General features: G+C 45.1%; 2 protein-coding genes and 2 pseudogenes across 4 annotated transcripts; 1 reads left to right on the top strand and 3 right to left on the bottom strand.

Annotated features, from left to right (window-relative positions):
- On the bottom strand, positions 1-65321 carry dap (death-associated protein). The gene is made up of 4 exons (XM_078229064.1): positions 65151-65321; positions 54647-54749; positions 8304-8349; positions 1-285 (listed from the first exon to the last, which is right to left on the bottom strand). Exons 1-4 carry the CDS (start codon positions 65203-65205, stop codon positions 166-168), a joined length of 324 nt encoding a protein of 107 aa, XP_078085190.1. The 5' UTR covers positions 65206-65321; the 3' UTR covers positions 1-165.
- Positions 65322-102705: 37384 nt separating this feature from the next.
- Positions 102706-881259, bottom strand: ctnnd2b (catenin (cadherin-associated protein), delta 2b). 3 transcript variants are annotated; one of them, XM_078229038.1, is made up of 22 exons: positions 881125-881253; positions 591319-591431; positions 432347-432381; positions 431727-431843; positions 431322-431506; positions 429085-429632; positions 420472-420623; positions 398094-398391; positions 290446-290578; positions 267010-267223; positions 231003-231186; positions 185815-185932; positions 183227-183412; positions 157635-157812; positions 152109-152125; positions 145781-145931; positions 143603-143831; positions 134566-134650; positions 124766-124892; positions 111760-111891; positions 105698-105774; positions 102706-102966 (listed from the first exon to the last, which is right to left on the bottom strand). In XM_078229038.1, the coding sequence occupies exons 1-22, from the start codon at positions 881251-881253 to the stop codon at positions 102706-102708; spliced, it is 3669 nt and encodes a 1222-aa protein (XP_078085164.1). The 3 variants fall into 3 exon arrangements, with proteins under 3 accessions (XP_078085164.1, XP_078085175.1, XP_078085153.1); XM_078229049.1 differs by lacking the exon at positions 152109-152125 and having other exon boundaries at positions 157639-157812; positions 398094-398331; positions 420433-420627; ... (1 more) ...; positions 431315-431506; positions 881125-881259; XM_078229027.1 differs by lacking the exon at positions 152109-152125 and having other exon boundaries at positions 157639-157812; positions 398094-398397; positions 420433-420623; positions 429085-429622; positions 431315-431506.
- A 40437-nt stretch (positions 881260-921696) lies between these two features.
- Positions 921697-922042, bottom strand: LOC144503925 (large ribosomal subunit protein eL33 pseudogene; annotated as a pseudogene).
- A 7679-nt stretch (positions 922043-929721) lies between these two features.
- On the top strand, positions 929722-939875 carry LOC144481102 (dynamin-like GTPase OPA1, mitochondrial pseudogene; annotated as a pseudogene).
- The last annotated feature ends 137401 nt before the right edge of the window (positions 939876-1077276 follow it).

The raw sequence follows: 1077276 nt of genomic DNA, 5'->3' as shown, positions 1-1077276 counted from the left end.
TATTTGTTCAAACGTACTTCAACAAGATTGACAAAATTTAAAACCGTAGTTCCCGTTCCTAAAAGCAAAAGAAAATTTGCTTCAGATATCAGAAATTAGGAGTCCAACTGATGCATCGACACTTCCCAAAGATTTCTGTATATTCATTCTTAGAGGTCACATCTTTCACTTGCGAGGCTGGTGGATGGAATGGTTGATCTGATGTGAAACAGGCAGTTTCTCCACTGATGGGTAAGGCTTCTGGTGGGCCACCTGGGCAGCAGCTGGAGGAAAGTCTTTATCCCCCTGTGGCAAGAATGATCAAGGCAAAGTTAGTCTGTATTGAACAACATGAGGGAGACAAAACAAAACAATCCTATCTGTCTCTAAAGACCAGCAGGTATATTTGGAATCACGAGCACTGCTCCTTCATCAGGTGAGTGATGAAGGACTCTGATGAAGGAACAGCGCTCCAAAAGCTCGTGATTCCAAATAAACCTGTTGGACTTTAACCTGGTGTTGTGAGACTTCTTACTGTGCCCATCCCAGCCCATCGCCGGCAACTCCACATCATCTCTAAAGACCCATGGAGAAAAAGGACTTGCCTTCATATAGCGTCTTTCTCAACCTCCAGAGATCCCAAAGACCTTCACCACAAATGCAGCACTCTTTGAAATGTGGTCGGTCGCTGCTGCATTTATGTCTGTGCATAGTGAGTCAATAGCTCTTAATATCCAAACTGTTGGGCAGCACGGTGGCACAGTGGTTAGCACTGCTGCCTCACAGCTCCAAGGATCTGGGTTCAATTCCAGCCTTGGGTCACGGTCTGTGTGGAATTTGCACATTCTCCCCATTTCGGCGTGGGTTTCCTCCGGGTGCTCCGGTTTCCTCCCACAGTCCAAAGATGTGCGGGTTAGGTTGATTGGACATGCTAAATTAACCCTTAGTGTCCCAGGATGTGATAGGTTAGAGGGGTTAGCAGGGTAGCTAAGCAGGGATAGAGCCTGGGTGGGATTGTTGTCAGTGCAGACTCGATGGGCCGAATGGCCTCCTTCTGCACTGTAGGGATTCTATGAGAAGCTATTGACTTCGGTTTTGAACATAGAATCACTACAGTGCAAAAGGAGACCATTTGGCCCTTCGAGCCTGCACCAACAGCAATCCCACCCAGACTCTATCCCCATAACCCCCAGGTAATTACCCTGCTAATCCCCCCTAACCCTCACATCTTGGGACACTGAGGGGAAATTTAGCATGGCCAATCAACCTAATTTCCACATCTTTGGACTGTGGGAGGAAACCGGAGCACCCGGAGGAAACTCACACAGACATGGGGGGGAAGGTGCAAATTCCATACAGACAGTGATCTGAGGCCGGAATTGAATCCGGGTTCCTGGCGCTGTGAGGCAGCAGTGCTAACCACTGTGCCGCCGATAACTTTTCAACTTGAGTTAGCCTCAGCAGCTTCTTGAGGCGGAGGAAGTTCCAGGTTTCCACTAGTCTCCTGTGTGAAGAATTGCTTTCGAGACTACCATTGAATGATTCAGCTCTGCTGTTGAGGCTGTCCCTTTGTGCTGAGCTTTCCCACCAGAGGGAACAGTTACTACCTAATCTGTTACCTAAGGCAGCACCTTCCCGACAGTACGGCACTCTATCCGTTGTGCACCAGGGTGCCAGCCTGAATCATGTGCGGAACGCTCTGGAATAGGGCTTGAGCCATGACAAGTTGACTCCGGAGAGACGAGAGTCCTACCAACTTAGCCACAATTAAACTCTCTCCCGTCTGGAAATGAAAGGGCTTATTGGGTTCGACTGTGGGTAATCTCAGAAGCCACAGTTCAGCAAAATCACCAAGTTTACATTATAACAGTGACAACATTTCAAAAAATCTACTCCATTGGTTGTAGCAAGTCCAGAGGTTACGAAAGGCGTTAGATAAATGCAGTTTCCCTCTTTTTGTTTAATCCCAATGACCTCATCCTTTTCCATTACTTAACAACGAAAGTCACATAATCTATATATTAAATCATATTTAGTAATTTTCCAAACATTGAGATTGCAACCACGCAATTTGGACACTCAACAGGTTGGGATTGAGGTACAGAAGTCGATTTCCAGAAGTTAACAAGGGTTAGAATTTCCCGGATTGGGGAGAGGGGGGGCTTCCTGTCACAAAGTCAGTTCGGTTCCACCAGGTTTTCCCCAATCTTTCCAACAACGTCAAAGTGAGTTCCTGGAAGAATCCCCACGTGGAAATGACTGGTAAATAAATCCAGGGTTTTGTTTTGAAATGAGTGGGCGTTCGACTGAAACCGAACATCAATGGGACTTCAGTGGAGAGCTTTTACTGCTCTCATTGTTTCGGGATAGCATCTAGTGGTGAAACTACCAAACTGCAGCATAAAAATACTGCAGGCACAACCTTGGAAAGTGCCCTGCTTGACTCCTGAATATTTTAAACCCTGAAGAATGTTTTAGGGTTGCCATCCACCCAGGTCTTTCCCAGCAGTAGAAGGGAATTTTTCAAATGGGACCCAGCTTTCTTTGGGAGAATCCCGGCCTAGAAGTTTGGTCGTTGTATCTCCTGACATGGCTTAGTGTTAAATTTTGTTTGCGAGCGCTCCTGTGAAGTATCTTGGGACACTTTAATACGTTAAAGAAACTATATGAATACAAGTTGGTGTTGTTATGGGTCACACATCCAAAGCAACTGCATGCATCCTTAGTCAGCAGCTAACACTAGCAGCTATGGTAGATAGAGGAATGACAATGGAATGTCCAAACTGTATAGTCAAGGGCAAGTGCACACAATACCCAGGTTCAGATTTAGAAGAGGTCAAGGGTTAGAAGCGAATTTCCCATTTTTCTAGAGATCTCAAACTAACAAGCCAAGGAGCTTGAACCAAAGCAGAAAATGACAAATCAAAACTAAGAGGTCATTGATATAAGGTCGCTAATAAATCTAATGGAGGACTTGTGGCACGGTGGGTAGCGTCCCCTCCTCTCAGTCAGAAGCTCCGGGTTTGAGTCGGACTTGGTGACCATAGAAGATGAGTTCACAATGTGGCCAAAGAGACTGATTATTGACATGCCTTCGAATGTGCCTATAGCAGGTGATAAGAGCAGGATTATCTCCTGGTTAGCTTTGCTTGATGTGAAGTTACATCCCTCAAGCTGTCGTCTCTGGCAACAGGCTAAATGACCTGTTCCAATAAAAGCTAGCTATGTAAACAGCCCTGAGCACGCTTACCTTTGCTTCATGTGTCTCGAGGTGTGGGAAATGCATCAGTCAAGAAGAACAAATCTAATAAGGAATTCATAAGAAAAATCCGCTTTGCATAGGGTGTGGTTAGAATGTGAAATTACCAGAGGAATAGCTACGGCAAATAATATGGATGTCCTTAAAGGGAAAGCTAATCACGTACGAGAGAGGGAGGGAACAGAGGGTTATTGAAACATAGGAATTGGGAGCAGAAGTAGGCAAATTTGGCCCTTTGCGGCTGCATCGCTATTCAATCAGATCATGGCTGATCTTTCCCTGGTCTCAAATACACCTCCTCACCTGTTCCCCATATCACCTTTTCCCTTTTTTAATTAGAAATATATCTGTCTCCTTCTTGAAACCATTCAACGATTCAGATTCCACCGGGCTATGGGGCAGCGAGTTCCACAAATTCACCACCCTCTGTGAGAAGTAGTTCCTCCTCATCTCAGTTTTAAATCTACCACCTCTCAACCTATACCTCTGACCTTCTTGTTCGAGATTGCTCCATAAGAGGAAACATTTGGTCGACATTTACTTTACCAATCCCTTTTAAAATTGTATATACCTCGATCAGATCCCCTCTCATCCTTCTAAACTCCATCGAATATAAACATAGAACAGTACAGCACAGAACAGACCCTTCGGCCCACGATGTTGTGCCGAGCTTTATCTGAAACCAAGATCAAGCTATCCCACTCCCTATTATCCTGGTGTGCTCCATGTGCCTATCCAATAACTGCTTAAATGTTCCTAAAGTGTCTGACTCCACTATCACTGCAGGCAGTCCATTCCACACCCCAACCACTCTCTGCGTAAAGAACCTAACTCGGACATCCTTCCTATATCTCCCACCATGAACCCTATAGTTATGCCCCCTTGTAATAGCTCTATCCACCCGAGGAAATAGTCTTTGAACGTTCACTCTATCTATCCCCTTCATCATTTTATAAATCTCTATTAAGTCTCCCCTCAACCTCCTTCGCTCCAGAGAGAACAGCCCTACCTCCCTCAACCTTTCCTCATAAGACCTACCCTCCAAACCAGGCAGCATCCTGGTAAATCTCCTCTGCACTCTTTCCAGCGCTTCCACATCCTTCTTATAGTGAGGTGACCAGAACTGCACACAATATTCCAAATGTGGTCTCACCAAGGTCCTGCACAGTTGCAGCATAACCCCATGGCTCTTAAACTCCAACCCCCTGTTAATAAAAGCTAACACATTATAGGCCTTCTTCACAGCTCTATCCACTTGAGTGGCAACCTTCAGAGATCTGTGGATATGGACCCCAAGATCTCTCTGTTCCTCCACAGTCTTCAGAACCCTACCTTTGACCCTGTAATCTGCATTTAAATTTGTCCTACCAAAATGAATCACCTCACATTTATCAGGGTTAAACTCCATCTGCAATTTTTCAGCCCAGCTTTGCATCCTATCTATGTCTCTTTGCAGTCTACAACAGCCCTCCACCTCATCCACTACTCCACCAATCTTGGTGTCATCAGCATATTTACTAATCCACCCTTCAGCTCCCTCCTCTAAGTCATTAATAAAAATCACAAATAGCAGAGGACCAAGCACTGATCCCTGTGGCACTCCGCTAGCAACCTGCCTCCAGTCAGAACATTTTCCATCCACCACCACCACCCTCTGTCTTCGATCAGATAGCCAGTTACCTATCCAATCGGCCAACTTTCCCTCTATCCCACACCTCCTTACTTTCATCATAAGCTGACCATGAGGGACCTTATCAAACGCCTTACTAAAATCCATGTATATGACATCAACTGCCCTACCTTCATCAACACACTTAGTTACCTCCTCAAAAAATTCTATCAAATTTGTGAGGCACGACTTGCCCTTCACGAATCCAAAGAACAAAGAACAGTACAGCACAGGAAACAGGCCCTTCGGCCTTCCAAGCCTGTGCCGCTCCTTGGTCCAACTAGACCAATCGTTTGTATCCCTCCATTCCCAGGCTGCTCATGTGACTATCCAGGTAAGTCTTAAACAATGTCAGCGTGTCTGCCTTCACCACCCTACTTGGCAGCGCATTCCAGGCCCCCACCACCCTCTGTGTAAAAAAACATCCCTCTAATATCTGAGTTATACTTCGCCCCTCTCACCTTGAGCCCGTGACCCCTCGTGATCATCACTTCTGATCTGGGAAAAAGCTTCCCACCATTCACCCTATCTATCCCCTTCATAATCTTGTACACCTCTATTAGATCTCCCCTCATTCTCTGTCTTTCCAGGGAGAACAACCCCAGTTTACCCAATCTCTCCTCATAGCTAAGACCCTCCATACCAGGCAACATCCTGGTAAACCTTCCGTGCTGACTATCCCGGATTAATCCGCATCTTTCTAAATCGTCGTAAATCCCATCCCCAAGGACCTTTTCCATCAACTTACCAACCACCGAAGTAAGACTAACCGGCCTATAATTACCAGGGTCATTTCTATTCCCTTTCTTAAACAGAGGAACAACATTCGCCACTCTCCAGTCCTCTGGCACCATCCCCGTGGACAGTGAGGACCCAAAGATCAAAGATGAGCTCTGCAATCTCATCCCTTACCTCCCAAAGAATCCTAGGATATATTTCATCAGGCCCAGGGGATTTATCAAGCTTCAGTTTATTCAAAACTGCGAGTACATCCTCCCTCTGAACATCTACTTCCTCCAGCCTATTAGCCTGTAACACCTTCTCTTCCTCAAAAACATGACCCCTCTCCTTGGTGAACACTGAAGAAAAGTATTCATTCATCACCTCTCCTATCTCTACTGACTCCATACACAAGTTCCCACTACTGTCCTTGACCGGCCCTAACCTCACCCTGGTCATTCTTTTATTCCTCACATAAGAGTAAAAAGCCTTGGGGTTTTCCTTGATCCGACCCGCCAAGGACTTCTCATGCCCCCTCCTAGCTCTCCTAAGCCCCTTTTTCAGCTCACTTGTAACCCTCAATCGAGCCATCTGAACCTTGTTTCCTCATCCCTACATAAGCTTCCCTCTTCCTTTTCACAAGACATTCCACCTCTTTCGTGAACCATGGTTCCCTCACTCGGCCATTTCCTCCCTGCCTGACAGGGACATACCTATCAAGGACACACAGTATTTGTTCCTTGAAAAAGTTCCACTTTTCATGAGTGCCTTTCCCTGACAGTTTCTGTTCCCATCTTATGCCCCCTAATTCTTGCCTAATCGCATCATAATTACCTCTCCCCCAATTATAAATCTTGCCCTGCCGTACGGCCCTATCCCTCTCCATTGTAATAACAAAAGACACCGAATTGTGGTCACTATCTCCAAAGTGCTCTCCCACAACCAAATCTAACTCTTGGCCCGGTTCATTTCCCAGTACCAAATCCAAAGTGGCCCCACCTCTTGTCGGCCTATCCACATATTGTGTCAGGAAACCCTTCAACTGCCCCATCCGAACTATTCGACCTACAAAGGTTCCAATCAATATTTGGAAAGTTAAAGTCCCCCATGACAACTACCCTGTGACCCCCACACCTATCCATAATCTGCTGAGCAATTTCTTCCTCCACATCTCTATTACTATTTGGGGGCCTATAGTAAACTCCTAACAATGTGACCGCTCCTTTCTTATTTCTAACTTCAGCCCATATTACCTCAGTGTGCAGATCCCCCTCGAAGTGCCTTTCCGCAGCCGTTAAACTATCCTTGATTAACAATGCTACTCCTCCACCTCTTTTACCAGCTTCCCTACACTTACTGAAACATCTAGACCCCGGAACGTCCAACAACTATTCCTGTCCTTGTTCTACCCATGTCTCCGTAATGGCCACAACATCATAGTCCCAAGTACCAATCCACGCCCCAAGTTCATCTACCTTGTTCCGGATGCTCCTTGCATTGAAGTAGATACACTTCAACCCACCTTCCTGTCTACTGGTACCCACCCTTGACCTTGATACCTTCCCCAATACCTCACTACCCTCAACACTGACTTCCGGACTACAACTCCTTTTCCCACCCCCCTGACAAATTAGTTTAAACCCCCCTGAAGAGCCGTAGCAAATTTCCCTCCCAGGATATTGGTGCCCCTCTGGTTCAGGTGCACCCCGTCCTGTTTGTACAGGTCCCACCTTCCCCAGAATGTGTTCCAATTATCCATGTAGCTGAAACCCTCCCTCCTACACCATCCCTGCAACCACATGTTTAACTGCACTCTCTCCCTGTTCCTCAACTCACTATCACGTGGCACCGGCAAAGTACCAGAGATGACCACATGCTTTGTCTTGGCTCTCAGCTTCCAGCCCAGCTCCCTAAATTCCCGTTTTAAATCCCCGTCCCTTCTCTTACCTATGTCGTTGGTACCAATGTGTACCACGACTTGTGACTGCTCCCCCTCCCCCTTAAGAATCCGGAAAACACGGTCCGAGACGTCACGGACCCTGGCATCCGGTAGGCAACATACCATCCGTGAGTCTCTTTTGCTGCCACAGAACCTCCTACCTATCCCTCTAACTAACGAGTCCCCAATAACTATTGCCCTCCCGCTCTCCCCCTTATCCTCCCGAGCCACAGCCAAATATAACTGTTTAATCTCTCCTCATACTTCAACCCTTTCATCCCCGGAATCAATCTGGTGAACCTCCTCTGAACTGCCTGCAATGCCACCACATCCTTCCTCAAATAAGGTAAGTAGGAGGTTTGTGTGGAGTATGAACACCAATAAGATCAATTGGGTCAAATGGCTTGTTTAAGCCCGCAAATTCAATGAGTATGTTAAAGTACAAATAAAGTACAAGAAAGTGGCAAATGCTGGAATCTTTTGGTGGAACGTAAAACCTCTGGAAATACACAGTAAATCAGTCTACAGGTGGAAGAGAAAACATTTCGGCAGTGGGGGAGGGAGGGGACAATGAACGAAAGGTCAACTTCAGTAACTTTCATTTTTGACTTGCTGTATGCTGACAGACTAACTGTGTACCTGAGCAACCTCCAGCTTTTTAAAATCGCTCCGTATATAAGAATATGAATCTCTCTTCACAGAAATGGAGTAAAATTGAGTAGTAGATTTTGTCTTACCCTGGCCACAGCACCAGAGATGATGATTGGCACTGTCGGTTTAGGGCTGAAAAAGAAAAGGAAACATTAACATACGGCTGTGCCAATCAGAATCGCAATAACTTGACACCGAATAGAGATAATGAAAGAGAGCTCACTCAATATTGTAATTCAGCAAGCCCAGTGTTACAGAAAATCCACAAAGACGAGAACATTCAGAGAAAAGCATGAGGCTTATACAATCATCAACATTACTGATGACAGTGGCAATAATTGTCATATTTTTCATTCATTATCATTTAAAGAAGTGAATTACAATATTATTCCTTCAGTTTGAAACTCCTCCCTCCCCCTCATCCTTGGAATGACTTTTGCAAATTCAAATCTTTCTATATAATATATATATATATATATATATAATATATAAGGTTAAAGTTAATTTGTAGCATCACAAGTACCGTGCAAAAGGAGACCATTTGGCCCATCGAGTCTGTGCCAACTCTCCGAAAAAGAATCTCACTCAGGCCTCACCCCCTGCCCTATCCCCTAACCTGTGCATTTACGATGGCTAATCCACATAACCTACACATCTTGGGATACTCAGGGGCAACTTAGCATGGCCAATCCACCTAACCTGCACATCTTTGGACTGTGGGAGGAAACCAGAGCACTCGGAGGAAACCCACACAGACACGGGGAGAACGTGCAAACTCCACACAGTCACCCAATGCCAGAATTGAACCCGGGTCCCTGGTCCTGTGAGGCAAAAATTGCTAGCTGCCACCTCACCCCACCATTCAACAGGTCACAGGATGAAGCAAACAGGTTGGAGCTTGGCTGTTAACTCATTCACCTGGATGAAAAGAAAAATTTAGACAGGTTGACTGGACATTGTGACGGAAAGTAACCAGGGAACATCCTTTACATTTTTGAACAGTTTCTCTCCTGACAGACGGACAGGTTGACTACCTGTGCCGGGACACAGAGGTTAGGCAGGTCTGGCATCATGGAGGAGGGGTGTGAGAAAAAGCAGAGAAGAATTGTCTGTCTAGGCGGTTTTGCACATTGTAGGGAGGGGACTGGTCAGTCGAGGTGTGCGCAGCAGACTATTTTGAGCTTAAATCCTCCTGCTGTTTCTGGCCCACAAACAGTGCATGGAAGGCTCTTACCTCATGAATCTCACCCTCCTCACCTCCTTTTACCTGTCAGTATTCCCAACTAATTCTACCTCCATTAGTTAACAATAAAAATGTTACTAAAATGGGAACACACGGCCCATTAAATGTTTCCATTGGCCTCCAGAAATAGGCAGTTTGGAACTGGGTGCGAGAATTTAAAAAGAATTCTCACCTTCTCCTAACCCACCCATGCCTAACAGTTGAAGTTCTGCCCTTAAATATTTAATTAAATTATTATCTGACTGCGAGTTGAATTCATTCTTGTTTTGAAGTGCAGCCTTGCCTACAAACTCACATTCTTGACAGCAAGTTGCCACTGACCACAATCAACTGATGGCCAATTAATTATCTTGTGGTCATAGTGATGGAAGGGATAAATGGCCAGGACATCAGGAGAATAGTGCCAAGGGATCTACAATACCATCGGACTTGGTTTAACCTCAACCCGACATCTCACCTGCAGATCTACAATCTCCTGATACTCTGTTGGGGATGGTGACCTAGATTATATCCTCAAGATCACGGAGAGAGGTTTGGGGAAGAATTTCAGAGCTTTATGAGTGGTGATTGTCCCTTTAAGGATCAATGTGCAGAGCAGGTCACCAAGGTAATCAGAATTGTTCGGATGGTGACAACTAAATTATGTTCTTTATCGGTGCCTAATTCCTTCATTTTAATTATTTTTTTTTAAATCCAATTATCCGGACATGGACATCACTGGCAAGGCCAGTATTTGCTGCATGTCCCTAGCTGTCCTGGATACAATAGATTGGTTTGCTAGGCTACTTCAGAGGGCAGGCAAGAATCAACCTGGCTGACGCGTGACTGGAATCACATATAGGCTAGACCAGGCAAGGATGACGCTTCCTTCTTGAAGGACATTTACCAACTAGTTGGATTTTTATGACAATCTGATAGCTTCACGGTTAGTTTAACTGATGCCAGGTTTTTAAAATTTAATTCAAACACTCACCAACTTGTGATTTTGGGATTTGAAAATCCCAAGTCTAGGGCCTCTACATCATTTGTGCAGCAACATAATGCCTGCAGGATAGTAACCGCTTAAGTAAATTGTATCATAGAATAGAATCGTAGAATCCGCACAGTACAGAAGGCGGCCATTTGGCCCCTTGAGCCTGCCCTGACAACAATCCCACCCAGGCCCTACCCCTGTAACCCCAAGCATTCACCCTGCTAATCCCCCTGACACGAAGGGGCATCAACCTAACCCGCACATCTTTGGATTATGGGAAGAAACCAGTGCACCCGGAGGAAACCCATGCAGACACGGGGAGAATGTGCAAACTCCATGCAGATATTGAACCCGGGTCCCTAGCGCTGTGAGGCAGCAGTGCTAACTACTGTGCCACCGTGCCACCCATATCATTGATTCAACAAATATTTTTGATCTTAGGGAATTTGTGGTGGGGTGAGGGGGCAGTGTGTGGACACAAACAAGGAAATTCAGATGTTCCATCCCAACCACTTGATTTGCGTGGAATTTGGATCACCGATTTTACCTTGCTATCATCCCTGGGCCTTTTATTTGCACTTGTGTTCAAAGTCTTGGCAAAATTTGTGAGCGACTGAAGAAAACTTGAGGCTTGGCAGATGCCCATCTCTTGCCAAATTAGATTTCCTCTAGCTGATTCTGAAACAGACGCAAAGCTAAAACTTGGGGAGATTAAAAAAGACAAACCTCATTTTTCCCTCTCCGTGGATCAGCAAACAATCCCAATTGAGGTATCGAGGGGAGAAAGGCAGGAAGATGCCAATCTTGCTGGATGGACGAAGGGCTCAAATATGTCGCTTTTAAAAAAACGAACTTGCTATCACTTTTCCAGCTGCTTCTCCCAGCCCTTCCACAGCAAGTGAAGCGTAGCGAATGGAAAAGAATTGCTAACATCCTCCTTTCAGCAGGTATATCCTATATCCAAAACAACCTGACAGCGAGCACAGCTGCTCATCACGCACACACAATCTCAACTGTCGTTATCGCTCACTCGAGTGACTGACTGTTCCTGTAATGTAACGGGGCATATTCCAACACGTCAATGCTCACAGTGGCTCAATGCAAAGACGTTTGCTCAAGAAAACTTCAGATAATTCTAAATCAATTTTTCATAGAATTTACAGCACAGAAATAGACCACTTGACCCAACTGGTCGATGCCCGTGTGTTTATGCTCCACATGAGCCACCTCTCACTCCACTTCATTTAACCCTATCCGCATATTCTTCTATTCTTTTCCCCTTCATGTGCATATTGAGTTTCCCTTAAAGGCTTCTATGCTATTCACGTCAATCACTCCTTATGTAGCAAATTGCACATTCTAACCACACTCAGAACAAAGTTGTTCTCCTTGAAATCCCTACTGGCTTCAGATACAACCTTATATTTGTGGTCCTTAGTTTTGTACTATCCCCATAAGAAATAATTTCTCCATACCCTATCAAAATATTTTAATTGCTTTAAAATTATGAAAGAGTTTATGTATATATTTTCCATATCTGGTAGCAATTTAGAACAGGCTGCAGAACGTTCAGCTCTCTTGCGTTTAGGGTCTGCTGTAGACTAATGCCATGAACTGAAACAACTGGGCCAGCCACAGGTTTAGGATGCCAGAGTTCTGACTGCCAAAGCAAATCTTCACCCAGTTCAAGGAAGGCACCCGAACAAGAGGAGGACAAAGGAAGCACTTCAAGGATAACATGAAGGCTTACTTAAAGAAATGCAACACAGACATCGACGCCTGGGAGACCCTTGATCAGGAGAAACCTACCTGGAGGAACCTCCTGATTGAAGAGATGTAATTCTTCGAGAACACGACAAGGAGGAGGTCCGGAAAAGGAGCCTGAGAAAGGAACGCCAGCGATCCCGAGGCCATTTCCACCTCCCGGAAAAATCTGCCAGGTGTGCAGTCGGCTTATCTGCCATGCAAGGATCCACAGAACCCATGACCAGTGACATGGGGTTTCTTGGGTGGACAATCATACTCATTAGCAGTGATCGCCCAAAGAAGAAATCTAATGATGGAGATCAATTGCCATGATTGGTCAACACGTTCCACTACTGTTTCAGTAGAAATGCTCCATCACAAAATATACGTGTATAAAAATGGCGAGGCATGAGCACACTCTTTTGAGGACGCATTTGTGGAAGTGTGTGAGGCTTTCATCACAGGCAAGAGAAAGCAACTGAAATTTTTCAACAGTCTGGGCCAGATAACATGATCAATGCCCTTTGTCTAATCCCATTCTGAAGATTTACCTGAAGCGTCTGCAGCTTTTGAGTTAAACTGATGCAATGCCTTTTAAACATCTATGTTTACTGGGTCACAGGACTTCACGCTGTCTCTTTGACATGCTTAGCAAGCTCCCGAACATAGTTCATCTTCAACTAGACTATTATTTTTCCCTCCAAGTTGCATGGCATGCTGACATCCTCACTGGGTCAAAATGCTGGAGTTCCCTACCTAACCGCACTGTGTAAGTACCTTCACCATAGATACTGCAGTGGTTCGTGCACGTGGTCCTCTGCCTTCTTTCCACCAGCAACTAGGATGGGCAATTAGTGCAGCCAGCAACATCGTCCCAAAAATGAATAAAAGCAAAAATACTCCGTGCGTTTATCTATGCGTTCACACAGGATTGAAGAACTAAAGATCTTTAGTTACCGGTGTTCTTTGGTTTTCTTTTATGAAGGTGGGTACATTAGCCTGTTTCCAATCTACTGCTATCTCCCCCGCGTTTACTGAGTCGCTCATCAATGACAATCAATAGTTCACAAATTGTGCAAGAAATGGGAAAAGCACCTAGTTGTGTGAAGAATCAGAACTGTCAAAGACTGTATTGGGCCTGTGAAGGATGCACAAAGACACCCATGGTCTCCCTGTGCTGCAGGATTTATTTGTTTTTAACCTTTTCAAGAAAGAACTTGCATTTATATAGTGTCTTCCACCTCAGCAAGAGGAAAGTTCTTCACAGCCAATGAAGTATTCTTGAACCTTAGATCCTGGTGCAGTGCAGTCTCTCTATGACTCAGTAATAAAATTGTTAACGTTGCTAATGTGGCTCATGTTGGTGATGTGTTCCTCTGTGAAAATGTTTAAAGGCTGTAATTGTTCTCAGGATTAACTTTTGTGTTTATCCTTCCCATCAACCCTGTTTATGTTTCTCGTCTCTTACCACTCCTATCGTCACTGAAAGAATTTCCTACAGTTATGTTTTGTATCCGCAGCTGTTCATTATCCCAGGCCACCCTTCCTAGGTTAATCACAGTTCGTTCCACTTTCTAAAATATCAACAGGAGGGAATGGCAATTTTTCCAAGATCGTTGGCAGAACTGGAATGAACCAAGAATAATAAATGCAGGAAACAGAGGTTGAAGCCCGAGAATTATTGCTACTACATTTGGGCTTGATCCGAATTTGTTTACAGCCTTTACTTAATGTCCTTTACAAATACAAAACAATGTATTTGATAGAGAGGAAATTTCCTTGGGGAGAATTTTATGGATGGTGAACGATAGATGCTCGCCGCTCTGAGTGTTGGCACATAACGCGCTACTGCCAACTCTCGGAAACCCACTACTATTTAAAGTTCACTTGACCGTTGATTGGCAGTGGCTGAGACTTCCGTCCATCTTTGGAAAGATGTCTTGCCCACAAGAGCCATCGACCAATCTGATTGGCCGACAGCTCTCCAACCTGTTCAGATGCAACGCTGCAGTGGTCAGAAGAGGTATGATGTGGAGATGCCGGCGTTGGACTGGGGTAAACACAGTAAGAAGTCTCACAACACCAGGTTAGAAGAGGTACTGCAGTGCTCTGATCAAAGCAAAATACTGCAGATACTGGAACCTGAAACAAAAACAGAAAACGCTGGAAAATCTCAACAGCAGAGCTCTGACGAAGGGTCATCTAGACTCGAAACATTGGCTCTATTCTCTCCCCGCAGATATTGTCAGACCTGCTGAGATTTTCCATCATTTTCTGTTTTTGTTACTGCAGTGCTTGGCCTGGAATTAAGTCCTGAGGGTGGGGAGCGGGACGGAGTGTCCAGGTCCAGGAGGGGAGGGCGACCCAAATCTGAGGCCCTTAATAGGTAAAGGAGTGGGTTTGGGTTTCCTGCACAAAGCCCTGGCCCCTAACTGTGAAACTGCATCTGGGTCAGGGTGGGCAGTAGGCTCCCCCCACCCCCTCCCCCCCAAGAACCTGCCTTGTTGGGGGTGGGGGGGGGGGGGGTGGGGGGGGAGAGGAGGGGAGGAGGTGAGGTAGCGGGAAGCACCGAATTCTGCTGCTTGTCTCTATCTGGTGTTTCGGTTCACCAGGGGGCCTTGCCCTATAGCACATTCCAACTTTGTGTGGGGCTGGGAGGGAAGTATGGAATGTAAAGAGGTGTGTTTCTATTCATTATCTGAAGCATATACAGGGTGTATGCTAACTGGAGAAAGGGTGGGGGCATTCAAGTGTTATTAGCAAGCAGGAACCTTACCAAAGGGTTTGAATGATTTCATAAAGAGAGAGGGAAGTTGGAGACGTTCACGACCATCCACTGAACCCACAGTGAGACTGCTACACAGCCAGGACATCCTGGGATCATTGCTCTCAATCATGGCCCGTAGTTAGTGCACCCTTTTATACCCTTGTTGCTTCATTTTGGTTGACATGAAAATCCAGGGTTAATTAAGAAAAGCGCTTTGTTCTGAACTTTTAATTAAAGCAGTGGTCAAATCTTAATTAACATAATGAGTTGGCTCTGTATGTGCACCACTGAGCGATCTTGATGTTAATATATTTGTGCCTGGATTCTTATCTGCTGCAAGTCTGTAGATACAAACAAGAAATAAATCTGGTTTTAGTGTTGCTGAATAAGGAGAATTGAATAAGGCAAAATGAGACAGGCGATCTTGTTCCAAATTAAGCCAGTACTTGGGGACAAAGAGAATTCTTTATTTGTTCTTTGTATCTCTAAGCCATCTCATTGTTAGTTTATAGAGATTGAACTCTGAACCAGCAGGCAGATTGCGTCCTGCATTCAGTCAGTGTTTTTGCTGACATTTTTATTATAGTGCATTTTAATTCTTTTTAGAAAAAGTCTGACCATTAATGTCGGTCTGTTTTTTAAAAGAAAAGGCTAATTTGAATCTCAGATGTGTGTGTGAGACTTCGGCAGGAATCCGACCCCGGGGATGCTTTTCTTAATTCATTCATGGGACATGGGTGCTGCCGGCTGGCCAGCACTTATTGGCCATCCCTAGTTGCCCTTGGAGGGCAATCGAGAGTCAACCACATTGCTGTGGCTTTGGAGTCACATGTAAATCATAGAATTTACAGTGCAGTGCAGGAGGCCATTCAGCCCACCCACAACAATCCCACCCAGGCCCTATCCCTGCAACCCCACATGTTTACCCTGCCAATCCCCCGACACTGTCGTAGAATCATAGAAACTCTACAGTGCAGAAGGAGGCCATTTGGCCCATCGAGTCTGCACCGACCACAATCCCACCCAGGCCTTTTCCCCGTAACGTCACATATTCACCCTGCTAATCCCTCTAATTTATGCATCCTGGGACATTAAGGGATAATTTATCATGGCCAATGCACCTAACCCGCACATCTTTGGACTGTGGGAGGAAACCGGAGCACCCGGAGGAAACCCACGCAGACACAGGGTGAAGGTGCAAACTCCACACTTTGACCCAAGGACGAAATTGCTGTGAGGCAGCAGTGCTAGCCATCCACTACAACATAGGCCAGAACAGATCAGAACGGCAGATTTCCTGCTCTGAAGAACACTAGTGAACCATATGGGTTTTTCCGACAATTGACAATGGTTTCATGGTCATCAGTAGATTCTTAATTCCAGATATTTTCACCTATGGACTTATGAACCTGTGACAAATGGCGTGTATATCCAAGTGCAACTCTCCACCCGAGGTAAAAACCGAACATTTCACAAGTTTATTAAAAGTAATGAACTCTTTCTTCTAAAACGTACATTCTAGATGTACATGTTATTTTAAACTCCACTTCTACTCTTCAGTACATCGGTTTTGGTACATTGAGTGCTAAAAGTAAGTATTCGTTTTATCCAGGATGGATCTTCTTCGTCATGCAGTACCTCCTACCATCCAATAAAATGGAAATGAATGCCACGTAATCCTTTGCTCATAAACGTTCCTGCTGTCAGGGTGCATAACCGTCAACTCAGCTTAGTTGATGCAGCCAGGGTGCAAGTCCAAGGAACAGTCGAAGAAAATGAAGGCTGCTATTAGATCAGCTAAAAGGATAATGGAAAAAAGAATCACAGACAATTGTGGAAGTAATGGGAAAAGCTTTTTCAGTTATGTGAAGAGTCAGAGCTGTCAAAGACTGTATTGGCCCAGTGAAGGATGCTCAAGGACAGGTTACAAAGGACTCACTGGGTATGGAGGGAATATTAAAAGAATACTCTGCATCATTCTTCACTCTTGGTGATGATGCTCGACTGTTAGTATTTCACCATTTTAATAATTAACACCGATGAATAACGATGTGAATCTACACAGGGTAGATGCAGAAAGAATGTTCCCGATGGGTGGGAGAGTTCAAGACTAGGGGTCATAGTTTGAGGATAAGGGGTAAACCTTTTAGGGCTAAGGTGAGGAGAAATTTCTTCACCCAGAGAGTGGTGAATGTGTGGAATTCACTACCACAGCAAGCAGTTGAGGCCAAAATGTTGTGTGATTTCAAGAAGAAATTAGATATAGCTCTTGGGGCTAAAGGGATCAAGGGAGATGGATGGGATGGGATGGGGGGGGGGGGGGGGGATCAGGATATTGATTTTGACGATCAACCACGATCATAATGAATAGTGGAGCAGGCTTGAAGGGCCGAATGGCCTACTCCTGTTTCTATACAGCACCTTTAACACAGTAAAGTGTCCCAAGCCGCTTCACGGGAACAATCAAAACTAATTACCGAGCCGCTTCGGAAGATGACCAAAGGTTTGGCTGAAGAGATTTGTTTATGGAGGATGTAAAAAGGATGAGAGAGAAGCAGAGATGTTAAGGGAGAGAACTCCAGTGTATAGGACCTTGGCTGTTGAAGGCAAAACAGCTAACATGATGTGATTAAATCCAGGAATACTCAAGAGGCTGAAATTGGATATCCTAAGAGAATTGTGCTGCTGGAAGTTATATAGGATATAAAGTACAGAAACAGGCTATTCGGCCCAACCAATCCATGCTAGCATTTATGTTCCACTCGAATTTGCAGAAATTACAGAGATGGGGAGGGGCAAGGACATGGAGAGATTGGAACATGAGGATATGAATTTTTAACATGAGGCATTGTTCAAACATGAGCAAGGGTGGGTCAAGGGCACAGGTTGATTGGTGAACAGAACTTGCTGTGAGTGAGCACAATGGCAGAGTTTTGGTTGGAAAAGTGTAGAGAGAGTTGAAAGTTGAAGGCCAGCCAGGAGTGCATTGGAATAGGCAAATTTAGAGGTATCAAAGGCATAGACGAGGGTTTCAGCAGCAGATGAACCGAGACAGGGCGAGCTGGGCAATGTTACAGAGGTGGAAAGAGGCAGCCTTAGTGGATGCATGGATATGTGGTCTGATGTTCATCTTGGGATCAAATATGACACCAAGGTTGAGAACCGTAAAACGGTCGGCAAGGAAAGGGATGAAATCCACGCTAACGATGTTCCCGCTACATTCCCTTTACTGGGGGTGGCACTGTGCAGTCGCTTAAGATTACTGCATCGCCATGCACAGAAACATCTTAAAAGGGTCATGCATGGCATGTTTGTTCTCAGATCACTGGGAGGCCATGCAGATTCGAAAAAAAATATTCGAGGCTTAGGTACAGAGTTCGTGGCAGAGACCAAAGACAATGGCTCCAGTCTATCCTTAGGGTTTTAGATAGAATCAGGAACCTGATAGTAGATGATATCCAGATGATAGCCACTTGAAGAAGATGGGAAGTGTGCAAGCTGTTCATCCTTTGTTTTTTAATAGTTCGCTGCACTTTGGGGGTGGTTTCACAGGCTGGAAGGAGGCTAAAGCGGTTCCCATCTTTAAAAGGTGACAGGACTATAAGCCCATTAGCTTGACATCAGTAATAGGTATCATTAGGGTTGCATTAGGGTTGCAATATATGATCACTTGGATAGAGATGGACATATTAGCAGCACCCAACATGGCTACATGCAAAGGTCACGTATTTTAGATTTGGCCTAACCTTTTTGAAGAAATCACCAAGATGGTATGTGAAGAAAGAGCATATTTACTTAGGCTTCCAAAAAGCTTTTGATAAGATACTGCAGAAGAGGCTTTGCCAGAAGATTAAAGTCCCTGGAGTCAGAACTGACTGGAAAGATGTAAGCAGAAACTAGTTACCAATGGATTTGGAAGTTTGGAATGGTCACCAACAGTGCTGTGCAAAGACTGGTTTTCATTGAACAGTGCAGAAGGAGGCCATTCGGCCCATCAAGCATGCACTGACAACAATCCCACCCACACCCTATCCCTGTACCCCAAGTATTTACCCTGCCACTCTCCCTGACACTGAGGGGCAATTTAGCACGGCCAATCAACCTAACCCACACATCTTTTGGAGACCACTGCTCTTCACTATTACTATTAATGATCTAGATCTAAGTGTTGGGGACATAATCTGCAAATTTCCAGATAATACTTGCATAGATCTTGGTATTATATCCAAAGACAATGCTGAATGGCTTCAGGTGGGTCTTAAATGTATTGGAAGATTGGGCTTCTGACTGTAAAATTAGGTTTCCTTTGGCTAAGCACTTGGCAAATGCTCAACCGATGTCCACCAATCAGGGAAAAACACTAAAGGGGCAGTAAAGTAATTTCTGGCATTTGAGCAAAAACATCTCCAAAGGTAAAGCTGCAAAGCAGTGAAAAGCGAATAGAGTTTTGGGATGCATTCATAGGGCAAGGCATATTATTTTGTCTTGATCAGGTCTCAGTTGGAAAATGGTGTCTCATTCTCATCTCCTCATATAGTGGATGATATTGTGCCTTTGGAAAGGATGCAGAGGAAGGCAACTGTGCTAATTCCCAGTGTAAAGCATCTTATTTATCAAGATATGCTAAAAAAAAGGTTGGTACTCCATCAAAGTGTTGACTTTAGGTATGATCTGATTGAGATAAACAAGTAGATGAAGGAAATGCATTCTGTTCCAGTTAAATAGATGGATGATCATGAGTCATAACTTTAAATTGTTCTTTACCCAGAGAACTGCAAATCTCTGGAACAGGATGCTAACTTGAACAATGGATCCAATTTGCTGCATTCCTTCTAGCGAGCGCTTAGTCTGTTTCTTGCGAGGGTGAAGATTACCTCTCAGGTAGGGACTGCGGAGAATTCAAGGCCAAAGTGGTCTCCTAAATTAGTTTCTGTCATCTAGGTGGGACAGGAATTTCCAAACCTTCCTCCTGCCCTCCCCCTGCCCCAATCACAATTTGTTGAGGCACAAGGTTTCACCATTGTGTTGGATTGTGGTTATTCAGGTTAAGAACATGTTCAGCCATCTCAAGGTCCACAAAAAAAAACTCTGCCCTGGTAGAACCAGCGCTTCAGCCTGTCATGGCCTTTCTTGACTATTTTTCTCTCTCCTTATTTAGTCTCTCCCAACTCTTCCAATGACCTTTTCCACTTTAATAGTTGCTAGGTTCTAAGTGTCTCTATTTTAAAATCATGGTTGTCCATCTCTCAGCACCTCCATGCTCTGCGGCCTTCCATTTTTCCCTAGAATGGAGGCCCAACCAAGTTCTCACCCAACACCACCCTCCCAGGTGAACGTGTTCTCCCTGTCACCAACTTCTCCAGTAGAGTTCACTCTATTCACTTCCTCCAAAAAGAAAGTATCGTTTGCTAAGCTGCTTCATCACAGGACACGTGGAGCATTCTTTGTGCCATCCTACTCAGGTTCCACCCCTCACCTATTTATCCGGTATATTGATTTAATTAACCTGGCCTCAGAGCAATTTTACCAGTCCATCAATGCACGAACATTCATATGTTCACAAGGCAGGAGGGGAAGCAAGTTGGCTGAATGAGAAAATAGCCATTAGCCAGAACAGTAACACGCTCCCAAGTGTTGCAACCAGGACACCTTTCATAATTGATTCTGACTGAGCTGTTAACAATACCAAGTTTTCAATATGGTATTGCACAGCGATCATTCACATCATCAGAAAGTTAGTCTGTGCGTAGTTAAAAAAATGCAAGTTTATACGAGTTAAAAATGCACAGTACAGCATGAAGTATATGAATATTGTTGAAAGCACACTGACAAATGTGACCACATAGACAGCGAATGATACAAATGGTATACAGCACATGCACGCACACACATGGACGCGCGTACGCACATGCCAGCAATTGCATAATATAGAAATATGTAGAATCATAGAAGCCCTACAGTGCAGAAGGAGGCCATTCAGCCCATCAAGTCTGTACTGACCACAATCCCACCAGGCCCTATTTCCATAACCCCACGTATTTACCCTACTAATCCCCCTGACACTAGGGCCAATTTAGCATGGCCAATCAACCAAACCCGCACATCTTTGAAATATGTGAATTAAAAAAAACCAAAAAATACATTGCCAAGTTGATATTAAGGCGTTTTTCCTTCTCCCATCTTCCTTATGAACATCCAAATATAAAAAGAACAAACTGACACTTCAATCATTTATAAAGCCACATACTGCAGTTTGTACTTAATCATATATTTACACTACAATTGCTCAGTTAGCCACCTGAGGGCAGTCTACGACCACAACATTTACAAAGGCACGTCATAATGCACAGATTAATGACTGGTCCTCTTAGCATCAACACAGCATCTGCCTGCTCCAACTTATAAGATTGTGTGTGCTGCTAACGAAGACTACGCCGCACGTTATACTGAAATTCCTTTGTAGCACAGAGCCTTTTCATCACAAGCAGTAGAATCTCTGTGCACCAAAGCGCAGTCTACCTAATTACATATTTCCTGATGGACTCCCAGCTCCAGTGACTGCAGGCAGTGCTCCTTTTGTGTTTTCCACACTATTTGTTCTGCTCAACAGCACTGGGATTTGTTGTTATAATTCTGCATTCTGAGTAGATCTATTCTTAGCTCCTCATCATCAACCAGAGAACAGCAGCAAGAACAGGCCACAAGGCTGAGAATATCATTTAGCCATGCTGGGCGGTAAAGATAGATCAAGCTTTCCTACAGAATGATAGGTCTCGAGAGTTAAAGGGCTTTCGGTAAATTCAGGAATTTTGCTGGGTGGCGGTCAGTACAGGAGGTTCTACTTTGACTTCTGAGCCGTTGTGTTTCCCACGATGCCAAACTGCTTCTGTTCCAAAATACCTCTACGGAATGAATCATACAGAATCATACATTGCAGAAAGAGGCCATTCGGCCCATCGAGTCTGCACTAACCACAATCCCACCCAGGCCCTAAGCCCATAACCCGATGCAGTTACCCTAGCTAGTCCCCCTGACACTAAGGGGCAATTCAGCATGGCCAATCCACCTAACCCGCACATCTTTGGACTGTGGAAGGAAACCGGAGCTCCCGGAGGAAACCCACGCAGACATGAGGAGAATGTGTGGACTCCGCACAGACTGTGACCCGAGGCCAGGAATTGAACCCAGGTCCCTGGCGCTGTGAGGCAGAAGTGCTAACCACTGTGCCACCGTGAACTGTTGATGCAATGCAGTAACTCCAAAAATAAAATTCAAGACAGAGTCAACATTTGCTACACTATCTGGGTTAATTAGGCAAACATGCTGCACACTGAACATCGATGAATGCAAAATATGATGAAAATATAGTGGATGGTCTCCGACTAAAAGTAAAGTTAACGTTTATTTATTAGTCGCAAGTAGGCTTACATTCACACTGCAATGAAGTTACTGTGAAAATGCCCTAACTTGTGCACCTTCATGGGTTGGGCGGTGAGGGTGGGATGGGTCTGGGCAAGATGTTCTTTCAGAGAGTTGGTGCAGACTCGATGGGCCGAATGGCCTCCTTCATCACAATGTGGATTCTATGGTTCTTCCCTTTCACTCTCCCCTGAGCTCATCTACCCTTCTTTCCAACCTGGCCTGTCGCTATGTGTTCACTATCCCCTCTGACCCCAAAGTTATTCAGGGTAAGAACATGTTCAGCCATCTCAATGTCCACAAAAAAAACTCTGCCCTGGTAGAACCATCGCTTCACCCTGTCCTGGCCTTTCTTGACTAATTTTTCTCTCCTCGTTTAGTCTCCCCCTACTCTTCCAATGACCTTTTTCACTTTAATAGTTGCTAGGCTCTAAGTGTCTCTATTTTTAAATCATGGATGTCCATCTCTCAGCACCTCCATGCCCTGCGACCTTCCATTTCTTCAGAGAATAGAGGCTCAACCAAGTTCTCACCCAACACCACCCTCCCAGATGAACATGTTCTCTCTGTCACCAACTTCTCCAGTAGAGTTCACTCTACTCACTTCCTCCAAAAAGAAAGTGTTGTTTGCTAAGCTGCTTCATCACTGGACATGTGGATCATTCTTTGTGCCATCCTACTCAGGTTCCACCCCTCACCTATTTAGCCGGTATATTGATTTAATCAACCTGGCCTCAAACTTCTACCCTTCCATCTCCAACTCTTCCTTGCCTTGTTTTCTCTCTCCATTTCTGGAAAAGGTTATGAAGTACAGTGACTCTGAAAGCTACCTCCGGAAGCTACACATCCTACAACTGCTCTTCCTGCAAGGACTCTATTCCATTCTCCTAATTTCTTGGTCTCATCTGTTCTGACAATACAAGCTTGCACTCAACTGCTTCCAACATGCCATCCTATTTCCTCAACTAGGGATTCCTCCTCAATGTGGTGGCCAGAGGCCTCAGCTGGGGACTGGCCTATTTCCATCACTTCTGCTCTCATCCCTTCTCTTCCCTCTCAGGACTACAGCATAGAATCCCTACAGTGCAGAAGGAGGCCATTTGGCCCATCGAGTCTGCACCAACCACAATCCCACTCAGGCCCTATTCCCGTAGCCCCACATATTCACCCTGTGAATCCCCTGACATCAGGGTCAATTAAGCATGGCCAATCAACCTAACCTTCAGATCTTTGGGCTGTGGGAGGAAACCGGAGCACCCGGAGGAAACCTACGCAGACACAGGGAGAATGTACAAACTCCACACAGACAGCGACCCAAGGCCAGAATTGAACCCGGGTCGCTGGCGCTGTGAGGCAGCAGTGCTAACCACTGTGCCACCATGCCTTGTTTCCACTGTCTCCATCTTCCATCCTACCAACCTCCACATGTGATGGATAGTCTGCCATCCAAGCACAATGCCACCACCCCTCTCCTCTCAACATTCTATAGGGACTTTTCCCAGCTCCCTGACGTTCTGATACTCTCTCCCATCATCCCCAATACCTGCTCCCTTTCCCAGGCAAGCACAGGGGATCGAGCATTTGCCCTTCCATCCTCCTCATCGTCAATGGCCAGGTGAAATAATGATTCATTTGCACTTTTTTCAATTTACTATGTGGTATTGCTCCCTCAGTGCAGTTTTCATGCCTCGGGGAGACTAAAGCAGATTCGCTGATTGCTTTGCGGAACGCCTCCATGCAGCCCGCAAGCATGACCCCGAGCTTCCTTTGCTTGCCATTTTTACCCTCTGCCCTGCTAGGCATTGCCAGCGTTAACCATTCTAAAGAGGCTCAACAGAAACTCAAGGAAGAACAGCTCACTTTTCAGGTTGGCATTTTACAGCCTGCCAGCCTCAGCATCAAGTTTAATAGCTTCAGATCATAACCGCTGCCCTCATGGTTTCAGACTGCGGGCACTAGTAATGACTTTTCCTGTTGCAGTTTGCACTTCCTCTCTGCACACCTTTTCTTGCCTCATAACTACACACATTTGCTGTGTACCAAAATCCCTTTTGTCATTTAAATCAATTCTGTCAATCATTCTATTGCACACCATCACTGTTCTTCCTTCACCTCCGTGCTGGTTTTAAAATCTGTTACATCTGTAATATTTTCCAGTTCCGGTGAAAGATCACAGGTCCGAAACATTAATTCTGTGCCTCTCTCCACAGGCGCTGTCTGACCTGCCACGTATTTCCAGCATTTTCTGTTTTATGTTGTAAAATACTCTTTTAGGCTAATAAAATGTAGGACTGAAGTAACATGATGAATGATAGCAAACTGCCAAGAGAGATACAAAGCAGATCTAAGAGTAATAATATAAAGGTCAACTTCAATGTTCAGACAGTGTGACAAAAGAGCAAATAAACTCAGCAGAATGAGAGGATATTGAACCAAATTTTCATAGGCCTAATGCAGGTCTCTTTTTATATAGAAATTGCCTTTTACATTGCACTGGTCAGGACTGACAGTCAATTCCAAAAGGTCTCAGTAAAATCGCAGTAGCATCTCATTCTCTGATCCTCAGTGTGAACCTCATCACTCACCAAGCAGAAGTGTCTTTATGATTTGTCTTTCCCATGCACTTTTATCTTCTGAGATTTTTATGGAACTGGAACAGGCTCAGAATGGCTATCGTTTTCTATAACTCCGCTTTGCCTTGCGTCTAAGGCAAGGTGGTCTGACAGGGTGGCACGGTGGCACAATGGTTAGCACTGCTGCCTCTCAGCGCCAGGGACCCGGGTTCAATTCCCAGCCTCGGGCCACTGTCTGTGTGGAGTTTGCACATTCTCCCCGTGTCTGCGTGGGTTTCCTCCGGCTGCTCCAGTTTCCTCCCACAGTCCGAAAGATGTGCGGGTTAGGTGGATTGGCTATTCTAAATTGCCCCTTATATTGGGGGACAAGCTAGGGCAAATGCATGGGGTTATGGGGATAGGGCCTGGGTGGGGATTATGGTTGGTGCAGACTTGATGGGCTGAATGGCCTCACTCTGCCCACCATTTTATGATTCTATGATTCTAAATGCCCACCATTTTTCCATTACCAGTTACCTTCCCAAAATCCACACAGTCAATTTAATCTGATGCAATGCGAGCCACTTTTGCTTAGCTGAAACGAGAATAAATTAGACGCGCAGGGGGTGGGCGAAGAGCAGTGCACAGAACTGGCTGTCACCCAGAGTACATTCTGTTCCCTTTGTCACCCTCGCTGCTTCCTCCACATGGTGTTCAACATGGAGGAGTAACTGAGGTAACTAATTCATCAGCAGAAGTGTGTGTGTGTGTGTATGTGGGGGTGGGGGTGGGGGCATTATCTGTAAGGTGTGATTCCGAGTGTGTGACTACGTCAGGCTGTTGCTTGACCAGTTGGTCTAGATCAGCTCTCAAACGTTTGGCACAAGCCCCCAGATGTTAGTAAGGAGGACTTGGCAGGGTGGGTGCACTATTGTCGTACTGGGTGCTTAGTTTGATGCCAGGTGGTCCGCCCGGTTTCATTCCTTTTAGATATAAACAAAATACTGCGAACGCTGGAGTAATAAAAAGAGAAATGCTGGAAAAACTCAGCAGCTCTGGCTGTATTTCTGGAGATAGAAAATAGAGTTCATGTTGACAGTCCATATTTCATTTAATTCTTTTTAGACTTTGTAGTGGTTTGATATAACTGAGTGGCTAGGCCATTTCAGAGAGCAGTTAAGAGTCAACCACATTGCTGTGGGTCTGGAGTCACATGTAGGCCAGACCAGTAAGACTGGCAGATTTCCTTTCCTGAAGGGCGTTAGTGAACCCAGGTGGGTTTAAAAGCCAATCGACAATGGTTTCACGGTCACCATTAGAGTAGCTTTTAATTCCAGATGTATTCATTGAATTTAATTCCCACCAGCTACTGTGGACCCCACAGCATTAGCCTGGGCCTCTGGATTACCAGTCCAGTGACATTACCACTATGCCACTGCCTCCCCTGAACTAGAATCATAGAATCCCTACAGTGCAGGAGGAGGCCATTTGGCCCATCGAGTCTGCACCGATAACAATCCCACCCAGGCCCCATCCACGTAACCCCATGCATTCACTCTGCTAATTCCCCTGACACTAAGGGGCAATTTATCATGGCCAATCAACCTAACCCGCACATCTTTTAACTGTGGGAGGAAGCCCACGCAGACACGGGGAGAATATGCAAACCCCACACAGTCACCCGAGGCCGGAATTGAATCCAGGTCCCTGGCGCTGTGAAGCAGCAGTGCTAACCACTGTGCCACCATGCCGCCCTCAGAACTCTCAGATTCTTTTAACACCATACATACATACACAGACACCTTGAACCCACTTAAAATAAAATCCAAAAGAGTTATTTAGTGTATCTCCCAGTTATTCATGAAATAGAAACTGTTGGGACTTTTTAAAAAGGCCAAGGTCCATCCTGCTGGGCTTCTGTAATCTTGGTGGTGATGCAATGGAACAGCAATAGTGATGCTGACGAACCTCATGCCAGTTAATCTCCATCAGTTCGTCTATAACAGATCCCGACAGGAGAAATAGAAAACTCCAGTGGTGGAAAGGTTTGGGAATCCCGTTCCTCTGAGCCATCTGGACACCTGCTACTTTGCATCTCAAATTGCCCACAGACAGCTCGTCAAAATGCGATTTTACGAAAGAAATGATTTCAATACAGGTGACCATCAAACTTCAAGAGCATTACCGCCTGGCTGCACATAAAGATATCATCAGATTAAACCAGGTTAAGAAGGTGCAAGCACCATGCATGTGACTCATCTGTATATAGCCATTGGTGTGCATCACGTGACCCAGTGTCTGACTTAACCAGATTGCCAGCTCTGCAGATGGTGATAAGTGTCTTTAAGTTATGTTTAGATCTGATAGCTGAAATAAAATCAGATTAGTGTCCTTGTAATTCAGTGGTGGCCAGCCAGGTTTTAACGCAACAATCTGGATGTACACAACACCTTATCGCTTCAAAATATTTCAAAGCGCTTGAGTGCATTATCTTGAAATGCAGTAAATTAAATCACAAACAAAACTTCAATAAAGGATGAATTAAATCTTTTTACACTATTATTAAAAAATACAATAGACCTGGAGAAACAAATTAGAGGTTGTGCAGCAGTTAGTGCCAGCTTTAGGGTTGTACATACCCAGACGGTCACATCCCCACACTTTTCGGCCATGGAGGATTATTAATACAGTAAGAGTTTTAACAACACCAGGTTAAAGTCCAACCTACCGGGTACACAGTACCGACTCTTGCAACTCAGCCAACGTTGTCTACCTGATACGCTGCAGGAAAGGATGCCCTGAGGCATGGTACATTGGGGAAACCATGCAGACGCTACGACAACGGATGAATGAACACCGCTCGACAATCACCAGGCAAGACTGTTCTCTTCCTGTGGGGTAGCACTTCAGTGGTCAGCCTCTGATCTTCGGGTGAGCGTTCTTCAAGGCGGCCTTCACGACACACGCAGTGCAGGGTCTCTGAGCAGAAACTGATAGCCAAGTTCCGCACACATGAGGACAACCTGAACCGGGATATTGGGTTCATGTCACACTATCGGTAACCCCCACAGCTTGCCTGGACCTGCAGGATCTCACTGGCTGTCCTGTCTGGAGACAATACACATTTCTTTAACCTGTGCCTAATGCTCTCTCCACTCACATTGTCTGTAACTTTAAGACTTGATTAGCTGTAAAGATTCGCATTCTAATCAGTATTCTGTAACTTGAGTTTGTGTCTCTGTATGCCTTGTTTATGAGCAGATATCCATTCCATCCGACGAAGGAGCAGCGCTCCGAAAGCTAATGGCATTTGCTACCAAATAAACCTGTTGGACTTTAACCTGGTGTTGTTAAAACTCTTACTGTGTTTACCCCAGTCCAACGCCGGCATCTCCACATCAGGAATATTAATAGACAGGGTGGCTGCCTTGTACTCTATCAAGCTGAACTGCATTAAACGAATGACTGATTTCTATAAAGACAGAAGTGGTGATTGAAGAACTACATAGTGCCCAATGTCACCACAGTCTCCCGCGGCATGACAATTTCCAACCTGTTACTCAAAGGTAGTGAAAACACACTGAGCCACTAGCTGCAATGAAGAGTTAGAATTCACTTCATCAACTGTGGTTCAGTTGACAATACGTTTGCCTCTGAGTCAGGTCGTGGACTCAAGTACCACTTTAGGACGGGAGCACAGAAATCAAGGCCAACAATCCATTGCAACTCCGAGAGGGCGGCACGGTGGCACAGCAGTTCGCACTGCTGCCGCACAGCGCCAGGGGCCCAGGTTTGATTCCTGGCTTGGGTCACTGTCTGTGCAGTCTGCAAGTTTCCCCTGTGTCTGTGTGGGTTTCCTCAGAGTGCTCCAGTTTACTCCCACAGTCTGAAAAAGGTGCTGGTTAGGTGGATTGGCTAAGCTAAATTCTCCCTCAGTGTACCTGAACAGACACTAGAGTGTGACGACTGGGGGATTTTCACAGTAACTTCATTGCAGTGTTAATGTAAGCCTACTTGTGACACCAATGAATAAACTTTAAATTTTAAGAGACTGCTACATGGCTGGAGGAGGCACCATACCATCTATCCTCTCAGGAGAACGCAAAGCATCCCTTACCATTAATTTGAAGGGAAACAAATTGTGTCCGGACCTCACAAACTCTCAAAAACAGATTATCTGGTCATTGCTGTTCTTGGGAGTTTGCTGTGTGCAAATTATACCCAGATCTCTGCTGAGAAATCAGACCAATAGGACTAACCTAACCACTTATTCAGACTAGAAACCATATGAATTGTGGAAACACTTGATAAAAAGGTTAATGAACATTGGAACAGTTGGAATACAAAGCAAGTATGATACTGCAATGCACTTGGGAAGGATGCAGGACAAGCATCCTCTCTGCTGTCGCCCTACCATTGGTAACAGTGCCTTTAGGCATTAGATCCAAGCTTTGGAATTGGCCTCCTAAAAATAAAATCATTCCTCTCCACCCCTTCATTAAAATCTGCCTCCTTCAATCAAGCTTTGGTCACTCCTCCCAATATTTTCTTCACTGGCTCAGCATCCTTTCCCCTTTCGAATATGCTGCTATGAAGCACCTTGGGAGATTTTTCTGCTTTAAAGGAAGTGCCATGGAAATGAAAATTGTTCTTAAGATTTTCCGATTGTATTGACAGAAGACTGTACAACAATTTTTTAAGGAGGCTATTGCCGCAAACGTTCTGGAGTGGTGATCTTATTTTTTTTTGATCCTTCACCTCAGGTCCTGGCTTTCAAAGTGGATGTCAACAGCTGTTGTGCTCAGTGATGTTAACTATGGCCTAGTGCTTCCCCAACTGTTTCCCCACTGTGGCCCCATTTTAGTGCCTCAGACTCTGTGACCTTAGAAGAAAAATTTGAGGGGTACAGGAGCTATCAAGCACTGGTGGGTCAGGGTAGGGACTTCAGTTCCTGCTCAGTATGGGGGAGACAACAGGATTCAGTTACTGAAGTGGGGGAAGGGGGGCTATGGTGGAAACAAAAGACTTCAGTTGCTGAAGTGGTGTTGGGGAAACAAAAGGCTTCAGCTGCCGAGGGGGAGGATGGTTTCAGTTGTTGAGGAGGGAATGGCAGGATTCAGTTACTGATTTGGGGGGCGGGGTCAGGGAACAGCTCCAGTATTGCTGAAAGGTTGGGGGGGCTTCAGTTGCTATGAGGCTCAGGGTGGACCATTGGGGGGGGAAAGGAATTGAGTACGGGGGAGTTGAGCATTGGGGGAGCTGATGAAAAGGCAAGGCTCCTCAAACTAAAACTAACGCCCACCTTTTCACAGACTTTTTTTGCAGCAGCAATCAGGCCCCAGAGGGCCGTCCATTAGGCAATGCTCACCAATAGCATTCTAAAGCATCTAAAGGGGCCTCGCTGCTGTCAGAAATCAGTCCAAGCTCCATGGCAGCCACTGCTACCTTGAAGCTCACTACGGGTCATGACCCAGAGAGTGGGAAGCTTTGCTATAGTCACTCTCATTGTCTGGACGAGACATTAAACCAAGGCCATGTCTGTCCTTTCATGCAGACATAAAAAGGTCCCATGGTTCTACTTTGAAAAAGAACACTGGGTTGCCCCTGGTCTGTTGGCCAATATTTACTCCTCAAACGCCATCTCTAAAACAAATTAGTCAGCTCGGCAGGCAGACAGGCTTTCGGTTTAATGTTCAGCCAAAAGATGGTACCTATGGCAGTGTTGCACTTCCATGCCACTGCACAGGGAGCCTTAGCTTAGGTTTTGTGTGCAGAGTGTGACATTTACAGCAGTTAGGGCCAGCTCCTGTCAGGTACAATTACTTTACCACCAGTTGAGATGGTTGCAGCACAGTCCAACTGCAACCTGGTCCCACAGGCTGATCGTTAATGGAAAAACAGATAGGCTACATGATGAAAGAGCACTACTTCCACAGCATTGGCATTTTTCCTTTGGCTTGGTCTTTGTATTGACACAGGTGTTCATTTGCGCTTGGTTAAGGACCGTTAACCGAAACAATCCAAATTGCTTCTGACAGGTAGGTACCGGACTGGCATACAAAATACCAAACGGGCAAATTCAGGGTTCCAATAGTTACCTGTTGCTCAATAACAACAACAACCACCTCATTTATGAAGGGCTTTTCTGGTAAAATATCCCAAGACATTTAAGGTGTAAAGATTAGAGCAAATTTAAAAGAAAAAAATCACTGTGGTTACACAGTCTGTAAATACAGGTATGAGAAACTTAAAAAAAGAAACCTCAAACAATTGCTTATTCTGCCCACAGCAGACTTTCATTTCTAGGGAATAACAGGATTGAGAAAGGGATGGGGGAGCTGAGTGATTAGGCAAGCGCTCCGATAAAGGTTGTTTAGGAGGAAACAACAGCTGAGCAGGGGCCACTTGTAACCAGCAGGTGCAGCTAAGAACCCAGTGAACAATCGGAAACCAGCAAAGTGACTGGCTGGAATTGGAATTATATTTTCCCGGATGGAGGGAGGGGTCAGACGAAAGGACAACCTGTGGAGATGATTATCAATCATCGGAATTCGCCAGATGTCCAGTGTTTGATGTACTGTGTCTGAAATGCTGCAATGCAGTCCTTTCCGTTTCCAGCCTCCACTGTCTGATAATGTTTGAATGCCACTGGGTGGAAAGAACTATTAATACTTTAGCATTTATAATGAGTGAACCATTGATAGTGGGCTTTTAAAAAGTTGCTATTTAAACCAAATAATTGGGCTCAGGGGATGCAGAAAGATCAGACATGAGGAGAAAAACATATTACTGTTCCTTACTTCAAGGCTTCAATTCTTGACATCAAGGCCAATGAGCATCAGATCAAATAAGCCGTAAAAGAAACAATACGGGATTGCTTTTACTACTGCTTTCTTCCTTTAACAGATCCCTTAAAGTGGAGCTGCCGGCGTTGGACTGGGGTAGGCACAGTAAGTAGCCTCACAGCACCACGTTAAAGTCCAACAGGTTTATTTGGTAGCACGAGCTTTCAGAGCAGCGCTCCGAAAGCTCGTGTTACCAAATAAACCTGTTGGACTTTAACGTGGTGTTGTCAGATCCCTTAAAATCTACCCTTTTTGACTAAACTTCTGCTTACCTGTCCCAAAATCTTCCATGTCAAATTTTGTTTGTAGTAATCTGTCTAAGAAGCACCTTGGGACATGCCACTACATTAAGAGGCACTATATAAATGCAAGTTGATTTTGCCGTCACTTATTGGGCCCAATAGTGGGAAGATACCCTACATTCATCTAGCACCCTGACCATCATTTAATGGATTGCTAATGTGACTGGTGCCATCCAAACTAGTTCCAAGTGGGGATATTGCATCAATAAGTTAAAGCACAGCAAAACGCACATTGGTGTTTGCACCAATAGACTTAATATGCAATGGCTGATATTGGCCCATGGTTTGCCAGAACAGGAGATCTCGCAGTAGGTCAAAGTACTGGAAGTCTAAGCTGATAATGGTACAGTGAGAGCAACAGGGTATCTGGTATCTTGGTGAACAGCAGAAACAACAGTCTATCTCCTTAACCAGTTAAAGTTAGAGATAGAGAGAGAGTAACAGCGGAACGACAGAAAATGAATGGGCAAATTAAAGTCAAATCAGGAACAGAAGGGGGAAGAGAGCAGATTGAAAGAAAAAAAATTTACGTTTAAAATTTTAAATACCCCTTGGAACAATTTACTTCCTATGGAAGTGAGATTCCCTAGTTTTTAAATATTCCCTTTAATGGTTTAAGAGGTTACGTGACAGTACAGGAACATTCATTTTGACATTAGAAGGGTCTTTAGGTTAGTAACTTTTTGCAGTGACTTCTGTTCCAATAGTGCAAATGTAGCACTGTCTCGAACTGATGGGGAATTTGGTAGAGAGCTTCCTTTTTTGCCAGGTTAAGAATGGTGCAAGTCATTCAGCAATTGGTGGCAATTTACAACTCAAGATGCTTCTCCCCCAAACCACAAATCAAAGAAAAAGAACAAAGAAAATTACAGCACAGGAACAGGCCCTTTGGCCCTCCAAGCCTGCACCGACCAGGCTGCCCGACTTAACTAAAACCCCCTACCCTTCCGGGCACCATATCCCAAAGAACAAAGAAAATTACAGCTGGCTTATTTTACAAAGTAACAATGGCGTAAGCATTAAATTCTCGAGTAAATTTTAGACCCATTTCTCTTTGCTTCCATTCACAGCAAGATGAAGAAAATTCTCCCAAATGGAACTCCACAGTGAATGAAACCATCAGTTCCTACAGCTAGAGAGCTGGGAGATGATATTCCCAGAACAGTGCGGCTGTACTTTCGGAGGATTGTGGGTGGATGCAACACAAACGTCGAACGAGCGTGAATCCCCCCCCATTTTTTGGGCGGGCTCCCAGAAGCAATTGTACAGCACTCAGGAAACAAAATGAGGCAAAGTGTGATTCTCGCTAGCAGGAGGAATGGGCAGAGGCTATTCATGCCAAGAAGCCAACTGCTAAGCTATTTCCCAGTGTACTATGTACAAATGTATACAGATCTGTCCACTACCCCTCCTCCCTCCACTATCCCCCTAGGGACATCACTGCCCACCCCCCCACTGATCGCCACCCCTGATTCCCCCCTCCGGACGATCCCCACCCCCAATCCCTCCCGACCTCTTACATATTTTAAGTGCAACGATCGTCAATTCATGGAACCTTTACTCCATCTCAGGCCCGTCGACTTTCTCATCCACTGATTTTACCTGCGCGAATTTCGAGGACTTGGAAAGGTCTGCTCTCACTGGTTGGCGATGTTATTCATCTGCTGAAGTTATCTTCCAATAGTAGCAAGGGTAGCTCTTTCTAAGCCTCTGGAATTTAAGCAGGTGAAATCAGAATAGGAGGGAGCGCGCATTATAACAAAAGGAAAATTAAGTCACTTCCCCAAATCATTATATTGTTTGAAACCAAGACTACAACTTCAGATTATTATTTGAGTTTAGTCCCTAATAGGCACAACACATAAAGATTACTGTGTAGCAAAGGCAATGCAATGTTAAAGGAGCAATTTTCTGTAACTATAGAAAGGGTTCTTTTGTATGATTGTGAAGCCATCAACATTGTAAGTTATGGGGTGGGATCTTCCGGCTGCGTTCGCCTTGAAACTGGAAAATCCTGCCCATGGTCCGCACCTTGCCCACTCTGATTCCCATGAAACCATCAGTTCCTACAGCGAGAGAGCTGGAAGATGATATTCCCAGAACAGTGCGGCTGTACTTTTGGAGGATTGTGGTTGGATGCAACACAAACCCTTTTGGGGGGGGGGGGGGGGGGGGGGGGGCGCGATCTTACCAAAAAGAAATTCAAGTGCCGAACGAGCGTGAAAATGGGAGAAATCGCACCCATTCTTTGGGCGGGCTCCCAGAAGCATTTCACAGAGCGGCGCGGGCTTGGAGGGCCGAAGGGTCTGTTCCTGTGCTGTATTGTTCTTTGTTCATGTCAGGTCGCCCCATGTTGCTGGAACAATCGACAGGAAAATACTACTTTCTCATTTTTAATTTCACCAGCATTGAACAGTCTTGCAAAGATAGAGCTGTCAGGTGGTCACTTATGATCTTACTGAAACTTGATGTCTTAACTGCAAACTAACTGAAACTGCCAGGGATGTTTGGGGAGGGGGGGGGCGGCGGAAGAGAGAGAGAAAAAAATGAGTGCAGAGGCAACTAACACGCCTGATAGCCTGAAGTAAAAGACAAAGCTTTATTTTGCTTTAGTCTTCAGAATTCACGCGAACTTGAAGAAAGAGACTTGAACAGTGCTCCTGACGATGATTCAGAGATAATTGCAGCAGTTATTTAACAAGTTTCAACTTTAGGTAGATTCAATGTGTCAACCTGAGGTTAGGATGCGAAGGTTGCTGATGAATCAGGAAAAGACTACTGATGCACTCGAGAACCTCAGACAGCACACCGCAGAGGCAGCAGTTAGATTTCTATCTGATCTCAGATTGATTACTTTTTCATATTGAGCCTGTCAAAAGATACAGACTTAAAACAGGAGGACGGCAGCGGATGTGATGAGTGATAAATAATACATTAGTTACTAAAGCAAGGTTCAGGAATGCAATTTGAGCTTTCCCTAGAGGATCCTTTAAGGACTGAAGGTAAATGAATACCATGATACAATTATCCAAATGAAGTGCTTAAATGTCATTACCCTAGAAAAATGCAACAAGGTTCTGCATTTTGCTTAAGGCCAAATGGTGGAGAAAAAATCTTGCAAAGTGCAAATCTGTGAGAGCAATAGGAGTAAGTCATTGAGCCGATCCCATCACACAATCAAACCATGGCTGATTTGTACCTGAACTTTATTAATCTGTCCCTGCTCCAAATACAGTGCAATTTAAGCTAAACTCTGCATTACCTCACCAGTAACCTGCAATAACAGAAAGGTACTGACACACGGAAACCTTGCAGACAGTGGGCTGGAGAAGCACAGAAAGTCACCACCTCCATTCTGCCACTGCTGTGTTATCAGTAAAGTGTACCCGCAAGCTTAGGCATGAAATTAAAGATATGCTTGAACTGAGGCCTTTTTTCCTCCGCCCCCCCCCAGAGAGACGTCTGGATTAGTGTAGAAATCTTTGCTTCTTGTGCAACTGTAGCAGCCTGCTGTATAAACAGTATACAATGGGCTGCGGGCATTCTCAACAATTAGTTGCGCAAGAAATTAAAGAAAATTTGGCAAAGAGAGAGGAAGAATAACTGAGAGACAAAGGCGAGGGAAGAGACAGTCTTTCATTTGGCGTTCTGGGATCTGGACCTGGCAGCATGTCCTTAGAAATACTGAAGGACAGGCCGAAATCCCCTCTGACTGTAGGCTCTTCCTCAAGTCCCTGCTTAAGGAGCATAACCAGCAGCCCCTCAGTGCCAGATCTTTTTTAAATGATTCGGAACATGTTGGGAGGGGGAAGGAGGGGCAGGGAAGGAGAGTGGTGGTTATTAAGTAGTCTCACAACATCACATTGTCACATCTCCACTCACATTGTCTGTATCTTTAAGACTTGATTAGCTGTAAAGATTCGCATTCTAATCTGTATTCTGTAACTTGAGTTTGTGTCTCTGAACGCCTTGTTTATGAGCAGATATCCATTCCATCTGACGAAGGAGCAGCGCTCCGAAAGCTAATGGCATTTGCTACCAAATAAACCTGTTGGACTTTAACCTGGTGTTGTGAATCTACTTCCTGTACCTACCCCAGTCCAATGCCGGCAACTCCACATTATGTTTTGAAAGTGTTGTGTGAAAGTCGATTGGATAAACGCGATGGCACTGGTAGGACCGAGGACAAAATCTCACGGCACACCAGTGTGTTTGAAATCCACTGGTCTAAATTATATGCTTATATCTCCAGAGCAGGACTTGCACCCACTACCTTCTGGCTCAAGGCACTATCACTGAGAAAACAGGACCTGGCTGGAGGAGATGCTTTTGCCCATCCACAGTGTCCATTCTATCGAAGTTGATTTATGCCAGGAGTTTTGCCAGAATTCTTCTGGAGCTGGCTTTAAGGACACTAGTGTTTGTTCCACGGTCCTCCCATTGAATCCAGAGAATGCAGGTGGAATTTCTCTCTCACTCTTATGTGCCAGATACACCAGGACTCACAGCAGTACAGGAGACAACTGGTCCCTACACTAGGATTTTTGATGGTCTTTGTTGTCAAACACTCCAGAGCAGCTCTGAGGCATTTTCTTTGTCCTTCCTTGGAAACCTCAGCAGGTACTTCTCTCAAAAGGCCGTTACAGACAAGGAAGGCCAACTCAACCAAAAGGAAAACACTTTAAAGAGATGATGAAGCTCTTCTTGAAGTGTGGCAGCATTGGCATTAATGACTGCGAGGAGCTTGCCACCAACAGTGAAAAAAAAAATAGCAACAACTCATCCATCAAGCTGCATCATGTTTCAAGTCTAAACGCAAATAATGAGGCAGAACAGCGGAAGAAAAGGAAGCAAATCCAGCATTCTGGATCCCATTTTATAATGGGACATCTTGCCCCTTGTGCCAAAGATGTGCAGTTCAAGAATCGACCTATTCGTTGACATGAAGACCCATGCAGGAGCTTGCAACCCTGGGAAGACAACACTCCTTGAATGGAGGGAAAGCCAACGGGGACCACTAAGCCTTCGCTGACACCTTTGTGCCCTTGGTCATTTATTCTGGGCTTGTGCCAGGGAAAGATCCTCTGGGCTGTTGATCTCAGAAATGTTGGGAAATTCTGAAGCAGAAGATTTGTACGAGTAAAAAAATGCTGCAGTTAAAAATTCAGGACATCTCTCAAGCAAGTAATAAAAATAAATGCTAAAAAATCTTAATGAGCTACAACAACACGCTGAGATAAAATTACTGCGGTGATATCTCCCTTACAGCACAGCACTGCTAATCACAACTCACTTTACAACATTTCAATGTCAAGACAATATGCCTCGGGAAAATAATGTCGTGAGTTGAAGTACTGCATATGCACCTAGTGAAGTGTACTCAACATTTCACTAATGAACAGAAAAAAATGATTAATGACTAATTAATGCATTCAATGGCATTTAAAAACGAGGCCCCACTGCCAGAACTTCAAGTTGCATTGCAACCAACAATTCAAATCAGATAGGAATACAACTTGTATTTATTTAGCACCTTTAATGAGGTGAAACATCTGCAGACATTTTTTTTATTCAATCATGGAACATGGGTGCCACTGGCTGGCCAACATTTATTGCTCCTCCCTAGTTGTCCTTGAACAGGTGGAGGTGAGCTGCCTTCCTGAAACACTGCAGTCCATGTGCCTCACAATGGTTGACTCACAATTAGAGAGGGAATTCCAGGATTTTGACCCGGTGACTGCGATGGAACGGCGATATAAATTGCAAGTCAGCTGAATGGCTTGGAGGGGAACAGGTGGTGATGTTCTCATGTATCTGTTTCTCCTTGTTCTTCTAGATGGAAGTGGTCGTGGGTTTGGAAGGTGCTGTCTAAGGAATCACGGGAACATAAATCAGACAATAATTGACACCGTGACAAAGGAGGAAATATTCGGACAGCTGACCAATTAGAGATGTTGGGCAAGATTTTCCGACTACGCTTTCCCCAAGGTTGCAAAGTCCTGCCTGAGGTCAATGGGCAGGACTTTGCATGGTCCGTGTCCGCCCGCTACAATTCCCATGGCGGGCAGGATGGTAAAATTCTACTTGTAGTTTTTAAAGGTCCACCACAAAAGGAGAAGAGGTGGAGAGGCAATGAGATTTGAGGAAGGAATTCCAGCTCTTAGGAAAGAGCTGAAGGCGTGGTGGCCGATGGCAGAGAGGAGGTGCTGGCTACAGGATAGGTTAGAGTTGGAGGAACGTGGAGTCCTTGGAGCATTACGGGGCTGGAGGAGGCTGCAGTGATCATAAGGAGAAAGACCGTAAAGGGATGAGATTTGAATATCAAGGCATTGGTGGACCAGTGGTCAATGTTGGTTGGTGGGCCTGAGATTGATGGGTGAATGCTACTTGCTGGTGCGAGTCAGAATATAGGTAGCAGAGTTTTGGATGAGTTCAGGGTGGAAAGTCAGAGGTCATTTAAGAAGGGACGGCAACAATCAATTATAATTGTAGGTCAGCAAGCATGGGCTAAATTAATTCTAAATGTATCACCTGGCAACCCATTTAAATAGACAGTCAAAATTCTATTACAAAATATTTATACTAAATTATTTATTCAAAAAGCGATAAAGGGTGCTAGAGTAACTGAAGCTCTACTTTATTGTCCACAGTTTCTCCTCTAGATGCTTACCTCTCTCCAACCCATTGGTTTTTGATGCACTTGTCAGGACCTCTAAGCTGCAGCAAATTCAATTATATAATCAGCTGGGTGTTCATAGTTTCACAGTCCTGCGCACATGGCACATCCTCGGCACTGAATACTCACTGTGCCTTGCATTTTAACAGCATTTGGTTTGATGCCATCTGCCTGAGAACAGCTGTACAATGTCTCCATTTAAAACATCTAATTAGTTCTTTATGATTTCTTTTCTGGTTTAAGAAGGTTTAATTTTTGATTGCAATAATCCGTTTAGTCATGGGACTTCGCTTTTAGATTCAGTGCATAACTCCTGGACTTTAAAAATTCTAAGGGGAAAAAAAAGTTTTCTTTTTTAAAAAAAAAAATAACCCTTAATTGATCAAATCCAGAAACGAAAAGTAGTTTAAAAAGGGAATTTTTAAATGAATGCTGAATCAAATTTCAGGCAGCAGTCTATTTTTGAGTAAACATCTACTTGAAACCTGTTAAATGTTCAAGTAATTTAGTCCACAGATTCACGAATGCAGCAGTAATTACCGAGCTAGCTGCTGAATAAAGTAAGGATGGTTTTTGTTCACATGGTTTTGTTCACACTGTTTAAAGAGCCAGGACTTCATAAGTGAAGGTTTTTTTGAAACAAAATGTATAAGAGAATGCCAATTTATAATTACCATTGCTGTAGCTACACCTCCAGCCAAGAGGCAGAATGCTAATCCAGCACATTTTTATAGTCATTGTTGCAACTGTTAGTTACGAATATTTTAATTTGAAGGCAATTGTACACATCCTCGTTTATATTCCAATTTGTTAAAGGATGCAGGCAAATATTAGCAGTGTGATGCCAAGTGCCATTATTCCCCTTCTGGATGCATGACTGGAAAGGGAAATAAAAGGGCAAGCTTTAATATTCCTTAAGGCCATTATATACCATCAGCCAATATGTTAGTAGAGCCCACATACTCTGAATCTATAATATGATTGCACTCCTATTTGCCCATTAAATATAATTCCTTCTGGTATGAACTAACAACTTGCACTTATATAGCTCCGAAAGACATGCATTTTATATGGTGCTTCTCATGACCATAGCGACACAGTGGTTAGCACTGCTGCCACACAGCGCCAGGGACCCAGGTTCAATTCCGGCCTCAGGTGATGGTCTGTGTGGAGTTTGCACGTTCTTCCTGTGTCTGCATGGGTTTCCTCCCGCAATCCAAAGATGTGCAGGTTAGGTGGATTGGCCATACAAAATTGTCCTTTCGTATCAGGGGGATTAGCAGGGTAAATACATGAGGTTCCAGGGATAGAGCCTGGGTGGGAATGCTGTCAGTGGGCCGAATGGCCTCTTTCTGCACTGTAGGGATTCTGTGATTCTAAAAGGTTTCAAAGTGCTTTACAACCAATGAAGTTTTTGAAGCGTAGTCACTGTTGCGATTTGGGCAACATGGGAGCCAAGTTGCACACAGCAAACACTCACAAACAGCAATGTGATAATGACCAGATTAACTGTTTTTGTGATACTAATTAAAAGATAAATATTGACCAGGCCACAGGGATAACTCCCATGCCCTTCTCTGAAAATGTGCTTTGGAATCTTTTCAACCCATCCAAGCAGGCAGACATTTTAACACTTCAACCAAAAGATGATGTAGAGGGAGGTCCCAAAGTGCTTCACAGGAACACAATCAGAACAAGAAAGTGGCAATGAGCAAAAGGGGGGAGGAAATTAGAATCATAGAATCCTATAGTGCAGAAGGAGGCCATTTGGCCCATTGAGTCTGCACTGACCACAATAGGACTGGTGACCAAAAACTTGGTCAAAATTAAACATTCTTTCATCTGCAAATGCAGGAGGTGGAGGGTTGTGGAGAAACACAAGAGCCTTGAGTCATTTACCCCTCTTCCAATACCCAGCTGAGATCCTGAGTTCACCATTGATAACAAAGAAACATCCTATCAAAGCACATTTCTTGCCCGTACAGTGGTCGACACCAACCTCTTTAGATATTATGATCACGTCTCCTTTTTAGGGCTTATATAAAAAAAGGAACTCAAATTACAGGACAGAGTATATGGACAAAACTGGCATAGCTTCAAGCTTACAAAAGAAAGAGAACCATAAAAAATATTTTGATGCCTGACAAGCCCCAATTAGTAGGTTAAAAATATTACCCAGATTCAACAAGTGCTATAAAATCAAACTCAAGTGATCATGGACAGACTGATCTAATTAAAGGGTTGTATGTGAGAAGCAGTGATAAAGCCACATTGTTAGCTTTGCTGTAATTTTTGTTAGACATGTTTAGCAGCCTTGAACCTTCTATAGAAAGGAACAACGGGAAAAAAAGTGTAACACTGTGTAAACAAAATAAAAATAAAAATTTTAATGAGGGTTAACAGCTGCATTCAGTACACGCAAAGATGTATTTAGTCAGTTTGGCTCCCTTGGTGGTTAGCCATGAGCTCTGGAGCTCAGTGCAAATACTTTTTTTCTAATGAATTTTAGTGACTGGATAATTGAGAGAGCTGTGCTGCAGCACAGTGACCTCATGCCCAGTTGTTTAATCTGGCTTTAGGTAAAACAAGGTACTTTGCCCAGACCACTAACTGATCAAGTTCGCCCCTCAGTCAAACATTAATTTCAGGAAGTGAGACCTTTTCCACATTACACAGGAGAAGCCGAGTTTGATCACACTATACAAGGAATTGAAAAATTGTCTGTCGTGGAAAACCTAGAAAACAAAATCTAAAATAGCGACAGAGGCATAGAATCGGTCTGTAATTATTCAGCATCACGAACTGTAGAACCAGAGAATTGGAACGGGGAATTAATTATGTTCTGTTGAGATATTTCAAATTGGACAGCAGAGTCTGCAAGCACTTCCGCTTTTAAGATTGGAGCTCCTGAGAAAAAGACACCAAGGTGAAGATTCTGAAGGCTGAGTGTTGGCCACCCAAATTTTATTTGATGCAGCATGGTGCTGGTGAACGCGGAATCTGTTTGGGAGGCCAAAAGGTAAAAGAGACTTGATGATTCTTGGAATGTCCCATATGGTTCTGGGGAACGTTGAGATTACCTCCTTTATATTGTCAAATGCACCTGCTTCATCATCAATCTAAAAGTGCCCATGGCAACCATTCATCATTCAACAATATAGTGACAGTATCTATTAATGATGCCCTTAAGCACAGGATGGAAGAGAGTCTAGTGATGATGACTTTAAAGCGAACAATGGTGCAAAAGGTGGAGGTGGGTGGAGGGGGGGGGGGGGGCGGGGGGGCGGGGGGGAATACAAATTGCAATTGGGAGAATGTTTCACAACAGTAAAAATGCAAACACAATCTTCCTGCTATATTCCAATAAGATGGGGCTTAGATATCTTGCATTTCATTTCTACCAATGCAACTCCATCCTGCCACAGGGAGGCACTCAAGAACTACAGAGAGAACAATAGATGGATGTCACTGATATTCTCTGCCCTCGCTGTATGTCCCGTGTTGCACAGTTTATTCCGAATTCATAATATTAAAAAGGAAGTATCATGCTAATTCCTAGTAATGTAAACTATTGCATGTCACTTCAAACATCTACATTAAGGATTCTTAGAAAGAAAACATGACAAAATTCAAGTACAGTCCCATTCATCTTCTTTTGGCTTTGCCCATTTTGTTTCAGGTCACCACAATGCTGGTGGATCAACTCTTTTCCAAGTCCTCTGTCAGTCACCCATTCTTCTTCCAATTTCACTGCCTTTAAGTTCCTCATCACCACACCTTTGCATCTGATCTCAGGCTTTCCTCTTTCCTTTCTTCCGAGCAGTTCCACCTCCATCACCTGCCTCATCACATTGCATGTCTCTCTCCACAACAGATGACCCTTTCATTTCAATCTCTTCTCGGCTGCTTTCTTCAATGCTCCCAGAACCTTTACTGAACCTATGATGTGCAGATTGCTGCTTTTGTCCTTTCTCTTTGTTCCACACGTCCATCTCATTAGTACCTAGCCATTGTTCTCTTCTTGATGTTGTCCTCAGTGTACTCCTCAATGATATCATGATAAGACAGGGGCAAAATCTGAACAGTTTCCGTCTTGGTTTTCGCGTATGCATCCTCAGCATCTCAAGGTCATCAAATCAGATGTCCTCCTGGAGTGCATTAATTCCATCAACATATACTCGTTGCTAAGCCAACAACATCTGCACCGGGTTGGCCATATTTTAATGGGTGGACGGCAGCTATTATTATGATCCTCCTCAGGATCCATAAAGCTTAAAAAAAATTACCTCACGATCCCTACATTAAGAAATAACCAAACAACATTTCACTTTTTGTTAAAGTTGCACTTCAACATGAATCAGAATCAATATAAATTAACAGGCAAATCAGGGTCGGTACAAAATACAAATTACACATGAAATAGCAGATACAAAGATACATCTCCTGAATCTTTTAGGCAGTCCACTGTCAGCCACACAATTGTTTCATGATCCGATCGTTCTTGGATAGATTTCCAGTCCCTTTCCTTCAAGGGTAGATTCAGAAAGAATGTTTCCAATGGTGGGGTAGTCTAGAACTAGGGGTCATAGTTTGAGGATAAGGGATAAACCTTTTAGAACTGAGGTGAGGAGAAATTCTTCATCTAGAGGGTGGTGAATGTGTGAAATCCACTATCACAGAATGTAGTTGAGACCAAAACCTTGTCTGATTTCAAGAAGAAATTAGATATAGCTCTAGGGGCTCAAGGGATATGGGAGGACGGGGAGAAATCAGCATATTGAACTCAATGATCAGCCATGATCAAAATGAATGGCAGAGCAGGCTCAAAGGGCCGAATGGCCTATTCCTGCTTCTAGTTTCTATGTTTCAAAGACTTACACGACTCAGCACAGGCAGCTGCTTCTGCATAAACAGGATTCCACTATGGAATTTTCTACACAATGGTACAATTCATTCTCGAATCTCGACTTTGCTCACCTCTTGTTGATCATGGTAACATGGATCTACTGGGACCACCAATCTCTGCACAGTTTGGCAATTCTAGGCATCCAATCATTTGGAAATGAAAGAAACAACAGCAGCAGCCCTAAGTGTGCTTTCTGACGACTCAGCAATTCAACTTGCTGATCATCATCTTTCCCCAGCTCCTCCCCTTTCTCTGCTTGGATATGTTAGAGGCATCTGTACTTTGACACAGGCCATTAAAGCAGTGCCTGGAAAAGCTCCAGAGATTTCTTTTGTAGATTTTATCATAGATTTAACTATTAACAACCATTAGGGGCATAACGTTACCTCTGTTGCAGCATCACCAGTACTGGTCCGAGAACTGCATGTGCACCTCCTCCCAGCTCATCAACAAAACAAATGGTGAAAAAGTCAACACTCAGGAAATTTTGACAATACTCTGCTCGGTTAAGTTTGGTCAGCAGGTACGAATGGTGAGTAGCAACAAGTGTGACCCCAATGAGTCAAAGGATTTGACAATGTTGTTCTCAAAGATCAACACAAAATCATCAACTTAGTCAAGAACTTAGTTGAGTCATATGGTAACATTGGGCGGAATTTTTCATAAAATATTCTAGGTGTCGAATGGGCAGAAAAAAAGAGTAGGTTTTCTGGCCTGTTTTTCGAGCAAGGTAAGGACCGTGATTTTTCAGCACTCTGGAATCAGGAGCCATCATGCGATTCTCACCAGGAAGGGTGGGTGGAGCCTAACCTCACTGGTGAAGCCAGCTGCTGAGCTCTTGGGGCGCCATTGTGCAAATGCCCCGATTTCCCAGGATACCAAGAAATATTCTGTCACACCCACCCCCACACATCGGGACTGACCGCCAATCGCTCCATATGGTGGTGTCCCCTCTGCCGATCACCACCCCTGCAGAGTACCCCCCCATCCCCCCCGATCGCCGTCCCTGCATAATTCCCCCCACCCCTCGATTTCCACCCCACCGAACAATCCCCCCTCTCTGCAGAGTTCCCCCACCTCCACCCTTTCTCAAGCCCCCTTGGCACTGCTCCTGGCACTGCCAGGGTGCCTAGTGTGCAGTTCCAGGGTGCCTGGTAAGCAGTGCCAGGGTACCCGGATGAGGATTTAATGCAACCAGAAATGCAACAAGCTGAAGACAAGCAAAACTGTGAAATACCACTTCCTTAACAGTCAACAAAAAAATGACTGTCAAAAGCTTTTCAACATATTGCAGAAACAATAAAACTCTTCCCCAACGAAAATCCACATGGAGAACGCGGTTTCCAATTGAATAGGGCAATCAATTATGACATTAATTGTTACAATGAGTTTTTCTAAGAAGGTAATTGCGATTTTCTTTTGCAGATAGAACATAACTGGGCATTTTTCCACTTTGGTGGGTAGGTGCCAGTGTTGTAACTGTCCTGGGACAGCTTGGCTAGGAGCATGGCTTGTTCTGGAACACAAGTCTTCAGTACCACAGTGCCTCATGAATGCCCAGACTTTTGAGTTGCTAGATCTGTAATGAATCTATCCCATTAAAAATGGTGATAATGCCACACAACACAATAGAGGGTATCCTCAATGTGATAACTGGACTTCATCTCCACAAGGACTGAGCAGTGGTCACTCATACCAACAATGTCACAGACAGACACATCTGCAACAGGTAGATCGGGCAGGCTAAGGTCTGGTAGGTTTTTCCCTCATTGGATCCCTCATCACCTGTCCTTGGTCCAGTCTGCCAAATAAGCCTATCATGATTCAGCCAGATCAATCAGTATTGGTGCTACCTGAACCACTCTTGGTGATGGACACTGAAGTCCCCCACCTAGAATACATTCTGTGCCCCAGTCACCCTCAGTGTTTCCTCCAATTGGTGTTCAACATGGAGTAGTACTATTATTAGCTAAGGAAGTGCTGATGATTCAGAAGGTTTCTTCACCTATGGATGTCATGAGACTTCATGGGGTCCAGAGTCAATGTTGAGGACTCCCAGGGCCAACTCCCTCCTGACTGTTTATCACTGTGCCATCACCTCTAGTAGGTACGCCCTTCTGGTGTGACAGAATGTACCCAGGCATGGTGATGACGGTATCTGAGACATCGACTGTAAGGCATGATTCAGCGCGTCTGATGATGTCAGGCTGTTGCTTGATTAGTCTGTATACCAGCTCTCCAAATTTTGGCACCAGCCCCAAGTCGTTAGCAAGGAGGACATTTTGCAGGGTCAACAGGCTGGTGAATGGATTGGATTGATGGTGGTTTTATTCCAGTTTGATTTTTCTGTAGAGCTTTGGCGCAACTGAGTGGTCATTAATAACAGTCAATCACATTGCTGTGGGTCTGGAGACACATGCAAGCCAGACCAGGTGAGGATGGCATTAAAGGACATTTGTTAACCAGATGGGTTTATACAAGAAACGATGATAGTTTTCACAGTCATCAACACTGATCGTAGCTTTTCAATTCCAGATTTTCAGCAGTTTAATTTATTAATTAATTGAAATTACATTCTGCCAGCTGTCCGAGTGAGATTTGATACTGTATCCCCACAGCATTAATCTGGATCCCGGGATTACTAGTCCAGTGGCATTACCACCATGCACCATCTCCACTTTTCAGTCACCTATACCTTGTTTTAAAGAACAAAATCTGCACAGCAATCTACATTGACTGGATATAATACATTCAGTTTAAACTTGATCTCAGTATGTTTCTCGAAGGATCTTTGGCAATTAACTAATTAGTTCTCAGATATCAATGCATTTTTGTTTTAAAGACTAAAGCAGAAAATTCTATTCATCCTCTGGTGAAACCCTTGTGGACACTATTTTGTACCTGGATCTTTATTAAAGTAATGCAATGTCCTGTTCCTTTTTTGGAAAAAAGTCACAATTTGGTTTCTGTTATTTTTATCTTTTAGCTCCCAGTAGTGAATATAGAGATCATAAATTTACACTAAAGCTTTGGCTAACATCAAATTCTCGTCATCTTAAATCAGCTGAAGCTCTTGTTCTTGTCTTATAGGAAAAGGCAATGCCAGAACATCTTCCTCAGCTTCTTGATCACTAGGAGTTTGAAGAGGATGGGATCCCATTCTTAAGGGAATAAATAGAATGGTTGACTCAGAATCATAGAAACCCTACAGTGCAGAAGGAGGCCATTTGGCCCATCGAGTTTGCACCGACCACAATCCCACCCAGGCCCTACCCCCATATCTCTACATATTTACCCGCTAATCCCTCTAACCTACACATCTCAGGACACTAAGGGGCAATTTTAGCATGGCCAATCAACCTAACCCGCACATCTTTGGACTGTGGGAGGAAACCAGAGTACCCGGAGGAAACCCACGCAGACACGAGGAGAATGTGCAAACTCCACACAGACAGTGACCCAAGCCGGGAATCGAACCCAGGTCCCTGGAGCTGTGAAGCAGCAGTGCTAACCACTGTGCTACCGTGCCACCCTGCTAACCACTGTGCTATCATGCCGCCCTTAATAGAGCTTTAAAATTTTGAAGGGACTTGATAGGATAGATGTAGACAGAAAGTTTGCACATGCGAGGAGTCCAAACAAGGAGCCATGAATACACGATGGCTGCTAATAAACACAAAGGAATTAAGAGAAATTCTTTACCCAGAGGTGTTCAGAACACGGAACTTGCTATTATATTGAGCAGTTGAGGAAAATGGCAAAGATGTACTGAATGGAAAGCTAGCAAAGTACATGAGGGAGCAAGGAATAGGTTGTTATGGTGAAAGGGTTGATGAAGGTGGGTGAAGGTTTGTGTGGAGCATAAACACTAGCATAGACCACTTGAACAGAACTGCCCTTTTCTGTCCTGTAACAACATTGAATTACATAGTATTTAATGTTTCTTTGCACATTATTCTCTTGCTGTTAATAGTCCCACTCATCACCTGGTTGGACAACCAGCGAGTCCTTTTGCTTCTTCCTTGCTAGAATGAAAGTTGACCATCAGTGAAGCAAAGTCAAATAGATATACCTGGAAATAAGAATGTTTCTAAAAAAAAGTGTCGGGATACTAACAGCAATATATCATAATAAACCACCTCCACCCAGGTCAATCATACAATCTCAGAGAGCAATGCGGCACTGATCTTGCTCATGGAAGCGTTCAAGGGGAACCAAGGGATTTACTTTTTCTCTAGCCTGTGATGCAACTTGTTGTTTCACATTGGATTGTCCTGTCTTCATTACAGTTGTAATCTGCTCATTCCTACCATGGCCACATAATTGAAAGCTAGAGCCTTGCTTGATCCAAAAATAGTTTGTGCACAAATCACTACTTTCGGTCACGTGACCATCCAATGCAGAGTAACATCACAGTGCAGTTTGTTAACGGAATGGGCGGCACGGTAGCAGAGTGGTTAGCACTGCTGCTTCACAGCTCCAGGGACCTAGGTTCGATTCCCAGCTCGGGTCACTGTCTGTGTGGAGTTTGCACATTCTCCTCGTGTCTGCGTGGGTTTCCTCCAGGTGCTCTGGTTTCCTCCCACAGTCCAAAGATGTGCGGGTTAGGTTGATTGGCCATGCTAAAATTGCCCCTTAGTGTCCTGAGATGAGTAGGTTAGAGGGATTAGCGAGTAAAATATGTAGGGATATGGGGTAGGGCCTGGGTGGGATTGTGGTCGGTGCAGACTTGATGGGCCGAATGGCCTTTTTCGGCACTGTAGGGTTCTATGAATCTATGAATTCTATGAATCCAAGCAGGGTGGTGAAGTCAAAACCAAGACACAGAGCTTTTCTTTCCCCAGAGAGTTTATTGACTTTGGATGTTGGAGCAGTGATATGAGAATGAACAGTGTCCCAGCTGTCCCCTATTTATACTCTTTTGTGTGCAACATGAAACCAAAGGTTGAATTAACAAATTAAATGAAGTGATAGCCCCTTAAAGAGCCATTGAAACAGAAATAAAAACTCCAAAAGGAAACTTATCTAAATAAGTTAAAATGTCATTTTTGGGGCTAATGATGCACGCCAGCCCACCAGTTGCAGAAGGCCTCATGTGTGCCAATGGACACCTGGCTGCAAATGTGGCCCCAGAAGAGAGGCAGACAGTCAGGCTGGACAATCCGCTTGACCACTCACTGCCTGGACCTGTTAATGGCCATCTTAGCCATGCCCAGGAGCTGGCTTAAAAATAAGTCATTTATGGGATGTAGGTGTCACTGGAAGGACCAGCATTTGTAGCCCATCCCTAATTGCCCTTGATTTTCACAGTAACTTCATTTATTAGTCACAAGCCTTCTCTTGACCAATAAATAAACTTTACTTACTTAACTAAGTGGCTTGCTATGCCGTTTCAGAGGACACTAAGGGACAATTTAGTATGTCCAATCCAACTAACCTACACATCTTTGGACTGTGGGAGGAAACAGAAGCATCCAGAGGAAACCCGCGCAGACATGGGGAGTCACCCAAGGCTGGAATTTAACCCAGGTAAAGACGGCAGATGTCCTTCTCTAAAGGACATTAGTGATTCAGATGAGTTTTTACAATAATTAACAGTGCTTTCAGGTTATCAGTAGACTTTTAGTTCCAGATTTTTATCGGATTCAAATTTCACCATCTGCCAAACCAGAACATTACCCCTGGTCTCTGGATCACTAGTCCAGTGACAAGACCACCATGTCACCATTTCCCCCAACATGCTCTTGTGAAATAAAAGGGCATCTTCGACAGTGCTGCACTTTTTCAATACTGCACTGCGTCAGCATTAACTTTTGCAAGTAAGTCCTGGAATGAAACTCAAACCCACAACTTTGACAAAGGGTCATCTGGACTTGAAACGTCAGCTCTTTTCTCTCCTTCCAGATGCTGCCAGACCTGCTGAGATTATCCAGCATTTTCTCTTTTGGTTTCAAACCCACAATTTCCTGATTCAGAAGCAGAAGTGTTACCAACTGAGTCACAGCAGAAATGTAGTCCCCTATTTATATGCTCTCTTAATAATAAACAATGATTAGTAAATTAAAATGAATAAAATAGATGACAGCCCTTGGTGGGGCACTGCAACAAAAAACTAAACCTCAAAAGGAAACTTTTAAATTAAATCAAAATGGGGTTCCCGGGGATGATTATGTCCTCCAGCCCCTGCCGGTTGCAGACAGTCCCCTATTTATACTCTTTTGACAAATCAAATTTCAATAAACGAAACAAAAAAATGACAAGTGGAGGTGGGCAGCCCTTGGTGGGGCAATTTTTCTCATGATCAGAGTATTTAACTAAACAATGCCCTACCTACACTAGTAATCTTAACAATATCAATAAAATCTTAACACAATTGTCCCTGATTCAGATTTAGTTCAGATTTTTAAACCATTTTAAATTTTGCTCAGATGTTTTTATCGTAATTTTAAGCCCCACACTTTGCAAAATAGCCCTGAACATCAAGCACTCCTACCAATGAGCATGCAACAGGGCATGTTTCACATGACTGACCCTTCCATATCAACAGGTACTGGTATAATTTCCAAACTAAGCCCACCATTTGCCTGTACATTTTGGCTGCCGCAATGAACTGAGCGCAGTACTTTGATCTTTTCTTGTTCTCTTGGTCCCTCATCAACCATTGCGACCAATTATCCACACTTTACCCGAGGAGACGCCAGCCATGACGGAACACACTTTAGCAGGAGATGGTGTCGAAGTCTCTGGAAGCAGATTCCTTCCATTAGTCCTGGACGTAGACACTTAATTCTCACCTGTTTCGGCTCTTTTTAAAATTTTCAATAGATGTGTTCCATTGCTCAGAGGCTTCTCCCACCTGCCGACCGCTATTTGTTGTAAAGTAACTGTACAAACCAATGTTGCCCTCGGATTGTTGGAAGCTATCCAATCGACTCCCAATGAAAAGCATGTTCATTGTTTGCGATTTCGCCGTTGCAAGGTTTTGCAGGAACAAATCCCTCATCAGCAGCAGGATTTTACTGTCCTGGATAGTGAAACAATGGGACGCAACAAACTGACCCACCCAAAACCTCTTGGAAATACACAATGGATGAAGTATTTCAAGATAAGGCTGCCCAGCTATTAGAGGAAGATTGGAAGTGACACAGGCAGTGTCCAGAGAGTCTTCAGCAGAGGAAAGAAGCAAAGGCTGCTGCTCTCTCCATCTCCGTTTTAGAATAAGCAGGTCGCCCGGTCTGAGAAGCCAACTCTACCAGAAACCTACCAGTGAACTGAAATCTTGTAATGATTGCAACATCTTCAACTGATCACATCCAAGAAAGCAGCTGACACAAAATTGGATGTAACTTTTAAAATCTACGCCTCAAGGACAATTAAAGGACTCTTAAATGTATACCATTTTGATTTTTAAAATTGAATTTGTATATATTTGTGAGTGTGTGTGTGTGTGTGTGTGTGTGTGTGTGTGTGTGTGTGTGTGTGTGTGTGTGTGTACGCGCACATGCACCCTAATGACTGCATGACAACAGAATGCTTGACATCACAATTTTTTCCCCCTTGGTTTACCGGTTAATAAATCTGCCTTGTTTGATTGGCACCTTATTACTTAGTTTTAATAATAAAATACATTATGATTTGGAAAAGGCATATCTTCGTAAAAAAGAAACTTAGACCTTTGTTGTCTCTTATTGAGGAGGTTGAACCGTGGGGAGCCAGTTCATCCCTTCTCACCTGGGCCTAACATTCAATGGATATCTAGCCAGTTTAGGCCTTGCCTTCTGGAACCGCCCTCCTACTCTCCCCAACTAAGTCACTGTAGCTTCAGTGACAAGAAAACATGCGGCTGCTGTTGTGTGTGCATAAATTTGTCTTTCCCAGTTATTTTGCTCAGTCAAGCTTCATTCAATTGCTCATCATCATGTTTCTTCAATTTTGTGCTTCTAATTTCAAGTAGCTAGTTAGCTCTCTCCGAGAAATTACAATCTATAATCCTTTTGCCAAATTATAATACACATGGTTGCTTTAGATGCCTTCAGTAAAAAACATTCTCTTGGCATCAGTATTACAAAACTTAATGGGCCTCACTTGGAGCAGCATAGTCTTAGATCTGTAACTGTCAAATCATAGAACACAACTAAAACTATTTTAATTGTACTTCTGAATATCACCACATGATAATAAACCACATTTACCCATTTTTAATTATCCAGCCATTATTTATCTATGCATCAATAGTAACATAAATCCCCAAGTCTTCAACAGCCCTACTTAAAATCTGTATAGCTAGGTGCAATACAGCTCTAATTTTTCACCCACTTCCAAATCTATAATCGTCAGAATTGATTTTGACATCCTCTTATGGCAAATTAACCTCATCCTATTGTTCCAACAGTTATTTTCCATTCACTTTTCACTGCATTTTTTTAATATCACATTTTTTAACAAAAGACCAGAAAGGTTTTTTATCTACTGTTGACAACATTTTGCAGAAATTTTGAAGTGTTGTGTGGTGTGAAAATTAAAACCCTCAGCACGGGAAATGGTGTGAACAATGGGTTCCATTGAAGGAGACATTTTCTGCTTCTCAAGTACATGCTGAAAGATGCAACACAGCAAAGCAGAAGTGATAATCGAAGGATATCCCTAATACTGCCAAATATCTTCTTTCTGCATCCGAGCATGGAATACAGAATCTGTGACTGGAATAATTTTCTTTTTAAAAAAAAAAGTATGAATAACAGTAAATAAATCTGACTCGGATTTAATTGATATGGAAGGTCTTGGGTCTAATATCTCCAAGCATTTACTCTGAGCAGCAGTATTCCAGAGTTCAGCTCTGCATTGATAGAATCCCAAGTTCAATTTCAAAAAATCTTCAATCTACATTTTATTTCTACTTCAAGTTTTTGCAACGTTTTAACTACTTTTCTTTCTACTCTTTTCTCCACGTTCCTTGACGTCAGTTCTTTTTGTTAATCTCTTTCAATAAGAGTTACTTAGAGCTTTAAATACTTTCTACTGACACTATCTCGGCACCCTGTTCTAGTAGGTGCACTTCACCACATCTTTAGGTCAGTGTTCCACCTCTCCCATCCCTTCATTCCCACTTCCCATTAAGCAGTAGACCCTTCAGCCACCTCACCCTGCTCCAGAATTTACAACCATCAAAGGGTTTCTAGAAATTAAAGGTTAACCCCCAGGACTCCTGCTCTTGTATCAGTTATAAAATTATTAGGAGGTGGGATGGTTGAAGGAAGTTCACGTGATGAAATGGTAGCACTGCTGCCTCACAGCGCCAGGGACCTGGGTTCAATTCCAGCCTCGGGTCACCGTCTGTGTGGAGTTTGCACATTCTCCCTGTGTCTGCGTAAACTTTAAACTTTTAAACAAACTCTTTTAGCTCTCGAGTTTGCTGTGGTTTTATTATTGGAGAATTGGATCATACCAACACTGAGGTTGGGGGCGGGGGGCGCTCCGGTTTCTTCCCACAGTCCAAAGATGTGCAGGTTAGGTTGATTGGCCATGCTAAATTGCCCCTTAGTGTCAGGGGAATTAGTAGGATAAATGCGTGGGATTACGGGGATGGGGCCTGGGTAAGTTGTTGGTACAGGCTCGATGAGCCGTATGGCCTCCTTCAGCACTGTAGGGAAACTTCAAGGGACCCTGAGTTGATTTTTCCACCTTCCTCACTGGTGTTGCAATCCTGAGCCTGGCTCTTTCTTGCTTTCTCAAGAGCCATCTTTTCAATCCAACTTCTTCCTAAACCAGTTGCCTATCCAGTCCCTCATCTAAGCCTATTCACTTTATTTAACCCCTCCAGTTCCAATCCCAGCAAAGTACCCTAATTTATACTATAAGGCCAAATATTTATGCATGCCCTTGTTGATGCTTCCACTTATTTTTTTTATTCGATCATGGGATGTGGACATTGCTGGCTAGGCCAGCATTTGCTGCCCATCACGAGCTGTCCTTGCGATATGCAATAATTCAAAACAATATTTACGTTTAATGGAGAGATTTTAGGTGAGCAAAATGCCCCTCACGTAGCAATGATGATCTGGAATGTATTGTCTAAGGGGCTGGTGGAAGCAGGTCAATAACATTCAGAAGGGAACTGGATGAATACTGGAGGGGAAACATTTGCAGGTCAGGACTATGGAGCCCAAAGTGGGACTAAATGATAGCACTTTCAATGGGCTGAACAGCTGCATCATTTGATGATTCTATTATATCTTACGGTTTTCCTGGCTCAGTATCCTTTAAAATGGGAAGTAATTTGTTAGCCAAGCAACTGAAGGCATAACAAAGCAAGATAGAGGAGAAGAAAAAAAAAGGATAAAGAATACTACATTCATTGTGGTTGGTGTGCTGGGTACGGATTCTCTGTATTCCTTCAAGATGGAGTTGGCCTGGCTTTTGAATGGGACAGAGGTCGCATCATACAAAAAGTAACTGACTTTACAGGAATGGCCACATGACCTCCTGGACTGGTTTCCATCACTTGAAAAGAGGGGACAAGAATTGTCCACAATTGTTCCCTCATTGGTCCTGGGGGGTTTTCTCTTATTTTGTCTTCAAGATTACCGGCTGTAAGGGGTTGGGCGAGGGGCTGGGGTCTTTGTCATGGTGCTCTAGTGTGGGAGCAGACTGGATCCACCTGCTGACTTTACCTCCCAGTCAATTCAGTCCCTTCGAGGTTTAGAATTTCCTTGAAATGAATTATACCACTGTTACCACTTTATAAACAAGAACTGCACTTGCCAGTTTGACACATGAACACAAAATGAGCCAGAGCAAGCTCAACAGCGTAAAAATGTCTTTCCATTCAGGGTGCCAACTATTCTCAATTGCAGCGTCATCACTTTGTACATACTAATCTCACAAGGTAAAACATACCTGCAACCAGAGGGATTAAAGTCACCATATCAGCACATGCTCTGCTTTTTGTTAACATACTTAAGGACTATCGATTGCTCCACTTGGAGATAAGTCAACCTCACCTGTTGCTTTCCCAGTCTTCGCTTTCTTTATCTTTCTCGACAGCAGAAGCCTGGGTCACAGGGCCTTGGTGTTTCTTCACGATCCGCATACCGCCTGCTTTAACTGGAGAGAGACAGCGAGAATAAGAGCAAGGAAAGAAAAAGAGGAGGGTGGGCAAAGAATTAATCCAGGGACTAATTTAATGAACCTTTGCTGCACTGTCTCCATGGCAAGCATATCCTTTAAAGCTGCACACAGTATTCCAGGTGCAATTCTTTATTCTTGTACTCCAATCTCCATACCACAAACATGCCATTTGCTTTGTGATTGCTCACTATACCTGCATGCAAACTTTGTGTTCCTTGCACCAATGCACCCAAGTCTCTCTGAACATCAACATTTATAAGTTTCACCCCTTTCAAAAAAGATGCTGCCTTTCTTCTTTTACGGCCAAAGTGAAAACCTCACATGTCCCCACATTATACTCCATTTGCCACTCAGTTAATCTGTTTATATCTCTTTGCAGGCTCTCTGCCTTCTCTCCATAGCTTACGCTTCCACCTAGCTCTGTATCATCAGAAAACTATTCTCTGTCCCTTTGTGCAATTCATTACCTGTTAAATAGATTGTAAATAGCAGAGGTTCCAGCACTGATCCTAGTGATGCTCCACTCATCACAGCCTCCCAAATGGGAAATGCACCATTTATGCCTACTTTATGCTTCCTGTTCATTCACCAATGCTCTTCTCATGCTAATATATTACTCCCAACTCCTAAAACCCTCATCTTGCCTGTTATTCTTTGTATGGCATCTTATTGAATGCCATTTGGAAATGCAAGTATATATCTACCAATTCCCCTTTATTTACACAACTAGTTAATCCTCAATAATCCTCAGTAACTTGTAAAACACAATTTTCTTTTCGTAACACAATACTGACTTAAGTGCTTTGTGAAAGACTTGTTCAATAATAAATTCAAGCATGTTCATGATGACTTATGTCAGGCTAACCGGCCTGTAGCTCCCGGCTTTTTCACTCACTCCTTTCTTAAATAGCAGAGTTACATTTCTTAACCTCTGGACCCATTCCAGAATCTAGGAGCATTGGAAAATCATAGCCACCGTCTCCCAGTTATCTCTTTTAGAACCCTAGGACATAGGCTAGAGGTCCTGGGATTTGTCGGATTTTAGTTCCTTGTCTTTTCCCTCTTAACTTTTGTTTCAGTTTTTAGCACCTTGCTTACCCTCTATGTCTGGTATTCAGTTTGTTCCTTCTACAATTAAGATGGACATAAAATAATTGTTCAATGTCTCTGCCATTGTCTCATTCCCCATTAACAATTTCTCCCATTATTTTTTGCAACATGACGAATCTCTTCTTTTAATCTAATATTTTCTTCAACTTCCTGAATAAGTCACAGCTGGATCTTTCCTGCTGAGTTTTTGTTTTTCAGTGGAATCGATTTGGATATTTTGAATTGTTTCTTTCAATGTTTCTCACTGTTTGCTTAATCTATTTGCCCGATGAACCTTCATTAGTTTGCTCCTTATACCTTTGTAATTGGCTTTAAGTTTAAAGATTCTTGCTTGTGACTGGGGTATGTCACTTTCAAACTTAACATGGAGTTCAATTGCATTACAATCACTGGTCCCCAGGTGATCTTTTACTATGAGATTACTCATTAACTCAGTGGATCTTTAACTATGAGATTACTCATTTACCCTACTTACTACATCATACAATACTAGATCGAATTCACTTTCTTCCTAGTTGGTTCCACAATGTCTTGCTCCAGAAACAATCCCAAAAACATTCGGCAAACTCATGTTTTAGACAACCATGTCATTACGAAGATGAAAATCTACAGAATTATTACAATAGGCGGAATCTCCGATATTTTTTTCAGAGTGGCGATTTCAATTAAAAACACCGGCATGTAGCTCTGCAGACGCTGAAAATCTGAAATCTCTCCACAGATGCTGCCAGACCTGCTGCGGACCTCCAGGGATAACGTGAGCAACTAAAGGCCAGTCAGTTTGAGTTCAGTGGTAGGGAAACATTTGGAAACTATGGTTCAGGACAAAATCAACAGTCAGTTAGACAGGGCAGGATAGGGAAAATCATGTTTAACTAAAGTGGAGGTTTTTTTTGGAGTTGGTAACTGAGATGGTTGATAAAGGCAATACTGTTGATGTGATGCATGTGAATTTTCAAAAGGTATTTGATACAGTCCCACACAACAAGCTTGTGAGCAAAATTCTAGCTCCTGGAATAAAAGGGAAAGTAGCCACTTGGCTGAGAAATTGGCTGAGTGACAGGAAACAGAGATTAGTGATATATCGCTGTTTTTCCAGATTGGAGGAAGGTTTGTAGTGGAGTTCCACGGAGGGCAGTGTTGGGATTATATGAATTTTCAGATGGTACAGCGATTGGAAGCACTGTCAACTGTGATGAGGGTGTCTTGAATTTTAAAGGACCTAGACATGCTAGTGGCAGATGAAGTTCAATGGCAAAGAAGTGCGAGGTGATTAATTTTGGCAGGAAGAACATGGAGAGACAGAGTAAAGGGAGAAACTCTTAAGGGACCTCGGTGTATTTGCACACAAGTAATTGAAGATGGCAGGGCATATTGAGAGAGCAGTTAATAAAGCACATAGTATCCTAAGCTTTATTAAAAGAGGCATTGAATACAAAAGTAAGGAGGTCATGTTGAACTTATATAGGGCACTAGTTAGGCCTCACCTGGAGTACTGTGTCCAGTTCTGGGCACCGTACTTGAGAGAGGATGTAAAGGCATTGGAGAAAGCACAGCGCAGATTCACAAGAATGATTCTGGGGATAAAGAACTATGAGGCTACATTGGAAAGGTTGGGTCTGTCTTCCTCGGAGAAAAGATGGTTAAAGGGAGACATGATAGAGATATTCAAGATTCTGAGGGGTATGTACAGGGTAAATAGTGAGAAACTGTTCCCTCTCAAGACAGCATCAAGATTCACAGGTTCAAAATAATGGGCAAAAGGAGCAGGACTTATGCGAGAAAAGTTCTTTTTTCATCCAGAGCGTGGTTAGAGTCTGGAATAAACTTCCTGAAAGGATGGTAAGGGCAGGTTCTATTGAGGTATGCAAAAGGGAACCGGATTGCTATCCATGTTCTTGCTAATGTGCAAGGTTAAGGGGAAAAGGCAGAGGAATTATATTAGGTAGGGTGTTCCTTCAATGAGCCAGTGCAAACACGATGGGCCGAATTGCCTTCTTCCGCATTGTAAAGATTCTGATATTTCCTGCATGGACCTTACTTACTGATGCACCGTAACTGGTGAACTTACTGTTCCTTCCTGTCCCATACCGCATGTGCTTACCCACATTGCTACACTATCCTGTTGCCTCCAACATTTCCTTTTGGATTTCTAAATCTCCCTTCACCCGATCCACCCCTCCCTTCCCCCCTCCGCAACCTGTTAGTTTAGAGTTCTAATTATACAGTTCATGACTATACTGGTCCCAGTGCAATTTAAGTGGAGCCCATCCCAAAGGAAACATCTCTCTCATTCCAGAATAATAGTATCAGTGCCCCATTATTCAAAATCCCTTCCTCTCAAACCACTCTGAGGTATTCCACCCTTGGAGCTACACTTTTATTTCTGATTTTCTTAACCGATGCCAATTGGCACGTGGCTCACCCAACAATCTGGAGATGTTTACCTTTGATATTCCGCATTTTAATTTGGACACAAACTCCTCAGACTCTCAGTAGAACATCATTCCTAGTTCTATCCATGCCATTGATTCCTATGCGGACCACGACAACTGGAACCTCCCCCTCCCAATCCAGAGGCAGTACGGTGGCACAATGGTTAGCACTGCTGCCTCACAGCGCCAGGGACCCAGGTTCAATTCCCAGCTTGGGTCACTGTCTGTGTGGAGTTTGTACATTCACCTCGTGTCTGCGTGGGTTTCCTCTGGGTGTTCTGGTTTCCTCCCACAGTTTGAAAGACGTGCTAGTTAGGTGCATTGACTCGAAGAGGCGCCGGACTGAGGCGACTAGAGGAATTTCAAAGTAACTTTATTGCAGTGTCAATGTAAGCCTTACTTGTGACTAATAAATAAAATTTAACTCTAAAGTTCATCTTTAACACTGGCACCAGGCAGGCAAGAGAACCTACAGAGTTTCTGGTCGTGGGCTGCAGCCTGCTTTGAGCTGTGTAAATGCAATTCCCTCTTTTTCTCTCCTTTCCTGGACATGGTTGTGAACTCAGGAGGAAAATCATTTTGTTTTAATTTTCATCCAACATTTTTTATTTATTTTTATGTTTGATATTAGGAGAGAAGCAAAAAATCTGTTTGACTGGGTGGGGTTGTTGCAGAAGGTCTTGTGATCAGAACTCCAAGAATATGTTCAGTCAGAACTGGCAACTCTACCATCTTTCACAGAGAGGAACTCAGGAGAGTTAAGACGCTTCAAACAAAAAAGAGGCAGGTTAGAGAGGGACAACAGTGCAAGGGTGTCCTGAGAGGTATGTAACACACCTTGTAACCAGATGGAAAGCAACACAGGCATAGAGGTCAGGTAGTGGCTGTGATTCTCAAACAAAGGAATGGTATTTGACATTGGGACAGACCAGGGAAGGAGGAGGGAACAGTGCAAAACAACATCGTGCCCTGTGATTTGTTATAGTTGGTTTTAAAACTGCCTGCGCAAAGTCTATTTTCCCACTTCAAAAGAATAAGTTATGATGGGTTTTTGATGACCGATAAACTAGTCATATAGACCTTAGCAAGATTAGTCCACATTAACCTTCAAGTGCGGCATTCTAATACAAATTTTAGGGGTCAAATGCGAATTAACCAGTAAATTCCTCTGCAATTCAACAGTTGCTTTCGAGCTGAATTCTCAATGATTCACGTGTCAAATGCAGTAACATTTGTGCTTTTCTCTTGAAAACAGCGATTAGGTTAAAAATAAACAAGTTAGAACCAGAGAGATTTTTGAACTACAAAATCTTCAAGGTCTTCCATTGTGCAAGTGAAGGATTTATTTCTCTGCTAATGGAATGCTTATTGAAATGTGCAACTGCCCATCCTATATACTGCTGCCTTTTACCAAGACAAATCACATTCTAATCTTGCCTGCCAGATGAATGTCACTTGTGTGCTGAACATTAAAACGGCTTTTAAACCAGCCAATTATGTAATCATTCCTCAGTCACCCTTGGAGACTGTCAAGGCGGCATACATAAGAAACACTTCTGTCTATGTACAGATTAAAATAGAATTCCACATAACATTTACACATAACCTAGGTCGGTTGATGAGTTAATATTGAATAGCAGTTCTATTTTATTGGGAATAGAGGTCAGAATATATGATGACTTATCATTTTCTTGCATTTTATAACAAAACCGACAAACAGCCAAAAACCCAAACAACTTTCAGTGTAAAATAAATGGAAGTCCACTTTTCTCTTGCAGATACTGACTGACCCATTCATTATCTGTCTTTCATAGAAATGTACAGCCCAGAAGGAGGCTATCTGATCATTCAGACTTGTGACTGCTCTTTGAAAGAGTCATGGTTAGTTCCGTATCTTGTCCGTAAACCATAAATTCCTCGTTCTGAAGTACCTGCCCGACACCCTTTCACAAGTTATATATGGAATCAGCTGTCATCACCTTTCAGGCTGAGCATTCCAGATCCTGACAACTCAGAGCAGAAATAATTCTCATTTCCCCGCTATATCTTTCACCAATGATTGTAACTCTATGACCTCTTGTTGTTGACCCACTTGGCAGAGGAAGTAGTTTTCTCTATCTACTTTATTCAAATGTCTCATCATTTTGGAAATCTCTATTAAACTACCTCTCAGCATCCCTGTTCCAAGGAGAACTAAGAACCTTTTCCAACCTCTTCTTCTAACTGAAATCCCCCATTCCCGGTAACCCTTTCCAAGACCTTTACAAAATGTGGTGAGCAACACAGTTCCAACTCAAGATGCTACATGGTTTGAAGAGCAACTTTCAAGTGATGGTGGTCCCATGCATCTGCTGTCCTAGGAGGAGATCATGGGGTTGGAAGATGCTGTCAAAGGAGACTTGATGAGTTGCTGCAGTACATCTCGTACATGGTACACATTGCTGCTAATATGTATCAGTGGTGGAGGAAGTGAATGCTGAGGAGGTAGATAGGATGCCAATCAAGTAGGCTTCTTTGTCCATGGTGTGGAGCTTGTTGAGCGTTGTTGGAGCTGTATTCATCCCAACAAGTGGAGAGTATTCCATCACACTCCTGAATTGTTCACAAACTCCACCTAAGGTCTAATCATTGACTTAAAAAACTCTAGCATGATCTATTTACATTTATACTCTATACCTCTATTCATAAACCTATATAACCCATGTTTTTTTATTAAAACTATCTTTTAGGATTTGCGTACAGGGTACCAAGATCCCTTCATTCATTTGCATATTCATGCCATTTATAGTCTACTGCCTTTCCATATTAGTCCTCCCAATGTGCATATTTCATAATTCTCCACACTAAATTCTGTCTACCATGTTTTTGCACATGTCAACATCCTGTTTACGTTACCCTGACCTCTATAGCTATTGCTTTGCCAAGCTTGATACTATCTGCAAACTTAATAAAACAGCCCAACATGTCCAATTCTAGGCTGCTGATACAAATTGAAAATGGTAACTGACCCAAAACTGATGAGTGGGAACACCATTAAAAATGACCTTCCAGTCTGAAAAACTTCCATTCACCACCATCCTCCCCGTCACTGAGTAAATCTTGTATCCATATTGTCACTTTCCCCATTATTCCATGAGCTTTCATCTTCTTAAAAACCCTCCTGTGTGGCACTTTGTTGAATGCTTTCTGAAAGTCATCATACAAAACTACTACCGCACTACTTTACATTGTTTGAGGTTAGAGGCCATTAGTGCTTACTGCCTTATGCATGATGAGAACTTGGTCAAAATCAAACCAAAGCAGTCTCAAAATCTCACAGCACAGAAGAACATTCAGCCCATTGTGCCTGTGATGGCTCTTTCAAAGAGCTTTTCAATTTGTCCCTCCCTGTAAATTTCTCCCCTATATCCAATTGGGTGGGTGTTAAAATGTTGAGGTAGATTTTACCAATGATCAGCCCCAGTGCAAAGCTTAATTTACCAAGAGGGAAAGCCAGTAAGCATGATGGGCCCAATGGCCACCATCTGCATAGTCACATGATAAATCACAAATTAAAGAACATAGATAGTGCAAACAAATTTGCAAACCTTTTATGTAAGTGTCAACTGTATCCCTCATACCTTGCTTCCCATTATTAGCTTTTTTTGTGCATGGAAGTCAGGTCCCTTCAAAATAAACATTGCTGTTTGGGATCAGAACAGACAGTGCAGTAAAAGATCAATAAAAAACTACAAATGTAATGATTCTCTCAACTACTGGCAGGAGGGTTAACTTCCTGCATCTACAGGTCAACTTTTCCAGCTTATCTTTTTAAAATAAATTGGCTCCCTCCGAGGAGTCATGTCTGATCTTCAAAAAATAATTATTCATTGGAAACAAGACTCTGATGCGCATTTCTCGGGAATGCCAGTTTGCATTAAGAAGTGAAATTGGGGTTAAAGATTTAAATGCAGCTGTTCTGAATAGGGGGAGAGAGGGGGAAAAGAGGTCAAAGTTGAAATTGTACAGACCACAGATCGTGACTGGAGGAAAGTAAAATTCGACCCTATTATCTGAAGCACAAATCTAAATTCAGAGATGCTAAAAGGGGTCTTGCCATCTCTGACAGTTCCCAGGAAGATCAGGTTGTAGCGTCACAAATACTCACACTGTGCTGTTATAGTGTCGCAAAATAGCGCGATCATCCGTCAGGCTAAAATGCTCACAAGTGACAAAAAGTGGCTTCCAGGCCATTACCTATGACACAATAACGTCTCAAAAAAGTGGGAAAAAAGATAAAGTCACACCTTCAATTACTCACAGTCAATGGGTGGAAAATCTAATGCCCATGGAAGCAGATTTAGAATGAATATAAACTCAAAGATTAAATAACTGAGAAAAACAGACTATTTTTCACCTCATTGCTCTGCCTTTCTCCCAGCTCACCACTGCCCTCCTGAAAAGTGCATCCACGATGTGCTGGGTTTTAAAGGCAGCAATGACTCTTTAGCTCTAATGAGGGCAGCACGGTGGCACAGCGGTTAGCACTGCTGCCTCACAGCACTGGGGACCCAGGTTCGATTCCAAGTCCAAAGATGTGCAGGTTAGGTTGATTGGCCATGCTAAATTGCCCCTAGTTTCGGGGGGAGTAGCAGGGTAAATATGTGGGGTTATGGGAATAGCGCCTGGATGAGATTGTTGTCGGTGCAGGCTCGATGGGCCAAATGGCCTCCTTCTGCACTGTAGGGTTTCTATGTGGTCATTTTTCAAGGAGGAAATGGGATTGAACACACTTTGCTGATGGACCTTAGAGCTGAACCCAGCCATCCAACGTACAAAGAAACATAGAAAATAGGAGCAGGAGGTGGCCATTCAGCCCCTTGAGCCTGCACCACCATTCAGTAGGAGCATGGCTGATCATCCAACTCAGTAGCTTGATCCCACCTTCTCCCCATACTGTACTTAAGAGCGAGAGTCAACTGACGGTGATCTGGAATAGGAGCCCTAGCTGATGTTTCCCTTTCTTGGTGCAGGAACACAGAGGTCAATTGTTGTACTCAATCCCTAATTGACTAATACAGTACATATCAGATGCCTAGATTATTGCCACAACATGACTGACCTATTAAGCAACTTTAACTGTTGGACAAATTAAAGATGACGTATTATGTCAAACACATCTGAGAAGCAGTGTTTTGAGATCCCCTTCGACAATACAAACAGTCCAACAAATCAAATAAATGCTGAACAAGCGCATTTAATTACTGAAAATTGACGAGCACAAATTTTTCTATCCATAATTGACATTTAAGTAGGTTTATCCTTCAACAAACATGCATTGAGCCTGCACTGACAACAATCCCACCCAGGTCCCATCCCTGTAACCCCACATATTTACCCTCCTAGTCCCCGACAATAAGGGGGAATTTATCATGGCCAATTAACCTAACCCGCAAATCTTTAGACTGTGGGAGGAAACCGGAGCACCCGGAGAAAACCCATGCAGACACGGGGAGAATGCGCAAACTCCACACAGACAGTAACCCGAGGCCGGAATTGAATCCAGGCCTCTGGCGCGGTGAGGCAGCTGTGCTAACCACTGTGCCACCCAACATATTTCATAGGAGTGTTATCAAATAAAACTTGACACAGAAAAAGAACAAAATATTAGGACAGATGAGCAAAAACTTAATCAAAGGTTTTATAACGTACTTTAAAAGGAAGAGCAAGGGATAGAAAGGACAGAAGTTTAGGGAGGGACATCTGGAATTTAAAGTCCAGGCGGCTGAAGACATGGTGGAACAATTAAAATTGGCAATGTACAATTTTCAGAACTGAAAGGAGTGCAGAAATCTCAGAGGGTGACAGAGCTTGAGTAAATTATGGAGATTGTAATAAATCGAATCAAAGATTGGGTAGGGTAAAGGCCATGGAGGGATTTGAAAACAAGAATGAGAATTTTAAAATCGAAGGAACAAATGGATGGATTTTTCAAAATGAAACCAGAAAATGCTGAAAAAAAAACATTTTGTAGAAAGGTGACCACCTCTAAGTGTTAACTATCTCCCTCCCTGCATTCAATCGGCTGAACGTTTTCCAGCATTTTCTAATCCCTCATCCCAGGATTCACAGCATTTTGCTTTTGATTTATAGATAGTTAAGTCTGCTTTTGCAAAACCAGCCAAATCATTTTTTGTGGAACATTAAACCACGTAATAATCAGACAGTCAGAAGGGGCCACACCTGAAACATTAACTTGTTCTCTCCACAGGCACTGACAGATCTGAGTATTTCCAGCAGTGTGCCTATTTATGCAGCTTCTGCCACCTACTTGCTTTTAAATGATAGCAGACTTGTCTTGTGCTGGCAGATGGATTTGAAACTATGCCAAACTATGAAAACACATTCTGAAATACAGAAGATCTGAATTTTTAAGTAAATATCCTCAAAAGTGAATGAGACCAAACTGTCACAGCCATGGTGCAACCTTTGATTTATCTGTATGTTTCTTTCCAGTGTCTCTCCAGAACATACAGGCATTTCTTGATCCTTGGATAGCAGGAGTAGGAACAATATTACCACTTCAAAAATAAAACTTCAGTCATCACCACACACACAAAAAGGATAAGGTGGATAAGTTTAAGCAGGGCTGGGAACTTTGGGGCTGCACCTTCAGCACACTGATCTGCAAGATTGGGTCACTTTGACTTTCTTTCCCATGTTTACTTCTGTTGAGTGAACTTTGCAGCCAGCTCCAGGAGAAAAGGGGGGAGGGGGGGGGAGAAAAATCACAAGTAGTGAGGTGATGCCACAAGCCGCCCACCTTGCCAAGCTGGCTGGGGTGAATACGTACCCGCAGGGAGGTGTCCCGCTTTGGTTTCCACTTTTTCCTTGGGAGGCGATGACATCCTTGCCCCTTGGCTACTTTTCGCTCACTCTCTGCTACAAAGTGGCAACGTGGCTACAACACACACAAGCAACACCTCCCCGAGCATGCGCACATCCCAATTCCTGCTTCCTCCCCATCCCGGCGTGTCATCGCCAGCGGGCGGCGTCAATGCGCAACCGCAGTGCCCTGGAACCAGGCCGTGACGTAATGGGATCTGGAAGCCGCGCTGGGAGGGGGAGGAGCAGGAATGCAAATAGGCATTGTGACGTCGCCCGCAGTCCGGCCACTTACCGGAACCCCTGGAAGGAAAGAGGCCAATCATAACATAGGACTCCGAGGGGGCGGGGAGGAGAGGGGCGGATGTTTGCACAGTGAGGTCTCAGGTACGGAGGCTGCTTTAGGTGGAGGTTGATCCAGTTACAATCATACAGTGCACAGAAGAGCGCCTTCAACGCATTGAGTCTGCACCGGTAGGGTGGCGCAGTGGTTAGCACCGCTGCCTCAAAGAGTCAGGGACACAGGTTCGATTCTGGCCTTGGGTCACTTTCTGTGTGGAGTCTGCACTTTATCCCTGTGTCTGGGTGGTTCCCAAACTTCTTTCACTGGCCGCACTTTCGGAATAAAAATTTGCTCGCGCCACACCAAATTTTTTATTGATTAAGAAATACATTCAAAAACAAAAAAAAACCCAACTCCTAGCAGTGCTTGATTCATAACATAGAACACTTTATAACATGATCATGGGACATCCAGAAAGTATAAAACAATGCTTGTTTAAACCATGTTTAAATGTTTCTTTGATTGTCCTTGAATCTTCCCGCCACACTTGCCATCCTCTCTCACCGCACCAATGTGGCGCGCCGCACCCTTTGGGAACCACTGCTCCAAAGATTAGGTGGATTAGGTAAAGGTTAAGTGGATTGGCCATACCACACTGCCAATAGTTTCAAGAAGGGCCAAATGGCCGCCTTCTGCACTTGTAGGGATTCTGTGACATGCAAGCGACACCTAATCGCATTTATCAGCACTTGACCTGTTAAAGGATGTGAGGCAACCCACCTCTACCACCCTTCCAGACTGGTACCACTCTCTGGATAAAAACGTTTTTCCTCACATCCCCCACTAAACCTCCTGTCCGTCACCTTGAACCTGTGATTCACCTTTCAAACTAAGTGGAACTTAGCTGCTGCTTATCCACTCTTCGTGCCCGTCATAACCTTGTACACCTCGATCAGGTTGCCCCTCAGTCTGCTCCAACAAAAGCAACCCAAGCCTATCCAACCTCTCTTCATTACTTAACTGTTCCATCACAGGCAGCATCCTGGTGAATCTCCTCTGCACCCCCTCCAGTGCAATCACATCCTTCTTATAATGTGGCGACCAGAACTGTACACAATACTCTAGCTGTGGCCTCACCAAAGTTCTATACAGCTCCAACATGACTTCCGTGCTTCTGTAATCTATGCCTCGATTGATAAAGGTAAGTGACCCCATATGTCTCTTTCACCACATGTCCTTCCATCTTTAGAGATCTATGGACAAACACACCCAGGTCCCTTGGTTCCACAGATCTTTCTAGTGTCAATTGTAAAAGCGCATTGAAGAGCATAGAATGGGTCAGCACAGAAGAAGGCCATTCAGCCCTGTGTCTGGGCTCTCTGTAAGTAACTCAGCTACTCTCACCGCTCTGCAATTCTTTTCTTTTTAGGTTTGAGTTCCCTCAAAGCCACAAATGCGCCTGCCTTCACCACACTCTCAAGCAGGCGGATTCCATATCCTAACACTCAGGCTTATGTAGGGTGTTAGTCTTCCAGCATTTTAACACTGCTGGTCAGAGATACAGAGAGACAACTGTCTCTCTGCAATAAAAAAAATGTTTTTCCTCAAGTCGCCTCTGGTTCTTTTGCCATTTACCTTAAAGCAACATCCTTTGGTTCAACAACTTCAGAGCATGAACACTCTTCTCCATCTTCACCCCATTTCCATTTATTTTATTTGAATTAATTTTATCTGATTTATTATCATTTTTTATTTTCATTTCTTCCAAGGTTTCATTTTTCCACTATTTTAAAATCTTGCTTTTCATCTGTTTTCCTCCCCCCCACAGTCTCCCCTCCCCTCACCCCATTACGACATCTGTTACATGTCTCAGGTTGTCCGTTGACACTCTGCTTACCTTTGTCCTGCCATTTACACATTCTGATCTCATAATGGCCGCTATTGGCACCCATCTTAGCCATGATCGCCACCATTTACATTCTCTTTGTCTTTTTATCTATCTCAAATCCCCCTCCTTATCCTAACAGTATAAACCTCATCCTATTTTCTATTGCCTTCAAGCTCTGATGAAGAGTCATCCAGATTCAAAACGTTAACTCTGTTCTCCACAGATACTCCTGCACCAATTTTCCGTGTTTCTATGATTTTGTGCTGTCTGGCTTGTTGAGATTTTCTGTTCAGCATTTTCTCTTTTTGTTTCAGATTCCAGCATCTGCAGTCATTTTCTTTTAATTTTGTCCTCTGATTCTCCACTTTCCTGCCATTTGGAACAATTTCTCCCCATCAACTCTGTCTAGGCCCCTCATGATTTTGAATATAGATAGATATATGATTTGAACAGGCTGATCCTGGATCAATTTGTTCTGTTCAGCAATCAAAAGAAGTGCAGGAGATCACCTCATCTGATTTCACCTCAGTAATTTTTTCAGATTGCATTTCTATCATTTCTCACCAATGGAAGGGTGCTAATCATATTTTTATATTGCTCGGGAACAGATCAGAAAATCCAATGTACATAAGAAGTTATCTAGACCCCAACTTTTTTGATTTTGGCATTATTGCGAGCATAAGATATTTTGCTCCAGTTGTGATTCTATTCATCCACTAGGAAGCTTTTATTAAAACAAACATTATTTTAATAACACAGCTAAAATATAACATAAAGAATTAGCATAACTTTTACCAACTGAAATACGTAAACATGACTAGGTATAATTCTTAACTGCGAGCTATCTCTATAGTTCCAATTTAAGCAACATAGAGTCATAGAGGTTTACAGCATGGAAACAGGCCCCTCCGACCAACTTGTCCATGCCGCCCTTTTTTTCAATCCCCTAAGCTAATCCCAATTGCCTGCAATTGGCCCATATCCCTCTATACCCATCTTACCCATGTAACTGTCTAAATGCTTTTTAAAAGACAAAATTGTACCCGCCTCTACTACTACCTCTGGCAGCTTGTTCCAGACACTCACCACCCTCTGTGTGAAAAAATTGCCCCTCTGGACATTTTTGTATCTCTCCCCTCTCACCTTAAACTTATGCCCTCTAGTTTTAGACTCCCCTACCTTTGGGAAAAGATATTGACTATCTACCTTGTCTATGCCCCTCATTATTTCATAGACCTCCATAAGATCATCCTTCAGCCTTTAACGCTCCAGAGAAAAAAGTCCCAGTCTATCCAGCCTCTCCTTATAACTCAAACCATCAAGTCCCAGTAGAATCCTAGTAAATCTTTTCTGCACTCTTTCTAGTTTAATAATATCTTTTCTATAATAGGGTGACCAGAACTGTACACAGTATTCCATGTGTGGCCTTACCAATGTCTTGTACAACTTCAACAAGACGTCCCAACTCCTGTATTCAATGTTCTGACCAATGAAACCAAGCATGCTGAATGCCTTCTTCACCACTCTGTCCACCTGTGACTCCACTTTCAAGGAGCTATGAACATGTACCCCTAGATCTCTTTGTTCTGTAATTTTCCCCAATGCCCTACCATTAACTGAGTAAATCCTGCCCTGGTTCAATCTACCAAAATGCACCACCTCGCATTTATCTAAATTAAACTCCATTTGCCATTTGTCAGCCCACTGGCCCAATTGATCAAGATCCCGTTGCAATCGGAGCTAACTTTCTTCACTGTACACATTGCCACCAATCTTGGTGTCATCTGCAAACATGCCTCCTATATTCTCATCCAAATCATTAATATAAATGACAAATAACAGTGGACCCAGCACTGATCCCTGAGGCACACTGCTGGTCACAGGCCTCCAGTTTGAAAAACAACCCTCTACAACCACCTTCTGTCAAGAAGTCAATTTTGTATCCATTTAGCTACCTCATCCTGGATCCCGTGAGATTTAACCTTATGCAACAACCTACCATGCAGTACCTTGTCAAAGGCCTTGCTAAAGTCCATGTAGACAACATCAACTGCACTGCCCTCATCTACCTTCTTAGTTACCCCTTCAAAAAATTCTATCAAATTTGTGAGACATGATTTTCCACTCACAAAGCCATGCTGACTGTCCCTAATCAGTCCTTGCGTCTCTAAATGCCTGTAGATCCTGTCTCTCAAACTACCTTCCAACAACTTACCTACCACAGATGTGAGGCTCATTGGCCTGTAGTTCCCAGACTTTTCCCTGCAACCCTTTTTAAACAAAGGCACGATATTTGCCACTCTCCAATCTTCAGGCACCTCACCCGTGACTATCGATGATTCAAATATCTCTACTAGGGGACCCGCAATTTCCTCCCTAGCATCCCACAATGTCCTGGGATACACTTAATCAGGTCCCGGGGATTTATCTACCTTGATGCGCTTTAAGACTTCCAGCACCTCTTTCTCTGTAATATGTACACTCCTTAAGACATCACTATTTATTTCCCCATGTTCCCTATCATCCATGCTTTTCTCAACAGTAAATACTGATGAGAAATATTCATTTAGGATCTCACCCATCTCTTGTGGATCCGCATATAGATGATCTTGTTGATCCTTAAGAGGCCCTACTCTTTCCCTTGTTACTCTTTTGCCCTTTATGTATTTGTAGAAGCTCTTTGGATTCTCCTTTGCTTTATCTGCCAAAACAATTTCGTGTCCCCTTTTTGCCCTCCTGATTTCTCTCTTAACTCTACTCCTACACCCCCTATACTCTTCAAGGGATTCACTTGATCTCAGCTGTCTATGCGTGTTATGTGCCTCCTTCTTCTTCTTGACCAGGGCCTCAATGTCCCCACAGATGTAAACCCCTCTTCAGAATCAGTTAGCAAAAACATACAGGCTTGTGTAGGTGCTAGCCCTCGAGCATTTTATCACCTCTGGTCAGAGATACAGTGAGACACTTTTTTGATTTTGGCATTATTGCGAACATAAGGTACTTTGCTCCAGTTGTGATTCTATTGATCCAATGGGAAGCTTTTATTAAAACAAACTTTATTTTGACAACAGTTAAAATATAAGACAAAGAATTATCATAACTTTTACCAATTGAAATACTTAAACATGACAAGGTATCATTCTTAACTGCTAGCTATCTCTATAGTTCCAATTTAAGCAATATCCCCACAGATGTAAACCCTTCTTCAGAATCAGTTAGCAAAAACACACAGGCTTATGTAGGGTGCTAGTCTTCGAGGCTTTTATCACCTCTGGTCAGAGATACAGAGTCTACTGTCTACTGACTTTTTTTTATTCGTTCATGGGATTTGGGTGTCGCAGGCTGGACCAGCATTTATTGCCCGTCCCTGGGTGCATTTAAGAGTCAAGCACATTGCCCTGGATCTGGAGTCACATGTAGAGCCAGACCAGGCAAGGACTGCAGATTTCCTTCCCTAAAGGACATTAGTGAACCAGGGAAAAGGCTGGAACATCTCAGCAGGTCTGGCAGCATCTGTAAGGAAAAAGAGCTGACGTTTCGAGTCCAGATGACCCTTTGTCAAAGCATCAGATGGGTTTTTCCGACAATCAACAATGGTTTCATGGTTATCATTAGACTTTTAATTCCAGATCTTCTTTATTGAATTCAAATTTCACCAGCTGCTGTGGTGGGATTTGTACCTGTTGTTCCCAGGGTAATCTAGTATCCAGATTATTGATGGCATACCACTATGCCACCACCTCCCCTTAAAGGCAACAGCCTCCAGAGAAAGATCTATGTTCAAACAGCAGAACTCCAGATTAAGAGACCTATTTTCTGGCAGGTGCCAGCCTCCAATCTCCCAAGAGATTCAGACAGACAGAGCTACTGCACTTAAAGATTCAAAACAACAACTGGGTGCTTGTTTCTTTCTGTAAGCCTAGCCCCTCCCAGTCACATGATTTTCCAGTCAATCAACCTAAACAAACCCTACTCTGAGAACTCCAGGGGAAAACACTAAAATAACAAAACTGCAATAGCCCAGACTGAAACAACACTCAAACAATTAGGATCAATTATGCTTCTGCATGCTCAGCACGTGGGTTGCCGGTTGTAGACAAAGTGTCACTGGGTAAATAGAACAGTGCACGCTGGACACCGCAGGGGCTGGAGTGTATAATCAATCCCTTTAATCACATTTTAGTTTGATGTTTTAAGTTTCCTTTCTACTTGGCCCTTTGTTTTGGGCAGTTCCCTTTTTGGAGACTGTCCCTTTTTGATTTATCCCTCAGTTAATTTGATTTAGTTTAATTGTTTTGCCAAAATTATTGACTTCTAAACGAAAATCCTTCACAAGAAACATGACACAAATACATTTATTAAAGACACAGTATTGTCACAATATATATCAGAAAGGAAATGTTTGCAGGGACATGGAGAAAGAGATGGTGGAACTTAGTCTACTTAATAGTTCATTCAGTGAGCTAGCACAGGAAGCCTAGCAAAATGGTCACATTCTACACTGTATGAATCTAGGATTTAATCCCCCGGTTATCAAATTTCCAAGTCATTGGTGTCCCACTCTAGTTGCCAACTATCCATTTCTCTTGTGCAGCCTTATATCATCCAGCTTGCCGAAAAAACTAATTAAATCCATAACATTTATACTCACACTTGAATTGCCTTCTAATCCAGCGCTGGAACACCAACCCTAACAAATCTGAACTTATTGCCTTACATAAAGTTTAAAGTTTATTTATTAGTGTCACAAGTAGGCTTACATTAACACTGCAATGAAGTTACTGTGAAAATCCCCTATTCCGCACACTCCGGCGGCTATTTGGGTACACTGAGGGAGAATTTTAGCATAGCCAGTGTACCTAACCAGCACTTCTTTCTTTGATTTGATTTATTATTGTCACATGTATTAACATACAATGAAAAGTTTTGTTTCTGGTGCTCTATACAGACAAAGCATACCGTTCATAGAGAAGGACAGGAGAGGGTGCAGAATGTAGTGTTACAGTCATAGCTAGGGTATAGAGAAAGATCACCTTAATGCAGGGTAGGTCCATTCAAAAGTTTGATGGCAGCAGGGAAGAAGCGGTCTCTTGGACTGTGGGAGGGAACGGGAGCACCGGAAGGAAACCCACGCAGACATGGGGAGAACGTGCAAACTCCACGTGGACAGTGACCCAAGCCAGGAATCGAACCCAGGTCCTTGGTGCTGTGAGGTAGCAACTCTAACCATGATGGTTTACATTTAAATAATGCTCTGCATTTACCTTTCCTATACTTTTAAATGTCTCACTTGTTGACCACCATGGCATTGCATAAAGGGAGTCAAAAGCAATTTTCAGTTGGTGAGGTGAGCTGATGACTGCACCAGGACACACAGATGTAATTCAGCCATCATTTAAAAATTATACATACTGTTCTTATTTTTATAGTGCACAATCAATTCCTGTATCAAGAAGAAACCATAGCGTTAAGGCAGATAGATAGACGGTAGATAGATAGAAGGATAGAAGGTAGACAGAATGGATAGGGAGAAATTATTCCTACTCACAAAAGGATCAAGAGTGAGAGGACACGGATTTAAAGTGACTTGCAAAAGAAGCAAATTTGACATGAGAACAAACTTTTTCATACAAGTGGTTTGGGTTTGGAATGCACTGCCTTGAAGTCTGGTGGAGGCAGGTTCAACTGAGGCATTGTAGGGGGCAATAGATAATTACTTGAATAGAAACAATGTGCAGGAGTCCGGGGAAAAGGCAGGGAGGAATGGTACTAAGTTGCAATGCTCATTGGAGAGTCCTTGCAGACTCAATGGGCCAAATGGCCTCCTTCTGCACCTTAACAATTCTGTGATTCTGTGAAATGACAGAGAAGTTTAAAATCTTGAAGGGGTGGATAGAAACAGACTATCCCCAATGGTTGAGTGCAGTGGCCGAGATTGAAAAAAAAAGATTTAAAAAATGTCAGAGATTGAGCATATTGGATCGGAGAAACTTTCTGTACTAACAGTCATAACTGTGAAGTTAGTATTTGATTTGTCTTTACCCCTCTGGGCTTTCAGCTGCCTACGCTCTGAGCTCTGGAATTCCCTCCCTAAACTTCCCACCACCACCTCTCCTCCTTTAAGAATCTCCACTTCAACTTAAGCATTTGCTCAATTCTCATATTGTCTCCTGTGACTCAGTGTCACTTTATGTCTGATTACATTCCTTTAAATGACATTTTAAAGGCAGTATATAAATTTAAGTTGTTGTTGAAGCAAGACATTGTCAACATTTAAAAAAAGATGATCTAGGCGATTGAAGGAAAGGGATGTGGCAACAGGGACCCCGATCGCTGTTAATGTAGAGGGTAATGTAGAGGGACTAGTCTGGGCTGAATAACCTGTTAGCACTTTATAAAAATCTCTAACCATTCCATGTCTAATGAAAATGTTGAACTAAACTTGTTGTGATATAATTACTTTCTCCTGCCAGTCACTTGGAGAGGTTCCAATTACAGAATGGCAAGTTTACATAAGCAATTTCCATAATGGTAAATTGTCTGGAAGAGCAGACAGTGGTAACATTAATAACGTTGCAATTGTAAGATTTCTAAGATGACTGGATGGATGTATTTTCATGAGATGTTGGGTGGAATTTTCTCATTTTTTGTCTAAGAGTCAACTCAAGCAGGAAAGGCGGAGTGTAGCCCGCAGGACTGGTGAACTTTTGCACCATATTTTGAAATACTTAGACAAACAAATTCAAGGAGCTGGGTCCCACTACGTCAATGCAGGCAGCAACAATCTCGGCTCTTGACAGATCAGGGTGTCTTTATAAATCAGATAAAAATATAAAAGGAACGCCCCCTCCCCTCCCCTCCCCTCTCCTCCCCCCATACCCCCATTGAATTATAGAATCCCTACAGTGTAGAAGGAGGCCATTCGACTCATCGAGTCTGCACCGACCACAATCCCACCCAGGCCCTATTCCTGTAACCCCACATATTTACCCCGCTAATCCCCCTGACACTAGGGTAAATTTAGCATGGCCAATCAACCTACCCCACACATCTTTGGAGTGTGGGAGGAAACTGCAGCACCTGGAGAAAACCCACGCAGTCACGGGGAGAATGTGCAAACTCCGCACAGACAGTGACCTGAGGCCGGAATTGAACCCGGGTCCCTGGCACTGTGAGGCAGCAGTGCTAACCACTGTGCCACCATGCCACCCTAAATTGGACATGGAGCCCTCAGTAACCCACCCCCCCCCCCCCCCCCCCCCACCCCCTGCCCCCACCGGCAATGCTTCCTGGCGGATTTTGTTTCATTGAGAGAAAATGATAAGGTAGAAAAACAATTGTGTGTCCTCACACTTCGAATGTTAGAAGGCTGGGGAGAAGCAACAACAGGATTAAAGATTAAAGATTGAAGTGCCAGTGCAGGAAGGTTTTAAAAAGAGGTTTATCAGATCAGAGAAGGGTGAAGTTCCAGACAGTATCTGGCATATTTGAAAAGAGGAATGCTTTGCAGTACAGTTGGGTCATTTGAAAAAAAATACATCAAGTCAACGGTCTCCAGATTAAAATGTAACACTGAGAGGACAATAAAACAATATATAAGGAGCCTCGAGTGACTAGTGCCTGCAAGAGAAATGGAAGGTCAATGAGAATCCATGGGTACTTTCACTGAAGAAAATAAATCAAGGAGTTCCTTTGTCGAGCATTTTCAGTACTTTGTACACGCAAACAAAATTGCAGATGAGTTGCTTGTATCAGTTTTTCTTTGCATAATCGGATGGAAATCCTTCAATTTGCTCCAAAGTTTGCTTCATCCAAAAAAGACAGGAAGCAAAACTTAGATGACTTGACAAAAGAAGAGCATTGCTCACCAAAGCCATTAATCATCGGTTCAGGTTCCATCAAAGGAATCAAACGGAAAGCAAAAGTGTTGCTCAGTTTGTGGCAACCTTTAAAAAGCTGGCACAACATTGTGAGTTTGGTGAGTCAATGGAAGATTCTCTTCCAGATCATTCAGTTTGTGGTCTCCCAAAATGAGGCTATCCAAAGAAGTGGCTTACTGAATACACTTTGACTCTAAAGACAGCAGTAGAAATCCCAGTGTTGATGGAACTGGCTGTTAAAGACGCTTCACAATTTGATGCATGGGCAGCACGATAGCAGAGTGCCTCACAGCTCCAGGGACCCGGGTTCGATTCCCGGCTTGGGTCACTGTCTGTGTGGAGGTTGCATGTTCTCCCCATGTCTGCATGGGTTTCTTCTGGGTGCTCTGGTTTCCACCCACAGTCCAAAAGACATGCTGGTTAGGTCCATTGGCCATGCTAAATTCTCCTTTAGTGTACCCGAACAGGCGCCCGAGTGTGGCGACTAGGGGATTTTCACAGTAACTTCATTGATTTGATTTGATTTATTATTGTCACATGTATTAACATACAGTGAAAAGTATTGTTTCTTGCGCGCTATACAGACAAAACACAGTTCATAGAGAAGGAAATGAGAGAGTGCAGAATGTAGTTTTACAGTCATAGCTAGGATGTAGAGAAATATCAACTTAATGAAAGGTAAGTCCATTCAAAAGTCTTGACGGCAACAGGAAGAAGCTGTTCTTGAGTCGGTTGGTACGTGACCTCAGACTTGTGTATCTTTTTCCCGATGGAAGAAGGTGGAAGAGAGAATATCCGTGGTGCGTGGGGTCCTTAATTATGAAGGCTGCTTTGCCGAGGCAGCGGGAAGTGTAGACAGAGTCAATGGATGGGCGGCTGGTTTGCGTGATGGATTGGGCTACATTCACGACCTTTTGTAGTTCCTTGCCGTCTTGGGCAGAGCAGGAGCCATACCAAGCTGTGATACAACCAGAAAGAATGCTTTCTATGGTACATCTGTAAAAGTTGGTAAGAGTCGTAGCTGACATGCCAAATTTCCTTAGTCTTCTGAGAAAGTTGGTGGGCTTTCTTAACTATAGTGTCGGCATGGAGGGATCAGGACAGATTGTTGGTGATCTGGATACCTAAAAACTTGAAGCTCTCGACCCTTTCTACTTCGTCCCTGTTGATGTAGACAGGGGCATGTTCTCCTTTAGACTTCTTGAAGTCGATGACAATCTCCTTCATTTTGTTGACATTGAGGGAGAGATTATTGTTGCCGTACCAGTTCACCAGATTCTCTATCTCATTCCTGTACTCTGTCTCGTCATTGTTTGAGATCCGACCCAGTATGGTGGTGTCGTCAGCAAACTTGAAAATTAAATTGGAGGGGAATTTGGCCACACAGTCATAGGTGTATAAGGAGTATAGTAGGGGGCTGAGAACACAGCCTTGTGGGCACTGATGTTGAGGATGATTGTGGAGGAGGTGGTGGAGGCCTATCCTTACTGATTGTGGTCTGTGAGTTAGGAAGTTCAGGATCCAGTCGCAGAGGGAGGTACCATTGAAGTGTTAATTGTGACTAATAAATAAACTTTAAAACAAACTTTATTTTGAATGAAGCTCCACAAGCTGGGAACTGTCCATGAGATCGCAAAACAGCAACAAGCATGACACAGATGTGCCAAAGTGGGCCATTCAGTGAGTGAATGTTGGAGCAAGGATCATCAATACAAGAATTGTAGCAAAATGGGTCACATTGCAAAAGCTTGGTGGGGTGGACCAGCTTCCCCTGAGCAGAATATTCAGAAGATGAATCTGTGTACCTTCAAGAAGAAGGACAAATTGCATTCTACAAAAAGAATTCACAACGTGAAAGAAAAGAATTATGAAAAGAAGAAAATTTCTTGAAATATGATGAAGAGTTCCAACTGAATGTCTCATGCATCCAGGGTGAACCACATAGATTCTGTGTAATTTCGAAGTTAAGTAGACAACATATTAGGATAGATGTTGATACAGGTGCTGCTGTATCTTTAATTCCCAATACTACATACCAACCAAAGCTGAAACATCCTCCTTCAAATCCAGCTGATGTGACTTTAAGGACATACACAGAAGAGTTCATGCCATTAAAAGTTTATACCATGGTCAACATAGTGTTGAATGGACAAACAGCGGAGTTGCCTCTCCATGTGGTCCGTGGTAATTTTCCGGATCTATTTGGGGAATCATGGTTGGAGAAAATAAGGCTTAACTGTCAACAGATTGGTCAATGTCCACAATGGTTAGCACTGCTGCCTCACGGTGCTAGGGACCCAGTTTCGATTCCCGGCTTGGGTCACAGTCTATGCGGAGTCTGCACATTCTCCTCGTACTGTGTGGGTTTCCTCCGCGTGCTCCAGATTCCTCCCACAGTCCGAAAGACGTGTTGGTTAGATGCTTTGGCCATGCTAAAATTCTCCCTCAGTGTACCCGAACAGGTGCCGGAGTGTGGTGACTAGGGGATTTTCACAGTAACTTCATTGCCGTGTTAATGTAAGCCGACTTGTGACACTAATAAATAAACTTTGAACTTTATAATGTCAAAACAGACTCACAGCACCTTCTCGCTAAATATAAGAGTATATATTGTCGAGGAGATTCTTGGCTCAATGAAGGGAGTTCAAGTGAAACTCAAGATAAAGCCTAATAGTCAACCAAAAAGTCTCAGAGCAAGAGTATGTAGTTTGTCCCAAAGTTGAAGAAGAATTAGTGTGACCTATTAAGTTTAAGTTTATTTATTTATTTATACAAGCAGGCTTATATTCACACTGAAACAAAGTTATTGTGAAAATCCCCTAGTCACCACACTCCGGCGCCTGTTCAGGTACACTGAGGGAGAATTTAGCATGGCCAATTCACCTAACCTGCACATCTTTGGACTGTGAGAGGAAACCGGAACACCCAGAGGAAACCCACGCAGACATGGAGAGAATGTGCAAACTCCACACAGACAGTGACCCAAACCGGGAATCAAATCCAGGTCCCTGGTGCTGTGAGGCAGCAGTGCTAACCACTGTGCCACCGTGCCGCCCCAACACTGGTGTGTTAGAGCCAGTTACAATCAATGACTGGGTTATTCCCATTGTACCTGTCATGAAACCAGATGGTTCAGTTCATATTTGTGGTGTTTTTTAAACAAACACAATGTGTGCTGATGAATATCCATTTCCGTTCATTGAAGATTTGTTTGTCAGGTTATCAGGTGGGCAGAAATTCAGCAAGATTGGTCTTTCACAGCATATTTACAGATGCATGTAGCTTCTGAATCACAATCATTGTTCACCATCATTACTCATGAAGGTCTTTTTTGTTGTAAAAGATTGCCTTTTAAATAACATCCGCAACAGACCTTTTCCAAAGATCAATGGATCAGATTTTAAGTGGCCTTTTGGTGTGCTATATTACCTGGCTGATATTCTAAATACCGGGTCCAGTGAACAAAAACATTTGAATAATTTAGAAGCAGCATTGAAACGTCTTCAAGCACTGTTGCGGGGTTCTCTGGAGGTTAAGTATTGCCAAAACTTCAGCCAATACAAAGACTCATGAAAGCCAGTGTCCCGGTTAAAGACATATCTTTATTAACCAACGGTGGATGGGAGAATGAGCATTGGCCAGTCCAATGCCTTACTACAGGAGAAGGCCTTGAGCATTCCAACACCACTCTGAGGTTACAATGCATTATTGTCAATTATACATTCCTCAAGTTTGCATTTCCCACCTTCTGTTAGTTATGAACCAGTCACTTTCAATACAAATCATTCACAGTTAATACCTGTCATATACTTCAGCCAATTGCATTTTATCTTTTGGCCTCATGGGGTTTCATTGGTCTGAATAAGAATGCTTCATCCCTTTGTTGCTCAGCAACCCCTGACGCTCGGCCACAAAGGTCAAAGTTAAGGTTCTCCCCGCTCTTACGTCAATGGCCGAGCCAGACAAGTATACATTCTCATGTCTGAAAAAAGCCTACCTTATCTGGACTATATGAACAATTCTATTCATAAGAGACTCTAAGACCATGTGCTTTATCTGGACAGTGTGAACAACCTTATTCATAAGGGACTCTGAGAAGACCTGCTTTATCTGCACAACATGAACTGCCCTATTCATGAAGGGGCGGGGAAGACCTTACTGCTAGTAACTGTTATTGATAAGAACTTGCGCATTATGTAGTTTCATTGTCCTAAAGGATGTGGCTCGTCTCAATATGCCTCTTACCCCTTTAGGCTTTGCGGCAACCTGCTTTTGGCTAAAGTGTACAGATTTCTTAAACACACAGCTGAAGTACATTTTTAAAGATCCAAAATACATGTTTAAATCAGAAGTACTTGTTCAAATCTCATGTTTAGCTAAATCTCTTACTGTGTTTATATGTGTCTTTATGTAAACTGTTCCCCTGTTAGCTTGTAAGTCATTTCGTAAGATCCTACTTCTAAGGTCATTTCACTCATTGTTAGTAATTTTATTAGTAACATAAATCCCTGGTTATTTGAAATTTCTGTAACCTACTAGGAATTTCTCCAACAAGCACATTGTCTGCATATCAAGATTTTAGGCATACAAAGGTTTCATTTTTTAAAAAATCAATCATTTCAAATGATTGACTAACTACTATTTTTGGGTTGTATAAAGCATACCGTCGTTAGCTGTGAGTTGGTTGCAAAGATGGTCACTGATCTTATCGACGCTTTTATACGATATAAAACATTGTCACTCAGAGTGCCACGCTAATACATTATCATGCTTACCTTTACCTATTGAGCAGATACCACCAATTAGCCTTGCTAATATTCTTTATATTTCACTAGTAGATAATTTGTCTGTGACAGCTTCTCAAGTTCAGAGACATACCAGAAATGATCCTGTGATGGGGAAGTGATGGATATGGTATTGAAAGGAACAATAGCTGGAATTAACATCCTGATTTAAAATCATTTGTGTCAAGAAAGCTTGATTTGACTGTCCAAGGTGGTGTCTACTGTGGGGAATCTGAGTGATCATTCCTTCTCGTCCGCTTGGAACGGTTTATGAATACCTACATGGAGGATATCCTGGTATAGTCTAGATGGAAGAATTTTGCATGTATTTTTTTGTGGCTGAGTCTGGATACTTTAAGATTGAACTTAAAGTGGGACAGTGTCAATCCTGTGCATGAATAAGAAATACACTACCGTTGTCTCCTTTACACCCTTGGGAGTAGCCCAAAAATGCCATGGCAACGATTGCATGTAGATTTTGCTGGTCCATTTGTGGGTTATATGTTCTTAGTCATAACTGATGCACAAAGTGGCTAGAAGTTGTTATCAAGAGATCTGCTACATCTGAACAAACCAGGGGAAAACTTGATGAAAGCTTAATTTGATGGCGATGTCAGTAGGATTTTGCAGCGGATGCTGTTTTACTTTCAGTATATTGTGCGCAGAGCAGAGAACATCTCTTTCAATAAACCTGTTGTATGTTATCATAAATCTATGTGTGCAATCCAATGCTAGAATTTTGCTGGCACAGGGCAGGCGAGGCTCACAGAACTGCATATACCGTTGGCCTCGGGCAGGATCTTATGAACCTTGGGCGGGCGAGGTGGTAAAATTCTGGCACAATTCTTTTCTTTCTGTGTAAAACCCACATCCCTAACATCGTTAGGACATTACAGACCTGCAGTCCAGATTCTTTTGTGATGCCTCCGCCATTGACCCCACCATTGTAGACTTCGACAAGATGCCCCGAACCTGCCGAGGAATTTATTCCAGGATGTGTGTGCTGTTAATCACAGGCATAGGACCTGGGTTGAAAGTGATTAACATCAGAAACATATCAGGAAGATGCCAACATGTATTTAAAAATAAAGTTGCTGAACAATTAACACTCCCCGTCTCCCCCATCACCCCCCACATTTCACCCCTCTAACCTCCTCCTGTACACTCCACCCCTCCACCCTCCACACTTCACCGCTCTATCCCACCAACCACTCAACGTGTAGACAGCTCTTGTCCATATTTGCTAATCCTTTCTGAAATTAATTATTTAATTAGTTAAATTTAATAAATTAATTCTGACCAATGATGCATTTGGGGCCAGCTGTGCCTCTGATAGTCTATTGTCTAAACAAATGACCTTATGCACTTTACCCTTTATTTCATCAAAATAACTTTTAAAAATTCAATTCAAAATGTTTGCATGTTTACTTACATAGAATTAAGGCTACACAACCTCGTAAGAGTAATTAAGATTGAAAATTCTTTTAAAATATTAAGAACTTTGAAAAACACTCACCAGAAGACTGAAACGTTGCTTGAACTCAAAGGGCTTTCCTTCCACATATGCCCTCAAAAGGGGCATGGCCTCAGCACTATTGCACTTCACCAGTACCCGCGTCTGCCTTCAAGAGAGGTGAGGCAGAGGGCAGGTAGGGGTTTTGATCGAGAAGCCAGGGTGAAGAGGTGGAGGGGGAGTGCAGTGATGGGTAAGAAGTACCCACAAGGGAAAGAACTTGTTGAGGGATATGCTAGATGCAGAAAGGGGGCCGTCTAGGGATGTGACCCTCCCTCCCTTTTCCCGCCTGAGGCCTGGACACAGTGCCCTGTCAGCCTTCCCTCCTGCTCTTGAATTCTTCTCACCAGCCTCAAACTCGAGATCTGGTGGGAAACAGCCCATTAGTGGCCAACAGTTGGGGCAAGTGTGGGTGGACTGCCCTATGCCTCACCCATGTTCGTAAAATTGCAGACAGTTCAGCGGTGGGTGGGTGGGAAGACCACTCAGGGCATTTATTGTGCCTCCTGCCAGCAAACCTGCCAGGGTGGACTGTAAAACACTGCCCGTGAGAACAAAATAAATCTAGGCTGACACTCAGTGCAGTACTGAGGGAGTGTTGTTAAAATAAGGCCCCATCTTCCCTCTCAAATGGACATAAAAGAACCCATGACAGTGTTCGAAAGGGAACATGGAAGTTCTGGTCAATACTTATTCCTCAAGTACTATCACTTAAATTGATGACTTGATCATTAACACATTGCTGCTTATGGCCTGTGTGTAAATGAGTGTCACATTCCCTATGTTATAACTATGATTTTGCTTCAACATAAAACTTTTTTGGCTTTTGGGCACCCTGAGGTCACAAAAAGTGCTGGAAAAATGCAAGTTCTTTTCTTTTAGGCCTCTCTCGAATCTGCATCGAACATGTGGAGAAAATCCTTTTATGAGACTCCTGTGAATTGTTTTTATTAATTCATGGGTCATGGAGATCGCTGGCTGGCCAGCATTTATTGCCCATCCCTAATCGCCCGAGGGCAGTTGAGAGTCAACCGCATTTCTGTAGTCACAGGTAGGCCAGGCCAGGCAAGGATGGCAAATTTCCTTCCCTAAAGGACATTAGTGAACCAGATGGATTTTTCCGACAATCAACAATAGTTTCATGGTCATCAGTAGATTCTTAATTCCAGATTTAAAAAAAAATTGAATTTAAATTGCACCATCTGCCATGGTGGGATTCGAACCTGGGTCCCCTGAATGTGAGCTGAGTTTCTGAATTAATAGTTTAGCGATAATACCACTAGGTCATCCAAGTTCAAAAGTATTGATTTGTTTGTTGAATTAGAAATATGACCTGCAGCATCACTATGCAAGATGGAGTGATTTGAAGTCCAACTTTATGCTTAAATGCCAGAGGCAGCATGTGGTATGTTGCATGATTTGAAGTTGAATGTTATGAACGCCATCATCATAAAATTGTGGGCGGCAAGGTAGCACAGTGGTTAGCACTGCTGCCTCACAGCGCAAGGGACCCGGGTTCAATTCCCGCCTCGGGTGACTGTGTGGAGTTTGCACTTTCTCCCCAGTATCTGCGTGGGTTCCCTCCGGGTGCTCTGGTTTCCTCCAAAGATGTGCAGGTTGGGTGGATTGGCCATGCTAAATTGACCCTTAGTGTCTCAAGGCGTATAGGTTAGATGATTAGCCATGGGAAATGAGTGGGGTTATGGAATAGAGCGGGGCAGAGGGCCTGGGTAAGATACTTTGTCGGAGAGTCAGTGCAGACTCGATGGGCCGAATGACCTCTTCTGCACTGTACGGATTCTATGAATTCAGAATCAGTCATGACAAAAAAGTGACTGATGCTCATTTAAATCAACATATGGGTTAACAGGAGAACAATGGTAACTTATTGGTCTCATAACACATTAGCTTTAATTGAATAGCAATGTGTGCAAGATGACAGTTAGAGCTTGGCAAGACTAAGTTCACAGACTATGCCGCAAGATGTCACTGGTTCACTTTCAGTGATAAACCCATCTCCTGGGTGATATTTGCATGAAAATACATAACCTCTTTTCACCGGCTACACTTTTGCTGCAACATTTGTCTTCCTCTATGACGGCGCAGTTTGATCCCTGGGGGATGTCGAAAATGAATAATTGTCCATGGCCATTTTCCTCCTTCTGTCTCCCTTTCTTGACCTTTACCTAACCTCACCAACTACTGTTGTCTGTGATACTGTAATTTCTCTGTTATATCTTGCTTCCTCCCTGTACTTCAAAACTCATGCTCGGAATGAGTGCACCTACAAAGATAGGTGGAGGGGCAGGTAGTATTGAGGAGGTGGGGAGGCTGCAGAAAGATTTAGACAGTTTAGGAGAGTGGTCCAAGAAGTGGCTGATGAAATTCAACGTGGGCAAGTGCGAGGTCGTGCACTTTGGAAATAAGAATAGAGGCATGGACTATTTTCTAAACGGTGACAAAATTCATAATGCTAAAGTGCAAAGGGACTTGGGAGTCCTAGTCCAGGATTCTCTAAAGGTAAACTTGCAGGTTGAGTCCGTAATTAAGAAAGCAAATGTAATGTTGTCATTTATCTCAAGAGGCTTGGAACACAAAAGCAGGGATGTACTTCTGAGGCTTTATAAAGCACTGGTTAGGCCCCATTTGGAGTACTGTGAGCAATTTTGGGCCCCACACCTCAGGAAGGACATACTGGCACTGGAGCGGGTCCAGCGGAGATTCACACGGATGATCCCAGGAATGGTAGGCCTGACATACGATGAACGTCTGAGGATCGTGGGATTATATTCATTGGAGTTTAGGAGGTTGAGGGGAGATCTGATAGAGACTTACAAGATAATGAACGGCTTAGATAGGATGGACGTAGGGAAGTTGTTTCCATTAGCAGGGGAAACTAGGACGCGGGGGCACAGCCTTAGAATAAAAGGGAGTCACTTTAGAACAGAGATGAGGAGAAATTTCTTCAGCCAGAGAGTGGTAGGTCTGTGGAATTCATTGCCACAGAGGGCTGTGGAGGCCGAGACGTTGAGCGTCTTCAAAACAGAAATTGATAAATTCTTGATTTCTCGAGGAATTAAGGGCTATGGGGAGAGAGCGGGTAAATGGAGTTGAAATCAACCATGATTGAATGGTGGAGTGGACTCGATGGGCCGAATGGCCTTACTTCCACTCCTATGTCTTATGGTCTTATGGTCTTATGACGGCACGGTGACACAGTGGTTTGATTCCCAGCTTGGGTCACTGTCAGTGTGGCATTTGCACGTTCTCCCCGTGTCTTGTGGGCTTTCTCCGGGTGCTCCAGTTTCCTCCCACAGTCCGAAAGACGTGCTGATTAGGTGCATTGGCCATGCTAAATTCTCCCTGAACAGGCGCCGAGTGTGGCGACTAGGGGATTCTCGCAACAACTTCATTGCAGTGTTAATGTAAACCTACTTTTGACACTAATAAATAAACTTTAAGACTTAAAAACTGTTGTAGGACATTTTAAATTCTCAACTACGAATTTGATTTTTACAAATTAGTATTTAAACCAGGGCTTCCCAAGTTGGGGGTTCACGGGGGAGGGGCAGTTGGGGTCGCGAACCCCAAAGGCATCAATAGTGGTGGTGAAGCGGAGATTCAGGTTTGACAGTGTTGGGATCAGCTGTGAAGTAAAAGTGTGTGATTGTTTTACCTGTGGGCATGGCCTAACTCAATGAGCGAACAAGGCCTGATGACTGACACCAGCAGAGCCCATAACATGCTAAGTGTCTGAAGTTTTTTGCTCTGGGGCTCACAGCAAAAAAGGTTTGCAAAACTCTGCTTTAAAGATTTGAACATCCAAAAACTTCCTGATCTTTCCATCGCTAATTTTCTCTAATCTTTTCTGAGCGTTCTAACTCCTTATAAAACCATCAAGTTCAGGTGAACTCTAAATGCCTTATGCGACTGTCGTAATTGCATGTCAAGTGACCCGACCAATCTGCGATCAAATTCAGCTATGAGGAGCACTTTTAGAGATATCATTTGGGCAAGTCTTAAAAAAAAAGGACTGCAACAGCCAGATTTTAATTAGTTTTACAAAGCCTTGGTTTGAAATAATTTTATTCCACCGTTTATCTCTCAGTGTAATCAGCAGAGGATAATGTAGGACAGATGAAGTCTTCTCCTGCCGCGCATGTTCAAGGACAAATGAAAAAAAAATCTCCCATTATTTTAACTATTACTTACTTGTCACTGGATTTTCAGCATCACCCGGAATCAGCCACTACATGCAAAGTAAAGAATTAACTTTTTAACACCATTATCTGAACCATGACCAAAGCTCTTAGATGTCAGGCAGTGTTCAGTTAGTAGCATCCTAGCCTTTGACTCAGACGGTAGTGAGTTCAAGATGCACTCCAGGGATCCAAGTATGAAATTTAGGCTGACATTTCCGCCCTTCTTGTATTGGAGAACGGATGTTAGCATCACAGCAGCCAGATCTTTGTTGATCCTTTGCTGGCTGGCTGTACACCACACTAGTTTGATGTAAATTAGGTTCAGGGACTATTATAGGGGACATGTCAGGCCTCACCTGTAGGCCCCATGAACCCAAGGATGCCACGTCTAAATTTTTATTCAACTATTTCTTTAAATGCTGTCTATTTAAAATAAATTAAACAGGACCAGTAAAGCCTGGTGAATAGTCAGATGCTCTTTCCTAGGGTAGAAAAGTCAAGTACTAGGGGACATTGGTTTAAGGCGCGTGGGGAAAAGTTTAGAGGAGATGTGCGAGGCAGGTTTTTTTACACAGAAGGTGGTGAATGTCTGGAACGCGCTGCCCGCTGTTTGAGTACAGCTTTTGACCTATATTGGCTACCAGTCCAGCAGTGCTTCGATTTTAGAATTTTCATCCTTGTTTTCAAATCCTTCAATGGTCTCACTCTTCCCAATTGTTATGGATTTCTCCAGCTGCAAAACATCAACTCCACCTAACCCAGTGCTGGAATTCAACATATTTGGACACTTGTTACTGATTGCCCCTCAGAATCAGCTTAAAGATACTGGTGGACCTTTATCAGAGACTTGCAGAGTTCACAGAGAGACAGACTATCCTCCACTCTTCAGATTGCAAGAGAAAATGGAGGAGTGCGTCCACCTTCAGTCTGAGGTGATTGCGCCTTCATGCCAATTCACTGAGGTCAACGCTGGCAGGATGGTAGCCACCATCTTCGTCTTGCACTCTGTGCAATGCAGAGGCCGCAATCGTGAATCTCATTAAAAGCTCAGGGGCGGGGCCTATTCACGCTGGAATCTAACAGTTCCGGGCCTTTGCGCATGCGCAGTAACCCAGAATTGTCAACCTCCCATTTGCTGGCCAGCTCAATTGCTGGCCAGCCTGAGACCCTTGCAGTGCTGCTCCCCGTTTTGCCCCCCCCCCCCCGCCAACGCCCCCCCCCCCCCCCCCCCCGCCCAACGGCCTGATTGTGGCCTGCACAAGCATTCATGGGCCAGCCCCGACTGCCACCCCTGTCCCGGAGCACTCCAATCTCCAGCCCACCCGCCCCCCACCCCAGTTGTGGTGATTCCCCCACCCCCCATCCCACTGACCCCCCCATTGAACCCCCCCAGAAGGCAGACCCCCCTGCCCCCCCAGCCTGGCTAACCACCCGCGCCCCCCCCCCCCACCCCACAACCTGCCCCAATTGCTGGCCTCCCTCCAGCCCCGACCAAACCCAATGCAGAGTGGCAGCGGGACCCCCACCTCCACAGATTGCCCCCAGGTCCCACCCACAATAGGTTCTGCCCTATGACCCTGCCCACAATAGGCTCTGCCCCTTGGCCTCACCCCCTAGGCCCCACCCTCTAGGCCTGACCCCAGGCCCTGTCCAATGGGCCCCGTCCCTTGCCACAGCCCCTTGGCCCCACCCCTTGGCACTGCCCAATGCCCAATGGGCAATGCCAAGGTGCCCCCTGGCCATGGGCACTTTGCCTCCTTGGGCAGTGCTAGGGGGCACAGACTGGCACTGCCAGGGTGCCCATGCTCAGGGGGCACCACCCCCGCCACCCGGCCGCCTGGGAGGTCCCCCCTTCACTCTGGCGGGGTTTCCTGCTTGTTCCCTGCAAGTGGGAGTACTCTAAACCCCGCCAGAGTGAAATGCTCCTATTGGGGTGAGAGATGCTTTCGGGCCTGGAGTATTCCGTGCCGGGCCCGATAATGAGATTGAAACTACATTAAAAAAAGATTTAAATTACTTACCTCTCTTCCCGCTGGATTCTAGTGTGATCCTGACTGCGCCTGTTCTCCGGCTCTGGGAGATGTGCATGCGTCGGGAACACATGCGCGAATCCCATAAAATGGCCGACAGGCGATTCTTCCATCCCGACACACCAAAAAATGAGAATCGCCCCCCTAAATCTTTTCTTATTTTCTTTGCCCTTAACTCTGACGAAGGGTCATCCAGACTCAAAACGTTGGCTCTATTCTCTCCCGACAGATACTGACAGAACTGCCGAGATTTTCCAGCATTTTCAGTTTTTGTTTCAGATTCCAGCATCCGCAGTATTTTATTTTTGTCTGTGTTTTGGAGTGTGCTGAAAAGCTATAAAAGTCTTTTAATTGAAGAAAATCAATGCAAGTTTTGGACCAAGAGACTAATCATCCCGAGATACAGTTTGTTTTGAATCTCCCTTTGGAAAAAACAGATTAGTTCTGGGAAGTTGTGGATTGTACTTCTGTCTGAAGTGAAAGCAATTTCTCAGTTTGGGTAATATTTCCTGGATTTTATGGTTAAGAATCTATAAGGGCTGCTGCCAAAAAGGTAATTTTATTGTGTGCCTTTTGGGATTATTTTGGAAGATTGTTTTTAACTGTGTATCTTTTATTTTATGTGCTTAGGTTTCATCTTTTGCTTAAAAAAAATTTTACTTTTTCAAATTTTACAAGTTATCAGTGGAGTCCGGATGGCACGGTGGCACAGTAGTTAGCACTGCTGCCTCACAGCGCCAGGGACCTAGGTTCAATTCCGGCCTCGGTTCACTGTCTGTGTGGAGTTTGCACGTTCTCCCTGTGTCTGCATGGATTTCCTCCGGGTGCTCCGGTTTCCTCCCACAGTCCAAAGATGTGTGGGTTAGGTTGATTGGCCAAGTTAAATTGACCCTACTGTCAAGGGATTAAAAGAGTACATATGTGGGGTTATGGGAATAGGGTCTGGGTGGGATTGTGTTCGGTTCAGACTCGATGGGCCGAATGGCCTCCTTCTGCACTGTAGGGATTCTATGATTCTATTCCTGTGCTTTCGTGTTCAGTAGCTTATCCTCTTCATTTCGATAATACACAACAACAAGATTATAAGCAAAGGAGACGGATTTCGAACTGAGATCTGTTGTTGTCAACATTAACATCAGCTGCAGGCGTAACACATTAGTTAGCCCATGGCCGTCCTAAGATGGAGGAGCCCCTTGTCCACCCAAGCTCTCAATGTCGTGAGGCCAGATGCACTGTTAAACATGTGCTCCTCCCCACACAACCTGGAATTCCCTCCCTTTTGCCAAGCAAGCCCTCACCCTGCAGCCGCCGAAAAGACATCCCTGCCTTACCGCTGGTTTGGTGGGTTGAGGCTTGCACGTGAGCCACCCTGAAAGCGATGTGATGCTGCCAGCGAAGCCTGGCGCTGAATACCATGAACACTACACAAATCAAGGTCGGCGAATCAAAGTCTAATGGAGGTGCGAAGTGCAGGTCGCCTGGTACATGTTGCTTATGTAGCGTTGTGAAACATGTTGACATGATTGCACGCCAATGTGGCCTCATGATCCAGCATGGGGACGGGGGAGGGCAGGTTCTGGGTTATACTTGGTTGCAAATCTATGTAACTGATGTTCCTGTTGTGCAGTGGCAGGAAGCACGACTTGCCATTGATGGCTGGGTAGGACATTTACAAACTGGTTTTCATAGCGATTTTTGCGATCTGACAATATGTTTTGCTCACCCCTGCCATGGTGCCTGCAGTAAACTGGAGAGGAAAATTCCAGCCTGTATTTTGTGTTTCATCAGAATATTTTGTCTATCGCAGGAGCATTTTATAGCATTGACCTGACTACCATGGTGTTGTGCTCTTGAGACCCAGTTAATGGGATGGTTTAGTCAGTGTTTATCTACTTATGCAAATGAGTTTTTGTTAACAGAAGAGTGCTCACAGAGAATAATTACTTACTATCTAACAAGGTAGGTATATAAACCGAATGATTATATATCAATAGATTTTCATTTTAATTTTACAAAGACATAGTCTTACCAGCTCACCACACTGGTCGATCGGCATGGCGAGCCAGTAGGATCGCATGAGAGATGAAAAACCGGGTTTGCGCCCAGTTTCTTGCCTCTCGTGATATTACTGGCCCTGTTCTGCCCTGCGCAATAGCACCCTCTATCAGTCTGCAGTCAGCGTCCCGGCGTGAATAGAGTCCATCCACTCCCTCTACTGGCGAGAATCACATTTTGGATCTTTTCTTTCTAAGTTTCATAAGATAGCATAGGGAAATTCACCCAAAAAATGGGTGCAATTCTCCCTCGTTTTCATGCTCGTTTGGCACTTAGAAACTTTTAGGTAAGATCACACATAGTCAGGGATGATTTTCTCTGTTCTCAGTGAAGTTGTTAAATGCAATACATTCATAAAATCATACAACATGCAAGGAGGCCATTTGGCCCATGCAGTACCTGTGCTGGCTCTTTGAATGAACTAGCTAATTCATTTCTCTTACTTAATCTATCTGTCTAGCCCTGCAGCTCTTTCCCTTTCCTTCTCCTCCTCACCATCAATAACAACAACGTTTCACACATTTAAGTATTGAAATGTCCCAAGGCACCTTACAGGAGCATTGTAAGATCATGTGCAATGTCTAGCCCTATCAGGAGATAATAGGACAGATTATGTAAACTTGAAAGAATTTTTAAAATCCTAAAGGAGGAAAGCAAGGTAGAGCTGGGGAGAGGTGTAGGAAGGGATTTCTAGATTTGGCATCAAGGCAACTGAAGGCATGGCCACCCATGCTGAAATGACTAAAATTGGGGTTGCACAGGCGGTCAGAATTAGAGGAGTGCAGATATCTCAGAGGGTTGTGGACTGGAGGAGTTTACAGGGAGGGACCAGGGCATGGAGGGATTCGAAAACAAGGATGAGAGTTTTAAACCTGTTGTTTGACTGTGAGCTAATGTAGGTCAGTGAGCACAGGGGTGATAGAGGAACTGGGCTTGCTGCAACTTACAAAGAGTTAACCAAGTTACTGCTCCATTTGCTTTCATCAACTTTTATGGCAGTGCATTCCAAGTCATAACAACTCACTGCATAAATAATTACCCTCAACGCTGACATATCCTCCAATACTCTTTTGTTATGCGTGGGTAATTTGTTTAATTGTGTGGGCCCATTAAATGTTTTTACATGACTGCTCACATGTGGCAACTAAAGAGGCCTACTTGCGTGCCGCCCACGTTGGAACTCCTGGGTTTCTGTGCATTCATGCATCTTTAATCTCTGTTTTCTTGCCACTTACTTTCAATCTGCACCCTCCATGGTTACAGACTCCCTTGGAAGTGGGGCCAAATGTCTTATTGTTTCACCTTAATGTTTGGATTCAGGAGAGGATGGCATTCTCATTGTTGCAATACCAAAAACTGCAGGGGAGCAAAATTCCAAAATTCTGGAATGTTGACCTATAGGATGGCACGGTGGCACAGTGGTTAGCACTGCTGCCTCACAGTGCCAGGAACCCAGGTTCGATTCCAGCCTCAGGTAACTGTGTGGTGTTTGCACATTCTCACCATGTCTCCGCGGGTTTCCCCCGGATGCTCCGGTTTCCTCCCACACTCCAAAGATGTGCAGGTGAGATGGATTGGCCATGCTAAATTGCCCCTTAGTGTCCGGAAATGTGCAGGATAGGGGGATGAGCGGGATAAATATGTGGGGCTACGGTGATAGGGCAGGAGTGGGCCTGGTTAAGATGCTCAGTCCGAGAATCGGTACAGAATAGATGGGCCTAATGGCTTCCCTCTGCACTGTAGGCATTGTATGATTCTCTATCTCTAAGAAGGGGAGATAGTTACCTTTCTGTTGTACAGTGTCTTGGTCAGAGCCTAACAGGAGAACTGCAGACTGTTCTGGGCATCAAACCCCAGGAAGGATATGATGACCTTGGAGAAGGCCAGATTTTGCGAGATGGACTGACATAAGATCAGTCAACTGTAGGAATTAAGAAACTGATGACAAACACAGTAAATAGTTATGATACTGAAAGGTATCCACAGCCATCCAAAGACTGCAAGCACGGTAATACAATACAAATAAATAGAAAACATTCTAGCAGACGCAAAAGAATGATTGATGGGCATGTATGAAATGATTTATATTCAGATGCATATATTGCAATGCTAATCACCAGATTATATGGGGATCATCTGTGATTAACTTGGCTTGTGGATTTGAAATGATCAGAATGTCAGGTAATATTCATTTCCAACAATAAATCAGCTGAGATTTCCACAGTAGAAAGATCTGTAAACAGCTGTGGATGGCTTTAAATACTAACAGGATTTGATCTTTTACATGTGTTTGAATTGACATCTGCCCTGCAGGATGATCAAGTATTGCCAGGGCCCATTTATAAATCTTACAATGATGTATTTTCAAATGAAGGCCAGAATCATAACTCCCAGATCGACCGGCAATCCATCTCCTCCTTGTCAGCCTTATTTTAAACTAGGATTAACATGCAGCGGAACATTGTACTAACTGTTAGGTGCAGAGAGAGAGAGAGAGAGGCATTATAGGTAGATCCTGGTGAGTGGGGTGGGAGGGGCCTGTGATCAGGTAGCTGGGCAGGGGGGAATAAAATTAGGGTGGGGGTTATCATTGAGAATCATAGAATCCCTACAGTGCAGGAGGAGGCCATTCGGCCCATCAAGCCTGCACCGACCACAATCCCACCCAGGCCTTAGCCCCGTAACCCCACATATTTACCCGTTAGTCCCCTTGACACTAAGGGCAATATAGCATGGCCAATCAACCTAACCCGCGCATCTTTGGACTGTGAAAGGAAACCGGAGCATCCGGAGGAAACCCATGCAGACATGGGGAGAGTGTGCAAACTCCATGCAAACAGGCACCCGAGGCCGGAATCGAACCTGAGTACCTGGGGTTGTGAGGCAGCAGTGCTAACCACCGTGCCACTGTGCCGCCTCTGTTAGAGGCACCCCTCAACTCACTGTCAGGTCACCAAGGATTATCTGTCAGCCTCACTAGCAAATGTGGGCAGCTGGTCAAATACCAGCGATGGTGGTCAAGGGCAAGGGCCAAGGGCAGTTCGGACCAGGCAACATCTACCCCACCACTGGTAAAACCTCAGCAGAAAGGGGGAGGTAATGCTGTCATGCTGTAGGATTTTCCAGCTTCCTACCGTGAAGTGGGGGTGTACAATGCTGAGAGATTGTTTCCCCTTAAGGGGAGTCTTGGACCAGAGGGCATAATACCTCAGAGTAAGGGGTCACCCATTTAGGACAGAGATGAGAAAGAATTTCTTCCCTCAGAGAGTATTGAGTCTGTGTACTACTTTACCGCAGAGAGGTGCAGATATTGGGTCGTTAAGTATGTTGAGGTTGAGATAGGCAGGTTTTTAATCAGTCAGGCAATCAAGGGTTATGGAGAGAAGGTGGGAAAATGGAATTGATGAATATCATATCAGATTGACGGCACGGTGGCACAGTGGTTAGCACTGCTGCCTCATAACACCAGGGACCTGGGTTCAGTTCCTGGCTTCGGTCACTGTCTGTGCAAAGTATGCACGTTCTCCCCGTACCTGCATGTGTTTCCTCTGGGTGCTCCAGTTTCTCCCACACTCCAAAGAAGTGCAGGGTAGGTTGATTGGCCATGCTAAATTGCCCCTTAGTGTCAAGGGGACTAGCTAGGGTAAATGCATAGGAGTTATGGGGATAGGGCATGGGAGGGATTGTGGTCGGTGCAGACTCGATGGGCTGAATGGCCTCCTTCTGCACTGTCGGATTCTAGGATTCTATGATCAATCATGATCTTATTGAATGGCGGAGCAGACTTGATGGGCCAAATGGCTTACTTCTGCTCCAACATCTTATGGTGTAATTTTAGCCTTTTTGCCTACTCTATCAGAACCTTTCACAATTATAAACATGTCTATCAGTTCCCTCCCCAGCCTTCTCACTTCATAAAAGACAAGCCTGTTCACCTTTTTCGAATATTTATAACCTGCAAACTTTTTTGCACCCTCTCCCATGCTTCTTATCCTTTTTATATTATGGCACCCAGGATCGTTTATAGTTCTCCAAATGTGGTCTAATCATGGTTCAATACAAGTTTCGTATCACTTCTCTATTTTTCAATTCTATAGAACTGGATTTTCCAGTTGCACCCATCCCAAGACTGGAAATTCCTGCCTGAGGTCAATGGAACTTTAAATCATCCATAAAATTATCCGCCCTGCCCATGACAATTCCCACCGTGGGTGGGACCAAAATGTTTACCTATATGTCTGCAGAAATAAACCCTGGAGTGGAATTTGCTTTTATGTCCTTATGGACTTACGCTGCAACTTATAATGATATGTGCACGGTGGCACAGTGGTTAGCATTGCTGCCTCACAGCGGCAGGGACTTGGGTTTAATTCCAAGCTTGGGTCACTGTCTGTGTGGAGTTTGCACATCCTCCCTGTGTCTACGTGGGTTTCCTCCGGGTGCTCCGGTTTCCTTCCACAGTCCAAAGATGTGTGGATTAGGTGAATTGGCCATGCTAAATTCTCCCTCAGTGATCTAAACAGGCGCCGGAGTGTGGTGACTGGGGAATTTTCACAGTAACTTCATTGCTGTGTTAGTGTAAGCCTACTTGGGACTAATAAATAAACTTTAACCTTATTTTTTTTGCACTCTGAGATTGCTTTCCTTCTGTAACCTGTTTAAATTCATATTTTCTCTACCAACACTTAATATCACACACTTAGAAATGTTGAAATTCATTTAGCTTAATTTATTTATTAGTGTCACAAGTAGGCTTACAGTAACACTGCAATGAAATTACTGTGAAAGTCCCCTAGTTGCCACACTCCGGCGCCTGCTTGGGTACATTGAGAGAGAATTTAGCATCGCCAATGCACCTAACCAGCATGTCTTTCTCACTGTGGAAGGAAACCGGAGCACCCGGAGAAATGGGGGGAACATGCAGACTCCACACAGTGACCCAAGCAGGGAATCGAACCTGGGTCCCTGGCACTGTGAGGCAGCAGTGCTAACCACTGTTCCATTTGCCAGTTCTTTGCCAGTTCTGCAGCAAGTTTATTCACATCTTGTAATTTATTGTAGTCCCTCCTTGCGTTGCCAATTCCTCCTAATTTGGTGTTGTCCAAAATTTTGAAATTGTGGCCTGAATTTTTGGATCCTCCCCCCACCCCCCCCCCCCCCCCCCCACCCCCCTGAAAAAAATGGGAATGAGTCAATGATCCTGACACTGGCAACAAAGACCAGGGCCAGCAGGATGGGACAGGAATCCAGCTCTCCTTCTCCTTGAGGTCAATTGAACTTGTTGTATAGAGCTTGTCAAAGAGAAAAGTGGCATATTTAATGGGACTCACGGGTTTCAGAAGCTGTCCACACTGAACAGCTGAGGGAGGCAGGCGCACACCAGAGAGTCATCATGGCTGCCTCACCATAGCCACATTGAAGGGTCAGCAAAGCAAATGGGGATGGCCACAGCGTGTCCCTGGTGCGGTGCAGGTGGTAGCGAGAGAGCACACTTAGTGCCCAGACATTGAATAAAGTCAAACGTCCCTCCCCCAGCATCAGGAAGCCCAAAGATCAGGAGGCAAGGCTGGCAAAGACAGTGGGGCATCATCTCCAGAAGGAAGCTCCAGCTGACAATGGAGACATGGCTGTCAAGGTTTTGGCCCAGTGGTGTTGAGGGCAGGAAGGGCAGAACCACTGGCATCAAGAGGGCGCAGAAGAGGAACAAAGAGTTGGAAGGACATGGAGGTCAAAGCCTCAACACAGGATGGAGATGAAGCTACCTGGAGTTGATTGAGAATCTGTGCTGCAGGAGACTGCGACTCTCCAGGAAGATGGTCACATACAACTGTGACCTTGTCACTGAAACCGCGCACCTTGCAGCACTGGTCACCATGCCTTATCAGGGCCATCAAAACCTCTGTGGCCTTGAATGTCTTCACTTCTGGCTCCTTCCAAGGATCAGCTGTGGACCTAGTGACATCTCGGATGTACGCCATTGCATCCCCACATTACTGATGTCCTTCTTGCCAGAGCCGGACAGCACATTTATTTAACAACAGGCACAGGCTCGCAGGGACAGATTCATGGGGTTTTACCTCCAACGCTGGATTCTCCAGATGCAGAGCATCATCAAATTCAAGCATTTTGCCTTCAAGGCACCCAGTGGTCAATCAATGTGAACCATCTACAGAAAGACCTCAATGTTCAGTTGGTGTGTGCCCACAACAAGAATTTCCACCACGTGCGTGTGTGTATTTTCCTGTGAGCTGCCGTGCTTCCTTCATCCTCCGCCAGTCCAGGCTGCCACAGGTATTTTGTCTAAATGCAAAGTATGTAGATTGATCCTATGGAAGAAGAAATGTCCTTTGAAAGGATGACTACCATTCTATCTATGGGAGCCCCAGGCAGAGACACAGACGTGATACAACCAATGCCACCTACTCTGTGGACAACCATGGAGCAAGCCAGAAGCTTCTGAACATATGGTTTTGGTACCAGGACTGTTGGGTGGTGGCCTTGAATACCCTCCTGCAAGGGTCCCAGTCATTGCGGTGGTCTGTTGTGCTCTCCATCACGTGTCCCCTCAGAGGGATTTGGATTTAAGGAGGGTGGAAGATAGAGCAGGAGGCAAGAGAGGCAGGGAATTTGGAGGCAGGGGGAGATGACACTGAACAGAGAGATGACCCTGGTGCATGATGGGGTGGCCTCCTCCTACCAGCGTCTGACAAAAGGATCTCTCTCCTTTCTCTCTCATGGCCTCCAACATTAGATCCAGGTCAGTATGAATAAAGTGAGGGCTCCCGTGGACGGCGTGGTGGTACAGTGGTTAGCCCTGCTGCCAGAGAGCTGGGTTCGGCTCCAGGCTTGGGTCACTGTCTGTATGGAGTTTGCATGTTCTCCCGTGTCAGCGTGGGTTTCCTCCAGATGCTCCAGTTTCCTCCCATTGTCCAAAAATGTGTGGGTTAGGTGGATTGGCTATGCTAATTTGCCCCTTAGTGTCGGGGGACTAGCTAGGGTAAGTGCATGGGGTTATGGAGATAGGGCCTGGTTAGGATTGCGTTCAGTGTAGACTCGATGGGCCGAATGGCCTCCTTCTGCACTGTAGGATTCTATGATTCCCTAACCCAGGTCTCAGGCTTCTGTCTTTCCTGCCACATCTCACTTCTCTTTTGCGCAGTGGAAGGTTTTGGCTCAAACCGCAGATCTCTCCTTTAGGACAACCAGCAGCTTCAGGTATAGCTGCCATGGGTGTATAATTGAGCCCCACAATCCGTTGACCTCAGGCGGGAGTTTCTGGTTTCAGGCTGAGCGTGGCCGGAAAATCCCGGCCCTGAACTTTAATAATTTTCCCTCCAGAGGCTAACTGTTTTTGACTGGAAAATAGACCCAGCTCCTGTTACCCGCCTCCATGGCAAAAATTGAGCCGTGTGCCTGTGATTCAAAAGTCTAACTCATTGATATAAATGCGATCAATAGTGAACCCAGCACTGATCCCATCTACCCAACCTCTGCCACTCTAAATTACTACCCGTTACCTCTACTCTTTGAGTTCTGTCTTTCAGTCAGCCTGCTATCCATTCTGCAACTTGTTCACTGACAATATTCACTGGTCTATTGCGCAGTACCCTATTGGAGGCCTTTTAGAAACCTAGATATATTACATCTACTACATTACTCTTGTCTACCCTCTCTAATGAGAGGTATCCTTCAAACCATAACAACTAGTCTCTCTAAACAGAGAAAGAGATACCTATATGGATAATTACAGATGGACTCCCTCCATTACCTCTTCAAATAATTCAATGAGGTTGGTCAAGCAAGAATATGGTCATTAGTGTCCTGGTATGTTCGATCTTCTTTCTTAAGTACAATGAAGGATAAATGTTGGCTATGATGAAGGAAAGCAATCCAGGGCTCTGCTTTGAAATGGTGTCATGAACCTGGATTTCACACTCCCTGGTGGGTTTAGTGGGATGACATTAAATTGCATGGATGGGATTCCATTTGGGAACCCACCGCCCCCAACCCGATTTCATGGTGGGGTGGGCAAGGCCTTGAACAGGAACCCTTGTCCCAAATAAGGCCCTTAAGTGGCCACTTAAGGGACTTTTCCTGCCCAGCTTCAATGTTTAGGTTGGCGGCTGCCAGATAATTCAGGATAGAAAATATAAAAATTTAAGATCCTCAATCTTGGGTAGGAAGGTGAGATGGGGAGCCCCCTTCTGACTGGGGCACCCTCCCCTCAAGGACAGGGCACTAGTGGTGGACTTCCTACCCCCCGCCACCCCCCCATAGCCCAATCGGTCCCACCACGACCCCACCCCCCTCTCAGAGTCCCCTTCCCAGGACACCTACCCCTAACCTTCACACCAGCTCCTGATATAATCCCAGACATGGAGCTGGGAAGGATGGGTTGGAGAGCTGTCAGCTGATCGGATTCGCCAACAGCTCAGTGGAGCGTGAAACAATCAATGTTCAGTGGAGTGTGAAATGGCAACAGGCCTGTCGGAGTTGGCGGTGATGTGTTTCCCTGCCAACTCTCCGGATGTGGAGATGCCGGTGTTGGACTGGGGTAAACACAGTAAGAGTTTTAACAACACCAGGTTAAAGTCCAACAGGTTTATTTGGTAGCAAATGCCATTAGCTTTCGGAGCCCTGCTCCTTTGTCAGATGGAGTGGATATCTGCTCCCAAACAAGGCCGCAGAGACACAAAATCAATTTACAGAAAGAGATCGGGACTCTGGAGCAGGACATGAACCCATCACCACTGAGAGAATTACCACTGAGCCAAAGCTGACCTCGGGACTGCTGTCAAACATCTCACAGCTCCAGATCATGGGGATAAATCATTCGATGTGGAGTTAAAATGTTGTTGCACGGCGTTATTGCAGGGATCTTGTAATTCTTGAACCTATTAGACTAGTCAGAGGCTTTAATTCACAAATGGAGCAGATCGTCCTTGTTATTCCCTGACAGTGTCTTAATTCAATGAATTTGCTGCTAGTCAGTCCTTATTACACGCTGCAGTTAATAAATGCTGAACCCCAGACAGCGTTTTTAATGAGAATGTCACAAGGAATGTAAGGCGATCACTATTCGAGATTTGAAAACAAGGTGCTCTCTCCTTGGGAGTTCAACTTGACTGACACCAATGGAAATAACAATCGGGAGAGCTGTAAAGCGAGCTGTCACCTGTTTCATACTGTGGCTTACAGACCAGCATCCTGCAAACTCCAGCGTTCACAGAATTGCATAGATGGATGTGCATGTGATAAATAGTTCTGTTCTCGAAAATTCCAAGTGCTTAACTATTACTAGCATGCGAGTGTGAGATCCTACATTTACTGACACTGCGTAGAGTTTTTGCTCTCGGTACAAATGGCAATCTGGGTTCAGACTGAGCTTGAAATTGGACTATTCTTCTGCAGTGAAGTTATGCTTGCCACCCAAACTTCATTTGCATAATCACAAAAGTAAAATCTTCTGTGCACCAGTGCAATCAGTCAACGCAAATGGATCAGAATTTATTTACCTTGCATTAAAAATATTCATTGATATATTTACGAGTGGTAACTTGGTGCAGTTTTATTATTAATACAGGTGAAAATGGGTAGTTCACAAAAAATAAGCAATTTTATTAAGTGCCCAGAGTTTAAATTGAGTTTAAATTTTGAGAGTTTAAATTTTTAAATCACTGAAAATGACTTAAAAAAAACATACCTATTTTACTAGCTTCACTGGTGAATACCAGTCACTTTCTTAGTAAATTAGTGTTTTCATTTTAAAAACTTATAAAATATGCCTTTCTGCCGAAAAACAAAGCCTCCTTGAATGATTGGGAATGAATGCAATTAACCGGACATACTCTCTTCCATCTTCTTCCATCCGGGAAAAAGATACAAAAATCTGAGACTCAAGAACAGCTTCTTCACTGCTGCCATCAGACTTTTGAAAGGACCGATCTCACATTAAGTTGATCTTCCTTTATACCCTAGCTATGACTATAACACTATTTTCTGAACCCTCCCCTTTCCTTCTCCTCTACGTACTCTATGAACGGTATGTTTTGTCTGTATAGCACGCAAGAAACAATACTTTTCACTGTATACCAATACGTGTGACAATAATAAATCAAACCAGATTAACAGAAACTTAACCGGCATTCAAAATAGTTCCGATCTGGGGACGTGGCCATTGTCAGAAGCAGGGTTGGCTTCCAGCACAATGTTTTTTTTAATATAAAACCAGCACAAAAGATCACATAAATTTTATGATGTTTGACATAACTTGCACTTAAAATCCTGTGATCATTTATGCTGGTTTGCCAACTCCTGGCCTATACTCTGCAAACCGGCTTACGGTCCTGCAACATGGAATCATCTTACATAAGGTGCCTTTGACCATAGACACTGGTACAATCTGTGAGAATTTCCAAAAGGCGTCATGTATCAGGGAAAACCCCTGGCCATGTGGCACCACTTGAAGAAACTTTTTTGGACAGCTTTTGTTTAAAGTTTTTAATAGCATCATTTATTATCTTTTTTTTTAATCACATCACCCAGATTTCTTTCCGACTGCGGTTTAAAGGCTTTGTAACCCAGTATGCTGCTAATCCTTATATTTTCTGTTTGTTCGTTGTTGACAAAACACACTGTAAAAAGCATTTAACAAATTTAAATCTCATCTATCTACATCTACAAACTGTCAGCAGGACAATTAGCTAGCCATCAATTTCAGAGTATTTTTTTCCCTACAATTAAAATTCAAAGTGTCTTTTTTTTTGTTGTTTTTTTTCCCTCTCATTTGGCACCAATGAGTACTGCTGCACTACTGTTCCCGAAAAGATAAAGTTGCTTTAAAGCTGGCAGTATCCCTTTTATGTTTGCCTGTATGGGCGACGTCATAGCCCGGCAAAACACTGCGTAGCTTTTTTTAAAATTTAAGGCCAATAATCGGTGCCTTGTGATGTACCACATAATCTTAAAAGGAAAGTTTCCAGTTTGCGTGGGGCACAGCACCGTGCTTTATGTACAATAAACTGCATGGGCCCCGAGTCAGTTCCTCAACCCCAACTGCGTTGAAAAGGGGACTGAAATGCTTCGTGATCAAGTCTAGGAGTTCTGTGATTTGTGCCTACACTTTCTCAGTGGGGTGGGAAGTTTCACTGTGGTCTTAACACATTGGTTGAGTAAGCTACAAGATTAGGTGCGACACTGATTTTTACAACCCCCTCCCAAGCATGAAGTCAAAGAGAAATATAGCTGGGTGTAAAAGTCAATGCAGAGTATCAATTGGTTGTGTTTCCCAGTGTGAAAGGAGAGCGATATTGGGACAGTGTGTAAATGTCAAGGCGGAGTAGTATTCGACTGTGCTTCCCAGTGTCAAAGGAGAGTGATATTGGGCATTGTGTAAAAGTCAATGGGGAGTAATGCTGAACAATGTAAAGTCGATGGAGAATGATATTGGGCAGGATGTATAAGTCAATGAGAGTAATACTAGGCAGGATGAAAAACATAAATGGCGAGTAATATTGGGTGGGTGTTCAAGTCAATGGAGACTATTATTGGGTGAGTGTAAAACAAGCTTTCTATCTGTTCCCATGGGTTTCCTGCCCAGTGAGTTGGGCTATAATTATATACTACCCATCCTGAAAATTCAATGTGCTTCATTCAAGCCAGAAAAGGGATACTGCAGATTAATACGAACAGACTTTATGGCACATCGGAACCATTGTTGACTTTGTATGAAGAGAAAGAAACATGGAAAAAAAAGACTTTTTTTTTCCTTTTTTTTCCTTGATTTTTTTTTACAAACATGGATGACAACTTCATTTATTTACTGTTAACACTGTATCATCATAAACAAAACCGGTATAAATGAAAAATTGTCTTCAAATATCTACATCTAAAACTTTAGGCAGTGAAAGAGAGAGAGAGAGAGAATCTCATTGAATGAGCGTGTGGAATGATGCTCGTAATATCAGCGATTGATGGGGTTTTCTGTTAGTGACCACACAAACAAATCCACATACCAGAACAAACAATACTGCTAAATACTTCCTTCAGTTAGTTACTTCATAAAAAAAAAAGCTCGGAAATTCACACATCTGATCAAATTCGCTTAACACATTATTTTTTTGTCCATAATTAAAACAGTATTTAGAACAAGAGACAGAAGGAGTACTTTGGCATTGCTGTAATGGACACAATGCTCCCATTGATCGGTAATGTACATCCAATACTTCACAACAAAGCATTAAAACGAAAGAAAGAACCCCAAGAAGGCGACGAGAGAAATGGTCTTGCTGTACAGAAGAAAACCCGACTGCAAACTACAAGCTGTGACACACAATCAGTTGAGAATGTTTGTTTCCAAGAGGTGACAGACAGTCCCCGTTAACAAGTGTAAACGCATTCAGGTTCTTGTGCTTGACCTCTGACCTGGCCTCTCCAACATCCATCCTATCGCTTTCAACCACTTTCCACCGCCAACTTTCAGTCCTCCCCACAATGCCCTTTTATTTGCACGCTTCTGATGTCCTTTGCCCCCCCTCCCCGCCACCACCTTGCACCTCTGGACGCAGAACAAGAACTTTTAATCTTTCCCCAATCCCATTCCACCCTCAGCACGCAACCCCCTGCAATCCCCCCACCCCATCCTCTGGTGAGCAAATTTTCCATCTCCTTTGAATGAGCTGAATGTCACTTGCATTTCTCTCCGCACTTATCCATCTGACCGCCATCTGCCATGATTTCCCCCGTCCTACGGAACAGACCACTGATAGACTAAGACTTGCTGAAAAATGTCTTGTGGTATTCATGCACATGCACAGTTCCCAGGGTCTTGTATAATTATTCTTTGCTCGTGTATCTGCCGCCTCTGCTCAGACCCAAGAGGCCAACCGCTTAGACCCAGGAGTCGGGTGAGGCCGGGTAGTGGCTCGTCTCGTAGTTTAGCTCGCTATAGGGACGGGCAGCAGAATAGAAATCAACATAATTGCCAGTTGACTTCAGGCCGAGATGCATGTTGTATTCACTGGCCGCTGGGCGACTGTGCACTTGATCCTCAAAGAAAGAGTCATCGTAATTTGCTGTCGAGTTTTGATAGGGCTGATATGTATCATAGTCTTTCCTACTGGGTTCTTGTGCAGCAGGCTGTGATGAGACCTATTGAGAAGATGATACAGGTTATAATTCTTGTTTCCTTTTAACACCAACAACTTGTATTATTTCAATGGCTTTAACATATCAAAATGAACCTAAAATTTGACACTGAGCCAAACAGCGAGAGAGCAATGCCGTTGACCAAAACCATGCTTAGATCTTAAGGGATGGCAAGATGGCACAGTGGGTTAGCACTACTGCCTCACAGCGCCAGGGACCCGGGTTCAATTCCAGCCTCGGGTGACTGTGTGGAGTTTACACATTCTCCCCATATCTGTGCGGGTTTCCTCGGGTGCTTCAGTTTCCTCCTACAATCCAAAGATGTGCGGGTTAGGTGGATTGGCCATGGAAAATTGCCTCTTAGTGTCAAGGGGATTAGCAGAGTAAATGCGTGGTGTTACAGGTTAGGACCTGGGTGAGATTGTTGTCGGTGCAGGCTTGATGGGCCAAATGGCCTCTTTCTGCACTGTTGGGATTCTGTGATTCTGTAATGTCTTAAAGGAGGAAACAAAGATAGAGAAACTTAAGGCTGGGGTGGATTCCTGAGATTTGGGCCTTGGCAGCTAAAGGAATGGTTGCCAATGGCGATGCTATTAAAATCCAGGATGTGAAAGAGACCAGCATAGGAGGAGTGCAAAATACTTCGGGCCGATTGTAAGGCTGGAGGAGATGACAGAGATCGAGGGGGTGAGGCCACAGAGCGATTTGAAATCAAGCCTGAAAATTATTAACATTGTTCAGCTGTAAGCCTATGGAAGTCAGTGTGGACAGGAGTGAAGGGGATGTGATGTGAGGTAAGTTATGGAAGGCAGGTTTTCCTTGAGTTTAAGTTTGTGGGGGTGGAAGATGGAAGAACAGCTTGAAGTGCATTGGAATAATCAAATCTAGACTTAACAAAGGGATGGGCGAGAGCTTCAGCAGAAAATGAGCTAATGTAGGATCCATGACATTATGGAACTAAAAGTAGGCGAGCTACATTATGGTAGTGATCAAATAAATCACCAAGATTGCGAACAGTCTAATTCTGCCGCAGATAGTTGCCTGGGACAGAGATGGAATTGCTGGCTAGGGAACACAGTTGGTGGCAGGAACCAAAGGCAATGGCTGAATTTTCCAGTGGGCGCCTGTGGGTCTGTAGCCCACTCATGACACCAGTGTGCCCACCAGCACAATCTTTCAGGAGATGGCCTTCTAGTTGCCTGCCCTCTCACTGGCCTAACTATTAAGGACAAAGGGTAGCGCAGGAAATGTGAGTCTTTCTTTCCTTTGTTTTTTCATACTTTGCATTTGATGAATGTGAATTTTATACTTTGTATGAGCTCCTGGTAGATGAAGGGTCAATTTTAGAAATGTAAGGAAATAACACTTGTATGACTTGAGTTAATTCAGAATCACAATTTAATGGGGATTGATGGTATGAACTGAACATGAATAGGAAAAGGGACAGATGCCTGAACCTTCTTACCAATTATTACCAAAGAATATACTTTAAAATATAACAATGGATGGATTGTGGAGCTGTAATAAGATAAATGTAGGGGTCAGCAAAACTGTTAGTATTGACAGATGAAATAACAAGATCAAAGCATAATGGCAACATTACAACATCAGGATTGGCCCTGGCTACAGAGGATTAAAATAACAAGGCAAAGAGGTTCATTGCACAGATTTCAAACAGACATAGGGTGAGAAAAGGAGTCACAGGTCGGCTGTCGCCATTAGTCAGGGAGAAGCAAGAACCATCTGAACTAGGATACCGATTGCTTTTGTTTGTTAATTGTAGCTTTTGTTGATTAATATATTTCCCTGATACATCATTGCCTCCTTGTCCAGAATGCATCTGAACATCTTGCCGTAGGTTTCTGAGGCTGGAGGCCCAATCAAAGAGCCTGCAGCACAGGGCTGGGGCAGAATGGTGAGCATGAGGGCGTCTCAACATCGGAGCGCCATGCAGAGAAAGCAGCAAAGAAAGAGGGGAGAGCCGATCGGACACTGGAAAGGAGGGGAAATCTCTCTGCGGTACTAATTTCAGAAATGGTCGCCTTTCATTCTCACAGTTTCTGGCTCTGATGCCTATCTGGCTGCCCCTGAGAGAGACTACCTCTAATGTATGCCCTCATGCTCAACAGGACCCCGTCCCCCCCACCCCCACAGCGTCTTGCAGTGGCAGAGGAGACTGCCAGTGGCCGGCAATAGGATCCTCTGGTCCCGCCGCTGTCAACAGGTTTTCCATTGTTCGCAGTCCCTGCCATTGGGGAACCCATGGTGATGTTGGGGGAGGGGGGGGGGGGGGGGTAGTTACCGTCGGCTGGACTGGAAGCTCCCGCTGGCAGGAATAGCTGGAAAGTTCGGCCAATATTTCCATTCCACAGGCAGAGTAAGTTTCCTGGAATGTCATCACCCTCCCCCACCACCCACATTTGGGAATAAAGTAAATTTTCCCTTTCTCCATGGGGCTGAGTTTTTTTTAAAATGCCCAGCGACCTTTCCTCTTGCCATTGTTTTGTAAATGTCATCTAAATTACATTCAAACACTTGTATATGATGTCACTGAGGCAGAAGGGTGAACAGGGTTTGTTTTCTCTCCAAGCAAAGCAAGAGAATAAAGGAGCCAAGCTTGAAGCGAGACAGGAAAGGTGTTGCGATTCAATGCAGAGCTCAAATCTTTTTTCACACTGATGGCTGCTGAAGGTCAAAGACATCGATCAGATGTTCTGTAAAGTGTGTAACAGACCTGGTTGTGCTTGGTAGCTTCAACAGGAGTAGCATAGGAATTCCTGTAGCCTGATCCGGTTACTACAGAAAGTTGAGCTGTTCAAATAAAGAAAGAGACGCAATTAAAATGGTTGAAAGTTCCTGCCAAGGCTTGTTGTACTGTAGGCCATGTAAGCATTGGCTAAATCTTCTTTGGCAAATTGCGTTTGTTGATCTTTCTACACATCCATATCCTTACCTCCACCTGAAGTTTTGCTTATTCTCATTGGGCACAGTAAGAAGTCTCACAACACCAGGTTAAAGTCCAACTTTATTTGGAATCACGAGCTTTCAGAGTGCCGCTCCTTCATCAGGTGATGAAGGAACAGCACTCCGAAAACTCGTGATTCCAAATAAACTTGTTGGACTTTAACCTGGTGCTGCAAGACTTCTTACTGGGCCCACCCCAATCCATCGCCGGCATCTCCACATCATGGCTATTCTCATTGGGCACGATCTTACCTGCTGTTCAAGCCACGCTCCCGCTGCAGCGAGGTCGGAGAATTTGACGGCCAGCCAAATCTCCATTCACTGCGGTGGGATGGGAAAATCCCGCCGGCGTGAATGGTGATAAGATTCTAGCCATAATAGGTGGATTGGCTGTCTGTGTGGAGTTTGCACATTCTCCTCGTGTCTGCGTGGGTTTCCTCCGGGTGCTCCGGTTTCCTCCCACGGTCCAAAGATGTGCAGGTTAGGTTGATTGGCCAGGTTAAAAATTGCCCCTTAGAGTCCTGGGATGCGTAGGTTAGAGGGATTAGCGGGTAAATATGTGGGGGTAGGGCCTGGGTGGGACTGTGGTCGGTGCAGACTCGATGGGCCGAATGGCCTCCTTCTGCACTGTAGGGTTTCTATGATTTCTATGATAATCTCTGGGGCTCCTAAGCCCCGACTGAGCATGATGCCATTTAAGCAACACATCCTGATCAATGTGGTGATGTTCTGAAATATAGATCTAGCCCTTTGCCCAATGTAATTCATTCTGGGATCCCAGTATTGATGATCTTACCAGCGGGGATCTCACGCTATGTAGCACGTCATTGCAACCAATCCCATTGGTCCTGCCACTGCTCACCAACACATGATTTTAAAAAATCTTTTACAGAATGTGCACATTGCTGGTTAGACTAGCATTTGTTGCCCACCCTTAATTGCCCTTTAGAAGATGGTGGTGAGCTTGGGGAACATTCATTTCTTGAGTGCAACAGAGGAAATAGGGGTGAGTTGCATTATGTTGAGTCTTTACATTGTAGAAAGGTATGCCTGGGCTTGAGCCCAGAACTGGCGCACAAAGGTTTTACCCAGCTCTCCCATCCCAATGCATCTGAAGTATGCCAAATTTTAGGGGAACTGGCTGAACCATACTGATTATTTATTTGTTCTTAGTGTGATGTCCGCACCCTTTAAAAAAGGTTTTTTAAAAAATCATGCTCACAGCCTTAGGTGATGCTTGGATGGAGAAGAAGGAAAAGAAACTGTGTGCGGCTCAGGTGACAAGGGTTTAGTTTCATTTTAGCTGCAGTGTTAGAAACATAGTTGAAAGAAGTCTCTCTCTCTGTTCTTATTTTGAAAGTTTTACCAGTTAGCTGAAAGCACATCTTGTTTGCCATCCTGCAGTTAAAAAATCTGTGTTTTGGTGTTTTGGGGAGCTGAAGACCACAAGCTGCTCTGAGTTTTCAAGATCATTTGAAATCAGCATTCGACCCCAGTATCACGTGAGCATTAGTCTGTGCTGTGTCAAACCTGTGAAAAGGGTTTTTGTTGTCTATGGGTTTGGTTTTAAGTGGAACACATTAGAGATATTTATTAAGAGTTATACACTATAGTGGTTGTTTTGTTTCTTGTTTGTAATTGGTAAAAGTTCTTGCCAATTTTCTCACTATACACGTTAACTATATTCATAAATTTGTTTGATAAAAGCTCCCCAGTGGGTCACTTGAATTATTCCTGAAGTGAAACATCTCATGCTTATCCTAGTCAAATTCAAGACTCAAAACTTGTGGTTCAGGCGGGCTTCATAAAACACTTTGGAGTTTCTGACCTGAACTATAACATTAGGGTGTGGCTGACAGGACAATGCTGCGATTATTGCCTGGCCCCTCTGTGAGGGTATTGGATCTTACCCCACGAGAAAAATTCAAAGTCCGACAGAACTGTGGAATGCCCAAGTATATCAACTTTGGGAGACTACAACCGGAAACCCAAACAGCTGATGTGCTGCTCCTGCTGAGATCTTCCAGTGTCGCAGAACAATGGGGTGCAAATATTGCCACATCTGCTGATGTCACTGGTCTCAATAGCAACATTGATGGCGCAGCTTTAATCTGAAGGTGTAAGTGTGTGGTTACAGGAGTTGAGTGAGTTTGAGCTTTATGCACGAGTTCTTCCAGTGTTGGGAATGCCAGAGAAACAGGGTAAACAACAACAACAACTTCCATTCATATAGCACCTTCAATGTACCTGAATGTCCCAATGTGCTTCCCTTGAACAAAATCAAACTAAATTGGACACCAAACAACATAAAGAGATCCTAAAATCCCTACAGTGCAGAAGGAGGCCATTCGGCCCATCGAGTCTGCACCGACCACAATCCCACCCAGGCCCTATTCCCGTAACCCCACATATTTACCCCGCTAATCCCCCTGACACTAGGGTCAATTTAGCATGGCCAATCAACCTAACCCACACATCTTTGGACTGTGGGAGGAAACCGGAGCATCCGGAGGAAACCCACGCAGACACGGGAGAATGTGCAAACTCCACACTGACAGTGACCCAAGCCGGGAATCGAACCCGGGTCCCTGTGATGCTGCAGTGCTAACCACTGTGCCACCATGCCGCCCGTATTAAGATATTAAGTCAGGCGACTAAAAGGTTGGTCAGCAAAACAGTTTTGAAGAAATGGTTTGATGAGAAGAGAGAGGTAAAGTGGCGGAGAAGCTTAGGGAGGGAATTCCACAGCTTAGGGGCCAGGTAGCTGAGGGCACAGTGGGCTGTGGGATGGAGAACCTTACAGAGACTGGGAGGGGCAAAAATATGGAGGAACTTGAACACAAGGTGGGGTACTTCAAAACTGAGGTGCTGCCAAAGCAGAAACCAATGTGGTCAGTGAGCACAGAAGAAATAGATGCAGAGGACTTGGTGTGAATTAGGATGTGCGCAGCAGAATGTTTATAGAGTGCAGAAGGTGGGTGGCACATGACAAGAGAGCATTGGAATCATTGACTCTGCATGTCAGAAGCCACGGGTGAGAGTTTCAGTAACTTAGACAGCGACAAAGACAAGGTGATAAAACATTAGTACATGAATGTCAGCTGATTGGAGAATCAGCTTGTAATTTATATTACAGCTCGCTTGTTTGTAATGTTCAGACACTGAGGTTGGACATTACCATTGGCCGAAGATTTATAAATTTATAAAGCCTTTCTCCATTTCTAGCCTCGAAGGGGTCTCCCACTTCCTTCATCCCACCATTGACAATTGTCTAGGCTTTAAGATCTGGAATTCCTTCCCTAAACTTCACTGCTTCGCTATTCTCCTTCAAGATGCTCGTAAAACCTACCCCTTGCCTGTCTTCATGTCACATTATGTGGCTTGATGTCACATTTTGTCTACTCCTGTGAAGCACTGGCTGTTTTAATACATTAAAGGCACGACATGAACACAAGTTGAGGAGTTAATAATAAAAATTGCACATGCACTTAATTACAGATTTGTTACTAATGCTGCACAGTGTGATAGTAAATCCCTAAATCTGTGTCACATGCAGAGATCTGACAGTACGCTAACACTGCCATTGCTTCACATGGCTCATAGACTGATCTATTCATGTATTTACACTGTCACCAGATTTTGTGGTTTCACTTAAAGCATTTTAAACATCTTCTGGCCAAATCCCAAATGGCTGGATGAGTACATGGACCCCCCCGCAAGCCCCCACCCCCATCCCCTCACTCCACCCTGGTGGATCATGCAGCTGTACAGTCCTGTGAAGTCTTCTGTACTGCCCCTGTACAGTGCAAAATGAGTTAACCTCGAGTGGGTTTACAGTGAGACACTATGCCTGGAATTTAATGAGAGCAGGAGGGGGCCCAACATCCGCCACAAATATTGCAGCATCGCTGCCAAACAGATCGTTCAGAGCCCCAAGGGAATTAAGTTCCCAAATGGAAGAGGAAACACTGTCTTCTGGGCTCCCGAGTCCACAAGGAACATATAGTTGTAGGGCTTCCGCTAGTGGAGCAGAAATCCTATCCCTGAGAGCTGCTGGCCTCGCCATAACCAAAAGCTGATGACTGTTGCTGACGATATAACTAGGCCTTAGGCAGGGAACCCTGGAGAAAGGTGAGAGCGGGTGGGATCGAGGATTCAGGGAGAGGGTTGCTGGTGATGTGGGAGGAGGTGGGAGGTCAGAAGCAACGCAAGAGGCTTGGATCTCAGTGGGCCAAATTCATCCCCACCCATACTCCCCTTCCTGAATTGGGCACTGAACGTCTTTGAATCAGGGTCCCACGTTTGGGTGTTCAGCAAGCTTGACTGGGCAGTCTGCTCGCATGGCAAGTCTCCCATCCGCTACTGGTTAAATTTGAAGGCGTGGGATGGTGTGGGGACGTTGGGGTGGGGTGGGGGGCACATTGCTTGAAGGGGGTTGGAGGGTGCTGAGTGGAAATTATGCCACCTGCTGCATTTATGCTCCAGACTTAATTCGAGGGATGCAGGAAGGCAACAAGATCCATCCTCCCATTCTATCAAACAATGCCCCCTCCCCACACCACCTCCAAACTCATCTGAGGGGGGTGGTGGGCATTCAGTTTTGTCTATAAGTGGCCTGGGGTAGGAAGAGGGGTGTTAGGAGTCAGCACTCCTGTTCTAGATAATTCAATTATAGTTCCCACCGTAAATGGCAAATTAATGGCTGTCATTTGAGGACGGTGTTCTGCTCAGTTGTGACTTCCTTTTATTACGTTGTAAGACCAACTTGGCTCACTTGCGAATGACCACTTGAGCAAAGAATTGAACAGGCAGGAAGCTCTCTCAGTGGAACTATTCCCATGAATGAATCACCACTTTCAGCAAGGGGCTTGAGGAAGGAGGATTGAAAACATACAAACATTCAAATTAGGAGCAGGAGTAGGCCACTCAGCCCCTTGAGCCCACTCTGCCATTCAATAGTGTGACATTAGTGTACCTTTAAGAAGTGTTTTTTTAATCATGATCTCTGCAGCTCTCACAGTCAGTGTTTATCATGCTCACAGCCTCAGGTGAGGTTATTGTTGGGAGGAAGAAAAAGCTGTGTGCAGGTCAGGTGACAAGGATTCATTTTCAGTTTCAGTTTTGGGAGTTGGATGTGAGAAGACTCAAGCTGAAAGGGAAGTCTCTGTCTCCTTTTTTTTTTGGAAATTCTGTTGTTTTTCTGAAGGATGAAAATCTGCTGTTGTTGGGGGCTGGATCAGAGTCTCTCTGGTGTTTTGGGAAGCTGTCTTGTCTTCAACCTGCTCTAAGTGAATTAAAACTGAGAGTTTTCAATTCTCCAACCAAAGGACTCAATTTCCAGTATAACGTGAGCATTAGTCTGTGCTGTGTTAAACCTGTGAAAAGGGTTATTGTTGTCTATAAGTTTGGTTTTAATTGGAACACATTAGAGATATTCAGTAAGAGTTATACATTATAGTGGTTGTTTTCTTTCTTGTTTGTGATTTATATAAGTTCTTGCCAATTTTCTTACTATACATGTCAACTATATTCTTAAATAAGCTTTGTTTGATAAAAGCTCCCTAGTGGGTCACTTGAATTATACCTGAAATGAAACATATCATGCTTATCCTAGCCAAATTCAAGATGCAAAACTTATGATTCAGGTGGGCTTCATAAAACACTTTGGAGTTTCTAATCTGAACCTTAACAATAAGATCATGGCTGATCTGACTGTAAATTCAACCCCATATTCTTGCCTACCCCCCATAACCTTTCACCCTCTTGAAAATGCTGTGGAATAGTCCCCTTTGGGTCATTTTTATTTAGTGAGGATGCTTCCAGGTTGCTCACCTGGAAGAGTATCTTTTCTAGAGATGTGCTCCCCTTTACTCCCATGGTAGCCAGAATTGGTCCCAGTTGTGTCATAGTCTGGCTTCCTTTCCTTTAAGTTGATCATCTCTCGAGGAGAGGCTGGGGCACTCGCTGAAAAAAAAGAGAGCACTGCATTATTCCAATACATCTCCGGCATCCTTGGACAACCATGAGTTCAGTGTCTCTTGAAGCCGGCAGAATATTCCCTCTGTTTCACTGGCTGAAAGAAACCCTTTTTGGATCGAGGCATAAGTTAGGGCAGAAATTCACCTTAGGGTAGGAGCACAGAACGGGAAATAATCTAACGAAAATACCACAATAATAGTGGTATTATCGCTAGACTATTGATCCAGAAACTCAGCTAATGTTCTGGGGACCTGAGTTCGAATCCCACCACAGCTGATGGTGGAATTCAAATTCAATAAAAAATATCTGAAATTAAGAATCTACTGATGACGATGAAACCATTGTCGGAAAAACCCATCGGATTCAGTAATGTCCTTTCAGGAAGGAAATCTGCTGTCCTTACCTGGTCTGGCCTGCATGTGACTCCAGAGCCACAGCAATGTGGTTGACTCTCAACTGCCCTCAGGCAACTAGGGATGGGCAATAAATGCTGGCCAGCCAGCGATGCCCATGTCCCACGAATGAATTTTTTAAAAAAATCGGTAGCTGGTTTTGTACCCCATCCCCATTATCTAATTCATTGAAGACAACAGAAAAGAAAATAATTGGGATAGAAAATTGAATTGTACGTTCAGGTTCCTTAAGTGGGAGTTGAATGCACAGCCACCTGACTCAGAAGGAAGAATCACTCAGTGACAATGATATATTCTGGCCCATTACAGATAAAGACATTCGGCATAGCTCAAATAAGGGGCAATGCAATGATCGAGGTGAATCATGGAGCCAGGAACACTGCTCTTCAATGATCTATGACCTAAGGAGCTAACCTTAGAGCATGGCCAGCTCATTATTAGGATCTGAATTCAATTCTTGCTTGCAAGTGAATGAATTAAACTGCTGTTGTGGGAAAAAGTAATGTCACGATAAACTTATATCTATTCTGCACCTTTCACAAACTCAGGATGTCCCAATCTGCTTTTTAGCCAATTAGGTTCTTCTGAACTGAAGTCATTGTCAGAAAAGCAACAAACAACAATGTGATAAAGGTCAAATAATGTGATTTAGTGATTGTAGGATACCTATTGGCCAAGAAACCTGGGCGTACGTCCCCATTCTTGTTCAAAATAGCAGTGCTGGTCTTTTACATCCAGCTGAGAGGCAGACGAGGCCTCAGTTTAACGCCTCATCCTCCAACAGTCCAGTACTCTCTCAGCATTGCACTGGATGTCAGGCTAGGCATTGTTTAAACCCCTGGAGTGAGACCTGAGACCAACATCTTAGAGGAGAGAGTGCTACCACTGTACCACACAAGAACCACATAAGAACCAATGACATAAGAACCACATAACGTTGGACTTTAACCTGGTGTTGTTAGACTTCTTACTCTGTTTACCACATAAGAACATCAGCAAGAAGCGATACACTGGAGATAACTGATCCACCTCCAAAAACAAAACCTCAAACAGTGTTTTAAACTGCTAATTACATATCTTAAGAAGCGACCAAACAGAATAGGAAATCTCAGGAGTCCCTGTTTTAAATGGGTGGCAAGGTGGCATAGTGGTTAGCACTGCTGCCTCACAGCACCAGGGACCTGGGTTTGATTCCTGGCTTGGGTCACTATCTGTGTGGAATTTGCACATTCTCCCCGTGTCTGCATGGGTTTCCTCCAGTTTCCTCCTACAGTCCAAAGACGTGCGGGTTAGATGGATTGGCCATGTTAAGTTGCCAAGTGTCAGGGGGACTAGCTAGGGTAAATGCATGGGGTTATGGGGATATGGGTTGGATTGTGGTCAGTGCAGACTCGATGGGCTGAATGGCCTCCTTCTGCGCTGTAGGATTCTATGATTTTATAAATGGGGGCAGCAGAGCAGAAAGGGTTAACAGATGAACTCAAATGTCTTTTCTATCCCATACCACTTTGAAAATTAACACGTAGAGAGGCCTGCTAAACATCTTTGCTGCCACTGAATTTGGTACCATGAGAATTAGCCTCTAATATTGTGTAAAAGGAAAGGTTATCCTTTAAAGTGTTAAAGCCACTGAGCCTTCTTCGCTCTCTCTCTGCTTGTTGAGAGGCTCGAAGAAATGGAACGTGTTTACAAGGTAGAAACTAAAAACTCGGTGGACTGTTTTTGTGATAAAGGTTTAACGTTTGAAGATCAAAGTTACCTCTTTTACGGGATTCTACTGGCATACAGTCTGTTAGAGGATTCTGACTGTGCACCCCAGTTAGTCCCACTGTAAACAGGAGCGCACACTTCCTCTCTTTAAAGTATTAGATGTCATGTTTCTATTCCCCAGCTTCCTGCATTAAACATCATCAATGCTCTGCTCCCTCGGCAAATCTTTGACAGAAAGTCTCTTCCTGAAAACCGCCAATTTCATTGTAAGACCACTGGGACGAGGAACCTGACCCGCATTCCACCTGGGAGTTTGTTAGGAAGCCAAATACACAGCAAGTCGATAAATGGCTTTTATTTAGCCATCTACCCTACCCAGTGCACAATCCCGTATCACTGGAGGAGAACAGCACTGCCAACTGTACCCAGGAGACTGCCAGTGAACCATACTATTTAACAGCCCTCTGCCCTCCAATTGAAGCTGCAATGTAACCTGTTCCAACACCACAAACACTGCTGTGTGTTGAGTCCTTACTCAGGACCAGCCTTGCAAGTGGGATGTGAGGAAGGTGATTTTTTAAAAAACTGCATTGGGGAACCGGTTTCATAGCTGTACATTTAACTGAAAGGAGAGAGCTGGGACACTTTCTGACAGACAAGTTTCACTTGAGTCATTTTTGGTTTGAAAATATAATGATTGTGTTTCTTGGTGGCCTGAAGATTGGCATCAGTAGCCACGGAATGATTCAAGGGTTTTAACCCTTTAAAGGATAACATTCCCACTCGAGAAAATTAATGCGCCATCTTTGCATCCTACATGAAAAATTATATTCTGTATTACTAAATCATGAGTGCTGACAAATGTCATTTTTCTTGTTTTCTATCCATATTGAATGAATGTGAACGCAGTTTTATGTGCAGGGTCTCAGATGATCAAGGGTACAGCACAAGGGTACAGCTAAAGGATTGGGCGGCACGGTGGCACAGTGGTTAGCACTGCTGCCTCACAGCGCCAGGTTCGATTCCAGCCTCGGGTCACTGTCTGGGTGGAGTTTGCACATTCTTCCTGTGTATGCATGCGTTTCTTCCAGATGCTCTGATTTCCTCTCAACCTCCAAAGATGTGCGGGTTAGGTTGAGTGGCCATGATAAATTGCCCCTTAGTGTCAGGGGGACGAGGAGGATAAATATGTGGGGTTACGGGGATAGGACCAGGGTGGGATTGTTGTCGGTGCAGGCTCGATGAGCCAAAGGGCCACCTAGATTCTATGAATATAATAAGTGACATCGCAAATTATTACATGGCAATGCAATAATTTATCATTGACATTCAGACTGCAACATATTTGCAGGTATTAAATTCTGGATGGAATTTGGTAAAGGCCCGTTAGTGGGCAGGAAAATCCTCCTGAACTTGGTATGAAAAACTGAAAGGGGCAAGTGCCACAACGTAACGCTGGTGGGGTGGGCTTAATCAGCAACTTCGCCCCTTGAAGATCAGGTTGTCATTTTTAAAGGCTGCCCAAGCTCAGACAATGCCCAGGTATGACCCTCTCTCCCTTGAGCGACGCACTCACCTGAACTCCTCTGGGAGCTTGGCTTGCCAGGTGCATATCTTGGGAGACCAGTTGGATCTGACACTGTACTGCCCTCATGCCAACGTGAATGGACTTCCTTATGGATGGGGTTGAATTCAGGCGTAGAGGCCTGATAATGAGGTGAGAATTCATTCAAATAATGTTCCTGATATTGAATGTCAAAAATCGCACCCTGTCATTGATGGGGAAAGGGGACAATTGTATCCTGCATCTACGTTGGCAATTTGGGATTTTGCGCGAGATTTTCTGTTCCTGTTGCCAAACCCATCCGATGAAAATGGGAGCGGAAAATCCTGGCTCTGCATCATTTTGTGTATTCAAAACATGCAGTATGCACGGTGTTACACTGAAAGAGTGCATCACTATTGGAGGTGCAGAGTTTCAGGTGATGTGAAGCAGAAACCCTGCCTGCCCTCTCAGGAGGAAATGAAAGATTCCCGCTACTTGGACAAGGGCGGGAAGTTCTCCCAGATGCCTTGGCCAATATTCACATATCCTTCAACCGTTGCTGTTTGTGGGAGCGTAAATTAGCTGCCCTGTTTCCTCACTGAAATCATGACATTTCTAAAGTACATAGTTTGCTTTAAAGTGCTTTCTGATGCTCTGGTATCATGAAAGACACCATATAATTGAACATCTTTCTCTCGGTGAAACCAGCCACAGGGTAATTGATGCAGACTGGTTTGGATTGGGCCAGAACTGAGTCGAGGCCAAATCTGGGCCATTCTGTCGGAGTCGCATTGGAATATGCTGGAAAAGAGGTGGATTTTCAGAGCTGGTATATCTCATCTCCTCCTTCTGCACTGGGTCCTACACTCTCCTGAACATAGAATTCATAGAAGATTCATAGAACCGCTACAGTGCAGAAGGAGGCCATTCAGCCCATCAACTCCTACCCAGGCCCTACTCCCGTAATCCCACATATTTACCCTGGTAATCCCCTGACACTAGGGTCAATTTAGCATGACTGTGGACTGTGGGAAGAAACCGGAGCACCTGGAGGAAACCCACACAGACACGGGGAGAATGTGCAAACTCCACATAGACACAGTGGCCTGAGACCGGAATCGAACCCGGGTCCCTGACGTGTGAGGCAGCAGTGCTAACCACTGTGCCACCGTGCTGCCCTATAAAGCCTCACAAGGGTTAACTTTCTAATGAGCCTCCACCAATTTCCACACAGTCAATGGTCAGGCAGATGAGGGAAATAAGATGGCAAATCTATTATGACCGGATCTCCAACCTGTGTTTCTTGATCCCCTTCCCTGGCAGACTCAAAAAAGGGAATATTAAAAATAATTTGATGGCAGAACACTTTTTGCTCAATTCCCATTGTTCTGACATTTGGGATATCAGGCATAGACCAAGGTTATTCAATGGTTTGGAAGATCATTTAGCAAGCACAGTAACATTAAGTTAACATGGACATTGGTAGACAATAAAATACTAACGGCTATCTAGTTCGGCTTCTATCATTAGGCACTGCTTCCAAATTGCCACTGATCTTCAGGACGGCACACTAATATTGAATCAGATCAATAAGACTTGAAGAGACACTCTATCCCAGCTTGGCACATTAGATACCTATGGTATGGCAGCACGATGGTACAGTGGTTAGCACTGCTGCCTCACAGCACCAGGAACCTGCGTTCACTTTCAGCTTTGGGTGACTGTGTGGAGTTTGCACGTTCTCCCCGTGTCTGCATAGGTTTCCACCGGGTGCTCCAGTTTCATCCCACAGTCCAAAGATGTGCAGGTTAGGTGGATTGACAATGCTAAATTGCCCGTTAGTGTCCAAAGATGTGTAAGGGGTTTAGCTGCGTGGGGTAGGTGCATGGGGTTATGGGGATAGGGCAGGAGATGGGCCTGTGTAAGATGCTCTGTTGGAGAACCTGTGCAGACTCAATGGGCTGAATGGCCTCCTTCTGCTCTGTAGGGAGTCTAAGTTATAAGTATATTTTAAAACTAAAAATAAATATTTTATATGCATGTGTATACACATGCCCAGGGGTTTCTTTATTGGCGGAGGGCAGAGGGGGTCTCCTCTTCAGATGTCCATTTGTTTCTGCTAGCCCCCTGGCACTGTTGGGCTTGGTAACGCCTCCCATCCACCCAGCTCTCGGATAAGGTACTGAAAGTAACTTCAAGATCATACTGCAGAAAAGAGTGCCAATGTCTTCAAGAGATGAAGGAAGGCGAGAACATTAGATGGGAAAAAAAATAACCTATTAAAGAAGGTAATAAAAAAAATGGAAACCCAAAAGGACCTTGAAGGTTGTGACAAACCTTTGTGACTGATTGGTTTTTACAAGAAGCGCTGTTGGGAAGACTCGCGATTCAAAGCTTTCTTTTCCTTTCTTCCCAACGACACGTACAATTTCAAGTCAATTTCACAGATTTAATATCCACCAACTAGTGATCTTTTACATGTTCTGCCTCATTTAAAAGCATGATTGCAGCAGATGAGTTACTGCAGGAGAATTTAAATAACGCTCTCCAGGATTGCTTCTGTTTTAGATCAATCCAGGGGCACTTGGGGAATCCTCTGCAAAATTAACCCCGAAAATACCTTGTGTGAAATTTTCCATCGCCTCATGAAACAATCAATGTGGCTGTAGCATAATGCTACGCTGAATGATTTGTGAGAGCTGGCCGGATAGGAGGCTCTGTTTGCTGCTTGTTTGCGAGATGATCTGGCTGAGAAATGCTGATAAAGTAAGCTTCAAGTGGAAATCAAACTGATCAAATTCAGTGTGCTTTGTTTACAAAATAATCCATCCAAAGATATTTTTATTTGGGGTGGTTGGCCCATTACTGACTCTGCTGTTTGTAACTGCACTCCATGTGTCATTCCAATATTAGAAAAATGATTACACTTTAAAAACACCCCTGGAATTTTTTTTTCTTCATTTGTGGACATGGGTGTCGCTAGCCAGCCAGCATTTATTGCCCATCCCTAATTGCCTGAGGGAGGTTGAGAGTCAACCGCATTGCTGTGGCTCTGGAGTCACATGTAGGCCAGGCCAGGTAAGGACAACAGATTTCTTTCTCTAAAGGACATTAGTGAACCAGATCGGGTTTTCCGACAATGATTTCATGGTCATCAGTAGATTCTTAATTCCAGACATTTTCTATTGAATTCAAATTCCACCCATCTGCCGTGGCGGGATTCGAACCCAGGTCCCCAGAACATTAACTGAGTTTCTGGATTAATAGTCCAGCAATACTACCACTAGGCCATCGCATCCCCTTTACTGGCAGTAAAGAGATTTTGTCATGAAGTTCCTTCTTTCGACGTTTAATTTTATGCTTTGCTCTTTTGTTTAATTTCAGAAGTCGCTTGGCAATGTAACTCAAGATATCTGTCAGTCAGGGAAGCAGACTCCCCCAACTTGGGGCATCCGTTACTTCCTTCGTTTCATGTCCTTCTTTGAGCACAGGATATAAAAAAGGCGCAATCTCCGGATCACAGAGTCAACACCCATTTGTGGGGGCTGAAGATGGTGCTATGAAAACACAAGATCGTGACACGAGTGTATAGACATCTATTATTCTCAGACACGGTCACATTGGCTTAGAACACTGAACTGAAATTATATAATGATGCCCATCAGTCTTGCAAGACCCAATGAGGCATTCAACTCAATCGCCTGCGAAAAAATCAATTCTATTTTGAAACAAGGTGATGCTCTTCATTCCCTCCTTAATATCAGTGCCGCGGTACATGGGTCACCCGACACTGATGGATGGTAGAAGCTACAAATTGAGTTTCTCTCAATATAGTTTCTCTGGATGGAACTTCCCCTGCAGCAGGGTTAAAATTACTCCCTCCCCCCTCCCCCTTTTGGCTAAAACTAATACCATGGGGATTTTAGAAGTGAGCATTCTTTCAATGGGTCAATAACACAGTCACAGAATAGTCAGAGAATTTAAATGCTGTATCATTTTCCATCAGATCATTGTCTGCTCTCTTGACGGTGCTGACTCTTACCAGGGAATGATCCCATCAGTAGATCCTGGAGGACAGGGGTATGATCCCACAGTAGGTCTTGGAATACAGGCCTGAGTTGGCTACTGGGGCATGATCCCACAGGTAGGTTCTATGGTGGTGGGGGGGGATGCGTTCACACATTGGGATATGATTCCATGGGTCAGCACTTGATTACAGGGATACTTTCCCACAGGTGGGCCTTGAGGTACATGTGTTGAATCACACAACTAGCTACTGGTGTACAGCGGTATTATCCCCATGGTGACTCGTGGGTCACGCGAGTTCAATCACACAAGTAGACACCTGGGTGCAGAAATATTTTCCTACAGTTGGGTCCTGGAGTACAGGGCTATGATTCCAATGGTACGTACAGGGTGCAGGGGCATGATCCTATCAGTGAGAGACTTGAGAGTGATGACAGAAGAGGAATGATCAAAGGGGCTTCAGAAAATTCCGAGCTCTGGACCCTGATGCCTAAAGATGGCTGAGCAGCGAGATAGCACAGGGCTCAGAAGGTCAGAGTCAGTCGATTGGAGGGCGTTAGTTGGTTGCAGGTACAGAGGCAGGGGTGGGGGGAGGCTTTAAAGGGTCATTCAGATAAGGACAGGGGTTGGACAGCTGCTAATAAAGTGGAAATAGGATTGGTAGTGGTGGGCGAATTGACAGTATGGAGCAGCTAGTGATGTCAGAGGTTTACTTGCCGCCATGCAATAATCTAAAGGAGGGGGAATCCTAAAGTGTGTGGAATCCTATTTAATGCAAACGTGTTTTGTTACCGTCAGAAGTAACAACAAGTACTTGCATTTATATAGCATCTTTAATGTGGTAAAAGCATCTTCAAAGGAGCATTATTAGACAAAGGAGCATTGCTAGACAATGAGGTGAGTCATCTCTATTGATAGTAGAATACCTGACCAAAAGCTGGTTGAAAGATGGAGCTGTTTAGGAGTGTATTAAAGGAGGAGTGGTAATGAAGTGGAGAAGATTCTGGAAGGCACCAGCGCTAATCTGAAACCTGTCACGGTGCTGCTTAATTATCCACTTTCCTTATGAAAGCCACGATTGAATCTGCTTCCATTACACTCTCAGCCAGTGCATTCCAGATCCTAACTCACTGCATAAAACCTTTTTCCTCATGTTGTCCCGTTTCTTTTGCCGAACACCTTATATTGGTATCCTCTGGTTTTCAGTCCTTCCACCAATGGGAACAGTTACGCCTTATCTACTCTGTTCAGACGCTTCATGACTTTGAACAGCCCTACCAAATCCCCTCCCTACCTCTCTCTCCAAGGAGAACAGGCCCGACTTCACCAGTCTATCCTATCGACTGAAGCCTCTTGTCCCTGGAACTATTCTCGTAAATCTTTTCTCTCTATCCTCTGCAATGCTATTACATCCTTCCTAAAATGTGGTGCCCAGAATCGGACACAATTAAGATTGTACCAGTGTTTTATTAAGGTTCACCTTAACTTCCTTGCTTTTGTTCTAAGCCCAGGCTTCCATATGCCTTACAAACAATTTTCTCAAGCTGCCCTGCCTTCTTCACATATATATCCTCAGGCCCCTCAGTTCCTGCACCCCTTTTCAAATTATAATGCTTTATTCTATAATGGCCTCTCTTCATTTCCCCTACCAAAAGTCCCACTTCATACTTCTCTCCATTAAATTACATCTGCCATGACTCCACCCATTCTGTAGGCCTGTGACCGGTTGAATTCTATTACCATCTTCCAGACAGTTCATAATACTTCCAGGTTATGTGTCATCTATAAAATTTGAAATTATGCCCAAACTTTAGGTCATTGATGTAGATTTTTTTAAAAGCTGTGGTATTATCCTAATACCAATCTCTGGAGACCCCACTGCATACCTTCCTCCAGTCCAGAAAACAGTCAAGAAACAGAGCACTTAAGATGTCATGCATAGGCAACTTTGAAATAGGTGGAAATGCAAACTATAGAATCCCTACAATACAGAAGGAGGCCACTCAGATCATCGAGTCTGTACCAACTCTCTGAAAGAGCATCGTACCCCGGCTCAAACCTCACTCTATCCCCATGGCCGTAGGCATTCACCATGGCCGCTCCCCCTAACCTATACATCTTTGGACACGAAGGGGCAATTTAACATGACCAATCCCCCTAACCTGCACATCTTTGGAGAAACGATTATAACAAATGGTTATCAGCTTCTGGCTGATATGTGTGGCATGATAGCACAGTAGTTAGTATTGCTGCCCCACAGTGCCAGGGACCCGGGTTCAATTCCGGCCTCGGATGACTGTCTGTGTAGAGTTTGCACATTTTCTCCATGTCTACGTGGGTTTTCTCCGGGTGCTCCAGTTTCATCCCACAGTCCAAAGATGTGCAGGCTAGGTGGATTGGCCATGATAAATTCTCCCTTAGTGTCAGGGGGATTAGCAGGGTAAATATGTGGGGTTACGGGGATAGGGCCTGGATGGGATTGTTGTCAGTGCAGGCTTGAAGAGCTGAATGGTCTCCTTCTGCACTGTAGGGATTCTATGATTCTATAAGTATGGCAAGCTCATTAAGCTGTTCAAAAGGCATGAAGAATCCTTGGTTTTTGAAACTGTAGTAGAGGCTGGAATTTCATGGGTCCCTTGTGCGGGGTGGCTGTAAAATTGGGCACCATTCAGACGGTGCCATTCCCAGCACCTATCCACTTGCCCCTGCTGCAATTTTACCAGCACTGTGGTGGGGATGGGGCGCTGAGCCAAAGTGAACCATTAATGGCCACTCATGTGCTGGGTGAGGATGGTGGCCGGGCAAGAGGAGAAAGTGCCACCTTTTCCAGCCCCTTGTGCCAATTGGAACCTTTCCCAAGCTATTTCCACCTGGTGTTTCCCCTTCCCACTTTGGCCCAGGCAAGACCTCAGACCTAGCTTCATCTGTGCTCCATCACGGCACATTCTCCTTGGGGATTGTTGTAGCTCCAGCAGTGGTCAACACTCCCTATAGTACTGTCAAGACAAGAGAGTTGCTGCTCATTTGATTGGCTGGCAGATTTTAGAAGTTGTGTATCTTCCCCAATGAGGGGTGGAGGTCTGGCCTGAAGCTAATTGAAGGTCTAATGGCCATTAAATGGCTGAAGGCTGGGCTGGCCAAAGAGGGTGGGCTCACCCCCAATATTTACACTGGAGTGGGGCGGGGGGGGGGGGGGGGGGGGGCAAGGACTCTATGCCCAATGTAAAATTCAGCCCATAGAGGACATAGGCAAGAAAGTTAATGGCAAACTTTTATAAATCACTCTATTCATCTCAGACGGACTATTGTGTCTAATTTGGTCACTTCACAATGAATTGTAGAGCCTTGGAGAGTGTGGGGGAGGCTTATTAGGATGACATCAGGGGTGGAAGACTTTAGTTATGTGGAGAGGTAGAAAAGCTGAGATTGTTCTCCTTAGAGCAGGGAAAGTTAAATGGAGATTTAATACATATGTTTGAACGGCACGGTGGCACAGTGGTTAGCACTGCTGCCTCACCGCGCCAGGGACCCGGCTTCAATTCCGGCCTTGGGTCACTGTCTGTGTGGAGTTCTCCCTGTGTTTGCGTGGATTTCCTCCGTAAGAAGTTTAACAACACCAGGTTAAAGTCCAACAGGTTTATTTGGTAGCAAAAGCCACACAAGCTTTCGGAGCTCTAAGCCCCTTCTTCAGGTGAGTGGGAATTCTGTTCACAAACAGAGCTTATAAAGACACAGACTCAATTTACATGAATAATGGTTGGAATGCGAATACTTACAACTAATCAAGTCTTTAAGAAACAAAACAATGGGAGTGGAGAGAGCACTGTTTCTTAAAGACTTGATTAGTTGTAAGTATTCGCATTCCAACCATTATTCATGTAAATTGAGTCTGTGTCTTTATAAGCTCTGTTTGTGAACAGAATTCCCACTCACCTGAAGAAGGGGCTTAGAGCTCCGAAAGCTTGTGTGGCTTTTGCTACCAAATAAACCTGTTGGACTTTAACCTGGTGTTGTTAAACTTCTTACTGTGTTTACCCCAGTCCAACGCCGGCATCTCCACATCATGGATTTCCTCCCACAGTCTAAAGGTGTGCCAGTTAGGTGAATTGGCCATGCTAAATTGGCCCTTAATGTCCCAAGATGTGTAGGTCAAGGGGGTTTGAGTAAATACGTGGGGTTGTGTGGAAAGAGCCTGGGTAAGGTGCTCTGTTGGACAGTGGTTGTTGACTTGATGGGCTGAATGGCCTCCTTCTGCACTGTAGGGATTCTATGATTCTATGCTCAAAATCATGAATGGCTTTGATTGGGTGGGTAGGATAAAACAGTTTCCATTGGCTGGCAGTTCAATGACTAAAGAACACAGCTATTAGACAGAAGAAGCCAGAGATTATGTGGGTGGCACAGTGGTTAGCACTGCTGCCTGACAGCGCCAGGGACCTGGGCCCTGGCTTCGATTCTTGGCTTGGGTCACTGTTTGTGTGGAGTTTGCACATTCTCCCTGTGTCTGCGGTGGTTTCCTCCGGGTGCTCCGGTTTCCTCCCACTGTCTGAAAGACGTGCTGGTTAGGTGCATTGACTCAAACAGGTGCTGAAGTGTGGCGACTAGGGCAATTTCGCAGTAACTTCATTGCAGTGTTAATGTAAGCCTTACTTGTGACTAATAAATAAACTTTAAGAGATGAAGACAATTTTTTTTCCACACAGTAAATTGTTTTGAGCAGCTTGAAAGATGATAAAAGCAAACTCCCCAGCAAATTTTAAACAGGAATTGGGCATTTACTTAAATTACTTAAACTTTGCAGTGTTAAGGAGAAAAGAGCATGGGGAGTGGGGCTCCGTGGACAGACCTTTCAGAGAGCCAGGGTAGACACAATTGGCAGGATTTTCTGGCTGCGCTGGCCCAAGACCGGAAAATCCCACCCGTGGTCAACAGACCTTTGCGTGGTCTGCCCCTCGCTCGCTACGATTGCCGTGGCGACCAGGATGGGAAAATTCTGCCCAATATGTCACAAGACTTTCTTCCGCCCTGTATTATTCTATGATAAGCGACCGGCCATTTTAAATCTAGATCTCTCAAATGGCGGAGACCTAAAATGCCTGCAAGTGGAGAAATATCTGTCCTGCCGGCCAGACTAAGAAACGACCTGCGCTGTGGTGAAGCTTACCTGAGCGGTTGTTCGGGGACATCCTTACTGGTGATATAGAGGGAGTGCGTGAGGAGGAGTAGGGCCTCTGTCGGTCCCGTTCTATTGTTGAAGACGAGGCCACAAAATGATACTGAGACCATCCGTCCTACAAAAATCAAAAGCAGTATATGTTAGCATTATAAGACAAATGCGGCTGCAACAAAGGACACCCCAGGAGCTTTCCATCCACTGGCACAAGCAAACAAGATAGAAAGAAAAGTACAAAGAGGGGAAATGGAGACCCAGCAGCCAAGGGGCAGCATGTGGCACAGTGGTTAGCACTGCTGCCACACAGCGCCAGGGAGCCGGGTTCGATTCCCGGCTTGGGTCACTGTGCGGAGTCTGCACGTTCTCCCAGTGTCTGTGTAGGTTTCCTCCCACAGTCCGAAAGACGTGCTGGATTGGTGCATTAGCCGTGCTAAATTCTCTCTTCGAACAAGCGCAGGAGTGTGGCGACTAGGGGATTTTCACAGTAACTTCATTGCAGTGTTAATGTAAGCCTACTAGTGACACTAATAAATAAACTTCAACTTTACTGTGAAGGTTCCAAAGCCATCCTCGATCATTTAACTAACCAATCCAATTTCAGATTTACGATTCAACTTAACAACATATTTCAATAGCAAAAGACAGGAGTGGCGAAATAAGCAAATTTGTAAAATTAGAGAAGGTTCAATTTTTCCAGAGCTTGTTAGGTCATGCTCATGATCAAATACTAAAGCGAGGATTGCAATAATAAGGAAGGCAGAAGGGATGGTAATGATAAATACTCCGCATACATCTCAAATCATATGTACAAGATAATGAGAGAAATGCAGAATTTATTCCGCAAGCAAGAAAGGATTGACAGTGTGAGAGCAACGACAAAAAAAAAGATACCTGACATGATTACCAGGCAGAAATGGGATAGAGGAGTTTAGGCGAGTTCTCCACACAATCGCAGCTATCTGGGAGTTATTACCAGACTGCAGGCTAATTGAAGGGTTCAAACAAATTTCTCACCCTGGCCATCAGAGAGTGAACACAAAACGGGTTCAGATGAATTCCCGAATCACCGGTGCAACACTCAAAATGTCGATAACAAAAGTTGTGAGGAACTGCTTCCTGATCATGGGCTGGACTTCCACCCATGAGGTGGGGAGCAGGCGGCAGAAAGGTTTCAGGTTTGGCATGCCTGCCTCAGGGGAAGTGCCTGTAAGGTCAGCACTCTCATTGTGGAGGTGGCTTGGGGAGTGGGTATGGGGCTGCTGTCAAGCCACTCAACCCAGGACAAAGCTCGGAAAAGCCACAGGAGCTGCCACGTGCCGATGAGGCAGGTAGTTTGAAAGACCCACCTCACAGCTGTGGCACTTCATCCCAGTTAAAACAAAAAGGCCCTCACCCGTCATATACTTTTCATCCATGCCACCTCATTCCCTCAGTCCACCCCCTGTAGCCCCTCATGCCCCTCCATGCCAAGCTATGTTTTCAATCCACCCCCTCTGGCTCTCCCACGCATACCTTGGGGTGGGGGCGGGAGGGGGGGGGGCACTTGGTTCCATTTATCATAAGTGACTTGGAGATAGCCATTATATTAATTTTTATTTAATCTATTTATTTACACTATTTACAAAGATCTCATGGTAAGAACATTGTTCTCTGGATCCCTTGCTATTGTGGAACCTCTTGGTCATGTGACCCTAATGTCATGTTTACATTAACGTCATTGTCTCATCAACATAACCTTTAACCCTTGACTCGACAGTAGCCAGGATGAACGGGGCGGTTGTTGGCGATGTCGCTACTCTGCCTTGACAGCAAGCAACTACTATTTCAAAATTAACTGTTCCACTTATGCTCTTACCACTGCCCACGTAAGACAAAGGTTTAAATTTAGTCAGAAGTCTCACAACACCAGGTTAAAGTCCAAAAGGTTTATCTGGTATCTCAAGCTTTCGGAGCGCTGCTCCTTCATCAGGTGAGTGGAGAGTTGGGTTCACAAACACAGCATATATAGACAAAGGCACAATTGCAAGATGATGGTTGGAATGCGAGTCTTAACAAGTAATCAAGTCTCTACAGGTACAGACAATGCGAGTGGAGAGAGGGATAATCACAAATTAAAGAGGTGTGAATTGTCTCGAGCCAGGGCAGTTAGTAGGATTTTGCAAACCTTGTTTACAGATTACAATCCCTACTATTTAAATTTAAATCAGCGCGTTGGCAGAATTTGTTGGAAAGTCAGTGGTCTGGGATTCGGATGGAATTGAAAGTCAGCGGTTTTCTGCACACTGGAATGTTCTTACATAGTTCACAAACTGTACAAGACAAAACAGCAGCATTCAAATGAGACTCAAGCCTGGTGCTGTTAACATCAACACTGATAGCTCAACATATCCATTTGATCTGGGATTTCACCTCAGAAACCTTTCCCAGCTCAGCAATTGCACCAGTCTATGGATTAAATTAAAATTGAAATTAAAATCAGCAAGACCAGTTTTTCCACCCTCCTGGGCCCTTTCTTTGCCGCTCTCTTTGACAATCGTTTTTAAGCCCTGTCACAATCTGATATTCAACATTATCAATCACAATGGAGTCACATTCCCTTCAGTCTTTGCCGAACATCTTTCAAAGTGGAAGTTTTCCTTATTTTTCCAGACACGTAAATAGGGGTCAACCATCAACTTAAATGAAATTGGAAAGATGTGCCAAGTTAGCCAGCGTCTGAAGGAGAAATTAATCATCGATCATTGAATCCCTACAGTGCAGAGGGAGGCCATTTGGCCCACCGAGTCTGCACCGACCACGATCCCACCCAGGCCCTATTCCTGTAACCCCACACATTTACCCAGCTAATCCCCCTGACAGTAAGGCTAATGTTTTACTGATACCTCACTGATGGGTAGTTTGGATGAAATGTTAACCCCTTTCTTATCACATGCCAAATGTCCTGCTTCCATTTTCTATTTTGTTTATTTTAAAAAATTTTCGACGTTCGTGATTTTACTTTTCATCGGAATCACCGAACAATCAACCAGGGTTCTCACCTCTGAGTCAGAGGTTAGAGAGTTCAAGTCCCGTGGCAGAGACCTGAGAAAATAAGTTATGCTGACGCTTCAGTGCAGTACTGGGGGGGGGGGGGGGGGTGCTAGACTATCAGAAATGCTGTCTTGTGGATGAAACATTAATCCGAGACCCTGAGGATGGGGTGGATGGTGGGGGGGTGAGGAGAGGGGGCGGGGCGGCGGGGGGGGGGGGGGGGGGGTGGAGGGGGGGTGGGACTGGTGAAGCTGAAAACTGGCAAAGAATCCAGCAAGGTTGGAGAGGTGCAAACTCTGACAGTCTTTATTGTGAGGCTCCATTTGTATCCTGTAGTGCAGCACTGCCCGGCTGCTGGCATGATGGGCAACCTGACTGGCAAGCAGGAAGATTAATGGGGAGGGGCTGGCGCTGGTAGTGGGTGGGAGCAGGGGAGTGCTGAAGATAAGGCACGGTAGCACCGTGATTAGCACTGCTGCCTCACAGCACCAGGGACCTGGGTACGGTTCCCAACTCGGAATCTGCATGTTCTCCCCGTGTCTGCGTGAGTTTCCTCCGGGTGCTCTGGTTTCCTCCCACACTCCAAAGATGTGCGGGTTAGGTTGATTGGCCATGCTAAATTGCCCCTTAGTGTCAGGGGGATTAGTGGGTAAAATACATGGGGTTACGGGGATAGGACCTGGGTGGGATTGTGGTCGGTGCAGGCTCGAGCTCGGGCTGAATGGCCTCCTCCTGCACTGTAGGGATTCTATTCTATGAAATTATAGGAGAGTAGGAAATTGGCCACCCAGAGGGACAGTGGTCTGTCAGACAGTTTCCGCATTAATGCTTTGAAAGTCTGTACTGCTCTTTCGCCACACTCCGGCACCTGTTCGAGTACACCGAGGGAGAATTTAGCATGGCCATTTCACCTAACCAGCACGTCTTTTGGACTGTGGGAGGAAACTGGAGCACCCGGAGGAAACCCACGCAGACACGGGGAGAACGTGCAAACTCCACATAGAGTTCAAGCTGGGAATTGAACCCAGGTCCTTGGCGTTGTGAGGCAGCAGTGCTAACCACCGTGCCGTCCAAAATAGTGTAAAACAGGCACCATCGTTTCAGCTGTCCAAGTTCAACGGAAATGAAAATCGGGGAGATGCGCAATGGGAGACAGAGCTGGTGTCACCTATTTTACACAATCGCAAACAGTCACAATCACCTCCTTTGTTTGTGTAAAAACATCCTTCTGTTTGTCGGTAGTGAGCGCTCAGCTACGGGGCTGGTCTTTGGCACCGAGCAAGAGAGAAATACTCTTGAGGAACGCTAAGAGCATCTCAACTTCAATCATGAGACATTGTCACATTGAAGCTCCTGATTTCGAACAATAACAATGTTCTTGATTATGTTTACTGCTTTCCATTAAACCTAGCATTCACAGGGGATCATTAACATTAACCATTAACATAAACTAGGCGTTGCGCTCTTCAAAGCAAGCAAAAATTAATTGATAATTTAGCAGGTTAAAATTTACTGGATTGTCATTCTCGTGGTAATCTGTATTATTCAGCGTCACCACCAGGTGGCAGACAGGGTCTTTGCAGCTCAACTTTTGGTATGTGCTCGACAGCAGGTAACCTTGTGAACCGACTGGACACCTTGCTGCTTAATATAAGATGCTAGATTGTAGTGAATATTGTCACTATTAAAAACAAATGGGGGCAGCAGGGTGGCACAGTGGTTAGCACTGCTGCCTCACAGTGCCAGGGACCCAGGTTCGATTCCCGGCTTGGGTCACTGTCTGCGTGCAGTCTGCACGTTCTCCCCGTGTTTGCGTGGGTTTCCTCCGGGTGCTCCGATTTCCTCCCACAGTCCAAAGATGTGCTGATTAGATGCATTGGCCATGCTAAATTCTCCCTCAGTGTACCCGAACAAGCGCCGGAGTGCGGCAACTAGGGGATTTTCACAGTAACTTCATTGCAGTGTTTAATGTAAGCCTACTTGAGACACTAATAAATAAACTTTAAACTTTATTAGGACATGAATTGGACAGATTTACTGAAAGTACACTTGATGACCCATTTGACTGCCCTTGTCCTACCCCTGTCTCAGTGAAATTGTGTCTTTTTCATTTTCTGCGAACATTTCTGTTTAATTGTTATAAAATGTGTTAAAAATGGGGGAGGGGATAAAAACGGATGTTTCCCTGGGCGGGGGGTAGATGGAGTTGATATGCCCACCAGGAAGACATCCAAGCAGAGGTGGTCATCAAGTGTGACAGCAGCCACTGGAAGTCACCAATATTGGTGTCAGTCAGTGCGAGTGTCAGTCGGAAGGGGTTCCACTAAACCGGGGAGCTGATTGACTGCACAGCCATAGGGAAAAAGCACCTCACAATTGGACAAAGACGAGGATCAAGCCATGCCAAAGGTGGAAAAAACTAGAGAGATGACCAAAACCTTGGTTAAAGAGTTAGATTTTAAGCAGCATCGTAAAGGGGGGGGAGAGAGAGAGATAAACGGAGAGGTTTGGGGATGGGATTCCAGAGTTTAGGGTTCAGGATCTAAAGGCATAATAATCACCGATGGTGGGATCGATGAAAATCGAGATACATAGGATGGATAGGGGGAATAAATCAGTTATAGACCAGTTCACAGCATCCCTAGAAGCAGACTATTCGGCTCATCGAGTCTGCACTGACTCTCTGACAGAGCACCCAATCCAGACTCGATCCTTGTAACCCCATGTATTTACCCCGTTAATTCCCCTGACCTACACATCTTTGAACACTAAGGGTCAATTTAGCATGACCAATCAACCTAACCTGCACATCTTTGGACTGTGGGAGGAAACCGGAGCAACTGGAGGAAACCCACGCAGACACGGGGCGAACGTGCAAATTCTACACAGACATCGACGTGAAACCGGAATTGAACCCAGGTCCCTGGCGCTGTGAGGCAGCAGTGTGGCCCACTGTGGCCAGAGGTCAGAGTTCCATGTCTTCTCCCTGACCAAATTGCTGTAGCTGCATGCTCTCTACTTCTCTTTTGAGATTCTCCTTTTGAATGGGGAGAGACGCTGTGAATATCAAGGTGAGGTTTTATTTTGAACAGAGTTAGCGACGACCTTTCCCATGGCACTTGCACGAAAAGCATTCCAGATCTGAATCTTCACCCAGGGGAATCGGTACACCTCCCTTTTCCAGGACTGACGGCTATGGAGCTCACAGAGGAAAACAAATTACACTGCCTGTCTTTCTTTACATTCAAGATTTGACGCACGTTTCAGTGAAGCCCTTGTGTCTTTTTGTGCATTGCTTATCTCCACAAGGCTGTGAATCATAGTCACTCCCACTGGGATTCAGCAGCACTGAACAGTACAAATATGCTTCAGGGAATCCATTCAATCCACGTAGGTAAAATGGGAGTAATGTAAGCTTAATTTAGAGGGTTTTTGTTTTCTTCTATTTGGGGGCCAGAAGGGCTGCATGTTGGCACAGTGGGTAATGCCGCTGCCTCCCAGCGCCAGGGACCCGGGTTCAATCTGGCCTCAGGTCACTGTCTGTGTGGAGTTTGCACATTCACCCCGTGTCTGCGTGGGTTTCCTCCGGGTGCTCTGGTTTCCTCAATCCAAAGATGTGCAGGTTAGGTGGATTGGCCATGCTAAATTGCCCCTTAGTGTCCAAAGATGTGTAGGTTAGGGAGATTAGCAGGGTAAATACGTGGGGTTATGGAGATTGGGTCTGGGTTGGATGCTCTGTCAGAGAGTCAGTGCAGACTCGATGGGCCAAACAGCCTGCTCCTGCACAGTAGGGATGCCGTGAACTGGTCCATAACTGGTTCATTCTCCCTATCTATCCTCTGTATATCAGCATGGTTCAGTGATGGCAGTCTGACCTCTGAGCTAGAGGATGTGGGTTAAAATCACAAAGAAACATATCTAAAAAAACATATATAAAGCACTAGTCGGCGGCACGGTGACACAGCGGTAAGCTCTGCTTCCTCACAGCGCCAGGGACCCAGATTCAATTCCGGCCTCAGGTCACTGTCAGTGTGGAGTTCGCATTTTCTCCCCGTGTCTGCGTGAGTTTCCTCCGGGTTCTCCGATTTCCTCCCACAGTCCAAAGATATGCGGGTTAGGTGGATTGGCCACGCTAAATTGACCCTAGTGTCAGGGGGATTAGCAGGGTAAACATGTGGGGTTACGGGGATAGGGCCTGGGTGGGATCGTGGTTGGTGCAGACTCGATGGGCCGAATGGCCTCCTTCTGCACTGTAGGGGTTCTATGATTCCATATAATCAAGGCTGAAAAACCATGGCAGTACTGAGAGAGTGCTGCACTGCCGGGGGTGGGGGGCGGGGGAGGTGGGGGGATTGGTGTTTCTCGATTGATGTTAAACTCATTCCCCATCAGGCAAAAATCTACTAAATATTTTACACAAAGAATACAATTGTCACCTGTCTTTATTACCAGTTGTACAATGGAGCTGGAAATGGCTGCCCTAGTGGGCACACTGCAACGCATGGTGGATATACTGAATACACTGCAGGTCATACAGGCCACTGTCTAAGATTAAAGATCATGCACTGGATACGCAGAGTGTGGTAAACCACTGTTAGCTTATTACCTATATATGTGACATGCCTGGACACATCCCTGCCGGCCCTACCCGAGACTCCTCCCTCCCTGGTCCAGTTATAAAGGCGACTGCTCCCACCCCCCTGCCTCAGTCTGGACCAGTTCATCAGCATGGGTGTGCTCCAAGTCTTTTGCTAATAAAAGCTTATTTGTTCTTGCATACAAACTAGTCTTTGCTCGATTGATGGTGCATCACAGAGTAAATCTGCAAAGGAGCGCAGGGGGGATTTAACACAGCGAGAAGTTAGAGAGGAGATGGAGCTTACAGAAAAAGGGGGAGAAATATTCAGTCGCAGAGAGAAAACAAACATGTCTGCTACAACTACAATGACGAGAGAAAGTGGACGGGAGTCTGAAAGTGGGAAAGAACTGGAGATGGAGAGAAAGGCAGAGAATAGTAGATGGAAAGTATTAAAGAGTGAAAAACAAGCAGAAGGACAAGTATTGCAAAAAAAAAAGACACATTTTTATTTTCGCCTGCAAGCAGAATTGTTGAAATCAATCAGTGTTTGTCCCCTTTCCCACGGAAGGTGTTTCCAGTTAAGCCGATGGTTTTTGCAGCTTTTACCGTGAGGCACCAGATGAATTGCTCTCACTCCCAATGAGGACATTTCAATTCCATTTGCCCCTGGGCATCAATGCAGTGGCGATGGACTGACCTACACAGATTGGCAGCCAGGCAAGCATTCTATCGAAGGAGAAGTGGGTTGTTGGATTGGCTGTTTGAGCCCTTCCTGAACCTGCCTTTGTTCCAAAGGCCAGCAGCACTGGAAGCTGACGTCTTTCATGCTGGTTCAAACAATCAAAAAGACACACAAGCCATTGATACTTTAAGTTTGACAATAATGTTAAAATAAAGACCTGGGATATAGAATCCCTACAGTACAGGAGGAGACTATTCTGCCCATCGAGCCTGCACTGCCAACAATCTCACCCAGGCTCCTATCCCCGCTAATACCCCTGACACTAAGAGGCGAATTTTCCCATTCTGCCCACCATGGGAATTGTAGCGGGCAAGGGGATGAAACATGGAAGGGTCCATTGACTTCGGGCGGGATTTTCCAGTTTTGGAGCGAGCACGACTAGAAAATCCCGCCCTAATGGTCAATAAAGAATGGCCAATCAACCCAACAGCTGGAAAATTCTGATCGTTATATCCACAATAATAACTTGTGTTTATATAGTGCCTTTATCATCCCATGGTGCTCCAGGACACTAGCCACTGGATTCCAGATAGGGGCGAGTGTGGGTGGATTGGGAGGGTCACAGGGAAAGGGCTGCTGGAGAGGAGGAGTTGGGGGCATCGGAAGCAAGGGCAAGGGGTGTGACCTCCCCCCCGCATTCCCCTATGCCAGATCCCTCCACCAAGCCTGAGAAGGGGTATATAGACTGTCTCTACCATGTCACAGGCATAACCCTAATAGCAGGGAGGCGATGGCCTCGTAGTATTATCACTAGACTATTAATCCAGTAAATCAGCTAATGTTCGGGGGACCCAGGTTCGAATCCCGCCACGGCAGGTGGTGGAATTTGAATTCAATAAAAAATATCTGGAATTAAGAATCTACTGATGACCATGAAACCATTGTTGATTGTCGGAAAAAACCCATCTGGTTCACTAATGTCCTTTAGGGAAGGAAATCTGCCATCCTTACCTGGTCTGGCCTACATGTGACTCCAGAGCCACAACGATGTGGTTGACTCTCAACTGGTCTCAGGCAACTAGGGATGGGCAATAAATGCTGGCCAGCCACCGACGCCCATGTCCCACAAATGAATTTTAAAAAAGCATTGCTGGGTGAGTTCTCTGTCTCCTGGAGACCCTACTTAAGGGTCTCAAATTGTCTCTGGGTGGAAAGGCCACCCTCAGCCCTTCCCACCTCTGACTTGATTGGCGGGGGCGGGGGGGGGGGGGGAGGGCAGAAAGTGCTGGGGCCCTTCTTTCAGTTCAACCCTCTTTCCACAGACATGGCCCGGCCTGCTGAGTGCCTCCTGCCACCCACCTAGATCCTCCTCAAAATCCTTACAATGCCAACAACACAATCTGAATTTTGCTCTTGAAATTTGTAGCTGCTAATCCGAGATACTTCACAGGCGTGGGAAAGGGGGAAGAGAATCAAAAAGTGAAGAAGAAAATGCCTTACCTTCTTGTAGAGGCTCCTTAAATCTCGATATTGCCACATACTGTTCAGGACTTGAGATGCTGCCTTCACCACCTTCGGTGAATGCCTGTGTGTAAAACATCACAGCATAGGTTAGAAACTGCATTAACCCTTTGGCTGGCATTGACTGAAATCAATGGGGGAAGTAGATGAAAAAAAACAAAATGAAGTTGACAGGCCAAGTTGGCACGAATCTGTCATCTCCACATTTGGTATCGAGCAAGCTTTCTATTTTAGAGTAGGGTTGAAATAAATGTCAACGAATGGCTCTAAAAGGTTAATGTTGTGTATGATTGATTTTACTCAGTACTTGTCGCTTGAAGGTCTTCGGGGTCGATTCTCCCATTCCCGCTGCGTTGCTTTTTTAGTGCAATGGGCCGGGAGATTCGAGCGGAGGCTGTTTCGCAGGCTCCCCACTGGGCAACACGGCCTCCGCGAGTCTCCGGCAGCCAGATTTCCGGGAGGCCGGCGGTGCAGGGTTACTGCGCATGCACCGATCGATCTCGGTGCTGACAGATTGGCGCATGCACAATAGCCCGCTCAGCGTTATGCTGCCAGACTGTCCAGCGAGAATAGGCCCTACCCACAGACTTTGAGTGATTTACGCTGGCGCACTCAGCAGTGCACAGAGTGTGTGGAAGATTCATTTTGAAACTCACGCTGAAAAAACCAGCACGATTTACTCCAGTTTTTAATGTGAATTTGACAGTTGGAATTCTTTTGGAAGAATCGCCCCCCCCCACATACTTACTCTGTGACAGGAAGCAAAATGTTAAACTGCTACTCTCCTTCAAAGCCTCAGACTGATGAGGATAAATCTGCAGTTGATGGGCACAAATACACGTGTAGAGATGGCAGATTTGCAGTGAGATACTCAGTAATGGCCAAAAAGATGGAGCAGAGCCCCACCCTAGAACTGAACCAGAGTGGGTTGGAAATTTCTAAACACAAACCCGATGCTGTTTATTTTTATGTGGTACGAGGCAATTTTCTCCCGGGTGTCACATGTGACGAAATTCTCACCTCTGAGCCAGAAGGTGACAGCTTCAAGTCCCACTTCAGTTGCCTTGAGCACATAATCTAGGTGGCCATTCCAGTGCAACGCTAAGGGAGTGCCGCACTGCTCAAAGCACTGGAGTTTAGGATGGAACATTAAACAGAGGGTCTATCTGTCCTCTCAGGTGGATATGAAATATACTATGGCACTATTCCAAAGAAAAGCAGGGAAATATTTCCTGGTGTCCCAGCCAATATTTATCCCTCAAACATTACGAAAACAGATTTTCTGGTCAACATCGCATTTCTGCTTGTTGGGCTCTAGCTGTGTCTCTCCAGGTGCTGCCGGCCATTGGCCTCAGTGGGAAGACAAGAAGATCCCAGAATTGGACACTTGATCATTCACATTGGCTACCTGTCACTGCTGGCTGGGTAGCTCAAGCCGTTTCCACCAGCCTGTGCCTCTCAGTGTCACATTCCTCCCAGTTCGCCTTCAAACCCAACTTTGTGGAATCAGGGACATCCTGCCCTTGGACTTGTGCTGGGGTCCCTCCAGCTAGAAATCCTTTCTTTCAAAGGGGTGGCATATCACCTGCCTGCCTCTCCGTTTGGTCGGGAAACCCTGAAGCAGAATGCTAATGCCATAGCCAAATTAAAGAACCACGGCAAATCCTGGATCAATTATAAATGTCTTCTTGACCCGTTATCAGCTCTGTCATGTTAAGGTTCTGCCCAATGTCTGTTGATGAAACCCACAATCCCATCCACTTCATTAAATGCTATGTTATCCTGTCCTGCAACTTTCAAAGATTTGGACACAACCAGCACCCAGGTCACCCACACCTTGTGTCATCTTTAAAAATGTTCCATTTAGTTTGCTTTGACTCTCCTCATTCTTCCAGGAAAAATTGTGTCGCCTCACATTTTTTTGCATTGTATTTGACATGTACATAACATGTGTCCGGCCATTCCACTAGCCTATGTCCTCTTGAAGTCTATCCTTACCTAATGCACTCTGCACTACACCTCCATGTTTCATGTCTTCTGCATATTTCAAAATTGTGCCGTGTACCTCCAAGTCCAAGTCATTGACGTAAATCAAAATCAGCAGTGCTCTTATTACTGTACTGGAAGGAACTGGAGGTATACTCTTAATAGGATCCAAACCAGTTGGTGAAGCCAAGACCAAGATGCAAAGCTTTTCCTAATTGAGAGGGTTTTTTTTGACTTGTTGAGTCTCACAGCTCTCCTCCCACTCACCCAGTGTCCCAGCTATCCCCTTTTATAGGTGCTCAAATAGCCATCACCTGTTTCCCTTAAAATTAACAATGTAATTGTTAAAACACTGATGTGAACATCCTGCCAGTTTGGAAAATAACCATTCAGCACAAATCCGTTTTCCATCCCTTAACTCATTTTGTACCTTTGCTTCCCTCAGCAACAAGTCTCACAACACAAGGTTAAAGTCCAACAGGTTTATTTGATAGCACAAGCTTTCGGAGCACTGCTCCTTCATCAGGTGAGCAGCGCTCCAAAAGCTTGTGCTATCAAACAAACCTGTTAGACTTTAACCTGGTGTTGTGAGACTTCTTACTGTGCCCACCCCAGTCCAACGCCGGCATCTCCACATCATATCTTCCCTCAGCAACTTAGGAGGATGCATTCCAACAACCTGTGCCTCCCATTCTGCCTTCAAATCCAACTTCGTGGAATTGGATCCTAGACTTCCTAACCCACAGACTGCAATCAGTAAGGATAGGCAACAACACCTCTTCCACAATCATCCTCAATACCGGTGCTCCATAAGGCTGTGTCCTCAGCCCCCTACTGTACTCCTTATACACCAATGACTGTGTGGCCAAATTCCCCTCCAACTCGATTTTCAAGTTTGCTGATGACACCACTGTAGTGGGTCGGATCTCAAACAATGACGAGACAGAGTATAGGAATGAGATAGAGAATCTGGTGAACTGGTGCGATGACAATAATCTCTCCCTCAATGTCAACAAAACAAAGGAGATAGTCATCAACTTCAAGAAGCGTCGTGGAGGACATGCCCCTGTCTACATCAATGGGGACAAAGTAGAAATGGTCAAGAGCTTCAAGTTTCTAGGTGTTCAGATCTTGTCCTGGTCCCTCAATGCCAACGCTATAGTCAAGAAAGCCTTCCAACACCTCTACTTTCTCAGTAGGCTAAGGAATTAGCCTACCGAGTCCATTACGACACTCACCAACTTTTACAGATGCACCATAGAAATCATTCTTGTATGGCTCCTGCTCTGCCCAAGACCGCAATAAATTTCAAAGGGTTGTGAACAAAGCCCAGTCCATCACTCAAACCAGCCTCCCATCCATTGATTCTGTCTACACTTTCTGCTGCCTCAGCAAAGCAGCCAGCATAATTAAGGACCCCACGCACCCCGAACATTCTCTCTTCCACCTTCTTCCTTCGGGAAAAAGATACAAAAGTCTGAGGTCACGTACCAACTGACTCAAGAACAGCTTCTTCCCAGCTGCCATCAGACGTTTGAATGGACCTACCTCACATTAAGTTGAGCTTTTTCTACGCCATAGCTATGACTGTAACATTACATTCTGCACTCTCTCATTTTCTTCTCTATGTATGGTATGCTTTGTCTGTATAGCGCACAAGAAACAATACTTTTCATTGTATACTAATACATGTGACAATAATAAATCAAATTAAATCAAAAACTAGGCCGGGTGACTTATTCACTTCAAGTAACACCAACATTTCCAGAAACTTCTTTGTATCTATTTTGATCTCATCCATAATCCTGATAATCTTTTGTTTCCCATAATTTTGGTGAAATCTTCTTTAGTCAACACTTGTGCAAAGTATTCCAAATTAATATCTCAGTCATGTCTCTGCCTCCATGAACAGATCTTCATCTGGTTTCTAGTAAGTTCCAATATTTCTCTGGCAAACATTTTACTGTTAATATGTCTCCCATAGGATCCCCTTTTACGTTAACTGTGATCTATTTCTCTATTGTCTCTTCACCTCTCATTTTCTTTTCCATCCCTGCTCTTATTGTTTTACCCTCAGTCTGATTCTCTCTTGCAATATTAGGTTGATATCTGCCATACACCCTATTTTTCTGCATCCTCCTACACTCTAACTTCTTCACCAACTCTGGTTTAGATGGTCTTCCCTTTTCCCTTTATGGGAATGCACCTAGGCTTTTCCCTTTATGGGAATGCACCAAACCATCTTTTTGAAGGTCACTACTTACTTTGTTATCTTTCTGCCCTATGGGCTTTGACTCTTATTCGCCCAGGGTCCTCTATTTAAGTATTTGTCCTCTAGTTTGGTCCTTTACCATTTTTATAATGAATCCAAATCTTAGGGTACTATCATTACTATTCCTGTGATGCTCCCCACATTTTCCACGTGGTCCACTTCATTCCCCAACACTAGCAATGGCTCCCTCCTTGTCGGGTGGGAAATATCGAGGGGGTCCCAGGGGAGTCCACCGATTGGCCAGCAGCTGTTGAGGGGCGGAATTTCCTCCCCTCAATCCGAGGGAAAGCCTACCATTGGCTACATGAGTGTCTAGATGCCAATTAATGCAACAGGTCTTCCCCCAAGAAGGTGAGACCCCGGTCGCCTGGATTAAATTTCATCCATCGTGTTTCCGAAACCCCCAGATTGGGATTTTCACTTGCCTGTCAGGGTCGGAATGAGAGTGGACGTGCTTTGAAAATATAATTCCCGGGTGGCGCGTTGTTGCCTCGACTCCTGTGGGATATGTTCAAATTTTAAATTGAGTGCCGTGCTGAGGGAACTGGGAACATGTTTGCCTCCAATTAATGAAGGGCTTCTTGTTCAGCTCCTTGAGGAGCTTGTTAATGGGCCCGAGAGCACGAGAAGACGATTTTCAGACGATCGTGAAACCGGGAGAGTCTGGTGCACGTTAGTGTGCAGCTGTTGGGTTCAATCTAGGCAGAAGTTAAAGGTTTCTTTTACAATGAAAGGTTTTGGGACCTGGGGGATCTTGCACTGGATTGATCGCACAACCATTCATTCAGTTATATGGACACATTTGGAGGCTGCTGGGCCTCCAAAGCAATGCTTCCTCTCCTCAGCACGGCATTAGTAGACCCCAGTTAGCTGCCAGATGCTTTCCTCTCTCACGTTCTTCAGGCAGCTTCCGCCACCTGGTAACACTTAGTGCCGGGGGCAGCACGGTAGCACAGTGGTTAGCACTGCTGCCTCACAGCGCCAGGGACCCGGGTTCAATTCCGGCCTCGGGTCACTGTCTGTGTGGAGTTTGAACATTCTCCTCGTGTCTGCGTGGGTTTCCTCCGGGTGCTCCGGTTTCCTCCCTCACTCCAAAGATGTGCGGGTTAGGTGGATTGGCCGTGCTAAATTGCTCCTTAGTGTCAGGAGGACTAGCAGGGTAAATATGTGGGGTTACAGGAATAGGGCCTGGGTGGAATTGTGGTCAGTGCAGATTCGATGGGCACTGTAGGGATTCTATAATTCTATAATCAGACGCCAAACACACCTCTGATTCAAACAGAGCTTTTACGCTTGAAGATCGTATCATCTGAGTGACACGTTTGACACGGAATTATCCGGGTGTCAGATTCCGGAACCCAATTTGAAAATCAGGCCCTCATAATGTCACATCAAACCAGATTTAGGGCAAAGCTCCCTCCACAAACTGCCAAACAGTGTGCCTTAGCCTAAAGTGAGAGGACCACCAGCTCGCCACTGATGTGGTCCTCTTAACATTGAAAAATGCAGCCTCACACAGGCCATCCCTTGGCTTGTCAGAATTATTGTCAATTGGCATTCCAGTTCCATCATTTCCTAAGCCTGCTCAGGTTAATTCCATAAAGGACCCTTGCAGCCCATTTGAAAGGCAGATCCCAGAAGTGAAAAGCCTGTGTCGAACCCACCATGCCGCACAGTTCGACTGGGCCATCTGTTTGCCATCTCAACACAGTACCTGTAATGAGTCAGTTAATAAAATCCAGTTAAATGTGTTTCTTTGCTATTTTAACAGTTGTTAACCTGTCATTTTAAATGGAGTAATGATTTCATTTAGATAGCACACTCAGAGCAATTTGAAACAATTTTACTGAGTGAGGAAGAGGGGAATTTCAAGTGATTTCATTTAGATAGGCCACAGAGGGATTTCTACCCTTCAGAGATTCTCAGAAGGTGATAGCAATGTGGCTGCAATCTGGCCATTTCACCGCCGCCGAGATCGTAAGTGGATGTTTGAGATATTCAGTCACAAAAATCCCCAGCGGCATTATTGAAAAGTAAGGTGAATTTGGGGATATTGTAAATAACTGTGATTTTGGAGAGAACTTTGCCAAATTTGGTTAGACGTTTCCTGAAGGTTTCATCACATGACCGAGTAAAGAAAGTTTATTTATTAATGTCACAAGTAGGTTTACATTAATACTGTAATGAAGTTACTGTGAAAATCACCTAGTCGCCACACTCCGGCACCTATTTGGGTACACTGACGGAGGATTTAGCAAGGCCAATGCACCTAACCAGCAAGTCTCTCGGACTGTGCGAGGAAACTGGAGCGCCCGGAGGAAACCCTCGCAGACATGGGGAGAATGTGCAAACTCCACAGAGACAGTGACTCAAGCCAGAAATCCAACCCGGGTCCCTGGCGCTGTGAGGCCGATGGTAGTCATGATGTGGAGATGCCGGCGTTGGACTGGGGTAAACACAGTAAGAACCTGGTGTTGTTAAACTTCTTGCTGTGAGGCAGCAGTGGTAACCACTGTGCCATCGTGCCGCCCCATGGTATACCTTCACTCTTCACAGAACTGTTACAGCACAGGAGGCCATTTGGCCTGTCAGTCTGTGCCAGCTCTCTGAATGAGCAATAGCCTGACTGCCATTTCCCCGCATTCTCCCCGCGTCCCTGCACATTCTTCCTTTTCAGGTAAACAGTCTAAATCCCTCTTGAATGCTGTGATTGAACCCGCCTCCACCACATTCTCAGGCAGTGCATTCCAGATCCTAGCCACTCGCCTGGGAACAGTCTACTCTGTCCAGTCTCCTTACGAGTTTGAATACCTTGCCAATTCTCCTCTCAACCTTCTCTTCTCTGAGGAAGACAGCCGCAACGTCTCCAAAATCTGTCTACGTAACTGAAGTTCCTCATCCCTGGAACCAATTTCATGAATCTTTTCTGCACCCTCTCTAATGCATTCACATCTTTTCGAGAGTGTTGATCACCTCAGCCATGCAGCCTCACTATTTATTGCCTCTCCCCACCAATTAGAAGGTAGACAAATTCCTCATTACTTGATTGGATGCTTCCTGGCTGCATCAGACCATCTTTGTTTCCCCCAATAAACCAAAGCGATTCACTTTTTAATGCTCTCTGATTTTTCCCCTGGGTTACTTGCAGCAATAGTAAGGGAGGTGGTTAGCCTAGCGGTATTATCGCTAGACTATTAATTCAGAAACTCAGTTAATGTTCAAATCCCGCCGAGGCAGGTGGTGGAATTTGAATTCAGTAAAAAATATCTGGAATTAAGAATCTATTGATGACCATGAAACCATTTTCGATTGTCGGAAAAACCCACCTCGTTCACTAATGTCCTTTAGGGAAGGAAATCTTCCATCCTTACCTGGTCTGGGCTACATGTGACTCCAGAGCTACAGCAATGTGGTTGACTCTCAACTGCCCTCCAAGGGCAACTAGGGGTGGGCAATAAATGCTGGCCAGCCAGTGGCGCCCATGTCCCATGAATGGATAAAAACAAAATCAGAGGAGATTACTCTCTAATTTCTGGGGTCTCCAGGAAAATCTTGGTGGTTTGACAATCCTATTTGTAGCACTTACGCTGGTGAGGTTGGAGGTTAAAGGCATTAATGGGTGAAGAAATTAGGCTGCCAGAGAGAGTGCTTTGCTGTGCACCTCCCAGCTGATGGTTACAGGAGGACATTGCCAGGAGATGCGATTCAACTGCATGATCATCACATTCAGTGTGGATGATGTGTGGAGCTCCAAGTGGGGGAACAGGAAGGCATGAAAAAGACAAATGGAAATCCAAATGGAAACAAACATTTGGGAAAGGTGTGAAACAAGCACCTAAATATTACCCATTATACACCATCGCTCAAAGTCAATATTACCCCCAGTGTTTCTCCAAACACTTACCACCTAAAGCACAACTCCTTGGATTTGTGGGGGGAAATTGCCATTACATTCTTCCCTTCAATGGAATTCTTGACACTGTCTGAAGTCAACTTTGAATCCTGAACAGTGTCCAACCATTAAGCATGCTCCCTTCAGATAGAGGCGTCAACCCTTATAGAACTGTTCAGCAGTCTCCAGGAATCAAAGGCTAATCTCTAGGACAGCAGCATGGAGAAAAAAAAAATCACATAAAATAAATCCAACTGGGAATGATCTTAGCAAAGAAATTCAAAGTGCCGAACGACCATGAAAGTTTGAGACCTGTTTTTTGATGAGAGAAAAAAATCAAATCTTATCACACTTAGAAAAAAAAATGAAACAAAGTGTGATTCTCGCCAGTAGGGGGAAGGTACAGAGTTTATTCATACCGGGAAGCCAGCTGCAGACTACTACATGGTGCTACTGTGTATGCACCCTGATCTCCCAGTGCACTGTGTCAAGAGCACACAGTGCACTGGGAGATTGTCACTCCTCCGGACATCGCACCCTCTTTCTGGGAGTGGGGGTCAGTGTGGTTTGAGGTCAGAGATCATGGCGGAATTTTCCTGTCCCATCTGCCGCGGGAATTGTGGCAGATGGGACGGGAAAATTTGACGCACCATGTAAAAGTCCGTTGACCTCAGGCGGGGAATTCCAATCTTGGGATGGGGATGAGGCCGGAAAATCCCACCCCATATGATGAAACCTCCATGAATAAATCCAGCCAGAGTTGGCAACCCCACACACAAACATGCCTCTGCGCACTGACACAGATAGTACCTCACTCACAACAGCATCATCTCTTGAGCTCATGACAACCGGGCCCAGTTACATACTTGTCTCCTTTACTCTTGGCGATGCTGATGAGCTTCTCGATCCCTCCTGAGTCTCGCAAGGCCTTGGCGTTCTCCATGTTTTTCGTGATGACTTCATGCAAAGCGCAGCAAATGGCAGTTATCGTCTCGTCGGAGATGGTTTTGCTTATTGCGCTGGTTCCAGTGCCGGTGCCAGTGTTGCCGCTGCCTCCAGGAAGACGGTGGACAAGATCTCGCATGGCGTACTTGCCTTGGTGGAAATGGAAAGAGAAGAAGAGCAAGACAATCAGAGCAGACTTGCTGTGCAGAGCCTTGTTGTCTCCAGATTACAAGGTACAGAGGGAATGGAGAAGGTATAGAAACAATTTACAAGCACAGCAGGAAACCACCTCTCAGGAAATATTGAACAGAGAAAAGGGAAGTCTGACTGGTGACCCGTGTTTGGGTGACCCCATAGACATCTTCATGTTGTGAAGGGGTTGAAAAGGATAGACATAGGGTTTGGTTTTACGGCCCTCCACTAGCGTGTTTGAAGATGGGGGAGGGGTCATAAAAAGCACCGTGGTCACTTTCCTGCCTACCCAAAACCCGTCCCCCATTTTACAGGGGGATGGTAGAAGCATCTAAGGTGGGACCTCCTCCCCAGATGGGGGGGGGGGGCAATGTCTTACTCAGAGTCAATTGACACCCCACTAAGTGTAAGATTGCTGCTAGCAGCCATCTTTTTTTTGTGGGTGGGGGCTCCTGGCCGTTAGTCGGGGAGGTGGGGAACACGGCGCTCCTTAAACTCCAGCCCAGTTACATTGACCTATTCAGTCATTCCCATTTGCTTATTAAATGCTAGCCACACCCTGCTGAATGTTCAATCCACTGTTAGTCCCTGAAGGAAAAGATGGCTGCCACGCTTCACCTGATGCACAATATTCACGACAATACAATACAACAGCACTTCAGAATCACGGTATTGCCTAGAAAGTGCTTTTGAATGTCCTGAGGTTGTGAATGGCACATTATGATAGCAAGTTCTTTCCAAATCCCTTTTAGCCACCTCTTCATTATCTTTTAACAAATCCAGATGATGAAAGCTGAAGCCCTTTCACTGCAATAGACTAACTGGCTGTTTCTCTTACTTGCTGCTGTTGGGACATTGATGTGAGCAAAATAACGGCTATGTTTACCTACAGACAACAAGCCATTAATTGGCTGTAAAGCACTGTGGGCCATCTCAAGGACATGGATGGAGCAATGTAATTACAAGTTCCTCCCAAATCCCCTTCAGCAAGCAGAAACAGAGCTGCGGGGCCGAGAAAACATTCAGATGGCAATTTCTTAACCACTTGGAATTAGACAAAGTGTTGCCTGGATTTCTCCCATCCGCCACTGGAATTCTAGCAGGCTAGGGAGGGGGAGGGGAGGTGGGGAGGACCATGTAAAGGTCCCTTGAAGTCAGGCGGGAATCTTCGGTTTTCAGGCGAGAGTGGCTGGAGAATCCCGCCCGTTTTCTTAAACTTTGTGCTGACCAGTCTTCACAGAACAATTTGAAAAGTAAAGCTTCAAACAAAGTGAATGATCAAGTTAATGGCTCTGGTTGCAAATCTTACAACAACAACTTGCATTTTTATAGCAAATGTAGTAGAAATTCCGCACCCCCCGCCCCAAAGAGCTGGAGACTCGGCTGTCAATAGTAGAGTGATGAAAATCAGAGAAGTCAGAATTGGAGGAGCACGTAGATCTCAGAGAGCTGTCGGGTTGGGGGTGGTCGGAGGGATAAAGCCATGAAGGCATTTTGTAAACGAGGAGGAGTTTAAAACTATGGCAGTGCTGAACCGGCAGCCAATGAAAGGGAGCAAGCAGAGGATGACCCCAGCCTTGCCCACTGGTGGGATCTTCTGGTCCCGCTGATGTCAATGGACTTTTCGATAGTTCGCCATGTCCATTGTGGAGGAATCTGTCGCCGCGGGGTCCGTTACACCCACCCTTGGTGAGTATTACACTACAGACAGCAGAGTGTTGGTCGAACTCAATGGAGGGTGCAAGATGCCAGGTCACCTTGAACATTGCAATAGAAGTTAGGGGCTAGAGGTTACAGGGGTAGGGATGGGATGAGGTGTTTTCCTTTCAGATTGGAGATGCATCTTATCTATCCCGCTCTTTCGGATGATCGCAGCATGCTTTTGTAGAGCTTGTCTTCCCACCTACCAATGAGCTCCTTGTTTCTGACGTCCAAGGCCATATTCCGTAACGCAGTGGCAACAGCGCACACCACACGGTCATTGTCTATTCTCAACAGCTCCACCAGAATGGGCAAACCCTTCTCCTTCCGGACTGCAGCTCGGATGTAAACGGACCACTGTGAAAATAACAGCAACACATCGGAACCAAAAACACAACTGATCTTAAACACTGGACAACTGAAGGAACGACGGACATCTTTCCATGCAGACACTCCTTTAGCATAAACCAGTTTCTCTTTAGTGTCCTCAATAACAAATGAATATATTTGGGACCAAAGGCTGAACAGACTGTGGCTCTTTTCTCTAGAAAAGAGATGAATGAGAAACAACCTGATACAGGTATTTAACATTATGAAGGCATTGGATAAGGTAGTCGTATCATAGAATCCCTACAGTGCAGAAAGAGGCCATTTGGTCCATCAAGCCTGTACCGACAACAATCCCACCCAGGCCCTATCCCTGTAACCCCATGCATTTACCCGGCTAATCACTTTGATACGAAGGGACAATTTAGCACGGCCACTCAACCTAACTGCATGTCTTTGGGGTGTGTGAGGAAACTGGAGCACCCGGAAGAAACCAACGCAGTCAGGGGGAGAATGTGCAAACTCTACACAGACAATCACCCAAGGCTGGAATCGAACCCGGGTCCCTGGCGCTGTGAGGCAGCAGTGCTAACCACTGTGCCAACATGCCGCCCACTAGAGAAGATCTTTTCGTCCAAAGCCACGTGTTATCAAACACTAAATCCGGCCTGATATTTAGAGCAAACCTCTTTACTCAGATAGCGGTCAAAGTGTGAAACGTATTATCACATGCAGTCTGAAATAAAAACAGATGGTGCTGGGATAGCAAAGCAGGTTTGGCAGCATCTGTGGAGAGGGAAACAGTGTCAACATTTCGAGTCGAATAGGAGGACTCTTCTTCAGAATTGAGGAGCTTGCATCAGTGCTGTAAATTCTATGTCATTTTGTGAAGAATTGTCAACATATGCATCATACTTTTACAATGTCTTCACAAGTGTGACGTATAAGGCATCTCACTGCCTTCCATCTCTGCACTGGTTTCTATCCACAATGGAATGGAATTTGGATGGGCTCAATAAATCATGTGTGATCCTCTTTGTCAAGATACTGCCAATCTGCCTATTTGAATATAAAGTTCAATATGTTTGCAATTGGCACTGATTTACACTGGCAAGCTTAAATAAATGATACATTGTGCAGTGAATTACATTGGCTGTAATTCTCTGCCCCCTGCTGGAGGCGGGCAAGGAGGCGGGTGGATCTTAGTATTTAGTGGGTTGCTGTCAGGATCGATACCCAATGCCTTCCTGCCTCCGCTGGAAGCAGGATCTGGGCAAATTGAGCTCCCCGCTTCAATTGAGTCCCTTCGGTAAACAATTAACGACCACTTAAGCACTCTTCCCATCTCTGCTACAATCTTCCCAGCGCCAGACGGGTCTGCGACATACAGCCTGCACACCTGGGGCACAGTGTAATTTGTGCATAATCAAGGGAATGAGATGGGCCGCTGATGACCACCTTCTTGATCTTACTGCTTGCTCCTCAATCCTGGGACTTGGAGGGTGGAGGGATGTTGGCAGCGGCCACTGACTCCACCGTGGCACTTCTGACTGGCCAACAGAGCTTGGTGGGCGAGAAGTTGTCCTCTGGGATCCTCAGTCTGGAAGAAGCCCTGTCGCTGTCCTCAGAGTCAGCATGGGTGTCTTATCACCTTTACAGGCAGTAAGTGGGACAAGATTCCACCCATCAAGTCACACATATCAAAAAGATCCCCAAATTTCAATTACTTTTTGTTTAATGTCTTTGTAAATGATCTGCAGTAAGGACTCAGCCGTGGAGTGAAGATAATACGAAGCTATTGAAGATAGTAGATTCTAAAGCTCAGACTAAGCTATCAAATCATAGAATCTCTATAGTACAGAAGGAGGCCTTTTCGCCCTCTCCCCATGCATCATTACTGGCAATCTTCCCTCCGTCGTCGTCCCACTCTATCATTGCCCCGCATCTTGGCAGTGCCAACCTGATTGGCGGATTCAGTGGGTGGCGGGGGGGGGGAATGGGGGCTGGCGAGGTGACAATTCTCTCTCATGTAGCAATTGAGAATGAGGGAGGAAGGTCATCAGGGAGCACTTTTCACACAAAGATTAACAGGAGAACAGAACTTTCTCTCCCAAATGAAAGTGAATGGTTGGACAATGGAAACTTTCCAGCTTGAAATACTGTAGAGAGGTTTGAATCATAGAATTCTACAGTGCAGAAGGAGGCCATTCGACCCATCGAGTCTGCACCGACCACAATCCCACCCAAGCCCTATCCCCATAACCCCATGCATTTACCCTAGCTCGTCCCCCTGACACTAACCCACATATGTTTGGACTGTGGGAGGAAATCAGAGCACCTGGAGGAAACCCACGTAGACATGGGGAGAACGTGCAGACTCCACACAGACAGTGACCCAAGCCGGGAATCGAAAGGCAGTGGTGCTAACCACTGTGCCTCCGTGAGTAAGGGATATGGAGCAAAGGCAGGTAAATGGAGTTGAGATACAGCTCAGCTATAATCTACATGGCTGGCTGGACATGCTTGAGAGGTTCAATAGCCCATTCCTGTTCCTAATGTTCTTACACCAAGTTCTTAGCTGCTGTCCTGGGAGGGAATCTGGTGCGAATCTGTTCATTTTTCTTAATTTAAGGGATGTGGGCTTCACTGGGTAGATCAGCATTTATTATCCATCCCTAATTGCCCTTGAGAAGGTGGTGGTGAGCTGCCTTCTTGAATCACTGCATTCCATGTGGTGCAGATACACCCAGAGTGCTGTTGGGAGGGACTTTCAGGAGTTTGACCCAGCAACAGTGAATCTGTTAGAACGCATCTCTTTCTCCTCTTCCTTCAGCAGTTTTAATTTCATTTTCCCTCCTCTCTCAATAGTGTGGTCGATAGCTCACAGCTTTCAATTACAGCTTTTAAAATCAATTCTCAGAATTTATATATAAAAAGCAAGGTGGACATTCACAACCCTCCTCCAGTTGCCTTACAGAAGATGCCTTTCGCTTGAGCGACTGCAATCTGTGCAGTGAAGCTCCCATAAAGCTGTCAGGTAGTTCCAGGATTTGATCTACGAATGATAAAGGAATTGGAACACAGGTCCAAGGTGGGGTGGTGTGAGGTTTCCTGGCCAGGAAGTTGCGCAACACAGCAAAAGAGTGTCAGTCTACGCTGACATTGACTGGTCCAGAGTTCCCCCTGAGACTATATGCTGGGCAGAGCAGTCTTAGCGTGCGTTATCAACTCTGGGTTATCACACCAATGGGGAGGCAGTGGCGTAGTGGTATTATCACTGGACTAGTAATCCGGAGACCCAGAGTAATGCTCTTGGGACCTGGATTCGAATCCCACCACAGCAGATGATGAAATCTGAATTCAGTAAAAATCTGGAATTTAAAAAATCTAATGACGACCATGAAACCATTGTCGATCGTGGTAAAAACCCATCTTGTTCACTAATGTCCTTACCTGGTCTGGCCTAATGTGACTCCAAACCCACAGCAATGTGGTTGACTCTTAAACAAAATGCCTTTGGGGATGGGCAATAAATGCTGGCCCAGCCAGCAATGCCCACATCCCATGAACAAATAAAAAAAAGCATCATCACCATCATGCCATAGATGGTTCTGAACATTTGACAAAGAGATGTGCTTGTCAGTGTAGTACTCTTATTATTCATCATTTTATGAATGCTATGTGACCTCCTGCAGCGGTGCACATCATGAGTCAAGTCTAAGTGTAGTCTTTAAACACAGCGGGATTAGTAAGAGTGTAAGAACAATTTATACTGATATAATTGAGACCACATTTTAAAGTCACACATTACTTTTGAATTTCCATTATAGATTTCTATTTCCACATTATAACGGAAATTATCTATATAAACGTGTCATGTTGTAACGGCAACATCCTGCCAGTAATGCAGTCCTACCACTGATGAGAAGATAGAACTGTAATAAGTTTAATCAAACATTTCCATCCTAAATGTAGACATAGGAATTTATAATGAAAATATAAAAAAAAGACAGAATATATGTTTTTAGAAAGGGAATGGAGGCAGCACGGTGGTTAGCACTGCTGCCTCACAGCGACAGGGGCCCGGGTTCGATCCGCGGCTTGGGTCACTGTCTGTACGGAGTCTGCACGTTCTCCCTGTTTCTGTGTGGGTTTCCTCCGGGTGCTCTGGTTTCTTCCCAGTCTGAAAGACATGCTGGTAAGGTATATTGGCCATGCTAAATTCTCCCTCAGTGTAACCGAACAGGCACTGGAGTGTGGTGACTAGGGGATTTTCACAGTAACTTCATTGCAGTGTTAATGTAAGTGTACTTGTGACACTCATAAACTAAAACTTAAAATTAAACTTATATTTGTGCGCCCAAAAGTGGATTATTCTTATAATTTATTCTGCTACAAAGATTTTAATTTACTAAAATATTTCAACACGTACTAATATATTCTATTTAAAAATCAATAGATGCAACACTGTAGTTTCTTGAGGTTTGCAGTAAGGAAGTTGTTTGTCCTAATGTTTTATTGCAACATTATTTTTCATTATTTCCCACATCCTACACTACTTCAACTGATGTGAATTTTCATGTCTTTGTAACAAATACCAGTTTGATTTACTACACCAAGTGTCACAACCTTAGTCAGGCCATCAATAAGGACTCTGTTACATTGGCCACCACTAGCTATTACCCCCTCCACCATTGCACATCATGAATGCAGTGAATACAATCCAGAGGATGTATTGCAGCAAGTCATCAAGACAGCTGCACCTTCCAAATCCGTGACCTCCACTACCTAGAAGGAAAGGGACAGCAGAAGTGTGAAAATATCATCACCTTTAAGTTTCCCTCCAAGGCACATACTATACGTACTTGGACACATATTGATGGCGTCCCTTCGTTGCTATTACGTCAAAATTCTGTAACTCCCTATCCATCTGCATTGTAGGAATACCTTCATCACACAAGTGCAGTGGTTCAAGAAGGCGGCTTAGCATCACTTTCTCAAGGGCAACTAGGGATGGGCAAAATGCCGGTCATGGTGGTGATATTGTTAGGTTGCAGGGGTTGATCCCCTTTTGAGAAGCCCAGCCAAATTCCACAAAGAAGACTACCTTGCTTCATAGTCTGTTACAAATGTTTGGGAAGGTATGAACTGTTCTTCATTAACATTTAGAGGTTCATTAACAGAAATACCTGACACTTGCTTTAAGTGAACAATTAACAAGTTATTTATTTAACCAACCAGGAACATTAAACTAAGCAAGAAACATATGGATTAAAGTAAGATACACCTGGAATGCTGTTCAAATAATTACAAGGTCCATTCATTACCCCAAAACCCCCCAGAAATTTAGTCACTCTCAAAAAATATACTATCAGGTGTCCTGGCTTTGGAAAAACCTTTGGAGTTCTTCTGTCGATTCCACTGTCTGTAAGCTCTTTCTGATTTTGGTACCCTTTGTTAGATAGATGGAGAGTTCTCTTAAGAGGCATTCTAAGCTGGCAGGGAGCGCTCTTGCCCTCTCTAGGTGTTTAGAAGTGGAAGCTCTTCAGTTCAACTCCAGGCAGTCAGTTGAGTTCTTCTTTATAACCCTGATGATCTAATCAACAGAATTGGTCTGATGTTGTCAACAACAGCCAAATTCAAATTTGATAGGTTCCTGATAGCTGAAAAAAGTAAAGCACTGGGAATGTAAACAATGCTGCCTGCAAGAGAGGAGAGCTAACAGCTGAATGCCCAATCACTACACTGTGACAATAAAAGCTACGGACCCTCGCACATCTGTGAATATCTGCCAAAATTGCACTCTCATGATCTGATGCTGAAGGACAAATGCTGCCGCATGGGTAGGTGGATCCATCTCTCGCGGGGCCATTTTCCACAGCTCTGTGCACAACCACCTGTAGATTAGAGGTGAGTCCTAGTCCTGGTGCTAGCAGACCAAGTGGTCACGTGACGACGTGGCTACAAAAAGGGTCACCTGTCAGGAGCGCGGGAATTCTCCTGGGAGTGCGGGCAGAATAGAAACATAAAGTAGTTGCTCAGTTAGTAAATAAACTATTGTTTGTTTCAAGTCCTTTCTTGTCAGTGTCTGGGAACCCAGCATTTCTACAGTGCAAGAAAGTAGCTCACTTTCCAAGTTCCCGGTGAATCATCAAGGTGATAATTGCCTGAGACTTGTGCTGTTGTGATGACGCATCTGTTTTCTGCAGGTTTTATGGTGCTGCCTCAGAATTTATGATACAACATAAGTAGTGCTGATATTTAATCAGCCACCCTTGTTCTCCCTCCATTTTAATTTACATTCATTTCAATAGCCCTCGGTCTGAATTACACCTAGGAAGTAAAATACAATGTAGTCTTCAGGTGAAGATGGCTAGATGCTGATGGTGAATTGGACAAGGGTGCCTATTAGGGGCAAAAAATGTTGCCCATATTTTTTTAATGCCATTATAAATCCGTATGCGGCACAGTGGCTGGCACTGCAGCCTCACAGCTCCAGGGACCTGGGTTCGATTTGCGGCTTGGGTCACTGTCTGTGCGGAGTTTGCACATTCTCCCCGTGTCTGCGTGGATTTCCTCCGGGTGCTCTGGTTTCCTCCCACGGTCTGAAAGACGTGTGGTTAGGTACATTGGCCATGCTAAATTCTCCCTCGGTGTACCCGGACAGGCACCGGAGTGTGGCGACTAGGGAATTTTCACAGTAACTTCATTCCAGTGTTGATCTAAGCCTACTCATGACACTAATAAATAATAATAAAAATAAACCTATGTCTAGCTTTTAATTGGCAATTGCATATGTAAACTTGTCATGTTGTCACAAAATCCTCCCATCACTAGTGCAACAACTTCACAAGTAAGAAGTTGCAATTACAATGTGACAGGTTTACATAGGTGTGTTTCATTATGAGGAACTGATAGTCAAAAAGGTCTGAGGAAGTTCACAACGGACACATTTTCCTCAGTTATTTCTTTTCTTTTAAGCATATAGACGTTCTGCAGTGTTGAACATCAAGTTATTTTGTCAGCTGAGTAAAAGGCAGACAAGGTTTTCTCATCAGCAAAGCTCTTACTCTGAAGCTTCAAAATGGAATGGTTTCGGGCTGCTTAAGATAATTGGCTGGCTTTATTTTAAATCGCCTTTCGTGCAAACAGCCCCTGAAGTCCTCCAGAAACATCTAAACTAACTCTCACCAAACAGCACCACTTCAAGGGAGCCCCTGGTCAACATGTATCAAGAACATGGTAGATTCAGCGCTATAGCTGTATTAGCCTGCGCTAGTTGACACAGTTGGAATTGAACACAGAATTATAGCATGTGGGGCCGTCCTTATTGATATTTGTATCCAGAGCAGTGGTTGCAGCAGTTTAAGATAACACTGCCTTCAATTACTCCAGTAGGTACTCACCCTACAACCCTTTCCACTAACCTTCCAGGTGAAAATCTTTTGGTTTCATTGATGTGCACATCACAATCACAACTGTACAGATGTAACCCTGCAGCCATCTCCATTTGATTTAGTCAATACCTTGAGGCTTGTAAATCAGATGCCATAGGAAGTGTTGATCTCTTTATTTAAGGCCTGCTTCAGAACTTGGATCTACCCCTTCACTAAACATTTTTGCCGGAGTTCTTATTGCCTCACCCGCCACAGAATTGGAGCGGTTGAGGGGCGGACATTGGAAATGTCCATTGACCTTGGGCGGGATTTTCCGGTCTCGGTTCGAGCGAGGCCGTATAATCCTGCCCAACATGTACACTTTTGATGAAGCTAATATTCCTGGGGTTTTCCAGCAAATACAACTAACTCAAATCCAAAATTAGGAAGGGTTTTGATTGACAGAGAGAAGCTTGTTTTTGTTGACAGGTGGGTCGACAACCTGTTGACACAGATTTCAGATAATTAGCAAAAGAACCCGAGGGGAGATAGAGGAGATTTTTCTTTTACAACAATGATATGGAATATGTTCCTTAGAAAAATGGCGGAGGCAAGGATTGAACAGTAACTACAACAGCAATACAGATGTGAGACCGCATCTTGAATAGTGTGTGCAGTTTTGGTCTCCTTATTTAAGGAAGGATGCAAATACATTGGAGGTAGTTCAGAGGGGGTTTGTTAGATTGATACTGGGGACGGCACGGTAGCACAGTGGTTAGCGTTGCTGCCTCACAGCGCCAGGGACCTGGGTTCGATTCCCAGCTTGGGTCAGTGTTTGTGTGGAGTTTGCACATTCTCCCCTTGTCTGCATGGGTTTGCTTCGGGTGCTCCGGTTTCCTCCCACAGTCCAAAGATGTGCAGGTTAGATGGATTGGCCATGCTAAATTGCCCCTTAGTGTCAGGGGGACTAGCTAGGGTAAATGCATGGGGTTATGGAGTTAGGGTCTGGGTGGGATTGTGGTCGGTGCAGACTTGATGGGCCGAATGGCCTCCTTCTGCACTGTAGGATTCTATACTTGGAATGAGTGGATTGTGTTACGAGGATAGGTTGGACGGACTGGGCAGGAATCCAAGGGGTGACTTGATTGAAGTCTATAAAATCCTGAACAGTATTAACAAGGTGAATGTGGATCAGTCCAGGACTAGATGATGCTGTTTTGAAATAAGGAATCATCTTTATAGGACAAAACTGAAGAGAATATTGTTTCTCAGAGAGTTGTGCGATTTTGGAACTCACCGCCTCAGGAGGTGGTGGAGGTGGGATCACTGAATATTTTCAAGGAAGAGGTAGATAGATTCTCGTTGGACAATTGAGTTAAAGATGATCATGGATCAAAGGGGCATGTGGAAAGCATAGAATCATGTCAGAATAATAATCAGCGAGGGACCTTCAGATTGGCTGCTAATTCTGCCAGTCTTTGAACACGCGTGGTATGGTCAAGATCAGGCTCTGCGGCACGCCATCCACACCTGGAAACCGGTTAATGACACTCACTGTCCAGGCCCACCCACAACAAATGGATGTCTGTGAAACTGTATCCCAGTAAAGAGGCTGCATCTTCAGTATCAAAGCCTAGACGGTAGCACTCCCACCTCTGAGTAAGAAGGTTGTGAGTTGAAGCCCTACTCCAGGCACTCGAATGTATAACCCAGGCTGAATATTGGACTGAGAGAGTGCTGCACCAGCAAAGAAGGGTGCCTTTTAGATGAGATGTTGAACCCCACAAAAGATAAAGGTTTCCATGACGCTACCTCTCCCCAATGTCTGGACCCAACATTTATTCTTCAGTCAACAACATTAAAACAGACTGTGGTGTCATTAGCAGATTGTTGTTTATGGAATTTTGTGTGTGCAAAATTGGCAGCTGTGGTGTTGTTTGCATGGTATTTATAGCTATCCAACCCTCTTGATAGGGAAGAGAAAATTCATAAAGTGAAAGTGAAGAAAAGAATAGCCAAGAATTGTAAAGGCTTCAGGGACTGGTTAATAATTTGTTGTTTATAATATCATTACATTGCTTTACTTATCAGAGAATCCCTACAGTACAGAAGGAGGCAATTTTTCCTCTAGGATCACCTGGAGGAAACCTACACAGACACTGAGAGGACGTGCAAACTCCACACATTCACCAAAGCCGGGAATCGAACCTGGGTCCTTGGCGCAGTGAGATAGCAGTGCTAACCACTGTGCCACCGTGCTGCCCGATGATGTTTAGGAACAGGAGCAGGGGAGCCTGTTCTGCCATTTAATTCAATCATGGCTGATCAGTATCTTAATTCCATTTACCCATCTGGTCTCCGTAATCTTAATACCCTTGTCTAACAAAAAGCTATTGAAATCAGTTTTGAACTTTTCATTTGACCTTGTCTTGACAACTTCTGTGGAGAGATCCAAATTTCCACTACCTGTAGTTTGAGGAAGTGTTTCTGATATTGCCACTGAATGGCTTGGTTCTAATTTTAACATTATGCCCCCTTGTTCTACACTGAAAAGAACGCTTTATCTTTAGCTATCACATCAAACCCTTTCAATGGTCGTAAATGCCCCTGTTAGATCACTTCTTAATCTTCTATAGTCAAGAGAATACAAGACTAATGTAACCTATTATCTTAATTTAATTGTTTTAGCCCCAGTACCATACTAGTGAATCTGCACTGTTCGTCACTCCCTCTTCAGTTGTATGTTTGGCATTGTTCCTGAGTCGAGGTGTTCCTCGAACAGTTACATGCTGTTAGGCAATGTGCGACTGCCTGGATAATTCACATTGCCCGATTTTCCCTCCCTATGTTCATCCTCCACTCAATGCCTTACTCTGGTCAAAATTGGGGGCATTCAGGAAGGGAACATTTCTTGCCATCTGGAGGGTCCATTCATTCCTTTGAATAGACGAGGGCAACACTGGTACGATGAATTTCTTTTACTGAACAAAACTTAAAGAAAATTAAATCATTACAGAATCAGAGAGAAAGCAAACTTCGAGACTGGCTGCTAGGCCAGTCCTTGCATTGAGTCAGGATCTCGAAAACAAACTGCACAAACTCACTAAAATCCAAACTATATTTCAACCCTTATCTCGTTATTGTAAATGTCCTTGCAGTCTGTCTCTGTCTGGCAAACACAGGTTTCGCAGCTGTTGTTATCAAAACTTGTTTTGCTTGCTATGTACTTTTTAGGAATGCAGTCAATTTTCAGCTAATCCAGCATGCCTTCTGAGTTTTAAAATGTAGTCAATTTTGCTTTAAAAGTTAGCAGTGTTAGTTAACCCCTACAGTCTTGTATTTAAATGTAACTGCATAGGCAGAAATATCTTAAAATAAAGTCTTTGCATAGACTGAAGCAAACAGAGCTAAGCAGACATAGGATCCCTCATCATCTCACCCTGTAACAAGCGTGGATTCATCGATAGTGAGAAATTGTTTAGAAAACAGGGATTATTTCAGTCCAGGTAAATTGATGTAAGCTTTGGGGAGAGGGAGAAAGAACAGGACTCGGACATAGCAGAAAAATAATTGAGTAAAGGGAGTTGAATGGATGCGGGCTAATCTCATTGACAATAAGAATTTAAAATGAGTATTCCTACAGCCGGACACCTAGTGGGGTCACACATTCTGCTGAGTAAAAAGATTCTGCCAATATCTTTTAGCTAGTGCAACAGCGCCAACTTGCATTTCATAGAATCCTACAGTGCAGGAGGAGGCCAATCAGCCCATCGAGTCTGCACTGACCACAGTCCCACTCAGACCCTATCCCCATAACCCCATGCATTTACCCTAGTTGGTCCCCCTGACACTAAGGGGCAATTTATCATGGCCAATCCACCTAACTCGCACATCTTTGGACTGCAGGAGGAAACTGGAGCACCCGGAGGAAACCCACGCAGACATGGGGAGAATGTGCAGACTCTACACAGACAGTGATCTAAGCCGGGAATCGAACTCAGGTCCCTGGAGCTGTGAGGCAGTAGTCCTAACCACTGTGCCACCCTGAGGCCACTTATGGAGAGAGGGAAGATAGGTTTAGGAGGAGAGTGAGTTAGAGAGGCAGAAAAAGTGTAGCTATGAATTGAAAGATCAAAGCCAAGGCACATGAAGACACAGCGGGGTATAGGAATTTTCGGATGTGCTAAATGCCAGAATTGGCAAAGCACAGAGATCTGGGGGGGTCTGAATGGAGCTGAAGATGGTTACGGAGTTAGGGAGGACTGGGGTTGTGTAGGGAATTGAAAACAAGGATGATAATTTTAAAGACAGGAAAACAGAACATGCAGCACGGTATGTAAGCACAATCTTGACTGACTTACCTTCCAGCTCCCTGCAGCCAGGTTCTGTAAGGCTCCTGCCGCTCCCTCCAGGGTATCTGGATTTGAGCATTCTGACAAAAGTGTGAGGTAGGGTTTGACAATTGAAGGGTGCCACAGCAGCTGTATACCCTTTGGCGGGTCTGCTGCCTCTGGAAGAGGTCCAACACCATCCCACTAGGAAAGGGAGACAAAAGAGAGGAGGAGGAACAATTAAATCTCCGTGTCAAGTTAAATGATGTGGCAACAAATGCTTTACGTGAAATAGAATGAAGGCGATGCCAATGTACAGTGCCCAGGAATGGCGGAACACTGATTGTACCCCCGGTTTTCCAGCAGCTTAACTTCCAATTCCAACCACAATCTCAGAGCAGAGGGCAAACAATGCCTAGTGATTTCCCATTGGAAAAGGGGGAATTTGGAGGCAAAATCCTGGGTGCAAACGGCCTCCCTAATTTCTTCAAGAACATTCCATGAGGAGAGCCAGAGGAAAAGGGGTGAAAATAATGCCCATGTTTAAAAACAAAGCATCTCTTTCACAAAATGTTCCCACTTCACATCAACATTGATCTGTAGCGCAAAAAAACGTTCATTTGATCTCAGCACCCAATTGGAACCAAGACAAACATGCACGATTTGGGGTTTTCTAATTTAGAATCACAGAATCCCTACAATGCAGAAGCAGGCCATTCGGTCCATCAAGCCTGCACTGACTCTCCGACAGAGCATCTTTCCCAGAACCCATCCCCGGTAACACCACATATTGAACCCGCCAATCCCCCTAACCTACACGCAAGATACTGCGGATGCTGGAATCTGAAGCAAAAACAGAAAATGCAGGAAAATCTCAGCAGATCCGACAGCATCTGAGGAGAGAGAATAGAGCCAACGTTTCCAGTCAGGATGACCCTTCATCAGAGCTGACGAAGTTCCTAACCTACACTAGGGACAGTAAGGAGCAATTATCATGGCCAATCCACTTAACCTGCACACCTTTGGTTTTTCAGAGGAAACCGAAGCACCCGGAGAAACCCAGGCAGACACGAAGAGAATGTACAAACTCTACAGACAGTCATCCAAGGCTGGAATCAAATCCAGGTCCCTGGCGTGAGGCAGCAGTGCTAACCTCTGTGCCACCCTCACTGGTTCAGAGGACCCGATTGATCTTTGAAATCTCTGAGCTGCGCACATAGCCAGACTTCCCTCCTTCCGGCCACTAAGACTGGTGTGACCTTGAGTCATTCTTTGAAACCACATCAACTACCCATACCCACTCTGCCAGCTCCAACACTACAGGTGTAGATAAAAAGTATATAAATTAACATTGACTTCAGTGGAAATAAAACAAATCAGGAATATAGGAAGGAGACCTTTTAATTCCTCTGTTAGTTGGTTGTTCAGTTAGATCAGATCTGGAGGGGGCAGAATTTTCCTGTCCTGCTGCCACGGGAATCGTAGCGGGCGGGCTTTGACCTCGGGCGGGATTTTCTGGTTTTGGGGCCATTGCGGCTGGAAAATCCCATCCCTGGATCTACTCCATTCAGCTACCTTGGTTCTATATCTCGTAATTCCTTTGCCCAGCAAAGAAATCTATTGATCTTAGTTTTGGAATTTTCAATTGACTCCTCCCCACTCCCCTTCCCCCCACCCCTCCCCCGGGCAGCATTCTCCGATCTTGTTCGTCCCGCCCCACTGTCAGTGAGAATGGTGGATTTGGCGCTCAGCCCAAAACTTAATTCACTGCGGTGGCGCCGGAGAATCCCAGCCACGGAGGAGGTCGGAGGTTTCCGCCGCCCAGCTCCAACAGTTATTATGGGAGAGAGCCCGAGATTTCCCCCATTGTTGTCTGAAGAAACCCTTTCTGTCACGACTCTTCAACAGTCTGGCTCATGCTGTACCCCCTTTTCTGGACTCCCCTAGAGAGAGGCAAAATGTGCTGTCAATTCACTGTCACACATTTTACACCATCACACAACGCCAAGATCGACCCCAGTGAGTGTGGTCATCAGCATGCTCAGTATTTCCCCGACAATGTGATTTACATATTCACTTGCGAAGCAGACAATAACTCACTAATACCTCATTTGTGAGTTATCTCAACAGCCTTCCCCGCAGAAACAATCAGCACATTTCTCAGAGAAGCATCGAGTCTCTCCCACTCATGTTCAAATTTTTTTAATGTGATGGGGATGCAGAAACACTCTCATTGATAAATTCATCTGCACGCCACATTCTTGTGTGTCTTTATCTTCCTGTCTGTGCAGACAATGGAAGATGTATGAAAAAGAGATTCTATTCAGACACAGAGCTCAGAGGAATAGTAATTGTGCTCCAGTACAATGGAGCCTAGTATATGAAGATGTACATTAACTCCTACAAGACCTTACGAGAGAAGTTCCTCATATTCACTTTGCTATTGCTTATCAAAGTATTGAACAGAGGATAATAAGGCTTTCCTCATGGGGAGAATGGGGCAGAGACAGGTAAAGTCAAACTGCTGGATCAAGCACGGCATAAGCAGAGAAAGAAAGCCGTACACATTTATGTAGAGCCTTTCATGACCTCGGCATGTCACAAAGCACTTTATGTCAATGAAGGGGCAGCACGGTGGCACAGTGTTTAGCACAGCACCAGGGACCCGGGTTCAATTCCGGCCTCGGGTGACTGTGTAGAGTTTGCACATTCTCCCCATGTTTGCATGGGTTTCCTCTGGATGCTCCGGTTTCCTCCCACAGATCATAGATGCGCGGGTTAGGTTTATTGGCCATGCTAAATTAACCCTAGTGTCAGGGGGATTAGCAGGGTAAATATGAGGGGTTACAGGAATAGGGCCTGGGTGGGAGTGTGGTTGGTGCAGATTCAATGGGTCAAATGGCCTCCTTCTGCACTGAAGGGATTCTATGGAATTATTTTGGAAATGTAGCTATTGTTGAAATGAAGGCAAGCTAGCAGCCAAATTGCATACAGTGATGAGATGATGATCAGTCTAAATGAATGATGTTATTTGTGGGATACATATTGACCACGATAACAGGCACCATTTTCCTCGGCTTCTTAAAAACATGGAATCTTTGACATCTAACTGAAGGGAAAGATGGAACCTCGGCTTAGCTGGAAGATGGCATCTCCTACAGTGCAGCACTCCCTCAGTACTGTCAGGAGCATCAGCCTAGAATATGTACTCAAGTCTCTGGAGTGACTTGATTCGATTTGATTTATTATTTCCACATGTATTGGGATACAGTGAAAAGATTTGTTTCTTGCATGCTATACAGACAAAAACATAATGTTCATAGAGTACTTGGGAGTGAAGGAAAGGAGAGGGTGCAGAATATAGTGTTACAGTCAGAGCTAGGTTGCAGAGAACGATCAGCTTAATATATGATAGGTCCAATCAAAAGTCTGGTGGCAGCAGGGAAGAAGCTGTTTTTGAGTCGGTTGGTACGTGATCTCAGACTCTTGTATCTTTTTCCCGACAGAAGAAGGTGGAAGAGAATATGTCTGGGGTGGGTGGGGTCCTTGATTATGCTGGCTGCTTTTCCGAGGCAGCGGGAAGTGTAGACAGAGTCAATGGATGGGAGGCTGGTTTGTGTGATGGACTGGGCTTCATTCACAAGCCTTTATAGTTTCTTGAGGTCCTGGTCAGAGCAGCAGCCATACTAAGCTGTGATACAACTGGAAAGGATACTTTCTGTGGTGCATCTGTAAAAATTGGTGAGAGTTGTAGCGGACACGTTGAATTACCTTAGCCTCTTGAGAAAGTAGAGGCGTTGGTTGGTTTTCTTAACTAAAATGTCAGTATGGAGGGACCAGGACAAGTTCTTGGTGATCTGGACACCTAGAAACTTGAGGCTCTTGACCATTTCCACTTCATCACCTTTGATGTAGACAGGGGCATGTCCTTCATTACGCCTCCTGAAGTCAATGACTACCTCCTTTGTTTTACTGACATTGAGGGAGAGATTATTGTCATCGCACCATTTCACCAGATTCTCTATCTCTTTCCTCCGTCTTGTTATTATTTGAGATTGGACCCACTATGGTGGTGTCATCAGCAAACTTGAAAATGGAGTTGGAGCAGAATTTGGCCACAGTCATAGGTGTATAAGGAGTAGAATAAGGGGCTGAGGACACAGCCTTGCAGAGTGGAGCTTGAATCCACAAGCTTTTGACTGAGAGGTGAAAGTACGAGTAGAACCATGGCTGCCACCCATTCCTATTTTTCTCTCACCTACTGCTTACTGATAAAATGAGTTGAAGATAAGGTTCTCCTTGCTGGGAGAATGGAGCAAAAAGAGGACTGCTCTGGAAGCTCCGGCTAGATCAAAGACAGTATATGCCTAGGTGACAATTTAGTCAGTATTCTATCAGTTATTTTTGATAACTAATCAAAAGGTGGCATGGTGGCACAGTGGTTAGCACAGCAGCCTCACAGCACCAGGGACCCGGGTTCAATTCCGGCCTCGGGTTGCTGTGTTGAGCTTGCACATTCTCTCTGTGTCTGCGTGGGTTTCCTCCAGGTACCCTGGTTTCCTCCCACAGTTCAAAGGTGTGCGGTTAGGTTGATTGGCCGTGCGAAATTGACTCTAGTGTCAGGGGATTAGCAGGGTGAATATATGAGATTACCAAGATAGGACCTGGATGGGATTGTTGTTGGTGCAGACTGGATGGGCCGAATAGCCTCCTTCTGCACTGTAGGGATCTATGATAACCTTATCCAGCTGAAATGCTGTTTAATGCTTTATAAAGCTGATTCCATTGCTTCCCCTCATCAGGTAACTTTTATCCCAAGTATATTTATTATTTTATACAAATATACACCACCTAACAATTACTGACATTGCATGCCGATCACTTTGTGTATGAACAGGAACTTCATAATCTCAGGCCCAAATGTCCCCTTCACTAACTTGAACACTTGTTCTAATCTCATGAATCCCATGGTCGTTTGTGCTTGCTATGTTTTTCTGAATTGACTTTGATTTCCTGAGGGGGTGTAAGAGGAATTTTCCAGCGTATTTCTTCCCTTTTAGTGCTCTTGTTTGTTTTCCCTTCGGTTAACATCTATGGCTCATCCCCAGCTTCCCAAAGTAGGTGTTGGTGAATCTCCTTCTTCTCAACTGCTGTGATCAGACAGCACCCAGCAGCTTGCTAGGCCACTTCAGGTGGGAGGGTAAGAGTCAACTTCACGAGTGGGGACTGAGGGTGACCGTTGCTGGAAGGCTCTAATACTGCTGGAATGTGGGGGGGGTGGGGCGGTATTGGGTGGAGGAGTTGACATCGCCTTGTATGTGTGTGATGTCCTCGCATACTGAGATTCTTCACGGTTCAAGAGAGAATGAGGGCTGAAGGATAAAAAGAAAAATGACTTGTCTGTGTCACAATCACTTGAGGTTGCTGTTGATGGAGAAAGGAATAAGCATAGATCCCTGTCATTACTCCACTGAGGTAAGTGTACTAAGGCACAAAATACTGGACATAAAACCGCCTGGTAGCAAACAGTGGCTGGAATGTCGAACACAAAACCAGCGGCAAAAACCTCTGACCTTGTTCGCAGCTGGGATTCTCCAGTGCCGCTGAAAGTGAATGGAGTTTTGGCTGGAACGCCAAACTCTCCTTTCTCACTGGCAGTGGGGTGGGGACGGATGAGATCGGAGAATTCTAGTTAGTGTCCTTATCCAGTTTGGCCTGTATGTGGCTCCAGTCCCACAGCACCAGTTGCCCTCTGAAATGGACTAGAAAACCAGTCAACTGAAAACCACTGATGTGGTTCAAGAGGGAGGTACTTGACTACTTTCCCAGGGCAACTAGGGATGAGCTGCAAATGCCGGCCTAGTCCAGCGATGCCCACACATCCCAAAAATGATTTTTTCCTTTAAAATCATGAAAGCACCATATAAATACAAGTTCTTATCTTCTGTTTAATACAAGAATGTTTGAGTTTGGAGCTATTGTTTTGATATCTATATATACTGTCACTCCAGTGCCACAAGAGGGTTCCAAATGCAACAACAAAGAAACTTTACAAAAATTTTAAGATTTTAAACACAGTGGGATGGTCAATTTATTCTTGCACAGCCTAATTGGAAATTTAATTTCATGCCCCTTTGAAGATGTGTTTTAATTTCCCGCGGATGGGTAGGTTGAATTTGGAAACAAAGTTCAGTAACGTGACTGAAATTTCACATAAAGGTCGGGGCAGTTTTCAAGCTGAGAAAAAGCTTGCTGTTTCTTCACGTGTGACATATGGCAAGAGTGGCCCAGAGTCACATCAGAGTCGCTGTGTGGCCTTGAAAGGTGAACGTTTACACATACACACCGTGTGTTTTTAGTAATCGCTCTTCATTCCACAACAGTGCTGGCAGAATGTAATGAGAGGAACTTTACAGTCACATGGGTCACTTCACACCCTACACTCACAGCAGAGAGGAGACAGAGATTGTTCTTCTCTTTAGCCATTTGTCACTGCCTCCAGTGATGTGCAACAGAGAAACCAAGACTGTGGCTCCTGTAGAGAGAAACCTCGGCGTCCAAAATAAAATGCTAAGCCCTCACTTTCTCTCATTTTCCTTTTTGTGTGGGTCAGTACACGATGGGAAATGTAAATGGTGGGCAGGAGAGGGACAGCTACTCCATCAGGCCTGGAGCGTCAATGAGCAGACGCTCTCTCGTGCTCCCCACCGTAACCCACAGCCATGTACTCTCCTGGGGGAAGCAAAAGAAAAGCCTAGTTTAGGGCTTTCCAGTTAGGGAAACACTTCGCCACATGTACCCTTTCAAGCCCTCTTAAGAAATGTTTGTATTTCAATGAATCACCTCTCGTTATTTTAAACTCTCGGGAATCTCTCTTCATCTGACTATCTTCTCATCCTTGAAATCAATCCAGCGCATCTTCATTGAAGGTCCTTTAAGGCAAATGTATCCTTCCTTCGGTGAGGAGACCAAAATTGTGGACTGCGTACCAGGTAATATCTCAATAAAGCAAAGCTCTTTATGATTGCAGCAAGACTTCCTTACTCTTACGAAGTAACCCTCGTGCAATACACATACTATTTGCATTCCTAACTGCTTGCTGTACCTGCCATATACAAGAGCAGCCAAATCCCTCTGAATCCCAATGTTTAATAGGCTTTCACATTAAAAAGAATTCTGTTTTTCCATTCTCCATACCAAAGTGTACAATTTCGTACTTCCCCGCATTATACTACAGGTGCCAGATTCCTTATCGGTGTCCCAAAACCCAGGAAGGCCCGAACACTGACGCCTTGGGTAGTAATTTGCATTAAACCCTTTAATTCTTTATTTTTCATACTTTATTTTACGTATTATAAGTACATGCTAGGCCCAAGCCCCAAAATCTGTAGAAATAAAATGTAGAAATAAAATGGACAGAGTGGATACTCTTTCCTCGGGTAGAAAAGTCAAGTACGAGGAGACATAGGTTTAAGCTGCGTGGGGAAAAGTTTAGAGGAGATGTGCGAGGCTGTTTATTTTACACAGAGGGTGGTGAATGTCTGGAACGCGCTGCCCAGGGAGGTGCTGGGAGCAGGTACGATAGTGGCATTTAAGGGGCAACTGGATTAATACATTAATAGGATGGGAATGGAAGGATACGGACTCCGTAAGTGTATATGGTTTTAGTTTAGGCAGGCATCATGATTAGGCAGGCTTGGAGGGCCAAAAGGCCTGTTCCTGTGCTGTACTGTTCTTTGTGCTTTAATCCCCAAATTCAACATGCGTCTGGTCCCGAGCTTCCCAGACAGGAGTTCTGGCACCTGGAGTTCTGCTACCTCCTTGTTCGATCATTTAACGAGTGTTGCAGCCTCTTGATGTCCTCCTCAAGATTTACTTTCCCACCTAGCTTATTATCATCAGCAAACTTGGTTGTGTGACATTCTGTCCCCTCATCTAAATCATTGATATAGGCCGGGATTTTATGGCCTCGCTCGGGTGAGACTGGAAAGTCCCGCCCGAAGTCAATGGAGATTTCCGTTGTCCGCCCCGAGGTGGTAGAGTTCCGGCCATAGACTCTAAATAGCTGAAGCCCTAGCATGGATCCCTGCAGCATTCCCTTGATCACATGGTCAAACACGCAAAGCATTCGGTCACATCACAACTCCGCACTATTCGCAATTGCTACCTAGGACTGTTTTCCTTGGAAGCAGGCTGAATAAAATATCTGACTTTTTGTTTTTTCTTGAACTGTCCAACATACTTTATAAATCAAAGGAAGAATGGAAAGATTTAAAATAAAAGCTAAGGTGAGTTTTTTTAGCATTGACTGTATTGAATGAAACCAAGTAAATCCACTGATTCACATAAAGCATCATTCTAACTCACTACCTAAAGTTTTCACACAATGTTCACTTTTGAACAATATTCATAGACATTCACAGCACAGAAGGAGGCCATTCAGCTCACTGTGTCCCTGACAACCAACAAAGATCTGACTACACTAATCCCATTTTCCAGCACTTGGCCCATAGCCCTGGAGATTACAGCAGCACAAGTGAATATCTAAATATTTCTTAAATGGTACAGGAGTTTCTGACTCAACCACTCTTTCAGGCAGTGAGTTCCAGACGCCCACCATCTTCTGGGTGAAAAAGGTTCTCTTCAACTACCCTCTTAGCTTTCTACCATTTATCTTAAATATATGCCTCCGGGTTATTGACCCCTCTACAAATTAAAAAATTGCCTTCCTATCCACCTTATCTATGCCCTTCACAATCTTATACACCTCTATCAGGTCTCCTCTCAGCCTACTCATTCTTTCCTCATAGCTCAGACCTTCCAGCCCAGGCAGCATCCTGGTGAATCTCCTCTGCAGTGCAATCACATCCTTCCTACAATGTGGTGACCAGAACTGCATTCAGTACTCCATCTGTGACCTGACCAGCGTTTTATACGGTTCCAACATGACCTCCCTGCTCTTGTATTTTGTACCTTGGCTAATAAAGGAAAGAATCCCATATGCCTTCCTAACCAGCTTATCTACTTGTCCTGCCATCTTCAGGGACCTGTGGATATGTTCCCCAAGGCCCCTCTGATCTTCAGTACTTTCCAGGGTCCTATCATTCATAGTGTAACCCTTTGTCTTGTTAGCCCTCCCCAGGTGCATTACCTCCCAATTTTCCTGGTTGAATTCCATCTGCCACTGCTCTGCCCACCTGACCAGTCCATTGATATCCTCCTGCTATCTACAGCTAGCCTCCTCACTGTTTGCCACCCTATCAATATACAATACAAAGAACAACAAAAAACCCAAAACCAAACCAAATGGAAGTCACTGATTCACATGCTCCTCCATGGAAGCCTTCCTTCAGGCAGGTGCGACTCAGGGAGAACACTAAAGCTGGCTGACTCCAATCACAAGCTGACATGGATTTTCCCTTCCCAGTTTTCCTTCTTTCCACCCACAGTTTGTGCCCTCCAAATCTCCCCCCTCCCCGCATCCCCACTCTCTCAGTTTTGTGCTTTTATTGCCCATCAAACTGAATTACCTGCTGGGCCATTTCAGAGGGCAGTTCAGAGTCAACTACATTGCTGTGGATCTGGAGTCACATGTGGGTTAAACCAGAAAAGAATGGCATATTTCCTCCTTGAAGGACAACAGTAAGATGGGTTTTTGCGATAATCTCATAGCTTCAGGATTATTATTAACGAGGCCAACATCTTATTCAAAATGTATTAATTAATTGGATTTGAATTCCACCTGTTGCCCTGGTGGGAATTAAACTCATGTCTCTGGGCGACTTGGTCAGGCTCCTGGATTACTAATCCAGTAAAGTTATCATTACTGTCACATGTGTGTGTGTCTCTCTCTTTCTCTCTCAAGTTTTTGTTTCTTTCACTCTGCCCAGTTTTTTTATTCATTCATTGGACATGGGCATCACTGGCTGGCCAGCATTTATTATGATGTGGAGATGCCGCCGTTGGATGGGGTGAACACAGTAAGAGTTTTAACAACACCAGGTTAAAGTCCAACAGGTTTATTTGGTAGCAAATACCATAAGCTTTCGGCACTGTTTGAGAGCACATTTCCACTCCATCTGATGAAGGAGCAGCACTCCGAAAGCTTATGGTATTTGCTACCAAATAAACCTGTTGGACTTTAACCTGGTGTTGTTAAAACTCTTACAGCATTTATTACCCATCCATAGATGCCCAAGGGCAGATGAGGGTCAACCACATTGCTGTGGCTCTGGAGTCACATGTAGGCCAGACAGGTAAGGACGGCAGATTTCCTTTCCTGAAGGACATTAGTGAGCCAGATGGGTTTTTCCTACAATCGATAATGGCTTCATGGTCATCAATAGATTCTTAATTCCAGATATTTTTCACTGAAGTCGAATTCCACCACCTGCCGTGGTGGGATTCGAACCCGGGTCCCCAGAACGTTAGCTGAATTTCTGGATTAATAGTCCAGCGACAATGCCACTAGACCATTGCCTTCCCTTGCTTCTATAGTTTGTCTCTACCGCTCTTTGGTACTCATTCTCTGAGCATTCAGGGGATTTAAGTGATTTCTTTTTTTGGTCACAATTCCACCATATTCACAGCCGGCAATGAAGCAGTGTGTTTGGAATAATGCTGAGACCAGTGAGGCTCAGCCAGTGCAGTTTGGTTGCAAGCCAGGGCAGCCAGGGTGCACATGCAAACAATGCACTCCAGGACTCTTTATTCCCAAATCACCAACAACAGCATTCAGGAGACCAACTTCTCATTCCTGAAGACTCTCGCCTAAAATGGAACAGTTGGGAATCCTACCTTTGAATCAGGGGGTTCTGGACTCACGACCCTCTCCCGGAATTTGAATCCAAATCTAGACTGGCACTTCAGTGAGGAGGGAGTGCTGCACTGTCAGTGGCGCCATCTTTCAATGAGACCTTAAACCTGGAATGTCAAAAATCCCATGGCACTCTTTCGAGGACGACCAGGGGAATTCTAATGTCTTAGCCAGTATTCATCTCTTATCCAACATGTCGTAACATATGAGCTGGAATTCTCTGAGGTCGGAAGCCCCGCCACCGAGAATGGAGAATTTGGCACTCAGCCAAATCGCCATTCACAGCAGCGGGACTGGAGAATCCCAGCCGCGGACGAGGTCGGAGAATCCCGGACATTATCCGATCATGAGCACATCATTGTTCTTGGGAGCTGGCTGTGGGCGAATTGACTGCCGTGTTCCCTACACTAAACGGCCGTCGATGCTTCAAAAGTACTTCATTGTCTGTAAAGTGCTTCGGAACATCCTGAAGTGGTAAAAGCTGCCACATAATTGCATGCAAGTCATTCATTTTCATTTTGTTCTTTTTTTTTCTATAATGCACTAATAAGCTTGTTTTCCGCACATACTTACTGCTAACTTGTTCCAATCAGGGATGTATGAATGCACCATGCAAACTTGTCAATTATAATTAAAGTCTTCCTGTAGTGTTGAAACTACTAATGGTGGGAGGATGTAATTACAGTGTGTTGAGGTTAGGTGGAGAGTGAAAACCAGGCATTTATATCATGCATTTCAAATGCTGAGTATGCCTCAAAGAGCTTCACAGTCAATGAATTATTTCTGAAGTCTAATCATTTTTGTAGGCAAACGCTGCAGCTAGCATGTGTATGGTGATGTCACACAAACAGCAATGAGATGAGCAACCAGTGAAATCTGTTTCCTTGTGGTGCTAGTTCATAAATAAATGTCGGCTGTGGCATCAGGGAGAACTACCCTGCTCTTCCTTGAATAGTGCTGCGGGATCTTTTATATTCACCCTGAGAGACTTAAGAACCACAATGAAATATCTCATCTGTAAGTAAAATATGGATGATGGAAATTTAAAAAGTGAAACATAAAAACGCTGTGCGTTTTTAACATGAGGACTAAATTACATCTGTTGCCTAGTTCAATTCTCCTCGCCTCTATTACATCACTTTGTCTGAAGACTACCTTGATTGATCCCCCATGTGCAATGCTTTGGGGCGGCACGGTGGCACAGCAGTTAGCATTGCTGCCTCACAGTGCCAGGGACCTGGGTTTTAGTCCCGCCTTGGTTCGCTGTCTGAATGGAGTCTGGACATTCTCCCTGTATCTGCGCGGGTTTCCTCTGGGTGCCCCTTGGTGTCCAAAGGTCTGTGGGTTAGGGAGATTAGTAGGGTAAATGTGTGGGGCCGTGGGGTGGGCCTGGATAAGATGCTTTTTTGGAGAGTCAGTGCAGACTCGGTGGGCCAAATGGCCTCCTTCTGCACTGTAGGGATTCTATTAAATCATCAGTATCATATCAGAGTCCATACTTTTTGAAAAAACTTAAAATATCTCATCCATTTGCCCAGTGCCCTCCAAGGCCCTTTCTGTCTGTTTTAAAGGTGGGATCCACTTTGAAGTTCTATTTGCTTGAGAATTCTCTCTGAAGTTTCATGTTCTGGTCATGCTCTAAACTGTGGAGGGCAGTGGAGGGGTGGAGATAGTCAACCTTTGATGTGGTTTTCCCATGCTAAATAGAGAACCACTGCCAGAAAAGTGACCTTGTCTTTGGTAGTAATGGCTTCCCAATTCTCACAAGATGGCCTTGTCCAGGGTCCAACACCAGTTAAAAAAAAGGGTCACGGGTTGAGGTAGAGTCATCCTTTTGACACTCTCATTCACTAGGACTTGCTCCATTTGGATACAATGCTGTGTGAACTATCAGTGGCTCCCATTTCCACGTTCTTTGAGAAGCGATTCTCTGTTACTTATCTCAAGGTATCCCCTGACAACTTGTTTACAGGCTTGGCAACACCAGTACACTCATCTGCTGTGAATACTGATGAGGGCTTACTTCAAAGGCTTGACACACAGCTGCTGTTCTGTCTCAAGACCTCTCTCTCACCTCCTATAAGCCACACTTCTTTTTCAGTGCTTTCACTGTCTTGAATACACCCAATGAACCTGACTTTCCCTAATGAATAGTGCAATCTGTCTTTCCATTTTTCATTTCACAGTTTGTTCCAGTATCCTTTTACAAAGACTCCATTTACTTCTGTACATCTTCAAATCTCCTTTGCTGAATCCCTACTGGATACAACAACAAGAACTTGCATTTATGTAATGTCTTTTATGCAGTAAAATACCCGAAGGTGCTTCACAGGACATTTAATTGGACACTGGCCAGAGCTTAGGACCCAGGTAACTGAAGGTATGACCACCAATGTGGCAGCAAAAGAAATCACAAGAGGCCAGAGTTAGAGGAACGCAGAGATCTTGGGGGTTATGGGGATGAAGGCGGTTAAAAAGATTTGGGAAGGGCAATGGGGGGGTTTGAGAAAACGGATGAGGATTTTTAATTTGAGGAACCAATGAAGGTGAGTGAACAATGGGTGGCATGGTGGCACTGCTCCCTCACAGCACCAGGGACCTGGGTTCGGTTCCTGGCTTGGGCTCACTGTCTGTGTGGAGTCTGCATGTTCTCCCCGTGTCTGCGTAGGTTTCCTCGGGGTGCTCCGGGTTTCTTCCCACAGTCTGAAAGATGCATTGGCCATGCTAAATTCTCCCTCAGTGTACCCGAACAGGCGCCGGAGGACTCGGGGATTTTCACAGTAACTTCATTGCAGTGTTAATGTAAGCCTACACGTGACACTAATAAATAAACTGAAACTGAAAGGGGTGATTGGTGAATAGGACTTGGTGTTGTGGGAGGCTGGGGGTAGTGTCATGTTAAATAGAGGATTACAGCTGGACAAGTGATCCATTTGGCACAAGTTAGGATAAGGGTGTTAAAGTCTTTTTTGGCATGTTCCAATTTATCCTCAAATGCATTTCATTTTCTCAAGTTTTCTTTTCTTGCATACCGTCATTGGCTGTCCTCCCATTCAAGAATAACATTGACTCAAGCGTGAGTTTCTGCTCTCGATCTTCAAGTGAGTAAACAGCTGATTCTCGACCCACAAATCTTTGGGCACATGGGGCAGGACTTCTTGCATCGACTTTCCCAATTAAAACTTTTTCTTACTTTATTGCAGTGACTATACTTCAAAAGTACTTCACTGGTTATAAAAGGCTTTGATGTGAAAGGTGCTTTGTAAATACATTTCGTTCCTCCTTTTCGTTTTGATTTTCCTCTGATGACTGTAAAATTGGTTCAACGGTTCCCCATTAATTGCAATTGCCATCCCTTCAAATTCAATGATACGGCTATCACCGCTCCTTAAAGGTTCCTCAGTTCAATGTCAGAGATGGGCGGGTCTCTGATCCTATTCCTCTTTATATACTCTGACAGGTTCGGTCAAGTGCCATTTTGTTACCTCACCTTTTAAAAATCACTATCTTTCCCTCATTGCAGGTGCAGCAAGTAATTAGGAAAGCTAATTGAATGTTATCATTTATTGTGAGGGGAACTGAATACAAAAGTAGGGAGGTTATGCTTCAGTCAGACAGGGCAGGCACTCGTGAGACCGCATTTGGAGTACTGTTGTAATAATCTCGCAGGGGCCAGTCTTTTGTCACCAACGCCCTTTCTTTACACGGCAAATATCGCACTGCTTCTGCAGCTACAGTTCACAGGTCAAACCCAGGAGTCCTTTGGTTGCCGGTCCAAGTAGAGACAGCTGATCTGAAACTCCTGCTGCTCCTTTCCTACTGGGCGAGCATCTACTCACTCAGTAGGGGCGCTTGTACTCTGCGAGGCCCATGGAGAGACCTACTGACAATCCCCCGTGGCCATCATAACAACCGTGGACAGCATTGGCCATCTTATTTAAGGAAGGATGCAAAGCAGTTCAGAGAAGGTTCACCAGAATAATACCTGGAATGGGTGGGTTGTCTTATGAGGAGAGGTTGGACAGGTTAGGCTTGTATCTGCTGGAGCTGAGAAGAGTAAGAGGTGACTTGATCTAAATATACAAGATCCTGAGGGGTCCTGACAGGTTGGGTGTGGAGAGGATATTTCCTCTTATGAGAAAATCTAGAACTAGGGGTCACTGACTAAAAATAAGGGGTCCCTTATCTACAATGAAGATGAGAAAATTTGTTCTCACTCATTTAGTAATTTTTTCCTGAAAAGGTGGTGGAAGCAGTCTTTGAACATGTTTAAGGCAGAAGCGAATAGATTCTTGGTAAGCAAGTGGGGGATGGTGATAGGTTATCAGGGGTATGAGGTTACTGTCAGATCAGCCATGATCTTACTGAATGGCGGAGCAGGCTCGAGGGGCTGAATGGCCTGCTGCTATTCCTTGGTAATATCCAAAGATGTGCAAGTTAGGTTGATTGGCCATGCTAAGTTGCCCCTTAGTTTCAGGGGGACTAGCAGGGTAAATACACCGGGTTACGGGGATAGAGCCTGGGTGGGAGTGTTGTCGGTGCTGGGCTTGATGGGCTAAATGGCCTCCTCCTGCACTGTGGGAATTCTATATGCTCGTGTTTGATATCACTATTCCTTCTCTTGTGGAAGGCCCTTTAATTTGCTCAAACAATTGTGTGTCAATCTGATGACTCTGCCCCAGAGGCCTACAGCAGTTCCCTGTTATTACTTCCCTGCTTGCTGCTGCTGTCACAGGTTTCCACTCACATTGCCTCTGACAAGCTCCCTGAGAGTGCCTCAGCATTGTCATTGGCTCTCACATCCTCTTCCCCTTCTCCATTTGTCTTTGTTCCATTTGTCCTGAAACTTGCTGCGTGACATCTAGATCTAATTTAAAGTTAATTTAACAATTTCAAGCTTTATTATCTTTGCTTAGTATTAAAATGGATTTCACTTGTCTTTGTCAATCCACCTGTAACCTGGAGAATGTGCAAACCCAGCAATAACATCACTGCTGTCTTACCTGTCTGGATCTCCAGATCTGTTTTGCTATATACTGCAATAGATTCCAATGCTTTATTCCAAGTTTATCTTGCATTGTTTTGGCAGACGGAAATTAATTTAATTTTTAATTCATTCTTTCACAGGATGTGGGTGTTGAAGAAAAGTCGAGGCACGGGTTTCAAGTCAGATTGCCGGATTGACGGCCTCTGATTTCATCCGTTCATCCGTCCCCCCCCCCCCCCCCCCCGTGACCTTAGACCTTCAGTGACCTGGGCGCCATATTTTAAGGGCGACCCTGTACAGAGCTAGCTCTAAGGAATCAAAAGGTGCTGGAAAGGCATGACTACAAAAGGGAGGAAACATGCTGCCCCCAAATTCGTGATGCCTCTCTCAAGCGCCTGCTGAATGCAGCGGGGGCCCGCCGTGAAATCCTCTACCCCAACACTGGGCAAAGATCCTTATCCAAGGTGACCGACCAATCCATCATGGGAGGTGGTGGCAGCGGCGGTCAATACCAACGCCCTACGGAAGAGGACAACCACCCAGTGCAGGAAGAGGATGAATTATATCTTTTGTTTCACCAGGGTGAAAGTCAGGGGTGTGTGGGGTGTACTCAGAACTGAGCAATCCAATCAGATGACAAGATCTGCATGCACCCAGAAGCAGGCGAGCTTGTAAGAAAATCCTGAACCAACAAACGCTACTTCTAGCAACCACTTTTCACTGATACGTTTGCACTGATATCAAATCATAGAATAGATTATAGGATCCCTACGCTGCAGAAGGAGGCCATTCGGCCCATTGGGTCTGCACCGACCACAATCCCACCTAGGCCCTATCCGCCCACACCAAGGAAGGCTATGGAAGAAAACTGTAACTGTATTTGCTTAAATGTACACAGGCATCCGCTTCCACTGAGCTGTATTACCTCATGCCAGCTGCACGCTCTTTCTCAGTTGCCATGGAGATGCTATTTCTGCTAATGCCGAGCTCGAGCATCAACTTTTGGTCTTTTGGGATTTACAATGTGCAGCTGACAGAGCCAGGCTCACTCGTTCTTTAAAACTAGGAGAAGGTCAAGTCAACGCCATGGTTTGAGATTCACATTTTATCTGTGAATGAGGTAAACTTCAGAGCAAGCTTGTTTATTGACACCATTTTGATTTTATGTTTGCTGACTTTGTTCCCTGTCCTCCTCCGCTGAGGGAGTTGGCCTCCTCCTCAACTTCCTTCTAGCCAGGGTTTGGTTGCACAGACGCTGGTCACCTTCGAATACCTTCCACCCCCCAACCCCCCACCCCATAGCCATTACTTACAGGTAACCTTTGACAGAGAATCTCAGGGGACTGTTCCACAAGGGAGGGGGTATCATATCCAGACTGAGTCTTCGTGCAGTGGTTAGCACTGCTGCCTCACAGCCCCAGGGACCTAGGTTCGATTTCTGGCTTGGGTCACTGTCTGTGCGGAGTCTGCACGTTCTCACCGTGTCTGCGTGGGTTTCTTCCGGGTTCTCCGGCTTCCCCCCACAGTCTGAAAGACGTGCTGGTTAGGTGCATTGGCCATGCTAAATACTCCCTCAGTGTACCCAAACAGACTCCAGAGTGTGGCGACCAGGGGATTTTCACAATATCTTCATTGCAGTGTTAATATAAGTCTGCTTGTGACACTAATAAAATAAACTTTAAAAAACATGCACACTGCCAACAATGGAGAAGAAGAGCTGATGGATCCACTCTTTAACCTAATTTCAGTATTCCTGCTGCTGGACTAGGGAAGGACCCGCCTGCTCAGTGACTGCCCTCACTGAATCTTCAGAGGGCATTAACTGTTTACAAAGGCACTGATGAACTGATTCATTTTTGTTCATTCGAATCATAGGCCTGGATTTTATGCATGATTTGCGGACATGGCAGGTGGGACTAGAAACAGCCGCATTACCAGATCTCACACAAGATCAATTAAAGATCACAATATTACACTGGCTGGCCACCTAACTGGCTGAGAGTGTAAAGAATGTATGGGTGTCTCAACCCTCATATGGACATTGGTGATGCGCCAATCACTGAGCCACTGAACTGCCACCGATACCAAGTGCACTGGGCAGTATGTTGTATAAATTGGCTCTGTGTGATATGAGTGACGTTTGTGCCCGCTTGTTCTCACCCCTCAGATGAACCATCCACCAGAGTCAGCCATAAGGTCAATGACCCTCCATTGACACCAGAGCAGGGGCGGATGGCAGATGCACTCACGGCACACCCTCTCTCAGTACCAGCACAAATACTGGCATGTCGGTAGGCAATAGCACATCGGCTCAGATGGTAGTGCACAATGGTGTGGGTATTCTATACCCGCTTGAGTAGATGGCAGAGGCAGTGAGTGCCCAAGGTGCCAGTAGTCGGAGGACTGCTGGAGACCAGGATCAGGCAGATGATGAGCCTCTGGAGTTGTCAATCAGGTGGCAAATGCTGCATGTCCAGTAGGATGCATGGCAACTGAGGAGCACCCAGCCATGTTGCTGAGCGCATCTTCCCAGGCAGTGCCTACTTAGGTTCTTCCTGCCAGAGGATGACACCAAGGTGGAGTGGGGGGGACACCCTACAGGGTAGCACCCACAAACGTAAGCTTAAGACACAGTGAGTGCAACAAAGGGTTTGCACTGGTTTATGCTTTCTTTTCATATCACTTGTGTTAAGAAATGATCCAATTGGATGTTTTTGCTTTGTTTCACGTTAATGTAATCATTATGAATTCCTGCTTGCTCACAAGCCATGAGTACCCTGTCTATTCAATTGGTGTTTGCCTCATCAATGTCTGGTGAGAGACTCTATGGCACGGTGTCACAGTGGTTAGCACTGCTGCCTCACAGCTCCAGGGACCTGAGTTCAAATCCTGGCTTGGGTCACTGTCTGTGTGGAGTTTGCACATTCTCCCCGTGTCTGCGTGGGTTTCCTTCGGGTGCTCCGGTTTCCTCCCACAGTCCAAAGATATGCAGGTTAGGTGCATTGGCCATGATAAATTGCCCCTTTAGTGTCCTGGGATGTGTAGGTTAGAGGGATTAGTGGGGTAAATATGTGAGTTACAGGAATAAGGGCTAGGTGGGATTGTTGTTGGTGCACTCGATGGGCTGATTGGCCTCCTTTTGCATTGTAGCGTTTCTATGATTTCTATTCATCTGATTGACAATTCCAGAGGTTCATCATCTTTCTCGGGCTCAGATTTCTAAGGGCATAAAACTTTATTACTAAGGCTGTGATACCACATTAGGCTCATGGCATGGTTATGTGTGAGATATTTGGGATGGAGGTGGTGTCCATGGACTCAGATGGAAGGCAGGCCATGCCAGCCTAGCTGAACGAATGCTGAATCAAAGCCTTGCTGGTGCCCCTCTCTCCTGGCAGATTCCTAATTTCAGCCTCTTGGCCCTCTCCATCAGCCTGTCTGTCTCTGAGTCTTCATCACTTTCCTCATCTGAGGCATGCGCATCTCCTCCTGGTCAAATGGTTCTTCCCTGGGTAAGATGCTCTTTTAGAGAGTTGGTGCAAACTTGATGGGTTGAACGGCCTCCTGTAGGGTCTTTATGGTACTTTGCTTAGATCTGGCCCTCTACCTCAAGGATGATATACTGGCCTTGGATGGGATGCAGTGCAGATTCACCAGAATGATATGTTGGCTTGGAGGATTAAATTATGAAGCGAGGTTCCTTTGAATCTAGGAAATTTAGGGGTGATCTAATTGCGACGATGAAAGAAATTGATTGGGTGGATAGAGAAAAATCAATGTTCTTTGGTGGGGTGATTCAGCACAAGGAAGCATAACTAGCATTCGAGCCAACTCATTCAGGCTCGATGTCAGGAAGCACTTGCTCACACAGAAAGTAGGAGAAACCTGGAACTCTCTGACCCAAATTGTTCTAGAGGCTATGTCAACTGAGAAAACTGAGATTGATAGATGTTTGTCAGATAAGGCTGTGAAAGGTGAAAGAGCCAAGGCAAATAAATGGACTTAAGATATCGATTCGCCATAATTGAATTGAACAGTGGAATTATCGCGATAATGAGGTTTACTAAGTTCCAAAGTATGTGTGACTATAGAGCAGGAGTAGGCCACTCAGCCCTTTGAACCTCCTTCGCCATTCAATAATATCATGGCTGATCTCATAGCAACCCCAAATCTGCATCCCGCCTACTTCCAATCACTTATCACCCACTCGCTTACCAAGAATCTAATCACCTCTACTTTAAAAATATTCAAAGACTCTGCTTCCACTACCTTTGCAGCCAAAGAGTTCCAAAAACCCACAACACGCTTGAGTGAAAGAATTTCACCTCATCTCCGTTTTAAATGGGCGACGCCTTATTTTTAAACAGTGACCCCTAGTTCTAAATTCCCCCAAAAGTGGAAACATCTCCCCCACACCCATCCTGTCAAGACCCCTCTGGATCTTATGTTTCAATCAAGTCGTCTCTTACTCTTTTAAACTCTAGCGGATGCAAGCCTAGCCTGTCCAACCTTTCCTCATAAGACAACCCACCCATTCCACGTATTAGTCTGGTAAACCTTAGAGTAGAATAGAATAGAAACCCTACAGTACAGAAAGAGGCCATTCGGCCCATCGAGTCTGCACCGACCACAATCCCACCCAGGCCCTACCCCCATATCCCTACATATTTTACCCGCTAATCCACGCATCCCAGGACACTAAGGGGCAATTTTAGCATGGCCAATCAACCTAACCCGCACATCTTTGGACTGTGGGAGGAAACGGGAACATCCGGAGGAAACCCACGCAGACACGAGGAGAATGTGCAAACTCCACACAGGCAAGTGACCCAACCCGGGAATCGAACCCAGGTCCCTGGAGCTATGAAGTAGCAGTGCTAACCACTGTGCTATCGTGCCGCCCTTCTCTGAACTGCTTCCAATGCTTTTACATCCTTCCTTAAATAAGGTGACCAATACTGTACTCAGTACTCCTGATGTGGTCTTGCTAGTGAGCTGTACAATTAAAACACAAACTCCCTACATTTGTATTCAATTCCCCCTGCAAGAAATGCTAACATTCAATTAGCTTTCCTCATTACCTGTCGTGCACTAGCCTTTTGTGATTCATGCACGAGGACACCCAGATCCCTCTATGCCTCAGAGTCCTGCAATCTTTCACCATAGAGTCATAGAGGTTTACAGCATGGAAACAGGCCCTTCGGTCCAACTTGATCAAAGTGGAGAATGTAGGTATTTAGGTAATACCATTTCTGTAATAAGCTTTTTCATTCTTCCTGTCAAAATGGACAATCCTACATTATACTCCATTTGCCAGATCTTTGCCCACTTTGTCCTCTTCACAACTTACTTTCCTACCTATCTTTGTCTCATCAATAAATTTGGAAATCATCCCTTCATCCAAGTTTACAAATTGTAAACAGTTGAGGGTCGGAAGTTTTGGTTTCCTGGCGGCAGAGGGTTGCATAAAACAGGAACCCCCATTGGCAATGGCGGGACCAGAAGATCCCACCTCTAGCCAATGGCGGGCGACCTCCCACCACCGTGAAACATGTTGTGGGGCCATGTGGAAAATACCACCCGAGGTCCAAAATATATAGTTCCCTTTTGAAAGTTACTATTCAATCTGCTTTCACCACCTTTTCAGGCAAAAAAGATTCTCTTCATCTCAGCTCTACTTCTATTGTCAGCTGCCTTTAATCTGTGCCCTTTGGTTAATGACCATCCTGCTAATGGAAATGCTTTCTCTTCATAATTTTGAGTGAGTCTATTAAAACTCCCCTGAGTCTACTCTGCTCTATAACATATAGAACAAATAAACCACGAGACAGTCCAATCCCCTACTTCATAAAAATTACAAATAATATGTAAATGATTGAGAATTCAATTAACTCAACCTGACAACATCTGATCTATGGACTTTCATACAAAATGCAGAGTGCAGCAGACCTTTTCATTTTTATTGTGCAAATTAAGGAGATCTGCATTTTGCAATGTATTGTAATTATTTGTATTCTAAAATGCGAAATACATTTATTATTTTATACTTTATATTTGTTTTAATGATTGTCTATAACTTTGTCATGAATTATGATTACTTATTTTGTTTTATCGTCATCACAATTTGGCACATGCCATCATGATTTTCCAACAGAATTATCTTTCCATGGACAAAAGTCCAACATTCTCATAGAATCCTACAGTGCAGAAGGAGACTATTCGGCCCATTGATCCTGCACTGACCACAATCCCATTCAGGTCCGATCCCCGTAACCCTAGCTAATCCCCCTGACACTAAGGGGCAATTTAGCATGGCCAAACCACCTAACCAGCACATCTTTGGATTGTGGGAGGAAACCAGAGCACCCGGAGGAAACCCACACAGACACAGGGAGAATGTGCAAACTCCACACAGATAGTGACCCAAGCGGGAATCAAACCAAGGTCCCTGGCGCAGTGAGGCAGCAGTGCTAACCACTGTGCCACCGTGCCGCTCCTATCTGTCCCTCATCTTTGGCATTACTCTTGTAAGTCTCCTCAGCACCTTTCTAGGCCTTCCTTTTTTTTAAAGTTAAAATTTATTTATTGGTGTCACAATTAGGCTTCCATTAACATTGCAATGAAGTTACTGTGAAAATCCCCTAGTTGCTGCACTCCGGCACCTGTTCGGGTACACTGAGGAAGAATTTAGCATGGCCAATGCACCTAACCAGCACATCTTTCGGACTGTGGGAGGAAACCGGAGCACCCAGAGGAAACCCACACACACGGTGGAGAACGTGTAGACTCCACACAGACAGTGACCCAAGCCGAGAATCGAACCCGGGTCCCTGGCTCTGTGGGGCAGCAGTGCTAACCACCAGTGCCATCGTGCTGCCCAAAATGATGAGTGATGGCATCATTAAGAAAGCTGCCTTGCAGTAATTAGGGGGTTGGGGTTGCAATGGAGAACTGACATGGGATAGAGAGTGAGCATAGTGCTGTGTTTGGCTTGTTTCACATGATGTGGTAAGTAGTGTGTAACGCACAGCAAACTTTAGTGTCCCTTCGGACAAACATTGCAAAACACAAAGTTCGCCAGTGTATTACACACAGGGGACAGCGCTGATGTCTTTACCTCGAGCACCAAGATTCCATTGATGTACAATGCTGAAGGCAGCAGTCATGCCGAGAACTGGAGAGGTCCATCCAGCATGGGAGTTTGCTTTTGATCTCATTCAGGTTGTAGTTCAAACAGGGAGCTTCTGCCTCTCCTGGCGACAGACTACCTTTGTATTCCTTGTACCAGATGTCTCCACTTACATTTGGAACATCTAAATGCACACAGTTTGCCACTACAGCAGATTCTAAAAATATTATTGTAGCAGAAAGCTTTTTAGAAATGTCACTCTGGCTGGCAACTAGCATGAAGGGCAGGAGTAGGTGGCAGCAAGATCAAAACAGCAGGAGGCTGAGCACATTTTTAGCAAAGCAACAGAATAAAATTGGGTGACATTTCTCGAATGGAATCCTCCAACACTGTGTAGAAAAACAGGGAAGCAGTTGGGATCATTAAAACAAAGAGCCTCCTGTATATAGAGTGTTGGCTGTAGCTCACTTAGTTGCAGGTGGGCTCACTGTCAAAGGATAAGAGTCAATCATTCAGGATGAGGAAAATTCTCATCTTTCAGAGCATTGTGAAGCCTCGATATTCTCTAGCCCAGAGAGTTTTGGATGCTCGACCATTGAGTATATTCAAGATTGAGATAGACACAACTTTGATCTCTCAGGGACTTGAGGGATATGGGAAGAGGGCAGGAAAGCGGAGTTGAGGCAGGGGGTCAGCCAGGATCATATTGAATGATGGTTCGCGGGGCTGTATGGTCACTGCCGACCCCTATTTTTTCTGTTATTATGTTCTTAAGGCAGACCAAATTGAGTTTGCTGTAAACAAACAACACCAAACAAATTTACGAGGTATATATATTTTTGCTTTGTGCATCTATAGCACATCAAAAATGTTTTCCTATTACAGACTCTTGCTAAACACAGTAAGAAATAACTTCAAACGGGGCTTTGAAGGTCTTCATGCAATTGTTTACCCATATTGTGTTCCTCAGGTGGATTTGTGTTCCCCAAGATTTATAACTGGGTGATCGGGAGCAACAAGGAGAGACAGTGGAATAGTATTAATATCACATGACTAGTAATCCAGAGGCCCAGGCTAATGCACTGTGGCATAGGTTCAAATCCCTCCATGGCAGACAATGGAATTTAAATTCAGTCAATAAAATCTGGAATTTGAATGCTAGTCTCAGTAAATGATAACCATGAAACTAAAAACCCACCTGGTTCACTCTAAAACAGACATCATAATCAAGGACCCCATGCAACCCGGACACACTCTCTTCCACCTTCTTCCGTCGGGAAAAAGATACAAAAGTCTGAGGTCACATACCAACTGACTCAAGAACAGCTTCTTCCCTGCTGCCATCAGACTTTTGAATGGACATACCTTATATTAAGTTGATCTTTCTCTGCAACCTAGCTATGACTGTAACACAGTAAGAAGTCTCTCAACACCAGGTTAAAGTCCAACAGGTTTATTTGGTATGACGGGCATTCGGAGCGCTGCTCCTTCATCAGGTGAGTGGCTAAAGTGAAGTATCTATTCAGTCCCCTCCCACCCCAGTCCAACGCTGGTGCCTCCACATTATGACTGTAACACTACACTCTGCACTCTCTCCTTTCCTTCTCTGTGAACACTATGTTTTGTCCGTATGTCACGCAAGAAACAATACTTTTCGCTGTATGCCAATACATGTGACAACAATAAATCAAATCAAATCAAAAATCAAAAGTTCACTAATGTCCATTGGGAAAGGAAATCTGCCATTCTTACCTGGTCTGGCCTACACATGATTCTAGATCCACAGCAATGTGATTGACTCTACTTCCTTTCAGTTAAAATGCAATTAATGATGGACAACAAATGCTGACCTTACCAGTGATGCCCCCATCCCACATAAGAGTAATTTTAAAAGATGCTACAAAAGGGATTGGGGAAAAATGTAGCCTTTCACTCAGCTCCTGCTATATTCCACAATGATACAATATTGATCATGTGATCTACAGATAATTAGAACCATTTGCTTGTCCCCTGATGGGGGCTATAAGTTGTTCCTAGTTATAACATGTGCATCTTTCATTATAAAGCTGACTCCCAGGACAATTCTCCGATTGGACGAGTGGAATTTGCATGCTCTTTTTGGTGTTACAGTGGTGAGAAAATGCATGGGTTTCTCTGGTCTTGTCACGCATACTGCTTGAGGATGGCACAGTGGTCAGCACTGCTGCCTCACAGTGCCAGGGACCCGGGTTTGATTCCCGGCTTGAGTCACTGTCTGTGTGGAGTTTGTACGTTCTCCCCGTGTCTGCGTGGGTTTCCTCCGGGTGCTCCGGTTTCCTTCCACAGTCTGAAAGACGTGCTGGTTAGATACATTGACCCAAAAAGGTGCTGAAGTGTGGGCAACTAGGGGAATTTCGCAGCAACTTCAATGCAGTGTTAATGTAAGCCTTACTTTTGACTAAAAAATAAACTTTAAAAAAAAACTTTGTAATAAAGATCAGCATAAAGTCAAAACTGCTCAGGAGTGATTCAGAACCTTCGCTGTCCTTCCATTAAAACCAGCAACTCCAGCCCACCTTCCAATGACACTTAGCTGCTTGCTTCAAACAAAAGGACAGAATCCAGCCGCTATAGTAATGAACAGCACAAACATTAATCACTGGATTAGTGATCCCCACTCCCCAGTTCAGCGGGGCCCACTTGTCACCTGATTCTGGCCCTTCTTTTTCTTCTTCTTCTTGCCCCAACAACCTGAGCTCTCGCTGTCCTTCCCGTTGCTGTCACTGCAAAGCAGCCCGTCAAACTCATCCGTCCCCATCTGCTGTCCCTGGGCCGTCTCTGCTGCCAGCCGGTAAGAAAGGTTCCTCAAGATACAGACGCAATTCTCAATTGTCTAGGAGGAGGACACAAAGCGCAAAGTAAATCACATTGCATTACAGGACTATCAAGCACAAGAGGCCATGCGACCCATTGTGCCCATGCTGGTTCTTCGAAAAAGCTGTCCAATTAGTCCCATCCCACTTACTCGTTTCCCATAGCTCTGCAAGTATGAGGTCGCAGGTATACATCTTTTGAAATATCTATTCAGTACCCTTTGGAAAGCTGCTATTGAATATACATTCAAGTGCAATATTGTACTTACTAGAATTTTGTCTCAAATGTTTGTGAACTTAGAGTGAGCCAGAATTTGCAGGTCTTCAGTGATAGAAAGGATAACTGAGAGTCATGAAAGGGTTCTTAACAGTTGAAATTAAAAGACAACTTTCCGTGCCAGGTTTAATGGGTAATCAAGGGCGGCACGGTGGCACAGTGGTTAACACTGCTGCCTCATGGTGCCAGGGTCCCGGGTTCAATTCCAGCTTCAGTCACTGTCCGTGTGGAGTTTGCAACCGGGTGCTCCGGTTTCCTCCCACAGTCCAAAGATGTGCAGGTCAGGTGCATTGGCCATGGAAAATTCACCCTTAGTGTCGGGGGTAAATATATGGGGTTACAGGGATAAGGCCTGGGTGGAATTGCTGTAGGTGCAGACTCAGTGGGCCAAATGGCCTCTTGCTGCACTGTAGAAATTCTATGGATTCTATTCTGTGGAATTAATGGGGCAATTAAAGCAAGTTCCTAAAATACAGGGGGAGTAAGGTCGAGATGCAGTTTTCACACAGCTAACAGCACCATGGACAGCAATATTTTGATATACACATCTAACTGCACATCAGTTCCTTGCCCGAGATGGCAGTGCCATTTATCTCTAATTAATTGCGAGGGCCACCGTCTTGTTGCTGATTTGACAGCTTCTTAAAAGCACAATAAGCACAGCGATTCTGATGTTTGAACCTATTAGCATTATTTAAATTCGGGAGGTACTGTCAATATGTTGCTATGCTATAATGTTTTTGTGTAATTGTCCGGTAAATATATTCAACTATTAATTTTAACTGGGTGTGACAATCTGACCATGTGACATGTACTGCTTCATGCAGAGGACAACAGTGTTCTGGGAATCTCCAGTGGCCTTTACTATATTATGATGTGGAGATGCCGGCGTTGGACTGGGGTGGGCTCAGTAAGAAGTCTCACAACACCAGGTTAAAGTCCAACAAATTTATTTGGAATTACAAGCTTTCGGAGCACTGCTCCTTCATCACCTGATGTTGTGAGACTTCTTAGTTTCCTGTATTATCATGTAATGGTTGGATTAAAATCAGTCCAAAGGCATTCTCTCTCATTCACAACATTATAAACATGAAACTATAGTTTAAAAGATGCTGGGTGGGATCTTGAGCCCGCACCCTGTGTGTGTGGGAATGCTGGGGGTGGGAGTGCTAAATCTAGAGAAAACAGCAGATCACAAATGTTGCCAAAGGGATCACAATTCCGATTTTTGCCACCCCTCGCTGGTGACCTAATTCTGGGTGCGATTTTAATGCACTTTAAATACATTTACATGTAATTATGTAGTCCCCTCGCCACATGATCCCCCTTATAATGTATTTATATCTTGCTGAAGTGCCATCACCTTGGCGAGGTTCTCGACAGGTATTTAAAAAGGGAAACCTGTCGAGGGGATCCCTCTGACGTATAGCCCCGGGGGAGAGGGATATAGCCAGGCAGTGTCCTAGCAATGCCCCCTAGCATAGGACTGCCAAGATGGGGGGGTGGTGGGAGAAATACCACAGCGATGATTGTCGGGGGGGGGGGCGCAGGATGTGGGGGGTAGATTTTATTTTGATTGGGCATCCTTTAAAGATAATGCCCTAATCTCTGTGGAGCCAAGATTCCCTGCCTTGCCAGAGTGACGACGTAAACCATGCACACGCATCTTGTCTCTTTAAAGAGGCTCAAAATCGGTTGAGAAAACTGGCCTGTGTAATCGGAGAGATAGACGCCAATTTCCTGACAACCTGACACTTTGCCAAATTCTGGTAAGCTCGCCCCCACTGTCTCCGGAATGGAGAAGGCTTATCCTTTTTAAAGGGGAGTTAAAATTATCTTGAAAAAGTACAATTGCAATGATGACTGTATTGAGGTTATAAACTGTTTATGACAAAATACCTAAAGATATTTTAAACATGATTTATATCCTGTCATTTGTGAATATTTTTTCACAGATGTTTTCTCCTGAAGATAACTTGCATTTATCAACAATAAATTTGAGTAACGAATAAATCTTTTGGAGGTGAAATTGTATTTTTCTGTTCAATATCTCTAAATCCAACCATCCCAACAACCCCCCCAACCCTCCCGCCGACCCCAGATTCTCAATAGTTAGGGCGAAATAAAATCTGAGAATGGCCATACCTTACTGTCAATCTCGCTACTCCCCAGGGCGGATTGGATCACGTACAGCAATGCATCGGTGAGGCCGTCGCATTCTCTCATCCTTCTCCGTGCCTCCTCGCCAGCAGAGCTCACGTTCCTGCAAAGGGGGCACAGAACATGGGTCAGTCGCTACCCGATATTTGTGGGCACTCTATGATGTTCCTCTTGGGATCTGCTTGCAGCACTGTCCTGGAAATTAATCCCCAATTCCTGAATTCACCAGGTACATCGTAACGCATCGCCCATGTAGACAGGGAGATAACACTTAATCTAAGCGACTTCCTCATTTGTTTGGTAATTTCCCGAAAGACTGTCATGGAGTAGAGGGCAAATAGTACATTTCCCATAGCAGAGTTAAAAATGTCCGAGCAATTTGAACATAACTTGTAAACTTGGGTAAAAATATATTTGTTTGAAAATAGGTTTATTGAAATATAACATTGCTTTGTAATGCATGATATGTTCGTCACTGTACATCGAGTTACTTAGATGCATTACTGAACAGTCGTCTTTCAAACTGAGGCCTAAGTTGGTGTTATTAGTCGAAGCCTAATGTAGTTAAGTGGAAATATTATCCGAAAGCCAGTCCATCAAATCATGAGGCTAAACCTTACTTTGAACAGTGGGATATTAGAATATAGCACTGTCCATGGCAGGATCCCGAAGACAGAATAATCAACAGCCCTTGCCCATAAACAAACCGTAAGTGTTTGCAACATTAAGGTTATTAAAATATTCATAACCGTCTGTTTACGAGGAGTTTTGTGCCATGGCTCCTTTTCACAGAGTTGCATTGTTTATTAGTGCTGATCTATGAACTGATTCTGACGTGATTCAGCCTCAAATCCCCAGAAAGTTATTGAAAAGCGTAAACGACCGTGGCTGAGAACATCCTGACATATTTCAAAAGAAATCTCAAGTAGTTCACGGCAACTAACTTGCGGGGTTTAGTTCTTTCTGCCGTTCCCAGCTGAGCTCAGCATTTGCAGGTAAAAGGGCAGCTACCATTAGAATCTCCTTGAAAGAAACACCTTCCTTTCCTTCCAAATTCATCCAAACTTTGAACCCAAAATTTAGGGCGGAATTCTCCTAAAAAAAAATTTGAAGTGTTGAATTCGCGTGAAAACCGGAGTAAATCCCGCTGATTTTTTCAGCGGAAGTTTCAAAATGAATCTGCCACACTCTGTCAGTGCAGAGAGCACCAGCGTGATTCACTCTAAAAATCAGTGGGCGGGCCTATCCCCGCCCGGGAGGCTGGTAGCACAGTGCAGAGCAGGCCACTGCGCATACGCCGATCTGTCAGCGCCAAGATTGGCGCATACGCACGGTCCCGCACTGCCGGCCTCCCGATTGCTGGCCAGTCAGCCCCGTAAACCCCGTGATGCCGGGTCTCCACCCATCCACGGCCTTATCGCTGGCCCCCATGCAGGTCCGGTCCAGCCTCAAACATCCCCCTCCCGCAGCCCCAATCTCCTGCGCCCGATTCCCCACCCCTGCAGTCTCAACCACCCCCCCCCTCAGCAGTCTGACACCCTCCCACCCCGATAGCTAGCCCTGATCGCTGGCCTCCCTCCTTCTCTCCCCCATTGATCTCTATGCAGAGTGGCAGTGGGACCCCCGCACCCATGCCGATTGCCTGGCCCCTACGCCCCGCCCACACAGACCCTGCCCCTTGGCACTGCCCGATGCCTGATGGGCAGTGCCAAGGTGCCCTCTGGGCATTGACACTTTGCCTCTTGGACAGTGCCAGTGGGCGCAGGCTGGCATTGCCAAGGGGCCAATGCCCAGTGGGCACCGCCACCCTTGCTGCCCGACCCTCTTGGGGGGCACCGATTGCCCCCCCCCCCTTCACTCCAGCAGGGTCAGGCTGCTAGCTCCCTGAAAGTGGGGAGCAGTATTCCCCGCTGGAGTGAACCACTCTGCTGGGGGGATGGTGAGGGGGGGGGGGGGGGGGGGGCGGGGGGTGAGGGGGGGGGGGGGGGCGGGCGTGAATGGGATTTAAAATATATGGTAATGAATATTACCATCACTTATGCACCTCCCCACCGATATCCGGCACAGAGCTGACACCGCCGGAAATCCGGCGCTGGGAGACGCTAGGGGGCCGGGACGCTCAGCGCAGATCCCGCACATCGGGATTCTAGCGCCACTGGAATCTCCTGGCCTGCTGCGTTAATTTTTTAGTGGATGGGAGAATTGCCGCCTTAATCTTTCATTTTTGCACCGATGGGAATCAACGTTTGCAACGAGATCTGCTGAGGTAGGAATCAAATCACATGAGTCAGGGTCTGAGTGATCACTGGGACCAACACCGATCAGGTTGGAGAGCATTTTCCCTGATTCCTTTGTCCCTAATTCACTTGGATTCTTAGTTTTGTTTTCTTGCCTCTCCGAGAAGGTCACATAGCTTTTGGCTGAGATGGGGAGCGTGTACATTGTGATGCACAAGCCATTACAGTGTGTGGGGCAAGCTTGATAAACCAGAGGGTCTTTTCCTTGTCTGTAGCTGAGATCTACTGATGCATATGGCTGCGGGAACTGTCATACACTCTCCACAATTTGATTTGCTCCATGCGATAACAAGGAACGCTGAAAACACTGGTTACATCAAAGGCTACTGGCTCGGACAACATCTCAGCTGCAGAAGACTTGCGTTCCAGAACTAACTGCGCCCCAAGCTACAACAGCCGCAACACTGGCATCTGTCTGAAACATTGCCAATATATACCCTCTTCACAAAAAGTAGGGCAAATCTAGTCAATTACTGCCCATCAGTCTCCTCTCAATCATCAGCAAAGTGGTGGAAGGTGTCAAACTGACAGTGCTATCAAGTGGCACTTACACAGCAGTAAACTGCTCACTGGCGTTTAGTTTGGGTAGCCCCATGGACACACTACTCCAGAACCTGTTACAATCTTGGTCTAAGTATGGACAAAAGAGCCAGCTTCCAGATATGAGGTGAGAGTGATTACCCTGGACATCAAGTCAGTTGTAATCAGGGGAAAATCTCCACTGGCTGGAGTCAAACCGAGCACAAAAGAAGGTGATTGCAGTTGTTGGAGATCATTCATCTCAATTACAGGACCATCCGCAGGGTGGTCTCTGGGTCCCACCCATTTTCTGTTGCTTCATCATTAACATTACCTCGATCATAAAGTCAGAAGTGGGCTCTTTACTGATGACTACACAATGTTTAGCATCGTTCATGTCTCCTCAGATACTGGAGCAGCCCATGTCCATATGCAGCAAGACCTCGGGGACATCTTACCAAAAATGTTCTAAGCACAAAGAGTGTGAAAATGAGAGAGTTTCAGACCCTTTTCTTTGGCGAGAGATCTTATGACACTTAGAATAAAAAAGAGGCAAAGAGTGGTTTTTTTTAACTTTTCATCAGCGTCACAAGTAGGTTTACATTAACACTGCAATTAAGTTACTGTGAAAATCCCCTTGTGCCTGTTCGGGTACACTGAGGGAGGATTTAGCACGGCCAATGCACCTAACCAGCACGTCTTTCGGACTGTGGGAGGAAACTGGAGCACTCGGAGAAAACCCACGCAGACACGGGAAGAACATGCAGACTCCACACAGACCCAAGTCGGGAATTGAACCCGGGTCCCTGGCGCTGTGAGGCAGCAGTGCTAACCACTGTGACACTGTGCCACCCCACTCACCAGTAGGGAGAGTGGACAGAATCTATCAGATCGGGGCCGGTAAGACCGTGTGAGGTGAGAAACCGGGTATGAACCCAGTTTATCGCCTCTCTTGCGATCTTACCTGTTGATTGACTGGCATGACGGGCTGGTAAGATTGCCCCCCCCCCCTAGATAATGTTCAGACCCGGGCTGATAAATTGCAAGGAACACTCCTGCACACCAGCGCCAAGCAATGATCATCTCCAATAGTAGGAAATCTAACCATCTCCCCTTGATGTTCAACTGCATTAGCATTGCTTAACCGCCCCTGCCCCCCGCCCATCAACAGCCACCTGTAAGTTAACATTGGTCAGAAGCTTAACTGAGCCAGCTACATAAACACTGGGGCTATAATAGCAGGTTAGAGGATAGGAATTTGGTGGCAAGTAACTCATCTCACCAAAGTTTGTCTATCATCAAAAAGGCATGGTGGCACAGTGGTTAACACTGCTGCCTCACAGCGCCAGGGACCCAGGTTCAGTTCTGGCCTTAGGTCACTGTCTGTGTGGAGTCAGCACGTTCTCCTCATGTCTGCGTGGGTTTCCTCCGGCTGCTCCAGTTTCCTCCCAGAGTCCAAAAACGTGGTTAGGTGCATTGGCCACGCTAAATTTTCCCTCAGTGTACCCGAACAGGCGCCGGAGCGTGGCGACTCGGGGATTTTCACAGTAACTTCATTGCAGTGTTAATGTAAGCCTACTTGTGACAAATAAATCAACTTTAAACTTTAAAAATAAACAAATTAGGAGTGTGATGGAAAACTCTTCATTTACCTGGATGCATGAGCTCCAAAAACATTCAAGGAGGAGGACAAAGTAGTCCACTTGATTGGCACTCCATCCAACACTTAAACCTTCGTTCCCTTCACCCCAGGTGCACACTGGCAGCAGTGTACACCACCTACAAAATGTACCGCAACAACGCACCAAGCCTCATTCGACTGCACCTTCCAAAACCTACAAACTTTATCAGCTTGAGGACAAGGGCAGCAGAGGTAAGGGAACAACATCACCGGCAAATCCCCTTCAAAGCCACACACCACCCTGACTGCAACCATATTTGCATTCCTTCACTGTTACTGGGTCAAAACCCCTTTCGAATGGCACAGTGTGTGAATGTACACCAGGTGGACTGCGGTGGTTCAAAAATATGGCTCATTGCCACCTTGTCAAGGGCAAGTAGGAATGAGCCACAAATCCTGGTTGTGCTAGCAATGTTCACGTTTCACAAATGAATAACAAATAATCTGGTCCAGATCTTCCCTTTGCAAGGAAGGGATGGGTATACCAAACAGAAAATGTCATTTAAAAAAAAGATATAACTTGATAAAGCTAGATTTGCGATTCTGTAACAATACCAAAAGCAGCAGGCCGGCAGTGAAGGACTACCCATCTGTGAAAACTCTCTCAAGTGACATCCCTTAGATTCAGTGAGTAAACCAATTAATTCTTCACCAAGCGTTAATGGCTGTCTGTTCAAACAGATGTTACGTTCTACCAACCTTCTTCTTACAAATGTCTGAGCACCGTGACAGGGCTTTCTCAGTGGAAAGCTATTCATTACACAAATATGATTCTGTGACAATGTGCCTAAGTGGAATTTGTAAACAATTATTAAGATACTCCGCTCACATCATCCACCGTGCCAGCCAACTGCTCAGCCGTGTCTGAGCTGCATGAGCAGCTCTGTTCATCACTCTGCTTCCCCGTGCCCTGTGCCAGCTGAGCACAGACGGCATGGAACTGCGGAGCAGGGCCAAGATGGCCAGCCTGTCTGGAGGGATGCATTATGGGTCAGGATGGCACGCTCTGCATCCTTTGATCCATGCCCACGTCCGCTTTGTTAAGCCTCCAAAGCAGCAATTGCACCAAACTGCCGGATTAAGAGCTGTTCTGCACAACTTGGCAGGGGCAGTAAGATTGGGAGGGTCAAATACAAGGTTGCCAACCCTCTTGGAATAGCTGTGAGTCTCCCAGATTTGCCCTCAATCTCCTGGTGGCTTTTAAAAGCAATCCGGGAGATTTAAAAGACAAAGGGTTCACTTTTACCCCTCCCTGCTCCTGTTGTTGGGAAGAGAATGAACAAATTGACAGCAGGAACGTAAATCCAAGTTAGAATCATAGAATCCCTACAGTGCAGAAGGAGGCCATTTGGCCCATTGAGTCTGCCCCGAACATGATCCCACCCAGGCCCTATCCCTGTAATCCCATGCATTTACCTTAGCTAGCCCCCCTGGCACTAAGAGGCAATTTAGCATGGCCAATCCACCTAACTGCACATCTTTGGGCTATGGGAGGAAATTGGAGCACCCAGAGGAAACCCACGCAGCACGGGGAGAATGTGCAAACTCCACACAGTCAGTGACCAAGCCGAGAATTGAACCCGGGTCTTTGGCACCGTGAGGCAGCAGTGTTAACCACTGTGCTACCGTGCCGCCCCAGTGTTTTTAACTGGCAGACAAATCCTCAGCATGGACACAGAAAGCTGCCTCCAGCAGTGAGAACTGCTCAGACTGAGATGTGTTTGAAATGTCGATATTTAACTGTTGGAGCCTCATGTCCATATTTAGAGCATAGACCCACTGAACCATGCAGTCCACCTGAATGCCATTTACACCACCCAGAAATGGTAAGGCCAAAGTGCATCAGTGGCTCAGAAATGTGGTCCCGCCCTTTTCACCTGGCCTGGGTCTGTCCCTGTTGGTGAGCTCTCTCGCTGCCACCGTGCAACCTCGAATCTTGGTCAAATTTACTCATCTGCGGACTTCTAAGCACCGACTGAGGTGAATTGTATCATTTTAGAAATGTGTGTCTATCCCAAGTTAACATAGGAAAATAACCTCATCAACAAGTGCAGCACGGTGGCACAGTGGTTAGCACTGCTGCCTCACAGCGCTAGGGACCCTGGTTCGATTCCTGGCTTGGGTCGCTGTCTGTGCGGAGACTGCATGTTCTCCCCGTGTCTGCGAGGGTTTCCTCCAGGTGCTCCAGTTTCCTCCCTCAGTCCGAAAGACATGCTGGTTAGATGCATCGGCCATGCTAAATTCTCCCACAGCGTCCCGATCAGGCGCCAGAGTGTGGTGACTATGGGATTTTCACAGTAACTTCATTACAATGCTAACGTCTAATGAATAAGCTTTAAAAAACACCGGCTTAGTTATTCACATAGGAAGGCAGTCTGAGGACTCTGATAAAGTCCAGCATCACATCACTCGCGGTTGTTGCCAAACTTGACGCGCTATTAACTCAGTCAGCACAGTGTACGTGCTTTTTTATTTGTTTTCGTCCAATCTTGGGACACTGAACACAACTCGTGTTGGAAGCCAGCATTAAACATTTAAAAGTCCCCCGAGATTATTGTTGTGGGGGAGAGAAAGGAGAAACCTAAAAGAGAGATAAATGTCAACAAACTGAATCTGAGGGAGTGGCCAAGGGAAGTGGATGGCAGCGGGATGGGTAAGAAAGTGGGCCAGTGAAGAAATGCACTCGCTTGCACCATTCTGTCCGCTTTTTGTGATGTCAATTCTGCCGACACACCTCCTGGAATATGTCCAGACCGATTTGATAACCTTGATTGTAGAATGCAAAAGGCTGATTGAAGGGATGAACTAAGTAAAGTAAAGTTTATTTATTCGTGTCACAAGGAGGCTTACATTCACACTGCAATGAAGTTACTGTGAAAATCCCCTCGCTGCCACACTCCGGCGCCTGTTCAGGTACACTGAGGGAGAATTTAGTATGGCCAATGAATTTAACATGGTCAATCCACCTAACCTGCACATCGTTGGACTGTGGGAGGAAACCGGGGCACCCAGAGGAAACCCATGCAGACGCAGGGAGAAAGTGCACACAGACAGTGGCCCAAGCCGGGAATCGAACCTGGGTCCTGACGCTGTGAGACAGCAGTGCTAACCACTGTGCGGTGGAGTGTGAGATATAGCACGGAGGGCAATGGACAATTGGCTGGGCCGATGAATCTCCCGTGGAACATCCCGCCACAATGAGACTGGAAAATCTCATGCTGAGCTGGACTGTAGGATATCACAAGAGCTGTGATGAACTGGAAAGTGGGGAGTGGGATATCACATAAACTCAGTAAACTAGATATAATAACTGGATATAACATTATTTATTATTTTGTGGGATGCGGGCTTCGCTGGCAGTGAGGCGTTTGTTGCCTATCCCTATTTGTCCTTGAACCGAGTGGCTTGGTGCACCATTTCAGAGGGTGGCTAAGAATCAGTCACACTGCTGTGGATCTGCAGTCACATTTAGGTCAGACGATGCAAGGATGGCAGATTTCTTTCCTGAAAGGAGAGTAGTGAACCAGATGGTTTCTAATGACAATCAACAATGCTTTCATGGTCACTGTGACTGAAACTAGCTTTTCAATTCCAGATTATTAAATTGAATTGGCGGGATTTGAATCCCTATCCCCAGACTGTTAGACTGGGCCTCTGGATGACAAGTCCGGTGATAATACCACTATGCGACGAACTAGAAGGTGGAGTTTGGGCTATCACATAAACTCGGTGACACGCCAGAAGGTGTAGCTTCAGTGCAAGTGTGTTGTGAAGAGGAAAAAATGATAAAATTAAAATAGAACCAACGTCAGAAACTGTTTCGACTTCACTAAGGTATGATGCCTATTTTTAGCAAGATTGTGAGTCCAGCTGTGTCCTATTTTTCACATGAGCACTCAGACCGTTACGACAAGGCTGTGGTAGGGTAAATTCAACTGAACTCTGAGCAAACAAGGAAATCAAAAATATTTAGCAGCTCACCATGTCTCCAGGATGTTCTAAGATGTCTCACAATGAAGTGTTGTATTGAAGGCTAAAGAGGAAATGCCATCGACGCGGTCAGCTGAACATAAGCTGATAGGCATTTTTTGGTGTACATTTTCTTTCCTTTTTTCAATTTAATGATGATACTGAGTTTTCCTCTTTCACCAGAATCATACGGGGCTAAATGTGTTAAATTAGGAGGCCAGCGTGCACAGTCTAGTCTCGTATTCCCTTGAGTTCAGAAGATTAAGAGATAATGTAATTGAGATGATTAATTTGAGGATTTCATCAGGGCGATAGGGAGCACCTATTTCCTCTGGTGGGCCAATCCACAACAAAGACACATATAACCTTCGAATAAGAGCTAGGCTGTTCAGATGTGAAGTTAAAATTATATTTTGTTACAAAAAGGGTAGTGAAAATTCTGGGGGTCTCTCACAAATTGTTGAGGTGAGGACCATTTTAAATTTCAACATGGAAATTAACAGATTTTTGTCGGGCAAGTGAATGAAGGGTTATGAAGTTTGCAGATGATACAAAGGTATGTAGAGGGACAGGTAGTATTGAGGAAGCAGGGGGTCTGCAGAAGGACTTGGACAGGTTAGGAGAGTGGACAAAGAAGTGGGAGATGGAATACAATGTGGAAAAGTGTGAGGTTATGCACTTTGGAAGGAGGAATGGAGGCATAGACTATTTTCTGAATGGGGAAATGCTTAGGAAATCAGAAACACAAAGGGACTTGGGAGTCCTTGTTCAAGGTTCTCTTAATGTTGACGTGCAGGTTCAGTCGGCAGTTCGGAAGGCAAATGCAATGTTAGCATTCATGTCGAGAGGGCTAGAATACAAGAGCAGGGATGTACGTCTGAGGCTGTATCAGGCTCTGGTCAGACCCCATTTGGAGTATTGTGAGCAGTTTTGGGCCCCGTATCTAAGGAAGGATGCGCTGGCCTTGGAAAGGGCAGTAAGAAGTCTCACAACAACAGGTTAAAGTCCAACAGGTTTATTTGGTAGCACAAGCTTTCGGAGTGTTGCTCCTTCTTCAGGTGAGTGAAGAGTTGTGTTCACAAACAGGGCATACATAGAGACAGACTTAATTTACAAGATAATGGTTGGAATGCGAATCTTTACAGGTGCAGACAATGTGAGTGGAGATAGGTTTAAGCACAGGTTAAAGAGGTGTGAATTGTCTCCAGCCAGGACAGCTAGTGAGGTTTTGCAAGCCCTGGCAAGTCATGGGGGTTACTGATAGTGTGACATGAACCCAAGATCCCGGTTGAGGCCGTCCTCATGTGTGCGGAACTTGGCTATCAGTTTTTGCTCGGCGATCCTGCGTTGTCGTGAGTCGTGAAGGCCGCCTTGGAGAATGCTTACTCGAAGATCGGAGGCTGAATGCCTGTGACTGCTGAAGTGTTCCTCGACAGGAAGAGAACACTCCTGCCTGGTGATTGTCGAGCGGTATTCATTCATCCGTTGTCGTAGCATCTGCATGGTCTCCCCAGTGTACCATGTCTCGGGACATCCTTTCCTGCAGCGTATCAGGTAGACAACGTTGGCCGAGTTGCAAGAGTATGTACCGTGTACCTGGTGGATGGTGTTCTCACGTGAGATGATGGCATCCGTGTCGATGATCTGGCACATCTTACAGAGGTTTCTGAGGCAAAGTTGTGTGGTGTCGTGGTCACTGTTCTCCTGACGGATCGGTAGTTTGCTGCGGACAATGGTCTGTTTGAGGTTGTGCAATTGTTTGAAGGCAAGAAGTGGGGGTGTGGGGATAGCCTTGGCGAGATGTTCGTTTTCATCGATGACATGTTGAAGGCTCCGGAGAAGATGTTGTAGCTTCTCCGCTCCGGGGAAGTACTGAACGATGAAGGGCACTCTGTCAGCCGTGTCCTGTGTTTGTCTTCGAGGAGGTCGGTGCGGTTTTTCGCTTTGGCACGTTGGAACTGTTGATCGATGAGTCGAGTGCCATATCTTGTTCTTATGAGGGCGTCCTTCAGCATCTGTAGGTGTCTGTTACGGTCCTCTTCATCTGAGAAGATCCTGTGTATACGGAGGGCTTGTCCGTAGGGGATGGCTTCTTTAACATGTTTAGGGTGGAAGTTGGAGAAGTGGAGCAATGTGAGTTTATCCGTGGGCTTGTGGTACAGTGAGGTGCTGAGGTGACCATCCTTGATGGAGATGCGTGTGTTCAAGAAATCCATCCCCTACGGAAAAGCCGTCCATATACACAGGATCTGCTCAGATGAGGAGGATCGCAACAGACGCTGAAAGACGCCCTCATATGAACAGAATATGGCACTCGACTCATCGACCGACAGTTCCGACGCGGCACACGCAAAACCGCACCGACCTCCTCAAAAGACAAACACAGGTCATGGCGGACAGTGTACCCTTCTTCATCCAGTACTTCCCCGGAGCGGAGAAGCTGTGACATCTTCTCCGGAGCCTTCAACATGTCATCGATGAAAATGAACATCTTGCCAAGGCCATCCCCACACCCCCACTTCTTGCCTTAAAACAACCGCACAACCTCAAACTGACCATTGTCCGCAGCAAACTACCCAGCCTTCAGGAGAACAGTGACCACGACACCACACAACCCTGCCACAGCAACCTCTGCAAGACGTGCCGGATCATCGACACGGATGCCATCATCTCACGTGAGAATGCCATCCACCAGGTACACGGTACATGCTCTTGCAACTCGGCCAACGTTGTCGACCTGATACGCTGCAGGAAAGGATGTCCTGGGGCATGGTACATTGGGGAAACCATGCAGACACTATGACAATGGATGAATGAACACCACTCAACAATCACCAGGCAGGAGTGTTCTCTTCCTGTCGGGGAACACTTCAGCGGTCATGGGCATTCAGCCTCTGATTTTCGGGTAAGCGTTCTCCAAGGCAGCCTTCACGACACACGACGACGCAGAATCGCTGAGCAAAAACTGATAGCCAAGTTCCGCACACATGAGGACAGCCTCAACCGGGATCTTGGGTTCATGTCACACTATCTGTAACCCCCACGACTTGCCTGGGCTTGCAAAATCTCACTAACTGTCCTGGCTGGAGACAATTCACACCTCTTTAACCTGTGCTTGGCCCTCTCTCCACTTGCATTGTCTGTACCTGTAAAGACTTGATTACCTATAAAGACTCGCATTCCAACCATTATCTTGTAAATTGAGTCTGTGTCTATGTATGCCCTGTTTGTGAACACAACTCTTCACTCACCTGAAAAAGGAGCAACACTCCAAAAGCTTGTGCTACCAAATAAACCTGTTGGACTTTAACCTGGTGTTGTGAGACTTCTTAGTGTGCTTACCCCAGTCCAACGCCGGCATCTCCACATCTTGGAAAGGGTCCAGAAGAGGTTCACAGGAATGATCCCTGGAATGAAGAGCTTGTCGTATGGGGAACGATTGAGGACTCTAGGTCTCTACTCGTTGGAGTTTATAAGAATAAGGGGAGATCTTATTGAAACTTACAGGATACTGCAAGGCTGGATAGAGTGAATGTGGAGAAGATATTTCCACTAGTAGGAAAAACTAGAACCAGAGAGCCACAACCTCAGGCTAAAAGGACGATCCCTTAAAACAGAGATGAGGAGGAATTTCTTCAGCCAGAAAGTGGTGAATCTGTGGAACTCTTTGCCGCAGAAGGCTGTGGAGATCAGGTCATTGAGTGTCTTTAAGACAGGTTCTTGATTAATAAGGGGATCAGGGGTTATGGAGAAAAGACAAGCGAATGGGGATGAGTAAAATATCAGGCATGATTGAATGGCGGAGCAGACTCGATGGGCCGAGTGGCCTAATTCTGCTCCTATCTCTTATGGTCTCATGGTAAATGGTTTTAACTTTGAAAATCAGCCATGATCTAACTTATCTTGTTAGCATTGCTGCCTCATAGCGCCAAGGGCCCGGGTTCGATTCCCGGCTTGGGTCACTGTCTGTGCGGAGTCTGCACATTCTCCCCATGTCTGCGTGGATTTCCTTCGGGAGCTCTGGTTTCCTCCCACAGTCTGAAAGATGTGCTGGTTAGGGTGCATTGGCAGTGCTAAATTCTCCCTCAGTGTACCCGAACAGGCACCAGAGTGTGGCAACTAGAGTATTTTCACAGTAACTTCATTGCAGTGTTAATGTAAGCCTACTTGTGATATAAATAAATAAACTTTAGAATGCAGATCGAATTGATGGGCTGAAGGGCCTTCTCCTTTTCCTATTCTTTTTCACGCACTGCTGAACATTATGGGTGCTCCTCTGAAAATTTCAGAGAGACAGAGGTCAGGATTTTGCCATCGTGCCCAACGAGGGTTCTGCCACTGGGGTCAAATATGGGCTCTGAGCTTGTCTGAATAAGTGGCAGGATGGCGGAAAGGATTTCACCGTGGCCACTAATTAGGAGGCTGCTACCGGGACCAGCATCGCAATGAGGATGGCAGCCTGCCCCTCTGAACTGCTGGTCCAGTCAGAAGGCCAGCAGCTTGGCTGCATCACTGGGAAAGGTGGCCACTGCTGAGGTGGAAGGGAAAATACTGAGGTGCCCTTAAAAAGGCCCAGGATGAAATTTCTTTCATCCGCTGGAGGGCCTGGCAATATGATGGGCGAAACCCTCCAGCGGCATTGTCGGGGCTGCAGGGGGTGGTCATTGCTACTGGATGGTCCATCCAGGGGACATGGAGTCTTCAGGGAGGAAGGTTCCACTGTCCCAATTCAAGATGCCTCGGTATACCTGACAGTCTCCCAATGTGGTGGCGCATCGGTTTGACCCTGGTAAAATAGAAATATAGAAACGTAGGAGATAGGAGGAGGCCATATGGCCCTTCGAGCCTGCTCCACCATTCATCACAATCATGGCCGATCGTCCAACTCAATCGCCTAATCCTGCTTTCTCCCCGAAATCTTTCATCCCATTTACCCCAAATGCTATATCCAGCCGCCTCTTGAATACATTCAATGTTTTGACATCAACTACTTCCTGTGGTAATGAATTCCACAGGCTCACCACTCTTTGGGTGAAGAAATGTCTCCTCACCTCCCTAAATGGTCTACCCCGAATCCTCAGAATGTGACCCCTCATTCTGGACTCCCCCCCGCCATCGGGAACATCCCCCTGCATCTCTCCAGTCTCGTCTTGTTAGAATTTTATAAATCTATATGAGATGCCCCCGATTCGTCTGAACTCCAGTGAAAACAATCATAACCTAGTCAATCTCTTCTCATGCATCAGTCCCGTCATCCCCAGAATCAGCCTTCGCTGCACTCCCTTGAGAGCAGTCCAAAGATGTGCAGGTTAAGTTGATTGGCCATGCTAAAAATTGCCTGAGATGCGTAGGTTAGAGGGATTAGTGGGTAAATATGTAGGGATATGGGCGTAGGGCCTGGGTGGGATTGTGGTCGGTGCAGACGCGATGGGCTGAATGGCCTCTTTCTATACTGTAGGGATTCTATGAGTGCCAATTCCTTGATTTCTATGAGCAAGAACATCCTTCCTCAGAAAAGACGACCAAAACTGCACACAATACTCTGTGAGTTTTATGGTGGTTAGTGGGTCAGTTAATTGGATTAATTGATTGCCCATCGCCGATCAAAGGGCAGCTGAACTGCTGTGATTCCAGCCTTTTGAAATATCCCGGGGCAACAGGAAGATGTTGGGCTTCTCCCCCGACACCTTCTGCCACCGTTTTACCCACCCTCCCCGCCTCCCTGTCCACCTCCAAGGGGGTTGTAAAATCCCTGGTATAATTTTCAAAATGCTATTAAGTGAGGTTAAGTATTAGGAATGGTAAGCACTTGCCTGAAAAGGCTCCTCAGTAATTAATTTTCTCTCAGGGGAGAAGAGAGACAATTAATTTAGAAAATAATCAAAATCCCATCAATATAGGTCCTTTGCGGGAATCCTGCATTCACCTGCGGTAGTTGTCAAACTAATATGAAGAAGACATAACATAATCCACAGAAAATGTGCTGGACTGGGACAGATTTTTACATTCTATATATAGTCCCATCCATGATCAGCCAATGTAAAGTGACATACGTCACCTCACTGCAGCTATTAAATCGGTGGGCAGCAAGTCTTTGAATCGAACAAAAGTCACAAAAACAAGGGCTAAATTACAAATAATGACCAGAAGCTGGATACTTCATTGAGCTTAAAGCATCCTCCCCAAAACCTGAGTCCAACATATGCGCAGCCGTCAGAAAATAGTGCGAACCATTTGCCTAAAACAGAAGGAAAATCAGAGCTGTTTCTGTAAAGCACTGTTTACAACCTCAGGATTTTCTGAAGCATTATACAACCAGCAGAGTAAGAACAAAGGCCCTTCGGCCCTTCAAGCCTGTGCTGATCATGATGCCCTAACTAAATTTTTTAAAAAACCTTCTGTCCTTACTCGGTCCATATCCCTCTTTTCCCTCCCTATTCATGTAGCCATCCAGATGCCTCTTAAGTGTTGCTAATGTACCCGCTTCCACCACCTCCTCTGGCAGCGCGTTCCAGACACCCACCACTCTCTGCGTGAAAAACTTCCCCCGCACATCTCCCTTAAACTTTCCCCCCTCTCACCTCAAACCTCTGCCCCCTTGTAATTGAGACTTCCACCCTGGGAAAAAGCCTCTGACTATCCACCCTGTCTATGCCTCTCATGATTTTGTAGACCTCTATCAGGTCTCCCCTCAGCCTCTGTCTTTTCAGTGAAAACAATCCTAGTTTATTTGACCTCTTCAACTTTTGAAGGGTAGCCATACTTGTAATGTAGAAAAGATGGAAGCAAATGGCATACAGCAGAGTCCCACAAACAGCAGTAAGATAATGGCCACATCGTCCAGCTTCCTTTTTAATAAACATTGTTTGAGAGGTAAATGTTGGACCCTGTTCAAAACTCCACAGATCTGCTTCAGAATTATACCATGCAATCTTTGACACCCGGCTGAGGTTAAACTGGGCATTAGTTTCAAGTCTCATCTGAAAGAAAGCCTTTCCGACAGTGTAGCTTTCCAGCAGTACTGCACAGCACGCCCGGGGGTTTATGGGGCAGAAGTGATGCTGCCCACTGGCTGTAAAGTCGAGGCCAACCCCACCTTAGACAATGAAAGAAGCCTCGACTGGATTGCACGGCGATCAGGGCAGTCAGCTGCCTGCACTTGGGGCTTCTGCCCCTTGAAGGGAGGATGTCATGCCACCCCCCCCCCCCCCCCCCCCCAAACCACCAAGAGCTGCCAGCTGATTGGATGGCTGGCAGCTCTTCCACCCCAACAACGGTACAGGTAGCAGTGGCAACAGGCCCGGACCAGCTGCAATAAGGAATCCCAGAGTGCAGGTAAGTTTATGAGGCTTGCAGGGATGGGACAGGAAGATTCCAGGGGGGGTGGGATGGTTGGGATCATGAGGGCATGGTGTGGTTATTGTTGCTGGGTGAAGGTGGGGGTTGGCCTCCATAGGCCACAAGGTGCTCCATCCAAAGATGTGCAGGTTAGGTGGATTGGCCAAGCTAAATTACCCCTTAGTATCAGGGTGGATTAGCAGGGTAAATATGTGGGATAATGGAAATAGGCCTGGTTGGGATTACAGTCGGTGCAGGTTCGATGGGCCCTGGTTGATACCAGAGATGAGGGCTGTTGATTATGAGGAGAGACTGAGCAGATTGGGTTTGTATTCGTTGGAATTTAGAAGGCTGAGGGGGGATCTTATAGAGACCTATAAGATAATGAAGGGGCTGGATAGGGTAGAGGTGGAGAGATTCTTTCCACTTAGAAAGGAAACTAGAACTAGAGGGCACAGCCTCAAAATAAAGGGGGGTCAGTTTAGGACAGAGTTGAGGAGGAACTTCTTCTCTCAGAGGGTGGTGAACCTCTGGAATTCTCTGCCCACTGAAGTGGTGGAGGCTTCCTCGTTGAATATGTTTAAATCACGGATAGATGGATTCCTGATCGGTAAGGGAATTAGGGGTTATAGGGATCAGGCGGGTAAGTGGAACTGATCCACTTCAGATCAGCCATGATCTTATTGAATGGCGGGGCAGGCTCGAGGGGCTAGATGGCCTACTCCTGCTCCTATTTCTTATGTTCTTATGTTCTGCCCTGTGGGGATTCTATGATTCTCAGAGGGCCCACCCCACACTGAGCTCACAGGGAGGCCACCATGGTGCACTTGGTGGTGGTGGCATCACATTGGGGTGTCCATCCACCGTTGGTAACATATCAGCAGCAAACCGATGGGCCTGATACACCCTGCCAATTCACCCGATTTTATGCCCACCCAACCCCTGCCCCCATGCCCCCTGTCTCCCAGCAGACCCCTTGTGGCCATGTAAATCCTGGACTGTGTGTCAGTCAAGGATTTGTGTTGACATCTCTAGAGCGGGCCAAAAGTAAGTCCAGACGGTGGAGCAAATGTAGGTGACGGTGCTTCCACTCCCCCCTGACTACATGGCAATGCCTTTTCACATGACATTTAATTGCTGTTTGCTAAGGAGCAGCTGAATGCAAACCAATTTCTATGTGGGGCGGCCCATGATCTCATTTGCATAGGTGAAAGGACTGCCATTTATTTCAGGTTCTCACCCATGGCAAACCTGGGTGAGGGGGGGCAATGGCCTAATGGTACTACTGCTTGAATATTCATACTGAAACTCAGCTAATGTTCTTGGGGCCAAAAGAGAAAATGCTGGAAAATCTCAGTAGGTCTGGCAGCATCTGTAAGGAGAGAAACGAGCTGACGTTTCGAGTCCAGCCAACCCTTTGTCAAACCTGGATTCGAATCACACCACGGCAGATGGTGGAATTTGAATTCAAATTTTAAAAAATCTGGAATTATGAATCTACTGATGACCATGAAACCATTGTCGGAAAAACCTATCTGGTTCACTAATGTCCCTTAGGGAAGGAAATCTGCCATTCTCACCCGGTCTGGCCTACATGTGACTCCAGAGCCAATGTGGTTGACTCTCAACTGCCCTCAAGCAGCCAGGGATGGGCAATAAATGCTGACTAGCCAGCGATGCCCATGTCCCTGAATGAATTTAAAAAAAACTAAAGTAGCTTTAGCAATATGGCCCCACCTGTAATTTATTCGCAAGTCGGATATGGTACACTGCAGGAATGCAGGCGAGGCCCAGACCAACCCCTACCCTGGATTTCATATCAATGCCCGCTGCAGAGAACATTCATCTTCTGAAGTTTATTAAAGTAATTCCATTTCAGTTGAATTATGGATGAAAGGAAGTTTTTCTTACAGAGTCCTGAGACTGGGCGACACTTTATCAAAAGGATAACGACATAAATCAGGGGCAGTAATCAACACAAGTGCTGCCACTTCCGAGATGTAAACTAATCCCAGCTCCAGAAGGGACCGTGCCACGGAAGAATTATGTAATCGTAACTAATGCTGTACTTCTCTATTTCATGTTAGATGATGCATTTTACAACCGCTACAACTACAATATTGAGCCGCTCTCAGGAGCATTTACAGTGATTAAAAACAGTGCAACAATATTACAAATTTATGAGCCCAACAACCTTTTTAATATGTGCACATACTTCATTTTGTTTTCAAGCAAGCGGATTCATACTTTCATTTCCTAGCTCAGAAAAAATCCAGGATGGATGAGCGTGTCGGGGAAAAACAATCGCATCATTTTTCTCCACACTGTCCATTCATACTTCACGCAGTATTTTGCAAGCTGTTATGACTAATAAGGCTCTATCAGCCATGGCTACCAGTGCGTTCCTGGTCTGAGTGCAGGCCAGCTATTCTATCAGGCCAGGCATCTTACACTGATTCTGCACCGTGGACCATAAAAGTGTCTTTTAACATATTTAGCTCAGGTCAGCTTCAACTATTTGTTTCCTGTAATTAGTAATGGTAGGGTATTCGACAAACTGTGAGACTGTTTCCTGAACAGCTGAGTCACGTGAGTTTCGTTCCCAGGTGTCAAAACAGCAGATCAGTAGGCGGCACGGTGGCACAGTAGCTAACATTGCTGCCTCACAGCACCAGGAACCTGGGTTCAATTCCAGCCTTGGATCACTGTCTGTGCAGAGTCTGCACGTTCTCCCCACGTCAGTGTGGGTTTCCTCTGGGTGTTTTGCTTTCCTCCCACAGTCCAAAGATGTGCCGGTTTAGGCCATGCTAAATTACCCCTTAGTGTCCAAAGATGTGTAGGTTTAGGGAATCACTGGGGTAAATACGTGGGGTTACAGGAATAGGGTGGTGCATGGACCTGAGTAAGATGCTCTGGCGGAGAGTCAGTGCAGACTCGATGGGCTGAATGGCCTCCTTCTGCACTGTAGGGATTCTACGATTCTGAATTGGAATCGAATAAAAGGACGAGTCGGAAGCCCACAAGGGCAGTCAGCGTCTCTGGAGAAAGTAAATATGAATGGCGGGCAACAATCTGGATGAAAGCCAAATGCATAAACGCTTCAGCTGTTTACCTGCCCCTTTCCTGAACTCATTTTGAATGATATGTCTGGTAATGGATATTGCTGCACAAATTACAGCTTTCATTCACAGAATACACGGGGAACTACAATCAATACCATAATAAGATAGGCAGATAGACAGGGCGCTGTTGATTGGTAATAATGAGCCTAATTATCCATTCTACTGTTCACCTCGAGAAGGTCACTTTGAAATGTATGTATGCAGCTTGAACACTATTTTGCTTCAAAAGGAACAATCTGCGCCATTAGTAGAATAGTAATGGATTTAAAAATAAACGCATGATTTTTTTTCCTCCGAGCGATGGAAACCTGCACCATTGCTGAATGTCCAATTGAAATTGTTCTTCATATAAATAGTTTCCCCTCCTATGCGTTTGTGCACATTTTATATCAGCATAAATACCTGCCACCAACTGTAGATTGTAAAAGATTTCAATGACAGTCCATCAAACCTTTTCATTGAAAATTCCAAAATTCTCTGCTGAAAACCTGTGTTTAAACACGGAGCATCTGCCAGGAAAGTAAAATAAAACCTAGGCTGATGAAAGTTCTGGGTGTTCTGTGGTTGTATATTTCGGGGATCAGGCCACACATCAATCGTCAACATTGATCCTTTGGGGTGGGATTTTCCCACCGCGCTCGCCCAAGACTGGAAAATCCTACCCAAGGTCAACGGCCTTTGCATGACCCATGTTCCACCTGCTATGATTCCCATGGCGGGTGGCACGAGAAAATCCCGTGGTTTGTGTCACGTGATTTTAATTTTACAACAGCAACAGCTTGTCTTTATCCTGTGTATATGATACAATTGAAAAGTCTCAGGGAGCCGCCCGCACAGGAGCAACTTAGAAGAGAATTTGACAATAAACCACATCTAGAGATACTGGGGCTGGGTTGACGGGTAAGGCTTTGTCTGGACAGCTGAAGGCACAGCCATTAATGGCAGTCCAATTAAAATTGGAGATGCTCAAAAAGGTCAGAAATGAAGGAGCACAGGTATCTTTATGGTGGGTGGGGGGCATTGTGTGGTTGGAGGAGACGTCAGAGATAACGAGGGACAAGGCCATGGAGGGATCTGATGAGGACAAGAATTTAAAAATGGAACCGTTGCTTAGCCGGATGCCAATGTAGGTTTGTGAGCGCACAGAGGTAATGGGTGAACAGACCCTTGGGGCAAGTTACGACACAACAGCGGAGTTTTGGATGAACTCAAGTTAATGGAGGAAAGGACATAGAACCATAGAAAATTACAGCTCAGAAACAGGCCTTTTGGCCCTTCTTGTCTGTGCCGAACCATTTTTTGCCTAGTCCCACTGACCTGCACTTGGACCATATCCCTCCACACCCCTCTCATCCATGAACCCGTCCAAGTTTTTCTTAAATGTTAAAAGTGACCCTGCATTTACCACTTTATCCGGCAGCTCATTCCACACTCCCACCACTCTCTGCGTGAAGAAGCCCCCCCTAATATTCCCTTTAAACTTTTCTCCTTTCACCCTTAACCCATGCCCTCTGGTTTTTTTCTCCCCTAGCCTCAGCGGAAAAAGCCTGCTTGCATTCACTCTATCCATACCCATCAAAATCTTATGCACCTCTATCAAATCTCCCCTCAATCTTCTACGCTCCAGGGAATAAAGTCCCAACCTATTCAATCTCTCTCTGTAACTCAGCTTCTCAAGTCCCGGCAACATCCTTGTGAACCTTCTCTGCACACTTTCAACCTTATTTACATCCTTCCTGTAACTAGGTGACCACGGGAGGATTGTGCTGGAAAAGTCAAGTAACAAAGGATGAGAGTTTCAGCTGCAAATGAGCTGAGGCAGGGGTGGAGTTGACAGTGCTACAGAGGTGGTAAAAAGGTGATCTTAGTGATGGCACCGATATGTCACCAGAAGGTCCTCTCGTATGTCAAATATAGCACCAGGGTTGCGAACAGTCTGGTTCAGCCTCAGACAGTTGCCCCGAACAGAGATGGAGTCAATTGTTGGAAAACGGAATTGGAGAAAACTTCTGCCCATTCAATACTGGGATGTTTGACAAATAATCTGACAATTCAGAGATAGCGCAAAGTCAAGAGACGTGGTGGTTAGATAACTGGGCTGTGTCAGCATATGTGTGGAAATTTATGCTTTACTTAAGCATCAATAAATTTTTTAAAGTTTTGTTTAACTATCATAAAATCAATCAACATGATCTTAAATCCTGACTGCTGCCTGACCTCTAACAACATATCAGCTAATTTAAGGGCGGCATGGTGACACAGTGGTTAGCACTGCTACCTCACAGCGTCAGGGACCCGAGTTCAATTCTGGTCTCGGGTCACTGCCTGTGTGGAGCTTGCATTTTCTCCCCATGTCTGTCTAGGTTTCCTCCGGGTGCTCCAGTTTCCTCCCACAATCCAATGATATGCAGGTTCGGTTGATTGGCCATGATAAATTGACCCTTAGTGTCAGGGGGATTAACAGGATAAATACATGGGGTTACAGGAATAGGGCCTAGGTGGGATTGTGATCAGTGCAGGCTCGATGGGCTGAATGGCCTCCTTCTGTACTGTAGGATTCTATGATTCTATAATTGGTAGCACGCTCACTTCTGAAGACTGTGGATCGAAGCCCCTCTCCAGAGACTTGAGCACCAAAAGTTAGGCTGACATTCCATGGCAGTACTGAGGGAGTGCTGCATGGTCAGAGGTGCAGCCATTCTGATGAGATGCTAAAGCAAGGCATGGCCTGCTACTTCAAGATCCCATTGCACTATTTTAAAGAGCAGTGGAGCTTTCTCCAGTGTCACAGGCAATATTTATCCCTCCATCAATATCATTAAAATAAGTAGAATATCCAATCATTATCACATTGCTATTTCTGGAAGATTTCTGTGGACAAGTTACAACTGTACACCAGTGAGTACACCTCAAAAGTTTGTTATATGCTATAAAACACTTTGGAACTTTCCAGTGTTGTATGAATTTGAGGCTTTTCTTGGTTTCGTACCTCTTGTCATGAATGCTAGTCTTCAGCCAATTCAATTTACTTGACTAAATATCGAGAAGCAGCTGAAAGCCCTGGATACGCACTCCATCAACATTCCAACTTGTGCTCTGGAACCAGCCACACCGCTAGCCAAGCTGTTCCAATACAACTAAGACACTGGCATTGACCCCTCAAAGTGAAAACTTGCCCAAGTATGTTCCATCCACAAAAAGCAGGACAAATCAATTCTGGTCAATTACTGCTCCAGTCTACTCTCAATCATCAGCAGAATTATGGAAGGTGTCACTGGTGCTCACTCACCAATCACCTCCGCACTGATGCTCAGTTTGAGTTCAAACAGGATGCAGATCTCATAACAGGCTTGGTCCAAAAATGGGAAAAAATATAGAGTTAAATTCAAAAGGTGAGATGACAGTCACTGCCCAAGGCAAATCAGGGCAACATCTGACTGTGTGTGGCATCAGGGAGCTGAGGTAAAATTGAAGCAAATGAGAATGAGAGGCAAATCTCTCCAATGGCTGAAGTTGTACATAATACAAAGGAAACCACATGTGATTGTTGGAGGTCATTCACTTCAGCATCAATGCACTGGTCTAGGCCCAACCATCATCAGTTGCTCCATCAAAGGAGCTTCCCTCCCAGATCAGAAATGGAACTGTTTGCTGATGATTGTGCAGTGTTGCAACTCCTCAAAATTGTCCAGATGCAGCAAGACCTGGGCAACATTCAAGCATGGGCTAATAAGTGGCAAGAAACATTTAAAACGTACAATTGCCGAGCAATGACCAACTACAGCATGAGAGAATCTAATCATCTGCCCTTGATATTCAAAAGCATCACCATCAGTGAATCTCCTGCCATCAATAACCTGGAGGTTATTGACCAGAAACTTAATGGCAGCAGCGATATAAAGATAGGTCAGGGACAGGGGCCAGAACTCTACCACCTCACCCACCACGGAATCGGAGTGGGCAAGGGTCCGACAACAGAAATCTCCGTTGACCTCGGGCAGGAATTTCCGATCTCGCCCGAGCGAGGCCGTAAAATCTCATCCTGGGAATTCTGTAAAGAGTAACTCACTTCCTGACTCCTCAAAACCTGCCCGTCACCTACAAAGCACAAGTCAGGGGAGCGATGAACACTCCCTGCTTCCTGATAAGTGCAGCTCCAACAACACAGGAAGCCAGTCACCATCCAAAAAAAAAGCAGTCTCTTTGATTGACAGCCCACCCACCACCTCAAATATTCACTTTGCTCCAGCCCCAGCACACCATGGCTGCCGTGTGTACCATCTACAAGATGCACTCAGTAGGGCATTCTGGACAGTGCCTCTCAATTTTGCAACCTTACTGTCAACTGTAGAAGAGTAGCAGGAGCATGGGATCACCACTCAGTGCAATCCCATGTGGAGTCTGGACATTCTCCCCATGTCTGCGTGCATTCCCTCTGGTGCTTTGGTTTCCTCCCACAGTCCAAGGATGTGCAGGTTAGGTTGATTGACCATGGTAAGTTGCCCCTTAGTGTCAGGGGGATTAGCAGGGTAAATATGTGGGGTTACGGGAATAGGGCCTGGGTGGGATTGTGTTCGGTGCAGACTCGATGGGGCGAATGGCCTCCTTCTGCACTGTTAGGATTCTATGAAATCAGCATATTTGTTTTCTTATTTTATATTTATTTTATATTCAAAGATATTTCATTTAGGAATAAATCAATTTAACAATGTAAAGTATTTCAACCTACCGGGCATGCTGGGTGGGATTTTCCGGCCGCGCTCACCCCAAAACCGGAAAAACCCACCCAAGGTCAATGGACCTTTGCGTGGTCCACACCCCCGCATCCCCCTCCGCCCACTACGATTCCCATGGTGGGCGGGATGGGAAAATTCCCTCCCACTGTTTTAATGTTTTGTTCCTGATGAGAACGGTCCCACAGATTCTAACTACACCGTTTACATTGGTTATAAGGTGAAAAGCTGATTGCACTTTTCAGCAACAATGAAGTGAAGACTGACTGTATTCCTGCGCTTCAATAGTACTTCTTTGGTTGTAAAGTGCTTTGGAATAACAAAGAACAAAGATGAACAAAGAAAATTACAGCACAGGAACAGGCCCTTTGGCCCTCCAAGCCTGCACCGACCATGCTGCCCGACTTAACTAAAACCACCTACTCTTCCCGGGAGCATATCCCTCTAATCCCATCCTATCCATGTATTTGTCGAGAGGCCCCTGAAAAGTCATCCAAAAATATCCTGGAGATATTGAAGGGCACGATATTAATGCAGCATGAACACGATTGTCTTTTATAAGCTGCTGCTCCTCAACATGCCAATAGAGAAGGGGAGACGCCAGCCATTCCATTTAACACTCAAATATCTTTAAAATAAACCTCACAAAATGCTGCAAATATACAGCAGGTTAGTCCTTACTCAAGAGGGAAAGGTTGTTTAACGTTGTCTGTGTGGGCTTTTCATTTCCAGCATTTTGATTTTCATTTATTGGTGACCTTTCTTCTGACCTTTAACATAAAATGTAAGCACTGTTTACACATGCAAAAACTTACAAAATGATAATGAATTGAAGTTAAGGTAAGAACAATTCTATGTACTTCAGGGTCAGATGTGACTTAGAGCGGAATTGCATGGAGAATTAAAACGAGATGAAAGGAATTCACTTCCCCCATGCAGGATTATGGTAATGCTCCACCCTTCGCTACGTGATTTCCCAGCTAAGGAGCAGCCGATTGATTTAATTTCTCTTTCAGCATTACGAGGAAGGAATGCTCTTCATTGACAAATGTGGCAGTGTTGCGCAGAGGATTCGAACCCGATCAGTTCGCTTTTGGGAACTCGCCATTGATCCTTCTCAGACTGACAAGCTGAAGGTCTCCTTCCTTTGACAGCTGAAAGGGCATTAAGTGAAACGTGTTCAGCAATTTCAATCTAGCACAATTCCTAGTGGGCAAGGATCCACAGCCCAAGAAACCCTACAACTCAACGGTGATTGGCACTAATCTGCCAATTATCCCAAGCTCATTAAGAGTTCGGTAATATTAGAACCATAAAAAAACTCAAAGGTGGAAGAAAGCTGAGGTCCATCTCGTCCGGCTATCTATTATTCTAGGAGCTGTATTAAATGTGTATGTCATCAAGCCACTGTAACACATAACCAGATCTATACTACATGCCTATATAAACATCCACAGTAAACAAATCCAAAACCTCCCCACTTCCTCAGTAAAATATTACCAGGGCCAAATAGAGAGAGCTGTACTTCTCATCTGACTGCGCTCCAAAGGACATGGGAGTACGTCTTTGGCTGCAAAGCACATTAGGGCATGCTGAGGTCTTAAAAGGTGGAACATAAATTCCAGTCTATCCATCTGGGAGGACTTGATACTGGTGGCCAAGGAAGTAAACATGATCACATTCCCTACACGACACCTCACCTTACAAAGTGCAAAATCCTGGAAAGAGTGTGAAATAAAAATATGCAGATGTCCATTGCAAAACGGCACAACCTTCCAAAAATTATTCTGAAGGTCAGATGCAGCAGCGTCACATTAATATGGAATAAGATGTCATAAAAGGATGGTTAAATACTTAAAGATACAAGTGAGTGAATCGCTAATCACTGCACAGATCCCAATTTGTGCCTGGAACCCACTGTTAATGAAAACACTATTTAAGGCCGAAGTTTCCTGCAGGCCATTAATCACAAAGACAGCTGCTGCTCAGGTTGATTGTGAAGGTCAGAGGCAGAGGACAAATCCACCAGACTACCTGTATTATGCACAAAAGAAATGGAATGACGTAATTTAGTTCTTTGAAGTGGCTCCAGATGCGAGAATGGACTTTCTCAGGTTCTGAACAACCAACAGGGCTCACATAGCGAGTGGGCAGCTAATTGAAGGATGGTGGGAGCAACAATTCAGTCACAAGATGAGCCTCCACAACAGGGACTTGGGTAGTTCCACCCACTATTCCCTCGAGGGAAGAAGCGAGGTTGGTTTCTGGTGAAGCCTGAATTAACCGACTGTAAAGCAGGCAATCCTTTTTTTTCCTAATTTCCATGTGCCTTGGTTCAGTGTGAGCACTCTCAACTTGAGTCGGGAGGTTGGAGGTTCAAGTCCCACTGCAGACTCTTCAGCACAAAATCTCGACTGACAGTCCTGAGGGAGTATTGCACAGTCAGAGATGTTGGGGGAAACGTTTTGGTCCTTTGCTTGTGGGAGTTGTCACGGGCAGGATGGACAATATTTTATTCATTCGTGGGACACGGGTGTCACTGGCTGGCCAGCATTTGTTGTCCATCCCTAGTTGCCCTTGATTGATACAACTAAGTGGCTTGGTCGGCCATTTTAGGGGACAGTTGAGAGTCAACCACATTGTTGTGGCTCTGGAGTCACATGCAGGCCAGACCAAGTATGGACGGCAGTTTTACTTCCCTAAAGGACATTAGTGAGCCAGCTGGGTTTTTCCGACAATTGACAATGGTTTCATGGTCATCAGTAGATTCTTAATTCAGATTTTTTTATTGCATTTAAATTCCACAATCTGCCATGGCAGGATTCGAACCTGGGTGCCCTGAACATTAGCTAAGTTTCTGGATTAATCGTCTAGCGATAATACCACTAGGGTCATCGTCTCCCCCAGATTTGATGGTCCACTTAAAGGTCCGTTGACCTCGGGCAGAAATTTTTGGTCTCAGTCCCGTCCATCATTTTTCGTCCGTGATGTTGAACTGAGGCCAAATCTGCCTTCTTGGTTGGGTACAAAGGAGTGTTTTCAGAAGAGTCGGGAACTGCTGGATCAATATTTATCCCTGAACCTACACCCAAAACTTTCGATCCGGGTCATTACCAGATGACTATTTGAGGGACCTTGCTCAGTGCCAATTGCCTGCCTACTTTGCTAAATAAGCAAATTACAGAGGAAGAGATGGAAGGAAATCATAGAATCATCGAATCCCTACAGTGCAGATCACTACAGTGAGCCATTCGGGACATGCATGGGCCAACTCACCCAAAAAACGGATCAGGAACTCTCCCATTTTCATGCCAGCTGGACACTTAGCATCAGTCTCGTAAAATTCTGCCCTATGAATACAATCTTGTCAACTTAGTTTTTTCTCCACAGTTGGAAACTTGGATGCACGATTGGCCAGACTTCCAATGCAATCTTCCGGAAAGCATCCAATTGGAGACCGGCCTTTGGGATTGCCATCCTGTTCGGGATGTTGGGTGGGATGAAGAGTCAGCAGTGTGAATGAGTGTGCAAGATTTAAAAGCCTGTTAGTAACAATCACGATGTGGAGATGCCGGCGTTGGACTGGGGTGAACACAGTAAGAAGTCTCACAACACCAGGTTAAAGTCCAACAGGTTTATTTGGTAGCAAACACCATAAGCTTTTGGAGCGCTGCTCTTTCGTCAGATGGAGTGGAAATGTGCTCTCAAACAGTGCACAGAGACACAAAATCAAGTTACAGAATACTGATTAGAATGCGAATCCCTACAGCCAGCCAGGTCTTAAAGATACAGACAATGTGGGTGGAGGGAGCATTAAGCACAGGTTAAAGAGATGTATATTGTCTCCAGACAGGACAGCCTGCAAGTAACAATCACAGCAGCTGCGCTGAGATTAACGCTGAATTGGTTTGGGGAAACAGCTTGGAGGATAGGGGAGTGAGATGGGGATGAACTGCATGATGTTTTTGCTGATGCCTCTCTGCAGATTATGTTGGAGGTGATGAGGGTACGAAGGCAGGCGCTGTTGCCAGAGGGCGAGAGAAGGAGGCTAGTCAGCGTGGCCAAGGTGGCATAGCTGGAGGTAGCCGAGGAGGGCCGCCGCCCCATGAATAAGACCAGGATACAGCAGAGGAAGGGCCTCAATGACATTGAGGGCCGGCACCCACCAGGCTATGTATGGGCTGAAGAATTGAGGCAACTGTGACTGCCTCAGCATGAATGCATAATGGCAGATACCCAGGAACGTTGCACACACTTCCATTATCCTTCTGCAGTGGTTGGGTATCAGCTGCACTTTGAAAGAGTGAATTCCTTTTTCAATTACAAACAAAGTTGGTTGGCCTGAGAGCTTTGATGGCCACATGGGTTCAGTTTGTTATGCTGTGCACCTGAGGGAATCATGGCATGGGGGCAAAGCTGACAGCTCTGTGGGCTTGAGTGACAACATCCATTTGAAACCTTCTGTAATCCAATGCCCAAGGCATCTATCACCTGACTGCTTCTGTTATGGGCAACAGATTGCAAGCTGCTTGTGAAGCAATGCAGCTATTAATACAGAGTTTTCAGGTTAAAATCGTGGCTCTCATATGAAGAAGGGTTTAAAAATTAAACATAGAGTTCATCTGCTGGTCAAAGACTTAAATTTTATAAACATCCCCAGGCATAAGTGTATGCACAAGGACAACAACTCTCAAATAAGACAGTTCCTGAAAAAAAAAGAAACTGGCCTCTACATCACCTCAGCAAGGCACTAATAAATTGGAACATACCACAATCTAATACTCATAGAATCCCTACCATACAGAAAGAGGCCTTTCAGCCTATCGAGCCTGCACCAACAACCATCCCACCTAGGCCCTATCCCTGTAATCCCAGGCATTTACAGAGAACCTTAACATGACTTGTCAACCGAGTGTAGTCGTCACTATCTGCACCTCTCAGGATCCTGTTTACTTGAAGGACATTGACAAAAACAAAAGATGTTGTCAACATGCTCAATGTGCTTCCTGCTGGTTCATTTTTCTATGGTACAAATATTGGTATGATATTGTACCATAAAAAAATGAACCAGCATGTGGAACTGTAAGGTTCACTGGATTCACACTACCATCTCTCAAAGTAAGGGCTTGCTGTTGTACTGTCAGGTGGAGATGCTGACGTTGGACTGGGGTGGGCACAGTAAGAAGTCTCACAACACCAGGTTAAAGTCCAACAGGTTTATTTGGAATCATGAGCCTTCCGAGTGTTGCTCCTTCATCAGGTGATTCACCATGCACCATGTTTTGCTGATGCCTCTCTGCAGATTATGTTGGAGATGATGAGGGCACGGAAGCAGGTGTTGTTGCCAGAGGGCTGATCGCCTGATGAAGGAACAGTGCTCTGAAACCTCATGATTACATAAAAACTCATTGGACTTTAACCTGATGTTGTGAGACTTCTTACTGTTGTAGTGTAGTAATAATAGTTCTCCCCTTAACTTGGATAGAGGTTTCTTGTTCGATTCAGTAAATCAGTTTGCAGGAATTTAAGGTAAATACTACTTTGAATATTTCTCTGCAACATTAATAAGGCTTGGATTCTCTATTAGGAACAAGATTATATTTTCTTTCCGAGAGCTATCAATGTTGTGTTACCTTCAAAAGTGAAATGCATATTCAATTCTTTAAAAGTTAATGCCTTCACCCCTGGAGCGGGGAAACAACCCCACGTGGATTAACATGTCATGTACCCTGCATGGTGATATCCCTGCCTGCCACAGGGTTAATAACCAGTAGTAGTGGGATGAAGCCCTTTTATGGGCATTAATTGCTCACTTAAGAGCTTGAATTGGTGGTGCGACGGTAAGGTTGTCCATGGGCATTCCTGCCATGAACATAATCAGGGTGGAGGCAGGAAGGTGATGGAGTCCCCACACGCTATCTTTATATCCGATTAAATGCTCCCATGGCCATGGGGGAAGACATTTAATTCAACTTTAGGAAAGAGACACGGGGGGAATTTTCCCATCCCGCCCGTCCTGGGAATCATAGCGGGTGGAACACGGACCATGCAATTGTCTGTTGACCTCTGGCGGGATTTTCCGGTCTTGGGGCAAGCACAGCTGGAAAACCCCGCCCAGGGTGTGTGAGTGAGTAAGAGAGTGCATTAGAACTCATGAGAAGCTGGTAGTTAAGACAAGGTCTTAAAAAAGAATAAAATACACTGCAGTGGCAAAGTCTTGCCCACCACTTGTTTGAACTCCAGAGGCGGGATTATCCATGCTGCACTTGCCCAGAAATTCCCATCCGAGGTCGACAGACCTTTGCGTGGTCTGTGTCCCACCCACTACGATTCCCGTGATGGGCAGGACGGGAAAATTCCATCCCAGAACTCTCTTTATCTTTTTCCTTGCTGCATGCCTCCCCATTTCTATAAATGTCCTCAAAATCTAAGGCTTCCATTGCATTTTCAGGCATGTTCTGTAACTCCTCCCTCAATGCCTGTTGCATTAAGTGTTAAGTTATTACAGCTTCCCATGTTGAAATGCCTGACGCCTCAACAAATAGTGGCTCAGAGAATTAATTGAGGAACAGAAATTTGCCGCTGATCCAATTTCCACCTTCATGGAAATCAATTGTATTTTCTTTTCCCAACCTGCGCTCCCCAGCTAAAACAAGATGCGATGTTCCTTGACAAGTCAAAGTGTTTAGAGACACAACTGTGAAGATAACTGTCAACACAAAAAGGGCATGGAAGAATCTTTGCAGCCTCAGATAGGCCAGGGAAATCAGAGTATTACACATGTACGATGGCAAAATGTTTTATATCCATGTCTTAAACCTGAGGTTCAACCCTCCACGCACATTACAGTCTCTACATGGGTGTGAATAACTGGATTATGATGTGGAGATGCCGGCGTTGGGCTGGGGTAAACACAGTAAGAAGTTTAACAACACCAGGTTAAAGTCCAACAGATTTATTTGGTAGCAAATGCCACTAGCTTTCGGAGCGCTGCCCCTTCGTCAGGTGGAGTGGAGGTCTGCTCACAAACAGGGCATACAGAGACACAAACTCAATTTACAGAATAATGATTGGAAGGCAGTCTTTACAGATAATCAAGTCTTAAAGGTACAAACAATGTGAATGGAGAGAGCATTAAGCACAGGTTAAAGAGATGTGTATTGTCTCCAGACAAGACAGCCAGTGAAATTCTGCAAGTCCAGGCAAGCTGTGGGGGTTACAGATAGTGTGACATGAACCCAAGATCCCGGTTGAGGCCGTCCTCATGTGTGCGGAACTTGGCTATCAGTTTCTGCTCAGCGACTCTCCGCTGTCGTGTGTCGTGAAGGCCGCCTTGGAGAACGCTTACCCGAATATCAGAGGCCGAATGCCCGTGACCGCTGAAGGGCTCTCCAACAGGAAGAGAACAGTCTTGCCTGGTGATTGTGAAGCGGTGTTCATTCATCTGTTGTCGTAGCGTCTGTAAAGACTGTCTGTAATTATCTATAAAGACTGCATTCCAATCATTATTCTGTAAATTGAGTTTGTGTCTCTGTATGCCCTGTTTGTGAGCAGACCTCCACTCCACCTGACGAAGGGGCAGCGCTCTGAAAGCTAGTGGCATTTGCTACCAAATAAACCTGTTGGACTTTAACCTGGTGTTGTTAAACTAATAACTGGATTACACAGCCATTTGCAGTGACTTGCGACAGACATGAAATACACAGTACCCATGACTACAACAAGTAAACGGTGGGATTGAAAACAACTTTATAAGATGCCAAAATGACAAACAGTGGATAATAAATGGTTGCTTCAATGTAATTGGCTACTCATCTCTGGATGGATGAACGAGGTGATGCAGGTGCCAGAGACACAAGGGAATTCTTTAAGTTCTTTTGCAGAGACGTGGGGAAGGGGGTGCAAAAACAGAAGAGAAAGAAGGGCATTCGAGGTTTATTATCCATGGAAGGTGAAAGGATTTACGTCTGTGCTACAAGCATTCATTGCTTAATTGAGACCACTAACACTTGGAGATTTGCGATCACCCAGGCAGAGTCCTGGCTAAATGTTACAATGTTGTCTTGTGGCTGCTTCCAATTCCCCAAATGTCAAGTGCTCATCCTGCGTAACAATTCAGAGAAGCTGCACTGTGGGTTGGCCTTGACTCAATGTTGCTGAGACAGCGGGATATGGGTTCAAACTCAGCCTTAGAAACTTGCACTTAAATAAGGCGCTGGCCTGGTACTGAAGGGGTGCTATATTCTTGGAACTGCCATATGGGTCACCCATTTAAGACAGAAAGGAGGAGGAATTTCTTCTCTCAAGAGCGTAGTGGAGCTGTGGAACTCTTTAACACAGAGGGCTGTCGAGGCAGGAAGTATGTGCAACGCTGAGGTAGATTTTTAATCAGTAAGGGACTCAAGGGATAAGGCAGGAAAGTGGAGTCGAGGATTATCATGTCAGATCAGTCATGATCTAATTGAATGGCGGAGCAGAATCGATGGGCCCAATGGCCTACTTCTGCTCCTATGTCTAATGGTTTAATGGATGAGATGTTAAACTGAGCTCCCATGTTTCCTCGCAGGTGGATGTAAACAAAAAAATCCCACAGCATAATCTGAAGAAACGCAGAGGAGTTCTCCCCAAACACCTGGCCATTATTTATCCCTCATTCAACTCTGAAGACAGATTGTCTGGTCATTATCACATTGTTGTTTGTGGAACACAGCTGTGCACAAATTGGCTGCCATGTTTCTTCCATTACAACAGCACTTCTGAAGTACTTCATGTGTGAAGAGCACATTAGAGTAGCATAAGGACATGACATGCTCCCAAATAATACAAGTTCTTTCTCTTTGCCGCCTTCTCTATTTGAACAAGTAAAGTAACCATCTACACAGTCCGTATCATTCTTGCCTGCGACAGATTTGGGTCGTATTCCTCCTCAGACACCTGTTCACCAATGAAAGGTTGCTCAGTTACTTTCTTCAACTTGGAAAGAATTTGTTTGCTGCCAGCTTAGAATGAGGACAATAATTCTGATCTTGCATTCTTGTTTTAACAACCCTAATTCCACTCTTTCATGGCAATTACTTTTTAACTGTGTTGCTCTTTAAAGTTTTTATTTATTCGTCACAAGAAGGCTTACATTAACACTGCAAAGAAGTTACTGTGAAAATCCCCTAGTTGTCGCACTCCAGCTCCTGGTACCAGGAGTACACTGAGGGAGAATTTAGCATGGCTAATGCACCCTAACCAGCACATATTTTGGACTGTGAGAGGAAACTGGAGCACCCGGAGGAAACCCCACGCAGACACGCCCTTACTGTGAAAGAGCTTTGGTGGATCATGTTATGCGTTGCTTAATGTCACAGATTCATCAGTACAATGATTGCCTGTCAGAATAGGGAGAGAAAGCGAATGGAAGAGTTAAACCTCAACACAATGGGCGGCACGATGGCACAGTGGTTAGTACTGCTGCCTCACAATGTAGTGAGGTCAGGAATAAGGTTTCAAGGTCGCAGGAGTGTACCAGCAGGCAGGAAGGTGGTTTGAAGTGTGTCTACTTCAACGCCAGGAGCATCCGGAATAAGGTGGGTGAACTTGCAGCATGGGTTGGTACCTGGGACTTCGATGTTGTGACCATTTTGGAGACATGGATAGAGCAGGGACAGGAATGGTTGTTGCAGGTTCCGGGGTTTAGATGTTTCAGTAAGATCAGGGAAGGTGGTAAAAGAGGGGGAGGTGTGGCATTGTTAGTCAAGGACAGTATTACGGTGGCAGAAAGGACGTTTGTTGCGGACTCGTCTACTGAGGTAGTATGGGCTGAGGTTAGAAACAGGAAAGAAGAGGTCACCCTGTTGGGAGTTTTCTATAGGCCTCTGAAAAGTTCCAGAGATGTAGAGTAAAGGATTGCAAAGATGATTCTGGATAGGAGCGAAAGTAACAGGGTAGTTGTTATGGGGGACTTTAACTTTACAAATATTGACTGGAAACGCTATAGTTGGAGTACTTTAGATGGGTCAGTTTTTGTCCAATGTGTGCAGGAGGGTTTCCTGACACAGTATGTAGATAGGCCAACAAGAGGCGAGGCCACATTGGATTTGGTACTGGGTAATGAACCAGGCCAGGTGTTAGATTTGGAGGTAGGTGAACACTTTGGTGACATTGACCACAATTCGGTTACGTTTACTTTAGCGATGGAAAGGGATAGGTATATACCGCAGGGCAAGAGTTATAGCTGGGGAAAGGAAATTATGATGTGATTAGGCGAGATTTAGGATGCATAGGATATGGAAGGAAACTACAGGGGATGGGCACAATTGAAATGTGGAGGTTGTTCAAGGAACAGCTACTGCGTGTCCTTGATAAGTATGTACCTGTCAGGCAGGGAGGAAGTGGTCGAGCGAGGGAACCATGGTTTACTAAAGAAGTTGAGTCTCTTGTGAAGAGGAAGAAGGAGACTTATGTAAAGATGAGACATGAAGGCTCAGTTAGGGCGCTTGAGAGTTACAAGTTAGCCAGGAAGGACCGAAAGAGAGAGCTAAGAAGAGCCAGGAGGGGACATGAGAAGTCTTTGGCAGGTAGGATCAAGGAAAACCCTAAAGCTTTCTATAGGTATGTCAGGAATAAAAGAATGACGAGGGTAAGATTAGGGCCAGTCAAGGACAGTAGTGGGAAGTTGTGCGTGGAGTCCGAAGAGATAGGAGGGGCGCTAAATGAATATTTTTCGTCAGTATTCACACAGGAAAAAGACAATGTTGTCAAGGAGAAGACTGAGATACAGGCTATTAGACTAGACGGGATTGAGGTTCATAAGGAGGAGGTGTTAGCAATTCTGGAAAGTGTGAGAATAGATAAGTCCCCTGGGCCGGATGGGATTTATCCTAGGATTCTCTGGGAGGCTAGGGAGGAAATTGCAGAGCCTTTGGCTTTGATCTTTATGTCGTCATTGTCTACAGGAATAGTGCCAGAAGACTGGAGGATAGCAAATGTTGTCCCCTTGTTCAAGAAGGGAAGTAGAGACAACCCTGGTAATTATAGACCAGTGAGCCTTACTTCTGTTGTGGGCAAAGTTTTGGAAAGGATTATAAGAGATAGGATTTATAATCACCTAGAAAGGAATAATCTGATTAGGGATAGTCAACACGGTTTTGTGAAGGGTAGGTCGTGCCTCACAAACCTTATTGAGTTATTTGAGAAGGTGACCAAAGAGGGGGATAAGGGTAAAGCAGTTGATGTGGTGTATATGGATTTCAGTAAAGCGTTTGATAAGGTTCTCCATGGTAAGCTATTGCAGAAGATACGGAGGCCTGGGATTGAGGGTGATTTAGTGGTTTGGATCAGAAATTGGCTAGCTGTAAGAAGACAGAGGGAGGTGGTTGATGGGAAATGTTCATCCTGGAGTTCAGTTACTAGTGGTGTACCGCAAGGATCTGTCTTGGGGCCACTGCTGTTTGTCATTTTTATAAATGACCTGGATGAGGGCGTAGAAGGATGGGTTAGTAAATTTGCGGATGACACTAAAGTCGGAGGAGTTGTGGACAGTGCGGAAGGATGTTGCAGGTTGCAGATAAGCTGCAGAGCTGGGCTGAGAGGTGGCAAATGGAGTTTAATGTGGAAAAGTGTGAGGTGATTCACTTTGGAAGGAGTAACAAGAATACAGAGTACTGGGCTAATGGTAAGATACTTGGTAGTGTGGATGAGCAGAGAGATCTCGGTGTCCATGTGCATAGATCCCTGAAAGTTGGCACCCAGGTTGATAGGGTTGTTAAGAAGGCGTACGGTGTGTTAGCTTTCATTGGTAGAGGGATTGAGTTTCGGAGCCATGAGGTCATGTTGCAGCTGTACAAAGCTCTGGTGTGGCCGCACTTGGAGTATTGTGTACAGTTCTGGTCGCCACATTTTAGGAAGGATGTGAAAGCATTGGAAAGGGTGCAGTGGAGATTTACTAGGATGTTGCCTGGTATGGTGAGAAGGTCTTATGAGGAAAGGCTGAGGGACTTGAGGCCATTTTCGTTAGATAGAAGAAGGTTAAGAGGTGACTTAATAGAGGCATACAAGATGATCAGAGGATTAGATAGGGTGGACAGTGAGAGCCTTTTTCCTCAGATGGTGATGGCTAGCATGAGGGGACATAGCTTTAAATTGAGGGGTGATAGATATAGGACAGATGTCAAAGGTAGGTTCTTTACTCAGAGAGTAGTAAGGGCGTGGAATGCCCTGCCTGCAACAGTAGTGGACTTGCCAACATTAAGGGCATTTCAATGGTCATTGGATAAACATATGGATGATATTGGAATAGTGTAGGTTTGATGGGCTTTAGATTGGTTTCACAGGTCGGCGCAACATTGAGGGCTGAAGGGCCTGTACTGCGCTGTAATGTTCTGTGTTTTATGTTCAATGCCAGGGACCAGGGTTCAATTCCGGCTTTGGGAGGCTGTCTACATGAATTTCCTCCGACACCCCAAAGATGTGTGGGTTAGGTTGATTGGCCATGCTAATTGCCCCTTAGTGTCAGAGAAATTAGCAGGGTATATATGCGGGGTTACAGGGATAGGACCTGGATGGGACTGTTGTCGGTGCAGGCTTGATGGGCCAAATGGCCTCTTTTTGTACTGTAGGGATTCTATGACAAATAAAATGCAATCGATAACTGTTAACGGTGATTTCTTAACTTTTAACTAGATTCAGAAGGGCACATTTGAGTACAACAGGACACTCTTTGCAAAATAATTCAGTCAAGGGATATGAAAATGTCACTTACAAAGAGGGCAAAATGCAATTGCTTGATCTAAATTCAAAGCTGCAATTTTAACCCTGACACCAGCTCCAAGTCTCTGTCATTTTAAAATGTTTACCAGTTTGCATTGCTGTGCTCCAGGGTGTACTGCTGCATTTGCTGGAAAGAGTGGCGAACACATTCCGTGTAGAAGACGGATGATGGCCTCTGCGTCGTGAGGTCAACGGGCACGATTAATTACTGCACATTTATCAAGAGAGTCCGCACTTGATTTGCAGTAACTGACAGACAGTCAAATACAGATAGTTAGAAGTACAACCGAGACTCCAGAGGCTTCACACTGACTACAAATGACAAGGACTACCAAATCTACCGGTCCTGTCACACATTAGACTGAATCAGGACTGTTAAATGAACCCAAGTTGGATGACAAAGTCCACAGCAAGGCATCTTTTCTTTGTTTAAAGTTTATTTATTAGTGTCACAAGTAGGCTTGCATTAACATTGCAATGAAGTTCCTGTGAAAATCCCCTAGTCGCCACACTCCAGCGCCTGTTCGGCGACACTGAGGGAGAATTTAGCATGGCCAATGCACCTAACCAGCACGGCTTTCATATTGTGGGAGGAAACCGGAGCACTTGGAGGAAGCCCATGCAGACACGGGAAGGACGTGCAAACTCCACACAGAGACCCAAGCCGGGAATCGAACCTGGGTCCCTGGCTCCGTGAGGCAGCAGTGCTAACCACTGTGCCACCGTTGGTTCACAAAGCAGCTTTATGATATGTCTGCCTCCTAACTACCTACTCAGTGTCCCAGCTCACTCTCTTTATACCCTCTTGGTAAATCAGTAAAACAAAACAGACTAATCAAATGAACCAATTAGATTCAAGCGATTGCCCCTCAAAGAGACACTGTAACAGACACAAAAGGAATCTTATCTATTTAAAACTAAAATGTTGTTCTGGGGACCGATGAAGGACTTCAGCCCCAAGGTTGCCCTCCGATTATGGAAAGCCTCAGATTTTCCTTTCCAGGGTTACCTGGGTACAAACATGGTCACAGGAGAGAGGCAGACAGTCAGGCCAGATGACCAACTTGATAGCACGTTGCCTGGACCAGTTAAGCACGAACTTAGCCAGTCCCAGGAGCAGGTTAACAAGGGGGTCTTCCTTCCTGCCCACCCCCCTTAACACCAGGAGGGTAAGGATCAGGAGTGTGGGGCTGAAGTGCCGCCAAAACCTCAGGAGCAGCCCCCTCAAATAATTAAAAAGGGGCTGCAACCTCGTGCACTCTACGTATACATGAAACATGAGCTCCTGAGGGTCGCAGAAAATACAGACATCCTGGACATCCCTAAATCGTCTGAGACTATGATTGTACGGGATTTTATTCTCTTTATAATGCTCTTTTAAGAAAACTGTAAATCAATAAGATGAGTTAATAAAAGGGTTGGCAGCATCTGATGAGGCAATGTCACAGAATTAAAACTTTAAAAGGAAACTTAACGAACTAAATTAAAATAATGTTCCCAGGGTAGACCATGCACTCCAGCCCAATGGCACTCACCAGTTGTGCAAGAGCCAGTGGACACTGTGTGTTCCCTCTCCAGGGACATGCGGGCATGAACATCGCAGCAGAAGTGGGCCAGGACGGATGGCCCCATCGACTGCCGGCTGCCTGGGCCTGTCAATGGCCACCTTGGCCAGGCCCAGAAGCAGGCTGATGAGGAGGTCCTCCTCGCTTCCCACCCCAACCCCTCCTCACCGTGTGAAGAAAGATCAGGAGCGTGGGACTGAAGTGTAGCCAAAATTCAAGGAGCAGCCCCCTTAGGTAATCAAGCAGGAGCAGCAATGTCTGGCAGTCTATATTAACATGGAATCGGAATGCAGAACATGCAGGCAGCCTGGGAGTCCATGAACTATCTCAGCCTGAGATATTACAGGAACTGAACTCTTTATATGATTTTGGCAACAGTTGGAACAGCTGTAGCAGCAAGCAGTCACAGCAGCTGGGGTGCGAGTAGTTCTCTCCTTCTTCAGCACTTTATTGCACTAAGAGGCAGTGTGCAGCATAACCCACTGCTCCCTAACCCAGTGTCCCAGCTGCCAGCCTTCCAGCCCAGTGTCCCACCAGTCTGCCCCCCCCAGCCCAGTGTCCCACCAGTCTGCCCCCCCCAGCCCAGTGTCCCACCAGTCTGCCTGCCTCCTCAGCACAGTGTCCCAACAGTCTGTCCCCCTGCCAGCCCAGTGTCCCAACAGTCTGTCCCCCTGCCAGCCCAGTGTCCCAACAGTCTGTCCCCCTGCCAGCCCAGTGTCCCAACAGTCTGTCCCCCTGCCAGCCCAGTGTCCCAACAGTCTGTCCCCCTGCCAGCCCAGTGTCCCAGCAGTCTGCACACCCTCCAGCCCAGTGTCCCAGCAGTCTGCACACCCTCCAGCCCAGTGTCCCAGCTGTCTGCACACCCTCCAGCCCAGAGTCCCAGAAGTCTGTCCCCCTGCCAGCCCAGTGTCCCACCAGTCTGCCCCCCCCAGCCCAGTGTCCCACCAGTCTGCCTGCCTCCTCAGCACAGTGTCCCAACAGTCTGTCCCCCTGCCAGCCCAGTGTCCCAACAGTCTGTCCCCCTGCCAGCCCAGTGTCCCAACAGTCTGTCCCCCTGCCAGCCCAGTGTCCCAACAGTCTGTCCCCCTGCCAGCCCAGTGTCCCAACAGTCTGTCCCCCTGCCAGCCCAGTGTCCCAGCAGTCTGCACACCCTCCAGCCCAGTGTCCCAGCAGTCTGCACACCCTCCAGCCCAGTGTCCCAGCTGTCTGCACACCCTCCAGCCCAGAGTCCCAGAAGTCTGTCCCCCTGCCAGCCCAGTGTCCCACCAGTCTGCCCCCCCCAGCCCAGTGTCCCACCAGTCTGCCTGCCTCCTCAGCACAGTGTCCCAACAGTCTGTCCCCCTGCCAGCCCAGTGTCCCAACAGTCTGTCCCCCTGCCAGCCCAGTGTCCCAACAGTCTGTCCCCCTGCCAGCCCAGTGTCCCAACAGTCTGTCCCCCTGCCAGCCCAGTGTCCCAACAGTCTGTCCCCCTGCCAGCCCAGTGTCCCAGCAGTCTGCCCCCCCCCCCCCCCCCCCCCCACTGTCCCAGCAGTGCGTGCCCCCCACCCAGTGTCCCAGGAGCCTGCCTCCCCAGCCTAGTGTCCCAGCCGCGAAAGAGGGGCAGACTGTCTGGTCTGTTGACTCCCTTGACCGCCTGCTGCCTGGACCTGTTGAGAGCCACCTCGGTTAGGCCCAGAGGAGGTCCTCCCCTACACCGGGTGACCAAAGATCAGGAGTGTGGGGCTGAATTTCAGCCAAACCCTGAGGAGTAGCTCCCTCAGAAAACTAAAACGGCAGCGCAATCTCCCACTATCAGAAACAGACTCTGCAAATCTGCTGAGAATGCAGGCGGCCTGGGAGTCCATGAACCATCTTAGTCTTAGCATGGGACCTGACTCTCTCTGTGTTATTTTAACAACAGCAGCTGCAAGCAGTCTCAGCAGCAGTTATAGCTTTCTTCTTCATTGTTTTCAGCACTTTCTTGTCCTGGATGCAGCATATGTTTGCCTCCTAACCCAGTATCCCGGCAGGCTCTCTTTGTATTCTTTTGAGTATCAGTAAAACAAATTTAACAAAGGAACAAATTACTGTCTCTCTTTATATGGCCTTTCAATCGTTAATCAAACAATGCTCATCAGCTGTGTACCATTAACAACATAATCAATCAACCAGAACACAGACTGCTGGAAATTTATTTGATTTTGCCTCTTGTGCAACACAGTGGGTTTTTCTCCATTAAAGGCTCCATATCAATTCAAGTTGCGGCTGTGGTATTTAATGTGAGCTTTCCACTTTGGGCAATACACTCGAGGCAGAATTCCTCTCAATGCATACAGACAGTCCCTTGGGCACTTATCAGGCAGACGGGATGCTACTATCAAGGCCCTTTTTTGATTTACTGTTAATTCATTTAACATGGAAAGATGGGCTGGCACTATTGTGGGCCACTGATTCTTTGCTTCTGATAGGCCTCTGTGAATTTCCCCCAAATGAAGTCATGGAATCATAGGCCGGAATCAGGGCGGGCAAGGTTCGCAGAACGGAATTCTCCGTTAGCCTCAGGTGGGATCTTACGAGCCTTGGGCGGGCGAGGCGGTAAAATTCCGGCAATAGAGTCCCTGCAGTGCAGAAGGAGGCCATTTGGCCCATCGAGTCTGCACCGACAACAATCCCACCCAGGCCCTATCCCCGTAACCTCACACATTTACCCTGCTAATACCCGTGACACTAAGGGGCAATTTAGCACGGCTAATCCACCTAACCTGCACACGGGGAGAATGTGCAAACTCCACACATTCACCCGAGGTTGGAATCGAACCCGGGTCGCTGGCACTGTGAGGCAGTAGTACTAACCACTGTGCCACCGTGAGACAAAAATCTGCCCTTTCAACTTTCATGTGGTATAAAAGTACTTCTGTGACACCAGCAACTTGCAATTCTGTAGCAGTTTCAATGTACTTCAATGTCTCAAGGTGTTTCACATGTAAGTTATAAAACAAATTGACACAGATGCCAGAATTGTACCGCCTCGCCTGCCCGAGGCTCGTAAGATCCCGCCCAAGGCCGATGGAGAATGCCATTCTGCAAGCCTCACCCGCCCCATGCCGGTAGAATTCCGGTAAGAGCCACATAAGGAACTATTGAGGCAGCTGACCAAAAGCTTTGCCAGAGGGGTAGGTTTTAAAGCACATCTTAAAGAACAAGAGTGGTGGAGAATTTTAGGAAGGGAATCCTGTGCAGTGATTGACATTGGGGATGCTCAAGAAACCAAAATTAACGCAGAGAAGATACCTCAGAGGATTGCTATCCAGGAAGAGATAAAAAAAGATCACAAGAGATGTAGCCGCTGAGGGATTTGAAAAACAAGATGAGAGTTGTAAAACTGAGGTGTTACTTAACCAAGATCCAATACCAATCAATGAGCAGATAGGTGATGAGTGAATGGGAGTTGGCATGCATTGGAATCCAGTTAGCAGCTTTTTGGACCATCCCAACTGTACTGAGGGTCGAACATGGGGAGCCAGCCAGGAGTGCAACAAGTATAGTCAAATCTGGAACTAACAAAGACGTGGATGAGTGTTTCAGCAGCGGCAGTATGTGGTTGTGGAATAAGACTGAGTTGGAAAACTGGAAATCTTTATGGGATTTGAGGAGGCAGCAGAGAATGAGGATGTTAAATGAGTGGTGCGGAACAGGTGAGATGCTCAAAACCTAGAAGAAAGTTTGTGGGAGAAGGAAAATCCATTGGAGGTTGGAGGTGGTGAGTGGGGAGGCCATCAGGGAGGAAATTCCACAAGGCTGCATCCCTGACAGGGAGCTTTGAACTTATGGGGTGGGATTTTCCAGCCGCGCTCACCCTGAAACCGGAAAATCCTACCCAAGGTCAACGGATCTTTCCATGATCCTCCCCAAACCAGCTACGATTCCCATGGCAGGCGGAATGGGAAAATTCGCCCCATGACGTGCAAACTATTGATCTATGATTTGAAATGGTATGGGCCAACAGCTTGGACTTATAAAACTACCCCTATAAGTTGCATTCTGGGAATTCGAACATCACTAGCAAGGCTAGCATAGTAAGAAGTCTCACAATATCAGGTTAATGTCCAACAGGTTTATTTGGAATCACGAGCTTTCGGAGCGCTGCCCCTTCATCAGGTGAGTGGAAACCTGATGAAGGAGCAGCACTCCGAAAGCTCGTGATTCCAGATAAACCTGTTGGAGTTTAACCTGGTGTTGTGAGACTTCTTACTGTGCCCATCCCAGTCCAATGCCGGCATCTCCACATCAAGGCTAGCACATATTGCCCATCCCTAACTGCACTTGAGAAGGCAGTGCTGGGCCACTTTCTTGAACTGCTGGAGTCAATAGCTGCTTGTTGGATGAGTGGAACATACCTGGGGATGTGACCATAACTCTGCGTCCAATATGTACCTAATCGTGACTTGAGTCATTGGGAAACACTAAGCAGAGGGCACATATATCCTGCTAAAGCAGGACAGAAAGCCCAGAGACTCTAAAACTTGTAAAGGGGAAATAGGAAATGAACAATGACAATGTGGCTGCCAATTTAGAGGCTGATAATCAGGGAAGACACAACCTAAAATCACAGGACACATCTATTTCAACAGCTGCATGTGTCCAATACACTGGATATTTTGTGTAAAATAATAATAGTGACCTAGAACTGCTGCGGAATTTTCACTAGTTCACCTAACTCATCGAGTGGTGGGCCACATCCCTTTCGCAAATTCCATTAAGCAATTGATCGAAACCCTACAATGCAGAAGGAGGCCATTTGGCCCATCGAGTCTGCACCAACAACAATCCCACCCAGGCCCTATCCCCGTAACCCCACATATTTACCCGCTAGTCCCTCTAACCTATGCCTCCTGGGCCACGAACGGGCAATTTAGCACGGCCAATCAACCTAACCCACACATCTTTAGATTGTGGGAGGAAACCGGAGCCACCGGAGGAAACCCATGCAAACACGGGGAGAACATGCACACTCCACAGTCAGTGACCCAAGCCGTGAATCGAACCCAGGTCCCTGGAGCTGTGAAACAGCAGTGCTAACCACTGTGCTACCGTGCCGCCCTAAATTGGCACTGATGAATCAAAACTGCATAGCATAGAAATCATAGAAACCCTACAGTACAGAAAGAGGCCATTCGGCTCATCGAGTCTGCACCGACCACAATCCCACCCAGGCCCTACCCCCATATCCCTACATATTTTACCCAATAATCCCTCTAACCTACGCATCTCAGGAAACTAAGGGCAATTTTTTAGCATGGCCAATCAACCTAACCCGCACATCTTTGGACTGTGGGAGGAAACCGGAGCACCCGGAGGAAACCCACGCAGACACGAGGAGAATGTGCAAACTCCACACAGACAGTGACCCAAGCCGGGAATCGAACCCAGGTCCCTGGAGCTGTGAAGGCTCTGAAGCAGCAGTGCTAACCACTGTGCTACCGTGCTGCCCTAGTTTACAATTTTACAACAGTCAGAGAAATCTTCACTTCTCTATGTGCAGTCTACTCTCTCATCCCATCTCCGCACCATAACCCTCCTCAGCAGAAATGTTTTGGATTCTATCAGTGAGGTCTTGAAAATGGGCCTTATTTGAAGGGGGAGTGAGATCCTCACACTGCGAGAATGAAATTATACATTGTCAAAGGGAGTAGAAAGTCCTTCCCCGTGAACTGGAAAACTGCTGTATGTACCATATCTGACAAGGTGACTCTCAGATTCCAGGTAATGTGGTGCACAGGGAATTGCTATGTCTGCATTTCTTACAGCTGGTTTGACAAATGAGATCTTGACATGCAGTCATCACCAATTAAATTTTGTGACAAATGCTGTCTGATAACGCTCCTGTAACGCATCTCAGGACATTCTACTCTGTTAGAAATGCTATATAAATGCAATGCAAGTTGCTATTGTTCATTGAACCATTGCTGGTTATTCATGTTAACATTGAATTTCCTTGGAACTTTTCCCACTCCCTTGTCCTAACTTTGGTGAAGCCCTGATTAGGCATGAAACTGAGTCTCCAATGATGGAGCGGGAGAAATATTTTGAATTTGTGACAATAAAGGAACTCATGGGACCTTGTGCTGCAGTTAAATTGGCTGCTACGCTTTGTACATTACAACAATGGTAACTCTTCAAAATTATGAAGTACTTTGGAATATCCTGCGGTGATGAAGACAACTCTATAAATGCAACTTCCTAAATTTCTTTCCTGAAACATAAGTTCCCCCTGGAGTAACAAAAAACAATCTATTCCTTTATTTAGGATGACACTGTGGCACAGTGGTTAGCACTGCTGTCTCACAGCGCCAAGGTCCCAGGTTCAATTCCAGCCTCAGGTCACTGTCTGTGTGGAGTTTGCACATTCTCCCCGTGTCTGCGTGGGGTTTCGGCTGGATGCTCCAGTTTCCTCCCATAGTACGAAGATGTGCGGGTTAGGTTGATTGGTCATGCTAAATTGACCCGAGTGTCAGGAGGATTAGCAGGGTAAATGTGTGGGGTTACGGGGATAGGGCCTGGGTGAGATCATGGTCGGTACAGACTCGATGGGCCGAATGGCCTCCTTCTGCACTGTAGGGATTCTATGATCCCCCTTTTCCTCTTCACCAAAATTTTAATTGAAGTCAGCTTTGCTTTATGAATCACCTCAACTAATTGTCAAGGACACACTTGGGCGGGATTTTACGGCCTTCCTCGTCCCGAAACCGTAAAACCCCATCCAAGGTCAACGGACCTTCCCATGGTCCGCTCCTTACGCGCTCCGATTCCCGTCGCAGGCAGGGCAGGAAAATTTCGGCCACTCTCGCCACAGAATAACACACAAAAATTAGAAAAAGGTTCAATAATCTTTTAGAAAACGTGAAGACAACAAATCTGGGAGAGAAATTAAACTGCGGTAAAAGTAATTCCACTTACTAAGAATACTGCCAATTACTTCTGTCAGCTCCAAATGACCTTTTATCTGTATGAACTAACAACTGCGAATGATTGTTCGTACAACCAAGCCTCAGGCTGTCAAAATAAGCTCAGAAAATGAGTGGAATTGCTTCTACAGCCCACTATTGGCAGCAAAAATCCCATCACGTTTGTTGGACGTAACATTTTAAATTGCGCGGAAGATGGAGGTAACCTTTCGCCCACACGCTAACAGGGTGAAGGTTGTACCAACTGACCTCAGGCACCCAGTGGCATTCCGCAAGACCATTGATGTGTGGAGCTGAATTTTCCGATCTTCCTGGTGAGGTGAAATATCCCACCCGGAGTGTGGGATAATGATCGCGTTGGTAAGCACCACAAGTGCATCCTGGATAATTGGCATCTTCAGTGCATCGCATGACGACAGGTTCCACAAGACACCTTTAAAAAAGAAGGATGGCAAGTATTAATGTGCTGTTCAGAGGAGAAGGGGAGTAGGAATGGGGATGGATTGTACAACACAGTGCTGAAAGCCTCATTGCATTTCTGCCGCTATTTTTACACTGAGGAGAACGCTAGGAGATGTGAGTAGAACAGGGTTTGTATTGTGTTACAAAGGAGGTGGTAATTTAAACAATATTAGTTTAAAGTTAAAGTTTATTTATTAGTGTCACAAGTAGGCTTACATTAACACTGCAATGAAGTTACTGTGAAAATCCCCTAGTCGCCACACTCTGGTGTCTGCTTAGGTACACTGAGGGAGAATTTAGCATGGCCAATGCTCCTAACCAGCACGTCTTTCAGACTGTGGGAGGAAACCGGAGCATCCGAAGGAAACACACGCAGACACAGGGAGAATATGCAAACTCCGCACAGACAGTGACCCACGCCCGGATTCGAACCCAGGTCCCTGGGTTGTGAGGCAGTAGTGCTAACCACTGCGCCACCGTGCCTAATTTCTCCTTCTACTACCCGTCCATAAACAGAAAAATGTTTTGATTTGTTTCCCGCTTTATAAGTGGGGCCATATTTCCCAACCCCTCAATTTTTGTTCCACTAATAATCCCACCGCAAATTCAACATAGGATGAACTCAAAAGGTTAGTTATTGCACGCATTCAAAATGTGAAAGGAAGGTTACAATGTCACCTCCACACTCAGACAGTAAAGAGATCAATAGAGGATAGAAGAATTTGCAGTGCAGAGACCACAGGGAATTTAAATATTTTTTCCAGTAGGTTTCAAAGTCCAATAGATATTCTTTCATGGAGGTTGATGGGTTGAAAACCGATTCAATTTTCCTGTGATGTTGACTGCACAAGATGAGATAGGCATGCAGAGATGAGTCAGTTTTGTTGGTGATGGTGCAGAATTTCCATCAGGAGCTGTGTAGATGGTGTCAGGTGTTAATCCTCGGAAGAGTTCCTTTTCTGTGAGGCTGCTAGTCAGATGGTGAACAGCAGACAGCTTTTCAGTTCAGCTAGGCAATATTGCTTGTTCCACAAGCCAGAGGCCTATGTCACATGACTTCCATCTCTCCATCATCTTTGATGTGAAGATGCTGGCATTGGGCACAGTAAGAAGTCTCACAACACCAGGTTAAAGTCCAACAGGTTTATTTGGAATCACGAGCTTCCGGAGCGCTGCTCCTTCATCAGGTGGCTCATCTGATGAAGGAGCAGCGCTCTGAAAACTCATGATTCCAAATAAACCTGTTGGACTTTAACCTGGTGTTGTGAGACTTCTTACTGTGTCCATCATCTTTGACAAAGGATGTGTATCAAATGTCTGGATTCCAAAGACTGGTAAATGTCTCCGCTATTAGGAATTGAAAGGAAGATTGCAGAAGCTTTGTCTTAGCAGATGATCCATCTCTTTCTGGCCAGCCTGGATTATTAAATGCAGTTGGTCTTTGTATAGTTCTCTTTGAAATTGGGCTGTACAGTCCACAGGGGGCGGTTAATGGTTCCTCAGAGGTAACAAGGTGTGAGTTTTCCCAAAATCGACAAGTGGCTTATTTTGTTCATGAATCAGTCATATGTTCAGCTAGCTTAAAGGTTTTTGTCCAGTTTTTTAAAAATTAGAAATAATGAGAATATTTTTGTATATTTTATAAAAAATATACAGCAAGGTCTTAGCTTGTCACAACTGTTTCAAGATTACAGAAGCAGTACGGTAATGGAAACTGTTACATTTTTTTTATATACAGGAACACTTGAATGGTCTCACCTATTGCTGAACATGTTTGAGACTCAGAGAGAAACTATACATTCATCTATTACAGACAGGAGGGGGGTTAATTTAAACAGCACTGATTTCTCCTCTCATCACTCATTCATAAGCAGAAAAATGTTTATGATTTGCTCTCCTTGTTATAAGTGGTGGCCTATTTCTGAACACCCCCCCCAGTTTTGGTGTGATCCAATTTTGGATTAATTATCCCACAGCAAACATGAGATAGGATGAACTCAAAGGGTTAGTTTGTGTTAAGCCTCACAGTTGCAGTCCAGTACTAAAAGATGATGCAAGTCCAGCTTCTTCACAAACTCATTTTGTTCTCTTTACTCCTCCACAAACACACCCAACACCCAGTGCCACCTATAACCCCTTTATATATCCCGATGACTGCTATTAAACAATTAACATACAAATTAGTCTAAAGTGGAAGGTTGCAGTTAACCCATTCCTAACAGTTTGCACACACTCAAAATGTGAAAAAAGGGTTCACAATGCCACCCATCCCCCCACACCCCTCCTCCCCCCCTTGCATTCATACAGTAAAAGAGGGATAGAGAAAATAAGGTTTTATAGTGCAGAGACCACATAGAAAAAAAATTATGGACCATATGGGATCAAAGTCCAATGAGATATTTCGTCACGGAGGATAGCGTGTTGAAAACCAATGCTGTATAATTCACTTTTCCAGTAGTGTTGTCTTTGCATAAGATAGGCCTGTAGGAAAGAATCCATCTTGTAGGTGATGGTACAGAATTTCCGGCAGAAGCTGTGTAGCTGGAGGCAGCTGTCCAACCTGGGTTAGAGTTCCTTATCTATGAGGTTGTGAGTCAGATGATTAAAAAAATCAGACTGAGAGTTTGCAGTTCAGCAAGGCAATAGTACTGGTTCCACAAGCCAGAGGCGCATGTCACGTGATTCCCACCTCATCACATTGTCTTTGACAATGGACGCATATCGCTCATTTGGACCCTGAAATTGTTATATGTCTCAACAATTAAAAATTGAAAGGAAGGTTGTGGGGCTCTTCATCTCAGCAGGTGAGCAGACTCCTGTTGGCCATCCTAGGTTATGAAATGCAGATGGCCTTTGAAAAGCTCTCTTTGAATTTGGTCTGTGCAGTCCACAGGGGGTCATTAGTGACTCCTCAGGAATAACAATGTGTGAGTTTCCCAGATACTGCCAGGTAGTTCCTTTGGGGGGCGGGGGGGGGGGGGGTGTCACAGACTGATACAGATTCAGCCATTTTAGACCTTGGTCCAGTTTGAAAACTTTAGAAATAGCAATAAGCATATCTCTATATATTTTATGAAATAGATACAGGGTGAGGTCTTAGTTCCCCACACTACCTTAAATGGGGAGAACTGTTTTTGGAAACTCAGCAAATTGTTACGGTCTGCAATTTACTATCTTGAAGGGGTGGCGGAAGCAGAGCTAATAACAACTTTCAAAAGGGAATTGGATAAATATATGAATAAAACACATTACAGGACTATGGGGAAAGAGCAGGAGCATGAGATTAATGCATAGCTCTTTCAAAAGCTGGCAAAGGCAATTGGGGCCTAATGGCATCCGTCTATGTTTATGATTATATACCGAAAGATACTAGTCCATAAAGACTTAATTGGAAGCAAGTATGGCAACCTTGGAAAGGAGAGTTAGTGAAATGACAAACATGATAAACAGTGCAATAGAAAATGAAGTCAATTTCACCATACCAATCAATAACATAATCTCATCTATTAGACATACATGTACCATATATGTATTTATATTGTATGATATATATTTTGTAGTTTAGAGATGTACGGCCACTTACTTTACAGCAGCATTTATATTTGTAATTTGTGGTCAGGTAATGTGGATAAACCAACAAATTGAAACAGTAATTTGAATTTGATCCGGAAAGATTGAGCTCAAAGAACCGTCATCTCAAGGGGCCTTGTTACGCTTGATTGTCAGTATTTTGCCCGATTTGGTGGATTCAACTTTGAATAAGTGAAATTTTGCTTGTGTGAGTTTTTGCTTACCCTCATTGATTTAACTGACACCAATGTAACCAGCTATTTAGCAATGCGCATCCAGACAAGCAATAACAGTGTGTGTCATAAACACAGGCCACAAAGCTGATTCCCCGCGCAATCTGATCGAGTAAGGACCCCAATACCAGCTACTGACAAATTCGGTAATTTATGGGTTATAGTTGCACTTTAAATAAGTCACCATGGTGATCAAATCTAACCCAGAAGAATTCATTGAACAATTTGACCTCAGATTAAAGCAACAGATTCTATACTGAATGTGGTCCTGTGTAATGACTCCATGGAATAGACAGGTTTTTAATCAGTAAGGGAACCATTAAGGACCCCACATACCCCGGACATTCTCTCTTTCACCTTCTTCCGTCGGGAAAATGATACAAAAGTCTGCGGTCACATACCAACCGACTCAAGAACAGTTTCTTTCCTGCTGCCATCAGAGTTTTGAGTGGACCTACCTCATCTTAAGTTGACCTTTCTCTATACCCTAGCTATGATTGTAACACTACATTCTGCCCTCTCTCGTTTCCTTCTCTATGAATGGTATGCTTTGTCTGTACACTTTTCACTGTGTACAAATACATGTGACAATTATAAATCAAATCGAATCAAATCATGGATTATGGGGATAAAATGGGAAAGTGGAGTTGAGGATTATCATATCAGATCAGTCATGATGGAACAGGCTCGATGGGCCAAATGGCCTACTTCTGCTCTTTCTTCTGATGGTTAAGGTCCTCTGGGATGAGGAGCATAAGAAGAAAGCTGCAATAGGAGGAGAATGAAGGGCTGAAGTCAGCCCTGAGGCACTAAGCAAAGGGTTTAAAATTCTTTTGAAAAGGAGCTTTCAGCTATTAACACACAGCAAAGGAAATAAAAACTCAAATCATATGGGTGAGAACTGAGTTAGGTAGCAAAGAGAATAAAAGCTGGGAATCTGATGAAAGAGAAAGGGATAGAGTAAAACAGGAAGCGGAGCACATTTCCCTTTTCCAAAACTAGTATGGGCTGTGCTGGAATGTTTTGTCTTTGAGGTTTCTCTGTGGAACTGCTGTTGCAAACAACTGCACCCCTTTTACACTCAATCTGCAGAACAGATACAGCATTCACCCTCTGTGGCCTTCACCTTAATTAACACAGACTACAAAAATAGTCCTATCTCTAATTACTCGACAGGAATTAATTTACTCAGTGGTATATTTTAAGGAATTATAAGCATACCGAAGAAATAAGAAGGTAACCGACCAGGTGTTTTGTAGGCTCAACAATACTTTAATCTCCATTTGCTATATCTGCACATATATACATATTATTTGGACTGACCCCCTCTGCTTTTGAGATTGAGCTGACTATGACTCGATTAGTCACACGGTCATCTCTGAGCCAGAAAGGTTGTGGGTTCTAGTTGCACTCCAGAGACTTGAGTTCATGTCCCAAGCAGGCACTCCAGGGAGGGTGTGCTGCACTGTCAGACGTGCCATCTTGCGGATGAAACATTAAAAGTTCCAATTGCACTATTTTAAAGAAAACCAGGAGAATTCACCCAGGCGTCCTGGCCAAATTCTATCCCTCACTGTAGATCACCAAACACATTGTGTGACCTTGCTGTATACAAATTGGCTACTGGGTATCTTACATGACAGCTTTGGGACATCTTGAGTTAGAGAGTCATAGAGGTTTACAGCATAGAAACAAGCCCTTCGGCCCAACTTGTCAATGTCGCCCTTTTTTTTAACCACTAAGCCAATCCCAATTGCCCACGTTTGGCCCATATCCCTCTTACCCATACCCATCTTACCCATGTAAGTGTCTAAATGCTTTTTAAAGACAAAATTGTATCCACCTCTACTACTACCTCTGGCAGGTTGCGGAAAGCACAAAATTCAAGTTTTTCTTTGCGAATTAGAGTAACCAATGTCAGTTAGCTGAGTTTACAGACTGAGCAGCTCAGGTTTGAGATTTAAATCAGTTGGAGCTTTTCGAGTTACTTCACTGCATCATTAAGGTTTCTTGCCGTCGGCAAGTCTGAAACTGCTGCTTTGTGGCTGCCTTCATCTTTTTTCGTCACTCAGCCCTGAAGGCAGAAATTAACCAGAGTACTTCTAAAGGCATGGATTGTAAAAGGGTAAATTGGGGATCATGTTTCATTCAAGTTCTTTGTTTAACAGTTTGAGAACTCACGTTGACCATCTCAAGTTCTCAAATTTTGCTGATTATCATCGAGAGACCGATGGAAGGTCACCAGGTTTCGGGTCCGAATGTGATCAAAGTGAGGATTGGAACCCATTTTCTCAGCGTCCTTTCTCAGCCGGCAAGCAGGGATTCTGGTAGAGGGGATGGGAGTGGGGGCTGGGGGAGGGGGGTGGGGGGGGTGGGGGGGGGAAAGAGTACTCAAGGCTGTCAGTTCGAAAGGAAACCGTGAGCATTCTTGCCTCAGCTGTGAATCCATTCAGGCTGAGCAAAACATTTAAAAAGCACCTGGATAAGCACTTGAAATGCCGCAGCAAACGAGGCAACGGACCTAGTGCTGGAAAACGAGAGTAGAATAGATAGGTGTTTGATGGCCAGCATAGACATTGATGCACTATCAATCACGATACGAAGACTCCAGTGAGTGAGTGAAATTAACAGGCTTTCATTCACAAAGAACAGGAGCACACCCTTGTAGCTGACCTGGCCTAGACTGAGGCAAGGAGGAGGAACCATCACCTTTATACCTCACTCTGGGTGGAAAGGGAGGAGTCTCAGGTGGAAAGGGAGGAGTCTCGGGCCAGGTGCAGCATGGGTGTGTCCAGGCATACACATGTAGTTACAGTGGCTCACCACAGACATGAGACCACTTTTCATGCTGTATAACTGTATGACCATGGCCACAGTTTTACCGACTTGTCTGCCCCTTGATAGGTGGAGCGAGCCGGTAAAATCGCGAGAGCTGAGAAATCAGGATCATGCCCAATTACTCAGCTCTCGCGATCTTACTCCCATTTCCGGCAAGAGGCTGAATAAATTATTTAAGTTTATTTAAATAGTGTTTTGTATGTGTTTAGTCAGCTTGGCGCTTAATCATCTGGGCTCATTTGCCTTTATGGCCTCGCCAGGAGAGGTTATCTCTGGCGAGGAAAACACTTGCTACCCATGAACGGGGAACAGTCGCGTTGCCCTCGCCAATGGAAGTGGAAGCCATTAAGGCCCCCTGGAGAAGCCGAGGGTAGTGCCAGCCTGGCACCTTGATACTGCCAACTGGCACCTTGGCACTCCCAGGAGTGGGCCTGGAAGGGACAGGGCCTACGTGGGGCCCTGTCGGGAGCGGGGCCCATAAGGGGTGGGGTCAGGCCAGCATGGCCTAATCGGGGAGGGAGGGGGGTGGTCCACTGTCGCTCTGTGATCAGTGGCGGAGAGATGGGGGCCTGCTCTGGACTCTGCATTCCGATCAGTGGGGGGGGTTGGGAGGGTGGCTCGCTGAAGTCCGGCCTGTGATCGGTGGGGGCACGATCTGTCTGGGTGGTGGGGGGTGGACACGGGGGCTTTATATTTGGGCGGTGTGGGGCTCGCGATCGACTGCGGGCCCCCACGATTGCAGGGGAGGCGCTGGGTTGATGCTGGCTGCAACAGCAGAGGCCTGACAGCTCTCTCTCTCTCTCTGTCAGGCCTCTGCTGTTGAAATTGTTCATGTGCAGCCACAGGTGTCTGCATAAGTGCAATAGCTCACTGTGCTGCCTGATCAGGCTGGCTGGCCATTTAAGCCCCGCCCGCTGCCTAAAATAGCTAGAAATAGTCTAGCCCATTTTTTCAAGCACTAAGATTGGGAGTAAAAACCCACCTAAAAAACGGATCTGCAACTCTCCTGTTTTCATGCTAGCTGGACACTTCAAATTTTGCTCAGAAAATTTTGCCCCGTGTCTTTGCAAAACGAGCATCCATTTAAGAACTAGCTACTCCATGGAATGGTTGAGGCAAATAACATAGAAACATTTCAACTGAAGGCAGAGAAGTACACAAGGGAGAAAGGAATAAAAATAAATTGGAAAAAAAGAGATATAAAAACATGTTGACAGATTAGATGAAGTAAGGTGACAGGAGGTGTGCGTGGACCGTGAATGTTCAGTGGAGTGGAATAGCCTATTTCTGTTATAATAATCCTGTGCAGTGGAGGCCATTTTGGATGGCAGTATGTTGCTGCCTTATGCACCTTCTCCATTAACTCCTAATCTTCATCCTGAAAGGTGCCACAAAATAGAAACTGCAGATGGAATGACCACGGATATCCTGATTTCCATCCCATAACCCTCCATTACTTTTATCCTCCACTTATACTTTTCTGTTTTCCTGGCAATCAGAAAACAGCTGGCTGCTCAAGCCCAGTCGAGGCAGGTTGAGGAACAAGAGGAGGAAGTTACTCCTGGAAGATGAAACGCTTTCACTTGACCTAACACTCACCGCCACCTGCTCAGATATTGGCAAAACATGTACCTTAGACACTAGCTTAGAGTTAGGATTTGTATGTGGTGAGTCACCGTGCAAAAGTGTCCAAAAGGTGAGGGCACCTTGTGTGCAAATTGCACAGAAGGTAAGGCCCCACAAACGTCCTACCGCAGGGAAGCAGGTAAGAACCTGGTTGGTGTGGACTCTAGGTGAATGCAAAGGGACTTGCACACTGAGACGCTTTGGCCATTAGCTAGGAGCATGGAGAAGTCTGGGTCTGCCATGGCCCAGATTAACGACCAGGGCTTGGTGCCAATCCTTTCCACCATAGAAATGGTGTGCACCTGCACAGCAACATTGCCACAGCATTGGAGGAGGCGATGGCCTAGTGGTACTACCGCTAGACAATTAACCCAAAAACTCAGCTGATGAACTCTGGGGACCTGGGTTCAAATCCTGCCATGGTAGGTGGTGGAATTTGAATTCAATAAAAAAAATCTGGAATTAAGAATCTGCTGATGAAACCATTGTCGATTGTCGGAAAAACCCATCTGGTTCATTAATGTTCTTTACGGAAGTAAATCTGCCGTCCTTACCCGGTCTGGACTACATGTGACTCCAGAGCCACAGCAATGTGGTTGACTCTCAACTGCCCTCGGGCAACTAGGGATGGGCAATAAATGCCGGTCAGCCAGTGACGCCCATGTCCCAAGAACAAATAAAAAAATCATTGCCAGACAATGGTGAGAAGCTGGGAGTAGAAGGAGTAGAGACTTTTTGGAGTCTGAGTACAAATGTAATTAAAATTTAGTAGGATTGACCAAAAAAATTAGAATGGCGAATGGAATGTAGCCCTTTATATCAGAAAAAATGGAATGGGAAGGGTGGAAGTTATGTTACAGCCGTATTGAGATCTGGTTAGACTCTACCTGAAGTATTACATAAGTTTTGAGCACTGCACTACAGGAAAGATATATTGATCTTGGAGGTGTGGCAGCAAAGACTCACCAGAGTGATGCAGGGGTTAAATGTGTTGCATTACAAGGACAGGTTGCATTAACCAAGCTTTCATTTCTTCAGCATAAAAAAGGAGAACAGATTGAAAATGCAGAACTCCTTTATGCAGAAAACCGAGTCACTTGAAAATTTTAAAACTACAGATCTTTGATCGGCAGAGATATTAAGGGATACAGAACCAAGAAGGATAGATGGAGTTAAGATACAGATCAGCCGTGCTGTAACTGAATGGTGAAACAGGCTTGAGGGGCCGACTAGTCTATTGCTGCTCCTACATTCTATGTTCCTTTGTTTCACTAGATAAGGAAGAGATTGCATAGCTGGGAGGAAGGAGAACCTAATTAAAATCATATATAATACTGATAACTGGAAGAGAGTGCTGGAGGATCTACTGGGTTCAGTGAGAGGTGTTCTTGATATTTTCGTACTTATGGAAAAGCGGCTTTTAAAACTTTACTTGTTATATAATATGGGAAATTTTCCCTTCCCGCCCGCCACGGGAATTGTAGTGGGCGGGAGAGCGAACCATGCAAAGATCCGTTAGCCTTGGGTGGGTTTTCTGGTTTTGGTGCGAGCGTGACCGGAAAATCTTGCCCAATGACTAATAATATTCATAAGGTAGAACTTTAAAGATAGAAAGTGATCGGCAGTGGGCGGGACTTCCATCCGTCATTGGAAGGAAGTCCTGCCCATGAGAGGTGTTGGCCAGTCTGATTAGCTGAAGACTGTTCAACACCGCCAAGCACAGCACTGCAGTGGCCAGAAGCGGTACTGCAGAATTCTGCCCTAGGGCTAGGTCCCAGGACCTTCAAAAATCCTGGGGGTGCCAGGGGATGGAGGATAGGGGATGCCCTGGGGAGGAAGGGGCAGGGCAGGGGGCAATTGCACCTTTGGAGGTTAGGCCAGTGGGGGAGGGAACCCCAGAGTTCCAGTGTCCTGGGGGAGTGTGCCCCAACTCTGCGGGGCTTTCAGAGTGAGGTGCCCCCTGACTTCCCACCAAATATGGGGAAATGTGTAAATGTGACTTTCCTATCCGACCCCCATTCACTCCCGCCAGCCTAAACATTGAGGCTGGATGGAAAAAAGCCTTGAAGCGGCCATTAAGTGACCATTTAAGAGCCTTAATAGGTAAATAGGTGGGGTTTCTGCCCATGGTCCTGCCCACTGAAGCGTGAAACTGTGTCGGGTTTTGGGCAGGCAAGTTCTCCGGGGAATTCTCATCCATTCAACTTTACACTCTCCCCTCCCCACCCACCCTCCCCTGCCAGCATCCCACCAACTGCCTCAGAACCTGCCCTGGCCGGGAGGGTGGCGGGGGGGGGGGGTGGTAAAATTCTGTCCCTAGTGATCAAAACTAAAAGCTGCAAAATAATGGTTCAAGATCCTCGTAGTACAGACTGAGATCGGTGCATGAGACAATAGAGACTTTCATGCAGCACAGTTGACAATGTTACGACATCTGAAAATGATTACAGCTAATGTTCCAACAACCATAGACTCAGGAGACTTTGTTTTCGCAGCCTAATTTGGAGGATTTAACTTTGAATAACTGAAAGTGGGTTTAAGGGGAAATTGATTTACAGTTGTTGACTGAACTCTGATAAATACAAATTAAAACCTCAAAAAGTCCAAGCATGATCATTGAAACTGAAATTTGAAATAGAAATTCTGCTCATTATCCTTTCCAGAAAAGCACTGACTGTTGCAACATTCTGATCAATATTGATACCTTTCTAAAGTGGCTCCTTATCAGATGAAAGCTGAATCTTCACCCATTTTATACAACATAATGGAACACCTAGTTTCTACAACAAGATGTGTCTGACTCGAAGAGGCTGAAGCTTTGCATTAGAACGCAGGTGAAAGATCTGTATCCAGCCTTCTGTTGCCACTATTCTCATGAGCCTTTGTGCCAAGTCTTGTACTTTTTCTTCTGCCATGATTATCACCAATGAGTTTCCCAAAACTCCACAAAGACGTTTGGAAGAAGAGCAGGTCCAACAGAGGAGCTTGGTATTTATTTGTTGAGGCTCCAATTCCCAAGGGACAGCAAGGTGGAAGCCACGAAGGTCCGATGAATCAAGATCTTGAATGTCATTCAACCCCTGATGTTCTCAGATTATCAACAGCAAAGCATGTCGTATGGGACCACACATAGGATGAAGGATTCCCTTCCCTGAAGGACGCTGGTGAACCAATAACCTGGCAGTGAACAATAATCAGCCAGTCCACAAATGACCCAAAGAGTGGTGAGCCTGTGGAATTCATTACCACAGGAAGTAGTTGATGCCAAAATATTGAATGTATTCAAGAGGCGGCTGGATATAGCACTTGGGGCGAATGGGATCAAAGGTAATGGGGAGAAAGCAGGATTAGGCTATTGAGTTGGATGATCAGCCATGATCGTGATGAATGGCGGAGCAGGCTCGAAGGGCCAAATGGTCTCCTCCTGCTCCTATCTTCTTTGTTTCTATGATCAGATTAATAATTTCCCGAATTGAATTTCCCAATTTGCCATGGTGGGATTTGAATTTACAACCTCTGAATTGCTAGCCCGTTACCATAGCCACTAAGTTAACGCACCTCATGTGGTGATGACGATGGAAATGTGTCTATGGGAACTGGGTTGAGCAGGGTGAATTGATTGAATTGAGCCCTCTCGTGCCGGGAACATCTTCAGACAACATACACAATCCATGTAGCATTGTAACCGATTGTCAAACCACTTTGGCTCTTTACCTTTGCGTGTCGACTGTCACAAAGCCTCTTATTGTCGGCAAACTCCTACCCAAGCTCAGGCCAGATGTTTCCTTGTCTGATATTTTTCCACTGCTTAATGCTGCCAATAGTGTATGCCTGGTTCAAGAGATAAGCTTGAGCTTTCACCCAATACTGTGGTTAATGGCATACATGCAAAGGGGAATATCGGGATCCTTATTCATTCAACCATCGGTGAGGAAACTGTGAGCTGAGGCTAGGCAGTTACAACATGGAACAAAATACGGCTGTTGCTGAGCGGTGTGTAAGATAAAACAAAAGTGATGCTTTAATAAACTCATGACACTTGTATTTCCAATATATAAAAGACCATTGATTTTCCTTTCACAGAGTAAGGATCAAAATGAGCCAAGCTGAGTTGTAATCGCTGTCCTCAATCAAAGCACCAGGCAGAGAGACGCATAACTGACTTGAAACATAGATAGAACTGGAGCTAGAAAATAGATTGCTGCTTATACGCTCACTGTAGCAGATGTGGGTCTGATTGGTTAGCTTGTACCGATCACTTAGGGCATGCTCTTTAGGGAGGGTATCGTGTGCAGGTGACTCGACATGTCAGATGCAAATTGTAGCAACTCATCAGCAGGCAAATCCCGTTCACTCCCTTCGTCCCTGAGCTTGCTGACCTTCAGTGGTTCCAGGTGTGACAAACTTCAAGTTCAAAATTCTCACTGTTGATTTCAAATCCCTTCATGGCCTCACCTCCCCTTATCTCGGTAACTACCTCCTAACCCGATAACTATCCCAGATCTCTTAACTCTTCCGATTCCGACCTCTCATCCATCTCCAATTTTCAGCACCTACTGTTGGCGACTGCGTCTTCAGCTGCCAAACTTATCGAGGTCGATCTTACCAAAAAATATTTAAGTCTAGGACGGGCGGGTAAAGAAGAGTGTTTCAGATCCGTTTTTTGGGTGAGTTCAAATCTGCGATCTTATGCACTCAGTGCATGAAAAATCAGCAAAAAGGGTTCCTCGCCTGTCGGGGGAGGAGGCAGGTCTTAAGTCACCTGTACGCTGGCTGTGAGCAGCAGAGGGTGCCATCACGCATGTGCAGATCTTTAGCAGCAGAGACCTGTCAATCAGCCCCTTCTGCTTTCAGCCAGCTTCCATGGTTTAAAAATAGCAATCACCTCAGCTACCCTGGGGGCCTGCGGCCTATTGCAACAAACCAATCCCCCTTCCCTTCCCCCCCTCCCCGCAATCAGATGCCTGACCCCCTGTGATTGGCAGCCCAACTCGCACACCACCCCCCCACGGCCAGCCCCAATCGCCCCATCCCTGCCCCCACTGATCCCATTGCACAGTGGCAGCGGAGCCCCCTCCCTCCCCACCAACTGTTCCCCCAGTAGGCCACACCTCCTCAGTAGGCGGGGCATTAAATACAGGTTTTAAATATATTTAAATAATTTATTCAGCCTTGCCTGAAAATGAGCGTGAGGTTGACCTGGCCGGGTATCCGATGCCGGTAAGATTGCGAGAGGTGAGAAATCGAGTGCAAACCTGATTTCTTGATTCTCGCGCGATCTTACTGGCTTGCCCCACCCATTGGCTGGTGGGGCACAACGGTAAGATTGCCCAAATAAAGTTTGGAAATTTCTCCCTAAATTTCTCTGCCTCCCTATCTCCAACTCCACTTTTAAGGCACTGCTGCCCATTCTAATAACACACGTCTCAGACTCAAATTCTGCCTGATAACAGTCCTGTGACATGCCTTGGGGTGTTTTATTAATCAGGGTGATTCTAACTCTAGCCCCAAATATAGACTACCCTAAATCGGGAACGCTCCCTAAATAATTACCCTCACCTGAGCTGAAGGCAGACACTTCACACAGACATTTATTTTGGCTCCTAGAAAGTGAACCATGTCTCCTCTAAGGAAAGTGACTATTCAGATAGTTGGTTAAATTATTACTTGGCCAGGTTGGCTACACTCAGGGGCTTTTTCCCAGGGCGGAAATGGCTGCTACGAGAGGACACAGGTTTAAGGTGCTGGGGGGTAGGTACAGGGGAAATGTTAGGGGGAAGTTTTTCACACAGAGGGTGGTGGGCGAGTGGAATCGGCTGCCGTCAGTGGTGGTGGAGGCAAACTCAATAGGGTCTTTTAAGAAACTCCTGGATGAGTACATGGGACTTAATAGGATGGAGGGTTATAGATAGGCCTAAAAGGTAGGGATATGTTCGGCACAACTTGTGGGGCCGAAGGGCCTGTTTTGTGCTGTAGTTTTCTATGTTTCTATGTTTTAATTCCCTGGATATTATAAGGGTCTGGGGGTGGGGGGGTCTCTCTTCAAAAATTATTTTCTCCAACTTTCATAAAATACAAGAGGGGTGGGTTCTTGTACTGCATGCCGAAGACTACAAGAGACGTTACGCTTTACCAACTTATTTACAAGTTTATTACAGAGCCATTTAACATGCGATACACTTTAAGGGGGATAAGTATATCATAACATTAATGACGAGAAAAGATTAAAAAAACATAGGCTTGGTTCTAATACAGAATCCAATAAAACTTTAAAAATACAGTGCTACAGCTAATATCAATTAAGAATACCCATCAATATTCATCTTAATTCCCGAGTGAATCAGATATTGGGCAGTTGGTTGGAAAAGCTGAATGCATTACAATACTCAACTCCCCGACAACTGGAGATATAACGAGGGGGTTTTCCCAGTATCCTTCTACAGTATTCCTAATTTTCTGTAATGAAGCTGGAACCATTATATCGTTCTAAACCAATTACACCACTGATTAACTTCTGCCCTTAGATGCGTCTTTATTATTCTCTATTATTTATTTTTTCAAATGGTGTTATTATTCACACTATGGGCCAGATATATGGTCATCATGTTCTATAATACGCCCTTGATATCTTTCCTGTTTAGCGGAACAGATTTTTAAAGTGTGTTTTTCGAATTTGCTGAAGTAAGATCTAAGAATGACTTCTGAATAGATAAGAAGAGACAATGCCATCATAAAAGCTTTTAAGTTCCTTTGAAAATGACTTTAAGGCTTTTTCTTATCTTTGCCTAGTGTGAGGAGAACTTGAAAGGCCCTAGTGTTATTTTGTGCGCGGCACAGACGGGGTCTGTTTAACACCCGTTGAAACCAAAGCTGTCAGCAAGTGCTTCCATGTATATGCTTCAAGTTTTCTGGGTAAAAATGGCTACACTCAAATATGGGTGGAATTTTCTCCAAAAAAAATTAAACAGTTGAGAAAATGAGAGGTTTTTGCCCGTTTTTCCAGTGAGGTAGGTGGTAGTAATTTTCGGCACTCTGTGCAATACAGAGGTCATAATGTGAATCTCGCCAGTAATAAGGATGTGGAGTCTCAGTTCGTGGAGAAGCTGGATGCTAAGTGCTAGGGGTGCCAGGGCACAGGTGCCAGGGAAATCTGTCACTCTGTATACTGAGTATACGGGGAGATCTGTCACTCTCCCCATGCACATCGTCCCCCACATGTCCACGGACGTCGTTAGCACTGCTGCCTCACAGGGAGCCGGGTTCGATTCCTGGCTTGGGTCATTGTCTGTGTGCAGTCTGCACTTTCTCCCTGTGTCTGCATGGGTTTCCTCTGGGTGCTCTGGTTTCTTCCCACAGTCTGAAAGACATGCTGGTTAGGTGCATTGGCCATGCTAAGTTCTCTCTCAGTATACCCGAATAGGCGCCTCAGTATGGCAACCAGGGGATTTTCACAATAACTTCATTGCAGTGTTAATGTAAGCCTACTTGTGACACTAATTAATAAACTTAAAAAAATCATGGGCTTTCAGCTTCCAATCTCATGTCAGGTGCTTCCCTTAAGGGTGAAGGGATCAATGGACATTTATCAATTCTTCCACTCCTTAAAACTGGTTCAATTTGAAGGGTTGGTTCTTTCATAAACTACAATGGATTTCTAAAATCACGACAAACTAACAGTCATATGATGGAGGGTGATAGGCAGCCTCGCCTGTGCTCTCATCCAACTTGAAAGAGGGGTGATGGTACTCTTTAATGTCACTGAAGTTACAGAAGCTTCACATCAATTCTCAAAGAGTGACGGAAGATCCACTTCCAAGATGTCCATCAGCAAATGGGTCCCTTGGTTTTTGAGAACCTGATCCAGCAGGAGGACAGACAATCCTCCTTTTCCTGGTCAAAGGCACATTTCAAAGAAATGGGATAACGATGGGCTTCCGACATTACAACAGTGACAACACTTGAGAGATTCATCATGGGCTGTGAAGCACTTTGGGATGTCCCGAGTCTGTGAAAGACACCACATTGCAAGCCTTCCCTTTCCTTCTCGAAACATATTGCACGAGGGAATTGTATGTGAAATATTAAACAGCAGCACAACTCGGAAAAATGCCCTTCCTCAAATATGTACCCAGCTGTTTGAAGCAGTCCACACCTAAAAAAGCTTTGAACTTCTGTTCTGCACATCTAGAATTAACTATCTGTCTAAATTGTGGTCTTATTTCACTGAGATTGAAGCATCACTTCAATATTTATCAATCTTTCTATAATATCACCTTGGCATGCTTTGCATACAATCCCTCACATATAATGCTAAAACTTTGATAAGGTCTAATAACAAGCACAGGGATTGTGATGCTTGATTAACTCATGAAGAAAGTAAGGAGGTGTGGGATAGAGGGAAATTTGGCCGATTGGATAAGTAACTATCTCATAGAAGACAGAGGGTGGTGGTGGATGGAAAATTGTCAGACTGGAGACCAGTTACCAGCGGTGTACCACAAGGATCAGTGCTGGGTCCTCTGCTATTTGTGATTTTTATAAATGACTTGGAGGAAGGGGCTGAAAGGTGGATCAGTAAATTTGCAGATGACACCAAGATTGGTGGAGTAGTGGATGAGGTGGAGGGCTGTTGTAGGCTGCAAAGAGACATTGATAGGATGCAGAGCTGGGCCGAAAAATGGCAGATGGAGTTTAATCCTGATAAGTGCGAGGTGATTCATTTTGGTAGGACAAATTTGAATGCGGATTACAGGGTCAAAGGTAAGGTTCTGAGGAATGTGGAGGGACAGAGAGATCTTGGGGTTCATATCCACAGATCTCTGAAGGTTGCCACTCAAGTGGATAGAGCCGTGAAGAAGGCCTATGGTGTGTTAGCGTTTATTAACAGAGGGAGTGAGTTTAAGAGCCATGGGGTTATGCTGCAACTGTACAGGACCTTGGTGAGACCACATTTGGAATATTGTGTGCAGTTCTGGTCACCTCACTATAAGAAGGATGTGGAAGCACTGGAAAGAGTGCAAAGGAGATTTACCAGGATGCTGCCTGGTTTGGAGGGTAGGTCTTATGAGCAAAGTTTGAGGGAACTAGGGCTTTTCTCTTTAGAGCGGAGGAGGACGAGAGGCGACTTAATAGAGGTTTATAAGATGATGAGGGAGATAGATAGAATGGACGTTCAGAGACTATTTCCTCGGGTGGATGTAACTGTTACTAGGGGGCATAACTATAAGGTTCGTGGTGGAAGATATAGGAGGGATGTACGAGATAGGTTCTTTACTCAGAGAGTGGTTGGGGTGTGGAATGGACTGCCTGCAGTGATAGTGGAGTCGGACACTTTAGGAACTTTCAAGCGGTTATTGGATAGGCACATGGAGCACACTAGAATGATCGGGAGTAGGATAGCTTGATCTTGGTTTCGGGAAAGGTTCGGCACAACATCGTAGGCCGAAGGGCCTGTACTGTGCTGTACTGTTCTATGTTCCCTGTGCCCATTGAAACTATCTTATTTTACAAGTCTTATGCTGGCTTCCTATCTCAGTGACAATGTCAGGTAAATGAGCGCTAAATATGCTCCTAAGGGGGTGCTAGTTCCTGCGAAGCCTGAACCCATTCAGGCCAGCCTGCACTTCTTACACCCATCAGCCTGCAGCATCTCATTCAACTGGCTTGGATACACTTGTGGGACATTCACATGCTCAAACTAACTGCCATGTTTCTTGTTGGGCAGAGCACGGTGGCACAGTGGTTAGTACTGCTGCCTCACAGCTCCAAGAACCTGCATTCAATTCTGGCCTTGGATGACTGTCTGTGTGGAGTTTGCACATTCTCCCCATGCCTGTGTGAGCTTCCTCCCTCAGTCCAAAAATGTGCAGGTTAGGTGGATTGACCACGCTAAATTGCCCCTTAGTGTCAGGGGGATTAGCAGGGTAAATCCATGGGGTTATGGGGAAAGGGCCTGGGTGGGATTGTTGTCGGTGCAGGCTCGATGGGCCAAATGGCCTCCTTCTGCACTGTAGGAATTCTAAGATTCTAGTCGAAGGATGTGCAGGTTAGGTGGATTGACCATGCTAAATTGTACCCTATACAGATGTGTAAGTTAGAGGAGTTAGTGACATAAATGTGTGGGGTTAGGGGATAGGGCAGGGGGTGGGGCTGGGTAAGATGCTCTATCAGAGAATCAGTGCCGATTTGATGGGCTGAATGGCCTCCTTCTGCAGTGCAGGGATTCTATGATTCTTGACAACAATGTGCACTTCAAAAATATGGCACTGCCTGTGAAATGCTTCTCTTCTTTCTGGTCAATGTGCGATCATAGAAACTCTATTGTGCAGAAGGAGGCCATTCAACCCATCGAGTCTGCACTGACAACAATCCCACCCCAGGCCCTATCCCCACAACCCCACACATTTACCCCGCTAATCCCTCTAACCTACACATCCTGGGACACTATGGGCAATTTAGTGTGGCCAATCAACCTAACCCGCACATCTTTGGACTGTGGGAGGAAACTGGAGCACCCAGAGGAAACCCACACAGACACAGGGAGAATATGCAAACTGCACACAGACAGTGACCCAAGCCAGGAATCGAACCCGGGTCCCTGGAGATGTGAGGCAGCAGCACTAACCATTGTGCCACCATGCCGCCCCATTTCACTGCCCCAGCCTAAACAGAACATTTAGGAAGACACTCTTTAAAAACCAGGGTATACACAAGGTATCTTGGATAGTAATTCTTGTTTTTACAGGATGTATTCAGCTACATTTGGTTTAATGGTCCTTGATCAATCTGCTGTACAGGTTAATGAAGATGACTGAACTGTATTAATATTTATTCTTTGCAGTTGAGAATAGGTAGGTCAGTTCTTCAGTTTGTTTTCTAAATCTGGCCTTTAAGCTGGTTGAACAAATATTCAAAGGTGTATCCTGTTTAATCCTTTTAGCAAAGATTGAAGGGAGCACTGGCTTGTTTTGGTGCAAGTAATGGGAAAACTGTTCATTATCACATCAGTCTCTGAGCGCATGATTAAACACTTTACACAACATTGTCTTCTGATGCACTTATATTACAACAGTGCTGCGATACAGCTAAAGGCTCCATTGGGTATCTCAAGTGATGGTGGGTTACTGGGTGGTCCTCTCCTCACACCTCCACAAGCATAGAGCACCACATGGTGAATGGATAACTGCGGCTCTGGGGCTTTCTCCTGGCCCCAGATTGGCCACATGTTTAGTTTAACTTGTAAAGGCAACCTTTAACAATCTGTTTTCTGAATATTGGTGACATCGGCAAGACCACATTTTGTTGCCCATCCCTTGTCATCTAGACAACATTGGGAGTGCCAGCCATGCAATGTGGAGTTCGATTTCCTTGTAATCCAGACCTGGTGAAGGTGACAACGTCCCTTCTTTGAAAGCTGTTAGTCAACTGTTAGTTTCCCTAACCTACACACTAACCTTCCCCAAACCTACACATCTGTTAGTTGGGAAAGAGATAGAGAATCTGGTGAACTGGTGCGACAACAATAATGTCAACAAAACAAAGGAGATAGTCATTGACTTCAGGTAGCCAAGTGGAGAGCATGCCCCTGTCTACATCAACGGGGACGAAGTGGAAATGGTTGAGAGCTTTAAGTTTCCAAGTGTCCAGATCGCCAACAACCTGTCCTGGTCCCTCCATGCCAATGCTAGAGTTAAGAAAGCCCACCAACGCCTCTACTTTCTGAGGAGGCTAAGGAAATTTGGCATGTCAGCTTCGACTCTCACCAGCATTTACAGATGCACCATAGAAAGCATTCTTTCTGGTTGTATCACAACTTGGTATGGCTCCTGCTCTGCCCAAGACCACAAAAAACTACAAAGGGTCATGAACGAAGCCCAGTCCATTATGCAAGCCAGCCTCCCCTCCATTGACTCTGCCTACACTTCCTGCTGACTAGGAAAAACAGCCAGCATAATCAGAGACCCCATGCGCCCTGGATATACTCTCTTCCACTTTCTTCCGGGTGGAAAAAAGATAAAAAAGTCTGAGATCACGTACCAACCGACTCAAGGACAGCTTCTTCCCTGCTGCCATCAGACTTTTGAATGGACATCTCATATTAAGTTGCTCTTTCTCTACACCCTAGCTGTGACTGTAACACTACATTCTACACCCTCTCATTTCCTCCTCTATGAACAGTATGTTTTGGCTGTATAGCACGCAAGAAACAATACTGGATACTAATACATGTGACAATAATAAATCAAATCAAATCAAAGTTTCTTCTGGCGGGCAATGTTCAAAACCAGTTAAACTGATCCGAGCCCACAAATTACTCTATTTATTAATTCAGAAACTTGTGGGTTGCTGCTTATAACTATCAGGCTCCAATGCAGATTCCATCCTGCTAACAGGAGGGTGAGGGTTTGGAGACCCTCTTGTACACTCACAATGATTTCTCAATTTTGCTCATGCTATGGTTCACATTTGACACAGAGCTGAGTGCAGATCAGTGCCACATCACAACAAGAATACACTCTTCACATTGGCCCAGATCCTCTAGTCAGTATTGAACTGAGTGCAATTTAATTTGCCTATGTATCATTTCACACTGGAGCCTTTGCACCTTCTGATGCCTGCTCCTGGGGTGGTCAGAGTCCAGAGGTCAATTGTGGAGTGTAACTCCAGTGCAGCAAAGCCCCCGTTTAGAACATGAACTGAAGACATGCCTCTTAAGACCTGTCTTCAGTTAATGGGTTCCCATTGTTTGAAATGTTCGCCTCTCCACCTTCCTCACCCCAGACAGTATTCAACCCCTCCCTCACTCTGACAATGTTCATTCTCTTCCTTCACCCCGACAATGTTAATCCCACTATTCCCCACTCCGTCCCACAGAAATGCTCTCCCACCACCCCGCACCCCCTTCCCACTTGCTCCCTGACAATGCTGGCTCTTCTGAAATCGGCCAGACAAGAGCAAGGGATTCTAGAAGCCAAGTCAGGAGAGGAGATGTGGGAGGGAGTGAGCAATGTTCAGGAGTGAGCAATGTTTGAGGGGGGGGGGGGGGGGCGAATGAACTTTGAGGGGGTGGGGGAAACATTTTTTGGTGTGGGTTATTCAACAATGCTGATGGGGATGTCGTGAACATTGCCGGAGAGGGGGAGAGAGGGGGAGTGGGAACTTTTCCAAGAAGGGTGATGTGCGGGTGGGGCTGCCCATGCTAAACATTGCTGGGGGGGTTGCTGGGGAGGGATAAACATTGGCGGGACAGGAGTGGTGAACATTGCTAGGATTAGGGGCAACAATTTCTTGGAGGGGGCATCAGCAAGAGGGAGGTGAACATTCCCATTCTGTGGGGGTGGTGATGGAATGAACATTGCCAGGTTGGGGGGGGGGGATTGTGTATTGACTGGGCAATGAATATTACTGAGGGTGCTGGACTGCTTTGACACTCCCGTCGATTTACGAGTTTCACTAGTTTTATTCGAGTTCGAGGCTTCTACGACCAAAGATTTGGGTCAATATTTTGCAAATTTCTGTAATGCTTTACCCTATTTGACACATTCCTGTTTCTTTGCCTTGTTTAGCACATTCCAATATTCCTTCCTTGTTTAACACATTCCAATATTCCATTTCTTGTTAACACATTCCTGTATTCCTTCGCTGTTTAATACAATCCTGTACTCATTTATTGTTTAACACATTCCTGTACTGCTGCCTGAATTTTAAAAATGTTTTTATTGCTTATCAGGGAGCAGGCAAATAAAGTGCAATGAAATACAGTGAAGCAACTCCACCCCCACCCCCACCCTCCGCCCAACACCCCCCCAGTAAACAATCAAACAGACACAAACAAAAACTATGCAAATCTAATTAAATGAAAAGTCGACAGTAACTGTTGAAGGCAAGAAACAAAAGGTTGCCATCTACGATAACATTTATTTATTAGTGTCACAAGTTGGCTTACATTAACACTGCAATGAAGTTACTGTGAAAATCTCCTAGTCGCCACATTCCGGCGCCTGTTTGGGTACTCTGAGGGAGAATTTAGCATGGCCAATGCACCTAACCAGCACGTCTTTCGGACATTTCTCATATGGCATATTTAAGTTTCTCCAAATAAAGCAAATACATCAAGTTTTCTAACCAGATGAAGCAGTGGGTGGCTTAGGGGACCTCCAACTTAGTAGAATCCGTCTGTTGGCTATAAGTGAAGTGAACGCAATGACATTTGCCTCAACCCGAGTGAAACTGGCTAATTCAGATGGGGCTCCAAATATGGATATGCAAGTGAATATCTAGAGCTTTGGAGAGAGTGTCAACGAAGAATGAACAAAAATCAGCCAGCTTCGATCGAGCACGACCAGAACATGTGGGGATGTTCTGCAAGAGCAAGTGAACATTTATCGCATTTGTTGTTTGTGTCTGAAAAAACTTGCTGATTCTGGCCTTTGTGAAGTGAATTCTGTGCAAAACTTGAAATTGAATTAAGTTGAACCGAGCACAAGAGGACATGGAGTTGACTCTAAGAAGGGCTTTCTCCTATCAATCACCTGCAAAGTCAAGCCCAAGTTCTGCTTTCAGGTCATCTCATGTCCTGTGGAGAGGGGAGGGATGATGTGGAGATGCTGGCGTTGGACTGGGGTCAACACAGTAAGAGTTTTAACAACACCAGGTTAAAGTCCAACAGGTTTATTTGGTAGTAAATACCATTAGCTTTCGGAGCACTGCTCCTTCGTCAGATGGAGTGGAAATCTGCTCTTCGGGTGTTAGATCTAGGAGAGCAGATTTCCACTCCATCTGATGAAGGAGCAGCGCTCCGAAAGCTATTTACTACCAAATAAACCTGCTGGACTTTAACCTGGTGTTGTTAAAACTCTTCCTGAGAGGAGAGGGTCCAGAGCATAGCATGAGATCAAATGAACCTTGGAAATAAAACCTCCAATAATGTGTAGGAGGTGATTGAGGAAAGGATGAGCTACAAAGGCAAACAAGACTTCTGGCTTGAAAATAGTGGTAAAGGCTAGATTGAGCCAGATTAAATTTGGCTGCAAGTTCTTTGAAACTGGCAAAAGCCCCGTTGACAGGCAAATCAACAAACCATTTGAGCCCCCTTTTCTCCCACAAGACAAATGTCAAGTCGAGCTTGGAAGGCAAAAATAAATGGTTTTACAAATAGAGCTCAATAGGGCGGCAGGGTGGTACAGTGGTTAGCATTGCTGCCTCACGGGACCCAGGTTCGATTCCCAGCTTGGGTCATTGTCTGTGTGGAGTTTTCAAGTTCTCCCCGTGTCTGCGTGGGTTTCCTCTGGGTGCTCCAGTTTCCTCCCACAGTCCGAAAGACGTGCCAGTTAGGTGCATTAGCCATGCCAAATTCTCCCTCAGTGTACCCGAACAGGCACCGGAATGTGGCGATTAGGGGATTCTCACAGTAACTTCATTACAGTATTAATGTAAGCCTACTTGTGACACTAATAAATAAACTTTAAAACTTGAAACGATAGAGAAGGGGTGGCATGTTTAAAACATTGATAAAATTGTTTCCATATTTTTAAAGTAGAAATCACAACGGGGTTAGTTGCATATTTAGAAGAAGATAAGGATAGTGGGGCACAAATCAAGGCAGAGAGGGAGGATGAGCAGCAGGAATGGGCTCCCAGGAGACACCCGTCTATACTTGGATCGTAACATCATATTAAAATATGGTGCCCAATAATATTACAGTAGGTTAGGCAGTGCTAGCCCACCAACCCGTCTCCGAAGCATCGCTCTACGGGATCTCGGAGTCCTGCCTGCCCAGGTAAATGCTGATATCACCTTGCTCACCATAACAAAAAACGATTTTGGTAAAACGACATGAAGACATAGAAAAAGAAACAAGAAGCTGGACAGAACGTCCATTTTTATAGACTGAATTCTGCCAGCTAAGGAAAGAGGTAAACTCTCCCAGCGCTGTAAATCCACTCAAATTCTGGCAACCAGGTTCGTAAAGTTTGCTTTATGAAGAGATGCAAGAGACTGCGTAATGTTCACACCTCAGAGGGGAGGTGATGGCCTCGTGGTATTATCGCTAGACTATTAATCCAGAAACTCAGCTAATGTTCTGGGGACCCAGGTTCAAATCCCACCACGTCAGATGGTGGAATTTGAATTCAACAAAAAATATCTGGAATTAAGAATCTACTGATATCCGTGAAACCATTGGCGATTGTCGGAAAAACCCGTCTGGTTCACTTTAGGGAAGGAAATTTGCCTTCCTTATCCGGTCTGGCCTATATGTGACTCCAGAGCTCAGCAATGTGGTTGACTCTCAACTGCTCTTGGGCAACTAGGGATGGACAATAAATGCTGGCCAGCCAGCGACGCCCGTGTCCCATGAATAAATAAAAATAAATAAACGGCGGTAACCAGCAACAGAGATACGAAACAGGAAAGCTCTGGCAGGGAGGGAGCGCAGGAGGGAGGGGGGAGACATTTGGTTGGCAATAGAATTGGTTGGGAAGTATTCACTTTGGTTGATATTCAGCTTATAGCCAGAGAATGAACCAAAGCTGTTGCGAATATTCATTATGTCGTCAAAACAAGCGACAGGGTCAGTAATATATAATAGGAGGCCATCAGTATATAAAGACACACATGTTCACACCAGCTCGGTGGATACCCTTTAACAGTGTTGATGACATTAAGGCTATAGACAGCGATCTTATCACCAAAGCAAAGAGGGGTGGAGACAAAGGGCACCTGATGGGTTCCTCTGGATAGGGGGAAGTAGTTTTGAGTATAGAGCATGAGAAGATTATGAACCAAAACCAAATTTACACAAAACTGTAAATAAATACTCCTAATCCACCCAATCAAAAGCCCTCACTGCATCGAGAGAGACAACAACTCCAGGGTCGGTCGAGGCGGTTGGGGAAATTATAATGTCAAGAAGACTGCGTACATTTGAAAATAATTGGCGCCCCTTAACAAAGCCAGTTTGATCATCAGATATTATACCAGGAAGACAAGGCTCCGAACGACATGCCAATACCTTAGCTAACAGCTTTACGTCTGCATTTAAAAAAAAGATAGGCTGATATGAGTCTGTATTCACTGGGTATAAGCGAGATGGAAACTTGAGTCAGTGCTGGAGGCAGAGAACCTTGAGACAATGAGTCATTAAACATTTCTGGTAATAAGGGAGCAAGTTGAATGGAGAACTTTTTATAAAAGTCAATAGGAAAGCCGTCAGAGCCTGGGGCCTTGCCACTTTGCATTCACTTAATGCAGTTAGTTATCTCATCCAGACATGAAGCATCGTCTAAATCTCTGCTCATGTCTGCATCCACAGATGGGATACCTAAATTATTTAGAAAGTCATTATTTAGATAGCTATGCTATCCAACGGAGGTCCCGAATGATAAAGATTAGCTTAAAAAGAAGCAAAGGTCGAATTAATATCAGGCAGGTCAGTAATAAGATTATGGGATGAATCGTAGACTTCTGGCCTGAATTTGTGGGCCAGAAGGCGACCAGCTTTGTTTCCGTATTCATAAATCATCCCCCTTGACCGTTGTAACACATGCTCAGCTTTACCTGTGGAGAGTAAGTCAAATTGAGTCTGAAGTTTTAGCTCAGGAGTCAGGGTAATGGAATATTGATAGTTTATTTCTAAAATTGAATCCACCAATTCTTGTTGTTTTAATTTCCTTTGTTTGATAATATATGCATTCCCCCAGAGAACTGCCTTGAGGGTCCTCCATAGTATGGATGTGGTGATGGAATCAGATTCAGTTCTTTCGTTAAAAACATCCATATTGTTGGATATAAATTTACAAAAGTCTTTGTCTGATAGTAAGCGTCTGTTAAATCTCCATGGAGGCTGACCTTTAACTTTGGAAGTAAGAACCAGGTTGAGGGAATGAGGTGCAAGATCTGATATGGTCGGGGAGGCGATGGCCTAGCGGTATTATCGCTTGACTATTAATCCAGGAACTCAGCTAATGTTCTGGAGACCTGGGTTCGAATCCCATCACGGCAATGGTGGAATTTGAATTCAATAAAAAACATCTGGAATTAAGAATCTACTGATGACCATGAAACCATTGTCAATTGTCGTTCACTAATGTCCTTTAGGGAAGGAAATCTGCTGCCCTTACCTGGTCTGGCCTACATGTGACTCCAGAGCCACAGCAATGTGGTTGACTCTCAACTGCCCTTGGGCAACTGGGATGGGCAATAAATGCTGGGCAATAAACAGCCAGCGACACCCATGTCCCATAAATGAATAAAAAACATTTCTAACTATGGCAGAATACAGAATTGTGAGAGAGGAGTCCTGTCTAAAAGCCCCACTCAATCAATAACACATTTCCAAATTCAATCCCATAAGAGCATCAACATGCATCAAGTGAATTGGTGAACAGTTTTCCTTCAGTGCATCAGTAAAACAAGACAGGGTTTGCTTTTATTTGAACAGAACTGATTTTCAGCAAGAACAGACCTCACCAGGAAAATACAAACTCTTGAAGCATCACTCAGTTTAAAGACATTTGCTTTCTTTCTGTATCTGCTCATTATCATTGGACAGTTCCAGAAGCACCTCTCTCTGAAAAGTATCATCCTGCAGGCATGGGGCATTCAGGTCGATTGGCCAATACTCTCATGATTTTGCGACCAAAGCAGATGGAGAGATTTCGAAGGTTACTTTTCCAAAATCATAGAATCCCTACAGTGCAGAAGGAGGCCATTCGGCCCATCGAGCCTGCACCAAGAACAATCCCACCCAGCTCCAATCCCCATAACCCCATGTATTTACCCCGCTTATCACCCTAATCTACACACCTTGGAACACTAAGGGACAATTTAGCATGGCCAATCTACCTAACCCGCACATCTTTGGACTGTGGGAGGAAACCGGAGCACCCAGAGGAAACCCACACAGACACAGAGAGAACATGCAAATTCCACACAGACGGTCACCCCAGGCTGGAATTGAACCTGGGGCCCTGGAGCTGTGAGGCAGCAGTGCTAACCACTGTGCCAGCGTGCCGCCCAGTGGGAGACTGCACATTAACATCTGTATCATCCAGTCAATCTTCAAACCACCTTGCAACTAACCCCACTTTAATCTTCTAAGCCCCACCTGCAAGGACATTTTCAGTACATTTGTTGCATACATGCAACAAGGCTGGATGACCTGTATTTTGTATCTCAAAATGTCCTCCAAAACCATCACCAACTATCTAACTTTCATCATTTTGCCTCTCTTATTAGTTTATTGGCAGCGACCAGAGCTTCACGATCATGACAGTTCTGCTTCCAATCCTTTGATGACACTGTTCTATGAATTTTATTTCATCATCTAATCTATTCAAGCTCTGGCACTGACTTCACTTTCCTATGTGCCAGACATACTGCTGTGCGAGCTCTCTCTTGTACTGTTGGAGTTTCTCTGGTACACAATTGTTTCCCGATGCAACAATCACTTTTGGACTTACTTTCAGTGCTTGAACTGAGTTTCTTACTCTGCTGTTTCACTCCATTCTGCCCGTCAACAGATGTCTCTTCTTAACCACCATCCTGAACATTCAGCCAATATTCAAACTTACCAATAGCTTTTCCTGCAGGTACCAGAAGCGTTTCATCCTTTCATTCATTAGATCCCCTCAGGAATATAGGTCAACCAAGTATCCAGTCTGGACAACTGGTCTGTGGATGTGATAGTTCTATTATGTGTGTACTGTTCATGCATGTTATCACTATTCAGCCCTTGATTGACCGCATTCTGTTGCCCAGGTCCTTCATCACAAAACACATGAGCTAATGTTCTGGGGACCCGGGTTCGAATCCTGCCACGACAGATAGTGGAATTTGAATTCAATAAAAAATTAAGAATCTACTGATGACCATTGTCGATTGTTGGAAATGTCCTATTAATGTCCTTTAGGGAAGGAAATCTACCGTCCTGATCCGGTCTGGCCTCCATGCGACTCCAGAGCCACAGCAGTGTGGTTGACTCTCACCTGCCCTCCAAAGGCAACGAGGGATAGGCAATAAATGCTGGCTTGCCAGCGATGCCCATGTCCCACAAATGAACAAAAGAAAGGTACCAGGTGCCTTGTTTATTTCTATCAGCTGCTCAGAGTCCAAGGTTTGGTCATTAATTCCAATTCACTGTGAGGAGGAAACTAACAGGTTTGATTATCATGTTTCGATGCATTGTTTTACTGTCTCGACATCTCATCTTACCAGGGCCTTTCCATTCCCTCTGACCCTCTTTTTTATAGTGTATTAAATCTTCTGAATTGAAGCCAGAAGCTGTGCCTCATTGCTTTCCGAAGTACAGATTTAGCAATTCTCGCTTTTATTAGCCTCGTAAATTAGTCATCTGTCACACCTGTGTCTTTTAGCAGGATTTTTAAACTTTGACAAGTAAGATGAGCAAATTATTCAGGTACCTTTTACAAAAATTTGTTTCCTCCTCCTTTGATTCCTGCCGTTGATGCTTACCTCACATCCTGATGAGAAATATCAGCTTTTGTTAAGCAGATGCAATAACGTCATGACTGGATAAACTGCAGATCAACTGAGTTTCCAGAAATGATTTCCTTATCATGCTCTATGTCAAGCTTCCTTTGTGCCTTTTCAACAGCATTAGAGGTTTCATCGGTACTTTTAGCCATCATACTCTAGGTATTTTACAGGGAATTACAACTCTCTTTAGGCACATCAATGTGTTGTCATTGCTAAACCTAAAGTACATAGTATTTTTATATTCTTTAACCATACATCGATCCTCACTACTTAGTGCATAGAGATAATATTTGAACCAAACTGTCCCACATGTGTTGAAGTACATACACTATCAAGTTCACAGTTAAAGGAGTACGCAACCAATATGTTCATCACAGGATTAAATATGCTTATATCCAGTATAGTTCATTTGGATTCATAGAATCCCTATATTGCAGAAGGAGGCCATTTGGCCCATTGATCCTGCAGTGACAACAATCCCACTCAGGCCTTATCCCCCAAATCCCACATATTTACGCTGCTGGTCCCCCAACACTCAGGGGCAATTTAGCATGGCAATCAACTTAACCTGAACATCTTTGAACTGTGGGAGGAAACTGGAGCACCCGGAGGAAACCCACACAGACACAGGGAGAACGTGCAATCTCCACACAGACAGTGACCGCCCACCACCCCCCCCCCACCCCCCCCCCCCCCCCCCCCAAACCAACGTTTTATATAGCTGTAACATAATTTGCCAACTTTTATACTCGATGCCCCGTCCGATGAAGACAAGCATGCCAGCTGTTTTCTTCACCACCTTTTCCACCTGCGCTGCCACTTTTAAGGATCTGTGGACCTGCACTCCCAGATCTCCCTGTGTGTTGTGTTCAAATCTGTCTGTAAATCCATAACACCACCAACAACAACAAATTGCATTTAAACAGCACCTTTAACATAGTGAAACATCTCTAGACATGTCAGAGGAGAAATTTGCCACCAAACCACATCAGGATATATTAGGGTCGATGAGCAAAATTGATCAAAGGGATAGCTTTCAAGGAGTGTCTTAAATAAGGAAAGACAAGTAGAAAGTCAGAGAGGTTTAAGCAGGAAATATGAAAGCTGATGCCTCAGTCCTACCACAGCAAGCTCCAGTTGTCCATTCACCCACACGCTCTCCATTCTCATGACTCTGCTCCTAATTCGCTGTTCCCTCCTTAGGAACTTAGCAACAAATGGAAACCATTCAGTCTCTTATACTTGTCCCGCCTATCAATGACACCATGTTGTCTGAATCACCTCAACTCCCTTTAGCCATATTGGTTCCATATCATAAAAATACATCAATCTCAATCCTGAAAACTCCAATTTTCCCAGCACTCATGGGGAGAGAACTATATAGTTTAGAATAAGACCATAGAATCCCTCCAGTGCAGACAGGGGCCTTTGGCCCAATGAGTCTGCACCGACTCTCTGAAAGAACATCCCACCCTGGCTCTCTCCCCACATGATGTGGAGATGCAGGCGTTGGACTGGGGTAAACACAGTAAGGAGTCTACCAACACCAGGTTAAAGTCCAACAGGTTTATTTGGTAGCAAATGCCACTAGCTTTCGGAGCGCTGCTCCTTCGTCAGGTTGACGAAAGAGCAGCGCTCCGAAAGCTAGTGGCGTTTGCTACCAAATAAACCTGTTGGACTTTAACCTGGTGTTGTTAGACTCCTTACTGTGTCTCTGCCCACAGCCCTGCGCAATTACCAAGACTAATCAGCCCAACCAACACATCCCTGGAAACTAATGGGCAATTTAGCATAGCAAATTCCTTAACCTACACATCGTTGGACTATAGGAGGAAACCAGAGCACCTGGAGGAAACCCATGCAGACATGGGGAAGAACGTGCAAACTCCACACAGACAGTGACCTGAGGCCCGAATTGAACCCGGGTCCCTGGCACTGTGAGGCACTGCAGTGCTAACCATTGTGCCACCGTGCTGCCCAGAAAAGCAAGTGTTTTACTTGGAAGGCCATATTTTACTGTCTATTTTAATGAAAAAGTACTCCTTGATTCCCCTTTAAAATGGCCAAGCACTAATTTTAAGATTGTGTCCTTAGTTTTGATTCCCCCAAAAGAAGCACCTTACTGAACTGATTTAATATTTTAAACATCTCATTCTTAACCAGCTCACAATCTTAAACACTGAAGACGTACTCTACTCTTAACATGAATTACTCATTCCAAATTCATTACTGTGCCATCTCCTCCCTTACTTTTAAAAGCCTGCCAAGTAAAACACTTGCTTTTTGCTAGCTTTTTGCACTCCAAAACACACAACCCAACTGCTGCTTTCCCTCTTAGCTGACATCTGCCATGTCTCACCACTCCATTAAACACTCCCAAGGTACCTGTCAGGGTCCAAGGAGTGCTATAGAAATGCTGTTACTGTTAATATTCCTGTCACACTGGACTTGGACTCAAAAAGCAAATCCTATTACTTTTGTGACCTTCAGAGCTCCTGTCCTGAACTTGATCTTGCTTTAAAGTTTCTCATGACTTCCCACAGAATCGTGTGATGACTCTGTAAGATTGCCAAGGATTAGACTTCAGCAACGTGCTCACCTTAGCTCTCAATTCCTGACTGGTCGGCTCCTTGTCTGCCTATTTGACCAGACCTCATTTCTCACATGAGCAATCGTCCATAACTTGAGCTGCATCTCGCTTGTTGTTTATGGGAGAGTTAAGACTCAGTTTTGGAAATGAACGCAAATTATTCTTTAAAAACTCCACTTAGAAACATTTTTAACCCAATATTAAATGCAACCGAGATAGAGTTTGGTGCTATTCATGCAATGTCATTGGTAGTGGAATTGATGTCAATTTTGAATATGATTGAAAAGGTGGAGATTTCCTTTCCGTTACCTAAGGGTACTGAGGCCAATTACAATGTCCTCGCCATGGTACTCTCCATCAAAGACTATTTCCTCGGGTGGATGGAGCTATTACAAGTGGGCATAACTATAGGGTTCATGGTGGGAGATATAGGAGGGATGTCCGAGGTAGGTTCTTTACTCAGAGAGTGGTTGGGGTGTGGAATGGACTGTCTGCAGTGATAGTGGAATCAGACACTTTAGGAACATTTAAGCGGTTATTGGATAGGCACATGGAGCACACCAGGATGATAGGGAGTGGGATAGCTTGATCTTGGTTTCAGATAAAGCTCAGCACAACATCGTGGGCCGAAGGGCCTGTTCTGTGCTGTACTGTACTGTTCTTGTTCTATATTAAACATGAAGCAAGCAATGAATGATATGCATTATCTGTGACCCCAAAGTGAAGGTCAATGTTCTAGTTTCACAATAAAGAGCGCTGATTGTTATTATTAATTGTAGAGGGGGGGAAAAAAAATCTTTTGGCAAGTTAACCCAAATAGCTACACACATTCTGGCTATGTTATCTTATCATCACAATCGCTCCCTGAGGCTACGTGTTTTTGTCAGTGAAACAAAGAGATGGGTAAATATGTCATGACTAGCACTGTCATATTATTAGGTCTGTCACTCCGCGGGATACCTCGTCAATGAACACTTATCGCAGTTGCACAGCGCCTTTCCAGTAGATTTGGCAGGCGTCTAATTATACTTGCCTAACAGATTAAAGGTGCTACAGTGCACTAGCAGTCTGCATGAGATGCAGACCAAAAGACTAAACCACCCTTTGCCAGCCAGTAACTAGATGTTATTCACTGAGGCATACCATACATTTAAGGGGAGATGGTGGCATAGTGGTAATGTCATTGGACTAATAATTCCGAGGCAAAGGGGACATGGGTTCATGTCCCACCATGAAAACTGGTGGAATTTAATTTCAATTAATAACATTTTAATTGAATGTTAATCTTAGTAATCGCAACAACATGTCCTGGTCCCCCCATGCCGACACCATAGTTAAGAAAGCCCACCAATGCCTCTACTTTCTCAGAAGACTAAGGAAATTTGACATGTCAGCTACGACTCTCACCAACTTTTACAGATGCACCATAGAAAGCATTCTTTCTGGTTGCATCACAGCTTGGTATGGCTCCTGCTCTGCCCAAGACCGCAAGAAACTACAAACGGTCGTGAATGTTGCCCAATCCATCACGCAAACCAGCCCTCCCATCCATTGACTCTGTCTACACTTCCCGCTGCCTCGGAAAAGCAGCCAGCATAATTAAGGACCCCATGCGCCCCGGACATACTCTCTTCCACCTTCTTCCATCAAGAAAAAGATACAAAAGTCTGAGGTCAAGTATCAACCGACTCAAGAGTAGCTTCTTCCCTGCTGCCTTCAGACTTTTGAATGGGCCTACTTCGCACTAAGTTGATCTTTCTCTACTATCCTAATTATGACTGTAGCACTACATTCTGCTCTCTCTTCTTTCCTTCTCTAAAAATGGTATGCTTTGTCTGTATAGCGTGCAAGAAACAATACTTTTCACTGTATACTAATACACGTGACAATAATAAATCAAATCAAATCAAATAATGGTAACCATGAGATTATCATTGATTGTGGCAATGCTGGTTCATTAATGCCCTTCAGGGAAGGAAAGCTTACATGTGACTCCAGCGCATCAGCAATGTGATTGACTTGTAACTGTCTACTGCAGTTCCCTAGCGAGCTCTCAGTTCAAGGATAATTAGGGATGGGCAACAAACATTGGCCTTGCCGACCAGGCACAGCCCATGGAATAATAAAGCAAAATGAAAAATCCTATTTTGCTGGCAAGGACCTCCTTCAGATCTCTTTAGTGCCAACATAGCTGCCACCACTGATACTGATGAAGTGGTTACCACTGCCAAGGAATGAAGTCGCCCTTTGTCCTCACCTTTCATTAGTGACACTATCATACAATGGGTTACGTCAAGTTGGCACATTTGATCTCAACCAATCAACAGAAGCAGAATTCATATGAGCAGCATTTTCCTTCACATGAACCATCTCTGTTTGTTCCCCAAATCCTTGATACCTTCTCCTTTTCAGGCAACTACCTAATTTCCTTTCAACGTTCATGGGCTTTGCTTCAACAATGTACTGCAACACAAAAAAGAACATCTTCCTGACATCGATGTAAAGGTATATTTGTCTTCCACTCAAATCCTTTTGCAATCATCTTAAATTTGTGTCATGTGAACAGGTGTAGGCATTCAGCATTGGGAGCCTGTTCCTCAGTTCAATTAGATAATAGTTGATTTGCACCCTCAAGCTTGCCAACCTCTTGTCATAAGTTCATAAGATATAGGAGCAGAATTAGGCCATTCGGCCCATCGAGTCCATTCCGTCATTTGATCATGGCTGATATGCTCCTCATCCCCATTTTCCTGCCTTCTCCCCATAACCTTTCAACCCATTACCAATTGTCACCCCCGACCAACAAAAATCTATCGAAGCAGAAACAATGTACTGCGGCTGTTGGAAAGCAGAAATCAAACAGAAAATGCTTCTAAGTGCTCAGTAGGTCAGGCAGCATCAGTGGAGAGAGGCAGAGTTAATGATTCAGGTTGATGAATCTCACTGAATTGAAATGTTCACTCCATTTCTTAGCGCAGAAGCTGCCTGATCTGCTGAGTATTTCCAGTATTTCCTGTTCTTATTTCAAAATCTATCAATTTAAGGGGAGGCGATGACCCAGTGGTATTATTGCGAGACTATTAATCCAGAAACTCAGCTAACGTTCTGGGGACCCGGGTTCGAATCCTGCCATGGCAAATGGTGGAATTTGAACAAAAAATGTCTGGAATTAAAAATCTACTGATGACCGTGAAACCATTGCCAATTGTCGGAAAAACCTATCTGGTTCACTAATGTCCTTTAGGGAAGGAAATCTGCCATCCTTATCTGGTCTGGCCTACATGTGACTCCAGAGCCACAGCAATGTGGTTGACTCTCAACTGCTCTCGGGCAACTAGGAATGGGCAATAAATGCTGGCCCGCCAGTGACGCCCATGTCCCACGAATGAATTTTAAAAAATTGAAGCCTTGAAAGCTTTGTCTCAGCAGCAACAACATTTTGGAAGCAAAGTTCCAGATTTCCACTACCCATTGTGCAAAGAAGTGCTTCCTGATTTCACTCCACTATGACCTGGCTTGAATTTTAAGAATGTGCCCCCTTGTTCTGGACTTGGGCAGCAGGGTGGCACAGTGGTTAGCATTGCTGACTCACTATGCCAGGGACCCGGTTCAATTCCGGCCTCGGGTGACTGTCTGTGTGGAGTTTGCACGTTCTCCCCGTGTCTGTGTGGGCTTCCTTCGTGTGCTCCGGTTTCCTCCCACACTCCAAAAATATGCAGGCTAGGTGGATTGGCCATAATAAATTGTCCTTTAGAGTCCCAAAATGTTTAGGTTAGGGGGAATTAGTGGGGGAAATATGTCGGGTTATAGGCACGGGTTTACGCGAATAGGGCCTGGGTAAGATGCTCTGTCAGAAAGTCAGTGCAGACTCGATGAGCCGAATGGCCTCCTTCTGCACTGTGGTGATTCTGTTATTCACCCACATGAGAAAATAATTTATCTCCATCTACCCCAATGAATTCTTTTAGCAATTTACACATCTCCATCAAATCACCCTTCAAACTTCCTGTACTCAAGGGGATAGAAGCCAGGTTTGTGCAACTTGGCAAAGCAAAGAAACCAATTTAGCCCTGGAATCATTCTGGTGAAATTGTGCTGCACCGTCACCCAAGGCCAATATATCCTTCCTGAGATGCTCAGAATTGAACAAATGGGGTCCCATGAAAGCTGAGCATTCCCAGTGTTCTCATTGACCAGTCAGACAGTGATCCCACATGTCATAACCACCCCCCGCAACCCTCCATTAATCTCAAAGGCATCTTTTAAATCACTAAATGATTTACCAAAAGGAGAGATACGGCATGTCTAATGGAAAATCCCAGTTGGTTTTATCTTGAACCTGATGTAACAAATCAACTCACTCAAAGAGTGGAAATGGGGGCTTTATTTCCAACCTTGGGAAGACACGCGGCTATGAAGTACAGAAAAGATAGAATCTGACCTGTTACCAGCTCCCTGATCTCCACGTCAGGAGTCTTCCGAAGCAGCCGCACCAGTACAGGAATCCCACCACAGTTTTTCAAGGCAATCTTGTTGTCATCATTTGCCTTTCCATACACCAGGTTTCTCAGAGCTCCACAGGCACTACGATGCACTTCTTGCATCCGATGGTCCAACAAGTCCACCAACAATTGGATTCCACCTTGTCTTCTTATCTGTAAGATTAGTTCACTTGTTAAGAGTGAATAATTCATCCATTATAAGAACCATAATACAGATTAAATGCTTAAAGGATAACAGAATCTTGTGACTTATTGAATTGACCCTAAATATTTTTAAAAAGCCAAGAAATCCAGAGAAATACTGCTGCCTCTCACTTCAAGGCTGCATTGTATGCTGTGGATCTGTTTTGCTGAGGAGTTGGGACTTCTGTTGGAACATCATTAAAAGGCGGCACGGTGGCACAGTGATTAGCACGGCTGCCTCATGGCGCCAGGGACCCGGGTTTGATTCCCAGCTTGGGTGACTGTTTGTGTGGAGTTTGCACGTTCTTCCCATGTCTGCGTGGGAGTCCTCCAGGAGCTCTGGTTTCCTCCCACAGTCCAATGATGTGCGGGTTAGGTTTACTGGCCATGCTAAATTGTCCCCTGGTGTCAGGGGGATTAGCAGGGTAAATATGTGGGGTTACAGGGATAGTGCCTGGGTGGGATTGTTGTTGGCACAGGTTCGATGGGCTGAATGGCCTCCTTCTGCACTGTTAGTGATTCTATGATTCTATCATGAAGTTATATAAATGGGTTATTCCAGTATTCCCATTCCAAAAGTCTCAGGTCAAAACTTCATGGATGTGAGAACATTGTACAAAATATTTACTCCTAGGCTACCTCGGACCAGCCCAGGTAAAAACAAGATATAAACAAGTGGATCTTACTGTGCATGCTGTGTTAGAAAATGGCACTGGTTAAGAGTTTGGAAATCTTGCAATTTTCACCCTCTCAACTTTTTTCGAGAAACTTCTTTAAAATCAGATTCCCTACAACTAAAAGTAGCTCTCAACTCTCAGCTGGTCAGTGTCCTTTTCCCCCAACAGTACTTTCTTCTGTAATAATCTCCTGACTATTTATAATCTTTCTCAACCCAAGCACATCAGCATCTCATCACAGAGTTTAACATGTAACGCCTCATGCCCCATGTGTTTCCATCTCTGCTTTCCTCTTCCCACAAAATTCCACTCGCCAGCACTGCAAGTGTGTCATTTGACACACAGGTTCACCATAGGAATGCAGAAAGTGAGCCTGAAAGCGTACCCACCCCATCAGATATAAGCACTTGGTCTGAAGCGCGTCAAACAATGCTCTGCAGATTGGGGCATGAGGCTTGTCTAGGCCTCTGTCTGACCATCATCATGAATTGACTTGAGATTCATGAGATTCAGGTACATACGGTGGCTTTTGCCTGTAACTAGTGGGAAGGTCTAGAAGTAACATACAGTATTCACTAACCAAAAAGGAAATCCCTTTATTAAATCAGCTTTATCCACTCTGTAGAAGTGTTCATTTTGCAAAACCTGGGGTGGGATTTTCTGGCCGTGCTTGCCCCAAGGCTGGAAAATCCTACCCCAAGTCAACGGACCTTTGCATGGTCTATGTCCCACCCGCTACGATACCCGTGGCGGGCGGGACAGGAAAATTCCGCCCTTAGGAATGACTTCTGGAGAAGTCTAGAACTTCCGAATGGTAAGTGGAGTCGAGCAGAGTCCAGCTTTGCTGGAACTTTTGTCTCTGAGGCAGACAGTTGTGACTGTAAGAGTGAGCCCAGCGATCTGTGCAGAAAGTCTAGGCTGACACTCCAGGGGAGGACTGCTGGACATCAAACCAAGTCCAGTCTGTCCTCTCAGGTGGACAAAGCAGATTCCATGGCATTATTTTGAAGAAGACTAGGGATGTTATCCTGGTGTCCTGGTCAATCTTTATCCACTCTGTAGCTCAAATATCCCACTCTCGCTTTCTCTCTATACCCATTGATCCCTTTGGCCGCAAGGGCTACCCCAGCTCCCTCTTGAACATATCTAACCAACTGGCCCCAACCGCTTTCTGTGGTAGAGAATTCCACAGGTTCACAGCTCTCTGAGTGAATAAGTTCTTCCTCATCTCAGTAAAGCACTTTGGGAGATTCTGGGCCTGATTTTACCATTTTCATTCTAAGTGCTGAATCTGGGCGCAATTCAGATCCGACTTGGAAATCTGCTTTCAGGCGCTCCCATACGCACTTCGCCTGAAAAAAAAACTGCGGGTCCGAATCACGCTGTGGGTGGGGCTTAGCGCGCCCGAAATGATCGGAGCTCTGAACTGCGCATGCGCAGTTAGAAATAAAATTTGAAAAAGCGCGCCCGTGTCAGATCGCTCCCGGGCCGCAGAAAGCGGAGAAAGCGGCTCGAGAGTGAAAGGTGGGAGCGATGGCCCCCACAGACATCACTGTCCCCCTTATCCATCCACCCACCCCCCCTCCGCTATCCAGACTGATCGCGACCCCCTGCCCCCCTTCCGATCGCCTGCAGAGTGTCAGCGAACCCCCCTGCCACCTCCCCGTCCCGCTCACCAAGAGCGATCGGGCCTCACTCCCGCACGACCCCCCCCCCCCGCAGAATGATCTGGCCTCACAGCCCCCCCCCACCCCCCCTCCACTCCCACAGAATAATCTGATAATCTGGCTTCACGCCCCCGCCCACTCCCCCCAGAGAATGATCTGGCCTCCCCCCCACCCACCAGAGAGCGATTGGGCCTCACTCACACCCCCCCCGCGCCTTGCAAAGAATGATCTGGCCTCACTCCTCCCCCCCCCAGAGAATGATCAGGCTTCACTCCTCAACCCCCCCCAGACAACGATCAGGCCTCCCTCCTCCCCTCCACCACCGATCTGAGTCAGAGAGCCATTGGAAGCTCTGAACTCACGTCTTCAGCAGCTGGGGGGAGTGCCCGATTCATGCTTCCATTCACCATGTCCATTTTGGCGTGATTCCGGATCGGCGAATGCGAATGGTAAAGGGGGAAATGCTGATAAGATTGGGCGGGCAGTTGATTAATTCAATTTAAATGCATGCAAATGCATTTCAATCGCCGTTGTGCCCGTTTCGGGCGTGAGTCGGATCGTGGCCATTCCCGGGTCTCGGTAAAGTGGCCATCTATGCGCTCACGGGCACGGATTGCGTTAATGGCCTCACACACGACTTTACCACGTTTTTGCGTCCGAATGGTAAAATCGGGCTCTCTAAGTTGTAAAAGGTACTAAACAATTTCAAGTATTTCTATTTCCTTTAATTGTTTGCATCCAAGCAATTGAGGGCATCATAAACTCTAAAAATAACGAAGATAATTTCCACACAGGCCAAAGTTTTCAGGCTCATACCAAGGCTGCATGAGATAATCAACTGGTTGTCCCACTCAGAGCGTCTGTCAGTCATTTCTGTGCTTGTGGGCCTCAGACAGTATGTTGTGCTTCCGATCAGTTATAGTAATTACATTGTTGTTTGAGGTGACTTGTGACATTAATCTGTGTGGAAGTTCTACTCTACATGGCTGTCTCTGACCGAGCACTAGGTACCATTAACCCATTGAACGAACAGTTCTACAATGTTAAGGGCTGCTGCAAGATATGTTGACAAAACAGACACTGAGAAACAATCTCTGCAGCTTGATGAGGCCCGTCAAACTTGCGTTAAACAACCGCCTTTGTCCTCTCCGAAGATCAGGATGGCAATTTTTTTTAGCGTATCTTCACACACACTTATTTTCTCTTTGGAGAATAGTGGGGAAGTGGTGGAAGGGGTCCCGAGCTGATTATCGGCCTGTTGAACTGTGTTGAATGCTCCTTCCATGGCCAACAAGTCCTGGTGATGCACTTAAACCCGAAGCTTCTGGTCCAAAGATAGGGACACTACCCACTGTGCCACAAGATCTCCTAGGATGTTAATATAGCCAGTCACAGAATCACAAAATCACAGAATCTCTACAGTGCAGAAGGAGCCATTAGGCCCATCGAACCTACACCGACCACAATCCCACCCAGGTCCCATCCCCACAGCCCGACATATTTACCTTGCCAGTTCCACTGACACCAGGGTCAATTTAGCATGACCAATCAACCGAGCCAGCGCATCTATGGACTGTGGGAGGAAACCAGAGCTCCCAGAGGAAACCCACGCAGACACGGGGAGAACATGCAAACTCCACACAGAGAGTGACCCAAGGCTGGAATTGAAACGAGGTCCTTGGCGCTGTGAGGCAGCAGTGCTAACCACTGTGCTACCATGCTGCCCCAGTAATTAGAAATAAAGAAAGAAATACTGAGAGATATTCCTGTCTTATCAAATAGGGACATCCCACTTTGAGTTGCAAAAGATGTACTGAAGGCAAGTATTTATGGAACGGAAATACTTGCATGCATTCTTATTGGTACTGTATGGGTTAATTCTCTTTATTTAGTTTTTTATGTAATTTTCAATAGGCTGAAGAAAGGGGAAAAAAACTTGCATTTATATAACACCTTTCACATCTGGAAGATATCCTTTGCAGTCTACCCTTCACTTAACATTTTATTTGAAAGATCTTCGACAATGCAGCATCCCATTGGAATTCCAAGCCAAGAATTTGTGCCCAAGTCTCTCGAGTCGGACTTGAATCCCACAACTCTCCAATTAAATGGTGAAAGTGTTACCAGTGAACCACGACTGATACATCGGCCTGGATTTTCCCAGAGTCACAATAAAAGCCCATTCAATACATTTAAATCCACTCAAGTACTTCATCCCTTATAAAAAAAAGCAAACATGCATCTGCCTCAGGATTGAAAATCAAGGCCCATGATTTGATACCAGCATTAACTTAACACAGAGGGCCCGATTTTACCATTTCCATTCTCAGTACTGAATCTGGGCGCAATTCAGATCCGACTTGGAAACCTGCTTTCAGGCGCTCCCATACACACTCAGCCTGAAAAAAAAAATCACCAGTCCCATTCGCGCTGTGGGCGGGGCTTAGCGCAGCCAAAATGATCGGAGCTCTGAACTGCGCATGCTTAGTTAGAAAAAAAATTTGAAAAAGCGCGCCCGTGTCAGATTGCTCCTGGGCCGCAAAAAGCAGAGAAAACACCCGGGAGCGAAAAGCGGGAGCGATGGTGCACACACACATCACTGTCCCCCTTATCAACCCCCCAGTACCCACACACATCACTGTCCCCCTTATCAACCCCCCAGTACCCACACACATCACTGTCCCCCTTATCAACCCCCGAGTACCCACACACATCACTGTCCCACTTATCCACCCCCCCACTACCCACACACATCACTGTCCCCCTTATCAACCCCCCAGTACCCACACACATCACTGTCCCCCTTATCAACCCCCCAGTACCCACACACATCACTGTCCCCCTTATCAACCCCCCAGTACCCACACACATCACTGTCCCCCTTATCAACCCCCCACTACCCACACACATCACTGTCCCCCTTATCAACCCCCCAGTACCCACACACATCACTGTCCCACTTATCCACACCCCCCCACTACCCACACACATCACTGTCCCCCTTATCAACCCCCCAGTACCCACACACATCACTGTCCCCCTTATCAACCCCCCAGTACCCACACACATCACTGTCCCCCTTATCAACCCCCCCACTACCCACACACATCACTGTCCCCCTTATCAACCCCCCAGTACCCACACACATCTCTGTCCCCCTTATCAACCCCCCAGTACCCACACACATCACTGTCCCCCTTATTCACACTCCCCCCACTACCCACACACATCACTGTCCCCTTTATCCACACCCCCTCCACTACCCACACACATCACTGTCCTCCTTATCCACTCCCCCCCACTACCCACACACATCACTGTCCCCTTTATCCACACCCCCTCCACTACCCACACACATCATCGTCCTCCTTATCCACCCCCCCACTACCCACACACATTACTGTCCCCCTTATCCACACCCCCCCCACTACCCACACACATCACTGTCCCCCTTATCCACACTCCCCCCACTACACACACACATCACTGTCCCCCTTATCCACCCCCCCACTACCCACACACATCACTGTCCCCCTTATCCACACTCCCCCCACTACCCACACACATCACTGTCCCCCTTATCCACCCCCCCCACTACCCACACACATCACTGTCCCCCTTATCCAAACCCCCCACTACCCACACACATCACTGTCCCCCTTATCCACCCCCCCACTACCCACACACATCACTGTTCCCCTTATCCACCCCCTCACTACCCACATACATCACTGTCCCCCTTATCCACCCCCCCCCCCCACTACCCACACACATCGCTGTCCCTCTAATCAACCCCCCCGCCCCCCCGCTTCCCAGACTGATCGCCACCCCTGCCTCCCTCTCCCCCCCACACCGATTGCCTGCAGAGTATCAGCGGACCCCCCTGCCCCCCCACCAGAGATCCATCTGCCCCCTCCCTCCACCAGTGAGTGATCGGACCTCCGCCCGCCCCCCCCAGAGATACATCTTACCCACCTTCCTCCTCCTCCCTCCCCCCCCCACCAACAACGGTCTGGCCTCACTCCCCCCCTCCACCCCCAGAGAATGGTCTAGCCTCACTCAACCTCACCGCCCCCCCCCCCCCCCCCCGCCCACCAGAGATACATCTGACCCGCCTCCTCCTCCCCCTAACCAGACAACGATCTGGCCTCACTCCCCACTCCCCTCCCTCCTCCCCCCCACCCAACCAGAGAATGATCTGACTCGCCTCCCGCCTCCCCCTCACCACTGATCTGAGTCAGAGAGCCATTGGAAACACTGAACGTGCTCTTCAGCAGCTGGAGGGCCCGATTCAGACTTTTATTTAGCAGGTCCATTACGGCGCGGTTCCGGATTGGCAAACACGGTGGTAAAGGGGGAAATGCTGATAAAGTTGGGCGGGCAGTTCATTAATTCAATTTAAATTCATGCAAATGCATTTAAATCACCGTTGTTCCTTACACTAAGCGGATCGCCGCCATTCCCGGGTTTCGGTAAAGTGGCAATCTGCGCGGATCACATTAATGGCCTCACACCCGACTTTACCATGCAATGGTAAAATCGGGCCCAGATAGTCAAAGCAATAAAGCAGGATAAAAGCAACACACGGAATACATTAAAACCAGATAAAATCACCTTGCTGTCTCTTTCCTATCAACCTAGAAAACTAACCTGATAACTTCACAAAAATTCATCTGCCACATCTTCCACCTGCCAGAAAACCGTCCCCCCCGCCCCCCGACTATTCCACAAAGGCACTGAATAAATATTTGAGTTATGTGAAAACAAGCAATTATTGAAAGATTTATTTCAGAAGATGTTTTGATTCTTTAGAGTGTGTTTTGACGGTTTGAACTCTGCTGTCATTTTGCCTTTCACATAAGGATACTTTCTCCTGGAAGGGTCATAGATCTTTCAAATGTCAAAATAAAAGGGACTTCAATAAAACTTCACTGGCTTGGAGGAAGTTTGAGGAGCCATTAAGGGTTGCTTCTTCTAGCTATTCTGATAGTGAAATAAAAGGGAAAGTTGTGCAGGAAACATCATTCCCTCTGTATCACGTGCATGGCAATGAGCTGCCTGCACCTATATTCCAGCCACACGCACTCTCCCCCAACCCCCAAAAGCTTACCCTGAAAATCAAGGGCTGCCAGAGATGGCAGACCTGCCTCAGTGGGAAGAACTCTTACCTCCGAGTCAAAAAGAAATGGGTCCACACTCTGACACTTCAGCGCAGGGTGTTGCATTGTTGGAGTTGCTGGGCTGAATTCTCCCATTTTGAGGGTAGCTGCCCCATGCCAGCGGGAGAATAGGAGTGCCCCCTGCTTGTGGTTAGCAACGTTAAAGCCCGCTAGGTGCCGTACCCGCTGGCAGGCCGGGTGAATGGCGGGAGGCTGGTGAATAGGCTGTCAAACCCGCTAATGACATTCAAATGAGCAGGTCTGTATAATTATGGGTTGCCGCCCGCTCTGGGTGGGAATCCAATCGGGACGGGCGGAGTGGGCGAATCCCAATAGTCCTCACGCCCATCGGGAATCCCGATCTTTGGCTGACGCCCCTTTCACCGAGGCATTAGGATTCCCGTCAGTCGTCTGAGGAGTTTGGAGAATCCGTCCGATAAAATATTAAGACCAAGGTGGACACAACTGATCAGGAGGACACAACTGATCCTGTGACACTATTCTGACTGCAGGGACAATATTCCTGGACAATATCAATCCCTCAGCGAAATCACTAAGAAAAAATGATTTGGTCATTATCATATTGCTGTTTGCTTGCAAATAGGCTGCTGAGTTTGACTACATTAGAACAGTGACTACGCTTAAAAAGAAGCATTTACCCAGCTGTGAAATTCTGCGCACGCCCCAAGTTTGCGAAAGGGGCTAGAAGTGCAAATCATTCCTTTCTCTATAGTGGGAGAGAGACTAGGCCGCATTGGTCGTTGTCTAATTTTCTATCATTAACTGCAGGAACAAAGACGCGCACAGGTCCGAGTGACAGAAAATGTATCTGCCGATAAGTTCCATCCACTCTTAAAGACAAACACTTGCAAACCATGCTGCTTTTAAAACTAGTCATATCCCTCACATTATAATCTGTTCTACTTTAATGGAGTATCATATATAATAGAGGACACATGGTGACCATGTGCACTGTATGATTTATGATCTTTCAAGTGATGTAGCCCTTATGAATGAGCTATGATCAGCTCATAGAAAGAGTGTTCTCACAATGATGAATTTGCCCAAGTGTTTGGACATAAAGCAACTACAAGGAACTATTCAAAGAAGAGGAGAGAACATTTGTTTATCCTTACACTAAACGCCGTGAAAGTCAGTGCAATGCTGGTTGTGGAAACTTGCTGTTTTCAGGTTGGCTGTGACATTTACTTACGCAACAATACAAAACTGTGCTTCAAAAGTAGCTTGATGGTTATGAAGCGATGTGATGTACTAAGGTGCTATACTAAACACAAAACCATTCTTTTTAAGCCTTTGGGCCATAAGGCGCAGTTAGAAAAGCTGCGAGTATTTACGCAGGAGAATTGAGAAAATGTTAGCCAAGGGTCATACATAAGTAAGGGAGGATAGAAGCAGGGATTCTGCTGGGAGCCGAGTATGACTTTGCCAGCTTTGCCAATGTTAAGCTGACAAAGGAGCCGTACAGATTTCCTGCATGTTTTCTCACTACATGCAACAAGAAACATGGTAACAGAGCACCAGTGTTAGACACATCTCCCCTTATAGAATCCTAGAGTCTCTACAGTACAGAAGGAGGCCATTTGGCCCATCGAGTGTGTACCGACCACATCCCACCCATGCCCTATTCCGTAACCCCACCCATTTAACCTGCTAACCCCCCTGAAAGTAAGGTAAATTTAGCGTGGCCAATCAACCTAACCCGCACATCTTTGGAGTGTGGGAAGAAACCAGAGTACCCGGAGGAAACTCACGCAGACACGGGGAGAATGTGCAAACTCCACACAGACGGTTACCCGAGGCCGGAATTGAACCTGGTTCCCTGGCACTGTGAGGCAGCAGTGCTAACCACAGTGCCACCCTCATTCAATAATTCAACATTCAATCATTGGTTTGTGTATCTCACATGGCAAAATGAGTCAGAGAGCATTTCTTTCTAATCCAGGAATAGGTGAGAAAGCTCATAAGAAGCAGAAAAAAAATCTGAAAGAGATGTAGGCTTAAAATTTTATTAATATGCACCTATTTTGCAAGTATAAAATTGGCATCAGAGTGTTCAATTATGGTGGGTGATGAATATTCACAGGACTGTTAGCTTGCCATATTGGTAAAAGCAGAAGAAAAGGTGTTGGTTCATGTGAATGAGGGGCCTTATGCCAGTGTGAGGCATCCTATGCCAAACTGAACTGTCCAGCCTGCCAGGGCCAGCTGTGTTCAGGAAAACCAAGCCTACCAGCATTACAGAACGGTGGCACAATGGTTAGCATTGCTGCCTCACAGTGCCAAGGACCCGCATTCAATTCCAGCCTAAGTTGACTGTGTGAAGTTTGCATGTTCTCCCCGTGTTTCTGTGGGTTTCCTCCGAGTGCCCCGCTTTCCTCCCACAGTCCAAAGGTGTGTGGGTTAGGTTGATTGGCCATGATCAATTGCTCCTTAGTGTCTCGGGTTGTGTAGGTTAGGGGGGAATCGCATGGCAAATGCGTGGGGTTACCGGGATAGGGTGGGGGATGGACCCGGGTAAGATGCCCTGTGAGAGAGTTGGTACAGGCACAATGGGCCAAGTGGCCTCCATCTGCAATTCTGTAGTGATTCTATCATTCTATGACTGTTGCTAGCTTCCAGTGGGCCCCTCACAACCGCTGTCCCCCTATGCCATCAAATGATGCCACTCCCTCATCAGGTTGTGCCCACCCTCCATCCACTAATTGTCACTCAATCTCTCCTGGATTTTCCACCCTTCCTGGGTTGGAGCTCATTAGCCTCCTGTAAATGAAGCCCAAAGCCCAGGCAGGCCTTGCCCCTACGCTTTCGGGAACACGGCTTGTTTCCTACATTCGGTTGGCTCTGGCAGACTGGCGCAAGCCAATTTCAAGGCTTATCTGGTCAGAAAAGATTCACTTGCATGAAACCGACTATAAAGAAATTCAAGATCAATTTACTCTGTAGCTTCAACAGAAGAGTCGCCGTTTCCTGGGATATTTGAAGAATTTGGAATTAGGTCAGCAAGGAAATAATGCCAATTATAAAGAATTCTGACTTTTGGAGAGACATGGTACTGCTGATTTGCAAGAAAATAACAGGAGAACTGGAGAAAGTAATTCAATAGCAAAGGTGAAAATCTGTCAGTCAAGAGGCTGAGGCCTCTGAGAAGATAGCGTGTGCATTGTAAACAAATAACTTGCTGCCAGAGGAAATTGATTAATTAAAAAAAAATTCGGGAATTCAAAAACAGGAAGTAAATCAACTCCATAGTTGTATCATTTCCTGGTTTAAAACACATAAATAGTTATACCTGTATCTCCTGCCTATCTCTGTAGCCTCCTCTAGCCATACAACACTCTGAATTCTATGTCCTCCTCCAATTCTGTCCTGTCGTGCATTTTCGATTTTCATTTCTCCACCGCTGGTACTTTCAGTTACCTTGACCCAAAGATCTGGAATTCCTTCCCGCACGGTGACACAGTGGTTAGCACGGCTGCCTCACAGCGCCAGGGACCCGGGTTCGATTCCCGGCTTGGATCACTGTCTGTGTGGAGTTTGCACGTTCTCCCCGTGTCTGTGTGGGTTTCCTCCGGGCGCTCCGGTTTCTTCCCAGAGTCTGAAAGACGTGCTGGTTAGGTGCATTGACCCGAACATGCGCCGGAGTGTGGCGACTCGGGGAATTTGACAGTAACTTCATTGCAGTGTTATTGTAAGCCTTACTTGTGACTAATAATAAATAAACTTTAAAACTTTAAACTTACCCCTCTGCCTCTCTAGCTCTCTCGCCTCCTCTGAAACCTATTTTTGTCACCTGTGTTAATATGATCCTTGGTGTTAAATTTTATCTCTCAAACAATCCTGGTGAAGCTCTTTGAGATATTTTACTGTGATAAGGGCACAGTAGAAATGCAAGTTGCTGTAGTGGTGACAGTAAATTAAAAGAGTTGTGTAACTACACAGATGACAAGGGGATCATTCATTTCCTCTAAGCCTGACCTCTCAAAAGAAAATTACACTTACTTTTGGGGAATCCAGGTTTCAAGAAAAAGGAATCTTAATTAACAAGCACAAAAAATTAACAAGCGTGGTCTGTAAGAGATTGACAACTGTGCGGGGACCGTTTGACTCATAGGAAATAAATATACAACACAACCATCAATAAATTTAAAAGCATCATCAAATGCAGCGAAGATCTTTGATGGGAAAGATGAAGGCTCTTGTTCTACAAGCACATTATCATCACAAAAAATGTTGGCTGAGATTCTCCTAATCCCGCTGTGCTAAAATGTCAGCGTTAAAAATCAGCGCAGCGGGCTGGGAGATTTAAGCGGGGCCTGATCCGTGGGTTCCGCGCTGGGCGTCCCGCCCCGATAGCGTCTCCCTGTGCCGGATTTCTGGCAACGTCAGCTCCATGCCGGAAATCCGCGGGGAAGCGCATAAATGATTTAAATAGGCTTGAACATCTATTTTGAATATCACTAGCGGGCCCGGGACCAAGGTCTCCAGGCCCGTTAGCCTTTCCCTCCCTGCCAGGAGTATTTCACTTCAGCAGGGTTTACAGTAGCTCCCCACTTTTGGGGAGCTGGTGGTCAGACCGCACTGGAGTGAAGGGGGAGCAATCGGGGCACCCCAGAGAGTTGGGCAGTGAGGGGGGGGACCCTGGACATCGGCACCTTGGCAATGCCAGCCTGTGCCCCCAGCACTGCCCAAGGGGCAAAGTGCCAATGCCCAGTGAGCACCCTGGCACTGCCCATCAGACATGGGGCAGTGCCAAAGAGGTGGGGCCTATGGGAGATGGGGCCTAGGGGCAGGGCCTGATGGGACAGGGCCTGGTGGGCTGAGGGTGGGTGTGGGAGGTCCTGCTGCCACTCTGCAGGCAGGACCAGCGGGGGAGGGGAGGGAGGCCAGTGATTGGGGCTGGCCATCGGGGTGGGGCGGGGGTTCAGCCTGCTGATGGGTTCGGGGATGCCGGGGAGTAACTGTCGGGGGTTGGGGTGGGGGGGGGCGGGTGGCGGTGGCGGTGATTAGAGGTGGCTGCTGGAGATCGGGGCTGGGCCTGGGAATGTTCGAGGGGCCGTGGGAGTTGAGAGGGCTGGCATTGCGGGAGTCACGGAGCTGGCCAGTGATTGAGCTGGCCCACAATCAGGAGGCGGACAGATAGGGGCCACTGCGCATGAGCCATCAGCGCATGCGAAGTGGCCCGTTCAGCTCTGTGCTGTCAGCCTCTCCAGGCGGGAATAGGCCCCGCCCTCTGAATTCTGGAGTGAATAACGCTCGTGCACTCAGCAGCGCACAGAGTGTGGGAGATTCTTCTCTGAAGTCCCACTGAAAAAACCAGCGTGATTTACTCCAGTTTTCACATGAATTGGACATTGACAATTTTTGGGGGAGAATTGCACCCGTTGTCTCTACAAGAACAGTGTGCTTAAAATGCCGGATACTGAGCCAAAGAAATCAGAATTCAACAACAATCAGTAAAAGGTTGATATCGCCCTTCCAAAAAAAACTGACCCTCCAGTTACTCTGAGATCCTCCAAACCTGGCCTTTTATCCTTCACCTGCTTCCTTTGCACCACCGTTGGTAACCATACCTTTAGTTGGCATGACCTGAAGCTCTGGAAAATTCTCTCTAAATTTCTATTTTCCTCTTCTCCTCTAAGACCCTTGTTAAAACATAACATAAACATAAACTCTTTGACTAGATATTTGGTCACCTGTCACAATAAGTGCGATTATAATTATATACATATTATAATGTCCTAAGAATAATTGGTTTGGTGCCAATATTTGTCTGACTATGCTTCTGTTTAAGTTTCAGTTTATTTATTAGTGTCACAAGTAGGCTTACATTAACACTGCAATGAAGTTACTGTGAAAATCCCCCAGTCGCCACACTCCGGCGCCTGTTCGGGTACACTGAGGGAGAATTTAGCATGGCCAATGCACCTAACCAGCACGTCTTTCAGACTGTAGGAGGAAACTGGAGTACTCGGAAGAAACCCACGCTGACACGGAAGAATGTACAAACTCCATACAGACAGTGACCCAAGCCGGGAATCGAACCCGGGTCCCTGGCGCTGTGAGGCAACAGTGCTAACCACTGTGCCACCGGGGACATTTTAAAAAGTGTTCTTTTCAACATTTTTGCTTACCAATCAGACATAAGGGGGGGACCAAAACATCAAGCTGAAGAAGAAAACATTTTTTTGAGTTTTCTACTGCTTATGATTTATGTTCCAGCTTGGTTGTCTATGTAACCCAGGGTGAAGACAGCAGTACTAAAGACTATAGCCCAGTTAACCCACCTGATAGTCCCTACAAGCTAAGCAATGAGCAACCCAAGTTAATTCCACCAATTCCGTGCTTGCAACCAAATTCTGTTTGTGACTTTTGCATTATTCAAACACTGCGCCATGCATCGCAAGCTGCCACGAGGTGGAAGAGTAAAATGTGCGTGACATGACTGGAGAGTGTGCTATCAATTTACATAATCAGATTCGTGTTGTAAACGGCCAACCCACCAACCCGTTGCCTAAGAAGTACTGAAAAGAAACTGCTGCTTCAAATTTCTAACTCCAGCCTTTACAAAGAAAAATAACAGATTCCTTCTGCCGCTGACAACTAACAATGGCCATGCTGATGCATCCGATCAAAACTGTTCTTTTGTACATTGAAAGTGATAAGTATCAGATTGTGAAAGGCATGAAATCTCCTGTTCTAGCAAGCGATGCTGTGCACAATGGCCATTCATAGTTATCTAGAGTTAGAGGGGGAATCGAAATGGTGGAATTAATCTTTCAACAGTGTGCTCTGTTCAGTGAGGAGAATGAGAAAATAAACATGAAGAAGGTTTGCAATTCCAGGCATGATGACAGACATAAATTTCTCCTTTCACCCAGAGAATGGGGCGGCACGGTGGCACAATGGTTAGCACCGCTGCCTCACTGCACCAGGACCCCAGGTTCAATTCCCAGCCTGGGCTTGTGCAGAGTTTGCATGTTCTCCCCCTGTCTGTGTGGGTTTCCTCCGGGTGCTCCGGTTTCCTCCCACAGTCTAAAGATGTGCGGGTTATGTTGATTGGCCATGCTAAATTGAGCCTAGTGTCAGGGGGATTGGCAGAGTAAATAATGAGTGGGGTTACGGGATTAGGGCCTGGGTGGGATTATGGTCGGTGCAGACTCAATGGGTCAAATGGCCTCCTTCTGCACTGCAGAGATTCTATGATAATGGTGAGTGTGTCGAAGTCACGGCCACAACATGCAGTTTAGGTGAATCGGATAGACGCAGTTTAGGGGAATCTAGATTAACTGATGAGGGAGAAGTCAATAGAAGCATGGGGTGATAGGGTTAGATGAAGAGGGGTGGGAGAAGGCTTATGTAGAACGTAAATACCAGCTTAGACTAGTTGGGTAGAAGGCATTTTTTTTGTGTTATACATTCTATGTAGTACTGTGTAAATTTACGGAGGCGGAGTGAAAAATTGATAAAGGTGACAGTTAGGGAAGCTACATTAAACAAGGGTTGTGTCTGGATTCCATCTTGCACTGAAGACCTTCTATTTTGTGATTAAAAGGAATGTGTCTGAAGAAATCCTCTGAAGCAGACACTAGCTGTAACACATCAAAATCCGAGCAACCCCCTTCATGTTTTCTACAAATTGGAGTCAAATAAGATAGCTTTCTGTTCTGCATTAGTGAGGAACATCAGGAAGATAAATTTACATGTTATCTCAAACATATAAGGAGCTGTGTTAACCATTCCCCATAATGCAGTTAGACAGGACAGACAATTTATAATTGAAGATCGTGAATCTCTCACATGGAGGCAATGGTTCAAATTTTAAGCCCGCACTCGCCTGGCAGGAAGCTGACAGGTTGAGAAGAATACTGGATTAATGCCATGGCCAGTATTAGTCTTCTTACCAGCATTGAACTTTACAAGATGGTTATGTTTGAAAATGTATCCTCGCATTTAATTTGAAATAGAATATTTCTTTGAAATGCCCTGAATAATGGGGTAGTGATCATACTAATTCTGTCCAGAAACAGGCCCATGTGATCTGGTTGACATGGGGAAAGTGACCCAAACCAAAGCCTGCTGACCATCAAGCGAAAGCATTCACAGGAAGACAGACAGTGGTTTTTTGGACACAGTGGCAGACACTGGGACAAAGACAAAGGAATCATTACTGTCAGGAAGAAGCCACAGATGTCGCTGTGATGAGCTGGGTGACCTGATGTTAACAATCAAGCAGAATTCTTGAAAAAGTTGCGTGTTTTTGTTCAAAAAGAAGGGATCAGGACTAACGGGGTTTTCAAGATTTAAGGAACACAGGCCAGCATTTTGCCAGCCCGCCCGCTACGGGAATCGGAGTAGGCGAGGGGCGGAGCATGGGAAGGTCCGTTGATCTCGGGTGGGATTTTATGGTTTCGGGATGTGCGAAGCTGTAAAATCCCGTCCATGGAGTCACTGCAGTGGAACTTGCTGGTGGAAGCTCCGGAATACTCAGGGTGAGTGGAACAATTTTCGAAGGGCACCGGAAGATTTGACCTGCTGTGGCAGGGGAAATGCGCCTGCCGGAAACTGGAATTAATTTGAGACATAACCTTTAATTATTACCTGTCTACCAGAAACATGGTGTGAAGTAATAATGTTTTGCGTGACACATTTCAATTGAGTTAATTAGTTAATGCAGAAGTGTCTTTTGTTTGGTTTGGAACATTAGTTGCCTGCTAAGCAATGTTTGATCCATGTTACTTTTAATTTGTTTGTTACACTATAAATCTTAAAACTTGAAATCTTGTCCTTTGGTTATCTTTGTTGCTTGCTAGGGAACGTATCTCTTTTACAAATATTACTGGTTACTCCCGGGATTAAAGCGCTCTTCATTATATCCAAATGAAAAACTTTGAATGGATCAGAGCCATGCTGTGTGGAGTTTGCACATTTTCCCCGTGTCTGCGTGAGTTTCTTCCGGGTGCTCTGGTTTCCTCCCAGTCCAAAGATGTGCAGGTTAGGTTGATTGGCCATGATAAATTGACCCTAGTGTCAGAGGGATTAGCAGGGGTTACGGGAATAGGGCCTGAATGGGATTGTGGTCAGTGCTGACTCAATGGGCTGAATGGCCTCCCTATGTACTGTAGGGATTCTATGATTCTATAATATTGCTCTCAAACATCCTACCGTTATTTTTATATCCCAACAGATCCCTGCAAATCTATCTTAACCTCCATCTCAAGCTGAGTTCTGCTTCAGACTGAAGCATTGAGGACAGAAGCTGATATTCCACCATGCCTTGACATAGAAAATTAGACCACTTGTAGCAGTTAATTGATTCACCACTACAAAGATCTGGGGGAGCGTTGCTGAGGGGTGATGCTTAGGGGGTCCCAGTGCAATAATTCAGAAAGCCTGGTGGTGAAACATAGAAACATAGAAGATAGGAGCAGGAGGAGGCCACTTGGCCCTTCGAGCTGCTCCGCTAATCGTCATGATCATGGCTGATCCTGCTTTCTTCCCATTACCTTTGATCCACTTCGCCCCAAGAAGGATAGAACTGGAGCTAATCTTCACACACGGCTTTTAGTTGTAGAGGTACACCTTATAACCATCCTCAGATACAGTTTCAGTCTATTTGTATTTACACATGTGAATATGCCTATCACATACTTACAGTTGAACATAATTGACAGATTCCCTTCTCTCCCTTTAAATAAAAAAAGTTTCTATTTATCATCAAAATTTCAAAGGCCGTTATATTCTGTCCAAAGCTTTATATTGCAAAACACTCCTCCTATTGTGTACATTAACCCACAAGTTACAAATATCTGTATAACATTTAAAAGATATGCTCTACTCAGTATGCCCATCGTACAGATTCACATTTAAAATATTTTACAAATAGATTGACTGACATCCCAAAATAATTGAGTAATCATGCTCTATGTCAAGTTTCATTTATGCTATTTTCATACAAGTTTTAACTCAACAGCACAGGCATCTCACCAGATACTACATCAAACTTATAAAATGGTTTACTCCAGGTATTTTAACAGGAATTACAACTCTCTTTTGTAACCTCAATGTGTTGTCATGATAAATCTTAAAGCAATTAATACCTTCACATTCCTTAACTGTGCATCAATCCTCGCTACTTAGTGAGTCAAGAAAACAGACAGAAAATCCTGTCCATTCACACCCCGCTGCTGCTGCAAGGGAGGATGGAGAATTTGGGCTCAGCCAAGTCTCTGTTGACTGCAGTGAGACCAGAGAATTCCACTGGCGTGAGTGGCTGGAAAATTCCGCCCAACATTTTAACCAATCTCTCCCTTACACTGATTACGTGCAAGCACTATCTAGTACTGCACAGTTAAATGAGCCTACATCTAACACATTCATCACAGGACTAAATCTTGTGGCCAGTAAAATTTGTTTTAATTCATAATTGTATTCATCCTCTTCCTCAGAATTCTATTTGTCATGTCTCATTTCAAGAACCCTGCCTCTTAGCTTTGAGCAGTTCACTGCATAATGATTCACCAAGTCACACCTGAAGCACCTATCAACTGTACCTCAGGCATTTCTGGGATTAATTTTCTCATTATTATTGTTCCAATGTTGTCTTCTGCTGTAATAGCCAAATCTGCTAAAGATATTTCTATCTCCATTCTGCCAGTTTTTAATCCTCCTGTTGCATTGAGGCTGATATCCAGTATCTTATTTCAAAATCTGATAATCATTGAGTCTTCTATTCTATTATTTGTCAAGGCAGAATGTTTCATTTCTTTCATTAAAAACTGAGTGGAATGTCTGTTTCCACAGGGATTTTTTCTGATATCTGATCCAACAAGACCTCCATCTCCAAGAACCAAAAACCTTTTGAGGATACCAAGTTAACAAAGGGGACAAACTAACAAATTACGTTCCTATTTATGGGGCACCAGTGTATTCCTAGTTAATGTCCACCACCTGTAGACAATTAAACACATTGAACAGAATTTTGTCAATTTTGGCCAAGTGTCATCCCGGGTGGGTAAAGCAGACGGTATCTGCCGGTGTCATTGGCGGGTTCTCCTGCTGTGTTTTTAAACACTTTGCTGAGACAATTGAAAGGATGGGTCTCACCTGCTGGTGGGTGGGCTCTGATTGTGCCATGGAGAGAGGGCCATGGAGAGAAGGGCATGATGAGAGGTTAAGGGGATAGGGTTATGGGAAGAGGGCTATGGAGAAAGCATCATAGGGTGAGCGTCATGGACAGAGCATCATGGGGAGAGTGTCACGGGAGAGGGCCATGGAAAGAAGGCCATAGAGAAGGGGTCATGGGTAGATGGTTTTGGGGAGAGCGTCAGAGGGAGAGGCTCATGGGGGGAGTGTCATGGGGAGAGCGTCATGGGGAGAGCGTCATGGGGAGAGCGTCATGGGGAGAGGGTCATGGGGAGATCGTCATGGGGAGATCGTCATGGGGAGATCGTCATGGGGAGATCGTCATGGGGAGATCGTCATGGGGAGATCGTCATGGGGAAAGGGCAATGGAGAGAGGGCCATGGTAGATAGTCATGGGGAGCAGCTAATGGAGAGAGGGCAATGGGGAGAGGGCCTTGGGGAAGAGAGCCTTGGGGAAAGGGCCTTGGGAAGAGGGCCTTGGGAAGAGGGCCATTGTGGGAGACTTAAGTACGTTGTTAAATAACATTTTAATATAATATATGTCCACATATAGATAGAAAAGACTTTTCTACACTGATTTTCTATGTTCGCCTCCCTCAGCTTACTGATGTTGCACTGTAGTGTGGCTTTCGAGGACCCTTCAGCACCAGCAGAGGTTTGAACAAAGTTCTGCAGAGCAGGTAAGTGCACTTCACACTGCTGTAATTCCAGTGGGAAATTACTTTCTGATGCTGGGTGGAATTTATGAGCCACTGTCGTGGTAGAAGGACTGAATATTTAATGTGATGGGTGGGGTGCTGAACAAATAGGTTATTTTGCCATGGACTACAAAGTGCTTCTTAAATGTTTGAGTATGCCATCACACTTCTGACTTTACCACTAGTTGGTGGAAAGGCTTTGAAGAATCAGGGGAGCGACTCAGAGCTGCTCTTGTAGCCACACTCCTTATGTGGTTGTTCCAGTTAAGGTTCAGGTTAATGAGGATCCTCCCAGGATACTGATGGTGAAGGATTCAACAATGGTAATGCTAATGAATGTGAATGGCAGTAGTCAGACTGTTTGTCATAGCCATGCCTGTCACTTGTCTGACATGAATGTTAGATTTTGACTTTTGTCAGATTTTATATCTATTTAATTATATATTTCATCTCGAAACTGATTGTAGCTTTCTTGAGAACCAATCGTTGATTACCATTCAGATTGTTCGTCTTCTAGGCTGGTTCGCAGTCTGAGTCAATCAATGCCACTGGTTATTGGCTGTGGGCAGTCCCAATCAGAGCTCCCAACAATGAAATATCAATCCAAAATTAAATAGAAAGGAGCTGCTTAAAGAAGGGCAGAGAGGCTTAGAGAGAGAATTCCATCGCTCATGTTCTAGACAGCTGAAATGATGTGGAGATGCTGGCATTGGACTGGGGTGGGCACAGTAACCTGGCATTGTGAGACTTCTTAAAGTCCAACAGGTTTACGAGCTTTCGGAACACTGCTTCTTCATCAATTGACTCACCTGATGAAGGAGCAGTGCTCCGAAAGCTCGTGATTCCAAATAAACCTGTTGGATTTTAACCTGGTGTTGTGAGACTTCGTACCGTAGACAGCCGAAGGCATGGCTACATATGAAAATTAAGAATGTTCAAAAGGTCTCAAAGGCAAGCGGGACTCCATATATTCGATAAATTGAAAGCAAGGATGGGAACTTTAAAATCAAGATATTGTCAGACCAGGAGCCAATGTAGGTCGTGGAGAACAGAGGTGATGGTGAACTTGGGTATGGGTAGCAGAGTTTTGAATGAACTTAAGTTTGTGGAGGTTAGTAAATAAAGGGCTGGCCTGAACATCGCTGGAATGGTCAAGATCAGAGGTAACCAAGCCATGGATGAGAGTTCCATTGGCAGATGAGCTGAAACGGAGGCAGAAGCAGACTAAGCCATAGAGGTGAATTAGGCAGGTTTGATGGTAAAGGGGTGTGTTTGGAAGCTCAGTTTCAAATCACACAGGACACGGAGGCTGTGAATGATTTAGTTCAGCCTCAGATACTGGTCAGGGGAAGGGATGGAGTCAGAGATTGGGACCTAAAGGTTATTGGTTCAGTCTTACCAACAATTAGCTGAAGAAAATTTCTGCTTATCAAGTCCTGGATGTCAGGAACAGTGCTACAAGTCAGAGATGGCGGAGGGATCGCGCAAGGTGGTGGTGCAGTGGAGTTGGGTATTGTCAGCATACATGTGATACCCAATGTCTCTTTGAATGGTGTCACCAAGGAACAACGTGGTGATAAAAGAGGAGGAAGCTGAGAATAGATCCTTGGAGAATTCCAGAGGTATGGTACATGTAATGGAGGAGAGTGGAGACATTTAGGAAGGGAAATAGTGGCACAGTGGCACAATGGTTAGCACTGCTGCCTCAAAGCGCCAGGGACCCGGGTTCAATTCCAGCCTTGGGTGACTATGTGGAGTTTGCACGTTCTCCCTGTATCTGCGTGGATTTCCTTCGCATGCTCTGGTTTCCTCCCACACTCCAAAGATGTGCAGGTTAGGTGGATTGGCCATGCTAAATTGCCTCTCAGTGTCCGAAGATGTGTAGGTTAGGGGAATCAGTGCGGTAAATATGTGGAGTTATGGGGATAAACTTAGCTAAGGTATTTACAGCAGGAAAACCAGCCTAGCTGCAAAACAAGTGGCTACAACAAAATTTGGTGTCCCTTCACATTAGGGTATGCTATAGAAGCGCCCTTTGATGTTAATCTTGTTATATGTAAAACTTCTTCAGGGATGAATATTGAACGAACATATCTGTAAGTTGCACAGCGCAGGAACAATTAGCTCATCTGAAAATAAAAATCGGCTTCAAGGTTTGTGTGCAACTGACAGTTGGAGAGCATTGAGTTAATACCTTCTAACATTCAACTAATCTGATTGCTTGAAACTAATAATATCCAATCCCAGCGGAAATAAAAGAGATGATTTGCCTTGTAAAGTGCCCACAAGCGAATACATAGGTTGGATGGTTAGCTTAAAAACCAAATGGTGGACCTGATTTTCCAACCTTGACCGCAGCTGGGATTCTCCAGTCCCGCTGTAGTGAATGGAGTTTTGGCTGAGTGCCAAATTCTCCATTAATGCTGCTGCATTGGACTGCACTGAAGGGAACTGATGCTGCAACATCTGGATGACTTCTGGTAGCTCTAGTTCCAGCAGCAGTGGCGGGGCATAAATGGCCAGAGAATTCCGGCCGGTATTGCACGTGGTTCAGATTACGGTCTGGCTTTTATAAATCCTTGGATGATCCCGTGAATAAAATGTTTGAAACTTTAAAATGTAACACATTAAACTATAAATGTGTTGGACGTCACTTGTATCCGATGATAAGTGCAAACAGCATCGGTCAATCTCTCTCTAAAATAACTTGAGAGACAGTGCGATGTGATACATAAAGGGATATAAGAATTTGCATTTATTCAGACATCAGAGCATACCAGATTGCTATACAGCAATGAAGTATTTTTGCAGTGTAGCCACTATTGTAAGCTAGAGAATAAGTTAGACAATTTATGCATTGCAAGGTCCCACAAACAGCACTGTGATGAAGATCAGACAATCCACTTTAGTGATATTGGTATTGGCGTAAAAAATAGCTAGTACACCAGGGATAAAAGTCCTGCTCCTCTTCAATAGTGCCATAGAATCCACCTGATAGGGCAAATGGGGTTTCACCTGAAAGACAGCAACTTCGACTGTATTCCATTGATATGTCAGTATGCTTTATGGGCTCAAGCCCCTGGAATAGGACTTGAACCTCTGACTCAGAGACAGGAATGCTACCCCTGAGCCATGGCCGACCTACCGAGCTCCAAGACTGGCAGGTCCGCTGCTAGTGACAATTTCTAAACCAATGTATGTCAAAGGGTTATCACTCATGGGAGTTTGCACATTGTCCATCAGAGCTTTCCTAAAAAGTGGGAGGAGAGGGCGGCCTAATGTGAGTTTTGAGAAACTGAGGATGTACAACATTGCCTCGTGGTTATTAAATATTCCAGTGTTGTTGATAGGACCCCGAAATCCTACAATAGCATAAACAAAGTAAACACAGCCCGTCAACAGGCACACCACATTCCAATGCTGCGTCCACTGGCAACTGTTTCCCACAATAGATTGTAAACCTGGCATCATCACACACTCGGTAAATTTTCATTTTTCCTTGTTGCTTAGTCACCTCCTCAGCCGATGGGAAACTGAGTGAATGGCGTTTGAAGGCATAATTAACAAATATCACCTTACGTTGATTCCAAAATAAATAATAATTACTTTTGATGCTGATTAGGGATTGACTGTAACTATTGTTGGCACGTGGGCGGACTTCATAAGCGGGTTTCAGTTCCACCATTTGTGATGGAAAAGCGTTAAGCAAATCGTCTAATGGGTAAATAATTGCTAAGCACAGCTGACTGCCGGCAGGTTGAACTTTGCTGCTTCTAAGGAGGAGATTATTCATTTAAACTGTACGGGTAATGTGCACAGTGTACTCACCTCCGCTTTGATCTTATTGTCTCCAAAGCACAAGTGTTGCAGGTAGGCTGCTGCATTGGACTGCACTGAAGGAAACTGATGCTGCAACATCTGGATGACCTCTGGCAGCTCTGGATCCCGCCAACCAAACTCCCTGTGGGAATATATTGAAGTGATACTGAATGATTCTGAACCGTCCAACAGAAACAATGCACAACCTTTACCACATGATAAATAGACGTCCTGAATAGGTGAGATCTGTGTCATCTCTTGTCTCCGGTTTGGTTCTTAGCTACAGTCAGTGAGCTTTAGAACATGGGCATTATGTACCTCGCCATGTAGAAACCAAACTTCATGTGGCGCTGCTTTGATAATGCTGTTCAATCTCATATCAATGAGTCATTTTCATCGCTCTAAATTTATCAATTAAATGACTCCAGAATATGACCCATCTGCCATTTTGTTATGATCTTGCAATGCAAAGCACATATACAAATGAAGTGGTTCAGAGTACAATGAGGGGAGGAATAGTAGCACTGTAGATAAATACACATCAGCTGAGGAAACGTGTAAACAGTGATGAATTAATGGACGGCATAAGAACAGGGGTGGGTCAGTCAGCCTCTTGAGTCTTATGCATCATTCAATCAGATTGTGCTGGTCTGCATCCGAACTCCCCCTTCCTGCCTTGTTTCCACATCCCTTAATATCTCTCATGGGAAAAAATAAAAATCAATCTCAGATTTCAAATTTATTATTAAATGACCATCCATTATTTTTTGTGAAAGACAGTTCCTAACATCTCTCCTGGCTCTAAATTTAAGGATATGTGCCCTGGTTCCAGACTGCCTCGCCAGCGGAAAACGTTTTTATCAATCTAACCTTTCCAAATCCTCAAATTGCAAACAAACCACTCCTTAATCTTTGATGTCCCAGGGAAGACAAACCTTGTTTATGCAATCTCTCCTCAAAATCGAACTCTTAGAATCTTCATAATATTCTGGTGAATCGACATTACACTTCTTCCAAGGACAATAAGTTCTTCCTAAGGTGTGGTGCCCAGAATTGTATTAAGTCCTCCACAGTGACGTTGTAATGTAGAAGCTGTAGCAAAACTTTCCCTCTTTTACAGTCTAGACTTCTAGTTAAAAAAGGTAACATCCTATTAGCCTTTTTGATGTTTTTTGCACCTACATTTTAGTGATCTCTCTACATAGACCCTTAAATCTATCTGGACCTCCACTGTTCGTGGTGTTAGACTATAAAACACATCCAGATCTATCCTCTTTTGTTCCAAAAATGGATAACCTCCATTGAAATCCATCTACGTCCATAGACATTCCCCTATCAGTTTCTCCTCTTCCTCCTTCAGGTACCATGGCAACCATGGACTTCCACTGGATTGGTCTATGATTGCAAAATCGTTGACCAGGAGACTCTCCCACTCTTACCGCCTGTGATTGGGTGTATTGGAAAGATTTACAGGTGCTTGGCCATGCACCTTCCACAGCCATCAAATTCTGAAGTGGGACTTAAATCCAGAGCTTCTGGCCCAGAGGTAGGGAACGCTATTACTGCACCACAGGGCCTCCCACACTGTGTTACTTACTTCCTCAAAAAAAGTCAATTAGATTTGTTAGTCATGAATTACTCTTAACAAATCCAAATTGACGCTCTCTAATCAGCTTAAATTTTTTTAAGTGCCTAGTCACTCTGTCCTTAATTACAGATTCCAATAACTTCCCCATAGCAGATGTTAGACTAAAAGGTCTGTAATTTCCTGGTTTCTTCCTCCCACCTTTTTAAAATAACACCATTCTTTGGATTTGCATTTAATTTCCTGTCTGCCTTTTTTCTTACTGTGAATACCAGATGGAGGCCCGTAATGTAGGCATGAACAAGACTGACTGCAAAGCAAAGGGATGGCACAGTGGTTAGCACTGCTGCCTCACAGCGCCAGGGACCCGGTTCAATTCCGGCCTCGGGTTACTGTCTGTGTGGAGTCTGCATATTCTCCCCGTGTCTACGTGGGTTTCCTCCGGCAGTTCAAAGATGTGCAGGTTAGGTTGATTGGCCGTGCTAAATTGCCCCTTAGTGTCAGGGGGATTAGCAGGGTAAATAGGTGGGGTTATGGGGATAGGGTCTGGGTGGGACTGTTCTTGGTGCAGGCTCGATGGGCCAAATGGCCTCCTTCTGCACTGTGGGGATTCTATGATTCAAAGTAAATTGGAGGTACTTCAGCCTGAATTTTTCAAATCGTAGAAGGGAAGAAAGATTGAAGAAGGTAAAGAATCTTATAGCATTGAGGTACTGGAGAAGATGAATCTGCGAAGCTCAGGTGCTGAGTTCTGATTTCAATGAAGTGGGGACGAATGTGTGGAAGAATGCACTGGATGGAGTTGAGGCAATTTGGAAGAGGAAAAAAGAAAGAGTTCAGAGGCGAGGAACCGTGATGCTCAGGATAAAATCGGGAGCAATAAAAAAAGGTTAAGGTAGACAGTAAAAGGTTGGGGGTTAGAGCTGAAACAACAGATTTATTTTTCCTCATATCTGGTTGAGATTACCAGAGATGTTAAACCAACCTTCTTCAATACAGCAACAACATTCTCGTCTTGAAAGTGCTTAAGCTTCACACTAGAGTTATGGGCAAGGAAGTGCAGAGCATAAAGAACCAAAATAGGCTTCTTGGAGGCAACTTCAGCAGTGAAGGTGATGTGGGAGTTTTTCTTGATACCGGAGGCTAAGGATGTGGGTGAAACATGTACTACAGGAAGAGCTATATGCATTGGTTTGACTCGCAAGGAAACTGTGCCTTTGAAAAATTGAAGGAAACGAGATTTCCACTGGATGATTGAAGGGCGAACAAGCTGTATTGATTTGGATTGAGAGAGAAGTTGTGTCCATTGGGAGCATGTAATGTTAAGGAAGTTGATTAGAGTAGTGTGAAATCATTAGTGTTGGTCGGTGGGCAAAGGATGGAACTGCTGTGCGGAAGGAACAGAATAGGAAAGAATACCAAGGGCCCTGTGAAACATCTGAGTTAAATTAATGGATTAACAACAGTACAAGCAGACCTCAAAACTCCACACAAATATATAATCACCAGTCCCAGCAATTAAATAAATCTGTACATTTCACATCCCTCTTTTACAACAGTAACATTTCGCAGCATTTCTGTGCAAAACATGCAGATTATTTTGAAAAACAGTTGTCACATTTTTTTTGTCAAAAAGGAGGTTAAAAAGCTGTTTTCCGAATTTCAAACCAGTCAAATGGAGAAATGCAGTTTTAAAATATGGTTTTCCTGAGCGCAGTTTGATTGGCAGCATTTAAAACCTATTCACAATGTGCCTTCACCCTTTGACATTTATCAAGTAGCTGGTACGCCACTGAAGCAAGTATATCAAAATTTAGAGAAGCTATGGATTGCAACTGTTTATTTAGAAAGTAAGAAAGATTTGCTTTTAAATTTGCTTCCATGGCTCCATGTGTGGCACAGTGGTTAGCGCTGCTGCCTCACAGCCCCAGGGACCCGGGTACAATTCCCAGCTTGGGTCACTGTCTGTGTGGAGTTTGCCCATTCTCCCCATGTCTGCCTGGGTTTCTTCCGGGTGCTCCGGTTGCCTCCCACAGTCCAAAGATGTGCGGGTTAGGTGGATTGGCCATGCTAAATTGCCCCTTAGTGTCAGGGGGACTAGCTTGGGGTTATGGGGATGTGGCCTGGGTGGGATTGTGGTCGGTGCAGACTCAATGGGCCAAATGGCCTCCTTCTGCACTGCAGGATTCTAAGTTACTATGAAAAAATTCTTCACAACTAATTAAGTACCTTTTGAAGTATAGTCACTGATGCAATGTAGGAGACACTAGCAGCATTTTTGCATACAGCAAGGTCCCACAAATAGCAATGTGATAATACCAGAATATCTTTAATTTAGCAATATTGTTAGAGGGATAAATATTGGCCAGGTTACCAGAAGTTCCAGCCCCTGGAAACATTTATATCTGGGAGAGTTGGTGAGACCTTGGTTTAGGGTTTTAACAAAATGATGGAATTTCTAATAGCATAGCACTCCCTCAGTACTGAAGTATCAGCCTAGATCGTGGCTGGAATTCTCCAGTCATTCATGCCCCGCCGTCACGGCCAATGAGAACGGAGAATTTGGTGCTCAACCAAATCTCCACTTACTGCAGCGGGACTGGAGAATCCCAGCTGCGGGTGAGGTCGGAGATTCTGGCCCAAGGTGTTCAAATCGATGAAGTGGGATTTGAACTAACAACCCTCTGACTCAAAGGTGAAAGTGCTACCTCTGGGCCAGGGCCAACTTTGAACAAAAAGACTAACCAAGGGCAGAGGAAAGCCAAACTTCAGAACCAAGCCCTGCAGGTGCTTACAAGACATCCCAGGTGTTTGTTTGTTAGACTTGCAAGTTAATGCAGAAACTGTGCAACAAATGCAGCAATGTGTTACTGGAAGAGGTCCTACAGTTCAGGATGTGGTGAGATTTATTGCACAGTTAAAGAAATAAAATAACTATTACTGTGGAGATACATGAACATGAAGGAGCAATACAGTCATAGAGGAGATACATGCAAAAATATTTCAGGCAGGAATATGAGCAAGGACGGGTTGCCAACTCTGGTTGGATGCGTTCCTGGAGGTTTCTAAAAGATAATCTGTCAACTGCCCCTTCGGGTCAAACAAGCTTTTCCCATTTTCCTTCAATATTTTTAAAACCAGTAAAGAAGTGTCAAAGAAAATAAAAGTTGCACATTTTTTTTAAGGCCACAATGATTTTTCTCCCAGGTTACTTGCAACAGTGTCCAGGAGACTGGTCTTTAACAATCCTGGAGGGTTGGCAACCCAAGAGCAAGGCTATAGGCAGTCAGATGTATGGGAAATTAAGCAGAATTAGCCATTCACGCAGCACCACCACAACGGCCAAGCGCTTCCATGGGTCAAATCACCCTGTCTTAGTCAATACAATTCTCACGTTTAAGGACAAAATCTGTATATATAGAGCTCAGAATAAAATTCATAATGTACCTAATGTACACAAACCATTCACTATAAATGATGGCAGCATAGTAGATTCGCCCTGACAGACAATTCTAGGCTTTGAGAATTGGCTGTTGTATGTAGGATGCACTGACCAACTGTGATTTATCATATTAATTTTCATACGTAGCAGGATTTAGATAATACGTTACAACATGTTCATACATGCTAATTAGTGCTTAATGCTTGATGTCCAGACAATAATGCCCAATGGATGTGTAATTATGTATTTAGAATAACCCAGATGGGCTCGGCACGGCGGCTAGCATTGCTGCCTCACAGCGCCATGGACCGGGGTTCGATTCTCGGCTTGGGTCACTGTCTGTGCGGAGTCTGCATGTTCTCCCCATATCTACATGGGTTTCCTCCGGGTGCTCCGGTTTCCTTCCACAGTCTGAAAGAGGTGCTGGTTAGGTGCATTGGCCATGCTGAATCCTCCCTCAATGTACCCGAACAGGTGCCGGAGTATGGCAACTAGTGGATTTTCACAGTAACTTTATTGCAGTATCAATGTAAGCCTACTTGTGACACCAATAAATAAACGTTAAAAACTTCAAAGTGGAGTTGCTGAGTCAAAGAACAAAAATCACAACAGCACCATTCACATTTGAACTGGAAATGAGTGCAGAATACAGTGACACTGGCATGGGGTTTGGTGGTATGCAGCAAGCACTGGACAGCGGTCCAGTGCAGTATGCTTCCCAACATGTATGGGAATCCAATCTAAGTGGGTCTATTCCAGAAACATAGAAACAAGAAGCAGGAGTAGGCCATTCGGCCCTTCGAGCCTGCTCTGCCATTCATTTTCATCGAATTCAATATCCTGATCCTCCCTTGCTCCCATATCCTTTAACGTCTTTAGCCCCAAGAGCTATATCTAATTTCTTCTTGAAATCAGACAACATTTTGGCCTCAACTACATTTTGAGGTAGTGAATTACACACATTCACCACCTTCTGGGTGAAGAAATTTCTCCTCACCTCAGTTCTAAAAGGTTTACCTTTTATCCTAAGACTATGACCCCTAGTTCTGGACTCCCCCACCATTGGAAACATTCTTTTTGAATCTACCCTGTCGAACCGTGTTAGAATTTTATAAGTTTCTATGAGATCCCCCTCACTCTTCTGAACTCCAGTGAATATAATCCTAACCGACTTAGTCTCTCCTCATATGACAGACCTGCCATCCCAGGAATCAGCCTGGTAAACCTTCGCTGTACTCCCTCGACAGCAAGGACATCCTTCCTCAGGTAAGGACACCAAAACTGCACACAATACTCAAGGTGTGGCCTAACAACACCCTATACAATTGCAGCAAAACATCCCCATCCCTACACTCAAATCCTCTCACTATGAAGGCCAGCATATATTTTGCCTTCTTTACCCCCAACAGTTGCTCAGTGAGAAGGATGTTTGAGCACATAATCCATATTGCCTGCCATCTGACTTCATACACCTGACAGTTCCGTGCCCCATGGTCGTTCCATTCAGCAAAGCCTCAGGCTGAGCACACTGTCTTTTAGAATATGCACCTAAATTTCCAAGCAGACAAACCGCCTCTCTTCTACATGAGGTGATAAGCACTTCTCATGTCCTCGGTGACCACACGTACAGGAGGGTCATCGGCGGGACGGTAGCACAGTGGTTAGCACTGCTGCCTCCCAGTGCCAGGGACATAAGAACATAAGAACTAGGAGCAGGAGTAGGCCATCTGGCCCCTGGAGCCTGCTCCGCCATTCAATAAGATCATTGCTCATCTTTTCGTGGACTCAGCTCCACTTACCCGCCCGCTCACCATAACCCTTAATTCCTTTACTGTTCAAAAATTTACCTATCCTTGCCTTAAAAACATTCAATGAGGTAGCCTCAACTGCTTCAGTGGGCAGGGAATTCCACAGATTCACAACCCTTTGTGTGAAGAAGTTCCTCCTCAACTCAGTCCTAAATCTGCTTCCCCTTATTTTGAGGCCATGCCCCCTAGTTCTAGTTTCACCTGCCAGTGGAAACAACTTCCCTTCATAATCTTATATGTTTCCATAAGATCTCCCCTCATTCTTCTGAATTCCAATGAGTATAGCCCCAGTCTACTCAGTCTCTTCTCATAAGCCAACTCTCTCAACTCCGGAATCAACCGAGTGAATCTCCTCTGCACCCCCTCCAGTGCCAGTATATCCTTTCTCAAGTAAGGAGACCAAAACTGTACATAGTGCCCCAGCTGTGGCCTCACCAGCACCTTATACAGCTACAACATAACCTCACTGTTTTTAAACTCCATCCCTCTAGCAATGAAGGACAAAATTCCATTTGCCTTCTTAATTACCTGCTGCACCTGCAAACCAACTTCTTGTGATTCTTGCACAAGGACACCCAGGTCCCTCTGCACAGCAGCATGCTGCAATCTTTTACCATTTAAATAATAGTCCATTTTGCTGTTATTCCAACCAAAATTGATGACCTCACATTTACCAACATTGTACTCCATCTGCCAGACCCTCACCCACTCACTTAGACTATCTATATCCCTTTGTAGACTTTCAGCATCCTCTGCACACTTTGCTCTGCCACTCATCTTAGTATCATCTGCGAATTTTGACACATTCCAAATCATCTATGTAAATCGTAAACAATTGCGGTCCCAACACTGAATGAATATTTCTCATCAGTATTTACTGTTGAGAAAAGCATGGATGTTAGGGAACTTGGGGAAATAAATATTGATGTGTTAAGGAGTGTACATATTACAGAGAAGGAAGTGCTGGAAGTCTTAAAGCGCATCAAGGTAGATAAATCTGCGGGACCTGATGAAGTGTATCCCAGGACGTTGTGGGAGGCGAGGGAGGAAATTGCGGGTCCTCGCCAAGATATTTGAATCATCGATAGTCACGGGTGAGATGCCTGAAGATTGGAGAGTGGCAAATGTTGTGCCTTTGTTTAAAAAGGGCTGCAGGGAAAAGCCTGGGAACTACAGGCCAGTGAGCCTCACATCTGCGGTGGGTAAATTGTTGGAAGGTATTTTGAGAGACAGGATCTACAGGCATTTAGAGACGCAAGGACTGATTAGGGACAGTCAGCATGGCTTTGTGAGTGGAAAATCATGTCTCACAAATTTGATTGCGTTTTTTGAAGGGGTAACCAAGAAGGGAGATGAGGGCAGTGCAGTTGATATTGTCGACATGGACTTTAGCAAGGCCTTTGACAAGGTACCGCATGGTAGGTTGTTGCGTAAAGTTAAATCTCAAGGGATCCAGGGTGAGGTATCTATTTGGATACAAAATTGGCTTCTTGACAGGAGCCAGAGGGTGGTTGTAGAGAGTTGTTTTTCAAACTGGAGGCCTGTGACCAGCAGTGTGCCTCAGGGATCAGTGCTTGGCCCACTGTCATTTGTCATTTATATTAATGATTTGGATGAGAATATAGGGGGCATGGTTAGTAAGTTTGCAGATGACACCAAGATTGGTGGCATGGTGGACAGTGAGGAAGGTTATCTCCAATTGCAGTGGGATCTTGATCAATTGGGCCAGTGGGCTGACGAATGACAGATGGAGTTTAATTTAGACAAATGCGAGGTGATGCATTTTGGTAGTTTGAACCAGGGCAGGACTTACTCAGTTAATGGTAAGGCGTTGGGGAGAGTTACAGAACAAAGAGATCTAGGGGTACATGTTCATAGCTCCTTGAAAGTGGAGTCACAGGTGGACAGAGTGGTGAAGAAGGCATTCGGCATGCTTGGTTTTTTCGGTCAGAACATTGAATACAGGAGTCGGGCGTCTTATTAAAGTTGTACAGGACATTGTTAAGGCCACACTTGGAATACTGCGTGCAATTCTGGTCACCCTATTATAGAAAGGATATTATTAAACTAGAAAGAGTGCAGAAAAGATTTACTGTGATGCTACCGGGACTTGATGGATTGAGTTATAAGGAGAGGCTGAATAGACTGGGACTTTTTTCTTTGGAGCGTAGGAGGCTGAGAGGTGACCTTATAGAGGTCTATAAAATAACGAGGGACATAAACAAGGTAGATAGTCAATATATTTTCCCAAAGGTAGGGGAGTCTAAAACTAGAGGGCATAGGTTTAAGGTGAGAGGGGAGAGATACAAAAGTGTCCAGAGGGGCAATTTTTTCACACAGAGGGTGGTGAATGTCTGGAACAAGCTGCCAGAGGTAGTAGTAGAGGCGGGTACAATTTTATCTTTTAAAAAGCATTTAGATAGTTACATGGGTATGATGGGTATAGAGGGATATGGGCCAAATGTGGGCAATTGGGATTAGTTTAGGGATTTTTAAAAAAAGGGTGGCATGGATAAGTTGGGCCGAAGGGCCTGTTTCCATGCTGTAAATCTCTATTACTGGTCCCTGAGGCACACCACTAGTCACTGATCGCTAACCAGAAAAACACCTATTTACCCCCACTCTTTCCTTTCTGTTAGTTAACCAATCCTCTATCCATGCTAATACATTACCCGTAACACCGTCCACCTTTATCTTATGAAGCAGTCTTTGGTGCGGCACCTTGTCAAATGCCTTCTGGAAATCCAGATACACCACATCCACAGGTTCCCCATTGTCCACTGCACATGTAATGTTCTCAAAGAATTCCACCAAATTAGTCAAACATGACCTTCCCTTCATGAACCCATGCTGCGTCTTACCAATGGGACAATTTATATCCAGATGTCTCACTATTTCTTCCTTGATGATAAATTCAAGCATTTTCCCTCCTACAGAAGTTAAACTAACCGGCCTATAGTTACCTGCCTTTTGTCTCTCTCCTTTTTTAAACAGTGGCGTCACATTTGCTGTTTTCCAATCTGCGGGTACCACCCCAAAGTCCAGCAAACTTTGGTAAATTACCACTAGTGAATTTGCTATTTCTCCCGCCATTTCTTTTAGTACCCTGGGATGCATTCCATCAGGACCAGAAGACTTGTCTACCTTTAGCCCCATTAACTTGCCCAACATTACCTCTTTCGTGATAATAGTTTCTAGGTCCTCACCTGCCATAGCCTTCCTGTCATCAATTTTTGGCATGTTATTTGTGTCTTCCACTGTGAAGACCGACACAAAATACCTGTTCAATGCCTCAGCCATTTTCTCATTTCCAGTTATTACATCCCCCTTCTCATCCGCTAAAGGACCAATGTTTACTTTAGCCACTCTTTTTCATTTTATATATTTGTAGAAACTTATGCTATCTGTTTTTATATTCTGAACTAGTTTACTCTCATAATCCATCTTACTTTTCTTTCTAGCTTTTCTCGTGGCTTCCTGTTGACCTTTAAAGATTTCCCAATCCTCTACGTTCCCACTAATCTTTGCCACTTTGTATGCATTTTCTTTCAATTTGATACCCTCCTTTATTTCCTTCGATATCCATGGCTGGTTATCTCTTTTGCTGCAGTCCTTCCTTATCACTGGTATATACATTTGCTAAGCACTGTGAAAGATCGCTTTGAAAGTCCTCCACTGTTTCTCAATTGTCCCACTATAAAGTTTTTGCTCCCAGTCGACCTTAGCCAACGCCTCCCTCACCCCTTTGTAGTCTCCTTTGTTAAAGCACAAGACACTGGTTTGGATTTTACCTTCTCACGCTCCATCTCTAGTTTAAATTCAACCATACTGTGATCGCTTCTTCCGAAAGGATCCTGAATTGCAAGATCATTAATTAATCATTAACCTGGACCCAGGTTCGATTCCCGGCTTGGGTCACTGTCTGTGTGGAGTTTGCACACTCTCCCCGTGTCTGCGTGGGTTTCCTCCGGGTGCTCCGGTTTCCTCCCACATTCTGAAAGATGTGTTGGTTAGGTGCATTGACCTGAACAGGCGCCAGAGTGTGGCGCCTCACAGTAACTTCATTGCAGTGTTAATGTAAGCCTTACTTGTGACTAATAAATAAACTTTAAAACTTTATCAGTTGAAGGAGTTTGAGCTCTAAGTTTCTGAGCTTCAGCACCGACTGGCACCATTGCATCAATGAGGCTGAGAACTTTGTGAACAGCAGATTCCTGGATGAGGACATCCTGCAGCTTCAGGGTGTGCAGGCACAGAGGGAGCAGTCAAGCAACACCACACATGTAGCGCAAGTCTGAGTGCAACTTGATCTCCGGTCACTTCTGAATTCTACAGAGGGTCGTGTTTCCTCTGGGGAATATAGCCAGAGCTATATTCTCAGTACCATGGGTGGTGCAAAGTGGGGGAGGAGGAAGGTCAATAAAGCGATAGTGGAAAGGGACTCAATCTTAAGGGGATCAGTCTTTGTGGCTGCAGACATGACTTCAGGATGGCATGAGGCCTCCTGATAGGGTCAAGGATGTCACAGAATACTACAAGGTGAGGCCGAATCTGGAGTATTGTGTACAGTTTTGGTCACCTAGTTACAGGAAGGATGTAAATAAGATTGAAAGAGTGCAGAGAAGGTTCACAAGGATGTTGCCGGGACTTGAGAAGCTGAGTTACAGAGAGAGATTGAATAGGTTGGGACTTTATTCCCTGGAGCGTAGAAGATTGAGGGGAGATTTGATAGAGGTGTATAAGATTTTGATGGGTATAGATAGAGTGAATGCAAGCAGGCTTTTTCCGCTGAGGCTAGGGGAGAAAAAAACCAGAGGGTATGGGTTGAGTAAGGGTGAAAGGAGAAAAGTTTAAAGGGAATATTAGGGGGGGCTTCTTCACGCAGAGAGTGGTGGGAGTGTGGAATGAGCTGCCAGATAAAGTGGTAAATGCAGGGTCACTTTTAACATTTAAGAAAAACTTGGACGGGTTCATGGATGAGAGGGGTGTGGAGGGATATGGTCCAAGTGCAGGTCAGTGGGACTAGGCATAAAATGGTTCGGCACAGACAAGAAGGGCCAAAAGGCCTGTTTCTGAGCTGTAATTTTCTATGGTTCTATGGTTCTACAGTGCAGAAGAGGCACTGACGCATGAAAGGCCCTGACCTGCCCACCTAATCCCACTTGCCAGCACTTGGCCCATAGCCTTGTTACTGAACCACTGCAGGATAATCTGAAGGGGGAGGGTGAACAGCCAGAGGTCATGGTCCATATTGCTACCAATGACACAGGGAGAGGAATGAGATCCTGCCGGCAGATTTCAGGGAAGGAATTAGAAAGTAGAAGCATACAAGTGGCTATGTCCAGATAACTCCTAGCGCTACATGTCAGTGGGTACAGAAAAAGGAATACAGTGCAATTAAATGTAGGGCTGCAGAGATGATGCAGGAGGGAAGGCTTCTGACTCTTGGGGAATGAGGAAGGAAGTAGGTTTTGTGGAAGGTGAGATTGCGACAGGCTGTACGGGTTGTACTTGGGCTGGGACCAGTACCTTGGTGGGGGAATTTGCTAGTGCTTTTGGGGGTGGTTAAACTAGTCTGACAGAGGATGGGAACCTGAGCATAGATTCAGAAAAGAATAAAAGCAAAGCAGGACATAGAAGGCAGAAAATTACTAAACGAGGAAAGGCCAGAAAATGGATGACAAAAGAGTTGCTGAGTGGTTAAAGGTATATGTTTCATGAAAGGAGCATGGTGAATAAGGCAGACAAGCTGAGAACACAGATGTACACTTGGAAATATTATATCATAGCTGTTACTGAAATGTGGCTTAAAGAAGTGCCAAAATGACAACTCAACCTTCCTGACTACAGAGCTTAACAGGGGGGAGAATAAACAGGGAGGGAGGCCGCAATATTAGTTAAAGAAACAATCACAACAGTGAGGAGGAATGATTACAAAGGATATTCAATACAGAAACAGGCCATTCAGCCCAACCAGTCCATGTCCCACTTGAGCTTCCTCCCATCTTTCCTTGTCTAAATTTATCATCATAACCCTCTATTCCCTTTTCCCTCATATAAAATTTTATTCTTTCCCTGGGATGTGGGCATTACTGGCTGGGCCAGCATTTATTGCCATCCCTAATTGCCCTTGTAAGAGCATTTAAGAGTCAACCACATTTTTGCATATCTGGATTCCCTTCCCCGAAGGACGTTAGTGAATCAGATGGGTTTTTACGACAATCGACAATGGTTTCATGGTCTTCATTAGATTTTTAGTTCCAGATTTGTATTGAATTTACATTTCTGCTGGGGTAGGATTTCACCATCTGCCGGGCCCCTGATCATTACCCAGGGTCTCTGGATTATTAGCCCAGCGACGATACCACAACTCTACCACCTCCCATATGCTTGTCTAGCTTCCCTTTCAATGCATTTATACTATTTATTTCAACCACTCCCTGAGGCAGTGAGCTTCATGTTCTAGCCACTCTTTGGATACAAAAGTTTCTTTTGAATTCCCTCTTGGATTTTGTGATAACTATCATATTGATAGAGTCTAGTTGTGCTCTTCCCCACAAGTGGGAACATTCCCTCTGCATCCCCTTTATCAAAACTTTTCATAATTTTAAAGAGCCTGATTAGGTTACCCCTCAACCTTCTTTTTTCATCCTGTTCATCCTTTATTGGTTATCCATACCCACGCAATTCTGGTATCATCCTTGTAAATCTTCTCTTCACCCTTCCCAGTGCCTTTATATCCTTTTTTATAATATTGGCAATGAGGACCGCACAGAGCACTCTAAGTATGGTCTAAACAAGTTTCAATGTAGATTTAGGATAACTTCCTTTCATTCAATTCTATCCCTCCAGAAGTGCTTGGTTTTTTTTATGGTCTTGCTGACCTGTGGAGTGATTTTTAGTGATTGCTGCATTTGTACTCTGAGACCCCTTTATTCATGGGCAGCATGGTGGCACAGTGGTCAACACTGCTGCCTCACAACGCCAGGGACCCAAGTTCAATTCTGGCCTCGGATCACTGTCTGTGCGGAGTTTGCACGTTCTCCCCATGTCTGAGTGGGTTTCCTCCCACAGTCCAAAGATGTGCGGGTTAGGTTGATTGGCCATGCTAAATTTACCCTAGTGTCAGGGGGATTAGCAGGGTAAACATGTGGGGTTACGGGTATAGGGCCTGAGTGGGATTGTGGTCGGTACAGACTCGATGGACCGAATGGCCTCCTTCTGCACTGTCGGGATTCCATGATTCTATGATAATGATTCTATTCCGCTATCGAGATTTACAACTTCAAAGAAAGAAGACCACATTAATCTTCCTACCAAAATATATTACCTCGGGTTTATTTGCCTTGAACTTTATTTGTCAATTGTTTGCCAGTTCTGTAGGTTTATTAATGTCCTCTGGTAATCTGCTGTGGTGGTCCTCAGTATTGGCTACCCCCAACCCTTTCAATTTGGTCTCAAACGCAAATTTAGAAACAGGAGGGGCGAGTTTGAGTCCACATTAGCAGTCTGTGGGATCACCGACGCGGGCAGAAAATCTGAAGAGAATCAGGAAACACAATTCTCTCCAAAGAGATCACACTTCCCAATTTTCCACACCCCTCACCAGTGATGTCATGAGATTCACATCCACAAAGGGCGAGAACCTCATTTTAATGGATTTGAATGTATTTGCATATAACTAGCCAGTCCCCACACCCAGTCACATGATCCTCTGGCCTCTCGGTAAGGTTACAACAGGTTTTGAAAGATGAGATTCAGTCCAGGGCATCCACACAATACGGTAAGATTCTACCCAGTGATTTTGATTCCAGAGTCCAAATCATTCATGTAAATTGTGTACAGTCGTGGTTCCAACACTGATCCTTCAGGAATACCACTTCCGACCTTGTGCCACCAAATTCTCTGATTCTCAATGCAAATCGCAGGAACAGCATCTCATCTTCCGGCAAGGAACGTTATTTTTCTTTTTCTCCCCCATTTTTTTCCTCTATTTTATCCCCCCTTTTCTTACCCTTTCTCTCCCTTTGCTTCACTTTTCCCCCTTTTTCTCAATATTACCTCTCCCCCACCCATCTCCCCTCTCCCCCCACATCTTCATCTGTCAGTTTTCCCTCTGAGTTCTCCGCCATTTGGCCATTCACACCTTCTATACTCTCTATGGAATGCCATTAGAATCTCTGAGCCTTTCCCCTTGTTTTTGTGGCTATGACTCATCTTTCATCCCCTCACCCTACAGTGTGAATATCTCCCACTTTCTATACCTTTTGGCTTTGACAAAGGGTCATCTAGACTCGAAATGTCTTTTTTCTCTCCTTACAAATGCTGCCAGACCTGCTGAGATTTTCCAGCGTTTGCTCTTTTGGTCTCTGATTGAAGACCTTTTGAAAATCCAGATGAATAACATCCACTGCATTACTCTTGTCTACTCTCCCTGTTACCTCCTCAAAAAAAGAATCAGTAAGTTTGGTCAAGTAAGATTTTTCCTTTTAACATCTAGACTGATTATTCATTACCATATTTATCTTACCCGATGCTCTTCTCTTCCCTCTAGGTATTCTATTATTTTTTTCTACCAGTGATATTAAGTTCTATAATTCTACCTGATATTAAGTTCTATAACTCCCTGGGCATGTTTTGTCTCCTTTTCTCAATACCAGAATTATGAGTTATCTAATAGTCCTCTGGCAGTACACAATTTTCTCATTAACTTTTAAATATGCACAGTCATGCCCCTGCTATCACTTCTCTAGATTTTTGTAAAATGCATGGTGCAATACATCTGGACCAGGGGGCTTATCCGCGGAGTCTGATTAGTTTATTCAATACATTCCTTTTTTTAATTTCAAATGCACTTATTTCATTACTCAGAACTTATTCAATGCCATATCTTCCTGTCCTATCCCCCGGGAAATAGCAAGATTGTGATTTAATATTTCAGACATCTCTCTATTGCTACTGTAGTATTATCCTATCTATCACTTACTGGTCCGATTCCCATCATAGCCTTTCTTTTCTTTATTGATGTGCCTGTAAAATATTTTACCATTCTGTTTTATGTCCCTTGATAGTTTAATTTTATTGCCCCTCTTTGTCTTCCTAACTACTTTTTGACTTCTCACCTAACCTCTTCATATTCTCTCTTATTACACATTCCTCTGCTGTCAATGTGCTTAACATGTACCTCTTTCCTAACCCTTATTTATTCCCTCAAGTTTTCATTCACACTGGTGTTTGGTTCATTCTTTCCTTTAACTGGAATATATTTATCCTATACTATTTTGAACACCATTTTAAACATATCAATATTGTTCCACATTTTTGTTTACCAATATTGTTGCCCATTTTATTTCCCCAAGTTTAATTCTCATCTCCTCAAAATCAGCTTTTCTCCAATCTACTAACTCACTTTTCACCTCCTCTATTATCACCTTAAAGTGTATTATATCGCGGTCACTGCTGTCTCGATGTTTCCCCGACTCTCTTTTTCTATCAGCTCTGGCTCATTCCCCATTACTAGATCAAATAGCAAATCTTCCCTTTATGTATACTTTTAATACATTGGGTTAGAAAGAAGTCTTGTACACATAACACAAACTCCATTTCATGGACGGCATGGTGGCACAGTGGTTAGCACTGCTGCCTCACAGCGCCAGGGACCCGGGTTCGATTCTCGGCTTGGGGTCACTATCTGTGTGGAGTCTGCACATTCTCCCCGTGTCTGTGTGGGTTTCCTCCCGGCGCTCCAGTTTCCTCCCACAGTCCAAAGATGTGCAGGTTAGGTGGATTGGCCATGCTAAATTGCCTCTTAGTGTCAGGGGACTAGCTAGGGTAAATGCATGGATTATGGGGATAGGGCCTGGGTGGGATCATGGTCGGTGCAGACTAGATGGGCCAAATGGCTGCCGTCTGCACTGTAGGGATTCTAAATATGTTAATGCTGCAATTTTTAATTCCCAGTCCTTGATTTTTCTTTAACCCTGTCTCAGTAATCCCGATTATGCCTGCTTCCTCCAAGTGCCTGATTGCCTCCAGCTTCTCTGTTTTATTATTAATGCTGTGTGCATTACTGTACAGACATTTTAACTCATTTTAATAGAAGTTCCTCCACTTCATGTTTAACCATCTTTTTATACCCCAGTTCTATAACTCCATTCCCTTGCTATCAATGTCCTCCTTCACTTTATTATTTCCCATGTTCGCCTGTCCTGTTATGTTTATATATAGGTTGCTTATGTTTCCTATAGATCCCACCTCCACCAGCAGCACCCTCCCTCCTTGCTAGTCTAAAGCCTTTGCCATCTTTCTATTTAACCTTTCCACTAGGCCATGGGTCCCACCATGATTCAGGTGGAGCTTGTCCCACTGGGACAGCTCCTGTCTCAGAATTGGTGCCAGTCTCCCATGATTAGGAACCCCTGTTTCCCACACTAGCCTTTAGCCACGTGTTAGTTCTCCTGATTTATCAGCTTGTATGTTAATGTGCACACAGCCAAGCAATAAGTCAGGGATTGTTACCCCAGAGGCTCTGCTTCTTAATTTCGTGCCTAATTCCTCATATTCTTTCAGAAGGACCCCTTCCCTGTTCCTACTTTTATGTTTTTGTTCCAAACTGGACCCCAACAATTGGACTTGGTCCGGTGGTATGTAATGGATCAGTCAGGGAGTCTGAGTTGCTGTGGCAATGTGCACCTTTACATGCATGGTATAGTCTGGAGCTGTGGTGATGGCAGAGATTCCATCTTCCTTTGGCTGACCAGGAATCCCTCCCGCTCTTGCCGCCTGCCATTGGCATTTGTTGAAAGAATTTGCAGGTTGATAATCAACTTCTTTGGCCACATTATCAACACACCTTCCTTGGCCGTCAAGTCCTGGGTGGAATCCGAACTCAGAACTTCTGGTTCAAAAGTTTGCGTGCAACATAAGAACCCCTATAACAGTTGGATTGATCCCCTTCCTGATCCAAGTTTCTCTCCAGCCACTTTGCCTTGGCGCCAGTTAGGCAACACACCCTTCGGGGATCTTCGATCCGGGCTACGAAGGATGCTATCTATCCCCCTAGTTATAGAGTGCCCTACTGCGACCACATTCCTGTCCTGCTCATCCAGAAGCAGCATCAAATGAAGCCAAAAGCAAAATGTTGCAGATGGTGGAAACCTAAAACATTCACTCAGTTCTCTCTCTACGGGTGCCCCAAGACTTGCTGAACGTTTTCTGCATTTTCTGCTTGTACTTCAAATGAAGCCATATAAGTTGACTAAAGAAGTCACAGACAGGGCAATCATGCTGCTGAGTATACCACAAAACATCAGTCGGAGGGAGCGAGAAGAGGAAACAAGCACGCAAATGACCGAGAATTGCAAAGCAAAAAGGACAAAACACGAGTGTATTTCAACCAGCCTAATATTAATTGGGATGAATTCAGTGTAAAAGGTCCAGAGGGAGCAAAAATATTAAGATGTATTCAGAAGAATGTTTTAAGTTTATTTATTATCGTCCCAAATAGGCTTACATTCACACTGCAATGAAGTTGCTGTGAAAAAAAAGGGCGGCATGGTCGCACAGTGGTTAGCACTGCTGCTTCACAGCTCCAGGGACCTGGGTTCGATTCCCAGCTTGGGTCACTGTCTGTGTGGAGTTTGCACATTCTCCTCGTGTCTGCGTGGGTTTCCTCCGGGTGCTCCGGTTTCCTCCCACGGTCCAAAGATGTGTGGGTTAGGTTGATTGGCCATGCTAAAATTGTCCCTTAGTGTCCTGGGATGCGTAGATTAGAGGGATTAGTGGATAAAATATGTAGGGATATGGGGGTAGGGCCTGGGTGGGATTGTGGTTGGTGCAGACTCGATGGGCCGAATGGCCTCTTTCTGTACTGTAGGGTTTCTATGATCTTCTATGATCTAAAATCCCTTAGTTGCCACACTCCAGTGCTTGTACAGGTACACCGAGGGAAAATTTAGCATGCCAATGCACCTAATCAGCAAATCTTTCGGACTGTGGAAGGACACCTGGAGTTGCCTGGAGGAAACCCATGCAGACATGCGGAGAACGTGCAAACTCCGCACAAATAGTGACCCAAGCCGGGAACTGAACCCGGGTCCTTGGCACTGTGAGGCAGCAGTGCTAACCACAGTGCCACCGTGCCACTCATCAGCCAACACACAGCAAGCTCAACGAAAGGGAAGAAGCAGCTCTGGACTGAGGGCGGAATCTTGTTGCAGCAGCAAGTGTCCTGATGGCAGGATTGGTAGCGAGCAGGATGTCCGCTCGGAGGTGGGTTTACTGGCCATGCGCAATCACATGACAGCCAGCCAATTAGCAAAGCACAGTCGAGGGGCCTGACAAATTGCACAGAGGAGCCAGCCGGGAAGTCACCGACCCGCCATTACCTCCGACCACCTGGCCAGGCCTTCATTTCCTGCAAGCCAGTAGTATCATTCTGTCTGACAAGAGGATTTGGAACTTGAACTGTTACCACCCCCTTCATCTGTCATACTTGGAACTTTGAAGCTGCAAGTCATCTCTCTCAGTCACCTTTGACCTTCCTCTGTCACCCTCAAAACTCCCTCCAGCACCTTAACCCTGCTTCCTGTGAATCCTCAAGCCACTCACCATCACCCTAGCTCAATCTACAGCTGCCCCCTGTCATCATTGAGCTGCCCCTTAACACCCTGGAGCTGCCCCCATTACCCCAGACCTCCCTATTGTCAAACTTAACCCTCCCTTTAATCATCACTAAACTGCCCTTGTTGAATCTCGATTCACCTAGCCTCAGCATTGACCTGTCCTCAATCACCCTTGACCACCTGTCAATCATACATGAGTTGCCTTTGGTAGAGTCTGACCTTTCCTCTGTCGTCCAGCTCCCTTCCACTCTCCTTAGTGTCGTTATAACCTAAGGTCCCTCCCTCAGACAGCCATACCCCAATCTCCCTGGACAGCAGCACCTGAGCTCAAAGCAACAGCTCACTCTCATCTCCTTGGTTCATCAAATTACCCCAAATAAGACTCCTACTCACTCCAAATCCAGTAGGAAGACTACCTTGCCAACTGCACGACGCGTTTACCAGTCATGAATCTGGAGGCACGTGCGTTTTTTTGCTTGCCACTCTCTTAATCACAAAGTTATAATATAATCTGATAATCATGGACGGGATTTTCCACTCCCACCTGCCCCTGGCCTGGAAAGTCCTGCCTCGGGTTAATGGACCTTTGGCTTCTCCATCATATTTATTGTCCTGCCCATGATTCCCCCCTCCAGGCGGGACCGGAAGATTTAGGCCCATGAGTTTTAATGCGTGTTCATGACATGCTATGCATTAAAAATAGGGTCCCGTCGCTTTCCGTCGGGAACCACAAGCTGCCTTTAATCCACCATCAACTTTCTCTCCAACATTCATCCCACCATTGGTCGGAAAGCTAACATTTTGCCTCCTGTCCGTCTTATTTCCAGCTCCCAGGAACTTCATGGATTCTGCCCCTAATGTCATAGAATCATAGAATCTACAGTGCAGAAGGAGGCCAGTCGGCCCATTGAATCTGCACCGACCACAATCCCACCCAGGCCCTTTCCCCATAACCTAGCTAGTCCCCTGACACTAAGGGGCAATTTAGCATGGTTAATCCACATAACCCACACATCTTTGGACTGTGGGAAGAAACTGAAGGAAACCCACGCAGACATGGGGAGAAGGTGCAAACTCCACACAGACAGTGGCCCAAGCCGGTAATCGAACCTGGGTCCCTGGCGCTGTGAGGCAGCAGTGCTAACCACCGTTCCACCGTACCGCACTACGGGTGGTCATGGAATGAATCAGGCCAGGAGGAAGGGGTGATCAGTTGGAGAACATCTGAGTGGTTGTGATCATAAATCAGATAGATATAAAGTAGTTATGGGAAAGGATGAAATAGATCATGATGTTGAAGTTTCATATTGGGAAAGATCCATTTTACTGAGATGTGATTTGGCAAAAGTAGAACGGAAGCAGATACTTTAAAGTTAAAGAGAGTCAGGGCATTGGCAGGCATTCAAGGAGGAGCTGAAAACGATTCAGAACAAATATGTTTCCACTAAGAAAAAGTATGGGACTTCCAAATCTAGAACCACCTGATTTCTAAGAGTATACAGTGTAAAATAAGGCAAAAAAAAGGAAGCTTATGTCAGATGCCAAGTGCGCATTACCTAGAGGGGTACAAAGAGTGCAAGGGTGAAATCAAAACGGAAACTAGGGAAACAAACATGAAAAGATATTGCCCAAAAGGAAAAAGGAAAATCCTTGTAAATCTTTATAAATATTTAAAGAAGGGGCAATTACTGAACAAAAAAGGCAGCTTGTGTGTGGCAACACAGGATGTGAGCATGGGTCTTAATTAATACTTTGCATCTGCTTTCACTAAAGAGTTTCAAAGCAGACACTATTAAGGAGCTGGAGTGCAAAATATGGGGGGATATTTAAACCTGAAGGCAGATTTGGAGGTGGGGGGCATTTTTCGGTTGGGAGGCTGCAGCGTGGGGACCCCAGCATCTTCCCATCTCTGTCCCAATTAAGTCTGGGGCAGGAAGGCTCTGGACAGCCTTCTTGCTCCACCAATTGAATACCTCAAGTGGGCCTTAAGGGTCTTAATAGAACATAGAACATAGAAAGCCACAGCACAAACAGGCCCTTCGGCCCACAAGTTGCGCCAATCACATCCCCACTTCTAGGCCTATCTATAGCCCTCTATCCCATTAAATCCCATGTACTCATCCAGAAGTCTCTTAAAAGACCCCAACGAGTTTGCCTCCACCACCACCGACGTCAGCCGATTCCACTCACCCACCACCCTCTGAGTGAAAAACTTACCCCTGACATCTCCTCTGTACCTACCCCCCAGCACCTTAAACCTGTGTCCTCTCGTAACAACCATTTCAGCCCTTGGAAATAGCCTCTGAGAGTCTACCCTATCCAGACCTCTCAACATCTTGTAAACCTCTATCAGGTCACCTCTCATCCTTCGTCTCTCCAGGGAGAAGAGACCAAGCTCCCTCAACCTATCCTCATAAGACATGCCCCCCAATCCAGGCAACATCCTTGTAAATCTCCTCTGCACCCTTTCAATGGCTTCAACATCTTTCCTGTAATGAGGTGACCAGAACTGCGCGCAGTACTCCAAGTGGGGTCTAACCAGGGTCCTATAAAGCTGCAGCATTATCTCCCGACTCCTAAACTCAATCCCTCGATTAATGAAGGCCAGTACGCCGTACGCCTTCTTGACCGCATCCTCCACCTGCGAGGCCGATTTAAGAGTCCTATGGACCCGGACCCCAAGGTCCTTCTGATCCTCTACACTGCTAAGAATGGTACCCTTCATATTATACTGCTGCTTCATCCCATTGGATTTGCCAAAATGGATCACCACACACTTATCCGGGTTGAAGTCCATCTGCCACTTAACTCGCTACTGCTGGGATTCAACCAACATCAGTCAGGGCAATTGACATGCAAGACACTTTTTTTGTTATCCTGATTCTCAACCTGTAATTATTTGATCCTGGCATGTATAATCTGTACTATGTTGCTGGAAGATCCTGGCTAAATTTTGGTGATGGGGAGCTGTGTTAAGTCCAGAAAATCCTTGTTTGATTGAGGCAGTCGGAGATGGCCAGGCTGGGGCCCAGTTCAGAGTAACGGTTTCATTGGTGAGTGGGCCTATGCTTCGGAGATGCTGCAGGTATCAAGATGGTGGCTGTCATTGTGAGTGATGTTGTGGACGATGGTCTCTGCTCCCTGGCCCAGATTATTAGTGCTCAGATTGTTGAACTGCGAGATATCCTAAAGAGAACGGATGAAGTGGAGAAGAGAATCGTGTCAGTTGAGAGGGCACTTACCTCAGGTGGGGGATCACCTTCAGTCCTTGGAAATCCTGCAGCACGGTGTGTTGAACATCTTCGTCGATTTGGGGAGATGGGGCCAGAGAAGGAGTATCTGTACACTCGATCTCCCGAGGGGAGCTGGGGATGAATTCCCCGGCCAAATTTGAGAACTGGCTTCCATGCTTTCACAATCTCGATTTGAAGGCTGGGTGCTTCGAGTTCAATGGAGCACCTTGTGTCCAGCCTTCGAGGCCTGGGGTCGGTTGAAGACTCCGACCACTGATCTTACATTGTCCTCGGTGTTCGCCAAGAAGGATTGGGGTCGGCCGGAAGCGACAGGTCTTCGTCACTCATCAGAACCTCGGATCCAGTGCTGTACTTTTTCATACTGATGGGGGCAATCCTGTAACTAAGCTCTGAGGTGAATTTTGCCGCTTATGCTGCTAAGTCATATTCTGCAGTTCTACATTCATCCTTGAATGTATCCCCTGTAATTTCATCTCTTAATTGTTACATGATTTATCGCACTAATTATTAAGATTGCTCGGAGCAATCCGGTAATGTTTGTGAACTTTCACTTGTTATCCTTATATCCTGGTGAACCCAGGAACATCGATTGATCTTTAGTGGAATGCATCCCACAATGTTCTTCTCACTTCTGGGGAGTATGTCATGGAAGTTGTGTGGCACTAGAGCTGTGCAATTTTTATCCGTCTTCTTGTCTTATAACCTGGCATTTAAGGTGATGCACTTTTCCACCTGATATCCTTTGTTATAATTTTGGTTAAAATGAGAAGTGCCATTGCAGGGAGGTGGGCAAGTGGTTTAACATGGGGGTAGTGGGTAGGGCCCTATGAGTCCTTATAGTGGGTGAGGAAACTCCCCTAGAACTTAATGGACTCATTTTTTTTTGTATTTCAGTTGTTTTGGAGGTTATAGAATCTGTGATTAATTCCTGTAATGGTATGGACAGACACTATATATCCTTTGATGTATCCTTTCATTACTCATGAGATGGGAAGCGCTGGATACAATGAATAATCCAATCCAACTGTATTGGCTTTTTTTCTCTGTCTCTTCCTATATGTACTTGTTTGAAAATGATCTTACTGTATTTACCAATCTTTGAGAGTTTGTTGTGTTATTTGTAAAAAAAATGAAAAATCTTCAATAAAACAATATTTTAAAAAAATATGCATGTGAATTATCAGAATTTTATTGATTTCAGATCAACAATCAAGCAAGGTTCTTAGCTAAAACAAATCCAACACTTTTCACCCGATGCCACAGGGTGACATTACTACTCAAGAATTGAGTGAATTAGTAGCGATTTTGATGTTAATATTAAGACAATATAATTAATGAGTTAATATTAATATTCATTCAGCAGTTTGGGAGAATGGAGGATAACACAGACATGCAGGCATTGTGCTCCTGAGGCTCCTATTCATAAGCTGATTTGTAAGGCTAATGTGAGGTAAACCCTGACTGCATCTGCTTCATGGCGAATCTGATCTAACAGCATGCAGTGCTGCTGTCACTGAATTCAAAGACAAAAATCTTCCATTCAAAGACCTCAGGCTGCACCCAAACACAGATGACACTACGTAAATTTTGTCTGTATTAAATCAGGCTGCTGAATTGCAAACAGAATTGTCCCAGTCATAAGCCAGTCCCATTAAACAAGTTACAAATCGCAAAAGCATCGAAACAGGCCATACAGACCACCAGGTCAAAGCCTGCTTTTATTTGCCACAGGAATTTTCTCCCATCCTTTTTCATCTAACCCATCAACATATCCTTGTATTCTTTTCTTCCTTCAGCACTTATCCAGCTTCCACTTAAATACTAACACGCCCATGCTATTCACCTCAGCCACTGCTATAGCGAGTTCCATAGTCTAAATACTCCCTGGATAAAGAAATTACTTCTTAATGCCCTACAAGTTATTCGTGATGACCTTACAGTTGCAGAACAATAAGGTGCTATTTATGGCCCTTAGTTCTCAAGCGGAAACATCTTCTCCGTGTCCGTCCTTGAACCCTTCCACAATGTTGAAGACTTTTAGCAGGTTACAATTCAGCCATCTCTTTTCTACAGAAAAGAGCCACGTTCTGTTTGATCTTACCTCCCTCTCTTTTCCTGTATCTATTCTTCCTGAAAACATGTTTTCTCTAATGTTTGGCCGCTCAGCTGAAGGGCAACTCAGTGCCATTGATTTTTACACCTTAGAAATAAAAGAAGAACTGCCAGTTATAAAAGTTCCGAAGCGCTTTACAACCAATGAGGTCCTTTTGAGGTGAAGTCCTTGTTGGAATGTGACAGTCAATTTGAACACAGCAAGCTCCAACCGAAAGCATTGAGGAGAGTCACCAGACAATCACTAAAATAGATTATCTGGTTGTCAATGTATTACGCCATCAAAGTTAAAGCTTCCACCATATAGATCACAAGCGACCAAACATCGATGGCTCACTTCCTTCAAACATTAGGGTGCAGCTGCCGCACCATTTACAGCCCTGCCATTTTTGCAAGTCCAGCCTGGAGTTTCTTGAGGGTGTCCAGAAAAGGGTGCAAGCTGGTCTAAGATGGCCAGTAACAGGTTCATGGAAAAAAATGAGAAAGCAGGCAGCAGCATAGAGGGGTTTTCTGTCGGTTTGACATAAGATTGCGTAACCCGCATGATCAGCCCCATTTTGGAGTGTCCCTCCGGCTTCCTAATCCACCCTCACACTGCTGACGCTCTGACTTGCAACCTCTGTCCAGTAAAGGGGCAGAAACAGTTTAATACAGAACATAGGAAGAGGGGACCGTAAATAGCTGCTGTACTGGGACACAGGTACTCTGATTCAAATTCATTGCTCAGTGGGTAGTTATGACTTCAAATTTATTGTCCAGCAGGTCATTGTAACATCTTATTTTAACCTCGGGATTGATTTTGAAATTTGGAAGAGCAAGAAATCAGTTAAGCCGTGGAGCAAATGTTAGCTCCGGAGTGCCTCCGTGAAGCAGACTTGTTTTCAGCACTATCTGGATTGTGTGTGGAGGAAGCCTGGAGGATAAGAAAGGAAAATGCTGAAGTTTGTAGAGAGGGCCGTACACATGGGAACAGCTGAAAAATTGTCGCAGGCCTACAGAAATAAAAGGTTTTTTAAAGTTTATTTATGAGTGTCACAAGTAGGCTAATATTAACACTGCAATTATGTTTACTGTGAAAATCCCCGAGTCGCCACACTCCAATGCCTGTTCGGGTACATTGAGGGAGAACTTAACATGGCCAATGCACCTAACCAGCACGTCTTTCAGACTGTGGGAGGAAACCGGAGCACCCGGAGGAAACCCACGCAGACACGGGGAGAACGTGCAAACTCCGCACAGACAGTGACCCAAGCTGGGAATCGAACCCGGGTTCCTGGCACTGTGAGGCAGCAGCACTAACCACTGTGCTACCGTGATGCCCTTGCTGTAAACCTCGTTGATCAAAATGGCAAAGTCAAAATGTATGCGAGAGGAGTAGGAAGAAGAATTTGAAGCTTTCAACAAAAATGAGAAGATGATTTTGTCTTCACTGTTCATCCATAGAATCCCTACAGGACCGAAGGAGGCCATTCGGCCCATCAAGTCTGTACCAACCACATCCACCCCAGGCCCTATTCCCGGTACTGCACACATTTATCCTGCTAATCTCCCTGACACTAAGGGGCAACTTAGCATGGCTAATCCACCCAACCTGCATATCTTTGGACTGGGAGGAAACCGGAGCACTCAGAGGAAACCCACGCAGACATGGGGAAAAAGTGCAAACTCCACACAGACAATGACCCGAGTCCAGAACTGAACCAGGGTCCCTGGTGCTGTGTGGCAGCAGTGATAGCCACAATGCCACTGTGCCGCCCCCATGGTGGGGGTGGGAAACCTATGTGCTTTATCTGCAATGTTTTGCTCACTCACTACAAAGCTAATAAGTTGAAATGCCAACATGAAACGAATGACAGAAACTTTTCTTCTGAATGTCCTCCCAAGAAAGAATACACTAGCCAAGTTAAAATCTTGCCTAAATATTCAGCAGAATCTACTTTCAACTTTCAGTCAGGAGGCCACCTCAGTGACTGAAGCTAGTTTTGCTGTGTCATGGAATATTGCTTCTGTTAAGCATCCGTACTCTGATGGAGAATCTGTAAAGCAGAATATTGCTGAAGTAGTTGCAATTTCAGATCCAAAAACACAAAACTTCAGCGACTAATGCCAAATATTCCAATTGTGTACCACACGATGGAGAGATGCGTTTCCTCGATCAGCGCTGATGTTGTGATCCAGATGCAAAAAGATTTGAAGAATTCTCTAGCATTCAGCTTAGGTCTTGGTGAATCCACAGATATTCAAGCTAACCCACAGCTTGCGATATTTACATGTTATGTTTCCGTGACAGGGAAGAAATGTTAGAGTTAGTACCACTAAGAAAAACCACTGGTGGGACTGACATAAAGAACAGCCTTGACAAAGTATTGGCAGATGATGAGGTATCACTGAACAAACCTGTCAGTGTTGCAACAGATGGAGCACCAGCTGCGTTGGGCAAAAAGCTATGTCTTGGCAGGCTCTTAAAAAGTGACCCCAAATTTCCAGAATTTCTCGCTCTTCATTGCCTTATTCATTGTGATCGTTTAGCAAGCAAATGCTCCAAGTATGAAAATCTTCTGACAGCTGTCCTAGAAATTCCCTCCATTCAAACAGCCAAACACACCAACAGTTCAGAAATTTACTTGAAAAGCTGGATCTGGAAGAACCATGCTTCTCTCCACTGCATTGTGAGGCGGTTGTCAAGTAGCAATGTCTTAAGTTGGTTTGTTGACATATTGGAGTCTTTGTGAAAGAAAAAGAAAGATCATATCCGCAACTGGAAGACAATGAGTGGGTGCAGGATCTGATGTTTGTTTTTACTGATGTTGTGTGAACTCTCAGCCTGGCACTCCAGGAGGAAGATAAGATTGTTTCTGACTTTGCTCGGGCAGTTTTCAGCTTTAAGAGCCTTTAAGAAACCTAATGTCAAGAAACCTCAGCCACTTTCCCCATCTCAGGAGGAGGGCAAACAGATTTCTGGAAATTGAAGTAAAAGATTGCAAATCAAAGGAGTATGAAGATAAATTGCAAAGACTACTTGATGACTTTCAATCCAGGTTTAATGACTTGCAAAAACTGAGATCCCTCTTCACCTTTCTAGTAAACCCATGCATGATTGACCTGAGCAACAATGGTTGTCCGATTCTCAAACCCCTGGTTACGGAAATGTTTACCGTAAAATTTGAACTTTTGGCATTGCAGGAGGACCAGGATTTAAAGATGATACATAAATCCTAATTTACAATAAGGTTCTGGCAGCAAGTGCTAGAATCCTCAACTCAAGAAGACTAGCATGCAACTTTTTTTTCCAATTTCTGGCACAACAGACTACTACGAGTCGCTGTAATCTTGTGATGAATTTCATAAAATTGAAACATCACACAACTGTTACAAATCAACACTTGACTCCTTCATACTGACTTGACAACATATGGCCAGATTTACAAAGGCTTGTATCTAGGATGGAGACTCACAAAGCCTCTTCCTCCAACAGTCATTTGATCTTATAACTATAACTATATATCATCTTACTTCAGGCAATAGTAATAAAAACGTGACTGTAGAAGTTGTCTGCGTCATTTGAGTCTTGAATGTCTGAAGATTATTGTATGTGGTGCTAAAGTTTGGAATGCTTGTATCTCGGATGGAGACTCACAAAGCCACTTCCTCCAACAGTCATTAGATCTTATATATTTAAGTATCATCTTACTTAAGGCAACAGTAATAAAAATGTGACTGAAAAAGTTGTCTGTGTCTAATGGGTCTTGAATGTTTGAAGGTTATTGTATGTGATGCTCAGGTTCAGAAGGTTCAGTTGGAAGGTTTCTTTTCAGTCAGTTCGTTATAATGTGGTCAAAAAGTATCGAAATATTCCTGCACTGATGCAACAAGTTGTGAAATGATACAGCACAGGAGGAGACCATTCAGATTGTTGAGCAGGCGTGGGGTTCTTTGAAAAAACTATCCAATTCATTCTATTCCACTGTTCTTTCCCCATGGTCCAGAAAATGTTTCCCCTTCTAACACCGATCCAATTACCTTTTGAAAGACACGATTGTAAGTGCTTTCACCACATTTTCACATCGTGTACAAGTGAAGAATGAATCAAGCGGATCTCATTTATCAGCCTGGATCAGTCAGCAGGGTGTAACAAGTTTGGCTTGCCGTTTTACATCAGGATAATCTGACTGTCTGCTACAGTTCTGAGGGAGTACCACAGGTGCCATCTGTCATGAACACTGCTTGAGCCACTGCCCTATCTGTCTGTTCCAGAGCTTCTAGCGGATGTTAAAGATACAATGAGTCAGTGAGGAAGGGAGTACTGTTCCTCATAATGTCCCGGTCAAATTCCTGCCTCAGTCAAGGTTTGTGAACAGAATTCCCACTCACCTGAAGAAGGGGCTTGGAGCTCCGAAAGCTTGCGTGGCTTTTGCTACCAAATAAACCTGTTGGACTTTAACCTGGTGTTGTTAAACTTCTTACAGTCAACACCACCAGCAGCATTGGTCGACTGGTCATTCATCTCACTGATGCCTGTAGGATGTTTCTGGCACAGAATGGGTGCTGTGCTTCATAGCATACGAAAAGGAGCAGTTCATTCCACCCCTTGAGCCTATTCTGTCACTCAGTTAGATTATGACTGATTGTGAACCTTAATTCAGTCTCCCCATCTTGGTTCCCCAGCTGTTGATTCTTTGTTTAACAAGAATAATTTCTGTTTTGAAATTTTCAATGGAAGTAGCTTCATCAGCTCTTTGGAGGAGGGAGTTTCAGATTTCCACTATCCTTATTGTGATGAAGTGTGCCTTAATTTTAGGCTTATGTCTCCTGCTCTGGACTACCCCCCACCAGAGGAAATAGTTTCCAGGGCAGCACAGTGGCATAGTGGGTAGCACTGCTGCCTCACAGCGCCAGGGTCCCGGGTTCAATTCCAGCCTTGGGTAACGCACATTCTCCCAGTGTCTGCGTGGGTTTCCTCCAGATGCTCTGGTTTCCTCTCACAGTCCAAAGATGTGCAGGTTATGTTGATTAGCCATTAGTGTCAGGGGATTATCTGGGTAAATACTTGGGGTTACAGGGATAAAGAGTGGCCCCCTTCTGCACTGTAAGGATTCTATGATTCTTTTTATTTACCCTATCAAGCCCTTTAATCTTTTTACACACTTCATTAGATCACTCCATGACCTTATATACTCAAAGGAATGCAAGCCTATGTAGTCTAAAAACCTTGCCATATTGTAGTAGCTAGCCTTTTTAGGATGTGTACACTGGGAGGATCATACGACCCAATCATCCAGTGAGTATCCTGGTGCAGAGCGAACGCTTTTGCAACCAGAGTAGGTCCAGAGCTGGAAGTGGTAACATCATGAAAGTACCCTGTATACTAATCTGCTTGTCAATAAACTGTTATAGTTTGTTATACTAACTGATGGTTGCCAATCCTTGCAATTACTACATATATGCAACATCATTCAATTCACCGTGCCGTGGGGCGGCACTGTGGTACAGTGATTAGCACTGCTGCCTCACAGTGCCAGGAACCTGGGTTCGATTCCCGGCTTGGGTCACTGTCTGTGTGGAGTCTGCATGTCCTCCCCGTGTCTGCGTGGGTTTCCTCCAGATGCTCTGGTTTCCTCTCACAGTCCAAAGATGTGCAGGTTATGTTGATTAGCCATTAGTGTCAGGGGATTATCTGGGTAAATACTTGGGGTTACAGGGATAAAGAGTGGCCCCCTTCTGCACTGTAAGGATTCTATGATTCTTTTTATTTACCCTATCAAGCCCTTTAATCTTTTTACACACTTCATTAGATCACTCCATGACCTTATATACTCAAAGGAATGCAAGCCTATGTAGTCTAAAAACCTTGCCATATTGTAGTAGCTAGCCTTTTTAGGATGTGTACACTGGGAGGATCATACGACCCAATCATCCAGTGAGTATCCTGGTGCAGAGCGAACGCTTTTGCAACCAGAGTAGGTCCAGAGCTGGAAGTGGTAACATCATGAAAGTACCCTGTATACTAATCTGCTTGTCAATAAACTGTTATAGTTTGTTATACTAACTGATGGTTGCCAATCCTTGCAATTACTACATATATGCAACATCATTCAATTCACCGTGCCGTGGGGCGGCACTGTGGTACAGTGATTAGCACTGCTGCCTCACAGTGCCAGGAACCTGGGTTCGATTCCCGGCTTGGGTCACTGTCTGTGTGGAGTCTGCATGTCCTCCCCGTGTCTGTGTGGGCTTCCTCTGGGTGCTCCGGTTTCCTCTCACTGTCTAAAGATGTGCTGGTTAGGTGCTAAATTCTCCCTCAGTGTGCCCGAACAGGCTCTGGTGTGTGGGCGGCTAGGAGATTTTCACAGTAACTTAATTGCAGTGTTAATGTAAGCCTACTTGTGACTAATAAATAAACTTTAAACTTTCTTGAAGCTCTTCGAGATATTCCAGTGATGTGGTGTGATGCCATATAGATGCAAGAATCATTTATAATGCATTAAAAATTCTGCATTTGCATTTTTCATTATCAATTCTTACGTCCAAGTTTTTACTTTCCTCTGTGAAACATGTCGTGCTGTTACTATTATCTGTTCTCTGTGTCATCAGTGGAAGGAAAGTGTAATTCCCACATTACAAGTTTACATGGATAGTTTGTGTGTGCCTTCACATCCTGGTCCAATTACCCTGCTTCACCCAGAAATGACATTGAATCTTGAGTAGCTGTGTGCAATGTCAGGAAGATCAACTTATATTTCATTATCACTTGTAGCAGACATTAAAATGCCAGTAAGCAACACTTCCAGTGTTGGGATATCCTCAATCTTAGGGGACCAGGAATGATTTTTTACATGTTAAATCCCTTTTAACTTATTCTGACATTTTCTTTATTAACGAATGGAAAAAAATATATCTTCTGGTGCTTTGATCAACGGGAGGAGGGCTACGAGTCAGGGCTACAAGGTCACGGTGTATAGCTATTTTCTTTGTGCCAAGAAAAAGTAATCAGAAATGTTTGATGAACATTTCATTGAGATTATTTAATATAAGGCACTTGTTCTTCATGCTGTCGCAAAGTTTGTTTCAACTACTTCCGTCCCAAGTCCAATGCTTTATGCCAGGGCATTCTAACCTCAGAGAATGGACGCTTCCCCAAAAAGATATGGGAGACAATGAGAAGAAGGGATTGCCTGCACTCCTTTGCAATCTTGCCCCAGGTCACTTTGCACCTCCTTGGTCATAGATGGTCTGAGGAAAGAGGAGATTAGGCCTGTACTGTCTTTCGCATCAGATGTTCAACTGAAGCCTCATTTCCCCTCACCCTTGTGGGTAACAGATCCCATGGAATTATTTACCCAGTTTCCCGACCAATATTTATCTCTTAATCACCATCACTAAAGCTGATTATCTTGTCATCACTACATTGCTGTGTGTGCATCCTTGCTGCTCACAAAATGGCTACTGTGTTTCTCTACATTACGATAATGGCTACACTACAAAAAATAAGTTTCAATAGCTGTAAAGTGCTTTTGAACATCCCAAGGCTGTGAAAGGTGCTATATAAACAGCAATCTTTTATAATGTAACTATGTTTAAAAATAGAAGCTTATATTTGAAGAGATATTGAATGGATGAATAGCAAACTCTTTTTTATGGTAATCTTTAGATCACTTCCTTTCAGACAAATAGATTTAAATGCCCAATTGCTTCCATCTGACAGTTGCAAAAGCAGTTCTAAAATTAGCAAGTTTACATGCTCACCTGGTGACTAAAAAATAAATTGGACTAAGAATCACTTGTGGGAAAAGAAATCTACGGTAGCCTTTATTAAACAATTATTTGACATCCCATAAATTCTTGGCAAAGCTAATTGGACACAGCCTATTAAGTATTCGACATTTATCTATAATAACTCATTTTAGTTGTCCAAATAATCTTTGCAAATACATAATGATGAACTTGAGCGATTAATATAATCTTGTACCACATGTTTTAGTCACAATGTGCTGATTGTATTTTATGGTCTAAATTGCGGATGTTACAATGTCGTTTAATTTGGATGGGGACAGCATCTGCAAGCATGTCTCCTGAAGGATTTTCAATCATTCCTTCACACATGCACGAATGAAGAAAGGGATTATGCGCAATATATTATTTGCCTTTCTAGGTGTGTAGAAGCTAGATTGACTCTTCCATTGTGAGCTGCAAATGAGGGCAGTACTAAGGAAAATGCAGAAGGATATTGCTGCGAAACGTTCTGAAATCAAGCACTGAGGGGACTAATTCAAGTGGCCAACTGGACAGACTCTCTCTCAACAAGTCATCTCACACTTGCAAAGTTATAGAGTCATAGAGGTTTTCAGCATGGAAACAGGCCCTTCGGTCCAACTTATCCATGCCGCCCAGTTTTTACCATTAAGCTAGTCCCAATTGCCCGTGTTTGGCCCATATCCCTCTATACCAATCTTGCCCATGTTTAAATGCTTTTTAAAAGACACAATTGTACCCGCCTCTAGTACTGCCTCTGCCAGCTCGTTCCAGACACTCACCACCCTCTGTGCGAAAAAATTGCCCCTTTGGACCCTTTTGTATTCTCTCTCCTCTCACCTTAAACCTATGCCCTCTAGTTTTAGACTCCCCTACCTTTGGCAAAAGATGTTGGCCTTATCTGTGCCCCTCATTATTTTATAGACCTCTAGAAGATCACTCCTAAGCCTCCTACACGCCAGGGAAAAAAGTCCCAGTCTATCCAGCCTCTCCTTATAACTCAAACCATCAAGTCCCAGTCGCATCCTAGTAAATCTTTTTTGCACTTTTTCTAGTTTAATAATATCCTTCCTATAATAGGGTGACCAGAACTGTACATAGTATTCCTAGTGTGGCCTTAGCAATGTCTTGTACAACAAAACGTCCTAACTCCTGTATTCAATGTTCTGACCAATGAACATTGAATACAAGAGTTAAGTCCAGGGGGATAAATCTTTCAGTTAGACCTCTGTATAGAAAGGCACCTTGTTTGTAAAGGTGTCTTGCTGGGTGGAACTGCACCCATCTGTATCCAGTATTAACCATCTAATAATATGCAGATATATAAGAACAAAAGAACCTAACAAATGGGAGCTGCAGTCGGTCATTTGAACTCTGCCTTCAACAAGATCAGGCTAATCTATTTCAATTCCATCTTTCCTCACTATCCCATAATTCTCCAGGTATTCAAAAATCGATTCACCTGTCTTAAATGTACTCAATGATCGAGCATCCACACCTTTCCGGGCAGAGAATTCCAAAGATTCCTTTTACTGAAAAGAATTCTCCTCAATTCAGTCCTGAACTGCTGGCCCCTTATTCTCAGACTGTCATCCCATGTTTTTGATTCGCCAGCCAGGGGAAACATTTTCTCTGCATCTACTTTATCAAGCCCCTCGAGAATGTTATATGCTTTAACTGGGTCATCCCCTATTCTTCTTGACTCCAGAGAATAGAGCCTAGTCTATTCAATCACTCCCCGAGGAAATTCTCCTCATCCCAGGAACCAGTCTAGTGAACATCTGTTGCACTCAGTCAAGGAGTAGTTCATATTTTAAGGAGTCCTAAACTACACACAGTACTCCAGGCATGGATTTGTAGAACTGCGGATAGACTTCTTTAATTTTACACTCCAATCCCTTTGTGACAAAAGCGAACATATCAGTTTCCTTGGCAACTGTGCGCTGAAGCCACCTGTTAGCTTTCTATGATTCATGTACAAGGCAACCAGGCCCATCTAAATGTAAATATTACTCCATCTCTCAGGATTCAAAATATAATTTTCTTCCTTTCTACCAAAATGGATACCTTCACAACTTGTCATATATTTCATTTGCCGTGTGTGTGCTCACTCACCCAATCTGCCTATACCCCTCTGCAGCCTCTTTGCATCCTCAACCGCTTTCTTTCCTATCTAACTTTGCATCGTCATCAGACTTGGAGACATTACACTAGGCCGTAACTTCTGATGGAGTGGTTATTGTGTCCGACTGCAACTCCGCTCAAAAGCACTTTGCTAGAAATCGGCTCAGGTCTGAGGCTTGGGGATGTGGAGGTTGGCAACTGGGCTTGTCTGGTGAGGTGGCTTGAGAGGTTGGGAATCAGGTCAAGGTGGGGATGGGTGGAGGGTGGGGGTAGATGCTGGCAGTGGTAGATGGTCTTGCTTTGGGTGGCTGGAGACGAGCTGGAGTTAGCAGTTGGGCTGTGGGTATGGTCGGGGGGGGGCGGTGTTGAACAGTGAGGCCTTGATGGAGGGAGTTCCTGTGGATGTGGGGCATTCTGTTTGGGGGTGGTAGAGGCTTGTCAGGAAGTGGTAGTGGGTCTGTGTGTGGAGAGGGGCTGGTCCAACAGCAGTTGTGGGTAGTCCCTTAAGAGGGCCAGTCATGGGGTGAACCCATGGGGTTGGGGGACAGTCCCGTGTTAGGGGGGTAGTCGGCGATTGCTTGGAGTCCCATGGGAGTTGGTATAGAACATAGAACATTACAGCGCAGTACAGGCCCTTCGGCCCTCGATGTTGCGCCGACCAGTGGTACCAATCTAAAGCCCCTCTAATCTACACTATTCCAATATCATCCATATGTTTATCCAAAAACCACTTGAACGCTCTCAACGTTGACGAGTCCACCACTGCTGCAGGCAGGGCATTCCACGCCCTTACTACTCTCTGAGTAAAGAACCTACCTCTAACATCTGTCCTATATCTCTCACCCCTCAATTTAAAGCTATGTCCCCTCGTGCTAGCCAACACCATCCAAGGAAAAAGACTCTCACTATCCACCCTATCTAATCCTCTGATCATCTTGTATGCCTCTATTAAGTCACCTCTTAACCTTCTCTCTAACGAAAACAACCTCAAGCCCCTCAGCCTTTCCTCATACGATTTTCCCACCATACCAGGCAACATCCTGGTAAATCTCCTCTGCACCCTTTCCAACACTTCCACATCTTTCCTATAATACGGCGACCAGTATGGATCTGTACAGTGATTACCCATTAGCTAGAAGTGCTTCTAATTCTTCTAACTTTTTCTGGGAAACAATTGATGCAACACAATCAGAACCATTTGAAGTTTGCAATTTAAATTGCATTTCTGGTTGGTTCCCAGTGCAGAGAAATTGCCCATTGGAAGTTTGGACTTTGTGCAATCTTCAGGAACCTCAGGAAAGATGAGGGGAATGGTTCTCCAACACGTCACTGGGGTATGCCCTAGATATACTGCCATGGAGCTCGGAAGTTACACTCACTAAGTCTCCACATTTAAGACTTGTCAAAATACTGAAATCATTGGGGACAATAGGCCTGGGGGCAGTGACAACTAGTGAACTTTTGCAAGCTCCTTCTCCTTCCCATCTCACAAAGGCAACAACTACAGTGCAGAGATGTATGAAACAACTGTATCCTGTGGCATAGGCAGCTTGCCTACTTGACTGTGACTGTGGAGAGGCATCTCAAATGATGAAACATCACCTCGAATGTTCTCTACTCCCAGAGCCATGAAGACTTGTAGACCAGAAAGCCTTCACATCCTGAGCTAAAGCCAGGGGTGGCACGGTGGCACAGTGGTTAGCGCTGCTGCCTCTCAGCGCCAGAGACCCGGGTTCGATTCCCAGCTTGGGTCACTGTCTGTGCGGAGTTTGCACGTTCTCCCCGTGTCTGCGTGGGTTTCTTCCGGGTGCCCTGATTTCCTCCCACAGTCCGAAAGACATGCTGGTTAGGTGCATCGGCCATGCTAAATTCTCCCTCACTATACCCGAACAGGCACCAGAGTGTGGCAACTCGGGGATTTTCACAGTAACTTCATTGTTGTGTTAATGTAAGCCTACTTGTGACTAATAAATAAACTTCGCTTTAAGGGAAGGTATAGCATGACAAGAAGAAGAAATCTGCCGACAGGTTACGAACCAATGTTACCGCACTGCCTCATTTCCCAAGAACAATAGGGACCCGATTTTCCTGGCCATGATCAGGCCGGAATAGAGATGGGCAGGTAGGACAGTAAAATTAAATGGCTGCAATGTCACGTGGCTGAAAGTACTGCCTTCATTTCCATCCTCCCCTATTTCCTGAGGGTGGGTGAGAGTGCTGTACTCCAAGTAGGTGTGCTCATATTCTGAGGCCAATTAAACTTGCTGTCAGCTTATTAAAAGCCTCCCACAACTCCTCGAATTAGCGAGAGGGGGCTGGTGTTCAGCAGCTGTCAATGTTAGCCCAGCTGCGTGGAGGAGACGACCATGGCTGGGGCCAAGTCACGGAGGTGAGAAGAGTTTAATAAAATAAGGGGAAATGTTTTTCAACGTTTAACGGGCTTAACCCGTTGAAGTTAAAGTTGCGATAGCCCATCACAGGCCAGGGGAGGAGCCAACTTCGGTTCAGGGAGTCACCACCCTTATAGTATTGCCTGGCATTGTGTGGGCATGATTGTTTGGACGCTGGCTGGAAGGGTGCAGAAAGAAATGGGTGCTGCACTCTGAGAATGCCAATGGGAATGAAGAGCACAAGAGGGGCAATGCACCAGGCTTTAGGAGTCCAGAGAACAGGACAATGGGCACAAAGGGGAAGGAGACACTACTCTGAGCACGGATCTACAGAGGTGAAGAGACCTGTAGATGACTGACAACCAGTGCTAAAGGAGACTATGACGCTCTTGGCAAATAGCCACAGACATCTGCCTTGATCAGACCACTCTGGCTGCCTTGTGTCATGTGTCTGCTCCCTGTGGTACAGTGGCAGGCTTTACAACAAACACTCTCCCAGCAGCGTTACTGATAACCTGTCTGAAACCAGTGGCCATTCCAACCCTCCAGTAGCCTTAATTGGCTGGAAAATCAACTCCACATCAATTGATGTTTGATGGTGACTCGATTCTCTTGTAACATTGTACTTGTGTTTCTTGTGGTACTAAAGTTTTTTTTTAAGTTTACGTATTAGTGTCACAAGTCGGCTTACAATAACATTGCAATGAAGTTACTGTGAAAATCCCCGAGTCGCCACACTCTGGCTCCTGTTCGGGTACACTGAGGGAGAATTTAGCATGGCCAATCCATCTAACAAGCACATCTTTCGGACTGTGGGAGGAAACCGGAGCACCTGGAGGAAACCCATGCTGAGACAGGGAGAACGTGCAGACTCCACACAGACAGTGACCCAAGCTGGGAATCAAAACCGGATCTGTGGCACTGTGAGGCAGCAGTGCTAACCACTGTGCCACCCCCAACTCCCGGTGTGAAACACTCACTTTCTTTCTAGTGACAGTATCACTTCTTCCTATGTTACTCTCATTCAGTCCTCTTCACTTCTGCCACCTCCTGAACTCCACCTACTGTACCCTCCAAGATATTTGCGGGCACTTGATAATTACAGGGACATAGGTTGTTGTCCTGTCTTGACCTACTGACAGTGCTTCCCATGATGGAAAATTGCTGAATGTTATAATATTAGTCCGGATGTTTGTGGAGTCGGGCCAACTTCAGAGACCTTCAGAAATAGCAGGTGGGACCTGGATGTGAATGTCCTGCCCTCATTTCCAACAAGGCCCATTTTTGCTGGCAGGGGAAAAGGATTGAATGTTACAAGTGAGAAACTAGAGTTCAGCAGGGCCAACTGACATTAGAACTGACTTCAAACAAACCAAATTCTCGCTGTATCACAGGGATTCACAAATTTATACAGCAGGCATTAACACTCAGGTAGGGTGCATAAAGTCTGTTTAAGTGTCATAATCTGAAGTTTTTTAAATCCTCGGCCCTTTAACCATGAAAAAACAGGCTGAAGCCTTCAATTAGAGTAAAAGGACTGCTCTGATTGGTGTAGATTCAAAATAATTTCATCTGTTCAATGGAGCCCTTCATTGACATTTTCCAAATGCTGTCATTGCTGCTTAGGTCATTATGAATGCTTGGCTGATTTTCAAAGGCTACAAAAAGCATTTATGTCAGCAAAGGGGTGCTGAGTTCACATTTTGATTGACATTTTAAAGAGGCCATTAAAGGTTTAGCTGCCTTTGATGTGGTTACTGAATAGAAGTGTGTTTGTTTTGTGACAGGTTGAACACTTGAGGAGATTTAAAATCTTTGAAGGGATATCATGAATGAGAGTTCTTTTTTCAGAGTCAAGAGTGTATGAGTGAAAGCTCTATTAGATTGTTTGAAGTATTTGTTTCATCTCCACATGATTCCAGAGATTTGCCAAGTTTGGATATTGGATGGGTGACTATGAAGGAGTGAATGTGAGTTGACAGGGAAGGTGTATGGTTGCATGGGGGTTGGAGTGGGGCCATGGGGAGTGGGTGTGGGTTTGCAAGGGTGCGAGTGTCTAATAGCTTGTAAATTAACTGGAACCAAGTTCCAGAGAACTGATGCAAGCCTTCTAACCAGCCTTCCGAGGTGCTAACTATCCTCATGGCCACCTCTGAACTACTCCTGGGGTTAGCAAGCCAAAAATCTGTCCCATCCCCACCTCTCACTAGCTACAATTGGGTGTAATAAGGCCCTTTAAATCAAGGTGTATCTGCCAAGTCTGTAAATTTCCCACGATGAATTACCCACCACAGTAGGCAAAATCCAGCCCATTGTATATATGAAATGTTCTTTATACAATTACATCGGAATTAGGAGCAACAGTAGGCAATTCAGCCCTTCGAGCCTGCTCCACCATTCAATCAGATCATGGCTGATCTCTTCCTGGGTCTCAAATCCACCTCCCGACCTGATCCCCATATCCCTTTAACCCGTTTCTATCTCCTTCTTGAAACCAGTTAATGATTCAGACTCCACCATGCTATGGGGCAACAAGTTCTCTCTGCAAGTAGTTCCTCCTCATCTCAATTTTAAATCTGAGAGGCCTCTTAACCTATACCTGTGACCTCTTGCTCTAGATTGCCCCACAAGGGGAAACATTTGGTCTATGTTTACTGTATCAATCACTTTTCAAATGTTATATACCTCGATCAGATCCCCTTTCATCCTTCTAAACACCAGCGGGTACAAGCCCAAATTGTTTAATCTCTCCTCAGACGTCAACCCTTTCATCCTCAGAATCAATTGTTCAAATTGCTTGTTTATAGGCCTATTTGAATGCGAAAATAAGGTTCAAATCTATAGTATTAGCCTATGGTTTGGGGAGAGAGGCCAGAGTTTTTCTCATCCTTCGGTGCCCCAGGGTGGCCTTCTGTAAGAGAACCAATGGATTGGAATTTCTGAGCCCTCCTTCTACTTCTTTATGTCGAGTTGTATTTGATCAGACAAGGAGCATTGTCAGAGCAGATGCAGCGTTTGATGCGCTGAATCTGTAACCCATAGTGGGCATCATTAAGTGGTTAGGTACAACACAGCTAGGTTGAGTTAGAATGCTTTTATTCTTTTGACGTTGCGAGCATGCCAAGGCTTTCAGTTGTAAGTTGCAGCTGTAATGTTCGTTCCACAGGCATGCAGTCAGCAATGAAAGCACTACAAAGGTGGTGTGAGGGCTTCACAAGGGCGAGCAGAAAATTGGCAACAGGTTGCAGAATACAAACAGGGCCATCAACCGGGTAAATGGAACGATCGGGTAGGCTTACCTTGGCAGCTTCCTTAAGGTGTGCCATCTTCTCCCACATCTGTTCCCAGGTGTTTCAGGTGCTGCACGCAGGGTTGAGCCTGACCGCCACTTTCTGCAGGGCATGCTGCTTTGCTGAACTCTGGAGTGGCAAACAGAGCAACCCTCCTCACACCCAAGTCATACAGCAGCACCTTTACGTTATCATTTTATCTAGCAGGGTGTTTGAGTTCTGCACCATTCCATTGGCAACCCACCCTCTGTTTCCTGCCTCCATATTTTGACTGTGCCAGCCCCTGGGTATTGCAAGCTACATATTCTATTCTTCCAAAGACTCTGCAGGAAAGCTCAATTAAGTTTCAGATAACTTATAGCCTTTTCGTACGCTACCACAATGTGTGACCCCAAATGCAACCGCATACCTTTAAATGGCTGCATCCCTTTAAATGTGAATAAGTAATTGATCCAGGGGCGCATACATAATTTTTGTCCCCCATTTCAAAGCCACGTTCCTAGTTTTACATTTTCAGGCTTAATTCATTATAATATCCACATTTATAACAGAAACCACCTCTGCAAACTAGCCATACAATAATCACAATTGACATTATCACTTGGGATGCCGGTCAGTAGCAGATGTACCAGTTGCTGGGGGAATGGGAGGAGAGTGGGGAGGGGGAAATAGGATGTAATTGCAACATAACTTCACATTATCAGCTTCCATTATAAATGTGGACTTTATAATGGAAAAAGGTGACACGGAAATGGCTGGAGACGTAAGATTTGTCACATAATCTAGATGGTCTCCACTGAGACTGTTTTCCTGAAATAATCTGGTGGCCCTGGCGTTTGTTTGATTTACTAGTGCAGCCTTGAACTGTTGGCTGTGCAATCACACCGTTGCGGTGAGGCAAAGTGGCCTCGGCCGCTCTGGTTGTGTGGATTTTTGAAGGTTTCTCGTGATCAGTTCTGCTCACGAACGTTTGCGAAAAGCAGCAAATTCAGGAAATTCTGCCTGACCTGAGTTATCAATGCTACAACACAACGGCCTGTGACAGCCTTGCCCCCATGTATTGTAGTATTCCTTATATAGAACTTATCCCTCCACCCGCAGCCAGGACTTCCTTCCCAGTGTGACACACAGTCAGTGTCTGTCAAGCAGGTTGTCAGTCACTCCACCTGACTGGGGTAATTGTCAGCGACCCTTATGACAGATTGATTTTGTTATATCTTTTTGCTGGTTTTTCCAGCATTATTTCCGCCTGAGCTAGAGAGTTGACCATTTGCGTGAGGGTTTCGGGGGGAGGGGGGTGGACGGTACCGTCTAGGCTGGACTGGAGATGGGGGGGGGGGCGGTGTTGGTGAGAATGGTTCCTTCCACATAATTTTCCCAGCAGTCTCGTGGAGGTGCTCTATTCTGTTGCCTCTGGGCAACGAAAAGAAAACATTCAGTTGTGCATCTGCTCAGTGACTGGTCTGGTATGGGTAATATCTTGTTGTTCTAAGTTCTCATACATCTTAACACCGGACGCTGCTGTGCCAGAGGCAAATGTTGCCCGATAAAGTGGAAAGAAATAACAGCAGAAAAGGTCATGTACAACAGATTGCATTTATATAGCACCTTTAACTTTGCAAGGTCCTTTGCAGCCAATTTCCTTCTCAACATTCAACCCTCAAGCGACATTCTCAGATTCACTGGCCTTTATTTCATTTTCGTTTGTTGGATCTTACTGTTGTGTAAATTGTTGCATAAAATGGCCACCAGCAACAACAATCATTGGCTGCAAAATACTCTGACACTAACAAATAAACTTTAAATTCTCTAAATCACTCCTCATACTCATGATAAATGGGGTCCGATCTGTCAGACATCCTGACCTTGTGACAGTTGCCTCCAGTTACACACTCCTCGACCCATTAAATAGATGAGAGGAATATACTTCCAGCAAAAAAGAATCAAAGACAAAATGAAAAAATAGAATAGAATTTGATCCAGGGGGAGGTTGATGATCTCAGACTTGTGGATCCTCCGTGTACTTGTCATGTTTACTGTTCTCTCCTTTCCTCCTCCAACCTTGTGTTGGTTTTACAGTGCCATGCACGACATCAGAGCAGCGACAACCTGTACTCACAATGGCTGCCAAGAGCACTCTGAAACTGAACACTTGGGTTCAAGCAGTAGTATCTGATGGAATGATCTTTCCTCTGGATTTCCTAGCTACCGAGTTGAAGGGGGCGACCTTTATGCTTAAGACGACTTTTATGCTTAATATCATGGACATTTTTACGCGTGTATATCAAATTTATTTTAAAATATTGTCAGCAGCTCACAGCAATGCGATGACTCATGGGCGCGCCTTAATCACTTCAGACAGCCTAATCACTTTAGACTCCAAGCAGGGAAAACATAGACAATAGCTCAACTGATTAGATTATGCAAGAAGCTCAAAACACAAAGGGAACCCTCCAGAAAGAGATCAGCCCAGGGAAATGGGTTCACATCATCATCAGCCACAGATCAATTCCACCTATCTATAATGGCTTTTTAATATCTTGCTATTGTGCCACTTCTTTGTGTTATTAGCAGGCACTGATCATGTAACTGGTAGTAAATGATGAGCCTATCACCATATGTTTGGCGCGAAGTTCAAAACCCTATAAATTTAATGGCCAGGCAGAGCAGTTGACTAGCAGCTGTCTCTCCCCAGGCCTGCGGTTTTTGTTATTTTAAACAAATAAAGTTTGTGTTGCCTTTTTGTACTGTACTCATGTCTGCTTGTCTTTTATGCTGGTAGGAAGCAAGAAAGTTCCCCTTACACAGTATAGAAATATTTGCCAATAGCTCACTGGGTTTGGCACATTAGCAAGGGGACATTGCCACAGAGGGACACTATTAAGCAAGCTAGTACTAAGGGCTTGCATTAACACTGCAATGAAGTTACTGTGAAAATCCCCCAGGTGCCACACTCCCGCACCTGTTCGGGTACACTGTGGGAGAATTTAGCATGGCCTATGTACTTAACCAGCACTTTTGGATTGTGGGAAGAAACCGGAGCACCCGGAGGAAACCCACATAGATATGGGGAGAATGGGAAGACTTCGCACAGGCAGTGACCCAAGCCGGAGAATCGAACTCGGGTCCCTGTCGCTGTAAAGTAGCAGTGCTAACCATTGTGCCACCAGGCCGCCCTTATGTTGGAAGAAAACAGATTTGCATTTGTGTAACACCTTTCGTGACCTCAGAGCCATCTCAATATATTCACAGCCAATGAAGTACTGTAATCACTGTGATAATGTAAGAATTGTGTCAGAATTAAGTGCACATCAAGGTCTCATGAACAACAACATGATAATGACCCAGATAATCTGCTCTTCAGTGACGCTGCTTGTGTGATACATTTTGACCAGGTGGTGGAGAGACTGCTCTCCTTTGACATAATGCAATGGAATTTTTACGGCCATCTGAGGAGGCAAATGTTTAGCATCTAATTCGAAAGACAGCGGGGGCGATTTTATTGGCTTGTCACGCTGGTCGATCAGTGTGGCGAGCTGGTAAGATCGGGCGAGGGGTGAAAATTTGGGCTCGTGCCCGGTTTTTCACCTCTCGCGAAGTTACTGGCCCCATTCTGTCGGAAAAATCGACTTTGCACCCAGATTCAAAACTTAAGTAAAATATATTTAGTGAGTCTCAAACACTATTAGCACTGGTTAGTGGTTAGCACTGCTGCTTCACAGCTCCAGGGTCCCGGGTTCGATTCCCGGCTCGGGTCACTGTCTGTGTGGAGTTTGCACATTCTCCTCGTGTCTGCGTGGGTTTCCTCCGGGTGCTCCGGTTTCCTCCCACAGTCCAAAGATGTGCGGGTTAGGTTGATTGGCCAGGTTAAGAAAAAATTGTCCCTGAGATGCGTAGTTAGACGGATTAGCGGGTAAATATGTGGGGGTAGGGCCTGGGTGGGATTGTGGTCGGTGCAGATTCGATGGGCCGAATGGCCTCCTTCTGCACTGTAGGGTTTCTATGATTCTATTGTGTACTGCGTACACTGTGCACTGGGGAATCGGGACACCTATGCAATGACGCCCTGAGATCTCAGCAGCTGGCTTCCTGGCAAGTTTAGGCTCTGCCCCCTCCCCCTGCTGGCGAGAATCACATCCTGGCTCTTTTTTTCAACTAAGTGCCTTACGATTGCCATTGGGAGCTCACCCAAAAAATGGGTGTGATTTTCTTCTGTTTGTTTGTGTAATGAGTTCAGTCAGGCCATTGAGCTTGGCCTATTGGAGTATGAACTCTCTGATTAAGGATCCAATTGATGGGCTAATCAGGGAGTCTTTGCCTTGTACTTAACTGGGAGTGTCAGTTCCTCTGACACCCTGGACTGCTAACTGCTAGCACTCTGTGTACTGCTGTTAGAGTTTGTAAATAAAGGGATTTGGTGAAGTGGCACATTAGCCACCGCCTCCGCAGACTTATTACAGTTTGGCACTTAGAATTTTTTTGATAAGATTGGCAACAGCATGCCCAACACTGCAATATCCCCTCAGCAGTGAATGGAGTACAGAGTTGGAACAGAAATAGGTAAAAATTGCCCATTAGCCTAATCCATGATCCAATAAATCAGTTGAAATTCTGCATAGTGTGTTATAAACAAAAATGATTGCAGGTGTAGGGGGCTAAAAAGTGCCCAGGTTCTGCTGGAAAGTGAGTTTGTATGGGTTTCACGTGAGGGCTTTGCGGTCAGGTGTAGCACGGGATGCACTGCCTATAGTCGAATGGCCTGTCATTACTGATGGTTTCTGCACAGCTGTGGCCTTCAGAGAACTGGAGAGAACATTGGGGGAAGTAAAAAGTCTGCATTTTAAATTTGCATATGCAAAGGAGAGAGTTACGGGAAAATGGCAGTATTTATTTGTGCAGCAACATTAGGAGAGCACTTCCTGCACATGTACAGATGCAAAGTCCTTGTCAGTGTCAGAGGGGGCAATATTCCGGCCCCGCATGCGCAGATGCAAATCCTATTATGGCCGGAGACTCTCACGAGATGGGATTTGTGATCGGAAGATGTCATTTTGAGATCTTCTCTGCCCCCAGCCTGTGGCGTAATCAGGTTCAGTGAACCAGATTTTCATACATAAATATTTAAAATTGGCTTCAAGCCAAATTCTCCAGCCTCCTCATACTCTTCCACCTGCCAGCATGACGGGAAGCTGGTGGGAATCACTACTGGTCTCCAGAAATGGAGACAGGATTTAATGACCAGGCCAGGGGCTAGGAGTCCATTGTAGCCCCTGGATGATCAGGGACATGACTGAACATTGGCACTATCAAGGAGAGGGGCCTCAAGTAGGCAGGGTCTGAAGGGGGCGAGGTCTATAGACAAGTCCATACCAGGGTTTGTACACGTGGGAGGGTGGGGCTTGTGTTGCTGGCGATTGGGACAGGGCCTTAGAGTTCAATCAGAGACTGAGGAGGCCTTTCTCTGAGAAGCAGGTCTTGATGACATCTTTAGGCCTCGCCTCTTTCATTCTCAGCGTAAAACAACCCCCCCTCCAAAAAAATCACTAAGTAAGGAAGGATTGCGATCGGGATCATGCTGGCCAACAAAGTGGGAATCGCGCCACATTTCCTGCGAAAGATGACACTTAGGCCGGAATTCTCCGATGTTGCTTCCAGCAGGAACAGAGAATTTGGCGCTCAACCAAATCCCCATTTACTGCAGCAGAACCGGAGAATCCCAGCTGTGGGCGAGGTCAGGGAATTCTGGCCTCAGTAATTTCTTTGGAGAATTGTGCCCAGAATGCCAGCTGCCTGCAATAAAACAAATAAGTTGGCTTGACAAAGACTAACAAGAAAGTTTAAATGCCGACTTTAGGTCTGTGCAATGCTTCGCCAATTGCAACGTCTTGTATCTCGTCTACCTTTCATTTATCAACTGTTCCTTTTGTTAAACATGCTTCTGATGAGTCAGTAAATGACCAAGATACATGATCATGACTTGAGGGTGTGTAATCAGGAATGAGAATCCCAATGTGGTCATTTCATTGTAACATTTAATTTAAGGACACATTTCTGTAAGAAATCAATTTTAAAAAAAGTATTCTGAACAAAAAGTTGAACAAAAAATTAATCACCCAATGTGGGATTTAAAACTATGGCCCTGACATAAAGAGCACCATTATCTACCAACTCAGACTGTGTGGCAACTCTCTGCACAAAGCCTTTCCGAGCCGCTCACCGACTTTCCAATAAAAATCAAACTTACATAACTGAAAACACAATGTCACCCAGTGTTATATTAATGATGAGCTGAAAATCTACAAATTGCATTTTATTCATATTCAACCAGAAAAACAATGTTGGCATGGGAGATAAAATATTAGTAGTTCCTGTATTGTAATCAACCTTCAATGACTGTCTAGTAAGTGAGCCCGAATTAATTGAACTCAATTTCCTGTCTCCAATAGTGGGAGTATAAGCTCTATTGTGCATTATCTCTATGGCTAGCGCCAACTTCCAAATGTTGGATGCCTTTCCAACTAATGGCAGCAGTTACGGTGCCACAAACACAAAAGTCCTAAGGATGCAATGTTAAAATTACACCTAGGCCATTCAGGGGTGAGCACAGTAAGAAGTCTCACAACCCCCGGTTAAAATCCAACAGGTTTATTTGCAATCACGAGCTTTCGGAGCATTGCTCCTTCATCAGGTGAGTGATGAAGAAGCAACGCTCCAAAAACTCGTGATTTCAAATAAACCTGTTGGACTTTAACCTGGTGTTGTGAGACTTCTTACTGTGCTTACCCCAGTCCAACACAGGTATCTCCACCTCATGGCATTCAGGGGTTATGTCATGAAACACTCATTCATGCAAAGAATATTGGAAACCTAGAACTCACTTCCAGGAAGCTGCTGAGGCTAGGTGAGTTGGCATGATCAAAACTGGGATTGATTGCTTTTTGATTGGTAAAGCTATTAAGTGATATGGAACCAAGGAGGGTAAATGGAGTCACAGCACAAGTCAGCCATAATCTAATTGAATGACAGAACAAGCTTGAGGGGTTGAATGGTCTACTTCTGTTCCTACGCTGCCATATTTCCCAAGAAAAGCTGTGTGAAGTTTCACTGCTGGTAATCTTCTCACATAGTCCAAGCTTCCTTCTTGGTATCTATGCTTGAAATAGGTGGTGAACCCCTGATGGTACCACCACCGCGGAGGCGGCATGGTGGCACAGTGGTGAGCACTGCTGCCTCACAGAGCCAGGGACCTAGGTTCGATTCCTGGCTTGGATCACTGTCTGTGTGGAGTTTGCACATTCTCCCCATGTCTGCGTGGGTTTCCTCTGGGTGCTCCGGTTTCCTCCCACAGTCTGAAAGACGTGCTGGTTAGGGTGCATTGACCCGAATAGGCGCCGAAGTGTGGCGACAAGGGGAATTTCACAGTAACTTCATTGCAGTGTTAATGTAAGCTTTACTTATGACCAATAAATAAATAAACAAACAAACTTTTATAAACTTTAGCCATAGTAGCCTGAGTTTAGTTTAACTGGCTGTAGCTGTATTGAAGATGAACTTACTCTGCAAAGATTTCATGATTTCAAATAAGCTGCTTTGACTGCTGGCTGCATAAAGCAGATTCCATTTTGAAAAAGAAGAAATCAACTCTGATTTAATTCAAGTTTGCTTAAGAGGCTTTGCAATTTTTATCAACTATTTATGTCAGCAATTCTAATCAGACCTTAATTTCACTGTGCTGGAGTGTTGCATTTAGTTAAATGGAAGAGAAGTGCCGCAGTGTTTGATCGATGTCTTTCATTCTAATCATTGTGCCAGCAATATAATTTAAATTATATACGGCTGAGAAACCTATTTATTTACACCACCTATCTATACCGGAAACACTCCTGCAGTCAGATAAGGAGACAGGCAGCAAGATACAATGGATAATCCTGGATTCCTCCTGGGAAATCAAGGAATTGGGGCTACAGTGTAACATTCCCTCTGTCCCAGGACCCCTTGTAATGCAGCTCCTTGCTGGGACCAATAGGGACGTCAAGTCATCCTTATTGGGCGATAAAGACAGTAGACAGATCTCAGCCACACTTGGTAATGACACATGACTCCAATAGGACTCTACCTATGAAGCCACATTGGATAGTGTCAAAAGAACTTGCATTTATATAGCACCTTCACAGGCTGTAACTCTCCGGCTGTTCATGCCAGCGGGCTTCTCCGGTCCCACCAGCAACGTACCTTCCTCCCCCCACCCACGCGGGTTTCATGGTGGTATGGGGTGACGGCAATGGGAAATTCCACTGACAGCAGCCAGACCAGAGAATCCCGCCGTTAGCGAACAGCAGGCTGCCTTCCACTGCCGGGAAACACTGGCTGGGAGTTCAGAGAATCTCACCCATTATCTCCAGATGTTACATAGGACTTTAAGGCCAATGAAGTAATTTTGAAATGTTTTAGTAAAGTTTTTATTTATTATTGTCACAAGTAGGCTTACATTAACACTGCAATGAAGTTACTGTGAAAACCCCCAAGTCGCCACACTCCAGGGCCTGTTCGGGTACACTGAGGGAGAATTTAGCATGGCCAATGCACCTAACCAGCAAGTCTTTCGGACTGTGGGAGGAAACCGGAGCACCCGGAGGAAACCCACGCAGACACGGGGAGAACGTGCAGACTCAGCACCGACAGTGACCCAAGCCGGGAATTGAACACAAGTCCCTGGCACTGTGAGGCAGCAGTGCTAACCACTATGCCACCGTGTAGTCACTGCTGTACTTTAAGGATACATGGCAGCCAATTAATTTATTGTTAAATCCTACAAACCATTATGTGATAATGGCCTGATCATTTGTTTATAGATGTTGTCCGATTGGTACAATGGCCTTCAAAATCGTTCCATTACCTCTTTAATGTGCACCTGAGAGAGGAGGTGGGACCTCAGCTTAAGATTTCACCTGAAAGACGACAGGTGGAACTTTTCGGCCGTGCTCGCCCCAAAACCGGGGAATCCTGCCCGAGGTCGACGGACCTTTGCACGGTCCTGTCCCACCCGCTATGATTCCTGTGGCGGATGGGGTGGGAAAATTCCACCCGACATCTCCCAAGACGACAGTATTCCTTGTGTACTGCAGAGTGGTGTCAGCCTGCATTACGTGTTCAAGTCTCTTGAGCCTCAGTATCCAGACTGGGCTTCTCTGAAAACTGAGCTCAGCCTCGATGTCCAGGTAACAAACCAGGTCAGCTGATGTCTGATCCAGTGTAACACCAATGTTTAAAATCAAGATTGGGTTATCACCTTTTTGCGAAGCTGAAGTAATGACAAGGGACAGAGACTGGAAAGGTGCTTTGAGGAATGATGTTTGCTGATCAAAATTCATTGGAACTCTTAACACATTATTGCTCAATGGTAGCACTCTCACCTCAGAGTCAGGACTTCATGAATTCAGGTCTAACCCAGTATTGAGCAAGTGCCACACTATTGGAGATGAAAGGCAATAAAACACTGATAAATCCCATTGTAAAGTGCGCGACGATGACAGGAAAGAAGCACGGCAAGAGGGGAGCAGACTAAATCATTTAGGATTATATTACTGGGAATTTAGAGGAGTGAGAGGGGATCTCATAGAAACTTATAAAATTCTAACAGGATTAGACAGGGTAGATTCAGAAAGAATGTTCCCGATGGTGGTGGAGGAGGGGGGGAACGAGGGGGTCTAGAACTAAAAGTTTTAAGTTTACTTAGTCACAAGTAGGCTTAAATTAACACTGCAATGAAGTTACTGTGAAAATCCCCCAGTCGCCACACTCCGGCGCCTGTTCGGGTACACCGAGGGAGAATTTAGCACAGCCAATGCACCTAACCAGCACGTCTTTCGGACTGTGGGAGGAAACTGGAGCACCTGGAGGAAACCCACGCAGACACGGGGACAACGTGCAGGCTCCACACAAATAGTGACCCAAGCTGGGAATTGAACCTGGGTCTCTGGCGCTGTTGATGTAGGAGTGCTAACCATTGTGCCACCGTGCCACCTAGGGGTCATAGTTTGGGGATAAGGGGTAAATCTTTTAGGACTGAGGTGAGGAGAAATTTCTTCACCCAGAGAGTGGTGAATGTGTGGAATTATCTACCACAGAAAGCAGTTGAGGCCAAAACATTGTGTGAGTTCAAGAAGAAATTAGATATAGGGGACAAGGGATATGGGCAGGAAGACAGGATCAGGATATTGAATTTGATGATCAGCCATGATCAAAATGAATGGTGGAACAGGCTCAAGGGGCCAAATGGCCTACTCCTCCTTCTAGTTTCGATTTTCTATAGAATAAGGAGAACAAAGACTAAATTAAACTAAGAAGTGCTACTTTAAATTGGGCACAGGAACAGTGAGATCTAAGAGGTTTGCAGGCACTCAAGAGGAGTCGATAATTAAGTTGAAAAGCATACGGAATCCTTGGCTTTTTAAACAGAAGCATACAGCACAAACTCAAGGACGTTCTGGCAAACCTGTATAAAATACTGATTAGATTCACTAATTAGTTGGCTACTTGTACCCAATTTGAGGCACTATGCGTGAGCAACTATGTAAAGGAATTTTGAGAGGATGCAGGGGAAATTTATCAGAAAGGTACCGTCATAGAATCATACAGTACAGAGGCGGCCATTCAGCCCATTGAGTTTGCACAGATTCTCCGACAGAGTCTCCCACCCAGGCCTCAACCCCGTAACCTGCATTTACCCTGCCAATCCCCCCAACCTACACATCTTGGGACATTAAGAGGGCAATTTAGCATAATCAAGCCACCTAACTTGCACATCTTTGGATGAGGGACTTCTCATGGCGAGATTAAAGGAATTGTGGTTGTTCCCCTAAGAACAGAAAGAAAGGTTAAGGGGAGATTTAATAGAGTGATTCAAAATTTTGAGGGGTTTGATTGGGCAGATAAAGAGAAATTAACTCCACTGGCAGTGGGGTCAGTAACAAAAAGTCAGAGATTTAATATACTTGGCAAATGAAAAGGCAATGAGGAGAATTCATAGAATCACAGAATCCCTACAGTGCAGAAGGAGGCCAATCGGCCCATTGAGTCTGCACCGACCACAATCCCACCCAAGCCCTATTCCCATAGCCCAACACATTTAGCCCGCTAATCCCTCTAACGTACACACCCTGGAACACTAAGGGACAATTTGGCATAGCCAATCAACCTGACCCGCACATCTTTGGACTGTGGGAGGAAAGCGGAGCACCCAGAGGAAACCCACGCAGACACGGAGGGGGAACGTGCAGACTTCACATGGACAGTGACCCAAGCCGGGAATCGAACCCGGGTCCCTGGCGCAGTGAGGTAGTAGTGCTCAACACTGTGCCACCGCGTCACCCATATATGTATGGATATTAGGGCATATATGGATGTACATTTGACAAGGAAAAACTTGCAGAGCGATAAGAAAAGAGCAAAGGAGTGGGGCCATCCACTGTCACATAGTATTTGTTACTCACGAGTGTCAAATGTGCTGACTGTAAGATGGCTTTCAAAGAGCCAGCATCTGCAGTATTTTTGCTTTGTAAAAATATATCAACGCTGTTTGGCCAAGCACAGAAGAGTCAGGGTTTGTGACAGGTTTTTGTTTCACCAGACCTTAAGTGTACAGCTTGTAATTGGATTTCTCACAGCCAGGGCTCTGTGTTGGAAGCCCTATGTGGGGAATGTTTCTCTCTGCTCCTCAGCTTGGCTGAGATTGTGTTTTTTCCCTTTCCTGTCAGAACTGTCATTCACAGACATGATGTGGAGATGCCGGCGTTGGACTGGGGTAAACACAGTAAGAAGTTTAACAACACCAGGTTAAAGTCCAACAGGTTTATTTGGTAGCAAAAGCCACACAAGCTTTCGGAGCTCTAAGCCCCTTCTTCAGGTGAGGCTTAGAGCTCTGAAAGCTTGTGTGGCTTTTGCTACCAAATAAACCTGTTGGACTTTAACCTGGTGTTGTTAAACTTCTTACTGTATTCACAGACATTACAGGAACAGCTCCGCACAAAACATTCCCATCCCCACCACTCGCCAAAACAAAGCAACAGTGATGAACATCTACCCAGCAAAGTGTCCTGGTTCTACCTCTTGCACGCTAATCCCTGATCCTTTTCAATCATTGGAGGCAACTCCTTGAGGCATCAATGATTGTAACAAGATTCGGCAATCAGTCTAGTAGGGTGGGATTTTCCAGTCCTTCCGACTGGAGGGATCTTCCAATCCTGCTGAAAGTGACCCACTCCCAGCGGTTTCCCTTGCGGAGTGGCTGGTGAGCATTGCAAATGGCCATTGTCTTTGGTGGGCACCAGAAGATCCCACTGGCGAGCTGCCTCCACCATGGGAACACTGGCCGTGGGGTGACTGGAAAATCCCAGTCTACTATGACTGAGTTGGAAAACAAACCTAATAATTGTAGTAATTGCAGCAGCAATTGGGTCCTAGCTCAGTGGTTAGAGCACTGGTCTTGCAAACTAGGGGTCACGAGTTCCAATTCTTACTGGAGCCTACAGGTAAATTTAGGGTGACACAGTGGGTAGCACTGCTGCCTCACAGCACCAGAGACCTGGGTTTGATTCCCGGCTTGGGTCAGTATCTGTGCGGAGTTTGCACATTCTCCCTGTGTCTGTGTGGATTTCATCCAGTTGCTCTGGTCTCCTCCCACAATCCAAAGATGTGCAGATTTGGTTGGTTGGTCATGCTAAATTGCCCCTTTGTGTCCGCAGATACGTAGGTTAGAGGGATTAGCGGGTTTAATATATGAGGTTACGGGGATAGGGCCTGGGTGGGATTGTTGTCGGTGCAGACTTGATGGGCCAAATGGCCTCCTTCTGCACAGTAGAGATACTATGATATGATTCTATGAACACCTTGGGGAGGATGGGAGGACCAGCGCACGAGTTACCTGGTGGGATTTAGTCAGCTACCCTTCAACGCCTGATGTGTTCAAGCCAAGGACTATTGCTGGAACTTTGCTGCCGTTCACACCAGTGGGGTTTTACAGTCCCGCCAAAGGCACACCCTTGCCATTGGTTTCCCGGCAGGCGAGGGGTGTGGTCAGTGGGAAACCCTGTTGATAATGGGGTACCATAAGATCCCGCAGCACGCCACCACAAAACACACCATGGAGTGGGAAAATAATCCCGCCCTCTATCTCTCCATCCCTGCACCCCCCTGCCTCCCCACCCCCCCATCCCCGTAAATACTCCCAGAACTGCTAAGCATTTCCAGCATTTTCTGTTGTTTATTTCAGATGTTAGTTCCGATTTTTGCCTCCACGGTTTTTGAGTTACAAGAAACGCTCATTTCTTTACAACTTACAAAAAATTTCAGAACTGGACTTCTTGCATTTAAAAAGTTTTGGGCTGTTGGGAACTTGGTGGAGAAAGAGAGAAAAGAAAGGATGGAAGGATAGGAAAGGAAGAAAGTCAGAAACAGAGGAAGTGTAGAGTGAAGAGATGAAACATAAAAGTAAAGTGAAACAAAGATGAATGGAATAATTAAAGAAAAATGAATGAGAAAAAGGAAAGTATAAATAAAGAAAAAGAAATATTGACATTCGTACAGCACCTTTCACAATCTCAGCACCTCTCTAAACACTGGAGTGTCAGGCTCAGTTTGTAGCTCATGTTCGTAGAATCCCTACAGTGCAGGAGGCGGCCATTCAGCCCATCGAGTCTGCACTGATCACAATCCCACCCAGGCCCTATTCCCATAACTCCATGCATTTACCCTGGCTCGTCCCCCTGACACTAAGGGGCAATTTAGCATGGCCAATCCGCCTAACCCACACATCTTTGGACTGTGGGAGGAAACCAGAGCACCTGGAAGAAACTCACGCAGACACGAGGAGAATGTGCAAACTCCACACAGATAGTGACCCAAGCCAGGAATTGAACCCGGGTCCCTGGCGCTGTGAGGCAGCAGTACTAACAACCACGCCACTCCATTGCTGGAATGGGAGTTGAATTCACAATCTTCTGATGTGGTGAAAATCGGTTTCCTCTACTAGCTGTTTAGAAATTGATTTGGAATGAGTTGGAACTGGCAACTGGACATGTAGTTCCAACTCCTTCACAGGAAGCTCCTGTTAGAGAGAAGGATTTGAATATAAGTGGGTAGAATTCTCTCATTTTGAGATTAAATGCATTGGGGGGACAGCTCCCACAGCATCTGTGCCACCAACCAGAATAGCAGGATCTTGCTTCAAATCTCATTAATTAGGCATGGGCAAGTTCCCCTTCGAATCATCTGACAGCCGGCAGCTGATTTGTCCCCCCTATCCTCAGCTGATGTGTTTGAAGGTCCAGCCACCATATCTAAACACCATTCCAACACACTCATATCCAAACACCTGTCTTCACCAGGCTGTGCAGGGTGTCCAGAACCCAGAAGGAAAAGGCTAGCAGCCTCAAGAAGACGTCTGACCTGTGATTCATGCATCCACCCACCATCCTCCCCTCTTCCCTCCATCCCCAGCCATCACCTGTGTGATACCCAAGCCCCACTCGGACATCTACTCATTGCCTCTGGAGTCTTCATTCATCCCCTTCCAGCAAACAATGTGGAAACCCTCTGACCCCCTTGTTTGTCAGCTTTCCATCCAGGGTTGTCAGAGTCCAGCTTCCCTCTTTTCGGACTTCCCTCTGCCTTCCATTGTTCATCTTCTGCATTCACCTCCTTGCCCCCTGCCTGCCACAATGAGCCTTCACCCTTCCCCCACCACTGCCACCACCACCTCGCACAGCCCTCCTCCCACATTGCCCTTCCTTGTCTTCATCAGGCCAGCCCCCTACCCCCACAGCTTGCACTCCACCCTGGTTTGATTTCGGACCTTTGCGGCAGTGGTTGCATGAGTCCTGCAGCAAGATGCTATCCAGATAGACACTGCTGTGTGGCACAAGGGGGGAGAAGGAGACTCCTGTACTCCCCATTCCCAGTACTGATCTGAGACGGTGGATCCAGCAGCACAGTGCTGTCCATGAAGACCAGCTCGGCACGGAGGTGGAGGCCAGGAACTGGTCTGTCCCAGCAGAGTTGTGTACAGTGTCATAGAATCATAGAATCCCTACATTGCAGAATGAGGCCATTCGGCCCATCAAGTCTGCACCAACCATAATCCCACCCAGGCCCTACCCCATAACCCCATGCATTTACCCTAGCTCGTCCCCTGAATACTAAGGATCAATTTAGCCTGGCCAATCCACCTAACCTGCACATCTTTGGACTGTGGGAGGAAACCCATGCAGACACAGGGAGAATGTGCAAACTCCACACAGACATTGACCCAATGTATCAGGAGCAGTGCAGCACTATGGCATCAAGCTTTGTTGCACTCACCTCAAAGTCTCTGGTGAATTGAGGACTGCTTTGTGCGTGCCGCTCTTTAGTAATTGTGTTCGACGCTGATGTGCTTTCCCGCTGGTGTGATGCAAGATTAGGAGGCCTGACACGACACCAGCAGCTGGCTTTTTTAATGAGAATTCATGAGATGCCAATGGAGTTTGTGCCAGCTGCCAGCCGAATGACCGACCCACCATTAACCCGCCATCGGGAGAATCATAACGTCATTTTATGCTGGTGGGTTTCTGACTTTTTGGCACTCACCAGATTCTCCGAGCCTGCCCACCCGCCACCAACCCTGCTGCGGGCGGGTTGGCAGAATTCCACCCATAGTACAGAACTTCGCTCCTTCTTCAGGCTTGTCTGAGATTGCATCTCAGTTTATCATCTCATCTGAAAGAAGATTAGGCAACAAACATCCCTGGAACTGAAGGAGTCCACAAGGAAATCCCTGGTATCTACATGAGTCATATTGGTTCCACGTTTGTTGACTTGCAAGTGTAGTGGCTTCCTAATTTTGTTTACCAATGTGAGCGGGGCGGCATGGCGGCACAGTGGTCAGCACTGCTGCCTCACAGTGCCAGGGACCCGGGTACAATTCCCAGCTTGGGTCACTGTCTGTGTGGAGTTTGCACATTCTCCCAGTCTCTGCCTGGATTTCCTTTGGGTGCTCCGGTTTCCTCCCACAGTCCAAAAATGTGTTTTTTAGGTGGATTAGCTATGCTAATTTGCCCCTTAGTGACTAGCTGGGGTAAATGCATGGGGTTATGGGATAGGACCTGAGTGGGATTGTGGTCGGTTCAGACTTGATGGCCGGATGGTCTCCTTCTGCACTGTAGGGATTCTATGATTCAATGACCCCATTAATGTCTCAGACTTTGTGTGACCCAGGAAATTGGGCAGAGGGGTGCGAAGAGTTGTTTTGGGGCAGGGGGGAGTGGATGGGGGGGGAGTGCATGTTGAGAGCTGTTTGGGAGTGGTGAAAACTGCCTGGTTTGCCATCATAAAAAACCCAAGACCGACCTTGTTACAGGCTGTGGTTGCAGCAACAATTAGGTCTCAGGAAACAAACAATGAAGCTGTGCCCATTGAGAGAATAAAAGTTCACAAACATCTAAAGGGGGTGAGCAGCTGTCAAAACCCAGTCCGACCTCCACAGCTGCCATTATTGCCTCGGAGCTTGTGAGCCAACAATCCTGTCCCACGATGCCACGGGGGAAGGTCACAGCCCACTGTTTAGGAACCACTGTACAAGTGCCTAATTTCAGTTCTTGTCTGCTACCGGGTGTTTCCAACAATTTGGTAACTGTTTTCCCTCAGGTAATTAGGATAAGGGGTTCCTGGAAGCGTGCCAATATTTGCAGGAGTCTCCCAGGAATGATCCAAATTTGCAGAAATGCTAAACAGCAACTGGCATTGGGGGAGCTGTGTTCCACACGCAGACAGAGCTCTGCCAACCTTGGAGTGCCTGATCCTTAGACAGACTGCCCAGAGCAGAGAACTATATGACTTGCCAACAGAATCCCTCACTTGATGAGTGGTAACAAGGACAGTATTATTTGATTAAAATGAAAAAATTAATGGCATTTCATCAACACTGATGTGAGATAAGCATACATAATGCATAATGCACAACAATGTGAGGGGAAACGGCGGCACGGTGGTTGGCACTGCTGCCTCACAGCGCCAGGGACCCGGGTTCAATTCCCGGCTTGGATCACTGTCTGTGTGGAGTTTGCACATTCTCCCCGTGTCTGCGTGGGTTGCCTCCGGGTGCTCTGGTTTCCTCCCACAGTCTAAAGATGTGCGGGTTAGATGGATTGGCCATGCTAAATTGCCCTTTCGTGCCAGGGGGACTGGCTAGAGTAAATGTATGTGGATAGGGTCTGGGTGGGATTGTGGTCGGTGCAGACTCAATGGACCAAATGGCCTCCTTCTGCACTGTAGAATTCTATGATTATCTATGATTCTAAAATATTTACAACAGCCAATTATCGATAGGTAATTTTTGGTTCTCTTTTGCAGATGAACTAAAATCAGGATCAGAAACATAAACTGTTTACTTAGTTTCACCAGGTAAGGCATTTCCCAGACCCAGAGGTTTGAGCTATTGTATGCTGCTGTCTTTAGCAGGTCAATAAATCCTTCATTCGAAAGTCCTTAACAAAGAATATAATTACTGTAAGCCTAGACTGACTGCAGTATAGATGATATGTTTCATCCACAGTAATTAAATCACAGTGGATGCAATTTTGCTGTGACACAGTTTGAACCATTGGCCGTTATACATAGTCGGTAGGGTTGCTTTGCCATTTGAGGTTTACACAAAGTCATCTGTTGCTCTGAGATTGTTCAATGATGTGCTATTACACGTCAGTTATCAATTAGTTGGTAGCACCCTTGCATCCGAGTCAGAAGGGGGCATGCTCAAGTCACACCCCAATAATCTAAGACCATACTCCAGGTTGACAGTGCAGTACTGAGGGAGTGCTGAGTGCTGGAGGGTGGGGGGAGGGGGAAGGCGGGAGGGGGGGGGGGGGGACTTGGTGGCCTGACTACTTATCTAGTCATTAACATAAAGCTGTTTATGGAACTTTGCTCTACTCAAAATGGTTGTCTTGCTTCCAAAAAAATCCATCATTGATTACACTGGTGTGAGCTGGTGTCATTAATAAACTAAATCTGTAAAATCAAACAGTCTATTGGTAAATACCTTTGCGTGTATTATTGGAGATTGTGCTGCTTTTATGAATCTTCAATTTAACACAGTTTTCAGTGATTTAATCTGATTACTACTTCGTGGAATCATAATTGGAATACACATGGGCGACCTGACCCGGATGAACTTCATTCTCTATAGTTTCCACGCATCATTCAAAATGAAATCTTCCGCGACTAGCTTGGATATTTATCTGCTCCCTATCTATTAGATGCCTCACCAATTAATCCCAGGGGTTGGAGGGGTTAGAGGATGCTACAACGTAGAAAGGTTCTGGTAAATCAATATTCCAAATTCAATCAGTCAAGCGGCGACTTTTCCACGTTTTGTTTTACTTTAAAGGCCATCCATCGGAAAATCAGCTCGCTTCCTGTTGGCAGGGGGAGGAGGTAGGAAGGGAGGGCTGCAGTGCAGTTCAGTTTGTTGACGGAGCACGCTGCCTTGGTGAATCTTTACCAATAACCCGTAGCTATGGCTGCACGAATGTAAGGTGACCATAGCCTCTACCCGAGGCCTCTTCCCCTGTAGCAAGACCAAGATTGGGAGTTCAACAAGTGGGGAAATTGCACCAATTTGCAGCTGAACTGTCTCATCTCGAAATCCATTCTAAAGATCAAGTAAAATGATTGATTGCTTTGTTGAATGCTTGCACCCGTCACAAAAAGCTGGGGAATGGAAGGATTTTCCAGTTTGACATTGAATGTCAGCATCAAGGTCAGGTCTTCATGTTTGCAGTCAGCTGTGCGTATTAAATGTAAAAGCATCAAAAAAAGTTATTGACTGTGTTGATCTTTCAGTGAGAAGCTTCCTTATTCACACTGGGCTCTTTTTCTTGGTACTGCACAGTCAGCACATTTGACACTAGTGAGTAATGAATATAATGCGACAGAAATCTGAGTTCCACAGCCACGGTACATCATTGAGGCTGATACTCCAGTGCAGTACTGAGGGAGTGCTGCACTGTTGAAGACACCCGTTTTTCAGTTGAGATGTCATCCCTCTCAGGTGGATATAAATGATCTGCCACATTACTTTGAAGATGAACAGAATTCTGACCAATACTTATCACTCATCCAGCACTGCAACAACTGTCTGATTATTATTTCTTTGCTGGTTGTTGACCTTTGCTGTGTATAAACTGGTGGCTGCATTTTATACCTTGCCGCAGTGAGTATGTTTCAGAAGTATTTGTTTGGCTTCATTCTAAAGTATTGAAGGGCAGTACGTAAATTAAGTCTTCCCTTTCTTTTTACTTCCTTTGAGTATTAAATGCAACAAAATGACTTTATTTTTATCCAAAAAATTGTGATAGTGACAGGAATGCAGATAGAGAATGCAGATTGGTGTGGCACAGTGGCACAGAGTCTGCGCATTCTCCCTGTGTCTGCATGGGTTTCCTCCGGGTGCTCTAGTTTCCTCCCACAGTGCTGGTTAGGTGTATTGGTCAGGCTACATTCTCTCAGTGTACCTGAACAGACGCCGGAGTGTGGCAACTAGGGGATTTTCATTGCAGTGTTAATGTAAGCCTACTTGTGACACTAATAAATAAATAGCGAGTGCACATTTTGTGACTGTACGAGACCCCCTTATTCCAACTGAAAGGGACCCATTGAGACACTGCTTCATGTCCACAACCATGGCACTCTGTAGAATGCCAGCTTATTCTAAATTGCATTGTGTCAGCAGTGCCTTGCAATTGGGGATTTGGAGGAGTCGCTGTATTATGAATGATAGAAAGAGAGGAATGAGTGATATTTCATTAATCATTCTACACCATGGGGTTTTAAAGTAAACATTTCTGCTGACAATGGATCCAATGCGTTTTTCTTAACTTTCCAGGGTCATGATGTAATGGCAAGCATTATAATGAGGATACTTATCTGTGCCTGGGAAAACACAGTATGAGTCTGTGCATGAGTGATATGTGTGCCTGGGTGGGGTGTGTATTGTGTTTATTGGTGTGAGCATGTATCTAGCTATGTGATTTGGGGTCGAGGTGTGGTTTTGGAACTGGGTGCGTTTCTGGGTCTGGGTGCGATTCTGGATCATAGAAATGGAAACTAGGAGTAGGCCAATCGGTTCCTCGAGCCTGCTCCACCATTGATTATGATCATCCAACTCAACAGCCTGATCCCGCCTTTCCCCCTGTATCCTTTAACGCACTTTACCCCAAGTATTGTATCTAACTCCTTCTTGAAAACATTCAATGTTTTGGCCTCAACAACTTCCTGTGGTAGCGAATTCCACAGGCTGACCACTCTCTGGGTGAAGAAATTTCTCCTCATCTCATCTCCTCAGGATACCCTGTATCCTGAGATGTGAGCCCTGGTTCAGGACAACCCCCTCACCATCGGAAACAACCTTCTTGCATCTACCTTGTCTGGTCCTGCTAGATTTTTATAGGTTTCCGAGTGTATTTTTGGGTCTGTGTGTGTGTGTGTGTGTGTATGTGTATGTGTGTGTGTGTGTGTTCATCTGGGGTTGTGTGCCTGTGTGCGAAGTGGCAGGGTGTGTACATGCTTTCATTGTCTTTCAACATTTACGGCATATCACAGGATAATTCAGACACGCCACCGGATTTCACCACTTGTGATCAATTAGAGGCATCATGCCTCGAAGTCAATTACATTTCACTGTCATTCCAAGTGTGAAGACTAAACTATTATGCGAATTATTAACACATCCTTATAGTTGCAAGGGACATGCTGCACAGTGACAGAGGCTGACTCCTATTACCTGAATAACCTGTATGTTATTTTTAAATTGCACAAACATTTCCGTACAAATTAATTGCAGATGACATGGTGGCAATTCACTCCCTCTGTGTTCCTTTGTACATGCGAGCATACATTAATAATAAGTACTGCCCATTCAAGCCCTTGTCGATTCGGTGACAGGAAAACACGAGCTAAGTGTTGCTGCTTTGGTTCCTGTAATGACTCAACTGGGGCAGGCTATCATTACTGCACTGAACATTATCGGCCAGACCAATCTGACCCACGGTCCAAACTAAACTCACGTCGAAAATACAAACAAGGCGAATTTCCAGGGAACGAGATACTGACTGTAATACAAAAGTTGACTCGTCGCATGGCTCAATTGTAAATAACGTAAAGAAACTGAGTTATTTGCCTGAAGATAAATGCAGCATTGTTGGACCATCAATTGCATCGGGAGAAATTGCAGTGAGCAAATATGGCTCTAATAATCTAATTGTCCATTTGATTTCTTTTCCCCTCACAACGATTATCCTTTATTTGCCCTCAGTTTAATTTGGTGATGACACACATCCAATTCAAGCCAGGAACTCATTACACATCCTCAGTATTATATGCTTGGCCATTATACATTCATTTGCAAAAAAACAAAATAGGATTATGACTGCTTTTAAATTACATTTTGCTTTGCTTCCCAGACCGACTGAGTAGATTTCTTTATCTCTTCATGGGTTCTGCGTGTCGTTAATAAGGCCAGCATTTGTTGCCCATCCCTCATTGCCCTTGAACTGAGTGGCTTGCTAGGCCATTTTAGAGGGCATTTAAGAGTCAACTACATTGCTGTGGATATGGAGTCACATATAGGTCAGACCAGGTAAGGATGGCAGATTTCCTTCCATAACTGATATTAGTGAACCGGATGGGTTTTCGCAACAGTCGACAATGGTTTCATGGTCATCATTGGATTTTTCATTCCAGATTTTATTTTATTGAGTAGGTGAGCTTTTACTGAGCCATTGTAGAACAAACTCACCAATGAACAGTAATGCCCTACAAAATACACACTAATCTAGAAATTACAGCTACAAACATTAGCCAACAAACAGACAGTGTATGCTAAGTAGAATAGATCCCTATCTGCCATTTTAGCAGTGGGTAAGAATGGGTTAAAACATTCACCCATTAATATGGCTGGCAGTTATCTGTGCTATAAGGCATCACTCCAGGGTTACTCTAGAGAATATGGCCATCACACTCCAAAATATTATATTGCATGGATGATGGGAGAAGTTTAAGATCAATTAATGACTGCATACTCTAACTCCAACATGAAATGCCCAAACACAAGAGAGTGACATTTGTCTGAACATTGGGTTTGATAATAACATACAAACATACGAATTAGGAGAAGGTGTAGGTCATTTGGCCTCAACCCCCACATTCTGACTAACCACAAGAGCCTTTCACTCCTTTGTTAATAAAGAACCTATCTACCGTAAAAATATTCACTGACCCTCCCTCTACCATTCTCCGATGAAGAGAGTTCCAAAGATTCGCAACTCTCTGAGAGAAAGATATTCATCTCATCTCCATCTTAAAACAGGAGACCCCTTATTTTTAAACCATGTTCCTTAGATCTAGTCTCCCCCAAACAAGGAAACATCCTTTCAGCATCCACCTTGTAAAGTTCACTCAGGATCTTATATATTTCAACAAGAACATCTCTCAATCTTCTAAACACCAATGAACACAGCCCTGGCCTCTCTAGCCTTTCTCATAAGATAGCTCCCCCCACCCCCATCCCGGGAATCAGTGAAGTGAACCTTCTCCGAACTGCTCCTGCCACATTTATACACCCTTTCTTAAAAAAAGAGACCAAACCTTAAGGGCGACACGGTGGCACAGTGGTTAGCACTGTTGCCTCACAGCACCAGGGACCCGGATTCAATTCCCGCCTCAGGTTACTGTCTGTGTGGAGTCTGCACATTCTCCCCGTGTCTGTGTGGGTTTTCTCCGGGTGCTCCGGTTTCCTCCCACAGTCCAAAGATGTGGTCCTCCCACAGTCCAAAGATGTGGTCCCACCAACTGTAGCAATACATCCCTACTTTTATATTCCATTCCTCTTGCCATCAACATTTCCATTTGCTTTCCTAATCACTTGCTGTATCTGCATGCTAACTTTTCCTGTACCAAGACACCCAGGTCTCCAGCTACCTCAAGAGTTCTGCAATGTCTCTCGATTTAAATAATATTCTGCATTGCTATTCTTCCTGCCAAAGTGGACGTGCTCACATTTCCCCACATTAAAGTCCATCGACCAAATTTCTGCTCATTCACTCAATCTATTTATTCCTCTTTGTAGGTTCCATGACCACAAGCAACTGCAGGCAACTTCTAAAGCAGCTAAGTGACTTTAAGTTCCTCTTTTGTGTAAACATTGTGGTTAGGAACAGTGCAGGTATTTGAGATGCATTCAACCGTGAAGAAAAATATCAACAAACAAAGCTGACTGCATGCTGTCAAAAAACTATTAAGCTGTCAATCAAAGGAGACTTAAAGGGACTAGACTGAAATTGAATGGAAACAAGGCTTTTTAAAGAGTTTGAAAGGATTTCAAAAACTTTCAGCTCTCTACGAAGGCTCAGTGACTTGAAATAAATGCTGTGTTAAAAGGATGGGGCTGAATGAGCAGCTGTGAAGGAGGGAATCCACTCCCCTACCCCAGTGAAATCATTGTCTTCTGTCAGTCAGAGGACTTGAATGGGGTCTTCTCACACCTGCGGCTTCTTAGAGAAAGGGGAAATCCCTACTGCTGAATGAAGTGCTGTTGTGATCTGGAAGCCTGCCAGATGTCCAGAGGGCATGGAGATTAAAGTGACCAGGCCACTTCAAAGTTTTCACAATCCACAGACCAGAATGAAGATTTTGATCAGAGAGAAGCTGAAATCACCATGCCAGGAGAGATCTTCAGGTTTCGTAGGGATATAAGGAGCAGTCTAGCCACAAGACCCCCCATCCTGGAGGAGAGCGCTGAGGTCAACCCCTTGTCCCCAGCCCAAGCCCATTCAACCCCCAGGTTGGGGGAAGCTCCCTCTGCAGCCTGACAGAGGCAGAGGGCACACGGGCACTGCACGTACTTCCTTGATACCCCTCGGTGTCCAACGCACCATGTCCATGATTACCAAGATCTGCACCTTAGCCCACCCGGTTCAGATCTCGCTGGGGAAGCGGGTGAATGGCGGGAGGGATTTGAATCGGGCTTCAAGCTCGCAAATTACACTTAAAATGGGTCTTTTGAATAAAAATCGGGTTCTCTACCGCCTCTGGGCAAAAAACCTGATCGGAGCCGGCATGGCAAGCTGGGAGCATTGAACAGGCTTTGTGCAAGGCACCAAACCCGTTTTTCTGCCAATGTCCAATTCTCTGAGCCATCGCAATTCCCGTCAGGGGTTAGCGGGCCCAGAGAATCCATCCCTCCGGGCCCTGCCCATATGTCCTCTTCAAAACGTAATTTCCTACTCAGCTCCACCTTATTTAGCAACCGTACATTCGGTCAAAAAACACATCAGTGTCCAGGACAGCAACGGAGGCCACCTCTGAGAATTGAATGCACAACCTTTTTGCACACTAACTCCATGAAATCCCTAAGTGAGAATCAAGCCTCCAAACCAGCAAGACGGCTGACAATAGGGAGGCCAGACGTCCGGCTTTAGGCCGGACAGTCCGGCTTTTGAGCACTCTGTCCTCCGTCCGGCGCCACCTCGAGCCGGACGTTAATTTGTCCTCCTTTTTTGGGTCTGACTAAAAAAGGGCAGGCGCTCGGCTCTTTCCGGAGGATTTCCGAAGTCAGCTTCGTTCCGTGGAGTGCCCGAAGGCCGGTGACGCAACCTCCGCGCCTCCGAAGATGACGCAATGCTCGGTCGGAACGCAGCGCCCTCGGCTCATTCCGATCGGTGGCTGAAGATGAGTGGGGAGTGCTCGGGTGGGCGGTGACGTTCTCGGCTGTGTGGAGGCGCTGGCCGAAGCTGACGCAATGGGCGAGTGTCCAAGCGCTCGGTTGTTTCCGGAGGGATCCGAAGATGAGTTGCGGGGAGCTCGGATGGTGACGCGATGACGTTCTGGTCTGAGCCGGCATGTTGCCGAAGATGACGCAGTGGGAGGGGGGTGGGCTGGTGAATGGAATCAGTCGGAGCGGCTCTCCCGAAGATCTTCGGCTATTTCCGGCGGCTGGTCAAAGCTGACTCGGGAGGAGGGTGGGGGGAGAGGCTGCCGAGGATGACGCAATGGTGCGCTCGGCTGTTTCCGGATGGTTTCCAATGATGACGCGATGCGGGGAGGCTGGCTGAGCGGATGTTGTTGTGATTGTTGTTGGCGGGCGGCTGGGGCAATGACCACGTATGCAATGTCCTCCTTTTTGGAAATTTTGGAAATGGCCACCCGAGCTGACAATGAACTCATCCGCAGAATTAACCAGGCATCTCATTTTCCTGCCTGGGTTGTGAACCGTTTAAAAAAAAACTCTGAAGCAGAACGTAATTATGGAGGAATATTACAATCAGCAGGGGCAATTCATTATCCATTGCGCAAACTCCCAGCCCTTCAGCAATACTCATTAAAATTCAAAAACCCCATCTCCACAGCACAATATAACCAAGGTTGTCAAAGGTGCCTTCACTGAAAATGAAGACGCAGTCTGCCTCTCCTTCTCCACACCCCCACTGACACACATACGCGCACACACACACATACGCGCACACACACCATGCCCCCTCTGACACGCATGCACGCACACACACATGCGCGCACACACACACATACGCGCACACACACCATGCCCCCTCTGACACGCATGCACGCACACACACATACGCGCACACACACACATACGCGCACACACACCATGCCCCCTCTGACACGCATGCACGCACACACACATGCGCGCACACACCACGCCCCCTCCGACACACAGGCACACACACCACGCCCCCTCTGACACACACTCCACGCCCCTTCTGACACGCACACACAAACACACTCCACGCCCCCTCCGCCACAAACACACTCCACGCCCCCTCCGCCACACAAACACACTCCACGCCCCCTCCGCCACACAAACACACTCCACGCCCCCTCCGCCACACACACTCCACGCTCCCTCTGCCACACAAACACACTCCACGCTCCCTCTGCCACACAAACACACTCCACGCTCCCTCTGCCACACAAACACACTCCACGCCCCCTCCGCCACACACACTCCATGCCCCCTCCGCCACACACACTCCACGCTCCCTCTGCCACACAAACACACTCCACGCCCCCTCCGCCACACACACTCCATGCCCCCTCCGCCACACACACTCCATGCCCCCTCCGACACACAAACACACACAAACACACACACTCCATGTCCCCTCCGACACACACACATACACACAAACACACACACTCCACGCCCCCTCCGCCACACACACTCCATGCCCCCTCCGACACACACACACAAACACACACACTCCATGCCCCCTCCGACACACACACAAACACACACACTCCATGCCCCCTCCGACACACACACATACACACAAACACACACACTCCACGCCCCCTCCGACACACACACTCCACGCCCCCTCCGACACACACACACCCACACACACTCCACGCCCCCTCCGACACACACACACAATCCACGCCCCCTCCGACACACACACACAATCCACCCCCCCTCCGACACACACACTCCACGCCCCCTCTGACACACACACATACACACACACAAACACACACACTCCACGCCCCCTCCGACACACACACTCCATGCCCCCTCCGACACACACATACCCACACACACTCGCAAACACACACACACACACAATCCACGCCCCCTTTGATGCACACGCACACACACACACTTCATGCCCCCTCCGACACACACACACACGCACACAGCTGATTTGGATTTCAAACCAGTTAATATGATAATTGCAGCTGAAGCCATACTCATAAAAATTGTCAGAACCGCTTTGGCACATTCCACTGAATGCCATCAATAAATATTGATTTTTTTTCTCTTTCTCAATTACATGACCTAATGTCAATGGAGTTCTCAATATACCAATCTCTTATTTTTTAACCATCTTTTTCCGCAAGCCTTTGGTTAATTAAAATTTTTTGCTTGACTTGGGATTTCTTTCTCCCCCGAATGGCAATCAAAGCTGACCTGGTGCGTATTTTCCCTGATCAACCCCAACGAAGAACATAGCTCTCAGCTGGATGATGTGAGTCAGTTCCAGGCTCACAGCGTGACAACAACGTAAGGATCTTTACCTCACTGAGGAGAAAACCTGGCCCTTGGGTAGACCTCTCAAGGAGCAACCGGGGCCAGGAACGGAGAGAGGTGAGTGACAAAAATACCCAGTTCCCCCGGCTCAATCCAGTCATTTTCCCAGCAGGAGGATGGAGGTAGTGGGTAGTCAAAAGCGCTCGTTAATGTCCATTTAAAGTCTATTGAAGGGGGCTGACTGGAATTTGCCAGTTGGCCTTAAGGTCCTCTAGATGGCGGATAACAGTACAACTGCCTGGAGACAGACTCCTGGCGTCAGACCAGAAGACCAGCATTCCAGGAAGGCTTAGAGGCCTACCAGCCTGGGTGACAGGTCATCCTGTGGAATACTTGCCCCCTCCCCAGCAGCGGTGGCTTGGCTTCAAATGCTACTTTTTTATTTTAAATTTGAAAATGGTTGAGAGAAAGTGTCCATTTTGGGCGTCCTCTCTCTCACTTACCTTCTACATGGCATCCTCATTCCGCTTTCAAGCAGCAAGGCCTCCCATTTGGCCTCCAGTTTGAGAGCTTGCCCGGTGTCCTTAATTGTCCAACTCGGGAAAAATCATGAGTGACTGGTTCCCACACACTGCCGGCAGCACAGGTGTCACGGTGGCAGAGCGGTTAGCACCGCTGCCTCACAGCGCCAGGGACCTGGGTACGATTCCAGCCTTGGGTGACTGTGTGGAGTTTGCACTTTCTCCCCGTGTCTGCGTGGGTTTCCTCCGGGTTTCTTCCCACAGTCAAAAAGACGTGCTGGTTAGGTGCAAAATGTCCACGCTAAATTCTCCCTCAGTGTACCCGAGCAGGCGCCGGAGTGTGTCGACCAGGGGATTTTCACAGTAACTTCATTGCAGTGTTATTGTAAGCCTACTTGTGACACTAACGAATAACTTTAGGGTCAAGGGGAATATCAGGGTAAATAGGTGGGGTTACGGGGATAGGGCCTGGGTGGGATGGTTGTCGGTGTAGGCCCGATGGGCCGAATGGCCTCCTTCTGCACTGAAGTGATTCTATGATTCTATGTTCAGACCCCCCCATTTGAGCCTGATGGTGAGGTTCAGAAGATTGTGGGGAAATTCCTGCCCCTCCAGTCAGATTAGCACTGACTACAGCTGTGGCCCTGAGCACAGACATTTTGACCTCTTCAGCTGCAAGTAGGAAAGAACTTGCATTTATATGGCACTTTTTGGAACGCCAGAACATCTTAAAGTACTTTGAAGCCATTGAGAAACTTTTGAATTGTAGGGGGTGATTGTATGGAGGCGTGGGCTGGAAAGCCAGACAGAGACTCGTGTTGCCTCCTCTGGGAAGGCCCCCCAAGCATCCACTGCCTCTCTGGCACCTGTGGTCATCAGCGGGTCTTCCCTGGGATCAAGGTCCCTGGAGGTGGAAAGCCCTCCCACGCACCGCTCCCTCCTCCCACCACCCGCCGAAAACTGGCACCTATCAGAGGCCAGCAGCTCTTTTGCTCACCAGTACCACCCATGAGGTGATGGCCACTGCCGCAATGACAGCCACCAGAGGCCCAGGATCAAGGGCCAATCCAGACCAGAGGTAACTCACGGTGAGAGGTGTTTCACGGGATGGGAGTTGTGGGTATGGGTGTAAGGGATTCAGCAGCAAGGGCAGGGATTGGCAGTCAGTGGGTTCCCCCCTGATTCCAGATGTTGGGTTCCTCAATCAGGCAATGAGTACTTTATGACGAGTCAGCCCCTCTGGGAGATCAGAAACAGCCCACACGGTTTTCTTTCCCATGGCATGGCAAAAGGCCTGTCCACAGCTACATTAACACCAGCGGCAACAGGATGGGGCAGATAAGTGGTCATCAATTGGCTGATCCCGTCCTGATTGCAATACTGGGGGTGGCAGGAAAAGCAATGGGGTGGTTCACACACCACACTCCCACCTAATTAAATACCCACCCCACCTTCAAACACTCTGTATGGGATTTTCTGGCCGTAACCATCCCAGAACTGGACAATCCCACCCAAGATCAATGGACCTTTGTGTGATCCGTCCCCTCGCCCACTACAATCCCCGTGGTGAGTGCAACGGGAAAATTCCCCCCCTCCGAGCGGGATTTTCTGACCATGTTTTGCAGAGGCGGCCCATCTGGTGGCAGGATCATCCGGCACTGCTGATGGTGACTCCCGCCCCTTGCGCCACGGGTTCCCCAACGGTGGAGGGTGTGAAGAACGAGAAGCCCCGGGCCCAGAAGGTCCTGCCATTGGAGAACGGCGGGCCAGCCTCCACCACCGCAAAACATACCGCAGAAAATACGCCCACCATGAGAAAGGCCATAAAACTCCCCCGAGTAACTGCTGCAATATATAAAATATAGCAGTCCATTTGTACACAGTAATGCCCAGGTCCAGCAATGAAATCATTTCTGTTTAGTGATGCAGATTGGGGGATAAACATTGACTCGAGATAACGCCCTTGTTCTTCTTCAAAACAGTGCCATGGAATCTTTTATGTTTGTGTAAGAAGTCAGGCAGGGCCTTGGTTCAAAGGACGAGGGTGAGAAGTGATGTTCCACAAGGATCGGTGCTGGGATCACGGATACACATCATTTATACGAATACTTTACACTTTGGCATCAACAGCACAATTTCTAAAATCATAGATGACACCAAATTTGGGCAGGGGCGCCAGCATTGGTCAACACTCACAAGGACTGCGAGAAATACAAGGATATATTAACAACCCTGCAGGGCGGCAATGCCCATATTTTGTAGATTAATTTCAACTTAGATAAATGTGACATAATACATTTTGGCAAGGAAGATGAGGATGTTGCATTTCACTTAGAAAGTAAATGGGATCGAGCAGCAAAGATTTCTGGGAGTGCAAATATACAAATCATCAAAAGCAGCAACTCAAATCGCCAAGTCCATAAAAACAAACGAACCAAGCACGAGGCTTTATTTTTGAGGTAGAATCATAGAATCCTACACTGCAGAAGAAGACCATTTGGCCCATCAAGTCTGTACCGACCACAATCCCACACAAGCCCTATCCCCATAATCTCATGCATTTACCCTAGCTAGTCCCCCTGACACTAAGGGGCAATTTAGCATGGCCAATCCACCTAACCCACACATCTTTGGACTGTGGGAGGAAACCGGGGCACCCGGTGGAAACCCACGCAGACACGGGGAGAATGTGCAGACTCCGCACAGGCAGTGACCCAAGCCAGGAATTGAACCCGGGTCCCTGGTGCTGTGAGGCAGTAGTGCCAACCACTGCGCCACCATGCCACCCCAGGTTTCCTGAACCCAGCATCCGAACCATCTGCAGGGAACGCATCCCTGTCGATGCTGGCTCTCCGCAGCCATTCCGCACTCCGAGGAGCATCTGTTGGCTGGAGGCGAGACTTCCGTCCCTCACCCAGGAGGACAATCTGATTGGCCAGCAGCTCTGTGGCCCCAGGAGTGTCTCTGGGACCAAATTCAAGATGGCGCTCAGCGAAGCGGCTTCTCGTGAGCTGTCCCCAGCATACTCTCTAATTCTATCTTTTACTCTTGTTCTACATTCTGCACCCTCTCCTTTCCTTCTCCCCTATGTACTCTATGAACTTTGTGTTCAAGAAACAATACTTTTCACGATACACCAATACATGTGACAATAATAAATCAAATCAAACCAAACAGAGGGCGGGGCATACAGTTCCTAAATCTTTGGGCCAGGATAGAGGTAAGAGTGGGAGACTTGTGGCAGGGATGGAACGTGCCCACCAGCCCCTGTCCCCTTCGCAATGTTCGCCCATGGCCCGAGGGTGACTCGATTGGTTCCCATCGCCATCCCTGACCTTTCTCCCCCCAACTTGCCTAGAAACAGAAACCAGGCTGGAAACCTGCTAGCTGGGGTTCAGGGACTTGGAAGGGAGGGGTCGTAACATTCTGCCATACTTGTCGGGGAGAGTGAAACCGCATGCAATCAATGTAAGGTACTCAGCAAGAAGTGAAACCGGGAATTCAGAAGAAACACTCTAACTGAGAGAGTGGTGAGAATTGTGGAGCTCACTACTCCATGGAGTGGTTGAAGCGAATAATGCAGATACACTTAAGGAGAAGCACCTCAAGCAGATGAGAAGGAAATAGGAGAGGTAGTGCTGATAGAGTTAGATGAGGAAAGACAGGGGAGATTCAAATGGACCCTAAAGGTGGATTGGCCATGCTAAATTGCCCCTTAGTGTCAATGGGACTAGCTAGGGTAAATGCATGGTGTTATGGGGTGGGACCTGAGTGGGATTGTGGTCAGTGCAGATTCAATGGGCCAAATGGCCTCTTTCTGCACTGTAGGGATTCTATGATTCCATGATTCTAAATGTCAGCATGGATATGTTGGGCTGAGTGGCCTGTTTTGCTCTGTGTCTTTTTGTTATGTAATGTCTGATTCATAGAATCATAGAATCCCTACAGTGCAGAAGGAGGCCATTTGGCCCATCGAGTCTTCACCGACCACAATCCCACCCAGGCCCTATTCCCGCAACCCCACATATTTACCCTGCTAATCTCCCTGACACTAGGGTCGATTTTAGCATGGCCAATCAACCTAATCTGCACATCTTCGGACTGTGGGAGGAAACCGGAGCACCCGGAGGAAACCCATGCAGACATGGGGAGAATGTGCAAACTCCGCGCAGAGAGTGACCCAAGCCAGGAATTGAACCTGGGTCTCTGGCGCTGTGAGGCAGCAGTGCTAACCACGGTGCCACTGTGCCACTCCATTCATGCAGCACTCCCTCAGCACTGCATTGAGAGTGTAAGCTTAGATTATGTGCTCAAGTCTATGGAGTGTGACTTGAACCCACAACTATATGCCTCCGAGATGGGCGTGCTATCACTGAGCCATGACTGACACAGGGCAACCTACAAAGAGAGAAAAATGAATAATCAAGTGCCAGATCTATTGTGCTTTAACTATTAATCCATACATGGCGTCTGTTTTTTTTCTTAATATCGAGTTTCGCTGGCCTAGAATATCTCACTCCAGCTAAGACACTCAGTTTTACACGATAGAGAAATACTTTTCCATAGCCCGACCGGGATAGGGCACAGCAAATTTAAATAAGTGTTGGTGAAGCCCCAAAAGATCTGCCATCAAATGTACAATAAAAACGATGGCCAGAATCTGATTCACGCCGGGGGGGATTTTCCCAATCTTGCTGCAGTGAATGGAGATTTGGCTGGCTGCCAAATTCTCCAATCTCACTACAGCAGGAGCGTGGTGTGAATGGCAGGTAAGATCGCACCCAGTATAGAGAGAGAGAGAGAGAGCCATTAATGTAGTAAAGATAATGCCAAGGCATTTCAAAGAGTTGTATTCAAACATAAAATTCAATTACGCAAAAAACTCCCCTGCCTGTCCTAAAATAGTTTAGCATTTCTGTGGGTACTGTGCTCAGATAATAATGCTTGGTCAATGTACCAAAACTAGTTGGTCTATTCCTGTGAGCGAGTCTGGTTTTTAATACCATGTGTACCATAACAGAAAAGAACCTAATAACAGTACACATCATGCCACAAAATCTTTGCTAATGCCGCGTGATACATATAATTATTTCAGCTTTGGGCACAGGTCGCACTGCGTGAACCGAAATGGCAATCTCCTCAATGCACTTTCTCATGCCCCTTTTCCTCCTCGCAGAGGTTAGTTACAGTGAGAGTGAGCTGAATTAATATCTGCAGTGAAGGTCAGCAAAGCAGCTTCAACTGTGCAGGTTAATTAGGTTCGCTTGCAGGGTTTGATAATAACTCTTTCAACCTAGTTTTCTCCCCATAGCACTATCAGTTTATAAGCAAACTGTGGTAGGAGACAGAGATAAGTAAAGGGATGGTAAGAGTGCAGTATAATTCATTACAGGGACACTGTTTGATCAGAAACAAAATCTGTTTGATTCCTGCGCACATTCCCTAGCTTCTGGGCAGATGAGACCACACTCCAGATCAGTGGGATTGACCTTCAGTCATCTTAAGACACTGGCCGAGATTTCCCAATCCTATGAAAGTCAATGGACTTTTACCTGACCTGGCCGCTGACTCTGAGAACAACATTTACAGTGAAATCTAAAATAATGAAATCCGAAAAACAGAAAATGTTCTCACAACGGCTATTTGAATTTTGCGTAGTCAAATGTCCCAAGGTGCTCTGAAGGAACAAAAATCAGTAAATAACGGACACTCACCCAAAAAAGGATAAATTAGGACTGGTGACTTTTTTCACAGAATGGTGAGAATTGTGGAACTCGCTACCACAGGGAGTTAAAGAGGTCGGTTTTATGTAAAGCCTTAGAGGAGGAGAGACAGAGAGATGAAGTGATTTGTGGAGGACTGCTGAAGGCAGGGCTGCCATTGGTGCGGTTAAGAGACTGGGAGATCCCAGAGTTCTCTGCAGGGCTGCAGAAGGATACACAGAGAGGGAGGAACGAAGCCATTGGAGAGGCCTGGGGGAATATAAGGACGCATGCAGGGGCATGGGGTGGCATGTGGATCTGAAGTGACACGGAGGGGGCAATGTGGGTAGGGGTTGACTGAGGGGGGAGGGGTGGGCTGAGGCTGAGGTGGCATATAAACAATATTGGGAGTTGTCTCTGAGAACCGAGGCGGGCCTTCTTACCACCCCATCTCTGCGCCCACACAATTCCTGCTCTGCGTCATGGCTTACAAACTGTACCGCGGACCCAAATCCTACATGGAAAAGCAAGAATCCCAGGCAAAGCCGGTCATGGGCTGGGTGTGCACTTTGGAAGTCGTGAAATGGCCCAGCTCACATTTGGCACACCCGACTCAAAAATCCTAACCATGATGTTAAACTTCAGAGAGAAAGGAAACCAAGAGCTTGAATATTAAAGCGTACATGCTTAGAGGATTTTATACATTGATCAATTGCAAGTGCTGTTGCTGTGGTGCACTAAGGTAGACTTCCACCTGTTCCCATCGCACGGGCGGCATGGTAGCGCAGTGGCTAGCACTGCTGCTTCACAGCTCCAGGGTCCCGGGTTCAATTCCCGGCTCGGGTCACTGTCTGTGTGGAGTTTGCACATTCTCCTCGTGTCTGCGTGGGTTTCCTCCGGGTGCTCCGGTTTCCTCCCACAGTCCAAAGATGTGCGGGTTAGGTTGATTGGCCAGGTTAAAAATTGCCCCTTAGAATTCTAAGATGCGTAGGTTAGAGGGATTAGTGGGTAAATATATGGGGGTAGGGCCTGGGTGGGATTGTGGTCGGTGCAGACTCGATGGGCCGAATGGCCTCCTTCTGCACTGTAGGGTTTCTATGATTCTATGAAAGTTTTTCCTGAAACAGGTCATTCGCCTGTTGCCAGTGGCTCAAAGCTTGAGGATCGCCACTCCACATCAAGACTAGGATTCTCTCCCACTCTTACCACCTGCCACTGGCATGAGTTGGATGGATTTTGTAGGTTGGCACACTCAAGCTGTTTGGCTGCATTATGAGCACACCTTCCTTGGCCATCAAGTCCTGGGGTGGGACTCAAACCCAGAACTTCTGGCTCAGAGGCAGAGGGACGCTACCCACTGCGCCACCAGATCTCCACTGATCCCCCTACGTCAATGCAGGCTAGCTGATTACATTGGCCGGTATTTTACGACCTCGTTCGGGCGAGGCTCGTAAAATCCAGCCCAAGGCCAATGGAGAATTCCGTTCTGCAAGCTGCGCCTGCCCCGGAATAAAATTCCAGCCATCATTTCTTTAGAAAGATTCTTTTTGACCAAGGGTCGTCCAGACTCAAAGTGTTGGCTCTGTTCTTTCTCCATAGATGCTGTCAGACTTGCTGAGATTTTCCAGTTTTTTCAGTTTTTATTTCAGATTCCAGCATCCGCAGTAATTTGCTTTAACATTATTCCTTCAATTGGCTGACCAAACTTATTTCTTCTTGATGCTTTCACTTTGGGAAGGAAACAATTCCTGAATGCGAGCTTGCAGCATCGTGCTTCAATGACACATGCATTCTTTAATTCTGTATTTAAGAATATAAGAATGTTTTTAGCAGAAGGATCAAGACCTATTCTGCTGTTCTGAAATTAGTCCATTAGGAATAAACTTTGCAACTGGCAAAAGTTCTCTAAAGAATGGAGAATCAAACAGCGTGGAGCTTTGTTGCACTTTAACTACTTGATGTACAAGTCACAGTAACAAGCATTTTACAAGCTTGCAAAGAGTAACAAAGGGCAAAAAAGATTAGCGTGTACAAAGACACACCAGTGGGCTGAGCGCTATCTCAATGTTCAACCATTTAAGTCAACAGAAGGATTGTACGTGCCTCTCCCTGTGCTAAGCAAGAAGAATACTGATACAGCAGAGCCTTCATTTCATTGCACCCAAATCGAAAAGAGCATTAAACTAAAGGGAGAGATTTTGCGCAACATCAAAATACTATAGTAATATTATTAATTTTATCTGCCCATACCGTCTGCAGATTTGGAGCTAACACTTCTGATTTTACTGTCCGCTCCTAGTTTGAGGTCACTTGCAAGATTGACCATGATGCAATGGGTTTCTGTATCCGGGTGATTAACATAAACTGGTAACACTCGAGGTCGCAGCAACAAATTCCCAGCCACCACTAATGACAACTCGTTGGATTGTATTTATTCCATTCTGGGCTAAGTCCCACCACTGGGACCAAGAGCGGAAACTGATGGACACTTGGGCAACATTTCGCCTGCAGGGTGTAATTTTACCCAATTAACAGGCTGCTACCTGGGATGCTGTCAAATTGAAGATGGCAGTGAACCTCCTCGATCTGCCTGCCCAAACAGAAGGCCTGCGACTCAGCAACCTTGGCAACGCCACTGCTAGCCCGTCATCGTGGGGCTGGGAAAATTCCTCCCTTGATTTCCTAATCTCAACTGGTTTCTCATCCACCCCACCCCCGATCATTCCCCACTGCTTTCAATGCAATTAATAACCTGATCTCTGGGTAACGCGTGGAAGTCAAAATAAATTGAGACTGTTGTGCTTACCAAAGTCCATTTAGGATGTCACTTCCTCAGAGAAGTTGAGGAGCCTGGTCATTAGTGGCACTGTTTCCAAGAGCACAGTAAGCAGTCTCACAACACCAGGTTAAAGTCCAACAGGTTTATTTGGTAGCACGAGCTTTTGGAGCGTTGCCCCTTCATCAGGTGAGGCAACGCTCCGTGCTACCAAATAAACCTGTTGGACGTTAATCTGGTGTTGTGAAACTACTTACTGTGCCTACCCCAGTACAACGCCGGCAACTCCACATCATGGTTCCCAAGAGCAGCAGAGCAATTCTCCCCGAAGCCCTGGCCAATATTTATTCCTCAATCAACATCACTAAAAGAGATGATTTGGCCATTATCTCAGGCTGTTTGTCGCACGCATATTGGTTGATGCGTTTGATATGTTACAATATTTATGTTGCTACATTACTTAATTTTATGTAAAAGCTTTGGGGTGGCCTAATGTCCAGGAAGCTGATACATGAATTCCTTTTTATTTTATGTTGGCTGCTTTTCACTCAATTGCTTTTGTACAGATGGTCATCAAAACCTACGGGATTTCTGCTGCAACTATAGTAATTAAAGTACTTTTTGTCCATTGTGCATAATTTATTGGATTTCATCCTGTTCGCTGCACACAGGGTTAAAATTGACTACTGCGACCTATTTCCAAAGGTTGTAAAAAAAATACATACCCTGACCTGATTGATTAGAATAGAACAATTTCTCCCATTATGCTTGAATGGTGACCTACCCCAGAGACCATTCAAAGTGTCTGGAACTGATCAATAAGCCAGGCAATTCAACTCAAATACATGTATCCTATGGGATTATGTTTGCATTTGTTTCCTTGCAACTTTTCAGGTGCGGACAATATCATCTTGAATTCTGCATTCAGCTAATGCAGTTACGAGGAAAATAGTTTTTAATTCCTGTTCTTCCATGATCTCGTCAAAGAAATTTTCTCCAACATGTTGGTTGAATTACAACCAGATAGCAGCCATTGAGCAGGCATTGGGAATCTGTGGAGGATTGGGGACTCCATGGTAGCAGATAGTTACCCCAGTAATAAATAAGCATATTTTAACGTTGAAGATTAATGCAGAAGGGTGGCACAATGGCACAGTAGTTAGCACTGCTACCTCACAGCACCAGGTACCTGGGTTTGATTCCTGGCTTGGGTCACTGTCTGTCCAGAGTTTGCATGTTCTCGCCATGTCTGCGTGGGTTTCTTCCGGGTGCTCCGGTTTTCTCCCACACTCCAAAGGTGTGCAGGTCAGGTGGATTGACCATGCTAAATTGTCCATTGGTGTCAGGAGCATTGGCAGGGTACATATATGGGGTTACAGGGATAGGGCCTAGGTGGGATCGTTGTTGATGCAGGCTCGATGGGCCGAATGGCCTCCTTCTGCACTGTGGGGATTCTGTGCTCTTCATCAGAACCTTTGTCATTTCAGGGTGATTATTAAAGTTTGTAACAACAGTAATCACACTATCTTTTTATTGACCAGGCTACTGTTTAATAAACTTATTCAATAGTTCATTGCTGAGATATGGGGCAAGACTTTTTATGTTCCCCACCAGTGGCAGGGCATGTAAAATCCAGTGGGCTGTTTTCCCGTCACCTACCCACTCATGCCCAAACTGTCTCAAATTTTATGGAGTGAGCAGGGGAGGCATTAGGTGGCTCACTCACCCTTCAGTTTATTGAGATTCTTAAATTGTTGGGCAGGGAGTGGGGATAGGCCCACATGATATGGGAAACCTGACAGCACAGACTGGTAAGATAAGTGGACCTCCTTTGCTGGTGTCCTGGACCCATCAGAGGCATGTCACCCCACCATGGTCAATGGCACCAAGAGCATCACAGCGCCAGGGACCTGGGTTCAATTCTCGGCTTGGGTCACTGAGTGGAGTTTGCACATTTTCTCCGTGTCTGCTTGGGTTTCCTCTGGGTGCTCCTGTTTCCTTCCACAGTCCGAAAGACGTGCTGGTTTGATGCGTTGGCCATGCTAAATTCTCCTTCAGTGTACCCGAAAAAGCGCCGGAGTGTGGCAACTAGGGGATTTTCACAGTAACTTCACTGCAGTGTTAATGTAAGCCAACTTGTGACTAATAAAGAAACGTTAAAAAAACTTTCCCCTTTAACCCTCTTGAGCCCATTTCACCCCACCTCCCCCCCCGCCCTCTCTAAAATCTCCAAGCCTGCACTTAACTGGATGACTCAGTTACCCGCTACTGTATGGAGGGCTTTTCTGAATGGCTTCCTGAATGGAGGGCTGTGACAAGTGGTGTTCCTCAGGGATCAGCGCTGGGACCACAGCTGTTTGTAAGATATATAAATGATTTGGAGGAAAATGTAACTGGATTGATTAGTAAGTTTGCGGACGACACAAAGGTTGGTGGATTTGCGGATAATGATGAGGACCATCAGAGGATACAGCAGGAGACAGATCAGTTGGAGACTTGGGCGGAGAGATGGCAGATGGAGTTTAATCCGGACAAATGTGAGGTAATGCATTTAATACAGATAGAAAATAGACAGTAAATGGCAGAACCCTTAGGAGTATTGATAGGCAAAGGGATCTGGGTGTACAGGTACACAGGTCACTGAAAGTGGCAATGCAGGTGGAGAAGGTAGTCAAGAAGGCATACGGCATGCTTGCCTTCATCGGCCGGGGCACTGAGTTTAAAATTGGCAAGTCATGTTGCAGCTTTATAGAACCTTAGTTAGGCCGCACTTGGAATATAGTCTTCAATTCTGGTCGCCACACTACCAGAAGGATGTGGAGGCTTTGGAGAGGGTACAGAAAAGATTTACCAGGATGTTGCCTGATATGGAGGGATTAGCTACGAGGAGAGGTTGGAGGAAATTGGTTTGTTCTCACTGGAGCGACGGAGGTTGAGGCGAGACCTGACAAGATTATGAGAGGCATGGACAGAGTGGATAGTCAGAAGCTTTTTCCCAGGGTGGAAGAGTCAATTACTAGGGGGCATAGGCTTAAGATGCGAGGGGCAAGGTTTAAAAGAGATGTACGAGGCAGATTTTTTACACAGAGCATGGTGGGTACCTGGAACGCATTGCCCGGGGAGGTAGTGGAAATGGATATGGTAGTGACTTTTAAGGGTGTCTTGACAAGTACATGAATGAGATGGAAATAGCGGGATATGGTCCCCGGTAGTGGGAGGGGGTTTTAGTTAAGTCGGGCGGCTTGGAGGCCCAAAGGGCCTGTACCTGTGCTGTAATTTTCTTTGTTCTTTGTACTGGTGGGTTTGTCTGCAGTCCCAGCAGTGGCCAGCAGTGACCAGCACTAGGTACTATGAGGACCACCTTTAAAATGACACTTCCTCCAGAGATTGGGGTGGAAATCTCAACTAAAAGCAATTGACATTGTTCCCCAGCATGAAATTGCAGCTGGTCAGCTGCCGGGATTGTGGGTGGGTTATCCTCCTGACTTCTAGTCAGGGTGTGGGAGGGGAGGGTAATGGGTATGGGAATCACAGTGCCCCATAACCCTCTAAAACCCAGCCCTTGGCCTGATGGATGTGCGATAGACAAAGAGAACAGTTGTGGCGAATATTGGCCGGAATTCTCCAGGCATTTACATCCCGCTGCTGCTGCAAGCGAGGGCAGAGAATTTGGCGCATGCACCAGAGAATCCTGCAACCGTGAGCAGCTGGAAAATACCGGCCATTATGTCCCAGTAAGCAGGGGTGCAGCTGTAACTGTTCAACCACGTTGTCATGATTTAGACATTCAGCAGATAATTCTGATTGAGAGAGGAGATTGGGTCCACTTATCTCTTGCTCATAATGCCTTGGACCTTTGGGTACTTGTGACCAGCTTCCTCTTATGCTTGTGACTCAAATATACTCCTGCACTTATATGACCCTTCAGTGCTGAGAAAAGTGGTTTGGCAAATGTCCCTGGCTGTTGTTAGGAAGGATTAGATGACAAAGACATGACCAGCTACGAATATCTTCACAGCCATCGCCAAAGTCTGCCTTTGAGTAGTGAAAATTGTCTGGAGGTCAAGCTAATGGAAATCCATAAGTTGGCAACTACCTCCTTCATTAGACAGGTCGCTCCTGATCTTTTGGGTAGATGTGTCAGGTCCAACTTCCAGTTGATGAATTGCAGGCAAGCATGCAGTAACTGCCTCGGGAATCAACTATAGCTGATTCTTTTCCTTTCACAGAAACTCCTTTGCCTTTTTCAGATCCAGGAATGCTGTAGGAATCCGCACACGTATTATTGTCCCGTGCCCATCACCGCAACCAAGTTAACTGGGAGAACGGCACTGAGGATAAATAGTTCTTAGGTGTACAATGCAGCAGTGAGCACCAACAGAACAAGCGCCACCCGGCTAGCAATATCCAAAAAAAGAAACAAGTATTAATTGGATCCAATGCTAAATAGTAAAATGCACCCTGAGAAAACTCACTCCCAGAGGCCGAAGTAGCAGAAGCCGTTTTAAAGGCTTTTTAAAAAGTTTATTTTCTTACTGTCACAAGTTGGTTTATATTAACACTGCAATGAAGTTACTGTGAAAATCCCCTAGTCGACACACTCTGGTGCCTGTTCGAGTACACTGAGGGAGAATTTAGCATGGCCAATGCACCTAACCAGCACATCTTTCGGACTGTGGGAGGAAACCGCAGCACCCGGAGGAAACCCATGCAGACACGGGGAGAACGTGCAGACTCTGCACTGATAGTGACCCAAGCCGGGAATTGAACCCGGGTCCCTGGCGCTGTGAGGCAGCAGTGCTAACCACTGTGCCATCATACTCCAAGGTAGCAGGTTAAATGCTTTTTGTGGGGTAAGTTTACATAAATTGGGTGTTGTAATCAACTTCCCATTCATTTGTGCCAAGTGCCCAAAAATGTCGTCGTGACAAATTTGGCATCCTGTCAATTGAGCACACGCCCAATTCAGCAAGGGCACGCGAAGATCAAGAATATAAGCAATGGGGCCAGGAGTTGACCACATGGCCTCTCAAGCCTGCTTCATCATTCAGTACAATCCCATGGCTGATCTCCTGTCTCAACTCCACTACGTTCGGGCTGACTGTGTCTCTGAATAGAGCATGAGCTCAATCCCGTAACATTTAAAGATATTGATCAATAGCCGTATTGATTAACTGGTCCCAATATCTTCACCTTGAATTCTGCCTCATCAGGTATCATCACCAGCAGAGGTCTTTTCCATACACTCTGTCCTCATGGCATCAGAAATATGGGGACAAAAATCAATAGCAATTATATGCTACAGACACTGGGCTGAGATACGTTATCAACACGCTTCCATATGAGTTACAATTTCATCAGCTCTGCCAGATGACCTGGTGCCTGAGGTCCGATATTCTGCTTGCTTCTTAACTCAGCTATTACTTTTTTTTTAATAAAGGCAGCTTTTGCTTTATTATCCCCTCACATGGCTGTCCAGATCCGTATTCTGTAGCAGCCTAATCCTTTATGAGAAGGGATTACACCACTGCTGCACAAACAGGAGTAAAGCTGTCACCTCCACGATAATACATAATCAAATCCTAGTCACTTGCTTCCTGTCCCGAAGACTGGCTGTAAGCACAACTGTACCCAGAAATGATCACAGTTACAACTGTACCCAGGAATGATCACAGTTACAACTGTACCCAGAAATGATCACAGTTACAACTGTACCCAGAAATGATCACAGTTACAACTGTACCCAGGAATGATCACAAGTACAACCCAACCCAGGAATGATCACAGTTACAACTGTACCCAGGAATGATCACGAGTACAACCCCACCCAGGAATGATTACAGTACAACTGTACCCAGGAATGATCATGGATAAAATTGTATCCAGGAATGATCACAGGTCCAACTGTACTCAGGAATGATTACAGGTACAACTGTACCCAGGAATGATTGCAGGTACAACTGTACCCAGGAATGACTGCAGGTACAACTGTAGCCTTGAATTATCACAGGTACAACTGTACCCAGGAATGATTGCAGGTACAACTGTACCCTTGAATTATCACAGGTACAACTGTACCCAGCAGTTGGCCAGAAACTGTCATCTGTACCTGTGATCATTCCAGGGTACAGTTGTACCTGTGATCATTCCAGGGTACAGTTGTACCTGTGATCATTCCAGGGTACAGTTGTACCTGCGATCATTCCTGGATACAGTTGTACCATTATATGAAACCGTAGTGTTACAATTAGTAATGCTTGATGGTTACTTACAACTAGTTGCCACGATTGTCCAATACCAGGTAGCAGAGCTAAAATTGTCAGTGCAAAATGTTTCAAATATCGCCAACGTTAGTGTTAGCGTGCACAACAGAGACATAACGAGATAAAAATAAACATTTATAGGAAAAGGAGAAATAATTCAATCGTAGACACAAGAAGGATATTGAACTTTACTCTGCCTTGCAGCTTTCCGATGCTCATACTGATCCCATCATTTCTGCAAAGCAATATACCCTGCAGTGACATTTACAGAAGCTGTGGCGGGGGCATTGCTTTATCAACAAGGTCACTGTATCAGTTCCATGAATATCAGGCAATTCCAGACCAGTACATGAAACAAACACACCAGTTTTTACAAAGAAAGCAGCAGTGCAGAGCTGGCATATTGGAAGCTCCAATTCACTGTGTTTTGTTTTTTTTCTCTCCATCCTCTGTTAACTGTTGCTGAGTTACTGTCCCAGGAATGTGAGCAGTGGTACCACCACTCCTGCCATGGAACCTAATCCAGGTTGTAGGTTCAAGCCTTACTCCAATGTCTAAAGCTGCAAGCACATAATCTCAGCTGACACTTCAGTGAAGTACTGGGGGAGCGCCACACTGTCTCAGGTATCACCTTAAGATGCTTTTTTTCCCATTCATTTGTGGGACATGGGCATCATTGGCTGGCCAGTATTTATTGCCCATCCCTTGTTGCCTTCGAGGGCAGTTGAGAGTCAACCGCATTGCTGTGGCTCTGGAGTCACATGTACGCCAGACCGGGTAAGGACTGCAGATTTCCTTCCCTGAAGGATACTAGTGAACGAGATGGGTTTTTCCAACAACCGACAATGGTTTCATGGTCATCAGTTGATTCTTAATTCCAGATTCTTTTTAATTGAATTCAAATTCCACCATCTGCCGTGGTGGGATTCGAACCCGGGTCCCCAGAACATTAGCTGAGTTTCTGGATTAATATTCTAGAGATAATGCCACCAGGCCATCATCTCACTGTGACATTAAAGGTCCACCTTTTCAAGTCCGCATTAAAGAAATTATGCTACTATTTTCGAAGATGATCAGGGAAGTTCTCCCTGGTGTCTTTGTCAATGTTTATCCCTCAACCAGCATCACTGAAACAGATAATCCGATCACACTGCTGCTTGTGGGATCCTGCTGTGCATAAATTAACTGTTGCCATTCCTACATTAAATTTGAAGAATTTTCCATGCACTTGTGCTCAGTGCATATGCATGTTTCAGAAGCTACTGTCAGATCTTATCCTATTTTTTTAAACATTGAATAGGCTTTTTGGCTAAGATCTTTTTTATGTTCATTTTTACGGGATGCGGGCATCGCTGGCTGGGCCAGTATTTATTGCCCATCCCTAACTGCCCTCCATTTCAGAAGTTATTTGAAAATCAACCACATTGCTGTGGATCTGGAGTCACAGTCCAGACCAGGTAAGGATAGCAGATTTCCTTCCCTAAAGGGCATTAGTGAACCAGATGGGTCTTTCCGACAATCGACAATGGTTTCATGGTCATCATTCGACTTTTAATTCCAGATTTTTACTGAATTCAAATATCAGCATCTGCCATGGTGGGATTTGAACCTGGGTCCCCAGAGATTTACTCTGGGTCTCTGGATTACTAATCCTGTCACGACGCCACCACCTCCCCACGTCAAATCAAGCCCAAGATGGGGTGCAATGCCTTATCTTGTCAGCTCGGATCTAGTTTGTCCCTCTTGTGTGAACCATGAATTGGATTAAATTTTAATTTGGTTTTTGGAGCAAGAAAGGGGCAGCATGGTGGCACTGCTGCCTCACAGCACCAGGGTCTCGGGTTCAATTCCGGCTTCGAGTCACTGTCTGTGTGGAGTTTGCACATTCACCCTGTGTCTGAGTGGGTTTCCTCCGGGTGCTCTGGTTTTCTCCCACGGTCCAAAGATGTGCGGGTTAGGTTGGTTGGTTGGTCATGCTAAATTGATCCTAGTGTCAGGGGATTAGCTGGGTAAGTAAATATGTGGAGTTACGTGGATGGGGCCTGGGTGGGATTGTGGTCGGTGCAGACCCGATGGGCCGAATGGCCTCCTTCTGCACTGTAGGGATTCTGTGATTCTATGAAAGGAGATGGAGCTGGGTCTGTCCGGTTCACTCTGAGCATTGGCTCTGTAACTTTAAGAATGGTGTAAAAATTAAAAACAAGAATAGCAACAAGAGACGCCCCTACCTCCTGTTCCCATTGTTTTCGAAAGCAAGTCAAATATATTCAGGAGGATGGATTTCACACTTTCTCTCTGGTGATCAGTGATGATGTAGAGACTGCAGGAAGTTAATATCAGCATCTTTAAACAGTACTCTCATTTGCAATTGCCTCCAGCAGTTTCTATTCCTGTCCTGTTGTTTTTGCTTTAAAATGGGTTCACAAAGGGGGAAAAAAACTGTTAAGTTACAATGAGTCATTAAGGGAGGAAAAACTGACGCTGTCTATTTAGCATCTTCAGCACCCGCACACCTGGCAAAGTGAGACCTAGAGAAGATAGCCTGTGGATCTGTGCAATCTACTCTCTCTCTCTGTTTCAGCTTTGATATGTAGCAGACAAGAGTCCTTAAGGCTCTGTGTTATTCTCTGGACTAATTATATCCTACCAGAAGGGCTCATTAAAAAAAACCCACCGCAACAATAGTAACAAACTTTTCCAGTTGTGTCTATTTGCAACACAGGTGTTGTTGAGCCAGATTTCTGATTGGTTCCCTTGAAGGTACAATACCAGTGGCGGCAAGCCAAGGTCCTTATGTAATTTTTAAGTGGCCACTTAAGGGCTTCAATTGGTCTCTGGGCACAAAAGCCATCCTTGACCCTTCTCAATCTAATTTGGCAGTGAAGGGGGTGGGGAGAGTTGGGAAGCCTTCCATAGAACCATAGAACATTACAGCACAGAAACAGGCCTTTGGGCCCTTCTTGGCTGTGCCGAACCATTTTTCTGCCTCGTCCCACTGACCTGCACCTGGACCATATCCCTCCACACCCCTCTCATCCATGTACTTGTCCAAGTTTTTCTTAAATGTTAAAAGTGAGCCCGCATTCACCACTTCATCTGGCAGCTCATTCCACACTCCCACCACTCTCTGTGTGAAGAAGCCCCCCCTAATATTCCCTTTAAACTTTTCCCCCTTCACCCTTAACCCATGTCCTCTAGTTTTTTTCTCCCCTAGCCTCAGTGGAAAAAGCCTGCTTGCATTCACTCTGTCTATACCCATCATCATTTTATACACCTCTATCAAATCTCCCTTCATTCTTCTACGCTCCAGGGAATATAGTCCCAACCTATTCAACCTTTCTCTGTAACTCAGTTTCTCAAGTCCCGGCAACATCCTTGTAAACCTTCTCTGCACTCTTTCAACCTTATTAATATCCTTCCTGTAATTAGGTGACCAAAACTGCACACAATACTCTAAATTCGGCCTCACCAATGTCTTATACAACCTCACCATAACATTCCAATTCTTATACTCAATACTTTGATTTATAAAGGCCAATGTACCAAAAGCACTCTTTACGACCCTATCTACCTGTGACGCCACTTTTAGGGAATTATATATCTGTATTCCCAGATCCCTCCATTCTACTGCACTCTTCAGTGTCCTACCATTTACCTTGTATGTTCTACCTTGGTTTGTCCTTCCAAAGTGCAATACCTCACACTTATCTGCATTAGACTCCAACTGCCATTTTTCAGTCCATTTTCCTAGCTGGTCCAAATCCCTCTGCAAGCTTTGAAAACCTTCCTCACTGTCCACTACACCTCCAATCTTTGTATCATCAGCAAATTTGCTGATCCAATTTACCACATTACCATCCAGATCATTGATATAGATGACAAACAACAATGGACCCAGCACTGATCCCTGTGGCACACCACTAGTCACAGGCCTCCACGTGGAGAAGCAATCCTCCACTACCACTCTCTGGCTTCTTCCTCCCCATTATGAGGCTCGCCTCGCCACCATCTCCCAGATAGCCACCAGAGGGGAGGCATCTGATTCTGGCTGCTAGTTCTGATCCTCTTGCCACAGAGACTCCCTGGCCTACTGAGTATTTCCAGCATTTTTTCTCTATTTCTATTAAGCCAGTTTGGAATGTGTAATTTGATCTGGCCTGTTGCAGAGTAATTCATGTTCTGTGCAATGTGTAATTTGATCCATGATGTGGAGATGCCAGCGTTGGACTGAGGTAAATACAGTAAGATGTCTCACAACACCAGGTTAAAGTCCAACAGGTTTATTTGGTAGCAAAAGCCATTAGCTTTCGGAGCGCTGCTATTTCATCAGGTCAGTGGACTCCCACTTACCTGACGAAGGAGCAGTGCTCCGAAAGCTAATGGCTTTTGCTACCAAATAAACCTGTTGGACTTTAACCTGGTGTTGTGAAATGTCTTACTAATTTGATCCAGTCATTGTCAGCCCAGGCAGGCAGCCTCCAGATTTCAAAGCTGCTGTGAGAGTTGCTGATCATTAATATGAAGGTCCTCTTTTGACATTCTGCAATTGTAATTCTAGTCATCCTGGGCTAGTAAAAAAAAGATTTTAAAGCTCAATTAGTTGGCTATATTTACTCCTTTAGAGTTTTGAGGGTTTTCTTTCCAACAAAGGTCAAGACTACCACTTTAGGGAACATTAAAATGCTGCAGTATAGGTGCAGCCACAGCAGTGAGTACCTACCAGAACACACAACAAAGTATTCCATCGCTCGCCACTGCAGTCTGTCAGGCTGCCACCACACCCACATGGGGTGAGGAGTCCTTTCCCCTGCTGTCCAATTCTCTGCAGGAAGGCCTTCACCCAGATAGGTGCCCTGCGCAAGCCGAGGTGTGGTCTACATGGGGTGCCCTGCGCAAGCCGAGGTGTGGTCTACACGGGGTTGGAGCGGGTGGTAGGGAGGTGGTCTGGAATGAACTTGGTCAGCTGCAGGCCCAATGAACCAGAGAATGGGAAACTATCTCTCTCATAGAATAGAAATGACCCTGGTAATTATAGACCGGTTAGTCTGACTTCGGTGGTTGGTAAATTGATGGAAAAGGTCCTTAGGGATGGGATTTACGACCATTTAGAAAGATGCGGATTAATCCGGGATAGTCAGCACGGATTTGTGAAGGGCAAATCGTGCCTCACAAATTTGATAGAATTTTTTGAGGAGGTAACTAGGTGTGTTGATGAAGGTAGGGCGGTTGATGTCATATACATGGATTTTAGTAAGGCGTTTGATAAGGTCCCCCATGGTCGGCTTATGATGAAAGTAAGGAGGTGTGGGATAGAGGGAAAGTTGGCCGATTGGATAGGTAACTGGCTATCTGATCGAAGACAGAGGGTGGTGGTGGATGGAAAATTTTCGGACTGGAGGCAGGTTGCTAGCGGAGTGCCGCAGGGATCGGTGCTTGGTCCTCTGCTCTTTGTGATTTTTATTAATGACTTAGAGGAGGGGGCTGAAGGGTGGATCAGTAAATTTCCTGATGACACCAAGATTGGTGGAGTAGTGGATGAGGTGGAGGGGTGTTGTAGGCTGCAGAGACATAGATAGGATGCAAAGCTGGGCTGAAAAATGGCAAATGGAGTTTAACCCTGATAAATGTGAGGTGATTCATTTTGGTAGGACTAATTTAAATGTGGATTACAGGGTCAAAGGTAGGGTTCTGAAGACTGTGGAGGAACAGAGAGATCTTGGGGTCCATATCCACAGATCTCTAAAGGTTGCCACTCAAGTGGATAGAGCTGTGAAGAAGGCATATAGTGTGTTAGCTTTTATTAACAGGGGGTTGGAGTTTAAGAGCCGTGGGGTTATGCTGCAACTGTACAGGACCTTGGTGAGACCGCATTTGGAATATTGCGTGCAGTTCTGGTCACCTCACTATAAGAAGGATGTGGAAGCGCTGGAAAGAGTGCAGAGGAGATTTACCAGGATGCTGCCTGGTTTGGAGTGTCGGTCTTATGAGGAAAGGTTGAGGGAGCTGGGGCTGTTCTCTCTGGAGCGGAGGAGATTGAGGGGAGACTTAATAGAGGTTTATAAAATGATGAAGGGGATAGATCGAGTGAACGTTCAAAGACTATTTCCTCGGGTGGATGGAGCTATTACAAGGGGGCATAACTATAGGGTTCATGGTGGGAGATATAGGAAGGATATCAGAGGTAGGTTCTTCACGCAGAGAGTGGTTGGGGTGTGGAATGGACTGCCTGCAGTGATAGTGGAGTCAGACACTTTAGGAACATTTAAGCGGTTATTGGATAGACACATGGAGCACACCAGGATGGTAGGGAGTGGGATAGCTTGATCTTGGTTTCAGATGAAGGTCGGCACAACATCGTGGGCCGAAGGGCCTGTTCTGTGCTGTACTGTTCTATGTTCTATGTTCATGCCAATTTCTGCTATGAGCAGCGTCACACATCTACGGACTTGGTAATAAGAGCTGTTTCCCTCTCCACTAGTCCATGTACAACGGTGCTTCCCATCTTGGAGTCAGCTTTATGGAGCTAACTTTATACTTGACCAATCCAGTGCATGCCCATAGTCCCAAAAGGCTCCCTTACATGAATGCACTTGCCAGGTAAGGCAAAGGAGAATCCAAAGAGCTTCTTCAAATACATAAAGGGCAAAAGAGTGACCAGGGAGAGAGTAGAGCCTCTTAAGGATCAACAACATCATCTATGTGCGGATCCACAAGAGATGGGTGAGATCCTAAATGAAGATTTCTCATCGGTATTTACTATTGAGAAAGACATGGATCTTAGGGAACTTGGGGAAATAAATAGTGATGTCTTGAGGAGTGTACATATTACAGAGAAAAAGGTGCTGGAGGTCTTAAAGCGCATCAAGGTAGATAAATCCTGTGGTAAAATCCCCGGGACCTGATGAAGTGTACCCCAGGACGTTGTGGGAGGCTAGGGAGAAAATTGTAGGTCCCCTAGCAGAGATATTTGAATCATCGATAGCCACAGGTGAGGTGTCTGAAGATTGGAGGGTGGCAAATGTTGTGTCTTTGTTTAAGAAGGGCTGCAGGGAAAAGCCTGGGAACGACACACCAGTGAGCCTAACGCCTGTAGTGGGTAAGTTGTCAGAAGGTATTTTGAAAGACAGGATCTACAGGCATTTAGAGAGGCAAGGACTGGTCAGGGATAGTCAGCATGGCTTTGTGAGTGGAAAGTCATGTCTCACAAATTTGATTGAGAGTTTTGAAGAGGTAACCAAGAAGGTAGATGAGGGCAATGCAGTCAATATTGTCTACATGGACTTTAGCAAGGCCTTTGACAAGGTACCGCATGGTAGATTATTGCATGAGGTTAAATCTCATGGGATCCAGGGTGAGGTAGCCAACTGGATACAAAATTGGCTTGATGGCAGAACACAGAGGGTGGTTACAGAGGGTTGTTTTTCAAACTGGAGGCCTGTGACCAGCCTCAGGGATTGGTGCTGCATCCACTGTTATCTGAGATTTATATTAATGACTTGGATGAGAATTTATGGAGCATGGTTAGTAAGTTTGCAGATGACACTAAGATTGGTGGCATAGTGGACTGTGAAGAAGGTTATCTAGGATTGCAAAGAGATCTTGATCAATTGGGCCAGTGGGCCGATGAATGGCAGATGGAGCTTAATTTAGATAAATGTGAGGTGGTGTATTTTGGTACATCGAATCGGGGCAAGATCTACTCAATTAATGGTAGGGCGTTGGGGAGAGTTATAGCACAAAGAGATCTAGGGGTACAGGTTTATAGCTCATTGAAAGTGGAGTCACAGATGGATAGGGTGGTGAAGAAGGCATTTGGCATTTTTGGGTTCATGGGTCAGAACATTGAATTCAGGAGTTGAGGCATCTTGTTGAAGTTGTACAAGACATTCGTAAGACTTGGAATACTGTGTACAGTTCTGGTCACCCTATTATAGAAAGGATATTATGAAACTAGAAAGAGTGCAGAAAAGATTTACTAGAATGCTACTGGGACTTGATGGTTTGAGTTATAAGAAGAGGCTGGATTGACTGGGACTTTTTTCCCTGGAGCGTAGGAGGCTTAGGGGTGATCTTATAGAGGTCTATAAAATAATGAGGGGCATAGATCAGCTAGATAGTCAATATCTTTTCCCAAAGGTATTGGAATCTAAAACTAGAGGGTATAGGTTTATGGTGAGAGAGGAGTGATACAAAAGGGTTCAGAGGGGCAGTTTTTTCACTCAGAGGGTGGTGAATGTCTGGAGCAAGTTGTCAGAGGCAGTAGTACAGGCAGGTACATTTTTTTCTTTTAAAAAGCGTTTAGAGAGTTACATAGCTAAGATAGGTATCGAGGGATATGGGCAAAATGCAGGCAATTGAAATAGCTTAGTGGTAAAAACTGGGCGGCATGGACAAGTTGGGCTAAAGGGCCTGGTTCCATGTTGTAAACCTCTATGGTTCTATGACTCTATGAATATGGTTGACCCTTAAGTGCCTAGAAAGCCACTTGGCTATATTAAACTGCTATCAATCGGTCAAAAATGTTGCTCCACCACTATTTTCTTAGCAGCAATTCTAGAGGGGCAATAAATGATGACCTTGCCAGCTGACATGCTGGAATTATTTCATTAAAAATTCAAAAAAGTAATTTTCTCCTTACACCATTTCATGAAATGCAACTGAAATATTTCTAGAGACCAATTGAAGGATGATACATTAGCTAATCTAATATAATTATATATTTCTTGACCATAAAAAAACATGCTGCAAAAGATTTTTATCTTGTACTCATCAGAACAGATGCAAGAATACCAAATTTATGCTGCATCAGAAAAAGGATGTTAATTGGTTGACAAGTGGATGGTAACAAACAACGCATCCGTTCAACTGTTTGCAACAGGCCGAGGAGTACTGACTGTACTCAAGCAGCCTGTATTTGCAAAACTCAGAACACAGTGCACAACATTCAATGTGTTTCAATTATTGGATGGCACTCACTGAACAATCCTGAGTTTGCTAAAAATGAAACTAACAACCAATTTAAGATTATCAGTTGGCCTCACAATGTGGCTCCCTTCCACTTGCTCGCAGTTACACATGTTAAGACACAGTACTTTGCCCTCTGCAAACACAAAGAACACGTTCAATCAACATGGCTTTTTCAATTAAACAAAAGCTTAGGGGACAACTGTTCCCTGATGTATTCCTATTGATAACAACCCAACTAATCAGAGTTCACCAACCAATCGACATTCTTTTTCTCATGCAGTATAAATTGTTGTTCCCTTCGAAATTTGGTATTCTTGCGTCTGTCCTGATGAGTGCAAGACAAAGAGCTTCGCCTGCGTGACTCTTTTTTGCAGCAATACTCAAGTCTCTGTACTACCGAATGACCACTTATATATTGGGTATAAAATACGATAATGGCATATAGATTCTTCTGCCTTAATGAGCACTTTATGGAGAAGCGGTTTTATAACGTAGACATGAAGAATGTGTTTTCACTTGTCGGGGAGACTAGAATGAGGGGTTGGAAATATATGCTAGTCACTAATAAACTGAATAAGAGAATTAAGGAGAAATTTTCTTTCCACAAAGTCTTGGGAGAATGTGGAACTCATTGTCAAAAGGAGTAAGTGAAGCGTATAGCAAATGTAGATTTAAACAGAACCTAGATGAGAGCATGTGGGAGAAAGCAATTGAAGGATATGCTGATAGAGTTAGATGAAGAGAGCTTGGCACGCAGTTTTTGCAGAGCATAAATGGCAGAATCAACCATTTGAGCCAAATGACCTGTTCCTGTGCTGTAGCCTCTGTGTAATTCTATGTAATTTAACTTGACTGTGCATAACATAGAAGGATGGAAGCAGGGTGGAAATTATTCTGGCCCAAAGCCTTACAAGAGCTGCATGGATTTTAAAATAAATATTTAACATTTTAACTCATTCGTGATGGATTTGCTAACCTAGTCTGTCCTTGCTTCTTGATCATCTTGCCTTGACAACAGAAGACAGAAATGGTGTCAGCCGATCAATCAGCCAGTTCTGATTCAGTCTGTCACTGGGACTGCTACTGTCTGGGAATGAGTGTGGTGTGCGGATCCTTGTGTGACCAAGGGACACAAAATGTAAAGTCTATGCAGAGCAGCCTGTATTTGAGGACAAACTGGAGTTCGGGGTGCGGGGGGCGTGAATTGCACTTGCAGGATCTGACTGTCCACAAATTGGTTGCTGCGTTGCTATATTATAATATTATAGACTTCAACAGTACTTCATTGATTGCAAAACGCTTTGGGATGCTCTGAGGCCACAAAATGCTTGATATTAATGCAAGTCCAAAAGCCGTGGTGGTTAGGTGCATTGGCCATGCTAAATTCTCCCTCAGTGTACCTGAGCAGGCTCCGGAGTGTGGTGACTAGGGGATTTTCGCAGTAACTCCATTACGGTGTTAATGTAAGCCTACTTGTGACACTGATAAATAAACTTTAAAAGTTACTTTTTTTTCCTTTCTAAGGGATATAGAAGTAGGGCAGAAAGCAGGGACACTTTTATTTTTTACACACAGGGTTATGAGGTTAAAGAATGCGTGACAGTATTTAGTGATTTAACCAAAAGCTGTGTCAACATTTAAGGATAGGTTAGATAAGATCATTGAAGGAAAGCGAGATAAAGGGATTTGGGGTTAGGCTGATCACATGGGATTAGAGCTACTGTTTGTGCGAATGGGTCATCTGGGTCGAAAGGCTTACTTTCATGTTGCAATTCCTATGTAATTCCTTGCGGCCTTTTCAATTCAAAATAGATCATTAAAACATGAGATTCAACATCTCCAGTTGTGCCAGCAGTGTGTTTCTTTTAACCCTTTCCTTCCTTTGTGCCAATTGCTTTTTCAGCGACTGATTGCAGCAATTTGTCAGCAAACAAAGATTTGCCAAAATGCTATTTTCTTGAAGGCAGCAGCAGTGATTAATGAAATAAAACTCTCTTTACTTCAATATTCAATGTGAAGGAACATCCGAATGGAACAAACAGAAAGCTGGTGGGAGCGCCGTGTCAAACAAATGCAAAATTTAAAAATGACAGCAAAATTAAGGACGGAAACGCCTTCTGATACAACTTGAGTCAGTAATGGGATTGGATGGGGCGGCACGGTGGCACAGTTGTTAGCACTGTTGCCTCACAGCTCCAGTCACCCAGGTTTGATTCCTGGCTTGGGTCACTGTCCCACGTTCTCCCCGTGTCTGCGTGGGTTTCATCCGGGTGCTCCAGTTTCCTCCCACAGTCCAAAAATGTGTGGGTTAGGTTGATTGGCCATGATAAATTGCCCCTTAGTGTCAGGGGGATTAGGAGGGTAAATATGTGAGGTTACGGGGATGTGGCCTGGGTGGGATTGTTGTCGGTGCAGACTCGATTGGCTAAATGGCCTTCTTCTGCACTGCAGAGTTTCTATTCTACGATTCTATGAATTGTGATGTGATCTGGATTAGCAACAGGAGTGTGCCAAATCATAACAGGTAAGTCCAGTAAGAAGTCTCACAACATCAGGTTAAAGTCCAACAGGTTTATTTGGAATCACGAGCTTTCGGAGCGCTGCTCCTTCATAGGTGAGTGGTCGGTGATTCCAAATAAACCTGTTGGACTTTAACCTGTGTTGTGAGACTTCTTACTGTGCCCACCCCAGTCCAACACCGATAACTCCACATCATAGCAGGTAAGGTGGAGGAGCACCGTGAACCTGCCAATAGATTTCCCAAGTAGTGTACAATATTAGCAGGTCATTTCGCTGACTGAATGTCCTGGCTGCGGGAAAGAGGCAGTGGGATGGAGCAGTCGAGTCAGAGTGGCTGGAAAAGCAGTTGCAACATGACTGAACAACTGACCCGAAATGAAGAAGTGGAGCGATGACTAATATTCATTAGCTGCACATATTTACGCAGCAGCTCTCCCCCACGCAACCTCTCCCTCCCCCCCCAACCCACCTCGCAAGCCTTTGGTCTGAACACTACATGAATTAATTATCGCTCTTAAATGAAGTAGGAAGTGGAGTTAATGGCCAGTCAACAATCCACGGCTGGGCGAGTGGACGTTAAAATGCGAGTACAAGAATAGAAGAATTTCTCGAGAAGTAGGCTGTCACTTCCATGATTGATCTCAAACCCATGATCCCGTCGTCTTGCCACATCCATCTGCTGCATCGCTCCTTCCCCAGAAACACGCTCAAGTCATCTCTCCAACACCTCTGCACTGCTTCTTTCAATGGTCTTCAGATGAAATTATTCCTTCTGTCCATTGCCTTTCAAGTGAAATCTTTCAACCTCACTCTCTCTGCTTTACTTTCATTTTAAAATGCCACCCCTACATCCCAAAGAAAACATCAGCTTCAGCAGTGCTCTTTGCAATCCTAAACTCTGAAATTCCCACTCCTCTCCCTGAAGATGCTGCCTAAAACCTCTCTCTTTTGACCAAATGTTTTGTCGTCTGGCTCAGTGTGTGATCACACTTTCCTGAAGCACCATTATAACCTGCTAAAGATGCTGGAGATGTTGGAGAAATGTGAGTTGATGTTATTGGAATGCATTTGGGGAGTGTGCCGACTGATAACCACCACTAGAGAAAGAGTGGAGATAAGAATGACTGTGCAGTGGGTTAACGTGAATACATGTAAATACCTCTTGTTAGCCAGCCTCATGAATTGAATAGTAGTTTGACGGGACAAAATTGCAATAAATCCTGGTAACAATCTACATGCCTGTGAAAGCATTAGCCTTTGCTGTTTGTGCTTTACATTTTTTATTTTCTCCTGGATTAGTTCTTCATGGTGTTCTGGCCAATATTTATCCCATAACCAACATCACTGAAATAAAATAGATCATCTGACCATTGTCACGTGGCTATTGGTGGGACTTTGCTGTGCGTATATTGATAGCCATGTTCCCCACATGATAACAGCAATTGGGGTGGAACGGTGGCACAGTGGTTAGCACTGCTGCCTCACAGCGTTCAAGATCCGGGTTCAATTCCGGCCTTGGGTCACTGTTTGTATGGAGTTTGCATGTTCTCCTTGTGTCTGTGTGGGTTTCCTCCGGGTGCTCCGCTTTCCTCCCACGGTCCAAAGATGTGCAGGTTAAGCTGATTGGCCATGATAAATTGCACCTTAGTGTCAGGGGGAACTAACTAGAGTAAATACATGGGATTACGGGATAGGGCTTGGGTGGGATTGTTGTCAATGTAGACTCGATGGGCCAAATGGCCTCCTTCTGCACTGTAGGGATTCCAAGATTATACTTCAAAAATGTTTAATCGCCTTTCAAGAGGTTTGGAACATCCTGAAGTCATGAAAGCTACTTTGCAAATGCATGTTATACCTTTTTTTAATCTGCTTTACATCTTGGACTTAAGCTTTTATGATATTGCTTTTCCAGCCCTCTGCTCAAATAACAAAATCTGTCAAGATGCGGAGGGGTGTCTGGGAACAGAATCAATGTGCTCCTTAGCAACGAAAGAAAACAGGATCAAAGATAGAAATCAGAATATGGCCACCAAACATGGCACCAACCAGCTTGTTAAATTCAAGTGCTTAATTAAAGGAAAGGGGGAAAAATCCAATAGCTTTAACGTTATCAAGCCTTACCAGGAAATGAGATTAAACACTGTGCTGCCCAGTCAGTCAAATCAGTGTAAAATCTCATTAATAGTTAGCTCTAATAGAACCGTCCAGTTAATACAGAGTGTCCGAACAGATGGGCCCCATTAAACTGTTGAAAGCTCGTTATTTGGTACTTCAGACAGTTATTATCGGTGTTTGTTCCAGCATCACTATGTGTCAGCAGATAATTTACAAAACCCATCAACTCAGGCAGAGAGAAGTGCTTCTGGACCTACTGGCATATGACTCATTATGTGTCTGAAGAGTTAACTTAACCTTACTTTCTTCAGTAATTTCCAAGTGGAATTCTGCAGGAGATTAATTCAGGTTCTCGAACTGGCGACTCGAGGCACCATCTTTTGCTACTACAAGTGTATGGCTTCATGAATACAGAATGTATCATTGTCAAATGCTTGTAGCACGGAACCATCATCAAACATCAAAGTATCAATTGCGGATGAACGCACAAGGCATTCACGCTGTAATCCGCACCCTGCCTGTGTTTCATTTGCTTCACCCCGTATGAGTTGTTGCTCAGTGAATCGCGTTCTTAACTCTGAGATAGGTGATAGAAGGTGCTTCACAGCTCCAGGGTCCCGGGTTCGATTCCCGGCTCGGGTCACTGTCTGTGTGGAGTTTGCACATTCTCCTCGTGTCTGCGTGGGTTTCCTCCAGGTGCTCCGGTTTCCTCCCACAGTCCAAAGATGTGCAGGTTAGGTTGATTGGCCAGGTTAAAAAATTGCCCCTTAGAATCCTGAGATGCGTAGGTTAGAGGGCTTAGCGGGTAAAATATATGGGGGTAGGGCCTGGGTGGGATTGTGGTCGGTGCAGACTCGATGGGCCGAATGGCCTCCTTCTGCACTGTAGGGTTTCTATGATTCTATGATGTGATGAGTTCAATGACTCCAGAGATTTAACTCATAATCCAAGCTGCTCCATTATCAGGGTATCTGACATAGCAAGTGTTAATATGGGACTGGGATAGAGTACCACCACTGTGAGATTGAAGAGAGACATGAGCTGAGATATGCTAAACTCTCCCTCAGTGTACACGAATAGGCGCCGGAGTGTGGTGACTAGATGATTTTCACAATAACTTCATTGCATTGTTAATATAAGCCTACTTATAACACTAATAAAATAAACTTTTAAATTAAACTAAGTTCAGCTGTGCAATGGATAGAGACCTGTGCAGAAGCAAGCATGGAATTAGCTCATAGTTTGGGCTACATATATGCACATATTTGCACATATTTATGTGTCATCAACAAACACCGAGACTAGAATTCTCCCACCCCACCCACGGCTGGGATTCTCCGGTCCCGCTGCAGTGAATGGAGTTCAGGCTGAGTTCCAAATTCTCCATTCTTGCTGGCAGCGGTAGCAAGGCATACAATATCGAAGAATGCTGGCCTTAATGTTCAACCGTGACAAGACTCAGGATCTCCTCTTAAGACTTACAGAACATACAACATGGTGTTTGTCAACTTCTACCTCAAGTTTAGCATTGAGCGAGTGCTGTATTGTCAGAGGTGCTGGATTTCATTGAGGCATTAATATGACATTAAAGAAAATTACTGTACTGCTAAAAGGAAACCTCAAACACTTTCTGAAGAAAAAGAAAAAGGCTAATATTCATCCCTCAAACAACTTGAAGAAAACAGACTATCTGGTGATTTATCTCATTGATGTTTGTAGGACTTTAAGATGTGCAAATCGGCTGACATGTTTCCTACAACAGTGATCATACTCCCAAGGTAATTCATTGGCTTTAACTCACTTTGGGAGATATCCTGAGGTCAGCATAGACAAGCCTTGTTTCTATATTTGTTCAATCATGAGTCAAAATCACTGCCTTATAAAAAGGAGGAGAGGGAATACGACAGATTAGTTTAGTCTAAAATATTAGTTAAATAACCAAACTACTGCACATCAATGGTGGGAGAGTGGGATTTTCTGAAGCTTATTCACAGGTCACATCATGGCCAAGGTGCGAAACTACATATGGCGATTTGCATCGTAAAATTGAACAGGTTGTCATGCACAGCAACTTACAACAACAAATGCTGATAGAAATGTTTAGCTGCACACTGTGGCAAGAGAAAATAGTGTTTGCAGACAGGAAATGCATCCTTTGCAAGATTTTGAGTGACATGTTGATGCTTTGAGTGGAACAAGAGAATGATTACAAAGGAATTCAGGTGAGATATGTTTTGATGTCCAGAAGCACAAGTTCAGATCATGTGTTAAAACCTGCTACCAAAATAACACCGACACTACCACATCCAGGACATTGCCAGCTAATGCTATGTGGTGTGAAATTGCAGGATTTTGACCCATTATTTAATGAAGAAACAACAATATAATTCCAAGCAGAACGTTACATGAAATTTTAAAATAATTATTCTAGGGATCTGGGCATGTAGGGTATGGTAGCATTTATCACCCATCTTTAAATGCCTATGCGAAGGTGGCGGTGAGCTGCCTTATAGGATCATAGAATCCCGACAGTGCAGAAGGAGGCCATTCAGCCCATCGAGTCTGCACTGACTGTCCGAAAGAGCATCTTACCCAGGCCCTCCCCTCTACCCTATACCCATAACCCCACGCATTTACCCCACTAAGCCCTACACATGTTGGGGCATTAAGGAGCAATTTAGCATGGCCAATCCACCTACCCTGCACATCTTTGGCCTGTGGGAGGAAACTGTGGGAGGAGCACCTGGGGGAAAGCCACGCAAACATGGGGAGAACATGCAAACTCCACACAGTCACCCAAGGGTGGAATCGAACTTGGGTCCCTGGCTCTGTGAGACAGCAGTGTTAACCACTGTGCCACCTTCTTGAACTGCTGAAAGCAATCCCACAGTGCTAGGACTAAATAGGACTTCCAGGATTTTGACCCCAGTGACGATGATACATTTCCAGGTCAGGATGATGTGGCACTTGGAGGGAAACTGGTGGTGCTTCCATCTGCCTACTATCCTTGTCTTTCTAGGTGGTAGAAGTCACAGGTTTGGGTGATGCTGTTGAAGAAGCCTTGGTGAGTTGTTGCAGTGCATTTTGTAGATGGAGTACATTGTAGACAGTGTGTACTGGTGGTGGAGGGAGTGAATGTTTAATGTGGTGAATGGGTTGCCAATCAAACAGGCTGCTCTCTCCTGGATGGTGTGAAACTTTGAGTCTTGTTAGAGTTGCACTCATCCAAGCAAGTGAACAGTATCCTCTCACACTCTTGACGTAGGCCTTGCAGATGGTGGACAGTCTTTGGGGGGACTGGACATGAACTACATGTAAAGGGATATCCAGCCCCAGAACTGCTTTGGCAGCTATAGTATTTCATTGGTTGGTTCAGTTTAAGTTTCTGGTCAATGATGTTGAAAGTTGGGTTTGCTGATGATCAGGCCACTGAATGTCAAGGGAAGTGGTTAAATACCCTCTTATAGGAAATGATGATTTCCTGCCACTTACTGAAATGAATGTTACCAGTCTTTATCAGCTCAAGCCCGAATGCTGTCCAAATCTTGTTGCATGCGGGCATGGACTGCTTCATATCTGCGGACGTTGCAAATGGAACAGAACACTGTGTAGTCATCAGCGTATATCCCCACTGTCGATCTTATAACAGAGGGAATGTAACTCATTAAACAGCTGAATATGGTTGGACCAAGGATACTGCCCTGAGGAGCTCCTGCTGCAATGTCCTGGGGCTGAGATGATTTACTGCCAACAAGCACAAACACCTTCCCTTGTGCAAGGTCTGATTGTAGCCTTTTTTTATAGCATCTCCCCTGATTCCCATTGATTTTAACTTTACTAGAGCTGCAATAGCTCTAATGCTGCCATAATGTTTAGGGAGGTTGCTCTTACTTCATTTCTGGAATTCAGCTTTTTTTGTTCGGGCAGTAGTTGGCCAGTTTGGATTTAGAAGTTCATAAGATATAGGAACAGAATTAGGCCATTCAGCCCATCGAGTCCGCTCCGCCATTCAATCATGGCTGATATGCTCCTCATCCCCATTTTCCTGCCTTCTCCCCATAATCCTTCAACCATCACCAATTAAAAATCTGTCCAACTCCTCCTTAAATTTACTCATTGTCACAGCATCCACACTTTGGGCTAGCGAATTCCACAGATTCACAACCCTTTGAGAGAAGTAGTTTCTCCTCGACTCTGTTTTAAATTTGCTTCCCCTTATCCTAAGACTATGACCTCTCATCCTAGAATGCCCCATAAGAAGAAGCATCCGCTCCATGTCTACTTTATCCATATCTTTTATCATTTTATATACCACAATTTGATCTCCCCTCATTCTTCTGAATTCCAGAGACTATGGGCCCAAACTGTTCAATCTCTCTTCGACAAAGCCTTTATCTCTGGAATCAATCTAGTGAACCTCCTCAGAACTGCCTCCAATGCTGCTACATCTTTCCTTGAATAAGGGGACCAAAACTGTGCACAATACTCCAGGTGCAGTCTCACCAATGCCTTGTATAGCTGCAACAATACTTCCTTACCTTTATGTTCCATTCCTTTAGCTATAAATGCCAGCATTCCATTCGCTTTCTTTATTGATTTGTCCAGCTTTTTGTGATCAGGACAAGTGAGCAAGTTTCCATTCTGTTGGGTAGATGTTACAGTTGCACTGAAACAGATTGGCTCGAGCAGTGGTTCCCCACTCCTGCCACTCAAGTGTGCCATGAAAAATGGATTCAAAATTATTAAAAATTCATGTAATTAATCTAAAACTAACCTTCGTCTTCAGCTCTGCGGTCAGCACCTCCAAGACCCGATGAATCTTGGACCTCCCGCGCAAGTGCCGGCCAGGTAGGAGCTGCACAAGCACAGTTTAGATTTTTTATGTTCGTCAGGCCCATGCACATGACCAATGGGACTTGAAGCTGAAGACAAAGGGCCCCATGCACCCACTCAGAGAGCAAACACTCAGAAAGGATGCAAAAACCCTGGGAGCAGTGAGAAAGACACTCAGAGAGGTAAGAAAATGGCATATACTATTCTGAAAACCACAACCATGCCAATAACCTGTATCTATAGTTATGTTTAGCTAATGCCTAGAGATGAGAAGGACGGCACGGTGGCACAGTGGTTAGCACTGCTGCCTCACAGTGCCAGGGATCCGGGTTCAATTCCCAGCTCAGGTGACTGTGTGGAGTTTGCACGTTCTCCCCGTGTCTGTGTGGGTTTCCACTGGGTGCTCTGGTTTCCTCCCACACTCCAAAGATGTGTGGGTTAAGTTAACTGGCCATGATAAATTGTCCCTTAGTGTCAGGGGAACTGGCAGGGTAAATACGTGCGGGATAGAAGCTGGGGTGGGATCATTGTTGGTGCAGGCTCGATGGGCTGAATGGCCTCCTGCAGGGATTCTATGAGATTCGCATTATGCTGAGACTTCTGTCTGGCACTCCAGCTTTCTCCGCTTTCCTTTTTAATTTTGTTATTGCTTTTTTCTCATGCTCCATTTTTCTACCTGAGGTACTCAAATAGCACTCAAAATATTAATACAAAAGCAAATACTGCAGATGCTGAAATCGTAGAATCCATAGAATCCCTACAGAGCAAAAGGAGGCCAATCGGCCCATTGAGTCTGCACCGACAACAATCCCACCCAGGCCCTATCCCTGTAACCCCTCATATTTACCCTGCTAATCCCCCTGACACTAAGGGTCAATTCTGCATGGCCAATTCACCTAACCCGCACATCTTTGGACTGTGAGAGGAAACCGGAGCACCCGGAGGAAACCCATGCAGACACGGGGAGAACGTGCAGACTCCACACAGAGAGTGACCAAAGCTGGGAATCGAACCTGGGTCCCTGGCGCTGTGAGGCAGCAGTGCCACTGTGCCAACATGCTGCCCCAATCTGACATATAAAGAAAAAAATGCTGGAAAAACTCAAGATGATCAGGCAGCATCCATGGAGAGAAACAGTCAACATTCACGTTGATGACCGATTCAGACTACCTTGTATGGATTGGATAACTTATTTGTGAACTGTGTCTTTAAGGAAATCAAGGTTCCCTTTATACGGTTTACATTTATATTGTATGGTTTGCATTTTCCAGGTATTGTGATAGCAGGAACTGAAGCTATCGGTATTCAGCATTGTCATGGTGAAAATCAGATGTTTGGCACCCACACATGCACAGTAGAACATGGAAACCTGTGTTTCCTGATACTCTCTGCATTTTCCGCCCACATCGCCATTCTCTCTGATCACTCCCAAAATGTATTTTGCTAGAAGGCAGGCAGTTCAGAGAGAATAGGAGGTGTGCTCAGAATTTTTTGATAGTGTGGAGGTGTGCCGTGACGTGGGAGCCACTGGGGTGGAGGCATGTCTAATTCTGGAGCAGAAGTTGTCAGCCAGGATGCTGTCAGGACCCATAGCCTTTGCTATATTCAGTGCGTTCAGCCAGCCATTTGCAGAACATCGAACTGGCTGAAGACTGGTTTCTGTGCTGGTGAGGTTCATAAGGAGGAGGGTGAGCTAGATCATCTCTTCAGCAATTCCGACTGGAGATGGTAGCAATTTCCTGAGCTCCGTCTGTTACGCTCACATGCTGGGCTCTATCATCACTGAGGGTAGGGATATTTGTGGAGCCTCCTCCTCTTCCTTATAGTTGTTTAGTTATTCACCAACATTCATAACTGGGTGTGTCAGCACTTCAGAGTTTTGATCTCGTCCATTGATTGTGGGATTACGTGACTCTGTCCAAAGCATATTGCTTCCACTGCTAATGAACATGCAGTCCTCCATTGTAGATCCATCCGTTTGGAATCTTTTTTAAAAACTATGCCTGGTGCTGTTCCAGGTATGCTGTCCTGCACTCCACATTGAACCTAGGCTGACCTGTTGGTTTGATGGTAATGGTTTTTTGTGGTATGTGGGTAATTTGACTCAGTGCACAGGTCCTTCCTTTTTTTAAAAACATGGTTGCAGAAGCATGGTAACTTAAAGGGGTCAACTTCTGCATAACCTGTGTAGGAACTTTCTGGGTGCTGTGAAACCACGTGGCTTAGAGACAACATTAAAGATGGACTACAGCGCCTCAGGGATACCAGTTTTGAGCTGCTATTTCTGTTCTGAATCTATTCTATAAATACAGTCATGGACAGATGCATCTTCAATAGGTGGATTGGTGAGGATGGGGTGAAGTAGATTTTTCCTTCGTATTGGGTCTCTCAACACCTGCCCAGTCTGGTACATATGTCCTTTAGGACTTTACCAGTTCAAACACTAGGAATGCTACCAAGCCACTCTTGATGATGGACAGTGAAGTCTCCCACCTCTCTCTCCCTCACCCCGAGAGTACATTCTGTGCCCTTGCTGCCCTCAGTGCTTCTTTCTAGTGGTGCTCACCATGGAGGAGAACTGTTTTAGCAGCCAGGAGAGGGCAGTAGGTGGGAATCAGAATTAGCACCCCTGAGGGAGGTTCCTTTGCCCATGTATGACCTGCTGACCTGAGACTTCACGGGGTTCAGAGGCAATGTTGAGGACTCCCCAGTGTAACTCGCTCAACATTGTGCACCACCACGCTGTCAGCTTCAGTGGGTCAGTCCTGCCAATGGGAAAGGTGTTCCCAAAGATAGTGATGGAAGAATCTGGGACACTGGCTAAAAGGTCTGATTCTATGGTCAGAGTTTTACTGGCACGCCCGCCCCGGTTCCGGGCAAGGCTCAGAGAACTGCATTCTCGGTTGGCTTCAGGCAGGATCGTAGGAACCTCGGACGGACGTGCTGGTAAAATTCCGTCCTTGAGTATGGTTATGTTGCTTGATTAGTCTGTGGGATAGCTTGCCTCATTTTGGCACTAGTTCCCACATGGTGGTGAGGAGGGGTTTTCAGGGTTGACTGTGCCTTTGTCCAGTGCCTGGATTTATGCTGGGTACCCCATTGAATTTTATTCTTATAAAAGTTTAAAGTTTATTTATTAGTGTAAAAAGTAGGCTTACATTATGCAATGAAGTTACTGTGAAAATCCCCTAGTCGCCACACTCCGGCGCCTGTTCGGGTACACTGAGGGAGAATTTAGCATGGCCAATGTACCTAACCAGCACGTCTTTCCGACTGTGCAAAGAAACTGGAGCACCCGGAGGGAACACACATAGACACGGGGAGAACGTGCAGACTCCGCACAGGCAGTGACCCAAGCCAGGATTTGAACCTGGGTCCCTGGTGCTGTGAGGCAGCAGTACTAACCACTGTGCCAGCAAGCTGCCCCAGACTGTGTAGATATTTTATACAGCTGACTGACTTGCTGGGCCATTTTAAAGGGGAGTTATGGGTCTAAAGTCACATGTGGGCCAGATGAGGCAAGGCAGCACATTTCCTTCCTGAAAATATGTTAAGGAATGCAACTCCAACAACACTCAAAAGTGTCAAGGCCATCCGGGACAAAGCTGCCAGTTTGATCAGCAATCCTGCCACTGCCTTAATTATCCACTCCCTCCACCACTGAGGTAAAGCGGCATCAGTGTGCAGCATCCACAAGATGCACCGTAGCAACTCAACAAGGCTCATTCGACAGCACTTTCTCAACTCACGCCCTCCACTATCTGCAAGGTCAAAAGCAGCAGATGCATGAGGACACCAGCACTTGCAAGTTCCCCTCCAAGTCACACGTCACCGTGACTGGGAAATGTGTCTCCGATCTTGCATTGTTGCCGGATCAAAATCCCAAAACTTCGCTACCTAACACCACTCTGAAAGTCGCCTTCACTGCAGAGGACATGCACTGATGGTGGGTCACCAATCGGGATGATTAGGGATTGGGAATAAACGCCGGCTTCGCCAGCCGCAACCAAATCCTATGGAAAATAAATTTTAAAAATTGGGGTTGCCAACTCTGGTTCCTGGAAGTTTTGTTACATGACCATCTGCCTTTAACCACGCCACCCATTCAAACATCCTTTTTTCAAACCTCCGACATAGTTACAGATAATAAGCAAAAGTATTCAATGAGAGCAGGAGAACATTTTGTTTTACTGGCCCAAAAATGTCCCTCCTATGTTTGCAGCCATGTTTAATTCCTGAAGACTACGGGGCAATCCTGGGGAAAGGCAAGTTTAGGAAGGGCTGTAGCTGTTATGCAGACTATAGTTTGGCAGAGTGAGCACCATTAAGAAATGACTGCCACACACATTCTTTTATCTCAAACTCCACCCATACTGAGGGAACAGTTGCTGAATTTTAATATCAAATTAAAAGAAATTCTCATTTTACACAGGAGGCTTTTGGGATTCAAAAAAGAAAATTTGAGATAAGGAAGCAAAAGGCATGGGAGCTCGGTGCAATCAGGCAATGTTATAGGCAAGAAGATAGAGGGATTCATTTGGAAGCCCTTAAAATATTCAAGTGTAATATTCAAGCAAGTACAAAAAGATGTAGCGTTTCACAATGTTCCGCTGCCTTCATTTGATTTTTTTCCCCCTGATAGCTTTGAGCTCCTGCATTGCACAGAGAATAGAAAATGATAAAAAAAAGTCTTCAAAATGGATGTGACAAGATTTCTTCCCTCTTCCCCCCGCCATCTTCACAAAAACAGGAACTCATCTCAACTACACTGTGACGGAGTATGGCGTGCTTTCTAAACCACATATACATTTTTTAAAAGCACTAAGCAAACAGGGGAAATGCAAATCCTGCTCAAGAATTAAACCCTGAGTTTTCCACCCATTTAAGAGGATCCTTGCAAGGTTTCAGAATTTTGCCATTCACCCACACCCCCACGCACCTCACTCGGTCAAGAATACCACAGGGGGAGGGGGACTTTAGAGACTTTAACAATTTATTATAAGACTGTAACCTCCAACCACACTGAACCGAAAGTGGCTCTCCTTAATAAATCCAGACAGTACGTCGCTGCAATAATGTTTGTCCCTTTAAAAGTGAAAAGCAACTTGAAAGCAAAACCCAAGGATCTCGGTCATTGTGTGCATGGAGACAGAAACTTTACAGGCGTAATAGAACAGTCCGGAACTTTCCTGAATAGCATGCAAATCTAGTCAACGCATGTCCAATCCAATACCTTCTCATAGGCATCTGACCTGAGGAAAAGTGACAGCACTGAGTTCTGAGCTGAACCCAAGAGACAAGAAAAATGTTTTGAACTGAAAACTTTGCCCTTTATGCGGAAGCTCCAAAAATCTCACTACATTATTAGCACAGTTTAACCAATACACTAAATGATTTTTAATATAAAGACTTGTGCCAATAAAACCCAAACTCAGATCGGGAACAAAACAGCTTCAGCCCTTAATATTCATGTGAGCAAAGACAGCAAAACCCTTGGCAACAGAGAAAGGTTTTTTTCCCAAAGAAAAAGGCTACTTCAGACATTGCCCTGTGTCACAGTATGTCAGCCATTTTTCCATGCAGTTATGCAGTGGAATAATTTTCAACTGGTCCTTTGGGAATATCCAATGAAATTGTCAATTTAGCACAGTATATCACATGTCGGATGATAATTGAATGGAGTTGGAAATGGTAATCCATGATTTAGATCTTCTTGGGCCTTGTTCTCCAAGGAGGACAACTCATTGAGAATAGCATGTTGAAACAAAATGGTGCATTGGTTCTCTCGGTGCTAACAGATAGAAGCCACTGTGTCTGGGTGCAAGTAAGAGGAAAGGTTCTCCTTCAAATGCAGTGACAATTGGAAAAACCTGCATTCCAAAAGTGCACCTCCTAGCTGCAGACTAAAGAATGGCTGCTGGAAGAAGCGATCATAGGGGCGGTGAACCCCCAAGAGAATTGAATAAGCAAAAAAGAAAGGATTTTGAAACGGGAGAGGGAAGGAAAGTTACATACGTACGTGAATTCATTCATGGGACGTGAGGGCCATTGGGTACCCACAATTGCCCTTGAGAAGGTGATGGTGAGCCACCTTCTTGTACCACGACAGTCCGTGTGGTGTAGGTACGCCCACAGTAAGTTCCAGTACTTTGATGCAATGATCAGAAAGAAACAGCGACATAGTTCCACATCAGGATGACGTTTGACTTGGAGGGGAACTTGCAGTTGGCAGTGTTCCCGTACATTTGCTGCCCTTGGTGTTCGGGGGCGGTCAAGGACGCGGGTTTGCAAGGTGTTGTCAAAAAAGCCTTGCGGGGTTTCTGCAGTGCATCTTACAAATGGTACACACTGCTGTCACTGTGTATCCGTGGTGGAGTACTGAATGTCACCCCAATCCACCACCTTAAACAAACTGTTAACCTTTCTCTGTAACACTAAAGTTGGTCTCTTTCTTAACGGCATTCATCCCCTGGGAAATAAAACAACACAAAAGAAGCTGTCACTCACCTGGGATCCTTCTGAATGCTGTCGATGGAAGGTGACCGTGCCAAGGTGCCCTCAGGTGGGATGGCTGGTCCAGACTTGCTGTACGGTGATTCCACTGAGGGACAGTACTGCAGTGTCCGGTAAGGGTCCCCGTAATTGGCTGCCGGGCCGGTGGCGTAGCTGGGCCTCTGGTAGGTCGCCGTGTTCTGGCTGCCCGTGCGCTGCAAGGGTACGGAGTCAACAGCAGGGGAGGACGGGGCTACAGTGGGAAAGTAGGGACAAAGCAAAAAACTGAGGACCTGCTCACAGAAATGGTTCACCAGGTCTAGGCAAAAGGAACACCACAGATATGTACAGGGGGGGTTTGAGGGGGGACACAAAATTAACGTCAGAATCCTCTTAAGCAGAACAGTCAGAACATAAAAACAAAACACATTTCACGCCTACTTAAAACTTTGAAAAGATTGTTGCCTTTTAATCACCTTTAATTATGATGAGCCCTTGATTCCCTGACAGCTCACTGAGTTTATCATGAGGTAATAATATAAAGGGATATCAATCAAAGATGAGCAAATCAAGTTGAGTCCAAATCCGCACTGATCTCAAGAATCTGTATTTCTATAGTGCATTTTCACAACCTCTGGACGTCCCAGAGCCCTTTATAGCTAACAAATTACTTCCACATTGCCAGTTGTGACTCTGTTGATAGCTCTCTCATGCTTGCATCAGAAGGTTGTGAGCCTAAGTGCGACTACAGAGGTCTACATGAAAAATCTAGGCTGACACTTCAGTGCGGTACTGAGGGAACGCTGTACCATCTTTCAGATGAGACATTAGATGGAAACTCTCAAGTGAATGTAAAAATCTCGGCATTATTTCGGAGATGAGCTGTGGGGCGGCACGGTGGCAGAGTGATTGGCACTGCTACCTCACCAGGAACCCGGGTTCAATTCCAGCCTCGGACTGTCTGTGTGGAGTTTGCACGTTCCCACCGTGTCTGCGTGGGTTTCCTCCGGGTTCCTCCCACAGTCCAAAGATGTACGGATTAGGTTGATTGGCCGTGCTAAATTGCCCCTTAGTATCAGGGAGCCTAACAGGATAAATAATTGGGGTTAAGGGATAGGGCCTGGATTGGATTGTGGTCGGTGCAGGCCCGATGGGCCAAATGGCTTCCTTCTGCGCTGTAGGGATTCTATGTTTCTAGGAATTATTCCTCGTGTGCTGGTCTTGATTAAAGGTCTTGATTAGGCCTTGATTAAAGCCTCAATCAAGGCCTAAAGAGAGATTATCAGGTGTTTTTTATATTTCTGCCGTAAGTCTCACATTTCCTACATTACAACACTGACTTGGCTTCATACTTCATTGGCCGTAAAGTACTTGGAAAATCCTGAGGGATTTCTTTTTCACTGCTGATTCATTTAGCTAATGTATTAAATTGGAATACTGACTGCATTGTGAAGTTTGTGTCTTTGGTCTTGAAATCAAAACCTGCCAGCAATCAGAAAAAAGCCTAAACAGGCAAAACGAGGAGTAAACTCATTTGAAATGAATCTAGGCAGTTGCTTTGAAGGGAATTTGCAGTAAAAAGTCCAGGCTGGCTGAGAATAGAGTTACATTGAATGAAGAGGATGTATGTGGAAATCCCAAAGCTTCAAATAGTCTTCAGTAACCTGCTTCATCCTGTAGGTTTTGGGTTAAAAACTGATGTTGTGAATCTGATGTTTACAGAGCAATAATTTATAGATTATTATGGTCAGTGGGAGAAAGCTGAATTAGAACATCGACCGTGATTCTCCCATCCCGGTGGGAGATTCTCACATCGGCCGATTAGCGGGGGTCGCACGAACATTCGCGCCCCAATAGCGTCTCCCATAGCCGGATTTCCGGCAGCGTCAGCTCCACGCCGGAAATCGGTGGGAGGCGCCAAGACCATTTCAATGGTCATTTAAATATAATTTAACTGAAGTCTCTGGACTCGTGAGCATCTCCCCCCCGCCCCACCAGAGTGGTTCACTCCAGCAAGGATTACAGTAGCTCCCCACTAACGGGGAATTAATGGCCCAATCCTGCTAGAGTGAAGGGGAGGCAATTGGGGCCACCCAGAGGTTGGGGCGGGTGCCCCCTGAGCATTGACGCCTTGGCAGTGCCAGCCTAGGCTCCCTGACGCAGCCCAAGGGGCACACTGGCACTGCCCATCAGGCATGGGGCCAGGGCCTGGTGGGGCGATTGGTGGGGGGGCCCGCTGCCACTCTGCAGTAGGGATTGGTGGGAAAAGGAGGGCGGCCAGTGATCGGGGCAGGCTGGGGGTGTGGTCAGCCTGCTCAGAGGGATCAGGACTGCAGGGAGAGTGTGTCAGCACTGTTGGGGGGGGTGGGGGTGGGGAGCGGCTGGAGATCGGGAGATCAGCGTGGGCTGGGGCAAGAGGGCTGGAGAGCGGGGCAGGTCGAGAGGGGGCCGGTTTGGGGCTGACCTGGGAATGGTCGAGAGGGCCAGCGTTGCGGGGGTCATGGGCTGGCCAGCAATCGAGCTTGCCTGGAACCAGGAGGTCAGCAGACAGGGGCCACTGCGCATGCATTGATCCCGGCACATGGGCAGTGGCCCACTCAGCGCAATGCTGCCGGCCTCTCCAGCGGGAATAGACCCCGCCCCTGAATTTTAATGATAGACACACTGGTGATCTGTGCAGTGCACAGAGTGTGGGAGACTCGTCTCTGAACTCCCACTGAAATAATCAGCGCGAATTACTCCAGTTTTCACGTGCATTTGTTTGGGAACTAATGGATTGCTTCTTCTTCACATATTGCTGACCCTGTACCTTTAATAATGTTTAAATCATGGTTTAGGAGGAATGAAGACAATGGAAAGGCGAACATTGACTCAGGTTCTTACAGGGAAGGGAAAGGTGGCACAGTGGTTAACCCTGCAGCCTCACAACGCCAGGGACCGGGATATAATTCCGGCCTGGGGTCACTGTCTGTGCGGAGTTTACACGTTCTCCCCGTGTCTGCATGGGTTTCCTTTGGGTGCTCCGGTTTCCTCCCAGACTCCAAAGATGTGAGAGTTAGGTTGATTGGTCATGCTAAATAGCCCCTTAGTGGGATCAGGAGGGGAAAGGGCCTGGGTGGGATTATTGTCGGTATAGGTTCGATGGGCCGAATGCCCTCCTCCTGCACTATTGGGATTCTATGACTCGATGCGTACCTTGACCAGGGGCCAATGGGGTAGCACTCGCTATCACTATCCAGTGAAGGTACATTTGGATGTTGGATCAGGTCATTTTCTGGAGTATTGAACTGCAGCGGTTATGGTACGAATCCCAAAGAATTTGTGAAAAAGCTAAGAACAAGACTTTGTTAAAAAGCCAGCTTGCGTCTCATGGGAGGGAGCCTGATGGTCTTAAAAAGTCTGGCTGAGATGTGGCGCCGATCCCACGTCGCGCACTTGACTCTGAACTGTCCGTTCGGACCACTCAGCTCTAAACAGTGCCTTTTCTTGGCAACTGAATACACAATACCGACATTCTGGGAATAAGATGAGGTTTGGCATTGATGCTGCTCCCCATGGTCTAATACATGACTCACTTGCACTCACTTTCAGGGGCAGCTGGCACTCATGGTATCACAGCCAACAGGAGGAGAGGAGTAAATCATTATTAATAGCTCGCTGTCTGCACAGCATCATGCTCAGTACTCTTGAAAGCAGCTCTTAAAAAATGGATGTGCTAATCTGTACTGAATTAGCTGATCTGATTACAATTAGGGATCCCTAACCGGCCTCTGGATCCATGCATAAGGGAAAGGAAAACTGGCCAGATTCCAGTGCCCGATTGCTACCGTTGACTCCTGGTAGAGGTATGTATATAGAACTGGAGGTGGGATTTTCCAGCCATGCTCACCTCAAAACCGGAAAATCCCACCCGAGGTCAACGGACCTTTGCGTGGTCCATCACCCCTGCTACGTTTCCCGGGAAAATTCCGGTCTGGGCGAGGGCTGTTCCATAATAAACTTGAAAGATTTTTCCCTCCCGCTACCAAATGACAACAACAGCATTTATGTAGTGCCTTTAATGTGGTCAAAGCATCCCACGCTGCAGAAGCATCATCGGACTTAAACGTGACATTAGGACAGGTGACCAAAAGTTGATCAAACAGGTTAGGTTTTAGAGGCTGGCTGAATGGAGGATAGTGGGGCAGAGAGATGTAGAGAGGCAATTCCAGAGCTTAGATCCTAGGCAGCTGAAGGCACGGCTGTCAATGGTGGGGGGGTGGGGGTAAGGAAGTAGTTAACAGATAAAGGCTGTGGGGGGAATGGAGGATGGTACAGTGATGGGGGGAGGGGTAAGGTCATGAAGGGATTTGAAAAAAAGGATGAGAATTTTAATAGGTTACCAACAATTGCAAAAGGGCGTGCAAATGACTAATGCCTATTTGCTTAGGTAACAGAAGTCAACAAGTGCCCAAGGAAGAGAGGCCCAGCAGGAAGTAAACAGAAGAGGAAGAAAACAAAATGTGTGTGTTTACATTCCAGCACTTAGGCAAAACAATGAATGGTGATATGGAGCATTCATGGCTGGTAATGGAATGCACTTTTAGTTAACTGTGTTGTCGAACAAGCATCAGACCTTGGGCCAGATTATAAGGCCACATGTTTCTTCCACGGGATAGTGCCGGGGGCGCAAGGTCCAGCGAAACCCGGAAACTGTGAATCATGCTGACGAGATCGCAATCTCCGAAATTCGCTGTCCCTCGCCGGGGACCTAATCAGGTTCACATCCACTACACATTTAAATAAATTTCAATGTAATTAAAGCACCCGCTCGCCACATGATCCCCCTTGCCGTATTTTCTAACACCCAGACATGAACCTGTTTTGGGGATCCCCCCAGGGGTATAAAGGTGATCATAGTCCCCGAGTGGGGAGGGACATGACCAGGCAGTGACATGGCAGTGCCCTGGCACTACCCCCCGACTCTGCCCCCAGCTTGGTGCAGCTGGACTTTGCTGATATGTTTAGGACCTACCCCTCAAAATGACAGTGGGCGGAATTTTGCAAGAAAAATTATAAATGCCCAGCAAGCATGAAAATGGGAGAGTTGCAGATCCATTTCTGGGTGAGTTTTTACACAGTAAGAAGTCTCACAACACCAGGTTAAAGTCCAACAGGTTTATTTGGTAGCAAATACCATAAGCTTTCGGAGCGCTGCTCCTTCATTTCCACTCCATCTGACGAAGGAGCAGTGCTCCGAAAGCTTATGGTATTTGCTACCAAATAAACCTGTTGGACCTTAACCTGGTGTTGTGAGACTTCTTACTGTGTTCACCCCAGTCCACGCCGGCATCCCCACATCATGAGTTTTTACACCCAATCTTGTCCACATAGTGCATGAAAAAATGGGTGAGACTTTCTAGCTACTGGAGGCAGTGGGCAAGGCTTAATTCATCAGCCAGCAGTAGAGGGAGCTATTGCGCATGTGCAGAACAACAGAGGCCTGATAGAGAGAAAGAGAGTGGACAGGTCTCTGCTGCTGGAGCCAGCAGCACAGGCCTGTGTTGGGGAGGTGAGCCCGAGACCTCAGTGGTGGGAAGATTTATTCAGGCTCTGACTGGGGCGCCGTCTAACGATGGAGACCAGTGGAGCCGGGTTTTGCCAGCAAGTTTAGGCCCCGCCCCCTGTATGGCGGTGTGAAACACGCCCCCTTGATTTTAATGACAGGGTGTGGCGGGAACAGGAGAGAAAACTGGAGTGTTTCTCAGCCTATATCTGCCATTTTCTGGTCAGATTCCGCTGCTTGTTTACTTAATAACAGATTTTGTCTGACAATTGAACTTTTCTTTTTACCCATACAGTTGTGGTATCATTACTCTGTGCATTTGGTTTGTTTAACTAGTCTAACTGACACGTGGTCTATTTAAATAACGCAAATGACTCCTAAGTTTAACTAATGCAAATTACATGAGACACATTTAAATGGTTCAAATGACTCGCCATACATTTAAATAGTGTAAATGACATGAGGAACATTTAAACAGTGTGAATGACTCGCAACATATTTAAATAATGGAAGTGTCACACGGCACACTAAAGTAATGCTAATCACACGTGGTGCATTTAAATAGTACGAATGACACTTGGGCCATTCAAATCGTGAAAAAGGCTCTTCCTTTGTCCAAGTCAATTATAGAGAACAAAATGTTTCTGATAACATCCATTTTTAAAAACCCTTTGGCCAAATTAATTCCCAGAACAACTAATTAGCAAGCCGCAGGCTTCAGCAGTATTTAACTACATAGCACTGGCTTCCTCCATGATCATTGATCGGGTTATAGTGTTAGTCCCCTCGGGTGTGTTGTGTAAAGGGAAGGCAATTCACGTTGCCGCAGGACTGGCAAACTTGTGAAATGTCACACCACCTCATCGAATTCTCAAACATGATGGGGGCAGCACGGTGGCACAGTGGTTAGCACTGCTGCCTCACAGCGGCGAGGACCCGGGTTCGATTCCCGGCTTGGGTCACTGTCTGTGTGGAGTCCGCACATTCTCCTCGTGTCTGCGTGGGTTTCCTCCCACAGTCCAAAGATGTGCGAGTTAGTTTGATTGGCCATGCTAAATTGATGCTGTCAGGGGGATTAGCGGGGTAAATGTGTGGGGCTGCAGGAATAGGGCCTGGGTGGGATTGGGGTTGGTACAGATTTGACGGGCCGAATGGCCTCCTGCTGTACTGGAGGGATTCTATGATATTGCAGTGGGGTGATTCATGTAAAAGTGACGCATCAACTCAAAGGGCAGAACCTGATCAAAAAATGGCAAAGTGTTAGAGTCATAGAGGTTTACAGCATGGAAACAGGCCCTTCGACCCAACTTGTCCATGCCACCCAATATTTTAAACCCCTAAGCTAGTCCCAATTGCCCACATTTGGCCCATATCCCCCTGTACCCATCTTACCCATGTAACTGTCTAAACACTTTTTAAAAGACAAAATTGTACCCGCCTCTACTACCACCTTTGGCAGCTTGTTCCAGACACTCACCACTCTCTGTGTGAAAGAATTGCCCCTCTGGACCCTTTTGTATCCCTCCCCTCTCACCTTAAACCTATGCCCTCTAGTTTTAGACTCTCCTACCTTTGGGAAAAGATATTGACTATCTGGCTGATCTGTGCCCCTCATTACTTTATAGACCTCTATAAGATCACCCCTCAGCCTCCTACGCTCCAGAGGAAAAAAGTCCCAGTCTATCCAGCCTCTCCCTACCAGGGTCTGACTGAAAACCAGTGTGTTTCCCTCCAGTGAAGTTTACTCTCTAGATCTTCCGGCACTTTGTGAAAGAAAGAAAACAGGAGGGCATGTTTCACACCATCATGTCAAGGAGTGGGGCCCAAACATGCCAGTAAAGCTCGGCTATACTGTGATCAGAGGAAAATATAACCGTCCTCCCCTCATCCTACCCCGCTACCGACGTTTCAGGATCTTCCCTGCCCTTACGATCAAAGTCGGCATCACCCTCTCTCTCCCCCCACCCCCACACCAAAAGTCATTCCCGACATCGGACCCCTTCCTCACTCCCTCAACAGTCCATTGCCAGCATTGGACCTCCCTCCACTCCCAAACAGTCAACGCCAGCACTGCCCGGCCATGTCCCTCTACCCCCGGGGGCTGTACTCACCTTTATGTCCCCATGGGGGGGGATTCCCACAACAGGTTCACAGTGAACCTGCTGTAAACCCCACCGACGTGTCGTCATGTCAGCACGCTGTGAAAGTACAGCTCGGGGGAATATATGATGTTGAGGGAGGCGGGGGGTGGTCTTTAATTATATTGAAACGTATGTAAATGTGTTGTAAACCGATTCACACCCATCATAGGCGCGAATCTGATTACGTCAACGGCGAAGGGTGGCAAAAATCAGAGATCGCGATTCCACCGGCGAGATTCGCGATTTCCGGCTCTCGCTGGATGAGCCCCCGCCAGCGATCCTGCAGACGGAGATCGTGGGCTCAATATCGACCCCCCCCAAAGATTCAGACGCTGGTCAACCCACATGCACTTCTAGCATTTTCCACTTACAATTTCAAGCTTCTGGGAATGGTGACAGAAGGAACATTTAATCAGCTGTTATTTAATCAATGCCCAGACGCAGGGGTGGGCGAGATCTGAAAAGGTGGCACATCTTCATATTGTCAAATGGCATTTTAGGTATCTCAGAATGTTTCACACTTCATAAAATGACTCACTCTGAAGCACCAAATAAACTGAGTTTGATCAACATAGATGCCTTTAAGGGGAAGCTAGATAAGAATATGGTGAGGGGGGGGAAGAATAAAAGGTTTTGCTGGTGGAGTGAGGTGAAACAGGGAGGCTTCTGTTGAGTGTAAATAGCAGCATTGAGCAGTTGGACAAAATGGTGTGTTTCTATGCTGTAAATTACATTTAATTCCATTTAAGCATCAGCCTTCCTATTATGAATGTAGAAACAGTTGAAGTCTGACAATAAAGAGCAGCTTAGCAGCAATACAGAGCTTTCAACGTGACACTCAGAGAAAAGCCCACACTCCCTAATTACATTAAACAAAGAGCCCATGGGTTAAATCTTACCAAAGAATGGCAGAGCGTTGTTTCCGGCGAGGAAACTGGTGTGTTTCTCTCCAGAGAAACACATCGATTATACTCTCCAGATCTTACGACACTATGCCAAAAAACTCAAGGGTGTGTGTTTCGCGCCATCACACAGGGGAGCAGTCCAGCAAAAGCCACTGCACAGCTCATCCTGACTCGAAACTTTGGCTTGATTCTCTCTCCACAGGTGCTGATCGACCTGCTGAGATTTTTCAGCATTTTCTGTTTGGGTTTCAGATTCCAGCATCCGCAGTATTTTGCTTTTAGCTCCGATGCTGCAGCCCCCACCTCGTGGCCTCAATATGTTGAGCAGTGCATCGGAATGTAGATCAGGGCGCCATCTTAAAGGGTGTCCCAATCATAACCTGAGTAAACCACCCTCCGAGCTCACCACTGAGGTCTCAGGGGCTCCCATCCCATCCCCAATAGGAGTCTACACTTGTCTAACCAACCCCTTTCTAACCCCCCCCCCTCCTCCGATCATCGGCCCCTTCTACCCCTCCCAACCCCCACAGTCTGAGCCAGCACACCCTCCCCCCCCTCAGGTTATGATTAGGGCGTCCTTTAAAGATGGCGCCCTGATCTTTGTGCAGCTGGGTTTTGCCAACATATTGAAGTAATGCTCCCCTGTATGATTCTTTTTTGGTAGAGATCTGGAGAGAAACACTTCGGTTTTCTCACCGGGAACAACACTCTGACGTTTTTTGGTAAGATTTAGCCCGATGTCATTAAGAACGCCAGTGTGTTCAACATCATTCAATGTAATTTAACTTTAATTATAATAGTTAGCCACCTTAATTATTTGAGGGAACAGCCAAAAATGCATTGGAATTAGTGACTTCACTCGGGAGACTTGCTCTTCTTGCCTTGGGGGAACTGCTTGTTGTCCCAGAGGGATGGGTGCTTTGGTTTCCTCACAATCTGAGGTTACCGCGCCTGTAACAGCACATTTAATGGAAGTACTAAGTGCTCCCAGCACTGGCACAGCATGTATTGGATGCAGGATGGTCAGGAGGGCGATACACAAGAATGGTGAGACTGCCAGCGGAACCATTCCCTCACTTGCCCCAGTGCCTTCAAGGAGAAATTGAAGGAGGGGAAATAAGTGGATAAAACCCGGATTTTGGGGCAACAGGACATCCCAAAGGAAAGAGAGCAGCCAATTCGAACATAACCAGATCCCGGTGATATGACAACAATGATATAATGACCAGATAATATGCTTGCAATGTTGTTTAGAAGATTAGCATGGACCAGGACATTGTGAAAGCTACCCTGATGTGAGATCATTTACACCCACCTTACTGTAATGTCTCATTCAAAAAGATCACACCATCGATACTGCAACAGGTCGGACAGCATCTGTGGAGAGAGAATAGAGCCAACTTTTCGAGTCTGGATGATCCTTTGTCAGAGCTTCGTCCAGCTCATCCTTACTTGAAACGTTGACTCTATTCTCTCTCCACAGATGCTGCCCGACCTGCTGAGATTTTCCAGCATTTTCTCTTTGTGTTTCAGATTCCAGCATCTGCAGTATTTCGCTTTAATCTCCAATACTGCAGCCCTCCCTCAGCAGAGTATTGGAATGTTGGTTTCAATTTTGAGACTCCAGGGTCTCCTAACCCAGAGGGGAGGGAGGGAACAGCCACTGACCAAAGGCTGGCATCGGAGAGAGTACTGGAACGTAACGGCGAAAATAAATGAATGCATTTATTAAAGAGGAGTATGAACAAAAGGTGCTCAGTATGATGAAGTACTATCAAGAGCTGCAGAGATAACTGAGCAATCAATGTGGAGTGCTGCAGTCACAGCAATTCAGTCCCTCATCTCACTAATGGGATTTGAAATCTGCAGGTGGAAGATGGAAACGTTAAGGTGACTTTTACAAAAGATTTATTCACAAAAACTTGCAGCAGAATTTAGCAATGAGAACTCTTATTGTACGTAACCATGGTGATTCATCATTGTCCTCGAGATACTCTGTGTCAATGCATCATTGTTGATGGCAGCTATTTTCACACTGAGACCCCACACTCTCATTCTTTACAATGGTTCCACTGGAGGCATTTTTAACCAATACTTCTTAACCTTCAAGAAACATATTGTGACCGTACATCACCTTTTATTAGTCTTCGGGTTCCATCAGGAAAGACAATATAAACGTGTAGATCGCAGTTTTAATGCATTTAACATACGCTGAGGGTTCCAAAGGTGCTTCCAGAGCCACTGGGTAAGTTTGATAATTATCAGTGCAGAGGGATTAAAAACTAACAGCTCCAAGAATCTAATGGGCGGCACGGTGGCACTGTGGTTAGCACTGCTGCCTCACAGTGCCAGGGACCTGGGTTCGATTCCCGGCTTCAGGTCACTGTCTGTGTGGAGTTTGCACATTCTTCCCGTGTCTGTGTGGGTTTCCTCCGAGTGCCCCGGTTTCCTCCCACAATCTGAAAGACGGGCTGATTAGGTGCATTGACCCAAAGTGTAGCGACTGGGGGATTTTCACAGTAACTTCATTGCAGTGTTAATGTAAGCCTTACTTGTGACTAATAAATAAACTTTTTCTTTTATGTGGCACCTTTCAATGTCACGCATACGAGCATTTCCCTTTTCTCCTCCTTCCTCCATACTTACTCCATTTTGAACATCTCTATAAAATCCTCATTTTGAACATCTCTATAAAATCTCTATAAAATCTCCCCTTAACCTTATTTTCTCAGGGAACAGTCCCAACTCCTCCCATCACTCCATGTAACTGAGGTCCCTCATCCTTTTTACACACTGAAATAATTTATTGCAACTTTACTTAAATAAACAAAATATTTAAAAATACATTGTATCTCCTGCTCTGTGTAACATGGGAACCTTGTCTTGATTCCATAACTTGTAATATGCTTGCCAACTAAAAATCAACCAAACTCAGTTTTGAAATTTACAATTAAACCCAACCCTCCCATGCTTTTTGGGAGAGAGAGAGCGAGTGTGAGAGAGCGAGAGAAAGAGTTATAGATCTCCATTACTTTTAGTGTGAAGAAGTGCTTCCTATTATCACCCCTGAACAGCCTAGTTCTAATTTTATGTACATGCTCTCTTCCTCTGGATTCCCCATAAGAGGAAACTATTTAAACCTACCAAACACATCAGGGGACATGTTAGGTCAGTTGGCTGGATGGCTAGCATGTGGCTCAGATTAGCACGAACAGCATGAGTTGGATTCCTGTTCTGGCTGGGTAGACTATCTCCTCTCTCTTTCCCTGAGAGTGGAAGGCAATGGCAAACCCCTACTGATGAATGTTGCTGAGAAAAACAGTTCAGGAGGAAGCATCAGCGGATAATGAGCCAAGGACCTGCCTTTGGGAAGAGCCTGCAATGGCATCAGATACCTAAAGCATCTTAATTAGAATTACTCCTTTCACAGAGGCTGGGAGCAGGTTGATCCTGAACGTATGATGTTCAGGATGTATGTTATTTGCTATCAGCTCAAAGTTATTTTGTTACAAAATACAAGAAACATTTAGAACTTAATTAGCTCTTCTATTGTATAGCATTGAATCAGCACTATTGAGATCTTTGCTTGTGCCCTCTTATTCCTCTCAGCATCCTCCAAGACTTTTCTCCTCCCTAGGCCCGCACTGTTTTGGAGCCAAGACATAAAGCACTCTCTCCTACTCAATTAATTCTCTGCCAGGCCCTCAAAGCTGTGCACAACCCCTTACCCCTGATCCCCCACAGCCTTCTCTTCCTCCTGCAAGCTGCACTTCTTCAAAAAAAAGGCCAACATCATCAAGGCAATGATTTCTTGATTTGCTTTAGCTGTGGCTCAGTTGGCAGCACTTTCGTCTTTGGATCAGGATCTTGTGGTTCAGGTCCCACTCCAGATGTCTGAGAGCAATATTTTGACAGACATTTGGAGATGCCATCCTTTGTTTAAAGTTTTTTAAGGTTTGAAGTTTATTTATTAGTGTCACAAGTAGGCTTACAATAACACTGCAATGAAGTTACTGTGAAAATCCCCTAGTTGCCACACTCGGCACCCGTTCGGGTACACTGAGGGAGAATTTAGCATGGCCAATGCACCTAACCAGCATGTCTTTCAAATTGTGGGAGGAAGCCCACAAAGACACGGGGAGAACATACAGACTCTGCACAAACAGTGACCCAAGCCGGGAATCAAACCCAGGTCCTTGGCGCTGTGAGGCAGCAGAGCTATCTAGTGTGCCGCCATGCCACCCTATTCGAATGAAGTGTTAAACGCCCTCCTCTCTGAAGCGAACATAAATAAATCCCATGAGACTATTTTAAAGAAGCGTTTAGCCAGTGTTACGGTTAAAAATTATCCCTCAACTAACACCACTTAGAAAGTAGAACGAGTTATAGAATCATAGAGCCCTACATTGCAGAAGGAGGCCATTCGGGCCATCGAATCTGGACCTATACAATCCCACCTAGGCCCTAGCCCCATAACCCCATGCATTTACCCTAGCTAGTCCCCCTGACACTAAGGGGCAATTTAGCATGGCCAATCCACCTAACCCGCACATCTTTGGAGTATGAGTGGAAACCGGAACACTCGGAGGAAACCCACGCATACACGAGGAGAACGTGCCAACTCCACACAGACAGTGACCCAAGTCGGGAATCAAACCCGGGTCCCTGGCACTGTGAGGTAGCAGTGCTAACCACTGCGTATCAGCTCAACGTAACATTGCTGTTTACGGGAGCTTGTCGTGCATAAACACAGCAGTGACAACACCTCAATAAAGTCACTGGCTTTGGGACATACTGATCTTGTAGGAAAGCCACAATCTTTCTTTCTCTTCTGCTCAGAGCTAGAACTTTAGTTGTGCCTTGCAGCAGATCAGTGCCCTTCATTGCAATGAATAGAGCTGGCAAATACAGTCTGAGTTACATCTTGATCCACTTGCTTGGTACAGCTATAACTGCATAATTTCAGGCACGCATCAGCAGTTTACTCAGCATTAGATATAATGCTCTCGGAACAGGATGTACCAAACTATAAAGAAAAGAGCAAATGTATGAACTTAAAAGAAAAACAATTCCAAGGCAGTCATACTGTTCTTGAACAGTGTCTTTAGCTTCACAAATCCATTATATTGTTTCCATTTATTACAAAAATGTATGTTCATCCAGTTAAGGCACATTCGACCATGGAATGGAACATGGTGTCAGCATCAAGCAGATAATAATGGTTCTATTCTGCCCAAGTAAAGTGCCTCAGTAAAAGCATGTGACATTTTCCACTGCCTGGCCTCCTAGGCAGTTCAACAGATTTTCACACTCACGGCCCCATTCCCACCTGGAGTCGAGTTGAACATAACCAAACTGCTTTCACATGTGAACCATATGCATGGTAGACCGCAACTTTAATTAAATCAGAACGCGTCAAAGTTAAGCACAGCTCCCCAGATGTAGAATCATGAGAGTGTGAAAGAGGCCATTCAGCCCATCGAGTCAGCACCAACCCTCAGAAGGAACACCCCACCTCAGCCCAACCCCTCAGTCTAACCTCTTAACCCCGTGCATTTACCATGGCCAATCCACCTAACCTACACATCTTTGGACACAAAGAGGCAATTTAGCCCGGCCAATCCACCTAACCTGCAATCTTTGGATTGTAGGAGGAAATCGGAGCACCCAAAGGAACCCTTGTAGACACGGAAAGAATGTGCAAATTCCGCACAGACAGTCACCCGAGGCCGGAATCGAAACAGGGTCCCTGGCACTGTGAGGCAGTAGTGCTAACCACTCTGCTGCCCCATAAAATATAAAGTCAATATCCAACTAAATTGCTAATTTGTTTTATAATCAAAGTAATTCTGTGGTTCTCAATCACTGACTTGTGTATGTTTCATCAGAACATAAAAATATAGAGGCAAGAGTCTGTCTCTGAGCCTCTTGAGCCTCCTCCACCATTCGTTAGTATGGTGGAAATCTTACATCAACTGCATTTTCCTGCCTTATCCGCATCAATTTAGGGAACTTCTGTTGCAGGTCCTCTAACGCAAGTACATTAAGAGGAATGAACAAGGGAGAAAAGAAATAAAGGGGAAACTGTTAAAGATGGTGGGAGGACATCCTTCTTTGAAATAAACATTTGAGCAATTTCCTGCTGTGAGGATTTCTTCCCAACTGACTCCAAACTTAAAGCATCCAATCTGGAAAATGTTCCAAGAAAAGTTTGAGTGGATGCCTCAAAACCGTTGTGGCTGGGACAATCGGAGGTGCAAAATGTTTCACTTTAACGAAACTACCCAAAGCTACCGGCCTGACTTTGAACTTTTATCCAACACAACTTCTTGTTTCCTGCCGCAAAAGGATAATGACAGTGGCCCTGAGCAACATGATCGTCCTGAAACTTGACTAGATGGTTCCTGTGAAGAGGTTTTAGGACAGGACAATCTCATTGACTTGTTCAAGTGTATATATCAGATCTGCATGTGCATGATGCTGCCACTGGGTGCCGGAAGCAGGAAGGATTGCATTGCAAAGCACAAAAAAAGTAATGCTGAGCAATTTTCCGAGTTACTTTGGAGGGTAGTCGGGAATCAACGACGCTAGCGTGGCATTGCAGTTACATACAGGGCAGGTCACATAAAGACGGCAGGTCACCACATACTACCAGAAGGATGTGGAGGCTTTGGAGGGAGTACAGGAAAATTTTACCAGGATGTTGCCTGGTATGGAGGGTATTAATTATGAGGAGGAATTGAATAAACTGGAATTGTTCTTCCTGGAAAGACAGAGACTGAGGGGCATCCTGATAGAAGTTTATAAAATTATGAGGGGTATAGATAGGGTGAACAGTTGGAAGCTTCTTCCCAGGGTAGAAATGACAATTACAAGGGGACACAAGTTCAAGGTAAGCGGGGAAAGGTTCAGTGGAGATGTGCAGGGGGAGTTTTTTATACAGAGAGTGGTGGGGGCCAGGAATGTACTGCCAAGTGAGGTGGTTGAGGCAGACACATTAGCGACATTTAAAACTTATCTGGACAGACATATGAACAGATGGGGAAATAGAGGGATGCAAGCGGTTGGTCCAGATAGGACAACATGATCAGCGAAGGCTTGGAGGGCTGAAGAGCCTGTTCCTGTGTGGTACTGTTCTTTGTTTAAAGGCATTAGTTGGACTAATCCAATGGCTTCACAGTCACTAATATTGATACATATTTTAAAAATCTCCAGGTATCTTAAAAGGAATTATATTCACAAGCTGCAATGGAAGGATTAACCATGTTCTTCAGATGATTCATCCAGCTGTCAGGATTGCTAGTCTAACAACATAACCACTGCACTATCTTACCAGTATATACAAAATAACATCCTCAACATAGAGAGTAAATGAATGGCTGTCAGTGAATGACATTCATTCACTCAAGCACCTGAAGCATTAAGATGGTTGCTCAGTGTTACTGCTAACCAGTGCTTGCAGCTCTCGATTGCAAAGTTCTGCTGCAATCTCTGGTTCAGGGGGATCCCACACGAGGATAGAGGGAATAGCAGCTGCCTTCTTAGAGAAACCCTGGAGATCATATAGTTTATCAAGCACAAAGAGGAGATGTCACGACAGTATTAAAAATATAGCGATCCAAAGTTCATCCCAGGGTAGCCTATAGCCTGAGAAGCTTGAATTTGATCAAGCTCTGTTAAGTATATTGAGGCGGAGAATTGGCAGAAATTCTCCACTTGAGAAAGCGTCTTGGCACTTGTAAAAAGCCATAAGAGTGGCTGAATGACACACTCTTCACACACAGCTGTTGATTTCATAAAGATGCAGCAACTGATAACTTTAGCAACAAATGCAATCAGTGATAAGCACTTACCCATGGCATGTCTTTTGCCTTCAGTTTATCCTTGATGGCTTTCTTATATTTCTCAGTTCCCTGAGCTCCTGTACGGAGTATTGTACACGGACTTACTGAGTGGCACAGGTACATGAATGCCAGACTGTGCCCATTACTCCAAAGCTGAACAGAAGTGAAATTAGGCCAGGATTCTCCAATCCCTTTCACCTCCCCCACCAGTGCCAGCTAGAGTGGAGAATTTGGCGTTCAGCCAAAACTCCATTCACTGCAGCGGGGCTGGAGGATCCCAGCCGCAGGCAAGGTCGGAGAATTCTTGGCCTAAATCTGTGGATGAACATTCATCATCCTTTCAAATATTCACAGCCAATCCTTCCTATGCAATTGGGAAAAGAAGATAGGAAGACTGCCAGAAAACCAGTAAGGGACTATCTCCTGTACCTTGGCCACCATTAATTAGGGGCATAGGCAATTACTTTCACGATAATTCCCCATCCTTCCATGTAGTGGATCTGCTCTGATGGAATTTCACTGCTGCCTTGTGTCATTGGGAAGTTTCTCAATCCATTGGAAAACCAGACATCTTATTCATAGGTGTGAACTAATTAAGGCAAAATACACTGTATAGGATCTTTTTTGTTGAAATTTGTTACTCCTGGGGACCTTTTTCCAATGCAAGGTAGGTAAATGTAACAACTATAAATTATATTACATCATCAGGTAATTGAGGTGGGCCTGTTGGAATATGAACTCCCTGATTAAGGGCCAAATTGATGGGCTAATCAGGGAACCTCTTGCTTTGTATTTAACCAGGAGTGTCAGTTCCTCTGGCACTCCTAGTGTAGACTGCTATCTGAAAGCACTCTGTATGCTATTGTCAGACTTGTAAATAAAGGGATTTTGGTGAAGGGACCTCTGCTTCTGAGGACTTTTCGCAATAAATCAGTATTTCTTCCAAAAGAGACCCTTCCACTTCAAGTCAAATCATTTAAGACATTATTGATGTTTGTCATGGGCACTACTTTCGTCTAAGTGTGCCTAATGGACTATTTTTCTCAGGGAGGAGAGGATTCAGAAGAGTCATCCACCGTGTTAGTGCTGAGTGACAGTCAGCCATATTAATCAGATTTGCTGCTTCCTCATATTTTTAAAAAGATTTGGCCTCAAAAAAGTCCCTAAATTTATGGTAAGACAAAACAACAGCAATTTGCGATAAAAATGTCCAAAGGAACCCCCAGAGATAGGCACATGAATATGCAAGGAATAGATATGGACCAAGGGCCGGTAGAAGGAATTAGTTTAATTTGGCGACATGTTCGGCACAACATCACAGGCCGAAGGGCCTGTTCCTGTGCTGTACTGTTCTGTGAGTGTTACCATTTAAAAAAAAAATGACACCAAGCAAAAGGAAACATTTGGACAGGTAACTGACCAAAAGCTGAGGAAAACAGGTGGTTTTGAGAAATGTTTAAAAAGAAGCGAGAGGAAGGCTGAGAAATCTGGGGAGAGGCTTTCACCTCTTAGGGCCTTGATGTCTGGTGGCATGGCCAGTGATCTCAGCTCTGGACTGCAGGGCTGTGTGTTCCATGGCTCTAATGCTGAGGCTCTGGTTTGAGGGGATGCCATGTGGTGGAAAAGGAAAGGCAAAGGTGGAGTGAAAGGAAGCAGCAGGTGGATAACAGGCCAGAGTTGGAAGAATGCACAGTTATCCAAGCGAATGGACGGGTGGAGAGATTTGAAAAGGAGGGTGAGAATTTTTATATCGGTTCACTACCAGGACATGAGCCAATATCGGTCAGAGGTGATGGGTATTTGGGAATTGGTGGGAGCTAGGACACTGGCAGCAGGGTTTTGGATAAGTTCAAATTTATGGAGAGCGGAAGCTGGGAGGCTGGCCAGGAGATCATTGGAACCATCAAGGCTGAAAGAAACAAAGCAAAGAAATAGATTCAGAGAAGGGAGAGGAGACTGAAAAGGCCTTCTGGAACGTAGGTGCCCATCTTTCTGAGACTCTAATTACAAAGAAATGAATGACAAGGCCTGTGTATCGGGACAAGGGCCCAGGAGTCGGAGGGGTGGTTACTACTCCAACGAAAGATCCAACAATGTGCTTTGTCTCTTGCCAAACTTGACAGTGCGGAGGTATAAACTGTGCTGTCCATGTGAGTTCTGAAGTTCATATTGTATAATTAGCATCTACAAATCTATCGTTACCAATTTACATTAAGTAAATAAGCCAATTTTGTTTTAAAATTGAAAAGCATCGTTCTGTGAAATATGCACTAATTATTTGAGCACACCAAGCTGGGGCATTGGTGCTAGGCAGAGATTATTTTCCCTTAGTGCCAGTATCGGGCATTCTTGGGTCAAGTATAGCATGATCAGATACAGAACAAGTTTCCTCTGCTCTGACCAACAGCACGGTTGGGAATCTTTTTCCATGAGTGTCGGAAACCTTGTCCACCAACAGAAATGGGTCTCCGGCAAAGTTATGCCAGTGAAACGAGTGGAAAATGCTAGGGCCCCGTCTCAGGTTCAATCCCAGCAATCTAACAGCGGACAGTTTAAAATGTCTCCATTTTCGACACCAGTCATCAGGTGGTCTCTCGATGGGAGATTTCCACTTCATCCCCCAATGAAGAATTTAGATAAGATCATCCAAACTTAATACAGTAACAGCGCAGGCAGTATCTGCATATCGCTCTGCTCTGCAATAACTGTGCCAATGTTTCAGATTCACGCTGTGGTGAAGTCAATTCAATTTGACAATTTTCTTTCCCCATTTCTCCAGAGCACATAAGCAGATCAGGGACCTCTATGATGCTGACAGCTATTTTCATTAGATAAGGGTATTGAGAGATATGGGAGCTATGTCAGGTAAATGGAGTTGGATACAAATCAGCCATATAATTCCCTCCTGAAACAACCTCACCTCTCCCTCTTCCTTTAAAATGCTCCTTAAAACCTATCTTTTTGATCAAGCCTTTGTCCTAGTATCTCCTTCTTTTGACAAAGTCAATTTCTGACTTTTCCCACTCTTGTGCCGAGCCCTGGGCTATCATCATTACATTAAAGGTACAGTACAAATATATACTCTTTATATTAGATAAGGGTATACTCAATATCCTTATCTAATGAAAATAGTTGTCAGCATCATAGAGGTCCCTGATCTGCTTATGTACTCTGGAGAAATGGGGAAAGAAAGGGTGGCACACAGCACCAGGGACCCGGGTTCGATTCCTGACTTTGGTCACTGTCTGTGCACAGTCTGCACATTCTCCCCATGTCTGCGTGGGTTTCCTCCGGGTGCTCCGGTTTCCTCCCACAGTCCAAAAGACGTGCTGGTTAGATGCATTGGCCATGCTAAATTCTCCCTCAGTGTACCCAAATAGGCGCCAGAGTGTGGCGACTAGGGGATTTTCACAGTAATTCATTGCAGTGTTAATGTAAGCCGACTAATAAATAAACTTAAACTTTTTATTTTTGCTGTTATAAACCATTACGTGATTCTGGTTGGCATGAATGGTGATTAAAGGATAGAATTATGAAGCTCTTGATTGATTTTTCTGCCAACAAGGAGGCTCTCTATTTGTGAGAAACATTTTTTAAACAATGGGCGGAATGTTACCAACAAAAAAGCAAAGCCTCAGGGTCTGACTGAAAACAGGTATGTTTCTCTCCAGAGAAAATGAAATAAAAGTTTAAAGTTTAAGTCTAAGTTCCTTATTAGAGGAAACTGGAGCTCCCAGTGGAAACCCACACGGACACGAGAGCGTGCAGACTCCGCACAGACAGTGACCCAAGCCGGGAATTGAACCCAAGTCCCTGGCACTGTGAGGCAACAGTGCTAACCACTGTGCCACTGTGCTGCCATGAAATGTGATTGGTGTGGGAAGGTGGAGCTGTGGGCAACCAATCATGGAAGAGCAAGAAAGTGGGGTGGTTGGATAAGTCATGTGATGAAAGCTTCAGAACGACGTCCAACCAGAATTGGCAATCCTAAACTTGACTAAAATTGTGACTTTGTGGACCATATGGGCTGCCAACATCAGCAGTTGTATGTGTTTGATCAGAAGTGATGTTCTCAAGTCCCAAGGCAGTGCTGGATAATAATGGTTTTTGAAGGTGAAATACAACGCTTGACTTTCTTGCATTTATTTTTTGACAGAAAGAAAATATTAATTACAGGCTAATCTAATTTTTCCCTGACGGATTTTTTTAACTGCCACACGCACAAAAACTGAAAAGTTGAATGAAAAATCAGACGGGTTACATTCCACTGGGGAACCTAACCTTTCCTGTTCACTAACTTAGTCAAACTAAATCACAATTAATGAAATTTATCCAGCAACAGCTTTTGAAAATGTCTTTGATGATCAGAATAAATGTTTCATTCCAACTGCTGGCAAACACGACTTGATGGAGGGCACGTTTAGGCGGATTCAGGAGAGTAAGAGGATCAAATAGCAAACTGGAGAAAATGGTGACACAGTGGTTAGCACTGCTGCCTTACAGCGCCTGGGACCTGCGTTCCATTCTGGACTTGGGTGACTGTGTGGAGTTTGCACGTTCTCCCCGTGTCTGCATGGGGTGCTCCGGTTTCTTCCCACATTCCAAAGCGGTGCAGGTTAGGTGGATTGGCCACGCCATATTGTCCCTTAGTGTCCAAAGATGTGTAGGTTAGGAGGATTAGCCATGGTAAACATGCAGGGTTACAGGGGATGGAGCGGCGGTTCGGCCTGAGTAAGATGCTCTTTCGGAGAGTCATAGAATCCTACAGTGCAGAAGGAGGCCATTCGGCCCATCGAGTCTGCACCGACCACAATCCCATCCAGGTCCTCTCCCCATAATCCCATGCATTTACCCTAGCTAATCCCCTTGACACTAAGGGGCAATTTAGCTTGGCCAATCAACCTAACCCGCACAACTTTGGACTGTGGGAGGAAACCGGAGCACCTGGAGGAAACCCACACAGACACAGGGAGAATGTGCAAACTCCACACAGTAACCCAAGCCAGGAATCAAACACGGATCCCTGGTGCTGTGAAGCAGTAGTGCAAACCACTGTGCTACCATGCCGCGAGTCGATGCAGAACTGATGGGCCAAATGGCCTCCTTCTACACTGTAGGATTCTAAGAAAAACCATTCCGTCTATCAAACCCCTCATGATCTGCCTTTGGGTGTGATGTTGAACCGAGGCCTTATCTGCCCGCTCCAAAATGCAAAAATGGTTCCTCAATATTAATTTGAAGAGTTGGGGAGTTCTCCCTGGGGCCCTGGCTCATAATTATCCCCCAACCAAAATCCTTAAAACAGATTATCTGGCCATTATCTCGGTGCTGCTTCTGGGACAGTGCACAAATCCACTGCTGTATTTCCTACGATGTGGAGATGCCAGCGTTGGACTGGAGTGGGTACAGTAAGAAGTCTCACGAAACCAGGTTAAAGTCCAACAGGTTTATTTTATTTGGTAGCATGAGCTTTTGGAGCACTGCTCCTTCATCAGGTGAGTGGAGAGTTGGGTTCACAAACAGGGCATATATAGACAGAGACTCAATTGCAAGCTAATGGTTGGAATGCGAGTCTTTGAAAGCTTGTGCTACCAAATAAACCTGTTGGACTTCAACCTGGTGTTGTGAGACATCTTATTGTATTTCCTACATTACAACAAAACATCATACTTCAGAAGTACTGAACTGGCTGTGAGGCACTTTGCAATGTCTTGTAATCAACCAAGAAGCAAGATAAGTGCAAGTTTGTTCTATGTGTAGATTTCTCCCTGGGAGCTGGGATGCATGTAAATATATTGGTTGGAGGGGCTGAGGGGCTTGGGGGCAAGGGCAATGGGTGTATAATTTACAAACATACAATATAGCGTGATAGAGACCACTTTGGTGACAAGCACGACCGCTTTATACACATCACTGTACCTGTACTAGTGCGATATGTCCCTGTAAGAGATGCCTGAAGCGGGTCCCCTTGACTTTGACTCAGACTCCTCATTGGGGGCTTTTGATAGACTTTATCTTCATATATGGGGTCGATGTGGTGCTCTGGAGACTGAAGTGGGCGCAGGTCAGGGCCCAGGTGGCTGTGCTGGCTGCTGTAGGAGGCACGGGAACTGGCTGTGGTGCACGAGAGAAAACAACACGTTGAGAGTTCAAAACCCACAGTCAATACAAGCAGAGAAAAATAAAAATAGGTTCTGAATCTAGTGGACACGTCTGACCAGGTCACCTCTCTGGAAGATCATAGAATCCCTATTGTGCAGAAGGAGGCCATTAAGCCCATCGAATCTGCACCAACAATAATCCCGCCCAGGCCCTATTCCTGTAACCCCTCATATTTACCCTGCTGATCCCCCTGACACTAGGGTCAATCTAGCATGGCCAATCCACCTAAACTGCACATCTTTGGACGGTGGGAGGAAATCGGAGCACCCGAAGGAAACCCACGCAGACATGGGGAGAATGTGCAAACTCCACACAGTTACCCGAGGCCAAAATTGAACCCGGATCAATTGTGAGACAGCAGTGCTAACCACTGTGCCACCGTGCTGCCCCAAATGTGAGACTAAGACCTAATTTTTAATTTGTCAGGAAGTCAGACATGATCACAATCCTGGGGTTGGGGGGGAAGGAGGTGAATTTAATTTAACCCAACCTGTCTCATGAGTTACTGACAAAATTGGATCAACCACCGGGTTTACATCCATGTGGGCAATGTGGATATATGATTCAAAGTACTGGAACAAAATCAATTGAATAAACAATCCCTGGTTACAAAAACAACAAGTTTGGGCAGCTTAATGCCATTCATTAATTAGTGGCATGGGGTACCCAGATAGAGGTTGGCATCCGACAGTATGATTTGAGCCATGCTACCATGGGCAGTAGGCAAACAGATGGCAGGTTGTTGTCCTGCATGAGGTGGGCAAGTTCCACAGAACACATTGCCATTAGGCTGCCTGAGGAGCAATAATACAAGAAATACAGAAACAAAACAGCCGGACACAGTTTCGGAAATGCCTGAACCAGGGGAGGGAGAAAACCTGTTTGAAATAATTGCAGGGCAGAGTGATGTGTTTTAATCCATTTGCACTATAGCTGACCTGGTGTTCCTGACACCAGCACCAGAAGCCCCCACATGGTAAATGTTCTATCCAGCTATGAAGAATACAAAATTTAACACTCTATAAAGCTCAACCATCTGAGGCATGTGTATCTATCCCTGTGTGTATGGATACTTGTGTGTGTGTATATATATATATGTATATATATGTGCGAGCATATATACATCTGCAAGAGAGTATCTATGAGAGAGAAGAAGTATGTGTGAGAGACAGAAACAGTTGGTGGAATTTTCCTGTCTCTCCCCCACCCCTGCCGCAAGAATCGTAAAGGCAGGACTGAAAATTTGGCAGACCATTTGGGGCCAGAAAATCCCGTCAAGTGCGTGAGAGACTGTTCACGCAAGGGTGAAAGCATTTGTGTGCATGTGTGCAAGAGTGCATGTGTGTGTGTATGTGTGCGAGAATGTGTGTGTGTGCGTGTGTGCTCGCGTGAGTGTGTGTAACAATGTCTGTAGGTGTGTAAGAATGTGTGTCTGCATGTGTGTGTATGTGTGTGAGAATGTGTGTTTGTGTGCGAGGATGTGTGTGTGAGCAAGAGTGTATGTGCGAGAATGTGTGTGTGTGAGAGTGTGCGTGTTTGTATGTATGTGTGCGAGAATGTGTGTGTGTGCGTGCGTGCGTGCGTGCGAGTGCATGTGTAAGAATGTGTGTAGGTGTGTGAGAATGTGTGTGTGAGAGAGTGTGTGTGTGCGAGAGAGTGTGTGTGTGCGAGAGTGTGTGTGTGTGTGTGTAAGCATTTGTGCCTGCGTTCAATCTTCTATTGGTGATATTGGTTGCATGGATTATGATCAAGGAACCAGGGTCAACTGAAACATGATTTACGACACTGGAACGGAGTCAGCACTGTGACAGTAGCTTCAGTTTGGTCACTTCATTGTAAGATGTTAGATAGATAGATACCCTACAGTGCAGAAAGAGGCCCTTCGGCCCATCGAGTCTGCACCGACCACAATCCCACCCAGGCCCTATCCCCATATCCCACCCACTAATCCCTCTAACCTAGACATCTCAGGACTTGAAGGGGCAATTTTAGCATGGCCAATCAACCTAACCTGCACATCTTTGGACGGTGGGAGGAAACCGGAGCACCCGGAGGAAACCCACGCAGACACGAGGAGAATGTGCAAACTCCACACAGACAGTGACCCAAGCCAGGAATCGAACCCAGGTCCCTGGAGCTGTGAAGCAGCAGTGCTAACCACTGTGCTACCGTGCCGCCCATTATGTTAAAACTGGAGTAAATGGATTTGCATTGCAGGCTCGGATCAAAACAATTTCATGCAAATAATTACTCTTTTCCTTGGACGAAACCGCCATTTTCAAATTATACTTGGGTACAACCTGGATGCAATGGTGACTATTCTTCAGCAGCTGGGACTCTGATACGAACTCGAAGGGAGGTAATTTCCCACAAACAGCTGAAGAATGCACCCCCAGTGGCTATGACCAAGAACTGCAACCTCATGGAGAAATGTATCAAATTAAAGGTTCAATTGAACAGGCTTGACTGAAGGCTGGAGCTCAGTGCAAGGAGAAAGTCAAATGCCTCTACAGTGCTCCTTAAGGTACTATTCTGCATCACGGGTGACAGCAAGCTACAACGGGCAGTAATTAACTCCATTAAATCAATCTATTGGATTGAACTTCCTCGTCCTATTCCGCTTCCTGTTTTAATCTTCCATTAGTTGGGACAGTAGAATTCCCTGGGCTAGTTTTTGACTGGCTAATTATGTCCTATCTGTTCCATCCTCTGTAACCTCACATGTTTCCAATAGCCCGAGCATTGAAATGTTGAGACTGACCCATAGAAAGAAAGACTAACATTTCTATAATGTGTTTCGCAACCAGGGAATATCCTGAAACAACTTACAGCCAAAGAAGTACTATTGAAGTGCAGTCATTGTTGTAGTGTAAGATTAGTGAGTTCTGCTGGCCCTGGCTTTTGACTGTTAAGGGATTAATCTGGAGTGGCAGTAGGATCTTACAAACATAGGAATGTTAGGAACAGGAATAGGCCATTACAGACCCTTGTATCTCTTCCGCCACATTATTAGGCTTTCCTTAATTAACCCACATTTGTCCATGTGACTATTAATACTTTACCGAAATTATTTTTTTCCAGAAGTTTTCCCGCCACCAAGGTTAAAGATTGGAGCGATGGTGACATAATGGTAATGCTAGTGGACCCTTGCTCTTCTGGGTAAATGTTATGACCTAGAGCTTGATTTATAGGGAAAAATTCACAATATTGTGAGGATACGAGCCTTAAACACATTGTGAATTGTGAAGAGGCTATTGCATTACTTCAAAACTACACGGACAATGGTGGCACAGTGGTTAGCACTGCTGCCTCACAGCGTCAGGGGCCCAGGTTCAATTCTGGCCTTAGGCCACAGTCTGTGTGGAGTTTGCACACTCTTCCCATGTCTGCGTGTGTTTCCTCTGGGTGCTCTGGTTTCCTCCCACAGTCCGAAAGATGTGCAGGTTAGGTGCATTGGCCATGCTAAATTCTCCCTCAGTGTAGCCGAACAGGCGACTTGGGGATTTTCACAGTAACTTCATTGTAGTGTTAATGTAAGCCGACTTGTGACACTAATGAAACTTAAACTTAAAGTTACTGGAATGAATGGATGAGTGGCAGATAAAGTTCAATGTGGAAAATGTGAGGTGATTCATTTTGATCGGAGGAACATGGAGAAACAGTATAAAATAAAGCAAATGACTGAGTGATCGCTTTGCTGAGCACCTTCGGCCTACGCGCAATCAGGATCCTGACCTTCTGGTTGCTTGCCATTTTAACACACAATCCTGCTCCCACATGTCTGTCCTTGGCCTGCTGCAATGTTCCAGTGAAGCTCAATGCAAACTGGAGGAACAGCACTACATCTTCAAGCTAGGCACTTTACAACCTACTGGTCTCAACATCGAATTCAACAACTTCAGATGATTAGCTCTACCCCACCTCGACCCCTTTGTTTTCACTTTATTTAATTTTTTTACTGTTCTCTACATTTTATTTCTTTATTGTCTTTCTTCATTTTTCTTCTCCCCAACTCTTTCCCCCTAACTTATCCCCACATTCCTTACCTTTTCTCCCCCTTTGCTTCCCCTTTCCCCCTTTTTCTAAATTTTACCTCTCTCCCACCCATTTCCCATCCCCTCCTCCATCTTCATTTGTCACAGTTTACCCTCTGATTTTAGCTTCTCTGTCGTTTGGCCATTCACACCCTTTATTCTCTCTATGGACTGCCATTCCCCTGGTTTCTGTGGCTATGACCCATCTTTCATTCCCTCACCCTGCAGTATAAATACCTCCCACTTTCTACGCATTTTAGCTTTGACAAAGGGTCATCTGGACTTGAAACATCAGCTCTTTTCTCTCCTCACAGATGCTGCCAGACCTGCAGAGATTTTCCAGCATTTTCTCTTTCAGAATATAAAATAAAGAATGCATTTCTAAAGGAAATGCAGGAACAGAGGGACCTGGGTGCACATATGCATAAGTCAGTGAAGGTGGCAGGGCAGGTTGAGAAAACATTTATTAAAGCATGTAGTATCCAAGGCTTCATTAATAAGTGTACAGAATACAAGAGTAAGGAGGTTATGTTGAACTGGTTGGGTCTCAGCTGGAATATTGCATCCAATTATGCAATGATATTGGAAAGAATGCTGAAAAGACTCAGAATGGTTGAGGAACTTCAATTGTGGAGATTGGTTGGAGAAGTCGGGACTGTTTTCCTGAGAAGAGAAGGCTGAGAGGAGATTTGATCAAATTGTGAGGGGCCTGGTCATTGATCGGGAGAATCTGCTCCCACTTGTGAAAGGAACAAGAACAAGAGAGCACAAATTTAAAGGCAGAGATTTTCCAGGTCAACCATGTTGGCTCCCACCAAGGGGGATGCGGCAGGCCAGCCAAATGTTCACTGAGTTTCAGTGGGACTGGAAGATCCTGGCAGCAGGTGGAATCGTAAAATCCCAGCCAAAGTAATTGGCCAAAGAAGCAAAAGCACAATGAGATGGTTCAGATCTGGAATGCACTGCCTGAGCGTGTGGTGGAGACAGGCTCAACTGAGGCGTTCAAAATGGAATTAGACTGTTAATTGAAAAGGAAGGGTTACGGGGAGAAGGCGAGGTAATGGCACTCAGTGAATTACTCATTTGGAGAGGCGGCGTGGACACAACGGGCCAAATGGCCTCCTTCTGCGCTGTAACAATTCTGTGATTCAATGAAGAAGAAAACCATGAAGTAGCTCTCGAGAAAATCTCAAGAAGAGCCCTCGAGAAAAAGAATATTTTGATCCCCGTTTGTGGAGCGTTGCGAAGCTAGAGAAGGTTACAGAAGTAGATCAAAATATGGGACGCAAGAGCGTGTTGTCAATCACTCACAGGAATCCTCCCCCCCCTCCCCCCACCACACCGTCACCCTCTTACCCTATCCTACCACCCCATGGAACAGGGTATGGGAGTTGTGATCCACTGCAATGACCTAATCAAACACTATCTTAATGCTGCAACAACGGTAAACAATGATATGAAGGATGTCATTCGTCACACATCGTCAAAACAAAATTATAATCTAGACGGCTGCCAAAAATCCTTTCTGGATAACCAAACGATAATAGAATTATTCTTTTTATCATAACTGATAAAAGAATAATTCTGGCTTTACAGTAAATAATGTGATTTATTTTACTTAGTGAATGAAAATCCCCAAAGCCAAGTGATAGCCTCCTTTGTTGAGTAGGAAGGGGATTAGTCCGTCGCACGCTACAGTCCAGAGAGGGGATACTCCTCAGTCGCGTGCAGCACTGTTTGTGTCTCTCAAAAAGTACTTCAGGGGTTTGTACTGAGTTCACAGTGGTGAAGTTCGACACACAGGGGCCATGGCCTGTCCTGAACCTGATAAGCAAACTCTCACCATGGTGTCTCAAAGCCTGCCATTTGACAGATGGGGTTTGAAACAAGGAACTTGTTTGTGTCTTCATGTGTTCCCCATTCCAGGATCCATATGGGGCAACCTTCCTGAGCAAGATCGAGCAGCAGACATATGGTAATAATGTTAATTGGCATTAAAAAGAATGTGAAAGGCACACGGGACTTGTTAAAGAATATTCTGCACAATAACTGGAAAACATTAACCTCTGCCCTTCAACAAAGACAGTGAGAAGGCTCATCTCAGGCAGCTTTTCCAATTACCAAAATAGATTTAAAAGCTTTTAATTAGAATTTATTATATAGAATTTTACAGCATGAAAACAAGTTCATGCCAAAGGTTATGCTCTGTGCGAGTCTCTTCCATCTCTATTTACTTCATCTAACCCAATCAACATGTCCTTCTATTTCTTTCTCCCTCATACTTAATTAGCTTCCATGTAGATGCATTTATATGCTACTCTATACTATTCTATGTGATACCTTGCATTTTGGTAATGCTGTGAAGTTGAGTTTGTAAAGATGTAAAGAATGTTTGTAAAAAATGTAAAACACTAAATGGAGAACAACAGTGTGTGGTCCCTTTAAAATGCTGGTTTTGGGTTCAATACTGGGATGTTTAAAATGCAGGCATACAGAGTACACAAATGGCAACATTTGTTGCAGAGGCCAAAACATCAGGGTTGCCTTGGTAACAGACTTTGCAGGGTTTTTGCACTCTAGCAGCCTATGAGTTTAAAGAAGACACTCAGCTAATAACCTATGAGTTTAAAGAAGATGTTCAGTGATTGGGAACTTATCAAATTTGAATTTGCTGCTGCTGTCAACCTCAGGCCAATCCGGGTATAGGGAATGGATAGGTCATCATCTGCCTGACTTGAGTTCAGTTCAGTTGAGTTCAACTGAGAGCCAGCCAGAACAGGAGGCCATCTCTAGAGCAGTTCGCCACCCTACCAGCTAAAGAACTATCTCTGAAGAGAATTCTCCATCTACCTAACAACAGGATATCAAATCAGAAAGATCTTACAGACAGAAAAATCACCAGAAAAAAACTCCAAAGCTTTCAAAACGCTATCAGACCTGGTTGTATATATTTTTTGAGAGTAGCTAAAATTCTGTTATTACTCTTTTGGTACTAAATAGTCCTTGTATTTATTTGAACAGTATTTCAGCTGAACCTTCCTTTAATTAATATATTACTTGTTTAGTTAAAGTTCCCGGTTGATTAAATAAAATAACTTGTTCATTATTCACTTAAAGCAAATGTCAGGTCTTTATATTAATGAACCTCGAAATGTTAATGTGGAACAGTTCACACCTTCCCAAACACTTTAACTAGATTACGAAGTGAGGTAAAGGGGATTAACCTCTGCGTCATAACAGTAACAAGATTAACAAGGTCACCGAATGCTTGGAAAATAACTGCCTTTATGGGTAGGGGCACAATAGAATCTAGGCGTATATTTAATTTGATTTATTATTATCACATGTACCGGGATACAGTGTAAAGTTTTGTTTCTTGCACGCTATACAGACAAAACATACCATTTGTAAAATACATGGGGGAAAAGGAAAATAGGGGCACAATATAGTGTGGCAACTATAGGTAGGGTGAAGAACAGAAGGTAGGATGTACAGAGCAATAATGGTTAACAAAGTCAGAAGAAGTGCAAACAATTGCATTCTAGAGGAAAGCAATTCAAAACAAGAAAGGTTATGCGACACTATTTTGAACCTAGGGTAGACACATAATGGTCTCCATGTTACACAAGGGCGTTACTGGCCCCGATGTCAGTGGGCATCGTCGCAGGTGGGACCAGAAAATTTGGAGAGACGTTAAAAGTCGACGGCTCTCCAGATTTCCCCATCCCGCTGGTGACGATGTCTGCCGATGGCGGGGCTGGAAAATCCAGGCTGCAGAAGCACGGGGGAAAATGCCAAGTAGATTTACAAAGGTGTCACCAGAATGGAGAAGGTACAACATCAAGAAACGCCTGCAACTCTTTTCTTGAGAAAAGGTTTTGAGAGATGACCTGTGGGGGTCTTTTAAATTATGATACGACAGAGATGAAAAAGGTGTTGCCAGAAAACTATCAATTTAAGGTCGTCACTAATAAGTCTGCAATGCAAAATTCATTGTAGTGTGTAATTTACCATAACCTCCCCATCTGGCAGTGTTCCACAGTCTTACAACTCTTTGAGGAGAGTAGTTCCTCTTGAATTTGTTATGGATTTGTTAAGAGATGATCTTAGGATCATGGTCCCCAGTCTTAGAGACCCCGCAAGTGGAAATATCTTCTCCATGCTGACACTATTGAACCCCTTTATCATTGTAAACACCTATCAGTTCCTCCCTCTTGACAGAAAAGAGTTAAAACCTGTCCAGCCTTTTCTCATTGACGTACTCTCTCAATTCTGGTAGCAGCCCTGTAGATCTTCTCTGCATCTTCTCCAATATCCGATTGCAGAAACCGTAACGTCTCTCTTGATGGTAAACGTGTGCACCAGCTCAACTGACTTACCTGCCAGGCTGCCGGGCCTCTGCAGAGTCGAGCGCTCGTACAGCTCCTGCGGGTGTTTCCCGTACGGATCAGATGCATGGCCGAGGCGTTTGGTGGGCGAAAGCGTGGCATAGCTGGGCTGGGATGAGCTGGCCTGGTGTGCGGGCGAGGTCGCGGCGACAGCCGGGGGCGAGGGGGAGAGGGCGGCCGAAGACACCACAATGTTGACCGGGGAGCTTGTGCTGTAGGACTTGGAAAGTCGGCTGGGCGAGGCCGTTTGCTTGGGGGAGGCGAGCCGCTGGGCGCTGTAGACGCCACTCTCCGCAGCCGAGCCCGCTCGCTGGAGCTTAGGTGGCGAGCCCGTCCGCTGGAGGGACATGGGTGAGCTCACTCTCTGAGCAGGAAGCGTGGCGCTGACGTAGTAGACAGAAGATGGATGCTGAGGGTCAGGCAGGCGGAAGGCACTCGCATGGCTTTGCATAAAAGCCTCCCTTGACTGCGATGCAGAGTGCGACGGTGAGCTCTCGGATCCTGACGTACGACCACTGTCACCAACTCGGTTAACCTGCAGGGTGCGAGAGTGGGACACAAACAAAATACATTTTAGAAGGAGGTAAACCGAGTCAAAAAGAGCGAAGTTGTGTGAGACTATTTTGGACCTAGGATAGAACACATCATGGTCCCGACTGCTGGAGACCATCTGTGATCCTCGCTGGTATGGACCTCCACCGGTGAGGTTGGAAACATAAGTAAGCCCAGACAATACTGTCCCAGGCTCGCCAAATAAATTTAAATAGGGTAATGAGTAATGTAATCTGATCACGTCATAAAACTGGCCCGGGAAGATTGCAGCTGCCCGTCGCAATTCCCGTTATAAGACCATAACATACAGGAGCAGAATTAGACCATTCGGCCCATCGAGTCTGCTCTGCCATTCAATCAAGGCTGATATGATTCTCAACCCCATTCTCCTGCCTTCTCCCTGTAACCCTTGATCCCCTTATTGATCAAGAACCTACCCATCTCTGTCTTAAAGACACTCAATGACCTGGCCTCCACAACTCTGTGGCAATGAATTCGGCAGATTCATCACCCTCTGGCTGAAGAAATGCCTCCTCATCACAGTTTTAAAGGAGCGTCCCTTCACTCTGAGCTTGTGCCCTCTGGTTCTAGTCTCTCCCACTAGTGGAAACATCCTCTCCACGTCCACTCTATCCAGGCCTCTCAGTATTCTGTAAGTTTCAATGAGATCCCCCCTCATCCATTTAAACTCCACTGAGTATAGACCCAGACTCCTCAACTGCTCTTCATATGACAAACCCTTCATTCCTGGAGTCATTCTTGTGAACCTCCTCTCGACCCCCTTCAAGGACAGTACATCCTTCCTTCGGTACGGGGCCCAAAACTGCTCAATTGACCTCCCGCTGTCATTTCCTGTTCCGCTACACTACTTGACCAGCATAGCAGAATGCTAAAATTGCACCCATAGGGTGGGATTTTCCGGCCACGCCCACCCCAAAACTGGAAAATCCCCGTCTGAGGTCAACAGACCGTTGCATGGGTCCGCCTACCCCCGCCCGCTACAATTCCTGTGGCAGGCAAGATGTGAAAATTCCCCCCATAATATCTAACAACACTGTGAACTGCAGCAGTTGAAGAAAGCGACTCACCACCATTAAGTGCTGGCCCACAGTGACATTCACATCCCTCTCCTATGTGTCGAACCAGAATTAACAGCCCTCATTAGAATCTGCAGCTACTAATTAGTTCATGGAAAGCAGTAAAATCCTTTAAGAGCCACACCAGGTAGAAACAGCAGGAAGTGTGACAGCCCCAGTTGCCCACCATGGCCCGGGAGTAGCACTCTTGCCTCTGTGTCGAAAGGTTGAGAGTTCTTGTCCCATTCTAATAATTTGGGCCTAAGGTCTAGACAAACAATAAAGATCTCATGGCACTATTTTGAAGGAGAGTAGGAAAGTGCTTTCTGGTGCCCGAGACAATATATATTCCTCAAACAGCACCGCTAAGAAAAAAGGTTGTCCAGTTACTTATCTCAAAGCTGTTTGTGGAAGCTTGCTGAGTACAAATTGTCCACCACGCCTCCTCTCTTACATATGTGATTTAAACCAACGAAGTACTTTGGAAGCGTAAAGTGCTTAGGGATGTCGCAGATTGAGAAAGGCATTATATAAATGTAATTTCATTCATTTTTCCTTTGAAGCGGACATTGCTCTTATATAATTATACGTTGTACCTGACTATAGTTATGAACACCGACTCCCGCTCCAATCTGACCACTGGAGGTCCTGCCAGAGAGCTGCGATGTGGTCGAGTCACCTCGGGAGAGGGTCTGGTTGCTATGGTAACTGCCCGAGTACTGGTAGGACCCTTCTGGGTTGGCATTAATCTGTGAGGCACTCTGGGAGAGAGGATTGGACCCTGTACAAAAAGTCATTTGAGAGCAGTCAGTGGACTTGACAGGAAAGCAGAGAAAATGTCAATTGCTGAAAAAGCCTTGCGCCTACCCGGCATGATTTGAGGCTCACGGCCTTCAAGAATATGACCATAGCACTCACCTAAATGATGAGACTGATCGTTAGCAGCTCGTTCAATTAAACAAGCAATAATAATGCTAAATATCAAATTAAATGAGTCTCACTTTCGGTTGAAGAGTATTCGTGATGATCTAGTATTCCCGACTCCTGCAGGGACCTCAGGCAAGAGTCCACTAACTCCAAGCCACTGGCGATTTCATCGTCCGCACCTTTCTGTGCATCTGAGGTACGCATGTGTAAGATTCAAAAGAAGGGAAAGAACAGTGGAGTGATTAATACACACACACCCTTGGCCTAATCAAGGAGTAAGACCGTCAAACTGAAGTGATAAGAAGGCTGAAAGAACTCCTCCTTTCGTCTCCTGGAAATTAGTGCAGCACTTATCCTTCAGATCACAATCTAAAATTAAACAGCACCCCGGCGCAACGTCAATTGGCCCCGTTGCCCAATTAGTGCCGGTTTTTCAGTGGCAATTTGAGTGGTTGGCAATGGAACAGGCCCAGTGAAAAGAGGCTGCAACCTTCTGCTCTCCTTCCACTGCCCACAAGCAATCCCCATTAGCACTGAGCTAACCTTGGGTAGCCAGTCTCCACGTATGCATCAAGGAATGTCAACCAACATTTCTCTGCTTGCAGTCGTCCTCTGTTAAGGGGGAGGGAACCAGGCAGACTTTCAGAGATTAATCCCATCAAGGGAAGAACGTCGAAAACGAAAATGATTTTACCTTGTATGTGCCAGCGAAACGAATCCTCCGTTGAACTGCAAGAATAAAAAGGAAAAAGATAAATAAATCAGGGTGTGCAAAAAGGCTAACCCCTTTGTCATCATTTGCACAACCATCTGATGGATATAGAACAGCAACAACTTACATTTGCCTTGAGGTAGTAAAGCATCCCAAACTGCTTCACTGGTATGTGATAAGACAAAATTTGGGGCGGCATTGTGGCATGGTGGTTAGCACTGCTGCCTCACTGCGCCAGTTCAGTTCCGGCCTTGGGTGATTGTTGCATGTTCTCCCCCGTGTTTGTGTGTGTGTTTGTAGGGGAATTTCACAATAACTTCATTGCAGTGTTAATGTAAGCCTTACTTGTGACTAATAAATAAACTTTAACTTTTCCTCCGGTTTCCTCCCACACTCCAAAGATGTGCAGGTTAGGTGGATTGGCCATGCTAAATTGCCTCTTAGTATCCAAAGGTATGTAGGTCAGGGTGATTAGCGGGTTGAATGCGTGGGGTTATGGGATAGGGTGGGTTAGGCCTGAGTAAGATGCTCTGTCGAGAATCAGTGCAGACTCAATGGGCTGAATGGCCTCTTCTGCACTGTAGGAATTCTACGATTCTATAAAGTGATATTAGGATAGGTGACCAAACTGACCAGCTTGTTCAGAGGTAATTTAAACGGAGCATGTTAAAGGAGGAGGAAGATATACAGGAGTGAAGTCATTTAGGGAGGGAATTTCAGAGCTTAGGTACCAAATAGCTGAAGGTACGGCTTCCAAAGGTGGAGCATTGAAAATCAGGGATGTGCAAGAGGCCAGCATTGATGGAACACTGAAATCTTGACAGCTTGTGCAGTAGGAGGTTAAATACTTACAGAGGGGTGAGGCCATAGATGATTATGAACACAAGTTTGAAAATTGAAAATTGATTTAAAACTGATTGAGAATCATTCAGGCTTTTTATTTTCTTTTAAATGTGCTAAATTCCTCTATCCCCCCCTTGTTTACACTCTGCACTGGAGAAAATTTCTGATACTGTGCACTCTTCAGAATACTGATGAGTTCACCAGATAAGTGCGAGCAGGCTGGATGATTGCATGGGCATTGTAGCCTGGCCCCATCCTGTTCTCACCCTCTCTGCATAACTCCAGCAGGGGTTGCAGGATGTCCAGCAATTGAATCAGGAGCAGGAAACCAGGCCTGCTTGGACCTCCATACCCCGGAGTCATCTGTAACACTCCCTGTCAATACCAGACAATTCAGAGAACAAATCATAGAATCCCTACAATGCAGAAGGGGGCCATTCGGCCCATCAAGTCTGCATCGACCACAATTCAACCCAAGCCCTATTCCTGTAACCCCACACATTTACCGCGCTAATCTCCTAACACTAGGGTCAATTTAGCATGGCCAATCAATCTAACACACAGATCTTTGGATTGTGTGAGGAAACCGGAGCACCCGGAGGAAACCCACGCAGACACGAAGAGAATGTGCAAACCCGGGTTCCTGGCGCTGTGATGCAGCAGTGCTAACCACTGTGCCATTGTGCTGTTCAGCAGAATGTGTATTGACTTCAGGGTCCGTGCAACTCAGCTAACCACTAGTTAGGCTCGCTGTGTCATCGGTTAAGATGCTACTTTGAACATCATCAATAAACCAATCGAGTTGGATTATGATCCTCGTCCCTGTTTGGGATCGGGTGTACTCCTTGGATGATTACTCTCACTTGAGGTTGAGAAAGACAGACCTCACAGACATAGAAATGCTTCTGAAGAGCTGATCCAACTCTACCTGAATCAAAGGAACTACTAGGGAACATTATTGTCCTCCTGATAACGTTTTAAACAAAGTTAAGCCAGATTATAACAAGCTGGATATTATAGGATCCAGCTATCTCTTCTCAACAATCTAACCTTACACTGATGAGCGTATAGAGGTGGATTCTCAGGTTTCGATACAGAAAGCTAAACGGGACGATATATAAAATATAAATTGTACCAAAGTTTACTAAGAACATACACTTCACATTAGATGGTAAATCAATGGCAACATGGACAGTTTCAGGAAAGACAAGTATAATATTGTTTCTAATAGTGAATCCAAGTCTTATTAATCTTACAGAATGATACAAGATACCTATGAATATTTAAAATAGTATTTACCTTAAATCCTCGAGTAGAAAGCCACAGAGTCTAGTGAGGTACATCTATCCTAATTAACTGGTGAGCTATCATTGCTACACGACAGCAGCATATTGTACCTTGAGAGGTGTTGGAGTGAATCCAATTAATCTAAAAACCTACATTCCAATATTTATACCATAAAAGAACTGAACTAGCAGGAAGCAAGTTGAGCACACAAATTGGACAGTATTCTTTTCGTCTACATCCTTCATTTTAGTCGACATCCGTCATACAAACAGAGGTGGTCACTACACTCAGTTGACAAGTGATTTAGGGGTATCCTTAAGGATATCCACTGATAGATTGTGATGCTCTACAATTTATCAATGCTTTGCTGGGGTGATGTGGAGGCTGGTTCCTGTTTTTTCAGAGCTGCGTTGTGTTAGAGGATATGCCATAGGATGTTGTTTTCCTTGAGCATACAATTATGCCAAGCCTGTTTAAAAACTTTATAATCTTTGTTCAGCAGATGAGTTCCAAAGATAGATCCAAAGACACCTTTCGGAGAGGCCAGCTGTCCTCTGGGAGAGACCAAGTGCCATTTTAGATTGTTCAAATAGATGATAATGTGTGAAAAAAGTGGATAAACTCATTGGAGCTGTCAAGGCATTTAAATCTCAGGGCCTTTAAATTAAAAACTTATCACAGTGGGGTGCCTGATCCACGATGCAGAATACAATCTGCCTCCCCATCATTGCCCTGCCCACCAACATGGCCCGGCTCCCTCCCATTAGGCCTGCCCCTTGGCACTGCCTGGTGCCTTGTGGGCAGTGCCAGGGTTCCAGGCTGGCTGTGCTAAGCTGGCACTGCCCCCCAGCCCAAACATCTGGGGAGTCTCAATGGCCTCCGGTTCTACCAGTGAGGCCATCATATCTGGTCCCTGAGGTTGCTGGGGACCACACATGATCCTCCCCAGTGAGGAGCTCCACTGGCGAGGCCACGAAGGTGAGAGAGCCTGGATGATTGCATCCCAGGCTCACTAATAATATTCAAATAAGAATTTAAATATTAAAATCAGCCTTGCACCCTTCCCAGGCACAAGGCTTATTCCGCCGGCAGATTGAGGCCAGTAAGATCGCATGAGGCGAGAAACCAGGCATGAACTCGGTTTTTCACCTCTCTTGCAATCTTACTGGCTCACGACCTGATCGACCGGCATGACAAGCCAGTAAGATTGTCCCCAGTGCATCTGGAAAACAGTTAGCTCAGATGCTGGGGGAGCAGGATAATTACTCATTTTAGCCATGTAGTGTTTACTTAGAATGGAGCTAATGGACTTTTGTTCATAGATGAAGATTTCCATAGTGGGCTTTGATTAGGTTGATTGACAGGGTCATGTGATAATGTGGTTAATGGGAGGAGCTAGGTCTGTAGGAGGAAAAAAACTTTTCAGTTCTGGCTGGAGTTTTGTTCTGCAAGCTGCTCTGAAATTCAGTGTCTCTCTCTGGAAGCTTTAGGGCTATCTACACTCATTGTGGCAATCTGGATGGAGACAAACCAAAGTAATCTAATTCAATTTGATATAAAATAAAGTTTACTTATCAATCACAAGTAAGGCTTACATTAGCACTGCAAAGAAGTTACTGTGAAGTTACCCCAGTCACCGCACTCCAGCGCCTGTTTGGGTCACTGCACCTAACCAGCCCGTCTTTTGGACTGTGGGAGGAAACCGGAGCACCTGGAGGAAACCCACGCAGACACAGGGAGAATGTGCAAACTCCACACAGACAGTGACCCAAGCCGGGAATCAAACCCGGGTCCCTGGCACTGTGAGGCAGCAGTGCTGACCACTGTGCCACCAGTGAAAATGTAGTTGTTGACGATATCATGGCGATCAATCTCTTATCAATTAGACCCAGTCATGAAAATGGGGCGAAGGACTGTTCCCTTCGAGCCCTGGAGTATGCTCCTTTCAAGCATGTAAGGTGTTGCTTCAGCAGATGGATATGTGCCCTGTACCTGGCTGGAGGAGGCACAGTCAGTTAACACTGTTTCACACATATACATAAGTCAAGGCAAAAGATGTGAAAGGGATTTTCAGGTCTGTGGTTAGCACTGCTGCCCCACAGCGCCAGGGACCTGGTTTCAATACTAGCCTTAGATCACTGTCTGTGTGAAGTTTTCACATTCTCCCCGTTTCTGCGTGGATTTCCTCCGGGTGCTCCGGTTTCCTCCCAAAGATGAACGGGTTAGGTTGATTGGCCATGCTAAATTGCCCCTTAGTGTCAGGGGGATTAGGAGGGTAAATATGTGGGGTTATGGGGATAGGACCTGGGTGGGATTGTTGTCGGTACAGGCTCGATGGGCTAAATAGCCTCCTTCTGCCCTGTAGATTCTGTGATTCAATGACTGAGGAAGGAAAGGAAGGTAAGCATATTTCTGCTTTTCCTACTTTTGCTTAATGGGCTTGCTTTGAGTCCCACCAGTAGTTCATTCTAACCCTGGTCCATCATAGAGGCTATCTGTGTTGTATATAGAAAACCATTCACTTGCGTGTTAAATGCATGTGTACTCAAGGGTGGCATGAGATACCGAGATACAATTGTAATGCCTCATATAAGTCTTGTGAGCCAAAACAACCAACAGTGTACCACGATATATCAGCATGCTACATTGTCTCTTAATTCACAGTCTGGATATATCAGCGACACTGTCTGTACCTCTGCTATTTTCATCGTAAGTCCATCTTCCATAAGAAAGCTTCACATAACTGGCGTGCACAGATATAGAATAAAGAAAAATATCTGGTGCAGAGTCAATGGGCTGAATGGCCTCCTTCTATGCTCTACTATTCTTTAATTCTAATCCAAAATGCACCGATTTAATCCACGCGGAGGCAAGCGGCTTGAAATTTAAGGGATAAGAGGTGAGAGAGGAATTGGGTAATTGAGGTCGCGGTCCTTGTCCGCAAGCTCATAGCTAGCAACATTGATTCTCTGAAACACAGACGTTCACTACAGCTTTGACAGAAAACACACATTATCCTGCTATGTTCGCTTTGAGCATCCTTCTCTCTCTGACAGCATTGTAAAATGAATCATGCAGTTGATGCTATTGGCATTCATTATGAACAGCCTGCCTGGCTTATCATTAGCGTTTTCCAGCATCCTACCCTTCGGCAGTGACAAGTAGCAGTTCAAGTTCCTATGTGGCTTTTCCCTTCCTTATCACTGTCACCTCCCCCAGTTCTAAAACCCTCTGTCATCTGGGCTCACTTCCAATTGTGGTGTGTGCCTCCCTGATGTTCATCACTACATCACTGATGGTCATGCCTTTGGATGCTTCGGCTCAAAGTTCTGAAATTCCCTCTCTGAACATCTCTGCTTATCTCTCATTTTACGAACCAAAGTAATCTACTTCAATTTGATATAAAATAAAGTTTACTTATCAATCACAAGTAAGGCTTACATTAACACTGCAAAGAAGTTACTGTGAAGTTCCCCCAGTCGCCGCATTCCAGCGCCTGTTTGGGTCACTGCACCTAACCAGCCCGTCTTTTGGACTGTGGGAGGAAACCGGAGCACCTGGAGGAAACCCCCGCAGACATAGGGAGAATGTGCAAACTCCACACAGACAGTGACCCAAGCCGGGAATCAAACCCGGGTCCCTGGCGCTTAAAGCCTACCTCATTACTACCCTCATATTTCATGTGACCTGGCATGAAATCTTTGTTTGGTAATGTTCCTGTGAAGCATATTGGGACACCTTACCGCATAAAGTAAAGGCACTACATAAAGACGAATTGTCGTAGACTAAGGAAAGACTAAGGAAATTTGACATGTCCACTACAACTCTCACCAACCTTTACCGATGCACCACAGAAAGCTTTCTTTCTGGTTGTATCACAGCTTGGTATGGCTCCTGCTCTGCCCAAGACTGCAAGGAACTACAAAAGGTCGTGAATGTAGCCCAATCCATCACGCAAACCAGTCTCCCATCCGTTGACTTTGCCTACACTGCCCGCTGCCTCGGAGAAGCAGCCAGCATAATTAACCCCATGCACTCCGGACACACTCTCTTCCACCTTCCTCCGTCAGGAAAAAGATACAAAAGTCTGAAGTCACGTACCAACCAACTCAAGAACAGTTTCTTCCCTGCTGCCATCAAGACTTTTGAATGGACCTGCCTCGCATCAAGCTGATCTTTCTCTACACCTTAGCTATGACTGTAAAACTACATTCTGCACTCTCGCCTTTCCTTCTCTATGGTATGCTTTGTCTGTATAGTGCGCAAGAAACAATACTTTTCACCATATACCAATGCTCGTGACAATAATAAATCAAATCAAATCAGTAAAAGCACATGGTGAATCACAAATAATGAATGAGTACAGGCAAGTATATATGACTGCTCACTAGATTGCCAATTCCAGTGTTCCTTCAGATCCTGCACTCTCGGATGCGTATCTGATGTGGCCCACATTTCAGAGAACAATTTCGGAGTGCGCCAATGGCTCTGGCAAAGGTTATAGGTGAGTTTGGAGTACTGTGTACAGTTTTGGTCTCCTTACTTGAGAAAGGATATACTGGCACTGGAGGGGGTGCAGAGGAGATTCACTAGGTTGATTCGGGAGTTGAGAGGGTTGGCGTATGAGGAGAGACTGAGTAGACTGGGGCGATGCTCATTGAAATTCAGAAGAATGAGGGGAGATCTTATAGAAACATATAAAATTATGAAGGGAATAGATAAGATAGAAGCAGGGAAGTTGTTTCCACTGGCAGGTGAAACTAAAACTAGGGGGCATAGCCTCAAAATAAGGAGAAGCAGATTTAGGACTGAGTTGAGGAGGAACTTCTTCACACAAAGGGTTGTGAATTGGTTTAATTCCCTGCCCAGTGAAGCAGTTGAGGCTACCTCATTGAATGCTTTTGAGGCAAGGATAGATACATTTTTGAACAGTAAAGGAATTAAGGGTTATGGTGAGCAGGCGGGTAAGTGAAGCTGAGTCCACAAAAAGATCAGCCATGATCTTATTGAATGGCGGAGCAGACTCGAGGGGCCAGATGGCCTACTCCTGCTCCTAGTTCTTATGTTCTTATATTACTCATATCTGACTGTAGGCAGTTGTTCAATCCAGGGTGCACCTCAGTCGTCAGTCAAGATCCTTTGGAAGCTTTAAGTACAATGGCAATGGATAATCTTAAGGTGCAAATGCATTTCCCTCAGGTTAATGTCCAGAACTCTCACCAATGTTTACAATGCACCATAGAAAGCATTCTTTCTGGTTGTATCACAGCTTGGTATGGCTCCTGCTCTGCCCAAGACCGCAAGAAACTACAAAGGGTCGTGAATGAAGCCCAGTCCATCACTCAAGCCAGTCTCCCACCCACTGACACTGTCTACACTTCCTGCTGCCTCAGAAAAGCTGCCAGCATAATTAAGGATGCCATGCAACCCGAACGTACTCTCTTCCACCTTCCTCCGTCGGGAAAAAGATACACAAGTCTGAGGTCATGTACCAACCGACTCAAGGACAGCTTCTTCCCTGCTGCCATCAGGCTTTTGAATGGACCAACCTCGCACTAAGTTGATCTTTCTCTACACCCTAGCTATGACTGTAACACTACATTCTGCACTCTCTCCTTTCCTTCTCTGTGAACGGTATGCTTTGTCTGTATTGTGCATAAGAAACAATACTTTTCACTGTATAATAATACATGTGACAATAATAAATCAAATCAAATCAAGTCAAATCAGAACCAGAGGATATAGTTGTATATTGAGCAGGAGGCCCATTCTCAGAATGATGATTGTCCATTGCATGTATTTGGCAACCATCCGTAGAAGAGCTCGAGTTAAAATTGGATATAAAGGCCATAACAATGGCAAAATAAACAAAGAGAAACTATGACAGACACAAACATCAGGCACATCCCCTAATCCAACCTGACCAAATGCGGCTAAATGCAGTATAAAATTACATTGGAAATATCCCTGGCAGTGGCAAGGCCTGGTTATCAGGGCATTGACACAACCTCTAATCAGGCTGCTGCAGCTTGAAGTTGGATGGTTGCCTACTGCACTTGGAATGAGTTCACAGCAAAGTAGTCAAAGAATCAAGGCATGGACCTCCAGCTACCTCCTTCTGGAGGCCCATTATCAATATTCCAGGAGAAGATCAGCATCTGGTCTGTCCTGTCTGTTCGATTGATGCAATGGTGCAGCTAATGGTGGGAGCTAAAGTCACAATCGTCTTTCAGTGAGTAGAGTGTGGTATAGAATGATGCCAAAAGCATGAGTTCAATCCCTGTACTAGCCATGGTTTAGCTTGCCTCCTTGTCTCGTCCCATGCTTGATGTGTCCCTGAAGCTACTTGTCCCTCTCTAACAGAAAGAGATGTCTATGCTGTCTCATGATCAATGATTAATTACCATAATCTCCTTTAATGAGGGTTGCGGGGGGGAGGGGATGCTGATTTCCTTTATGTGCACAACTGTATCAAGGCAAGATTTATAAGGGATAAACTTCTGTTAAAGCTGCTAAACATGCCTTCACCTCACTCCCATTGTAGCCCTTGGACCACACAGCATAGGAGGAGGCAGTTTGTAACTCCCGGCGTAGCTTCTCTATCTCTCCACATCACTGAATGAGACCCACTGGGCCCGGTTTTACCATCGTGTTGCGCCCGTTTTCGGGCGCAGAAACTTGGTAAAGTCGGATGTGAGGCAAATAGCGTGATCCGCGCCCGACTCCGCATTGGTTCCCCCTTTACAAAGGCCGAAAAATGGTTGCATGCATTTAAATTGACTTAATGGGGCTGCATGCCCAACCTTACTGGCACTTCCCCCTTTACCAACGTGTTCGCCCATTCAGATTCGGCGCGAATCAGACATGCTCCACACAAGTCCGATTCGGGCGCTCCAGTTAGTGAGGAGGTAGGTGCCGAGCGTCCAACGGCTCTCTGCATGAGATCAGTGGGGCGGGCAGGGGAAGGGGCGGTGCAGGAAGGTGTCTACTGCACTCTGCCTGTGATCAGTGAGGAGGTAGGGGGGGTCCGCTGCCACTCTGCCTGAGATCGGTGGGGGGGTAAAGGGGGGTCCGCTGCCACTCTGCCCGAGATCAGTCGGGGGAAGGCGGGAGGGGGCCGCGATTAGTCTGGGTGGCGGAGGGTGTGTGTGATAAGGGGGCCTGTAATGTTGTGGGGGTGGGGCAATGTCTGTGGGGGCCAGGGGGAGGCACTATCCGGCCCAGGAGCGATATGGCAGGGGAGTCGCATTCTATCATTTGTTTTCTGCACACGCGCAATTGGAGGCACCGATCGGAGCTGCAGGATTTCGGGCGTGTTAAGCCCCGCCCACAAGCTTCTGCAGCGTGATTCGGAATCGCTGATATTTTCTCAGGCAGAGTGCGTATGGGGGAGCCTGAGAACGGGTCTAAAAGTCGGATCTGAAACACTCCCAGTTTCAAGTCCGCCCAGCACTTAGAATCAAAATGGTAAAATAGGGCCCACCATGTCTGTGAAAGCTCTGTGAAAGAGATATACAATTAGTCCCATTGCCTCACAGCTCTCCAAATTTTGCCTGTTCAAGGTTACTATTACCTCTGTTTCACACCCCTTTTAGGCAATGCATTCTAGAGCAGGTTGCTGCATTTTGAAAAGTCATCTCACCTCCCCTCCAATAATGTTGTGGCATGTGACCTGCTGTTCTGATTTCTTTTGCCAGTTATCTTCAATTTATGTCCTCTTTACGGACCCTCCTCCCCCCACTAGATACATTTTCTCCTTACACCACAGGAGGCAAGGTGGCACCGTGGTGAGCACTGCTGCCTCACAGCGCCAGGGACCCGGGTTCAATTTCAGCCTCGGGTCACTGTCTGTGTAGAGTCTGCACGTTCTCCCCGTGTCTGCGTGGGTTTCCTCTGGGTGCTCTGGTTTCCTCCCACAGTCTGAAAGACGTGCTGGTTAGGTGAATTGGCCATGCTAAATTGCCCCTCAGTTTCAGGGGGATTAGCAGGGTAAATATGTGGGGATACAGGTTAGGGCCTGGGTCGGATTGTTTGTCGGCGCATGCTCGATGGGCCGAATGGGCTCTTCTGCACTGTAGGGATTCTACGATTCTATGATCAAACACCGCTGTTAAAACTCCCCTCAACCTTCTTGCCTCTGAGGAGAACAAAGATGTGCGAGTTAGGTGGATTGGCTAAGTTGTTCCTTAGTGTCAGGGGGACAAGCTAGGGTTATGGAGTCATGAGGATAAGGTCTGGGTGGGATTGTGATCGGTACAGACTCGATGGGCTGGAGGGCTTCCTTCTGCACCGTAGGATTATTGTTAACCCCAGCTTTCACAGCACATCAGCAAGTCATTCAGCACAGCAGATCCCTGCTGTGATCATTTGAGTCTCCTCCCACCCTTCTTCATCTAACCCTATGAGCATAGCTTTCTATTCCTTTCTCCCTCATGTGCTTCATCTTATATGCATCCACGTTAATCACCTCAGCCACTCCCTGGTTTCTCTGCATGACTGAAGTTCTCATGGACATTTGAGGTGAACTTCCCTTTCTTGGTTTGAAGACAAAGGAAAGCTGTTAAACTTTACAGTCCACCTCCGATCAAAATTAGCCCAATCTCAATGAGGCTGATGGATGACTGACTGCATAATCACAAAAATTAGTTCATCATTGTTGCCAACAAGAGATAAGGCCTTCCTTCCACAGAGAGATTTGTAGTCAGCGAGGACAAAGAAATCAAAATGTTAATAAAGTTCCAGATTTTTCAACACGCGGGTGCGGATGTCATTAAAAAAAAACGCAGGAAATAAGCTTTCACCTTGAGCCGAAGATCCAATTTATCCTGGCTGGAACCTGAACCGTGTCTGACACGATAGATTTATCAAGCAAAAGGTCAATTCCGTGGAAGTAACCAAGGTAACGGTATACAAATGAATCAAATTCAAAACCTTGCCAACATTTAGCGGGCCCACTTTTTTTTACAAAACCCCAATTCATTCTCCAAGTTACATGGCAATGGCTTAAAGGAACTGAAAGCACTCATGCAGCTGAGCGCATAATGACCGCCATACATGACTTGGCACGATTCTCCCAGAAGATAATTAGACTTTTTTTTTCCCTTTGGCTTCCCTTTGCACCTTTAAGTCTTCCATTATTTATTTCTGTTGCAGAACTGTAAGTGAAAATGTACCAAGAATAGTTCAGTAATACTGTAAAGTCCCCTGACATTCTTGCTAGAGCAATGCAATCTTTCAGAAGATTATGACCAGCTGATACTGTCTGGATGCAACATGGCGACTCAGAGAACTGGCTGAGAATCTTGAAAGATTTTTTATAAATTAATGTTTTCTGTGAAAAGCAGGTACTGATCAAGGCCTGGGATTATTCATTTTGAATAACACACACTTCAAGAGCAGGATAAATTAACCTCTGCAAGATCACAGAATCCCAACCGTGCAGAAAGAGGCCATGCAACCCATTGAGTCTGCACCGACCACAATCCCACCCAGACCCTATCCCCGTAACCCCACATATTTACCCTGCTAATCCCTCTGATACTAGGGTCAATTTTAGCACGGCCAATCCACCTAACCTGCACATCTTTGGACTGTGGGAGGAAACCGGAGCACCCGGAGGAAACTCCGCACAGAAACAGGGAGCAAACTCCACACAGTCACCCGAGATCAGAATTGAACCCGGGTCCCTGGTGCTGTGAGGCAGCAGTGCGAACCACTGTGCCGCCCGTGAATTAACCTCTGCAAGATGCTTAACTTCCTTTTGGTTCTCCAAATGGATTCAGCTGATGAACAACAAAAAGCAGCAAGGTCACGGGAATACCCTCAACTCCAAGGTCTGCACCAGCCTGACTTGGACTCGTATCATTTTCCATCCTCATTGCTGGATCAAATTGCTGCAATTCCCTATTAAATAGCACGGTACTTGTCAAGGGGATGAGTGACAGTCATCTGAAACGCCTTTCAGGAGGTCCAGCGATGACAACAGTGGGTGCAACATGTCCATCCGATCCCTCAGAGTGGGAGCACACCAAACATGTAGACCGGGATTTTTATGGCCTCACTCATCCCGAAACTGTAAAATCCCACCTCTCCATGCTCCGCCCCTCGCCCGCTCTGATTCCCGTGGCGGGCAGGGCGGTAAAGTTCCGGTATAAGACCACAATTCTGGTTCCTAACTCCCCATCAGCAATGCTACAGAACCCCGATCGTCTTGTTTGAAAACATCTGCAGCTAACCATTGCTGGCTAGAAAGATGACATTAATCTCTAAAGCACTATTTTAAATTCACTTTTCTTGCAAGAGTACTCTGGTAGCTTTGTAGCACATTCGTGAAGTTGTCAATCTTCCCAATGCTTCAATTACTGTAAAGTGCACACATTAGTTTTTCCAGCCCTAGAAATGTTTCAAAGTTCTAAACAGTATGACGAACTGTCTCTGCATGCCTCTTCCTCAGAGCAGGGTGACCAGTATCCTTGCATCCATTGGAAAACCTCCACTTTACTGATGTGTGCTGGTGAATCCTGTAAGGTACGGAACCAGGTTGCAAAGAATTGCATGTCTTTTGTAGAACACACCTTCAGAATCATGTGATTTTACATAGAAAGCATTCTTTCTGGTTGTATCACAGCTTGGTATGGCTCTTGCCCTGCCCAAGACCGCAAGAAACTACAAAAGGTCGTGAATGTAGCCCAGCAAACCAGCCTCCCATCCATTGACTCTGTCTACACTTCCCGCTGCCTCGGCAAAGCAGCCAGCATAATTAAGGACCCCACACACCCCGGACATACTCTCTTCCACCTTCTTCCGTCGGGAAAAAGTTATAAATGTCTGAGATCACGTACCAACCGACTCAAGAACAGCTTCTTCCCTACTGCCATCAGACTTTTGAATGGACCTACCTTGCATTAAATTGATCTTTCTCTACATCCTGGCAATGACTGTAACACTACATTCTGCACTCTCTCGTTTCCTTCTCTATGAACGGTATGCTTTGCCTGTATAGCGCGCAATAAATAATAGTTTCCACTGTATGCTAATATATGCGACAATAATAAATCAAATCAAATCTAAAAAATATCAGTCTCAGAAGGGTTAAGTTCAGACTTTCAAATTCAGTTTTTATCTTATGCTCCATGGAATGGAAACTTTCTCATCAAAAATGTATGCTCATAATAAAGGAACCACGTTAGCATGGGATTCGGGGCTGAGAACATGAGCAATGTCCCTTTGCTTCCTCTCTCTAGGTTTGGCACACTGAAAGTGGAAGCATTTACACCTTCACAAATGGTGTTGCATACAACCTGGTCAGACCTTTTCAGCCCAAATCATGTGTTAGATTTGCAGAGTCACACACTATTTACTCTACTGTTCAGCAGCTGGCAAGCCCAAGTATCATCGCCACAGGAAGCCAGTTACAACACACTGAACCCACTGTGACACTTTGCCCGTCCTGATTCACAGTCGCTGAATGAAGACGCTGATTCAACAATCGCACCTTTTTATCCCAGACTGCGCAGGAGGTGTGATGCAGCTCACGTGTTCTCTGGTGCGGCTACTGCAATGAGGTTCACACACGAGGCTGGTCCCAGCAATGGAGACCCTCCCCTCTCTGGCCATGGGTTTCCGTGGCAGTGGTGGGTGTGAACAATGGGAAATCCTATTGGCAGCAGTGGAACCAGAAGATTCTGCCGATGACAGTCCACCTCCACTGTCGCAAAACACACCATGGTCGGCAGGTGGGCTTGGAGAAAAATTCCCACCCAGGATCTGTGAAGTGCTTGCACAAGTTTAATAGAACACTAGATGGTCTACATGAAGCGAGGAAGTACTGTAGCATTGATGTATCTTTTCCATTCCTTTCTTTATCTTTGATGAATGCAGTGGAATCAGGGTAATATATTGGGCTTGTGGGGGTAATACGATGAGGTCGGGTGGAGCCAGGCATTATTTAGTGGAACCAGGGCGGAGGGGTGATGTATTTTTAAAGTTTATTTATTAGCATCGCACATAGGCTTGCATTCCTCAGTTGCCACTGGCGCCTGTTCGGGTTTAGCATTTAGCATGGACGATGCACCTAACCGGCACATCTTTCGGACTGTGGGAGGAAACCAGAGCACCTGGAGGAAACCCACGCAGACACGGGGAAAATGTGCAGACTCCGCACAGACAGTGACCCAAGCCGGGAATTGAACCCAGGCCCCTGGCGCTGTGAGGCAGCAGTGCTAACCACTATGCCACCGTAGGAATCGGGGGGTTGTGGTGGGGGGGGAGGGTGGTGATATACTGGAATCGGGGGAGGGGGTGAGCTGATGTATTGGAATTGCGGATAATAAAATGGAATTGGGAGTAGTGGAGTGGGTTTTACAGCAGATGACTACTTTAATAGTTTTGAGTTGGCAATTAGATCACTGCCAATTATTTCACACAAAATTGAGCATATACTGAGGCTTTATTTCCTTGCAAACGACCAATAAATCCTCAGCAATTTCCCTGTATTATCTTGGGAATGTCTGTAATTCTTTGCAATTTCCTATGATACGGTGCGTTTCATATGGAACAGTTCAAACAGTATTAGACACAGAGGCTCGAGCATTACTGCAATGGCACCTATCTGGACTGATGACTGTGTGGAAAGAAGCCTTTCTCATTAACATTCATACATATCTTCATTTTGTTGAGACTATTGCGACATAAACTGAACAGTTCATTATCAACTTACATCAGTACATTGCTTGGAGTCATGCAATCCCTTCTGGTAACCATGTGCTTAACTTTCAACGATGCAATTCCAACCCTGATGAAGTTGAGAAAGCCAAATGGAGTTCAGGAAAAGCCACAAACAAATAACTCATGAAGGACCGAACATGGTTTGGATCTTCATGGCATTCACGGATAACCCAAAACAGCATCCTTTTAATTTATTTCTGGGACGTGGCCATCGCTGGCTCAGCCAGCATTTATTTGCCCATTCCTATTTACCCTGAGAAGGTGAGGATAATTCCAGTTACATTCCATGTGGTAAACCACAGTTTAGCGAGGGTGTTCCAGGATTTTGACCCTGCGACAGTGAAGGAACGGAGATATGTTCCTAAGCCAGGATGGTATGTGAACTGCAGGCGAAATTTCAGGTGGTGGTGTTCCCTGGTTGCCCTTGTCCTTTGAGATGATTATCAGTTTTGAAGGTGCTGTCTCAGGAGTCCCAGTGACTTCCTGCAGTCTTGTAGATGGTACACACTGCTGCTACTGTGCGTCGTTGGTGGAGGGAGTAAATGTTTGTTGATGGGGTGCCAATCAAGCAGAGTGCCTCGTCCTGGATGGTGTCAAGCTTCTTGAGTGCTGTTGGAGCTGCACGCACCAGGCAAGTGGAGAGTATTCCTTCACACTCCTGACTTGTGCCTTGTAGATGGCGGACAGGCTTTGGGGACTCAGCAGGTGAATTACTTGCTGCAGGATTCTTAGCCTCTGACTTGCTCTTGCAGCCATGGTATCTATGTGACTAGTCCAGTTCAGTTTACCAATGGTAACCCCCAGGATGTTGATAGTGGGGAACTCAGTGATGATAATGCCATTGAATGTCAAGGGGAGATGGTTAGATTCTCTCTTGTTGGAGATGGTCTTGTGGCACTTGTGCGATGCAGATGTTACTTGCCATTTGTCAGCCCAAACCTGGATATTGACTCGGTCTTGCTGCATTTGGATGTGGATTGCTTCAATATCTGAGGAGTCGCGAATGGTGTTGAAAATTGTGTACTCATCACTGAGCATCCCCACTTCAGACCTCGTGAAGATGAAGCAGCTGAAGATGGTTGGGCCTAGGAATACTACCCTGACCCTAAACAGCATCTATACCAATTATACCGATCGAGATATATGTAAACTCTTCTTCCAATGAAATACCTCCCGTGAGAATTTATTTGGTTATGCTCAATCTCAGGGTGGGACTTTCTGGCCCCCTCACGCTGGCAGGATCGTCCAGTTCCACCACAGTCACAGAATTAGAATCATAGAATCCTACGGTGCAGAAGGAGGCCATTCGGCCCATCGAGTCTGCACTGACCACAATCCCACCCACGCCCCATCCCCAAAACCCCATGCATTTACTTTAGCTATTCCGCGGACACCAAGGGGCAATTTAGCATGACCAATTGTAAATTCTCCTGCGAGTGAGTGTGGTCACCCAGAGCAGACCAAGGAACATAAAATGGCCCAATATCCAATGAACAATTGCAAAGGAGGCATCTCACTGTTACTCTTGATGCGATTACCTGGCTTAACCACATGAATGCAAAATTACAGTCATTGCTTTACAGGCATCTCAGCCACAGGTAAGAGAGTGTGAATGCAGTAATTCTTTCTAAATTAGAAGTTAGCTTTAGCAGAGTTGTGTTTTAAAACCAGGTTTCCCAAAGATGGATATTTACAACCCAGACTCTTCCTGTTTGTCACTTTACCTGCTGCTTGTGTGTCAACAATAACAGCGCCAACAACCAGAACGAAACTACCAAGTTTCCAAGCTAATGTCCTTGGACCTATTGCCTGAAGATAATCCCTCTTCACGGGAGGTACTCGCCTTTGAGGAACAGGTACCTCTCCTCTCAGAAGCTTCCAGAGTGTAGGACAATATTGGTTTCCCCCAAGTTGAGAAGTTTGAAAATGTCAGCTGTCCAGCACAGACCTCGTTCAATGCATGAAAAAAGAGACTAACGCTGAGACTTCCCGGTTCCACCGTGGCGGGTTTCCCTGCGGCAACCCATTCAAAGCCCGGTTGGGGCGGCATGGTGGTACAGTGGTTAGCATTGCTGCCTCACAGCGCCGGGGACCGGGGTTCGATTCCCGGCTTGGCTCACTGTCCGTGTGGAGTCTACACATGCTCCCCGTGCCTGCGTGGATTTCCTCCGGGTACTCTGGTTACATCTCATGGTCCAAAGATGTGTGGGTCAGGTGGATTGGTCATGGTAAATTGCCCCTTGGTGTCCGCGGATTAGCTAAAGTAAATGCATGGGGTTATGGGGATGGGGCATGGCTGGGATTGTGGTCAGTGCAGACTCGATGGGCCGAATGGCCTCCTTCTGCACCGCAGGATTCTATGATTCTAATTCTATGACTGTGGTGGAACTGGACGATCCTGCCAGCGTGAGGGGGCCAGAAAACCCCACCCTGAGATTGAGCATAACCAAATAAATTCTCACAGGAGGTATTTCATTGGAAGAAGAGTTAAGAAAGGACATTGCTTTGGTAAGATTTCTTGGAACCCTAATCTTTCAGGATAATTTTGAACTAAATTACATATTTGCGTGAACCAACGCGCTCACACTAAATGCAATGTTGCTGCCCTGGTAACACTCGCACCCCTGAGTGTCGGAGGCAATAAGATATTCAGACACAGCGTTCACGAGTGATGGATCCTTTATTGCCTTCTTATTGATAAGGAGAGAACTGAAAAATTCCAAAGGCCTCTTCACTCTGCTCTGCTCAATTGTGTACAGTCAGCCTTTTTTATAGGGCATATTTTACAACTTCTAGTAAAGATAATTGTTTCTAGTCATGCACACCAGTAAATTATTTATATATGAAACAAAGACAATAACTGTTTAATTGCGTCCCATCGGTAATAATCTTTAGTGGTAGATGGGTGGAATGTCCGTTCAGACAATGGTCACTTAATCATGTCTTAATTACAGTTCTGGTGCTGTGTCCTGTTGATCGATAGAGTAAAACATCCACCTTTTGTCTGCGCTGTCCATTGCATATATATGATATGGAGATGTCGGCGTTGGACTGACACAATAAGAAGTCTCACAACACCAGGTTAAAGTCCAACAGGTTTACTTGGTAGCAAAAGCCACTAGCTTTCGGAGCGCTGCCCCTTCGTCAGGTGAGTGGGAGTTCTGTTCACAAACAGGGCATATAATTCGCAAACTCAATTTGCAAAATAATGATTGGAATGCGAGTCTTTACAGGTAATCAAGTCTTAAAGGTACAGACAATGTGAGTGGAGAGAGCGTTAAGCACAGGTTAAAGAGATGTGTATTGTCTCCAGACAGGACAGTTAGTGAGATTTTGCAAGCCCAGGCAAGTCGTGGGGGTTACAGATAGTGTGACATGAACCCAAGATCCCGGTTGAGGCCGTCCTCATGTGTGCGGAACTTGGCTATCAGTTTCTGCTCAGTAACTCTGCGTTGTCGTGTGTCGATCTCACTAACTGTCCTGTCTGGAGACAATACACATCTCTTTAACCTGTGCTTAACGCTCTCTCCACTCACATTGTCTGTACCTTTAAGACTTGATTACCTGTAAAGACTCGCATTCCAATCATTATTTTGTAAATTGAGTTTGTGTCTTTATATGCTCTGTTTGTGAACAGAACTCCACTCACCTGACGAATGGGCAATGCTCCGAAAGCCAGTGGCTTTTGCTACCAAATAAACCTGTTGGACTTTAACCTGGTGTTGTGAGACTTCTTACTGCATTTCATTTATACACAGAAACAGCCAGTCTACAGTGAGGGTGCTACTAATTTTCCTGGTCCCATGACCTACCCACTGCTGTGCTCAGTTCTCCTCTCCCATATGAGTGAGCAAGTCCTGAGCTCCTAATCCAGGCTCACAGGCTCTCAAATGCCCAGTGTTGCAGGGGAGGACAAAGAAAAAGTTTCAACGATACTCTGGAACTCTCCTTGAAGTGTGGCAGCATCAACTTCAACGATGAGGAGGAGTAGTTTACCAATCATTCAGAATGGCTTCATCAAGTTGCATCTACTTCAACTCCCAACACCTTAAAGGATGAGGATGTGCGATGGCAGAGAAAGAAAGAAAAGGGAGCTATTCCTGCACTGCTGATCCCACTACCACATGGAACATCCTGCTCAAGATTGGCTGGCTCAGTCACATGAAGACCCATGGCAGAAACGAACAAATCCGAGTATCTCTCATCTTCAAATTGAGGGATAATTCACGATGATTACAACAAATCCAGGCTGATCCTTCACGGCCGTGCTTTGGGAGTGCTGCATGCTATTAGGGGGAAAGCAGTTTTTTTTGTGGCAAGAATTTAAACCAAGCTTGTCTGTCTGTCTGCTCTGGTGTCCTGATCAGCTGTTTCCCCTCAGTCAGCACGATCCAAAAACAGATGTATAACTCATTTTCCTGCTTGATGCTTGTGGACCTTGCTGTGCGCAAACTGATTGCAGCTTTTGCCTAAACAAACAGTAACTACACAGTTCAAAAATAATTAGCTGCATAAAGCTTTTGGACATTTTGAAGGAGATGAAAGATGCTATAAAAATGCACGTTTTTCTTTCCATGTATTCCACTTTCAAAATGTCTTCCACTGAACTTCTTCTTTGTACAATATTAAATTGGTTATATTTGTCTCAAATCTAAAACAGCTGCATTTAGACTAAGATGACAGGATATATATTTATGTCAAACCAAATTACATACCAATTAATGAAATATTACAAACCATTTATATTTAATTATGTTTGATTTTGAAAGAAATTGCGGAGACTCTCTCTGGGCGCCTAGGCCCAGCGTGAGGTTCCTTGGCCTGGAGGAAGTAACAGTTCAAAGCTGCCATTGTCGCTATTAGATAATTGGCTGCTAGTAGATAGAATCCTACAGTGCAGAAGGAGGCCATTTGGCCCATCAAGTCTGCACCAGCCACATTCCCACCCAGGCCACATCCCCATAACCCCATGCATTTACCCTAGCTGAAACTATGGGGCATTTTTTTTTTAGCATGGCTACTCCACCTAACCTGCACATCCTCGACTGTGGGAGGAAACTGGAGCACCCGGAGGAAACCCGCACAGACACGGGGAGTGTGTGTCAACTCCACACAGACAGTGACCTAAGCCGGGAGTCGAACCTGGTTCTCTGGGGCTGTGAGGTAGCAGTGCTAATCACTGTGCCGCCCGCAAGAGGAATTTCCAATGAGTTGGATTTTACCTTCCCCTGCCAGGGGTTTTTTTTTCGGCAGGGGAGCACACCAATGAGGGTGGGTGCCAACCCCACCACCTTCTCACCCAACCCCAAGTTCATCCCCATAACACTGGATAGAAGGGGGGTGGGGCCACTGCCATAGTTACTTAGGTAATCAAGAATCGTAATACCATCGGTGTGGGGAGGTGGTTTTTTTCAAATAATTTTTTAAAGGGTTAGAAGGAACCTTGGGGGGGAGCAGGGGGTATTCTCTTTGGTGGGCGGAGGTGCTCTTTGCTCATCAAGGGGCAGCTCCCAAGAGAGTACACCCCCTTCTTCCTAGCTGCCTGCTCTGTAAAATACACCACCCACATCCCTAAACTACCCAAACATTTTCTGCCCAAGGCCTTAGACTTGTCTTGCTCCGGGATCAATTAGCCTTCTTCTCGGGTCTGTCTGCAGTCACGGCTGCACCTTTTAATGCATCTTTGACGCTGCTGCGACGGGTGGGCCCCCAAAGGTGGGACATCCGTCCGAATGGGAGACGGAGGTCCCAGTGGCCTCCCGCAGTGTGTAATGGCTGTGAGTTGGGCTGGCATGGAGCGAGTCAGCTCTGATTTTGCTTCTGGGGGTTGAGCCATCTGCCAGCGCCCCCTGCTCCGTAATATACAACCCAGTGTTTCACCCATGATTTTCCCTCTTTTCCTTTGGAGCAGTGACTTGGCTCTGTACGATGCCTGGACTCTGCAGTATGCCCGAGATCAGGAAAGCTGTGTGGGTGGCACAGTGGCTGGCACTGCTGCCTCATAGCGCCAGAGACCTGGGTTCAATTCCGGCTTCAGGTCACGTGCATTCTCCCCGTGTCTGCGTGGGTTTCCTCTGGGTGCTCAGGTTTCCTCCCTCAGTTCCAAGATGTGTGGGTTAGGTTGATTGGCCAAGATAAATGCCTCTTAGTGTCAGATCAGAGGGATTAGGAGGGTAAATATGTGAGGTTACAGGGATGTGGCCTCGGTGGGATTGTTGTCGGTGCAGAGTCGATGGGCTGAAAGGCCTCCTTCTGCACTGTAGATTCTATGAAATAACAGAGCAGGCTTTCCATACCTTGTAATGAATAATCTATACTGTACACACTTAACAGTCACTTCACATGGACCAAAAAAAGCCATGAAAAGCACTGTTTCACTCTTGAAGCAAACTAAAAGTGCAGTTTGCTTGTGGAGAAACAGGAAACGTTGCGCCAGTGTTTTTCAACCACTGGGGATCCTCTTTACCTCAATGTAGACCGGTTGATAGAGATTGATTGCCACAATTAGTCAACAACCTCATTAGCATGGTAACATACATCTACCAGAATTAAGGAATGCCAACTAGATGGACCTTGATCTTTTCTCATCTTACAATTCCTATGTTCCTAAAGCACCTTGTTGTTTGAGTGATGAATGCGTACTGAAAGCCTGTGTCCCCTTGTGCATTAACTGTCTCAAAATGAAGTCGTGGATCTTAGATGTTTCTCTGACCTACAATTGACCCAGATAAGTTCATAAGTTCATAAGATGTAGGAGCAGAATTAAGCCATTCGGCCCATCGAGTCAGCCCCGCCATTCGATCATGGCTGATATGCTCCTCATCCCCATTTTCCTGCCTTCTCCCCATAACCCTTCAACCCATTACTTATTAAAAATCTGTCTAACTCCTCCTTAAATTTATTCACTGTCCCAGCATCCACTGCACTTTGGGGCAGCGAATTCCACAGATTCAGAACCCTTTGGGAGTAGTTTCTCCTCAACTCTGTTTTAAATTTGCTTCCTCTTATCCTAAGACTATGACCTCTCATCCCAGAATGCCCCACAAGAGGAAGCATCCGCTCCATGTCTACTTTATCCATACCTTTTATCATCTTGTATATCTCAACTTGATCTCCCCTCATTCTTCTAAATTCCAGAGCGTATACGCCGTGAGAATCTCGTCTTTGAAAGATCTAATCTCACTGTCTTCTGTTTTCGATGAATCACTACCTGTAGATACAGCACCTTAGTCTCTTGAGGATATACAGTCATAATTCTAAATGCTCTCCTTTTAGCTATACCGTAGTTCACCTGAGAGTCTGGTAGTCTCAACAAGCTTCACCAAGCAGACTTTCCCAGCTGAGTGACTGCAGGTTATACAAACATACGAGCAAGGAGTACAAGTAGCCCATTTGGCCCCTCGAGCCTACTCTGCCATTTAACAAGACCATGGCTGATCTGATAGTAACTTCAAGTCTGTATCCTGCCCACCCCCAATAACCTATCATCCCCTTGCTTAACTTGAATCTATCCACCTCTGCCTTAAAAACATTCAAAGACTCTGCTTCCACCACCTTTTCAGGAAGAGCGTTCCAAAGACTCACGGCCCTCGGAGAAAGTGTTTTTGCCTCATCCCACCTTTAAAAGGGTGACTCCTTCTTGTGTTGTAGGATATGTAACAAATTTCACCTCGAGCAGCTCAGCATCATATATGTCTTCAATACCCTTCTCCCAACTTTACTTAGATGTTCAAAAACAGGGTTAAAACTACTTGCATGCATAAGACCATAAGAAATAGGAACAGGAATAGGCCATTCGGCCCCCTCGAGCCTGCTCTGCCATTTAATAGGAGCATGGCTGATCCAATGACATTCCTCCTGTCCACTTTCCTGCCCTTTCCCCGTAATCCTTGATTCCCTTACTGATCAAAGATCTATCTATCTCAGCCTTAAATATACACAAGGACTCTGCCCCCACAGCTCACTGTGACAAGGAGACTCACAACCCTCTGAGAGAAGAAATTCCTCCTCATCTCAATCTTTATTCTGAGACTCTGTCCTCTGGTCCGAGGCTCTCCCACGAGGGGAAACATGCTCTCAGCATTTACTCTCAGCAAGCCTCTTAAGAATCCTATATGTTTCAATGAGGTCAGCTTCCCATGTTCTAAATTCCAATGAGTAGAGTCCCAAGCTGTTTAACCTTTTCTCATAAGACAACCCCTACATACCGGGGATCATCCTAGTGAACCTTCTTTTAAATGCCCCAATGAAGTAATATGTTCCCTTAAACAAGGGAACCAAAACTGCTCAGTTTTCCAAAGAAGTCCCAAGAAAATGCTTAAGAAGCCCCTTTTGTTCACAGCAACATTTAAATCCATGGGAATCAGGGGGCAATCACTCTACTGGTTGCCATTGTACCTAGCACAAAGATAGTTGTGGTTGTTGGAGGTCAATCGCTGCAGGAGTGGGGCGGCACGGTAGCACAGTGGTTAGCACTGCTGCTTCACAGCTCCAGGGACCTGGGTTCGATTCCCGGCTTGGGTCGCTGTCTGTGTGGAGTTTGCACATTCTCCTCGTGTCTGCGTGGGTTTCCTCCGGGTGCTCTGGTTTCCTCCCACAGTCCAAAGATGTGCGGGTTAGGTTGATTGGCCATGTTAAAAAACATTGCCCTTAGTGTCCTGGGATGCATAGGTTAGAGGGATTAGTGGGTAAATATATGGGGGTAGGGCCTGGGTGGGATTGTGGTCGGTGCAGACTCGATGGGCCGAATGGCCTCTTTCTGTGCTGTAGGGATTCTAAGACTGAGACTGAGTTCCTTAGGATTGGTGTCCTAGGCCCAACCATCTTTAGCTACTACATGAATGATTTTCTCTCCAACGTACGGACAGAAGTAGGGTTGTTTGGTGATGATGTGCAAGTGTTCCGTACTATTTGTGCCTCCTCAGATACTGAAACAGTTAGTGCCTGTATGCAGCAAGACCTGGACAACATTCTTCTACCCTTGATTTTCAATGGGATTACCATGGCTAAAACCCTCACCATCTGCAGCATGATGGTTAACTGGGCCAGCCACAGAAATACTGCAGCTACAAGAGCAAGTAAGAGGCTGGGAATTCTGTGCAGATGATGATCACATGATGACTCACTAAAGCCTATCCATCATCTGCAAAGCGCAAGTCATGAGTGTCATGGAATACTCACGGGAGGTAATGGCCTAGTGTTATTATCGCTAGGCTATTAATCCAGAAACTCAACTAATATTCTGGGAACTCGGGTTTGAATCCCATGGCAGGTGGTGGAATTTGAATTCAATAAAAAAATCTGGAATTAAGAGTCTACCGATGACTATGAAACCATTGTCAATTGTCGAAAAACCCATCTGGTTCACTAATGTCCTTTAGGGAAGGAAATTTGCCTTCCTTACCTGGTCTGGCCTACATGTGACTCCAGAGCCACAGCAATGTGGTTGACCCTCAACTGCCCTCTGGCAAATAGGGATAGGCAATAAATGCTGGCCCAGCCGGCAATACCCATGTCCCATGAATGAATAAAAATAAAAATTATTGGTTGAGTGTGGCTCCAATAACTCATGAGAAGCTCGATACCATCAGGACAGAGCAGACCACTTGATTGGCACCCCATCCACAATCTTAAACATTCACTCCCTCCACAACAAGTGCACTTTAGCTGCAGTTTTTACCATTCTCAAGATGCACTACAATAACTTGCCAAGGCTGCTTCGACAGCACCTTCCAAACCCAAAACTCCTGACCACAAGGGCAGCAGGCGCACCTGTGAATTCCCCTCCAGGCGACACACCATCCTGATTTGGAACGATATCACTGTTCCTTCACTGTTATTGGGTGAAAGAAATGGGACTCTCGATCAAACAGCACTGTGGGGCTACCGACACCAGATGGACTGCAGCACTTTAAGAAGGTGGCTCACTATCTATCAACCATCACTTTCTCAAGGGAAATGTGGGATGGGCAATACATATTGGTACCAACGACACTCCCATCCAAGCAATGAATATGAAAAAACCTGACCAGTATAATTGTAGAATCATAGAATCCATACAGTGAGAAAGAGGCCATTCGGCCCATTGAGTCTGCACCGACCACAATCCCACCCAGGCCCTATCCCCCTAACCCCACCTAATTACCCTGCTAATCCCCCTGACACTGTGGGGCAATTTAGCATGGCCAATCAACCTAACCCGCACATCTTTGGAGTGTGGGAGGAAACTGGGGCACACGTAGGAAACCCAGGCAGACATGGGAAGAACGTGCAGACTCCGCACAGTGACCCGAGGCCGGTATTGAGCCCGGGTCCCTGGCACTGTGAGGCAGCAGTGCTAACCACTGTGCCACCGTGCCCGACTTGACTTATTATTATGGTTTAGTAGAAACCTAGTGATCTAACTGCTATACTGTGAGAACTATACTGTGCTTCCTTGATTTCCATAAGAAGGCCAGATACAATTAAAAGAGCATTTGTGCTGATTTAATCTGACACCCACAATACTTGCGCAGCTTAAAGTCAGTAAATTCCTCATCTTACATGACAATCATGGGTATTTAAAGTGGTTAAGCTCCATCTGTTCAACTCCAATTGTAATTCTCATTAAATGTAACTGATTTGCAAGTACTTCAAAGCAACACGTTCTCTTTCAGTGTTGGGAAGTCTTCTGCACTTTGGGCGGCATGATCGCACAGTGGTTAGCACAGCTGCCTCACAGTGCCAGGAACCTAGGTTCGATTCCTGGCTTGGGTCACTGTTTGTGTGGGGTCTGCACATTCTCCCCATGTCTGCGTGGGTTTCCTCCGGGTGCTCTGGTTTCCTTCCATAGTCCGAAAGACGTGCTGGTTAGGCGTGTTGGCCATGCTAAATTCTACGTACCCGAACAGGCGCCGGAGAGGGACGATTAGGGGGTTTTCACAGTAACTTTGTTGCAGTGTCAATGTAAGCCTACTTGTCACACTAATAAATAAATCCAAAACTTAAACCTCATGCGGCTGGGTGTCATATTTGCTTCATAATGCTTCTGTGAAGTGCTTTGGGACGTATCACTATGTGAAAGGCGCCATATAAATGCAAATTGTTGTTGCTGTTAAAATGTTATGCATCCTTTACTGTGGGATGTACTGCTCGCAAGACCAAGGGAACAGGTGGAATTCTCAGCGTGAGGTCGCAGATAAGCAATAACATACAAGGTCTATTGGTGACACCTATCCAGGTGTCAGCCGTGGCTCAGTCGGTAGCACTCTCACCTCTGGGTCTAAAGGTTTTGTTGAAGATCTGCTCCAGAGATGTGAGCGCATAATCCAGACTGATACGCAACACTGCACCCGCTAAGGTGGTGTCTTTTGGATCGGACAGTGAACCGAGGTTTTTTTTTATTCATTGGACATGGGCATCGCTGGCTGGCCAGCATTGATCGCCCATCAATAGTTGCCCTTGAACTGAGTGGCTTGCTAGGCCATTTCAGAGGGGCAGTTGAGAGTCAACCACATTGCTGTGGCTCTGGAGTCACATGTCATGGGTAAGGATGGCAGATTTCCTTCCCTAAAGGTCGTTAGTGAACCAGATGGGTTTTTCCGACAATCGACAATGGTTTTATATGCCAAAACTCGACCGCCAAGCCTGCCATGGAACTGGAGCAGGCGAGGGGCGGACAATGGAAATGTCCATTGACCCTTGGGTGGGAATTTATAGCTTGAGTGAGGCCGTAAAACTTAATTCGAGATTTTTATTGAATTCAAATTCCACCATCTGCCGTGGCGGGATTTGAACCCGGGTCCCCAGAACATTAGCGGAGTTTCTGGATTAACCTTCTAGCCATAATACAATTCGGCCATCGCTTCCCCTGGTTGTCCTATCAGATGGAAGTAAAAGATCACTTGGCACCACTTGACAAAGTGCAAGTGAGTTACGCCCAGTGCCCTGGTCATTACTTGTCCCTCAGCCAAAATCACTACAAACAGACCATCTGGTGCTGGTCAGTAAATGTGAATTGCCTGCTGCTGATCCAGGACACAAATCTAGGCCAGGCTTAATGGGCTGAATTTTGATAGAGCAATGATAACGGTTTGAGAAACTAGGAACAAGCTCTCTTTGGCTGTTTGGGAAACCATGGCTGCATCATCCAATTAATGATATAATTACCAATGGGCCTCTTTAAGGATGAGGGTTCACCTCCAAGGGTTGCTGTCCAGTCGCTGTTGCCACCGCTGAGTCTGTACTCAGGCAGGAGGTGTTCTGAGGGATGCCCCCCTCTGAGCAAGGTGAGTACGGTTGTGGGTTAGTCAAGCAGGCCCCAGCAAGCGTGGGGTATGTTCTTGGTGATGGCGGGGGAGTTGTTGCTGTTGGGATGGTTATTGGTGCCTGGTGGGCACTTCGTGGGTCATTAGATGGGCCTCCCACCCTTCAGCCTGCAGGGAGGCTGCGGGTGTTCACTGGGCAGTTTCCCCATGCATTGGAGGGCCCATTCACCACCGGTTATGGTTAAAGATCGAAACTGGATAAGTAAGTGGCACAATTGGCCTCTGGGCAGGAGGACCATCGTCCATCTTACCCAGTATGGGCAAGATGGACTGGCAGTGGGAAAGCAATGGGCAGTCCATTGCCCGCTCTTTTTCACTCGCTATTTCCCAAACGCTCATCAGAGGGCTGGTAAAATCCAGACCAATATTTCAGGTAGATAGGCCAGAATTCTCCTCCAAAAATTCTGAGTGTCGAATTTGCGTGAAAACTGGAGTAATTCATGCTGGTTTTTTCAGTGCAAGTTCAGAGAAGAATCTTCCACTCTCTGTACAATGCAGAGTGCACTCGCATGAATATTATTAAAAATCAGTGGACGGGGCCTATTCCTGCTGGAGATGCCAGAGGCATAGCGCTGAGCGGGCCACTGTGCATGCTGCCGATTGCGGCCCTGAGAGATCTGTCAGCGCCATAATTGGCGCATCTACAGTAGCCACGCACTGCCAACCTCCCAATTGCTGGCCAGACCTCACAATGCCGGCCCTCTGCCACCCCCCCAAATCCATGGCCCGACTGCTGGCCCCCCAAGCATGTCCAGGTCCAGCCTTGATCCCCCCATGCCCCCTGCAGCCCTGATCTCCCCCCTGCCCACTCTGATTCCCCAGTCCCGTAGTCCCACCCCCCCCCCAGCCCCAGCAGCCTCACCACGCACCCCCTCCTCAGTCCACCTCGTTCGCTGGCCTCCCTCCTTCCCCCACCGATTACATCTGCAGTGACAGCAGGAACCCCCACCGATTGCCCCACCAGGTCCTGCCCCCATAGGCCCTATGCTCTTGGCACTGCCCCATGTCTGATGGACAGCAGTGCCAATGTGCCCCCTGGGTATTGGCACTTTGCCCCTTAGGCAGTGTCAGAATGCCCAGGCTGGCACTGCCAAGGTGCCAATGCCCAGGGGGAAAACCCCTTGCTGCCCGACCCTCGGTTGGGAATCCAATTGCCTCCCCATACTCCAGCAGGGTCGGGCCACTTGTTCCCCGCTAGTGGGGAGTGACTGTAATCCCCGCTGGAGTGAACCACTCTGGCTGGGGGGGGGGGGGGGGGGTTAGGGGGGGTGAGATGCTCGCGGGCCCGGAGACTTCAGTCCCAGGCTCACTAATCACATTTAAATAATATTGAAATGACCATTTAAATGGTCTTGGTGCCTCCCCGCTGATTTCTGGCGTGGATCTGACGCCACCTGAAATCCAACGCTGGGAGACGCTATCAGGGCAGGAACGCACGCGCGAACCCTGCGAATTGGCCAATGCAAAAATCGCCCGGCCTACTGTGCTGAAAAATTAGTGCAACGAGATGGGTGAATCGCCCCCATAATCTTTCATCATAAATGTGCAGCATGCGAGCTGGAATTTAAAAGATTTGTCAAGAACAGTTTGGACAACGGACAACTTGTTGAAGGTAAATATCACTGCACTACAGAGCAACCTTTGGCCTGAACACCACCAATTCCAATCCGAGCGATACTCGGAGATCTTTTACATCGACCTGGCAGGGCAGGCGGGAGCCTCGGTTCAACATGTGACGTGAAAGATGAGGGACGGAATTTTATGGCCCTGCTCGAGCGAGACCAGAAATTCCTGCCCGAGGTCAATGGAGATTTCTGTTGTTGGACCCTCGCCCGCTCCGATTCTGTGGCAGGCGAGGTGGGAGAGTTCTGGCCAAGATCTGTGACAGTGCAGCACTCCCTCCATACTCCACTCGGAGTATTGGCATGGATTTATGCTGAAGTTTATAGAGGGGACCTTGGGTCCACAATCTACCTGCTCGTAAGCTGCTGAGCTGAAGCTGACAACAAGTTATTCGGCTCACTATTTATACTTTACACAATGTTTAAATAAGTTTAAATCGCCACATTTTGCGCAATGTAAGTTAGACAATGCCACAGCAGTAGATCATAATGGTTTGAAAAAAGAGTCTCGGCAGAATCCTTTGGGTTCAGTTGAACAACAATTGATTAATCACACTGCATTTCAACAAAGCACGAGTGTATCCCCAACAGTTTACTCTGCTAGTTTCAACAAATCCAGAAACACATTGCCAAACAACATTCATGGATTCATTAAAACAAATGCGCAGTGTAATATAACGATTGCAAACTGCGATGACACCTATTGAGGTCGAACTTTGATGCAGAACTGCAGAATTCCCTTAACTAGTGGACTTTTTCCGACAATCCACTTTGTGAAATTGGAAACTGTTGAGTTTGATCAAAAGCAAGGAACACATCCAGACTTCCCGGTAAAATGCAAACCCTGTGAATCGGCCGACGTAAGAATCTAGTTAAAGAATGAGGAATGGCCACCTAACCAATCCGGCATGCCATTATCCAGCCCAAACATCAGATTTGCATATCAGAAGAGTCAACCGTGCTGGAAAGCAGCTGAACGTGGTAATCAACCCTGCACTGTATTACGCTCCCAGACAATTAGGATTGATGATCTCAGTGGGTTGGAAAAGTAAAAAAAGACCATCCATCTGCCTGCAAGTCAGAGGTGATATGTGACTGCACAGCTGTAAAACAAGACAAAAGACAGGAACAGCCCCAACCTCCAGATAATCCAGCTGTATTCAGTATCAAGGAACAGGTCATTCACTGCGGTAAATGAAACAATTTGATCCTGCTGATTAAATACACTGCATTTATTTCGGGCTGGTTGAGAAAGATGGATGCGGCCATTATTTATCCTGACATTGCAGATGTTTGTGATTTTTACTTCAGCGCGCGCTTATAAATGTGAAGTTTGACAGCTGTGAAGAGCAGAGCATTTTCTAGTGTGTGACAACTGACTGGAACAAAGTGCGAGCCTGCCACACTTGCCGTGGATCAAGGGGAAGGGTTACCTCCCGTACGGTGACCAAGGCAGTGTACCTCCAGCACGGTGACCAAGGGCAATGTACCTCCAGCATGGTACAGTGTTCCTATGCTGAGAGGTTCACACACTCAATGCAATCTATCGGGTGGCTTTCAGAGCAGAGGGAAGTTGAGTGCTGTCGTGCTTTATGTTGGAAATGCAAGAGGAAAAGTGTCCTACATCAATGGGCGGCACGGTGGGACAGTGGTGAGCACTGCTGCCTCATAGCGCTGGGGACTCAGGTTCAATTCCAGCTTCGGTCACTGTCTGCGTGGAGTTTGCACTTTCTCCCTGTGTCTGTGTGGGTTTCCTCCGGGTGCTCCGGTTTCCTCCCACAGTCCAAAGATGTGTGAGTTCGGTTGATTGGCCATGCTAAATTGACCCTAGTGTCAGGGGGATTAGCAGGGTAAATATGTGGGGTGCAGGAATAGGGCCTGGGTGGGATTGTGGTGGGTGCAGACTTGATGGGCTGAGTGGCCTCCTTCTGTACTGTAGGGATATAATGTTGAGGAACATTCCTCTTGGCCACAATTATTCTTGTGATGTGAATATGCTGCATCCCCACTTCAAATCAGGGATGGACTCTGGGAATAAACATCAAGTCAGGGAGTGAGAGATCGGGAAGTGAGAAGGAAAGCTTGGACGAAAAGGTGAGTTTTGAGGCAATTCTTAAAGGGGAAAAAGGAGGGAGAGAGGTGAAAAGAAGGGAGTGCGATCGATTAGGGTCAGGCTAAACAAAAGTTCCACCAACACTTGCGTGATGAGAGAAGAGAGGGATTGATAAACGGACTAGAATCAGGGGAAGGATGCAGGAGCTTGGACGGACAGGTGGGGCCAAATTGGAGGAGAATTTACAGGTGAGGACATGGTTTAAATTTAATATGTTAAGGAACAAGAGGGAGACTATCAAGGTCAGTGATGAAGGAGGGAGGGTGAGGGTGGGAATGACGAACGAATGAAATGGCAAGGCAACAAACATGAGTGTAGAGTTTTGGAGATAAGATGGAGTGTTTGAATGAAAGAAGTTGGGTGACCACTGAGTTAGTGCTGGAGTAGTCAAAGGGGAAGTGACAAGGCTATGAACCAGCAGGAGCTGCTGAGTGGAAATAAAAGAGGGAACATTTACCACATAAATAATTTTGGCACAGGGGACTGGGTTTTCCGGACCTTCTCGTCGGTGGGATCTTTCGGACCTGCCGAAAGTGAACCCCCAACTCCACCCCGCCACCCCGCACAGCGGCGGGTCAGACAAGCCTTGCAAGACGCCGTAGGCATCGGCAGGACTGGAAGATCCTGCAAGTGGCAGAACACAGGCCCCGAAAGGATCGGAAAATCCCCACCACAGATTGGTGCATTGTGGGATATGATGAAAAAATTGTTTTTTTTGCCTCTTCAAACATATATCTTTTGTGTAGCGATAAAGACACAGCAGTAGATCATAAGGATTTAAAGAGGAGTCTTCAATAGAATTCTTTGGATTCAGTTGAACAAGAATTGATTAATCGCATTGTATTTCAACAAAGCATGAGTTTCCCTTTTTAGCGTTAATAGATACAGAAATATTTTGCCATACAATATAGGAAGGACATTAGCTCGGGACACATTCCATTCTTCCTATACCGGCTACAGTAATAAATTGTACTTATCTAGCCCTTTAAAGTTAGGAGGATTGGCCATGGTGAATTGCCCCTTAGTGTCCAATTATGTATAGGTTAGGTGGATTAGCCATGGTAAAAGTATGAGGTTATGAGAATAGGGAGGTACTGGGATGGTGGGGGGGAGGGGGCTGGATAGATGCGAGTTGGCGGGGGGAGGGGGGGAGGGGGGGGGCGTAGGGGCTGGATAGAGAATCTTATCCAGTTGGTGCAGACTCAAATGGCCTTCTCCTGCACTATAGGGTTTCTATGGTTCCATGGCAGCAAAACATCCCAATGGGACAAAAATTTACACTAAGCAATAGGAGTCATTGGGCGAGGTTTTACGACCTTGCTTGGGCAAGATCATAAAATCCCACCCAAGGCCAACGGAGATTTCCGTTCTGCGAGCCGCGCCTGCCTGGTTTGGGGGCGGGCGAGGCGGTAAAATTCCGGCCATTGGATCAGGTGACCAAAATCTTGAGCAAAGCGTTGGCTTTCGTGGAGGGTCTGACGTTAGGAGGGAGAGGTGAAGAGATAGAGGGGTTTTGAGAATTCCACAGCTTAGGGCCTTCGACTTCAATGGGACCGAAGATCCCACCAGTGGGATAGGCTGGAGAATTCCGCTTGTAAGCTCCTGGGAAAGACAAAGGCCAGAATGTTACGGCCGTTCACGCTGGCGGGATTTTCCCACCCCGCTGCAGAGAATGGAGATTTGGCTGGGCGCCAAATTCACCGACCTGGCTGCAGCTGGAGCGTGGTGTGAACAGCCGGTAAGATTGCACCTGAAAAACCAGAGAGAAACCACAGGGCCAAAAAGAAAAAGAAACTGCAGAAAATGACTCCCTGACACCCACCGGTGATCAAAACCAGTGTAAATTTTTAAAGGTAGATTAGTTCTGACCGAAACAAAATTAACATTTTAAAAACAAAACAGGCTGTCTGGTAGATTGGACATTCGTACAAAATCTCACGTCATAAACAATCGTTATGTTCCAAAAGAAGCACTTCATTTTAAAAAGAACTAAACAGCCATTACATTCACTAGTAGGACTGATATTCTAGATCTTCCAGACAGCTTTATCTATTTTGACCTCAATCATATCAATATGATGATTTAAATGGAAGCCAGTCGTGCCACTAATCGTCTCTCTTCAGAGGAATCACATAAAATTACTTCTGCCCTGTGTTAAGCAGCTGATTTTCTAGATGGAACCAGACCCAATTAGTTGAAAGAAAATCCAGTCACCTCCACCACTTTAAAATTCAAACATTACAATTAATTCGAATGGTCTTTAACATCCTTGCTTTGTTTCCTACATCTGTTCATTCCTTGCCAGATCTTTGTTTAAAACATTATAGGATATACAGTTTATGGCGTAAGAAACAATGCTTTTCACTGTATCCCAATACAAGTGACAATAATAACTCAATTCAATTCTTCCACCATTCAATGAGATGGGTGGTATGGTGGCACAGTGGTCAGGACTGCTGCCTCACAGCGCCGGGGACCCGGGTTCGATCATAAGAACATAAGAAATAGGAGCAGGAGTAGGCCATCTAGCCCCTCGAGCCTGCCCCGCCATTCAATAAGATCATGGCTGATCTGACGTGGATCAGTACCATTTACCTGCCTGATCCCCATAATCTCCCGGCCTGGGGTGACTGTATGGAGATTGCACGTTCTCCCCTTGTCTGCGTGGGTTTCCTCCGGTTTCCTCCTACAGTCTGAAAGACGTGCTGGTTAGGTGCATTGGCCACGCTAAATTCTCCCTCAGTGTAACTGAACAGGTGCCGGAGTGTGGCGACTAGAGGAGTTTCACAGTAACTCCATTGCAGTGTTAATGTAAGCCTACTTGTGACACTGATAAATAAACTTTTGTGCCTGCAACTTGCTGCCGGGGGATGTAGTGGAAGCAGATACAATAGTGAGTTTTAAGGGGCGAATGGACAAATACATGAATAGGATGGAAATAGAACAGAGAAGAACATAGAACATTACAGCGCAGTCCAGGCCCTTCAGCCCTCGATGTTGCGCTGACCAGTGAAGCCAATCTAAAGCCCATCTAACCTACACTATTCCAATATCATCCATATGTTTATCCAATGACCATTTAAATGCCCTTAATGTTGGCGAGTCCACTACTGCTGCAGGCAGTGCATTCCACTCCCTTACTACTCTCTGAGTAAAGAACCTACCTCTGACATCTGTCCTATATCTATCGCCCCTCAATTTAAAGCTATGTCCCCGCGTGCTAGCCATCACTATCCGAGGAAAAAGGCTCTCACTGTCCACTCTATCTAATCCTCTGATCATCTTGTATGCCTCTATTAAGTCACCTCTTAACCTTCTTCTCTCTAACGAAAACAGCCTCAAGTCCCTCAGCCTTTCCTCATAAGACCTTCCCACCATACCAGGCAACATCCTGGTAAATCGCTTCTGCACCCTTTCCAATGTTTCCACATCCTTCCTATAATGCAGCGACCAGAACTGTACACAATACTCCAAGTTCGGCCGCACCAGAGTTTTGTGCAGCTGCAACATGACCTCATGGCTCCAAAACTCAATCCCTCTACCAATAAAAGCTAACACACCGTACGCCTTCCTAATAACCCTATCAACCTGGGTGCCAACTTTCCGGGATCTATGCACATGGACACCGGGATCTCTCTGCTCATCCACACTACCAAGTACCTTACCATTAGCCCAGTACTCTGTATTCCAGTTACTCCTTCCAAAGTGAATCACCTCACACTTTTCCGCATTAAACTCCATTTGCTACCTCTCAGCCCAGCTCTGCAGCTTATCTATGTCCCTCTGTAACCTGCAACATCCTTCCGCACTGTCCACAACTCCACCGACTTTAGTGTCATCCGCAAATTTACTAATCCATCCTTCTACGCCCTCATCCAGGTCATTTATAAAAATGACAAACAGCAGTGGCCCCAAAACAGATCCTTGCGGTACACCACTAGTAACTGAACTCCAGGATGAACATTTCCCATCAACCACCACCCTCTGTCTTCTTACAGCTAGCCAATTTCTGATCCAAACCGCTAAATCACCCTCAATCCCCTCTCAGTACGGCCGTGATGCTTTCCCTTATCAAAAGTGCAACTCCCCCTCCTCTCTTACCTCCTGTTCTACCTTTCCTATAGCATCTGTACCCTGGAACATTAAGCTGTCTGTGTGGAGTTTGCACGTTCTCCCTGTACCTGCGTAGGTTTCCTCCGGGTGCTCCGGTTTCCTCCCACAGTCTAAAGACATGTGGGTTAGGTGGATTGGCCATGCTAAATTGTCTGTTAGCATCAGGGTGGTTAGAAGGGTAAATATGTGGGGTCCAGGAATAGTGCCTGGGAATGATTGTGGTTGGTGCAGACCCGATGGGGAAAATGGCCTCCTTCTGTCATGTTGGGATTCAATGATTCTATGACTGATCTTCATCTCTTCCTATCTCCATTTCCTGCCTTTTTGACAGAGCCATTTATCCCGCTTTTGATCAAATATTTATCTCGCTTTCCCTTGAATCCATTGATTGATTCTGGATCCATTACACCCTGGGGCAGTGAGTTCCGTAGATTCACAACTCTCTGTGAGAAGTAGCAGCTCCATATCGCTCTCTTGAACCTCCCCCTCTTACTCTACAAATATGACCAGACTGTTCCAGAAGGAAAACAATTGGTTAACATTTACTTCATCAATCCTGTTGATCATTTTCTATACCTCAATCAAAACCCCCTTTGTTCTTCTGTACTGCAGTGAGTACAAGCCCAAACTACTCAACTGCTATTGGAGGGCCGAAGGGCCTGTTTCCTGTGCTGTACTGTTCTTTGCTCCTCATACGACAGCCCCTTCAAATCTGGAATAAAGTCTGATCCTGATTATGGTGAAAGATCATTCAGTGATTGTGAACGTTATTTGACATGTATCATTAATTCAATGTTTATGAACTTTTGAGAGTTTTTTGGGGAGTTTATCAACATAGGACTGAGGAGCAGGAGTAGACATTACTTACTTTATTTATCTTTTATTGAAATAGAGGGATATGGTCCCCGGAAGGGTAGGGGGTTTTAATTCAGTCGGGCAGCATGGTCGGTGCAGGCTTGGAGGGCCGAAGGGCCTGTTCCTGTAACTTTCTTTGTTCTTTGAGATCATGGCTGACTTGTATCTGAACTTTATGTACCTGCCTTTGTTCCACATCCCTGATACCCTTATCAAACAAAAAATCTACCCATCTCAATTTTGAAATGTTAAATCGATCGAGCCTCAGCAGCATTTTGCAGGGAAAGGTTCCACATTTCCACTCCCCTTTCCGAAGGCAACATGATGTGGAGATGCCAGCATTGGACTTGGGTAGGCACAGTAAGAAGTCTCACAACACCAAGTTAAAGTCCAACGGGTTTATTTGGAATCAAGCGCTTTCACAGCGCTGCTCCTTCATCAGGTGAGTTGTCACCTGAGGAAAGAGCAATGCTCCGGAAGCTCGTGATTCCAAATAAACCTGTTGGACTTTAACCTGGTGTTGTGAGACTTCTTACTGAAGGCAACATGACATCCCTTTGGACTCTTTACTCTAATTTTAAGGTTATGCCCCCTTGTTCTGATCTGTCCTACCAGGGATTCTCTGTAGCTACCCAATCAAATTATTTAATCATCGCAAAACAAAGTTAGATTGTCCCTTACTCAAGGGAAGCTCCTCAAACATCCCATGGATAAGGATAGGTATAATGACACTAAGAATGTTCTTGAGTTTGATTCTTCACTTGTAGTGAGTTTGTTAACTTCAGCATGGGTGACGATTGGAATTGGCTTCAATAATTTGCGGCAAAGAGATGATAAAAATAAGCCAGGGTTCTCACAGTTGATCACCATGAGTCACACTCAGTACACGCTGGCCGGCATTTTACTGCCACGCCTGCCCCGCAATCGGTGCGGGTGTGGCTGGCAGAACAGAATTCTCCATTGGCCTCGGGCGGGATTTTACGAGCTTCGCCCGAGCGAGGTCGTAAAATACCGGCAACTGTATTTGTGTGGATTCCAAGGGAAGACAGTAGTGGGGTCGGCTATGATTCCTCCTCTTTACATCTCCATCTTCAATAACCCCCACTCTATATCGACGCTCAGCTGTTAGGAACACAAATAAGAAATGGTGACTTGGACAAGATGTCAGATGACGGCTGGCAGTGTGGAACTCTATTCCAGTATCAGTCAATGGGAAAAGTATGGAACCCATTGATGTGAGGGAAATGAATGCTATGGGACAGGATTCTCTTGCCTGCTCCACAATGTATTTCTCGGCGGCCCGCTGTTGGCCGGAGGTGGGATATTCTGGCCCTGCCGCTACCAATGAGATTTCCCATTGATTCCACCCCATGCCACTGAGAAACCCACAATGGAGCTGCACTGTCGGTGGGACCAGAAGATCCCGCTGGCGTGAAGAGCTGAAAGTTCTCGCCATTAAGACAGCTATGATCCCTTTCTGCAGCACCTCAGATGTACAGAAGGGGAAGATCAAGGTTTTCCCTGGTCATAAACGAAAACAGAAAAAGCTGGAAAATCTCAGCAGGTCTAACAGCATCTGTGGAGAGAGAACAGAGCTAACGTTTTGAGTCTGGATGACTCATCAGAGCTTTTCTCTGGTCGCAGTGTATTCGTGATGATTTTCTCTGATTGTTACCCTCACTGGCATTGAGAGCAGGTTCCTGTAGAACTAATATATGAAATACCACAGCTATAATTACAATGGTTTTATAAAGCAAGCAATGGACATCTTCCTTCAAGATCAAGCATGATCAGTTAATGCATTTCTCTTGTTCCGTCATACAAAACAAAAGCTCTTAGCTATGACCATCAAAATTGTTATCTGCAATTGTTAAATAAAAGTATCCCAGGTGAGTAACAGAAGACTGAGGTTCAATTGAATTCCTTTATCATTTTGAACATTGCTGTTATTACTTTACAATGTTGCTTCGCAAAGGGACAGCGTGGAGAATTTAAATAAGATGGTTCCAAATGGCAGCAATGATACAGTTCAACAGCTAGAATGGCTGCCATCTTTCCTGGATATATATCATGGGGAGGCAATGGCCCTGTGGTATTATCGTTAGACTATTGATCCAGAAACTCAGCTAATGTTCTGGGGACACGAGTTTGAATCCCACCACAGCAGATGGTGGAATTTGAATTAAATGAAAAAAAAATCTTGAAAAGCCAATACTGTCATCTACTAATGACCATGAAAGCATTGTAAGTTGTCAGAAATACCTGGTTCACTAATGCCTTTTAGGGAAGAAATTCTGCCGCCCCTGCCTGGTCTGACCTAAAGGCCAGGTCATTGAGTGTCTTTAAGAGAGAGATAGATAGGTTCTTGACCAATAAGGGGATCAAGGGCTACAGGAAGAAAACAGGAGAATGGGGATGAGAATCATATCAGCCATGTTTGAATGGCGGAGCAGACTCGAAGGGCCGAATGGCCTAATACTGCTCCTATATCTTATGGTCTTATGTGACTCCAGAATCACAGCAATGTCGTTGACTCTCAACTGCCCTCGGACAACTAGGGATAGGCAATAAATGCTGGCCAGTCAGCTATGCCTATGTCTCATGAATGAATTAAAAAAAATAGGTTGAATTTTAGATGATTGGGTCACATGGAAAACATGAAGCTCATTTTCTCTTTCCAATGTTGACTGCCTATTTCCAGAATTTCCTGGTTTTATTTTGATCTTTCACGGGATTGTTTTCTTCCTACTACTATTTCTTACTTGCAATTCACATCTTTGTCCATTTCTAATGCATTATGTGAAAGGCTACCCAGTAACCCATGGAAACCAACTGGGGAGAAATGATGAAATTAGATTAAAATACAGAGCCACTTCTGTTATATCACGAAACACTTGATGGGATTATTTTGATTTTTAAACTGATGTCAATATCCAATCCTGCATTAAGTCCCCCGAATCATTACCCCTGTCCGCCATGACCCTCCTTGGCTTCCAGAACCACAACATTCCCAATTTAAAATTCTTGCTTTCATGCTTAAGGTCCTTCATGGACTTGCCCTTCACTATTTCTGGAACCTCCTCCAGTCCTACATCCTCAAGGGTCACTGTATTCCTCCAATTCTGGCCACTGAGAAAATCAAGGGTCGTGGGGAATAGGCAAGAAAGTGCCATTAAAGCCGCCATGATCTTACTGAATGGTGAGCAGGCTCAATGGGCTGGATGGCCGACTCCTGTATCTAATAAGTTTTTCTGAGCTCCTTTCTTCACCTAAGCATTGGCACCATGCACTGGGTTAACTCTACTCACACGCTATAATTTCCACCTTCCCTCACATTCCCTCTTCACATTTAAGTCTGCCCTTAGAACCCATTGCTGGTACAGAGTACCTGCCCCTTTCTTTCCCACATAGTAATCACTGCAATTAATCCTGGCTGAAGCACTCATGGATGTTTTGATATGAACAACAGAATATCAGTGCCATGTCATTTGTATTGTAGTAACCAACCATCATTTTGCTCTCCTTGCAAACTTTGCCAACTGGCCTGATGTAAGAACACCTTTCCTTCTTTGGGTGAGAATGATTCCATTTCCGGAGGGTTTTTTCCTTCTTTGGTCTCCCCTCTAACTTCGATCATCCATTTCCCACAATGCTGAAGGCTACAATTTCCACAGGATTTCCTCTTTACTGATTTCCTTAATAGTGTCAAATATCTTCCTAATTTCTTTACACCTCTGTGGGTAAAATGTAGAACTTGGAATGGTTGAGGATTGATGAGAGAACTTGATTAATACATTAGGTAGAAAGGAGTAGAATGATGGCCGGAATTTTATTGCCCCTCCCGCCATGGGAATCGGAGTGGGCAAGGGGCGGACAATGGGAAGGTCCATCGATCTTGGGCAGGATTTTACGGTTTCGTGACGAGTGAGGCCGTAAAACCCCGCTCAGGTGGAACATAAACATTGGCATAGACCAGTTGGGGTGAATAGTCTGTTTCTGTGCTGTGAAATGCTAAAATGCTGTACGGCGGCACAGTGGCAAGCACCGCTGCGTCACAGTACCAGGGACCCGGGTTTGATTCCAGCCTTGGGTGACTGTGTGGAGTTTGCACAATCTCCCTGTGTCTGCATGAGTTTCCTCTGGGTACTCTGGTTTCTTCCCACAGTAAGAAGTCTCACAACACCAGGTTAAAGTCCAACAGGTTTATTTGGTAGCAAAAGCCACTCTGTCCACATCATTCCTCCCACAGTCCAAACATGTTTAGGCTCGGTGGATTGGCCATGGTAAATGTGTGGGGTTACGGGGATAGGGCAGAGGGAAGGGTCTGGGATGCTCTTCCAGTACAGACTCGATGGGCCTGATGGTCTTTTTCTGCAATGTGGGAATTCGATAGTTCTATGGTCACAAAGTGTAGAGTTTTTACTTTGGATACAATTTGCAGCACAGGTGCAAATCTCAAAACTATGAGGGGCCGTGATAGGTAGATAGGGAGAAACTGTTCGCATTGGTGGAAGGATTGAGATCCAGAGGGCACAGATGTAAGTTGATTGGGAAGGGAAGCAAAAGCAATGCAAGGAAAAACATTTTCACACAGCGAGTAGTTCGGGTCAGGACTGCACTGCCTGAGAGTGTGGTGGAGGCAGATTCAAACAAAGCATTCAAGGGGGAATTGGATAATTATCTGGAAAGTAAGAATATGCAGGAGTATGGGGAAGAGGCAGGAGACTGACATGAAATAAGTTACTCATTTAGAGAGCCAGTGCAGACATGATGGGCCAAATTACTTCATTCTGCACTGCAACAATTCTGTGTAATTGCTGTCAAAACTGTGCCAGTTTTTCCATTTGAATTTTTTGCTCAAGAATCTGCCTAAGCTCATTTGCTCATTGCCAAACGTAAAATCTTCCCTGAATCAAGAGTGACTGAGAACCATTTCGGAACATGATATTATTCTTCTCGCAAGAAAATTGGAAATGAAGTTTTTAAAAAGTGCGGGTCCATCAAAGTTTTAGAAATGCTTTTCTGTTGTGAGGGGAAAGAAATTACAGTTCCATCCATTTTCGATAAGGTTGCAGCTTTATTTCACTATGTTTTTTTCCAGAAGGCAACACGGATTGAATGACCTGTCCTTGATGATACTGTCGCTGAGTAGGTCTCAGTCTGAACTCAAGCTAGTCATCAATCTCTGGATTCAGTCATGTCTTGCGTGTCCTCCATCACCCACTGCATGGCAAAGGGCTTGATCCAATTTTCTGCTGCTTCCCCAATGCCTGGATCTCTCATCTTTTTCCGGCACTAATCTGCAAGGTACTTTATCAAATTCCCTTTAGAAACTGAAGATAAAAAAGATGTATCCTGAAATATCTCTCAGAAAATTGAGCAGTGCAATCCCCATTCCATAGGCAACATTCTCTGGCCTCCCAGTCACATGTTTCCTGCTGGCGGGAGATGGCGCGTTGTTTGCGAGCGTCGGGTTTCTCTGGTCCCGCCGCTGTCAATGAGACTACCCACTGACGTCACCCTACGCCGGCGGGAAACCTGCAGGCAGGGGTGCGCTGCTGGCATGAATGGCTAGAAAATTCTGCCCCATACTTGTAATCCTATTTTCACTTGAATATCAGCCAGTGGCAATGGCCAGTTTGTTTGCAGCAAGGTGTAGCTTAATTTGGAGTTTGTTAAGGCTTGTTCTTAGCTCTGTTTGATATCTTGACCCCACCCTGCAACCTATTATGCAGTTAACTTGTGACAATTTTAGTTTCAGCAGCATTTCAGTAAGGATCTTCATTACAGGATTATTTTCAATGAAAATGCATTAAAGGCTTGGGTTGTTAAAAAAAGATTAAACTTCATCACTGAGTTTTTTAAAAAGGTGAGAAGCCAGTTCAAGTATGTGATTTAGATGTGTATTTAAATTGCAATGGTTCAGATTTTCCTGGATGGACAGACTTACATCACACCACAAACGCATACCCGTCCAATGTGTGACTTTGCCCTGGATTTTTGATTTATCACACAGGTTTCAGGCTTGCAATGTCGTTTGGAAGCTGCAATGGAGCACTTGAGGAGTGTGAGTGCAGAGACAGTTCTCAGAGACTGTGGCCCAGCTCCCAACATTATTTAAAGACCCTTTAAAACTCATCCCTCACCCCCTCAAACATCCATCGACCCCCATGCCACCTCAGATCATCATGCCACCTCCATGCCCCCAATCTCCATGCCATCCAATGTCACTTCCATGTCATCACAGATCTCTCATGCCACCCTGTATACCATCAGAGCACCCAAGTCACCCCATGCGACCTCCATGTCTCCTCAGATACTTTATGCCACCCAAGTCACCTCCACACCCACCATGTGTCCGTCATAGCAATCCACTCAGTATTCACTACGCACAGTTCTCAAAAACCCATGCAATAGCAATTGCAATTATTTTGAACACAGATGAAAGATCTCATTCAAAGACGGTCACTGATACTGCAAAACTAAACTTGATCTGAAAAAAATGTTCATTCCTTATGTGGCCATTAAGTTGGGTAAACAAACAACCATGCATTCTGAATCAACATCATAAAACTGTCAGTCATTCCCCTGAACAACTTTGTCAACAGAGCTGAGTACCCCTTTAGTTTTTTTTGGAATTCGGCCAAGCATTCATAATAACCACAGCTATTAAAACATTAACTTTCAACAAGAAGCCTGAAATTGAAAGAACAGTTGGCACCTTCTCTACAGAAAAAGTAGTTTTCTTGTCAATAAATGGAAGGTAGCAGCTGCTTAATATTTTTGCTACCTTTCAAAATCAATGGATGCTCTTTTCACATTCAGAGCTGTCTATGCATTTAAAGCCCAGTGTCAAGTATGATAAAGAGAGATCACACTTTTTCTACATGTCTAAATGCATTATGGCACTTTCTCCATGGAAAATGTACTTTAATGCATTGTAACACACCAATGTTAACTTGCCCTGTGTGGAATAGAGCCCTATGATGAATTACTACATTAAAACATGTCCACATTACAGTACAACATGCAATAATGACATTTGATGGTGCGAAAGTATTTTATATTCACCTTTCAAAAATGTCCTTGACTTCTCAACAGGCTTCGCCCAGTGGTAAAGGTGGTCTGTTGCTTTAGGGCTTAAAAAAACCGAGACAAGCACACAGAAATAGTGTGCGGGAGCAAATACAATATTCCTATGGTCCTCACAATAGGGATCCCAAAGAGGTGTGTGTGTGTATTTTGCATACAAGGCCTTTCTGAGGAAAAGGCCACATGGAAATGGTGTGGGGTGGGGAAGGCAGAGGGAAGTTTTTTATCCAAGCAAAAAAAACCCAAAATTCAGCATTCCATGACCCAATTCGCACCTCTGTGGGGAAATGGAAATCTTGGCCTATGATTCACTAGCCTTGAGCAACTAACCTTGTTAATATTATAGATGCGCTGAGTGTTTAATCCTGCAGTTAGTGACAGGCTTCATTCATTATGGACATGACTGATTGCCTAACTTGCATTGCATTGTGGTGCCTGTATTGTGCACGGGTTAGAGAAAAACATCATTATCATTTATGTGGCCATTACTGTTGAAGAATGAATTCACTCATTTACAGGCAATATGAGCCCTCTGCAAGATTATTCTTACCTGTCAATGATTCCTAAGTGCACACAATTAATCTTCCATTGCCTTTTTAAAAAAATTCTAGAATTAATTCTGTTTATTATTTAGATACCTGCAATCATGAATTTTTAAAAATTCTATCCCTCAGAAGCAGGACGGGTTTAACAACAGAGGCTGTACTTTAATGTGCAAGATGTGGGGCAGCGTACTGAGCTGTTCTACCCCACTATAAACAAAGGTGAGAAGCGGGGAGCGGGTGCAGCATGAGGGAGTCTAGCTTGTCGTGACCAACCCCCTCTAACTTTCCCTTCCTGGCTGCAATCAGAACATTCCGGATTCCATCCATTATTCTTTGCTTGTAAGCAGGCCTCAAGTAAGGGCTGGAATGACAGTCGGAAATGCATTCCCCTCGAAGTCTTGATTTGCGGTGAAGTCACTTCAAATTGCACAGACTTCACAACTGCCTGCAAATTATCTGCTGTTTTTTAGGGCTATTAATGCACAAGAAAATATCGGTGCTGATCATTTATTTTCTCCCCATTTATGCTGACTGGCACTTCAAGTGTATAATGGAAGACAGTCAATGAAGGCACAGTGACCTTTTCGTTATCGTATCGCTTTGCAACTCCAGACAGACTCTTTTAAAAATTGCTTCAGATGAAAGCCACCATAGCAACAGAATGTTAACTAGGATTTGTCTTCAGTGGCTGGCTATCTGTGCTCGCAGTTCAACTCGCAACTCCAGTTGTCTTTCATTAGTGAGGGCTGTGACAAACCATGTTTTGTTTTTAACTAAAGAAGAAAAGTAAAATCTTATTATACAGCAATTACGACATGCCAATCTAGCTTGCATCTGTTAGATGTTGTGCGTCATTCCTATTTATCCTTATGAGGCAAAGGTGCATTTTGCAAAGCGGATGTTCAACATGAAGAGGTTTGAGAGGGTAACCGTAGAGAAGATGCTGCCACTAGTGGGGCTGTCCAAAACCAGAAGCTGTAAATATATGATAGTCATTAATAAATCCAATTAAGAATTCAGGAGAAATGTCTACACTCAGAGAGGTGGTGAAAATGTGGAACTCACTAACACATGGATGAGGCAAATGGCATAGATGCACGAGAGAGAGTATGGAAGGATATATTGATTCACTGAGTTGCAGTCGAGGTGGGGTGAGGGACTCATGCAGAGTATAAACACCAGCATAGACTCTTTGACCTGTTCCTGTGCTTAAAGTTCTGTGCGATGTAATTCTATGTAATCAGACTTTATCTGTGAGTCGGGTACGCAGAGTGCAGCTTATCTCGCACACATACTCTTCATCCTTCATCGCTGGCTGTCTCTTCTGCTTCCTAGGTCCCAAGCTCTTGAATTCTTTCCCTGAACCTCTCGACCGCGATCCCTTCCATTAAGACCCACCTCCTAGACCAAACTTTTTGATCACTTGGCCCAATATCTCATTCGATGGCTCCATGTCAAATTCTCTCTCATAAAGCTGTGAAGTACCTTGGGACTTTTCACCACATCAAAGGTGCAAGACTCGGAAAAGCAGCCAGCATAATCAAGGACCCCCCGTGGCCTAGACATACTCTCTTCTACCTTCTTAGAGTTATAGAGGTTTACAGCATGGAAACAGGCCTTTTGGCCCAACTTGTCCATGCCGCCCTTTTTTTTTTAAAACCCCTAAGCTAATCCCAATTGCCCACATTTGGCCCATATCCCTCTATATCCATCGTACCCATGTAACTATCTAAATGCTTTTTAAAAGATAAAATTGCACCCGCCTCTACTACTACTACTTCTTCCAACGGGAAAAAGATACAAAAGTCTGAGGTCATGTGCCAACCGACTCAAGAACAGCTGCTGTCAGACTTTTGAATGGACCTAACTCGCATTAAGTTGATCTTTCTCTACACCCTAGCTATGACTGTGAGACTACATTCTGCACTCTCTCCTTTCCTTCTCTATGTACGGTGTGTTTTGTCTGTATAGCACGCAAGAAACAATATTTTTCACTGTATATAATACATGTAACAATAATAAATCATATCATAAGTAGCCAGTATTGTTAAATAGGATTTTGTGTGCTGTGTCCAGCAAAGATACATTTGTCAATGTATAGTTTATGAACACACAGTGCAGAGACCACGCAGGCATTGGCATCATTTAACATGGCGGTACACCTTTATTCCTTTGAGAAAATACTGGAACGTTGATAGTACTGAGGCACTCCTCAAGATGTAAAACTAAATAAAGGAATATTAATCACCCATCTTGCCATTCTTAAACCACATTAAAAAATCTTTCTGTTGTCTCCAAAAGATTAATAACTCAAGTTTATGATAATAGCTATGGCAATTTAATTTTCCTATTTTAACATTTCAATTCAAGTACGCTGTAATTATATTATCTTGCTCCTGGCCAGATCATTGTGATAGATTTAGTTAATGATTCCAGCTCTCCACTAGACTCAACAGAGGATATCAGATTCAAATCTTCACTTTTTAATCCATATTTATTCTAAGGTTGAAAAGTATGAGCAAAAATGAACAAATTATGTTAATTAGATTATGATGTTGAATAGATTTGTTAAACTTATCTTCTATTTGTTTTCCTTCCTTTTATTTGTCTATTTTTAAAAACTTATTCATTTGGGGGACATGGGCATCGCTGGATGGCCAGCATTTATTGCCCATCCATATTTGCCAGAGGGTAGTTAAGAGTCAACCACATTGCTGTGGCTCTGGAGTCACATGTAGGCCAGACTGGATAAGGATGGCAGATTTCTTTCCCTGAAGGACATGAGAGAACCAGGTGGGTTTTTCTGACAATCGACAATGGTTTTATGGTCACCAGTGGATTCTAAATTCTAGATTCAAACTCGGTTCCCCTGAATATTAGCTGAGTTTCTGGATTAATAGTCTAGCAATAATACCACTGTTTTAAGGAGTATTGTAAAGGAGGGCAGGTAAGTGAAGAGTGTTAAGGAACAATGTCCAGAGTTTTGGGTCTAGTTGGCCCGTTATAATGATTGTGGGTTTCTTTTTATTCTTTAATGGGGTGTCATCATTGCTGACTAGGTGAGCATTTATTACCCATTCTTAATTGCCCTTGAGAAGATAGTGGTGAGCTGACTTCTTGAACCACTGCAGTCCATGTGGTCTAGATACATCCACAGTGCTGTTAGGAAGGGAGTTCCAGGATTTTCATCCAGTGATGATGAAGAAATGATGATGGAGTTTCAACTCAGGATATCATGTGGCATGCGGAGAGGGGGAGGGGAGGAACTTCCATGTGCCAGTGTTCTCAAGCATCAAGCTGCCCTGGCTGGTTGAGGTCACGGGTTTGGAAAGTCTTAGAAGTGTTTGGACTTACAGATCCTGCTGGAGGTAACTACTGTGATGATACTGTGCCTTGAAGAAATGTATTTATATCATGGATCTTATGAAAGGTATGCTTAAGAGCCCTTTAATCGGTGCCGATCTGTCTGCTCCAGGCACCCAACATCCTACTGTGAAACCCTGGGGGGACAACCCAAAAAAAACCCAAAACTACATTAGCTCAGATTAAAGCAAACACCCCAATCATCAGGATCAATTAAGCTTCTGCATTCTCAGCAAGTGGGGTGCCTGTCCACATTCTATAGTGGAATCACTTTTGTAGAAGTGATTAATGTTACACAGGATTATACAGGACATACAACACAGGAACTGGATCTTCACCCAACCAATCTATACCAGTGTTTATGCTTCTGTTCATACTTTCCAGATATGTATGCCCACACATTTCTGGTATAACTCTTATAAATCTTTCCTGCAAACCCATATACCCCTTGTATAATATGGTGACCACAATGGCATGCAGAACTCTAAAACCAAATTTTAATAAATGTTTAGCATAACTTCCCTACTTTCAATTCTATCCCTCTAGAAATAAAGCCTAGTGCTTGGTTCACTTTTTTTTAATGGCCTTGGTAACTTTTGGCACATCTTTTACTGATTGGTGGATATGTGCTCCTAGATCCCTTTATTCCTCTCCCCCAAAATAGATCCTGTTATTCTTTTTCTTGAGCACAGTGATTCAATAGTTGAGTGTAACTATACTGACAGTAAGGGAGTGGTGGTGTAGTGGTGCTGTCACTGGACTAGTAATCCAGAGACTCGGGGTAATGCTCTGGGGACTTGGGTTCAAATACCACCATGGCAGATAGTGAAATTTAAATTCAATAGTAAATGAAACCATTGTTGATTGTCATAAAAATCGATGGTTCACTAATCTCCTTTCAAGAAGGAGATCTGCCATCCTTGTCTGGTCTACATATGACTCCAGAGCCATAGGAACTGTTGACACTTAAAATGCCTTCTGAATTGGCTGGCCTAGCAATCCAATCAGTTCAAGGGTAATTATGGATAGATAATAAATGCTGACCCAGGCAACGACACCCACATCCCCTAAATGAATTTTTAAAAACTGTGTAAATAGGACGAGCACACACGGGAATATTTATGTTTTATTGGACTTTAGTTTCAATATTTTTGTGCATTTTTTAAATGAGTGACGATTCTTTGAAATGAATGAGTGTTTTACAGCAAATAAACTACTGTTGAATATTTGTGAAGACGAAGAAAGAATGGCTATAACAATGATTTAACAACAGTAATGGCAATAGTGGCATTAAAATAGCTATCCTGGCTGAGAGTTAAGCATGCTGGGATTTTTGGTCAACTTATAATAAAACCAGATGCAGGTCGTAAAGTTACTTCCTGTGTTGACTAAATAAGGGAAGTTGTTTACCTTCGAACAGACATAGTGGCCTCGAATTCTATTGCTGTTATGTGTGGGACATGCAGTCTGAACTAAGCGTTGTGGCGTCATTCGCAAGTAATTTCATTGGATGCTTGAGCCATGTGATTGGTTTCTGGTTACACAGTTGGCTGGATGACAGACAATCTTCTAGAAGCAAGTGGAGAATTTGTGGATAAAAAACATTGCAGTCCTTTGTTTGCCGACGACAACTCTATAGAGATTAACCATCATAAGAAGCGTGCCCCAAAGGAATCTTCCACAGAGAAGAAGATAGATTCTACATCGAGCATATTTCTTGGCCAGGGTTTCTCCTAAACTCGGTAGTATCAATTTTCAGTTAAATAATTAAAGTTAATGTTGAGTTAAATTTAATGTGCAATTAAGAGTTAAAGTTCAGTAAAAGAATTATTGAGTTGCAACTGTTTAAGTTTGAGTTGGAACCTGAAGTGTTAAATAAAGAAAGAAATTGTTGAATGAATTAAAGACTATTGTTTGCCTCATTAAACTGGAGTGCTTGAAAAGTGTTTAGATTAAAAGCCGAATAACAACTGTGATGTAGGAATCATGGCAAAGTGCAACAAAATAGACAGCAGAAGCTGCCACTGATTATAACTGCCTTTTGCACCAAAAAGTGAATTATCCAGCCATTTTAATTAAGCACAATAAATAATACAAGACTGAAATTTAATGCTAAAATGTGAATTCATCACGGAATTCAAAATTGTTTAAAACAAATTAAGAGTTGGCTGCTTTAATAAAAAATCAGGTGAAGATTGGAAGAAACTGAATGCCATTGAAAAAAACAAGACATCAATTTTTGGGACGGAGAACTGTTTATAAAAAATACGCACACTACTATAAGTAGAATAGTCAGCAACGTATTGCATCTTATCTGACAAGAGCACAGAACTTTTTTAATAACATCACAAATTTATCTCCTTGCAGTCACCATCAAGTGTTTGTCCAGGGTAAAGAATGTATTTGCATTTTTAAAGAGGGGTGGGCAATAGGCCAAGGCTGCTTGGCATCTTCAAGGCCGATAAGCAGCTCAAGTGGTTTTGAGCATTGTTGAAAAAAAGAGACATGTTGTTGAAGTTTTTCATCTTGCATTCACCAGGCCAGATGCACAAATGCCAAATTTCAAAGTCAACAACAATTTATACTGCATGAGGAAAGGGTATTGATTGAATGGCAAGTGGACCCTGATTGGTCGAGGCATTCCATTGGAGAATGCACCAGGGAACAGTAATCCCCCAAGCTTTCGTTTAAAGTAAAAATAAAAGCAAGTTGACTCTGATTGGTTGAGGCACTGCCATGGATAATGCACCAGGGGACTATGGTCCCCAAGCTTCTGGTTTATTTGAAAAAGGCACAGTGCCTGGACATATTGTTGAACATATTGGCTGGAATTTTACTGGCACTCCCGCCCCGGAATCGGGACGGGCGAGGCTCACAGAACGGAATTCTCCGTTGGCCTCGGGCGGGATTTTACGAGCCTCGCCCGAGCAAGATCATAAAATCTCGGCCATTGTTGCTTTTTGCAAAGGACAGAGCCTTGTGTACGAGGACATGTAGCTTCTAGCGAGCCTAAGCGAGCCACATTGTGAACCTGACTGATAATCTGAAACTGGTAATCAGCAATCAGTGCCCTATTCTCATGCAGTATAAATTATTCATGGAATCATAGAATCCTACACTGCAGAAGGAGGCCATTCGGCCCATCAGTTATGTACCGACTCTTACCCAGGTTTACCCCATAACCCCATATATTTACCCTGCTAATCCCCCTAACCTACATATCTTGGGATACTAAGGTACCACTACATTGGAAATTGGGGTCAAGAGAAACTAATACAGATTTTGGGGTGTTCAATGGGTGAAGGAAGTATCTTGGGAATAGATCTGTTAGAATAGTTGGGAGCTGTATTCGATGCTAAGGAAGGCACAACAGTGTGGGGCAAACCTTATAAGCGGAACTGGTGGGGTCAGAAGAAGGGATGTACAATTTCCTGGATAGCAACCCTTCAACCAAATTGGGAGGGTGGAACAATATGGGGAAATTTAGCCTTACATCAGCCCCAAATTTGGACCACGCATAAACAGGGTTGTGGGCATTTCGCTATTCCTGCGATAATGATACCCAGGAAAGTTCATCCGCCTGCATAAACAGTACCGAGCTAAGCCGGAAACAATGAAGGCAGTAAAAGTCATCATTGCTGACTTAGAAAAGAAACGAATAGTGATTGAAACTTCCTTCGAGGCTAATTCACCGATTTGGCCAGTTAAAAAATCAGACAGCAGCTATCGACTGTTGATCAATTACACTACCTTAAACCACTACGCGACTCGAGAACATCAAATAGTGGCCTATCCATCTGGTATACTTAATACTATAGGGCCAGAGCAGACAATATTCACTGCAGTAGACGTAGCCAACGGATTCTGGTCGATTCCCATAGCGGAAGAGCACCAGTATAAGTTTGCATTCACAGTCGGGAACCAGCAATACACTTGGACCTGACTGCCACATGGATTTCACAATAGTCTGGCCATGTTTCACAAAGATATGGCTCAAAGAATTAATCCCTTGGAATGGGCAGAAACAACTATCCTATATACTATCCAGTATATAGATGGCATTTTGATAGCCTCTGATAGTTTAGTATCATAGAAATCATAGAATCCCTACAGTGCAGAAGGAGGCCATTTGGCCCTTCATGTCTGCACTGACAACAATCCCACCCATGCCCTGTCCCCGTATTCCCACCTATTTACCCCGCTAATCCCTCTAACCTACACATCCCGGGACACTAAGGGGTAATTTAGCACGGCCAATCTACCTAACCTGTGCATCTTTGGACTGTGGGAGGAAACTGGAGCACCCGGAGGAAACCCACACAGGCACGGGGAGGACGTGCAAACTGCACACAGACAATGACCCAATCCGGGAATCGAACCCGGGACCCTGGAGCTGTGAGGCAGCAGTGTTAACTACAGAGCCACCGTGCCACCCAAGGCACGGTGGCACTATGGCAATATCGTATTGCCTCGCCCTCCATGGGGTAATTCAGATGATTCAAGAAGCTGGGCTCAAGTTGAACCCAAAGAAGGCTCAAATGGGGCAGAAATAGGTGACTTGCTTGGGACATGTCATATCCCGGTGTAGGAAAGAGATCACCGCAGATTGGAAGAAAGCCATGCTTTGTATGCAGAGACCTTACACTGTAAAAGGGGTAAGACAGGTACTGGGACTTTTTAATTACTGTAGAAATTTCAAGGAGGATAATGCCGCGCTTGCAAAGCCCTTACAGGACTTGATAAAGGGAGGAAGGGCTAGCTAAGAAAAGATAGAGTGGGGAGAAAAGGAAGCACAAGCTTTTGCAGATTTTAAACAGGCTATGGTAAGAGCCCCTGGAATTACTGGATCGCACTAAACCTTTTCATATTTTCTGTCAAGAAAATGACGGAATCCAAGCCGCTGTAGTGGTTCAGCAGCATGGGGATAAATTAAGACCGGTGGGGTATTACTCCACTCAAATAGATTCAGTTGACACAGGCATGCACCGATGTGTAAGAATCTCGTGGGCAATAAGCATTTCAGAACCCCTCATCCAGACTTCTGGGATTCCTGTCTGATGTCCAAGCACCACTTATTTAATGGACAGTTGCTTGAGTAACAACATTCCTTGAAACAATTCACCATGAATAGATGTAATGGTAAATTATTATTTTGAATTATTTGGCAACCTATTGTGACTATTCGTGCAGCGTTTTCAAATGATGATATTATCAAATAAAAGCCTCTTTCCAATGAACAACTCTTGACGTATATATAGTCCTGTCACCCGAGCATTCGTGACTGAGCCTTCAGCTGTCTTGGCCCCAAGCTCAGGAATTCCTTCCCTCTCCACCATCCTCTCCTCGATTACGTTGTCATTCAAAATCTGTATCCTTTGACCTATTCTAATATCTCGGTATCAAATTCTGCTTGATAATGCTTCTACGAAGTGTCCAGGGATGTCTTATTGTACTAAAGGTGTCATATAAATGCAAATAGTAATTGTTATTACCAATCTGACTGTGAATGACGATAATTGAATTTTAACTGATGCAAGCACATTCGATACAGTGGCATCTGACCAACTCCCTGCTGTTTGGAGCAGGCAAGGCCCTGTGTTCGTTAGAGTTCTGAACTGATCCAGAATTAGCAGAGTCCTGTAGCCTGAATCATAGAAACCCTACAGTACAAGAGGCCATTTTGACCCAACAATTTTTCAACAGAATGAAGATTTATTCATGATCATTCGGAAACTACAATGATTGTGAACGTAGCCCAGTCCACCGCGCAAACCAGCCTCCCATCAATTGATTCCATCGACACTTCTCGCTGCCTCAGAACAGCAGCCAACATATTCAAGGACCCCACACACCCCGGACATTCTCTCTTCCACCTTCTTCCGTCGGGAAAAAGATACAAAAGTCTTGAGATCACGTACTAACCTAGTCAAGAACAGCTTCTTCTCTGCTGCCATCAGACTTTTGAATGGACCTGCCTCGCACTGTTGATCTTTCTCTACACCCTAGTTATGACTTTAACACTACATTCTGCACCTTCTCCTTTTCTTCTTCCCATGTTCTCTATGAACGGTATGTTTTGTCTGTATAGCATGCAAGTAACAAAACTTTCCAATACATACGACAATAATAAATCAAATTGAATTGTAAAAGCACCAGTTTTCCTTCCAACAACTGCAATATTCCAAATGCTATTTTTTTTTAAAAACTTTATTTGTGAGATGTGTCAAGGCCATTATTAATTGCGTATCTCTAACTGTCCTTTTGGCAAAGGTAGAGACACCTTCTGGAACCACTGCACTGTGTGTGGTGAAGATGCTCCCAGATTGCTCTTGGGGAGAGAGTTTTAAGGTTTTGACTCAGCAACGATAAAGGAACGATGATATATCTCCAAGGAAGGCTGGTATGGGACTTGGAGTGGTGGCTCCCCCTTGTGCCTGTTGCTCTTGTCCTTCTATGTCCAGAGCTCACAAGTTTAGAAGGTGCTGTCAAAGAAATTTAAGCACCCGCAGCACCATAGTGCCTCGGCCCTGGTCTTGTGACACCCATCACCTCTGCATCCACACCTGAGGTAACACTACAATACTATCTAGCCCATGGTTTCCCCAACTGGAAAGTTGTGGCGATTGCAAGGAGGATGGGTTATCCTAACCTAAAGAGTACAGACATCATATAAAGAAATACGCTACATAATGACATATTAGGATGGTTACCAAAGACTTAGCTTTTAAGGATCAACCTAAAGGAAGAGAGATTGATGAAGAGGTGGAGTGATTAAAGGAAAGAATCGCAGACTTTCAGGTTGAGGCAGCCGAAGACACAACTGCCAATGGTTTACCAGTTAAAACCAGGGATGCTCAAGTGCTGGAATGGGAGGAGTGCAGTTAATTCAGGTGGTTATTGGGCTGAACAAGGTTACACTGAAAATGAGAGGTGAGGCCATGCAAGGATTCGAAAACAAGGATGATAGTTTATAAATTGAGGCTATAGCCTTGTCAGGTAGTTGCACGGTGGGGCACTCACTCTCAGTTCAATGTAGGATGTCTAACATGTCTAGGGCGGCACAGTGGTTAGCACTGCTGCCTCTCAGCTCCAGGGACCTGGGTTTGATTCCTGGCTTGGGTGACTGTGTGGGGTTTACACATTCTCCCTGTGTCTGCGTGGGTTTCCTCCGGTTTCCTCACACAGTCCAAAGATGTGCAGGTTAGGTTGATTGGCCAGACTAAATTGTCTCTTAGTGTCCCAGGATGTCTGAGTCACAAGAATGAACAGGGTAAATATGTGGGGTTTTGGGGATAGAGCTTGGGTGGGATTGTTGTCAGTGAAAACTTGATGGGCCGAATGGCCTTCTTTTGCACTGTAGGTTTTCTATGAATTCCCACCAATTTGTTAGGCGATTAAAGGACCAATCGGAGCCACTTTACTGTTGCGCCAGAAACTCTTATGGGTCCATTATCCACTTCTCTAGAATGGCAGGGATTTAATCATCTGGAGATCAGCCATTATCAGGATTCAAACATCCCGACATCACCCCTAATATCCTGAGTTTGCTCCCAGTGCACACCAGCTACTTGCCCCCATTGATAACTGCACTTTGCTATTTCAAACAAAAGTGTTCACCATGACATACTCCCAAGTGAGGGTTGCCAACTCGGTGTGGATAAATTCCAGTAGGTTAAATTCCATGACCTCCTGATACCAACCACAAGGCTTTGAAAATTTCTTAGTTCACACAAACTTGCTCCCGTGCACCACTATTGACTGCCTGACACATCCGTAGCCCTGATGATCTGCTTTCCCTTGCCAACTGGAGAGCGAGATTCTTTGTTCCCAATTGAATGATTCTCAAATGTCAGTCAAGTGGTTTTTAATGCCAGCCATTGCCAGCATTCTCACCCTCTGAGTCAGTAGGTGGTGGGTTCAAATCCCACTTCAGGAAGTGAGCACAAAAATCAGAGCTGACCTTCCGTTCAATACTGAAGCAATGCTACAACTGTCAGAGGCGTTGCCTTTTGGATGAGAGATTAAACTGGGTCCCCATCTGCCTTCTCCATAGAATCCCTACAGTGCAGAGGACCCAATTTGGCGCATCAAGTCTGAACCAACCCTCTGAAAGAGCACTCTACATAGGCCCACTCCCCTGCTCAATCCCTGTAACTCCGCACATTGATCATGGCCAATATACCTAACCTGAACACCTTTGGACTCACCACAGTTGTTTGTAAAAGTTTTCACAGCACTTATTCAAAGAAGAGCAGTGGAGATATCCCAGTTACCTGGCCAATATTGACTCCAAATCAATATCACAAAAATAGGTTCTCTGGTCATCATCACACTGCTGTTTTTGGGAGATTCCTGTGTGCAAATTGGCTGCCCCATTTGTTACATTACTACACTAATTGCACTTCAAAAATACTTCATTGGCTATGAGGTACTTTGGGACTTCTTGTGGTCATGAAAGACACCACAAAAGCAAGTCTATCTTTTTTTAAATCTCCAATGTTTTTCTGACTGATATGGAGGGTCTTAGCTATGAGGAGAGATTGGGTAGACTGGGGTTGTTCTCCTTGGAAAGACGGAGAATGAGGGGAGATCTAATAGAGATATACAAGATTATGAAGGGTATAGATAGGGTGAACAGTGGGAAGCTTTTTCCCAGGTCGGAGGTGACGATCACGAGGGGTCACGGGCTCAAGCTGAGAGGGGCGAAGTATAACTCAGACATCAGAGGGACGTTTTTTACACAGAGGGTGGTGGGGGCCTGGAATGCGCTGCCAAGTAGGGTGGTGGAGGCAGGCACGCTGACATCATTTAAGACTTACCTGGATAGTCACATGAGCAGCCTGGGAATGGAGGGATACAAACGATTGGTCTAGTTGGACCAAGGAGCGGCACAGGCTTGGAGGGCCGAAGGGCCTGTTTCCTGTGCTGTACTGTTCTTTGTTCTTTGATGAATGAAAGTCAAATAAAAATGAAAAAAAAAAGTATCCAGGAAATAAATCCTCAATTCTTGGACACACGAGGGCAATACGGGAAAGGCTGCTACAAATCACAGATACACCTGGTGCAGCAATGGAAATTGGAGATGCACAATGAACCAGACTAGAAGCAGGTAGGGTTTCCCATTGTTGCAGAGATTGGAAGCGATCACAAAGGAATTGGAACATGAGGATGTAAATTTTATAATTGCGAGGCTGCTGGATTGAGAAGCAAAAATGGATATGCGTCAGAGGAGGTGTGGTTTGGAGGGATAAGCACAGTTGGCCAAAGTGCTGGATTTAAAGGGGGGTCTTAAAGAGGAGAGGGTAATGGAACGGAGTTTAATGAGGGGAATCCCAAAGTATCCTGTCCAGTTGGTTGAAGATTCCGCCACTAATTGATGGGGGAATTATGGAGTATGGCATGGGATGATGCACAAAAACTAAGGGCAGGATTTTGCCCTGTGGGTTGGAACTCCAGTGTCAGAGTCAAATGTGGATCACAGTCACCTGGCAACCATTTTTCCTTGAATTGGCCAATTAGTGGCTAAAGCCTTCTTGGAGTGCTGGATCTCTCAGTGTGTTGCCTGGGCACCACCTCCAGGTAGCAGTCCTATTCCCCAATGCCTCGGGGCCCAGAGGCCAACAGGAAAATTCTAGTCGGCTTCTGACAATAGGCCTTGAGAGGCCTCGAAATACCCTCAATTGGCTACTCCCTCCTTGTGGACAGGTAGCCCTGCTCGGCCTCCTCCGGAGTGGGATTGAGTCAGCAAACCGGCATAGATTTTTGTGCTCATCCCCCCTCCACACCCTCTCTCCTCACCCCTCTCCCCAAATGGGGTCTAACAATCCTCAGAATTCCATAGTTCGGGGCAAAATGTGTGACAAAAGAAAATTCCAGAGATAGGGAGGTTGCAAGGTCATGTAAGATTCTAAGCATGAGGATGGGACTTTTGAATCTAAGAAACATATTCTCTGTGGCTGAAGCAAGCAGAAAGTGACAGGAGGTGGTGGTGGGGTGGGGTGGGGGGAGTGGAGGGGGAGGCGGGATGAGAAGAGTGAGAGGGGATCTCATAGAAATTTATAAAATTCTAACAGGATTAGACAGGGTAGATTCAGAAGAATGTTCCCAAAGATGGGGGGAGTCCAGAACCAGGGGTCATAGTTTGAGGATAAGGGGTAAACCTTTTAGAACTGAGGTGAGGAGAAATTTCTTCACCCAGAGAATGGTGAATGTGTGGAATTCAATACCACAGAAAGTAGCTGAGGCCAAAACATTGTGATTTCAAGAATAAATCAGATACAGCTCTTGGGGCTAAAGGAATCAAGGGATATGGGGGGAAGGGGGGGATCAGGATATTGAATTTGATGATCAGCCATGATCATAATGAATGGAGGATCAGGTTCGAAGGGCCGAATGGCCTACTCCTACTCCTAGTTTCTATGTTTCTACACAGCCTTGATTGGAGGCCTTGGTGTTGTGCACATTAACACCCCTGGTTTATTGTGCATTACCCCACCCCCTCAGCTCACCCCTTCAACCAACTAGGGTGCCATGCTTTGGGATTTCCTCATTAACCACTCACCCATTTCTTTCTTCTCTTTAAGATCCTCTTCAAAACCCAGCTCTTGAACTAATTTTAGACACACCTCCTGATATCTCCTCCTCTGGCTGCATGCTTCCAGCCGCCATTTTTGGTCCTTCATTAGTCATGCATCATCTGAAAATTGTCCACCTTTGTTCTAATATCTGATTGGAGTTAGCAGTTCAGTGGACCACAGACCAACAGGAACTGCGATTGTGCTGTCAGCTTACATTTGCACCTTCAATGTAACTGGGGTACAGGACGTGTTCTAAAGTGCCAATGTATAGCTTGATTGTTTGATGGTTTCATTCTGTTAAAAAGGAATTCTACATATTCTCTGACAGTGGCATTATACAATTGGCTTGCTTCCCCTCTCAACAGGAATGCATTTTCATTTAAAATGGCGATAAAATACTTGGGGATTTTAATCCTCCTGTCAGTTAATTAATACCGTAAAGGTTAACTTCTTCCATTGTGGGAAAAGATAAGCAGAGATATCGACTGCCACAGTGATCTTTCGTTCTCCATTTGAACTTGTAAAATTAATGTAATCCGAAAAGAAATGATCTCTTGCCAGTGTTACCAAGAGATATCCCTGGGTGAATCATTAAGAGACAACAAATCCAACCTTTCAGGACTTGCCTTACACTCATCAGTAGGAGAAAATGGAACTGGGACAAGGGAGGTTTCTTTAACTGGATTCCAAAACTCTACTGTCTGGGGATCTTGGTTACAGTGGACAGATGGACAGCATAATCCAAAGATCCACCAGACAGGGGTGAGAAACTTCCTGACTATGGAATATAGTTACAGCTATGGAAATTTATCTGGAAATGACGGACGATGGACATGTGATTGCTCATGTATGACTGGCAGCTCAATCATCTTGGCCAGGGACGTGATTTATCACTGACCAAGATGTCAGAGAGGACAGCTGCTTCTAAATTCTCTCAAAATTTAAAGATGGATGAGATTACATCAGAGGAAAGGGCCACATGTATCTTTGGCTGGAGTCTTCAGTGATAAAGACAGATTGGCAGAATCTCCAGTCTCCGCTAGCACTCACTGGAATTCACCTGCTCAACTGATAGCAAACCTGGTAGGATGTCTAGGAATTTGCACTTTGAATTATACCTGAACACATGAAAGGCATGGGCTGTTGTGTTAAGTGAATAAGGGAAGCCAACACTATGGCCAGGATTTCATTAGCCCACCACAGCAAGTCTCCCTGTCCCCTGACAGATGTAGTGGGCCATTTAAATTGCCCTTTACTTCAGCGGGACTGAAGTATCCTATTAGGTGGGAGGGGCTGTGGAATCCTGGCCTGCAATTGATGACACTCTGGTACATTAGCCAGATATTAATAATCAATTGCACTTCGTCAAACTCCTCTTCCCTCCAAACTAGCTAAATTGTCTGGTTCTGATTGAATGCAGCAGCAATATATTGACCATCTCTGTCACTGCTCAGATACACCATCCCAGTAATTGACCAAATGAGCTTGTTTCCTATATTACTGCAGTAACTATGCTTCAAAGTGACTACACTTCATTGGCTGTAAAGTGTTTGGTTGTGAAAGACATGTCTTGACATTAGGTGAAGTGTGCAGCGTAAAAGGGTCATGGCAACAGCATCAGCTGACAAACATACATCCCAGTTTTGTTTGATGGCACAATCTTATTGGCGGTGAAAGAGATGGGGCAGGATTTCCCTCTGGGCGTGGGGAGCCAAAGTTAGAACTTTATCCAGGTGCCTGCCCTGCCCCTGGGGAAACAGTTGCTCATTGGGATTTTGATGGGAATATCCTCTCAATTTGCCATCCGATTAAAAGGTAGTGAAGCTGGAGGGCCAAAGGCTTTCCAGTTCAAGAGGAATAATAGGCTGCTATGGATGGTAAGGAAGGGAGAGACTGCTTTGACATGGAGGCACCTTGTCTCCAAGTTCCTCTCCAACCCAGGGAAAACGTCACAGATCTTTTTCCGGGTGAGATTAAAAATGTCTTCAATGTGGCGCAGTCGATGGGCAGGATTCTCCAATCTTGTTCGTTCCTGCCCCATTGCCAGCAAGAATGGAGAAGTTGGCGCTCAGCCAAAACTCATTCACTGCAGCAGCAGCAGAGAATCCCAGCTGGGGATGAAGTCGGAGGTTTACAGCGTATGAATCTACAACTTCTAGTAGCAGCACGGTGGCCCAGTGGTTAGCACTGCTGTCCCAGAGCTCCAGGGACCTGAGTTCGAATCCCGCCGTGGATCACTGTCTGTGCGGAGTTTACACGTTCTCCCCATGTCTGCGTGGGTTTCCTCCGGGGGCTCCCACAGTCCAAAGATGTGCGGGTTAGGCGCATTGGCCATGCTAAATTGCTCCTTAGTGTCCCGGGATGTGTAGGTTAGAAGGATTAGCGGGGTAAATATGTGGGGTTACGGGGATAGGGCCTGGGTGGGATTGTTGTCGGTGCAGACTCGATGGGCCGAATGGCCCCCTTCTGCACTGTCGGGATTCTAAGTTTCAATGAACAAAATTCATAATTGGTTCACTGTCGCAAAGATCTTACTGGAACCATTGGCGTTGTCTTACTTTCTTAAGTCTCTCTCAGTCCACATCTCAACGTAATCCACCCTTCCTATTTTTCTTCTTCCTCTTCTGCTTTTACTCTTAATTCCTCCTTCGAATGTTAACAGGACAAGACTGCTAGGTCTTTTATACATTTATACAGTGCCTTCAATGCAGCAAAATGTCTACTGCTGCTTCCCGAGAGCGCATCAATTCAAATGTGACACTGAAACACGAGGAACATATCAGACCAGATGACCAAACACTTGGTCAAAGAGGTAGGTGCTAAGGTGCATCCTAAAGGAACTGAGAGAGATAGAGAGGCAGAGAGGTTTAGGGAGGGAATTCCAGAATGTAGCTGGAGTGAATAAAATCAGGGATACGCAGGATGTTAGAATTGGAGGTGAGCAGAGATCTCAAAGGCTTGTAGGGGTGGAGGAAAATGTAAATATAGGGAGGGACAGGGCCATGGCGGGATTTGAAAACAAGAATAAGAATTTTAAAACTTAGACATTGCTGAACTGTGAACCAGTGTCGATCAGTAAAGCACCGGGATGGTATCTGAATGGGACTTGGTGGGAGTTAAAATATGGGCAGCAGAATTTTTGTTCGATTCATTCATGGGATATGGGCGTCGCTGGCTGGCCAGCATTCATTTCCCATCCCTAGGTGCTCTTGAGAAGGTGGTGGTTAACTGCCTTCTTGAAATACTGCAGTCCATGTGCTATGGGTTGACCCACAATGCTATGAGAGAGGGAATTCCAGGATTTTGACCCAGCGACTGCGAAGGAATGGCGATAAGCAGACAGGCACACGAGTTTCGGTGCAGGCTTGGAGGGCCGAAGGGCCTGTTCCTGTGTTGTACTATTCTTTGTTCTTGTTCTTTATGTAGGGTGGCATATATAAGCCTTTAAGCACAGTTATAAATATGTGAATGGGGCATCGTGTTGTCCATTTAAAACCCTGCTCAGTGTGAAATAAGGCTATGTTTATAGGAAGCTTTGAGGCCCATGCACAGTGCCTTATGCAAAGCAGCCTTGCTTCGTTACATCTGTAAATGCTAATCTGTCAATAGTTCATCAAAATGGGTCAGTTTACTGACTCATTATTCACCAAATACTCGAGTCTATTGAGTGTAAATGTCATTAAACTGATCCAATTATCGGAACATAAAACTGCATCTGCTGGGAGAAAAAGATACATATTTATGATCTGCTTCTGGATCTAAGTCCTGCTGGGTAGAATTCTTTTTCGAGCAGAGGATGTGGAGTCTGAATATTGAAGGCGCTCTGGGATTCTCAATGAAACAGTCGAGGTGCTCATTAACAGCCCCATGTTAGATTCACATGTGCCTGACATGCACAGCCGACTTATCCAACAATTAATTGCCTGAATCATTTTGGTTCCTCAAAACACTTCCTTGCTTTAACATTTCTACGAAGGAACCACACCTTCCATCACCTTGACCTCATTACAACTAAGCCTTGCTCATAAATGGTACCCTTCCAGGTCTCTGTTAAGACCCTCCATTTGATTTTCCCATTCCCCTCCCATGGCACAATGGTTAGCACTGCTGCCTCACAGTGCCAGGGACCCGGTTTCGATTCCCGGCTTGGGTCACAGTCTCTTTGGAGTCTGCATGTCCTCCCCGTGTCTGCGTGGGTTTCCTCCAGGTGCTCCGGTTTCCTCCCACAGTCCGAACGAGGTGCTGGTAAGGTGCATTGGCTGTGCTAAATTCTCCCTCAGTGTACCCAGACGCTGGAGTACGGCAATGAGGGGATTTTCAGAGTAACTTAATTGCATTGTAACTTCCGCTTTGACAAAGGGTCATCTGGACTCGAAACGTCAGCTCTTTTCTCTCCTTACAGATGCTGCCAGACCTGCAGAGATTTTCCAGCATTTTCTCTTTTGGTTTCAGATTCCAGCATCCGCAGTAATTTGCTTTTAACTTGACTCCCCAGTGGCACGGTGACTCTGCATTGGTCCAATGGGCACCAACACCAACTAATTATCGACGTTTAAATACTAGTTACAGATAGTGAGGGAGAAATTGGTAATTGTAGCCCCCGTTTCCAGTGTGGCAATTAAAAGCAGCAATTGCTAGATGGATTGGAATGCTAACTAAAACACTCAGCTAGGGAACAATGAAATATGATGCTTCATTATCTAATCCTGGCTCCCAGGGGGATAGACTCTGTGATGGAACACTCGGGTGAAAGCATGCTGTGCTGCATCAGCATGGGTCCGCAATTTTAATCCAAGTGTTAGCCCATTTAATAGAAGAAATGTCATCCAATTACATTAACATGTTCATACTCAAATCTCGCACACTAATCAAGAGGTTTTTTTTACTATCTCCAATTTATATCTTTTTTATTACTGCTTTAACTCAGTGTTATATTGGACAAATGCCTACTTGGTGTTACAGTCACAATCTTGTTGTTTTTGTAAAGCAATTGAGCTCAGTTGGCAACAGATGCAACAAGGGATTGAATTATACATGTTCCTGCCAGGTGTAGTTGTTGGCAGGGGCACGTGGAAAATAACACTCACCCCCCCCCCACCACCTACCTTCCTGCTTACCTTCAAACTCACCTCCATAAGATTGAGGGGGAGCTGCTGAAATTGGCATCCCACCCACCATATTTAAATAAGTAATCGAGTTATTTGAGCTTGTTAACAAGCCAATTTTGACAGATGCACCAGAAAAAGCATCCTTGCTAGATTTATCACAGCTCGGTGTGGCTCCTGCTCTGACCAAGACTGCAAGAAACTACAAAGAGCTGTGAACGTAATCCAGTCCATCACTCAAACCAGCCTCCCATCCATTGACTCTGTCTACACGTCCCGCTGCCTCGGGAAAGCAGCCAGCATAATCAAGGACCCCACGCACCCCAGACAAATTCTCTTCCACCTTCTTCCATCAGGAAAAAGATACAAAAGCCTGAGAACATGTACCAACCGACTCAATGACAGCTTCTACCCTGTCGCCATCTGACTTTTGAATGGACCTACCATATCGAAAGCTGATTTTTCTCTGCATCCTATCTGTGACTGCAACGCTATATTCTGCACTCTCTTTCTTTCTCCCCTATGTACTCTATGAACGGTCTGTTTTGTCTGTATAGCACGCAAGAAATGAAACTTTTCACTGTATCCCAATACTTGTGACAATAATAAATCAAAGCAAAATTGACATTGATAATACTACAGTTGGTGTGGGCAGTTGGATGGGAGTGAGCAGGCTGTTAATTTTTAAATGTTTTTCAAAAGGCGGGAAGGCCTTTGCACTTCGGGTGCCAACCCCCACTAAGGTAGTACCCACACCTTTCTTCCTACCCACCCGTCAAAACCCATCAGCCCAACCTCTCCCTCCACCCCTCCTAGCACAAACAGGGCCAAAGCCTTGCCACCCAATACCCCAGACTTCCCTTATGCCAGGATCCACTGGGCTTTCTCCTTGAGACTAGTTGCAGTCTGGCAGTGCCCACTACCCAACCCATGGTGTTGCTGGGACGGGCCATCTCACTGGCAGGCAAGTTAGGGCACCCACAGCACGCTATGGCTATGGGCAGGCCAATGTGGCGTGATTCAGTTTCCCACCTACCTTGTTTCTGGAGGTGGAGAGCTGTCCACTGTCCTCACCCATCCCCCAAAACATGTAGCTCAAGGTCAAATATAAGACAGATTTCTTACGATCCAAGCCTTGTGATCACAAACAGGTCTGAAGAAACTGTACCTCATTTCTAGAAACCTAATGCATGTGTCATGATCTTGCCTCATCACTCAATGCATCTGAAATTCTGCCAAAAAGGGACAATATTCTATATGATAGAAGGACTACCTTGAAGGCATCCCACAGATAGAATAGAAGGAGCTTTTCATAGAATCCTTCCAGTGCAGAAGGAGGCCATTCGGCCCACTGAGTCTGCACAACCACAATCCCACCCAGGCCCTATTCCCATAACCCCACATATTTACCCTGCTAATCCCCCTGACACACGGGTCAATTTAGCATGGCCAATCCACCTAATCTGCACATCTTTGGACTGTGGGAGGAAACCGGAGCACCCGGAGGAAACCCCACACAGACACGGGAAGAATGTGCAAACTCCACATAGACAGTGACCTGAGGCCGGGATTAAACCCAGGTCCCTGGCACTGTGAGGCAGCAGTGCTAACCACTGTGCCATCCACAAGGTTCTTGTGCAAAGCTTCAGCACTTGATTCTGTGGATGGATAGGTAACACTGAGGGACAGCATAGCAGCTCTTTAACGTTTGATATAAACACAGGCCCAAATCAGTGTTTACGCTGAGCACATTTGACACTGCCCATGAGGAATTATGCCACCGACCCTCTTATGATTTTTTTTAGCCATATTCTCTGACATTGGCTGTGAAGAGTCAGCACAGCTTTGAAGGGAAGATGGTCAGGCGCAAGAAGAGATGAGAAAACAGCTCCACCCATTGCAGGACAGTAGTTGCTGTATTCAGGTATGCTTTTCAATATCCAAGTCTTTCAGTAAGTGAGTGAGGTAGTGAGTGGGTTAGTGGGTGAATGGGCTAGTATACATGTGGGCAAATCACTAGTCAGGTTGGGGTGTAGTCAGGTAGGGGTGGGGTGGTCTGGTGGGGATGTAGGCATGGAGGGGGTACTCAGATTTTCTTGGAGGGGTAACTTGGGGTGGGGGTGGGTTTGGATGTGTTGCTCAGTTCAGTTATGCTGACTAATCATTATGTTAGACAAAGTCTACCAAATCCATGTCCAGGTAAGGCCCGTATATCTGGCCTAAGCCTCGGAGCTCAGGGTCGGAGGTATTCGTGGAGGGTCGCAGGCAGTGGAAGGCAGCCCATCCGAAGTTTAAACTTCCCGGGAAATTACAGCGCACGTTTGTGCGTCAGATCTTCCGCAGAGCCCTGACGTGCATCTCCCAACTTATGTCCCATCTCCTACAGTCGAGAGACTGGAGAATTTGGGCCAAAGAAAGAGAGAGAGAAAGAGAGGGGGGGGGGAGAGGCCACTTGGCCCATCATTGTCATGCCGGCTCTTCGGAAGAATTATCCAGTGAATTCTACTGCCCTGCTCTTTTCTGTGTGAGCACAAGCTTATCGCTCCACCTGACCCTGATAGAAGTCTACAAGATTATGAGGGGCATGGACAGAGTGGTTAGTCAGAAACTTTTTCCCAGAGTGGAAAAGTCAATTACTAGGGGGAATAGGTTTAAGGTGCGAGGGGCAAGGTTTAAAGGAGATGTACGAGGCAAGTTTTTTACACAGACGGGGGGTGGGTGCCTGGAACACGCTGCTGGGGGAGGTAGTGGAAGCAGATGTGATAGTGACTCTTAAGGGGCGTCTTGACAAATACATGAATAGGATGGCAATAGAGGGATATGGTCCCCGGAAGGGTCGGGGGTTTTGATTCTGTCGGGCAGCATAGTTGGCACAGGCTTTGAGGGCCAAAGGGCCTGTTCCCACGCTGTAATTTTCTTTGTTCTTTGATTATCAGGGGATCTTAAGACGACCGACAACACTGCCCCAGCCCTTTCATACCATTGAATAAGTCCTGGTCAAGGAACCAGTCTTCCTTAAGAAGTTGACTTGCCTGCATGGTTTGAGGTGGGATCAAACAGAAAAATAATGACATTGAGCCAAAGAGGGAAGTATTAGGGCAAGTGAGAAAAAGCTCGGTCAAAGGGATAATTTTTCTTTAAGATCCTTAAGGATTCTTTAAGAAGCCAAGAGAGAGGTAGAATGGTTTCGGGAGGAAATTCCAGATCTCAGTGAGCAGACAGTTGAAGCCACAGTCACCAATACTTGGGATGAAGGATATTTGGCACGCACAAGAGCCAGAGGTGGAGGAGCCCAGGGATTTTGCGAGGCTGGAGAACATAACGAGTGATTATCAGAAAGCGAAACCTTGAAGGGACCCGACAGAATTGGCTGCTCAGAAAAAGGAATTAAATATGCACAATTGCAGAGAGTTATGGAGTTCTGTGAAATCACAGAGCAACATTACAGCCAGTGGCATTCGCCCACAGTAAGTCTGCACAGCCCATGCTTTCAACCTAAATATATATACCCCTCAAAACAAGTCCAGATTTATTATTTACAAACCGTAGGTGGTTGAAACACGGTTATAAGGCTGCACTCCAGTTATTAATATCTGATAGCTCTCTCAAAGAGCAGAGTAAATCATGCTTGTAAAACTTACACAGAGGATTGCCATGCCCTTTAAAGGCATAAAATATTCATAACTTTTAAAATATGAATTTTGCTCAAGTGTGGAGAATCTTATGGAACTTTTCTTTTCAAAAATGGGCAAGGTGCTGGCAAAAGATGGCCGCCGAGGGTCTTCTGATCGTGAACTGAGAGCCACCACACTGTCTCGCAAGGACAAAAAGATACCTTCCAGACTTAGGGGTATCGCTACTGAGACCAGCCCAAAATACCATATTTAGTAAAGGGTACTGCGAACAGCCACACAATGATGCAGCCATGTTGGGTTCCACTTTTAATCTTCAAGTCTTCAGAAACACACAGAAGCATCAGAAAGGACAATAACGCCTGTGCCTTAAGGACTGGACACTGCAACATCATAATACAGTTCCTTTTCAAGTCCGACAATACAGCAAACCAACCATCTAGTCACAAGACTACAAGTCTAACATCATAAAAGTCCATGACTGGAATTCTCCCAAAAACTTCTAAGTGTCGAATTCGTGTGAAAACTGGAGTAAATCCCGCTGTTTTATTCAGTGGGAGTTCAGAGAAGAATCTCCCACACTCTGTGCATACTAATAATCAGGGGTCGGGGCCTATCCTTGCCCAGGACACTGGCAGCATAGCACTGAGTGGGACACTGCGTATGTACCAATCTGTCAATGTCGAGATCGGCGCATGCCCAGTGGCCTCTGTCTGCTGGTCTCCTGATCGCTGGCCAGCTCAATCGCTGGCTAGCCCCGCCATCCCGGCTCTCCACCCACACACAGCCCGATGTCCGGCCCAGCCTCCACCCACGACCCCGCAGCCCCGATCTCTCGCCACCCCCCAATTCCCCACCTCCCCCACCGGCGGATCCGACCCCCCCCGCCCCCCCCCAAAGCAGGCTAACCCCCACCACCCCAATGGGCAGCCCCAATCGCTGGCCTTCCTCCCTTTGCAGATTGGCAACAGGACCCCCCTACCCCCACCGATTGCCCCACCAGGGCTGCTCCCATCGACCCTGCCCCCTATAGGCCCCACCCCTCAGGAAGTACCAAGGTGCCCCCCCAGGCATTGGCACTTTGCCCTTTGGGCAGTGCCAGGCAGCACAGGCTGGCACTGCCCAGGTGTCAATGCCTAAGGGCACCACCGCCCTGCCACCCGACCCTCTGGGGAGGCCCCACTTGCCGCCCCCCCCCCTTCACTCCAGCGGGATCAAGCTTCTAGCTCCCCGAAAGTGAGGAGCTACTGTCAACCCCGCTGGAGTGAAATACTCCTGGCGGGGTGGGAGAGGCTAGCGGGCCCAGAGACTTCAGTCCCAGGCTTGCTATTTGTGTTTAAAATATCTGGAAACAAACTACCATAATTTATGCACCTCCCCGCTGATTTCCAGCATGGAGCTGGCGCTGGGAGACGTTAGCGGGCCGGAATGCCCAATGTGGACCCCGTGCATCGGGCACCACTGGAATCTCCCAGCCTGCTGCGCTAAAACATTAGTGCTGTGAACTCTGTTACTCTCTCCACAGATGCTGCCTGACCAGCTGAGTGTTCCACCAGTTTCTGCTCTAATTTCACCTTCTGGGAGCCTGATTCTATTTGGATGTTTTTTTCACACTTTTTGTTTTAAGAAAAGCATGTTTCAAACGATGGCAGGAACATGCAATAAAAACTGGATCCAACAATGCTGCACTGAGACAATGTGTTTCAGACAAGCTTTCTCTGTCTACCGGTCTGGCAGCACCACAGAGCAGCAGTTACTTGGTTGCCCTGGAAACAGGGACTGCCCAAAAACTCCTTAGTGAGCCGAGACTCGACTTCAATATGAAGCTTAATAGATCGAGATGAGCAGCAGAAAGAGAATTCAACCTCCAATAAATATCACTACAACAACCAGCTAGGAATCCATCATGGCCAGGGATTCGGACAGAATTGTTCCTTGTCTTTGCTGAAAGGTTGTTAAGTTTCTAAATCATAGAATCCTACAGTGCAGAAAGAGGCCATTCGTTCCATCGAGTCTGCACCAACCACAATCCCACCCAGGCCCTATTCCCATATCCCTACATATTTACCCGCTAACCCCTCTAACCTATGCATCCTGGGACACTAAGGGGCAATTTAGAATGGCCAATCAACCTAGCCCGCACATCTTTGGACTGTGGGAGGAAACCGGAGCACCTGGAGGAAACCCACGCAGACACGGGGAGAATGTGCAAACTCCACACAGACAGCGACCTGAGCGTAAATCATATGTATCTTATTACCATTCCACATTAACTCAGCTGTCCCCTTTTCCCTATAAGCCAACCCCTGTGGAAAATCCACTTCCTCTGATTTCATAGGCGGCATGGTGGCACAGTAGTTAGCACTGCTGCCTCACAGTGCCAGGGAACCAGGTTCAATTCTGGCCTCGGGTCACTGTCTGTGTGGAGTTTGCACATTCTCCCCCGTGTCTGCGTGGGTTTCCTCTGGGTGCTCCAGTTTCCTCCCACTGTCCAAAGATGTGTGCGTTAGGTTGATTGGCCATGCTAATTTGACCCTAGTGTCAGGGGGATTTGCAGGGTAAATGTGTGGGGTCACAGGAATGGGGCCTGGATGGGATTGTGGGGGGTACAGACTCGATGGGCCGAATGGCCTCCTTCTGCACTGTCGGGATTCTATGATTCAAAAATTCATGCTCTGCCTCGAGGAAAGTTGTGAATTCTGTCCTTTGTTGAACTGAAATATCACAGTTACTAAAGCAGAAGAGTTTTCTTTTTGATTTTTGAGGTATCACTGGGTTAGGTAACTCAATAGCATTCAGAACAGAAGTGGGTCATTTATCCTTTCAGGTCTGCTCTGCCATTCATTTAGATCATGGCTAATCTGCATTTCAACTCTATTTTCCTGCCTTTGTGCTATAATCTCTCGATACCATTACCTAATAAAAACTAATTGATCTCGGCTTGGAATGGAACATTTGCATTTCAGACGACTAACATCACAGTTGAACACTCCAAAGCAAGCGGTGTCACAGTTAGGTCAAGCGTAGAGCTCCCTCTGCTCCAACATAACCATGCGCTTTAATTTCAGATGTAGGAGAACATCCCTACTGTACCTGTGTGATTAGTCCCTGGCTCACATTGAATGTATATAGTGAATATTACATGCATCACCTTTGTATTGAAGCACCTCAAAGTGCAACATGATCTATGTAGAAAACCTGAATATTATTGCACCTTGTGTGATGGCCATTTTGAAATGTTTGTAATGTTCTTTCAGAAAGATTACGAATGCAGTATATTTTTAGAACAGTAGTGCACAGGAACAGGTCCTTCGGCCCACGATGCTGTGTCGAACATGACGCCAAATTAAACTAATTCCTCCTGCCTGCCCTTAGTCCATATCCCTCTATGTCTTGCATATTCAAGTGTTTATCTAAAAGCCCCTTAAATGCCCCGATCATATCTGCCTCCACCACCACCCCTGGCAGCATGTTCCAGACATTTACCACGCTCCATGCAAAAAACTTTCCCCCCACATCTCCTTTGAATGTTCCCCCTCTCACCTTAAGTGCATGCCCCCTAGTATCAGACATTTCAACTCTGGAAAAATATTCTGACTGTCAATCCTATCTGTGCCTCTCCTAGTTTTATAGACTTCTATCACGTCTCCACTCAGCCTCTGCCGCTCCAGAGAAAATGACCCATGTATGTCCAGCCTCTTCTTATAACTCATATCCATTAATCCAGGCAGCGTCCTGGTAACCCTCTTCTGCACCCTCTCCAAAGCTTCCACATCCTTCCTGTAACGTGATGACCAGAATTGAATGCAATACTCTATGTTTATAAAGCTGCAATATGACATCCTGACACTTGTACTCAATGCCCCAACCAACAAAGGCAAACATGTCATATATCTTCTTTACCACCCTATCTACTCGTGTGGCCACTTTCAGGGAGCAATGGACTTGAATCCCAAGATCCCTCGGCAAATAAAAAGCAAAAATTTACTCACAACAGAACTGTCACTGCAGGCTTATACACATACTCCCACTGCAGACAATTGGGAGACTAATTGGATCAAATTAGCCATCAACATCAAGCAAATTGTAAAGAATAAAACAAGAAGTCAAGTTAAGAAGTTTGTGCTGTGACAATTACTCTGAACTCTGCTGCTTAAATTATATCATTTGCAACCAATACGTTGCACTTTAATTAAAATAATAGGAGTCCGAAGCCGCAAGAATCCATGCAAGAGGATTCAACACACGTTTCCGTCTGAAAGATATTTCCCGATGCCATTTCTCGCATGCCAGTTTCTTGTGGTTATAGTTTGCCCACTTCAAAGCAGAGGTGACTGGTTGTTGAGCGATAAATTGTCTCTGTGCTTCTTCACAGGAATCTTCAGGCTTGAAAGCCAATTTCTGAGAAGATGATGAGTGACAACAAAATAATAGAAGGCATAGGTTGGTATTGACCTTTAACCAATTGAATGTCTTTTGCAGACATCCTGACCCATTGTAGGCATGATGTGGAGATGCCGGTGTTGGACTGGGGAGGCACAGTAAGAAGTCTCACACCAGGTTAAAGTCCAACAGGTTTATTTGGTAGCACGAGCTTTCAGAGCGTTGCCCCTTGTAGACAGTCATGTCTTCAACTGTTTCAGTCATTAGCTCTGGAATTCTCTTCCTAAACATCTCTTAACTCTCTACCCCTCTCTCTCCCCCTTTAAGACACTTCTTAAAATCTGCCTTGTTGCCTAAGCTTTTAGTTACCTGACTCAATTTGTGGCTTGGTGTCAAATATTGTTTGATAATATTCTTGCAAAGTGCCTCAGGCCTTTCTCTCCTTTAAATATGCCGTGCAAATGCAAGTTGTTGTTGTTGTTGAGCCTCCAGGAAGGAAACCCAACAAGGTGACCCAAAGGAAAATACATTCACTTGCCACTGCAGCACTGGCTGAGCACCAGAGACAGGGCAACCGTGGGAAAATCCTTCTGATGGCCCACATGGAGACAAGTGGGAGGTTGAAACCCGGCGGATTTATAGTGAGGCCGATGTCAAGGAAAAAAGCGGTTTAATTAGGGAACAGCCAATTGCATTATTCAAAACCGTTAATTAAGCAATGTCCAACTAAGCAGTTCTATCTGTACTGGGGCGGAAAGACGAGAATAGGAACTGTGGGCTCGAAGAGAGTTCAAGAAGGTTACTTTTCTGCTCAAAAACAAGCCTCTGGCGTTCTAACAATGCCACGGTGCCACATTCTCATCAATGAACAAGTCCACTGTTTATTACGACACAGCTCCTGCACAGAGCCAGGAACACGAGGAAATCTAAAGTGCCACTGACAGCTCTGGTTAAAGCAACGCAATCGCTTTCCTATTGTGCTTGTCGTCAGCTTAACCTTCCGCAAACTGGAAAGATTTGCTTTTAATGCAGAAATACCAACAGGGTTGCAATGGCATCAATGGTCCGTATTGTAATCTGGAATCAATTTTATACATTCTACGAAGCACTGAGAGGTGAGAATAATCTGGGTTTGACAATGTTACTGAACCTAAACTCTGAAAGCGTAGCTGAGAAAAACAGTGCAAAAGTAACTGCCCTTGAGCAGGACTGAAGATTACCCTCCTCCAAGAATTACACACAGAGAAACATAGAAAAGAGAAGCAGGAGTAGGCCATTCAGCCCTTCCAGCCTGACCCACCGCCATTCACTTTGACCATGGCTGATCATCAAATTCAATATCCTGATCCTGCCTTCCCCCCCCATATCCCTTGATCCCTTCAGCCCCAAGAGTTATATCTAATTTCTTCTTGAAATCACGCAACGATTTGGCTTCAACTATATTCTGTGGCAGTGAATTCCACACATTCATCACTCTCTAGCTGAAGAAATTTCTCCTCACCTCCGTCCTAAAAGGTTTACCCCTTATTCTCAAACTATGACCTCCAGTTCTGGACTCCCCCACCATTGGGAACATTCATTCTGAATCTGCCCTGTCTAATCCTGTTAGAACTTTATAAATTCCTATGAGATCTCCTTTCATTCTTCTAAACTCTAATGAATATAATCCTAACTGATTTAGTCTCTCCTCACGTGACAAGACCTGCCACCCCAGTAATCAGCCTGGTAAACCTTTGCTGCACTCCCTCTATAGCAAGGACATCCTCAGCTAAGGACACCAAAACTGCACACAATATTTATTCTCATTCTCAATACACGTAGAGGAAAGTCCTATTAAAAATGTCAACTAAGTCCTTTAAAAATAAAGCAAGATATGTAGCTGACAAAATATAATCCAAAATTATCATACAACAGTAAATGGCGATATCCACTCGCTCATGGTAGTTTAGGGAGGAAATTCCAGGAAATTGATGGGGTGATGATGATGACATGAAAGAACACATGTTTCCAATGCTGCTGGGACCATTGAAATTCCACTCAAATCACTCCGTGACCTTAGGAATCAGAGATCTATTGCAGATGAAATGAAATCAAGTTGTGCACTACAAGATCAGATATGTGTTAATGCCTCAGGTCAATTTGTGTCAAAAGAAAATGAAAGACTTTCATTGGTGTAGTGCCCTCAGGACCTTCCAGAGCACTTTACAGCCAATGAGATAATTTTGAAAACGTAGGGCAGAAACTTCTGGAGGTGATAGGGGTCTCAGCTGCTGCCTGGCGAGCTGGCGAGAGCTCTTGTTGCCTCAGCTCGGGAAGACCCACAACATCTTGTGCAAATCAGGCACTTGAAAGGCCAGCTACAGGCCTTCCCTCCAGATCAAGGACCCTGGGGATGGATGTTCCGCCTGCCAAGAGATGCTGGCAATCAGTGGCCATCAGCTCTACTGAACAGCAGTATCACTGGAGAGGTGGTGGCTGCTGTCAGTACAATACTGCCTGAGGGCTAGGATTTTCATCATACCCCAGCAAGTGGTGAGCGTTGGTAGGAGTGGGGTTGTGCGATGGGGGGGTCACAGTGAGGGAGGCGGTGGGGACAGGAATGGCAGCAAAGGCAAAGGGGTTGCTTTCAACTGCCCCCATCTTTCTGAATTGGGTTCTTTTGTTCAGGCACTGAGTGCCTTGACCAAGCGACCCCTCCTGGAGCTTGCAAGCAAACATGACAGGGTTTGGGCCATGTGCCTTCCTACTAGACTTAATCAGGGTGGAGGTGGGAAGACAGTGGGGTATCCACCTGCCACTGTTCCCACCACCAAACTCGCCACTCGCCACAAATTGACAATCCAAAGATGTGCGGTTTAGGTTGATTGGCCAGGTTAAAAAAAAAAAATTGCCCCTTAGAGTCCTAAAATGCGTAGGTTAGTGGGATTAGCGGGTAAATATGTGGGAATAGGGCCTGGGTGGGATTGTGGTCGGTGCAGACTTGATGGGCCGAATGGCCTCCTTCTGCACTGTAGGGTTTCTATGATTTCTAGGAGGACCCATGATTCCGCCCGCAGTCACTGTTATAATTCAAGAAACACAGCAGCCAAATAACACGCAAGGTTGTCCCAACAAGAATGAGATAATGACCATATATTCTGAGGTAACACCCTTGCTCTCTGGAATGATGCCATGGAATTCTTTTATGTCAATCCGAAAGTGCAGACAGAGCTTTGGTTTCGTGACAGTGCAGCACTCCCTCAGTTTTGCACTAAAGTATCAAACTAGATTATTGATAGAGAATTGGATGACACCAGACTGAGGGGTTGGGAAATATGCTATGCTTCTAAAGAGGGAAAATCAGAAACCAAAGACATCTTTCCACTTATGGAGGAGTGATGAGGGGAGAAATCAGGAATGTTTAAATTAAATTCTCTCTTGTCCGCAACAATTGGAAGAAGGGAGTTGAATTTACATACTCAAATCTTAGTGTTTGATATTAGCACTGGGAGATGAAGAGTGCAAAGCATTCCATCTCAATGCTGGAAACTCTCACCTCAATGTGCATGGGTTTAGCTCTGTCGCAGAGAGGTGCGCAGTAATCTCAGAACGTTCTAGAACTGGATGAAGTTGCAGAGACAGATCGGAGTAAGGCGATGGAAGGAATTGAAATTGACGATGAGGATTTTAAAATTAAGGCATTGCTGTATCCAGAGTCAATGTCGGCCACTGAATACAGTGATGATGAGTGAATAGGACTTGACACAAACTAACTGTAAGAAAAGCAGGTATTTAACTCTCATCTGTACCTAACAGTGCATTATTTTAAATGATATTATTTTCTTCATTAATAGACTGAAAATGCATCACTTACAAAGCTCTTCCATATAGCCCATTAATAATCAATGGAGAGTGCGTTTGAACATATTTCTCAAGCCATTAGCAAACAGCAAAAATTCAACAGATGGAAAGATACAAAAAGAAATAATAGCTCTGCAAAGAGTCTTGTGAAAGCAGGCATTGAATGATTTAGACCATAAGATATAGGAGCAGAATTAGGACATTTGGCCCATCAAGTCTGCTCTGCCATTCAATCATGGCTGATATGATTCTGAGCCCCATTCTCCTGCCTTCTCCCTGTAACCCTTGATCCCCTTATTGATCAAGAACCTATCTATCTCTATCTTAAAGACACTCAATGACCTGGCCTCCACAGCTCTTTGTAGCAATGAGTTCCACAGATTCACCACCCTCTGACTGAAGAAATGCCTCCTCAACTCAGTTTTAAAGGTGGTTCTCTCCACTCTGAGGTTGTGCCCTCAATTTCTAGTCTCTCCCACTAGTGAAAACATTCTCTCCACATCCAGTCTATTTAGGCCTTTCAGTATTCTGTAAGTTTCAATTCGATCCCCCTTCATCCTTCAAAACTCCTCAACCACTCCTCATATGACAAACCTTCATTCCTGGGATCATTCTTGTGATAAGTTTCTCAACCCCATTCTCCCGCTTTTTCCCCGTAACCCTTGATCCCCTTACCAAGTAAGAACCTATCTATCTCTGTCTTAAATACACCTGGCCTCCACAGCCTTCTGTGGCAATGAATTCCATAGATTCACCACCCTCTGGCTGAAGAAATTCCTCCTCTTCTCAGTTTTAAAGGGTTACACATATTTAAAAATCAAGAAAAACTTTTGAATCGAAATGCAGCAAAGAGAAACAATGGCATTGTATAAAACCTTTTGACTGTGCTATCGAATTGAATTCTCAAGTATCAAAGCAGATGTGGGCCAGGGCCTTACAACCCATAATGATCTATTCCCCCTTAAACTGAAAGGAGGGGGAATGGGCTGAAACCCAAATGACTGGAATCAACATCCTGAATTGTAAACCTTCTGCCTCATCCTTACTCCCAGAAATCCCCCTTCCTGTGATTCCAAATGTAGCCAAGCCCATCCTTCAAGCTTATCAACTTTAAAAGAGAAGATCACTGCCAGGATTATTTATTGCTAATTATGCAGAAATGCTATCGTTGTTGCCTGACCTGCGATGTGCTCCCAAAAACAAAACTGGAATGCATTAATATTCATAAATTCTTTCCCTCGATGGATTCAATTCCAACCTTTTGCACTCAACTGTCACAACACTGTGCTGCCAGAGCTGAACATGAAGCATACTGTTAGCATCTGTCTTCAGGATCATTCCTCTGGAAGGGCATTTTCTGACTTCAGAGACAGCATTTCCTTTGTCGGACTCTAATCGGATTGTGCCAATGCTATTAACCTCTTCAGGACTGATTTTCCTGGCAAACGTTTACAAGGGCGGCACGGTGGCACAGTGGCTGGCACTGCTGCCTCACAGCGCCAGGGAACCGGGTTTGATTCCGGGCATGGGTCACTGTCTGTGCGGAGTTTGCACATTCTCCCTGTGTCTGCGTGGGTTTCCTCCGGGTGCTCTGGTTTCCTCCCACAGTCCAAAGATGTGCGGGTTAGGTAGATTGGCCATGCCAAATTGCCGCTTAGTGTCGGGGGGACTAGCTAGGGTAAATGCATGGGGTTATGGGGATAAGACCTGAGTGGGATTGTGGTCAGTGCAGACTCAAATGGCCGAATGGTCTCCCTCTGCACTGTAGGATTCTATGATTAAGCCTCTGATTAAATCTATGAATGCTGTTGACTAAAATGTCCGTCTCTCCGGCAAGGCTTTAAAAAAATGGTTAGCAGTAAATATAAATCCAAACTTTCTCCAAACTGCAGTGAACAGTCTTAATTTAAGTATATACCAGCCAGGTCACTTGGAGAACTCTTCACCAGAATTTACTAAGTTAAACAGCATGAGGAAGCTGAGTAAGCATACACAAAAGTTTGCAATTACATCGTGCCTTCAACAGGGTAAAGTGTTGCAAAGCACTTCCAGGAGGCATTTTCCAACAGAATTTGACAACGAACCACATAAGTGTCGCGATAGTGTTTGGTACATAAAGGGTTAAAATGGGACTAAGTACAGCCCACACAGTGATGTCTAGAGATGGAGAGGATTGGGTGAAGACCTAGACATTGACTAGAATCACCATCATACTTGTACCTTTTAACTGTAAATTAAGTTTAAGTTTATTTATTAGTGTCACAAGTAGGCTTACATTAACACTGTAATTAAGTTACTGTAAAAATCCCCCAGTTGTCAAACTCCGGTGCCTGTTCAGGTACACGGAGGGAGAATTTAGCATGGACTGTGGGAGGAAACCGGAGCACCCGCAGGAAACCCACGCAGACACGGGCAGAACATGAGACTCCGCACAGACAGTGGCCCAAGCTGGGAATCGAACCCAGGTCTCTGGCATTGTGAGGCAGCAGTGCTAACCACTGTGCCACACACATATATGCGTAGTTATAAATTGTTCACATACTGAAGACTATGAAGCCTATTTCATGGTGTCTGAAGCAAGATTCTTCAATAAGGAGATGTAGGTAACCAAAGACTTGGTCAATGAGATGGGTGTCTTAGAGGAAAAATGTGAAGTATGGAGGCATTGAAGTTTAAAGAGGCAGTTCCAGAACTGGGCTAGGCAGCCAAACACAAAGATGGTCATTTTGTAAAAACATGCTGTAAATGTTACTTCACCTGTATCAGAATAATTAATAATGAGCACTGTTAATATGGTTCAATCTTCTCACAGTAAAGATAGTTCAAGGGATTTATTCTTACAAGTTGGTGGTGATTACTTTTGTTTACAACATCATTTAAAATACATATCAAGGAAAATGTTGCTCTTCAGTTCATGAAATGAAACATTGAGGCTGGGATTCTCCCAAAGAATTTTAAGTGTCGAATTCGTGTAAAAACTGGAGCGAATCCCGCTGCTTTTTTTAGCGGGATTTTCAAAACGAATCTCCCACACTCTGTGCATCACAGAGTGCCCTAGTGTGAATCACGATAAAAATCAAGGGGGGGCTTATTCCTGCCAGAGAGGCCAGCAGCATAGCACCGAACGGGCCACTGCGCATACGTATATCTGTCAGAGAGGAGATCGGTGCAGTAGTCCCGCACTGCCGCCCTCCCTCTGTTACCGATCCCGACTGCAGAGTGGCAGCAGGAACCCCCCCCATGATCTCCCCCCCACAGGTCCGATCCCTTCGTACTGCCCGATGCCCGGTGGGCAGTGCCAAGGTGCTCCCTGGGAATTGCCACTTTGCCCCTTGGGCAATGCCCAGGGGGCACACCCCTTACCCCTGACATCCAGGGGGACCTCCATTGCCTCCCTTCACTCCAGCAGGGTTGGGCCGCCAGTTCCTCATTAGTGGGGAGCTGTTGAAAACCCTGCTGGAGTGAAACACTCCTGGTGGGGGGTGGTGGGGGGGGGGGGGGGGGGGGGGGGGGGGTTTGGAGAGGAGAGGCTAGTGGATCCGGAGACTTCAGTCCCAGGCCCGTTCATGATATTTAAATGCTTATTTAAATATTTTAATCAGTACCACACCGATTTCCGACATGGAGCTGGCAACGCCGGAAATCTGGCAGCCGGACATGCACAGAGGCCTTGGTGTCCAGCGGGAAGCCCACTACATGGCCTCTGCTTATGTCTCCTGGCCCGTTGTGCTGAATAATGGATGCTACACCAATGATTGTGCATTACTGAACAGTGGGTGTCGTATATAATTTGACATTTAGAGTCAAAAGCATCATGGATTATTTCAGAGCTTCTATAACCTTACAATTTATGATAGCAAGAAATGTTATTCAGAGGATGAGAAAGGCTATATTTTCCTTCAATCTCTGAACTAAAAGGCTGAGCAAAGGCAGCCTTTCCCAACAAATCACATACAATTGTGTCCCTACTATATATCCCTGTTCGCTTTTATACTAAAGTATATGAACAGAAGAAAACAGGATGTGTGCATGCTTTCTTGGTTTGAAGTTAATAGATAGAGGATGAAAACAGAGCATCAAGCTATCTCTGTAACCTCCTTCAGCCCCTACAGTTTTCTGGGAAATCTACATTCATCCAACTCTGATCTCTTGTAAATGCCTGATTTCCTTCACTCCATCATTGGCAGCTGCATGTTCCTTGAGCTATCTATGCCTTCATTGAGGGAATGTCCTTAAACTTCTTCACCTCTCTTTCCTTCTTTAGTATGGTCTTTAAATGTCGCCTATTTGACAAAGCTTTTGGCCACCTGCCTTGATATCTCCTTATGCAACCCTGTGTCCAATTTTGTCTGTTTGTGCTCCTGCATTCTCAGCATGTGAGCTGCCTATTTTGCAGACAAATTGGCACCATGTAAAATTTTAAACATACCCCTCATAAGAAACAAGATATACGTACATTACTTAAAGGCACAGTTTCATCACAGGATAGCAATGCAAAATGTGATAATCCTGCCCATTATCATCCATAGTCATTTTTTTTAATGCGTTCGGAGTGAATATTAGGAGGCATGCATGATAGGTGGCCTCCATGGCAATGCCCAAAACATATTTCAACGTCATGGTAGCACAGTGGTTAGCATTGCTGATTCACAGTTCTAGGGACCCAGGTTCGATTCCTGGCTTGGGTCACTGTCTGTGTGGAGTTTGCATGTTCTCCCCGTGTCTGCGTGGGTTTCCTCCGGGTGCTCCAGTTTCTTCCCTCAGTCCGAAAGGTGAGCTGGTTAGGTGGATTGATCATGCTAAATTCTCCTTCAGTGTACCCGAACAGGTGCCGGACTGTAGCAACAAGGGGAATTTCACAGTAACTTCATTGTCGTGTTAATTTAAGCTTTAGTTGTGACTAATAAATAAACTTTAACTTTTAATTACATTCTGCAGTACCATGGTACACTTGGTAAATCTATGTCCTGCAGAGGTTGGGCCATGTAGCAAGTGTTATTTTCCGATACATGTACCGCCTCACAACCCTGCTAGAACGAGAAGCATCAGCAAACTTGGATCAAGAAGATCGAGTTTACAGTGAGAAAACCAGGTTTCAAATTGGATTACTGTGATTAAGGTCAAACTGTTCCTTTTCGTAGCTCATCCCATTCATTTCTACTTGTAAATGTGTCCCTGCTGGGATTATTCATTGAAGCACATTGGCCGAGATCTTCCAGTCCCTGGAACCCTCTGAAGATCCAACGGTGACTCTGTGGGAATTGCCCAGGAAGCTCCCCTGCTCCTCAGACCCTCGGAAAAAGTCTCCAACTCAGAGACTTCATATGGTTCCGACATACTAGCCAGGAAATGTTAAACAAATTAAAAGTGACTCTAACCTCTAGGTAATGACAGAACTGACCCCTCCCATCACTCACTGGCCCCACCCCAACTCCCCCCAGCGACACTCCGCAAACTGATCTGACCCAAACTCCCCCAGTGACCCAAAGTGAGTAACCCCTTTTACCCATTTCTCCCTCCCATCTCCCCAACATCCTTCCCCCTACCCTCTAATGGCTGCATTCCCCACCCCTAATACTCAACAGAACCTGGCCAAAGCACCTGACTGCCCCTGACCCACCCTACCACCTTCCCCACTTACTTTTCCCACCCTATTTCTTTACCTACTTTCCCTTCCTCACTTACCTTGCACACCCACGTTAAACGCCCTAACCCCTTACCTAATTTAATTTGCCTCCTTGTCTTTTCCAGGAAGATTTGGGACATTTAAACTCTTTCCTTACCAGAATATGATAGAGATAGTGCCATAAAAAGGGTGTGTGGCTTCTATGCAGGTTCTCTCTTCTGTTCCCTCCAAGGTTTCCTGCGGTGAGGGAGTTCTGCCAGATCGTCCATTGGAAAATCCAAAAAAATCAGAAGAGGGCAAATGTGCATCTTTTTTATCTGTTCCAGGTCAGAAATATGGGTTTGATTTGATTTCATTTATTATTGTCACATGTATTAGTCTACAGTGAAAAGTATTATTTCTTGCATGCTATAGAGAAAGCATACCGTTCATAGAGAAGGAAAGGAGAGGGCACAGAATGTAGTGTTCCAGTCACAGCTGGGGTGTAGAGAAAGATCAACTTAATGTGAGGTAGGTCCATTCAAATATCTGATAGCAGCAGGGAAGAAGCTGTTCTCGAGTCGGTTGGTACGTGACCTCAGGCTTCTGTATCTTTTTCCCGGTGGAAGACAGAATGTCCGGGGTGTGTGGGGTCCTGAATTATGCTGGCAGCTATTCCAAGGCAATGGGAAGTGTAGGTGGAGTCAATGGATGGGAAGCTGGTTTGTGTGATAGACTGGGCATCATTCACGACCTTTTGTAATTTCTTGCAGTCTTGGATAGAGCAGGAGTCATACCAAGTTGTGATACAACCAGAAAGAATGCTTTCTATGGTGCATCTGTAAAAGTTGGTGAGAGTCGTAGCTGACATGCCAAATTTCCTTAGCCTCCTGAGAAAATAGAAGCGTCGGTGGGCTTCCTTAACTCTCGTGTCAGCATGGGGGGACCAAATTCATGAGCGGAAGATTCGGGCCATTGCCTTACATTCTCACGGGAGAATAAGTTTTCTAAAAAAAAATTGGTTCTTGGGTTTTGGCATCATGAGTAAATGGCAGGGGAAGGGGGGGATCTTCAATCAGCTCATCTGTATTCTAGATGGTGAGTAAATGCTGCTTTAACTGGTGATTCAAAAGATCACACTGTTTCTCTTTGTGAAGTTGGACTGCAGGAGCTGCCATGTTTTAGTTAAACTCAGACACGTCAGACCCAAATGGAAAGTATGTTTACTTCATAGAAAATTCTGCCCTTTGACCTGCCAGCCGAGATGTATTTTTTCACTCCAAACAATGGATTACACCATTTGGTGTCAGAAAAACAAAATGGATTTAGTTGAATGCAACAGCAAAATGAGCTGAGTGTCAGCATACTGCTCTGGCACTCTCAAACCTGCTCTTCAATTTCACAATACCACCCCCCCAACCCCACCCCCCAGTTGTTCTTAACATGCCAATAAAGGAAAGGTTGAAGTTGGCAAGGGAAGCAAAACGGGAGGGAAAAGAAGAACAAGAAGGAAATAAGGTTGGGAGAGAGAAAAAGTTGTATTTATAAAGCTTCTTTCACAACCTTAGAGTGTCCCAAAGTGCTCTACAGCCAATGAAGTACATTTGAAGTGTAGTCTTCATGTAGAAAATATGGCAGTCAAATTGAACATAGTAAAGGCCCACAAACAATAATAAGAAAATGAACTTTTAGTTTCTTGCAAAGACAGACAACCCCCACTGAGTAGATTAACTAGTCACTCACTCTCCGAGAGCAGCCCCTTAAAAGGGCACTCACCACAGAACTGATAATCTGTCTTACTGATGATTGAGGGATAAGTTTTGGCCAGAACTATGTGTAGAACCTCTACTTTCAATAGTGCCAAGGCATTGTTTACCAATGAGCGGGCACTCAGGGTTCTGATTTAACAATTCAGCCACTGGTGACTTGATGGATTATGGAATGTTGTTGGAGAAGGAGCTTGCTGTGTAGCCGTGGATTTCAGAGGTGGATGGCGCTGGTGCTGCATTGGGAAAAGTCCCCTTATTGACATCCCTCAGATTGATGAGTGATGACTGATGCTTACATCATACATTTAGCACCTAAGTAACCATGAAGCTCTCCAATTCAGAATTCCATCTGAGGAATGGGGGGGCATGGACAGGGTGGATAGGGAGCAGCTGCTCCCCTTCATTGAAGGGTCAGTTACGAGGGGACACAAGTTAAAAGTGAGGGATGGGAGGTTTAGGGGGGATTTGAGGAAAAACTTTTTTTACTCAGAGGGTGGTGAAGGTCTGGAATGCACTGCCTGGGAGGGTGGTGGAAGCAGGATGCCACACATCCTTTAAAAAGTACCTGGATGAGTACTTGACACACCATAACATTCAAGGCTATGGGCCAAGTGCTGGCAAGTGGGATTAGGTGGGCAGGTCAGGGCATTTCATGCGTCGGAGCAGACTTAATGGGCCAAAGGGCCTCTTCTGCACTGTAGTATTCTGTGATTATGTGATTCTGTAAATGCTTATGTTGCACTGAACCTATGGGCCGGCACAGTGGTTAGCACTGCTGCCTCAAAGCACTGGGGACATGGGTTCGATCCCTGGCTTGGGTCACTGTCTGTGCGGAGTCTGCATGTTCTCCCCGTGAGTTTCCTCCAGGCGCTCCAGTTTCCTCCCACAGTCTGAAGGACGTGCTGGTTAGGTACATGGGCCATTCTAAATTCTCCCTCAGTGTACCCAAACAGGCGCCGGAGTGTGGCGACTAGTGGATTTTTACAGTAACATAATTGCACCATTAATATAAGCCTACTTGTGACACTAATAATAAATAATTTTAAAAATCAGTAATTTATGCCTCACACAACAAAAACAGAAAATGCTGGAAAATCTCAGTAGGTCTGATGGCATCTGTGGAGAGAGAATAGAGCCAACGTTTTGAGTCTGGATGACCCCTCGTCAGTAATTTATGCCTCTCTTAAATAGAGTTCAACACAACTGCATCAGGTCGAGAGGATTTAGGCACACTTGGTTGGATAAAAGCAAAAAACTGTGGATGCTGGAAATCTGAAATAAAAACAGAAAATGCCGGATAAACTCAGCAGGTCTGGCAGTATCTGTGGAGAGAAGCAGAGTTGTTGGGCGGGATTTTGCAGTTTCAAGGCGATCGAGGTCCATGGACTGTCGCATTGTCCACCCCTCGCCTGCTCCGATTCCCGTGGCTGGCGGGGCGGTAAAATTCCGGCTGATGTTTCAGATCTAAATGATCTTTCCACTGAACTGGAAGTTTGGGTCTGGTTGGGATTCTCAGCCCTCAGTTGCTGTTGCACAGCATGGAGGTGAGTTTCTGTTTGCACTGATCAAGCCAACGTTTAATCCTCTGAGCATAGAAGCAGTTCCAACAATACAGGTCACCAAACATTCAGCCCAAGAACCAGGAGGCGAAGACCATGTCATGTGACAGGGGAAGAAGATGCAAGAGTGGCTGAGAGCTTCAACCTAGGCTGTAGCTCATGGAAAATCGGGAGAATGCCCCGCTCAAGTACGGGACATGGAATAGTTTAGTGTTAATAGGACGGTGTAAGGTGCCTTGGGCAGTTGTAAATAGAACACATCCAGAACCACGTCAGATGAGTCTTAGCACTACGGCAGCATAGAAATTTACAGAGAAACAAAGTAAGTCTTAACTTGAGCACTGAAGATATATTCTGTGGTATAAAGGGTGGCACATATAAAGTTAATGTGGAACTGAGTACAGTACAGCCCACACTGTGATGTAAGAGAATACATGACCCACACTCAAGAGTCAGTTGAGTGTTGGACAGAGCTGTGTGTATCAGTCAGCATGGAGGCAGCTCCTTGGTTGGACCTTTTACTTGATACTTTGAAATACTTCTACAAATCAGTAAAAACCTACAGTTAAACTATGTATGACTACAAAGACTTCTTCAGACCTACCAAACTGTAACAATCAGCCTACAACAGGTTCCTATTTTTAAAATATTTTTTCAGAGTGGCTAGGCCAGCATTTATTACCCATTCCTTGAGAAGGTAGTAGTGAGCTGCCTCTTTGACCCACTGCAGTCCACAATGCTGTACTTCAATACTGATGAATATACATAACAAATTGTGCGCATGTGTAATTGTATATTACACACTTATACATCAGCATGTGTGGAAGTACAGTTCATTTGTTGCCCAGGCCTTGTCATAATGGCCATCAGTGAGGGCATGTTCTGTGCAGCTGCCACTTTATGTTGTAGAGCTAACTGCTACATTATATGAATACAGTCTTGCTTTGTCTTCAAGTCGGACATTTCTTGCAGTAGATGTGATTAAGGCCATTTACATGACTACCCAAGCACATTTATTAGCGTCTGCACACCACAGCAAAGGGCCTGAGGGATCCCAGGAGAGGGGGATTATGGTGAGAGTAAACCTGTAATTTACTGTAAAAGTTCGATCAGTACCAATTTATTCCAATTCACTTTTGAAAAATATAGACCATGGCTTTCCTTCATATGCAACCTCCTCTTTTAGTTTTCTTATCCATCTGTTAAGTAACCCATTTTCACATCCTGTTTCTTTCCCCATCACAGCACATCTTGAATGAGCTTTGCTGGAGTCTTTTTTTAAGCACTTGGTTCCAAACAGGTCACATTGGGGTAACAGCTATTGCCTTCCTTAGACGAGGCTTAAACTCCACAAACCAGCTAATTGACATCAAACCTCTTTTCATCACCTTGTCGGCTTGTTAAACGGTATTGTGGGTAAATGTATTCCAAGGTGGAAGTAGTGCTGACAGTATTCTAAACATTCCTTTGGATTGAGATTGTTATTCAAGTACAGTAGAATATTTATGAAAGAAATGCATTGATACTTGCCACAAAAGCTGGTGTTCCCAATAAACTGCAGAGTTAATCTTGATCCTTTTCAACTACGTTATTATGGTAGACCAAGACAAAAGGTATATTTGAAATCAAGATTCATTGCACCACGATTCACTCTCATTCTTTCTATGCGACATCTTAACTCTCCATCTCTTTTTCCCTTCATTTTAAAATAAACAGATATTAAAGCATACTTGTGTGATGGTACTGTGCCTTTAAGAAAGGTATTTTTAATCATGTTCCCTGCAGTTATAATCAGGCACCAAGCTGTCCACTTAGATGTCCTTTTATTGCTGCATAAATGGGATTTTGTTTATTTTTAATCTGGGCTGAATGCAATGTCCTGGAGTTCTACGAGTTTATGGCCCTTTTGAATTGTTAGGGAGAAGACTGATTGACAGATCAGGCTGGACAGTTTTCTTTTTGCCTTCTCCCAAGAGTTCTTTCAGTTTTGGTTGCTGGCTGTTTTTTTTTTATTGGGAAGTTGTGTAGAATCCAGACTGACAACAGCGTTTCAGTGACTCTCCCTGGTATTGGAAGTTCAGCTCTTGCTGGCTGGCTAGCTAATAACTAGAGTGTCTCACTCTTGAAGTGATTTGCTGGGAAAAACCATGGGCCATCAGTGGCTCTAACTTTGCCTCGAGGTCAGGGAAGTAAGAGTTTCAATTCTCTATCCAAAGGATTAATTCATAGTAGGTATTGCAGAGCTTGAAAAATCCAGATTCATGTGAGCATCCTTGTTTCCTGTGTTAAACCTGGACAGGTGTATGTTTATAAGGAGATTTGTTGTATTGGAACAGTGCATTTAGTTGTTAAGGTTTACACAATATCATGGTTGTTTTTTTCTTGTTTGTAATTGTTAAAAGCTATTGTTAATTTTCTATGTGTTAACCATATTCTTAACTAAATTGTTTGATAAAAGCTCCCTAGTGGGTCATTTGAATCATACCTGCAGTGAAACATCATATGCTTACCCACGCCAAATTCAAACTGCAAAACTTATGGTCCAGGCTGACTTCAGAAAACACCTTGGAGTTTCTGACCTGGATTATAACACTTGCCACAGCCTAATCACTTTACAACTGTGCTCTTTTAATATACCTCCTTTCCCTTTTCTTTTTAACCATACTCCTAACTCTCACAACGGGCCTTGTTCTTCATCAGGTTTATCAATTTACCAAGAAAACAAAGATCCTTTTCTCCTAATTACAGTCCCCACCACTGAGTGGACGTGGAAAGGATGCTTCCACTAGTGGGAGAGACTAGAACTCGATGCACGATCTCAGAGTGAAGGGACGCTCCTTTAAAACTGAGATGAGGAGGAATTTCTTCAGCCAGAGGGTGGTGAATCTGTGGAACTCATTGCCATAGAGGGCTGTGGAGGCCAAGTCATTGAATGTCTTTAAGACGGAGATGAATAGGTTCTTGATCAATAAGGGGATCAAGGGTTATGGGGAGAAGGCAGGAGAATGGGCCATGATTGAATGGCGGAGCAGACTCGATGTGCCGAATGGCCTTATTCTGCTCCTATATCTTATGGTCTTATGATGGTGAGGTTGTTGGTATTAACATGATGTGCTCGCCCATGTGAAGTGAGTGGTAAACCCAAATGGCAAAGTAACCAAGCGTTTTTTTAAAAGGAGGGATTTTTATCGAGCCACCATCTCTCCCAGCTGTCCTCATCACTACGGTAACCAAACCCTAATCGGGTATGGCCAGCTGATTGAAACAGATGGTCTGCCCCCTCCCCCAAACCCCCCCACCCCGTATCTCTGTCAGCCCTCTAACCCTTCAAGATCACTGAGCCATCCCTCCAATTCTGGTCTCTTGTGTAGCTTGATTTTTATCCCTCCATCATTGGTGGCTTTCATTCAGCTAGGTTATAAATGCTACAATAAGTTAATTCACATCAAACCTCTTTTCATAGCCTTGTCATATTGTTAAATGGTATTGTCGGTTAATGTATTCCAAGGTGGAAGTAGTGTTGACAGTATTCTAAACATTCCTGTGGCTTGAGATTGTTATTCAAACACAGAATATTGGCCCTAAGTTGTGGAATTCCCTTCTTAAACCACTTGACTGCCACCGGGTCCCTCTGCCTCTACATGCTGCTGTGCAGGGGGACCTGGGTGTCCTTGTGCATGAATCACAAAAAGTTGGTTTGCAGGTGCAGCAGGTAATTAAAAGGCAAATGGAATTTTGTCCTTCGTTGCTAGAGGGATGGAGTTTAAAAACAGTTAGGTTATGTTGTAGCTGTATAAGGTGTTGGTGAGGCCACATCTGGAGTACTGTGTTCAGTTTTGGTCTCCTTACTTGAGAAAGGATATACTGGCACTGGAAAGGGTGCAGAGGAGATTCACGAGGTTGATTCGGGAGTTGAGGGTGTTAGCTTATGAGGAGAGATTGAGTAGACTGGGACTATACTCATTGGAATTCAGAAGAATGAGGGGAGATCTTATAGAAATATATAAGATTATGAAGGGATAGATAAGATAGAAGCAGGGAGGTTGTTTCCACTGGCAGGTGAAACCAGAACTGGGGGCATGGCTTCAAAATAAGGGGGAGCAGATTTAGCACTGAGTTGAGGAGGAACTTCTTCACACAAAGGATTGTGAATCTGTGGAATTCCCTGCCCAGTGAAGCAGTTGAGGCTACCTCATTGAATGTTTTTAAGGCAAGGATAGATCAATTTTTGAACAGTAAAGGAATTAAAGATTATGGTGAGCGGGCGGGTAAGTGGAGCTGAGTCCATGAAAAGATCAGCCATGATCTTATTGAATGGCGGAGCAAGCTTGAGGGGCCAGATAGCCTACTCCTGCTCCTTGGTCTTATGTTCTCTCTCCTCCTTTAAGAAGCTCCGTAAGATCTCTCTTGGACCATGATTTTGGCCACCTGTCCTGTCTCATGTGGCGCACTGCCATGTATAATTCTCCTGTTGGGCACCACTGAACATTGTACAATGTTAAAGGCACTATGTAAATGCAAGTGGTTGTTGCTGTTGAAGTCAGCCAAACCTTTTAAAATGGTCAAGTACTTCCTGAACTCTGCTTAATAAAATACTAAGATGTAAGCTTGTAATTGGCCTCTAAGTTGATGGCAAAAAGTTGAGCACCATTTGCCTGAAATGGAGAGCTACCTAGGAAAAGCATCGGTGGTGTAAGTGACAGGGACGTAGAAAAGTGCTGGGGAAAAATAAAACGTTATCACTTAAGCATCTTGAAACATGTTGACATCTCTTATTGTATAATCCAGGCTAATCACCCATTGAGATGTTTATGGACAACGTGCTGTCTGAGCATATTTGTGATAATTATGATGCTAAACGCCCAAGTTCAGAGAGTAATTGTATCTGTTGGTGGATTCGTAGATCCTGGTCAAATTAAGGCAGACTTAAATGACTTGTTTTCTTTCTTGGATTCCTTTACATTTGTAATAGAACTTGGCTACCACATTTTTTGGAACTTTGCCCTGGATATTTTCACCGGTGCAGCATCACCGGCTAATCCTATAAAGTGACTTCACTTATTCTATCAAAGATTTAAGTGATTTTTTTTTTTACACAGAGGGTGATGGGTGCCTGGAACTCATTGCCGGGGGAGGTAGTGGAAGCGGATACGGGAGTGACTTTTAAGGGCGTCTTGACAAATACATGAATAGGATGGGAATAGAGGGATATGGTCTCCGCACGGGTAGGGGGTTTTAGTTAAGTTGAGCAGCATGGTCAGTGAAGGCTTGGAGGGCCGAAGGGCCTGTTCCTGTGCTGTAATTTTCTTTGTTCTTTGAATAATGGCAGCCCAGTGGCACAGTGGTTAGCACTGCTGCCTTACAGTGCCAGGGACCTCGGTTCAATCTGTCTGTGTGGAATTTGCATGTTCTGCCCGTGTCTATGTGGGTTTCCGCCAGGTGCTCAGGTTTCCTCCCACAGTCCAAAGATGTGCGGGTTAGGTGGTTTGGCTGTGCTAAATTCCCCCTTAATGTGAGAGGGATTAGCGGGATAAATACATGGTGTTGCGGGGATAGGATAGGGCCTGGGTGGGATTGTTGTCGGTGCAGGCTCGATGGGCCGAATGGCCTCCTTCTGCACTGTAGGGATTCAATAGCGAGACCCAGCAGCAACATCACTCTGTACATCAAAGACTAGAATGCATCACATGCCACCATGGAATGCTACTCTCACCAAAGGCAGACCAAATACACACTCCCATCAGATCAAGACACAGCCTCTAAACCAACAGATAGTTACATTTATATAGAACAGGTAAACCAACACTAAATGGCACCTCATACCCTTCACTAACTTCTTCAATACATGAAATAAAGGCAATTCCCTGGGCAAAATTTTACGTTGAATGAACGGGTGCGCCCCCAACCCAAAATTATTTGAAGTAGACCAATAACATGTTGGGGCGCATCTTGATGCCTTTGTCTGTAAAATTATGGTCAGTGGATGCAAATGGGAGTCCAAAGCGTGCCTGCTGACAATTAATCCCATCAAGGAGGCAGTTATTAAAACTTTTCTGTTGCCCGTGTGCCCTTACAGTTGGTGGATGAGCCACTTGGCCAGATGGCCTTCACGCTTCCGCATCATATTGATCCAGGGAAGGATAAAGTGTCCGGGATCAAATAAAATAAAAGAAAATGTTTGAAGATTGAAGTGTTATGTTGCCAGTTGCTTGAATTTGCATTGTGGAGGGAGTTTGCGGCATTCCTAAGTGCAAATTGCATCGGAGCAATACTGCAGGTCCCTGGGGCAGCTCCACAGCACCTTTCATCCTTCTGGGAGCTCGTTGGAAACAATTAGCTCTTCCCTAGCTTCTTTCCACACCTGCCCTCTTCCCGTGCCGCCGTCTACCACCTCTCCCTCCTCTGTACAGTGCTGAGAATTTCTCAGCACACCTTTATGCTGGCTGTCAGTTAACTGGCCAGCCAGCGTGAGATTGGGTGTCCGTTGCAATCGCAGGCGGAAGCACGCGTCACAACTTCTTCTGGCCCGTCAATCATCTGCGCATGACGCACACAAAATTCTGGCTTTAAAAACCAATATTCACTCAGTAAGCTGCTAAACATGCGATAACTTCAAAGTATCCTCTCCCTGAACGATTAACACCTGATACCTGGATGGAGTGCTTTCAAATGAATGAGCCATAAAAATACTGTGGCTCCAAGAGCTGGTCAGAGGTTAGGGATCCTGCAGAGAGCTGGTATAGTTTCTGCATCTACCCTCATTTTTGTATTTCCCCTTCTCCTAGAGTTTGGTTGCTCCTCACCCGACTCATCCACTTAGCCCACCAGTTCTCTGCTCACCCTTGCCAATCGTACACTTCTTTTTCCCAGGGTGGAAGAGTCAATTACTCGGGGGCATAGGTTTAAGGTGCGAGGGGCAAGATTTAAAGGAGCTGTACGAGGCAGGTTTTTTACACAGAGGGTGGTGGGTGCCTGGAACTCGCTGCCGGGGAAGGTAGTGGAAGCGGATACGGTAGTGACTTTTAAGGAGCGTCTTGACAAATACATGAATAGGATGGGAATGGAGGGATATCGTCCCCGGAAGGGTAGAGGGTAGCATGGTCGGTGCAGGCTTGGAAGGCCGAAGGGCCTGTCCCTGTGCTGTAATTTTCTTTGTTCTTTGAATCAGCTATCCCCCACAGCTTCTGAAGCCTATCTCCAACCTTTGCCTTTGTGTCTGCATTAGCCTCTCTCTGCTGGCCTCACCCAGACTTTGTCCCACCCACTATGACCCATTTCTCTAACACACTCTTGGCCTTTCTTAACCCCACACCGCTTGCCCTACGCTGTTCCACTTTTCTTCTGTCTGGGGCACTCTTCATTTAATATTGTGTGTTAAATCAATCCCAGCCAGTTGAAGTATGAAATTAGACTCTAATACTATTTGTTGATAATGGGTTTATTTACAGACTAGCATTACACATAACTGCTTCCTACCGACCACCTCTGTCCCAGCAGTCTCTCTTTACTCTTCTGAGTTTATCAAATAAACATAAGGTCAAAATGAAAAATGTAATTTAAATCAATAGCCCCCAAGAGCCACTGTACCTGAAGAAAAAAACTACAAAGAGCTTTACTCCATCAAATTAAAAATGTTCTTCTGGGGCGGTCAATGAAGCATTCCAGCCTCTACGGCACCCACCAATGGTGGCAGAGGTTCCCCTACTTGTACTTTATTGAATAAAATGAAAAATCAGTGAATTAAACAAAAAACGATGCGGGGGGTGGGAGCAGGTGTTGACGGCGACGGTCCCTGATGGGGCATTGTAACTAACTAAACCAAACTGAGATTACTGGGATAATGAGCAGTTTCTTTTTATACTCTTGTGAGTATGACTGTAAACAAATGATCAAATTAACAGATTAGATTTAAGTGATTAGATTTAAGTTAAAAGGGACACTGCAACTCCGTAGGGCATCACAGTGGCACAGTGGTTAGCACTGCTGCTTCACAGCGCCAGGGACCCGGGTTCAATTCCAGCCTCAGGTCTCTGTCTGTGTGGAGTTTGCACGTTCTCCCCGTGACGGTGTGGGTTTCCTCCGGGTGCTCCGGTTTCCTCCCACACTCCAAAGATGTGCGGGTTAGGTTGATCGGCCATGCTAAATTGACCCTTAGTATCAGGGGGATTAGCAAGGTGAACACGTGGGGTTACGGGGATAGGGCCTGGGTGGGTTTATTGTTGGTGCAGGCTCGATGGGCCGAATGGCCTCCTTTTGCACTGTAGGGATTCCATTCTATGAAAGTCAAAACTATCTAACTGAATCAAAATGGGATTTTGGGGCCAATGAAGCCCTCAGTTGTCCCTCTTTATATTCTTTTGGGTGTGAACTTAAAACAAATGAGCAAATCAACAAACCAAATTAAAGTATTTGCCTCTTAAAAAAGCACTGCAAAATCCCCCTTATACTCTCGAGTACCAGTAAAACAAATTAACCAGTTGGAAAAAAAAAGCAATTAAACTAATTGATATCTCCTGAGGGGCACTGAAACGAAAGAAAAATTTAAAGGAACCGTACCAAATTAAATTAAAATGTAATTTTGCGGGCTAATGATGCACTCCAGCCCCAGCAATGCTCACCAATTGTAAAAGACGTCTCTCTTTATAAGTGCTCTAGGTACTTAATTAAACAATGCCCTTCATCTGTGTATGTTAACATAATTAACATATCATGAACATTGTGAAAACACTCAAACTCTGGTACCCAGCTGCTTCAAAACGAATTTCAAGCCCTCTTTCTCAGAATCCCATTCCTTTATGGTTAAGATACGTAAATACATCAGCTGGACATGGATTCAGCACGTGTGACCAACAGAGGCACTCAATGGACCTGTGTGGTCAAAGATCGAAGCACAGGCGGCATATCAGTCAAACAACTGCTTCACGTCCCGATCTGTCCATGTTGAAAGCTTCCAGCGCACGCGCAGTACCCCTGCGTTAGCCCCCACCCCAACATGTGGCCATACCAGAAGTGCTGCACATCATTCCCTTAAGTTCAGAGCTTCTGTGGCATTGGCACCAGAAGCACTATGGGGTCCAGTATGATTTTAATATCAAGACTGAATTATGCCTGTGCACCCTCAGCCCTATTTCTTAGCCTAACTCCATTTACACTTGGTTCTGGTTCATCTGTTAAAATTTGGTGGGGAGGTGGGGGTGGAATAGTGGGGCTGTTGCAGTGGGGAAGAACTAAGACAAATTGGCTCTTCATGTAACTGCAACTTCTCTCTGCTTGTCTCCCACTCTTCCTCACCCTCTGTTTATGGAGCTTGCAAACTGTCATCTCTTGTTTTTTTAGCTCTGATTCCTTTTCCCATTCTTTCTTTCACAATAGAAGAATCCATGTCTGTTCTAATTATTTCAAGATCATCCGGACCTTCTAAAGCCTCAATCGGGCAGTCTGAGCCAATTATTAATGGGAGACTGAAGCAACAGGCTTGTTGTTTTTAATACGGCATGTGAAAGGGACGCACCACCCAGCACAAATTGTAAAGTAAAGTTTATTTATTAGTGTCACAAGTAGGCTTACATTAACACTGCAATGAAGTTACTGTGAAAATCCCCGAGTCGCCACACTCCGGCACCTGAGGGAGAACTTAGCATGGCCAATGTACTTAACCAGCACGTCTTTCGGACTGTGGGAGGAACCCGGAGCACCCGGAGGAAACCCACACAGAGAACGTGCAGACTCCACACAGACAGTGACCCAAGACGGGAATCGAACCCGAGTCCCTGATGCTGTGAGGCAGCAGCGCTAACCACCGTGCCGCAAGATTGCTGCAACGGCTGATAAATACACAAGATGCAGAAAGTGTCTACTCCATCAAAGGTATCTGTTTGAAAAGACCTCGAGGGCAATGTAGCTTTCTTGTTGCCTTCTCCGCTGTCAAGATCACGCTTAATCTGCGCTGTAAATTCTAGCTGGTCATTAACAGGTACAAATAAACAGACTTCAACTTGCGACAGATCACACACTTCAGCATTTGCGGTTAGCTTGCTCGCATTTGAAGTGCCATTCAAGGATTTTGGAGGTCACTCAACTGTGAAAGGCCTCTGTCAGAGGATATTTTGTCTCTCTCTGGTCTGGATCATTAACTTTGAAAACGTCATCTCCTCGAACAGAAACTCAACAAGGACACCAAATAAGAATGGGGGGTGGAATAAAAAATTATACAGGTCTCAGTTTGATGTGTACACATGAAAGGACATGGGAGTGCATGGGATACATTTTGATTTTTGCTTCAACATCACCTTTTCTTTTAGGGATGTTATACAGGCATTTTGTACACAAATCACATCATCATCCCAACCATTCACCGAATATTAAACCAGAGCACTAATTGGCTCTGACAAGTATGAAAAACCTGTCCAAAGGACTCTCCCTCTGCAATTATCCATGCAAGAGACAAGGCCAATTACTGCCATCTTCAATCTTCTCACATCTCTTTAAAAATGTGCATATTTTCCAAATAAACGGCAGAAACTACAATGATGGAAGTGCCCCCCCATCTACTTTGCACACACGCATTTGGTTAGCTTAATTAACTTCACCATAATCTGGGGCTCTTCTCTTGAAAGAGAAGATCGAGGGCTGACCTGGTAGAAGTCTTAAAAATTACAATGGGGTTTGATATGGCAGATGCACAGCAGATATTTTTACTTGTGAGAGAGGCCTAAACTTTCATAAATATAAGTCATCAAGATATCCAGTGAAGAATTTAGGAGACGCATCTTATCCTAGAGAATAGTTATAATTTTGAACTAGCTACCACATGGACTAGTTTAGGCAAATAGCATAGACACACTTAAGGGGAAGCTAGAAAATCACATGAGGGAGAATTTAAAAAGAAGGAACGAAAGGGTGGCACAATGGTTAGCACTGCTGCCTCATCACAGCGCCAGGGACCAACTGGGGTTCAATTCTGGCCTTGAGTTTGCATGTTCTCCCCGTGTCTGCTTGGGTTTCCTCTGGGTTTACTGGTTTACCTCCACAGTCCAATGGTGTGGATTAGTTGGATTGGCCATTTTAAATTGCCCCTTCATGTCCAAAGATGTGTAGGTTGGGAGGGGATTAGCCATGGTAAATGCGTGGGGTTACGGGAATAGGGAGGAGGGAAGGACCTGGGTAAGATGCTCTGTCAGAGTCAGCGCAGAATGATGGAAGCCCCCCATCTACTTTGCACACACGCAGAATGGCCTCCTTCTGCACTGGGATTCTATGGATATGCTGACAGTTTGGCCAAATTGTTGGTTTCTGAGGTGTAAATTCCACATAATTCTATCATTTATTTTTGAAAGCTGGGACTGAAAGGCTTGACCGACTGTCAACATGTCAATAATAATTTCTGATTATTTATATGGGAAGAACTGACTTGGAAATTTACCCTGATGCTGTTGATGGGAAAGAACTGATCTTGCACTGATTTTTGAAGCTTAATCTTTTGTGCCTAGCATGACTACATTCTTATTGATGTCAACTGTAAGAGGTAAATAAATACATCTATCAGTCTGAGATGCTGAAGACATATCGTTGAGGTGTTTAAGATGAGTATTGGAAGTCATGGAGTGTTAACAGACCTTCCAATTAAGTCCTAATTTGACGTCAGTTGCTCAATAAAAGTCACTGATATAAAGGGGCCACAGGTGGCACTGGGTGTGGTTGGAGAATTGTCTGTGGAGTTGGATCAGAGAAATAACGGTAGTTTATGAAGAAGCAAAACTCGTGCCTCCTTTACTGAACAGCAACCTAGAGGCTCAAACATGGAGTAGACAGAGAGAAGCTGTCTCTTCTGGTGGGGGGAATTCCTGAACAAGGGGGAATAGTCTTAAAATCAGAGCTTGGCCTCTCGGAGGTGAGGTTAGGAAGCATTTCTTCACAGAAAGGGTCGTGGAAATCTAGATCCCTCTTTCCCCAAAAGGCGATGAGGCATAGTCAATGGAGAATTTCAAAACTTGAGTTTGACAGATTTTTGTTTGGAAAGGGTATTAAGAGTTTTGGAATCGAGGTGTTAGATGGGGCCTCCTTCTACACTATAGGGACTGTATGATTCTATGAGTTAGGAGACAGTTCTGTCATGTTTAAATTGAATGGTGGAGCAATCGGATGGGGCAGAATGGCCTACTCAATTTCCGGGTCTTTTACTTCATTTAACAACTGCATTTTTATTGGGCTGTTTGCTATGTTAGAAAACAGACAGGGTCCCCCTAAAGGGTGGCACTGTGGTTAGCACTGCTGCCTCACAGCGCCAGGGACCCCGGGTTCGATTCCCGGCTTGGGTCACTGTCTGTGTGGAGTCTGCATGTTCTCCCCCGTGTCTGCGTGGATTTCCTCCGGGTTCTCCGGTTTCCTCCCACAGTCTGAAAGATGTGCTGGTTAGGTACACTGGCTATTCTTCCTCAGTGTACCTGAACAGGCACCTGAATGTGGCGACTGGGAGATTTTCACAGTAACTTCATTGCAGTGTTAATGTAAGCCTACTTGTGACACTAATAAATTTAAACTTAATTCTACCCTTCCGCCTGAATCAATGTGGTTTAATATAGATAAGGGTTGAGATGTGTTGTCAAAGCCCTGTTTGTGTGTGGTTAGTTTTTGCAAAGGCACTAACTAGCAGCAAGACCATCACAGATTTTAAAACCAGGAGCAGTGTTCACACACACACCAAATTTACTAGGAGCTATGTTTTGAACTATCTCAGAGCGCCATTCATACGCACTTGTCCTGGAAAGATTTCTCGCTACTTCTCACACACACTGCATACAAAGAAGAAAGGAATGGCAAAAGAAAGGAGTTTTACTTCTAAGAATATTAAAACCAAACAGAATAGTTAACTCTTCACATGTTTGTAAGGGTCCAATGAGAGAGCCTTTTCCAATGGGGAGCTGAAGTTCAGACAGTTCCAGACAGCTGAAGACAGGATTTCATGGAGTTTCTTCAGAAAAGAGAAGCGCAATGAGTAGACAGTCTTATTAATACTTGTCAGAAACACAGGATCTTTCAGAAACAGGCTTTCAAGGAGGCTTTAAAAATTTAAGCCTTGGGACTTGGTAAAAGGCTAGAATTTACAGCAGATGTGTTCCTTCTGATGTTCCTCCTGCATTCTGCATTCTAGCAAGTAGGATTTTATAATAAGAGGCTTTCCAAAATCGGTCATTGACACATGATGGAAAGCAATCAATAGTCTGTTCATATTAATGGAATAGCTTCTGCCACCCATGTTCAATATCATCGACATAGAATCGAGGCAGAGATCCTAAGGACTACCTTCAGCAGAATCAGTTTCATTCGCTCTCCTTTGTTACTTGGCAAGCCTGGAGTAAGAAAGTCTGAAAGCTTGTTGTTCTTGTTGTTTTGGGGTAAGTCCTGACAAGGGCAGGTGAGACATTCCACAGGGAATGTTGTCTGGGCATGTCTATTGTAACCCACTTTTAGAAACTTCCAGAAGCGGGGCCAACTTGCAGTTCTAAAAGTCAGGTGACCTGTGGCAGCTCTCATATCTGCTCAGCATGATGGGCATTAGTAAGAAGCCCATTTATTTGTTTGGGCAAAGTTAAAACATTGGATCAATTAAAACAGCAAAGGATTTCACCAGAATATTTTAAGGTGCTTGTTAGTAATAATGCAGTTTTTTTTGGCTTAGAGGCCTTGGCCCTTTTAGATATTTCAAAACATAGCTCCTGGTAAATTTGGTACACAATATTCTACTTATTCCTCTAATAATAATGATCCTCCTCTTACGACTGCCCATGTGACAGAAGGGCCTCTGTCTAGAGTTTTAAGACTAAGATGTAAAATCCATTTAACCAGTCCTTGCAGGAACAAAATACCTGGGGGTGGAATCAGACTCTGCTAGAAACCCGGCTATATTTTTAACTTGCCAGCCATGCCATCTGTCACCTTGGTGCCATCCCAAAGGCACAGAAAGGAAGTCAAGTTGATGTCAATTCAAATGGAAACTAGCCCAAACCTTTGAATGGCTTACCTTACTCAGTAGATGTTTAACTGTGTTTGAATCATGGACTCCAATCAACCCCTTTATATAATTTAGCAATCACATCACACATCATGTAATACAAGCCCGAAACCACCAAAAGCTCCTCCATGAAAGCACAGGCAACCACTCTAGGCATCTTTACAAGAGAAGTTTCTGGTACAAGACTTTACAGCAAATAAAACGTACAATGTTTCAAACACTCACAAATAATTGTATTCTATTTCGTTTTTTAGTCTAAGTTTTATTTATTAGTGTTACAAGTAGGCTTACATTCACACTACAATGAAGTTACTGTGAAAATCGCCTAGTCGCCACACTCCGGCGCTTGTTCGGGTACACTGAGGGAGAATTTAGCATGGCCAATGCACCTAACCAGCACGTCTTTCATATTGTGGGAGGAAACCAGAGCATCTGGAGGAAACCCAAGTGGACATGGGGAGAATGTGCAGACACTGCACAGACAGTGGCCCCAGCTGGGAATCGAACCTGGGTCCCTGGCACTGTGAGGCAGCAGTGCTAACCACTGTGCCACCGTGCTGCCCTGTTTTTAAGAGTAAAAGAGTTTTTAAGATTAAAAAAAAGAGAGATGGATTGTTACTATCAAGGTGGGTAGCTTGAGTTGGGAAATTTCCCGACTAGACAGACAGGTCCCTTAAAATAAGTGCCCCCCTTTGCATGCTATTTTTACCCTGGGGGTTTGGGGGCTGGATAGGTCCAGGGCAGCTGCCTCCAAAAGCAGGTTGAAAGGAGAGGCTATGCGGCGAGGCTGACTGGTTAAACGGCCCACCTCAGTTTGGCAAATTCCCACTACCCATGGCTCTTCCATGGCAACTCAATGCCAAAGCATGCCCTCCTAACAACCCCCATGGCAGATCCTTGCCAACTCATGTTTGCCACCAATTCCCATGGCCCCTCATAACTTCCAAACCAATTCATGACTCTTCCATGTCCATTCACCCAGTGTACACTATGTACAGAACCAATCCACCCGACAGTAACAATGGATGCATTAAACTGCATAGAAAGAATTGCCCACTCATAATTAGTTTTTTAAAAATGTTGATCCTACAACCCTATAAAAGTGCCAATCAAACGGACCATTAAAGCTTTATGCATTTGACACCTCTTAACAGTGTGCAACTACACAGTGAGACAGTGGCTGAAATCCCAGACCCTTATCAAAGGATTGTTTGCTTGAGTTTATTTACACCGGTGCAGAGAATTCTTGACACTTCTTTTTGATTTCCTTGGTTTGTCCCAATACAATGCTCCCCTCCCCCACAGGACCATCTTTCCCTTATATTTTAGCTTTGCTTTCACTGGCCATTGACCTTTGTTCTCCTGTTAACCCATTCTGCTATCTCCCCTTTTGCCACAATGATCACTTCTTCAGCCCTTAATGCCACCATTAACACCTCCCCTTTGTCTCTCCTTGGCTCCAACCTAACCCTGACCACCTTTTCTATCCCTCTTCCTCCACCCCACTCTCCGACAATATAATTAATTACATTTCTATCCTTCTTCGGTGTTGTAGAAGTGTCATAAGGACGTTAACTCTGTTTCTCTCTCCACAGATGCTGCCAGACCTGCTGAGTTTGTCCAGCAATTTCTGTTCTTATTGCAGAGAAATGTTGACTTTGCTTGATTGACATCTCAGTGAGTTCATAATTTTTTTTCAAATCAGCGATCTTTTTTGTCAGTGTCTCAACGTTTGTTGGGTAAAATGAAGAAAGCTTGGCACTTGTGGACAACCCACTGGTCAACCTCCCAGAAGTCCCCCAGGTGGGTGTGAATTAGACAAGCACAGGATTAGCACAAAGCGCAATCAGGGGAACGAGAGATGGAAAATTGCATGCAGAAGTAAAATGAATGCTCAGGTAATCTGTTGCATCTTAGCAATGTTGGTTGAGGGATAAATGTTGGCTAGGATAACAGGGGTGGTGGCTTGGAGCGAGGACCGCCACCCCCCCCCCCCTCCCCCGCCGGCCCCCATTCTTCTCTGAAAAAAATACCGTGAGATCTTTTGCTTCCACCTGACAGGGAAGTTGGGGCCTTTGCTTAACATCAAATTTGAAAGCTAGTACATGAGAGAGGTTGCTGTTGAGCAGTAAATCCCAATCATAGGACACTACACTACCACAGGCAAAATGATGCATGTAAATGCTGTCAGCTATTAACATTGATGTCCCTACCCCCGCCAAACAACACCTCATTTGCAGAGGCAGTCTCAACACATCCTATCTGAACTCATATAATCTAGTATTAAAAAGAACAAAGATCAAAGAAAAGTACAGCACAGGAACAGGCCCTCTGACCCTCCAAGCCCCTGCCGATCATGATGCCCTAACTAAACAAAAATCTCCTGCCCTTACTCGGTCTGTATCCCTCTATTTCCTCCCTAATCATGTACCCATCCAGATGCCTCTTAAATGTTGCTAAAGTGCCTGCTTCCACCACCTCCTCTGGCAGCGTGTTCCGGACACCCAACACTCTCTGCGTGAAAAACTTCCCCCGCACATCTTCCTTAAACTCTCCCCCTCATAATTGACACTTCATTGGAAAAAGCCTCTATCTACCCTGTCTATGCCTCTCATAATTTTGTAGACCTCTATCAGGTCTTCCCTCAGCCTCCGTCTTTCCAGTGAAAACAATCCTAGTTTATTCAGCCTCTCTTCATAGCCAACACATTAAAAGAAGTAAACACAAAGAGTGGGCACTGATGTAAACAAACAGCTGTTCCCTCTGCAGCACGGTGGCACATTGGCCTCACAGTGCCAGGGACCTGGGTTCAATTCCAGCCTTGGGTGACTGTGCAGAGTCTGCACATTCTCCCTGTGTCTGCGTGGGTTTCCTCCGGGTGCGCCAGTTTCCTCCCACAGTCCAAAGATGTGCAGGTTAGGGCGATTGACCATGCTATATTACCCCTCAGTTTCTCAAGATGTATAGGTTAAATGGATTAACAGGGTAAATGCATGGGGTTATGCGAATAGTGGGGTGGGTGAGCCTGGGTACGATGCCCTCATGGAGAGTCAGTGCAGACTCTATGGGCTGAATGGCCTCCTTCTGCACTGTTGGGATTCTATGATTCTAAAAATAGTAAGTGATTATCTCTGATAACCCGGAATGCTTCACAGCATTTCTACTGAGCTGTAACATAGGGCAAATTCATATATGAGGGGCCATTCAGGAAATGAACCTGTTGACGGGTCAAATCAAGATTAGCTTTAACTAGAAGCAATGTAAATAATGAGCAGACTTGGATGAGCTTGTTCTGGGAATGTCAACTCCACCTGTCTTGCCACCCATGACACGAAACTCTGATCTAGACTTTCGCTGAGTGGCAGCGGCTGCACTCCTTATCCAAAATGGCACTGGGTCCCCAGATCCAGGAGTCTGCCGGATCGCATTTTTGCCAGTAAGGGAACTGGGATAGGAAGTGACACACACATGGGGAAACGCAAACCCATCAGGGCCATTTGATCTCAGTGCTCAGTCTCAAACAGATCTCATTTCCACTGTCAAGCTGTGAAGTTATTTCAATCCTTTAAATTTTGTAAAAAACGGCCACTCTCTGACTTGAATGAAATCAGTGCTTGCAGTTTCAACAGCTATTTGTTGATATAACTGGAAGGGCCATTATAGCATTATTACTGTTTGACTACTCTCATTATTATGGAGGAAGGGGCGTAAATGCACAGTTTGATTGGCAGTTCCAAAAGATTATTAAGGGATTAGCTGTCTTTAATGTGGGGTTATGTATACAAACGGTTGTTATATCAGGGGTTAAGAAATAAAAGGAGTTTAAATGCATTGAAGGGCTTTTATCAATGGCAGTGTTTTTTGTATAGTATATAGTTTTGAAGTCTGTAATAGATACTTTGTTTCTTTCATCCCACTGTGGCTTCTGAGGTCTGTCCTTAGTGGATACTGGATGAGTTGGTAAGGATTGTATAAGGGCAAAGGGTGGTGGATAGGCAGTGACTGGTTGGCATGAGTTGTCATTAAGTTGACAAAATGGGCAAAATGGTGTCATAGTCCTGAGTGGGTCATGAGTTGGCATTAAGTTGGTACAGGGGTTATAAGGAGTCATATGGATGAATGGGTATCAAGGGTTGGCACAGAAGGTAGGAGGGACTATTGGGGATGGTTGAAAGGGCATGGGTTGGCATAGAGTGTATGAGGAGCCATTGGAAGTAGGTGGACAGATATGGGTTAACATGGAACACATGAGGAACATACCTTCCCACCCACAAGAATGAAGATTGCCGAAAAAAGAGCTTTACATCTTGCATTCATCAGGACATTTGGAAGAATGTCAATAGAAGGGAAATCAACAAATTTATAATGTATGAGAAGAGAGTGCTGAAAAGTGGACTCTGGTTGATAGAGGCCTTGTCATGAAGAATGCACCAGTTGATGGTGACTGACAGTTAACTGCCAATCATTATTTAAAATTTAAACTAGGCAATTTGACTCTGATTGGTCAAGGTTTTGCCCTGAGGAATGAACCACTGATGGCTCTTATTTTGTTAAAATTTCATTTCTTGTGAACGTCCTGATGAGCGTAAGATGAAAATCTTGAACAAAAATATCTCTTGTAGTACTCAAGTTACCAAACTACCGAATGACTATTAGAATGAAAATCCCACAATTTGCGGCATCTTTTCTGAGACGGATGCCGCAAACTGGAAGATTTCCCAATTCTGCGCACCCATCTTGAGGATGAAAGTCAAGGCCTATGTTTCTGAACACATTCCTTTATGCCTTGGAAAGTACTGGACGTCTTGTACTGAAGGGGTCAACTTCATAATACTTTCCTGTTTTTTTGAGAACCTAAACTGTGGATTAAAACCATTAAATGACACTTCCATTAATGTCATCACACAACTGAAATGTATGAAGAGCAGATCACAAACAAGAAAGAAGATGCGCATTTGTAAACTGCAAAGGTTAGACACATGAAAGGCTATATTTTCAGTTGTGGACCAGTAGCACTCTCGTCTAAGTCAGAAGACTCTCAGTGCAAATCTCACCGGAGAGAATTGAGCATGAAATCTAGGGTGACCTTTCAATGCAGTGCTAAGTGCTGCACTGTCAGAGGTGCCATCTTTCAGACATGGGGTGAGATTTTCCGACCTCTCTCGCTTGCCCCGAAACCGGAAAATCCTGCCTGAGGTCAACAGACCTTTCCATGGTCCGCTCCTTGCCCGCTCTGATTCCCGTGGTGGGCAGGATGGTAAAATTTGCCCCGTGATGTTAAGCTGATGCCCCATATGTCCCTTCAGCAGGTTAAAAAAAGATGTCATCGCACTAGTTCACAGAAGGTCGGGGGTGTTTTCCGAGATATTCTGGCCAATTATTTTTATCCACCAAGCAGCATCACTGGAAATACATTGGCTGGAATTTTACCAGCCCACCTGCCACAGGAATCGGAGTGGGCAAGGGGCAGAACATGGAAAGGCCGTAAAATCCCACTCATTATCTGTATATTATCACATTGCTATTTGTAGAATCTTGTTGTGTGCAAGCAGGTTATTGAATTCCTCTTCCTTACAACAGCACTTCAAAAGTCCTTGATTGGCCGTGAAGAACTTTGGGTTGCTAAATAAATGCAAGACTTACTTTCTTTATTCTCGGTAACTGGCTTTTGAGCCCATAATTTCCTCGCTAATGAATTTGTTCAATGGACCATGAAGTTCATGCTTCATAAAGTGTGGCTTACCCCTTAATAGGGCTTGACAAGTCGCTTTGCTTCAGTTCCCTACTGGGTAAAGCAAATCAAAGTTGTTAACAAAGATAAGGTAATAAATTATCAAGTGTTTCGACTTGTACTATTATCAGGTGGCTCAACTTCCTGTCAATGTTAAATTAAGGTGCTTAAAGTAGCTGAAGGTGGTAGTTCGCGGCGAGTTGGCATAATTAACCTGGCGCCATCACCAAATTAATGACTGCGGTCACAAAAATCCTCATCTAACAACGTTCATAGAAACGGCAGTGGGATAAACAGTCTCTTGAGCCTCCTCCACCATTCATCAAAGAAGAAAGAACAAAGAAAATTACAGCAAAGGAACAGGCCCTCCGCCCCTCCAATCCTGCACTGACCATTCTTCCAGGGACCATATCCCTCTCTTCCCATACTATTCATGTATTTGACCAGATGCCTCTTAAAAGTCACTATCGTATCTGCTTCCACTACCTCCCCCGGCAGCAAGTTCCAGGCACCCACCATGCTCTGTGTAAAAAACTTGCCTCGTACATCTCCTTTAAACCTTGCCCCTTGCACCTTAAACCTATGTCCCCTAGTAATTGGCTCTTCCACCCTGGGAAAAAGCTTCTGACTATCCACTCTGTCCATGCCCCTCATAATCTTGTAGACTTCTATCAGGTCGCCCCTCAACCTACGTCGTTCCAGTGAGAACAAACCAAGCTTCTCCAACCTCTCCTCATAGCTAATGGCCTCCATACCAGGCAACATCCTGGTAAATCTTTTCTATACCCTCTCCAAAGCCTCCACATCCTTCTGGCAGTGTGGTGACCAGAATTGAACATGATATTCCAAGAGCAGTTTAATTAAGGTTCTATAAAGCTGCAACATGACTTGCCAATTTTCAATACCCCGGCCGATGAAGGCAAGCATGCCGTATGCCTTCTTGACTACCTTCTCCACCTGCGTTGCTACTTTCAGTGACCTGTGTACCCATACATCCAGATCCCTCTGCCTATCAATACTCGCAAGGTTTCTGCCATTTGCTGTATATTTCCGATCTGTATTAGATCTTCCAAAATGCATTACCTCACATTTGTCCAGATTAAATTCCATCTGCCATCTCTCCACCCAAGTCTCCAACCAATCTATATCCTGCTGTATCCTCTGTTGGTCCTCATCGCTATCTGCAAATCCACCAAACTTTGTGTCGCTCGCAAACTTACTAATCAAACCAGTAACTAACCAATCTGGGTCATAGTGATCTGTAGCTCAGCTCCAAGGGCGGAGTTTTCACAAAAAATAGTCAAGTGCCAGGTTCAATCTGAAAACTGGCATGGAGGGCAGGTTTTCTGTTGAGATCTTCCCACACATTGCCATTTTTGAAGTTGGAGGGGTTGTGTTTTGCACCATCATTGTGAGGAACAGAACTTAAAGACAAGGGCGGCACGTTGGCACAGTGATTAGCACAGCTGCCTCACAGCACCAGGGACCCGGATTTGATTCCCGGCTTGCGTCACTGTTTGTGTGGAGTTTGCACTTTTACCCCGTGTCTGTGCGGGTTTCCTCCGGGTGCTCTGGTTTCCTCCCACAGTCCAAAGATGTGCGGGTTAGGTGGATTGGCCATGGTAAATTTCCCCTTAGTGTCAGGGGGACTAGCTGGGGTAAATGCATGGGGTTATGGATATAGGGCCTGAGTGGGATTGTGGTCGGTGCAGACTCGATGGGCTGATTGGCCTCCTTCTGCACTGTAGGATTCTATGAAGACGTGGGCAATCCCGGCTTCACAGAGGCAAATAGCACCCAAACTCAAATTGAATTTAAAGACTCCCTTCCCCACCCACAGACATTGATTGCCTGCATAACACCCCCTTCCAACCGTACTCTTCACGGGCAAAACCCCTGTGACGCCACTGTACCTTTAAGAAATGTATTTTTGAATCCTGTTCTCTGCAGTTTGTAAGCTGGCCTTTTGTTTTTGTTGTGGCACCAGCTGCCTGATGAGATGTCTTTTTATTGCTGCTTCAATGGTTTAAATGGGGTTTTGTTTATTTTTAATCTGGGCCTAATGTACTCTCTGGGAGGTTACGACCCCCTTTGTGGTGTTGTGGGAATATTGATTGACAGGTTGGATGGGACAAGTTTTTTAAAGTTTTACTCTCGGTTTGGTTCTGCCGAGGAGAGGCTATCCTGGTTTTCAAATTGCAAGCAGGATTTGTCTTTCTCACCCTGGTGATTTGGGAAGCTGTTCTGACTTCAAGCTTGTCTGTGGATGTGTCAAGAAAGCTGCAGAATCCGCCAGCAAAAAGGTGAGCGTAAGAGCTTTCTGTGCTAATCCCAAGAAAGGTTTTTGTCTATAGGATTTGTTTTGTTGGAACAGTGCATTTAGTTAAGCTTTATACAATATCATGGATGTTTTTTATTTTCTTGTTTGTAATTGGTAAAAGTTATTGCTAATTTTCTTTCTATATGTTAACTGTATTCTTAATTAAACTTTGTTTGATAAAAGCTCCCTCGTGGGTCATTTGAATCATACCTGCAGTGAAGCATTGTATACTTACCCTAGCCAAATTCAAAGTGCAGAACTTATGGTCTTGGCTGACTTCAGAAAATACCTTGGAGTTTCTGACCTGGATTATAACCCCCCCCCCCCCGACTTAAAGTTAGCCGGAACTGTAGGGTGCCCGGGGCCAGTGCTGGGGCAATGGCCTCTGAGCCCCTTGGTGTGGTCATGATGTTTGGTCTCAGTTTGTGTAGACCAGTAGTGATTCCTGCCGGCTCTATGTCACGCTGGCGGGTGGGAATATATGATGTTCCCGAATGAATTGGCGTTAACCCAATTTGCATATTTAAATATATTAAAAATGTATGATAATTAGATTCACACCCACTTTGGGTGTAAACTTCATTATGTATGCTGGGAGGGCCCGGGAACATCACGTTCTAGGTTTGTGCTAGTGTGAATTCCATTATGGCCCTCTCGTGAGAGTTTCTGGCCACAACGGAATTTGCACCAAGCTTAACGGAACCAGAAGATCCCCCCCCCCACCCCCCCAAACTATCTGCCTTGGTCCATAATCCTTTATACCCTTGCCTATCAATCTTAGTTTTAAATTTCCAATTGACCAAGCCTTGACATCTTTTGGGGGAGATAGTTTTTCATTACCCTCCATGTGAAACGTGCTTTCTGACACCTCTCCTGAATCCCTCAGCCCTAACTTTAAGGCTGTGCACCTTTGTTCTAAACTCTTTCACCAGAACAAATAATTTCCCTCCACCGACCCAATCATTGTTTTCAAAGAATGTCCCTGGCCCAACCAACGTCTTGTAAAATTCTGATAGCTAACAGATCTTTTATCAACTACCTTCACCCTCTTGCAACACCGAACTGTCTACGTTATTCATTAGTGAGCTTCTGAAGCCACCACACTACATCGGGGGACACTGACCTTTGAAAATTAAACGTGTTAAGCAGCAGCATTCTGAACAATGGAATGTTCTTTATTAATGTCTGCAGCCAGCAACTGCAACGATATAAAAACGATGCAGATACCTTTCACGGATCTCAAACAAGGATTGAGATCTGCAGTGACGATGTAAAAGTGGCCCAGCAAATAATCCTGAGATTGAGTTCTTAATTAAAATTTGCAGTGCACACATAAGAACTTCCATTTAAATTAACCCAATGAAATCACTGATCGCTTATTTAAAAAAAATCTGACAAACTTAATTAATATTGCAATTTTAGGTCTTTGACCCTTAATTAGGCAGCCAGAGTACACTCAACGGCAAGACTGCTGACTCACAGTTGGTAAAACAGAAAGGAGCCATGAGCCAACATGACAGGGTTGCTCAGAACTATGCATATCGATTGATAGATAGCAACTCCTTGTACCAAGCTGCACGTGGCATGCTAAAGGTGCGGCCATTACTCTGCTGCACGATAAAACATGGGCTGTGCTTGAAGAGACGTAACATGCCATGTTTTCTCCACCCTCCAAGATGCTGTCATTTGTTCCTCCCAAAGTTAGTCATTTTGCAGAGAAACATGCGTTAACCTAAAAATAACATACCTGTACTTAACTACTCAAGGACAGAAGCCATACCTTCGCACAGTTCAAAAATACTGCAATTGTCACGGTTAGCAGGATTTATCTATCACCGTGAAACGTTTCAAGGGCTGCATACATCATTCCCCTTGTACTGTATATCATTCTATTTTACTTTAATGCTGACTCTTTAGAGGCTTTTGATTCCTTGATAACCACTTTTAGAGGTTATCGATTAGAAGAGGGATTTATGACCAGGTCTGTCACTCTGAAGGACTGAGTACTAGTGATCTCAACAGGCTTGTTTGGGAGATTGCAAATTCTTCTATGATCAAACTCTTGTAACACAGCCTGTAAAATTTCTCTCCCAAGCCTGCCATTGCTCCTTAGTTGAGCTGTCAAAGCAAAATAAATAAACAAATATGAAAGCAGGTTTGTACAAAGATTTTGATTGATTCGTTGATCAGACCCCAGTTACCCTTGAACTGAGTGGCTTACTTGGCCATTTCAACGGGCCTGTGGATCTGGAGTCACATGTAGGCCAGACCAGATTCCCTTCCCTAAAGGACATTCGCGATCCTGATGGGCTTTTCAAACAATCGACAATGGTTTCATGGTCATCAGTAGATTCTTAATTCCAGATATTTTTATTGAATTCAAATTACCTCATCTGCCTTGGCGGGATTCGAACCCAGGTCCCCAGAACATTAGCTGAGTTTCTGGATTAATAGTCCAGCGATAATACCACCAGGTCATCGCCTCCCCGTCTGTAAATACCTATAAGTATTCCAAACTTGTAACTATTCCAACCTGTAAATATTCCAAACTGCAGAGATCTCTCCTGCAGAAATTATGTAACTCAATTTCACAGCTGCTGTAAAATGGCAAAGTTTGATATCTGTTGTATCATCCAAAGACAACATTGATCTTGAAAGAGTGCTTCAATATTCTACATCACAATTCATTGTTCTAGGTGGCAGATATTATATAAGAGAGCAATGGATAGCAAAATGCCAATAAAACCAACTCCCTCATTTGCGTAGAACATATTTCAGAATTTTCATTGAAAGTCAACTCGTTTTGCCAATGAGATTTCAATGAGATATTTTTGGTTAACAAGTGTTAGAATTATAGATACATTACAGCATAGAAGGAGGCCATTCAACCCATCTGAAGGTCAAACTGACACCAGCACAGATAGAGACCTGAATCCTATTTGCTCTCTGTCCCTCATCGTCTCCTACCCCTTCCCCCTTTTCTACCTCAAAGCTGCTCTGATACTCGCAATACTGTGGCATTAATATCTGGGATCGCTGTTTTCACCTGGTTTCATGCTATCCGCAACAGAATATTACAAGAGAGTGAAAACTACAGCTGTGATACGTGTAAAGAAAGCAAAGAATGAACTTCTAGTTACATTGTGCGTTTCATAACTTCAGGACGATCAAAATTGCTTCACTGCCAATGAAGTTCTCTTGATGTGGAGTCACTGCTGTAGACGGACATAGCAACCAACTTGTGCAGAACAAGGTCTCATAGAGCAATGTGTTATAATGGTCAGATAGTAAATTTTTTCATAACATTGATTGAGGGATAAACATTGGCCATAACCAAGGGAGGTAAAGAAAGTGAGGGCACTATGAGTTGCAACAAACATATGTCTGGATAAATTTATCTCATAGTTCAAAAGCCATGCTTGCAGTTCACTCTCTGGTCACAGCCTTATCCTGATGGTAAGAGAAGATATATTTATATAGGGCAGGAGCGTACTGCTGAGCTGGAAGGGTATGTTGAGAATCACACATTCGTACTTGCAGTGTGATCAAATCCATTCCCAGTCACAAGATGTAACAGGTAACATATGATAACCAGTCCTGACCAGTGGGAGAACATTTGCCTCCAAGTCAAAGTCATGGGTTCAAAGCTTAACTGGAGTACTGAGGAAGGGCTGCACTGTCAAAAAAGTGGTCTTTGGGATGAAATATTTAACTGATGACCTCTCAGGACAGAAATGGTCTCACAGAACTATTTGAGAGGACCAACATGTTGTGTGAAAAAATGGGTGCTGTGTTACTTATATTAAAATAGTAACATTACAACAATACTTTGTTGGCTGTGAGGCATGTTTAGATGTCCTGAATCTATAGAAATCTCAGACATGTTTTCTTTAACAGGGCAAGTAAAGAATTTGGAATGAATTTCTTTACTCAGAGTAGTGAAATTGTGGAATTCATTGTCACTTGGAGTGGTTGAAGAACTGATGTAAGAAAAAAATAAAGCGATGTGGAGGCAGGGTGGGAAGAGGGGATCAAATGCCAGGGGGAAAAGGGAGGAAAATGGGGTTGAGAAACTTATCAACCATGATGGAATGGTGGAGCACTTGAATGGCCGAATGGCCTAACTCTGCTCCTTTATCTTATGGTCTTAAGAGGTTATTATAATGGGAGGAGGCTTAAGCGGAGTATAAACATGGAATATATCAGAAGAATCTAGTGGCCTGTTTCCATGCTGCGGATTCCATTTAATTCAATGAATTTGTATCAGGAGAATTTCACTGAACACCTCATGGAATTTTTCACTGATTGCCTTATGCATTTCAATATTTAACATAGTAAAACATCCCAAACTCTGACTACCAAAAACATTCCAGTAATAGCCGTAAATCAGGAATTGAAAGGGAGAGAGGAACTTGGTGAAATTACAATCATTAAGGAAGCAATAATGATCATCCGATGGAGCTGCAGGCTAAAAAGCCTATGAGTCCTGATGTACTTCATCCTCAGGTCTTAAAATAAGTGACTAATGAGGCAGTAGATGCATTGGTGTTCATTTTCCAAAGGTTCCATCAGACTGGAAAGGAGCAAAGGTGGCCCCTCTATTCAAGGATGGGTGACAGAAAACAGGAAATATAGGCTGCTTAGCTTGACTTCTGTCATGTGGAAGGTGTTAGAATCAATCATTAAGGAGGTTGTAGCTGGATACATGGAAAAACTCAAGGTAATCAGGAAGTGTCAGCATGGTTTTGTGAAAGGGAATCATGCTTATCCAACTTGTTAAGAATTCTTTGATGGAGGAATGTGAGCTGAGGATAAAAGGGAACCTGTAGATGTACTGTACTTGGCATTCCAGAAGGCATTTGATATGGTGCCACGTGAAAGCTTATTGCGGAAAACAAAAGCTCCTAGGTTGAGGGTAACACATTGGCATGAATAGAAGATTGGTTGGCAGAAAACAGAGAGTATGCATAAATGGGTCTTTTTCTAATTGGCAGGATGGGATAAATGGAGATCCTTAGGGGTCTGTGCTTTTGCAATTTATATCAGCGAATTAGATGAGGGCAGCAAAGACATGGTAACTAATTTGCAGATAGGTAGAAAATTATGTTGTGAAGAGGACATAAGGTGGTTATAGATGGATATAAAGAGGTTGTGTGTGTGGGCAAAAAATCTGACAGATGGAATGCAATGCATGAACATGTGAAGTATTTCTTTGGCAGGAAGAATAAAAAGGCCCTTTTAGGACAGAGATGAGGAGAATTTTGTTTCTCTTAGAGGGTTGTCTGCATTGGAAATCTCTGCCTCAGAAGGTGGTGGAGAAGTAATATTGAATATTTTTAAGGGGGAGGTAGATAGATTTTTGTTAGGCAAGGGAATCAAAGTTTATTGGGGATAGATGGGAATGTAGAATTTGAAACATAAGCAGACCAGCCATAATTTAATTGAATGGCGGAGCAGGTTCAAGGGGCTGAATGGCCTATTTCTGCTCTTGTTTTGCACATTCGTAACGACTTCACAGGTGTGCCATCAGAAGAAAAATGACATTGAGCCAAAGAAGGAGTCATTAGAAGTGGCCAGGTAGTCACAGAGGTAGGTTTCAAGAAAGGTCTTCAAGGACCAAAGGGACTTAGAGAGGCACAAAGGTTTGTGCAGGGATTTGTAGAGCCTAGCATCTAGATGGTTGAAGGCACAGCCACTAATGGTGGTCCGAAGAAAATGGAAGAGGCAAAAGAGGCCAGAATTGGAGGATTGCAGAATTCTTGGAGTATTCCTTGTAATAAGTTCCATTTGCTCACTAATTCCCCGCACCAGCCCCACCACCTCTCCTCAACTACCACATTCACTGAACCACATTGGCTCCCATAGCAGCACTGCCCTCAATTTTAAAACACACATGCTCATGTTCAAATCCCTTGACAACCATGCCCCTCCCTATCTGCGCAATCTGCCCTCGAACATAAACTCCCTTGATTTCGGAAGCAGACAAAATAGCTTCTGCGCTGAGTTGTGCCACGATTTCATGAACAAGAATCTTCTCTAGTAAACACCAACTGAGGGAAGACAGCCCTGTCTTGAGGAAACAAGTACAAAATTAATGAAAATTAATTCCTATCCAACATCACTTGAAGCTTTTGGACAAACAGCTGAGATGAGAAAGCTATCGGGGGGTTGGATGGGCGGGGGGGGAGGGGGGGGGGTCTGGCTTTAGGGGACTGTGATACAGTTGTAGCCTGTTAATTGGGACCACTTGACGAAAATCAAAGAGGACCATTTACTGCAGCACATCTGCCTGTATAAACTGTGGGAAACCTATCTCAATGCAGCTATTTACTTTCACATGCTGCTGGCAAAGTTCTCAAGATCAAAAGATTCCCGTCGTCCATTCAGAGAAGCTGCAACGAGCTTCCTTTTTAACCATCGTGGGTACCCAGATACATAAATCAACATCAACCATAAGATATCAAGGTCAACTGATTTTGTAGAACGTAGCAAGTGCCATTTAAAACCATTGGAACAATACTACTGTGAACTCGCACACTGACAAAATGCACATTAAAAAAAATGAAACATATTAAAATAAATCCCCAATGTTATCCCCTTATTATTCACTTTTCATTTGCTCTATCTATGTCATTCTTAAAATATTTGGCTTGCAATCACGCATTCGCAATTGTATCCAATGTAATTATTCCTTATTTTGTGATTCTGTGGTTTTTAAAATATCTTTACTTGTGCAAAGCTACAATTATCCTTGCGCTTAACAATCTGTCTTGTAAACTATAAAAAGGGTCTGCCAGGAAAAATAGGTATTTTTTTTAAATCTTGTGAATGTACGCCACTTGTGGGTACAAATTGCTTCCTGTTTCTGTGATTGGGAAACATTTTGCATTTCAAATTTACAGGTCTACATTTACAATGACAAATGCCGATGTAAACAAGCTTTTCATGTTGTCATGGCAGCAAGTGGTGGCACCGTAACACCTTGGTTTTGGAGTTCCCAGCTCCTTAGCCTGTACGTGCAGAGAAACTCCAAGCTTTCAACCAACCCTACCTCTCTGCTTCCCAAATTGTAGTAAGCAGTATTCTCACTTAACTGTAAATGATTAGAAATATGTAACAGCAACAGTGCACCCTCTCCTTTCCTTCTCCCCTATGCACTCTATGAACGGTATGTTTTGTCTGTATAGCACGCAAGAAACAATACTTTCCCAATACATGTGACAATAGTAAATCAAATCAAATTAAAGAACGAGTGACTTGAAAAAGGATGAATGGAATTTGACCTGGGACCCAATTAACCTCCACCGCTGCTTCATCTGAAGCTACTACTCGGCCAACATTCCCTTTGCACAACACCAAGGGATTCTGAAAAAATGGTTCTATCATTTTCTCATGCCTATGTACTTCATTTATATACTTACCCATTTACAATACTGCACTGTAGGAAGTATCATCCATCGGATGAGATATTAAACTTCGATCCTGTTTTCACTCAGAAGGATGCAAAGAATTCCACAGAATCCCTACAGTGCAAAAGGAGACCATCGAGTCTGCACCGACCACAATCCCACCCAGCCCCTGTCCCCTTAACCCCACGTATTAACCCTGCAGGTTGTCCCTGACATTAAGGGTTAATTTAGCATGGCCAATCAACCTGACTCCGCACATCTTTGGACTGTGGAAGGAAACCGGAGCACCCGGATAAGTTACTGTCCAATTTTCTGGTGAAACTAATTTTTATAATCACTAAATTAAAGTATTTGAACCAGTGCAATCTGGTGTAATGTTACATAATTGTTTCTTTCCTATTTAATTCCATTAAAACATGTTGCAGTTTCACTTAGTGAAAAATGTTTTGTTTTTCAACACAAACATTATCATAGAATGCTACAGTGCAGAAGGAGGCCACTTGGCTCATCAAGTCTGCACTGACCACAATCCCACCCAGGCCCTATCCCCATAGCCCCATGCATTTACTCTAGCTAGTCCCCTTGACACTAAGGGCCAATCCACCTGACCCGCACATCTTTGGACTGTGGGAGGAAAGCAGAGCACCTGGAGGAAACCCACGCAGACACGGGGGGAACATGCAAACTCCACACACACAATGACCCAAACCGGGAATCGAACCCGGGTCCCTGGCACTGTGAGGCAGCAGTGCTAACCACTGTGCCACCGTTTAATTGTTTGGCACTATTATGAAGAAGTGCTGAGGGAGCTCTTCGCTGCACTGGCCAACATCAATTCTTCAATCAACATCGTAAAACTTAAAATCTGGGTATAAATTTCACTGCTGCCTATGGGATTACTCAATTCCTCCCTCCCTTGATTGATTCATTCCTCCCTTCCTTGATTCATTCCTTTATCCTCTTCTTCCTTGATTCACGTGTTTGTTCCTTCCTTCTTTAAGACCTTAGACCTCCCCAGACTGTAGGGCTCAGCTCCTTACTGAGCGATCTCACTGGGAGAAAGACTAACGTGGATAGTTTTCCAGCATCGCCTTCCCAAACTTGGGAATGAGGCTTATGTGAGGCCAGGCGATGTAATTAAAACCCATGAGAGAAAAAAAGACTTTAAAATAAAAAAGAACATGATGAATGTTTTTAATTGAACAGAAATGCGCAGAGAGCAGACTGTGGATGTTAATTCACATGTGAGAAAGAGCTTCATAAGATGTGTGAGCATTTGAATTATGAGGCTCACCTCAACTGCAAAATGACCATGGGATTGCATTGTTACTCATTGCATATTCTCTGTTTATCAGATTGCTCTCATTAAGCAATAAACCATTAGTAATGATTTCTATGCAATGAGAGTCAATTGATTCCTGAGAAAGCAGCACCTTGTAAATAAATGTTAAGCATTAACTACATTGGCATTAAGTACCATTTATTGTATTCCATGGTGGCTATTTTCTGTTGTGAAGGATGATGGAAGATGCGTCAGCTGTAAAATAGAAAAGCACTGACAGTCACACTAGTCAGAACTTTGGGTGTCGGGACCCCAAATTGGGCCCAATCGTTGTGCAGTGGTTTCTGGTTGCGTTGGCCCAGAGGGCTGGCAGCTCTGACAGCTCAGAGTAGAGTAAAGGGTTAACATCAGCTGATGTAACTGCTGATGTTCCGATGATGCAATCACTAAGAGACTGAGATCTGGTGGGAAGCAAAAGTACGATTTGGTGTAGAATACTGAGATGTATGTAGATCGTAGAATCATAGAATTCCTACGGTGCAGAAAGAGGCCATTCAGCCCATCGAGTCTGCGCTGACGACAATCCCACCCAGGTTCTATCACTGTAACCCTATGTATTTATCCTTGCCAGTCTCCCTGACACTGAGGGGCAATTTATCATGGCTAACCATGAGGCGGCACGGTAGCACAGTGGGTAGCACTGCTGCTTCACAGCTCCAAAGACCTGGGTTCGATTCCCGGCTTGGGTCACTGTCTGTGTGGAGTTTGCACATTCTCCTCGTGTCTGCGTGGGTTTCCTCCGGGTGCTCTGGTTTCCTCCCACAGTCCAAAGATGTGTGAGTTCGGTTGATTGGCCAAGCTAAAATTGCCCTTAGCGTCCTGGGATGCGTAGGTTAGAGGGATTAGTGGGTAAAATATGTAGGGATATGGGGGTAGGGTCTGGGTGGGATTGTGGTCGGTGCAGACCCGATGGGCCGAATGGCCTCTTTCGGCGCTGTAGGGTTTCTAAGATTTCTAAGAACCTACCTAACCCGCACATCTTTGGATTGTGGGAGGAAACCAGAGCACCCGGAGCAAGCCCACGCAGAAAAAGTGCAAACTCCGCACAGACAATGTCCCAAGGTTGGAATTGAACCTGGGACCCTGGCGCTGTGAGGCAGCAGTGCTACAAATAAACAAGAGGTTTTTTTTTATGGGTAGCAGTTTATGGTAGCATGCTTAGGCCAACAGGCAAAGCCCAAAGAATGCCCCCACCACCCCCCCCCCCTCCCGCCGCAAAAAACAGAACTGAAGCCAAACACTCAACAGCGTGACTGGGAAAGGTGGAAGCTGCTGAGGTCAGCAGGAGACCTGGGCCGAAATAAATAAAGAATAATCATGGGGCTTGGTGCTGGATGGAAAACATCTCTGCAGGGTTTGCCGGGGCCATGGGTACTGCCTTCCCTTCCCACTGCCCCCTCTTTGGGCTATTGAACCTGATCCCTTAGGTGGCGTAACAACTTTAATCAGGCAATTGAGGTTGGCCAGTTAGAATATGAATCCCTGATTAAGGACCAAATTGATGGGCCAATCAGGGAGCCTCTTGCTTTGTATTTAACCAGGAGTTCCTCTGGGGCTCCTAGTGTTGATGCTATCTGAAAGCACTCTGCATGCTGTTGTCAGACTTGTAAATAAAGGAATTTTGGCGAAGGGGCTTCTGCCTCCAAGGACTTATTACAGGTGGCCACTGGGGGGCATTTCCATTTAGCTGGTGGCCTCCCCATGCATGGGCGAAATGTCATTGATACTGTAAAATTCCCCCAAATTGGGCCTTTAGTTAGGATAATCAACAGCTCGCCCCCTGGAAATGCAAAGCCTCTCTGAATCCAGTCCCAGCTGGGGAAATATCCTGCCAACGGCACAGTATCAAGGAGCTGACCTAATACAGCTCCCTGAAATGTTACCAGTCCACCTCTCTGGGGCAGATAAAATCCTGAGTCAGTGTCACAATCTTCTAAGTGCACGTGCAAGACAATTACAGTGAACGCCTTATAAATCTGACAGCAAACTCTGACAGGTAATATTATTGTTAGAACTTCTACTTGGGATTTTCATAATAAACTTAAATAAGGCCTTGAGAGAGAAAATTATTTGGTACAAGATAGGTGCTTTCACTTTAAAGCTAAAACAGATCACAATTCCTCAACGTGAGTCAAAAACAACTCATCTATAAACACACACCGTTCCCGCATCATTGCAGGATCAAATTTCTGGAATTCCTGACCTGTGAGTATGGTGGATGTACCCTCCCAACATGGACCGCAGCAGCTTAAGAAGATGGCTTACCTTCTCAAGGGTAATTAGGGATGGCCATCGACACTCAGCAGCAACAGTGTGTACTATCTACAAGATGTACTGCAGCAATTCACCTAAAATCCTTCGACAGCAGTTTCCAAACCCATGACCACTTCCATCTAAAAGGACAAGGACAGCAGATACATGGGAACACCACCACCTGCAAGTTCCCCTCCAAGCCACTCTCCATCCTGACTTAAGAAATATATCATCGATCCATCGCAGTCGTTAGGTCAAATCCTGGAATTCCCTCCCGAACGTCATTGTGGGTCAACCCACAGAACATGGACTGCAGCGATTCAAGAAGGCAGCTCACCACCACCTTCTCAAGGGCAACTAGGGATGGGCAATAAATACTGGCCAGCCAGTGACCCCCATGTCCCACGAATGAATAAAAAAAAAATGTTGGCCTTCCCAGTGGATGCTTTCCGGATGCATCACAGCTTGGTATGGCTCCTCCCCTGACTAAGACCGTAAGAAACTACAAAGTATTGTGAATGTAGCCCAGTCCATCACGCAAACCAGCCTCTTATCCATTGACACTGTCTACACAGGAAAAGCAGCCAGCATAATCAAGGACCACATGCACCCCAGACATTCTCTCTCCCACCTTCTTCCATCGGGAAAAAGATACAAAAGTCTGAGATCACATACTGACCGACTCAAGAACAGCTTCTTCCCTGCTGCCATCAGACTTTTGAATGGACCAATCAAATATTAAGCTGATCTTCCCCCTCACCCTATCGGTATCTGTATCACTATATTCTGCACTCCCTCCTTTTCTTCTCCCCTATGTACCCTATGAACAGTATGTTTTGTCTGTACAGCGTGCAGGAAACAATACTTTTCACCGTATCCCAATACATGGGACAGAAATAAATCAATCAATTAGCGACATTCCTTTCTTGAGAATAAAAGGAGCTCCATAAAGCCTGACTTCACAGGTCTGATATTTAGCTGATGTGATCTGTCTGCTCCATTCACCACGCACTTTTTGCAGGGTCTTCCCTCACTAACAATTTTTTTTGCATCACTGCCAATTTCTCCAGGAGAAAAGAATGACTTTTTAAATACGTTAAACCACACGTAATGAACAATCTGTCAGACTGTGGGTGTCAAATGATTCCTCCAACCATTTTACCACAATGACATATTTACTGCGCAATGTGGTTGACAGATTGGACTAGAGGTGCTATCTGTCTGTTCTGCTAATGTCCTGTGATGATATGTTTCAGCCTCTCAGAGATGTCACCAGCTTCACAGCTGGGCTGCAGTTAGTCTTTCATGTACTTAAGTGAAATTTATTGGTAAAGTGAAAATTGGCTCCAGCCACTCAAATACGGCGCAGCGAGTAGCAGACTGTGCTGTAACTCATCTAATGACTCCATTTGTACTGGCCCTGCACCGGGGTACAGTGGCACAATGGTTAGCACTGCTGCCTCACAGCACCAGGGACCTGGGTTCGATTCCCGGCTTGGGTCACTGTCTGTGTGGAGTTTGCACGTTCTCCCTGTGTCTGCGTGGGTTTCCTCCGGGTGCTCCGGTTTCCTCCCACAGTCCAAAGATGTGCAGGTTAGCTGCAATGGGCATGTTAAATTCTCCCTCAGTGTACCCAAACAGACGCTCGAGTCTGGCGACTAGAGGATTTTGATAGTAACTTAAGTGTGAATGTAAGCCTACTTGTGACTAATAAATAAACTTTACTTTACTTTTGAGAAGCAACAGGACAGTGGGATCAGTCTGCCCTGGCTAGGGAAAGGGGATAAGACAGCCAAGTTCTGATCACAAGCCAGAGGGACTCCTGTTGTGGGACTGAGAATTGCCCAGGTATGTCCTGTATACAAAAAGCAGAACAAATCCAAACCGGCCAATTACCGCCCAATCAGTCTACTCTCGATCGTCAGTAAACTGATGGAAGGGGTCATCAACAGTGCTATCAAGCAGCACCTGCTCAGTAATAACTGGCTCAGTGACGCCCAGTTTGGTTTTCGCCAGGGTCACTCAGCTCCTGACCTCATTACAGCCTTGGTTCAAACATGGACAAAACAGCTGAATTCCAGAGGTGAGCTAACAGTGACAGCCCTTGACATCAAGGCCGCATTTGAACGAGTTTGGCATCAAGGAGCCCGAGTGAAACTGTAATCAATGGGTATCAGGGCAAACTCTCCGCTGGTTGGCACATAGGAAGATGGTTGTGGTTCTGGAGGGTCAGTCATCTCAGCTCCAGGACATCTCTGCAGGAGTCCCTCAGGGTAGTGTCGTAGGCCCAACAATCTTCAGCTGCTTCATCAATGACCTTTCCTCCATTATAAAATCAGAAGTGGGGATGTTCACCGATGATTGCACAATGTTCAGCACCATTCGCGACTCCTCAGATACTGAAGCAGATCCTGTATAAATGCAACAAGATCTGGACAATATCCAGGCTTGGGTTGACAAGTGGCAAGTAACACTTACACCACACAAATGCCAGATAATGACCATCACCAACAAGAGGCACTCTAACCACCATTCTTTGACATTTAATGGTGTAACAATCACTGAATCCCCCACTGTCAACATTCTTGGGGTTACCATTGACCGGAAACTCAACTGGAATCACCATGTAAACACATTGGTTACAAAAGCAGGTCAGAGGCGAGGAATGCTGCGGCAAGTAACTCACCTCCTGACTCCCCAGAGCCTATCCACCATCTCCAAGACACAAGTCAGGAGTGTGATGGAATACTCCCCACTTGCCTGGATGGGTGCAGCTCCAACAACATCAAGAAACCTGACATCATCCAGGACAAAGCAGCTCACTTGATTGGCACCATCTCTACAAACATTCAATTCCTCCACCGCCGATGCTCACTAACAGCTTTTGTACGATCAAAAGATGCCCTGCAGCAATTCACCAAAGGTCCTTAGATTACACCTTCCAAACCCACGACCATTTTCATCTAGAAGGACAAGGGCAGCAGATAAATGGGAACACCATCGCCTGCAAGTTCCCCTCCAAGCCACTCATCATCCTGACTTGGAAATATATCGATGTTCCTTCACAGTTGCTGGGTTAAAATCCTGGAATTCCCTCCCTAACGGCATTGTGGGTCAACCCGCAGAACATGGACTTCAGCGATTCAAGAAGGCAGCTCACCATCACCTTCTCAAGGGCAACAAGGGATGGGCAATAAATGCTGGCCAGCCAGCGATGCCCGTGTCCCACGAATGAATTTTTAAAAAGTAATAACGATTGTTACTTTGCACATCTGGTCATTAATTAGGAAGGATGTGAATGCCGTGGAAACTTATTAAGTTGGTGTTAGGGATGAGGGACTTCAGTCATAAAGAAAGATGCGAGAAGCTGAGATTGTTCTCCTCAGATTAGAAAAAGTTCAGGGGAGATTTAACAGGGATGTTCCAAAGGATGAGGGTGGCCATGCTAAATTCTCCCTCAGTGTATCCGAACAGGCGCCGGAATGTGGCGACTAGGGGATTTTCACAGTAACTTCATTGCAGTGTTAATGTAAGCCTACTTGTGACACTAATAAATAAAAATAAAAATTCCATCTTACATTTACTGTGGCCGCAGTCTTTTCCCAGCCAATCTTGTTTAAAAAGCAAGAGAGACTGCTCCATACATTTTGTGAAGGAATTGTGAGCTGTTGAAAGCTGCAGAGCTATCAGGTTTCAGGTGATGTGAATCATGACTGACAACAGCCAATCCATTTGAACGAGTAACTTCCATGTGATTTACTCACTTATCTTATACTTGGTGCAGAGAACAAGCCTAAAGGCACTAGGTCACATCACAACCATCACTAACGCCATAGGCTGAGAAAATGGTTTGCGCTCTTCATCCGAAATATTTCACATTCAAAGTGTGTTCAACTCGAACTCCAACATCAAATGTTACTTTGTGAATTCAATGAGCTATACTTGTGATTTTGTGGTGTTGCTCAAGTCAAGGATTTTACCAATAATGAGAGGAAAAACAGAATTGGAAAGATCTTAATGTTCTTAAGGAGCCTGTCAGAAGCTCAGGATATCTCAAAAGTGCTTTGCAAGCAATGAAATACTTCTGAAGTATACTCACTGACAAACTGTAGCAATTAACTGCAAAGTTCCTTTTACTCTATCCACGGAGATGCAGTCTAATCAACTTCATAAGAGGCTATAAAGACACTTCCGTTTCCCAAATCATAATCCTTCTAACTTCTCTTGCATAAGTGGCAGCTTAGTGCTAATTGGTGCTGGATTAGAGACAATAATGAGTTGTGGACCTATGTCCATGAGGACAATGGTGCAAAGCTCAATTCCTTTCCCAGTGCAACTGTCCTGGCTGACAAACAAGTCTTCCAACTCAACACTTTAAGCTGGTTTTCAAGCCAAACTAAGAAGGTGAAACAGTAGCAGGGCTGAACTCCGATCCCATTGGTAGAACTACAACAAGGGGCCAGGGTCGGAGTCAGAGGGGAGGCCAGCTCATTATACTAATTTTAATATGCTCCCTGCCCAACCTCCATGTTTAAATGTAGCCCAGAAATTAGATAAACACTTGAAGGCAAAAATACAACCGAAGACCGATGGGGAAATAGCAAGGCTGTGGGACTCCAAAGATAGGTTGGTTGGCCATGCTAAATTGACCCTTAGTGTCAGGGGGATTAGCAGGGTAAATACACGGGGTTACGGGGATAGGGCCTGGGTGGGATTGTTGTCGGTGCAGGCTCGATGGGCTGAATGGCCTCCTTCTGCACTGTAGGGTAGGGATCCTATGATTCTAATTAAATAGCTATTTTGAAAAACTGGCAAATATAAGTTGGGTCAAATGGTCTCCTGTGTTACATGATTTTATTATTCTATTATATATGAATATTTCCCAAACAGGCGAATTGATGGATGCCATTGTTGATCACTCTGCACAATATGAATTGGCTAAGCATCAGGGGAAAAAAATCAAAAATGAGTCTGTGTACAACCTGACTAGTCAACAACTGCTGTTCTGATTGGCTGATCTTTCCTGACTCCTGAGGTATGGACCTCATTCTCCATCCGAATCCGGACCCATCCACATCATCCAATGCCAATCACCGCCAGCATGGAAGAGAATACCAAGCAGGCACAGAACCAGACGGGATGACAATACGGTCCTTATCGGATGTGAGCCTAAGTGCTGACAGGGCACGAGTGCGAGTCCCGAACTGACACCACTGGTGGAAGGCAATTGTGGCAATGACCCTCGAATGGAGCTGCGGGAACAGAGTGATGGCACTGAATGGTTGGGAAATCATCTGGTTTTGAAGGGTTGCAGCTGGGAATGAAATTTAAAGGACAGCCACAGATAGAAATGGAGAGGAGGAGAAATTTCAGGAAAAGTTTCCCCTTTGATGATAGTCGATTGGTGGTCCTGCTGCAGGGGGTTTTAAATAAATGGAGCAGACACTGTTGTCAGGGAAGATACACAAATGGAAGGGACGTGGATGGTGGAAGGAGAAAAACAGTGTCCCACATCCACAGGGGAAGGAGGCTTTGTCACCTCACAGCTTACCAAGGTAAGTGAAATATTAGTCTTGAAAGATGGCATGGTTTTTGAAAACACCCTGACCTACTGCACACTCAACAGCTTCTTCCCTGCTTCCATCAAACTTTTGAATAGACCTATTTCGCATTAAATTGCTCTTTCTCTATACCCTAGCTATGACTATAACACTACATTCTGCACCCTCTCCTTCCCTTCTTTATGAACAGTATGCTTTGTCTGTATTGCACAAGAAACAATACTGTATACTAATACATGTGACAATATTAAATCAAATCAAATCAACTTGCAGTGGAAAAGGTAGTACAGCAAACATGAACATCACATTCATTCTTTTACACATGTTTCTATACCTGTATTGTTGCAGGGTAATACTTGTTGATTCACGCCAAATAGCCATTTAAAGATTTACATCCACACGGTATGGTTCCTCACTAACAATGCGATCCCAAATCCCATGCAATCCAATAGTCTCATATATGGGCAGAGAAGTAGGCTGGATACAGGATGGTTGTAATTTCCATCTTCCAAGCTTTGACATCTATGTGCTTTAACTTATTTGCTTAGAACTGTTGTCAAATCAAACTGGATAAATGTGAGGTCATTCACCTTGGAAGCAAAAACAAGGCAGCAGATTACTACCTGAATGGCTGTAAATTGGGAGAGGGGAGTGTGCAGCGGGACCTGGGTGTCCTTGTGCACCAGTCACTGAAGGTAAGCATGCAGGTGCAGCAGGTGGTAAAGAAGGCAAATGGCATGTTGGCCTTCATTGCGAGAGGTTTCGAGTACAGGAGCAGGGATGTGTTGTTGCAACTATACAGGGCCTTGGTGAGGCCACACCTAGAGTACTGTGTGCAGTATTGGTCTCCTTTCTTGAGAAAGGATGTTCTTGCTCTTGAGGGAGTGGAGCGAAGGTTTACCAGGCTGCTTCCGGGGATAGCGGGACTGACGTGAGGAGAGATTTACTAGGTTAGGATTCTTTTTGCTGGAGTTCAGACGAATGAAGAGGGATCTCATAGAGACTTATAAAATTCTAACAGGACTAGACAGGATAGATGCAGGGAAGATATTCCAGATGGTGAGGGAGTCCAGAACCAGGGCTCACAGTCTGAGGATTCAGGGTAGACCATGTAGGATGGAGATGAGGAGACTTTTCTTCACCCAAAGAGTGGTGAGCCTGTGGAATTCACTACCACAGGAAGTAGTTGATGCCAAAACATTGAATGTATTCAAGAGGCAGCTGGATATAGCACTTGGGGCGAATGGAATCAAAGGTTGTGGGAAAAAGCAGGTTTAATCTTTTGAGGTGGATGATCAGCCATGATCGTAATGAATGGTGGAGCGGGCTAGAAGGGCCAAATGGCCTCCTCCTGCTCCTATCTTCTATGTTTCTATGTTTCAAACAAGGCATACTTGTGATGGAACATTTAACTTTGGATGGCTCACTCAATTTCAAGGGAAAGCCCTCCAGCCCCTAGGCCACACCATTGATCGGAAAGTTAAGCTTGGTGGCTAATATTATAGCACAATAAGGAAACCTCTTGTAGAAAGCTTACTATTCACCTTGCCCACTGAGTAATACACAGAGACACCAGAAGCATGACACAAATATACTGGTCTCTTACTTCTACTGGAAGCTATACCTTACAAACACTGTGTCTTCCAGGGAGGGAGCTTGCACAAAGTCTGGCCAAAGGTCAGACTTCCTCATATCATGCCACCTCTCATGCTCCATCCAGTTGTGCACACTAGCTCAGAGATGTACATCCAGAGCACCTTCAAAGTGAGTTTAAAATTTGTTTTGTCACAAGCAGGCTTACATTAACACTGCAATGAAGTTACTGTGAAAATCCCCTAGTTGCCACACTCCAGCGCCTGTTCGGGTACACTGAGGGAGAATTTAGCACAGCCAATGCACCTAACCAGCATGTCTTTCGGACTGTGGGAGGAAACTGGAGCACCTGGAGGAAACCCATGCAGATATGGGAAGAATGTGCAGACTCCGCACAGATAGTGACGCAAGATGGGAAGCGAACACGGGCCCCCAGCGCTGTGAGGCAGCAGCACTAGCCACTGTGCCACCCCATGGAAGTATGTTAGGGAAGTCTGTGGATGGCACTGGTTTCTGTGTGCAATGTGTGAGGAGTTCTTAGACCGAGAGCACACCCTGGAACATGCCAACTCTGAGGTTAACTGTCGGCAGATTCCTCTTCATCCTCCAAATTGAGGGGCTACAATTGGAAGGTTGAAAGGAATTCCTACCTTAACTCCTCCGTTGCTGCTTGAAAATGAAGTAGTGACTGTCAACAAGACTGAGTTGGGAAAGGACGACAATTAAAAATCTCACTGAAGAATAAAAGAAAAGTAGCCTCAGTACAAGAAAGGAATAATAGGTAATGCCAATTTAAACAGAAACATCAAAACCAAATCTGAAATGCTGAACACTCCTTTCGGAAAGTTACTTCAGAAAGACAGGCCATTGAAATCTAAATAATATGGGGGAGTACCACTATTACTTCCAAAATAATTGATCGACAGCAAACACATTGCGATGTTCTGCAGATGTGAAATGTGTTATATCAATGCAAGTGCCACCATTTTTGTTCTATTTGGACTGGAGGCCTCACACAGATGATGAGAACCTGACGTGATGCATTCCTATGTCTTTTGGAGGTCAATTGTAACTCAAGTTGCATACCAACCTCAACCTCTCCATTATTCCCCAACTCCACTGACCGTGGTAAATTGGGTTGACTGCAAACTTAAAATGTAGTCTTCTTCCCCATCCAGTTAGATGAGCACTTGCTGCTCTAAGATAAAGGCAAAATACTATGGATGCTGGAATCCGAAACCGAAACTGCTGGAGAAACTCAGCAGGTCTGACAGTATCCGTGGAGAGGGAATAGAGCCAACGTTTCATGTCTGGATGACCCTTCGTCCGAGCTCTGACTCAAAACATTGGCTCTATTCTCTCTCCACAGGTGCTGGCAGCCCTGCTGAGTTTCTCCAGCATTTTCTGTTTTTGTTTCAGACTCCAGCATCTACAGTATTTTACCTTTATCTTAGTGTTTAACTCACTGCCACTTCTCTTCCAGGAATACCTTAACTGAAAAAGTACTGCTCTTCTCTTCGACAGTGCTCTGACGAAGGGTCATCCAGACTCGAAATGTTAGCGCTATTCTCTCTCCACAGATGCTGTCAGACCTGCTGAGTTTCTCCAGCATTTTCTGCTTTTGCGTCTTGCTGCTCTACATTGATATCTGCCAACTTTTCATTTTCTTTTCCTCATCTTCAAATCCCTTCATTTCCTACTCCCACCCTGTCTCTGTTTCTTCCTCTGGTACTACAACCCTCTGAAACCTTGGCACTCCTACAATTCTGCCCTCCTGTACATCCCCAACTTCCTTCACACCATTGCCAGTGGCCATGCTTTTATCTGCGCAGTCCCTAAACTCTAGAATTCCCTCCACAAGCATCTCTGATTATTTTGTTTCCTTTAAAACATTTCTTGAAACCTATCTCTCTGACCAAACCCCTGTGAAGTGCTCGGAGGGCTTTTACTGTGTAAATGTGTAACATAAATGCAAGTGGATGTTATTGTCATCGACAACAATTACAAGGCTAAAGAAATCCCGAAATGTGGTATGAGATGAATGTGTCTGAATGTCCTGAAATCATCCCCAAATCTTCTCTGACACTTCTAGTTATTTATTATTCCTTTACAAAGACAACAGGGGGCTTTATTTTCTGTCATCTTGTTAAGCACTTTCAATTTGTCCTCCCATCTTGTAAAAAACGTCCACAATAAACTGTCACCTACGTTCTTCCAATTCAATCAATACAACAGTTATGCCTGACTGCCTAAAGGCAAGGCGAGCTTTTCCTTTCTGAAACTTTATTGATCGACCCACCAGGTCCCAACTTCCTCATTTCAAAGGAAGAACTGGCCAGGAAAGCGCTTCATTGTGTTGATTTGAAAATATTGAGAGCTGTGAACAGACAGGGTTCAGCGCAGTTGGCAGAAAACCGTACATGGCATAAATAGAATCTCAGGTCTATTTAAGGCAATACTGAAGTAGTCGAAACAAGAGCTTTCCTGCTTGCCATTGTGTTGTGTCAAATATATATTTAATAAATAAGACTGTCTGGCCTCCGACATGACTAAGCAGTGTCACAGGAGCACGATGGAAATTTGAATGCTATGCTCATTTTTCTTCCGAGAACTGGCTGTTTGAATAGTGGTCGTCGGATCAATGGTTTGAACCGGATCATTTTGCAGGTCATTGTGAACAGTGGTAAGCTCTTCCTCATTGGCATGGTGGCACAGTGGTTAGCACCGCTGTCTCACAGCACCAGGGACCCAAGTTCGATTCCCGGCTTCGGTCACCGCCTGTGTGGAGTTTGCACATCCTCCTTGTGTCTATGTGGGTTTCCTCCGGGTGCTCTGGTTTCCTCCCACCGTCCAAAGATGTGCGGGTTAGGTGGATTAGCCATGCTGACTTGCCCCTTAATGTCAGGCAGACTAGTTAGGGTAAATACATGGGGTTATGGGGATAGGGTGTGGGTGGAATTGCTGTCGGTGCAGACTTGATGGGCCAAATGGCCTCCTTCTGCACTGTAGGATTCTATGATTCTATGTATTTCCCACCGGATTGATTCTATGGCTTATGTTCCATTTTCCCTGCCACCTCTTTCACTCATGGCACAGCAACCCCTTTCTTGCTGCTGAATGTTGCCGCATGTGGAACTCTGCTCTTGGACACAGTGGGTCACTTAGATGCCTCGAACATGTCCAAAATACTTAAGGTCATCTAACACTGTGCACTTAATCTTCAGGCCACTAACATGTAGGCACTCACCACAGCTCTGTGCTTGACAATCGTATTTCCTCACAAGTCATTCCGATCAATGGTATTGTTGTTGGCATATTGTTCTGCACACTTTGCATTAGTGCAGGAGTTCCTCAGTGCTTTGTCCATTCATCCATTCTGCTCTTTACATCTGTGGCCTCCACCACTGATTGACCAACCCTGTTTTGTTTGTTGTACTTTCGGTTCGTCCACCTCCTCTGCCTCACACACCTCCAATTGTATTGCAGTGCAAATGTGATTCCCTACACCTTCACCTCCTCTTAAGTCTTTTGATGGCACAGTGACAATCTCACTGCTTTCAATCCTTAACTGTATAAAACCTTGGTGTGGCACCATTGCGTGCCCGGTCACCACACTATCAGAAGTACGAAGAAGCTTTGGAGAGAATGCAAAGAAGTTTCAGCAGGATATTGTCTGGTATCGAGGGTGTCGGCTATGAGGAGAGGTTGAATAAACTAGGGTTATTTTCGCTGGAAAGATGGAGGCTGAGGGGAGACCTGATAGAAGTCTGCAAAATTATGAGAGGCAGAGACAGGGTGGATAGTCAGAGGCTTTTTCCCAGGATGGAAGTGTCAATTGCAAAAGGGGGGGGGGGGCGTGTACAGGTTCAAGGTGAGAGGGGGAAAGTTTAAGGGAGATGTGCAGGGGAAGTTTTTCACGCAGAGAGTGGTGGGTGCCGGAACGTGCTGCCATAGGAGGTGGTGGAAGCAGGCACATTAGCACCATTTAAGAGGCATCTGGACGGGTACATGAATAGGGAGGGAATAGAGGGATATGGACAAGTAAGGGCAGAAGATTTTTTTAGTTTCGTTTGGGCATCATGATCAGCACAGGCTTGGAGGGCCAAAGGGCCTGTTCCTGTGCTGTACTTTTCTTTGTTCTTTGAAGACCTTGGGGAGATTGCCCACCCATTATCGAACCTGTTTGATTATCATTTCATTGATTGGCTCCATATTGTGTGGCTGATTATGCTTGTTTAATTAATTCCTGTAGCAGAGGCTAAGACAAAAATGAAAAACTGCAAATACTTGAAATCTAAAACTGTTGGAAAAACTCAACAGGTCTTGAAAAGAGCAACAGAGTTAATGTTTCTCGTCCAGTTAAGCAGATCCTTCAATTTGATCTGCTGTATTCACCGTTCTCCTCTGCATAGGGGAGACAAAACGCAGACTGGGGGTGACCGCTTTGCAGGACGCCTTCTGCAATTTTGACCCCGACCTTCCTGTCACTTGCCAGTTCAATTCACCACCTTGCTCTCATGCCCACATGTCCATCCTTGGCTTGCTGCAATGTTCCAGTGAAGTCCAACACGACTGGAGGAACATCACCTCATCTTCTGACTTAGCACTTTAGAGCCTTCTGGACTTAACACTGAGTTCAACAACTTCAGACCACAAACTCTCTCCTCCATCTTGCCCACCACACTCCCCCACAGGGCCATCTGTCTCTTGTTCTTATGTTTTGCTTTCACAAAGCACTGCCCCTTCTTCTGCTGTTAACACATTCTGCTACCTTGGGCGTGATTTTACCAGCTCGCCACACTGGTCGATCAGTGGGGGCAGCGATTGAGGGGTGGGGAGGCGGCGATCGGGGGGGTGGGCATTGATTGGCAGGGGTGACAAGCAATCAAAGGAGGGGAGCAATCGGCCAGGGCTGCGATTGTGGGGGGGCAGGGGGGGGGACCCGTGTCAGATCTCGCAGTATACTGTCTACACAGTATACACAATATACTTGGAGATCAGGGCACCTGCGGACATCTCTGGGATCAGTTCCAGGGGTAGACTGTGAGCATCACTGGGATCAGTTCACACAAATGAGTATTTGTTGTATTGGTACTTGGATTGGTAAGGACACTTTTTCCCAAAACCTACTTCTTAGGGTTTTACCAGGGAGGGATACTTATTTCAATGTTCCACCTTCAGAATGAGATTTCAACCCAGTCTATAATGGACTAGTTGTGCTACACTGGTTAGTTTTCAGTAGTGTGTATGGAAGGTACAGGGACCAGAATTGTACTGCCTCGCCTGCCACAGGAATCGGAGTGGGCGAGGGGTGGAGCATGGGAAGGTCCGTTGACCTTGGGCGGGATTTTACAGTTTTGGGACATGGTGCAGAGGGATTTTGCCTAATTGAGGCACATCTTCATCTTCTCTTTGTGACATCATCCTCCACAAACTATCCAACCTCCCCCCACAATTAGCTCCTTTTTCTTATTCTTCCTCGTTGTGGCAAATGATAAGATGAAGCCTCGGGGAAGATATTACCTATGATATAAATAAATATAAAGTGATGGCTCAGATACCAGGACAATGGGAAACATCTGAAATGAGTGACTGTCCTTCACATGCTACGAAGTAACTTAGGGGGAAGCATTCTCCCTTCGAACCAAGGAGGGAAAGCAGGTCATCTCTCATTTATCATCTGGTTGTTATATTTTGTCATCCAGAATGATCTGCATGTTATCTGGAGAAGTCATATTCACCAATGAAACATTCATATTTCTATAATACCTTTTTGTCCTGTTAGCTGATGAATCACACCAGCACTCCAATGTTAAGGTCACTTTTCCCCGTCATGTGATGTGGCTGAATAATTTAGGGGCCATAACAACAGTTGTTTATCTTCTGCCATGCCCTCATTTCCAATCTCTAACTCCATCACGCTCCTCTTCAAGCTTCACTTTACACATGCACTCTCATGTCACGTGACATGGAAACTTGGGCCTGAATGTTCAGGATGGTGATCATAACAGCCCTCTGCCATTTCACGCTCAGTTGAGTGTTGAGTGGCAGTGGGTTGGATTTCCGTCCGTCCTTGGAAGGAAACCCCGCCTTGGAAAGCCGTCAGTAAATCTGATTGGCCGACAGCTTTCCAACCCATCCAAACACAGCCCTGCAATGGCCAGAGGAGGTACAGCTGCTGTCTGCCTTAGCCTGAGTCTCGGAGTGGGGAAGGGGAGGGTGGGGAATACACATATAATCAGCAGCTCATATGGAGCGTGAGTCAGTGAGTGAACATCATTCCTCCAGCTCCTGTTCCTTTTACTCAAGCTGCCAGGATGGGGATTCTATTTTGGAAGTTCATTGGCGCGCCTATATTTGGAGAGCGTGCACCAGTTCCTGAAGGAACAAGAACAAGAAAGGCAGGTGGGACTGTAACTCACACTTAAGCTTATCCGATGGTCCGGTTTACTGGTCAGATATTCTTTCCCGCCATGTCTGAAGCAAGCTAGCCAATAATACTTGGATGACGTTCTGAGGGGTTTCACCACATAACACCCAAAGCCTTACCTATGATTACCCGACATGTCAATGAATCAGGAGTGGCAGAGATAATGTCCAATATCGTCTACATTTCGGGAACTGCTCCATGTATCCCATGGTTTTAGAATCGTAGAATAGAATCATAGCATCCCTCCAGGGCAGATGGAGGCCATTCGGCCCATCGAGCCTGCACCGATAACAATCCCAACCAGCCCTATTCCCTTGACCCCACCTATTTCCCCTGCTAATCCCCCTGACACTAAGGAGCAATTGAGCATGGCCAATCAACCTAGCCTGGACGTCTTTGGGAGGAAACCGGAGCACCCGGAAGAAACCCACGAAAACACGCGGAGAATGGGCAAACTCCACACAGACAGTCACCCGAGACCGGAATTGAACCCGGGTCCCTGGCAGTTGTGGATGTTCCATCGTTGAAAACAATTAAGGATTGGAATGGACAGATTTTTGGTTTCTAGGGAATGAAGGGAGTGGGAGTGGGCAGAAAATGGAGTTGAAGCCCAAGATCAGCCAAGCACGGCCATTCAATACAAGCATGTATTGAATGGCGGAGCAGGCTTGACAGGTCACATGACCTACTCTTGCTCCTATTTCTTGTGTTCTGCTGTCCTCGACAAAAGAAGAAAAAGGAACATCTGGTGCAGGCTTAAAAGGTGTGACACCTTCTTCCACATTCCTTATACCACTTACTCCAAGGAACTCCAGGAATTTTAAAACTTCTGTCTGAGCAGTCATGCTACTAAAGGCCCTGCTTTAACAGCAGGCCCTCCTATCTTCACATTTGGTGAATATAAATTTGAAATACCACAATAATTGAATTCTTTTCTTAAAAATAGAAATGCTCTCTTTAACAACTGAAATTCATTTATGGTGTTAGTATGGTTCCTCTGTGTCCTGGGGGAAATAATCTCTTTCAGTGCAATTTTCTAGTCTGGCACAGCTAATCATTAAAATGTAGAGTTGTCGATTGTAAATTTATTCTGTGATTGGATGAAATAAAGCATTTTTTCTACTCAATTACTCTTTGAAGCAGAATTCTGCAGTGACTAAATTACAAATGGGAATTATTAGGGGTTTTTTTCCAAGTTGCTTCAAGGTTTTTGTTGAATGGCTGTTGTGTTCTGTTTAACTTTCCTAAATAGTTTATACAGAGGTTTTATGAACTTCTCCAGCAGTTTTTAAACATTTCCAGTTGCCAAAATGTGAGACTTTATCTGCTAAATCTTCGACCTCTTTTTGCCTTGGAACCTCTACCTCAAATTCTTCCCATGATGTTGTAATTGCATGTTGCAATTGGTAGGCTTGCATTCTTGGTTAATAGCAACACATGTTTCAGTCAAATCAGGACAAAGTAGCTTGCTTGATTGGTACCCATTCCACAAACATTCATTCCCTCCATCAGCGATGCACAACGGCAGCAGTGTATACCATTTACAAGATGCACTATAAGAACTCAGCAAGGCTCCTTACACAGCACCTTTCAAAACCACGATTGCTACCATCTAGAAGGTCAAGGGCAACAGATACTTGGGAACACACCATCCTGACTTGAAAATATATCGCCGTCCCTTCACTGCCACTGGGTCAAAATCCTGGAACACCCTCCCTAACAGCACTGTGGATGTAGCTACACCTCGTGGGCTTGCCGTGGTTCAAGAAGACAGCTCACCACCACCTTCTCAAGGAGAACTAGGGATGGGCAATAAATGCAGGCATAGCCAGTGACACCCACATCCCATAAAAGCAGTCAGCCATTCCTGGCCTCCCATAAAGACTCGTCTATAGAGCCTTAGAACTGTGATAGATTGCTGATCCATCACACTAAGCTCTTCCCTCAAGACCTCAGCTGATGAAAGCTGGTCAGTTGGATATGCACTAGAATGTCCTGGTTTCATTTATGATCTACTCTGAGTTAGCTGACTTAGGCTAGGTTGGTTTTAGCAGCTAAAGCTAAAGGGAAAAAAATAGCCTTAGTTCTGCTCCTCATCGCTCCATAATGACCTTGGCTGCGGGGCAAGGGTGGGGAGATGGTAAAGATTGCCCGATGACGTCCAGATCACAAATCCAACCAGTCCTTGCACGCTGTGGAATGTCATCACATCATACCAAATCTTTCAGCGCCTTTGTCTGCTCCTTTGAGCCATAATAGCGAAAACAGTACAAGTAAGATAATGAAAGAGAAAGAGCGGAATTTTCCCGTCCTGCCCCCTGCCGCCACAGCGGGTGGGGAAACAGAATCATGCAAAGGTTCGTTGACTCGGGTGGGATTTTCTGATCTCGGGGCAAATGTGGCCAGAAAATCCCATCCAAAGAATTCTTATCATGGAAATAGGCCAGTTGGTCTACGTTGGAGTTTATTGTCTACGTGAGCAAATAATTCCAATCACATTAACCCAACTTGTTTCCCTTTAATTTATTTTTCATCTTCCATCTACCCTCTATACTCTGCATCAAACAGCTGAAAAGCAAATTCCATTGCTTCAGGGTTCTGTGTGAAAATCAAAAGTAACAATGCTAGTAGCTTGGATATTCAACTGTGGAATGCATCATAGTCAAGCCCAATCCCCCCCTTTTTTTCGAAACCACCACTTGCATTCACGTTTAGTAAAAATGAGTGGACAGCAAGCAGGAGTGACAAGAGCGGCACGGTGGCACATTGGTTAGCACTTCTGCCTCACAGATCCAGGGACCCGGTTTCGATTCCTGGCTTGGGTCACTGTCTATGTGGAGTCTGCCCGTTTCCCCCTTGTTTGCATGGGTTTCCGTCAGGTGCCCTAGTTTCCTTCCAAAGTCTGAAAGACATGCAGGTTAGGCACATTGGCAAAGCTAAATTCTCCCTCAGTGTACCCGAACAGGCGTCGGAGTGTGGTAACTCGGGGATTTCCACACTACATTGCAGTACCGAATAGACGCTGGAGAGTGGCGACTAGGGGATTTTGACAAGTAACTTCGATGCAGTGTTGATGTAAGCCGACTTGTGACAATGATGAATAGACTTTAACTTTAAACTTTCTGAATTGCGTTTCTGAATGGAGGGCTGTGACAAGTGGTGTTCCTCAGGGATCAGTGCTGGGACCACAGCTGTTTGTAATATATATAAAAATGATTTGGAGGAAAATGTAACTGGATTGATTAGTAAGTTTGCGGACGACACAAAGGTTGGTGGATTTGTGGATAGCGATGAGGGCCATCAGAGGATACAGCAGGATATAGATCAGTTGGAGACTTGGGCAGAGAGATGGCAGATGAGTTTAATCCGGACAAATGTGAGGTAATGCATTTTGGAAGGTCTAATACAGATAGGAAATATACAGTAAATAGCAGAATCCTTAGGAGTATTGATAGGCAAAGGGATCTGGGTGTACAGGTACACAGGTCACTGAAAGTGGCAATGCAGGTGGAGAAGGTAGTCAAGAAGGCATACGGCATGCTTGCCTTCATTGGTCGGGGCATTGAGTTTAAAAATTGGCAAGTCATGTTGACGCTTTATAGAACCTTAGTGAAGCCGCACTTGGAATATAGTGTTCAATTCTGGTCACCACACTACCAGAAGGATGTGGAGGCTTCGGAGAGGGTACAGAAAAGATTTACCAGGATGTTGCCTGGTATGGAGGGCATTAGCTATGAGGAGAGGTTGGAGAAACTTGGCTTGTTCTCACTGGAGCCTCGGAGGTTGAGGGGAGACCTGATAGAAGTCTACAAGATTATGAGAGGCATGGACAGAGTGGATAGTCAGAAGCTTTTTCCCAGGGTGGAAGAGTCAATTACTAGGGGGCACAGGTTTAAGGTGCGAGGGGCAAGGTTTAACGGAGATGTGCGAGGCAGATTTTTTACACAGAGAGTAGTGGGTGCCTGGAACTCGTTGCCGGGGAGGTAGTGGAAGTGGATACTGTAGTGACTTTTAAGGGGCGTCTTGACATGAATGAGATGGGAATGGAGGGATATGGTCTCCGAAAGCGTTGGGGGTTTTAGTTAAGTCAGGCAGCATGGTCGGTGCAGGTTTGGAGGGCCGAAGGGCCTGTTCCTGTGCTGTAATTTTCTTTGTTCTTTAAGTCAGGCAGTGGCTTCTATAAATCAGCAGGAGATTGTGGAAAAGGCATTTGGAATAAAGTACAGCACGACCAGAGCAGTGCAGCCAACAAGGGGAGGTCTTTCAAGATGGAACTTTACGCATTAGACGGCAAACAAAAGGCAATCATAAGCCGGGCGACCAAAAGGACCAATGGCTGAGGAGATTTCTTGGTACAGTTCACAGTTTACAGCATCGAAACAGTCATCGTGGCAATCAGATATGCTTGGCATTGCGATTCAGCAACAGATCGTCTTCAATCATCCCCTGCTGCGTGCTACAGAAACCAGTGAGCTGACGGCCTTGAGTAGCAGCGTGTAATGTGATTTGCAGTCCGTTTAAATCAATCAGCCACTGCGCAAACAGATGTTTCAAAGCTACAAAGCAGCGAGGGTTGGCTGCTGACAAATTAGTCAGAAGTGATCTGTCTCTGTGGCAAGCACCTCGATCACCTGGCCTTATGTTCCTCACCAACAGTGGTCTCCTGTAGGGGGATTTTAAGTGTTTATACAGCAGCATGTTGCATCTTGCCCCGCCAGCAGCAGCTTCATTATTCAATGAAGAGCTGTCGAACGAGTAATTGGGCCACACAAATTTCATCTCACATTTCCATGCCTCATTTCTGTCACAAGTGGTCCCTGTTAATTGTAAAAAGCAATTTTGCCAAGTACTCCTGATCGCTGAAACCTTTCTTCGCATGCATTCCCTGGCCGCATGCGTTTTACTTGCAAATAAGTCTTTCTTTCACCAGTGTGCAAGCAACTAATCGTTCAAATTGATTGAATTAAAGTATTATGTTCGAAGTACGGTTGCTACCAGAACAAAATGCATTATAGGGCAGCTATTAAGCGGATTTTTCCAATGACTGGAACACAGGAACAGGAGTAGGTCCCTCGTGCCTGTTACGATGCAATTAGATCATTGTCAATCTGTATCTTAACTCCATCTATTTGCCTTTATTTCACAACCCTTAATGCTTTCACATAACAAATGTAAAAGTATTAATCAGTGATTAATCCCCTCTCCATCTTCTGTAGTCACGAGCAATCTGTCCTTACAATTTAACTCGCAACTTCTCAACCATGTTGTCCCCACGGTTATCACAGATCAAAAGAAGTAGTGAAGGAGATTGTCATCGACTTCAGGAAGCATAGTGGAGGACATGACCCTGTCTACATCAACAGGGATGAAGTAGAAATGGTCGAAAGCTTCAGGTTTTTAGGTGTCCAGATCACCAACAACCTGTCCTGGTCCTCCCCATGCTGACACTATAGTTAAGAAAGCCCACCAATGCCCCTACTTTCTTAAAAGACTAAGGAAATTTGGCATGTCGGCTACGACTCTCACCAACTTTTACAGATGCACCATAGAAAGCATTCTTTCTGGTTGTATCGCAGCTTGGTATGGCTCCTGCTCTGCCCAAGACCGCAAGAAACTATAAAAGGTTGTTCGTGGATGTAGCCCAATCCATCACGCAAACTGGCCTCCCATCCATTGACTCTGTCTACACTTCACGCTGCCTCGGCAAAGCAGCCAGCATAATTAAGGACGCCACGCATCCCGGACATTCTCTCTTCCGCCTTCTTCCGTCGGGAAAAAGATACAAAAGTCTGAGGTCACGTACCAACTGACTCAAGAACAGCTTCTTCCCTGCTGCCATCAGACTTTTGAATGGACCTACCTTGCATTAAGTTGATCTTTCTCTACACCCTAGCTATGACTGTAATGCTATATTCTACATTCTCTCATTTCCTTTTCTATGAACGGTATGCTTTGTCTATATAGCACGCAAGAAACAATACTTTTCACTGTATACAAATACATGTGACAATAATAAGTCAAATCAAATAAACTATCGTTCTCAGTTCTGAAATGTTCAATTGACTTCACCATAACATCTTTTTTTGGCAGAGAGCGTTTCAGACTTCCACTGACCTATTCGTAAAGGGTTTCTGACATCAGCCTTCAAAGGCCTACTTAATTTTACGCCCATGTTCTGGGCTCCTCTCACCAGACAAAATAGTTTCTATTTACCCGATCAACTCCTACAATCATCTTACCCAATTCAATTGGACCACCTATCCACCTTCTGTGGTCAAGATTAATCTGTCCTTATAATTTAACCCACAACTTTTCACCCATGCTATCCCCCACGTTATCACAGACCAGAAAATTAGTGATCATAATTCCCTCAAAATATTTTGTTAATCATAAGGCGCACCTGAAATATATTCGAATCTCTGTACTTTCACTTGTCATGAAGAAGTGCTTTATGCCAAATAGTGATTTCTATTCCACTGGCTGGAAACATGAATGGAACTTTTAAACTGGGACTCTCCCCAAAAAATTCTAAGTGCCGAATTTGCGTAAAAACTGGAGTAAATGCCGTAGATTTTTTCAGCGGGATTTTCAAAATGAATCTCCCGCGCTCAGTGTACTGCACTCATACCCGCTGGAGAGACCGGCAGCTTAGTGCTGAACGGGCCATTGTGCATGCGCCGATCTGTCAGGGCGGAGATCGGCGCATGCGCAGTAGCCCTGCATTGCCGGCCTCCTGGTTGCTGGCTAGCTCGAACGCTAGCCAGCCCTGCAATCATGCATTGCTGGCCATGCGACCCTTCTACTACCCGATTGCTAGCCTCCCAGATGTGACCGGGCAGCCTTGACCCCCTCCCCACCCCTGGCCCACCTCGATCTCCCCCCACCCCCCGGCAGTCCCAATCTTCACATTCTGCCCATCCCAACCACCACCGGCAGTCCCAACACCAACACCCTTGCAGTCCCAACCCCCTCCCCCCTGCAGCCCAGACACCCCCGGTAGGCCGACCCATCCCCCCCACCCAACTCTGATGTCCGCCCCAATCGCTGGCCTCCCTCCCTCTGTCGCCAAGCCAGAGTGCAGACTGGCAGTGTGACCTGCACTAGTGGGGAGCCATTGTAAACACCGTTGGAGTGAAACACTCCTGGCAGGAGGGGGAGACGCTAGTGGGCCCAGAGTCTTCAGTCCCGGGCCCGCTAATGATACGTAAATCATCATTAGAATAACTTATTCAGCTCCGCGCTGTTTTCTGGTGCAGAACTGACGACGCTGCAAATCCGGCGGCCAGAGACACGTGGAGGCGATTATACCCAGCGGAAAGCTCGCTACACAGCCTCCGCTTGATTCTCCCGGCCCACTGCACCAGGAGAATCGCCCCCAAACTTTCATAAAACAAAGACTAAAGTAGCTTGAACTCATAGCCAAGATGGCTACCCAATTTGTTTCTTTACACATTCTAACCTCCATTGAGATGGAGAGGGCATGTCTGCAAAAACCCATCAAAGACATTGACCTCAGAGGAATGTGAATGAATCAAATTTCCTATTCCATTAGTACAACTTGGTGGTGTCAATCCAATTTGCATTGAATCATAGAATCCCTCGAATGCAGAAGGAGGCCATTAAGGTCTGCACCGACTCTCTATCAGAGCATCTTACTCAAGCCCTATCCCCGTAACCCCACATAATTCCCCTAACCTATACATCTTGGGACACTGAGGGACAATTTTGCATGGCCAATCAACCTAATCTGCACATCTTTGGAGTGTGGGAGGAAACAGGAACATCCGGAGGAAACCCACGCAGACACGGGGAGAATGTGCAAACTCCACACGGTCACCCCAAGGCTGGAATTGAACCTGGGTCCCTGGCGTTGTGAGGCAGCAGTGCTAACCACTGTGCCACCATGCCACCCTTTGCTTTCAACAGAGCTCCACATAATCTAAATGCCAGCACTCCCACTGGTTAAGGTGGTCCTGAGAGGACAAGTATGACATTCTGACTTGTTCTGGTGAGCTGGATGGTGGGCGACATTTTATGGCCTCGCTCGTCCCGAATCTGTAAAATCCCGCCTGAGGTCAACGGACCTTCCCATGCTCCGCCCCTCGCTGGCTCCGATTCCCGTGGCGGGCATGGCGGTAAAATTCCATCCGGTGTTCTGCTGTTGCTCAGTTGACAGCACTCTCGCCTCTGAGTCACAACCGCACGCATCAGCTTCAAGTTTCTATCATCTACTGACAATGCAAAATCATTTTTGTGCTGAAAAAAATGAATTAATAAGTGTCTTGAATTAAGCAATGTCAATAACATGACAAAATGGGAGTTTACTGCCAGCGAGAATTTGAATGAGCAGATAACTGAATTTAAACAGACCAAATATTCCCAAATACATGAGGTTGATTGTGCCAATCTAGTCAAGCATCAAAGCCAAATAACTACTGCATACACATCAACTGTGACATGAGATATTTGTGAGAAAATTACATCAAACAATAGATTATTTTTAAAAGAGAAGGATTTCTCCATTACAGAAATGCTACTCTTATTCAAAATTAAGGAAATACTTTGATATTTGTCAATTAGTCTGATTGAAAATGCAAAATATTAATTATTGAGACTTGGGCACATGATCCAAGGGGCAGAGTAGGGGACAGAGTAGCTGGATTTAACTGACTGTGTCATTCCAGGAGCCTGAGCTTAACTGAACTCAGTGGGGTGGATGGTGAGAGGACGGGAGGAATAATATTCGGCAATTATAGAATCTCTACAGTGCAGAAGGAATCCATTTGGCCCATCGAGTCTGTACTGAATCTCCGACAGAGGAACCCACCCAGGCCTATTCCCATAACTCCATGTATTTATCCCTCTAATCCTCCTAACCTACACATCGCCTCACAGTGCCAGGGACCCGGGTTCAATTCCAGGCTCGGGTCACTGCCTGTGTGGAGTTTGCACATTCTTCCCATATCTGCGTGGGGTTTCCTCCGGGTGCTCCGGTTTCCTCCCACACTCCAAAGATGTGCGGGTTAGATGGATTGGCAATGCTAAATTGCCCCTGAATGTCAGGGCGATTATCAGGGTAACTACGTTGGATAGGGCCTGAGTGGGGTTGTTGTCAGTGCAGGTTCGATGGGCTGAATGGCCTCCTTCTGCACTGTAGGGATTCTATGATGATTCAATCTTGGGGCAATTTAGCATGGTCAATCCACCTAACCTGCACATCTTTGGACTATGGGAGGAAACCAGAACAGTAAAGGAAACCCATGCAGACACGAGGGGGAACGTGCAGACTCCACACAGACAACCACCTGGAATTGAATGGGTCCCTTACGCTGTGAGGTAACAGTGCTAACCACTGTGCCACCTTGCCGTCCTGAAGGATAAACTCTCCAATGCTGATGCAAAGGGAGATGGCTGTAGTTGAAGCCTGTCCAAGGTATGACCTGTAGGCTGCATCCCACCCATGAAGCCCTTCTGTGTGGCTCCCAGGGCCAGTTTTCAAAGTTACTGTCAAAGAGGTGAGTTTCAATGGAAGATTTATGCATGGTTCTCCTCCATGAGGGAGTGAGTGACTGAATGTGTATGTGAAAGTGAGAGTGGGTAACCGCAGGTGTGGGAGTGAGTGTGAGTGCCTGAATGAGTGTGCAGAGAGGAGTGCAAGAGACTGAGGACTGAGTCAATGTGTGGAGGGAAGTGTGAGAGACTGAGTTCATGTGGGGGTGAGTGCGAGAGACTGGATGAGTGAGTGGAGGAGTTTGAGAGATTGAGTGGGGCGGGGGGAGGTGAGTGCGAGAGACTGAGATGGGAAAAGATGGCAATGTCCATTTCCCACCCTATCCTAACCCACTCTTGCCAGCCTAAAAATTGAGGCTGAGTGGGATAAGGCCCTGAAGTGGCTGCTTATAGGTCAAGGGCAGTTTTTCTGCCCGAGGCCTTGCCCTCGGAAATGTGAAATTGTGTCTGGGTTTGAGCCGGCGGGTTCCCGGGGGGAATATCAGCCATTACACTCTTCACGCCCGCCTCAGAACTCACCTTGGAGGGAGCGGAAAATTCTGCCCATGATTTCTGCATCATCATCTGGGTTTTAATCTCTTATGAACCTGCATCCAAAACTCTACTGCCTGTACTCTAACTTGTACCAAGTTCTGTTCACCCATTAACCTCTGTTTGTTGATGTATATTGAATTCCAGTGCAGTAACTTCCATTTTGTCCGCATTTTCAAAGCCCTGGATTGCTTTGCTCATGTTTCTCTATCTCAATAACACCCTCTGGCCTTACATCCATCTGAGATTCTATGCTTCTACCATTCTGACCTCTTGTGTATTTCCATTTCTCAAGGCTCCACTAATGGCTGCTGTGTCTTCTACTTCCTGAACCTTAAGCTCTGGGATACCTTCCCTAAACCTTTCTTTCTTCTTTAAGTCATCCTTCGCACTTTCTGTTTGACAATCTTTTGATCGGCTATCCAAATACCTCAAGTGGCTTTGATTTGTTTATCGATGGTCATGTGAAGTGCTTCGGAATGTTGTTCGCCATATAAATTGTTGCTGAAGTAATTATTTTGCCAAAACTCCTGTATTCGTTCTGAAACAAAGGAGTTAGAAATCCTTTTTCTCAAGTGAGCCACTGACTCCTGAAGTTACAGCTCGAGTTAGACTCAGATGCTGACAACCCTTTGTCAATCTGAATTCTTATTTATGTCATTCCAGTGGGGAAACACTTTGAGCTTCTCCGAGTCCTATCTGACCGAATAAAGAGTGCAATTCAACCCATCCCACCTCAACACCATCTGCTTTTCCCCGGAGATTGCTCACTCGTGTTAGAACACGCTTCCTTCCAATGACTCCCACTCTCTCACGCGAATGGTTTGCACGAGATGAAGTGGTAAAATGGACGGCTTTATGACCAAGCACAATTGTTTTTTAAATTCATTCATGGGACATGGGGGTCGCTGGCTGGCCAGCATTTATTGTCCATCCCTAGTTGCCCTTGAGAAGGTGGTGGTGAGCTGCCTTCTTGAATCGCTGCAGTCCATTTGCCGTGAGTTGACCCACAATCGTGTTAGGGAGGGAATTCCAGGATTTTGACTCAGCCACTGCGAAGGAACGGCGATATATTTCCAAGTCAGGTTGGTGAGTGGCTTGGAGGGGAACTTGCAGGTGATGGCATTTCCACTTATCTGCTGCCCGTGTCCTTCTAGATAGAAGTGGTCATGGGTTTGGAAGGTGCTGTCTAAGGATCTTTGGTGAATTGCTGCAGTGCATCTTGTAGATACTACACACTGCTGTTACTGAGCCTCAGTGGTGGAAGGATTGAATGTTTGTAGATGTGGTGCCAATCAAGCGGGCTGCTTTGTCCTGGATGGTGTCGAGCTTCTTGAGTGTTGTTGGAGTTGCACCCATCCAGGCAAGTGGAGAGTATTCCATCACACTCCTGACTTGTGTCTTGTAGATGGTGGATGGGCTTTGGGGAGTCAGGAGGTGAGTTACTCGCTGCGATATTCCTAGCCTCTGACCTGCTCTTGTAGCCAATCACTTTTGCAACGCAAGCAGGAAAGGTTTTATTGAAGAGCCAACCTCATGCTCAGGGCTCCATTTTATGGTATAAGACAGCCTTTGACAGAAAGAGGTGCCATCTGTAAACTGTCACATGACAGCTCAGATCACCGAGGCCTGATTTCAAGCTAATACTGCCTGTCGTTGTATATGATGTGGAGATGCCGGCGTTGGACTGGGGTCATGATGTGGAGATGCCGGCGTTGGACTGGGAGATGCTGGCGTTGTATACAACAGCCACGCGGAGGTCAAACCATTTAATAGCTATGTCCAATTGTTTGATCACTTTTATGTTTACCTATCCTGTACAAGAACTCGCTTTGCAAGAAGAGAGAGAGCTGAGGATGGACCAAGGAGAGCTCTTAAGAATTATGAATGGGTTGGATAGAGTAGACGCAGAGAAGATATTTCCATTTGTGGGGAAGCTTAAACCCAGGGTCATAAATACAACACAGCTACTCATTAGTCCAGTAGGGAGTTCATGAGAAATGTTTTTTTTACACTGAGAAATGCTTAGAGTGTGGAACACAAAGTCGCTTGGCTGAAAGCTTTGATGCATTCAGGGAAGCTAAGATGAAAGGAATAGATAAAGTAAAGTGAGGGGACGCTCGTGTGGAACTCCCACACTTGATCGATCAGTTGGGTCTGTTTCTGTTCTGAAAAGTCTCTGCTTCTGTTATGGCCCACCTTATTGAGGGCTAAGCTGATGTATGTTAGTGTAAACCAAGAGTGAAGATTATGGAGGAGGTGTTTGGGCCTCTTATGTCTGGGATTGAGAAAACAAAAGTGGCCATTATAAAGGAAGTCAGGGCAGATACTGGGACTAACCACCTTGCGACGGTAGCATGACTTGACAAATTGATGCTCCCTAGTTTTGAAGGAAAATCCACAGGGATTTCCCTGCTCAAATTCCCATCAGAGTTTCTGGCAAGCCCAGCCCCACAGAGGGAGTGCAAACTAAAATCTACCGCCACATGTATTTAACAGACATCTCATAGAATCATAGAACCCATACAGCGCAGAAGGAGGCCATTCGGCCCATCAAGTCTGCACCAACCACAGTCCCACTCAGGCCCTATTCCAGCAACCCCACACCATTTACCCTGCTAATCCCACTGACACTAGGGTCAATTTGGCAATCCATTTAAACCGCACATCTTTGGACTGTGGGAGGAAACCGGAGCACACGGAGGAAACCCACGCAACCACGGGGAGAACGTGCAAAATCCATACAGACATTGACCCGAGGCCGGAATTGAACCCAGGTCCCTGGCACTTTGAGGCAGCAGTGCTAATCACTGTGCCACCGTGCTGCCCACATCTATCTGGCTTTGGGGTACTAACAAACAAATCTGATATTGTAACCAGCCCGGGAGGAGCTACTTCTGAAGTGGGGCACAGAAAAGGCAAGGACAGCTCCTATCCAAACAGCAGATGGTCACTGGCATCGCTATGCTGGAGACACACCTGGTTTGCTGTTGAGATCTTCTCCCTGTTTGAACTTTGAATAAGTTTTCTGTCTCAATGTTGCACAGTAAAAAGGAGGGAAATAAATGGCTTTACAATCTCAGGATATCCCAAACACTTTACAACCAACAATGTACTTCTGAAAAGTCGTTACCATTGTGACATTGGGTAAAATAGCAGCCAGACTGAACACAGCAAGATCCCACAAACAGCAAAGTGACAACAATGAGGATGTTTTTAGTGGACAGGCTACCGGTGATAAATTCCCTGCTTTCCTTTGAAATGGTGCCACACAATCTTTTATGATCACCCATGAGGGTCACTGGGGCCTTGGTCTAATAACTCATCCAAAAGCCTCCCTCAGTACTGCGCTACTGCGATTATATGCTCCAGACCTGCACTGACAACCTCCTTGTTCACAGGCGGGACTGCAACAAGCCGAGCCACAGAGAGCGACTGCAAATACGTGGGAGGTCTTTCTCATTGCCTGCCAATGATAAGTGTTACTGGCACAATAACATTTCTCTTCAATGTTCCCAAAGCCAGGGAAGTGGAAATGTGGATTCATAATTCATCACGTGTAGAATTGCAAATGATTATTGTGCCATTCAGAAAGGTTTCCTGCTGCCCAGTAGGAGAAGGCAAGGAAACATAGAAGATAGGAGCAGGAGGAGGCCATTTGGCCCTTTGAGCCTGCTCCGCCATTCATCACAATCATGGCTGATCATCCAACTCAATAGCCTAATCCTGCTTTCTCCCCATAACCTTTGATCCCATTCACCCCAAGCGCTATATCCAGCCGCCTCTTGAATACATTCAATGTTTTGGCATCAGCTACTTCCTGTGGTAATGAATTCCACAGGCTCAGCACTCTATGGGTGAAGAAATGTCTCCTCATCTCCATCCTAAATGGTCTACCCAGAATCCTCAGACTGTGATCCCTGGTTCTGGATTCCCCACCATCGGGAACATCCTCCCTGCATCTACCCTGTCTAGTCCTGTTAGAATTTTATAAGTCTCTATGCAATCCCCCCCTCATTCATCTGAACTCCAGCGAAAACAATCCTAACCAAGTCAATCTCTCCTCAAACATCAGGAAATGAAAGTGAATGTTACACCAAGCCACTCTTGTAGGTTACCTAGCAGCCAGTTGTCAAACAAAACCAGCAAATACCTGGGGATATTCCACCAAGTCCATCTTTCCAGTTACAAGTAATGGAGATTGGGAATGAGGAGGAGGGTGGTGGGGGCGCATTGGGGGAGAGTCGGTGGGGGTGAGGGTTCCTAAGAATGGGAGTAGAGTTTATTGAGAGAGGTTTGCGGTTAGAACATTTGATCAATAGCACTGATGAGTGTTAGGGTATACTGATCAGAAACCCCAAGGTAATTTATGAAGTCCGCCTAGACCCCAACAGTTTTTCCATTTTGGCATTAGTGTGAGGATAAGATATTTCACTCCAGATGTGATTCTATTCACATGCTAGGAAGCTATAACACATTAATTAGGTTAAACTTTACTAATTTTCATATTTAAAGATCCCAAGATATACTTCTTAACTGCTAATCTATTTCTATTAGTCCTAATTCAAGCAATATTCCTCTTATAGACTTAAACTCCTGTCCCAGATTAGTTGGCATCATACTCGCTTACATGCTTGTACTTTTTAACAGTCCTAGAGCTTTTGAACACATCTGGAGAGACAAAGAGACAGCTGTCGTCTGACAGCCCCAAACAGTAGCCTCCAGAGAGACAGAAAAACACCTCTTATTCTTTTAGATAGAGGCAGAAATGTGCCTGCTTTTCTTTGTCAGCTTAGCTCCTCCCTGTAAGCATATGACTTTGTCAATCAACCTAAACTAAACGCCACTCTGAAACCCCAGGGTGAAGTCCAAATAAACAAAAATGCATCAACTCAGATTAAAACAATCCCTAGCTAAAATCAATCAGTAGCCTGCATTCTTAGCTTGTGAGCTGCCTGTTTTTACAGACAAATCGGCACCATGAAAAACAGAGCTGAATTTTAAACATACACCTCACAGGAATCATGATAAAAGTACATTTCTTAAAGGCACAGTATTATCACACCAGTCTAGCTCAGACTTCCACATACTGGGCTGTAGGGTCAACCCAGATCCTGTGCTCAAATCTCTGGGATCGGCCTAAACTCAAACTTTCCAACTCAAAGACAACGTGCCCCCCCCCCCCCCCCCCCCACCGCCCAGCACCCCCACCACCCTCCTCCTCATTCCCAATCTCCATTACTTGTAACTGGAAAGATGGACTTGGTGGAATATCCCCAGGTATTTGCTGGTTTTGTATGACAACTGGCTGATGTGTAACCTACAAGAGTGGCTTGGTGTAACATTCACTTTCATTTCCTGATGTTTGAGGAGAGATTGACTTGGTTAGGATTGTTTTCGCTGGAGTTCAGATGAATGAGGGGGGGATTGCATAGAGACTTATAAAATTCTAACAGGACTAGACAGGGTAGATGCAGGGAGGATGTTCCCGATGGTGGAGGAGTCCAGAACCAGGGGTCACAGTCTGAGAATTCGGGGTAGACCATTTAGGATGGAGATGAGGAGACATTTCTTCACCCAAAGAGTGGTGAGTCTAAACCACGGCTGAAGCAGCTTAATCTGGGCTGCAGAGCATTGGCAATGGTTATACTAGTGTTCCTTCAGTGACTTTATAAAGAGCCACATTTGAAAATCTAGAATATAGTTGCTTGCGCGTTTGGGGTATGGACTTTGAAAATATCTTTGATGTAGTTCTGCACACAAAACCATTCAACAATGCCATTCGAACATTCATTCTGATATGGAGAGAAGTTAATTGAGATCAACAATTTTCATACCAATGTTTCAGAATCAGAAACTCAAAGCAAACCTGTCAAATTTGCGCATGGTACATGGTACATTCGAGTCTGATGAGGCAGCACAGACTGACACAAAGACAAAGGTAAGTTTTGTCAATGTATACAAGGATGACAAGTGTACCATAAAGTGGGTGACATGCACATCACATTGATACAAAGTTCAAACTGTGAAAGCGAATCAGCAAGGTAGCCTTCATAAACATCTTTACAACAATTATATCAGATAAGTGGCAATACTTCACCATCATAAAGATATTTTTCTTTCCTGATTACACTTCCTCTGTCCAATTGAGCACTCTCCTCTTATTTCTGCTCCTTTCAAGCTTCCATTTCAGCCCGCACAATGGTAGAGCCTCCATGAAAGGCATCGCAGGACTGATAAGAAACTTTGGCAGCGATAAAATACTTGTTAAAGTCAAACCTACTGATGCGTACTAGGTTCTATTACTGCAGCATTGCTTCTACTTATCCTGGCATCTCAGTCTTGATCCCCAGTTGCACATCTCCAACCAGCCAGACAGCCCTCTGCATACATTCTTCTCAATTAGCAGTCTCAAACCTTAGTAAGGACAAAAGGGTAGGTCATAGCCTAGTGGCATTATCACTCGACTATTAATCCAGAAATTCAGCTAATGATCTGGGGACCCAGGTTTGAATCCCGCCACGGCAGCTGGTGGAATTTGAATTCAATAAAAAATATCTGGAATTAAGAATCTATAGATGACCATAAAACCGTTGTCGACTGTCGGAAAATCCCATCTGGTTCACTAATGGCCTTTAGGGAAGGAACTCTGCCATCCTTACTTGGTCAGGCCGACACGTGACTCCAGAGCCACAGCAATGTGGTTGACTCTCAACTGCCCTCTGAAGAAGGACAACTAAGGATGAGCAATAAATGCTGGCCAGCCAGTGACACCCGTGTCCCATGAATGAATTTTTAAAAAACATAGTTGATAAGGATGTGCATTTATCAAGTGACTTTCAGGTCCTTGGGGCATCCCTTAATGTTAGAACATAGAACAGTACAGCACAGAACAGGCCCTTCGGCCCACGATGTTGTGCCGAGCTTTATCTGAAACCAAGATCAAACTATCCCACTCCCTATCATCCTGGTGTGCTCCATGTGCCTATCCAATAACCGCTTAAATGTTCCTAAAATGTCTGACTCCACTATCACTGCAGGCAGTCCATTCCACACCCCAACCACTCTCTGCATAAAGAACCTACCTCTGATATCCTTCCTATATCTCCCACCATGAACCCTATAGTTATGCCCCCTTGTAATAGCTCCATCCACCCGAGGAAATAGTCTTTGAACGTTCACTCTATCTATCCCCTTCATCATTTTATAAACCTCTATTAAGTCTCCCCTCAGCCTCCTCTGCTCCAGAGAGAACAGCCCTAGCTCCCTCAACCTTTCCTCATAAGACCTACCCTCCAAACCAGGCAGCATCCTGGTAAATCTCCTCTGCACTCTTTCCAGCGCTTCCACATCCTTCTTATAATGAGGTGACCAGTAAATGTAGCACTTTTTGTTTTAAGTGTAGTTACTGTTATATAGATTTATTAGAGTTAATTGAGGACATAACATGCAGGGTGGGTTGTATTTTTGAAGAGTCTTCCCGGTTCTGCAGACCTTTAAAGATGGCGTTCTGGACCTGGATGCAGCTATCTTGCCCCCATTTCTGACAGACCCATCAGGGGAAAACAAATGGTGAGTGATTCACACAGCTGGAAAACCTGAACTCACCAGTGCCGAGTTCACAGCAGTCCCAGTTTGGCTGCTGCAAGGACCTAAATTCGTAGGCCGGGAATTTCTGCTCCTGTTTTTGTCGGGCGGGTTCGACAACTTGTGAGAACTCCCAAATCACGTCTCACGCCAGCATACGCGTGTGATGTGATTGTCCCTGCCCCCATCAGTGACATGGCACATTTCCCAACGTTGAGCATTGGGAACATGGTTTGCATTCATTAAAATATCATTATAGGGAGCAATTCTCCCAGCCCACTGCACTACTAGAGCAAAATTAGTGTCAAGGTGCCCCCTTAGGTAGAGCCAGAGGGCCAGGCTGGCACTGCCAAGCTGGCAATGCCCAGGGGGCTTCCCCTCATACTCCCACCCTCTGAGGGGCCTCAATGGCCCCCCCTTCACTCCAGCAGTGTCCGGCCGCCAGCTCCCCGCAAGTGGGAAGCTATTGTAAACCCCACTGGAGTGAAACACTCCTGGCAGGGTGGAGAGGCTCGCAGGCCCAGAGATTTCAGTCTTGGGCACGCTAATTACATGTTAAATAGATTATATTGCAAAAGCAGTGCGGGGGAGGGTGCTGGGAGAATTGCTCCCGTTATGTTCCTACATTTCCTTTTGGTTATAAAAATGGGAAAGTAAATTGTAAGCAGTTTGATACCGAGATCACAATGTTGTTTGCAACCATGTATCCATTTATTGAGTTTGACAAGTTCAAATACAGTCAATGGCTGGAATTTTCCAGCCCTCCGCGGTGGTTTTCCTGGCTCACCATTGGCTGCCAGCGGGACCTTCTGGTTTTGCTGACGTCTATCGTGTTTTGTGTGGCTTGCCAGTCTCACCACCGGGGAACCTGTGGCAGGAGTCGACTTCGGCAAGACCGTAAGATCGCACTGGCAAGAAGGGCCGGAAAATCCCGCCCAATGATTTTAAGCAGTAGACTTAGAGATAAGCAATATTACACCATTCTTTTTCCCAGATAGATACATAACACTTGTTGTTCCTTTAGAACCAGACTCTCTCTACAACTTGTTAAAGAAAAGCTTAAGGATTTTTATAGGTCAACTCTCATGAGTATGGGTTGGTTCTAATTCATTATTATGTTCAACAAGTGTTCTTACGAACAATTGAGAAGTATTTCCTTCAAAACTGATGCCAACTTGTTTATATTGTCTCCTTTGTTCCACTTCCAACACCTCTACTTTCTCAGAAGACTAAGGAAATTTGGCATGTCGAATGTTTACAGATGCACCATAGAAAGCATTCTTTCTGCTTGGTGTGGCTCCTGCTCTGCCCAAGACCGCAAGAAACTACAAAGGGTCGTGAACGAAGCCCAGTCCATCACTCAAACCAGCCTCCCATCCATTGATTCTGTCTATACTTCCCGCTGCCTCGGAAAAGCAGCCGGCATAATTAAGGACTCCACGCATGCCGGATATATTCTCTTCCACTTTCTTCTGTCGGGAAAAAGACACAAAGTCTGAAGTCATGTATCAACTGACTCAAGAACAGCTTCTTCCCTGCTGCCACCAGACTTTTGAATGGACCTACTTTGCATTAAGTTGATCTTTCTCTACACCCTAACTATGACTGTAACACTACATTCTGCCCTCTCTCCTTCTCTTCTCTATGAACTGTATGCTTTGTCTGTATAGCATGCAAGAAAAAATACTTTTCACTGCATGTTAATACATGTGACAATAATAAATCAAATCAAAAATATTCATAGTTCTTCTGTCAAAACCGCCTTTTTTATCTGCTTACAACATGGTCATGAAAATACACAAATCACATATGCTGCACTTTCAGCAAACACGCAAACAACAGTGTCACCTATATTATCCGCTAAAGCATCCCAGGAAGAAATAATCTTCATCTTCTCATTATTTCTAGTTACAGTACACATCCACAAGCTAACTTTAGGTAGAAACCTTTAACCATGTGGGATTAAAACTAATCCGAATCCCTCGTGTTTGTGGTATACTCAACTAGGGTAACTCAGAAGAGAGAAAGAAAGAAGAGAGACTGAGAGAAAGAAAGATGAAGAAAAGGAGAAAGACTTGCATTTCTGCAGTATGTACATGATCACAGGATTTTCCAAAGTGCTTTACAGCCAATTAAACATATATTTTTTTAAATGTACTGTTGTATTTGGAAACCAAGCAGTCAATTTGCACACAAACAGAATGAGACAAATGAGCAGAAAATGTGTCTCTAGTGATGCCATGTTCTGGGATCTTTGTTCTGTTTGCTTGTATGGCTCAACGAGGCATCAAGTCGTGCAGTGGAATCTGCGGAACACATCCAATCAGAATTGGTGACCCTTCCCACAATGCCTCAAAACCTTTAGATTCAAAACAGAATCGTTTCAAGGAAGGGGCAAAATTAAGGGTTTGGTGGAATTAAACAGCATTCATGTGGAGTGTGGTGTTTCTCTTTGATCTTTAATGCAGAATACAACCATTGACTTTGATTAGCCTGCATTCATCATCTCCAGCTTGTATTCAAAGATCTTTTGCCCTCAAAAACCCAATAGCAGTCAATGGATTGTCAGAGGAACCTTTTGATACGTCCAGTTAAGTTGCACATTTCATTCAATTCAATCCTCAGTTTCCGAAGGTTGTGAAAAATGATGAATTCCTCCTAAAAGATGAATTCATTCAACCAACGTAGGACATGGTTGTGTTTAAGAAACTCACAAACAGATCCTACAATTACACTGCTGTAATCTCAGATAATCATGGGTATCATGGTTGGGTGGATTAGCCATAGCTAAAATTGCCCCTTAGTGTCAGGCAGACTAGCTAAGGTAAATGCATGGGATTATAGGGATAGAGCCTGGGTGGGATTGTGGTCGGTGCAGACTCGATGGGCTGAATGGCCTCCTTCTGCACTGTAGGATTCTATGATTCTATCAGAAAAATGCACTCATAAAATAGTTCATTACTCCTAGTGTTTGAAGTGATAGCCTTTCAGGTTAGCTATAAATTTGTAAACTTTTACTTTTAGACCTGTTGCTCCTGAAAATCTGGAACTCTCCTCCCAAAAGCTGTCAATACTTGGTCAGATAAAATTTGCAAAACTGAGATTGATAGGTTTTTATTAGACAAGGGAATTAAAGGGCTATGCAATCAAAATGGAGTTAAGGTACAGCTCAGTCACGATCTCATCAATTTGCAGAACAGGCTCAAGGGGCTGAATGGCCTACTCCTGCTCCCATGTGTCTCAGCATGTAAATGGCAAAGTTCAGCTAGGCCCAGTCACATGCTCATGCGACAAATGGCCGCCGCGTGCTGGCTGACTTGACTTGCGCGCTCCACGGTTACCTGAACTGGCAAAAGCGACCGCGAGAAGCACAAATAAATTTCTCTGCAAATGTTGTGAGTCTTTCTCGCCGTGTAGAGATTAGGAGAAATGGGAAACGGGCTAATAGCCCTTCAGATACAGACAAAGATCTTCTTGGTTTGCAACATGGTGCCCTTTCTATAAATAGAATTTATTAGCGAAGCTCCCTGTGTGAAAGGAATTTTAATCAGGCAGTTCAGATAATCAGTTGCAGAAGCGGCACAATTGTGATGAGGACAGTAAAACAAGGAGACACTGAATGCCATGACGAAGAGAGAATTTACGATGTTACAAGATCTGTTCCTGATCGTTAAAAACACTGCAAGCAAAAATAGAGAGAAAGAGAGATCATGAAGCAGATGATCTGTGGCAGATGTTAAAACATTGACAGGTTCTGTGTATGGTACAACATAGAAACCCTCGAGGGAGCAGAAGGAGGCCATTCAGCCCGTTGAGTCGCCACCAACTCTCTGAAAGAGCATCCCACTCGGGCCGTGCCCTCCTCCCTATCCCCATAACCTGGCGCATTTGCCATGGCTGATCCACCTAACCTGCACATCTTTGGAGTGTGAGAGGAAACCAGCACATCCGGAGGAAACCCACGCAACACGGGGAGAATGTGCAAACTCCGCACAGACAGTGACCCAAGCTGGGAATCAAACCCCGGGTCCCTGGCGTTGTGAGGCAGCAGTGCTAACCACTGTGCCACCGTGCCAATTATCTGGATTTGCTGAAAGATTTCAGTGGGAAAGATTTCAATTTTAGGTTGCTGTTATTCAACGGCTTTTGTATTACTCCGAAGCAGGCTTGGTTTTCGACAGCAACACAAAAGTGACACTGCAACAGTGACTACTTCAAAAGTACTTAATTAACGTTAAATGCTTTGAGACATCTAGAGGTTGAGGAAGGCATGATGTACCTGTAAGTGTTATTTCTGGGACAGTATTACTCCGAAGATAGGTCACAACCCAATCCCAAGTGGAATGTGTGACACCCCACAACAATGGCCATCACAAACTGAATCAAGTGAACACCACACAGAGCTTGTTTGTTATTTTGTAAACCTTAGCAGGGCCTTATTAGGCATTCTGAGAATGGAAGGTACTGCTTGAACCTTTAACACATGAAAAAAATACTTCTGCACTCCTTCTCCCACCCACTCCTTCTCTCAGAGTGTAAAACCCACACCAGGTAGTATTACAATGTGCCAACAGGTGTATATGAATACAGATCTCAGTTCAGCAGTAACAGTGTAAGCACCATCTTAAGTCTGTGACAACATTTAACCCAGAGACAGTGTGGTAAAAAATGTTTAATTTCTTTAAAATGTCTGGGGAATATGTAATTGGGTTTTAAGACTGTTCAAAAATGAATCAAAAAGGGATCAATTGTAATTTTCTTGGAGAATAAGAAATACTAGTCCATGTGAAGTGCCAACCCTTGACCTGGAAGCAGTACCAACAGGGAGGAAGTAAAAGAGGCAAGCCATGTGGTTGGACACACAGAAGACGGACAAATAAGTTATTGCTGTAAAGAACAAAGGAGAGGTGCCGCAGTGGGTTAAACAGCAGGTTTGCAAACAGGGGAACCGCCCGTAACGTGAGCTGTGTATATGAGCGTGATACAGTTAAACAGGACAGAAAATTGAAGGCATGGTTACGGTTGGGATTTGTGAATTGGACAATTTTACTATCGTTACTTCAGTTTTCCCAGAGATGGCCAGAACTTTAAATAGGGTTTATTAGAGGGATGGATAAATGAGTCTCTGTGGAATCCATGCCATGAAGACTGTCATGACCCTAGCTGAGGGGATTCTGCAGAAGTATGTCATTCGGGTGACAACAATCTCCTGGGACCTCAGATAGTGTAATGACTTCAATCAGGCCATTGAGGTTGGCCTATTGGAGTATGAACTTCTTGATTCAGGATCTCCGTGCCCGCCGGGCACCGCAGGGACTGGGGAGTATTATTCACCTCCTTAATCACATTTTAATTTGATGTTTTAAGTTTCCTTTCTGCTTTGACTTTTGTTTCGGGCGGTTCCCCTCCTTTTAGCGGGCTGACCCTTCTGAGTTGTCCCTAAGTTAATTTGATTTAGTTTATTTGATTGGACGCTAAAAGAAGTTCTTGATGAAGGATCCAATTGATGGGCCAATCAGGGAGTCTTGGTCTTGTACTTAACTGGGAGTGTCAGTTCCTCTGACACCCCCGGAGACAGACTGCTAACTGCTAGCACTCTGTGTACTGCTGTTATAGTTATAAATAAAGGGATTTTGATGAAGGGACTTCTGCCTCCGAAGATTTATTACAGATAGAACATGGCTGCCAGTGAACACAATGCGAGGGCCTAATTCACTGAGTGGAAAAGTGAGAAAGGTTGCCTATCAAAGGCCTAGCTCTAGAACTTTGGAATTGCCATGGTGACACATGTCAGCGGGGAGTGGTACAGGTGTTTATGGTTTTGTAAACATTTCCTTGTTATATCTATTTTCTATGTTTCTATAGAGATCGTGGGATATGGGGGAAGGCGGGATCAGGATATTTTATTTGATGATCAGCCATGTTCAAGATGAATGGTGGAGCAAGCTCGAAGGGCCGAATGGCCTCCTCCTGCTTCTATTTTCTATATCGACGTTTTAAAATGAAATTTACCTTTTTATTTGAAGCATCATTCGCCTGTTAATTGATATTTAGTGTGTATTGGGTCCGATTTGTGTTAATGTAAACATTACAAAAAGTTGAATTTCGTTGGTAATTTCTTCATTTGGCGGTCATTCGGTAAATTTGATTATTTTGGTTTGTGGTTTTCTCCCAGGAATCAAAATAAGTGAATCATTAAGTGATTCATCTGATAAAGGAGCAGCGCTCCGAAAGCTCGTGATCCCAAACAAACCTGTTGGACTTTAACCTGGTGTTGTGAGACTTCTTACTGTGCATTAAATGATTGTAGATGGAATTGAAGGTTGAAGTAATGGCTTTAGAATTTAGGTGCCATAATTCAGCCCCATTTCTGTTTGCTCCCTCTGCCCTGATGTTAAAAGGGTTGGGGATAAAGCAGAACTGTTTATGAGGTACACATTATAGGTGCTAGTGCCATTTTATCGCAGCCACACCAGTTCTCCATATCCTGTTCTTCCATCATCAACCATAGAATCCCTGCAGTACAGAAGGAGGCCGTTCATCCCATTGAGTCTGTACCAACCACAATCCCACCCAGGCCCTATTCCCATAACCCTCATTTACCCTTCTAATCCGCCTGGGTCAATTTAGCATGGCCAATCTACCTAACCTAGATTTTTTTTAAAAAAATTTGTAAATTGAGTTTGTGTCTTTACATGCCCTGTTTGTGAACTGAAATCCCACTCACCTGATGAAGGGACAGCGCTCCGAAAGCGAGTGGCTTGTGCTACCAAATAAACCTGTTAGACTTTAACCTGGTGTTGTGAGACTTCTTACCATGAGAAAAATGACAACTTAAGTCTGACTCTCTGGACAGAATTTTCCAGCCCTGCTGTGGTGGGATCCACTGTGGGGACTCGATGGGCCAGCCAATAGTCTTTTGGTGGGGCTGAAAAGTCCCGCCTTCTCGCTCTCTGTCTCTCTCTTTCTCTTTGTAAGGGCTGACAACTTTTCCAGGTTCGCCCTGGAGCCTTGTGACAATGTTTTCTGTTCTTTTGATTTTTGGAACACATTGGCGTCCTAGTTGTAAAAATATCGGAGACGGGATAAAGTACGTTTGGCTGAATGGGCTAGTTGTGGGTGAAAAATTATGTGATGAAGCCTCCAAGAGTATGTCCAATCAGAACTGGTAACCTTATCTCTCTTCCTCTCCTTCCCTCACGCACCCAAATACACACTGATTACACCTTTTATTTTCCGCCCTATAGTTAATGTTAACAATGATGCATCCTTTAATGATGCTCGGTCAATTTAGTGTTGATTAGGGGTAGGATATCCAGCTGGCATTAAGTTTTATGCAAATGAAGTAATTAAATTACCACCAGATTAATCTGTCACCAGATACAAAGTGGAGGGGATTAAAATTTTCCAGACCCAACTACTTCGAAAAAGGAAACAAGTGCCAAATTATATGTTCCGATCAACACAAACCGCACAACTCAGTGAGGCCAGGATCCAGCACTTCAGTCCCTAGCTGCAGGAAGATGACAATGTTGCTGGAAGCCTGCAGGCAGTACATACCTCCACTGCATATTGCAGTGCTGCGTGTTCTGCCCACAAAAGGACAGTATCACCTCTTTACTGGATGCAAAGTGAAATACTTAAAGGTCTTTATTCAGAAAGAAAAGTTCTCCTTTCAGCTTCAGTGACCCAAGCCAGTGATCCATACAGTAAATTACATTAACACGTAACTCATTATCCAGTAGAATACCTTTTGTGATCAGTTGCCATCTCTGGTCTTGTGACTCCAGGCAAGTTAGTTTATGAGCACAAGAGTTTATAATCGCAGTGAGTATAAGGTTGTAAAAATTCTGAGATTGTCCTGAAGTTACCATGAATTCGAGTTTAATTTCCAGGGCACACCCGAGAGCAACGTGGTTGGTTTTCTCTCCAGATCTTACGACACTCAGCCAAACAAAATTCAAGGGGGTGTGTTTTTCACCATCATAAGGGGGCCTCCTCATGCTGCACAACTGGGCTGCACAGAGATTGGGATGCCATCTTTCAAGGGTCAGAACCTGATTAAACCCCCAGCCCACAATAGAGTTCTCATGGACCCCCCTCCCCACTCCCGATCAGAGCCGGCACTTCTCTACAACTCTCCGCCCACCAATCATCAGCCGCTTCATCCCCGACCCTGATCATTGGCTCCTTCTCCCACCAAACTTCCCCTTACCGCTACCCCCCCAATCATTGGCACTTCTCCCCCCGACCCACCCATGATAGTCATCACTGGCATCCGCTGCTGCTTTGTCCGCTCCCAGCCACCACACATCAAAGTGAATCTTTCCCCCCACCCAAACCCCACCAATCAGGCTCCCACTGGGGCGCGTCCTTTGGCACAGGCTGGCACTGCCAGGTTGACATGGTGCCAAACTGGCAGTGTCAACCTATGCCAAGGGGGCAGCGCCGGGGCATTACTAGGCCACTGCAAGGCCATGTCCCTCTCCCCCGGGGGCCATGCTTACCTCTACAATCCCATGGTGACCCCCACAACAGGTTTATGTCTATGTCAACCTGTTGTAAATGGTGCTGGCATGATGGCACGCCAATGCCCACTGAATATCCGGTGAGGGGCTAAGTCCCAGAGAGAGTGCTCACTAATGATATGTTAAAGTATTAAAATGAGCTTTCTGTGGTCCCATGGCATGGTTCACGCCACTCCACTGGCAAGGGACCAGGAAGATTGGAACTCGGAAACTCGCTGGCACAAATCGTGTTCTCCGGATTTTGAGCACGGGCCGCCATTCCCGCAGACAGAGCGTGCGGGCGCCAAATTGCCTCCACAATCCCTGAAATTTAATCTACGCGCTGTTCATTTTGGTGGAGAGATATTCCGATGGTATCCTGCAGGGCAAATATTCTGCAGCAATTGGGCACAACAGTTCGGAAATCTGGGGAGGGGAAACTTTTAACAGCAGAATTCAGCTCCTGATCCATCCTCTGCTGCCACGAGTTCAAATGGTACTGAGCCATTTCTGGGGAGATCGGTGGCGGGAGCGGGAAATCCCACGGGAGTCCCAAAATGCAGTTTACGCCGATGGGATTTCATGTTCCGATTGACCCCCTGTCCCCACCCTGCACCACATCTAGTCACCAGCAACCCGGGGTTTGCCCGGGGCAGCACGGTGGCACTGCTGCTTCACAGCGCCAGGGACCCGGGTTCGATTCCCGGCTTGAGTCACCATCTGTGTGGAGTTTGCACGTTCTCCTCGTGTCTGCGTGGGTTTCCTCCGGGTGCTCCGGTTTCCTCCCACAGTCCAAAGACGTGCAGGTTAGGTACATTGACCATGCTAAAATTCTCCCTCAGTGTACCCGAACAGGTGCTGGAGTGTGGCGATGAGGAGATTTTCATAGTAACTTCATTGCAGTGTGAATGTAAGCCGATTGACCCCTTGTTCCCACCCTGCACCACATCTAGTCACCAGCAACCCGGGGTTTGCCCAGGGCAATGTGACACTAATAAATAAACTTTTAAAGACTCTTGCTAAGCTAAGGAGGCAGAAAATTCTTTGAGAAAACAAACAAGGAAGGAATAATGAAGCTTGACAATAAACCATTGCTTCAGCTGCTCAATCGTTTAAGCGGCGTCCTTCAACAAGATGAAGTTAAGGCAAGGTCATTCTCATAGGAAGAGGTCCAAGACATTGGGAATATATCAGAAACTATTAAAAATTGAAAAGCAATTTGCACAATTCCCTACATGTCTAACATTTGTAACAAATCAACTTGTTTGTAAGACAATGCTTCTGTGCATCATCACCCAATGGTAATCAATAAAATACTGCTCAAAGGCATTACAAATTTAAACTTGAGCACTATTTTGAATTCTGTACACACTATTTGCACAATAATTTAAAATGGACGAGAATGAGTAGACACCTGTTTATATCTTTCCCATTTTTTTATTTTTATTGAAGTCAGTGGAAGGGATGCAAAATGGGTTACCAAGGTCACAATCGCCTGCTCTACAATATTGCGCCACGCCAAAGCCTACCCCTTTGCTTTCACTGGTGCAACTCCAATTCCATCCCTAACCCAGAGCACCGGTGTAGGAAGCTGCCCCCTTGCCCCTTCCCAACTCTCCAGTTTAGAAAGCGAATGCAACCAGACAGGATCAGAAATGGCAGTCGCATCAAACTATTGTACTGTCCGCAGAATAACGCAGAGCTAAAGCCACAAGGTCTAACCGCTATTGAGAGGGGGATATTTACAGTTAACATCAAGAATATAAAAGTCAGCAGCATTGCACACACATCTGGACACACCCCAGACCACTGTAAAGTGAAAAGGACTGCACTTGGCCACTAGTAGGGTATCCCACACGGATTTTGAGATAAACAATGAGTTGTCAGAGTGCTTCATAACATTGAGGCATTGCTCCGACACAGAGCTAGTATCTGCAAGAAGGTAAATTAATTGTGCGGTGTTTAAATCAGGCAACATATAACCCATTATATTCATACACACCAAAGACATTTTCCATCAGCATAAAGGTCATTGGCTCAGCAGAATGTTTTATAGTGTTTTGTATGAAATGGAATTCGCGCAACGTACCTTCTCTCTGTATAGATAATATAAATATATCTATTTATATCTATACTTATCTCTGGATCTGTATATCTATATAATCTACATCAATCTTTATAAATCCATATTCTAATTAAATAATTACTGTACACATATCGATATGTATGTAAAGTATTTCCATCTATCATATACCTGTATTTGTGAGCATGTATACATTTGATACCTTGAGGGGAATAGATTTAATGTTTGAGTAGCATCCAAACGTTAAATTGCCATAGACCCTACTCCTCAGTTCTATTACATGATTGAGTGGATTGAGGCTGCATGCGTACTCATCCTGATAAAATATCGCTCTATAGAGAGCACACTTCCACAGGCAGCTGAACATGCTGGTGGCCTAACTCTGAAGAGAGTTTGATGACAGAGGTTCACATTTAAGAGGAGAAAGTCAGGAGTGAGTCCTCAAACACACTGCTCCCCTGTACCTCCCATCAGTTAGCATTACTGCTGCACTGGAGGTTTTTCCTTCACTTGCAAATATTTTGAATGGAATAAGGGAAGCTATGCATATGCCTTCACCACCTAGGCTGTAGCAGTTCAATGTTCCTCCACAATGACCCCCCCATCCCCTGCATAACCCACCACGTTTGCATGTTGGTTCAAATTTCCACACATCAAACATTCGCTCTGAGGACACCTCAAAGCCTGTTGCAAAGGAGACATAGAATTACATGGTGCCAGGAGACACCTCACCAAGTCAGTGCGGTCCATACCTAATGCTGCTCATGCTGCCAGTGTCAGATCCCAGTTTGCATCGCTCCAACTGGCTGGCAACAATCTGGCGCTCGGCCTCCAGCTCTCTGGTTAGTCTCTCAAACTGCAGCTCCTGCAACGGGAAGAAGAAAAGAAAAAGAAAGGGGCATCAGTCATGAGAAAAGGAGGGATGAAGGATTGAGGTGGGGTTGGGGCAGGGGACATGAGCAATTCCTCCTTTATACTGCTGTCACTGAGTCGGAAGATGTGTAGATAAGGCCAAAGGCAGCACAATAGGCAGCTAAACAGAAAAACAATCAATACAAACCAGTCCTGTTTAGAAAAGTCCTTTTCCTTTGACTTTCACAAGTGATGTATCTGACATAATTGCATCTCAAGCATTCCCAAAGAGAATGCAGCTCACACTTTGCACCGAAGAAGAGCTGCATTTATATAGTGCCTTTCATAGTTCAGAATGGAACAACCTGTCTTACCGACAATTAAGTATTTTTGATGTGTATAGCCACTGTTGTCACGCTGGAAACTTGGCAGTCAATCTGTGCATCGCGTGGTCCTTTTTGACTGCCAGATGATAAAGACCAGATAACCGTTTTTGAAAAAGTGTTGCTGGCAGATATATTCCAGAACACTGGGGCGAACCCTTCTGCCCTTTGAAATAGTGCCATGGGATCGCTTTGTTCCACTTAAGAAACAAGACAGGCCTTGGTCTGATGCCTCATCCAAAAGATGGCATCTCCAATAGTGTGTCACTCCTGCTGCACTCCACTGGAGTTTCAGTCTAGATTATAAATTGAATTGGGGCATCATACAATCCCTACAGTGCAGAAGAGGCCATTCGGCCCATCGAGTCTGCACCAACTCTTACCCAGGCCCTCTCCCCTGCAACTCCACACTCTTACCTTGGCTAAGTGTCCCTTAGTGTCAGGGGGAACTAGCTAGGGTAAATGCATGGGGTTATGGAGATACGGCCGGATGGGATTGTGGTTGGTGCAGACTCGATGGGCCGAATGGCCTCCTTCTGCACTGTAGGATTCTATGTTTCTAATCCATCTAACCTACACATCTTTAGACACGAAGGGACAATTTAGCATGGCCAATCCACCTAACCTGCACATCTTTGGAGTGTGGGAGGAAACCAGAGCACCCGGAGGAAAGCCACGCAGACACGGGGAGAGCGTGCAAACTTCACACAGACAGTGACCCAAGGCCGGAGTGGAACCTGGGTCCCTGGGGCTGTGAGACAGCAGTGCTAATCATTGTGCCGCATGAACCCACAACTTTCTAACTCCGTGCCAATATTTTCTCACTAAGTCATAGCTGACATCGAATTATAAATGGGACAGAACTACATTCCACTATGATGGCACTTGCTTCTCCATTAATCGTAGGCTGCTTAGAGGTGACACCAAGGTTAGGAACTTATTAGGAAATGAAGCAGTTGACTCAGTGTTGTCACTTTTACTCTTCCCTCCAATCGATTTTACTGTTAAACCAGTGGAGGTTTATGCAGGGGCAGATGGGAGAGTTGTGGGAGCCGAGGGAGGAGCAGGGAAAGTTAATCTTGGCTGTGAAATGCCCCCTTCAATCAAGGTGTATTCTGTTAGCTCAGTAACTGACTGCAGGATTAGTAGATCTTTGTGACCACAGAAAGAGTAGGGGCGGGATTTTCCGGCCACACTCGCCCCAAGACCGGAAAATCCCACCCGAGGTCAAAGGACATTTGCATGGTCCATCCCCACCCGCTATGATTCCCATGGGATGGGAAAATTCTGTCCAAAGTGTAAATATTGAGACTTTTCAAGCTGCTCCCCAACCTGACACCAGTTTTTGGTGATAGCCCTATTTTACTCAAACAGCCTGGCATGAGGCAGAAGGTCAAGCGAGAAAGGAATGATTGGATTTCAAAATAAAATACTAGGAGGGGGGATCTGACCAAAAAAAATCGAAGTCCCGACCAAACAAGTGTGAAAATGGGAGAAATTCACGTTGTTTTTTTGGGCGATTTAAAAATCGAATCTTACCTGATTTAGGCAAAAAAATCTTGACAGACCAGTTTCTCGCCAGCAGGGAGGTGGTGGACAGGGCCGAAATCGCCCAAAACCTGGCTGACAGCAGCAGAGCACAGAGACCTGTCACTGTCTCTGCTGCTATAGGAGGCCTTCATGGCCGAAATCCAGTCCCCACCTTCCCCCGCTACTGTGGGGTTCCCTCCCCCTACTGGGACCAATCGCCAACTCCCCTCACCTGGACCAATCGCTCCCTCCACCCATCGCTACTGCAGAGTGGTAGCGGTTTCCCCTCCCCCTACTGATCACTGTTGCAGTGTTTGCCTCCCCACCCTGGTCTGGCCCTGCCCCTTCAGTTGACCCCACCCCTCTCAGGCCCCGCTCCCCTGGCATTGCCTGGATGTCAGACTGGCAGTGCCAAGATGCCAAGCTCGCACTACCTGATTTCTCAGCTCTCTCGTGATCTCACCGGCTCACCCCGCTCATTGGCCGGCGGGGTGCAAGGGTAAGATCGCTCCCAAGGAGTGGAGTGACAATCTGACTCTGAGTGCAACTCCACACAAGTTACAGGTCATTGTTTCCCTGTGTGAGCAGGCCCGTTGACTGCACTGTCTTAGTTAACCAGCATGTATTGATGTCTTTAATGATCTAAGTGTCATGAGAATATCAGGGAAAGGCAAGAAATTGGAATATTTTCTACTGGTAATGTTCTGGTTAAATATTTTAAATTGTGGGATTAGTGCACAGCCAGAGTGACTGTGTGAATGGAACTAGTACATTTGATATGTTAATAGCCTTAGCAACACTGTAAATGGATGTTTACCTAAGACAAGTTGGTAACCATGGGAAATAGGATTTGAATAAGTTATTAAGGGTTCAAAAGAAGGGATGCAAGATGTTTCACAAGGTGAATTACTTTGTTTTTAAACTCAAAAACCTAAAATCAAGAGATGAATATAATTAAGTCTGGGGGAAGTGCCATTCTAAAGAAGTTAGGTCAGGTCAGGGAAAGTTCAAAAAGGAAAAATCATATTTAAGAAAATAGGGTGCTGGTTTTCTCGATCTCAGCCAATAACAGGATTAGCTATTGAATGCCCAGCAAGCAGTGTGAGTGAAGAAAGCCTGATTTGGAAAGCAAGCTGATGGTTTACCTCGAAGTAACCCCAAGAGACATAACTGCATTGTGTGGTAACAGTTAGTTGATTTTTAGAAATCTTAAAATATATTGGGTATTGTGCAACAGTTTGGGGAGCTCTGAAGGTAGTTAAGTTAGAATTATTTGGAACTGTTTAAATTAGTGATACTGTATATAGCCATTGTTCCAGTTAAGTGTACTTCTAGTTTACTTTGTTGCTGTTTATTCTATTTCTAATAAACATTTATTTTAGTAAAATCATCACAAAATGTTTGGGACATCATTCTCAGGATTTCAAAGCTTTCCTCATACAATACCAAACAACAAAAATATAATTGAGGGCAGTTGTTTCAAGTTTCCCTTCTGGGATTTGAGCAACTCAGCGTTTACCATCAGCTGTGCCCTTAACATAAACCAATGTTGCCACTCTATCCTACCCTTTGAAAAGCTGCTGCACCAATCTTTTGCTGCTCGTCCCTGAAAGTCTCTGATTTTTAAAGAAGCATCATGCAGTTGCTCACACATTTCTGTACGTCGCCACAGCAACACAGTTCAGTTGCTACGTCTGCCAATGCATCTGAGACCCTCTCACGCCCGCAACACCCATCTCAATGCATGACCCCTTCGAGGATGTCACACACCGAGCACTCCCAGGCCTACCCCCAGAAACACCTAAAGCAGGCCACCAACGTTCCTCAAAACACAGGCTCTTACTCCATTTACAACCTAGGACATGGCTTGCAACGCAATGTCTAGACAGGCAAGCCTGTGCCAACCAAACCTTTTCCTCCTATGACACACAGATCAGCACCTCCCAACCATGACCATTAAATCCCATGAAGTTGACCCTCACTGACAACAACACATGTTGGCTCATGTCCCTCCCCTTTCTTCTTCCAGGATTGCCCAGGCCCAGAGCAGCCAGGGTTCCCGGTGTTTAGCTCTGTATTTGCCTGACTACATTCCCATAAAGCGGCTTGTGATATTTTACTGCATCAAAAGGCACAATATAAATGCAAGTTGTTGTTACGTTACACATTTCGTTTTATGTTTTATCTCCACAATGAGCTGCGGCAATTGATATTTTTTCACAAAAGCATTCTACAGTTTTGGAAAGCATTGCTATCTGTTCTTTTTTTCAATTGAGAGAAGTAACCAGCAGTGCAATTGGAAGCAGATTGAAGTTGAACCGGTGCCAGCGTTCTCAGGCTCCACCACCTTCAATAGATCCCAGAGGACATTTTTTTTTTCCAGCCTCAGATTTTGTCTATCAAAGCAATGAACTGATGAAGGACCCCTAGGCATAGGTCCAACTCTGCCAGCATCAGACTGACATGTCTAAGGCACTTAGCCCTAGAACTACAGAGCTCAAGCACTCAACCCTCATCTGTGAGGTTCCCACTCCAATGCCAAGTTCCGGCCCATTTATTGAAACTGAGCTTTGTACTCTGCCCCCGCTAGGTTTTTGAACAACATAAAGGAAAAATTATACATCTTTGTATCATTCAAAAAAGACCACCTTCCAGGCTTTACTCAATTTTTAAAGTCATGTGTGTGTTCTCAGATCCGTCACCCCATCCTATGTTTGTAACCTCCTTCAGGCCTACAACCCTCTGAGGTCTATTCTGTTCTTCAGATCATATCTCTTGTGTCTCTTTCAGTTCCTTCATCCCAGCACCGACAGCCTTGGCTCTAAGCTCTGGAATTGCTTCATTAAACCTCTCTGTTTCTATCCCCTGTTCTCTTTTCTTTCAAGACGCATCCTAAAATCCAACTCTTTGACTAAGATGTTGGCTACCTGTTCTTTAATGGGTGGAATCCACCTGGTCCTGGGGATGGCAAACCTGAAGGTTGGGATTGGGAAGAGGGTAGGACAGGGTGACATGGGTCAATGAGCCATTGTGTTCCTGCCTCTAACCGATTGTGCAGGGGACGGCGTGAGAGTGACAAGGTCTACCCGCCTTCCAGTGCCTTGAAGCTAATTTGTATATTTAAGTGCCAAATTGTGGGCAGATTGGGGGAACCATTGGGATTTTTCCGGCAACAGATGGGCCCCTGCTGAGGCCAAAGACTGGCAGATGCCTGGCATGGTCTTGTTGGTGGCTGGCCAGAGTGCCAAAAAGGCCTTCAATACTTACCACCCCCCTTTATCCTATTCTCTTTCTAAAAGGTTCCTAGATCTGGCCTTAAGTGCTCTAAGCTATAGGGCTATGGGCCAGGCGCAGGAAGGTGGGATTAGAAAGGGCACTTGGGTTTCCTTAGGCTGGCATGGACAAGAGGGGCCAATTGGCCTTCATCTGTGCTGTAACTTTTCTATGTTCTATTGCCCTCCCTCCCCCCTGACATCAGAGCCATTGAATCAGTAGGCCACACTGTGGCTGATATTACAACAAAAGCTTTTCATTGGTTGCACGTACAGCACTTAGAAACACCTAGTGGCCATGAGAAGCGCTATATAAATGTAAGGGTGGGGTTTCCAGCTCCCATCCATCGCAGGACTGGAAATTTCCACCTGAAGTCAATGGCACCTTTTGCCGGTCGGTCAGATTTTATGTCCCACCCACTATGGTGCCCGCGGTAGGTTGGACCATGCCTTCCTTAAGCCTTTCTCCCTTTCTTTAGAAGCCGTGTACAATATCCGTCTCAGACAAGGGTAGTGAGTAACAAATTAATTCACACCTTCAGGAGCTGAGGGAGGAGGAAGAAAACTGGTGAAAATATTTTGAAGGAGAAAGGCTGATAGGGTCAAAAGCACATACCGAATAATGCGACAACACTGATATTGTCACTCAAATGTTTATCATATCATATCTACTGTGCAGAAGGAGGCCATTCAGCCCATCGAGCCTGCACCAACAATGATCCCACCTAGGCCCTATCCCCGTAACCCCAAGTATTTACCCCACTAGTCCCCCTGACTAAGGGGCAATTTAACATGGCCAATCAACCTAACCTTCACATCTTTGGACTGTGGGAGGAAACTGGAGCACCCAGAGGAAACCCACACAGACGCAGGCAGAATGTACAAACTCCACACAGACAGTGACCCAAGCCGGGAATCGAACCCTGGTCCCTGGCACTGTGAGGCAGTAGTGCTAACCATTGTGCCACCGTGCGGTTTACAGCCTCGGGTCTAAGCTCATATTGTTAGTTTTGGCGCTGCTCTTTGTTTTAAGGTGCACTCCACCTTCCTATTCTGGAGCTTGCGTTCCCCCCAAACCCTGAAATCCCTTGGCACAGTCGATGGTTTTTGGTCTCTTGCTGGACCACTGTGAAGTTCTGAAGCTTCACCAGTCGATTGAAATTAAACTCTGAAACAATCAGCTTGATCCAAAATTCCTTAAATCAGATAACATCCATCTTGGACCTTGCTTGTACCTTGCCTTCCTCGCCTGGAATAGTAACTTAAACACTGCCCGTCCTTTTAAATCAGCTCAGCCCTTGATACAATAAAAAACATGACTCCACTGAGAACTCAATCCAGCTTTCAGGAGATCAAAACTCCCCCGTCACCCGGGAGAGACTACTTAACATTTACACATCAACACTCCAACAATAAAATGTCTCAACAGCAAAGTAAATCAGGGTTTTTTTGTAAACAGGAATAATACAGAGCCATTGGTAAAACACACCCATTTCTTTTACAAACTGGAAAAGCACCTGCACCTCATGATGCAGCACATCCGAGACGAGATGCAAACGTACAGCATGAAAGCTTTACATGTCTCGGGGGGGCTTTATCTTGGAGGACAATCAGTTCCAGGCTGACGGGGGAGGGGAAGGGGGGGGCAGCAGAGATGATGATTTTTTAAAAATCCCTCCTTTTGTGGAGACTACATTCTTCCTTCGAAAAGATTCACCGTTACATAACTCAGCAAGCGCACACCTGCCCTCCCGTTAGCACACTGTAACTTCTTTTTTTTGCTGACCTCTCCCGGATCTTTGTCATTTCTTTCAAAAGAGTCGCCTTCAACTTAGTTTCAGACGTAGCGTGAATGTTTTGGATGTCAGACCATATAAATGGGAAGCCCTTTACGGCAACCCGAAGTTTCAAAGCGGGGGGGGTGGGGTGGGGTGGGGGGGGGGGGGGTAGCGGCGAACTAAAACGGACATTGACGCTGCAGCCGATGCTCGATCTCGCTGTTCGTCTGAGGCATCCCAGTAGGGTTTGCATGCTTGGGAGATTTTTCTCAGGTTGAATTGGTCTACGCCTTGCAAATAAGAATCGTCAACGCAGGCTGTTGTACTTCGGGGTGTCTCTTAGAGCAAAAGAAAAAGATCCTTGTACTAAAACAAACGCACAAAATAACGGATACCGGGCTGAACACATCTGCAAGGCAAGCAGAACTAATTTCCCCACCTTCCCTGTCTCAGGCAGAAAGTGCTGTCAGCTACAGCAGTGCAAAGCAGATGAACTGAAAGACAAAGCACCTCACACAACTCACAAGACCTTTTTGAGAGAAAAAAAAAGTCAGCGTTACCTCATCACACTGTAAACAGATAAAATTCCGACTCAAGTACCTGAATCTGGACCATGCTATGTAAACAGCACAGCAAAGTACTCCAAGCCCCTCCAAGTTAACATTCCTTCCAACGAGCAAACAACTTTTGCCACTCATTAGTAAACGTCTCATCCAATGCTAGCAGCCTGAGCACTCGCCGTCTTCCAGGCATACTAGAATGGAGTTCACCCAGGCACAAAGGTCTCCATGGCAACCGCTGAATTTCGACCCTTGTTGGCATTATTTATGCAACATTTCACCACAAAAGGCCTCCTCGGTAGCTGTGAAGGCCCAATCCTGCAATTTTCCAATCAGCACTCTTCCTTTCTCGTTCCGGAGGCAATCAGCATTCCCCTGTTAAGAGACAGCGGCGCGATGAAAAATTAAGATGCTTTACAGAGATAGGGAACCATCGCTTCGGAGGAGGTTTGAAATCTATAGCCCGGAAGTAGTACGGAATTTTTATTCAGAGCAGCTTAAAGGACTGATCAGGGAGGGGCGGATATTAATACTATATTTCAAAGGTTTTGTTCAGTGACAATGAATTGGGTGAAAAAGGAACCGACTCCCGTGTGAAACACTCTGACCTTCCTCACACAGCAAACACCACGTTCCGTCCCAAGATAATCAGCCTACATATGGACACATTTATATAGAATCATACAACATTCAGCCCATTGATTTTATGCCAGCCGTCTGAAAGAAATAAAACAGTTCCAACTCCCTTTTTCTTTATATATAGCCCAGAAATAATTTATTTTACAAGGATACATCCTTGAGGGGAGGATAATGGCCGAGTGGTATTACCACTAGACTATTAATCCAGAAACTCAGCTAATGTTCTGGGGACCCGGGTTCGAATCCTGCCATGGCAGACAGTGGAATTTGAATTCAATAAAAATTATCCGGAATTAAGAATCTACTGATGACCATGAAACCATTGTCGATTGTCAGAAAAACACATCTGGTTCACTAACGTCCTTGAGGGAAGGAAATCTGCCGTCCTTGCCTGGTCTGGCCTACATGTGACTCCAGAGCCAAAGCAATGTGGTTGACTCTCAACTGCCCTCCAACGGCAACTAAGGACGGGCAATAAATGCTGGCCAGCCAACGACGCCCATGTCCCAGGAATGAATAAAAGAATTCCCTTTGAAAATTACTGCTGAATCTGCTCTCAACATTCTATTAGGAAGTGTATTGCGCTGGGATATAGAATCCCTACAGTTGAGAAGGAGGCCATTTGGCCCATCGAGTCTGCACCGACCACAATCCTACCCAGGCCCAATTCCCGTAACCCCATGCATTTACCCTGCTAATCCCCCCGACCCTAGGGTCAATTTAGCATGGCCAATCAACCTAACCCGCACATTTTTGGACTGTGGGAGGAAACCTGAGTACCCGGAAAAAAACCCACACAGACACGGGGAGAAAGTGCAAACTCCACACAGATAGTGACCTGAGGCCGGAATTGAACCCGGGACCCTGGCACCGAGGCAGCAGTGCTAGCCACCATGCCACCCTAAATAAACATGTATTCGAAACATAAACACAACACAGGCAAGCTTTTTTTTCATCAATGAGAATGATACTGGGTCACAAGAGTTGAATAATGAGCATCGATTGGCTTATGTTTTCTTGAGTTTTGAAGGTTGAGGGGTAACCTGATTGAGGCATTAACATGATTAAGGGATTCAATGGAGTGGACAAAGAGAAATTATTTCTTCTTGTGGGCAGAATCCAAAGCAAGGGGGTGCAATCCTCAGTCAACAGTGATATTAGAAGGCATCTTTTCTCACAAGATGCAGTGGAAATGTTGAACTCTCATCAAAAAATACTATGGGTGTCGAGAGTCAATTATTTTTCAGACTCAGGTCATTGTGTTCGTATTAGGTAAGGGTATCAAAGGATTTGGAACAAAGGCAGATAAATGGAGATACAGATTGGTCATGGATGGCAGAATTGACTCAAGGGGCTGAATGACCTACTCCTGTTCCTATGTTCCAAAGACTCTGTGTTCCGCTATAATTTGTTTGGTGAAATCTTTCGCAGCGCAGCCTATTTTTAAAAAACTTTTTCTTCACTTAGTCCAGACAAGTCAACCTATCGATTACCAGGCATGTGGGGGAGGGTGGGTTCCTTATTAGAGAAGTTTACAAAGAATTGGGCGGCATGGTGGCACAATGCTTAGCACTGCTGCCTCACAGCGCCAGGGATCCGGGTTTAACTCCTGGCTTGGGCCATTGTCTATGTGGAGTCTGCATGTTCTCCCCATGTCTGTGTGGGTTTCCTCCAGATGCTCCGGTTTCCTCCCACACTCCAAAGATGTGGGGGTTAGGTGCATTGGCCATGCTAAATTGCCCCTTCGTATCCCGGGATGTTTAGGTTAGAGGGATTAGCCGGGTAAATAGGTGGGGTTACAGGTATAAGGCCTAAGTGGGATTGTTATCGGTGCAGGCTCAATGAGCTGAATGGCCTCCTTCAATACTGTCGGGATTCTATGATTCTATGACATAGAATTGATGAAGTACCCAAGGCAAAAATATACCTGGAACCAGGTAGGATACTGTTGGGTGTTGTGGATGAGCCAGGGTAGACTGCATGTAAATTGGCTGCCACATTACCTCCATTGACTACACTTCGTAAGCACTTAATTGACTGTAAAGTGCATTGAGACGTCTTCATATCATAAAAAGTACAAATGCAAGTTTTAAAAAATATTTTTCCTGCGGGATCTCATCTTTAATTTCACTCAATAAATTCCTTCTTGGTCAATTTATTTCCTTCATTTGCTTGCCTGAGGGGTTTGACCCCGTATTTGGCTGGAACCTTCTGCTATCTCCTCTGATTGGCTGTTATTGATGGGTGATCCTCCTGAGTAAGTGCTGTGGAGGAGGCAATTGCAGCTGAGTCTGACCTTGTCTTCCCAACAGTTTTACATCAACATCTGCAGTGGAGGTAACAGGAGCAAGATCAGCCATAGACTATTTTTCCTTCCTTAACCCAAGGGCGTTGAGTCCAATTGTAGAGTTCATGCCCCCTGTGGTCAGCTACATCAGTGCATGTCGGTTGGGCTTTTATGATCTGTGTGCTTCAGATATTTGGTGGTTTGCACAGAATTTGCAGCACAGAAATAAGCCACTTTTCCAGAGCTTCGGGCCAAGCCAGCTGAAAGCATGACCACGATTGCTGGAGTGCTGAAAATGGAGGTGAGTGTTGACCTCAGTTGGCTGTTGAGCAAAGGAAGGTTCCAGTGATGGAAAGGGAAAGACCAGGGAGGGATTTGAACACAAGGATGAGAATTTTATAATTGTGCTTTATATAAGCTGGACTTGCCAGCGTTTATGTTCCACGTGAGCCTCCTTCTACCCAACCTCTTGCAATATCAAGTTGTCTTTTTATTCCTGTTTCTGTCATGTATTTATCGAGCTTTCCCTTAAATGTATCTATGCTTTTCAACTCCAGCTATTCTATATATTACCACATACTTCCCACATTTGAAGTACTCTCCAAGTAAAAGATGTGAGGTTAGGTGGATTGGCCATGCTAAATTGACCCTTAGGGTGGGATTTTATAGCCTCACTCGCCTCGTAACCGTAAAATCCCATCCGAGGTCAAGGGAACTTCCCATTGTCCGCCCCTCGCCCACTCCAATTCCCGTGGCGGGCGGGATGGAAAAATTCCAGCCTTAGCGTCGGGGGAGGGGGTTAGCGGGGTGGGGGGCAGATTAGAACAAAGAACAAAGAACAATACAGCACAGGAACAGGCCCTTCGGCCCTCCAAGCCCGCGCCGCTCCCCGGTCCAGGATTGAATCCTGAATCCAGGATCCCTGCCCAATTTTCCAGCCTATCTACATCCTAATATCCTATCCACCGAGCTGTCCCTCACAGCTACGATGCTTTGTTCATTACAACCTATTAACTCACCCCCACCCCCCTATTCCAGACCATGTGATCCCCAGGGAGAGGCGAAAACCCAGAGTGAAAAACCCCAGGGCCAATATGGGGAAAAAAAAAAATCTGGGAAATTCCTCTCCGACCCCCTGAGGCGATCGAAACGAGTCCAGGAGATCACAATGGCCCTGATCGGAAAATGCTTCCCAACCCTAGTCATTTCCACTTCCATGAACACCATATGAATTCCCTGCCCCCGAGACAGGTTCCCAACTATCCGCAGTCTCGCTCTGTACTGGCACCAGCAAGATGATCATAGAATGAAGCCTTGAAACGAGAAACAAGGAACAATTAGCCCGCGCCGCTCCCTGGTCCAAACTAGACCACTCTTTTGTATCCCTCCATTCCCACTCCGGTCATATAGCTGTCTAGATAAGTCTTAAACGTTCCCAGTGTGTCCGCCTCCACCACCTTGCCCGGTAACACATTCCAGGCCCCCACGACCCTCTGTGTGAAATATGTCCTTCTGATATCTGTGTTAAACCTCCCCCCCTTCAAAGAACAAAGAACAAAGAACAGTACAGCACAGGAAACAGGCCTTCGGCCCTCCAAGCCTGTGCCGCTCCTTGGTCCAACTAGACCAATCGTTTGTATCCCTCCATTCCCAGGCTGCTTATGTGACTATCCAGGTAAGTCTTAAACGATGTCAGCGTGCCTGCCTCCACCACCCTACTTGGCAGCGCATTCCAGGCCCCCACCACCCTCTGTGTAAAAAACGTCCCTCTGATGTCTGAGTTATACTTCGCCCCTCTCAGCTTGAGCCCGTGACCCCTCGTGATCGTCACCTCCGACCTGGGAAAAAACTTCCCACTGTTCACCCTATCTATACCCTTCATAATCTTGTATACCTCTATTAGATCTCCCCTCATTCTCCGTCTTTCCAAGGAGAACAACCCCAGTCTACCCAATCTCTCCTCATAGCTAAGACCCTCCATACCAGGCAACATCCTGGTAAACCTTCTCTGCACTCTCTCCAATGCCTCCACGTCCTTCTGGTAGTGCGGCGACCAGAACTGGACGCAGTACTCCAAATGCGGCCTAACCAGCGTTCTATACAGCTGCATCATCAGACTCCAGCTTTTATACTCTATACCCCGTCCTATAAAGGCAAGCATACCATATGCCTTCTTCACCACCTTCTCCACCTGTGTTGCCACCTTCAAGGATTTGTGGACTTGCACACCTAGGTCCCTCTGTGTTTCTATACTCCTGATGACTCTGCCATTTATTGCATAACTCCTCCCTACATTATTTCTTCCAAAATGCATCACTTCGCATTTATCCGGATTAAATTCCATCTGCCACCTCTGATTAGCAAGGTAAATACGTAGGGTTACAGGGATAGGGCCTGGATGGGATTGTTGTCAGTGTTAGCTTGATGGGTTGAATAGCACTGTAGTGATTCTACGATTCTAAACGCGTTTCCATTTTCATGAATTCTCTATTTGGTTTAATGTTGACTTTTTGCATTTATCTGCTCTGGTAGCTGATTGTGCCAGAAGTAGAAACATTCTGTCTACCTCTATTTGATAAAATGCCTTTCAAAGATCTCTATCAACTTATGCCTCAACTTTTTCTTTTCGAGTGAAAAGAACCCCAGCTTCTTAAGTCTTCCCTGATATGTATCCACTTTTACACTTTCTACATCTGTTTTGCAAATACTCCAGTGCCTCTATATTTTTCTGGAGATCAGAACTGTGTGCAGTACTCTCACAAAAATACCCATCTAATGGGATAGTTGATCAGTGAGACAGATGATAAAACTCTTTGGGTCTGAAATGCAACCAGTCTGATTCACACCTCAATCTTTCCATAGTCAGGTGACCATGCCATGAGGTTGCCTTTGGAGGCAGACATCTCAAGATCAGTTCAATAAAAGCCTCTCACAGAAACACATTAGAGAGGTGCAGCTGTCCTTGTATTTGCAACATGGTGTCAGAGGGTGGCAAGAAATAGATTTCTGAGCCCTGGAAATGATTCAGGGAATATCCTGAGAACCTTGGCACGCAGAAAAGTACAAATCTGTGAAAAAGCGGCTAAAACCAACGACAAAACCAACGACAAGCTGCAAATTAAATTATTGGCTAAAGAGAAAAAGGATAAAGGAGACACAAAGGCTGCAAGCAAATTACTGAATGAGTAAAAATGGCTGGAATAAAATTTCCAATCCATTGAAAAATGATGAATGGTAAAATTGGTAGTTTTTCCAACTATAATGACAAAACAATGAGATTGCAACAGACTTCATTAACAAGCCTGAAAAGATAAGAGTAGCTACACTTTTAACACTGCTGGGGAGGGACTGAAACAAAGTGTATCCCACCCTAAATCTAACAAATGAGCAAAACAAAATGACAGTGAGTTTGAAAGACTTGCATGCACATTTTGAACCATGAGTGAATGTTACGTATGAATGATATGCATTCAATGCTAGAGTTCAGAGTGAAAATAAGACCATTGAATGGTACGTCATAGCTGTAATGCAGCTAGCAGAATCATGCAAATTTGTACAGCTAAAAGATAATCTGATTAAAGATAAACTGGTTTTAGGGGTGAGAGATCCCTCGGTGAGAACAAGTTTACGACAAGATGAGACACTGACCCTAAAGAAAGCAATAGACATGTGCTGAAATGTGGAAGTTGTAAATCAACAGCCAAAGCATATGTGTGGCGGAGCAAACCAGGAGATATATTTTGCTGAGAGACAGTTCCAAGCCCAATGGATGGAGCAATTGCAAGATGCAAATACAGCAGAGGACAGCATGCACAGGAAAAGAAGATTCGTCTAACATGGGGAAAGCAGTGTTTTAACTGCAAGAAGCAAAATCATTTTGTACACAAATGTTTGACGATAAAATGTCAAAACAATACAGTTGGCCACTGGAGAGATTTCAGCAACAAGCCTGATCAAGAACTATAGGCAATACAACAGGTTGGCACTCCCCGGCATCCAACCCTCTGGGGGGCCACGATGGCTCCCCTTCACTCCAGTAGAGTCTGGCCATCAGCTCCCCACAAGTAGGGAGCTATTGTAATCCCCATTGGAGTGAACCACTCCTGGCAATGGGTGGGGGCGAGGGAGGGGTGGGGGGATGCTTGTGGGCCTGGAGATTTCAGTCCCGGGCTCGCTAATGAGATTTAAATTGTATTGAAATTAGCATTTGCATGATTTATACAGCTCCACGCCAATTTCTGCCACAGGGCTGATGATGCTGGAAATCCAGCGCTCGGAAAATCGTGGAGGCTGTGGTGCCAGCGGGGAGGCCATAGCGCCCAGTGGGAAGCCCGCAAAATGGCCACCACTCGAGTCTCCCAACTCATTGTGCTACAAAAGCAGTGCAACGGGATCTTAGAAATCTTAGAAACCTACAGCACAGAAAGAGGCCATTCGGCCCATCGAGTCTGCACCGACCACAATCCCACCCAGGCCCTACCCCTATATCCCTACATATTTACCCACTAATCCCTCTAACCTACGCATCCCAGGACACTAAGGGCAATTTTAGCATGGCCAATCAAATGGTCATCCAAATTTGGACTTTGGACTGTGGGAGGAAACCGGAGCACCCGGAGGAAACCCATGCAGACACGAGGAGAATGTGCAAACTCCACACAGACAGTGACCCAAGCCGGGAATCGAACCCAAGTCCCTGGAGCTGTGAAGCAGCAGTGCTAACCACTGGATTGGTGAATCGCCCCCAATATGCACAATGCATGTGCAGTACCTGGCAAGGAGAACAAATAGTATTAATGCATGAGAACAGCGGATATATAGTGGAAAACTTGGGTAACACAGGATTATTCGTGCAAGTGTGTCTTTCATTTGCTAGAAAAAAGGGGATGCTTGTTTCATTGAAAGTGGGGATGTTTGGGTTTGAAATGTGACCAGTCTGATTGGCACCTCAGGCTTCCTGTAATCATGTGACCATGCCTCTGGAGGCAGACATCTTAAAATCAGTTCAATAAAAGCTTCTCACAGAAACAAACTAAAGAAGTAGAACTTGTAACAGAGTGCAACTTCTTTTTACAGCACAGGAGATGAGCAAAAGTCTTCACATTATTGATACAAGTGTCTCTGAATATCACCATTAAATTACGCACAGGGAGTAGGCAGTCCTTTTTGGCACAATTGGGAATTTATATTCAAAACATGTTTGAAATTGAACTGGGAAAGTTACTGTCCAATTTTCTGGTAAAACTAATTTTCATAATCACTAAATTAAAGTATTTGAACCAGTGCGATGTGGTGGAATGTTACATAATTGTTTCTTTCCTATTTAATTCCATGTTGCAATTTAATTCTTAGAGCGAAAAATGTTTTTTTTTCAATACAAACATCACAGGATCCTACAGGGCAGAAGGAGGCCATTCGGCCCATCGCATCTGCACTGACCACAATCCCACCCAGGCCCTAAGCCCATAACCCAATGCATTTACTTTAGCTAGTCCCCCTGACACTAAGGCCAGTATAGTGTAGTATGGCTAATCCACCTGCACATCTTTGGACTGTGGGAGGAAAGCAGAGCAGCTGGAGGAAACCCACGCAGACATGGGGAGAATGTGCAAACTCCAGACAGACAGTGACCCAAGCCGGGAATCGAACCGCGGTCCCTGGCGCTGTGAGGCAGCGGTGCTAACTACTGCTGTGCCACCATGCTGCTCCAAAATGAATTTTCCAGACTCAATGCAATTAGAATCATAGAATATCTGCAGTACAGAAGGAGGCCATTTGGCCCATCGAATCTGTATCAGCCACAATCCCACCCAGGCCCTATTCCCATAACCCTCATTTTATCCTGCTAATCCCCCTGACACTAGAGTCAACTTAGCATGGCCAATCCACCTAACCCGCACATCTTTGGACTGTGGGAGGAAACTGGAGCACCTGGAGGAAACCCACACAGACATGGGGAGAATGTGCAAACTCCACACAGACAATGACCTGAGGCTGGAATTGAACCCAGGTCCCTGGTACTGTGAGGCAGCAGTGCTAACCACTGTACCGCCATGAAGGGTGTCCAAGAAGTAAACTGATTTAATTCACTGAAAATCACTGAAAAAACATTGAATTATTTCATCGATGCACACGAGTCAGTTTCCTCGTAGTTTTTCTTTTCAGGTGAAAACATTTGAATAGTGTCTACAAATGCTTGTGTACCTAAGGAAATAACCTCAATTCAAAGATCTTTCCTGACTTATTTCAATCCTGCAAATTCAACCTGGGGGTGTGACCAGTTTTCTGGGCGGGATTCAGGAAAGTTGAAACTTGAAACAGTGTAGAAGATCGTGGATTATCTTAGGCAATAACTCACATTTCAAATACCTCAATCGTTTGCATTGGTTGGGTCGATTCCACCCAGATGGCGCTGATGTTACTAGCAGAAACCTGCCCCCAAGATATTTATGGTTACTCTGAAGAATCTACACTTATTTGGATTTGAACTGTTGTGTTGGAAAGGGTCGAATATGGTTAACCCGAAGATGGTGGTTCGCCAGCGATTTTGTTCTCCAGCTGGTGAATTTCCATTCTCACTCACAGAACTTAGAATCCCTACAGTGCAGGAGGAGGCCATTTGGCCCATCGAGTCTGCACCAACCACAATCCCACCCCAGGTCCTATCCCCATAACCTCATGTATTTACCCTAGCTAGCCCTCCTGACACTAAGCGGCAATTTAGCATGGCCAATCGCCTAATTCAGACTTATCGGGGAACCAGTAAGTTCAGGATTTCCTTATGGAAGGACTGTTGGCTAGGTGACATGCTGTTCTCCTCCCATCAGAGACATCTTAAAATGCACAGAGTGCGGATTCTTAAGTTTAAGTTTATTTATTGGTGTCATAAGCAGGCTTACATTAACACTGTAATGAAGTTACAGTGAAAACTCCCTAGTTGCCACACTCCGGCGCCTGTTCAACTACACTGAGGCAGAATTTAGCATGGCCAATGCACCTAACCAGCACATCTTTCAGACTGTGGTAGGAAACCGGAGCACCCGGAGGAAACCACACAGACATGGGGAGAACGTGGAGACTCCTCATAGAAATGCCCCAAGCCGGGGATCGAACCTGGGTCCCTGGCGCTGTGAGGCAGCAGTGTTAACCACTGTGCCACCGTGCTGCCAGATTCTAGAGTTTGGATGCCTTTGGAGCTTTGATTTCTTGAGGGTCTGGTTAACTGGCTTTATCTTAACATTTCGCCCCTCCCTCCTGTGTCTGCGTGCTTTGGAAAGTATGCTCTGTATTGTGTTGCAAAGTCTGATGGAAAATGGCACCGGATGACAAGTATAAATGATGGTGAGCTTCACATGGAAGTCATTATATCACTGTTCCCCCCTCCCCCGAGACTCAATCCCAAAGGATCTTGGGGAAAAGAAAAATGAGAATTTCCAGACAACAAAAGGCTGAGTCCCAAATAGTTGGCCTTCCACCATTCTGGTAGCCTCATGATGCAATGATAATGAAGTTGTTGACTAATTATAGCAATCAATCTCTATCAATTATCCGACAAAAGACCCAGACATGCAGTAAGGAAAACTCCCCGTGAAGCAGAGCTTTGGGAACCACGGGTCCAAAATGACTGTTCCTCTCTGGTGCACAACACACAACTTGCCATGTCTCAAATTTCTCATATAATCTGTTCCAGGATGTTATTTTCTAAACAGGAATTTATCTATTTGCATTTGAATGAATCAATACCAACTGCTTCCACCATCTCCAAAACAGCCTGTTCCATAAATTTGAACACTTACTCACGGAAAGATTGGCCTCGATATTTACTCAGGTTTCCTGAGCCCGCTTTAGAAACCAACTGCAAGAGGCCTTTCAAAACTTTGACGGGCTTTCTGGCTGACAACCAGTGGGAACGCAGCAGGGGGGAGGATGTCAAATAAGTCTGGCTTCACACCGCAGGGTTTGACATCTTGACAGAGGAATCAGACATTGCAAGGTGGGATCTTGTCAGGCATTGCAGGATGTAGGTCTGACATTGCCGAGGGAATGGACATTGTGGGGCAGTCAGAGATCACGGACTGTGGGTCTAACATCACAGGGGCATCAGACATTGTGGGAGGGGAATCAGTCACATGAGTAATCTGGAGATGGGAAATTCAAGCATTGTGGACAGTTGCAAAATGTTGGGGGTTATTGAGCATCGAGAGGTGTGGGTCACTGCTGGGATGGCGGAATTAGACATCGCAGGAGAATGGACATAACAGAGAAACGTACATAGTGGGGCATTGGACATCACTGCAGCAGCTGATTCATAACGAGGCATGGGTTGAACATTGCGGGCATCACAGGTGGATCAGAGATTGCAGGGGAGTTAGACACTTCATTGGTGAACTAGACATGGCGGAAGGATTGAACATGCCTGGGGAATCATACGTCACTGTGGAGTTGGACATTGCAGGGAGTTTCTGACATTGTTGGGCATTCGACATTGGGTTGGGGTCCCTGCCCACACAAGTAAAAAGTCAGAGTTGGGCGATTGTCAATGATCTGAATGGCTGTCTTACAGCAATTTAACATTCAGAACTGTGTTAATTGCTTTAAAGTGAGACTTCTGCCCCTTTTTGGAATGCAATCCCAGTGAAAGAGAGCCAATCCGCTTGGCCAGCAGTTCTGAAGTCCCAGCATCATTAGCCAAGAACGATGGCCATAGCTGGGACTAACAGCATCCCTACAATGCCGAGGAACCCATGTAAGTCTGGGGTCATGAGCATCAGTGAGGGGTTTGGTGGCTGCATTCAAGAGATTGGGGAATGGGGTAAAGAGAGGATGACAAGGGGGTTGTGAGGTTTAGGTGTCCCCAATGGGCTAAGGGATGCGTAATGTAGATTTCTCCACCCCCTCCCCCACCTCAACTTTGCCTAACTCTAGACCTCGCAACGAAAGGTGCCAGGACTCCCCTCATGACAAGGGCCTCCCCCTTACCGAGAATAAAGTGCAAGTAATGGCAGGATGAGGCCCTTTAGTGGCCATTAATTGGCCAAGGGCAAGACCAAATCCCAAGGGCAGGAGGGTTGTCCGACATCTCCCCTGCCCCCTTGTAAAATTTCAGACAGGTTGGGGACCGGTTGGCAGATGGCGGGAATGTGCCCACCCATCTTCAAACTCGCCCGTGGGGAAGCATAAAATCTAGCCGACTGTGGGGGAGTCAATCATCTTGGAGGGATTGGACATCGTGGGGCTGTTAGAAATAGCATTACAAACCCAGACCAGACCCTCAAATGTTGTCATGGACGAGACCCCACAGTTTGCGGTGATCCAATCAGGGGCCAGGAACCTTTGTTGTTAAAGTGAATGACATTTGAAATCTCAGTTACTCACTAAGTGGATAAAGCCAAAAGATCCCATGGTTTCGAGCCAATAGAAGAAGTTTTAGCGTATGAGAGTCAGCAAAGGAAACAGTCAACACTATGGCCAGAATTTTACTGACACACCCGCCCCGGAATCAGGGCGGACGCGGCTCGCAGAACGGAATTCTCCGTTGGCCTCGGGCGGGATTTTACAAGCCTCGCCCGGACAAGGTCATAAAAGACCGGCCTATCTATCTTATACTCTAACATCCAGAATTAATATGAGGCAAACATGAATTGATAGGCAAACTGTGGTTGTGCACCCAAACAAATGGCAGGCACATCCAAGACAGATAGGTTCCCCGAATTTTCTCAGAGAACAAGCCAGACGTCAACGAGTAGCAAAAATTCTTTAAAACTCTATCTTCTTCCTGAGGGAGGCAGCCCCTTCTCTTTCAAAGATCTCACCTTTGATTTCCCTCAGCTGACACTCCAACCCATTGGATTCATAATGCTGCACCCCAGCGTCCAGTTACTAAGACGATTCCAGCTCTCCAGCTGCTCAGAGTAGGACACAACCGTTCACAGGCTTTCCTGTGCCACAACTGCCAGCTTCATGGGTTCATCACCGCCCACCAACGCCCTCACCCCCCCCCCCCCCCCCCCCCCCCACTCCCTCACCCTGGGCTTCTCTAAGCCCCAGCTTCTCAGAGCTAACAACACTTCTGCTCCAGACTGATTGGAGCAACCACTACTGATCACAGCCTACTGCTCCATCTGCCCCTTCAACTGGTCAGTGCCACCTGTTTATAGCTGCCCTCAGGGTTCTTTCCACCCCCTGCTCTGACACAGGATCAGATGCATCACCCCCTTGGTACATTCTGTACCGTAAACGTTTCAACCTCCAGTGGAGGGAATCACTCCTGCTCTCCCTGGGCCACAAGCAAGAGACAGTTACCTCATGGACTCAACACTCCACTTTTCCCTTTACCTCCTGGCGTTCCCCGATCACAGGAATCCCAGACTCCAGAGGTTAAAAATAGAAATGCTATTAAAATGGAAGCATGCAAACTCCTTTGTGTTAAAATCAGAAATGCACGGGAGGAAGACGGAATGTGTCAGGCGTGAGAATTTTGAACTGTTTGCCTTCCCTCAATCGTTCCCAAAGATTAGTTTAGAATTTACCCCACCTACATGCTGCAAAGTCAAAGAGATGGGGGTTGAACTGAGTCTATTATCGTGACTCTCCTAAGGGCCTGTGCCAGAAGAAGAGGCTCAGACACGGATGGGGGGGGCGCTGAATTTTCCCCCGGGCATTGGGAAGATAACACTGGGACTAGCTGTGAGTCATGAACAGTGCAACTTGATGTGTGGTGTGGGGGCCGTGGTGAGCCTGGTCCAGCTCTGGCAAAATGAGATGGGTTCTGACTGCCTCTGTGGAATGGGTTCCCTATTCTTGTGACAGTCCATTGTTGGGAAACTCGTCCAGAAGTGGGACAGCTTTGGGAAGCTGTCCTACTGCATAACTATCTCAATTTACCCTTCCTCCCCATTACACATTCAAACCCGCCTTGTCATGAAGGCATATGGCATGCTTGCCTTTATAGGACGGGGCATAGAGTATAAAAGTTGGGGTCTGATGTTGCAGATGTATAGAACGTTGGTTCGGCCGCATTTGGAATACTGCGTCCAGTTCTGGTCGCCACACTACCAGAAGGACGTGGAGGCTTTGGAGAGAGTACAGAGGAGGTTTACCAGGATGTTGCCTGGTATGGAGGGGCTTGGTTATGAGGAGAGATTGGGGAAACTGGGGTTGTTCTCCTTGGAAAGACGGAGGATGAGGGGAGACTTAATAGAGGTGTATAAAATTATGAAAGGCATAGATAGGGTGAACGGTGGGAAGCTTTTCCCCGGGTCGGTGGTGACGTTCACGAGGGGTCATAGGTTCAAGGTGAAGGGGGGGAAGTTTAACACAGATATCAGAAGGACATATTTCACACAGAGGGTCGTGGGGGCCTGGAATGTGTTGCCGGGCAAGGTGGTGGAGGCGGACACACTGGGAACGTTTAAGACTTATCTAGACAGCTATATGAACGGAGTGGGAATGGAGGGATACAAAAGAGTGGTCTAGTTTGGACCAGGGAGCGGCGCAGGCTAATTGTTCCTTGTTTCTCGTGGAAGTGGAAATGACTAGGGTTGGGAAGCATTTTCCGATCAGGGCCATTGTGATCTCCTGGACTCGTTTCGATCGCCTCAGGGGGTCGGAGAGGAATTTCCCAGATTTTTTTTTCCCCATATTGGCCCTGGGGTTTTTCACTCTGGGTTTTCGCCTCTCCCTGGAGATCACATGGTCTGGAATGGGGGGGTGGGGGTGAGTTAATAGGTTGTAATGAACAAAGCATCGTAGCTGTGGGGGACAGCTCGGTGGATAGGATATTGGTATGTAGATAGGCTGGAAAATTGGGCGGGGATCCTGGATTCAGGATTCAATCCTGGACCGGGGAGCGGCGCGGGCTTGGAGGGCCGAAGGGCCTGTTCCTGTGCTGTATTGTTCTTTGTTCTTGTCTCTGTGGCTAAAATCAACCCATGGTGCCTGTTATTCTTTCCTGATGAATGATTCATAGAATCACAGAATCCCTACAGCCATTCGGCCCATCGAGTCTGCACGGACAACAATCCCACTCAGCTCCTATCCCCGTAACCCTACGTATTCACCTGCTAGTCCCCCTGACACTAAGTGGCAACTGAGCATGGTCAATCAACCTAACCTGCATTTCTTTGGACTGTGGGATGAAACCGGAGCCTGGTCCCACCTCAAAGTCTTTTCTCCTGTCTCATGGAGTATATATAATTCACAACAAACTCACAAACATTCTTGTGCCAGAAAATAGACCGTGTTTACCAATTGGGCAACATTTAGCATTTCTTTGCACAATTATGAATTAATGTGATGTGAACGAAGTGGATGACTTGTGGATGTGATGTGAATTAAATAGTTGACAGATTGATGCGATGCAAATGAGGTCTCCTACTTAAGACTGAAGGCGCGGAACTTAGCAATTCATTCCCTGTGACAGTGAAGATCAACTTGGTTGCTTTTCTCCTTTCTTCCCCTGCAGCCCGGATAGGATCCTGGTGCCATGGTGCCCAGAACCAACTGCAATCGTTCAGGTATGCCCTGACTGGCAATGTGCAGGTTTAGTATGACCTCTGGCACTTGGCATCACAAGAGCCCTTGGCAAGATGCATTCCATCTGCACTCTTTGGGTAAGGCCACAGAAATCATAGGGGTAAATAATGAACGTACCGAATGACTTTGGTATAAAGTCATTGCGTGGAATTGCAAACCCAATTTAAGATAGTTCAGGGACTTAATAGGGTAAACAGGTGATGAGGTGGAGCGAAATAATTTCCTCTGGTGGTCGGTCCAGAATAATTGGGCACAATCTTAAAATTAGAGTTGGGCTGTTCAGGGGAGATATCAGGAAGCAATTCTTCAGACAACGAGCAGGATTTTCTGGTCTTGCAGCAAGTTGCCGCCCCAAGTCAATGGACCTTTTGCTGGTCCTTCAAATTTTCTGTCCTGTCTGCAATGATTCCCATAGTGGGCGGAACTGTAAAGTTTAGGCCGTAGTGCAGTGCAAATCTGGAACCCCCCTTAAAGGCTGTTGAGGTCTATGGAAAATTTCAAAATTGAGATAGACAGATTTTTGTTAGGGAAGGCTATTAAGGGAAATGGAGCCAAAGTTTGTAAATGAAGTCAAGACACAGCTATGATCTGAGTGGCAGAACAGGCTTGAGGTGTTGAATAGATCGCTCCCAGTTCTATGTTCTCAACTGAAGGTATACAGAGAATACTGGTGTAATGACTTCAACGAGGCCCATGAGGTTGGACTCTTGGTGTATGAGCTCCCTTATTGAGGTCTTTTTTTGAGTTGTCCCTGAGTTAATTTGATTTTGTTTATTTGGTTGGCACACGAAAAGAGGGGTCCCTGATTGAGGTCATAATTGCCTGCCCAATCAGGGAGCCTTGCCTGTATATAAATATGGGAGTGTCAGGTCTACTGGTACTCCGGATTCCGAGTGTGTACCTGAAGCACTCTTGGGGTGGAATTGAGTTTGTAAATAAAGGGAATCTGGTGAAGGGACACCGGCCTCTGAGGAGTTATTTCAACAAGATGCAATATAAGGTGGCAATCTAATCGAAGGGTTCAGATAATACCATTAACCCTGCCACTGAGGCATAAGCAGTTTATGTTTGCCACCTGAATGAGATTGGATTACTGTCTTAAAATTCACCGAGTGAAACCTGGTATGATTCCGAGCAGATTATCAATTTTCAGCGCTCTGTATATTTTTCAGGACCAAAATGCATTTGCAAAACATTTCTTTGGTGAAAATAATGTGACTCGATATATGCCTGAGTTCGCAATGACAATTGTGCTTCCTTCTCAAAAAAACTAGCTTTTCATGCATATTCCATCTGCCACTTTGAGTCATCCCATGATGCAACAGTCATCTGAAAAGCAAGTGGAGACTGGCCACAGATCAGAGAAACTAGCCATGTCTCTAAATGTCTTGACCTGACTATTCCAATGCTGTTCCAGCCTCCCATCTTACATCCGTTGTGAACTTGAGGTCATCCAAGATGCTACTGCCTGAACCTGAACACACATCAAGTCCCATTCACGCATTAGCTTGGTACATGTTGACCTACAAACACCATGGCTCAGCGGTTAGCACTGCTACCTCACAGTGCCAGGGAATCAGGTTCGATTCCTGGCTTTGGGAACCTGTTTGTGAGGAGCCTGCACATTTTCCCCGTGTCTACGTGGGTTTCCTCCGGTTTCCTCCCACAGTCCGAAAGACCTGCTGGTTAGGTGCATTGGCCATGCTAAATTCTCCCTCAGTGTACCCGAACCGGCAGTGGAGTGTGGCAGCTTGGGGATTTTCACAGTAACTTCATTGCAGTGTTAATGGAAGCCTACTTGTGGCACTTCAATAAAAAAAATCTTAAAACTTTAATTGGTTCCTGGTCCAGGAATATGTTGATTTAAAATTATCATCATTGTTTTCAAATCCCACCATGGCCTCTCCCCTCCCTTTCTCTCTCACTTCCTCAAATCTGACAATCCAAGATATCTGTGCACCTCCAACTCTACACATCCCTGGATTTTATGTTCTAACATTGGTGGCTGTGCCTTCAGCTGCCTGAAATGTAAGCTCTGGAATTCCCTCCCTAATCCTCTCTGTCTCTCCCTTCCTTCCAAAAACTGCTCAAAACTTACCCCTTTGACCAAACTGTCCTTATGTGGCTCCATGTCTAATGTTGTTTGATAACATTCCTGTGAAGCTCCTAGGGATCTTTTATTACATTAAAGGCCCTAAATAAATGCAAGTTGTTGTTATCATCCTGATACTCCACATTTGCAGCACGTATTATTATATTATGATCTTAACAATAGCTAAATTATGGTCACTAGCTGCAAGAGAACAGCCAAGCTGTTATAACCATGTGCAGTACATTAGGTTTGCCACACAATTAGCCACAGTCCATAATTTACTTGTTTTAGTTTATACCAACGAGTAATTAAAATACCACTGTAAATATGAGGCCTTTCACAACCTCAGGACATCCCAAAACCCTTTACCACCAACAGAAAATGCACCAGCCAATTTGTACGCAAGACCCTGCAAACAGCAATGTGATAATATAGAGTCATAGAGGTTTACAGCATGGAAACAGGCCCTTCCGCCCAACTTGTCCATGCCGGCATGGAGATGATCTGTTCCATTTAGTGATGTTAGGTGAGGACTCAATATTGTCCAGGGTACCAGGTAAAAGCTTCACCGCTCTTCTTCAAAAGCGTGCCATGGGATCTTTTAAATCTAACCGACAGGACCAGGATTTAACGTTTCACTCAAAAGAAGGTGAGCTAAATTTTCCCAATTGGTTCAAGATCCCAATTTTGGCCTCAATTCTGGGTCAGCACCAGAAACTGGCTTGGGCAGGACATTGGTCATGATATTTCAGGAAGGAGATGGACAATTAAGAAGTCACCTCTGGTAGCTACATCCAAATAAGGATGGCGTGTAGACCAGGGATGTGAGAGGTTCAATAATGGGTCACAGGAAGAGGTGGGTGTTGCTATGTAGGTAGGGAACACTAGGTCCCCTTAAAACGGCCTAAGGCCAAGACTCTGGCCCTCAGACACATGTGGCCCTTGGGTGGTGGGAAGGTCTCACTGGCTCCCAAGACTGCCACCAGGCAACTGTTGGGCTTTAAGGCTACTGCCAGTCAGACCTCCCCTCAACAAGATCTCTCAGAGGCAGGATCACATTGTGCATGAGGTGTCAGGTGGATGAGATGGTAGGTGGGTGGGGCCAGGTGGGTGAGGTGATAGGGTAGATGGCACGGTGGCACAGTAATTAGCACTGCCACCTCACAGCGCCAGGGACCTGGCTTCAATTCCAGTCTCATGTCACTGTCTGTGTGGAGTTTGCACATTCTTTCCGTGTCTGTATGGGTTTCCTCCGGGTGCACTGGTTTCCTCCCACAGTCCAAAGATGTGCGGGTTAGGTGGATTGGCCATGCTAAATTGACCTTGAATATCAGGAGGATGAGCAGGGTAAATGCATGAGGTTATGGGGATAGGGCTTGGGTCGGATTGTTGTCGCTGCAGGCTTGATGGACCAAATGGCCTCCTTCTGTACTGTACGGATTCTATGAGTTGGTAGATGGGTGAGGTGATGGATGCTGGACGTGGGAGTCTGGTGGGTAGTCATGTGGTCAGGGAGGGTAGTCGGGTTGGGTCGGGGATGGGGGTTAGGTGAGGGTAGTCATGTCAAATTAGGTAGTAGTTGGGTGTTTGGGAGGATAGTTGGGTAGTCAAGGGTGTAGTTGTGTTCGAATGAGGCATTGGGGGCTGACTGAGGGGTCAGTTCTGAAATTACCCAGGAGTTAGATTAGGTTTTAATATATCCAACACTTCCTGGGTATCTATCCAGGGAAGTACAACAAAACTGTCCCATTTGCAGAGGGTCCTAGGGAGTAAGGGAAATGCTCATCAGAAGTTCAAACATTGCTGGCAATTCCCATATAGATCAGTGCATCAGGTCTTCAACGCGATCCTGGCGTGCATTACAATTGAAGGTCTGGTCTCCGACGATTCTGGGACCCGAAGATTTGTGTCCGAGATTCATCCTCGAAGGGGATCAAAATGCTATTAACTGCTTCAAATTTGAGACTAATCAGAAAGCGGCAGGAAGATTTTAGTCTACAGCTGATGGTCAGACGAGCTCGGAGTACATCTTTTGGCTACATTCCTCTCCCAGTGTTAAATAAAGCACAAAAGCATAAATGAAGCAATCTGACTCTGTGAGCAAAACTGAGAATGTACAGAGCCACTTTTGAAAGAAAGTAAGAAGATCAATGAAGAATTCTGCTCTTCACGGGATAAAGCAGGGTGGCATCTTTACTCCTGCTGCTTTACTTCACTCAGTGTTGTGGCATTGTTTATTCTGCTGATCAGAATCACAAAGAATAGAAGGAAGCCTTTCGGCCCATCCTGATTATGTTATTAAATCAATTCCACTCCACCAAATTTCCCCCATTGCCCTCCTAATTTCTTCTTTGCAGATACAGATTCAATTTCCTTTTAAGGGTTCACACACATCCTTCTGGTCGAAAGGTTTGGACGTTGCCATAAATCGAAGGTTTGTTGTCTTTAAGCAAATTAACTGACTCAAGACAGGCTGCCTATAAACACAGACTTAATGGAGTTTCTTTCAGCAGAATACAAGCGAACAGAAACCCTTAGAAATAATGAAACCAACTCGATTAACACAGACAGCCCCATTAACTGCAATCTAAGACCACAGGCCAGGATGTCAGTATTGATTTTTTTGCATTGTGCTGTAACTTGCAGGAAGTGCGAGGTGACAATGGTGTAGTGGGGACAACGTGAATGGTGGGACCCGCAGTGCATCTCCTGAACCAAGAGAAGGAAACAGGAACAATGGAGATGGAGGGAGAATTAGAGTTAGTGAATTCAAATCAAATCAGGAGGTAAAGATCAATAATAAAGAAAGATTGATTTAAGAGAGAGAGAAAAAAAACAGCCAGAAATGTTTTTTTAAATGTTAAACTTGACGTCTGATCTGACATCAACTTAGATACTGCGCACAGCAAAGGCACACCCAGCCCACACAACCCTACAGAGTCCATCTTCTAACATCTAAAGGCTTGTGCAACAATTTATGGCGGCAAAGATGTGCGGGTTAGGTGGATTGCCCACGCTAAATTGACCCTTAGTGTCAGGGGGACTAGCCAGGGTAAATGCATGGGTTATGGGGATAGGGCCTGGATGGGATTGTGGTCGGTGCACACTTGATGGGCTGAATGGCCTCCTTCTGCACTGTAGAATTCTATGATTCTATGAATTGAGAGATCGCCCCTCAGGACTATACAAATAACAGCCTGGCATAGCCCTGCTCACTGAATCATATTTTACAATGTCCATCACCCTCCCTGGGTGCATCTTGTTCCACCGGACCCAGCAAAGGCGACAGCACATTGGTATACAGTTGGAAGGGAGTGGCCCTGGAAGTCCTCAAGAAGACTCATGGCATCAGGTCAAACATAGGCGAGGAAAGCTCCTGCGATTACCACCTATTGCTCTCCCTCACTGAATCAGTACTCCTCTATGTTGGACACCATTTGGAAAACACACTGAGGTTAACAAGAGCATATGGGCGGCACAGTGGTTAGCATTGCTGCCACACAGCACCAGGGACCCAAGTTTGATTCCTGACTTGGGTCACTGTCTGTGTGGAGTTTGCACATTCTCCCCGTGTCTGTATGGGTTTCCTTCGGGTGTCCCAGTTTCCTCCCACAATCTGAAAGATGTGCTGGTTAGATGGCCATGCTAAATTCTCCTCAGTGTACCCAAACAGGCGCCGGAGTGTGGCGACTAGGGAATTTTCACAGTAACTTAATTGCAGAGTTAATGTAAGCCTACTTGTGACACTAATAAATAAACTTTAAACATAGAACGTAGTCTGGGCGGAGAACTTTAATATTCATCTCCCAAGTGGGGCTTGGGAGCACTGCTATTGACTGAGATGGCCAAGTCCTGAAGGAAATAGCTACAAAACTGGGCCAGCAAATGGTGGTGAAGCAATCAACAAGAGGAAAAATCCTACTTGATCTCATCCTCATCAATCTACCTACTACAGAAGTATCTGACCATGACAGCATTGATAAGAGTGACCATTACGCAGTTATTGTGGAGACAAAGTCCTATTTTCATACTGAGGACACCTCCCATTATATTGTATGACATTACTAACATGCTGAATGGGATAGATTCAGAACCAATCCAACAGCTCCAAACTGGGCCGCCAGGCGGTACTGTGGGTCATTCACAGGAACAGAATTGTAATCCACCAGAATCTGTAACCTTATGGCCTAACGTATCCCGCACTCTATAATTAATACCAAGCCAGGGCATCAATGAGGAATTAACAAGAACATGTCAGGACCAGTTCTATCTAAATATGAGATACCAACCGAGTGAGACTACAAAAGATGACTACACACATATTAAACAGAAGAAGCAGCATGCTACAGGTAAAGCTAAGAAACACAAAACCAATGGGTCCAATGAAAGTTTATCAGTCTTGCCACATCCAGGGTGAGATTTTCCGGCCACACTCATCCCAAAACCGGAAAATCCTGCCCGAGATCAACGGAACTTGGTATAGTCCGCCCCCCACCCCCCCCTTGCCCTCTACAATTCCCATGGCAGGCGGGACGGGAAAATTCCCCGTATGGTCATGAACAGTGGTTCACGGTAAAACAACTAATACGAGAAGGATTCATGAACATCCCAATAATGGGAGAAAACAACATGCAAGCGCAAACATCTCCAGCTATAATGATCCACCTCGGCTTTCACCTGAGCTCCCCAGCATCAGAACGGGTAGCCTTCAGTTAACTTGATTAATTCCACATTTAACTATCGCCTCTTAACATGCAACTGTAATACTATTGCTGAAATTCTCATCAACAACTGGACCAGCTGTACAAAGACTGTGACTACAAGAATTCTGCAGTGAGTAACTCACCTGCTGACTCTCCAGAACCTTTCCACAATCTACAAGGCACAACTCCGGAACGCGATGGAATTCTCCTCAATTTTCTGGGTGAGTGCAATGTCAACAAGACTCAAGAAGCTAGATACCATTTAGGCCAAGCGCAGGAATGGGATTCCATTCACTAATTTAATTAGTCATCACTTCTTTCACCAGTGCACCTTGGCTACAAGATGCACGATAGCAACTCCCCAAGGCTCATCAACAGCACCTTCCAAGCTTGTGAGCTTTACTAACTAGATGAATAATGGCAGCAAGACCATGAGAGCATCACCACCTGCAAGTTCTCCTTCAAACTGCATGCCACCCTGACTTGGAAATATATCAGTGTTCCTTCATTGTTGATGGTCTGAAATCCACCTAACAGCAGCATGGGAGTACCTACACTGGCTAGACTGCATCAATGAGGAATTAAGAAGAACATATCAGGACCAGCACTAACTCCATCTAAATATGAGGTACCAACCTAGTGAAACTACAAAAGAGGACTATACACATGTTAAACAGAAGAAGCAGCATGCTATCGGTAAAGCTAAGAAACACAACAACCAATGGGTCCAACGAAAGTGTTTCAGTCTTGCCACATCCAGAGCGGGATTTTCTGGCCGCGCTGACCCCAAAATCGGAAAATCCCACCCGAGGTCCGCAGAGCTTTGCATAATCCGTCCCCTGCCAGCTACAATTGGTGGTTCACCACTAGCTTTTCAAGAACAACCTGGGATGGGCAACAAATGCTCGCCAAGCCAGTGATTCTCACATCCCATGAGTCGATGAGAGGTGTGCGAGAACAAAACTGAAGCCTTTAAAATTTGGCAGTTATAAAAATCTCAGTGAGATACTACATGAGGGAATGAGATGGAACGATTCAAGATGTTCTCTAGTAGGGTCAAAGAAGTTGATTTGCGTCGTATTAACAATTATAACATTGTGAAATGGGTACTTATGTTGTAAATTACTAGTCCTAGCTCCCGGCAGCAGGCTTATTGCAAAATTGATGGGCAAATTCAGCAAATTCTTAAAAATAACAGGGAGGGTAAAGATGTCCTTTGTACAAGTCAACTGCTGGAGTGGAATAAATCAGCCAGCAGGTTCTGGAGCTTCACAAATCATGCGATGTTAATCCCCTGAATTTGCCGGGTGATCTGTCTGGAAAAAAACTGTGGCTGACTTTAACATGCCCCTGTTCTTCCAACAACATTCAGACCATTGACGTAGAAAAGATTGAAATATATGAAGAGGAAATGCTTAACCAATATCTTGCAGAACTCCTAACTCTTTTTTTTGCCACCTCTCTTTAGTCACACTTTAACCCGAATCTCAAACAAAGCTATAGAGCAGTTAATCCATTTTAATTGTTTCTATTTGATGATTGTTCTTAATCAATGGGTCTGGTTATTGGAGCAGCTCATCACAATTGGGGGCGTTTATTATGTTGATATTTATTTTATTAGGGTGGCACGGTCGCACAGTGGTTAGCACTGCTGCCTCACAGTTACAGGGACTCGGATTTGATTCCCAGCTTGGGTCACTGTCTGTGCGGAATCTGCACGTTCTCCCAGTCTCTTCGTGGGTTTGCTCCGGTTTCCTCCCACAGTCCAAAGATGTGCGGGTTAGGTGGATTGGCCATGCTAAATTGCTCCTTAGTGTCAGGGGGATTAGCAGGGTAAATAACTTGGTGGGATTGTGGTCGGTGCAGACTTGATGGGCCGAATGGCCTCCTTCTGCATTGTAGGATTCTATTATATTGAATACACAGCACAGAGATAGGCTACTCCACCCAACGGCCCATTTTTATACTCCACCCAAGTCTAGTTCCATTCCAAACAGCGTTTCAACGTATCTTTATATTCCATTTTCTCTCACGTACTCATCTAGTTTTCTTCTGATACATCTAAGCTAATTGCTCTGTCGAAGGGCCATCCAGGCCTGAAATGTTGGCTCTGTTCTCTCTCCACAGATGCTTTCAGACCTGCTGAGATTTTCCAGCAGTTTTTGTTTTTGCGTCATTGACTTCCTAGAGTCGGAATTCCATATCCTAGCCACCCGCTAACCAAGATGGACAGGAACAGAAGTAAGCTATTCAGCCCTCGAGCCTGAAACCCTTTCAATCAGATCATGGCTAATCTATACTTTGCCTCTATTTGTGCATCTATTCACTATCTCACAGAATTGATCAAGAGGACATTTCTTTTGATTATTTTCCTCCCCTGTGCCCGCAAGTGAACAGTAAAAGAAAATCACATTAAGAAAAGCAAAGCAGAAAGTGTGGAATGTAAGTGTGAGATCACAGCAAATAGCAGTGTGGTCCAGAAATACATGGTTTCGCAAGAGTGAAAGACCCATGCAGAGGTCAGCCAAGGATCCAACAGATTGGTTTTCCAAAATCTTCTCTGCTGCTTCAATTTACCACTGAACTCGCCCATAATTTATGCTCTTTTACAAGCACAAAGTGTTACAAATATGTATGCCTACATGTAACATTACTTATCTGCAAAAGTTAGCTGAGTAACTGAAGCCTGATGTTGTGTACAGCACATTAGTTTACGGTCATATTAGGACGTGGCAAAAAAAGCAGTGCATCCCATAATTGAAATATTCAGCAGAAATCACTTACAAGGTGAGTCTTGTAATTCCTTCCATTTTTATAGATAAATGGACAATACATCTAATGCGAGGCAAGAGAAAGCAGTTCATCTTTTTTCCCATGATTGATAACCTTATTAAGTCAATTCTAAAGTAAAGCATTCCCTAACATACTGCTTCACTCATCCGTTGCATGAGTATAATAGCCTATTAGGCAACAACCGTATGTGCAAAACCTAATGATGGAAATATGGCCATTCCCCTCAATTTGAAAGGGGAGGTCACAATTTTTGTGTGGAAATTGCTTCCCTTTTTGTATCTTCCTCTCTTTCGTCCACACAAGGACAGTGAAAACCGTATCTACGTCCGTATGATTTCTCTGCACCTGAAATTTATTGCTGACGAAGAATATTTTTCTCTGGTTCCCCCAGTGATGTGAGTGATATTAGCAAGAGCACATTTATTGGGAAATCCTTTGTTGTGAAGATGGCTGGTGATGGTGGGCCACCTCCCTGAAACACTGCGACTTTTGCATTCAAGATACATGAGTATCCCACCCCTCACCCACCCAGTGTCAAGCAATATTACATTCTCATAGGTCTCATCTTTTAGATGAGACTTTTAAACAAGGTATTATCCGCCCTTCCAGATGGACATAAAGCATTCCATGGCACATTTCCACTCCATGTGACGAAGGAGCAGCGCTCCGAAAGCTTATGGTATTTGCTACCAAATAAACCTGTTGGACTTTAACCTGGTGTTGTGAGACTTCTTACAATATTTAGTCACCAGCCAACATCACTAAAACAGATGGTCCGATCATCAATCTTATGGATGTTTGTAGGGTTTTGCTTTGTGCATATTGACTAATGCATTTCCCTGCATTACAACAGTGATTAAGTTTCAAGAAGTACTCTATCGCTGGGGAGCACTTTGAGGTTGTGAAAGGCACTATATAACTGCAAGTTCTTTATTTCCATTATGGTGACTGTTCTCACACAATGGTGGGACTCCATAACTTGCACTGGTTTTGGGGTGAGTCCAATTAGTGTGAGAGTTAAAGAGGAGGTACTGTATTTGGGCTACCTTTGGTCGCAGGGCTTGAGGATGTTTTCCCATCAACTTTACTTAACATAAGACCTCTATAAAGGAAAGATATCCACCAGGCAAATATGGAATCCCGCATAGGTAGGCTGAAGTTTGGAAGAATCTCAGTTGTTGATGTTGGTTTGCTTTCATTTTGGAAGATGACCACTTTTTCCATGAGTTCTAACATGGCGGTGAAGCGCAATTGCAGATCAGCATGGCTTTCCATAGCACGGACAACGGCGAATTGCCTGATTTTTTTCAGACTGCACAGTCTTTTGAGTTGACCTTTTGGCGTAAGTTGCCCGTATTCTTTGCTGTTAAAGGGAAGCAACATCTCTACTTGAGATCGCACCCCCCCAAGTCGTTCTCTTTGCATATTTTTCTCCCAGTCCATGATTGAGATGACATATTTCCCAAAGCTCACCTTCAAGGAGTCCTTGAACCTTAATCTCAATCTACCTCACAGGTGGTGTCCAAGATTAAGTTGTGTGACCATACATATCAGAGAATCTCTGTTACACCACTGAATTTTACATAATTTTTTACATCAGCTTCAATTGAAACGCTGGCTGATTTCCACACCAATGAACTTCATTCCTAACATTTGGTATCATAAATCAGGTTCCAAGGGAAGTGTGGAATTAGTCATATTCCTCTTTCAAGTTCCTTTTTACCTGTGAAAATTAAAGCTTGAAGCTATCAAACCATCATCTGGACACATCAGGCACAGATGACCAAGAAAATGCAACTGTAGAAGTTTTCATTTTTAAATGTAAACCCTCCCTGATGTTTGCAAACAGTATTTGCAATTTGTGTACTGAATACGTGCATGCAAATACCTTTACTCCTCGAATACTCCTCGCCTCTCCACACTGAGGAAATACTTAAAATTCTTTCTCATATCCAAAATGAATGACTTCACACGTCTCAAAATTGAGCTCCATCTGCCACAGTTTTGCCCACTCACTTATTCTGACTATATCCCTTATTAAATTGAATTCTCCCATCTACACAGCCTCCTGTTCTTCCCAACATAGGCTGAGCTTTTCGACAAAACAGAGACACTCTCCGCCATGGCAAAAGTCCCAGAAATGGCCGCCAATTCGAAAGTCTGACCTCCTACTTTGCACATGACGGCCACAATTCTTCCAAATTGGGGCAAAGTGCCCCCGCCAACGTAGCCTGAAGGGAGGCTGAGCGGGGGTTCTGCGAGGGGGGGGGGGTTGCTGAGTGGGGGGTCTGGGAGGGAAGGGGGGGGGGGTTCTGAGGGAGAAGTGGAGTTCTGTGGGGGAGGTCAGAGAGGAGAAGGGGCTTCAGTGGGGGATCTGGTCGTACAAACCTCATGCCCTGCATGGTGTGGGAGGAGGATGCCTCTCATTGCTGAGAGGCTGGTGGTGCTTTCTCAACCCTCTGGGTCCAGCATGCCAAGTCCTCGCTGATGTGTTCCTGTACGAAAGCCCACCCAGTGCAGATGTCGCTGGAGAGGAGGATGAATAACGAGAGCTATTTGAATCGGGCTTCAAGCCTGCTAATTATATTTAAAGTTGTTGATTTGAATATGCATCCCGATCGGGGCCAGCAACGTGGCCTGGGAGAATTGCAACAGGTTTGGCAGCTGGCACAGAATGCGTTTTTCCGCTGACTCCCAATTCTCCAGGCCATCACAATGCTCGCCAGGAGCTGGCAGACCAGAAAATCATCTCCGACATGTTTCATTTTCATGGGGATGGGAGTGGTATCAGGCTGAGTTTGCGCATGCACAGTTTATGGGACAACTGGCCATTTAAACCACCAGCTTCCTCCACTGAAGTGGGATTTAGGTAGGCCAGAAGTGTCAAGCCCAGGATGTACAGATTGCACCTGGAAAGACGGGGTCTGACCTTGGTGGATTTGCTTTGGTAGTCAGGGTGCCCCTTTGGAAAGGTAGGGTACCACTTTGAATATGGTCCCAGGACACCTTTGCAAGACTAAGGCAACCTTTGAGAGATCTAAGGCACCCTTTGGGATTGTTAAAACATAATTGTGCACTTCTTATGTACAAATGCATTGGGATTGTCAAACTATCAAGGACTCCAATTGCCAAAAAAATTATCAAAGAACTGTCCTGCTGTCAAAGAACTGTCAAACTGTCAATGATCTGTCCAGCTGTTAAAGAACTGTCACTGTCAAATAATACTATGTAAATTGGCATGGAAGTGGCAAGGACAACGGGTGATATGTGGGGGGCATGGCTTAGCTTGCATTGCATTAAGTTGGTATATGGGGAGTGTTTAGAGAGTGAGGGGGTGTGAAGCCTGGAGGGCCTTTCTGTTTTACTTCAATTGTGACAACAATTTTAACCAATTGCGACATTTTAATCAATCCTCATTGGCACCTGGCAATCCCTATGCCTACCTCCAAACTTCCTCCTGGGTCTGATGGCCTGACCCCAGTCCATACTCATGCTCCGTCTACCAGCATTGAAGATGCCAGCTTTGCCAGAGGCAGGTGGGCGAAGCTAGGAATTTTTCCAACTCCTGCAATCTGCCTTGAGGATGAAAATCCAGGTCAAAATATTCAAAGTATTCATTTGATATCTTTGCCATTTATTTATTATCCAACTCGCCATTAGCTGAAAGAAATGACACTGCGTGTGATCTTACTGCCGTTTACACCTCACTCCCGCTGCAACAAGCTTGGAGAATTTGGCACCTAGCCAAATCTCCATTCACTGCAGCGGGATGGGAAAATCCCACCAGCGTGAATAGCCATAACTTTCCGGCCATCACGTTGAAGCTTTTCATCTTGCACACACCAGGCCAATCGCAAGAATAACAGCATAGGGGAATACAACAACTTTATACTGTATGAGAAGAGAATGTTGATTGGTTGGCAAGTGAAATCCAACAGATGGAGGCACTGCCATGGAGGATGCACCAGTTTATCGTGACTGACAGTTAACTACCGAGCACCATTTGAAATTTAAACAAGGCAGCTTGATTCTGATTGGTTAAGGCACTGACCTGAGGAATGAACCAGTGAATGGCAGTCACTTATTTTGTTTAGCTGAAACAGATGCAGTAATGCTCTTTCTGTCTGTCCTGTGTATTAATGTATGTAGCTTCCAGGGCACACAAATGTGCCACACTGTGAACCCAACTGACAATCTAAAATTGATTGTCAGCATAATTCTTAGCACACTGAGGGTTATTTAACCAACATTGTCCAATCGCAGAAGCACAACTAATGTTGAATATGGTCCTTGCATTTTCTTTTCATATTCCCTTTTTATATCCTTTTTAATTACACTGCCAGTCTGCTGGACTTTCACTCTTGCTTGCATTTGTTCAAGCCTTTTTGTTTAGTTTTATACTGTTTTCCTTGCTGCTTATTTTATTTTTGAGCTGGCCATGAGAATGGTGGATAGAGGAATAGTGATGGAAGCCTGGAATGGCAGATTCAAAAGTAACTTTCAGAAGAGAACTGGATGCACACTTGAAAAGGAAACTTTTGCAAGGCTATGAGGTAGCAGCAGGGCAGTCAGTCTGATAAGTTAGCTCCAAGTACCAGCACAGGCATGATGGACCGAATGGCATCCTTCTGTGATGTATGACTCTAAAGTGGAGTTTTTTTTTACCTTTGAGGTGCATATCCCCTGGCATTGTATCATGCAACAGTGAAGTGAAAAAGATAAGGGAGGGAAAGAGAGAGTACGAGAAGAGAATGGCAATTAACACAAAAAGAGGATTGAAGAAACTGATATAGACTTATAAACAGTAAAAAGGTACCATGAAGAGTGTGGAACCAATTGTGGACCAAAAAGGGGATCAGGAGGCAGAGATTATGGTTGAGATATTAAATGAATATTTGCGGCACGGTGGAACAGTGGTTAGCAGTGCTGCCTCACAACACCAGGGACCTGGGTTCAATTCTGGCCTCGGGTCACTCTCTGTGTTGAGTTTGCACGTTCTCCCCGTGTCTGCGTGGGTTTCCACCGGGTGTTCCGGTTTCCTCCCACAGTCCAAAGATGAGTGATTGGGTTGATTGGCCATGCTAAATTGATCCCTGTGTCAGGGGGATTAGCCGGGTAAATATGTGGGGTTACGGGACGAGGGCCTGGGTGAGATTGTGGTTGGTGCAGACTCGATGGGCCGAATGGCCTCCTTCTGCACTGTATGGATTCTATGATTGAGCCTTGGAGATAGGCAGAAATTACCTCAGTTCCTATGTCTAAGCAAGAACTTTATTTCCAAAGCTTTTAAAATATCTGCTCTCTCATGCTTACAGCTCCTTGCTTTCCATTTAGTTTATCTTCCTCTGTGACCACACCCAGGCAGCATGTCGAAAGGACACAAACACAAATATTCGAACACCAAACAACTGAACTATTAAATGCTACATCTGGCATCTGTCCTTACCGAGGAAGAGGATGCTCCTGGAGTTATAGCAAACGAGGATGGGCTAAAGAGGAGGTTATTCGAAAGTTTGGCTAAAGGTAAAGGTGGTAAGTTATCAGGATTGGGTGGGATGCATCTGAGGATGCTGAGAGAAGTAAGTGTGGAAAATACAAAGGTATTCGCTATAAGTTTTCTCAGCATTTTGGTTAAAATCAAGCATCATCTGATCAAGCCCAAGATGGGATGTAATACCTTATCTTGTCAGCTTAGATCTTGTTTCTCTCTCTTGTGTGCACCATGAATTGGATTCAATTGGATTTTGAATTTGGTTTTTGGAGCAAGCCCGGTCCATTCTGAGCATTGGCTTTGTAACTTTAAGGATGGAGTAAAAAAATACTAAATAAATAAACACACTTCCAATCCTCTCTCATACTTGGATGGTGTTAGAGGACTGAGATTTGCAACATGTAAAATCATACAGTGCAGAAGGAGGTCATTCGGCCCATCGGGTCTGCACCGACCACAATCCCACCCAGGCACTATAACCCCAGGCCTTTATCCTAGCTAGTTCCCCTGACACTAAGGGGCAATTTAGCATGGCCAATCTGCCTAACGTGCACATCTTTGTGTTCAAAAAAGGCTGTCCCACAATTGCAGGCCAATCGGTTTAACTTCGATGGTGGATAAGGATTTAGGAGCAAAAATCCAGGGCAAAATTGAGTCATTTGAACAAATGTAGATTCAATGAGGAAAGCCAGCAGGGATTTGTTAAAGGCAAATCGCGTTCAATCACCGTGACTAAGTTGTTTGGTGAGAGGGTTAATGAGGGTAATGCATTTGTGTGGTGTATATTGACCTCCGAATGGCATTCGATATTGCACAATAGTCTTGCCTTCAAAGCTGAAACTCGTAGAGGAAACGGGATTGTGGCAGCAAGGATATGAATGAGTGGCAGGAAACAGAGAGTGGGGTGGAACAATTGTTTTTCAGACTGGGAGATATATGGTGGGGTTCGCCAGGGGTCAGTATTAAGCCCCCTGCTTTCGTTGATGTAAATTAATAACTTAGACCTGGGTGCACAGAACACAATTTCAAAATTTGCATTTGACAGAAAGTTTGAAAGTGATGCAAACTGTGTGGAGAAACTTAAAGAGGACGTAGACGTACTCATGGAATGGGCAGATACAAAGCAGATGAAATACAATGCAGATAAGTGATACATTTTGAATGGAACAACAAAGACAGACAATAGACCAAAAAGGGGCAATTCTAAAGGAGATACAGGAACAGAGAAACCTTAAGTTTAAGTTTATTTATTAGTGTCATAAGTAGGCTTACATTAACACTGCAATAAAGTTACTGTGAAAATCCCCTCGTTGCCACACTCCGGCGCCTGTTCGGGTACACTGAGGGAGAATTTAGCACGGCCAATGCACCTAACCAGCACTTCTTTCAGGAGCACCCAGAAGAAACCCACGGAGACACGGGGAGAACATGCAGACTCCGCACAGTGACCCATGCCGGGAATCAAACCTGGGTCCCTGGAGCTGTGAGGCAGCAGTGCTAACCACCGTGCCACCATGTATTCTGTGTAGAACACTAAACTTTCTTCTATAGAGAACATTAAATTATCAAACCGTCCTTTCAAAAATTATTTTTAAATGGAGGCCTCTGAACGCACAGTTCCAAATTCAAACTGAGCAAGTGCTTTTGGGTGTTTAGTTGGTAGTTATTTTATCAAATAAGAATTTGGATTTTACAGCTGTGTGCTGTATACTGTGACAGTAACACTTCAAGGGTTGGGAATATATGCATAAATCATTGAAGGTGGCAGGGCGGGTTGAGCAAGAGACAAAAAGGCATGTGAGATCCGGGGTTATATTAATTGGGATATGGAGTACAAAAGCAAGGATGCTATGATGAACTTTTATAAAAGTTCAGCCTAAATTGGAGGACAATGTTGAATTCTCGGCACCACACTTTAGGAAGGATGTGAAAGTATTAGGGAGGATGCAGAAAAGATTTATGAGAATGATTCCGGGGCTGAGTCTTCAGTTTTGTGGATCAATTGAAGAGGTAGGGGCAGTTCCACTTAGAGAAGGTGGGAGTGGTGGGAGGGTGATTGAGAGGCAATTTCATCGAGGCGTTCAAATCATGAGTCGTCCAGACAGAGAGAAATCATTCCCATTGACGGAAGACCAAAACCAGAGTATACAGATTAAAGGTGATTGGCAAAAGAATCAAAAACAGGACAAGAAAAAAAAACTTTTACCGGAGCGACTCGTTAGGATCTGGAATGCATTGCCTGAGATTGTGGTGGGGGCAGATTCCATAACCATTCTATGTAGCAAATGCATCTTTTATTTGGTTTGCATGGATTACCACAGGAAAATACACTTGCATGTGATGCTGAGGTACTGAGGGAGCCGGAGGGTGGAATTATTTAGAATCATCTCTTGCACTGGAATTAGCGTATTTCATGCCATATATTATGCATGGTATGCTTTAATATAAGCAAATCTACAATACTGGAGTCAGCAGAACTTTATCAAATGCAGGCTGCCTGTGGACAACTATCTCAGAATGTGCTGCTGTTGGAGTAAGATTGCCCAGTACAATGCAGAACATGAAAAGGAGAAATGCAACTATTTTTCACATTGTTATTCATGTCCATTTGACTTTTTGGTGTTCGCTGCAGCATGTTCGTATCAACATAACAAATACATGGCAGCCTATGGGATTCTCAGGCCATTATCTCTCCATTATCCCATCCATAACCTGTTTGCTGCACAATTATTAATCTTGCTTTGTGTGGACAATGCCCCACATTGATCATTGGGAGTGCAGCAGGAGTCACTCACAGTTCTGACTGTCACCAGGAGCCGAAAGATCTCTCCTGTCAGAGGACTGAACTAGGAAGGGAAACTGGTGAAATTTAAGCATTTCAATCCTCAAAGAGAGCAGCTGGGAAGGAACCAAATAGAGAGATGTAAGGTATACAATGTTAAGGAAAATATGAAGCTGGAATGTGCCATGAAAGTGGGGCAATGGGACCCAGATGTGAAATGAGGGAAATCAGAGTCAGGAAGTCATGCAAAGAGTAACACTTGGTATGAATTTCCAATAGTTTAGGGGAGGTAGATGCTTGGGTGCATTTAAGACAGCCAGAGAGCAGAATTTTTCATAGATAGTTGAAATAAGAATGTTCCCTTACCAAACCATAACAAGACCATGTCCTTGAGCCTGACTGGACACATTCAACAAAAGCCAAGTGCAATGGAGGGACTACTGGACAGTAATCACAACTCAATAGTTCAGTCATCATATCCTCCCTCAGTACGTCGTGTACTAGGGGGATGTCAAATGTTTTCTATACTTGCCACCACATTGAGTCGCTGAGGAGAGTAGTACTGACGCTATTTAAGGGGAAGCTAGGTAAGTACATGAGGAAGGAAGGATATATTTGCAGGGTGAGATGGTTCCAAATATAGCCATGTTCTTGTTTTGTTATAATAACTTTGACTTCTGAATTTCACCATCATCCCTTCACTGAGGAATGATTCCCTTTGTTTAGTATCTGTCGTAAAAGTGTTAATGCATTTACAAGTATGCTACCATCAAGAGAGAGGCACCAATCCTGTTGCCTCAGAGAACACGGATTAGGACTTGAAGACTGGTGTTGATATTCTGACTTGTGCCCCCTTCATGTAATAGTGAGATTGGTGAATCTTCTCATTATTACTCCATCTCCTTCTCCTGTTCTCATGTCCTGGCTGTCATCTAAAGACAAAACAAGCCACCAAATCCAATGTTGGTTTGGTTCTTTTGGCTTTGTCCCTGGCACACTTCTGGCCTGTAAAGTTCTACTATTATATTGAATTTACAGGGTAGAAACAGGACAAGAGGATTTGAGTATAGGGATAGGAATGTTTTGCTGCAATTGTATAGGGCGTTGGTGAGGCCACATCTGGAGCATTATGTGCAGTTTTGATGTCGTTATCTGAGGAAGATATCCTTGCTATAGAGGGAGTACAGCGAAAGTTTACCAGGCTGATTCCTGAGATGGCAGGTCTGTCATTTGAGGAGAGACTAAGTCAGTTAGGATTATATTCACTGGAGTTTAGAAGAGTAAGAGGGGATCTCATAGAAACTTATAAAATTCTAACAGGGGTAGACAGAGTAGATTCAGAAAGAACGTTCCCAATGGTGGGGGAGTCAGAACTAGGGATCATAGTTTGAGGATAAGGGGTAAACCTTTTCAAACTGAGGTGAGGAGAAATTTCTTCACCCAGAGAGTGGTGAATGTGTGGAGTTCACTATCACAGAATGTAGTTGAGGCCAAAACGTTGTCTGATTTCAAGAAGAAATTAGATATAGCTTTTGGGGCTAAAGGGATCAAGGGATATGAGAGGAAGGGGGGAATCAGGATATTGAATTTGATGATCAGCCATGATCTAGGTGAATGGTGGAGCAGGCTCGAAGGACCAAATGGGCTACTCCTGCTTCTAGTTTCTAAGATTCTCTGCTACATTCAGCCCAACTAACCTATGCTAGCATTTATACACCACATCGTCTACTCCTATCCTATTTTATCTTACCCTACAGATATATCCTTCCTCTCTCATGTACTTTTCTAGCTTCCCCTTAAATGCATCAACGCTATTGGCCTCAACTACTCCATGTGATAGCAAGTTCTACATGCTAGCCTGAGACACTTCGGTTGAGCAGCCAGTTACAGAGGCAAATCCATGTGGATGGCCACAGATGGCTCTGCACAGCTTTCCTGCACTTGCCTTCATCAGTCTTCTTTCTGGCACGCTTCAGGAAGGTCTTCCTTCCATAATGCGGTCAGAGGTGGGGACGGTTGTACAATGCTCAATTCTGTTTGCAATTCCTCAGATAATGAAGCAGTCTGGAGCTGCTTGCACTGAAACTTGGACAACATTCAGGCTTGGACCGTTATGTGGTATGTGGCACTTGTGACACACAAATACCGGACAATGACCATTTCCAACAAGAGAAACATCTAGCTTTTTCCACTTCTTTCTTCCACCATCAACATTCAGGGCATTAGCATTGTCTGGAAACACAACTAGATCATTCACTTAAATACAATTACTTCAAGAGTAGATCAGGGTGTGGAAACTTTGCAGTAAGTTTCTCATCTGCTGACTTCCCAAGACAGGTCCACTATCTCCTCAGCACAAGTTAGGAGTGTGATGGAATACTCCTCACTTGCCTGGTTAAGTGCAACACTCAAGAAGATTGACACCATCCAGGACAAAGCAGCTCATTTGATTGACACCCAATCCACAATGTCAAACATTCACTCCCTCCATTACAGGTGCACTGTAGTTGCATTGTGTAGCACCTACAAGATGCACTGCAGCAAATTGCCAAGACTGCTTTAACAGCATCTTCCAAACCCATAATCTCTACCACCCAGTACGACAAAGACAGCAGGTGCATGGGAGGACCACCAAATGCAAGCTTCCTCCAAGCCGCACACCATCGTGACTTGGAATATATATCATCTTTCTTTCATTGTCACTGGGTCAAATTCCTGGAAATCTCTTCCTAAGAGCAATGTGGATGTAATTGTACCACATGGACTGCAGTGGCTCAAGAAGTTTACCACCACCTTCTCAAGGGCAATAAATGCTGGCCTCGTCAACATTGCCCACATTCCATGAATGAACAAGAAAGGTAAAAAAATTATAATTTCCCAGAAGGCACTTCCAGAAGCCATTTTGACCTTGATTTCTCGAGGAATTAAGGGCTATGGGGAGAGAGCGGGTAAATGGAGTTGAAATCAACCATGATTGAATGGTGGAGTGGACTCGATGGGCCGAATGGCCTTACTTCCGCTCCTATGTCTTATGGTCTTATGGTCTTATGATATTGTTCGGACCTGCTCTATTTGGGGCAAAGATCCCATCATATGGAAGGTAAGTGGATTGACAGATAACAAACACGTGGTCAATGTTATTTACTGGACTGCTTTGCAATGCCTGAAGTCCTCAGAGGAGGATTTTCCAGATTTCTTCCCCCCTTAGGCCCTCGGTATTTTTGCTTTCCCCAGGTATTGCACGGACGTGGGCAGCAAGCTGGCCAGTCATCGTGCTCCAGGTATCGTGTGTGGGGAAGGCTTGATGGACGAACCAGCCTTCTCCTGCCTTTCATTACGTATGATCACATGTTCCTATAAGGATCTTCATTGAAAAAATATGAAGAGAAAACACATAAATATGACAAAATACCCACGTTTCTATCACACTTAAATGCTGACATTTATGTTGTTCCACCTACTCGTCTGTAACTTTGCACTGCTGAAAATAGTGGGAGGGAAAAATCACTGCATAGTCAGAGGGGAATAGATAGAGTGGACGTTCAGAGACTATTTCCTCTGGTGGATGTAGCTGTTACTCGGGGGCATAACTATAAGGTTCGTGGTGGAAGACATAGGAGGGATGTACGAGATAGGTTCTTTACTCAGAGAGTGGTTGGGGTGTGGAATGGACTGCCTGCTGTGATAGTGGAGTCGGACACTTTAGGAACTTTCAAGCGGTTATTGGATAGGCACATGGAGCACACTTGATTGATAGGGAGTGGGATAGCTTGATCTTGGTTTCGGTAAAGGTTCGGTACAACATCGTGGGCCGAAGGGCCTGTACTGTGCTGTATTGTTCTATGTTCAGAGGAGGCAGATAAAAAGTTCTGGGCCACCAGAGCAATGTCAGTACATCGCACATGCAAATTTAAAAATAAAACATGATCGATACAGCATTGGCTTTCTGAAGGGAAGTGGAGAGAAATGAGGAAAGAATTGATTATCATGCTAGAACAAGTTTTAAGATCTCCTGACAATTGCTTCCAGTTGTGACCAGTGAAGCAAAAGAGGAATCGCTGTCCAGCCGGAACTTTCACAATGCTGAAAAATGACAACTTACAGCGGGCAATATGCTTCCAGAATTTAGCTTCATATACTTGTTAATCTCCTATCAATACTGAATAGGAAGAGGATAAAAATCCACCATTCATTTAAGGTTGTCAACTCTAGTTGATATGTGCCTGGAAGTCCCATCATATGACCTCCCACCTCCAACTGTCCCACACAGCTAAACAGCCTTTTTAAAAAAATCCACAGCCAGCATTTTTATAACTAATAAATAAAAAATGACAATTTTTTTAAGGGCCCATGATTTTTCTTCGGGCTGTTTGCATCAGTGCCTTGGAGATTAATCTTTAGCTTCTGCAGAATCTAGGGCAATCCAAAAGGACTGGCAATCCTCCTTCCGTCAAATTAAGTCTTCTGGATCTGCACAATCACTCAAGAGTATTGCCTGCTCCTGAGCTTGGCCAGGCTGGCCGTTAATAGGTGTAACAGCAGGCAGTTGAGGGGGTTCATCTGCCCTGACTGTCTGCCCCTCTTTCATAGCTATGTTCACTGCCGGGCGTCTTGGGCGCGGTGTCCGACTACGCGATTGAGGCCTTCCATGCCCGATGGGCGCCACAAGGACTGGGGTGTTTTATTGACCCCTTTAATCACTGTTTGTTTTGATGTTTTAAGTTTCTTCTGAAATTCTGTTTAATTTGATGCTGTATCTCTTTGAGGGGCTGCCTTTTAATTTATCCCGCAATTTGTTGATTTAGCTTATTTGGTCACCCCAAGAAGCAGCAGGGGGTGTGGCAGTGCACATCTGAAGACAAGACACTTTAGTCTCTGAAGCCTGTAAAAATACAACCATTTTATACTGGGGAACTATCTTTATGAAGAAAACAACCTTTGACCTAGTTTGTTTTAGTTTGGAAAGGGAGAGAATCAGGATAACTGGGGTGACACGGTGGCACAGTGGTTAGCACTGCTGCCTCACAGCGCCAGAGACCCGAGTTCGATTCCCGGCTTGGGTCACTGTCTGTGTGGAGTCTGCACGTTCTCCCCATTATTGCGTGGGTTTTCTCCAGGTGCTCCGGTTTCCTCCTATAATCCAAAAGGCACACTGGTTAGGTGCATTGGCCATGCTAAATTCTCCCTTAGTGTACCCAAACAGGCGCCAGAGTGTGGGGACTGGGGGATTTTCACAGTAACTTCATTGCAGTGTTAATGTAAGCTGACTTGTGACAATAAATAATAAAATAAAATACCTAGGACAAATGGGATGGTGTTGTTTTATGGTAGATATATGTGACAATCAGTTACTACAGCCTAACATGCACCCTTCCACCAGAGGTCACTGGAGAGCACTTAGAAGCAGAGCCTTTGACCAGTATTTTCCTCCCTAATCCAGAACAAGGATTAATCATACCACAAACTGGAATCAATTAATCGCCACAGACTGTGTGAGAAACCGGAGACTTTCCTCATCCGTGTTGCCTCAACCAGCTAAATGATTGCGAGAAATGCGTATTCACACTTAATACTGAAGACCTCCACAGATTCTTTTATCAAACCAACACTTTCAATTCGACATACAAAGTATTGCAATTGTCACATGCTTCTTGCCAAGCTTTGTGCTTTAAATTCTACTTGACTGTTGCGTTTTACTTTGTCTAAAGGTTCTCAAATAGCAATGGATGCTGTTCCAACAGCACATGCTTGTACTGAAGTGTGTCCCAACGTGCAAGTTAAGCATTCTCCCTCCATGTCTACAGCTCTGCACCCCCTCCCACCACACCCCCACTTAGTGAAGCAAGCACAAAGGCAACAGCTGGTCACTGAGTGCAGCTAGACAGAGTGCGAGTTTGGGAATTTGATGAGTGAGAGAATTCGGGGCAGTGGGAGGGAAGAGGTGCTGTTCATTTAAGTAGCTATCCTTAGCGTTGCGTTTGAAAGAACATGGAGAGTGGAGGACGGATTTGAAAGATTTGGGGGCTCAGCGTGTGGGCCGGCCACATTCTGAGAACAATTCAAAGTGTAACATCACAGGGAAACAGTTAAGTGATTGGTTGGTGGGTATTTTACTCATTTAGCTTTCAAAATAATTCAGTGGTAATTATAAGGTTATATTCGTACTAATAAGGTTTACTCGTTGTAAGCTTTGTTCGAACGATAGTGTCTAGATTTCTAATCCCCAGGTTTATAATAATTAGGCTGTAAAGTTAAGGCACGCAGAGCAGCTTGGACATTTGGAATGCCCATCTTGTAAAATGTGGAGAGTTGTGGATGTTTCCTGTGGCCTAGAAAATCACACACAAAGAAATGTGAACTCTGAGTTTCAAACTCAAACGATAGTTGGAGTCACCGTGGTGTTTCCGCGAGGCTGAAACTTAGGGGGTTGGATATCTAGGGAGATTGACATACCACAGGCTAAGAGAGTGCCAGCACAGTGGGAATGGGTGGCTGCCAGAGAGTCTAGGAGGATCAGGGGGGTAGTACAGGAGTCCCATGAGTTCATCTCATTCACCAACCAGTTTTTCATTTTGGTAAGGGTAATGGTTCCTCGGAGCATTGCTGCTGGAGCCAAGATTGCAGCACTTCCGCCATCTACAAGGCACAAGTCAGGAGTGTGGTGGAATACTCCCCACCTGCCTGGATGGGTGCTGCTCCAACAATACTCAAGAAGCTCAACACAATCCAGGACAAAGCAGCCCGCTTGATTGGCACCACATCCACAAACATCCACTCCCTCCGCCATCAACGCTCAGTAGCAGCAGTGTGCACTATCTACAAGATGCACTGCAGAAATTCACCAAAGATCCTTAGACAGCACCTTTCAAATCCACAACCGATTCCATCTAGAAGGACAAGGGCAGAAGATCCAAGGGGACATCACCACCTGCACGTTCCCCTCCAAGTCACCCACCATCCTGACTTGGAAATATATCGCCATTCCTTCACAGTCGCCAGGTCAAAATCCTGGAATTCCTTTCCTAATGGCATTGTGGGTCAACACATGTCACATGGACTGCAGTGTTTCAAGAAGGCAGCTTACCACCACCTTCTTAAGGGCAGCCAGTAATGCTCATGTCCCATGAATGAATAAAAAAAACCTCAGGACAAAGCATAATGGATGATTCCAACAACTGAATGACCTTTGTACTACATGTGAATGAATGAATAGAGGGGCGACAAGGCTAATAACCAGTGTCAAGAATCCAAGGTATAAAGTAACACTGTGTAATATCCTAGCTATGTTAAGGGTTCTAGATTTTAAACAAAAAAAAGATGTGGTTTGCACACATAGGGGGCGATTATACCATTTTGATTCTAAGTGCTGAATCTGGGCGTGATTCAGATCCGACTTGGAAACCTGTTCTCAGGCGCCCCCACACGCACTCAGCATGAAAAAAATATCGCGAGTCTGAATTGCGCTCTGGGCGGGACTTATTGTGCCCAAAATGATCGGAGCTCTGATCGGAGCCTTCAACTGCGCGTGTGCAGTTAAAAAAAATTGAAAAATGCTCCCCGGCCACATCACTCCCGGACCGCAAAAAGCAGATAAAGCGGCCCGGGAGCGAAAAGCGATAGCCCCCACAGATATCACCCCACCCCCACAACATAACTGTCCCACTTATCCACCCACTCCCCCCCCGCTACCCAGACCAATCGCAACCCCCTGCCCCCTCCCCTCCCACTGATCGCCCACACAGTGGCAGCGGACCCCCCCCCTTCCCCCCCATCAATCGCCCGCAGAGTAGCAACGGACCCCCCTGCTCCTGCCCCCCCCCAACCAGAAAGTGATCTGGCCCGCCTCCCTCTCCCCCACAGAGAATCACCTGGCCTCCCTCTCCCCACACCAGAGAATGATCTGGCCTCCTCCTCCCCTCCCCCCCACCAGAGAACCATCTGGCCTCCCTCCCCCTCCTGCTAGAGAATGATCGGGGCCTCCCTCCCCCCCCCCACCAGAGAATGATCGGGCCTCACTCCTCCCTTCCCCCCCCCCCACCAGAGAATGATCTGACCCATTCCCCCCCCCACCACCGATCTGAGTCAGAGAGCCGTTGGAAGCTCTGAACTTACCTCTTCAGAAGCTGGAGCGCCCGAAACAGACCTTTGCCGAGCATGTCTGTTTCACGCCGAATCTGGATGCACGAACGCGATGGTAAAGGGGGAAATGCAGGTAAGATTGGTTGCATTTAAACTGATGTCTCGCCCGTTTCGGGCGCGGATACAATCGTGGCCATTTTTGGGTCTTGGTAAGGGGGGGAATCGGTGCGGACGCGGGCGCGGATAGAGGTATTCACCTCACGCCCGAGTTTACCAAGTTTTCGCGCCCGAAAACAGGCGCAACGTAATGGTAAAATCAGGCCCATAGGTTCGAAGTAGAACACAGCTGGTTTATTGGAAGAGATGTTCTCTGCACAGAACAGAAACTGAAACTAAAACAACAGTTTGTGAAACACCCCAATGACATTGCCATCAAATTATATGACCAGTTCTAAAGTTTAAAGTTTATTTATTAGTCACAAGTAAGGCTTACATTAACATTGGAATGAAGTTACTGCGAGATTCCCCGAGTCGCCACACTCGAGCGCCTGTTCAAGTCAATGCACCTAACCAGCACATCTTTCAGAATGTGGGAGGAAACCGGAGCACCCGGAGGAAACACACACAGACACGGGGAGAACATGCAAACTCCACACAGACAGTGACCCAAGCTGGGAATTGAACCCGGCTCCCTGGCGCTGTGAGGCAGCAGTGCTAACCACTGTACCACCATGCCGCCCTTGAAGCAATCATGCAACTACTTAAATATATAACAAACTGCCAATAATTAGATAGTTTTCTTTCAGCGAGTAGCATAGAAACATTGAAGATAGTGGGCAGGAGGAGGCCATCTGGCCCTTCGAGCCTGCTCCGCCATTCATCACGATCATGGCTGATCATCCAACTCAATAGCCTAATCCTGCTTTCTCCCCATAACCTTTGATCCCATTCACCCCAAGTGCTATATCTAGCCGCCTCTTGAATACATTCAATGTTTTGGCATCAACTACTTCCCATGGTGATCATTCCACAGGCTCACCACTCTTTGGGTGAAGAAATCTCTTCTCATCTCCTTCCTAAATGGTCTTCCCCTGAATCCTCAGACAGTGACCCCTGGTTCTGGACACACCACCATCGGGAACATCCTCCCTGCATCTAACCTGTCCAGTCCTGTTAGAATTTTATAAGTCTGTATAAGATCCTCCCTCATTCATCTGAACTCCAGTGAAAACAATTCTAACCTAGTCAATCTCTCCTCATACATCAGTCCCGCCATCCCCGGAATCAGCCTGGTAAATCTTCACTCCCTTGAGAGCAAGACCATCCTTCTTCATTTTGGGTAACATTATACGAGTAATTTGAGACATGAAATGTGATCAGTGCTACATGCTTGGGAGGAATAGGTGACTAAAGTTTCCCATCATGGTAGTTTCCCTCACTTGATATCTGGGTCTATTATAGACTAACTGGTAAAAAATTGATTGCCATCCTTTGCCAACAACTCCATCCTGACTGAAACATGTGAGTTCACAGCGTGTGAACTAGATGATCTTTGGTCTTTTATTGCCCACCAATGTTTCTGTAAAGTCATGTATTCAAGTCTACAGACTGGTTTGCCGGAATTTTACCGCCTCGCCCGCTCAAGGTTCGTAAGACCCGCCCAAGGCGAATGGAGAATGTGAGCCTCGCCGATTCTGGGGCGGGTGAGGTGGTAAAATTCCGGCAGTTGTGATCCTTGAGGTAACTTCTCCAATGCTCATTTCTATCAATTCTCAGCTGAATTGTTGTATAGAGCTCTGATTCTCCCAGCCCCATTACTCTGCAAACACTCTACCAACCTAGCGTTCTTCTGAAGTGGCCGAGAAGTGGCAGAAAATTAATTAGCAGGAAGAACGGGAGAAAAGGAAATCCAAAATGAGAAAAAAAATTGGCAGTTGAATATCAACGATTCCTTTCAAAATAATATGTAAAGTAAGAATCCATGCTTTGTTATTAATTAGTCCGTAGCCGGTTTGAAGTAATGAAGCGAGCAGTTGTGAATGGGGCAAAGGGGAAAACATAAACAACAGTTAACACCAACCAAAAAGTATCACAGCACTGCCCTCAGAAAGAGTCGAACAAAATGTGAGGCAATGAAAGGGTTTCTACTGAGCTACACACTTTCAAAGCCTCACAATAATGATGCTCAGTTGGCAGCCGCAGGATGGAAAATGATGATCAAACAAATGAACGACTTTTTGCCTCTGTTTCCCATTATGATTCCCGAGAGAGGACTCGAATCACAACACTAATTGGAAAGTGAGATCATGGGCATGTCTCACACGTTTTTTTTTTCTTGTGCGGTCCATCATTCCCTCCGTCTGGAGTAAAATGAGCTGCAGCTCAGTGATTGCAAAGGGAATGATTCCGAGCTTTGCACAGCAACATCAAACTAAAGACACCAGTGTAGGACAGAAGGGCTGAAGGCAGTTCTTGAGCTGTTCAGTAATGTTTCCTCCAAAACTGTCAGGACACTCGTTATCTGAGCATACGGCATGCTTGCCTTCATCGGCCGGGCATTGAATTTAAAAATGGGCAAGTCATATTGCAGCTTTATAGAACCATAGTTAGGCTGCACTTGGGATATAGTGTTTGATTCTGCTCATCACACTACCAGAGGGATGTGGAGGCTTTGGAGAGAGTACAGAAAAGATTTACCAGGCTGTTGCCTGGTATGGTGGGTAATAGCTATGAGAGGTTGGAGAAACCTGGTTTGTTCTCACTGGAACGACGGAGGTTGAGGAGCGACCTGATAGATGTCTACAAGATAATGAGGGGCATGGACAGAGTGGATAGTTTTTCCCAGGGTGGAAGAGTCAATTACTAGGGGGTATAGGTTTAAGGTGCGAGGTTTAAAGGAGATGTACGAGGCAAGTGTTTTACTTGCCTTGTAAATCTGGTGGGTGCCTGGAACTCACTGCCGGGGGAGGTAGCGGAAGCAGATACGATAGTGACTTTTAAGGGGCGTCTTGACAAATACATGAATAGGATCGGAATGGAGAGATATGGTCCCCGGAAGGATCGGGGGTTTTAGGGTAACATGGTCGGTGCAGGCTTGGAGGGCTGAAAGGCCTGTTCCTGTGCTGTAGTTTTCTTTGTTCTTTGAGGGGGAAGCGTTACTGAAGGCCAATTTCACGTCACTGTTAAAAGAAGCAGGAAGGGTCTCATCAGAGAATCAGCTCTCCAATCCTCAACATTGTTCCAACAGGATAAAATCTCAATGCTTTCAGGGTTGCGGACTTTCCCTTGATTTTCTCAAATGATGGATTTGAACTACGGATTTAGATTTGGTAGACAACAGTCTCAATTTCAAAATATTGCTAAACATATGGAGCTAGATTTTGCCATTCTGATGATGGGCAAACCTGCATTTGGACGTCTAAAATTGAGGCAAAAGCATCTGCAAATTTAAATTACCTAGCCGATTCCTGCCGACTGCCATATTGACAAGTACCGGAAATTTGGCAAATAGTCACCCAACACACACTCAGAGTGACACTCAGTATAATCTTTTAAATATCTGTCCCAAGGTTTTGAATTTCCTTGAATTTGAGATCTTCAGTGAGATGGACGGGTTTCGGAATTTACAGCAAATTATCAAAACTGAGAAATCCCCTAGGTTTTGTTTTATGACAAGGGCTGGGCCACGTATTGCAAAGTGGACAATACATCAAAACCAAAGGGAATATTCCAATATAAAATGATCATGTACATAAAAATGGAAAGTCAATATATAGATGATAGGTTACAGTAGTAAAGTTTATTTATTAGTCACAAGTCAGGCTTACATTAATACTGCAATGAAGTTACTGTGAAATTCCCCTAGTCACCATACTCCGGCGCCTAACCAGCATGTCTTTCAGACTGTGGGAGGAAACCGGAGCGCCCGGAGGAAACCCACGCAGACATGGGAAGAACGTGCAAACTCCACACAGTGACCCAAGCTGGGAATCGAACCCGGGTCCCTGACGCTGTGAGGCAGCAGCGCTAACCACTGTCACTGCCCAGTAACATGACAATACAAAGTATAGTGGAATAGCCAATATTTCAGGCATCAGTTTACATAATTCATTAAAACTGCACAGGATCAAGTAAAAAGTTATAATGGTTACACAATTAACCAAGTTAATAAAAAATGCATTTGATTTTAGAAGTTCTCAAAATAATAATTTAAACCTGTTTGAAAGTGTTTTTTGAATGGATGTTTGTTTATTTTGACAGATTTATGAACACTTAAAGGGATTGATTTTTTTTCTCAAGGGGAGTTTGAATGGCTGTATGTTTGATTAACAGATCATCTTTAACCAGCTTTGACGAAGAGTAATCCTGACTTGAAACGTTGGCTCTATTCACTCTCCACAGATGCTGTCAGATCTGTTGAGTTTTTCTGTTTTTGCTTCAGATTTCAGCAGCCACAGTATTTTGCCTTTGTCATCTTTAGCGTTATTTTTCATGAAAAAAACTTCAGTTTCTCACCAGAAGTAAGCCCTCTCATCCGTGTTAACAATCTTTTGAGTCCATTCTTGAGCCAACTATATTACAAGCTGCCCGAAATGGTGCCACAGTTGTCCAACCCAATAATTCTTCCCTCTTTCCCTGTATGGAGGGAGCGCCTGCTTAGTCATGGCTCATTTGGTAGCCTTTTTGCCTCTGTTGTAGTAAGCCACAGGTTTACTTTGTGTACCAGAGGCTTGGGTGCAATATCTAAACTGACACTCTCAATACATATAAGAAGGAATGTTGCGCTTTTCAAGGTCTTACAGATGCAACATCAAACTGCAGCCCCATTTGCCCACTCAGGTGGGTACAAGGTGCTATTCAAAGAAGAGCAGAAGCATTCTCCCTGGTATTCTTGGGCGGCACGGTGGCACAGTGGTTAACACTGCTGCCTCACAGCGCCTAGCACTGCTGCCTCACCGTGCCAGGGACCTGGGTTCGATTCCCAGCTTGGGTCACTGTCTGTGTGGAATTTGCGCTTCTTCCCCATGTCTGCGGGGGTTTCCTCTGGGTCCTCCGGTTTCCTCCCACAGTCCAACTATGTGCGGGTTAGGTGCATTGGCCATACTAAATTGCCCCTTAATGTCAGGGGGCTAGCTAGGGTAAATGCATGGGGTTAAGGGAACTGGGCCTGGGTGGATTGGGGTCGGTACAGACTCCTTGGGCCGAAAGGCCTCCTTCTGCACTGTAGGATTCTATCATTCTATGAATATTTATCCCTTAATCACAAAGAATAATTTGTCATTATCTCAGTGCTGTTCACAGGAGTTTTCTGTAAATAAATCAGCTGCCGTTTCTCATTAGGACAGTGACTTTGTTTCAAAAGTACTTTATTGGCTGTAGCAGACTTTGGGAAGTCTTGAAAGGTGCTGTAAATGCAAATTTTAAGTTATTTATTACAGCAGGTTGGAATTGGTAACTCACACTGAGCTGCTTTCCACAGAATCACAGAATTGTTACAGTGTAGAAGGAGGCCATTCAGCCCATCTGCACCTGCTCTCCAAATGAGCATTATGACTCAGTGCCGTTCTCCTGCCATTTCCCCATAACTCTACACATTTAAAAAAAATTTAAATGATCATCAAATGTCCTTTGAATGCCTCAGTTGAACCTGCCTCCACCACAATCCCAGGCTGTACCTTCCAGACTTGAATCATTCTTTGGGTGAAAAATTAAATTCTCATGTCACATTTGCTTCTTTTACAAATCACTTTAAGTCTGTGCCCTCTCGTTCTTGATCTTTTTACAAGCAGGACCAGTTTCTCACTATCTGCTCTGTCTAACCCCCTCATGATTTTGAACATCTCTATCAAATTTCCTCTTAGCCTTTACGTCTCCAAGGAGAACAGTCCCACATTCTCCAATCTACCAAATAAAACTTATGTTTCTCATCCCTGGAACCAATTTTGTAAACTTCTCCTTCACGCGTTCTCATCCTTTCTAAAGTATCACGCCCAGAACTGCACACATTCCTCCAACTAATTACATCAACTCAGCATAACCTCCAAGCTCTTGTGCTCTCTGCCCCTATTAATGAAGTTTAGGATACTGTATGCTTTATTCACTGCTCTCTCCACCTGTCCTGCCAACTTAAAGACTTAGGTACATATAAACTCAGGCACCTCTGCTCCTGCGCACCCTTCGGAGTTGTACCCCCATCATCTCTCCATGTTCTTCCTACCAAAATGAATCACCTCACACTTCTCTGCATTGAACTTCATCTGCCAACTATCTGACATTCCACCAACTTGTAAAGTTTATTTATTGGTCACAAGTAAGGCTTACATTAACACTGCAGTAAAGTTACTGTGAAATTCCCCTAGTCGCCACACTCTGGCGCCTGTTCGGGTCAGTGCACCTAACCAGCACATCTTTCAGACTGTGGGAGGAAACTAGAGCACCTGGAGGAAACCCACGCGGACACGGAGAGAATGTGCAAATTCCACACAGACAGTTACCCAAGCCGGGAATCGAACCCGGGTCCCTGGCGCTGTGAGGCAGCAGTGCTAACCACTGTGCTACCTTGCAGCCCTTGTCGATGTCCTTTTGGAGTTCTACATTGTCCTCCTCACAATTTACAATGCTTCCAATTTACATGTCACCCGCATGCTTTGAAATTGTCCCAGCGCACCAAGATCTAGATCATTATGATATACATACATCACTCTGCATTAATCCAACACAGTGCCACATTTCCCATCTGCAGTACATCTTTAGAAGCTCTTTGCCAATTGCCCATTACCTGAATTTAGTGTAAGGCTGCAATCTGCTGAACACTTTGGGACCTCTAATAGTGATCAACACTTTTGGCAGCTACCAACTTCACCAATGTACTGCTAAAGAAGAGATCTGACTATACCCAGAAGTCCCTGATACACTGCTGTTCCTCAGATTGGCTGCAATCGCTTTCATTTGCCAATACTATATCCCATGAAAGCCAGCCAATGCTCAAGCTCTCTCAGCCAAAGCTGATGCAGAAGACCAGGAAGAGATGGGGGGAGATAAAGTTCTACAAAGGGTAACACGCCTTCTGAAAAGGAAAACCTGTTGGTTATATTAAACTCTGCTGTCTAATTCTGAGGTGCTTTCATTAATGGATTGTGGTTATGGTTCACTGAGATAACACGTAGCTCCTGAGAGAACAAAAAAAATCTAAATCTGCAGTATAAAGTTCGCCTGGGGAACAGCAGCCCTCTTATGGGTGAGATTTTCATCTCACCTTCATTCAAACGCAGGTCCCAAAGGTAAAAGGATATTGCCTACTCACTGCCCAGACTGCCCTTCCATTCTGTAGAGGGACACTGGGTCCACTGAATCAGGCTTAATTATCTGATTCAAAACCCATTCACAAACATCGTGTGCAGCACACAGAGGTCTCGGTGCCAGGAGAGTCCTGGCATTTCTCCAATGTGTCTGTATCTCGGACTGATCCAGCTTTATGTCAGAAACAACTCAGAAAACAGCACTTGCAGGCAAAGCTCCCAGCGTGAAACCTTGCAAGCACACTACCACCACCCCCACCCCCCCACCAGCCCCATGTAGCGTTGCCCTATCACCAGGAATTAACTTCTTGGACACTGTTGCAAAAGAAGCAGGAGAGAAATCAACATACGAGACATTAAGAAATGTTTTTTTCTTTAAGTTTCCATTGAGCAGTTACAAAAATATTGCAGCAGCGGGAAGAATTTTTGTTTAGCTGGGGTAGGGGTTTGAAGTCGTGGTAAAAGATCCAGGATTCCACCCAGTCATAGCTGGGTATGTAGAGAGGGCAAATTGACATTCATACACCCCTCCAGGAAACTAGTAAAAGGTGGAGATGGAAAAGGATCTGGCCATTCTAGTGCATGCATCTCTAAAGGTATATCAGCAAGACTGTGAAAGTGATAGCTAGAGCAAATTGGATGTTGGGGTACATTCAGAGGACAATTGATGACAGGATGAAGCATTCTGTTTTGGTCTTGCATAAGGCCATAGTCACAACCCTAGCTGGGTCAGCAAGGAATTCCCTCAATATTTTCCCTCCAATTTGGCCTGGCTGCTACCTGTTTTGTAGTATCCCTCATATTGTGTTGGATGGGGTGGACAGAGCATATATTATGGGACATGGGGCATCACAATGGGGGTGGCACGGTGGCACAGTGGTAAGCACTGCTGCCTCACAGCACCAAGGTCCCAGGTGCAATTCCGGCCTCGGGTCACTGTCTGTGTGGTGTTTGCACTTTCTGCTCATGTCTGCGTGGGCTTCCTCCGGGTGCTCCAATTTCCTCCCACAGTCCAAAGATGTGCAGGTTAGGTTGATTGGCCATGGTAAATTGAACCTAGTGTCAGGGGGATTAGCAGGATAAATGCATGGGGCTACGGGAGTAGGGCCTGGGTGGGATTGTGGTCGGTACAGACTTGATGGGCCAAATGGCCTCCTTCTATACTGTACGGATTCTATGAATTGTGTGGAAAAAGCTAAGGTGGATCAGACAACCTCTACCTGTCCATTGTGTTCCGGAGTGCATCGAAATTGGGACATGAAAGTCAAGCAAATGAAGGTATTTTAGTAAATTAAAATTAATATTCTATTAGTGAATCATCAGCACTTCCTAAAGAAGAAAGGTTATCAATAGTAGTACTATGCTCTTGCCCCGTGGGTTTTGAGGAAGGGGGGGTAATGAAAAGCTGTATGGATGGGATTTCCTCTGGGATCCCTCCTGCCCTGACACGGTTGCTATTTTACAGTGGGGTGGGCAGGGCCTTGGACAGGAGGCCCATTCTTGCCCCAATTAAGGCCCTTAAGTGACCACTAAAGGACCTTTTCCTGCCCAGCCTCAATGTTTAGGCTGGAGGTTCCAGATAACACAGGATCGGAAGTAGAAAAAGTAAAGATCCTCAATCTTGGGCGGGAAGTGGGTGCGGGGGGAGGGGGGGGGGGCGTTTGCATTCTCCATGGTAAACCCCCTCCTGACAGCAGGTGCCCTCCCATCAAGGAATGGATACCTCCGGCCCTCCCCGAATCCCCACCCCCGACTTAACCCCCAATAACCCAACTAACCCCCTTGCAACCCTCCCCCCTACCAGGAGTTCCCTACCCTCTCCTTCCTAGGACCCCCGACCAGTTACCTTCACACAGCCTCCTGACACTTAGTGCCAGGCATGGCACTGCAGTCTCTCCTCCGGCCACTGCAGCGCTGTGCCCAGATGGCTGGAGAGCTGTCAGCCAATCTGATTGGATCCGAGTCCTACCTGCTGCCAATAAAGGCTCATTTGAGCAGAAAAGGACGGGGGAGGGGGGGGTGGGGGGAGGGTGGAGGCATTCCTCTGACCCTGTTGTCCGAAAAATTCAGGCCAAGATCTTAATTTAAGAAAATTACATTCACATCGTGTATCTCAAGTCCAGTGTTCACTCGTATCGGCAGCTTTCATAGGAGCATAGCACAGCACCCTAACTGATTAGATTCGATGGATCACAGGAATTAAATTTTCATCACAGTTGCAATTCCTTTTTTTAATTAATAAAACACATTGCTTTGGTCCGCATAATCAAGAAAATAAATCAAGCCACTCAGCATTCAATCTATTAATACAACTGGCACCTTGCTGCAACTGTTTGCCCTCTCTTCCCTCAGTCCTCCAGCCAGAAGCACAGTCCAGCTTTATTCTAAGCATATATTAGTTGCTGTCCAATTCACAGTGTTGCAACCAAGTTGGCGAGCGGGCGGGCGGGCAAGGGTGGAGTGAGGGTGGGGGAGGTTGTGGGGGTCTCTATTTTTCCTTCCTCTGTTGACCACAAGAGGTTTGCAGTTTTAGTTAAGATTGCCACAATTTCACTTTGTACTTAACTATTTATGTACTGTGATTATGAAGAATTTGTTTGACAGGTATTCTTGAGTTAAACAACACAAGAGGTTGGTTTATTTATATTCAAACCAATCTAAATAAAATCTTAAGAAATACGCTCCACACATGCACGCACACACTCAAAGCTCACACACACAAATACGGGTTACAGAGTAAGGGTGGATAGATTTGGCCAAATTATAGTCCATCAGAAATAAAGGAAGATCACATTTTATAGCTTGCTGTTTGACTGCAGGTAGAGTTGGATGGTCTTGCTTCCAAAGCTGAGGCTGCTCAAAGCTGTAGCTGGTAGATTTGGCCCCTGGAGATGTTTTAAGTGTCACAAGTAGGCTTACATTAACACTGCAATGAAGTTACTATGAAAATCCCCGAGTCGCCACACTCCGGCACCTGTTCGGGTACACTGAGGTAGAGTTTAGCATGGCCAATTCACCTAACCAGCACGTCTTTCAGACTGTGGAAGGAAACTGGAGCACCTGGAGGAAAGCCACACAGACACGGGGAGAATCTGCAGACTCCACACAGACAGTGACCCGAGGCTGGAATTGAACCTGGGTCCCTGACGCTGTGAGGCAGCACTGCTAACCCCTGTGCTGCCCATGTTGCTGTGGAATTTTTCTTTAAAAAATCTCCATCTAACTGCAAATGGAGATATTGGGAAATTGGTAGACAGGGTCCAAGCTTGCCAGGTGGATGGGCAAGGAAGAGAGAGAGAGAGAGAGAGAGAGGGGGGCAGGAGTTCCACTCAGCTCAACTGATCATTCCATTCTGTTTATCCACAAAGGCCGGAATTTTACCGGCACGCCCGCCCGCCTCTATTCCGGGGGCAGGCGAGGCTCGGAGAACAGCATTCTCTGTTGGGCGGAACCTTGGGCGGATATCGCACTAATAGACAGACAGGAAGGTGTCATAGAGTCATAGTCATAGAGGTTTACAGCATGGAAACAGACCCTTCAGCCCAACTTGTCCATGCCGGCCCTTTTTTTAAACCACTAAGCTAGTCCCAATTGCCCGCCTTTGGCCCATATCCCTCTATACCCATCTTACCCACGTAACTGTCTAAACGCTTTTTAAAAGACAAAATTGTACCCGTCTCAACTACTACCTCTGGCAGCTTGTTCCAGACACTCACCACCCTGTGTGTGAAAAAATTGCCCCTCTGGATCCTTTTGTATCTCTCCCCTCTCACCTTAAACCTATGCCCTCTAGTTTTAGACTCCCCTACCTTTGGGAAAATATGTTGACTATCTAGCTGATCTATGCCCCCCATTATTTTATAGACCTCTATAAGATCACCCCTCAGCCTCCTACGCTCCAGAGAAAATAATTCCCAGTCCATTCAGACTCTCCTTATAACTCAAATCATCAAGTCCCGGTAACATCCTAGTAAATATTTCCTGCACTCTTTCTAGCTTAATAATGTCCTTTCTACGATAGGGTGGCCAGAACTGTCAACAGTGCTTCTTCCTAAAGGTGGCTTTAAGTGAATAATTAACAACTTATTTTATTCAACCAACCGGGAACTTTAACTAAACCAGTAACAATTGTAATTAAAGGATGGTTTGACTGAAATGCTGTTCAAATAAAGATAGGGATCATTTAGTACCAAAACAGTAATAACAGAATCTTCGTCACTCTCAAAAAAATTAGATACAACCAGGTCTGGTGGCTTGGAAAAGATTTGGAGGTTCTTCTGTAGTTGTCCGCTGTCTGTAAGCGCTGTCAGATTGGGTACTTTTCTCTGGTTGAATGGTGAGTTCTCTTAAGACATATCTGAAGCTGGCAGAGTTAAGAACTAACTTGATCTAACTGCCATTAACTGCTTCAGCTGATCTGACCCTGGCTCTGGCTCAAGCGATGTTCCTCTGAGAAGGCTGTTGCTCTGGGTTTTATACTCGTGATGACCTCACAAAGTTCTTACACCACGATTGGTCTGAGGTTGTCAACAACAGCAAATTCAAATCTGATAGGTTCTTAATGGCTGATTGTCTTTTTTTTAAACTGATAGGCTATTAGAATGTTACCTGTTACCAAGGCAACCCTGATGCTTGGCCCTCGAAACAAATGTCACAACTTAGAGTTGCCCCTTAGTGTCCAAGATGCGCAGGCTAAGGGGACTGGCCATGCCAAATTGACCCCGTGTCCAAAGATGCACAGGCCAGGTGGATTGGCCATGCCAAACTGACCCCCAGTGTCCAAAGATGTGCAGGCCAGGCGGATTGGCCACGCCAAAACGCTCCTTTAGTGTCAGGGGGATTAGCAGGGTAGATACAGGGATAGGGCCCAGGCGGGACCGCGGTCGACGCAAACACGACAGGCCAAATGGCCTCCCCCTGCACCGCCGGGACTCCATGATTCTTCGAAACACACAAGAGGATCCCAATATTGAACAGAAAGGTGTGACGTGAGAAATTTACTTCACGGGATAGAATGGGACTTCAGAATCAGACGGACCGCGAAGTACATTCGGCCCATCGCGCCCATCCTGGCTCTTTGCAAGAGCTCGCCAATGAACGCCCTGCTCTGGCTCTGTAGCCCTAAATTACGACACAGAAGTTAATCCCTTTTCCCTCACTTTGTAATCCGGTAAAAGTGTTTGGAGAGGTGTTAATTGTTCTACATTAACGTTTGGAGGTTCAATAATATAAATACCTGACACACGCTTTAAGTGAATAATTAACAAGCTATTTTGTTCAACCAACCGGGTGGCATATTAATTAAAGGAAGATTCGACTGAAATGCTGTTCAAATAAAGACAAGGAACATTCAGTACCAAAATAGTAATAACAGAATCTTAGTCGCTCTCAAAAAAACTATATACAACCAGGTCTGGTGGCTTGGAAAAGATTTGGAAGTTCTTCTGTAGTTATCCGCTGTCTGTAAGCGCTATCCGATTGGGTACTTTTCGCTGGTTGATTGGTGAGTTCTCTTAATGCATATCTGAAGCTGGCAGAGTTAAGAACTAACTGTTGATCGAACTGCCTTTAACTGCTTCAGCTGATCTGACCCTGACCCTGGCTCAAGCGATGTTTTTGGATATGCCAGTAAAATTCCACCCAAAGAGTTTGGTTTGTCACATGCCTTCACTCTCCAACTGCCAGAAATTCAAATGATAATTGTATATTTTAATTATAAAACAATTAGCTTGCTTGGAGAACGATCTTAAAAATCAAAGTCTTTTGTCCAAACAATTAAGTTTGAATGGTTTGTCTTCAACTTCTGCACTCAATAGGATAGGGAGGAATATCTTTCATTGTCCGCGGAGTGGGGGGAAGTGAGGAAGTGGGAGGAATATCTTTCATTGTCCGTGGTGAATTCTGCTGACTTGCTATCTTCTCTCCATAGATTTGAACATGGAATGTGTACTGTAATGTAAACTGGTGTCAGACATCCTGATGCAGGTTGGAGTCACTTTGGCCTGTTTCAACAAAAAAACCTGCCTTCGTAAATAAAGTCAAATTCCTGTTTCCATCGATGAATTAAAAATCAATGTTTGATATCAGCACATCTTTGTGGCAACGGCTTCCTGACTCACTAACTGCTGCTCAGCTCATAGACTCCCTGTTTATCAGTAATTGAGTGGTTAGAATGTGGTACCTGCTACCACATGGACTGGTTGAATTGAATAGCATAGATGCATTTAAGGAAAAGCTAGATAAGGACAAAAAGTGAAAGCAACAGAAGGATATGTTGAGAGGGTGAGATGAAGTAAAGGAGAGATTGGTGTGGAGCATTAACACAGGCACAGTGTAACCCCTTCCAGACCTATAATCTCTCCAATTCACGTCTCTTACGCATCTCTGATTTTATTCATTTCATAACCGGGTGGTCGTGTCTTCAGCAGTCTGAGCCCTAAGCTTTGGAAAACCCTCCCTAAACCTCTGTGCCTCACTCATATTCCTTAAAATCTTCCTTGGTTGACCATGTTTTGGGTCACCTATCCAAATATATCCTATATGGCTCACTTGATGATGCGCCAGTGAAACATCTTGGGATTTTTTAGCTCTGTTAAAGATACGATGGAAGTGCAAGTTGTTATTTGGCTGAATAAACTGTTTCGGTGTTGTAAATTCTATGCAGTGTTTGTTTATTTCATATACATATCAACATTGATGCATTTGCAGTCACAGCACAGGAGAAGATCATTCAGACAATTGAAAGAGACATCCTACTTCCATGCTCTTTCTCCATGATCCTCATTTTTCAACTGTATGTCCAATTCTCCTTTAAATGTTACTCTTGAATCTGTTTTCACCACTGTTTCAAGTGATGTTCTTGCACCCATAGACTTGGATGCACACAAGCATACACACACATTTAACAAAATTACTATTGTTTGGCTGATACAAACCAGAAGTCCACATTGAGAGATATTCGGCAGGTTACTCATTTACGGTAGCACTTATCAATACCAGCCAGCAAAGTTGTGTAGCTACTTCTTTGGAATGGTCCTATCTGAAGGCTTCTGATCACAGCACTGATGTTGAACCTTTCACTGCACGGAGCTCTTCATTTATATTGCCAAAGTCATAAACTGCCACCCAAGTCAACATTCAGATTACAAATGCCATAATCTTGATGGCTTTATAATATTTTACTGCCAGTTAACTATACTTTTTCCCATCTTGCAGAATTAGAAGTTGGACCACTACATTACGAAGTGAATCCAATAAATCAACAATGTTGAAGCAAAATTTCACCACGCTTTTGCAATCAGTTTTAAAGCCTGATATAAAGTAGATTCTGCATCATACAAGTTTATGAACAAAGAACTTGCATTTATATAGCATCTTTCATGACCTCAGGATGTCCTAAAGTGCTTTCCAGCCATACTTGTGAAGTAAATGGGGCAGTCAAATTGCGCACAGTTAGGCCCCATAAAGAGCAATAAAATAATTGCCCGCGAATGTGTTTTAGCGATATCAGTGGTATGGAAATATTAGCCTGCCTTACCTGTACAGTGATTTCAAGTCAGCCAACAGAACCACCAGCCGCACCCCGCAATCAAACCCATTACTTGGTTAGCTCCCAAACCAATCGCCCATAAAGAACTGCTTTCTCATCTTCACATGACAAATGACAATCTGGATGAGAAACTGCAACAGTGCCCTCGAAATAGTGTCGTCAGGACAGGAAGGGATGGTGGAAAACATTGTGCAGAGAGAGAGATACCTGCAAAAAACAGTGCTTGCTGGCTTTTTGCTCCTGTGTCACGCACACCCTGCCACCCCAGCACTAGTTGATACACACGCTCGGGCTAGCTTTTCAGCTAGCTATTATTCGATTCTTTTCATTTGCTTGGAAGGCGAAATCCATAATTCCATCTAGGCCATTATGCACAGGATATTTCTTGTTGTGATGATACTAATCTCCTATTGTCTCCACCAGAGATGGCAATTGTTTTCTGTATGTTTTAGAAGTATCCTTGTCTGAAAACAGGGTGTGGTTTCTTCATAGAGATCATAAAATCCCGACAGTACAGAAGGAGGCCATTTGGCCCTTCGATGTATGCATCAACCACAATCCCACCCAAGCCCTAACCTCGTAACCCCATGTATTTAACCTGCTAGTTCGCCTGACACTAAGGGGCAATTTATCATGGCCAATCAACATAACCTGCACATCTTTGGACTGTGGGAGGAAACCAGAGCACCCGGAGGATACCCACAGAGACACGGGGAGAATGTGCAAACTCCACCTGAACCTGATTATGTTGCCAGCAAGGGGTGGCAAAAACGAGAAATCATGACCTTGCCGGTGAGATTCACGATATCCAGGTTTCAGAGAGTCATAAAGATATACAGCACAGAAACAGGCCCTTCGGCCCAGCTCGTCCATGCCGACCAGGTTTCCTAAGCTGAACGAGTCCCATTTGCCTGTATTTGACTCATATCCCGCGAAACCTTTCCCATCCATGTACCTGCCCAAATGCATTTTAAATGTTGTAATTGTACCCGCCTCTACCACCTCCTCTGGCAGCTCACTCCATAACCGCACCACCCTCTGTGTGAAAAAGTTACCCCTCAGGTCCTTTTTAAATCTTTCCCCTCTCATCTTAAACCTACGTCCTCTTGTTTTAGACTCCCCTCCCCTTTGGAAAAGACCTTGGCTATTCACCTTCTCTATGCCCCTCATGATTTTATAAACCTCTAGAAGGTCATCCTTTTACGCTCCAGGGACAAAAATCACAGCTTATCCAGCCTCTCCTTTAATTCAAGCCTTCCAGTCCTGGTAACATCCTTGTAAATCTTTTTTGCATCCTTTCCAGTTTAATAGCATCCTTCCTATAGCAGGGCAAGCAGAATTGTACGCAGTACTCCAAATGTGGCCTGACCAATGGCTTGTACAGTTGTAACATATCGTCCTAACTCCTGTGCTCAATGCTCTGACTGATGAAGGCAAGTGTGTCAAACGTCTTCTTCACCACCCCGTCTATCTGGAACACCACTTTCAAGGAACTGGGTCGCTGAACTCCCAAGTCTCTCTGTTCATCTTACCAAAATGCAACACCTCACTTTTATTTGAATTAAACTCCATCTGCCATACCTCAGCCCCGCCGGATCTTGAGCCCCTGCTGGCAATCTCGCAGACGGAGAGTGCATATCCTGCCTGTATTTCACGTCTGGAATTTCACGATTACTATTGCTGGTGATTGTCCTGTAAAACAGACACATCAGCTTGGCTTAAAACCCAGATACAGCTCATTCTGGAAAATGAGCGTCCCCACCTTTGAGTTGGAGTGGGCCTTTGAACAGAAACCTCATTGATCAGAAATTTCACACAAACTATTTCTGTGATTCCAACTGCTTTGAACACCTGAATGAGAACTGACCAGACTTCACCATTACAAGGCCAGGGAAAGTATGTGATTACGCCCAATTCTAAGCCATTGCACCCTTGCCAACCTGCCCCTGAGGGAGTATAACATGCTGCCCACTGACAGGAGCAACATTACTGAATATCTGCCAAAAGAAAGAGAGAACAAGCTTCTATTTATATAGTGCCTTTCATCACCTCAGGATGTCCCACAGCATATTACAGGCAATTAATTACTTTGATGTGTGGTCACTGTTGTGATGTAGGAAGTAAACAGCAATATGATGAACAACCAGATAGTCTGTACTTTGGTGATGTTGGGTGAGGGATAAATATTGGCACTCGGGAGAACTCCCTTTTTGTGCTTTGAAACAGCACCGCAGCATCTGTGCATCTACCTGGGAGGGAAGATAGAGCCTCGGTTTAATGTCTTATCCAAATAAGGGCATATCTAATGGCACTCCTTCAGTGCGGCACAAATGGGCGTCACAGTGGCATAATGGTTAGCATTGCTGTCTCACAGCTCCAGGGACCCGGGTTCAATTCCAGCCTTGAGTGACTGTCTGTGTGGTGTTTGCACATTCTCTCTGTGTCTGCGAGGGTTTCCTCCGGGTGCTCCAGTTTCCTCCCACAGTCCAAAGATGTGCAGGTTGGGTGGATTAGCCACGCTAAATTGCCATTTAGTGCCCCAATATGTGTCGGTTGGATGGATTAGCCATGGGAAATGTGTGGGGGGAGAGGGCCTGGGTAGGTTACTCTGTCAGAGGGTCAGTGCTGACTCGATGGGCTGAATGGCCTCTTCTGCACTGTAGGGATTCTATGAATGAGCTTAGATTTTTGTGCTTCCAATTGAGATATAGTCCACACTTAGCTACAGAGGTCAGATAGTCAATTTGCATGATAAAATCTACATTAACGAGTTTGCCTGTCATGGGCGAAGGAGATCAATCCATCTTTGGAGTGAATCTGCCAGCACGTTTACTGTTTTATGTTGAAGGAATGACAAAGTGACATTATCTCTGCAATGTCGTGGAGTCATTATTTGATTGCCGGGAGATTTTTAGTGACCCCCATCTTTCTTGTGTCTCAGAAACATGTCGCCCCTTGTGCGCTGCATAAAATGGACTGATGTTCTGCCGTCTCTTGGAATGGCTGCGAGACGACTGTCAAGTGACACAATCACAACATCCTGCAGGAAAAATATAACATTCAGTGCTGTACCGAGCCTACACTGTAGGTTGTGCTTAGTTAGAGGCCAATGATATATTGTACACGGTAGCCCAATGCTGTAATTGCCTAAACTACGGTGCTGTAATTGCCTAAACTACAATGCTGTAATTGCCTAAACACGGTAGCCCAATGCTGTAATTGCCTAAACTACGGCATGGCTTTAAATTGAGGGGGGGTAGTTATAGAACCGATGTCAGGGGTAGGTTCTTTACCCAGAGGGTGGTGAGGGATTGGAATGCCCTGCCAGCATCAGTAGTAAATGCGCCTAGTTTGGGGGCGTTTAAGAGATCCGTAGATAGGTTCATGGACGAAAAGAAATTGGTTTAGGTTGGAGGGTCACAGTTTTTTTTTTTAACTGGTCGGTGCAACATCGTGGGCCGAAGGGCCTGTTCTGCGCTGTAATGTTCTATGTTCTATGTTCTATGTTCTACGGTCGGTACTGGTATTTTCCTTGTGTTGTGCCCGACACTGTTATATTTCATTCAAGCAAGTAATTTATTTTGATTGCCATCACTGTCAGTTTAAAATGCAAACGTAGAGAAGGGGATTGCAGTGACAACTCCTGGCAAGGATTATTCATTTCTCGAATGTTGCAAACACAGGCTTCGTCTGAGAACCAGCTCCCTCCAATTCATACCACATTTGAGAATTAAATCCAAAATGTTATTTTACTGAAAAATGTACAAATGATATTGATTGATGACTGAATTTCCCTTTATCATTTGAAAGCACAAAGAAACCACAAAAACAAATCAAACACTTTGATCAAATATTTATCAGCCGCCATGCCTTTAAGGTAGCACATCCTGCATTCCCCCAACAGTGACATCTTATTCCCAATATATTCAGTCTCCGAAAGCTCTGTAAATCAACTAAGTTCCCCACCCACCAGTCCTCCATTATTGTGGTGTTTTACAACACAAATATATATATTTTGTATATGTATCATATCGAGATATCAAGGCAGACAAATAAACAAGACACTATTTTAAGCTGATCAGAGATACATACTGTGCCTGATGGAGTTTAAACGCCTGCTTTAAGATTACAAAGATTCCCAGTCATCTTACCTGAAGGGAATCACTTTGTTCCAAATAGGTTTGAGCTATCATATTCTCCATTGCTGAAGTCTTGAGATTAAAACACCCGGAGATCTTCAGGAAACTATTTTTTGTTCCCTCGACCAGGTTTAGCGATGTGAATCCAAGTGTGTCCAGTAATTCCTTCAGAATCAACGCAACCCCTGTCTAAAATCTCAGTGGCCATTCATTACCAGTTATCATATCATTCAAAATCTTTTGTTATTTCCCAGAAGAGACGGATTTTTTTTTTTAAAGAGGATGATCAAGTAACAGACCATTCAATGGATCCAGAAAGAGATATTGAGCCATACCTCATGCTGCTTGAAGAAGAAATTGATCCATTATTAAACTGTTGCTAGATTGCTCCAGAAATGCCTCAAAGCCCATTAGGTACATTGCTATTTCTGGGGCCTTGCTGTGCACAAATTGGATGATATATTTCCTACATTGCATTAGACTTGTTAACAAAATTAAAGCCAAGGGACACAAGTAGCACGGATACAAAAATTGGCTAAGGGGCAGAAATCACACTGTCGTTGTGAATGGTTGTTTTTTATAAGACTGGAAGAACGTGTATTCTGCTGTTCCCAGCGGTTGATTTTAGGACCTCTGCTCTTTTTGATATATATTAATACCATGGACTTAGATATCTCGGCCATAAATTCAAAGTTAACAGATGACAAAATGCAATAAACACTGAGGAGGCTACTAACATATTTCATGAGCACATGTGACAGACCAGTAAAAAGGGCAGACACTTGATGGTGCAAAGTGATAGATTTTGGTAGGAAGAATGCGTCTCCGAAAGAGCACTCTTACCCAGGCCCATTCTCTCCTGCCCTATCCCAGTAACCCTGTACATTTAGCATGGCTAATCTACCTGACCTACACATCTTTGGATTGTGGGATCAAACCGGAGCACCTGGAGGAAACCCACGCAGACACGGGGAGAAAGTGCAAACTCCACACAGACAGCCACCCAAGGCTAGAATCGAACCTGGGTCCCTGATGCTGTGAGGCAATGATGCTGACTACTGTGCCACCGTGGGCCAAAATTCGCAGGTTTATACTTGCGTCGTAGTACAAGTGCTGTGAGATTGGGAGTGTGACGGGTTACCCAAGAGGCCTCATTATCAGAGAAAAGCATGCTGATAGGCTGTCCATCGAGCTGGGACTCATTCTCCTCATCTGTCCGCAGGACAAAATGGCATCAATGCCAAAGAACATGTGTAGATAAATAAAGTCGGGGCTCGGAGTGTGCTCCACAGCCATGGCCACAGGACATCTGTTAGCTTCTCATGGCACACCAGTGTGCTGTGGCAGAGCAGTTGGGAACCACTGGCCTCTACCCTAACATTCACCAAGTCCCAATCAGCCATTATTCCTATGCTTGCAAACCTACATATTCTCTTGACCTGACAATGCCTGGATTTTGAAATCTCATTATTGTGTTATCATCCTTTATGACCTTGCTCCTCCCTTGCTCTGCCGCAACTTACAGCCCTACAATCCTCTGGGATTTCTGTAGGGCTTCAATGCCGATATTTTGAGCACCCCTATTTCCTTCACTCCACCACTGGTTTCAAGACCATCAATTGTCTGGACCCTAAGATCCCTCCCTAAACATTTCTGCATCTTGATCACTCTCTCTTCCTTTAAGACGCTCCTTAAAACCTTGGTCTTTGACGAAAATTTTGGTTCATTGTCCTCATACTTCTTTGGGATTCTGTGTCAAATGTTGCCTGATTATTGTCCTGTGAAGCTTTGGGAATCGCACAGTGCTAAAGGGGTTTCGCACATGCAAGTATTGTTTGTAATTCCTTCTTCCAGATGTGCCTACATTTACGTGTAGCAGGTGAAAACCTTGGGAGAGTAAAAAGTCAGTCTGCCTAACAGATTGTCTGGAACAGTAAGAAAGACAGAGGGCACAGGGAGCTGTGTTAGGTACCATATCGAGAGTGTCGGGCTGTAAGGTTTGAATGTTCTCGGCAGGCCTGGAAGCATTCTTCTCGCCGCAATCAGCCCCAGAAGGCAATTTCATGCCTGCTGACCAATTAACGTTGAGACAGCATGCAACACATGGTCTGAAACGCTGAGCACTGCCAAGGAAGGTGGGTGGAGGGCAGGTGCTGAGGGAAGTTGCAATGCAGGCAGGCATTTCCAATGACTTCCCTGAAGGCCGTCAGATGCCTCAGGGGCTGCAGTATTGTTCCGATGACATTCACATCAAAGAAATGCAGAATCTGGTGAACTGGTGCGGCAACAATAATCTCTCCCTCAATGTCAACAAAACGAAGGAGATAGTCATCGACTTCAGGAAGCATAGTGGAGGACATGCTCTGTCTACATCAAGGGGACGAAGTAAAAATGGTTGACAGCTTCAAGTTTTTAGGTGCCCAGATCACCAACAAACTGTCCTGGTCCCTCCATGCCGACACTATAGTTAAGAAAGCCCACCAACGCCTCTACTTTCTCAGAAAACTAAGGAAATGTCCACTACGACTCTCACCAACGTTTACAGATACACCATAGAAAGCATTCTTTCCGGTTGTATCACAGCTTGGTATGGCTCCTGCTCTGCCCAAGACTGCAAGAAACTACAAAGGGTCATGAACGAAGCCCAGTCCATCACTCAAACCAGTCTCCCATCTATTGACACTGTCTACACTTCTCAGTGCCTCAGAAAAGCAGCCAGCATAATTAAAGACCCCACGCAAATCGGACACACACTCTTCCACCACCTTCTGTCGGGAAAAAGATACAAAAGTCTGAGGACAAGTACCAACCAACTCAAGAACAGCTTCTTCCCTGCTGCCATCAGACCTTTGAATGGGCCTGCCTCGTATTAAGTTGCTCTTTCTCTACACCCTAGCTATGACTGTAACACTACATTCTGCACTCTCTCCTTTCCTTCTCTATGTACGGTATGCTTTGTCAGCATAGCGCGCAAGAAACAATACTTTTCACTGTATACTAATACATGTGACAATAAATCATATCAAATCAAAACCATCATGCAGAATCAAGCAACTGGCAGCATAACACGTAACGTTTCAACCCTCAAAGAATTTCCTTTATTTCATCCCAGACATTCTCTCCTGCCCTGGATCGGGAACGGTCAAAATAACATGAAGACCGCCTGGCCGATTGGCCCTGCATCAAGTGTAAAAGCGCACAGGCCATGTACAATTAGGGCCAATTCCATGCTTAATGGGCTTAGTTGCCTTTTCAATTGTCACTGCCAATTCTCACATCTGACAACTGAAATATTGCACAAGGGCACCACGGTGGCACAATGGTTAGCACTGCTGCCCCACAGCACCAGGGACCCGGGTTCGATTCCCGGCTTGGGTCACTGTCTGCACGTTCACTGTGTCGGCGTGGGTTTCTTCCAGATGCTCTGGTTTCCTCCCACAGTCCAAAAGACGTGCTGGTTAGGCGCATTGACCATGCTAAATTCTCCCTCAGTGTACCCAAACAGGCGCCGAAGAGTGTCAACTAGGGGATTTTCAGTGACTTCATTGCAGTGTTCATGTAAGCCTACTTGTGATATTAATAAATAAACTTAAACGTAAACTTAAAACTTAAACATGAATTTGGGACATGCGCCCACGCCTGTTGATGTGAATTCAGGTCAAGCGTGCACCTATCAAGCTCAGTAGAGTTCTGGTCGAAGGGCCCGTCTTTCGGCCTCTTGTCGCATCTTATCCATATAAATGTACAGGGTGTAGGAATCAATTGTAAGCTTCATTGTTTGTAACTTAAAATAAAGTAGAAGGAAAAATAGAGACAGGGGATGAGTTAATGAGAAGGGCCTGCATCAGCTATGCCAAGGGGCAGGTTAACTGGAAAATATTGCACATTGATTCAAAATTGTACACCTGGCTTTTCGATGGTGGAAACAGAATTAGTGCAATGAAACTGGGACAGTGCACAGAAACAATGTGAAAAACAAGTCAAATTCTGGAATACAAAATGTTAAATATTGGAGATACATAGCAATAATTCAAGGGAACACAGAAATTCAAGTTAGCACAAAATAAATTTAAAACAAAATTTCAAAATAATAATCAAAGATTTAACCGTAGCATCCCTACAATGCAGAAGGAGGCCTTTCGGCCCATCGAGTCTTCACTGACCACAATTCCACCCAGACCCTATCCGCATAACCCCATGCATTTACCCTAGCTAGTCCCTCTGACACTAAAATGCAATTTTAACATGGCCAATGCACCTAACCTGCACATCTTTGCACTGTGGGAGGAAACCCACACAGACACGGGGAGTCATAGAGTCATGGAGGTTTACAGCATGGAAACAGGCCCTTCGGCCCAACTTGTCCATGCCGCCCTTTTTTTTTAAACCCCTAAGCTAGTTCCAATTGCCCGTGTTTGGCCCATATCCCTCTATACCCATCTTACCCATGTAACTGTCTAAATGCTTTTTAAAAGACAAAATTGTACCCGCCTCTACTACTACCTCTGGCAGCTCGTTCCAGACACTCACCACCTTCTGTGTGAAAGAATTGCCCCTCTGGACACTTTTGTATCTCTCATGAGGTCTTGAAATGCACTATACAAATACAAGCTCAATAATCTCATTTCAACTCTTGACAAGCATTTATTGCCCATTCCTGATTGCCCTTGAGAAGGTAGTGATGAGCTGCCTTTTTGAACTGCTGCAGTCCATGTGGTGTAGGTACAGCCAGAGTGCTGTTAGGGAGGGAGTTCCAGAATTTTGACCCAGCAACAGTGAAGGAGAATGTGAGAATGGGCAAACTCCACACAGACAGTGACCCAAGCCGGGAATCGAACCCTGGTCCCTGGCGCTGTGAGGCAGCAGTGCTAACCACTGTGCCACCGTGCCTCCCAAGAAGTAGAGTCATCTTACTGCAGTTATACAAGGGCTATGGGGAGAAAGTGGGAATATGGCATTGAGATCAAGGATCAGCCATGAATATATTGAATGGCGGAACAGGCTCTAAGGGCTGAATGGCCTCCTCCTACCCCTAGTTTGTAAGTTTCTATGTTACAAGACCTTGGTGAGCAGAAGCCTTCGAGTGAAACACTGGGCGGTTGAGTGGTCTCCTATTATCCTTTACTTTTTATGATTTATTTTCTGTGCAAGATCCCTGAATCAATGTTTGAGCACCCTTGACTTGCTCGTTTTGTATGCTGTTAATTCCCACATGTCCCACCGGCTCTTCAAGCTTTTGCATTAATCTGTTCACACTCTCCTCCAAATCCCCAGCCTTCACCTTTGTTAGGCCTGTTTTTATGTCAGAAAAAGCTGCCTAGACTTTGTGCCATCAAATCTCCTACTTTATTACCTCCATTCTTCTTTCTGACAGTCTAGCTTTCTCTTGATTCCCTTAAGTTCATTAATTTCACCCTTCCACTCCTGACTAACACTTGCAATACCTGGAAATGAATTCAGAACTTCTGCTTCCTGCATTATAACAATGATCTTCCCACCTCTATTACTGCTTCTCCCCACTGTCACATGCAGTGTGTCACTGAACTTATGAAGGCAATTCGTTGTGCAAAGCTCTTTGAAAAAGATGCTGTACAAAAGAAAGCGTTATTAATGTGTCTGCTCACCCATTCACTGCCCACCACTTCCCAGTCTATCATATCCCCCCAATAGATAGCCCGTCATCAGTCTCACATACTCCAATCCCACTGCACTCACTGATGCTATTAAATCAACACTAATCTCCAGCAAACTGTACCATAAGAATCCTAATTATCAAAAAAATGCTTGCAGCAAGAATCCTACCTGACACCGACAACACAAGGCAGAGCAAAAGCACCGCAACACAGCCAGGGATTCTGCCTTTCTTTAGCCTTCCAAATTCCAGGTTCCAAAGCTCGAATTTAAGGGTAACTCAACAATAAATTTTTGTAATGCAATTAGGAGGCGAACGGAAGAAGATCCGAGCCAGTAGAAAGAATTATATTGCACTTTTAAATTGTTGTCAATGTTTTAATGCATGGGAGCATCACAATCAACCTGTGCACAGCAGGATCCCACAAAAAATCAGATGGACAATTAGCAGAAATCCTGAGGCTAACATAGAATCCTTGCCTTCTGCATGAGAAATCAGAGTGCAGAAGAGGTCCTTCGGCCCACGCGAGAAACACCTAACATCCCATTTACCAGCACTTGGCCCGGACACTTGAATGTTATGATATGCCAAGTGCCCATCCAGAAAATGGATGAGCACAGGAGCTAGAGTGACAAAATAAACTTATTGAGATGAATATTTTGACTTGGGAACACTTTTTTTCCATTCTTTTGTAGTTCAGGGACATTGCGACCAACCGAAGAACAGCAATGAGGGATCCTATGTATGCTTAGCTCTGTTTACTCCATTTATGCAAAGACTTCATTTTAAGATATTTCTCCCTATGTAACTAACTCTGCAAAGCTTAAAAAGTTAACTAACACTTGACTAAATTTTAAAACTCAGAAAGCATGCTGGGTTAGCTAAAAATTGACCACATTCCTGAAAAGTACATAGCAAGCAAAACAAGCGTTGATAACAACAACTGCAAGACCTGTGTTTGCCAGACAGTAAGAGTTTTAACAACACCAGGTTAAAGTCCAACAGGTTCATTTGGTAGCAAATACCATTAGCTGTCTGTGTCGATATGCGCGATCTTCTTGGAGATCCTCTCCACTTGGACCGCAAACTGCCGGCTCCAAGTGGAGAGGATCTCCAAGAAGATCACGCCTATCGACACAGACAGCGAATGGTATTTGCTACCAAATAAACCTGTTGGACTTTAACCTGGTGTTGTTAAAACTCTTACTGTGTTTACCCCAGTCCAACGCCGGCATCTCCACATCATGCCTGCCAGACAGAGACAGCTTGCGGAAAACATTTTCAGCAACGAGTTAGGGTTGAGATATGTTTTGGTTTCAGAGTGTATGTTTGTCAGTTTGCTGTTCAAGCTCAGTTCAGTGTGTGATTAGTACAGGGACTGGCTTCGCAGCCAGTCTCGGACTTTTTTCTGTTTCTGTAACGATTTAATTTTCTTTAAGTTTTGTTCAATAAAGAAATTCCCCATACCAGTGCTGTCCTCATCCATTCAAAGGAATGAATGGACCCTGCAAGCGACTTGCATTTAAAACACCCCGCAGCACTATGTAATCAAGCAGAATTTGACACTAATTGGGGAGGTTTTAAGGAGCGTCTTTAGGGAAAGCAGGAAAAAATAAAGCAGGATCGTATAAAATGGAGAGGTGGAGGAGGTGATGTCAGAACTGATATCACCGACACCCGTTCATCCAAACTAACACCTGAATCTTGGTAACCCGGCTCTGCTTTCCGCTTGTATTTGTTAGTTATTCCCGGAGGTTTTTTTTCGGAATTCTAACGGCATCAAAACCTGGAAATTAATACCTAATACAAATGCACAACTATAACAAATCTCTTATCAGCATCTTGAGATATATGATGGCAAATGGGTTTAAACACTATTAACCCACACCTACCCCAAAGTGCGGTGGATGCTGGGACAGTGAGTAAATTTAAGAAGGAGTCAGACAGATTTTTAATTGCTAATGAGTTGAAGGGTTATGGGGAGACGGCAGGAAAATGGGGATGAGGAGCTAGGGCGGCACAGTGACACAGTGGTTAGCACTGCTGCCTCACAGCGCCAGGGTCCCGGGTTCAAATCCCGACTTGGGTCACTGTCTATGTGGAGTTTGCTCATTCTCCCCGTGTCTGCGTGGGTTTCCTCCGGGTGCTCCAATTTCCTCCCACAGTCTAAAGATGTGCGGGTTAGGTGGATTGGCCATGATAAATTGCCCCTTAGGGGGCTAGCTAGGGTAAATGCACGGGGCTATGGGGATAGGGCCTGGGTGGGATTGTGGTCGGTGCAGACTCGATGGGCCGAATGTACTGTAGAATTCTCTGATCTATGATCAGGAAGAATCTGACATGGAGATGAGGAGGCAATTGAACTTCAGAACAAGGCAGCTGAAGGTATGGATACAAACGGGGCAACAATGAAAACTGGGGATGGGGAAGAGGCAGAATTGGTGGAGTGCAGGGTCTGCGGCAGACCCACCAAAAAACAGAATGGTGCAAGATGAAACCTTGATGGTGTGATCACCAACAGAAGCTCCATGAGTTATCCTTTAACCACCTTGCATAGTTTAGGCAGCAGCTCAGAATGCTGAACTGTGTGCTGAACCTTTATCTTTAATTTGATTCCATGTTGTGTTTCAGTGACTGTTTGTTACTGCCTTGTTTGGAAGTACGGCTGGACGTGTAGACATTTTATGCCGCTTCATTTCAGATGAGGCAAGCTACTGGCTACTTCTGATTGAGTGTTATATCATATGCACATGCACTGCTTGTTCTCTGCATCAGGCAGAACATAAATCAAATAGAAATGTATATACACGAACTGATTTATAAATAAATATTATGCACGTACATTTGATACTTTGACATCTAGCTACAATAGAAAAAAAAAGATTTAATGTGTGATCTCTTGGGTACTGACAGTGCATTTGCTTTACTTCACAGCCTGTGTTCATCAGTGTTTGTGCTGTGCAGCCATAACAAAACTGAGTTGAACTCGCCTCCACTCCATGGAATCAGACCAGCAAATTGTTGGAACATACACCACATCGTTAGATTCTGTTCCCATATGAAACTTTAACCACCTCTTGCGTGTACACTTCCTAACTATACAGTATCTAAGAATGGGCGGCATGGTGGCACAGTGGTTAGCACTGCTGCCTCACAGCGCCAGGGTTCAATTCCGGCCTTGGGTCACTGTGTGTGTGGAGTTTGCACGTTCTCCCCGTGTCTGCGTGGGTTTCCTCCGGGTGCTCCGGTTTCTTCCCACAGTCCAAAGATGTGTGGGTTAGGTTGATTGGCCATGCTAAATTGACCCTAGTGTCAGGGGGATTAGCAGGGTAAAGGTGTCGTACTACGGGAATAGGGCCTGGGTGGGATTGTGGTCGGTACAGACTCGATGGGCTGAATGGCCTCCTTCTGCCCTGGAGGGATTCTAATGGACCTTGGAAGGAGCAAATCACAGTGTTGCCATCATCATGTTATCAGTGCGCCAAGTGTTAGATTATTATAGTCTTGTACTCCCCAGAATACAAAAGGTTTCGGAGCGATTTAATGAAGTTTTTCGAATTTTGAAAGGAATTGTCGGGGTAGATAGAAGATTTTGGGGGAATCGAAGGTGTGTGGCCATAACCTGAATATCAGACTCAGGCTATTCAGAGAGAAACTGGGAAACACATCTTATCAATGAAAGCATTGAACTCTCCAACAAAAAGCAGTAGACGCACGCACAATGGGTGATTATAAATCTGGGATTGATGCATTTTTGCTCGACAAGGATGTTAAGGGATTGGGGCCAAGGTGGGTGGATGGAGTTTGGATACGGATGAGCCATTATCCTACTGAAGTGAGGGGCTGAATGGCCTACTCCTGTTCCTATGCTTATTTAAAATGATAGTGATGTTCCGTTGGGGAGGGGAGGCGGTCCCAATTGATGACATATTGAAAGTCAAAGGGTGTGACCTTACCAGCTCATCATGGTTGATCGGTGTGGTGCACTGATAAGATCGCGAGAGAGGCGAAAAACCGTGTTCACGCCAGTTTCTCGCCTCCTGTGATACTACCAGCTCTGTGAAGCTGGAGTAATCAGCCTCATGCTTAGGAAGGGTGCAGGACTGAATTAAATATTTTTAAGTTAATTTCAATATGATTAGTGAATCTGGGACGCAATCGTGCAGGCTCTCTATTTTCCCCATCTTAATCAATCCCTTGGTCCACCTTTGCTGCATTATAAACTGCTCCTCAGGTCTGTTGCTTTTTCTTGCTAATTTGTATGTTTCTTCTTTGAATCTAATATTATCTCTAATTTCCCTTTTTTAGCCATGGTTTGGCCACAGTTCCCTTTCCATTCTTGTGCCAAATAGAAATAAACAACTTTTGGAGTTCACCTATTCATTCCTTGGATAACTGCCATTGCCTGCCCACTGTCCTTCAGGAATATTTCTTAGTCCATCACAGCCAACTTATGCCTCATGCCATCATAGCTATCTTTATTGAGATTCAGGACCCTGGTCTCAAAATCAAGTACCTCGCTATCCACCTTGATAAAGAATTCTGTCATATTATAGTCTCTCATCCCCAACGGTTCTCTCTCAACTAGACTGCCAACTAATCCTTTCTCATTGCACAACACCCAGTCCAAGGTAGCCAGTTCCCTTGTTGGTTCCTCAATGTATTGGTCCAGAAAACCATCCCGTTTACACTCGGGAAATTCCTCCTCTATTGGAATGTGACTAATTTGACTCACTCAATCTATATGCAGATGAAAGTCACCCATAATCACAACTGTTCCCTTATCACGTGCATCTCTAATTTCCTGTCTAATGCTGTTCCCAACATTACCACTACAGTTTGGTCATCTGTATATCACCCCCACAAATGATTTTTGCCTCTTGGTGTTTCGTAACTCGATCCATAGAGATTCCACGTCAACTGTGCTAACATCTTTGTATCAATATCTTATTTAATCAAGATTTGGAGATACCGGCATTGGGCTGGGGTAAGCACAGTAAGAAATCTCACAACACCAGGTTAAAGTCCAACAGGTTTATTTGGAATCACGAGCACTACTCCTTCCTCAGGTTCAGGTACAAAACCTTAATGCTAGTCCTTTCAACATTACCTATCCCATTCCTACTATATTTTACTGTGTCCTTATCTGATTCTTGCCCTTGATTTATCTGCCTATCAGTTTTCTTATTCTCCTTGCTTTCTTTTCTCTCTTGTTCTTGATTCCCCCTGCTCTGTATCCTGACATAGATTCCCATCCCCCTGCCATATAAGTTTAAACCCTCCTCAACCACTGCAGCAAGTATCCCCGCAAGGACATCAGACACGGCCCAGCCCAGGTGTAACCCGTCCATTTTTTTACAGCTCCCACCTTCCCCAGAGCTGGTCCCAATGCCCCAGGAGTCTGAACCCCCCCCCCCCCTCCCCCCCACACCATCTTTTCAGCCACATGCCACTGGTAGCAATCCTGAGATAACTACCTTTGAGGTCCTACTTTTCAACTTGCTTCCTAGCTCCCTATATTCTGCTTTTAGGATCCCTTTTTATACCTATGTTGTTTATACCAATGTGTACTACGACCAGTGGCTTGTTCACTTTCCCCATTTAGAATGTCCTGCAACTGTTCAGAGACATCTTTGACCCTTGCACCAGGGAGGTAACATACCATCTTTTGCGGTCACAGAAACGTCTGTCTATTCCCCTCATAATTGAATCCCCATGAGTATTGCATTTCTATGCCTTTTGCTCCTCCCCCACGAAGCACAGCAAACCATGGTGCTACAGATTTGGCTGCTGCTGTTATCTCCTGAGACACAATTCCTGTCAATAGTACCTAAAACGGTATATCTGTTTTGCAGGGGAATAGCCACAGGAGATCCCGGCAAGGCCTGCTGTGTCCTCTTGCTCTGCCTGGTGGTCACTCATTCCCTTCCTACCTGTGGAGTCTGAGCATGTGGTGTGACCACCTCCCTACACGTGCTATCCACGATACTCTGTGCCTCGTGGATGTTTCGCAGTGTTCCCAGAGGCCGCTCTAACTCTAAACTTGGGCTTCCAGGAGCTGCAGCTGGAGACACTTCCTGCATACATACCGGTCCTGGGAACTGGAAACGTTCCTGGTCTCCCACGTGGAACAAGAAGAGCAGGCTTGGAGCTCTCCTTCCATGTCTTACCCCTTTAACTTAAATTAATCCTTTTAATATCAAACAATATCAACCTGGGCCCTTCTTTGCTCTTTGTTATTATAGAATATATTTCTTACAAACAATGAATCACAGAAGGATACCTTAACAATTAAAACCAATAGTAGTTGTAAGTACCTACACAACTGTACTCACCCAAGCAGCTGTTTAGATTTCCTTAAGAAATTATGTTTGACAAATCTACTGGAATTCTTTGAGGATGTAACTAGTAGAGTTGACCAGGGAGAACCATTTGATGTGGTTTATTTAGACTTTCAGAAGGCTCTTGACAAGGTCTCACATAGCAGACTACGATATAAAATTAAAACACATGGGATTGCAGGTAATGTCTTGAGATCGATAGAAAACTTGTCAAGAGATAGAAGCAAAGAGTTGGAATAAGTGGGTCTTTTTCCAATTTGCAGACAATGATTAGTGGGGTACCGTAGGGATCTGTGCTAGGATCCCAACTTTACACATTATATATTAATGATTTGGACGACGGAGCTAAATGTATTATCTCCAAATTGCCAATGATACAAAGTTAGATGGGTGAGTGAACTGTGAGGAGAATGCAGAGTTGTTTCAACGTGATTTGGGCAGGCTGAATGAGTGGGCATATGCATGGTAGGCAAATGCTTACTTCGGCAGCAATATTAGCAAGACAGATTGTTATCTGAATGGGTGTAAATTGAGAGAGGTGGATACTCAGCAAGAACTTGGTGTCCTCATGCATCAGTCGCTGAAAGTAAGCGTGCAGTTACAGCAGGTAGTAAAGAAGGCAACTAGTATCTTGGCTTTCATAGCAAATGATTTGAGTATAGGGATAGGGATGTTTTTACTGCAATTATATATGGCGCTGGTGAGGCCAAACGGGAAGTATTGTGTGCAGTTTTGGTCTACTTATCTGAGGAAGGATGATCCTGGGATGGCTGGACTGTCATATGAGGAGAAACTAAGTCAGTTAGGATTATATTCACTGGGGTTTAGTAGAATAAGAGGCAATTTCATAGAAATTTATAAAATTCTAACAGGATTAGACAGGGTAGAAAGAATATCCCCCTTCTTCACAAAGAATGCTCCTGATGGTGGGGGAGTCCAAAACTAGGGGTCATAGTTTGAGGATCGGGGGTAAACCTTTTCGGACTGAGGTGAAGAGAAATTTCTTCACCCAGAGAGTGGTGAATCTGTGGAGTTCACTACCAAACAAAGTAATTGAGGCCAAAATGTGTGATTTCAAGAAGGAACTAGATATATCTCTTGGGGCTAAAGGGATCAAGGGATATGGGAAGAAGGTGGGATCAGGAATTTGATGATCAGCCATGATCATAATGAATGGTGGAGCAGGCTCAAAGGGCCAAATGGCCTACTCCTACTTCTATTTTCAGTGTATTTTTCTACGTATGACCTTTGGCTGAGCTGCCAATCTCCAATGGCTGGTCCCGCCACGACAAGGGTGGGAAAATCCCGTTCATAAATGATTGTTCCAAACATTCAGCTAACTATAATGAAAGAATGTTTCATTTGTGAATCTTGTTTCTATTCCTTACGTCGGAGGCAAGTTTGAAAGAACCAGACCTTTGCCTTCAGTGTTAACATTGGAATATAAAGCAAGAAACATTTGCTGACCATTTTGAGAATGTAATTTTCTCCATTCTTTAGGCCTCCGTAGATGCTAGACATCATACATTGAGTGAGGGCTCCTATCTCAGTAAGGGAATCATGGGGTATGGGGATAGGGTGGGAAAGTAGAGCTGCAGTTTATCATAGCAGATTAGTCATGATCTCATTGAATGGCAGAGCAGACTCGTAGGGCCAAATGGCCTGCTTCTGCTCCTATGTCTTATGGCTTTATCTCTCAGCACTAGCTAACCATCTATCAGGATTTAAGGGTGATCCAAGCAGGTTCACTTTCCAACTGCACCTCCTAGAAAGAATACCCAAACTGCTGCCTGGGTGTTGCACTTACATCCTGGAGGGAGACTTGGGCCCATATCCTAAACCTAGATTTCAATGTGCTATGGAGGGACGGTTACATTGTGGGAGTTTCCAACCTTCAGATGTTATTTCAAGGTCCCATCTGCCTAATCCAGCAGCTGAGATGGATCTTATCTGAAGAGAAGTAGGCATTTCTTCCGGTCGAAAAATAAACCTCAACCAACAGCACCCAAAACACAGTCATTCACCTGGTTGTATGCGTGGTAGCCACCTGTGTACAATGGCAAAAAAAATTCTGCATAGCAAGAGCGACTGCTTCAAGCCTGGCCTATGACACAGTGGAGACACACATCGAGGGGAGGAGAGTATGTATGGACAGTGGGACACATGGGGAAGTGGGGGGGAGGTGCAAGGGGAGGAAAAGAGACAGAGGTGGGCAGAGAAAGAACGGAACAGAAAATTGAGGGGAAAATGGACAGAGATTTAGATGGAAGGAGGGAGAGTCAAAGAGAGGAGAAGGAAGATGTTTCCACTCAGCACTAAAGTTTAAAGTTTATTTATTAGTGTCACAAGTAGGCTTACATTAACATTGCAATGAAGTTACTGTGAAAATCCCCTAGTTGCCACACTCCGGCACCTGTTCGGGTGCACGGAGGGAGAATTTAGCACGGCCAATGCACTTAACCAGCACGTCTTTCGGACTGTGGGAGGAAACTGGAGCACCCGGAGGAAACCCACGCAGATAATGGAAAACGTGCAGACTCCGCGCAGACAGTGACCGAACCGGGAATTGAACCCGGGTCCCTGGTGCTGTGAGGCAGCAGTGCTAACCACTGTGCTGCCCACATAAAGATGTATACCTAGTTCCAGTTTTCAGGGAAATGTAAGTGCAACATATAGAGTTGTTCTCATTCCCATCTCCACATTCAGATAATTTCATGAATGGCCTTTAACACAGACAGAAATCCTCTCTACTCACAGATTTGAAATGCCCCCTGTTCTCAGATGCCCTCCAGTTTGAAATCAGGAAATAAGACGCTGCCAGTCAGTGACACTGCTGAGCCACTTTATCCTACCCATAGCTTCTTCTTATTCCAGGAGCTGGGATCGGGGACTCCCCGGATTCTCCCGGGCTTCCATATCTACACTTGGAGTATCGACTGGGCTCTGTTATAACAGCAGCACTTTCAGCTCTCAGCCTGGCTGCTGGTAAAGCAGTGCAGCCTGCACAACAATGCCTTATTTGTTGGACCACTTGTGGAGTCACAGTTTGATTCAGCACGATTTACTGATGTGGAAGGCGACTGCTCAGGACCATTGTTAGTCGCAGGAGACAGCCCGAGAGAGTCAATTTACATTCGACCGTATAAATCCAAGCCGTAATCCAATCAGCTCGCCTCTATTCCTCCCCCCTCCCCAATTGTGCACACGGGCTCCTGCTTTCTTCTGCTCGGATTCTCTCCTTTACAAATAAAACTCCCAGTGAAAGCTGCACCCACAGCTTCAGATTGCGTCACACCGCTCACTGCACAATCTACCGCCTCATGTGGGGGGGGTGTGGGGGTCTGAATTATTAGCTCTTTTCCACACGTCAAAGATGTGTCTCCTGGAGAAAGAAACATTTGCAAAACGTTAAACCCTGGGAAGCTTCTGCGCTCCCCCCCCTCACCCCCTTACCCAACCACCCCCGCCCTCCCCCAAAACCCCCAGATGTGGTGATTTCTGTAGAAACAAAGACAGAAGAGAAAATAATTAGTCCTACAGTGAAGCAATCACCCTGACCTCGGTGACAGGAGGCAGCGTGAACGTCACAACGTGAGACAAGAGCATTTTTTGGGAGCTCATCTCCCTTGTAGTAAAATTAACCATCATGACATCTGATTGTATTAGGAATAACCCCATTGACAATTACGCGGCCTCACTGTGTAACGTTACATGGCCCTATTATCACAAGTGCTTGCCAAACCCCTGCTATTTAGCCCGAAGCATGCGTTTGCATCTATTTCCTGCAGTGCATCCCTTTTATTGGCCTATTTTCCCAACACTCATGGACAATATTGCAGCTGTAACTGGAATAAGTCTGTGGTGAGGGGGTGATGGGCCGACTTTAACACACACACACACACTATAACAGACACATACACACACTAACACACCCACTAATACACACACACACTAGCACACCCACTGATACACTAACATACACACACTAACACACAAATACTAACACCACACGCATACACACACACACATAAACACACACACTAACACACATACTAACACACTAATACACACACTAACACACATAAACACACACACTTACACACACACACACACTAACACTCATAAACACACGAACACACGCTAACTCACACACACTAACTCACACACACTCACACACACACGAAGATAGCCTCTCCTCACAAAGAAATTCAGAGGTGAGAGCCAAGCAGTGGCAGCAGCGGAAAGAGGCGATGCAGGACACTCAAAAAGGCATGAGGAAAATGCAAGGCATATGGGAGGATCATGGCCAGATGGGATGGCAGGAATGTAAAGGGCAACAAGAGACGCAGGGGCATTGGGAAGCGGTGGAAGATAGATTGGAGTCAGAGTCACACAGTTGGATGGGAGGGGAAATGATAATCAGCTAGCCAGTGTTGCTGATTATTTTTCCACAAAAACAGGATTGAAACACTAGAATGTACACTGCTGCCACCAGCTGGCATCCAATGGAATAAGATGCTGTCTTCGTCCTCACTTGAGTTCATTTTAATATAGACAGAAGCAATTGTCTGTTTGGTTTGAATGGGAAAATTTGTAAAGAGGAATACACGGCTAAATAATAAATGATGTGTTGTTTCTGTTGGTCAGTGAGATGGCCGTGAGTAAGTAACGGTGAGAAAGATGAAAAGGTTGGTTGGAAACAAAAGTTTTTCACAGCAATATCACTTGAAATAGTCACAAACCAGCATTGAAGTTATTTATTAGTGTCACAAGTAGGCTTACATTAACACTGCAATGAAGTTACTGTGAAAATTCCCTCCTCGCCACACTCCTTGTTTGGGTACACTGAGGGAGAATTTAGCATGGCCACTGCACCTAACCAGCACGTCTTTCGGACTGTGGGAGGAAACCAGCACACCCGGAGGAAGCCCACACAGACTCGGGGAGAACGTGCAAACTCCACAAGGAGAGTGACCCAAGCCGGGAATCAAACCCGGGTCCCTAGCGCTGGGACGCAGCTGTGATAACCACTGTGCCACCCTGCCGTTCAATGTAGAATCCAGCTATCCGTTTCAAAGGGAATTAAATAGTTGCTTGAAAAAGCCTGGCGTTAAAAGATGAGAGAGCCAGTAGAAGATTGGGAGTAGATAAGGTGACTCATGTGGAGGAAAAGACGGTGCAGATTTTATGAGTTGGATAGTCTCGCTATACTGCAGTATTTCATAATAAAGATGACAGCGGCCCCTTAGCCAATTCTAACTTCATGCCACCAGTCTCTTGAATCAATGCAAGGTTTTTAAAATGATCACCCGAGTTTTTGAGTCCATTTTTGGCAATGCCCTCCCGATGTCTAACTTCCTCCAGCCTAAAGGCCTTTGAAATGCGTTGTTTCTTCAAGTTTCACCTCTTGTGAATGCCTGACTTTCATTGTTGCTCCATTGGCTGCTGAAATTACCCCCTTAACCATCACTGCCTCTCTACACCTTTCCCATTCTTTCCTTAAAACCTGCTTATTTAGACTCATGGTCACCTGCATCAGTAGTCTGAATGTTTGTGGGTGGGTTGTGCTGCTGATGCCACACTCAATTCTGGACCTGGAAGCGGCCATGGCAGGATCTCAGATGCAATCCTCCCACAGTGATGAAGAAACCACCTTCAGAACCCATGAGGGAGGGTGGCTGAGTGCCAACACTGGGGGGTGTGATACCTGGGTAGAGCTGCCAGCCACCTTCACCATGTGGGCTTGGCTGAGGGGTCAGCAGCAGAAGCTTTAGTCACGCCATGGAGTCATCTTCACTAGCAAGGCAACACCTGTTATTACAGCTGGGACAACATCAATTGTAGAATCCCTACAGTGCAGAAGGAAACCATTCCGCCCCTTGAGCCTGCACCGACAACCATCCCACCCAGGCCCTATCCCTGCAACCCCACTTATTTCCCCTGCTAATCCCCCTAAATCTAAGGGTCAATTTAGCATGGCCAATCAACCTAACCCACAAATCTTCGGAGTGTGGGAGGAAACCGGAGCACCCGAAGGAAACCCACGCAGACACAGGGAAAACGTGCGGACTCCGCACAGACAGTGACCCAAGGTCGGAATTGAATTTTAGGTGTCCAGATCACCAACAACCTGTCCTGGTCCTCCCATGCTGACACTATAGTTAAGGAAGCCTACCAACGCCTCTACTTTCTCAGAAGACTAAGGAAACTTGGCATGTCAGCTACGTCTCTCACCAACGTTTACAGATGTACCATAGAAAGCATTCTTTCTGGTTGTATCACAGCTTTATATGGCTCCTGCTCTGCCCAAGGCTGCAAGGAACTACAAAAGGTCGTGAATGTAGCCCAATCCATGACGCAAACCAGCCTCCTATCCATTGACTCTGTCTACACTTCCCGCTGCCTCGGAAAAGCAGCCAGCATAATTAAGGACCTCCACAACCCAGACATTCTCTCTTCCATCTTCTTCCTTCGGGAAAAAGATACAAAAGTCTGAGGTCACGTACCAACCGACTCAAGAACAGCTTCTTCCCTGCTGCTGTCAGACTTTTGAACGGACTTACCTTGCATTAAGTTAATCTTTCTCTACACTCTAGCTATGACTGTTACACGACATTCTGCACTCTCTCCTTTCCTTCTCTATGAACGGTATGCTTTGTCTGTTTAGCAAGAAACAATACTTTTCACTGTATATTAATACATGTGACAATAATAAATTGTCTGGTCCCTGAAGCTGTGGGGCAGCAGTGCTAACCACTCTGCCACCATACTGGAGGATTCAGTCTCCATGAAGGGGCTACCGTGGCTTTCCTTCTGTTTTGGGAGACCCGGGCATTGTAATTTAATGCCGGAAAGATAATAAAAGGCCTTATAGGGTTCACAGCTCGGATCTCCTGCTGTGAAGCTGGATTTGCTCCATTTCCAGGCTTTAACCCGGGGTATCGCTGTGCCGTTGGAAAATTACAATCCATACAATTGGGGCAATGGTCCTATTAAGCTCATTTTTTTGGCTACCAGCCGTTACCCAGTGGGTAGTTGCTGGGACCCTACCTTCAGGAAAAATGCACTGAGTCGGAAACAGTCACAGTTGAGTGAGCAAGTTGTGAATCAATCAAACTTTCCTCAAATCTGGAGGTATTTGGCCCAATATCTCTTTATGCGGCTCAGTGTCAAATTTGTCTGATGGTGTTGCTGCGAATGTCCCTGGGACGTTTTAAACCTAAGTTATTGCAGCTCTTCAATTGGCTTCAGTGACCCCGAGTTCTAACGAGTGAAAACAAAATTGCAAGCATTCCCACTCCTGATCATTACCGAGTGAATCCTGCTGGAATTCACTATGTAACTAGTGAATGGGGCACGATGGAGTTGTTGTAATGTTCCCAATGTGGCTTGGTGTCCAATTGTTGGCTAATGATGCTCCTGTAAAGAAACTTGGGCCACTTATGGGGCAGCAAGGTGGCACAATGCTTAGCACTGCTGCCTCACAGCTCCAGGGACCTGGGGTCAATTCCAGCCTCGGGTCACTGTCTGTGTGGAGTTTGGAGTTTGCACATTCTCCCCGTGTCTGACTGGGTTTCCTCCGGGTGCTCCGGTTTACTCCCAGTCCAAGGATAGGCAGGTTAGGTTGATTGGCCATGCTAAATTGCCCCTTAGTGTGTCAGGGGGGCTAGTAGGGTAAATACATGGGGTTACGGGGATAGGGTCCGAGTGGGATGGTTACTGGTGCAGGCTCGATGGGCTGAATGGCCTCCTTCTGCACTGTGGTGATTCTAAGATTTTGCTGCAATCAAGGTGCTACATAAATACACATCTTATTGCTGCTATCATTTGGTGACTGAAACAGCACACCATTGAATTGAATGTACTCAAGAGGCGGTTAGATATAGCACTTGGGGCGAATGGGAATCAAAGGTTATGGGGAGAAAGCAGGATTAGGATATTGAGTTGGACGATCAGCCATGATGATGAAGAATAGCGGAGCAGGCTCGAAGGGCCAAATGGCCTCTTCCTGCTCCTATCTTCTATGTTCCTATGTTTCTCAAAACGCGTTTATATCCAACTGTTTGAGGAATATAATCCAACATTTGCTTCACTTTGCTTTTGCTGCTTCATTTTGATCCAACGTGTTAAGGATTGGATTTCTGATCCCGCTCCAGATCCCTTTCCATTTTCCTTTTAGCCCTTTCCACAGCATCCAAACTGCACTTCTGACAATTAATACAGCACAAGAAAACTCTGACAAGACTTGGTCAACTGAGGTTATCAAGCCCAGTGCCTCTACCAGGTCAGGCACCCATCAGCAAAAGATGCTTGAAACTTCAGCCTCATCTTTCAATGAGCAGCTCATTGGAAACAAAATTAGTATCTCACCCAAAACAGCCAGGCGACCCCAATAAATCAGAGCTCTCCATGGGAAAAGCAGAATCTGATCATTTTATTGATTAGTTAATGGCAAAGAGCTGAACTAAGATTTTGTCTCAGAAAACAAAGAATGGCTAAAGGTCAACAACATTTGCACAGGACGTGCTGCTTTCAAGTTTACAATGCTCTGTAATTCTGAACTGTCAGATAGAACAGGGAATGCAATCATTTTCATTAGTGACTCGGAAGTAAGAACTTGGCTTCAGAGGTTGGTGTGTTGCGTTAAACAGTACTTTAAACGTTTTGGCAGACAATATTTCTATAAATAAAAAGGTGACATGACCTGCATATCACTATGAGAAGACGTAGTGAGTGAGGGTTAGTAGCAGCCCACAGTGTGGCTCTGAAGCCACCCCCTGCTCCTTGGGGGTCCCTCTGACTCCACAGTAAGCAGCTGAATGCCAAAAAACTTGGTGGCCCTATCGAGACTGCTGGTTAGGCCAACGCAGACCTGGGTGTAATAAACTCAGCACGTATTCTGCCTTGTTTTTGACTAACGTGGCATTGTCGTCCTGAAACAAGAGTCAAGCCTTTGAAAGGGGACTAGATTCTGTTCACACAGCTGTCCAGAGCACCTTTTCCTTCATCCTTTCATGGGATCTGATTGTCGCTGGCGAGGTTCCCTCACCACACCCTGGAGACCCAGTGTAACAGCTACGTTCACACTCCAGTGCCCGTTAGGGTACACTAAGGGAGAATTTAGCATGGCCAATGCATCAAACCAGCCTGCCTTTTCGGACTGTGGGAGGAAACCGGAGCACCCAGAGGAAACCCACACAGACACGGGCAGAAAGTGCAGACTCTGTGCAGACAGTGACCCCAAGCCGGGGATCGAACCCCGGTCCCTGGCACTGTGAGGCAGCAGGGCTAATCACTGATTTTATTGCTTTTTGACTTTTCTGCAGCAGTTTGGCATAACTGAGTGGCTTGCTGGGTGATTTCAGAAGGTAATTACCATGAGACGTAACCACATTGGAGGGCATTTGCTCCAAATGGGCCGCAGGTATGCTTCTGGGGAGATGTGTGTGGGAGATTGTGCCAGGAAACTGGTGCCTCTGATGTTCAAACTGTGCACAAAAAATGTCTTGTCTGGAGACAATACACATCTTTTTAGCCTGTCTTGATGCTCTCTCCACTCACATTGTTTTGTTTCTTAAAGACTTGATTACTTGTAAGTATTCGCATTCCAACCATTATTCATGTAAATTGAGTCTGTGTCTTTATATGCTCTGTTTGTGAACAGAATTCCCACTCACCTGAAGAAGGGGCTTGCAGCTCCGAAAGCTTGTGTGGCTTTTGCTACCAAATAAACCTGTTGGGACTTTAACCTGGTGTTGTTAAACTTCTTACTGTGTTTACCCCAGTCCAACGCCGGCATCTCCACATCATGACAAAAAATAGGCACAGAGCAGTTTCTTGCCCCACTTCTTATCCATCAGCCAATGCTGTTTATGATTGGTTAAAATAAATAAACACTCTATCACCAAATCTATCCAACCAAGAAAAGCCCAGACACTTAGCCAATCCCAATCAAAGTACTTTTGACAACATTTTTGCCTCCCATTTCCTCCTCATTCAGCCCGCAGTTGGCTGAAGGTCCTGAATATAAATTAAATAAATTTAGGTTCCATGTATTCAACTTATCCATGGAAGTCTCTGGATGGAATTTTCTCAAACAAATTCCAAATGTCGAATGGGTGTGAAAACGGTCGGCTTTCTTGCCTGTTTTTTCAGCGAGTTAGGTAATGGTAACTTAGGGCACTCTGTGCAAAACAGAGGTTGTAATGTGAATCTTGCCAGTTGTGGTGCGGGAGTAGGCGGGGGGGTCTCGGCTTGCCTGTAAGGGCAGCTGCTGAGCTCCAGGGGTGCCATTGTACAGGCACCACGATCTCCCAGTGTACTGTGTACACTATATACTGGGAGACCTGTCACACTCCCCCCCCCCCCCCCCCCCCCCCCAACCCCTCCAGGTACATCGCCTCACCCCCCCTCCCAAGTACATCAACTTCCAACCCCCACCTCCCCACTCTGGCCGATTGCTGCCTCAGTTGCAACCCTTGTCATTTCCCCCCTATCCTGATTGCCGCTCTAGCTGATTGCCCTCGATTGCCAAATCACAATAACCACCCCTACCCCCAATTGCTGCTCCCCCCCCCCCCCCAACCGATCAGCCCCACTTGCAGAGTTCACTCTTTCCCTCCTCTCCAACGGACCTTCCCCTGCCTCACCCCCTTCAGGCCCTGCCCTCTCAGGCCCTGCCCCCGCCAGGCCTCACCCCCCCTCTCAGGTCCCACCCCCATCAGGCCCCACCCCCTTGGCACTGCCAGGGTTCCAGGCTGGCAGTGCCAGGATGCCCAGTGGGCACTGTCAGGGTGCCAGTCCCCTGAGCTCGACCACCCGAGGGGCTTCGATAGCCTCCTGTCCTACTGGCGAGACCATCTCATCTCGGCCCCGTTGGTGGGGATCACCTGTGATCCTTGCCAGTGAGGACCTCAACCAGTGAGGGGACTAAATGAGCCCAGATGACTAGGTCTGGGGCTCGTTAATTACATATTGAAGCCTGATTAGGGGCTCAATAGATGTGAACATTTCAAAATTTTTGACTGGTGTGTGAATCATCTCAGCTCACCTCAGCTGTATATAAGGCAGTGGTTCTGGGAAGCCAACAACCAGTGAGCCTGTGCATGCTGGTGGGAGATAAACTGCAGCCGGAATGAGATTTCAGCCAGAGTGAGGGTATCGGGAATTTGAAGCTGAGTGGGAATTCAGTGCTGAGGGGAACGAGGTGCTCATCTTCGGGAGGAGGGGAGAGGCAGGCCTGAGAGGGAGGCTCGAGGGCAAATGAGAAGTAGAAAGAAATCGAACGTTGATGTCACAGCCAGCAGATAAGTGATTGATTGGTAACTGACTTCAGGAACGGAGCTGAGCGGGAGTGAGCCGGAGAGGAACCTGAGAAGGTAAAGGATTCCGTTTCTGAGTGTTTCGACTGGGGGGGACTGAAAAGTGACGTCACAGTAAGGCTGTATTTTGATTGGCTAATAGGGAATCTGCTAAATTTGAATGTTAAATTACAGGTTATGAACTGGTTATAAAAAAGTTTTAAAATTTAAAAAAACAAATTAAAAACGAATTAAATAAAATAGATAAAGCTCGGCACAACATCGTGGGCCAAAGGGCCTGTTCTGTGCTGTACTGTTCTATGTTCTATGTAGAGATGGAGGGTCAGGTGATGTGTTGTTCCTGCATGATGTGGGAGCCGGTGGATCCCATTGTGGTTCCCAATGGCTACGTCTGTAGTAAATGTTGGTTGCTCGAGAGATTCCGGCTCATAGTTGATGAGCTGGATTCTGAGCTTCAGACGCTGCAACACATCAGGGAAGGGGAGAGTTACCTGGACGCAGCGTTTCAGGAGGCAGTCACCCTCCGTTCAACTAACTAACTTGAATTCGACCAGTAGTCAGGGACAGAAGGGTGTGGCTGTGAGTGAGGCAGGTAGAGGGATCCAGGAGGTAGGGTTGCAGGAGTCTCAGCCCTTGCCCTTGTCCAACAGGTTTGAGATTCTTGCTCCTTCTGTGGGCGGGAACAGGGACTGCAGGGAGGATGAGCCAACTGACTGCAGCATTGTGGTTCAGGGAGCCATTCAAGTGGAGGAAGAGAAAAGAAATGTAGTTGTAATGGGGAAAGTATAGTTAGAGGCATAGACACTGTTCTCTGTGATCAGGATCAAGAGACCCGAAGGTTGTGTTGCCTACCTGGCGCTTAGGTTCGGGATATCTCATCTGAGTTGCAGCGAAACTTGGAGTGGGAGGGTAATGATACGGTTGTCGTGGTCCATGTAGGTACCAACGATATAGATAAAACAAGGACAGAGGTTCTGCTAAGGGAGTATGAACAGCTAGGAGCTAAATTAAAAAGCAGAACCAAAGAGGTAATAATCTCTGGATTACTACCTGAGCCATGAGCTAACTGGCGCAGGATCAATAAGATGGCTTAAAGATTGGTGAGAGAGAAATGGGTTTGAATTCATGGGACATTGGCACCAGTATTGGGGAAGAGAGGGCTTGTTCCAATGGGACGGTCTTCATCTGAACCATGCTGGGACCAGACTCCGAATGAATCACATAACTAGGGCTGTAGATAGGGTTTTAAACTGAATGGGGGGCGGGGGGAGGGGGGTGCGGGTTCAGTTGTAGGGGAAATTAGAAAACACAAATTAAAGGAGGAGGTAAGAGTACAGGTTATCGATGTGGCAGATGGTTACCAGACAATAATAATGAGGGGCAGAAAGGGTGAATGTCTTCATGTACCAAGGAAATATAAGAGAGTAGGGAAATTTACCAGTAGAACAAATTGATAAGCTTTGTTTCTAAATGGATGAAGCATTCGGAACAAAATTAATGAGTTAATGACGCAAATAGAAACAAAAAGGTATGATTTGATGGCAATTATTGAGACATGGTACAAGGAGACCAGGTCTGGAAATTGAATAGCCAAGGGTACTCAGCATTTCGGAAAGGCAAACTGAAAGGAAAAGGAGGTGGTGTAGCTTTGCTGTAATGAGAAAGGAACTAAGCACGGGAGATCAAGATGTGGAATCAGTCTGGGTAGAAATAAGAAATAGCAAAGGAAAAAAGTACTTGGTAGGAGTAATCCATGGATGCACAAGCAGTAGTTTCACAGTGAGGCACATTGTTCAATTCTGGTCGCCAAACTACCAGAAGGATGTGGAGACTTTGGAGAGGGTACAGAAAAGATTTACCAGGATGTTGCCTGGTATGGAGGGCATTAGCTATGAGGAGAGGTTGGAGAAACTTGGTTTGTTCTCACTGGAGTGACAGAGGTTAAGGGGAGACCTGATAGAAGTCTCCAAGATTATGAGAGGCATGGACAGAGTGGATAGTCAGAAGCTTTTTCCCAGGGTGGAAGAGTCAATTACTAGGGGGCATAGGTTTAAGATGCAAGGGGCAAGGTTTAAAAGAGATGTACGAGGCAGATTTTTTACACAGAGAGTGGTGGGTGCCTGGAACTCGTTGCCGGGGGAGGTAGTGGAAGCGGATACGGTAGTGACTTTTAAGGGGGCGTCTTGACGAGTACATGAATGAGATGGGAATAGAGGGATATGGTCCCCGGAAGAGTAGGGGGTTTTAGTTAAGTCAGGCAGCATGGTCGGTGCAGGCTTGGAGGTCCAAATGGCCTGTTGCTGTGCTGTAATTTTCTTTGTTCTTTGTATAAACCAGGAAATACTGGGGGCTTGCAGGAAAGGTACGGCAATAATCATGGGTGATTTTAATATGCACATAGATTGGAAGAATCAAATTGGCAAGGGCAGCTGGAGTAAGAGTTCATTGAATGTATTCGAGATTGTTCCTTGGAATAGTATGTTGTGGAACCAACCAGGGAGCAGGCTACTCTGGATTCGGTATTGTGCAATGAGGAGGGATTAATTGATGACCTCATAGTTAAGGATCCTCGAGGGAGTAGTGACCATAGTATCATAGAATTCAAAATTCAGTGAGAAAGTGGAGCCCCACACTAACATTCTGGAATCAAACAAAGGAAATTACATAGGCATGAGGACAGATTTGGCCCAAATAGAGTGGGCAGGAAGGCTAAAAGGTAGGACAGCGAATGAGCAGTGGCAGTAGTTTAAGGAGATACTAGCACATGGCCTTGGCGATCCCCACACCCCCACTTCTTGCCTTCAAACAACTGCACAACCTCAAACAGACAATTGTCCGCAGCAAACTACCCAGCCTTCAGGAGAACAGTGACCACGACACCACACAACCCTGCCACAGCAAGCTCTGCAAGACGTGCCGGATCATCGACACAGCTGCCATCATCTCACGTGAGAACACCATCCACCAGGTACAAGATTATGAAGGGTATAGATAGGGTGAACAGTGGGAAGCTTTTTCCCAGGTCGGAGGTGACGATCACGAGGGGTCACGGGCTCAAGCTGAGAGGGGCGAAGTATAACTCAGACATCAGAGGGACGTTTTTTACACAAAGGGTGGTGGGGGCCTGGAATGCGCTGCCAAGTAGGGTGGTGGAGGCAGGCACGCTGACATCGTTTAAGACTTGCCTGGATAGTCACATGAGCAGCCTGGGAATGGAGGGATACAAATGATTGGTCTAGTTGGACCAAGGAGCGGCACAGGCTTGGAGGGCCGAAGGGCCTGTTTCCTGTGCTGTACTGTTCTTTGTTCTTTGTACACGGTATATACTCTTGCAACTCGGCCAACGTCGTCTACCTGATACGCTGCAGGAAAGGATGTCCCGAGGCATGGTACATTGGGGAAACCATGCAGACGCTACGACAACGTATGAATGAACACCGCTCGACAATCACCAGGCAAGACTGTTCTCTTCCTGTGGGGAACACTTCAGCGGTCACGGGCATTTGGCCTCTGATCTTCGGGTAAGCGTTCTCCAAGGCGGCCTTCACGACACACGACAGCGCAGAGTCGCTGAGCAGAGACTGATAGCCAAGTTCCGCACACATGAGGACGGCCTCAACCGGGATCTTGGGTTCATGTCACACTATCTGTAACCCCCACAGCTTGTCTGGATTTGCAGAATCTCACTAACTGTCCTGGCTGGAGACAATACACATCTCTTCAACCTGTGCTTAATGCTCCCTCCATTCACATTGTTTGTACATTTAAGACTTGATTGTCTGTAAAGACTGCATTCCAATCATTATTCTGTAAATTGAATTTGTGTCTCTGTCTGCCCTGTTTGTGAGCATTTCTCCACAACACCTGACGAAGGGACAGCCTGTTCCGAAAGCTAGTGGCTTTTGCTACCAAATAAACCTGTTGGACTTTAACCTGGTGTTGTTAAACTTCTTACTGTGTTTACCCCAGTCCAACGCCGGCATCTCCACATCATGATGGACAGAAGATAGAGAGTCGGGATAAATTCTGGATGGCAGGAAGTAACTAATGAGGTGCCACAGGGTACGGTCCTTGGGCCCAGCTATTTACAATCTATGTTAATGACAGGATACAGTGATAGAAGGCTCTATTGCCAAATTTGTAGATGACACAAAAATAGGCGGGACAGTCAGTTGCAATGAGGAAATAAGAACTTCACAAATGGATATAGATAGGTTAGGAGAGTGGGCCAAAATGTGACAGATGGAGTTTAACGTGGATAAGTGTGAAGTCATGCATTTTGGTCAGAAAAATGGGAAGGTGATTTATTATCTAAATGGGGAGAGACTTCAGGGTGTTCCGGTGCAGAGGGATCTGGGTGTCCTCGTTCATGAGTCACAGAAAACTAGCACGCAGGTACAGCAGATAATAAAGAAAGCGAATGGAATGTTGGCATTTATAGCTGAAGGAATAGAATATAAAGGAAATGAAGTATTGTTGTAACTATACAAGGCATTGCTGAGGTCGCACCTGGAGTGTTGTGCACAGTTTTGGTCTCCTTATTTGGGGAACGATGTAGTGGCATTGGAGGCAGTTCAGAGGAGGTTCTCTAGATTGATTCCAGAGATGAGGGGTTTGTCATATGAAGAGAGATTGAACAGTTTAGGCCCATACTCTCTGGAATTTACAAGAATGAGAGGCGATCAAATTAAGGTTTACAAGATGATAAAAGGTATGGATAAAGTAGACGTGCAGCAGATACTTCCTCTTGTGGGACATTCTAGGACGAGAGGTCATAGTCTTAGGATAAGGGGTAGCAAATTTAAAACAGAGTTGAGGAGAAACTACTTCTCCCAAAGAGTTGTGAATCGGTGGAATTTGCTACCCCAAAGTGTGGTGGATGCTGGGACAGAGAGTAAATTTGAGGAGTTAGACAGATTTTTAATTGGTAATGGGTTAAAGGGTTATGGGGAGAAGGCAGGAAAATGGGGATGAGGAGCATATCAGCCATGATCGAATGGCAGAGCGGACTCAATGGGCCGAATGGACGAATTCTGCTCCGATATCCTATGAACTATGAACATGTCATAAGGGTGCGAGGTTGATTTCGCTGGCAAAACGGGACCAGCAAGATTGCGAGAGGGGAGAAACCAGGCGCGAGCTTGATTTTTCGCCCCTCACCCTATCTTACTGGCTTGCCATGCTCCTCTGTGTTTTAACATTATTATTACTTTTATTTGGGATTATTAACTAAACCAATGCCTACGATTCCCAGGATACCATATGCTGAGCATCTGAAGAGATTTATTCTCAGCCATCTCTCTTTGCAATGTGACAGGATCTTTCTTCTTCGAACAAATTAGAGAATGAATCTTAAAGAATCAGATATAATTTTATGTTTTAAAGAATGCATGCTGCATTTCCATATCAGAGAGAAAGCCAAGCTCAGAAAGAAATGAGATAGAGAATAAGTACGTAATGTGTTCTTCAGAATCAATAACGGTTTCGAGATTTTCTTCGAATGTTAATTTTGAAATAGGAAGGACATGAAGTTAAGACGTTTTCATAGAATCATTGAATCACCTAATCCCTACAGTGCAGAAGGAGGCCATTCGGCCCATCGAGTCTGCACCGACCACAATCCCACCCAGGGCCTATTCCCATAACCACACTTATATACCCTGCTCATCTCCTGACACTAGGGTCATGACCAATCAACCTAACCCGCACATCTTTGAACTGAGGGAGGAAACCAGAACACCCAGAGGAAACCCACGCAGACACGGGGAGAATGTGCAGACTCCACACAGACAGTGACCCGAGGCTGGAATTGAACCCGGGTCCCTGGCGTTGTGAGGCAGCAGTGCTAACCACTGTGCCACCATGCCGCCTTTCCAATGTAAAAGTTTATTTTACTCCCAAAAGCGACAAGGTAAATAATTTGTATCAACTGTGTCTCTTCTGCTTGCGTTTCAAGGTAATTATTACTTCAAGTGTTAATTATGCACCCAAGCTAACTAATTCACTTCATCAAAACCCTGTCTTCCACTCTAGTTATTCGCAAAGCGTTTTATTTTTTAAAGTTTTATTTATTAGTGTCACAAGTAGGCTTACATTAACACTGCAATGAAGTTACTATGAAAAGCCCCTAGTCGCCACACTCCGGCTGGATACACTGAAGGAGAATTTAGCATGGCCAATGCACCTAACCAGAGCGTCTTTTGGACTGTGGGAGGAAGCCCACGCAGACACGGGGAGAACGTGCAGACTCCACACAGACAGTGACCCAAGTCGTAATTCGAACCTAGATCCCTGGCGCTGTGGGGCAGCAGTGCTGACCACTGTGCCACCGCGCAGTGATCAGATGTCGAGATTTTAACTTTCCTCAGTTCCACCATTACGGCAAGGTCGTACCCCTCCACAGCATCCTACCAGATTCCCCAACTCACTCATAAAAATCTACTGGTTGTACTATAAAAGCTGCTTTTGCAGCATATGTCAAGTCCTATACTTCAGTGGCTTGTTCCTTGATCGGCATAATTTCTCATTGATTTAAATTTCATATGCAGGAAACAGCAACAAACCAGGACACAGGACGAGGAACAAAACAGGAGCGAGGAACAAATCAGGAGCAATGAAGGAAACACACGTCAAGAAATCAGTCGCAAGAACTGAATCAGTCAAATCATTCAATCAGCATATTCTTTTTAACCAGTGGGCTCGCTGTGTGTGCGGGTTACACCAATGTAACAGTGGTAATCATTTCAAAATTCACAATAGAATAATTTAACTTCCCAGTGAAATTATCTTCAATGCCTTCATTAATCATTGACTCAACCTCTCTTGGGGGTTTAGTTGGCATTCTGGCTGGAACCACTTTCGTCAGCTCAATAGATTTACAGCTCCAACTTGGCTGACAAATCTCAGGCTGCTGGAATCAGAGTATAAACACTGAAAAATCTCTCAGCATGCAAGAGTACAATTCCTTCTGTACTTTCCCTCAAACTCCAAAAGTAATTATGAGTTTTGTTAATCTAAATGATTTCAGAACAGAGGGAAGGATCCACTTTTTCACAGTACCTTCATTGCAGTGCCTGGTGGGGGCAAGGCCTTAAGGGAGCAGGACCTGAAGGGGGTGAGGCGGGGAAAGGTCTATTGGAGAGAAGGCAAGGGCGGAACTCTGCAAGGGGGGAGCTGATCGATGGGTGGGGCTGGCGATTAGGAGTTGGAGCGGCGATCGGTAGGTTGGGGGGGGTCGCATAGTGGCACAGTGGTTAGCACTGCTGCCTCACAGTGCCGGGGACCCGGGTTCAATTCCCGGCTTTGGATCACTGTCTGTGTGAAGTTTGCACGTTCTCCCCATGTCTGCATGGGTTTCCTCCGAGTGCTCCGGTTTCCTCCCACAGTCCAAAAGATGTCTGGGTTAGGTTGGTTGGCCATGCTAAATTGCCCCTTAGTGTCAAGGGAATTAGGAGGATAAATATATGGGGTTACGGGGAGAAGACCTAGGTGGGATTGTTGTCGGTGCAGTTTCGATGGGCCAAATGGCTTCCTTCTGCACTGTAGATCCTATTAATGTAAGCCTACTTGTAACACTAATATTTTTGATTTGATTTATTGTCACATGTATTAGTATACAGTGAAAAGTATTGTTTCTTGCGCATTATACAGACAAAACATACCATTCATAGAGAAGGAAAGGAGAGAGTGCAGAATGTAATGTTATAGTCATAGCTAGGGTGTAGAGAAAGAAAAACTTAGTGCGAAGTAGGTCCATTCAAAAGTCTGATGGCAGCAGGGAAGAAGCTGTTCTTGAGTCGGTCAGTACGTGACCTTAGACTTTTGTATCTTTTTAGAACATAGAAAAACTACAGCACAACAGGCCCTTCGGCCCACAAGTTGCGCCAGTCATGTCCCTACCTACCTAGACTTATAAATAGACTTACTTATAACCCTCAATCCTATCCAGTCCCATGTACTCATCCAGAAGTCTCTTAAAAGACCCTATCAAGTTTGCCTCCACCACCACTGACGGCAGCCGATTCCACTCACCCACCACCCTCTGAGTGAAAAACCTACCCCTGACATCTCCTCTGTACCTACTCCCCAGCACCTTAAACCTGTGTCCTCTAGTAGCAGCCATTTCAGCCTTGGGAAAAAGCCTCTGAGAATCCACCCGATCTATACCTCTCAACATCTTGTACACCTCTATCAGGTCACCTCTCATCCTTCGTCTCTCCAAGGAGAAAAGACTGAGCTCCCTCAACCTATCCTCATAAGGCATGCCACCCAATCCAGGCAACATCCTTGTAAATCTCCTCTGCACTCTTTCTATGGCTTCTACATCCTTTCTGTAATGAGGCGACCAGAACTGGGCACAGTACTCCAGGTGGGGTCTGACAAGGGTCTTATGAAGCTGCATCATTATCCCCCGACTCCTAAACTCAATCCCTCGATTGATGAAGGCCAGCACACCATACGCCTTCTTAACCACCTCCTCCGATTTAAGAGTCCTATGGACCCGGACCCCAAGGTCCTTCTGATCCTCTGCACTGCTAAGAGTCTTACCCCTGATATTATACTCCTGCATCCCATTTGACCTGCCAAAATGGACCACTACACATTTATCCGGGTTGAAGTCCATCTGCCACTTCTCCGCCCAGTCTTGCATCCTATCTATGTCACTCTGCAGCTTCTGACATCCCTCCAACCTATCCACAGCACCACCAACCTTCGTGTCGTCAGCAAACTTGCCAACCCATCCCTCCACTTCCTCATCCAGGTCATTTATGAAGATGACAAACAGCAAGAGTCCCAGAACAGATCCCTGGGGCACGCCACTGATGACCAACCTCCATTCAGAAAAAGACCCATCGACAACCACTCTCTGCCTTCTGCAGGCAAGCCAGTTCTGGATCCACAAGGCAACAGCCCCTTGGACCCCATGCCCTCTCACTATCTCGAGAAATCTTGCATGGGGGAACCTTATCGAACGCCTTGCTGAAGTCCATATAAACCACATCTACAGCTTTTCCTTCGTCAATGTGTTTAGTCACATTTTCAAAGAACTCCACCAGGCTCGTAAGGCACGATTTGCCTTTGACAAAGCCGGGCTGACTACTTTTGAGCATATTAAACCTCTCTAAATGTTCATAAATCCTGTCCCTCAGGATCTTCTCCATCAACTTATCAACCACTGAGGTTAGACTCACCGGTCGGTAATTTCCTGGGCTATCCCTATTCCCTTTCTTGAATATAGGAACCACATCCGCGATCCTCCAATCCTCCGGAACCTCTCCCGTCTCCATTGATGACGCAAAGAACATCGCCAGAGGTTCTGCAGTCTCTTCCCTCGCCTCCCACAGTAACCTGGGGTACATCCCATCCAGTCCCGGCGACTTATCTATCCTGATGATATTCAAAATTTCCAACACATCCTCTTTCTTAATGTCCACAAACTCAATCTTTTCAGTCCGCCGCAATCCTGTAGTACAACCACCCAGGTCTTTTTCCACTGTGAACACCGAGGTAAAGTATTCGTTAAGCACCTCTGCTATTTCTTCCGGTTCTGTACAGACTTTCTCATCTTCACATTTTATAGGTCCTATACCTTCACATCTCATCCTTTTACTCTTTACATATTTATGGAACGCCTTAGGGTTCTCCTTAATCTTACCTGCCAAGTCCTTCTCGTGACCCCTTCTGGCTCTCCTAATTTTCTTCTTAAGTCCCTTCCTACAAGCCGTATACTCATTTAGATCCCTATCATCGCCTCGCTCTCTGAACCTTTTGTACGCTTTCCTTTTCTTTTTGACGAGGTTCAGGACATCTTTCGTGCACCATGGTTCCCGTAACCTACCAAAACCTCCCTGTCTCATCGGAACGTTGTCATTCAGAACTCTAGACAGACATTCCTTGAAAATCTGCCACCTTACTTCGGTACTTTTCCTCGAGAATACCTCCTTCCAATCAATGCCACTAATCTCCCGCCTGATGGCTTCATATTTCCCCTTACTCCAGATAAACACTTTCCTAGCTTGCCTGATCCTATCTCTTTCCAATGCTAGCGTAAAGGAGATAGAGTTATGATCACTATCCCCAAGATGCTCCCCCACTGAGACATCCGACACCTGTCCAGGCTCATTAGCCAGTACCAGATCGAGTACAGCCTCTCCTCTTGTAGGTTTATCCACATGCTGTGTCAGGCAACCTTCCTGAACACACCTAACAAACTCCTCCCCATCCAACCCCCTTACCCTAGGGATATTCCAATCGATGTTTGGGAAATTAAAGTCTCCCATCACGACAACCCTGTTATTACTACATCTCTCCAGGATCTGTTTCTCTATCTGCTCCTCAACATCCCTGTTACTGTTGGGCGGCCGATAGAAAACACCTAGCAAAGTTATCGACCTCTTCCCGCTCCGAACTTCCATCCACAGAGACTCCGTAGACAATCCCTCCACTGCGTCCACTTTCTCTACAGCTGTGACACTATCCCTGATCAGCAGTGCCACTTCCCCCCCTCTTTTGCCTCCCTCTCTGTCCTTTCTGAAACATCTGAAGTCCAGCACCTGAAGTATCCAGTCCTGCCCCTGTCCCCAAGTCTCCGTAATGGCCACCACATCACACTTCCAAGCATCGATCCACACTCTAAGCTCATCCACTTTATTCATTACACTCCTGGCGTTAAAATAGACACATCTCAAACCTTTGGTCTGAGCTCTCCCCTTCTCCATCACCCATCTTTTTTTCCCGAAGGAAGAAGGTGGAAGCGAGGATGTCCAGGGTGCGTGGGGTCCTTAATTATGCTGGCTGCTTTGCCAAGACAGCGGGAAGTGCAGACAGAGTCAATGGATGGGGGTTGATTTGCGTGATGGACTGGGCTTCATTCACGACCCTTTGTAGTTTCTTGCGGTCTTAGGCAGGGCAGGAGCCATACCAAACTGTGATACATCCAGGAAAGAACGCTTTCTATGGTGCATCTGTACTTTAAAACATTCTCCAATTCTGGCCATTCATATATCCTCAGCTTCCATCGTCCATCCTTGTTGGGCTGTACCCGCAGCTGGCTCGGCCCCCGAGTCTGAAATCTCCTCCTCACACTTCTCTGCCTCTCTCTCTCTCCTTTAAGACACTTGTCAAACTTATCTCGATGACCAGGCCTACATGTGACTCCAGACCCACAGCAATGTGGTTGACTCTGAACTGCCCCTGTACAATGGGCAATTTTGGATGAGCAACAAATGCTGGCCCACCCAGCGAAGTCCACATCCCATGAAAAAATAAAAGAAAGCTTCTGATCAACAGCCAAATTGGCACAAATCTTCCACTCAGGGTGTGAACAACTGAGTCCAATGCTGATCAGACAGAAAACTATCCACTCGTCTGGATATATTTAAAAAGACCAGATGTCCTATCCACAATGCAAAATAACTCTCTCAGCATGGGAACCCATGCACAGAGTAGCAAAGAGAATCAGTGCAAGAGATATGCATCCCTTTTACAGCATTAGCTGCTGTAAGGTAAGTTCAAACGTCCAGTGTGAATGTTAATGAAAGGGTAACAGGGTGAATAAGCTGGACAAGTGGATGAAGTATGAGTGGGCGGCCATTTTGTAGATTGTGACCATAATAGATTTAGCGCCATTATGGAAAAGGGGAAAGAACAGGTGGAAAAGTTCTCAGTGGGGGGAAGAAAAATATTTAAAGCTGAGAGAGGAGCTGGCAAGAGTGGACTGGATACAGCTGTTGGAAGGAAAAACTGTGTCAAAGCAGTGGGAGGCAATCAGCGGTGAAATTTCTGCGTGCACAGTGTAGGCATGAAACCACAATGAAAAACAGTGGTGCTGCCAAATTTTGGTCCCCAGTGGTTGTCCAGAAGCATATAGAGCAATATAAAGCAAAAAGAAGGCTTATACGGTCACAAAATACTTAGGGCGGGATTTTATGGCCTTGCTTGGGCAGGATCGTAAAATCCCCCACCTGAGGCCAACGGAGATTTCCGTTCTCGGAACCTCGCCCACCCCGATTCCAGGGGTGGGGGGTGAGGTCATAGGTTTTCGGCCTGAGTGTTGCAGAAAGCTGAGAGGAGTATAGAAAGGGGTGAAGTAAAAATGGAAATTAGGAAAGCAAAGAAAGGATACAAAAAAAACAATGGCAGGTAAAATCAAGGAAAATCTAAAGACACTTTCCCAATGCATTAAGAGCAAGGGGAATACTAAGGAAAAGGTAGAGCCTATCAGAGATGTACATGGTAACTTGAAAGTTAATTCAGAAGATGTGGACAGGGTTCTCATTCAGCATTTTGTCTCTGTTTTCAGGAGAAGGATGACTCAGATATTCTAATTATAAAGGAGTGTGAAATATTACATACAATAAATAGAGAGAGGGACTGGCATCTTCGAAGGTGTCCAAGATGGATTGGATCCCCAGGCTACTAAACTAAGCCAGGAAGGAAATAGCAGTTGCTCTGAGGATCATTTTCCAACCCTCACTAGATAAGGTGAGTACCAGAGGATTGGAGGTCTGAGAAAGCTGCACCATTATTTAAAAAGGATGTGATGGATAGGCCAGAAAAATATTGGCCTGTCAGTTTGACTTCAGTAATTGGAAATCTTTTGGAAAAATATTCTGAGAGACAGGGTAAACTGTCACTTGGAAAGGCATGGATTGATCAGGGAGAGTCAAATTGCTTTTGTTAGGGGAAGATGGTGTTTTACAAACTGAATAGAATTTTCTGAGGAAGTAACAAGTAGGATTGATAAGGGTAGTGCAGCCGATGTTGTCTACATGGATTTCAGTAAGGCATTTGACAAGGTCCCATATGGCAGACTGGTCATAAAAGTGAGATCTCATGGGATATAGGGAAGGTGGCAGGTTGGATCCAAAATTGGCTCAAAGACGGGAAACAAAAACAAAATTGACCATTAGCTCAATGGATGTTTCAGAGAATGGAAAACAGTTTCCAGTGGTGTTCCACAGGATGCAGTGTTGGAGCCCTTGCTGTTTGTTGTATATATTAATGATTTAGACTTAAATGTGGGTGGCATGATTGGGAAATTTTGCAGATGACACAAAAATTGGCCGCATAGTTTAAGGTTTATTTATTAGTCACAAGTAGACTTACATTAACACTGCAATGAAGTTACTGTGAAATTCTCCTAATTTCCACACTCTGGCGCCTGTTCGGGTACACTGAGGGAGAATTTAGCATGGCCAATACACCTAACCTGCACGTCTTTCGGACTGTGGGAGGAAACCAGAGCACCCGAAGGAAACCCACGCAGACACAGGGAGAACTTGCAGACTCCACACAGATGGTGACCCAAGCCGGGAATTGAACCCAGGTCCCTGGTGCTGTGAGGCAGCAGTGCTAACCACTGTGCCACCGTAGTTGATAGTGACGAAGTTAGATGTCAACTCCAGAATGATATCGATGGTTTGGTTGAGTGGACAGAGAAGTATCATATGGAATTAATTCCAGAAAAGTTCTGAGAAACACAAGTTTTAATGAGGAGCTGAAGGAAATTAGTATTAATGGAGAAATGGTTTGGGGGAAATTAATGAGGTTGAAGACAAATAAATCTCCAAGTCCTGACAATCTTCATCCCAGAGTACTTAAAGTGGCCCTAGTAGATTCATTGGTGATCATTTTCCAAAATTCTTTGGACTCTGGACTGGTTCCTACAGATTGGAGGGTAGCTAATGTGAGCCCACTATTCAAAAAAGGAGGTAGAAAGAAAACAGGGAACTATTGACCAGTGAGCTTAACATCAGTTGTACGGAAGTTGCTAAAGTCCATTGTCAAGGATTTCATAGCACACCATTTGGAAAGCAGTGGTATCAACAGACAAAGTCAGCGTGGATTTACGACAGGGAAATCATGCTTGAAAAATCTACTGGAATTCTTTGAGAATGGAACTAGTAGAGTTGACCCGGGAGAACCGGTGGATGTGGTTTATTTAGACTTTCAGAAGTCTTTCGACAAGATCTCACATAACAGATTACGATGTAACGTTAAAGCGCATAGGATTGAGGGGAGTGTCTTGAGATGGTTAGAAAGCTGGTTAGCAGACAAGAAGCAAAAAGTTGGAATTAAAGGGGTCTTTTTCTGATTGGCAGGCAGTGACTAGTGGAGTGCTGCAGGGATCTGTGCTGGCACCGCAACTGTTCAAATTATATATTAACGATTTGGATGAGGGAACTCAATGTATTATCTTTAAATTTGAAGGTGATATAAAGTTGGGTGGGAGGGTGAGCTTTGAGGAGGATGCAGAGATGTTTGAGTGTGATTTGGACAGGCTGATTGAGTGGGCATATGCATGGCAGATGCAGTATAAAGTGGATAAATGTGAGGTTATCTACTTCAGTAGCAAAAATAGGAAGGCAAATTATTCTTTGAATGGGTGTAAATTGAGAGAGGTGGATACTCAACAAGACCTTGGTGCCCTCATGCATCAGTTGCTGAAAGTAAGCACGCAGGTACAGCAGGCAGTAAAGAAGGCAAATGGTACGTTGGCCTTCATAGTGAGAAGATTTAAGTATAGGAACAGGAATGTTTTACTTCAACTGTATAGGGCATGGGTGAGGCCATATGTAGAGTATTGTGTACAGTTTTGGTCTCCTTATCTGAGGAAGGATGTTCTTGCTATAGAGGAAGTGCAGCGAAGGCTTACCAGGCTGATTCTGGGAGAGCACGACTGTCATATGAGGAGGGACTAAGTCAGTTAGGATTATATTTATTGGAGTTTAGAAGAGTGAGAGAGGGTCTCATAGAAACTTATAAAATTCTAACAGAATTAGACAAGGTATATTCAGAAAGAATGTTCCCAATGGTGGGACAGTCCAGAACTAGGGATCACAGTTTAAAGAGAAGAGGATAAACCTTTTGGACTGAGGTGAGGAGAAATGTCTTCACCCAGAGAGTGGTGAATGTGTGGAATTTACTACCACAGAAAGTAGTTGAGGCCAAAATGTTTGATTTCAAGAAGAAATTAGATATAGCTCTTGGGGCTCTAGGGATCAAGGGATATGGAAAGAAGGTGGGATCAGGATATTGAATTTGATGATCAGCCGTGATCATAATGAATGACGGAGCAGGCTCGAAGGGCCGAATGGCCTACTCCTACTTTTATTTTCTATGTATGTTTCGAAGTATAAGTGTGAGGTAATACATTTGGGGAGGGCAAACAAAGTAAGGGAATATTCAATAAATGGGCAGATATTGAGAGGGGTTGAGGAAGTGAGAGACCTTGGAGTACATGTCCAGAGGTCGGTGAATGTGGCAGGACAGGAAATCTGGGCCATTATTTTCTAAGTAGTTCGGTGTCAATTTTTGTTTGTTAACTCTGCTGTAAAACAACTTGGGACATTTTACTGTGTTGGAGGCATTATAATGTAATTGTTGCTGTTTAGCTGAAGATTCAGCCTGGGATATGGTCTCATAATCAGCTGCTCCTCTTTACTTTTCCAGGCCACCTTCATCCATGGCATGAAAATATGGGTGATGAATCTCAGCTGGCAATTTACCACATCCAATCCTGGCTTCATCAGTTCTATTTAACATGCGGACCATTGGAGTTACTTGACACTTTTAACGAGTATGGAAATCCTGTGCTTTTTTTCTCTCCTATTCCCCACCAATGTCAGGGTGCTGAGGTTAATTGCTGTGCCACTCTCATTGCTAATCGAGCTCAACTAATACAGTGCAGCCGTATCGGTCCTGGCTCAGTGGGCAACATCCTCGCCTCTGAATCAGATGATTGTGGGTTCAAGTCCCACTTGAGCACTGAACCTAACCTGACATTCCACTGCATGTACTGAGGCTGAACTATCATTAGAGCTGCCTCTCACAGAAGAATTCCCGTGGCACCATTTAGACAAGGAAAGTTCTTGTGGCCAATGTTTATTCTTAATCAAAAGGACATGTTATCCAGACATTATTACATTGCTATTTATGGGGGCTTGCTGTGTGCAAACTCATTATTGCATTTCTTACCCTGATTACACTTCAACAGTACTTAATTGGCTATGAGGTTGGTGGCACAGTAGTTAGCACTGCTGCCTCACTGCGCCAGGGACCCGGATTCAATTTCGGCCTCGGGTGACTGTCTATGTGGAGCTTGCATATTCTCCCCATGTCTGCATGGGTTTCCTCCGGGTGCTCCGGTTTCTTCCCACACTCCAAAGATGTGCGGGTTAGGTTGATTGGCCATGCTAAATTGCCCCTTAGTGTCGGAGTTAGCAAGGGAAATATGTGGAGTTACAGGGCTAGGGTTGGGTGGGATTACTGTCGGTGCAGACTCGATGGGCCGAATGGCCTCCTTCTGCACTGTAGAGATTCTATTCTATTCTCCACTTTGGAACTTTGAGATTGTGAAAGGCAAATAAATGAACACGTGTTTTTCAATTCTTTACAGGTTGGGTATTGAACCTGGAATGTTCCATGTTTATATGATGCAGCTACTTCTTGAACCATCTCATGTAATTTCTAATCCTTTCAGTCCATGGGTATTTTCCACTTTTCCGTAAAAAAGTTGAGAAAAAGTTCACAGCTCTCAACACATTTTGTTTGCAAGCTGAGGCACGAGTTGCAAGCCTTCTTCTCATGGCCTCCCCATTACCCTCCTCACTGCTCCCTTCCTGCAGCAAATGTCAACATGGAGCCTTCAGCCGTACAACAGCAAAACAAAACATAGCTCGTGACATGTCGAAATGTCAGCTCTACAGCAAAACCCACCCAAGTTCCAACATCCTGTGTGGACAAAACCTTGTGCTTGTTGGACTTGGCTTCACAAAAAAAAATCAGGAGGTCAAAAAGAACTCAGGAAACCAAAAATAAAAATAATTGGATTTGAGGCGCATTGGAGAAGTCAAGTCAACATATTAACAATGGGCAGCTCATCACCAGCACAACTGGACGAAATTCAGAGTAAAAGGTCAATTTCATCTTATTACCAGTTAAAGACAAGAAAGGGTTGATTTTCCTCCAGTCAGTTTTCAACCCATGACCATTCTCATTAATTTTATTCACTATTTTCCTTCAAAAAATTCAGCACCATCACTCAGCCAAATGTTCCTGCAGAAAATGTATGGCCTTCTACCAAGTATTTAAATGATTTGGCGTGAAGGTATACTTACACACACACACACACACACACAAAGATACACACACATATTTATCTTTATCTAATATATGTATATAATACATATTTTATGTATATTATATAAACCCCAATAAGAAAATTAATGAGAATACGTGCAACTGGAAAAGTCCTTCATCACAGACTCGCTACTTCAGTATCATTAAAAAAAGACTTCATGTACAGTCACCATGGCAACCGAAGAGATGCCGAAATATTGGTGCAACAGTTGAGTTCCAGACTTTTCTGAGCAAATTCTGCCTTTAGTGACCTAATTAACTGAATAAGACAAGAATCCCACGTAAATGTTACATGTAGATTCTGTCACCAGTCGTAACATTTTCCACCATGGCAGTGTGGCAAGTTCACACTTGCTGCATGAGTCATCTATTATTAAATCTAATCTAACAGATCAGCAGTTGAAAGGTCTAAATGGATAATTGGATTTCTCCTTTGATATTTGAGCTGCAACTGACAACCTCACTGGATCTCCTGGCCTAGACCATCCAGTTGGAAGAGGGGATATTCACAGATGACTATGTCACATGGTTCTGTCGGTGGGATCCATCGTTGTGGAAACGTAACAGCTGTAAGGAAGCATGTGATGCTTAAATTCACCATTATATTAAATGTCATTTTAGTGAGAAATTCCAGCGTTATAGTTCCACTGTTACATTTCTCCCTCTCTTTAGTTTTAACAGAGAGTTAGATAGACTCAAAACATTGGGAGCGATCTTGAGCCCGTGTTAGCCATCTGTGCTAATGCCAGTGGGGGCCCAAGATTTGGAAGTCTCAGATCGCGCCAGCGAGATCACAATCTTGGATCTTCCCTCGCCCTTGCCGGTGACATCATCAGGCTCACACCCATAACATGCATGAACCTACTTTTACATGAATTTCAATTTTTTGAATCTCATTAACCCGCGCCTCGCCGTATATTGACGCTGGTTTACCACAGGTTCACTAAGACGTTGGCACTGTCCCTTGGCATGGGTTGACATTTTCAGGTTGGCACCATGTCCAATCCAACATGGCAATGCCAACCTGTGCCAAGGACAAAACCCAATGAGAGCCTGACGGGGGAGGGGTGATTCATTCAGATTTGGTTATGGGGCAGGAACGGATGAAGGAGCATTGGATGTCGGGGAGGGAGAATGGGAAGGGAAGAGTGGGGAGGATGGACTGACACCTAAATCACAGAAGTGGGTAATAACACAAAAGCAGAGATGGTGTGAGTGAGAGACAGTGGGCGCAATTTTACCGGGTCACCACTACTGGGAACACAGCAGGCGAGGATCTGATGTGTGTCCTCCTGGCCCTGTTTTGCCGGTGAGAATGGCTTCATGCCCACAGAGGGCACAAAGTCTATTTACATGAAAGTAATCTAAGTTACTTACCTGCTCCCTCATGGTATCTTCCGGCCTCCCAGAACCTTCTCCCTCACCGGTGTAACATCACACCGGTGAGAATCACTACTGCTCTGCAGTAGCAGGGACTAGGCACTTTGGCCTCGCTGGGGGTATTGGAAGCCATTGAAGCCCCCGAGTGGTCGGGGCCTTGGCAGGGCAGTACCCATTGGGCAGTGCCAGCCTGGCAATGCCCACCTGGCACCTTGGAACTGTCTGGTTGGGCACCATAAATCTGCCTGAGTGTGGGTGGGGCTTGAGTGTGGGTGGGACAATGACGGGGGGTATGCACGATGACGCGGGGGGGTGCTCTACAAGGGGCGCGATCAGAAGAGGGGAGCTCTGCAAGGGTGGCTAGTTGGCATGGGGACTATGCAAGAGTGGGGGAGGATATGCAATGGGAGGGGCTATGCAAGGGGTTGTGGCATGACAGAGAGGTCTGCTAGGGGACTCAGCTGGGTCCTGATGCCCACCTGTGTTGGCGTGGGAGTAGCAACGCTGCCGATGATGCAGTGGGTGGGAGGTCTGACGTCCATGTGCGGGGTTGGGAGGAGGTGTCCCTGTGCATTGGTAGAACAAGGCGACCTGTGCATCTCCCACAGAGTGTGGGAAAATTGCAATACTGAACTTGCCCATAAACACATTCCCATTTTCAGACTTTTATGACACTGAGGCCGAGATATTTTGGCTGTTCACGCCCTAGCGCCGCTGCAGCAGAGGACGGAGAACTTGGTGCTCAGCCAAAATTCTCCACTTACTCCAGCGGGGTCCCACTGGCGTGAACGGCCACAAAATTCCACCTTTAAAATATTTTTGGGAAGATTCCGCTCAGAGACTCCGTCAAACAGGGACAGAGACTGAATGAGCAAGGGGCAGCCAAAGTGTGAGTGAGTGTGTATAGAAATAAAACCTTCCAACACCTGTAGCCATCCCCTAGAGTGTTTTAAGCCAGATGGTTTTCTGCTGGCCAATCTGTCAATTGACATCCCATCTACCTTCTTAAAATTTACCTCTTCTACTATCCCTCCAACCACCTGAACGAATTTGCATCCCCTTACTTGTTTGATTCTGTTACTGAACCATGAAGAATCATGGGCTGTATTTCAATGTTAAAGCTGCCAGGTAAATATAACCTCTTACATAAACAGAAAATGCTGGAAAGTCTCAGCAGGTCTGATAGCATCTGTGGAGAGAGAACAGAGCTAATGTTTCGAGTCTGGATCACCCTTTGGCAGCTCGGTCATCCAGACACTAAGGGTGGGACTTTACGACCTCGCTCGGGCGAGGCTCGTAAAATCCCACCCGCCCGAGGCCAAAGGAGAATTCCACTCTGCGAGCCTCGCCGATTCCGGGGCGGGCGAGGCGGTAAAATTCCGGCCTAAATGTTGGCTCTATTCACTCTCTACAGATGCTGTCAGACCTGCTGAGAGTTTCCAGCATTTTCTGTTTTTGTTTCAGATTCCAGCATCCGCATCAATTTGCTTTAATAAATATAAGCACTTGTTGTTTTTGTTGTTCCTTTAAGGGCGGAATTACAACCTGACATTACCAAGAATCGACAAAAACCTGAAGGAGTAATCATTGAATTACTTTCTTTCAGCGAGACATTTGATTAGTGTGAGAATGTTGAATAGACACCTCCACCAAAACAATTTACATTTATATAGCATCTTTAACACATAAAAATACTTCACAAGATCATTATCAGATATATAAAAATTGGCACCAATGTAAAGAAGGAGAGGTGAGTAAAAAGTCTGGTCAAAAATGTATGTTTTAAAAGTGGAGAGGTTTGGAAGGGAATTCTAGAACTTAGAGATGATACAGCTAAAGGTAAGAGTGTCAATGCTGGGACAAAATAAATTCAGGATGTACAAAAGGCCAGAATTGGAGCGCTGCAGGGCTGGAGACATTTGCAAGAATAAAGAATCATAGACTCCCTACAGTGCAGAAGGAAGCCATTCGGCCCATTGAGTCTGCACCGACCACAATCCCACTCAGGCCCTATTCCTGTAACCCCTCATATTTACCCTGCTAATTCCCCTGACACTAAGTTTAATTTAGCGTGGCCAATCAACCGAACCCGCACATCTTTGGACTGTGGGAGGAAACTGGAGCACCTGGAGGAAATCAACGCAGACACAGGGAGAACGTGCAAACTCCACACAGGCAGTGACCAAGGCCGGAATTGAATCCGGGTCCGTGGCACTGTGAGGCAGCAGTGCTAACCACTGTGCCACCCATGAGGTCAATGAGAGATTTGAACAGAGGTAAGAATTTAAAATTTGAGGCATCGATGGACTTCATTGGCCCTTAACCATATCACTCCTGGTTCAATGTATTTATGTCTTTAAGTATATGAAGATATTTTTCTCATCCCCATTCTCCTGCCTTTTTCAAATAACCCCTGATTCCCTTATTAATCAAGAACCTATCTATCTCTGTCTTAAAAACACTCAATGACCTGGCTTCCACAGCCTTTTGCGGCAAAGAGTACCACAGATTCACCACTCTCTGGCTGAAGAAATTCCTCCACATCTCTGTTTTAAAGGATCATCCCTTTAGCCTGAGGTTGTGCCCTCTGGTTCTAGTTTTTCCTACTGGTAGAAGCATCCTCTCCACGTCCACGCTATCCAGGCCTCGCAGTATCCTGTAAGTTTCAATAAGATTCCCCCTCATCCTTCTAAACTTCAACGAGTATGCAGCCAGAGTCCTCAACTGTTCCTCATACGAGAAGCTCATTCCAGGGATCATTCTTGTGAACCCCCTCTGGACCCTTTCCAAGGCCTGTATATCCTTCCTTAGATACGGGACCCAAAACTGCTCACAATACTTCAAATGAGGTCTGACCAGAGCCTTATACAGTCTCAGAAGTACATCCCTGCTCTTGTATTCTAGCCCTCTCGACATGAATGCTAACATTGCATTTGCCTTCCTAACTGCCGACTGAACCTGCACGTTAACCTTAAGAGAATCTTGAACAATAACTCCCAAGTCTCTTTGTGCTTCTGATTTCCTAAGCATTTCCCCATTTAGAAAATAGTCCATGCCTCCATTCCTCCTTTCCTCCTTCCAAAGTGCATAACCTCACACTTTTCCAAATTGTATTCCATCTGCCACTTCTTTGCCCACTCTCCTAACCTGACCAAGTCCTTCTGTAGCCCCCCTGCTTCCTCAATACTACCTGTCCCTCTACATATCTTTGTATCATCTGCAAACTTAGCAACAGAGCCTTCAGTTCCTTCTTCCAAATCGTTAACGTATATTGTGAAAAGTTGCGGTCCCTGCACCAACCCCTGAGGCACCGTCTGCCATCCTGAAAAAGACCCCTTTATCCCCACTCTCTGCCTTCTGCCAATCAGCCAATCCTCTATCCATGCCAGGATCTTACCCTTAACATCATTGGCTCTTAACTTATTTAACAGTCTCCTATGTGGCACCTTGTCAAAGGCCTTCTGGAAATCTAAATAAATCACGTCCACTGGTTCTCCTTTATCAAACTTCCTTGTTCCCTCCTCAAAGAACTCTAACAGATTTATCGGACATGACCTCCCCTTAACAAAGCTGTGCTGACTCAGTCCTATTTTATCATGCCCTTCCAAGTACACCACATTTTTAATTACATTTTTAAGTACATTAAGTACATTTTTAATAATGGATTCTAAAATCTTGCCTATGATTGAAGTCAGGCTAACCGGCCTATAATTTCTGGTCTGCCGCCTCCCTCCCTTCTTAAACAGTGGTGTTACATTAGCTACTTTCCAGTCCTCTGGTACCCTCCCTGCCTCCAGTGATTCCTGAAGGATCACCTCCAATACCTCCACAATTTCCTTAGCTATCTCTTTTAGAACCCTGGGGTGTAGTCCATCCGGTCCAGGTGATTTATCCATCTTCAGACCTTTCAATTTCCCCAGGACCTTCTCCTTAGTGATGGCCACTGCACTCACCTGTGCCCCCTGATTCTCCTGGAGCTCTGGCATCCCACTGGTGTCTTCCACCATGAAGACTGATGCAAAGTAACTATTCAGTTCCTCTGCCTTTTCTTTGTTTCCTATTATTACTTCTCCAGCCTCATTTTCCAGTCATCTGACATCTATTTTTGTCTCTCTCTTACCTTTTATATATTGAAAAAAACTCTTCCTTTCTTCTTTTATATTGCTAGCTTGCTTACACTCATATTTCATCATCTCCCCCCTTATTGCTTTTTTTAGTTGTCCTCTGCTTGCTTTTAAAGGCTTCCCACTCCTCTGGCTTCCCACTAATCCTCGCCACTTTGTATGCTTTTTCTTCCCCTGTCCCTTCCTTCCATATGGGTACCCTTCTGCAAGTTAAACCGGGGAGTTGGGAGATTATTTAGACTGAGGGCGCAGGGAGCTGGGAGAACTTTTCCTCAAAAGCAGGACCTCCCAGCGTTGCAGTGGGATTGTCAATCAAGGTCAAGGAATGCAGAGTGCAATGGATGAACATCATTCTAGGGTCTGATAATGGATCGAGAAAGATCATGAAAGCACTCAGATTATTTTAAGTGCACTAATAATGCTCATTACACTACCTGTGCCACTAAACGTCAAAGAACTCTCTTCACATACCCAAGGAATGGATACATTTATTGTCTGTATTTCAAAGAGACAATCACTTAACATCAAAGGGGACTGTAAATGTCAGGACGAGAGGTTTCAGGCATAAAGCCCAAGAGGGTGATTTGCATTTTTGTGCAGTTGTCAATGGCTGATGTAACTGAATAGTGAATTAAATTCACCAACTGCTGTAGAGGTTCCTGCTATGCAGCTGTCTGATTGTAGATGTAGGAAGGTTAAGAATAATTTATGAAACCTCTTTAGACTGCATAAGTTGAAACCAGGCTTTCCCATAATAAAGGTCTTATAACGTTACCCTGGTGAATTAGCTCTTTGAGGTTCCACTGGAAGAAGATTCGAACCGTTAGAATTTTAGTTCTTTGATTGCTGAGCATGGTACCCAGCTCTCAAAATATGCAATTTTGTTTCAATCATGCACACCATCTACTAACAGATGACTTTCTTTTCACTTTGAAAGCAGGTCATTAAGAATTGAAGCAAAGTACAGATCTCTCCAACGTTTGTTCATTCACAGAATCCTTGGAAAAATAAAAAAGAAAAATGAAATTTATTAACCGAAACAGCACTCAGAGGATTTAAGGTCCTTTAAAAAGCAATGTTGATGAAAGGTCCTCATCTTGTTTTATTTTTGGTTGCTGCCCCCTACCAAATGCTTAGGCTCTGGATTATTGAACACTGCAGTATTCTCAGTTTCAGCAAGTTACCACGTGGGAGAATTATATCACTTCACAGAGGGAATGAACCAAACTTGCGTTTGTGTTCAGTTTTCCACAAGATCAGGACCTTCCAAGTCGCTTTACAGCCAACGTAATATTTTTCAAATGTAGTTGCTGTCAAAAGGTAGGAGGCGTGACACCCAATTTGTGCAGGGTCCCACGATCAGGAGTATGAGGATGAGATTACGGGCTGGATGTCATTTGGGTTTTTTTTTAGTCAAATGACACCCATTATCCCCCAGCTCACTGCTCTTTTGCAATGGTCCAGTGATTAAATGGGGGTTGCATGACTCTCCCGCACCCTTGGAACATCGCCCAGCAAAGCTTCAATCATGGGAAGACCCAATGGCAGCCAATAAGATTCATGAAGAACACTTGACTCCGTTGGGGCTCCCCCACGGAAGTGAGGAGGCATCCCGCCACTTCTCTGCCCGGTGGGTGAAACCTCTATTGGCCCAATAAAATCCCAGCCAATAGCGATGTTGGGTGGGGGGTACAGTTTAGCCAGCGTAATGGGGAGAATTCCTGTGCTCCTCCAGTGCTTTAGGAGCATTTATGTCTGCCTAAGAGAGCACACAAAGCCTTGATTTAATATTTCATCTGAAAAAGTGGCATCTCCAACAGTGCAGTGCTTCCTCAGTATAAGCATTAGGAGTACCAGCCTAAATTTTGTGCTCAAATCTCAAGATTAGGATTTGAACCCGCAACCTTCTGACTCTGAGGCGGCAAGATGGCTATCACCGAGTTATGGCTGTTATTGTGACTTCCACGGATACTGGGCTATTTGAGGAGGGGAAAGGGAGAGAGAGAGGGAAATTTGAAGAAGTGATATGGAGAAATTGGAGGGGGAGAATAATTATGATTCTAGTGTCAACTACAAAGATTGCACAGAATAAATGAGTTATATTGTCACTTCTCTAATTCTGCTACAGAAATAGTGCTGCCATCCTCCGAGGATTATGAAGCAGCTAAAATGCTCCTCATCCCACCTGTTTCTATAGCTGCGATACCATTCCCTGTGCTGTGGATTGAAGCTAAAGGAACAAAACAACATTCAGCTGAAGTGGAACACCCGCTAAGGAAACATTTGGCTTTTTAAACAGGGTCAATAACACACCCTGGAGATATCTGCATCTAATAGGAACCAACTTCTAACAGTACCTTCTGTCTTTCTCACAACATACACTGTTCATTGTTACCCTTCACCATTCGTTTCATGTCAGTTCACTGTCTCTGTACTTTGCCTGTTGAATTCTCATCAATCTGTCGACAACAGATTCATCCAGCACCTTCATATGGCAGCTATTCATGGCGCAGGGACCTAATTGGACAGAGTCGACCATTTATCACTCCATGAAGGGTGCAACTGCAGTACTGGCCTGTCTTTTCTCCCATGTTCTTCCATTTACTGCTCCATTCTCTGTAGCTCACCACCACACAGTACCAATGGGCTACATTAACCAGTTTCCCTTACCCCATAACCTTTGAACCACCCAAGTGTGGGCACAGTCAACAAAAATGAAGACGTGGTGCCCAAAATCAGAGGCACTTGTTTCCGGTTGCATGTAGCACTTTACACAGTTTTGGACTTGCTAAGCCCACCAATCACTCCTGCGAGGAATGCAGGTCTTGCCGTATACCAGTTGGGCTAAACCTGAGTTTTGTAGATTGGCAAAAGTAGGAGCTGCGCTGTCTTGTGCCACACGTCAGTGCCAGCAGAGGCAAGCTCTTTACTGATGTTGCTCTGTGCAAAAGGGAATGTACCCAAAGAGCTGGCCCTCCATGCTGGTGTGCTGAGGTTTGCAATGAGCCAGCAGTTCCGCAAGGTCTGTCACTCTCCATGAAAGGCGATCTTCTCTGTGCTAATACTTACGCCATCTGCGTTTACTCTCAGACAGGTGCCTATGGCTTTCGTGATGCACCTTGCTTCATGTTAATGCATTAGAAGTCCTACATAAGTGGGAGCTGCTGCTTGGAACAAACTCAGTGCTGCTTCTTAAATTGTTTCAGGGTTTTTTTTGATCATCACCAGCAAATCAGGAATGTAACTCTTTTCTCTGCTTACACTGGCAGGTGAAGACAAAGGCAAAAATAGAAAAATAAGAAAAGGAAGACAAAGTAAGTTAAAAATAAAAGAGAGGGAAGTAAAGGAACAGAGAGAGTGGGAGATAAAAGAATGGAAGAAGAGACAGTGGTTGAGAGAGTTCACAATGGATCGGACACAAAGGAGCGGCACGTTGGCACAATGGTTAGCACTGCTGTCTCACAGCGCCAGGGACCCGGGTTCAATTCCAGCCTCGAGTCAATGTCTATGTGGAATTTGCACATTCTCCCCATGGTCTGCGTGGGTTTCCTCCGGGTGCTCCAGTTTCCTCCCACAGTCCAAAGATGTGCAGGTTAGGTGGATTGGCCGTGCTAAATTGCCCCTCAGCATCAGAGGATTAGATGAGCGAATACGTGGGATTGTGGGGACAAGGCCTGTGTGGGATTGTGGTCGGTGCAGACTCGATAGGCCGAATGGCCTCCTTCGGCACTGTAGGGTTCTATGAGCAGGAATAGTTAATTCAGCTCTCAAGCCTATTCCACCATTCAATTAGATTATGGTGGATCTGTACCTCAACTCAATTGCTCACACTTGCCCAATCCTAATAAGGGGTGGAAGAGAACAGACAGAGATACAAGTGAATGAAGTGAATGGAACAGTACAAGGGAGAAATGAAAAACATATTTGGATTTGAACATAGGGTGGAATTAAATGCCCGCTCCCGAGGCAAGTTGGAGGTGGAGGAGCATTTAATCGAGTGGGAAGTTATGGGATGGGGATGGCGCCATCTTCACACCTTTGCCCCGATTGAGTCCATGACTGAAAGGCCCATGGATGGTCTTCATACCCCACTGCTCGAGACCCTTAATGCCCATTTATGGGCTTCATCCCAGCACCACTGGTATTGAACCAGCAGCAGGCTGGGCGTCACCACACTGGGAGCTCGCAAAGCAAGCCCTGTTGAGTTTGTTTGCAGGCCCCCGGGCCGTTCTTCATCATTAGGCACCCCATGCCCAATCAAGGGACCTAGGTTTGGGAAAGGGGGAAAGCGTGTCTGCTGAGAGTAACCCCAGGTCCTTGCCAGACTCCTCCTCCATCACCTCTCCCGTGACCCCCCATTCTGTCCTCCGTCATCTACGGCCTGTTTTCCTCAATGATCTTGGGCCTCTGGTGGGTACAATGCCAGCTGTTGCCACTGCTTGCTCAGTAATGCTGTCTGTATTGGATAGCTGCCAGCCTCTGACTGGCCAGAAGCTCTCGGAGGGTGGTGTCTCTGGCACCCCGGGGTCCTTAGTCCTGTGGAAGGTCCATTGCTGGCCAATTAAGTGCCTTATTGTCACTTAATATGACAGGGTTTGCCCAGAGGAAGCGGTATGGGGTTCTCGCCAGCTCTCTACCTCAGCAGTGCGAATCCAGTTGCCTGGATTAAATTCCGCTTAATTGTGCTTTTGATTGTCTTAAAAGTGTCTTAGAAAATAGAATCAAATCCCGACAGTACAGAAGGAGGCCATTCGGCCCATCGAGTCTGCACCAACCACAGTCCCATCCAAGCCCTATTCCCATAACCCCACACGCTTACACTGCTAATCCCCCTGACACTAAGGGGCAATTTAGCATGGCCAATCAACCTAACCTGCACATCTTTGGACTGTGGCAGGAAACCGGAACACCCGGAGTAAACCCATGCAGACACGGGGAGAAAGTGCAAACTCCACACAGATAGTGACCCGAGATCGGAATTGAACCTGGGTCCCTGAGGCAGCAGTGCTAACCACTGTCCAACATTGAAAATTTGAGAATTTGAGCCACTGACTCGGACACAGGAAAGTGGATGTTGGTGTTGTGGATACATACAGAATCCGAACTCACCCTGAATCACAGAGTTTAACTTGTGGCTTTTTCATGTTGATAGCATGGTGATAAAAACACCATCACAACGCCTGGTGCGAAGAAGGAAATGGAAATGAATGAATGTAGTTAAACCGATATTGTGCTCCTGACAAAGTTTGGACTTTGAGCCCTTTGTCAGTAGCAAAAAATCTGTTGAGAGATGTTCCATTTTCTCCACATGCTACATGAAGCCAGTGTCAGCTCCAAGAAAAGGAGATTGCCAGTTGCAGTCAGTCCAACATTGAAAGCTGACAGCAAGTTCATGTACTGCAGCAAAGGCAATAGGAAACTCTTAAATGCATTGTTTGGTGCTGACATTGGACCTCAAAGTGGGGTTGTCATTTCACTAACAAGAGGCCAGTTTAATAACATGTTATTTTCATCCCTGCGCTTCCACGCCCTCGTGGCCTTCTGCACGGTTCCATTGACCACCCATCTTCTAGTTGGGAACATGGGAACAGGAGGCGGCCATTTGGCCCCTTGAGCCTGTTCCACCATTCAGTTAAAACTGAACTGAACTGAGCTGATCTCTATCTTAATTCCATTTACACACCTTGCCTCCATAGCCCCATTGAACAAAAATAAGTCAATCCCAGTTTTGGAATTTTCAACTGACAAACCGCAACAGCTTGTTGGAGAAGAGTTCTAAGTTTTCTGTTTAGAGGTACTTTCAGTCGTCACCTCTGAATAATCTAGCTCCTATTTTAAACCCTCGTTCTGCATCCTTCTCTGCGTGTATCTTTCAAATCCTTTAACCATCGCAAACATCTCAATAAATCACTTCTTAGGGCGGCACGGTGGCTAGCACTGCTGCCTCACAGCTCCAGGGACCTGGGTTTGATTCCCGGCTTGGGTCACTGTGTGTGTGGAGTTTGCACATTCTCCCCGTGCCAGTGTAGGCTTCCTCCGGGTGCTCCGGTTTCCGCCCACAGTTCAAAGATGTGCAGGTTAGGTTGATTGGCCATGCTAAATTGTCCCTTAGTGTCCCGGGATGCGTAGGTTAGAGGGATTAGCGGGGTAAATATGTGGGGTTATGGGGATAGGGCCTGGGTGGGATTGTTGTCGGTGCAGATTTGATGGGCCAAATGGCCTCCTTCTGCACTGTAGGGATTCTAAGATGTGATTAATCTTCTGTTCTTACGAGACCATAAGCCTAGACTATAAAATCTGTCCTCATAACCTAACCCCCTTTAGCTCCGGTATAATTCTGACAAATTTGTCCTCTCCCCTCTCCCGACCATTCCTGGGTCGTGTTAGAACTGAATCCAGCCCTCCAGATGTGGTCCGACCAAAGCCTTGTACAATTCCTCCAAGACCTCCATCATACACCTTGCTCTGGTTTTGAGTTCCGGGAATGTGTCAAGGGACACCCGCAATGGCTACTTTGGCGACTGTGCCAAGATTTAAGGAATTAGCACTCTCAGGGCAAGAGTTTCATGCAGCGGAAGCCCATTATTGGGAATGTAGCTATCCGACCTGACTTTCTGCCCACTAATTATGGTAAACTATGCAGAGGCCCCCAAATATGAGGCCTGGTGTGTGCTCACATCCGAAGAAGCCGTGAGTTCAGGGTACTAACTCACGAGATTTACGACTGTTTCTTTTGTCGATCAGAGACACCAGCCTGATCATTAAAGTAATGAAATTTTACCTTGGATAAGTAGCACCTTTCCAGTCAGTCCTGTCAGTCACTGCCTTATAATCTGACAGAGAATGATTGACAGACATGATTTTGGTCAGGTATCATTTCAGCATTAATCCGACGCAGGAATTTTAACTGAAACGGTGATCTGGAATGTCACATGTTTGTCGATCACCTATTGCATGATTCCAGGGGCTCCTCGAACAATGTTGGGCCTGCACTGTATCAAACCTTGGTGCTGTTCACCAACCACATCATTGTTCCCAAGTGCACAGCAAAGGTGGGACCTGGGTACTGAGGCCTTAGGGGTGGAATTCGACGTTTGTGCGACTGAGTGTGGTGGCGGGTGGCTTCGGCAGCGTCTTTCCTGCTGATCAGAATGGCGGGACCTAGTGACAGATTCTGTCTTTTGAACCTCATTAATTAGGTTCAGGTTAAATTCCCCTCAGATTCTCCTGGCAGCTGAAATGTCCACCTGCCATCAGCTGGTGGGTTCCAAGGTCCTGCCGCCATATTTAGATATGGGCGGCGCGGTGGTTAACACTGCTGCCTCACAGCGCCAGGGACCCGGGTTCAACTCTGGCCTCGGGTCACTGTCTGTGCAGAGTTTGCACATTCTCCCTGTGTCTGCTTGGATTTGCTCCGGGTGCTCCAGTTTCCTCCCACAGTCCAAAAATGTGCAGGTTAGGTCGATTGGCCATGCTAAATTGACCCTAGTGACAGAGGAATTAGCAGGGTTAATACGTGGGGTTACGGGAATAGGGCCTGGGTGAGATTGTGGTCAGTGCAGACTCAATGGGCCGGATGACCTCCTTCTGCACTGTAGGGGATTCTATTCTATATCAGTCCAGCAGGCTCATATCACTCTCCAGCCAACCTGTCTTCACTGGACCGTGCAGGATGTACCCCAGAGAGAAAAGGCTAGCAGCCTCAAGAAGAAGACTTCAATCATTGCCCCCACCCCCTCCACAGACCCATCACCTCTGAGGCGCCCACGTACCACTTGGACCTCTAGCCACTGTTTCTGGATTCTTTATGCATTTCCTTCTCTGTGAGCTTTCCATTCAGCCTTATTGGGATCCACATTCCTTCCCTCGGTCTCCTCTCTCTCTTCCATTGTTTGCCTTCTTCATCCATCTCTTTGTCCTTCCATTTTCTCCCTTCCCCCCCAACTCCTTGCACAGATCTCCTTCTACATTGCCCCTCTTGTCTGTGTCAGGTTACCACTATCGAACCCTGGCTTGGTCTCACACTCCACCCCTGGTCGTACTTTGGGCTTTTGATGCGGCAGCTGTTTGAGTCCCACAGCACAGTGCTGTCCAGAGAGACACTGGTGTGTGGCACCAGGGGGAAGGAGATCCCTGTGTCCCCGACCCCAGGTGCAATACTGAGTCGAGATGGTATACAGGAAGGTCCATGGCCGAAACTCTACCACCTCGCCTGCCCGATTCCGGCGCGGGCGAGGTTCCCAGAACGGAAATCTCCATTGGCCTCAGGCGGGATTTTACGATCTCACCCGAGTGAGGCCTTAAAATCCCGCCCCATGTGTCCAGCAGCACGGCGCTGTCCACGAAGTCCAGCTCAGCCTGGAGATGGAGGGCAGGAAACCGGTCTGTCCCAGCAGGGTGGTGTGCGGCACATCAGGAGTAGCACAGCACTGTGGCAGAAAGAATTTGTTGCACTCAGCTCAAAATCTCCTGTGAACTGAGGACCACCTTGTGCATGCCACTCTTTAGCAATTGGGTATTAGACCAAGATAATTTCATGCTGACATGACACAAGATTAGGAGACCTGTAAAGATGCTGGTGGGCAGCTGTTTTAATAAACATTCATGGGATGCAAATGGCATTAACTCCACCAGCCAGCCAGAAGACTGACCGCCATTGGGAGAATTGCAATATGTGATTTGACACTGGTGGGTTTCTGGCCTTTTGGCTCCCGCTCGATTCTCCGCTCCCATCCAAACCAAGCCCATCTCAGGCGGGTTGAGAGAATTCCACCCGACAACTCAACGGGCGGCACAGTGGTTAGCACTGCTGCCTCACAGGGCCAGGGACCCGGGTTCAACTCTGGCCTCGGGTAACTGTCTGTGTGGAGTTTGCACATTCTCCCCGTGTCTGCGCGGGTTTCCTCCGTGTGTTCCTGTTTCCTCCCACAGTCCAAAGATATGCGGGTTAGATTGCTTAGCCATGTTGAATTACCCTTTAGTGTCAGGGGGATCAGCAGGGTAAATATGTGGAGTTACGGGGATAGGGCCTGGGTGGGGTTGTTTTTGGTGCAGACTCGATGGGCCGAATTGCCTCTTTCTGCACAGTCGGGATTCTGATTCAGACAGAAATATTTTTAATGACAGATTTTTGGGCAGGCATTAACTTTTGCTTCAAGCATTCCCTGCCCAGGTATAGCATAGCTACACCAAGAGCAAACGTTCAGGTAAAATGGGGGCATTTTTCTGGACCCGTTTGAGAAATTCCGTGATGGCCGGAAACTTTCCCAAGAGAGCTACAACGGGATTTGCACCAGGGAGATCTCAGGATGAGATCTTCCTCACCGCTTGCTGGTGATGTAATCAGGGTTGCGTCCAGTGAGGGTGTGAACCCAATTACCTTTGATTTAAACAGCTTTACATTTTCAAAATTGGCTTAACGCCATATTTTCTGCGAACGTCATAAATTCCCACCCACCACTGTGACGTAACGCTGGCAGGAATCCCCACTGGTCTTGAAAAACAGAGACCAGACATGATGACCACACCGGGGGCTCGGAGGCCAGTGTGACCTCCTGGTGGTCACAGACGTGATATGGAGATGCCGGCATTGGATTGGGGTGGGCACAGTAAAAAGTCTCACAACACCAGGTTAAAGTCCAACTTTAACCTGCTGTGGTGAGACTTCGTACTGGTCATAGACACGGCAGAGTTGTGCAGTGAACCTGGCAGTGCCAATCTAGCAGTGCCAACCAGGTTAGCATTGCCATGGGATGGGGCCTCCTGGGTGTAAGACCATCATGAGGCAAAACCTGTAGGTGACCCCATAACGGGGACTTGCTTCATGTGTGGGTGGGGGCACTGATGCCTTGTAGATGAAAGATTTGGCCGATGCGCCAAAGATCCAATGCTGGCGATTGGGGAGCGGCCAATGCCGGCGATGATGGGGGTGGGGGGTCTTTAAAGTGGTTCTGAGATCAGGGCGCCCCTTAAAAAGGCCTGATTTCTATGGAGCCAGGCTTGTCAGCATATTTAGTCCCTGTCCCTCTGAGGAGAAACACGTTGGTTTTCAGTCTGAACCTGACACCATGCCATTTTTTCAGAAAATTATACTAATTGTCTTAGCTCTAATCTCAAACCTCCTTCACCACTATATTCCTAAGGTAGAAAAGACTAGTATTAGGGGACATAGGTTTAAGGTGCATGGGGAAAAGTTTAGAGGAGATGTGTGAAGCAAGTTTTTTTTACACAGAGGGTGGTGAATGTCTGGAATGCGCTGCTTGGGGAGGTGGCGGGAGCAGGTACAATAGCAGCATTTAAGGGGCAACTAGATGAATACATGAATAGGATGGGAATGGAAGGATACGGACTCCCAAAGTGCATACAGTTTTAGTTTAGGCAGGCATCATGATCGGTGCAGGCTTGGAGGGCCGAAAAGCCTGTTCCTGTGCAGTACTGTTCTTTGTATTCCCCTACCCAGGAGCCAGTGACTTTCCTGGGTTCTGCTGAACTGGGGACACTTTAGTGCTGAATGCTTGTGTTTTTCTCCCACACCATTTGAAGCTCGCCTCCAAGTTACTCACCATCCTGACTTGGAAACATATCACAGTTGCTTCACTGTTACTGGGTTAAAATCCTGGAACTCCCTTCCCAACAGCACTGAGGGTGTCCCTACACCTCAGGGATTGCAAAACTTCAAGATGGCAACTCACCACCATCTTCTCAAGGGCAATTAGAAAAGGCCTTCACCTCAGCTACAAAATATGGGCACAGTGGTTAGCACTGCTGCCTCACAGCGCCAGGGACCTGGGTTCAATTCCAGCCTTGGGTCACTGTCTGTGAGGAGTTTGCACATTCTCCCCATGTCTGCGCAGGTTTCCTCCGGATGCTCTGGTTTCTTCCCACGCTCCAAGGATGTGCAGGTTAGGTTGATTGGTCATGATAAATTGCCCCTTAGTGTCCAAAGATGTGTAGGTTAGGGGGATTAGCAGGGGTTATGGGGATAGGGGCTGGGTGGGATTGTTTCTGGTGCTGACTCGATGGGCCGACTGGCCTCCTTCTGCACTGTAGGGATTCTATGAATTCCCTGGCCATTCACGATGGTGGGATTCTCCATTGACAGTGGTGGGATCAGAGAGTCCCACCGCCAGTAAACAATGCGCCATCCCCCAGCCGGAGGGAAACATGCGGCTGGGAGACCGGAGAATCTCACCCATGAACTTCGAAAGATGGGATAGCATTGTTTCAGATTCGACTGTAAAATGTTATATACACAGATGGAAATGGATAACAGTTTGGGGAGGAGAAAGATAAGTTAGGCAAAGTGTTGAAACTTGCAATCTAATGACATACATCACTGAATATTATTATATGCATTCCATTATTAAATCCAGGGAATGGTCATTCATCATCTTGACACCATGCTTCTCGATAGAAGCCACACATCAGGTAGCACTCCTGTGAGCAAGTTATTCTCCTCAGGTGGAGGCTGGTGAACAATATGACTACGAGACGGATTAGTTTTGTACTGGCATTGATTCAAGTGACTGCTCGTGATAACTTCTATTGTCGGAGGATGAAAAGGTTTAGTTCGAAGCAAACACAGACAGAAAAATTTGAACTAAAGAGGTTCGATTCCCGATTTGGTCACTGTCTGTGTGGAGTCTGCACGTTCTCCCTGTGTCTGCATGGGTTTCCCTCCGGGTGCTCCAGTTTCCTCTCACCGTCCGAAAGACGTGCTGGTTAGGTGCATTGGCCATGCTAAATTCTCCCTCATTGTACCCAAACGGGTGCCGGAATGTGGTGATCAGGGGTTTTCACAGTAACTTAATCACGGTGTTAATGTAATCCTACTTCTGGCACTAATAAATAAACTTTAAAAACTTTAAAAAACTTTTAAAAAACAATTAGAGATCAAGGAAATCTCTCCTTATTTAACTACATTCTCCCTTGCACGCAAGTTCTGGCGCAAAAGCTTCAGATCTTCAGGGCTGCATGATTCTGACAGCAGAGGACATTTGTTTTCAATATATTTTTATTAGATTTTTTCATTTTTACAAATAATGCAACATACCCTCAAAACTGGTTCAGAACAGCTTGATTATTTCTCCATATATAAGTATAAAAAAGGACAGTAGAAAATCAATGCAGTTGGTTCAATGTATTTCGTGTACACGGTGGGCTTTCACATATACAAACAAAACTAGAGAGGACAAGTAACACGATGGTGGAAAAAGAGGATAAAGCCATGTAAATATGGCCAAGCGGTGCGCACACCCTCACGTATAGTATATTGGAGGCAGTGCCACATGGCCCACTGAAAACCCTGTAGGAGTAAGTCAGACGTTATGGAACCTGTATATTTGAGATTGGAACCTCATACTTTCTTGAATCCATCCAATTTGAATCGCAGTATACAGATTAGGAATTCCATGGGGATACATTCCCAAATAATTTTACGCCAATTCTGGAACAGAAAGGGACTTATCACTAATTCTAGAGCAAAGGATATTCTTCTGCACTGCAAATGTTAGGATATTGTACAACTTTTCTCATTGGCGCAATTATTTTTTGGTTTGGGAGCCCCAGAGTCAAGTACAAAGGATCAAACTCTAAGGTCATATTAAATATCTTTACGTATGCCCAACTGGTGGGATTGAATTTTGACACAGGACCAGGTACAATGTGCGTCATCACCTCTCATCAGTTTGCATTTTTGGCATAGTGAGCGTGTAATGGGGTCTATCCTGGGTCTTAAGCCTGGTGTAATATGCAGACGGTGTAATAATTTAAGTTGAGTCTCCTTCGTTCTATTACAGACTAAGATTCCATTGGCATTTTCCCAGATATTGCCCCAAGCCTCCTCGTCAATATTCACTGTGAGCTCTTTCTCCCAAGATTACAGAGTCTCTAGCATATTCACACAGGATCTAGGACATAATGTGTCATAAAACTTGCTGATTAATTGCATTGGTTCCATAGATACCAGGATTTCTTTTCACCAGGGAGACACTAGCATCATGATGAAGTGATGTCTTATTAAGAATAAAGTCTCCAAGTTGTAAATATCTGAAAAAGAAGTATATCAGGATATCTTATCAACTTTCTCCTTTTAAAGAAAAGACCAAATCTCTTTTTTCAATAGGAAAATTTATCACTCATACAAGTTTCAAAGTAGCTACTGTCATTGCTAATTGAACCAAAGAGAGAATGGAATATTGACTCAAAGAAAATGGCTCACCCAACAAAGATTTTCTCGCCCCGCTAGGGCATGCACCAAAACGTACTTCCCCCATCTCCAGCTATACCAGAAGCATCAGTGACACATTATAAAGTGTTTTTCTAGAATGTGAGACTTGTCTGTACCCTTGCAGGAACCAATTAATATTTTTTCATCAGGAAAAAAAAAAGTGAAATATTGAGGTCCTGTAGAGCTATACCTACAAACCTTTCACAATTGCACCAAGGTGTCTTCCTCAGCATAGATATATGCCACAAAAAAGTAAAGTATAAAACACCCTTTTTACATTATAACCCTCCTCTTAAGACTCAAGTCACTTGCCCATCTCCCACTACTCATGTTTATCACGATCAGAGCAAAGGAGACCATAAAACATGTACCATTATAAGGGTACGGATGAAATGAAAGGAAGAAGGTTATTTCTACACAACCCTAGTGTTGTACAATCTGCACAGTACATTCCTTAACTAGAAGGAGCATGCTAAAGAATGTTTTCCATTAAGGACAAATATTAGTCCCTGCAGATCTTAAGGATAAAAACTCACTGTAGTGCTCAATTACTGAATCACCCCTGTCAGGATGACAAATACCAACACAGAATCCGGAAGGAGTTATAATGACAAGGGATAGAATCCGGATTTTACAGTGAACTGCAGTCTGCTACTCCAAATTATTGCCTTTCACAGAGTTCATAAAAGTCATGGCTTTAGCAGCATTGTCAAATGTCTTCATAGAGTTATTGAATATCACCCTCAATCTGGCAGGATGCAGGAGGGCATATTGTACTCCAATGGTCTTCAGTCATCTTTGAACTCCATCAAAGTCCTTGTGCCTCTGTTGTGTCGTTGCTAAGAAACCTGGAAAGAAAGAGATCTTTGCTCCATCACAGAGCAAGGCCTCCATTACATTGAGCTGCCACCAACATTCCTTGGTGATCCTTGGAAGTTATGAAAACGTATAATTACTGGCCAGAGTAGTTGGTTGTCCCTCAGCCTCAGAGACATGATGTATTGTGCCCTTTGTAACTTAATGTGCCCAGCTTTCATTTCTAAATTAAAGAAACATGGCAGGCAGCTCTCAAAGAATTTAACTGGGAGCTTACCCTCAGCTCCTTTTGGCAAACTGACAACCTGTAATTTTTTTCTTCCGGCCTCTCTTCCCCAGATCGTCAAGGAATTCTGACAACTAGGCAGCTGCTTTGCCAAGAATTGCAAGCGCTCCTCTGCTGAAGAAATTGCAATTTTCGGCGGCAGGGATTCTCTCCTCCGCTTCTTCAAGCCTTTTGCCAATATTCTGCAGTTCTATCGCTTGAGCGCTGATATTTTGCGTTAATAAGCTGAGTTTCTCATGGATGACCTCAATGATATTGGCAGCCATCAGCCGTAATGCCTTCAAGAGTGCCGAACCGAGAGTCTGTTCGTTCACTAAGTCGCCATGTTGAGGAGACGGCTCCACCTCAGTTACTTCTCTTGTCGACATTTTTCTCAACATTTCTCGGCGTCGCGTCACCAACACTTAACCAGAAACCTTCCAGGGACATAAGATGGAAGTCTTATTCCCGGATGAGTGTAGTATGAGCTGTGTAAGCGCCACAATTGAAAGGATTACAATGAGTAGTGCTAGAGCTCTCAGAAACACAGCTTATTCCCATGCTCACATCACGTGGCCCTGCAGAGGACACTTTACAAGATGTTCAATCATTCAGGGTGCCTCTCCACAGTTACAATTTACAACATCAATTTGGCTGTAGCACCACTTCTGCAATCAGGGCTTTGCAGTGACTGACACCAGTCCTGAGGTGATTGAGAACCTGGGAGGTTTTTTGCTTCTTTAACAACTTTGGAGAGGAACAATATGCCTGGTGTAGCGAGGTGGGCCCCAGGTTCCATCCATAGTCTGCTTTATTCATCCCCGCCAAGACAATAGGATAGCTGATACAATTACTTTGAGCATTCATGGGCTAGGGAGGAGAAGAGAAACAAAAGAATTCATGGTCGTTAATAGGGATCCTCGCCGGCTGGGGAAGTCAAAACTAAGACAAGGGGCGGGTGTTTACGGCCTCGCTCGTCCCGAAAACCATAAAATCCTCCCCAAGGTCAATAGACCTTTCCATGGTCTGCCCCTCGCCCGCTCTGATTCCCGTAGTGGGCAGGACAGTAAAATCCTGCCAGAGTCTTTCCTTGCAGAGAAAGTTTATTGATTTTGTTCAGTGTCAACACTTTTTGCGCACATCCAGTGTCCCAGCTATCCCCTTTTTTAATGTGTTCAAATACACATCACACATTTCCCTTAATGTCATCGACATTTAAAAAACTGTAATTAATAAGACATTGACAAAGGTTCCTACTGCGGGTTATCATCCAACGACTCCTGTTGAAAATGTACACAGATTCTTTTTAAATCATTAGTGGGACATGGGATTCGCTGGCTGGCCAGCATTTATTGCCCATGGGCAGTTGAGAGTCAACCACATTGCTGTGGATCTGGAGTCACATGTAGGCCAGACCTGGTAAGTAAGGACAGCAGATTTCCTCCCCTAAAGGACATTAATGAACCAGATGTTTTTTTCTGACAATCGACAATAGTTTCCTGGTCATCAGTAGATTCTTAATTCCAGATATTTTTTATGGAATTCAAATTCCACCATCTGCCATGTTGGAATTCAAACCCGTGTCCTCAGAACATTAGCTGAGTTTCTGGATTAATAGTCTAGTGATAATACCACTAGGCCATCGCCTCCGCGTGTGGTAGTTTGGTGTTGTAAACCATAGCTGCATAGCTTGTTGATGCTTACTGTTTAATCTCATATTGAGATCACCTGCCAAACTCTCAATTTTCATCACCCAGAAAGACAAGGGCGGTAATGTATGGGGCCATTATCCTGACTTGGACATATCACACCGGTCCTTCATCACCACTGGATCAAAATCCTAGGACTCCCGACATAATAACATTCGGGGAGTACCTTCCCCAAATGGACAGCAGCAGTTCAAGAAACTGGCCTTCCATCACCTTCTCAAGGCTTTAGTGGGATGGATAATAAATGACAGCCTTGCGAACAACACTCACATCACAAGAGTTTTTTTTTGAAAGTCACTTGGTTGAGGTACTGAGGAGAAAGGGTTGCTAGCTCTCCTGGAAATCTGCATCGGCATAAATCACGAGAAGTGGGGAGAGAAAGGAAATAAAATTAAGAGGGAAAATAAAAAATTCTTCCGCAATAATAATGATAGAACAGCGTAACTCAAGCTATTCTGATCCCTTATGGAGTGCAACAGCAGCAACTGACTGAGAATTCTGCACTTGAAACGTTAACTGCTGGTGCTTCCTTAACCAGAATCCTTCTTGACCTGATGACGCTTGAAGACTTAATGGGGCAGCCAGTCATCATTCCCTCATAATCCAGACCTGCTTAAAGGCCTGCTTATGCAGAGAATTGGTTCGGAGAATTGAGATCATCATTATGTTGAGTACTATTTCGAATCCATTTAGCCATTTCCGATGGAGCTCTCTGCAAAACGTCCTGGGATCGCACGATGGGTAGGCTAATTTGCCTCCTCCTGTGTGCAGTTCATTTGTATATCCCAAATCGATTGTTATCAGGCAAGGCAGCTGATGCAATCTTGCATCAGATATCCTGCACTTACATCAGACAATGTAGATCCCTTCCTGGGATCTGTGAAGCACAAGAAACTGCCTTTGGGACAGTGAGAGAGTGCAACACCCACAAGTCCAAACACACTGTGCTGCGGAAAGATTGGTATGCAGCTTGGAAATTATAATTAGAATTTTTTTCCTGAATAGAAAAGAGAAATATCCTGGGATCTTTCTTGCTGACAATTTTTTCAGTAATGATGTCGAAACTTGCAAATGACATCCTGCAGTTGAGTATTTACCACTGCGATACGATTAAAGGTGCCAGCCCTTCAACACATATATTCGGAGAAATCTTGATGCAGAATTAATTACATTGTACCAAGAACTGAAGGAAAAAAAGGTTTATGCTTATTTCAAAGTTAAAGTTTATTTATTAGTCACAAGTAAAGCTTACATTAACACTGCAATGAAGTTACCGTGAAATTCCCCGAGTCGCCACTGTCCGGCACCTGTTCGGGTCAATGCACCTAACCAGCATGTCTTCCAGACTGTGGGAGGAAACCCACACAGACACGGGGAGAACATGCAAACTCCACACAGACAGTGACCCAAGCCGGGAATCGAACCTGGGTCCCTGGCGCTGTGAGGCAGCAGTGCTAACCATTGTGCCACCATGTCGCTCTTTACTCTCTTATGCAGCTCCAAAATGTTCTTTGGGGTGGTGGCAGGATGGGGGGGGGGGGGGGTTCTGCCTGCCTGTTTTTGTTTCCACATTTCTACTTGGTGGTTTTCTCTCAGTACTTGTGCTTGATTTCATACTTGGGTGACTGTCTGGAGGGGTGGGGGGGTCCTCAATGGTGGTTGCGAAAGGCTGTTTCTAGTTTTATTCTCTTTTGTAAGGACACCCCAGTCTCTTATAAAGCTAAGTTGGTGGTGGAGTGGGCTCAATCTGAGCGCACCTCATTAGCGTGAGGTTGTGGGACCCACCCCTTACCTTTTTCTAAAAACTATGAGTCTAAAAACTAGGCGCGGGAAGTTGCTCTTGGGGCTCGAAGCTTCCACGTCATTTTTCACACCTGCTGCGACACTGAAAAAAATTTCACCCCCTGAACCTGATGCTGTCTAGTGGATAAACATCCTCTTTGAAGAACACCATCTGACAGCTAACAAAGCACGTCCACTGACACAGAACCTCATAAAAAACCCCAAACACCCATGTGAAATTGCATAGTCCTGATCGACACACAGTCTACATCCTACAAACCAATGGCAGCCCCATCTCTCCACGGCGCACTCCTGTTTGGCTGCTAACTGACCCGAGAAGTGATGTCCCAGGTTTCACTCTTCCGCAGAAAACCTGGACAAGCCTCAACCACTTGAGGATGGGACAGGGAAGATGTGGCTTCTTCCTCCACTGGCAGAACATGAGGAACTGCTCAAGTTATGACTGTGGCCATCTAAGTCGGACCATGGGTGGCATGGTGGCACAGTGGTTAGCACTGCTGCCTCACAGCGCCAGGGACCCAGGTTCAATTCCGGCCTCGGGTCACTGACTGTGTGGAGTTTGCACTGACTGCGTGGGTTTCCTCCGGGTGCTCCGGTTTCCTCCCACAGTCCAAAGATGTGCGGGTTAGGTTGATTGGCCATGCTAAATTGACCCTAGTGTCGGGGGGCTAGCAGGGTAAATATGTGGGGTTACGGGAATAGGGCGTGGGTGGGACGGTGGTTGGTGCAGACTCGATGGGCCGAATGGCCTCCTTCTGCACTGTGGGGATTCTATGGAAAATTCCCCACATATTGAACTCCTGCCCTGGGAGATCCATCCTTGTGGCATCACAACCACTCACACTGCATCAGCTGAAGCTTTTGAATGGATTGTTAACCTGGACATGGAACTATAATGGCTTCTCCATCCAGAGAGAGGCTATTGCCATCCCATTGCAGCATCCAATTGGTTTTCAAATAATTACAGGGTTTTGCCACCATTACTGCGTCTGAAAGTATATTACACGCCAACCACACATATCATGATTTGTACCAAGTGCCCTGCACACGTCAACCGGGTCCTCGACAGCCCATATTAGCTCCCAGTTCTGAACCACCTCAAATTTAAAACTACGTTCAAATTCCTCCATGGTCTCGCCTCTCCCCATCGCTGTAATCTCCTGCATCCCTATGACTTTTTGCGATCACTGCGTTCTTCCAATTTCAATTCAACTTTGTCATTGTATAGTGCACAAATACAAATACAACAAAAAGTGATCTTGCAGGCTCCCAAGGTACAAAGAAAAAAAAAGCAAATGCAGTCCTCATTATAAAATAGTGCCAGTAGTCATGAAGTGTATACTTGCATATTGCACAATGCCCATCGCCTGGGAATATGTTAAAGGATGGAGCTCAGTTGGGTAACACCTCTGGGGAAGAAGCTGTGCCTGAGCCTGGTCATACGGGCTCGAATGCATCTGCAGCACCTCCCAGATGGCAGGGGGTGGGGGGGGCAAACAGTCTGTGGCTGAGATGGGTGGGATCTCGAGTAATGCTGAGACAGCGTTTGTGATATATGTCCTGGATGGTTGGTAGCTGGGTGCCGATGACGTATTGGGCAGTTTTGACTACCCGCTGCAAAAGCTTTCCAGTCAGAAATGGAGCAAGTGCCGTACCACACCATAATGCAGTTCGACAAGAGGCTGTCCATTGTGCACCCAGTTCTGGCCTCATCCTGATGTGGGCATGACGACAGGGATGTGGGCCTAAGCTTTGGCATTCCCTCCCAAAGCTGCTCCCCACCTTCACCTCACCTCATTTAAAATGCTCTTTAAAATCTACCTCCTTGACCAAGCTTCTCTGACCCAGGATAACGCTTCTTTGGAGCTCTTTGGGATGTCTGCTATGTCTAAATTGCAATGCAAAACAAAGGTTGTTATTGTGTGAGGAACAATATGCTGATCTCAGCTCTATAATTAGTGGACTGAATTTGTCCCCAAGCAGTTTTATTTAATGTAACATTCCAGGTTAAATTATTCTCGACACTTAATTGCATATAAATCCGTTCCACGTGAAAAGAGGGCTTTCTCACACCTCTGATGGTGGATGCAAGGTCAGCTGTAAGGCAACTCCTGGCCCTAATCTATAATCTGTGCAATTGTGTATTCCACAGCCACACAGCCCATTGTATCAAAGATTCTCTCCTGCTGCAGTATCATCCGACATTTGCAGTCAGCATTAATATTTCCCTCAATATCACTAAGTGGCATTGACAGGAGCCTGGAAGCAGGCTGTCAACTCACGCTTTCAGGTGAAAAATGGACAAAGGATATCTGTGCGAGGCCTACATGATCTGTATCCCAAGATTGTGCTGACTGGGTAAGTGGCAAGCATCCAAAGGCCAAGGAGTGGAACAATGGTCATATCTCGCTTGTCTTCATAATCTATTCTGCCGACATCACATCTTAAAAAATGTTAATTGTGAAATAAAAATGCATTCTACACCGAACAAACTGCCGTGGCGGATTGTGGATTTGTTACAGTGGGAGCTGTGTGTAATTCTAATGGGGCTGATGCTATAGGCAGCACGAGTGGGAATTGGTCTGGTGTGCTGGAGGTTTGAGAAAGACAATGCTTTCTGTTAAAATAAATTCATAAAGAAATTGTTCTGTGAGGTGTCATCCTTGTCAGATATGAAAAAAAATATGGGAGGTAATTTCGCTGCATTTACCAAAAACCTTGGCTGGAATTCTCCGGTCCTGCACGCCGGTGGAATTTTCTGGCAGGGTACCCCTTCACCCCCCCCCCCACTGCGAGTTCGCCACCGACATGGGGTGGCTTCAGTGGGAAACCCCATTAACAGCAGTGGGACCAGAGAATCCCTCTGCCAGCGAACGGCACATCACCAAGAAACACGCAGTTGGGAGGGCGGAGAAAATCCCATCCTAAGTGTCCCACCCACTTTGTGAGAGAGAGTACAAGAGAGAGAGCACGAGAGAGAGAGAGTGTGAGACAGAGAGTGAGAGAGAAAGCACGGGGGATAGCACAAGAGGGAGGGAGAGAGCGAGAGAGAGAGAGAGCAAGAGAGAGCATGAGGTGCTGTTTAACAGGTGCTGTTAGAAAAGACAGGTCAGTAATGGAAAGATGCAGGGGATAAGCTAGTGACCCAGTTAACATATATCATAGGATCCCTACAATGAAGAAGGAGGCCATTCGGCCCATTGAGTCTGCACCGACTCTTACCCAGGCTTACCTCATAATCCCACATATATATCTTGGCAATTTAGCATGGCCAATCCACCTAACATGCACATCTTTGGACTGTGCGAGGAAACCCATGCAGACACGGGGAGAATGTGCAAACTCAACACAGTCACCCAAGGGCGGAATTGAACCGGGTTCACTGCGCCGTGGGGTAGCAGTGCTCGCCACTGTGCCACCCAAAGCTAAGTTGAGTGATGTAGGAGAGACCCTGTTATATTACGGCAGAGAAAACAAGAGTGGGAGAAAAATCTATTTGAGGAGGAGATACCTCTGGCACTGCTGGGATTGAGTTGGAGAACTGCTGCCCCTTCGTAGTGGCCCTCATTATAAAACAGCATTATCTACAACTCAGCATGATCAATGTCACGGATGATCCACTGCTTTTAAAATGAGATGCGGGTGCCTTGACTTTGATACATCCAAGCTTAGCCCTTCTCTTTGAAATCTACATTTCATAACCTTCTGTTCCAAGGAGCTGATGTTTATGATCTGCACTTCCTGATTGTATTCTGCTTTGGATGTATCGAAACAGTAAAACAAAAGACTGCAGCTCTTACCAATTTATACGTACTATATAACTTTATCTAGACAATAAAACACTTCCATTTTGTCACGCTGGTTTAGTGTGTAGAAATATTGCGATGAATCAAAAATCAGCGTGATTTTCGAATTGGCACTTAACACCGTCTGCATTGTCCCCTCTTAATGAATAAGGGAATATCAATAAACCATTAAACAGTTTCCTGTGGGGAGATTGTGCAACACTGATGTACATCATGCGCCTTCCCCATAAGCACTGACATTTATGATAATGGAACTATCACATGGAATGTGTAGGGAGACAAATGGAAAAGGAGACACTGGACCAGAATGCAGAAGTTTATACTTGAAATGGCCATTTCACATGGTCAGGAAAGCCTAGCCTCTCTGCTCATGACACTCTCTAAGAAGAGAAGGGGACTTCTCCCCATTGTCCTGACCAATATTAACACCTCACTCAACATCACTGTTTGCAAACTGAATGTCACGCTTTCTTCATTACAACAGAACCGAACCATGTTTTTTAAAAGTACTTCATTGACAATAAAGCACTTTGGGAGACATCCTCACCAAATGAAAAACATTACATAAATGCAAGTCACTCTTGCTTTCTTTGCAAAGAGGCCGGTTTCTTTTCCTTCCTCTTCCCCCAGTTTCATCTGAAATTGAGGATGAGTTTTAGTGCCAGGCACGTAGGTTATACATCTCAAAGATTGGTGGGTGGATTGTATCAAACAGCATTTTCCTTCTGCTGTTTGCAACGGGCAAGATACAGACTGTACCAGCCAGCCCCGATTGCAAAACTCAGAACACAGTGTCCAACAATAGATGCAATTCCGCAATTGAGCAACATTTACTAAATAATCCTCAGTGTGCTAAGAATTATGCTGACAACCAATTTAGGATTTCACAGTGTGGCACATTTGTGTGTTCTCGAAGCTATATTCATTAATACACAGGACCCTGTTCATTGCAGACAGAAAGAACATGTGCACATGTTGCATCTGTTTCAGTTAAACAAAATAAGTGATAGCTATTCACTGGTTCATTCCTCAGGGCAATGCCTTGACAAATCAGAGTCTAGCTGCCTGGTTTAAATTGAAACAATGCTTGGCAGTTAACTGTCAGTCACCGTCAACTGGTACATTCTCCATGACAATGCCTCTACCAATCAGAGCTCACATGCCAACCAATCAGCACTCTCTTCTCATATAGTACGTTTTCCCTGACATTGGTATTCTTGTGGACTGTCCTGATGAGTGCAAAACAAAAAGCTTTGATAAAATTTCTTTTTTCAGCAATACCCAAATCCTAAAAATTTTAGACATGGAAAAAAATTGTCATTGTCTGTTCCTCAATTTGAGGGTGACATCTATTCAGAGACATGAGTTTCTGCCATGGGTCTTCATGTGGCTGGACAGGTCTATTCTTGACCCACAGGTCTTTGGGCACATTAGACGTGATTTCCCAGTGGTAGTGATAGAGGCAATGGGATTTAGTGTTCAGAATTTGCTTGCTTTTCTTTCTTTTTTGGCTGCTGTGCTGGCTCATTATTAAGACATTGTGACTCAAAGTATGCTTCATCTTGATGGACAGTTCACCATTTTGAAAGATTGATAGCAAGTTTTTCTCTATCATTAATGTCAACGCTGCCGTGCTTCAAGGAGAGCTTCAGCCTGTCTTTGACACAATTTCTTTATCCTCCCCTGGAAGGTTGGCCATTAAAGAGTTGAGAAAACAAGACCAGTGGGGTAGATGTTTTTTGGCCATCCAGATACAGGGCGGGATTTTATGACCTCACACGGGCGAGATTGTAAAATGCCACCCGAGGCCAACAGAGATTTTGGTTCTGGGAACCTCGCCTGCCCTGATTTCAGTAGGGTTTCAGCCACAGTGTCCAGTCCATCAAAACTGAGTGCGGAAGGAGTAATGCCTCAATGCTTGCTGTCAAAATAGACACTAGTGTTGACTGATAGTCCTCCCATTGCTGATGGATTGCGAGAGTGCTCCCTAAGTGTCGCTGATACAGAGTCCAGGGTTTCACTTCCGTACAGGAGTGTGGTGATGACAACTGCTCTGTACATTAGGACTAACGTTGACTTAGAGAGGTCTTTGTTGTCTAACGCTCACTGCCATAGATTGTAGAAGGCTGAGCTAGCGCAACTGATCTCCTCATCAATGGTAATCTTTTGAGAGAGGTGTCTGCCAAGGTATGGGAAGTGCTGAATATATTTCAGAGTCTCTCCTTCAACGTATATGAGAAGTAGGACATTGGGTTGTGGATGGATATATGGAGAAGAATACTGTTTTACTGACAATTAAGAATCTGGATATCTTGTTTGGTATGTGAAGATGGTGAATCACGAGGATGGACATGTCAGACAATCATAGAGGTTTTCAGCATGGAAACAGGCCCTTCGACCCAACTTGTCCATGCCGCCCTTTTTTTCAATCCCCTAAACTAATCCCAATTGCCTGCAATTGGCCCATATCCCTCTATAGCCATCCTACCCATGTAACTGTTTTTAAAAGACAAATTGTGCCTGCCTCTGCTACTACCTCTGTTAGCTTGTTCCAGACACTCACTACCCTGTGTGTGAAAATATTGCCCCTCTGGACTCTTTTGTATCTCTCCCCTCTCACTTTAAACGTATGACCTCTAGTTTTAGACTCCCCAACCTTTAGGAAAAGATATTGACTATCGAGCTGATCTATGCCCCTCATTATTTTATATACCTCTATAAGATCACCCCTAAACCTCCTGCGCTCCAGAGAAAAAAGTCTCAGTCTATCCAGCCTTTTCTTATAACTGAAACCATCAAGTCCTGGTAGCATCCTAGTAAATCTTTTCTGCACTTTTTCTAGTTTGATAATATCCTTTCTATAATAGGGTGACCAGAACTGTACACAGTATTCCAAGTGTGGCCTTACTAATGTCTTGTACGACTTCAACAAGATATCCCAACTTCTGTATTCAATGTTTTGACCAGTGAAACCAAGCATGCTGAATGCCTTCTTCACCACTCTGTCCACCTGGGACTCCACTTTCAAGGAGTTATGAACCTGTACCCCCAGATCTCTTAGTTCTATAACACTCCCCAACGCACCACCATTAACTGAATAAGTCCTGCCCTGGTTCGATCTACCAAAACGGATCACCTCACATTTATCTAAATTAAACTCCATCTGCCATTCGTCAGCCCACTGGCCCAATCGATCAAGATCCCATTGCAATCCTAAATAACCTTCCTAACCTAATCAATGATGAGTGTGTGAAGAAGGGTTAGAATCATAGGATCATTGAATCTCTACAGTGCAGAAGGAGGCCATTTGGCCCATCGAGCCTGCACTGCCAACAATCTCACCCAGGCCCCTATACATTCACCATGCGATTTTACCCTGCTAATCCCCCTGAAACTAAGGAACTATTTAGCATGACAAATCCCCGTAACCTGCACATCTTTGGACTGTGGGAGGAAACTCGAGCACCCGGAAGAAAGCCACGCAGACACGAGGAGAATGCACAAATTCCACACAGACAGTGACCCGAGGCCAGAATTGAACCCATGTCCCTGCAGCAGTGCTGTTCAACAGATGTTGATTGAATCCCGTGAACCTCTGAAAAGCAGCAGATCCAAATGGAAAAGGAGGTCTCGTAATTCTTATATTGGCATGACAGCTGCAATGCTGGCATGCTCCACAACCAACTCTTAACCAACGTTTGCCAAGTATCAAAACAGCTCCTTCTGGCCAGGGTAGAATAAGGAGAGGAAATGGAAGGTTCACTAGATTGATTCCAGAGATGAAGGACTTATCTCACGAAGAGACATTGAGCAGTTTAGGCCTATACTCACTGGAATTTAAAAGAATGAGAGGAGGTCTAATTATGGTATGTAAGATGCTAAAGGGGATTGGTAGGGTAGAGGTAGATGTTTCCCCTTGTTGGGCATTCTAGAATGAGAGGCTAAGGGATGGCAGATTTAAAACAGAAATGAGGAGGAATCACTTCACCCAAAGGGTCTTGAATAAGAACAAAGAACAATGCAGCACAGGAACAGGCCCTTCGGTCATCCAAGCCTGCGCCGCTCATGTGCCCACTCGGCCATTCTTTTGTATCCCTCTATTCCCAGTCTGTTCATGTGGCTATCTAGATAAGTCTTAAACGATCCCAGCGTGTCCGCCTCAATCACCTTGCTTGGCAGTGCATTTCAGGTCCCCAGCACCCTCTGTGTAAAATACGTCCCCCTGACATCTGTGTTGAACCTTGCCCCCCTCACTTTGAACCCGTGACCCCTTGTGTTCGTCACCTTCGACCTGGAAAAACGCTTCCCACTGTTCACCCTATCTATGCCCTTCATAATTTTATACACCTCTATTAGGTCGCCCCTCATCCTCAGTCTTTCCAGGGAGAACAACCCCAGTTTAGCCAATCTCTCCTCATAGCTAAGACCCTCCATACCAGGCAACATCCTGGTAAACCTTCTCTGTACTCTTTCCAAAGCTTCGGTGTCCTTCTGGTAGTGTGGCGACCAGAACTGGACGCAGTATTCCAAATGTGGCCTAACCATCGTTCTATACAGCTGCATCATCATATGACAACTTTTATATTCTATGCCCCGTCCAATAAAGGCAAGCATGCCATATGCCTTCTTCACCACCCTCTCCACCTGTGCTGTCACCTTTAAGGATCTGTGGACTTGTACACCCAGAATCTGTGCTATTCTCTACCTCAGAGTACAGTGGGTGTTGGAACACTAAACAAATTTAAGGAGAAGAGATGGATAGGTTTGTAATTAGTAGCAGGATGAAGGTTTACGGAGAATGGGCAGGAAGGTGTAGATGAGGCTGAGATGAGGTCGGCCATGATTGTATTAAATGGCAGAGCATTCTCGAGGGGCTGAATTGCCTACTCCTGCTCATAGTTCTCACAAAAGCTATTTAGACAACTTTATGTGAAGTTTGACAGTATCCTTTAGGTAACAGCTTAAAACTAACTGGAGACGGTGTTGGCAGTGGGGGAAAAATATAATCAGGTTCACTGTCAGCTGAAAAATAATAATTTCAACTTGGAGCTTTTGACTTCGTACCTATGCTCCAGAAATGTGTCAGAAAAATATTCTAATTGGCCACAGTGCTGTTTCCTAAGTATGCTTCATCACTAATTACTACTTATAGCAACGTGTAAATTTCAATAGACTCCAAAAACTCTGACGAGGAACACTAGCAAAAAAAATCAATATTCCAGAAGGAAAAATGAGTTGGCGCTGGCAACATGAATCTTTACTTAATAACCTCAGCTGTGTCAACCAGCAGATCAGTAATCTTGTTTCATATTTGTCTTTAGATGAAGCTCCCTCTACTGAAGAGAAGGAAGCGTCTATTCGGTTGATGCACTTTAACAGAAGGGATCCTGTCTTTTTTAAGGTACCAACTTTGGGTAGAGATGGGAACAGTCTCACCTCTCAGTTAGAGGGTTCAGGCCCTACCTCAAGATTATACATCCAGGTTGGCACTTCAGTAGAGCACTGAAGGAGTTCTGTATTGTCAGAGGCGCGTCAGATGTGAAGTTAAACAACATCCCAATTGGATGTTAGAGATCTCTTGGCAGTATTTAAAGAGCAGAGAAGGCCTTCCCACATTTGCCTCTCAACTAGCATTACAAAAGCGGGTAATCGGACCATTGTCACATTGTAGGGTCATGCTGTGAACTAATTGCAACAATGACTACATTTCAGAAGTATATCATTGGTTGTAATAAGCACTATGAGACATTACTTGGTTGTGAATGGCCCGGTAGAAATGCAAGTCCTTTCTTCATTTTTCTTGTTAGCATTTGAAAATCTGTTTGCAATCCTTTAGATCATAAAAGCTATAGCACAGAAGGAAAACCATTGACCCAGCTGTGGTAAACCACTGTTAAGTTGTCGCCTGTGTGTGTGTGTGTGACATGCCCGGACATGCCCCTGCCGACCCCGCTTGAGACTCCTCCCCCCCCTGGTCCAGGTATAAAGGGGACAGCTCCCAAATCCCCTACCTCAGTCGCCGGACCAGTTCATCAGCATGGGTGTGCTCCAAGTCTTTTGTGAATAAAAGCCTATTTGTTCTTGCATACTAACTAGTCGACGCTTATTTGATAGTGCATCAATTTTATTCACAAAATTTTTGGGATGGGGCAGATATCAAAACCCGATAAATTAGAATTGGATCCTCAAGCCGTAGGAGCCTCTAACAGGCTCGATCACTGGCTGCGATGTTTCGAAACTCTCCTCACCGCCTCCGCCTCCGTCGTCTGGACCGAAGCCGACATGCTCCACGTGCTCCACGCCCGGGTAAGCGATCAGGTGTTCTCAATGATCAGAGACGCTGAAACCTACGAGGATGCGATTGAACTTTTAAAAGGCCAGTACAACAAACAGACTAATGTGATCTACGCCAGACATCTTCTGGCTACTCGCAGACAACAGCCAGGAGAATCGGGCAACTAATTCCTGCGTGCGTTGCGAGCACTTGGCAGGGCCTGCAACTGCAAGGCCGCAACATCCGCCCAAAATACGGAGGACTTAATCAGAGACGCCTATGTCACGGGTATCAGGTCAAACTATATCCGACAATGACTGCTGGAACAAGGTGGGCTGGATCTACAAAGGATTGTAGCGCTTGCCGACTCGTTAGAGGTGGCCTTCCGTAATCTCGAGGCCTACACCCCCGACCACGGGAGCGCATTGTGGACGCTGCAGTCGCCGCCACCTCTGTACTGGGGAGGGCCGCAGACCTACGCCACACCACGTCCCACCAATGACCCGACCGCTGCGGCAGGCTCTGGAGGCCTGAAGTGCTACTTCTGCGGCCTGGGCAAGCACCCCCGACAACGCTGCCCAGCAAAGGATGCGCTCTGCTCCGGGTGTGGAAAGAAGGGCCATTACGCAAGGGTATGCAAGGCGAAGTCGACCTCCAAGCCCAGTAGCGCCGTGTGCGACCCGCCATCTTGGACGCCTTCAGCCGCGTGTGAGCCGTGCGGGCCGCCATCTTGGACGCCTTCAACCGCGTGTGAGCCGCCATCTTGGACGCCTTCAGCCGTGCTGCAAAATCCAACGGTGGCTTCGGTTACGCTGGACCAATCCAGGCCTCACCAACACGCCAAGTCCATGATGGACATCGAGGTAAATGGTTGCACTACAACCTGTTTATTTGACTCTGGGAGTACGGAGAGCTTTATTCACCCTAACACAGTGAGTCGCTACGCCCTTTCAGTACTGCCAGTGAAGCAAACGATCTCCATGGCTTCAAAGTCCCACTCGGTGGATGTCCTCGGGTACTGTGTGACGACCCTGACTGTACGGGGCACAGTGTGCGAAAACTTCAGGCTCGTCGTGCTGCCACAACTCTGCGCTGCCATACTCCTGGGGCTAGATTTCCTGTGTCACCTTAGAAGTGTCACCATGGACAAAAATGGGCCTTTTCCCCCGCTCGCTGTTTGCAATCCCCAGTTCTTAGATCGCCCACCGCGCACCACCTGCAGCCTCTCGACCCTTAAAGTCGCCCCTCCCTCACTGTTCGAAAATCTCACCCCCGACTGCAAGCCCATCGCTACCAAGAGCAGGCGGTACAGTGCTGGAGACAGGGCTTTTATCAGGTCCGAAGTAAAACGGCTCCTAGGGGAGGGGATCATCGAGCCCAGTGCCAGCCCCTGGAGAGCCCAAGTAGTCGTTGTTAAGACTGGGGAGAAACATCGTATAGTCATTGACTACAGTCAGACCATTAACCAATACATGCAGCTGGACGCGTAACCCCTTCCCCACATATCTGACATGGTTAATCAGATTGCGCAATATCAGGTGTTCTCCACCATCGACTTAAAATCTGCATACCACCAGCTCCCTATCCGCCCGGAAGACCGCCAATATACTGCCTTCGATGCGGATGGCCGCCTCTGTCACTTCCTTCGGGTCCCCTTCGGCGTCACCAACGGGGTCTCGGTTTTCCAGTGTGAGATGGACCGAATGGTAGACCAGAACGGGCTGTGGGTCACCTTCCCGTACCTGGATAACGTCACCATCTGCGGCCATGATGAGCAAGATCACAACGCCAACCTCCACAAATTCCTCCACACCGCCACACTCCTAAATCTGACCTATAATAAGGAGAAGTGCGTATTCCGCACACGCCGCCTCGCCATCCTTGGTTGTGTTATGGAAAACGGGGTCATCGGTCCCGATCCCGACCGCATGCGTCCCCTCCTGGAACTTCCCCTCCCCACCCGCATCAAAGCACTGAGGAGATGCCTGGGCTTCTTCTCGTATTACGCCCAGTGGGTCCCCAATTATGCGGATAAAGCCTGTCCGCTCATCAAATCCACCTCTTTCCCGCTGACGGCAGAGGCCCGCCTGGCCTTCGACCGCATCAAAGCAGACATCGCGAAGGCCACGATGCACGCTGTAGACGAATCCATCCCATTCCAGGTGGAGAGCGATACGTCTGACTTCGCCCTAGCCACCACCCTTAACCAGGCGGGCAGACCCGTGGCCTTCTTCTCATGAACCCCCCCAGGCCCTGAAATTCGACACTCCTCTGTCGAGAAGGGGGCCCAAGCCATAGTGGAAGCTGTACGGCACTGGCGCCACTACTTAGCTGGTAAACGATTCACCCTACTCACGGACCAACGGTCAGTTGCGTTCATGTTTAACAACACGCAGCGGGGCAAGACCAAGAATGATAAAATATTGAGGTGGCGAATCGAGCTTTCCACCTACAATTATGACATCTTATACCGGCCCGGGAAGCTCAATGAGCCCCCAGGCGCCGGGGAATATGTGCCAGCACACAAATAGACCAATTGCAGACTCTCCACAATGACCTCTGCCACCCGGGCGTCACCAGGTTTTTCCACTTCATTAAAGCCCATAACCTGCCCTACTCCATTGAGGAAGTCAGGTCTATAACCAGACACTGCCAGGTCTGCGCAGAGTGCAAACCGCACTTCTATCGGCCAGACAGAGCACACCTCATAAAGGCCACCCGCCCTTTCGAGCGCCTAAGCATCGACTTCAATGGCCCCCTCCCCTCTTCTGACCGCAACATATACTTCCTCAATGTCATTGACGAGTATTCACGTTTCCCTTTCACTATTCCCTGCCCGGATATGACCTCGGCCACGGTCGTCAGGGCCCTGCACAGCCTCTTCACCCTGTTCGGTTTCCCTAGCTATATCCATAGCGACCGGGGATCCTCCTTTATGAGTGATGAGCTACGACAGTACCTGCTCTCCAAAGGCATAGCCTTGAGTAGGACCACCAGCTACAACCCCAGGGTGAACGGACAGGTAGAGAGGGAGAACGCGACAGTCTGGAAGGCCGTTTTACTAGTTCTGAGGTCTAAAGGTCTTCCAGTCACCCGCTGGCAAGAGGTCCTCCCTGATGCACTACACTCGATTAGATCACTCCTTTGCACAGGTACCAATGCTACCCCTCACGAAAGGATGTTTGTTTTCCCCAGGAAGTCCTCCTCGGGGACCTCACTACCGACGTGGTTGACGTCCCCAGGCCCTGTCCTGCTCCGGAAGCACGTGAGGACCCATAAGTCGGATCCCCTGGTTGAAAGGGTCCAGCTCCTCCATGCCAACCCCCAATACGCCATGTAAGTCAAGGTGACTGGAATCCATTGGCCATGACCATATTTGAATCACTGGGCAGTTAGAGAGAGGGTCATGTAACCCTTTGCATGCTTAGGTACTGTTTTTCTCTGCAGACCAACAAAAGCAAGTGTGTGTGTGTGTGTGTGTGTGTGTCAGAGAGAGAAAGCTGGAATATTTTTATAAAGTTTGTTAACCTGGTTTTTAAAAAAAACTCAAAGAAACCTGTGTGTTTATGTATTTTATCGACGCAGCTCTAATCAACTAAACACTCTTTGAACTGGTGGGCATAGTCATTGTACTCCAAACCTATATCTTCCCCTGATTCAACTGTGTATATATATATAACTATGGGTGCATTGGTGACACAGTGGTTAGCATTACTGCCTCACAGCGCCAGCGACCCGGGTTCAATTCCCGGCTTGTGTCACTGTCTGTGTGGAATCTGCACATTCTCCCCGTGTCTGCGTGGGTTTCCTCCCGGTGCTGCGTTTTCCTCCCACAGTCTGAAACATGCGCTGGTTAGCTGCATTGGCCATGCTAAATTCTCCCTCAGTGTACCCGAACAGGCTTCGGAGTGTGGCGGCCAGGGGATTTTCACAGTAACTTCATTGCAGTGTCAATGTAAGCCTACTTTAAAAACTTTTCTCACAAATGATGCAATGGTCCCCCTGTTCAACCAATCTGTGTGGCAAAGTATTTTATGCTCCAAAAATTCCACAAACAAAGCTGTTGCTGAAAAAAAGAGACATGAGATCCAAGCTTTTCATCTTACATTCATCAGGACAAATGCAAGAATGCCAAATTTCAAAGGGGGCAACAATTTATGCTATACGACAAAAGCATGATGATAGATCGGCAAGTCAATTCTAATTGGTCAAGGTGTTGCCATGGATAATGCACCAAGGATCTATTGTCCGCAAGCTTTTGTTTAAATTTTAAAAAAGCATGGAGGACAACATTTCCCTGGTGCATTCTTCATTTCAATGGCACCACTTATTAGACTCAAATTACTAATCAAACAGTACCCTTTTCTCGTGCATTATCATTTGTTGCTCCCTTTGAAATGTGCTATTCTTGTCTCGGTCCTGATAAGTACAGACAAAAACTTTGACAGTATGTTGCTTTACAGCAAATTCTATATTACATCTAACCTTTCTGCTCATTCGCAGTGACAATTTTAAATTGATGACCTCCTTGTCACTGGCTGCCCAAGCAAAGGAAATAGGATTTTGCTATCAAAATCCTTCATAATTTTACAGAACTCTTCAAATTTTAGTATCATAGAATCCCTACATTGCAGGAGGTTGCCGTTCAGCCCATCGGGCCTACACCAGCAACAATCCCACCCAGCCCCCATCCCTGTAACCCCACGTATTTACATGTGTGGGAGGAAACCGGAGCTCCTGGAGGAAACCCATGCAGACACGGGTCGAACATGCAAACTCCACACTGACAATAACCCAAGGATGGAATTGAACCCAGGTCCCTGGTGCTGTGAGGCAGCAGTGCTAACCACTATGCCACCATGCCACCCCTTCTAGTCTTCCCTGCTCCAGTAAACATAGCCCTTACTTATATCTCAAGTCTATTACTTGGTGTGACTTAATTTTCTACAACAACCTTGGTTGAGGCTATTCCTTCCATCAGGTCTGGGTTCCAAATATGTGCACAATGCAATGGACCATATGCTACAGATATACAAGAGCACTCTGCACAGGGGGCTGGTTTGGGACTTTATTAGTATCAGCTTAGAAACAACATGTTCAGTTAAAAAATGTAACCAATAACTGGGTTCCTTGATGCAATTTATGGGACAAAAACATTACTGATAATTATTCTTGTTCTGGTAAGTGATTCAAACAGAATTCATTGTTAAAAATAGTTGAAGGTCCAATTCACAGTTTTTAGACTCCATTTGCCTCAGTTACCATAATTCACCGCTTGAAGATTTGGCTGGAGAAGGAAAGAGAAAGCTTCTTTCCAATTTCCCACCATCTTGTTTCCCTCAGGCGCAGGATAATGCTCTTCCATGTGATGAGGGACTAATTGACTAAGTTGGCTTTTTCCTTTGCAGAGGCAACTCATATGAGCTGTGGCTCAATGGGTAACACCCACAGCTCTGAGTCAGGTGGTTATTGCTTCAACTCCAGAGACCAGAGCACAACATTTAGACTGGCATTTCAGCACAGTACAGAAGGGGCTCTGTACTGTTGGCAACACCATCCGTCAGGCGAAATGCCAAACCAAAGACTCGTCTGCTCTTTCAGATCAATATAAAAGATCCCATGGCACTACTTGATGAAGGACAGCTCTCTCCTTCCAATATCCATCTCTCAGCCAGCATTACAGGGCGGCACACTGGCACAATGGTTTGCACTGCTGCCTCACAGCGCCACGGACCCAGATTCAATTCCGGCCTCGGATCACTGTCTGCACACTCTGCCTGTGTCTGCGTGGGTTTCCTCCGGGTGCTCCGGTTTCCTCCCACAGTCCAAAGATGTGCGGGTTAGGTTGATTGGCTATGGTAAACTGACCCTAGTGTCAGAGGGATTAGCAGGATAAATATGTGGGGTTAGGGGAATAGGGCCAGGGTGGGATTGTGGTCGGTGCAGACTTGATGGGCCGAATGACCTCCTTCTGCACTGCAGGGATTCTCTGATCACTAATACAGATGATCGGGTTCTTATCACATTGCTGTTCTTGAGGATCTTGCTGCACACAATTCCGACTGCCATGTTTCCTGAACTACAAATGATGATGCCATGTCTGCAATGCACTTTAAGATGTCCTGAATCATGCAAGGCTGTAAAAATGTGACTCCTTCCTTTCTTTTTGTTGGAAGGTATAAGATATTGTGAAATTTAATGGCAGTGGCTCCCCCAAACCCAAGAAATTTGCGTGACTGGAAACAACTCTGAAGACTGAAATTGAGTCAAAAGAAGTTTGCACAAATTATGAACTGCCAAATTGTAAAAATAAGAAAGTTTCAAGTTTATTTATTAGTGTCACAAGTAGGCTTACATTAACACTGCAACGAAATTACTGTGAGAATCCCCTAGTCGCCACACTCCGGCTCCTGTTCGGGTATGCTGAGGGAAAATTTAGCATGGCCAATGCACCTAGCCAGCATGCCTTTCAGACTGTGGGAGAAAACTGGAGCACCCAGAGGAAACCCACGCAGACACGGGGAGAACGTGCAGACTCTACACAGACAGTGACCCAAGCCGGGAATCGAACCCGGGTCACTGGCGCTGTGAGGCAACAGTACTAACCACCATGCCACCCTAATAATGTTCCGAGGCATCCTCTCACTAACTTTCCCTTTTTGGGTATTGACTGAATTATTGCGCACTTCCAGCATATTCTGTTCCAGATTTTCAGCATTCGCTGCTGTTCCCTTTATCTTCACCTCCTCTGGAGCTCAGTTGAAGTGACAGGCAGCCACCATTGCTTTCCAGCTCATGCATCTTCACAAGATGCAGCTCAAATGACAAGCATTGCAAAGTCAAAGTGGAGTTGAGGTGGAAAAGACAATGAAGGTTCCCAACAAAAAAAACCAGCTTGTTGGACTGTGGCATCGAAGCTGTCAAAAAAGGTTTGAAGAGTATCTAAAGTTGCTGGAGCTAAGATAGAAAGTGTCAGACTCTCCACTGTTTGTACGCACAATTGACACCTTCTTTCCTTACAACATTTTTTTGAACCTTCAGGGCGTTGCAAAACCAATTTGGAATCACAGTAATAATAGCATAATGGTTCATTCTTACTTCTCATCTCCCTCCACTTGACAGAAATGATGCCACTAAAATCGATTTATATCGTGTCATACAACAAAGACATGAGAGAAAAAAAAATGAAAGACCTGCCTTTCATGACCTCAAGACATCTCTAAGTACTTTACAGCCAATTAAATACTTTTGAAGTAGACGCCTTGTTGTAATTAGGAAACACGCTTGAACTGGTGCCCATCATTGGAAGTCAAGTACACGTTCATAGCTTCTGACTCAGCAATGGAAACTCTTCTCTCCCTCTCAGCGTGTCAACTGTTCAGTATTATTTGATACTAAATTGGTACTCACACCCTGAATTGTCATAAGGAGGGCAGTTGAAAGAAATGGAAATATTACATTGTTGCAGTGGACACAGATCGTTGGAATTATAGAACATTTGGCCCATTAAACATGTTCAGTGGAGGGATGGTTAGCGGCACTGATTGCATTGAAGTTGAGGCCAATATAGAATGTTGTGGCAGCCCAACAGCTTTACTCGTCATTAAACTACACTATATCCGGTAAACATGCCTGGTGGGTATAGGGTGGCACATTGGCACAGTGGTTAGCACTGTATGCTGTAGACTATATATTTTTATGATGAACAACTTGTACAGAAGCTCGTGAGGTTACTTCCGAAATGAACAAAGACTTGCATTTATCCAGTACCTTTCATAAACTCAGGAATCTCCAAAGCACTTTTCATCCAGTGAAATGTAGTCATTGCAATGTGGAAAGCAGGCAGCTAGTTTGTGCACTGGAAAATCCCACAGACAGAATGACATAGAGGACTAGATAGTTGGTCTTGGTGGGCAGGACACTGGGGAGAACTTAAATAGTGGCTTGGGATCCTTTATATCCTTCAGGCTAAAGGGACGATCCTTTAAAACAGAGATGAGGAGGAATTTTTTCAGCCAGAGAGTGGTGAATCTGCGGAACTCCTTGTCGCAGAAGGCTATGGAGGTCAGGTCAATGAGTGTCTTTAAGACAGAGATAGATAGGTTCTTGATTAAAAAGGGGATCAGGGGTTATAGGGAAAAGGCAGGAGAACTGGGATGAGAAAAAAATCACCCATAATTGAATGGCGGAGCAGGCTCGATGGGCCGAGTGGCCTAATTTCTGCTCTTATGTCTTATGGTCTATATCCACTGGAGAGGATAAACAGGGCCTTGGTTGAACGTGTCATCTGAAAGATGCCCACCCAACAGTGAAGCTCATCCTCAGTACTGCATTGAAGTGTCAGCCTGGAATCTGGACTCAAGACTCCACAGTCGAACCTGAACCTATGCCCCTCTGACCCAGAGCTACCCATTGAGCCATGGCTTAACATGAGAAACATCCGTGACTCGGGGAATGTTGCTAAATCATTAACAGACTCGCTCAAGCTCAAAGGAGGAATTCTTTAACTCATGCGACTTTCAGCCAGAGGAATTGCTTTGCTCCTCTTTGAAGTCATTGATCAGAACTGGAGATGACTCTCACTGACAGATTATATGCAAAGGCATGTTCAAAGTCAATTTAATGCATGCCGCAGACACAACAGCATTAATGGCATATTAGCAGTCGAAAGCTTAAACTATGCAGCAGGCTGGCTGTTATAATGCTAACACTGCAGGAGGATGCTCCCCTGTGAATCATGCGACCATTACCGAAGAATTATTCTGCAGTTCCAAATTAAAATTATAGGGCTGTCAACACCAAAGTATGTGTTATAATTGACAATGAAATTCAGTACTCAAAGGCAATTGCTTTCTTGTTTTCCATTTGGCATGATTGTGGAACTGTTCATCAACAAGCTCTGGGGCAGAAATCTGAGGCTACAGCCAGATCTGTCAGCAGAAAAGCTCCAGTTTGAACATTGCCCACACAACCTTCAGTTAAAAAAAACGCCGATTAAAAAACAAACCAACTACGGAATAGAGCTTGGGTTGCCAACTCTGGTTGGATCGGCCCCTGGAGATTTGATCACAAGACCTCTGACCTGCACAACCTCCTCACTTCCAGCACTGGCCTTCCAATATGCCTCACATCATGTCATATCACCCACATGAACTGGAGCGCGAACAGACTTTTGCTGAGCCAATTAGATGATTCTTCAATGGCGCATTGGCTGGAGTTTTATGGAGGGGACAGGCGTCTGGGCCGCCAACTGGTGAGAGCTTTGCGCCGTCTCTTTTACAAAAGAGCCCACCACATCATGTACCACTCAGGCATTTAAGAGGCCAGTGGTGGGATTTCCCCCAGGAGCAAGGACCCCAGGAATGGGAGTCCTTCCTTCCCGACCCCCCCACCCCTCCCCCACCATTTCCTAAGAGCTGCCAGTTAATCGGGGACCAGCAGTTCTACGAAACCGCAGCGCCACCAGGGAGGTGGTGGCTGCTGCTATCTGAGACTTAGTATTGTTACCAGTTCCCAGACCACAGGTGAATGAGTTATGGACTGGGGGGGGGGGGGGGGGGGGGGTCCACGGGACAGTGGGGAGGGCTGGCAGCAAGGTAGGGGGTGGCCCCCGTTAGATCCCTTGATCGGGCACCAAGTATCTTTGAATCAGGGGCACCCTGAGAGCCTGTACGGGTTTATAAATTGTGCTGCCCACATGGGTTAATACAATAAGAAGTCTCACAACACCAGGTTAAAGTCCAACAGGTTTATTTGGTAGCACAAGTCAGTCGCTTTCGGAGTGCTGCACCTTCATCAGGTAAGTGGGAGTTCTGTTCACAAACAGGGCACATAAAGACACAAACTCAATTTACAAAATAATGGTTGGAATGCGAGTCTTTACAGGTAATCAAGTCTTAAAGGTACAGACAACGTGAGTGGAGAGAGGGACACGACAACGGATGAATGAACACCGCTCAACAATCAGCAGGCAAAAGTGTTCTTTTCCTGTTGGGGAACACTTCACCGGTCACAGGCATTCGGCCTCTGATCTTCGGATAAGCGTTCTCCAAGGCGGCCTTCACGACACACAACAACGCAGAGTCACTGAGCAGAGACTGATAGCCAAGTTCCACACACACGAGGACAGCCTCAACCGGGATATTGGGTTCATGTCACACTATCTGTAACCGCCACGACTTGCCTGAGCTTGCAAAACCTCCTGGCTAGAGACAATACACATCTCTTTAACCTGTGCTTAACCCTCTCTCCACTCACATTGTCTGCACCTGTAAAGACTTGATTACCCGTAAAGATTCGCATTCCAACTATTATTTTGTAAATTGAGTTGGTGTCTTTATATGCCCTGTTTGTGAACAGAACTCCCACCCACCTGATGAAGGGGCAGCGCTCCGAAAGCTAGTGGCTTTTGCTACCAAATAAACCTGTTGGACTTTAACCTGGTGTTGTGAGACTTCTTACTGTGTTTACCCCAGTCCAACGCCGGCATCTCCACAATATGGGTTAATACCAGTGATGACAGGATGAAGCTTTTAAGTGGGCATACGTTGCCTATCGATGGGCTTCAATTGGCTGCAGGCTTTCCCACCACGGACTTGATTGGGATGTAAGTGGAGAAGTGGCAGAATCCCTCCCTGCCCTCCCACCTGATTAAATGCTCCTCACTTCCAAACTTGTCACAGGGGCGGTGGGGGGGGGAGAAGATTCCAACCAGAGTCTTTTGTACCCCTATCTCCAATATATTATACCACCAATGAAGCGTCTAAAGTAAAAACGAACAAAGATGACGCATCTATGATTTTCTCTGAGATTGCCCACAACAGGGTCCACGGGAATTATGTTTCATTCATGGTGACCCAGGACAACCCGGTGTTGATCCAGAAGGAACTCTTCCAGTGTAGGAATTAAATAAAATATAACAAAACTTAATCCAACTTATAAATCAATGAAAAGGTTTAATAAAGACACTTCATTACTTCAAACTTGAGGCCTCACCCTGGGCCGTTCCAAACTCCCCACAATTCCCAACATGTTCTAATTTAAACTGAGTCAGCTGATCATCACATCATTCTGTCATTGCTTACATGGTTTACTGGGTCAGCTGACCCTTACAGCTTGTTACCATTGGTCACATTACAACAGATCCAATCTTATCACCAGTTACATTTTAACACCCGGGAGGGTTGGCAACCCCACACAGGGCAGTCAGGCAGCCTCAGTTGGTAGCGTTCTTGCTTCTGTGTTGGTTCAAGTCTCCTTCTATACACTTTAGCACAGATTCAGACGGCCACTCCAGTGTCGTTCTGTGGGAGTGCTGAACTGTTGGGACTGCTGTCTTTTGGATAAGATATTAAACCAGGTCTGTCCTCTGAGGTAAATGTGAAAGATTCTATGGTATTGTTCAAAGAGGGGAGTTTGCCCAGTGTCCTGATGAATATTTATTTCTAAACCAACCTCGCTAAAACAGGTTACATAGTCATGATCACATTGCTGTCTGTGGGGCCTTACTGTGCAGAATTTCACAGAATCATAGAATCCGTACAGTGCAGAAGGAGGCCATTTGGCCCATTGAGCCTGTACTGACAACAATCCCTATCCCTGTAACCCCGGATATTTACCCTGCTAGTCCCCCTGACCCTCAGGGGCATTTTAGCCTGGCCAATCAACCTTACCTGCACATCCTTCGAATGTGGGAGGAAACCCACGCAGACACGGTGAACATTCAGACTCCACACAGACAGTGACTCAAAGCTGGAATCGAACCCGGGTCCCTCGCACTGTGAGGTAGCAGTGCTAACCACTGTGCCACCATGCCGCCCATACGGTGTTGCATTTTCCCACATTGCAACAGTGTCTACCCTCTAAAAGTATTTTATTGGCACTGGCCTTTTGGCTAAGATCAAGTGTAGTATGGTCGGCAGCCCATGGTCGGCCGCACTTGGTTGAGGTCATTAGGTTACACTGAAGCTTCATATGTTTCATATGAAGCAATTTTTTAAAGCGGCATCTCGGCCTTTTGGCTAAGATGCAAATGAGCTCAAGTCTTGGAGGAGGAACCTCCCCCTTCTCCAATCAGCTTGGCTCATGTAGATCAGGCCCAGGACAGGGTGGTTTGGTCGCTCGCCCTGTCTTGTCAGCCTGGATCTGAAATGTCTCAACTTGTTGAGACTCTGAATTGGATTTGATTTGATTGAATTGGAAAAGTATTAAAAAAAATTTTTTTATTGGCACTGGGAAATCCTAAGGTCATAAAAGGCAGCATGCAAGTAAAAGCTCTTTCTGTCCACCTTTCACAAGTCAATGCCACTACATGTAAAGCAACTGCTGAAAAAGCAATGCATGGACCCAAAGGCAGATACAGATGTAGCTAAGATAAACTCAGCTATGCAGTCTAACAATCAGGTTGTCATTTTTGAATGGCTCGTTGAAAACTGGCAGCTTTATGACTGTCACCGTGGCCTTTTTAATCTCTGTCTAAATTATAAGTTTTCCTCGGGTCTGGCTGCTAAACTGGAGCACAGCATTCAACGTGAAAGGTCCAAAGATGCGCTGAAAGATGAAGGTAACGGGAAAGAAATCATTCCTTGTCATGTCATTTGGAAACCGATTTTCCAGGTGTCTGAACATACATAACATTCTCGGTGTTGTGGCTTAACATTTTTCTTCTCTCTGCAAGCCAGTGTACATGTGCAATCAATTCAATCATTCCCAGTGATGTGCCTGATTGCTGAATGGTTAACTCTCTGGCACTCTTCCCCAGTCAGTTGAATTGCAGCTGCTCTCAAATCCTTAATTTGGAGAAAAATCACTGCATGCAGGTTGCAAAGTGCTTTTGGCAGGGATTGCACATAAACAAGTGTTCATTTTCCATTGATCTGTCAATTTGGTATTGTCAATATTCCAGAATGATAATTTATCGATGGCAATTAAGTATTAAAATTATTGTAATTAACATCTTAAGAGCCATTTCCTATATTACAGCAGTGACTTCAATAGTACTTCGTTGGTTGTAAAGTGCTTTGGGATATACTAAGGTCGTGAAAGACATTGTACAAGTGCAAATCTTCCTTTTAATTAATCAGCCATATGACATTCGTTAATAAGCACCCTTTACAGCACGAAAACAGCACTGCAGGGAAAAACAACGGTTGAATTCATAGACCCTGGCAGAAATTCTCCCATCTTGCCCATCGCGGGAATCGTAGGCGAGGCAGAAAGTTCAGTGGGCCATTCAAAGGTCCGTTAAGCTCGGGTGGGAATTTCCGGTCTTTGGGTGCACGTGGCCAGAGAATCGTGCCTCCCGTCTATGAGAATAATTGACATGCTTTATAGAGATAGAAATATGTCATGATAACCTTCATCCCTCTGCAAAATATCAGCACTTTTGTCTGTCAAATGCCTGGAACAGAAAAACCCTCAACATTGACCATTGCGCTGATTATGAGGACGCATGCTGAGAAGCAAGTACCAAAGACATTTCAAAGAGATAAGATATAAAAAGAGGACATATAAGGAAGGATAAGAGTGGCGAAGTATCAACCCTGGAAAAATTAACTTCCAATGAACAAATAATCCACAGTATACTTTGGATCGAATACTTTGTTTAATACTTGCCCAGATAATTCAAATGTTTTACAAGATTTAATTTGTCCAATCAATGCGTCCAAGAAACAGGCAGAAGATTAGTCAGACAATTTAGAATCCTGGAGGACTTGGGGGGGAACAGTCGACTCACAGTGCAGCTGTACAATCAATCTGTTGACTGTACCAATTAGCCTGAGGACAAGACCGCAGGTTGCTGTGAGATTGTACCCACAGACAATCTGACGATTCCAACACTGGATACCAACCTAATTCACCATAGTCATCCAAGAAATAGCTGAAGTACAGCAAGACCCCATGGCTGCTACTTTCAATATGGCACACTATCACATATTGAGGTTAATTAAAAGCTGTTTGTGTGTGTTGCTGGAAATACTAGCAGCTGAAGTTTCAAATACTGTCTCATATTTTATGTAGTCATGATGTTGGAAAGTGTCTAACTTAAGTACCAATTTGAGTTAATTGACACGTATTAACTAATTTTTATACATTTATAGATTCTTGATTGGTGGAGGTAACCTGAGTGGAAGGATATTTGTGTGGAACATATACACCAGTTGGGCTGAATTGCCTATTTTGTTTAAGTTTATTAGTGCCATAAGTAGGCTTACATTAACACTGCAATGAAGTTACTGTGAAAATCCCCGAGTTGCCACACTCCAGTGCCTGTTCGGGTACACTGAGGGAGAATTTAGCACGGCCGATGCACCTAACCAGCATGTCTTTCAGACTGTGGGAGGAAATCGGAGCACCCGGAGGAAACCCACGCAGACACAGGGAGAATGTGCAGACTCTGCACAGACAGTGACCCAAGCCAGGAATCAAATCCACGTCCCTGGAGCTGTGAGCCAGCAGTGCTAACCATTATGCCGCCGTGCCTCACCCACTGTATGTAAACTTATGCAATTTAAAGTCAATCATGTAATGTTGGACGAGTGTTGAATGTAAGGCAGATCAGGGTAATGGTGGAAGGGACCGACAGTGATTGATATTATTGAATCTGTGGAGTTTTCACAATAGTATCGGGTTGCTTTTGTAGCTATATTTCTGGTGCTGGAACACAAAGCAGCACATTTATTGAAGTGTCATTGTATTTAATAAACTGGTCAATAGAGATAAATGCACAAGCACAAATTGTAATTCCAATGATCAGACAATTCTAGTTTACAAAGAATGTAGAGCCTTTATGCTGCAATCAGGAGCTTTTAAAATAGAAGTGCTGTGTGTGTGGCTGCAGTTTTATTAACCCTTCAGGGATCATATCAGACCATGTAATATTACCAATGAATGTGTTAACAGATTAGGACAAAATTCCCATGTCCACTGTCTTAGAACAGCATATTAATGCACTATTACTAATAATGCATATGACTTTAATCTATCTCAGTGTATTTCCAGAATAAACAGGACATAATTCCTTTGTGGACAGGTGACACACCTACTTAGATGTGGTTTGTTCTAGAGAAAGTTGGCTCCCCACACTATTCTAAAGCAGTGTGAGGCAATTGGGAATATTAATAAGCTTCACAAATAGGTGACAGGTGACACACCTACTTAGATGTGGTTTGTCCTAGAGAAAGTTGGCTCCCTACACTATTCTAAAGCAGTGTGAGGCAATTGAGAATATTAATAAGCTTCACAAATATTGGATGCATTGTTTTTGTGTGAAAGACGAGCAATTGAGCGGGATGCCACAGAACCATCAATAACGTGCAACAGTCCTGGACAATGGCCATAATTGAGGGCTAGGAAGCTCTAACGCAAGTGTCGTTTCGTATTGCCTGCTGCAGATGTAATCTGAAGTGACAAGAAGTTGACAACAGAATGTACATATGCATCAGAGTGACTTATTAAAAAGATAGCAAACAGGATTTGACAAGAAATAGAAGACTTTATCAAACCGGAAATTAATGGATTAATATTGAACAGGACTGGAAACCAAAAAGAGAAATGAGCCTCAAACAGGCAGAACCTGATGAGGGAAGATGCTGAGTACCTTTCTCTTATATTAAAGATAAAGATTAATTTCAGAATTAATTAAATTTAGATATTCTTTTGGCTCCACTTCCTTCCACGAGCGTGACTAACATCCCGAGTGAATTTCTATCACACCTTTTAAAGAGCATTAGCAAACAGAAAATGTAATGTCAAGCCCCAAAAAAGTATTAGAACACACGGCAAAAAGTTTGGTCAAAGGGGTAGGTTTTAAGAAGCAATTTAAAGGAGGAGTAAGGTAGCGAGGTGGTGGGTTTTAGAGTGGGAATTCCAGAGCATTATGTTTAGACAGCTGAGGGCACAGTCACCAGTGATGGGGTGATGAAAATCAGGGATTTGCAAGCAGCCAGAATTGGAGACGCACAGAGATCTCAGAGGTTTTAAGGCTCTAAGAAGTTGGAGATAGGAATGGATTTGATCATTAAGATGTTTGCAGGGAGCAATCAAGATTAAATTCATGCCTTCAGTCACCACTGAAGGATCTCCCCAGTATCAGAAAATGGTTTCTTGTTTTCCCAAAGGTGAACCAAGCAAAACTCCAAAGCACAATTAAATTTAAATGTTGCATAGAGCATCCTTGACGCACTAACTTTCTTGCCACATCTCCATGTGCTGGAACCATCATATTTCTAGCAACATTCACATTTATTTCCTCATCCTTCGCATTATAAGACTGCATGGAGTGAAAAAGCGTCATTCAACCCAAAAAAGCCCATGTCATCCATGCACCACATGCAATCTGCCCTAGTATAATTCTGTGTAAATATTAATCAAATGGATCAGAGCCCAAAGTGAGTTTAATCAATAAGAGCTTCACAATAACTCGGTATCTTTTAAGCACCAAATTTTCACAACTTGATTGTCATTGACAATGGTCAAAAGTTTCAAGTTTTTAGGTGCCCAGATCACCAACAACCTGTCCTGGTCCCCCCATGCTGGCACTATAGTTAAGAAAGCCCACCAACGTATCTACTTTCTCAGAAGACTAAGGAAATTTGGCATGTCAGCTACGGCTCTCACCAACTTTTACAGATGCACTAGAGAAAGCAATCTTTCTGGTTGTATCACAGCTTGGTATGGGCTCCTGCTCTGCCCAAGACTGCAAGAAACTACAAAAGATTGTAAATGTAGCCCAATCTATCACGCAAACCAGCCTCTCATTTATTAACTCTGTCTACACTTGCTGCTGCCTCGGCAAAGCAGCCTGTAAATTGAGGACGCCACGCACCCCAGACATTCTCTCTTCCATCAGGAAAAAGATACAAAAATCTGAGGTCACGTACCAAACAACTCAAGAACAGCTTCTTCCCTGCTGCCACCAAACTTTTGAATGGACCTACCTTGCATTAAGTTGACCTTTCTCTACACCCTAGCTATGACTGTAAGGCTACATTCTGCATTCTCATGATTCCTTCTCTATGTATGATATGCTTTGTCTGTATAGCGCGCAAGAAACAATATTTTCCACTGTATACTAATACATGTGACAATAATAAATCAAATCAAATCAAGTTATCTTCCCAAAGAATCCCTGCAGACTTGTGAGGCGTAGCATTGACTATTACTTACAGATCTACATTTCTTAAATGCACATTGCAGGCATCGTAATAGCAACTTTCCTTCAAAATAGCAGCACTCTACAACAGTAGTTCTTAAACATTTTTGACTAAAGGACCTTTTTTCAAATGGATTAGTAATCATGGACATTCCTCTTCCCTATCTAAATCATACTATGTAATATTCATCATGCCTGAGCAGGCTTGCATTTTGACACACATTCTTTGAATTTAAATAATATTTCAACATTTTTAAAATCTTCACTCTTTTGAGCAAGGGGTTGCATTTAACTGAGTGTGGCATCAAGAAGACCAAGCAAAACTGGAGTCAATGGGAATCAGGGGGGAAAGTCTACATTGGTTGCAGTCTTAATTGGCACAAAGGAAGATGGTTGTGGTGGTTGGAGGTCAATCATCTCAGTCCCAGGACATCACTGCAGGAGTTCCTCAGGATAGTGTCCTAGGCCCAGCCATCTTCAGCTGCTTCATCAATGACCTTCCTTCCATCGTAAGGTCAGAAATGGGGATGTTCACTGATGACTGCACAATGTTCAGCACCATTCGCAACTCCTCAGATACTGTAGCGTTCATGTCCAAATGCAGCAAGATCTGGACAATATCCAGGCTTGGGCTGACAAGTGACAAGAACCCTTCCTGCCACACAAGTGCCAGGCAATGACCATCTCCAACAAGAGAGGATCTAGCTATCGCCACTTGACATTCAATGGTTTTACCACTGCTCAGAAATTAAACAGGACGAGTCATATAAAAACTGTGGTTACAAGAGCAAGTCAGAGGCGAGGAAACCTGTGTCGTGTAACTCACATCATGATTCCCAAAGCCTGTCCACTATATACAAGGCGCAAGTCGGGACTGTGATGGAATACTCTCCGCTTGCCTGGATGAGTGCAGCTCAAATAACACTCAAAGGTTTAACACCAGCAGGACTAGGCAGCTTGCTTGACTGGCACCTCTTACACAAACACTTATTCCCTCCACCGCCAAAGCACATCTACACGGTGCACTGCAGGAACTCACTAAGGTTCCTTTGGCAGAACCTTCCAAACACAGCAACTACCATCTGGAAGGACAAGGGCAGCAGACACATGGAAACACCGTCACCAGGAAGTTCCTCTCCAAGACACTCACCATCCTGACTTGGAAACGTATCACCATTCCTTCACTGTCGCTGGGTCAAAATCCGGGGACTCTCTCCCTAACAGCACTGTAAGGGTACCTACATCACATGATCTGCAGTGGTTCAAGAAGGTCGGTCATTACCAACTTCTCAAGGGCAATAATGAATGGACAATAAATGCTGGCCTAGCTAGCGAGGCACACATCTCATGAATGAATTAAAACTCACCTGATGTCCACCACCAGTTGTGATAACTGTGGCATCTACCTGGTGATCTTGCCATTCTCAACATTCCTCCAAGTGCACTTCCCTCTGAGCCAGTCAGCCCATTCTGTGTTGCACATGTGGCTTCGACACTCCACTCCTGCCTCTCGACTCGCACCAAGCTTGCCTCCGGCTGCCACTCATTTGTGTATTGCTCGACTATTTTGTAATCCCCATGGGAAGTCTCAGTGCACTTCCGTAGTCCATGGACTCCAGTCTGAGAAACACTGCTGTACATAAACTCAATTTTCCTAACAAAAAAACCAAGGATGATGTTTGATGCACAATCCATTAAGAGTTATTTTAAGAGAGTGTCAGTAGAAGTTTCAATAGGCTGCTTAGTTCCATTGTCCCATAATAGTCTCTCCAAACTGCATCTGGGAACTAGGAAGAGCAGGTGGGAGAGGGTGGGGGAAGGAAAGTCCGAAGCACTTAAGCACCAAAGTTACAGAAGCTGATCTCAACCACAAAATTGTCAAATCGATTGTTGGAGATTGATATCAGATATGGCCTACATATAAACAAGGCAAAATATAGTGCTTCAATGTCTACCAACTGGGTTTAATCATGTCGCTTTCATATAAAGGCCAGTGACTCAATACTTCGGGAAGAATAGAGTCAGAATTTCTTTAATGAAGAAGAAAGCGATCCATAACAGCAACTAAGTAAGACCGTTACCTTCTATCAATGGGGCCCTGTTTGGGCTGACAGTGCAGAAACTCCAGACTCCTAATTGCTGAGCAGAACTGTCACGCTGATATAAGAATTACAACAGTTTCCAAGGCACGCAATAGACAAACTTGCACTTGCCCCTGGTGTCCTGTGGGAATACAGCCAAGTTTCAAGTCGAGCTAGCTGCCAAACTATAAAAATTAAATCAAAGCATAAGGTATTCTGAGAATAGAGAGTTCAGTGAAATCACCCAATGGATTGTACAAAGTATATATGGAACCGTAGATGTTCACAGTACAACAGAAGGCCACTCAGCCCATCGTGTCAGTGACAGCTCCTTGCTAAAACAATCCAAAACTAATTTCACTCCCACTCCTTACCCATAACTACCTATTATTTGTGGTTTTATTCCTTTATGGGCGACATGATGGTACAGTGGTTAGCACTGCTGCCTCACAGCGCCAGGGACACAGGTTCAATTCCTGGCTTGGATCAATGTCTGTGTGGAGTCTGCACGTTCTCCCCGTGTCTGCGTGGGTTTCCTTCGGGTGCTTCGGTTTCCCCCCACACTCCAAAGATGTGCAGGTTAGGTGCATTGGCCATGCTAAATTCTCCCCCAGTGTACCCGAACTTGCGCCAGAGTGTGGCGACTAGGGGATTTTCACAGTAACTTCATTGCAGTGTTAATGTAAACCTACTTGTGACTAACAAATAATCTTTGATTTTAAACTTTATTTACCCAATATTTCCTTAAAAGATGCAATGGGCCTTTGCTCAATGATTCCAGCAAAGCATTCCCTCCTCCAATAGCTCACATTTAAAGGACGTTCACATAACCTCCATCCTATTGTATTTTAAAATATATCTGAGAGCTTAGCAGCACTACAAACTGCAACTAGTCATTGAAGGATAGGGGGAACCTTTTATCCAGGTTTATTTAAAACTCTCATCAGCTAGCAGGCCAGCAAAACTTAATTAGGAAAAAGGAACACAATCTAACCAAATCAACAGTTACTAATGTTCACTGAATTTTTTTACACCAAAATTCACAACTGTCTATAGACTTTCAAAGTTCTCTCATCCTGGTGTTTTCAAGATGTTCACCCACCATTTTCAATTGCCTAAGAAAAAGGTTGGGCTTCTTCATACAACAGAAAGCTTCTTCATAGAATCCCTACTGTGCAGAAAGAGGCCATTCGGCCCACTGAGCCCTCTACCAACAACAATCCCACCCAGGCCCTATCCCCGTAACTTCATGTATTTACCCTGCTAATCTCCCTGACACCAATTGAGCAGGGCCAATCCACCTAACCTGCACATCTTTGGACTTTGGGAGGAAACCAGAGCACCCGGAGGAAACCCACGCAGACACGGGGAGGATGTGCAAACTCCACACAGACAGTGACCCAAGGCTGGAATTGAACCTGGGTTCCTGGCGCTGTGAGGCAGCAGTGCTAACCACTGTGCCACCGTGCTACCCTCAGATTTTCCAGTCTACAGTCCATATAAGATTTGCACAGCTTCATTACAAATCCCTGGTCACAACAATGCCTTTATTTATTTGGGGGATTATACTCCCAACTGTGTTCATTTTAATCTGACATTTTACAGCAGCTTCTTCAATGAAGACACAGTCAGAAATAAGAGTGGGAATCCGTTCTAACCACACCACATGCCTGCTAACAAATGATCTTCTGAATTTCTAACAGTGACTAACATAAATATCAGTGTTTAATTCCTTGCACAACAGATTACAAATATCTATGTTTCACATATTATACAACAACTGATGGAAATGATCTGTTTGTAATATGCAGTGATATAGATACTCACCTATTTGTACTGTGCAACATAATGACTACTCAACATTTTCAAAATCTTCTAATTGTTCACAACAAAAATTGTTAACAAGATTAATTCTTAATGTACAACCATGCCACCACTTCTTAAATTACAACAATGAACAGATATTTGTTCTCAGTGTACAATATGGGAAGTATTATCACAGAAAATGCGGGAAACTCTCTGCAGTTCTGACAGCATCTGCGGAGGGAGAATCGAGCCAAAGTTTCGAGTCAGGATGACCCTGAGATTTTCCAGCAATTTCTCTTTTTGTTTCAGACTCCAGCATCTGCAGTATTTTACCTTTTCATTATATGGGAAGCATTATGCACATTTACTGGGATGACTGTGTCAGAATGAGTTCGCATCCAACAAGTGGCCGTATATGGCAACCATACAATCCCTTCGTAATGTTGAAGGCCCCGATTAGCCCCAGCTTGTTCAGTCTTTCCTGCTAGTTAGAACTTTCCAGTTTTGAATATCTGGTTCAAACTGACTGTGACAATTGCATCTAATGTAAATGCAGCTCAAAAACCTGATTGTGTTACGCGGGTTGAGCTCCCTGATTACAACAAAATGGCTGTATTCTTTATTGTTCACACACACTGTGCAAGATTCTAGCAATTCCTAACTGTGTGCTCTGAACTAGTGCCAGCTGTGAACTGTGCTGGGTCATCAAAGAGACTGAGGTTGAAAGGGATAAAAATAAGCACTGCTGATGGAATACTAAGTGGAACATGATGGCTGGTGGGAGCGCAATTGTGTGATTTTAGCAAAGTGTTGGCGCTTGGCTTGCAAAGTAAATGAGTTAGCACCTCTATTCAATTTTTCTACTGAAGATTTACTCTGCAGATGTGGCAACAATACTTGCATGCTAACAACGTATCGTGGAATTTTGTAATGGGAAAATCAATTGGGGGTTTCAGTCCATCAGCATTGAATAATGGATGTAATGATGTTACACTGATCTCTCCGAGTTTACACTTCATTAGCGACGATGTCTCGGAAAGAAATTTAATTCTCCCTGGAAGTTGTGCCTGAAGTTGTTTCCTTCCCTTAGGAAATTTCACTGGGGCAAGTTCATAGTATCACAAATTATCCACGGCTCTTAAGAGGGTGGCACAGTGGTCAGCATTGCTGCCTCACAGTGCCAGGGACTTGGGTTCAATTCCAGCCCTCAGGTCACTGTCAAAGAACAAAGAACAGTACAGCACAGGAAACAGGCCCTTCGGCCCTCCAAGCCTGTGCCGCTCATTGGTCCAACTAGACCATTCGTCTGTATCCCCCCATTCCCAGACTGCACATGTGACTATCCAGGTAAGTCTTAAACGATGTCAGCGTGTCTCCCTCCACCACCCTACTTGGCAGAGCATTCCAGGCCCCCACCACTCTGTGTAAAAAAACGTCCCTCTGATATCTGAGTTATACCTCGCCCCTCTCACCTTGAGCCCGTGACCCATCGTGATCGTCACCTCCGACCTGGGAAAAAGCTTCCCACTGTTCACCCTATCGATACCCTTCATAATTTTGTACACCTCTATTAGGTCTCCCCTCATTCTCCGTCTTTCTAGGGAGAACAAGCCCAGTTTACCCAATCTCTCCTCATAGCTAAGACCCTCCATACCAGGCAACATCCTGGTAAACCTTCTCTGCACTCTCTCTAAAGCCTCCACGTCCTTCTGGTAGTGAGGTGACCAGAACTGGACGCAGTACTCCAGTACTGTCTGTGCGGAGTCTGCACGATCTCTCCATGTCTGCGTGGGTTTCTTCCGGGTGCTACGGTTTCCTCCCATAGTCCAAAGATGTGTGGGTTCGGTGGATTCGCCATGCTAAATTGCTCCTTAATGTCAGGGCGACCAACTAGGGTAAATGCCTGAGGTTATGGGGGTAGGGACTAGTGGGATTGTGGTCAATGTAGACTCGATGGGCCGAATGGCCTCCTTCTGCACTGTAGGGATTCTATGGTTAAATTTTTGATTCTAAGACTGCAAAATTACATGGGCAATGTAAACTTGACTCAACTGCCCTTTTAACTGCCTTAAGTGGCTGATTGTCAGTGGGAGCACTTCTGACTCTCGCATGTGCTTGTCAACTGTAATGTCCTGTGAGTGTGCGATGTCGTTGGGATGTGCGCCTGATGTCTTCTTGCGAGATTTTATGCTATTTTTGTGTCGGGTGCATGCTCCCTACAATACACAAAATTCTGACCTTAAAATCATAGAACAATGGGGGCACTGCAAAGGAAACATCTCGTCCTGTGCCATGCCAGTTGCTGAATAAAGACTCAACTGAGAAGGTCTGGAAATGGGAATAAAAATAAATAAGACTGGCATTTATATAGTGCCTCTCACATATTCAGGATGCCCCAAGTTTCTGTCCAGCAATGAAGATTTTTTGAAGTGTAGTCATTGTTTTAATGTAGAAAATGTGGCACTCAGTTCATATACAGCAAGTTTCCAGAGAATATGCTTTTTAAGATGCTAGTTGAGGGATGAATATTGGCCCAGACAACAGGAAGAACTCTGCTTTTGTTTGAAATCTTTTGCATCCATCTGTGGCATAACATAGAAACTTAGAAGCAGGAGTAGGCCATTTGGCCCTTCGAGCCTGTTCCACCATTCATTTTGATCATGGCTGATCAACGAATTCAATATCCTGATCTTGCCTTTCCCCCATATCCCTTGATCCCTTTAGCCCCAAGAGCTATATCTAATTTCTTCTTGAAATCAGACAATGTTTCAGCCTCAACTACATTCTGTGGTAGTGAATTCCATACATTCACCACCTTCTGAGTGAAGAAATTTGTCCTCGCCTCATTTCTAAAAGGTTTACCCCTCACCCTAAAATTATGACCGCTAATTCTGGACTCCCCGACCATTGGTCACATTCTTTCTGTCTAACCCTGTTAGAATTTTATAAGTTCCTGTGAGATCCCCTCTCACTCTTCTAAACTCCAGTGAATATAATCCTAACCGATTTAGTCTCTCCTCATATGGCAGACCAACCATCCCAGGAATCAGCCTGGTAAGCCTTCCCTGTATTCCCTCTATAGCAAGGACATCCTTCCTCAGATAAGGACACCAAAACTGCACACAATACTCTAGGTGTGACCTCACCAGTGTCCTATACAAATGCAGCAAAACATCCCGATCCCTATACTCAAATCCTCTCGCTATGAAGGCCAACATACCATTTGCCTTCTTTACTGCCTGCTGTTTCTGCGTGCTTACTTTCAGCGACTGATGCACGAGGACACCAAGGTCTCGCTGAGTATTCACCCCTCTCAATTTACACCCATTCAAGTAATAATCTGTCTTCCTATTATTGCTACCAAAGTGGATAAGCTCACATTTATCCACATTATACTGCACAAGATGGGGCTTCGCTTTAACATTTCTTCCAAACAGAGCACATGCAACAGTGCAGCACTCTCATGGTATTGCACTACAGTGTTAACCAATCCTATCTGCTCAAAACTCTGAAACAGCACTTGAACTTCTGACACAGAGGCGAGAGTGCCAACACTGGACCATGACTGTTCTGAAAACCACTTATTTCAAACCACAACCTAATTACATGTCTCAAGAGGAAGGCTCCTCTTCATATATTACTGCAAGATGTTTTTGAGTTAATTTTCTTGAAGAGGTGAGAAAAGAACAAACAGATAATGAGGCAGAGGTGAAGCCTAACACTCATGATCAATGCTCATTTGAAGAACACAGGGATCATACAAAGCATTGAATTCGGAGCAATAAGTTACACCCCACAAATCTGCATTGAACTCTTGCCTTCCAAAGCCCTGGGACTGAACAAATGTAATCATATTTACACTGATTTTTCTTATTCTGGTATTGCTGCTGGTAGTTCATCTTATAGGCCCCATCGCACCACTGCTTCCTCACTAGTAATGGAGAATAGAAAGTAATGAGTTGATTTGATTTATTGTCACATGTATTAACATACAGTGAAAAGTATTGTTTCTTGCGCGCTATACAGACAAAACATACTGTTCACAGTGAAGGAAACGAGAGAGTGCAGAATGTAGCGTTACTGTCATAGCTAGGGTGTAGAGAAAAATCAACTTAATGCAAGGTAAGTCCATTCAAAAGTCTGACAGCAGCAGGGAAGAGGCTGTTCTTGAGTCGATTGGTACGTGACCTCAGACTTTTGTATCTTTTTCCCGAAGGAAGAAGGTGGAAGAGAGAATGTCCGGGTTGTGGGGGTCCTTAATTATGCTGGCTGCTTTGCCGAGGCAGTGGGAAGTGTAGACAGAGTCAATGGATGGGAGACTGGTTTGCGTGATGGATTGGGCTACATTCATGACCTTTTGTAGTTCCTTGCAGTCTTGGGCAGAGCAGGAGCCATACCAAGCTGTGATACAACCAGAAAGAATGCTTTCTATGGTGCATCTGTAAAAGTTGGTGAGAATCGTAGCTGACATGCCAAATTTCCTTAGTCTTCTGAGAAAATAGAGGCATTGGTGGGCTTTCTTAACTATAGTGCCAGCATGGGGGGACCAGGACACGTTGTTGGTGATCTGGACACCTAAAAACTTGGGCTCTCGACCGCTTCTATTGCGTCCCCATTGATGTAGACAGGGGCATGTTCTCCTTTACGCTTCCTGAAGTCGATGACAATCTCCTTCATTTTGTTGACATTGAGGGAGAGATTATTGTTGCCGCACCAGTTCACCAGATTCTCTATCTCATTCCTGTACTCTGTCTTGTCATTGTTTGAGATCCGACCCACTACGGTGGTGTCATCAGCAAACATGAATCGAATTGGAGGGTAATTTGACCACAGTCATAGGTGTATAAGGAGTGTAGTAGGGGGCTGAGAACACAGCCTTGTGGGGCACCAGTATTGAGGATGATGGTGGAGGAGGTGTTGTTGCCTATCCTTACTGATTGTGGTCTGTGAGTTAGGAAGTTCAGGATCCAGTCGCAGAGGGAGGTGCTGAGGCCCACGGAGTTTGAAGTCATAACTTGGAATTCAAATTAAACAGGAGTTTCTCGCTAGGCTGCCACTGAATACAATGAATGTGGCCTCAGCTGAAGTATTAGGAAAATAAATGGGCAAATTGCTGATTCAATGGGAGCACAGAAAGATAGGTCTGATGCCGACACAGGAGGGAGCATGAAAGTGGTTTTGTTCAAAACCTCAAAGAGAATCTAAATACAGCACACCAATGTTTTCTCTCACTGATCTTTTATGATCTTTTTATGATCGTTAATTGATTTTCTCCCATTCCAATGAGGCTGGAAAAGACTCACTAATTATCTCCCCTCAACCATCTGTTGGTACATCATGGGGTCTCTAACACGGTGGCAAATGACTTGCTGTTACATCAGGAATTCCTTTGAAATCTGAACACATTGAACAGGTAATAGGTAACATTTCAAAAAAAATCTGTGTTCCAGATTCAGTGGCTGCGGGCTAGGTTTCCCAGGCCTCATGAAACACCCACAGCTGAACTGAGCCAAGAATGGCTGGTTCCAACATTTAATAGCCTTTCCATTGTTTAATAGGCCAGGAGGAAGCTAATCTGTTACCATCAATCTGATCCACTCACTCATTGAGTGAGCAACCCTCTCAATGTCCCTCACTCACCAACCGATTCCTTCTACCTCCACAACCCCCTCCCACTGATGTTCCCCACTGGCCAAACTCTTTGGGAGCAATTTTACCAAAAAGATTTCATGTCCTATATGAGCATGAAAATGGGAGAAACTTGTGTCGTTTTTTTAGGCCACTTAAAAATCAAATTTTAACTGACTTGAGCAAAAAATCTTGACAAACCAGTTTCTCGCCAGCAAAGGGAGTGGGCTGGGCCTAAATTGCCCAAAAGCTGGCTGATAGCAGCAGAGGGAGCAATTGCATATGTGCAGATATCTGTACTCTGAGAGCACAGAGACCTATCACTGCCTGTGCTGCTACAGTGGCCTTCGTGGCTGAAACCCGCCCCCTCCCAGCCATCACAGCACCAGGGACCTGGGTTCAATTCCAGCCTGGGGTGACTGTCTGTGTGGAGTTTGCACGTTCTCCCCGTGTCTGCAGTTTCCTCTGGTGCTCCAGTTTCCTCCCACAGTCCAAAGATGTGTGGGTTGGGCTGATTGGCCATGCTAAATTGCCCCTTAGTGTCAGGGGGTCTAACAGGCTAAACATGTGGGGTTACAAGGATAGGGCCGAGGTGGGATGTTGTTGGTGCAGGCTCACTGGGCCGAATGGCTTCCTCCTGCACCGTAGGGATTCTATGATTCTAAGTTGGGGGTCCAAGAAACTAAGCGCAGCTATGGAGAGTGGATTGAAGGATTTTTCAAGATGAATAATTAAAATAGACCTTCTTTACCCATGAGAATCTTGTGAAGTATGGGAGGAGAACAATGTTCACGTAGAATTATAGAAGGTAAATGGGAGACATGCAGGCACACATCGTTCTGGTGCCTGTGAACTGGGGAGGGGACAAAAGGCAAGACTGAATATCAGTGATTCCACAGGCTAGCTTCCTTAAAACTGGCACTAGTCCAGCTTCTTTGAAACAATATTTTCATTTTTTTTGTGGTTAGAAAAATGGCCCTTTTTTTTAGTAGAATGAATAGGCCACGAAGGGACAGTTCGATCTGTTCTTTCATCGACCAATGAACAATGTGACCACAAAAGGGAAATAATTTCAGGAGTAACATACACTGCAGCTTTATCAACCATTGTTCACAATTTATTAGCTTTCCTTTCACTTTTCCATTCAGCATCTCTTTGGCACATGTATATCCTGCTCACTAACAGTGCAAAAAGACTCCAAAATGCAGCTGAGAGTCAAGGTGCACAGCAGTGAAGGGGATTCTGTGAAATATCTTTGTACGGGATATGATGAGGGCATTTATTGCACTGGAAAGAAATAATGAATCCTAATAAACTCCGAAAGGAACTGCAGTCAGCCAAAAATTGAAAGACGGTTAGGTTGAGTCGAACTTTTAAAGGGGCATTATCTTGACGCAAAACTTTTTTTTAAAGAGAGAACAAGGAGTTACTTGTGTCACCAACATGTCACACAACGGCCTGTTTTTACAGTAACGTCCTGATATTCCTCTCTGAGGCATATGGGGACCACTGGTTCCAGGGACACAATGAAGAGAAACAGAAGGAGAGATTTTTTACATTAGTATTGAGTTCCTTTTTCCATAGAATCCCTACAGTGCAGAAGAAGGCCATTCGGCCCATCAAGTCTGCACCGACCACAATCCCACCCATGCCCTATTTCCATAACCCCACATATTTACTTTGCTAATCCCACGAATCCTAATCTCCTAAATTTGTTGTTTGTGGATTTCTGGGGCAAACACGAGGGGGGGAATGGGACATTATTGGTCCTCCCAGCTTAAGCTCTTTTCATTGCAACCAATTGGTGGCACAGGAATCTGGCCAGTGTGCCTTGTGGAAGAAGCTCCCTCAGATTGGATCAGAAGGCCAAACAAAAAACAAGTCGGCAAAAGACAAATTGGAACTCTCCCTTTCAGAAATTCATTCAATATTTGTGGCTTGGGATTAATGGGTTCCATAGGACAGCCACCAAGCCTGCAGACGCACCCCTGATTCCCAGCATAAAGCACTAAAACCCAGGCTGAAACCAACTAAACCCGAGTACATGGCGGCCATATTCTGTGCAGTGCATTCCCAGTGGATTTCTGGGTAATCTATGGAAGGTTGCATCTCTGGACGCAATGGATGAGAATAGCTACCAGAATGTGTTGGCAACTCAAGGGCTGTTGTCATACTGTCAAAAGAAGCGTGAGAAGTTGAATTATGTCCCACGATTTGCTGAACTGAAGTCTGGCTTGTTAGGTTTCTCTTCTTATGCTTCAGCTCAAAAAAATGTTTGCCTCACAAATTGCTGGAAGCGCAAGACGATAACAGAATGGCAAGAGAAAGGAGGGGATCTTGGAACATGGTAAACGTCCAGATCAACAGTCTATCTCTTTAACCAACGAGATGGAAAGACGGTGAAAGAAACAGAGAAATGATGAAGAAGGGAATATAGTGAATTAGGGTCAAATTTGATACAGAAAGTGAAATAAAGGGAAAGAAGGTTTGGAATCCAAGAAAGAAAATAAAGGAGGCTGATAGGAAAGGTAGTACAATTTAAAATAAACTTATACTAAAAAAAACATTTTTAAAAAGTGTCTTGCATTAAAACCACCATTATTGTGCAAGCATAGCAGGGCAGCATGGTGGCACCGTGGTTAGCACTGCTGCCTCACAGCACCAGGGATCCGGATGCAATTCCTGGCTTGGGTCGCTATCTGTGTGGAGTTTGCACATTGTCCCGTGTCTGCGTGGGTTTCCTCCGGGTGCTCTGGTTTCTTCCCACAGTCCAAAGATGTGCAGGTTAGGTGGATTGGCCATGCTAAATTGCCCCTCAATGTCAGGGGGACTAGCGAGGGTAAATGCATGGGGTTATGGGGATTGGGCCTGAGTGGGATTGTGGTCGGTGCAGATACGATGGGCCAAATGGCCTCCTCCTGCACTGCAGGATTCTATGAAGAACTATTTACTATTTGCAGCAAAGAGATTCAATTGTTCCCTTTCTGGGTTGTACACATTGAGCGACATTTCAGGAAAATTAATCTCAACATAGAACATAGAACAGTACAGCACAGAACAGGCCCTTCGGCCCACGATGTTGTGCCGAGCTTCATCTGAAACCAAGATCAAGCTATCCCACTCCCTATCATCCTGGTGTGCTCCATGTGCCTATCCAATAACCGCTTAAATGTTCCTAAAATGTCTGACTCCACTATCACTGCAGGCAGTCCATTCCACACCCCAACCACTCTCTGCGTAAAGAACCTACCTCGGATATCCTTCCTATATCTCCCACCATGAACCCTATAGTTATGCCCCTTGTAATAGCTCCGTCCACCCGAGGAAATAGTCTTTGAACGTTCACTCTATCTATCCCCGTCATCATTTTATAAACCTCTATTAAGTCTCCCCTCAGCCTCCTCCGCTCCAGAGAGAGCAGCCCTAGCTCCCTCAACCTTTCCTCATAAGACCTACCCTCCAAACCAGGCAGCATCCTGGTAAATCTCCTCTGCACTCTTTCCAGCGCTTCCACATCCTTCTTATAGTGAGGTGACCAGAACTGCACACAATATTCCAAATGTGGTCTCACCAAGGTCCTGTACAGTTGCAGCATAACCCCACGGCTCTTAAACTCCAACCCCCTGTTAATAAAAGCTAAAACACTATAGGCCTTCTTCACAGCTCTATCCATTTGAGTGGCAACCTTTAGAGATCTGTGGATATGGACCCCAAGATCTCTCTGTTCCTCCACAGTCTTCAGAACCCTACCTTTGACCCTGTAATCCACATTTAAATTAGTCCTACCAAAATGAATCACCTCACATTTATCAGGGTTAAACTCCATTTGCCATTTTTCAGCCCAGCTTTGCATCCTATCTATGTCTCTTTGCAGCCTACAGCAGCCCTCCACCTCATCCACTACTCCACCAATCTTGGTGTCATCCTAGCAAATTTACTGATCCACCCTTCAGCACCCTCCTCTAAGTCATTAATAACAATCACAAAGAGCAGAGGACCAAGCACTGAACCCTGTGGCACTCCGCTAGCAACCTGCCTCCAATCCGAAAATTTTCCATCCACCACCACCCTCTGTCTTCGATCAGTTAGCCAGTTACCTATCCAATCGGCCAGCTTTCCCTCTATCCCACACCTCCTCACTTTCATCATAAGCCGACCATGGGGGACCTTATCAAACGCCTTACTAAAATCCATGTATATGACATCAACTGCCCTACCTTCATCAACACACTTAATAGAACATAGAAAAGGATCTTTATGCTGTTAAGTGCCACCTCTAACTTTCTGTTTTAACAGTGGAAATGCAACAATTGTTTCGAAAGTCCTGAGGAGGTTGGGGGTTGAGCTGCCATTTTGGTAAAGTTAACAGCTTAGCGTCACCAATCACCCAGCAACTTGTGGTGATTCGCAACTTACAGGGTATTTCTTTCTCACCACAAGCTGCTGGGTTACTTAGTCAGGAAAAGTGTCTGGCATAAAACCACCATTATTGTGCAAGCATAGCATGGCCCAAGGTAGCAAGGCAGTCACCGAGAGGGGGCGGGGCACAACTAGAAGTCTAGGTGAGGCAATTACCATGATGGTTTCAGGAAGGGCTGTCGTTTAAAATTCAAAAGGACCTTGATGGACAGCTATGAAAACACGATCAGGAGAAGAAAGAAAACGGCTTTGAAGTGGGATAAAGAGGGTTAGAGGTTGCCATGGCCTTCTATCCAATTAGCAACTATACTCAAAGCACATGTTCAGAGGATTGAGCTACTGAGAAGCGCAGGCTGAACAGAATCTAAATCAATTCCACAAGCTGAATCAGAACACAGCCAATATCAGAGCAGAATAATCTTACTATGTTCAGGTTAGAGAAACATACAGGACAGGAGGCCATTCAGCCCATTATGCCAATGCTGGTTCTTTCAAAGAACAATCCAGTTGGTCCCACTCACCCTCTCTTCCTCATAGCAGAGCTACTGTTTTCCTTTTTAATTGGAGATTCAGTTCCCTTTTGAATCAGCTTCCATCATCCTCACATGTATAAATTATAGTTCATAACAACAAACTGCATTAAAATAAATCTCATCTCCCTCTCTTGTTCTTTTGCCAATTATTTTAAATCGGTTTCCTCTGGTTATTAATCCTGATATCGGTGGAAACAGTTTCACTTTACCAAGTCTTTCAAGAATTCCTCATCATTTTGAATGCCATGCCTGTTAAGTCTCCCCTTAACTTCCTCTGCACTAAGGAGAACAATCCTACCTTTTCGAGTCTCTGCAGATAATTGAAACAGTTTATCCCTGTAGCACCATTCTAATAAGGGTACCTTGTCCTGCAGCAAGTAAAACAGACCCAACTGTGATGGAACATACAGGAGGAAAGAGGCATGTCTTCACAATGGGGGAAAATGGATGTGTCAACTCTTCAAAGTTACTCTTGATTAGTGAACACAAAGCTCGGTGCAGTCAGCAAGCTTACAAGAACTCAGATCACAGGAAATATAATTTCCTTAAAAATGACACGCCAATAACGTAGTGTAATTTTTCACGAGTGAGGTAAAATACTGCATTCCATTATTAAAACACAAACTCAATGTCATTTAATTTCGGAGACTTTGTTCCACATCGGATTCTTTCTTTTTGACAGACAGGTTGTAATTACTCCCAGAAAAAATTTTCTACATTAATACCATCGACTACTTCAATAAACACATCTTATTGCCCAAGATTAGAGATTCTTCAATGCACATTCATGGCTTTTAATTTCGGATTTGCTTGTCAGAACATGCAAGTGGTATATAATCTATAATTCAGATTTTGGAGATGGCTTTTTTCACATTAATAAATCATTGAATGTTGATTGACTCCAAGAGTTATCCAAAGGGAAGCAAACCCAAGACAAAGCTGAGCCAAGTTATACTGTGAGGACAATAATACTGGGTGGAATTTTACGGCTTTGCTCATCCCAAAACTGTAAAATCCCGCCCGATGTCAACAGACCTTCTCATTGTCCGCCGCTCGCCCATTCTGATTCCCGTGGCGGGCGCAATAGTAAAATTCCAGCACATATGTGAGTGTTGGCAACTTCAGAATTACCCAGTAATTAGCACACAGAGCCAAATTGGTTTTGAGATATTCACAAATTGCTTAAAGCAAAAGAAACCAAACATAACTTATAAGTTGTACACCAAGTTCCACAAACAGGTCGTTATTTCACTAAGCAATGAAATATTTTAGGTGATGTTGTTGAGGGATAAATACTGGTCAGGGCATTGGGGAGACCCACTCTGCTTCTTTTTATAGAATCATAGAAACCCTACTATAAAGGATGATGCCATTCGGCCCATCGAGCCTGCACTGACAACAATCCCACCCTATCCCCGTGATCCCACATATTTACCCTACTTATCGCCCCCGAAACAAGGGTCAATCAACCTAACCCGCACATCTTTGGAGGAAACCGGAGCATCCGGAGGAAACCCACGCAGACACGGGGAGAATGTGTAAACTCCACAGAGTCACCCAAGGCCAGGAATCAATCCCAGGTCCCGGCGCTGTGAGGCACCAGTGCTAATCACTGTGACACTGCCTCCCCAGAATAATTTACATCTATCTTGGATGCAGAAGGTGCCTGTGTTTAATGTTATATCCAAAAGATGACACCCCCAACAATGCAGAACACCTTCAGTACTGCATTGGAGTGTCAACTTGATTTGATTCTTAAGGGTGGGATTCTTCCCAACTTTTTGCAGAGTTGCAGCAGGCGGGAAAAGTGGCTTTAAGCCGCTGGCCCCAGCGGTGACTCTCTCCACCGTATCGTGAGGAACTTTGAAAAACAAAATCAAAGCAGTGGGTCCCACAATGTCATAATAGTGGGCCCATCCCCCCAGCAGCTTAGTTTTTTTAGAGATTGGGTTACCATTTTTAAAGGCCACCCCCACAATACGAAACAGTGAAAATAGAACACCCCTTCCTTATGCATTCCCTCTCCCCTGTGCAATACCATGGCCCCGGCACTGCCCCAGCCTTACCCCCAGCACCTTTGGGCACAGTCCCCCTAACTCTATCGCCACTGAGTGATGCGCACACCTGAGCTTCTCTGGCAGGTCTGCATGCCAGGTGCACACACTGTGGGAGACCCCACAGTGGTAATTCAGGTCAGGGTGTCCTCATGCTGATGTGCACAGTGGCTAGCATTAATGCCTCACAGTGCCAAGGACACGGGTTCAATTCCGGCCTCGGGTCACTAACTGTGTGAGGTTGCACATTCTCCCCACGTCTGTGTGGGTTTCCTCCGGGTGCTCCGGTTTCCTCCCACAGTCCAAAGATGTGCGGGTTAGGTTGATTGGCCATACTAAATTAATGCTAGTGTCAGGGCGAGGTGGCGGGGGCGGGGTGGAGAGGAAGGGCAGGGCAGAACTACACTGGAAAAAGGGGTGGGAACAAAAACGATAGGAAGAATGGCTGACTACTGGTTGGACTTCAATAATCCTCATCACATGATCTGCCTTGGAATGCTGCAAAGGGGACATGTGGAAGGGTAAACACGTTTTAAAAATACAATAGGAACAGACTGAGAGCAGCATAGACAGATACAACAGATGGATGTGATGAGGACATAAATTAGATGTTATTTTGCAAGAACACACAAAATGCATGTTATGTGGAGACCTTCTAATATTAATTAAGTAGAATGCAACAGCAGAGAAAACAGCACTCCAATTAATTCAGTACATTTACTATCTGTCACATTCCCTTTAAATGGTCTGCACTTTTCAGTGGAAGGAATCCTGAAACACCAGTGAAGCACATGGTGCTAACCTTTTGTCACCCTGAAATCTGATTACAAAATAACTGTACAGCTAAATTCTCATCATTTCTTGACCCGATGAGTTGGATCTTGTAAGCACCAGCAACTTGCAGTGTCGCGTAATTCCATTTACAGCCCTGCTTAAGGTACTGATGAGCTTTTCTTTACTTGACAGAATTATATCAGTGCCATTTATTTTGTTGGCCAGTAATGGTTTCAGCACAGCTGCAATTCTCCTTTCACCATTCCTGTTTTACGATCTTTCGTCCCTCCTTTTACTAACTCTTCCTCACTGTTGTTGTAAACCCTTTACAATGAAATTTGCTTTTCCAAATATTGTTCCCACACCCTCAGGGTGAGAGAAGCAGGAAGTCACCCACCCTGCTGTTACCTCATGGGGTCGTAGGTCCGGGCATCATAGTTAGAAATCATAGAAACCCTACAGTGCAGAAAGAGGCCATTTGGCCCATCGAGCCTGCACCGACCACAATCCCACCCAGACCCCTACACATTTACCCGCTAATCCCTCAAACCTACACATCTCAGTACACTAAGGGGCAATTTTAGCATGGCCAATCAACCTAACCCGCACATCTTTGGACTGTGGGAGGAAACCGGAGCACCCGGAGGAAACCCACGCAGACACAAGGAGAATGTGCAAACTTCACACAGACATTGACCCAAGCCGGGAATCGAACCCAGGTCCCTGGAGCTGTGAAGCAGCAGTGCTAACCACTGTGCTACCGTGCCGCCCAGTGAACCATTCACTCAGGATTCCTTCCACTGAAAAGTGCAGACCATTTAAAGGGAATGTGACAGAGAGTAAATGTACTGAATTAATTGGAGTGCACCCAGTGAACCATTCACTCACTGCAGGCCAGGAGCTCCAGATTACTCCTCGAGGATGTCACAGTGAGGCAAACAGTTCAGCAAAACGTCCCTGTAGACGCTCCTCCGGGAGGTCCAGGGATTCTGGGAGGTGCGGTTGCCCTGGGGCGGAAAAAGGTGGCCAACCCATCTGACCATGGTGCCTTGGGCGGACGTCACAATGTCGTTAGTACCCGTGGAGTCCAGCACAGAGACACTCAGCAGTGCAGGATGAGGATGAATGGTCTTCTGCTCTCCACCGTTGTAAGTGCACTGTCTACGCACTACAAACAGGCACTCATAAAGGCATCAGGCAGTGTAATTGAACGAGTGCACAGGGATGCCAGACAGGAGTTTGGGTTGCAGCACTCGGCACCAGATGGGACATCTGCCCTGAATGTGTGCCAGCCACTTCATGCTGTCAATTTTATATTAGTTTTAGGACATCCTGCTTCTTAATCACTTACTGGGGAGACCTCTGCAACTGCTACAGGCATACATTCTCCTGAACTGCTCATGCAGCCGTTAGGATGACAATCATTTATTCTGTCTTTCTGCAGGACAAGAAAGAACACAGCACAACAAACACGACTGCTCCCAGACTGAAGGTGGAATTGCAGACATTCAACTGTTGAGGAGCTGGCCACAGAGATAGCCGGGGAGGACCAGGTGTGTGGCTGTGCTGAGGACAAGGTAGAACTCCTCCAGAAGGACAGTGTGTACAGTTGTGAGCTGGACCCGCTGAATGAAAAATATATTTAATTAAGGAGCCTGCTTAAGTCAATCACTGAACCTTTCTTTTCTCCATACCAGGTACCAGCAAGGAACAGGGGAGGCTAGAAATGCAAGACCAGTCACAGCCTCAGCCCCAACTCCATATCTGACGAGGCTGCCTCAGAGGGTGCACCATCACAGCATTAACCTGCACCAGCACAGACACACTCATCTCAGTGAGTGAAATTCCTGCTGTAGACTCAGGGGTTACAATCTGGTCAATGCATCACTGACACAGTCTACAGCTGGCGGAGGAAGTGACAGACAAGGTCTCTGATACCTGGGTATTGCTGGAGACCAGTTGTTCAGCCCCATGAAGGTGACAAGCCTTTGGACTCGGCCTTTAGAGACATGTTGGAGATGCAAAGCCAGGAAGGGAAACATCAGGGAGAGAAAGGCCATGTACAGATCGCACCAAAAGCTGGAGGAGTCCATCTACGTTCTGTCTTTTGTCATTGCTCTGGTATGCGAGTGCCTGGCTCCCTCCGAGGTAAGGGTGTTGGCTGCCGTGGAGGTCCAGGTCCAGCAGAATACATAGCGGCTGCCGGATAAGCATTTGGACCTGCACTCCGTTCCTCTAGCCATGAGTGAAGTACAGCAGTGGCTTGGCAAAATGGAGATAAAGCATCTAGATCCTCCCCTAGCTGCCCCTTCTCCTCAAGGAATCAGGGAGGTACTAATGGGCACCACATAGAGGAACAGCACCAGCCAAGCACCCCAGGGGCTTCAGCCTAGGGCACTCCGAGGATGCCCTGCAGCCTCACCTCCCCTCTGCCAGTGACCCCATCGTCTCCAGCAGGTGAGGCCGAGGATGGTACACATGCACCTGAGCAGGTGATCCTGAGCAGGCCAGGGCCCTGCAGGCCTTGGGCCACCTGAGGTCACCCTTCAAAATCATAACAGTCAACGGGGTATAGCAGTCAGCTGGCTGCCTCCACCTCAGCTGCGGAACTAGACGTAGTGGTGGGTAACAAAATTTTTAAAAGTATTCTAGGCACACAGGTGGCTCAGGTGTACAAGCATTATATATAGTTTTGGCACTTGTAAACATATATTGACTTCCACTGTTTGAAAATCTCCTGGATTCCATCTTGCTGTTAGTTGCTTCAGTGGTTGCAGGAATTTAAGTGTCTGGAATGTGGGCTCACATCTGTTCACGAACTCCCAGAGATTCAGTTCCCCACATTTTCAACACAGTGATCACTCAACAATCCCACATGTGCATGATCAATCGCCAGTCTTCAGTCACTGGTCTGCTGCCTGGCCACGCATCACACAAGTCATTACTTGCAGCTCACCATGTTCTGACCTCTGTGTTCATTGGGGTCATTGCAGCTCCTACTGCTGATGTGAGGTGCAGGTGGATGCCATGAGCACTCGGGAGGAGGTAAATCTACCAATGAGTGGCAAGGAATACTGTAGCTGAGGCGTCGAGGCTCAAATAGTAAATAGTCTACACCGTGTTCTTAACAAAAGAAAACCAGGGGCTGCCCCGCATGTTTGGAGAAAGCAGTGGTGGGTATGTGCAATTATAGAGGTTTACAGCATGGAAACGGGCCCTTCGGCCCAACTTGTTCATGCCGCCCTTTTTTTTAAACCACAAAGCTAGTCCCAATTGCCCGCATTTGGCCCATATCCCTCTTTACCCATCTTACCCATGTAACTGTCTAAATGCTTTTTAAAAGACAAAATTGTACCCGCCTCAACTATTGTTAATGGCTTTTGTCATTCTGAGGTAATATGCATGTGAAGGCAGCAAATAAGGGAGCAACAGAGCTGGGTATTGGGAATTTGGGATGGTGGGGGGGTCAAACATTGTGAGGGGGAGGTCTGTTCCTTGGATGTAAGCATTCAGGGCCTGGAGGCAACACTTCTGCTCCTTCTGCCCCACGGACAATAAATAAATCGTCACAAACCCAGAACCTTCTTACTTCCTTTTATCTATGAGTTTTATATAAAAGTGCAGGTAAAATGGAGACCTCCAGCCTCCTTTAAAAAGCCTGAGTGATTGATTTCCCTTTGACAGCACACCGGCTGGCTGTCTGACCTGCCGCCATTTAATCTGGAAGTAGGTGAGTCAGAGGCGAATCAGGGTCAGGTATAAAATTTGAAAATCTTTTACCTTCCCGTCAACCCCAGCCCTTCTTGGAGAGTTTGAATTCACCCACATTATTTCAATAGGGCGGCACGATGGCACAGTGGTTAGCACTGCTGCCTCACAGCTCCAGGGACCCGGGTTCAATTCCCGGCTTCGGTCACTGGCTGTGTGGGATTTGCACGTTCTCCCCGTGTTTGCGTGGGTTTCCTCCGGGTGCTCCGGTTTCCTCCCACACTCCAAAGATTAGGTGCATTGGCCATGCTGAATTGCCCCTTAGTGTCCTGGGATGCATAGGTTAGAGGGATAGCGGGGTAAATATTACGGGGATAGGACTTAGGTGGGATTGTTGTTGGTGCAGACTCGATGGGCTGAATGGCCTCCTTCTGCACTGTAGGGATTCAATGATATGCGGGAGAAACAACTGATGTCTGAGGGTCGTGCTTCATAAGAGTTCAACTCTTCATAATTGCTGGCATCAGCCTCGTTGGAATTGTCTGGCCAGGCTCCAAAGACTTGCCTCTAACTGGGATTCGGGTTTAAAGGTTTATAGCAGGTTTAATGGCAGGCTTTACTGTGTCCATAGAGGAAAAAAATAAGTCTTGTGCTTTTTAGAATGGCTGCCATGTACAGTGTAGGGCAAAGAATACTCAGCATCTCCCCGGTGTAAGCAGAAAAACTGCTGCTGATAGTGAAGTAGAGAGAGCAATATTTCATAGTGTTGAATGCTGCAAGAAGTTGAGGAAAGGTGCAGAGGTGTAGTATGAGGAGGTGACGAAGACTGACAGTTCTAGCTCTAACATCTTACTCCCCTGTGCCAACCACTTGAATCAACAGTGCCAGATGAAGTTTTGTGATCTTATCAGGTCAGCCAAGTGATTAATAGCTTCAGCACCAAAGACAGCGCTCACTGCAGAGCGGGAAGGTTATGGATGCTTGATCTCACAATCCAGCCCGCCTCTCTGCGATGGTCTTTCTAGATGAGACTTTAAAACCACCTGTTCTCTTTGGTGGTTGTAATAGGTCCGATGGCATTATTTTGAACAGAAGCAGAGAACTTCTCCCTGGTGCCCTGGCCAATATTTACCCTTCAACCAACTCTACAAAAGCAGATTGTCTGGTCATTTTCACATTGCTGTTTGTGGGAACTCGCTGTGCGCAGGACTGACTGCCGTGTTTCCTATATTATTACAGTAACCACACTTTCAATGTGTCACCTTGCTGTAAAGTACTTTGGGACCTGCTGAGGTTGTAAAAGGTGTGACAGAAATGCCAGTTCTTACTTTTCTAATTCACATTCATATAATAGAGGGAGTGAATTGAGGGTTCTGTGATGTGGTATACCATACGAGGACCTCACTGATAGACCACTGTTTATGATACTCCCAACTTTCAGCTAGGAATGTTCCTTCATTCACTTCTTTTGGCACGTTCGCTGGGCAAAAATACCTTGATTGGATTTTTTTTTTGCTTGAGGCGATGGCCCTACCCTCGTGACTAAAAGGTCAGGGCTTGTCCATGTCTGCAAGGCCAGGGAGTCACGACTTGATTTTACAAGCAACAGGCTGTCATGTGGCTCATATCATGGCTTCCATCCCCATCTAGAAATCATAAAAACCCGACAATGTAGAAGGAGGCCATTCGGCCCATTGAGTCTACACCGACCACAATCCCACCCAGGCCCTATCCCCATATCCCTACATATTTACCCGCTAATCCCTCTAACCTACCTATCTCAAGACACTAAGGGGCAATTTTAGCACGGCCAATCAACCTCACCCGCACATCTTTGGACTGAGAGGATGTCCCTCCAATCAGATGATTAGAAGCTCCTCAGAGTTCCAACAGAGACACCCTACAGCAGTGCCCAGAGTTCGGACCATGGTGTCAGGCAAGCAGGAGACAGAAAGAAGCCATTAATTGGCTATTGAATATAGTCGGGCCCCAGGACTCTGCTCTGAGTAACTCCTGTAGTGATGTCCCGGGGCCGGGATGATTGGCTCCTGTGATGATTGTCTCTTTAAGGGCAACACACCAGAGTAAGGGTCACCTGGCCTGGATGATCAATCGGGACACAGAGTGTGGCATCACCTCATGGTGAGAAAGGCTCCGAGGCAGAGACATTTTGGGAGCTAGTTTCAACCATGTGGCTGCCGCACAATTCTGATTAATAAATACCTTCTGTGTTCACTAATAAAGTAGTCGAAAGTGCATCTTTACGGCTTCAACAATCATAACCGCCTTCATTTGGGCTAATTATGACTCCAACCCGCAGAGAATTTTCTGCTTATTCTAATGACTTCCAATTTTGCTGGGCCTCCCCGATGCCACACTCAGACACCTGCTGTCTTAATGTCAAGGGCAGTGAAGGTGAGACGGTGGCGAGATTTGAACTCATGTCTCCAAAACATTAAACTGAACCTCTTGATTATCAGTCCATTAACATTATCACTATGCTACCATTCCTGTGTAATCTGGCCAAATTAGCTGAAGATACAAATGTTGCTGGGGGAGTCAGCGGTGAGGAGAATGCAGAGAGGCAGGAGAGAGATGTTCAGATAGGTTAGACGAGTGCGCGAGAACGTGGCAAATGAAAATACAGTGAAGTGTGAAGTTATCCAATTTGGTAGGAAAGGTTAGAAAGCAGAATATTTTTGAATGGCGAGAGACTGGGAAATATTTGCATTCAGAGGGATCTGGATTACCTTGTACGTGAATGACAGAAACATATCTCAAGGAGCAGCAATCTGAACAAATGGTATGTTATAAAGAGTTGGGTGTATGAGTGTGAATATGTCTTAATATAATTGAACAGGTTTATTTGGTAGCAAATACCATAAGCTTTCGGAGCGCTGCTCCTTCGTCAGATGGAGTGGAAATGTGCTCTCAAACAGTGCACAGAGACACAAAATCAAGTTACAGAATACTGATTAGCCCTCTGAATACACAGGATCTGCTTGGATGAGGAGGATTGCAACAGACACCTCCAGACACTGAAAGATGCCCTCATAAGAACAGGATATGGCGCTCGACTCATCGATCAACAGTTCCGACGCGCCACAGCGAAAAACCACACCGACCTCCTCAGAAGACAAACACGGGACACGGTGGACAGAGTACCCTTCGTCATCCAGTACTTCCCCGGAGCGGAGAAGCTACGGCATCTCCTCCAGCGCCTTCAACATGTCATTGATGAAGACGAACATCTTGCCAAGGTCATCCCCACACCCCCACATCTTGCCTTCAAACAACTGCGCAACCTCAAACAGACCATTGTCCGCAGCAAACTACCCAGCCTTCAGGGGAACAGTGACTACGACACCACACAGCCCTGCCCCAGCAACCTCTGCAAGACATGCCGGATCATCGACACGGATGCCATCGTCTCACGTGAGAACACCATCTACCAGGTACACGGTACCTACTCTTGCAACTCGGCCAACGTTGTCTACCTGATACGCTGCAGGAAAGGATGTCCCGAGGCATGGTACATTGGGGAAACCATGCAGACGCTACGACAACGGATGAATGAACACCGCTCGACAATCACCAGGCAAGACAATCACCACCTGTGGGGGAGCACTTCAGCAGTCACGGGCATTCAGCCTCGGATCTTCAGGAAAGCGTTCTCCAAGGTGGCCTTCACGACACACGACAGCGCAGAGTCGCTGAGCAGAAACTGATAGCCAAGTTCTACACACGAGGACGGCCTAAACCGGGATGTTGGATTTATGTCACATTATCAGTAACCCCCACAGCTTGCCTCCTGGACTTGCAGGCTGTTCTGTCTGGAGACAATACACATCTCTTTAACCTGTGCTTAATGCTCCCTCCACCCACATTGTCTGTACCTTTAAGACCTGGCTGGCTGTAGGGATTCGCATTCTAATCAGTATTCTGTAACTTGATTTTGTGTCTCTGTGCACTGTTTGAGAGCACATTTCCACTCCATCTGACGAAGGAGCAGCGCTCCGAAAGCTTCTGGTATTTGCTACCAAATAAACCTGTTGGACTTTAACCTGGTGTTGTGAGACTTCTTACTGTGTTCACCCCAGTCCAACGCCGGCATCTCCACATTAATATAATTGTACAGGGCACTAATCATGTCACACCCAGAGCGCTGCGTGCAGTTTTGGTCACCTTGTCTAAGGAAGGACATACTTGCCCTGATGGAAATGTAGAAATGGTTCATTTGACTGTTTCCTGGAATGTGGGGACTGTCCTCTGAGGGAGGATTGAGTAGATTAGGCCGATAGTCCCTCGATTTTAGAAGAATAAAAGCTGATCTGATTGAAACATAACTTGAAATTTACAAGATGTGAAAGGTAATATTGAGTCGAATTGTCAGAAGAGCGGCGATCAGATTACCATTCCTCTCCTATTCTTTTTACACAGCAGGGAAATCCACATTTCTGGCCCGGATCCCAAACCAGGCCTCTTCAGAAGTGCTCCTGTTCTGGGAATCCTTCTGCCTCGGGCAGGATCATCGTGGGAAGCCAAGCCACGCTGCTTTCTTATGGCATTATTTCCCATATTTCAGTCAGTCTTCATTCACAAACGCACTGAAAAGCTTTGGGACATTTAAGTAACTTTTCAAGGTGTTGGTGAATGAGTGTGAGCGAGTTCAGTTGGGTGGGTGGGTAGGGTGGCATGGTGGTAGACGGCAGGGTGGTTGGTGGCAGGCTGAGTAGGGTGGTTGGTGGCAGGCTGAGTAGGGTGGCATGGTGGGTAGGGTGGTGAGGTCAGGTCAGGTCAAGTCAAGTGTTGTCAGAGAGTCACGGGGAGTTGGAGGCTTGGGGGGCGGGGGGGGTTGGAGAATTGGGGGGAGTTAGAGGGTCGGTTGGGGTATCAGAGCATTGGGGGGGGGGGAGTTGGAGGGTTAGTGGGGAGGAGTCGGTGGGTCAGGTCATTAGGGACAGTTATAGGGTAAAGGGTGAGCTGGGAGGCTCACTGGCAGTCTGGAGGTTCAGAATATTATGGGAGGGGGGGTTGGACGGTGGGGGGGGTTCTCCCCAGGAGCAAAGTCAGCATGGAGTGAGTTGCTTGCTCGAGGCAGGTTAAACAAGGGCAGAGTGGGACTCCAGTCCCACAATCTCTTTGGCCAGCAGCTCCTTCAGTCCTGGCAATGCCAAGAGTACGTTAGTGAGGACTATCCAGACTGCAACGAGACTTCTTGATTCTTCCATCAGAAGAATCTCTCACCAACTTTTACAGATGCACCATAGAAGGCATTCTTTCTGGTTGTATCACAGCTTGGTATCACTCCTGGTCTATCTAAGACCGCAAGAAACTACAAAGTGTCGTGAATGAAGCCCAGTCCATCACGCAAACCAGCCTCCCATCCACTGACTCCATCTACACTTCCTGCTGCCTTGGAAAAGCAGCCAGTATAATTAAGGACCCCAGGCATCCCGGACATACTCTCTTCTGCCTTCTTCTCTCAGGAAAAAGATACAAAAGTCTCAGGACACATACCAACCAACTCAAGAACAGCTTCAGACTTTTGAATGGACCTACCTCGCACTAAGTTGATCTTTCTCTACACCTTAGCTATGACTGTAACACTACATTCTCCACCCTCTCCTTTCCTTCCCTATGTACGATATGCTTTGTCTGTGCAGCACACAAGAAACAATACTTTTCAAATCAAATCAGAGGCAATAAGTTCTCTCTATTTAACCTTTTGAATCATTTTATCATAAGAAACACCTTGATTAGGTCACCCTATACAAAAGGCAATGCAAGTTACGTTTATGCAACCTGTCCTTGTGACTTAGCCCTCCAAGCCCCATTATCATTCTGTTGTTTAAAGTTTCACAACAAAGCAAGTGAATCGATTTCATTTCCTGTCACTGAAAGGATAAAAAATGTCTCCGGTGTTGCTAAATGGTAAAATCAGACACATCTCTCCACACAAATAATCAAGGTCCAAGTTTCAATTAAGGTTCTGATATTAACTTACCAGATCAGAAGCACACTGAACTGAATGAAATGTATTATTTTTTTCATCCGCCATCTCTTTAATATGTTTCCCAAGTATTTTTTGTTTCCCCAAATTATTTGACTGTACAAATTGTGCCACTACTTGTTTGGTGAAGAAAACACAAGACCGAGAATTTTGACGAACTGTGTTTATCCATGAAGTGACATGCTTGGATATCAATAAATTAATTTACTGTTGTATTAATTCATCAGTTAATACAGTTCAATCTTATGGGGTGGCACAGTGGTTAGCACTGTTGCCTCACAGCGCCAGGGACCCGGGTTCGATTCCTGGCTTGGGTCACTGTCTGTGTGGAGTTTGCACGTTTTCCTGTGTCTGCGTGGGTTTCCTCTGGGTGCTCCGGTTTCCTCCCACGTTCTGAAAGACGTGCTGGTTAGGTGCACTGACCTGAACAGGCGCCGGAGTGTGGCGACTAGGGGAATTTCCCAGCAACTTCATTGCAGTGTTAATCTAAGCCTTACTTGTGCCACTACTTGTCCAAAGATGTGCGGGTTAGGTTGATTGGCCATGCTAAAAATTGCCCTTAGTGTCCTGAGATGCATAGGTTGGAGGGATTAGTGGGTAGATGTGGGGGTAGGGCCTGGGTGGGATTGTGATCGGTGCAGACTCGATGGGCCAAATGGCCTCTTTCTGTACTGTAGGGTTTCTATGATTTCTATGATTTGTGATTAATAAATAAACTTTAAAACTTTACTTATCTCGAGCCAATGTTGAGATGGATAAGTGATAATTTCTCTCAGCATAAACCCCACAAAATAGATCTCCTGCTGAAATTCTGATAGTGGAATGGAGAAGCCTTGAAAATTTATTGTATCTTGCTCTTCCAAACATCCTTCTGCTGTGAGAGATGCTAACGTGGGAGCATATATTAGATGATGGCCTAATGGTATTATTGCCAGTGTATTAACTCAGCTAATGTTCTGGGGACTCGGGTTTGAATCCCGCCACGGAAGATGATGGAAATCAATAAAAAATATCTAGAATAACGAATCTACTGATGACCATGAGACCACTGTCGATTGTCGGAAAAACCCATTTGGTTCAGTAATGTCCTTTTAGGGAAGGAAATCTGCCGTCCTTACCTGGTCTGGCCAAAATATGACTCAAGAGCCACAGCAATGTGGTTGACTCTCAAATGCCTTCCAAGGGCAACTAGAGATGGGCAATAAATGCTGGCCATCCAGCAATGCCCATGTCTCATGAATGAATTTTAAAAAAAACATGCCAGGACATAAGATAAATGGAAATGAATAACTGAAGACTGTGCTCATAGCATTCATGGGAATACCGCCACCTGGAAGTTCCCCTCCAAGCCACACACCGGCCTGACTTGGAAATATATTGCTGTTCCTCCACTGTCACTGGGTCAAAATCCTGGAATTCCCTCCCTAACAGCACTGTGAGTGTACCTAAACCACATGGATTGCAGGGGTTCAAGAAGGCAGCTCACCACCACCTTCTCAAAGGCAATTAGGGATGGGTAATAAATGCTGACCTATTCAGTGATGCTCACGTCCCATGAACTAATTAAAAAATAAGAGACAGCACTGAGAATGCCAATTGCTTTAACAGTACAAATCCTGTACCTACCATACCCTGGCCTCTCTCCAGTTAGCTGGCCCAAAGATAATCTTGTATGGGTGCACAACTCAATAAATACACTGAATTACTGAGTACCCGAAAATTTAATCAAGAGATGTCAATGTACAAAATTCTCTGATTGAAGTGTTTTATTCCCAAGTGAGTGCCATTCCCGTATTAACAGCTCATCCAAGAACCTTGCCAGTGTTCCCCTACATCCCTTAAATTGCCTTTCAACATTGGCTTTGGCCAGTGAGTGATGTAGATCTAGTCAGTGAGGGAGGACATGGTGGGGGCTGGGGAGAGGGGAAGGATGGGGGGAGAATGCGGGGTGTTGTTGTCAAGTGTGATGTGCAAATTGCTTAGCACAGACGGAACTTTCAAGTGTATCAAGGGCATAAAGCAGGTATTAATTGATCTAACCGCCAGTTGTATGTCCCACCTAATTGCGGGAAGCGAAATCAGAAATGGATGTCTGATTGCCCAATGACGATGGGAGCTCTCAGCCATGTTTTGTTTGTGACTTTGAGGAGTAACTTGGCATTAGCCTCTGTAGTACTACTGGGCGATATGGTGGCACAGTGGTTAACACTGCTGCCTCACAGCGCTAGGGACATGGGTTTGATTCTCGGCTTGGATCACTGTCTGTGTGGAGTTTGCACGTTCTCCCCATGTCTGCGTGGGTTTCCTCCGGATGCCCTGGTTTCCTCCCACAGTCCAAAGATGTGCAGGTTAAGTGGATTGGCCATGTTAAATTACCCTTTTGTGTCAGGGGGACTAGCTGGGGTAAATGCATAGGGTTAGAGGGATAGGGTCTGGGTGGGATTGTGGTCAGTGCAGCCTCAGTGGGCCAAATGGCCTCCTTCTGCACTGTAGGATTCTATGATAATACAGTTACCAGACATAGAATCAAGGATCAGGTATAAACTATAATTTGCCAAATTTTAATTGATTGAGATGGAAATAATGAATGAAATGACCAATAGCTAGATACAATATCAAGATTAGAAACATTTGAACTTTTCCTCCTTGGATTGGCTGGGTTCAAGTCCGTGATGGAATGATAGAAAAAGTTAAAGGCAATTTGTCATATAGTAGAACTGTAATTAATCAGTCATAAGTTAAACTTTTGACAGTTGTGCAGGGAATTGACATTCAGGTTAAGGGAGTAGCAACAGGGCCTTCCAGCGTAACTCTTACCGTCTTCATCATTGGTTTGATTTACGGAGGATAACGTTGGACATGATTTAGTTAAAGTTGTTCTTCCCTTGGTACATCCTCCTTACCTTCCTGATTCCTTTTTGGAGTATGGTCCCTGAGCACTAACTCTCTACTTTGTCCAAAGTGGCCATTCTTTAAGTGCAGGGTGAGTGACTCTTATCATGCTATTTGACAGCATGAGGTATCACAGCCAGGCTTCCAGCAGGAGTCACTGAATTCCATCAAGGACAGGAATACCAGACAATTGCCTGCTACCAAAACGGACTGCCACAAAGGAAAAAACAGTTTGGACCAGTATTCTTATCCCCCCGTTTTACTCATGTTCCATTTTAAAGTATACACGACCATTTTAGACCAGTATTCTTATCCCCCCGGTTTCACTGCTTTTTTTCCTTCTGGGTGTTGGGGCCCATTGTAATCATCATCTAGAGGGAACAATTTGCTTTTATACAGTGCCTTGCGCACCTTCAAGACCTTCCAAAGTGCTTCACAGCACTTTTTGTTATCTCGGCCAACTGAAGAGAAATTAGATAAGTGATCCGATAAAACAACCAGTTTAGCTGATGTCAGTTCAGGGAGTGATGTCAGCCAGGACACGAGAACTCGGTGTCCATCTCTTCTTCAAATTACACGATGTGCAAGACCAACTAACCTTTGCATAAACCTAGGAATATCAAATCCTTGACCTCTCTGTTCCGTGTATTGATTGCCTTAAATGGAATGTTAATTGGGAATTACAGCAATGGTCCAGATGGCTGATAATGGCCGACTTAAAATTTCCAATTCTCTGGTCACCACAGGATGTGGAAGTTTTGGAGAGAGTGCAAACGAGGTTCACCAGGATGTTGCCTGGTCTCGAGGGTGTTGACTACGAGGTGAGGTTGAATAAACTAGGATTGCTTTCACTGGATAGACGGAGGTTGAGGGGAGACTATGAGAAATTATGAGAGGCACAGACAGGGTGGATAGTCAAGAGGCTTTTTCCCAGGATGGAAGTGTCAATTACAAGGGGGCACAGGTTCAAGCTGAGAGGAGGAAAGTTTCAGGGAGATGTGCAGGGCAAGTTTTTCAGCAGAGCCTGGTGGGTGCCTGGAACGCCCTGTCAGAGGAGGTGATGGAAGCAGGCACATTAGCAACATTTAAGAGGTATCTGGATGGGTTCATGAATAGGGAGGGAATAGAGGGATATGGACCGAGTTGGGGAAGAAAAGGTTTTTTTTTAGTTTAGTTCGGGCATCATGATCGGCACAGGCTTGGAGGGCCGAAGGGCTTGTTCCTAAGCTGTACTTTTCTTTGTTCTTGTGCCACAAAATTCTTTGAGGCACAATGGCAGTCTTCAATTTCAAATTCTTCTTGTGATAACCCCCATGGATGTCCATTGGGAATCACTATGGGGCTTGTTGAGTGCGAGTTGTCTGGTAGCCTACCCAGCTGGAACTCATTGCTTGAGCCCAGGACTGGGTCTGCTGAACTATAGTCCCAGGTAGGGACTAGTGTGTGTACACCATGGCAGTGGTTTTACTTTGCATTCTGTAATGAACTATGTTCCTTTCCAGTCCGGCTTCCTGAGTCATTACATTTTTCATGCTTGAAAGAATGTCTGGAAAAATAGACTTTTGCAAGACAAAGATCCCATGACAAGAATACTTGGAATTTCTGAAGAACCACAGCTATGGGAGTTTGGTCCATTTGATCATCAAGTATGTTTTATTTCTTCTTGTCATGACCCTTTAATCTTAGAAAATTAGTTTTAATAAAAAAAATTGAACCTATTCTTTCTTGTCACTTATTTGCTACTTATTAACCTTCTATAATGTGACCAGCTTTTGACCTATCTGTGTTTTTATCCTTTCAGGCTTTCTATGACTACAATAATCATTTTTGCTTCTTTTCAGTTGGGTCAAATTGTGCAAAAAAAGGAAAAAAATTAAATAACCTAAGCAGTCCTACGTAAATTATCCCAGTCATTCAGCATCAAAAAACAATAAAGACTTGAATTGATAAAGCACCTTACAGGACCTCAGGATATCCCAAAGCTCTACATAGTCAAGGAGTTACTTTTGAAATGTAAGACACGTGGGCCCAATTTGAGTGCAGTAAGATCCCACAGACAGCAATTAAATAAATGATTGGATAATCTGTTTCTTTTCAGAGATGTTAGTTGAGGGACAAATGTTGACCAGGCCACCGTAATGAACTTTGCTGCTTTAACCCGAATTAATGCCATGGGATCTTTTACATCCTTCTGGTAGATGGAGCTTCAGTTTAATGCATCATCCTAAAGATGGTACATCTAATTGTGCAGTGCTCCTTCGATACTGAATTGGAGTGTGGAATCTTCTGCCCTCTCTCATGTTTTATGTGTTTGGAGGACATTTACTCAGGTTGCAGATTGGTGAGCGAGCACCCAACCGTCTTCTCGCCACCAGCCCGATCAAGGGTGACATAGTGGCACAGTGATTAGCACTGCTGCCTCACAGTGCCAGGGGTCCAGGTTCAATTCCAACTTTGGGTGACCGTCTCTGTGGAGTTTGTAGATTCTCCCCTTGTCTGCATGTGTTTCCTCCAGGTGCTCCAGTTTCCTCCCACACTTCAAAGATGTGTGGGTTAGGTTCATTGGCAATGCTCGATTGCCCCTGGGTGTCAGGGAGATTAGCAAAGTAAATACGTGGGGTTGCAGGGATGGGGCCTGGGTGGGATTGTTGTTAGTGCAGGCTCAATGGGCTGAATGGCCTCTTTCTGCACCATAGGGATTCTATGGTTCTAAGTTCAGGGCAGGAAGGTCTGTGCTCGGTCTTCCCACACCACCACAAATTGAAGTGGATAATAATGAGCATCTAAGGATATCTCAACCCTCTGCCACTTGTTATGGGCAGGCTTGAAACCATGCAGGAAGCATGGCAACTAAACCTTGTCATCTATCAGGGAGGCTGGTGGACTGAGTCCTTCCTTCAAAGGCACTCAGTGTCTGACTGAAAGACCTGGCGTCAACAACTGCCAACCGGGGGAACCTTTCCCACCATGAATTACCTCTGGTCCAGGTCGCTCGACATCGCTAGGCCTCTGTTGGCTGTTGTTCCAACAGCAGCCACTGTTGCTGCGGCGATGCTGCTGAGTAAAATAGCTGCTGGCCTCTGATTGGGACCTCCGTTGCCAGGGTCCTGATCCTGTGGAAAGGCCTGCCTGTGGCCTCTCAACTACCCAAATGGTGCGTGGTTTGGCAAGCCTTACCCAGAGGAGGCAATGCAGGTCTCTTGCTAACTCCACAGCTGGCAGGCGAGATTCCCATTGCCTCCACAAGATTCAGCCTAGAATGTTAGCTTCAATGCTAGGAAATTATATATTTGAGTCTCTGGAGTGAATTAGGTGAATACTGCATAAAATACACATGAACAACCCGGGAAGCGGAGTTAGCAAAGTGTTTGGCTGGGAGTATTCAGGTCATTGAGTCAGCAACCAGCGGGTTTAAGCCTCGAACCTCATTATCAAAGATGTCGCACAACCTATGAGACATTCAATTAAAACACTTTCTGAGGGTCTGGGCAGATGCAAAAGATCCACTATTGGATGAGAAGCAGAGAGATGTCTTTGTGCAGCAAGTACCACAATGTACCCACTTGGGAGGTCCTGCACTGACACCACTGAAAAGTCATGGGGCAGAATTTCCCGGCCGTGCTCACCTCAAAACCAGAGAATCCTGCCCGAGCTCAACAGACCTTTCCATGATCCGCTCCTCTCCCGCTACGATTCCTGTGGCGGGCAGGGTGGGAAAGTTCGCCCCAAGAAGTGGGTTGGTTAATTACACTGCTGCAGTGGAAGCAATCCAGGAAGCACATCACTTTCCACGGTTAATCAGAGGTTTGCTCGGTCCAGGGGGCAAGTGCCCCCACCCCCCCACCAATATTGCCCACTGGCCCCCTTTGTGCATAGGTCAAAACAGTTTCACTTTTTCTATTAATATTTGGGGAAGTCCTTCTTGAGATGTCTACACCTCATTCTGGCAGCTGCTTATTCACTAAATGATGTCTGCCAGGTTGAAGTCCCTGAAAATCCCATCTTCGGCAGTCACTGCTTGACACATTGCTCCCACTCCCACCAATGTTGGAGTGAGCAAAAGGTTGTGCCTCCAGGAAAGCTGAGTAGAATCATTCCATTGTTGGCTATAACGCAGCATGTCCTGGTCCTGGCATAATTTGTCTTGGCCAGTAACTATCCCTCAACTAACAGCTGGATTAGGAAACCGATTAACTGGTTATTGTGGGATCTTGCTGTACACCAATTGCTGCGTTCCCTGCGGGCCAATGTTAACAAAAGTCAAATCCTGCGGGATGCTGAAAATCTGAAATGAAACAGAAAATGCCGGAAATACTCAGCAAGCCAGGCAACATCTGTGAAGAGAGAAACAGAGGTAAAGGGCTGGATTTTTTAGGATGTCATAAAATATTGAGGCTGGTGGCTGTGGGGGGGGGGAGGGTGAGGGCGGGGGGTGGTGGGTGGGGTGGGGCAGTGCAGGGCCCTCATCCTCCAATGTAAAATTCAGGCTGGTACTGATGAAGGGTCATAACTGGAAAACGGTGGGTGTTTGAAGGCATGGAGGGGCTCATAAGATGCAGTGTCTGGCATGCTCACCATCACCCGAACCTATTTCCCATTCTATGGTGGGTGATGGAGGTGTTGAGAGACCTATTGAGGACCTTAATTGGCAGGGGAGGGTCCAGACCAAAAAGGTAACCCACAAGCTGTCACTGACCCCACCGGAATCGCAGCAGGGGAGGGGGTTGGGCCAGTATGTGTCTGATACTGAATCACTGCCATGGCACATCATTGTACAGCCTCCGACCTGCCATTGCACCTCTGGGGGACTGTAAATCCGGCCTCCATTACAGCACTTCCAAAAAGTATTTCATTGACTATGCTTTGGGATGCCCTGGGGTTGTGAAAGATGCTGTATAAATGCAAATCTTTATTTAATTTGGCATCCTCTTGATGAAGGGACAACATCTGCAGCTTGTTGATTTACACAAGCTTCCTTCCCCACCTCATGATGTCTAAGATCATAGAATCATAGAAACTCTGCAGTGCAGAAGGAGGCCATTCGGCCCATCGAGTCTGCACCAACAACAATCCCACCCAGGCCCTATCCCCATAACTCCATTTATTTACCCCACTAATTCCTCTATTTACAGATCCCGGGACACTAAGGGGAAATTTAGCATGGCCAATCAACCTAACCCGCACATCTTTCGCACTGTGGAAGGAAACCGGAGCACCCGGAGGAAAACCACGCAGACACGGGGAGAATGTGCAAACTCAACACACACTGTCACCCAAGCTGGGAATCGAACCCAGGTCCCTGGAGCTGTGAGGCAGCAGTGCTAACCACTGTGCCACCCCGGTGAGACATATGACGCCTGAGTTCCTCTCTCACCGCCACAACTAAGATTAACTTCATCTCATTGTGACGTGTGTGGTTCGTGTGTGTAAAATGGCTGCTACGATTGCCTACATAAAGCAGTGACTGCACTTCAGAAGAAGGCATTGGGATAGATGCTGACTTCAATGGAAATAAAACAGGGAAAATAATGAGGAGAGATATGAAACGGGCAGCTGACTCATTAAAGCCCATTTTAATGCATGCAGTCAAAGTAAGGCACAATAAATATGAACTGCACCACCCCCCCCCAAAGCATGCCTGTGCCAAATCAGCTGGTATTTATTAACTCAGTTCACAGTGTCTTTACTGACTGCAAAATGCAATCAGAACACATTAGCGCATAAAACAGAATCTACAACTTAACCAGAATGTTAGACCATTTTCATGATGACTGAATATATTTGAATATGAAATTCATCTCTGATTACCATAATAATAAGTTGGCATAGACCTAGTTAGTTTGCCTTATGGAACACTAATATGCAAAGGGTTTGGAGTGGACCACTTTATAAATTCATATCGACAGAATATCTTTCAGGTCTCCCCTCATCAGTCCTCTTCAGTTATGCACAATGCTCTCATTTCTGCTCCTATCAGGCTGAAAATGTAACCCCAGCTCACAAAAGAAAGGCCACTGCAGGCATTATTCCAGGATACTGCTTTCCTCCCATATCCCTCGATTCTCTTTGCCTCAAGTGCTACATCTATCTGCTTCTTGAAAACATTCAGTGTTGTGGCCTCAACTACTTGCAGTGGTAGCGAGTTCCATCGGCTGACCACTCCCTGGGTGGAGGCAACAGTCATGATGTGGAGATGCCGGCGTTGGACTGGGGTAAACACAGTAAGAAGTTTAACAACACCAGGTTAAAGTCCAACAGGTTTATTTGACCACACTTCAAAAGTACTTGATTGGCTGTGAAAAGCTACAGGGGCATCTGAAAATATCAGACGGAGGAATAGGTACAGTTGCGGCCACAGCCCCATATTTCCTGGTGCCACAATAGAAATCCTGTTAGCAGAAGTAATTGTTAAATCTGAAACTTTAAAAAAAAAAGACATGATTCTATAATTTGATTCTAATTTAATCTTGAGTGCTAATCCATTGACATTCTGGGGCAACACTGAGGGAGTTTGCTTTGCTCAAATTGGCTGCAATACAAATAGTGATTACACTTCAAAAGTAGTTCACATGCTGTAAAGCATTATGGGGTCATGAAAGGCTATGGAAATGCGACTGTACTTTATTTCTTTCTATTGTGTTGGAGTAAAAAGAGTATTCAATCCCCTTCAGTCTCCTGGAATTAAACAGGCAGCTGACTCATTAAAACTCATGAAGGCAGGATTTGGCTATTGGATTGGATGATCAGCCATGATCATAGTGAACGGTGAAGCAGGCTCGAAGGGCCGAATGGCCTCCTGCTCGTGTTTGCTATCTTTCTATGTAATGTATGAAACACAGTTGCCAATTTTCACACAGCAAGCTCCCATAAGGAGCAATGAACAAAACAAAAACAATTTGACAGCAAACATTATGTCCTGTGTATTGAGGCCAGCACGGAAAGGAAAAGATGACTGCCCTGCTATAGATTACATTCTCCATTTTTTAAACAGGTAAACCATCATGTAAAGCAACAGAGATGAAAGGTGAGCAAGGCCATTCCTCAAACAGCTCTTGCATCACTCTCTGTCCATACGCTAGCAGTCTTGAAAATTACCTCCATGTCAAAAGTAACCCGCCTCTCCAGATCTTGTAAATACAGCTCTCCCGCTTGTGGTATTTTTCATTCATTTTACCTCCTTTCTAACCCTCAGATGATAACGTCACTATTAATGGGGGAAGTCGGGTTTTTGCTGGAGAAGTTAAATTGATCAAAGTACCGGGAGCCTTACAGGAGTTCAAATTCAGCAAGAGGCCGACTGGATAGTCAGAGGCTTTTTTCCCAGGGTGGGAGCACAGGTTCAAGGTGAGAGGGGGCAAGTTTCAGGGAGAGGTGCAGTGGAAGCTTTTCACGCAGAGAGTGATGGGTGCCTGGAACGCGCTGCCAGAGGAGGTGGTGGAAGCAGGCACATTAGCAACATTTAAGAGGCACCTGGATGGGTTCATGAACAGAGAGGGAATAGAGGGGTACAAAGCGCGTAAGGGCAGAAGGATTTTTTTAAAAAGTTCTGTTGGGCCATCATGATCAGCACAGGCTTGGAGGGCCGAAGGGCCTGTTCCTGTGCTGTACTTTTCTTTGTTCTTCATTCTGCAGCCTTTTAAGGACATTGTGAATGGTATTTCTGGCGAAGGGAGCTGCCCTCAGAGACCAGCTTTTGTCTTTCAGTCTCAATTCCAGATTTATTAAATAATTGAACTTCAGTTCCACCAGTTGCCATGGTGGCATGTGAAAGGATGTCTTCAGAGGATTATTCGGACTCTTTGGATTAAGTAATACTACCACTATGCCCCCATCCCTCACAGAGTTTTTTTTATCACACCCTCATAAAGTGCAGGTTAGTTGATATTAGGCATGACATGTTATACATTAACGCAGCTTTAAACGTCAACATGTTGCCATTTTCTGTGCATCACCAGGCAGGACAGCCAGTTCTCCCATTAATAAAAGGTCATCTCTCCCTCTGAATGCTCCCATATTACATTCTAATTGCTATCCAACGTTTCTGCTTGATTGTAACCTGTTTATTTTGCTTGAGGGTTCATCGCAGGCAGCGATGGTGTGGAAGAACTGGGATTTTCCTTAACCCGCGGGCAGTGGTGGTGAAGAAGAACTGGGATTTTCCTCAACTCTAACTCCTCACCCACAACCCCAAAACTCCCTGAATGTTACGGTATAACATGATCTACACAACTAAACCTCTTTACCTTGCTAACCTGAACAATTCTGGTGTACTGAAATTCTAGCAGATGATCTGCAGGAGAAGCCGCTGATCACAAAATCAACCTTTAATGGAATTTTATGGTGCACTTAGTGACACCCAATTCTGCTCTAATCGATGATTTACATTCTTATTACCAGCGCTGAAGCAGTTATAAAGATCAAGTCCTATTTCATTGCATCTTTTTCTCGACAGCCACGTGTTGTGTAAAAGTGGTCAATGGCATGTTGTGTTAATGTCAGTTTAATGCATTCGTGTGGAATAATATTGGCAATGTGTACAAAAGGAAACAAAGGCAGCATGAACTTGGTAATAGAACACCTTCACTAATTTAACAATTTGAAACTCTAATCTAAAATCTATTGAATATGCAGTCACCTGAGTATTGAATGGAGGAGGGTTAAGTGACTGGTTTTGCATAATTTTGGTGGAAAGCAATCATTCTGTACGCACACTGCTGTACGCAATCACCTTCTGCAGTTCGCCAATGGTTCATTAGCTGAGGATTGCCTTGCCCATCAGCTCACAATCAGTGTTCTTAAAGGCTGAATTTCAGGAATAACATGGAAAGATGTGAGCCTCGAGATTCCTTTTATTTGTTTTTTTTTTGCGCAGTTCTCCCCCCATCCCATCCCCTCCCATGGCACAGTGACACAGTGGTTTGCACTGCTGCCTCACAGTGCCAGGGACCCGGGTTCAATTCCCAGCTTGGGTCACTGTCTGTGCGGAGTCTGCACATTCTCTCCGTGTCTGCATGGGTTTCCTCCGTGTGCTCCAGTTTCCTCCCACAGTCCAAAAGACGTGCTGGTTAGGTGCATTGGCCGTGCTAAATTCTCCCTCAGTGTACCCGAACAGGCGCCGGAGTGTGGCGACTAGGGGATTTTCACAGTAACTTCATTGCAGTGTTAATGTAAGCCTACTTGTGACACTGACAAATAAATTTTGAACTTTAAATGGAGTTTCTGCAATCCTTTGCACTAGCTTTTAAAGCCACTTGCTAGAATAGTCCCATCTACAAAACTAGCCATGTCCCATCAATAATCACTGGGATATCCTGCGAATTGTGTCACTTGCCACTCTTGGAGAAGTGTCCAGAAATTAAACTGGAAACTTTGGGCACAAGCAGACCAGTTGGCACATCTGAATTATTTTAGAATTTACTAAGCTGCTCATTATTGTATCCCAATCTAACGAGAAAGTAGCTTTCTATTTTCAAGTTATTTTCAATAATCTAAAATCAGATCACCCATGGGTGGTTTATTGTCCCTTATTTAAAATGCTTTTTAAAAAAATGATAAATTCATTTTCAGCTGCATTAATCAAAGTTCATCAGATTGACACTCTTTGAAATGTCAACCAAAGATACAAAAGTCTGAGGCGATGTACCAATCGACTCAAAAACAGCTTCTTCCCTGCTACCATCAGACTTTTGAATGGACCTACCTGGCACTAAGTTGATCTTTCTCTACATCCTAGCTATGACTGTAACACTACATTCTGCACTCTCTCCTTTCTTTCTCTATGAACGATATGCATTATCTGTATAGCGTGCAAGAAACAATACTTTTCACTCGATACCAATAGTGATAAATTATCCGACAATGATAAATCAAATCAAATCAAATCAAATGAATATTTTCAAAGCAAAATGATGCTTTAAACACTGGGTGATTGTGTTGGCTCAGGGCAGATTTTACATTTGCAATATGCATGTGGGTTTGAGAGGAAACTTGGGGGAAAGAAACATTTTTCTACAGGAGTTCAATTTGTACCGGAATCCACTAACATGCCCAAAACACAGTTTCAATATGAGGAATAGGTGGAATCGGATCTGAGCTAGAGTGGAGGGGGGGGGGAAGGGAAGGGATAACCAGTAAAATCACAAACAAATATGATTTCATTAACTCACACCATACCAAGCTTTGTAACTGTACATTGGTGCTATCAGCATCAAGAAATTGGTCTCATCTTCCTGGTAATATTGAAAGCATGAAAGGTATGGCAGATGACAAAGGTGAAACATCATGGGAACCTCCCACACCTTCACCAGCAGGACTCTTCAACTGAATGTCGCCATATGCCCACTTGCAGCCTATTTGCCCTTGCACTGTATTGTCAGAGCTAGCGTGAACCTCTCCAAACACGTTTCACATGCACCCAGATAAAAACGGCACGAGAAGTGTAAGATATGATTCTATTAGCTTGTTAACAAGATAAATTACCTTTTAATTAGTTTTGTAAAAATGTCAGCTGGGCTGCAGATCTTGGCAACCAGCCAACTTCCGTATCATTGGAGACTGGCATGTTGTTGGTGAGTTGGCAATCTGATATCCTCACGTGAAGGCATGGGTTGGGGTGGAGGTGGGGCGGGGGGGGCGGTGGTGGATGTGTGGAGAGTGGGTTGGGCAGCATGCCCAATTTGTGAATGTTAAATTCACCCCACAATGTCATTCTCTGGTTGACAGGAACAATGATTAAAACACAGAAAATAATTTTTTGACTAAACATAGGGAAAATATGGGCCCATGCTATTGATCTTGGATTGACAAGTCATGCTCCCGCATAATATACAGAAGCGTTTCTCAATCTCTTATTTGCCTTGTGTTAATCACACAACAGATCTGTCTCATTTCACCAGTGGCTTAATACCTTGCATCACTTCTGAGCAGTTTAGGTTTTTTTTCAGAGCAATCACAAATGAGGAAACACCAATTCTCATTATTGCGTCAAATGATCTTCCTCAGCTGAAGATGTGCACCTATGACAACTTTTGAGTGCAGTCCACATGGTCCCTATCTTGATTCCATTCCATGAAGAGAGAGGCAAACCCTTCTTATACTCTAGTTTGCCTGCTCTCAAGTGTTTCATTTAATCCAATCTGTCCCAGACAACAGGAATCTCAATATTTTTATTTGCACTTTATCCTATATAACAATGTAAACTTACTGAAGAGGAACTTTGCTTAAAAAAGAGCTTGCATTTTAATAGCATCTTTTATATCTTCCATCCATCACACAAGCAAGCTCCACTTTATCTAACTTGGATCTTCAGCAAAGCCGAGAAATAAGCTTTGACAATATTAGCTATTTGACAGACTGCTATGGCAACCAAGATTGCCAAATCTGGTTGGATGTCGTCCAGGAGATTTCATCACATGACTTTCACCTCAAAACTGACCTCACCCACCGACCCAACACCTCTCTCCCCTCCCCCCAAACACACATTCCTGCCAGTGGTCACCTGACATCTTCATCACCATGGCATGAATCCTCTCAACAGCGGGACAGCAGACTGACTCTCCATTAGTGACTTGGATGAATATTAAATGTCAATCAAATAGCCTTTATTGCCACCTTCAATATTTTAATAACTGATCAGCTAAAAGGTGGCAGGGATCTGAAGGAAGATCCATTTTTGAGCATTCCAATGCACATTCCCAGGGCCTGATTCAATCGAGTGGCAATAATGGAGTCTGCAATCTGCCTCCTTAATTATTGGCATGCAGGATATCAGGAAAGGAGAATCAGACAAAGAAAATAATTTGGGGAATCAGAGGAATATTCGCCCATGGAAAAAAAAAGTGGAAAAGAACATAGAACAGTACAGCACAGAACAGGCCCTTCGGCCCACGATGTTGTGCCGAGCTTTATCTGAAACCAAGATCAAGCTATCCCACTCCCTATCATCCTGGTGTGCTCCATGTGCCTATCCAATAACCGCTTAAATGGAAAAGTGGAAAAGATTTACCATATATCTAATCCAAACCCTCTCCCAAAGTGTGCTGGAGCTTCCCATAATACACACATTTCAAAGTTTACAATCCTCAACACACCTCGCAATATTTTGTATTTTTGAATCTTTGTAACGTTCTAATTGGTCTCACCAAAATGCAAAGGCCGCCTGCTAAGTGAAGGATGTTTCTGTCCGAGGGTTACGCAACAGAAATGTTGAGATATCAGTGCAGGCATCACGGCTGGAATTTTACCGCCTCGCCTGCCCTGGAATTGGGGCGGGCGAGGCTCGCAGAACGGAATTCTCCGTTGGCCTCAGGCGGGATTTTACTAGCCTCACCCGAGTGAAAATCCTGCCCCACATGTAACAGATGGGCCAGAATTCTACCGTCCCGCCTGCCACGGGAATCAGAGCAGGCGAGGAGTGGACCATGGAAAGATCCGTTGACCTCAGGCGGGACTTTACGGTTTTTGAACGAGCAAGGCCGAAAAATCCCGCCCATGGTGTCCTGATGCTTTCACAACGCGCACATCATTCCCTTACATTGATGAAGTGCACACCAGCCAATTGCACCATGTGTATGTGGCCAGCATGCGAGAGTAGCCCAGAATTTTTGGTTAAATCAATGCTGATAAGAGGATCTTCAACAGCCATTATCAGACTGATATTATGTTAATGCTAAGACAATGATCAATATTGTTTTCACTCAGAAAAGCCAATGTTTATTTTCTTCCTACCCAGTTTAAGTAGATGTAATAAACTGACAAATAGATTTATCTTGACAATTGTTAAACTCTGATACTTTTAGACTGAAGAATATTATTAAAATGCAATCATTTTATTTGCGTCTTCACTGAAGGTCTCTTCAGGATAGCTAACTGATGGAGATATTCATACCTGCATGTCGCAATGGTACTGAGTAACAAGGTATATAAAATGCAAGCACACATATATTTTCCTAAAGTAGCTCTTCAAGATCCACTTCATTTTTTTGGTAACTAAAGCAAATCAAATCAAACACAGGAAACTGTCTAGCTCAAGTTAATAATCATCACCGGCACTGCTGAGCTTGTCAAATGAATACTCTTCACTTTTCCCATGGCACGGGGTTGCCAGGCAACTGTGTTCACAGCGGCTGTCACTTGCTCAGGTGTCCAACAGCAAACTGAGAGATAGCGAGAGCGAGAGATAGAGCTAGATCTAAACATGCGACACCTCCATTGACATGTTACACTATCAGTCGATTGACTGTTAGCCATTGCTAGTGACAGTCACATCTTTAAAATCTCAAATCGATCCATTTCTAAGTATCTGTGTGCTTCCAATCCTAATAAATGCAATAAATCACAATAGCGTCAAGTCAAAACCTTTTCCCTCGCAAATTGTGGGGCTGAGGTGGAATGAGGCAAATGTCCATGTATTCAGATTCAGCCCATTGATTCCCAGTTGTTTTTATTGAATGCATTTCTAAATGATGAGAGAGTAGGCCTTCTTCCTATGTATCAGCAACAACAACTCGCGTTTGCATAGTGCCTTTGACACAGGAAACGTCCCAAGGCATTCGAAAAAATGTCATCAAACAAACTTTGTCACATAAGAAGATATTAAACAAGGTGGCCAAGACCTTGATCAGACAGGTAGGTTTTAAGGAACATGTTATAGGAGAAAGCAGCTGGCAGGGCAGTTAAGGGAGTGAATACCAGCGCTTTGGGCGTAGGCAGATGAATGTACAGCCACCAAAGGTGGAATGCCAAGAGTCAGAAATGGGCAAGAGGCCAAAATGAGAGCAGCGCTGTGATCTTGGAAATTGTAAGGCTGGAAGAGATTGCAAACCCATGGAACGACTTGAATAGAAGGATGAGAGTATTTAAGCGGGCAGTTCTTTTCTTTTAAAGATATGAAAGGACATTCGGGGGTAGTGGGGTGGTGGAGTTTTATGGTAGAGAGGCCTACCATCATAAGCCTGCACCTACCAGCATCACCATTAATTCCTCCACCATCCCATCCCAGCGAGATAAAGGGAGGCTCCCTCTTCATCACATCCATTTCCCACAAAAGACAACTGCCAGGCAGGACTCTGACTGCCTCACCTTCAGCTGCTACCACACTCAGTATAATGAATGCCAGGAACAGAAATATGCATCTTCTGGGGCAAAGAGAGATTACTCACTGATTTCTCTCTCAGAATGAGTGACTCTCTCTAAGCCAGAGGCTCCAACCACACTCCCCTCCCCCCCCATCCCCACTTCATAAGAACATAAGAACATAAGAAATAGGAGCAGGAGTAGGCCATCTAGCCCCTCGAGCCTGCCCCGCCATTCAATAAGATCATGAAGTGGATCAGTTCCACTTACCCGCCTGATCCCCATAACCCCTAATTCCCTCATGGGGGCAGGTGGCACAGTGGTTAGCACTGCTGCCTCACAGTGCCAGGAACCCGGATTCGATTCCCAGTTTGGATGACTGTGTGGAGTTTGCACTTCTCCCCGTCTGCGTGGGTTTCCTCCAGGTGCTCCGGTTTTCACTCACACTCCAAAGATGTGCGGGTTAGGTTGATTGGCCATGCTAAATTCTCCCTCAGTGTCAGGGGGTTAGTAGTGTAAATAAGTGGGGTTATAGGGATAGGACCTGGGTGGAATTATGATCGGTGCAGACTCGATGGGCCTCTTTTCTATGCTACAGGGATTCTATGATACTATGATTTCCGATGAAATAGAATTGGCCAAAGTTTAAATCGCTGGGAAGGTTGGGAATGGCCGTGCAGGTCTAATTTAAACACTGCTTTCTCAAAGGGCGTCATTGGAATCCAACACTTCCAGGGAGTGGGGACATGGGGTGGCACGGTAGCACAGTGGTTTGCAATGCTGCCTCACAGCGCCTGGGACCCAGGTTCAATGCCAGCCTCGGGTGACTGTGTAGAGTTTGCACATTCTCCCTGTGACTGCGTGGGTTTCCTCTGGGTGCTCCGGTTTCCTCCCACAGTCAAAAAGTGTGCAGATTAGGTTGATTGGCCATGCTAAAATTATCCCAGTGTCCCGGGATGCGTAGGTTAGAGGGATGAGCAGGGTAAATATGTGGGGTTACGGGGATAGGACTTGGGTGGAATTGTTGTCGGTGCAGACTCGATGGGCCGAATGTCCTCCTTCTATGATTCTATGATATGGGAAACACAAAACCTTTACTTCTCCAATTAAGCTCCTTAAGGAGAAAAATGAAAGTGTTGTATTTAAATGGCACTTCTAAGGACCACTGGCTATGTCATTCAAAAGGCGGCACCTTCGACAATGCAGCACCCCCGACGAGCACACCTTTTGGAGCACACTCAGCTGTCAATCTTGATTACTTGTGATCAAGGTGACAGGGTGGCACAGTGGTTAGCACTGATGCTTCACAGCACCAGGGACCCGAGTTCAATTCCAGCCTCGGGTCACTGTCTGCGAGGAGTTTGTGCATAGAATCTACAGTGCAGTAGCCCATTTGGCTCATTAAGCCTGCACCAACAACAATCCCACCCAGGCCCTATCTCCACATATTTACCCTCCTAATGCCCCTGACATTAAGGGGCAATTTATCATGGCTAATCAACCTAACCCGCACGTCTTTCGACTGTGGGAGGAAGCCGGACCACCCGGAGGGAACCCATGCTGACACGTGGAGAACATACAAACTCCACACAGTCACCCAAGGCTGGAATTGAACCCGGGTCCCCAGCGTTGTGAGGCTGCTAACCACTGTGTTACCGTGCCGCCCCGTCTCCCCGTGTCTGCGTGGGTTTCCTCCCACAGTCCAAAGATGTGCGGGTTAGGTTGCTAAGGTGCTAAATTGCCCCTTAGTGTCAGGGGGAGTAGCTAGGGTAAATATATGAGGTTACAGGGATAGGGCCTACGTGGGATTGTGGTCGGTGCAGGCTTGATGGGCCGAATGACCTCCTTCTGCACTGTAGGGATTCTGTGATTCTAAGACCTGTGGTGGGATTTGAACCTGGAAACTTACGGCTGAGAGGCAAGACTGCTACCAAATGTGCCACAGCTGCCAGAAAAGGAGCTTGTTCATATGCCGGGGAGGGTGAAAATGCAATTTCCAATCCGAAAATCAGTGATCTCAAACTATCTGATCCACATTAATGCACAGCTCTCTGGATCAATGCAAGAAGAAGTGGGAGTATTTTTTATTAGGTGGGAAATACTGGGACATTGGGGATCTTGTGGCAGATTCTCTTCATTACCCCTCATTTCATGATATGGCCAGTTTAGTTCAGGTCGAGTATCCTTTATCTCAAGCCCTCAGGGCAGACTGCATTTCGGATTTTAGATCATTTGCAGGTAGCGCATTTAAACTTGTATTACAACAGCGTAAGCCTCACCTCTAGTCTAAAATAACAAAAATGGCTGGAAAAGTAAGATGTATCACTGAATGATAAATACAGGATGCTTGTATTAAATTCCTTTTTGATGTGTTCATCTCAAAATCGCAAAGTAAACTGTGCAAACAATTAGACTTGAGCCAACGTATCAAATGATTCGAAACTTTGGCTCTAGTCTCTCTCCCCAGATCCATAGAATCCCGACAGTGCAGAGGGGAGACATTCGGCCCATCGAGTCTGCACCGACCACAATCCCACCCATGCTCTATCCCCATAACCCCATGCATTTACCCCAGCGAGTCCCCATGACATTAAGGGGCAATTTAGCCTGGCCAATCCACCTAACCCGCACATCTTTGGACTGTGGGAGGAATACATGTGGAGAACACGCAAACTCCACACAGACAACAACCCGAGGCCAGAATTGAACCCGGGTTCCTGACGCTGTGAGGCAACAGTGCCAACCACCGTGCCACTGTGTCTGACAATAATGTTGAGTTTTTGCAGTTTTGTCTGTTTTTGTTTCAGATTCCAGCCTCCGCAATATCTTAGAACATAGAAAAGCTACAGCACAAACAGGCCCTTCGGCCCACAAGTTGTGCCGAACATGTCCCTACCTACTCGGCTTACCTATAACCCTCTATCTTACTAACTTCCATGAACTTATCTAACAGTCTCTTAAAAGGCCCTATCGAATCCGCCTCCACCACCACTACCGGCAGCCGATTCCATGCACCCACCACCCTCTGAGTGAAAAACTTACCCCTAACATCTCCTCTGTACCTACTCCCCAGCACCCTAAACCTGTGACCTCTTGTGGCAACCATTTCAGCCCTGAGAATCCACTCTATCAATACCTCTCAACATCTTATACACCTCTATCAGGTCTATTTTGCCTTTAAACAACTAGACTTCCTGCACGAGAGATCAATGAGGTAAAAGAAAACAGACAGTTAACTTCCCCCTCCATTTTAAACCATCATCCCTCAGCTTTTGTAGTTTGTTGTTTCTAAACTCTCTGGCCTGCCCTGATACAACCACACCCCTCCCCCACCTGCCCATCTTTCCCTTGCTGTTCAATTGCTCCCGTTAACACATTCTGCTATCTCGCCTTCTGTCACTATTAATACTCTTTACCCCCTAATGACTCCATTAACACTTCCTTTTGTTTATGTCCATGACACGTTTGTCAATATCTCCTCTGCTCCGACTTACCCTCTTCCACTCTGTCCCCCCTCCTCTGCGCCCCCTTGTGTTCCCTCTTCCAACGGTGTAATTCTTTACATTTCTACTTTTCCGCAGTTCTGTAGAAGGGTCATTTAAACCTGAAATGTTAACTCTTTGTTTCCCTCCACAGACACTGCCAGACTTGCTGGGTTTATCCAGCATTTTCTATTTTTAGTTTATATTGAAGAGGTGTGGTTTTTGAATGTGTTTGGTTTTTGGATTCACAATTAAAGGATACTCGACCTGTACATGGTTAGGCTGCTGGTCCTCTGAGATACCGTATGCTCAGTAAGAGTTTTAACAACACCAGGTTAAAAATGGACTTTAACCTGATGTTGTTAAAACTCTTTCTGTGTTCACACCAGTCCAACGCCGCCATCTCCACATCATGACTACCATCGATACCGTATGCTGTCAGAGAATCCCACAGAATCCTTACAGTGCAGAAGGAGGCTATTCGGCCCATCGAGCCTGCACCGACAACAATCCCACCTGGGCCCTATCCCCGTAACCCTACGTATTTATCCTGCGAGACTCCCTGACACTAAGGGGCAATTTAGCCTGGCCAATCAACCTAACCCGCACATCTTTGGTCTGTGGGAGGAAACCGGAGCACCCAGAGGAAATCCATGCAGACACGGGGAGAATGTGCAGACTCCACACAGTCACCCGAGGCCAGAATTAAACCCGCGTCCCTGGTGCTGTGAGGCAGCAGTGCTAACCACTGTGCCGCCCCAAATGTCTTCTTGTGGCTACTGCTGTCTTTGCTGCTTGCACTCAGCAGGTAACTCCGACCTCCTGGTTACACCTGGATATCCACTCTTTGGGCGCCATGCTCAACTCTAGCCCAAGTAGAATCATAGAAAGAATCATAGAAACCCTACAGTACAGAAAGAGGCCATTTGGCCCATCGAGTCTGCACCGACCACAATCCCACCCAGGCCCTACCCCCATATCCCTACATATTTTACCCGCTAATCCCTCTAATCTACGCATCCCAGGACACTAAGGGGCAATTTTAGCATGGCCAATTAACCTAACCCGCACATCTTTGGACTGTGGGAGGAAACCGGAGCACCCGGAGGAAACCCACGCAGACACGAGGAGAATGTGCAAACTCCACACAAACAGTGACCCAAGCCGGGAATCGAACCCGGGTCCCTGGAGCTGTGAAGCAGCAGTGCTAACCACTGTGCTACTGTGCCGCCCCCTCTGTAGGGTATTTACAGTTCAAAATAATGTAGCATCAGTGATGCAGTTTGAGGCAGCAGTTCAATTAACTGATGGGGCCAGTACTAAATGTTAGTCAAAACAGATAGGTCATCAAAAAATGCAATTTTCATTAAGAAGTCCTCTCATGTTGACAAATAAAATGGGACAGATTTTTCTCCCCAATTTAATTAATAATGGTACTTTTAAAAAAATTATTCCATCCAAATAAAAAACAAATTCAAATTGAATCCAATTCAGGGTCCCTGAAAGGAACAAACAAGATCCAAGCTGACAAGATGAGGCATCGCACCCCATCTTGGGCTGGATCTGACGCTTCATCTTAGCAAAAAGGCCAAAAAGGCTTTGAAAAATTACAGTAAAAAGTCTCACAACACCAGGTTAACATCCAACAGGGTTATTTGGAATCATGAGCTTTCAGAGCGCTGCTTCTTCATCAAGTGAGCAGTGCTCAAATGCTCATGATTCCAAATAAATCTGTTGGACTTTAACCTGGTGTTGTGAGACTTCTTGCTGTGCCCACCCTAGTCCAATGCCGGCATCTCCACCTCTTGAAAAATGACATCAGGCAGTGCCTCGGTTTAACCTCATCGACTACCCTGATCATTGACTCTACCATAGCCTGGGCGAACCAACTGCATGATCATCGTGTCACCCCCTGCCAGGTAAGCATTAATAATAGTACTAGGGCCTAACATTTAGAAAACAAGTCTTAGACCACATGACCATAAGACATAGGTGCAGAATTAGGCAACTCGGCCCATCGAGTCTGCTCCGCCATTCAATCATGGCTGATATTTTTCTCATCCCCATTCTCCTCCCTTTTCCCCATAATCCCTGATTCCCTTATTAATCAAGAACTTATCTATCTCTGTCTTAAAGACACTCAATGACCTGGCCTTCACAGCCTTCTGCGGCAAAGAGTTCAACAGATTCACCACTCTCTGGTTGTAGAAATTCCTCCTCATCTCTGTTTTAAATTTATATATCATCGTTAATGATCATAGGTCATCCCAGACTACTTTACAGTCAATTAACATCTTTTGAAGTTTAGTCACAGTTGTAGTGTAGGAACCAAGGCAGCCATTGTACTTACAGCAAACTCCCACAAACAGCATCTGATAAAAATCTGGTAACCTATATTAGTTATGTTGGTTAAGGGATATATAGTGGCTAGGACCCGGGGAAGAAGTCCTCTTCTTTGAATAGTGCCATGGGATCTTTTATCTCCACCTGAGAGAGCAGATGGTGCCTTGGTTTAACATCTCCTCAGAAAGACAGCACCTCTGATAGTGCAGCACATCCTCTGTACAGCACTGAAGTAAGAAGTCTCACAACACTAGGTTAAAGTCCAACAGGTTTATTTGGTAGCACAAGCCACTAGCTTTCGGAGCGCTGCTCCTTCATCAGGTAAGTGGGATTTCAGTTCACTGAAGTGCCAGGCTAGATGAGCCTGGAGCACACAACCTTCTGGTTCAGAATTCAACTTGCTACCATTGAGCCACGCCAATACTGTATCGTGCTACATAGAATTAAATGGAAATTATGTACATAGGATTATGTAAATAGGATTTAGGATATATGGAACAACCAGTGGCATTTATGCTCCAATCAAGCCTCCTCCCATTTTTCCTCATCTGCATCTATCATCCTATCCCACCATTTCCTTCTTCCTAATTTACTTGCCCAAATTCCCCTTAAATGTATCTGTACATTTCACTTCAACCTATGGTAATGAGTTCAACTTTCTCATCAATCTAATGTTTCTAATGCATTCCCTCTTGCATTTCTTGGTGATTATCTAATATTGATGGCCTATAGTTATGCTGTTCTTCACACTAGATAAAACATTCTCTCTGTATCCATTCTATTGAAACCTCTCCTAATTTAAATACCTCCATTAGGTTATTTCTCAGCCTTCTTTATTAAAGAAAGAGACCCAGACGGTCAATCATTCCTTGCTATGTGAACCCACACATTTCCAGTATGATCCTTGTAAATCATCTCTGCACCATCTCCTGTGCATTCATATCCTTTTTTATAATACGGCAACCAGAACTGCTCACCATACTCTAAGGGGGTAATTCTCCCCTCCTGCCCACCACGGGAATTGTAGCGGGTGGGGGGGACGGATGACACAATGTCCATTGACCTCGGACGGGATTCTTCGGATTTGGGGTGAGCGCGGCCGGAGAATCCCACCCTAAGTATGGTCCAATCAAAGGTCGAAACTGTTTTAGCAATAACTTCACTGATTTCCAATTCTACCCTTCTCGAAATCAAGCTTAGTGCTTGGTTTGCTTTGTTATGGCCTTGCTAATCTATGGTGTAACTACAGTCTGTTATCGGTCATCTTACCAAGGCCTTTTGAAGATCCAAATAAACTAGATCGACTTCATTGCTATTGTCTATACTCCTTTAAAAAAAATCAATAAGATTGACCAAGCAAGATCTTCCCTTTTGAAATCCAAGCCGTTTATTTTATTGTTGTTCCTATGTGTTCTTCTATTCTCTCCCTCAAATGGGGCGGCACGCTGGCACAGTGGTCAGCACTGCTACCTCAGAGCACCAGGGACCCGGGTTCGATTCCAGGGTGACTGTGTGGAGTTTGCACATTCTCCCCATGTCTGCGTGGGTTTCTTCCGGGTGCTCCGGTTTCCTCCCACAGTCCAAAAATGTGCGGGTTAGGTTAATTGGTCATGCTAAATTGCCCCTTAGTGTCAGGGGGTCCAGCAGGGTAAATACATGGGGTTACGGTAGGAGGGCGGGGTTACGGGAGTAGGGCCTGGGTGGGGTTGTGGTCAGTGCAGACTCGGTGGGCTGAATGGCCTCCTTCTGCACTGTAGGGATTCTATGATTCTATGAATATGGATTCCATGCTTTTTCTTCCCGCTCAGATTAAGCTGATTGGTCTATAATCCCTGGGTAGTTCTGTCCCCTTTCTTAAATGTAGGAATTACATCAGCTATCTACCAGTATACTTCTGACACTACAACCTTTTCTAAAAAGAAATACTAAATAAGTGTAGCGTGCTTCTGCTATCTCTTCATGGTTCTTTTAAAATTCTTTTTCAATTCATCCAGACCAAAGGTTTTATCTTCTTTGAGCTTCTTTGGTTTATTCAATTCATCCTGTTTTCTTTTTTAATTTTGATTGCACTTATCTCATTACTTATCCCATCATTCAATGTCAAGTCTAGCTGTTCTATCTCTACGTAATTATTTAATATTTCTGCCACATATTGTTTCCTGTGGTATTAGCCTGTCTATCCATTAACAGTCCTATTCCCCCCAGCCTTCCATTTTTTAACTGATGTGCCTGAAAATATTTTACTATTTTCTTTTATCTTCCTTGAACATTAATTCCAGTTCCTCTCTACCTTCATATTTGCTTTTTTGTTTGCCTTGCTCCTAATCTCTCTGTATTCTTTCTTATCCTGCGGTCCTTTGGTATCTTATGTATTGAAATTTACAGCATAGAAATGGTCTGTCTGAATGATAGACTCCATTATAGTTGTCTGATCCTCCTCTTGCCAACAGAGTAATGAGCCATTCTGAATAATAGATAAAATTATAGTTGTCCGATCCTCCTCTTCCCAGTTCTCTTCCAAGTCCTCCACTCAGGAAAGCATCCAAACCAAAGCTGAAGAAGAGGAAATCTTTGCCAAGTTTCCTAATGCATCATGCAAACAAGTTGCCCAAAACCCCTTGTGCATTTTATTCATACTCAACTGCAATTTTAACACATTGTTTTGGATTTCATTCTTGAGCTTGGTATGGCATCTGCTCTGACCAAGACCGCAAGTAGCTACAAAGGGTTGTGAATGAAGCCCAGTCCATCACGCAAACAAACCTCCCATCCATTGACTCTGTCTACACTTCCTACTGCCACAGGAAAGCAGCCAGCATAATCAAGGACCCCACACACCCCGAACATTCTGTCTTCCACTTTCTTCCATCGGGAAAAAGATACAAAAGTCTGAGACCACTTACCAACCAACTCAGCTTCTTCCCTGCTGCCAGACTTTTGAAAGAGCCTACCCTATATTAAGCTGATCTTTCGCTACACCCTAGCTATGACTGCAAAACTACATTCTGCACTCTTTCCTTTCCTTCTCCCTTATGTACTCTGTGAATGGTATATTTTGTCTGTAAAGCAACAAGAAACAATACTTTTTACTGTTTACCAATACATCTAACAATAATAAATCAGTAAGAAGTCTCACAACACCAGGTTGAAGTCCAACAGGTTTATTTGGAATCACGAGCTTTCGGAGCGCTGCTCCTTCATCAGGTGAGTCCTGACTGTAACTTGGTGTTGTGAGACTTCTTACTGTGCCCTCTCCAGTCTTTAATAAATCTTTAATACATCAAATCAAATCAAAACTTTTGGCATCATTGGCGAAGTTGACATTTATTGCCAATCCACAGTTGCTCTGACACAACCTCAGAGATTTGAACTTTTGTGTGCTCAAATAAAGTAATAAATTAATTTTAATTTTATATCTATTGAGGTCAAAGACATGCATGGAATACTTTAGCGTTGGACAGACTCATATCCTGGCCAGACCAGAAGGTGGCTGGTTTTCTCCCCTATTTAACGAAAAGACATTAATGAACCAGTTGTGTTTTTACAACATTCATGATTGCTTACACTGGTTTTATTCTGAAGTCAAATCCCCATTCTATAATGGTAAGATTTGCCATCTCGATCATTAGTTCAGGCCTCTGGATTATTTGTTTACTGACACAACCACTACACAACCGATATATAATTGTTAGACATCTGTCGATTTGTACACAAGTCATCTTGGGGAGCTCAGGGTTAATAGTAGAATTCTTTGTATTGTGGATCAATAGGCTTTTCAATATAAACAGAATAGCTTTGAAAGAAAAACATGGATTGCCTTCTGATACAAGAAGTGCATGTGTTAGGAGACAATTGACAGTAATGATATAAGCCATGAGTGATTAAAGTGGTACTTTAGGGCTCGGGTAATACACATAGTTAGAGGTGTCCACTACTTATAAAATATAAAGATAATGGTTATACAGGCTGGAAATTTCCCATCCTGCCTGCCACGGGAATTGTAGCGGGTGGGACAGAAAATTCAGTGGACCATTTCAAGGTCCATTGAATCCGGGTGGGAATTTCCGGTCTTGGGGCACGCGTGGCAGGAAAATCCCACCCTTCCTTTTTCAAAAAGGTTAAGAACATTTCAGAAGCCTTGCTTAAGTTTTGGAGTAAACAACTATAACAGGTTACATGAACTGACGGTCTTCCAAGGATTTGGGAATAGATACGTCATGTAGTCTTATGTTTGACATATACCCCCTTTGAGATAGGGAAAATAAGATGTATAAAGGAGCATCCTTTTCAATAGTTCTTCAGAGAAGTCAAAAGATTGAACTTGAATATGGAAAGCCACTCTCTGATCCAGGTTTGGTTGATCGCTTATCCTTGATATCAATAAAGTCTATTCCATACACTTTGATATCAGATGTCTTATGCTTACTGAAGACATGCTCGTGGCAACCAGAGAAGGAATGGAGTTGAATGTTAATGATGATGATTAAAAAGTATAAATGCGCTATGAAAACGGACCAACAATATGACAGATTAATCCACATCACCTACTAGAAAATGGTCCAGAAACCCCTTGAGAATTGGGTCAGATCTCATCCGACAGTTTTGCAGGACAGGCCCACTCAAAACTTTGATTCCTTAATCAAAAAATCCAAGATGGTGCCGGAGCGTGGCGACTTCTTGCAAGCTGTGCCCAGCATACCTTCTAATTCTATCTTTTATTCTCGTTCTATGCTTCTAAAACTTACAACATTCTGCACTCTCTCGTTTCCTTCTCTATGAACGGTATGTTTTGTCTGTATAGTGCGTAAGAAACAATATTTTTCACTGTATAATAAATCAAATAGTGTGTGCAAGTTGTTATTTATTGTTGTATCATCTGTAAATATCTGTAAATAACTAGGAGCTAATTAGCCAGGAACTAATTGTTATGTATAAGTGTTCTAAGGGACCATATTTCAGAGTAGCACATGAGACTCGTGTGAAGTAAAACAGAACAGTTCAATTCAGTCCTTCCACTGTACCAGACAGCATGGCAAAATTAAACATAAAAGTGGTAAATTTTCCAGTTCCGCCCACTGCGAGAATCATCGTGGGCGGGATGGAAAATTTGGCAGATCATTTAAAGTTCTGCTGCCTCACAGCGCCAGGGACCTGGGTTCGATTCCTGGCTTGGGTCACTGTCTGTGTGGAATCTGCACTTTTTCCCTGAGTCTGCGTGGGTTTCCGCCGAGTGCTCCGGTTTCCTCCATAGTCCAAAGATATAAGGGTTAGGTGCATTGGCCATGCTAAATTGCCCCTTGGTGTCCCGGGATGCATAGGTTAGAGGGATTAGTGGGATAAATATGTGGAGGGGTTACGGGGATCAGGCCAAGATGGGATTGTTGTTGGTGCAGACTCGATGGGCTGAATGGCCTCTTCTGGGCTGTAGAGATTCTATGATCTGTTGACCTTGGGTGGAGATTCCCGGTCTAGGGGCAGCGCGATCAGAAAATCCCACACAAAGATTTTCTGATCTTTTCAAGCTTAAAGTGTGATTGTCAGCAACATTTGGGAACCAAAAGACAACAAGAACATGCAGCAGAAGTAATGTCAGTGACATACGTTATTTGAATGTTACTTTGTGAATGAGCCCAAGACAACCCCAAAAAAGGATCTGTTTATTTGGCTATGACAGTACAAAATGCTCAAAAGTGAGATCAATGCAGAAAACTGGCTACCTGCTAGGTGGCAATTGATCCATCCCAAAGGATCATACCTTTGCATGTTTTGTGATGGGTTATAATGTTAAAATTCATCTATTCACCATTTTGAAAGAAATTGCTTCCTCCAAAGACAATGAAAATGGGTAAAGGCCAGGGTTATTATGTCTATTGGGGCATAGCCCCTTTAAGGGAATGGCTCAGATGACCTGGGGTGTGGGATGATCTGCCCGGGGATTGCCCTGAGAGGGCAATTTGGAGTGTGGGGTGAGTAAGACTGCAATAGCGATCCGTGTTCCCTGATGCCTGTCTGTGGAGTGACTTCATGAAAATACTCCTTGATTTGATTTGATTTATTATTGTCACATGTATTAGTATGCAGTGAAAAGTATTGTTTCTTGCGTGCTATACAGACAAAGCATACCGTTCATAGAGAAGGAAATGAGGGGGTGCAGAATGTATGTTACAGTATTGGCTAGGGTGTAGAGAAAGATCAACTTAATGCAAGGTAGGTCCATTCAAACGTCTGATGGCAACAGGGAAGAAACTGTTCTTGAGTCGGTTGGTACGTGACCTCAGACTTTTGTATCTTTTCCCGATGGAAGGTGGAAGAGAGAATGTCCGGGGTGCGTGGGGGTCCTTAATTATGCTGGCTGCTTTGCCAAGGCATTGGGAAGTGTAGACAGAGTCAATGGATGGGAGGCTGGTTTGCATAGTGGATTGGGCTACATTCACAACCTTTTACAGTTTCTTGCGGTCTTGGGCAGAGCAGGAGACATACCAAGCTGTGATACATCCAGAAAGAATGCTTTCTATGGTGCATCTGTAAAAGTTGGTGAGAGTTGTAGCTGACATGCCAAATTTCCTTAGTCTTCTGAGAAAGTAGGGGCGTTAATGGCCTTGGTACTAAAGAAGTTAACAAGGGTCTCTCCTGGCTATTTTTCAGTCCCCGTTGGACTCTAAAGTCTGTTCAGTTAGAAGACTGCCGCAAGTATCTGTCTTTTCCCATTTCAGGCAAAAATCCCTATCTGTGGGATACAAATTCAAACAATGTTAAGTTGCCAAGGAGCATATAAAAGACAGTTCATCTTCACGTACAGGAATCTATCCCAGGTAAATGACTAAATTTTGGGAATGAATTGGTGAGACCAGAGTTGAGTGGTTGTATTTTATAACTGGCTTGTTTGGTTGAGTGCAACGCCAACAACACTTGATAAGCTCTACACCCTCGGGATTAAAACAGTCCCTTTGACAGGCACCCCATCCACCGCCTTACCTATCCACGCTCTCCACCAGCACACAATGGAGCCACGTACCACCTACAAGATGCTCTGCAGTGTCGTTCCAAGGCTTCTTCAACAACATTTCTTAAACCCGCGACCTCCGCACTGAAAAAGGACAAGGGCAGCGGTCACATGGGAACACCATAACCTGCAAATTCCTCTCCAAGTCACACCATCCTGACCTGGAAATATATCACTGATCGTGGGCCACGATCCTGAACTCCTATCTAACAGCACCGTGGAAGTGCCTTCACCACATAAACTACAGCACTTCACAGTTGTCCACCTTCTCGAAGCCAGCTAGGGGTAGACAATAAAATGCTTGTCCTTACAAGTGATGGCCATGTCTTCATAGAATCATAGAAACCCTACAGTGCAGAAAGAGGCCATCTGGCCCATCGAGTCTGCACCGACCACAATCCCACCCAGGCCCTACACATTTACCCACTAATCCCTCTAACCTACGCACCTCAGGACACTAAGGGGCAATTTGCGCATGGCCAATCAACCTAACCCGCACATCTTTGGACTGTGGGAGGAAACCGGAGCACCCGGAGGAAACCCACACGAGGAGAATGAGCAAACTCCACACAGACAGTGACCCAAGCCGGGAATCGAACCCAGGTCCCTGGAGCTGTGAAGCAGCAGTGCTAACCACTGTGCTACCGTGCACAGTGCACAATGTAGAAAACTGGCTGACTGCCAGGTGGCAACTGATCCATCCCAAAGGATCATACCTTTGCATGTTTTGTGATTGGTTATAATGTTAAAATTCATCTGTTCACCATTTTGAAAGAAATTGCTTCCTCCAAACACAATGGAAATGGGTAAAAGCCAGGGTTGTTATGTCCATTGGGGTGTAGCCCCTTTAAGGGAATGGCTCAGATGACCTGGGGTGTGGGCTGATCAGCCCGGGGACCGCCCTGAGAGGGCAATTTGGAGTGTGGGGTGAGTAAGACTGCAATAGAGATCTGTGTTCCCTGATGCCTGTCTTTGGAGTGAGTTTGGAGCGAGGAACAATAGTCATGCGACCGAAATTATCAGGTAGTTCACCATGAAAACAGTGCAAAAAAAAACTATAAAAGGCCACCTGATCTGAATGGAGTTGAACTTAATCCACGTGTTTGCTGCTGAACAGGGAGCTGCCATGCGAGAAAATGTGCTTAAAAAAAGATAAATCCAATTAACGAAGTAGCACTACTTAAATCTGTGGCTTGATTGAGGTAATTATGATTGACTATTATTGTCAAGCTCTGGGCAGCTCTTGAGATCTGAGAATAACAACATCAAAACAGCAAGTACCATGTATCTCCTCAAAAGGTGCAACGTCATTTAGCATTATTAGGATGGCACAGTGGGTAGCACTGCTGTCTCGCAGCGCCAGGGACCTGGGTTCGATTCCCGGCTTGGGTCACTGTCTGTGTGGAGTCTGCACGTTCTCCCCGTGTCTGCGTGGGTTCCCTCCGGGTGCTCCGGTTTCCTCCCACAGTCCGAAAGATGTGCTGGTTAGGTGCATTGGCCATGCTAAATTCTCCCTCAGTGTACCCGAATGGGCGCCGGAGTGTGGCGACTAGGGGATTTTCACAGTTACTTCATTGCAGTGTTAATGTAATGTGACACTAATAAATAAAACTTTAAATGCTTTGCGGTTGACCAGATCATGGTTAAAACACATCAAACAAGAGCTTGTAATATATTGCAACACTAGGATGTGCTCTTCTACTGAGATAACCCAGGAATGATATGCTAATTTCTGCAGATCATGCTTTAACTCTGATGCATCGGTTCACAGTCAGATCTCTCAGTTTCAGTTACTCCCTCTGTCTTTCTCGCAAAGAAAAAGGCTTTCCCCCATTGGATAGAAAAAAAACCTTTTTTCCGTTCCATTACTCATTGCTCAAAAAGAAATGAGGAACTGTATATTTCTAATAAATGATTTATTTTGCACATAGCAAGTCTAAAAGAACACACAGAATTTGCCATCAGTCTCTTCTTATCCAGTTTAACAACCAGTGGACGTCACTCAGAGGAAGCAATCAGAGTTACCTCAAAAGGCCAGGCTTATTCTTTGGCAACCCCCTGAGGATTTCTAAAGCAGAAATGCTTGCTTCTTTTCATATCTCCTGGTATAAACCTATCCTTACACTGCTCCTACCTTTGGCTATTTACCTCAATTTTACTATAATTGGCTTATTTGGTCTTTGAAAGAGATATGAGGGGTAAAATTGGTATACCCAAGGCAATAACGCCACAAACTAGCCATGGTTGACATTGAAGTTAGCCTATTGGAGTATGAAATCTCTGGATTAAGGATCCATTTGATGGGCCAATCAGGGAGTCTTTGCCTTGTACTTAACCGGAAGTGTCAGTTCCTCTGACACCCCAGAGATAGGTTGCTAACTACTAACTACTACTCTGTGTCCTGCTGTTAGAGTTGCAAATAAAGGGGTTTTGGCGAATGGACTTCTGCCTCCGCAGACTTAATACACCTTCCACTGTCGAACAATTCTACTCCCATTAAACAGAGGCTCCCTCTGCCTACTCAGGCACGGAAATGTAAAATCCTCCTGTGACACTATTCTGAAAAAGAGCAGAAGAGTTATCCTGACTGTATTGACCAATATTTAACACTCAACCCTCATATCATTAAAACAGAATAGTTGGTCATTATTCAATTGTCATTTATGGATCCTTGCTGTTGTGTTTTCTACATTACAACTGTAAATACACTTCAGAGCACTTAATTTGAACGTCTTGAGGTTGTAAAGGGAACTATATAAATGCAACTTCTATCTCGGCTTTGATGATCCCATTAAAGAGTTCCAATCTGCACACATTGCCATGCCTATAATATAAACCATCTGTCTACTTGAACCATTTTTTATTTAGCCCAAAATACAGCTGGACAGATGAAGATCTGTCAGATTTTTAACATGTGAATGGGCAGAAATTTGGCAAATGGAATGGAATGCGGAAAAATGAGAGGGTGCACTTTGACGGAATGAATAGAAAAGCAGAATATTATTTAAATCAAGAGAGGCTGCAGAAGGATGCAGGACAGAGACTTTATACAGGAATTACAACAAGTTAGCAACAAGTAATTAGGAAGGTAAATGGACTGTTAGCCTTTGTTGCAAGGGGATGAAGTACAAAAGTAGGGAAGTCATGCCACAGGAATGACTTGATGAAACCACAGTAGAGAACAGCACACAGTTTTGGTGGCACAGTGGTTAGCACTGCTGCCTCACAGCGGCAGGGCCCCGGGTTCAATTCCAGCCTTGGGTGACTGTCTATTTGGACTTTGCACGTTCTCCCTGTGTCTCCCTGTGTTTCCTCCGGGTGCTCCAGTTTCCTCCCATAGTCCAAAGATGTGTTTGTTAGGTGGATTGGTCATGCTAAATTGCTCCTTATTGTCCCAACATATATATATATATAATATATGGGGAAAGGGCCTGGGTAGGAATCCATGCAGACTCGATGGGCTGAATAGCCTCCTTCTGCACTGTAGGGATTGTATGATATACTTGCAGTGAGACAGTTCCAAGAAGATTCTCTCAGTTGATTTCTGCATTGATGGGGCTGTTTTATGAAGAAAGTTTGAGCAAATAACGGCTTGGGGTCGGTGGTGAGAGAATGTTTTCCCTTGTGGAAGAATCTAACTAAGGGCACAGTTTCAAAATAAGGAATCTCCCATTTAAGATGGTGATGAGGGGAAATTTCTTCTCTTAGAAGTCATTGATCTTTGGAATTCTTAACCCTAGGGAGCAATGGAGGCTAGGTCATTAAACGTATTAAAGGCTGAGTTATACAGTGTTGTGATCAACAAGAGACCCAAGGCTTATGGTGGGAGTGGGGCAGGGGGTGGGGTGAGGCAGGCAAGACAATGGATTTGAGGGTACAAGTTAAGGTTGGGGCAGCACGGTGGCACAGTGGTACGCACTGCTGCCTCACAGTGCAAGGGACCCGGGTTCGATTCCCGGCTTGGGTCACTATCTGTGCAGAGTCTACACGTTCTGCCCGTGTCTGCATGGGTTTCCTCTGGGTGCTCCGGTTTCCTCCCACAGTCTGAAAGACATGCTGGTTAGGTGCATTGGCCATGCTAAATTCTCCCTCAGTGTACCCGAACAGGCGCTGGAGTGTGGCGACTAGCGGATTTTCACAGTAACTTTATTGCAGTGTTAATGTAAGCCTACTTGTGACACTAATAAATAAATTTCAATCAAATCAGCCATGATGTTATTGAATGGCAAAGCAGACTCAAGGGCCAACTGGCACTGTTATGCTTTTATATTTTTTATGCTTTTATGCTCTGAGCATTTCAAAGGCCCACTTGGCTGAAGGCCTCAACCTTAGTTGAACTTGACATCAGCAGCACAGCGAGACTGATTATAATACATTCAATGGTGTTCTGGAGCTGTGGTGCTTACTGCTGTCTTCTGCCTGTTAAAGAATAAAACCTCTGTTTCGTACCTTAAAATCTATCAAAAAACCATGTCAGCTGTGCTACTAAAGAAGAATTTCACAAGAGGAAAGTAGATTATTCAAGCTGTGGTTTTATAGATGCATCAGTCAATAAAGTTTAAAGTTTATTTATTAGTGTCACAAGTAGACTTACATTAACATTGCAATGCAGTTACTGTGAAAACCCCCTAGTCATCACACTCCGACGCCTGTTCGGGTACACTGAGGGAGAATTTAGCATGGCCAATGCACATCTTTCGGCCAATGGTTCCCTTCCCATTTTTATTCCGATAGCCTAATCATTTTCAAGACTTTTTCAGCAATGAAAATAATATATCAAACAAAAGCAAGGTAAATTCCGGCTTGATTTAGTTGTGGAAATGCCAACACCTTTAATTCACAAAGTTCCAGATATCAGCTGGATTGTCAGGTAAAGTGAGCCATTTGGGTGCAAGACAGTTGTTAAGAGGGGAGGAGACTATATTCAAAGGGTATCAAAGCAGATCACACTGACAAATGGATTTGTCAGAGGCTCAAAACAAGTTATTAAGCAATCCTCCAACTCTGGTGCAACCCCAATTTCCTTCACCTTACCAATGGTGAACATGTCTTCGGCTATCCATGCTTTAATGCTTGGAATTCTCTTCCTAAGCCTTTCTCTTTTTCTTTTGACATTTTTCTTAAATTCTATCTCTGAACAAGCTTCTGGTTGCTCTTATGTGGCTCAGAGTCAATATTGTCCAATTATGCTCCTGTGGAGTGCCTTGGGGCATTTAACTATGATAAAGATGCTATATAATGGCAAGTGATTCACGTTGGTGTCTGTATTTATATGTGGAGTTGACTTCGGCAGATTCTGGAAAGCGAGAAAAGTAAATTGAAAACACCATAGAATCCCTACTGTGCAGAAAGAGATCATTTGGTCCACTGAGTCTGCACCAGCTCTTCAAAAGACAATCATGCTCAGGCCCTCCTTCCCATCCTATCCCCCAACCCTGCACATTTACCATGCTATCCGCCTGCACATTTTGGACTGTGAGAGGAAACTGGAGCACCCCGGCGGAAACCCACACAGACTCTGCACAGTCACCCAAGGCTGGAATCGAACCCGGGTCCCTGGCGCTGTGAGGCAGCAGTGCCAACAGGAGGATAACATAGCAGAAATTTCATTGTTAAAAATTGGAGAACCTTCTTGCACGCCCAGTAGCAGCCACAGGAGTGCATGGAATGATTGTGAATTTGGCTGGACTGATAACGCATGTGAGATTCTATCTGACCAAGTGGGCCTGGAGCCTGGAGTACTGATGGAGGAGAGGGAGAATGGGAAGGGTGGGTTAGGGAGCAGAGGCACTCCAGATCTGGAGTTTGCTTGTTGTCAGTCTTTCAGTTGACTGGTGGCTAGTGGTGAAACCAGGTGCTCTAGGTCACTGAGTGGTGGCTGTGGAGACCACCTTGGGAAGCAAGCCAGGGATATGACCAGGATCCTTGAAGCAGGCGGCCATTTTTTTTTAGAACATGCTTTTTCATGGTGACCACAATGGGCTTCCTGGGAATAAGGATGGGTTGGTGGAAATGGAAAGGGAGTGGAGAAGAAGACCAGCAAAGTTTCTGGTCTCACTCGTAAGGTTGGAGGTGGAGATTCATCACAGAAGCACAAGTGTCAGGCACTGGAATACAACCCCGGGGAACAATCCCCCACCCCCACCACCGCCACCTCACCCCATTCCTCCACCAAACCCTCTCTAAAGAATAGAGCTCTCAGAAGCTCAGGAAGAAGTCATCTCTAACTCTTCTCATTCAGGGAATGATATGTGCAATACTGTCAGGATCACTCAGCCCCAGACCTCAGTATAGCCCTGGTCAAAACATGGACATGGATACAGCTCCAGGGACCCGGGTTCAATTCCCAGCTTGGGTGACTGTGTGGAGTTTGCATGTTCTCCCTGTGTCTGCATGGGTTTCCTCCGGGTACTCCGGTTTCCCCCCACACTCCAAAGATGTGCAGGTTAGGTTGATTGGCCATGCTAAATTGCCCCTTGGTGTCAGGGAGATTAGTGGGTAAAATACTTAGGGTTACGGGGATAGGGCCTGGGTGGGATTGTTGTCACTGCAGGCTCAATGGGCCGAGTGGCCTCCTCCTGCACTGTAGGGATTCTATGATTATTCTCTGAGGTGATTGTCTCTGATATCAAGGCAGCATTTGACAAATGTGCCATCAAGGGATCCTTGCAAGATTGAAGCCAATGGAAAACTCTCTACTGGCTGGAGACATGTTTAGCACAAAGGATGATGGGCATGTGTTGTTGAAGGCCATTCATCTTCAGCCCCAACATGCTGCAGGAGTCCCTCAGGGTTTTAGATCCAACCATTTTCAGCTGTTTAACCATTGATCTTCCCTCCTTCATAAGATCAGAGTAGAAATGTTTGCTGATGATTGCATACAGTTTAGTTCAATACTGAACTCATCACATCATGAAGTAGTCCATGCCACATACAACAGGACCCGAGTAACATTCAGGCACGTGTGCTAGGCAACGACTATTTCCAGCAAGAGAGAGTCAAACCACCTGCATGTGACATTCAACCACATTACAATTGCTGAATTCTCCATCATCAACATCTTGGCAGTCATCACTGACTAGAAATTTAACTGGACCAGTCCATAAATAGTGTAGTTAACAACAGGTCAGAGGCTGGATATCCACTTCCTGACTCTGCAATACCCATCTACCATCAATAAAACACAAAAAACAAAGAAAATTACAGCATAGGAACAAGTCTTTCGGCCCTCCAAGCCTGCACCGACCATGCTACCCGACTGAACTAAAACTCCCCACCCTTCCGGGGGCCATATCCATCCATTCCCATCCTATATATGTATTTGTCAAGACGCCCCTTAAAAGTCACTACAGTATCTGCTTCCACGATCTCCCCCAGCAGCGGGTTCCAGGCACCCAACTCTCCCTGTGTAAAAAAACTTGCCAATTACATCTCCGTTAAACCTTGCCTCTTGCAAGTCAGGAGTGTGACTGAACACTCTCCACTTGCCTTCATGAATGCAGCTCCACCAGTATTTAAGAAGCTCGACACCATCTGGAAAAATGTTGCCTATTTGACTGGCACCCAAACCACCACCTTACACATTCACTCCCTCCGTCTGGAGTGACGTACCATGGCAGCTGTGTATCATCTTCAAGATGTAGGGCAGCAACTCATCAAGGCTTCTTCGACGTCGCCTCCCAAACCTAGAGGAGCAAGGGCAGCAGGGACATGGGAATGTCATCACCTGCAATTTCTGTTCCAAGCCATACATCGTCCTGATTTTTAACTATGCTGCTGTTCCTTCATCATCGTGGGGTCAAAATCATGGAACCCCCTACTTCAGAGAACTATGGAAATGCCTTCAGCACCTGAACCGCAGCAGTTCATGAAGGCGGCATCTCATCATTTTCTTAAGGGAAACTAGGGATGAACAATAAATTCTGGCACTGTCAAATCCATGAGCGAATAAAATAAACACAGAGATAAGGACATGACAGGGAGGTAGATAACTTACAAAGTCCTGGCATAATTCAAAGCAATAATAACAACAATTGAAGTGTCGAACTTTCTAATAAGTGCTTTATCGGCAAAAATCAATTGTTTTTCACCCTTTGAGGAGTTTGTTCTTGACCTGGTTAGTAATCCAGTTGGGCAGCTCATCCGTATTCACCTGATAGCGACAGCTCCAATGGAAGCAATTACATTGCTTGAGCCAAACTCCTTTCAGATATAGTTATTAACCAAGGTCCACAACTATGTGTGAGACAAAAGTAGATCAAGTAATATGATATCAGCATTTGCCCACACTATTTCAATGATGACAACTTCATATCTTCCAATGCAAGCAGCGTTATGGTCCACAATGTAGGCTGCTCCCTTTTATCTGCATCTGATATAAAGTGCATCAGACATATGGGCAACCGTCATTCGATGCAAATGAGATCACAAGATCGAGAGCAAAGAGACAAGCAATGGCAGCCTTTTCAAACGTTTTAACATAGAACATAGAACAGTACGGCACAGAACAGGCCCTTCGGCCCACGATGCGCCGTCGTGTCGCTGAGTTGCTGAGCAGAAACTGATAGCCAAGTTCCGCACACACGAGGACGGCCTCAACCAGGATATTGGGTTCATGTCACACTATTTGTAACGCCCACAGCTTGCCTGGACCTGCAGAGTTTCACTGGCTGTCTTGTCTGGAGACAATACACATCTTTTTAGCCTGTCTTGATGCTCTGTCCACTCACGTTGTTTGTATCTTAAAGACTTGATTAGCTGTAAGTATTCGCATTTCAACCATTATTCATGTAAATTGAGTCTGTCTTTATATGCCCTGTTTGTGAACAGAATTCCCACTCACCTGAAGAAGGGGCTTGGAGCTCCGAAAGCTTGTGTGGCTTTTGATACCAAATAAACCTGTTGGACTTTAACCTGGTGTTGTTAAACTTCTTACTCTGTTTACCCCAGTCCAACGCCGGCATCTCCACATCATGACCATCCCCGTGGACAGTGAGGACCCAAAGATCAAAGCCAAAGGCTCTGCAATCAGATCCCTTGCCTCCCAAAGAATCTTGGATATATTTCATCAGGCCCAGGGGACTTATCGACCTTCAGTTTATTCAAAACTGCTAGTACATCCTCCCGCCGAACATCTACTTCCTCCAGCCTTTTTGCCTGTAACACCTTCTCTTCCTCAAAAACATGGCCCCTCTCCTTGGTGAACACTGAAGAAAAGTATTCATTTATCACCTTTCCTATCTCTACTGACTCCATACACAAGTTCCCACTACTGTCCTTGACCGGCCCTAACCTCTCCCTGGTCATTCTTTTATTCCACACATAAGAGTAAAAAGCCTTGGGGTTTTCCTTGATCCAACCCGCCAAGGACTTCTGATGTCCCCTCCTAGCTCTCCTAAGCCCCTTTTTCAGCTCATTCCTTGCTAACTTGTAACCCTCAATCGAGCCATCTGAACATAGTTTCCTCATCCTGACATAAGCTTCCCTCTTCCTTTTTGCAAGACATTCCATCTCTTTTGTGAACCATGGTTCCCTCACTCGGCCATTTCCTCCCTGTCTGACAGGGACATACCTATCAAGGACATCCAGTATTTGTTCCTTGAAAAGGTTCCACTTTTCATTAGTGCCTTTCCCTGATAGTTTCTGTTCCCATCTTATGCCCCCTAATTCTTGCCTAATCGCATCATAATTACCTCTCCCCCAATTGTAAACCTTGCCCTGCCGTACGGCCCTATCCCTCTCCATTGCAATAACAAAAGACACCGAATTGTGGTCACTATCTCCAAAGTGCTCTCCCACAACCAAATCTAACACTTGGCCCGGTTCATTTCCCAGTACCAAATCCAATGTGACCTCACCTCTTGTCGGCCAGTGTGTGTCAGGAAACCCTCCTGCACACACTGCACAAAAACTGCCTCATCCGAACTATTCGACCTACAAAGGTTCCAATCAACATTTGGAAAGTTAAAGTCCCCCATGACAACTACCCTGTGACCCCCACACATATCCATAATCTGCTTAGCAATTTCTTCCTCCACATCTCTATTACTATTTGGGGGCCTATAGTAAACTCCTAACAACGTGACCGCTCCTTTCCTATTTCTAACCTCAGCCCATATTACCTCAGTGCGCAGATCCCCCTCGAAATGCCTTTCCGCAGCCGTTAAACTATCCTTGATTAACAATGCTACTCCTCCACCTCTTTTACCAGCTTCCCTACACTTACTGAAACATCTATACCCCGGAACATCCAACAACCATTCCTGTCCTTGTTCTACCCATGTCTCCGTAATGGCCACAACATCGTAGTCCCAAGTACCAATCCACACCCCAAGTTCATCTACCTTGTTCTGAATGCTCCTTGCATTGAAGTAGATGCACCTCAACCCACCTTCCTGTCGACTGGTACCCACCCTTGACCTTGATACCTTCCCCAATACCTCACTACCCTCAACACTGACTTCCGGCCTACAACTCCTTTTCCCATCCCTGTGACAAATTAGTTTAAACCTCCCTGAAGAACTGTAGCAAATTTCCCTCCCAGGATATTGGTGCCCCTCTGGTTCAGGTGCACCCCGTCCTGCTGGTACAGGTCCCACCTTCCCCAGAATGTGTTCCAATTATCCACGTAGCTGAAACCCTCCCTCCTACACCATCCCTGCAACCACATGTTTAACTGCACTCTCTCCCTGTTCCTCAACTCACTATCACATGGCACTGGCAACGTACCAGAGATGACCACATGTTTTGTCTTGGCTCTCAGTTTCCAGCCCAGCTCCCTAAATTCCTGTTTTAAATCCCCGTCCCTTCTCTTACCTATGTCGTTGGTACCAATGTGTACCACGACTTGTGACTGTTCCCCCTCCCCCTTAAGAATCCGGAAAACACGGTCCGAGACGTCACGGACCCTGGCATCCGGTAGGCAACATACCATCAAGTCTCTTTTGCTGCCACAGAACCTCCTATCTATCCCTCTAACTAACGAGTCCCCAATAACTATTGCCCTCCCGCTCTCCCCCTTGCCCTCCCGAGCCACAGGGATGGACTCAGTGCTGGAGATCCACTCACTGCGGCTCACCACTGGTATGTCGTCCCCCTCAACTGTATCCAAAGCGGAATACTTGTTGCTAAGAGGAACGACCACAGGGGATCCCTGCACTGACTGCTTCCTCCCAGCCCCTCTCACTGTCACCCATCTATTTTCCTTTCCTGGAGTAACTATATTCATGAAGCTTCTGTCTATGGCCACCTCTGCCTCCCTAATGATCCTAAGTTCATCCAACTCCAGCTCCAGTTCCCTAACACGGTTTTGGAGGAGCTGCAGATGGGTGCACTTCCCACAGGTGTAATCAGCAGGGACATTGACGGCGTCCCTCACTTCAAACATACTGCAAGAGGAACATTGCACTGCCTTCACACCCATCCCCTCTAGATACCTTGCCAATACCACTAGCAGATAGAGTTGCTCCAATGGAACAATGAGCTATTTTCCCCCCCTTTTCCTCGGAATCCACACGGACTGAACTTAAGATTTGCAATTGAAGAGACAACAAAACGAATTAAACTTACCCCGCCTCACCCTTTCTGCCTAAGCCCTTAGAGCCAAAGCCCTTACAGCTCTCACTCTGTTCCCCGCTTACTCCGCTGCCCGCTCAAGTGCGGCCTGCTTTTAAACCCACCAAAAAACCTTCCCAGGCCTCTCCTGGGCCTACTTCCGGTTTCGGAAAAAACCTCCGATTTTAAACACAAAAATCACTGAAAAATAAATAAATAAATCAAGTGTAGAAACAAACTCTCTTACCCCCAGCCTGCTCCTGTGGAACAATGTTTTCATGAACTTGTTTAATCTTCTAATTACAGGTCAAGCTTCAAAGAAAATAAAAAGTGCTATTATGCAGGACAGAAACTCCAAAGTGTTTCATGAAGTCCACTTGGATCATAAGTTTTGCATCTTGAATTTGGCTAGGGTGAGCATGAGATGCTTCGCTTCAGGTATGATTCAAATGGCCCATTAGGGAGTGTGTATCAAAGTTTATTTAAGTATACAGTTAACATGTATAGAAAGAAAATTAGCAATAACTTACATCAATTACAAACAAATAAAATCATGATATTGTATAGCCCTGAACAAGTATACAAAATGTTCCAATCAAACAAACTTCCCAATACAAAACCCTTGCCACAGGTTTAGCCACATAAAATACAACTGCTCACGTGATGCTGGAACTTAGTCCTTTGGTTGAATGCTGCAGTTCTCTTGAAAAACACACAGACCAACTTAAATCAGAACAGCTTCCCAAAACACCACAGCGAGAGAGACTCTAGCCAAGACAACCACCAACAGCAGAGTCTGCATTCCAGGAAGGGCAGGAGAACTTTCTACAGCTCGCCTGCAGAATCTATAACACCGGGGAGAGAGAGGAAGAAACAAACTGCCTGTCGTTTGACAACCAGGGCAGCTTCAGACTCAACCAGGAGCTAGCAGCCCCAAAGCTGAAAACGAAACCTTGAATTCACTATGAAGGAAAACGAACTGTCCAAAACACATGACCTGCCACCCAGTCTTCCACTTGACAATGCAGGGTCATAAAATAAATCCCAGAAAGTACCTGAGGCTCAGGGTAAAAATAAACAAAACCCCATTTAAGCCATTGAAGCAGCAATACAAGGACATTTAACAGACAACCTGGCAACAATGAAACCAAAAGACCCGCTAACAAACTGCAGAGAACATGATTTTTAAAAAATTCTCACTAGTGTCACAAAAGCAAAATCTCCAATTGCTCCTTGGCTAGTTTTTAAAAAAATACGAGATGTGGGCATCACTGGCTTGGCCAGCATTTATTGCCCATCTCTAATTGCCCCTGAGGGGGCAGTTAAGAGTTAACCATATTGCTGTGGATTGGAGTCACATGTAAGCCAGACCAGCTAAGGATGGCAGATTTCCTTCCCTAAAGCACATTAGTGAACCAGATGGGTTTTTACAATTGACAATGGTTTCATGGTCATTATTAAAACCATTCCAGATTTTTATTGTATTCAAATTTCACTATCTGCAGGAGTGGGATTTGAACCTGAGCATTGCCCAGGTCTCTGGATTACTAGTCCAGTGACAATACCACTGCGCCATTGCATCCCCGTGTGAATGTAACAGAACAAAAAAAAAATTAGGCTATTAATGTAATGTTTACACTTCATAGAATCCCTACAGTGCAGAAGGAGGACATTCGGCCCATCGAGTCTGCACTGACAAGAATCCCACCCAGGCCCTATCCCTGTAATCACATGTAATCACATGTACATGTAATCACATGTAATCCCCCTGACACTAAGGGACAATTTAGCATGGTCAATCCACCTAACCAGCATGTGTTTTCGGACTGTGGGAGGAAACCGGAGCACCGGAGGAAACCCACGCAGACTCGGGGAGAATGTGCAGACTCCGCACAGACAGTGACCCAAGGCCGGAATTGAACCCAGGTCCCTAGCATTGTGAGGCAGCAGTGCTAACCACTGTGCCACCGCTGACTTAAAATATTCCACAAAACTATTTTGGAGAGCGGCAGGGATTTTACTATATTAATGCAGTCCCTTTTAACCAACATGAGACTTGGTCAAAACACGGTGCTTGAGTTTCTAATCAAGTACTGTCTACTCTTAGTAATCCACCTGCTCAGAAATATTGAATTGCCTCATAACTTGCTTTAAGCAATGTAAATATTACAGGAAAATGGGAGACTGGTGCTAAAAGAAAAACTGAACGATCAGAAATTGTGATCAAGCAGAGTGATCTATATCCATGAGGTGTTTCCTGGTGCTTGGGCACCTTCACTGAAACCACTTCTGTGCCATCTTAATTTGACCTTGGCATGTAACTGTCAATAAGAAACAATGCAGCTGGGTCAATGCTCCAGCCACGTTGCTTTCCTTCAAGGATATCAGCAAACCTCATGGTTTTTTTTTAGGTTGCACGATTGGATTAGATTTTCCAAACTCAACAATATAATTTTCCATGAAAGGATTTAAACTCACCATTGTCTAGATCAATAGACCAATACCATCACCACTAAGCTACCAAACCCAAACCCAGCAATGCTCTCTCACACTTATTCTTACTGTCATGGCTCACACATATTAGCAGTGGCCAATTAAATCAGATACTGGACTCTGGCAGCATACGATAAATTGTATCCCACCAAGGATTGAACAACATCAGTATATCTTAATCTTTTTAATGATTTGTCTCACAGAGATATCCTTCCCTTTGCCACTTTAATTTTTGCTTTTATATTTTTTCTTCTGTCTTTAATTTCCAGAGCAACTTCACTCTTAATCTTCCCTGTATCTCTAATCATTGCTGCAAGGTTTGTTGCTCATTCTTTGTCTATAATTAGGGCAGTCCTTCTGCTGCTGAAACTCTCATCCATCCCTTTGCTACTTGCAGACTTGACTATGCCAACACACTCCTGTTCAGGCCTCCCTATTTCTACCCTCCTAGAGGTCATCATAAACTCTTGTGGTCTGTGTCCTATCTCACATCATATTTAGCCTTCAGCCCTCTAATTGCTGACCAAAACTGACCCCCTGGTTAAACAACGGTCTGACTTTAAAATCCTCATTCTTGTTTTCAAATCCATCCATTGTCCCAACCCCCCACTCCCTCCCTATCTCTGCAATCTCCTTCAGCCCTACAACTCTCTCAGATATCTGCGTTCCTCTAATTCTCAACTTCCGATTATCCATGTGTGACGCCAGTATACCTTTAAGAACATTTTCTTTTTAAAACATGATTTCTGCAGCTCACAGCTTCAGTGATGTGATTGTTGCCAGTTTGATGAGTCCTGGTAAATGGAGTTGTTTGTGTTTACTCTGGGATTAGTTTTATGATCCTGCATTGTTAGGAGGATGGTCATGTGTTTTTGGACAGGATTTCTTTTCCCAGTGAGTTTATGTTTTAATTTTTTCAGTTCTGAGCTGCAGTTAGGTTTTAACAGGGTTAGCAAGCTGAACAGAAGTCTCTCTCTCCCTGTTTTATTTGGAAATTCTGCTGGTGATCTTAAAGCAAGGTTTTGCCTTCCTGACGGAAATAATTCGCTGTTAGTAGTTTGCCTGAAGTTCCTGATGTTCTGGGAAGCTGTCTTGACTTCAAACTGTTCTGAGTCTCGAGAGCATTTGACTGCAGAATTCAACTTAACGGCCTTGATCCCAGTATAACGTGAGCATTAGTCTGTGCTGTGTTAAACCTGTGAAAAGGGTCTTTTATCTATGGGATTGGTTTTGATTAGAACATTGTAGATATCTTTGTTAAGGATTATACATTATCATTGTTGTTTTGTTTTTGTTTGTAATTGGTAAAATTATTGCTAATTCTATTACTATACATGTCAACTATATTCTTAAATAAACTTTGTTTGATAAAAGTTCCCTAGTGGGTCACTTGAATCATACTTGAAGTGAAACATCTCAGGCTTATCCTAGCCAAATTCAAAATACAAAACTTATGATTCAGGCGGGTTTCAAAAAACACTTTGGAGTTGTGGAAGTGGGCCAAGAGGTGGTAGATGAGGTTCAATGTGGCGAAATGTGAAGTGATGCATTTTGTTAGAAGAAGCTGGAAAGACAGCATAAAATAAGGGGTAAAATTCTTAAGGGGGTGCGGGAGCAGAGTACATGTGAATAAGTCATTAAAGATGGCAGGACAAGTGGAGAGAGCAGTTAATAAAGCATTTGGTATTCTGGACTTTATTAATAGGGGCATAGAGTACAAGAGCAAGGAGCTGGGAGTGGGAGAGAATCCTCCAGGGAGAAGAAAGGGACAGACAGATTGAGAGAGAGAGAGAGAGAATGGCCCGGGGAGGAGAGAGGGAGAATGGTCAGGGAGAGGGAGAGAATGGTCTGGGGACCTCAGTACTACGTGCCACACTTTAGGAAGAATGTGGACACATTGGAGAGAGTGCAGAAGAGGTTTACAAGAATTCCAGGAATGAGAAACTGTTACGAGGATAGATTGGAGAGGTCAGGACTGTTCTTATAGGAGAGGAGATGGCAAAGAGGAGTTTTGATAGAGATATTCAAAATCATGAATGGGCCGGACAGAGTAGATAGGGAGAAACTGTCCCTGCTCGTAAAAGGATCGAGAATGAGGGGGCACAGATTGAAAGAGATTTGCAAATGAAGAAAATGTGATGTGAGAAAAATTCTTTTTCACACAGGGAATGGTGTGTAAGGAGTGGGACAAATTGATGGCATTTTCAGGGAGCAGAATAGGCATAATGAGCTGAATAACCTTCAGTGCTGCAGCATAAGACCATAAGACATTGGAGCAGAATTAGGCCACTCGGCCCATCGAACCTGCTCCGCCATTCAATCATGGCTGATATTTTCCTCATCCCCATTCTCCTGCCTTTTCCCCATAACACCTGATCCCCTTATTGATCAAGAACCTATTTATCTCTGTCTTAAAGACACTCAATGACCTGGCCTCCACAGCCTTCTGCGGCAGAGAGTTCCTCAGATTCACCACTCTCTGGCTGAAGAAATTCCTCCTCATCTCTGTTTTAAAGGATTGTCACTTTAGCCTGAGGTTGTGCCCTCTGGTTCTAGTTTTTCCTACTAGTGGAAACATCCTCTCCACCTCCACTCTATCCAGGCCTCGCAGTATCCTGTAAGTTTCAATAAGATCCCCCTCTTTATGTATTGTTTCCTGTCGGATCTTAGACTATGCTAATTCCTTGCTTGGAAGGAAAATAATAAATAGCTCACAATCTTTACACTTACCATACATTATATAATTAACTTATAAAAAATATAATTATTCCTTTATATTCTTACCAACTGCAGAGTGTCTGGCCAGGTTTCTGACAGAATCACTCTGAAGATTACTGAAAGCCTCTTCTCTGTGTGAAAGCCTGGATATACTCGAAGGTATTGAAAAGAAGCAAGCTGATTATAATAACCAGAGTCAGGACAAATTTACATAATTGGCAGTTCAGTTCAAAAAAACTGACAATCAAGCGCATATCTGAACAAATCACACAGTACACTCAATCCTTAAATGGTCTGACTTGACTTCTCGCATTGCGTATGCTGGATGACAAAGCAGCAGGTCTTCAGAAAAAATGTATCATTTTTGTGTGCAGCTGTTTTTGTGACTGCTTTTATTATGTACCACGACTGAATTAAAGGAGTCAACCGTATATATCCCGTGAACAAAACCTTAACATGACACATGGAGTGGACAAATTCATGAATCCTCATCCTCACTATTAATTCCTTCTATCATTTAAAGTAGCTATCTTGGTGGCGCAATGAATTTATCTCATAGAATCATAGAAACTCTACAGTTCAGAAGGAGGCCATTTGGCCCATCAAGTCTGCACTGACAACAATCCCACCTAGGCCTTATCCCCATAACACCATATATTCACCCCACTAATCCCTCTAACCTACTAACCCTCTAATCCCGGGACACTAAGGGGCAATTTGGCATTTATTTTATTTATTAGTCACAAGTAGGCTTACATTCACACTGCCATGAAGTTACTGTGAAAATCCCCCAGTCGCCACACTCCGGTGCCTGTTCAGGTACACTGAGGAAGAATTTAGCATGGCCAATGCACCTAACCCGCGCATCTTTGGACTGTGGGAGAAAATCGGAACACCCGGAGGAAACCCATGCAGACACGGGGAGAACGTGCAGACTCCACACAGACAGTGGCCCAAGCTGGGAATCGAACCCCAGGTCCCTTGCGCTGTGAGGCAGCAGTGCTAACCACTGTGCCACCCTCTGTCAAAGTTAATAATTCTATTTCTTTGATTTAATTTTGCTTCCGTCTGTCTGAAAGACTGAAATCTATAAAGGGAGACTATAACACGATAGCACATCTCCAACTCACATCCTGATTTTGTTGTATTCACAAACGAGTTGGCTGACAAACACAAGAGGCCGATTAACAGCAACGGGCATTTTTACAAGGTGCCCTTAAAGGAGTATGCCAGCCCAATTCACTTCACAGGCACTTTGCCAAATAAAATGTGACACTGAGCCACAACTCAGGAAACATTAGGACAGGTGGAACTAAAACTTGGTCGAAGAGACAGGTTGCAATCAACCAATAATTCCTGTATCACGCTGGATGGGCCTTTTTTGGCAAAGGGTGGCTCCCTTAAGAGATGCTGGCCTATTTTCTAAAATCATATTTTCTTCTTGTAATCAGACAAAACCTGCAGCACCTGTGCCACCGTGTTGCCAACTGACTGTCCTCCCAAGGAACCACTGGGGCACTTACACCAAAACAACCATTTGGCAGAACTGGGCTTGCACCTTTCCTAACTACAGGTATTCCTCACAAATGAGACTGTCCCAAATTCAAGAAAAAATGAAAGTGCCGGGGAAAAGGAGCTTGAAAATGCTGGGAACTGGCTTGGTAGAGAAGCTGTGAAAAGTAATAGACACCATTACTGGAAATTGAAATAAGTAGGGACCGTGGTGGAACCACTTACACAGGTCAGTCTGTATCCAAAAAGAGAAAAATACTGGCAAACATTTCAGCTGCGAGCTTTCAGAACTGGAAACGAGAAGACAAGGACCAAACTAGAATAGAGGGGGGAGGCAGGGAAAGAGGAGGAGGAGAGATCAAATAAATGGAAGTGTATAACTTGTAATTCCAGTGCAGGGAATGGAGTCATCAAAGCAGATTTAGAAGTAGAGAAAGGGGTAGAACGGACAAAAATACGTGACAAGTATTTGTGGGCGTCAATGGGTTTTTATTTGGGTGAAGTAAGAAGCTTTGGTGAGGAAAATACAGAGAGAGCTTTTAAAAATTTGGGCTTTGACAAGCCCTTCTCCTCTCTGCCACCTTCATTTTGTTCCATCCAGTAATGACATTTGCTCCTCTTTCAATTCTGACAAAGGGTCTCCATCAGAAAGCCAAAACCAACCCTTTCCTCCTTTTCTGACAGACAGTTGTGGTATTTCAGTCTTGTTTGTCTTGACTGGCCAGATGTGTATTACGGTAGGTTAAAATTCATAAAACCGATGTCACCACCAGACTGGAAGTGTGATACCTAAAATGCTTCATTTCATTCAAGTGCACGAAAGTGTCCAGACACATTGCGATTCTGAGAGGCCCTAATTGCCACAATAGGTTTTGATCAGCCAACAATGCTCTGAACCGCTGATGAAAGGCCAAGTGCATTGAACACAGTTCAAGGCTGCAGTTCAGAAGAGGCTGTAGTTTGAACTGAAATTGACTATTTAACCTTTAACTTAAGATAAGCGAAGTAGATCAAGCTGCTTTCACTTTTATCCGTAGAATCATAGAATCCCTAGAATCCCTGCAGTGCAGAAAGGGCCATTTGGCCCATCAAGTCTGCATTGCAGGGATTCTAGGGAGCATCCCATCTAGCCTCTCCCCTCTGCTCTATCCCCATAATCTCATGCATTTACCATAGCTAATCCACCCAACCTATCCATCTTTAGACACTAACGGGCAATTTAGCATGGCCAATCCGCCTAACCTGCACGCTTCTGACCTGTGGGAGGAAACCAGAGAACCCAAAGGAAACCCACACAGAGACGGGGTATACATGCAAATTCCTTAAACAATTTGAGATGCAGAGACTTTCTTATAAGATATTTTGAGTTAAAGCACTCAGGCAACCATCATGAAGAATTGGTTCACCTGCCCAAGGTTGACCATTGCTTATACGTAGAACTTGTAAATTAATGGATGATAAAAAAAATGGTTTAGAAATTATTGGCAACAATAATTGGGGTGGCATGGTGGTACAGTGGTTAGCACTGCTGCCTCACAGTGCCAGGGACCCAGGTTCAATTCCAACCTCAGGTGACTGTGTGGAGTTTGCACATTCTCCCCATGTCTGCATGGGTTTTCTCCGGGTGCTCCGGTTTCCTCCCACAGTCCAAAGATGTGCAGGTTAGGTTGATTGACTGTGATAAATTTCCCGTTAGTGTCAGGAGGATTAGGAGGGTAAATACGTGGTGTTATGGGGATGGGACCTGGGTGGGATTGTTGTCGGTGCAAGCTCGATGGGCCAAGTGGCCTCCTTCTTCACTGGACATTCTGTGATTCTATGAACAATAGTGGGAAACACATTGGTAGGTGATTGATTTGTCATCAATTTAAGGTAAGAAGTTACAAATTTCATAACTGTTCTGGATATTTCTCAGGGTTCATGTTTGCCAGTAATTAACAAAGCCTTTTTGCATTAAATATTTCAGTACCTTTTGGTTTGAGTACAATATCACTAAACATTAGAGCTAATCCCATGGCTCATGCATCACCCTACATTTCTTGATTATATTTTCAATCTGCACAAATTAATGATATTGGGGCCCTGAATGAAGGTATGGAGTCTTGCTCATTTCTGCTTAATCTGCGTCTCACATGTCTCAACAATTCTCCAGGATAGACAAAAGGAAATTGATATGGAGATGCCGGCGTTGGACTGGGGTGGGCACAGTAAAAAGTCTCACAACACCAGGTTAAAGTCCAACAGGTTTATTTGGAATCACGAGCTTTCGAAGTGCTGCTCCTTGCACTCACCTGATGAAGGAGCAGCGCCTCGAAAGCTCGTGATTCCAAATAAAAAATAAATTGCACCCACCATTGGGAGCCTGGAATTGTATTATTCCGTAAATATATGGCAAGAGGTCAGCAGGACATTTTTGTTGCCAGTGAATTAGCAACTCCTGGAGGTAACGTTCTGACCAGCTACCACATTTGCAGTTGCCTTGCTCCCCTCTTCTTCCCTAATATCTTGGAGGAAAGGAAGGTCCCATGCACAATTGTTTAAAGTTTATTTATTAGTGTCACAAGTAGGCTTACATTAACACTGCAACGAAGTTACTGTGAAAATCCCCCAGTCGCCATATTCCGACGCCTGTTCGGTTACACTGAGGGAGAATTTAGCATGACCAATGAACCTAACCAGTACGTCTTTCGGACCATGGAATGAAACCGGAGCACTAGGAGAAAACCCACGCAGACACGGGGAGAACGTGCAAACTCCACACAGACAGTGACCCAAGCCGGGAATCGAACCCCGATCCTTGGCGCCGTGAGGCAGCAGTGCTAATCACTGCGCCACTGTGTTCCTCAATTGCCAGTCCAATTGCCAGTCTGTGCTGTAATAGGCATGGTAATGGTGTGGTGGATGTTGTAAGGGGTAGGGGTGAAAGAGCAGTAACACAATTGAACTTTGTGTTCCTGAGTTAGAGAGAGGAAGGATGAAACAACAGAAATAGGGATGGGGAAGAGAGGTGGGAGATCCTCTGTTCTTGAGAATTTGAAGTCAGGTGTATAAATGGGCCCCACAATTCAGTCTTGTGACTCCCGTGGTCTAGGTTCAGCCAAAAACAACTGTCATTTGGTCGAGCTATCTGGGGGCCTTCACATTGCCCTTGTAGCCAGGGACCAGCAAGCATCACCATCTCTGGGATGGTGGAAAGAATTAGGCAGGAAAAAAGATTAAATAAATTCTCCAGTTATAAGACAGTTTGTCCAAAACCTGAGCTACTCAAGAATAATGTGACATTACCCTCAATATTTTTAACAAAGGTTTAATGTTATATATTTTAAAAAGGGTTGCAGGTTGCTTTAAGAGTTGATCACATGATTTGATAGCGATGTCATTAGGGTGCGTGCTGAGGCTGCTGTTTTACTTTCAGTTTTATATTATAATGCAGAACAGATAACAGCTCTTCAATAAATCCGCTGTTGTTACTTTGAATCTATGTATGCAAATTACATTATCTTTCTTGCTGTCAAAATCCACAACCCCTAACATTGTTAGAATATTACATTTAGAGTCGAAGAAAGCTATTCATAATAAAAAATAATTGTTCCAACACACGTACTTTGATGTAAAGAACAAAGAAAATTACAGCACAGGAACAGGTCCTTCGGCCCTCCAACCCTGCACCGACCATGCTGCCCGACTGAACTAAAACCCCCTACCCTTCTATATCCTATAAATGAGGGCCCATTTATACACCTAACTTAAATTTCTCAAGACAGACGATCTCCTGAATGAGGGTATGGAATCTTGCTCATTTTTGCTTAATCTGTGTCTCACATGTCTCAACAATTCTCCAGTATAGACAAAAAGAAATTGATGTGAAGATCCCGGTGTTGGACTGAGGTGGGCACAGTAAAAAGTCTCACAACACCAGGTTAAAGTCCAAAGGTTTATTTCATAGATAGAAACCCTACAGCAGAGAAAGAGGCCATTCGGCCCATCGAGTCTGCACCGACCACAATCCCACCCAGGCCCCACCCCCACATCCCTATATATTTACCAACGAATCCCTCTAACCTACACATCCCAGGACACTAAGGGCAATTTTAGCATGACCAATCAACCTAACCCGCACATCTTTGGACTGTGGGAGGAAACCGGAGCACCCGGAGGAAACCCACGCAGACATGAGGAGAATGTGCAAACTTCACACAGACAGTGACCCAAGCCGGGAATCGAACCCAGGTCCCTGGAGCTGTGAAGCAGCAGTGCTAACCACTGTGCTACTGTGCCGCCCTTATTTGGAATCATGAGCTTTCGAAACGCTGCTCCTTGCACTCACCTGATGAAGGAGCAACGCTCCGAAAGCTCGTGATTTCAAATAAAAAATAAATTGCACACACCATTGGGAGCCTGGAATTGTATTATTCAGTAAATATATGGCAAGAGGTCAGAACAAAGAAAATTACAGCACAGGAAAAGGTCCTTCGGCCCTCCAACCCTGCACCAACCATGTTGCTCAACTGAACTACAGCTTTGTCTGTATCGTGCGCAAGAAATCACATCCTATTCATGTAATTGTCAAGATGCCTCTTCAAAGTTACTATCGTATCTGCTTCCACTACCTCCCCCAGTAGCGAGTTCCAGGTATCCACACTCTCTGTATAAAAAACTTGCCTCATACATCTTCTTTAAACCTTGCCCCTCGCACCTTAAACCTATGCCCCCTGGTAATTGACTCTTCCACCCTGGGAAAAAGCTTCTAACTATCCACTCCATCCATGCCCCTCATAATTTTGTCGACTTCTATCAGGTCGCCCCTCAACCTCAGTCATTCCAGTGAGAACAAACCAAGTTTCTCCAACCTTTCCTCATAGTTAATGCCCTCCATACCAGGCAAAATTCTGGTAAATCTTTATATATAAAAAATATTATATATATATATAAATTATATATTGAAGAGCAAGCTTTTTGGGGGGATTGGAACGAGGGCGGAGGCAGTGCATAGGTGTTGGGGAGATAGACGGGATATCTATGCTTATAAAAGTGAAGAATGTTAGTGCTCAGTAATTGAAAAGTCTTCACTTTTGACATCCAGTTGCATTATTTAGAAGTCCCAGTTCTGGTCTAGCTGAGGTTGAATGCTGAATAAACCTAGCTCCCACTGCTCACCCTGAACAATTTGCCTCAACCTCAATGGAACGAGCCTGATAGCGTCAGTGTGGCCTTTATATTTTTCACCTTAGGTGTAATTTTTAAAATAAGAATGCTAATTTTGTGCCACTCAGTGCTGAATTTATGCTAGTTTGTGAAGCATGGTCCCATGCCCTCCTCCATGAGTGGTTGAAGTGAGTACAATCTGAACTCGAGCAATGAGCAGGAAGAGGAAGCTCTAACGGACAATGTACTCATCCAGACACTAGAGGGGGAAAGAGGTGTTTTCTGCTGAAACAAAGACTGTGCAGTCGTTACATTCCTTTTCACAACCAGCAATGCTTCCTGCAATAAATAATCAGAGCTGGTAAAGATAACACCATCAGCAGTGTGGATGATGAAAGTACAATGTGATGGCCGAACTCATTCAGCTAATCTTGAAAGTTGGAACTTTTAAATAATTTAAGAACAGTTCTAAAGCAGATTGATGGTTAGAAATCATTTAAGGCCCGAGTATAAAACATCATGCATTTATAAAATATCTTTAATGTAATAAGATGTCCCAAGATGTGTAGGAATAATTGAAACATGGCTGCAAAGAGGATAAGACTGACAGCTGGATAATGCAGCTTACAACACTATCAGAAATGGTGGGAAAGGAAGGGAGGGTGGTGATAGCTGTGCTAATGAGTACCAACAGAATATCAGCAGAAACTTGACTAACAGAAGGGTAGAAAGAGAATCCTTATGGATTGAAATAAAAGATAAGCGACCAGTATCATAGGGGCATTTAAAGGGAAGCTGTATGCATCGAAGGAATCGCACTGCCTGAGAGTGTTATGGAGGAAGATTTGAAGACTGTGTGGAGTTTGCACATTCTCCCTGTGTCTGCGTGGGTTTCCTCCGAGTGCTCCTGGTTTCCTGCCACAGTCCAAAGATGTGTAGGTTAGGTGGATTGGCCACGCTAAATTGCCCCTTAGTGTCCAAAGCTATGTAAGTTAGGTGGTTTGGCCATGGTAAACTGCAGGTCCGACAGCAGCTGTAGAGAGAGAATAAGGCCAACGTTTCGAGTCTGGATGACCCTCCGTCAGACACACTGTGAATGTTGGTGCTGCAAAGTGAATGGAGGGGGACAGGGCAGCACAAGTTGGAGCTGTCACACTGCTGATGGGACCAGTGTCTAATTCCCCACCTGCAGCACCATCCAGTCTGCAGGCAAGGAAGTAAACAATTGAAAGCACTCGCCTGCAGCTGACCTGAGGACTACCAATTTTGTCCTTCAAAGTGAAAGCTGCATTACATGAATCTCGTGGTGTTCCTTTTCCGTCCCATTGTGCTTTCACCTCCTGCGAGTATGCGCACTGGGGACCCTGTCCACACACCACCAGCAAAATTCCAGAGCCTTTGGAAAAATGTCCGCTAATTGCTTCCATTATTATCTCCTGCTCGTTTTCTGTGATATTGGGCGCTGATGTGATCTGCTGACCTGATGCAGGAGGGGGCACCCACCCAATGTGCAGCTGTAAAATTCAGCCTATGAGGGTAGCATAAGCAGCCGGCATAATTGAGGACCCCTCGCACCCCGGACATTCTCTCTTCCACCTTCTTCCATCGGGAAAAAGATACAAAAGTCTGAGGACACGTACCAACCGACTCAAGAACAGCTTCTTCCCTGCTGCCGTCAGACTTTTGAATGGACCTACCTCGCATTAAGTTGATCTTTCTCTACACCCTAGCTATGACTGCAACATTACATTCTGCACCCTCTCCTTTTCTTATCTATGAACGGTATGCTTTGTCTGTATAGTGCGCAAGGGACAAGGGGCGGCACGGTAGCACAGTGGTTAGCACTGCTGCTTCACAGCTCCAGGGACCTGGGTTCGATTCCCGGCTTGGGTCACTGTGTGGAGTTTGCACATTCTCCTCGTGTCTGCGTGGGTTTCCTCCGGGTGCTCCGGTTTCCTCCCACAGTCCAAAGATGTGCGGGTTAGGTTGATTGGCTATGCTAAAAATTGCCCTTAGTGTCCTGAGATGCGTAGGTTAGAGGGTTTGGTGGGTAAAATGTGTAGGGATATGGGAGTAGGGCCTGGGTGGGATTGTGGTCGGTGCAGACTCGATGGGCCGAATGGCCTCTTTCTGTACTGTAGGGTTTCTATGATTTCTATGAACAATACTTTTCACTATACATCAATACATGTGACAATAATAAATCAAATCACATCAAATATAATCAAAAGAAGCCAGTCTTTAATAAGTGATATTAAATGTGCTGCCTGTTGGACACTCAATGGTATTCAGTCATATTGAAGTCAGTGGAACTGGGAGCTGGGAGGTCAGCTGTTTCATATGCGTCGGTGCAGACTCGATGGGCTGAATGGCCTCTTCTGCACTGTATGATTCTATGAATTCCCCTCTCGCTGCTGATGGGTGGCTTGCTGCCTCCAAGCGTTTGAGAAAATTCCCCTCAATGTGTCTTCTTACCCGTTAACACAAGACTCAAAGACAGTAATTCCTACACAGCTGGCTTGAAAAAAATGTGTATGGATTTCTTAATGATTTATGGACAAAATGCTGTCAAGAATTTAGCCCTTTTGATATCAACGGTGACTAAACATTACAACAGGACTAACTATCTGTTCATGTATCTGGAACTCAACTGTGCAACAAGTTCAGATATAATCTTTGAGAAATAATCATTCCCAACCCAACCAAATGATATATTTTGCTTATATTATTCTTGGAAGAGCTGCAGTTGGAGGAACAAGACTCGGTCCAAGTACAGAGTGACTAAAATAGATTGCTGCGCTATTCCCTGAAATCTTCAACCCCTTCCTAAATCTTCTGAAATTGCACAGTAACAGTAATACATTCATTTCAAATTCCCCCGCCTGGCATGTTAACAAAGGACTTAATGCATTTCATATGGTGTTAATACAAACATATTAACAAGTGAGGGGTAAACATTTGACACCAGGCACTTAAATCCCATATCCCCAAATCATGGGCTTCTGGTGTGTGCTGTTCTGTCAATTAATGGATGGGTTGAAAGCAAACAGTTCTAAGATTAGCGTCCCCAGTTAAAAACGCCACTAGTGCAGCAAGACGTTCAGACTCTAATTCCACTTTATCACTATGGGGATGAGGGGAAAGATATTGGAAGGATAACATCTCTGCGCTGTCCTTACTAGTGTCTTTGCGAGCTTGAGGCAACGTAATTTTCTGGCAACTGAAAATGAACACATTATGGCTGCGTTAACACGATTGATGAAGCCTGATGGATTTCCTAGTCAGGCCGCTTTGAAACCTATCAACAAAATAACAGTAATAGAGGCTGCTTGTCACATTCTTTACCCGTCCTTTTGGTCAGTTTGTTGCTGCACAAACATCTCGCGAGTTCAGCAGGAGTGAGAAAAAACATATTTTAAGGCAGAATCTCATGTTCTGACTATTTACGGTACAATTTGTGCATTAATTGTGAAATGCTTTCCAATGCTCATTCTCCCAAAGTAGATACATTTTGGGACACTTGTCTCCCGGTGACAAAGGCGGGTGGGTTGGGGACGGGTAGGAAGGGAAATATTTCTACATCTCGAACTTTACCGTAACCAGTTCTGTTGGCAGTGGGACAAGGAGGTGACCAATCATCTCTCAGGAGACAGGGATCAGAAAATAAACATGAAAGGAGCTTGTGTGCTTCCATTTTAACAGGATTTTTATGTTACTCCCGAGAAGCTGGGTTTTTATAGCACACGGGAAAGCCAGGCTGCTAACAGGAGGTGAGAGGGACCAGATCATGAGTTACATGTGTTCACAGCACTGTTTGAGGGCCAGGAGGATCAGAAGGCTTTTGTCTAGGCCCAACAAGCAAAGGTGTACATGTAACCCAGTGACTCCTCCACAGCACTCCTCACCTCTCTCATGCTCTCTTACCCTCTCCACCTTCCAGAATCTCTGACTCCTCTCCCTATCAGCAACAGCACCTGATCCTCTGGAATAACTTACTCCCCTGACCTCTGCAGTTTCTGACCACTCACACAGCCCCACAATTTCGGACTCCCCTCACGACCTCTCCATTTCACAACACCACATTTCCCATTTCTCTGGACATCCTATAACCCCCAACACCAGAGATCCTTGACTCTGCCCACCACCAGTGATCTACAACACCCCAGGATCACCACAGGGATCTCCGACACACCCGGCCCAACCCAGGAACCCCAACACCCCACATCCAGGATTTCTGACACCCCCCACTCCACGATTCCCCCCAACTATCCAACCAGCTGGGATCACCTATTCGCACCTCCCTTCAAATGCCTCTCGAGTTATCTCCGACTCCTCCATCTCTCAATTCCCATCCACTCACCTGTTGGGGGAAATCTTAGCGTTGAACCTCGCTGGCTGATGGATGGGGCGAGCCAGTAAGATTGTGCGAAAGCTGAGAAATCAGATTCGCGCCTGATTTTTCGTCTTTCATGGTCTTATCGGCACCGGATATCGACGAGGTCAACCTCACACCCATTTCCGGCATGAAGCTGAATAAATTATTTAAATATATTTAAAATGGGTATTACATTTAATGAGCCCTTGACGGAATCGTTAGGGAAAGGTTCTCTCCGTCAAGAGGGACCAGTTGTGGTGCCCTCACCAGTAGAACCGGAGGCCACTGAGGCCCCACGAAGAGGTTGAGGGGACAAGAGGAAGTGCCTCTTGGGCAGTGCCAACCTGGCAGTGCCAGCCTGGCACCCTGGCACTGCCCACAGGACACCGGGCAGTTCCCAGGGTGCGGACCCTGACCTGGATGGCCAGTTGGTGGTGGTGGTGCGGCACGCTGCGCACTCTGCAGATAGGACATATACAGTAAATGGCAGAACCCTTAAGAGTATTGATAGGCCGAGGGATCTGGGTGTACAGGTACACAGGGCACTGAAAGTGGCAATGCAGGTGGAGAAGGAGTCATGAAGACATACGGCATGCTTGCCTTCATCAGCCGGAGTATTGAGTTTAAAAATTGGCAAGTCATGTTGCGGCCTAGAACATTAGTTAGGCCGCACTTGGAATATAGTGTTTAATTCTGGTCGCCACACTACCAGAAGGATGTGGAGGCTTTGGAGAGGGTACAGAAAAGATTTACCAGGATGTTGCCTTGTGTGGAGGGCATTAGCTATGAGGAGAGGTTGGAGAAACTTGGTTTGTTCTCACTGGAGCGACGGACGTTGAGGGGAGACCTGATAGAAGTCTACAAGATTATGAGAGGCATGGACAGAGTGGATAGTCAGAAGCTTTTTCCCAGGGTGGAAGAGTCAATTACTAGGGGGCAGAGGTTTAAGGTGCGAGGGGCAAGGTTTAAAGGAGATGTATGAGGTAGATTTTTTACATAGTCATGGGTGTACCGGGCTCGTGTACAGGGTTGCAATAGGCCGTAGGCCCCCACAGTAGTCGAGGGAAGGGGGGGTTAGGGATGCTGCGCTTTACGCTGGGAGGCTGGCTCACAGCAGCAGAGGTTGAGTGACAGGTCTTTGCTATAGAGACTTGCACATGCGCAATGGCGCCCTCTGCTGCTCTCAGCCAGAGGTCAGGTGACTTAAGCCCCGCCCCTCCCCCTACAACTGAGGAACTGTTTCTGCTGATGTTTCATGCACTGAGTGGATAAGATCGCAGATTTGAACTCACCCAAAAAACGGATCTGAAACTCTCCCATTTTCCCACCTATCCTGGACTTCGACTTTTGAGAGTTAGATTGCCGCCATGATCTCTGACTTTTTCATCCTCGACTTTCATTCCCTCAGTAATCTTTAATTTACTCCATCCTTTTGAATCTCCTACAACCTCTTAGATTTCCGATTCCTCCCAGTGCCCATCCTGCAATCACAAACTCAATTTTTTTGCTTCTCATCTTCTCTCAAGCTGTTTTCCGCCCCACAGTCACCTAACTATCAATCAGATACTCCCCCATTTCGCATCCGGAAAATCACCCCTTGCCAGAGTCAATGGGCTGTATTTTTAGGGACAGCAGGTTTCCCTTCCTCCCCACCCCCCGTTAAAAAGACAGTGGGGCCCACAGTGCCAATGGCTCCTACCCAGCAACTGGAGCATTGCTAATTGCTTTGAGATGAGATGCCCCTTTTCCGGGAGGAAGTCTTGCCTGAGAGAGTTGCGGGACACTTTGTTGACCAAGTTCTCTGAAGTTCCAGCTGCTCTAACACCGTTGGCCACCACTGGGACTACAGGCGGACCCATCACACTGAGGAGACCAGATACGTCCAGAGTCTGGAGTCTTGGGAGAAGGGCGGGGTGTGGTGGGGAGTCATGTTCAAGAGACCATGGGGGAAGGTTGAAGAGGTGGATGACAATGAGGAGCTGCTTTCAATGGGTCTGCGGCCCCACAAGGGAAGTCCGTTCTGTAAGGCAAGACATCCTCCCAAACATAGGGCGGAAGTCTCATCTTAAAGCAATGAACAATGCTCCAAGCGTTAAATTGCTGTGTGGGAGCCATCGGCACTCTGGGTCCCCACTGTTTTTTTGCATCCCCCGCCACTTGCCCGACTCCAGCCTGCTGGGTTTCCCACATGAAATAGGCATCCCGTCCCCTGCTAGTATATGCCAATAATATGCCTATGTGCACCCAGGTATCACGACACCTCCTCTGTTCTCATAAAAATTTCAAACAGGTTCTTTGTCTTAAAGCGTATCAGGAAGTCTTAAAGCCCATCAAGGTAGATAAATCCTCACAACCTGATGAAGTGTATCCCAGGACACTGTGGAAGGCTAGGGAGGAAATTGCGAGTCCCCTAGCAGAGATAATTGAATCATCGATAGTCACAGGTGAGGTGCCTGAAGATTGGAGGGTGGCAAATGTTGTGCCTTTGTTTAAGAGGGGCTGCAGGGAAAAGCCTGGGAACTAAAGGCCAGTGAGCCTCACATCTGTAGTGGGTAAGTTGTTGGAAGGTATTTTGAGAGACAGAATCTACAGGCATTTAGAGACACAAGGGCTAATTAGGGACAGTCAGCATGGCTTTGTGAGTGGGAAATCACGTCTCACAAATTTGATTGAGTTTTTTGAAGGGGTAACCAAGAAGGTAGATGAGGGCAGTGCAGGTGATGTTGTCTACATGGGCTTTAGCAAGGCCTTTGACAAGGTACCGCATGGTAGATTGTTTCATAAGGTTAAATCTCATGGGATCCAGGGTGAGGTAGCCAAATGGATACAAAATTGGTTTGATGACAGAAGACAGAGGGTGATTGGAGAGGGTTACTTTTCAAACTGGGGGCCTGTGACCAGTGGTGTGCCTCAGGGATCGGTGCTGGGTCCACTGTTATTTGTCATTTATATTAATGATTTGGATGAGAATTTAGTAGGCATGGTTAGTAAGTTTGCAGATGACACCAAGATTGGTGGCATAGTGGACAGTGAAGGATTGCAACGGGATCTTGATCAATTGGGCCAGTGGGCTTACGAATGGCAGATGGAGTTTAATTTAGATAAATGCGAAGTGATGCATTTTGGTAGTTTGCACCAGGACAAGACTTACTCAGTTAATGGTAGGGTGTTGGGGAGAGTTATAGAACAAAGAGATCTAGGGGTACAGGTTCATAGCTCTTTGAAAGTGGAGTCACAGGTGGACAGAGTAGTGAAAAAGGCATTCGGCATGCTTGGTTTCATTGGTCAGAACATTGAATACAGGAGTTGGGACGCCTTGTTGAAATTCTACAAGACATTGGTAAGGCCACACTTGGAATACTGTGTACTGTTCTGGTCACCCTATTATAGAAAGGATATTATTAAACTGGAAAGAGTTTAGAAAAGATTTACTTGGATGGTACCGGGATTTGATGGTTTGAGTAAGAAGAGGCTGGATAGACTGGGACCTTTTTCTCTGGATCGTAGGAGGCTTAGGAGTGATCTTATAGAGGTCTATAAGATAATGAGGGGCATAGATCAGCTAGGTAGTCAATATCTTTTCCCAAAGGTAGGGGAGTCTAAAACTAGGTTTAAGCTGAGAGGGGAGAGATACAAAAGGGTCCAGAGGGGCAATTTTTTTCACACAGAGAGTGGTGAGTGTCTGGAACAAGATGCCAGAGTTAGTAGTAGAGGCAGGTACAATTTTATCTTTTAAAAAGCATTTAGACTGTTACATGGGTAAGATGGATATAGAGGACTGGCTAGACTAGAAACCTGCTGTCCCTATAGAGGATGTTGGGACTGGCTGAGGGGTTAAAAAAAGGGGCGGCATGGACAAGTTGGGCCAAAAGGCCTGTTTCTATGCTGTAAACCTCTAGGTTGAAGGTGGGCAAGCAGGCAGTGGAAGGCCATCCCTGGATTTTATGTGCCAGCCCTTCCTTCAAGCCCACTAGCAGGGGAGCTTAAAATCCCAATGGGCGGGATTTTCCACCACTGGAACATCCAGTCCCGCTGAAAGTCAATGAGCTTTCAGCTGGCCTGCTGCATTCCCGCAGTGGGTCCTCCCATGAGGGGGGCAGGGAAAATCCAGCCAATGTTTCTCCACAATAAAGTAAGCATGCTCCAGCCTTGATTGCTGAAATCTCTTCCCAAAATGTTCATGCCAAACAAAATCAATGTCTGTATTTTTATTCCAAACAAAACAAAAAGCATGAAGGAAGTGTACACAGGGTGCTCAGAGAGAGAAAGTGATGTGTTAATAGCCACTAAGTAAGAAGGGTAGAGTTTGCACTCTTCACTTCTAAGCCTTCTCCAGATATTACTGTGTATGTATGAAGTTGTGCATGGATAATCCTCCAATAGAAAGGTATAACATTTAAGGTCAGGCCAATATTAACTGCTCTTGCACGTAGCCAAAGGCCTGTGCAGGAGAGCAGTGACCCGCCCAGGGATTGATGCACTGTACGAAGGCTAGAAGCAACTTAAAATAAAAGGTCAAAAATATGACTGACTTTAAATGGAAAACAAGGTAAAGCAATGACCTTCACTGCTGGTTTTAATGAGTGGCAAGGTGGCACAGTGGTTAGCACCAGGACCTGGGGTTCGATTCCTGATTTGGGTCACTGTCCGTGTGGAATCTGCACGCTCTCCTTGTGTTAGCATGGGTTTCTCCGGATGCTCCGGTTTCCTCCCACAGTCCGAAAGACGTGCCGGTTTGGTGCATTGGCCATGCGGAATTCTCCCTCAGTGTACCCGAACAGGCGCCGGAGTTGTGGTGAGTAGGGGATTTTCACAGCAAATTCATTGTAGTGGTGACTACTTATGACACTAATAAATAAAGTTAAACTTAATGAAAGCTCTCCAGAAACATCTAGCGATTCCTGCGGCATGGGAATAGACTTCTCACATTTCTAAAATTTGTTTGAATGTGACCCTAAGGCAAGAGGATCTCTGGACAATAATGTTATCAAGTGGGGTAAAGAGCCAGCCATATTGAAGTATTCTCACAGACAGCAATCCAGGAAGTAAAAAGCACTGGTTATTCTTTTTTTTTTAATTTATAGACAGCGAAATAAATGATTGGGACATATAAATTAGAAGCTGAGATTTCATAAACAAATGTTAAGAATATTGTATTTAAAAACTTCAATTTTTTAAAAGCAAAATGGAAACATTGGACATTACGCAAACACAAAATTAGTTTACCAGGAACTGTCTTTGGCAGTAATAATGGCCAGAATTTTATCGCCACGCCCCCCCCCCCGATTCGCAGAAAGGCATTCTCCGTTGGCCTCGGGCGGGATCTTACGAGCCTCGGGTGTGCGAGGCGGTAAAAGTCCGGCAAATGACTGAGCACACCTTTAAAAACCCAGTCACACCTCAATAATAAGGGGCGGCATTTCTGCGGGATTTTAACAGCATTAGTATATGTAAGAGGGAGTTCTCGGCAGATCTGCAATTTTTAATTGCTTGCAGCCCACAGAGTGGAAACAGAAACTCCGATGAAGAGGTGCAGAATTATTGACAACAACTTGTGGGTTTCTGCATTTAGTTGCGTACGTATGGATTCCAGAAATCACTGCCAATTTCAGAGGAATAGTGGTGGGAAAAATGGATCGTTTTTCCATCATTATCACTGCAGAATCCATGCCAATAGTTGCTTTGGAGCAATCATATTATGATATTGTATGATTGAGAGGCTCAGAGACTTGATAGATCAATAGCTCTACCTGGGAGTGATTACAAGATATTAATCTGCACGTTGGGTTCACATAACATTGACACTCAGAGTGATTCTCAACTTTTTAAGATCTATGGACTTTTTCAGTTTAACCGGGGCAAGTCATTTACTTCTTTAGCTTTTAAGTCTACCAATTCCAAACTCAAGTGTCCTTCGCGTACCTAATTAGTAATGATACTCATACTGGATGACTAATTATCATGGCAAATTTGCAGAGTTCTCTTATTGAATGCATGGGAATATGTACTGAGAAAGTTGAGCATAAAACTGTTGGCATACAATCCCTCACCAACTCCCTCAGAGCAAACTAATATTGTACGAGGGCCTCATTAAATGTTCGGCCCATTAGATAGAAAGGGCTTTGCATCTGGTTGAGGTATGGGCCCTGGTTGCCAACTTTTTGTTTTGGACCAGCTGGTGGGTGGTGCACTTCTGATCCATAATGATCATGTGTTGGCTGCCCTCCACCTCGAAGGTTGGGGAAAAAAATGGGCCAAATGTCTCGGTCCTTCTATCCAGAATGTTATTGTTCAAGAAAGTTAAAGTTCTGCTCTGTTCATTTTCTTTAAAACTGCTTTTCCCATTAAGAGGGATTTTCCTGGATCTGCACTTTGAAACACTGAACCACGATGAAATAGAATGGAGTGTTCAGAGTAAAAAGAATCCTGCCTGATATTACTGCCACCATTCATAGGCACGTCTTTTGATCCACACTGATTTCCCTTTATCTGCTGTCCCCAGCTTATTAGGGGTGACGCGGTGGCACAGTGGTTAGCACTGCTGCCTCACAGCGCCAGGGACCCGGGTTCGATTCCCGGCTTGGGTCACTGTCTGTGTGGAGTCTGCACATTCTCCCTGTGTCTGTGAGGGTTTCCTCCAGATGCTCTGGTTTCCTCCCACAGTCTGACAGATGCGCTGGTTAGGTGCATTGGCCATGCTAAATTCTCCCTCAGTGTACCTGAACAGGCGCCAGAGTGTGGCGACTTGGGGATTTTCACAGTAACTTCATTGCAGTGTTAGTGCAAGCCTACTTGTGACACTAATGAATAAACTTTAAACTTATTCAAGGCACTGATCCAGGCAAATTTCACCCAGTAGACAAAAAAGTATATTCTTATTCCAGTCCATGTTTGATCTGCCCAAAGACAGCTCCATCATTCATGGTCGGTTGATGCTTCATCATGAGCTGTTTTCTTGGCAGTTTTGTTTTTGCCTGCAGCGGTTTGCCATTGGTTCCACTTTCAGGAGCAGGTTGAGGAGTCAAGTCCCAAGTTGACCTCAATCAGAACGGGAATTGAACACGTATTTTTGGCATTATCCTGAAAAACAAGTTAGTCAACTGTGCGAACTGGCCCCTACATTCTTCTTACAGCTACTGACATCAGAAGCTCTGGAATTCTCTCCTTCATCTTTCTGCCTCCCCTCTTCTTTTGAGAAATAATTTTAAAACTACGGAGATGACCTTGCCAAAAAAGTTCGAAATGCCAACATGCGTGAACATCACGCCCATTTTTTGGGTGAGCTCTCAGACACGATCTTATGCCACTTGAGAAAACAAAATGAGGCAAAGTGTGATCCTTGTCAGTTGGGGGAATGGATGGAGTCTATTCATGCCGGGAAACTGGCTGATGACTGCCAGAGGGCGCCACTGCACATGCGGCGATCTCCCAGTGCACCAACTGTTTACAAGAGTTCACAGTTAATGTAATGGGAGATATCTCATCCATCCCCCCGCCCAGACATCACACCCCCACCCCCCGATCCCTGATCGTGCTCCCCGTGCCATTGGCACCCCCCCCTCCCCCGCTACACCCAACCCCCCGATCATGGGATTCCGACCCAAACGCTGCCCTGATCGACTGGCAGTTTGAGCTGGTAAGATCGCCACCTTTTTCCGATAGTGGAGGCAGCACTCCATTGGCTGCCAGCAAGTTGGCCTAGTCACGCCAATGTCTACGCCATTTTGCGTGGCTTACCTGTCTCACCACTTGGGAACCCACCATGGAGGGGGTGAGGGGGGTGAGTGGGATTTGACTTCAGTGGGACCGGAAGCTCCTGCCAGTGAGAAGGGCTGGAAAATCCCACCCTACCCCTTTGTTCCAGCTTTTGGCTGCCCTGTCCAAGTCTTCTTGTGTCCAGTTATATTTGATAATGTTCTTACGCAGTACTTTGGGATGTTTTATTACTTTAAAAGTGCTGTATGCATGCAAGTCATTCGCTGAACCACATTACAGTTCAGTTTCATGTATCTGCTGTGTTCACCAGTTTGAGCAATTCCTAAGTCACTGATAAAGCATGGAGCTTGAGCTTCCCTCCGGATCTGGATGGCAGATTCTACCACTTGATTCCAAGCATTGTTCCCTTCTCACTTTTTCTCCAAGCATTTCATCTTGGGATCTGTTATTGTGCCCTGGAAGCAACAGGCAGGCTGCCATTGGGAATCGCCCGGCATAAATCAGAACTAATTCTTGTGGTTGTGCATTGGCAGTTTGAGTCGTGAAATGCAATGAGAAATGGCAGGGAAAGATGCTCAACATGCCTCTGTGATCTGGGAACAGAAAGCAGAGCGCCACTGTTAACTGCTGCCTCACAGCGCCAGGGGCCCGAGTTCAATTCTGGCCTTGGGTCTGTGCAGAATCTGTACGTTCTCCACGTGTCTGCATGGATTTCCTCCGGGTGCTCCGGTTTCCTCCCACATTCCAAAAGTGCTGCTGAGGTGCATTGGACATGGTAAATTCTCCCTCAGTGAACCTGAGCAGACATCAGTGTGTGGCAACTAAGGGATTTTCACAGTAACTTCATTGCAGTGTTATTGTAAGCCTACTTGTGACACTAATAAATAAAACTAATAAAGGGTGTCACAAGTAGGGCGGCACGGCAGCACAGTGGTTAGCACTGCTGCTTCACAGCTCCAGGGACCTGGGTTTGATTCCCGGCTTGGGTCACTGTCTGTGTTGAGTTTGTACATTCTTCCTGTGTCTGCGTGGGTTTCCTCCCATAGTCCAAAGATGTGTGGGTCAGGTTAATTGGCCATGCTAAATTGCCCTTTAGTGTCCCGGGATGCGTAGGTTAGAGGGATTAGCGGGTAAATATGTGGGGATATAGGGATAGGGCCTGGGTGGGATTGTGGTCGGTGCAGACTCGATGGGCCGAATGGCCTCTTTCTGCACTGTAGGGTTTCTACGATTCTATGAAGTAGGCTTAAATTAACACTGCAATGAAGTTACTGTGAAAATCCCCTAGTCGCCACATTCCGGCTTAAAAAAATGTTGGTTGGAGAAAATATGGAAGTGAATTGGAGCTTAGAGTGGGTCTTGGATGTAGAAGGGAGTTTGACTCTGAATTGAGAGTTTGGATTGGCTTACTATAGGGGTAAAGTTAAACAGAATCATAAGACATAATTTTTAAGGGAAAAGTATCAAATTTCCCAAAGGAATATATCCTAGAAATGCTTTTTGAACAGGTGCAAGGTCTATGTTTTGAAGGACTGACACTATTTGAAGTTCGCTGCCTGCATGCTCTCTTGTAATATCATCATTTAACTGCACACGATTTGTACTGTCATTCTGCCTCTAGTCTGAGTCAGACTGTGAGTCAGACTAAAGAGTTGGGAAGGAAACGGCAATGCAACAGGCTGAAGACAAAGTGCATTTATTGAAACAAGAAACATATCAGGTCAGGTTGTCCAGAATAACACTGAAAAACATATTTTAAAGTGGATCTTTGAAACAAATGTATATATATTTTTAGATTTGTGGAGAGTGTCACTGGCAAGGCTCGCATTAGGTCTCCATCCCTAACTGCTCTTGAGAACGTGGTCATGAGTCATGTTTTTGGACTGCTGCGGTCTATATTGAGTAGGTACACCCACAGTGCTGTCAGGGAGGGAGTTCCAGTATTTTGGACACAGCGACAGTGAAGGAACGGTGATATAGTTCCAAGTCAGGACGGTGTGCTCCCATGCATCTGCTGCCCTTGTCCTTTTGGGTGTTAGCGATTGTGGGTCTGAAACACTTTGTCGAAGGAGCACTGGTAAGTTGCTTCACTGCAACGGCTGCAACTTCACTGGGGCGGCACGGTAGCACAGTGGTTAGCACTGCTGCTTCACAGCTCCAGGGTCCCGGGTTCGATTCCCGGCTCGGGTCACTGTCTGTGTGGAGTTTGCACATTCTCCTCGTGTCTGCGTGGGTTTCCTCCGGGTGCTCCGGTTTCCTCCCACAGTCCAAAGATGTGCAGGTTAGGTTGATTGGCCAGGTTATAAAATTGCCCCTTAGAGTCCTGGGATGCATAGGTTAGAGGGATTAGCGGGTAAATATGTGGGGGTAGGGCCTGGGTGGGATTGTGGTCGGTGCAGACTCGATGGGCCGAATGGCCTCCTTCTGCACTGTAGGGTTTCTATGATTCTATGATTCTATGCATCTTGTAGATGGTATAGATCACATCTACTGTGCACCAATGGTGGAGCGAGTGAATATTTAAGGACTAGGCTGGGGTGCAGATCAAGTGGACTGCTTTTCCGAGGGTGGCGTTGAACTTCTTAAGTGTTATTGGAGCTGCACTCATCCAGCCAAGTGGAGAGTATTCCATTGCACTCCTGACTTATGTCTTGTAGATGGTGTGCAGGCTTTAGGGAGTCAGGAGGTGAGTTACTCTTCACAGAATCCCCAGTCTCTAATCAGCTCTTCTAGCCACAGTATTCATATAACTGGTCCAAATGGCATTAACAGCAAGTGATAGACAGAGCTCAGTGATCCTACAACCAACAGATCAGATCTAAGCTCTGCAGTCCTGATACATCCAGTCGTGAATGGTGGTGGGTAATTAAACAACTCACCGGAGGAGGAGGCTCCACAAATATCCCCATCCTCAATGATGGAGGAGCCCAGATAAGGCTGAAGCATTCGCAGCAATCCTCAGCCAGAAGTGCCGAGTGAATGATCCATCTTGGCCTCCTCCAGTGGTCCCCAACATCTCAGATGCCAGTTTCCAGCCAATTTGATTCACTCCACATGATATCAAGAAACGGTTGGAGGCACTGGATACTGTAAAACCAATGGCCCTGATAACATTCGGCAATCGTACTGGAGACCTGTGCTCCAGAACTTGCCACTCCCCTAGCCAAGCTCTTCGAGTACAGTTACAACACTGGCATCTACCTGACTGTGGAAAATTGCCCAGTTATGTCCTGTACATAAAAAGCAGGACAACCAGGTTCACCAGGTTGATACCAGAGATGAGGGGTGTTGATTATGAGGAGAGACTGAGCAGATTGAGTTTGTATTCGTTGGAATTTAGAAGGCTGAGGGGGGATCTTATAGAGACCTATAAGATAATGAAGGGGCTGGATAGGGTAGAGATGGAGAGATTCTTTCCACTTAGCAAGGAAACTGGAACTAGAGGGCACAGCCTCAAAATAAAGGGGGGTCAGTTTAGGACAGAGTTGAGGAGGAACTTCTTCTCTCAGAGGGTGGTGAATCTCTGGAATTCTCTGCCCACTGAAGTGGTGGAGGCTACCTCGTTGAATATGTTTAAATCACGGATAGATGGATTCCTGATCAGTAAGGGAATTAGGGGTTATAGGGATCAGGCGGGTAAGTGGAACTGATCCACTTCAGATCAACCATGATCTTATTGAATGGCGGGGCAGGCTCGAGGGGCTAGATGGCCTACTCCTGCTCCTATTTCTTATGTTCTTATGTTATGTTCTTAAATCCAACCCGGCCAATTACCGCCCAATCAGTCTACTCTCGATCATCAGTAAACTGATGGAAAGCGGTCATCAACAGTGCTATCAAGCAGCACCTGCTCAGCAATAACCTGCTCAGTGACGCCCAGTTTGGGTTTCGCCAGGGTCACTCAGCTCCTGACCTCATCACAGCCTTGGTTCAAACATGGACAAAAGAGCTGAATTCCAGAGATGCGGTGGGAGTGACAGCTCTTGACACCAAGGCTGCAATCGACAGAGTGTGGCATCAAGGAACCCTAGCGAAACTGGAATCAATGGGTATGAGGGGGCAAACTCTCCGCTGGTTGGAGTCATACCTGGTACATAGGAAGATGATTGTGATTGTGGAGGGTTGATCATCTCGGCTCCAGGACATCTCTGCAGGAGTCCCTTAGCATAGTGTCCTAAGTCCAACCATCTTCAGTTGCTTCATCAATGACCTTCCCCCCATTATAAGGTCAGAAGTGAGGATGTTGGCCGATGATTGCACAATGTTCAGCACCATTCGCAGCTCCTCAGATACTGAAGCAGTTCATGCTTCAATTGCTTCAAAATGCAACAAGATCTGGACAATATCCAGGCTTGGGCCGATAAGCAGCAAGTAACATTCGTGCCACACCCCAGACAATGATCATCATCAATAAGAGACACTCTGACCACCGCCCTTGACATTCCATCATTGAATCCCCCACTGTCAACATCCTTGGGGTTACCATTGACTGGAAACTCAACTGGACTTACCACATAAACACAGTGGCTACAAGAGCAAGTCAGAGGCTAGGAATACTGCGGCAAGTAACTCACCTCCTGACTCCCCAAAGCCTATCCATCATCTCCAAGACGCAAGTCAAGAGTGTGATGGAATACTCCCCACTTGCCTGGATGAGTGCAGCTCCAACAACACTCAAACTTGACACCATCCAAGACAAAGCAGTCCACTTGATTGGCACCACATCTGCAAACATCCACTCCCTCCATCACTTGTACTCAGTAGCAGCAGTGTGTGCTATCTACAAGGTGCACTGCAGCAATTCACCAAAGATCCTTAGACAGCACCTTCCAAATCCACAAACACTTCCATCTAGAAGGACAAGGGCATCAAATACATGGGAACACCACCATCTGCAAGTTCCCCTCCAAGACATTCGCCGTCCTGACTAGGAAATATTTTGCCGTTCTTTCGCAGTCACCAGGTCAAAATCCTGGAATTCCCTCCCTAACGGCATTGTGGGTCAACCCACAGCACATGGACTGCAGCGATTCAAGGAGGCAGCTCACCACCATCTTCTCAAGAGAAACTAGGGATGGGCAACAAATGCTGGCCAGCCAGCGACGCCCATGTCCCACAAATGAATTTTAAAAAAGTTAAGTTTATGGTGAAAGATACAGGTGAGGTATGAAATAGCCTCCTGGTCAAACAAGAGACACACTGCATCATGGGTAAAACATGCCAGACCACCTCCACTGCAAAAAAATGCAAGAATTATTGAGAGCATATAAGTCTCACGGATGTTGTTTTTCAAAATTAAAGTGCACTTGAAAATATTTCACATTACATTGGTTTCACTTAATTCATGTGTGCAACTTGTTATTTGTTGAGACCAGATTGGTCAGAGAGCTAAATATACTGGTACACCTCATGGTTGGCACACACTGATGGTTATAGGCAAACCCATAACTGCTACTATCTGGCAGGACAAGGGCAGCAGACACATGGAAACACCACTACCTGGAGGTTCCCCTCCAAGTCACTCACTATCCTGATTGGAAATATAATGCTGTTCCTTCATGGTTACTGGGTCAAAATCCTGGAACTCCCTCCATAACAGCACTGAGGCGGCTCACCATCACCTTCTCAATGGCAATTAGGGATGAACTAGCTAGCGATGTCCAGATCCCATGAGTGAATGAAAAAAGAATTGTCCTTTATTGTGGAAAAGTCAAAAGCCCAGATTTTCCGTGAGCAGCAATCACCGTCAAATGATTTGATTCGATTTATTGTCACGTACTGAGCTCCAGCGAAAAGCATTGTTTTGTGCACTCTATACAGTCAAAACATACCGTTCATTGAGTACATAGGACAGAAGGAAAGGAGAGGGTGCAGAATATAGTTTTGTAGTTACAGGTCGGGTGAAGAGAAAGATCAGCTTAATATATAATAGGAATTCAAAAGTCTGATGGCAACAGGGAAGAAGCTGTTCTTGAAACTGTTGGTACCTGCTTTTAGACCTTTGTATGTTTTTCCCGATGGAAGAAGGTGGAAGAGAGAATGTCTGGGATCTGTGGAGTCCTTAATTATGCTGGCTGCTTTCCGGAGGCAGCGGGAAGTTTAGACGGAGTCAATGGATGGGAGACTGGTTTACGTGATGGACTGGGCTACGTTCATAACCCTTTGTAGTTTCTTGCTGTCTTGGTCAGAGCAGGAGCCATACCAAGCTGTGATACATCCAGAAAGGATGCTTCTTATGGTGCTTCTGTGAAAATTGATAATAGTTGTAGTGAACTTGCCAAATTTCCTTTGCCTTCTGAGGCTTTCTTAACTATAGCATCGGCATGGAGGGTCCAGGGCAGATTGTTGGTGATCTGAACACCTAGAAACTTGAAGCTCTTGACCATCTCCATATCAGCACCGTTGATGTAGACAGGGGCATGTGCTCCACCACATTTCCTGAAGTCAATGACTAGCTCTTTCGTTTTACTGACATTGAGGGAGGATTGTTGTCACTGCACCATTTCACCAGATTCTCTATCTCTTTCCTGTGCTCCATCTCAGAGTTGCTGCTCCACTCAAACTTTTCCCTGCCACAACACTGCTCTACATTTCGTGCAGTGTCTCTGGAGCTTGGCTTCTCTAGAAACGCAGAGCACAGCGTCCATCAAAGAACTACATCGCAGTTCTGAATTGTCTGGAGGAAGTCAAGACACAGCCCTCTTTAGAGCACTGGCTGATGTAAGGTAAGTTTAAAGCACTAGAGCAAACAGTGAATGGATGAATGTTAGTGAATGTGAACTAAAAATGTGAACTAAAAATGTTCACTAAAAATGTTCACTAAAAAAGTGAGTGGATGAATAGGTCGGGTGGTGGACTGGGTGGGTGAGGTAAGTGGTTTGGGTGGCAGGTGGCTGATTTGGTAGGTGGGTGATGTAAATGTGTTAGAACACCAGGCCCTTCCCACTTCACTGCTCCATGTCCCTGATCCAATCCAAAACCCCTCTCTCACTACAGACTTATCCTTTGCTGGTCCTGAGCCTCTATGTATGCTGCCGTTCTCCCGCTCCCCTTTCTTGTGCCATAGAATTAAACAAGAAAAACTATTGACCAGAAATACAACTGCACAAAACTGACTGATGCATGCCACTTTTAAACAACGCCGAACAGCGTTCCACAAGCTTCTTGTGTGCTGCCGACTATATCTTGAAGATAATATGCATGGTACGCCAATGAGTGTTCATTGCAAGCAACGGTATTACAAGTATGAATGGCTAGCATGAGGCTGGAGACGCAATGAAAAATTGAGATTTTTCATCCCACTTTAACTGCTCTTGCATGAAATCCACCCCAACAGATGTACAAATATACAAACACACATATCTACTGTTAGTAGGATCTCCAGGTTACCAATACCCAGACTGCTGGAAGTGTCACCCACTATTGCTAACACCAGGGTCTAAAACCGAGAACTACAAGGCATGTGTTTCCTTTATCATTCCCTACACCAGTGCTTCCCAAAGGGTGCGGCGCGCCACACTGGTGCGGCGAGAGAGGATGGCAAGTGTGGCGGGAAGATTCAAGGACAAAGAAACATTTAAACATGGATTAGATATTTTTCCAAAGTGATTGTTTTATACTTTCTGGATGGCCCGTGATCATATTATAAAGTAGTTGTGTTCTATGTTATGAATCAAGCACTGCTAGGAGTTGTTTCTTTTTTGTTTTTGAATGTATTTCTTATCAATAAAAAATTCGGTGTGGCGCGAGCAAATTTTTATTCCGAAAGTGCGACCCAGTGAAAAAAGTTTGGGAACCACTGCCCTACACCTTCCACAGGTAGACACTCCATATATTCTCACTCAGTCTGGTTTACATAAGCAAAGCAACAGAGCAGGTTTCTAAAGTAAAGTTTATTTATTAATGTCACAAGTAGGTTTACATTAACACTGCAATGAAGTCACTCTAAAAATCCCCTAGTCGTCACACTCCGGTGCCTGTTCGGGTACAGTGAGGGAGAATTTAGCATGGCCAATCCACCTAACGTGCATATCTTTGCACTGTGGGAGGAAACCGGAGCATCCTGAGAAACCCACACAGACACGGGGAGAACGTGCAGACTCCGCACAGTCAGTGACCCAAGTTGGGAATTGAACCTGGGTCCCTGGTGCTGAAATGAATCAATGATATGCCTGTTCCGCATGCACCCTGTGCCATTGACAGTGATCTTTATATCACTCAGCACACCCTTCAGATATTGCAGAGGGTGGGGGGGGGTGACTTAAAATCGAGAAACTTTTTTTTCTCTATTAACCAAGTATCTCCTTTATGCACTTTTTATAAAACACTTGATACAACCAAGTCTCTCAATGTGTTAAGACGATCTTTTTAATGATGTAAATCTGTAGAGAAAATCATCGAGCATCTGTAAAATATTTCCATTTAAAATGACTTTATTTTCCCAGAACACACTAAAGGTAATGTAAATAGGATAAGAGTTAGCACACCCCTGAATGAGACCAAATTCACTTTCAACGCTGATTTCCAATACCGTTAAAACTATTATCTCACCTGGGCTCAGAACTCCTGTTGATTTCATATTCCTAACATTTACCAGCACCCAGGAGAACGGCATTCAAGATTTCACCAGAAAATGATCCAGTGATTTCCCATTCCGACCAGTCAAGCACTAACCCAAATCCCACCCATTCTTGTGGGCCACCAGTATGAGAGGTAGGCCAGAGAGGAGCTGTCAGCCACAAAGCAAACACAGTTAAATTGGAAATGTGTCCCTCCAGCCCAACCAAACAATTTCCTCCAGTACCAGGCACTGCTTGTAACTCCTGTAGATTTAGAATCATAGAATTCCTACAGTACAGAAAGAGGCCATTTGGCCCATCGATTCTGTACCGATCACAATCCCACCCAGGCCCTATCCCCATAACCCCACTTATTTACCCTGCTAACCCCCTGACACTAAGGGAGAATTTAGCACGGCCAATCTACCTAACCCACACATCTTGGGAGGAAACCAGAGCAACCGGAGGAAACACGGGGAGGACGTACAAACTCCACACAGTCACCTGAGCTGGGAATCGAACCCGGGTCCCTGGCGCTGTGAGGCAGCAGTGCTAACCACTGTGCCACCCATAACACAAAGAATTCCAGGTTTTCATCAGTCACACAGATGAAGACTCCAAAAATCTACCTTTATGAGCAGCGATTATTTCAACTAAATTAAAGATACCGATTCAAAAGAACAAAAAAGTGTGTGAGGTCATTTTTCCTTTTAATTAATTTTGCAAAGGTCACGGATGCTGAGCTTTAATCGTGATTGTTAATTTCTTATCATTCAGCTGCAACGGGAATGCCGGAACTGATAACACAGCCACACTTTGCTTCAGGTCGCAATTTCATCCATTCCTAATAAAATTGCCTTCTGGTAGACGTTCACTGCAGCCTTTGATTTCAACGAGAAAGGTGCTGAATGGTCACTATCAGGGTCCAGAAAAATGGTATGAAAGAGGCTCAAGAGGCATCCTGAACCTGGTGAGCGGGTGTAATTACATAGTCCCCCCGCCTCTCCCCCTGCACCCAGATAATATGCTTGGCTCCTTTATGAACACTTAAGTGATTTACTAAGGAGAAGCAAGGAAAAGTCTCTATCTGATTCACATACATGCCCTTCTGTATTCTTCCCATTAATATCACTTTTCCAGGCCATTCTTTCATGACGCAATATTTCCAAGTAAAAGCTTTTTGGTCTGTAACATGCTCGCTTAATTTGCTTTTAGCGTTTATTTTTATGCCTTCCAGTCTTACTCAGTTTGTCTGAGACACTGCCTTAAAAAGCAAAGTGATTGTGAGCCTTTCCCAACGCAGCCAATAACGATTTGTTATTGGACATGTCTCCTCTAATTTTAATCGCCTGCCACAGTCGTGAAAGTGCTGGTCTCTGTTTAATGCCTTCACCTATAGACGTCTCCAGGTCCCATGCCATCCTAAATATATTTGGGGGGATTCTCCAGCCATTCACGCCAACAAAATTCTCCAGTCCCACTGCAGTGAATGGAGATTTAGCTGAACGCCAAATTCTCCGTCCTCGGTGGCAGCAAATGGCCGGAGAATCCGGGCCATTATCGTCAGGTAATATCCTGGATTTTGAAACACAACAGCACAAGGGCCGCAGAGGGGACAGGCAACAATTCCAACCTTTCCACACCAATATGGGCCACATCTTGACGGAATTGAAAAAGGGGTAGAACCGATTCTGCTCACAGGGAAACTGTGCACAAACATTTAAAGTAAGAGTTTTAACAACACCAGGTTAAAGTCCAACAGGTTTATTTGGTAGCAAATGCCATTAGCTTTCGGAGCGCTGCTCCTTCGTTAGATGGAGTGGATATCTGCTCTCAAACAGGGCATACAGGGCATGTGTGTCTCTGTATTCCCTGTTTGAGAGCAGATATCCACTCCATCTGACGAAGGAGCAGCGCTCTGAAAGCTAATGGCATTTGCTACCAAATAAACCTGTTGGACTTTAACCTGGTGTTGTTAAAACTCTTACTGTGTTTATCCCAGTCCAACGCCGGCATCTCCACATCATCACAAACATTTAAAACCATCATCATTCCTGAGGGAGGAAAAACAAGTGGGAAACTTGTATCCCACTGCCCTGTTAAAGAGCATTTCAAAAAGGGAGCTTTATGCTGCTTTAATTTGGGCGAGTTTGCCCGGATATCCTTTGGAATGAAAAAGGGGAAAATACCCATTAATGGCGTTTCAGAAATAGCACACCTCAGCAATGGAACAACATGTGCTGAAAGCCAGGCAATTTCCCAATAACATTAGTTAGAGAGAAGCTTAAGAATTTCCTTTTTCACATGGAGTTTTTCTGAGGGTGAAGTTAACCTTGCATCAAATACTCTTGCCATGCATCTGTTGCCAGATTACAATCCCACACTCACCAATCACAGCTCCAATTCCCGGCACCAAATGATAACGTCTCTGAAAGCCAAATTTATTAAGACTGCACTATTACAATCCAGTTCAGGTAGATTAATGGCAAGATGATTTGATTCGTATTGTTTCTTGCGTGCCATACAGACAAAGCATACCATTCATAGAGAAGAAAAGGAGACAGTGCAGAATGTATTGTTATAGTCATAGCTAGGGTGTAGAGAAATATCAATTTAATGTAAGGTAGATCCATTCAAAAGTCTGATGGCAGCAGGGAAGAAGCTGTTCTCGAGTCGGTTGGTACGTGACCTCAGACTTTTGTATCTTTTTCCCGACGGAAGAAGGTGGAAGAGAGAATGTCAGGGGGTGCGTAGGGTCCTTAATTATGCTGGCTGCTTTGCCGAGGCAGTGGGGGGTGTAGACAGGGTCAATGGATGGGAGGCTGGTTTGCGCGATGGATTGGGCTTCATTCACGACCCTTTGTAGTTTCTTGCGGATTTGCACAGAGCTGTGATACAACGAGAAAAAATGCTTTCTATCGTGCATCTGTAAACGCCGGTGAGAGTCGTAGCTGAATTTCCTTAGTCCTCTGAGAATGTAGAGGCGTTGTTGGGTTGGATGAGTGACCAGTGTTGAAAGAAAAATAAATCCAATCATGTAATTCCATTTTCTACACAGCCCCAGTACTAAAGTAGCTAATTCAATGCACGGTTAGTCTAAAATTTACCTCTTTCCTTTTAGATTTAGGAGCAAGATATTGAGACCAGCCAAGGCATACCATTTTACCAGACGTTGGTGCCAGGTTACCAACTCTGGTTGTGTACATTCTTGGCGGTTTCATGACATGATCCTCCTGCCAGAAACATCCTGCCCCCATTCTCCCTCTGTTGGTCCACTCTCCAGTTATCTACCACCCCACATCAGTCAGAAAGGGAAGTGAGGCAGTTGCCCAATTGGATTGATTCATCTTGACTGTTTTTTCCCCAACCCATTTTTCAAAAATTTTTCAACCTATAAATAAAAATATCCAAAGAAAATGGAAAATATTTGATGCCCCTATGATTTTTCTGGCGAGTTGCTTTGTAGCAACTTCCTGGAGATTAATCTTCAGGAGACTCCAGAGCAAACCTGTTGGCAACCCCTACTTTGGTGAGCTCAAATGCCAGCTGAGGAGTTGGTGATAAATTATTCCATCGAGACAACCTGGAAAATCATCGCTTTGGCACATTTCAATACAGTGCGGATACCTTGTGGGTGACAGTTGTCAAATGGGGCCTATAGTTGCACTCGAATAAATTTGCTGAATTCTGTACTTGACAGCACACAAGTTCAGGCAGGAGGAACAGCAATGTTTCGGGTCCTGATTGTTTCTATCCAATCTCCATTTCCCCTCCCTCTGTTGCTATGGTGAATCGTGTCAGGCTGGGAGGTTTCTAGCCTTGCCTGCAGCTTCAAAAGGCCACTGTGCTCATTACAGGACACGGGAGAGATTCCCCACAACTCCCTGAAGCTTGTGCAATCTCATTATGACAGAACGGTTTTGTTTCTGAGCTACGGCCCATTTCCACTCGGTTTGGCAGGCTAGCTTTCAAGAAAAAAAATACAAGCAATTAGTTCACCATAGGAAGCCGCTTACTGAACACCTGCCTCAGCCTGTCTGATTTCTAAATGTTCGCTTTGCCTCATGGAAGCTCTTACTGAACGCAAGAACAGAAAACCTGCACGAAAACAGATATTGGATGTATTGTGAAGGCACAAACTTCAGCGCAAACACATTTTTTAATCCACTTTTAATTTTTCTTCTCTCCGGGCACCAGTAACACTCTTTCCCTCTTCTTGACTAAGATGCCCAAGATCGACCTTGTATCTCTTATTTGCTCGCTTTGTTAAACTTGTTTGTCAACCTGCTGATATTGTACACCGGGAGCCACAGAGAAATGTCTTGCAAGCCAGGCAACAGGGTGGAAGAAGGGATCTGTATGATTAGCTCCTAATAACAGTGCAGAGCACAGAGTTTCCAACTCTTACACGATTCTCCTGGGATCATTAAATCTCCAAAATTAATCTGGAAAAGCGGCATTAAATACAGAGTGTTTTGTTTACTAGTTATAAACATATTACGGTGTGGGAAAGGGCTGTTTGATTCACAGCCAGGAATCATCCAATTAGACAAAGAATTTTGTTTGCTTTCTGAATGGTATGGAAGGCACAGTGAAGGTAGGAATGTCTGATGACCAATTGAAATAAAGATGAACCCATCAGAGTAAGGGCCATGAGGAACACGACAGAGGGCAGGTGGGAGGAGAGGGTGATGTTGTCAAAAGCTGCAAAGAGATAAAGAGATTTTATGGCCTCATTTGTCCCAAAACCATAAAATCCCACCCAAGGTCAACGGACCTTTCCAATGTCTGTCCCTCGCCCGCTCCGATTCCCGTGGCAGGTGGCCAGTAAAGTTCCAGCCACAGAACCAAAAACAGAAAATGACAGCACCTGTGGAGAGAGAACAAGAGCCAACGTTTCGAGTCAGGATGACCCTTCACCCAGAGCTGAAAACAAGGAAAATAGGACAAGATTTATACTGCAAGAGTGTCCACAGTATTTTGCGTTTATTTAAGCGATAAAGAAGGATGAGCGGAGAGAACACTACAATTCACAGCCACGTGGAATGTTGTTGCTGATTTTCAATAGGGCCGCAAGAGAATTAAGTCAACACTCAAGGGAATCCAGCAGGGATCAAGGAGCAAAGTGGATGATGCTGACATATTCTTTAGGTTTAAGGTGAGAGGGGGGAGATACAAAAGGGTCCAGAGGGGGCAATATTTTCACACAGAGGGCGGTGAGTGTCTGGAATGAGCTGCCAGAGGTGGTAGTAGAGGCGAGTACAATTTTGTCTTTTAAAAAGCATTTTGGACAGTTACAGGGGTATAGAGGGATATGGGCCAAATGTGGGCAACTGGGACTAGCTTAGTGGTTAAAAAAAGGATGGCACGGATAAGTGGGGCTGAAGGGACTGTTTCCATGCTCTATGACTCAATGACTTTAGAGAGAAAATAGGGTGGAATTTGGAGCAGGTTTGTACATGTTGCCATATTCATGTTGTCTTCGACCTATCACAGTGGCCCTAAATTCTGAGAGGGTGTCTTTGATCAACCACCAACTCCCCCTGAGGAAGGATGCAAGTGACTAGATAAAAGCCACTTGCATCATTGTTCTTATGGCAGGAGACAAGGAGAATCCCAGCAGATATTCCAGGCCAGTATGTTCTGTACTTTCCATACCCATTACAGATTACTGACTTATACTCCGGACCAAGAGAGTGCTCTTGTACAGTCTTACCATAGAAGATGTTTTTCATTCTTACTCTCAGGTTGATTTCCATGTGTGTTATTGTGCCAGAGAAAGAAGGGCTTTTGTAGTCATTTAATTATTCCCAATTTATTATATGTCAGCATCAAGACTTTCCAAATTAATACCATATATATTATTCAAACGCTAACGAAATTTGCTTTAAATGCTGCAGGTTATTACTTTCTCCTGTCAGAGGGTTAAGACAAAAAAAAGAAGCGTTTAGAATGAATCATCTCACAACCTGCACAGGTAACCACCTTCAAACACTAGTGGTTCTGACAGTGTACAATAATTCAGAGGCTCGATCAAGTGAATGCAATTTCAAATCTCACCAATTGAATTGAAATCTTGCCAGAATTTGATTTTGTTTTAAAAATCTGGAAATAAAACGCAGGTATCATAAGAGTGAGGAGGAAGCTGTTGGATTGTTGCAGGAACCCAAATGATTCATCAATATCTTTTCGATAAATTCTTTGCTTGTCTGGATGATATGTCATTCCAGTCCTATCAGAAAGTGACTCGCTCTCAATTACCTCAAAAGTAGGTTAGCAAGCCAGTCTGGTTTTTTTTCCAAATCATTATTAGCTGTTCAAAAAAGCAGGTCCATCACACCTTTCTCAGGGTGGCTGGGAAAAGGAGACATATAACAACCTTGTCGGTGACACCCATATCCCCAGAATTGTGTTTTTGAAATGAACACAGTGTGCAAGAACAGAGCATACTTTATTGACAGAAAGTGCTGCCGGTAAAACAAGAAATGCCACTTGGATTTACTTCTTCTTACATTGGAATATTCACCTTTTGTTCTTCCATAGTATAAAGAATTACATTTTCTTATGCATGACACACACAATTTGAACAGTTGAACTTGGCTTATTTGTCACAAGAATGGAGAGGAGGTTATTGTATAAAAAGGTACTCTGCTCTAACAAGGTAAAATGGCAGATGTTCCACCTAATACAATGTCTCACTGCAGTTCAGTTCTCCGCGAGGTATCATGTTCTCATCAGTAATGATTCAGTTGTTGAAAGCTCACAATTGTCATTCTCTGCTTCATCCAATGCACAGACCATTGTGAGCGCCTATTTAAAGAGCTTTCAGAGAAAACGATCAGTGGCAAGACTGCTGTGATCAGGTAACAAATTTTCAATTCAGTTAAAAGTAACAACTGCGCTATCACCATTTTGATTCAAGAGATTACTTAAAGACAAGATCTCGGTTAAAGCATTTGGAGACGTGGAATGGTGCAGGCTGATGGAAAATACTAGGACAGACTTTGGCACAAGTCCAGGAACACATATCAGGAAACTGGGTGTCCCAACCTGCAATCTTTTGTCCATTAAAATGAATCAATGGCTGTCGAATTGCAATTTCAAAATGTACAGCCTTGGGAGTTCAACCGAAGAAATCATACCGACTCTTTTGATTGTAATAGCTTGCAATAGCTTTCTCTTTCTGTAGTTTACTTTGGATGGGTTGATATCATCTCAGTTCATGCAATGGCCTCCATTTGGCTATCATAGAATCCCTCCAGTCCAGAAGGAGGCCATTCGGCCCATTAAGTCTGTACCAACCACAATCCCACCCAGGCCTAATTCCCGCAATCCCCCTGACACTAGGGTCAATTTAGCATGGCCAATCAACCTAACCTGCACATCTTTGGACTGTGGGAGGAAACCGGGGCACCCGGAGGAAACACACGCAGACACGGGGAGAATATGTAAACGCCACACATAGTGACAGAGGCTGGAATTGAATCTGGCACCCTGGCATGTGAGGCAGCAGTGCTAACCACTGTGCCACCGTGCCGCCCGCATCATCACTCACTTAAAATTGACAACAGTTAGGCAAATTATTCTTTCTACGGTCACAAACACACAAGGCAAAACCTTCTATTCCTCGTGAGGCCTTTTACACAGGGGGAAGCTTATCAGGTAATTGCTGATTGTAACAGCAGGTTTGGAGAATCTTTGTGGAACATGGGAAAAGAAGGAGGTCATTTACACCCTTGAGCCTGCTGTGCTATTCCATTAGACCACAGCTGATCAATATGTCAACCCCATTTATACACCGCTGCTTCATAACCCTTATGCCCATACCTCAAAAATTTACCAATCTCAGTTCTGAAAGTTCCAGTTAATTGACCTAGCATCCACCGCCTTGTGGTGGGAGATTTCTACTATCCTGTGTGTGAAAAACTGTTTCCTGAGTTTATTTCTTAATTGCTCAGCTCTCATTTTAAGAAGTTGCCTCTTTGTTAGGACTACACCATTGTCTGAAATAGTTTACATCAATTTACACAGAACAGACAATACAGAAACAGAGCCGCGAAATCGGGCATGATCCTGAGTTCTCGGCTCTGAGGTGATTTTACCGGCTTGCTCCGCCCATCGATGGGCGGGGTGAGCCGGTAAAATTCCGCCCACTGTTCCTGTGTCTACTTTATCAAAACGTTTCAGAATTTTAAACCCCTCTAATAGGTCACCCTTCAGCTTCCACTTGTCAAGAGAAAAGAGACCAATCTGGTTATCCTTTCCCAATAGGTTTAACCTCACAAAGTACAGAGCGCACGGGATACCAGAATTGCATGAATTTGTGGTAGATCATGTGTTAATTTTCCATGTGAGAGGAAATATTCCCTGTGCAACTTGAGTTAAATTGGAACCACACTGAATTGATAACATTAATAGGAAAAGGGAAATAGAGGACAGATGTTCGAACTCGGTTATCAGTTTTGATCAAAGGATATGCTTTGAAATGGATAGCTCAATGGGCTTTGGGGCTGTAATAAAATAAACGTAGGGTTTATCGAGTCCAGCGAATGGTTGCACAGGCTGTTTATGTATTGAGGATAACGTGTTCAGATTGTGACCACGAGTCGTGAACATGATTGATGAGTTAAAGTAAGCATTGACAGATGAAATAACAAGATCAAAGCACAACAGCAACAACAGAGCACAGGAAGAGGCCCTCGCTACAGAGCATAAAACTGGCAGTGAAAACAGCAAAGATTTGAAGATGACATAGGAAGAAACAAGAGAAGTCACAAGCTCTTTGTGCCACTAGAGTTAGTGGGAAGCAAGAATAATCTGAATCAGGATACCAATAGCCTTTATTAAGTATAAAGTGCTTAATAATGTTTCCTCGCATCAAGTATCTCCTTGTTCAAAATGTACACTCTCTTTTCCCTCCTCAGATGCTGCCAGACCTGCTGAGTTTATGCAGCATTTTTTGTTCTTATTTCAAAAAAAATATTGTCTGGTCCCTAAACCTCTTACACTTCTCTAATTTTCAATTCTATCACTCTGGAAATAAATCCAAGTGCTTTCCTTGCTTTAATTTTAATGGCCTTGTTAACCCATTTGACTTTTTTTGTGATTTATCTATTTATACTCCAAGGTTCCTTTGCTCCTGCTATATTTATATTCTTATTTTCCAAGTAATATCTTTATTTTTCTGACTAAAATCTAGTATTTCACACTTCACAGTGTTGAAATTCGCTTGCCAATTTCTGTGCCCATTCTACAATTTATTGATGTTTTCTTGTCATTTATTGCAGTTTTCTTTTGTGTTAACTATCCCGCAACTCAGCCTGCAAACCCCACCACCATTTGGTGTCATCTGCAAATATACAAATTGTGCTTTTAATTCAGAAGTCCAAATTGTTGATACAAATTGTAAACAACACTGGTCCCATCCTGGTGCGACTCCACTTTCTACCTTTTGCCACTCTGAACAGTGACACTTTCACCTACTCTCTGCTTTCTGTCTCGCAGCCAGCTAACTATTCATTTTGCTATTTCTCTCCTAACTTGGCATGCTCTGACCTTATTAACTAATGCCACCATTAATTATACCATCTTATTAAAGATCTTTTGGAAATCTAGATAAATCACATCTACTGCATTACCCTTGTCCACCCTCTGTTACCTCTTAAAAAATAATTCAATGGGTTTGGCCAAGTAAGACTTTCCCTTTTGAAAGACATGTCGACTGTATATTAATATATTTCTCGTTTCTAGATGTTTTTTTCTATTTTCTCCTCGAGTTTCTTTGACATGCTCCCTTGCTCTTGTTAAGTATAGTTTTCTCTTTATCTAATCCATCCCTTCAGTATAATTTCTTGCCCTTTGTATTGCAGTCACTTTGGAATAAATGCCAACATTCTATTAGCCTTTTTGCCCCTGTGCATTGGCTTTTATCATTGTGTGTACCTGGATATCCAAAACCCCTTATTCCTCCACAATTGTTAGTCTGTCTTCATTCGCAAAATAGTCTCATGTGTCTTTCTTGGACATAAATTACTTGCCACTATACTATATTCAGGTTTATCCCTTGCATCTGCCCATGGACAAGATATATACCTTACCTCTTACAAGTCTGATTAGAAGTGGCTTTTGGCACAAAGCATAGCAAATAACTAGAGATCCCTATATTAAGTAGTCCACATTCTGCTTTTCTAGGTGACAGTACATTTACAAACATTACAGTTTCCCATAACACTTACCGTCATGGTTTTGCATGTGATGATACCCTACAGCTACTCCGCAAACTTACGCAGGTAACCCTGAAGGTTAAGATCCCGACAGTTCAATGCGACCTTGGGAGTAACCAGCTTTGGAGCTAAATCAGGAACCCAGCCAAGCACAACGTTGTACTTGGAAGGAGATATCACATTTTGCTTACACCAATGATAGACTATTATTCAGAGCAATTTCAGATCTTGCACATTGTAAAATGACAGTAGGGTGCAATGTAACGTTTTGCTCCTTCAATGTACTAAAGCCTCTTTCTGCCACCTTTGAGGAGTTTTTTTTGTTTATGGGTTACATTATTCACCTTGTGTCTTTTCTCACATTTGATGTTTCAAAGCCTGATGCTGATGAATCAGTGACATGAACACCAACAGCCTACAATGGTTTACTTTCATTTTTCAGCATTATGAGGAATCGCTGAGACTTCAAACAGCTGATGGGAAGATGTTACCTGGACACAGGCTGTGAGAAAATTCCCCTATACATTCACAGCACAGCTCACAACACTTTTCTACTGCAGCAAGGAAAGAAATTGGCAATTAGCTTTGAACTTCAACTCAGGTTACCAACTGTGATTAAATGTATTCCTGGAGGTTTCATCACAAGGTTTTCCCCATGCTCCAACCATTAGTTAACGAACACATCCATTCTTGTGATGTACTGCCTTCCTACTCCAACTGGAAATCAAAAAAAATCATTACCCAATTGGACAAAGTCAACCAAACAGCTTTTTTTTTCATGATTTTCAATATTTTTATATCTGGTAAAGAGAAATGCTCAAAGAAAATTAAAAACACAATCTTTTTTAATATCCCAATGATTTTACTCCAGGATTACACACAGCAATGGACCTACAAATCTATCTTCAATTGCTGGAAATTCCAGGCCAATCATGGAGGTTTGGCAATCCAAACTTCAACTGGTGGGACCCCTATTCCATAGGCTATAGTGTGCATCCACACTATGGTTAGGAAGATTGTGGTAATCCATTCACATTTTTTAATGCACATCATATTTTCTGCAGCTTACTATCTATGCATGGAGATAAGAGCCCATGGAACCTACTAATCATTTGTGAGGAGCCCTGTAATAAGCCTTTGGAGACAGAAGTCCCTTCACCAGAATCCCTTTATTTACAATTCCAACAGCACTACACAGAGTGCTATCAGTCAGCAGTCTACCTTCAGGAGTGCCAGAGGGACTGATACTCCCAGTTAAATACAAGAAAAAGGCTTCCTAATTGGCCTATCAATTGATTCCTTAATCAGGGAACTCATATTCCAATAGGCCAACATTCATGGCCTGATTAAAGTCATTACAAGTCCCAGAACCTGTTGTCCATATGTGAGGCCCCTGAACCCCATTGCCAACCTGGAGGTGGTTCAAACCTTCTGCTTGTTCATTATCCACCAACCAATTTGTGATGATTCTGTGTGGGGAGGAGGTCGTTTCACAACCAGCAAGTCATTCTTTTCCTTGGCTTCAAGCTAGCTCTAGGATGATACATTTGATGATGCAACATGAGAAACAAGTCAATCCTCCATGTAGACACGGTATCCAATATCTGAGTTAAGGTGGCTGCAAGATAGCGAGGGTGATGCTAACGATTGACCCGGTACCCTAGCTCACTAATGGAACCTGGAGGATTAGAGCTAACCTGGAATTCCAGGTTACCCGGCTACAGGCAGCCCTGCAAGCCCTGCAAGCCACTGGCATACTGGGAAGGGCGATACAGCAGAACCAAAAGTGGGAGATTTACCAGTGCTCTTTACTAGTATGCTGTACAGTTTTCCTTAATTTGACTCCAGCAGTCCTTACTTTGCAAAAGACAATGATAGTGAAAATCTGTACCTATGCTTTGGTGACTTGACTAAGTAGAGTTGGAACCTATGGGGAGGGAGTGCACCCGAGTTGGTATCTATGGGGAGGATGTGCACTCTAGTTGGAACCTATGGGGAGGGGGTGCACCCTAGTTGGTATCTATGGGGAGGGAGCCTCCTCTTGAGCACACAGAACATCTGCTCAGTGACTCAGTGGTCTGGACCAGAGACCCTTAAACATGGTGATGGGTTTTCTCATGTCAGGCATCCAGTTAAACAAAAATAATAATAAATATGAAAATAACACTGTCCCTGGCCCATGACAAACTGAATTCGCAAGAAGGGAGCAGATCCATGGGAACACCACCACCTGAAAGTTCACTCCCAAACCACACACCATGTTGATTTGGAAATATATCGTTTTTCTTCAGTGTCACTGAGTCAAAATCCTGGAACTCCCTCCCTAACGTCACTGTGGGTGTATCGACACCACGTGGACTGCAGTGGCTCAAGATGGCGACCTGCCATCACCTTCTCATAGGCAATTAGGGATGGGGAATAAATGCTGACCTAGCCAGCGAACTAACAGAGTGATCCTAAAATCTCTTCAACCTATGAAGCAGAATGATGAACCAAAATCATCCATCTAAACAAATACTGTAATAATGGTGAGTACTGGGCTGGCAGAGATGTGTTACTGCATTTACATCATTTATGAAGTCGACCTTAAGATGACTCAGCTATGCCTGTGGCTCTTGTGAACTATGACATTTTTCATATTTATCAAATAAATCTGGCAGTGCAGCGTGTAATAAATATTCAATATCACTACCGGGGTGAAGGCAATTGAAATGGCAATTTGTTTTATTCTTTTACGGGATATGGTCATCACTGACCAGGGCTGCATTTCATAGAATCCATACAGTGCAGAAGGAGGCCATTCGGCCCATCAAGCCTGCACCGACCACAATCCACCCAGGCCCTATCCCCACAGACCCATGCATTTATTCTAGCTAGTCGCCCTGACACTAAGTACAATTTAGCATGGCCAATGCACCTACCCGTACATCTTTGGACTGTGAGAGGAAACCGGAGCACCCGGAGGAAACTCACACAGACATGGGGAGAGTGTGCAGACTCCATACAGACAGTGACCCAAGCTGGGAATCAAACCTGGGTCTCTGCAGTGCTAACCACTGTGCCACCCTGCTACCCTATCCTGAACTGCTCTTGGTTAAGTAGCTTGTTCGGATATTTCAGAGGGCAGTTAACCACATTGCTGTGGGTCTGGAGTCACATATAGGCTAGACCAGGTAAAGATGGCGGATTTCCTTTCCTAAAGGATATTAGTGAGTCAGATGGGTATTTCTTTTACAATGATCACTAATAGTTGTCATGGTAACCATTGCCAAGACTAGGTTTATATTTCACATTTATTAACTGAATTCAAATTACACCAGTGTGGAATGTGTTATGATCCTTGATGATGCTTCTGCTGGATAAGTCAGATCCCAGAGTGAAGCCTGGTTTGATAGATCCTAACTTTGATTTTTTGTTTAGAACATGGAAGGTGACTACTGAACAGAGTCACAGAGTCAGCAGATGAACTTTTAATAAGAGTGTAAAACATGTATTAAACAAGAAAGGATCAGCTATATTCCCCAATTCCTTCAACCCAACTATACATTTACAGATATATACAACTTTATAAGAATTACACAAATTACAAAATCCATCTTACACTGTCAGTTCACAGTCAGTATCCAGACCACGTAAACCAATAGGTAAACTGTGGTTAGACGCCCACCACTCTGAAACCAGTGCCACCCAAACAACTTCTACAGATTCCTAATCCATTTCACCTCAGACCCTTGTCACACTTTGGCTCAACTGGTCTCACTGGAACTCTGTCTTCCACGTGAGGGTTTCCACCCTCAAGGAATCTTTTTCCAAACAGCACTTCCGCTTGGACATCTTCACCAAGGATCCGCCAGGGTTTCAACGTCATTCTTCTCCCCCAGAGTGTCACGTGCATTCAAGTTTTGCATTCCACACAGTGGGCGCGAGGTTTTCCAATATCAGCAAAGGCGATATCCCATAAAAGAATCAGCGATGTCTGGCAGGAAAATCAGCGTTGAGTAGCCGGCAGCGATGGCGGCTTTTTCCATCATGTAGTGTGACACTTGGAGAAACAAATTGCGACATATTTCTTGCGGGCGCTAATTCACCCGCCCTGCCATCAAATCAGTGACTTGATTATTCAGGCACCAGTTTTAAAGCCTGCACACAGGAAACAATCTACTCCCAGATGCACTCCCTGGCATCAAGCTGGCATCAAACTGGCACATCCTGGCATTAACCTGGCACCCCTGATATTACTGGCATGACCCAATCCCCGCTGAGCGCTGCGCTCATGTCCAAGCTTCTCTGGGAGTTCTGCCCGCTCGGTCCACAGCTTCTGAGACCAGTTGTGCTTCATATCATTCTGGCAATCTCATCACCATGGACGGATTTTTTGACATGGGGATATGTTTCTATCATATGGCCCTGATAATGATGTGTTGATTCAGTACAATGGGGTTCCTGATGTTGAACAGCAGGAATTGCGGCCCATCACTGAGGGAGGGAAGAATCAATTGCTTCCTGCTTCTATGTCGATGCGACTTCAACATTCTCCCGCATTTTCCACTCTCTTTGTATGAAGCAAATGCGAGGGGAAACTCTGTGCCAATCTACATTGGGGTTACATTCTTACAACTGAACTCAAACTGCTTACTGTTTCCCTGTGGCATCTCGGTTACTAGGTTTTATTTGCTTTAGAGTCATCAAACCTCACCACAAATGCAGGCCCCTAAACAAACCCACAAACATACAGGCAACTATTTTTAAAAGTGAAATGATTACTGAAGTCTCCTTCAACATACAACTGCAGAAATATATATTAAGCTTACACTTAAAGCCATATCTTATTCCTAACACCCACAAATACAAATAAAAAACTTACTTCAAGCTATAGGGGCGATCTTACCAGCTCGCGTGGCGAGCCGGTAAGATCATGAGAAAGGCAGAAAACCAGCTTCGCACCTAGTTTTGCACTGGCAGTGCCAGCCTGGCACCCTTACACTGTTAGCCTGGCACTGCCCACCAGGCACCCTGGAACTGCACACCGGGCATCGGGCAATGCCAAGGACTGGGGTCTAAGCGGAGGCATGCTTGGGGGGAGGGGGTGGGGGCGCTGTGCACTCTGCAATCGGGAATCGGCCAGGGTGGCAATCGGCAAGGGGGTATCGGAGCGGTGATCAGATGGGGGGGTAGGTATCAGGCCAGCGATGGGCCAGGGAGGGGGGGAATACCTGGGGGTGAGTTTGGGGGGAGTGACGGATCTCCCAGTGTGCTAAGTACACTTATACACAGAACACTGAGGTATCAAGGCACATGAGCAATGGCACCCTCTCGAAGTCAGCAGCCAGCTTCCCGGCGAGAATAGACTTCGTCCACTCCCTCTACTGGCATCAATCACACTTTGCCTCTTTTTTTGCACGAAGTGGCATAAGATCATGTCGACAAATGGGCATGATTCTCTCTCATTTTCATGCTCGTTTGGCACTTTTTTTGGTGAGATCGCCCCCTTCACTATTTTTCCTAACAACTGGACCACCTAACGAATCACCATAAAAATGTATGGACTGAATCCAAACTTAGCAAGATTATGACTCTTAAAATGCATCGTACCATTGTTACCCGATTGCTTGGAAAGCATGAACTAAACTGCTTTGAAGGCCAGCACTAATTATACATAACAGAGATAAAACAGCCCCTCAAATAGAAATACAAGGCAGGATTTGCATTTCACAATGAGGCCTGTCCTGATGTCAATTTTTCCAAGTGGTTCTATTTACCAAAATTCAATTTCCCTGTTCTATTCCCTAATCTTTTTATATTCTTTTGAAAGTACTTATCCCACCCCCTGTAAGTGGTGCTGTATTCGCTGCTTCAATTGTCCCTCATGCTAAATCATTCCATAGCTCAAATAGCATCATGTGGAAAAATAATCTTCGAACTACCCCTTCATTCTCCTAGTGATAATCCTGAGTTCATGCTCCCTCACTTACAATGTGTCGAGCTGTGGGAATGATCCTTCACTATTCGCCATTCTTAGTTCAAAGTTTTTTCACAAAATGCTTCCAATAATTCATTCTTCCCACTAAATTCAGATGACTAAATAATCCTTTTAGTATAAATAACAGCTTTGAATTGCCATAAGTCAATTGCATTTGTTCTCGCATAACCTTTCATGGGGAGTGATTCTCCCAATCCACTGTGCTGCCCTAGCGGGAGACATCAGTGCAGGCCGTTTAGCAGGTTCCCCATTGGGGCCCAGATTTCCGGAGTTGTCAGCTCCGCGTCGGGGGTCAGGGAGGTCGGGACTGCTGGGGGTGGGCGGGGGGGGGGGGGTCGGAGAGATCGGGGCAGGTAGGGGGTGGGGAGAACATCAGGAGATGTCCGGGACGCCAGCATTCAGGAGATGGGGGGCAGGGGGGGGGGGGGGGGGGGGGGAAATCGCACGGCCAGCGATGCGGGGTCGCGGGTCTGGCCAGCCATCGAGTTGGCCAGCGAACGGAGAGCTAGCAGTGCAGGGCTACTGCGCGTGTGTCGATCTCGGCTCGGACAGATCGGCGCATGCACAGTGGCCCAATCAGCACCATGCTGCTGGCCTCTCCAGCAGGAATAGACCCCGTAGACTGGGAACACAGACTAATTGGTGGGACAGTTGAGGAACAGTGGAGGATTTTTAAGGAGATTTTTCTCAGTACTGAGCAAAAATATATTCCAGTGAAAAAGGGATGTAAGAAAAGGGATAACCAGCCATGGATAACTAAGGAGATAAAGGAGAGTATCAAATTAAAAACCAATGCATACAGAGTAGCCAAGATTAGTGGGGAATTAGAGGATTGGGAAGGCTTTAAAAAGCAACAAAGAACTACTAAGAAAGCAATAAAGGAAGGAAAGATAGAGTATGAAAGTAAACTAGCACAAAATATAAAAACAGATAGTATGAGTTTTTACAAATATATAAAAAGGAAAAGATTGGCTAAAGTAAATGTTGGTCCCTTAGAAGATGAGAAGGGGAATTTAATAATGGGAAATGAGGAAATGGCTAAGGCCTTAAACAAGTTTTTTGTGTCGGTCTTCACAGTGGAGGACACAAATAGCTTACCAATAATTGACGGTCATGGGACTGTAGGGGGTGAGGACCTTAAAACGATCACTATTACTAAAGAGGTAGTGCTAGGTGGGCTAATGGGACTAAAGGTAGACAAGTCCCCTGGTCCGGATGGAATGCATCCCAGGGTACTAAAAGAAACGGCAGAGGCAATAGTAAATGCATTAGTTGTAATCTATCAAAATTCACTGGACTCTGGGGAGATGCCAGCTGATTGGAAAACAGCTAATGTAATACCACTGTTTAAAAAAGGAGGCAGACAAAAGGCAGCTAATTACAGGCCGGTTAGCTTAACATCTGTAGTTGGGAAATTGCTGGAATCTATCATAAAGGAAGAAATAGCAGGACACCTGGATAAGAATTGTTCAATCAAGCAGACGCAGCATGGATTCAGGAAGGGAAAGTCATGTTTGACTAATTTACTGGAGTTTTTTGAGGAGGTGACGAATGCGGTTGACAGAGGGGAACCGGTGGATGTATTGTATTTGGATTTCCAGAAGACTTTCGATAAGGTGCCTCACAAAAGGTTACTGCAAAAGATAAAGGTGCACAGAGTTGGGGGTAAAGTGTTAGCGTGGATTGAAGATTGGCTATCTAACAGAAAACAGAGAGTAGGTATAAATGGGTGCTTTTCTGGTTGGCAATCCGTGACTAGTGGCGTGCCGCAGGGATCGGTGCTGGGGCCTCAACTATTTACCATATACATAGATGATCTGGAGGAGGGGACCGAGTGTAGGGGAACAAAGTTTGCGGATGACACTAAGATGGGTGGGAAAGCAAATTGCGTGGAAGACACAGAGAGTCTGCAGAGAGATTTGGATAGGTTAAGTGAGTGGGCGAGGATCTGGCAGATGGATTATAATGTTGGTAAGTGTGAGGTTATCCACTTTGGAAGGAATAATCGGAAAAGGGACTATTATTTAAATGGTGAAAAATTGCAACATGCTACTGTGCAGAGGGACCTGGGGGTCCTTGTGCATGAATCACAAAAACACAGTTTGCAGGTGCAGCAGGTGGTCAAGAAGGCAAATGGAATGTTGGCCTTTATCGCGACAGGGATGGAGTATAGAAGCAGGGAGGTCATGCTACAACTGTACAAGGTGCTGGTGAGGCCGCACCTAGAGTACTGTGTACAGTTTTGGTCCCCTTATTTAAGAAAGGATGTATTGGCTTTGGAAGGGGTGCAGAGAAGGTTCACTAGGTTGATTCCGGAGATGAGGGGGTCGGCTTATGAGGAGAGATTGAGCAGACTGGGCCTGTACTCTTTGGAGTTTAGAAGGTTGAGGGGAGATCTTATAGAGACATATAAGATAATGAAGGGGCTAGACAGGGTAGAAACATCGAGATTGTTTCCACTTACAATCGAAACAAGAACTAGGGGGCATAGCCTCAAAATACGGGGAAGTCAATTTAGAACAGAGTTGAGGAGGAACTTCTTCTCCCAGAGGGTAGCGAATCTTTGGAATTCCCTGCCCAGTGAAGTGGTAGAGGCTACCTCATTAAATGTGTTTAAGTCACAGATAGATAGGTTTTTAGCCAATAAGGGAATTAAGGGTTATGGGGGGCGGGCAGATAAGTGGAACTGAACCTACTATGAGATCAGCCATGATCTTATTGAATGGCTGAGCAGGCTTGAGGGGTCAGATGGCCTACTCCTGCTTCTATTTCTTATGTTCTTATGTCCCCTGATTTTCAGTGTGAATTTCACTAGGACACTCTGTAGTGCTCAGAGTGTGGGAGATTCATTTTGAAAATCCCATTGAAAAGCTGGAGTTACTCCAGTTTTTACACGGATTCAACATTTAGAATTGTTTGGGAGAATCCTGGCCATAGTCTTTAAAGGTTGAATGACTTTCAGCTTTAACGCTCTTTATTCCTATGAAAAAGGCTCTAATTTTCCAAATCGGTCTTCCTATCTATAATCTCTTCTCTCCTTTGAGTGAATTTTCACTGTTCTCATTTCCGCTGGTCAAATGCTTCTACATAATGAGGTGCCCGCAGCTGCATTCAATGCTTCAGCCACTGTCTCACCAGTTTCCCTCGCCCTTATATTGAGGATCTCATTTATTGAACCAATTAATGTTTCTCCTACATGTGGGACTACCTTCAAAAATATATGGGTTACAATTTGCCAGCACTTTGGGATGGGTGGAGAGGCAGGGTTAAATTATAGAATCATAGAGTCATAGAATCCCGAGAGTGCAGAAGGAAGCCATTTGGCCCATCGTGTCTGCACCAATCACAATCCCAACCAGGCCCCATTCCCGTTTCCTGTCATATTTATCCTGCTGATCCCCCTGACACTAGGGTCAATTTAGCATGGCCAATCAACCTAACCCACACATCTTTGGACTGTGGGAGGAAACTGGAGCACCCAAAGGAAACCCACGCAGACACGGGGAGAAAGTACAAACCCACACAGACGGTGACCCGAGGCCGGAATTGAACCTGGGTCCCTGGCGCTGTAAGGCACCACTGTGCCACCACGTGCTGCCCATAAAATGACGAAGGAGAGAGAGGTGTGGAGTGTACATTGCCCTCCCACCAGCCACACAATTTTACCAGCGACGGGGGACAATGGAAGACAGTCCTGCTGACTAGAGAACAATTGAGCTAATTAAATGACCAATCAAGGATCTCTGATTGCCGCCACTGGCAGTTTACTAGGAGTGGGTGGACCCTCTGTTGGATGGGAATGCTGCTACAACTGGACTTGGCGCTGACTGCTAGACTAATCAATGTCTTTCTATTTCAAAGCTAAACATCAAGATCTCTCCCCTTAGCCAACCCCAGGGTATAAGGGTCCGGAAGCGTCTGAATGTCTCAAGACTCAAGTAGACAGTCATGAAAGAATCTCTCTTAGAAAAGTAGCCTGTGTATGGAGAAAACAAACACTCGCTATATTGAAGATTACTGAGCAACCTTCAGCGCTATAGCATACTTCATTGCTCTCCCAGAGGCCCTTGGCACAATGTCTCATCAGCATCAAGATTGTTTCAAAGAAAGCAATGAGATAATCCAGAAACTGCTGCAGGAGTAACATCACATCTATAGACATTAGTATCTACAGATATTAGAAAACAGTATCCCCCCTTTCCTTACCTTTTCTCCCCCTCTTCCTCAATTTTACCTCTCTCCCACCCATCTCCTCCCTCCCCACACATCTTCATCTGTCACAGCTTACCCTCTGATTTCAGCTTCTCTGCCGTTTGGCCATTCACACCTTCTATTCTCTCTATGGACTGCCATTAGTAGCCATTCCCCTTGTTTTTGTGGCGATGATTCATTTTTCATTCCCTCACCCTTACAGTATAAATATCTCCCACTTTCTATGCCTTTTACAAGGATCATCTGGACACGAAACATCAGCTCTTTTCTCTCCTCACAGATACTGCCAGGCCTGTTGAGATTTTCCAGCATTTTCTCTTTTGGTATCACATCCACAGAATTTGCCTCAATGATAAATCATCAGTATCCAAATGCAATGCCAACTGCAGGACTGTCCTCTGCAAGCTCAGAGAGATGCAAGACAGATGGCTGAATGTGAAAGCAGGCAAACCACAGTCATATGCAGACCACAAGGCCAGAAATGATTCTATGATTCTTTGAAATCTGTCAATGGGCCCCAGTTTACCGGTTCATCACTAACCCTTGGTGCCGATGGGTGAACACTGCTCATAGTGAAAGCTCAAACTCCAGAAAGATGGGCAGAGCACTATAATCACACCCTCAATCAGCCTTTATCCATCAATGAAGAAGCAATTAACAGTTTGCCACTGGGCTGCCATCAACTGCTCACTTGATGACCCTTCCCACGCTATTAGAAATCCAACAGCGGAATTCTCCGGCTGAGCTGGTCTAAAAGCTGGAAATTCCCACCCGACTGTCAATGGGCCTTCGCACTGTTCGCAACCCACCCGCTACAATTGCGGTGGCGAGCGTGGTGGGAGAATTCCAGCCCAAGAATGCAGGCAAACTCCTGTTTAGCGGCAAAGCTCTAGGAATGAAATTATCCCAGCTGAGGTCTATAAGGTTTAGGTCAAGAAGCTCACTTAATTTTTTTTGGTCCAGATGGAGAAATGACCCTTCCACCTTTAAGAATACATTTTTCACCTGCAAAGTAGAAAGTAACTCGCTGGTCCTGTGACGACCATGGAGAACCTCATACCTTTCCATCACTTGCAAAATTTTCACCAGAATCCTTTTGGATCACTTAATGAAACAACTCAACCAGGATCTGCTGCCAGAGAGTCAGTGCCAATTCAAGAAAGGTCAAGGAACCACTGATATGGTGTTTGCAGTTAGACAGCTCTGGTAGAAATGCCAAAAATAGAACTTGTATCTTGTTTATTGACCTGACCAGGGCCTTTAGCACAGACAGCCAGGAGGGGCTTTGTAAAGTAATGGAAAGATTATCTGTGCTGAGCAAAATGGTTTGATCGTTCCATGAAGGCATGTTTGTGAGTGTCCTGGGTGACAGTGACACCTTCTGACCCATTCCCAGTCACTGATGGAGTTAAACCAAGCCACGCTAGTGCCAACCCTCTTCAGCATGTTTCTCTCCACCACACTCTCCAATGCCTTCCATGACGGTGATGCTGGCATTGAAATCAGATATCACATGGATGGGAAGGTGCTCGATCTGAGACAACAAAGACCAAGGTCTCCAAGGACATATTTTGTGATTTCCTGTTTGCCGATGACTGTCCACGAGCTGCTAGGTCAGAGCTCGACATGCAAGGCGGGATTTTACGGCCTCATTCGGGCGATTCCGTGGCAGGCGAGGTGGCAGAGTTCCGGCCATAGTGCACCACGTACTAATTCTCCAATGCCTTTGACAACTTTGGCCTTACGATCAGCATGCAGAAAATTAATGCATCAGCCTGTTCCAGGGAAACCCTATCTTGAGCCCAAGGTTTTAGTTCAAGACCAGAACCAGTCAGTAGCGGAAAAGTTCACTTACCTTGGCAGCATACTCTTTCAAGCTGTCTATACTGATGACAAGACACAAGAATTGTCAGAGTGCAGCCTTCAGCAGACTTCAAACATTAGCCTGGGAACAAAGAGAGTAAGCTTGCTCATCAAGCTGAAAGCCAATGATGTGACAGTTCTGCTTTACATAATTGAGACTGTGTAGCAAGCGAGAAGAAGCTCAATTACTTTCACTTCAGCTGTCTTTGGAAGCTTCTGAAGGTGAGACGGCAGGGCAACCTAACTGTGGTGTTCACCTGAGCTGATATGCCAAGCATCCACACCTTTTCGAGATGTCACAACTCAGTTGAGCTGGTCGTGAGGAGTGACTGATGTGAGCAAGTTTTCATGGAGAGCTCGAATCTGGGGTGCACTCTTATAGTGGCCAAAGAAAGCACCCCAAGGATCCTCTGAAGGCTTGATTTTGTTATTATCTTCAAGACCTTGGAGAAGTTCACCCAGGATCGCTGCACATGGCACAATCAAAAATTGCGGTGGCACAGAGGGCGGGACAGTGGCACAGTGGTTAGCACTGCTACCTCACAGCGTCAGGGATCCGGGTTCAATTCCTGACTTGGGTCACTGTCTGTGTGGAGTTTGCACATTCTCCCCGGGGTTTCCTCGGGGGTGCTCCAGTTTTCTTCCACAGTCCAAAGATGTACGGGTTAGGTGGATTGGCCATGCTAAATTGCCCCTTAGTGTCAGGGGGCCTAACTAGGGTAAATGCATGGGATAGGGCCTGGGTGGGATTGTGGTCAGTGCAGACTCGATGGGCCAAATTCTGCATTGTAGAATTCTATGATCCAATGAGGCTATGAGAAATGGTGCCAGCTCCTTCAAAAGCAAACGCTTATCAGAGGCAGAGAGAAAATGCAAGCAGAGGAATTTGTAACCCACCTGGTACAGCAATGTCCTTTAGGGAACAAAATCTGCCATCTTAACTGGTCTGGCCTACCTGTGACTCCAGACCCATAGCAAGGTGTGGTTGACTCTTAACTGCCCTTGAAATGGCCTAGCAAGCCACTCAGTTCAAGGGCAATTAAGCTTGGAAAACAAATACTGGCCTTGCCAGCGATGCCCACATCCCATGAAAGAGGAAATTAGCCTAGTTCCTCTCATTCAAAACATTCGCAGTTCCTGACATATAGGTCTAATTAATGAATATAAAGACAGCAAGGGTGGATTTTTCAGCCCCATCGCGGTTGGGGCCGGGCCAGAAAATACAGCGGGCGGTTCAAAGGTCGGCTCAAAACTGGAAAGTCCCACCAGCAGAAGGGCCCATAAAAATTCCACCTTGTAGCTTTTTAATCATTAGCAGATTGGTGTATAGCTCCAGCCTATAAATAATGGCCACTTGGGTGAAGTCTCGACCAACAAGTATTGATGTTGCCACAGTCCAGCCTGAAGTCAAAATCTCCAGGATCATAGAATTGCTACAGTGCAGAAGGAGAGCATTCAACCATCAGGTCTGCACCAACAACAATCCCACCCAGGTCCCATTCCCGCAACCCCACACACTTACTCTGCTAATCCCCCTGGTGTTAAGGGGCAGTTTAGCATGGCCAATGAACCTAACCCGCACATCCTTTGGACTTTGGGAGGAAACCAAAGCACCCGGAGGAAACCCACGCAGACAAGGGGAGAAGGTGCAAACTCCACACAGGCAGTGATTTGACGCTGGAATTGAACCCGCGTCCCTGGCGCTGTGAAGCCAAGTTCCGCAGACATGAAGACGGCCTAAACCAGGATCTTGGGTTTATGTCACACTATCAGTAACCCCCACAGCTTGCCTCCTGGACTTGCAGAATCTCACTGGCTGTCCTGTCTGGAGACATCTCTTTAACCTGTGCTTAATGCTCCCTCCACTCACATCGTCTGTATCTTTAAGACCTGGTTGGTTGTAGAGATTCGCATTCTAATCAGTATTCTGTAACTTGATTTTGTGTCTCTGTATGCCCTGTTTGAGAGCAGATATCCACTCCATCTGACGAAGGAGCAGCGCTCCGAAAGCTAATGGCATTTGCTACCAAATAAACCTGTTGGACTTTAACCTGGTGTTGTTAAAACTCTTGCTGTGAAGCAGCAGTGCTAACCACTGTGCCACCGACGGAGAGGATGGAAAATGAGAAGAATGGATTGATTTGATTTGTGAAAGGGGAAATGTGACTTTTCCTGACTCGTACATCTTGACTGTGGGCTGCTGAATCTCAGCCACGGAGAGAATAGGCACTGACGAATTGTTCTACCGTGAACACGGCGCATTAGCTTGCAGAATTCTCACACTTCCTTTCCAGTCTCCAGTAATTCTTATATAAATTCACCAAAGCCTATTGTGCAGCCGATGAAATACAGGAGCTGTCAGTACTTGTTCCAATAAACACTCATCCTGTCATTTAATTCAAAAGACCTCCAAACAATGCTGTGAGCAGGCAACAGCCATGGGGCTTTCAGCTATAGCGCTGAGCAAAGTTAACACCGTAGCAGGCAAGGCCGGACAAGAGACACAGCTATAAAACATTGGGAATATTTATTACTAATGCACGCTTGTCAGAACCGCCAGGAGGTTTCTTTCTTTTATAAACTCAGCCACATTCATGTGGGGGAATCAACTGCTGTGAGAACATTAACATTATTCTTCAGATTTACCTGGCTATTGAATGTTTTAATGAATTCATCAGAATGGGCTTTATTTATTGCTGTATTGTAAGATCGTTAATTTCTCACCTCATCCCAATTTATTCCCTATTGAAGGGAGTGAAGGAATTGCAGAAGGTGATTGCCTGCTTTTTGAATACTCTGCAGAGATTGACACTGCCCACCACTTATTAGAAAAGCATTTCACCGGGGGAAAGGGTTTGACTGAAAGACTCTGATTTAGATTATTTCATGACCACAAGTCAATCCAGAGGCCTCACTGAAGTATTTCCAAAATAATGGAGCTAATACAGCAGCCAATTTCTACACAGCAAGGTCTCAAAACCAGCAATGTGATAATGAGGAGATAATCTGCTTTTACAAGGGCTGAATATTGTCCAGGGAAATGGGGTGAATAGTTCCATGGGATCTTTTAATGAGATCTCATCTGACTTCAGATCTCATCCAAAACATAACAAGGTAAAAGGAAGCGGGAGAAGGGAGAAGAGTAAGTGACAGGCGGCACGGTGGCACAGTGGTTAGTACTGCTGCCTCACAGCGCCAGGGACCTGGGTTCTGTTCAGGCCTCGGGGGGACTGTGGAGTTTGCACGTTCTCTCCGTGTCGGTATGGGTTTCCTCTGGGTGCTTCGGTTTCCTCCCACACTCCAAAGATGTGTGGGCCATGTTAAATTGACCCTTAGTATCAGGGGGATCAGCAGGGTAAATTGGGGTTATAGGGCTAGGGCCTGGGTGGGATTGTTATTGGTGCAGGCACGAGTGAGCGTGCAAATTCCACACAGATGGTCACCCGAGGCCGGAATTGAACCCAAGTCCCTGGTGCTAACCATCTCCTCAAGATTAGTGATTACAATATTAGTATGAACAGTAAGGTGACTCGGATGTCCTGCCTCTCAGCGATACGATGCACTTTGCCTGTCTCAGTCAAAGGAGGGGAACCTGCAAGAGTGGGAAACATGGGGCACAGGGTGACAGAATTAGGAGGGAGCTGAAATTTTGGCTGTGTGAGGTGATGCATTTTGGTAAAAGGACAAGAGAAAATAAGGGGTAAAATTCCTAAGGGAGCGCAGGAGCAGAGGGACCTGAGTGTATATGTGCATAAGGCATTAAAGGTGGCAGGGCAGATGGTGAGGGCGATTAATAAACATACAGTATCCCGAGCTTTATTAATAGGAGCATAGAGTACCAAAGCAAGGAGGTTATGCTGAACTGATCCAAGATATTAGGTAGGCCTCAGTTGAAATATTCTGTACAGTTCTGGGTGCCACATTGTAGGAAAGATGTGAACGCATTGGAAAGAGTGCAGAAGAGGTTTACAAGAATGGTCCCGGGGATGAGAAACTTTAGTTATGAAAATGGATTGGAGGGGTTGGGACTGTTCTCCTTGGAGAGAAGAAGGCTGAGAGGATATTTGGCAGGATGTTCAAAATCATGAGGAGGGCTGAACATAGCACACAGGGAGAAACTGTTCCCACTTGTAAAAGGATCGAGAACGAGGGGGCACAGATTTAAAGTGATTCGCAAAAGAAGTAAATGTGGCGTGAGAAAAAAACCTTTTCATATAAATAGTGGTTTGGGTTTGAAATGCACTGCCTGAAAGTGTGGAGGAGGCAGGGTCAATCAATGTACTCAAGAGGGCATTGGATGATTATAACAGTGCAAGAGTACAGGAAAAAGGCAAGGGAATGGCACTAAGTCATGATGCCTAGTCGGAGAGCCGGTGCAGACATAATGGGCCAAATGGCCTCCATCTGTGCCGTAGCAATTCTGTGATTCAATTTCCTGACAGTGGGTTGAGATACAGGAGATTAAGCCAGCAGTGTGTCTGTGACATGTTGGGCCTCACACCATTCTGTGACTGGTTCTCACTTGCAATGCATTTGCAGGCCATGAATACTCATTTGCGTAAAACTTCTTAAAATAATGTCCTACCTTTAAGATAAAGTCCGTGGTGCATTAGCATCTCATGGGATCCAGTTCACATTCGCTTAAAGGTGGTGTGCAACAGTCAGCTTTGTGCAGTTCTGTTTGAGGTCAATGCTTTTCCTTGCTGAGCTCTACAGCACCAGGGACTGGAGCAGAAGGCTGGCAGCTTGCGCCAAGATTTGGGTCCAGCAAGGGTGAAACCAGCGGTGATGGGGCAGGAGGTGGATGGAGGTGGAGAGGAGTCAGGGGCATGGAGGAGTGTAAGAGGGAAGCACCTGGCATCCTGTTTACCTATGCTGGTATCTGTTGTTCTACTTGTATAGTTTCCAAGTAGGTGCCCTTCCTCAAAAGCCCTGCAGTATGTGTAATCTTAAATCCTATTCCTGTGTTGCAATCCATTTTCTCAAAGGAGTCGGCAATTCTTTGACACTCTTTAATTTTAATAGGCTGTTTTTAAAAAAAAATCACAGTGGAGTTTAAAGCACTAAGAATAAAAATGAAATACAGAACACCAATGTAACTTCATCCAGTAATGATTCTGTCACCAGTCATCAACGTGTTGTGCCATTTTTCCTTCTATCCTGAAGTGCTGATGTATTCTGTATACCATCCCTTTAGCCAATCAATAGAACCGTATATTACTGCAGTCTGTCCGTGCTGTCAGTACAGTCACTGTCATTTTACATGCCCTTACCCTCAGAATCCTGCAACTCATCGTTCCAACACAGTGATTATGCAGCAATCCCTTCTAAGTTTCATTGCACTGCGTGCAATAAACCCTCCACTCTAAGCAGCCACGCAGCAATAGACATAGCTGGGTATTATTTCACCAAAAACGCAACTTGGTCATCTTTATCAATGAAGTAACCGGCAATTTTCTTCAGCAGCTAAGACAAAAGGTTTCAGAATGCAAATGCACGTGGCAGAAGGTGAAAAGAAACATCTTCATTTAGTGGGGACCATCAACTCTGCCGTGCAGGGTGCAATGTACAGCAACGGAGGGATAGACTCTGGGAGATAGGTAACACCAACTTATTGGGAAACAAAATCAATGCAACAGAAAACATGCAATCTGATTCAAGATGGTGCCAGAGCAAGGCAACTTCTTGCGAGCCGTTCCCAGCATATCCTCTAATTATAAGACAATAAGACATAGGAGCAGAATTAGGCCACTTGGCCCATCGAGTCTGCTCCGCCATTCAATCATGGCTGATATTTTTATCATCCCCATTCTCCTGCCTTTTCCCCATAACCCCTGACCCCCTTATTAACCAAGAACCTATCTATCTGTCTTAAAGACACTCAATGACCTGGCCTCCACAGCCTTCTACGGCAAAGAGTTCCACAGATTCACCACTCTCTGGCTGAAGAAATTCCTCCTCACCTCTGTTTTAAAGGATCGTCTCGTCAGCCTGAGGTTGTGCCTTCTGATTCTAGTTTTTCCTACTCGTAGAAACATAATTCTGTTACTCTCATTCTATGCTTTTAAAACTTAACTCCCTTAAACTTTCTAACAAAAGTTCTATCTCAATCTCAATCTCTTACAGATTTAGCGATCCTCAGGACCCTGAAGACTTACAAAAACCTGAGATCACATACCAACCAACTCAAAAACAGCTTCTCCCCTGCTGCTGTCAGACCTTTGAATGGGCCTACCATATATTAAGTTAATCTTTCTCTACATCCTAGCTATGACTGTAACACTATATTCTGCACCCTTTCCTTTCCTACTTCCCTATGTACTCTATGAATGGTATGCTTTGTCTACATAGCTCGCAAGAAAAAACACTTTTCACTGTATCCTAATACATGTGACAATAATAAATCAAATCAATGCGCATTCATTAAACCCGAAATCCATAGAAATTTGACAGTGAGGTGTCTGTAAATTCTGGTTTGAAACAAACAGTTGACAAAATTTTAATGATGGCAAAATACAGGACCAATCAATTGACTTTTCCAACAAGCCAATGCTAAAGTACTCACAAAGCAGAAAATAAAAATTGCATTCAGTTAGTTATTTTCAAGAGTAAGAGGGTAGACCCTTTAAATATGCAAAGTGAAGACAAATGTCCAAACACAACTAATAATGAATCGGAAGACTGGTTTTCAAACATTTCATCTTAGTTGAATGTGCACTTTTTCCAAGAACATGCTGTACCGGAAGAATTGGACCGTCTCCAGAGGTTTTATTCACATTGTTTTAAAACTAAAGTAATAATTTAGTATGAAGCACTGCAATGTAAATTTCTCCCTGTTTGGGTTTCAGCAGTTCAAACATACCATCACATTTCCAATGCAAAACTTCAAATTCTAGCAAGCGTTTTTTTACACATTGACACATTTCAAATTGCAGTCAACAATTTTGCCTCTGCCGAAAAGCCTTTAGATACTTTATTTCAGGTTGCCAACTCTGGCTGAATGAGTTCCTGGAGGCACTCTGGCCAGAATTTTACCGGCATGCCTGCCCCGATTCCAGAATCGGGCAGGCGAGGCTCACAGAACAACATTCTCCGTTGGCCTCGGGTGGCATCTTACAAGTGAGGCGGCAAAATTCCAACATCTGTCTCCCACTGCCCCAAATCCCCAAGCTCCGACCATTAGTCACCCAAAAGGTCCATCCCCATGATGCTTCCCCATTTCAATTGTCAGATCTGATTGGCTAATTTTTGACTGAAAGAAACAGCCTCCGCCCACTGCCCCCCCCCCACCCACCCCCCCCCTCCACTCCCCCACCCCAACTCCATTCTTTTGTAACTAATAAACAGAAGTGATCAAAGAAAGTGAAATACAAGAATTAATGCCCCTTTGATATTTCTCCTGATGCAGTGTACTGGAGATAATTTTCCATTCCTGCAGAGGACAGGACAATTCTGGAGTGCTGGCAACTCTTAACTGTACTCAGTGCCAGTGGAATAGATATACTTCACGAGTTTTTGCATCAGAGTTTGTGATTCTCACAGTAGTTTTCTTTTCACCGTCCCTTCACCTGATGAAAAGCACAAACACAGACACAGTTTTGCGCTCAGCATGCTACACATTTAGGAAAGCTGAACATGGGTACCTACCTGTTCTTTGACTGAAGCCAGAATAGCAGAAGTGGTCTCTGGCTCAGAGCCATCTCCATTGGAAGCAGTCAGCATGGGGCTCAGCAAGCTATTTTTTTCAGATACAGATGGCTGGTCTGGAACTGGCATAACTCCTGCATAGGGAATTGCGTGAGGAAGGGAAAAGAAACAAAAATAAATTCACATTAAGATAACAGGCATGTGCCACCATGCGTTACATAGAGTTACATAGGATAGAAACAGAACAAGGTCAGGATTAATGCTCCCCAGAACCCTCCTCCCAGCCAAATGCAGCCCATCATAAAATCCTCATTCTCCCTCATGTCATTATCTAACTTCCCCTTGCTTATTGGGCTCCCTCTCAAATGGTGTACTCCACCCATTAAACCTTTCACAAACTTAAAGATCTCTTTCGGGTCACCCCTTCAGCCTCCTCTTTTCTCGAGAAAACAGCCTCTCAGCTTGTTCAGTTTTTCCTGACAGTTCATAGAATCATAGAATCCCTACAGTGCAGAAGGAGGCCATTCGGCCCATCGAGTCTGCACCGAACACAATCCCACCCAGGGCCTATTCCCGTAACCCCACGTATTTACCCTGCTAATTCCCCTGGCACTAGGGTCAATTTAGCATGGCTAATCAACCTAACCCGCACATCTTTGAACTGTGGGAGGAAACCGGAGCAAGCCAATGCAGACACAGGGAGAATGTGCAAACTCCACAGAGACAGTGACCCGAGGCCGGAATTGAACCCGGGTCCTTGGCGCCGTGAGGCAGCAGTGCTAACTACTGTTGCACCATCTCAGATCTAATCTCATTCTTGTAAATCTTTTTTTGCACCTTCTCCAGTGCCTTTAAATCTCCATTTTTTCTAACATCAACTCACGTCCTGGAATTCAAACTTCTACAAATAGGAATCTTCACTTAAGCTTGACAGTCATTTAAAGATGATTTTAGTCTGTACCAAGTTGAAACCTAATGATTAAAAGATCAGATTTCCGAACTCAGCACTTTGTGCCAAAAGATTAGCAATCTATTAAGTCTGCATGGCAGAGATTAGCGTAATCAGCCCTCAATCAAAATGCTAAGCAGATCTGGGGTTATGTGTTCTACCTCTGACTGAGAGAGACCGATGCCTATGCACATTCCCGGTTGACTGATCAGGAGCGGGACTGACCTTAAATACGAAAGGCTGGGTTGGGACACTTGGGCCAAGATTTTCATCCATGGATCACAGAATCGAGAGAATTCCTGATTCCACAAACCCAACTTCTAAGAATGTCTAACCGAATGTCAGATTTTCATTCTGGGATAGCCAGGTTCCCTGGGCATTGGGCTAGATGACTCTGAACGATTGTGGAGATTGCCGGATAGAGAGGTGGGCTGGGTGGAAGGCTCACTTTAGTTTCCCCCCACACTGTGTCAAAGATTAATTTTAAAGAAACAGAAAAACATAGAACAGCCCTCCAGCCCTCATACCTCCACACACTCCCCACGGCCCATCCATCCCAGGTTATGCAACCTCATGCATAGCTCAAGCGCCCATAGGCCCTCACACCCTTCATGTGAACCTATGCCCCTCTGCTCACCCCGTGGCCCTTGAGAGCCCCCATGCCCACCTCTGCCCTCTGGTCCTTATTACCACTTTGCCAACCTATGGCTCTCTAATTATGCCCCTACATGTACCCCCATAGTACCACATTGCCTCCATGCCAAACTATGGCCTTTCACCCAAACCCCCATGGCTCTTTATAGCCTATGTGCCAACTTAATGTCAATGTATGCTAACCCATTCCCCACACCAATCCTTTTCCCCTATAGTTACCACCCCAACCCATTTAGTATCCACCATAGGCAGACTTCAGAATCCATCCTGAGACTAGTTTACAATAAAGTTCCAAGTGTCTGCTATGATCCTTAGTAAAAAAAACTCTGATCCATATATTGCTTCAAAAACATTATAGCTTACAACAACAAACACTTCAACATTTGCATTATCCTTACAAAAACAAGAATTGTCCCACTCCAAGGAGTCCACATCCACTTGAAACTGTCAAATTATGAAATGATAGACACCGGATTGTAATAATGAATGGTTGCAAAATCAGTCATGCAGCATTAATCTAGTAATGGAAGCCCTTAGGTTTATGTCAACAGATAAAGTGAAATAGCAAGCACTGATTTTTAAAAAAAACTTCCAATTGTTTTTTTCAAAGAGTTAAAGGGCAGGAGTTTTAACTGCCTTGACAGCTTCCTTTGACAGTTCATCTTCACACTTTAAATAGTTGTTTTGAGAACTCTGTTTAACAGTTCTTCTCGGCACTTTTAACAGAGTTTTTATTAACTCCTACTGACAGTTCACCTTGGCATTTTTAACCGCTGTTTTTTGAAGGTTCCAGTGAGCTTCACAGTTCCAAGATGTTCGTGCACTTTTCACGCAAATTCCTGACGATTTTTAGCAACCTTAAAAGGCATTCAACTCTCCTAAAGGGCACCTGACCTCCAGAATACCTCACCTTCCGAATGGTGCGTTGCACCATATCCATAGGGGTACCTTACTTCTCCAAAAGGGCACCCAAGTGAATAGCTGTCCAAATGAATGCACAAAGTTCAGATCTGGCCTCCACATCTTCTCCCCACACATCGGGTTTCAGAGACCTCTCACACCAAAGTCACATAAGTGGAAGCAACTGTTGGTTTCCATAGGCAGCTGCCTCAATGAATTTCATATTTGCAAATCTCAACCTGGGCTCATTCCAACGTCCACAATAATGGTAGGTGCAGAATTTGGGGAAGGGCTTCTGGATCTGTCATTTTTTTCTATGACAGATAGCCTCTCCATCAGAGAGAAATTCAGGCCTTATACTTCCTACACTCCCACCTCCATCATATTTTGTTTACCTTTCCTACTTAGTGTATAATACTGTCTAACACGTCATATACATCATGTGGCTGCTTCCAATTCCAGTCAGCATACAACCCCTGTCCACCCCTTGCGCCTTTTCAACCTGCACTTTGAATGCCAATTAGTAAATCCCCCATATCTTCTCTGACCAGAAACATCAGCATCTTTACAGAGTAAGGAAGGGAGCCATTTTAGTGGAATCAGTTCTGGCTCAGTGGTCAGAAAGTTATGGGTGACACCGTGGCACAGTGGACAGCACTGCTGCCTCACAGTGCCAGGGACCCAGGTTCGCTTGGGTGACTGTGTGGAGTTTGCATGTCATAAGTAGGCTTACATTAGCACTGCAAAAAAGCCACAGTGAAAATCTCCTAGTCGCCACACCAAGGCACCTATTTGGGTACACTGAGGGAGAATTTAGCATGGTCAATGCACCTAACCTGCACATCTTTCAGACTGTGGGAGGAAAGTGGAACACCCGGAGGAAACCCATGCAGACATGGGGAAAACGTGCAGACTCTGCACAGACAGTGATCCAAGCCTGGAATTCAACCAGGGTCTCTTGTGCTGTGAGGCAGCAGTGCTAACCATTGTGCCACCATGCTGATGGATTAGCCATGGTAAATGTGTAGGGTTATGGGGATAGGGCGGGGAAGAGGGCCTGCATAAGATGCTCTGTCAGAGATATGGTGCAGACTTATTGGGCTGAATGGCCTCCTTCTGCACTGTTGGAATTCAATGCTTCTATGAAATCCCACTTCAGAGACCTCATCACATAATCTAGACTGACATTCCAGTGTGACACTGAGGGAGCGTTGCACTCTCAGAGGCGCCCTCTTTCAGATGAGACTTTAAACTGAAGACTTGCGCACTCTCTCAGGTGGGCAAAACAGATCCCTTGGTACTATTTTTGAAGTTAGGTGTCCTTTACAATATTATCCCTCAACCGACATCATTAAAGCAGATTTTCTGGCCATTATCCATTGCTGTTTGTGGGTCTGTTTGTGAAGGGTCAGTCAAATGGGACTGATATTGACTTCGTGAAACATTATTTTAATTGTGTCCAGGACTTTTTCAATTAGAACTGATTTCACCAACAGTTTGATTATCTTTTTGACATGGATAGACGGTGAGACAAGACCGCAGGAGTTTGCAGGTGCACACTGAAAGTGTCACAGAACACCATCTGGTGAAATAATTTGTCTCATAACTTCATAGGGACACAGAAGTGATACATTTGTGTGTCTGTAAAGTCAAAGGTATTTGAATCGAGACATAAACAGTTGCATGCAAAGGCTACCTTGGAAGGTAACAACTCTCGGATGTAATATAGTCCAGGGTGATGTATGGTTAGAATGCCTTTGACAGTCCTGTAACTGAGCACCTTAAGGATTTGATTGATAGATCCATCAGAATGTGTCAACTGAAGCCACTGATAAGGGGCATTGAAAATATGAAAGGTCCAATGGGTAATATCGAAACATAACAGAATTATGGAAACATGAGATAAAACAATCCATGCTGGAAGGGAGAACCAGAATTTGATGGGGCTGGATCAGTCAACCACTTGGTTGATAACTTCAGGATTCTCTGGGTGAAAAATTTGTCAATGTTGTTCTTAAGCATATGTTTAATTATTGTTCATAATGATGGTTAGAATCATATACTTAATAAATCAATGAATATTTTCCTGTGAGTCCTATTGTTTTCAGTTGTACCTTATAAGTAAGAAATTCCTTCCTCCAATAGGAACTTGCTGTGCACAAATTGGCTGTTGCGTTTCCGACCTGGCAACAGTGACTCCAACTCAAAGGTATTGCATTGCCTGTAAAGCAGGTTGGAATGCTCTAAGGTTATGGAAGTGGCTATATCAATGCAGGTTCTTTCCTTCTTTCTCGTCTCTCTTTATTTGACAGGTAATGACATTGCACCTTTGCCAACTGTGATGAAAATAAACTGAAAGACAGAACTGCACTGCTTCAGTACTGCACTGGGATGCCAACCTCGACTTTGCGTTCAAATCTCTGAGGTGTAGCCAGCAGGTTTAATATGGAACTCTCCTTCAACCAATATTTTGGAAATTTGAATGCCTCGAGTGAGTTCTCTGAGCCTTCAGCAATGATGGCCAACTATTTCACCAATCTTTGGGTCTATGACACCTAGGTTTTTGCACTTGGTTCACCTTGCACAAGTTTCAAAATTGTGGAGCTATATTCCTGAAGACAAGTCAAAGATCCTCAAATAAAGCAGAGAATGTTGTCAACATTTCTTCTGTACGTTGAACTGTCTCCATTGTATACTTACATTTTTGGCCAGTGTTACAAACAAAATAGTCAATGGCTCTCTTCACATGACAGAGAAAAATATTAGTTCTTTGCTTTTTCTTTCAATGTTGAAAATTGATAGTAAAGCACTTTTGCACGTAGCCAAATTGCTTGGGCAAGAAATTCCGATTTTTGTCCACACCGAGCTTATACATTACCACAGGTAAAATCTCCCAGTTCGACCAGTGTCTAAAACTGTAAGCTCGAACGATCATGGCAAAATAGACTTGAGTTTCAGATGAGTTTTCTCAGTCGCAGCTGATGCAGTGTAGGCAAGCAGTGTGTCGACTGTTTAATTTAGGGTCAGTGCACAAATCACTATAATGATTATTATAGTGGGGGTGAGAGGATCTGGAGGAACAGTGCTTACACAAATTTCGGCAAATTTCCCAAACACAGTTTCAGATGATCTCTTAATATATGCACAGGAACAGTTATGATCCGTTAAACATCTTAACATTATCAGCTGATTTTTAACCTCCTGTATCCACCCTCCCTACTCCTGCACCCCCGATTGCATCCCCCTCCTCACAACCTTTAATTAATACCGTCTCTTCTCGTGATTAGACACGTTCTCTTAATGAAAATCCATTTGCGGGGCACGTACATGGTCTCTGCTTTTTTTTTGTGCAGAAAATTGAAAGAATTACAGAAGTGACAATTGTTGACATGTATACCTGATCTTAATTGACTCAAGGATATACTCAGTATTTATGTGAATGAATAAATTTGCAATATTCCACATCACAAAAACAATAAAGGGATTATTTCATGATCTCAATCATCAACTTTATTGTGTTGACATTCAACAATATATAACAACACTCAAAAAAATTGACACCATCCAAGACAAAGCAGCCCACTTGATTGGCACCACATCTACAAACACCCACTCCCTCCACCACCAATGCTCAGTAGCAGCAGTGTGTACTATCTACAAGATGCACTAGAGAACAAAGAACAATACAGCACAGGAACAGGCCCTTCGGCCCTCCAAGCCCGTGCCGCTCCCTGGTCCAAACTAGACCATTCTTTTGTATCCCTCCATTCCCACTCCGTTCATATGGCTGTCTAGATAAGTCTTAAACGTTCCCAGTGTGTCCGCCTCCACCACCTTGCCTGGCAGCGCATTCCAGGCCCCCACGACCCTCTGTGTAAAATATGTTCTTCTGATATCTGTGTTAAACCTCCCCCCCTTCACCTTGAACCTATGACCCCTCGTGAACGTCACCACCGACCTGGGGGAAAGCTTCCCACCGTTCACCCTATCTATGCCTTTCATAATTTTATACACCTCTATTAAGTCTCCCCTCATCCTCCGTCTTTCCAGGGAGAACAACCCCAGTTTACCCAATCTCTCCTCATAACTAAGCCCCTCCATACCAGGCAACATCCTGGTAAACCTCCTCTGTACTTTCTCCAAAGCCTCCACGTCCTTCTGGTAGTGTGGCGACCAGAACTGGACGCAGTATTCCAAATGCGGCCGAACCAACGTTCTATACATCTGCAACATCAGACCCCAACTTTTATACTCTATGCCCTGTCCTATAAAGGCAAGCATGCCATATGCCTTCTTCACCACCTTCTCCACCTGTGATGTCGCCTTCAAGGATCCGTGGACTTGCACACCCAGGTCCCTCTGCGTATCTACACCCTTTATGGTTCTGCCATTTATCGTATAGCTCCTCCCTACATTATTTCTACCAAAATGCATCACTTCGCATTTATCAGGATTGAACTCCATCTGCCATTTCTTTGCCCAAATTTCCAGCCTATCTATATCCTTCTGTAGCTTCTGACAATGCTCCTCACTATCTGAAAGTCCTGCCAATTTTGTGTCGTCCGCAAACTTACTGATCACCCCAGTTACACCTTCTTCCAGATCGTTTATATAAATCACAAACAGCAGAGGTCCCAATACAGAGCCCTGCGGAACACCACTAGTCACAGGCCTCCAGCCGGAAAAAGACCCCTCCACTACCAGCCTCTGTCTTCTGTGACCAAGCCAGTTCTCCACCCATTTAGCCACCTCCCCCTTTATCCCATGAGATCCAACCTTTTTCACCAGCCTACCATGAGGGACTTTGTCACTGCAGCAATTCACCAAAGATCCTTAGACAGCACCTTCCAAACCCACGACCACTTCCATCTAGAAGGACAAGGGCAGAGATACATGGGAACACCACCACCTGCAAGTTCCTCTCCAAGCCACTCACAGTCCTGACTTGGAAATAATCGCCGTTCCTTCGCAGTCGCTGGGTCAAAATCCTGGAATTCCCTCCCTAACGGCATTGTGGGTCAACCCACAGAACATGGATGCAGCGATTCAAGAAGGCAGCTCACCACCACCTTCTCAAGGGCAACTAGGGATGGGCAATAAATGCTGGCCAGCCAGTGACCCCCATGTCCCACGAATGAATGAAAAAATTGATCATTATTCATTAAGATTGGATTTACATTTGTATCCACCAGGCCCTTTCTCTGGGCTGTACAGCCTGGCCACCCAGATGCACCAACACACCCCTCTCACCAGCACAACCCCCCCCCAAAATTGCAGAACCTCCCTCCCCACTCAGACTGCACCACCTCCCTCCCCACTCAGACTGCGCCACCTCCCTCCCCACTCAGACTGCGCCACCTCCCTCCCCACTCAGACTGCAGCACGTCCCTCCCTCCTCCAGCAGTTTTCTGCTGCCGGTGAGGTGTTCAGGGGACAGGGCCAGAACCGCAATGAAGTTACTGTGAAAATCCCCGAGTTGGCACACTTTGGCGCCTGTTCGGGTACACTGAGGGAGAATTTAGCATGGCCAATGCACCTAACCAGCACGTTTTTCAGACTGTGGGAGGAAACTGGAGCACCCGGAGGAAACCCACGCAGGCACGGGGAGAACATGTAGACTCCACACAGACAGTGACCCAAGCCGGGAATCAAACCCGGGTCCCTGGCGCTGTGAGGGACTCAGGTTCAATTCCCGACTTGCGCCACTGTCTGTTTTCCCCGGAGGTGTTTCGATTTCCTCCCACAGTCCGAGGCAGTTGGGGTGCAGCACTCACGACTGGGGTGCAGGAGATCCAGCAACAGCAGAAGGCAGAGGAAACAGGCAGAGTGTTGGTGTCGGGGGAGGTCAGGGGAGGGGGTAATCCAACTCTGTGGGACAGCAGAGCCACCACTGAGATTAAGAGTTTGGGGGGGGGGAAGGAGGAGAGGGCAGGGTGGAATGCAGGGGCACGACTGAGATTGAGAGCAGAATGTGGGGGGAGACAGGGTGGGAGCGTGGGGCCACCATCAAGATCAGGAGCAGGGAAAGGGGCCGCCATTGAGACCAGGAGTGGATGAAGAGACTGCCATTTTGATTGATCAGCAGTAAGATTTGTTTATTTTTCCTAATATAACACATAGAAGGCTGCACTGATGTCCTCACAATAACGTTTGATGGCTAATGATCACATTTGATGCAGAATGATTTCTTTTGATGTCACTTCTATCCTGTGATCACTTCTGGATGCTAATAATCACTTCCAGAAATTGCACAAGCTATGATGGTTTTTTAAAAATTCATTCAGGGGACATGGGCGTCGCTGGTTGGCCAGCATTTATTGCCCATCCCAAGTTGCACGAGGGCAGTTGAGAGTCAACCACATTGCTGTGGGTCTGGAATCACATCGATGCCAGACCAGGTAAGGATGGCAGATTTCCTTCCATAAAGGACATTAGTGAACAGATGGGTTTTTCCGACAATCGACAATGGTTTCATGGTCATCAGTAGATTCTTAATTCCAGATTATTTTTATTGAATTCCAATTCCACCATTTTTGAATGAATTCCAATTCCACCATTCTTTTTATTGAATTCCAATTCCGCGAAGGGATTCGAAGCTGGGTCTCCAGAACATTAGCTGAGTTTCTGGATTAATAGTCTCGTGATAATACCACTAGGCCATTGCCTCCCTACTGTTGAGCACTTTGATGACTTCTGAAGTAGGAGCCATGATATGGATGTGAAAAGGTGGCAAATTGAGCAGTTTTGATGATGAATGATAACTGTTTCTGCAATCAACGACTCATTCCAAATTACACTTTTTGATGTCAAATGATGTACTAATGGTTTTGAGTTCAATTGAATGCAAAATCAATGTCAGAACCTTCTGGTAGGATATTGACCCTAGTAACATAGGTAGATAGCACATTCAGTAAGAAATTGACTGCTCCGAGTCATCTGAAACAACAAATATTGAGGTGTCAATTAGTAATGTATAGGTAAAGCTAACAGATAATTGGGTTCATAAAGCTTTGCTCTTAATTACCAAACTGATGCATTTTCATTGTCATTCTGATTTTCTCACATCACAATGACAGCTATCAAAAAGAGGCAACATGTTCGTACAACCAGTACTTTAAATCTGATTATGCCACAAAATTAAATCATTCTACCTTTCACAAAAGCATATCGTAGGACACAGGTTTTTGGGGAACATGCAATTTATGGTGTTTTCAGAAGAAAGCTTTTATTTCCTCTTATTCAGTTCACAAGAGGACAGAACACGAATACCTCCTTCTCAAGGACAACTCGGGGTGGGCAATAAAAGCTGGTGCCGCCTCTGAGGCTCACATCCTGAGAATGAATGGACAAAACTAAGAAAAGAAAAGACGCTCAAGTGTTTAATATGAATGCTGAAGGCTATCTCGAGGAGGGTGAAATTCTGCAGATGCTGGGCAGAACCAAACAATGGCAATGTGTCAGGTTCTGACTGAAAACCAGCCTGTTTCTCCTGGGAGAAATAGGCAGGTTTACTCTCCAGATCTTCTGACACTGTCAAAAAAAGCAAGGGGGTATGTTTTGCACTGTCATCCTTGAGGGGCTGGACCTAAAGATGCCAGCAAGACTTGCTCCACAGGGATCGGAGCGCTCTTTTTAAAGGGCGCCCAATCTCAAATTGAAGTTAAATTCCCCTTTCCCCCATCATGGCTAGCATTGGGACACTAACACAGGCATCACATCCTCCCTCCTCCTTATCAATCCAGACATCCACCCCTCCTGCAATGCAGGCATCACCCCTCCCCCCCCCCACCACTGACATTGACACCCTCCCCCATGCCCCCACATAATGGGGTTTCCTAGAGGCTCCACCCTGGCACTGCCTGGCAGTGCCAACTCTATCATTTCCTTCACCACCAATGGGCTATACTCACCTCCAAGCCCCCGCATTGTTATCACAACAGATGCCCATTTTTGGGAACCACTGGAGATTCCCGTCGGCGTGGTGGGGTGGGGAATGGGACATATTGGAAACCCAAAAGCCACTGTGCAAAGCTGTTTCTGCATATTTAAATGTATTTAAATTGATGGGAATCAGGTTCATGCCCTTGCTGGGCTTGAACCTTGTTGCATTGTCGGTGGGTGGGGCGGAGAGTAGGTCTCATTCTGAGATCTCTCCTGCATAAATCCCATTATGGCCCTCTCATGAGAGTTAGCAGCCATAACAGGACTTGCGCTTGCATCAAAACCACAGCTGTTAGATTTTATAGAGTAAATGGTATTTGCTACCAAATATACCTGTTGGACTTTAACCTGGTGTTGTGAGACTTCTTACTGTGCTTACCCCAGTCCAACGCCGGCATCTCCACATCAGATTTTATAGACCCATCAAGTCTGCACTGACTCTCTGACAGAGTATCTTGCCCAGAGCCCTCTCCCCTGTCCTATCCCTGTAACCCCACACATTGACCACGACTAATCTATCTAACCTACACATCTTACTCAGATCCACCCCGCCCTGCCCTATCCACATAACCCATGCATTTACCCCGCTAATCCATCTAACCTACACACCTTGGGACACTAAGGAACAATGCTCAATCCACTTAACCTGCACATCTTTGGACTGTGGGAGGAAACCGGTGGACCTGGAGGAAACCCACGTAGATACAAGGAGGACGTGCAAACTCCACACAGACAGTGACCCAAGACCGAATTGAACCCGGGTCCCTGGAGCTGTGAGGCAATACTCTGGTTAACATACACATGCAGGATTCCCGTATTTACCATTTAACGGACCATGCAGACAAACAGATTGATCTGAATACAATGCATGATAAATTGTTTTCAATGTGTTGACGGCAGTCCAATGGTTTAGTATCTGTCACACTGGGAGAACTCAAGAGGTCACCGCTGGAGATTTCCAACAGCAGCAACTCAGAGATGGCTTCCAGCTAATGCAAGGCTGTGCCATCAAAAATGGTCAGCAGCAGAGAGGCCCCCATCCAACGCTGGAATTCCTGTTCCTGCAAGTCATGCCACACATCACCGTCCCTCTGTTCAAATACTCTGTTCAGTATTAACGCCAATGTACAAACTCCACACTATCTGTGTGGAGTTTGCACATTCTCCCCGTGTCTGTATGGGTTTCTTCCGGGTGCTCCAGTTTCCTCCCACAGTCCAAAGATGTGTGGGTTAGGTGGATTGGCCATGCTAAATTGCCCCTTAGTGTCCCGAAATGTGTAGTTTAGAGGGATTAGGGGGGGTAAATGTGTGGGGTTGTGGGAATAGGGCCTGGGGTGGGGTTGTTGTTGGTGCAGACTCGATTGGCCGAATGGCCTCCTTTTGCACTACATGTAGGGTTTCTATGATTCTATGACCCCCTCGGCATGTAGAACTCTACATAAGTTAAACTTCAACAAGAACTCTGTTGTGCATTTATTCTGTTTCAGAATCACAGAATCCCTACAGTGCCATTCAGCCCATCCAGTCTGCACCGACCACAATCCCACTGAGGCCCTATTCCGGTAACTCCAAATATTTCCCCTGCCAATCCACTGACACTATGGTCAATTTTGCATGGCCAATCTACCTAACCCGTATATCTTTGAACTGTGGGAGGAAACCAGAGCACCCGGAGGAAACACACGCAGCACGGGGAGAACGCGCAGACTCCACACCGACAGTGACCGGAGATCAGAATTGAACCCGGGTCCCTGGTGCTGTGAGGCAGCAGTGCTAACCACTGTGCCACCGTGCCTCCCCCTCTCATTACAACAAATGTGAGATGTTACAAGCTGATCTGACCGGCCTCCTGAATTAAGTTCCTTGGTGTTTGCCTTTATCATTTCACTACTGTGACTGCACTGGCATTTCAAAAAACATGATTTAAATCATTCTAAATGATGGGAAGCTTTTGTGAAGCATGGGTTCTTCAAAAATGTCTACTTTGTTCAGTGGGGTCGGGGTGGATTTGTTTAAAATAATTTGGTTTGCTTCATAATCGATACAATTTTTCAGTTGTGAAATTACCTTGCAAGCCTATCCTTCAAAACATGGGGCTGAGGTACACGACTTAAAATCCAATAAAGAACAGTTCATGCTCACCATCCAACCCCAGGATTAGTTTATAGCCTTCAATTTACTCTCCTGTATTGGTGTTTTTAAGATAATTTTATTTGAGAATGCAGAGATTTAGAATACAAACAGCAATGAATGGGAGCCAGAACTGAACTTGTAGATGGAAGAATTTCAGCTCAGGCAGCTTTGCTTATCACTCAAACGCTGAGATTAGATGACAGGTATATTACCAGAATCCATAATCTACTTTTTTTTAGTAATTGATTTATTGCCTCAAGTTACATCGGTGCCTGTCACTGAGCTACACATAGGGCCTGCGGAGCCCAGTCACTTGGAACAGATTTTCCACGCGACTGTCTATACTGACAGCGTGGGGTAGCAATTAATCTTCGGACAGTGGTACAAACAGGAGGTATCAGATTGGTTGCTGGTTATATATCCCGCTCTATTTTCAGTTCCATTGACTTAATTCGCACTGAAGGAACTGTTGGTTACAGAGTTTGTGGTCGAAGATTAGCCAGCGCTAACTAGGCAAGGACAGTAAGACTAAAGGCTGACTTGACAAAGATATTGCAAATTTGAAGAAAGCAAACACTGTACAGAAAGATCAAACACGGATGAGGAAAACAGTTGCGCCTGTCACACCTCCATGCTTGGCACAAAGGAATTCCATTCGGGATATCCTGCCTGAGGTACAACAAGATGTGGGCCACAGAATTCAGCACCCAAGGCACCGCTTGTTGTGGCCCTATGGTACCCGGGTGTTGAAGAGAGATAGAGGGAGGTCTGCCCCCAATGACTTCTGCCAATGCCCGCGAAAATCACAATGGGCGCAATTTTCCCAAATTTCGAAAGGTGGGATTTTCCGGCCGTGCTCGCCCCGAAAGTGGAAAATCCTGCCCGAGATGAACGGACCTTTCCATGGTCCGCTCCTCTCCTGCTACCATTCCTGTGGCAGGTGGGACCAAAAAATTCACCCCCAAGTGTTGTCCCCCGGTGGAAAAATTGGTGAGATTCCCGCGAGGTGGGTCAGCATGATCCAAATCACAATCCACCCACATATTTTTGTCAAGTGTGGGGTGATTCCCACCGGGAAAGAGATGTGAGGGACATAAAGACATCGGCTGGCTCCTCAGATATTGGGGTGCCCTCCAGGCCACCCGACAGACCTCCTCCCCCCATTTATCTCCCCCTGACATGTTGACATCAGGTGTCCCCACAACTGAGCCCCCACAAGTGAGTGAAATCCCCTGTGGGGTTGCCAACGGCACCCCCTTTCAGCCCCCCATCTCTCACCCATTCTTCAAGGCCCCCTTGACTCCACAACTCACCTCCCTTTCAGACCCCGTTCCTCATGCCCCCTTCAGGCCCATCCCTTGGCACTTCCAACCTGGCAATATAAAGTAACCCACAGCAGTATTGCAAAGAACAGTAGGGAAGTTATTCCTGATGTCTTGGCCAATATTTATCCCTCAATCAGTAAGACCAAAAAAAAATCTGGTCATTGTCACATCATGTGTCATACTGGGAATTAAAACTCAGAGGTCATAGTGGAATCAGGAGCTGGGAGGGGTTTCCTTATTTTTAAACCCCTCCATGGCCTTGCCCCACCCTATTTCTAGAATCTCCTCCAACCCTACAACCTCCGAGATTGCTGCTTGACTGTAATTCTGGCCTCTTGTTCATCTCCAATTATAAATTGGTGGCTGTGCCTAGGCCCTAAGCTCCAGAATTCCATCAGTACACCATTCTGCCTCGATCTCTACCTTGATTTCCTCCTCTAAAACTTCTGGAAACTACTCTGTGACCAAGCTTTTAGTCATCTGACCTTATGTATCTCCTTTTGTGGCTCGTTGTCATACTCTGCTGCATAATGCTCCCGTGATGCAACTTGGGACATTTCATTCATTAAAAGTGCTGTATAAGTTGTTGCTGCCTTTTGCCAGGCCTCAAAAATGGCCGGTTATGAATTCATCAATCACACATTGGCTGCAGAATGTCATGTAGTAAAGGATGACCCTGTATGAAAAACACAGCTAACCTTCAAGGAAGAGTTCCACCGGAAAGGCAGGGGATGGAGATGTGAGAACACATCATTCTGACTCAGTTGCGACCTGAGCAGGCGGGCAGATTTAGAAGGAATTTTCTGGGCTGCAGAAGCTTGTGCAAACAAGTTTGCAAATGTGTAAACATATGTCAACATCTAACTGGCTGTTTAATGAAGCATCTTTATCGCTTTTCATTGTAAACTTGGTGCATCACCAGAGAGAGGAAATGCTTTGCCTATTGTTCATTGCTCCGAATGCACAAGCATGCTTACATTCCTCATTAAGAAGTTTAACAACACCAGGTTAAAGTCCAACAGGTTTATTTGGTAGCAAAAGCCACATTCCTCATGGCATTGTGTACAGACAGTTACTACACAAAAAGGCAGACCATGATAGTCATTAAAACATTGTTAGAAACAAGCACCAAGTACAATGTCAGCACGAGATTCCTGAATCCTGTATATTCATACATTCTCACTCAATTACCGTCTCACACAAAGGCAGCACAGCAACATTTCAGTGTAACTCAACACAAGGTCTTGTCAAATTAAGCAATAAGTCCTGGGGTTCCTTATTGCAAGCACTTTGATGTATGTTGTTGTTCTGCACTGCAAGGTATCCAAGAGGAGGAGAAAACCAAGGCACGTTTCAAGCCAATCTCAACCAATACCACATGACACATGTTTTCATTCTATTTTATTTAATTTTTTACTGTTCTCTACCTTTTATTTCTTGACTGTCTTTCTTCATTTTTCTTCCCCCCCACTCTTTCCCCCTACTTTATCCCCCTTCTCTTACCTTTTCTCCCCCTTTGCTTCTCCTTTTCTAAATTTTACCTCCGTCCCATCCATTCCACCCCCTCCCCCCACGCACATCTTCATCTGTCACAGTTTACCCTCTCATTTTAGCTTCTCTGCCGTTTGGCCATTCACACCCTTTATTCTCTCTATGGGCTGCCATTAGCAGTCTTTCCCCCTGGTTTCTGTGGCTATGACTCATCTTTCATTTCCTCACCCTGCAGTATAAATATCTCCCACTTTCTGTGCCTTTTAGCTTTGACAAAGGGTCATCTGAACTCGAAACTTTTCTCTCCTTACAGATGCTGCCAGACCTGCTGAGATTTTCCAGCATTTTCTCTTTTGGTGACCACATGACACATATTGCCTATCCAACATCCTGCCATCCAGATGGCTCCTGTTGGTTACATCTCACGCTGTAAAGAAACCACATCAGCTACAAGACCAGGAAACACCAAAGATTGTTTCAGCAACAACCACCACCACATCATCCAAGATCTCCTCAACAAGAGGAGGAAATCCCTCCACGCCGGGCAAAATGGCATCACCAGCAGACAACGAGGAGAACCCATCAAGCAGTAAAGGCGGTGGAGGTACAAAAAAGAACTGGGGAAATCCAGAACCAATGGCGGATTGAGAAAACTAAGGAGCTGTAACTCCTCGCTGACACCCACAACACCCGGGGCTTCTCCAGTGTCACCAAGGCAATATATGGACCCAACATCCTCGGCCTCAAACAGGATCCCTTTTGAGAGATGGAGAAAACATCAGCCGTTGGTGGAAAGAACACTCCAATGAACTCCTAAACTGTGGTACAATTGTAGATAAGGTCATGTTCAAGGAAATCCCCCAACTCTCCATCAAAGATGAGCTTGGACTCCCACTAAGCACGGATGAATTAGACGCCTCCATTAAACACATGAAGAATGGAAAATCTGCAGGAGTGGATGAGATTCCTGTGAAGGTTTTCAAACTTGGAGGAGAAGGGATCACCCAGCAACTTCATCAGCTGTTACTGAAAACCCAGGACAGAGAAGAAATCCCTGCGGACATCAGAGATGCCGTCATCGTCACCATCTTCATGAATTGAGACAAGCGGAGAGTGGGAACTACTGAGTAAGCTCCCTTCTCTCCATTGTTGAGAACTCATCACCCGAATCCTGGCTGCCTTCTCCCAGTCTCTGAGGAAATCCTCCCAGAAAGCCCGTGTGACTTCTGACCAAACCGTGGAACAGTGACATGACTTCCACTGCTTGACAAGTTCAAGAGAAATGCCAGGAGCACCATCAGCCATTCAACATGGATTTCATCGATTGGGAAGTGCTATGGAAGACCGTGTCAAAGGTCGGCTGTCCAGAGAAATCCATCGGCATCCTCTAACTTCTCCATGACAGTCCTCACTGATGGAAATAAGACAGAAACCTTCAAGGTTAAGACTGGAATCAAGCAGGGATGTGTCACTGCCCTCACACTTCTATCCATCTTCATCGCCACCATCTTTCACCTTGTTAAGAACAAGCTTCCCAGTGGAGTGGACGTGGTCTACAAGAGGGATGGAAAATGTTTCAACCACAACTGGTTGATGTCCAAGAAGAAAACGACACTGACATTGCTCATGGAACTTTAGTGTGTGGATGACATCGCTCTCTCCACCCTCTCGGAAGAGAATCTCCAAGCCACTTGCGTGGAAGCATAACCAAAGAATCAGTCTCAGCCTCAACCTCAAGAAGACACAACTCTTTTACCAACCTGCCCTGCAGTCTTTCCCTCCATCAAGATCGATGGAGAAACCCTCTCAATGTGGAACATGTCTTCCAACATCGTATTCAATCCGCGAGCACTGCCTTCAGACGCCTAAGGAAGAGATCTTCCACAACAGTGACATCACGCTTCTTCTAAAGTTTTCATGTACAAGGCAGTCATCTCTCCAACTCTTCCAAATGGCTCAGAAAGCTGGACTACATATAGACGCCACCTCAAGACCCCGGAGAGGTACCATCAACGCTGTCTGAGACAGATCCTCTGCATCAGCTGGGAGGACAGACGTACTAACATCAGCATCCTTGAAGGAGCCAAGGGCACTGGCATCGAGGCCATGACCATCTGAAACCAACTCCGCTGGACCCGCCATGTGCTTAGGATGCCGGAGTCCTGACTACCAAAGCAAATCTTCTTCACCCAGCTCAAGGAAGGCACCCAAACAAGGGGAGGTCAAAAGAAGTGCTGAAAATATACCCTTAAGTCTTACCTCAAGAAATGCAACATAGATGTTATAGGCTGACAGACTCTTGCTCAGAAGAAACCTACCTGGAGGAACCTTCTGGTTGAATGGACACAATTCTTTAAGAACACCTAATGGCGAGGAGGAGGTCCGGAAAAGTAACCTGAGAAAGGAATGCCAGCGATCTTGAGGACCATTTCCACTTGCCAACTTTTCAGTCAGAGACATGGCTCATCAGCCATGCAAGGGCCCACAGGACCCATGGCCAATGACACAGAGTTTCTTAGATGGACAATCATACACGTTAGCGAATGATCACCAAAGGAGAAGATAGAGAATTACAGCAATGGACCAGCAACCCAGGTGTCATGATTTTGATCTTAAATCCACTGAAGTCCACACCTCCAGCAACAGAGGGGTCAGCTGGAGTTTAAACCAGCAAAATGAGTTAAACATTATCTCTCCATATTCCAGTTGCCGTTTGATTCCCCAAGGAAAGATATAGAATAAGCAAGCCTACGAATGAGGAGTAAAGCACAGACAAATTCCTTCTGCATAAATCCACCTGATAAATTGAATTTCAGTAAACTGGAAGAATAGCCATGCTGCACAAAGTGAATTGGAAGATTTAGAATTGCTTCAGGCTGAGATAAGAAAAGAAACAGTGGAAAAGGTTCACAGACTGACATCTTCAATAGGCAAGGGAGTGGAGGACACCTTGCATCCTTTTAAATTGTCTGAGAGTGCGAGGGGCACTTATAAAACAGAACAAAATCAATCTGAAAACCATTTAATCATCCTCAGAAACTTGATTCAGTCAAAAGTGTGGCCGATAAAGCAATCCAGGCTGTTTAGAATGGAGATCGAGCTCTATGATGAAAGGAGATTTCCCTGATTATCTTGAGAGGTGGCACTGGTAATGAGGACTTAACAGTGCCAGCCACACACTAACTGCTACTGGCAACTTTTGATTTGATTTGTCACATGTATAAACATACAGTGAAAAGTATTGTTCGTTGTGTGCTATTTGGACAAAGTATACCGTTCATAGAGAAGGAAACGAGAGAGTGCAGAATGTAGTGCACAGTCAAAGCTAGGGTGTAGTGAAAGATCAACTTAATGCAAGGTAAGTCCATTCAAAAGTCTGGTGGCAACAGGGAAGAAGCTGTTCTTGAGTCGGTTGGTACGTGACCTCAAACTTTTGTATCTTTTCACCAACGGAAGAAGGTGGAAGGGAAAATGTCCAGGGTGCGTGGGGTCTTTCATTATGCTGGCCACTTTGCTGAGGCAGCGGGAAATGTGGACAGTCAATGGACGGTAGGGTGGTTTGCGTGATGGCTTGGGCTACATTCACGACCTTTCACGACTGGAGAAGGAAGTAATATAAAAAATCTGTCCCCCTCCAAATCTGCTGCCATTACAAAGGGCTGAAATGGAAATCAGAAGCCAATGCTCCTTTGGTGTAGGACCGCATTATTATTGAATATGGGAGCGGGGAGGTTAAGTGCCTGAACTGGTCTGAACTGCCAAGGACAGGAGCACTTGCAGTAGAGAAGTAGGTTCCTGAGCTGGCTGTGAGTCAGCTATGTCGCTATCTTGGTGGCATTTGGAAGTCGACCTGGGCTAACCTGCCTGAGTCATGCCACAGCCTATGTGGTTGTTGGGCTGGTTGAAAACATTAAAGTAACCTCCACTTGGCTACCACGAGGAAAGCAGTCTTAAGAATTGTTAGCCCCATTCTGCCAGGATCAGATTCTCTCTCGAAGAAGAAGCTTACCTTAAATAGATTCAGCATTGAGAAACTGAACAAGTTTAACCACACTGATAGCAGGTCGCATAATGGGATGTTCTGCGGAAGCTGGTAAGCATTAAATTATATGTTGAGGATGTTTGATAGCTCAACGTAAGCTCCATTAGTCAAACAAATACAATGCCATATTGTGCATGTAATTATCCAAGATTTCAAAATACCCCAGCAGTAAGTGGAAAAGCAGAAGTGGTGTGAACAGATCTGCATGTAGGTGAATGTTAAACATTGCTAATCAGGCTTTTACATGCAGTAAAACATTAAATAATCCTCTTTCTGTTCAAAACAGTGAATAATGGATGAAAGAGGGGCTTTGAGAGGGTGCAGAGTGGGTTTACTGGAATGGTACAAGGGATGAGGGTCTTCAGTTATGCAGAGGGTCGAAAGAAGCTGGATTGTTCTCTTTTTGGCAAACAAGGCGCTGCTGAAATTTTATACAGGTGTTCAAAATTATTAGGGGCTTTTATGGAATTGATGAGGAGAAACTGTTTCCCGTATGAACAGGAGGAGCAGTAACCGGAGGCCACAGATTTCAGACAATTGGAAAAATATGAGGGGTTTTGGGATTTATCATAATTTGAAATGCACTGCCTGAAAAGGCAGCGAAAGCAGACTCAACAGTCATCTTAAAATCTCCAAAGATGTGTGAGTTAGGTGGATTGGCCATGATAAACTGATCCTAGTGTTAGGGGGATTAGCAGGGTAAATATGTGGGGTTACGGGAATAGGGCCTGGGTGGGATCATTGTCGGTGCAGGTTTGATGGGCCGAATGGCCACCTTCTGCACTGTAGGGATTCTATGAAATGATTAAACAGGAAAGGCATAAATGTTTGAAGGGGGAGAATTGCAGGGGTGATGAGAAAATAGTAGGAAAGTGGGACTAATTGGATGTCGAACAGGCAGAAAGAGCTGAACAACCTCCTTCTGCACTGCGCCAGTCTCTGATTCAATGTTTCCAAAGCTCCCCGGCTGCATTGTACCCACAGCAAGTTCAAACCCCAAATGGTCCAACTTCCAAGAAATGCTTCACTGTGCATCCAAGGAGACTAGCAAACCAATCTGCTCTCTCTGATGGAGCTGTTCAAACTGGGTCATGGGCCAAGGCTGCTACCGTGTGCTGTGAAGATTAATTCCATATCTTGGCCAGCTGGGTTCATTTATGAAATGGAATACTTTAAGTTTCAGACCTCAGCAATAAGGACAATGCAAATTCCTGGGTTTAGCACCATGGAAGGGCAGAAGAGCAGAAAATTTAGAGTATTTAACCTTTTTCCTGCCTGCCACTCTCCACCCGAATTTTCCGATGAATGGAGCCTCAGGGGTGCAGGCGGAGAAACTCTGACAGCCTGCCTCTTTTCCGCACTCTTGTCCATGCCCTGGAGATGGAGGACGGTGCTCATCTGGGCCTGATGTGGGCATCACAGCAAATGTAGGGGGAGAATCTGACTAACTCCTGAAAGCAGCCATGGGGCCATGATACGCGATTAACCCATGCCTGTCATTGCGTTGCTGACAGCATGGTCAACTTGTGCTACTTGCTACATTACATTATTGCTGTTGTCTTCAGCATTGCTCAATGTCTAGGCTGCACATATCAGCAATGACCCGATATCACATGTGGTTGGCTCTACTTATAAGCAGTCTACATTTACTAAGAGGAAAGTGCATTGTAGCTACAGGAAGTGGTGGAAATCCTGTGAAAACTCAACCCGTGCTCGAACACTTCGAGAAATGGCTGAATGTTCAGGGCAGTATTCACCAAACTTTTCTAACAATGCACTGGAGATCTTGGTTCACAATGAATTGTTCAAAAGCAGGAGACAGAAAAAAAATCAAGCCTTGATAAACAGTACAGACTGGCTCGGCCAATGGTTTCTACATAACATTTTTATTATGCCCGTCTCTTTGACGGTACAGCTGCATTTAAGGCCTGGACTGCATCAAAACTCTTGCTCCCCTGTGGACCTGCTACCAAATGAGTGATTCCACATGTGCCCTTTTCATTCGAATAAGGGCCTACAGATGGTGTTCTATTTCAGCCCAACTACTTCCTGCTCACTCTGCAAAAATGCCCCCTGACAGTGCTGCCCAAGAAAAATTTGCCCTTAGTTTTCTTGAAAGGAAAACGTCTGACTTTGGATAATTGCCAATGAACACTGGAAATACGCTGTACAAGGAACTATCCCAGTCCCTTCATCACATTTGGAAGAAGTCCCAAACTCAATATTTCAAATCTTAAGTATTCTTGGACAATCATGAGATTCCACAAGGATTATCATTGCAGGCGTTCCTGGGCTAGTTGGGATTTTATATGCTGGATTCTCTTAGTAGCCAAGATTCAGTGACCCTGAGGTCTTCGTTGCAACTACTGGATGATGATGGGTGACTGTCTGTGTGGAGTTTGCACATTCTCCCTGTGTCTGCGTGGGTTTCCTCCATTGTTCCGGTTTCCTCCCACAGTCCAAAGATGTGCAGGTTAGATGGATTGGCCTTGCTAAATTGACCCTTGGTGTCAGGGGGATTAGCAGGGTAAATGCATGGGGTTATAGAGATAGGGCCTGGGTGACATTGTTGTCAGCGCAGGCTTGATGGGCCGAATAGCCTCTTTCTGCATTGTAGGAATTCTATGGTGGCTAGCCATGGTACAAATAATAAATCTGACACAATTACTGTCTTTCGAAGAAACTCGCAACAGCAAACTGACATGACCAGAGACTTATTTACATTTCTGCTTTCTGACTACAAGTGCGTGCTATACTGCCTCATTGTACATGAAAAGAAGCGTTGTACATTAGGTTAGGTTTATTAAATTGAATGGATAGCTCTGTACAATATTAACCACTTTTCAACACGGCTATCAATTGAGGAATACACATGTGCATCTCTGATATGAATATCAATATGCTAAGAATTGATTTGATATATGTTATAATGTATGATAATATGACAACCAGTATATTGGAAATCCAACAATTAAAATAAGTGTATTCCCTGACTTCAATTGATAGACATCAACCAAGCACCAAAATATCATGAGTATGGCAGATTCAATTATGTGTTGCATTACATGCAGTCACACTTCGGTGCAGTTGAGCCGTTCCCCAGTCATAAAAACAAAGTAAGCATTTCTTACATTCTGTTGTCAATGGTAATTATCAGCCCTGGATGCAGAGTGATCTATGATTGTCATTAGTGAGTCCATCCAACCAAAGTATCAATCTGAAGAATCCCCACTTTAAGCCTTAAATATTAATGGCATTAAAACCTGGCATTAACTTTCGCCATATATTTATTGAACCTTTGCCTAACAGTCTTTTAGCAAAGTACAATTGTACAGTGGACCTATCAATGAAAAATATTCTCAAGGGATATGAAGCAAAGGTGGGTAGATGGTGTGCAGATGTAAATCACTCATGTTCTAACTGAATGGCAGAATATACTAAGGGAATGAATGGACTGCTCTGGTTCTTATGTTCACTTCCAAGTGCTACAGTTGCAAAATCCTTCAACTTACGAAGGTATCTCCATCCCTTCTGCCCCAGTTTTAAAACTTCCAATGGGAAGCATGGTGGGGCACAAGGTGAGTGGGGGGCAGTCGTATCCCAGCTTGATGTTATTGAAAGAGGCAGGAGTGATGAGATGATATTTTCGGGTCACTTTTGTCCGTTTTACAACCAAGGAAAAGTCTGTCTAAATGATGTAGGCATACTAGCTGAACTAGTGTGGAAGTGGGGCGGGGCGCAATGTTAGGGTCCCTAAAGGCAATGGGTTGCAGAGTCATCGACTGCCGATCAGATGCAGCAACAGAAAGATTGGAGCAAGTCTCTGCTTGGTCAGTTTGCCCTGTTTTAATGTTTTGGCTGATGAGCCTTTAATTCTTGAGGTGGAACTTCCACCCCTCTTCAACAGGACATTCTGCCAGTCAGAGGCTGGTAGTTCTGCAGTACCAGCAGCCCTGCTGGGAGTGGTGGCCGCTGCTGGTACTGCAAGACACCATGCCCAGGGGTGGAGCCAAGGAGGATGGTCAAGAGGGTGTGGGAGAGGGAGGGTGGGCAGCAAGGGAAAATGGTGGGGGGCGGGGGAGGGGGGGGCTCTGATTGGCACTGGGGTCCTGGAAAGGGTTTCCAGCCCATGGAGATAAAATTGCTGGCTACATGTTGGGCACACCCACTGCCTCTTAAATTTGAGTGGCAATGGGATGAGGCCCGTACGTGGACATGAATTGCCCACTTAAGGACCTCAATTGGTCCATGGGTTGGCTGCTTGTAAAATCATGGCAGGACGGGCAAGTCAGAAGTGGGTATGTACCGATAGCACAACATCTTATTTTACGTGTCCACTCAACTCCTTTCCCACCTGCAGGTGGCCCCTAAAATCCAGCCCTATATGTTTCAATGCAATCACCTCCAGACAGAAGGGGCTCATTCTGCTCAACCTCTCCTCATAGGGCAGCCTTTGCATGCCAAATAAGATTCACCTCATTGCGGCGGCTCGGTGGCACAGTGGTTAACACTGCTGCCTCACAGCACCAGGAACCCAGGTTCAATTCCAGCCTCGGGTCACTGTGTCTGTGTGGAGTTTGCACATTCTCCCCATGTCTGCGTGGGTTTCCTCCAGATGCTCTGGTTTCCTCCCACAGTCCAAAGATGTGCAGGTTAAGTGGATTGGCCATGCTACATTACCCTTTTGTGTCAGGGGGACTAGCTGGGGTAAATGCATGGGGTAACAGGATTAGGGCCTGGATGGGATTTCAGTTAGTACAGACTCGATGGGCCGAATGGCCTCCTTCAGTACTGTAGGGATTCTATGATTCGTTAACCAATAGTAACACAACAAGTCATTGATAGTCTATATTGTAATAGGTGTAAAATCCCACTATCCTCCCTCGTAAGTGTAGGTAAACCTCCTGTAACCAGAATCCTCCTGCAATCCACAGTCAATATCCATTGTGTATTGGAGATGTGATGTGTGGGACAGAAATTGTTAAAAACAAATGAAGTTTTATTAATGGTGTTTGATAGCTTCCATGGCTGCTTCTCTCCGTTTCCCGTGCTAGGTCTATTACAGCATTTCCAGTGCACACATTGACACAGCATAACTCCAGCGAACCAATAGGAAAAAATACAAATACATAACAATGCCATTTCAACAGACCCCCATCTTCTTCCCTTCTCCTTGGATTCTGGCTTGGCCAACAGAGCCAAAATATTACTTTGTGAACTAAAAAAAGTTAAATATGTATAAAAATAGATTTTCCTTTCCTCCATCACGCTGTTGGGATCACCTGCCCATCCAATATGGATCCTAACACTTTACCTTCTGTCTATCCTAAACTCCAGTACTCAGTTTTGTACATGTTATTAAAGTACTGCTTGTGTAAAACTGGAGCAGAATGAATAGCTTTCTTCAGGGATTCTAGGATTCATTAACCAATAGTAACACGACAACTCATTGATAGCCTATATTGTAATCGGTGTAAAATCTCACTATCCTCTCTCGTAAGTGTAAGTAAACCTCCTGTAACCAGAATCCTCCTGCAATCCACAGTCAATACCCATTGTGTATTGGAGACGTGATATGTGGGACAGACATTAGTTAAAACATTAACCTGGTGAAGTGCAACAGTAAATCTGTCCGATGAACATAGAACATTACAGCGCAGTACAGGCCCTTCGGCCCTCGATGTTGCACCGACCTGTAAAACCAATCTAAAGCCCATCGAACCTACACTATTCCAATATCATCCATATGTTTATCCAATGACCAGTTAACTGCCCTTAATGTTGGTGAGTCCACTACTGCTGCAGGCAGGGCATTCCACGCCCTTACTACTCTCTCAGTAAAGAACCTACCTCTGACATCTGTCCTATATCTATCACCCCTCAATTTAAAGCTATGTCCCCTCATGCTAGCCATCACCATCCGAGGAAAAAGGCTCTCACTGTCCACCCTATCTAATCCTCTGATCATTTTATATGCCTCTATTAAGTCACCTCTTAACCTTCTTCTCTCTAACAAAAACAGCCTCAACTCCCTCAGCCTTTCCTCATAAGACCTTCCCACTATACCAGGCAACATCCTGGTAAATTTCCTCTGCGCCCTTTCCAATGCTTCCACATCCTTCCTAAAATGCGGCGACCAGAACTGTACGCAATACTCCAAATGCGGCCGCACCAGAGTTTTGTACAGCTGCAACATGACCTCATGGCTCCGAAACTCAATCCCTCTACCAATAAAAGCTAACATACCGTACGCCTTGTTAACAACCCTATCAACCCGGGTGCCAACTTTCAGGGATCTATGCACATGGACACCGAGATCTCTCTGCTCATCCACACTACCAAGTATCTTACCATTAGCCCAGTACTCTGTATTCCTGTTACTCCTTCCAAAGTGAATCACCTCACACTTTTCTGCATTAAACTCCATTTGCCATCTCTCAGCCCAGTTCTGCAGCTTATCTATGTCCCTCTGTAACCTGCCACTTCCCTCCGCACTGTCTACAACTCCACCGACTTTAGTGTTATCCGCAAATTTACTAACCCATCCTTCTACCCCCTCATCCAGAAGATTTATAAAAATGACAAACAGCAGTGGCCCTAAAACAGATCCTTGCGGTACACCACTAGTAACTGAACTCCAGCATGAACATTTCCCATCAACCACCACCCTCTGTCTTCTTACAGCTAGCCAATTTCTGATCCAAACTGCGAAATCACCCTCAATCCCATGCCCCCGTATCTTCTGCAATAGCTTACCGTGGGGAACCTTATCAAACACTTTACTGAAATCCATATACACCGCATCAACTGCTTTACCCTTATCCACTTCTTTGGTCACCTTCTGAAAGAACTCAATAAGGTTTGTGAGGCGCGACCTACCCTTCACAAAACCGTGTTGACTATCCCTAATCAAATTATTCCTTTCTAGATGATTATAAATCCTATCTCTTATCACCCTTTCCAAAACTTTGCCCACAACAGAAGTAAGGCTCACTGGTCTATAATTACCAGGGTTGTCTCTATTCCCCTTCTTGAACAACGGGACAACATTTGCTATCCTCCAGTCTTCTGGTACTGTTCCTGTAGACAATGACGACATAAAGATCAAAGCCAAAGGCTCTGCAATCTCCTCCCTAGCCTCCCAGAGAATCCTTGGATAAATCGGATCTGGCCCAGGGGACTTATCTATTTTCACACTTTCCAGAATTGCTAACACCTCATCCTTATTAACCTCAATCCCGTCTAGTCTAATAGCCTGTATCTCAGTATTCTCCTTGACAACATTGTCTTTTTCCTGTGTGAATACTGACGAAAAATATTCATTTAGCGCCTCTCCTATCTCTTCGGACTCCACACACAACTTCCCACTACTGTCCTTGACTGGCCCTAATCTTACCTTCGTCATTCTTTTATTCCTGACATACCTACAGAAAGCTTTAGGGTTTTCCTTGATCCTACCTGCCAAAGACTTCTCATGTCCCCTCCTGGCTCTTCTTAGCTCTCTCTTCAGGTCCGTCCTGGCTAACTTGTAACTTTCAAGCGCCCTAACTGAGCCTTCATGTCTCATCTTTACACAAGTCTCCTTCTTCCTCTTCACAAGAGATTCAACTTCTTTAGTAAACCACAGTTCCCTCGCTCGACCACTTCCTCCCTGCCTGACAGGTACATACTTATCAAGGACACGCAGTAGCTGTTCCTTGAACAAGCTCCACATTTCAATTGTGCCCATCCCCTGCAGTTTCCTTCCACATCCTATGCATCCTAAATCACTCCGAATCGCATCATAATTTCCTTTCCCCCAGCTATAACTCTTGCTCTGCGGTATATGCCTATCCCTTTCCATCACTAAGTAAACGTAACCGAATTGTGGTCACTATCACCAAAGTGTTCACCTGCCTCCAAATCTAACACCTGGCCTGGTTCATTACCCAGTATCAAATCCAATGTGGCCTCGCCTCTTGTTGGCCTATCTACATATTGTGTCAGGAAACCCTCCTGCACACATTGGACAAAAACTGACCCATCTAAAGTACTCGAACTATAGCTTTTCCAGTCAATATTTGTAAATCAAAGTATAATTTGATGGAAAGCTATATTGGCCAATTTCAGAGGTCACACAACGAGCTGGTTTCTGTGCAACATAATTTGCCTGGTATTGCTCAGCTTCTACTTTTCATTGCATTTTTAATTTATTCATTGCACATCAAGCATTTTGAACAAATCCTGAGCAAAATGATACAACGCTAAATAAATGCAAATCTTTCTTTCATGGGATATTAAAAAGCAGCTTCACTACCTTAAATGTCCACCCAGTGATAACTTTGGTTCAACCAGGTGTCTCGTATCTACAGTTTGTTCATGTATTTGATGCAAAGGTAGAGTCAGTCAGGGTTGCATTGCACAGCCCATATCTCTGAGGAAACAGCCTTCTGTTCTTTTTCAAAGAGCTGTGAGATGTTTGATTGCCCTATAACATTGACACGATCTGCATTCCACAGAAGGCGTGGATTGAATTATATGTCTTTTCATGTGAGTAGCATACTTTTACATACTAATAGAAAATTCATCCCTCCTACTCAGGTGATCCTTGGTCGGAGCATGAAAGGCTACTGTGTAGCCCAGAATACTGTGAACAGTTTTGGTCCTTTTATCTGAGGCAGTCCAGAGAAGATTCACCAGGTTGATCTTGGGCATGGAGGGATGTACGAGTTAAAGTTAAAGTTTTTTTGTTCGTCACAAATAGGCTTACATTCACACTGCAATGAAGTTATTGTGAAAATCCTCTACTCCGGCGCCTGTTCGGGTACACTGAAAGAGAATTTAGCATGGCCAATGTGGGTGGAAACCGGAGCACCCGGAGGAAACGCACGCAAACATGGGGAGAACGTGCAGACTCCACACAGACAGTGACCCAAGCCAGGAATTGAACCCGGGTCCCTGATGCTGTGAGGCAGCAGTGCTAACCACTGTGCCACCGTGCCACCCCCAGAGGAGAGGTTGAGTAAGTTGGGCCTGTACTCATTGGAGATTAGAAGAATCAGAGCGACATTACTGAAACATATAAGATTCCCTGGAGGCTTGACAAGGTTGATGCTGAGAGGTTGTTTCCTCTTGTGAGAGAGGCTAGGACCAGAGGGCATAATTTCAGAGTGAAGGGTTGCTCATTTAAGACAGAGATGAGGGAGAATTCCTTCTCTCAGAGGATAATGGATCTCTGGAATCTTTTACCACAGCAGACTGTCAAGGTTGGATCATTAAATATGTTCAGGACATTAAATATGTTCAGATTTTTAATCAGTAAGGAGATCAAGGATTATGGGGGAAAGGCAGGAAAGTGGAGTTGAGGATTATCACATTCATATCAGCCATAATCTTATTGAATGACCGAATGGCCTACTTCTGCTACTACATCTTATGACCTGTATAAAGGTAAAGTCACCATAGTCCCAGATGACCAAAGGCTGATCTCCTCTTTGAGGGGAAGAGCTGACTGGTGGTGATTTAACCTGAGGATCATCACACCTCAGGTGAGGGGCAAGGTTCAGAAGGCAGGGTCTTCGTGAATAACCTCAGCCGGTACGGGAATTGAACCCGTGCTGTTGGCAGCACTCCGCATCACAAAGCAGCTGTCCAGCCAACTGAGCTAAACCGACTTACCCCCCCACCCCCCATATGGTCAGTATGGTTAACTGCAGTCATGCTGGTGTCAGACATGGTTCTACTGGTGCATCACGTGGCACTATCTTGAAGAGAAGGGGACTTGTTCTGATGTCCTGTTCAATATTTATCTCGGAACTGACACCTAAAACCATTCATTTAATTCATTGTTGGTTGTGGGATTTTGCTGTTATATTTTCCCTAATATCCAACAGTGACTACAATTAGACAGCACTTCATTGGTTGAAAAGCACTTCAGGGTGTCTTGAGGTCGTGAAAGCACGATGTAAATGCAAATCTTCCTTTGTTTGGATCGGTCATTTTGCAGTGCTTTCTAAGCTGCCATGGCATTCTTCCCTCCTGAATTGACAAGAAAAGCACCTGACAACAGTTATACAGTGTGCATGCTGAAAATCCCTCCATAGCATCTGCTTCAGTCAGTATTGTGGCAATGCTTCCAAACCCTGCCCTTCACGGTGGTACAGTGGTTAGCACTGCTGTCTCACAGCGCAGAACCCGGGTTCGATTCCCGGCTTCCCGTCTGAGCAGAGTCTGCACGTTCTCCCTGTGTCTGTGTGGGTTTCCTCCGGGTGCTCCGCTTTCCTCCCACAATCTGAAAGATGTGTTGGTTAGGTGCATCAGCCATGCTAAATTCTCCCTCAGTGTACCCGAACAGGTGCCGGAGTGACGACTCGGGGATTTTAACAGTAACTTCATTGCAGTGTTAATGTAAGCCTACTTGTGACACTAATAAATAAATGTTAAGCTTTCATTGCCAGCACCAGTTCCAGCTGGCTTGTCACTAATATCACCCCTCTCCTGACATTCCCAGTCACCACTACACCTAGCGTTGACCAGTGTATCAACAAGAAAACACAAGAGGAAGATATCTACCTGGATCATCAGGGAAGGGATGAGAGCAAATGGACAAACTCTATTGGTGCCCCGGTAATTAAATTTGAAAAGCTGCAGGGGAGGGACAATGTCCATGGCAAAGAACTTGTAAAGCACGCCTGCAACAGCATTGAAAGCAGCTTGCTGGGGAAATCTCCTGGCGTTGAGAGAGCAATTACAGGGAATCATTTGCACATCATTGAAAAACGTCCAGATAATGACACAACTCAGACACGACGTGCAAGCAAATGCAAGGCTGGGATGGGCATTGCTGCAATCCATCACACCACACTGCAGGCTCCCTTTTGCACTTACCGCCCAAGGACAGATGACCGCGGTTCATTGCCAAGCCCTCTAGCTTGAGACAAAGGAAAAAGGAATGAAGTATTCCTGACTGAATAAATTTGCCTTTGAAGCCAACTAAGACCGCTACCTCTTCAGCAGGTTACCATTCTGACAGTTCTTTGTTTGGAATTTAATGCTGAAGGAGAGTTTTTTTGGGAGGGGTTAACATAAAGTAATCACCTACATATCGTTTACAAAGGTGAATCTAGGTTTAGTTTAAAAAAAGGCACCGAAACACAAAGATAATTTAATGGAGAATAATTGAAAGCTCAGAGTGATAATGAGGCATTATACTAGTCAATGACTTTCGGCAGTTTGTACATCGGTAATTAGACAACAGGCAGTGATTATAGAGAATCAAAGGATTAGAATGGGGTTTAAATATTATATCATGGATAAAAGGGATGATAACATCTAATCTTGTAGTTCAAACACAAGTACTTTATCATGTCTCTCCGAAAAGTCTGAAAGTGGTTCACATACGGTTAATTATTTTGGAGCGCTGTAAACAAACAAGCCAGCCACTGTGCGGACAGCAAGAACTCCCAACCGGTGTCGAGCTGGATGACCAATTAGCTTCTTGATTGAGAAAGGTATCATTGCATGAACATCAGGGAACCTCCGTGGTCAGTGCAGCTGGATGTATTCTCTACTGCCCCTCAGATGCCTCTCAATACTGCTTCCAGCCGATCATTTCTCTTGACCTCTACCATTTAATGGGTAGGGCAACATGACCCCTTTCTCAACCCCATATTCAAGGTACAGGGGCCCAAATTTCCATTGCTTTCCTAGAAGCAGAACAGGCTGTGGGATGAGAATTGGGGCTACTGTCCCATTCACATCACTGGCCAGCCTACCAGAATGTTGCAGCAGACCATAAAATGAGTCATTAATTGCTACCTTTTCATGTGTAGCAAGTTGCCATCCAACCAAAGCACACTTTTCAAATGTCACAGTAGAATTCCCATCAGTCCCAAAGAGGCCAGAGCCTACTTGAATAAAGAAATTGTTATCCTATATCATCTGGGATTACCAATTCTGCTTGGTTGCAGTCCTGGATGTTTGACCTCCCAGCTCAAGTCACAGCGTCCCCACCACTGGCCCAACCTTTGGATGAATTGCTCCCCCACGCCAAGTAGAGAGTGAGCAACCTCTTTTGTTAATGAATTGGATGATTTTTGACGGTCAGTCAAACAACCTTCTCTTCAATATATAAAAAATAAAAATAAGAACATTAAAGAGAAAATATTCAAAGAAAATTAAATCTGTTGACCTCACAATATTGTTAATGTCCCTATGATCCCCCCCGCCTTTCTCCCAAGTTGCTTACAGTAGTGCCCTGGAGATTAACCTTCGGTTTCTGGAGATTTCAGGAGAATTGGCAATTCTAATGTTCTTTGCGGGAATCCCAATGCAATTTTGGTTTTCCATGAAAAGGTAAGAACAACAAAAGTGACTTGCACATGTACTGTCACCTTAAGCATCCATTCCCATACCGACAATTCTGGACACAGATCTTTATCAGACCCATAAAACCACCTTGGTAACAACCGTATTGCTATCATATGCTGGCAGACTGAGAACTTGGACTCTTAAGGACTGGCGCGGTAGCACAGTGGTTAGCACTGCTGCTTCACAGCTCCAGGGACCTGGGTTCGATTCCCGGCTTGGGTCACTGTCTGTGTGGAGTTTGCACATTCTCCTCGTGTCTGCGTGGGTTTCCTCCGGGTGCTCCGGTTTCCTCCCACAGTCCAAAGATGTGCGGGTTAGGTTGATTGGCCATGCTAAAATTGCCCCTTAGTGTCTTGAGATGGGTAGGTTCGAGGGATTAGCGGGTAAATGTGTAGGGATATGGAGATAGGGCCTGGGTGGGATTGTGGTTGGTGCAGACTTGATGGGCCGAATGGCCTGTTTCTGCACTGTAGGGTTTCTATAATTTCCATGATTCCCAAGGCTTGGGTTACTGTCTGTGTGGAGTCTGCACATTCTCCCCGTGTCTGCGTGGGTTTCCTCCGGGTGCTCCAGTTTCCTCCCACAGTCCGAAAGATGTGCTGGTTTGGCCATGCTAAATTCTCCCTCAGTTGTACCCGAACAGGCGCCGAAGTGTGGCGACGAGGGGATTTTCACCATAACTTCATTGAGGTGTTAATGTAAGCCTACTTGTGACATGAAAAAATAAACTAAAAACTAAACAGAAGCAAATGACTGTGCTGATGCATCACAAAACCAGTGATGACCATTTGCCTTTGCCCACAATCATGCTGGGCTCCTGGAGACAGGAAAAGCCCCACTTTGCGAAATTGCATCTCTAGCCTGTAGAGCAAGTTTAACATCTGATTTATGAGGCGTGCTGGCTCCAGCAGCATCGACACGAGGCAAAGGCAGTTTTAGTCACTTAGGTTTCGTAGTGCGGGAGACATGATATCATGGCAATTTATCTACCGATTATCGGTCTTGTTCTCCAAGGCCAGTTTTGCCATTTGGAGCTGCCGCTATCATAAAAGTATTTATCTACAGCTCTTGTAAAAAGTGGGTGGCACCGTGGCTAGCACTGCTGCCTCACAGTGTCAGGGACCTGGATTCGATTCCCAGCTTGGGTCACTGTCTGTGTGGAGTCTGCACGTTCTCTCCGTGTCTGCGTGAGTTTCCTCCGGGTGCTCCGGTTTCCTCCCACAGTCCAAAGATGTGTGGGTTAGGCAGATTGGCCATGCTGAATTGCCCCCTAGTGTCAGGGGGGCCAGCTAGAGTAAATGCATGGGGTTATGGAGATAGAGCCTGGGTGGGATTGTGGTCGGTGCAGACTCGATGGGCTGAATGGCCTCCTTCTGCACTGTAGCATTCTAAAATTTGTTTTGGGTGCTGCCAAACCACAAAAGTGCTTTGCAAAGTTCTGAGGCATGAAGAGATTGGAAAACACATCAAAACAAAAGCCAACCAACAATCAGCTTCACAAAACCAAAGCAAAGAGAAAAAGAAGCAGTTTTTTGCAAGCCCCTAGCCATTTACAGTCAGAGCTCGCAATTTCAGATTGACCTGATGCTCCAGGGTAGTTGATATTTTTTCATCTACAGCAAATTATCTTTTGCAGTCACTCAACAAAAGCACAGTTTTAAACCGTTTCATTATCCCAACAACTGTCATTCACCACCCCAATGCTCGGCTAGAATTTCCACAAGACAAAGGTTTACACTTAACATTACCTTTGTACATTTCTTTTCACATAGAACTACATAGAATGCACAACCTAGAATCAGGCCATTCAGCTCAACTTGTCTATGTCAATATCTAAGCTGCACCGAAGCTTCTCTTCATTAACTTAACAACATACCCTTCCATTCCTTTCTCCCTTATTGGAATGTATGCTACTCACCTCGAACACTATGTGGTAGAAAGTTCCACATTTTAACCATTCTCTGGGTAAAGAGATTTATGAGCAACAGTTATATCTTTATGTGCCCCAATTTTGCACTGTCCCCCCACAACTGGAAACATTGGGGGGGCGATTCTTCCAAAAATATTCTTAGTGTCAAAAAAAAATTTTGCGTGAAAACTGGAGTAAAGCACGCTGTTTTTTTCAGTGGGAGTTCAAAGAAGAATCTCCCACACTCTGTGCACTGCTGAGTGCACCAGCGAAAATCACATTAGAAATCTGTGGGTGGGGCCTATTCCCACCCAGGAAGTTGGCAGCATAGTGCTGAGCGGGCCAATGTGCATAGGCCGATCTGTCAGTGCCGAGATCGGTGCATGTGCAGTGGCCCCTGTCTGCCAGCCTCCCAATCGCTGGCCAGCTCAATCACAACCCCTGCAATGCCAGCCCTCTGGCCCCCCTTGGCCCGATCGCTGGCCCCACGAACATGCCTGGGCCTAACCTTGCCCCCCCCCCGCCAACCCCCACAGCCCCAATGTCCCAATCCCTCCCCTCCACCAGCAGTGCCGATCCCCTGCTGCAGTACCAAACTCCCAAGCAGGTTACCCCCACCCACCGATGGCCAGTCCCCCGCCCTCTGCTCACGATCCCAAATGCAGAGTGGCAGTGGGATCCCCCCACCCCCACCAATTGCCCTCCAGAGGCCCTGCCCCTATTTCCAGCATGGAGCTGAGGCGCTGGAAATCCGGGGTTGGATCGCGCTAATCTGGCCCAACTGAAATCTCCCAGCCCGCTGCGCTAAAAAAAAACCTCCATTGGGTTACCCCTCAGCATCTTTTCTAATTGAAACTAAATACTACTATTTTCATTATATTCTTTGTACTTGTTCTCATTCCTTTGCTGAGGGTATTCCCACAACACACGTGCAAGACCACTTGGGGAATTCTCAGTTATCTGCCAACGTATTTATTCCTCGAGTGTAGGGAAAATAGATGTTCTTACATTATAATTTTATTTCCAATTTTCTGACCCAAAAGATGTGAAGTGTGAATCAATTAAAAAATGACAGTGATAGATTTATTTGTTAGGCAAGTGTGTTCAGCGATGTGGAATAAGGGCGGATAAACACAGTTAAGACACAGAATGGTCATGTTCTAACTAAATAGCAGTAATGATGGATGTTCATAGACTTTGTCAGAAACACAAAAGTTATTAGCAAGGAAAGACTGTACAGAGGCTGACAGCCCCCGGCTGCTCTGGAGCAGTCTTCCCCAGTCTCTACATGTCTTCTGCCTTGGAGGGGACTCCCTCTGGAGTGATTACCCACTCTCACTTCCAATTGATCCCTCAAGCCAGGTGACTCTCTCCTGCTGTGTTTCCTTGAAGAGACAATCACCACAACAGCCAAACAGCTCGAGAGGCTGAATGGCCTTTGCCTTTCTTGATGTTTCTAATAATGTTTTCTTGTAAAAATAGTTGGTATCTCACCTCCTTTGAGAGTTCTCCAACAGGCCAAGATCTTGTTAAAGATGCACTTGAAATTTCTTCTGCCAGTGCTATATTTGAGTCAATAGAACCCTCCCGTTGATGGGATCTTCCAGTCCCATCGAAGTCAACCCCTTGAAGCGGGTTCCCTCGTAATAGGGCAGGCAAGCCACACAAAAGCCCGTAGACCTTGGCGGGACTGGAAGATCCCGTGGCGGCCAATGGCTTGCCGCATCCATTGTGGGAAAAGCCGCCACGGGAGGGATGGAAAATCCCAGCCATTGAATCACAATGTGCAAAAGGAAGCCATTTGGCCCATTGTGCCTGCAGTGGTTGCTTGAAAGATCTATTCACTTAATCCTACTCCCCAGCTCTTAGGCCTAAAAATGTTTCCCTTAAGCATTTATTCACTTCCCTTCTGAACATTATTACTGAATCTGCTTCCACCACCCTTTCAGACGTGCATTGCTAATCACAACAATTCACTGCTGGTTCTTCAGCTAACTATCTTAAATTTGTGTCCTCTGGTTCCGGACCCTTCTGCTACTGAAAACAATATCTCCTTATTTACTGAATCATTCCAGACTTTGAACAGCTCTATCAACTCTTACTATTCATAGAGGGGGTTTCCCCCTCGTACCTTTTCTGGTATAAGGGGGAAAACCCCAGCTCCTCTCATCTCAACACACAACTGGGGTGGCACGCTGGCACAGTGGTTAGCACTGCTGCCTCACAACGCCAGGGACCCATGTTCAATTCCAGCCTCAGGTCACTGTCTGTGTGGAGTTTGCACAATCTCCCTGTGTCCACGTGGGTTTCCTCCGGGTGCTCCGGTTTCCTCCCACAGCCCAAAGATATGCAGGTTGGGTGGATTGGCCGTGCTAAATTGCCCGAGTGTGCCAAGATCTGTAGGTTAGAGGGTTTAGTGAGGTAAATGTGTGGGGTTATAGGGAAAGGGTGGGGGTGGGCCTGGGTGAGTTGCCCCATCAGAGAGTTGGTACAGACTCAATGGGCTGAATGGCTTCCTTCTGCACTGTAGGGATTCTATGATCTTTCATTCCATTTTCATAAATTGCCTCTGAACCGCCCTAAGACCTGTGTCCAGAAATGGCCACAATTCCTAAGTTGCAGCCTAAACATTGATTTCTGAAGGTTTAGCGTTACATCCTCTTGTACAAGCACAATACACTCAATGCATCTTTTATAAAGCCAAAGTCCCGAGTGCCTTTATAACAGCTTTCTTAAGTTGTTCTGTCATCATCAAAGACTTGTTTATGCAGCCACAGGTCTCTCTGTTCCTGCAACCACATTAAAATTGTATCATTAAGTTTATATTGCCTTTGCAATCTCGTCCTATGAATCACTTCACACTTTTCTGTGTTAAATTTCACCTGCCATGTGTCTGTCCATTTCATCTGCCTTCCTATATTCTCCTGAGGGTTGCTGCTATCTTCCCACATAACTGAGCTTGGGGTCACCTGCAAGCTTTGAAATTATGCCATGCTTGACCAAACCCACAACATTAACATAAGAGCAAAGGTCCGAACTCTGACACCTGGGTCACCAGTGCGCACTGTGTAATCAACAACCTTTCACCATTATTCTTTGCTTTCTGTACCTGAACTAATTCTGAATCCAGTCAGCCGCTGCACTTTTAATCCCATGGGATAAGAGATTTATAATGGGGTGCTTTATCAAATAGCTTTTGAAAGTTGAAATAAACACCATCTATCGCATTACCCTTATCAACTCTCTTCATTACTTCAGCTACATTCCTCTGTATTTGAAGTGTCTGTCTCGGTCTCAGTCCGAATGCTGTCAGGCTACGGTTTTTCAGGTAATTTAGCCCTTTAAGTCCTGAGCTTGTTCAGAACCTGCTCTCTTCCTGTTGGTCTCTGACACAGCCCCAGCAGCACTGACCTCCCCCTACCTCCCCCATGCCACAGCACCTTTCCTCCCCCCCTCTAATGGACCTCCATGCCAGAACGTCCCTTAATTCTCTTTGCGAGAGATTCTCAACCTGACTGCAACCGAAAGAAACTGTGTGGCAGTTCGATGATGCAGCAAACTCTAAAAGGCTGATTGGATGATCAGTGGATAAAATGGCTCTGTCATCACTCTGGGGAGGTGATGGCTTTGTGGTATTATAGACTATTAATCCAGAAACTCAGCTAATGTTCTGGGGACCCGGGTTCAAATCCTGTCACGGCAGATGGTGGAATTTGAATTTTAAAAGAATATCTGGAATCAAGAATCTACTGATGACCATGAAACCATTGTCGATTGTCAGAATAATCCATCTGGTTCACTAGTGCCCCTTAGGGAAGGAAATCTGCCATCCTTACCTGGTCTGGCCTACATGCGAGTCCAGAGCCATAGCAATGTGGTTGACTCTCAACTGCCCTCTGAACAAGGGCAACTAGGAATGAACAATAAATGCTGGTCAGCCAGCGACACCCATGTCCCATGAATGAATAAAAAAATGTCCAAGAGATAATCCTGTTGGGCATTTTTCATGAGCGCAGGAAGGCCTGTAGTTGCACGGTGGTAGGGATTCAGTACGCATTAGTCCCTAATGACCTGCCTCATTTTTTTCAGAGCAAGTTACTGCTTCACTCAACTATATACTGCTGGGATCATAGATTCTCTCATGGGCACAGGTGTCAGAAGTGCACTCTTGACCCAGAAATTGAAGAAAAAGTGAGACAGAGGAGGGTGTCCATGTTTGAGGCAGAGTAGAACCCTTCCAAAATCAACTGAGAATGCATAGGTGGAGATTACCAAAACAATGAATGATGTAACCCGCATTCACAGGTCATGACACGGCACGGTAGCACAGTGGTTAGCACTGCTGCTTCACAGCTCCAGGGACCTGGATTCGATTCCCGGCTTGGGTCACTGTCTGTGTGGAGTTTGCACATTCTCTTCGTGTTTGCATGGGTTTCCTCCGGGTGCTCCGGTTTCCTCCCACAGTCCAAAGATGTGTGGGTTAGGTTGATTGGCCATGCTAAAATTGGTCATAGTGTCCTGGGATGCGTAGGTTAGAGGGATTAGTGGGTAAATATGTAGGGATATGGGGGTAGGGTCTGGGTGGGATTGTGGTCGGTGCAGACTCGATGGGCCGAATGGCCTTTCTCTGTGCTGTAGGGTTTCTAAGATTTCTAAGATGACAGCAGATGAAAGTAAATTCTCAGGAAACACAAAGAGCTAGCTTTGCTGATTCAAATTAAATTAATAATTTGAATGCCGTCATCACTGGGGCTAAAGTAATAACAAATGGATCATGGAAACATTCCACAAACACATCAGTAATATTTTCTTGTAGCTTATGCTACAAATACTGACCAGGGAAAACTGCCTTGCTCGTAGGTACAGAATCCTATTGGCTTGTTTACATGCACTTGAGAAGGCAGGTGACAGGACACCCTCAGCACTGCATTAAAGTGTCAACCTGGATTTCATACTCAAATCTCTGAACTGAAAGTTGGAACTCAGGGTCGAGAGTGCTACCACTGAGCCATGACTGACACCGACAGATGAGCCCATTTGCCCTCTCAGGTAGAGTTGACAGTAATGTTCGCAAAGTGAAGTACAAATGGCCGTTGGTTTGAAAATAATTTTACAAATTGTAAACAACCAATGCTATGTCACACCATCCCATGCCAGCAGAAAATCCAGGGTATAACGGGCAGTCAGTGGCCCTTCAACAGTCACTGACATCGCCAGTGATATGTCCAGAGAAGCAGGGAATTGTCTGAATGAGTGGACCTCATGTTAACCAGAAAGGTTCGCGAATTTGCTCACATGACTTTCCACAGAACATCCTGAGGTGAGTGCTCTGGATTTCCAGGGTGCGTTGGCTCATGGAATCAAACATCCTGTTTGAAATGATGAAGGTTTGCCGAATAAAGGTCACTGATCCACAAAGGGATTCATGATCGGCACACCCATAATATCAGATGGTACTTTACTGGGCATACATGTCCACCAATCACTGAAAGTGGCAACGCAGGTGGATAGAGTCGTCAAGAAGGCATACGGCATGCTTGCCTTCATCGGTCAGGGCACTGAGTATAAAAATTGGCAGGTCATACCGCAGCTGTACCGAACCTTAGTTAGGCCTCATTTAGAATATTGTATACAATTCTGATCGCCACACTACAAGGAGGATGTAGATGCTTTGGAGAGGATACAGAAGTGGTTTACCAGGATGTTGCCTGGTCTGGAGGGTATTAGCTATGAGGAGAGGTTGGATAAACTAGGTTTGTTCTCACTGGAGCGACGGAGGTTGAGTGGTGACTTGATAGGTGTTTCCAAGATTATGAGTGGAATGGACAGAGTGGATAGTCAGAAGCTTTTTCTCAGGGTAGGAAAGTGAAGTACTAGGACAGAGGTTTAAGTTGCATGGGGAAAAGTTTAGAAGAGAATTGTGAGGTAAGTTTTTTTACACAGAGGGTGGTGAATGTCTGGAACGTGCTGCTCAGGGAGGTGGTGTGAGCAGGTACGATAGCGGCATTTAAGAGGTAACTAGACGAACACATGAATCGGATGGCAATGGAAGGTAACAGACTCCATCAGTACATATGGTTTTAGTTTAGGCAGACATCATGATTGGCGCAGGGTTGGAGGGCCGAAGGGCCTGTTCCTGTGCTGTACTGTTCTTTGTTCTTTACCACTAAGATAAAGGCAAAATACTGCAGATGCTGGAACCTGAAACAAAAATAGAAAATGCTGGAGAATCTCAGCAGGTCTGACAGTACTTGTGGAGAGAGAATAGAGGCAATGTTTCTAGTCTGGATGACCCTTCAGAGTTCAAATATTGGCTCTATTCTCCCTCCACAGATGCTGGTGGAATTTTCCCATCCCGCCCGCAACGGGAATTAAAACGAGTTGGGGGGGAGGGGGTGCGGACCATGGAAAGGTCTGTTGACCTCAGGCAGGATTTTCCAGTTTGTTTACCTTTACTTATTTATTAGTGTCACAAGTAGGCTTAAGTTACTGTGAAAATCCCTCGTCACCACACTCCAGTGCCTGTTCGGGTACACCGAGTGAGAATTTAGCATGGCCAATGCACTTAACCAGCACGTCTTTCAGACTGTGGGAGGAAACTGCAGCACCCGGAGGAAACCTACGCAGACACGGTGAGAATGTGCAGACTCCGCACAGGCAGTGACCCAAGGCGGGAATTGAACCCGCGTCCCTGGTGCTGTGAAGCAGCAGTGCTAACCATTGTGCCACCCTACGAGCGCGGCTGGAAAATCCCGCCCGCTGTCACACCTGCTGAGTTTCTCCAGAATTTTTTGTTTTTGCTACTTTACCATATTTATGTTGAAGAAAACCTACTTTTTAAAAAATATTTTACTATTTGTCAATTTATGTACATCTGTGCTTTAAATCCTTGATGGATACAACATCACACGAATCCTATGCCCAATAGCCTTAGCAGGCAGGTTACTCCTGAACTTGGCATGCACCATGCCACTGTTTCCATGAGCACGGGTCACGAGTCTTGTTTGGTTTACCGCCAGGAGTAACAGTATTGTTCTTTGCTTTGTAGACATAAGCACATCTCTTGCCCAGGTAAAATTCTGTTTCATTGCGGCAATAAACACCCTCAATCTTGAGGAGAGCAGTGTGCTCTCTTTGGTTTCGAAGGCCTCGTTTATAGCCAGTAAACACAGCTTTGCACCATAATCTTCCGGGCATTGGGAGAGCGCTGGGGGCAGCTGGATCGCCCGCCCTGACAACAAGTCAACTCTGCATTTAAGAGTCAAATTTATTTATTTATTAAGTAACCAATCTGGATCAAATTTGCCTGCAAACTCAAGTTAAACCATGTGATAATAAAAGGCCGGCATAGTGGCACAGCGGTTAGCACTGCTGTCTCACAGCTGGTGGTGTCGATGGTAGCCATGTTGTGGAGATGCTGGCGTTGGACTGGGGTGGGCACAGTAAGTAGTCTCACAACACCAGGTTAAAGTCCAACAGGTTTGTTTGGTAGCACAAGCCATCTTATGCTACCAAATAAACCTGTTGGACTTTAACCTGGTGTTGTGAGACTTCTTACTGTGCCTCACAGCACCAGGTACCCGGGTTCGATTTCCGGCTTGGGTCACTGTGTGGAGTTTGCACATTCTCCCCATGTCCCCCAGTTTCCTCCTCTAGTCCAAAGATGTACAGGTTAGGTTGATTGGCCATGTTAAATTGCCCCTTAGTGTCAGGGGGATTAGGAGGGTAAATATGTGGGATTACGGGGATAGGACAGGACCTAGGTGGGATTGTTGTCGGTGCAGGCTCGATGGGCCGAATGTCCTTCTTCTGCACTTTAGATTCTATGAAACAGACTTGATTGTCTGTTTTGATGGCAATGACAGAGTGAAAAGTGTTCCAGGTCATGAGATTGTGAAGCAATCCACATGAAGACCAGACTTCAACTCAAGGAGGACTGTGTGGTGGAACCAGCAGGGTAAATACGTGGGGTTACGGGGATAGGGTCTGGGTGGGATTGCTGTCTGTGCAAGTTTGATGGGCCAAATGGTCTCCTTCTGCACTGTAGGGATTCTAATAATTCTAAAATTTAAAAAAAACTTGGTATTTTTTTCATTAAAAGATCAGCATGTGTAGGAGCAGGAACTCCAGCACAGCAGTCATTTTTTCCTGTACGTCTCATTGACCTATGCATTTGCTTAAAAAAACTGTGACGGAAAGGTGCAAATTAAAATCAACACGTTCATTTTTGTGGTTAATGGCTATGCTTCTGCAAGAGGCTATTACGAAATTGCCTTATTTTCTTCTGCTTTCAGGGTGTCTAGAAATTAGCTCCCACTTTATCAGCACCGCCATTCCTTGAAGCATCTCGCAGTCAGCTCAGAATAATATTAGTTTTGATTACCATAGGATTGGTTTTTCAAGTAGTTGGAGACCCATTAAATCGAATTGCTCGACTTTAATCTCATAAGTCATTCAGGTATCCAGACACCTCTGCCTCTGTGGATGTGCTCCTCACCTTGCTCAGTGATGCATCAGCTCTGAGGTCAGACTGCAAATACACAGAGCGTCCAGTCTCTGCCTTTGATTTGTGATTTAACAAGGTGTTCTATTATCCCCACTGCTACTTACGACCACATTCTTCAGTGTTTCTCCTGCTCTGACCTGGATGCCGAGTTCAACTTCATAAGAATGCATTGTTGCATACATATAGTGGTTTGTTTAACAGATTGACTCGCACTAATGTAGCACCTTTCGTGACACTTTACAGTTCATGAGGTACTTTTGAAATGTAGTCATTGTTGTAATCTAAGAGACATGACACAGCCAATTTGCACACAGCAACATCCCACACACAACAATGTGACAATGACAATCTGTTTTTAGTCAAAAAGCGAAATACTGCAATGGACCTACCTTATATTAAGTTGATCTTTCTCTACACCCTAGCTATGACTGTGACACTACATTTTGCACCCTCTTCTTTCCTTCTCTATGAACAGTAACAGCGGCACAATGGCACAGTGGCTAGCACTGCTGCCTCACAGCACCAGGGACCTGGGTTCGATTCCCAGCTTAGGTTACTGTCTTGGCGGAGTCTGCACGTTCTCCCTGTGTCTGCGTGGGTTTCCTCCGGGTGCTCCGGTTTCCTCCCACAGGCCGAAAGACGTGCTGGTTAGAGTGGATTGGCCGTGCTAAATTCTCCCTCAGTGTACCCGAACAGGCGCCAGAGTGTGGCGACCAGGAGATTTTCACAATGGCTTCACTGCGGTGTTAATGTAAGCCTACCTGTGACACTAATAAATAAACTTTAAAAAAGTCTCACAACACCAGGTTAAAGTCCAACAGGTTTGTTTGGAATCATGAGCTTTCGGAGCGCTGCTCCTTCATCAGGTCACTCACCTGATGTAGGAACAGCGCTCCGAAAGCTTGTGATTCCAAATAAACCTGTTGGACTTTAACCTGGCGTCATGAGACTTCTTACTGTGCCCACTCCAGTCCAACCAGCACCACTACATCTTCTCTATGAACGGTGTGCCTTGTCTGTATAGCGCAGTACTTTTCACAGTATACCAATACATGCGACAATAATAAATCAAATCAAAATGCTGGAAATCTGAAATAAAAGCAGGAAATGCTACAAATACTTGGCAGGTTCGGCAGCATCTCTTGGAGGGAAAAAAGGGCTCCTGTTTCAGGTGTGACCTTTCATCAGAACGGATATGTTCCGATGAAAGGTCACTCACAGATATGAAACGTTAAATCTGGTTTATAGTTGAGGGATCAGTATTTATCAGGACATTGGAGAGAAGGCCCTGCTCTCTTCTGCAAATAGCTCAGTGGTTTTATTTATATTCACCTGAGAGGGCGGGTAGATGGAGTCTCAGCTTAATGTCTCATGCGAAAGTGCAGTGCTGCATCAATGCTGCATTGGGAGTGTCAGCCTAGATTTAGTGCTCTGGTCTCTGAGGTTCGATATTAAAGCTTTTTAAAATGACAACAATGTTGTCTTTGTTTCCTTCGCTTGCCTTCAACAGTATCTGTTGCAGCTGACACTTCAATCTCTGACAATCATGCTGTTGTGAGCAGTCCTAACATTTTCATAGAATCCCTACAGTGCAGGAGGAGGCCATTCGGCCCATCGAGTCTGCACCGACACAATCCCACCCAGGCCCTATCCCCGTAACCCCACGTATTTACCCTGCTAATCCCCTGACACCAAGGGGCAATTTAGTATGGCCAATCAACCTGACCCGCACATCTTTGGAGTGTGGGAGGAAACTGGAGCACCCGGAGGAAACCCACACAGACATGTGGGGAATGTGCAAACTCCACACAGACAGTGACCCGAGGCCGGAATTGAACCTGGGTCCCTGGCGCTGTGAGGCAGCAGTGCTAACCACTGTGCCGCCCAGGACACAGTGTGCATTTGTACAGCACCTGGGAGAGAGGGCTAAAGGAGGACCCAGAGGCTGTGAGCGGTACCTAGGAGAGCAAGTGAAAAGTGGACTCAGAGGCAAACAGCAGCAATCCTAATCTCCAGAGCAAAGCCGCCACATTCTGAGAGAAATCAAAGTGTGGCATCACAGGAAGAAACATATATAAATGATTGCCTGGTTAATATTTTGCTCATCTATCTTAAAACAAAACTTGTGGAATTTATGAGTAATTGTAAGGTTTAATTAGCAAGGTTTGCTTGCATCAGTAAAGGTTTTGGGAGTAGCAGTGTTTATGCAGTCTTACTTAATTAAGAAAAATTAATTAATGCATTGCAAAGATGGCAACTGCAGAATGTAGGAACTCCTGGACACTGTTATGATCCAGGGTGAACACACCTGTACTATGTATCTGTGCCTTAAGGAGCTTCGGCTCAGAGTCACTGAGCGGAGGCAGTCACTGCGACACGTCAGGGAGGGGGAAAGTTACCCGGACACTTTGTACCAGGAGGAAGTCACATCCTTTAAGATAGGATTTTCTGAGTTGGTCAATGGTCAGGGACAGGAGAGTGTGACTGTGTGTGAGGCCAGTATGGGGACCCAGAAGGTAGACGAGGAAGAGCCTTTATAATTGTCCAACAGGTTTTATGTTCGAGCAAACCGTATGGATGAAAGTTGCAGGGTGGCTGTGCGAACTTGAAGCCATTCAAACCGGGAGTAAGTAGGAATGTAGTGGCAGTAGGGTACAGTATTGCAAAGGGGACAGATAGTTCTCTGCAACTGAGAACGAGAGTCCAGAAGGCAGTGTTGCTTGCCCGTTTCCAGGGCTCAGTGTGCCTGTGGGTTAGGCAAGAACTTGCAGTGGGAGAGGGAGCATCTAACAGCTGTAGTCTACGTAGGTACCTGTGATGTAGGTAGGATTAGCAAAGAGATGCTAAGGGAGTATGAGCAGCAAGGGGTTACATTTAAAAGAAGAACCTCAAAGGGAATGACCTCTGGATTATTCCCTAAACTACCAACAAATTGGCATTAGATAAATAAGATAAGGTTCAAATATTGGTGTGGGAGAAATGGATTTTGATTCATGGGGAAAAACGGGGAGTCATACCACTGGGAATATCTTCACTTGAACCATGCTGGGAGCAGTGTTCCAGTGAGTCACATAAATAGGGCGGCAGAGAAGGCTCTACAATAAATAATGTGGGCGTGGGATCAAACGTGGGAAGATGTGATCAATTAAAGAGAGAAGACAGGGCGAGAGAGCCAAGACAAGAAGTGATAATCAGAGCATGGCAGAAAGGAACAGAGTGTACAAACTGAAGGGTGAGCCAGCAGATCAGGCCAGAGATTGCAAAAGTGGTAAAAAGACAGAGTTAAAGACTCTGTATCCAAATGTATGTAGTATTCATAACAGAACAAATAGAATGACAACACGAATAGAAAGAAATATGGGTACAATCTGATAGCCATGGACCTGAACATTCAAGAGTACATGACAGTCCAGAAGGACAGGAAGTTAGGATCATGCTGAGGGGTAAAGTAAAAGTAAAAGTTTATTTATAAGTCACAAGTAGGCTTATATTAACACTGCAGTGAAGTCACTGTGAAAATGGGGAGAGACTGTAGAACTCAAAGCACAGAGTGATCTGGGTGTCCTGGTATATAAATCACAAAAAGTTAGTGTGCAGGTTGTTATGAAAACTAAATTTATCTCATTGAGAGTGGGGATCAGAAGCTTCAACTTCCAAAGGACCTCTAAGCTTTTGTGCATACACAGACCAGGAGCAGGCTGCATGCGCACAATTCTACATTTTCATATTCTTTGGAGCCAGTGCGACGGCGTAGAAATGAAAAAAATGGCGTGAAAATCTGGATCTTGAGACTGGGAACAGCATGCCAATGCCAGCGAGTGACCCAGGCAGGGGACAGAGAGAGGGAATAGGGAGAGGTCCAAAGGAAGAGGGAACAGGGAAGCATGCCAAAGGCAGAGAGAGAGGTTAGGGAGAGGTTCCAAAGGAGGAGTCCCAAAGAGGGGATAGCAACAGTTCAGTTAAAAAGAGAGGAGCAGAGCAAAAAAAGACTCCAAATAGGAAAAGGGCTGTGCAAGCAGACCATAAGTGAAGAGGTTTCAAGGGGAGCCTTGCTTAGGGGGCTCAGAAGAAGTCTTGAACATCTAAGAAGACAACCGAAGGCTGGTGACTCCATGCTGCAGACCTTTGATGTTAGTGGTCTGTGGTCCAAGGTCTGAAGTTGTGCTTGTGATCGGTGCTTGAAGGCACACCTGGGAATCCAGGACAATGAAACCTTGGCAGACATGATTGAAACCCTGCCAGGTGGGCCCTCTGATTTGGAGCAACTTTGGGAGAGGATTGCAAGTTAGCTCTTAAACGATGAAGACTGGAATTGCTCCGGATAAAGACAGATGCTGGAATTTTCCCGCCTCGCCCACCAGAGGCTCGTAAGATCCCGCCCGAGGCCAACGGAGAATGCGATGGCCGTAAAATTCCATAGTAAGAAGTCTCACAACACCAGGTTAAAGTCCAACAGGTTTATTTGGTAGCAAAATTCCAGCCAGAGTTTCAGAGAGGCTGGTTGATTTACAATGCTACTGATGTCTGAGTGGACTGTTGAGAAATCCATGGACTCTATCTTGGTTCTATCTGTCACTTGCTGTGCAGTATGTTGCATTTGACCACAGTTTGCCTGTTAATTCTCATGTACTTCATATTAACCCTATCATAAATTGTTTGATCTTTCTGACCTTGTATGGTAAAGTTTAGTTAATCTTTTAGCTTTGTTCATTTAGCAAGTGTCTGAAATCTAAACTTTGTCGACTTTAACCAAAATGTCATTAGTTCCCTTACTGAATCTTACCAAAATCTTATGGTCTGGTCAAGGACAATGACATAAATTGGGGGCTCCTGTGGGATTTCGAATCCACAGACTATTCCACGTGCTGGTACTTGCTGAGGTTGCAGTTGGTTAGATTTCCACTGTGAATTGTACGATACTGATTGAATTGTACTGTACTGAATACAGAATGGCTTTGTCAATTGCTATGACTTTGCTGGAAAGGGGAGATTTATGCCTGCGTGATTTCCAGCAGTTAAGCAAGGCTACATTAATCGCATTAGCGGAAGAGTTAAAGTTAGACTTGAAAACAGGGGCTAAGAAAGCAGACGTAATTGAGATAGTAGCACAGCATCTGGGATTGCAAGGTTAACCCAGATAGCAACTCAGTTGTTGCTTTTCTCTCCCGGCAACCAGTAGTGCAAAGGCAGATTTCCAGCTGTTCCCATAGCAAGGATTTCCTGGAACAGGTTGCCACTCTGAAGCATGGCTGACCGGAAATCTTCATTCCAGGGATCATTCTTGTGAACCTCCTCTGAACCTTTCTCAAGGTCAGCACATCCTTCCTTAGGTACGAAGTGCAAAATTGCTCACAATACTCCAAATGGGGTTTGACCAGAGCCTTATACAGCCTCAGAAGTACATCCCTGCTTTTGTATTGTAGCCCTCTCGACATGAATGCTAACATTGCATTTGCCTTCCTAACTGCCGACTGAACCTGCAGGTTAACCTTAAGAGAATCTTGAACAATGACCCCCAAGTACCTTTGTGCGTCCGATTTCCGAAGCATCTCCCCATTTAGAAAATAGTCTATGCCTCCATTCCTTCTTCCAAAGTGCATAACCTCACACTTTTCCACATTCCATAGTACTTAATGCTTACGAGCTTGTCCCTGAAGAGTTTAGTTGAAATTTCAGATTTAAAAAAAATGACCGAATGAAATGTTTGTAGAATTAGCTAGTGAGAAAGAAATATTGTGGGACCATTGGTTTTAATCACCGAAATTTTGAGAATGTGAGGGAGCTAATGATACTGGAAGAATTTTTAAATAGCATCTCAATAGCTAAAGATCAAAGCTGGAAGACCAAAGGGTTTCAAAAGTATGGGAAGCAGCAGTTCTGGTGGATGGGTATAATATGCAGCAAGGGGAAAGTAGATCTCAATTTGTAAACCTCTGGGGAAGCTGGAGGGACAGAAAAGAATTCAGCTTTGTAGTGAAGGCAGAAGCTGTTCCAGTCAAGAAAGAAATAAGAGCATAGAGGTTAAAAGTGATGTAAAGAAACCAGTATGGTTTTATTGCCATAAGACAGGGCATCTCAAAGCCCACTGTTGGAAGCTGAACAGTAAACCTGTGGCGGTAATAGGAATGCTTAAGGAGCTTTTAGAAAAGGCTGTACCAGAAAAGAAAATGAGTGTTTAAACCATAGCAAAAGTACAAATGAAACGTGCTCACTCAGACCCTACTGGAATGGAGGATGTGGCTCAGGATAGTCAAGGGAATTCTTCCTTGACCACTGCCAAAGTGAATCTGGTTAATGGAGGTTTTGTCTCGAAAGGAGAAGTTTTTCCTTACCCCTTCAACAAAACAAATAAGCAAATTAATATTTTGAGAGACGGGTGGTGCAAATCAGTCATCAATGATGGCTAATGATACAATTTGTGTTCAAGATGGCTTGATGAAGGAAGGTATATTGATAGGGGGTAAACTGGCAGACCAGGTAAGAAGAGCAGAAAGGCTGGACATTATCAGTAACACCCGTCAGAAATCATCACTATTGGTTTTAAACTGGCCATGAACTCATGATCTTTCAGAACTACTTAACTGGAACATTATAAAATCTTTCGCAAAAAAACCATGCTATCTTCCATAAGACATAGGCACAAAAGTAGACTCGCAAATGAAACATTCCATGTCATTACTAAGTAAAGAAATTGCTGCAAGGTATAAAAGGACAATTTGCCACCTCCTGTTGCAAATCAATTCGGCATTCCATATGATATATTCTATAATTGGCACTATCCACAGAAATCCTCTGTCAATGAACCAGCAAGACGCTAACAGTTGCAGGTTATCTACCACCTGTCAGGACACTTTAATGAGATGACCCTTAGAAAAGCTGACCGCAGTCTGGCAGATGTAGCGGCCGGGCTTCACTGAATTTTTCGCTGTCTATAGCTTTTTTTAAATGCACCTTTTAATGATATGGAACACCACGAGTGTCTGAATTGAACTTCTATCTCAGAACTCCTCACCTCCGCTCCCTTCCCCCATAACATATGTCTCCCCCCATTCACAGATCAGGGCGGCACAGTGGTTAGCACTGCTGCCTCACAGCTCCAAGGACCTGGGTTCGATTCCCAGCTTGGGTCAATGCCGGTGTGAAGTTTGCACATTCTCCCCATGTCTGTGTGGGTTTCCTCCGGGTACTCCGGTTTCCTCCCAGTCCAAAGATGTGCGGGTTAGGTTGATTGGCCATGCTAAATTGCCCCTTAGTGTCCCGGGATGCAAAGGTTAGAGGGATTAGTGGGGTAAATATGTGGGGTTACAGGGAGAGGGCCTGGGTGGGATTGTTGTTGGTGCAGACTCGATGGGCTGAATGGCCTCCTTCTGCACTGAAGGGATTCAATTCTAACAGCCAAGGGCTTTTGGGGCTGGATTTTACATTGGGGATTGTGGTCTCGACCCAGGTGTATTATATGATATTTATATCCCCTTGCAGATTCTGTGTCCTCCTCGCAACTTGCTTTACATTGCCAGCACACCTGGCTACAATACAGCCTATCTCTTCCTCCAGGTTGCGAGCGTAGAAACGTAGAAACTATACAGCACTGGAGGAGGCCATTCAGCCTGCCGTGTCTGTGCCAGCTGAAAAGAAGCTACCCAGCTTATTCCCACTTTCCTGCTCTTGCCCAGAGGCCTGTAGATTAAGTGAAAATGCAAGTATTTTTTTAAATACGATGAGGGTTTCTGACTCTGCCACCCTTTTAGATACTGAGCTCATTGCCTTCTAATCCTTCTGCCAATTGCTTTATTTCTATACCTTCTGTTTACTGATTTCTATGCTAAGGGAAATATGCCCTTCCTATCCTTTCCATCCAGACCCCTCATAATTTTGTACTCAATTAAATTTCTTCCAGCCACTTCTGATCTAAAGGAAACAATTTCAATCTACGCAATCTTCCTGAATGGCTAAAATTCTTGAATCATGGCAAAATTCTCACAAATCCCCTCTCCAGTGGATTCATATTCTTCATGCAATCCAGTGATCAGAAATATATGCTATACTCTAACTGTGGCCTCACTAGTGTTTTATACAGTCCTAGCATAACATTGCTGGCCCCTGCGCTCATATTATATAGTAAGAAGTTTAACAACACCAGGTTAAAGTCCAACAGGTTTATTTGGTAGCAAAAGCCACACAAGCTTTCGCAGCTCTAAGCCCCTTCTTCAGGTGAGTGGGAATTCTGTTCACAAACAGAGCTTATAAAGACACAGACTCAATTTACATGAATAATGGTTGGAATGCGAATACTTACAACTAATCAAGTCTTTAAGAAACAAAACAATGGGAGTGGAGAGAGCATCAAGACAGGCTAAAAAGATGTGTATTGTCTCCAGACAAGACAGCCAGTGAAACTCTGCAGGTCCACGCAACTGTGGGAGTTACAAATAGTGTGACATGAACCCAATATCCCGGTTGAGGCCGTCCTCGTGTGTGCGGAACTTGGCTATCAGTTTCTGCTCAGCGACTCTGAGCTGTCGTGTGTCGCGAAGGCCGCCTTGGAGAACGCTTACCCAAATATCAGAGGCCGAATGCCCGTGACCGCTGAAGTGCTCCCCAACAGAAAGAGAACAGTCTTGCCTGGTGATTGTCGAGCGGTGTTCATTCATCCGTTGTCGCAGCGTCTGCATAGTTTCCCCAATGTACCATGCCTCGGGACATCCTTTCTTGCAGCGTATCAGGTAGACAACGTTGGCCGAGTTGCAAGAGTATGTACCGTGTACCTGGTGGATGGTGTTCTCACGTGAGATGATCATCTCACGTGAGAACACCATCCACCAGGTACACGGTACATACTCTTGCAACACGGCCAACGTTGTCTACCTGATACGCTGCAAGAAAGGATGTCCCGAGGCATGGTACATTGGGGAAACTATGCAGACGCTGCGACAACGGATGAATGAACACCGCTCGACAATCACCAGGCAAGACTGTTCTCTTTCTGTTGGGGAGCACTTCAGCGGTCACGGGCATTGGGCCTCTGATATTCGGGTAAGCGTTCTCCAAGGCGGCCTTCGCGACACACGACAGCGCAGAGTCGCTGAGCAGAAACTGATAGCCAAGTTCCGCACACACGCGGACGGCCTCAACCGGGATATTGGGTTCATGTCACACTATTTGTAACTCCCACAGTTGCGTGGACCTGCAGAGTTTCACTGGCTGTCTTGTCTGGAGACAATACACATCTTTTTAGCCTGTCTTGATGCTCTCTCCACTCCCATTGTTTTGTTTCTTAAAGACTTGATTAGTTGTAAGTTTTCGCATTCCAACCATTATTCATGTAAATTGAGTCTGTGTCTTTATAAGCTCTGTTTGTGAACAGAATTCCCACTCACCTGAAGAAGGGGCTTAGAGCTTCGAAAGCTTGTGTGGCTTTTGCTACCAAATAAACCTGTTGGACTTTAACCTGGTGTTGTTAAACTTCTTACTGTGTTTACCCCAGTCCAACGCCGGCATCTCCACCTCATATTATATGCCACAGCTAAAAGGAAAGTGTCCAGTATACTTTCTTAACCACCTTGTCAACTGGTCTTGCTGCCTTCAGGGATCCAGGGACATGGATTCCAAGATCTCTGAAGATTGCTCTGCAAGTCTCAATATCCTGCCTTTCCTTGCTTTGCTTGTCTTCCCGAAATGCACCACCTCACACCTATATGTGTTGAATTCCATTCCCCACTTTTCTGCCCACCTGACCAATCCATTGTCATCTTCCTGCAGTCGACGGCATTGTTTCCTCGCCATCGACCATGAGGTCGATATTTGAATCACCTGTTTTGAATCTATTTATGAATACTTGCATTGCATTGGAGGCAATTCTGAATCATGACATAAGAACATAAGATATAGGAGCAGAATTAGGCCATTCGGCCCATCAAGTCTGCTCTGCCATTCGATCATGGCTGATATGCTCCTCATCCCCATTTTCCTGCCTTCTCCCCATAACCCTTCAACACATTGCCAATTAAAAATCTGTCCAACCCCTCCTTAAATTTACTCACTGTGCCAGCATCCTTTGGGGTAGCGAATTCCACAGATTCACAACCCTTTGGGAGAAGTAGTTTCTCCTCAACTCTGTTTTAAATTTGCTACCCCTTATCCGGAGGCTATGACCTCTCGGCCTAGAATGCCCCACAAGAGGAAGTATCCGCTCCATGTCTATTTTATTCATACCCTTTATCAGCTTGTATCCCTCAATTTGATCTCTCCTCATTCTTCTAAATTCCAGAGAGTAAAGGGCTAAACTGTTCAATCTCTCTTCATACGACAAACCCTTCAAGCCCGATTTTGCCATCAAGTTGCGCCCGTTTTCAGGTACGAAAACTTGGTAAAGTCAGGCGTGAGGTCTGAAAATGGCTGCGATCAGGACCGTGCCCGAATGGGCTCGACGACCAATTAAATGCATTTGCATGCATTTAAATGGACTTAATGAGCTGCATACCCAACCTTACCGGCACTTCCCCCTTTACCACCGCGTTCGCCCATCCAGAATCGACGCGAAACAGACATGCTCCACAAAAGTCCAATTCGGGTGCTCCATTTAGTGAAGAGCGTCCAACGGCTCTCTGCTTGCGATCGGTTGGGGTTGGGGGGGCGCTCTGCCTGAGATCAGTGAGGGGGAAGTGGGGGTCCGTTGCCACTCTGCCCGAGATTGGTGAGGGGGAAGTGGGGGTCTGCTGCCACTCTGCCTGAGATCAGTGAGGGGGAAGGGGGGTCCGCTGCCACTCTGCCTGAGATCGGTGGGAGGAAGAGGGGGAGGGCTCGTGATCTGCCTGGGTGATGGGTGGGGGGAATAAGGGGGTCAGTAATGTTGTGGGGGTGGGGCAATGTCTGTGGGGGCCGGGGGAGGCATTATCCAGCCCAGGAGCAATGTGGCAGGGGAGCCGCATTCTATCATTTTTTTTCTGGACATGCGCAGTTGGAGGCACCGATCGGAGCTGCAAGATTTCAGGCATGTTAAGCCCCGCCCACAAGCTTCTCCAGCGCGATTCGGAATTGCTGATATTTTCTCAGACAGAGTGCGTATGGGGGAGCCTGAGAACGGGTCTAAAAGTCGGATCTGAAACACTCCCAGTTTCAAGTCCGCCCAGCACTTAGAATCAAAATGGTAAAATAGGGCCCTTCATCTCTGGAATCAAACTAGTGAACCTCCTCTGAACTGCCTCCAATGCCACTTCATCTTTCCTCAAATAAGGAGACCAAAACTGTGCTCAATACTCCAGGTGTGACCTCACCAATGCCTTGTATAATTGCAATAATACTTCCTTCCCTTTATATTCTATTCCTTTAGCTATAAATGCCAACATTCCATTCACTTCCTTTATTATCTGCTGTACCTGTGTGCTAGTTTTCTGTGGCTCATGAACGAGGACACCCAGATCACTCTGCACCTGAGCACCCTGAAGTCTCTCCCCATTTAGATAATAAGTCACTTTCCCATTTTTCTGACCAAAATGCATGACCCTCACACTCATCCACGTTAAACTCCATCTGCCACCTTTTGGCCCACTCTCCTAACCTATCTATATTTATTTGTTGGGTTCATATTTCCTCATTGCAACGTACTGTCCCACCTATTTTTATGTCACCTGCAAATTTGGCTATAGAGCCTTCTATCCCTGTATCCAAGCCATTAATATAGATTGTAAATAGCTGGGGCTCAAGAACCAAACCCTTGGCACCCCACTAATTACTTTTTGCCATCCAGAAAAAAACCCATTAATCCCAACACTCTGTCTTCAGCCAGTCATCTATCCAAACTAATAAATTACCCCAAATCCCAGGTGATCTAACCTACATCTAAATGACCCCATACACGGAAGTCTAAATCACAGATATATACCATGAGGGGCAAGTGACCTTGTACTGTGGCCAGTAGAATCCCCCCGGAAACAGTCAACCAGTTGCAAAAATACCCATTGACCATAACCCTCTGCTTCATGCCACTAATCCAATTTTAGGTTCTGTGGGCTTGGATCCTGAATCCTGCTTGGCTCTTACTTTTCTGATATTGTGGTAGCTTGTAAAAATTCTACCCGGAATCCATTTTGACTACTTTAAATGTGTTACTGTTATTGACATGACGCGCGGGGCTTCACGGCCTTACTCATCCGGAAACCAGAAAATCCCGCCCTAGGTCAACGGACATTTCCATTGTCCGGCCCTCACCCATTCCAATTCCGTGGCGGGCGGGGTGGTAAAATTCCAGCCAACTTCTCTGAGCAAGTCCATGCTGACTGACCCTGATTAATCCATGCCTTTCCAAATTTCTGTTCCTCAGAATTTTTCCAACAATTTGCTCACCATTGAGGACAGGCTGACTGACCTGTGGTTACTTGGTCCATGCTTTTCTCCATTTTCCTCAATCTCATCTCTGTTTTGTTGACAAGTTTCCCAAACCCCACGCCACCCATGGTCAAGACATTAATTTCAAATAGCGTTCTAAATCTTCAGGAAAAGACCCTCATATCCATTCATACTCATATACAAAGCATAGACCCACCTTGCTCAAACAAGTTACTTGGATGTCCAAAACCAATATTTATCTCGGGTAAAATGGAAATTCTTGACAACCTGGAGTCATGCTTTTTGAATATTATGAATTAAACACCTCTCTCCAGCTTCTCCCGCCGGTCATGGGATTGGGGAAGGGGTGTTAAAATTCTCCCCAATGATTATTACATCTATTTCTTGTCAAGGAACAAGAGACACATTCAAGCACTGGGGGCTTGTGAGGGGGGTAGTGGGGGTGGGGGGGGGGAGGTGGCACAGTGGTTAGCACTGCTGCCTCACAGCGCCAGGGAGCCAGGTTCGATTCCAAGCTTGGGTCACTGTCTGTGAGGAGTTTGCACGTTCTCCCCGTGTCTGCGTGGGTTTCCTCCGGGTGCTCCAGTTTCCTCCCACAGTCTAAAGATGTGCGGGTTAGGTGGATTGGCCAAGCTAAATTGCCCCTTAGTGTCGGGAGACTAGCAGGGTAAATACGGGGGTCATGGGGATAGGGCCTGGGTGGGATTGTGGTCGGTGCAGACTCGATGGGCCGAAAGACCTCCTTCTGCACTGTAGGCACTTCAAAGAAGAACTTTGGGGTTGGTTCCATGTCAGGGCCATAAGGACTAATCTCTGGAAGAAAAGAAGAATCTGAGTAATCTTATAGAGGTATAAAAGATGAGAGTAGAGAAAAATTTAACCTGCAGTAGTAATTTAAATCAACCTGTGCTCGTAGGGCAAGGGAACATGGGCTCAAGTAAAGAGTAGGAATATTTCAGACTGATATCAGGAATCTTTTCTTCATACAGAGAATGAGCAACATGTGGAACAAGCATCCTGATCGAGTAATGGAGTTGAATACCCCAGAATCATTCGAGAAAAAATTGGATGCGACAATGGGGAATGTTATTACCTCTCTGGATGGATGAATCAAGAAAGGCTTTCTTCGTCTATAATTAGCTTATGATTGTAACTAAAAAGTTCAATCTACTGCATACAATTCTGATCTCTGCAGTTCAAAGCACTTCGTGAGTTTTTTAAAACAAATTATCCTCTTGGTTGTTTGGCTGCGTACCAACAATGACTGTCCTCTGGTCACTTACTGTATTTGAAGCATTTCAGAAAGAGATAAATGACCATGTAAATTCAAGTCATAGACCTGAAAGGCTTATCTCAGCGTGCTCCTATAGAGATGCTGCATGCTCTGTTCCTGTTGAATCTAACATTTACTGATCCAGTATTCTTTCTTTTCCCCGATGTTTGATTACGCTTTAAAAAAACACTGCCTTTCCTGCTGCTTTCTGTTCCAATCCTTTCTCAGGCAGACGTAGAGAGTTGAGGGCTGAACCCAAAGGGCTGGTGTCTCACAGTGCTCTTTTCCAAAAGCTGTGAATAGTCTAAATTACGCCTCAGCATCTTCCAGCAGCGTGACAATGGCCTGGATTTTGCAGTTGTGATGACGGTAAAGCTGTCAGCATTTGTCCTTATTACAACGTGAAACTGACAGCGACTTTTGATATTTGCACATGCACAGTTAAACGAAGAAATTCAGAAGTTGCTGTCAATAATTCCTTACTCCTCCACAGGCTACGCTGTTCAAGTCTCTGCAGATGGAAACCTTCAGAAATCATCTGAATTGACATAGGCCACCATTCTTACACTATCAGTGTAAGATCTGTTGAAAATGTTCCAAATTATGAGATGTAACTGAGTTTTTAGCTAAGTACTAAGTTCATAATGACTGCTGAACAGCCTCTCTGGCCCTGAAAACCGCAATTTATTTTTAAGTCAAATTTATTTGAAAGTCAAATTTATCTAACATGGTAAAAAAAGATTAAGATGACAATATTTTGTCTTGAAAGTCTGTGAAGTTTCAACTTCAACATTAAGCTCACGAATGTGTCCCAAATGTCAGGAAAATTATTAAAAAGTGAATTTAAATCAGTGTAATCTGTGAAGATTCTTCAATACGATTGGCTGCTTAGTCTGCTTAATGTCATAATTATTGCTGGTTGTTGGAGAATTCCTCGAGTTAAGACTGGAATGAAATATAACAAAAGGAAAAGACTACGGGCCTGATTTTACCATTTTGAGTCTAAGTGCCGAATCTGGGCGTCAAATAGATCCGAGCCTGTAATCCTCTTTCCAGCGCGCCCATACGCGTTTTGCCAGCTCCAGTCCGAACCGCGCAGTGGGCGGGACTTAGCGCTTCCGGACCGATCCGAGCCCTGAACTGCGCACGTGCAGTTAAAAAAAAAATCTGAAGCAGCGCGCCTGGGCGGGGAGAAAAAATCACATAGAGCAGCTCTCTGACCCAGATCATCTGTGGGTGGTGGGGGGGGGGAGGGGGGGGGGGGGGGAGAGAGGAGAGGGGTGTGACGGATCATCCTCTGGGGAGGGGGGGGGGGGTGGGAGGATGGGGGGATGTATGGCAGTGTGTGACGAGAGACTGTGTTATTTTTCTTGATGAAGAGCTTCAATTAATATTTCTAACTTCTCTTGAATCTCACGAACCCTTTTGTGGTCCTCTGCTAGTTGAACTCGCCTTCCTGCCAACAGTTGAATGTTTTTAGCATTGTCATCAGCAAAACCCTCCAACACTTCTTTCACATTCTTTTCGAGGCGTCTCACTTCAGTATTTGTGAGCTGATGTCGGAGTGTGTTTGATGTAATAGCTCGCATTCGCTGAATGTGCCAGAACAGGACAATGTTATTGCATTCAAGCTCAGAATCTACAAAATGCCATTGGTAATAGTGGAAACCTCTTCTGCAAAGATTACAATGGTTCAGTGATTCCATTAGGAAGTGTTTTCGGTAAACCTGGTGCCAAGTATCTTTAATCAGAATGGTGTTCACATCTACATTTTTGGCCTCCAGGTTTTTACGAACTGTTGTAACTTCATCGTTAGCAAGATAAGCTATATGTTCCTCAGTGATTTTTAGCAGCTGTTCCAGTTCGGACCCACAAGGCAGAAGGACCACCTTTGTGTTGACCAAAGTGGATCTAGCTGAGAAAAACCTAGCCAGTCCAAGTCTGATTCAACAGATTGTGGAAGGCAAGTTGTTTCCAATGAAGGCTTTGGGTTACTTTGCCAGTAGAGGCAACATCAATGAAGGTATTGATTCCATAAAAGATTATGAAGGAGAGTTCCTTCAGAATTCCAAATTGTTGAAGACAGGGATGCTGAAAGCACATCAAGTGACAACTAAGAACTTGAGCCTAGCAGTTTCAGACTGTTTTTGGAAGAAGGTGCGCGAGTCTGTGGAACAACAGCTGATGGATTTAAAGCTACTCGCTTCAACCTTGAAACTGAATGGAAGATCAACTATTCTCGGCTGAGGGAACCCGACAGGAATGAACTATACGAGAAGGCGAAGAATGGAATTCTGGATGAAGTGATCAGCTTAGGTCAGGTTACTCCAAAACACTGGGAAGAGATTCTACAAAGGAAACTGTGGGAAAGAGTCTCTCCACATGTGATAGAGAATATTTACCTTCCTGCTGCCCAGTCTGTGAATTCAGGCACATTCAATACCACAGTGGGCATCAAGCTCAAGCAGTGGACTGACAAACAGTTGCCTCACAAAGCAGTAGAGGTTGCTTGGGGAACTTTGGACGATGAATTTGCTCGATTTCTGTCAGAGCACGAAGGGAAGGACCATGATGATATTTTTGACAAACTAAAACATGCTGTTAAAGATGAAAGTATAAAACGTCACAGATGGGATGAGCAGGCTGAAGACAGTCTGCGAGTCATCCAGCACAATGCTTTGGAAGATCGTTTCATATCTGACAAACAGCAGTGGGATGCAGCTATCCAATTCCTGGAAGAAACCTTGCAAACCCATCTTCGAGATACTGATTCTGTAATTCGTGATATGGTGGGCCAGATTGGCAAGAAAGGTGGTTCTACTGGAAATCACGGTCTCCAGAACAGCATGTTTGAAGTGAAACCAAAACCAAACTGGAACGGCTGTTAAACACCACTAAGGAACATACAGCTTATCTTGCTAACCCTGCAGAATAGAAATCCGCTTCGGACTTTTATTCTGCAGGTCGCTAAAAGCACAGATCCGAAACGGGCCAGAAGACGATAAAGTGGGATTTGGGAGTAGAGTTGGGCACGCGGTTCATTAAGTCGATTTAAATGCATGCTAATGCATTTAAATCGTCAGGCCGCCCGATTCGGGTGTTGGTAAAGCCGCGATTTGCTCGGAATCGGGTGCAGTTCGTGGTTTGGGCCCGACGCCCAACTTTACCACGATTTTGCGCCCCGAAGTATTGGTAAAATTGGGCCCTACATCTTCTTGAGTAGAGTTTTACAAGGCCCAAGTCAGTGTGGGAAATTCTTGAAGTGACATTGACAGACATGAATGAGGAAAATAAGCCTGATTAGCATTTGGTTGATTAGAGCAACATATGCAAGTTGTAATGAAGTAAAATAACTGGTGGACATTCCAGTGAGAGGTAGGAAATTACTAACCTCATCTTGACAAAAGTTGAGTATATGTGTGTGTGTGTGATAGTGTGTGTGTGTGTGAGTGTGTGTGAGATAGTGAGTATGTTTGTGTGCAATAACAAATGTGTGTGAGACAGTGAGATTGTGTGTGTGAGACAGTGAGAATGTGTGTGTGAGACAGTGGGAATGTGTGTGCGAGACAGTGAGAATGTGTGTGTGAGACAGTGAGATTGTGTGCGTGAGACAGTGAGAATGTGTGTGTGAGACAGTGAGAATGTGTGTGCGTGAGACAGTGAGAATATGTGTGTGAGACAGTGAGAATGTGTGTGCGTGAGACAGTGAGAATGTGTGTGTGAGACAGTGAGAATGTGTGTGTGAGACAGTGAGAATGTGTGTGCGTGAGACAGTGAGAATGTGTGTGTGAGACAGTGAGAAGGTGTGTGCGAGACAGTGAGAATGTGTGTGCGTGAGACAGTGAGAATGTGTGTGTGAGACAGTGAGAATGTGTGCGTGAGACAGTGAGAACGTGTGTGCGTGAGACAGTGAGAATGTGTGTGTGAGACAGTGAGAATATGTGTGAGAGACAGTGAGAATGTGTGTGCGTGAGACAGTGAGAATGTGTGTGTGAGACAGTGAGAATGTGTGTGTGAGACAGTGAGAATGTGTGTGTGAGACAGTGAGAATGTGTGTGTGAGACAGTGAGAATGTGTGTGCGTGAGACAGTGAGAATGTGTGTGAGACAGTGAGAATGTGTGCGTGAGACAGTGAGAACGTGTGTGCGTGAGACAGTGAGAATGTGTGTGCGTGAGACAGTGAGAATGTGTGTGTGAGACAGTGAGAACGTGTGCGTGAGACAGTGAGAACGTGTGTGTGAGACAGTGAGAACGTGTGTGTGAGACAGTGAGAACGTGTGTGTGAGACAGTGAGAACGTGTTTGTGAGACAGTGAGAATGTGTGTGTGAGACAGTGAGAATGTGTGTGTGAGACAGTGAGAACGTGTGTGAGACAGTGAGAATGTGTGTGGGAGACAGTGAGAATGTGTGTGTGAGACAGTGAGAATGTGTGCGAGAGACAGTGAGAAAATGTGTGTGAGACAGTGAGAATGTGTGAGACAGTGAGAATATGTGTGTGAGACAGTGAGAATGTGTGTGAGACAGTGAGAATGTGTGTGAGACAGTGAGAATATGTGTGTGAGACAGTGAGAATGTGTGTGTGAGACAGTGAGAATATGTGTGTGAAAGTGAGAATGTGTGTGTGAGATAGTGAGAATGTGTGTGCGTGAGACAGTGAGAATGTGTTTGTGAGACAGTGAGAATGTGTGTGAGAGACAGTGAGTATGTGTGTGAGACAGTGAGAATATGTGTGTGAAAGTGAGAATGTGTGTGTGAGATAGTGAGAATGTGTGTGCGTGAGACAGTGAGAATGTGTTTGTGAGACAGTGAGAATGTGTGTGAGAGACAGTGAGTATGTGTGTGAGACAGTGAGAATGTGTGTGTGAGACAGTGAGAATGTGTTTGTGAGACAGTGAGAATGTGTGTGTGAGACAGTGAGAATGTGTGTGTGAGACAGTGAGAATGTGTTTGTGAGACAGTGAGAATGTGTGTGTGAGACAGTGAGAATGTGTGTGTGAGACAGTGAGTATGTGTTTGTGAGACAGTGAGAACGTGTGTGAGACAGTGAGAATGTGTTTGCAAGACAGTCAGAATGTGCGTGCGCGAAACAGTGAGAATGTGGGTGGGTGGATGTGTGAAATAGTGAACACATTTGTGTGCGATAACAAGTGTGTGTGAGAGAGTGAATAGGTGTGTGTGAGACAGTGAGCATGCGTGTGAGGTGATGATATGTTTGAGGGTCTGTGAGAAAGCAAATATGAGTGTGTGAGCTAGTGAAAGTTTTTTAAAAGTTTTATTTATTAGAGTCACAAGTAGGCTTACATTCACACTGCAATGAAGTTACTGTGAAAATCACCTAGTCCTGACACTCCGGTGCCTGTTTGTGTACACTGAGGGAGAATTTAGCATGGTCAATGCACCTGACTAGCATGTCTTTTGGAATATGGGAGGAAACCGGAGCACCCAGAGGAAACCCACACAGACACGGAGAGAATGTGCAAACTCCACACAGACAATGACCCAAGACGGGATCGAACCCAGATCCCTAGCACTATGAGGCAGCAGTGCTAACCACTATGCTACCGTGCCGCCCACAATGAGTATGTGCGTGTGAGAAAATGAGTATGTGCGTGTGAGAAAATGAGTATGTGCGTGTGAGAAAATGAGTATGTGCGTGTGAGGTCGTGAGTATGTGTGTGAGAGATGGAATGTGCGAGATGGTGAGTATGTGCGTGTGGGTGTGCGTGTGCGCACTGGTGTGTGAAGTCACAAGTACGGATGTATATGATAGTGAGTATGTGTGTGTATCGTGAGTATTTTTGTGTGAGATAGTGAGTACGTGGGCGGGACTTTATGGCCTCATTTGCCCTCAAAACCGTAAAATCCTGCCCGAGATCAACGGTCCTTTTCATTGTCTGCTCCTTGCCTGTTCCAATTCCCGTGGTGGGCGGAACAGTAAAATACCAGCCTGTGTGTGTGCGATAACGAGTATATGTATGTGAGATAATGAGAATGGGTGTATGGGATACTGAGTATGTGCGTGAGATAGGGTGCATGGGTGTATCCGAATACTGTGGTAGATTGTCCCAGTGTTATGAGCTAACACTTTGCCTTCAATCAGAAATACTGCTACTTTTTTTTTAATGGGACCTTACCGTGCCATCTCCTACCTTTCCCCATTAAAACAGTGACTACATTCCAAGATAATGAATTGCATCTGACAGACTTTGAAATGGGACTTAAATCTATTGCTACTCAGCACAGCTATTTTCCCCCCACCCCACAACCCCCTACATCGACTGCTTCTCCACACTACACCCTTCTAGCTTACTTATTACATCTGACTCACTACCTGGGTAAGGCATGCATTTAATGTGCATCTTACAATAAAATGTACACTGGTGACACTCTGTAGTTGGTATGACAGTCTGATCTGTCTACTGGTGACACACATTATACACCCACTGTGACACAGCATTCCATTAATAACTCTCATCACATTAGGTAGGTTTAGTGGGTCACTGATGAGACAATCCCAGTCAATCTAAAGGAATTGAGATGTATCCTATCCCATAATTTCAATTAGGCTCTAGGTTTCAATCATAGAAATGGAAACTACTTAAAATTAATGGAAGTCTAGATTCAATGTTAATTAATATTTAATAACTGTACATAACACAAAGTACAACTTATTGTGATTGACCCTTAGTTTTAATGATTCCAAGTTTTGCACTGGACAGTTTGGAGAGACTGCAATTGTTAAGAGGCAATTAGAGATCGTTAACAAATGCTACCCAAGCTGGAGCATTTACATCCCATGAGACACATATGAACAAACTTATACCCTCCCTGTACACAAACAGACCCATAAACTACACACGTTCACACACAAACTAGCAGAACATGCACAAATCTATACTCAAACAACCAGCCGGATGCTGCTGTATACACAAACATACTTGCAATCTCACAGGCAGAGAGAGTGGAAAAGGCCAAGATGAGACACTAATGCTAGTTGGAGAGTTTCACATAACCATACACACCTACTTGCTATCTTACATACTCAAAAATACCACACTCCTATTTCCCACTCTGTCTCTCACTCTCTCCCTTTTCCAACTCTGTCTCTCACTCTCAGCCTTACCCACTCTCTCTCTGCCTTTTCCATGCGCTCTCTACCTTAACCACTCTGTCTCTCACTCTCCGCCCTTCCCATCCTGTGAGCACGATCTTACAAAAGAAAGTTTAAGTGCCAAACGAGCAAGAAAAATGGAGAGAATTGCGCCGGTTTTTCCGGCGAGCTACGAGACACAATCTTACAGCACTCAGTGTAAAAAAAGAGCCTGGTTGCGATTCTCGCCAGTAAAGGGGCGGGGGGTGGGGGGAGCAGAGCCGAAGCTCACTGGTGAAGCCATTGCAGAGTGCTTGGGGTGCCACTGTGTAGGCATTGGAAGACCTCCTGTCATTCCCCCCTATCTGGCCCAAGGACACCCACCCCGCCCGCCCATTCCCCCCCCACACCCGCCCGCCCATTCCCCCCCCACCCCGCCCGCCCATTCCCCACCCCACCCGCCCATTCCCCCCCCACCCCGCCCATTGCGCTGGCAAAACCTGGCTGGGAAGATGGCTTTTGACGCAAGGCCGGCTTGCGCCTGGTGCGAAAACCTCACGCGCTATCTTCCCGACTCACTGCGCCGATCAACCAGTGCAGCGGGCCAAAACAATCGCGCGCTGTATCTGTCTCCCCCTTCCCAGAGTTACTCCCTTCCCCTTTCCCAGTGTTACTCTCGCCCCTTTCCCAGTGTTACTCTCCCCCCTTTCCCACTGTTACTCTCTCCCCTTTCCCACTGTTACTCTCCCCCCTTTCCCAGTGTTACTCTCTCCCCTTTCCCACAGTTACTCTCCCCCCTTTCCCAGTGTTACTCTCCCCCCTTTCCCACTGTTACTCTCTCCCCTTTCCCAGTGTTACTCTCCCCCCTTTCCCAGTGTTACTCTCTCCCCTTTCCCACTGTTACTCTCCCCCCTTTCCCAGTGTTACTCTCCCCCCTTTCCCACTGTTACTCTCTCCCCTTTCCCAGTGTTACTCTCTCCCCTTTCCCAGTGTTACTCTCCCCCCTTTCCCAGTGTTACTCTCCCCCCTTTCCCACTGTTACTCTCTCCCCTTTCCCACTGTTACTCCCTCCCCTTTCCCAGTGTTACTCTCCCCCCTTTCCCCCCCCCACTGTTACTCCCTCCCCTTTCCCACTGATACTCTCTCCCCTTTCCCACTGATACTCTCTCCCCTTTCCCACTGATACTCTCTCCCCTTTCCCACTGTTACTCTCTCCCCTTTCCCACTGTTACCCTCTCCCCTTCCCCACTGTTACCCTCTCCCCTTTCCCAGTGTTATTCTCCCCCCTTTCCCACTGGTACTCTCTCCCCTTTCCCACTGGTACTCTCTCCCCTTTCCCACTGGTACTCTCTCCCCTTTCCCACTGGTACTCTCTCCCCTTTCCCACTGGTACTCTCTCCCCTTTCCCACTGGTACTCTCTCCCCTTTCCCAGTGTTACTCTCTCCCCTTTCCCACTGTTACTCTCCCCCCTTTCCCACTGTTACTCCCTCCCCTTTCCCAGTGTTACTCCCTCCCCTTTCCCAGAGTTACTCCCTCCCCTTTCCCAGTGTTACTCTCTCCCCTTTCCCACTGGTACTCTCTCCCCTTTCCCACTGTTACTCTCTCCCCTTTCCCAGTGTTACTCACTCCCCTTTCCCAGTGTTACTCACTCCCCTTTCCCACTGTTACTCTCTTCCCTTTCCCACTGCTACTCTCTCCCCTTTCCCAGTGTTACTCCCTCCCCTTTCCCAGTGTTACTCCCTCCCCTTTCCTAGTGTTATTCTTTCCCCTTTCCCAATGTTACTCTCTCCCCTTTCCCACTGTTACTCTCTTCCCTTTCCCAGTGTTACTCCCTCCCCTTTCCTAGTGTTAGTCTCTCTTCTTTCCCAGTGTTACTCTCTCCCCATTCCCAGTGTTACTCTCTCCCCATTCCCACTGTTACTCTCTGCCTCACTCTGTCGCCTTTCTAGCTTTCCCCTCTTTAAGCTCTGTAAAAATAATCCACGTGCTGACATCCCAAGATTCCCATCACCAGCATCACCAATTCTTCCTCAAACATTTTGTGTTCAAAACAAAGTTGCTGGGTTTTTTTCAGAGTTAAGTAAGAGGTGATTTCTTTTTAACCAAGTGAATTCGTCCAAACGAGGAACTCCAATCCTCTGCATGCACCGAGTGCAGCATTCGAAGCAGGTATCTCCGATGTACCAGTCGCAGCATTCTGACCGAATGGCCAATCAGGGAGCCGAGAGGCCAACCAGTCAGGGTGATGAGAAGCTTACCAGTGACCAACATGCAAACTGAAAAATATCTGGAATTAAGAATTTACTGATGACTATGGAACCATTGTTAATTGTTGGGAAAACCCCATCTGGTTTACTAATGTCTTTGGGGCGGCACAGTGGCTAGCACTGCTGCCTCACAGCGCCAGGGACCCGGGTTCAATTCCGGCCTAGGGTCACTGCCTATGTGGAGTTTGTACCTTCTCCCCGTGTCTGCGTGGGTTTCCTCCGGGTGCTCTGGTTTTCCTCCCATACTCCAAAGATGTGCAGGTTAGGTTGATTGGCCATGCTAAATTGACCCGAGTGTCGGGAGGATTAGCAGGGTAAATATACGGGGTTACAGGGATAGGATTTGGGTGAGATTGTGGTCGGTGGGCTGAATGGCCTCCTTCTGCACTGTAGGAATTCTATGATTCCATACCTGGCCCTAATCCAGGCTGATGTGACCTGTCTGCATTGGTCAGCATGGGAACAGGATTTTATAGGCCTCAGAATTGACCCTAATTTCCCTCAATTGGCTAAGCTGATCTGACCCCGACCTGGCATGGCCAAGCAATCTAAGGCACTGGATTAAGGTTCCAGTCCCTATGGAGGCATGGGTTCGAATCTCACTGCCACCAAAGTCTCGTACAGTTTGACCTTTCAAGCTCAGTGCAAATGGTGCAAACAAGTAGCATGATGCAACGCCTCATTCTGTTGTTGGCCGGTTAGCTCAATCGATTAAAACGTGGTGCCAATAACGCCAAGGTCATGGGTTCAATCCCTGTACTGGCCAAATGCTTGTACTTATACAATCCTGGCCCTTCAGTGAAAATCCCTGGCCGCTCACAAAATGGCTTGGGGTTGGAATCGGGATTGTGGCACCGAACCACCGTGACGGTTGGCCAAAATTGCAAATACACTCACCTCCAATCCCGGCCACAAACCTCTCCTAAAATCCGACCGGCAGCTACAATTAGAACAATGCATTTGCTTCCCCATATTACCAGTTATTCACAAAATGACTAGAATCACCATGGGGACACTGGACACAAAATAAGCAGGCAAATCAAATGCAAAACAAGTTGTCCTGAAATCAGAAATATTTTCAAAGCTGTCTCAAATTCAGAAAGTAAAGATGTGCCTGATAGTGCACAGAGATCCATTAACTGTGTTTTTCCCTCTCTCCGCATGCACAGTGAATACACTGACAGGCTGAGACAACTTGACTTGCCTTGGGTGTACAAATTTAGGTCAGACCATTAAGATGCACCTTTCCTTTGGTTATTTATTTGTCATCAGCCAGGCAGAATTCAATCAGCTGAAGACGATATATTACAGTGCCATTCATGAATGATTCCAAATTACCGCTTTGATGCAAAATATCACATTCTTAAAGTGGAACTGCATTCAAATCAGCTGCCGTATCTTTCTCATGCCGCACCAGAAAAAGACTTGCAATTATTGAGTGACGTTCATGACTTCAGGTCATCCCAAAGCATTTTGTAACCAATGAAGTCACTGTTATAAAGCAGGAAATGTAGCAACTGATTTGTGAATAGCAAGATTCTCAAAAGCAGATAATGGCCGGAAGTTTACCGCTGCTGCCCGCCACAGAAGCGGAGCAGGCGAGGGGCGGACAATGGGAATGTCCATTGACCACGGGCGGAATTTTATGGTTCTGGGACGAGCAAGCCATAAAATCCCACCCAATGACCCAATAACGTTTTCATTCGTGGGACATGGGTGTCACTGGCTGGGCCAGCATTTATTGCTCATCCTTAGTTACCCGAGGACGGTTGAGAGTCAACCACATTGCTGTGGCTCTGGAGTCACATGGAGGCCAGACCAGGTAACGACGGCAGATTTCCTTCCCTAGTTGCCCTTGACCTGAGTGACTTGCTGGGCCATTTCAGAAGCTAGTTGAGAATTAGCCACATTGCTGAGGCTCTGGAGTCACATGTAGGCCAGACCAGGTAAGGATGGCAGATTTCCTTCCCTAAAGGACTTTAGTGAACCAGATGGATTTTTCCGACAATTGACAATGGTTTCATGGTACATTCTTAATTCCAGATTTTTTTTTATTGAATTCAAATTCCACCGTCTGCCATGGCGGGATTCGAACACAGATCCCCAGAACATTAGTTGAGTTTCTGGATTAATAGCCTAGAAATTATACCACTAGACCATCACCTCCCATGCATGAGTAATGTTGGTTAAGGGATATATTTTGGCTAAGGATGCTGGAAGAATGCTCCTGCACTTGTCTGAAATTGGTCAAAGTACTCATGGTGCGCTGAGTACTCTATTGGGGACAAGTTAAAGTTGAGGCCAAAGGAGTATTAAGCTGACATTATTTCCCCGCTGGTTGACTCACCTGATCAATCAGAGTCGACCTGCCTAGCTTGAATTTGAACAAAAGCTTGGCAATTAACTATTTCCTGGTGCATTCTCCATGGCAACACCCCAACCAATCAGAGCCCACTTGCCAACCCAATCATCACTCTCTTCTTACGCAGTATAAATTGTTGTTGCTTTTTCCATTAGTATTCCGACAAACTATCCCAAAAATATTCAGTAAAAATGAATCACTTTAGGGTATGGGGAGTACAGATCTGCTTGTCATTTGTTGAAATCCCATTTACAATGATGGATGAGTCAGCCTGTCCTGATGTCTCCAGTATTAAGTCAGTGTCAGTCTCTCTCTCTCTATCTGAGCACGTAGGTGTGTTCACATCATCACTCTACCTTTGGTGGTGAATAGAAACACGAATAGAGAGCTGCCATGACGTTAAAACCAAGCAAGGCTGAAGCAATAGAGCGGACCTGGGAGATGTCAGCCGTGAAAAACAGTGGTAGCATGTTGCATTCATCATCCCCACTGTCTTTCACTTTTATTCATGAAAAATCTTATGCTGCAAAAAAAAACTTTACAAACTTTTTTAAAATTTTCAGGACCACAAATAAAATACAAGAGGATATAAATAGAAAAAACAAACTGATTGAGAGCACAGTGTAATGGTAGGAAAGGCAGCCACATCCAGGATACATTCAGTGGACAGGGCAAACGTGGAGACCGAAGGGGTATTAATCTGACATCATTCCCCAGCCAGTGAGTCAAGCCTGCTGGGAGAGTGTGCTGTAAACTCTTGTGTTATACATCGGAATTCTCCGATCAGTCAATTTTGGGGCCCATGATTTTCAGTCAAAGAACAAAAGAACAAAGAACAGTACAGCACAGGAACAGGCCCTTCGACCCACCAAGCCTGCGCCGATCACGTTGTCCTATCTAGACCAACCGCCTGTATCCCTCTATTCCCCGGCTGTTCATGTGTCTATCAAGATAAGTCTTAAATGTCGCTAACATGCCTGCCTCAACCATCTCACTTGACAGTGCATTCCAGACCCCCACCACCCTCTGTGTAAAAAACTTCCTCCGCAGATATCTACTGAACCTTTCCCCCTTACCTTGAATTTGTGCCCCCTTGTAATAGTCATTTCTGCCCTGGGAAAAAGCTGTTCACCTTATCTATGCCCCTCATAATTTTATAAACTTCCATCAGGTCACCCCCATCTTTCCAGGGGGAACAATCCCAGTTTATTCAATCTCTCTTCATAGCTAATATCCTCCATACCAGGCAACATCCTGGTAAACCTTTTCCAATGTTAATGGATAATATGTCAGGGAAATGGGCACCTGAATGGTAGATTTATAGCCAACTAGAATCTTCTTACTTCCCTGTTACAAGTCAAGGCAGATATTTGCCAAGCATCCCTCCTAGTTGGATTCCTACTTTGCATCATCTGCAACCTTGAACTCATCCAAATCACCACGGCCCACATCATTTCTTCATTGTCAACGACAACTTATATTCATACAGCACCATTAATGTAGTGAAACATCTTGAGAAGCTTCTCAGTAGCATTATAAAGCAAGGCATGTCACCGAGCCACTCAGGGAGATACTAGATCAGCTTGCCAGCCATTTGCTCAAAGAGTTCACTGGAAAATCTCAGCAAGTCTGGCAGCATCTGTAAGGAAAGAAAAGAGCTGACGTTTCGAGTCTAGATAACCCTTTGTCAGCTTTGACAAATCTCAGACATGCTGAGATTTTCCAGTGTTTTCTCTTTTGGTTTCAGATTCCAGCATCCACAGTAATTTGCTTTTATTTTGGTCAAAGAGTTCGTTTTTAAGGAATATTTTAAAGGAGGAAAGTGAGATAGAAAGGCAGGGAGGGTATGGGGAGGGAATTCCAGAGCTTGAAGCCGAGGCAATCAACCATCAACAATGGTGTAAATAAAATTCAGGATGCACAAGAGGCCAGAATTATAGGAGTGCATATATCGCAAGAGAGTTGTGTGGCTGGAGGTGGTCACCTTTGCGATAGGCAAAGCCACGGAAGGAATTGAAAATGAGGAGGAAAATTTTTAAATAAATAGCTTGTTTGATCAGAAACAAACACAAGGCAGGGAACACTGGGTTGATAGAGAAATGGAACTTGTTGCAAGTAAAGACATGGGCAGCAAAGCAACTTGCACCAATTTCCCTTCAATAATCACCTCTGAAGTCATAGAATCCTACAGTGCAGAAGGAGGCCATTCGGCCCATTGAGTCTGCACCGACCACAATTTCACCCAGGCCCTATCCGCATAGCCCCATGCATTTACCCTAACTAGTCCCCCTGTCACTAACGGGCAATTTAGCATGGCCAATCCACCTAACTCACACATCTTTGGACTGCGGGAGGAAACTGGAGCACCCGGAGGAAATCCACGCAAACACGGTGAAAATGTGCAAACACCACACAGACAGTGACACAAGCTGGGAATTGAATCCGGGTCCCTGGCCCTGTGAGGCAACAGTGCTAACCTCTGTGCCACCGTGCCGCCCAGTCACTGGACCTCAGCGTGGTTCCCAGTGTGCAAAGCATCCATTTAAAAAATCTTATCTTTGTGTTCAACTCCCTTCAAGGCCAGATCTCTGCACATCTCTGTGACCTCCGCCAGCCCTGAAACCCTTCAAGATCTCTGTGCTCTTTCAATTTTCACTCTTGCACTTCTGCAATTTTTATTGCTCCACAACTGACATCAATCCATTCAAGGGGTCTCAGTCCAGAGCTTTGTAATTCCCTGGGTAAACCTCTCCATCTCTCCAGCATTCCGAGAATGTCAATGTATGGCTTGGTGTCAGAATTCTGCTCGATAATGCTTCTGCGAGGCATCCTGGGATGTTTAATTATGTTGAGAGTGCTTTATAAATGCAAGCTGTTGCTGTGAGAGTCTATGCTGGATGTACAATATAACTCCTCATGTCCTTTGCAGCCAAGGATAAGGCCATTCTTGGATAGCTCTTGAGAACAGTAACTGGCGGATGTCTGCCTGGCCTTATGACAAGGGGGAGACAGAATATGGGGTGGGATTTTATGGCTTTGCTCATGCTGAAACTGTAAAGTCCCGTCCAAGGTCAATGGACCTTCCCATTGTCTGTCCCCCACCCACTCCGATAACCATGGCGGGTGGAGCGTTAAAATTCTGGCCTCTGTTTCTTTGGGGGAAAAAAAAGAGGAAAAAAAAAGAAAGAATCATAGAACCTCTACAGTGCAGAAAGAGGCCTTCCAGACCATCGAATCTGCACTGATTCTCTGAAAGAGCATCCCACCCAGACCCTCCCTACCGCCCTATCCTCGTACCCCCGCTTATTTAGCATGGCTAACCCACCTAACCTACACATCTTTGGACTATTGGAGGAAACCGGAGCACTCGAAGGAAACTCATACAGACACGGGGGAAACTCCACACAAATCCAAGATGGCGCCAGAGCGTTGCAGCTTCTTGCAAGCTGCGCCCAGCATGCTCTCTAATTCTTTTACTCTTGTTCTCTCTCCCTTCCTTCTCTATGAACGGTATGCTTTGTCTGTACAGCGTGAAAGAAACGGTACTTTTCACTGTATACTAATACATGTGACGACAATAAATCAAATCAAAACACAGGCCGAACTTGAACCTGGGTCCCTGATGCTGTGAGACAGCAATGTTGACCACTGTGCCACCCTTTAAACATTACACTTAAAAAGAGTACTATATACTTAAAAATAGACAACTTTTCTTAACAAGACAGACTCCTCATTGGGCCTCACTTACACTATGTTTTTGCCTCATTGCTCTGGTTACATGATCTGTTGGGCTCTGTGTCATATCGGAAACAAAAATGCCACTGTGATACCTCAGGAATAGCCACTACTGTGTGTTTGTTTCCTTTAACCCTTTACTCTTTTATTTTAATTGCTTCAGAAAATAACAACGAACTGCTGAAAATCAACACCGCATTCAGTTCTTTAGCTGCGATTAATATAACTAGCAAGTTAGAGCAAGATAGGAAGCCAATCAGATTGAGAGAGACTTCCAACGCATGAAGGAGTGTGTGTCACTGAAGCAGACAGAATCAGCCTCCCCGAAGCTGCTTTGAGCTCTGTTCTGCGTGCCACAACAGACGAGGCAGGGCCCGGTGATTTGCTGCTAAAAGGGGCCATAAAGATGTGGCAGCGAATAAATAATGTTAATCATGCCATAATGCACGGAAGAAATTACATGCATGAAATGCTACCTTTGTACTCGCGTTCTTTCAACCTGTATAAATTGCAACAAATCATCCTCAATCATATTTGTGTTCTAAATGCCGGTTCCAAATGTGCAATCAGTTCATCTCCAATACTCTATTCTAGTCTTCCATTCAATGCTCTCAGTAACTCTAACTGTATTTTTGATGTCTTTTTAACTTGAAGATATTGTTTTAAAGTGGCGCTGTCCAATAGAAATAACTGATTTGCCACAAGTGTGACCCACAGTAACCCCATTTTAACCACAAGCACCATTTTGAATATGAAAAAGGTAAAGTCACCACCTGTGGTGAACCATCGTTGGTTCCCACTAGATAGTACTGAGCCAGGGTCTGGCCAGTACTACAAGTATGTATATATGTTGCTGTTGGGTTAGGGATGGGTTGTTCTACTTGTTGCTGTTGGGGTTAGGGTGGGGTTGTTATACCTTTGTATTGTAGTATTGTGGTACATCCCAGTCGGGCTCCGCCTCCTGGGAGAGGTATAAAGGTCCCTGCTCTGGCTGGGACCCCTCAGTCTGGGATCGTGTATATAATTGGTAGCTGCTTTGTTACAGCAAATAAAAGCCTTTATTTCCTGAGCATCAAGCCTCGTGTATGATAACGTGCATCAATTTTATTTGCTGTAAATAAACTCTCGTCGAAGAAGAGAAAAAAAGAGAGTATGGAGCAGATACTGAAGCCTGAACGCCTTACACTGGATCCACGTGCGGTGGGCGCCTCTAACACCTTCGACCACTGGCTGAAGTGTTTCGAGGACTACTTGGCAGCCTCCGCAGCGGTCACCACAGATGATGACAGACTCCGGGTCCTCCATGCGAGGGTAAGCGACACTGTCTACCTCGCGATCCGTGCGGCCACCGATTACACAAAGGCCCTCGAGCTTCTGAAGAAGCGTTATATTAAACCGCCCAACGAAATACATGCTCGTTACCTCTTAGCCACTCGACGACGGCAGTCTGGCGAAACGATGGAGGAATACGCGAACGAGCTCCTACAGCTAGCCAGGGGCTGTAACTGCAAAGCTGTGTCGGCTGAGCAGAGTATGAACGACCTCGCCCGAGATGCGTTTGTGGCGGGAGTCGGATCTTCGTACATTCGACTCAAACTACTGGAGAAAGGTAACCTTGACCTTACCCAGGCAATAGAACTAGCGGAGATGCTGGAGACGGCCTCCAAAAGCCTAGTATTGTATCCTGAAGACCACGTGGAGACAAGGTGGCAGGAGCAGTCGCCAATCCCTCCTCGTCCCTCGGGTTCGAAATGCTGCGTAATGGCGTGCTCACACTCGGGCCAGACGACGGCAGCAGCTCCGGGCGGCCCGCGGTGTTACTTCTGTGGGGGAGCGAAGCATACTCGGCAACGGTGTCCCGCTAAAGCTGTGTTGTGCTCCGCCTGCGGTAAGAAGGGGCACTATTCGAAAGTGTGCCGATCTAAATCTAGGAACAGCAGTGCGGCCTGCGATTCCTCAGAGCCCGGTTCTTCGTCGTTGAAATCGTGGAGGGTTTCGTCCACGTGCGAGGCCAGGACGACGCCATTACGGTCAACGGAGTCGGAGATGTGTGACCACCAGGGGTCGCTGAGTTTGGCGCCATCACCCACGTGCGACCTATGGGAGCGGCCATGTTGGTCGGCACCGATCGCGAACGACCAGCAGGGGTCATCCTCGTCAATTTCAGCTGCCTGCAGTGGCGCTCGTGAACCAACGGTGGCGTCGATCATCCTGGACCAGGCCAAGCCTCATAGACTTGACAAATCTATGATGGACATTCAGGTAAATGACCACTTGATTTATTGTCTGTTTGACAGCGGGAGCACTGAGAGCTTTATCCACCCAGACGCTGTGAAGCGGTGTGGACTCCGAGTTCAACCTGTCAAACAGACAATTTCTATGGCATCAAGGTCCCGGTCTGTCACCGTGCTAGGGAGTTGTGTGGTAACTTTGACGGTGCAAGGCACAGTTTACGAGCGTTTCAAGCTCCTAGTGTTGCCGCACCTTTGCGCGCCAATACTTCTCGGACTAAACTTCATGGTCCACTTGAGGAGTGTAACCCTACAGTACGGTGGGCCACTCCCTTCGCTTTCAGTGGGAGAACAGCAGCCTCCAAATTGCCCAACGCGCCCCGCCTGTAGCCTCTCGCGCTGAAGATCACCACACCCTCCCTGTTCCAGAATCTTGTGCCAGGCTGCAAGCCCATTGCGACTAAGAGTAGGCGTTACAGCGCTGAGGATCGGATCTTCATTCGATCTGAGGTTCAGCGGCTCCTCAAAGAAAGGATCATACAACCCAGCGCTAGTCCGTGGAGAGCGCAGGTCGTGGTGGTCAAGAGCAGGAACAAACCCCGGATGGTCATTGACTATAGTCAGACCATTAATCGATACACGCAGCTGGATGCGTATCCCCTCCCGCGCATATCTGATATGGTCAATCAGATTGCGCAGTACCGGGTGTTCTCCACCATAGACCTCAAGTCTGCCTACCACCAACTCCCCATTCGCACAGAGGACCGACAATACACGGCTTTTGAGGCGGATGGTCGCTTGTATCACTTTCTCAGGGTTCCCTTTGGTGTCACCAATGGGGTCTCGGTCTTCCAGCGTGCTATGGACCGAATGGTGGACCAGAACGGGCTGCGGGCTACCTTCCCGTACCTGGATAATGTCACCATCTGCGGCCATGACCAGCAGGACCACGACACAAATCTCCTGAATTTCCTACGCACTGCATCTCGCCTGAACCTGACCTACAACAGGGAGAAGTGTGTGTTTCGTACGCGCCGTTTAGCCATCCTAGGATACGTGGTTGAAAACGGGGTCATTGGCCCTGATCCAGACCGTATGCGCCCCCTTTCTGAACTTCCCCTGCCCACTAGTGCAAAAGCACTGAGAAGATGCTTAGGCTTCTTCTCTTATTATGCGCAGTGGGTTCCCAATTACGCAGACAAAGCCCGTCCGCTCATTAAGTCCACTACTTTCCCGCTAACGCCAGAGGCCTGATTGGCCTTTGATAAATTAAAAGCCGACATCGCGAAAGCTACGATGCACGCGCTTGATGAGTCCATCCCCTTTCAGGTGGAGAGCGATGCATCTGATTTCGCCCTGGCCGCCACACTTAACCAGGCGGGCAGGCCCGTCGCATTTTTTTCCCGCACCCTCCAAGGCCCCGAAATTCGGCATTCAGCGGTGGAAAAAGAGGCCCAGGCCATTGTGGAGGCCGTCAGGCACTGGCGCCATTACTTGGCGGGAAAACGGTTCACCCTGATCACAGACCAGCGGTCCGTGGCGTTCATGTTTAATAACACACAGAGGGGCAAGATCAAGAATGACAAGATCTTGCGGTGGAGAATTGAACTCTCCACCTATAACTACGACATCATGTACCGTCCAGGGAAACTCAATGAGCCCTCGGATGCCCTCTCGCGTGGAACATGCGCCAGTATACAGGAGGACCGTTTGCAGGCTCTCCATAATGACCTATGCCATCCTGGGGTCACTCGGCTCTACCACTTTATAAAAGCCCGCAATCTGCCCTACTCGGTGGAGGACGTCAGGTCCATAACAAGAAGCTGTCGGGTATGCGCGGAATGCAAACCGCACTTTTACCGACCTGACCGGGCACATTTAGTCAAGGCCACTCGTCCCTTCGAGAGACTGAGTGTCGATTTTAAGGGCCCCCTTCCCTCAACAGATCGGAATGTGTACTTCCTCAACATCATTGACGAGTACTCTAGGTTCCCTTTTGTTGTTCCCTGCTCTGATACATCCGCTGCCACGGTTACCAAGGCATTCCGTGATCTTTTTACCCTGTTCGGGTACCCCGGCTGCATTCACAGCGACAGGGGCTCGTCGTTCATGAGCGACGACTTGAGGCAATACCTGCTCTCATACGGGATTGCCTCTAGTAGAACCACGAGCTACAACCCTAGGGGTAACGGACAGGTGGAACGTGAGAATGCTACAGTCTGGAAGGCTGTCTTACTGGCGTTGAAGTCAAAAAGCCTTCCAGTCTCCCGTTGGCAAGAGGTGCTCCCTGATGCGCTCCATTCTATTCGCTCACTCCTGTGTACGGCAACTAACGCTACTCCCCATGAGAGGATGTTTTTATTCCCTCGGAAGTCTTCCTCGGGGACCTCATTACCGTCTTGGTTGACGTACTCAGGACCTGTCCTCCTGTGGCGACATGTAAGGGCCCGCAAGTCCAACCCGTTGGTCGAACAGGTCCATCTCATCCACGCCAACCCTCAGTATGCCTATGTGGCATAGCCTGACGGGCAAGAGGATACGGTCTCGATCCGAGACCTGGCGCCAGCAGGGGACGTAGCAACCCCTGTCGCTCCCATACCCCCTGTTACAAACCCCATAACTCTTGTTTCCCCCCCGGACACGGCGCGGGCAGCATTGGGACCATTACTTAACCCTTTTACTCCCGTGTACAGCTTGCCTGAGTCCAGAGGATGGTCGCCACTTCAGGGCGTGTCGGAACTCCATGGATTACCGTCACCTCAGGGTCAACCGGCCCGTGAGTCTGTGGAGGAACAGCTGGACCTTGGGGAGAACGCCACCGCAAGTGCCTACTCCAGTGTCATCGCCGGTATTGAGGAGGTCACAACGACGGTGCGGTCCCCCGATCGTCTGAACTTATAGACTGATGACAAATTATTCTGTTTTTGTACCCCGCCGGCCTTTGTTTTCAGAGGAGGGGTGAATGTGGTGAACCATCATTGGTTCCCACTAGATAGTACTGAGCCAGGGTCTGGCCAGTACTACAAGTATGTATATATGTTGCTGTTGGGTTAGGGATGGGTTGTTCTACTTGTTGCTGTTGGGGTTAGGGTGGGGTTGTTACACCTTTGTATTGTAGTATTGTGGTACATCCCAGTCGGGCTCCGCCTCCTGGGAGAGGTATAAAGGTCCCTGCTCTGGCTGGGACCCCTCAGTCTGGGATCGTGTATATAATTGGTAGCTGCCTTGTTACAGCAAATAAAAGCCTTTATTTCCTGAGCATCAAGCCTCGTGTATGATAACGCGCATCACCACCATAGTCCCAGGTGACCATAGGCTGCCCTCCCCTTTGAGGGGGAGGTGCTGACTGGTGGTCACCTGGGAAGAGCTAACCTGAGGGTCACCCCACCTCAGGCAAGGTGCAAGGTTGAGAAGGCGGGGCCTTCATTATTAACCTCATTTTGAATGTACTTCACATATGGAGAGACGCAACAAATATCTAACACCAGGCTAGGATTTTATTCCTCGGAACGTAGGAGAATGAGGGGTGACCTTATTGAGGTGTATAAAATCAGGAGGGGTATGCATAGGATGAACGCACATAGTCTTTTTCCCAGGAAGGGGAATTGAAAACTAGATGGTGAAGGTTTAAGGTGAGAGGGGAAAGATTTAAAAGGGACCTAAGGGGTGACGTCTTCACACACAGAATGGTGTGTATATAGAATGAGCTGCCAGAGAAAGTGGTGAGGCAGGTACAATAGCAACATTTAAAAAGCATTTGGATAAGTACATTGATGGGAAAGGATTAGAGGGATATGGGCCAAACGCGGGCAATTGGGACTAGCTGGGAGGACATGGACTGGTTGGGCCGAAGGGCCTGTTGCTGTGCTGTATTGCTCTATGACTCAATAATCATCTGGTGCAAAGCTTTGCACATTTTTACCACAGTTTGGAATTCTGGCGCAAATTTATCAGGCATAACACATTTTAATGCAGCTTCCAGGTTTGTGTCCAACAATTGAGAGTGCCTTTGACTGTATCTGGGAGAGTGATGTGAAAGCTGACTTGTACAGTGTGATGTGCCTGGCCCATGCCTGCTTTCCATCCAGAGGTTGGATGCTATGTGCCTTTGCCCTGCTGGATATTTGACTTGCTTTCTTCTGCTGGCCTGGAGCAGTTATTGGTCAAGCTTACAAGAATGACAATTCCCCTCTCCGTGCAGTGTTGGTTGTTGCATCAGTGGGGCTGAACCTGGGCATTTTCACCCAGGTTAGACACTACAGTAGCAGATTAACTGTAAGCAGTGACCAAGGAAGTAAAAAGCCCACAGAACAATCAAATAGACACTTACACACTCTGCTTTTCATCCTTGTACAGAAAGGTTGAAATATAAGTTCATTTGTCTTTTGAAAATAGGATTGAGATCACATTTCCAATGATCATGTCTATTACTTATTTTTATTTAATAATCAAAAGTGCAAATACCTAGAAACATAGAAGATAGGAGCAAGAGAAGGCCTTTCAGCCCTTTGAGCCTGCCCCGCCATTCATCATAATCATGGCTGATTGTCCAACTCAATAGCCTAATCCTGCTTTCTCCCCATAACCTTTGATCCCATTCGCCCCAAGTGCTATATCCAGCCACCTCTTGAATACATTCAATGTTTTGGCATCAACTACTTCCTGTGGTAATGAATTCCACAGACTCACCACTCTGGGTGAAGAAATGCCTCCTCATCTCCGTCCTAAATGGTCTACCCCGAATCCTCAGACTGTAACCCATGGCTCTGAACTCCCCCACCATCAGGAACACCCTTGCTGCATCTACCCTGTCTAGTCCTGTTAGAATTTTATAAGTCTCTGTGAGATCCCCCTTCATTCGTCTGAACTCCAGCGAAAACAATTCTAGTATAGTCGATCTTTCCTCCTACATCAGTCCCGCCATCCCTGGAATCAGCCTGGTAAGCCTTCACTGCACTCCCTCGAGAGCAAGAACATCCTTCCTCAGAAAAGGAGATCAAAACTGCACACAATACCCTAGGTGTGGCCTCACCAAGGCCCTGTATAATTGCAACAACACATCCCTGCTCCTGTACTCGAAACCTCACGCAATGAAGGCCAGCATACCATTTGCCTTTTTTACCGCCTGCTGCACCTGCATGATTACCTTCAGCGACTGGTGCACAAGGACACCCAGGTCCTGTTGCACACTCCCCTCTCCCAATTTACAGCTCGTTAGTAATTTGCCTTCATGTTTTTGCTTCCAAAGTGAATAACCTCACATTTATCCAAATTATACTGCTATACTGCACCTACCATTGATTTGCCCACTCACGCAACCTGTCCAGATCATTCTAAAGGATCTCTGCATCCTTGTCACAGTTCACCCTCCCATCCAATTTGGTATCATCTGCAAACTTTGAGATGTTACATTTTGTTCCCTCATCCAAATCATTAATATGTATTGTGAATAGCTGGGGTCCCAGCACGATCCCTGTGGCACCCAACTAGTTACTGCCTGCCAATTTGAAAAAGACTCATTAATTCCTACTCTTTATTTCCTCTCTGCCAACTAGTTTTCTATCCATCTCAATACACTTTCCCCAATCCCATGCGCTTTAATCTTGCACGATAATCTCTTATGCGGGACTTTGTCAAACGCTTTCTGAAAGTCCAAATATACCATATCGACTGACTCCCCCCTTGTCAACTCTACCAATTACACCTTCAAAGAATTCCAACAGATTTGTCAAGCATGATTTCCCACATCTTAGTCACATCTGACTATTTAGTCACAAGAGAGTATGTGGCGAATGTATCAGACAACATTCATGTCGTTAAATTATAGTAAAATGATCAAAAGTGAAATAACTTTGTGACTTCTGGATCAGCTTTTATGCCTAATATTTGGGCAAATATTGGTATAGAGTAGCACATCTTCAGAAGGTTGCGCCCCTCCGAACTCATCTAGATCCAAGTACAGTGTTAAGCTGCTTATGTTTGTTCCTGCTACATAGAAAATGGAGCGAATCAGGAAATGGGTGGAACCATGTAAATCCTGTTACAGGTTAAGCTTCAAGCCTAGTCACAGACTCAGGGGCAAGGTTTCGGACCATGTGCTGGAAAAAGGGGTTAGAGGAGAGTAGTAAAGTATAAGGGCAGCATGGTAGCACAGTGGTTAGCACTGCTGCCTCACAACGCCAGGGACCCGGGTTCAATTCCAGCCTTCGGTAACTGTGTGGAGTTTGCACATTCTGCCAGTGTCTGCGTGGATTTCCTCCGGGTGCTCCGGTTTCCCCCACAATCCAAAGATGTGCAGGTTAGGTGGTTTGGCTGTGCTAAATTGCCCCTTAGGTGTGTAGGTTAGGGGGATTCATAGAATCATCATCATAGAAACCCTACAGTACAGAAAGAGGCCATTCGGCCCATCGAGTCTGCACCGACCACAATCCCACACAGGCCCTACCCCCATATCCCCTACAGATTTACCCACTAATCCCTCTAACCTGCGCATCTCAGGACACTAAGGGCAATTTTTTTTTAGCATGGCCAATCAACCTAACCCGCACATCTTTAGACTGTGGGAGGAAACCGGAGCACCCGGAGGAAACCCACGCAGACACGAGGAGAATGTGCAAACTCCAGACAGACAGTGACCCAAGCCGGGAATAAAACCCAGGACCCTGGAGCTGTGAAGCAGCAGTGCTAACCACCGTGCTACCGTGCCGCCCAATTACATGCCGTCCAATTAGTGGGGTAATTAGATTGGGGTTATGGGGATAGGGCAGGGGGGTGGGCCTGGGTGAGATGCTGAGTTGGTAGAGACTAAATAGGCTGAATGGCCTCCTCCTGCATTGTAGGGATTCTAGGATAGATGGGTATTTGATGGCTGAAGCAAACACGATGGGCTGAAGGGCCTCTTGCTGTGCTGTAAAACTCTGATTCTATGATTATGACTAACTAGTGCTCCCCATATTTTTCTTGTTGAAATATTTCAAAAGTTCGTACTTTGTCTTCCCGGAGTTGGCTAAATTACTTATGTTAATAAATGTGTAAATCAAGCTGGGAAACAGCAAAGAAATGAGTTGCACTTCATTTCCTTAAATTTATTTTTCTTGCAACCAGCCACAGATTAATGTCAAGCAGATTCATGTATCGTTAACTCAGTAGGTAAACAATCCTGCCTCAAAGATTCAACGTCCCCAGCTTCAACCGGTTGGCAATGATCCGATGGCACCATTTCTCTCAATGTTCTTGTCAATCCTCCCTCGACCAATATCACCAAAAACAGGCTAACAGGTTATTCATCTCATTGTCACCTGCGTGATCTTGCTCTGTGCAGAATGGCTGCTGCAGATGCTTCACAATATTCCATGTAACCCGAAGAACTCATCAAATGTAAAGAACTTCAGGGTGTTCCGGGCAAATATATAATGCAAATACACATCTTTCATACAAGAGTTCAATTTCTATGTGGTTGACACCAAACTAGTATGTCACTCACTTTCTTAAAGTAAACTATCTAACATGTTCCCTTGAAATGATAGAGGCGGCATGGTAGCACAGTGGTTAGCGCTGCTGCCTCACAGCGCCAGGGACCTGGGTTTGATTCCCGGCTTGGGTTACTATCTGTGTGGAGTTTGCACGTTCTCCCCATGTCTGCATGGGTTTCGTCCGGGTGCTCTGGTTTCCTCCCACAGTCCAAAGATGTGCGGGTTAGGTGGACTGGCCGTGCTAAATTGCCCCTTTTTGTCAGGGGGATTGGCTAGGGTAAATGTATGGGGTGAAGGAGATAGGGCCTGGTTGGGATTGTGTCGGTGCAGACTCAAAGGGCCAAATGGCCTCCTTCTGCACTGTAGATTCTATGAAATCTATGAAATTGATATCAATGCCGGTGAAATGTATTTTAAATGTGGTATTTGAAGCCAAAAAGATTGTGCATGCGCTGTTCAGAAGAACAGCCTGGGTTCAACAGACATACATTCACACTGTGTGACAGCTTGCAGTCAATCCGAGGTTTTCAAAAAGAGCAAAAACTGTCCCACTTCCAAAGGATTCCAGATAGCCAACATCGTAGCTCCATTCTGAATAGCTGAGCATTTTGGATTAATGTTATTTCGCATTTCGTCCTCCATACCTAATTAGCAAAGATCAAACAATTGGACAATTGAACAACTGAACCTTGAATGGCAGGACAGAAAAAAATGGTACATGAATGCGAACTTTTAATTGCAGATGATTTTCCATGATGGACAACTCAGAGCTCTTTATACAATTAAAACCAATTGCACTGGACTCCAAGAACAATCATTATGCACTTTTTCCATCATAGCTAATTAAGGGCAAGGAAAGGCTGACCTAATACTTGTCTTCATAGCAATTAAGGAATCATTGTAATGGATATTGAGAGGAAGCAGTTTGTAAATTTCTGCAAATTGTCGAAGTTTTGAACTGATGCAATGTTTTGTGTGTTTTTTTTCTCCCTTGCTGCTGCCGGGTTGTGTAAGGGCACACTGGACACGGCCGATAGTTATCTAAACTCCGAACATAGACAGCACATAAGCACAGGAGAATTTGGGAAACTCTGGCTGGAATTTTAGTGCCTGGCCCGCCCTGGAATCGGCCAGGTGAGGCTCGCAGGATGGAATTCTGTGTTGGCCTCGGGTGGGTGTGACACACCAAGAAGATTCACGCTTTTGAGGCTAATAACTAATGTTCCAGCCAAATTCAACCATAAATTATTTGTGTTTCTAGCTGACAATGGAAAGAAGTAAGAGTTTTGGGGAATTGAGCTGTTTTCCTTTCTCGAAGGTGGCCCAATGTACCAAACGCAAGATTCATCGCATTTTATAGTAGAGCTGAATTTCTTTTTTTTGCAGGGTGTGGCAGCAGGTGGGGAAAAAGGCATGGAAACCACCAGCCCCAATGGTGGCTTCCTCCGCCATATTGCGAGCAACAGAGGAAACAAAAATCCAAGGGGCAGGTCCCACAATGTCACGCTGGCAGGGCAGTTTCTGACTGAGCCCAACCCAGCAACAACTTTGGTATCAAAAAATTGGGGCATCGTTTTTAAAAGGCACCCTGACACAAAACATTAAAAACAGAACTCGCCATCCCCTGAACACCAGCCCCGTCTCTCCCCAAACACTACACCCCTCCCCAAGGATCCCTCCCTCACCCCCATGGAACACCCCGCCGCACAACACCCCCCAACTCACCACGCAACACTGCCTTCTCCCACAGAAAACCTGTCCTGGCACGGCCCAGGTACACTGCCCTGGCACTGCTTGGGCAGTGCCACTGGGCAGTGCCCAGGCATGACCGTCTCCCCCCCCCCCACTGAGCCAAGGGCTCACTTGCACTCCTCTAGCGGGTTCTGCTTGCCAGATGTACGCCATGGGACGCCTGTCATGCTTCACCTCAGCGTGAAAATGGGCAATGTAAATTGGGAGGGAGGGGCAGGTATTATCAGGCTTAGAGGCCTGATAATTACAATCAAATGTACAATAATGGGGATCCCAATGTTCAAAGTCAGGATTCCTGGTTGCATCATTGGGGCAATTGCTACGGAAATCCAGCAGGTGTATGTTGTGTTTTGGGTCTCCCACAGAATTTTCCACTCCTGACTCCAATCCCGCTCCCTGAAAACATGAGCGAAAAATCCCACCCACCCCCATATTCTGAGCCAGTTAGATTTTAACGTGAGTAACTGCTGCAATCTTATGTTAAATAAACCAATCTCAATAATAGATTAAGAGACTCACAGACAGAGTTCATTTGTTGCCTGCGTAATGCATTCCTAAATCAAGCAGATGATTATCAGCTGCCTGGAATTAGTCTATTTACCTTATTGCTGGCAGCTGATTACTGATTCAGAAATAATATCACTTACAATATGTTGCATTCATTTCATTTGAAGTGTGAAAAATTAGTAGATAGCACAATGGAGTATGCAGGGAATTATTCAGGAGATGTTACATCTTGTCCTTCTAGAATATAAAAACCTGCATGGAAGCAAGGCGTACCCTTATGGAGACACCAGTCAAAAAGACACTTTCCTTTCTGAACTCCATTCTTTCCTCTCAAAAGCCCATGTTTCCTTTAACTTTGACAAGTGCAAATTATTTCCAAGCCAAGGAGATAATTTATCACAAAGCACAGACAGAACCATTCAGTCCAGTGTGTCCATGCTGGCCCCTTGTTACCCAAAACTGCATACCGTAGTTTAATTATGGCTCAAGTTATGTTTTTGTACAAGTTTATCATAAGAACATAAGAAATAGCAGGAGTTGCTATCAAGCTTCAGAAAATGCTGGAGAAGCTCAGCAGATCTGACAGCATCTGTGGAGAGAGAATAGAGAATGATGGGTGGCACGGTGGCACAGTGGTTAGCACTGCTGCCTCACAGCGCCGGGGACCAGGTTCGATTCCTGGCTTGGGTCACTGTCTGTGTGGAGTTTGCATGTTCTCCCCGTGCCTGCGTGGGTTTCCTCTGCGTGCTCCAGTTTCCTCCCACAGTCTGAAAGACGTGCTGGTTAGGTGCATTGACCCGAACAGGTGCCGGAGTGTGGCGACTCGGGAAATTTCACAGTAACTTCATTGCAGTGTTAATGTAATGTAATGTAATGTGACCAATAAATAATAAACTTTACTTTTTAGAGCCAACTTTGGAGAGGCTATCAACCAGTCTTCATCCAGGCTCGAAACGTGGACTCTATTCTCTCTCCACAGATGCTGTTAGACCTGCTGAGTTTCTCCAGCATTTCCTCTTTTTGTTTCAGATTCCAGCATTCGCAGTATTTTGCCTTTAGCCCCTCAAGCTTGCTCTGCTATTCAGTAAGATCACAGCTGATGTAATCTTGCCCTCAATTCCACTTTCCCACCTGTTCCCCATAAACAGTGACTCCCCCATAGTTCAAAAGTCTGTCTATCTCAAGTCTTGAATATATTCACTGGCACAGCCTTCATTGCTCTTTGTGGTAGAGAATTAAAAGGAGTCACAACCTCTGAGGTAAGAAATTTCTCCTCATCTCCATCTTACGTGGGTAAGCATTTATTCTGAAGCTGTGTCCCCTTGTTCTAGATTGCTTGTGCTAGGAAACATCCTCTCAGCATCTACCCTGGCCAGCCGTTTCAGAATCTCAATGAGATCACCTCCCATTCGGTGAAATTCCAATGAGTATTAGCCCAACAAAGAACAGTACAGCACAAGAACAGGCCCTTCGGCCTTCCAAGCCTGCGCCGATCACGTTGTCCTCTCTAGACCAAACCCCCACCTGTATCCTTATCCCCTATCTGTTCATGTGTCTATCCAGATAAGAATCAATCTTTCTTCACAAGGCAACCCCTTCATCCCAGGAATCAACCGAATGAACCTTCCGTCTCATGCCTCCAAAGCAAATATATCCCCCTTTGAATAGGGAGATCAAAAATACACAGCACGCTGGGTGTGGTCTCACTAACACCCTGTACAAGACTTGCAAACCATCATACTCCAACTCTTTTACAATTAAGGCCAACATTCCATTAGTCTTCTAATTACTTGCTGTACCTGCAAACATATCTTTTCACAGAAACCCTACAGGGCAGAAGGAGGTCATTCGGCCTATCGAGTCTGCACCGACAACAATCCCACCCAGGTCCTATCCCCGTAACCCCACATATTCACCCTGCTAATCCCTCTAACCAATGCATCTCGGGACACTAAGGGGCAATTTTAGCATGGCCACTCAACCTAACCCGCACATCTTTGGACTGTGGGAGGAATCCGGAGAAAACCCACGCAGACACAGGGAGAATGTGCAAATTCCATACAGACAGTGACCCAAGCTGGGAATCAAACCCATGTCCCTGGAGCTGTGAGGCAGCAGTGCTAACACTACTGTGCCATTGTGCCACCCAAACCGTTCATTTTTCATATATAAGGGTACTCAGATTCCTTTGCAATGCAGCTTTCCACAATGACTGTCCATTTGAATAATATTCTGTCTTCCTATTCTTCCTATGAAAGTAGATAACCTAATTTTCTCACAATTTCTGCTCCTCATTTAACCTATCCTTCTCTTTAGGTTGAATTCTCCTGTGCCCTCGCCTCATTTCTGTCTTAAATGGGCAACTTCTTACTCTGAGATTATGCCCTCTGGTCCGAGACTCTCCCAAAGGGGAATCAACCTCTCAGCATCTACGCTACCAAACCCCTGAGCATCCCATACGTCTCAATAAGATCACCTCTCATTCTTCTAACTCCAATGAGTACAGGTCCAACCTACTCTACCACTCCGGCTAAAAAAATCCTTCCATACCAGGGATCAACCTCATGAACCTTCTCTGGACTGCCTCCAGTGTGAGCATATATTTCCTTAGATAAGGGACCAAAAGGACTAAAACTGTTCAAAGTGTTCCAGGTGTTGTCTAATGAGTACCTTATATAGTTTAAACAAGACTTCCCTATTTTTATACTCCGTTCTCTTTGAAATAAAGACAAGCATTCCATTTGCCTTCCCTATTATCTACTGAACTTGCATGCTAGCTTTTTGTGATTTATGCACGAGGACCCCAAATCCCTCTGAGCTGCCACTTTCTGCAGTCTTTCTCCATTTAAATAACATTCAGCCCCTTTATTCATCCTACCAAAGTGCATAACTTCATTTATTCCTCAATTATATCAAGTTTATGCCCACTCATTAACCTATCTATATCTCTCTGTAGACTCTTTGGCTGGAACTCTACCACCACGGAATCGGCGTGGACAAGGGTCTGACAATGGAAATCTCCATTGACCACCGGGAATTTCCGGTCTCACCCGAGCGATGCCATAAAATCCCACCCTGTGTGTCGTCCTCACTACTGGCCTTGCTACCTAGTTTTGTGTCGTCCACAAACTTGGCAATAATACATTCACTTCTCTTGCCCAAATCACTAATATATATTGCAAATAATTGTGGCCCCAGCACTGATCCCTGTGGCACTCCACTAGTTGCCATTCCGAAAATGCCCCTCTTATCCCAGCTAGGGGCGATCTTGAGCCAATGCTTGCCATCCGCAGAAATGCCGGCGAGGGCTCCAGAATCGGCAAAACCATTGGGATGGATTATATCTGAATTGTGCTGGGACCAGTGTTCTTGCAAACTGCTTTACTAGGGAAATAGAAAGCGCTTTAAAATAAATAGAGGGATAGTTCTGGAGTGGGGTGCATTGGCTTATAAAGGAAAAAAGATTAAGGCAGCATTGCAAGGTAGCTTTTAGGTAATGATCCCCAGATGTGACAGAAAGGGAAATAGTTTACAAACATTAAAGAAAAACCCAGCAAAAAATAAGGTGAAGGGGGAAAAGGCAAAGTTAATGGAAAATTACATAAACGTACCTAGCATTCGATGCAAAGTAAATGGCATTATGCCAACCTGGCAGTGCCCGGGACAAATCCCAATGGGAGCATCATGGAGGAGGGAAGAGATTCATTTATTTGCAGTGGTTAATTAATTTGTGATTTTTCCAATCTGTTGAAACACTTATTTCTTTATCTTTGCATTGAATACCCGGTTTATAATACCTAATGTACACTCGACCTTCTTGCTGCTTTTTTGTGTCTTTCCATTAAGTATATATACCAACTTCTTCTTTTCCCTCACCATCTACATTACTTTACACTTACCTGCATTAAATGCTACATTTTTTTAACCTATTCATTTTCTGATCAGTCATGTCTTCTTGGAAACTTCAACGGTCCTCACTATGCCAAACTCATACTTTAGTCAACAAGTATGTCAGCACATTTGTGTTCCCCACACCCATCCAAATCAATAGTATACACCAAGGCAAAAGTGGATCCAGCACAGATTCCTGAAGTATATATTCCAATTCACCTCCAGACCTGAGCTGCCTAGCAGACAAACCTTTTACTCATTCTGCCGCATTATCTTTTACTGGACCTGATTTTTCTGTATCATCTTATTGAACATCTAAGAATTCAACAAAACCGTGTCCACTGCATCCCTTTTATCTCATTAACCACTGCTTCGAAAACCATTACATTTATCAAACACAGCTTGCTTTCAAGAACTGTGTGCTTGGTGTCTCAATGGCTTCGCCTTGTATTATAAATTCTAAATGACTCTGCTGACCCATTTTATCCTTTATTCCCTTCCTGAGTGAGGCTGTTACATCACTACAACTTGCTTCAACAAAGATGAAAAAATTGTGGCCAGAGCATCATTACTTTCTTTCCACAGCCGAGGGTAATTGTTAGCGTGGCTTGGTGGCAGGTACACATCAAGCTCTGCCAACATTCCATTGATTCTAATTACACTCTATAGTAATTCTATATTCTGACTTATCATCATTGTAAAAGTTGATGAAAAATATTTATTTAATAACACTACCATTCCTTCATCCATCACAAAAAAGACCCCTTCATAGAATCCCTACAGTACAGGAGGAGGCCATTCGGCCATCGCATTTCGACTGACCGCAATCCCACCCAAGCCCTATTCCTGTAACCCCCACACATTTACTCTGCTAATCCCCCTGACACTAGGGTCAATTTACCATGGCCAATCAACCTAGCCTGTACATCTTTGGACAGTGGGAGGAAACCGGAGCACCCGGAGGAAACCCACACAGACACGGGGAGAATGTGCAAACTCCATACAGACAGTCACCCGAGGCCGGAATTGAACCTGGGTCCCTGGCGCTGTGAGGCAGCAGTGCTATCCACTGCACCACCATGCCATCATTCCTTCATCCCTGTTTTACTTTTTCTACTTACCTATAAAAATCTATTGTATTCCCTTTAATATTATCTACCTGTATTTTTTTGTATTACTTTTTAGCCCTTTTAATCTTCCTTTTTACCCTCATTGCATTTTCTACACTCCTCGAGAATATTTTCACCATTTTCAATGAGATCACATCTCATCTCATTGATCTTTCCCATTTTCCAGACTCATCCTCACTGGGGCAAAATTGGATCGACCCTGGAAACAGATGAGAGGATTGTAGACTCATAGAATCCCTACAGTGCAAAAGGAGGCCATTCGGCCCATTGAGCATACACCAGCAACAATCCCACCCAGGACCTATCCCCGTAACCCCACGTATTTATCCTGCTAATTTACGCTGACACTAAGGGGTGAAACTTGACTGAGCAGTGTTGAATCATTCTGATGCAGGCTGTATGCATACTTTGCACTGCCTGCTCTGTTATATGATTGCAGCATTTGTCCATGCTAAGCAAGCTATTGAATGACTGCACGCCTGAGCAGGATGGACAAAATTGTACCATGAGAGACTGGCACAAGGTCAAACTAACCTGTGCCAGTTAAAGCCAGCCTGCACTTCTTGGAAGGGGAGGTGCACTTCAACTGGAGTGGGTGCTGGAGCTCATTCTGAAAGGGAGTTAGACCTGGCAAAGTCACAAGAATGGGTCAACATGGCACAGAGTGCCTCACAGCATGCACATGCTGCCAGCTACTCAATCATTACATTACCCAAGCACATATTGAGTGCCACACTCAATATCACACATTCCTCTCTCTTGTGGGACCAGGCTGCACTAAAGTGCAGGCAGAGGCAAATAACCGGCAAGAGATCGGCATGGATGTATATCCTCACCCCAGTGCGGGAGACGATGCTCATTATCATTGGGGTGGCCATGACAGAGGCCACGGGCAGTCGCAGGGCTGAAAGCATCAAAGATGACAGCATGTTCCTACCTAAATCTCCCCCTCACATTCTGCTTCTCCCTTTTTGATTGACGTGCAGATGGTCCAAGGAAGCTTTTGCTTCCCCCCATTTCATCCTTCCCTCACCACAACCATACCCTTCTCTCTTTGTCTTTCAGCTACCCAAGAACCAGCATCTAGTTGGCAGTGGTGTAAGAGCAACAAGTTGAGGAGGAAAAAAGTGCTAATGATGAAGAAACACTATCTCTTGTTCTCACACTTGCAGACACCAGCTCAGATATTGACACTGTATGCACTTGGCAGAATCACAGAATTGCTACAGTGCAGAAGGAGGCCATTTGGCCCATTGTGTCTACACCAGCTTCCCAAATGAGCAACCCACATAGTACCATTGCCCCGCTTTCTCCCCATAACCCTACACAATCTTCATTTTCAGATACCTTTTCTCTTTTCAAAACGTCAATTGAACCTGCCTCCACCATACTCTCAGACAGTGTATTCAAAACCATAACCGCTTGCTGTTAAAAAGGTTTTCTCTCATATTGCTTTAGCTTCTTTTGCTAATCACCTTAAATCTGTGCCCTCTCGTTCTTGATCCTTTCATAAGTTGGAACAGTGTTTCCCTATGCAACCTTTCAAGACCCCCTCATTATTTTGAATACCTCGAACAAATCTCTCAATCTTCCTTTCTCAAAAGAAAACAACCCTTACTTCTCCAAGCTATTGTCATAACTGAAGTCCATCATTCCTGGAACCATTCCCAAGAATCATCCCTGCACCTCTCTAACGCCTTCAGATCCTTCCTAAAATGCAGTACCCAGAACTGTAGGCAATACTCTAGCTGAAGCTGTACTAGTGATTTGTACAAGTTCAACATAAATTCCTTGATCTTGTACTTTCTGTCCCTTTTAATAAGGATACTGAAGCTTTATTAGCTGCTTTCTCAACGTGTCCTGCCACCTTCAATGATCTATGCACGTATACACCGAGGTCCCTCTGCTCATGCACCTCTTTTAAAGTCTTTACATTGTCACGTCATGTTCCTCCTTTCAAACTGTATCACTTCGATTATCTCTACCTTAACCTTATCTGCCTCCTGTCACTGTACAAAGGCTTGATCTAGCCAGTGAAACAGCCGATGATGACACGAACTAAACACATGACTAGACTCTTAAAGTAACAGCACAACAGCGGCACCGTAGCACAGTGGTTAGCACTGCTGCTTCATAGCGCCAGGGTTCCCGACTTGGGTCACTGTCTGTTTGGAGTTTGCACGGTTTCCCCGAGTCTGTGTGAGTTTCCTCCGGGTGCTCCGGTTTCCTCCCACATTCTGAAAGACGTGCTGGTTAGGTGCATTGACCCGAGCAGGCGCTGGACTGTAGCGACTAGGGGAATTTCACAGTAACTTCATTGCAGTGTTAATGTAAGCCTACTTGTGACTAATAAATAAACTTTAATTTTTAACTTTAACAACACATCTACCCAAATATATAACAAGGTAGGGATTGAAGAATCATTTGTTGAAGAACCTGGATGGATATGTTCTCCTGCCGACAGCCCTTCGCCTCCTCCTCCCTCTGAATAGTTTGTTCTTCTTCGTGCTGGCTCTGTCTCCCTGAAATACTGCAGGCCAAGGGCAACCCATGGCCTGGAGCAAATGGTCTGAGCAGAACACTTGAAATGAGAATCAAGGCCTTCACTTCACATCATCCCCTGTAGACTTCACCAGTTTTAGATAACACTACAAATCTCTGAACACTTCTACCAACTCAGCAACAGCCAGTGGAAATCAATCAGCAAATCCTGAAAGTGTTCATTTATCCCTTGAAGCATCAATGCGGGAAAATGGTAGGGAGGGGCGCTTACCTGCAGTTGAAGCTGTATAAAATTAAGAGAGGGTATTAGCTGGAGCATTGAGATTGAAAATGACATTTTTTAAATTCATTCAGGGGACATGGGCATCGCTGGCTGGCGAGGATTTATTTCCCATCCCTAGTTGCCCTTGGAGGGCAGTTGAGAGTTAACCATATTTGTGGCTCTGGAGTCACATATAGGCCAGGCCAGGTAAGGACGGCAGATTTCCTTCCCTAAAGGACACTTAGTGAACCAAGTCAGTTTTACCAACAATTGACAATGGTTTCATGGTCATCAGTAGATTCTTAATTCCAGATATTTTTTATTGAATTCAAATTTCACTATCTGCCATGGCGGTATTCGAACCCGGGTCCCCAGAACCTTAGCTGCGTTTCTGGATGAATCGTCTAGCAATGATACCACTAGACCATCGCCTCGCCTCCATGTCAGTTCTGTGTTACATGTTGATTGACGTCACAAAATGCTGACTCTACATATCATGGAATCTGCTCTCAGTGTCTGCACTTGCAACCTACCCAAAATGTATGTGGCATTATCCACACCAGACATGTGCAGATACCAATTTAGATATAAATAGCACCTCCGAAACTGAAATTCCAGGTGTTAACAATCCTCTTGTGTGGCCCTTATGCTACCTTTTTCCAGTCATACATTGAACCTAACTACATTATGCTCACTCTCGCCCTGTTCATCTGGTTTCACACCAGTTATTTGTCTCACTTTTATCATGGATCTAAATCAAGCAATGTTTCTTTCCTTATGGATCACAAGCATTAGAGGGTTGGGAAACATTCCACCAGACTTTGATCACATATATGACCTTTTCTCCAGTATTACTGCTGCCCCGGTCTGAAGATGTGCGAGTTAGGTTGATTGGCCATGCTAAATCAATCCTAGTGTCAGGGGATTAGGAGGGTAAATATGTAGGGCCTGGGTGGGATTGTGGTCTCAATGGGCTGAATGACCTCCTTGTGCACTGTAGGGATTCTACGATTCTTCTATGATTCTTGCAGATGTTAGCCTCAGCTCAGTTGTAGCTCCCTGGCTTTGAGATAGAATGTTGGCAATTCAAGACCCACTCCAGAGAGCTGAGCTAAAATCTGGGCAGACACTGCAGTACTGTAATGAGGGAGTGCTGCACCATTGGAGATGACGTTTTTCAGATAAGATGTTCAGCCAAGGCTCACGTGCTCTCTCAGGTCAATGTAAAAGATCCCAATGCAGCATTCACGGAAGAATATATATGGCAACCAGTGCCAAAAACAAATTATTTCATCATTATCCAGTTGTCCTTTGAGGATTTTGTTGCATAGATGAAGCAGCCTGTTAATGGGGAGATTTTCGTGTTGGCTGAGGGATAAATATTGGCCAGTCCATCAGAAAGAACTCCACTGCTCTTCTCCAAAGTAGCGCTGTGACATCTTTCATGTCCACCAAACTTTTTAATGTCTCATTTGAAAGACGACGGGGGGAATTTTCCCATCCCGCCCACCACAGGACGGGAAAACATGGAAGTCCCCTAGTTGCCACCCTCCGGCGCCTGTTCGGGTACACCGAGGGAGAATTTAGCACGGCCAATGCACCTAAACCAGCACGTCTTTCAGACTGTGGGGAGGAAACCAGAGCACCCGGAGGAAACCCATGCAGACACGGGGAGAACGTGCACTTCGCACAGACAATGACCCAAGCCGGGAATCGAACCCGGGTCCCTGGTGCTGTGAGGCAGCAGTGCTAACCACTGTGCCGCCCAGCAGGACCCACGATTGACCTTTTGTTCCAGGGAGCTGACACCTACATCACATGAGCAGTGACTCACACTTACAGATCCTGCCACTGTATTCTCCTCTAACGTATGTGCAGTGCTAATGTCTGACTGTTGCAAGGGACAGTGGCCGGAATTTCACCGGCACGCCCACCCTGATTCCAGGGGGTGGGCGAGGTTTGGAGAACGGCATTCACCTTTGCCCTCGAGCGGGATCATATGAACCTCGGGCGGACGGGCCGGTAAATTTTCGCCCACTGTTTCATTTACATTAACACTGCAATGCAGTTACTGTGAAAATCCCCTGGTCGCCACACTCCGGCGCCTGTTCGGGTACACTGAGGGAGAATTTAGCACGGCCAATGCACCTAACCAGCACGTCTGTGGGAGGAAACTGGACCACCCCGAAGAAATCCATGCAGACGGAGAGAACATGCAGATTCTGCACAGACAGTGACCCAAGCCGGGAATCGTACCCGGGTCTCCAGTGCTGTGAGGCAGCAGTGCTAACCACTGTGCCAATCTAAGTTTTCATTGTTGTTGTCTCTAAACACCTGTTCTCCCAAGCTGTCAAGAATTCAAGTCACATACGTCTATCTGAAAAGGCAACCCAAGCTGTAAAACACACCGACATCAATAAGTACCTATTCAGGCAGCAAAAAAACCTAATTTACTAAATGACATAGTTTAAAAAATGTAATCTGCTTTGGATTCATTGTTTGACCTGACCTAAACAACATTAGCAATAATAATAGTATGCAAATTCAGCAAAGCATCACATTTCTATTCATCTGCAATTACACTTTGAAACCACTCCGAGACTAGTTTTGTACATCAACAGCACCGTCCTGAAACAGCTCGCAATTTCTTCAGTCTAAAGGGGCAGAGATCGCACCTTTGAAAAATTATCTGGAATTTGTAATTTCAACTTGAATGAAGATCAAAATGACCCAATTAAGATGATCCTTTTGTCTTTCATCTTGCATGTTTGAATGGTTTAATGAGAGTATTAACTCAGCTTGCTAACGTCATAAAATGATAGACATTACAATGCATTATTCTCACAAATAGAAACATAGAAGGTAGGAGCAAGAGGAGGCCATTTGGTCCTTTGAGCCTGCTCTGCCATTCATCGTAATCATGGCTGTTCATCCAACTCAATAGCCTAATCCTGCTTTTTCCCCATAACCTTTGATCCCATTCGCCCCAAGTGCTGTATCCAGTCACCTCTTGAATACATTCAATGTTTTGGCATCAACCACTTCCTGTGGTAATGAATTCCACAGGCTCGCCACTCTTTGGGTGAAGAAATGTCTCTTCACCTCCGTCCTAAATGGTCTACCCTGAATCCTCAGTCTGTGACCCCTGGTTCCCTGGTTCTGGATTCCCCCACCGTCGGGAATATCCTCCCTGCATCTAGCCTGTCTAGTCCTGTTAGAATTTTATAAGTCTCTATGAGATCCCCCCTCATTCGTCTGGACTCCAGTGTAAACAATCCTTATATGCAAACCAAATAGATATAAAATATTGACAAATGCAGAAATTATATTCTTACGAGCCTTGACAGCATCTTGAGACGTGTATTTGTGTAATTTGTGAACACTATTGCAGAAATTGCGTTGCAATAGTTTCCAAACTTTCTCTGGAAATTTGGAACTTCAGTATAGCTACTCCAAGCGACAGGCATAAAGATTGGTGGGGTAGGTGCAGAGCGGGGAAGACCATAGGCAAGTCTGGAAAATATGCAGGGGTATGGGAAAAAGTGGGACCAGATGAGTTACTGTTGCAGATAGCTGGCACAGACACGATGGGCCAAATGGCCTCCGACTAATGTTGTAACCATTCTACGATTCTATGAATAGGAAGAGAAATAGTGGACATAATAAACCCTGTGGAGAATATTTGGGAGAAATAATTTCCATGATCTAACCCTTGGCTGTTTCAGTAAACAAGCCTACCCAAAGAATCCTTTAAAGTTTCACAATGCACCCTTTCATAACAATGTGATCTTGCATTCATAGAGCAATTTTATTATCCAAAAATAGTCCAATGCATTTCACGGAAGATGAAAGTGGATACCAAAAAGCAGAAAGAGATGATATGGGGAGGTTTGGTCAAAGGAGTGCATTTAGGGCAACTTTTGAAAGGTAGAGAGGGAGGTGAAGAGGCTTAGGGAGGGAAATCCAAAGCAGAGAAATAACTCAGATAGCTACAGTTGCCAACCCTCCAAGACCAGTCTGCAGTCTCCAAGAATTGAAGATAAATCTCCAGGACACTGCAATACTGGAAACAAATCAGGACATCAAAAAGATTGTTTTTTGTCATTTTCTTTGAACATTTATCTTTATCAACCACAAAAATAGAGAAAATTGGGAGCAAATGGCTGGCTTAGTGAAGCATCATCCAATTGGGTAATGAGACCTGAATTTTTCCAGCATTTTCTGTTTTTATTTCAGATTTCCAACATCTGCCATGTTTGCTTTTATTATGGGCAATGAGTCTTTTTGCTTTCCAGTTGGCATATGAAGGCAGTACATTGCAAAGGATGGAGTTGGCCAACTAATGACTGAAGCGTGGGAGCAAGTCTTGTGATGAAACCTCCAGGAATACGTTTAATTACAGTTGGCAACCCAAGCTGAAGTTCAAACCTAATTGCCAATTTCTTTCCTTGTTGCAATTAAAATGTGTTGGGAACTGTGCTGTGGACAACAGAAGGCACATGCACCATATTGGACCAAATGATGTGGAGATGCCAGCGTTGGACTGGGGTGGGCACAGTAAGAATACCTAGTTACAGGTTATTTGGAATCATGAGCTTTTGGGGTGCTGCTCACCTGATGAAGGGCGGTACGGTGGCACAGTGGTTAGCACTGCTGCCTCACAGCACCAAGGGCCCAGTTTCAATTCCAACCTTGGGTCACTGTCTATGTGGAGTTTGCACATTCTCTCCGTATCTGTGTGGGTTTCCTTCGGGTGTCCTGGTTTCCTCCCACAGTCTAAAGATGTGCAGGTTAGGTTGATAGGCCATGCTAAATTAACTCTAGTGTTAGGAGATTAGCAGGGTAAATATGTGGGTTTACGGGAATAGAACCTGGATGGTACTGTGGTCGGTGTGGGCTAGATGGGCCGACTGGCCTTCATCTGCACTGTAGAGGTTCTAGGAAAAAAAACCTGTTGGATTTTACCCTGATGTTGTGAGACTTCTTAATATTGGACCAAGGCAGATGGGTGCACAAATGACCAGGAATGGAAGAATCCGGAGTTCAGAGAGGGCTGGAGAGGGAAAAGGTGAGAACACAAAGGATTTGAACACAAAGATAAGAATTTTAAATTAGACGCTTTTCTCCGGCTTTCTCTTGCTAATTGAGCAGAAACAAAAGGTTGCTTTTGGAGGCAGAGCTGTCCCAGTGACAACCATCTCGTACAATGATGTGAACATAATAATAATGATGGAGAGGGGACGACTCTCTTATCCAGCCAGCCTGTCTGCAATGTCTAGTGCATCATAATGTACTCTGGATGATAGGCCCAATACATTGAATATAGTGCTTTCATTAACATTGTGGATCCTGGTTTAGCTCTACCTCGAGTGTCCCTTTGCTTTTCTTTCTCCTCAATAAAATAAGTCATTCTAAAATCACGGACAGGTGGGTTTTGAAGTGAGAAAGAGAAATCAACAATTCAAAATTACATAGTTCATCACACAGTAAAATGCAATTACCAGAGTACTTTTCCCTTATCGGTTCTGGGTTTGTATTGCTTATTTGCTTCCTCCAGGAGCTTACATAGCAGCACTGAAGATTTAGTGACAACCAGACACCAATTAAGAGTCGAAATGGTAGCAGGGAGGAAAGTTTTGAAGTAATTCTCAAGGGTGAAGAAAGATATTAACTGCTGGAGGGGATGAAGAGAGCACATTTTAGAGTTTTTGCTTCTCAAGTACATTTGGCCAAAATCTGAAGAGCAGCAGGGAGCCAGGAATGAAGGAGGGCAAGCAGAGTGATGCTTTAGAATGAGTTGTAACTGAGGACAAGGATTTCGAAATGAATGCACTGAGGGAGTCAGTGAGGTCTGGCAAGAACTAGGGTGACAGGTGACCAACAGTTACAATGGGATAGGATGCTGACAAGATCATAGAATCATACAGTGCAGAATGAGGCCATTCGGCCCATCAAGTCTGCACTGACCACAATCCCACCCAGGACCTATTCCATAACCCCATGCATTTATCCTAGCTAGTCCCCCTGACACGAAGGGACAATTTAGCATGGCCAATCCACCTAACCTGCACATCTTTGGACCAGAGAGTTCTGAATGTAAACAATATGCTGGAATTGCTCAGCAGGTCAGGCAGCATGTGTGGAGAGAGGATAAAAACAGAGGTAATGTTTAAGGTCTGTGACTTTTCATCAGAACTGAGGGAAGCTGGAAATGTAAAAGATTTTAAGCAAGAAAAAGCAGGGGTGGTGGGGGAGTGTGGGGGGGGGGGTGGGCGACAAAAGCAGCAATGAGGAAGTCACAGTGTTGAGCAATGGTATAACAGTGGCAATAGGTTGCCCAGGTGATAGGAAGTCAGCACCAAATAGGTATCAGAGGTATACACCATTAAATTCCCCTTTCGTGAATAACTTGGTGCAGAATTGCAATACTCACGTTAGCAAATGATCAGCATGGTTTCAAACTTGTCACATCAAGCTGGAGTGTGCTCTGATTCATCCTTATCAAGCAGGTACAGGAAAGCGGTTTATATTAATTCCACTTTGTCATCTCCAGCCGTGTATGTAGCACGTCAGCTTGCTTGTTTTGAATATATTTATGTTTTTGGGGAGCAGTAGATGCCTCAGGTACGTGGGGCATGACTAACAAAACTTACAGGTTCTGTTCTGACATTGAAAACTCTGGAAGAATTATGAATCTTAAAAACTGACCAGCAGAGAAATATTCTGAAAACACCCTCTTTGATCCCCACAGGCAATTCCACAGACATGTGTTATCTATAAAGACAGCAACCCTTTATATGATGCAAATCCAAAGATGTGCAGGTTAGGTGGATTGGCCATGTTAAATTGCCCCTTAGTGTCCCAAGATGTGTAGCCATGGGAAATGTGTGGGGCTATAGGGATAGGGTGGGGGAGAGGGCCTCGGAAAGATACTCTGTCGATGGGTAGGTGCAGACTTGATGGGTTGAATGACTTCTTATGCACTGTAGGGATTCTAGGATTCTATGAAATGCTCTGATATAACTTTAAAAACAAAGACATTGCTTTACCGTAGGGCAAAGATGCAACTAGCATGGTTCCTTTGGGCTGAATAGACATTTAGATTGCTATCACGTTTGAAACAATTGAGAGAAAATGCAAGGCATAGGTTTGAGAGTCCAAGCATTAGAGAAAATAGGATTGAGGGCTTACATTGTGCATTCTACAGCATATTAAGCAGTATACAATGAGAACACAACTTAGACAAGTTACAATATTTACACAGAAGATTCAAGAGAGAGATGACTGCAATAGTTTGGACATTACATATTCCAAGAATGAAAAAAGCTGGAATATCTTTCATGTACCTGCATACAGAGGAACATGGAACAAGAATCTGAGGAAGCCTAGGAGGCACTGGGTAAACAACATCAAGAACGTCTTGTCACAGAAAGGCATACAGGTGGTTGAACCTTCCAAGCACTTGACAGCCAACCCTAGTGAAGTGTATTCATTTGGCATCTATGTCGCTGCTAATCTGACAGACAGGAATTTAGTAAAAATAGTACATTGTACATCATAACAGTAAGTTGGTCTGTGTCCAAGTCTACTAAATTGTCCACCCTATATCACAGTCAATACATGACAAAATATGAATTAATAAGAAGTCTCACAACAGCAGGTTAAAGTCCAACAGGTTTATTTTGAATCACGAGCTTTCGGAGCGCTGCTCCTTCATCAGGTGATGAAGTATCAACTATCCAGACTCTTATCCTCTATAATGTTTCACCTGTTGATCTCTTGGGCTTCCACTTGCAGATGGGAATCATGTCTCGAATGCCGAATTATCTCTAATGCAAGAAACTGGCCAGTGTGTTGGTGAGGTTGAGGCAATATGGTGGGAGTCCCCACCAAATTTAATATTGTGCTTCTGTATTTGAAAGAACAAAGAACAAAAGAACAAAGAACAGTACAGCACAGGAAACAGGCCCTTCAGCCCTCCAAGCCTGTGCCGCTCCTTGGTCCAACTAGACCAATCGTTTGTATCCCTCCATTCCCAGGCTGCTCATGTGACTATCCAGGTAAGTCTTAAACGATGTCAGCGTGCCTGCCTCCACCACCCTACTTGGCAGCGCATTCCAGGCCCCCACCACCCTCTGTGTAAAAAATGTCCCTCTGATGTCTGAGTTATACTTCGCCCCTCTCAGCTTGAGCCCGTGACCCCTCGTGATCGTCACCTCCGACCTGGGAAAAAGCTTCCCACCGTTCACCCTATCTATACCCTTCATAATCTTGTATACCTCTATTAGATCTCCCCTCATTCTCCGTCTTTCCAAGGAGAACAACCCCAGTCTACCCAATCTCTCCTCATAGCTAAGACCCTCCATACCAGGCAACATCCTGGTAAACCTTCTCTGCACTCTCTCCAATGCCTCCACGTCCTTCTGGTAGTGCGGCGACCAGAACTGGGCGCAGTACTCCAAATGTGGCCTAACCAGCGTTCTATACAGCTGCATCATCAGACTCCAGCTTTTATACTCTATACCCCGTCCTATAAAGGCAAGCATACCATATGCCTTCTTCACCACCTTCTCCACCTGTGTTGCCACCTTCAAGGATTTGTGGACTTGCACACCTAGGTCCCTCTGTGTTTCTATACTCCTGATGACTCTGCCATTTATTGTATAACTCCTCCCTACATTATTTCTTCCAAAATGCATCACTTCACATTTATCCGGATTAAATTCCATCTGCCACCTCTCCGCCCAATTTTCCAGCCTATCTATATCCTGCTGTATTGCCCGACAATGCTCTTCGCTATCCGCAATTCCAGCCATCTTCGTGTCATCCGCAAACTTGCTGATTACACCAGTTACACCTTCTTCCAAATCATTTATATATATCACAAATAGCAGAGGTCCTAGTACAGAGCCCTGCGGAACACCACTGGTCACAGACCTCCAGCCGGAAAAAGACCCTTCGACCACTACCCTCTGTCTCCTATGGCCAAGCCAGTTCTCCACCCATCTAGCCACTTCTCCTTGTATCCCATGAGCCTTAACCTTCTTAACCAACCTGCCATGTCGGACTTTGTCAAATGCCTTACTGAAATCCATATAGATGACATCCACGGCCCTTCCTTCATCAACCGTTTTTGTCACTTCCTCGAAAAACTCCACCAAATTTGTAAGGCACGACCTCCCTCTTACAAAACCATGCTGTCTGTCACTAATGAGATTGTTTCGTTCTAAATGCACATACATCCTGTCTCTAAGAATCCTCTCCAACAACTTCCCTACCACGGACGTCAAGCTCACCGGCCTATAATTTCCTGGGTTATCCCTGCTACCCTTCTTAAACAACGGGACCACATTCGCTATCCTCCAATCCTCAGGGACCTCACCCGTGTCCAAAGAAGCGACAAAGATTTCCGTCAGAGGCCCAGCAATTTCATCTCTCGTCTCCCTGAGCAGTCGAGGATAGATGCCATCAGGCCCTGGGGCTTTGTCAGTTTTAATGTTCCCTAAAAAACCTAACACTTCCTCTCTTGTAATGAAGATTTTCTCTAACGGGTCAACACCTCCCTCCGAGACACTCCTGGTTAACACGCCCCTCTCCTTCGTGAATACCGATGCAAAGTATTCATTTAGGAAAGGGTGAGTGACTGGTGCAGGCGTGCACAAGAATGAGGGTTGACGACATGAAAGCAGGCAGGGTTTAAAGAAAACCTGGGCTGTCACTTAGCAACCTGGGGCCACCCTGGGTCAGAAAAAATTGTACAAAGATGTCCTGTTACATTGAAATACATTGTCTTCCAATTTTAATAAATCTCCCCAGCACAAATAGATGTCAATAAATTAGCTGGAATAACAGATCCCTTTTGTAAATGCTGTAGATGATGGAAGATAGAAAAATCCAACTAAATTATTGTTGGCTGTTCTTTTCTATTTGGGACACTTACATTTGCTGTGAAAAATACATGAGGAGATCTCCACAAGCCCGATACCAGCCATTATTGATTCTCTGTCTGTCTGATGGTTTCAAAACTGCTTGTTTTGACTCTTGTGTGTTCCGCTGAATGTTTATTTATCGTTGCCATTTTACAAAATAAGTACCAAAGTGTTAAACATTCGGATAAAATCTTTGAATTACAGATAAAGAATACGTTTGAAAGTAATAAAATAATCTGACTTTGAGCCGCATATAAAATGAACACATACCATGAGATGGAAAGCTTTTCGAACGAGTTAAGTTGAAGCTGTCCAAGCACTCAATCTGACGATGAGATGGCTAACATTCGCAGCTTCTTTCATGTTATGCACCAGCCTTTAAATGTTAACAGCTGACAACACTGCTGCCATTGAGAAGGTTACCAAAGCACTTTAGTCATGCTTCAACCCATGTGAGCTGTGATGTCATCACTCTTAAAGACCAAAATTTGCTTCTTTTTCCTGCCTTATCCTGTACCAGTAGGGTCAGGGTAAGACTCCCAGCACACGGTCCCAAACTCACCAACTCACTGGCTAGTTTCCTGCTTCAGGGATAAATCGGCATTCAAGGGATAATTCCCCCCTGCCCAAGAGTCCAACAGGGTGAAAAATTATAGGGGACAAGAGTTTGGAGGCTTGATTGGGCGGCACGGTGGCACAGTGCCTCACAGTGTGAGGGACCTGGGTTCGATTCCAGCCTCAGGGCACTGTCTGTGTGGAGTTTGCACATTCTCCCCGTGTCTGCGTGGGGTTCCTCTGGGTGCTCCGGTTTCCTCCCACAGTCCAACGGTGTGCGGGTTAGGTGGATTGGCCATGCTAAATTGGCCCTTAGTGTTAGGGGGACTAGCTAGTATAAATGCATAGGGATTTGGGGAAAGGGCCTGGGTGGGATTGTGGTTGGTGCAGACTCAATGGGCCGAATGGCCTCCATCTGCACGGTAGAATTCTATGATTCTATCACCCACTAAAGGCTTCATCCCACTCAGTGGTTTTTCAGCAGTTGCCACGCATGGAATCATTCCTGCTGCTAACCGGGGAAAATGCCAGACTTCACCTGGCAATCCCACGGGGAGCGATGGAGTTGAGCAGACAATGTTCTGAGATTCCAGACTGTCACTGGCCTTTGCATGTGGTGAGTAAGGAAGTAGTGAGGAAAAGACAATGGCAATCCCGACCCTGTCAACCCTGAACATTCCTCCTTACTAACATCTGGGGGCTTGTGCCAGAATTGTGAGAACTGTCCCACAGACAACTCACTGAATCATACCTTAAGAAAAATGTCCCAGACACCACCTGCACCGACCCTGGGTATGCCCTTTCCCACTGACGTAATGAATGCACCAGAGATAGTGGCACAGCGCTATACAGTTGGGAGGGATTTTCCTTGGGGGTGTTCAGCATCAACTCTGGATCCCATAAAGTCTCATGGCACCAGGTTAAACATGGGCAAGGAAACCTCCTTCTGAATACCAAATCCATCCCCCTCCACCCACCCCGCTTCAGCTGATGAGCTCCTCCATGTTGAACAACACCGCTTGGAGGAAGCACTGAGGGTGGCAAGGGCACAGGATGTACGCTGGGCGGGGCAATTTCAATGTTCATCACCAAGACCAGCTCGGTAGCACCACTACTAACTCACAGCTGCTGGACTGGATCTGTGGCAGGTAGTGACGAAACCAACAAAAGGGAAAGACATACTTGACCCTGTTCTCATCAATCTACCTGTTACGGATACAGCTGTCCATGACAATACTGGAAAGAATGATCACTGCACAATCCTTGTGGAGACAAAGTCCTATCTTCACACTGAGGATACTCTCCATCATGCTGTGTGACATTACCACTGTGCAAAATGGGATAGATTTTGAACAGATCCAGCAGCTCAAAACTGGACATCCATGAGATGCTGTGGCCATCAGCAGAATTGTACACAACTACAGTCTGTAACCTCATGACGCAGCATATACCAGGTGAAGCTACAATCAAGACTACTTACATATCAAAGCAAATGCAGTATGCAAAATAGACAGAGCTAAGAATTCCACAATGAACAGATCAGATCTTAAGCTCTGCAGTCCTGCCACATCCGATCGTAAATGGTGGTGGACAGTGAAACAACTCACTGAAGGAGCAGGCTCCACAAAGGTATCCATCCTCAATGATAGGGGTGCCCAGCACCACAGTGCAAAAGACAAAAAAGAAGTATTTGCAACAATCTTCAGCCAGAACTGCAGAGTGGAACTTGTCTTGGCCTTCTTCTGAGGTCATATCATCATACCACAGAATCCCTACAGTGCAGAAGGGGGCCATTCGGCCCATCGGGTCTGCACCGACCACAATCCCACCCAGGCCCTATACCCATAAACCCCAAGCATTTACCCTAACTAAGGGGCAATTTAACATGGCCAAACCACCTAACCCGCACATCTTTGGACTGTGGGAGCAAACCGGAGCACCTGGAGGAAACCCAAGCAGACACCGGGAGAATGGGCAAACTCCACACCGACAGTGACCCAAGCCAGCAATCGAACCCAGGTCCCAGGCGCTGTGAGGCAACAGTGTTAACCACTGTGCCACCGTGCCGCCCAGGTTCCCAGCATCACAGATGTCAGTCTGCGGCCAATTCGATTCACTCCAAGTGAAATCAAGAAATGGCTGAAGGCACTGGATGCTGCAAAGGCGATGGGCCCTGGCAATATTCCGGTAAGTGTATGGAAGACTTGTACTTCAGAGGTTGCTGCACCCCTAGTCAAGCTATTCCAGTACAGCTACAACACTGCCATCTACTTGGCAATGTGGAAAACTGCCCAAGTATCCGGTACACAAAAAGCAGGACAAATCTAACCAAGCCAATTACTGCCCCAGCAAAGTTATGGAAGGGGTTGTCAACAATGCTATCAAGTGGCACCCTCCCTTTAATTAACACTCAGTTGGATTCTGTAAGGGACATTCAGCTCCTGAACACATGGTAGCCTTGTTTCAAACATGGACAAAAGATCTGAACCCAAGAGTTGAGATGAAAGTGACTTCCTTTGACATTCTGACGGCATTTGATTGAGTGTGGCATCAAGGGGTCCTAGCAAAACTGGTGTCAATGGGAATCAGAGGAAAACTCTCTACTGATTGGAGTCATACGTTGCACAAAGGAGTTGCTGGAGGTCAATCATCTCAGATCTAAGTCACACACCATCGTGACTTGGAAATAAATCGCCATTCCTTCACTGTCGCTGGGTCAATATCCTGCAATTCTTTCCCTAACAGCACTGTGGCTGTACCTATACCTCAGGGACTGCAGTAGTTCAAGAAGGCAGCTCACAACCACCTTAAGGGAAATTAGGGACGGGCAATCAAATAATTTTTAAACGTTATTAGCAAAGGGTGGTGGCTAAGGTTGCTTGATTGGCCTTGGGCTGCACCTTGGGCTAACCCTAATTTTAACCCATTAACCTCCACTATCCCACCTACTTGGCTGGACAAAATCCACCTTACCAAGTGTACCCATTAGGAATCCTGACACCAATGAGGACAGATATTGATGTGCCTAATGGCTTTTCTTTTAACCCTTTGAATTGTCTTAAACACTGCTCATTTTTTCAGTTAAGTGGAACAATATTTGATGATTACAGCACCAAAGAACTGAGTTGGAGGGACATTTGAGCCTCAAGAAGGATAACTTGAGTAGAGGGATATTATGAAGCAGAGGTGGATCCCCCCCCCCCTCTGAAAACTAACATCGAACCACTCAAGGAGTACCACGCCTCATAATCTGTAAAAGTGAGTGTGCAGTGGGGCAATCTGCTCTTCAGCAACTTTTAGTGGTTAAATCAAAATAACTCCGATACTCTCTCTAAAATCAACACGTAACAATTTATTTATCTAACCAACAGTGAACAAGTTAACAAAACTATTAACAAACCTAATAAAACATGATTCTAATGGAATGCTGTTCAGATAAATACAATTCCCACTCTTTTACAAAACAATAGAATTTTAGTCACTCTCTAAATTACAACCAGGCTTTGTGTCTTCCGGAGTATTCGGGGCCTTCTCTGTTGATTCTTCTGTCTTCTTTGCTATCTAGATGAGGCTTTGAGATAAAAGCTCTGAGCTGTGGCAGGTGGCAGTTTCTCTCTTCCTCTCCGAAGCTGAGAGCTGAACTAAGAGCTATTACTCTGGCAGATGGCAGTTCCTCTTTGCCTTTGTCCCACTGCCACCCTTCTTTTATACCTGCGATGACACATCAATATCCCCTACAATATGATTGGTCCTAGGTTGTCAACACCATAAATTTAAATTTAATAGGTTCTTGGTATCTAAATGCCTAATTCAAATTGATTGGCTGAATTCAAATAATTCAAATGCCTGAAAGCCTGGTGCCTTGGTAACCCTGATGCTTGGCCTTCCAATACAAATGTTTCAGTCTGGGCTCTTTATGTACTTGCATTTTTTTTAACTTTCTAAGTACAGAAAAAAAACCCCACCTTTTTAACAGAACCATGCAATGTTTTTTCCTCTTAGCATTGTACAATTTTACGAACACCAACCTACAATTACTCCACTTAACTTTGCAACAGGTGTGATTAAAGAGCAATTAAATATTATTGGGCATTTGCTATACCTACAATTCTTATGGTACCTTCATTAATTCTGTGTATCCCACATGAAGCCATATTCAGAGGGTAGTTCTACAACACAATAGTTTGGGTAAATTAAAATGAATGGATAAAGGGTCTTGTGGAGCCCAAATCCAATCTCCTGTGAGGTCCACTGACCCTCGCGCATAGGGTTTTGTGAAGTCTACTGATTTCCATACCCAAAGTCCTCTGGGATACACTTACCTCTGTGCACAAAGTTCTGGCACAGCTATTCATACCCCAACAGAGTCTAATCTTCACTTAGAACATCAAGGACAATATAAGTGATTTGAACTTTTGCCGGTGATACAAAATGGGTTAGGGTCAGGGTTGATTTCTGATCTACTGTCCGTTACCTAGTATCCCCATTTTTTTTTCTTTTTCGGGGGAGGTCTGTAACGAGGAGCAGATCTGATACCACCTGGTTGACGTTGTCCACCAAAGTTACAATTTGCCCTCAACGAAACATCTTTCAGGTTTTGCGAGGACAGAAGATTTGGGGTTGAGGCAGTAATTGTGCTAAATTACCTTCTGTGCTAAACCATTTGCAAATCACTAATGCGAACACTGGTGGGTTCGTGAGCACAGTTTTTCACTGACACATGCTGATTTTGCCAAGGAAGGCAAGACAATTACTGGGCAGTTGAGAACCTCAGCAGAGTCACTGACTGTGTGAAAAAGAATAAGCTTCAAAATACTGCGATATAATGCGAGCAAACACTGTTCCTCCAACGGCCCAGCAAGCCTGCAATTAGATATAAAGGACAGATAGGAATGGATCAGGCATGGTCTTTGCAGGTTAGACCGATTATATAAGCCTCTGTTATGTACCAGTTGGAAAGGTGACATTAGAACAAAAAAACACAGGTGAAAATATCTGGAGCTAAACATTGAAATTACTGATCAAAGGCTGTCAATCACAGTGGAACAAACAGTCCATGGCGACACTTTAAATCGAAATGCATCCCATTCTCAATCTCACAACATACATCCCCTGCTCTGCTACACCACTGCAACGTTTCATTCCCCAAGGCCTTCTTCCACTTTCGCCTCTGAGAGGAGAGATTACTGAATTGCAGCTAATTCGGTTGAACTCTTCGTTGCTTTCATTTATTTTAATAGGTTGGTGCAGAGAACAAAGTGCTTTGCATGGGTGCTGGTAATTGTAAGCTACTGCCTCGATCATATTATTTAATAATAAGCATGGCAAAATTCAGGATCTCAACGCTCATACTCCTGTCAGACTGAACAATTAGATAATGCTCGTAATCAATATTAATATTCTTTCATTTTCAAAATACAATTTTTGTTGATATTTTTTGAACACAATGGCTCTCTGGGTTCAGTAAGCACTTGCAAATTCAAGGCTATTAACCTAAGGAGGATTAGCAGCCTTGATACTTCAACTGCACACATTAATTCAGTGTCTTCACAGAGAATATTGCACGCTAGTTCTCTCGCTTACTGAAACAAACACAGAGAGAGGGACGCAATCAGCAAGAGGAAAGGTTCGCCATTATGTTTAATGATTTAATTTTTCCTGGTTTCTTCCAAGATCATGTGTGCTGTGTGCCTTCCAGCATAAATGCTGTTGACGCAACTACCTGGTACGGGGCTAAAACTGGTTGCCATGGCGATGGCATCTGGCTGGCATCATAATGCGCTGTCAGGGCTAGCATCTGAGCTTCTCAGCTCCCTCATTGCAGACAAAATTACTACATGACTTATAATATCACCGCATTTATATATGAGGTGGAGATGCCGGCGTTGGACTGGGGTGGGCACAATAAGATGTCTGACAACATCAGCTTAAAGTCCAGCAGGTTTATTTGGAATCATGAGCTTTCGGAGCGCCGCTCCTTTAAGGAGTTGGAATTTAACCTGGTGCTGTGAAACTTCTTACATTTATATATGTCCTTACTTTATACACCGAGGCAAATCCTTTAAAGCCATTCAGAACAATGCCCCTTTCACAGAATCACTTCCACTGGGAATTTATTAACGTGGGACATGCCCGTTCGGTCTGTCAGACAGCTTACAAAATTGATCAGCCCTCATCTTTCTCTGAAACATTGTTGGCAGCAATAGATGCAAAGCACTCAGCAGCAACTGGCATTTGTAACAGAAAGGTGACTTATGTATGTGGGGCATAGCCCCTTTAAGAGGATGGGTCAGGTGATCCGGAGGGTGACGTGACATGCCCGGGAAACTGCCCCTGCGGCCACTCGGGGGCTGGAGGGCGAGGAGTACAGTTCTTCAATAAACACTACTGTTCCTGTGGCTTACCTTTGGTATGACTTCTTTGGAGCTACCTCCCCGGTAATCTCAGACTTCACAGTGACTTTATGAAGTTCGGGTTCAAAAGTCGAGATACAGACGGGTGAAGGGTGTGCGCTCAGACCTAGGGCTGTGGGCAGGCTGCAGAGACAGCAAGAGGGCACTGAGCTAACTGGGTGGGAGGGAGGCCCTGTGGAGCCAGTCAAGGAATGGAGCAATGTGAAACTAAGCAGGGGAAACGTTGCAGTCTAGTTGAGCTGGTGTGTAAGCAGAGTAGGGTTGGTTTGGCAACTGGGAGGGAGGAGACCAAAATATTGAGTTAATGAGCCTGGAACCGGCATTGGTGCCGTTATGATATTTCACTAATTGTAGGGAAAAGAGGTAGAAAGAAAGGCATTATGTTAAACACTTTAGGGATCTGGCAGTTGAATCAGATTTATCAAGTCAGAGCACTGGATTGTGCAAGTTAAGCTAAATTATAACGGAAGCATGTTCTATTATCTCCTCTCCTCCTCCCTTGGTTCTTTTACCACACATTAAATCTGTGTTTCTCATTATCAACTCTCCTCCCTGTGGCAACATTCTCTTCCCTTAATCGATCAAAAACCTTCATCTGCTCAATTTAATGCAATTTTCAGGTTGTTGAAGGCCTGTTGCCAGTAACTAAGAAGAACTTGGTGCAGTAAGATACACCTGGGAGGATAACTGAGAGCTACATCAGAGCAGAGATAAGTGTTGGTGAGATTAATGTGCTAGAATACTAAGTATTACCAGAGCAGTGAGAGACGTACATCATACGGATAGAGTTATCTGTTGTGAGCATTGCCAGCTACTTGCTGTGGAGGAACTGGAAGAGGGTAGTCCTGAAATCACAGGGGGTATATGCGGCTCAGTACACACGGTGCATATGACCAGTGGGATCGATACATCAGAACAGAATTATCTGTTTGGGAATCACTGAGAAACATTGTACAAGGGGGCTCAGAAGCAAGGCTGTATGCAGAGGTGTGACAGTTACTTCAAGGCAATTATCTAAGTTACAGCTAAGATAAAAGCAAAATACTACGGATGTTGGAATCTGAAACAAAAACAGAAAATGCTGAAAAATCCAGCAGGTCTGACAGTACCTGTGGGGAGACAATAGAGCCAATGTTTTGAGTCTAGATGACCCTTCGTCAAGGGTCATCTAGACTTGAAACGTTGGCTCTATTCTCTCCCCACAGATGCTGTCAGACCTGCTGAGATTTTCCAGCATTTGCTGTTTTTGTTACCTAAGTTACATTGCTGTCTGTAGCAATGCCCTGAACTTTTAAATCATGAGGATCTTTCTCGCATCTCAAACCCAAACTGATCATACCCGCCACAAAATTACCATAAACCTGTGAGACAGGATTTTTGTTAGTATCAGGGCAGAAGGGTAAGTAGAAGTTCTGTCGAAGGGTCAAAAGACTCAGTACATTAACTATGGGGGCGATTGTTCAAACTTGCTGCACCTGGCACGGGTCATGCCAATCCTGAAAAATAGCGTGTGGATTTAAAAATCATTTTCGTGCCTGGCGCTAAACTGTTTGCCATCTTCCTGCTCCCTTTCTAATGGCGCAAATTGGATCATGCCCAAAGAAAGGCAATTAGCATACTTAAAGTGGCACTTGAATATGCATAGCCCATTTGACGCCAGCTTCTCCCAGCTCCCAGGATCTTCCAACTTTCAGGCGTGGTGTTATGTCGGCGAGAAGGACTACTGCTCTCCACTAGTGGAGACCAGATGCGATGGCAACTCCAGGAGGCTCAGAAGCCATTGAAGCCCCCAGGTGGTCGGGGACACGGCTGGGCAGTGACCTTCTTCTCCCCTCCCTATGAGACCCAACTGCCTCCTCCTCACAACCCCCCAGTCCTTCCCTACCCTCCTCACCCTGGGACCCCTTACACTTAGCAGCGTCACCAGTTGCCGGGACCTTGTCCTAGGCAGCTCCATGCAGTTTCCCTTCTGGCCAGTGCAGTGCTATTGCTGCATGGACTGGAGGACTTTCTGCCAATCAGATTGGCCAGCAGCCCTCTAAGTCAGGCTTCGGCTTGAGTGAAGGGCAGAAGACCCGCCCACTGCCAATCAACACTCGTTACAGCATAAATTTGCAGCGGGACAGTTGGAGTTGACGGCAATGTGTTCCCCACTGATTCTTCACAGGTCAATGTGTTCTCAATAATAAAACAAGCAAATTGTCAAGCATATTGCTGTCTCTCATTGTACAAAGCTGTTTATTGGAAAGCACAAAACCCAGCTTGATGGAATACTGCTTCTACAAAGTACTTAACGCAGGGAGTGAGGTAATTTAGCAAATCGGGGAAAAGGTACTGCTCTAATACTTTACAAATCAAGGAGAGGGAGGAAGACATACTGATAACTGAGAGCTGAAGACCAGAGGCATTGATGAGTTGAGCAGTTAAATGATTGGTTGGTGAGTGTTGAAGGATCCTATGTACGCTTAGCTCTGTTTGTGTCAGTCTATGCAAAGACTTCATTTTAAGATATTTCTGCCTATGTAACTAGCTCTGCTCGGCTTAAAAAATTAACTAATACTTGACTACATTTTAAAACTCAGAAGGCATGCCAGGTTAGCTAACAATTGACCACATTTCATCGGGTGGATGAAGCTATTACAAGGGGGCATAACTATCGGGTTCACGGTGGGAGATATAGGAAGGATGTCCGAGGTAGGTTCTTTACTCAGAGTGGTTGGGGTGTGGAATGGACTGCCTGCAGTGATAGTGGAGTCAGACACTTTAGGAACATTTAAGCGGTTATTGGATAGGCACATGGAGCACACCAGGATGATAGGGAGTGGGATAGCTTGATCTTGGTTTCAGATAAAGCTCGGCACAACATCGTGGGCCAAAGGGCCTGTTCTGTGCTGTACTGTTCTATTGTCTATTCCTGAAAAGTACATAGCAAGCAAAACAAGCTTTGATAACACCAGTTTGTTTGCCAGACAGAGACAGACTGCAAGGACACTGACAATAACAAGATAAGAATTAAGATATAGTTTGGAACTGTGTTTTCAGTGGGCAGTTTTTTTTTCGAGGTCCTGTCCAGTACAGTCCAGGGATTGGCTTTGCAGCCAGTCTCGAGCTTTTCCCTTTCTTTTCATTTCTGTAATGATTTAATTTTCTTGAAGTTCTGTTCAATAAAATAAATCCCTTTTTAAAATCGTACCAGTGCTGTCTTTGTCTATTCAAAGGAATGAATGGATCGTACAAGTGTTAACATTTGTTTTCTCTAAATCAGATCAATTGTTTAAACCAGGACCAGGAAAATATGTGTGCTGTTTTAAATTTATAGTTTAACTAGTTAAACTGCTTTGCAACAAATAGTGACTAAATGAAGACTTTATCTGATTAAATAAACAAAATATGGCTTGCCAAAGAGCAGGTTGTGTGTCTAGACTGCAGTTTGTGGAAGGTGAGACTGTCCCGAGCAAACATGTCTGCAGGAGTTGTCACTATCTTGAATTTCTCCAGCTGTGTCATTGAGCTGAAATGCAATGGGAGAGGCTTGGAGACATGTGAAATGACAGGACGAGATTGACATTGACATACTGATGCCCTACTGCTGTAAGTAGTGCTGTGTGTTACAGCACTTGCTGCTTCACTGCACTAAATTTCTTTACTCTCATCAGAGCAACTTGGCGAAATGAGTAAAGGGGACAAGCCATGTTCTGCAAAGAAAAAGTCCGGACCCTACTCGGAAACGCATGCCACGTCTTGGCAAAGAATACCATTCCAAAGGGGCAACTTTCACATTCACTGCCTGGGCAGTAACTGGTGGAACTAACTATGGAATCTGCTCGACTTTCAGTCCGATGTTTTCTCTTTAAGTTTGCAGAGCAAAGGAGTGTTGGGATGATTATTGAATACTAATAAGGAATAGAAACATAGAAAATAGAAGCAGGAGTAGGCCATTCGGCCCTTCAAGCCTGCTCTACTATGCATTTTGATCATCAAGTTCAAGATCCTGCCCCTTCCCCCCATATCCCTTGATCCCATTAGCCCCAAGAACTATATCTAATTTCTTCTTGAAATCATTTGGCATTAGCTATTTTCTGTGGCAGTGAATTCCACAGATTCACCGCCCTCTGGGTGAAGAAATTTCTCCTCACCTCAGTCCTAAAAGGCTTACCTCATCTTCAAACTATGACTCCTAAGTTCTGGACTCCCCACCATGTACAGCAGATAACAAATGCATCATAATGTGCCACAATGCAATAAGAAACTGCTTTGCCCTGGCAATTTCCGATATGATAGGGTAATGATCTCAACAAGATTCTGACTGGTGAAATGCAAAGCCCAAATGCTCAGGAAACTTGGCCGGGGCATGGGACTGATTAGATTTTCCAGGCCTTCCTTTGGAAAGCCCCACCTGATACTTTCATGGCAGCTCACCCTGCCCATGCACTTTTCCCTTCAAACTCTCTTCTTACTTGAACAATGGTACAGGCCTTCCAGGATTTCCCTCCTTTAATTAATTTTCTGCTATTCATGTTTTTACATTCTCTCTCAGGTCCATACTTACACAGACAAATAAGAGATTCAATTAGTCAAAACACATTATGAATCAAACTGACTATAGGATCATTCCATGTGTAAAGGTTTTACTTTTTTTTCTTATTTATTCATGAGATTCACATTTCACTGCTTTTATTCCTTGTCCTTAATTACCCTTGGGAGGGTGATAGTGAGCTGCCTTCTTGAACTGCTGCAGTCAATGTGCTGGGGAGAACGCTGTTCCAGGATTTTGGCCCAGTGATGATGAAGAACAGTGATATCTTTTCAAGTCTGGATGGTGTGTGATTTGAAGGGACACTGGAAGATGGTGGTGTTCCCGTGCAACTGCTGCCCTTATCCTACGAGGTAGCTGAGGTCGTGATTTGGGAAGCTCTGTCTAGGAAGCTTTGACAAGTTCCTGTAGTGCATCTTGTAGTTGGTACGTAATGCAGGTGCTCTGAGGAGGTGGGAAGGGGGTGGGTTGGTAGGAAGTAAATATTTAAGGCAGTGGACAGGTGCCAATCAAATGGACTGTTTTGTCTTGGATGGGGCTGAGTTTGAGTTTTGTTGAAGTATCTCTCCTGATTTGTGCCTTGGAGGTGGCGGAAAGGCTTTGGGGAGTCAGGGGATACGTCACTCATTCCAGAATACCTAACCACAAACCTGCTGGAATCACAGCATGTTTATGGCTGGTCCAGTTAAGTTTTTGGTCAATGATGATCATAGAATCATAGAATCATAGAAACCCTACAGTGCAGAAGGAGGCCATTCGGCCCATCGAGTCTGCACCGACCACAATCCCACCCAGGCCCTACCCCCACATATTTACCCGCTAATCCCTCTAACCTACACATCTCAGGGGCAATTTTTTAACCTGGCCAATCAACCTAACCCGCACATCTTTGGACTGTGGGAGGAAACCGGAGCACCCGGAGGAAACCCACGCAAACACGAGGAGAATGTGCAAACTCCACACAGACAGTGACCCGAGCCGGGAATCGAACCCGGGACCCTGGAGCTGTGAAGCAGCAGTGCTAACCACTGTGCTACAATGATGGTAAAGATGTCATGGTAGGGGGATTCAATAATGGCATTGCATACAAGCGGAGGAGGTTAGACTTTCTCTTGGTGGATCTGATCATTGCTTGATCCTGGATGGTATGAATGTTACTTGCCACCTGCATATATATGCAGATACAGATGCTTCACGACCTGAAAATCTGCAAATGGGATGGGCCCTGGGAACTCATCAGCCAACAGCCTATTTCTGATCTTAAGATGGAGAGAAGATAATTGATTAAGTTGGGTATAGGACTCAGCCCTAAGGAACTCCTGAGGCAATGTCCTGGAGCTGAGTTGACTGGACTCCAGTGACTACAACCAACTTCCTTTGTATGACTGCAACCAGTAAAGAGATTTCCCCAATTCCCACTGACTTCAATTTTAATAGGGTTCCCCAGTGATGTTAAAGACATCCGTGTTTGGACCAAGACTGCAATGATGCCTAAGCTGATGTCCAAATTGACCACCGGTTATTGGTAAGTGCCCCTGCACTTAATTGAGAGTCAATTGATGGGGTGGTAACTGGCAGAATAGCACCTGCCCTGCTTATTAAGAACAGGATTCAGTTGAGCAATTTTCTACTTTGATGGGCAGATCAAATGCGCTACCTCTACTGGAAAAGCTTGGCTGGAGGCCAAGAAAGCTCGAGAGCACAAGTGTTCAGCACTGTAATTGGGATGTTAATGAGGCCAGATCAGTCGCTACACCAAGTGGGCTCAGCTATTTCTTGGTATCACGTGGAGTGAATCGAATTGGCTGAAGATTCGTATTTGTGATGGTGCGTCCTCAAGTGGAAGCTAATATTTATGCCACTTGACAATTCTGGCTGAAGGTAGTTGCAAGCTTATATGCTGGGTTCTGTTATCAATGAGGATAAGGATGTCCATGGAGTCTCTTCTTTCCATGAATTGTTCAATTGCCCTCCACCATTCATGACTGAATGTGGCACAGTCGTAGAACTTTATCTGATCCATCTGTTGTGGACTTTACTGGCTCTTCCATAGCATGTTAGTTCTGCAATTTAACATGCGTGTTATTTGCATTATCTGTGTTATTGCTCTACCAGATTTTCAGGTGTGCTTGGTGCTGTTTATGTAAAGCTCTCCGAGTTACAATGAACCAGGCTCGGTTGTCTGTTTTGATGGTAATGACAGAGTGAAAGGTGTTCCAGCTCACGAGATTGCGAAGCATGGTGATATTACCACACAACAGGATGGAGGATTTCCTCCATGTGAAGATCAGACTTCAACTCAAGAAGGACTGTGTGGTGGTCACTCCCATCAATACTGCCATCTTTGTCACACACAACAGAGTTCATGAACTGTAGAAGGAATGGAATTGTTTGGTCTTTTCTCACTTTACACTTCTTGAAAGGCTATTACAAATTATTTTCAAATCTTGGGAGCATTGCAGTTTTATTCCAAGAGTGAGTGCTTGCTTGCAAGCTGTTCCCTGTTGTTAAGCCATTAGAATTGTAAAAAAAGGACTTGCTTTTTGTAATGTCCTAACTATGTTAGAGGTTGTGGGTTTTACACAGAAAGAAAATAACATAGAACATAGAACAGTACAGCACAGAACAGGCCCTTCGGCCCACGATGTTGTGCCGAGCTTTATTTGAAACCAAGATCAAGCTATCCCACTCCCTATCATCCTGGTGTGCTCCATGTGCCTATCCAATAACCGCTTAAATGTTTCTAAAGTGTCTGACTCCACTATCACTGCAGGCAGTCCATTCCACACCCCAACCACTCTCTGCGTAAAGAACCTACCTCTGATATCCGTCCTGTATCTCCCACCACGAACCCTATAGTTATGCCCCCTTGTAATAGCTCCATCCACCCGAGGAAATAGTCTTTGAACGTTCACTCTATCTATCCCCTTCATCATTTTATACACCTCTATTAAGTCTCCCCTCAGCCTCCTCCGCTCCAGAGAGAACAGCCCTAGCTCCCTCAACCTTTCCTCATATGACCTACCCTCCAAACCAGGCAGCATCCTGGTAAATCTCCTCTGCACTCTTTCCAGCGCTTCCACATCCTTCTTATAGTGAGGTGACCAGAACTGCACACAATATTCCAAATGTGGTCTCACCAAGGTCCTGTACAGTTGCAGCATAACCCCACGGCTCTTAAACTCCAACCCCCTGTTTGAATCTACATGTGCATGGTTTGCACATGTAGATTCAAACAAGCACACAACAGGTTTGATTGAAAAAGATGTTCGCTGCACTGCCCAGGTTACAAATCGAAAGTAGAACAGCAGCCTGTGACAACACCCTAATGGCAGTGCCATCAAATCATGTAATCAGCTCGTAAAGCAACCATGCTGCCCTTTTAAATATATAACACCTTTCACTACCTCAGATGTCCCAAAGCAATTTAACAAAGTATTTTTGAAGCACAGTCACTGTTGTAATGCAGGAAATGCGACACCCAATTTACACATAATAAGGTGACACAAACACAACATTACAATGATCAAAGGATCTACTTTAGTGGTGTTTGAAGAACATATACTATACAGTCGTACATCAGAGTTGAACATCTCACCAATGAAAGACACCTCTAATAGAATGTCATACCGTTGGTACTCCCTTGAGTGGGACTTAAACACGCTAACTTGACCTCGGTGGGGTAAGGGGGAGGGCAGGGCAGAGGGCTAATCTGGAAAAGGCAGTATAAATACTAATCACAAAGCTAATGAAAAGAAAGAGTGTACAGGTAGAGTCAGAAATTGTGCTTTAGGAGAAACTGAAAATGGTAAAGTGATTAAATAAGTTGAGAGATATAAGAAGTGGATGAGAAAGACACGAGAATGGATCAACAGGTTTTGATGCAAAGCCCACACAAGTGTTCTTTACATCAGTACACAGAAGTCAAGGAACAAATGTATCCGATAGTTTAACTTGGAGGGTACAAAATGGCCACCTTTTTGAGACATTGCTGCAAAACTGTCAGGACTATACAAGGTTATGGGGTTGGCAAGAAGGATGGGGAAGCAATTGGATGATGAGGAGTAACTTTCATCATTAAGGATTATTTCTAATACATTGTTAATCTGCATAGACTGGAGTAATTAGATGGGCAAAGGTAATGTAGATAACAAATTCATAGAATGTTGTCAGGGTAGTTTCTGAGATTAGCATGTCTTGGATCTAACCAAAAAGCAGGCTATACTAGACTTGGTATTGTGCAACAAGATAGGATTCGTGAGCTCACAGTGAAGGCATGCCTAGGTAGAAGTGATCATAACAATGATTGAATTTTACAATCAATTTGACAGAGCGATGAGTGGGTAAAAGACTAATATTTTAAACTTCAAATAAGGGTCATTATGAGGGCATGGAAGCAGAGCTAGCAAAAGTGAATTGCCAATTAGGCTAAATGATAGGTCAATAGGGATGCAGTTACAAACATTTAATATGATATTTCAGAATACACAGAATAGATAATTTCTAATGAGAAAGAAAAATTCCAAGGGGAGGACTAACCAACCATGGTTAAAAAAAAGATCAAACTTAAAGAAAAGCATATAATTACACAAAGGTGGGTGGCAGGTCAGAAGATCGGACAGAATATTAAAAAAATCAAAGAATGCCTAAAGGATTAATAAAGATGGAAAAATTAAGAGAGGAGAAAGCAAGCTAGAAATATGTACACAGATAGTAAGAATTTCTATAGCTATTTTATAAAGTAAAGCATTAACAAAGTGAGAATTGGTCCTATAGAAAGTGGGTCTGGGGAATTAATAATGGAAAATAAAAAGATCACAGATGAATTGGATAGATTTTATTTGCATCGGTCTTCAGTATAGAGGATACAAGTAGCATCCAAGAAATGGTTGTAAATCAAGAAATGGAAGCGGGGGGAGGAACTCAAAAAATTACAATCACCAGGGAAGTGGTCCTTAACAAATTGTTGGAACTGTGGGCTGACAAGTTCTTGGGTCATGATAGATTTCATCTAAGGGTCTTGAAAGAAGTGGCTCATGAGGTAGTTGTGTTTAATTTTCCAAAATTCACTGGATTTGGGAAGGTTCTATTAGGTTGGGAAAAGAATGAATATTTCTTCAAAAAGGGAGGGAGACAGAAAGCTCTACAGGCCGGTTTGCTTACTATCTGTCAGAGGGAAAATATTAGAGGCTATTATTAAAGACATTATAACAGAACACTTGGATAAATTCAAGATAATCAGGCAGAGTCAACATGGTTTTGTGAAAGGGAAATTGTGTTTAACCAAATTATTGGAGTTCTTTGAAGAAGTAACAGGTGCCATGGATAAAGGGGGTGTGGATGTACTCTACTTAAATTTTCAGAAGGCATTTGAGAAGATGTCTCATCAAAGATTACTGCAGAAAATAGAAGCTCATGGTGTAGAGGATAACGTGTCGAAGATTGGCTAACAGTAAACAGAGAAGGGGCATAAATTGGTCATTTTCTGGTTGGTAAAATGTGACAAATGGTGCGTCGCAGGGATCAGTGCTGGGGCCTCAACTCTTTACAATTTATATAAACGACTTTTATGAAGGGACCAATGGCATGGTTGATAAATTTGATGGTGAGACAAAGATAGGTAGGAAAGTAAGTTGTGAAGAGGATAGAAGGGGCTGGATTTTATGGCCCACTCGGGCGAGATTGGGCTGGGCGAGGTGGTAGGTTTTCGGTCAAGGAATCTACAAAAGGATATAGATACGTTACGTGAGTGGACAAAGATACGACAAATGGAGAAAATGTGAGATTATCCATTTTGGGAGGACAAATAAAACAACGCATCTTATTTAAATGGTGAGAATTTGCAGAGTTCTGAGATACAGAGGAACTTGGCTATGCCACACACATGAGTATGGTCTCAACCGAGATCTTGGGTTCATGTCACACTACCTGTAAACCCCACAACTTGCCTGGGCTTGCAAAATTTTACTAACTGTCCTGGCTTGAGACAATTCACACCTCTTTAGCCTGTGCGTAACCCTCTCTCCACTCGCATTGTCTACATCTACAAAGACTTGATTACCTGTTAAGACTCGCATTCCAATCATTATCAAGTAATTGAGTCTGTGTCTATATATGCCCTGTTTGTGAACCCAACTCTCCACTCACCTGATGAAGGAGCAGTGCTCTGAAAGCTTGTGCTACCAAATAAACCTGTTGGACTTTAACCTGGTGTTGGGAGACTTCTTATTGAGCTGAAACGCTCAGCTTATTTAAAAGGCAAGCAAAATACTGCGGATGCTGGAAAAAATTCAACGGGGGGAACTTTCCTGTCCCGCCCACCATGGGAATTGTAGCGGGTGGGGGAACGGACTATGCAAAGGACCATCGATCTCAGGTGGGATTTTCCGGCTTTGGGGTGAGCACGGCTGGAAAATCCCACCAAGCATGTTTGGCAGACCGGCTGAATTTTTACAGCATCCTCTGTTCTTGTCATTTAAAAGATGCCTGGACCTGCACCTGAAGTGCATGGCTACAGATCAGATGCTGGAATGGGGGATTAAAATGAATGACTTCTTTTCCCTCTTGTGCAGCCAGCACACACATAATGAACCAAATGGTCTCTTTCTGCTCTGCAACTTTTCTATGGTTCTATGTAGTTGGATAAAAGAATCGGAAAGTTATGTTTCAGTCATATACACGATATTAGTGAGACCACACCTGGAGTGATGTGTACAATATCAGTCTCCTTATTTACATAAAGATGTGAATGCATTGGAAGCAGTTCAAAGAAGGTTTATTAGATTAATACCTGGAATGGGCAGGTTGTCTTAAGAGGAGAGGCTGGACTGTCCAGGCTGGTGTCCACTGGAGTTTAGAAGTGTAAGGGGTGACTTGATTGAAACATTTAAGATTCTGATGGGACTTTACAGGGTGGGTGTGTAAAGGATATTTCCTCTTTTGGGAAAATCTAGAATCAGGGGCCACAATTTAAAAATAAATTTACAGAGATAAGGACTTAATTTTCTCTTACGGTGTTGTGAAACTTTGGAATTATCATCCTCAAAAGGTAGTTGAGGCAGAGTTTTTGAATATCTTTAAGACAGAGGTGGATAGATTTTTGATACCCAAGGGGGTGAAAGGTTATCGGGGAATATTAAGTCACATGATCTTACTGAATGCAAGGTGCTTACTTGAGCAAGCTCAAGGCTCCTGCTCCTAATTCATATGTACATATAAGGGGAGGTGATGACCTCGTGGCATTATCGCTAGACTATTAATCCAGAAACTCAGCTAATTTTCTGGGGACCCGGGTTCGAATCCCACCACAGCAGATGGTGGAATTTGAATTCAATAAAAAAGATCTGGAAGTAAGAATCTACTGTTGACCATGAAACCATTGTCGATTGTCAGAAAAACCCATCTGATTTACTAATGTCTTTTGGGGAAGGAAATCTGCCGTCCTTACCTGGACTGGCCTACATGTGACTCCAGAGATACAGCAATGTGGTTGACTCTGAACTGCCCTCCAAGGACAACTGGGAAGGGATGGGCAATAAATGCTCACCAGCCAGCGATGCCCATGGCCCATAAATGATTAAGAAAAATGTTCATATACGAGATGATATAATGAGAGGAAAGCAGGCAGTGAAGACATTATGGGTAGAATTAAGAAACAGTCCAAAGATGTGCATGTTAAGTGCATTGGCCATGCTAGTGTCAAGGGGACTAGCTAGTGTAAACAAATGGGGTTTTGGGGATAGGATCTGGGTGGGATTGTGGTCGGTACAGACTCGATGGGCTGAATGGCCTCCTTCTGCACTGTAGGATTCTATGATTCAATAAAAGGATTTAACACTAGAGGGAGTTGTATATAAATCTCCTGATTGTAACTGTGAAGTAGTAGAATGTATTAGAATAGAGATTGGACAATCATGACAAGTGGCTTTAATGGGAAATTTTTACTTCCATCTAGATTGGCATAAGCAGGCAGCAAATTTTGTGAGTTTATTCAAGCTTTTTTCCAACAGTATGTCCAAGAACCAACAAGGGAGCATGTCATATCAGATTTAATAATGAATAATGAGCCAGATTTAGCTATCAACCTAACAGTGCATGAATATTTTTTTCCAATAGCAATCATAATATGGTCACATCCAATGTGATGTTTGAAAAGAAGAATTGCGAAACAGCTACTAAATAATATAGGCATATGTGAAGTCATGCATTTAGGACCTGAAAAGGAAAGATCAAAGCACTTTCTAAAGAGTGAAAACTAGAGTCCAAATATATAGATGAAGATATCATGGACCGGCATAAAAAATTATCAAAAAGACTGCTAATGGAATGCTGGTCTTTATACCTTACCGACTAGAATACAAGCAGGTAGAAGAAACGCTACTACTGTACAAAGGTCCAGTTTAACACACTTGTAAGTATTGTACACTTTGAAGAAGACAGTGTAGGACTTCAAATGGACATTGATAAGCTGGTGAAATGGGCAGGCAGGTGGCAGATGAAGTTCAAAGTTCAACTCAGAGAAATGTGAAGTGGTTTATTTTGGTAGGAAGAACATGGAGAGACAATATAAAATAAATAAATTCTAAAGACAGGGCAGAGCAGGAGTGGAGGGGCATGAGTATATATGTTCATGTGTCATTGAAGGCACGGTTAATAAAGCATACAGTATCCTGGTCTTTATTAATAGGACCATATAGATCAAGAAAAAAAGAGGTTGAACATGTATAAGACACATGGAGTTTGTTCTAGGTGCTGTACTTTAGGAAGGATGTGAAGGCATTGGAAGGAGTGAGAAACCTCAGTTACGAAGACAGATTAGAGAAGTAGGGACTGTTTTCCTTGGAAGCAGGCTGAGAAGAGACTTGATAGGGACATTCAAAATCATAGATACGGATAAATTGTTCTCACTCATGAAAGGACCGAAAACAAAAAGTGACAGGTTTGAAATAATTGGCAAAAGAAGCAAAAGCGATATGAGAAAAAAAAAATGCAGTGAGTGGTTAAGGTCTGGAATGCACTGCCTGAGAGTGTGGTGGAGGCAGGTTTGATTGAAGCATTCAAAAGGGAATTAAACTTAGGAAGAATGTGCAGGATGATGGGGAGAAGGTAGAAAAATGGCACAAAATAAATTGCTCATTAGCAGAGCCAGTGCCGACACGATGGGCTGAATGGTCTCCTTATGCACTGTAACAATTCTGTGGTGTGAAACAACACCTAAGCAGTGTTTAATTCTGGGCACCACACATTAGGAAGGATATGTTGGCCTTGGAAGGAGTGCCAAGTACGTTTACAAGAATGATACCTGGGCTGCAAAGGTTAAATTATAAAACGAGATTACACAAATTTGGTCCATATTCCCTGGGATGTAAAAGATTATGGGCTGATTTTACTGGAGTGTCCAAATATTGAGAGGATTCAAAGAACAAAGAACAATACAGCACAGGAACAGGCCCTTTGGCCCTCCAAGCCCGCACCGCTCCCTGGTCCAACCTCGAGCATTCTTTTGTATCCCTCCATTCCCACTCCGTTCATGTGGCTATCTAGATAAGTCTTAAACGTTCCCAGTGTGTCCGCCTCCACCACCTTGCCTGGCAGCGCATTCCAGGCCCCCACCACCCTCTGTGTAAAATATGTCCCTCTGATATCCGTGTTAAACCTCCCCCCCTCTCACCTTGAACCTATGACCCCTCGTGAACGTCACCACCGACCTGGGAAAAAGCTTCCCACCATTCACCCTATCTATGCCTTTCATAATTTTATACACCCTCTATTAGGTCTCCCCTCATCCTCCGTCTTTCCAGTGAGAACAACCCCAGTTTACCCAATCTCTCCTCATAACTAAGCCCCTCCATACCAGGCAACATCCTGGTAAACCTCCTCTGCACTCTCTCTAAAGCCTCCACGTCCTTCTGGTAGTGCGGCGACCAGAACTGGGCGCAGTATTCCAAATTGGATTCATTTGGAGAATCTGAGGCTAGGGGACATATCCTACAAATAGAGCCAGGCCTCTTGGGGTGAAGCTACAGGCAAAGAGTGGTGGAAGCTTGGAACACTCTTCAGCAAAAAAAAAAGTTGATACTGGATAAATTGTTAATCTTAAGTCTGAAACTGATAGATTTCTGTTGACCAGAAGACAGACAGGATATGGGACAAGGAAGTATTTATGGAGTTAGGTCTTAGAACAACCATGATCTCATTCAATTGTGGGAACAGTCTCAAGGGGCTGAATGGCCCACTCTTCTTATGTTGCTAATATGAATGAAAGATAGAAATGCTGAATTTAAGAGCTGTAATTTACTGCTATCTATCCTTACTTCATCCTTAATTGTAACACAAATGGTTATGCAGTAACACTAGTAGCTGTTTAATGATTGATTCATTTCATTTTTGATGTCAGTTTTTTTGTCTGCAAAAAAATTTAACAAGTTACCTGAAGTCCCTGTAAATTAAACAAAATGTGTTCGCATCAAACATCATAAAATGACAGCAGCAATGTGTTTCTGCCCTCCTGAGATGAAGATTAAAACTTGCTTCTAATGGAGATGAATGCTTTGATATCTATGTGGGAGCTGAGCAAATGTAAGGCTTCATATATCTTTGAATTTTTCAGGACGCCACAACTGTTCAGATTTGACATGTCACTTTAAGGGTCCAATTTTTTGATAGGCTTTTTAATCTGCCATTTCTTTAGCAAGGGAGTGTTTCCCTGTTCCATTCTGAATCGTTCCTGTTTCAGCTGAAGATCATTTCAAAACTCACATTCTTGTTTCCAAATTCTTCCATTCCCTTCCCTCCCTCTGTAAAGTCAAATCCTACAGCACTTTGAGGTACTTGTGCTCCTTGTAATTCTAATCTCTTACACACCTCCAATATTTATCATTCCATTGACAGCCGTGCCTTCAACTGAGTATGCCCTAAACTCTGCAATTCCCTCCACCACACTACTTCACACTCCTTTTCTAAAGATGCCCCTGAAAACCTAGCCTTTTAATTAAGCATTTAATTGAGCCATAAGGCAGCACAGTGGTTAGCCTCACAATACCAGGGTCCCAAGTTCAATTCTGGCCCTGGGTCACTGTCTCTGTCGAGTTTGCACATTCTCCCCGTGTCTGCGTGGGTTTCCTCCGCGTGCTCCGGTTTCCTCCCACAGTCCAAAGATGTGCGGGTTAGGTTGATTGGCCATGCTAAATTGACCCTAGTGTCAGGGGATTAGCAGGGTAAAGATGTGGGGTTATGGGGATAAGGCCTGGGTGGTATTGCAGGCTCGATGGTCTGAATGGCCTCATTCTGCACTGTAGGGATTCTATCTTCATGTCTTCTAATGTGGCTTAGTGTCAAATTTTATTTGCGGTGAAGGTGAGGGAGAAAATTGCCGCGGCTCTGACCCAAATTTTTAATCCCTCTCTGGCCACCAGAGAGGTCACAGTAAGAAGTTTAACAACACCAGGTTAAAGTCCAACAGGTTTATTTGGTAGCAAAAGCCTGGTGAGACAGTGACCCAAGGCCAGAATTGAACTTGGGTCCCTGGTATTGTGAGGCTAACCACTGTTCAACGCCGGCATCTCCACATCACCGGAGAGGTGCCAGAGGACTGAAGAATAGCTAATGTGGTCCCACTATTTAAGAAAAGTTACAGAGACAAGTCAGGGAACTACAGACTAGTGAGTCTCGCATCTGTGGTTGGGAAACTACTGAAGAAGATTCTGAAGGAAGATTCTATCTCCATTTGGAGAGGCAGGGTTTGATCAGGGATAGTCAGAGGGAGGTCATGCCTAACAAATTTGATTGAATTTTTTTGAGCATGTAACCAAGTGTGTAGATGAGAGTAGTGCGGTTGATGTAGCTGACATGGATTTCAGCAAAGCCTTTGACAAAGTCCCACATGGGAGAAGGCAAATGCACATGCTATACAGGATGTTCTGATCAGGTGGATTCATAATTGGCTTAGTGGTAGGAGACAGAGGGATGACAGACGGCTGGTTTAGTGACTGGAGGCCGGTAACCAGTGGCGTACCACAGGGATCCGTGCTGGTCCCACTATTGTTCATCACTTATATAAATGACATAGATGACTATGTCGGGGGCAGGATCAGTAAGTTTGTCGATGACAAAGATTGACCGGGTGGTTAACAGTGAGGTTGAGTGCCTTGGGTTACTGGAAGATATGGACGAGATAGTCAAATGGGCGGAAAAGTGGCAGATGGAATTTAACCCTGAAAAGTGTGAAGGGATACACTTTGGATGGAGTAATTTGACAAGGAAGTATATCGTGAAAGGTCCAACACTGGAAAGTTCCGAGGAACAAAGGGACCTTGATGTGTTTGTCCATAGATCTCTGAAGGCAGAAAGGCAGGATGATGAAAAAGGCATATGGCACACTCACCTTTATCAATCGGGGTATAGATTACAAAAGTAGAGAGGTCATGATGCAGTTGTATAAAACTTTGGTGAGGCTACAGCTGGAGTAGTGTGTGCAGTTCTGGTCGCCACATCATAAGCGCACAGGAAGGGGTGCAGAGGAAATTCATCAGGATGTTGCCTGGGCTGGAACATTTAAGTTATAAAGAGAGGTTGGATAGACTTGGGTTGTTTTCTCTAGAGCAGGGAAGACTGAGGGTCGACCTGATTGAGGTATTCAAGATTATGAGGGCATGGACAGGGTGTATAGGGAGCTGCTGTTCCCCTTAGTTGAAGGGTTAGTTATGAGGGGACACAAGTTAAAAGTTAGGGGTGGGAAGTTTAGGGAGGGATTTGAGGAAAAACCTTTTACTCAGAGGGTGGTGACGGTTTGGAATGCACTGCCTGGGAGGGTGGTGGAGGTGGGATGCCTCACATCCTTTAAAAAGTATTGATGAGTACTTGGCTCAACATAACATTCAAAGCTGGTAAATGGGATTAGGTGGGCAGGTCAGGGCCTTTTATGCATTGGTGCAGACTCAATGGGCCGAAGGGACTCTTCTGCACTGTAGTATTCTGTGAATCTGTGAAGCTCCTTCATACAGTTTGCTACATTAAAGGTGCTATATAAATGCAAGTTGTTTTTGTTGCACACAGGAGGAAACCATTTCCTCCAGTTATCCAGTACTTGAACAGGAAGGTGAGTCAAATGTTGTAATGTGGGAAACATGGCTGCCAATTCCTGCACAGCTATGTGATAACGGCCAGATGGTCTGTTTTAGTGATGGAGGTTCAGGAATGAATATTGGTCAGGAGAGTGGTCATAAACCTTTGAAATAGTGTTGTGAGATCTTGCACGTTCACCTGAGACAGCATTTGAGGCCTTAGGTTTACGTCTTACCCAAAAGACGGCACCTCCCACAATGCAGCACTCCCACAGAACTGCGCCGGCGAGAGGGTGCCAACGTAGATGATGGGCACAGTAGGAAGTCTCACAACACTAGGTTAAAGTCCAACAGCTTTATTTGGTATCACTTTCGGAGCGGTGCTCCTTCATCAGATGAGTGAGTGAATAAACCTGTTGGACTTTAACCTGGTGTTGTGAGACTTCTTACTGTGTCCACCCCAGTCCAACATCTCCACATTATAACATAGGTGATGTGCTTGAGTCTGTGGAGTAGGACTTGAACTCACAACCTTTTGATTCAAAGGCAAAAGTACTTGCAGTGAGCCACAGCTGACTGTGTGTGATAATTGTACTACCGCCCACAAGTCCTGGCTGCCTGAAAAGCACCTTACTTCTCCAATGTCGTGATGTTACTACATGGCACAGTGGTAAGCAAATCTATTTTTTAGTGTTTAGTTCATATTTTCTCACACTTCTAATGAGTCATTTCATTCGCTTCTGTTTATATCCAAGTCATTAACAGAAACCATTAATGTTAACCCATTGAATACAATATTTGGCCAATCAGGGGAATGTTGATAATGGATAGAATCAGAGCTCCAAATAAGTGCTGGGAACACATAATGAAGACAAAAAACTTGCCCATTGACTTTTAACCTCATTGCGTCTCTGACAGATTCTGAACTCCCTGTCTAGCAGCAGCATGGTGGCACAGTGATTAGCACAGCGGCCTCACAGCACCATGAACCCGGGTTCAATTCCCGGCCTGGGTCACTGTCTGGACACGTTCTCCTCCGGGTGCTCCGATTTCCTTCCACAGTCTGAAAGGCGTGCTGGTTAGGTGCATTGGCCATGCTAAATGCTCCCTAAGTGTACACGAACAGGCGCCGGAGTGTGGTGACTAGGGGATTTTCACAGTAACTTCATTGCAGTGTTTACGTAAGCCTACTTGTGACACTAATAAAAAATAGTACAAAAATAAATCATCAGTCTAGCTTCAACCTCAATTGTTATTTTGCTGTCAATCCAACATCTTGCAGAAGCCTCTTGTGCATTCTTTGTCGAGTGATGCATTCCACTCTGAGCCACACTCCACTGACTCTTTCTTCAAACACTTACCAGTGTAACTAAGAAAACGCTTCTTTTCGCTTGGATGAACGAATTAATAACAAAATTATCACAGTGAGGTTCTATTTCCCTTATTGCTATCAAATATATCGACGTCTCCCATTGTTCATTAAATACTCAAAAGAGATAGCCACAGAAATGAGATTCTGGTGGAGTACATTTTACTGTTAGTGCATTTTTATATGCCCCGGAATTCTGCCCTTTCATCTTGGCCATTCTTCCCTTCCCTTAAGTAGTTGTGTGCTCATTTGTTAAAAAATATCCATGCTTTTACATGTTCTTAGTAATAGGTCCAAGAGTTTTTTTTATTCATTCGTGGGACATGGGCATCATTGGCTGGCTAGCATTTGTTGCCCATCCCTAGTTGCCCTTGGAGGGAAGTTGAGAGTCAACCGCATTGCTGTGGTTCTGGTGTCACATGTAGGTCAGACCAGGTAAGGATGGCAGATTTCCTTCCCTAAAGCACATTAGTGAACCAGATGGGTTTTCCCAATAAATCGGCAATGGTTTCATGGTCATCAGTAGATTCTTAATTCCAGATATTTTTTATTGAATTCAAATTCCACCATCTGCCGTGGCGGGATTCGAACCCAGGTCCCCAGAACATCAACTGAGTTTCTGGATTAATAGTCCAGTGATAATACCACTAGGCCGTCTCCTCCCCATGGTAGCAATTGCCATGAAGGTCTCCAAATGGATCTGTGCCATTGTCACCCAAATGTTCCTACTATCAATAACTGTTACCAAAGCAGAGGAACTTGGGAAATGAGAAGTGTGACAAAATTACCAGCCTATCCCTGCTTTTTAATTAGTTTTTAAATGTCAACCATCATTAACATTTTTCTCAGTTTTGAAAATATATAAACAGGCTATAAATTGTCTTCAAGCTGGATTCCTGGGGCAGAATTCTCCCCCAAAAATTCTAAGTGTCGAATTTGTGTGAAAACTGAAGTAATTCACACTTTTTTTCAGTGGCAGTTCAGACAAGAATCTCCCACTGCAGAGGCCACCAGTGCGAATACCATTAAATTTCAGGGGTGGGGCCTTTTCCTGCTGGGGAGGCTGAAACCAGCGCACTGAGTGGTCCATTGCGCAGGCGCCGATCTGTCAGTGCTGAGATCGGAGCATGTGCAGTGGCCCACACTGCCATCCTCACTGAGTCCAAAGATGTGCGGGTTAGGTTGATTGGCCATGCTAAAATTGCCCCTTAGTGTCCTGAGATGCGTAGGTTAGAGGGATTAGTGGGTAAAATGTGTAGGGATATGGGGGTAGGGCCTGGGTGGAATTGTGCTCAGTGCAGACTCAATGGGCCGAATAGCCTCTTTCTGTACTGTAGGGTTTCTATGATTCTATGATTGCTGGCCAGCCCTGTGACCCCTGCAACACCGGCCCTCCGCCAACGCCTGATCGCCGGCCCCCAGACCATTCCTGGGCCCAGCCCCGACCACCCCCTCCCGGCCTGCCGCGATCTCCAGCACCTCCCGCCCCCGAACACACCACCCTGACAGTAACCCACCCCCTGCAGTGCCAACACAACCCCCGCAGTGCCAACCCCCCAGCAGGCTGACCACCCCGCAGTGCCAACCCCCCCCAACAGGCTGACCGACCCCACCACCCCCAGCCCACCCCAATTGCTGACCTCCCTCCTATCCGGACCGATCCTTATGCAAAGTGGCAGCGGGAACCCCCCCCCCCCACTCCCACCCATCGTCCCTTAGTCCCTGCCCCATCATGCCCCACCCCTATATCATATCCCCATGGCACTGCCCCATGCCCGATGGGCAGGGCCAAGGTGCCTCCTGGGCATTGGCACTTTGTCCCTGGGGCACAGGTTGGCACTGCCAGGGTGCTCATGCCCAGGGGACACCACCCGCCCCACCCCCCCCGACCCCCTGGGGAGCCCCGGGGTCAGGCCGCAAGTTCCCCGAAAATGGGGAGCTCGTGTAATCATGCTGGAGTGAAAGACTCTAGCGGGGTGAGAGAGGCTAGCGGGCTCGGAGACTTCAGTCCTGTGCCACTAATCTCATTTAAATTATATGGAAAAGATTATGTAAATCATTTCCGTGTCTCCCCGCCAATTTCCAGCGCGGAACAGGTGCCGCCGGAAATCCGGCACTGGGAGATGCTTTCGCGGCGGGAACGCGTGCGCAAATCCCGCACATCGCCCGCCACGAGATTCTCCTGGGATTTAGTGCAGTGGGATGGGAGAATCACCCCCCCTCCCCCAGATTTGTAGAAAGGAAACAAAGAGGATGAAGTAAGATTACCACAAAGCCTTAAGATCCCAGCATCTACTCCCACCGTGACAGTATTCCTCCTGCCTGTTAAATGTCAGTCTTGCCTCAGTGGTGGCACTCCCACCTCTGATTCGGAAGGTTAGAAGAACCATAGAAACCCTACAGTGCAGAAAGAGGCAATTCGGCCCATCGAGTCTGCACCGACCACAATCCCACCCAGGCCCTATCCCCGTATCCCTACATCTTTTACCTGCTAATCCCTCTAACCTACCCCTCCTGGGACATTAAGGGGCAATTTAGCATGGCCAATTAACCTAACCTGCACATCTTTGGTGTATGGAAGGAAACCGGAGCACCCTGAGGAAACCCACGCAGACACGGGGAGAATGTGCAAACTCCACACAGACAGTGACCCAAGCTGGGAATCGAACTCAGGTCCCTGGAACTGTGAAACAGCAGTACTAACCACTGTGCTATTGTGCTGCCCACGTGCGTGCTTCAAGCTGTAGCCACGTTTTCCCAGTCACCCTAAAGGCTCCCAGTGTGCCACCTGGACAGGAGCAGGAGTGTCCACTCTGTGTTTTGGGCCAACATTTGTCCCTCGAACAATATTACCAAGTTATCTCATCATTTACCTCATTGCAGTTTGCGCAAATTGGGTCGCCACGTTGCTACAAGCAAAGGCTTCAAAAAGTACTTAACTGCCTGTGAAATGCTTTGGGACATGCAGATGTTCTAAAAGTTGCCATAAAATTTCCGACAACACTACAAAGCAGTCCTTTAATATTTCAGCTGTGCAAAATATTCCAACTGTGAATTTCTAGAAGCTTTTCAAATCAGTCCTTCACTGTATTAGATTCTATTAAAGCGCCAGTTATTGTAACAGAATTCCATTAAAATTGAATCACAAGCCTACACAGGATTCGTGGCCTGTGTTTGGAACATTACATCCGGCATTACATGACATTTACATGGGGCATTACCAAGATGACTGTGCGGCACTAATCTGATAATATTATCACATGACAGAGTGATTGACTACAAACAGTACCAAGGTAATTAGAACCAAAATGTGCAATATACATCATTTATTCAGCCTGTTCTCTCAGCAAATTTTGTTTTAACCCATGAAGTGCAATATGTTGTGGGTTGGATGTCCTTAATCGGACGTTATTCAGTCTTATCGTATGAATTGGGCACTTTGTACATTGCAGGCTGAAGAGATTGATTGGAACAAAGGGAATTTTATCGTCTTAGACTTTTGCTCGCAAGGATAAGGTGGTGGGATTGGGGTTCGCTCCCCACCATTTTATCTTGCCTGAAATCAAAGAACAGCACAGCACAGGAAACAGGCCCTTCGGCCCTCCAATCAGGAACAGGAAGTCTGCGAAACACCAGAGGAGCCATGGCCACAAATCAAACGGCAGTTGCAACTTGACAACATTATTGGGATACTTGTGTCTGCGTGGGTTTCCTTCGGGTGCTCCGGTTTCCTCCCACACCTCAGAGATGTGTGGGTTAGGTGGATTGGCCATGATAAGTGGCCCTTCAGTGTGTTGGTTCGGGGGATGAGCAGGATAAATAGGCGGGGTTGTGGGGATAGGGCAGGGATGGGCCTGGGTAAGATGCTCTGTTGGAGAGTCGGTGCAGACCCGATGGGCTGAATGGCCTGCTTTTGCACTGTAGGGATTCTATGAAGCCACTTTAACTGCGGGCCTGACAACAGCATGCACAGACTCAAGCCTGGCAGTGATGGTGGGGTCCTGCCCACAGAAGTCTGGGGATAATCAAAGATTTCTTGGTTTTCTGATGCATTAGAAAGAGCTTTTCAACCAAGGCACAGTAAACAAGGTCGGCGGATGGGCTGCAAACCCCTGTTGCGGGAAGTAAAACTGCAGTGCAGAAGTTGAAGCAATTTGTGAACAGCAAGGCATTGGAAACAGGATTAATTCGATGGGAATTCCAAAGCTCCAAATTTGTGTATCAAGCATGTGTTGAGGAGTTAGGGAATGTTCACGCCTGGGTTCGTACACCTGCTCATGCATATGGAGGTTGAATTTTTTCATTGCATCTGGACCAGTCTGTGATGCTCAGGAGGAATGGGCAGATGGATCAGTTTTATTAACCATCTATTACATTTGCTTTCCTTCCCCGCCCCCAACAGGCAATATTTTTTAAATGCTTTCCAATCGGCTGTCCGACAGAGAAAAAAAACTTATCTTAGTTAAGGGGAAGGGAAATTCATTCCAACCAAAAGACCTGTTGTACGCAGATACATTCTACAAGGACAACAGCAAAATACTGTGGACACTGGAATTCTGACCAAAGGAAATCATTGATCCAAAATGTTAACGCTCTCTCAACGTTATGCTGTTGGACCTACTGAGTATTTCCAGCATTTTCTGTTTCCAGTCTTCGAGGAGGTGATCATTTCCCTGTGTAACACTCGGCGCGATTTCTGACCAACAGGTTAAGGAAATGAAACATACCCCTCACATTTTCCTCGGCTAATCCATCTCACCTACATATCTTTGAACTGTGGGAGGAAACCAGAGCATCAGGAGGAAACCCACACAGACAGGGGGAGAACATGCAAAAGCCACATAGACAGTAACTCAAAGCCGGAATTGAACCCAGATCCCTGGAACTGTGAGGCAGCAGTGCTAACCACTGTGCCACCGAGCCGCCCTAAGTTTAAAGAAGCTATCAAAGGATTAGCTGTTCTTGACATGGCAACTGAATATAGAATATTGTTCTTTTGAGAGATTGAACCCCTGATAAGATTTAAAACCTTTGAATAGATTTTTTGAGGGATTTTCTCAGTATTAAGTGTGTATGAGTGAGAGCTCTATCTTATTGTTACAATTTTTTTCCCATATCAACAAGCGTCCTGAGGTCAGTACATGGTAGATACTGGTGAATGGCTGTGGAGGTGGTATGGGGGTATACAGTGGCATGAGCTGGCATGGAAGGAACATGCGGTGTTAAAGGATATAAGGGGTATGAGCTAGGGAGCCTGGCAGCTTCTAAAATGGGGAAAGAGTCACAGAGAACTCGCTCTAAATACTCACCTGCCCCAGTGGCCATCTGTGATCTGCTTCTGAGGTCAATGATTCTATTCCATGCCTGCTTTCCGAGAATGAAAACTGTTTGGAATGGGGCCTTTTAAACCAAAGCGGGTTTGCCAAGTCATAAAATTACCCAACTCAAGCTATCTGTCTCGGTAGAGAAAATACAACCCTTGATCTCAGTTTTTCATATAATGTGAATATTGTGGAGCTGAATCTTGCCAAATCTTTTCTGAACTGACTAAATCTGACTGAGCTTAGATTGCAGATGGTGCAATTTTGGCCCAAAACATGATTGAAGTCATGGAATGTCACTTCTCATTAACACTCACTTAATTAAAATTAGCAAAGACAGGGATTTTAAATCAGAGTCACAGAACTGCATTCAGCACAGAATGAGGCTATTTGGCCCATCATGTCTGCACTGGCTCTCAAAATGATCATCATGACTTAGTGTCATTCCCTTGCTTTTTCCCCCCATATTTCTGCACATCATCTCATCTCAAATAAATATCTAATGCCCCCTTGAATGCCTCAACTGAACCTGCCTCCACCACAATGCTAGTGCATTGACATTCCAGACTCGCACCCCACGTTGTGTGGAAAAAGTTTTTCTTACATCTGACCAACGTTTACATTGCACCATAGAAAGTATTCTTTCTGGTTGTATCACAGCTTGGTGTGGCTCCTGCTTTGTCCAAGACCGCAAGAAACTACAAAAGGTCATGAACAAAGCCCAGTTCCATTACTCAAACCAGCCTCCCATCCATTCACTCTGTCTATACTTGCTGCTGCCTCAGAAAAGCAGCTAGCATAATCAAGGACTCCTGCATCCCAGACATATTCTCTTCCACCTTCTTCCATCAGGAAAAAGACACAAAAGTCTGAGGTCATGTACCAACCGACTCAAGAACAGCTTCTTCCCTGCTGCCATCAGACTTTTGAATGGACCTACCTCGCCTTAAGTTGATCTTTCTCTACACCCTAGCTATGACTGTAGCATTACATTCTGCACTCTCTCCTTTCCTTTTTTAGAACGGTATGCTCTGTCTGTATAGTGCGCTAGAAACAATACTTTTCACTGTATACTAATACATGCGACAATAATAAATCAAATCAAAATCAAATCAAATCAAACATTTTCTTCTGTTGCAATCACTTTAATTTTGTGCCCTCTCATTCTTGATCCCTTTATGAGCAGGAACAGTTTCTCTCTATCTATTCTATCAAGGCCCCACATGATTTTGAACATCTTTAACAAATCTCCTCTTTGCCTCCTCTCCAAGGAGAACAGTGCCAACCTCTCCAATCTATCCTCATAACTAAAGTTTCTCATCCCTGGGACCATTCTTGTAAACCTCTTCTCATAGAATCCCTACAGTACAGGAGGCTATTTGATCCATCAACACTGCACCGACTCTTTCTGACAGAGTACTTAACCCAGGCCCTTTCCCCCAACCTATCCCCATAACCCCACACATTTACCATGGCTAATCCATCTAACCTGCACATATTCGGGCAATTTAGCATGGCCAATCCACTTAACCTGCACATCTTTGGACTGTAGGAGGAAACCAGAGCACTCTGAAGAAATACAAGGAGAACATGAGAACTGCACACGCAGTTACCCAAGGCTGGATTCGAACCCGGGTCCCTGGCACTCTGAGGCAGCAGTGCTAACCATTGTGCCACTGTGCCTCCCACTCTCTTCTGCACTCTCCCCAATGTGTTCACTTCTTTTCTTTAGTGTGGCGCCCAGAACTGTTACAATAGCCCAGCCGAGATCTCACTAGTATCTTGTAGAAGTTCAGCATAACGTCCTCGCCCGATTTATAGAGCTCAGAATACTTGAAAAAGTATCATATTTGTTAACAATCCAAATCAGTAGAATTACAACAGCTCAGAGACCCATTGACTTCAACAAACTGAAGTCTTGGACTGGCAAGAAAGAATGGAGAAAATTTTCAACTTAGCAACTGGCTGGGGAGCTATTTTTGGATCAGTCCAATCTCCATTTCCAGTTTTACATCTGGGTGGCAAGTTGCTAATCCATTTCAGTAGCTTTATTTATGACCTTATTTTGAAATCCAAACATGAAGAAAAAAAGTAACATACTTTCCCATGGCCGAGGAGAATGAAAGCCCGGAACTGATTTTATTATTTTCTCATCAAATGGCCCATTTTTCCCACAAGCTTTGTACAATATCAATCTGGGATACCACTTCTCCTCTGGTGCAATACTGCACTTTGAAAAATGTAACACATTCAATTAAAAAGCTCAAAGAAGACTATCTTTTCCCTGGGCTCTGTTCCTCCTCTTTCTGGTGCCATAGTACTGGGAGAGATGCAATGGACTAATTAAGTTTTTAACACGTTGCCTGCCTCCCTTTCGCCAAGGCACTCAGCTGAGCTGCTACTTTATATGTCTCTGAGTCTCCAATGCACAACTTGCTGAAAGATGAGCTGTTGCCAGAGCTGAAATTTAACCTAATTCCTGAAGAAAGGACTCTTGCTGTTATCATGATATTGAAATAATCAACAAACAGTTGCTTGAGCTAAACAATGTGTAACTCTCTACCTCGCCCTCCTCCTTTAAGACACTCCTGAAAGCTTTACCTCATGGATCAAACTTTTGGCCAATGCCCTGATATTTCCTTATGTGACTTGGTATCAAATTTTGTTTGATGATGCCCCTGTGAAGCACCTTGGAATGCTTCACTATGCAAATTGTGGTTATGATGTGGAGATGCCGGCGTTGGATTGGGTACGCACAGAAAGAAGTTTCACAACACCAGGTTAAAGTCCAACAAGTTTATTTGGAATCATGAGCTTTTGGAGCGCTGCTCCTTCATCAAATGAGTGGAGAGATGGGTTTACAAACACGGCATATATAGACAAAGACACAATTGCAAGATAATTACAGGTTGGAATGTGAAGAATGGTTGGAATGCGAGTCTTTACAGGTAATCAAGTGTTTACAGGTTAAAGAAGTGTGAATTGTCTCAAGCCAGGACAATTAGTAGGGTTTTCAAGCATAGGCCAAATGGTGGCGGTTACATGCAATGTGACATGAACCCAAGATCCCAATTGAGGCTGTCCTCATGCATGCAGAACTTGGCTATCAGTTTCTGCTCGGCAATTTTGCTTTGTCATATGTCTTGAAGATTGCCTTGGAGAATGCTTACCCAAAGATCGGAGGTGGAATTATAGTTGTATAATTAAATTTACAAACCAGTCTGACAAGTTGGGGAGGGGTTTAGTTTGCATGCTAAAGGCTGGCTGGCTCAGTGCAATCTAAATGTCACCACTGGGATGCCCAAAACATGATTTGTGGGCTTTAGGCCTTTCAGGAGAAGAAGCTGCCAGAGTTCTTTGGAGGGGCAGGATACCGTTTGGGAGAACTCAAGTGCCCTTTTTTAAAAGTAGACGTGAATGTATGTACGAAGCATATAAGAACATAAGAACTAGGAGCAGGAGTAGACCATCTTGCCCCTCGAGCTTGCTCCGCCATTCAATAAAATCATGGCTGATCTTTTTGTTGACTCAGCTTCACTTTCCCGCCCGCTCACCATCACCCTTAATTCCTTTACTGTTCAAAAATTTATCTATCCTTGCCTCAAAAACATTCAATGAGGTAGCCTCAACTGCTTCACTAGGCAGGGAATTCCACAGATTCACAACCCTTTGTGTGAAGACGTTCCTCCTCAACTCAATCCTAAATCTGCTTCCCCTTATTTTGAGGCTATGCCCCCTAGTTTTAGTTTCACCCGCCAGTGGAAACAACTTCCCTGCTTCTATATAATCTATTCCCTTCATAATCTTACATGTTTCTATAAGATCTCCCCTCATTCTTCTGAATTCCAGTCTACTCAGTCTCTCCTCATAAGCCACCCTCTCAACTCCGGAATCAACCTAGTGAATCTCCTCTGCACCCCCTCCAGTATCAGTATATCCTTTCTCAAGTAAGGAGACTAAAACTGTACACAGTACTCCAGGTGTGGCCTCACCAGCAGCTTATACAGCTGCAACATAATCTCACTGTTTTTAAACTCCATCCCTCTAACAATGAAGGACAAAATTCCATTTGCCTTCTTAATTACCTGCTGCACCTGCAAACCAGCTCCTTGAGATTCCTGCACAAGGACATCCAGGTCCCTCTACATAGCAGCATGCTGCAATTTTTTACCATTTAAAAATAGTCCATTTTGCTGTTATTCCGACCAAAATGGATGACCTCACATTTATCAACATTGTACTCCATCTGCCAGACCCTCGCCCACTCACTTAGATTATCTATACCCCTCTGCAGACTTTCAGTGTCTTCTGCACACTTTGCTCTTCCACCCATTTTAGTGTCATCTGTGAATTTTGACACACTACACTGGGTCCCCAACTCCAAATCATCTACGTAAATCGTAAACAATTGCGGTCCCAACACTGATCCCTGAGACACACCACTAGTCAATGATCGCCAACCAGAAAAACACCCATTTACCCCCACTCTTTGCTTTCTGTTAGTTAACCAATCCTCTATCCATGCTAATACATTACCCGTAACACTGTGCACCTTTATCTTATGTAGAAGTCTTTGGTGCGGCACCTTGTCAAATGCGTTCTGGAAATCCAGATACACCATATCCACAGGTTCCCCATTGTCCACTGCACATGTAATGTTCTCAAAGAATTCCACCAAATTAGTCAAACATGACCTGCCCTTCATGAACCCATGCTGCGTCTTACCAATGGGACAATTTATATCCAGACCTCTCGGTATTTCTTCCTTGATGATAGATTCAAGCATTTTCCCGACTACAGAAGTTAAGCTAACCAGCCTATAGTTACCTGCCTTTGGTCTACCTCCTTTTTTAAACAGTGGCATCACATTTGTTGTTTTCCAATCTGTGGGAACCACCCCAGAGTCCATCGAATTTTGGTAAATTACCACTAGTGCATTTTCTATTTCTCCCGCCATCTTTTTTAGCACCCTGGGATGCATTCCATCAGGACCAGGAGACCTGTCTACCTTTAGCCCCATTAACTTGTCCAACACTACCTCTTTTGTGATAATGATAGTTTCTAGGTCCTCACCTGCCGTAGCCTTCCTGTCATCAATTTTTGCCATATTATTTGTGTCTTCCACTGTGAAGACCGACACAAAATACCTGTTCAATGCCTCAGCCATTTTCTCATTTCCAGTTATTACATCCCCCTTCTCGTCCTCTAAAGGACCAATGTTTACTTTAGCCACTCTTTTTCGTTTTATATATTTGGAGAAACTTATGCTATCTGTTTTTGTATTCTGAACTAGTTTACTCTCATAATCCATCTTATCTTTCTTTATAGCTTTTTTCATGGCTTTCTGCTGACCTTTGAAGATTTCCCAATCCTCTAGGTTCCCACTAATCTTTGCCACTTAGTATGCATTTTCTTTCAATTTGATATCCTCCTTTATTTCCTTAGATATCTATGGCTGATTATCTCTTTTTCTACAGTCCTTCCTTATCACTAGTATATACATTCGCTGAGCACTGTGAAAGATCGCTTTGAAAGTCCTCCACTGTTCCTCAATTGTCCCACCATAAAGTTTTTGCTCCCAGTCTACCTTAGCCAACTCCTCCCTCATCCCTTTATAGTCTCCTTTGTTTAAGCACAAGATACTGGTATTGGATTTTACCTTCTCATGCTCCATCTGTATTTTGAATTCAACCATACTGTGAACTCATACATACATATAAACTCATTACAACTGTCAAGTTGATTGGAATTGTCAAGAGAATTGCCAAACTGTCAAGGGAATGGTCAAACAGTCATGGGATTTATCTCTTGGCCTTTAAGTATATTGTCTTAAAATTGTCTGCACTTTAAAAAAAAATCAGTGCTTGCTATTTTACTCAGTCTGGGACATAAACCTGAGGGTTATCATTGTCAGATTTGTGCTGCGAGACTGATTATCATGATTGTAGTTTGAACTGTCAAGCATCCAAATGCCTGACAGGCTCCCAGTGCTTATAAAGTCTTTGAAATGTGGTTATCAGTTCAATTGCGTGTTTTTATTAAGGTTTAAGCAGTTGAAGAAAGTTAAATGTAATGTGTTTTGTTTATAAATTAGTTTTCTTTTAAATAGTGAATTCATTAATAGACACTGAAGAAGTTTATTTTATTTAATCTCAGCATGGGTCCTGAGGTCTGCCATGGTGGATACTGGGTGAGTTGGTATGAAGGGTGTAATGGCAAAGGGTGATGTGTGGAGGGCATGGATTGGCACTAGGTTGGGATAAGGGCTATAAAAGGCTGTGGGGGTGGAGGATAGGCTGGTATAGAAGGCAGAGGGGCTCAGTTTGGGGGCATGAGATAACATGGGTTGGCATGAATGGGGCATGGGAAGCGTGTGGGGTGAGGGGGTGTGAGCTGAAGGGATTCTTTTTTGATTTATTGATTATTTTTAAAGCTGGGACAAATCCCTGAGCACGAAAGCACAGCCTAACTCCACATCCGACAGCCCTGTGGCCTCTGGACACTTTCCCAGGGTGGTGGGCCCACCTCCAGTTATTTGTGCATCCCCCTCACATACACTTTGAACCAAAATCTGACTGTCCAGGCTACTTTCACCTGGGTTGAGTTGGTGGAGCACAGAATTTTCAGGAGTGAAAGTTCAAGCCAGAATGTTTTAATTTCCTTTTGGTGAAGCCATGTTCGGAAACAAGAAACACTGTAAAAAAACAACTAACAGTCTGGAGGGAATCAGCAACACCACTACATGGTGTCAGAAGTGTTAAAATCTATGGATTGGAAAAAGCTGTACAAGGACAAGCACTGCATAAATTCAACTCCAAACTGAAACTCCGTACAGAACTGGAAAGAAAAACCTTAAAGAGATTTTGCACCAGTTATTGATATTAAAGAAAACACAGAAAACATGGAAACTAGAAACAGGAGTAGGCCATTCGGCCCTTCGAGCTTGCTCTGTCATTCATTTTGATCCTGCCTGATCATCAAATTCAATATCTTGACTCCCCCCTCTTTACTCAAGCCCTTTAGCCCCAAGAGCTATATCTAATTTCTTCTTGAAATCAGATAATGTTTTGGCCTCAACTACCTTCTATGGTAGTGAATTCCACACTTTTACCACCCTCTGGGTGAAGAAATTTCTCCTCACCTCAGTCTTAAAAGGTTTACCCCTTATCATCAAATTATGACCTCTCGTTCTGGACTCTCCCACCATTGGGAACGTTCTTTCTGAATCTACCCTGTCACACCCTATTAGAATTTTGTAAGTTTCTATGAGATCCCCTCTTGCTCTTCTAAACTCCAGTGAATATAACCCTAACTCAAATGATAAACCTGCCATCCCAAAATCAACCTGGTAAACCTTCGCTGTACTCCCTCTATGGCAAGGACATCCTTCCTCAGGTAAGGACACCAAAAAGAAAGATGATGTAGTATCCTTGCTTAATATTGTAGTTGCATTCTTGTAAGTGTAACTTTAAGTGAAACAATGCCTCTACACCTTAACTATCCCCAAAACCACGAGAATAATCCCACCCCAACAACTCCCCTGAGCCACTGATTACTCCCACACCCCCTGCCAACCGACTGCACCCAACCCAATGACCCTTAAACCCGCAACTACCCCAACCTCTGACAATCACCTCAACTTCATCCACTGCCCCCCGCCACTACCTTTGACTACCCCCATTATCACCCTCCCGACCCCCATGATTCACCCTACCCATCACAGGCTTATCTGAAACCCTACCCTCTTGTCCACTTACCATCCCCCCCGACCCACTCACCCACTTATCTTATATACTTACCTTCTCTCCATAGCTTGTCAAAGTGGCTTTAAGACTTTAAAGCTTGCCAGAAAATGTCAGCTAGTGGTGATTTCCACCCCTCGGAAGATTTGGCCCCAAGTGTACAAGCAACCGATTAATTACATATGCTGGACAAAAGGTCAAACACTAAGGTCTTCCACCCAACCTGCCGGAAACCAAAGGTGGCCCACCATTGGCTGGTGGCTGGATCTTCTGGTCCCATTATTTTCAACACGGTTTCCCATCGAATGCACCCCCTCGCCACCAGGAAATCCATGGTGGGTGTGCCTTCAGCAGGACCAGAAGATCCCACCAACATAAATGGCCAGAAAGTTCCAGCCCAAGGCATTGATGAACTGAAAGAGTTGTTAGTTTGTAATCAAATACTATTTGGTCAGAAAGAGTGAGAGTGATTGTTGACAGTGCCTTAACCAGTGAAAATTGTGTACAAATAGGAACATATGAATTGCTAGATCAGTAATGTTACCAAGATCCATTTAGTTCACCTTCTACCATCACAGTAATTGCCCTCCACAATCACCATGGAGTGGCTGACCACTCATAGCAATAAATTTCTATCAATCAGTCCACTCCAGGCTTAGAAATAACACAGAGAAAAGTCCCAATGGTGGACAGCTTGGGAACCATTGGTCCAAATTCTATTTTTTTCCTCTGAAGGGTGCTACACTTGAAAAATGTTAGATTTCAAATAAGAAATATACTGTATCCCAAGTTATTTTTATAGATGGTTGGTGATTTGACAAAATGTCGGTCCAGCACGTAGCCATGCCCAGGAGAAGTACTCATTGGGAATTCAGGTGGGTGCACACCTACAGTGTGCCATTTGTTAATTACGCTCAATGTGTGGATCCTCAGTCCTTGTCATAAGGCTAAACAAAAGAAATTACTCAAAGGCTATTGATAAAGAAATGAATCAATGTCCAACAATTGGGCATGTATCAAATGTGGATAAAATCTATTTTGCTAATATAACGCAAGATAAAGAGGGGGGAAAAAACCCCAAAACCAACCGCATCTCTGATACAGGTGAATGACTACAAGAGGGAAAACAAGTTGTTCCAATTCCATTCTAAATCTGTTTGCAACAATGAGGGGATGGCACAGTCAATGTTGAAAGTTTTGTGAATCTTTATCCAATTCAGCTGCTCTAAAAGATCATGGGGGGAATTCTCCCATCCCGCCCACCACAGGAATCGCAGCAAGCGGAGGGGGCGACCACTGACCTCGGGTGGGGATTCTCCGGTTTTGGAGCGAGTGCGGCTGGACAATCCCACCCCATATAAATGCAATGGAAAATGAGCTAGTTTTTATTTTTAAAGGAGTAAAGTTATGTTAGCACTGTTTTAGAGATTTGTATTCTGTCTAATGGGAAAATATGCACTGAACTATACCCGAGAAGGACTTCTCGGGTTCAATGTTGCACATGAGGATAGGGACAAGTCAGAAACTAAGCTTTCTAAAGACTTGCTGATAGATTATGTCAAGTAATTACTATTAAGTCACAGGGTACATAGGGAAATTCTAAATCTGTCTGTTGGTACCTTGATAGTCTACAGGGAATGTACCACACTAATGGTGCGGCATGGTGGCACAGTGGTTAGCATTGCTGCCTCACAGTGCCAGGGACCCAGGTTCAATTCCAGTCTTGGAACACTGTCTGTGTGGAGTTTGCACATTCTCTCCATGTCTGCGTGGGTTTCTTCCGGGTGCTCCGGTTTCCTCCCACAGTCCAAAGATGCGCTGGTTAAGTTGATTGGCCATGCTGAATTAACTCTAGTGTCAGGGGATTAGCAGGGTAAATATGAGGGTTACGGGAATAGGGCCTAGGTGGGAGTGTGGTTGGTGCAGACTTGATGAGCCGAATGGCCTCCATCTGCACTGTAGGGATTCTATGAATGCAGACCAAGGAATGAACCAATAATGCCCTCTCTATGTGAAAGCCCTGTTGCATTGACAGGATGAGGGAAAAACACAAACAGTTTCTCTTAGTGAGCAGTGGTATTCCTTATCACACAAGGTAATTTTGCTGTCCAATCTATCACTTATTCAGAGTGAGTTATCATCTCTCTACCCTACATAGGCGCCATTAAAATGGCGTGATTGATCTGTTTTTATTCCATTTTTGTGCAACTTGCAAGAGGCTACGATAAGTGATGTACTTACCCAGGCCTCAGCAGGTCTAAATGAGTCCTTTGACACTTTGAAATCTAGCTTTGCACTACTCTGGACTGCAGCCATTTGAGACATCCTCTTGACATTCCATATGTTTGGGTAGTGAATCAGGACATGACAACCCAGTTATATTTTACCAAGAGCAAAGCAGTGCAGATATTGAAAACCTAACAGAAATTGTTGGAAATACTCAACAAAGTATGGAAATATTCAATCTGGGCAGGCGGCATGGTAGCACAGTGGTTAGCACTGCTACTTCACAGCGCCAGGGACCCGGGTTCGCTTCCTGGCTTGGGTCACTGTCTGTGTGGAGTTTGCACGTTCTCCCCGTGTCCGTGTGGGTTTCCTCCGGGTGCTCCGGTTTCCTCCCACGTTCTGAAAGACGTGCTGGTTAGGAGCATTGACCCGAACAGGCACCGGACTGGGGCAACTAGGGGAATTTTACAGTAACTTCATTGCAGCCTTACTTGTGAGTAATAAATAAACTTTAAATAAACTTTACTTTATCTGGCAGCTTCTGTGGAGAGAGTTTTAACATTTCAGGTCCACAAGCCTTTGAAAGATCATCGAATTGAAAGATAACACTGTCCCTCGCTCCACAGGTGCTGTCAGACCTGCTGAGCATTTCCAGCATTTTCTGGGATTATATTTTTCCCTTTTTATTTGTTTCACAGCTAAAGTGGTTTCCCCTCAATACACCAACTGTGGAGTTGCACTCCAAGAGCTTTTATTATTGTCGTTCAGAACTGCGCTCAGAATCAGTCGATCAACAGGACATTAACTGGAGAGAGAAAGGTTTTGCCACATCACAGAACAGTTCCAGTGCAGAAGGAAGCCATTCAGCCTGTCATGTTTGCACTGGCCTGAGAAAGGGCATTTAACCAATTGCCATTTTCCCGTCTTTTCCCTGTAACCTTGCACATTCTTCCTTTTCAGATAGCAGTCTAATTCCCTTGACTCAATTGAACCTGCCTCCACCACACTCTCAGGGGAGTGCTTCTCTGAAGAAATGAAAGGTTGGCATACCATCTGAATCACAACCTTTTACAATGGTAATGTCCATATTCAAAGTAAACCAGCATGAACTGGAACATTTGTTTAAAAGCATCCTTGCTCAAATTACATTTCGCAATACCCTATCAATGGAAACCTGATAGATCATTGCGAAATATGTCATGCTAATTTCATCTTTGTTTCTAGAAATGCAAATTAATGAGATGTATAATTAGCTGTTTCCCAGAAGCAGACCTCTCCTTTGATCAAGAATAATGGGTGAAATAAACATGTGCATCCATGCACAAAAACGCACATGCATGTGCAGGCCGCAGTTCTAAAACTATCCTTGCACGCTGTTCCAAAAACATTATACACTGAGGGTGGTTTCTCTGTTACCCAAGGACTCATAAATAATGCATGCTGTAGCAGAGACTGTGGTAGATCTGTGTTAGAGTGAAGTCCTGCTGCATTATCAATTCTGTGAAGTATTACGAGACAGCTTCTCAGCAATTTATTTTCAGATTTGTCAGTCACTGCCCATTTCTGAGTTCCTGAAGACAAGTCTGAAGTTGACTGAAGGAGTCATACTTAACAATCACCTGACAATCAGTCTGAGCACCTTCATCCTTAATGCGGAAAGAGATGGCCGATTCCAACAATACAGCATTCTGGGTGTGTATAGCAAGAAACGGGAGGCATGCCCTTCACCGTTAATAAGTCCCAATGAAAGGTAATCAATCTGAGCTGTTAATTCTGTCTCTCTCTCCACAGATGCTGTCTAATCTCCGAGTGTTCCCAGCACTTTTTGTTTTCAGATGAATATAAATCAGCTGTTTTGTTTGTGCATTTTTGGATAATCGACCGAGTCTGGGAGGTAGGAGGGGGATATTACTGAGTCAGTTAATCTGCTGTGATCCTCAACTCTTTGCAATCGCCCTAAGTAACATTTTGCTCCATCAACATTTCAGTTAACTGAGAGACAAAGCTGTTCTACAAAGGCACAACTTATGCCAAGACACGCAAATGACAGCACTTCTACCTGAGTGGATAGAATTAAGAACATAAGAAATAGGAGCAGGAGTAGACCTGTGTGTCCCTCAAGCCTGTTCCACCATCCAATACAACTTCAGAACTCCACTATTCTCTGTGCTCCGAATTCCTGACAGATCAAAAATCTATCTTCTCCACCAGTAAATACATTCAACAATGGAGCATCTGCAACTCTCTAAGAAGTGAATTCCAAAGATTCGCAACCCTCTAAATGAAGAAACCTCTTCTCATCCCAGTCCCAAATGATCAATTCCCTTATCCAAGGCAGCCTGGGCAAACAACCTCTCAGTGACTCACTTGTTGAGTATTCAGAATCTTGAACATTTCAGTGAGATCCTTGTCATCCTTCTAAACATGATGTGGAGATGACGGCATTGGACTGGGGAAAACACAGTAAGGAGTCTAACAACAGCAGGTTAAAGTCCAATAGGTTTATTTGGTCGCAAACGCCACTAGCTTTCGGAGCGCTGCTCCTTCGTCAGGTGAGTGGGGGATCTCTAGATCTCCCACTTACCTTACGAAGGAGCAGCGCTCCGAAAGCTAGTGGCGTTTGCGACCAAATAAACCTGTTGGACTTTAACCTGGTGTTGTTAGACTCCTTACTATCCTTCTAAACTCCAGAGAGTATTAGCCTAATTTACTCAGCTTCTCATCACCCTGAGACAACCCTCTTATCTCAAGAACCTTACATTACTACCTTCAAGGCAAATATGTCCTTCCTTAGATAAGGAGGCCAGAAGTGTACACGATACTCCAAGTGTGGTCTCACCAAAATTCTTTACAATTGTTGAGAAACTTCCTTGTTTTTGTACTTCAATTCCCTTAGAATAAAGGCCAATGTACCAATTGTCTAATTGCTTGCTCTACCTGCCTATTAACTTCCTCTCTTTTTTTGTACAAGTACATTTAAGACTATATAAACATCAATATTTAAAAATTTCACACCTTTTTGCCCATCTATTTTTCTTTTTAAAATGTTTACTCCATTCTTAAAGTTACAAAGCCATTGCGCAGAGTGGACTGAGGAAGTTCAAATCCATCTCCTTGTCTTCTCCAAAAACTAATTCAAATTCAAAATGAATCCAATTAATGGTCCCCACAAGAGTGACATACAAGATCTAAGTTGACAAGAAAAGGCACTCCACCTGATCTTGGACTTTTTAAAGTTTATTTATTTGTCACAAGTAAGGCTTACATTAACATTGCAATGAAGTTACTGTCAAAATTCCCTAGTCGTCACACTACGGCACCTGTTCGGGTCAATGCACATAACCAGCATGTCTTTCAGACTGTGGGAGGAAAACGGAGCACCTGGAGGAAACCCACGCAGACACAGGAAGAACGTGCAAACTCTGAACAGACAGTGACCTAAGGCGGGACTCGAACCCGGGCGCTGTGAGGCAGCAGTGCTAACCACTGTGGCACCGCTTGATCTGACGCTTGATCTTAGCCAAAAGGCAGATGTATTTTTGCTACCAAAGTGATTAACCTCATACTTCTCCACATTATTGGTGGTGTGTTGAACTGCAGGAATGAAACTGGGCGTTTGGCCGAATCCAAGTGAGTAGGTTCGGAGGAAACCAGGATCCTCGAAAGTCAATGTTCCACTCAGCCATTCCCACTTCACTGAACTAAGCATATCCGTAATTCAAAAAAGTTTTGACTGATACACTAAAATGCACAGACATGATTCCCTGCTTAGAAAACATTTTGCTGATAACTCACTGATGCACCCATGCCACAAAAGCACTTCCGCATTTTTTCATTGTAGCCGATGAGCAGCACTTGCCACACAAGCCAAAAGCATCCTCTCCACTTCCCCGGCAATGCAGCCCCTCCACTGCAGCTATCAGTGGCTGAAAATAACATCTCCACTTGTGCAATCTTTGCCACCATATGGATGCCAAATGATCTTCTCAATTGCTAATGAGGAAATATACAAAGGTCAAGTGCTTGTACACAATGGTCCGAGATATAGCCACTCAGGCTGAATAATACATATACAATGAAGATAAATTCCAGTCTTTGCAAGGAAGTCACTTTGATAGCTTTTAGTGAGCCAAGGGTATTAAGGAATGCCTTTCATTGCCTGGTTAAGTCCCAAAGCGCTGTTTTTTTGAAGCCCAGGTGGCACAGTGATTAGCACTGCTGCCCAAAGTGCCAGGGACCCGGGTTCAATTCCTGGCTTGGGTCACTGGCGGTGCGGAATCTGCATGTTCTCCCCGTGTCTGTGTGGGTTTTCTCCGGGTGCTCCAATTTCCTCCCACAGTCCGAAAGATGTGCTGGTTAGGTGCATTGACCATGCTAAATTCTCCCTCAGTGTACCCAAGCAGGCACTGGAGTGTGGCGACTAGGGGATTTTCATAGTAATTTCATTGCAGTGTTAATGCAAGCCAACTTGTGACTAATAGGTAAACTTTTTACTTTACTTTTTGAAGTGTGGTCACTATTGTAATATAGGACATGGCTGCGAATTTGTGCACAGCAATCTTCCACAAACAACAATGTGGTGACAATCACATTATTTATGATGTTGTTTGAGAAATAAATATTGCTCTGGACACCTAGCCAGTAGTGCCATGTTTAAAGAGCAGACAGGGCCTTGGTTTGACATCTCAAAGAAAGACGACACCTCCAGCAGTGCAATATTCTGTTTAACATTCCAAGTTGACCGCACTAGAGTGTTAACCTTATTTATTTGTCACAAGTAGGTTCACATTGACACTGCGATGAAGTTACTGTGAAAATCTCTTAGTCGCCACACTCCGGCACCCGTTCGGGTACACTGAGGGAGAATTTAGCAAGGCTAATGCACCTAACCAGCACGTCTTTCAGACTGTGGGAGGAAACTGGAGCACCCGGAGGAAACCCACGCGGACACAGGGAGAGCATGCAGACTCTGCACAGAAAGTGACCCGAGTTGGGAATTGAACCCGGGTCCCTGGCGCTGTGAGGCAGCAGTGCTAACCACTATGCCACCCTGCTGCCCTGGAACTTTGTACTCAAATTTCTGGAATTGGCTTTGATCTCACAATCATCTGACACTGAGGGGTGAAAGGCCCAAGCTAAGTGGAAGGGATACAAACCAGCCATGATCTAACTGTATTGCAGAACAGTTCGGAGAAATGAATGGTTTACTCTCGTTCCTGTGGCTATGACCTCTTTACCGAAAATAGCAACGGTCGACATTCACCCTCAAATGATTACATAATAATAATGTAAAATGTGGCTTATCCTGAATTTTACACCGACAGCAACCTCAGAACAAAGGGAATGGAAAAAAATCAGAAACATGGCGTGCCCGATAAAAACTAAAAGACTGGGGTTGGTCACGTTAATACTAGCTTTAGAAATTCTTTAGCTCCTGGGATTCACTCTGCAGATGAACTTGACGACAACGCTTTTTGTAATTTGTCAAAAAGTGCATGGCTGGGACCTAATTTCACTTCACCTACCTCTGCTGAGGCAAAGCATTTTTTTTTGTGCCAAATGCTGTATCTATCAATAGAAAATTTTTATATCTTCTAGCAAGACAAATCATAATTAAAACAAGGCAGATAATCAAGGGAAATTGGTTTCGACCCATCTGTTTTGAAGATTTGGTGCCAACACATTGCTGCTTGGCCACCTTGCAGATAACAGCAATAATAGGAGTGGCATAGTGAATAAGGAAAGGATTGGGAATCTCGATAATAAAAGTTGCAAACCGAAAGAGCCATTGATGGGCTGTTGGATGGCGACGGGTAAATTCTAGGTTCTGCAAACATTTTAATGTGAATTCTCAGTGTAAGGTGTGAAAGGTTTTCCCTTAGGTTAGCTTTGGGTTTCAAACCCAAACCTCTTTGCTTAGACTCTCAACATGAGCGCATTACATTTCCATTACATTTCATCCTCACCTCTCATATCGCCTCACATGCCAAACATTCCCTGTGCCTGATCCATGCCACCTTCTGCCCCTCCTCACACACCCCGTGACCTCTCATGACAAAGTATGCTTTCTAACCCACCCCATGGCCCCTCATGCCCCCATGCCAGTGTATGCCCCCACTCGTCTCTTTGGCTCATCATCCCCTCCCCCCAGGTTTCCCCGTGCCAAGGTATGCTCCCCCAGCTGCCTCCTATGGCCTCTCATGCTTCCCATGGCAAGCTATGGCATTTCCATGCCCATTCACCCACTATACACTGTATTGAACCAATGAACAATAGGATGTGTTAAAAAAAGTTCTGAAAAAGTCATTTGTTGATAACTTTCCACCTTTTTAAAATGTACTCTGTTTTAATATAGTCTAATAAAGTGTCAATTATCCAGACCCTTTAAATTATCAATAGCTGAAATTGTTGGTGCTAATTTGCCATTTGCAACTCCTCTGCACTCAGTTTTTGTTCCTGTACTTGCCCCATTACCTTTACTTGTCCCATTACTGTCTTCTTCTGCCTTGCAACATTAACCCTTTTGCCTCAAGTCTCTCCTGCCATTCAACTATCAAGACCTGACCTTTTGTTCCTTCTGTGTACATCCCCAGCCCTCCTTTTCCTGTTTCTGCACTTGCTTAAAACCTGTTGCACTCCAAGTGGTAGACAGGTCCACCAACACACCATTAAATTCTGCTCCATTCGCTCTGATTCTATCTTCACAGCTGCTGCCAGGCTGCTGAGTATTTTCAGAAGTTTCTGTTTTCATTAGATGAGGATTAGATCACTGCTGTGCAAACACCCATTTATTTCATTAACAAAGCACTACTTCATTCCATTTCCAATCCATGTGCTGACTTTGCTCATTAGCATGCTCCACGTTGCTGAAATCAAATTCCATTCACAGCGAAGAATTGAGGGCTGCTTTTGATTTGTTGAATGATGGGAGTGCTTTCACTAGCTCGCGCTCCCAATGGGCAAGCTGTATCCACAGGGCAAGTGGACTGGAGTCAGGGCTACAACTCTTGCAGACCCAGCAAAAATATCCATGGAACACAAGGACAAGAGTAGACCATACAGCCCCCCAAACCTATTCAACCCTTCGTTTAGATCATGGCCGTCTATACCTTAACTCCATCAACCTGCATTAATTCCTCTAGCCTGTGGTCTTGCTATCCTACGTTCAATACATACTACTGAAATAGCTCCTCAGAGGCTGGCGTCCCTTCATCAAATCCCCTTTATTTACAAACCTATCTCTATTCCTAAGAGTGCTTCAGATACAGAATCAGAATCCGGGATACTCCTCAATAAATATATACAGGAAAGACTCTCAGATTGGGCAGCAATCATTACCTCAATCAGGGAGCTCATACTCCAAGAGGCCAATCTCATGGGCCTCCTTGAGGTCATTACAACTACACGGGGAAAGCAGTAACTCTGGTGTTTAACAAGCAGTAATCTCAATGAAGGGATCAATTGATAGCCTCAACTACAGGAAATTCCAAGTGTTACAGGAGCTCAGAGGCGGGAGTGACAGCTTTGTGTACTATTATTTTTGTATTATACATTTGAGGTTGTAGGGACAAATTCAATTCAATTTTGCATTGTTTTCTATGTCACCAAAGTGAAGCCATCCTCACTGAAGGATTAGCTTGCATGATTTACTCACTACTATTTTATTGAGTGATAATTTGAGGTTGGCTGCTGAAGAGTAAAATCAGTTTGTATCTTATTGGGAATGCTTAAAGGCAAGCTGTTGAAGGCATATTTTATCTCAGGATGATTTGTGTGGCTTCCATTAATGGGACATAAAAGCCACAATTAACGGCCTGTTGTTTGTATGGCAGGTGTGGTTATAAAATATGATACAATAAATTCTAGCCTTCTTTATCATTTCAGTCTGATTATAATTTGGTTACAGATGCTGAACATCTGTCAGGTCTCAGCCAGACTTCTTTCATCACTTTCTCCCCCACAAAGCCCATTCCCTGTTTCCAAAGGTCTCGAGTCCGCTGATGTCCGAGAAAGAAAGAGGGGCATGGTTTCAGTGGGCTGCATTTTACATGCACCCACTGGGCATGTTTTCGGTGGAGGGGCTGCACATCAAATAGGAAGGGTGCCCGTTGCACCATCCTCCTGCCCAACCCCGAGCTCACCAGCCCTGGAACGGGGGAATGGGTGGACGTTGAAATCGGCAGCTACTGCACCATATTTAAATAGGTAATCAAGAGCAAGTTGGGCTTGACCCTGATAAATCACTGACCATGCCAGGAAGCAGAACATTGGACACAGAATGTGGGACGTCTTGTTGAAGTTGTACAAGACATTAGTGAGGCCACATTTGGAATACTGTGTGCAGCTCTGGTCACCCTATTATAGAAAGGATATAAAGGGCCCGATTTTACCATCGCGTTGCACCCGTTTTCGGGTGCGAAAACTTGGTAATGTCGGGCGTGTGATCCGCGCCCGCCTCCGCACTGGTTCCCCCTTCACCAAGACTCAAAAATGGCCACGATCGGGATTGCGCTCGAAACGGGTGTGACAGCCATTTAAATGCATTTGCATTTTCGGCGCAAAACAGACATACTCCTTATAAGGCCGATTCCGGCGCTCCACCAGTGAGAGTTAGTGAGGGGGTAAGTGCCTAGTGTCTAACGGCTGTCTGCTTGAGATCAGTGGGAGGGAAGGTGGGGGGAGGGGCCTGCCATGGATCTGGGTGGCGGGGGGGGGGGGGGGGGGGGGGGGGGGGGGAGGGGGCGGTTGGGAGGATAAGGGGGTCAGTAATATTGGGGGGGGGGGTGGGGCAATGTCTGTGGGGGCCAGGGGGAGGCATCATCTGCCCCAGGAGGGATGTGGCAGGGGAGCAGCATTCAATCATTTTTTTTCTGCGCAGTTGGAGGCGCCGATCGGAGCTGCAGGGTTTTGTGCGCGTTAAGCCCCGCCCACAGGCTTCTGCACCGCGATTCGAACCCGCTGATATTTTTGCAGGCAGATTGCGTATGGGGGAGCCTGAGAACGGGTCTGTAAGTCGGATCTGAAACACTCCCAGTTTCAAGGCCGCCCAGCACCTGGAATCAAAATGGTAAAGTGGGGTCCAAAGAGTGCAGAAAAGATTTACTAGGATGTTACTGCCACTTGATGGTTTGAGCTATAAGAGGAGGCTGGATAGACTGAGACTTCTTTCCCCGGTGCGTAGGAGGCTTAGGGGTGATCTTACAGAGGTCTGTAAAATAATGAGGGGCATAGAACAGTTAGATCGTCAACATCTTTTCCCAAAGGTAGGGGAGCCTAAAACTAGAGGGCACAGGTTTAAGGTGAGAGGGGAGAGATACAAAAGGGTCCAGGAGGGGCAATTTTTTCACACAGAGGGTGGTGAGTATCTGGAACAAGTTGCCAGAAGGTAGTAGGAGAGGCGGGTACAATTTTGTCTTTTAAAAAGCATTTAGACAGTTGCATGGGTAAGATGTGTATAGAGGGATAAGGGTCACATGCGAGAAATCAGGACTAGCATTCGTGGTTTAAAAAAAAGGGGCAGCATGGACAAGTTGGGCCGAGGAGCCTGTTTCCATGCTGTAAACCTCTATGACTCTAAGCGGTTGGCGTGGGCAGTCAGGATGGAGTGGGCAGCCCAAATTTTTAAGTACAATTTTTAAAAGATGGGAAGAAATGGCACGGTGTGTGGGTTTTATCTTTGGGGGCTACCTTTTTCAGATTAGGGAGCTCGTACACCTCCAAGATAGAACCCCCCCCTTCTTCCTATTCACTTACTGCAGTAAATACAGCACCCCCCCTCCCCCACACTTCCTGCCCACCACTCTAACCTGTCCAATCCCTCCCTGCCCAAGACCCCGGATTTATCTGCCTGTTGGATCCATTGGGTCTTCTTCCTCTTTCTCATTGCAGTCATTGTGGTAGCACCCACAAATATAGTCTTGGCACTTCCAGGACTGATTGAGCTGCTAGCTGATCCAATTGGCTGGCAGCTCCCGAAGGTGGGATCTCCTCCAACGCCCCATGTTGATTTTGCTTCCAGGGGCAGGGGGAGGGAGTGGTGCCACCCCCCCCCCGACCCCCACCTGCTCCCTACCCCCCACCCCGCCCCCCAATTCCCCACCCATTATCCTGCTCAGAATAAGGGATACGTCATTCAGGACTAAGATGAGGAGGAATTTCTTCACTCAGAGGATGGTAATTGTTTGGAATTTGCTACCCCAAAGAGCTGTGGAGGTTCAGTCATTGAGTATGTTCAAGACAGATAGGGAGGACTTCAACGGATGCAGGGGTAGTGTGGGAAACTGTGCCATGATCTAATCGAATGCTGGAGCAGGTTTGAAGGGCTGAATGGTCTCTTCCTGCTCCTACTTTCTTTACTTGGCCAAGTCCAGGTTTAAGGAGGGACAATGCTTCTCAGCATTGGCTAATAATCACTTTCAGCCTTTTCACGCTTGAAGCTCTGTTCTGAATCATGTCTTATATCTTTGTGATACCCCCCACGAGACCCATGGGGAATAATCACTGAATGATCTCTCTGTGGGGTTTGTTGAGAGTCCCCCTGGTAACAGGCAGTGGCCTGCCCAGCAAGAACTCATCACCTGAGCCTTTTTTTTTAAGGCAGGCTCAGGACTGGGCCTGCTGAACTGTAGTTCCAGGCAGGGACTGGCGTTCGTACACCACGGTACTGGCTTGCATTCTGTAATAAACTATGGCTGAAAACCTACCACCTCAGATCGGAACGCTTCCCAGTACGGAAATCTCCGTTGGCCTTGGGCGGGATTTTACGATCTCACCCGAGCAAGGCCGTAAAATCCCGCCCTCTGTTCCTTTCCAGTCGGGATTCTTGCATCATTACAGTCTTATTCTGCTATATCCTGGGATAACCCTTGTGAATCTTCACCGAAAACTTTCAAACCATTGCTGTATCTTTGTAGTTGGAATATCCAAATTTACAGGAATATGTTGAACTTGTCATTACCAGTGATTTAATCCCAAAGCAAACAACCTGGGTCAGGTTGCTGCTGATTGAAAACAACCACACAGTGACCAGGTACTTGAACGATTCACAATAAGGCCTTAATTCTCTTTGCTTATCATTATTTCTAAGAGACATTCAGTCAGGGCACATGCTTCCTCCAACACTGTGCATTAACTCATTTATCCACGTTAAAACTCTTCTACCAAACATGTAGCCCATCCACTTCGATTGTTCCTAATCCTTTCATTATAACCAGCCCCCTTTGCACTGTTCACCTGACCATACACATTATCAACATAGTTAAACACCCTAAAGGATGAAAAAAAATTCTTGCGCACATATTGTATTGTCAGAAGGTCTCAACTCACTTGACAATGCGATTACTTTTTGGAATGCAGCACCTCTTGTTATGTTGGTGAAGAGACAGGTTCCCGTCTCAAAGCTCTGAATAGTAGAAGCCGCAGCATCGTAGAGCACAGAAGTAGCCCTTCGGCCCATCATGTCTCTTTGAAGGAGCTCTTCAATTTGTCTAGTCCTTTGGTCTTTCCCCCAGAGCCCTGATTTTTATTCCCTCTCAAGTACTTATCCTTGAGTTTTTCCATTTATCATCATTTTTTGCTTTCAGTCACTGAAAGACATGTCCAATCAAACTAGCAGACTTGCCACAATAACATTATACAAGCTACCAATTAAAAAAAATGTGTGCCATAAACTATTGAAAATAATCCCACTATCACTGCATAACAAGCATGCTAGATTTCAGCACAGAATCTGATGTGATGAAATTTGGATATCAGTACTTAATAGTCTCAATTAATTCACCCCTTCATCTGGGTGGCACGGTGGCACAGTATTTAGCACTGCTGCCTCACAGCACCAGGGTCCCGGGTTCAATTCTAGCCTCAGGTGGCCGTCTGTGTGGAGTTTGCACTTTCTCCCCGTGTCTGCATGGCTTTCCTCTGGGTGCTCCCACAGTCGAAAGATGTGCAGGTTAGGTGGATTGGCCATGCTAAATTGCCCCTTGGAGTTCAAAGATGTGAAGATCAAGGGATTAGTGGGGTAAATGCTTTGGGTTACGGGGATAGGGCACGGGGGTGGACCTGGGTAAGATGCCCTGTCGGAGAGTCGGTGCAGGCTTGATGGGCCAAATGACCTCTTCTGCACTGTAGGGATTCTATGATATGCACATGGGAACACAAGACTAGATGATGCCACCTGCCCTGATCAGTTAACACTTTTAGCCCTCGCATAATTCTGGTGAATCTGTTCCGCATTCTCTCCGAGACCAATATTGTCATCCAGAAATGCTGTGTTGTAGATGGAGTCTAACCAGAGCTCTGTATACAACTGCAACATGGGCCCCATTCCTTTATATTCCAGCCTGCTTAAGTTAAAGGCTAACACTTGGTTAGTATTTTAAAAGATATTCTTTGTATATGCAATTAGCTTTTGGTCATTTCTCTATTTGGATTCCAGAACTGCTAAAATAATTTCTTTTATTATTCTCCACGTGTGGAGCAGACACCCATTATGATGAGCGGAGAGAAATTGCTGCATGATTAGATGCATAAAGTACTAATTAGGACTTCAGGTTGTAATTTTCGTTTGGCATAAAAACCAACACTAGTTCCAAAATTGTACAGCATTCGGCAGCCACTAATGTTACTTAGCTGACACAAGTCTTCTCCCGTTAATGCCAACATTTTGGTAACGGAACAAGTTAGCAGTGAAATACTGACGAAGGGGCGTCACTGAAGTACATCAGCTCAGTGGCTGCAGGTGAATAATCACTAATTAATTTTATTCAGCCTGTCAACTAGTGCTGCAGTCTTCTTGCAAATCCTCCTACACTTATTAATCAATTTGTCAGAGCATGGCGGTAAGATAGCTGCACTGACTTATCCAACATATCCACGGGGTTAACTTGCCTTGATAACCCAGATGCACATTTTATCTTAGAGGTTACAGAACGGGCAGCGAAAAATCTGAGAGCTCAATTAATTTGTATCCAAATCCCTCCAGGACCCCTCCCCACTTCGCCTTTGTAATCTCTGCCAGCCAGATCTCCGCATTCCTCCAACATAGTGATCAGCACTGCTGCCTCACAGCGCCAGGGACCCGGCTTCGAATCCCGGCTTGGGTCGCTGTCCGTGCGGAGTCTGCACGTTCTCCTCGTGTTCGAGTGGGTTTCCTCTCTCAGTCTGAAAGACGTGCTGGTTAGGTGTATTAGCCATGCTTAATTCTCCCTCAGTGTACCCAAACAGGTGCTGGAGTGTGGATTTTCACAGTGACTTCATTGTAGTGTTAATGTAAGAATACTTGTGACACTAATAAATAAACTTAAAACTTAAATCTGGCTTCTTGTACAACTCCAGTTTTCTTCACTCCACTACAAGGCCCCTAGCTCTGAAATTCTTTCCCTAAACCTTCCAATCCTCCTGTCCTCATGTAAAATGCTACTTAACACCACCCTCTGGGCTAAGCTTTTGGTCAACAGTCCTTTGTGGCTAGGTGTAAAATTTGGTCTCATATTGCTCCTGTGAAGTGTCTAGGCACATATTACTTTGAAGGTACTACACAAATGCACATTGTTCTTGTTAACATGTTGACCAACTGAGAGAGGGAATCAGCTGCACGTTTTCAAAGGGGACTTCTGCGGTTACTTCTGTCCCCGTTCTTTGGGCTGGTAATACTGTGTAGATAGCTACTTCATTAACTCCAGAGAGTAGAAATGTAAACTTTGCTCATAGATTTCCCTGGACTGTTAAAAATGATGGCTATGAGAATAAATCAGACAGTAGCGTATATTTTATTCGCTGAACCAAAGAGTAACATACAGGTGGAAGTGAAAATTAAATGGAAAAATTTGCCCCTCACTTTGGTCCTAAATATTAATTGTGGGCCATTAGTGTGAGTGCAGCCTCTTGCAACATACAGAAATAGATTCAGAAATAAAAGTTACTTTGTGCTCTTCATCAATAATGGCACTTAAGTTATCAAGTGCAAAGTTGACCAGAAACTGAACTGGACCAGCCATCTAAATACTGTGGCTACCAGAGCAGATCAAAGGCTAGGAATCCTACGGTGAGTGACACACCTCCTGACTCCCCAAAGCCTATCCATCATCTACAAGGCACAAGTCAGGAGTGTGATGGAATACTCCCCACTTGCCTGAATGAGTGCAGCTCCAACAACACTCAAGAAGCTCGACACCATCCAGGACAAAGCAGCCTACTTGATTGCTACCTCTTCCACACAGACTCACTCCCTCCACCACTGAAGAGCAGTGGCAGCAGTGTGTACCATCTACAAGATGCACTGCAGCAACTCACCAAGGTTCCGGAGACAGCACCTTCCAAACCCACAACCATTCAGAAGGACAAGAGCAACAGGTAACTGGGAACATCACCGCCTGGAGCTTCCCTCCAAGTCACTCAGGTATTTATTCTTTCACGGATATTGTGTTCCAGTCCCTCGTGTGAAAGCCTATACTCCTGATCTCTGACTGGGAGGTGAGAGTTCTAAGCACTGGGCCAGGGCTAGACTAGGCTCAGATGGTAGCAGAGATTAGTTAAACATTTATTTATTGTTTACCCTGTCTTGGAAATATATCACCTTCCTTTCAATGACATTGGGTCAAAATCCAGGAATTCCTTCTAAGAGCACCGTGGCTGTACCTATACCTCCAGGACCGCAACGGTTCAAGAAGGCAGCTCATCACTACTTTCAAGAGATGGGCAACAAATGTTGGCTTAGCCAATGATGTCTACATCTTGTAAATGAATTTTTTTTAAGTTTAAGCATAGCTATGGTGACATGATCGAGACATGATCCTTCACCCAGTGTGTCTGGCTGCTCTGGAACAGGTTCAGTGAGTTAACATGAGCTGGCTACACCCAGATGTGGTTAAAGGTCAGTGAAAGCATCCTCAAGGGTCATTTTCTACTGACTGTGCCACCAACTTCTCACACTGCACAATGCACCACATCCCCACCATTCATCCATCAGCAATCTCTAACAATCAAGACTGATGCATAACATTCAGGTATTGCACCTCACCCCCACACAGCTACTAACTCTGCCAGCCTCAAACCCACACTTTGCTGTTTCCACATCCCTCTGGCCATGGCAGACCCTGCCACACAGAGACACTCAGTAACTTCTCTCTTACAGGAGAAGATGCCCCATAACAGGAAGGAGCAGAGCAGAATCAGCTGGAGACAGGCACCCGGAGATCCTCTGCGAAGAGGGGCAGTGCTCTGCATTGGGGAGACAGCTGTGACTGAGGCCACTTCATCTGCTGTTGCCAAGAACATTCATGATGTGAATATTCCAGCCTTCAGCACTTTCTCAAATCTGACCTCAGCCTCAACCCGCTATCTTTCTCGCATCAATTGCAAACTACAGCTGGTGTGACCCCATGGACTAAAGGTTTCAAGGGTCATCATGGGGTAGGCGGAAAGTGGAGTTGAGGCCATATTCTGATCAGCCATCACCTTATTGAATGGTGGAGCAGGCTTGAGGGGCCGAGTAGCCTAACGCTGCTCCTAATTCATATGTTTATATGTCCGTACAGACTGCTTGCTTTTATATGGGGTGGCACGGTGGCACAGTGGTTAGCACTGCTGCCTCACAGCGCTAGGGACCCGGGTTCAATCCTGGCCTTGGGTTACTGTCTGTATGGAGTTCTATCCGTGTCTACATGTGTTTCTTCCGGGGGCTCCGGTTTCCTCCCACAGTCCAAAGATGTGCGGGCAAGGTTAATTGGCCATGCTAAATTGACCCTAATGTCAGGGATATTAGTGGGGTAAATATGTGGGGTTACGGGAATAGGTCCAGGGTGGGATTGTGGTAGGTGCAGACTCGATGGGTCAAATGGCCTCCTTCTGCACTGTAAGGATTCTATGAATCTATGGATTCTATATCTCCCTTCCTTCACTCCAATGCTCCCCTTTTCAGCTTCTGCTCTCAGATACCCCAGAACTTCCACCTGGCCAGCCACTGCAGTCTCAAGAAGTGATGACTGAGGAAGAAGCACCGCCATTTGATCTGACGCTTGCAGCCACCAGCTCAGAGATTGACTTTAGGAGGTAGTATAAAGTTAGGGCATGCATGAAGTGTGCAGCAAGCAGGCCAGAGAGAAAGGAGAGTTGTTGTGCTGCCCACTGGAGGGAGAGGTGGCAGATAATACAGCTACACTGGATTCAGATGTTTAATTTGATGGGGTGGCAGATGGGAGAATGGTACTGGTCATGCTCAGGGAGATGCTCAGGAAATTGGTAATCCTACCATACAGCATCTTGTCACTGTCAAGGAGCATAGAGGAGGCTGCACCAACTTGGCATGAGGCTTTGTGCAGAGTGTGAAGTCATCCTTTTCTGTGTGGAAATGGTGATCAACTCCACGACAGCACTGGTTAATCCACTCGTTTTGTGGTAACTGGAAGAACAAAGGTTCACCTGGGCTTTTTTTAAATTCATTCATGGGACATGGGCGTCACTGGCTGGCCAGCATTTATTGCCCATCTCTAGTTGCCCGAGGGCAGTTGAGAGTCAACCACATTGCTCTGGAGTCACATGTAGGCCAGACCGGGTAAGGACGGCAGATTTCCTTCCCTAAAGCACATTAGTGAACCAGATGGGTTTTTCTGACAATCAACAGTGGTTTTGTGGTCATCTTTAGACATCCAGATATATTTTATTGAATTCAAATTCCACCATCTGCCGTGGCGGGATTTGAACCCGGGTCCCCAGGACATTAGCTGAGTTACAGGATTAATAGTCTAGCGATAGTAACACTAGGCCATTACCTCCCCAGCTCATGCCATCATGAATGTGGATACCAGTGGTCAGAGACCATGTAGGTTCTCATAGCGGTGCAGCAACCTTATCATTTAACGAATTATTAGAATTTCTGCTTCGGGGGATGATCCAGTCGTTCCATGGTGCACAAATTGCTCTCTTTCCCTCTCTCTCGGGGTTCATGCTCTGTCACTGTCCTTCTTATTGGCTGTCAGCCAGTCTAAACTGCTGCCACCCATGTTCAGGTGTTGCAGTCTGAGAGCAAGGGCCGTAGACAATCTGAGGTCTCCCCCGCTGAAAGTCAGCAAACTTCTACCGGCCATGCTGCAGCAACTAGGGTAGCATTGCATTGGAACACTGGAACTGACATGCACCAAGGGAATGCACAAGGGTGAATAGTTCAGTGTTGTATGTATTGCTGGAACAGATATTGCATCAAAAGAGCTGTGGAATGTTCTTTTTGTTGCTGGTTTTTATTTCAGGAGTTTAAGCAAAAGAATGCAGTGATGGTATGTAGCAGATAGATTGAAAGGTGTGGAATTTTGAAGCAACTGTGATGTGGGGATAAGATCTCAGTAGAACCAAAGTCCCCTGAACAGCCTATTGGGAGAGAATGGGATCCAGATGCCTCCCTCCCTGCCGTTGAAGGTCCAATGGCCGATGGTGCACTTTCACAACAGTTAGATGGTGAAAGACATAGCAGGTCACAACAAGGTTGGATACACACTCTGATGACTTCTGGAAGACATCCCTGCCCCAATCCATCCCCTTCCACATCCATTGCTTCAAGTTGCTGATAGTTTGTCCCACAACATTCCTGCTTACTGCATTGTATGGCACTCATTGTCGGCGCACTGGCCCCATGTTTTAAGTTTATTTATTAGTGTCGCAAGTAGGCTTACATTAACATTACGATGAAGTTACTGTGAAAATCCCCCAGTCGCCACACTCCGGTGCCTGTTCGGGTACACTGAGGGAGAATTTAGAATGGCCAATGCACCTAACCAGCACGTCTTTCGGACTGTGCGAGGAAACCGGAGCACCCGGAGGAAACCTGCGCAGACACAGGGAGAATGTGCAGACTCCGCACAGATAGTGACCCAAGATGGGAATCGAACCTGGGTGGGCTGTGAGGCAGCAGTGCTAACCACTAACCACTGTGCCACCATGCTGCCCCTGTGTGATCAGTCGGCAGAGGGGAGTCATCAGACAGAGATATGGTGGATATCCCTTGGCACTCAGAAATTAAGCTCTGATCCAAATATGGGCAGATGTGGCACAGGACAACGGTGTTGCTGCTATCCTGCCAGTAGCTACACTGACCAAAAAGGATATTTTAGTAATGGTTGCACACCAGTGGGATGTTTTTAGAGCATCAGCCCTTGAGTTACAAAATACCTCTTAGCTAACATGCAGAGCCTCAGAGCCACATGTCCGCAGTCACTTGCACCTACCTGCACCATTCAAAACCCCGCCAGCCTGGCAAATACCGGCAAATCCACATGCTTTCACCTCCCGCTATCCTCTGGTTCATGGGAACAGAATGAAGTCCCCACTCCTTTACAAAAGCCACATCATCGCCCTGATGCATTAATGAACTGTAAACTTTGAAAGGTTGATGAAACCTGCCCCTGCTGGGAAGGATTTATTTGTGTAGAGATTTACAGTGATGGTGACTGGAAGTGTGTACTTGCCTGCTGTGAGACTACGTCAGGTTACAGAAGGGGGCAGATTTCCATGATCACCTCACACAAGTGAAACACAGATGCCTTGCACCCTGCTCCGAGCTGAGGCACTTGTAGGACAAGCTCTCCTTAAAACTTATGGTGGGTAGGGCTTTTATTGAGGGTTCTTCTTCTCTATTTGCATAGCTCCCCATCTCTGCTGCCTGCGCTCCATTTCCAAAGAAAGATTTTCTTCTATAATGGGTCCAACTCCCCCTTGTTAAGATACAATCATAGAATCTCTACAGTGTAGAAGGAGGCCATTTGATCCATCGGGTCTGCACCGACAACAATCCCATCCATCCCCATAATCCCACATATTTACCCCGCTAATCCCTCTAACCTACGCATCCTGGGATATTAAGGGGCAATTTAGCATGGGCAATCAACCTAACCTGCACATCTTTGGACAGTGGGAGGAAACTGGAGCACCCGGAGGAAACCCACGCAGACACGAGGAGAATATGCAAACTCCACACAGACAGTGACCCAAGCCGGGAATTGAACCCAGGTCCCTGGAGCTGTGAGGCAGCAGTGCTAACCACTATGTCAACACCACTTTCTTGAAAATCAAAAATGTTTGCAAGACTCCTCCAATAACACAGACCACTGTACGTCCATGAACCCTGCACCAATGCAAGAAAGTCAAAAGCATCTAATCCAGTGGTAGGATGGTTAGCCATTTAAATTATAACAGTACGTGGATACCTGAAATCAAATTCAGCAGAAACTGACTATGAGAGGGTGTTAACTGTACCTGCATGGTGCAAGATGACCGTTTCTGTAAAAAATCAGTTTTGGAGGCAGTTTGACATCAAACCCTACCCGTTTTGCACACTTCTAGTACATGTATGGGATGTCCGCATTGGCAGCCCAGCAGGCTGGGCACATTACACAGTTCACATCAGAAATGGTCAGAAGAACTATAGAAGACTTTTCTTCTGTTTGAGGTTTCTGAAGCTCCAAGCAAGGGCATCTCTGAGGGTGCTGCCCCCCTTATAGTATTGCACTGGCGTATCAGCCTGGAATTTGCTCTCAAATCACTGGAATGAGGTGTGAGCCCATAATCTGACTCTTCAGCTGTTTTATTACCTATCGTAAAACACAACTGCCTATTTTAAAATGGCGCATGTGCATCCTCCCTTCAAATAGTTTGGGCAAAGGGCTAGTGCCAGCAGTTACACATGGACCTCCCACATTCTGCAGTCACTGGAATGAAATCAAGGGTCCAGGATAGGCTCAAGTGCAGGTCCATGCTTTTCCCGATGTGGTCAGTTTACCTATCTGGGCATTAGCATCATAAGATGGCCATGAAGGAGAGCATTATGACATGGAGGGAAAATAAACCATCTGTCCCTTGGTACTATCACAACTGCAAACTGCAGGAACCTGGATGAAATTGTAAAATTATCGGCCCAACCTTTGCAGTATCAAACAAGGCTCTGTCTATCCTGAAACAGTTTCGATATAGATATAGAACATTACAGCGCAGTACAGGCCCTTCGGCCCTCGATGTTGCACCGACCTGTGAAACCAATCTAAAGCCCATCGAACCTACACTATTCCAATATCATCCATATGTTTATCCAATGACCATTTAAATGCCCTTAATGTTGGCGAGTCCACTACTGTTGCAGGCAGGGCATTCCACGCCCTTACTGCTCTCTGAGTAAAGAACCTACCTCTGACATCTGTCCTATATCTATCACCCCTCAATTTAAAGCTATATTTTGAGGAAGAGAAGGTGTTACAGGCTAATAGGCTGGAGGAAATAGATGTTCGGAGGGAGGATGTACTGGCAGTTTTGAATAAACTGAAGGTCGATAAGTCCCCTGGGCCTGATGAAATATATCCTAGGATTCTTTGGGAGGCAAGGGATGAGATTGCAGAGCCTTTGGCTTTGATCTTTGGGTCCTCACTGTCCACGGGGATGGTGCCAGAGGACTGGAGAGTGGCGAATGTTGTTCCTCTGTTTAAGAAAGGGAATAGAAATGACCCTGGTAATTATAAACCGGTTAGTCTTACTTCGGTGGTTGGTAAATTGATGGAAAAGGTCCTTGGGGATGAGATTTATGACCATTTAGAAAGATGCGGATTAATCCGGGATAGTCAGCACGGATTCGTGAAGGGCAAGTCGTGCCTCACAAATTTGATTGAATTTTTTGAGGAGGTAACTAAGTGTGTTGATGAAGGTAGGGCAGTTGATGTCATATACATGGATTTTAGTAAGGCGTTTGATAAGGTCCCCCATGGTTGGCTTACGATGGGAATGGAGGGATACAAAAGAATGGTCTAGTTTGGACCAGGGAGCGGCGCGGGCTTGGAGGGCCGAAGGGCCTGTTCCTGTGCTGTATTGTTCTTTGTTCTTTGATGAAAGTAAGGACGTGTGGGATAGAGGGAAAGTTGGCCGATTAGATAGGTAACTGGCTATCTGATCGAAGATAGAGGGTGGTGGTGGATGGAAAATGTTCGGACTGGTGGCAGGTTGCTAGCGGAGTGCCACAGGGATCAGTGCTTGGTCCTCTGCTCTTTGTGATTTTTATTAATGACTTAGAGGAGGGGGCTGAAGGGTGGATCAGTAAATTTGCTGATTACACCAAGATTGGTGGAGTAGTGGATGAGGTGGAGGGCTGTTGTAGGCTGCAAAGAGACATAGATAGGATGCAAAGCTGGGCTGAAAAATGGCAAATGGAGTTTAACCCTGATAAATGTGAGGTGATTCATTTTGGTAGGACTAATTTAAATGTGGATTACAGGGTCAAAGGTAGGGTTCTGAAGACTGTGGAGGAACAGAGAGATCTTGGGGTCCATATCCACAGATCTCTAAAGGTTGCCACTCAAGTGGATAGAGCTGTGAAGAAGGCCTATAGTGTGTTAGCTTTTATTAAAAGGGGGTTGGAGTTTAAGAGCCATGGGGTTATGCTGCAACTGTACAGGACCTTGGTGAGACCACATTTGGAATATTGTTTGCAGTTCTGGTCACCTCACTATAAGAAGGATGTGGAAGCGCTGGAAAGAGTGCAGAGGAGATTTACCAGGATGCTGCCTGGTTTGGAGGGTAGGTCTTATGAGGAAAGGTTGAGGGAGCTAGGGCTGTTCTCTCTGGAGCGGAGGAGGCTGAGGGGAGACTTAATAGAGGTTTATAAAATGATGAAGGGGATAGATAGAGTGAACGTTCAAAGACTATTTCCTCGGGTGGATGGAGCTATTACAAGGGGGCATAACTATAGGGTTCATGGTGGGAGATATAGGAAGGCTGTCCGAGGTAGGTTCTTTACTCAGAGTGGTTGGGGTGTGGTATGGACTGCCTGCAGTGATAGTGGAGTCAGGCACTTTAGGAACATTTAAGTGGTTATTGGATAGGCACATGCAGCACACCAGGATGATAGGGAGTGGGATAGCTTGATCTTGGCTTCAGATAAAGCTCGGCACAACATCGTGGGCCGAAGGGCCTGTTCTGTGCTGTACTGTTCTATGTTCTATGTCCCCTCATGCTAGCCATCACCATCCGAGGAAAAAGGCTCTCACTGTCCATCCTATCTAATCCTCTGATCATCTTATATGCCTCTATTAAATCACCTCGTAACCTTCTTCTCTCCAGCGAAAACAGCCTCAAGTCCCTCAGCCTTTCCTCATAAGACATTCCCACCATTACAGGCAACATCCTGGTAAATCTCCTCTGCACCCTTTCCAATGCTTCCACATCCTTCCTAAAATGCGGCGACCAGAACTGTACGCAATACTCCATGTGCGGCCGCACCAGAGTTTTGTACAGCTGCAACATGACCTCATGGCTCCGAGACTCAATCCCTCTACCAATAAAAGCTAACACGCCGTATGCCTTTTTAACAACCCTATCAACCTGGGTGCAAACTTTCAGGGATCTATGCACATGGACACCGAGATCTCTCTGCTCATCCACACTACCAAGTATCTTACCATTAGCCCAGTAGTCTGTATTCCTGTTACTCCTTCCAAAGTGAATCACCTCACACTTTTCCGCATTAAACTCCATTTGCCACCTCTCAGCCCAGCTCTGCAGCTTATCTATGTCCCTCTGTAACTTGCAACATCCTTCCGCACTGTCCACAACTCCACCGACTTTAGTGTCATCCGCAAATTTACTAACCCATCCTTCTACGCCCTCATCCAGGTCATTTATAAAAATGACAAACAGCAGTGGCCCCAAAACAGATCCTTGCGGTACACCACTAGTAACTGAACTCCAGCATGAACATTTCCCATCAACCACCACCCTGTCTTCTTACAGCTAGCCAATTTCTGATCCAAACCGCTAAATCACCCTCAATCCCATGCCTCCGTATCTTCTGCAATGGCTGACCGTGGGGAACCTTATCAAACGCTTTACTGAAATCCATATACACCACATCAACTACTTTACCCTTATTCACTTCTTTGGTCACCTTCTCAAAGAACTCAATAAGGTTTGTGAGGCACGACCTACCCTTCACAAAACCGTGTTGACTATCCCTAATCAAATCATTCCTTTCTAGATGTTTATAAATCCTATCTCTTATAATTCTTTCCAAAACTTTGCCCACAACAGAAGTAAGGCTCACTGCTCTATAATTACCAGGGTTGTCTCTACTCCCCTTCTTGAACAAGGGGACAACATTTGCTATCCTCCAGTCTTCTAGCACTATTCCTGTAGACAATGACGACACAAAGATCAAAGCCAAAGGCTCTGCAAGCTCCTCCCTAGCCTCCCAGAGAATCCTAGGATAAATCCCATCCGGCCCAGGGGACTTATCTATTTTCACACTTTCCAGAATTGCTAACACCTCCTCCTTATGAACCTCAATCCCGTCTAGTCTAATAGCCTGTATCTCAGTATTCTCCTCGACAACAGTGTCTTTTTCCTGTGTGAATACTGGCGAAAAATATTCATTTAGTGACTCCCCGCTCAACTTCCCACTACTGTCCTTGACTGGCCCTAATCTTACCCGAGTCATTCTTTTATTCCTGACATACCCATAGAAAACTTTAGGGTTTTCCTTGATCCTACCTGCCAAAGACTTCACCTGAATAGGTGTTGCAGCTCCTTCAAGAATTTAATAATCTGTTGTTGCAGAACAATTTCAAGAAAGAAAGGTTGACTGCAACATCGCATTCCACCGGTGAACCTTACTGATTGCCAGTTTGAATTAGATTTCATCTTAAAGTAATGTCAGACATACTAAGTCTGTTTCCACCATCTCAAATGGTAGATTTGTTCTGTAATTAATGGTGTAATAGTGAACTATCAATATTCTGATGAGATCAATTTAGGTGCTAAATATTTTCCAGTGATATTAATCTTTATTTATCATTGGTAACCCACATTCTTCATTTCCCTTCGAAGCCAGGTATACACTGAAAGAACTTGCATTTGCAGGGAACTTTCAGGGTGGCACGGTGGCGCAGTGGTTAGCACTGCTGCCTCACAGTTCCAGGGACCAGGTTCGATTCTCGGCTTGGGTCACTGTCTGTGTGGAGTCTGCACGTTCTCCCCGTGTCTGCGTGGGTTTCCTCCGGGTGCTTTGGTTTCCTCCCACAGTCCGAAAGACATGCTGGCTAGGCGCATTGGTCATGTTAAATTGCCCCTTAGTGTCCTGGGATGTGTAAATTAGAGGGATTAGTGGGGTTAACATGTGGGATTAAGAACATAAGAACATAAGAAATAGGAGCAGGAGTAGGCCATCTAGCCCCTCGAGCCTGCCCCGCCATTCAATAAGATCATGGCTGATCTGACGTGGATCAGTACCACTTACCCGCCTGATCCCCATAACCCTTAATTCCCTTACCGATCAGGAATCCATCCATCCGCGCTTTAAACATATTCAGCAAGGTAGCCTCCACCACCTCAGTGGGCAGAGAATTCCAGAGATTCACCACCCTCTGGGAGAAGAAGTTCCTCCTCAACTCTGTCTTAAACCGACCCCCCTTTATTTTGAGGCTGTGTCCTCTAGTTTTAACTTCCTTACTAAGTGGAAAGAATCTCTCCGCCTCCACCCTATCCAGCCCTCGCATTATCTTATAAGTCTCCATAAGATCCCCCCTCATCCTTCTAAACTCCAACGAGTACAAACCCAATCTCCTCAGCCTCTCCTCATAATCCAAACCCCTCATCTCCGCTATCAACCTGGTGAACCTTCTCTGCACTCCCTCCAATGCCAATATATCCTTCCTCATATAAGGGGACCAATACTGCACACAGTATTCCAGCTGCGGCCTCACCAATGCCCTGTACAGGTGCATCAAGACATCCCTGCTTTTATATTCTATCCCCCTCGCAATATAGGCCAACATCCCATTTGCCTTCTTGATCACCTGTTGTACCTGCAGACTGGACTTTTGCGTCTCATGCACAAGGACCCCCAGGTCCCTTTGCACGGTAGCATGTTTTAATTTGTTTCCATTGAGATAGTAATCCCATTTGTTATTATTTCCTCCAAAGTGTATAACCTCGCATTTCTCAACGTTATACTCCATTTGCCATATCCTCGCCCACTCACTCAGCCTGTCCAAATCTCTCTGCAGATCTTCTCCGTCCTCCACACGATTCACTTTTCCACTTATCTTTGTGTCGGGGATAGGGCCTGGGTGAGATTGTTGTCGGTGCAGAATCACTGGGCTGAATGGTCTCCTTCTGCACTGTAGGGATTCTATGGTTTATGACACTTCAGCATATACCTGTTCATGACCCCAGGACATCCCAAATCATTGCACAGCCAACAAAGAAAAGCTAGACCTCACAAACAGCAATCGCATGACCAGCCAATCTGCTTCAGTGATGTTAGTTGAGGGATAAGTATTGGCTGGGATACCAGGGAGAATGTTTCTGCTCTTCTTGAAGTTGTGCCATGAAGTTTTTTTTATGTCCATCTGAGAGAACAGATGGGGTCTCAGTTTAACATCATTACATTCATGATTGCTGCTACGTTTCCTGACCAAAATAACACATTTAAGTAGCAATCATGAATTAGAATACCAATTAGTAGCTAACCATCAATTTCCTTGCCTATCCTTGCCAGTCGTGGTGGTATCCTGCATTCTAAGTGTACTTCACTCAACTCAAAACAAAATACTGTCGTTAAAAAATGGACCAATTTAATTGCAACTGTGACCAATAATATATTATAAGCATGGGTGCCATTTTCAACCCTGTTTTAAGATTCTGGCCCTGGCTAATGCTCTGGGGACACGGGTTCAAATCGCACTTTGGCAGTTGAATGAATTTAAATTCAGTTAATAAATTCAATTAACTTAAAAAAAAATCTGGAATTGAAAGCTAGCGACTATGAAACTATCATCAACTGTCATAAAAACTCACCTGGTTCTTTAGGGATGGAAATCTGCCACCCTCAGCTGGTCTGACCTACTTGTGACTCCAGACCCACAGCAATGTGGTTGACGTTTAACTGCTCAAAGGACAATTGGGATTGTGAAGCCCACATCCCATGAACAAATAAAAAGCAGAAGCCAAAGATTGCTTAGGCTGTCAGTTTGACAAGCAGTTGGACACACAACAGTACAGCACAATCAGTGGATCAATCCTTGATGCGGAGAACAGGGTAAATATCGAGGTCCTCAACTGAGACACAGGATAATGAACAGATGAGAACAAGCAACAGTAAATGCTGTAATTCTAATGACACAGTATTCCATCTATGAGTGCGGTGTAAATGTAATCAACATTCATTACACCAAAGCTGGAACCCAGAACTGATTTAAGAATTTCTGGGCTTTGAGGCACTCAAGTCAATGCTGATTCTGTTCAGTTCTACAATGTGGACACTGTGTTGGTGATATGTGTTTGACACAAGAGACAATTAAATCATCACAGTATTTAAGAAGTAGTTTACAAAAAGAGTCATGCGACCACATTATTCTTTGAGCAGAAGGTGTGATGTTATCTCTCATCCCTTTTACTTGCGCACTCATTTACCTTCCCTGATATTAGTCTAATACAAGAACCCCCTCTCATTCATTCCATTCAGTACCCTTCCTTTCCCATCTCTCTCTCTCTCCCTCTCTGCCTGTTTGCAACAAATCTCCACCAAATGTCAAGCTTTGTTCCCTGGGCATTACGTGCAGGCATTCCACAACCTTGTGCCTGTTTGGCCATTAGCAATCCTGTGCCTACAGCATTTATGCAAAACGTAATGGGGTGGTAGTTCCGGGAACATAGCAGTCCTTTGACCTGTTCAATTTGTAATCCATTTAATATTCTGCTAAATTCTTATTACCGTACAGCATCAAGAACATTTGAGCCCCCAGCACATCCCAACCTCACAGCACATTAACAGCCAAATGTGCAGTGAAACGCGTAAAGAAATATGCCTGCAAATCATAAACATGCTGCATCGATGTTAAAACAAATCATATCACAGCATGCATATGATTTGCATTATGGTGAGTTTTATTGGGGGTTCCATATTTGCATAGGGTCTCTGAGCATGGAATCTGTAAGCTCACAAGTGAGTCAACACCTGTTGACCTTGTATTGTGATATTAATGTACCTTTAAGAGATTTTTTTAAAATCATGATCTCTTCAGCTCTCATAGCTTTAGCATTTCTCGGCTCACAGCCTTAGCTGATGTCCTTATGGCGCCAGCTTGACTGGAGATGCCCTTTTTATTGCTGCTTAAATGGGATTTGTTTATTATTACTGGGATGTTAATGACTCTAAATTGTTAAGAAAAAAAACTGGTTGGCAGGTCAGGTGATAGGAATTTTTTCATTTTCAGTTTGGAGCTGCGGTTTGGGTTTTAGTTTTCGAAGGGACATCAAGCTGAAAGAAGTCTCTCTCTCCCTGGTTTTGGAAATTCTGCTGGTTATCTGAAAACAAGGTCGTGCCTTTCTGAAAGGGGGAATCTGCTGTTGGTGGCTTACTTAGAGTCCCTGGTGTTCGAGAAGCTGTTCTGACTTCAAACAGTTCTGAGTCTATCCAGAGAACTGCAGACTTTATCCAAAAGACTCAATCCCAGTATCATGTGAGCATTAGTCTATGCTGTATTAAACCTGTTTGAAGGGTCTTGCTGATGGGGTTGGTTTGATTGGGAAAGCTCCGATGTTCGGTTGTTTTGGCATTGTTTGTAATTGATAGAAGTTATTGCCAATGTTCTCACTGTACATGTTAACTATATTCTTAAATAAATTTTATTTGATAAAAGTGGGTCATTGAATCATACTTGAAGTGAAACCTATCATGCTTATCCTAGCCAAATTCAAGAGTCAAAACTTATGATCCAGGCGGGCTCCATAAAACCCTTTGGAGTTTCTGACCTGAATCATAGCAGTATCCTAATCCAAAATAAATGCAACAGAGCAGAAATATAAATTAATTAAGTTTTAAATCTTTCACCTCCCATTGCTGAGTAAACTCCAGTACTGTACTGTTCTTTATTTGAATCAAATGACATTTTAATTCATTTGGTACATTAAATGCCCTCAATAACATACATCACATTCCAGTGTTTTTGTGCTATGAAAATATAACACCAAATGCTTAAGTATTCTTTAATTTGTACAGTGTATTAATGCTACAAGTCAGATCATAAAATGCAATCAGATAATAAAATGCTAACAAAAGGTATTAATGTGGCTTTGGGAAATTAAATGCCCTAATATTTGTTTAAATAAGTAATGCTTTCATGATAAGTATGGACAGTGGTGTTGCAGCAAAAACACTGCTGGACTTTCCTATATCTGTCTTAGCAGGCAGTAACCCTATATCAAGCGCTGGAAGTGCTGCTTAAATCATATTAAGAAAATGACTTATATTTAGATAACAGCATTCATGACCTCAGGATATTCCAAAGCTCTTTACAGGCAATGAGGTACTTTTGAAGTGCAGTTGATGTTGTAATGTAAAAATGAGATGGGATTGAACTGGGCTTGCCTCCAAGCAGCTGGTTCCACAACCCCAGCTGTGTGAAATGCACAATCCTTGGGTTTTCTGTTAACTGAAACACTATTGCGTTGCAAGAAATTGCTCATTTTTGGGTGTTGGGTTGCAAAGAGGCAGAATGGCGCTTAGTTGTGAGTTTACATCATAAAAGGAGTTTAATATCTACAAATTTTGAACGAAATTTAGATATATATGGTGCCTTTCATGACTTCAGGCTGTTGCAAAGGCACTTCACAGCCTTTGAAATACTTTTGAAATTTAAAAAAAGTTTATTTATTAGTCACAAGTAGGCTTACATTAACACTGCAATGAAGTTACTGTGAAAATCCCCCAGTCGCCACACTCCAGCGCCTGTTCAGTTACACTGAGGGAGAATTTAGCATGACCAGTGCACCTAACCAGCATGTCTTTTGGACTGTGGGAGGAAACCGGAGCACCCGGAGGAAACACATGGGGAGAATGTGCAGACTCCACCCAGACAGTGACTCAATCCGGGAATCGAACCCAGGTCCCTGGCGCTGTGAGGCAGCAGTGCTAACCACTGTGCCACCATGCAGCAGCTGTGACGTGGAAAATGCAGTTCACTGTCTAAATGCTTTTTAAAAGACAAAATTGTACCCCCGTCTACTACTGCCTCTGGAGAAACCCTTCCATAGGTGGGCTGTGATCACACATGTGGCCATGTTTCTAAATCAGCAGAGAAACTTTGGGGGAGGGGGGGGGGTTAAACTATTCTCAAGGCCACCTCCTTTCACTGGCTTTGCCTTGACAAAACTGGGGGACTCACCAGCTGCTGACTGGAAATTCTAGTTGGTAAAGGAGAAGAACCTTAATAGGCCTCTAATTGCTGCTTGCACCTCCAGCCTGGTCTTCTGGAGGGGATAGGGCTTGGCTGGGATCGATCTCGTTGCAGGCTCAATGGGCCAAATGGCCTCCTTCTGCACTGTAGGGATTCCATGGTTCTGAAAATGTCAGGGGCTGTGAAGAGGTCAGCAAACTGGCACACTATTTTCCCATGACAATTTCCCTGCCCACTGCCTCCAGTCCCAACTTTTTTTAAAAGTTAATTTATTAGTGTCACAAGTACATTAACACTGCAATGAAGTTACTGTGAAAATCCCCTCGTCACCACACTCCGGTGCCTGTTTGGGTACACTGAGGGAGAAATTAGCATGACCAATGCACCTAACCAGCATGCCTTTCGGACTGTGGGAGGAATCTGGAGCATCCAGGGGGAACCCACGCAGACACGGGGGGAACATGCAGACTCCGCACAGACAGTGACCCAAGCTGGGATTCGAATCCGGGTCCCTGACACTGTGAGGCAGCAGTACTAACCACTGTGCCACCATGACTCCCCTCTGTGGACTTTCACAGGGAGGGATAAAAGAATTTTGGACCCAGAGGTTTCACCAGCATACTTCCAAGTCGCTACTTTCATGTACACATCGCTGAAAGCCACGAAGTAGATGATTATCCCATGCTTTTAAACTGTGGAATGTGTGTCTGTCACACAGAAATAACGAGACAATCTGTGTTCATTGAGTAATGCTTCACACATCTAAATGCTTCCTGAGCCCCTCTTCCCAGTCCACACCATTTAAAAACATATGGCATTTGAAAGTAATAATACTTAAAACAAAAGACTTCAAATGTGTAAAGGCAAGCCCTTTGAAATGGGCTATTTCTGCTTCATGCTCAGTAGACCAAATGTGGAATGTTATGCAAGGCTTTGTCTTTGCTATCAGTGGCTGCATTCAACCTTATCTACAATTCACTCTTTAAAAGAAAATTCACGTTCAACTAATGTATTGGGCTGATGATGATATGGTCATCGCATAATTCAGTTTCGCCACTTGATCACTATTGCTTTGGCTTGGAGATGGACAGGCGACCAGCTTTTGTTTTAAAAATTGCTCTACTTGCAGCTTTAATAAGTAGAAATGGGGAACACCTCAGGCAGAAAGGTATTATGAAACTCATTACAACTAGATTTGAACCACTGTTATCTTGACAGCTAATGCGTACAGTGATTTTGATAACTAGTGGAATAATCAAGGCCATTTTTCACAAGCCTTTTTTGGTCTCCTGTTAAGTTGCGAAATGGAAGGTAGTAAAGTGAGAGCAGCTTTAATACAGCGCACGAACAAAATATTCAATTGTTATAGTTACAACAGAAGATTTACTAATCAAACAATAAGAGATAATTTGGGATTTGGCTACCATTATGAATAGGTTGATTCCTATCTATTCTCAGTATGAGTCAAAGGGATAGGTGATACCTACCTAACCTCTAAATGGAGCGGAACGCAATTTGAATAACTACGAACATTTTTTAAAATGGCCAGGTCTCTTGAGGTGCTGCTCAGTTAGTCAGAGGTTAAGTTTAACAAAAGTTGGTTTGCAGGTGCAGCAGGTAATTAAGAAGGCAAATGGAATTTTGTCCTTCATTGCTAGAGGGATGGAGTTTAAAAACAGGGAGGTTATGTTGCAGCTGTATAAGCTGCTGGTGAGGCCACATCTGGAGTACTGTGCACAGTTTTGGTCTCCTTACTTGAGAAAGGATATATTGGCACTGGAGGGGGTGCAGAGGAGATTCACTAGGTTGATTCCGAAGTTGAGAGGGTTGGCTTAGGAGGAGAGACTGAGTAGACTGGGGCTATACTCATTGGAATTCAGAAGAATGAGGGGAAATCTTATAGAAACATGTAAGTTTATGAAGGGAATAGATATGTTAGAAGCAGGGAGGTTGTTTCCACTGGCAGGTGAAACTAGAATGAGGGGGCATGGCCTCAAAATAATCCACATCTCAAAATAAGAAGCAGATTTAGGACTGAGTTGAGGAGGAGCTTGTGAATCTGTAGAATTCCCTGCCCAGTGAAGCGGTTGAGACTACCTCATTGAATGTTTTTCAGGCAAGAATAGATAAGTATTTGGATAGTAAAGGAATTAAGAGTTATGGTGAGTGGGCAGGTAACTGGAGCTGAGTTCAAAAAAGATCAGCCATGATCTTATTGAATGGCGGAGCAGGCTCGAGGGGCCAGATGGCCTACTCCTGCTCCGAGTTCTTATGTAAGGGGTCTATTTCCAATGAAAGAACTTGGCAACTAGTTTTCAGGAGGTATTCCTAGATTCACTGAAATATTTTGCGATGGCTTCTGAAAACTAAACAAATTATTCCTTAACTAATGAAATTAGATCAATAAATAAGTATATTTCCTTTGATGCCACAACAATTTATATTTAGGTAGTACTAAAAACTTGGTCCAAATAGGTTTTAAGGAATGGCTTAAAGGAGTAATGAGAGGAAAGTGGAAAGGTGAGGGAGGGTTGTGTGGTTGGAGAAAATTAGAAAGGCCATGTAGACATTTGAAAACAAAGGAGAGAATTTTAAAATTGGGCCATTGCTTAACCAGGAACCAATGTTAGTCAGTGGGCCCAGGTTGTTGAGAGAATGGAACTTAGTGCAATTTAGGTCACGGGGCAGCAGACACCGAGATGATCTCACATTTATGGAGAGCAAGAACATGGGAGACTGGGTTGGATTAGTAAAATATTGAGGCAACAAAAATGGGGGTTTCAGCAATAGATGAACTGAGGCAGGGGAAATGCTAGTTAGTGTTACAGAGATGAAATCCTGAGGAGACAAGAATGAGAAACATGCTAAAACATGTGCGTTTGTGAAATTTGGGTGAGAATCATAGAATTCATACAGTGCAGAAGGAAGCCATTCGTCCCATCGAGCCTGCATTCTCAACAATCCCACCCAGGCCTATACCCATAATCCCATGTATTTACCCTGGTAATCCCCCTGACACTAAGGGGAAATTTAGCATGGCCAATCAACCTAAGCCACACACCTTTGGATAGTGGGAGGAAATCGGAACACCCAGTGTGTGGGGACTGTGGGGAATGTGCAGATTCCCCACAGTCACCCAAAGTCGTAATTGAACCCCAGCTCCCTGGCACTGTGAGACAGCAGTGCTAACCAGCGTGCTACAGTGCTGCCCAAAATCAATGTTGGGAATAGTTTTGGATAACCTCAAGTTTACGGAAGATGAAATGTGGGAGGCCAGCTGGGAGTGCACTGGAATTAATAATCCAATCTGCCAGGAAAAAGCATGAGATGGAAATGCCAGCGTTGGACTGGGGTGGGCACAGTAAGAAGTCTCACAACACCAGGTTAAAGTCCAACAGGTTTATTTGAAATCACGAGCTTTCGGAGCGCTGCTCCTTCATTAGGTGAGTTACTCCTAACCTGGTGTTGTGAGATTTCTTACTGTGAGTAAAAAGCATGGATTAGCTACAATTATGTTTAGAAATAAATAAATTTCTGCAAGCAATATGGTGACGCAGATATTTCCGTTTCCTGCCTACATTTTAGGGAGCATTTTCTTTATATAGTCAAAACCAAAAAATAAAACTAAAATTAAACATTCATGTAATCTGTATATTCCTTTCATTATCCAAAGGTTTATAAGCAGTACTAAATATTGCCAAAAACAAAATGTTAAATATTTACATTTTTTCAGAACCTTCCAATAAAATTGAATAATGATAAATCACTCTAAAAATCCCTAGCGCTAATATGAACAATAGTCGCTTTTGAGTTGTGAGAATAGATGTAAATGAGTCAAGGTGACCTATTTAAAACCCATTGTGAAATATAAAAGGTTCCTGCTGTGTTACACTTGCTTGGTTTTCTGCTCAGTTGTCTTTGTATTCAGCTCTCTTGTCATATCTGCCAATTGCAATTGCAGAGTATAAATGAGTAAATATACCGAAATGTCTGAGACTCCACACTCTCAAAGCACTCTTTCACATGGCTTCAAAATGGATGGAATAAATATAGACTGTGTATCCATTGTTTCTCCTACACATTCGCAGGAAATTTCAGCCATGGTTTAAACATTATGGGCAGGATTTTCCGGCCGCGCTTGTACCAAGTCTGGAAATTCCCGTCCGAGGTCAACGGATCTTTGCATGGCCCGCCCACTGCGAATCCCGGGAGGGAAAATTCTGCCCTACAAGTTACCTCAGTAACGTTGAAACTTTATCACAGGACCATAGAAACCCTATAGTGCAGGAGGCGGCCATTTGGTCCACCAAGCCTGCACCAACAACAATCCCACCTAGACCCCACCCCCGTAACCCCCAAGTATTTACCCTGCTAGTTCCCCTGACAGAGGGGCAATTTTTGCACGGCCAATCAACCTAACCCATAAATCCTTGGAGTGCAGGAGGAAACCCATGCATACACGGGGAGAACGTGCAAACGCCACACAGTGACCCGAGGTGGGAATTGAACCCGGGTCCCTGGCACAGTGAGGCAGCAGTGCTAACCACCGTGCCGCCCACATTATGCTGAAGCCTGCTCGGATATTTTATGCAAACATAAAGTCAAGCTGCTTTCAATTATTTTTCTCTTATTGTTAATTCTCGGCAGTTTTCTATAGGAAGGGTGGGGATTACAAACTGCCAGACCCAGCACATACTGCGAACGGCTTGTTGGCAAATATAGAAACATCCAGAACTCCTGTGCACTTGTGCCTGTGGGATTTGAAGGCGAGAGCAGGGAGCCTGTTACCCTCTTGAGTCCCTTCAGCTGAGAATGATGTACAAGAATTCCATGCTCAGGTTGATTAAATAGACACATCTTTGAACAGAGAACAACATCATGGGAATTCTGAACCGGGAAACTGTTATTTTATAGGTGAGTTTAATCAATGCCCTGCAAGTTTTATAACTTATGTTTATTATTTTCTTATAGCTGTTACTGCCAGTAGTAAGTGCTTTTTAGATAGTGAGAACAGGTGAAAGGATTGCAGTAAATTCAACACAATTTGTTCTCTTCCATCTCTTTTACTGAACCATTTTACTCACAACAGCTCCACATTGCAGTTTATCGACCCACATTCCTCATGCTTGATACATATATTCCTGCTTTTTTTTTCAGCTGTGACAATTTTACTGTTTTTATGAATGTGAAAGCTAGAAAGATCAGGTGCAGGTGTGACGAATACTTTGCATCTGATCCGCAGCAGCCGACACTGACATTTGAGGTTTAACACAGGAAACGCGATGGAGAAAATTCACAAGACAACTTCTTCCTTGCATAGCTGGGTCTCTGACACATGCTGGAATCAATGGTGCCAGCCTTGGCTCAGTTGGTAGCCCTCTCGCCACAGAGTCGGAAGGTTGCGTGGGTCATGGAAGATCATGGGTGTATAGGTCATGAGATAATGTAAGGGACTTTCCAGCTAGCTTCCTGAAACTGATCCCTGGCAGTATCATTCCCTACTGGGAATGATGAATCAAATCACTCCTGTACTTCCAGAGATTGCAGACTTCAGCATGAGATTAGTTAAGACAATGGAAATTATATATGTATACATTTTTAGCTTTTTTAAAAATATAAATATGCAAGCAGCTCCTATTGTTTTGTTCACCGTGAATCAAATTGTTTCCACCCACTGCAAAGAAATAAATAAGTAACATTTCCACATTGAGATATCTATTTCTATGAACCAAACTATTCGAGCCGTAGAGAGTCATTGAGTCCTACAGTGCAGAAGGAGGCCATGCAGCCCATCGCGTCGATAACAACCACAATACCACCCAGGTCCTATCCCCACAACCTCATGCATTTACTCTAGCTAGTCTCCCTGACACTAAGGGGCAATTTAGCATGGCCAATCCACCTAACCCGCACATCTTTGGAATGTGGGAGGAAACCGGAGCACCCGGAGGAAACCCACGCAGACACGAGGAAAATGTGCAAACTCCACACAGACAGTGACCCAAGGCGGGAATCGAACCCGGGTCCCTGGCGCTGTGAGGCAGCAGCACTAACCACTTGCCACCGTGCCGCCCTCAATAAAATTCCAAAGTACACAGACCTCTGTTCGATTATCTGCAATTGTTTCGTTTGTAACGCATGCAACAAGTTGATTTGTCCATTTCCCTGCTACTCTGAATCACTGAAGAAATCTATAACAAATACAGGTTCAACAATTTATATTTTAAGTAGAAAAATAAACTCGAAGGGCTGGATTTTCTGCCCAGGCTGGATAACACGGGAGTTATTTAAATTCAGGGGGCAGGTGAAAGCCATCATCACCCCCTTTGGGGAAAGGTCCATGAGTATTTGTTACTGAGCTACAGAGGGCCTTTCATAGCATTAAGGACTCTGGGGCAAAAATCTTGCCCTCAGGTAGCTAAGTGAAAAGTTTATTTATTAGTGTCACAAAGAGCTATACATTAACATTGCAATGAGGTTACTGTGAAAATCTCCTAGTCGCCACACTCCGGCGCCTGTTCGGGTACAGAGGGAGAATTTAGCATGGCAAAGGCATCTAACCAGAACGTCGTTCGAACTGTGGGAGGAAACCGGAGCACCCGGAGGAAACCCTTGCAGACACAGGGAGAATGTGCAGACTCCGCACAGACAGTGACCCGAGCCGGGAATCGAACCCGGGTCCCTGGAGCTGTGAGGCAGCAGCACTAACCACTGTCCCACCTTGCCGCCATTCAGAGGCCGGCAGCTGTCCACTGCAGGGTGCGCTAGTGGGAACAGTGGCAGCTGCCATCAATACACCCAAGAGAGACTTAGAACTGCCATGGGAGACAGGCCACAGATGAGTGAGGGTGGGATGAAGGTCGCTCTTGGGAGAGTGAAGAGGGGGCTCCACAACAAGGGAAGAGATATGCCTCTCGGTGCACCCCACACCACACTTCCAGGTGCCAGGTCCCTCGATCAGGCACTGAATGCCTGCCAATGAGTCCTGCATCCCCCACCTCCTCGAACCCTTAGGGAGCTCACAAACAAACAAGGGTTTGCCTTTCAGGCTTCCCGTGTCACGACTGCCCTGCCCGTCACTGGTTAAATATCAGTGGTGGTGGAATGAGACCATTAAGTGGGCTTTAACTGCAAAACTTAAGGTCCTCAAACTTAACCGGGGCTGAGACAGGTAGATAGATCCCCACTCACCATCCTCTCACCAAATTAAATGCCCCCACTCAAATGCTCCACTCATCGAGGTGGAGCCCTTAAATTCTGCCTGTAATTGCCAACACCTTAGCTACCAATGAGCTCAGACAACCTGCCAATAGGTGTATTTTGAACATAGAACTTAATCATAAATTCTGGCAATTTTTTGAATATCTGCATTACACTATAGCCCTAATTTTCCAGACTTAAGTTTATATTTGTTGCAAGTTCAAGAGAGTAGCCAACACATGTTTTGACCCAGTTGATTGGTTCACATGGCTGAAATCTTGATACTGATTTCAGAGTTTATTTGAACTTTACAACTGAAGGGTGGTACACCTAAATTCAAACGAATCTTTTAAATAGAAACAAAACACGACTGGAATTTTGAAAACGAGCAAAATTTCTATAATGGGAACAGATGGGTGGCAGGGTGGCACAGAGGTTCGGAGCTTGCCAAGTGAATGACCCCCCCATCCCACACAATTTCCTCCTACACTGTGCAGTAACACTGTTTGCTTGTATGCAAATGTTAAAAGAAAGACTTGAATTTAATCAGTGCCTTTAACGTCCTCGGCATGTTGAAAAGCACCTTCAGGGAGATATTTTCAAATTGTGGTCACTGTTAAAATTATCATAAATATGGCAGCTAATTTGACCATAACAAGATCAGACAAGCAGCAATGTGATAATGGCCAAGTAATCTCTTTTACTAATATTGGTTGAGGGAGAAATATTGGCCAGAAGGCAGCATGATGGCACAGTGGTTAGCACTGCTGCCTCGCAGCGCCAGGGACCGGGGTTTGATTCCTGCCTTGGGTCTTTATCTGTGCAGAGTTTGCACATTCACCCCATGTCTGCGTGTGTTTCCTCTGGGTGCTCCGGTTTCCTCCCACAGTCCAAAGATGTGCGGGTTAAGTGGAATTGGCCATGTTAAGAGCAGCAGGCCTGACATTTTAAAATACCACCCCTTATTTGGTCCCCTTATTTGAGGAAAGATGTCGTGGCATTGGAGGCAGTTCAGAGATTGGTTCCAGAGGGCTTCGTCGTATGAAGAGAGATTGAACAGTTTGGCCTACACTCTCTGGAATTTTGAATAATGAGGAGAGATCAAATTGTGGTATATATGATAAAAGATATGGATAAAGTAGACGTGGAGTGGATGCTTACTCTTGTGGGGTATTCTAGGATGAGAGGTCATAATCTTAGGATAGGGGGTAGCAAATTTAAAACAGAGTTGAGGAGAAACTACTTCTCCCAAAGGGTTGTGAATCTGTGGAATTTGCTACCCCAAGTGCAGTGAATGCTGGGACAGTGAGTAAATTTCAGGAGTTAGACAGATTTTTAATTGGTAATGGGTTGAAGGGTTATGGGGAGAAGGCAGGAAAATGGGGACGAGGACCATATCAGCCATGATCGAATGGCAGAACAGACTTGATGAGCCAAATGGCCCAATTCTGCTCCGATGTCTTATGAACCCCTCACTCCTCCCCACCCTTGCCAGGCAAACGGTGCAATCATAATTCAGGAGTTTCCAGTCCAACCCGCTCTGGACTGGAAATTCCAGCCCAAGATCAATGGTCCGTCAAAGTTTCCATCTCGCCCCACGATGGTTCCAGCAAAGACTCAATGGGAGGTAAGTATGTATGAATCCATTAACCACTGATTGACGTCATAGGTAAATATGACAGTCAGGTGTGTCACAAGCAACATGACAGAAATAGTATGATTAATGAGTGTTTAAGACACTTGCAGGAATTGAAAACTGCAGCAAAGGCTTTTCAAAGTAAACGGAGCTAAGGAGAGAATAAATGAAGCAGGGTGGGAAATTGTTCTCTGGTATTGTGTAGACTTTCTTGTTGCACTTGTCTGTCTCTACCTGGTGGGAATGCACTGGATTGGGATTTTACTGTGACAGGTAGTCAATAATGCTGTCAACCTGTGGTATGTTGTACTATTAGGAATAATTTCGTTTATTTCTGGCAAGTCAAAGGAGTTGAGCCCTCCGAATTCCGGTGGGAATAGCATGTTCCAGGAGTCAGATTTCTGTCTAGGTTTATTGGGCTTACTGCCAAATATTCACCTAACCTCGCCCCCACCCCACGCTATTCTCCTGTCGGTTACTCCAACTAATTGAGTGAGGCGACGGACCATGAGTTGCTTACAGATCGGACTGAATTTAATGGCTACTGACTGTGGTGGTGGGCCTGTCCACTAGACAGAAAGCAGCCCCACCACGGCCATTTTCCAAAGTCCCATCGGGATTGATCTGCTATCAGGGTTTCCGCAGCAGCAGTTGGCTAACCAGAGAGCTGGAGGCTCTTTAGTCCCACCAACGACACTGGTGAAGGGGAAGGGTTGTTGTGGAGGGGGAAAAGGGGGACTCTTTCAGTGGGCAGGGCCCCTCATGGGCCACAGGGTGGCCGATCAGGAAGGGACACCCCCCCCAACCCCATCACACCGATTGGCCGATCAAGATGGGATCCCCTCCATGACTCTCACCTGAGCCTGCAGAAAGGCCACCCTCATTTACAGGGCAGCCTTCCTACATAATGTTCACCCTACCCCCCACCCCCTGGTAGAATACCCAAGGTCAAATGAGGCCTTTAAGTAGTCATTAAGAGGCCACATATATGCCTCAACTATCCTTCCAGTGGGAGGGCCACCTTTGACCTTTCCTGCTCCTGACTGAATTGGGGGTGCTGGGGAGTTGAGAGGCACTCCATCTCCCACCTTCCCTCCTGCTTCTATGTTCCCCCTTATTATTTATTTATTGGTGTCACAAGTGGTCTTACATTAACACAGCGATGAAGTTACTGTAAAAATTCCCTAGTCGCCAAACTCCAGAGCCTGTTTGGGTACACTGAGGGAGGATTTAGCATGGCCAGTGCACCTAATCAGCATGTATTTCGGACTGTGGAAGGAAACCGGAGCACCCGGAGGAGATGCGTGCAGAGAAACCCACACAGACACGGACAGAATGTCGTAGAGTCTGCCCAGACAGTGATCCAAGCCGGGGATTGAACCCAGGTCCCTGGCATTGTGAGGTCATCCCAATCATTATTCATGTCAATTGAGTTTGTGTCTTTGTGCCCTGTCTGTAATCAGAACTCCCACCCACCTGACGAAGGACAGCCTGATCCGAAAGCTAGTGGCTTTTGCTACCAAATAAACCTGTTGGATTTAACCTGGTGTTGTTAGACTTCTTACTGTGTTTACCCAGACCAAAGCCGACATCTCCACAATGTGGGGTAGCAGTGCTAACCACTGTGTCACCTTGCAGGGGGGGAGGAATTACATTTTTGCCCATCATATCCTCATGTTGTCACAGCAATTGAAGTGTCCTTGACTCAAATACATAGTATCACTATTAAATAGCAAACAACAGAGTATTGTAAGGACCCTCTTCCCAATGGGATCAAATCCCAGCAAGGTAAATGGTGAAATTTGAATTCAATTTTTTTTTAAATGGAATTAAAGTCTAATGATAACCATGAAACCATTGTCGATTGTTGTAAAAACCCATCTTGTTCACTAATGCCCTTTAAGGAAGGCAATCTAATCTGCCTTCCTTTCCTGGTCTGGCCTACATATGGCTCCAGATTCATAGCAATGTGGTTGACTCTTAAATGGCATCTGAAATAGCCTGGCAAGCCACTCAGTGGAAGGGCAATTAAGGATTGGCAATAAGCTCTGGCCCATCACGTAATGCCCAGATCCCATAAATAAATAACAAAAAGATTTCCCCTAACTATCTTGGTGTTTTTACATGGTACATTGGTCAAGACAGTGAGTTTCTGATTTACAGAATAATACCATAAGACCGTAGGATATAGGAACAGGAGTAGGCCGTTCAGCCCTTCGAGCCTGTTCCACCATTCAGTAGGACCATAGCTGATATGAAATTCCTAATGTCCACCTTCCTGCTCTTTCCCCGTAACCGTTGATTCCCTTACTGATCAAAAATCTATTTCAGCCTTAAATATACACAAAGACTCTGTCCCACAGCTCTCTGTGACAAGGAGACTCACAACCCTCTGAGAGAAGAAATTCCTTCTCATCTTAGTCTTAAAGTGGCATCTCTTTATTCTGAGACTATGCCCTCTGGTCCTAGACTCTCCCATGAGGGAAAACATCCTCTCAGCTTTTATCCTGTCAAACTCCTTGAGAATCCTTAAGAATATGGCTTGATCGCCTTTGGCAAGCATTGGCGTGGGGGGCCGGAATTGGCGGCAGGAGCGGGAAGTCCCGCGGGAGTCCCCACAAACTTTATTTATTTACGTGGGTGAGATTTTCTGTTCCAGGATTATTAGGCCTTTACTCCTGACTGTACCTCCCTCTCCTCCACTATTGGATTGCCCATTCGCATCAGCATGAGGACACAACTGACATGAATCCTGACAGGTCCCTCACGGCGTGCACCTGGCAAACAAAACCCACCAGAGGCAGATGAGTACTTCCCCTGGGGGGGAGGGGGCGGTGAAGAGGGTAAAGGCACTCCCTGGACACTGCCCTTGGCGCTTCCGTGTCAGGGGTCAGTGCAAGGGTGGGGGTTGGGAGAGGAGTGAGTTCCATGGTGGGGTGAGTTCTGTGATGGGGGGGTTTCTATTTTTATTCATTTTTTAAAAGCAGGCTGCCCTTTAAAAAGGGGGCCCTGATCTTTTAGAGACTAATTAGCTGGCTGAATCAGAGCCAGCCCCGTCAGTGTGATGCTGTGGGACCCAGCCATTATTTTCTTCACCATGACCCTAAAATTACAGCGGAGGAAATTGCCCTTGGGACTGGCAGCTTCCACCCTGCCTTTCCTGTCCACGGCGCCACTCAGCAAATAAAAAGAAAATTCCACCTGGGGACCATAAAAAAATGTTCATTAACAGCCTTGGGTGACTGTCTGTGTGGAGTTTGCACGTTCTCCCCATGTCCGCGTGGGTTTCCTCCGGGTGCTCCGGTTTCCTCCCACATTCCAAAGGTGTGCAGGTTAGGTGGATCGGCCTTGCTATATTGCTGCTTAGTGTCAGGGGTTACGGGGATAGGGACTAGGTGGGGTTGTGGTCAGTGCACAATGGGCTGAATGGCCTCCTTCTGCACTGTAGAGATTCTTTGATTCAACGAACAACGTTAAGTCGAGAATTCTGTTGGACAGATTCAATCCCCCCAGTTTTAAGATGAGGAGCCAAGGGAAAACCAAAGCCTGCAAAGTAAGACACACTGAGGTTGAAAAATATAAGTGAAAAATGAGGTGACTCAACAATAACCAGGTAACCTCAGGCACTGGATTACAGGGGGGGATCAAAGCATCCCGTGCATCTCTTCAGTGCCATCAAGGATCAGATTCTACTGTCTCCGTGTCACATGAATTAAATCCCACACGACTCATCCAAATCCGTGACCTAGTGAACAGCAGGCAAGGTAGTGTTATTGTTATCTTCTCCTTTCGAGACTAAGCTGATCCTACATGGGTCCGGCAGGGTAATTTACGTGTTAGCCGACACCATCAAAGGTTCAGCTGACATGATGAAGTGTGGCAGCAGAGCTAAAAAAGGTACATTAATATTGGGCTGAATCTTATTTATTAACGTTGTCAGCACTTGTGCCTTGAAGCGCTGATTTATTTATTTGCTTCAACGGTGTGAAGCACCATTTCATGCCACCCAATAAATATTCCTCAGCCCATTTCAATGAGTTGCTGTAGCCATTCAGGAGTTACGGCTGGGAGTCGCTGCACCAGATTCAGGACTTTCCAAAGGATCCAGCACTTTTAGTTTGGAGCTCTATAACCTATTGACTTGCAAGTCAGTTTTAATTTCTCCTGGTTCCTATTGACAGAACGAAAGTAGAATCACAATCAGCCAAACACCATAATCCTCCACTGGGGGGGGGGGGGGGGGGGGGGGGGGCGAGACAATAAGGGAACATCATTTTACACTTGAAGATGGCAGGTCAAAAGTGAAGCCGCCAAGTACTTTGCACACAAAGGGTAACAGAAATCTGGAATCTTCCCCTCCAAGGCTGGGTCAATTGAAAACTTCAAAACAGAAATCGTTGTGGCGATTCTGTGCAGGTAGAAACTGTATCAGAAGTCCTGCCCTCTTTTTTGACACATCCCATTTTCTTCAGCAGGATGTGGCTCACACATGAGAAAAACTCAAGTTCAGCAGGGTCAATTGAACTCAGCTGTTGAACTGAGTTGAAACAGACTCTATTTTCTCGGTAGCAAGGCCCTTAACCCATAGTGTAGGAGTTAATTAATTTTAAGACCAGACATCAATGCTTTTGAAGGGCAGAGAAGGTCCGTAGCACTCTCAAACTGTGAAGTTATTTAAATCATCAGCCCTTTAAAAGTTAATAAAAATAGCCTCCCTATATCAGTGTGAGGTAAACAAAAACTTAAGATGTGAAGTCTTTTAAATCCCCAGAACTTTAAAAAATAAACTGCCTGTGTCCAAGAGATGCAAAGAAATCTTGCCAAGTTACTCGTTGACATTAACCTAAATGCTATCATCATTATTAATGCTTGACTGCTTTCCACAATTTATAATTCTCCCAGAAAATGGGCCGAAATCCACAGTTTTATTGACAGCTCAAAGAGGTTATTAAAGGATTATCTACCTTTGATGTGTGGTTGTGAACACAAATCTGTTTGTTTTCACAATGGATTAATTACCTGAAGGGCCTTCAGATATGGGAGTGTTGTTTTTAATATAGTGAAGAACTTTATTTAATCTCAACATGACTCCTCAGGTCTGTTTATGGTGGATACTTGATGAGTTGGTATGGAAAGTGCAAGGGCAAAGAGTGATGGATGTGTTGGCACGAGTTGGCATTAAGTTGAGCTATAAAGGGCCATATAGGTAGATGGGAGGCATGAATTGCATAGAAGGTGTGAGGGGCCATTGCAAGTATGTGGGGAGCATGAGTTGGCATGGGGAGTGGATGGGGATGATGAAAGGGTGTGAAGGGTGAAGGCTACAGAATCTAAAATATGGGCAGAAGTCCCAGAGAACTGAGTCAAACTTTTAAGCAATCCATTTCATCACCCTGCAGTCCCTCTTGTTGCTTCTGATCTGCATGGGGTGGAGGGCGCAGAGACCCAATTCCATCCTGCACCTACCTCACCGGAACAAAGATCACACCATTTGGAGGAGTTTCGCCTGAGAGGAGCTGGGAAATTTCCTGACTCAAGCTACATGTTTTGGGAGTGAAATCCAGATCAAAATGTGTGAAATGAGGTAGAAATATCACAGATATATCACAAAATTAATCTTTTGCATTCTTACTAGGATATGTTTAGATGTTCCAGATTCGGATAGTTTTGTTTGGGAATTCTGTTCATCTGAGCAAATACGAAGACATATGAGCAGTTAGATACACGCAGGGAACCATAGAACAATAAAACCACAGAACACCGACAGTGTAGATAGAGGCCATCTAGCCCATCATTTCTGCACGGACTCTCCAAAAGAGCATCCTACACAGGCCCTCCCCTCTACCCTATTCCCGTAAATCCACGCATTTACCATTGTCAATCCACCTAACCTTCACATCTTTGGACAGGACAACATAAAAAGCAACGTGGAATCCTTAAGGATATAAATGAGAAAACAACCTAATTGATTTTGGAAGATCTTCAAGCACAGGAGCAGGAGGTGTGGGATAGAGGGAAAGTTGGCCGATTGGATAGGTAACTGGCTATCTGATCGAAGACAGAGGGTGGTGGTGGATGGAAAATTTTCGGACTGGAGGCAGGTTGCTAGCGGAGTGCCGCAGGGATCGGTGCTTGGTCCTCTGCTCTTTGTGATTTTTATTAATGACTTAGAGGAGGGGGCTGAAGGGTGGATCAGTAAATTTGCTGATGACACCAAGATTGGTGGAGTAGTGGATGAGGTGGAGGGGTGTTGTAGGCTGCAAAGAGACATAGATAAGATGCAAAGCTGGGCTGAAAAATGGCAAATGGAGTTTAACCCTGATAAATGTGAGGTGATTCATTTTGGTCGGACAAATTTAAATGTGGATTACAGGGTCAAAGGTAGGGTTCTGAAGACTGTGGAGGAAGAGAGAGATCTTGGGGTCCATATCCACAGATCTCTAAAGGTTGCCACTCAAGTGGATAGAGCTGTGAAGAAGGCATATAGTGTGTTAGCTTTTATTAACAGGGGGTTGGAGTTTAAGAGCCGTGGGGTTATGCTGCAACTGTACAGGACCTTGGTGAGACCGCATTTGGAATATTGCGTGCAGTTCTGGTCACCTCACTATAAGAAGGATGTGGAAGCGCTGGAGAGAGTGCAGAGGAGATTTACCAGGATGCTGCCTGGTTTGGAGTGTCGGTCTTATGAGGAAAGGTTGAGGGAGCTGGGGCTGTTCTCTCTGGAGCGGAGGAGATTGAGGGGAGACTTAATAGAGGTGTATAAAATGATGAAGGGGATAGATCGAGTGAACGTTCAAAGACTATTTCCTCGGGTGGATGGAGCTATTACAAGGGGGCATAACTATAGGGTTCATGGTGGGAGATATAGGAAGGATATCAGAGGTAGGTTCTTCACGCAGAGAGTGGTTGGGGTGTGGAATGGACTGCCTGCAGTGATAGTGGAGTCAGACACTTTAGGAACATTTAAGCGGTTATTGGATAGGCACATGGAGCACACCAGGATGGTAGGGAGTGGGATAGCTTGATCTTGGTTTCAGATGAAGGTCGGCACAACATCGTGGGCCGAAGGGCCTGTTCTGTGCTGTACTGTTCTATGTTCTATGTTCTATGTAGGAGCAGTTTGAGAGCACTGGAAGTGCAGCTATAGGGTGGGATTTTCCACACTCCCACGACGTGTTTTGCAGAGATGGAGGCAGCCCACCATTGGCTAGCGGCGGGATCCTCTGGTCACTGGCGTTTCTTGTTGTTTACACCCTCCACCAACGGGGTGCCTGCAGCGGAATAGCCTCCGTCAGAGGGATCGAAAGATCACGCTGGTGGGAATGGCTGCAAAACCCACCCATAATATCTAATATTTAGAAATCTAAGGAATAAGAAGGAGCAGAAACAAGAGACTAGTTAGAGTAAAATCAGTAATGGGAGTTCCAAACTGCACCTTATCATCGTGCAAGGAGCACCAAAGCCACAACAAATGGCTGATGTGGATTTAGAAGCAGTAGGCTGGGCTTCTCAAATCCAGTGGAGACTATTTGAGAAGATATTGAGTTGATAATTAGTTAATAGGCACATTCTGTGACTACATGGAATTTCAGAGAGCATCTGATAAAGTTCCATCTGTGAAACTTAGAAAGATGATTAAGGGTCCTCGGATTAATGGTAAATTAGCTAATTAGTTGAAAACTGGCATAGCATCAGACAACAGAAGGAGAAATAATCGAAAAAAGCTTTAGCTGGGGAGGAATGATTAATGCCACTATCTGTTCGAGGTCCCCTGTTATTCACACTGTTCAAACACAATTTGAAGGACAGTATTTCTCGCAATGCTGCGAAAGTTACTGGCAATATCTTCCCACACAGCCAGGTATTGAGATTGATAACACTCAAAAAGATTAACCAATAAGCAGTCAGGCCACTAAAAATAAGGCATGAACATTTCATGGAAGTTTGCCTGGTATTTAAACCAAGTATAGAATCGTAGAATCCCTGCAGTGCAGGAGGAGGGCATTTGGCCCATCGAGCCTGCACCAACAACAATCCCACCCAGGCCCCATCCCCGTAACCCCATGCATTTACAATGCTAATCCCTCTGACACTAAGGGGCAATTTAGCATGGCCATTCAACCTAACCCGCACATCTTTGTTGCGTGGGAGGAAACCGGAGTGCGTGGGAGGAAACTGGAGCACCCGGAGGAAACCCACACAGACACGGGGAGAATGTGCAAACTCCGCACAGTCACCGAAGGCCGGAATTGAACTCGGGTCCCTGGCGGCGTGAGGAAGCAGTGCTAACCACCACGCCGCCCACAAGTATTTTGTGAGTTTATATGAAACACTGGCCTGCGCTCTCCAAAGGGAACACATCTCTGTCATAAGCCTAGCTTGGAGATGCCCCATCCCCAATGCTGAACAATCGCTTGGCCCTTGGTTGACAGGTATGCTGAAGGGAGACTCCCTGCTCTTTACTGGGCTGTTGAACTAATACTGGCCTCTTCCTCTCATTTGCTGCAACCCTGAAGCTGACGAAGATTCATCATTGAATTATGTAAAAAAACATTCCAGCTGCTGCCCCTGCAGATCATGTGCAGACATGTTCTAAAAGCAACATCACGGAATCCTCTCGATGCTTCACTGTGATGCAATTTGATTGCTGGACGGAAGATTATAGAAAAGGTGATGGAGCAGTGAAAACATTATGGATAGAGTCGGTGGCACAGTGGTTAGCACTGCCTCCTCACAGCACCAGGGACCTAGGTTCGATTCCCGGCTTGGGTCACTATCTGTGTGGAGTTTGCATGTTCTCCCCATGTCTGCGTGGGTTTCCTCTGGGTGCTCCAGTTTCCTCCCACAGTCTGAAAGGCGTGCTAGTTTAGGTGCCTTGACCCGAACAGGTGCCATAGTGTGGCGACTACGGGAATTTCACAGTAACTTCATTGCAGTGTTAATGTAAGCCTTACTTGTGACTAATAAATAAACTTTAAGAGTTAAAGAACACAATGGATGTAACGCTGTGGATATAGTAACAGATAGTTTACTGATAGTAAAGTCTTGTATAAATTGTTAAGTAATTACTTACTCTCTCGATCATCAATTTGAACATTCTGCTGTGAGGTTAATTAACAATTTATGTGAAAATTCAGCAAGTTGTTAAACATAATGGGGGAGGAAAATGATGAGATTGCCATTTTTGCCCTGCACATTCTGAAAGGTGCACAATTCACGACTACCTCTTAGTCCCTTGAACTGGTTGGATGATTTGTGCTTTAATAATAGTGTGTTGTTACACAAGCTACTTTCCCAACATGTTTTGACTGAACAACTTAAGTGAGGTAGACCACAAAAGGGACAAAAAAAAAACAGCTTGACAAGAGCAGCAGGGTACAATACAGGGTATGGGAGAGAGAGCGCTTCAAGATGGCGATACCTGCCCTCTCTTTGGCTTTTTAAAATTTTAATAAAATACAGATCCTGCAGGCAGCGTACCACTGTGGAGGGGGAGTCCCCTTAGGGGAGTCCCCTTATAGAGTGATCTTGTACCTGCTTCTGCGCGCAGGCAGACAGCAAGGTCCTCAAGACCTGACCAGAGCACTGATCCTCTGATCCGTCGCCTGATCGATAAGGGAATTAGGGGATATGGGGAGCAGGCGGGTAAGTGGAACTGATTCGCTTCAGATCAGCCATGATCTTGTTGAATGGCGGGGCAGGCTCGAAGGGCCAGATGGCCTACTCCTGCTCCTATTTCTTATGTTCTTATGTTCTTATGTTCAGGGGCCTAAACCCCGCCTGGCTGCCGTCAGGAATGATGTGGAGATGCCAGCATTGGACTGGGGTAAGCACAGAAAGAAGTCTCACAACACCAGGTTAAAAGTCCAACAGGTTTATTTGGTAGCACAAGCCACAAGCTTTCGGAGCGCTGCCGAAAGCTTGTGGCTTGTGCTACCAAACAAACCTGTTGGACTTTAACCTGGTGTTGTGAGACTTCTTACTGTGCCTTCAGGAATCTGGAGGCCAACTGAAAAATCCCAGTTGGCCTCCTTTAATCAGCCTCAATTAGACTCCTAACTAGCCATGATGGTTAACCACTTCATGGGGTTAGCCACTACAGCCCGGAGCTGGGATGTAGCCAAGACACCGGAGCGCTGGCCTGCGGAGATGGTTTTATCTTCCACCCCCCCAACCCCCCATTCTGTTCCTGTTTTGATCCCAAGGAATCAAAATCTTGCCCATCATTTTATTCAGCTTTGGTTCAGTTGCGAGCTCTCTCACCAGAGTCAGAATGTTGTAGGTTTGATTTGATTTGAGTTATTACTGTCACATTATCAGGATAGAGTGAAAAGTATTGTTTCTTGAGCACCATACAGACAAAACATACTGTTCATAGCGTACATAGAGGAGAAGGAAAGGAGCAGGTGCAGAACATAGTGTTACAGTCAGAGCTAGGATGCAGAGATGGATCAGCTTAATATATGGTAGGTCCATTCAAAAGTTCAAGTCCAACTCCAGGACTTGGATACAACAATCGAGGCTTGTCTCTCCAGTGCATGACTGAGGGGGTGTTCCACTGGCAAGGTGTCATTCTTTGGATGAGGTTAAACTGAGGCACTGTTTATCCTCAGAGGTGCAACTACAAATTCCACAGCATGATTTCAAAGTATCATAGAATCCTGACAGTGCAGAAGGAGGCCATTTGGCCCATCGAGTCTGCACTGACCACAATCCCAACTATTCCCGTAACCCCACATATTTAGCCTGCTCATCCCCTGACACTAGGGTCAATTAAGCGTGGCCAATCAACCTAACCCGCACATCTTTGGACTGTGGGAGGAAACCGGAGCACCCGGAGGAAACCCATGCAGACACGGGGAGAACATGCAAAATCCACACAGACAGTGACCCAAGGCCAGAATCAAACCAAGGTCCCTGGCGCTGTGAGGCAGCAGTGCTAACCACTGTGCCACTGCGCTGCCCCAAAGCAGAGGACTTCTTTTCCCCAAGTGTCCTGGCCAGTATTCATCCCTCAATCAACACAACAAAAATAAAAGGATTATCTGATCATGATCACATTACTGATTGTGAAGGTTCACTGTGTGCACATTTCCTACGATACAACAGTGCTTTATTGGCTGTAAAGCATCTTGGAGCGTCTGGTTGTGGTCGTGAAAGGTGCTGTGTAAATACAAGTCTTTTTTCCCAATACTTAGCTGGAGGAGATTTATGCTCTCCCAGTATTGGATGTCAGACAAGCAGATGGAGTTCAATGGGAGACGTGTGAGTCATTCACTTTGGCACTAAGAAAGACAAAGAGGGATATTTCCTGAATGACGAGGAATCGAGGGCTGTGGAGGAATAATGCAATTTAGGTGCCTGTGTACCCAAAGCACCAACAGCTAGTGCACAAGTACGCACAGCAATCAAAAAGGTTAATGGAATGTTGGCCTTTATCTCAACGGGGGTGAAATTCATAAGAACCAAAGGAATAGGAGTGAAACATTCAGCCTTTCAAGCCTGCTCCACCACTCAATAAAATCAGCACCATCTTCCTGCATATCCCCATATCCCTTAATTCCTTTAGTATCGAAATATCCAGGGATCTCTTGTTTTGAAAGCACTCAAAATTAATGCAGCATTTCAAAGATCCACATGGTTTGAGTGGCGAGATCTCTCCCTACTTCAGCCCTAATTCAAAGGGGGCAAAGCAAGGTTTCAGTTGTAAGGAACGTTCGCCAGACCACATCAGGATTTCTGCATTCAGGTTTGGGCACTAAGCCTAAGGAAATATATACTGCCCTTGGGGGAGATATAGCTCAGATTCACCAGAAGCATACCAGGGCTTAAGACACATCTACAATGCAGGAGGAGGCCATTTGGCCAATCTAGTCTGCACCGACTCTCTGAAAGATCATCCCACCTAGGCCCTATCCCTGTCACCCCATTTATTTACCATGCTAATCACCCTAACCTACAAATCATAGGACACTAAGGGTCAATTTATCATGGCCAATCCACCGAACCAGCACAGCTTTGGACTGAACAAAGAACAAAGAACAGTACAGCGCAGGAAACAGGCCCTTCGGCCCTCCAAGCTTGTGCCGCTCCTTGGTCCAACTAGACCAATCGTTTGTATCCCTCCATTCCCAGGCTGCTCATGTGACTATCCAGGTAAGTCTTAAACGATGTCAGCGTGTCTGCCTCCACCACCCTACTTGGCAGCGCATTCCAGCCCCCCCCCCATATGAGACTGTGGGAGGAAACCAGAGCATCTGGAGGAAACCCACGCAGACACAGGGAGAATGTATAAACTCCACACAGTCCCCCAAGACTGGAATTAAACCCGGGTCCCTGGCGCTGTGAGGCAGAAGTGCTAACCACTGTGCCACCCTAAATTGAGGCCAGGTTGCATTAACTTGGTTTGAGTTGAAAGATCGAGGGATAATTCAATCGAGGTGTTCAAAATGGTTCACTGGATTTGATGAGGTCGACAGTGAAACTATTTCCTCCGGGGAGTGAATCCAGGACAAGGGGTTACATTCTTAAAATGAAGGCTCGGCTATTTAGTGGGGAAACTTTTCACACAAAAGGGTCAAGAAAATCTGGAACTCTCCTGTAAATTATTGTGCTTGCTGGAACAATTGAAATTTTCAAATCTGAGATTGTTGATCTTTTGGTAATGGGATCAAGCAGTATGTAACTAAGGTGTGGAATGGAATGGGAGACATTTGAAAAGCTGATTGGAACACTCCTGTTTCTATATTCTGATATGGGAGGTAACCTTTGGACCCAGAGGACAGAAGGCATGAAATGGACAAGCTATTCTTGGTGAGGACAAGTTTGTTTAAGCTATGTACAGAGTTTTACCCCCAGTGTGCTGTCCTGAGCCTTGTCTTGCACAACCTCACAACATTAAAAGTATCAATGTTACACGTTCATGCTCCCCAACACAATGCTGAGAAAATGCTGCAGCATTGCCTTTTGGATGAGATGCCCCATCTATCCTCTCACATGGATGTAAAAGGTCCCATTCCACGACTCTGAAGGGACTTCTCCAAATGTATCCTTCAATTAATATCACCAAAAAAACGTAATTATCACATTGCTGTTTGTGGCCCGTTTCCTACAATACAACAGTGATTCCAAAGTACTCAATTGGCAGTAAAATGCTTTGGGTCAGCTTTCTTTCTTCAACGTACACACGAGATAGACGGATAAAAGATCAGCCAAGTTTGAACATCCTGCAGCATGCTGGGGGCCGGGGACCCCCACACCTTGTTTTTTGGTGGCCGAGGTGGCTTGCCATTAGTTTCATTGCTCTTCTGGTCCCGGATGAATTTTCCAGTCCCGCCGATGTCTTCGACAGGACTGGAAGATCCTACCGGTGGGAAGGGCTGGAATATCGTTCCCTGGGTTTAAAATTCCAACATGGATGGAGAAACCTTTTCGTCAGAATGAGCAAAGCATTCTGGTGGCAGAACCCTGCATATGAGAAGATCAATTAGGATGGGAAAGATTGTATTAATCCCTACAGTAGATCACCTACAACAACCATCTACCAATAACATGGGAACATTGTATGAAGCTCGATGTTATATATTATGCCTTTAAAATCAAAGTCAAAGAAAAATCGGGGAGTGAGGGGTGCTGGGGTGGTGAAAGATCTTCCTTTAGTCCAATAGTATGTTTCGCCTCACAGTCCACTGCAGAACAACCTTCTTAGAGGCCTGGATACAGGTCACCTGTTCCTAGGACACAGCAAATGGATGATGTGGGGAAACCAAAGGAGTGAACCAAACCCCAATGTAATTTACTTAGAGATGTTTCTGCATCTGGTTTTATAGATTGTTGCTCAGGGGGAGCATATAATCATGAAATGCCAAAAGTAGCAGATTTCACAGAGCCTGTGTAAATCTAGCCGGATCTCCTTTGTTGCCAGTGCCGGTCACTACTTGTGAGACGAATTGTTACCTGTTTCTAAGTGGCTCTATGTTTCCAAGAGCCAGATTGGCAGCAAGGCCTACACAAGACAACAATAACTGGCCTGTTAAGGACACCAAACCATTAAGGCACAGCGGCTACAGTGAATGAAAAAGTCTTCAGGTTGCTTAAAGTGCCTCCTGCTTTGAAAGGTGGTCAGGGGCATATGTACTTTTTACAGATACAGAAACCAATTCCACCTAGGTCATCGGGGCACCTACTTAAATTAGAATAGCCTGGAATGACTGCTGCAACAGATGTGCCATGGTATGTCTCGTCCTGTAAGCTGATCTCAGGGCAAAACTGTTACCCGTGTGATACACTTCAACATGGGGCAAACTCATTTCCCACCAGCAACTAAAAACCTATTGCTTTATATTTATGATGATTCCGCATTTGCCTGTACAAATCCCAGTTTACAGCCTGGTTTAAATTTGGGCTCATTCTTTGACCCGTCTGCAACGCACGGGAATGTAGCCTTCTGAACCTCCCACACACCAGAAACACTCACCCACTCTGCAGAGCCTCTCGCCACCCCACTTCTTGTGAAAATGAGGGTGACAGCTAATCTGACTGCAGGATGGTTGTAAAGACAAGCGCAACCGTTGCACAGACCAGCAACATTTCTTCAGAAAGCTCTGGCAGGAACATTACCCCTGTGGAAATTATGTCCTGATAATATTCACAATCCCTCCTCTCATATGATCTCCTAAAGCATAACAATCTTGTAAAACGTTCTGAAGCAAAACATTGTTCTTGCTGCTAGCCCTTTATGTGCCCCTGGGGGGCAATTTAGGAGCTAAAATGTTTTGTAAGCTACATCATGCGGTTCCGTGAGCTGCACAAATAAAAACATAATTCTTCAAAAGGTGGGGAATATCTGCGCTAGCAGGCGGCACACTCAACATCCTAGCCACCTACCAGCCTTTGGAAATTACAGTAGTATCTCCTCTCAATGTTCCACCCCCACTCTCATCCCCCCACCTGAAGATAAATCACTAGTGACAGCAGCGGAAAGGTTGAAGATTGAGGATAGCTCTTTCAGTGTCATGTCTTTGAAAAGCTGCATTTATCTTGTTAGGGCCTTTTGTTGGCAGATTTAGTTTGACTTAATCCCAAGTTTTCTTCGAAATAAGCAAGCATCTATTGTCATGGAACATTCAATTAAACATGAGTGAATATTGTGCATTAGGCGAAACATGGCAGATGCCTTCCCGTTTAAGGAATAATGGAGGATTGAACATTCTGTAGGGTCTCTGGCTTGGTTTTAATTAAAAAAGTCAATGCCTGAGTTCGACATCAGGCTGGATTTTATGGGGCATCTCGTGTTCTCGTCCTGGGCCTCCGCCCGACTAAAAAGTCAGTCAGGAGCCCGCCCATGAAGAACTTTGTCCCAAAGTTATTCTAAGCTTGGTAGGATGTTAATTATTCCTGGCTACGAATTCCGCCCCCAGTTGGGGTCAAATTATACTTTCGAGAGCTGCCGGCCAGTCCCAGCAGTACCATCTCGAGCAGTGACCGCCGCTGAGACAACAGCCAGTCCGAAAGATGATGGGGAGACGTATCGCCAGGGTGAAGATGGTAGGGAGCTTGGGAGCTGGGTTTGTCATGCTGGTGCGGGAGGGTTAGGGGTGGGGCATGATCTGGATGGAGGGGGGAGGCTGTCTCCATTGTACAGAAAGCCCCAAAAAGGTCCCTCCCCACCATCCTGCCCCCCCCCCACTAAACTCTCCCCTCCTCCATCACCCCACGCCCAACACCAGCCAGTCCAGTGAAAGCTGCTGGGCTACCTACTTTGCAGGAGCCTTCCCCAGCCATGGATAAAATGGCAGCAGGTGGAATGAGGCACTCAAGTGGACATTAACTGGTCACTCAAAAAGTCTTAAGAGCAGGCAGGCCATCTAACATCTCTGCTACCCCCATCAATGCTTCCCGCACCAACCCCCAGCAACCCCCCTCCTGCCCAAGTAAAATGGGGAGGTGGGAGG

This window comes from Mustelus asterias, chromosome 2 (genome assembly GCF_964213995.1).
Source record: "Mustelus asterias chromosome 2, sMusAst1.hap1.1, whole genome shotgun sequence".
Lineage (NCBI taxonomy): Eukaryota > Metazoa > Chordata > Chondrichthyes > Carcharhiniformes > Triakidae > Mustelus > Mustelus asterias.
Note: the sequence above shows the minus strand (reverse complement) of the source record. Positions and strands in the feature narration are given on the sequence as shown.

What these genes read in the sequence shown, in the direction of transcription:
- dap (XM_078229064.1), bottom strand. Translation starts at nt 65,205, where the DNA reads ATGTCATCGCCTCCCAAGGAAAAAGTGGAAACCAAAGCGGGACACCTC. An exon ending in AGCGGGACACCTCCCTGCGG is followed by an intron (nt 54,750 to 65,150) that starts GTACGTATTCAC and finishes GTCTCTCTCCAG; the next exon opens with TTAAAGCAGGCGGTATGCGG. An exon ending in GAAGACTGGGAAAGCAACAG is followed by an intron (nt 8,350 to 54,646) that starts GTGAGGTTGACT and finishes TTTCTTTTTCAG; the next exon opens with CCCTAAACCGACAGTGCCAA.
- ctnnd2b (XM_078229027.1), bottom strand. Translation starts at nt 881,253, where the DNA reads ATGCCAGTTCCAGACCAGCCATCTGTATCTGAAAAAAATAGCTTGCTG. An exon ending in GTTTCGCTGGCACATACAAG is followed by an intron (nt 431,844 to 432,346) that starts GTAAAATCATTT and finishes TGCGTACCTCAG; the next exon opens with ATGCACAGAAAGGTGCGGAC. An exon ending in TAAGGAGCCTCTACAAGAAG is followed by an intron (nt 124,893 to 134,565) that starts GTAAGGCATTTT and finishes TGATTTTTGTAG; the next exon opens with GACGGATGGTCTCAGTATCA.